Source organism: Canis lupus, chromosome 4 (assembly GCF_003254725.2).
Source record: "Canis lupus dingo isolate Sandy chromosome 4, ASM325472v2, whole genome shotgun sequence".
Taxonomy (NCBI): domain Eukaryota; kingdom Metazoa; phylum Chordata; class Mammalia; order Carnivora; family Canidae; genus Canis; species Canis lupus.
Window position 1 is genome coordinate 84,379,940 of NC_064246.1, and position 1,153,433 is coordinate 85,533,372.

At 36.2% G+C, this 1,153,433-nt stretch overlaps 1 protein-coding gene and 1 pseudogene across 8 annotated transcripts; both read left to right on the top strand.

Annotated features, from left to right (window-relative positions):
- Positions 1-3,589: 3,589 nt before the first annotated feature.
- Positions 3,590-956,841, top strand: CDH18 (cadherin 18). Of its 8 annotated transcripts, XM_049109414.1 has the most exons (15): positions 3,591-3,867; positions 272,205-272,266; positions 389,405-389,546; positions 408,237-408,289; positions 645,056-645,538; positions 715,326-715,620; positions 742,365-742,484; positions 837,908-838,075; positions 864,098-864,285; positions 879,285-879,538; positions 892,617-892,753; positions 914,053-914,174; positions 925,093-925,210; positions 946,014-946,265; positions 953,604-956,841. In XM_049109414.1, the coding sequence occupies exons 5-15, from the start codon at positions 645,311-645,313 to the stop codon at positions 954,092-954,094; spliced, it is 2,373 nt and encodes a 790-aa protein (XP_048965371.1). In that variant the 5' UTR covers positions 3,591-3,867; positions 272,205-272,266; positions 389,405-389,546; positions 408,237-408,289; positions 645,056-645,310; the 3' UTR covers positions 954,095-956,841. The 8 variants fall into 8 exon arrangements, with proteins under 8 accessions (XP_048965376.1, XP_048965377.1, XP_048965375.1 ...); XM_049109419.1 differs by lacking the exon at positions 408,237-408,289 and having other exon boundaries at positions 3,590-3,867; positions 946,120-946,265; positions 953,604-953,741; XM_049109420.1 differs by lacking the exon at positions 408,237-408,289 and having other exon boundaries at positions 3,590-3,867; positions 946,123-946,265; positions 953,604-953,741.
- LOC112652711 (F-actin-capping protein subunit alpha-1-like) lies at positions 248,316-336,788 on the top strand (annotated as a pseudogene).
- Positions 956,842-1,153,433: the final 196,592 nt, after the last annotated feature.

The following is a 1,153,433-nucleotide window of genomic DNA, read 5'->3' on the forward strand; positions in this document are numbered from 1 at the left end:
TTCTTTGGATGTAAAATATGATAATGTGTATTTCACAGAGTGTTAAATGAGGTAAGGTTTGCACACTTATTAGCTCAGAACTTACCAAGGACTCCAAAAATAGAAATTATTTTATTGTCATTCATTGAACAATTTATGTCAGGCCTAGTTCTAAAATATATGACGGAAAAAATGTTAGACAAAGCCAATTCTTTTCCTTCGCGGAGCTGACGCTGTTGTAAAAAATTGTATGAAACAAATAAGCAAACACATTAAGAAATTAAGAAAGGATGGTTTCTACAACACAGAGAGATGGAGAAGAAGTGTGTGTGCCATCATTTGCCTTTTTTTCTTAGTCAGCCATCTTTGTTGAAAAATTAAAGTCTTTCTAAGCTGAACGTCTCCTTGGGAGGTCACAAAGTTTGTAGAGACTTTATTTCGGAAGGAATGTCTTTCAATATTAGTTCATTCTGTTCTTTTCCCACCGTGAACACACTGGTTCTCCTTTCATTTTCCTGAAGGAGACATTCGCAATGGTCTCCCTAGTGGTTATTCACGTTCACCAGAGTCCAGTAAAAACTACAAAACTACACATTTTCATTAAATTGAGATGCTCATAGCTCAGTTCACATTTTATCATTTTCTCAGTGATATATAAAAATATATATATAAATGTAAAAATATAAATACATATATTTATACATACATATAAATGTATATAAATATATATTTATCACTGTATCATATGTAAAAATATATAACTATATCATATAGATAGATATCTATATATAGATATAGTATAACTATAACTATATAACTATAGTTATATATATAACATATATAAATAAATATATTTTATATATATATAAATAAAATATATTTTATTATATAATATATATATTATATGTTTATTTCTATATAAATGGAATTTATATAGAAATAAATATATAAAGGCTCCTAATTACCTAGTTACCCTCAGCCTGGCATCCAAGGTTTTCATTCTTTTTCTCTTTCCGGTCATACCTCACAGGCACCGTGTGTTTGGACCACCCACCCCATTTTGCTCTTCCTACAGTGGCCCTGACACTTCTCCATCCCCTCTTCCTTTGCCTCTATAGTTTTCCTTATGTTTCCCTCTTCCCTTTGTTGAGTTGTTGTTTTCCCCTCTTACTGTAATTTGTTCTTAATTCTCTTTGATAATCATTATAAATGCCATGTTTTTTTTAAGGAGTCTCCCAATGTCCCAGAGGAAGTATGAACTTTATGATCTTGCTTTTGAGTACTTGTGGCTCCTTGAACAACTGTTTAAAAAGGTAGTAGTCCCCCTCTCTGGTATTTTATTGACTTGGGAAGGCCTTACCTCCCTTCTGCTTGTAAGACCCCGGAAGATTGACCACTGAAATACCAAGAGCACAGAAAACACTGCTCCCTCCTTTACTTAATTACTTTTCTATCATTGAGAGTACAAGGTCTGATACAAAGAGTTGCTCAATAAATATTTGCTGAACTGAGTCAATTAAATCAAGGAACTTCGCCTCTAATAAGTGTTACAACGCTCTATAATTTGGACTTTAATTGAGTGTAACTCCGTGATCACGCATACCAGTTGGCCTTTCTGGTCTTCATTTACAGGACACCTTAGCATACATTATTTGTTTTTATTTGTATTTGTAATAATACACATTGTTTGTATTTATTTGTATTTATTTTTATTTTTTATTTTTTTGTATTTATTTTTATTTGTTTTTATTTTATTTGTATATGATGGTGGAGGCGGGAACTCCCATGACTACTGCCTGGAATTGAATTCCAACCAGGAACTGAGGTGTAGTTAAGCATTCCTCCACAACTTGCATTTAATGAGGACAGTAATGTATTATCACAAAGAAAAAGTAAGTAAAAGGTTGCTTGACCAGGCAGTGTGAGATTGAGATATGCAATCATCCCCTACTTAGAAATCAAGAGAGACTGCATTTCTAGGATTTGGAGGAGGTCACCTCTCAGATATGACCTCAGGCTAACCCACAAGCTGGACCCCAGCAACCAGAAGCTCCTCACCATCTCCCTGCCCTAAAACACAAGTGCTGCCCACCGTTGATCCCCCCCGGGGGGCATTGATTGAGGGGTGCAGCCTTGAGACAGCAAGGTGTTGAGAGCCTCTGGATGACATGCATAAGGGAACTAGGTCCAAGCCTCATGTAAACTTTTAAGATCCCAGCAGGTGCATTTGGAGGACCATTTGCCTTGTGTGGCTGAAGGCAAGCCTCCTCTATAAGTTCCCCTGCTTAGTTTTTTTAGGTTTTATTTATTTATTTATTAGAGAGAGAGCGCGAGAACCCAAGCAGGGGGAGCAGCAGAGGGAGAAGCAGGCTCCACAAGGAGCAGGGAGCCTGACGCGAGCCTCAATCCCAGGACCCTGGGATCATGCCCTGAGCTGAAGGCAGACACTAGCCTTCAGGTGTCTGAGGCCAAGCCCCCTGAGCCAGCCAGGTGCCCCAGTTCCCTTGCTTATTACACCTGCCAGCTGCCAACCTGGAGCAGGTGGTTGAGTCTTTCGTGGCCCTCTGTGTGCAGGGGCCAGTGTGCAAGCCCACACTAACTTGAACTCAAATGCGCTCCCCCCAGCCCCCACCATCTACCCCCCCTCCCCACCCCAGGAAGCATGTGGGGAATGAAAAACCCATCTGCTCTTCACTGGTTTGTTGGCTTCTTTATTATGGTCAGTTCCAGCCGCTGAGCAGGGAACCTGTCACTTTAAGGATAAAATCCCCTTAACCTTGAAGGGAGGAATCAGGTGTGAAAAGCTCTGTTTGATGCATTCAGAAGGATCCTTTTGTAGGTTTATGCTTTCAAATTGAAGACACATGCACAAGTCTGACTCAGGCTCAAGTTCAAAAATATCTACAAACACCACCCCTCTGATGAGAAACAAACATACAGATCACTTTTTTCCCCCTAAAATAAAATGAATACTTTTTTCACATCCATCAACGTAATGGGGTTTTCTTTAAGGATCCCATCCATACAGGTTAATGAAGGCAGAGTTTCTGGCCAGAAAACAAAACAAAACAAAACAAAAAAATTGTCAGTATATTGCAATTTTTTTTTTCTCCCTCTGGGATTTTTTTTTTCCTTATGTATCGAACTTGGAAAGATTTTACCAGAGTGCATCTCTGTGGTAATTTGTAAATGAGGGGGACTAGCAGGTGTGTGGTCATGAATTGCTGCAGGCAGCACGAGAAGGGGTACCTTTTAAAGATGCCTCAATCTGCGATCACGCTAAACTTGCTGTGAGCCTGTGCCCTCCGAAACCCTACCCCTAAGGGAGAGGGAATAATGCAAAATACTTCCTTAAGCTTCTGGCAAAACTCTTACTGTTTGGAGCACTCTTGGAGAAGGCTCCTGGGACGAGCAGCGGCATCCTTGCTATCGATTGGCTGGTTAAATAGAGGACTATTAGCTCCAGACAGGCTGGATTGATTACACAGCAGCAGCAGCAGCAGCAGCAGCAGCAGCAAGAGCAGGAGCTTAGAGAGAGAGAGAGAGAGAGAGAGAGAGAGGGAGGGAGGGAGATAGGGAGGGAGGGAGGGACGCAAGGTGGGGAGGAGGCAGTGCACGTTTCAGAGCATCACGATGTGACTGCTGCTGCCCTGAGCTCGCTGCCTCCTTCCTCAGTCAACAACTTACTGAGATGCCTTTTCTTTTACAAGAGGCTGTCAGCTTCCAGCAAGAGAGAAAAGACTTCACCTTGGAATAATAGTTCATCTCACTCCTGCATCCTTAAAGAGGATTTTGAAAAGAAAAAGAAAACAACAACAAAAAAAGCAAGTCCCCTCTCCAGCCCCACTTTGTTCCAGAAACGAACAGAAAACAGTTCACATGCTCCAGGTAAGGAAATTTATTATTATTATTATTATTATTATTATTATTATTATTATTTATTTTAAATCTCTGATTGCTTTTTAGTCATTCACAGTAACATATATCGTAGCTTTGCATGCTTTAAAAACTGAGTTTTTGGGGATGTCTTAGAGTCGATGCCAGGCACAGGCATGTGGATTGAGGAATGTGTTCAGACATGTTTCTATGAATGTATTTGCGATTTTATCTCCGGGTCCAGATAAGTTTTATTTCTAAGATCACTAGATGGTAAGTTTATATAGCAGGTACTCTGGGGAAAAAAAAAAAAAAAAGAAAGAAAGAGAAAGAAAGAAAGAAAGAAAGAAAGAAAGAAAGAAAGAAAGAAAGAAAGAAAGAAAGAAAGAAAGAAAGAAGCAAAGTACACATGAAAAGGAGCATTTTCGGGGGACAGCCTTAAGATATGTTCACTTATATTGTTCTTAGCTGTTCAACAACTTTAGGAAGAAAATAGCAGATCCCCGAAGACGGTGACCGTGTTAACTGTGTACTATCCCATTTCATGCGGACGTAGGAGCTACAGTGCTTTCAGTGACTGTCAGTTGTTTTTTTTTGTTTTTTGTTTTCTGTATCTGTCCTTTACAATCTTAACTCTTGAACATAAGCATGATGTGTCTTAAATGATGTGACCTTAGACTGCCACCTTATTATAGCTGAGTTATTGACGGCCAGCATTGGGTCTTAAAGTACTGGGCTAAGGCTAAGAAATGTGCCTCTGGAGACGTGCAGCTCTTCTAGAGTCCATCGCTAGAGCTGCAGTCAGCTCCATCAATATTTTAAGTGTCAGTGATGGTGTATGCTGGACCAGTGTCTGTGAATATAAAGAAACTTTGCACATATTAAAGCCTCTGCTGGGAACGGGATTTTTTTTTTTTTTTTCTCTTTTAAGGGAAGGAAGAGATTGGATGGCACAGACACAGCAGGCTGGGGCAATGCAGTACTGATGTTGCTGCTTGACCTTAGGTTTACAGGTCGGTTGCTAAATGGGCAGCATGGTCATATCAGACACGAATGATGAACTCCATCCCTCCTGGAACGAACATGGTCTATGGCATTTTTGATGTCCACTTATAGGCTTTTGAGTCAATACGGAGAGATATTTTATCCTGAGCTGCTCGGATTGTGGTCTTGAGTGAAGTTTCCTGAGTCACTAATCAAAGATCAAACTGCCAGCTGCGATAGGTCGGCAAAACTTTTTAATATGTTGTTCAGCGTTTCAAATAATAGCAAGATCGCCTGTACCCTGGGGAGCCGGCCTAGCCGAAGTTAGGAATATTACACACCCTGAATGCCTGCATCTGCATCTGTGTTTAACCCTTGCTTGTCTGTTGCATAGAACTACATATGTGAAGAACACGATTTTTCATGACCTCTATTTTGTCTTTTCAGTGTGGGATGAGGTTTGAATGCCTCATAATAGTATAGATATTATAGCTACCCAGATATTCACATTGACACCACCAGATCGGAAGGGGATAATTGTCATAAAATTTTGTAAAGGGCAGTTTGTCTGAAAGCATAGAAATATGTATTAGAGGATATTTTATATTTTTAATCAAATCATTTTGACAAAACAATTATATGCCTCTCTTTTGAGTATTATGTTCGAAAAATTAATACCAAACTATTGACAGAGGAAGGTGACAAGTGCTGAGGACCAAATATATATACATATATTCATATGTAAAGAGAGAGTTTATAAAGAAAGAGTTTATATATATTGCATATATGTGCAAGTATTATATCAAATCCTCACATAGCCTTTGTCATAAGCCTATCATAATGTGGCTTAACTATTGATTTGCATAACAAGAATGATGTTACCTTTTTACCCAATGTATCCAAAATCGTGCTCTTAATCCTTCCATTTTATTGTTTCTACAAACAGTCTGATATATCTGCTCAAAGGAAGGATATAATCAAGATTTACCTAACTCCTCTACTCGTGTTTAAATTTAATGCACAGTTATTTAAAATTCCATAGCCTTTGTTGCAATAATCTTAGGTGTCTAACCTAGTTATACAGTCCAGTTACCTTATAGCACTTACCGGTGGGTTATATTGAGGTTTTCACCAAGCAGAAAACTAATTCTTAGTTGCATTGTGTGTTTTTTATGAGACCATTAATATTTTAGCATAGGTGGATGTAAGCATCCATACTTATTTTTTTTCTATGAACGGGCAGGTTTTTCCTTTAGAAAGAGTTTTAAAGTCTTTTCTGAACTGTGTGCCTCTTGCACTTATGCATTCCTCTCAGCTTATCCTAAGTGTTTCTCTCTCTCTCTCTCCTATCTCTCTCTTTTTTTGTTTTATCTTAAAAATTCTGTAATTACTCCTGTGAGAGATTTAGTTCCCCAATCTTCTTAATAGGATGTTGTGCCATGATTGGAAACAAAATAAATTCATTTTTAAATCACATTTTAGACTTGCAGGCACATAATGAACATGTCTCCTGCACCCAGCAAGCAGGATCAAGGCTCACGAGTGCTCTAGCGTCATAGAGGCATCACGTATAGCAGCTTCCTTAATCAATTTTTGGTTTTTACTTTTCTTTGCATTTTGGGGAAGGCTCCACTTGACCCTTTATCCTACCTTCTGTTTACTCCCATAGTATCAGGTATGGTTGTTGATGACTCACTTGAGCCGTAGTGAACCAAAAAGAATCAAGAGAGTATCTTCTGTTTTTATAGGTATCTGAACCATTAGGGGGCTCTTTCTTCCTACATTATACTCAGCAAACCACCGAGAGAGATTACACAGCTTTCTTGAAGCATTTTCCCTGTGTTTAGAATATAAGTGGTGCTAGAAGTAGCTTACTTCTCCTTTCCACAGGCAAGCATTTCAGATTCATAAGAATTTCCTGTTTTCATGGGAAAGCGAATTTATCCTATGCCGTCTCAATTTATCCTCTTTAGAATTACCTTGTATAATAAAATGCTCTATCTTTGGAAATAACAAAGGTTCACAATAGCGAAGTGGCCAGCGTTAGACCCGTTTAAAGATGATGTGTTATGCAGCAAGTATCATGAGAGATGTTAAAGTATGGGAAAGCTGCAGGGAAGAAAGTTCCTTCGCAATCATCTGCAAATATCTGAGAGCATGAGTGACTCTGGGCTCACCTGCAATTTGCTTTCAGTAGAAGAGAACAGCAGGCAGCCAAAAGAATATGACTTGTTTTCTGCAAAAATAGACATGGGCGAATTGGAAATAATAGGATGCTTTCATGAGCCATATGCATGCAGGGCACGTATTTTTAAATTCTGATTTTTTTTTTTCCTTTATCACAGTAAATGAAGTTTTCATGAATATACACAGAGGGTGATGCAGGCAGCCGAGTCGGGTGGGGGGAGAGTGTTTTCCTGCGTCACTTTGAAAGCCAGACTTTCTCACTGAATGGAATCACATCCCTCCCACAGCCACAGCAGCCACAGATGCCCCCTGATGGTATAACTTGTTTGGGGATCAGTCAACACTTAATGTCTCTGTGCAGCAGCACTCTAGTTAGTGGGTCGAGGACTTTTATCAAAGGATGCTATCCCCTTGGAAAGACTGAGAGCTGGCATGGGCTTGTGAGAGACCTTTCTTTTTTTTTTTTTTTTTTTTTTTGTTGTTGTTATGAGAGACCTTTCTTTTGGGAAGTGAAAGAGGGGGACGTGTTGGGGGCAGTGAATCATGGAATTCCAATCCAGCATTGATCGGCAACCTGATGTATCAGCGTAAAGAATCATTGCTTAAATAAGATGAGGAGCTGAACAGGGCACAGGTATTTCCTTTACTGGTACTTTGGAAGTAAGCATGCAAGCATTTTATTCTTTGGAAGCCTACATACATTGAAGAGGGTAAATTTTCAATACAACTAGTTGTGTGGGGATCATTCCAAGTCCTTCTGGAACAGGCTGGTATACATCCGAATGCAGTTCTTTCTCACAAAGTTAGCTCTCAGTAATGTGAATGACCTGGTAATAAGACCTGAATGGGGATCTTCCGGCTGCCAGTTTTAGGTAACAAGTATGAAAAATATTTTAAGGGCTTGGTTTCTTCTAATAAGAGGTCATCTTTCTTTTCTCTTAAAGTTAGAATAGCGTTGACAATGGAGAAAAGGGCCGACATTGAAAATAGATAAGTAAATGGGAATGCCTTGGCTGTACATGATTTATGTTGCCGGATTTTACCCAAGAGATAAATATAACGATGCAAGTTAAATATTCATGTTTTCCATTTAACAGTGAAGAAGTGGAAATCATGCCCCTGAAGTGTAGCAGTTCCCTATGTCACGTGGTATGAGAGAAATGTGAAAAGTAGGCAAATGAGTAATAGGTAACGACTGATATAATGGCCTAACATCAAGTTTCCAAAGGAAGTGAGATAGCTCTGTCCTGTTGAGTTTGACCTAATGGGCTAAGATGGATGATGTTAATAATTAGAAAGCATAGGTTTGTTTATATTTATCATTGTTGCACTTACCAATGAACTGAGTTACACTCTCCAAAAGCCCTCCTAGGACTGTTCATCTTTCTGAAACTATGTGTGTGCACAGTTGGGTAGAGTTGTCTGTGTGCATAGGGATGTCATTGTTTTTGTAGCAGTTGAATTATACAAAAATATAGTCAGTTCTACTGTGTGACATGTTCTGTATTTTCCATTCCGACCTTAATATATTATCCTCACTGTTCACCCCCCCACCATACATTCACACACATATCCAGACCATTTGATTATCTCTAGATATTTTATATTAGAATTTGCTTAGCTTTGGCCTTAGGTGGATCCATATTATGCCTTTTCTAGTGGCTGGTGTATTCTGTCCATTAGACCGTGTCTTGAGTCATGTGTCTGAATTCTTAAACTTTGCTGTTTACTGGCTTCCAGTCGCTCTAAATAGTAAATGAGAGGATTTGGGTTCAGAATCACTGACACTAGTGGAAAATAATGTATTATTAGACCAAAACATATATTTTATTAATTATAGAGTAGATCATATATAGGTAGAAATAAGGACGTTACCTCTTGTCTCGAAGATCTACAAAGGCTGCTCATCTCCAGTTATCTACTCACACCCGTGCTTGGCAGAAATCAAGAAAATCATAGACGATCCGATAGTAAACCATAGTGTATGATGACTGGCATTTTAGAGCAGGCGTGGCAAATGGGTTTCCAACATCTATGCCACGTACATTTTTTTTTAAATGAATAGATGTGAATTTTTAGATCAGTATTAGGTTTACCGACAAATGAGAAGCAAGAACATAGAGTTCCCATATACGCCCTTACCTCCATCTCCCCTGCCCTGCTAGTTTCCCCTTTTGTGATGATCTTGCCTTCCTGTGGGACATTTATTACAATGAAGGAACCATTACTCACAAATCACATTAGCTGAAGTCCATAGTTGACCTTAGGGTTCACTCTTATTATTGTATATTCCTTGGGTTTTGACAAATGGATAACGACATGTACCCACCATTATAGTTACGTGTAGAACACTTTCACTGCTCTAAATTCCCCTGTACTCCAACTCTATAGGTTTTTCTCTTTCCCTTCCTCCTATCTTCCCTCCCCTAGAACCTCTGATCTTCCAACTGTCTTTACAAGGATTTCATGTTGTTGGAGTCGTGCAGCAGGTGGTCTTTTCAAAGGTTGGCTTCTTTCACTTCCAAGGTGCCTTTTCCTGTGGTTTCTCCGTGTCTTTGGGGGGCTTGGTAGCTCACTTCCTTATATTGCTGAAAAACATCCCATTGTACTTATTCACCAATTTATTTATTCATTCACCTCCTGAAGATCATTTTAATTGCTTCCAATTTTGACAGTTATGAATACAGCCACTATACATATTTATGTGCAGGTTTTTGTGTGGACATAAGTTTTTAGTTCATTTGGGTAAATATCAATAAGCATGATTGTTTGTTCATATGGCAAAACTGTATTTAGTTTGCCCAACTGTCCTTGGAAATGGCAATACCATTTCACATTCCCACCAGCAATAAATAAGGATTCCCATTGCTCCACATCCCTGCTCCACATCCCAATTTGGTGTTGTCAGTGTTATAGATTTTAGTCATTCTAATAGATATGTAGTTTATCTTGCTGTTTTCTTTTATTTTTTAAATAATTTATTTATTTATTCATGAGAGAGGCAGGGGGGCAGAGGAGAAGCAGGCTCCCTGCAGAGAGCCTGATGTGGGACTTGATCCTGGGACTCCAGGATCATGCCCTGAGCCAAAGGCAGACACTCAACCGCTGGGCCTCCCAGGCATCCCAATCTTGCTGTTTTCAGGAGTGCTTTTGATTTGTAATAACTGCTTCTGCTGTGTGGAGAATAATTCTAAGGTACATCACGGGTCTTCAGGAGACATGTCCATAACTAACTGGTAATGATTCCTTGTCAATTCTTTTTTTTTTTTTTTTTTTCTTTTTTCTTTTGTAGAACAGGATGTGTGTGCATTTGGAGGGAAGGCAAGGGAGTCCGTATTTGTAACATATTTGCCATTCATCATTTAGGGCTCTGGTGGAATGAATGAGTAAATTAGAGCAATCAAATAATTCAATCCCACATTTGTCAATTATCAAGATAGCAACAATCACTGTCTATTTTTTTTAAGATTTATTTATTTATTTATTCATGAGAGACAAACAGAGAGGGAAGCAGAGACACAGGCAGAGGGAAAAGCAGGCTTCCTGCAGGGAGCCTGACGTGGGACTCGATCCCGGGTCTCCAGGATCACACCCTGGGCCGAGGAGAGTGCTAAACCACTAAGCCACCCGGGCCCCCCTCACTGTCTATTTTTAGAGCACTGTGATTGAACTAAGGAGCAGAATTCAGCATTTTATATTCCATAATATACTTTCTAACCATATTTCTCTGGTGGCTGGAAAAGGCTGGCTTCAGATCACTTGGAAGAATCCAAAAATCTTAAGGGATGCCTGGGTGGCTCATTAGGCTAAGGGTTGGTCTTCAGTTCAGGTTATGATCTCAGAGTCCTGGGATTGAGTCCCTACTGTTGGGCTCCCTCTTCAGGAAGGAACCTGTTTCCCCCTTTGCCTGTAGCTCTGCCTGCTTGTGCATGTGCATTCTCTCTCTCTCTCTCTCTCTCTCTCTGATAAATAAATAAATAAATAAATAAATAAATAAATAAATAATAAATAAATAAATAACAAATAAATAAATAAAATCTTTAAAAAAATCCAGAATCCTTGGGCAGATTGAGATTCTTCATAATCTGGCCTCGACCAAAATTTCTGACATTATTGCTGATTACCCTGAGCTCAAGCTAAACTGTATTTTCCTTCTCCCCCAAAGTATCCTCAATGTTTGCCTCTGATGATCTTGATTTAATTTATCTTTATTGCCTTCTCCAGAGATTCAAACCTTACCCATCTTTCTACAAATCCTTGAGAATTCCTTTAACTTTAATCACATAAGACCTTGCATTATTAACTAAACATTTATTGGGTCTGTACCATATCCTTCTATTCAAACTATATGATTCAGGAATAGAAAGAAAATCCTTTATTTTTTTTCCAGTAAACAACATGCATTGTCCATGCTACCCATTAATGTCTATGAGTTGAAGGAATAAATTTTTTAAATGTTCTTATTAGCACAAAATATGTAAATGATTTTTGAGAATATTTCTATGTCTCCAATATCCTTTTCGTCTTCTGTCCTTTCATTATATATTTTTTTAAAGGAGGGCAATGCAGTGGGCTTAAAGGCCTTGTGTTCTAATCATCTCATGACGGATGGGTTGATCTTATAAAACTTATATCCATGCCGCTGACCTGCTCTGCACCTACTCTCCTGAATTCTCATTGAAACAACATCCACTTGTATTATGGTAAACTACTATGCATACAACCCTTACAGATAGAAAGCACCTTGGATGGATATGGGGTCATTATGCAATGTATATCATCAGAGATGTCTCAGAAAATAAAACTTAAAGTATTCGGTAAGAGAGCACTTTTAGGCAGAGAGTACAAGGTGGAGATGTGTATATGCTCCCTTTTGGGGCATGGATTTGAATTTAAAAGGTATTGAAATGAGAGCCAAAGGATTGTGCTGTTTTGCTAACATGCTAATTAAATTTTGGAAGGTTTCTTGAAACAATACAGAGATAAGAGTGTATATGAGGCATAAATAAAACCACTGGTTTCTGAAGATGTTTAGATTCCTGCATAAGAACAGACTGGAAAAGCATTTAAGATGTCATTGTCCTCCGTGCCACCATCTCCTTTGTGAGTTACTGTGTATGTCGGCGTATTTATTCCTTATAAATTGACTTATATTCTGCAATGCCCTTTCTTGACGTTCATTTAATAATTTATTGTGCTTTTAATATTCTTTTTCATAAAGTTTAGTTGTTGGCTGATAGAGGTACCCAGAGTATCATGTCTACCATCTAGTTATCGAATGCTTCTGTCATAAATCAATATAACTTTAACTTCTTGGCCGGAACTAGAGAACTTTTCAATTCGTTGCCAAGAATACTCCTTGATAAACTGTTCCTTAAATCTACTGAGGACAGAACACTGTGACCCATAGCAGCAAAATTATCAGTGAGAACACTAGAAGTTTTCCAGAATAAATTTTCTGAAGCTCAATTTTGAAATTCATTTGATAAAGGGAAAAGGGGAATGGTGAGATGAATTTCAAATCCAGGTCTTTCTGTCCCTGAAGCACATTAAAAAAAAAAAAAAAAAATCAAATGTCATGTTGTGTCACCTCTCTTACTCTAGAACCACAGAGAATCTTTTTGTTTGTTGTTAACATCTGTATGCCCGTGTTTCATCCTCTACATAATAAGAAAAATAATGATATTTATCTTCTAGGGTGATCTGAGGGCTCAATGAGATCATACAGGTAAAAAGCTTGAAAGAGTGACTGACATAATCACAGACATAAAAAGAACAGCAGGATTGCTATTTATATTGAATGTTCCTGAATCCACAGTGCTCCCAAAACATCTAACATATCTTCTTACTCTCCTTCATTCAGGCAGTCAAAACACCTTGCTGGGCAGCTAATAGGTGTGACATTTTATTCTTAACTGCCTGAGGGGCTACAAAGACCTATCAAGACTAGATTAGGGGTTTCCCATCTAGGAGACAAGAAATAAAACCATGGCAGCAATTAAACACTTGAAGGTTTTCTTTTGACTTCCCAGATTGGCCCTCCATTCTCTAATGTGGGGACAGAGGCCCTCGAGACAGCATTTCTTCTCTCCCAGCTGGTTTCCTGTTTGATTCGGGCCAAGAATGTGCTAGAGCGAGGTGGAAGGCAGGAGGATGGCAAAGACCCTTCCCTTTCCTCTGCTTGCTGCTGTTGTCAGCGGGATCTCACAGGGTTCTTCACCTCACCAGCAACAGCTGATTTAGCCAACATTTGCTCGCTGTTTCCAGGGGCTTCTGATCCTCACAGGACCAGCCTCTCCTGCACCCTCGGATGGTCGCACCTGGCAGGCAGTGCCCTCTCTCGGCCACCAAGGGGCATCTTCTCCATTTTTAAGGCTCTTGTAACATTAATAAGAAGTAGCTGTCCTTGAGAAAAGAGAACATCTCAAAGATCTTTGTTTTATTTTTTTTAATTTTTTATTTTTTTATTATTTTTTAGATCTTTTTTTTTTTTAAAGAGGGAGGGGGAAAACTTCAAGACAAAGAGTATAAATTAGAGGTTTGTCCATGTCACTTTTTATAAAACCTTTATTTGAATCTGAAAGAAACCCAAGAATTCTGTTCCCTCGGCCCTAAGGTTGGCGGCTGCTTCCATCATTGACTAACTTGTTTTTACTTTACTGCTTACAACTTGCATTTTTTCCGTTCTCCAAGATGCATATTCAACTTTCTATTAAAATAAGTGTTGTGATTTCAGTTCTCCTGATCCAATAATGACTGAATAAACAGTTGATGCTTGAGGTTGATGCAAGAAGAGTTGACACCAACAATGGAGTGGGATACCGACATTGGGTCTGGGGAATAGGTTTGATCATGTCCCTGAGTCTGAGCACAATATGAAACTCTGCTACTGGTAAATAGGGCACCGGTAATCTATACAATGTGCGGCGGCTTCCAGATTAGCCAAATAACCAATCATGTTTCCCTGTGACAAAGTAAAACTCCAAACTCTAAAGTAAAACTCCAGAATTTCTGTCCTTCATGATTTGTTCGTAATGGTGATTACAAGGCTATAAGATGGAATGATTGTTTTAACCACTCTTGAGAACTTACAGATGAACAAAGGAACAAAACACCTACAGAAACCCATGACTTTAAATTGTTAGATCGAATTATTGCAAGAAAATTAGAAAGCTTTGAAGTCTATCTGAGTGGGTTTGAATTAAGCTGGGAAACTTGAAATCCTTTCTCATTAGCTGAAGAAGCCTTACTTCTTTGGAGAAGATTAGCCTTCCCTTGCTTGATGATCCCCTAATAATTCATTGGAGGGATTTGCCCTGCAAAGGTTGCCAGTTTCCTCAAGACTCACTGTCCTCCTTTATTATCTCCTGACCCATAATAAGAGTCAGAGCTCTTCTAGAGCTCAGTGTACTTGAGAAGAACACATGTAAAATCTGACCTAAGAGGAGGTAACACATCCTTCAAAATAATTGCAAGATTTTGCTAAATGATACCAGCAAAAAGCCAGGGGGTATGTGGAGTAATGTATTCTAAGAGAATTAGACAAAGGATGCCACGATATATTAATGGGTTGGGCTGAGTTTATTATTATGGGTGCACCTAACAGGGACTCTATATTTAATAGGTTTGATTGCCCATCTGAGAGTTGCACTAGCAGTTTCATTGGCAGGTTGACTAAAATATATACTCAACTGTCACCTTCATCCAAGGAGGTTGGAATGCTCTAACTTATTTATCATAACATAGAAGAAAGAATGCAAAGACTTGGAGAGATAGGAGTGTTGGAGCAGGTTTATTATGTGCTACCCCTACTGTCTTCTGACTCCCTCCCCCCTAGAGGACTCAAAGGACACTGTCTTCAGAAGACATTGAAAGATCAATAAGAGGCCAGGATATGAGGCATTTCAAGAACTACCTCAAACATCAGGGTGGAAGGTGTCACCAGTGAGTCTTCATTTGTCACCGTTGAGATATAGCAGTATATCAGATAGAGGGATTTAAGAGTAATAGAAGCCAAGTAGATAAACACCAAGGCTAAGATGATTAAGTTATAATTAAACAATAGGAATAAATTACCAATCAGTATGTTTTGACTTGTAGGAATTCTTGCTATTAGCCAATTGATCATGCTGTTACTACTAGAATTTTACTTAATATATACAACGACAACATGTTTTAATGGTCATGATCTCAGGGTCCTGAGATTGAGCCCTGTGTTCTCTCCCTCTGCCCCTACTCCCCCCACCCCCATGCTTGTGCTCCCCATCTCTCTTAAAAAAAAAAAAGAGAGAAAAGATATTACTGGGGAAAGAGTCAAGTGAAACTTTGGGAGAATTTTATGCCCTCCAAAATGATAGACATAATACAGTATGCCACAATTACAAATAAATAAATATACAAGTAAGCATAGTAAAGCAAGACGCTTTGCAAAATGCAGGAGACAATAAAGAAGAGGTCAATTATTTTTTCTTTGAAATCTGAGAAAGGATCTCAGAGAGCTTGACGTTTGAGTTGTCTCTAAAATGGTGAGAAGAATGAATGAAAGAATTGTGGGAAGAGGGAGGATATTCTAAGTGGCCATGGAGGCTCAGGGGAAGTGAACGCAGCCTGGCATGCCTGGGATATGGGATTATTATGAGGAAACGAGGGCTATTGGCTCTGGAGAAATAAGCAAACAGGTTACCAAAGTATAAGATGTATTATGCTCAGGAATATGGGCCTCGTGGGTAAGTCTAAGTGCTTTTAATTCATGAAGTAATATGGTCTGATTTGCCTAAAATATATAAGTAGTTCTCTTAAACATTGATAATAGCATCCATGTACTCGGGGTCCTGCCTGTAACTGCACAATGCGGGGAAATATAATGGATATAAGCTTCTCCACAGGCCTTGCTCATCTTAAATTGTAGCCTGAGTCTGATGAGAGTTCCATTTTGTTTTGGCTAAAAACAGGAGTGTACGGAGCTCCGCTGGGACCACTTCTGTATTGGGTCTAATATAAATGAATGAGTTGCCTAAAGCAATCGAACTTCCTCAACATACCAGTTGGTATTTTATGCATGCTAAGCACACTTTGGATCTGTCACTTCCAGCTGCTCAACTGAGGCTTGTGATTGGGTATCTGAACTTACAGCAACAGAAGGTTTTCAAATCCAATGAATGCTAATTACAAAGATATTCACTAGCATTTCAGTAGTCTACTAATTTTATTTCATTTATTTAAGAAAGTTGACCTTCTTGTCAATAATTAAACGGAGGAGTATCAAAGAGAGACTCAAGACCGGTGGATGCATATTCAAAAAATATAAAAACAGAACCCATTCTCTCGATGATTTTAAGGGTACCTCAGAATGTTCCTCCAACAAGCAAAAAACTGTTTTTTGTCTAGAATGTTTCAACTTCTAAACTTTGGACTCTGTTTAGGCGATATCTTCATGCAAGTGCTTTCACAACCTTAACGTGAGAACACACTTTCTGTTGACGCCACTCTGCTTTACCCCACACGACCCTGCCCACCCTTTGTCAGCTGTATAGTAGTAGGAAAATAAGAATATTATTTGTTGGGATGCCCGGGTGGCTCAGCAGTTGAGCATCTGCCTTTGGTCCAAGGCGTGATCCTGGGGTCCTGGGATCGAGTCCCACATCGGGCTCCCTGCAGGGAGCCTGCTTCTCCCTATGCCTGTATCTCTGCCTCTCTGTGTTTCTCACATAAATAAATAAATAAATAAATAAATAAATAAATAAATAAATAATAAATAAATAAGCAAATAAATAAATATCTTTAAAAATATATTATTTATTGCAAAGTCATGTGCATTTTTGCTCTCCGGTTAAAGAATAGTGTACTAATAATCACCTCAGCTGAAGTCAGACCTTGTGGCCACTTTGGAATTTGGTTTCCTAGGCATTGTAGAAAGATTGTTCAAGGTTAGAGTAGAACTGAGATTAATTAGGAGCTTGTTAGAAATGAATGAAGTAAACCAAAGTTAGCCAATTTAGTATCTGCATTTTTCGCAATATCCCCGAGTGATTCATAGGCACAGTAAAGATAGAGAAATATTAAAAAAAATAAAAAATAAAAAAATAAAAAAAAAGATTGAGGAGTATTAAAGTATTAAATTGAGGAGTATTAAGGAGATAAAATTAGCTAATCTATGAGGTAAACCTATTTTTTATTCCATGGAGCTCATATGTTTTTCTATTTTTACATAAGCATTCTGACTTAATTTTTGGTAATCATGCCTTTATGTTTTTCATATTATTAAAATTAATTAATAAGCCATTTTACATTTTGCTTAACAATTGAGGTATATAAGACTGTTCTAAAGTGTTTCCTCAAATATTCTCCACTTTGATTCTGAGAAGACTCTAGGTATTAGTGAAAAATATCTAGTATGCCTTTGTGTATAACAATAAGCTCCTATTGTTCCTTGTCCCCAAGCAATTTTAAAACTATACTACTTTCTCTTTCTTCCTTCAAAATTTCATTACATACATTAACTATGATGAGTAAAAAATCCATTCCCACCAAATTCCTTTACCCTTTGGATTGTGAGCAAAGTAGGTCACCTATTTTTTTTTTCTATTATCTATCTCTAGTTTTTATAAGACTGTGTCTTCTACCTGTGGATTTTATAATTAACATTTTCTAAATTTATCAGAAAATCTTTGAATATTGTTGTAAACATGGCATCGATTTGAGATTTGGTGCAGGCCTTAGCATGAGATCTTAGAATTCATATTTTCAAATAAAAATGCGGGCTGTCATTTTGTTTTGAATTTTTGAGTAAAAAATAACAAATGTATATATATATATATATATATATATATATATATATATATATATATAATCTTCTTAAATTATAAACCTGGAATTATTTAGATTAAGGAAATCAATCATCTTTTACTACATACTTTTTTTTTTTTTCTTTTTAAATCCTCTCTGGTCCACCTACTTCTTCATCCTTTCCCTCAACCTTTGGCTGCCACTCATCTTTTTGTCATCTCCATAGTTTTGTCTTTTCAAGAACGTTATATAGTTGGAATTATATTGTAAGTAGGCTTTTTGAATTGGCTTCTTTCACTTAGTAAGAGGCATTTAGGATTCCTTCATGTCCTTTCATGGCTTGGTAGCTTATTTCCTTTGTTGTTGACTAATATTCCATTTTTTGTGTGTGTGTGTGTATCTACCACAATTCACTCACTTACAAAAAGATATTTTAAGTTGTTGTGAAGTTTTGGCAATTATGAATAAAGCTTCTATACACATCCATGTGAGGTTTATATATGAATGTAAGTTTTCAACTTGTTCACTGTATCATATGGCAGGAGCAGTTTAGTTTTGTAAGAGATCTACAAATAGTCTTCAAATTGGCTGTACCATTCTACATCTTACCAGTAATAAATGAGAGTTGCTTTTGCTCTGCATCCTCCCCAGCATTTGGTGTTTTCATGCTCTGCATTTTGGCCTTTCTAATCTCGTTATTTTAATTTGCACTTTTCTAATGACATATGATGTAGAGCATCTTTCATATGCTTATTTGCCATCTGTATACCTTCTTGTGTGATGTCTGCTCTAGTCTTTGGCTCCTGTTTAAATCAGATTGTTCTTTTTTTTTTTAATTCTTGAGTTTTAAGAGATTTTTGTATATTTTTAGATGAGAGTTCCTTGATCAGTTATGTCTTTTGTAAATGTTTTCACCCAAGCTGTGACTTGTTTTCTCATTCTCTTGATATTGAATATAATTTTAGAACTCTTCAATTCATTAATCTACTTGAAAAATGTCTATTGTGTGCCTTTGGGGGGAAAAAAAAAACACGTAATTTCTAATCTATTCCAAACTTAGTTTAATGGAGACTTTTTTTTTTTTTTTAATCATCTCCAAACCCAAGAATTGTCCTGAAGGTCAGGCTATTTCTAACTAGGGAAATTTGTTAAGGCTCTTTGGTGCAAGGACCACTGAAGGAAGCTGAGATCTCTCTACTATTGAATTACCTTTGATTCTTCTTTTAATGGATATTTGGTTTCTTTTTGCAGTGTTTAAAATCATCAAATGATTCCTAAAATGTCATTTCAAACATTAAATATCATGCTATTTTATCAAGTTATTTTTCACTATAGATTTACCACTGACACCTAATAAACTACGAGAAATGTGGTTTATTATATCCATATGGCTATGGATCCAGGAATTTGGAATACAAATTCAGAAAAGAGATTGTCTCTATAACTCTCTGGAAGTCCTGAAAGGAAACTATATTAGGAAACTAATAGGAAACTATATTATAGGAAACTATATTATTTTAGCGCAGGTCCCTTTAAAAATCATGCTTGTCAAACAAAAAAAATTAGAAATCTGTGACAACACAGGAGCCTGATGGCAGAGAGAATGCTGATTCAGTCCTTGAATTTTCCATGACGACTCCTCACCTGCACTTAGCAGCTGTTTATTGCTTGGTTCACTGGAGCATATGATGCTGAACCAAGCCACAGGTCAATAAAGTCATTTACAATGATCAACCCTCTGAGTGAAAGAGGTGATGAATCAACCAAAACTCCTTTAGGCAACAGACCTAGCAGGGAAATTTTGCACTTTGGGTAGTAATATATAATCAAATGAATCAGCAGACTGCACATCTCCCTAATTAATTTTATCACCTTTGGAGAAAGCCTACAACAAACTTTTAAGTGCTTTCTTTCTTTATTAGGTATATCAAACTATGTAGAAAACCTTTAAACCTTGAGCTTGTAAATATTGAGACACTGGTTTCTTGATATTTAAATTATCAGGTTTTAATTCAATATTAGTTTTATCACCCTTCACATTTCTATGTGATTTTTTTCCTATTAGATTGACCTAAGAAAATGTGATGTTTAAAATTACTATAAAAGAACATGATTAATCAATACTGCAAACGGATCATAACAACTCCTCTTTTTGAAGTGCACACTAAATGCCAGGAGCCACATGCTTTACACACACTATCTCATTTAACCTAGACAAGAAGCTGAAGCAGAAACTGTATTTAGTCACCTTTGTGGAAGCTGAGTTGAAAAAAAGGTTAAATAATGTCCTCAAAGTTGTAAAGCTCATAGATTGGCCAATTAAAAACTTGAATATAGACCTCTTGGAGTTAAAGTCCATGTTTTAATCACTGGATTAGGGCAGCCCGGGTGGCTCAGTGGTTTAGCACTGTCTTCAGCCCAGGGCCTGATCCTGGAGTCCCGGGATCGAGTCCCGCATCAGGCTCCCTGCATGGAGCCTGCTTCTCCCTCTGCCTGTGTCTCTCCCTCCTTCTCTCTCTCTGTGTCTCTCGTGAATAAATAAATAAGATCTTTAAAAAAAAAATCACTGGATTATGGACAATAACCATGTGCCATTTGTTTAGATACTTGTTTTCATAAAATTAACATGTTTTCTGAAACTTTAGCTCCTTTTAACTGTTACAGTGATTGCTAGATAATATTCCATATGATACTTCAAAATTGATGTATGACTTAAACAAGAACTTGTTACATTTTATAAAAACATGTATGTTTTTATCATAAACATATATCATAATCATAAAAATGACACTTATTATTGAATAACAATAGCTAACATATATGGAGTCCAGAGAATGTGAGCACCATGCTAACTGCTTACATGTCTAAGCTACCTTAATCCTCATGTTAATACCAGGGAAGTAGGTGTTATCAAACTATGTTGTCTCCCAAATAATCTTCCAAAGTTTGGATAGAGAGAATTATAACCAGAATCACATAGCTTCTCTGCATGAGAATTCTACATGTTAATACAGCCATATTTTTTTTTGGAATTTACGTTTTCAAATAATTTTTCATTTAGGCACAATTGCAAGTGACTTCTGAGACAACTAGGAAGGTGGATTATTTGGATCCTCTGTGGATATTAATCTAATCTTCCCACAAACAATGTTTCTAGCTTATAGAGATTTATCAACTCAATAAGTATTTGTTTAGGGACTCCCTGGATAAGCATGAGGTAGGTATTGTGTAAAGTTAAAATGTTTTATAAGATGGATATTGCCCTTTAGCAGTTTATAAGTATTTTTGGAGACATAATGCAAGCACATATAAATGCAAATACCACAGTCCTGATTAGAGGAGTTTCCAAGACCATGAGGTGTAACCCAGAGTAGTGCATGATACATATTAAGTGAATTGAGTTCAGAAGGGAGAGAGATTATTTGGGACTAATGTGGTCCATAGGGTCGTAACAGGCAGGCCAGACTGACTATATAGAAAGCAGAAGTCAGCCCCGGCTTCCTGTTCAATGTCAGAGTTGAGTTCATTTGAAATCAGTCCATTTTCCAGTTTCAAGCAATGAGAGACTCAACGTCTTCTCTACAGGGTTTATGAATTTCTGGAAAAGCACTATACCCACATGTAGTTCCTTCTAGATTTTTTTTTTGAGTTTATTTATTCATGAGACACAGAGAGAGAGGCAGAGGGAGAAGCAGGCTCCTTATGGGGAGCCCAAAGCAGGATTCGATCCCAGGACCCTGGGGTCATGCCCTGAGCCAAAGGCAGATGCTCAACCACTGAGCCACCCAGGCATCCCAAATTCCTTCCAGTTTATGAACAATCTATCTGGCCCTCAAGTCTTCTTTTTTTCTTCTGAATTCCACGGATCTGGACCTAATCTTTATCTTTATCTCTTTTTGAGAACTACACAGCTCCTTCCCAGATTTCCACAAATAAAATCAAAATGCAACAATACTATCAAGTAATTTTGCGTGGATAATAGGGTTTAACCTGAGGAAAGATAGGCGTGAGTTCACCGTAGGAACACTACAAGCTAAGCATCAAATTATAGACACTCCTGTCAGGGGTGTCTTCAGCCAGCAACCTACCAGAGGTTTTATTGTGGTGCCTTCATTAACGTGTAGTACCTGGTTTTATGGCACCTCAGAGGTGTTCTTAACTCTGTTTAAAAAAAAAAAATTATGTGTTTATTTGAGAGAAAGAGAGAGAAAGAGAGAGAGAGAGAGAGAGCACAACTGGAGAGGGGAGGGAGAAGCAGACTCCTAGCTGAGAAGGGAGCCCAGGGTTCTGGGATCAAGATCTGAGCTGAAGGCAGACGATTAACCGACTGGGCCACCCAGGTGTCCCCCGTTCTTCTCTTTATATTTTTTCTACCTCACTCCTTACTTTCTATTTCATTTAAAGTAATGCCAAGTTATTTTCCCTTTGCAGTCTGGAGCTCTCCATTCCTTTCTTGTTCTTACTCTCAAGCTCCCAGCCAACCCACAAAGGCCCCCAGACAGCCAAAAGCCATCTATAAAACAAGTTACACTCTCCTTAGGAGGCACTTCGATTTTACGTATCTTTATATCTATAACCTTTCCCCTCTTTGCCCCATGTTGAATTATAAATGTGTCAAATCTTCCACTGAGTGGTCATCCTTCCTTTTCATTGGACAGCTCAAGTTATGGAAAATGAATAAAATATATCTGATTATTAAGGGCACCTGTTGGCTCAGTTGAGCGTCCAACTCTAGATTTTAGCCCAGGTCATGACCGGAGGGTGATGAGTTGAAGCCCTGCATCACGCTCCATGCTGAGAGTGGAATCTGCTTGAGATTTCCCCCCTCCCTCTCCCTCTGCCCCTCCCCCACATTTCTCCCTCTCTAAAAAAACTCCACAAAAGCCATATCTGAGTATTATAAAATTACTTGAATGAAGCCAGAGTCATTATCTCTGTAATTCCCTTATTCGGCTTTAGAATTTTCCCTTGGTCCACCCAGCACATGTCTAATTCTTCCACATGTGATTTCCTCATTTGTCTGAATTATCTTCATGTAAACCTTCATCATCCTACTCCCTCTCCCTTAAACCTTTTCTATATGGTGCCATGAAAATCTGGTGGCCAGAACCTGATACAGTGATCTGGATCTGGTCCTATTAGTGAAGGATACAGGGTGTAGCATCTCCTTGATTTGAAATACACTTTTGTTAATGAAGACATACTCATTTTTTATTCCTACAAAGCAATTTGTTGAATTCATTGGCAATGAAATCTGTTTTCCTTACATCTATTGCTGCTAATTAAGATCTCCTCCACCATGTTTTTGTATGATATAAAAAACCTCATTCTTATTTTCATTACTTGAATGTTGTTCTTCATTCTCTTGAGCCAGGTAATTTTTTTGGATTTCTCCACTTCCAAACTCCAGTTTGTCTTACTTTTCATATTCTCTATAAAATATTCCTGATTATACATGAAGCAAAACAACAGTAAAATAGGGACACCCAGGTGACTCCGTGGTTGAGCATCTGCCTTTGGCTCAGGGTGTGATCCTGCAGTCCTGGGATCATGTCCCACATTGGGCTCCCTGTGAGGAGCCTGCTTCTTCCTCTGCCTGTGTCTCTGCCTCTCTCTCTCTGTGCCTCTCATGAATAAATAAATAAAATATTTTTTTAAAAGAACAGTAAAATATTTCTCATGAAACTAATAATGGCCCATTTTTATTTTGTGCCATCAGGAAAATGAACATACATGACAGTAGTTTCCTAAAATAGTCTTTTTCGACATCCTCATATTTTAATTTAGGAGTTCTTTTTTTTTTTTTTTTTTTTTTTTTTTTTTTTTTTTAATTTAGGAGTTCTAAGGAGTATTCTTATCCTTTAAAGTTTCAAAGAAATACACTTTTTTTTTCCTTTCAGGAATTGCCTTTCTCAACTCAGACGTATATTGTCAATGACACCTTTTTTTTTTTAATTATAAGGTAATATATCCACCTGATATTCCCAAACAAGAATAGTCACCAGAAAATGTCCCCAGTTTCCTAAAATCATTCTATTTAAGAGAAACATAATTTCCATTTTTAAAAGGAGCATTTGTTTGCAAAATACCCTAAAAATTGTGCAAACATGTATTATTAATCCTTCCTTGCTAGTTATTATTCAAAACTACTTACCTTCTAATTTTTTTGCTCTAAACTAGTCTCCAAAGGGCAAAAGTAGAATAGAATGGAGCAAAAGATACACTGACACTTTCAAGGAGGCCAAAGTCTAGTGGAGGGACAAGATAATGTACATACATGATGACTTATGTATTCAGTGGTGAATCTTATGCCGGGGTTGCATAAACAGTAATGTTGGAAAATATAGGAATAAGCATATGAAGGTAGGACAGTAAGAGATAGAAATGGGCTTGTTTGGGAAAAGTGTTTTATGTCATAGTCTTCAGTAAAAATAGGAGTGACCATTTGTCGGTTGGCAGGGAATGAAGTATTTAGAATTTGATCTTTTCAAAGTGATTGAGCCCTACGGTCTTGTGCAGACTACAGAGCACAGTCCTTCAAATCTGACACATCTGGGGTTTAAACAGAGATTGACTAATTAAATGTAAAGTTTTTGTTTTGTTTTGTTTTTTGGTTTTTTAGATCTTAACACTTTAATGGGTGGTTACACATTTCCCTGACAGTTTGTGACAGCAGGGAGTAGTGAGTTTCACTGCTCTTAAAATACGTTGATGCTTTCCCTAGAGACAGTGCGAGAATCAGATTTTCCTCTGAGATACAATATTCTGTTAGTGATGTAGAGAGTGACTAACAGTAGGAAAAACATTTAGAGAAACACAGAGAATCAGTGACAGGTTGTAATGACGAAGTAAAGGCAACAAAAGAGACAAGATGATTCCCTATGTTCTGGCTTAGGAAATGGATAAATGGTAGGAGCATACATAGACATTGCAAATAAAGAAGGTGGAGATGGTTCGAAAAGCAGTAGGATGGTAGCTTTGATCTGGAGTATTATGAGTTTGAGATAAGTGGAGGGATGTACATGTGAGCTCAATACGACTTTGGGGACTTAATGTAAAACCTCAGGAGAGATGTGGGAGTAACCGTCATTTACACATAACAGATGAAACCATGGGGTTGGCTGGTATTAGCTGAGCAGTAGAGTCACAGAGAATGGCACGGTGGAAGATCAGAGTGTTTAAGAACAGTAATGCAGACTAAGGAAGAATGTTAGGAAAGGAAAAGGAAATTTAGAGTAATCAATGTCTAGAAGCCAAGAAGAAAGAGTATGTGAAGGAGGGTCCCAGTTATTTATTGCTTTGTAGAAAACCAGTCCAAAAGGGGAGGACTTAAAACGGAACTTATTATTCCACCATTAGGTTTCTATTGGGGAAATGCTTGGCTTGGTGGCTGTAGCTAAAGTTCTCTGGTGTAGCTGCAATCATATGGTGGATGGAGCAGCAGCATCTGGGCAACACCCCTGTATCTGTCTTTCTCTTCACTTGGTCCAGAAGCTTCTCCATGGGATCCCTTCACATGAGCACTTTGGGCTTCCTTTCTGCAAGACAGCTTCAGAATAGTGAAGAACAGGGCTCCAGTTCAAGGGCGCCACCTAATAAGCTGCATATATGGCCTTCCAAGACCTAGCCTCAGAAGGTATCCAGTGTCCTTCCCACAGAATTTATTGGTTGCAGGTTCATGCAGATTAAAGTGAAGAGGATTAGATTTTACCTCTTGATGGGGAAATGGCAAGATTCTGGAAGAGAATATGGAATGGAAGAAACTATTGCTATCTTTTGAAAAATCAATGGGCAACACGAAGAAAGAGACTCAAAAGTTTCCCTGTTAGGGAGATATGAAGTATGTGTCAATAGCTAAAATGTGCCTATTAGGTTTAGCCAAGGTGAGGGGACATTGGATAACCAAAATAAAGGCAAAAACAAAAAAGATTTCAGGGATTGTAGAGTTGGAAAGGAGGTAAGGAGGTAGTGAGAGACAGTCTAACAATTTTATTTATAAAGATTGAAGATAAAAAAGAATAGAGTAGATTAATATAGTAAGTTAAGCTTTTCAAAGATGGGATTTTTAATAAGGGAAAGATTTGAGTGTGTTTATAATGCTGAAAGGAAGTATACAGAACATGGATAGCAAGTTATAGCCTTTGGGTCAAATCTGGCCTATGGCCTGTTTTCCCAAATAAAGCTTTGTTGGAACGCAGCCACATGTTTGGGTTTGACAACATAATTGAATAGCTGTAGCAGAGACAGTTTGGCCCACATACTCTAAAATATTTACTATTTAGCACTTTATAGAAAACTCTTGCTAGGGACGCCCAGGTGGCTCAGTGGTTGAGCGCCTGCCTTTGGCCCAGGGTGTGACCCCGGGGTCCTGGGGTCGAGTCCCACATCGGGCTCCCTGCATGGAGCCTGCTTCTCCCTCTGCCTGTGTCTCTGCCTCTCTCTCTCTCTCTCTCTCATGAATAAATAAATAAAATTTAAAAAAAAGAAAACTCTTGCTAAACTCTGATCTAGGATATAAAATGGAAGGAAATCTATGAAAAAAAAAAGAATTACTTGGTAGAGCAAGATTCTTAAAGAGTTGAAAATCTGCAGGATCCAAATATTTGGTCAAGTTTTTACTACCATAGTAGCTGGTATACAGTAGGCACTGAGAAGTATTTGTTGCAATTATGATGGTATGGATGGGAACAACAGCTTTATGAAGAACCCAATCACTCTTTAACAGTGAACGACAGAAGAATAACTTCTGATCAAACGTCTTTCCCAGTGAAGTGTGGTGTAGAGGAAGATGGTTGGTATAGAAATGAATGGCTTGCTAAGTTCTGATCCCTATTTCCCTTGTTACTTAGTATGAATAATGTATCTGTTTAGGGTGAGTGTAAAATATACTTCAGTCCTATGAAATATGCAACCTGAGGCCCCAGTGAAATTAGTGAATTTTCCCCCCAAATAGAAGAGTTAACCTTGTTCACCTGGTGGAATCACTTCCTGCAGTGAATAACCCACTACTCCCCCGGACATTTGTTTGGAAGCCACAACCTGTTGAGGGATACAGGTTCAAATATATTCACCATGACTTGAAAACCTTGCACAAGATATCATTAGGCACTTATTAAAAGTGATAATTCCGCTCCAAGTAAGCAAATGGTTGTCATGTGCAAGATCAAAAAGAACTGACATTTGCTAGTAAAAATAAATCGTTTGGCAAAAGTATCCCTCCATACTAAATGGAGGTGGGACAGCTTTACTTTTTTTTTTTTTTATTATTATAAACATGAAAAGAAATGCTTCTCTGATTGCCCCCATAATGGGACTGTGTGCAGCAATAATGTAGGATGGTATTGCAGTGGCTCTCCCCCTGACACTGTAAGGCCCATGGGATGACGAGATTGAAAATGTGCAGGACACCTTAAGTTTGTCACCAAGATGTAAGAGTGCTAATGACATTTAGTGACAGTACTGAGCAGGGGCCCCATGTGGGCTCAGCCCTCAAGAGCCACATGTGGGGATGACCGCTGGGCCCGCAGGGTGCTGTTGCTTTGCCCAGGAGCTCTCTTCCAGGCGTGGTCCAGTAGTCGGTATGGCCTGTGACATCTGCCAGAAAAAAAAAAAAAAAAAAAAAAAAAAGAAGAAATCCCAGGGAATTAGCAAGGGTCAAAGAAAAGAGGACAGTGTGACCATCTCCCAGAGGGACCCGAGGGACTCTGAAGTAGCGCAGCAAAAGCAGACGGCAGCTAATGAGAGGTCTACACAGGTGAGAGGAAGGCGAAGCCTATGGAAACCCCGGCTGCTACTCCCAACTCGGGGTATCGTCAGCTTGTGATCTGGATTTTGGGGAGCCAACAGTCATATGTAATAATAACATATCCTTATAAAACCATTTTAAACTTTACCCTTCGGCCTGACTTAGGGTGAGATTTTAGAACCACTCTTCAAAGAATAGAACACTAACCATGCATGTGAAAAAACAGAATTCTAAGCATCCGGCAGTGCCTTGGGTAGCCCCCTATCACTAAAAATGACTCAGACTCTAGCAATTTTGTTAAGAGTATATGGCACCGATAATTATAAACCTTAATAAGATGCAAAGCTTTCCTTTAAATGAAAGAGAGCTAAGCCTAGATTAATTTTGAGGACCACATTCAAAATCGTCACACAAATTGGAATCTTTCCCTAGAATAAAGATAGTTGTTTTAAAAATTCCTGCAAAGACAATAGCATATTTTTAAAATGACACAGGAGATTAACAAAGGCGATTTTCCTGGAGATAAATTTCAAGGGAATCTCAATGGCCAGAAAAAAATCCTAAGATAATGTTAGGGTAAAGGGTGCTTTTTGAGAAAATGAAATCTCATATCAACTAAATTCTTACGTAGAAAACGAAGATGTAATATAAAAAAAAAAAAAAGAAAAAAGAAAACGAAGATGCGTGGATACTTAAAGATATTTCCTTAGTTAATTCTCCATCTCTTTAAACAGAATGCATGTCGCCTTTTTGGAGATGTTTGAAACTCTGACATGTGTGATTATCATTTTTTTTTTTCAGTGTTTTCAAGTCCTGAATGTAAAACTATAGTCAGAGGAGAAAAGAGTAAACAAATTGTATTTGGAAGGGAGTTTTTACATTTTGCTTCTTCTCTTTTTCTTTTCTTTCTTTTCTTTTCTTTTCTTTTCTTTTCTTTTCTTTTCTTTTCTTTTCTTTTTTCTTTCTTTTCTTTTCTTTTCTTTCTTTTCTTTTCTTTTCTTTCTTTTCTTTTCTTTTCTTTTCTTTTCTTTTCTTTTCTTTTCTTTTCTTTTCTTACTTTTCGTTTCTTTCCTTTCCTTTCCTTTCCTTTCCTTTCCTTTCCTTTCCTTTCCTTTCCTTTCCTTTCCTTTCCTTTCCTTTCCTTTCCTTTCCTTTCCTTTCCTTTCCTTTCCTTTCCTTTCCTTTCCTTTCCTTTCCTTTCCTTCCTTTCTCTTTCTCTTTCTCTTTCTCTTTCTCTTTCTCTTTCTCTTTCTTTTTCTTTATTTCTCTTTTTCTTTGGTGTGGGTGGGTAGGTGGGCATGGATGGGGGATGTGTTTGTATCTTTTTCATGTTTCCTTAGCCAATCTTTGACAAAGATACTTAGTCTTGTCTGATGTTTTGTGAAAAATTCTTAAGTTATTTTTGAGGAAATATTTTTAACTCCACTTATTCATAGATTTATATAAGTTTTGCCCCTTAAAAAAATATACATGAAAACAACTGGAAGTTTGGAGATTAAGATAGCATCTCTGGTTGTCACCAGGTCGTTACCTATCGACAAGGAGTAAGACCCTGGGGAAGAGACCCCGGAAGCCTGAAGCGTCTGTTAACAGGATCACCCAAGCACATACCTTCCAGGTTAGAGACAGAGCGTTAGAGAGAGCTGGGGAGCCACACAGGGCAAATGTCTCTTTCTGCTTTCATTAACAGTGAGTTCAACAAGACAGGGACTTTTGGCAGAAAATGTAGAAGGGCAATTACAACCCTGAGTTGGAGTAATTAGACCAATTTCTTCCCTGGCCGAGCTAGACTGTAGAGGTAGGGAGGCATTTAATGCTTTCCCTTTGAAGATGGAAAAACCTAGTTAGCAGGTTTTTGACAGCTCTCTCCAAATCGGCAGCTGATAAAACAACCAAGATCATCCTCCAGCCAACTTTCTTCTGACCCGAATCTCTTAAATGAATGAGAAAGGGAGATTTCTCTTTGAGAAATCCATTAAAATAATAATAATAATTATTATTATATATCATATAAATATTATGTAAACATATACATGTAATACTATGTAAATAATATAATTATTTATTATATATGCTTATATAAATAATATAATTATTAAATATACTTATCTAAATAATTATAATTATTATATAAATAATAATAATTATTATTATTTTTATTATACCGTTTTAGCTAACAGTTTACCTGTTCAGGTAAGAAAGAGATTTAAATATGTTACTGGTGTTTCTTTCATTTATTCATTTACTTATCTTTCCAGCACATACTTACTGAGGCCTGTTTAGTTTCCACTGTAGTTGGAATGAATTACCCAAACCTGGAGTCTTAGACCAGCGCAGGTGTGCTATCTTATAATTCTGACGTGGGTCTCTTGCCAGATTAAAATCAAAGTGACAGCGGGTGCATTTGTTTCTGAAAACTCTTGGGGGTAGGGTAGGGACCCGTTTCATTGCTTATTCTAGAATAATTTGGTTGCCTGTTGTTGTAGAACTGAAATCCCTGCTCGTTTTCAGTCTATCAACTGACTGCTGTTACGTTCTTCTAGAAATTTCCCACGTGCCTTCTCCTAGGGCACTCTTCCTCCCTTCTCAAAACCAATAGTGGCAGGTCATGGGCTTTTCACACTCAGAGTCTCTCCTCCTCGCCCTCCCTCTGTTGTCCCTTCGTTCACCCTTCTGTCTTGCTCTTGAACCTCTAAGAGCTCCCACATTTAAGTTGAATCCACCTGCATAAGCCAGGATAACTCCAGTCTTGTCATGCGTGTACCCTTTATACTCTCTGCAGATTGCCTTTGCCCCTTAGGGTAACACGTTTATAGATTCTGGGCATTTGGACATGGGCATCTTTGGGAAACCATCCTTCTGCCCAACACAAGCCTCTGCTGCATATCAGGTGTTTTGTTAGGTATCAAAAATAACACACACTGTGAAAATGAAGATTGCCTTTGGGGTCATCATTGGGTATGGTAGGCCGATAATCGGTCACATAAACGTAAAGTGACACATGCGATGTGTCGAATGAAATAGGCTTCATTATGTTTTTGCTCTGATCAACTACCCACAGATACGAGGGGCCCAAAAACAGCAGGCCCCTCAGCTCCGTGTTGCAGTTTGTCAGCAAGAGGCTGCTCCATGCAGTTCTGACTGCAGAATCTGTACCACAGCAGCACATACCCTCTGAGCACGTGGGAAGGAAGAGGATTGCATACTGGCTCCTAAAGCTCTGACCTAAAGGTGGTATCTGAGGCTTCTACTTGCCTTTTCCTGGTTAACCGAGTCGCACAGCCACAGCTAACTTGAACTTGGTGGGAAAGATATAAGACTACCCTGTACCTGGAAGAAAAACCAGAAATATTGCGGGGGGGCGGGGGGTGTTCACCAAGAATTATGACTAACCAGGCCTGAGTAAGTGTTGAAGAGGGAAGGCCTGGGGTGGTAAGAGTTTACTTGATCTGAAATGTCAGAGGAGCTTCCCTGACAAGTCATTATTATTTTATTTTATTTTTTATTTTATTTTATTTTATTTTATTTTATTTTATTTTATTTTATTTTATTTTATTTTATTATTTTATTATTTTATTTTATTTATTTTATTTTATTTTATTTTATTTTATTTTAATTTTATTTTATTATTTTATTTATTTTATTATTTTTTTGCATTGGCACCAAGGATAAGCAGGACTTTTAAGAAAGAAAACCTAATTACCGTGTTAAGTAGGTGTTTTTTATGGCCTGAATGTGCCCTCACTAAATCCATGTGCTGAAATCTCATCCTCGATGTGGGGCTATTAGGAGATGAAGCAATGGGGAGGTAATTAAAGCACAAGGGTGGAACCTTCATGACTAGGATTAGTGACTTTACTGGAAGAGGCCAGAGAGCGAGCTGGCTCTGCCTTCCCCATGTGGGGCTGCACAGGGAAGTTGGCAGCCTGCACCCTGGAGGAGGCCCTTCTTGACACCCCAGCTGTATTGGCACCCTAATCTTGGATTTTAGCCACCAGCACTGAGAAATAAATTTTATTGTTTATTAGCCACCCCATCTATGGCAGTTTGTTACAGGAGCCCTAACTGACCAAGACACAGTGTCTATACTTATATCCTTCACAGTACTGGCCATAAGCAGTATTTTTTTTTTTTTAAGATCTTATTTTCTGTTTTTGGAGAGAGATAGAGAGAGGGAAAGGCAGAGGGGGTAGGGAGAAAGAGAGAGGCAAAGAATCTCGAGCGGACTCTGTGCTGAGTGCAGAGTCAATGCGGGATTTGAACTCACAACCCTGAGATTGTGACCTAAGCTGAAACCAGGAGTCAGATGCTCAGGAGCCCCAACTGTGTGAGCCACCCAGAAGCCCCCTATAAGCACCACTTTGACTGGCATGGACAGATAAAGTGGGAGTACAGATCACTTTGATACTTAAAATACGTATTCTTGTAAAGTGAGAGGAAGAAAGTAAAAAAACAAAACAAAACAAAACAAAACAATAAACTGCAATTGAAGATTCCCCCAATGGCTGAATAATTTCAAGAGGAAAGGAAATTGAGTTGTTACCTGGCTGTGGTCATATAAACATGCTCTGGGGCACTTAGGTGGCTTAGTCGGTTAGGTGTCTGCCTTCGGCTCAGGTCACGATCCCAGGGTCGTGGGATGGAGCCCCACATCCGGCTCCCTGCTCAGCTTGGGGAGCGCCTGCCTGCAGCCCCCCTCCTTGTGCTCTCTCTCTCTCTCTCTGTCAAATAAATAAAATCTTTTAAAAAAATTATTTTGTTGAGATTTTATATTATAGTACATTCAATAAGCAAAATCAGTGCACATAGTCTTGTATTCAAATATAATTAAGTAATATTTAAGTAAATAATTTAAGACCGTTCCCAGACCTATGGGTTTTGGTATTTCTCTTCCCTCTTCCAAATGGGTGTGTGTATTAGAGCACAAAAGTGTGAAAACCTAGGTCTAGATTACTACAGCACCAGCTTTGCCCGGCTAGTTCTGCTCCATTCCTAACATCCCTGACATTTCTAACCATGAGCTGCTTTCAATGGCCTCACAAGGATAGAATGAAGCACTAAGGGACATTAGTCACCCCTATCAGAGCCAGCACCCCCCCCCCAGCACTGTGATTCCCTGCTCCCCAGCTGTGTGCTCACTGGGGTGCATCTCCGTGCTTTCTGGCCTGCCGCATCCCTGGCAGGCTGGGGAGGATGGATGGCACCAACAGGCCCCCCTTCCCTCACTTTCCAATTGGATTTGGCCAATAAGAAGGCCCAGTTCAAGAGCAGAGAGGGGAGAGAGGGTGAATTCAACGTATTTATTTTCTTGTTCTCCTCCTTTAATGTCCACGTTGGGCTGGAAGTGTCTCTTGGCCAAAGGGCACTTCCCTCCTCAAGGCTGCTCATCTCCAAAACACTCGTACAGGCTTCCAGAACAGGTCCCTGTCTTCATCTCTTTGAGCCTCAGGCAGGCAATGGTCTCTAATTACTGGCCTTGCCTAGTTGTTTCTCTACGATTTGTCCATGACTTGGTGAAAAGACCATTTATTAAACACAACTCCAATTATCCTAATATTGTTTTGTTCGGGCTCTAAAATACTTCAGGATGACAGATTCTTCTGTTAAAACCTCGTTCCGTCCCTGGCATAGTGTGTGAACGCATGTGCTCAGTAGATGTTTCTTTGACGGATAACATTAATATTGGCTAGAGGTATCGATTAAATCGAAAATTAAAATTCAGGTCTAGAAAAGGACAATTCTCTTGGCTACACTCTTGCTCTAAAAACATCTTTGACTTTCATTTGTTATTTTAAACTCTAGTTAACTTACATTATTAAAATTCTGTGGATTAAAATCTGAGCTGCCAGGCTTGAAGAAATAGCTGTTTAAATGACTTTTGCGAAGATGGTGGGACTCTCCAGTTCTTTAAGTTGTGGTTTCAATAGAACATGAACATGCCTTAACAGTTTCTCAGATATGCCCAGTATTTAGTGTTGTTGCAACGGCATAGATGTCTACAGTTGTCTTTCGATCGCGCATTAACACTAGTCAGGCCCTTCTACATAAAGTTAATGATAAGTAATGTTAAATCGTTAAACATGACGAGTGTAATAAATCTCAAAATTGAACAAACTATTTTGTATGAAAGAACCATTGTCTTCTAAATATTTGGAATAGTCAATAGACTTTAAAGGACACCTTAACTAGAGGGAAGTGTTCATTTCAAAGATTTTTAGATGCATTAGAAAATTTTTATATTAGAGGTGAATGAAAAATATTGAAAAATATCAGTAATTTATGTGTAACTTACAGTATGTAGAATGTATATATGTTGAAAAAATTTGGTTTGCTACTATTTTTCAATAGGAATTCATCATTTATGACAATTTTGCCAGAGTATAATACATAGTAAAATGTAGAAGTCTCTTGTACACATTTTTAATGTGCCCACAGATCCTATTAGACCCCCATAACTCTCTATTCCCACTGCTACTGCCTTATCAGCCGTCACCGTTATAATAGTCCACGCTACTACTTGTCAAGTCTCATTCAGCCTTGGCCTGCCACACTTCCTTCCATGTGGTAGCCAAGATGATTCTGCAAAACAGCACATTTAACCTGCTCAATTTATTGCTTAAAATTCTGTAATGTTTGGTGACAGGTTCAGGATAAAGTATAAACTCCTTTACTTTACTTTTTTTCGAACTCCTTACTTTTAAATATAAAATTTTCTGATTTTTAACCCATGCTTACTTCTATAACCTATGACCTTCGATTTTTCTCGAGAGTATTGTTGAGTGTTATACTGATAATCATTCTAGCAATTAAACCCTTGCAGTTCTCCTAAAAGGATAGCTGGTTGATGTTTTGGTGTCATTTCCTGAAAGAAAATAAAAATGAGAAAACAGAAAGGCACCCAGCCATACAAATTTTGTGTTTTGCTGAGAAGATATATGTATGCATGTATGTATATCTAAAATAATATAGATATATATGCATATATAAAACATGTATGTACCTATATACATGTATATGTACATATATTTTTCTTTAGTACACAAAATAATTTTGCATATGACATGTATGCATATAAGTACATATGTGCATATGTGTAGAACACATATGTACTTATATATTTAATTACATTAAAATTATATGAAATATATTTAAATTTTATTGGTAATTAAATACATCAATATGTTATTTTTCTTTATTATATTAAATAAGTATATGCCTCAATGAATGTACATTTTAATTATTTAATATAATAAAAAATTAACTCCAAGAATGTCATGCATTTAAGAAAGCATTTAGATACATTTAAATTTGTGAAATATTATAATACATTTGTCATATTTTAACATAAACCTCCACAAACATCATCATGGACTTCAAACAGGCTATGGATTTGTACTTGACAGTCACTGTAGGTATTTTGTACAAACAATTTCCTCTGCCAAATTTTTCTCTTTCCTCCAATTACCAGCACAGTTATATATAGCATGAGATGTCCTTTTCTTCCATTGGACCATTATATCTCATTTCAATTTTATTTCTCCACTAAGCTTTTTTCCTAAACTTTCCAAAGCTGAATGGTTTCTTACTCTGTTCTCACTATGTTCCATAGCCCTCAATCTTACCTCCATGGTGGACGTGATCGACCGTATTGTGTTTTGCCTTTTGTTTCTTTTTCCCAATTCACTTACGACTTTCAAGATCAGAGCATTACCAACATAGGCTTACTGCTGCTTATCATGCCCAGGCCTGGTGCAGTTGCAAATAAACATTAGGTAGATCAATGACCACATCATAATTTCAAATGGTAAATCAAGATTAGGAATAGTATAAAGAAGGCTGATTTACTGAACCCACTTCAGCTTTCTCCAATTATGAACAGAGATACCCACATGTTTTTCCCTTCTTTGTTTCTAATATCACTGGGCAAGTGTCAGTTGTGCTCTTCCTTGGCTGATTTGGAAAAAAAAAATTCTCTGAGATAGACATTGTTATAAGGAATGTATACACAGGTAACTGGTAAACATCTATTGCCTCAGAATATGATTCTTATCCTTTTAAATAGTCAAACACAAAATATTTGAGTATTTATATTTACAACACATCCTGTCTATAATATTTGTTACTACATATAGAATTTTTTCTTGGGACCCCTAGGTGGCTCAGTGGTTGGGCACCTGCCTTCGGCTCACGGTGTGATCCTGGGGTGCCAGGATCGAGTCCCACATCGGGCTCCCTGCATGGAGCCTGCTTCTCCCTCTGCCTGTGTCTCTGCCTCTCTCTGTGTGTGTCTCTCATGAATAAATAATAAAATCTTTAAATTTTTTTCTTAAAAAGTACCCTTGAGCATATTTCATAAATATGCACACACAAACAAAGCAAAATATTAGTATTGTAATTGACAGGTTTATCTTAAATTTATGGAATTACTATTGAATGGGAAATGATAGTTACTTAGATGTCATTTTTATGATATACATAATGCAATCTACCTTTAAAAGAGGTCATTAATACTCATATTTACTATACAATGAAATAATTTTCAAAAATAGAGATATTTGAATTTTAAGCTGGCTATTTTTATAAGTAGTAGGTGGTATAACATAGGTTTATTAGTTTCTAGTCTAATTAAAAAGAAAAAAAAATAATGCCTCCCTATATTTTGTGAACTTTTATATTTTATTTGTCCTTCAATCATAAAGCATACATTAAACTGGCATTATCTTTAAAATATATAATTTATAAACCTACTTTATAATATCAATGCATTCTATTATATACAAGCTTTTATTGTCTATATTCAAAATAATGGCTTTTTCCTTCTTAATTTTTTTTCCTTTTTTAAATTTTCTGCTTTAGATCTGTTAAAGAATTGGACATAGACATTAATAAAAGTGTTAAGTTTACTAAGAAGAAAAATACATACTGGCTAGAAAAGTAGATATGAGGTCATACACTGAAATTTTACTGAATCCACTTCAAATTTTGTTTTATGGCAGTCACCATTATATTTCACCGGGGAAAATTATAGGCACTTTGTTCTCACGCTTCAAAGCCAAACATGAGAACTGAAATGTTCCGATATTGGATAAAGAATGCTACCAAATTTTATACTAATTTCATAGTTAATTGTGAAATCCTTCGTACATAGGTTATTCCTTGATTTTCTTGGATTTTTAACATTCCAGTCTATATAACTTGGCTTTTTTATATATAATCATCATTTTCCCTTTATCAACCATTTTAAATCTTTCTGTTAGAGATGAAATCAGTGAGGATAAGTTCATAATCCTCAAGTAATGTTTTTCGAAGTATTTTTTTTTTCTTTCTCACCTTGGATAAAGTTGGGGTCTTTTTTGCTTTTGTTTTTTTCTTAACTTTCATCAGATTCACTAATCTCTGTCTTTTATTGAAGGCATTTATGGGAACACCAGAGACCCTGCCTTCTATCAATCACAGGCAAATGACTTCAGAAAACTAGCAGGGAGGCCTTACACTTTTCTTCCAGTGGTTTATCAGTTTCCTGCTCCCAGTATGGCCAACTGGGTATTCTACTTGCAGGAGGTGAGAGAGTTTAAAACAAAGTATTTCCTCATTATTCTTGGTTGAAAAGGCCAATGGCAAATCTCTATCTTGTTTCCTATCATGCCATTTTTTTTTTTAACTTACAGCTTATTTTGCACGTGAGTTCTAGTTTCCCTTTTTAACCTACTCACATACAATTTTTCCCAACTGTGCTGTGTGCTTGTGAATACTTCTCCAATTTGTAAATGTCTCTTTGAATTAGCTTCTCTCTGTTTCTAATATGTTTGGCCAGAATCAAATCTGGCAGGACAAAGAGGGAAATAGGCTCAGCAATAAACCTAATCACCTGTGTACTGAAAAGCCTTGCACATGGTTGATCTTGATCATTGAGAATGAAGTATATTAATGCATATTTACTGAAAAACCTCAAGAACTCATTTCATAGATGCTTAGAAGAAAAGCAAGTTCTCTATTCCAACAGTATTTACAGAAAAACCAAAAAAAAAAAAAAAAAAAGCTAGCTCTCAATATTCAAAGAATAATTCCTTCTGAAAAATCTTGCTACAAACAGCTTTTACTTTCCATTTCTCATAGTCAGAATACACAAAGCAGAAGCACGGCAAATATTTAAAATATAAAATTGAATTTGTCTGTATCGAGTTGAATTTCATTGTTATATTTTTATTTCTGAAGAGATAAATTATAAACTAAACAAAAAAGAGTAGAAATATCAAAGTAATCAGAGCAGATCATCAGACTTTTAAACATATTTTCTCCTGCTATCTTTCCTGTGATTTCCACAGAGTGTAAATCTGCATTTAATGCTCTACATGCCATCCCAGGATACTCAGACCTTGACTAAGAATATAATGTGCAACTACATGATGCTCATTCTTCAAAAAATACTGTGGAGGAAGAAACCATATTTATCAAGGAACAGAACAGAGAATTGAAGAGATATATTCTTTGTTAAAATTTTCATTCTGATTAACTTTATAATTCACTTCCAATTACAACCATTCTGGGCCACCTGGGTGGCTCAGTGGTTGACCATCTGCCTTTGGCTCAGTTTGTGATCCTGGGGTCCTGGGATCAAGTCCCACATCGGCTCCCCACAGGGAGCCTGTTTCTCCCTCTGCCTGGGTCTCTGCCTCTCTCTCTTTGTCTTTCAGGAATAAATAAATAAAATCTTTAAAAAATATATATAACTATGTAAATTTTTTGATGATTATAAGATGCAAGTGCCAAGGACTACTTTGCACTTACATTGACATGTCCTCGTTTGCTTAATACTGATTTTATTTTAAATTATTATTTTCTATAGGATTTTAATTATTTTTAATGATTTTATTCATGAGAGACACACTTGCATCTTATAGTCATCAATTTGCATAGTTATAATTTTTTTCTTAAAGATTTTATTTATTTATTCCTGAAAGACAAAGAGAGAAAGGCAGAGACCCAGGCAGAGGGAGAAATAGGCTCCCTGTGGGGAACCCGATGTGGGACTCGAGCCTGGGACTCCACGATCACGCCCTGGGCCAAAGGCAGATGTTCTACTGCTGAACCACCCAGGCCTCCCGGCTTTTAATTATTTTAAAGACGATTTTGTTTGTGGTTTTTGTTGTTGTTGTTGTTAGCTGCCTTGACTTCATTATGTAAAAGACAACAACTATAAATCAGTTCATTTAAAGATTGGTATTTCCCTTTTCATTATGTCATTCTATTTCACCTTTTAACCTATTTTACCAACAAATCTTCATTAGTTTTAATGATACAATTTACTGTCTCAAGGACTTCATGTGAAGTAATATAGCCTGTGTCTAAAACACAGGAAAAGTTTTCTAGGTAGGTTGATACATGTTAAGGGGAAATTCAATAATCTTTCAGCCCCAAATGAAACTCAAAGCTCCAAAAATTTCATGAGATTCTTTGACAGCACTGTTCAAATCTCCACTGCCATATTTATAAATCCCACCTTGTTCTGACCTCAAATAGATTTCATTTCTGGTTTTGAACTACCTTCTAGAGGATAGTATTCAATTCAGCAGAGCGAATGTCATCTGCCAAGTACCAAATAACATATAGTCCACCTCCAAATGGCTGTAACTTGGAATCAAGATTGTGAGAGTAGGGGCGCCTACTAGTATGTTGGCACAAATATATCAAAAACGTTGGACTTGTTCAGAATTTCGTGACATCAGATATCACATGATTAATATATCTTAAAACCATGCCTGGAGCATAGTGTTCAGTAATAAATAGCTGTGATGATGATGATGCCTTTACTCGGTTGTGTTGATACGTCATTATGATTCCCAAGTTTTCCAAGATTATTCAAAAACAATGTGAGATAACAGTAAAGCTTTAGTGAAATCAGATGCAATTTGGGGGGGTAGAAATAGACATCGATATAATTAGTTCAGAAATGAAAATTTAGTCACTAAGCATTCAGGCCGTTTGTTAGTTTTATTAAACAAATATTTTGACACTTTTTTTACAAAGGTCAGTTCAATTATTTTACTTTTGAGTTAAGGAAACTGAGGCTTATAGAGATTAAGAAACTTGTCCGCACTCAATCTAATTGTAAGGGACGGAGTCAGATTTCCCTCTGATCAGGAGATTTTCAAGCTAAACTCAGTCTTCCTTCCACAACGAATTGCTTTATCTTTGTGTTTTCTATTTCCTGGAAAATATGTGTGTGGTGATGGTGGTAGGGAGTAATATATATAAATACATAATTTTTAAAATTATATTACCTAACATACTTTTTTTTTATTTAACCATAAACAGAGTAAACTTCTTTCCTAGGATTTTTGTTTTAATGGTACTTCATTCCCAAGTATTCAAAAAGCCCTAACCATCAACTTCTATTAACTTCATATAAAAACAGATTTCTCATTTTTTTTTTATTATGGAAAACACATTGTCATAAGGTCTTATGCTTCCTAGTTTTGACATCTAAATCTCTTTCTAAGTTTTTTTTCTTTCTTTTTTCTTTCTAAGTTTTTGCAAGAAACATTGTCAATGGCATTTTAGAGCCCTAAGCTAACATAAATTCTATATAAGTATACGGTAATCTCGTGGCTGAGATGCTATGACAAGGCAGCACAGGGGTTCAAAAAGAGGAACCGGTTTTCTCTTTAACTTCATGACTACAATTTATTTCTTTTTTTTTATGATTTATTTATTTTTTATTGGTGTTCAATTTACTAACATACAGAATAACCCCCAGTGCCCGTCACCCATTCACTCCCACAATTTATTTCAAATGAGGAGACATTAGGAAAATTTCGTTTCCATAAACTTTTCTCAGATGTCTGCGCCTGAGAACTTTGATTATAAGATCTTGGCAACGTAGCTATGTATTCTTTCATTGAGTCTTAGAACAAGACCCCCTCAGTGCAAAGATCAAAAATTCCACAACAGAAGTGATCATCAATTTCACACAATATATGGTTTCAAATGAGCTGACTTGTGATTTTGTTTTCTTCTCTACTTCCACCAAAAAGCCGAGGAGCTGATTTGAGATTCACTTGTATCCAGTAAACAAAGTGAAATCTTCCTGCCCCTACTCCCATCCTCAAAGAATAGAGGAATGTGGCAGAGATTAATGGTCATGATTAGCTCCCTACAGGTTGTGGTTTCATGCCCCAGTGATGATTATGTCATTATTCTGTATGAGACGCTACTAGAGTCCCATATGCTTTCAGCCAAAGCCAGACAAGACCAAAGGTCAAGCTACTTACTAGCTTGATATTCCCTCATTCTGGCAATCGTACTCCTGGCAAAAACCATTGCAATTACATAATTAAAGTGTTATCATGGATATATTAGGTTATGCAGTTGAGTCTATCATGAGGAACAATAGACTGAAATCAAGAGATGAAAGCACAATTTCCTTTTAACAATTTTTTTTAAATTTTTTATTTATTTATGATAGTCACGCAGAGAGAGAGAGAGAGGCAGAGACACAGGCAGAGGGAGAAGCAGGCTCCATGCACTGGGAGCCTGATGTGGGATTCGATCCCGGGTCTCCAGGATCGCGCCCTGGGCCAAAGGCAGGCGCCAAACCACTGCGCCACCCAGGGATCCCCACAATTTCCTTTTAAAGCATAAAGCGTGTCTACGTGATGAATGCATTGGACAACCAGCTCTGATCGATATAATTTGAGTAGTTTTAAAATCAGCTCTCACCCACTGTGCCCTCCCTAGTCATTCTGTTTTGCGTATTGTGATTTTGAATTTCTGTCCATTTTTTTTTTAATTTCCATCCATTTCTTACATTCACATCCTCTTGTTTGTTTTGGAACCATGGGATATTTAGTTTATCAGCATCTCTAACAATGTTCTCTCTGTTGGCTGAAAGGATCTCATGATCCTTTCAGTTAATCAATGAGAAATCAATTCCTTTCAGTTTTGCATTTTCTATTGCAAAATAGAATGTTTCCCACATTAAATTCTCTGAAACATGGGATCCCTGGGTGGTGCAGCAGTTTAGCGCCTGCCTTTGGCCCAGGGCGCGATCCTGGAGACCCGGGATCGAATCCCACGTCGGGGTCCCGGTGCATGGAGCCTGCTTCTCCCTCTGCCTGTGTCTCTGCCTCTCTCTCTCTCTCTCTGTGTGACTATCATAAATAAATAAAAATTTAAAAAAAAATTCTCTGAAACAAAAATAAATCTCACAAACACAAGAGAAGATTAATTTTTATTTTCTTTCAGGAAATGCTTATAAATTTAAAATAAGCCTGTTCTTAAACTTTTCCGAATTCCAAAAATGAATATCTGCCAAATTGTACCTCATCTTCCTAACATGTTGGGACACGGCGGGCCAGGGTGCCACAGCCTTTCAGTTGCGCAGGCAAACATAGTCAGATATTGATGCTGTAGAGAAGAACCATGCAAATATTTCACAAAGTAGAAATTTTGAACAAACTTTCCTCTGTGCTTTCGTTATTCCAAAACTTATTTTTTTTCCTCAAGTCTTTTCCATACATTGAAAAGATAGTGTTGGTAACCTTTTAACTGTGGTTTTGGTGCCAGTTTAATTCTGGGTGTTCAGTATTTGAATTATAAAGCATTTATATTTTCATGAATTGTAGTATAGTAACTTTTTCACACTAAAAGCTTAACCCTCCAGTTGCACCAGTGAGTTTTCTATTTCCCCCAGTTCTCCTTTATAGTGTTTTTATAAAATCATATTTTACAGGAACATCCATTTTGTCATATATGTTTTTAAATGTGCCAAAGTACTACTAATTTATATGAGACAATATGGTTTTATTATATATGTAAAATTTAAATACTCAATAGGATTCAGTACTTTTCCAATAAAAAATGTTTTTAAAGGGATGTTAACATTTTTATAAGAATAAAACAGTTATGGAAATCTACCTCTGTTCTATAACCATTATCATATTGTAATCATAAATATTTTGTTGCAGTTCAATAAAAATGCATACATTTCTGGGAATATAGATAAAATATTATTTAACTCCTTTTTACCTTATTTTTAAATTTCCTAGTAATAAAGAAAAAAAACAAAACAGGAGCGGAGACCCAGATTGATATAGTTTTGCATGTGAATCATTACTTCTTATTCTAAGGGAGATGTTATATTCAGAGTGTCAGTGAAAAGTCAAACTGGAATTCACTGAGAAGTTTCAGAGTCTGAATATTTGGGGTTCATTTAACAGTATAATTCCCAGGCATTCCAGAAAACCATGATGTGGTTACAAATACCTTTGCATACTATTATTATCTGATCTCAGAAATGGAGTCATGTAGGGCTGATTTTAAAAATAGCAGAGACTCCTGGGTGACTTGACCTGTCAAACTACAGTTGCTTGATTTTGGCTCAGGTCATGGTGTTAGAGTCCTGGGATCGAGCCCTGCCTCAGGCTCTGTGCCCTGAGGGGAATCACTTTAGGATCAGTTTAGGATTTTCTCTTTCTCTCCTTCAGCCCCTACCCTGTTTCCTCTCACAATCTCTCTCTCTCTCTCTCTCTCTCTCTCCAATATATAAATCTTTTACAAAATCAATAAAAATAGAAATCAAACATTGGTTGTAAAATGGAACGTTTTTCAATGTTCACGTTTCCTATAAGGGTTTGATTCCATACTTACCTATAGCTATTACTATATAATTAAGTATTTACTAGCAGCTGCCCAGTGGTATTATATATGTAAATATACCTATGCACACATAAATACAAATAAATATCTGTATACATATATCCCTATACACTAAAATAAACTGGAAAATACAGTTAAATAAGGCATTCAAATGTCTAGGAGTGTTAAAGAAAATATAGCTGATAACTGGGCTAGTTTCTGGAAAAGGGCTAGCCTCTTGTGAATGCTAGCTGAGTTATAGAGTGAGGTATCTGGAGTATCGAGCTGTCTTTTAAAGGGAGAATTGTGATGAGAGTGGGCACCTGTGTCTTTTAATTTCCCTTATTTTTCTGACCAAGAGTCACATATGGATAAATCTCATGTAATTTCTTTTTTCTCCCATCATTCATTTATCATCAACATAAGTTTTAATTTATCAGCAATTCAAAAGTTGGCCAAACCTGTAGCATCTGCATCCATAAGTAAGATGGTGCATGGCTGGGTCAATTGGAGAAGATGGAATATGAATATTCCATAGGTATACAAAGGTATACAAAGGTCCAGGACACAATGTAGGCAGGCTAGTGAGTGGTTCCTTAGCTAAATGATCAACAGGAAACCACCTAGACATTCTGATGCATTGTGTTAGGTGATGAGATGGAAAATGAAACCTCACATCATCTTGTTCCCCTCTGGGATGTTGCGGCTATGAAACAAAGTATGCGAGTGAATAAATTAGACATTTTTGAGTAAAACTGGACTTATAAATTTACCACACTGGTATGGTTCGCTATAAGGTTGTAAGAGAAAGAGGATTCTATGATGATGAGCTAAAATCTGGTGCACGGCAGTTTCCGAAAGACCAGTAGTTGTTAAAGGACTAGAGGGAGGATGGCAAGCCCACCCACCCTGGAAGAGGTTACTTGCAGATTTAGACCTATTTAGACCACCCAAGGCTGCAACTGGTTGTTTTTATGCAGAAGAAAGCTTTCCTGTCTTCATGTCCTTCCTCAATGTCTTCTATAGGCCCAACAATCAAAAGGACCATATTCATTTGAAGTAGAATAAAGCAAGAAGCCCTAGAGGATAACAGTCCCAAGTTATTCTCTTAACACTTTGATTGTTCTGCTCTGTCAACCTTCCCTAAGCTGAAAGCCTTCTCCGAAACATGTTACATATGGTAATAACTGTCAGGGGCATCGGCTGTCTTACCAAGCTCCTCCTCGAACTTCCATTATACCATCCCCTGCCTGCTCAAGAGAGGCTCTTTGGAACCCCAGCGCCAATTCCCAGGTGACACTCAGAACTACACGATCTGAAGCATTAGGAAAGTTTATTCTTGCCAAAACACTTCTCTTACTGCTTTCCTTTAGCTGTTTCTCTGTTAGTATTCCCTGAATTCTGAACTCCCTGGGGAACAATGGGTATGCTCATTAAATAATTAATTAAAAGATAGAAGGATTTTTCTGGTGGCGGTGAGATATGAAGGAGAGCAGGGAACTGATGGAATGGGGTTCATTCTGGGAAGGGTTTGACTGCCAACAGTTTTAGTCATTCTTTGATAGAAGAAAAGAAAGGTGGGAATTTGTCAAGTAGTTTACCATTGAAAGTATGATGTAACTGCTGGTGATTTTTTTTTCTCTTAGTAATTTGATTTATTCCTTTTCCTCATTGAAAATAAAACTGAAGAGAAGTTGGTAATATTTTATCCAGGAATAGTGTAACATTCTTAAAAACTCTATTTAAACATTGCTGTGTGTTTTAATGAGAAGGAAACCATGTATATTAAACTGATGGTCATTCAAAGAAAGTCGGATATATATTACTTTACTAATTTATAAGATGATAGAAGAAAATAAATCTAGTTATTGTTCATGGTCTCTGAAAAACAAACAAACAAACAAACATTTATTTCTTTAAATAGAGCCCCACAGGCATTGTGCAGTAAGGGATACAAGCTATGTATAGATAACTGAACCTTAGATATTTAGGTTTTTAAATACTAATTTACTTGGCTGTTTACTTAACTCTAATTCCTTTCTCCCAAAGAAATGGTCTATAATACTTGGCATCTATTAGTATCAAGCAGGAAGTATTTATGTATTTTTTTTATTTATTTATTTATTTATTTATTTATTTATTTATATTAATATTTTTGTTCTGATTGCATTGAGGATCAGTAATTAAGATTTGCAAGTATTTCTAATTACCAGTAGGGCAAAAAAATTATATTAGAAGTAAGCCAGCCTCTTTTGTGAATGACGCACACAAAACCACATCTCTACAATAAAATGAGGCTTAGCTTTATTTCTCCAATTATGAATGATATATTTGACAATCCCTCTCTGTTTCAGTGCTTAAGGAAAAAGTGCAAATGAATAAATTATATCCTCCATCAAGAATATTAATATTTGGCAATCCAAAATCCATCCTGAACATTGAGTGTGTCCATTTTGATAGAGGACAGTTATGTTCTTTCTGAAATACAGCCTACTAATCTATAAAAGGATAGTAGTTCTCCTGAAAAATCATGTGTTATCAAAAATCCTCTTATTAACAAAAATGTTTCACTACTAGAAGAAAATGTCTGTGCCTATGGACTAGATACTAGATAACTTCAAACCCAAGCATATTTTTGTCCTGAAAGAGTTTCACTTAAAAAGGATTTTCTAAGCTACAAATATATAGTTTAAAACCTAATCATCACTCTAAAAATCCAATATTTGAGCAAATATTGCCTTTATTCAAAACTGTGATGGGTTTTTATTTTTTCTCACTAGTACTGTAGGTCTTTGACCTATTCAGTATTGACATCCTCACCACCTATTCTTATGAAAACAGCAGAATGCTGTTCTCCCAAGCATAATTTTTCCCCTCTAAATTCAAACTTTCCCAATCCTTTAGATTTTATAATCAATAAAAAAATCAGACTAATATAAATCACATTCACCAACTAACCAATTGGTTATTACACTATAGATAATGTAGTATGGAGATTGCTGCAGGAAAATTTTCTTTAATCAGCATATATTGAAAGACTTCCAGCTTTGGTCATAAAGAATAACTGCTATGAAATATTACCCTCATGCATTAAAAAATACTAGAAAAGTTTACAAAACATATGAAACAGTGGTTTAAACATCATACAACAAATAGCACAGACTGAGAAACGGGAACCCAATGAAGTGAGGTGTTTTCTGAGATGCAGTGTTGGAAATGGAGAGCAAAATATAGTTCATTTTTTCAGGCTGAGTTTACAGAAATGAAAATTAGAATTTGATGACATATAGAAGGCTAAAATTTATGGGACACATTTCTGGAGAAGATTATCTGAAAATATTAACTTTCAACTGAGAGGACATTCCTGAGGGGTAAGGAAATCCTAGAAATGAGTGAGCAAACCATTTACCAGAGCTGGGAAAAGTTTATGATACCAACAGTCAGAAGGAGACACCTTGTTATAGGGAACTTGCAAAGTCTCCTTGTAAAGGCAGACTAATGCCCTCCTTTCCTCAAAAAATCTAATCACACACTCTAGACCCTAGTGTTGAGTATGTTACATAGCAAAAGGATTTTATGGGTAGAATTAAGATTCTAGACTTTAAAATAGGGAGATCAGCCTTGATTATCCACGTGGGTTACATGTAAACACATGCGTTTTTTAAAGTTTTTGAAAGAGGAAGGCAGATTGGCCAAGAGAGATGTGGCAGGAGAGGAAAAAGCTGGAGAGATTCTAAGCATGAGAGGTTTTGACCAACCATTGTTGGCTTTGAAAATGAAGCCAAGGGGCCAAAGCATGAGTCAAGGAATAAAGTTGGCTTCTTAAAAGCTAGAACTAATCTTTAGCTGACAGTCAATAGTGAACCAGGAACTCAGTCCTACACCCTCAAGGAATTGAAGTCTGCCAACAAACGAATGAATAAGAAAATGGTTTCTCTATGGTCTATTTGCTGAGATTTAGTTATATATCCTGGTGGTTGTTATTGAAGATCATTCTCTTAGCCCATTTGTTTTTGGACAGTATATTTTTAACAACTTTGTGACCCCCCAGTACAAAAAGATAGAAAATGAGAAAATGAATTTTATCAGGGAGTTAAGACCATTCAAAGGTAGGCTATAGGGCAGCCCTGGTTGCTTAGTGGTTTAGCACCACCTTCAGCCCAGGGTGTGATCCTGGAGACCAGGGATGGAGTCCCACATCAGGCTGCTGCATGGAGCCTACTTCTCCCTCTGCCTGTCTCTGTCTCTGTCTCTCCCTCTCTCTCTCACACACTCTCTCAATCTCTCTCTGTGTGTGTCTCAAATAAATAAATAAAAGCTTTATTTTTTTTTAAGAGGTAAGCTATAGTCACAGCAAAGTACAAGGCTCAAGAACAGAATAATCAAAAAAGTGTTGACGTGTATTTGCAGTAAACTAATAGAAAAAGCTCAGCATTTTGGTAATGTGCTAAATTTGCTTTTTGGATTCTATGAATATATTTTTTAGAAGGAAAAGGAAGAGAAGCTTCCTAAATGTGTACTAGTTTAAGGCCTGTAAGATATGGCATAAAGTTATTAAAACAAACAAACAAACATCTGGGCTAGTTAGTTCAATAAAGAAAGATGAATGGCTAATTTTAATAAAACTTTTAAAGTTTAGACTACTTCTCTTTATTCCTTGTTTCATTCCACTTTACCTCCATTCTTTCCTCCTTCCTTCCTTCTCTCCTTCCTTCATTCCTTCCTTCCTTCCTTCCTTCCTTCCTTCCTTCCTTCCTTCCTTTATTTATTTATATTAAAGAGGGTGTGAACATTTATTATAATACTCTATAGTAGATGAAGAAGTTGCTGATGGTGCTGAAGGTGAGCCAGTAGATTACAAAGAGAATAAAATTTTAATTAAGGCAGATCTATTTAGATCAAAGTCATAATGACTGAACCACTTGGTTTTCAGTTATGAAAAAAATTGGATTTTTAGAAAGAGATAGTAAAAAAAAATCACCTTTATCTACTCACAAATGGTTTAAATATTCCCCTCACATATATTAACAAAGACATTTTAATGCTCTCCATGTGTTTTGTACTTTTACTTTAGACTATAGATAAATCTATACTGTCTCCATTTCAAAACTATCTATTACTTGATTATTACTCAATTATCCTCCTTAGGTAATATCAAGGTACTGAATTTGGTACCTTTGTCGATCAAGCTCTACTTAACCAAATAATATTTTATAAACTGGAGAAACTCTCTTATATTGCAAATATATATGTATACCAAAAGATAACCACATCAAACATAAACCAGTATTGAATCAAAAGTAGTTCAGATTACAGAGCTTTTAAAATTATGTTTCATTGTATTTACTAATTACAAGGTTATGTGCTGTAATTTTGGCATCCAATGAGGAATGAATTGATTGATATATTTTAACCTCTAAAGTATTTCACATATTCAAGATGCTTTTCCTTAAAAAGTGTTAAACCATTAATAAAGAGTTAAAATGATATGTTTGTGTGTCCCATGGATAATACCATTCCAAATGTTAAACTATGTTAAGGACCTCACAACTTTTTTTTTTTATTATTATATAAGGAAATCTGTGACATTTTAAGTTACAATATGGGTACTTGAAGTCTTCCACACGTATTGGTAACATCAGTAATATAAACTTCCCATTAATAGAACATTATGATTAAGCACTATTTATTATGTCATTACAAGGATAGTGCTTTGGAAAACTCTTATGTAATAAAAATGAAAGTCAATGAGATCATTATACAAAACAAAATGGCATACCTATTGAGGGGAAGAAAATAAGTTATTTATATCAACTTTTGTAAAGGTAAAAGGATAATCAGGGCAGCCCCAGTGGCCTGGTGGTTTAGCACCACCTTCAGCCCAGAACGTGGTCCTGGAGACCCGGGATCGAGTCCCACGTCAGGTTCCCTACATGGAACCTACTTCTCCCTCTGCCTATGTCTTTGCCTCTCTCTGTGTGTGTCTCTCATGAATAAATAAATAAAATCTTAAAAAAAAGGATAATCATAAAATATCCCAGTAAAAGAGATGCCTTTAACTTGTGAATACCATGAAAATATCAATAATGCTGATGATGATTTTATAAACAGAAATAGGAGATAGATGTATTCAGAATTTCTTTCAGTGTAGCAAATATTTTATTCTCTATATTCACTTGATTTACAAATCTAAAATCAGAAAAGTTTGTGCCATATATTTATTTAAATAAAATTAATACTCAGCATACTTGACTACTTAAATGAGGGAAAAACAACAGTTTTTGAGTGCCTACTGCTTGTACTGGCTAAGCAGCATAGTTTTCAGATGTAGTAAGAGGTTTTTTTCCTCCTCTGAAGAGTGTATTAGTGTGCTGGAGCTAGTGTAGCCTACACACCAGGTGGCTTAAACAACAGAATTATATAGTCTCACAGTTCTGGAGGGTAGAAGTCCAAGGTTAAGATACTGACATGGCTGGTTCCTTCCTTCATGCAAGAAAGTCCCTTCCATTCCTCTCTCCTAGCTTTTAGTGATTTGCTGGCAATCTTAAGAGATCCTGACTCGTAGAAGCATCACAGTGATCTTCCCATGGATTTCTCCCTGCGTGCCTAGCTGTTTCCAAACTTTTCCTTTATACCAGGACATTTGTCCTACTGGATTAGAGCCCAACCTAAGGACTTCATTTAACTTAATTACCTCTCTCAGCACCACATCTCTAAATAAAGTTACTTTCTGAAATACTAGGGTTAGCACTTCAACCTATGAATTTGGAAAGACCCAATTAAAATCACTTGAGGGAGTTCCAAGTCTTTGATAGAAAATATTATTTCCAAAGCACCATTAAAGTCCTACAAAGTTGTATAAGAATCTCTACAATTTAGAACACATTGACTAATAAGAGTGAGATGATTCATTGTTAACTGGAGCAGAGAAATATTGTAAAAACCACTAGAAGACTTTCTAGAAGACTTTAATGTCTAATGTTTAATTAGAGATGTTTAATTCTTGAAGGATTTAATGGTAATGGATTGTTAAAAAAAATGTATTGGTAGAAAAAAAGACTTAGAAATATCATGGGCATACCTAAGCATTCTTAGGTAAGAAACAACAGGAAGGGAGATAAAACAAAACAAAAGAAAACAAAACAACCCAGATCATCTTGGATCTCTGACCACACTTGTCAGAAAATAATATTGCAAGTTGTAGAACTAGAGGAAGATTTGTTAATGCAAGTCATGAGCCTGGGGATTTGATTTAAACACTGTAATGCCAGAAGCCTCTTGAGTCGTAGAACACTATGATAAAAATGTTTGTGGAAATTTACTGTAGCATTAGGTACAGAAAAAAAAAAGAGAGAAACTTAGAATAGTTAGGCAACTGCAACAACAAAACAAAAACACGCATTAGTGACGGCTATAGCTACAAGGTCAATAATTTAGAATAAACAGAACTTAAAAATCTGAAACCTTCTAAGAGTTGGAGGCAGATGTGTATGTGTGTGTGTGTAAACACACACACACACAAGCATTGAATACTGTGCAGAAATCATGCTACTTGAAGTGGAACATTGACTCTTTTTCTTTTCTGAATTCATTATTGGTGAGGGAGTAAGAGGTAGTACCCAGATCCTTTGTCCTTTATTTTTCCCCCATTAAACTTCCAGCAGAATTTTATTTTATTTCTTTTAAAGATTTTATTTATTTATTTATTTGACAGAAAAAGAAAGAGCACAAACAGGAGTGGCAGGCAGGGGGAGAGGAAGTGGCAGTCCCCTCCTCGAGCAGGGAGCCCAATACAGGACTCGATCCCAGGATTCTGGGGTCATGACCTGAGCCCAGGGAAGACGCTTAACTGACTGTGCCACCTGGGGGCCCCCAATAGAATTTTATAAATACAAATACAAAAATGCACTTGAGCAAGAATTTTATCATTTAGACCTACAAGAAAATATCTGAATTATAGCATTCTTAACTGACAAACGCTACCTTTACCTGTTCTCACTGTCTAACATGAGACTCCCTGGCTTTACTTCAAATTCAGAAAAAGGGGCTGCCTGGGTGGCTCAGAGTTTGAGCCTCTGCCTTTGGCCCAGGGTGTGCTCCCAGGGTCCCGGGATTGAGTCCCAAATGGGGCTCCTTGCAGAGAGCCTGCTTCCTGTGTCTCTGCCTCTCTCTCTCTCTCTGTCTCTGTCTCTCATGAATAAATAAAAATAAAATAAAATAAATTCAGAGAAAGATAAATCTGGGTTTGAAAACTTCTGAGTTATAAAATATTGCCCATTGTGAGAGAATGAATGGATCACTTAAGATCTTACCGCAGTATGTACGTGTGTGTGCAGTGGGGGGTATAGACTATAATCATCTTACCTTAGATGATAAATACAATGATTTTACCTTTTGCTGATCTAATTTTCTTCACAAAATCTGCCTGTTGAGTAGCTGGAGAAATAATTTTATCAAAATGACCAATCCAAGTTTGCAAGATCTTTGTCCTCTTTGGTTCCAAAATAAATAAGAAATTCTGTCTCCTGTGGTTGCAGACTGCCCAGCCTCAGCCAGCTCCTTCCCTCTTTCCATTCTGTATATGGCAGCAGGGTAGAGGGACAGGCATACCTATGGGTGGTAGCTGGGGACAGTGGCGGCCTTGGATCATGCCTCTTCTAGTCTCCAGGGTGTCCCTCTCTGCCTCCAGATCTTGGTGGCTAACTGCTGTGGCTAGTGTACGTCCCCACAGGATTCTAACCTGAGTTGAACTCACCTCAGCAGCTGCTGACATTGTAGAGCCTTAGAGGTTTGGCTCTGTTGACCATCAGACATACAGCGCTATGGTTCGCTTAGCAGCATCCCCTAAAATAGATCGCACTCTTATGGTCTTTCTGGAATTCCTCCCAAACAAAGAGTGTCTTTATGCCATTCAGTCTCAGAGTTAAAACCCCAAAGTCTCACTCTGACCATCTATGTCATTAGTTTTGTTGCTTCTCACTTTGCTGCCTTCAAAATCCCAATGGAGAACAGGTTCATGAGACGATGCCCCCTCAGGATCTCTTTGATCATCTAATGAACATGGCCTTCTTCTCTCCAGGAAGGAGCCTAGAGAAGAAAAGCACACCCTTGGTTCTGGCAACTTTATTGTCTTCTCTTCCTTTTTTTATTCTTCTTCCCATCATTCTCAGAGTCTGCTTTCGACTTGCAACCGCAGGCCATTTCTGAGTAACATGGAGCTCTGTGTTCCACATGAAGAAACCTATAGGCGTCAGATGGTCAAGAAGTCTGATTGTTGAAAGCCCAGGAATGACAAAGGAATCCTCTCTTCTAGCAGTACTTTCTCACATCTTACAGTTAAATCCTACTTTTCATGTGCTAAAGCCGGGTTTTACAGCTTTTTACTCTTGGGAGCTTTTCCCTAAAACTCCAGGTCACCACTGATCTCAGCCATCTGAGTTACAGAGGGATAGTTTCATGCTTTGGAAGAACGAAAGCAAATTCATTAAAAAAAAAAAATTACACATCTACATAAGATACTGTTTATATGAAGTTAAAACTTAACAAAATATGTGGTAGCCAAAAATACCCTTGTGTAAACTCCTGGATCCCTATGTAGATTAGTGAAACCCGTGTTTTTAATGGTTATCCAAACAGTCACAAACACACAAATGTCATTAAAGAGCACAAATTACATCTGGTTGATCATACCTTTAACTGAGGAAGTCTCAAATAACCACCAGGCAGTTATTTGCTTCTTCCCCAACTTACTCCCAAGTAAAATAGAGTTTTAGTGAGTCTTATCAAATGTGATATTTAACTTACTGAACCTTTTGTTCATTTTCTCATCTATTAAATGTGTATTTGAATTTACCCTAAGAGACTGTTTTAATGTTAACTGTACCACATGTAAGATTCCTAACACACTCTCTCCCTCAGCATAGCCGTTTAACACGTGAGAGCAAGATTTGCTATTAATGAAGCCATTCTACTGTCTCAAGAACAAAAACATAAAAGTGATTTGTCAAAGTTCAAACACAGAAAGACAGATATTCTAGCTATGAAAATTGATAGCCACTCATAAGTAATTTTAAATTATCATTTCAAATGTAATATTTTATGTTAGGGGAAATATTTGAGAAATACAATTTAATTTTTTTTAAAAAATACAGAAAGCTGCTTTTTTAAAAAAAAAAGAAATTTCATTTATTTATTCATGAGAGAGAGAGAGGCAGAGACATAGGCAGAGGGAGAGGCTGAAGCAGACAGGATCCCAGGACCTGGATCACATTCTGAGCCAAAGACAGATGAGCCATCCAGGCATCCCTAGAAAGCTACTTTTTTTAATAAAGAAATAACTATTAATCAAAATTTCAAAGAGAACTTTAAGATGTGCTGATAGACCCCGAGTTCTTCAAAGTTGACCACTCTCTCCATCTCCCTGTATTACTCATCTCCTCCTGGAATCTGTCCACCCAATTTAACAGCAACTATCTGAAGCAAACACTCTTTAAAATGCTATTTTTTTTAACTTATCCTATGCAGCTTCATATTTTGCTTTTAATTAAAAAAAAAAAAACTAGGTCAGTGAAATGGCTTATTTTGATCTGTTTTAAAAGAATTTTTTTTTCTCAGTTCACCTTTTTCTTACCCTAGATAAATATAAGGAAAAGGAAATAAAAGAGAATCTTTGATGTTATCTCTCTCAGTTGCATGAAATGAATCTGTGGTGGAGAAGGAAGATATTAATACTTCTATCTTTATTTTCATCTTACAAAACTAGAGAAAGGAGTGCTTAATTTGTCTATATTACCATTCGTGCCTTCCTGGCCTCTGTATTTCCTATGGTCGTGCTTTCTGAGCAGTGCTTCAGGATTCCGAAAGGAAGGTGATTCCACAGAGGGTGCTTGCAGGAGGCCTCCCTCTCATTCATCCTCCTTCAACATACTGGGGTAATAGAATATCTGTATCCTATGGTATGTGGATTTCTGAAGATTTCTCCAGATTGATTTAGCTTATGTGAATGTTATAAAATTAATAGCAACTTCAAGATTCTTGCAAAGGAACTTTAGAATACAGATATAATAATGCTAATAAAAAATAAAGACAATTCTCCTTCTGTTATAAGCTTTTCATCAGCTATACCATAATGTTTTTAAAAATCTGACAAGAACTTAGATGCTGTAAATAAATAAATAAACAAGCCATCTTCATATTATATGTATATATAAATACATATTATATCGCACACATATGCATATATAATTTGAAATGGGAATTTTTATCCATTATCAGCAACTTCAAGTATATAGTATCTTTTGAGATATTAATCATAATAGTATGTGTATTTTATTGATAAGAAAGTAGCTGTAAGCACACTATTCTCTAAGATTAGAAACCACTGGCCTCCATGATTTCCAAATCAATTGAGTAAGCTATCATTGATTTTAATAAAAAAATATATATATAAATTAGGCCACCTCTCCCTCCATCTTCCTTTCCTCTTTAAAATAAATCAATAAATCTTGAAAAAAATATAAGTTAAAAGGCATATGTATGGAGACAGCTCGATAGTGGCATGAGGGGATACCTGGGTGGCTCAGTGGTTTGGCACCTTCGGCCCAGGGCGTGATCCTGGAGTCCTGGGATCGAGTCCCAAGTCAGGCTCCCTGCATGGAGCCTGCTTCTACCTCTGCCTGTGTCTCTGACTCTCTCTCCCTCTCTCTGCGTATTTCATGAATAAATAAATGAAATCTTTTTAAAAAAGATAGTGGCATGAGAAGATTTTGAACTGGCCACCTCACACAGATGCACCAAACCTGCAGTTACATTTAAAACAAGTCTCTCTGAAAAAGATGTGAAAACTAGCTTAAGCCACATCAAGACTGGTAGAAGAGGTGAAGACACAGTATGACCCAACTCACACAGCAGACTACAACTCACAAGCAGAAGGGATTTCAACTTATGGATCATATCCCTGAAGAGTGAGGGACTCAATACCCACAGTAGTCACCCTAAACCTTAGGATCTGGACCAGAGAGATCAGTCTCCAAAACACCTGATTTTAAAAACCAATGGTGCTCATGTCCAAAAGACACAAAATTAAGACTCTGCTATTCAAGAGCTCTGAACTGAATCTCCCACCCCAGGAGCAAGCACAAAAGCAGCAGGTTGAAAAGCATCTGGACTATAGGTGAAACTGATTCATTGACTACACTTGAAGCAGATGATTTCGAGGACAAGAGGTCTGTTGGAAGTCTCTCTGGGGACAGAGGTACTGGTAGGCACCATCTCTGTACTCTCCTCCTACCTTGTTAGCCCCAATGCCGACACATGCCTTTGTCACAGAATTCCTCTATCTAAGCATTAAAGTGATGGTCCTAAAGATGCTCAGTGACCTTGGGGAAAGAATGTATGAACACAGAGATAATATTAATAAATATACAGAAAATATAAGAAAACACTAAACAGAAGTTACAGAGTTGAAGAATATAGGGATCCCTGGGTGGCGCAGCGGTTTAGCGCCTGCCTTTGGCCCAGGGCGCGATCCTGGAGACCCAGGATCAAATCCCACGTCAGGCTCCCGGTGCATGGAGCCTGCTTCTCCCTCTGCCTGTGTCTCTGCCTCTCTCTCTCTCACTGTGTGCCTATCATAAATAAATAAAAATTAAAAAAAAAAAAGAAACAAAAATGTTTAAAAAAAAAAAAAAAGAATATAATAACTGAACTGAAACATACTCTAGAGGGTTCAACAGCACACGAGGCAAAGCAAAATAAAAGATTAGTGTCCTGGAAGACATGGGAGTGGAACAAACAGAGCAGCAAACAGAAAAAATAAAATAAAGAAGTAAAGATGTGACCTATAGGACAACAGAAAAATATTTGCATAATAGAGGTCCCAGAAAGCAGAAAGAGGAAGAAAAGAATAGCAAACATATTTGAAGAAAAAATGAATGAAAACTTCCCTAACCTGGGAAAGGAAAAAAGACCTCTGAGTCCAAAAAGGTTAGGAGTCTCCCTCCCCCAAAAAATAAATAAATAAAATAAATAAATCTAAACAGATTCACACCGAAACATATTACCATTAAAATGTTAAGACACCTGGGTGGCTCAGCGGGTGAGCGTCTGCCTTTGGCTCAGGGCATGATCCTGGAGTCCCAGGATTGAGTCCCACATTGGGTTTCCTGCATGGAACCTGCTTCTCCCTCTGCCTATGTCTCTGCCTCACTCTCTCCCTCTTTCATGATTAAATAAAATCTTTAAAAAAATAAATAAAATAAAATGTTAAGATTTAAATATAAACAGATAATCATAAAAGCAGCAAGAGAAAATCAACTTGTTATATATGTAGAGTCCCCATAAGACTATTCAGACTTTTCTAGCAGAAAGTTTGCAGACCAGAGGGAGTGGCATGGTATGTTGAAAGTTCCAAAAGCATAAACTTCCAACCAAGAACACTCTATTGGGCAACATTATTATTCATAATTGAAGGAGAACTAGAGTCTCCCAGGCAAGTAAAAACTAAAAGTGTTCACCACCACTAAACTGGCTTATAAGAAATGTTTAAGAGATGTCTTTAGCCCAAAAGTAAAGGGCATTAATTAGTAAGAAGAAAATGTATAAAAATTAAAATCTCACTCGTGAAGATAAATCTACAGTAGAGGTAATGAAGTAATCACTTATAAAGCTAGCATGAAGGCTATAAGAGAGACCAAAGTAGTAAAATTAAACATAACTATTAATTAAGAGATGTAAAATAAGAAGATGTAAAATATGACATTGAAAATGTGAATTGCGGAGTGGAGAACAAATGTGGTTTTTAGAATGTGTTCAAAGTACCTGTTTATCAACTGAAAATAGACTGGTATATATAGAGACCGTTAGATGTAAACCTCATGGGACTGCAAAGCAAAGGCTTATAGCTGATAAACTAGATATAATGAGAATGGAATCTAAAAAAAGAAAGGCATCATACTGCAAGGGAAGAGAGCAAGAGAAGAAAGGAATCAAGAGGAACTACAAAATAACTAGAAAACAAGTAACACAAAGGCAGTAATAAATTCCTATGTATAATTACTTTAAGTGTAAATAGACTAAACTCTCTAATCAAAACATAGTGTGGCTGAATTAATGGGGAAAAAAGAGGCATTTGTATGCTGCCTAGAAGAGACTCTCCTGAGATATAAGGACATACTCAGACTAGAAGTGAAGGGATAGAAAAAAAAAAGAAATGTGTCTTACAAATGGGACCAAAGGAAAGCTGGAGTAGTTATGCTTATATCAGACAAAGTAGACTTTAAAACAAATACTAAAATAAGGCACAAAGCTGGGCATACATAATGATAAAGGGGTAAATTCTGCAGGAAGATATAATATTTGTAAATATGCATGCACTTAACATAAGAGCACCTAAATATATAAAAGAAATATTAACAGACATGAATACAATGTCATATAATATATAAATTAAATATTAGCAGACGTAAATATAAAAATAATTACATCAATGGATAGATCACCTAGGTAGAAAATCAATAGGAAACATAGGTCTTAACACATTAAAGCACATAGACTTAATAGATTTATACAGAATATTCTGCCAAAAGCAGCCAAGTATACATTGTTCTTAGTGCACGTGAAACGTTCTCTAGGATAGAGTATATATTAGGCCACAAATGTAAAAGACTGAAGTCACATCAAGCATCTTTCCAGACTGCAACGATGTGAAACAGAAAATCAATCACCAACCCTGCCCCCAAGACTAGAAAGTTCACAAGTACATAAAGATTAAACAGCATACTACCGAAAAGCCAATGAGTTAATGAAATGAGGAAGTAAAAAATACCTTAAGACACTTTTACCAAAATATATTGCCAGAAAATTAAGCAAGAAAAGGAAATAAAAGGCATTCAAATTGGAAAGGAAGAATAAAACTGTCACTATTTGCAAATGACATGCTGCTACATGTAGAAAACCCTAAAGACTCCACTAAAAACAAAACAAACAAATAAGCCCTGTTAGAATTTACAAAATTAGCAAAGTTGCAGGATTTAAGATCAATTACAGAAATCTGTTGCAGTAATAACAACATAGCAGGAACAGAAATTAAGAAAATGATTGTATTGAAAAGAATAAGACACTTAGGAATAGATTTGGCCAAGGAGGTGAAAGACCTGTGTACTGAAATCTATAAGACACTAATAAAAGATATTGAAGAAGAAACAAATAAATGTAAATGTATCCCATTCTCATGTATTTGAAGAATTAATACTGTTAAAATGACCATATTACCCAAAGCAATTTATAGATTTAATGCAATCTGAATCAAAATTTCAATGGCATTCTTCACAGGAATAAGACAAATTATCCTAAAAATTGTATGGGACTACAAGAGACTCTGATTAGCCAAATCAATATTGCGAAGGAAAGATAAAGCTTGAGGTATGACACTTTCTGATTTCAACTATGTTACAAACCTATGGGACACATAGATCAATGGCCAACAATAGAGAGCCCAAAGATAAACTCACACACATATGCTGAATTAATTTATGATGAGAGAGGCAAAAATATTCCGTGGGAAAAGGACACTTTTCAGTAAATGATGTTGGGAAAACTGAACACCTACATGCAAAAGAGTGACTCTGAACCATTATCTTATACCATATATAGTTTTACTCAAAATGGATCAAAGACTTGACCATGAGACCAAAAACTATGAAACTCCTCATAGAAAACATAGGTAGTAATATCACTGACATTTCTCTTGGTGATATTTTTTTTTAATCAGATTCCAAGGCAATGACAACAGAAGCAAAATAAACAAATGGGACCACTTCAAACTAAAAAGCTTCTGCACAATGAAGGAAATCATCAAAATAAAAAGGCAACCTACTGAATGGGAGAAGGTATTTGCAAATCATATATCCAATAAGGGGTTAATATGCAAAATAGGTAAAAAAAATAAAATTAAAGAAAAGTCATTCAACTCAATAACAAAAACCAATAATACAATTTTTCAAAAAAATAAAATGGGCAGAGAATCTAAATAGACATTTTCCAAAGAAAACATACGGATGGCCAACAGGCACATGAAAAGATGCTCAACACCGCTAATCATCAGGGAAATGCAAATAAAAACTGCAATGAGATGTCACCTCACCCTGTCAGAATGGCTATTATCAAAAAGACAAGAATTGCTGAATGTTGGTGAGAATGTGGAGAAATAGTCTCTTGTGCCTTCAGTGGGAATGTAAATGGAGGTAGCCCCTATAGAAAACAGAATGGATGTTCCTTAAAAAGCTAGTAAAGAGAACTACCGCAGGATCCAGAAATTCCCTTCTGAGTATTTATCCACAGTAAAAGAAAACACGACTTTTTAAAGTTATCTGCCCCTCTATCTGCCCCTCTATATAAAATAATTTCTTTTATCTTAGAATACTACAATGAAAACACAGGTAGGCATTATAACCCTTAAATGCTGAATATTCCTATTCTTCTTTTTTAAGGTTTTATTTATTTGTTCATGAGAGACAGAGAGAGAGTCAGAGACACAGGCAGAGGGAGAAGCAGGCTCCATGAAGGGAGCCTGATGTGGGACTGACGTATTACTTTTAATAGTCAAGGAAACAACCAAAGTGTCGGTTGATAGATGAATGGGTAAAGAAGTCATGGTATATATTTATAATGAAACCCTACTCAACCATAAAAAGAGAGTTAAATCTGACCTTTGTGACAACATGGATGGCCCATTAGGGAAGGTGAAGAAAAAAGTAAAATAGACAAAGACCAATCGTGTATGATTTAACTTGCGTGCAATCTAAAATACAAAACAAATGGACAAACAGCAAAACCAAACTTACTGATCTGGAAAACAGATGAGAGAGAGGTCAGAGGGTGGGGAAAACAGGAGCAGATGTAGGTCAGGGGGATGTAGGGTACAGCATGGGACCTACGGTCAACAGTACGGTGTTGCAGGTTATGTAGCAATACGTGGAAATGGAGAAATAGGGCTGATTGCGAGGAACATTTCACAATATATACAAATACTGAATCATTAGATTGTACACCTGTAATTAATATAATTATGTCAATTATACCTTAGTGCTAAAAGAATTTTATGTGTTAAATAGTACATTGAGTAAAAAGTGGTCGTTGTTCAGCCTATGAATATGTACCTGAATCTGAGAGATCCGTAACATGTTTATTATGTAGAAAACTGAATTTGGGATGAGCTCTATCTTTTCTTAATTGAGTTTTTTTTTAACTATACCAAAGAATCAAAAAAAATTTTTAAGCATCAAATTTGCAAGCCACCACTACTGTACTGTAGTGAGGAGGAGTAGCACCTTAGTGAAGTTCAAAAGAATTTTTTATGAACCTGAGTAACATTGTTTATAGCCAGATTTGTTTTTCAAATGAATTAGATGGATAAGAAAATCTCATTTTATATAAATGGAATGCGGTAATAATTTATAAAATTTCAATACAAAGAAGGTGAAGTCCTAATGAAAACTATCAATTTAGCACCACCTCGCCTGTCCGTACATACCAATGTCCTTTCTTTCTCTCCCTCTTTCCTTTTCTCCCCCTCTTCCTGTCTCTTTCACCTACAGGCAGACACAATTTTCTTTAAGAATAGGAATATTCAGGGATCCCTGGGTTTCTCAGTGGTTTGGCGCCTGCCTTTGGCCCAGGACGTGATCCTGGAGACCCTGGATCGAGTCCCACATCAGGCTCCCTGCATGGAGCCTGCTTCTCCCTCTGCCTGTGTCTCTGACTCTCTCTCTCTGTCTCTCATGAATAAATAAATAAAACCTTAAAAAAGAAGAATAGGAATATTCAGCATTTAAGGGTTATAATGCCTGACTGTGTTTTCATTGTAGTATTCTAAGATAAAAGAAATTATTTTATATAAGTCAATTTTCCTGTTTAGATTACACTGAACAGTAAGCTGTGGTCCAGTTTATCACTATAATAATGATGATGTAAAGGATCCAAGGATGAACGTAGCTAAACTCGGGATTGCAGAGGGTCAGCACACAGCCAGTTACCGGAGGGAAAGTAGTGCCTGAGAACATGCTTGTTTCTCAGCCAGCGTTCTTCACGGATTTATAGACCGATTAAAATGTCAGTTCAGCTGATGGCAAAGAGTAAGAAGACATTTGCAAAAGGAATGCATGAGCAAACCTGCTTTCAGCAAACATTTCTTTCTAAAATGAGTAAAAATTAAAGTTTTCAGCAACACACCGCTTGAAAAGCGATCAAAATGAGACTGCAAAGACGGTGACTCTGTCTTGCACAAAGATGTACCGCGTTAAGTAACTGCAGAGAAATGAACTTCGGTGAATTAAAATGAGGAATTTTGAAAATGTTCTTAGTTAAATTCTTACATCTCGTGGCTTCATGTCTGGCATGAAAACAAGGCAAATTGCTACTTCAAAGAAAGTAAAACATAAGAGATTGGATTCATTGGTTGCATATTAATCACTATTGAGTTAGAAGTCATACTCAACAGAATTATTGATATGACCGTGAGGGCTTTCATTTTTATTCCTCAACATGCTTTACACAAGAGTTACAAGTGTGTGCACATAAATTAGAAATAAGTTTCTTTTAATGAATCATCCCTGTAATGAAAAACACTTCATGAAAGGTTTGAGTCTTATCCTAGAACATCTGTTCAGAAAGGGATTTTTTTTTTTTAACGTTAATTTATTGGTCCTGAAAGGTTCTGGAAATGGAGAATAAGATGCTCTCTTGCCTTAAGGGAAGGTTATAACATTTCAGATTCATCGTGTGTTGCCTCACATTAATATTATTCAACTTTCAAATGAACAGAAACTCCATCTGGTTCCCTTTGGATAATCCATATATTATCTCCAGTATCCTAAATATGTAAGGGCATCATTGCTTAAGAAATATCTTCAGAAGCAGTGAACTATAATTACAGACAAGGCATTCTAACCCCTAATTTAACCAGCCCTTCTTATCTTTTTCACTTACATGTCATATCAGCATATATTCATTGAGTACCTTTCATGGTAACTGCTGGGCAGACTAAAAAGGAGCCTGGGACCTGGTGGTTGAGGGCAACTGGCTTTATTGGTTTGCTGAGGCTGCTGTATCAGACTACTACAGACTGGCTGGCTGAAGCAACATAAATTTATTTCCTCACAGTTCTGGAGGGTAGAAGTCCAAGATCAAGCTGTCGGTAGCTTTGGTTCCTCCTTGGTTTGCAGATGGCTGCCTTCTCCCCGTTTCCTCCCATGCTTATCCCTCGGTCTCTGCAGGTTTCTGGAGTCTCTTCCTGTATCCAAATGTCCTCCTCTTGTAAGAACATGAGTTGCGTTGGATTAGGATCTACCCTGACTAACGCATTTCACTTAATCACCTCTTTAAAGATCTTACCTTCAAGTACGATGACTTGCCGAGGATCCAGGGGACTAGAACTCTGACCTGTGGATTTTGAGGGAACACAGTTCTTGCTATAAAACATCTTAATTGTCCATAGGAAGAATCAGTTGCACTGAGTATAGTTGTTTATTCAAAGGGTTTTCTTTCCAGGTCTCATTAATTAATTTCACTGTCAGAAAATAGATTTTCTTAAACTTAAAAAGAAGTGAACACGGTGTTTTTGTAACTTATGGAAATTCTTGTCTACCCTTGCCAACACAAGGACCTTGTTCCAGGAATCATCTTCCGTCTCAGGTTTCCTGGGTGTTTTTTCCAACCAGATTGTTAACCTCTTAGCTTCTACTTTTAGAAAAATAGGATATTTACATTTTGTACATGTCATACCTTCCTAAAGACTGTGAGAATCTTATAAAAACCATACAACCATGGGACATATTTTAAATATTTTTATAACCTCAGCATGCAAAGTTAGTGAAATAGAGGAGGCCATCATTTATTGAATATTTATCAACATCCAGACTCTGAGATTTAATTTTTTTCTGCTTGCTTTGCACTTAAAATCACTTGCTAATAATTATTGGTGAAAGGAATCAGGTGGTGTTTTAACTGAAAATAATATTATTTTAACTGAAGCATTAATATACCCATTACAATGTTTATTAAGTAAATTTATTCCATGGATGCTAACATCTGCTTTAGGAAAAAAATAATTGGTAGATGCTGCTGGGTTATTCACTGTACCCTTTTTATATCTTATGTCATCATGACCTCTTAAAGGAAGGAAAGTACATATAAGCAAATAGTTTTTAAAGTTTTATGCTTCCTATATTCGTGACTTAAACTAGCAGTTGCGTATTAAACTATTATCAGTAAATTTAACATAAAATAAAGTATAATGCTAGTTAATTCAGTTGGTTGTATTCTAATCCTCAATCATGCAGCAATCATCAGAGTAAATATTAATCACAATCAGTTGTTTAGACATCATTCCTAGAATTACAGAAAAATATATATAATTTTCCTTTCTCACAATCAATATAAAATGTCTTTTCAAGTTCATATATTTTTGTTAACTACCTACTCTGTGCAAAATTATCTGCTAAGTATTGGATGACGGTAGTTGATGAACTTTGTAGAGAAAGGATAATTAATCACGCTTGAATTGTTTTCATCATTTGAAAATAAATTCCTCAGCACCTTTTGGAATAACTGTAATTACATATTCTGTTTCCTGTCTCTACAGAGTTAAGAAATCTTAATGGAAAACTGAAAAGAAAGCAAGATAATGCATCAATACATATGAATTATTATAAATATTCATACAAACCATGGTCCTATACGTTCCATATCAGCTCCCGATTTCATAACAAGCTAATGTGAAACCAAAAAAAAAAAAATAAGATCTAGGAAAAAATATATAACCTCTACTTGATTCTTAATATGAAGTTTCTCCACTTTGGTTGATCTCTCCATTTGCTCCCTGTTGCCTTGTTTGCCCAGGTCCTACCAACAAAGCCCTGGTGTCTTGTCATTTTATTTTCCCCAATTTGAAAAGTGAGTCCAAGTTACTTTTAGGAAAAACATTTTTCTTATACCTCTTCAGTCCCAATTGTGATTTTGTTTACATTTCCTCAGAACCCTGCATATTGCTTACAGGAAATTATCTCACTGTATGGATTTTCCATTTCATTCTTAGCCACATTTTATATTTGTGCTTTATAAGATTATAAGATCTCCCCAATCTAATTTTTCTGCACGCCATAGTTTTTCCAAGCCCTTGGTACCCCTGTGCCTATGGAAAGTCATTAAAGAAATGAATTAATGTGTTAATGAAAAATTGGCAATGGTGAATTTCTCCACAGCCAATCTTGCTTTTCATGAATGTTCTACAAATGAAAGAATTCCAAGTTATAATAGAGCCGCCATTATGAGTATTGCAGGCCCCTTACAATTACCACTCACTGCTGAATATGTAATTTTCTGGAGATATTACTACTGATAACCCATATGTTGAAAATTTTGAAAATAATAACTTGAGTTCTATTGAGCCCGTTATATTAAAGGCCTCAATGACAAATTAACTAAAATGAACATGCCAGTCGTTAAAGTCACTCAGTGGCTATCAATCTGGATCTTAATATGTTTAATTACGTTAATGCCAGTCAATTAGTCAAGCGGCTTAGCTTCATCTATTTCCTGGCTCTGCTGATGTTAGAATGGTAAATGTTTATATATGAGAAAGAGGGAAGTCTGCCAACAGCCATCAAAGGAAAACATGGAACTATCATTGGTTTTTTTAGGCAGAATTTTCCTGTATTTGGGGGAAACTGCTAACTTCAGTGCTAAGGAAGTGAATTATTCGTCATTCTCTAAACTAGACGTGAAAAGAAGGGCAAAGGCAGACATTCTTTAATACGCCCCTGGCCAACGTTTCCTAGATGCATCTGACTAGCCAAATAACCCTAGTGTGAAACGTTGGATTTGTTTAGAGTAAAAAAAGCTGTAAAATGGGTCTCATTCAACAGATCAAAACATATCAGTAGCAGATAATCATGAGTGTCTGGGTGGGATTTAAACGGTGTGTTTCCATAGGAAGGAAGAATGGAAATAGAATCTTGAGAAACAAACTACTCTGTGGACAGAGGACCAAGGGAAGTGTTAAGCACGCTTACCTGGCGTAGGACTAATCTACTCCTCAAATATTTCTTCTCAGTAACGTATGGGAATAACTGAGCATGACTCTGGTTTTCTTTCTCTTTGCTTATTTTTTGTTTCCTTGTTCCTTTCCCTCTTCTTCCCCTGTCAAACACTGCCCCTGGGAAGATTTAGATTCTGGATGACACTAAATACAGTTGCACAGTTGACCGACTCATTCATTCATTCACCTTTTTCAACAAGTATCTGTTTATTTTATCTTTGGTCCATGTTAATATTCGTTCAACAAGTCCTTATTGGCAATGAATATATGCTACATAATATGTTAGAGCCAAAGATTTCCTACCTTTCCCTTGCTGTTTCTTTTCCCTCTTTATGTTGGCGTTTTCTTAGCTGTTTTTCTCCTCACTCCACACCATAAATATTAGTGTGTAATTGGCATGGAGTCACCTTCAAGAGAATTGTTCAGGAGGAAATACACATGAAGTACGAGTTGAGTGCGGGAAGACAATGTCCAGCTAATCCCAAATCACCAATGAAAAACCTTACAGTGTATGGAACAGCCAGAGATTTTTAGTGAATAAGACATCTGAAAACACAACTGAAACAATAAAAATCTTCTATTCTCTTCACTTGTCATTTTAAAGTTCCCTGATGTTTCCTAATTCTATGCTTTATTGAACAATGTATCATCCTACTGGCTCAGTACAAGTCTAAGGATGTTACATGGTGGAGCCTAAGAGATGGTGCGCAATAAACTTATGCAACACACACACACACACACACACACACACATTGGCTTTATGTTCATGTAGACGGCACCTGGATATGCCACTGACATCCAAAATAATCCTTGTTGACCATTAACAACAACAACAACAACAAAAAAAGACCTAAAGTCCCTGCTCTCTAAACTTCACACTGAACACAAGGATAAAGTTTTGACATTTTAAACAAATTATAATGCCTGTGCATGATTTTGTTGTTACAACAATAAAAGAAAAACTAGCAAACTGAATCAAGGCACTGATAGTTTCTCTGTGCCGATTTATTGTAAAAACTGTTCTGTGAGTCTGTGTGTAATTCTGGTTCAGGACATGTCAGTTACCTATGTCAGCCTCAGTTTGCTTGTGTCAGTCATCCTGTTAAGAAATATTTGAGAAAACACTAGTCAGCATTATGGACAATTATGAGAATATACAGGCTATATATTTTGGAAATAAGGAGGATGAGATACATTGAAGAGTGGGTAGAAAATACATGGGGTGGGAGAAGAATTTCCTTTTATGATTGAAGAGACTTGGACATGTCTATATACATATGAAAAGAAAACAATAAGTGGAAGGGAATAAAGGGGAAAGGAGAGAAAATGAGTGGGAAATATCAGAAGGGAGACAGAACATGAGAGACTCCCAACTCTGGGAAACGAACAAGGGGTAGTGGATGGGGAGGTGGGTGGGAGGTTGGGGTGACTGGGTGATGGGCACTGAGGGGGGCACTTGACGGGATGAGCACTGGGTGTCATACTATATGTTGGCAAATTGATCTCCAATAAAAAATATACACAAATAAAAGAAAACAATAAAGGGGAATAATTTAAACTGTACAATTTCCCATTGAACCTACCTTTTAATATTGGAAAAAGTTTTACTTTACCATTAGTGAAGTGCATCCTAAAGCATTATATAAATACCTGAAAAGCATTATCTATATACCATATGCTATTTAAATGCCATGATAAATTTTATCATTATTATCCTCATGATGAATGCCTCCAATATATATTTGTATATTGAATGACTAAGTCTCTTTTCTTTTTTCTATTTTTAAGATTTTATTTTGTTTATTTGAGAGACAGTGTGTGCAAGAACACAAGCAGGAGGAGGGGCAGAGGGCGAAGCAGACTCCCTGCAAAGCAGGGAGCCTAAACATGGGGCTCAGTCCCAGGGCCCTGGGATCATGACCTGAGCTGAAGGCAGACACTTAACCAACTGAGCCACCCAGATGTCCCTTTAAGTATTTTCTGATTGAATTCTAGATAAACCTTTGAATTCGTTTTTTTTTTTTTTTTGGCTAGAGAAATGTTTATTAGAAGTTAAAATGTTTAGGCCAATTTGTTGCACAAATTTTTAAAAGAGTTATAGAGCATCAAATTATCTTTGCAAATCCTTCTACACATTTAAAGGGGGGGGGAAATGTCTGTGCTCTCTAATGGATGTTTATTGTGACAGTCATGAATTTTAGGCCAGAGAAACATAGAAATATATTATAAATATATTGTAATTGTCTATACATTCATAAACAGTATTTGGAGAATGTTATTTGATCAATGTGGACATTTCTGCCTACTTGGAGCATATCTTTTTTAAAAGACTTTATTTATTTATTCATGAAAGACACAGAGAAGAAAGAGACTCATAGACCCAAGCAGAGGGAAAAGCAGGCTCCATGCAGGGAGCCCTATGTGGGACTCGATCCCAGGACCCAGGATCACGACCTGAGCCAAAGGCAGAGGCTCAACTGCTGAACCACCCAGGCATCCCAGAATATACATTTTCATTGTAATACAATTTATTGAATATTTCTGCATATGTGAATTGTTTATAATTCCTACAGTTGATTGGATGTAGAATTTAGCCATGGTCAAAACTTTGTTCTACAATTGTCCCCATGGGAAACAATAAATGGGTTTATGAGAAACTTTATCTGAGATGATTTCTAGAATGACATTTCCACAGAAAGTGTAACTTCCTTATAACCATAATTAAGAAACTGAGCATTTTGTTTATTTTCTTAGAGTTTCCTGGGTATGTCTTTATTGTGTTTTAAACCTCTCATGCTTCCTTAGACTACACATGAAATAAAACAGGAGATCCTTACAGCCCCCTGACTCCTCACATTTAACAGGCACTATGGAATCTCTATGTCTTTCCAATTTATTGGGATTTTTTGATATTTTTTTCTCAACGTCTTAATGTCTAAGATATTTTTTGCTATCTATCGAATTCACTTCTTTATTAAGTCTATAAATCATTTGAGGAAATCTACATGAAATTATTGTACATAATTCAAGAAAGACAATGAAGAAACTGGTAGAGAGGTTCAACATGCCATGCATAGCATTTGGGAACAAAGGCCCTTTGTGGCCAGGACTCCTTAGAGGAGAATCATCTAAGCTGTGTCACTTTTTAGACTTTTTAGAAATACCTTTTTTGCAAGTTATAGGAAGATGAAAGGAGAGAATACAAAGAGTAATGAAAATAGAACATGAGTGTTACTTTCAAGTAACTTACAGCCATATGGAATATGTCACATTAATGCATGGTTATGAAATCAGTTCTATATATTTTTAACATGCAAAATAAAAACCACAGGTCAAATTCTATCATGAAAGTAGATGAAAAAATCCTAAATAAAGAATAGATAAATATAAGACAACACATAATTGAGGTTATTCTGAGCGTGAAAAATTACATTAAGACATCTAAATCATCAGAGTGCCTGAGTAGCTCCATTGGTTAAGAATCTGCCGTTAGCTCAGGTCATGATCCTGGGGTTCTGGGTTGCAGCTCCACGCCGGGAAGCCTGCTTCTGTCTCTCCCTCTGCTTGTTACTCTATCTCTGTTTCAAATAAATAAATAAAATCATTTGAAAAGAAGAAATCAAAATAATTAAAAACAGACTCACAAAAAATAATGGACAATTTCTTTAATATATAAAAACAGCACTATAAAAAATGATGATTGGTATCCAATAATCAAAAATAAACTCACCAACAAAGTCTAAAGCAAAACCTTGTAGAAATGAGCACATTTCATAATTAAATGATACATGAAATGTAACCTCTTTAACTCAAGAATGAGACGTGGACTCCACAGTCCTCATTCTGTTCAGTGTTATATGAGAAACTCTAGTTGGAGCAGAAAAACTGAGTAAGTTTATGAGGAATGAGTGCAAGAAAATTAAATATATGTGTGTGTGTTTGCAGACGGCATGATTATATTTACCAAAACATAATTTAACAAACCTGATGACACCACTTTTAAAACTCCATCAAAGTTATGCATTTGCCTTTCTTCCAGGAAATTAGTTAATAGAGTACATTCCCTCCACCCCTCCACCCCCCGCCAGCATTGCAGGTTAAAAAAAAATAGTCTTTTCTGGGAATGCTTATTAACATTCCCTTTATCATGAGAAATGTTGACTCTTTTTGTTATTTATTTATTTGAGGAGGCTCCACACCCAGTATGAAGCTCTTTGCAGGGCTTGAACTCACAACCCTGAGATCAAGATCTGAGCTGAAATCAACAGTAGGACTCTGAACCCACTGAGTCTCTCAAACGCCCCAATGTTGACTCTCTTCGTTTTTTTTCTTTATTATTTTACGTGCAGTTCACATTTATTTTCTTTGAACTATCTGTCCGTGCATCTGTCCATTTATGGGTTGTTAGTATTTTGTCTGCTTTTAGAAGCTCTATCTAATACACATTAACTCTTGGCTGTAATATAAATATATGTAAGATGAAAGTATCTTTGTCATTTATTGCCATTTGATTATTATATTTTCCATGTAAACCCCACCCCATTTAATTAAATATATGGTTTAATCGTTTCTTCTGGATTACAAGTTATACATGAAATTCAACTCCATCTACTCTATTTCTTTAAAATTCCTTTAAATTTGGAATTCATTTTCTTTGAAATTTATACTGCTGCATGGTGTTAGGAAGATAAAGTTTTTATCTTTCTCCATGTGGCTGTCCTATTAATCCCAGTGTGAGATATATATATATATATATATATATATATATATATATATATATTCTACTACTTTGAGGTATTTTAAGTGTCATACTGTATTGCCATATGTACTTGTTTATATTTTTATATTTTACATTATATCTTTATATTTTACTTCTTTTTACATTTTTACATTATATTTTATAATTATACACCTACATTTTTACTTGTTTGTATTTTTACATTACATATATTTTTACATTTTATGTTACATGTACATACTATGTTCCACTGGATTGTCTGTCTATGCTCACAACATACTATATTTTTTTACTATCTTCCATGACTACTTATCACCTTTCTGGCTATTTCCGCTTGTCTAACCTTCTAGAGAAGACAAAATCTATAGTCAACTTCCATAGCTCCAGGTAATAAACTTAATGCTGTTTTTACTGAAATTGCATTCAATTTATAAATTAACTCAGGGAGAACTGCTACTGTTTTGATTTTGAATCTTCTTATACTGGAACATGGCATGATCTGCAGCTATTCAAGAAAAAAACTTTTGTGCAATGTTTAAAATTAATAAAGTGAAGATTATTGGAACCAGATTTCCCATCACTGGGAATAAGAGGTTTCAAATAATTAGGACCATTTAATGGGAATTTGTGACTTTTTTTTTTTTTTTTCAGTTAACTCCTAGGTCTCAGGCAGAGATAGAAGAATGCAATAACTGAGATGATAATTATTAAAATAATATACTACATTTTATCTTATAGGTAATTTATCCAGAATGACCTGCTGTAATCATCAAAATAGTTTGATTTTACTGACAAAGGAACTAGAACTTACAGCAAATAACTTATTTTCCCTAGGATCACAGATAGAATAGTTGTAAAGAACCAGATTTTTATACCCACAGATGTCATGCTCCTGCCAGAGAATCATGCTAATCAATTAATTTTGAATTTTAGAGTCTCTCTCACCTAAAGTATTATTTCTCAAAATATATTCATAAAGCATTATTTCCTTATATGGTTAATAACTGTCCTGCAATTAAAATAAAAGCGACCATAGTCAACATTTTTGGGATATGCTGGGTTAGACTACTTTCATTGCTGTAGGATTTCCCAAATCATATAATACACTAATATAATTTAATAGAAAAATTTCCCCAGATAAAATAAATGCAGGCATATTCATAAAACTAAATAAAATTTAGATGTTGAATTTAGAGAAATACTCCATAAATCTAGAAGGTGGAATTCTCATACTTTTCTACCAAAACCAGCCATATTTTTCAGCTTCATTTTTTTGTCATTGTTCTTTTTTTACTATGGTGATATCTTCTAAGCTTTCTACAACTTAGTCTTTCCTTTTCATAGAGATTATCTACTTTTCCCAATCCAAATATTGTCTCATAAAAATCTATACCAAAAACTACATCTTTATTCAGAAGTTCTGTTTTTGAGGAATTTCAGATCATAATATTAAATTACTTCTTGTAAATCTCCACTAAAAGAATATGATAAAATGGCTTAATCCACTCAATAAATAGACGTAAAGCTTCCGTGTGCCCATTACACTTTTAAGCAGTGAGGATATGCACATTGTCCTTGATGTTTTGAGTGTCTCTCATGTAACCAATTACCAGGAGATACAGAGCTTCACTTAACAAAGGCATGTTTGTTTATGACTTTGCAGTTTCGTTGTCAGTCATTTGGGAAGATGCCTGGTTGGTTCAGTCCTGCAGCATATGACTTGTAGTCTCAGGTTGTTAGTTCAAGCCCCACATTGGGCGTGGAGCCTACTTTTTGAAAAAAGTTAAAATATTGCAACTCTTTAGGCAGCTCATCTCTGCTCTTTTTGTTGTCATCTGTGGCTGGCTCAACACTGGGTTGGAGGACCCATCCCAAGATCTTTCTTTCATCTGGTTGGCAAAGCTGTTGCTGGCTGATGGTGGGAGCTCAGCTAGGGCTGTTGGGGGAGCTCAGTTTTCCTCTGTGAGACCGTCCACAAAGGTGACTGTGCTCCCTTACAGCATGACATGGCACTGTGTTACTTCAGTCATATTCTATTAGTCAAAGCAGTCACAAGTCCAGCCAGATCCAAGGCAGTAGGGAAACAAAACAAAACAAAACAACAACAACAACAAAAACCCAACCAATCAACCAATCAATCTAACAAAACTCCTGATGGAAGAAGCAACAAGGATGATGTGATATCTATTTAGTTCCTGATGTGTAGACAAGATAGGGATCTGACAAATAATTATAAGAAGATTCAAGTAAATAATGATAAATAAATCCCCACATATTTTCAGACTTTTAAAAAAGATTTTATTTATTTATTTATTCACGAGAGACACACAGAGAGAGAGGCAGGGACACAGGCAGAGGGTGAAGCAGGCTCCTTGCAGGGAGCCTGATGTGGGACTTGATCCTGGGACCTCAGGATCACGCCCTGAGCCAAAGTCAGATGCTCAACTGCTGAGCCACCTAGGCGTCCCTATTTTCAGACTTCTGTAAATGAGGAACATTAGCATTCTTAGGAATGCAAAATAGGTTCACCTAGTATTTTTAAAGGTTTGGAAAGGTTCTTCTGAATAAATGCTTTTTAAATATAACAAATGAAAATTAGTAGTGCATTAGATATTCGTTGCTGAATGATGATATTACCAGAAACTTAGCAGCTTGCAACCACAAACATTTGGTAGCTCACAATTTCCCCAGGTCAGGAGTCTGGGCATGGTCCATCTGGGTCCTCTACTCTAGGGTCTCAAAAGGCAACAATCAAGGTGTTAGCCAGTCCTGAGTTCTCATCTGGAGGCTCACCTAATTAAGGTAGGCTCTGCATTCCCACTCACATCGTTGTTGGCAGGATTCAGTTTCTTGTGGTAGTAAGGACTAAGGGCTTGATTTTCATGTAGTCTGTCAGCTGGAGGCTGCCTTGAGCTCCTAGACGCCACTAGCAGGTCCCTGCAGGCATTGGGTTCCCCAACATGGCTCTTTGCATCCTCGGGTCAGGAAGCTAGTAAACCACTCCAGCAAGCTGGACCCTAAGATGTCATGTAACTTAATCACATATTTATGGCTACATAATCAGCTATTTCCCACCACCTTGGTTTGTATACTCTGTGTTAGGATCAAGTCACACTTCCCACACACACTCAGCATGATGGCTTCGACAAGGAAATGCACATCATCTAGCGGAGATCGGGGGGGTCACTCTAAGGGTATGTCCATAACCTGTAGGATATAGCACAGGATCCAGGACCTCATCCAAGCTCTTGAACTTGGGGACTATTTTGCTGGAGCCAAAATAAAATGAAACCATAGCATCATTTTTGTCTCCTTCCTCTCCTTTTTTACTCTCTTGACCTAGTCAATTGCCTCACCCTCTTGATTATTTCTATAAATCATAGGTTGCATTTTAAAGGCCAACAGAGGCCAGACAGGGGACATGTGTGCAGATGGTGGCCTAAGTATCAGATGATAGGGAATGGCAGTGTCTTTGTAATGGGGAGGTTTTTCCTACCATGGAGAGAGCACACGATCTATCGCAGATCCAATGGGTACTTCCATCACGAGGAGGGCTTGGCATCACCAGAAGACCCGTTGTTCAAAAGAGAAGTGGAACTTGTTTATTTCCACGGGAAATGTTGAAATGTTTGGGAAGTGATGTGCAGAAAATACATTTCCAAACCAGGTCTGTGCTATGGTCCACCTGTTTATGAACTTAGATTCCAATATCTCTCAAACCTACACCTTCATTATTTCTTTCTATGTTATCTTCATGAAATATGCATGTGTATGAAAGATTTACCAGTTTTAAAGATTTGTATTTATTTATTTGAGGGAGTATGTAAGAGAGTATGAGTGGAGGAGAGAAGCAGAGGGAGAGCGAGAGGGAAAAGAAGACTCCCCACTGAGCAGGGAGCCTGATGCAGGGCTTGATGTAGGGCTCGAACGCAGAACCTTAGGATCATGACCTGAACAGAAGGCAGACACTTAATAGACTGAGCCACCCAGGAGCCCCCAAAATTGCCAATTTTAAGTCAGTTGTGATTTAACATATAACGTGGCGAACACTACTCCAAATGGGTGAAAATGTGTTAGTAACAATGTATGTGGAAATCTAAAATTATGTGATATTTGAAATTATGACAGATTTTAATTAAATATGAAATGATGCTCCGTTGGAAAAATATTTCCACAAAAAGAGTGAGATTGACCTTTAATGAAACATACATCATCTCAATCTGTTACATAGAAAATGTTAAGTTGGAAACTATAGTGATCTCTAGCTTTCTTCACACAAATCTGTCTAGTATTTCTTCAACCTGTCCAAACAGCACTTCCAAAAACAAGACTAATTATATGACTTTTCTGTTTAGAATCCTTATATTCCCTTCTCTAACAAATATTTTCTCCTTATTATACTATTGTCCATCTACAGTTACCATGTCTTCTAGGAAATCTGATATTTCTCTCATATTCTAGACTTATATTTCTATTTAGGCCTTTGCTTAAAATTCCTTTACCTGTCCATTTTTTCTACCTGTCAAAAATCTCAAATTTTTTTTTTAACAATTGATTTAAAAAGTCATTTTGCATTATCTGTACTTTTAATCTTCTTTATCTATTTCACCTGTCCTTCCACCTACATCCCCTCTGGCAACCATCAGTTTGTTCTCTGCGTTTGAGTCTGTTTTCTTTTTCTTTTCCTTTTTTTTTTTTTTTTTTGAGTCTGTTTTTGTTTTTCACTGGTCTCTTTTTTTTGTTTCCTTTATTTCTTAAATTCCACATTTAAGTGAAATCAGATGGTATTTATCTTTCTCTGATTTATTACATTTAGTATTATGCCCTCCAGCTCCATCCATATATTGTTTACAAATAACAAGATCTCATTTCTTTTTTATGGCTGAGTAATATTCCATTGTATTTATATACCAAATCTTTATTCATTCATTCCTTGAAGGATGTTTGGGCTGCTTCTGTATCTTGGCTATTGTAAATAGTACTGAGACGAACAAAGGGATGCAAAAATGTCTTGAATTAATTTTTTTTTTTTTGTAAATAACTATTATGGATTACTGGACCACATATTACTTCTACTTTTAATTTTTTGAGGAACCTCCATACTGTTTTCACACAGTGCCTGCACCAATTTGCATTCCCATTAACAGTGTATGAGCATTCCTTTTTTCCCCCACATTGTCACCCAACATTTGTTATTCTATTTTTAATTTTAGCCATTCTGACACATTTAGTGATAACTCATTGTGGTATTAATTTGCAATTCCTGCATGATTAGTGATAGTGAGCATCTTTTTATGGGTCTGTTGGCTCTCTGTATTTTTTTTTTTAATGTTGATTTAAGTCTTCTACCCTTTTAGTAATTCAATTACTTGGTGTTTTTGGTCTTGGGTTGTATAAATTCTTTATATAATTTAGATATTCACTCCTTATCATGTAGGATTCTTGCAAATATCATCTTCCATTCAGTAGGTTGTCCTTTTCTTTTGTTGATGGTTTCCTTCACTTTACCAAAACGTTTTATTTTGGTTTCATACCAGTAGTTGGATTTGCTTTGCTTTTCTTGCCTAAGGAGAAATATGTAGAAAAATGTTTCTACAGCTAAAGTAAAAAAAAAAAAGAATAATACTGCCTGTTTTCCCATAGGATTTTTATGGTTTCATATCTCATTCTTAGGTCTTAATCTATTTTGAGTTGATTTTTGTGTATGGTGTAGGAAAATGGTCTGGTTCATTCTCTTGCATGGAGCTATCCAGTTTTCCCAATACCATTTGTGGAAGAGACTTTCTTTTCTTCATTGCATATTTTTGCTTCTTGTGTCATAGATTAATTGACCATAGAAGCAAAGGTTTGTTTTGGGGCTTTCTATTCCATTCCATTGATGTATCTGTCTATTTGTGTTCCAGTTTTACAGTTTAAATTACTACTGCTTTGTACAATATCTTGGAATCTGTTATTGTGATACCTCTAGCTTTGTTCTTTCTCAAGTTTCCCTTCGGTATTTGGGGGCCTTTTGTGGTTCCATAACAATTTTGTTATTACTTGTTGTAGTTCTGTGAAAAATGTTGTTGGTATTTTGATAGTAACTACGTGAAATTGGAGATTATTTTGGGTAGTGACGAAATTTAACAATATTGATTCTTCAAATCTATGAGCATGGGATAGATTTCCATTTGTGTCATCAAAATCTCCAACTTTTAAATTCAATTTAACTATTCATCTTACCATTAAGTTTCTTGCTTCTCCTAAAATTATTTTGAGTTTTATTTCTACTAAAGCTTAATTGTGCTTTAAAAAATTAGTTTCAGAATAATCAGTCTCACATTATGCTGTGTATTAGTAATATTGTTTATATATTTCTAGATTGTAAGCTATATGTGAGAAAAAAACTTTCTGATTTAATGCAGCTTTTTCCAAAACTATTAGTCTATGTAAATATTCAGAATATCTGTATAATTTCATTTATTTATTACAAAGTCACTCTTAGCTGTTACTCAACTTGTATTATACACAAACACAGTCACATATGATTTTATTAAATATGACTTAAACATTATATCCATGTAAATTTCATATGGCCAATTTATAATGAATTAAAAACCACAGAAATAAACAAGAAATTGAAAGATGAAACTTTATTTGATTGATTGATTTTTTAAAGATTTTATTTATTCATGAGAGATACAGAGAGAAAGGCAGAGACATAGGCAGAGGGAGAAGCAGGCTCCCTGTGGGGACCCCGATGTGGGACTAGAACACAGGACCCTGGGACCATGACCTGAGCCAAAGGCAGATGCTCAACCCCTAATCCACCCAGGTGCTCCAGCTGAAACTTTTTATAATGCTTCCAAAAAAGACATGTAATCTAATGTTTGCTTCTTGCTGCCTGAGGGAACCAATATTTTGAGTTAGGGCATCTCTTGGGTATAAAATGAAATAATGAGGGGTGTCTGGATGGCTCAGTCAGTTAAGTGTCTGCCTTTGGCTCAGGTCATGATCTTGCAGTCCTGGGGCCGAGGCCCATGCACATCAAGTCAAGCTCTCTGCTTAACAGAAAGTCAGCTTCTCCCTCTCTCTGTGTGTGCTTTCTCCCTCTTGGTATTTTGATAGTACTTTCTCAAAAAAAAAAAAAAAAGAAAGAAAGAATCACAGTATAATCCAATAATGTTAATGTAAGGATTCAGAATTTATCACATATTTGGAGCTCAATACATGTGAGCCCTTATTATTAGTTTGAAGGTCAATGAATAATGAAACAAACATTGAAATATATATGTCTAAACCAATTAGTTTTGGACTTGGTTTTCATTTATATATAATACAAAGGATTTTTTTAAGATTTTATTTATTTATTCATGAGAGACACAGAGAGAGAGAGAGACAGAGGCACAGGCAGAGGGAGAAGCAGGCTCCATGCAGGGAGCCTGACGTGGGACTCAATCCAGGGTCTCCAGGATCAGGCCCTGGGCTGAAGGCAGCACTAAATCACTGAACCACCCAGGCTGCCCAATATGAAGAAGGTCTTTTAAATGTCATTGTGTCATTGGTGAGAAAAATATGAAAACTATGACATGAAGATCTAGGTTATTACATGTTTAGAATCCTGAAGTTCCTTTGAGTTCATGTGGCTTATCTATGAGATTATAGATATTATTAAACTCTACTTCCTTGTAACTCAAATTTAAATTAATATGAAAATAATAACTGAGAAAGCTGATAAAAAGCCTCTCCTTTTACAGAACTACATTAACTTTAGTTCTCTAATTGGCTTTCATTGTGTGTCTCTGAATTCCTTTTTTTTTTTTTTTTCTAAGATCAGGCTAGCATTGACCTTTTTCTCATAAAAGGAGAATTTATTCTCATTAAGTTTAATTGTGTAGTTAATGTTTTCATTGAGGTGCCTATTAAGCTCCACTCTGACATTTCTAGAATCACTTAAGGTTCTGAACCTGTCATGGAAAAATGTCAACCCATCAAAATGCCCAATTCCAGTTTATATATGTACTAACCCTGACTGAATCTCCTATTTCTTTCATGTAGATAGTGAAACCTGTTCCACAGAACTGCTTTGGTTCTTTCTCAAGATTTTTTTCAAGGATCTCTTTGCATATACCTTGTTTGTCCCATAAAGTCATGGCTGTATTCATCACTGAAATTCAAAAATGTCACAGTTATTTGTTATTTTGGGTTAGTACTTAAAAGAATGCAAATTTACAAAACAGGCTCATCCATGCTTGGGGAAAAGAAAAAGCTATCCATAAGAAGCAAGAATTTATATGGATTTTCCCTAGCTGATTATTTCTTGTCCCATTTCATTAACCTGCTCATTACAACTAACTTATTGAAGAAAAACATGGACAATGACTCTAGCTCAATCATCCTCGGCAGCACTGGGTTTTCTTTGGGCATTATCTACGGGTAAATAAGAATTAAAACTTTGAGGTAGTGTCAGTTGTTGCTAATAAACCTTGACCTTGTCTATGTGTTAGACTTTTCTTTCCCACCTGCAGTTTGTCATGCATATTCACCTGAAACATCCATCTTCTTGTTTTAGAAAAAAAAATAAATAATAATCCACTAAACAATGAAACTAGTCATCCTAGGCATAGTTCATAGAAGGATTATGTGACCTATATCAAGCAATTCTTCATTCTTTATACATTCTGTCTTTTTCCAGATAAGTAGTCTAACCTAAAGGTAAATTTAGTAATATTTGGGATAACTTGACAGGGACATTTCTGAGCAACGATGTCAGAAAGTTCCTAAATTACACACCCTTTGTTTTCTTTTTTTCTCTATCAAGTTTATTTGGCTTTCTGATTAATGGCAAATATTATTTGTTATTTAATGCTACAGTTTAATTTCCTTTTTGTTGTTTTTCTTTGAAATAGTAAGACATGCATGTGTGAGTATAAAGATACATTTTTCAAAAGATTTATTTATTTGTGAGAGACACAGAGAGCGAGAGGCAGAGACACAGGCAGAGAGAGAAGCAGGCTCCCTGCAGGGAGCCCGATGGGGGACTCGATCCCAGGATCCGAGGATCATGACCTGAGCCAAAGGCAGACAATCAACCACTGAGCCGCCCAGGTGCTCCACATACATTTTTTTAAAGAAAATTCAACCTCATAGCGGATTGACTAACTCAAGAAATATTCAACTTGAGTTTTCTTTAATCCTCCCAAAATAGGAACAGGTACTATTAGGCTACTCCTATTCAATCTTTAAAGGTTTTTATATCCATATAAATCCTTAAGGTTTTAAGTTTTGGTTACACTTGATAAATTATAGAAATAGTTATTTAGCTATATACCACAAAGGCAGTGTCTGTACAGTGTCATCATTTTCCATTAATATCACAGGCAGTATGAATACATATGACTATTTGCTTCTAATGCTTCCATAGTTATTATATTTAATAATTTTACATGTTTGTAGTACAGGAGAATATTTTGAAGTCATATTTAATTCCTAGCTAAAATATAAAGAAACTGATTAGAGATATAACTCAAGATCCCTTATCTAGTTATTGGCAGAGTTGACATTTTACTTTTCTCCATAATGTCATACTCACATTTGGAAAAAGTGAATAAAACTGCACAAAGCCTTTGCAAAAGTGTCCTCCTTGTTGGGTTGTTACTCGAGGACCATTTGGGTTTACTGATATTAAATGTGGACAAGAGCATTCTTTTTAAATTAAAAGCTTAAAGGATGAACTATTTAGGTTTTTATGCAAATTTGAGTTAGTTAACATATAGTGTAATATTAGTTTCAGGTGTGCAGAATAGTGATTCAATGCTTCCAGTCAGCACCCAGTGCTCATCACAAGTGCACTCCTTAGTCCCATCACTGGTTTCACCCATTGCATCTTCATCTGAATTGACCTGATTAAATATCAAGTATTACTTTGTCATAGAAACATGAATATTTACATTATGCCTAATTCAACTCCATAATGATAATTTGGGTTTATGTTTTCAGCACTTACCACATGGATGCCATTGGGGTCTGGGGTCCAAATTTCCTCTTACAGCCTTCCCTGTACCAGCATTCACTTTTGTCCACCAGTAGGATTGCCCACTCGATGGCAGTTGTCTCTGTATGGTCAGTTTTCCTGTGATAAAATATTTGCCTAATGGAGCTTTAGGTGCATTCACGGTGTGCCTTCTGAAGGCACATGCTTACAATTTACCAAAGCCTCCGAGTTGATAATGAATCACAAGTTTATGTTCTAGATCAGATGCAGGCCATTATAGTTTTCCCTGAGTTCAAGGTGATTGAGAGGACAGACGAGTTGCCCATTTTCCCCGCTGCCCCTGGTCCATTCACTTCCACAATTACTGTCATAGTCAAGGATACTCGATGCATTAGAGATTAGAGTTTGTTTCCCTGAAACTCGGTATTTGTTAGGAGAATGTACAAGTGAGGTAGTTGGGCCTTTGTTCATCAAGCACTAACACATGGGCATCAAAAACACTCTGCTTTCTAAAACACGTATCATAACCTACTTGATAGACGCTCCCACATTTCTAAAAAGCCAAAGCAGATCAATAGGGATAGTGATCCCCAAACTGTAAGTGAACAAACAGAAAAAAAGTTGCTTGAATGTGGTGTTCTGGAAAATATCATCAGCATTTTAATTCTGGGAGGATAGTACTGTAGAAAAGAAAACTCACAGGCATTTTTCCAGCCTTTGATATTAAAATGTTGGTTTTCTGCATAACAAAGTCACAGGGGTCATTTTTCAAAATTTCTTATTAAAAGTGCACTCTGTCATATGGGTGTTAAGTCAGTGTAAGTCTAGAAAATACATATCTAAGCTAGCTGGCTTTGACAATTAAAACTCTATATCCTCTGAAGAGTGACATGAGAGGCAAACTTAAATTATTTCTCTCCTCAAGTTTCTCCATACATCCAAGTATTTATTCATTTGCCATGTGCGTAAGACACCATTATGCATTCACTTAACAAATTGTCATTGCATTTGTTGACTATTGGCATTTAGAAGCTGACTATAAAAATTGATCATGCAAAGCTGAGTATATTAGATCGGTAACAGTAAGAAAGAATACTACTGTGCTTGTCGGAGTAGTGTCTCAAGATGAGGCACGGAGGCAGGATAGAGTTTCAGGGTCTGCAGACGTCCAGTGTGAATGTTTCAGGTGAGGAATAGATTGGGATTGGGAAGATGTTAGAACACAATAACTGACTGGTGAGAATTGTGAGGCCAGGGGCCTCAAAACAAGTCCTAATGAGCAGCTATTCATCTGTATGCATATAGTGTTTAGTTTGTTCACAAATGTGCCTGTGACGAGCTGTCGTTTCTTGAAGCAAGCAGACAGAAAGACGTTGAGCAGTTTGAAATGCATTTCTAAATCAGGAAGCTGGAGTATGTAATTATGCCCAGGAACTGAACCCGTGTGCAGGTCAAAAGCCCTAAGGATCCACACATTTAAAAACATTTATACCTTCTGATAAGTTGTATCCATTTTATACATGAAAATAGGAAAGGAAAATTTAATTTAAAACTATGCTTAGTGACCATTGTTTTTATCATTTTCTTATTTTGAAAGTCTCCAGGTATCTGAACTTTTTACAAACTTGATTAAATGTTGGTTCAAAGTCTTAAGGTTGACTAAAGATCGAGAAATTCAATTTCAGCATAGCACTTATAATATTCACACTATTAACATTTCAGAAGATATCCATTATTGCAAATTTAGTCCATTAAGCCTAATTTGATATTTTTGTAATAACCTGTTGGAATAATGTTAACTAACCATAGAAGTGGAATAATTTAAAAATATCAATCACAAAAAGTTAAATAAAATTTTCTATTAAGTAAAATATTGTGATAACATTTGCATGGTGATAAAATTAGAAAAAAATCAGAGTTAATTTAAGGCTAGTATTACTCTAATCTTTTGAGTCATCAATTGATCAAAGTTAAACATGAATTTTTTTAAAAAATAAGTAAGCGAGTACCTAGGTGGCTCAGTGGTTGAGCATCTGCCTTCTCAGAAAGGTCGTGATCCAAGGGTCCTGGGATCGAGTCCTGCATCAGGCTTCCCACAGGGATCCTCCTTCTCCCTCTGCTTGTGTCTCTGCCTCTCTGTCTCTGTGTCTCTCGTGAATATATAAATAAAACCTTCAAAAAATAAGTATTTATATTCCTGTATATTGCATTATGGTCAAATAATCTCCAAAATTCCCCAAGATTAGGGAAATGAAGGAAATGAGTGGGAGTAGATGTGAAAGGGACCTCAGACAGATAGGAAATTTTTACTTCATACAGTTATTTATCTTCCCTGTATGAGGAGGAGAGTAACTTAGATACTGGAAAACACATTTTATCATGAACATATACAACAGAGAGAGTCAGTACAACTGGCATAAAAAATAGTTTATGGTCTTGACAATTCTATCAAGTCATAGTAGTGTAAAGCTGGTATTAATCTACACAGTATGGAAATAAGAAAAGTTCCCTTTGTTTAAATAAAATATCTTCAGACTGTTCCTCATGAGGGGCTTTTTCTTTCACATTTTAAATATTATTTCTTAAAACATCCACCTTCACTGGGGAGGTAGTGGTGTGTGAAAAATCAAGAACAAAAGCAGTCTTTCTAGCTTTCTACTATTTTAAATTTGCTCATTATTGACTGATTCCCTGTCAAGAAAGATGAGATAAAGTCAAAGCTGTCACAATGGAATGCTTGTAAGGGTCAATACCCCAGGTCATTGCCACCTCCCTGAGCCCTCCTTCACTTATTCTCTCCAGGTTACTCCATGTGAGTCTTGCTGGTCTGTATGCCTTGAACTCAAACATGAGCCCTTGCTTTTGCTTTGGCTGGTCCCTTCGCCGTGAACTTTTCTTCCAAATTTCTGAATGGTTTATGCTCTTCATTCTCATTAATATCTTTGTTCATCCGTGACCTTCTCCTGAGGTCATTCAGAAAAATGTCTTAGCTCCCCCTTATCACCACCACCTCCTGCAACCCCCTTTCTTCATTTTCCTCTTTATTTTGTCCTATGGAACTTGTCATTTCCGACATACCAGAATATTTTCCGTCTTCATTATTTTTTATCAGCCCTCCCATCTCCACTGTACCCACAAAAGAGTGAAAGCTACCTAACATCAGTGATGTCAAATTTATTCCCTGGAGAATAGTATCTTTATTGTTGTAGGTACTAATTAACCTTTATTAAATTAATGAATTGAAGTACACACTGTCTCACAAGTATGCTAGGAGCATGTTTATAATTAATCCTCTATTACAGATTTTCTTCATTTGTATACTTGAAAAGATTGACTATTTACCACCATTATTCTGGATTCTGGAGTTCTTTGTGTTTTTCTCCTAAAAAAGATGCCATGAGTATTTCATCTATTCATTTGTTTTATGTTTTAGAAAGACAATAGGGTTATGCCAAAACCAAACCAAAACCCAATTAATCCAATTAAGAAAGGGTAAAAGACATGAACAGACATTTCTCCAAAGAAGACATACTGATGGCCACAGACACATGAATATATACTCAACAGCACTAATCATCAGGAAATTGCAAAACCACAATGAGATATCACCTTAGACCTATCAGAATGGCTGAATCAAAAACACAACAAACTAGGAATGTTGGTGAAGATGTGGAGAAAAAAGAACCCTAATGCACTGTTGGTGGGAATACAAACTGGTACAAGCCCTGCAGAAAACAGTATGGAGGTTCCTCAAAAGATTAGACTAGAATTACCATATGATCCAATAATTCTACTCCTGAGTATTTACTCAAAGAAAATGAAAACGTTAATTTGAAGAGATATATCCACCCCATGCTTGTTGCAGCATTATTTACAGCAGCCAATTTATGGAAGGAAACCAAATGTCCATCAATTGATGAATGGATAAAGATGTACACACACACACACATACACACACACACATACACACACTGGAATATTACTCAGACATTTCAAGGATGAAATCTAGATAGATCTCGAAGGTAAAATGTTAAGTGAAATAAGTCAGAGAGAAAGACAAATGCCATATGACTTCACTCATGTGAAATTTAAAAAACAAAAGATATGGACAAATTAAGGAAAGGAGACAAAAAACCCACAAACTCTTAACTATAGCAAACAAACTGATGGTTACTGGAGGGGAGGAAGTTGGGGGGATGGGTGATATAGGTGAGGAGGTTAAGAGTACACTTATCCTGATGAGCACTTAGTAATGTATAGACTTGTTGAACCACCAAATTTCAAACTTGAAACTAATATATCATGGTATTTTAACGAGACTAGAATCAAAGACAAAAGGGACACCTGATGGGAACAGTTGGTTAAGCATCAGACTCTAAGTTTTGGCTCAGGTCATGATCTCAGGGTTCTGGGATCCGGCCCTGCATCGGGCTATCCTCAGCATGGAGTCTGCTAAGACTCTCTCCTTCTCCCTCTGACCCTCCCTACTATTCTCTCACTAGCTCTCTCTCTCAAATAAATAAATAAATATTTTAAAAAAAAGAAAAAAAGTATCACTACAAAAAAAAAAGAAAAAGAGACAATATGGTTAGATATAAAATTTTGGAGTCATATGCTCTATACAAAAACATTGTGGTTATTTGTCCATAATACCTCAACAAAAATAAATAAAAATAAACACAAACAAAAAATGTATGAACATTGCAGCATTGTCTTTTAGCATAAGGTTTTTCATTGTAAAAACCTGCAGATGAACTGTTTCCACTTTTTTCACCAATTTATTTTTTCTTCCCAGTGACTTGGCATTCCTTCTTCATCTTGATATTCACTAATATCATAAGGAAAATTCTTGGTGTTAATTATTCTACATTAAGTCGTCTTAGTATAACGTGTTATTTTAATCTTCAGATACAGATCTATTTTAGAATAATTCCCTTTAATTTTTAATCTTATATTTTTCTGTCTCAGTTATGTTTGTCTTAAAATGTGCACATTTGCATCTTCTTTCTTGGTCATATTTATCATTTTCTCTAGCATTGATTTCATTTCTTGTCCTTCCCATTTTATAAATTTTTATTTTGCGACTTTTTCAAGTTCCCTGCTCAAGTGTCCCACTCTTCCTAAATGTTTCTGATGCATTTGTAATCACATAGTGACAATCGTATCCAATATGCTTTTCTTCTATATTTCCATAAGTTTACATATTTTCTAGGTCCTACAAGCTCAATTGTTTTCATCTGTCTCATAGTCTTTATTTAGGCACGTTTATCTTTGTTGAGATCTCTTTCATTAAGGAGAAATTGTATGTATCAATAGTAACTTTGTGACCACTGTGGTGAGCAGTTGGTATAAACGCTCTTTTTCCTGGATAATTTTTCCCGTCATCCTGTCTCTGCGGGTAGGTGTCAGGAGAAGAAGGTTCTTCTGTTTGAACATGTACAATCTGGGATCGAAGTGAGGAAAATGAACAGGTGGAGTCTTTAACCTCAGTTGAGGTTTGTTGGTGAATAGGCTCCATTATTGCAACCCTATCACATTCTTTCAGTTCCAGTCCTGGGGATGATCTGGACCCAGGTGTTCCCTAAGCATTGTGGTGTTGTTGCTCCTGCCTCCTACTCCACTGAACCCATGATGTTTGTTGCCTCAAGAGATGTGTCAATACAGTCAAAAGAAATTGAAATGTGTACGATATAAACAGGTGTTAAATCATCTCCCGGGTATTGGAGGGGAGGGAAGAGGAGAGTGGGAGAGAACCCTGATTTTGACTGAGGAATTCCCACAAAGAGACTTTCAAACTGGGAGAGATTTAGTTGCCTGAATTCTTGAGTGGCTACATATTCACATTCTGCAGGGAAAATGGTGAATACCAAAGTCACATTTTGTGAAGTTACAGAGGAATGAAGAAAATGACAATGTTATGTTCATGAAGTTTGGGCCTGTGATATGTACACCCTTGTCCTACTTTCACATTTCCTCATATTGATCTGCAGTCAAGTGTGGGGTGTTAGCTATTAGAACCTTTAATTCTGGGAAGCTTTCACAGAAAAAAAAAAAAAAAAAAGCTGTCATGATGCACTGTCCCTTATCTAAGCCCCTCACCCCCTGACCACAGGCTCCATTGGGCAAGATGGGGGCTGTCCATTGATTAAAATGGCCTGGCATTCTGTTTGTCCTTCTGGTCCTTGTGTCGACCATTCCCTGGTGATGATTCAGTTTTCTGTGGAGACATTCTCACTCCTCCAGGTCCAGACATGCTCCTGGACTTCATTGCTCTAAATACTCTGGCCAGAGAAAGGCCATCCAGAGTATAAACCATGGTTTATTTGAGGAGAGAAATCTGGAAACTTAGGTTTCTTCCCAGGGTTGACAAGGACTTGATATTTGACAGGGATGCTTCAATGGTATAATTTAAATTATGGCCACTTTCCTTTTGCATTGATAATTGATTATTTTATCCTCCGTTTTTCAACATTTTTATAGTTTTTAAAGACAATTTTAAGGAAGAATGGTATAGAAAAAAGTACAGTGTCATCTTGAAACTGGATTTCTGAAAAATGATATAAAGCAGCCTCCTGAACTCTTGTGTCTTAGGATGACCCTTTTTGACTTAAATTTTCTTAACACTTGGAATACCCCCTGTGGTGATCGCTGATTCTATGAATTTTCTGACTCCCTTTCTGGTTACGACTTCTCCTTTTATACTTCTAATGTGTGCACTCAGTTGGCAGTATTTTAACTTTTGTGTTATGATTTTGTTTTGTCTTCATTTTGTTATCTCTTCTCTTCAAGGTGGGAATTAATTAGAATCACCTATTTTTTAAGAAACAATTCTATTTGGGCAAAAGAGTAGTATAACTAGTTTCCTATCAGTTGTGATATGCAAAAGTGAACATGCAAATGGATAGTCACTAAAGGGAGTATAACAGTAAGACTTTGACCTCCAGCCTGGGCAGCCACCAACCTAGGAAGCTATGCCTCAGTCTGCAGCAGCTGCCTTGGAACAGTCAGGACCTGACCTATGACTGCCCCACTCCCCAATTTTTTCTCCAGCTTCTACCTCAGGGCCAACCAGAGAGGGCCACGTCTCTTCCCAAACTGATCCTATCAGGTATCCTACCTCTAGTTAGTGCCACTTCAGTATCCTATTTCAACACCTGCCTTTCAGAGCAGCCTTGAAGCCCTTCCCCATGTTTTTTGTTTGTTTGTTTTTTTGTTTTTTTTTTCATTCTAAGCCTCTCAAACTCTCTTGCCTACCTTTGAGTCTCTGCCCAAAGTAGATGATGGTAGCTGATTTCTGGCCCTAGCAAACTCTGAATGAATAGGCTTTGTTTGTTCTCATTTGGGTGGCATTCATTTATTTTTACAATAGAAAAATCCAATGAAGGGGCTCCTGAATGGATCAGTGGTTGAGCATCTGCCTTCGGCTCAGGGCATGACCCCGGGGTCCTGGGATCGAGTCCCACATCAGGATCCCCGCAGGGAGCCTGGTTCTCCCTCTGCCTGTGTCTCTACCTCTCTCTCTGGGTCTCTCATGAATAAGTAAATAAAATCTTAAAAAAAGAAAATCCAATGAAAAACAAAACAAAATGCAATCCATTATATTTCATATTCAATACCTGATATTGAAGAATTATCATTAGTACATGACAGGGCAGTTCCATTTTTAAGTCTTGATTGTCTACTGAAGTGTACTTCAACTTTCTTTCATCAACTTCTGCCTTATATTCTTAGGAACTATCACTATACATCTCTTCTTTTCAAAGTTTAGTCCTCTAACTAAATAATGCTCAGCAGTGGATATAAGACTCACCAAGGCAGATATGAGCTATGAAAATATTACTGAAAATATTATTGATGATATTGCTAAGAACAAAATGAAGAATTGAAATATTTAATGTGCTTTAAATTCTGTTTAATATTCTTTTTGTATTCCAATATTATTAGTGTTATTATTTGTATAACTGCAAGTACTTGAAACATCTTATATAAATATAGCTTATGAATTTTACCTGATTATGCCATTTATTTACACAGAAATGTGCTAAGAACAACCTTTCCTGTCAAGTCTGAAGACAAAATGTGACTTTTATTCCAAAATAAACCTAAAAGGGAACTTTATAAATGATATTTCATGTACATAACATTTAAGATGTCAAGATACAAAAAAGCTATATTTTTCATGTACATTTCTGATTTTTGTACTCTTTATGAACTTTTCGCAGTTTTTCTAGGAAAGATTAGAGAAATATGAAATAGCTTAATGGCAAAACATGTTACTTTAGATGACAATAATTAGACAACTAAAATCACTGCTAATTTTGTATGCTAAAGTTGTCTATATTTAGTCAATTTTCAATTACCTTTCCTACAGAAAGTCAAGGTGACATCGAAGCTATTGTGCCCTATAATCAATTAATCACTTATAATGGTTTTTGAAATGTATAATGCAGTATACATTGTAATATATATATGTATATATATAATTTTATTATATTTTTATTTAGGCAATATTTAAAGCTACTGGAATATGACTTATGAGACTATGCCCCAAAGGGATGTGATGTATGACTCACAGAGTATACAAATACTTGTTTATCAAAACTATTAGGTAAACATGCTCAGGCTTTTCTGAAATGAAAGAAATCTAATTTAGAATAAGACAAAAATAGGACATAAACAACTGTATTACATAAAATTATTACATAAAATTAATAAATACATGATTAACTCAGTAGAATTTAGAAAGAACAGGGAAATTGGTGGGTATTATGGCAACTAAAGTCCAATATTTAAATAAAGAACCATACTTTATTGCAAAGTCCCTTTGCCTGAAATTTTCAGGTATAAAAATTGCTACTTATCATATCATTATATTATCTTCCTGCTTTCTTGGCAAAAATATCAATTGGGATATTGAAAGAACATCAAGAAATCAATACATGAAGAATGATGAAAATTTCAGATGTTTACTAAATTTACTAATTTACTAAATTACTAAATTTTAGGTGTTTACTAATACCTTTTTAGACTGAGAGTAAACCATAGAACATACCTAAACATCACAGAATGGGGATCCCTGGGTGGCTCAATGGTTTAGTGCCTGCCTTCGGCCCAGGGTATGATCCTGGAGTCCCAGGATCAAGTCCTGCATCGGGATCCCTGCGTGGAGCTTGCTTCTCCCTCTGCCTGTGTTTCTGCCTCTCTCTGTCTCTGTATCTCTCATGAATAAATAAATAAAATCTTTAAAAAAAATAGACATCACAGAAAAAAAATAAGGCAGATTTTAGAATGTTAGGTTTCTACAGAATCCTAATATGCAGAAAGTTTTGAAAAAACAAAACATAGGTACCTTCAGTTTATAGCTCCGTATATATTTAGTTGTGCCGTGTAAATAAAGTAAATATAACTTTGAAGTCCTTTGATAATTTTGTAAGAGGATCTACTTGCTTTCCATTAAAATACATCAAAATGTTAAGACTGCCTCATCACTTAGCAGTCTGTGGTCCCAAAATTATTCCTCGTGGAAAAGTAAGTAAATATGAGTACTCAATATGCATGGGGTGTTGAGCAGTGTCTGACATGCTCTCATTTTTTTATTTACATGAATTCTATGGGGTTAGAAATGTCAAATGACCATATGGAAATGAAAAGCTCCATCATAGAGAATAAAAATATTTGCCCAAGGTCAGGCAGGTACTCCATTGCAGATGCCGAACTTGACCTCAAACTCCAGGTCATAACCCATCATGAAGTAAACTGCAGCCGCCAGCTATGTACTTACCTTCTTCTCACTTTAAAATCCCATTTTCTTCGTGATGTTATTTTGGCACAAGGTTGGCATTTAATTAATATTTTCTGTGCTAAGTTATGTTTTCAGGCATCTTCCCCCTTTTCTAAGATCTTACATTTCCACAAATGTGACTTTTATTTAGAAATTAATAACAGCTGATTTTATTTCCTCTTCAAGAAACAGTTTTGTTAACAAAGCACATCAAACTATGCGTGTACCAAGAAACGTGTACTGTGTACTCTTACAAACACACGCCTATGGATTACTTATATCCTGTATCCCAAAAGAGCAACAACAAACTTATATTTAAGTTCTAAACCCATTATCGATGTGATTTGTTTTGGGTAGTTTTGGGAAGACGTACTTTAAAAAGATGGAAAGCCATCACAAAGGCATCTTGTCATATAGTTTTTGAAACCATCTCTTGCTCTAAATGTTGAAAGCTCCCATTATGAAGTAGTATTCAAAGAATCCAAATTCCCTGCATGTCACACCATGCTGAACATCGTGAAAGACTGGCTCACCTAGTCTGTCAGAAGAAATGTCTCAAAAGGATACATGGAAATGCTTCAAGTGCTCTTTCCTGAACCAAAGCATTTTTAACATGAATGTACTAGTATATATGTAGAGGTACAGACCAAGCTGAAATACTACTGTGGCCTGCAAAATTATGAGCAACTACATAAGTATTTAAAAATACAGAGGGATGTATTTTCTTTTTTTTTTTTTTAGGAATGTATTTTCAATGACTATCAAACATTGAGAACTCTATAGTTTATGGCTCTAGGATAGATCTTTTGAAATTACACTAACGTGTTGAAATTTGAAAAGGATAAAAATATCCCTTTTCTCCGAAACAAAATATATGACATTTTCAGAAGTGCAAGGTATAAAAAAGAAATGGCATCCGTGGAAATGACAGGTAGGACAGCCAATCAGCCCACAAGAGATATGCCATCGCTAAAGGCAACTCCAAATTCACTGAACAGCTTGAGTAGGCTGCTACAGTATCTCATGTTAGGCTTGACATTAGAATCTTGAATTGAGTTTGAAGAAATCTTAAGGAAACGAAGCGTGTTTTATAATCTTCACACCAGCAAAAGCTGAGATATTGTTGTTGTCTGGAACATTGTCACGTGATTTAAAATACTTTATAATATTTAATAAAATGATACATGGGTGGATATACAATTCAGAATTTCATGTTCATGAATACCGAACATAATTTAGACAATTACATAATGAAAATATCATGAAATATTCCTTAGGATATATATTTCCACACCTTGAAGTAAAATTAGCCATATATTGATATTAGAGTGTAGTGAACTCACAAATGCTGAAATTGGATTGTTTATGAAGATGTAGTTAGTTGTCCTTAAAAAATTCTTCTTTTAAAAGATTTCATTGATTCATTCACGAGAGAGACAGAGACATAGGCAGAGGGAGAAGCAGGCTCCTTGCAGGGAGCCCTATGCAGGACTAGGTCCCTGGACCAGGGTTCACGCCCTGAGCTGAAGGCAGACGCTCAACCACTGAGCCACCCGGGTGCCCCAGTTGTCCTTAAAATTTAATGGCAAGCTACAATTACTACTTGAAGGAGAAGCAATAAAATAAGCTGTTTTTAATTTCTAAGTAAAAGTTGCATTATGTAAATCTAAGACATTAGGGAAAGAGAAAGATGCCTGAAAACATGATTTCTCAGAGAAAATATTTATTAAGCGGGAACGATGTATATATGTACTATATACTCAGAGTAAAAAACAAGTACATTTCTTATCACTTATAAAATAAATGTTACTGGTCTAGTCCCATGACACTAATATTTTTTACTTGACAAATAGAGAATAAATTCTGAATCCTATTGACATATGGTTAAAAATATTTATGTGAACCAGGATCCAGTGTAGGAAGGCCCTACTACCAGTGTGATGATTCAGAGGCCCGGGAAATGCCGTCATTGAAGCCAGTGGCACCTCTCTCCCTGCTTCCTGCCACTCCCAAACTGTTTAAGTCAGACGCCATGGGTTCTAGTCCCACAGGCCCTCTGTCTCCTGTAACCTGGCCCTAGCCACAACCACTTCCTCTATCTCTCTGCTACCATTTGCAATTTTCCTGTCGATTGACCCAGGGGACAAAACCATATGTTGTCTAGAATCTGAGTAACAGCATCTGTATAGGTAATAGTTTTTAGCTTTCCAGCTTCTGAGCTTCTGAAGTTAACAAGCAAAATTTTGCCCAAACGTGGTAGACAGGATAATCTGCCTCTTTACTATTAAATGTTAATCCATACCACGTTTACATATATTTAAAAGTGAAAATGGCAACAGGAAAAACAACGTGATCCCGTCTCATGCAGTGAAGTCTCCCTCATGTTAATGAAAACATGCTAACCCCTCATCAAAAAAAGGTCCAAACCCCATCAGTTCTGTTTCTAACTCTCCATAATATCCATTCGCATTCTAATTTGATCACGTTGCTGCTTTAAGATCCAGAAATCTGAACATCAATTCAGAAAGATGAACATGGAAATGTCCATGTATGTTTATAAAATAAGGGGAAATTAGATAAAGTTTACATAACATAATAGATGCAAATATATGGGAAGAATGTGTATTATTTAATATATCATATTTATAAGTGAAGCATATAGGTTTACTTTTTTTGTGAAACAGATAGTATTCACTTATCTTCAACTTAGCCACTGTTTACAAGACCAGAATTGGTCTTTATCATGTAACTCTTCATCTTTGCAAACCATATTCATTTTGCTATTTGACATTACTTAAACTTTTCAGGATTTTTGACTTCAGGAAATGTTCCAAAACTTCAATTTTGAAGGTCAGAGTTCTTTTTAGTATGTCTATTTTAGGTTTATCTAGTCCTCCATTCGCATATACAATAGGACCTGAGACTCTAAGAAGACATCAGAAGATCCAAGGGGTTTCAGAAATATTCCTTTTCTGCATTCAATAAGGGAGAACAACATACTTTCCCCTTGATAGTCAGGATCAGTCAATCAGCCCCTTCTTGGGAGGTTCAGTGGCAATAGGATTCCCAAATCACCCAACAGAGCCCATGAAATCTCTTCTTTGTTTAAACTCTCTTCTATGTGTTTTCAATAAAACTTAAAATGCAGTAGTTTAAATATCATACTCCTACACATTCTCTGTGTGCTATGAAATTACTACCTCATTTCTGATGCTAACAATGACATCTCTTCCATGCAAAATATTCCCTTTTTGTTTGCACAACTTATCTTCAAATTAATCGCTGGAAACCTAGTGATGTGTTTAAAGATGAAGCAAAGCAAGATTTTCCACCAATAAGCCAGAAAAGCAGGATAAATTCAATATGGCATCGCATTATTTCTGTAGATAGAAATAGATGGAAGAAGTGAAAGAAGAGATATATGAAGACAAAAGTGAGAATTTGAATTGATTTGAAGGAGAAGGTAATGAACTGAGTGAATGTTATTTTGTTGATAATGACATGTATGCATATGAATGCGTATATTTATAATGCGCACACAATACTCACATATACAAGTTATATATACAGTTAACATAGGTAGTTTTTCATTCTCCTTTAAAATTTCTGGACTCTCTGGGCAGCCTGGGTGGCTCAGTGGTTTAGCGCCCCCAGGGCCTGATCCTGGAGACCAAGGTTCAAATCCCACATCGGGCTCCCTGCGTGGAGCCTGCTTCTCCCTCTGCCTGTGTCTCTGCCTCTCTCTCTCTCTGTGTCTCTCATGAATAAATAAATAAAATCTTAAAAAAAATTTAGACTCTCACATATTATATTCCTATAAACATGGCAAATTACTTAGGCCATGTTACTTTTCATTACATTATGACACGTAATTTTTTGTACTGGTATTTATTAATAAGGTAAAATTTAAAATGCACTATTTTAAAAGTTAAATATATAATATAGGTAGATGCTTGTTTCTTAGCATTTAGCATACTAGCCAACACTTACAAAATAAATTGTTACCTACAATGTTTGAATACCCATTCCACAAATTGCCAGTGTTTCAGGTCATATATGAGTGGTGTTTGTGATCATATAAGGGAATTTGAAAGAAAATTTAGTGGGTTCTTCCTTTTAAGTATGATTACAATAAAATATGAGAATATAAGCTTTAGGCACCAACAAAAAATGAGAAAAATGTTTGGAGTCTTAAAGGTGATTAACCTTATTTAAAAATTTATATTGTCTCAAATTCACCAATCTAGAAGTAATTAGACTAACATGAAAAATTTTTGTCCTTCACAAATATTAGCCCTGTATGTCACAGGTCATAATGTGCACTTATGATGTAATACATTTGATAAGATAATTCAGAGAATGTTAAACGGAGGAAATGAGCAAGCACATTAGCAAGAACATCTTTTTAAGTGATACAATTATTCTTTTAAAATTCTCGAGAACAGATTTCGGAACGACTTATGCTGAGCATGTACTAGGAATGTGTGTTTGTGTGAGTTAGGAGGATTTAAAGAGAATAAAACCTTGGACATTATAATGAAAAAATATAGAAATACTGTTTTTGAATTTCCTATACTTTAAATTTTTTTTCTGATAATAAGCAATTAGGTCCTTATTTTCTCTTTAAAAATTTATTTTAAATTAAAAGTACTGATATCCCATTAGAATAATCTGGAAGCCAAGATGCCAGGCAGCTCTTGGCATTTCCTAATAACTTAGGTGGACTTAATTGGCTCTGAGATCTAACAAAGCCTGGATGTAATATTTCAAAACCCATAATTACTTGCTGTATGTTGAGAAAACTAAAATTAGAAATTGGGTTGTGCGGTACATAAGATATGTGATGTATGCATTTTATTGATTGGCTAGGATTTCTTAGTCATTATTTGACTTGGTTAACTTCATATTGAAATTATGAACTTTTGTATTTCATTCCAGAAGTAGCTAAGATTTATTGATGAAATATGAAAATTAGAAAGTTAAGTGGGACATAATTTTGACAATTATATATATCAAGTTATTTAGAGCCATGTCAATAATTAAGTCTATCAGTGAGGTATGAAATTGAAATTCCTTTCTGTAGGCGAAGATGGAATAAATCCTCAAATAGATAAAAATCAAGAACAAGCATATTTTCAATGGAATAGAAATAATCAAAATGTACTTAGCTCACTAAAATGCACTTGATTATGAAACTATGGAAATTTGATGTTTAATGAGTCTCTACTATGTTAAAACTATTGACACTCAAACTCTTGATCTTGGCTTTGATGTCTATGTGATATCCTGTTGGCCTTTATTCTTGGTTCCATGCAATGCCAAATCTATATTCCTATCCATAGTGGGTTTAAGCCACACCTGGTATCATATTCAGGAACAACACCTTGTCTCTTTTTTTTTTTTTTTTTTTAGAAATGAGTTAATTCAGGACACCTGGGTGGCTCAGTCAGTTAAGCTTCTGCCTTTGGTTCAGGTCACGATCTTGGGGTCCTGGGATTGAGCCTCATATGGAGCTCCCAGCTCAGTGGGGAGCCTGTTTGTCCCTCTCCCTCTGCCCCTCCACCGTCTTATGCGCTCACTCTCTCTTGCTCACTCTCTCTCTTGCTCACTCTTTCTCTTGCTCACTCTCTCTCAAATAAATAAAATCTTATCTTGGTATTATGCTGAGTGAAATGAGTCAATCGGAGAAGGACAAACATTATATGTTCTCATTCATTTGGGGAATATAAATAATAGTGAAAGGGAATATAAGGGAAGGGAGAAGAAGTGTGTGGGAAATATCAGAAAGGGAGACAGAACATAAAGACTCCTAAATCTGGGAAACGAACTAGGGGTGGTGGAAGGGGAGGAGGGCGGCGGGTGGGGGTGAATGGGTGACGGGCACTGAGGGGGGCACTTGACAGGATGAGCACTGGGTGTTATTCTGTATGTTGGCAAATTGAACACCAATAAAAATAAATTTATTATTAAAAAAATCTTAGACAAAAAAAAGTTAATTAAAAAAAAAAGTTAATTCGTTGGATGACTAGCAACCATTACACACGTATCATCTTGAATGGAAAGCCCACAGAATAAAAACTTTCACTAACTCAAGCCACCAGTCAGCCTTAAAACACTGGTACAGTAGTAGTGACAGAACGAGAAGAGAGGTGTCAGGAGAAAGGAAATAACAGAGAGAGAAATTAACAGCTAGAGTCACAAAGTGCCTGAGGCTTGAAATAAAGGAGAGAATGAGACAGACCAGATACTGCTAACAAGGGAGTGAAAACACTCATTTCCTTCCACCTGCCCCTATTAGCTTCCAGTGGATCGTTGTCATGTGTCAGAATCACACCTTAGCAACAGTCTCTCCCATGTGACACCTGTCCATCATGTGATCATTTCAAGGATTTAACTTTCACCATTTTTTTTTTCCTAATAAGAGAAATAGCTAAGTAAGAAAGAGTAAACACATTTTCCCTACCATTCTCACGGAATGTTGTTCCCTAGGGGTTCGGACTACATCCTCCCTCCTTCTATAAAACAATACACTAAATATTATGGGGGAAAACCGCAGTATCCCTAAAATCTGCAATCCAGTAAAATTAAAAACACAGCCAAAACAAACTCAAGGAATGTTCAATGATCGGTTAGTAATCTAATCTATTTGAAAACCTCTGTAGATCAATAGGAATTTCAGAAACAATTTCAGTAAGAAATATAAACTAGGAGGGGCCCCTGGGTGGCTCAGTGGTTGAGCGTCTGCCTTTGGCTCAGGGCGTGATCCCGGGGTCCTGGGATCAAGTCCCACATCGGGCTAACTGCATGGAGACTGCTTCTCCCGCTTGTGTCTCTACCTCTCTCTGTGTCTCTCATGAATGAATAAATAAAATATTTTTAAAAATTGCTGAAGAATTTCCCTTTAAATAGTTGTCTGGTAAGAGGATTAAATTAAAGTTATTTTAACTAAAACAACCTAAAGTATAGAAACTTTTAGAAGAGAGAAAAGTTAGAGAACTTTGAAATTTATGTAACATTATTGTTTTAACATCATATAAAACTTTACCGGAGAGCAAAATATATCCTAAACGTGTAAGGTAGTTGCAGAAACTCTAATTAAAATAATAGAATGTCAAGTGCTTTTAAAAATATAATATAAAAGTGCATTTAATAGGTTTAGTAATTGGGATTCTTTCAGTGGAGATGAAGAAATCCAATTCAATAGGCTTAAGCAAAACTGGATAATATAATTGAGAAATGGAGCTTTAAAAAATAGCGCCATTGCAGAAATAAAATTGTTCAAAAACATCTTTAAAATCTGACTCTGGCCAACTTTATATTGTTTTCCTTTATGTTGATTTTCTATTTGGGCAGTTTTTTCACGTGGTGACAATGATAGCTGGCATCAGTCTAAGATTTATTTTCTATTAAGCGAATAACTTCCGTGAACATGATTCACCGCCAACATCTACACTAGGGGTCTAATTGTCCTGGCCTGATAACATATGGAAATCTCACCCAATCACTGTAGCCAGCAGAATGCATAACTTTTTAGGGTGAGTCATGGATAATAACATCCTTACTTGTAGAAACAGGACTTGTGGTTTGGAGTATATTTAGATTCAGAGTAGGTCAAGAATTTCTCCCCAAAGCAAAGTTAGAATTCTGTTACCAGAAGGTAGCTGAGATCAATAGTTGGTACTTCTCATACTATTCCTCTAAGGAGTTCTCCTGAGAAACATGTCATTTAGTTTTACAGAAGCTGCAATCACTGTGACAATTTGCATGACTCCGGGCACATCTAAATTTCCTCTTCCTGGTCAACCTTCAACAGTTCCAAAGGTTATATAAGCCTCTAATACTTTTTATTAAACATATTTCTTCTTGAAATACCCTTTTTTTCCTAACTGAACCTTGACTGATGTATGAGGCAAAAAATAGATATTGTGTGATTATATACACATGGTATTATTATTACATACCTTATAATTATAGACGTTATTATATGTATGTACATTATTATCCCCCTAGACTATGCAGTTGAAAAACTTTTAGGAGTTGTGATGACTACAAATAAACGACACACATACCCTTCAAAATCAATAGGATTCCCATGTATCAGCACTAACCACTTGAAATAATAATACCAAAAAAAAAAAAGCTACCAAAAAATTGTCCATGAATCTATGTTATACAAAGTTGATCCTGTCACTTCTGAGCTTAAAGCCTATCAATGGGTCATTAATCTTGTCATTAACACTGAAACCCTTAACTTGACCTATGATGGCTGGAATAATTTAGCTTCTATCTTCTTCTCTGAGGTCACCTCATTCATTGAGTCTCTAATACCTTCACACCCCCTCCAGACAACAACTCTCTAGGACTTGAAATGTGTTTACCCTGTTCATGACTCTACTATCTTGACCAAAGTCTGGAATATCACAGGAACTCAATCAATATTTGTTGAATCATTGATGAAGCATGCATGGATCCTTACACAATGAAACTAAAATCTAACACAGAAACATGTTATTCTTTTGTATGAAAAATTAAATATTGTAAACCACGCAATATCACTGAATTATTTTATACACTGAATTCAAATATAATCAGAATTTTAATAGATTTTCTTTTGATTTGACCACAAGAGGAATTAATACTCAGGTTCTTCCTAATAGACAAACATAGGAGATATCCACTAGAACAGGGGAAACTAGAAACATATATTTATAACAACACTTTCATTGAAAGGAAAAAAAATATGATGACTTATTCTGCTTGTTATTCAAATGTATGAGGAAGTTTTGCTGCATAAACTAATGGGAATTTGCTGTAAAAACAAACAAGAGTGTAATAAATGAGAAGAAAGATCCAAGACATACACAAGTGATTGAATTTTTACTGATTGAGTTTTAACCAGTGGTTATTTGGTTGCAAAGAAAATAATTTACAATGTTAAGTGAAAAAGCAGAATTTATTGGAATGACAACAGGGTAACTCTTAGTAGATACCACCTATCTTGCTCTCAATAAATGACAAATATCCTGAATATCCACCAGGGGCCACATCAACGAGTTTCCCTGATTTACTTTCTCTCCTTGAGACATAAAACCATCAGCACTTCTTTTTAGGCATTTTTTATTATTATTTAATTTCTCACTCTGCAGGTCAACTTCTTCATGTGGAAAATGGTTTCTTCAGTTTTATAGTTTTGACCTGGTTTTCCTTTGGTGGCCAATATTAAATAAGTTAACGACAGTCTTTGAGAGCTGATTCCAAAGTTCTAAGAATGAGAACTGATTGACATCAGCCAAGTGCAGGGTCCCATGTGTTCTTCTCTCTCAGCGAGCAAAAGACAACTAAATCTCTAAGAATTAAGTAGTCAAGAGAGAGTGTCTGCTTAGAAGTAATTGGAATTCTTAGTGGACTAAAATCTACATAATGAGCAAAAATTATTAATGATCAGAACTGAAAGAATTACTTAAATGCACTTAGAAATAAAAGATTAGCTTCTGGTGCAATGCTTCAAAGGTCAATAAATTTCAGTTGGCTTAAAGAAGTAAATGTAGAATCATAAGAAGGCCAGGAGAAAATATAATTATTTTGATCTCGTTTTAGAATGAAGTCCTTTCTAAACACTAAAATAAGATGCCAAACATATCTGGCTACATAAACATTGTCTTCTCTATTTCACAAAACAAGAGAGTTGACAACGAAAGCACAATGATGCTTTCATGAACTTGGAAAAAAAAGATTCACAAATTATGTAGCAAGCAAAAAAGATGGTATTCTTACTATTAAGCGGCACTGACAAATCAATAAGGCAACATTTAGGTGGATAGGAGAAAAATAATAAATAATACAGGAAAAGGCACTAAAGAACTTAGATGACTCGTATTTTTATAAACAGTATCTCTTCTGACTCTTCATCTAAAACAAGTTTATCCAGGGATCTCTGGGTGGCACAGTGGTTTGGCGCCTGCCTTTGGCCCAGGGCACGGTCCTGGAGACCCGGGATCGAATCCCACGTCGGGCTCCCGGTGCATGGAGCCTGCTTCTCCCTCTGCCTGTGTCTCTGCCTCTCTCTCTGTGTGACTATCATAAATAAATAAAAATTAAAAAAAATAAAACAAGTTTATACAATATTGAGATGCTATTGTTAAAATTATTAAGCACAAACACAAACTACTGCAGCAACAATGAAACCTGGTTTTGGGAAAATTATAGAAACCAAGAAATATAGTATTGTTGAAACTAATAATTGATATATTTTAGGAGACATTTCTAGATTATTCAGAAAGACATTATTCAAAAAGCCATAGAAACGATTATGGACTGCTGAAACGATGTTAATGGGATAAATTTACTCTGAGGACATGATAAACATAAGTGAAATAAACAAAGTGATGAGTACAAGAAAAATTATTTTTTTAAAGATTGTATTTATTTATTCACGAGAGACACAGAGAGAGAGGCAGACACAGGAGGAGGGAGAAGCAGGCTCCATGCAGGGAGCCCGATGGGGGACTTGATCCCGGGACTCTAGGATCCCGCCCTGGGTGGAGGCAGGTGCTAAACTGCTGAGCCACCCAGGCTGCCCAAGAAAAGTTCTTTATCAACATTATTTAAAATAATAACAGAGAAAAAAATGTGAAAATGAGTTTAATGAGGCACATCCATACAATGGAATGAGATTTTTTAAAAAAATATCTGAAGATAAGTATTTAATCAGTTTCAAAAGCTGAGAATACCTAAATAAGTACACAAGTTTTAACATAAAATATTAAGTATTATCATAATGTTATAAATTATATAGAGTCAAACATAAATTTGGAAAGACATACTTTAAATGGTGACATTTTGAGTTACTGAACATGAATGAATTTTATTTTCTGTGATTTGTTTCTTTGTTTTTCAATAAATATCTTCAATGTAATTGTATTGAGAAATATTTCAAAAAATTAAGAATATGAGGATCCTAAAAAAGGAGTGGAGGATCCTGTGGTATTAAGCAGTCATACGTTTGATTGTCATTTTTCCAACTCACCATAAACATAACATTGAATTACCTAAGGCTTCAATGTGCTTTTTTTTTTTTTTACTATAAAATTATAATACTTATGCCTACTCCTAATTGTATGGATTCTTCTGTGGATTAAATGAGATAATATACTTATTACAATGCCTATAACACAACCAATGTTTAACACACAATAGTACAATTCAAAAGATGGTGCAAATAATAAAAAGTAAAGAGTAGGTTTTAAAAACTTGCTCCCGTATAATACATATACCTTTGCATATCAAGAAAATCCCTTATTATCTAGAAAAATAGGACTGAACATTGATAGGCTTTAATAACAATGCGATAACTCAGGCATCATACTGAAGTGAAGCATGGTACAATGGCTGAATTCCAGGGATGACTTCTCTAAGGGCATATCCCCCGCTTCTCTTTGTTCCTGGTGATTTTTGGTTTGTCCAACTGACAAACATAATTGTTTGCACATGGTATCGACTATCATATCACTTATCTCCCTCATTTTTCATTAATATACTTTTTTTCAGAGCACTTTTAGGTTCACAGGAGAACAGTATGGAAGGTACGCAGGATTCCCAAAGGCTTCCTGTCCCCACATATGGATAACCTTTCTCACTGTGGACATCTCACACTGGACCGGTATACTTGTCACAATCAATGAACATTGGCACATCATTATACCTAAAGTCCGCAGTTTACATCAATCTTATTTATTTATTTATTTATTTATTTATTTATTTATCAGGAAACTTTTGAAACAATTCAAAAGCAATATATCATTGGACAAAATAGGGACTGTCCATGGAATAGAAATAATTTTAAAATTACGCCTATCCATTAATCATCCACTATTAGGAAACTTTATAAAATTAGACTTTAAAAAAGGCACTCCTTAAAATTTAACATTTGAGATTGTTGCATTGATCATTGTCATTATCACATAGTATTGTGATAAAACTTACCAGGTTTTCTTTTTTTAAGTTTAAATTTTCTGTAAACTAGAATACATTAGAAAACGATTGAATATTAAAGATGAGTTATTCTCCTTATAGTCACTGTGCCTAGAATAGTATCTAATATATAGACTCTATATAACTAATATATAGACACCAGTTAATTCAAAGACTTCTCATTGTGCCTAGCACAATTCTAGGAACCCAAGAAAGTGTAGAAATGAACAGAAAAAGAACCCCTTCCCTGTTTTCAATGAAGTTATTATTAAAAGTAAATGTTGAAAAAAAAGTGAATGTTGATAAGTGTAATGTAATATGTAAAAAAAGTGATAACTGCTGAGGACAAAAATAAAGTGGGGCAACTGGTTGGGAGTCGTGGGAGAGAGATGGAATTCTTCACAGTTTGGGCAAGAGGCCTCACTGTGAAGGTGAGGTTTCAGTGAAGACTTGAAGGAGGTAAGGGATTAAATTTTGGAAATACCTTGAGGAAGAGAGACCAAGTTAGAAAAAAGAGTTAGTAGTATTGACCTGAGATAGGAGATTAGAGTTAGCAAGTATGAAAGGAAATTAGATCTGAGAGGTCATAAAGCTAACAATACTTTGTGACAGTTCTTTTTTTAAAGATTTTATTTATTTATCATGAGCGACACAGAAAGAGGCAGAGACACAGGCAGAGGGAGAAGCAGGACTCGATCCCAGGACCGGGGTCACGCCCTGAGCTGAACCATTGAGCCACCCAGGGGCCCCTCTTTGTGACAGTTTTAAGAACACTTTGCTTTTACTCTGGGTCGGATGAGAAACCAGTGAAGGTTGTGACTCGATCTGCATATATTAAAAGTATTTCCATGATCTTCTGTAAATACCCTTGAAACGTGGCCTGGCTGGGAACAGAGAGGCCAGGTAAGCTCCGCTACCATGATTCAAGTTAGGTGTGATTGTGGCTTGGCCCCGTGTGCTATGAGGCCGGGGAAAAGAGGTGAAGAGGGATTGGATCCAACCGAGAGAAGTATTTATGAAGTGAGTTTACAGGAAGAGATCAATGATGTCAAAGATACACAAGCTCTGAGAACTGGCTTTGCCTTTCTCAGTAGAGACACCAATGACTTCACCGAAAATAGCGTCAGTGGCGTGGAAGAGGAGACTGCCCACTTAGGGTGCATTTAAGACAGATGGGGAAAAGCAGAGTTGCAAAGATACAAAGAACTCTGGCAATAATTTTAGCTGGATTCGGGAAACTAGGAGCAGTAAGGGAGCTGGAAGGAGGAGGTGGGCCGAGAGAGATTATATTTTTAGGATAGAAAGCAGCGTGACAGGAATAATGTAGTAGGGACGGGACATTTATGGCGTTGGAGACCACAGAATTGTCAGGGTGGCGTCCTTGAGTAGGAAAGGGACCAGCCCTTGCTTGAAGTTTTGTTGTGCACAGTGCGTGGAGGTGCTGAGTTCGGGGAGTGAGGGAGGGTGATGATGGAGCTCATGATCATCAGCACTTCTACTCCAGCAAAGGGCTGAGTCCACCAAAAGAAGAGCCTTTTTCTTTGGCCAAGAATGTTAGATGGAAATGAAGACCATGGTGAGAGGGCCTGGGGACCGATAGGTAAGTAGAGGGCTTGGCCTTTGACGTGCTGCCAGGAGGGAAGGCAGGGCATGGAGGTGTAGACGTTACCAGACACTTAGAGATGGGGCAGGTGACTGGACTTCATCCCCAGGGCATCAGCTAAACGTGACTCGGAGGGAAGACACGGGTGTTTGAAGCCTGCGGGGAAGCTACAGAAGAGTCATTTGCGAGAGTGGGAGAGAAGGGAATCGAGGAATAAATCTCCTTGATGTTTGAAGAATTTGGAAGGAAAATGTGAGAGGAGGTCAGGCAGGGTGGTTACGTGATTTTTCTCCAGTGATGTCAGTGCTCAGATTCACGGCTGGATTAGTACAGCGTGCCTTGACTAGAGTTAGGGTGGGGGCAGCTCTGTGACAAACTTGAAGGACGGTGGTGTGCTTGAGAGTATATGCAAGGGAGACAGAACAACTGAGCATGGGATTCAGCTCGGTTCTGATGTAAGAGAAAAATGCAAAGTTGATGAGGGAAAGTGAAAATAGTGAAGGACTGAAGGCGGCATGAGGGCTGATCGAAGCAGTGGGCACCAGGGGGAAGTCGGGGAGTCACGCTTACAGAGTGTGATGCATGGCATTGAGATGCTGGTGGAGGTGTTACGACAGGTCATGCCAAGGCTCAGGTCATGCTGGAACTGAATGGCCCGGGAGGGGGCAAGGCAAGTCCACAGGAGCTGGAGAAACTGAACAGCCAAAGTCTGGTTGGGATTTCTACTCACCCATGGGGACTCATCAGAAATTCCGACAGTCCCGGGTGATGGTGAAGTGGGAGGTAAAGGCGTCAACTGGGGGGGATACAGGGTGTCAGTAGACGATGCGCTGAGGCATTGCTCATCCTGAAGGCTACTGTCTCATGACCCAGGGTCAAATTGCCCATGCAAGTGGGGGAACCGATGAGGAGAAGCAATGAGGACCAAGTGGGGGGGGTACATGCCCCACCCTCCCTGCCCGCTCAGCCATGAGGAAACAAGCAAACATAAGAACCCAAATCCTCTACCACTCAGGAGCCCTGCATGGGGGGAAGTAGGTCCTCAAGGGAGGCCCAAGCATCCATGAGAGCAACATCGTAGAGGGTTCATTCAGTGGAAAGGTTGAAGGAAGAGGGATTCTGTGGATGGACTTGACTTCTCTAAGGGTCTACCTAACCGGAGCAAGCTCTGGGGAATTGGGATGGGAGGAGGCGATTATCAGGGTCTTCTAATTTTTGCTTCCATGAAATGCTTTATTTTTGAAACCATCCTGTTAGCTTTAGGGTGTATTTTTTTTTTTTTGATAATGTCTTTTAAATGTCAATATGCACCAAAATGAGTAGAGTGAGTTTTCTCAGGAGACTGGCAATGCCTGTGATCTGTGATCATGTGATTATTCACAATGAACAGTTCGGGCCCGGTATCGAGCAAGGTCCTGCGAGTCCCTCTGATCACTCTACTTTCCTTTTCCCACCGCTTCCTTTCCATTTCATGGTGAAAATCATTATTGTGTGCTTCCTGCTGCCAGGCTGTTGTCACGTAGGCCGTCCCACACTGTGTTGCAAAGATGGAAAATGGTGATGCTGAGCTGACTTTTGCAGAGGAATAGTTACTGTTGGTGAATAACAATATCTTTTTTGGATTTATTTCTAGCATTTGCAAATTCTTTGGTATTTCAGTGCAAGTTTTACTACATGTTGATTAGCATATTTTAGATGTACCCCCCTTTGACTTTATCATCCTGACACGTATCTTTTTCACCAGTATTTTTTTTTTTTTTTTTTTTTTTTTTTTGCTATGAGCCCCACACAACCCGACCATGTAACAACTGTTTTACTGTACAGGGATAGTAAATTCAGTAGCTTCCCAATTGTGTCCTTCAGCTACATTCGACACGTTCCATCAGTTTTTAAAGAACCATTATCTCATGAAATCTTAATGTGATAAAGTTGTTTTATTTTCTAAGATCTGTATTTATTTACTTATTCATGAGAGACACAGAGAGAGGCAGAGACACAGGCAGAGGGAGAAGCAGGCTCCATGCAGGGAGCCTGATGCAGGACTCGATTCCAGGACCTGGGATCACACCCTGAGCCGAAGGCAGATGCTCAACCACTGAGCCACCCAGGCGTCGTGACAAAGGTTTTAAAGTATATCCATGAAGGTTGTTAAAATGTTTTACTGGAGAGAAAATTGACCCATTGCTACTGGGGAGATGAGGAACAAGCTTTTTTAGAGAAAATAGAGAGACCATGAAAATATGTCGATGTGTATCATATGGAAATGATGCTGAAAGAGTAGAAGATAACAGAACACGTGATGGAGGTGCCAACAGATGCCCAGTAACTGGCATCTTTATTTCTTTCTCTTTCTATGTATTTGTTCCTAAAATTGAAATATAGCTCACCTACAACGTTATATAAATTTAAGCCATATAACCTGTTGATTTGATTCACTTATATATTGTAACACCATGGCCATTGTAGGGATAATTAGCATCTCCACCATGTTATATAATTCTCCTTTCTTTTTTTTTTTTCGTAGTTGGAATAATTAAATTGTAGTCCCTTCACAACTTTATTGTAATAACACTACTGCCATCTGTCTTCTATGCTCTACCAAGCATTGGATCCCTACGGCTTATTTACTATTCATTATAATTTTGTACCTTTTTTTTTTTTTTAGGATTTTATTTCTTTATTCATGAGAGATACAGAGAGAGAGAGAGAGAGAGAGAGAGAGAGGCGGAGACACAGGCAGAGGGAGAAGCAGGCTCCATGCAAGGAGACTCGATCCCGGGTCTCCAGGATCACGCCCTGGGCCAAAGGCAGGCACTAAACCACTGAGCCACCCGGGCTGCCCGATTTTGTACCTTTAATCTGTTTTATCCCCCAATTCCTATCCCCTGATGGTCACCAATTTACTCTCTGTTCTTATGCGTTGGGTTTTTTCCGATTCCACATATAAATGGTATCATACAAGGAATACTTGCCTTTCTTTTTCTGAGCTATCCCACTAGCGTAATGTGCTCCGGGTCCATGCAAGTTGTCACAAATGGCAGGATGTTCTTCTCTCTCATGATCAAATAATTTTCCATTTACCTATATATCTCTATTTATCTATCTCACATCTTCTTTATCCACTCATCTGCTGATGGGCACTTAGGTGGTTTCCTTACCTCGGCTGTTGTGAATAATGCCGCAGAAAACATAGGGTCATATATATCTCTTTTACATCCTTTTTTTGTTTCCTTTGGGTTTACATGTAGAAGTGGAATTTCTAGATTATACGGTAGATCTGTTTTTAACTTTTTGAGAAAATTCCAAATGGTTTTCCATGGTAGTTGAACCAATTTACCTTCCACCAACTGTGTACAAGGTTTCCTTTTCCCCAGATCCTCACTGATACTTGATATCTCTTTTCTTCGTGATCATAATCTTCCCAACAGATTTGAGGTATTATTTTATTGTGGTTTTGATTTACATTTTCCTGATAATTAGTAATATTGAGCATCTTTTCGCTAACCTGTTGGCCATTTGGATGTCTTCTTTGGAAAAAAAATATCTACTTGGTTCCTTTGTCCATGTTTCAATCAGACTATCATTTTTTTTTTCTTGTTGTCATTGAGCTGTCTGAGGTCTTTAAATATTTTGGATCTTGATACTTTATCCCATACGTGGTCTGCAAAAATTTTCTCACATTCTGTAGCTCGTCTTTTTATTTTAATTGTTTCTTTGGCTATGCAGAAGCTTTTTAAGTTTAATGTATTTGCATCTCTACATGTCAATAAGAGCAATGTACTTTGATCTTTTTTTTGCAACAAAGAATGACTTCTAAACTTTAAGAGGGGATATTATTACCAAAGGATGGAGAATTAAATAAGGAAGAGTAATACTAGAACGTTGAGCCATCACCCCCATGTCATGGCAAACTTGTATTGTTCTCTATTTTTAGTAAATGATACTAACTTTGGAGAGTTACTGAGCCAGAAATTATTCTTCATTCTTTCTTTTCCCCTGTCACTTCCATTCATCTTAGCACCTTATTACATAATCATTCATTTATTTATGCATTCATTCAGTAAGTAAATATGTTAGCTGGTATTCTTCATATATAATGGCGAAAAGACCTTATATGCCACTGCATGTCAATTTTTATCCCCTAAATATTTCTAAAGAGTTTCTACTTCTTTCTATCCTGATGGCATAGCCAAGCCACTGATTTTTCTCACCTGAACAACTGCCATAATCTCTTGGCAACTGATTTTCCTACAGCAACTCTTCCCACTATCCATTTTATGGCCAAATCCTAAAAGTTTAATTCCTAAATCCTTAATTTAGATTCTCAGAACTTCTAAAATCTAGATGGAGGGATCACATGTGAATATGAAGAGGAGTCTTCTCAAATTTGTATGGAAAAGGTATTTTTCATAAATAGACCTAATTTTTATGATTACCATTTTAGTTTTTAAGTAGAAACAGGGGCACACACCAGGTTGGCTTAGTTGGTTAAACATCTGCCTTTAGCTCAGGTCATGATTCTGGAGTCCCAGGATTGAGCCCTGCCTCGAGCTCCCTGATGGGCAGGGAATCTGCTTCTCCCTCTGCTTTCTATCTCAAATACATAAATAGAATTCAAAAAAAAAAAAAAGTAGAGGCAACCAGTTTTGCCATCTTCGACCTTTAAGAATCATAGTAGATGATAAAGACTGATATGTTGGAGAAAAGAATGACTCTGGGAGTGGAGATAGGCAATGTTGGGAACCACCACTACGTTATGCACAATAGCCAGTGATTTATATAGTCACTGAAACAAATAAGCTTTCGTGAGACGAATTTCATTTGTATGTATTTTGATGAAAACATCCATTTTTAAAAATATTTTTGTGTCCTGGGGCACCTGTGTGGCTCAGTCAGTTAAGCGTCCAACTCTTGGTTTCAGCTTAGGACATGATCTCATGGTCATGAGGCTCCACACTGGGCTCTGTAGTCAACATAGAGTCTGCTTGGGATTCACTCTTTCCCTCTGCCTCTGCCTCTCCCCCCACTTGCACGCTCACTCTCTCTCCCTCCCTTTCTCTCAAAATAAATAAATCTTGGGACACCTGGATGGCTCAGCAGTTCAGAATCTGCCTTCATCTTAGGGTGTGACCCCGGGGTCCTGGGATCCAGTCTTGCATCAGGCTCCCTGCTTGTGTCTCTGCTTCTCTCTAGAATAATAAATAAAATCTTTAAAAATAAATAAATAAATTTGTAAAAATATATTTTGAGTCCATATAATATTGCCAGGCTATCTTCTCACATTATCCATTTCATGCTCTCTCTCTCTCTCTCTCTCTCTCTCTTTCTCTTTGTCTCTTTTTCACCAAAGCAAAATTACCTTTATTCATCGACCGTGATTTCAGAACATTTATTAAAATATTTACTGATCATTTTATGAGCGTTAGGAAATTAGTATATATTCCTCTTCCCAATTTACCATTAAGATTTTAGATTTGCTACAATAATAAGCCTGGTTTTGTTATCTGTGAGGACAGGCATGATAAAAGAGCAGAGCAAAGATGTGCGTTTCCCTAAAAAACTAAAACTCCATGTCCCACATAATGGAAATAATTCTATTAAGATGAGAGTCACTGATGATGCATTGCTCCTTGTAGTGAAAAGACAACTTGTAACAAACAGATTGCCCATGCATAGCTAGGACAAAAAATAAAAAAAATAAAATAAATAAAATAAAATTGTGGCTGTTACTCTTTCTCCACCAAGAATTTAATACAAAGATAATTTCAGCAATTGGAGGAACAATGAAATTCTGAAATGCACTGTAGTTATTAATCCTTACTCTGTATGTATTTATTTAAAACTATGTAAAATTATTTGTTGGCTGTAAACATGATCTGAAATGTAATTGTATGATATCCAATACATAATTTATACAGCAGCAGAGAACTCAGATTCAAATAGGCCTGCAAGTCTGCAAGATTTTATTGATTTTCTGATAAAGAACTTCCCAATTTCATATAACAAAATCATGCACTGCACATTTTATTCCCGTATTGTAAGTCATAGCCTAAAAAAGTAGTTTACCTTTAGTAATTACCTGAAAATGATGTCCCTATCCTTGACATTCATTAGTCACTGGAAATGAAAATGGCAGGGTAACCGATATGCCTAATTTAGAGGATTTTTAAATGTTTATAGATTTCTAAGCATGATTAGAGATTGGGAAAGCTGCCTCCCCTTCAGGATGATCAATAAAGACACATATTAGAAACCAGAAAATCGTACTTCTCAAGGACAGTGGTTTAATACTCTGCAAATGTGACCGAAACCACTGCTCTCTTACATCTTTATTAGCAGGTATAGAACCACAATTACAGATTTAAAATTAGAAGTGTATAATAAAATCATAAATCTACTGATCTGCGTAGTCACCTTAGTTAACAACTGATATTTTAAATCATTCTTTCAAGCTTCAATTCCTTTAATACATTATATGGTGCATTGTATTATATATATTTTTTTTTCTTTTTTTTTTTTTTTTAGAGATGTATTTATTTTAGAGAGAGTGGGAGTGCAGGGGGGGAAGGGCAGATGGAGGCGAGAATCCAAAGCAGACACCGTGCTGAATACAGAGCCTGATGCAGGACTCCATCCCGTGACCCTGAGGTTAGGACATTAGCCAAAACCAAGACTCGGACGTCCAAGCAATTGTGCCACCCCTGCATTTCATCGTATTGTAGGAATAGTAAAGACGGTATTTAAAATTATGTTAATTTAAAATCCAAATTAAAATATGATTCAAGATATTCAAAAGCTTATAATAGTTCTTCTGAGAAAAAGAGTTATGATCAGAATATCAGCATATGTTTATTCAGATTGCATAAACATAACATTATCCATAATGTGGCATGTTGCTTAGAAGGACAATATTAACATTTTATTAAAATAAATTTAAAGAAAAGAGCCTTTCACAGCGTCTCATTTAAGCATATGTCTATAAAGCTATTTCCAAAAGTCAGACTAACCAGAAATATGACTTATTTATTGCTTTATACTTATTTAACCCGGGTATGAACATCAAATTTTAAAAATGTAACTTGGAAAAGTCATTTGCTTTTTAAAATCGCACTTAAAAAATAATTAATTAATAAATAGATAGATAAATAAATAAAAATAAATAAATAATAAATATAAAATCACACTTAAATTTCTTCAAGAACAGAGGTCTGTGATTACACAATATTCTGGAAAAAAATATTTCTGTATTATTATCCGTATCTGCAGTCTTCTACAAGGGAAAGGGATGTAAGACTTAGTGTTTGGTGGTGGTGGCGGTGGCGGTGGTGGTGGCGGTGGTGGTGGTGGTGGTGGTGGTGTGGGAACGTCGTTCTCGGTCTCAGCGATACTGTTATTGCAGCAGCCACTTTCTCCTGCCTGACGCTTACTGACATCCTGTCCCATCTCCAGGATATACTAACCTCCTTTCTTTGTTCTTCTTCAATCTTCTCTACATTGATTCCCCCTTTGTAGCTAAAGGCATCACCATGATCCTATGCCTGTAAAACGTGGTGTCACACCTCCACCCTCTGGGCAAGCTCCTGCCACTGGCTCGTTCCCACACTGGAAAGCGTGGTTGCCCCCCACACCCCCACACCTCGCCTCCTTTGGCCCACCCTCTCCTGAGCCATGTGCACATCTACATGCACCGCACCCCTCTTCTCCCACTCTCCTGGCCCTGTCCTCAAATGTTCACCAACACCCAGACCAGCTGGCGGACCTAGTTGTGTCTTCTCTCCCATCCTTACCTTGCTGATGCTCTGTCGTATGTGACACCTGACTTTTGTGTGTCTGACTTCTCCTAACTTGAACTCTTGATTTTTCTGTCTTTTGTCCTCATTCTCTTACAGGTTTCCTTGTTTATCCTACAATTCAAGACAGTCATTTGACAAGGGCTTTCTTTTTAGCACTCTCCTGGTCTCCGTCTCCTCATTCTCCTTGGCATTCTCCATCGTCCATCCTGTTTCAGCAGTCCCACCAATGGTGACATTCTTCAGATGTGTCTCCTTTGACCTGGGGGGGAGCAGCCTCACTCCCCCAGCTTGACACATGGATGCCTAACAAGCACCCCCATCGCAAGGTAGTCTTACTCTCAGCATCCTCATACATATCTCCGCTCTGCGCTCGGAGTGACTGGCTGTACATTATGGCTTTTTCATCTGTTTCACTTTTCCTTCTATCCCCAACTTACATTTCCATTTGCTTAGATTTCCATTTATGTACATTTAGCTCTGTTGCATCCTGGAGGATCACTTAAAAAAATAAAATAAGATGACGGACAACATAGGTTGGTACAAATCTTCGATGTACAGAGCCTTACTATTTCAATGGAACACGACCATCTAGTATCTTCCCTAGCCGACTGTGTTGCACTAACACACATTCTACTGAATCACATACACATTCTCATTGGCACACAATTGCCACACATTTGCAAAAATATTTACTCTGTCCTGCTGTGATGGAACCACATAGAAGTCACTAGCCAGTGCATTTATACTCACATGCAACTGTGATGCAGTTTCTTTTTTTTTTCCTTTAAAAAAGAGTTTTATCTATCTATCTATCTATCTATCTATCTATCTATCTATCTATCTATCTACCTATTTATTTATTTGACACAGAAAGAGAGAGAGAGAGAATGAGTGAGCACAAGTGGGAACAACAAAGGGAGAGGGAGAAGCGGGCTCCCTGCAGGGAGCCTAATGTGGGGCTCAGTCCCAGAACCCTGGGACTATGACCTGAATAAATGTAGATTTTTAACTGATTGAGTCACTCAAGCACCCCTGCAGTGTTGTTCCTTTTCTCTTTGGTTTGTCAGTATCTTCTTGGTTTACTCTACAGCGTTTCTCCTTATAAATTTGAGGTTATTCCGTTCCAGGGTCATTAGTTAGGATGTAGCTCTCTGGTAAATTAAGGGAAAACACATCTTCAACTGGATTAAATAGGACAAAACAGTTACTGTTTGGGTTATTTTTTTTTCTTTTTTATGTATCCAAAGTGTTCCGAAAAAGGAAATGGTCTTTGTTACAGAGGCTTATGATGTTACTGGAATTTTACCTTGTTTTTGTAATTTCGCTCCTGTTTGCCCTCCTCCTACCAGTATGGCCTCTGCATGGCTCTCATTATGTAACAGGAGGACAGTAGGACAGTGACAGGCCGAGGGCCCTGCATGTAGTCTCACTACCTGAAGGAGAGGGAATTTACTATCATAGAAGAACCAATCAACTCTGCTGTCTCAATGAACCAAATGGATAACATTCCTCATTGTTACAGTTCTAACTAACTTTCAAAGTTCAAACCCTCTATCTTTGATTATGTCTTCTGGACCTGGTCAGTTTGACCTTTTTTATTTTTATTTTTTTTTAATTTTTATTTATTTATGATAGTCACACACACAGAGAGAGAGAGGCAGAGACACAGGCAGAGGGAGAAGCAGGCTCCATGCACCGGGAGCCCGACGTGGGATTCGATCCCGGGTCTCCAGGATCGCGCCCTGGGCCAAAGGCAGGCGCAGAACCGCTGCGCCACCCAGGGATCCCTTTTATTATTAATTTATTAATCCCTTGGGATAACTGGGTAGCTCAATGGTTGAGTATCTGCTTTCGGCCCAGGGCATGATCCTGGGGTCCTGGGATCGAGTCCCACATCAGGCTCCCTGCATGGAGCCTGCTTCTCCCTCTGCCTGTGTCTCTGCCTCTCTCTCTCTCTGTCTATCATGAATAAATAAATAAAACCTAAAAAAAATAATAATCCCAGCCTGATCTCTGCAAAATCTGCATTCATATAGAAGCACATCACAAAAAAAAGAAAAGTAAGTTTAAAGGTATAGTGCCAGCAACAGAAAAAACAGTGTCCCAAACATGAATGAACCTTCTCAGATCATTAAATTCCTAAATAGTCAATACATTTTGTTCCCGTATAATTCAAAAATTCTCAAATAATTAAACTCCTGTTTTTTTTTGCTATACAAGATTGTCTACAGTATAATTTCATTACCTGGAAATTAGCTGTTTGTTTGTCTGTTGCATTCACAAAAACCCAAGACCAGCTCAGGGTGCAATTCAATCATGAGCAGATTTTCAGGAAAAAGCCAATTCTATGGCAAATATTTAGACATGTTAAACCAAGGCATTTTAACTGTGTTACAATTTAAACATCGTACCCTCCCCAATAGTTTTGCATTGGGCATTGTGACTCTGTGGTAAGGTGATATTTTAGAAATGCAATTTAGAACATCCATAAGTTTCAAAATAGATTTTGGGCAGAAATAATGAAGTAGTAGTCTTAAAAACCATTGGAATCAGAATATGTGGATCAAGTCTTGACTATATCTTTTTATTTAGACAAGTCATTTCCCTCCTCTGTGTCAGCCTCCACATCTGTGTGATGTAGGATTAGAATAGCATATACCGCATACGTTTATTTTGACAAGTAATTAATGCAGAGAAAACCCTAGGACAGTGATGGACATGTAGTAAATACTCATATAAGCTATGACTATTATTATTATTATATTATTATTATTATTATTATTATTATTATATCTACTCCTAAGAAATACTTTAAAGACCAGAATTTATTGGCTTACAAATGCTGAATGGTGTTCAGTGAGAAAAGACTTGACTTTGATTTGTAAAAGCCAGGATTTAGATCTTGAAAATGAAATTTAGAGGACTCTGCATAAAGGTATACACAGAAGGAATTTAAGTATGTACTACGGTTAATAGGTCTTCCTCTTGCTCGAAAGCAAATGAGTTTATCCAGCAAGTAGGAAGAAGAGGTTTACAAAGCATAAGGGAAATGTGAGTGTAAGAGAAGAAGAGTGAAAATCGGTCTTCACCTTGCTTCTGTACAACGACAAGCCATAGGAGTGATAGCTCTAAATAGGTTTGGGAAGTCCTAGAGCACGCTTGCACTTCCTTTCTAGGGCATGGCCTCAGAAGATTAGATCTTTCTAGAGATCCTCTCCATCCAATAGTAAAGCTTCATAGCAATTTGATTGTAGCATAGCTGTAGCTGAAGAAGGAATCTGGGATAGATACGGAAAATTGGAAGATGCTAGTAGATCTCAGTGTGATGACAAGAAGAACTAAAGGATTATCAGGGTCACCAAGATAATTTGCAGAAGGCTCCCTGGGCCATTAACAGGACAATAGGAACACAGGATTCATGATCCCACAACAGGATTCCGTGATGAGACGTGTTGCACGTTTGGAGTAGATCCATGACAAGGGCCATGGCTGTCACCTACCCCAAACCAAGCTGACAGCAAGACTCAGGGGGGCCAGGGAGAGCAGATGGTGGTCGTGCTGAGCCCCTCGTGCCCTTTAGGAATACTTAAGCTCCCAAGGCATTCGTTTCAATTCAGAGAAGATGGGGATATGGACTCCTTAATGTTTCTGTTTTAAACTGGCCATGATTAATACCTTGAAACAGATGCATTTTATACTCTCACTGGCAGGAGGGAATTTATATACTCTGCTAAGTTCTTTAATGGAAACAAAAAAATTTGCAACACCAAACTTTGATAAGCCTGGTTGGGAATTAACGCGTGTCACTAGTATTATTAGAGTAAAATAGTTTTAAAAATTGGCCACCATGGTAATATGGCAATACAGATGCATAACAATTTGCCATATTCGCTGCAGAAACTCTGAGGTAAGAAATACAATGACAGATGAGTACATGAGAATTTTTCATGGGGTTATTTTGATGCTGAATTAATGCAAACAAAACTCTTAGGCACATGTAAGATATGTGATGGACACATAATAAGCATTCACAAATCTCTGACTCTTATTGTGATGGCTATTATTGTATCTACTCTTGGGAAAGACTCAAAAAACCAGGGTTAATTCATTTACAAATATCGAATTTCACTGAGAGAAACTGACCCAATGGTTCATTTTAAAGGACCAGGGGCCTTTAAAATAAAAGAACATTGATGTTGTTTTCTCCTCTCTTCTGAGATGTAAGTGAAGGAAAGAATAAAATAAAAAAAAAAAAAAAAAAAAACTTCACTGAAAGTCTCAAAATATTTAACTGCTCAAAAGTCCCCAACAATCACTGCTACTGATAATTCTCCGTGAGAGCTCAATTCCATAGCACATCCTGGAACTAGTGCCAGGTAATTCTCTTACCCCTCCATGTTCCCCATCAATCACCCCTGAATGGAATACAACAGGTGTCTATTTCAGAGCCATGTCAACCTCCTCTGGAGCTATCATGTCAACCACCAGTCAAGCTCTGCCCCCAAGAGTAAGTGATAATATCCGTTCCTGTCTGGAGACGCATGCCCAGAACCCATCCATACATGTATGATCAATGCATCGAGGCGGAATGCTGAAGGCAGGGTATTGGCACATTTTCTATATGAAATAAAGGAAAAGAAGATGAGGCTGTGTCATGGTGGGAGAATGGATCACCCTGTCCACTGAGAAATATGAGGCCATTGATTCCAGGCTTTCAGAAATTAGATTTTTTTGTTCTTCCTCTTGCCAGAGAGCAGAGAATGTTACCTCCTCTAGAGAAAGGCATAAGGAAGCATATAGGTCCCTGTGAGTAATATAAATTTGGATTTATTTAGCCCAGAAATGCATTACAAGTACTTACTACTTTCAAGGACCTGTGTTTGGTGGTGCTGTGGAAGGGAACAGTGAAAATGAAAACAAAGGTATATCGACTGAAGAAGAGGTAGTACAGAACCACTGCTCACGAGAAGGGAAATGCCTCTCTTCAGCAAACTTATCCATGGATCAACTGGATTTTCTATTTTTTTTTTCTAAGAATCATTTGTCAATCACCTCCCAGGGACTGTGGCTGGCCTTGAAAAACATATGCATGAATGTGACAAGATCCCTGTTTTCAAGTCCTTTGTTTATTTGTTGAGTATCCCTGTAACTGTGCTTAAATGTGCACACTTATTTTAAGGGAATTGAATTTTCTGAAATAAATCAGTAAGGGATAATGTAGAGTCCTTCAAATGTTACACACACATACACACACATTTATGTGAATAAAGGCATAGTTCTGAAAGTTAAAAAAATCACAAAAGTTCCTCTTTTTAAATGTTATATATAATAGAGAATAATATTTATGTTAATATTTTGGGGAAAAGTGTATTGTAATCTTTATTCACAATTTTGAGAGCAAGCTCTTAGTATTGAATTGTTTCCTCTTGCAGATGTTAAAGAGGGATTTCTTGTACAAATCATAATTCAAATTTCCAAATTTCCTAAAATTTCTATTTCTCTGAAATAGAAGCTTAGCTGGATGGGAAGTAATAGTCGTGTCTCGCTTTCGAATTCCAAATATTCATATTCAGCTTCTGAAGGGAATTTCTATCCTCGTATAAAATAATAATAGAAGCCACAACTCATTAAGCACTTACTACACATACTCATTTTATTTAGTTTCTTTGAAAAAAAAAAAAACTTAAAAACTATGATAGGATATGCTAGCATATAAAACATTAATATGCTTTTTTTCCCTTATAACCTCAATTTCAAGATACTGATTTTCCATTTCTAACCATTTTATTTTTTTTTTTTATTTTTTTTTTTTTTTTGCCCTAACCATTTTAAAGTATTTTTCTTGGTGAACCATAGTGGGAAGATAAGCATTTTTCTTTCTTGCATTCGCTGTTCTATCCCATCAGAAGCCATATACTCCTTTCACAGTGTTTCCTCTACATGTTCCCTTCTCATTCCCATTGTCTGTGTGTTAAGCAAAATCTGCATGTCCTAAAAACTAATATTCCGGCTCAGTCTTTTGTTCCCATCTGTCTTCTATTGTCATTACCTCTACATTAATCATCTCCAGGCACTTGTTAGAGTGAACTGGTGATCTACTGTCTTGCTCCCCACACCCCTAGACTTGGATACCCCTTGAACAAAAGGGCAGAGAGCATTTCAAAGCAGAACACACCATCACTCCCTTGTGTGCATCAACAAGTACACGTCCAGCCCATACTCCATCATTTGAAGCAGTGGCTGAATAATTAAAAACACAGTGGTGTCTCCACGCTGGCTGACCTCAGGTACAACCCTTGTCCTTATCTGCAGGTGTAGCCCTGGGTGAGTTGTTTAGTTGCTTGGCGTCTATTTTCTCATCTGCACCATGTGATGGATACTATTGGTCACAACTTCTTCAGGTTTGGGGAGCATTCAATGATTGGAAACTTATAAAGATCTGAGAAGAGTGCTTGGCACATAGAAAACACTCCCTAAGTATCATCTATTATTTGGTATCACTTGAAATTGTCTCCTTTGCATGTCAAAATTGTTGAAAACCAGCAATTTTATGTGGCTTATGCTGAAATGTTTCTATCTTCTTTTGAACGTGGTACATTGCTTTTCTTGTACCCTGCAAGTCAAAACTTTAAAGTATTCTTTCATAAAATAAGGACGTGTAACACTATTTCAGTAGCTTGACTTTTTGATCTGTTTGGCTTTCAGATCCAACTTTAGAACCAGATGTCATTGTTTCATTTTCCAAGACTGAAATCTACTTGTGCTTAGAAGTAGACTTGTTCTCAGTCTCTTACAACAGCAATATTATTTTAAATGCCTTAAACATTACAAATGTATTTTAGTTTGCATAATGTTAGAACATGTACACATAATTCTGTAGAAGTCTTCTAAATGTCAAGACATATCAATTCTGCAAATGTCAATCTGACATTCATGAAAATTCAGTTCTCTCATGAAGGATCCTACTCTAATTCATCATAAAATTTACGGCCTTTCCCTTTACTGTCTTCTTTACTAGAGAACATGTTAGCAGCTTCATTCTTCATTAGATATTCAATTTGGTATTGCAGAGGCACTCTCTGCAAATACATGTATTATAATAGTAAAATAATGCTTTATTTATGCCATTTTGTAAGTGCTTAAAATACCACCTTGAATATTAATATATTCCCAGTCTCTTAAATAATTCCAGAAATGATACATATATGATTATTAAACTTCTACATATACTACTTTTCCTCTTGAGGGAATTATTGAATTTCAGATTTTTCTGCTAGTTTTATTTATAAAATCAAAAGGGCAGTCCCATAAAGCCCTCCCTACTCCTTAAATTCAGCTCCTCTGAGGGTAACTACCTTTATGGTGATCTACAGTTTCCCCTTGACATGAATTTCATGTAGGTCTAATATGTGATATTTTATATCAGGCTGTTTTTTTTTTTTTCTATTCCTCCGAACTTTTCTAACAAATTAGTCTAAACATATCCAAATATCCGATTCTGGTCTCAGAAAGAGGAAAACCTAATCATGTTTGCATGGATGAAATAGTAGAGTAAAACAAAGTAAAAGAATGGCTGCTTTTCCTGGGTGACTTCCAGTTTATACATTTTCCATTTGTTGTTCCCTTAGATCTTGTCCCATATCAATAACATCAATAGGAACCATTGCCCTTTTGTTTCAATTTGGGTTTGGCCAAACAGGGGTTCTAAATGATCAGAAGGTGGGCGAGAATGAGGCTGACATATTTGTGACCCGGGTTCTCAATCGGCCAGCTCACCACGGTTAGCTGTGTCCCATCACAGGCCACTGTTCCTCCCTCAGCCATCGTCTCTCGATTCAAATCTCTTTTCAGGGCTCCAGTAATTATTTCCCCTTATTCTTCCAAGTAGCAAGGTGAAAACCTGCCTATTATTAGTTTCAGGGTACTACATGACCCCTTCGCACACATTTGTAAATAGTTCTTGTAACTAAATTTCTCTCAAATTCTCCTAATTTTTGAGTATGCTATTTGGTTTTACCTGGCAAGACTTTTACTAATGTATTTCGATGAATGAGCTAGTTACTTTTCATAATCTATGGCCAAGATTTTAATAGTCCACTTGAGCTATCATTTATACTAATTAACCATAAAATGAGGAGTCTTGCTGGATTTTTATAATTGGAGATTCTTTTATTCTTGAGATTGCATTTCAGGCCCAAATAAAGGCTGAGGTTTATTACTTACGGAACAAACATTCTGAATATTGGACATTTGTAAGGCTTTGCTATGACATTTTGGGCTAGAATAGAAATGCTTATTTGCAAGTATCATAGTACTGCTGGGTGGCTTGAAAGATCCAAAGACATCTAAAATCCTCCCATATTTTTTAATGATATATCCAATTGCAGTTTCTTCCCTCTTTGAAACTTACCATTTTGAAGGATTTTTGAAAGCATAACAGCCTGGAAATAGGAGAAAATCATGCTGCCCTTATTTGAAGAAAAATGTAGTAGAATCATGCATATTTTTCTGTATTTCATGGCAATTACTGTATGTATTTATCTTCCAAAAAATTGAGCTTATCTGGCTATTGGGAGGGGATCTAATGTCCTTTTGCTGGCATTTAATGAGAGTAACTTGCATTATAATTGCAGATTGATATGTCTGTGGTATTGATGTGGGATCATCAAGTGCAATGGTCAAGAAAGAATTCTCGAGATGTTTTATGGTGCAAAAAGGTGTTTCTATTATAGCACGAGCGCAGGACCCATGGGCAGAAAGAGCTGCTGTGATTGTGAGGAGTGACTGATGATACAGGATTTTCTAAACTATGGAGGTGTAGGTGATGTTAGGGCTCTAGGAAACTGAGTCCATATGTTCCTGGAGATCCGACTATTATTAAGCTTGTGCTTTTCTTGTAAATCATTAAGACAGGTACAAACTATAGTGGAGTTTCATGTCCTACATGACTGCCATCTTTATCAGTTGACTATTTGTTTTTCCTGTCTTTGTTCTTAGGCAGTTACTAGTGCCTGAGGAATGTAATATATACATATCCCACCTTAAGGAAGACAGGGTGGCTTGCAGGATGTCAGTTTGAGTTTTGCTCTCAGCTTGCCTTTTGCTCTCTCTTCAGTATAAAACTATTGTGTACTCTTTGCAGACATTAGAGGGGAAAAACTCAGGCCCGGAATTTCTTTATCTTGCATCTGAAGGTTTTGTGCAGTAAATGAAACTCTGTAGGGCTGAATGGACAATCATTAAATGAAAATATGAATCTAACTGACTGTGATTCTCATGGACTTAGTCTGGCAATTTTGATGATGGTGCATCCTTTCATATAAACTTAACCAGTGTACTGTGTTTAATTATATAAGACACATAATATTTAAAAATGCACTAGAAACAGAGGTGCCTGGGTGGCTCTGTTGGTTAAGCATCGGACTTGATTTTAGCTCAGGTCATGATCTCAGCAAGGTGACATTGAGCCCCATTGCAGGGGCAGGGGGAGCCGGTGGGTCTCTGTGATGAGCATAGACCCTGCTTAAGATTCTTTCCCCCTCTCTCTGCCTGCCCCTCCTCTCTCTAAAAAAATATGCATAGAAACAACTCTCTGTTTATCTTAAGTGTTCAAAAGATATACATTTGTGAATTAAAGCTCGATGAAAATATTATAAAGTGTTAGCTCTAAATTTGGCCATTTGATAACAGAAACTTACATCATAGCAGACGAATGATAGAATCAAGTTTTGTAAGGATTGCAGCTAATATAACCTGGTGGTGGTATGGGTATTGTAGGGTGTCAGATAAAATAAAGGAAACTCAGTTACACTTGAATTTCAGATGACAATTATTTTTTTAAGATAAATGTTCCCCCTCCAAAAAAGATAAGTGTCCCAAATATCCTTTTCACTTATACTAAAAATTAGAAACAATACTCCAAGTTATAATTTAAAGAACCAATGGTCATAGAAAAACAAAAAAACACTAGGTAAACTAGGAAATATTTCAAGATGAATGGGAAAAAAAAAGCAGAATTTAAGACATAAGCTAGAACAGTTCCTAGAGGGAGATTTACAGATGGCAATACTTATTATTAAGTAGAAAAATCTCAACAAATATCCCAGTATATCACCTTAAGAAACCATAGAATGATGAAATATTAAAGTACGTAATCTCAGGCTCCATTCTCAAACTACATAATCTGATTCACATGCAAGTTGGTTTGAGAGGCACTAAGAGATCTTGAGAAAACAGTCGGTCTTCTACGATTCAGGTGGTCAGGCACATTTTAAAAGACAATTTCAAAATAGGTACAGAATTCATAAATTCTCATGCATTTGATGCAGATATCATACTTCTAAGTATACATCTCTAGCTGTATTATTCATCTATGAAATGATGCATTCCATAAGAGCACCATGAAGTTAAAAGTATACAAACAAATGAAGTACTCTAATCTAGAACAGTGGCTGGACAAATCATGGTGTGTCCAATCAAAGGCAAGTGTCAGGTGAATGGTAGGTGTTATTGCATAAATTACTGAAGGCAGGAGTTATTGATGCCCACATCAACCAAGGTTTGTTTGCAGCTAATGTCCTGGAACATGTTTAGGATCCAACTTTTCCTAGAAGATATCAGGGGTTTAGGGGACTAGGAGAAATTCAGAGAATGATGCATTTTCTTGCTTCCCCCTTGGAGTGGCAACATTGCTTCTTGGGTTTGTTCAGTTGCAAAATACAGAACATGAGTATAGATGGCCTAGCAGAAAAACAGCAGAAATGGATCCTTTCTGAAACTGGAGTCTCTTCCGCTTCCCCTGTCTCAGTCTCTTCAGCTTCCCCTATCTCAGTTTTGGGATTGTATCCTTCTCTCCAAACTCATCCCGTTGCATACATTAAATATTTACAGCTTTTTGTACGTCAACCACAGTTCGTTAAAGTAGTCAAAAAAAAAAAAAAACGAAAAATGAAAATTTGGAAAGGTCTCAAGTGTGCTTTTTTGAATGGAACAAGGCAAGTCACAGTATAATATAAATGAACGTTCTCAAATTTCACTGTGGATTAGAATTACATAAAGAGCTATTAAAATCCAAATGTCCTGGTTAGTCCCAAGACCAGTTAAACTGGAATCTATGAGAATGGAATCTGGGCATCAATGTACATACTCTAAATCTATTCTGATGATCGTAACATACAGACAAGTTTGGGAAGATTGCAACAGATACAGGTAAGTGGTTTTGTATGTGTCGATTCTCTCCAGAAGAATGGGGTTTCCTAACATGATTTCAACAAATCAACTACCATCCCTCACCCTCCAACCCACACTCTGATGAAATGCTTTGGAATTTTGTACTCTGTAAATGTAGTATCTATACCCATAGTATGGATTTGTGATGTATGTCTATTATTTTTCTTTTTTGGATGAAATGCATCTATAGCTGAAGGAAAAATAGGATTAAGTTATTTCTGGAAGTTCTAAGCCAAGAAAAATAGAAATTTCCTCTTAGTACATATTTTTATGCATAAATCGTAGGAAGTGAAGCAAAATATTGTTGGCAATTACAGATGACTTGCTAGGTGGTTTTTATGCTTTTCTTAAAGTTATTGTGTATTCTTCAGTTACCTCAAAGGAAGTATGTACCTATACAAAGAAAACTAAATCCATTTAAAGAGATTTCTTCTTAGAAAGCATCATTTTTTGAAAAAAAAAAAAAAACTCCTATTCAAAAGTATTTTCTTTCTCATTCTGAACAAGCATTACCAGGCCTAGTAAGGTCATGTTGAATGGTAAATTCTTGCTAATGTGGAGATGAAGCCCTGTGACTGGGCTTCGTAGTGTGAGCAAGTGGATATATTTGGTTTTGTGTTTTATACCACAAAATAGAAGCTATTATATAAAGCCATTAAGTGGTGAGTCTAAGTGGTTCTGTTTGTATTGGGAATAAGAATTTGAATTTCTATGAATAGCCTGGATTCGTCTTTATGCATAAAGCGGTTCAATTGACTTGTGAGACCTCTGTGTATAATGTCAGTTCAAAACACAGGTTACATGTTTACACAGAGCCAAGGAACTTCATTAAATCAAGAGTTCTAATTCTGAGATTCTGTTCATCCACTGTTCCTCACCTAACAAAATTCATTAAACTTTAAGTATGGTTAAAATTCGCTTCTCTTAACCCAGAGTTTCTTTTTTTTTTTCTTTTCAAGATTTATTTATTTATGTATGCATGTACTTATTTATTTGAGACACACGGAGAGAGAGAGAGAGAGAGAGAGAGAGAGAGGCAGAGACACAGGCAGAGGGAGAAGCAGGCTCCATGCAGGGAGCCCGACTTGGGACTCGATCCCGGGTCTCCAGGGTCACACTCTGGGCCAAAGGTGGTGCCAAACTGCTGAGCCACCAGGCTGCCCCTAACTCAGAATTTCTGAGTTGAAATTTATTTCAGAACAAAGGTTTACTCAGGATATACATCTTGACATATATAATCCTACATTTTAAAATATGTAATTTCAAAAGATAATTTGCTTACAATTGATAGTAAAGCTTGAAACCTCTTAGGACCTGACTGACTCTCAGTTTAACCACAAACTGCTACGTAGCTTTAGCAAAATACCTAGACCCCTTGGAGCCTAAAATGAGAATCACGATATTTTCTCTTCAGGGTTATAAGAAATATCAGGATGATTAAATTGAAGCCAAGACCCTAACTCCCTAACCAAACCCTCCTCGATCTTCCTTTTTGCAAAGAATATGTTGGACAACCATTTTTCTACAATAAAATAAATGCCTTATTTTTAGATGAAAAAATCAGCACCATTTTCACCTAAACCATTGAAAATATGGGAAGGTTAATTCCATTAAACACATTTACCTGTAACACTAGCATGCTGCAGAAATCAAGCAAAGTGCATAAAATAAGGGATCTATTAATTCAACTATTAAATAATACATGGACTGTGCATTTAGTTAAGTGTTCAAGATTGTGCAGATAACTCTACTTTTACATATATGCATAGGTTCCTTGCATTTCAATGCTGTCTTTTCACGATAAAATGTTACCAAGTTTTGGTGAAAGAGGCTACTAGTTTCCTAGTTCAAATGGACGGCGTGTTATTTACAGCCATCATTACAATTCACTTTGTCTTTGTACCCAAATATAAGAAAGCTGCTGGCTTTAGAAATATAATCCCAAAAGTAATTTATCAAAACCAAGGTTACCAGTCACATAATCACCAAAGAATAAATTGCCTAGCTTTTAAAGGGTAAGTCATATAGCTGAAGAGTTTTGGTACATATAGGATCACAGAAATAATCTGTGTAGGGAGTGAAGCAGAAAAGAAAGGGAAAAGACTTTTTAGAATGGAGAATTAGTTTATAACCGTGTTTTGATGATTTGAGAAAGAAAACTAATGCTGTACAGAAAGAATTTATAATGATAGCATTTTATGTTTAATTTTTATATTTGTAAGATGTGAAAAAATCACATATAGGTGTATATATATTATATTATATTAGTATATATATATATATAAATCTATTAGAAGCAAACAATAGAATTTGTTTTATAAAACAGATTCATCTCAGTCGATCTAACTATATAAGTTCCTCTACTCCTCTGAATTCCCAATTCATGCTTCAGGCATGTCTCTATTCATGTCTTCTCATTCTACCCTGTGTCGTCTTGCTGATTGCTCTTCAAATATTGCTTACATCTGTTTCCAGGTTGTCCTGAGTAATAATTCGCTAGTTTAGACCCTTATTCATCATCCCTTCCTTTTATGGCCATAGTTTCTTAATTTGCCTCCCTGTCTTTGTCTTGCTCCCCTTAAATCCATCACCATATTGAGGTTAAAATGGTTGTTCCAAAATGTAAATCTGGCCGTGCCCCTTCCTCACTTTTAACTGTCAGTGATTTTTCAACACAATCCAAACTCCCTAACAGGTGTTGGTGGCCATATGTAACCTGCTCCTGCTACTCTAAGTGCCAAGTCCACTAGCTTTTCCTCAATTATTCAGTTATGGTCATCAATATTTATTGTGTGCCAGTCATTGTTCTTTGTGCTGGAAGTAGAGGATGATGGGGATTTCTTTCTTCTTTCTTTCTTTCTTTCTTTCTTTCTTTCTTTCTTTCTTTCTTTCTTTCTTTCTTTCTTCTTTCCTCTTTCTTTCTTTCTTTCTTTCTTTCTTTCTTTCTTTCTTTCTTTCTTTCTTTCTTCTTTCTTTCTTCTTTCTTTCTTTCTTTCTTTCTTTCTTTCTTTCTTTCTTTCTTTCTTTTCTTTCTTTCTTTCTTTCTTTGTTTTTCTGCTTATTGTTTCATTCAGTTTCTAAATTTGGCTAATAGTAGGAGAGGTGGTCTACATAGAGCCATCAGTGTCCCTGCCTGTTCTTTCTGGTTAAAAGATAACACGATTGCCTAGCTCTGACCACACTTTACCTGAGACCCAGCTGTGTTTGCAACAAGCAAACATGACAGATGATGTAACTTCCTTCCCTGGACAAAAATAACTTTTGCTTCTGCTTGTAGTAAAAATAGTGAATGGTAGCACCTTCCAGAGGACGTGCAGTTTTGACGGACTGAATGATTGTGCCCCACCAAAGTTTATACAGGCACACCTTGGAGAAATTGGGGGTTCAGTTCTAGACCACCATCATGAAGAAGACATTGCAATAAAAATAATTGAATGAATTTTTGACTTTTCAGTGCATATAAAAGTTATAATATACTGTAGTCTTTTACGTATGTAATAGCATTATATCTAAAAAATACAACGCACATATCTTAATTTTAAAATATTCAATTGCTAAAAAATGCCACCCATCATCTGAGCTTTTGGCAAGTTGTGATCTTTTTGTGGGTGGAGAGTCTTTCCTCGGTGTCGATGGCTGCTGACTGATGAGGATGGTGCTTGCTGAACATTGGGGTGCCCGTGGCTATTTCTTAAAGTTGTCTTACTTTAAGACATTCGCCTCATCAACTGACTCTTACTTTCACTTGAACACTTAGAGGCCATTGTAGGGTTAGTAATTTATTTTTAATATTGTCATGTGTCAAGGAATAGGGAGGCCTGAGGAGAGAGATGGAGGGAGAGCCAGTGCATAGAAACTTCCAAACACACAAAACGATTATTAAGCTCACCATCTTATATGAGTGCGGTCTGTAGCACCCCAACACGATTGCAGCAGTGACACTATGGGTCGCGGATCATAGGTCACGATAACAAACACAATGATATTGGAAAAGTCTGAAATATTCCGAGAACTACCAGAATGTGACTCAGAGACACAAAGTGAGCCAATACTGTTGGGAAAGAGTTGCTTGACACAGGTCGCCACACATTTTTGATTTATAAAAACTACAGTATCTGCAAAGCGCAATCAAGTGAAGCACAGTAGAACAAGGTTCTCCTGGATGTTGAAGTTCTACTCCCCGCCCCAGGGATGGCATCCAGAGGGGGCCCTGTTGGGAGGTAATTAGGTTATGAAAGATCATAGGAGTACACTGCCCCCCCCAACCCCGCCATGGGATTCATGCCTTCCTAAGAAGAAGAGGCCATACCCAGGCCTGCTTTCTGTCTGCACCAAGGAAGGGTACGTGGGCACCTTTTGAGGTGGTAGCTGTCTAGAAATCAAGAAGAGAGGCCTCACCAAGAAGCAGGTCTCATCAAAGCAAGCACTTGGATCTCAAACTTCTCAGCCTGCAGCACTGTGAGAAAGGGAAAAAAACAAACAAACAAACAAAAAAGAAGCAGCAGCTTGCTACCAGGGTGATGGCATTTTGTTGCAGCAGCTCAAAGTGCTGACCCTGGGCCCAGTGCTACTCCTGTGGGGAAATGGCACGGAGGACCATGAAACGCTGGCTACTGTTTTTCCTGTGTTCAGTAAAGTACATTGCCTCTGGCCTAGAAGTCTGCATTTTCTGCCAACATCCGTGAGACTAACAGGCTGGCTGATGAGCTACTAAATGGGGTAAAGTCCCAGGCCCTGCATGGTCCTTGACCACAAGCGTCTCTCTGTTCCTACGTCCTGCCTATGCTTGCAGAGAAACAGCCTCCGACTCGATCACATTTCTGAAATCTATTTGATCACATACGTCACTTTTGACATCTGCTTCTGAGCTCCTTTATCTAAAACAATCTTGAGCATTATGAATATTATAGCTTACCTGTAGGATACTAAGTTGCTTTCACAATCTTTAGTTTATATAAAGTTATTTCTCGTTCCTTTTAAAAGATAAACATAAAGCCAATGGGACCTAAGTGCAGGAATGACGACAAATAAACAGATAAAAGGTAAATGACTAATTTAAAACAATGTTAAAAGTATTGGTAAGGAAGAAAGTAAAAGGAATTAGAGTTCTCGTTGGCCGCCATCGTTAACTTTACTGAGCACAAATCCAAAATAGAAGTTTTACTATGAAGTAAAATCATCCATGGCCTAAGCACCTCTAAGAGCAGCGGTTTTAGAATACAATACATGGATTAATTCATGCGGGCCTGAAAAACTTTATGATTTTTATTATTTATCATATTTATTCCACTTCCAAAAAATGTGAGCTTCTTGATAATAGTAGTTTGAATTATTTGCACATTTAAAAAAATAGTATTCATTTTTTTCTACCTTGGTAGCAACTATTACTGATACATTCATGTATCAGGCTCTTTTTAAAACACTTTACAATAAATAAATACATAATAAATAAATAAATAAATAAATAAATAAATAAATAAACAAAACACTTTACGGACATCTTGTCATTAAACTTTTATAGTACATCACAGTAGGAGATAGTCATAGGTAATGCTATTACCTGTAACAATTAAATGAGGAAATTGAGGTTTGATGAGATTTATTTGTCCAAGGAATCAGAACCTGGTAACAACAGAGCTGGGGCTTGAACACAAGCAAGCAGATCAGGATCAGAAGTAGTAACTATGCAGGAAGCCTGGGTGGCTCAGTGGTTGAGCAACTGCCTTTGGCTCAGGGTGTGACCCCGGGGTCCTGGGATCGAGTCCTGCATCAGGCTCCCCGCAGGGACTCTGCTTCTCCCTCTGCCTGTGTTTCTTCTTCTTTCTCTGTGTCTCTCAGGAATAAGTAAATAAAATCTTAAAAGAAAAGAAGTCCTAACTATTCCACTTTATATGTCTTTCCTCTTTACATAAAAAAAAAATGAAAATAAGCAAAAAAGGGTATTATCTCATTGAAAAACTAATTTACAAGTAAGACAAATATTCCTTCTTTCTCTTCTGTTCTAAACAGAGCATGGGCTGATCTTAGAGCTCATTTTTCACATGAACATTTTGCAACATCCCTTACATGGCAAATGAAGATGTGAAATTAAAGCACGTCTTCAATTACTTTGATGGACTTAGAGCCTCCAAGCCAATCACCAGCCACCAGTAAATCATCTCAAAAGTCACAGAGCAGAAAGGGTCATGGATCAAATTCAAATGCTCAACACACATGGATTTCAGTTAGAAAGAAGAGTAGGGTAGGTTAAGTTACTTCTGAGCAGGAAGGCGACACTTCCTGGGTCCGGGGCCACGTGGTGCTATTGCAGCCTGTTGTCTCAGTGATTCATCCTTTTGCACCTACGCGGTGCTGGTGAGTAAGGAGCCCCTGGACCAACCGCACACACCTGCCTAGGGTGGGACGCAGGCACCAGCACACTGGGCCGTTGCTGGTTCCCCAACTGGGAGGCTGACTCAGGGCCACAGAGCCATCAGCCCAGCGGCGGCATGATTATAATGTGATTTTTCCAATTCTGTTATTTATGACTGTGTCTTTCTCCTCAATTATCCTTTTTTGCATATTTCACAGATTACCACACTATCACCATACTAACTCTATACCTTTAAGAAATTATTTAAATACCGTCTCTGTTTCACGAGGTCCGTGCTTAGATATTTTACTGTGTTAACTTACCTGATGCATCTTGAGGGTCCCTCATACACTTCTAGATTAATTTCTGTATAAGCTTAAGTTTTTTCTATGAGTCTCATCCAATCTGTAGATTGCCTTTTCTCTACAGAAAACTTGAATATTCTAAAGCATTAGAAGAATGCATATTATAACCCTGTTTAGCGTGCTGAACCTTTTTAACAAGAATTAACCCCATGATGATATCCATTTGGAAATTGATTAATATTTTCATTGTATATATGTTTACAGATTCTTAAGTGCATCTCCTTTCTGAAATGCTGTATCTTTCTCTAAGATTCCAGATGATTTCCAACTATCCACACAGTAAAATCTTTTTTTGTTTTGTATATTTTTATTGGAGTTCGATTGTAGTAAAATCTTAATGCTTTATCTTTCAAACTACTGGAAATTGGATATCATCAATGGATAGAACTGATATATATCTTTACATAGTTTTCCCAAGGAACTATTCATAGAAGATAAGTTAGAAGAGCAGTAACTCTTTAATCGATTATGTTTTCCTGGCCATATAGAATTTCTTGTCTATGATTTATTCTATATCTTATAAAATGCTGCTCTTCATTGACCCAGCTTGCATTAATAATCATTATAATGAAAATGTTTAACTCAAATAAGTTGAAAATAAAATACTACTTGAATTCATATATTTTATTATTTATTTATTATTTATTTATTTATTTATTTATTTATTTATTTATGTTTTTAGACTGATTTATTTGTGTTAGAGAGAGAGGGAGAGAGCAGGGGGAGGGACAGAAAGAGGAAAAGAAGAAAAGGGAATTCCCCACCCTGAGTGCAGAGGCCTACCTGGGGCTGCATTCCCAGGACTCCAAGACAATGACCTGAGCCAAAATCAAGAGTTGGATGTTGGGGCACCTGGTGGCTCAGTTGGTTAAGCATCTGCCTGTGGCTCAGGTCCTGATCCAGGGTCCTGGGATCCAGCCCCACGTTGGGCTCCTTGCTCAGTGGGAAGCCTGCTTCTTCCTCTCCCTCTGCCCCTCCCGCAGCTCATGCTCACCCTTTCACTCTGCTCTCTCTCTCTCTGTCATATAAATAAAATCTTAAAAAAAAAAAATGTCAGTTGCCTGACTGAGCCCCTAGGCACCTCTTATTTATTTATATTTTGACATATATTTTAAAATATACCTTAATTTTTCTCAGATTTTTTGAAATATAATTGACAGATGACATTGTGTAACTTTAAGATGTACAACATGTTGATATATATAAGTAATCACCAAAATAAGGTTAGTTAATATATCCACCTAACATATTAGCATTTTTTGTGTGATGAGAACTTTTAAGATCTACGCTTCTAGCAACTTGCAAGTGTTAATACAGTATTGTTAATTACAATCACCGTGTCATATATTAGATCTCCAGAAATTATTCAACTTATAAACCAAATCTTCTTGATAATGTCTGGAAAGACATTAAAATCCTGTATTTACTCAACAAACAGTAATTGATCACCTACTATGTGCCAGGCACCAGCGTGTACTGCAGCTAGAACACCGACCTAAACACGCACAAGCACTGCTCTCAGGTAGTTTGCACAGCTCTGAGGGATGTAAATGTTATTAAGCAATTACAGTAAAAAATAATGAGTTTTGTCATATAAGTATCTTGAGTGCCAGGAGAGGACACAGCAGCTTCGCAATGTCTCCCCCAGGTTTCTGTGTGTCAGTGCACAGTGATGGAGCTTGCAGGAGACGACCTCCAGCAGAGAGAGATTGGTTGGATCGTGTACGTGTGTGTATGAGAGTGTGTGTGTGTGTGTGTGTGTGCATGTGTGTGTGTGCATGACATTCAATTTTCTTTTGATAGGAGTGATTTTGTTTGGTTTTAATTTTGCATTGTTGCCAAATGTTATTTACATGCCTTGTTTATTTTACAATCGATTAAGGAGTTGGATTTTGTGGAAAAAATGTGGATAGTACTTAAAATAATATAAATAATATGAAATCATACAATGTAAGACATTTGTTAGAACAACATACTTTAAAACATGTATTCAAGTTACAGCAAGTTTAAAAGAAGGCTCATGCATAGCGTTGTGTTGATTTTCGGAATTACATTTGGAAACATAGGAAAAAACCCTAGCAAGTAAAGCGAATATTCCTGACATTGTCTCAGAAAACTTTTGTGTTAAATTATCAATATTTTACCATGACTAACAAGTGCCATATCCTAGTATTTTACTCCTTGTATATAAATTTGAAAGATATATATTAATGAACTTTGCCTATTTTTGCTTTAGTCCTTATATATTTTGAGTCACCTATAAAGACAGGAATCACATTGTTTTTATTCTAACTAAATATATGAGTTAGCTGTGTACTTACAAGTTTGTCTGAATCCTGATGTGTATAAGCATCTACACATATGCAGTCATTTTTCTATCTTTGGAAAGATATTTTGAATATCCTGCTATTAGCAACACAATACAGAGGCATTTTATTTAAAACGTGATCCCGGGGTACGTGGGTGGCTCAGTTGGTCAAATGTTCAACTCTTGATTTCAGCTCAGGTCATGATCTCAGGGTCATGGGATTGGGCCCAGCGTTGAGTTCCGCACTGGGTGTGGAACCTACTTGGGATTCTTTCTCTCCCTCTTCCCCTCCTCCCTCCCTGCTCCTGTGTTCTTTCTCTTGCTTTTTCTCTCAAAACAAAACAAAACAAAACAAACAAATAAACAAAAAAACAAATCATTTGAGAACTCTTAATCCACGTTGAGAAAGGTATTATTATATTGAACCACAATTTAAATTGAAAATATTAATTATTTTTCTTAAATTTCTACATAATGTACTTCAGTCCTGGGGATATATGTTTAGTCATATTTTTATAAATTCATAAATATGATATTAAGCATATAATTAATATTAACTTGCTTATTATTCAGATTCACAAAATATTCTTAAAACTCTGGCGCCTATACTAACGTTTCCAAGAAAAAAAAAATACTACCTAATATTGAACATTTGGCTTCCCAACAAAAAAGGCCAGAGAATGAGAAAATGTTATGTATAATAGAAATTAATTTTTTATTGTGAGAAGGAGATGTAAGCTGGGGACAAGACTTGTCGGGCATGCATGGTATAAGTGAGCAACCAAATTGGTATATCAGGTTAACAAGAGAAGACATGTTTTATCAAGATTTTAATATATGTGCAAAATAATTCATGGTATCATAAATTTACTCCAATCTGCTCGAGCACATGAAGTAGTGACCTGAAAATCATTCATGATTTCTCTCTCTAAAGATTAAGAACTCTTCTGACTCCAGGTCATAGGAAACTCTATGTGGCCTTTCCCTCATGCTTATTAGTAATATTTTCCAGGTAGCTGCTGCGGTTGCAGGTATCTAAGCTTAGGGACTAGAAGGGGGGGCTTTGCCAGTAGCACTTGTCCCGTAATCACTGTTGTAATTGTTGTTTGTATTTACTAAAGAAGCATACGCTTTTTTCTAGGATCTCCCCCTAAATCTCTCTCCCTACTCCCCGCCCCACCACTAACTTCTGTTTATACCTTCTAGAAATGGGTCACATGCCATTTCTAGTTATAAGGAGATCTATGAAAATAAGAATATATTTTCTTCCCAGCCTCAGTGAGGGGACTCATGAGAAAATGTTGGGTATTTCCTGTGTCTGATGAGTCTTAGGCAGCGTCTCGACAGGGATAGGATTTGTTTGTTTGTTTGTTTGTTTTATGATCCAAGATGCATAATTCTCTAGGTAAAGGCAGATTTCAATCACAAAGGCACTTTTCTTAAAATTATAATGATTTCTTTGGGTAATAAATTTCCATAAAATTAAAGAAAACTAGTGTTTCAAATTTAGCCTACATCAAAGAAAGAGTGCTTGTCATGCCTGAAGCAGTAAAGAGATCATTTCAAGGATAGTAAAATTGTACGTCCAAATTTATGTTTGGTACATTTTTCTTAGAGTATAATCGAGTTAGGTCTTTTTTTGTTTGTTTGAGTTTAGTTTCTTTTTTTAAAGTAATATATTTTGGGCACCTGGATGGCTCTGCCTTTGGCTCAGGGCGTGATCCTGGGGTCCTGGGATCGAATTCTGCATTGGTCTCCCCGCAGGGAGTCTGCTTCTCCGTCTGCTTGTGTCTCTGCCTCTCTGTGTCTCTCATGAATAAATAAAATCTTAAAAAAAACTAAAGTAACATATTTCAAAGATAAAACTTAAATTAGATTTTAAAACTTCTGAAAGCATCCATATTACTTTCAAAATAACTCACACGTAAATGAATAGAAAGAAAACATTTTCAAATGGTATCATACTTTTTGCCCTTCAGATAAATGATTAATAAAATTAAAGTCTTCTTTCTTCAGAGAAATTAACTCTATAAAAATAAAATAAAGCAAATGGAACTAGAGTGCTGAATTGATGGGGAAGAGTGGTGTGGATAATTTTGTTGACCAAAGAAAATGTAAAAGAGGAGGACATTGATTGACACTGAGTAACAGCTCCACTCCTCTGGAGCAGTGAGCCTATGCCAGTGAAAAGCATAAGTAAAAAGAAGAAAATTAAATAAGGACTATGTACAAGCCCATGCAGTTCACCCAATCACATCCCCCACTTTTTAAAGGCCTATCAGCACCTTTCACAGACCCACTTATTGTCTCAGGTCAAGTGAAATGATATTATTTGCTTCCTGGGGTTGCTGGGAAACTTTTCTCATTTATCTAGTTCTCCATACACACACAATGTCCACTCTGTCTTCTACCATCTTTATGCAGATACTCCAAAATAACATTACTTTTCTGGAAAGTGCAATGGAATCATTATGTTATACACTTCTGCTTACTCAGAAGATTTGGGACCAGCAGATATAGAAATATGAAAAGCAAAGAAATAAGTTGACCCTCAGACATAATATAATATTTCTCTTTCTCTAAGCCTTGGATTGTCAACCTATGGGAGTCTGTGAATTTGGCTTAGTTTTTAAATCACTAAATTGAATTTGATTTTTAGTGACATAAATTCTTTAAAGAACATATAGAAGATCTCTTATTCTTCATCTGTCAATGGAGCCATGAGTTGAAAGCCTTGAGGCTGTCATTTGTTTTCTTCATACTCTCCAGTACAGTAGGAAAAAGATATCCTCACTCATACGCATCAAGATGAGACATAGTTCACAATCAACCACAGGTGACAATTTAATCATGATGCACAGCATGCCAAGAATTACTGATTTCTCATTTCCCATGTTGAGGAGCTCAACACACTGTCCAAGGCCAAGAATGGAACTAAACCAACCCGTAAATCTCATTTATGGGTTTTTGTGTCCTGGAATTAGGTTTGGTACCAATATAATATCAGAGTAGAAGGTCCAGTTGGGAACAGAAAAAATCATACTAAATACAGCATCAGAAAGAATTTAACATACATTAGATAAAGAGCTGTTAGAAAATGGAAAGATCAAGAGAGAGCATCAAGGTAAATCAGAGTTACACCCCCTAAAGACTTGGGGCACAGAGTGTAGGGTTTGGGGCTTCCAAAATCTGGAAAATTGCAGAAGGTACCCTGAGAATTGGGGGCACAGGTCTCTGAGAAGGGGGTGTCATACAGCTACAGTTAACAGCACAGGAGCTTAGAGGAGGGGCTTTGCAGAGCTGGGCTCCAAAAGGGAGCTTCTTGGCTCCGAATGATGCTCATTAGCTGCTTGGCTAATCCTGCTACTGCAGGAGATCACAGGCTGGGCGCCGCGGAGTTTGGGCCCAGACTTCTGAGAAGAGATTGTCTCCTAGAAAGTACTGGTATGTCTGAAGGGACCCTGTGATATTTGTTCCTGAAGGACCCACATTACTGGAGGCTGGAGATAACTGCTGCGGATGGCAAGGGGCCATTGGCGATTGGAAGCTGGAGTGAGGCTGATGAGCAGAGCAGCAGACTTCACCTTGCTTCTCCTGCCTTCTAGTTTCAAACTACTTAGCCATACTGCTGGAAGCTAGCAGGACACCTTCTGAACAAAGGGAAATACAGTTTTCAGAATGTCAACCCCGTCATTATAACATAGAGTATAGATGGGCCAATTTAGAGACGAGTGGGATAGCTTAAAATAAAATTAAGGTGGCTTTTAAATAATATTTGTACATAAAATTGAAAGCAGCCCATTCAGGATCAGGGAAAGGCATAAGAAATGAGAAAAGATGGGATGCGGTAAAGAGAGGATGACCATTAAAATATGTATACGTGAGATGGAGGCATAAAACCACAAAACCAAAATTGAGATAAGGAGACAAGAGGATAAGGAGGAGGAAGAGATTAAAGAAGGAAGGAAAAATATATAAATTAATAGAAACAAAATGAAAAGAAAAAATTTCAGGAAAGAAAAGCATGTCCGGGGGCACGTGGGTGGCTCAGCAGTGGAGCGTCTGCCTTCCATCCAGGGTGTGACCCCAGGGTCCTGGGATCGAGTCCTACACTGGGCTCCCTGCTGGGAGCCTGCTTCTCCCTCTGCCTGTGTCTCTGCCTCTCTCTCTCTCTCTGTGTCTAATGAATAAATAAATTAAAAATCTAAAAAAAAAAAAAAAGAAAGAAAAACATGTCAGGATAACAAACTTAGGGCTAGAAGGAATATTCAAATTTTATTCTATGAAACTATTACAACTAAGAGATGAAGCCCTCTCTGTAAGACAAAGTGAACAACTTCAAAAAAAAAATGTTCAGCTACAAGTAGGACATTTCTTGCAAACAATTTCTTTCGGTCTTTTTAGGGTGGCATCCACAAGACTGCATTCCATGCAAATGTTAATTTACCTCCTTAACTTATTGCAGACCCCATTTAAATCATCACAAACCATTTGCGACCTCATTCATAGAAGGGCAAATAGTGATCTTTACACAATTTGTTTAGAAATGTTGATGCTCCCTTGATGTGCTTTTTCAATTTGGCAAAAGTTAAAGACAATTATTTTAATTTACAATTATTCCGTAAGTTAAATTATCATAAGCATCATTCGGATGTGAAGTCCTCTGGACTAGTCCTTTTTCTGAAGTGTGGGAAACTGCCATTGGATTGGCATAATTGGAGGGAAATAAGAATTATTTTTTAGTATACGTTTTTCTCAAAGTTGCACGTGATTCTCTAGCTTCTTTAAAAGTAGAAAATCTAAATGGTTATTTTTTTAAAAAAAGATTTTATTTATTTATTTATTTGAAAGACAGAGAGAAAGCACGAGAGAAAAAGAGAGTAGATGGAGAGGGAGAAGCAGGGGAGCCTGATGTGGGGCTTGATCCCAGGACTGGGGGATCATGACCCCAAGGTAGATGCTTAACCGAATGAGCCACCCAGGTGTCCAAATTGGGCCTATTCATGACTGCACAGAAACTCTCTCCCTGACTAAACTCTGCAAGAAACTTCATCCTTGGCCTACTTCTCTTCTGTTGAACTCCTGACCTCATCCATTCTTGACAACGTCCTGTTAAACCAACTTATTGATAATCCTCCATCCCCACCATCGGGGCAGACCCCTCTTGCCCCATCTTCCATATCTCACCAGGTTGCAGTTAGCAATTTCCCATCCGCTCTCTCTCACTGCCCGTTGGCGGTAAATCCTCACTTGTCCCTGTATTTGTTTTGGAGTTCAGTCTTTCTCCTTATTTCAAGGGTCTTAACCTCCACTGAAACAGTCATGACTAAAGTCTTCCTTGCTATTTTTAGCAAATGGAAGAAAAATATTTCTTTTGCACTTCCTATCATTTGGAAGACCAAAGATTACGGAGTGCGATGCCTACTTTCTGACGTCAGCTTGTATCTGGCACATACACTGTTGCTCTGCAGAGCTAGTTCTAAGAAACTGGCTCTGCATGTTTCTTGTTCTTCAGTTTTCTTTTTCTGATCTGCAGTGTTTGAGAAACCAGATAATCAAAGTTGTTAGAATTGTGTAAAACGTAAGGAGACAAACTCTAAATGATGTTCTAATATTTAATCTTTAAGGGCTATTTCCGTAACTCACAAGTCCTTTTCTCCATTACTCTTAATTTGAGATGGTTTAAAAGGCCAGGTTGGCAGAAAGCACTGGGTGAAGAAAATGTCGCTACGTTAAAAGCAGAGTATAAAAGCATTGAATTATCCATCTTGGACATACCTTGGCGAGAAAGCTTGAAATGGTCAACAAAGCTTAATACTCATAACACTGTCCCCAAATGGCCATTATATGAAAAATTAAAACTAGACTTCTTAGAACCAACTCTTGGTTTTCCCTAGTGTATCTGTCAACAAATAAATGGAATAGTTTAGGTTTGCTTGGTTGCCCGAATGGCTGCATTTCTACTTTGGGATTCTTTTCTTCATGTCGTATGAATTCTTACTAAATAGCCATGACCCCAAAGAAGGCTTAAAACATTATCTGATTCAGATGAGCTAATCACAGACTTTCACTGTTGTTGGTGTAAGGAAATTTCAGTGGATTCTATTCCTTCCTCGCTGCCAACCACAGGTGATCTTTGATTTTCACTTTGTCTCAGGGATTAGATAGTCAGGTATAATGAAGAAGGAATCTTGTGAGAAGTACAAATGTGTGCACAAGAAATAAGTTGGTATTTCATCTCGGCTCTGATGTTTCCTGAAGACGCTGATCCAAGAATGAGCTTTGGGGCACCTGGGTGGCTCAGTCGGCCGAGCTTCCAGCTCTTGTTTTCAGCTCAGGTCATGACCTCATGGGCTATGATAGTGAGCCATAATCATTTGGCTCCATGCTCAGAGAGGAGTCTACTTGAAGATTCTCTCCCTCTTCCTCTCCCACTGCCCCTCCTCCCAATCATTCTCTCTCTTTCTCTCTAAAATATATAAATAAATCTTAAAAAAAAAAAGAATGAATTTCCATTCCTTAATTCATTAGGTCAGAAACATTTATAAATGCATGGTAAGTGCTAGCCGCTAGGCAGGAATGAATAAGGACTAACGAATAATGAACTATACTCTTCAGTCTACTAGAAAAGAGCTCAAATTACTTATGAGTCACCCAATCTTAGTAAATGAAGAGTAGATAAATCTGATTCATTCGATAATAATCCTACTTTGTGCTTCAATAAAGTCCTTCTCAAATATATATTTCCATTTTGAAAATAACTTAATACAAATAAAAGACACTGCTTCATTTATACTTAGTTAGATTAATACTCTTCCATCTATTACATTGAATACTTGATCACAGTTCTACTCCTGCTTCAGTCATGTATCTGTGCTCAAACCTATCAGCATAGTACTAGCAATGAGTTTGTTATTATTTGCAAATTACTTTTTTTTAAAGATTTTATTTATTTATTCATGAGAGACAGAGAGAGAGGTAGAGACACAGGCAGAGGGAAAAGGAGGCTCCTGTGGGGAGCCTGATGCGGGACTTGATCCTGGGACCACGGGGTCATGCCCTGAGCCATCCAGGGGTCCCTACTTGCAAATTTCTGCCAACTTTCTTTATCCTGAAGGATGTGATGAGTAGAGGAATTTTTCTTATCTACTCTTTTAGAAGTGATCACTTAAAGACACGTTTAATATTATTAGACCCTTTATTTAAGTTGTTTTATATTTTTTGATTTAAATTCAGTTTACCAACATATAGTATAACACCCAGTGCTCATCCCAAGTGTCCCCCTCAGTGCCTGTCACCCAGATACCCCATCCCCTCTCCCCGCTCCCCTTTGCAACCCTTTGTTTGTTTCCCAGAATTAGGAGTCTCTCATAATTTGTCTACATTGGCATTTTGTATTTTGTTTTTGTTTTTTCTCCCAAAGGATCTGATCATCGTTCTCCACAATTTTATGTTCTCCTAAACTACCAATCATTTGTACCTTTTTTTTTTTTTTTTTTAAGCAAAATTAATCATCTAATTGCTCCCAGGTGCAGAGTTTGCTTAGATTTCCAACTCAGGGTGGATCCAGAGAATCCTTATCCTGCATGTTACACAATCCTGATTCTTATACAAAGTACCTTACATAAATGTTGTGACAACACAGATTAATATTTTCTTGATCTTTTTAATAAAATGATAAAAATGTTCAGATCTACTAAATGCAGGCTCCTTGCAAAGCATAGTATTATTTAATGTTTAAATTAATATATAGGAGATTCCTGGGTGGCTTAGTGGTTTAGCATCTGCCTTTGGACCAGGGTATGACCCTGGAGACCCGGGATCGAGTCCCACGTCGGGCTCCCTGTGTGGAGCCTGCTTCTCCCTCTGCCTATGTCTCTGCCTCTCTCTCTCTGTCTCTCATGAATAAATAAATAAAATCTTGAAAACTAATTAATTAATTAATTAAGATATAGTTAAGTTCTAAAACTCTTAATCCATTTTCTCTTTTTCTCCCCCTTTGTCTCTTGACCATCATAGATAGGAATATTAGTCTTTGCAGTTCCTGTTTCATTTCTATTCAAAAAGATAAAAGTAGAACAAGTCAAATGATTGTAAGAACTTCAGAAAACTCATGAAGCATTTTGTATTGGGTGTGTGCTTAAGTACTTCATTTTAAGATTTCCTGTTGAATAGTCTACATAAGAAAAGACATGCCATGTATTTACTTAAACTAACAAACATTACCTGATTTTCTGATAAAGATTCTTCTGAGCTTTCAAAGTTGGTTTCTGAGCAAAGAGATGGTTTATGTTACACAGTTAAATTAATTTTTCTTTCCAGATTATGAGAATACATTTGACACTATAAGAGGATTTTTTTCAGATATTCAGCATTATTACCTAATCACCAAAGCCATAGTAAAATGTAATTTTGAATGAGAACTCCTAATTTGTCTATAATATAATTAGATATTATTATTTTGGTTTTTAAAGTGTAGTGGTAAAAAGAGAATCCTAAACTATTGGAATTTGAAAGGGTTTTATATAAATTATAATCCAGGAAGGCTTGTGTGGCTTAGTTGGATGAGTGTCCAACTCTTGATTTCGGCTGCGGTCAGGATCTCAGGGTTGTGAGACTGAGCCCCACTTCAGAATCCTCATTCAGCATGGGGTCTGTTTGAGATACTCTCTCCCTCTGGCCCTCCCCCCCAATAGCACTTTATTTCTCTCTCCAAAATAAATAAAATATATATTTTTAAAATTATGGTCCAAACCTGTCCTATTGCAAATGTGAAAATTGATGTCTAAAGGGATTAAATGGCAAAGTGACAAAATTAGAATAAAATTATTTTAATTCCCAAATATATTTCTCACTTTATAAAAGGTAGACTCACTTAGTGCTTGATGAATGGAGATGAAAATCTTATTCTTCCACTTAGATATATAATTTCAGTATTTACTTTATGGAGGAGTGAGAGAGAGAGAGAGCAGATAGTTTCCAACCTTGCTGAGAACCACTCAAGACCACAAGATCAACAATATAATTCCTTGATTTAAAAAAGTTTTGTGATTAGAGATAGAGAAATAGATACACAATTAACTAAAAAATATATGAAGAAAACAGATAAATGCTACAAAGCATAGGATGATATGGAGGAGGTAATATTTAAGAACTAAGCTAAAAGGAGACACATAATTATACATAAATTATTCTGAATTTCTGCTTTTAATGGCTCCTAAAAAAATAGCCTAATATATGTGTAGACAAAGATTGACACCAATCATCCTATCAAGGGAAATGGTCAATGGAATTCTTGTCATCCTTTTCAATTAAATACCCTTGGAACCATTTAAAAAGTCCTGCTGAGGTGGCCCTAGGATACAGTGAGGTCAGGTGAAGAGCCTTTACACGATCTGTGACCATGGAACATGTCTTGACGAATCATCATTGATAGTTTAAACTGTCATTGTGCACTATTACATGTAATTAAGGACACCAAAAATAGAGTTCTATTCTTTGTGGTGGTTGTTCTCCTTGAAGCAAGGATCCACAATATTATTAACCAGCTCCTTTCCCCTTGGTTTCTTAGACAATCTTATTTGCAAAAGATACGTATTTGTCTTAGCACCCATTTTGATGGTGACTTTTGTGAAAGAATTCCTGAGTCACTTTTTGGCAGTGTCTGTATATTTGATCCATCGAATCTGAATATTTGTCCACATTCATCAGCCGGCTCATCAACTGCAGGTGCTTTTATTCGGTATAATTATTATTTTTCCTATGACTTGCATTGTCAGAGGCAAGAAGTTTTTCCTGTGAGACTTCTTTCCAGCAACAGTCAATAACTGCAAGACCAATTAAATCTTGGTAGGCAGCAAGTGCTTTTTGCTTAGTTTAGTTTTGTTTGTTTTGTTTTCCTCCCATTCAATATTTTATGAGCAATGACACTTTCAGAGGAGGTAACTGTTATTTTTATGATATAACTTGCCTCTCTACATAATTGAGCCTCCCAGGACCATCTGCCATCAGATTATGCCATCTACTGTGGCATTGGATGCAAAATTAACTCATGCTCACAAATAATCCTATAGTTGAGATGAAGATTTCCAGCATCTTCCATCTAAGAGAATATAATTGCCATGATGCTTGTATTATATGAGGTATTCAAGGGCCATGTCTTATCAGTACCGAATGCTTATACTTTCTATTATCATAAGTCGAGATATGCATCTCTTCTGACTCTATGTTTAAAACTTTTAATTCTGTAGCACAAAATGATTGGTGCTAATAGCTAAGCCATTTATGGCAAGGCTCTTGTATCCATGGTGTTGATTTCCAGGATGCCAATATCAGTGTTTTGCAGTGATGAACCAGCCATGTTACCAGGGCAACTGCATTCATTCTTTCACTCAACAAATACCACGGAGCCCTGTAATGAGTCACTGTTCCAGGTATTGGCAACATTACAATTAACAAGATTGAAAAAAAAAATTCTGCATTCATGGATCTTGTGTGTGGCTCTGCTAAGATTTGCATTGATTGTTTCTATTCCTCTCAATGTGAAAGCTTTATTTACTGCACTTGAGTTATTCATTTTAATCATAATTTTTATTGATGTTATATACACAGTAAACACCAAATAAAGATGACATGAATGAATAGTACTGATAGTAATTTTAGCTTGGTCATCGATACTTGCAGTTCTGGATTTCCAATTGCTCTAAATGATCCTTTTATCTTCTGTTTCTCATTGTAATTTGTGATTTCTTAAACCAAAATAGTAAGGATAAAAAAATAATCCTTAATATTTTGAAGGTGAAGGAAGTGAAGAGACTTCAGTACTCTTAGAGAATAATCTGGACTCGACTACACACAGGTTATTAGTTCGGAATCAAACTTTTAGCTCTAACAACTTAGCCCTCTTTCATATGAAAAGCATAGTGTGGTCTTTCAAATCAAGATGATATGATTTAATTAATGCCTTACTTTATATAATTTAATGTCTTCTTTGGTATTAAACACACAAACATAGAGGATGCACACACATTCCATCTCTGTACCATTTTACACATCAATAAAAATGTGTGTTTTCAGAGACACTGCAGTAAAAATACGTATTCTGTTGTTACTGAAGGCAGTAGAAATGTAAAATTACTTTATTGTGGTTTTTTTTCTTCATTTTAATATTCATCTAGTATATCCCACACAAATAACACTACCTTTTTTTAAAAGTCTCAAAAGTATCCTTTGGTTTTATAAATTGAAAGAATGGGATATTTTGGTCTGTACATATTTATTGATCCTTAAATTCATTATTTTTACTAATAGATCAAAGAAAAAACTTTGTTCAAAAAGTCTAGTCTTCTGAAGTTTCTACTTTTTTCTCTTGGGGCTCCGCAATGTTCAGACTTAGTAGCTTGGCCTTGGTGATATTTTGTGATAGATCCCGCCTCACTTTCCAACCTTCTCTCTTTAATCCATGCATAATGAAACTCTGGAAATCTCTCAGATTTACAAATTCTTTCAGAGCTCTATGTCCTTGCATATCTGTACGTTCTGCCTAGACTAATTTTGTTTTAGCTGCTATCTTCTGCATGATTTCCCCTAACTCTGTGAGCCTGGAATTAAGTTTTCTCTACAGGCACATTGAAGGATGCTTAGCCATGGCCATGTCTACTCATCAAATTTTACTAAGTCCCCATAAAAATCAGGAAAAAGGAAATATCTAATTTTTATAAAACAATATGCCTGCTACTCCCAAATTTTGGAGGCCAATAGAATGGAAGACATCAGGGGATGATTAGAAAGCAATAGTTTTCAACCACAGGTTTAGAAAGTTTTGCTTTGTAATGATTCCACACTGAAAATTCATTCCTCAGTTGTCCTGAGCTAGAGACATATCCTCTAGAAAGTCTACCTGTTTATGGTTCTCATTATATTCACCTTTTTTTTTTCCCTTCGTATGTCTCATCAAAGGAAGGAAATACCTCATACATTTTGGGCAGAACCTTAGAATGGTATCCCATGCCTCAGAATTAAATGTTCTAACTCATACTCTGAAGGCATAATGTCAAATGTGTTGATTACTTAATGTACACCACTTCCTTCTCACTATAGTTATAGTCATTACAGCACCTGCTACCCACTGCACATGCCCCAAGTGGACTCTTTGTTATTAGATTATAACAGTTTATTTCCCTAAATTTAAATCTCTCACTCTTAGAGTATGTTACACTAATCTTACTATCCCCTAGGATCCAACATTGTGTTTTAACTCTGCACTGTTTTCTCTAAAGACATTTGTTGAAAAAAAAAAAAAAAAGACATCTGTTGAATTGTGATCCATTTAATGAGTTGATAATTGAATTCCAGACCTTGAATATGGATAATTTACTCATTTTCATACTATATTCTAGAAAGTTATTTTTACTAATGGAATATAATTAATGAGAAATATGAAATAGAGAAACAAAGGTTATATGTATTTATAGCGATATAATAGCAATACTACTTAAGTGAAATAACACCTTTGAAAATATTGACAGAATCTTTTCTTTTCCCTTTCAATAGATGATGCCCTACTTTTGGAAGTATTTCAGAAGGCATATACTACTTTTCATATATAATTTTCCCAGTTAAAAAAAATTTTCCCAGTTATTTTAAGTTATATCTAAGACTGGAGATACTGTTTTGAATCTCAAACACATTGCAAATATTCAGAATAGAGAGGCAAGAAATGTAGATGGATTGGATTAGGAATCACATTACTAAAAGAGTATACATTTCCCCTAAGATGGGGTTTTAGCAACTTCATCTTAATAGCATCAACTTGTGCCCAGCAGAAGCAAATCAAGCATAAAATGGAGTTGGATCTATTGCAGCATTTTTTAGCTCTTGGTTGCAATTGATTAAGGTATAAAATCCATTTAATGACTTTGTCTCTAACATTTTTAATAAACTAAAAAAAGACAAGAGGTAAACTGAAAATAACAGTGCATTGCACATTATATTATGGGATTTTGTTCTGAGTGTGTGTATATCTTATAGATTTAAATTTTACGACTTTTTTTCTGATCAAATAAGTCTGAGGACTTGATTCAGAGTGTTTCCAAAATTTGACTTAAAACAGTGGTCTACAATTTATGAAGATCACATTGTTATTAAATCATCTGCAAGATATGCCCAAACACCCACTTTTCCCACAGCATGCCTTTGCCTTTCCTACTTATCATCAAAGTGTTAGTTGCTAATGTGAAAGCCGTTGGCTTCCCAACAGATATTGCAGGTATCCATTCACCTTGATGTGATGGTGCTAATAGATTATATTGATCCAGCAACATCTCTCTTAAGTCCTTTCTGTGATTAAGCATTGCTAAAATTAGAAGTAGATTGCTAAAATTAGAAGACCATACTATAGAGATTGAGTGTTGTGGTTCATTAACTGGAAAAACTACTTAAAAATATATGCAGCTAAAATTTTTCATGATTTGTCACCATTAGTTGAACATAATTGATATTCAAATCATGGAATATTTTGAAATGAGAAAGGGGATAGAACTGTATTTCACTATTTGTATTTTACAAATGATTTTGTAGATCCTGTTTTTCAGAATTTCCATACATATTAGCTAAACACAGTGAAAGTTCAGTAAATCTGATTAATGAAATGCAGACTGGGGATGCCTGGATGGCTTAGCAGTTGAGCGTCTGCCTTTGGCTGAGGTCATGATCCCGGAGTCCTGGGATCGAGTCCCACCTCGGGCTCCCTGCATGGAGCCTGCTTCTCCCTCTGCCTGGGTCTCTGCTTCTCTCTGTGTCTCTCATGAATAAATAAATAATTTCTTTTTAAAAAAGAGAAAGAAATGCCGATTGTTCTAGAAAAATAGTGTTAGTGACAGGAACAGACACAGTCTGGGATAAAAATAATGAGAATCAATCTAGAGAATGAGAAGATACATCTAACAACCTTGTCTTCATATCAATGTCTCTAAATAGAATTCAGGACAATTATTAAAGTAATGATACTTGAGCTCTTCCCTTCTCATCTTTGTACATATCTTATATTGAGCCTTCCTCACTTCGACTCTATGATTTTCCTCTGGTTTATTAGTTTCCTGAAAACCCCTCCTTGTTGGATTATCATACATTTACATAAGTATAAGTTTATTCATTATCATCTTGCCCAGGTCTAAAAGAAGGTTTAAGGTGAAGTCTTGTTGACTTCCTGAATGAATTCTGCAGTTTTTTTTTTTTTACCAGTTTAATAATTTAAATACTTGCCCTATTTTAGAAGAATATTGATAGCAATCTCCAAAGTTTCTCATGGAAACAAACAAACAAAACAAAACAAACAAAACATTTCTCATGGATATGTGGGAATCTGACAAATCATTTCCTATCTATGTCTGCTACCCATTCCACTTCCAGAGAGTGGTTCATGTTCCACAAACAGAAGAAAAAAGGCATTTTTTTTTCGGCCCATAAAAATCTAATATTAAACAAAATTTATCTCTCAACCCATGTGAAAATGAAAGTACTTAATTCATGTGCAAGGATTATGCACTGAAATGTACTGTTAGCCTATTTGACTTCATGTATCAATACAACGACAAAAGAATTAACAGCAATTTTAAATATATCACTGCAAATAAGTGTTCATACTTATTTTATAATGTCAAGAAATACCTTTTAAATATATTCTTATGTCAAGTGAGATTTGTATTTGCCTTCTGCCCTAGCATCTTTTAAATTTTTTTATATTATAACATCTTTAAGCAAATTGACACAGTAACAGAATGAGAACATTTCATTGTATGCATTTATTTATTATGTACACAGAAATTTTTCAAATGCATGTCAGTTTTGTCTTCAAGTAATTGATACATTTTGCTGTAACACCATCATTTGCTCTATTCTATTTTTTATGGAGCATGAATAAAACTCATCTTTATTAAAAAAAAAACAAATTAGTAAAGTTATTTTTACGTACATAAAAAAAGCATCCAAACTAGCTTTGAATTGCATTGCTTTCAGCAAAACATTCATTTCTTTTAAGCTGATTCACTTACAGAACATTGGATTCAAATGACTACATTTTAAAGTTAGTTTAATCTTGATGAAATTGACAATATCAGTTTCCATTGTAACCAAGGGACCACTCATAAAAAATACAAGGAAGAAACTCTATTATTCCATCTACTCTGAAGTACAAAGTCACCCTACCCATACATAAAAACATTAATTACTCTAGTCATGAATTATTTATTCAGAAACTTTCCCTCTTAGAACATGAAATAATTTGTCTATAGTACAAAAGGAATTTTGTTATTAATATTTTTCTAAATGATGTGACACTTTAAGAAAAAATATATTTTACTGTATTCAGTGACACATGATAATTAAGAACTAATCCTCTCCAGGCTGTAAGTAGAGGCTATGGGAGTTACAAAAAGGTATCTAATGCAGAACAGTATAGTCTTTATGTTGGACAGACATATCTTGATTGTGGTCATTTTTAGCTCATCTACTTAATCTCAGGTCTTTTATTTTTCCTAAGTGATTTGGTACTGGAATGTCTAGATGTAGCTCCTGTATTAACTGGTATCCATTCTTGCAGTTCTAGCAATTTATTAGCAATGGCCTGAAGATAGATTTTGGATCATCTGGAAATACTTACTTCTCTTTGTGCCTTTTTTGGTCTCTTTTGTATTTAGGCTTCTTTTCCACTTAAATCACCATTGTGTTATAATTGAGCAAAATCATTTCTAATTCAAAATTGTGTATGCCTTATGGAATAATAGTTTATTACGAATTACTGTAGGAGTACAACCACCTCCCTTAGTGACATATATTTTGGAGATTTTTGGTCCCTCAATCCTTTGACATCAAACCCTCACAAGTGAAAAATGAAAAGTCTGTTGATATGTTAAGGCCATAAAAATTAGAAGAAAAAAAATCAGGCAAGTTTATATAAATAAGTAAGTATGTATTGTGTGTGTATGTGTGTGTGTGTGTAGATAGATATGTGGGTAGATATAAATTTTACATCTACATACGTATTTTTATTTTTATTTATTTTTAAAGATTTTATTTATTTATTCATGAGAGACACAGAGAGAGAGATGGTGGCAGAGACACAGGCAAAGGGAGAAGCAGGCTCCATGCAGGGATCCCGACATGGGACTCGATCCTGGGTCTCCAGGATCACATCCTGGGCCGAAGGTGGCACTAAACCACTGAGCCACCAGGGCTGCCCTACATAAATATTTTTAAATGAATACCTACATTAAGTATTGGTTTCTTTTACTTTGGCTATCTGTTTTCATGATCAATGAAAATACAATGAAAGATCTACAGTGTGTTGTCACTTTTATTGACTAATTATGTCTAAAGATAATGGCCACATTTATTTGCCTTGGAAGAGTGAAGGGAAGTTAGTCAGGCAAAGAGGAGGTAAGCTGTTGGGTATACACAAGGGCAGAAGAGTGGGAAGTTTGGTTTCAGTTTCAATTTAAGAATTCATGAATCAAATAATACCTCACTTTACAGTACAGAGGAGATGGGAAGGCACGCTGGATTCCCACAACAGAATGGAATAATCAATGGAAGCAATTAACAACAAGTATTTCTGGCAATTTGCAATGTTGCTTCATTTTCTGGAAGTGCAATGAAATGGATCTTTCTATTTTTTTTCTTCCTTTGGCCCGCAGTCCTTTATGTTTATTAAATAGTATATAATAGTACATCAAAGAGAATGGTGAGCGATTTAAATATCATAAATATATGTAATCAAATATTTATGTTATGAGAATAAAATCTCAGTTTGGTTTGTTGTAGCTCTACATATATTAGTTCATCTTAAGTCTTTGAAAACATGGAGGTATTGGGGCTAAACTTACCTAAAAGGCAGTGTTAACAGTGGTGATAATAATAATTATAATGATAACAATGGTGATAAAAATAGTTCACAGACATTATCACTTGGTGGATTCCCCAATAAATATACTATATCATTTGATTGTTGATCAATCTTTCACCACTTTTAAAACTTGTACTTATTGATATTTGTGACACTTGGGTATCTTAGAAACCGTTTTTTTTTTTTCCTGGACTTCTCTTGATATTTAATTTGACTCCTTTGAGAGTGAGGTGGCTGGATGAACATGCCTTTCTAGTAACACGGCCTGTGCGGATACCGTGGAGAGCGGTTATACCCATGTATGATGTCAAGATTCTCTGAACTGGAATATCCATGTGGTTGGCCTGGTCAAGGGAGTGGTTCTAAATCATCAGTGTTTGTAGGATATCAGATGTATGACCTGCCTGCACCATGTGTGAGTTTGCTAGTGTTTGCTGGGTAACCAGGGATTTGCAGGTCTGAGGTTGAGAGTATAGGTAATGGTCCTGTGCCATTACTACATTATATCTCCCAGAATGTCCCTAATTTGGGGAGTATTTGTTTATAAACCCCTTCATGCAGGCAACAGTTATTTACTAATTGCTATTTATGTATCACATACACATGGTTCCTAGGGCCACAATGCAAAGGATAGTAAGACGGGGTTAATCCTTGTTCTCCCAGCTACACACCAACCGCTCTCAGTAGAGAAGGGGCACATAGATGTCCTGCAGAGACTTTTGCTCCTGGTTCCTTTAACTGCTTGAGCCTGCTCTGACAGACTGACATTCTGCCTAATGTATTTATTTCATAAAAATTGTCCTTATTCAGGGTGCCTGGGTGGCTCAGCAGTTGAGCCTCTGCCTTGGGCTCAGGGGCTGACCCTGGGGGTCCTGAGATCGAGTCCCACAAGGGGCTCCCTGCATGGAGCCTGCTTCTCCCTCTGTCTGTATCTCTGCCTCTCTCTGTGTCTCTCAGGAATAAATAAATAATTTTCTTTTAAAGAAAGAAAATTGTCCTTATTCATACAGCTCTTCTCTGAAGAAAAGTCTCAAGCCAGTGGGTTTGATTAGGAAGAACTAAGTAATGTGTTTATTTCAAATAACCAGAGAAGAGCTAAGTTATTGAGTATAAAGCCTATTTCCATCTGTATTGACAGTCCCACACTCCACCGATTACCTTATGGCATTAAGTCAGCAACCGTCTATTCGATCTCTTCTAATGTCCAGGTAATCTACTAGCCGCTGGCTTCATCCCCAAGTGTTCCCTCTATGTTACAAGATACTCACAAGATATAGCGTAAGAGATTTTATTCAATTTGCTTTGAAGTCCGTTTGGTCATCATTTTACTTATTACTTGTTAAGGGCTTCCACAAGGAATCCATTTTCATGATATTCTCCACTTATTTTCTAAACTTCACTCTTCATAAGTACTAAAACCCCCACATCACAAACACACTTGAGTTGCTTTATCTGTTTTTTTTTTTTTTTTGAAAGTCCTGTAATCTAATGTTTGTTTTCAGAAATCCAATAGGACTCTCCTCTCCAGAGGTTTCAATCACTGATGTAACCATATATTACTTACCATTTTTAGGTGTCAGGCACTAGTCTAGGTCCTGGGAATATATCAGCTCAAAAATTAAACACCTCTGCTCTCAAAGAGCTTACGTTCTCACACGAATGATTGTACAACACAATGCTTTGAATTAATCATCCATGATTTACCACTTTTACAAGTTTTCTCATGTTAGACTCCTCCTTTCTAAATTCTCTCTTCAATTGCTCCACTTTAATAGTACAATGCTGTCTTGGGGCATCTTAATTGGTCTTTCTAATGTCCAAAATTCTTTATACCTTGTCCTCAGCCATATTCACTTTTCCCTCACATTTTCTCCTTTGTATATTTCATCTTCTCATACAGACTTCCCAATAATTTTTAGAGGGTCAATCATAAATATATATTTAGTCCCACCCTTTTTTTACATTTATAAGTAGTGGTTAAATATGTTTAATTGTGCATCCATGTGAAACCTAACAGGTCAAAGTTTGAAGTCATCAGCTCTGTCCCTCAAATATCTTTCTTATACTTTCAACTTAGAAATATGTTTAGAATTATTTTCCATTCCTTCACCATCCACTCTTCATCCTCTCAGACCATCTAATTTGCACCTAAACCCTGTTGATCGTTTTCACAATGTCTTATATTTCCTACCCTTTTCTAAATCTATAGGGTGTGTGTTCCAGAGGGGACAACATGGGAGAAAACTTTACATGGATAATCATGTTCGAGCCATATTTTTAAAATTTAAATAATATTTCAGTAGTTGGGTATATTGCCTGGGTAGGCTAGAATGAACAAACCTATAGATATATGCAATGTCTCAAACACTACGGAAATGTTTTTCTCACTCATACTATAGTTGTCATGGGTGATTCCAGTTCAATAGCTGACTCTTCCCCCGGGTAATTCAAAGACTCAGGGCTCATTCCTCAAGTCTTGATGCCTGCATCGTACTAGCAGAAAAGAACAAACTATTCTCCCAAAAGTTCTTGACTCAAAAACGGCCATATCAATTTAATTTCTAATCCTTCAACTAGAATCAGCAATGTGTCTATGTATAATTGCAAGAAAGTCTTGGAATACAATCCTAAGAAAAATAGTCACAGCTATGGAGACCAGCTAGCAGCCTAGTCTGTCCCACAATGGAAATGGAAAAAGGGATTTCAGGGTAGAGAAAATTATGTGCAAATGAAAGCAGAAAGTATGTTGATTGACAAGTTCCAGGGACTGAGAAGATACCATGGGGCATAAGTCAACTGTATGGAGAGAGGACGGAATTAGTGAAACAGGGCCTTGATTATTATGCTGAGGAGTGTGCACGTAGCCTCTGATAGGAGCACGCCAACAATATTAAATGAGAAGGAGCATCAATAGTTTGTGTTACACACACACACACACACACACACACACACACACATCTATAGCATTATAGGATAAATTGGTTTGGAAATAAGACTCTTATTTGAGTCAATAATTCTCCCACCATACTAGAAACTCCTGAAGACAAATGCTTATTCATTTCCTCTCTGTATTCAACATGGAATTCAGCATAGTGTTGGTTATGAGGGGAATTATTGTTCCGTTGAAGCCCCTACCCACAATACCTGAGAGTGTGACTGTATTTGGAGATAGGCCTTTAAAAAGGTAATAAGTAAAAATTGAGTTCTTAAGGTGGGTTGTAATCCTAGAGGACTAGTATCCTTTTAAGATGAGTAGATAAGGATCAGGCAACACAAACAGAGGAAAGATCATATAAAGACCAAGGGAGATGGTGGCCTACTGCATATTAAGGAAAGATGGCACATAAAACTGGAAGATGAAACTTCCAGACACACTGACAGCTGGGTTACATCCTCCAACTATGTGAAAAAATACATTTCTGTTCTTTAAGCCACCTGGCCTGTGGTATTGGTTATGGCAACCCTCGTAAACTAACACAGTGACATTCACTTCATGAGAATTCAGCAAATATTTATTACAGCTGTTCAACCTGAGTCCGGTCGGTACTAACTAGCCTTTCGTCTGCTCCCACCCAAGCCCATCATCAACCACCCTAAGTTGCCTATCTGGTTGCCACATCCTCTCTCTGTCCCAATGTCAAATGGTATTAGGCTCTGAATGAGATCAAACACTGGGGGAGAATAATTAGTAGTTTAGAAAAATTGAGTGTTACTAATTAAGGGAGTCACACCTTAACTAATGCTTTCTATCTATGAGCCTCCGTCTGTTTCTTTTTTCAGTATGGTTCACTAAACACCCCAACTTCCATGCATGCACAATGAAATCAGAACGTATTCCAAAATGGTATGGGGTCACGGAGATTTTTGAGCCAGTGCATCTAGTTTGTAGTTAGCCTGCCATTTAGTGGTTACAGGTGTGCAAGCAATGCAGTTAACCTTTGAAAGCATCTATTTACTCTTCAAAAAAGTATGACAGATATTAATTCAAAGGGCTGCTATTAGAAAAATAAAATAAATCATTGGAATTTTCTAGCACAATGCCTGGTATATGTGATGTTTTTCTGTAGATACCCTTTCCTTACTAAATTGTGCTGAACTGGTTTTAAACATTATCCAGTAAGAATTGCTAGAAAGCAGCTTTTATTATAAAATGGAAAGCGGAAGTACCTAGCATATATATACAAATTATAAAATGATACGCTCTTCCTTCATACAGGTTTTTTCATTACTGAAAACATCAAGGAAAATAAAGAGAAATTATTGTCATTTTAAAAACTTTATAACATAATTTCTCCATATAGTATTTATAGAGACCTCTTTTGTAAATGAGAACACTGTTACTATAAGATAGAAAATTAAAAATATATATATCAAAATAGTTAGAAAGCAAAATATATAATGATACTACATGACTGTTTTAGAGAAGTTTAATTCCTTGTGGGTACCCACTTATATTTTGAGTGTGGAGTCTCTGTCAATTTTATGTGTCCTTCCACCTTTCTTTCTATTTAGCTTTGGTTTTTGGAATACCCTGAATGATAAAAAACAAAGATTATTTATTCCAATCATATTAAGAATTAAATACTCCCTGGCTTCTTCACAGGTATGTGATATGAAATCAATCTGGGCTATAGGGAGTTATTTTTATACCCAAGGAGCCAAAAGCATATGGTTGGCAACCAGCTGCACAAAGTCATAGGATGGGTGAAACGTGCCAAGATACATGGGTACCCTGGCCACAGCTTCCCAGATCGAGCATGATGCTCTCCTGGCTGGAAACCAGTGTTTGGAGATAGCCACCATGGGTTAAAATCTAGAATCAAAAACTCCAGAGCTACATGACCATTTTAGCCATTTGAACTTCAGTGTATCCATCTGTAATGGCAAGGTTGCACAGCGCCTGCTATGAAAATTGTATGAGTCAACATATATATAAAGCGTTATGTTTACCACACAAGTGCCTAGTAGGTTGGATCTTCTAGGACATGACCGGGACTAAGTAGTATTTTTCCTCATAGGACACAATCAATATTTGTTTACTTGTGGGCCAAATTACAAAATTTGAAAATACCCGATCTTCCAATTTTACAACCAACGTATTGCATGCACTCTGCATCCTTTCATCTCCCTAGTTATGCCTCACACACTGAGGATTATACACAGTTGAAGTAATAATCTCTTCAATAAAATTCAGGGAGGTATAAGCAAATGACACAAATATTGAGTTCTTTATGAGAAAACATTTGTATTGGGGTGGCTGGGTGGCTCAGTCAGCTGAGCCTTTGGCTTGTGCTTTTAGCTTAGGTCATAATAATCTCAGAATCTTGAGATCGAGCCCCACATTGAGCTTCATGCTCAGCATGGAGTCTGCTTGTCCCTCTGCCTCTCTTGCTTCCCTGCTCTTTCTCTCTCAGTCTCTGATGATGATAGATAGATAGATAGATGATAGATAGATAGATAGATGATAGATAGATAGATAGATAGATATAGATAGATAGATAGATAGATAGATAGATAGATAGATAGATAGATGATAGATAGATCAATGATAGATAAAATATTGAAAACATTTGTATCAGACAATATTTATAAAGTGAACTTTAACTATTACCAAATAACTTTGCTGCTGAATACATACATAGTCCTGTTGGCATAGTCATTTTAGATTTTAGCCCTTATTTAATATTATAGTAAAATATTTGTTACACAATGACACACTTAAGGTTATCTAATGCACCATTTTCTTTTACTTTAATTTTGTCTAACATATCCTACTAGGTTAAAGTGTATGCAAAATGTGGTTTCTATTTGCTCAGAAGTATCTCAGTCTTGCTCTCTGCAGCACATCACCCCGGTGGAAAAACATAAAAGCTGTATCTTCCTTTGGTCTCCCACTCATATTTTAATTTTGTAAAGAAATTTCAAAAACAGTGAAGAAAGAGGACAAACATAACAAAACTACTAGAGCCATTCAGCTTAGACCTGGCTACAGATCATTACTCGTTCATCATGTATATTGGGGGTTTCCTTTGTTGGATCATATAAATAATTGGCCAAAACACACAATGGGTTCACACCTCTAACATGGGAAAACCCTATTATTCTCCCCCCTTCGTCTGCACACCTCTTTTCTTAGATAATGATTTGAAGAGCATGGTAACTTAGCAGATCGACCATCTCCCCTTCTACTTAAACCAAATCCCTCTGGGCAGGAGAGGGGCTGGGGAGCTGCAGAGAGGCAGGCTCCACAGGGGTGCATGAGCCTGTGAAGGGGAATATGAAGGTCTCCCTTGAGGTGGGAGATTGCATCAGAGAACTGGCTCAGAAAAAGGAAGCAGAGCTCTTGTGAAGGAATGGAAGGACATTTGTGTTCTTTCACTCTCCCCTCCAGAACATCAATATTTTATGGGCTTCCCCCTTGGGAAATGATAGAAGATTCTATCTCCACTAAGTAAAAAAGCATATAGCTCCCTTTGAGGCATTGCCTGTTACCATCCAGATAGGTGGGGAAATTACTAATGCTTGCACTTTTCAAGGAAATATTTTCTTATTACTTTTCCTTGCTTTATTTGTCCCTATCACTTTTGAAAAATGCACAGGTACAGCAGAAAAAGAGGTATAAACAATACATATTTGCAGCCCATTATGCTTATTCACGTTCTCTGTTACAGCACAGCCGGTAGAAAAATGACAGTTTTCTAATTAGAAAAGTGGAAACTTTCAACTAATGAATTTGCAATTCCAAAGGAATACTAAATATGATATTATTACATACAGAGTTGTTCTTTCCTGAAACATTAGGATTAGCTAAATTGACTCAAAAAGATTTGCGTCATAACTTCATGTAGCCGATACTAACCATTTCTTAAACATTAACAAAAAGTATGTATAGGGACATCCGGTGGCTCAGTGGTTGAGCATCTGCCTTTGGCTCAGGTCTTGAACCCAGGGTCCTGGGATCGAGTCCCATATCAGGCTCCCCTGCATGGAATCTGCTTCTCCCTCTGCCTGTGTCTCTGCCTCTGTGTGTGTGTGTGTCACTGATGAATAAATAAATAACATCCTAAAAAAAAAAAAGAATGTGTATACTTCTTATGAGTAAAGAAGAGTAAATGAGTAAAACTATACTTCTTATGAGTAGTAGGATAGCAACGATAATTGCAAGAGGAGCCACAGTAAAAGAAACAAAAAGAGAGAAATGGAGCTAACTGGTAAGTGGCCAGGTCTTGGAATTACAATTAAAACCATATTGGATCATATCGTCGTTTGGCAGTTTAATGGTGTAGTCTGACCAGATGAATCGTTCATTTCAGAATCCCCAAATATTTGTTTTCCGAACTCAAAAATTCTCTACTTCAAGTTGTTCTCCAACTGTGTCATACTCTCCCTTCACTTACCTGTGTAAAGTATATGTACCTCAAGAGAAAGATATTTCATTTTAGGTAAACATGAGAGGGAAGGGAGATAGCACGATATGTTCAAATTTGCAAGAAATGTTGTGAGTTGGTTATTTTCCTAAAATGGTGATAGCCAAAAACAAACACAAAGAGAATTTGTAATGTAATAAAATTTATACAAAATAAGCCTTGGAACTTGTCTGCCATTTGTAATGGAACGTGCCTGGCCAGTGGAGCATGATTTTATTTTATTTTTTTTAAGATTTTATTTATTTATTCATGAGAGACACAGAGAGAGAGAGAGGCAGAGACACAGGCAGAGGGAGGAGCAGGCTCCATGCACCGGGAGCCCGACGTGGGACTCGATCCCCGGTCTCCAGGATCACGCCCTGGGCTGAAGGCAGATGCTAAACTGCTGAGCCACCCAGGCTGCCCTGGAACATGATTTTAAAGTTAGATGAGGCTTCCTTGAGACATTTGATACCTAGGGAAAAATACAACAAATACTAGAACAAATATCTGTTTAATATTAATAAAAGTATTTAAACTTTTTTCGTGAAAATTAACCTTTGAAAATTTTGCTGGTCTTTTGTTCAGTAGAGGATACAAGAAAAGGATTATATTGTGCAGAACAAAATTGAAGAATTTTTGGGAACTTTGATTCTAGTATTTTTCTTTTAATTTTTACAACCTGAGAATGTTGGAAGGAAATGAGGGTGAACAATATATGGAACTGACGGGTAGTATTTCAAGTGATAGGTCATGACGTTATCTTTAAAGACAATTTCTTGTCGAATTTCTGTACGAAAATTAAAGAGAAATTCAAAATAAAAAATATCATGGCTCCCTATAACTGTGTATTTGTGATGTTGTTCTACTTCCCTCCATATTTTTTTCTGTCCACAAAAAGAAATTATTGTGAAAATATTAGTCTGTAAGTTTCTAGAATTAGTTGATCTCATACCAGTGGGGAGTGAACATGGTCATTTACACTAAACTGTAATCATCAAGGTAGATTTCTTCTTTCGTAATTAGAATGTGGAATTCTAAGTTTTATTACCAAAAATAAAAACTGATGTTGTTCACTGAAGACCCTCCATATTTGACTATAAATGTTTAATTTCCATTTCCATAAAACACTTTTTAAAATAATATGTATGTTATGTAAGAATGTATATACTCAGAAATATAGGACTATTTACACTTTGTGCCATGTGCTTCACATTTATCTAATTACTGCATCTGTATTTTTTGCTTAAGGAGATCTTTATCTTAAAATTCTATATAGAAATATATGAGTATGTCAAGTGTCATGTTAATCTGATTTCTTCTCTGGATAACGTTCCCACCAAAGTAGTCAGAACTCAACTTTCATTCCCTAATAATTCCTTTGTGCATTATTTATACTTCATTTTAGGCAATTATTCACCATATGCCTTGTATTATATGGTTAATTTTACATTTATAAACGTGCCCAAACAAGCCAGGATGATACTATGTATCAGAATGTAAGTATAAAATAAAATTTATTATGATGATTTTTCTTCACTTAATTTACTTAAAGATGTAACTGAGAATTTTCTGTCATAGACTCATTTGAACAATACTCTGAGGCTAGATGGTGATTCTTACATGTTGGCTTCTTCCCAATGCCAACCTCATGGTTCCCTAGTTAATGACAAGGGTTAATTTTAATGCTTTCATTTTAAAATTTTTAATTTCTTTAATTTTTAACGTTTTAACATTTCATTTTTAAAAAACAGTTCTTGAGCTCAATTCCTTTTATACTATCGCTTGCATTTACAGTAGCAACCCAGGACTGTGTTCAAATCTTGTCCTGTTTTCAGGCGTACCTTACCTAACAAATGGTCTTAAATGATTCTTATTCATGCATAGGAGCTCAGGAGAAAGAAAAAAGGTAGAAATGATCTTATGGAGAAGGTTGTCAGAACTGGAATTTAGAACAATGCCCATTCTATTCCTATTATGTAACCAATTTTACTAACTACTCATATCAGTTCTTCTCAAAGATGAATACCAAGTATTAGTAATCACAGAACGAATCCATGTTAACATAACTGAAAACAGAAAGTCTTAGAATTCTTGCTCATATTTGAACATTTTCTTGAATTACAAGTTTAATATATCAAACATGTCATAATAAGAAATACATCTCCTCTCCATTTCCAAATATTTCTTAAAGTAAAATAGACTTTGCAAAATGATATGCTGTGTTTATTCTAGTCACTTTGACTGTCTAGGAGACTTTTCTTCTTTGTAAAATGAGGAAATTAAATACTTTCTGAAACATTTTTTTTTCTCTACTGCAATTATTATAAAACCTTGGGTAAACCTGTTGAACCCAGTATGAATAGTACAAATTCAGGATCATTTTTAGTGATTGTACCAAAACATTTAAATTACTTGTAACTCCCTCTCTTGACTGAATATAAACTTGAATATCAAATGAAAATAGTGAAAAACTTATCCAGAGTTTTCATTGATGTGATTTTCTGGTTACTGTACTTTAGTCTCCCAACTAATAGGTATTCAATATTGTCTAAGAAGTATGTGAAACATGTCAAGCACTATCTCATGTAATTACTTCCCCAGTATAATGAGATCCAGTCTCTGATAATCCCAGTTGTCCAGATCAGGGTGATGAAACTAAACTCTACTCAGTGAAGAGATCACTGGCTCGATTTTCCCTAAGAACTCACGTTCTTAAAAGTGATACAAAGTGTTCTCAGCTTATCTTTCAATAAGAGGTAAGGAATCCATAACAACAAAAGTCATATATTTTTGTAGTTTTATTTAGAAACACTTGAAAATGTTACAACAAAAATCCTATATATCACTTTAAAGCAGATGTGATGGAGATCCTCCTGGAAGTTAGAGCATAAATAGACAACAGTTGGATTTTCTGGGTATGTACTCAGGACTCATTAGACTGGCTAATCAATCCTTCAGAGTGACCTGTAATTGGAATGGTTTTGAGTTTAGGATTTTCAGTTACTACAAATCATATTCAGAATACATATGTCAGTGTTTATGTGTGTGTGTGTGGGGGGGTTATTAGTACGTGGTGATACAGTTGATTAAGAGATTGACAACTCAAGAAAACTTTCTTTTTAAAACTTTTGCTAACAAAAATATAAACAGGTATTTATAAATAGAATTGAAGAATGAAATAAAAATGTAATGACAAAATACAGAAAGAAAGTGAAAAAGATAAAACGTATAATAATTTCTCAAATTTTCTCAAGTTGTCCTTCATTAGACTCAAAACACTTTGTCCTGAGAAGGATGATAACATGGCTAATCATTACAAAGCTCTTACTACTGTTGCAGTGGTAAGTTATTACTGTGAATTATCTAATTTAATTCCCACAAAATTACGTTTCTGATTTATTAATTTTATAATATTAAATATGAGAGGGACAAGGCACAAAGGGGCCATGTAACTTGGCCAAGTTCACACAGAAAGTGAGAGAGCTAGAATCTGAACCAATGTAGTCTGAATTTAGAGCAAAGCTTGTTGCCACCATCATATGTGGCGTATCTACCACTTAATTAAAATTATTGTGTAGCGCATCAGTATATTTTTTTTCAAAACTGAAGACAAAAAAGAGAATTGTGATAATTATTATTGTATCCAATTTGAATTTTCATTTATTTGGCATAAAGTCTATCTACAACCAAATATGTTATTTGGAAGCGGATGCTTGTAAATACCAGCCCAAAACCATCTGTTTTATCTAACTATTTTAAAAACAAAAACAAATATAAAAATAAGCTAATTATTTCTTTAAAATATAATATATCAGAATTCAAAATAGTAGTAGGTACAGTTAGATTTCAAGCTAAATTTATGGAGCGCATTAATTTTTTTAGATCAAAGTATCATAGGAATAGGTCATGTAAAATGCAACAGCTAAGAGTTAAGAATTACAATAAGGAAAGCAAAAATCTGTTTTATTCCTCATCTCCAGAATGCTGAATACCAAAAACTTTATTTTTAACTACTTCTAACTATTTTATATGTGAATGTGTCAATTTTACATATCAACTGCCTGTAGTAAATGGAGATACTAGCTATCTTAGCCTATGTAGCTTCCTCATAACTTTTTGGTTAAATCTATATTCAAGTTCTTAATTTCCATGACTATATATAATTTATATATATATATACAAGTTTAATATATAATATATATATATATATATTGGTTTGAGACTTATAGTATGCCTCTTCAGCTTTCTTCTATAATTTATTTTTAATTTTTTTTATTTCTCTTTTTCTGGGGTTAATTTTTGCTTCATATGGTTTTTGTTTGTTTTAGCCTAAAACTAAGTCTTTCACATGCTCCAGTTTCTAAGAGAAATGTCAGTGGAATTTTCTAGATAGTGAACTTTGCCAGATGATCTGGTTTATCCAGGGCCCAAGGTTGAGTGTCACAGGACATCTTTTCCAGTGGCATTCCTCCTCCTGCGCCACCCAGGACACTGCACAGAACAGCCCTGGGATACTGATTTGCTAAAAATTCCATCTGCTTTCATGCTATCGTGTGTGTGTGTGTGTGTGTGTGTGTGTGTGTGTGTGTGTTTTCCCCCAGTCTAGAACTCATGTTTTCCTCCATCTTGATATATTTCTTCATTTTGATGTAGTAGAACTTAGAATATTATTCTTAGAAATGGAATAAGATCATTTTGAACTCCGTAGCTCTGAAATGTCCTCATTCTTCCTTTCACATTTACATCATACTGAGTGATGGAAAAGCACATGGCCTTCCTATTCCAGATCCTTTGGATGAGAGCTAATAGATTTTTCCCAGAATTGCCCTCAGAATCATCTTCTCTTAATGTATAAAGCTCTGAAATTTCTGAGTAATAAACTTGGCCGGGGAGGTTTATCTGAAAACTTTATCATTGTTTAAAGACAATATTCATCTTTTTTTCTCTTCCTACAGCTCTTACCAATAGTTCTTTTTGTAGTCCTCCTGGATCCTTCTTCAAATCTCTTGCCTCTTATGATCTTCATGTTTTGTTTTCTGATTTCTGTGACCTTAATGTTATCTTATAATCTGTTTACTGATTTTTGAATTTCTGTTATTATTTTTTTTATTTTAGGACAATTTTTGGTCCTTTGTTTTCACAACCTACTATTTCTATTTTATGAATGTGATATCTTTACACATTTCCTTGAGTGCAGTGCTGGTATCTCCTTTTATTCTTCTATTCTCAGTGATGTTGTTATTTCTTTGCATTGCATTTCTGTTTATTTTGGTTACTGTCTTTTATGATGGAAACTTTCCAAAATATCTGGTGATATTTGATTATATTTCCATTTAATGAAGACTTCTTAAAATCATGTATATAAGCTCTGATGTTGCATGTATGAGTATGTACCTAGATAGAAAAGGATATTGTTGCGAGTAAGAAAGGGTAAGTAAGTGGTGGGATATCCCATAGGGTGACCAGCTGGCAAAGTAGGATTTTTGGTTGGAAACCCCCAGTTATCAGCATCTATGGTCTTTCTTCTCACATACTTTAGCTTCTTTGTTAAAGAATCATTCAACCTCTCACCTAGAAATGGAAGCCTGAGTAGGATTTCCAGAGCTAAATTGGAGAAAGGGACTAGGAGTTCCATTAGTCACTGTATTAACTTCCATCCAATCTCTCTGCTTTTCATTTGGAATATCATTGCTCCCTTTATGTGTGCTTGCTATTTTCAAGACCCTAGTTTCATTCATCCTCTGGAGGATATAATGTTTTCTTCTTCCAGAGATAGGAAAACTAGAGAGGATTTGAGGTATAACTGCCCCATAAAGTAACTTTTAAGCCAACACTCCATTTTAGACGTACCCTTCCCACCAATCTACTGACTTCCATTGTCAGTGGTACCTGATTCTTAAGCTTCATTAATGGGTTATTTTATAAATCAAAAATATAATTATATTTAAATATAATTTAACTATAATTGGAATTGACAAATACATTTGGAACAATCAAACTTTTTTGTCCAACGAATCAGTAAATTCTAGAATTTTAATACCTGCACACATTTAGAAATTAAAATATCTTTTGCAGGAAAATTATTAGAGTGATATGCCATTCCTGTGAGAACATTGCCCTGCTAAACTTGTCCATAAAAAGGGGATTAGAGAATTTTCAATCATAGAAATCAGCTAAAATAAGTTTTTAAATATATGAGTATGGGTATAATGCAGATAGCCTCAAATAATATCATTATAGTTATTTTGTTATGTTTGGTGAATATATATATGTATACTATATATATAATATGTATTTATATTATATTCAAATATATAAATATATGGTATCTATCTAAGTTTACATATATATTCACTTATATCATATTTTGTTGTATTTTCCCCATTTCATTATTTCAGTTCAGGATTTGAACTTCAGTTTGATTTAATGAAATACATGTATATTTATTTCCCTTTCATTTTGCACCACGGAGCTTATCTGTAAGACCCCTTGTGGTAGCACGTGATTCTATTTTTTCAATTAAAACATCCAAAAATATTTCAATCCCCTTTGAAATATTTAATCATTAAAAAGTGATAATAAATTTTAATATTTTGCTTATTTTTAATATCTTAATAAAATATATAAATCTGGTGGTTGCCTTCCACAGACGTTCACCTAATATCTAGGACTACACTGCATTTTCTGTTTGTTTCAGACTTAGTCAAATAAATTACTTTTTGCGTAAATGGTCTTAGTGTGTGGTTGACAGTGGGGTCATCCAGCGGCATATCTCAACCTCCTTCTCCATGCTTCCTCTCATCTCAAGGGCAGAAAATGCAAAACCCAGTGATTGCTCCCTCCACCTCCACTGGTAGGTAAAAGTCTATGTTTGTTCCCATTCGAATCAGCAAGGACTCTGTTGAAGACTTTTGGAAAAGCAGGTCCTTGTCTCATAGTGGAGGTGAGAGAAGCTTCCGGCTGTTTCTCCTCCTGCTCTTGAACATGGTTGGGTCACGTGAAACTACACCAGCAGTCAGAAGACAGTAGGTGGATCAAATGAAGACCCAAGTTTGCCTTGGTACATCATCCAGATGGGTTGGAGTCCTTGATGACAGGATTGAACAGTGTAGGCTACACCTATGTTCCTTATCATTTAGGGGGGTGGAAAAAACATTTTTTAGAAGGCAGTATTGATGGATTTTCTGTCACTTGCTAGAAAACATGTCTTAGAAGAAAGAACAATCATGATTCATTAAAAAACACAACAAGGAAACATGAACTGTTAGGCAAGTATTTCTAGGACAAATGTTAGGGATTAAAATTTCTGTGTTCATGAAAAGAAGTTAGAGACAACACAGAATGATTGATGTATTATGTAGAGAAAGAAAAGGAACATTCTTCTTTTCATTTAGTTTATTTTTTCGTGACTTACTATTATTAGGTAAAATGACAAATAAGTTATCCCAGCTCTGAATTAATATCCACTAAATTAGAAAGAGACAATAAAATAGTCTAAGACTTTTACAAGATATGAATATTCAGGAGTCACTTGTGAACTCCTTAAGTGGTATGCAAATTTCAAGTAATTTTTTTTTTTATTTTAAGTTGTGATGAAGACTAGAATAAAATACAAAAGATTTGGGATGCCTGGGTGGCTCAGCAGTTGAGTGCCTCCCTTTGGCCTAGGCATGATCCTGAGGTTTCATGATCAAGTCCCACATAGGGCTTCCTGCATGGAGCCTGCTTCTCCCTCTGCCTGTGTCTCTGCCTCTCTCTCCGTGTGCCTCTCATGAATAAATAAATAAAATATTTTTTTTAGAAAAAGATTGTATTTCTGTTATGTGTAACTATATTACTACAAGTAATGTATTTTGTTGAGGACTTGTAGCCAGGAGTAGTTTTCCAAGTATTTACCAGGAAATGTACTTTTTTTTTTTTTACATTAGAAGGTCCTAAGGAATTAAGCAAAAGCTTAAGTTGACTTTTTTAACATCTTTTTTTAACATCTAGCTATCAAACATATAAAAAATATAAAGTTGAATTACATTGATTTTTCCAATAGTTGGATTATTGCTTATTTTTAAATTAAGTACAGATATTTTATAAAGAGTAAGTCCAAACTCTTGTCAGTTCTAATACTTGGATTTAGCTCTTACAAAAGCAACTCTAACAGTGTGTAATAAAAGATACTGGGATGCTATTGACCACTAGCTGCTTGCAGGGAGCCCGAAGGTCAGCAAGTTTGATGTACTGACAACCAAGGTTATCTAAGAAGGAGTCACATGATAACCACTGATTTCATCATCGCCAACACTGTTCTAGGGTTAAACAAACTGCAGCCATTGGAGGTGAGAATCTGCAGGCTGACATAATCTGCTCTCTTAGTTAGTACTCAGTGTTACTCTCAGTATCCAAAAAAATCCCAAGAAAGTGATTGAACAGAGAAAGTAATCAGTGTTTTTGGATAAAACAAAATAATAATTACCAAAATAGTTCTTATTTAATTATTTCTTTTCAGAAAGAAAGTGAATCTGTACCTTTTTTTCTCCTGAAAAAAAATAAAGAAGGAATCGAAGTGGTTAGAATTGTGAACAGTAAGTCATGGAAGTCGATAGGCCATGACAACTTGTATATGACGCCTCCCGTGGGTGCACCCACACCCACATATATATGTACATATACACATACACATACACATGCAGTTAAGCTGAATCATTTTTATAATTTGTTATTATTAATTATACAGTATATTGCTGAAATCTTCATTTGTTCTGAATTTATGCCTTATGTAGGCTAATTAAGAATAAAATTAGCCCCCAAACCCACCTCACCTTTAAATATTTTGGTCACAGTTCCTATAGAAAGAAAGGAAGACTTCAAACCAAGGTACTTACAGGAAAATGTAGCTGTCCACACGTGTGTACGCATGCACATGTGTGTTTAACAGAATCTCTTCAGGAGGAAACATATGGGAAGGGATAATATAACCAGGAGGCGAAGTCAAATTCTCTGAGTTAATATTAAACAGTAGCTGCATCATCTGAGGAAAAGTCTTAACATCCCGGTGCCTGTCTCTTTGTGACAGGCTTCTGAGAAGATCCCGTTCCCCATAAGGCTGCTTGTGTGGATGAAATGGGCTCACACATGGAAAGGGCTCAGAAGAGAGCCTCGCATGTCATCGGAGCCACATAAAAGTCAGCTATGATTACTATTTTTATGTAGTTAGTATTATCTGGGAAGAGTAGAGCTCAGGAGTCTGTCTCTAAGTGTACATCCCTTGCATGTCCCTTGATAAATGTTTGATTATTGGAATTCAGTGCTGGCCCCTCTTCCCCATCTGTAGGAAACACTATGATTGGTGACACCACAGTGCTCCCTAAGTGCGTGAGATGCAGGGACATAGATGAAGCAGTGCCTCTGCTGTCGCCCTCATGATCTTCAACCTTTTCGACCCCAGAGCTTTTTCATAAAGCAAAAAGAGCTGCACATTTGAGAGTCTGTTTACTAAAGCAAGACCTTTCTCTTGCGTGTCAGACCCGAAGACCAAAATGTGGACTCACCTCTTTATTTACTTCTGGAATATATTCTAACAAATTCAGGTATCATACTGATAGAAATGGATGGTTGGCAACCATATACCTGTGTTAATAGCACAAGCATACATTTGTTTTATGGGGCATATCTCCAATATTTGCTGAACTAAGCTTATTTTATTTTAAAGACTTACTAACAATAGGGACTCCTGGGTGGTTCAGTGGCTGAGCGTCTCTGCCTTCATCTCAGGTCATGATCCCAGGGTCCTGGGATCCAGTCCCACGTTGAAATCCCTATAGGGACCCTGCTTCTTGCTCTGCCTGTGTCTCTTCCTTTCTCTGTGTCTCTCACGAATAAATAAATAACATTTTAAAATAACATATTTTTAATTTTTTTTTTATTTATTTATGATAGTCACAGAGAGAGAGAGAGGCAGAGACACAGGCAGAGGAAGAAGCAGGCTCCATGCACGGGGAGCCCGATGTGGGATTCGATCCCGGGTCTCCAGGATCGCGCCCTGGGCCAAAGGCAGGCGCCAAACCGCTGCGCCACCCAGGGATCCCAAAATAACATATTTTTTAAAAGACTATCAATATGAGAAAAAGGGAATTGCAAAATAATTTCGGGAAAATAAATATCTGGGAAACAATATGATCATTTTTGCCAAGAACATTTAAGTCTATAGCACCCCCCCCAATACATTTATAATATATACTTTGGAGCAACAAAATAGAAAAAATTATTAAATATATGACATGGTTTACAAATAATCAGCAAATTATACCATGAAAGAAAAATCTCTAACAACAATGATTCTTCAATATATTTTCCAATTTTTAGGCTAACTTTTTAACTGTCATTGTAGGCCTTCCAATATTGCACATCAAATGGTTTGTTCTCCACACACTTCTGAGTAATTTAAGGTATGAACTGGAAACTGCCATCCAGAATTGAATAGTATTCCTCTCTTCTGTAGGGCTTTTCCCAGGTACGCCATTTTACCATGATGTGCACATTACTAGGAAAATGCTAGTGCATTTCTTGCCCTTCCCTCTAAATGACCTGAACCTCTTCAGCTGACCCTAGAATCATCGATTCCTGTTTCAGGGCATACCTCCAAATTATCTCTAAGTTTTCTCGTGCTATGAACATCGTGTTCATACTATTTTCTAACAAAACTCAAATGAGTTTAGATTACCGTACTAGTTTTTGATAAATGGATATTCACACAATGTGATTTGCTACTACCTGCGCATTTGGGGAGGGGGTGTGTTTCCATGAGGCCATCTTTTGCTTTGTATGTAGTGTTGTGGCTAAATATACTACCAAAGTCTGTGACTATTTAACCTTATTCTATTCACTTATAGAGTTTAAATGAAATCCTGATCTCACTCTCATTCTATCAGACTGATGTCTGCATGTGATACGATCTTCCTGAATGTAAGAACTCTCTACTAATTATACATGCTGTCCCTTCAGTTTGCTTTTTCTCTCCTATGACCTTATTATCCCATGTGTTTTCATTAGATTTTCGAAATTGGAGGATCTTCAGATTTCCTAAAAGAAAGGCAAAATTATGTAATATATTTATCATCTGAAAAATGAATCTCTCTCATTGATGAATCAGACTGAGTTGTTTTTCACCAAATCTGGTGACAAGCTTGGAATCACTTATGTATTTGTAAATCAACTTTTTATGATGCCAGTATGATTTATTTTCTCATAGAATTCACTATTCACTTGAATAAAACCAAGTCCCTCTTTCTATTCCACAAATGTTGGCACAATATTCAAGGATGAATCCTTCATAAGACACCTCAGCACATGTCTATGAACTTTAGAAATGATAGTGCTTCCTTTTAAACTTTGTCTAATTTTTGATAGTTCCTTTCATTTTTTAATAACCAGTTGCATTATTTCTCTTTTTCTTCTGGGACTTTCAACTTCTTAAATTACTTTTCTCTGTAGATTTTTGTACCAGCTTTCAGAAAAATACTTGACAAAATAATTATTAAAAAAAAAGTGATTCCAAATATCTGTTGTGACATATTTCATTGGTGACAAGTTCAATAAAGTGGGGCGGGGGGCAATCTTCTTGATTTTTGTCCCAGAATATATGATGATTAATTTAATTGGATTCTTTGAGGCTGTTTTCCTTTGTTGGTTTATTGTTTCTTCTTTATATAAATTATATAAATTATTGTTTCATTATTCTTTGGTAACATAGCTTTTCTTTTAAAATGATCTGTTACAAAACAATTTTCTCTGAGTCTTATTGTTTATCTGTTATATGTCTTTATTTGACATCAAGCTTTATTACAACCATAAGTGGATGGGAGAAGCCAGTAACTAACAGGTGTTTTGTTGAGAAGCCATAAGAAAATTATCTGCGTGGAATGTAAATTTAAGAAGCAGGGCCATGGGAACCGCTGGGTGGCTCAGTGGTTGAGGGTCTGCCTTTGGTTCAGGTTATGATCCCAGGGTCCTGGGATTGAGTCCCACGTCGGGCTCCCTGCATGGAGTCTGCTTCTCCCTCTGCCTGTCTCTCTGCTTCTGTCCCTCCATGGAGCCTGCTTCTCTCTCTGCCTGTGTCTCTGCCTGTCTCTGTGTATCTCTCACAAATAAATAAAATCCTTAAAAAAAAAAAAAGAATCAGGGCTATGATAGCAGTTATGTTAGAAAAAAACTGTAGATACCAATGAATTGATACATTGAATTTCAGGCTACTCTGTAAGGGGTGTATAATTGTGTATATTTAGAAAGTTTTAGATTTTTTTTATCTCAAATCACTCTTTTTGACAAAATACCAGAGTATTTTCAGAGTAATATTATTATTTTAGAAAGTAAGAGAGTGACACAAATGCATTAAAGTACATACAATGAGAGGCGGTTTTAAACACAATTTCTGGATAAGATTGTGACCTTTCAACATCATTTCTTGTTCTAATGAGTTTTACTGCATTTTTGGAACTTCACCATTTTGAAATTAATTACTTTTTGACTCTGTTCTTTTTTATACTTTATTTTGTGTGGCATTTTAAAGCATGCATATGATGAAATACTAATTTGTGAAATCTCTCAGAAACCATTTTAAGATATTGAGTAAGGTTTTGAAAATCAAAATAAATGATCTTTTCTTGTAGGAGTAGATTTAAGGTATATATCCTTGGACTTACCGCAGTGTGAGTCAGAGAGCAACACACTCCGTGTGAATGTCAAGTAATTGAAGAAAATACTCATGATTGCCTGAGCATTTGTTACTTTTGCATGCCCTTGTCTCAAATTGCAAGAATAAGTTACTTATTTTGCTAATGAATGGAATAGCAATTTCAAATATAGAATTAAATATGAAGTTTTGCATCAAGAATGACATAAACCATTAATATAACTTATTTCTGAACCCGTTACCCTATTTAAAATAGCAGCTAACAAGTAATAACTCAGTCCTGAGTGTTATAATTAAAATAGCTACTTCCATTTGCAGCAGTACTTCTGTATGTCGTGTGTGTGTGGATAAGCATGTTTTCCTGTACAGAAAATAATGTTATGCTCTGACTAAATTTAACCTTCTTCCATGGATTCAATCAATATTAACAGCCTACTGTGTACAAACCTAGGGTTTGTATTCAATCCAGTAGGGAAAGCAGACAATGAACAAACTCATTAAGAGGTCATTTCGCATTGGGATGTATTCCATAAAGGAAACTGGTGGAACTCTGGCGTGATATGTAAGGTCAGACTGGCAAATACTTTCCGAGTAGATGGCACATAGCGGAGAGCTGAGCAATATGGGAGGACTTGAACACATAGGGTTAGGCAAGTGATTTTCCAGACATATGAAAAAGAGTGCAAGGCATAACGTGAAGACAAAGGTTGCAAGTCTAAGAATAAAATCATGTGAGAATAGAGCATTTGAGGTGATAAAAAGAGTAGTGCAAGGTGACTATGGAATAAATGGGCAGATCTGGGTCAGAAGGCTCAGATCAAAGGAAGATATGAGCATTTCTTTCCGCACCAGGAGAGGACACAGATGTTTAAGCCAAGGAGTAATATGAAATAGTTGATAAATTAAAATATCACTTTGGCCAATCTAAGCATATGAATTGAGTAGGTGACTTACTGGAAGTTTGTAAACCAGTTAGGAGGGTGATGAAATAGTCCACAAGATAAATGATGGGAGTCTGGCTTCCTATCCTAGTAGTGAGACAAAAAAAAAAAAAAAAATAGGAGCATGAAGATTTGTAGCTACATTGATCAGAACTTGCTGAAAGACTGAGTGTGGGTGAAGAAGAATAGAAAGCAAGTGTTCCTAACTGTAAATTTGATCAATTGGATATTTGTTTGTGTAAATCCCTCATGAGAAAAGAGGAGAAGTGCATGTTTTGCCAACATGGAAATTGAGAGTTTTCATTAGCACGTAAATATTTAGAAATCCTAGAGAAACACAGCCAGCACAAAAGACCCATTTAACCACACTGACATTCATGCTACGGTATATAAAAAGTACAGGTATTGATGTAAGAGAAAACTGAGTTTGAAACTTATCAGCTATATAAACTTGGGCAATTTATTCTAATTCTATAAATTTTATACTCCTTGACTGCAATAAATATTCCTATCTTACAAACTCGTTTAGTGAATACATGACAAATGCATGTATTATATACGTGGCATGCACCCAATTGTAGTTTAAATATTTGACCATTAAAAAGTGTATATATATAGGAGCATCTGGGTGGCTCAGTGGTTGAGTGTCTGCATTTGGCTCAGGGGTCCTGGCATCGAGTTTCGAATTTGGGAGCCTGCTTCTCCCTCTGCCTATGAATCTACCTCTCTCTGTGTGTCTCTCATGAATAAATAAATAAAATCTTTCAAAACAGAATGTAAATATATTCTAAATAAGATGTTCAACAAAATAGCTAGCATAAAAATGTGGTCTTTTTATGAACATTTTCAAAGACATTTGGTCAACAGTTGTATCCGAATATATGGCAACTCATAAACACTGGAGAATGTTGAAAGTACATCTTGGATGATTCCTCCCATTTTTTCCCCTAATAATTCTATCATGGCTTTTTTGGGGGGAAAATTTCAATAAATATAAGAGATACATAGTTGAAAAATTGGTAGGAATGGAGAATAAGGAAGAAGTACAGTCTGGAGAGATATGGTGACTGAAAAGTAGAAAGAACCAGAATTTCAGTCTAAGTGATTGAAGCGGTCGGTTGGTTTCTATTTGTTTGCTTTGACAGAAACAAAGGTTTGTAGGCAAGCTGCTTTGGGGCAACAAAAAAGATAAAAGGCTTGGTTTTGTACATGATGTCTATAGTATCTCTATGGAAATATTCTACAGGTGGTTTGAGATGTGCGACAGGAGATTAAGTTTGAGATTAAGTTCCCAGTACTGACGAGTGTTGAGTAACTAAATGGAAACTTTAATACTTGTTTGAAATTTAGGTACTTCCACACCCTCACCCCCAAAATCAATTCATCCTGGGAATCTCAGAACAAACATTTACAGAATATTTATGTTAAATATTGGATGACAGTTTATTCCATGCACAATTTACAGTTGGGTTCTTCAGTCAATACAAATGAAGGAAACAATCACTCGCCTGTATACTATATTTGTTGCTAAATTCTCCTCCCAAGGCTTTTCTAATATAAACTGGGCTCCATTTTTAATTACTCATTCTCCATTAGTGTCCTTACAAAGTTATCATTCCCTCTGTCTAATGGACTGTGATCATTCCTCTACACCCCATGACCTCTTAGAACCAGAAATGCAGTCTTTTTTCTGGACAGCGACCTTATCTGTTTTGTGCCTTACAGTAAAACTACCCCAGTACCTATCAAAGAGAAGTTGTTTGATATTTACCTAAGTTAAATGACTAAATTAATGAATTTCAAATGACCCACAAATCACTGTCTCCATTCTTTGCCTTTCTAAACTCCAATAACCTTTTATATCTACTTAATTTTAGCTCCCCTACTCTTGCCATCGTTTTGCAATTTGTTAAAATATGAAATTTGTATGGCATTACTGACGCTACAGCTGAAAGATTGGAAACTAGTAGAAGCTTTACAGAAAATGAGTACCTGTACTTTCACATAAATTTCTGTCTTTATAAAGAAATATTTCACATATATTTCTGTCTTTATAACCTGATAAACAAAAATAGCTTTATTGACTCTTCTCAGGAAGCTTTATGCTTTTAGAAACCAATGTTTTCCAGAACGAGTCACTGCAATGTAAGAGTTTTATCATGAATACAAGTAATTTGATGAAGATTCTGTAAGGGGAAAAAAAATTTCTTAAATTGACAAGAAACTTATGCAAACGCAATGCATCTCTTTCTGAAATTACTGTTAATATAGAATTTACTTGGTAAATATCACTTGTTACTGGCATTATAATCCTACATCATAGATATAATACCTATATTAATGTACTTAAAATATAAATGGATATTATTACAATATCAAAAATGGTAACCACCAACTCCTGCTTTACCTGAGTACTACAGAGAAGGTGTTCCATGACAGATTCAGTGTACACTATGGCTAGGAAGATTCAATCGTTAAAATTTTAGATTAAACATTTCTCCTGATTTATGAGTATGAGTTTGCACTAAATGACACCATGACTTTCATTTCAGAGCAGGGTTTCTGGATTACCTGTGTTCGAACCTTTGCTCCACAACATACTAGTTAGGTAATTTTGCTTGACGCTTAATATTACTGAAGGTAGATTTCCATGTCTTAAATGTGGACAATGATTTCATTTTCATGAGCGCTGTGAAAGGATATAGGGAGACACAGAGAGCATGCAAAGATATGTAATCAGAGCTCAATCATTGGTACTTATTGTTACTTACTATTAACAAGACCTACCATCTATTGAATGGCTCTGAATGATTGGCCTTATATTGTTTCCGTTTCTAGCATCTTGACCTTCAATTAACCCCATTTTGCCAAAGAAGACATCGAGGTTGAGAGAGATGGAACAGCTTTTCAGTAGCTATATGAAGTCGTACTCAAATCAGTCTTTGATTTGAACTGCAGAATTGTTCTGTCTTCCGTGTAATTTAATCCACTGACAGCAGTAGATCCGCATGTATTCTTTCACATTTTTATTGATTCTTACTTGGTCTTGAGAAATCCATCCCCATTACTTCCTCCAGAAACTTACTTTTTTTTCCCCCTTGTATTGCTGTTTCCAACTTCTCTTTCCTTAGTATATTTTTAATGTGGCCTTAAATTAATTTCATATTTATCATCAATTCCATGTCTTTTGATAAGAAGTTATACTGAATTCAGAAAAAAACAACAGTTAATAATAGAGGGCAAACAGAAATATTTTAACCTTCATTTTTGATTATTAATTTTTTATTTCCTGGATTTTCAAATTCATTGTTCCTTCAACTGCAGAGTTTATATGAGATGGCTGTACTGTGTGGGTGAATCAGGGATGCTATGATCAATGAGATTTGTGTGGTTTGTTTAATTGCTTTTCATGCTAGCTGCCATGCTTTTCCCTTCTGAGAATCCACTAATCTTCTTGTTATACAAAGCAAGGCTCTTGCTTATGTTCTCTGCTTCTGTCACATAGCAGGATTTAAATTGTGTTGTCTTGTTCATTATATGTGACCATTTTATACAATGAAGCTCTAAAAAAATATTAGATTAATAAAATTAAAACTAAATTCTTTTGGAGCTAACTAAATCAATCACTTCAAAAATGATAATTATGTATCTCTATAATTTAAGACAGAATAAAAGTTTATGTGGTTATCCCAGGATTATCATTAGGGTTTATGGTGAATATTAATGCATTTTTAGAGACTAACATGACAGAAACATCATATTTTCATAAACTTAAAAACCTTATACTTATGGCTGTGTTTTATTAAAAATGATAAATTATTCAAGATATAGGTTCTGGGTGCTTGGGTGATTCAGTCAGTTAGCCATATGACTCTTGACCTCGGCTCAGGTCATGATCCCAGGGTCAGCCCCAAGTTGGACTCCATGTTCAGTGAGTGTCTGCTTGAAAGTCTCGTCTCATTCTTCCTCTCCTTTCCCCTCTACTCATGCAGGAGGTTGTGCATGCATGTGCGTTCTCTCTCTCCCTCAAATAAATAAATAAATCTTAAAAAAAAAATAGGCAAGTTTTCTGGTTAGTTACCTGAAGAACCTGAAAACTATGCTGCCCTGTATGATAGCATATAGCATAATAGACATGTGCCTATTGAATTCTTAAATTGTGGCTAGTGCTACTAAGAAACAGAATTTTTAACTTTAGTTCTTTTAAATTAGTTTAAATATTAATTTATAAGCTAAAGTAATATATAATTTTTCCATTGAAGACAATTGTATTGTTTTGGTGAGACTATATTTCACTCTGTTGAGAAAATAATGTTCAAATTGAAATGTGCTGTAAATTTAAAATATACATGGATTTGCAATTCCAAGTATGAAAAACAGAATGACAACCCTTGTGAAGATTTTTTTTCATTGATTGTACGTTGAAATGATCTGTTTTCTATATAATTATTAGACTGTAGTATCATGATTAATTTTACTCTCATATTTTTTCAGTGTAGCTGCTAGGGAATTAAAAACTGCACATATGATTTGCATTATCTTTCTATCTGGAAGATATCATTGGTATCAAGAGACTATTGATTCCTCACCTTGCCTTAGTTGGACTTTTTAAGGCTGTACATTTATAAGAAAATAAATGTAATATTTGAAAATTATCTTTTGGCCCCTTCCTCTGCTAGTAATTTAGTGAAAAAATCAAAAGCCTATAGTCAAATAAAAAAGTACATACTAATAAATATGTCCTTTGTCATGTGGTTTGAGTCTTTGCCTCCAACTTTGCTTGAATAATGTCAACATGAGCTAAGTGTCATGTTCATTAGTATCAGCAGGTGTCCACGTTTAGAAACACAGGCAACCCATGGATATCAAGGTTGGATAACTTTTTAATTTGAGTAATGAACAAACCTTTAAAGCTTAGTAGTGAAAAATAATTGTGTGCATACATTCATTGAAATGTCAGGGACAAACAGTTCTAAGTGTTTCAGAACATATCTTTATCCAAATTAAGTGTAAAATGGTATTGCTATACATGGAAAGAAAGAAAAGTTATACTCAAGCTTGAAATTATTCATTTAGTTATTATTTGTTTGTTTGTTTGTTTGTTTATAAAAGTTTATTTATTCATGAGAAACACACAGAGAGAGGCAGAGACACAGGAGAGGGAGAAGTAGACTCCATGCAGGGAGTCCAATGTGGGACTCGATCCCCCAATCTGGGATTGTGCCCTGAGCCTAAGGCAGACGCTCAACTGCTGAGTTACCCAGGCATCTGTGAAATTATTTTAAAATAGATTATGATGGCTTTATATTCATTTTTTAAGAAAAGCCAGGGCATCTCAATGATGTTTAATGAATATGTAAGGTAAAGCAACTCATTAGTCTTATCTTCTTAAATATATTTGTAGGTAAAATAATTAATATGCCTGATTTCATTGCCATTTCTACAAATTGTTAGTGAGATAATAGCATTTATAGATTCATACCCTGACGTGAATCACAATTTATTATGATTTGTTTTTGTAAGTAGTAACTTCATTAATTAATTATCATTGTGGCGATTGCATGTAGGAAGCAAATTTTTTTTTTGGCTGTATGAACATGACTATACAAATCATTTCACCTTAAAACAGTGAAAGCTTAGTAGTCTTGATAAATATTCTTTAACCCTAAGTTTCAAATTGACAGATTATAACTTTAATATAACAAATCATATTTAATTTTTACATGCAATGATGAGTAAACCTGACAATCTACCAGATTTTCAAATTGACAATTCAGTTACTTACTGTGACCATAAATCAACTTGTTTACTACTTCAGGAAGTCCGTGAACTGCAAGGAGCTGAGAAGGAAGACAAGAGGGCTCAGCTAGACCTGTACCTAGACCCCCTCCGGTTGTAAAGACCTTTCATGTGATACATGATAGGCCTGTGACTGGCCACAGTGCACCTCATTTTAATTTATGTGCATTTTTCTAAAATGTATTGCTAAGTTTTATGGATGAATCATTGAATAGGACAAAGATTAGTGCTTTTCAATTTTACTCCTTGAAAAAGCCTTCAATTTTAGAAGTTTACATGTACATGAGTCACCAAACAACTACCTTGCCAAACTTTATTCCATGCCCTTCATAAATCATGTTTATTCAATTTCTTGATTACATTAGCAAACAATGATGAGGCATCTGCAGAGGCACATACTAGATCTAATATGTGTGAATTTATGTTTATGTGGGTGAACGTTTGCTTATTAAAGTTTTCAGTGCCATGACTGCATGAATATCATTGTTGATGGTTATTACGACTGACATAATAAATGTCTTACTTCTATAGGTAAATTTGTTGGAGAAGCACACGTCAAATACTGGGTATATGTTGCTGCTTTGTGTGTAATCTCTTCCATAACAATATAGTAAATTTTGTTTAGACATTAAACGTGAAATCACAAATAGAAATCAGAAAGATCCTGAACCAAAATTGAGTAAATCCAGTGGTTTACAATTATGATGATTTTTTTTTTACTCATAATTATCATTGTGCAAAGTTTTCCTTTGAAATACTATATGGTATCTCTATTTTTCTCTAAGAATAAATTCAGTGTAATAGTTAAAAGCTGGCACATTAGAATCAAATACCTATTTCACATCCTGCCTTTGTCACCTATAAGACACATGTTCTCCTTGAGCATGTTACTTACTTTGTCTAGATTTTAGCATCTTCACCTATAAAAATAATAATAATCTTCACTATCTCTTCATTTATATGCAAAGAATACTGAGATCTGAGGAAATTCTACCTATAGAATATAAATCTGCATGAAATGAGTTTCCAAGCTTATAAAATACAAAAGAAGATAAAAATTCTTGGTATGTGAGGGATAGATAAGCCATATTATGAAATAGTAGATAATTATTTCAATGTGAAAAATAAATACTATTTTTCTTAGAAAATTCAGCCTGTATAACCCTGTTCTGTGTAAGGCCAACTGTCTTGAAAAGTCATGGTTACATTTTCTTTACTTTGTCTTTAACTTTTTTTCAACTTTTCTAATTAATCAATAAATCAACAGCTACTGGTTTAATACCACTGTACCATCGCTGGGTTGTATTGAATGAAGTATAGAAAAGGAAACAATGAATATAAAGCACAATTTCTGTATATGATGGTATTATTTTCTACTCTTAGGAGAGTTTTTTTTTTCCATAAAAATGTTCTGGCAAATATGAGTATCACATTCCTCTACAATAAATTTTGTCACTATACTTCCGAAAAATAAATGGATTAAGAGTTTTAGATTTTATATAATCGTGGCACTTTTATTTGTAAGCAAATACATGGGATATTTGACTGTTCATTACTATGGTCATAATTAATAGTTTTGTTACTCTCTGTCTCTGGAAATTGATGCAGTTCTGCATCACTGTGGAGCTTTAAAAAGATAGTCAGTATAAATGAAAGTACTTCACATTCAAGAAAGATTGGCCATAAAAAATGGCTCAATGATGGAAAGTTTATAAATTCAAGTTTGTTCCTACTGTGAATAAGGAGAGGAGAGCTAACAGACCAAACTGTGCAATTATTATCCATGATGGATTTAAATGCGCTTGTCCTCCTACAATGTAAACCAATTTAAATAATGCAAAAAAAGGGGTGTCTGGGTGGCTCAGTTAAGCATCTGCCTTCAGCTCAGGCAGGGTCCTGGAAACTATCCCTGCTCAGCAAGGAGGAGCCTGCTACTCCCTCCCCGCCTCCCGCTTCCCCAACCTATCCTCTCTTTCTTAAATAAATAAATAAAAACCTTTAAAATAAATAAATAAATAAATAAATAAATAAATAAATAAATAAATAAGCAAGGTTCTATGAATTGATACAAGATGATTAAGTCTATGAAATTTGACAGTGGAAATTCAACAGCTCGTTTTACTTGATATTAACAGCATATTAAGCCTGAAATTTAAACATAAATGATAATTGATTAAAATAATATGTATCGCTGCATGCACTCACATAGTTCATTCATGTGTCTAAGCTACTATAATTATTTCATAGATCCAGGTTCATTTTTATCCTCACCACAATTTTACAAGGTACAGGCTATTAGTATTTTCATTTTTTAGATGAAACCAGAAGGTAATCACAGACACTCAGGCACCAAAGTCTATTTACCTAACTTCCACCCCATGATTTCGATCTGCCTGCAATGTGAGAGCCTCTTGATTACATGTGAGCTGGGTTCGTTGCAGAATTATGGCAGGCCTGGTGAACGAGGCCCAGTGGGCCAAATTCTCATGCATCCGTTTACTTATGGCTGTGGCTGCCTTTGATGGCTACCACTGAGGCCGTACCCCAATTACTATATGGCCCCTCACAGAGGAAGTTTGTTGCTTTCTAAACTGGGAGATTCAAAGTAAGAGCAATTAAGCCACTAACTATTGAAAAAGAGACAAAACCTCGGACATACCAAAACATGTAATGGATGAGTAAGGTTAATATATGTATATATGATAGTAGTAGGCATGCCCTAAAAAATACACAATCTAGAATTTTTGTTTTCTCTGTAAGTAAGAAAAACTGCTGGAACAGCTATAGTTCTCAGTAATGCATAAGATGTCAAAGTGTAAGGAAGACTTCGGTAACTATCTTCAGCTCGCATATATCTATCATCTATATTATCAAATTATACAAAAAGATTGAATACTGTAAAAAAAAGAGATTGGTTATATGTAGTAGGTTATATCCAACCAAATTGAATCCCATTTCTTCCACTTATTACCTGTATGGATATATTGAAGCTCTCTCTGCCTCATTTTTTTCAGCTGTAAAGAGGGGTGGGTGGATATATTAGTAAGTTCATCATATGGCTTTTGTGATTCAAAAATAATACTTCTCATTCTTCTTCAGAATGTAAACCACTTGCCACATACGTGGAAGGCAAAACTGAAGCCAAAATATCCAGTTTATCTCTGCTAAAGGTGGCATTGCAGAAATGTGGCTTATTTCTGTAGTCGACTTTCCCATTTAGAGAGGCCTCCCAGTCATGTGGTAAATATCAATATTTTCCCAAATGGAAACAGGTCAGTCACCCCTGAACTAACAGCCTACCTGCTGGGATTAAGCATATGCTCACTGCAGGTCAGCTGGCTCCAAGAAGGAAGAGTGAGGTATAGACCAACCTACCATTGCTTTGTTTTTGTTTTTTTAATTCCAACTCCCCAGTCAAATCGAGTCACACTCTCCTCACTTGGGGGATGGATGGATGAGGAGCAAACGAAGTACAGGAATCTTATACAAATGGAGCACTCTTCTTATCAAGGGAACATGATAGATCCGGGAACACACAAACATATATGTAAAATGCTTTTTAAATCATGTATAAAGACAACAATTATGGAAGTAAGATTTTTATTTTACCTTCAATATTTAATGTCTTTTCAAATTAATAAGACGTGCTATTTTTATAATTGAAATAAAAAACACAGCTCCTACTTTGGAAAAAAATTGCACAAATCAGGTATACTGAGATATGCACACAGTTACAGTATCTATTGCATAGCTATCATCACATTTATATTTTTACAAAATTTACGGAACATCCTTATTTTACTCTATGGGAAATAATACACACACACACACACACACACACACACACACACCAGAGAGAAAGTGAGAGAGAAAATTAAAAGGATTCCTCTCTACATTCATCTAAAATAGCCCACTCTTGATCTTTCAGTTATCACTAGTTTGATCAGGTGATTGTCAGCAAGTCAAAGTTTGCAAAACCTGGTGAGCCATGGAATTTTCCCCTCTATGTTAGCAGAGAGAGTGAAAACACAAATCATTTTGTTGCTCATTCTGCAAAGCCCAAGATCCTAGTTAGCATCGGGATCCTCAAAAGCCCGCCAGCTTAGCCTAAAGAGGCCCCAAGACCCTCATGCTGACACAATGCTTGTTATGAAGGTTTTGGAAATTATTTAACCTCAGCCTTTGGGGGAGAGAGGTGGTTGCTGGAACTCAGACCCCGTAGATCAGAATTATTCCGAACCATCACGGATAATCAGAAGGATCTGTGCATATTTTCCATTTATCAGGTTTGTCTGTGACAACCCTGATCTAGGGGAACGCTCTCGTTTATAAATGCCAGTAGCATATCATGTATAAGACTTATGGTGTTTTCTGGATTTCCATTTACAATCCAAAAGAGATCTTACTAGAGTGTGTATTAAATTACAAACAGTCAAGCATAGCACCATTTAGCATGGTCAGAGAAGCAAAATAAAAATATATTCAGGGAGTCTGGGTGGCTCAGTCAGTGAAGTGTCTGCCTTCAGCTCAGGTCATGACCCCCAGGTCCTGGGATCGAGCCCCGCATCAGGCTCCCTGCTCAGCGTGGAGTCTGCTTCTCCCTCTCCCTCTGCCCTTTGCCTCCACTCATGCTCTCTCTCTCTCTCTCAAATAAATAAATCTTTAAATAAAATATATATATGCAAAATCTATCAGTTCCTCTCGTTAAGAATAGGTTTAAAAAAATTCTTAAAGCTTCTAAAATTAAAAAAATATCAGTTGTCAAACATTCTAAATCATACAATATTCTCTCTGTATAATTGTTATTTAAATTTTCAATTAACTATCATTTAAATTGTAGGTCTATTATTTCATAGGCCACTCTTGCCAGATTGTGATACTATCACTTACATATTAACTTCAGTAACATAATCCTATGATAATGATATTATCATTATTATTACTCTATCTGATCACAAAAAGCCATTGCCATTTCTACATAGTACTTAAGATTTTCATATTATTTTCTCTGCTTGAAAGTGTATTTGTTATTACAAATTACATTCTGTAATGATGTGGCTTACCAACCTATTTTCAATAACTTGTCACCTTTCATTGGTTGCCAGGAAAAAAAAATAGATCCAAAAGAGCATTGAAATACAACAGCAAATTAAAAATATTTCCAAAATAGCATGGCAGTACAATTACAAATTAAGCAAAGCATTTTAAGTCAGTTGATTAGCTAGAACTATTCTCCATTCATGCATTTACTAAACACATCTGGAAAGCTGAGACAAAACAAAACAAAACAAAAAAACTCCACAGAAAACACCAAAGCCATATAATGCGTATTTCAGTAGTTCCAGAGGATCTCTTCAGCAATTTCCAAGTAAAACAGAGATTCTGTTAATCTCTGAAAAACATTGCCGGAAAAAAAAACTGTTTATTTGATGTATACTCATGATGTTCCCACAACATATGGAAAGTTACAAATATGGTGAAATTTTAATCTTTAAAGTACCTAGATGGCTGATGTGTAGATACAATTTTGGTTTGAAGATGTTAACCTCTAGGTAGACTCAGAACAGCTAATGCAGGCTATCCAGACATAAAGATAGCACAAGTATAAAATATTTTTTGTCCTAAAACAACACTTAAAACCCAAGTCCACTTGAGACTATTGGCTATAATGTGAAGAAGGATTAATGCAACCGAATATAGAAGAAGAAATGTCATTAACCACATTTGTATGTTGAACAAGTGGTTTTTACAGGGAGGCAAATGGCAGCTGATGCCCAGAATGAGAGGTAGAAAAAAAAAAAAAAAAACACCTCCTACTTTGGATGGGATCATCCAATTTATACCTGCTGGATCCATGCAATTATTAAAAATTATTATATTATTATAATTATTTTTTTTTAAATGTCCCTGTTTGGATGGTGAGTTCAATGGTCACTGTAGCATAGAAGGGGGCTGAACTGACTTGGAGGAGAATGGGAAGTGAACGAGAACTATCTGCTAGTGTGTTGATAACGTTTTCAGCATTTGATCTGGACAACACGCTAGGTCATTGCTGTTATTGTTTCTCTCACGAGGTGTTCCTGATTTTATCCATCAAAGTCTGTTCCTCCCATTCACCTCCCCATAGGTGAGGATGATTTATGTTCTTACCTATTTCCTCTGTACTGACTCTTTCTGTTGGTCACACAATGCGTGATGTTGATGTTCCTACAATAAACTGCCATGATTGGCATCCTTTAAATAAAAGTCCACCATGATTCCCGCTCTTTACTGTGAAAGCCAGTGTCTTCCTTGACTTGACCAGTTACTCTCCCGCATTTCGTACCACTATTCTCCAATTAAAAACCCTGCGATCAGTTTGCTACATATACTGTGTGTCGATTCGGTCTTCTATGGTTTTTGTCCCAAGAGTGCTTCCTCTTTTCTGGTGTAAAGAAAATCCTTCATTCTCACATCTCTGATGATACAGAAGATATTGTCTCCGATGAGACAGTCTTTGAAATTTTCTCTTGCCTACAAACACTTTTACACTATCACATAATTGGCTAATTACTTGTTGAGACCCTAGTAAATTCAAGTTTGCTCTTTTTGTCCTCTTAACTGAAAATGAGTGAGCATGCATAATGATGTATTTCATCCTAGCATAGCTTAGGTTCTCAATATTAAAATGTATCAACTTGCAAACTATTAAAATATTGTTTTAGTTGATAATCTTTTTATTTCATTGTCTATTATTTTTATTATTTTAATTTTTATTATTTTATTTTTATTATTATTACTTTTTATTATTTTAATACAAATTCCCGTATAAATCCTTAACATCAGAAAAAGTAAGAGAAAGAAATTTCTTTCTGCTAGCTAATCAGGAGAAATAATCTGCAGAATCATTGTTTATTTCAGAACAAGCCACTCTTTGTTACATTTGATTTTGATTCTATCTTGGTTGAATGGGAAGTGTTTCTTCCAAACTCTACAGTTCAATCAAATTATTTCTGCCTTTTAGGAGCACCCATGAAGTTGTCTTGTTGTCTTATATTTCTGATCTTCTACTAAGTCCCAGACACTCTTCTGGAGGCTGAGCATATACCATGGAAAAGGGAATTAGAAAAGCAACATAAAAGCAGACGCTCCCTGTTATTGGGATCAGGACAACAATAAAGATGAAAATAAGTTGGCAGTCGGAAGGGGTCAATGGTGTAGAAAAGGCGTAACAGAGAGAAGAGACCTAGGAGCATCACACAGACAGAAGGGGTACAGTTTAAATTTGTGGATTCAGTGACCCTTCCATCTTTCAAACCTCTACTCCCACCTGCACAGCAACACATTCCTGTTCTTCCCAACTTGCTCGGCTTCTGCCCCAGGAGATTCCATCTCTTTCTTCTTCTGATCCACTGTAATTATTTGGATGGGTTGTGTATTAGTTTGCTTGAGTTTCTAGAAGAAAATACCACAGACTGGGTGGCTTCAACAACTGAAATTTATTTTCTCACAGTTCTGAAAGTTGGACATTGGAGATGAAGGTGTCAGCAGGTTAAGCTTCCTCTGAGGCCTGTCTCCTTGGCTTGTACGTGGTCTCCATCTCACTGGCCTTATGTGGTTTTTCCTCTGTGTGTGCCAATCCCTAAGGTCCCTTTGTGTGTCTCAATTTTCTCTTCTTATAAAGACGTCAATCAGATTGATTCAAGACTTGTCCTAATGCCTTCATTCTAATGTCATCACCTCTTTAAAGGCCCTGTCTCCAAATACAGTCATTCTTTGAGGTACTGGTGGTTAGATCTTTAACATGAATTTTGAACGAATACAATTTAGCCCATAACACGTCCCTTTAGCATATAGCCATAGAGAATTTATCTTGGCTAATGTAAATTAATTGCTCAGAGTTAATTATTTACATGAAAATCAGCATAATCCCTCTGACTTTCTGAGCTAAAATATTATGTCTTTTTATCCCATTTTGAGTTTTGTTAAAAACCATTTTTTCTCTTATCTTAGAAAATGGATGAATTTGTGCCAAGGCACCAAAAATTGGGTGGAGGATTAGAAATGATACCATCCAGATAGAAGAAAAACATTATGATTTAAAATAAATAAATACAAACTTAGCTTCTCAACTAATAATGATTATATATTGAATGGGTACAATTAACTCATTGTTTCTATCTTGAAGGCTGTTTTCATGCTTTGGGTAAAAATTAGGCTACTATAATATTAGATAAAAATTAAATTCTAAATATTGTAATTAAGAATATGAATAGATGTGTAATAATGTGCATGTAAATAGTTTTAGTTTTCACTATAACTGTAAGAATTATTTTTAAGTGAATGTTATTTATGTATCAAATAGCCCACTGGTATCTATGTTATTATTCCAGTTTAAAGAGTATGTGAGGGGATCCCTGAGTGGTGCAGCAGTTTAGCGCCTGCCTTTGGCCCAGGGCGTGTGATCCTGGAGACCCGGGATCGAATCCCACATCGGGCTCCCGGTGCATGGAGCCTGTTTCTCCCTCTGCCTGTGTCTCTGCCTCTCTCTCTCTCTCTCTCTGTGACTATAATAAATAAATAAAAGAAAAATTAAAAAAAATAAAAAAGAGGGAAGTGAAGTTTAGGATGTTTAAATACATCCCCAAAGTATTTTAACTTTAGATTCTTGGAAATGAATTTGAACCCATATTTGCCTTACTCTAGAGCCTCAATACTTCGATGCAAAAATGAGTTCAAAGATTAATTTCTAACACAATTTCAATGCATCCATCAAGATGCTATTTAATTGACAAATATATTTTTAAGAGATGCAACATTTTAGATCTGGCTATTCCCTTCGTGTTATCTCTTCCTTCATTTTGTAAAGATATCCATTTTGTGCCTTTGGCTATCAATCATTAGAAGCTACAGTCCATCTTTCACAGAAAGACAAAAAATAAAACACTTGAGATACTTTATGGAATTCAGATGTTGGAACATTTTGCAATTGCACCATCGTATCACCTTGTTTTCTTCAGTATTATTTCCGGATGCCAATTTTGCCTCAGTGATTGGGGTCACCACCCAGGACTGGCTGGTTCCCCTTTTTTTCTCTCTACATCTCTGATGCTGATTTTTCAGTAGTCAGGGATAATTTAGTGCTGATTTCCAGATATTTGTCACTTATAAATGCCATTAATAATCCAACTTCAACATCTTTTATTCACTAAGTTTTAACAGCTATGTGCTGCCTCTGGTCTTTAAGATGAAATCCTAAATGCAGGCATGAAAGTAATTTTCGAGATCCATCAAAATAATCTCTTCAAAGGCTTATTTATTTATTTATTTATTTATTTATTTTAAAGACATATTTATGCATACAATGGATCGTGTTTTCATTCCGATTAAATATTAAATGAACGTATCTACTCATGCTTTTGCTGAGTATATATTTGGTTTATATGGCTGTTATATTATCCAAGTGCTAGCATTAGGTGAAATAAGACAGAAATGTTTTATAGCTTTTTGGTGTGTTCATTCTGTTGTGGAGATAGATGGATAGACAGATATGTTGATAATGTAGTAGCTGCTCAGCAGAAACTGAAGTTGATGTTTATCAGTATTAGAAACGACTCCATTTAAAATTACTGCCATATGGCTTTGTAACATATTTTCTATCACAGAATAAATCAGGGGCATCTATAATCATGAGCTCTAACAATATCAAAGGAAATCCATACATAGTGATTACTTTTAATAAGCTATATATATATATAGTATAAGAAAACTAGAGTAGTAGTCACCACCACCCTATGGTTGACAGATGTTTTATATTTTATAGTTCTTTAGTTTTTATTGAAGAAATAAACACTGCATTTTTTTAAGATTGTATTTTTAAGTAATCCCTATACCCAATGTGGAGCTTGAACTTACAACCCTAAGATCAAGACTCATTTTCTCTACTGACCGAGCCAGCCAGGCACCCCACAAAATTACGAGGTATGACCCCAGGGTTAATGGCATTTAATACTAGCCAGTTACGTAGAATATCCCCAAACTGTGGACTATGGTATATATATATATACCATATATATAACCACATACTCATTTGCCTAAGTAAACATTCTTGGCACTCAGCCACTTTCAATATTCAGAGTCTGGTCTAGGAAGTTCTTCATAGGTTAATATTTGTGGACATTGTAAGGGAATTAAGCTGAGAAGAAAATTCTATTGCTTTTATGGGTATTACAAGGTTATCTCAGCCCCTTATTTATTGGATTTTGCCTAGGACAGCCTCAGGCTGAATAAGACCCCAGGTACTGAGAGCAGAGTGGTGTCCATTCCGAGCTCTGCTCCTGTGCTAAGGTCTGATAACTGCCCGTGATTGATGCTGATTCCAGTTCAGTTCAACGGTGGTGAAGACCTCAGTACCAGACCCACAGCATGTGTGTTTTGGTGTCACGCCTGTCAGAAAGTTTTAGAATTACACACGTGGATTTAATTCCCAGTATATTTTATGGCTCTGCAAACATTAACAGAACAGTGTACACAATCGCTTTCCTGTTTACAAAATTGACGTAAAGATGCAGAACTGATAAGACTAGCTATGAAAAAGCAAAAGAAGAATATATGCTGAATAGCATAACATCTACCTAAGTCGGTGCTTGCGCCTTACAAGGCTGCTTGTAAGGCGTGTGTGTCTATTGAATACTTAAAATGTGGCTGGTTGGTGCAACTAAGAAACTGAATTTTTAACTTTAGTTCATTTAAATTAATTTAAATATTAATATATAAGGACTATCGTCTATTAGTGAACTTAACTGAGGTGTGCATTAACTTTCTGCAAAGGGGTGAAAAAAGTTTGTGATCTCAGACACAATGTTTATCACATTCTCGCTGTTTGAAGGTATAAGGGATAATAGATGTTTAAACGAAGGCTTTTAAACAGAGTACTGAAGACATCTCAATAGAAAGGAAAAAAAAGGTAAAAAAGGAAATCAGAAAAAAAAAAACCCTAAAATTATAGCAAAAGAAAGAAAGAAGAAAGGGGAGGAGAGAGAGAGAGCAAAAAAATGTGTGAATTAGTTTCTTTTTAAATTGTTTACAATATGATTCATTAGGTTAGAATATAAGTTCCTGCCTGTTTTAATCACCACTTTATACATGGTACCTGTCACATTGAATCCCTGTGGATATTTAGATAATATTGTTGAACGAATTACAATATGAATTTTACAAGGCATTTATGAATGTGGTTATAGATGTTGATGTTAATACCTATTTCCACATTGCGCTAAAACCAGGAGAGGACCCTCTCTTTTTTCCTCAAGGCAGATAGCTCCCAGCTCAGTGTAGAACACCCCCTCATGAGGTGTGTTTCCACGGAAATCCTAAAATATCTAGACTGGCTCAAAATTAAAAAAAAATAATAAATAAATAAATAAATAAATAAATAAATAAATAAATAAATAAAAAAGAAGACGAAGACGAAGATGAAGAAGAAGAAGGAGGAGGAGGAGGAGGAAGAGGAGGAAGAGGAGGAGGAGGGAAGGAAAGAGAAAGGAAAGGAAGGGAAGGGAAGGGAAGGGGGAAGGGGAAGGGGGAAGGAGGAAGGGGAAGGAAAAGGAAGGAAGAGAGGAAAGCTTAAGAATAATTATCCTTATTTATATCTGGTAAGAAGAAAATTAGGGTCTATGGACCAAAACACTAACAATTTCTTTGCCTTAGGAAATGGACATGAATGACAGAGTCTCTCGTGGAGGCCAAGGTGATTCTGTTTGTAGAGAATTTTTTTCAGATGTACATAGATCACAGCGCCGGGGACCCTCTGATAAACTAGTGCTCGTTTTGTTGGTGGTCTCTAGCATGTTGCAAACCATTTTTATTTCATTTTCTAAGTCATAGTAGTCTAGGAGAGTAAGGAGAGCATGGAAATCCTTTAGCTTACTATGACGAGTTGTCAGTTTTATTGCATGTCTCATCTCAACTCTGCTTGCCAGACAACATCAGTTGAATCCAGACAGTCCCCATGAGGTGCGTGAAAGCTAAGAAAGAGGGTCAAGATATGAATATCTATCTACAAAATTGAAGACACCACAAAGCTCAGTATTGACCTGCTCTGTCTGATATGGCAAGCCTAAGTCTCGTACAGCTCATGAAAATAAGATTGATTTAATTAAGCGACACTTAAAATTAAGTTTCTCAGGGACGTTGGCCCCATTGTATGCAGTTGGTGCTGATACCAAGAAGAGCAATTATTAGTCATAACCATCTAAGAAGGGATGCCTGGGGGGCTCAGCAGTTTGGAGCCTGCCTTTGGCCCAGGGCGTGACCCAGGGGTCATGGGATCGAGTCCCACATCAGGCTCCCTGCATGGGGCCTGCTTCTTCCTCTGCCCGTGTCTCTGCCCCTCTCTCCGTGTCTCTCATGAATAAATAAAATCTTTAAAAAAAAAAACCATATAAGAAGTTTACCTCAAAGCTGGTGCTATTTACTAAATTTACCCTATTTTAGGATATTTAATGAATAAAACAATCTGTAAAATTAATTTAATTCTTATTTCAGATCACCACATTGTCATCTGGTTTGCTTTGGGTAGGTTTTTGTATCGATTGCCATTTCTATTACTGTTATTATTACTATGATTTATGCGGGAACATCCAGAAGTTAATTTTGCATAGAGTCTCCTCTTTCCCTGGAGGTTTTTTCTGTTTAATATCATCCACATTGATGATTCTTGGTTATGAAAAGGTCCGTTTATACTGAACTGGTCTAAGGAATGCTGTAAGGAGCTAGAAAACTCAGGAGACTCTTCATTGATTCCTCTGTGAAATATGTGAGGAGCTTAGTCCTTGTGCTACTTTGTAAAATACAGTTTCCTTCTCCCTGTCTGCTTCCCAGAGCTCAAACCTCTTCTGATCACTACTTCCATCTTCTTCTAGATCAGCATCGTCCGCTGAATGGCCTGATAATATAATCTTCTGATTTGCCACGAGTTTTACTGACCTTCCAAACATTCTCCATAAAGTCACAAGAGTGATCTTCTGAAAATATGCATTTGGGCATATCATTCTCTTATATCTGTTATAACAACAATTTGTGTAATTTTCACATATGACTTTTCAACATTTCACACTCAACACTTAGTATAGCATCTAATACAAGTAGATAATTTATGAGCAAGTGAATGAATAGTTTCAATTATTTTACCATGCCATTAAAAGTAAGACTGTGCGGTGGTCCCAGAATGCTAGAAATAAATCCCACCGCCTCTACCTACTAATTGGTTCAGTTCTCTGGCCTTCAGTTTCCTAATCTCTAAAGTAACTATTAGTAGCTACAGCGTGGGGCTGATAAAAGAATTAAATGTGTTAGGAGGCACAAATCCATTAGAAGCATGCTCATTACATATGATGATGGTGATAGTGATATTGATGATGCTGATCAACTAATTTCTCTAAATATTCAACTTTTATCCATTTTTCCCTTAAAAGAGCACTGATTACATATGGGGGGAATTTTTGAGGCCTATACAGGTCTAGACATAAAAGGCATTTATAAAAAATGGAGTTTCAATATTAAAGGAATATTTCATTTTTCATCAATGGCTCTAATGCACTTTTTTTTGTCTTCTTCTAACACCAAATGATTTCCAAATCAGTGGTGACCACACTGTTCATTCACCAGACAAGTAGGCAGTACAAGAAGCTCTCAGCAGTTCACATGTGGCCGAGAGTGGCGAACTGGAGCACTGGGTGAGAGACTCTCAAAACAAACAAACAAACAATCAAACAAAAAAACAAACAAAACAGAAACTTTTTTTTTTTTTTTGCTTCTTGAGTTTTTTTTTTAATTTTTTTATTATCTATCTCCCCCAGTAATTCCTCTGCACTGCACTCCTTTCCACAGTGGAGTAGGTGCATGTGCGTGGTAGTGTTAACCGTCAGAAAATATGGCTTAGTCACACAGAATTTCATAGTAAGCGAAACAAATGAAGAAAGAAGCTCATGTCTGACGCTGAAAGCTAGCGTTTTCTGAAAACGAAACTATCTACCTTTGCAAATATGTCCAGTGCATGGTTCTTTTTTAATGAGATAACATCTTTTCTCTTTCTAAATTTTCTTTCTTTCTTTTTGCTGGCTGCAATTAGTGTAGGTTATTTATACTGACATTTGAGAGACAAATGTTGTCAGCTTCCCTTGCTCTTTTTTTCCCCTCTGTGGATAACAGCCAAAATAATTTGGTTTCAATTCAATAGAGGCTCCTTTTTTTTTTTTTTTTAAGCCATCTAAGCCTATGTTAGGATTTAAAAGACCTTCAGTAACTCCCCCACCTCCTTCCAAAGGAAAAAAAAAATCAATTTTCTGGGATTTCTATAGCTCTTTTTTGGTTTCCATAGCAGTCAAGGGCAAGCTAAGAAGAAGGAGAAAAAAAAAAAAAAAGATTTATTTCCAACTCCAGCGAAAGCTGAGTCCCAAGATAAAAGAAGAAGCCAAGCATAATGAGAAAAAGGGAAAGTAAAAGAAAGCAAACTCTTATAGGTCCATACTGAATATGACCTTTGTTCTGAAAATCCAAAGAGTAATAAATTATAAGAGAACATAGGACATCATCTGTGTCATTGAAGCTCTATCTACTGCTTGACTAGGGAGCTGAGTGACAATATACAGATGGAGGGCAATGAATTTCTGGAATTATGCGCCAACTCCCAGGATAGGGCTTGAAATGTGCACTTGCTGTTGGCACTAGAATTGGGGTTTTGTTTGCTCTAATGCCAGTACTGAATGCTCACACTCTGCTTTTGGTGCCAAAGTTAGATGCTCAGATTTGAAAGCTAAAATTTATCAAGTTTTAGCACTGTCTCTCCAAAGCCAAATGATAATGGTATAAAAAGGTACTTTTTTTTTTACTTCAATTTAAAAGTAGAACTGTTGCATTAAAATAAATTCACTCTCCTCAAATACTTCAGATATGAAACATTTCCTTGTCAATGAGCTCATCTAAAAGATGCTGGAAAGCTTTTTCTCTCTACTTCTGTTTTCCACTGGATAGTATGGACTTGTGCCAATTTCTTCTGGCTTTTAGATTTAGATGATGTATCTTTTCTCAGTCCTAGACAGTAGTCATATCTCTTGATCTTAAGAACTGTTTAAACACAAATAAAAATTCTTCCAAATAAATGAAAATGACCATATTTAATGAAATAGTCCCCCGCCAATTAAAAAAAAATGTGATTCTATTATAAGCCACGGCTCACTATTCCATTTCATCTTGGGGGCACAAATCCTTCTTATTTTATAATACTGAACCTCTTACACATCCTTTTTCTCAATACATCATGCTCTTAATATGAAAGGCCATAGAAACTTCCAACATTCTCTGTAATAAGAAATGCTTATGAAGCGCTTCATATTGCGCTCCTGAAACCCTAAACTCTGTGTCAGCAGTTCTCATCCCTTTTTCTACCATAGAATTATCAAAGGAATAATATAAAACCTACCTTTGCCCTAGTCCCATCCCAGACCAATTAAATCAGAATCTCGACAAGTAGGGCTTAAACGTCAATGCTTTTTAAAGCTCCCCAGTTGAATCTAATATATAGTTAGAGTCGTGAACACTCTTTTATCTTAAGGAATATTCTGTGTCTTTATGAAAGCAAAGCAAGGATGTATTGAGGAAGTACAGCCAAGTTAAGAGTATTCTTAAATCCGTGATCCTACACTTGATCTTGGCCAAAAGGCCGAGAAGCGGTGTAATTAGTGACCCTAAAAGAAAAGAATATACAGCCCCTTTCTAGTTATTTGCCAATTTTTCAAGATGAGAATTAAGGATGCTATAGGAAAATCACCAGATTTTGTTGTAATTTTACTTTGCATTTCCTTTATGCATATTTTTCCCTTAGGAACATTATAAAGAACATTAAGAGGATGGGAGTTATTTGGGGGTGGAAAGGGAATGTGCAAGTGTGGATATTGTGCTATAAGCTCTGTTCACAGTGACTTTGCTACTCAGAAATGGACTGGAAAATACCTCCGCTCCCTGTTGTACCAACAAGGGCAAATGGGAGACAGCGCTCCCTTGAGGTTTGCTAGAGAAATATCCATAGAGGAAACAATAACAGGAGTGTGGCGCCCCATTGCCCTTTCTGAAACAGCACAGGGAGATCTTACAGCCATTTCTGACTGTGGGATCTTATAGCCTTCCCTTGAGCCATGGGAGTGGGAAAATGCACAAGTAGTGAGTTGGGCTTCTTCTCTGATCATGCTACGGAACAGAGGGATAGGCCATAGTAGCAGCTTGGCTCTAAATCTATCCTGAGAGCCCAGCATTGGGAGTGGGGTATAATATTAATCCTTCCTTCGGATCACACTTATGTGATATGGCAAGCTAAATGGCAGCATTGGCTATATCAGCATTCATGATGAAGAGATGCCCAAGCCTCATCTCTGGTGTTATAGGGCCTGGGATTTTTGAACCTTGGCCAAGATTGATTGCATTAAAACCAGAGGCATTGGCTATTTTGCCCCAGGGCTTTACTAGTGGCCAAATATTTCCCTGGGAGGCTGACCAGTAGAAGTTTAATCTTGAACAAGCTAACACTATCACTCAGTCTACTCCTCTCATTTAAAGGCCAGCATCATACCCATTGTGAAAGTAACCCATATCTGACATTGTTGGTGAAAACCATACATACCTGAGACTGATAAAACTGAGTAATTTTTATGAAAAGCCCATGGACATGAGTCATCAGGTCTATAAAGTATTACAAAGGTGTTCTTCTAGGCAAGTCAGTACCTACAGCCATGCTCCAAGTGTCCTGCCAATTCCAGGGATCCCAAATCATCTACAGGAAAGGGGACCCATTTTATATCACTTGCTCAGCCATAGATACTAGTTCAATACCTTCTACCTGGCAGACATTAAATTAAAATACATGGATTCAATGAAATAATGTTAGCCAATATCTTTTGAGCACTTCATATGAGTTGGAAACCATTCCAAGTGTTTCCATTTGATTCTTTATTCTTTACAACATCCCCATGAAAACGTTATGATGATTGTCCCATTTTTTAGAGGAGGGGATCGAAGCATGGGGGTTAAGTCATTAGCGAAAGATTATGAGACTAGTAAATGGTTGACTTTGATTTCAAATTATGCAGTTTGGATCCAAACTTCCCACCACTGCTTGTTCCACGCATGATTGGACTACATTCTGTGGACAATGAATTGTCAAGGATCATTAATAACAATGTATAAATTAGTTAGGATGTTATTGCAATAGTTGATGTGACCTTGATGATGATATGTCATTGGAATATGAAAATAAAAGTGGACGATTCAAGGGATATTTAGGGGGATTGAATTAGCAAAAGTTGGTGACTGAGTGATTGCAGTGGGTAGGCAATAAAGACTTATTAATGACTATTCTTGGTTTTCTATCTTGTGAAAGGAAATAAGCACTAGAGATCGGGAGGTGTGTCTGGAAGATCACTAATTTACCTTTGGACATGGTAAATGTGGCAAAAACTATTTCCATTGGAGTAATCAAATAGAGTATTTTATATATTATTCATATTTTCCTTGAAGGTCATGATAAAAGAAGTTGCTTTGACTGGAGTTTTGAACTGGGTATTCAGCAAATCTATGGGAGGCAAATAATTTACAGGAAAAGGAAAATTGAGAAAATCTGTTCAGGGAACATCCGATGTGACTTATCATTTAGAACCCAGGCAATGGAAGGGCAACCCACAGCTCATATTGAGAAGATGGTCTATCATAGTAGCAAAATGATGCTGAGAATTAGGGAATCTCATATGCAACTGAGATGGAAGAAATGCAAAATGTATTTTTTAAAGAATTTATTTATTCATGAGAGAGAGAGAGAGGCAGAGACACAGGCAGAGGGAGACACCTCAGGGAGCCCGAGGTGGGACTTGATCCCGGGACTCCAGGATCAAGCCCTGGGCTGAAGGCAGGCGCTAAACTGCTGAGCCACCCAGGCTGCCCTGTATTTTCGATAATACAGAGAAATGAAAGATTAAATAAGCAAAAAGTTTGATCATTGCTAAGATTGGGGCTAGACCTCAATACAGAATTCAAAGATACCAACATGATTTATAGTCTGGCTGTTTTAGGAAGCAGTATGGAAGTGATTGTGAATTTTGTAACCTAAGGGGTTGAGGAAGATTAATTTTGACTTGATTAGTAGGAACCATTTATTTTTACTTCTTTTATCAAGGAGAATCAACTGCTATTGACGATTAACTATGACAAGAAGCACAGGCAGCTAAACATATATCTATGGTCTGATCATTTTAATATATCTAAAACTAGGATTAGGAAAAGAAATAGTATAAGTTTTTGGAGGTAATGTGTTAGGCCTTTCCATGGGAGTTCAAGTATCAATTTCTCTTCACTCCTAACCAGAATTAGTAGGGTCACTGCAGATATCCTTGAATAAATTTTATAAACCTCATTCTGTTCTAGATACTTATCTAAATATCTGCCTACGTTAGCCTCAGAAAACACTCCCATGTGCCCTTGACTCATTAAATAGCTACCTGTTTATTCTTTGCCAAACATTTAATGTTTGGGTTTCATGTAACAGTAGGTCTCCCCAGATAACATTCTACTTGTGCATATTATAAACTGTTCATTAACACTAGTTACATAGTGTATGTTATTCACTACAGGAGGAAGATCTAGACAAATGGATATGGATGTGGTATAGACATAATCACGGGATGTCAACATAAACATTGTCTAATATTTGGTGTTTAAAAGACAGCGAATTGAGGATGTGAAAACCTATGTTCTAATGTCTAGAATAACGCTTAAGTGCCTTAGGAAAAACCACTGTCTCTTATTAATTTTTCTTCCTTCACAAACTCCATAAGATGCTCAACCATTCTTTACAATATGTACTCCCATATCTAAATTGTGCATCCTTCCCCAATGTCTTTATTCTATTTTAATTATTTTTAAAGGTCAAGAGTTGAACAGTTGAACGAGATGATCTACAGAAATCTTTCTAGGTCTAATTAGTATTTATTATTTCATTGGGTTGGGGAATGATCAGATTAGCTGATTAGGTCAATTCAGCAACTATCCACTGAGGCCCCAAAATAGATGATTTTGTTGGTTATAAGAAATACTAAATAAAAAGGAGCATCTGAGTGGTTCCGTCAGTTAAGTGTCAGACTCTTGATTTTGGCTCAGGTCATAATCTCAGGATCCGGAGATCATTGGCTCTGTGCTTATCAGTGAGTTGTTTTTTTCCCTTTCCCTTTGATCCTCCTGCTGTCTGTCTGTCTCTCTCTCTCAAAATAAATAAATGAATATTTTAAGAAAAATACTTAAAAAAAGCCCAAAAAGTAGCTCCTGAATTTAATGGACTCTACCTCTTTATTCTAAAAGAATAGGACAAGAGAATGGAATCTTGAAAGACTTTGGCAAAGCAGAGTCCTGCCTTCAGTACTGTCAACTAGGAGTTATATTGCCTTTACTTACTTTTTTTGAATGTTAGTGTTCTAATTTGCAAAATGGAAATGGTAATGCCTAACTCAAGATGATTTTTCAAGTGCCCAACCCAGTAATTGGTAAGCAGAAAGTCAGTCCTATTGAATGTATTACAGATGTTGACCATATAGAATGAGTGGGGCAATATAGATACTCAACCAATACTTCAGAAACTGGGGGGGGGGGCAGAGAAAACATTTATATCTGACTAGGATAAATATGAATCTGTCTTGAATTAGTCAGAGTTCAGCAGACAGGGCAGAGGGCTAAGACGCAGAAGGACTGAGAGAGGGCAGAGGATGATACCAGAAAAGGTGAATTTTTGGCATTGATCTGTTAAGTAAGAGAAGTGCAGATTTTTATGCAAGACAGTGATACAATATAAATGCATTTGAATTTATTTTCACAGTGGCACTGAGATCAGTTGGAAGTGTTGGAATAGAAGACAACGGAAATAGTAATCTAGACGAGAAAGGATAATGGCCTTAACCATGGGGATAGCGTTAGGAGCAAATAAACGGTGACATAGGCACAGGGATTTGGAACACAGAATAAAGTTTTTGCTCCATCACATTTCCATCTTACAACCACACGGTCTGGTAGTCTAGTAACCCCTTCATAGTACTCCAGGGTCCCTTCACACTCTGTTCTTTTTTGCCTTGTACATCTTACTAAAGTCCAATCTGGATTCAACACAGCAATATTTTTCCCCCAGTCCTGTGCAGAGAGTGTAGAATAAAAAGGAACATCTGGGTTCAAGAGAACATTTTGGGTCAGAGCTAAACATTTACAATCCCGCATGTAGACTTGGTAGTTGATTAGAAGAGGGAAGAAATATATCTTCAGATCTATATTTCTTCCTCAGATCTATATTTCTTGCCAGGAATCACTATTGACCATCCCATAGATGTGCCGGACTCAATGTGACTTAAAGGAACTAATTATCTTTCCTCCCGAAACATAATTTTCCTTGTTTATCTCATGCGAATGATGTATCCATCCACCTAACCTAAATTGAAAGCAATGGGCCACCTTCAATGTGTAGCTTTCACATGCAATTTGATGTCACTTATTGAAATAGGGCCAGAGAACAGATAGGAAATGACGAAGGTTTACTATTGGGGAAAGTTTGAGAAAGAGGGAAAGAGGAGAATAATTTTGTAGCTGAGTATTTGACCTAAATCCTTCCCTAGCACTGTATCAATAGTATCTCTGATTAGTTTTCCCTCTTGGTAATTTCTCACCGAAAAGTTCCTTTCCATTGTCCTCAATCCCATTTCTTTTTCTTTTTCTTTTCTCAATCCCATTTAATGGTAGAAATTGCGCAGAGCATACGACATATTCTGGTTTGTTTATTTATATTGTTGTTTTGTATAATACTATGAGTTACCTGTATATTCCTATAGAGGGAATCGTGTCTATAGACCAAACAAAAAAATGAAGTTAATATAAATGTTTATGATTTTTGTCTAATTCAGTCATACTCCTTGATATTTGCTAATTTACCTTTAAGGAAGAATAGATTGGTATATTTCCCTCAGTTTTAGATTATCTTATATGCATGATTGGCTTTGACATGAGTCCAAACGGTAATTTATTTTCCTCATATTATTGGTTTGTAGTCAATTAGATTGTCATTGTTTGAGCTATATCGGTACTGGGTAAACATTTTGGTGGTACTTTTTCTTATTCTGATTTTCTGATTTATTAATTCTATTAATGTTTATTGAACATATACCCTGTGCCATATTTAAAAATTTTCTTGTTTAAACTAGCTTGATCACACATAAATAGCCTAAAATAATACACTTTAAGATAATTTAAAAGGCTTTTAAAAATAAAAATAAATAAAAGGCTTTGCTAGGGCAGCCTGGCTGGCTCAGCAGTTTAGCATTGCCTTTGGCCCGAAGTGTGGTTCTGGAGACCCAGGATCTAGTCCCACGTCGGGCTCCCTGCATGGAGCCTGCTTCTCCCTCTGCCTGTGTCTCTGCCTCTCTCTCTCTCTCTCTCATGAATAAATAAATAAAATCTTAAAAAAAAAAAGGCTTTGCTAACGGAAGGAAATAACAACAACAACTACACAGTGAGAGGCCGAATAATAGATTAGGCAATATAGGTCCAGTATTAAAAGCTAAAATATACCGACCTAGGTCTTTTTTTCAATATATTTGCTTTCCCAATTAGCCAGTTTTATGAAGCTAATATGAAATCAAGTTGATTTAGTTATCTTTTCTCAGTATACGAATGGCAAGATATTTCCAGATCAAATCACATTCTTAGCAAGGATAGGCACCCTCAATAGATTCATTTATGGTTTTCTTGGTTCCCAGTAGAATGTATTTATAAACTGTAATTAGTTTAATATTTTTTAAAGCAGTTATAACAATAATGTAGTTGAGGACATTGAATTTTACCATATCCTACTTAATGCAGGATGATACTTATTGGCATTTTTTTTTATTTAAAATGACTTCTTTCTGATACATTGATCTTTGGTAATTAACTAATGTGCTGGCTTTTCATTTCCAAGTTCAACATATAAATTTATGTCTTGTATGTTGCACTAGCACAAAACATCTCTGGAGTTTCTCACTAAGCACTACTAAACATTCAATTTTATACTAACACTTTTCTTTTGAATCAATAGCATTGATAACTGAGACACATTTGTTTTAAGACAGAAAAAAATAAATGAGCAATTTGTGATCTAAGTTATACTGATAAAGATAATGACAGACCTAAAATTTGAAGCAATTTCTCTAGTCCATTAATACTTTTCATTCCTCTTTAAATATATTTTCTACCTATATACACTCTTTAAAGTCTCATAATATTTCATTGTGTGCTCACATATTCAAATAACTTCATTTGTGGTTAAATGCTTGATTACAATTTACAAACATTCTGCCTTTGAATATGTCTCTTAGATTTAAAATTCTTGTATGTGAAATCTTTACAATACTTGTGTATTTCCTAACCAAAAACCAAAACCAACCAAATGAACAAAAAACCCTACATAGATCTATGTAGAAGCTGTAGCTATAGGAAATATAAAATAATGACAACGGGAATAAGAATAACATAACTTTATTTTTTTATTTTTTTATTTTATTTTAATTTTGTAATTTAAGTATAGTTAACACACACTGTTATGTTAGTTTCAGATGTACAAAACAATGATTCAACAGTTCTCATCACGTTGAGTGTACTCTCAATTCCCCTTTATCAGTGCTTATCACGGTTAAGTTCTGTATGTTGGTAAATTGAACACCAATAAAAAATAAATTAAAAAAATAAATTTTAAAAAATAAAAATAAATAAAAAGGGGATTGACAATAACATAACTTTCTAAACAGTTGTCTCTGTAAAGGCAAATTTTATTGAGACATAGAAATATGATGTTAGCATATTTAATCTGCTACTTGTGTCATCTTGAACCATGCCCAACTGTCATGATAAAAGATCAAACCAGGTTTTATGCTTTTGCTCGGATCCAGTTATAAGGGACATTCCACCTAGAGCAGGGAGGCATTTAGGCCGTGTCTTATTTAAAATCTTGCCACTTGGCACCTAAGCCCTGAGGCGGAATTCCAATCAAATTGTAAGCAGGAATGATGCCAGCCTAACAGATGAGCAGAAGGCGCCAGAGCCAAGAGTCCATGTTCACATATCAAATGTGTTTACTTAGGGCAGGATTCCCAGTTATAAATCTTCAAACATGTTCAGAAAATTGTGCCAACATGAGGATGTCGCCCTGCCTTTAATCCACCTAGAGCAAGGATTAACCTTGAATTCAGTGTTAGAGATGCACCTTAGCCACAGAGGTCTGTTATCATTCAAAGCTGGAGAAAGAATTGGTAATTTGGGGTTTATACATTTAATTGTCCAATCCTTGCTCTGTTGTTTACCCAGTGGTTTGTGGTAGTCACAACAATTTAAAAACCATTAATCCAAAATTTTATATTGATTGCATTCATTCATGCTAAATTATTGGGTTTTTGTTTTTTAAACGATTGTTTATTGATGACAAATTAGTCGAACATTATAGGGTGGATTTTTAAAGGTGGTGATTACTGATTTCCTCAATACTCCAACAATATTTACCAAAAGCTGTAAATAAGAATATAAATAATAGCATACATTGGAACCTTACAAGATTGTAAAAATGAGTATGTTATTGGGTCATTCCAACCACTGGTGATTTTGGTGAAAAAGTGTGAAAAAATAAGTTGCAGATGTTTTGTTGAGAGACTCATTATTATGATTCTTGAAAGATTTGAGGTTACTTTTTTAAAAATTTGCAGCTAGGAAATGTTTCAGAGAAAACTATTATTGTTTACTAAAATGGACTAATATGTATCCCTCATTGAAATTTAATGGATATATCATAAAACCTGCTGAAGCTGAGTCTGGTTCACAAAAGTAGTTAAAATAGATGCTGGTATTCTTGTCACATAGTTTAGTAAATGACAGAGGTACAAACTCCAGGGAATGTTAAGCATTTAAAGGCCACAGGTCTTTTTTTTTTTTTTTTTTTTTTTTTACTTTCTTTGTATATTTTTGTATTGGAGTTCAATTTGCCAACATATAGTATAACCCCCAGGGCTCATCCCATCAAGTGCCCCCCTCAGTGCCCGTCCCCAGTCACCCCCACCCCCACCCACCTCCCCTTCCACTTCCCCTTGTTCCTTTCCCAGGGTTAGGAGTCTCTCCTGGTTTGTCTTCCTCTCTCACTTTTCCCCACTCAGTTCCCCCCTCCCCCTTACAGTCCCTCTCACTATTTCTTATATTCCATATATGAGTGAAACCATATGATAATTGTCTTTCTCTGACTGACTTGTTTCACTCAGCCTCATACCCTCCAGTTCCATCCACGTCGAGGCAAATGGTGGGTATTTGTCGTTTCTAATGGCTGAGGAATATTCCATTGTATCCATAAACCACATCTTTATCCATTCATCTTTCAATGGACACTGAGGCTCCTTCCACAGTTTGGCTATTGTGGACATTGCTGCTGTGAACATCAGGGTGCAGGTGTCCCGGCGTTTCACTGCATCTTTGGGGTAAATCCCCAGCAGTGCAATTGCTGGGTCATAGGGCAGATCTATTTTTAACTGTTTGAGGAGCCTCCACACAGTTTTCCAGAGTGGCTGCGCCAGTTCACATTCCCACCAACAGTGCAGGAGGGTTCCCCTTTCTCCACATCCTCTCCAACCTTTGTTGGAGACAAATTAACAAGACAGGAATTCTTGTTAATTTTCCCCATTCTCACTGGGGTGAGGTGGTATCTTATTGTGGTTTTGATTTGTGTTTCCCTGATGGCCAGTGATGTGGAGCATTTTCTCATGTGCTTGTTGAAGGCCACAGTTTTCAAAGCCAATGTGTACTAAGGAATACTGAGAGGAAGATCATTCTTTTAGCTATTTCCAGTGTGAGAACAACATGAGCTCTCAAAAGATACAAATGCTAGGAAAATAAAGCTTCCAAAGGCTCTAGAATTCCATATAAATCCAATTCCTAACCTCTAGTTTGTATGACAAGATTGTCTTGGCATAAGATACAATTCTTAAGAAATCCTTTATGATTTTATTAAATAAGTCAAGCAAGCATATAGAACTATTAGGCAGTACAAATGTACACTAAAATAATTGCTAACAAATCACTCCAAATCTAATATCAGGCTTAAAAATACAAATATTTTATTTATATTTTATTTGTATATATGTTTATGCATTTGTATATATGAGATCTGCTTTTTTCACTTAAGTATATATTGTGATCATCTTGTAATAAAAAATGCATCTATTGCATCCATTTCAAATTAACACTATCATTCTAGGACATTAAAGTGTTTGCATAAACAATTGCACCTTAACCAACAACAATAACAACAGTAACAACCCTGTGTAAATTCCATAGTATATAGCTTGGGGCACAGCTGAATGTTGTCTCACACGTTGTAACCCTGTAAGTGCTATTACCTGGCCAAACGTCACACATTCTTCCAGTCATTTTCTAATGCCTTCCGGAAAGTTCATTCTAGTAAAAACTCCTACCAACCATGTAGGAGGATGAGTTCTCTTAGTAAACAAAAAATGCTGGCTATAATTAGAACTTCTTCATCATTTACCATTTGATAAGAGATAACTCAAAAGTCATTTGAAATATTTTTTTTCTTCTGGTTTTAAATGAATTTGAATTACTTGGCCTGTATTTCATGGAACAAATTTATATTATGTGAATTCTATATTTGGGTGTAAGCTCCAATGGTAACAGTTTATTTTGTTTTGTTCGATTTTTACCCCAGTACCTAGAACGATTTCGTGACGTAGGAGGAGGCCCTTATCTTCAAGTGTTTTATGTAAATCTACAATTTGGGGGATTGCTATTTTATCTTCTTTGTACATTTTTCTTTCTGGGTATTTAATATACGCCTATGTTGATTTGTGTGGTTGGTTTTTGGCTTTTTTTTTTTAACTGTAAGTTTGTTAACCCATTGTCTGTCATAAAAATCCAGCACTATTCTTTATCAATCACCTGAAATGTGTGTATAGCATTTTTCCTGCTCCTTCCTTTCCTTTCTAATTTTTGTTTTTTAACTGCATACTGTTAAATAACTTAATCATATGGATTATTCTACCATTGGACTCATGCTTAAAAATCTATAGTTTTCCTTAAGGTTAACACCTTTTCTTTGGCTTATCAACCAGTCATCTTTTCATATGAATATACATATTTAATTCCTTCTGGAATTTTGTTTTTCTTAGAGGAGTTTAGGTAAATGGTTGCATTTTTTTTCTTAATTTCTAACTTTGTCTTAACACTATGAATTAGCACATTTTTTTCTGAAATTGAGTTAACAATTTATTATATAATGTTGCATATCTAAGTGTGTTTGGATCCATTTCTCCAGCTCTTGCTCTGTTCTGTTGACATGGCCAGTATGTTTTTAATTCAACTGATAATATATTGCAGTACCTGATAAAGAAAAATTCTGTTTATCTCGATTTTAATCACATGATATCTAAATTATTAAAATGTATAATAAACATTCATTATAAATGAATTACACACTTTATTTATCATTAAATATGCCATCCTAACCACCGTTTCTTCCATATGCATTAGAGATTTATTTTGGAAGGAGCACTTTTAATCCCTTACTCATTTTTTAAACAAACTGTAATGCTTTGGTTAGAAACTGAATGTGTTGATATTCCTTTTTTTTAAAGGTTTTATTCAAAAAAATAAATATTTTATTCATGTATTCATGAGAGACACAGAGAGTGAGTCAGAGACACAGGCAGAGGGAGAAGCAGGCTCCCTGCAGGGAGCCCGATGAGGGACTCGATCCTAGGACCCTGGGATCACGACCTGAGCCAAAGGCAGGTACTTGACCACTGAGCCACCCAGGCGTCCCTGTGTTGATGTTCCTATTATAATCCATGTAGGACACATTTTTGCAAATAAAGTGTATTTGCATTAACTCCATATTGTTGAGCTAGTGAACCTGGAGCGTTACTCAAGTTTTACTATTTGGATGGAGATAGATCCAGGATGCTGTGAGGCCACTATTGCTCTTGTGCTTTCTTCAGTTTCCTGTGTGCAAACTACATTATAATTAAAGACACATTAGCAGTACATCATATATAATTATTAGGCTTACTGCACATCCACATATATTTAGGTAAAATTTCAGATGCATGAACATTTAGTTTTAGTTTAGTTTAGTTTAGTTTTTTTTTTCAGATGCATGAACATTTAGCTACAAATATTTAAAAATATTTCCCCTTAAGATATTGTTTTCCAATTAAGAAAATGTATCACAAGTAGATTTTTTTTTCCACACAGTGAAAGTAATCCTTACCATAGTTAATGAGATATATGCACTTCCCAAAGCCTTCTATATCAGTCCCAGACTAAGGAATCTTACAAAATAATGTCATGTCAAACCAAACAAGTGTAAGACTTGTATGGCCAACCCATATTTTTTCAAGGAAGGGTATTATAAGTGAAAGAGAAAATAACCTCCCATTCATATAGGCTGTGTTGAATCCCTACTTGAAATGCTGCTTGTTGTTGTGTGCGACGTTTCAAAGGAGATATGTAAGGTTTGGAAAAGCGCAGACAACAAAAATGAAATGATCAAGGGCATATTGTTGCTTTCACAGAGAATGCCAGTGAAGCTTCCAGCGTGTTGTGGGGGAGAGACAGGCTGCACTCCCTCATTTGTGACAGAGGACGGTTTCATTTGTATGAGCCTGGAGTATATAAGACATAGACATTGATAAGGAATTACATGGGAAGGACATTTATTCAGGAAAAAGGGCAAGGAATTGGGGAAATCTGGGAGAGCTTTTAGATCATGATGGAAGTCTGACCTCTTACAGAAGGGAGGAGAGGAAGGAAGTGCCACATGGTTGTAAAAAAATTCTAGCAAGGCTATCAGGCAGTCCTTGAGTCACCATTGCCACTTAGAGTAGCCCCCCCCCACCACCAGGAAATGGCCCATCTTAGTACACCTGCCATACACCTGCCATGCTCATTGTCTAGGAGCAGCTGTGGGAAGCTTAGCTTCCATGTCCATGGATTCTGCATCTCATAGGGCAGCGACTGAGGCCACTAGACAATTATGTTGAAGGTGTGATGTGTTTCATCAGGGCAACCAAATCATCTGACTTTCTAGTTTGTCGTTCCAGCCAGGATGCCACCACTAAGTCTCTTCTGTTCCAACTTTCTGATTCTTTACTAAAGGATATATTAAGAAGTTCAGGAGCCAAGTGAGAGAATGGATATGTGATCTTATATGACTAAAGTGTATCCACGGGGCGAATAAGTACAATATATAGTTCGGATTAATTTGACATAGATGTGTAAAAGAATTCCAACTAGGAGGATCCCCTCCATATAAATCAGCTAATGTGAAATTTATTTAATTAATTTATTTTTTAAAAAATTTTAATGAGAAATTTAAATGTAAAAGCTCTTTATATAATTGGATAGCAAAGTATCACCAATCATTTATAGGTTAAGTTTTAAAATGCTTATTTTTAATGTGTTATTTGTAATTTTTATTCTTTATTAAGGATCTCAAAAACGCTTCGGGAAATTCTGTGTCCATTGTAGATGATCCGTTTTAAGTTCTGATAACAATAATGTAGTTGCACTTAAAAGAAAAAAAAAAGAATAAGAACTCAACTTTATAGCTGATGGAAGCAGAAAATGAAAAGTGCTTCTGAAAAAGAATGAATTTTTTTTTTAAAGCAAATTGACCGAGAAACCTAAAGAACTAGGGAGTTCTAATCATGGTGGGCAAGGGACTCTTTAAGCTTCCAGTATAGGAAAGCCTGTCTAGTTCTGTCCCCATTCTTCAGCCCTGTGGGAGAAAGGATGAAAGGATGCAGGAGCTCTTGGGGCACAGCTGATCCAGAGTGCCAGAAAAGACAAATTATAGCTTTGAAGAGCTGGGAAATAGTCACAGAAATGAATCACCCTTGCTAAGGTGGTAATGGCTGATTGCTGCGGGATAAGCAATTCTAGAGAGACTTTGTTGCCAATAGCCTGAAGGGTGAGGACAAAGCTCCAGGAAGAATGTCTGACTGACAGCCTGGATTTCAGGTGAGTCAGAAGAGAGCGTTCTAATAAAAGACTGCACAATTAGGATGGCCAGTTAAATAGGATTTAAAACTAATATGCTGCATATGTATTGGTATTTCCTTATTAAGCTTGTTCTAGAGGGAGTTATTGTCGTTTTTTTTTATTGAGTTCCCTTAATACGTTAATATATTTTAATTAAAATAGAATAAATGGTGTATAACACTCTTTTAATAACTTAAAATCTGACAAGGTCAGTTATCTGTCTTACCAAAAAGCAATCGCTGAATAACAAACAGGTGTTTGCACACTGGGATCTTGAGCATATATATTTGGGTGCTTGGAAGGGGACTGCCAAGAGTGAAAGAGGAAAATCAAACCTAAATTGCTGAATGGAGAAGCAACGCAGAAACTCTTACTAACATAGCTGAACGTATTCCGCTGGAGACATACGAGGACAGGATAAATCATATTATTTTTGTTTATGTGCATATGATCTTCCTTCAATGATTAAGGTAGAAAAAAATAATCAAAGTGAAAAATAACCTCATAAAGTGGTAAATTTAGGTAGAAAAAAAAAAAGCCATGAATGCTTTCATAAGAAGATTCCTTCTTATCAGGTGGTCATAAATGGAGTTCTGTTACCATTATCCAACTTGCTAATTCCAGCTAGTGTTATAAGAAGATGCACTGCAAGAAAAATGTCTGACCACGAGGCCCCTGGGTGGCCCCTGGGTGGCTCAGTCTACCTTTGGCTCAGGTCTTTACCTGAAGTCCTGGGATCAAGTGCCACCTCGGGCTCCCCACAGGGAGCCTGCTTCTCCCTCTGCCTGTGTCTCCTCCTCTCTCTGTGTCTCATGAATAAATAAATAAATTCTTTAAAAAGTCTAAGTAATGCAAAAGTATGAGTTGCATCTATAGAATCAATATAAGGAACAAGGGCAGCCCAGGTGGCTCAGCAGTTTAGCGCCACCTTCAGCCTGGGGTGTGACCCCGGGGTCCCGGGATTGAGTCCCAGGTCGGGCTCCCTGCATGGAGCCTACTTTTCTCTCTGCCTGTGTCTCTGCCTCCCTCCCTCTCTCTCTCTCTCTCTCATGAATAAATAAATAAATAAAATCTTTAAAGAAATATATAAGGAACAAAAGGGTCCTATTTGTATATAAAAACTGTGATACTCAACAAGATAAGTACATGCAGCTACTCACTTGAATGAATGATTACTACAGATTCCTATTGTGTATTTCTGGTAACTGAATGCACCGGGATGCTGTAGAAAGAGCATGGGTGTTGAAATAACACCGATGTAGAGTGAAGTCCTCTATTGACCATATATTTTTAATCTAGATCTTTTCCAAGGTTTCCGTTTGTTTGTTTGTTTATATTTTATTTATTTATATGTTGAGACAGAGAGCGTGAGCGGGGGCAGGAGAGAGAGAGCAGTAGGCTCTCCACTGAGCAGGGAACCCAATTCAGGGCTCAATTCCAGGATCTTGAGATCATCAGTTGAGCCAAAAGCAGACACTTAATCGACTGAGCCACCCAGATGCCCCCCAAATTACCATTTTTCTATCTGAGTTTCTACATGCCCATCTATGCTCTGGGAATAATTATACTATTATTGTAAAAATCGAGTTGAAATTCAGGCCAATTTTTGAAAATACGGAATCATGTATTAAGTACTTGGCATCTTTTCCCCTCGATATGGTTTACGTGCTCCTCTGTAAGCTCTATTAGAATTATTCAACGTTAGCTGCAGAGCTTCAGCTTTCTGAGACCAGTAAGGAATTCTGATTTCTTCCCCTATCACTGCCAGTTTAGCTTCTTTAGGAGAGTTTGCTTTACTAGACTTGCTCTATTCATATTTTCTCATGCTGCATAATAAATTGAAATGCCATAGCAAAATAACACCAAATAAATAAATAAATAAATAAATAAATAAATAAATATTCTAGCTCACTAACAGCCACCTCCTGGCAGTATAACCAAATGGCAGGCCGTGGTCCCTGAGTCCTACATTTTCACAATGGACTTTGATATCATGACCATAATATGTTGACATTACTAAATCTTATCTTTCAGATGCCAATGCTTATTTTTATGTTATCAATTGGTCAAAAATAATGGTTTGAGCCATTTCATAGTGATATCATCCAGACAACATAGATCTCATAAAGCTTGCAATATTGACAAAAAAAAATAAAATAAAATAAAAAAAAGATACAAAGCAATAATTAGATGTGCTAAAAAAGCCAAACCTTTTGGTCTCTGCTTCCATCCTTCAGGCACTTCAAATAGAAATTATATTTCCCAAAAGCCAGATGTCATATTAGTGATACAGCTATACGAAGAGCTCAGAAACATTAGTAGATGAAGGATCAGTCTTTGAATATCTTTAACCCTTAAATAAACAACAGACTGCTGTTGATGTTGCAAATACTGAAGATAAAATATCTGCTAGGAGAGCATTTTGTACACTTTTACAAATTCACTTGGTAAATCTATATCGGATATGGCCAGTGTGCAAAGCACTAGGCCTCAGTACATGGTGCGTCAGTGAACAACACAGACAAGACCTCTGTGCTCATGGAGTTTATGTTCTAGCAGCAGGAGACAAAAAGGCACAAATACAATCACACAGACACTAATATAAAGATTTCACATGTTGCAGGGCAGGTATATCAGAAAATAAAAAGGTGGTTAGGGTAGAGTTTGCATTGAGAGTTGCAATCTATAAATACAATGGTTAGGGGGAGTCTCATTAAGTTGACATTTGAGCAAAGATAGTATAATCCTGAGAGAAATGATCCTGAAGACTCTCCTTTGTTACTTTGCCTAAATGAAAAGATTTAGCAGTCCTTTGAGATAGTCTAATTCTTTTTCCTGTTCTTTTATTCTCTTTTATTATAAAGATGCTAAAATTTTGCAAAGAAAGAGTACCTCTGAGCCCAATAGTACTCTGAATGGTTCAGGTAGGTAGTTTAGTTTTTAAAACTATTCATTCTTCCCCTTCTTTTCCTTTTTTTTTTCTTTTTTTCCAAATTCTAAGCTATATCCTTATATATTATTCTTCTGTCAGAGTTTTGAAACGTCTGTCTCCAGAGGGCCCATAAATAATCATATAGATTCTTAAGGTAATCTCCTTATATAGCTAAACCCACGGAAGTCATGAAATTTGATAATGCCAACTCATCAATGCACAAAGAATACCCATGACATGAAAGCAGCATATGACACTTGATCCATGATTGGGTCTGTATATATCAGCCAGCTGGGGATGGATTTTTTTCAGATTTACTTACTTATTTGAGAGAGAGAGAGAGAGAGAGAGAGAGAGACAGAAAGTGTGTACATATGCTCACAAGTGTGGTGGGGAGGGGCAGAGGGAAAGAGATGGAATCTTTTAAGCAGATTCCATGCTGAACGTGGAGCCCTACGCGAGGCTCATGAGGGGATCCCGAGATCATGACCTGAGCCGAAATCAAGAGTCAGATGCTTCACTGGAAGCCGCCCAGGCTCCCCAAAGTGGGGATGATAATTTGACAAAATACAAGTAACTTTATCAAGTGATATTATGGGTAATGATTTCGTTGGCCTTGATGACCAGAAAGTAAAATATATTTCAGATGGGAAAATTGAATGTTTTCTTCTGTTTTTATAATTTACTATCAATAATATTGTTGGGGATAAAGATCTCTGGGGCTTTGATTTCCATGGACCAAATTAAATGAAACATATCAGAAAATTTATGTCCTGATTCACTGATTCTTATCTTTTGTTTGTTTTGTATGTTTGTTGGCATTTCACTGTGTATACTAATAGAAGACTCAACATTAGAAACCATCACTGACCAAAAAGAACCTTAGTGGGTCCTTGTCTTACTCTCTGAAAATCACTTCTCTAACTATAACAACTTTACTTAAGAGCTCAATCTCCCTTTGGAGCCAGACCATTTCAACTCCCCAGCTGCGTGGTCTATATTGCGAGGATATGTCAGGCTTGACCTTGGCCAACTGTGGCACTTTCCTTAAAACTATGGAAACTATTGTTCCTGGTGTTGGTCTAAAAATGTGAGTTTTTCCATACCACAATTTCAAGGCTTATTATATCGGCTCTAGCTCATATCTTCGTAAAGGATCAGAGATTGAGTTGAAAATATGCCCTACTATTTGTTCTATGCTAATAGTCATCTAAAATGATTTCTTCCTAGCTTTGAGAAAATGGGTTCTGACATATCTTTTGAAAATTGGACATCTGCAATGGAGTGTTACATATAAAAGAATAACATCCATTAAATTTATAGATGAGCAGCAAAAACATTGTATCTTGTAATCTTTGTGTATTCTCGACTCTTGATATACTGATATTACATCCTTTTCATGTCTTTACTTATTATGAATACATAGCCCAAGAACTTCTCTTCAGTAATCTGCTGTTTTATCTTTTATCTGTGCATTTGAACTCCAATGCCTGCCGGATCAAACGCTTTCTTTCATCAATAAGATGAAAAGATTTTCCATGTATTATTCTCAATTTAAAAAAAAAATAAGCCAGTATATTCTGAAGATTAAAGGCGGGAAACGGCCGAGATTCCAGTGTATTCAATGAGTTTTGCATATTTATCAGGGATGTATAGTGCATATGAGCTTGAATCACATTACACTAAAATTTTTCAAGACCTTTTGTCTTGAGAAATACAGAATAGGATGTAGGGAAAAAAATTTTAAAAATAAATAAATAAATAAACGTATCCCCAGAATAAGTAGTGCTGATTGGTGCAGACATCTAAAAGTTTAGTGATATTATGGGAGTAAAAGAAAAGAAATTCAAGGTGACCTTTAGAATTTTCTTTTGCAGAAAAAGAAAAAAATAAAAGAAGAATTTACTTTTTCTCTTTATGACACTGCCAAACCCTTATTTCCATCCTATTATGTGTGACATGAATTATGAAATCATAGTCTATGAAAATAGACTATAGGTACTATTCATTTCTGATAATTATGGAAGAAGACTTCAATCGCCTCCATTTTGACCTCAAACTTTCAAGTTAGGTTGTTCTTTCCCGCTTGTCTCTTGGCTAAGGTAGGAGACCTTAAGGGCAAAGCATCCCCTGAAGGAACCCCAAACCACCTCCTCCAGCAGTAAGGGCCACCCTGAGCCAGCAAGGCCCTCCGCCCATGGCTGAATCCAAGACCAGGATGGATTTGACCTTCACTGCCCATCCCCCTGTTTGCCCAACTCTCAGTTTCCTTACATAAACCTGGAAAGTGTTTTCAACACATTGGAGACCCCCTTTGAGACGCTAGTCTGTTGTCTTCCCATGTTGGCCTCATTGAAATAAATTCCTTTCTTGTTTCACCACCACTCATTTTCTCTGCCTTTGGACTTTGTCAGAGGTGAGTGGCTGAACCTGGTTGGTTTGGGACTCTGGAGCTACATGCTCTTAGGCCCCTGGGTGCTGGCTATAATTACGTGTTGTCTAATTTCAGTGAACATCACTGTCCTTTAAAATGCTAGTCCAAAGGCCAAAACCGAATCTAACGTTAGTAGAAATCAAATATCTTCTGGAAAATAGTTCATCTAATTTAAGGAAAAAAATATATACAATTTGTGGACACTATATCAGAAAAAGTAAAAGCTTTAGGGTGTAAGTGAGTTGTTCTGTTTTTGTTTTTTGAGGACCAAGGGCCAGGAAGAATGTTTTTCATTCTTTCTTCCAGAGGAAAGAGGGTCTGAAAAAGTAAGTCAGATTTAATTTTTCCTATAAATAGTCTTTTAGTCTTATTAAAGAAGAAAACTGCAGACCAAAAATAGTGTCACTCAAGCCACGTTCTAAAACCTGAGACTTGTTATCTAATCTACTTGCAGTTTCAGCCTCCTCTGCAAATGTCCTAACTGGTCAGTCAGGAATTTTCTGGTCAGCACCAATAAGTTTATGTGTCACACGTCCCCCAAAGGAAGATGAGGTCATCTGCATGATGGGACCCAAGGCTCCTCCCTCTAACGGAAGGCATTCCTGCCTGAACAATCCCTTTCTTTCGTTAGTAACTTTCTTGACCCACCCCCTCCCCATAGAAATCTCCCATTTTATTTATTTTTATTTTATTTAAATTCAGTGAATTAACATATAATGCATTATTAATTTCAGAGGTAGAGGTCAGTGATTCATCAGTCTTATATAACACCCAGTGCTCATTACATCACATGTCCTCCTTAACGTCTATCATTGAGTTACCCTATTCCCCACCCCACTCCAGGGACCCTCAGTTTGTTCCTATGATTAAGAGTCTCTTATGGTTTGTCTCCTTCACTGATTTTGACTTGTTTTATTTTTTTTCCTCTCTTCCCCTACGATCAGCTGTTCTCTTAAATTTTGTGAGTGAGATTATATGATAATTGTCTTTTTCTGATTGACTTATTCTGCTTAGCGTAATATCCTCTAGTTTCATCCACATGATTACAAATGGCAAGATTTCTTTTTTTTCTTTTTCTTTTTCTTTTTCTTTTTCTTTTTCTTTTTCTTTTTTTTTTTTTTTTTATGGCTGAGTAGTATTCAATTGTATCATACCACATCTTCTTTACCATTCATCTGCCCATGGACATCTGGGCCCTTTCCATACTTAAGCTGTTGCTGACAGTTTATACAGCTTCTCAGAGCTTCCTTCTATTTGCTAGATGGTATACTGGCCAATTTGTGAATTGTTTAATAAAGCCAATGTATTAAGTTTATTACAATTTATTCAGTTCAATGTTGTTTTTCAACCATATGGAGGCTAGCAATGTCTCATCTTTTCCACCCAGGTTGCACTCCCTTAGCTTCCATTGTGAATTCTTACTTTTTAAAAACTGTTTTGTCAGTATGATACAAATTCCCTCATTTCTCTCAGTCTATTCCAGTCACCTGTTCAAAGCTTCTCTCCTGGGCTCATTTGACGTCAGGGTTTTCTGTTCTTTTAACAGCAGCAAATGATCCCCCACCCCTACCCCCTGCCGCCGGACACATGGCAAGCAGTGTCACTGCCAACAGCCAGCATAAACTGATGAGGAAAGGGAAAAATGTCGTGTTTTATTGCTCATAGACACTAAGATCTCATTCATCTTTCATTAATTAGTCTGATGATTTTATTCTGATGTCTTCCTGCCGACCTCCTACATTTTACAATGTATTTTTTCCTAAATTGTAATTGTCTATGAGGCAAAGATTGCCTACATGTTTGTCTTTGAACATTGCAATTAAGCAATTAATAGATGTCTGGGGTTGTTAATGAGTGTGTTGCTCCATACTATGTGATCTCACTTCATATCTAAGCATGTGTGAGAGAGAAGATAGATCAAGAGGAAGGATTATATAACGTGCTCATAGTCACACATTTTATCAAAAGATCAACACTGAATGAGAAGGGACCCTTCTTCTGTCATTTGCCAGCAGTGTGTTTTGTTCAGGAAAACAATTGGTAATGCATAAGCCTATTCATTATACCCCACATTATTTTGGATATTATGTCTAATTTTCTTCCTTAAAAAGCTCCCCTAATACAGGTCTTGTAAGCAGTGTGCCTCCAGCTTTCTCATTTCTAAGAGGGGAGTTTATTAAAAGTTAATGTAATCACTTTTTAAAATATTATTTCATAATATAAAGTAATATGTGAATGAAAACCACTGTTAATATATTTTTGCAAGTCTGCTTTAATGTTTTCCTACATATTTTAATTGCTTAGTTATGTACTTTAATTCTCATATGTTTGCTGAACAAATGTTTACCGATATTCTACAATGTTCCAGAGACTCTTCTGGTATTGGGAATATAGTAGTGGACAACAAATATAAGAAATAATCCTGTTTATTTTATCATAAGACTCAGAAAAAAAATTAAATAAGTTGAAGCATGCATCTATCAAATAATGATAAGAGAAATAATAAGGAAGTGGCTCTGAGGTTTAGGGAGTGATGAGATAGCATTTTCAATTTTTAATAAGATCAGAAAAGTTCTTATGGGGAAAATGGCCAGAAAATAAAGGTCTGAATTAAGGGCGATAACTATGTGAATGTCTGAGATAAATTATACCAGGCAAATGAAACAGCAAATGCAAATATCCTGAGGCAATATGGTACTTGGCACCCCCAAAGAAACATAAGAAGGCCACTTTTGCTAAAGGGGAGAGTAATGGAGCATGGAAGGTTGGAAGGTGTAATGGGAGAATCATGTAGGGGCTCTGTGGGATTTGGGCCGTGACTCTGTGATAGGATGGGAAACCCTGGAACAAGGTTCACTCCACCTTTGTAAGATAAAGTAAAAGAGGAACAGAAGGAATTGAGAAGACCAGGTAGGAAAATGTCGCCCATCAGCCAGGTCCTGTTCCCAGGCCTGTGTCCTTGAGTTTGGCCAAGAGAGAATTCAGAGCCAAATTCTTCAGCAAGCAAGGGTTTAACAGCAGTTTAAGATAAAGTACACTCTCGGGATGGTTGAGTGGGCAGGCCCAGAATGGCAGGTGCACCAAAAGGTCAGGGTTGTCATTTATTTTTATGTTTGGAGAAGTTATGGTTGGTGTCTCACTGAGGTTGCAGCCAGTCATCTCAAAGACTCCTCCTACCAGATATGAGGGGAGTTTTGGCGGGACCCTCTATGGTCCTCCTCAGAACTGTCATGGCAGCCGTCCTCTGCATTGGAGGAGGAGAGTTAAAATCACAATGTAAAGGTATTATAGTGAAGCTCTAGGTTATTGTAAGACAGTGGTCATAGGGAGGGAAGCATGATATCCCCTGGGGTCCTCCCAGCTGTTTGGAGCGTGGCTTCTGCCCTTTCATCATTTGGAAAATACCCATTCCCTGATAATATGTAGCCAACTGCCAACTCTATCAGGATGATGACATCAATCATATGGCAGTTGTGAGAATGGAACATTTTCAATGTGTTTCTAAGATGGAGAGCACAATATGTACCGCTGGATTTAACATTGATGAGAGGACCCTGGAATGTCTACAAGGCTTTAAGTCTGAAAAGATGGAAGATTGGATTTGTCTTTCACTGAGATGTAGGAGAAGCTACTTGTGAGTATGGCGATGGTGATACGTGTGTGTTGGGGGAAGGAAGATTGGTAGAGTTTCTTTTACTGACAAATTTATTGGGGCACCTGGGTGGCTTAGTCCATTAAGCATAATGTGACTCTTGATTTTAGCTCAGGAGGTGAGATCTAGTCCTGCATGGGGCTAGGTGCTAGACCTGGAGCCTGCTTAAGATTCTCTCTCACCCTCTCCTTCTTCTCCTCCCCACCCTGTGCCCATTCTCACTCTCACTCTCTCTCTCTAAAAAAAAGATACATTTATTATAATTATTAGATCAAATCAAATTCTATAATCTAGACTGCTGTCTTCCATCACCCCATTAATACTTATTTGTCAGCTTTTTGTGATTCTGCATTTGTCATCTCTCTGGAATTCATGTCTCCTTCCTTGTCTCATTGACTAGCATACTCTTAAGTCCTTGGCTGAGTTATTAAAACAGTCTCTGAATCCCCTCTCTGCTGCTCATCATTATTCTATCCAAGGCCTCTCAAGGACTGGAGTCAGATTAATACTCTTGAAATGCGGTAGCAATTATGTCACTATCCATCCCCTAAATGTTCAAAGGCTACCCTTCTCTCTCCACCCATTTCCTATCCTGGTGTTTAAGATATTCCAAAATCTGACTGCAAACTTTCATCTTTTAAATTTATTAACGTATTGTAAATTTATTTGACATCTTTGCTCGTAATAAGTTATAATTCTGCAAATTACATCATTCGTTATGACAGGAATGACTGACATACCCTTCAACCTACATTCATTTGACCAACCCCTTTTCACTAAGATATAATTCTGATTCTCTCTCACTAAAGACATTCTTGATGCCCACCAGCAATGGGGAATGATTGATCTGTACTCAAACTCTAATTTTTAAGTTTATTTTTCAAAGTAAATTTATGTCTAATTATAAGTTTTATAAATCTAATTTATAAGTTTAGATTGTGTCCTTTTTTGCAAAGTGATTCTTCCAGAGAAGATCTTACATGTCTAGAAAAGACAACTCTTCCAGGTAGAGATGGACCCTTTAAGAGTGAATGTATACAAATTGCTGCCTGACACTATAGTGTAATGGCCCTTAGGGCTGGTGCAATAATACCAGTGAACTGATGACATTCTTAAAATATGGAATGCATTTGTCTTTTAATCTTGCTTATCTCCTTCAAATTGAAGAAATAAAATTGCTCCATAATATCGACAAGAAAAGGATTACCTTTAAAAATAGGCAAGATATTGGGCATCTGGGTGACTCAGTTGATTAAGCATCCAGCTTGTGATTTTGGCTTAGGTCATGATCTCAGGGTCCTGAGATCGAGCCACATAGGGTTCTTAGCTCAGTGGAGAGTCTGCTTGATATTCTCTCCCTCTGGCCCTCCCACCATTCACCGCGTACTCTCTCTCCCAAATAAATACATAAAACTTAATAAAAATCCAGGGAGGATATTTTACTCCCAAGACAGATGCTCAACCACTGAGCCACCCAAGCATCCCCTCAAGGTTTACTCTATATCAGCATTTTTTCCTATAAATTATTCTCAGAATTTTTAAAACAATATTTGTTTAATTCAGGAACAGTTTTGTTCCTTTTAATGTTCTCTTTATATTTTGGCCGCATATATACAGTTTGATCAAACAGAAACTTTCAGAAGAAAGTTTTAAAATGCAGGTATTGGAACCACCTAAAATTCAATGTGACTTCAAAAGAAATAGCTTAATAATGATCTGTTATTTGTGTGCCTTTGTTCATTCACTGTGTTCCTGCATCCGCTGTTTCTCTGATATGCGTTGTTCAGGGCCCAGTGCATTTGCCAATCTTCACTATAGCCCTAAGGAATGTTTTTTTGGCTATTAGCTCCTTTTTGGGGGATGGAGTAGTGGTTATTTAAGCAATATATGGTTACATGTATATACATGATGTAGAGGTTAGAAGTAAATGCTAATATTATTAATTTTTTATAACTCTAAAATTTGTTTAATATGACCTATTTTTACTAAAAATATAAATACACCGTGCATATTCATAGCTTTCTGGATTTTTAGTTTAAAAAGCAACTGTCACTACATATCTGCACAAATAATATCATTCATACATGTAATTAAGTGTCCACAGGACACAATATGTCCATATGGGTCAGGATATTTTACCTCATTCATTGTCCCAGATACACAGAGAGCAATAGTTAACTCGAGCACACAATTTATTTTAAAACAACAGCATACTTTTATGTTCAATTGCAAAACCAAATAATGCAAATGTGGTTTTTACTGCATAATGTGTGTGTTTATTTGCATCCTGAAATGATTTGATCATTCAGATTTTCTTTCTTTGATCTTGTATCTTTGTTCTAGCACATTTATTTGCAGCTTAAGATAAATTTCGATTTGGAAAGTTAAGCGTGGTGTCCAAGAGTAAATTGAAAGACTATTGGAGATTGTTTAATTTATAAATGACAAATGTGACTCTTTATAAAATGGTAACTCAAGCCTTCAGAGTAGTTGATCACTTAGACTAGGGATTCTCAAATCTGTTTCCAGATTAGAATCACTTGGGAGCACTTTATAAAAAAGAAAGATACTCAAGGGTGCCTGTGCAGCTCAGTAGGTTGGGCTTTCAACTCTTGGTTTCTGCTGGAGTCCTGACCTCAGAGTTGTGAGATCAAGCCTTGCATCTGGCCACCTGCTCAGCAGGAATCTGCTTGAAATTCTCTCCCTCTCCATCTGCCCCTCCTCCTGCTTGCACATGCCCGCAAGCTCTCTCTCTTTCAAATAAATAAAATAAATCTTAAAAAAATAGATACCCTATATCATAGGTTCATGAAGTAATTGGACTTGAAGAGATTGCATAAGTTGCATAAGTTGCCCCTCTTAAAATATCCCAATGCCCCTATAAAAATATCCCAAATGGGTCTAATGTGTAAAGATGAGAACCAATGAGATAGATGAGATTATGCATGATAATTGGAGCTACAACTCAGAGTGTGATCCCTTAAGAAGAGCATCTAGAGTAGAAAGGGAAGAGGATCTTAGGAATGTGCCTAGTACTTAAAGTTGGATGGAGATGAATGAGCAGTTCTAAGGCCAAAGAAGAGATTTCTACGAGGTAGGAGGAAATCCTTGAGAACAGCCTTTAGGAACCAAGAAGAGAGTATTTCCCATGTCCAGTGCTGTTAAATACTGCCAGGGACTCCATTAACATGAGAGCTAACATGGAACCAGTAGATGGCCTGGGATAATTGTATTGTTGGAAGCAAAATCCAGATTGCAAAGGACATAAACAGCGATAAAGAGCGAATGTGGACAATGGAGAAGGTCAACTGTAAAGACCAGGAAGGAGACAAACTGTAGGCAGCTGAAGAAGTAGAATTGTCTTAAGAAAGATGATTTCTCTCTTTAAGGTAGAAAAGACAAGGCACGCCTGGGTGGCGCTGTAGGTTAAGGATCCAACTCTTGGTTTCAGCTCAGGTCCTGATCTCATGGGTCCTGAGATCAAGTCCTGGTTGAGACTCTGTGAGGAGCAGAGTGCACTCCGCTTGCCTTTCAACTTTTCCCTCTGCTCCTCCTCCCAATGTGTGCCCTCACTCTGTCTGTCTGTCTCTCTCTCTCTGAAATAAAGTTTTACAACAAAGAAAAGACAAGTGTGTTTAAAGGTTGAACTCAGTGATCTAACAGATACAGGAGAGGGAAGGCAAACACAATTGTGCAACAGTTTTTAAGAAAGCAGAGGCGCAGGGACCCTGGGCGGCTCAGTGGTTGAGCATCTGCCTTGGGCTCAAGTCATGACCCCAGGGTCCTGGGATCCAGTCCCACATCGGGGAACCTGCATGGAGCCTGCTTCTCCCTCTGCCTGTGTCTCTGCCTCTCTCTGTGTGTCTCTCATGAATAAATTAATAAAATCTTAAACAAAAAAAAAAAAAAAAGAAAAGAAAGCAGAGGGCCATGTTGTTGTGGTGGATAAAGGTGAGGGAATAAAAATAGTTATTTTGCTCTGATCATTATTTATTGCCATTTTAGTGTTCCATTCATTGAACATCTAAGATATGACAGATTGTAGCTAAACCAGGGGACAAATAAAAAGAAAAATGAAATGTTGTCATGTGCCAGTCCTCAAGCGGGATCATATACAGATCCCTGAACAAATTACTGTGATATAATAGAGGCTATAAAAAACCTCAAAGGACAAAAGGACTCAATTCTAGGAGGTGCCCAGAATGGCCACACAGAAGAGTCTTAAAGACTGAATTAATGGAGAAAGAAATAGAATAAAAACATTCATCAGAGAGAACAAATATATGACCAACAATTTTTTAATGTCTGGTCACTGCCAACAGGGAACTAGGAACTTCATAAAACTAACAAGCACTCAGTTCCTTGAACGCCATGAGGTGTGGGGATTATTATTCCCAAGTTACAGATAAAGGAAGCTTGGGCTCATAGAAGATAATAATTAAAGGACATAGTTTTGAAAGGTAAATGTTGATTCTCACACAAATATAAAAATAATTGCCAGGTGAAGATTCACTGTGCTCTCTTAATGAGGAATCTGGTAAGATATTACAACCTGGTTCAAAAAGAAATCAATTTTTTCACACATATACATAGATAAAGAATACTGAAATAAATGTCTTCATAGATGCTAAATTGCCTTTGTTTGTTTTGTTTTTGCAAAATCGCCTTTTTTGGTGGAAGATTGATTGTCCCTCCGCCAAGTAGAATTTGTACACGTCTGGACTTTGAATGGCATAGACTGCCTACCCCGTGCCAGGCAGAATCAGATCACTGGCCAACAGTGCTGGGCAACTGCTTACTTTTGCATTGGAGAACTCCAGTGATATTTCAGTTTATTTAGAAGCTCACATTTTTTTTCCCCTGCAAGGGAATTGTTGAGGCTTCAGAGAAGATTTGAACATGTCATCTAAAATTTTAAAATCTACGGATTCGTACTTGGATTTGAACTGATCCACTCATTGCATTGCAGGGTGGGGGACTGGATTTCTTTTTGGAAATGAATGATATGCATGTGGAGAGTAACTAGTTGGTTTTAAATGTGCAGTCTTTTTGCCGGAGAACTTTCGGCAGCACAAAGCAAATAGGCCACAATCAGAGGAGATGATGCCACCTTATTTTATTTGCATGTTATGCCAATGGCACTCATTGACTTACTTTCTTTGAATTTAGCTATATAAGCACTTCCACAAAACTTTCTATTATAAATGTGAATTAAGATATTGAGCACCAGGACTGTAGATACTGTGAAAGAAAAATGAATTTTTCATTTTTTCTGTGTTACACATATTTCCTAGAGTCCTCAGTACTTGCAAATAATTACAACAAAAGGTATTTAGAATAGCAGTTGCAAACTATAGGTCTTGGAGGAAAAAAAAATAATGCATGAAATGCAAAAGAATTGTTAGTCTATTGCCATGATATCTACTGGATTTTTTTTGGGGGGGAGAAAAAAAAAAAGGATTCCTCTCTGGATGCAATGCATACCGAAAAAGCCAAAGGGTGAGAAGGTGGTCAGTTAGGTACGATATATAATATATATATATATATATGTATATTATATATCTTCCTATCTGTGTACAGTACTGAATTTCAAGCAGTATAAAACAAACAAAACCCTATTCCTGGAAAAGTAGCCCATGCACTGTTTAATGCCAAGTGCATTCTTGTGGAACAGAATGGAATTGTTGGCTTTTAAAAATGTATAATATTGTTTCTTAAGGCAAATACTGTGCCATTCATGTGAATTATAAATGAAGGACCAAAGTTAAGGACTAAAGAAAAAAAATAAATCCGGAAATTGCACTCACAAAGAGTACCTTTTCACATCATTTTAGGGTTGCAGACCAGGGGCCCAATATTAGTATAATATACTACAGGCTGTGGAGCCTAGTTATATCCCATTGCACAAACACAGGATTTAAGATATATCATCTTAGTGATTGTAGCCCGTTTTAAAATATGTTAATATTTCCCATGCTTGGGTTGTTTCAAGTTCTTGATCCTTTTCATTCACCACATGAATTACTTTTAAGTACTTATTCACATCTGAGACTGAACATATGACAAAGATCATCTGTGTTATATCATTTCAGCCCACTTTTCTTTTTGACCTATTCCATCAATCACATATTCTTTGTTGTACCAAAGGCTGTTCTTTCTCAATTTTTATATTAATTAAAATAAGAGCGTACTTTTAATGTTTTGACATACGATGTTACAAAAGGAATCAAAGTCATGGGCAAATGTCTTACAAATTGTCTCGATCATTCTGTTTACTTTAGATAGTTAGCAAAACATAGTTCTTTATGAAGATTATAAATTCAAAGGGTCACTATAAAAACCGAAACAGAACAGTTAGAATGACCGTCATGCCACTTTTTCTCAATTCATCGTGTTCTTTGAAGACTTATTTTTTGCCTCTGTCTCAGTTTGGAATCTCTAATTAATAGCTTAGCTGTAATTTTACAAGGGAGTCTTGTTGAAAATAGTTGAAATTTGCTGAGCATGTTTGTGCAGGGCAATGCTTAGCACTCTATAGAAGCAATTCCATTTACTCTTGACCATGATACTATGACAAAGTGTTAACCTGTGTTCTGAGGAGAAAGAAACTGAAGCTTCAAGACTTTGGGGACTTTCCCAAAGTCATACAATTTTGAAGTCACATTGCTGAGGCTCTTGTCCTACCTGCTGGAACAACACAGACTAGACTTTTACATATAATAAGTTATACAACATTATGTGAGCTATTTACATCTATTTTCTAGGGAACTTTAATTTCGATTTTCTATTGTGGGTAGGAATAGTTATAACAGCGATTAATATGAAAAATTGGTCTTTTGAATTGTATTTGTTTAATTCAGTCTCTTCATATGGACTTAACTGAAATCATTGGGGTTTCTATTCAGTGGTGCAAGATACACCATCATTAGGAAGATAAAATTTACCCTCCAACCATTTTTTTTTTTTCCTGCATAAAATGCCGTTCAGCCATGGATGCTGCTTCTCAGTTACAGCCTGTTATCATGGAGACTTCCTCATAAGTCACAGCATCTCTGTACTGGGGAGGGGGGGAACTTTGGAATATATATCAGGTGAGTCTTGAAAGGTAATTGTATGAAAAAATAGACATGGGGCTCTTGGGTGGCTCAGTGGCTGAGCATCTGTCTTTAGCTCAGGTCGTGATCCTGGAGTCCTGGGATGGAGTCCTGCATCAGGCTCCCTGCAGAGAACCTGCTTCTCTCTCTGCCTATGTTTCTGTCTCTGTGTGTCTCTCATGAATAAATAACTAAAATATTTTTAAAAAATAAACTTTGGATAAATTTGTGAAAACGGATTTATTTTAGCCATGTTGGGGAGATGGGAAGATGTTCAGGAATGAGTGTTGCATTCTCTGAGTGCAACCATCTTCCTTCTTTTCTATGCTTTTTCTAGATGCATAGGAAACAATAGCTATGATTTGATGATGTCTAAAAGATAGAAAGCAAAAAAAGAAGTACATAAAGGAAAAGAAAACAGAGAGAAAGAAAAGGAAGGAGGAATGGAAGAAAGGAACAACATAGTTTTAAGAGAGGAATGAACTTTGAAAAGTAAACCTTAAAATTAATAGAAATACCATAAGAGAGAAGAGTACAGGGAGGGTTCTACTTTTCATTATAGCAATCAAGGCCTTTTACTTTAATAAATACAGTGACATTTCCATCTGAAGGGACATTTTCCTGCACCCAGAATTTCCGCTTGGCTTTTCTTCTCATTTATCCCAAGCTACAATGTAGTGGTTAAGCTAAAGGCGGGTTACAACTGAGGACAAAGACCCTGAATCTCCAATCAACTTGTCCCTGATGTCTGACAAGCTAATTCCATCCAGGATTCCAAGGGAAGCAGACAATGGTGAAAGACCAAAGAGATTTTGAGTCTGGAGAAGAGGAAGTTTAGGGAATTGTGTTTGAAAAGGCTCTTCATAATTCCAGGCAAAATTCCCTCCTTCTCTGGTCCCGAGTAGGAGAAGCCTCCACGTGAAATCTTGCTGTTACACTAGAATGTGATTCTAAACATAAGTAACTCCTGCCCATTTGGTAAGGCTGCTAAGCTATAGAACCTGGAGAATATGTTTAGCACGTCTGGGGTGAAAGACAGCCCAGGAGGGAGAGGGATGGTGATGGGAAAAGAAAAAAAACAAGCAAACAAACAAAAAGCAAAGAAACCAACCCAGCCTAGATGTCCATGAAATCTATACCGAGCATCAGGGAGATTCCACATGGTACGTGGAAACCCCTTGTGGCTCCACATGGTCCCAAACAGCTCCATGAGCCCAGTCAAGGCCCAAGGACATTCCCCTGCCCTGCTTTGTGACACATTGGCCACAGGTGCTGTCTGCAGCAGAGATGGCCTAGGGGGACAGGAAAGCCAGCCTCAGAGGACAGAGGACGAGAGGTGAGCGATGCCTTCAGTTAGAGACCCTAGAGAGATGGGACAGGCGCACCTGCCCTTTCGCTGGCCAGCACTCACCTTAGGGAGAGAATGACCCCAGGGAGGAGGATCCCAGAGAGAAACCTTGGGAGAGGAAGTGAGATAAAGATACTTGAAACTGGAAGACTATTGACCTGACTGAAACTGTCTCAACCCGAGAGTGGCTAGGATATTGTAAAACAGCAACAGGAAGTTTTCCTCAAGCAGACAGAAGCAGGGCTTCACAAAGAGGATTAGATCCCATTAAGGAAATAGAGTTTTAGTTGTTTTGTTTTGTTTTGTTTTTAGAATATTTTATTTTATTTTATTTTTTACATAAATTTATTTTTTTTAATGTTTATTTATTTATGATAGTCACAGAGAGAGAGAGAGAGAGAGAGAGAGAGAGAGGCAGAGACACAGGCAGAGGGAGAAGCAGGCTCCATGTACCGGGAGCCCGACGTGGGATTCGATCCCCGGGTCTCCAGGATCAACGCCCTGGTCCAAAGTCAGGGCGCTAACCAACTGTCTCCACTCAGGGATCCCTATAAATTTATTTTTTATTGGAGTTTATATGTTTCACGCTTTCGGTTTCCGACCATGCACATCATCTCCATCTCTGTTACATTTATGCACATCAACTTCTTTTGGGCTCACTTTAGGGACAGCCTACATGGTGCTTTTCATGTGAGAATGCAGAAATGATCATATTCTTTGACTTCCACTGAGAGGAAACCAAGGTCTGTTTAAGTTAAAGCACCTATAGGTAAAAAAAAAAAAAAGAAGAAAGAAAGAAGAAAGAAAGAAAGAAAGAAAGAAAGAAAAGAAAAAGGAAAGGAAGGAAGGAAGGAAGGAAGAATAGAAAGGAGAAAGAAAGGAAGAAGAAAGAAAGAAAAGAGAAAGAAGAAAGAAAGAAAGAAAGAAAGAAAGAAGAAGATAAGGAAGAAGAAAGAAGAGAAAGAAAGAGAAGAAGAAAGAAGAAGAAAGAAATAAAGAAAGAAAGACGATACGAACGAAAGACAGACCAGAAAAAGCCATAAGAAATAACGTCACTAATAAAGCACGGCAGTGACCTGCCTGAATTAGGCGTATACATCAAGCAGCAATAAAGACACAGACAGAATAAAACGAAATAACGCCTCCCGACCTCAAAAGACCGCCACGAGCTACCGCAGTTTCACCCGTCTGCCTTGGTCCGATTTTACGTTTTATGACTCCTCTCCCTATATCGTTCTCCATCGACACCCACTACCAATAACCACATTCAGATCTTTATGTGAGGCCAAACTAACAACGTACCATGAAATAACAACAACAAAAAGGGGCACTATTGATATGACACAAATTCACAATAACACAGAGAGGTACTGTCTCCCTGGTAGTCTTCATGTATTTAATGCAAAGAACTACTAGTAAGTGGCTTTGGAATTAGAGAGACTATAACAGTCATACTTATATATATCGAGTCATGTTTGTCATGTCTTTATCAAGGTTATTTAAAATGTAGGATTAAGATGGAGAACTGAGGTAAGGGATTAGAACATCACACCAGAAGTGAGAGAGAGTTATATACATTGACTGTATCCACAGTAATTAGTTCTCTGCCTTTGTTCCTATAAAATGTTTTTTGTTTGTTCCCAGCGTCATATGGACCTTCTATACCATGAAGGTGGATGTGCCATTTTGTGGACTATTTTTGAGAAAGTCCACTGTATAGATTTGGGTGGAAGATCTGAAAGATGCTAAGGAGTCATCTAAACCTCAAATATTAACCCCATTCTTCTTTGGGGGCTATATCATAGTTCATCTTTAACATCAAGGTATTTTACCTCTAGGCTGGCCAAATCCCCCAAAAATGCAATTATGTCTAAAGCAGTGTATTGACTTTTATTTATTCATGGGCAAACCCCAAAATAGAAGAAAATATAACACGATCTAGAAGTAGTGAATACGGAGAAGCTTACAGAAGAGTGAGCATCCATCCCGAGTCTGGGAGCGTGGGTGGTGTTGGATGCAGCAAACACGGGTTTGAAATTGAATCAACAAAGAACAGAGAAAAGAAAACGCACAAGATGTATTAAGAAGAGTCATACTTTGGTTTTAGCTTGACTATGGATCCCCAAAGTCAAATAGTAGAACATTTGTAAAACATGGAGGGCTTCAAAATCCAGGTTTAGACATGTGCACTTCTTGTGGTGAGAGAGAGAGAGAGAGAGAGAGAGAGAGAGAGAGAGAGAGAGAGAGAGATTGGAGCATCTCTAGCAGAGGCATGACTGAACAAGAACTATGTACCTAATACAGGATGAAGTAGACAAGACAGCTAGAAATCAGAGGAACAGAGCAGGATGGGGGGAGAGGAAGTGACAAAACTGACCTGGGAAGTTTTTGTGAGATGAGCAAGTAGAGAGGTATTTAGGACGGGAGGTGCTATTCCAACCAAAGTGGCTTAAAGACCACAGAGAGATTCCCAAGGGCCCCTCGGCAGCGTGTGGGGAGGAAGCTGAGGAAATAGGCAGAAAGTCTGCAGAAAGGCACTGCAGGTGCATTTTCTTGCTTTACACTCTCGCCTGGGACCCTTGGATGATGCTCTTTTTTATTCAGACTTGTATGAAGAAGTGCCAGTGATTTTTGTGGGGACCATGAAAATAAACTTCCAAACTTCCATTTCGGTTGAATAAACAAGAAAGGATAAAAATAATACAGATAAAGACCCTGCAACTTGCCCTCTGTTGTGTTTGGTAAGCTTGGATTTTCCATCTTCTCTCTGAAAGTCTGACCAGCATTTCCCAGACATCGATTACTATGCCACCAGGTACTGAACGGTGTCACAAAATAAAATGCGTCCAACAGAACAATGACTACAGCAATGATAACACCTACATGGTCAATAAAGGTGTGATAATTGTGAGTTAAAAAAAAAAAACCATTCCATCAACTACTTTGCATTTTATGGTCTGAGCAGAGAACATACCGGGTAGCATTTGCCAAAATTATTTGACCATAAACATAATCTTGTTTTATTTTTAAGTAGAACATTTCATGGGGCTACAAATTCTCAGAACATTTTTTGAAATACTACATTGGATACTTGCTGGCATTCCCATCATCCTTATACAGAAAAGATATTTTTATTAGTGAGTAACTAGATGATGATCAATTATAAAATTCAGAATATGTCAACAAGATCACCCAACTATATAATATATACTATATAATACATAATATATAATATATAATATTTTATAATATTTTATTGTAAATAAAATGTTATTGTCGTCTAAAAATATCATTTTGATGTGTGCATAAGAAAGAACTTAATTTGTTGGCCTTGTCATTTGAGGCCCATGCCTATCTCAATCAATTACATTCTCTTGAGGACTATTTATACAACACAATGAAGATCATTTTGCACTCACAGATATTTGTACTAGTGAAGTATAATATTTAACATTTAACTGTTGAATGTAACCTCTTAAATTGTTCTTTTGTAAAAGCCAAAACTTAGAAATCATGCCTTTTTAAGATAGAGGGACAATAACAAGATTTATCCTCTAAGATAAACTTTTAAGTTGAGGTGTCTTCATTTTGGAATAATCTCAATTGTACTTCCAAATCAAGGAATATGAAATTGCATTTAAATAAATGCTTCTTTACACAGCCGTCAGCAAGGACTTATGCTTCACTTAGAATTTATTCTGCTCTGACATTTACTGAAATTTAAAGATGTTCCTGGACATTTATTGTATGATTACATGCCTCTCAGAAAAAGATAATGAAAGAAAAAAAAAGAAAGAGAAAAAGATAATGAAATTCTAAAAGTGAAAATAAAAGTTTAATTGATTTAAGATGGTATATCTCTGACAAAAATAGTGAGTTGATAATTTATTGTTTTCTACCATTAATAGAAAATTAATTTTGCTGTTTAAGCACTGTTTTCATTCTTTGTTATTAAATGTGTGGCTGCATGCTGATGTCTACCATAAAGTATGTTTTTTCTCTATAAAAACTCTCTACCCTTCAGAAAAGAAAAATGTTTACCAAATCTTTAATAGGAAAAAGAAATCAGTACAGAAAACATCCAGCAATAGAAGCATAGAATAGCATAAACTGATAAATGTTCTTTTCAGGCAGAGAACAAGCACATAATCAAAATAAAATGCTAAAAAAATTTAAAAGTAAAAAATAAGGAATATGATCAATGTCTTCTGTTTCAATGTCTTCTCTTTCTTTCTCTACTCTTCTCTCTCTCTCTTCCCCGCCCCCTGCCTCTATTTGCTGTCATATTACTTTTCTGTCACCAACTTTCTCTTCTCTCATCTGCAAGGTCAAAATAGGTATACATCTCCAAGTTAAATGTAGGGCTCTAATTAGTGCCTTTTCTCATTACAAAGCCAAGGAATTTCCAAATAATTCAAATTTAATAAACTTGACAGCTTCTACTCAGAGCAAGAACTGCTTCAAATTAGCACCATGTTTTTCATTAAATTCAAGTAATTATGTGCATTCCACAAAATAAAATGTGTTTTTTTTCAATGAAATAACACTAGCCATCATTAGAATAATCCGAGTACTGTGATTTTGTGATACTTATTTACAACCACGATGTCATAATCACAAATTGCTACTTTCAGCTGTTTCTTAACATCATTATTTTCTAGCTTTTTAAAAGATCCTTTGCATGAATTCATCTCACTGATGCTGTTTGCGGAAATCCACAGATTCCCAATTAAATAAAAATCAAATAATATTGGAGCTAAAAGAATAAATAATTTTCACAAAGAAAAAGGGCCATCATAATATATTGAAGATGTATTACAACTTGAAAATGTCTAACTCAACCACCCTGTTTTATTAGAAACAAAACCGAATTCCTTGCGGGTTTATGTGTCTTCTCAAATTTCACACTGCTGGTTGGAAGAAGAGTCAGCATTGATTGACTTCCATTCTAAAGTTTTTTTTAATCGTGTCATGCTTGTCTGCGTGTTATTTATTCATTCAGCAAATATTTATTAAGACTCCAATATATGTCAGTCAATATTCTTAGCTCTGGGAATAGTCTTTACCAAAAATCAAAGAAACAAAAGAAAACAAACAAAAGCCCCCCAAACTTCTGCATTGAAGATTACATTCTTATCAGGAGTGGAGATAGTAAACAGGCCAAAAAATAAGAGAATGTTGAGAGGCCTAAGTCCTGAGCCTACAAGGACAGGCTTGCAAGATGGAGCTGTGACAACAGGGGAATCTCGGTGAGGAAATGATAGTTGCTCAAAGATTTATTTATTTATTTGAGGGAGAGGGAGAGAGAAGGTGTGCATACACATGCGTGGGCAGGTGCATGAGCAGGTGAGGGGCAGAGGGAGAGAAGCAGACGCCTACAGGAGCCCCGGCCTGGGGCTCGATCTCACAACACTGGGGTCATGACCCAAGCAGAAATCAAGAGTCGTGTCCTTAACTCAAGGAGCCAGCCAGACACCCTGATAGTTGCTTTAGAAGTGAAGCATGACTTTAAATTCAATTGAATTTAAATAATTAATAAAGTGTATGAGGCAAAGCTTTCTATATCCAAAAACAACAAAAAAGTGAAGTATGAAAAGGTGTTGGATCTGGGATGTGAGGGTTACAAACACAGGGAATCTCATGCAGAATCTGCAAGGCAGGGCATGAGAGGGGTGTGTTATTCTGGAGAAATAAGATATGGCCTAGTGGGGCATGGCGTAGAGTATGCTAGAAGGAGATAGAGCTCGGGAGTGAAGACAGCACAATCCGTGACAGCAAGAGAGGTGAGCACCTGCTGGGTGCTTGGCTTGAGACCCTGGGTTCCCGGTAGTGTTTAATAGAGAGTTGGGTGTGGAGAGGTATGCAAGTAACAAAACAAAACAAAACAAAACAAAACAACAACAAAAAAAAAACAGTAAAGCAGAAATCAAGATTCAAGACTTTTACATTTTAGGTTTTTTCCTGAACATATTAAAATCATTGTATATATGCATACTGATATGTTTTGTTTTTATCAAATAAGCACACATTGCATCCACTTACAAATTGGCTGTTTTCATAGTTACACATTCTCCTGTTTCATGTTAGTTTGTGAAGGGAATAGGCATTACTCATGAAGAAGACCCTGTGAAATACTTTTTCAATAAGCTTCTCAACATTTTTCTGCACATCTGTCGAGAAATCATTAGATTTTAACGATCATTTATAAAGTTTACGGACTGCTTAGTGCTACTAAATATTAGTTTGCAGAATTTGACTTGATATATCGAGAAAGATGTGTGATAATAAAAAAAAAATATCAGTTTGGAGGAGGCTCTCATTATGTGGCTCCCTAAATTTGTAGAAGCACCATTGGCACAGGATTTTTTAATATGACCATGAATCCTAAATGTTTTTGCTCTGAGTCCCCCCACCCCAAATAAAGCAGACGAATAAAATCTGGATAACGAACTAGTAGTTGTGACGGTCAGTGAGGCATAGAAACACAAGGACAGCATGTGCCCGAAGAGTTTAAGGATGAAAGGACAGGGAATTTATGTTGAATAAACTACGTGGGAAAAGGTCAAGGGTTTTTGACCTGGTTTGTTTTTAGAAAAGAAGGCACCTAAACACAAATAACAAAAAGGGAGAAAAGTGAAACTTCCACTATTTATAATATATTTCACAAGGCATTAATGTGTTTCCTCATTCAATTCATTTTGCACAGTGTTAGGAGACAGCATCACAGTTCACATCCAGGTTCCTTTGGCTTCTGTGCCCATGTGCCTTTTACTATGTCACACGAGAGGACACAGACTTGAAGACAAAACAAGCAAAGACAACTAGAGAGAATGAACATATTTATGTGGAAAAAGAGGAGGTAGATAGAAATAATAGAATTCAACGCAATGAAAGACAATTTTTCTTTTTTTTTTTTTTTTAATTTTTTTCCTGAAACTGAAAGTAAAGACACCAAGGCTATGGGACTAATGATTTGCCCAAATGGCCGTAGTTATATAAGGATGCAAGCTAAATTCATAGCTGAGGTTAAACACTGAATGCATGTTTCAAACCTGTTGCTACCTCACTATGGTTTCTCAAAGTTTGTGAGGAAAGTTCAGTGTAAGTTAAGTAAAATTACTCTCAAGAAGTGACAGGAGACATTTCTGCTGTGCTTAACTCGGCTGCATGTCACACATGTGGTGATAGATTAATATATATATATATATATATATATATATACACACACACACACACATATATATATATGTTTATATATAAATATTAAATATATATAAATATATAAATACATATTTATATATTGATATATGTAAATATATATATAAAAACATATGTGATGATAAATTAACCTTTATATATATAAACATATATATTTTTTTCTATCACTTGGGCAGCAGTATTACTCTTTTCAGTTATTGTCCCATTGGAAAAAAAAAAGAAAACCTTTCTAGGAATCATAGTCACAATTAAATCGTCAAGTCAGACCTGTGTTCTGATTCTGTGCAATTTTTTCCTTAAGATTTTTGCTGTTGTCACAATTGTTGGTTGTATCAGTACGGCAATTTAATTTGTGGCACTTTTGCAGGTTTTCCTCCGTTTGGCATCACACCATATGAACTAGGGCATGAATATGTCTTACCTATTTTAGAAAATTGTTATTCCGACCTAGCCCGGTGAAAGGTGGAGAGACAGTTTGAAGGGAAAGAGGGCGCCCATCTGTTTGCCTAAGGCAAGATCCCATGTTCTCTTTTCTCTTTCTTCTCTCTTTTAATATTTCAACCAGACAGTTCCCTTTACAAATTATATGAGCTAGAACATCATCAAGCAAGCCAACCTATTATAATATGTACCCTAAGAGGTGTGGCCCTGAGCAGTTGCTGTGTGTGTGTGTGTGTGTGTGTGTGTGTGTGTGTGCACGTGTCTTTAATTTGCTTATAAATACCCCTTATGCTGTGGCATTTCACTTAGCATTTTATTTTTTTTTCACTTAGCATTTTAGATGAGAGCCAACCCTCTATCTATATCATAAACTAAATCAGCCCCTAATGTACTGATCCTATGTGTGATTGCAACAACTTCATGCGATTTACAGGGTTTTTGTGATCTCTGCGATCATTGACTTTTATGTACAACAAAATGCTACATCATGGAGAGAAAGGTATATAATTATCTATTTTTGGCTACATTTGTCCATGGATTTTTATGGTTGAGGTACAACAGCTCTCTCACTAATCAAGGGATAGAGATTTGGCACATCCTATACTTGGACCTTTATTTTTTTCTTGACCTTTATGATTTAGAAAAAAAAAACAATAAAAAATATGACTTTATTGGCAACTTCGCTGCTGCTTTTAACGCTTGTTTATTTAAGTATTTGCTTTCATCATACCTTAGTTATTCCTGAGTTTTTTGAAGCTTATTAAATGAGTGCAACCACGTCCCCTTCCTATTTTCATTTCCATACGTGAAAAAATACTTTCAAAATAGAACAGAAAACCTCTTTTGACTCCCCAGCCATACAAATTTAACAGATTTAAACTCTAAACAGTTTGCTGTGAAAGGTTGTTTGAAAAGCATTCCACAAAAGCAGTGGTCTTCAAAGACGCAAATAAACAACTCCAGGCATTTGTGATGTATACTGCTTTGAAAGAAAAAAAAAAGCACTTTTTCATCTTAATGTTCATTTTTCAACTAAAAAAAAAAAAGCTCAATTTAGCTAAAGGGCCATAAAAATAAGTGTTTTTACTTCCAAATTAAATAGATCTGATTTCACTGATGTTTATAGACATAAAACTGTGAATGTTTAATGTCAACCTGAACTGATCATTGTGTAAAAATAAAGACCAGAGAGTGTTGGATTGTGTCCATGGAGAGTGTCACGGGGAGGAGTACTGAGTAGGAGGGAGACTTCTTTAATAATGATCACACTCTCGGTTATGGCTTGGGGTATCTGTTGCTTAATGAGAAAGTAAGGAAATATCAGGAGAAAGGAAATGTTATTTAGTTCCTCTTTGGCTTGCATTGCACAAATAATTTTTACCCTGGATCGATCCGTAGGCAACGCATGTGCAGAAGTACAACGCAAGCCATTCACTGTACTCTCTGAAGACACGACTCCTTTCTTATCTTTAACGTGTGTGAATTAGATAATGCCCTCTCTGGTGCGGTTCTAAGTTTAATCTATATGGCCGTTCAGGGCTTTGTTTTCTCTGATGTGAGAGGACATTGGCAAAAATTATATTGTGTGCTGGATGTCTCCTTGATAAATTATCTGACACAAGGTACTATCAAATCTTCCTTGAACTACTCAATAGACTAACAGATCTCCCTACACCTTCACTGTCCCCTGAGATCTGTTCTCAACACAAAAGCCCAAAAGATCATTTTCAAACATAAATTCATTCATGTGACTCTCCTACCCAAATCCTTCAATGGATTTTTCCATTGCTCTTAGTCTCTGCGTAATTCCAAACTCTCCTTGAACTTGCCCTTCAGCCACGCTGGATTCCTTCCTTTGGATGCTTTTAAGTTGTCATGCATCCCCTGCTTTAGAATTTATTCCATTATGTAATTTGATGTCATTTTTTCAGGAAATTCGTCCCTGACCCTCTGGCTAGAATTGAGCTCTGTGTCACAGGTTCTCACCGCATCCTGTATTTTCCTCATAAGAATCAGAGTTGGAAAAAAAAATAAAGACTTACATAATTTGAGTCATTCGAGTAATAATTTGATAACTTGAGTCATTCTTTGCTACAACCAGACTGTAAGCTGAGTGAAGGCAATGATCTTATTTTTTATTTTTATTTTTTTTGCTCATCCTTTCATTCCCAATGCCAAGCAAATTATGGATAAATAATAAGGACTCTTTCTTAAATTAGTGAGTCTTACATATGTGCACAGCATTAGACTCTGTGTTGTATGTTTCTAAACAGATTTGTAAAGAATGTATCTCTTGGGACTTGAACTCACCAAACTTTTTTTTTTTAATGTTTTTAAAAATACATGTTCTTTGAATTTTCTTTTTCTGTATTACTGATATTTTATATGGCCTTTTCAAAAAGCTAAGTGATTACAAAAGAAACTGAAAAAGTTAGGGATCCCTGGGTGGCTCAGCGGTTGAGTGTCTGCCTTCGGCTCAGGTCACGATCCCGGGGTCCTGGGATCAAGTCCCACATCGGGCTCCCTGCATGGAGCCTGTTTCTCCCTCTGCCTGTGTCTCTGCCTCTCACTCACTGTGCCTCTCATGAATAAATAAATAAAATCTTAAAAAAAAAAAAGAAATAGAAAAAGTTAGGACATACTTAGACTTTTAGGAAAGGCTTATTAGATAATATTATGACAATTATGACATGTTGGGAAGAGAAAGTCTCACCTGAGCGTTGGTGGGAGCCATTAGGAGCAGAGGAAATAATATTAAACAATCATACAAAAGCTAGATAATGCATCATGTCCACCATAAATTATATTCTCAGTGTGATTTAGTAATTATCTTTTACAAATCTGTAATAAGTATATTTTAGACATGGTAATATGACAATGCCAGAGGTCATTATGGAGGTGTAATTGCACTGTCACATTGCATTTCTTTTAAAGGATTGTCTCTCCTGCCTTGGCTGGACCTGGACTTTTTATCCAGGTGAACATGTTGATATCACACAGAAAAATGGAGCTATCACTGGGTGCCTGAGCAGGGTATGCCCTGTTCTGAGAAGTCTGAGAAGAGATGAGGGCCAAAGTCACGTGGCTCCTTCTGGAACAGGTTACCTGAGTATTTGGTATCTGTGGCCCCACCTGATGCATTAAGACCTGCAATAGACTCCAATAAGCAGTGCAAGTTGGAGAGAACTGTATTTAACAATGTTTTTTTTTTTTTTCTAATGTTGTACATTAAGTGCTTTTACAACATCTCCTTAGCTAACACTCTCTAAAGGTAACAAACTCACAACTCAAGACTTTAGACACTAGAGCTACTTGGACCTTAGAATACTGATGCACCTTAGTGTTCTTTTGTTAAGAACAAAGGGAGATGCCAAGGATCCTCTCCACTTCTGTCCCAGGCCTTGCATATGCATTTTGCATTGCATTCGTGCAGAAAAGCTTATGCAAATGAGTCTGAGTTGTGAATCATGCTGATCCTCAAATAATTCTCATTTGGAGCAACTTAAACAATTCAATTATATCATATCTATGTAAGTGCTTTGAAATATAAACAGTTAACACATCACACACTGAGCTTTAGGCTCTACATGTAGGGAAAAATAGTACATTAAGCAAAAGAGGTTTAAGGTATCATTTATCCCCAGTGTCAAAACACACCTCTGTGCTTCGCCCCCAGTCCTCTTAGGCATGGCAATAGAAAGCCCTCCATACTAGAGAGTTTGAGGGATCCACAGTTTAGCTGTCTCCCCAATTAGAATTCTCTTAATACAGGCAGTGTATTTGATTTACTGGAATGATACAGCTTCTTGACATTTCAAATCATTCAAGTCTCAAACTAATTTAGTGTTGAGTTAAAGTGCATGGTCTTTTACATATATAGCAATTAGATGAGGCAAATGATAGCAGCTGAGAATCAAAAGCCAGGAGTGTGGGAAAGGATGGCAGATTAGGAAAACAGAACAGAAAAAAAAAAAAAAAAAAAAAAAAAAGATATCTGTGTGCCAAAGGTTCCTTGCTTTGAGGATTTTACATGCCAAGTAATTTCTAAGGAACTTTGCGATACTCTTCCTCCTTCTCCTCCTCTGGCTGCGCTTGATCCTACTACTAGTAATAATAACATTAACAGTAAGGATTTTGGTACAAGTGGAATTGAAAATATGAAAAAAATAATTGCCATACAATATGACCGTGATCTCATCGGTCAAATACTTATACCCCAGAGTCATAAAGTCAAAAATCTAACTTTAAAAGAGAGCTTCGCATTGAAGCATGTTTCTCCTGTTTTCCTTTACTTCTCCACCCCCACAGACCAGAGAAATATAAATGCAACCAGAAATAGCATTTGTTGGGACAGACTTTCAAGAACCAAGGTTCCAAGTCGTGGTCTCCAAATCTTCTCGACTGTGCTCAATCTTACTTAATCAACGAGGGACTCAGCATGCTCCCCAATACTTGTATTTGTGCAATGATAAGTGATACATATCCACTGCTACACTAACGTAGTACGCAAATTATACAGCGTAGACCACAGTAGAAATGAATCCAAGTTCCTTTATATTTCTAATAATTTCCCGGAACACCAGTGGGAAATTTTAGCCTCCCCTGTTGTGCTCAGCCCAATTCAGAAACTTGACTGATGACTGTGCTCTTACCTTTGTGAAAAAGCAAGTATCATGCTTCTCAAAGATGCTCATGGAAGGAGACACAGGACAGTTGAAAGTTCCCGATCAGGCTATAAGAACAATAGCAGCCTGTATCCAATAAGCCATTTCTGTGTTTTCTACCTCTCTTGGTCAGACTCCAAAAAAAAAAAAAAAAAAAAACTTCTAATGTATCTCCCTTGGTTCTTGGTTTCCTTTTTTAAGGTGAATGATGGGTGTTCAGATTAATACAGTAGAAGTCTTAACGCTTATTTGTTCTACATATTCCATATTCCAAGGAAGCATTAATTCTTTTTGTGGCTGTGTGTCCAAGTTGGAGGTAATAATCTGTTTTAAAATAAACTCACTTGTTTAAAATAATATATTTTAATGGAGAAGAATCTTGTGGAATGGTAGTACATGACATAAACCTCAGATTAGTAAAATGTTAGGACCTGATAGAGTTCAAAAGCACAGCCATCTGATGGATTCTATGTATGTTCTTGTTGGTTTGTTTTCTTTGTTTTTGTTTTTTTTTTAATCTATTGTTGTTCTATTAATTGGGGAGGCTAGCCTGTTGTGAAAATGAAGACAGCCTGTGGAGATTTGATTTTATTTTTTTGATGATTGACCCATTTATCCTTGAGGATATGCAAACTCTCAGCATCTAAGGGCTACATGAAAATGATCTTTCTCTCGCTGCTTGTCGATAGCGGCTGGAAACCTGTCTTAGCCCTAACCTGCCCTAAAGATGTGTTAAAAATTGTCTTCCCAAAGCCTTGTGTGACTAGAGCTTCTGGTTAAAAAAATATATATGCTGCCCTTGTTAATGTGAAGAAAGATAGCAGGAGTAGATAGGAAAGGATTAAATATTTGATTTCCTACAGGGAAATATATATATATATATATATATATATATATTCCTTCAGAATCCATCATATCTAACATTGTGTCTTCACTGGCATTTTCTATTCCTCTTTTCATGTTTTATTATGTTTTATTCTAGCAAGTTATCATACTTCATAATTTACATATCATTTAATTTTATTGTTTGTCTTCCTCACCAGAGTCTAAGGTGAAAGATCTTCATTTGTTATGGTTGTATCTTTCAAACAGTGCCCAGCAGAGAGTATACACTCAGTAATATATGTGGAATGGATAATACTTCTTATTCACATTTTAATGCAATTTTTGAGAGTCAAGTTTGTGAGCATGTACATCTCTGTTCTGTCTTTTACATGAAAAATCTAATGTCGGGATCCCTGGATGATTCAATGGTATAGTGATCCTGGAGTCCCAGGATCGAGTCCCGCATCGGGCTCCCTGCATGGAGCCTGCTTCTCCCTCTACCTGTGTCTCTGCCTCTCTCTCCCTTTCTCTCTGTGTCTATCATGAATAAATACATAAAGTCTTTAAAAAAAGAAAAATCTAATGTCTTTATGTTATTTTTGATGAGTTTATTATATAGATCAAGACAAGTTGCTGCAATGAGTAGACAGTGTACCCTAAGGAAGGATTATCCATCTGTTCTTCTGGAACCTCAATCTTCTAGACTCTCCTAGAATATTCCATTTTTTATATCAGTTCCTAAAAATTACCTTGCCTTTTCTTTGATCATTCTTTATGACGTATCAGTTACAAAAGTGAATATATTTCATTCAGTTACTGGATGGGGTATGAAACAACAAAAGCATATTTTTGAGATTAAATCTCCAATAGTGCTGGTTTGCTTGTTAAGTTTCTTTAACCAAGAGGTTTTACAAAAAAGACAGCTTACCTTTTCTCCCCATAGAACTCAATTATGGCTCTTTTGAACATAGTTATTTATATGGTAACTTTAAATCTTCTTAAAAGAGGGTCTCAGCCCTGCCTGCAGTACACCTCTCTGCAGAGATCAGCTGGTTTTCTAACCAGGCAAGATTCCTTCTGTTCCATTTTATTTGGGAAAAGAAAACAAAACCAAAAACCACTATAGCTAATTAGCTCTGATGCTAAAAAAATAAATAAATAAAAAGAAGAGAGAGAGAGAGAGACCAAATGGGGGCTACAGGAATTTGGCAAGATCGATGCCTTCTAGTTCCTCACTAGAATAAAATAGATATTGTCAAAGAGAGTCATCTTAACTCTACCCATTTTTTTTCCAATGTCTAGTTCAGAGGACAGTCTATGGGAACCTTTTTAAAAAAAGATTTTATTTATTTATTCATGAGAGACACAGGGAGAGAGGCAGAGACACAGAGAGGGGAAGAAGCAGGTTCCACACAGGAAGCCCAATGTGGAACTTGATCCCAGGACCCCGGGATCACACCCTGAGCCAAAGGCCAGTGCTCAACTGCTGAGCCACCCAGTCGTCCCTTTAGGGAATCTTTTTGTTCTTTATTTTGCCCTGTAAAGTTAACCATGACTTCAACAAGTGCTCCAGGCAGATATTTATTTGGATTACACAAACCCGTATCCACAATCTAACTCAAACTCCTCCCAATTTTTTCTTAGAACTGTGATTTGTCATTGCTTACACAGAAAAGGGATGGGATACTAGTTATATTCACCTTGGCAATGCTTTTTAGAATTTTTATAAAGTTATAAGAAAAAGGAATAGGATACTATTTATATTCATCTTGACAATGCTTTTGAGAATTTTTACCTTAGTCTCTCCTATGGAGACTCATGATCGGTACAACTGACCTGTGTTTATATTATGGACACTCTGGTTCGTTCTTTGGATTCTGTTTCTTTGGTTGAGATGAAAATTAAAGCCAAGATCATAGTCTTCCTCTAGGAAAAAAGTGTGAAGACCTCTGTAATGGTTGAGATCATACTTTGGAGTTCGACTTCTGAATGTGAAAGCAGCCACCTGCCAGCAGCATGACCTTAGCTGGTGACTCAACCTCTCTGTGTCAGCTTTCTCATGCTACGGGAGCATAGCTCTTCTCTCAGGGGGAACTTGTTATGATTATATATGGCAATTCTTGAAAGTGCTTAGAATCATAATCCACAAAATAGAAGGGTGGGGGAAAATACCTATGGGGTCATGGTCATGAATTCCGTGTGCTAACATCTTTAATTTCTATAAATATTGCTGTTCTATTTTCACTTTGCTCTGTTTCCTTCATTTACTTTTCCAAAGTAGTTTCTTATCCTAAGTGTTTTATATATTTATTTATGTAGTGATTCATTTTTGTTAAAAGGCACACTTTGATTCATTCTGGTAAGACAAGAGAGAGATAAATGGACATAAGGAAGTAGATACAAATAGATCTGTCTCTTCATCATCTGTGTATCTCAATATAAAAAATGGAATATGTATACATACTTAATTTAAAGAGTTTCAGTTAAGAACAACTTTAAGTTAAGAGCAATTAGATGCTTGTTTAATGCAATCTGGATTTGCATACATTTATGTCTTTGTATTAATAATTTGAAGAGTTTATTCATTTATCTCACTTTAAGCAAGGTGGTGATTATCTAAATAACATAGCAATATGATTATTTTTCAAATCAGAGGAGAGAATAACTGTGCCTTCTGTAATCAGATCCCGTGTTCAAAACGTTTAAAATAGGGATGCCTGGTGGTTCGGTGGTTGAGCGTCTGCCTTTGGCTCAAGTCATGAACCCCAGGGTCCTGGGATCAAGTCCCACGTCAGGCTTCCTGCATGGAGCCTGCTTCTCCCTCTGCCAGTGTCTTTGCCTCTCTCTCTGCATCTCTCATGAATAAATAAATAGAATCTTAAAAAAAAATGGTGGGAGTACTGTGAATTTAGTGACAATCTATTATGGAAATTTTTCAGCAGATTGATCTACTCCTGTCAAGTGTGATAATAAATATAGAGAATATTTTTCACTGTGAATCTCAATGAATATATATATATATATGTATATATATCAATTGAATATATGATGTTTAGAAATTTTCTCAAGCTTAGTCTACTTTCTAATCTTTAATAATTGGTCATCTTCTGAAAAGTGAATTTTTTTCTATTGTCTTTTAAGGGTCCACTGCCTTCCTTTCAACCAAAAATCTTTCATTTTTAGCCTCATCATGAATTGTAAGCTGATATTATAACTCCTTTTCAGAGATCTAAAAGCCCATGACCTTAGAATTCAATATAAAAAGTGATACAAAATAATATGAAATTATGAAACACATCGTTGTTTTTTTTTTAAAGATTTATTTTTATTTATTTATGAGAGAGAGAGAGAGAGAGAGAGAGGCAGAGACACAGGCAGAGGGAGAAGCAGGCTCCACGCACCGGGAGCCCGACGTGGGATTCGATCCTGGGTCTCCAGGATCGCGCCCTGGGCCAAAGGCAGGCGCGAAACTGCTGAGCCACCCAGGGATCCCCCCATATCGTTGTTTTTATTGATATTATTCATGTTGTTCTAAGATAATTACATACAATGCTTAAGGTACCTTTCACGGTACATATCATTTTTTTAAAATCCTAACAGTGAAGGAAATTTGCCCTGTGACAACTTTAATTAGTGGACATCTAAAATATTATATTTTCTCTAATGAAAAAAATTTCAAGTAAAATGACATACACAAAGTTCAAAATTCATGTTGCATATTTCACATATTAATCATCTATAGTAGGCAATCTGAAATCACAGCCTTTAAGTTAGTATGCTTACTTGATATTCCCCATAAATTTTTTTTGAGATGTTGGATATAGATGGAGAGATGATAGGTAGATGATAGAAGGATACATAGATAGACAGATAAATAAATAGGTAGAAGCAACTAGTCAATCTATCTAGATTATGCATATTTAAGCTAAGACTTTTTTTTTTTTTTTAGCTAAGACATTTTGACACGTCTTTAATGTCTAAACCATTCTTTGTAAAAGGATGTAATTCGGTCTACAAATATATAGAGTAGAAAATTTTAAAATAAGATTAAGAGACATGGAAAACAAGAATGGAGATAGAAGATAAAAAAGTTGGGTGAAACATAATTTGAATATTGCTACTACCTTAAATTAAGTAAAATAATATAAATTTCATAGTGATTGCTAATCTGCTTTCCTTGTCCCTGAGATGTTGTCATCACACATAAATAGATGTTTACCATTTCAGCTAGCTCTAAGGCAAGGAGACTATTCCTTGACATTCCATCTTATCATCTCTCATGTCTGAGGAAACCAAATCAAAATTTAGGAACCACATTAAAAACAGGCAGTATGTGTTTGTGGTACACAGTGCTTGGTTGATATGCATTATTGCTTTTCTGTCATGGGCTGGCAGGATACATTAATTCACCTTTCTGTCTTAACCATGCATAGGGAAAATAAAAACCAAATTTGATATTAACTTTTATGGTCTGTTGTAAATGAGCTTATTTTTTAGACAAATAGCTCTCCAGGATACATAAGAAGGTCAACAATGAGCATTCAAGTGCTTTTTTACCTATATACACTTTTTAACCAAAAACTGACATATGTAAGATTAAAGGTGGTAACTACTTGACCCTAAAGCAATGGGTATTGCAGTGATTCAGAGTACATATAAGTTCCCTGTGACATTATTTAATAATTAATATGCATCGTTAATAATATTTCCTGAGATTATTTTATCACTTACCATTACATTAGGAGACAGTCTATGGAAAAGATTCAAAAGTGGGTAGGTACATTATTGAAATTGAGTCTCCGCCAAGACACCATAAACCAATCAACAGTAATTTCTATCCTGTTGATAATTATTTTAGATTTTGATATCTCCTGCGGCTTTGACACATTGAGCTTCAGATGTTATAATATAGTATTTGCATAATATATAATCCATCAAAGTAAGTGGCTTATATCAATTAATTACTCAAAAATTTTTTTCATGTTAAAAAGCAATACTATTTTTATTCATTACTTAAATATTTTTATTTTAATTTTTATTCATTTACTTAAATATTTCAATTTTTATTCATTTTTCATTTTTGTTCATTCCATTTTTATTCATTTACTTAAATATTTCAATTCATATCTAAAATTGCTTATGGGGATCCCTGGGTGGCACAGCGATTTGGCACCTGCCTTTGGCCCAGGGCGTGATCCTGGAGACCCGGGATCGAATCCCATGTCGGGCTCCCGGTGCATGGAGCCTGCTTCTCCCTCTGCCTGTGTCTCTGCCTCTCTGTCTCTGTGTGAGTATCATGAATAAATAAATATAATCTTTAAAAAATAATAAAATAAAATAATATAATAAAATTGGTTATGAGTTAATGTATAGTTTAAGATTTATTTATTTCTCTTTATGTTTCTTACTGACTAAAATATGAGAATTCCCTTTGCCACAGAAATTTAAATTTAAAATACACCATGAGAAGAGTAATTACCCTGATTTTTAGTCAAACAGCGTATTTTATAACTTGGGCAATTCTTATCTAGTAACATTCCGGCAATTTCCTCTCTTCTTTGTTCAGCACATATCTCTTCCTCATCGGCTCATTGATATGCTCTTTTGGACAATTTCTGGCCATTGTCTTTTTTCTGTAGTTTTTTCTGTACCCTTCCTGCTGCCCCCTGCATCATTGCAGCTCAATCATTACAGATGTTACTGTTTCGTTTGTTTCTCTGAACAGATATATTGAAATTGTGACTCCTAGTCCCTCTGACTATGACCTTATTTGGAACTGAGGTCTTTGCTGGCCGAATCAATTTAGGATGAGGTCATAGCCTGGGTGCTAATCCAGTATTGCTGGCACCCTTATAAGAGGAAGAAACATAGGGCAGCCTGGGTGGCTCAGCAGTTTAGCACCTGCCTTCAGCCCAGGGTGTGATCCTGGAGACCTGGGATCGAGTCCCACATCAGGCTCCCTGCAGGGAGCCTGCTTCTCCCTCTGCCTGTGTCTCTGCCTCTCTCTCTCTCTCTCTCTCTCTCTCTTTCTTTAAAATCTTTTTTTAAAAAGGAAGAAACATAGAGTCAGACACACAAAGGGATATATCACAGATAATGCAAAGTCATGCAGGGAGGATGCCGTATGATGATGGAAGACGAGTATAGGGAGATACTTCTACAAGACAAAGAATTCCAACAATTGCCAGCAACACCAGGCTTAGATAAAGTCAGGGGCCAGATTCCCTCCAGATACTTCAGAGGGAGCATGGCCCCCTGACACTTTGATTTCAGACTTCTACCCTCCAGAACTGTGAGGCAGTGAATGGTTATTGTTTTAAGCTGCCTAGTGTGTGGATCATTGTCATGGCAGCCATAAGAGATTAACGTCACTGCCATTGGCCTACTCAAAAGCTAGACCCAAAATAATACGGAGCCCTTACAAAAACAATGGCAAATGACATTGAAGATAAGCCCACCACAACCTTAGGACAAGAAACCTAGGCCCTTGCTGATCATTCTCTTGCTTTCTACAGCCATTTCTCTTATTTATTTGTTTGTTTGTTTGTTTAACTTCTGCAACTTTCTCTCCTTGACTCGTTACCTGTAGCATCAATAATCTTTCCAATCTCAGAAGTCAGGAATTGAGCCATGGAGTGAGGACTTACTGCCTCCTGGACTGCTCAGATTCATTCTTACCTTTCATTCTCTCAACTTGAAAGGGGAAAAAAAAAAAAAAAAAGCAAAAAAACAAACAAATGAAGTCTCATTCTACATGAAAAGCTAATGCCTCCATGTTCTGAGTATGATTTTTACAACAGTATCAGTATCCAAATCCTGACCCTTGTGGAAGGATCAGTACTGGCCTCAGTATGCTTCAGCTGAGGGCATTTGAGGTCTTTGGAGAGTTACTGAATCAAAAAGTTCTCAAAATTGGATATGATAAAATGGCAGAGAGGAAGCCATGAAAGAAATTACTGGAGAATGGAGGTCAACTCACTGAAGTGAATCAGGGTAAGCAATAAGACTGGAGAAGCCAGTAGGGCCAGAGGACATGTTCTGAATTTAAAAATTTGCCCTGTGGTAAAATGAATAAAATAAAGGCTGCTTGGAATCAGTGGGCACCTTGACAAATTGCTTTGGACTGTGTGGCTTTGGGGACCTACTATCACAGAAAATCAAAGCTTGATACTTTGATGGCTTGCCTTATGTCTTTAATTATTTCCTCTTTCGGGAAACTCAACGTTTTTTTCTTTTCTGCCGGATCCTATTGACTTGGAACAAACCTACTTGAAAACCTCCCATCTTTTATATCATTTTTTAAGAATATTTTATTTATTTATTCACAAGAGACACACAGAGAGAGGCAGAGACCCAGGCAGAGGGAAAAGCAGGCTCCTGCAGGGAGCCCGATGTGAGACTCGATCCCAGGACCTCAGAGTCACAGCCTGGGCCCAGGGCGGAAACTCAACCACTGAGCCACCCAGGTGCCCCTCCTCCCCCATCTTTTAAAAAAATTTAAAAAGTATTCTTTCACAAGAAATAAAAGCAAAACTCAACAACCCCATGTCCTTTCTAAACTGTGCCTTCACTATCCAGCCACGTGGTTCCCTTGTAGTCCTCAACATTTCAAAATATTTGTTCAGCTTCCTTTGCTCTACTGAACTGATTTTCTCCTGATCATTCAATGGTCTCTATGTTGTCCAACTCAGTGTAGCAACCGACCCTCGTTGGCCTTAACACGCTCCCTTCCTTTCTCATTCCCCCGTCTGACTCTCTTGGTCTTCTTCTCTGTCTCTCTCAGAGTTCTCATCCGTTCCTCTGGGATCAGCTGTCACTTGCATGCTAATAGTATCTCTAACCCAGAATGTTCCTCTGCTAAAATATCTTTGATTCAGTGTTTCCCCAGCAACTTCAAAGTGGCACGTTCCGAACTAAACTTGTCTTCTATCACAAATACACCTTTTCTTGTATTGCAGATTTTATTCGTAGCACGCACACACGTCTCTGGAAATCATACCTTCTTCTTCATCCTTGCTGCCGTTCTCATAATTTAGGATGCATTTTTATTTCTCTTATCAACTCCAATATCTTCTTAGTTGGGTCCTTGGCATCTATCCCTGCCCTCTAAATCAACTGACATCCTGCTCCCAAAACCAGAATCTTAGCACATCATCACCCTTCTTGAAACTTCTCAGTGAGTCTCATAAGCAAGATGGGATCAAGTCCAATTTCATTTCACAGGATGACATACACTGCAGCGTTGTTCTGAACTGAGTCTACATCTCCGATTCCCGTCTCACAATTCTTCTCTCTCTCTCCCTGTTACAACCTTTGTATCTGTGTTTTAGTTGTTGGCTACAGGACTCCTGTTGTCAGTTTTCCAAATTGGCCAAACTTCCTCATGTCGCCACGGCTTTGAACATGTTATCTCTGGCTTTCCAATCAAGCATTGTTCTTTAGATTATTTCCTAAAAAGGATATGCTTGTCAACAAGCTGCTCGAATATCACCTTCTTGGTAATTATTTTAATCCCTCTAGATTTGATGAGGTGTCTTGATTTGGGAGTTTCTACTAATTCTTACAGTTATTTATTTGAGTTATGCAAAGGCAAGAGCTATGCTTTATTCACTGTTTTGACCTCAGAATTCATCCCGGGTCCATGCCTAGATAAGACATCCAAATGTTCACTGAATAAATAGGTCCTTTCTTCCTGGCTTGGATCTTTCTACACAAATCCAGCTGGAGAGTTGCATAAGCACTGTCGATATATTTCTTGTTCAAGTGCACAAGAATGATGATTTCTTTGGTGTCGAGCAGTGATTCTCAAACAGTAGCATATATAAGAATCACCTAGAGAGTTTATGAATGTTGTTAACTGGGACTCATCCCTAGAGATTTTGATTCAGTAGGTCAAGGTGGGGTCCATGAGGTCCTAACATGCTCACAGATGCTTCTGCTTCTGGTGACCAGGATAATTCTGAGAACAATAGTGGATAACACAGTGGAGACGGAAGGAAAAGATTATTTTCTCCCTGCCTTTGATAAATAGTCAAGCAGGAAACCTGAAGTCCATTTGTGCAGTTATGTGACTTGTTATCATCATTAAAATTTGAGAATTAGATTTTTTTTTATTCCAATAGTCTTATGGCTATAGTAGTAACATTAGCAACAGGGTTAGGTGATGAGGATAAGAAAATAGAAAAGCTGCCTACTTATTATTTTCCATAGGTTTCCCTTTGCCTATTTTTTAAAAAAGATTTTATTTATTTATTTGACACAGAGAGAGTGAGCCAGAGAGCATAAGCAGAGGGAATAGTAGAGGGAAAAGGTGAAGCAGTTTCCCTCTAAGCAGGAAGCTAGATGCAGGGCCTGATCTGAGGCCCCTGGGATAATGACCTGAGCCAAAGGCAGATACTTGACCATCTAACTGACCAAGCCACCCAGGCGCCCCTACCTTTGCCTATTTTAAATGTGTTGTAATCTTTTTTTTTTTTTTTCATTTGCTGTCCTTACTTATTGTTAGATCTTTATTGAATCTATAGTCAGTGTTTATCTGGTCTATAGTGTGTTCTTTGGTTGTTCTACTGCTATGACTATAATTTTAAATTTTCAAGTATGTGTTTAAAAATATTTTTTCTTCTAAATCTCATTCGATGTCACTATAAACTACAAGGTTTAATGAATTAGATAGATTTATGCTCATTTTGCAAGCAGGAAATAGAAACCCATAGAGTCAATGATGTTGACTATGTTCCCGTAATTAGAAAATCCCAAAGTTGGTATTAAATTGGTAGAGTGTCACCTCGTATAGTGGGCTTTTGAATGCACCACTCATCAGACATAATGGCTGTTCATGAATATTTATGTGGATCAAAGTGGCCACAGGATCTTCTGACACCATCGCCTTCAGCGACAATGTCTGTAGCTGTGTAGAGCTTTTGTAGCTAGACTTCTCTAACTTAGATTCTAGCTCAACAATTTGCTACTGACTGTATGCCATTAGGAGAGTAAGTTAACATTTCATAATTAGCTCATGATCATCATCTTGAAAATATCATTCGTAAGGAGAAAATAGTTATTATGAATATTAAATTAGTTACTATACAGACATTGGATCCTGGACTATATAGCTTTAGTGAAGAAGAAACATTAGCCAAAAAGAGGCATTATGAGTAGAGAATGCCAATTAATTGAGACTGTGTCTGATGCCACTGATTAGTTAGAATATTGGGGAAATTTGACATGATACAGGTATCATGACAAGACATCCAACAGAATTTTTATGATATTGATAAAAATAATACCACAATTTAATAAACATGAAAAATGGTTAATTTCTGGAACAGTTGAATTGAGTTTAAGAAATGTGAAGAATGATTCTATTAAAATATATCTTGGAGCACCTGGGTGGCTCAGTGACTGAGCATCTGCCTTTGGCTCAGGTCATGACCCCGGGGTCCTGGGATCGAGTCCCAGATTGGGCTCCTCCAAGGGAGCCTGCTTTTCCCTCTGCCTGTGTCTCTGCCTCTCTCTGTGTGTCTCTCGTGAATAAATGAATAAAATCTTAAAAAATAAATAAATAAAAATAAAAAAACAAATAAAATATATCTTAACTGTAGTTTTTTTTTACGATTTATTTATTTGAGAGAGAGACAGTGGTGGGGAAGGATGGGGGAGAGGGAGATAGAGTCTCAAGTAGACTCCTTGCTCAGCACAGAGCTGGATGCAGGGCTCTATTGGTGCTCTATCCCACGACCCTTAGATTAGGACTTGAGTTGAGGCCAAGAGTCAGAAGCTCAACCAACTGAGCCACCCAGGTGCCCCAACTATAGTTATTTTAAAATATGAAAGTTGCACAAATTTCCATTTTTCTGAAATACAATCCAGATTACTTGGTTTTTAAATATTAAAGGGATATACCATTTGTATATATGTGTGTGTGTGTGTGTGTGTAATTTACTGCCAGGATAAAAGACTCTTGAGATATAATTAAATATTTCACCTCTTACCACCCTTTGTTTTGTATTTGTTTCTTTCTTGATAGCCACATTATTTTGATGTCATGACATACCAACTTATGTGCCATGATATTAGAGTGCATAAGAATAACAAAACGATCTGATCCAAGGGAAAAATTGGCATAACACCCATTATTTTGCATCACTGGTCACATATTTTTACTTTGAATTTAGAAGGGAAATACTTGTCTTTTATGAAGGAGTTTGATTCCAACTAAATCTTCTCTATCATATTTTTAACTTGTATGTCACTTTCACGGACACGCTCAAATCCTTATAAATGATTTCTATTAGAGCTAAAGATTTCAGTAGTCTGAGAAGATGCAGTGCAGTGAGATTCTGCAGCTGAGTTGGTAACAGTCCATTCTTCTATTGCAAAGTAGATTCTTATGGAAACGGAGTTTATGCCATCATTTTCTATGTAGGTTGCACGGCATCTGATCCACAGTGACAGGAAATTAAAAAAAAAAAAAAAAAAGATTCCAGAATATCTGCAGTATATTTTGCTGAATGTTAACAGCAGGTTCAAATGTGTTTCATTTCTGACCCCGCGAAATGCTTTCTTGCGTATTCAATGCTTTATACATCAAGTACGCAAACTGCTGCAAGGGCTTCAGCTGCTTGTTCAAGAATACATTTCCTGAAAACAAATGTTGTTCAGGTCAGTCTCACCAATGCCATTTTTCTTCTGTTATCTGATGGCAGGAGAAATGCGTGATGCATTTTATTACATTTTAAATAAGTAATGGGGTAAAAAGAAGTTTCATCACTATAATGCTGATTGTTTCATGTGAATGCTTCTTGCTCTATAGCATTAAGAAATTTATTCAAGCTATCAAATCAGCTAATATTTACAATCAGATTTACAGACTATTGTTTCTATTATTGTTATCTGCTCGTCATAATTCAGAATACGTGTGCATGTGTCTCTGTGTGAGCATGTATGTGAAATCATATATTGTTTGAGTTGAAAGTCCAAGTATCTGAATGCTGTAAACCTCAACACAATTCTGAAGGTGTGAGTTTTTAATATTCCTGTATGTTTGGGATATTTGCAATACTTTAATTGAGGAAATACGTAGGTTTCAAATGGAAGGAGGAAAGTTTTAGTTTATTTTTAAAACTTATAATAAATAAAAGCCATCAAGTATTACGATCAAGGCACCTTTGGGGAATGAGACACAGTTTTATTCTTCAACTCAAATTTGAATAAATATTTTTTATATCCTTATATATGTCTAATATTCTAAAGCATGTGACTCAGAGACTGACCAATTTTGACCTGGTGATGACAGGTTATAAGAAAAGTAAATTAAACTTTATTTTTAAATATTACTTCAGGGTAAAGTTTGTGAAATTTTGTACAAATGTCAGCAGTCACACCCCTATTTGAATTATTGTGCCTAATAGAGGCACAGAATCATAGTTCATGTACTATAACTTGCAGAGAATTTCTCCAAAAATGAAAACTGGGTGAAAATGTAGTCCGTATTAGCAATGAAATATCAGGATGAGATTTTGCTCACTTACTTTTGAAAGGAACATAGGCAACTCAAGTGCAGAAGAAAAATGTCTCAAAAATAAGTACCGTCTAGGCTGTAGAAACTATTAAAGAATTAATGGGGGTTGCAACTTCATGATAGACACTGTGATGCATGGGAGTAAGTTTTATTTTATCCAACTGTACTGGCAGGCAGGCAGGCTCTGGGGGCCCGGAGGGGGTACCACGGGACCAACCAAGAGAATCCTTGGCTTCACATAGAATGGAAATCAACTGTGAGTCAGCAAGAAGTGAGAGAAGAGTTTATTGAAGGAAAGAGAGAGTAGATACGGACGGAGCTTCTGGGAGACTCAGGATGGAAAGGAGCATGAGTCTTGTCTTTGTTCAGGGTCTGGGGGTTTTATGGAGGGCGGTGATCAGGTGTATGGGTCTCCTGGGTTTCCAGGAACCAATGAGAACAAAGGTGAAGACCCAACTGCTCTTCCCTGGAGTCAAGGGGTCCTGTCGTTGAGATGTCTAGCTCAGGTGTTCTGGAATATGCATATGGTAGCTTCGTCAGGTCTTTGTCACCAGGTCCTTCCTTCAATGTTATCTATTCTAGAGAAACCATTGATTCTTTGTCCCTGACAAGAACCACACATGCTATTTGCATTACAAGACATGTGTAAAGTGGGGGTACAGGTCCTGGCGAGAATAGAAACAAACAAACAAACAAAAGAAACAGAAAAAAGGAACAAAAAGCAGATTTTACAGAGTCCTTCAGTTTCCCCATCACAGAATCAACATCCTCAGTGCAGAGATGCTGAAGTATGTGTTTGGGGTATTCCCAGGGCCCACTGCACAGTTTGAATGAGCTGGATTATGAACTTGGTCACCAGAAAGGAAGGCAGGGAACACAGAAACACTGTGCGAGCTGGTCTGTATGCCACATCCTGCTCCAGGATACCAGGGCTGTCGACGATGACTACACGAAAATGCCGTACGTGTGGACAGTTAACATCAGGTAGATTAGGAGAGGTTAATGCATACCATGATTTTGAATATGTTCTTAACCAAGAATCCCCAAGAAAATAAGTACAACTTTTTCTAACATGAAATATACCCAAATAGCATAGTTTATAGTTATTGATCTTTTTTTTTTCTCATTTAAATCTCACATGTGCTTTCTGAGATTGAAATGTATATGTTGACAATTCAGAGGACTGGTGTTATTGCCCTTTTTTCTCACAATAGAAACCATTATTTTCTGTTTAGCATAATAACAGTTATTGGTACTTAGTTACTATTATAAATGGCAGCTGAACTATATATATACATATATCTTATTAAAAACTATGACTACTATGTAAAACAAATGACTTCAGTAGATGTTGAACCCATCTGTCTCTATTAATATTGAGATTTCAATTTTAAAATACTTGCTTTACTGACAATTATGGCAAAGTAAACAATGGGATTTTAGAGATATTAGCTCAGACACCATGTTTATATTTTTCTTACAAGGCATATAATATGCATTGCTTATAATTGCTTGCTTATATATCTCTTCTTTTCATTAGATGTTATGCTCAGTCCACAGATGATATGTAATTAATATCTGTATTTCTAGTATCACATACAATTTGTGGTACGTGCTAAGTAATAAAAAGTAAATATATATCAAAAGTAGCAAACGTGAATATACGAGGGGAAATAAAATAAATATATTGATATAATTTCATATAATAGTATTAAAAACAATATCATTAAGTGTGCTGATTCAGTTGGAGAATTAAAAGATAAGGTAAATTTTCTTCATCTTAATAACCAAGGTTAGTGTTCAGGAAATTCAATTCTCTAGAGAAAGTGTATAATTGAAGTTTTCGGTTATCACTGAGATTGGTACACATAATTATGATGGGATCTACAAAAAAAATTATTTCTGTAGTAACTATACCAGAAATCCAAATCAATGCAAAAAGGGTGCTCTATTTTTTCTGAGAAGTGTTGGCTATTGTTCCGAAACACGTTTTTTCCAGAAAGAAGTTCTGGGATGAATTAGCTCTCAAACATAAAAGATACCAAAATTCATGCTTGCTATTCCTTAGAAGTGTTTTCTCAAGGAATCCACGCAAATAAATTGTAATATATTTTGTGCTGGTCTATGCCTATGAGTAACCAATGCTGAGGTTGGATCTGACCTTGTAGTTCTTACGATTGCAAGGTGCCCTTTAGTGACAACTATCAAGAAACTAAAAAAAAAAAAAAAAAAAAAAAAAAAAAAAAAAAAAAAAAAGTTTATTACTTAGAGCACTTGGAAATTACACAGCCCACACGGGGCCACGCAGTGAGGTTGCAGGTAGAGAGAGAGGGAGCACATGGCCCTGGGGTTCTGCTTTTATTGAGGTCAAGGATGGGGGCCTGGGGTTTCAAGGGTTCACTCCTTATTGGTGAATTTAAAACATAGCAGTGGGACCTAAAAGCAGGGGAAGAGAAAAATGCAAGTGGACCAATGGTCACTTATCTAAATCTATCAAGATCTTTAGATAAGGCAAGATCTTTAGACAAGATCTTTAAGCACCTCAGTGTGGGCAGGTGGCCTGGCTCTTTAGACCTATGGCTGGCAATGTGTTTGTTTTTTTTTTTTAAGATTTTATTTATGTATTCATGAGAGACACAGTGACAGAGACAGAGACGCAGGCAGAGGAAGAAGCAGGCTTCATGCGAGGAACCCGATGTGGGACCTGATCCTGGAACTCTGGGATCACACCCTGAGCCAAAGGCAGAAAGCTCAACCTCTGAGCCATCCAGGCGTCCCCAATGTGTTTCTCCAAAGAACCTTCTTTGAATTGGATGCTTCTTTCTTTTGATGCTCCAGCAATCAAAACTCAAGTTCAGGAACTTGCAATACAAAAAAGCAAAGAAACAAGCATCAGGGCTCCATTACAAGCACATTACAAACTCTGTGCTATCCCTGAGAAGGAATTCTGCACACTATGGCTACAGAACAGAATACAGTTCACTGGCCCCAAATGTGACTTGACTTCTAATTCATACCTGGTTATGGGAGATTCTATGATAATTAGTCTCTGATAATTGAATTCCTAAAGGTGTTAGTTAAAAATGTTATTTAAAAAAGAGAATTCCCTGGCTACATGAGCAGGGTCTCCGAGAAGGTCGTTGGCTGCTGGGGTCAAGTCTGTTTGTGGCCTGGTACTAAGTATGGTGGATGCAGAACAAAATTCAGAGTTTTCTCAGACCATAAATTGATTGGCTTCAGTGGGGTGATTGACCTATCTCACAAGAAGAATAAGACTCAACCTTAAATGGCAGTCCTTCCCATTTCAATGGGGAAAAAAATAGCTCAACATTGTTGATTGATCAGCATGTTTTCCATCTCTTAAAAAAATCTATTATGATAAGCCCAAATTATAATTTTAATGATTCTTAATGGGCTCAGAACAAGGCAATTAATTGAGTAATCTTGATGGAAAATGTTATAAAGGAGCACTTGTCTGATGTAACTGTCAAAAGGAATATACATTTTCAGATGCAAATTATCATTTCTCCTCAAGAGAGTCATAGGAAAGCTGACTTTCAAAAAACTCCTCACATTTTCTGAAAGATTGATGTGGTTGTTTATCGTTGCCTGTGATTTTTTTCATTTGTATATCTACTTTTGGGAAATGTCTGTTCAAATATTGTGGTCATTTGATGGGGGTATGAGGTTTTTTTTTTTTTTCTTATTAAGTTTTGTGAGTTCTTTGCACATTGGGGTACAAGTTCTTCTTCAGTTTTATGCTTTGCAAATATTTTCTCCAAATCTGTGGTTTGTTTTTCCATTTTATTAGAATGTCTTTGTTTTGTTTTGTTTTAAAGATTTATTTATTTATGATAGACATAGAGAGAGAGAGAAAGAGAGAGAGAGGCAGAGACACAGGAGGAGGGAGAAGCAGGCTCCATGCCCGGAGCCCGACATGGGACTCGATCCTGGGTCTCCAGGATCACGCCCTGGGCCAAAGGCAGGCGCTAAACCACTGAGCCACTGGGGGATCCCAGAATGTCTTTTGAAGGGAAGTTGTTTTTTTGTTTTTGTTTTTGTTTTTTTTTAATTTTGATAGGTTCCAAGTTATGAATGCATTATTTTATAGATTGTTTTGTTGGCGCTTTACCTTAGATGGATAAATATATGCATTTATAACCAAAAGTCATAAATGTTTTCTCTTATTTTTTCTTCTAGAAATGTTACACTTTTAGCATTTACCTTTACGTACATTAGTGCATTTTGGGTTGATTTGTGTATACAGTTCAAGATGTGGAATGACATTATTTTTTTGCAAATATTCAAAATTTTCAGCACCAATTGCTGAAATGACTACCTTTTTCAAACTGAATTGCCTGTGAATTTTTGTTGATAATCAGTTGCTCTTCTATTTCTGGACTCTTTCATCACAGAGATCTACTTTGCTTTTCTATGTAAATACTACATTGTCTTGATTACTGTAGCTTTATTATAACACTTGAAATAGGCTATGTTCATATTTCATATGTTTTCTGTTTCCAAGTGTTTTCCTACTAGTGGTAATTTTACATTTTCATATAAATTTTAGAATCATTTTGTCACTTTCTACAAAAATGAAACCAACTGGAATATTGATTGTCGTCAAATCTATAGACCAATCTGAGAAAGTTGGTATCTTACAAATACTATCTTCTTACAAATAAGCATAATTTATCTCTCCATTTACTTAAGATTTCAATTTCTTGCAGCAATGTTTGTAGCTTTTATTGTGAAAGCCATTTGCATCATCATAATTTTCCCAAAGTATTTCACATTTTTTGATGCTACAGTTAATGGTATTATGATTTTTTTTATTTTCAGTTTCAATCGTGCATAACTAGAATGTATAATATGATGCATATTTATATGTTGATTTTATGTCCTGCATCTTGTTAAACTTTCTTATTAGTTTCTGTAGCACTCTGTATTATGTTTTCTACATAGAAAATCATGTTGTTTACAAATAAAAACAATCCCAGTTCTTCCTTTCCAGTATGGATGTTTTACGTTTCTTGCCTTATTTTACCAACTAGAATCTACAGGGCAATGCTTAACAAAAGCAGGAAAAACAAACATGCGTGCGTGAGTTGTGATTTTAATAGGGAGGCATTCAACCTTTCACCATACCAAGCTGTTGGTTTTCCTCTTTATTACTCTTATCCCAGATATACACAGGAAGTGTTCTGGATTAGAAAGAGATGTACTAATTTTCTAGCTCTGCCATAATCAAGTACACCAGCTAGGTAACTTAACAGAACTTTATTTTCTCAGAGTTCTAGGGGCTAGAAATTTAAGATTAGGGTATCAACAAGGCTCTTCTTTCTCTGAAGGCTCCAGGGAGGAATTGTTTTCATTATTTTCTCTTAGGTTCTGGTGGTGCCAGCAGTATTAGGGTTACTTGGCTTATAATACATCACTGAACATCTCTGTCTCCTTAGTCACATGGTATTGTTGATGTTGTCTCCATCTCTGTCCCTCTCTTGTGATAAAGACACCAGCCATATTGGATTAGAGCCCATATGAATAACCTCAGTTTATCAGAGAGATGAGATTTTAACATATCTTCAGTATAGTTCAACGTATAACAGCTGACTTCTACAGATGCTTAATTTAATCCATTGTATATATCATACCCTAGTATAATTTTGAAGTTAGCACGATTTCCATGTTTAGGTGCCCGTGATGGTGGTCACCTATTTACTGATAGCACAAATGATGGACAACTGATACCGTAATTAGATAAGTGACAAATCTTCTCGAGATTTGAGAATTTGAAGAGTTCACATAAAAAGTAGATGTCAGTAACTGGGCAACAGTGGTTCTTCATTACCTCATTGCATCCATCAATTAATTGAAAGCAATAGTGACTGGCGGTTCCATATACTCAGAATTGGTACCAATTTACTATTTTTGGTGGTGCTATTTATTTTACAAAAAATAGTACCAACTTACTATTTTTTTCCTCTTCATTCATGTTGCTTCTCAAACCACATCCACTTTGTTTTCCTGTATTATCTGCTTTTGTCTTATAAGTCTATGCCTTTATCATGGACTGTACTAACTCCTTGAGCTATTTGAATATCAGAACAACTTTAAAAAAACAGTATAAAAAAGAACAAAAGTCACTTAATCAGGAAGTTTATGTTATATTAATTATTATAGACTACATATTGTCTCTCATAGAGTCTATTATTTGTTAATTGGAGGGGTGTTTACTCAGAAGTAAAGCATTGAACTGTGGTGTCTCACATCTTAATAACATAATTAGCAAGGTCTTCCTAGATGGGTACTGAACAGTCGCAAATACAGGAGTAGAGATGCCGACTTCTATTCTATTTCAGTACTTGCTTTTCTAAATACAATGCACTTTTCCACAACCCTAAGTGGTTATCAGTATCTAGTAAATTGTTTGATTCTGAATAGTTAAATCTATTCATTAGCTTATTCTCAATATTCATTCAGGTACATTCACTTTGTTTCATTTTCATAGACTTTAGCCACCACATTGAAAAAAGTTGGTAGCAGGTATTATGCACAGAAATATTTATGACAGAGGATAATAGTCGCCATTCATACTTTTTGGAAATCCTTGCAGTTTCTACATTAGCAAAATTGTAGTATTTAGTTTAATGTTTGTTTACTTCCTATACATGTTAGTGTTTTTAAATGGGGTACAGAATGTGCAGAGGTAGAATGATGCAGTTGAAAAAATGGGGCTTTGAAATCAGACAGACCCACTGTTGTTTGCTAGTATGTTACCTTAATAGAATTATTTTACATTTCAGCTTCAGTTTTATATTCTCTATAAAGAAAATAATATTATATATTCTCATTATAAGAAAAAGTTCTATAACTATGGATGGTGATGGATGTTACCTAGACTTATTGTGTTGATCACTTCACAACGTATACAGATGTAGGATCATGTTGTACACCCGAAACTAATACAATATGTCAATTATACTTCAGTTTAAAAATATTATATGCTTTATGTTATTATCATAGTATTCCATTTGACTCCACTCCCACGAAATTGCTTGCTGCCTAGTGATTTTCTCCTTTTCTGTGTTTTCATTACCTTCTTCTATAGTGACTTTTTTTTTTAAGATTTTATTTACTTATTTATTCATGAGAGACACACACACACAGAGAGAGAGAGAGAGGCAGAGACACAGGCAGAGGGAGAAACAGGCTCCATGTAGGAATCCTGATGTGGGACTCAATCCCGGGACTTCGGGATCACAGCCTGAGCCAAAGGCAGACACTCAACTGCTGAACCACTCAGGCATCCCTTATAATGACTCTACTTGAAACATATAATGTTTTTTCCTCTCACCTAAGAAAACAAAAAGAAAAACCCATCCTCTTCATTGAGACACTCCATAAAAGCCTTTCTTCCTATCAAAATCATTCAATGTAAAACAAAGAAAACAACTGAAAAAAAATTTATAATTGTCTTTCTCTAGTTGGGCTAATAATAACAAAATACCATTTGTTAGATGGCCTAGATGGCCTATAAATAATAGAAATTTATGTCTAATAGTTCTGGAGTCTGTAATTCCAAGATGAGAATATCCACATGGTCAAGCAAGGGCCCTTTTCCAGTCACAGACCTTCTCCTTGTATCCTCTTATGGTGGGAGGGTCAAAGGATCTTGTTAGGGTCCTTTCCATGAAGACACTCATCCCATTCCTGGGGACTCCTCTCTTACCTAATCACCTCCCAAAGGCCCTACCTCCTAATACTATTGTCTTGAGCATTAGGTTTTCAACACATGGATTTAGGGGAGACCCAAACATTCAGATCACAGCATTATGCCCTTGCCCCCTCCAAAAAACTCAAAACTCATGTCTTTCTCACACGCAAAATGCATGTCTTCTGCCCACTAGACCCAAAAGTCTTAACTTATTTTAGCAAAACTCAAAATTCTGGGCCCAAAATCTAATCTAAACATTATTTAAGTCAGGTACAGTTATATATATATATATATATATATATATATATATATATATATATTATCTTCTTTATCTATAGGTGAATATATGTTTCCATATCTTGAGTACTATGAATAATACTGAAACATGAGAGGACCATGGGGATGCAAATATCTCTTTGAGATCGGAGGGGGAGACAGAACATGGAAGACTCCTAACTCTGAGAAACGAACTAGGGGTGGTGGAAGGGGAGGAGGGCAGGGGATGGGGGTGACTGGGTAGTGGGCACTGAGGGGGGCACTTGATGGGATGAACACTGGGTGTTATTCTGTATGTCGGCAAATTGAACACCAATAAAAAATAAATCTATTATTAAAAAATTTAAAAACAAAACAAAAAAAACTTCTTTGGATATATACCCAAAGAATTGCTAGATCATATGGTAATTTTATTTTTAATTTGTAAGGGAACTCCATACTCTTTCCATGGTGGCTGTACCAATTTGCATTTCCACTAACAGTGGGCAGGGTTCCCTTTCTCCACATCCTGGCCAACACTTTTTAAAATCTCTTGTCTTTTTGATAATAGCCATTCCAAAAGGTGTGAGTTGATATCTCACTCTTGTTTTGATTTGTATTTTTTTGATTGGCAATGTTGAGCAGCTTTTCATGTATGTCTTCTTTGGTATAAAAAGTCTATTCAGTTCATTTGCTCATTTTTAAATTGAATTTTTTGGGTTTTATTGTTATTAATGAGTTACATGAATTTTTATATATTTTGTATATTAACCCCTTATCAGATATATGCTTTGCAGATATGTTTTCCCATTCCACGGGTCGCTTTTTTGTTTTGCTCATTATTTATTTTGCTATGAAGTTTTGAAATCGTGGAGGCAGTCCTGTTAATCTCTGAATCACTGTTGGGTTCCGTCTTCCCTGGTCTTGAATAGCACACATTCACGGTGGAGTAGCTCTATAGTTCCATCCTGAAAAATCTAAGAAATCAGAAACCTTCTTGTCTCCTCCCCTTTCGGGAAAAGGGCTGTTTTCATGCTAAAGTGGTTAATTAAGTCCCTGGTTCACATCCAAACTAATATCTTTATCAAAAGGCCACTTGGTCACACCCTCAGGCTTTTCTTGCTAAGGTGCTTTTCCATCCTTTGCAATATGGATAGGCTAAGGATGTTTAAAGTTTTTAAGTTCTGCTTACTTTTAGATTAACAATTCCATTTTTAGGTCACTTCTTTCTTCTTGCATTTTACTATTACGTTTCAAGAGAAGCCAACTCAAACCTTCAACACTTTGTTTACATAGTTCCTGAGCCACCATGTATCCCAACTTTATTGTTAGAATTTCTACCTTCTACAAAACACTGGGGATAGACCCAAGTCAGCAAAATTTCAGCTACTTTTTAACAAGGATGACCTTTTCTTAACTGTCCAATAGCATGTTCTCATTTCCATCTGAGACCTCACCAGAATGAACTTTCCTGTACATATGTCTACCAGTATTCAGTCCAGGGGCACTTTTGTAATCTCTAAGAAGACTGAAGTGTCTTCTCCAATCTCCCCTTTATCTTCTGGAAAATTCTCATCAGAATTGATTTTGAAATCTGTTTGTGGAAATGTAAGATGTTTATTGCATGCACCTTCAAACTCTTCTAGCCTCTACCCTTTACTCAGTTTCAGCATTGCTTCCACATTTTAAGGTACAAGTGTATCTTGGAGATATTGTGGTTTGGGTTCCAGACCACCAAAATAAAGCAAATATAATAATAAAATGAGTCAAATGAATGTTTTGTGAAAGTCATATTTATACTATACTATAGTCTTATATGTGCAATATTATGTCTAAAAATTGCATATACCTTAATTTAAGAATCCTTTATTGCTAAAATATGCTAAGCATCACTGATCCCAGATCACCATAATGAATAACTTTGAAAGACTGCAAGAATTACCAAAATGTGACACAGAGACAGAAAGTAAGCAAAAAAAAATTTTTTTTGAAAAATGGTGCCGATACAATGTGCTCAATGCAGGGTTGCCATAAACCTCAATATGTAAACAAAACAAAACAAAACAAAACAAAATGTAAATATGTAAACAAAACAAAACAAAATAAAAATAATATTCGCAATATCTGCAAAGCACAATAAAACAAGGTATGCCTGTATTTGTTGCACTAACACCTCTACTTCTGAGATACTGAGAAAGTGAGACTAGTTTCTTAGGACACCTGGGTTGCTCAGTGGTGGAGCATCTGCCTTGGGCCCAGGGCGTGATCCCTGGGGTCCTGGTATCGAGTCCCACGTCAGGCTCCCTGAATGGAGCTTGCTTCTTCCTCTGCCTGTGTCTCTGCCTCTTTCTCTCTCTCTCTCTCTCTCTTTGTCTCTCATGAATAAATAAATAAAATTTTAAAAAAAGGCTGGTAGCTTATACATAGCATATTATGATTTCCTTCCCACTCCTAATCATGTAGCTCATTTCTTTTCTCATTCTGTTTTATAAAAATTATCTTATTTAATTATACAAGACAAAAGTCTGAAAGATAGTAATAGAAGTCTTCTTGTATGGGTTTACTTAATTTTTTTTATATTGTACCTCTGAATAGAGCTCAAAGAAAGCTTTCCCTTTCCTATTAATTCATTGAAATGATTTCTTTTTCTTTTTCTCTTCCTCCTCCTCTCTTTTTGTTGTTGTTGTTGTTGTTGTTTTCTACCTATGGTCAAATCTAATTCTCCTGTCTCCATTTCTTTCATTTTTATATGAGAAAGAGAGAGAGTGTGAGCAGGGGGAGGGGCAAGGAAGAGGGTCTCACGTAGACTCCTCGCTGAGCACACCCCAGTGGGGGCTTGATCTCCTTACCCTGAGATCATGACCTGAGGCAAAATCTAGAGTTGGATGCTTAACTGCCCGAGCCCCCCAGGTGCCCCATCCTATCTTCATTTCTTATTCCCTTAAATTCAAATTATCACCAAAGGGAACATTTTAGATGACAAACCCCTTCTTACTATTTCCCTGTGTAAAGCATTCTGTTTCCCGTAACAGTGGTGGTCAAGGAAGGATTCACGTGCTCTGGCAGTTGCTCATGTCAACTTATTGAGGTACAAAGGTCAAATAATAGAATGTATCTCAAAATCTATTTTTGTTGTTTTAATTTCTAGGACTTGTAAAGCATAAGTGTATTAGAAAGATAAGCTTAATGTTGTACATATTGGAGACGCATCTGTCATCTATTGAGATATTAATTTGATACCCACTCCAGTACCATATTAATTCCATATATTTTGCTTCCTATAATCTAGTTCATCTCTCCTGGACCCTGTTTCCCTGGGCATTGTGAAATAAACTGGCATTTTCATTCTGAATGCTTCTTCTGTAAAAGAGAAATAGTCTATGTTGAGTCAATTGCAAAACTGCACATCTGTTCTTTAGAAGATAGTTTTCCTAGGCTATTTGGTTTTTCTTCACAAAAAAAGGAAGAAAACAATTAGTATGCATAGAGGAAACAAAAGTTTTGTCTCTTTTTCTTTAACTTTTTTCTCTTCATTCTAATAATGAATGAACTCCCCCTTCTATATATTAACAAAAACGACAACAACTAAAACAAAAAAACAACAAAAATTGCCTTTGTAGAGAAATATTGGCTCTGATAGGAACAGGGTTAGAAAAAAAGGGCATAAGGATTAAGGAGGCAATATAAAATAAATTTAATTTCAAGGTTGCCTATTATATATCGTCAAATGTTAATGACTGATATTGTGGTGTTTTTAGGTAAATTTGGGGTATTGACATTTGTTCAGACTGAACTGAGTCATTTAGTTTATATTTTCAAGTCCCCACAGGTTTCTCTTCTAGCACTCGCCAAACATATCCTGATATCAATCTTCTTTCCTTCAAATCTTTCTTCTTATCACTAGTAAATCATTCTTGGGAGAACTAGACCTCCCAATAGATTTGTCAACCGTTGAAATGGAGAATTTAGGCTCTATCTGATGAATATCTCATCTGAATCCCTGCTGAGCATACAAATATCCCCCTGCTCATCAAAGAAGCATTTATCCTGTGTCTCTCTGTAAAGCCACCCATTTTTAATAGCAAATATTATGAAATTTAAAAATATAGGGCTCAGGCTATATGCATGAGCTTTTTTAGAATAGCTAATTATTAAATAATGAAATGATTAACTCAGAAAACCTTAGATAGCTAACAAGAGCTCCCTATTTTGTAGTATTTCTTTTTATGTCTCTTTTTTTTGAGATTTTCTATAGACAATTAAACTAGGCATATTACATTTGTCAGGTTTACTGGATCTATGGGAGATCAACACCTTTCTTCGCAAATTAGCATAATAAAGGCTGATGGCAATTTTTATATTATACTGATGAATGCCCTTTTAAGTCAAGTATTTTCATATTTGACTCATATTTGACTTTCTCTTACAAGGCATCATTCACAACTAAAAATCATTTGCTGAAATTACCAAGTAACAATTGTGTTAATATTTATAATTTTTCATTCTTTAGATAATTTTAAGGTACTTTTTTGACTAAGAACCTCTGCGGACCCAATATGTATAGTAGTAATTTTGTCAAGAATATCAATACCGTCATTGATAACATTCACTATTTCACTGAATACTGATGGTTTAGTTGTACCATTTAAACCTCAGGATTATTGTATCTGTACTAAGGACTATGTCTTTTAAGTAGTCCAGGCAAACTATCAAATTAAAAAAATAATGTGACTTTTATAAAGTATTATTTTAAAGGATTGTATTTAAATATTTTTAAATTGCCATTAATTCTTTTTTAGAAATATTTAGATTAAAAAGATCTATTTTAATGATTTGCTTCTGAATCAGTAAGATCAACATACAATTGTTCTACATAATGTTAATATATTTATTTTTTATGGTTAAGTAAAGAAAATTAAAAGAATTATGAGCTTTTCCTCAGACAGTAGTAAACAATGACAGAACTCGCATCCAAGAAAATTCTAAAGTCCCCTTCTCCAGCATATGGACAAGCAGATGCATAGATTTTGATCCCAGTAGAAACATGAAAAATATCCAGAAAAAATATTAACATTCATAGTAAAACAGGGATTAAGATTCAAATCCAACGGGTAGTATTTACAAAACAGAGAGACTAAGAGGAAGTAACTGAGGGAACAAGGGGTACTTGTAACTCTTTAAAAAAAATCATTTGGGAAGAAATTTCTAGATAATTAAAACATTTGATGATAAAGACAGAGCTTTATGTTGGGGAATTAATAGAACAGGCAAACAAATATATGGATTCTCTTCCTTTAGGTTATTTTCTTTTTCAGGAGCAGAGTTTTCATACATAGGGTTCTATTGTCTCTGAACAGCCAGGGAAAAATGTGAATGTTGCTTAAATGTGACATAGAGGAGAAATTTAATGGAGTATACTCTTCTTACCGTCTATGTCCTTGTGTTAGACTCACATAAGAATGGAAAATTGGATTAAGTGACTACCGTGAACATATCTAGTGTATTTCTCTACATAATGACATAAAATTTTCGTATTTTCCCAGCCTTGAAGTTCTTTATCTCAATTACCTTATCTCTCCACTGAAAACTGAGTCACTTTGACCCAAATATTTTGGAATTACAATAGGTTTTAAGAACTGAGGAAATTTCCACAGAGAACATTGTGAGCTGATTTTGTATAACTATGCCATCCTCTCTGATGATGCAAAAATATATATAAAAAATAAAAAAAGAACAACACATGACTTCATTTTCATTTAGTAGTTGACGGAATTTTGCCTTTATAGATGATAGAAACTCCGTTAAAAAAATTACTGGTTGTGCTCTTCTTCTCAGTAGAAAATGGAATCAATACAGTGTTGTCTGCTAAAGAAGGAACATGCAATTGTGGAAATGAAGAATAGTGGAGCACGACCCTCTGTGATGACCTGTTACCATTTCTGTGGCATCTTATACCACAGAACAAGAGAACTGCCAGTGTATCGCATCGAGTGTCTAACATTCATGCAGAACATACATATCAATGATTCAACTAGATGATCCAGTCACTCCTTTTTTAACGTGAAAAAATTTAATATTTACAAATGAGTACTTTTTAAAGCATAGTTATTTGCTGGCCAGCTGAATGTTGTGTCAGCAATTCCTTTGCCTTTCTCTATAGGTTTGCAAAATTGTATCTGGAATCTACTTTTATTTAAATTTATGTAAGTAAATTGATATATTTTCTTTATTGATTTACCCCTCAAAATCATAGCAGTTGATGCATATAGCTATAATTCATTCATCTTTACTGCTCTCTAGTATTAATTGTAGGACTGTGCCACATTAAAAAAATAACGACAAAAATATTCCATGGTGTGGACATATGGGTTATTTCTGCCTGACTCTCTTTTCTTATTCTATCTTGGTGGACTGGCATATGTCTCTTTCCTAAGTACCAGATTCTCTAAATGAAATGAAAGGTTTTTTTGTTCAAAGTACAACTAAGGATTTTTAAACCCATCCGTAGTATATAATTAGGCCACCGTCCCCATGTCTGCTAACTTGTGATAGCTCTGTTTTTTGTTTGTGTCAGGTATCAAGTTGAACTTTCTAGTCACTAATGAGAATTATCATGTATTGTTTTTCTAAGAAGTAGTTATTTTCTCTCCTATGAAGTGCCTGATGAATAATTTTTGTCATTTTAAAAATGAGATTGTTGTGGTTTTGTTTTTGCTTAATGATTGAGAATTTTCTTTCTTGAACTTAATTTGATCCATCATAAGTTATTTGTGTTGAAAATACCATCTATGATATGAAATTTGTGTTCACTTACTTAACGGTGAATTTTGCTAAGCCAATTTTTAACTTTTTAAAAAATATATTTTATTTATTCATGAGAGTCACAGACAGAGAAGCAGAGACAGGCAGAGGGAGAAGCAGGCTCCATGCAAGGAGCCCAGTGTGGGACTCCACCCCAGGACCCCAGGTTCATGACCTGAGCTCAACCACTGAGCCATTCAGGTGCCCTCAAATTTTTACCTTCATGTTAGAATCTACCTACATTTTTTTTAGATTTGAGAACGTTCATGGTATACATAAAAATTTTACCTATTTGAAAGCATGAATATATTCCTATAGTTTGTTTTTAGCAAGTTTTCTTTTTAGTTAATTTTATATCTTAAAATATAATTAGCATACAGCATTATATTAGTTTCAATGTACAATATGATGATTCAACAATTCTATACATTTCTCAGTGCACATCAAGGAAACTACTCTAGAACCTCTCTATTTCACCACTACCCTACCCACCTCCCCGCTGGCTACCACCAGTTTGTTCTCTATATTCAAGAATCTGTTTATCTCTGTTTTCTTTGTCCATTTGTTTTCTTTTTTTTTTAAATTGGACATATGAGTAAAATCTTCTGTCGTCTTTCTCTGATTGACTTATTGCACTTAGCATTATACCCTCTAGGACCATCCATGTTGTTGCAGATGATAAGATCTCATTCTTTTTATGGCTTATGCTATTCCTCTATAGTCCTTATCTTCTTTACCCAGTTATCTATTGGTGGACATTTAGGTTGCTTCCATATTTTAGCTACCGTAAATAATGCTGAAAAATATAGGGATGCATATATCTTTTTGAATTAGTGCTTTTCTTTGGGTAAATACCCAGTATTGTAATTACTGGGTCATATAGTAGTAATTCTACTTTAATTTTTTCTGAGAAACCTCCATCCTGTTTTTCACAGTGGCTGCACCAGTTTGCAACTAGGACTTCAAAAACATAAGCATATTCACCTCGCTTGCTTGCTACAAACAAGAATATTTTATTTCATCCGCACAGGATTGCCAACTTACTTTCTGTTGTGCAACATAAGGAAACCTTTAATTCTTTTCCTACATTGTTTATCCAAACAATATTTATTGAAAAGTTCACCTTGTTTTGCTAATAATATTCCTATCATCTATCAGGTATGCACAAATGCTTGAATTTTGCTTTCTTGGCTCTCTTTTCTGTTAGTCTACTTGTCTTTCTTGATGTCAGTAACGCACTGAAATAACTATTGCAGTGTTAAAATTATCTTTGTTATCTAGAAGAAATTTGGCCTATTACTCTTGTCCAAATGGGTTTGACTCTATTTGAATCTTTATATTCCCATATACAGTTCAAAAGTAGCTTATCTAATTTTTGAATTTGTGATTTTGTTGAAACTATTGATGAATTTTGGAGAGAAAGGAGATCTTTATAATACTCAATCTTTCCTTTTTTAAAGATGAGAAGATAGAAAAACATATTTAGAAAAGTACAAATTTAATCTTGCCATTTTCTTTCTTATAAATTGAAACATTTATCATGGGTAATTCCTTTTTTTTTTTTTTTTTGCTTTTTTAATATCAAGAAATTATTTCTTCTCTTGTCCTAAAAAAATTGTGGTATAAATATAGCAACACATCTGCTTATTTTTTGTCAATATTTGCTTTATTTTGGACCTTTACTCAATCTTATGTTTTAGGTGACTCTTCTAAACAGTTTTCAACTACACATTTTCTGATAGGACAACTTTCACCATTTAGCTAAATAATTACTTCTTATTTATGATGATTAATTATATACAGTATTTAATGCTGGATTTAACAAAAAATATCACAGTTAATATTGTGAATTTGGGCATATTTGCTGTTACAAATTTTCATTGGAATTTTTTTTCTCTATTTTACTGTCACTGTTTTAGGAGCAGAAAGAGTTGTTATATTTCTAATCCAACATTATTCTAAAACTAGAGCCCTTTATATATCCCAGCTTCTGTGATGTGTATGTGTGTGTAGGATGTTTGTTGTCTGTCTGTTTGCTTCTTATTGGGTTTCTCCTCATGAGACTGAATCATCACAAGTTCACACATATTAATGTGCTGATGCATTGGGATCAGCAAATACCTCCTGCATTCCTGTGTGGCTTACCCTTCAGTCTGAGTATTTCATACCTTGGTATCAGCTCATGGGTACATTTGATATTTTATGGTGATATTCTTGTCAGCATTTGAATTGCTTTCTGTGAGAATCTAGCTGGCCATATTTCTGGAAGAGTAGTTCTACCTCTGGACATAGTTGTGAATATTTACAGTACTGTTGGACAATACAGCAACCATTGTATTTTTTGCTTTAAAATTAGGGGCACTTGGGTGATTCAGTTGGCTAGCATCTGACTTTTGATTTAGGCTCAGGTTGTTCTCAGGGTTGTGGGATCCAGTCTTACTACAGACTCTGTGTTCAGCCGGGAGTCTCCTTGAGATTCACTCTTCTTCTCCCTCTGTCACTCCATCCCTGCTTGTGCACTCATTCCCTCTCCCTAAGGACAGAAATTAAAATTAAAATCAATTCTGACTTGTAATTTTTATAGCAAAAAGTCATATACTTGAAGCATACTTAGAGATAATATTTTCTCACTAGTTATTTTTCCTACTCACTTGCATTTCATTTAAAATAAAATATTTTCATGACAAAAATTTGGTGAAAACATGTTCCTTATTTTACAAATAATTAAATATGTGTCTTTAGATCTCACACATAAGATCCTTGATTTTGCTTATGGTGTATTAACAACAATACAGTTTTGATGAAATTGCTTATGTGATTAATATCCTCCTCTCATTTAAATTTTTCTAAAGTTTTTGTAATTATTTTGAATATTAATTTCAAACTATTTTTTCTCTATCTTAAAACAATTTTTTAAAATTCAGATTAAAATATTGTAGACTGGTCTAATCCTTCCTCTGAAGCAAGATTGTTATGGCCAACTGTGAAGGGACATGTTAAAGCACAATCTTATTCTTATAATCCAAGTGATATCAACTTCCAGCAAAGAGGCAAATACAGTTTCTTCCATATCACTAAGTATGGACTGTAGTTCTACTGATTCATGCCCTTCAGAATTAAATTTGTTTAATTTAATGTAGATTAAAATCACATTCAACTATGTTATTTAACTCTTCAATACATTTTTCATCAAGTTATCAGCATATCTACTGACTTTCAATTATGATGAAGAAATATCCCTTAAAGTCTTTCTTCCCCCTAAGATTTATTTATTTATTTTAGTGACAGAGAGTGCACAGGGAGAGGGGCAGATGGAGAGGACCTTCAAGCAGACTTTCCTCTGAGCTTGGAGCCCCACTCCAGGTTGGATCCTACAACCCATGAGATCATGACCTGAGCTGACACCAAGAGTTAGATGCCTAACCCACTGAGCCACCCAGGCACCTCCTTAAAGTCTTAAAATTGAAGTCCCAAAGTTCTTTTGCTTATATGATTATATAAGTCAGTATTTAATATTTTAGAAATAAAAGCTGAAGAATTTTTTAAAATTAACAATAATTTTGGCATTATTTGACTTTTAAAAAATGATGTCCAGTTTAATAGAAAGCAGATGAATTATCATATCTGCTTCCTTCATCTATTACACTAGGCTGTTTAGTTGAAGTATATGAGAAAAAAATGGCCTCATTCTGATATGTGTTTGAAAATGGCAGCATTTTAATATTTTTCAGATAACTGTGATGTTTTTGATATACATTAAAATCAACAGTTTTTAAAGATTGTATTTATTTGAGAAAGTGCACACATGAGAGAGAGAGAGAGAGAGCATGAGTGCAGGAGCAAGGCAGGAAGCAGAGGCAGAGGGAGAAGCAGGCTTTATCAGGGAGGGAGCTGAATGCAGACAAAACCCAGGACCCTGGGATTATGACTTGCCCCCAAGGCAGATGCTGTAACAACTGAGCCACCAGGACCCTCAAAACTCAACAATTGGGTGAGCCACCTGGGTGGCTCAGTCAGTTAAGCATCTGCCTTCAGCTCAGGTCATGATCCCATGTTCCTGCTTTCAGGCCCTGCATTGGGTTCTCTGCTCATCAGAGACCCTGCTTCTCTCTCTTCCTCTTTCTCTCTTTCTCTCTCTCTTTCTCCCTCTCTCACTTTCTCTGCCTGCCACTCTGCCTATTTGTGTTTCTTTCCCTCTCTGTCAAATAAACACATAAAGTCTTAAAAAAAAAAAAAAAAAGACACCTCAACAATTGAAAAATCCTTAACCTGTGCATGATTCTGTAACATTATCCTTTGGTCATTTGAGAAATATTGTTTGCTGAGATATGCGGAACTTCCAAATATTGACGTTTCATTACGAAAAAAATCAAATTTGCCCAAATTGTGAATAATCTTAATAGAAAAGTCTTTTAGATTCGAAAACCTGTCAAAATCAAGTGGATATGCACAAATTTTCACAAATTTAAATTTTTGCTTAAAATAATGAATCATTGGCAACAAATACTGTGACTTCTTTGAAGTAGCAATTTCTTCTGTTCACATTCAAGGAAATGTCTAACAAATGGTGAAATCTGAGTAGCTACATTTGGCTGTCACTATGTCGAACAAAAATGGTATTCCATAGAAATAAAAAAATTATAAAACGACTAGTTTAGCTCATAGCTCACAACTCAATTACCCATATACTTTTCCTGTTGCTACCATTATACTTCAGATAAGAACAGAAGAGTCTCATATATATTTCCTGTTTCTTCATACAGAATATAAAATGATATGTACTGAACGCCACACATTTATTTATATTTATTTATTTTTCTTTTTTAAGGAAAAACTAACATTTTCCCCTTCTCTCCCTCTTACCATTTCTTTCTTTCTTTCTTCTTTCTTTCTTTCTTTCTTTCTTTCTTTCTTTCTTTCTTTCTTTCTTATTTCCTTTTCTTTCTTCTTTCTTTCTTTCTTTCTTTCTTTCTTTCTTTCTTTCTTTTTCTTTCTTCTTTCTTTCTTTCTTTCTTTCTTTCTTTCTTTCTTTCTTTCTTTCTTTCCTTCTTTCTTTCTTTTCTTCTTTCTTTTCTGTTTTTCCTGAAACTGTATTGAGTTGAAGAATACAATAAGTTTTAGTACAGTTGGGAGTCACTTTTTTGATTTATGCTTAGGAACCAGCATTTTTACCTAGAGTTTTTTTTTTTTTCCCCCCCTTCTGTCAACACAGTAAAAAGAGCATAATGTTTAATTACTATGGAAATGGTTTAAACCTCATGCATCTCCTGATAGGGTCTCAGGGATCTCCAGGGGTCTAGGAATCACACTTGAAAAAAATACAACCTTAATGCAATTTTCTCTGTCGCATTTTCAGTACCCTACATTTTATGCAAATATATCATGGAAAACAACATAAAATCTAACATAACTAAGACACTTTTAATGAATAGTATTACACATAACATAATTATGGCTCTTAGTTATTATGTCCCTTCCAACATTGTGAAAGCACATTGAAGGGGACTGGCCTAGTTATTGCTCTCTGAGCCCTCTTTGCCAGTACTACTAAATCATTGTCATTTAAGGACATAATTAGCACATCTCATTAGCTAATGAAGATAACGACCATTAAAATTCTTTCCCAATTTATGGTTTCCTCTTTATCACAATTTAACAACAATGTCGTTTCAGGGTAATAACAAAATTGGCTTACAAATGACCCTTATACTAATGAACGAGCAGCACCTTGTATCAAGGAGCAAAGGATTATTTATACATTGCACTCCTAATTATATTATGTAGTGGAGTCCTGTTGCCGATGACTTTCCAATGTGATTTAGTCAAAATGTTTGGTCTTATTGTTGTTATGTTGGAAGTACAAATCCAAACCATACAGAATATGACTATTTTTCTTTAGCAATCTTTATTTATGGAACAGTGTTAATTTTTTTTTAACATTCCAAGTGTTAAAATAAGGGATGAATTATAATGATCAATGCATATGGCATATCAAAGCATTTCTAAGTAAAATGGCCTTATTTTTAAATACAGACTGCTCTATTTGTTCAACTTCCTTCGTTTTTCTAAAAAGTTGTTTTTCCTGTTGTTAATGTGAAAGACGCATTTAAAAATATCTGAAATTAAAAACAATGTTCTATTGTTAATTATTAACATTCTCGGGGGGAGAATGCAGAAGAAAAGCATCTTTTGGAGTTGCTAAAATAAATGCATTTACATTTAACTATAAGTCAAAAAGCTGAATTAGAAATTTACTTCTTCTCAATATCACTTTGAGGTAGTTTTATTAGTTTTCTATTGCTGTGAACAAGTACCACAAACACAGTGTGTTAAAGCACCTCTCATCTCATACTTTCTCTAAGTCACGGTCCAGGCCTGGTTTTTCTGCTTTCATAAGGAGGAACAATGAATTGGTGTGGGTTATGGCAGCATAATGTTAGATGCATGTCAAACATTAGTCCAAACCCATAGAATATACAAAGCCAAGAGTGAACCATATATAAATCATGGACTTTGGATGATTATGATGTGCCAGTGTAGGTTCATAAATTTCAACAAATGTACGGCTTTGGTGGGGATGTTGATAACGGAGGAAAGCTATGCATTGTGTGGGGATAGGGGGTATATGAGAAATCTCTGTACCTTCCCTTCAATCTTCCTCTGAACCTTAAACTACTCCAAAATAACTATTAATGAAATCTTTAACAAAATTGTATTAAATGAATACATTATTGTACTCTGCTGCTATGTCTCTCCTTTTGTTATTTATGGACAACCTTCAGAAGCTTTAGTTTTGTGAATATATATACTAAGCCTGTAATTTAGGGAATAAATTGAAATCAAGCGGAATGCAACATAACATGAATAGCTTTGATACTATGACCTATATATAGCTAGAATACATTTTTATATAACTACATACATATATTTTTAAACATATTTTTTCTTAAAATATACTTATAAATGTACTTTTCATTATTTGGAGAGCTAAGAAGTGCAAATGAATACTTATTGAAATTGTCTCAAAAATAATTGTTGCATTTAAAAATATTGGGTTGATGGAAATAGCTAAGTAAAGACAAGACAGTGTGCTTTATTAACAAGTGAAATATTTTTTTAATATATAAATGGAAAATATTATAAATCCTTTTCAGGGGCAACCCCGGGTGGCTCAGCGGTTTAGCACGACCTTTGGCCCAGGGTGTGGTCCTGGAGACACAAGATCGAGTCCCACATCAGGTTCCCTCATGGAGCCTGCCCATGTATCTGTCTCTCTCTCTCTCTCTCTCTCTCTCTCTCTCTGAGTCTCTCATGAATAAATAAAATATTAAATAAATTAAATAAATAAATAAATCCTTTCCAGAAAGTATTTAAATGGATTGTCCCCTTATACTTGAATAAATGTATATGACACAGAAGATGGGGTTGCTTTTCCACTGGTGAAATTTCCTGTTTGATGTAGTTGTTTGCAATGTACTCAGGACAATTATAAATAAATTTTCCTTTCCCAGGCTATGTTATTTATTTTATTTATTATTTTTGTTTGTTGAAAGCTTTTATTTAAATTCTAGTTAGTTAACATGTAGTGTAATATTGGTTTCAGGAGTAGAATTTTGTGATTCATCACTTATATATAACACCCAGTGCCCATTACAGGTTTCCCCCTTAATATTCTTCACCCATTTAGACCATCACTCACTCACCTTCCTTCCAATAACTCTCAATTTGTTCTCCATAGTTAAAAATCCCTTACGGTTGGCCTCCCCTTCATCTCATCTTTTTTTTTTTTTTTTTTTTTTAATTTCCTTCCTTCCCTTTTATTTCCTTCATCTGTTTTGTTTTTTAAATTCCACATACTTTTGAAATTATATGGTATTTTTCTTTCTCTGACTGACTTATTTATCTTAGCATAGTACACTCTAACTCCATCCACGTTGTTGCAAGTAGCAAGATTTCATTTGTTTTTATGGCTGAGTAATTTTCCAATGGATAGCAATCTTTTGCCAGATTTTAAACAGTTAAATCAGGGAGCCGTGTGACAATTTGAGTCAGTGCTGTGCACTAGGTCATACACATGGAAGAGAGTTACTGCTTCTTCTATGCTAGCAATGGAGCTGAGATGAAATTATCAGCCATATGCTATTGGCCTCATTTCCAAAAGGCCTCTGTTAACCTTAGGAAAACATGTAAGTTCTACATAAATAGGTCCTTCTGTGCTCACCTATGAGTTTCTCTCTTGTGGAATATTCAAATAACCCAGTTCTTAAAAACTGTTCCTTGGAAATCCTTGCTCCTCTATGCAAATCATACATATGTGAGTTGAATGGCGCTATGCTTCATGCACTGTGAGAGCGATTCCAGTTCCTGGAAACAGCGCCTCTTAACACTGTAGCATAACTAGCTCCTAAAATCAAACTTAGAAATCAGGCACATTGGGTTCTATGTACTCTTATTTTCAGAAAGGCCATATTGAAAATGTCAGAGTTCTAAAATATATCAGGATAGAGAGCACATGTAGGTAGCTTAGGGAGAGGGAAGCTCCTGAGTAGTATGTGTTCTAAAGGAATTTGAGACTTTTTGCTTTGATAGATCAAAAGATCTTTATATCATTAATTCATAATCCCTTCCTGCCTAATTTTTTAGCACTTTTGATAATATTATATACAATATATATTTATTTTGGTATATATATTTACTCTCCAAAATATAAACACCATGAGGGGAGGTGCTTTTGCCTCTTTTGTTCAGTGCTTTATCCCCATATGAATAATAGTGCTTGGTACCTAATAGGTACTCAGTAAATAATCGTTTACATTATAGAATGAATAATCTATTCCTCTTAACTTTTTCCTAAAGTATTTGAGGCTTCCATTTGATTTTGTAAATGTCATTTTAAAATTTATTTATTTATTTATTTATTTATTTATTTATTTATTTATTGGAAAGAGTGCATGAGGAGATGGGGCAGAGGGAGAAGCAGACTCCCTGCTAAGCAGGAGTCTCATGCAGGGGCTCATCCCAGGACCCAGAGATCATGGGCTGAACCTAAGGCAGATACTTAACTGACTAAGCCACGCGGGTGCCCCTATAAATATCATTTTAATCATAGCAAATCACATGGTCACCTAAGATCATTGCTAAGTTGATTTTGGCTAAGGATAAGAAGAATCCTTAAGCCATTTGGTTTTAGGGTCTGAAAGGCTTCATTATCCTCTGAGCTTACATATTCACCTTTTATTTTTTTATATTAATACTGTCTTTTCAATATTAATTCTTCAATACAACTGAAATTATATTTTCACCTTATCAAAATATGCAAATACTATTAATTCCCTCTAAAATCTAAGTATCACAGTTCTAGAACAATATACTTCTTTTGGATCTACAAAAGTCCCTCGTTATATATTATATTTTAGTTCATATTTGATTCTGTTTTCTGCATTTCCTTTCTGATCTTTCATATTGTATTAGTTTCAAAGGAAACTGATCATTGAATTTATAATACATACTAATAATTATTATTCTTATAAATAGTATTTTATTGTTACTTAGAGTCACTAATAATTTATTTTATTATTTATTCTATTTTATGTATTACTAATACTTTAAAATTAAATATTGACTGTGTATTAGGCTAAATGTTAGGTACCACAAATGGATAGTAATACTTAATACTGAGGACCCTACAAAGGGCATATTATATCTATATTAATCAGCTAAAGTATTAATGTTTCAGAGAACATAGCTTAATTGTCCAAAATTGCACAGCTAACAACTGAGAGAATTGAGATTCTAATTGGGGTGTCTGTCTCAAAGGCTATGCCCTAAAACAAAACAAAACAAAACAAAAAGTCTGGAAGTTTGAGCTTCTCAATATTTTAGCCCTTCAAAAGGTACATTTGCTACTTTCCCCATCATGCTTTCATGAGTTGGGTTCTTGAGTGGTATGGAATAATGTATAATAACTATATTTTGCATTATTTATAACTATTCATAGATTTATACGATATGAATATTGAAAAGATTTTCATATATTTTTCTTTACATTTTCCTTCAGGACCTCATCACAGCTGTGTATAAGAAAATATATCACCTAACATTCATGAATTGAATTATAAGGTAAATTTTTCAATGATTTTTGTTATATCAAAAATGTTATAGAACTGTTAAAATTGTTGAGATACAGTTTCTCTGAAAGATCTTTATAGCTAGCTATCTTGCTATAAAAGGTTTGACTTAGGAATTCTCTTCTGTTTTCAAATTATACTTTAAAAATATTATCTATCTATCAACTTATTTTTTCTCAGGAATTTTGGAACTCCTTCTAATAGGCACACTTTTCAAATGTCATAGAACCATTCAAGTGCATTGACATTAGGCTGACTTTTATAAGTGTTTCTAAATTTTCTTTTAAAAACGTAGAAGCTCAGGAAAGAGCTCTCAATGAATATATTACTACATTTCCATATTTTAAGAACTATTTTTAAAATGTAATTTTGTAAACGTATGTGCTTGAAATACACATAGAGAAATCATATTATTTATGTTTTACTAATTATTTGGACTTGTCACTAGATGTAGATCTCTTTCCTAATGAACATTGAATTTGCATTTTGTAACATCTTTGAATGTCAGTTTCTTAAGATATAACTGGTCCTGGCTATTAATTATCACTTATCTATTAAGTTTGTCTTATAGGTAGGGTTTACTAAAACAATGATACTTATATTTGAATAATAAGTATAATAGGTATAGGTATTGAAAAATTTAATAAATAATAGATAAAAATACACCTACCATGTTGGTGAATGACTAATGACATCTGATATGAAACTGCCTCGCATTATGATGAACTTCTCCTTGAATACTTGAATTTCTTATGAAAAGTTGAAAGGTAAGGATACAAGTCATGATATCAAAAGTATTATATGAATTAATATAATTATTCTAATAATTCTAATATAATTAGAATTATATAATTAATATAATAATTAATATATATTCTTGCTCTTTTATACCAATAAAAGAGATAAAAACCGCTGCCATATCAAAACACTCAATATTTTCAAAGTCAAATCCTGTTGTTTTATATAATGTGCTTTTTATTTTACAAATACAACTCTAAATGCAGATATGATCTTGTTATGATATGTTAAATGTAAAACAACAACAGCAAACAAACAAAATCTAAACCAAATTGTATTCCATTCAACTCAAGCCAGGGTATAAGGCAACACAGTTTTTGAATATTAGATCCCTCCTCCCTCATTCTCCACCTCCTGTACGTGGCCCAAGTCCCCTCAGGATACTGAAATCTCGATCATGTTGGAAACTCTTACAAACCATGAGTTTTCTTATCACATAGATTTGGAATGTATTTGTGTTGAATGAATATTTGTTTTTGAAAATGTCTTCTTCGGTACAAGAACATGTGGGAGTAAAAATAAGATATAGAAACAATGCTATGAAAGCCTTTGTGGCATACATAGCTTAGTTATTTTAATAATAAATAAACTATTATAAATAAGCAAGACTGCTTATCATGAGTACACTTCATTATTACAAGAAAAACACAGTGGGCTTGTGTGAATGTGAGTATGTGGGTGTATAAAATTTACAGCATTCATTCCCCAGGATGTAATTAAAGGTAAATACCTTTGAAAATGAAAATATTATAGGAAAATTTATTAAAGTATTTATTATGTTTTTATTTTATACTACCCATCTTTAAAATTGTGGGTATTGTGAACATAATATTTACACTGAGTCATTTAGACTGAATGTGAGAGCTAAGAACCATAGCATACTTTCAGAAAGGGTTATATCACAGTGAGTGGGACCTCTTAAATTGTAGCATCTTGTAAGATAATGGCTAATTAGACATTTAATATTAGCCCAAATTTCCATGGCTTTAGACCAAATTCAAACACAGATCTGTGCAATATACAGAAGGGGGACATGATTCTGTTTACCAAGTGAATTTCATCTAAGAATATATTTCAGTTCAAACATTTTTGCAACGTATATTTTTAAAAATAACAGAAAGGAAAAAAGGGAGCCAGAAGAAGAGATTTTACATTGATTTTATTTGCTAATTAAATTCTAACCATGCCTTTATATACATTCTGTATCTCTGATTCGTATAAGGTATTCTGGAAACTCTATTATAATATATAACATTACAGGTTTAAATGTCAAGACAATATTTGTATTTAATTAATCAAGATAGACTTGAGATTAATATCCTTGTAAAAGGAAGTTTTTGTTACTACATAGGTTATAGAGCTTATATTTGTAATTTTTAAATCTTTTTTTTTTTTTTGTAAATAAGCAGTTTCCAAACAACAGTGTCCTTCATAAAGAGCTTACATTTTTGAAGAATATTCACATTTCACTTCTTTTCTGTAACTTATATTGAATGGTACATCTTTCATCAAAAATTTCTGAGAAACACAATTTTCATGAAGGTACATGTCCACTTTAATGATTGAATTGTCTGTACAGTAGAATGAACAATATACCTGTTGAATGTTTAATGGAGTAGAACCATAAACTGTATAGCTTTCTCATAATTCAAAAGTTAATAGCTGTCCCCTAATTTTGAAAAATGATTCACTTGGATAAGCAATTAAATAAACAATTTTTATGTTTTTAGATGAAATGAATGTGAGTACATAATTTATACATATTGATACTCAAAATTTACCTCATATTATTTTCAACAGATTATGATTATTTTTTATAATTATAGGAAAATTACATAATACATGTTTAATGAATTAAATTATTTAATATTCACCCTTCCCTTTTTTCATCTCAAAAATGTGAGTACAAATATGTTTCTATCCACTAGATTTCAATAAATACTATTTCATACAATTTGTGTTAGAAAAGATATGACCTATCTGCTGTATTTACCCAATAGTAATTCTTGTTTGTTTGTCCCCATGTGTCTTTCTTAGTCTAATAAGTAGCCTTGATATAATTATATAAAGAAATCAAGTAAATTGTAGGGATGCCTGGTAGGCTCAGTGGTTTAGGATCTGCCTTCGACCCAGGTCATGATCCCAGGATCCTGGGGTCGAGTCCCACATTGGGCTCCCTGCATGGAGCCTGCTTCTCCCTCTCCCTGTGTCTCTGCCTCTCTCTGTGTGTCTCTTATGAATAAATAAATAAATAAATAGAATATTTAAAAAAAAGAAATCAAGTAAATTGTATAAAATTTTCTACATGCCAGCATGTAATGGACTATATAAGTTTTTGCTTATTAATATGACTTATATTGAGTAATTTGTGTTTGTAAACTTATTTAATACTTTTCACAATTACCCTGTGATATAGATATGATTATTACTTTCCAGAAGACCTGTTGGTAAAATCAAAATGACATGTATTTTATAGGACTCTAGACAGTTGTTTTAAAATGTCAGCTAAACCAAAGACACAATGTGATTATGTGAAGTTTCACATTTGCTTGCACTTGTATTTCTAAGTGCAGAGGAGTAAAACATCAACAAGAAATGCCTAACAATCAGCATGGGGTCTCTCCCTGAAGAAGGTCACTGAGGATTATCTGTGTTTGGTTTGAACTGGTAAAAACTCTGGTTTCTATTTGCAGTTGTTGAGATGTGGGTATTGTGTTTCAAAATAAGTTAATTCTGAAAAAGACCCTCAGGTACTACAGTGCCAGAGAAGGGGCCCTCAACAGGTCGATTGTTTCTGCTGCCACTTGTTTGGATGTTGGAGTTCATGGCAAGAAATGTTTGTGCTCACGGATGAATGTTGTTCTCTTGGTCCTTAACTGCAGTAGATTTATGAGCATCTGGGGGATAGAATCAGACTGACAGTTTATGAGAAAGAATATGATCGTGCAGTTTCATGTTTCCTGTACATCTGTTGATTAATAGCATGATTTGTGTTACTTAATGTCAAATCTTTATTCCTTTTCTTACTCAACAGTGTCATCCAAATGAAACATATCTCATTGAAGAAATAACCTTCATACAATCAGAATTCAATCTATCACTTCAATATTTCAAATCCCATCAAAATCTTCAATTAAAAAAATAACCTCATGTACATTTTGTAATTCAGTGATCACACATTAAATTTACTTTACAAGTCAAAGTATCTAGTGTGTGTTTATAAATAAATGATTATGTTTTCCTGGAATATAAAGTGAAATAGTTATCTACTCATTAGAAATGAATGAATCTTTCATAGTATGTTCTTTGAGTTAATTACAAATTTTCTCATTTTGTTGTTTCCTTGATTTTAATTCAAATTGTCCCTTTTCCTAATTATCTACCAACCTCTACCTATTATTGTGAAGTCACGATGCATAAATACTATACCTTAACCTACTAGAATTTGCCTTTTCCCCTAAACTATGTCTTTGACCCACCTTTGGAGAATCCTAATTCCTTCCCACAGTCTGTTATCTTCAGGACTCTAGTTAACTAACTGTTAACTCTTTTGAGGAGAGTTCCTTTAACTCTTTGTAATCTACTTTGCTGCCTCCAAGATTGAAACTCTCTCCTGTGGGTAAACATGTGCACATGACTGGGCATAGGACAGATTAGTAAACATTAATTGAATCAAACAAAAGAATGAAAGTAGAGAAGAGCTTCCTTAATAGACTGCATCTCTTAAAACACACAGAGGAGTATCAGAGAGTAGAGGCTTGGTTACAGGTGGAAGGGAACATCTTGACTCAACTCCTAAGCATGGACTCATATGTTATATTAAGAAAATGTTAGGCTGGATGTTTGGGCCTAAGACACTGACTGTGAAGGAGTGAACTGTGATTGGCTCCACTGGATGAGCAGATAAGGAGAAAGCAGGAAGGATGTCGAGAGCTGAGCTGAGCTCAAGACAAAAGCTGAGCGCCCAGTTGTGGAGCCAGCTTGGAGATCCCACCACGGAAATTTCCAATTGCTGGATATTTTCACTTTATGCATGTAAATTACTACATGCCCTCTCTAAGCCAGCTACTAAGTGATTGGGATACACAATTTCATTGAATATTTAGAATAATGCAATTTTATTTGTCTGTTTTATTGATGAGGAAGCTAAACCTGGACTGGTTTGGGGTCCTTTTAGCACTAACACTTTGCTCTTAACAATCAGCCATACAGGGTTGTACAGCATATACCGTTATTCACTCAGAGATGTACCGTGGTTGAGGTTGGCTACTATTTAGCATTGCTGGTTTCTTTCTAATTCTGGATTTATGATTATCTCCTTCACATTTTTACTTCTGCTTTCCTTCAAGTAAAATACTAGAACTCTATTTCCAGTTTTTTTTTTTTTTTTCAAAAACATGCGCAAAATTTTGTTTCCTTATACATTTTTTTTCCTGCCTGGAGTTTGCATACCTTTCATCAAAATCTCAATAGATCTATGACTAAAAAGTGTTTTAAGTAAATAAAAACAACAACAAAGGGATAGAAAAAAATCATACTGAAATATGAATCATTTGGAAAGCACATCTGTGTTTCTAAGTGGGTTCCTAAATACAGTATGTGATCATTGATATACAAAAATAATAGTCACCTGAATAAAGTTTGTGAAATACAAGAAGACATTTTTATGAGGCAGATATATGAAAACATAATATGGCCTCTATTCACATCTTCTGACATAGTTGCTATATGTTTAATTCTGATATTTTATACAATTAACTCAAGGCCAAACTATGTAGGAAGCACCTGTCCTTTGGCCCTATCACCTTTTATATTTAGCACCACTACGATGAATTCATGGATATCTTCTGTAATTCCCTATACTGCTCTTCCACCTTTCTTAAATTTTGATAGTCATTGTCGGGCTCATCATCACCTACCCACCCTTCTTTAAAACAACCATCACGAACAATCGTAACATCCAAGTATTACCATGTCCCTTTTTTCTTAAGGTTTTTTCATCTGTGAATCAAAAGTGGTGATCACATTAGCTGTTGACACATTAATGACCTATTACTCCCTCCTGAACTGGTTCCATGTAGCAATTAAAATGCAGAATCAAGGGACTACTCCACTACGGATGAGTTCTGTTCTACAATAGGCCCATCACGTTTTCAGTGTGCTTTCTAGGGGATGTGTTTTTTATGTGTGGGTTGGCATGTTTCACTAGGGGCTTATGACTGATCTCAAATCACGCTATTCAACTTCCTGAGTACTATTTGCATATTTACAACGTCAGGCACTGAACAAGGCACTGCAACATACATTAGTCACCTTGCTAAGTGTTTTTGATGTTCTAAGATAGGTATTAACATCCCCATTTTCTTAAGAGAATATATTAAACAACTCAATGTAGATCAAATGGACGTTCACACTTAGGCTTCCTGGCGATAATTTTGGAATTTCCTCTCTTGTCACAACTGGCCTGTTAGGCATCTATTTTTACCTCCTCCATTGCTGTGATTTCTATTTTGCCTCAGAAAAAAATAAATTGGTTTTGGTCACATTTGTTTTGGGATTCAAATCCAGGCATATTTATGGGGATATAAAAATGTCTTAGAACCTCTTTTGATACAGCTTCCCTTGTTTTACTAGAATATACTACAACATAATGCCATCTATTTCAATATTATTGCAAAAATGGTGTATCCAGAGTGTTTTGTTAGAAGGTAAAATAAAGTTGGGGACTGATTTTAGTGTGAGTGCAGGCTTTATTTATTAAGTCTGCTCTGCAAGGACAAGAAAAGCCATCGTGCAGAGCTGGAGACATATCTGCTAACAAATGGCCATTTAGTTCTGATTTAATGTAACTCCTGGGCACTGGTAAATCAACCAGTGAAACACCAAACCAAAACATAAGATCTTTACGTTTTGAGGTTTCCTGTTAAACTGTTGCTTAATGCAGTTAGACTCAGACATTAAATCTGTTGTTTAAAGGTTGACTAAATTAAAAATAAAAAGAAAGAAAAGATGGTTTATCTTTTTTTGGCCTTGATTTGGGAGATTAGCTAGGGTCTTCATTTATCCTACTGATGTATGTTTTTAAAAATTGGATGCAGAGAAAAAAAACCTTACAAGTGACAAAATTTCTTTGATAATAACATAGGACATTGTGTAAAGTCATTACAATTCAAAGGAATTCAATCAATTCTTCTGCTTTCAGAAGTCCTGACAATAATAAAGTGTCAAGAAATGACATTTGCATCTATTTATCATAAGCAAACTTCATTTTTGTTTTTACCCAGGCCAACACATAAATCCTATCAATCTTTCATGCTTAAATTCATTTTCTAACCCTTCTTAAAACTATCAATATTGAGATTTTCTGATCATCGTGGAAGGAAGTAGGCAATTTATTTGAGCATCTTCTGACTTTTCTTTTCTACATAAAATGATGAAGCTAGTCCAATGTAGACTGTAGGTCTGGGGACATTGAATGTCTCCTAACCATATTTGATATCTTTTTTAACAGAAAATATACTTGGTTCACACATATGTGTCATGGCTTTGCTTGATGTTCTGATTTTAAAAACTCCTATATTGGATTAAATTAGATCATGCAAAATGAAATTTCAAACATGAGATTCAGCAACCCTTAATAGAGGTTGTTATTGGATAGCATGTTGCTAGTGAATTATATTTATTCATGTATTTTCCCAAACATAGGTTGAAATTGTCTTATTTGGATTATTTATATTCTGAGCAAAATACCTTGATACTACATAGTGCCCCATGCTTCAATAACTGGATAATGTCAGAAATCTTCAACTGAGGGTCCAGAGGTCTAAGCTTTACTAGCAATTTCTCATTTTGACTCTTCCAGATATGTGATCTTGAGTAATTAATGTAACTTTTCTGGGCCTCACACTCATTATTTGATATGCCTGGGAGTGGAATGGAGGTTCCCTAAAGCCTTCTGGAACTGGGCCCTTTCTGACATAAAAATTTCTCTGATCCAGACTATAGTGGTAAATACAATTACTGAGTTTATTCTAATGATATATTTATTTCATTTAAGAATTCTTATTTATTCAATTATTTATTTAATGTTAAATTGTCTTTTCTTAAGAGTTTAAGAGACCACCACAATATAGTTCGAGTTTTGGGCTCTGTTAAGATTCTGTTGGAACAAAAAAAATGTAAAAATATATTTGGAAACAGATATTTCTGTTTAGACAAAGTTTTAGATGATAATGACTGATAATTTTATTAATTAAAATAATGATATATTTGTCATCACATAAGAAAGTATCTTTATATTTTAGAGCTTCCTGCTGTATTATTTAGAAGAAATTTTCTTTATATATGGAATTTGCTATAAAGCAGTTAAAACATATAGATAAGGCATATATACCAAAACGTTCATAACTGTTAAAGTGAGATTATAGATAGAATGCAATTTTCCACCAGCGTTCCTTAGTGTAGGTTTAATGCTGGGAATTGACCCAAACAGGGTGTCGATGTATTAGTTACCTTTGCAGTTAGGGATTAGACTGAGACAGTTCTAAATATGGAATATCCCCTGCGTATCCTACATAAATCCTTGACTCAGTCTGTTGCTTACTTTGCTTCACTTTCTTGCTAACTAATTTTTCAGAAATCAAATTTGGATAACAAATATTTGCTAAGAATTTAAACGTTGCCTCAGAATAAACATGATTTATATATTAAAAAAAAACATAAAATCGTCTCTGTGGAGCTGAGAATAATGTTTTTGTGGAGATAATACCTCAATTTTCCCATCAAAGCACCTATAATGCTTCATCCCTAAATCTCTCTCAAACAGCACATGCCTGAACATGGGCTTTGGTTTCAGAGAGACCTGCAACCTGGGTTCAAACCTCAGTTCTTGGCACTTATTAGTATTAATATTAAGAGAGAATTGAAGTTAAATGTTATCTGCAAAAAAAAGCAAACAAAAAACCAAGCAAGAACACCAACAACACTGTTTGATTTGAGAAGTCAATAAATAAAAAATGCAAAAATAAATAAATAAATAAATAAATAAATAAATAAATAAATAAAATAAATAAAGCAAGCTACAACTGGCACATGTAAATATCACAATTAAGATGTATCTTTTTTCTTAATATTTTATTTATTTATTCATTTGAGACATGGAGAGAGAGAGGCAGAGACACAGGCAGAGGGAGAAGCAGGCTCCCTACAGGGAGCCCGACATGGAACTCGATCCAGGACTCCAGGGTCATGACTTGAGCCAACCGCAGACGCTCAACCACTGAGCCGCCCTGCTATCCCTGATTATTACACATAGTTTGAATAAAAAGTGGAATTCTCTTTTTTTAATTTAAGTTGTTTTTTTGTTTTGTTTTGTTTGCATGATAGAATAAAAGAATAAATCATTACCCTGCAATAATAACAAATCAAATCCACACTTGAATATACACTATTGTTGTCTGTGTGTGTGTGTGTGTGTGTGTGTGTGTGTGTGTGGTCTTTTCTTTGGTATTACGAATCATATCATTGTCTTTTTTTTCTTTTTTTGTATTCAAATTCATACTTAGAAAAATCAAATGATGTCTGCTCTTCTAGTACATATATTTTGCCACTTTAGTTTAGGCTAATTCACATCACAAATTCTTCTTTCAGGAAGTTGACATTGTTTTGTATGCTTTTTCTTTAATAACTGTTTAACTAGTGAAATGTGTGCATCATTGTAGACAGATACCAGTTTTTTTAGAACTGATTTCTAGGAGATCTTATTTAAACAATGACACAGGAAGAATGATGGGAAGTAATAGAAGAAGATATATTATAAAAGATTACCAGAGCACCTGGGAGGCTTAGTCAGTTAAGTGTTTGGCTCAGGTCGTGATCTCAGGGTCCTGGGATGGAGCCCCACATCCAGCTTCCTGCTCACAGGGAGTCGGCTTCTCCCTCTGCCCCTCCCCCTGCTCCTGCTCTGTCTCTCTCTCTCTCTCCCCCCGCCCAAATAAATAATTAGACATTTTTTAAAAGATGATCAAGTATCTTTATATTCTCACTTAATTGTAAATAACCTAACTCCGTTATTAAAATATAAGTGGCATATAAAATCCTACACCTATTTAGAGTAAAATATTTAGCATAGTTTGAAATAAAAATATACTATGCAATCATCGGCAAAATCAAAGTAGTGGACATGACCAGTATCTGGAAAAGGTTCCTCCTTCTGTTTTGTAATCCATCCTTAACTGTCTCCTCTGCCTTCCATTTCTTTATCTGATGTCTGGTATTATTGATTGCTTCGTATATCAACAATTTTGGCAATAGAATAGTCTAATATGTGCTGTTTCTTGTCTAGCTCCTTTCATCTAGCATAATTATCCTTCAGTTTATCCATATCTGAGCATGTACCAACAGTTTACTTATTACTTTTTATTGCCAAGTATTATTGCTTTGTATGACTATACCACAGTGCTGGTGTTTCCGTCGTGGTGGTGGTTGTGTGTGTGGTGGTGGTGTTATTTTTTTTAACCATTTATCTGTTGAGAGACATTTGTGTCTCCAGATTTGGGCTATGAAAAATGAGAGTTGTGACGAACATTCACTGAGTCTTTGCACACACATATGCTTTGTTTTCTCTTGACTAAATGCCAAGGAGCAGAATGACTGCATCATAGGGTGATGTAGGTGTAACCGTTTGGCAACATCGTCGAACAATTTTACATTCCCACCAGCAGGCTATGAGAGTTGAAGTTCTCCACATCCTCGTCAACACTTGGTATGATTGTTTTTTTTAGGTTTCATCTATTTTAATGGGGGTTTAAGCATCTCATTGCGGTTTCATTTCACAGTTCCCTAATAACTAATGTTGCTGAGCATATTTTTTATGTGACTGTTTGGCTCCACATATCTTCTTTGGTGAAATGTCTATTTAAAAAGTCTCCCCAGTATGTATTGGACTGTTTTCTTACCATGGAGTCTGAGATTTTTATATGTATTCTGAAAAATTATTTTTGAGAAACATGGTTTATAAATAATTTATAATATTTTTGTCAATTGTCCTTTCATTCTCTTATCACATATTTCATATAGATAGGTAAATGAATAAAGATAGATATACATACATACTTTTGATGGCATATCTCATACATATTTGCTTTACCCAAGATCACATTTTGTCTTATGCTTGATTCTAAAAGGTTTGGTGGTGTAGGTTTTCCATTTAGACCTATGATCTATGTAGAGTTGATTTTATTATTTGATGCAAGGTGTGGACCCAATATTTTTTTCTAGTACTCTTTGTTGCAAAGGATGGCTTTTTTCTTATAATTATCTTGGTGCATCTGCCAAAAATCTGCACCCTGTATTTAATTGGACCTATTTCTAGGTTCTCTATGATGTGCGACTGACCTGTTTAGACCACATTATCTTATTTATTGGGGGTTTATAATGTCTTAAAACCAGACAGTGTTAGTTTTCTTAATATGTCCTTTTTATTATTGATTTGGTTACTCTAGGTTTTTTAAATGTCCATTTTAATTTTAATTTTAGTTTGTCAGTTTCAATGCAAAAGTTTACTGAGATTTTAGTTGGAATTATGTTGATTCTATAGGTGAATTTGTAGAGAATAGACAATGCATCCTGTGACCCCTGAACATAGCAATTTTCTCACTTTATTTTGGTCTTTTGAAATCCTCTCATCTTTGTTTTATAGTTTCTATTGTACAGATATTTTATATACTTTGTCAGATTTAGCCTTCATAATTTTTGTCATAAATGGCCATATGTTTTAATTTTCTTTGTTGATAGTATACAGATTGACTTTCTTTGTTTTCATTTTTATAACTTGCAGTCTTAATAAACTAAGTTATTAAGTACAATAACCATTTGCAGTCTCGTTCAGATTACCTACATAGAGGATCATTTCCTCTGTGAAGAAATACCTTACACTTCTTTTTCTTTTTCTTTTTTCCAACTTACTTTCCCTTTATTCATTTTCTTCCTTTATCTCACTGGCAAAAACATGGAGTTTTGTGTATAATTTGTTTTTTTTTTTTTTTTCAATTATTTGGAAGAATTTACTAGTGAAAGCATCAAAGTTTAGATTTACTTTTAATATTCTAAGAATACTAATTAAGTTTCTTTAATAGACATCAGTCTATTAAATTTCCCAGTTTCTTTTTAAGTATCTTTTGGTGGTTTTTATTTTTAAAGGAATTTCTTTATTTAATCTAAGTTGTCAAATTTACTGGCATAAAATTATTTGTAATATATCTTTATTATCCTTTTAAAACTTTAGTGATGTCACCTCTGTTATTCATGATTTTGGCAATTTGGGATTTATGTCTCTTTCCCCTTATCAGTATAACTGTATGTATCAAGAAAGTCTTGCTTTTGTTTTGCATTTTGAAAAATACTGTTTCTGAGTATAAAATTCTCAGTTGACTTTTTGGGTTAGATTTCAGTAATTTAAAGTAGTTCTTCTGTCTCATATTGGAAAAGTTTCTGATAAAAAATATGTTTTCATCTATATCTTTGTTCCTGTGGACCTAACTTATTTTATTTAACTGCTATTAATATGTTCACTTTTATTTATTTATTTATTTGCAACTTGATAATATAAGTCCACTAAGTTTATTCTATATTGCTTTTCCCCACAGTGCAACATGGACTAGAAATTCTGCTAAGTTGTACTGCTCTTCGTGTTTCTTGTACTTGCTATATGTTAAGATTCATCTGTGGTATCATAATGTTCATTAAATTTACAACACTTCTATCTTTTTCCTTCAAGTGTTATTTTCTTTTGTCCCTTCCTTATTTTATGGAAACAACTACATGTACAGTAAGCTGATTAAAGTTGTTTTGCAGTTACTTTTTTAAAAAATGTTTTCTTGGGAGGTGCCTGCATGACTCAGTCATTTATGCATCTGACTCTTGATTTCAGATCAGTTTGATCTTGGAGATTTGAGTTCAAGCCCCACATTGGATTCCCCACTGAGAATGGAGCCTAGTTATTTTTTTTTCTTTTTGTATTTTGTTTAGATTTTTTTTATCACTATATCCTGCTTTTATCATGAAATATGTATTTCATAATATATATTCATATATATTCTTTATTTTTGAACATGTAGAATTTTCATTATACTTTATTACATTTTAAAATTTTTTTTCTGCTAATTCTAATATTTGAGATTCATGAGTCGGCTTATTTATGGAACATATTTTCCTGCCTCTTACATTCTTAGTAATCTTTAATTGGATTCTAGAAATTAGAAATTTCACTTTTTGGTGTGTTTGATATTTTTGTAGTCCTATAAATATTCTTGAGCTTTTTGTTTTTATAATTCACCTAAATTACCTGAAAACTATTTGATTCTCTCTCTCTCTCTCTCTCTTTCTTTTTTTCTGTCTGGTTTTCAGGATATGTTGTGTGGGCCCACAATAGCATTTAGTGTATAGCTGTTATTTCCCACCACTGGGGCAGCATCTTTATAAGCTTTTGGTTCAATGTCATTGAATTATCAAGATATCCAATGTGGCTGGTAGGAAAAAAAAAATCCTTGGTGTGAATGTCAATGACCATCACTTCTAATTATAACTGCTGCTTCTGTTCCTGCCCACTGAAAATTTTCTTATGTGCACATGCTTATTAATAATCAACTAAGTTTTCCAAGATTGCCTACTTCAGGTTTCTGGAGTTCTGTTTTAGTGGAGTCCTCTCCCTGGTAGTACTGTGATCTGCAATCTTTAATGGTTTTGCTCTCCTTGATTTCTCAGTTGTCTTCTCAATTTAGGGAGCCTTCCAGCCTTCTCTATTTCCCTTCCTTGAACAGTTTCTTGGAAACTCTCTCAAGAACACTTTTGTGTTTACCTTATTTTCAGTACTTTAGGGGTTGCTGTTGTTCATTGGCGATGTCTAGTGTTTTCAAAAGTATTGTTTCTTAAATTCTGTCTATTTTCTAGTTCTTTCCAGATGGAAGGAAAATCCAATCCCTATCTCCATTTTTCCTGGATTTCAAATATATACAAATACCCACACATACATAGTTGAGGAAACAAGACAGAACTGAAATATTATGTAATAGTGATATGAAGGATTAGTGTCTTAGTCAACTTGGGATGCCATAACAAAATATCATAGGGTAGGCAGTTTAAGCAACAGACATTTATTTTCTCACAATTCTGGAGGCTAGAAGTAAAAATCAAGGTGCTAACTAGTTAGTTTCTAGTGAAAGCTCTCTTCCTGGCTCTCCAAATGGCTATCTTTGTGCTGTGTCCTCACATGGCATGAAGGAAAAGAGCAAGCAAGCTCTCTGGTACAGTTTCTTGCAAAGGTACTAATCTCACCAAGAAGGCCCCACCCTCAGAACTTTACCTAAATCAAATCTCCCAACGACCCTATCTCCAAATTTCATCTCATTAGGGAAATGTAATTTAGAACATAGCTACTGATAAGGATGATTTGACGTAAATGCTCTAATTTTCTTAGAGACATAGAGATATTATTTAGTTTCAGGATTTTTAAAATCAGGTTGATTAATCCAATTTCATTTTTTTAATTAAAATTGGTATTTATAAAATACATACTAATCTCTGCTGGAGAATCTGGCTGGTTATTTGATTACCCATAAAAAATGGCCTTCCTCAAGTAAAATATAGTACTCTTTATCAAAGTCAAAATAACAAATATAATAGCCTTATATTCCCTAACTAATTGTTTTGTTTTCCTCAGAGTGAATCTTTTAACCAATGTAAGATTTATGGCTGAACACTACTTTTCAACTATTATATACATAAAACACAGAATTTTAAAGTAAAAGCTTTATTTTTATTAATGTCTTTCTTCCTAAAATATTTGTTTTTATGTCCACATAAAACATATAAATGTAACATGTCTCATGTCTTAGTCTCCATATAGGACTTATAAACAGGTGAAACAGAAACTACATCCCATTTGGAATAGTGGTTGTTACAAAGGAAAAAAAAAAAAAAAAAGAAAAGAAAAGAAAAGTCTTGTGGTGAAAGCAGCAATGAGTGCCGAAGTGTTGAAATTGCTTAATGTATAGCCAACTTCAAAATAATTTTGGGTGTGCATGTTAAACTCTCAAAACAAAATAACCTTAATGGAATTTCCACAAAACTCAATAACTATAATTCAAAGTTAATTAGATGCTGATTCTCTTTCTTTTTTTTCAATATATCATAGTTATAAAACCTAACATAACATAGTTATATTTCAAATATTTAGGTTGTACTCTCTTCAAGAACCCATTGCCTGAGGATTTAAGTTCATAAAGTGATAATGAAACCTATAGATCATTTGTGACAGTAAGAAAAATCATCAAATTCAATTCTCAAATTGCCTACTAGTCCTAGTCCCAATCAAAAAGCAAAAAGTACTAAGAGTATTTTTTAAGAAAAAAAAATAAAAAAAGAAAAAGAAAGATGTGAGAGTTGAAAGACTCAAATATTTTATTTTTAGTTTTTTAAAGATTTTATTTATTCATTCATGAGAGAGAGAGAGAGAGAGAGAGAGGCAGAGGCACAGATCAGAAGGAGAAGCAGGCTTCCTGCAAGGAGCCCGATGTAAGACTCAAACCCAGGACCCGGGGATCACGCCCTGAGCCAAGGGCAGATGCTCAACCACTGAGCCACCCAGGCATCCCAAGACTCAAATATTTTAATGAAATCATTTTAGAATTGCTTTGCTCATTTTCTTTTTCATTTTGCCAGTTAGTCTTATACATTGTGAAATTTTTATGATCATGTTTAGGAAAACAAAGTCGTCTTTAAAATTACATTTATTTTTTAAAAGATTTTACTTATTTATTTGAGAGAGAGAAAGAGAGCAAGGGGTGAGCAGAGGGAGAAGCATACTCCTCACTGAGCCAGGAGCCTGATGTGGGTCTTGATCTCAAGACCCTGGGAGCATTACCTGAGCTAAAGGTAGACACTTAAACAACTGAGCCACCTGGATGCCCCTAAAGTCTTAAAAAATAATAAATAAATAAATAAATAAATAAATAAATAAATAAATAAATAAGATGTATTTATTTATTTATTAGAGAGAGAAAGAGAGAGAAGGAAAGAGTGTCCATGAGTGAGGTGAGGGGCAGAGGTTTAGAGAAAGAAAATTCAAGCAGAGTCCTGGTTGATCAAGGAGCCTGACAAAGGGCTCTATCCTTGGACCCTGGGATCATGTCCTGAGCTGAAATCAAGAGTCAGACAACCAGTTGAGCCACTCAGATGCCCTAAGGGAAAACAAAGTCTTAGAAGAGTTCACCTAAGTGTTTATTATTGTTAAGCTAGCATATTATTATTTTACTCTTGACATTCTAGTACCTACTCTTTTTTAACAATAGAAATCAATCAATGTGACTTAAAAATTCTTACTACTATAAATTTAATTTTTAAAATACAGTAACAAATATATTAAAATTTTGATATTAAAAATATTTAGTCTTAATCTGAAATAAATTAGCCAAAATATTTTTTATTTATTCTCAATAAGAACTAACTGAAAGTAAGAAGAATTATTTCTGCTATTATGCAACTTTTTAATCTTTTCAGACTTTGATTCTCTAGGCCTTGTTTAACAATTTCTAAATTGATGGGATTATTAAGTGATTCCTAAGGTGACTTGAACCTGCTTTTTGAGGGTTTTATGAATTTCAGTGAATTCTGATTATTTAGTTACCACTAGGGGGAACTAAACCCCCTAAAGTTCAATTTTGACTTTTTTTTTTTTTTAAGTTATTCAATTTTAAAATGCCTCACTTATTGTGCAATTTTGATTATAAGTTTTGTATACAACTGATGTTTTTGTATATAAAAGAGATTTAACCAAAAGGCTGTAGCAGTCATGGATGGACGGAGCTCACTATCAGACCTACTGATGCTAAGAAACCTGAAACACAGCCCAAATAGTTGTTCTGCCCTCTGTTATGAATCTCTTGCTAAGTGCATTGAACAATCATTTCACATGAATGAGAGTATTTTAAGACATACATTTTTCATCTCCTTTTTCCTTCTCTGTACATTTTTATCACATTTATGTCATCAGGATGGATAATTTCTCAAAAAGCACTAGGCTTCTAAGAGTATTTTTCTTTTCTATTGAGAGAAAAGAGACAAATTTTGGAAACCTTGGGATTCCAGTTCACAGTGTGAAGTAGAAAATAAAGCAACCAATCTCCAGAAGACTTGGAATGATCAAACTCATTTTGTTAAGTTGAACAAACCTGAAGAATCAAGTAGAACACAATTAAAACATCATCATCATCATCATCATCATCATCCCAGAAGTATATTAAATGAAGGCATATATGGGATATGTGAGCACACCAAAGAAGACCTCATCATAGCTAAGCAGATTACAAGGTGACACAAGATGATTATCAGTCACTAATGGAAAACTAGAGCTTACTTTTCTTGTAACCCTCAAGATGGTTTAAGGAGCAATAAATCCCTATGTTAGGAAGCCCATCTATGCTAGCACCTGAAGTAGAGATTTCAAGTCATTTTAGGTTGTGTCAAAGGAATAGGGAATATTGGATTCTGAAAATCTCTTAAAGTGTTACCAGTATTTTATAGGCTGAGAGTTATCAATTCCATTTCCCTAAGTCCTTTAGTACCTTGGTGGATAATGTAGAGCTATATCTCGGGTGCCCTGATTTCGAGTGCAGTGGATCTCTCCTTGTCCCACACTCATCCACAAGGGGCTTCATGTTATGCGCCTACAATTATTAGCAGAGACATGAATGGAAAGTATTATTCCTAATGAAGGAACATTATGTGACCTGGATCATAACTTTAGGGCCTAATATGATTAGAAAAACACACCAGTTCTGTTTCACTTTCCTAAAGACATAATGGTATAATTGACATCCTAAAGAAAAAGAAAAAAAAAAAAAGATGCTTATAAGTGCAATGCCTAGAAACTAAACAAACTGCATCCTTTTTTCAGAGTTAAGTTCTGTGAATAATAATATACCTTAATGTGCTGGATTCTACTGAAAATAAATCATGGAAGTAACACTGTAATCATATTATTAATTTATAATGCTCCTCTCAAAACAGAATCTGGGACACTGTGCAAGGAACAAACAAAAGTTATACCAGTCTGGGATCCTTGCCCAGAAATACAACCAAACAAAAATATACATAACTAAGGGAGAAAAAAAGAATCTAGTCCAAAGAAAAAAACAGTTGGAAAGAAAAAAAAGAAAAAAAGCACTAAATTGAAAATGAAAATGCTACAATTGTAACTGTTGGTAAATCTGATGATCCCATCAGATATATTAACAACTTCAAATAGTCTTGATAGGGAATAAAATGTGGCTACTGAAATAGAAAAAATAACTATTTTAATAATAAATAATACTTTCAAGAAAATCTATTAATTGACCAAAATAAAGATGTTCTTAGGGTATCAGAAAGCATCAATCATGAAGAAAACATTGTTTAGTTCCTGGCCTTGTCTTTTAGCTGAAATAACCCTTGGTCTTAAATGAAAGAGGTTAGAGAGCAGATCTTCCCCATTCACTAATTATAATTAGAACATAGCTTTAGGGCTGTAGGATTTTGTGGTGATTGGGATTATTTGTGTGTGTGTGTGTGTGTGTGTGTGTGTGTATGTGTGATTGAGAATATTTAATGATACAAAACATTAAATTTTCTAGGTGAGGTTTATGTAAAGTCCACAATAGGCTGCAATAATAATAACCTTTTTCTGTCTTCAACAAATAACACATTATTATAAATTCTGGGTTAACTTTTTTTTTTTTTTTCTGGGTTAACTTTTTAATCAGCAATCTGGCCTTATATATTCATACCTAAAATTAAAGCTTTGGGTTCTTGACAAACTTTGTAATATGCCCCAGGTTTATTCTCTGCCATATTCCCATTGTTATCTTGTTATGGCAAAGACATTGAAAGACAAAGTCCTCCATATTTGGAATAAAGATTGTTGTTCAACTATTCAGCTATCCATTTATCAGGCTATCCTTAGAATCTTATATAAAGATGAATTAACCTAACTTAAGCTCCTTAAATATATGTCCTTCATCAGACATGTGGCTACACAATTGATGAGAAAGACTAGTTTCTGTTACTGTGAAAAAGAGCATTTTAAAAGAACACCAACTCATTAAACCAGCCACTGGACCGACAGTCTTTTTCATCTATTTGAACATAAAAATTTCTAGCTAATAGAAGATGAATTATAGAAAACTGCATCTGAAACTGATGATGTGCTATATGTTGGCTAGTTGAACTTAAATTTAAAAAAAAAGAAAGAAAAAAGAAAATATTTAGGGAGAAGCGGGCAGATAGTGTGACATTTGCGAGAGCTGGAGACAGGGTTAGCTGAAGAGATCAATAAGAAATAACCAAAAGATAGGAAGAAAACCAAACAAAGGAATTTTCGATATTGAAGCCAAGGAGAGATTATTTACAATAATTTAAAATACTGTCAACTATTGTAGAAAGTTAAAAAAAAATACATGTCTTGATAGTTTAGACTCAGTGTAAAGAAATTATTTGTTGATCTTAGAAAACCAATGTTTTCTGAATGGTGAGGATTATTCAGCCAGATTTCAATGGGTTAAGAGTGAAATGAAAGCTAAATGGAAGGAGTGATGCCTATGGCAAAGAAAGAACAGACTGGAGAGAAAAATAAGATTAAAAGGTTTTTGGATTTCTTGTTTAGTTAGATGGAAGAAATCTGAATATGTTTCAACATTCAGAAAAAAAGAGCATAATGGAGAAGGGGTTGGCATATAGGAAATGGAGAAAACAATTGCTCTTTTATATCGCTGAGATGTGAATGAAGAGGTTTCAAAATATGGTAGAAAGATCAATGGGAGAGAGGACGTAAAGTGGAGGAAACCAGGTTGGAATAGACATTACTAAATTTGTGTGAGTTGGGTGGGAATCGATTCTTGCAACCTAATAACTTCTAATGTCATGAAATAGGAGCTCAGTCGTATCCTGGGCATGTGTGACCACACATTGGGTTAGGACACTGTGGAAAGTAGAATGCTTGAAATAAATACTGGGAACAATTGAATTGGGTAGAATGCTGTCTAGAGAAATAAAAGATTTCAGCACAGTTTTAAGAGTTGCATTGATGCTGCAACACAGAACTTTGCTAATGGACACTGAATGTGTGTGGTTTTTATAAATTATAATAGAAAACTCAGGGGTAGGAGCCACATAAATAGGACAGTGATTACATCAAGGGTCATGCAAAGGAGAGGAAGGGCAAAATAGAACCAGTAAGTTGACAGTATTGTCAAAAATGGGATTGGTTCTTACCAATCATGGGTTTGATTTGTATGAAAATGGAGGAGAACATGAGGGGAGGAGCTGGTAAATATGTAGGACGTAGCTGAGTCAAGAGAGTAGGAAATGAGTAAGAGAATCGTGGCCCTGGGGGGAGCAGAGTAAGGGAGACACTGACAATTGCTTACATCTAGACAGTGACTCGAATATAAGAATTTAAGTATATTAGAGGAGGCTAATGAAGAAAGTGTGTGTGTGTGCATGCTTGGAGAAATGTGGTGGCTGTAATTCAGTTAAAATCAGGAAAGTGACTGAGAGGGATGCACCAGAGAACATAGAAGAGCAGTGGAGCAGGTTGGGAGGGAATATGGAGACCTCGAGTTGTAAAATGACAGGTTGGTTATTTATGTGGAATAGTTTTAGTGGGTCTTGAGGACAGGAGCGCCAGCAGTTAAACAGCAAGCGAGGAGTTTGAGCTACATATATAAAAGCAAAATACTCTTAAGAGAAAAGACAAGATAGATGGTGGTGCCTAAAGAGGGTGAAGAATGAAGGAAATGTTTATTTTATGCATTCATGTTCGGCATGCAGACTCTCAGGCTATAGGGAAACCATCAAGTTGTTAATGGTGAGGAAGGCTGAATATTTAAAAGACAGATGCTCTAAGTGGTTAGAAACCAACCTAGTACAGAATGGCAACCAGAATCATCTGAAGTGGGGGGAGGAATGACATTTAAAGAGGACATTCTTCCTAGGAGGTCTCAAGGGAAATAAGACGTTTGCACATATTAGAAATATTTGCACTATCTCTTCTTATAATGTATTTGCAAATATAATGTCACTACCCTACTTTTGGGACTTCTCATATTTTCATATGGCATTCATTGGTATCGTGTTTTTTAAATTGGTATGTGAATAACTTGTCTCTCTGCTAATATTGTAAATTTATTAGGGAAGCACCCCAGAATGATTCAACCTTTGATAATATGCAAAGTATATACTACAGCATCTTTATGTATTGCATGTTTTATAAGTACTTCCTAGGTTAATTTATTTTCAAAAATAAACATGAAACATGCATCTTTCCTTGCTGAATTTCACTTTGTGTGCATTGAATATGGAGATTAAATGATTGATTTAAAAATGAAAAAAAAAATAAAGTTCACTGTGTTGGTTTCTTATTGAACTAATTGCCTGATAACTAATATAATTTAGAATACATTTGTGTGATGTTTCTCCTTTCTCATTCCCATCTATAGAAGTGGACTCTACTAACAAATCATTATAAAATGGATAAAAAGAATAAAATATAGGTAGGAAATACATAGCTATATAAATAATTTTCTAATAAGTAAACTTACCAAATATATTTCAACACATACTCTTTACATATTCCAAAAGAAAAAAAAATCCAACTCTATAACTTTAGTTTGGTAAAACTCATATCCTGTATTTGTCTCCTCTGTTGGTGCCACCATAATAATCTAGATATTTTCAGTAGCTTGAATATATTATTAGATTATGATAGCAAATAATACTGCTCCTTTATAACAATATATGATTTATTACAGTTGTTTAAAGAGGTACAAATGGTAATATGTTTGATATTGATTTCTTGGTTTACTAAAGAGTCTAATTTAAGCAATAAGAAAAGATCCATTTTTTAAGAAGTGATTTTAGAAGGTCTGTTTTTAAAGCTTTATTTTTTTATGATCTTAAACTGAGAATTTCCCTTAAAATGATAATTACTTCACTTTTGAAAAATCTTCCAGCAACTCTATCAAGAGCTAAATGTTCTAATTGCAGTGTATCTATGGCATAAATCACATCAATATAGAAGTGATTCATCTGAACAAACAATATATTAGTAAAGTTAACATATCGTTCACTTGCTTTTGATTATAATAATCACCCAAGATCACTATGAAGCTGAAACACAGATTGTCAAATATAATTTGGTTCTTATTCATGACAGTGACAGATATTTCCAACTGTTTTATACACTTTTACTTAAAATAGTTGATTTAGTAGTGTGAATAAATGTAAAAATATCCGTTTGAGTATCAGATTTTAGCTCTCCAAAGGCCTGTGTGTGTGTATCTGCAGATCTTGCTGTTTTAACATTTGCTATTACTTACCATTTATAAACATATTTCAGACTCAAATGCTTTTTGATGCAAGGTATGCAACATGGGTATAAAAAAAATAATTGAATTTGTTCAGTCCAGAAGATCTCAAATCCTTTATTTTTCTCCCATCACTTCCTACAACCATTTTCTGGCATCTGACTTTCCGCCAGACAGGACCATGGACAGATCCCATATTCTTGTATTTATTTACAATTAAAAGATTTCTTCATGGCAGTAACAAATTACTTTCAGGTATTTCCAAGTCTACTACATTCCAGTATAAAACCTTCTCCTTTGCATCTAAATCAGACATTCTCGCCCAGTGGAGTTTCAAGGTAGTTCAGGCCATGCCAGCTTCTGTCAGCATCTGTTTTGCCCATGGAAATTCACTCATTCTTTCCACACCAAATGCATGCTGTCTTATAGCTACTGCTTCTCTGCCACTTTCCATCACAGGGAACCCTAATGAACCCCTACTGCCTTCATAATTCTCTGTGAGAGAAGAAAGCGCTCTACTCCACGTTCCTATGTGCTCACCACTCTTTACGGAAAACTAGCGCCTTTCTACCATCCTTCATTCACCACTATTAGGTCTGTAGTGAACCTATCGGTTTCTGGAGGTCAGCAAGGTTTCAATGTGCATCTCTGTGTGTGTTTGGGATGAGAGGTAGTGGTGGTGGTGGTTGTGGAGGCAATGTTGATGAATATAGCTGAGATACGATGTAAATCTTATCTCTTATTTTTTTCTTTTTTCTTATCTCTTTTAATCTACTATTTTCCTACATAAGAAGAAGATGGTTCGTATGTGTCTATTTATTCAACAAATATTTATTAAGACAACCCTACACTGGGCATTTTTCCTAGGTGTCAGAATACAGCAGTGATTGGAACAGAGTCAGTATTACTCTCTTTCAGGGGAGATTGACTTCTAGTTGTGAAAAACAGTTTGTCAGAAGAGATGATAAAAGTTGCAAAGGAAAGATTGCATAAGGTAAGGATTTAGATAACGAATTTTTGGGCATGCATTATAATAGTATTTTCCGGAAAGATTTCACTGATGAGGTGACATTTGAAAAGTGACCTGAAGGAAGTGGCAAAGGAGCTCTCCGAATAGTGGAGGATTTCTTCTCAGTAAAAGAAGGTTTCTTGTTAATACAAAAGCTTTACTTCATATGCTTATGAAGTAGCTGGAAGGACACTGTGGGGCTGAGGGCAAGAAGCACGGAAGAGAGTGAAAGGGAGTGAAATCAGAGGGAGAGTGTATCACGAATGAATGTATGTTTATCCATTAGAATGAATGTTTATGACTCAACAGAATATTCAGAAACATTGCCATTTTCCCGATAAATGCTGTATAGTCAGTACAAAACAAACTCTTGCAAATTAGAAAAAAAAAAGTTAACTTACAATGGAAAATTTTTGGCAAGCTTTTATATCCTAATTTGAAGCATTCATCAAAAAAAAAAAAAAAGGAGGCACTGCTTGTTCTTTAATTAAAAAGAATGCTTTTCATTATGTCAGCGAAGTTTTAACCAAAGGCATGTGAATAGAATATATTTAGCAGAAAATAACAAATCAATATTAATGATAGCTTATCCAGTACAAATTGATTTTGTAATAAGTGAAAACTTAAAATAAAAAGGGAAAAGAAAACCAGAATTTTCTCTAGCCAAAATCCAAATTAGTGGTGCACACTCCTAGATCCATTAGCTACATATTCATGCTATTTGGTTTAAAATATAAAAATATAAAAACAGTATGAGATATAAAGGTCCCCTATCCAACACAAATTCAAATATTCTGAATATGATAGCATTTTACAATTACTTGAACTAGGTATAATATAACCTGTTCTGTAACAAAACAACCCTAGGGTTTTCTATTATCATGAAAAATATGAGCCTGTTAAATACCCGTGGTTGCCTGATGATTAAATACTTGACCTATATTTCTAGAAACAAGAGTGAGGGAACTATCTGCCAAAGTAATTTTATATGTTCAAAATTGGAACTAGATTTTAGAGAATCTGAAAGTCATAAGGGCCTGGTTAAAAGACACCTTAATTTATCTCCTGTGACAGTGGAGCTTCTGCAATTTTGAAACAGAACCTGATACAGAAAATGTGCATTGTTTAATAAAGACTTAGTATGAAAGTAGAAGCAAATCCTTCTCTGGAATAATGATTTTTATCATTCAAACAAAATTTGGTTAACCTCATAACTTTCTAATCCAAAAATCACAAAAGAAAGATTTCTAGTATTATGTAATATAGAGCTTTGATGAAATGGCCGTCAAAGGAGCTTGATTAACAGGGTTTTTTTCAAATAAATTACTTAAATAACCAGAATAAATCTATGGGAAATCATCATCATCATCATCATCATCATCATCATCATCATCTTATCAAAAAAGGGAATCATATTTACTTTGCTATATTTTTATTTGTGAGATTTAAAAATAAGTCAAACTCAGCAATAAATGACTCCAAGGAAATCAAAATGCTGAAAGAGGTGTCAGAAAAATGCACAATTCTAGTAACTTGTGAGGCTCTTTATTAAAGGAATAAACCTGGAGGCTAAGTCCATGTTTTTCTGAAATCATGCTCTTAATTATACAGTTGACAAGCACACTATTGAAAAACAGACTGCCATACTTCTTGGGAACCAAGATAGGCAAATTAATCTCAGTTTTAAAAAATGTAATTTTTTGTACCTCGTCCCTTAGAGTGATCTTGTTCCTTTTCCTTACGTTTGTTTCTTGTTACATTTCCTTCTGTTTCCTTTCCTGCTACTTTACGCTCCAGTCAAACGAGGAAACAGAGACGACATTTCTTTTTTTCTAAGGCTTATTTCTAGAGACCATATTGCTTAGCTGTTGATAGAGAGCCACACTCGCTGAATGAAAATCCATGTATGGTTTTGGCAAGCTGTATAAAATTTTGTGATTCCATTTTCTTCTGTACAATGAGGACAATAACTGTATCTAGACCGCAGAGATTTTGTGAGGATTAGATGAATTTATGCAGACTTAATGATGATATTTGTTTAGTATCTTTTTATGAAGTGCAATTAGAATTTTTTCTTAAAGAGTTCAGTGACCTTTTCTTTGGCAAATTCTTGGCCTTGGTGTATCCTAATTCTTTCTGTTGTCCTGTCAGATTCTATGTGATCTAGATGTATGGTGTAGACCCATCCTGAATTCATCTCCGTAGCTTCTTGGACTCCTCATCCTATCATGAGAAGTGCTTTCTGGAAGAGTGCCAGAGCTGATCCCAAGTCAGGGGGCTCAGAGCGGGATTACTCTTGCCCAGGGGTAAGGATGGTCCTGGTTAAGAGGCACTGATGGAGAGACGTGGTGCCAACCAGAAATAGCAAACAGTAGAGGCAGAAGTGCAAGGGAACAACTGAGGCTTCCTTGTATTAGGAAGGACAGATACTGCGACTCGATTTTCAGTTAAAGCTCCGTATATGGTAGCAATGTATGCAAATATATGGGAAAAATGTAAGGGCAAGACTGTAAAATAAAACTACTGATTTTCGTTATTCTATGTCTTTTGATCACTGTTGACAGCTCTGCTATTATTGTTGTTTTCTCTGAAGGCAGGAGAGAAAGGTATCTATGGGCAAGCATTGCAAATATCCATGGAAAAATAGGAAGCTCAAAGAAGAAACTATTTTAAATGTTATGGGCAATCATTGTGAGAACCCATAATCGGTTAGTTACCTTACTAGTGGGAAAGAAAAGGGAAATAATGGGGACATTATTGATCTTGGAATCAACAACTTTTTTTTTTAGATTTTAGATATATTTAATCCATTAGATTTGTTGTAAAGATGCACAGATCATAACCAAACATCTATTTATCATGTGGATGTCCATTATTAACATAGGTAAGTGTGTTAGAGTTGACCCAGCAATCAAGTAGTTCTTGTAGTAATATGCAGTATGTGTATTGAATGAGAAAATTGAAAGCTAATGGGAAAAGTTAAAATAGAAAAATAACAATGATACTATTGGAACTGGTCTTTACAAATTCCAAAAAGACCCGATGGTAGTGAAATAAAATTCATAAAAGCTAGAGATGACCAAATATGGGCAAAAAGGCATTTCCCTAGTCTTCATCATCAAAAACACCAGAAGAGGGAACACCTGGGTGGCTCAGTGGTTGAGCACCTGCCTTCGGCCCAAGGCATGATCCTGGAGTCCCGGGATCTAGTCCCACGTTGGGCTCCCTGCATGGAGCCTGCTTCTCCTTCTGCCTGTGTCTCTGCCTCTCTCTCTTTGTGTCTCATGAATAAATAAATAAATTAAATCTTAAAAAAAACACCAGAAGAAAAAAAGAGAGAGATGACTAGTTTATACCAGTGCAACATAAAACAATGTGGACTTAGAATTAAATTTTTATTTATTTATTTATTTGAAAGAGAGAGAGAGAATGAGAGAGCGAGCAGGGAAGGGATGTGGGGGGAGGGATCAGGAGAGAAGCAGACTCCCTGCTGAGTTTGTAGCCCAACGCCTGGTTCTGGCTCAACCCCACTACCCTGAGTTCATGACCTGAGCTGGAATCAAGAGTTGGTCGCTTAAGTGGCTGGGTCGCCCAGGGCACCCTGGATTTGCAATTAAGAATAATCTATATGCTGAAGAAGATAGTGAAGATACATAAAATTATACTCAGCTAAAAACCAAGAAGAAAAGATAGATTTTTAAAAATCTAATTAATATGCTGTAGATTTCTAAACCGTCTGGGTTTATTCACTATACCAGTGTTTAAGTATTTTTTTTTCCAGCAGTCGTAAAGCCAAAACATAATAGCTCTGTTCACTAAAGAAATGTGTCTATACATCCTAAGCTTAGTAGATTGGTGGGCTTCTTACAGATGTCCCTGTGTTTCGCTTAGAATTTGATATTCTAATTCTAATTCTAATTTGATATTTCTAATACCCTGGGACACTCCCCTGTGTGAATCCAGGAAACAGCACGCAGTTCGCAGGTACATGCTATCCCTAGGTTAATGCGGTAGCCTCCTTCTTGCACTTTCTGCGTCTGAGTTTTAACTCCTAATGCACATTTATATCCAGTGCCCTCAAAATATTTTCGCATCATGCTACCATCCTACAGTATTATCTATAATTACTTCCCAAGTACTTTTGGAATCAAGTCCAAGCTTTCTCCCATTTCATTGGATTGCCCTTCACCTGCCTGAATGTTCTTTCCAACACTTGTTTTTAAATACGGTCATAAGGTATATTGAAGTCTTAACCCCCGCCTCTGTAGATATGACCTTATTTAAAAATAGGATTCTTCAGACATAATCAACTTAAGATGAGGTCATTAGAGCAGGCCCTAATCCTTACAATATCCTTTATGACAAGAAGACAACACGCTGCAAAGGCAAAGGCACACAGGGAGAAGAAGGCCGTGCAAGGGCAGAGGCAGAGTCTGGGGCGATGCATGTGCAAACCGGGAACAGCCAAGGATTGCTGACAAATATCAGAAGCTCTTAGAAGCAAGAAAGGATTCTCACCTGCAGGCTTCACAGGGCATATGGGTCTCCTGATACCTTGATTTCTGATTCTTAGCCTCCAGAATTGTGAGGCAATCAATTTCTGCTTTTAAGCCGCCCGGTTCGTGGGATCTTGTTACAGTGGCCCTGAAATCTAATACAATTAGATGGAGGTAAATGATGATAATGAATGCACTTCATTTCAGATCGTGAGAAAAGCGGTGCTTTTATAGTCTCATGAGCCCCTTGTCTGTATGTATAATTTCATTTTTAATATAAAATACCATAAATGAGTAATAATAATCACCTGCATCTGTATAGCACTTACTAGTTTACAAAGCACTTTCAATTACAATATTTCCTGAGATGCTGAATATTGCATGACATGCCACATAAAGCAGGTGTTATCATGTTCTTTTGGAATGTGAGCGGAGTGCTGGGGAAATTTTTAATATCCAGTCAAGGATACGTCTACTCAAGTTACTTATTATTTCTGAAATTCGTAGTTTGTAAGCAAAAGAGATGGCAATTATATTCTGGTTGCTGATCCAAAGCTTTATGTTCAATTCACTGCACCTCAAAATCTGATGTTTTTCAAAGATCCCAATTTCTTGATTCTTATCATTAACTAAAAAACAGGGCAAAGGGTGATGTGTTTACATGGAAACAGTCAAGAAGGTCTACACGTCTCAAGATTTTTTTTTTTTAATTTCATGAAACGTTTGACATCATTTTAGAAAAATAAATTAAGTATTCCTTTAGATCTTGTGAATAAGTCATCTGGTTCTAGAACTCCGTTGCTGATATTCTAATCTTGCATTTAAATATTCCCTTTATACATTTATCCTACATGTGATAAATTTTGCTCTCTAAACATTCATACAGTTTTTCTGGCTTTAATAGTTGCCAGAACTAAATGTCATGCCAAAATCCCAGGACTCAGCAATAGCAAATAGCAAGATTGGCTACATGCCTTAGGACAAAATCATGATCGTTGCCACTGTGAGTGGTATTTGCACTAGGAGACTTTCTGTTTCTTTCAACGATAACTTTTAGAGTCTTAATTTTCATGTCAAGGGTATCTGGCAAGGTTGAGCTTCTTAGGAGTATTGGTACGACACTTAAAATTTGAACTAGTGGGAAATTCCATTATTTTCTACTTGATTATTTCCTTCGGATATTTTGATTTATTATATATGAAGTTGTATTCATTTACTGAAAGTTCTGGTTATAAAAAGGCTTTGTACTGCGAGGGAGTTGAAGCTGGGGTAAGTGAATCCTGATTATCATTTTCACATTGTGCCATCAAACCATTGTTTCCGCACAGAAACACGGCTCACTTAAGATACACAACGTGCGGTGCTGCTGAACACTTGCATGGCTTCCTCAAGTTAATTTGGCAAAACTTCAGGTGACTTTAAAAGTCCTGCAATTCGGGGGCACCTGGGTAGCTCAGTTGACTGAACACCTGCCTTTGGCTCAGGTCTTGACCTCAGGGTCCTGGGCCCTACATAGGGCTCCCTGCTCAGCAGGGAGTCTGCTTCTCTCTCTCCCTCAGTCCCTTCCTCCCCCTTGTGCTCTCTCAAATAAATAACTGAGAATATTAAAAAAATAAGATAAGTTTTATTTTTTTTAATGCTGTGATTCAAGGATTTTGTGGATGAGGTACCTATGAATTGAGTAAATAACCAACCATGCTTTAGATCATGAAGAAATATAGGATTCAAACCTGCATTTACATTCTGATCAAGTGCTCCATGCATATTCCATCTGGTGATTTTTTTGTAGAAATATTATCTTTTGTTCAAATTCTATTTAATAGGAATTGAAACATATAAAAAATAGAATGTTGAAACCCACCTGTTGGCATTTTACTGTTTTTTAAGTATACAAGACTCTGATTTGAGTCAGAATTATTTTTCTCTGGGTTGGTACAGTTGATATATTTTTTCCAGAACTACAAATTTAATATTCATTGAGAGAATAGAAAATGTCTGAGAACTAAGATCCTAGAATCAGTGTATTTAATTTCTAGACCAGCCCCCTAGCCACCCCTCCACCCCCACGTATTAGCTGTGTGATTGTAGAGGACAACTTCACATGTCTGTGCTTCAGTTTCTTGTTTGTAAAATAGAGATAAAGGTGATTGCTGTCTAATAGTTATTTATAATTATTTCAAAAGTTAATAGATGTAAAAATTCAGAATATAATCTGGCAAATTGCTAAGCACTGTAAATATCTATTATGAACATATATTCTGGGATCTCTCAAAATAACATTGTTGAGATAAACACCAGGAAGGAAAATTATATCCAAAAACAAACAAAACAAACCCTATAAACAGCACCCTGCTTGCCAGTCTCTCACTTCACATGTAAACAGATTTGTATTCATCTGTCACTTGACTTAGAAGATTAACAGATGACCATATCTTCCAGGAAGAAAGCTAAATATCCATGTTGTCCTGTAACAGTACAATATTATGTACTGTTTTAACACATTTCTAATCATCTGGTTTCAACTGACTTTTAAAAAATATTTTATTTATTTATTCATGAGAGACACAGAAAGAGAGAGAGAGAGGCAGAGACACAGGCAGAGGGAGAAGCAGGCTCCACGTAGGGAGCCTGATGTGGGACTTGATCCCAGGACCCCGGGGTCACACCCTGGGCCGAAGGCAGGTGCTAAACTGTTGAGCCACCCAGATATCCCCATCAACTGGCTGTTGACTTTGTTAAATTATTGGAAGTTTGGAAACTCCCATATTTTTTTCAGTTTCAGGAACCTGCAAATCTCCCTTTAAGTGGTTAAGTAAGAGTGATTCAATATTCACAAAGGCCTCATGATACATTATACATTAAATATCAAAGATAAAACTTACATGTGAACTCCTTGAAAATATGTCCTCTTTAACTTGTCAAATAATGAATTAGAATTTATGTGTGTGTATTTAGATATATGCATATCCATCTATCCATCTATATAAATTTATAGTTTTCCTTTATCAGAATTTTAAAATATGTAATATTTTGGCATTCTTAAAGTTTTGGAGAAAACAAATTATCTTAAAGATAACGTATTTATTTATTGTCTGAAATATACTAAAATACTCAACTACAGATGTTCCAAAGAGTCTATCTATATGGTCAAGGAGTTTTGCCATATTTATAATTTTATATAATTATTTTGCTCACACTGATTAAATGTAATAAATTCTGCTCCCAGGGGCATAATGTATAACTTCACAGATAATTTTCTGAGATCTTTATTTTGTTTTTTTAAAGATTTCATTTATTTATTTATGAGAGACACAGAGAAAGAGACAGAGACTTGCAAAGGGAGAAGCAGGCTCCACACAGGGAGCCCCATGTGGGACTCAATCCCAGGACTCCTGGATCAAGCCCTGGTCCAAAGGCAGATGCTAAACCACTGAGCCACCCAGGGACCCCACTGAGATCTTTATAATTAACAAATGTTAGAATGTGCTGCAACTTATTACTCTACAATGAAATTCATCATTAAGAAGAACAATAGTATCTTTATTAGGTGGGTACAGACATCATAGGATATTTTGTAAAAAAATATGAATCATATAAATACATTCCAATAATTTATATATTTATAGACTCAACATCTAAGTCTTTTTTATGATAAGAGTAAATAATGAGGGGTGCCTGGGTGGCTCAATTGATTTAGCTTCCAACTCTTGATTTCAGTTCAGGTCAGGACCTCAAGGTTGTGGGATCAAGCCCCACATCAGGCTCCATGCTCGGTGTGGAGTCTGCTTGTCCCTCTCTCTGCTCCTCTCTCCACTCATATTCTCTCTCTCTCTCTCTCTCTTAAATAAATAAATAAAATATTTTTTAAGAAAAGTGAAATGAATAATTTCAAGTAACTAAATTATCTGGTAAACTGAATAGTAGACTTTTCGTGAGATACAATTCTCAGGATGTAATGATAATTTTATACAGATAAAACTGGGTGCTTCTATATAAAATCTAGGCATCTGCAGGCTTCTGTGTACTACTTATTTTAGACTTTTCTTTTGGCATTGCAGTTATAGTTTGTATCTCCCTATTTTCCATTATAATACAGTACTTTAAAAATCACAACTATGTGATTTATTAACCAGAGCAACTACAGACTTTGAAGGCAGCCTGACAAAAATTTTAAAAAAAATGAAATTGAATCTGACATTTTTAACTAGGGATAACAAACCTAGAGGGGAAAAAGTTAAATCAGGCTTAAAGTTATGGTGATGAAATGCAAATCTGAAATTGCCTTTTGGTCTCTTAGGAGAACAAACCCAGGTAAGGGTGATGAGGAAAGAACAAATTTCCTTCTAGAAACTCTCATCAACTGAATCAACTCTCATATTCAGGGAGGTGTTAAGTGTTGCAGAAAATTTGCCGTTACATCTAAATGGTCAAAGGCAAACCATTCCTTTTCTTGTTTAACTTTGCTTCAAAGTTTCAGAGCGATATAAAGACAGTACAAGTGGAAAAATCTGACAAAACATAATAAGTAATGAGTTCCGTTCATAGTTTTTGGTCACTCTTCTGATCCTCAGCTCACTAATATTCATTTACTTTATGTTATGCTCATATGACTGTTCTGTGTCTTGAACGAGTGGATCAGCAACTGAACTGTGCAACTACCACTCCTTTTTTGAGACATAATCTGTCTATAGGATCATTCTGTTGATTTTAACCATTAGTTAATGTAACATAACCCACAATTCCAAACAGATAATAGGCACTAAAAAGATATAAAGTCAAGAGAGATGTAATAGAAGAAAGACATTTTATTGGCGTAAAGGTCTTGTAGTTGGCGTGGCTAAAAGTACAGCTAAAAAGGAAGCAGTACTACTTGATGGAAGATCCTAGTTCAAATAAAGTTTTGACATTTTCCAGGTATCAGCGGTTACCATTTCTGAGAATGTGTTTAGAGCCAGAGTAGGTGAACGCTGGCGTATATAAACCACAATCTCCCTCATTTATTCTTTATTTTTCAATCCCTGAGTAATTAATAAAATAACCATGACAGTCATTAGCTTATTCATGGAACATATTTTAGTACTTAAAGTCTGCTGTGAAGTTTGAGGCTTACAGAGACAGAAGAACATGCGAGCTATCCCTATCACAGACAGTCGTGAAATATGGATTGGAAAATACAAAAGTAATAAGTGCAAAGGTAGACATATGGTTCTGTGGAAGCAGAGAGAATCTTGAGACTTACTCTTTTGATGGGACATTGCTGTTAGATCTCAAAGGATTAGTATATATGCTAGCCAAAAATAGAAGTGGATTTTAGAGAGAATCCTAGTATGGTTGGCACGTACAGTAAGAGGGATAGATATCAGATGCAGCTGGTGGGAAAAGACCTCACATTCCCTATTAAGATTTAAATTTATGCTGTGGATCAGGATAAGTCAATTATAATTATGGTTTTCTCATTTTTTCCTTTTTATTTAGTATTATGGAGGACAGTATAAAGCATATTCTTAAGTGATATGAAGGTAATGGTTGGAAATCTCCAATTAAAAGATTGATATAATCTACATGATTGATCAGAAATGATGTAAACTAAGACAATGACTGAAAAAGTTAGGGGGTGGAACAGACTGAAGAGAAACAATCCAGGTGTGGTTGGTAGGGCTTTGATATTGTGAGTCGATGGTAGAAATGAGAATCATTCTAAGGCCATGTCACCCTTAAGGTATCAGTTAAGGTTCAATCAGGAAAACAGAAAACATAGTAAATATTTTAAGTCAAAAGAAATTAAGACCCGTCCCTGGTTACTAGAGGTCGGCAGGCTGTAAGAGAAAAAGGAATATATTGAAGTCACCCCTATTGATAGTTGCAGGAAATAGCTTATACCTCCATGGTTAAATAGTAGAATGAATAATCAGAACCTAGGATTTTGATGACAAACCCTACTGGCCTGGCATTCATTCTTTTAGGGCAGACCTTGACACTTGACCTCTGAGGAGGGTCCTCCCTAGTTGTTGCTAGTCCATCTGAGGGGACTCAGCAAATCTAATGCCCGACAGTGTTCAAGGATGGCAGGGGCAGGGGCTGAGTCTACTTTCTGCTTCTATTGAAGGGAAGCCAAGGAGCTCTAAAATAAGACGTTTGTTCTCCCTATTTGACATATCCACTATGGCTTCCATTTGACCAGACCTAAAAAGAATTTAAGGATAAAGGAGTGTTAGGAATTCAGTCTTCAGAGGTTCAGCCCCAGCAACCAAAAGGAATATATTGAGGGTGGACATGGAGGTAAGAGACAGCAAATAAGTAATTAGTCATAATCATCACTCTTGGCATTTTGGATAAAGAAAAGCAGTGAAGTAAACATGAGAATTTCAGTCTTGGAATGGATGATTTAAGGTGAATGGACATGGAGGAAATTGGGTTTAGAACCAGGCATTCTGTGTTCTTTCATTTGTCTTGTTTTGTTTATAAGCCTCTTTGGCTCCACCTCCTAATAGTGTTTTGGTTTTATGTCAGTAACTTATCCTCACCATGCCTCAGATTTCCCATTTATAACATGGAGATAATAGTAACTCCTGCATGTGAAGTTCTTCAGGAGAGTTAACTTTGTTATCATTGACTGTCTTACATTATATAGGATTTTAAAAGCCATAGAAATGGATAATAATTCCATGTAGGGCATGTAGAGAATGGGTAGAAGTCCACATTGTCCAACAACATTTAAACTATTGATGTCAAAAAAAGTATACTATTAAAAAAAAACAGAAAAAAAGAAAAAATCTGAACGTAATTACATTAAGGAAAGCAAAGAAATATTCTTTCAAGAGAAGAAAGATAACCATTAAGTTCCAATGGTTAAGAGTAGCGATGATGTATAGAAATAATAGATACGACAGTCAAAAACCCTGCCAAGTGTCTTGAAAATTAGGAATATATTCATGATATTTTTTTCTAAAGCTATTTAGGTGGAAATGAGAGGAAAGTCTTTGCAATAGGCTGTATAAGAAATGTCAGCAGGGATATATTAATCAGGAAATTCTCTGTCCTCTGGTACCAAGAAAGAGACCAGTGGAAGTCAGCAGCTGAAGACACAGGAAAGAAGTCAAGCAGAGGAATGACCCAGAAGAGGTAGAAAGAATGTGACTAAGAACTCACTTCAGGAGATTAGCTTTCTGAAGTTGGAAGTACATACTTTTCGTAGACACTGAGTTGTGTTTAGCATAGGAAGGAATGAAATTGAGGACATGGTTTTATTCCAAAAGAAAAAGAAAAGGAGAGAAAAAAAAATGGCTGCACAAACATCTATTGTAAATTGGTTTTGTAATTAGGTCACACCCATAAGCATGGAAATGAGTGAATGGAAGTTTCTGAGGACATTGTAATAAGTCAATGAGAACTGGATTTAAAATGTCAGTGCCACTATTTACCATCTGCCTAGCCTTAAACAAGCTGTTTAAGCTCTCTGCAACAGCAAAAAGCAATGATTATTTCCTTCTCCTAGGCGTGTATAAGGTACTTAGTGCAGTTCTTGACACATAGAAGTTGGCTCATTTTGAAAATGAGGATGAGGATGATGAGATGATGATGGTAATGATGATGATGAAAAAACTGATGACTAAGAAATTGAAGCGGTCAATCATGGTGCCAATGTGGGAAAGGAAAATGAAGCTCTGAAATGAGAGCGGTTAACATAAAAAATTTGGAGCAATCCACGGAATGAAGACATTTTTGATATGTGAATCATCCTATAACGTTTATTTGCCTGGCTGAATTTGATTCCCAGGTTTCAAGTCTTCTAGAACCACATTGGCTCTCTACAGTTTCAGTCTGGGGTTTCTTAATTTATACCACTCCCAACATGAAGTATATTGTTTGGCTAAGGATGATTATATTTAATTAAATGGAGCTTTAAGAAAAAAGATTTATTTAATTATTTTTTAGGGAGAGCAAGAGCACTCATGTGTACATGCATGTTCATTGAGGAGGGGCAGAGAGAGTCTTAAGCAGACTCTGTGCTGAATGTTGGGCCCAACATGGGCTCAATGTCACCACCTGAGATTATGACCTGAGCAGAAACCAAGAATCGGTTACTAAGCCAACTACACCACCCAGGTGCCCCTAAATGAAGCTTTATAATATGTTATATATTAATAGAAAAGTTTCTATTACAAAATAAATTATAGGAATCACAAAATGTAATACATAAAATTAAATATTACAGTTATTTGTGAGTTACTCCAGTATGTGACATTTTTTAGAAATACCTTCTTACTTCAATGGTTCACAAAGGATTAATCCTAAGCTTATCTGCTTTCTCTATCCAGTTGGCAATTTTTAAGACATAAAATATCTATATTCTAACTATAGCATTTTTTTATGTTTTAATACACTTTGGAACTTTTATTTTTTTAAATTTTCATTAAAATAATCCTTAACATTTGAGACCATATACATTTTATTATAAACACTATTTGGGGATTAATATGAAAAAGCACAATCTTCTCAAGTTTCAATTTCTCAGACTCTTGATTCTACACATGAACAAATTTGTTGTATCAAATTATATAGCACATTTGGAGAATCACTCACAATTAAAGAAAAAAATAATATTTCTCATATTAATTTAAAATCATATAGGAACTGGAGTACATTAGATAGTTATTTAAAAAAGAGGTTTTTTTTTTTTAATGTCTTTGCTTACTTGATCATTTCAGACGAGAGAATAATGAACATGAAATTTGGAGCCAAGGTACATCTAGGGTGGAATTGGCTTTTCATAACATATACGTAACCTGGGAAAATTGCATCTTAGTCCTATTTGTCTTATCCCTTGTCTTCAGGGTTCATCCATGTTGTAGCAGGTGTCCGAATCCCCTTCCCTTTTAGAGCTGCAGTAGATTCTATGTTACATATTTACCACATTTTGTTTATCCATCTTTCCACTGATAAGACACTTGAACTGCTTTTACCTTTTGGTTATCGTCAATAATATTGCTATGAAAATGGGTGTACACATATTAGCTTGAGTCTCATATCATTTATTTAGAATATACATCTAGAAAAGGATAGGTTGGATCATTTGGTAATTTTATGTTTAAAATGTTTGTTTATTCATTTCTTGAGGAATTGTCTTATGGTTTTCCATGGTGGCTGTATGGTTTACATTTCCACCAACAATGCACAAGGATTCCAATTCGTCAGTATCTTTGCCAGTACTTGTTAATTTCTTTATGTATTTATTTAAATATGAATATATTTAATAATGGCCAATCTAATGGGTACTGTGTGGTATCCCTTTGTGGTTTGGATTTGTACTTCCCTACTAATTGGTGGTATTGAGTATCTTTTCACATACTCTTTGGCTATTTTTGTTTCTTCTTCATTTTTTTATTATTTTTATTTATTTGAGAGAGAGAGAGAGAGAGAGAGAGAGCATAAGCTATGAGCTGGGGGAGAGACAGAAGGAGAGGGAAAAACAGACTCCCCACTGAGCACAGAGCCAGACCTGGAGCTCCATCCAAGGACCCTAAGATCATGACCTAAGTCAAAGGCAAACATTTAATCCACTGAGCCACGCAGGTGCCTCTTTATATCTTCTTTAGAAGAGTAGCCATTCAAGTCCTTTTCTCATTTTTTAAAATTCAATTCTCTGGTTTTCTTTGCTATTGTTATTGTTGAATTCTAGGAATTTTTTATATGCTCTGAGTAAAAATCCATTATTAGATAGATTAGACAAATATTTTATCCTATTCTGTAAGCTGCCTTTTTGTTTTGTTGTTAGAGGATTTAAGAAAAAAAGGTTTTTGGATGCACAAAACCCTTTAATTCTCTTAAGATTGTATTTATTTATTCATGAGAAACACAGAGAGAGGTAGAGACAGGTAGAGGGAGAAGCAGGCTTCCTGTAGGGAGCGTGTTGTAGGACTCAATCCCAGGATCCCGGGGTCATGACCTGAGCCGAAGGCAGATGCTTAACCACTGAGCCACCCATTTGCCCCGAAATCCTTTAATTTTGATGAAATCCAACTTGTCTATTTTCTCTTTTTCTGCTTGTCTTTGGTCATCTCCAAGAAATTGTTGTCAAATCCTAGTCATAATCTTTTTATTGTGTCTTCTTCTGAAAGATTTATAGCTTTCACTCTTATTTTTATATCTTTAACCATGTTTTAGTTCTTTTTTTCTAGGGTAGAAGGTAAGGGCCCAACCTCATGTTTTGCATGTGGATATCAAATTTCCCAACACCATCTGTTAATACCAATTTCCAACAAATGTGTCTTACTTGACCCCTTTCTGGTTCCTTTTTGTTTGTTTCCCTCCCATTTTCCTTTTCTTCTCTTCTTGTCATTTCATTTAATTGTTCTTTCAGCAAAATGTGTATTTCATGTCAACTGGACAACAAGCTCTATTTAAGTGCTTGAGCTGCTGAGTATAAAACAGACCCAAACAGATGTATTTGCTGCTCCTATGGGAGTGGAAGAGGGAGATGGTGACAGAAAACAAATGTATGTGTGTGTAGGTGAATGTGTATAATATTAAGTTCATGCATGCAATAAAAAGTGCACAATATAAAAGAATAATGGGCATTGCTCTAGTTTACAGGAAGTGGCAAAAGACACCTTCTCAGATTACATATTTGAGGAGAGAAGGAAGGAAGAGTGAAGTCTGCAGATATCCACAGAAGCAACAGTGAGAGTAAAGGTCCTCAGATAAGAATGTGGCTATTTGATGACCAGTAAGAGGCTCCATGTGACTGAAGTGAAGTGAACACAGGGTGAGTGCTAGGGAATAAGGTAAAAGAGCTAGAGGATGCCATGACATGGCACATACAGGGCTAGGTAGTCAAAGCACAAATTTTGACTTGCATTGTGAGTTATAGGGGAAGGCAATGGAGTACGTAGATCAGCACATTTATGTTTGTTTTTATTTTTTTAAAGATTTATTTATTTATTTATTTATTTATTTATTTATTTATTTATTTATTTATTTATTATTTGAGAAAGAGAGAAGAAGAGTGATGGGGAGAGGCAGAGGGAGAGAATCTTCAAGCAGAGCCCCCTCTGAGCACAGAGCCCAACACTGGCAGATCCCACAAACCATGACATTATGACCTGAGCTGAATCATAACCAACAACTCAACCAAGCGTTAGAGTCCAACGCTTAACCAACCAGGCCACCCAGGCACCCCTCATTTGTTTTTCAATGAATCATTGTGATTGCCATGCTGTGAATACACTGGGAGGGGACGAGAGTGGGTGTAAGTTGACTGGTCAAAAGGCCCCTGTAGGGATCCCTGGGTGGCGCAGCGGTTTAGTGCCTACCTTTGGCCCAGGGCGTGATCCTGGAGTCCCGGGATCGAATCCCACGTCGGGCTCCCGGTGCATGGAGCCTGCTTCTCCCTCTGCCTGTGTCTCTGCCTCTCTCTCTCTCTCTCTCTCTCTCTCTCTCTCTCTCTGTGACTATCATAAATAAATAAAAATTAAAAAAAATAATTTAAAAAAAAAGGCCCCTGTAATACTGCATGCCACATGGTTTTGAGTGTGGATGGGTAGGTGGCAGTGAAGGTGGTAAGAGATGATCTGATTCAGTAGATATTTTGAAGATAGAGTTGACAAAATTTTCTATTGATTTGGAACTAGAGTGGGAGATGAGGAGGATAATCAAGAATAACTATAAGATTCTGAGCCTGAGAAATTGATGAACAGATATATCTTTACTGATATTTTTTTGTTTCTCTTGGAAATTAAGTTGAGGAAGGAATATAATAAATATAACAGTGATGGGGTAAATTACAAGTGGTTCTTAGTATAACTACTTCATTGGTGTAATTCAAATTCTACCAATTTGAATCTGCAGGTGAACTTGTGTTTTTAAGGTGTAGTTCTTTGCTTTCAGGCTAGGGAGACATTCTTTTAAAATGATTTTATTTAATTATTCATGAGAGACACAGAGAAAGGAGAGACACACACAGAGGAAGGAGCAGACTCTCCTTGGGGAGCCCAATGCAAGACTTGACCCCAGGACCCCGGGATTACAACCTGAGCCAAAGCAGATGCTCAAATGCTGAGCTACCCAGGCATCCCTAGGAATGCATTTATTAGTAAGGCAACTGAGGTCCGGGAAGCCTATATAAGTTGTGTAAAGTCACATACCTAGTGGAGAACTGGAAAAAAACAAACAAATCCGATCTGAGACAGTGTTTCCTCCAGGAGAACACATGGTCAGTTGCTTTTTCTAATTTAAATTGCATTGATTTTCTGATGTGATTTCTCTAAAGAGAAATTATTTTATTGATTGCCTTCAATAATGGGAAAGGAAAAATGTAAAACATCTTCATTAGATCAACTAAGTCATAAGTCTTAAAGTTCTTTGCTGTGTATTTAACCTCACTTCAGCCCCAGCAACATCATCCAAGGTGTGAGTTGCTTGGAGAATTACAGAAAGCCATATACATTGATTTAAACTTATTTTCATTATTATCACAGAAGGATATTACCTCTGATATGCCAAGGCAGAATGACAGTGGTAGCTGCCTTAACTTATGTTAAAGAGATTTTTTTTTAAGATTTTATTTATTTATTCATGAGAGACACAGAGAGAGGGGGAGGCAGAGACACAGGCAGAGGGAGAAGCAGGCTCCCTGTGGGGAGCCCGATGTGGGACTGGATCCAAGGACCCTGAGAACAGGTCCTGAGCTGAAGGCAGATGCTCAACTGCTGAGCCACCCAGGCACCCCGATTAAAAAGATTTTTTTTATTGCTGAAAAGAGATGTAGAAATAGAACAAAACTGGAAAGAGATTTACAGCGCTGCATTATATGGGGAAGATGTAATGAATAAGGCATCTATTTGACTTTATATTCATATTGGAGATTTCTTAGATCAAAAATGGTACTCCTGATCATCTGGATAAATTAATAATCAAATCATGACAGTTACTTTCTTTGTTTTACCTTGTGTCTCAGTGTCTATCTACTAAAATCCCCTCACCTTAAAGCTGCACATAGGATTAGGGAAATGTTGTCCATATGGTTTTAGAAGACTCATATTCCTAGATGAGTTTTCCATCATGTTAAAATTATGTTAGAAAATCAATAACTGAGACTCTTCCATCATTACAGTTCCCTGGATTTCTGTCATCATTTGTTCCCAAGCAATTAAGGAAAACTGTTTCCAAAGGCCATTCAAAGAAAGAAAATGCTTAAATTTAGTGTATATATATTTACACAAGTCCATCTTTTATTACCTCCTATGACAATTACTATACTATAAATCTTGAGGAATATTCATTAGATAAAATCAGAAGTAACCAAAAGAACCCTGAAGAGGGATGAATCCTACAATTTATAGTTTACTCACTCATTCAACAAATAGTCACTGAATCGACACTTTGTGCCCAATAGGCATCTTGGCACAAAATTAACAGTGTTGAGGGAGTTGTCTCTGTATTCAAAGAGCAACTAACTAGTCAAGTTAAAGAGTCAAGTGCATGCCAATGAATTTCTGTCAAATGCACTCAGTGGTATATTAAAGGAGAGCAGAGGGCCTGGGGAAATGAAGATAAGGAATTGGCCACTCATGGTGGAGGATGATGGCCCAGAGTCATCAACGCCACATGCAGTCTTGTCTTTGGCTTCCATTGTTACTGTTTTCACTTTTTTCTTTCTGTCTTAATTTTTACTTCTTTATTTAGAAAATATCTTGTCCCATTATGCCCTCGATTGACATAAACATAGAACATAAATGTAAGTGTGAATATTATCTTCTTAAAATTTATTAATACAATAAAATTTTCATTAAAATTATTCTTTTTACATAAAATAGCCCATCATTCTGCCAAATCTGTTGTACTCGATGTTAGTTGTTTGGAAAGTAAATTGACAACATTTTTAAGAGTGTTTTCGTATGCATGAATATAAGCTATTGCACCTATACATGTAAGGTTATTTTGAATTCTAAAAGGAAATTAATAACAATAATAGTAGTAATAACAGCTAACACATAGGATATGTTCTATGTCAGGCACTATTCTTAGTACCTGGCATTTAGTAATTGTTTTAATTCCCACCCATTAGGAGGTTATAAAATAGATAGTTAATATCACAATTTTACAGATGAAGAAACTGAGGACTCAGAGTTTAAAACCTGCCCAGGGTCATAGAAAGAGTAAGAGAAAGGACCAGGATTGACTTGAGGCACTCTGGCCCCACAGCCTGTACCCTTTGACACTATGCTACAGCCATTATCCTAGGGAAAGTTATACATTTGCATTTTCTCATCATTAAAAGTCAGAGGGTGTGTTTCACTGTTAACCCTTAAGATAACATTTTTGGTTTTTGGGGTTTTTTTAGAACAGTTTTGTTTGAAAAGAATCAATGTTCATTTTCATTAGTTTTTTCTTCTTAAATGTAAATATATTTTTCTTCTTTTTCTTTTTGGATGTAAAAGATTTTCAAAGACAGACTTGTAAAAGCAGATAACTCATGTGTATTAATTTTGCTCTCACAGACTGACAGGCCTCGTGGCAACATATGTTGTCATGTCCAAGGGCCCTTGTACAATTTGGGGCAGAGAATTAGGGAAAAGAATAGACTTCGAGGCCGGACAAGTATGGATTCAGATTATGAGTCTGAAAATTACTATGTGGCCTTAGGCTACTTACCGCCCTGACTCTCAATTTCCTCAGCAATGGGATTAGGCAGTCATAGGTTATCTGGCGGACCAACTCAGAATGACACTAATGGTGCATTAACCAAAGCAGGATCTAGATATTTGGATGACTTTTGTTTAAATCCTATGAAGTTCCCATTCCCACAGATTAAAACCATATTAATTATATGTTACTGTGTAACAAACACATGGACTAATTTGAAGCAAGTATGGTTTGTTATATTTTATAATTCTGGAGATTGAGTGATTCTACTTCTCCATCATTAGTTATGATTGCCTGTATGATTGCATTCAGTTGGGAAATCAGCTGGGACACATTGTTTCTCCTCCTTGAGATTTCTCACTCTATATAGCGTCTCATCCCAAGGCCTCTCAATGGGCACGACCCACCCCACCACCCCAGCAAGATGTTCTGTGATTTCTCATAATTTGGCATCATGATACCAAGAGGAATTTTTTTAAAGCAACAGACCTCAACACGTAAATACTTAACCAAGTATCTGTGTGTTTGTTAGCTGATATCCATTCACTGGAGCAAATCACAGAGTCAAGCCCAGAGAAAATGTGGAAAGGTTTTTCCCAAGATGTTCACTTGGATGCCACAAGTGGAACAGCCTGGTGCACTTTTGAATATTGATTTTATATGGTTTGAGCCATGTAGGCAGGAAACACTCTCTAAAATCCCTACATTTAATTTAGGATATTTGAACCACTGTGAAAATTAAAATGCAGCAGGAGAGATGCCCTCCTTCCCCTCTGATAACTGGCCTCATGATGCGTGAGTAGAGAAGTAGAGGTTCAGTGTAAATGAAGGAAGTCAAAAAGCTTCCATGCATAAGCTCACAAGCTTCATATACAAGTATTAGCAAATAATCACTTGACTAATTTGTGTGTCAGTGTTCTGCTCATATCCTCGTGGCTATTTTTTTCACGTCCACATACATCAGTAACTGGCATCTGGTGACTCTTCCCTCCAATTACTGACACCTGCATCTGTTTTCCAGAGTTGCCCTCAGGCTGTCCCAACCTTCTTGGCCTTCAGTCTAGAAGAATAGGATCCCCTCACCCCGTCAGCATGTGCACTCTTGCTTCTAACCAGTGAATGAGGGGCACAGGGAAATAAATCTTCCCTGATTGAAGAATCTTGAGATACGACTAAAGTTTTCTCCAAATCTCCTCTATCAAAGTGAACCAAGCTTATCTTGCTGACCTCGCTAGACTTCCTTGGTTTCTTTGCTCCCTAATCCTATTTTTCATCAACTTGACCAATGTTACGTCCATGGGAATTCTTCTTATTGAATACATTTTTATGTAATTCCGTATCTCAAGGTCTGGAGAATAAAATCTAAGACACCTGGTGATGGTAGCACATAATTTAGTTAATTCCTGATATTTAATTTGTTAAGCTATAAACACTATGTTTATAATAAGTGAAAAAAGAAACTAAGTCCTTTTTAACTTGTTTAATAGTTCCAGACCCTTCCAGAAGTTTTGCTGTGGGTTGCCTGTGTGGCTCAGTTGATAAGTGACTGCCTCTTAATTTCAACTCAGGTCATGATCTCAGGGTCCTGGGATCAAGCACCATTTCAGGCTCCTTGCTAATCAGGAATCAGCTTGAAGATTTCTCTCCTCCCCCTGCTTTCTCCCACCTCATGTGTGGATACGTGCATTCTCTCTCTCTCTCTCATACAAACATACATATGTACATACATACATACATACATACATACATACATACATAAAACAGTTTTACTGGTTTGTTTTCCTTTCATTTTAGGAATACTTCTTGGTTTTTGGTATACAATATTTTTTTTGGCGGGGGGTCAGAAGTAGAATTCAGTGGCTCTGGTATGGCATACTCTTTTAAAAATATTTTAATTTACTTGAGAGAGAGAGATACCTGTGTGGCTCAGTGGTTGAGGGTCTACCTTCACCTCAGATCATGATCCTGGAGTCTTGGGATCGAGTTCTGCATCGAGCTCCCCACAGGGAGCCTACTTCTCCCTCTGCCTGTGTCTGCCTCTTTCTCTGTGTCTCTTATGAATAAATGAATAAAATCTTAAAAGAAAGAGAGAGAGAGAGAAAGAGCAAGCACACAGGAGCAGGGGGGAGGGGCAGAGGGAGAAGCAGACCCTCCACTGAGCAGGAAACCTGAAGCTGAGCTAGCTTGATCCCAGGACCCTGAAATCATGGCCTGAGCCAAAGGCAGGTGCTGAGCCAACTGAGCCATCCAGGTGCCCCTAACTTTTCATTTCTAAATATTTTTTAAAACTATCAGAAATTCCTGGAAGAGTCTTCAGATTTAATATGTGTTTGCCATTTTTTACTATTTTAAATATTTTTCATTAATATACTTGTTTAAACTCCCTTTCTTTTATTTAGAACATACGTGAGTACTTTGCAATGACCTACAACTCACCGCTATACACTGTTTTATGTAGCTATTGGTTTCTCTAAATTTAAATCATTCTCTTGCCTTTTCAGGTGGAAATCCACTAGTCTTATTTGTGCTTTCTCTTTTGAATGACTGTCAACTCCCTCTCGAATGATATAATTAACGCAGTTCTGTCTATAAGCAGAGTCATTCAATTGTGAGAACACTGATTTATTGTCAGAAGATCCGGACTGAAAATTTTAGTTCTGCTATTGACTTCTTCTCTGCAATGCTTCCATTTTCTCATCTGTAAAGAATGAAAATATTTACTCTCCCCACCTTCTAGTTATCTTGAGTCACTCAAGTCTATGTGGGAATGCTTTGGGAAATTACAATGCAGGGGAAGGCATTACTATTATTGTCTGCACACCTTTGCTGTTCTTACATATTTTCCATTCACTCTTTTGCCACCTGGTGTGTGAGAAAGTGAGACACATTTCTTTAGAACAAGAGAGACATAGAGAGAGACTCTATTTGCACTAAGTATTGAAGAAAGCTTTGTTCTAACACCTGCTACAGGTATTTCAGGATTGTTTGTTTTTTTTTCTTAATTAGAACTTAGAAGGAATGAGTTCATTTATCTTCAATTAACTATCAGAGGAAAGAAAAGTGGGAAAGACTGTAGTATTAGAAAAAATAATTTAAAAAAAAGACTGTTGTATTAGGTTTTTCCAAAGAAACAGAAACAATGGGACATATAGATAGATATAGATGATTATAGATAGATATAGATAGATATAGATATAGATATAGATATAGATATAGATGGATATAGATATAGATATAATCTTTGGAGATATAGCTCCAAAGAGATTTATTATAAAGGATTAGGCCATGTAATAATGGAGGCTAAGAAATCCCAAAGTTTGCAGTGTGTGAGCTGGAGACTCAAGGGAGAAAGATGGTCTAGTTCCAGCCTAAGTCCAAAGACTGACAGCCAGGAAAACTGGGAGTATAAGTTCCAGCCTGGAAGTCCATAGGCTTATGTCCCAAGAAGAGCTGACATTTCACGTTGACTCTGAAGGTGGGAAAAATCATTCCAGACCTCTGGTGTCTTTATGTAAGGAGCTTAGAACTTGCCATTCCATCCTAAGAACCAGTAAAAAAAAAAAAAAAAAAAAAGGAACTGAAAGAAAATCAACTCTTCTTGGATCTGTAAGAAAGGAGAGGACTTAAGGTAGGTCACTGCTCCCAGAATTAGAGAGACAGACAAGTGAATACAGGGAGTCACAGTTTCCTTCAGCAGAGACTCACATATGGAAAATGCCACGAGGACCAGTGCCAGTGTAGTAAAAAATTTACACATTGCTGGAGGCTCAATGAAAATAAGTTTGAAAGTTAAAAATGTCAGGAGAACCCACTCATACAGGAGCCCACATGGTGTTGTTAAATTTACAACGTTCACAGCATTGGAGAAAAAAAATATTCTCTCATGCTTCCAGCAGGGGGAGTGCAAAAGAAACAGTTCTGCAATATGCCAGAGCACTCAGGGCTTCTTAACAAGGCCTGCCCTCAGGGAAAACTAATTAACAAGGCCCTGCTTCTGTGAAAGACCACAGCTAATACCCTCAATGGTGAAAACCTGAGAGCTCTTCCACAGGAAACAAGACTGGGATGTCCATGCTCATCTTTGTTATTTAACATAGTACTGGAAGTCCTGATCTTGGTAATCAGACAACAAAAAGAAATAAAAACATCCAAATCAGGAAGGAAGAACCCAAACTTCACTATTCCCAGGGACCTGACGCTCTGTGCTGAAAACCCAAAAGACTCCACCAAGAAATTGCTAGAACTGATACAATTTCAGTAAACTCACAGGATACAGAATCAACATACAAGAATCTAAGACATTTCTATACTTCAATATTGAAGTACCAACAAGAAAGATCAAGGAATTGAAACAATGTACAATTGCATCCAAAACCATAAGGAATAAATCTAACCAAAGAGGTGAAAGCCTTGAAAACTACAGAACACTTATGAAAGAAATGGAAGATAATGTAAAGAAATGGAAAAGCATTCCATGTTCATGGATTGGAAGAACAAATATTGTGAAAATGTTTATACTACCCAAAATCTATAAAGAACTTATCACACTCAACACTGCCCCCCCCCCGCCCCCTGGCCCAAAATAATCCAGTTAAGAAATGGGCAGAAGACATGAATAAATATTTTTCCAAAGAAGACATAGAGATGGCTAACAGACCCATGGAAAAATGCTCAACATCACTCTTCATCAAGGGAATGCAAATCCAAACTACAATGAGATACCACTTCACATCTGTCAGAATGCCTAAAATGAACAAAACAGGAGACAACAGAGGGAAGCCCTCTTACTCAGCTGGTGGGAATGTAAACTGGTAGAGCTCTCTGGAAAATGGTATGGAGGTTCCTCAATAAGTAAAAAATAGAATTAACCTATGATCCAGCAATTGCAGTGCTAGGTATTTACCCAAAAGATACAAAAACACTGGTTCAAAGGAACACCTTGATTATAGCAGCATTATCAACAAGAGCCAAATTATAGAAGAGCCCAAATGTCCATTGATTACTGAATGGATAAATAAGAAGTTTTATATATACATATATGTATATATATAAAATTATATATATAATGCAAATATATATATATATATATATATATATATTCTCAGCCACAGATAAAAATGAAATCTTGCCATTTCCAATAATGTGGATGGAACTAGTGTGTATTATGCTAAGCAGAACAATTCAGAGAAAGTAAATACCATATGACTTCACTCACATGTGGAATTTAAGAAACAAAGCAGATGAACTTAGGGAAAGGGGGGAAAGAGAGGGACACAAACCATGAGACTCTTAACTGTAGAGAACAAACTGAGGATGGAGGATGGGCTAAATGGATATTAAGGAGAGCACTGGCTGTGATGAGCACTGAGTGCTATATGTAAGTGATGAAGCATTAAATTGTACTCCTGGAATCAATACTATGTGTTAGCTAAGTAGAATTTAAATAAAATTTTGAAACAGGGATGCCTGGGTGGCTTAGCAGTTGAGCATCTGCCTTTGGCTCAAGGTGTGATCCTGGGATCGAGTCCCACGTCGGGCTTCCTGAATGGAGCCTGCTTCTCCCACTGCCTGTGTCTCTGCCTCTCTCTGTGTCTCTCATGAATAAATAAATAAATTCTTAAAAAAACAAATGTGAAACAAATAACAAGGGCTTAATTTGCTGGAGAAACTAACTGACCTGGGGAAGACAATACCCAACACCCTGTGCCACCTAAGGGGAGAGAAACAACAACAACAACAACAACAACAGAGGCACCTGGGTGGCTCAGTGGTTGAGTATCTACCTTTAGGTCAGGTTGTGATCGGGGAGTCCTGGGATCGAGTTCCACCCATATCATGTTCCCTGCAGGGAGCCTGCTTCTCCCTCTGCCTATGTCCCTACCATCCTCTCTGTATATCTAATGAATAAATAAATAAAATATTTTTAAAAGTAAAAAGTATTCGTGAATTTTGCAATGCAGACACGAATTTTAACTTAAAAATTGAGACTTAATCATAAGACTATGGAAAACTTTCCTCAAACTTCAGTACCCTTTTACTAAAGGCCTATTATTACAAGCAGAACATTTTACCAGGTACATCATGCCATGTAATCTAGAAAAAATAACAGGAAATCCCAAAAGGCAAAAACTAAAACTAAAAATAAATTGAAGGGGCAGCCTGGGTGGCTCAGCGGTTTAGCCTTTAGCCCAGGGTGTGATCCTGGAGTCCTGGGATCGAGTCCCACATCGGGCTCCCTGCATGGAGCCTGCTTCCCCCTCTTCCTGTGTCTCTGCCTCTCTGTCTGCATCTCTCATGAATAAATAAATAAATCTTAAAAGAAAAATAAATTGAAGAATCAGGATAAGGATGAGAACCACAAAATAGGGATGCTGGAATTATCACAGCAAAAATTTAAAACAGCTATGATTAATATCCTAAGGGCTCTAATGGATAAAGCAAAGACACAGATGGATGGAATGTCTGCAGAGACACAGAAATCCAAAGAAATGACCAAAAATAAACGCTAGACATTAAAAACAATGTAACATAAATGAAGAATCCTCCTGATAGGCTTATTTGTAGACTGTATATGGCTGAGAAAGCATCTCTGAGCAAGAGGACAGAACTGGACCTCAAAAATCAAAAAGCAAGGGGAATAAAGACTGAAGAGAAACCCACAGAATGTCCAAAGACTGTGGGACCATTGCAAAAGGTGCTGCATACAAGCAATGTTTCCTTCCAACCATAAGGACAAGAAAGAGGGAAAGGGACAGAGGAACATTTGAAACAATAATGAGTAAAAGTTTCCCCAGATTTATGTCAGACACCAAACTATAGATTCAGAGAACTCAGAGAATACCAATCAAAGTAAATCTCAAAAAATTGCATGTAGGCATATTATTTTCAAACTGTAGAAAATAAAAGATAATGAAAAAATTTTGGAAAAAAGCCAAAGGGGGGTTGGGGAACCACTTTACCTAGAGAGGAACAAAGATGAGAATTAGATCTGATTTCCCCCCAGAAACCATGCAAGTAAATAGTGAGCGAAGTGCTGAGAGAAAAAACAAAAAAACAAAAAAACAAAAAAACAAAAAAACACACCAACATAGAATTCTGTATACTGCAAAACTATCACTCAAAAGCAAAGGAGAGAAACTTATCTGACAAATTAAACTAACTAACTGTTAGTTAAATTAATTTTAACTAACTGTTAAAATTATCTAACAAATTAAACTATCTGTTGCCAAATTTCATAACCTAGATGAAAACAACCAATTCCTTGAAAGATGCACCTGCAAATTCACACAAGAAAAAATAAGCAATCTAAATAGATCTATATCTATTAAATAAATTGAGTCAATAATTAATAACCTTGCAAGATAGAAAGTGCCAAATCCAGAGGATTTACTGGTGAATTTTACCAAATATTTAAGGAATAAATTATGCCAGATATCTACAATCTCTTTTAGAAGGTAGAAACAGAGGAAAGGAAGGCCTGGGTGGCTCAGCGGCTGAGCGTCTGCCTTCAGCTCAGCTTGTGACACCGGGTCTGGGTATGAAGTCCCACATGAGGCTCCCTGTGAGGAGCCTGCTTCTCCCTCTGCCTGTGTCTCTCATGAATGAACAAATAAAATTAAAAAAAAAAAAAAGAGAAACAGAGGAAATACTTTTTTTAACTTGTTTTAAGGGACCAGTATTACCCTAGTACTAAATTCAAAGACACTACAAGAAAAGAAAATGAAAGTCACTATCTCTAATTAATATACATGCAAAAATTCTCAACAAAATATTAACAATTCATACTTGGCAATGTATAAAAAGAATTATGCACCATGAATAAGTGGGATTTATCCCAGGCTGGTTCAACATTTGAAAATCAATTAATATTATCCATCGCATCAATAGTTTAAAAGAGAAAAATCGCATGGTCATATAATAAATGCCAAAAAAAAGTATTTGAGAAAATATAACACCCATTCGTGATGAAAACTCTCAATTAACTAGAAATAAAAGGGAACTACCTCCACTTGAGAAAGAATATCTACAGAAACCCTATGGCTAATATTCTGCTTCATGAGAAACAGATATGTCTCCTCTCACCATTCCTTTTAACATTGTACTGGAAGCTTGAGATAATGCAATAAGACAAGGAAAGGAAATAAAAGCATATAGATTGAGAGGAAGAAATGAATCCATCTTTGTCCACAGATGACATAATCATCCATGTAGAAAATCCAAAAGAATTGACAAAAAAAAACAACAACAACAACAACAACAAAAAAAACAAAAACAAAACAAAACCCTAAGATGCAGTTACGGAAAGGGACAGGATAAAAGGTTAATATTTAAATGTCAATTGCTGGGGCACCTGGGTGGTTCAGTGGTTCAGTGTCTGCCTTTGACTCAGATTGTGATCCCAGGGTCCTGTGATCAAGTCCCGCATCAGGTTCCCCAAAGGGAGCCTGATTCGCCCACTGTCTATGTCTCTACCTCTCTCTCTGTGTCTCTCATGAATAAATAAACAAAATATTTTTTTAAAAAGTCAATTACTTCTCTATATACCACCAGAAACCAGATGTATTAGAAATTGAATTAACAAAACAAACAAATCCCACAGTATTATTTATATTGACATCTCCTAAAAATAAAATGTTTAGGTATGAATCTAAGAAAATATGTGCAAGATCTATGCGAGGAAAAGTACAAAACTCTGCTGAACTGACTAAAGAATAACTAAATAGGTGTTTCATGTTCATAGATAGGAATACTTAATATTGTCAAGATGTCAGTTCTTCTAAACTTTATACATTTTTTAAAGATTTTATTTATTTATTTGAGAGAGACAAAGAAATAGGCAGAGGGAGAAGCAGACTCCTTGTGGGGAACCTGGTATGGGGCTTGATCCCAGGACCCCAGGATCATGACCTGAGCTGAAGGCAGATGCTCAATCACTGAGCCACCCAGGTGCCCATCAACTTACTTTATAAATTAAATGCAATCCTGCTCCAAATCCCAGTAAGCTTTTGTGTGGATATCAACAAATTGATTCTAAAGTGTATTTGAAGAACCAAAAGACCTATAATTCCTCATGCATACTAAAATAGAAGTATCAAGCCCTGGAAAGACATGGTGGAAACTTAAATGCATATTACTAAGTGAAAAAAAAAGTCAAAGTAAAGTATGACATTCTGCATGATTCCAACTATATGATATCCTAAATAAGGCAAAATTATGGTGGCAGTAAATAGGTCAGTGGTTTGGTTGCCAGGGGTTGTAAGCAGAGAAGTGGGGATAGTTAGGTGGAGTACATTGGATTTTTACAACAGTGAGACTACTCCATAGTGATGGGTACTCTATAGTGATGGGTACATATCATTATACATTTGTCCAAACACACGGAATGTGCAACACCAAGAGTGACTTGTAATCCAAACTATAACCTTTGGGTGATTATGATGTGTTAATGTACGTTCATTGATTGTAACAAATGGACCATCTGGTTGGAGATACCGGCAATGTGGGAAACTGTGGATGTGAAGGGAGGGACAGCGGTATATAGGAAATCTCTCAACCTGCTCAATTTTGCTATGAAACTAAAACTACTGTTAAAAAAAAAAGAAATAGTCTTAAAAATGGGAAAACAAACAAACAATGTCACAGTTTAGCAGGCAGAAGGAGTTCCCCTCTCTTTGGAAGAAGTCAGCCAATTTTTCTGTTCAAGCTTCAATTGACTGGATGAAAGCCACAGATATGGGGGAAGCCAATCTACTTTACTACCATTCAAATGTCTACCGATTCAAACGCTAATCTCATCCCAAAAAACGCACTCACAGACATACCTAGGGAAATGTTAGGTGAAATATCTGGGCACCTCATAGCTCAGTTAAGTTGAAATATAAAATTAATCTCATAACTGGTGAGAAGAAAAAGAAAAACTAGCTATAGAAATTGATAGTTTTCTACATGGGATGTTAGGTGCTCATATTTTCAAGTTAACAATTTGTTTGAAATTGAATTTACATAAGAACCCAGTTGGATAATGAGCTCAAATACAAACACAAATGCCTGGTTCTCCTCCCTTTCCCAGCAGTCTGTTGTTGGGATCCTGTGCTAACGGTGCCTTGATCATAGCAGATGTGCTATATAAATTTTTTCTTTGAGTAGTTAAAATGGCCAGTGTATTTCCACCAGTACTGCCCTCTGTAGGAAAATTATCTTGATATTAACAGAATTCTGAAACTGATATGAGTGTATTTTTAATACTTTTAAGCAAATAAAACTTCAGAGCAGAACAAACTCATGTTAAATTATTTGATGCTTCTCACAAGTCTAATCATATCCATTATGAGTTTTTTTTTAATTTCCAAGTGTCCTTATTTATTAAAATAAGAAATGGAGAGAAGCCAAAAATTCAAAAAGTGCAATACCAAAATAAGCTTATTTTAAAAGGAATTACTTGGAGTGCTTCTTATTATGGTAGCAGAGAAAATACAGTATTTCTGTTGGTTTTTAATATAAATTGATATTTTCTCAGGACACTGCAAACACTTTGAAAATTAACTTGCCAGAACCTCTTAGGCTGAAAAATTAATTCGTTTCCAAAAAAAATATGACAGAGTAATTTTTAGCTGGCAGATTTAGGGTTTTTCTCAACTAAAGGACTTTTCAAATCACCATTTTAATCTCTGAATTAAAATAACCACGTGAAGCAAGATAGGCCACATCTACCTTCTAAATTTATGTAAAGCATAGACTATATGTAAATATCTTCCAACACCCTTAACTCAGTATTTTACCCTCGTTCCAATTAGTTAGAGGTGAAGAATTTGTCCAGAATTTACTGAAAGACTGAAAGGTGAAAATTCACAGTTGGATTGTAACCCTATGGGAGAGTAAGAAAAGTAACTTCGAGAAAATTATTGAATCCGTGAAAATGTTATGGAAACTAAACATATATTCTTTCCATTTTCTTTAAAGAATGCACTCCTTGGAAGCAAGCCTTATTAAGGTGAAATAATTAGCTCAGTCAATGAGAAACAGAAAGCAATGGTTGATTCACATCTTTTTTTTTTTTAATTTTTTATTTATTTATGATAGTCACAGAGAGAGAGAGGCGCAGAGACACAGGCAGAGGGAGAAGCAGGCTCCATGCACCGGGAGCCCGACGTGGGATTCAATCCCGGGTCTCCAGGATCGTGCCCTGGGCCAAAGGCAGGCGCCAAACCGCTGCGCCACCCAGGGATCCCTGATTCACATCTTATGCTGCTAAAGGAATTATTTTTTATTAAACATAAGAAAAATGCAACCAGGTTTCTGAAAACGATTTTCAAAATAACCATTCCTAACTGTTTAGCAGATAAATCCCCAAAACTCAGTGGCTTACATAGTTGCTCTAACCTAGCAGAGTCCCGGGAAGTTGGCAGGTAGGATTCACTTCATGGAGTCATCCAGGATCTCATGTTATGCTGTGACTCTTCTATGTTTATCAGAAAACTTTGAGATCAGTCCTGCATCTGCATCCTCTAGTGGCTGAGTAGAGAGCAGGAGGGGGTTGGGGAGTGGGGGAGATGAAGACACACTCTCTCTTAAATTGCCCCAGAATGGTAGTGACATTTTCTACTCACACCCCAATCATGAGAAATAGTTAAAAGTCCTGTAAGGATGTCAGTGTGTATGAGTTTAGATGTAAGCCCAGGAAGGGCTTGGGGAGCCAGTAGCCCATCTTGGCAACACTGAAAAACCAGTCGGAAAGGAATACACATTCAAGCCTAACAGGATCAATGGGCCCTTCGATGATGACTAGCCAGTGACACAAATCTTAACTGGAAGAAAAAGTAACAGTAATATCACCCAAAATAAAAACTTAATTTAACATTTAACCTTCAGGAACAGCAGGAGGCAGCAAGATAGTTGGGTTGTAGGATCATAACTTTTAGTGCAGACTCATGTGTAGTGTGGTAGTAGGACTAGAGCTTGAACAGGTGACTTACGTTGCCTTATTTCCCCCTCCTTTTTCTCTTCTTCTTTCTCCTTGTTGTATTTAATACTTTTATTTATTTATTCATGAGAGACACAGAGAGGCAGAGACACAGGCAGAGGGAAAAGCAGGCTCCATGCAGAAAGTCCAGTGTGGCACTTGATCCCTGGACCCCAGGGTCACGCCCTGAGCCAAAGGCAGATGCTCAACCACTGAGCCACCCTGGTGTCCCTCCTTCTCCTTCTTACTTACAATGGGACCCAAATGTATCCATAGACAAATAATCCACTCTTCTATTTCTTTTTTTTTTTTCATGATTCTTATTTATCTTGAACTATTTATAGTATCTTGGTCACAAATTAATCCTACATAGTTTGTTAGAGATGCAAAAAGATTTTTCACTGACTTTCCAATGTTTCCTAGTCTATCTGTAAAAATAGAAAGAGGCTAATTTTAGTTTAAATGTGATGCTTGGGAGTCCTGGGTGGTTGAGCGTCTGCCTTCAGCTGTGGTTGTGATCCCTAGGTCCTGGGATTGAGTCCCGCATCAGGCTCCCATGCAGGGATCCTGCTTCTCCCTCTGCCTGTGTCTCTGCCTCTTTCTCTCTCTGTGTCTCTCATAAATAAATAAATAAATAAATAAATAAATAAATAAATAAATAAATGTGATGCTTGCTCATTGTAAAAAAACTAGTCAACAAAATGTAACAAAATACTATAAAAATGTGATAAAAGTCTTTTTATTTAAAGATTTTATTTTATTTATTCATGAGAGCCACACAGGCAGAGGAAGAAGTAGGCTCCATGCAGGGAGCCCGATGTAGACTTGATCCCGGGACTCCAGGATCTCGCCCTGGGCCAAAGGCAGGTGCTAAAACCACTGGGCCACCCAGGGATCCCCATAAATGTGATAAAAATCTTAAAAATGCTAATCCCATTATTCAGAGATTATTGCTATTTACTATTTTGGCAAACACTCATCTTTATATTCATCCATTTTTTTATTGTTAAAATGAGATCATTACAGTGTTTTGTACAGATTTTGTTTTTCCTTAGAAATACAGTGGAGGCGCACCTGGGTGGTTCCTATGGTTGAGCGTCTGCCTTTGGCTCTGGTTGTGATCCTGGAGTCCTGGGATTGAGTCTCATGTCGGGCTCCCTGCGGGGAGCCTACTTCTCTCTCTGCCTGTGTCTCTGCCTATCTCTGTGTCTCTCATGAATAAATGAATAAAATCCTTTTTTAAAAAAATATAGTTGATATATTTCTAGGTTAAGGAATATTAATCTATACTTTTGTATTGGTTGCATAGTGTTTCATTTCTCACAAGTCTTTAAATAAGCATGTTTGATTATGCTAACATTTATTCTGCCCAAAAGGAGTTTGGCAGTGTAGTAGTGGCTCAACAATGCATATTACACTGAATCGAAAGCATCTATTGGTCTTACAAATATCTAACCAAGGCTGAGAATAAAAGGACTTACATATGATTTTTTTACTATAATAATTTCATCTGCAGATCCTTATATAAATGAGCTACTAAATTGCACCTAATTTAAAATTAAGACACTCTTTTAAATAAGTTATTCTGAGAAGACAGCACTGATTGTGGTATATTTTGTTAATATATTAGAATTTCATTATTTAGGGCAGCCCGGGTGGCTCAGCGGTTTAGCGCCGCCTTCCGCCCAGGGCCTGATCCAGAGGTCCTGGGATTGAGCCTCGTATCAGGCTCCCTGCATGGAGCCTGCTTCTCCCTCTGCCTCTCTCTCTCTCTCTCTCTCTCTCTCTCTCTCTCTGTGTGTCTCTCATGAATAAATAAATGAAATCTTAAAAAAAAATTTCATTATTAAAAAAAAAGCGAACAATAAGTAAGATAAATCCTACATCCAAAGTGGCTGACATATTTTCATTCCCATTGGTCCCCAAACATAAATGGTTTGAGATAAACACAAATAGCTATAAGAACAATTGTTATAAAAAAGTCACATGGAAGAAAATCATGGGATAGCTCTTAATGGCTGAGCAGTGAACATCATCATCATGTACAACTGTAAGACTCAGGGAGTAATCCTAACACAGCACCTGAAACTGGTGGTTGTGGAGGTTGATAGCACTTGACGCTTCCAATGCCCAATGAATGCAGTAAGATAAAGGAAAGTCGCTAGTGCTCAAGTAGTGGAGGTATTTATGGGCATGAGCCCTAGAAACTAAGGAACCCCAGAGCTCTCCCAAGTCAAGCTGAGGAGGAGAATATCCCCAATTGGACCACATAGTGAGCAAAGAATTAGGATAGTTCAGATGAGATGGTTAATACCTCCAGAAGGTGAATCCTACTGTTTTAATCCACGGGAAAGGAGAAGACAGGGAACCTGAGGGTGATGACCCTAGAAAAGTGATATTGGTCCATTCCTTTCTCTTAGAAGTACTTGAAATTCATCTCATGCATCCCAGAGCAGTGAAAAAAGATTATGGCTTTGTCCTTTAAAAGCTACAGAAAAAAAGAAAAAGAAGGAAGAGATTAGCCTCTTACAAATGAAAAAGGTGCATTAGAAATTCATGTTAACAAGCACGTGAAAAATACAGCCTCATATTTTGAAATGAATGAAGAGAAATAAAGGAAATGACAGAAGTCATGAGCCAACAACATAGATCAGAAGTATACAATAAAAATCAGAGAAAATAAAAACATGAAAACAGAAGTAAATGAACTTAGGTAAAAATTAGAAGGGAGACACCTGGGTGGCTAAGTTGGTAGAGCATCCCACTCTTGACCACAGGTCTTGATCTTAGGGTTGTGAGTTCAAATTCTGCATTGGGCATGGAGCCTACTTTAAAAAAAAGGAATTAGAATGAAGATAAAACCAAATACACATAATATACCTCTCTGAAGAAGAAAATGAAATAAATGGAATAGAACAAATACTAAAAAGTATAATCCAAGAAAATTCCTGGAATCAACAACAAATAAAAAGATGTGAAACTACATAATGACAGAGCACTATGCGTTTCTTGGGAGGTTACACTAGTGTTTCCAGCACGAAGACACATTCAAGTAAAATACTTAGACTTGAAGTAAAAGTAAAAGTTCCTGGAAGCATCTAGACTAGAGTATGGAAGTTTTGGGGTTCAAATTCAAACTAAGATGGAGACTAGCCAAGAAAATGAATATTTATGTTTTAATTAGAGAAACAACATGAACATGATTGGACATGTAATATTAGATCAAGGAATTCCTGGGGATTTGGGGGAGAGTAAGTTTCTGATGCTACCTATGTTGGGAAAGAGGGATTCTTGCCATTTGTGAATATTTCAGGCACACTGAAATATTCACAACAAATTAATATGCTGTTACCATTTGCCTCAAATTTACCCAGGAGTAAGTGGTGTGTAGATACAATAATACCGGCCGTGGGTTGAATATTATTAAAGCGGAGTGGTGGATCCATAGGAGCTCATTACACTCTTTTATTTTATTTTATTTTATTTGCAATATATATTTTTAAAGTATTCCCTACAAAAACTATTTTTTTTCAGAAATGGATTGTTTTTCTTTACTACTTTAAAATGGTTTTCCCATAGCCTATATTTGGATTTAGACTTTCCAATGTATTGAATTTAATTTCTCCACATCATAAATTACTTTTGCACATTGAATCATGTTCTTAGTCAAAATTCTCCATTTCAGTTCTGTCCCCGAAAGTTTTAGCCACCACTACCTAAATTGATCTCCTTAAACAAATTACTATTTTCTCTCAATTCAAGCTATTCAGAATGAATGAAAATATTCTTAAAGTAGGTCTGTATATATAACCCCATTCATCTTAGTGAGGAAAATGTATAGTATTTTTTAATTGATTATCTGGTTTAAGCAAGAGAAACCAAGAAATAATTTATTTGTCTAGATTCCCAAACTGTGCTTATGGGTTTTTTTTTGTAATAATCTATCTTTTTTTTTTAATAATCTATCATTTTTGTTCAATTTATAGGCACTTTTGTTGTTGTTCCCAGTAATCTGATCTACATAATCTAATCAGTGATACTTTAAAATGCAAACCTGACCATGTCACCTTCCTGCTGGAAACTCCTCCAGGGCTTCGTATTTTCCTGCTTATAAAGACAGAGCTGTTTACTGTACTATGTTCTCTACCCTCTCAGACCCCTTCAGCCTCCTCTTTCCCATCCTCCAGCATCATGCTTTCCTTTTGGTTGATCTCCCTCCATTACAGCGCAAGGCCTCCTGCCTGGACTGCTTCCTGCAGGCTTTCATTTACTTAATTCTTGGTCTCATATGTCAGTCACACTTAAAATTCTGTCATTTAAAGGAAATGGATCCCAGGACTCTTTAGAAACATAATCTCAAAGACACTTCAAAATTGCAATCTGTAGAGTCCACAAATGATTTTTTAAAGGAATACGGTACAATCACAAGTGGAACCAAAGAAGAATAGCGTTAGCAATGGTAACGGAATAGGATAAAAGCAAGCATTGAGAAGTACGAACTGCCAATGCAGCCTGCCACTACGAAAAATCTTAAATGGCTTAGAGTCTAAGCTCAGAGAGCAGAGGTTTATACGATGCTGTTGATATAGAAGTTTCCAGCAAACTTGATTGGCCTTAGGTGAAAGCACATGTAATAAATCCAGCAGTCATGGTGTGGTAATAAGCAATTTTTATTCAACATTTCCGTTCTCCTATGTAAAGATGAAAATTGAATCAAAATATTCAGAGAAGTGTGAATGTTTCTGTATTTGTTTATTTATCAAGCTAAACCATTTTAACTGCATCCTTGATAATATTTTCTACCAATTTGTTACTGGGCTATTAAAATAGAATTTTGTACATTCACCCCTTTTACACTTAGAAGTTCACTTTTATTTTAATTTGAGCAAGATATAGATGATTATAAAAAGAAATATATAAGTGTATAAGCAAAACTTAATGGAAATATAACACTAAAATAATTTATTTAAAAATATTCATTGTTTAATACTCAAGTTATCAAACTGTTGGATATAAGCAGCAGAGTTTAAAGAAATATACTTTTCAGTTCTTTTGGGTATAAAAAAATACCGGCCATTCTGATTTCATTCATTACAAACTTCTCTTGTTCAATTAAAAGTTAATAAACCTGGAATTCCATATTTTGCCAACATATTACTGAATTTGTTACCTAAATGACTTGTATAATATTCAATAACAGAGAGGATGACTTTTAGAATGGGTAAAATGCATGAGGCTAAGCAAACTTTGAAAAGGATCAGGAGCTAATTTAACTTAAAATATCCTGAGTAATTTAGAGTGACACTTAACAAAATCTTTCTGCTTGTACAATTGAAAGAATTGGCCCGTAAGGTAGGAGCTGAAGAACAGCCAGTATTATTAATGCTACCCAAGGAACTACTTTCTTGACTTCAAATGGAACAAATTTCATTGAAAAGTTTCGATGCACTCCACAGAATATAATTCAAATTAAGGTCCTCTTCCTGGTTTGAGAATCTCTTAGAAATGTAAAAAAATTCCTGCCTCTATTAATAAAAGATAAAAAGTATAGTGCAACTTTCCATTTTATTAATATTTGTGTCATTTAAAAGTCGTCCAGAATATGCTTTTGGAAAGCCAAATGTGTATATATACCACACACCAGACATACACCAGTTTAGTAACTGTTTTATAATATAATCTTATTTTGTATAGTCTATCACTTCAAATTTGATCCTGTATCTTAGAGAATCATCTATAGGTGTTTGATCATGCATATTGAATTTATCCAATGATATCTGCCTCTCACAAATACTATTTATCTGAAAACATAATTACATAAATTTGAGAATTTTGCAACGTGTTCAATAATAATTTTTCCATTTTCCATTAATTTACAGAACACATTTATTTCCTTGATTGGTTCACTTTAAGCTCTGTTGTGATTATAATTAGCTGTATATTAAAGTGTGCTACACTTTGGCAAGTTGGACCAATATTGATAGACTCAGGAAAAACAAATTGCTATAAATTTTTATACATGTACAAAATACCTCATTGATTTTTAAGGATTTATTTATTTATTTACTTATTTGAGAAAGAGAGAGAGAGGGAGCATGAATGAGGTTAGGGGCAGAGAGAGAGTTAGAGAAGCAGCCTCCCTGAAGAGCTGGGAGCCAGCCATGGGGCTCAGTCTCACAACCCTGAGGTCATGACCTGAGCCGGAATCACGACTTGATTGCTTAATGCACTGAGCCACTCAGGAGTCCCCTCATTGAATTTTGGAAGTCACATTGTTCATCGTTTGACAATTTTAAAAACATTATTTCTAATCAGCACTGCTATGGCAAACGTCCTTGCCTTGTGTAGCAATTTTAATGTTATTATCTTAAAACAATGGGTAAAGGATCTTGCAGTTTCGTCAAAAGAAATAGAAACATATGTGAAATTAGCTTAGAAACCTCAAGAAAATCATATATATATGTGTGATATATATATATGATATATATGATATATATATCCCTTAATTTATAAACATAGAATTTATTTATAATCCTAAAAATGCTTTAATGTTAATAGTGATAACAGTCCACTAAAATATTGATCATGATAATTTCCTATACAGAAATAAAACATCTCATACATTTATTTACCTTGAAAAATAAATGACTAGTTTCTCCCCAATATTTGGTAACACACTGTCTACAACAAATGAGAACTCGCCATCCCTTATCTGTCCATTCAAAATATACTAGTGTGTTCTGAGCTACGTATTTGTTGTTGGCCGTCCCAGATCCACACCCCAGGTTTGTAAACTCAGCTCTCTGGCCCAGGAAGCTGACCTATATGGGCTACGCCCTTGCTGTGTATCTGTTGCTTTGTCATTTGATCTCCCTGGCAGAGGATCCCGGGGAGAAAGCGGAGTGAGAGCAGAGTGTCCCTACCCACCACCACTTGAGGTTGCCTCTTTGTGGCTCTATTCTTGACCCATGTATCCAGCTCCACTCAAAGGGGGCTTCCTTGTGTGACTTTCTCTACCTTGTTCCCTTGGGCCTGGGAGTAGTGGCAGCCTCTTGATCACATGATCACATGACTCTTTGTAATAAAAAAAAAAAAAAAAAAAGTCTTTTGCAATACATTCTGTTTGAATGATCCCAACTTTAGGTGTCTCATCAGTGTCCTGCTTCGGCCGGCCTAAAGCTACTGTCTACCACGCACCCGGTGTGGTTAATGTCAAGACAGTTCTCTTTTATCCGTTTATTTATTTATTCATTATGCATGTATTCTTATTTATTCATCCATTCACTCATTTATTTTAAATTTTAAGTGGAACAAATACCTCTTGATTTCTTTTCTTGCATCTTTATGTAAAATTAGTTCTAAAGGCATCAATCTCTGTGCTTCTCTCACACCACTCATCTCAAATATTCAAAATATCAATCTATAAAAGCAAAAAAAAAAATCTGTAAAAGCAAAAACCACAAGAAGTTCCAGGAATTTGGAAATTTAAGATATGAGAGGATATTTTGTCATGGTATTCTCCTTTCCATGTGAGAGTAGAGCATGTCCTTTGTGTATAAACTCAACAGTGAAATACAGAGCATCTTCCCTCATTAAACACTGTTCAGATGTTTTTGACTAGAAATGTATTCATTATGATGATAATTTTCTAAAAACCAAATAATGTGAAATGCCAATGGGGATTGTTAAAAAGGGATTTTTGTATTTTTGTGTGTATGGTTCATAGTTACAACAATATAAAAAAATCATTCTTCAAGAAGAGTAAAAGAAGCTGTTTCCATCTCATTATTTTAAAAAATATTGTTATATAATATTTTAAAGGTAATTACAGGATGCTTTTAGGATTAAGAAACATTAAAAACATTTAAAAGCATTTAGACATAAATGGCTTTAAATATTTAAAACCTTGGGCATAAAAATTCAGGGGGCACTGGGGTGGCTCCGTCAGTTGAGTGTCTTGCCTTCGGCTTGGGATATGATCCCAGGATCCTGGGATCAGACCCCATGTTGCGCTCCCTGCTGGGTAGGGAGGCTGCTTCTCCCTGTCCTCCCTGCTCATGCTCTCTGTCACTACCTCTTCTCTCTCGTATAAATAAATAAAACATTTTAAAAATTCAAACTTGCTATTTGCAAAAATATTCCTTATTTATTCAATTTTTAAAAAATGTTATAACATTGATTCTAATTCTTGAAACAGACTATACATGATATTTATTTATTTTTTTTTAATTTTTATTTATTTATGATAGTCACAGAGAGAGAAAGAGAGAGAGGCAGAGACATAGGCAGAGAGAGAAGCAGGCTCCATGCACCGGAAGCCCAATGTGGGATTCGATCCTGGGTCTCCAGGATCGTGCCCTGGGCCAAAGGCAGGCGCCAAACCGCTGCACCACCCAGGGATCCCTATACATGATATTTATCATTTTATCATAATCCTATGAGATAAATGATAATACTTTATAAAGTTTCGATTAGAATTCAGGGACATAAAAAATATCCTAAATATAGAAGATTAGGACAATAAAAATATGAAACATAAGACTAGACTGTTACTTTTCTATTTCCTTCCTTCCCCTAACTTGAACTAGCTTCATCAAGACTTTTTGGATTTGAGATTGATTTTAAGTCCATTTACAATATAGGAGATGCTATGCCTGATTCTTTGAAATACTGGTGCCATTTAATTGCAGTTTTGTCTGAAAATAGTATCTTAGAAGACGTTTATCTTCCCTAAAGGAATTCTAACTGGGGCTTGCTTTGCTTCAAATGTTGACTTTACTATTCAAGGGCTCTTTATAAGTTTTCCCCATTTCTCCAGATACAATTATCATATATATAGAATTAATCAGTCAACTTCTTTCTCTCTCGTCTTACACATACACACACACAATGGTTCAAATACAGACAGGAAATATATTCTAGAGATTTTAGGATAATGGGTAAAATTATAGTTAAGGAGAATGAGGATGATGAGCAACTGAACACAAATATAATAATAGATGTTTTACAGAGGCTATTGGAGCAAATAAAACCAAGATTATTTTTGAGGAATATATCTTCTCTCCTGAAATAAAGAAATAAACTTTACTGCAAACATTAATATTAGACTGAATACTTTTCCCTTATTCTTGATTTATTCAAGCATTTAGTAAATGTTCAAGAAGCCTTTTGCTAAGGCATCATTGTCCGTAAAGTTTATTTGAACTTAAGTAAATTAAGTTATGACAGACACTGTCCTTTACTCATCTCTCTACCCTCAGAGTGTAGCCCATTCTGGGGAAAGTAATAGATACTCAGTTAAGTGTCTATTATTAAGTTAACTATTGACACATATACTATACAATGAGGTTAATATCCTTAAGGAGTAAGCACTTTCTTTCTAAAAGTAAGAAATTCAAGAGCAGCCCAATCCCACCAACTTGGAAAATCTGGTGTCATAGGAAAAGAAGGTGCACAAAGCTGCTGAAATCCTCACTCATGCATCCCCAGGGGAATTTAATGATGTGTTCGAGGATGTCCGGCTACTACTTCAAAATGACAATCTACTTAGTGAAAGGGCAGCACATGCATTTGCACCAGTTCATGGCTGAGAAGATAGAAGGATATGAAGATCAAGTCTTACTTAGAGAACACAGTGACCTGAGTACTAGCAGGTTTTGAGATCCAAGAAACATTTCCTTTAAGTTTGATCAGTTATGAAAGAAGCAAAAGACACCCACACAGCCGGGGGGCATGGATGGAGGTAGGAAGTCTTAGAGAGAGTCCTGTGACCGTGATTTAAGGGTCTCTGTGAAAGGTCATTACTTCAATGGCTTCTGTACTCTTGATGCTAAAACTCTAGATGGGCAACAGACCATTGTCGGCTGTATCGAAAGCCACTAGTTTCTTTCTTTTTTTTTTTTTTTGAAAGCCACTAGTTTCGGTCTAAAGATTTCTGGAATGGTTGCTGGTCATCAGCATGGAAGTTCACCCTCACAGCACCGACAGCCTAGATCGCTGGAGCACCTGACAGATTCTCTGGTGTGAAGATGGCGATGTTCAGTTGATTAGTCAGAAAGATGTAGGGGATTTAGTGACTGTTTCGAATGAAGTCCAAACTGCCAAGGAGTTGATGAAAATCATAGAGCATGCAGAAAATGAGTACCGGACAGTGACTAGTGACAACTATCAAACTGTCAGACACTATATTCAAGGCTTTGGGCCATATCGACTGAAACAAGACTGGTGAAGAAATGCAGAATAAGTACGAATGTAAGGACTCTTCAGTACGTGGGATAAAAGGATTCAACATGTGGTCATATGATGAGCAAGTGATTTATAAACAATAGCGATAGTTTTCCAGGGTTTTTGTTAACAGATTTTCTAGCCTCATGGAATACTCTATCCCACCTCATGGAATCCGGTAGCACTGCCTTGGTTCTCTTGTGTTCTCTGCCTTGTAATTTTCTGTTTTCACTATATCTACTTGTCACTTTTTAAAAATTCTGCTACATTTAATGATAAAGAGAGAGATGTATTATCCTGAGTTGTTTTACTGTCAAAAAACTTTCCTCGCCTCGAAGTCCTGTTACCATATAGGTGGTTAACATGCTCAGTACTCTTTTACCCTGTCCTTCAGGGTGCCTGTGGTATGTCAGTGATTTTTACTCAACATCAACCACTAAAGAAGCTACTCTATAAACTAGCTGAATGGAAGACACACTCATCCTTCTCCCTCCAATGGCTTTGATCATCATTTATAACCTCTCATAACTGGTGGCATCTGGGTCACACAGTCGGTTAAATGACTGACTCTTGATTTCAGCTCAGGTCATGACCTGAGGGTCGTGAGATGGAGCCCCGTGTGGAGCTCTGTGATGGGTGGCAAGGAGCCTGCTTACCTTTCTCTCTCTCTCCCTCTCCCTCTGCCTCTCCCCTTGCACATGCACCCTCTCTCTCTCTCTCCCTCCCTCTATGTCTCTCTCTCTCTCTCTCTCAAAAAAAAAAAAATATAGACATCTCATAACTATAGTTTTCAAAAGTTTAGATTGAGCTTCTCAAGTCCATTTATGGGAACAAAGGAAGTTTTCTGGAAATTCCATTACAGCAAACTTCTCTGGGGAATTTGTATTCAAAAATCCAGGGCCTTAAACCACATTCCCTGTACATGAAAGTGTTTGCTTTCTTCTCTTTTCTCATTGTCTCTTTCCCATCGAGTACCATTACACTTATAGATCTCGAGCTGTATTGGTATAAGAGTTTTACCCATTTATTATTATTATGTTTTTATTATCCAAGAACTACTGACATACTAGGGATATAGTAGAGTATGAAATTTGAAAAATGCAGATGTTGAAGCAATAATAGGTATCTCGTGTTTTAATACGTTGTGGTGGGATTGTGCTATAAGCAAATGAATCAAATAGCTGTAAATTACAAACTAAAACTGAAGATGAACCAAAGTGAAAGGGGTACATTCCAGGCCATATCTTTGTACGGTAACCTGTTATTTTAGGGAATACTAGTGGTTTGTTCTAAGTAGGATATAAAACTTGTTCCAGATCACTCTTCCTCAGGCCTGCCTGCCGAAAACTCAAATGTAGCTCTGATGTAGCAATTCTTCCCAGGTATATTGGCAGGTATATGTGTGATCTCAGCATACACAGGCGACAGAGTTATGATATGATAACTGCTAATGGTCAATTTATTTATATTGTTTACATTTCCATGAGCAGGCCTTAAGGGAAGGTCAGTTTAAAACAAAAAAGCAAAGAATAAAACAAAACTATAAAAAAAAAAACAACAACAGTGTCTTCCTACCTATCTCCAAATACATGTCAAAAAAGAAGAGGTTTGGGATCCCTGGGTGGCGCAGCGGTTTAGCGCCTGCCTTTGGCCCAGGGCGCGATCCTGGAGACCCGGGATCGAATCCCATGTCAGGCTCCCGGTGCATGGAGCCTGCTTCTCCCTCTGCCTGTGTCTCTGCCTCTCTCTCTCTCTGTGTGTGACTATCATAAATAAATGAAAAAAAAAAAAAAAAAAAAAAGAAGAGGTTTGTGCTTCAGCTTTGTTTTTGTTCAGTAATATAGTCAAGCAATTTGGTTTCCAAGTGACCCTTGAGCTGTGGAAGCATTTTTTTTATTTCAAATAAAATGTATTTGCATTAAAAAATAAAAGTAAGAAATGCATTTAACAAATCACAATAATATAGAACAAATAATGGAGAACGTTCCTTTCAAATATTTCTAATGTGCTTCCCATTTTCATTGACCTTGGTTTTTCCTAAAACAATTTCTCCCTAGTCAATTCACTTATCTAGGGTAGATTTAAATTGCATGTCAAAAACTCTTTATTCCTCAAATCACTTTTGGTTCAAAGGATGTAAAGGCAGTTAAATTTTGAACATGTTCATTGTTGTATTACATTTTCCTTTCACTGGGGAAGAAATCAGGAGGAAGAAAGGCAGTGGTAATTGAAAGAATGGAACACATGAGGCTTACATTGTGTTCATAAAGTCATCAATACAAAGAACAAAGTTCTTATCTCTTAGCTCAATTTGGAAGAAGACTTTGTGTGGAAATAGTTAAGTGATTTGGAGTCATTTTGTGTGTGTGTGTGTGATAGTTAAATTTAATGTTATCAAAGAATCACATCTAAGCAAAAATTGTTGCGCATTATCTTAATATTCTTTAAGAATGGTTCTGCTCCAAGACTAATTTACTCAAACCTAACTAGTTTATTTTATCTGCCAGGATGCAGAGCTGATACCAGAAGATGAAAAACTTTTCTCTTCAATAGCCATTTAAGAAACCCTGGGTAAATTAGAAAGGTTTTCTGGAAATTAGCTCCTTTTCAAGTAAGAAAAAAAAAAATGGTTCTATACTGCAAGGAATTATTGATATTTTCTTCTAATTAGAAGTGTTTTTACAAGCTAAGATTCCCCAGAAAGAAGACATGCTACAGTCCAGCCAGGGCTCAAATGCTATCTCCTCCACTCAATACCTGTGCAACCATCCATATATTCATTAACATTTTGGACCCTGGAAAGGAGGAAATAGTTATTAACTGTTGGATTATTCATAAGTATGAGTGAATCCATTAGTACTTTTCAATAAATGTGACTTCTATTATCAGTACTAAGTATTGTGTACATAATAAGCCTTTTATAAATACCACAAATGATTTAGCTACTACCAATGCCTCACAGTTATGTAATATGGTATCTTTCACACATATTAAAACAAAAAGTCCACATTCAAAAAGGTGATTTTCTTAAAATATCAAACTTTTATATTAAATATGCACTTTAAATTTATTTCATGGGGTGTTGTATGTTTGCACAACAATATATTTACCTGAGGATACTTTATTCCTTGTTTTCAATATATTTTCTGCTTTGTGATTTCTGATCTTTATACTCACCTCATGCTTTTCACTCAGTATCAATTGATTGTTGGATGATTGGATGATTGTTGATCAGTCTCTATATAAATGCACATTTACTATTGAGAGGTCAGGCAAGATGGGAAATTAGAAATCCCCATGGGACTGGCAAAATGTATTCCATGGTGATTTCTCTCTCTCTCTCTCTCTCTCTCTCTCTCTCTTTAAGGTTCTATTTATTGATTGATGAGATACACAGAAAGAGACGCAGAGACACAGGCAGAGGGAGACACAGGCTCTTCACAGGGAGCTCAATGTGGGTCTCGATCCCGGGACCCCAGGATCACGCCCTGGGCTGAAGGCAGGCACTTCACCACTGAGCCACCCAGGTGAACCTCCATGGTGATTTCTATAAGAACAGATATGGAGAAACACAAAAGCAGGATTGAAGTCGTTTAAAAGTGCATGAAAAAAATATATTTTTTAATAGAAAAAATTATCTTCAACAAGCAAGCAGGAATAAATGGAGGCAATTTTAGATTGAAAGAGACATAAGAGATATAATACATAGAAATATGAACATTAAAAAATAAAAAATAAATAAAAAAAGAAATATGAACATTGATTCTGTTTCAAATAAGCTACAAAAAGTCAGTTTTTGAGATGACATGTTCATTTTCAAATGAACATGATATTAGATGATATGAAACAGTTTTAATACTGTGATGCATGGAAAGGATACTGTGGTGATGCAAGGAAAGCTCCATAGTTTTACAAGACGCTTATAAAAATATATAGGGTAAAGTGATATAAAGTCAGGGATTTTCTTTAAAATACCTCAAGTAATGTTGTAAAATCTTTATAACAATTGAATCTAAGTAAATACTCTGTTGAAAATTATTCTTTTTTCTTTTATATAAGCCCTTAAAATAAAATTTGATTTAGAAACATTTTTAAAAGAAGTAATCTTCTCCTGTTTCCAGCATAAGGCTGGAATATATACATGACCATCTCCTACTGAAAAGTATTTTAAAAACCTGTATAGAATCTTAAAAATTAAATAAATAAGAACAAATAAATAAAAGTAAACCAACTTTGTAATTTCATTAAGGAGCTAAAAATTAATAACTAACTAACTAACTAACTAAATAAATAAATAAATAAATACATAAATACATAAATAAATAAATAAATATTCCTGAGACCAAAAACTAATTTAAAACAAGAAAGAAGAAAGAGAGGTAAATAGCATTTTAAGAACAAGCTACTTGCCCTAAGGACATTGTAAAATAAAACCTACGGAAATTGAACTTCATTGTTTATGTATTTCTGGGACTGGCTCAAGGTGGTAAGCCTTCTAGTGGAACTTCTAAATACAATTGGGACTTCAAATGACTATAACTTTAGGGTAAGTGTGCACTAAACATCAGGTCACTTTCTCTCAACTCTTGCTGAATTAAAAAAGCAAAAAATAATAATAATAACAAAAAACAATTTCCTTCAAAATGAAGAGCAAAGTGGGAAGAAAAAGCTTTCCCTGAGAATTAATAATGATAAGCTAGCCTTAAGAGTTTTTCATTCTGAAATCAGACAATATGGTTGGTTGAAAAAAATAATCATGTCCAAAACAAATACAAGTCATTTGAAGGAAGTCTACATACTCGACACAATCCCCATGGGTAAAGTTCCATGGAAAATAAGCTTATAGTTAAAAAATCACAAAACACACAAGGAAATAAGTGAAAGACAGTAGAAACAATGGGACATTGAATAGCACTCAAAAAAGAGACCTGAAATTGAATTTTTAAAACTGAATTTTAGTTAAATATTTTTACTATTTATAAGTAACAGAAAGTAATAGAAACATGAATACATTACAATTAAGTAGCACTAGAGACTCATACATTGCTTGTCCCTCTAGACCATACTTCACAGTATCCAGGCCTTGTTTAGCCGTCTCCCACATTGACTCTGAGTTTGGCAATTTTTTTTTTTTTTTTTTTTTTGCTTTGATGGATAGAAAAATGGCAAGCATAAAGGTAAATATGTGATAAGCGCATGCACATTGGGGCATGTTCTCTAGAAACGTTCCCTTTTAGAAATTAGCCTTCATGCTACCAAATATCTTAGGAAATACTACTATATCAAGAGAGAAAACACAGAGTCAGGGAGTTCGAGAGACCATCACAGATGTACTAGCACCAGCCAAGCATCTGGATAAGTGTAGCCGTGTAGATGACCTTAACTATGGCACGTGTCACAAAAAATTAATATACCAATATTATTTTACAGCTGGGGTAGACAAACTTTTTCTCTAAGGGTGGCAAATGTTTTAGGCTTTGTGGGTCATACAATTTCTGTTCCAATAACTCAATTCTATCTTTTAATCTTTTATTCTATTCTTTCCTCTTTTAACAAGAGGCCATGGACAGTAAGCGAATGAACATAGTTGTGTTTTAATAAAACTTTATTAATGGGCACGAGAAGTTTAGTTTTATATCATTTGCACATGTCACACATATAAAATATTCTGTGTTATAACTATTTAAGAATCAGAACACCTGCCTTGGTGCAGCGGTAGACCAAATTAGGCCTTGCATCTAATTTGGCTTTCAGGTTGTAGTTTTCTGACACTTGTTGTAAGCAACTGCATTTCACATTGATTTGGTACAACATCAACAGGTGACAAACAGAAATTCTTACTGGAAGTTGGCTCCTGCTCTAAAGAACTTTGCTTGTTACCTCAGGCACATTAGCCCTTTATTCTAGAATCAGTTCTATTCAGGCCTTTTTTTTCCATATCCATCATCCAGTTCGTGGTTTTACCTTCTTTCCTAAGGTATAAACCAAATTGATTTAAATATTTTTTCACATGACTGGGACAAAACAAACTATTATTAATTATTTTACACAGTATTTATTATTAATTATTTTACACAGTATTTACAAATTGTAATTCCATACCTACTTAGAATATTTTGTGTAAAAAAAAAGCTTTGGTCATTGAGACATTAGCAAGCATAGACAGGGAAATATATGATAGGCACTTGCACATCAGGGTATGTACGATTTTAATTATAAAACAAGGCATAATTTTACCCACCAGTAAATAAAAATAATAGTTGCAAGTTTTATTATTAGGTCCAATAAATAATAATTTTTCCATCTTCCTAAGAAAGCTATCTGAATCCCTAGATATCTCTTGATGGTTTGATTTTCCATCCTAGGTAGAATTTTTCTTGGCTTAATCTTTGAATTATAGAATCAGGCTCAGACAAGCACTGTGACATCCTCTTGGTAGTTCCCATAAAAATGCAACCATCATACTCTGACCCTAATTCTTGAACAGTTAGTTCGTTTTTGTAGAAATAGCCAAGGATTTGTATATAACTGAAAAGAAATAAAATATTTCTGTTTGAAGTATAGAGGCCATATTTTAGTATCTAAAATTAGGGTTTTCTTTCCATTTTAAGATACTGATTTTTCTTTGAAAGATACCTGTGGTAGGTTTGTTGAGATAGACTTCTCCTCTGGCTGCGTCCTTCAGATCTTTGATAGCAGAGCTAAAGGAGTTTGTTTTCTGGTGTCTCATCTGTGAGGGGCTCTACATATCTATGAAACCCTTACTGAAGAGTCTCTATTTTGAAGTTATTTTTATCTGTTAATACAATAGATATAGTTTAAGGATTAATCTCCAGAGCTTTTCTTATAGGTTTTTATTGAGTTTAAATGTGGCTTCTTGTATAAACTGTAAACCAGAACGCTTCAGTTGAGAGGAGACTTCTTTTTTCTCTTTTAATTTGTTTTCTTAATCATTTTTTTTCTTTTTTTTCTTAATCATTTTTAAAAGAAAGCTTGGTTGCAAGTTTAAAGGGATGTAAAAGTGTCAAACTTATCTACCATGATATTTTTAGATTTGCTAAAATGTTTATTAAACATAGGTTTAGGGTTATGCCAATAAAACATGTGCACTGATTATTTCTCTATATTTTTAAGTAGGAATTTCAAGGGAATAGCATGAATAATTTTAGTCATCTATACCAGTGAGTGATTATGCTTCTACACAAGTGGTAAATGAAATAGTGATGAACTGTGTGACTATCAAATTGAAATAAGATTCTTGTTGAAAGGTTAGGATTAAACTGTAATATGGCTGCCCCGTAGGCAGTCAGCAGAGGAAGTGATTTGGAGTTAGAAGTCAGTTTGCCTTAATCATAATCAACTTTTAGGAACTAAAGGCAAAGGGAGTCAGATTCCTCAGAATATAATAAAACAGTTTGCTAATTAAATAATAGAACTTATGCTCAAAGTCCGTTAAATCTATCTAATTAAATAATAGAAATTATGCTCATAGTCCGTTAAATCTATCTCTATTATCCCATGCTCTCCAATCTCTTTTAGGTAGAATAAACTTCCTCCACTAACTTGAGTGTTAGAAGAAACACTCCTGAGGGATTTTACCTTGATTGATGGGGAGCTCTGTTTCATGAGAATCACTCTTTGGTTATAGCACAAGAGGATGAAATACTAAAATTACTGGCACTTGCTGTTAGCTGATTCCACATAGATAGAATCCAGAAATTGTATACAGTAAACCTCTTTCTATTGGCGTGAATTACATTTTCTAAAACACAAATTTTCAAATTAGAGTCAGTATATTGGATTGGTCCACTGGCTTAGTCCAAGCTTTCCTGACTCCTAAGTAAGTAGGGATTTTTTTTTTTTTTTTTTCTCCCAGGTCCTCACTCCCAGGGGTGAATTTTCCTCATATTGGTAGGACATCAGTTTGGTTTTTTAGAACCCTGTCTTCTCCCATCTTTAATGATCTTCAAACATTCCAGTGCTCTGGTATCCCAATTCTTCCTTACTATTTTTTCTTCGGTCTTTGATGTATATTACCAGTTATGGTATTCTCTCCAGGTGGACATTTCAGACTGGCAGTAAATCATTGGCAAATAGACAAACCATAGATAGATAGATAGATAGATAGATATAGATAGATAGATAGAGATAGAGATATGTATGTATAGATATACATAGGTTTAGGGTTATATAATTATATATTTAATAATTTATATGTATATAAATTCCCTAATGTCAAGTAACTATAACACAATAAAATCTTGTAAGTTCTTCAAGACTGATTTCCTCTTGGCAAATTTCCCATTAATGATATTTCTATTCCTTCTTCTGTTTTGAGCTGCAACACCAAAAGTTATTCCCCATCTGTTATCTGATCTTTTTTCAACTCTAGGCCGTAGATGAGAGACGGACATGCTATGTAATTGTTAAGTGTTGGAATAGGAAAAAAAATCATGGATAATAATCTGATTAATGTAATATGTTCTTTTACTAAAGGGTTCAAAGTGTTATTTGGCTAAACAGAAATGCAAAGTTATATAGGGAAATTAGCATACAAGATTTTAAAATCTCATTAGAATGCTAAGCCATTTTTAGCAGATACTATGGCATTATTTCCATAACATATATATACCCGAGTGGAAAAAAAATTCACCTGATAGTAACTCTGCTTTAATTTTTATAGTTGTTGCCATTATAACAAAATCAGAATCATTTTATTCTTTTCTTGCCCAGAGCTCCTTGCTAAAATGTAGACTGTCAAATATTGATGCAAGTATTTTTTTTATCAACATGCCTATTCTAACCACTCTAGTCCTCTTGTACATTGCATAACTAAAATTTTGCAAAACCCAAGGTAATCTTTGTTAATTATAAAGAATAACTCAAGCTTACATAGCCTTCAAAGCATATAAATGGTAAAGAGCAAGTCAGAAAACCCTCTTCCAGAAATCAACGTCCATGTAGCTATAGATGCTGAATTTTATTTAACTGGTGTAAAAACACCACATATTCAACAATAACAAAACAAGTGATCAGAGATATCAAATAGCTATATATAAGAGACACAAACATTTAAGTGACATTCATTAATACTGGATTCTTCCTAAGTCTCTCATATCCCATTGGACATTCTAATTACAGAGAAATCGTGCTTAAATTCTTTAAAACAAAGATACCATTCTCCATATGCTTTTATCTAGTGAATATTTGTATCTATGTTAGATTTATTGGCATTTTGAGTTTCTGTAGTCATTTTTTTCCACATGCTTCATCCCAAACTTGTTTTATTCTCCTTTTTAATGGGCTATAATTAAATTAACACATTTTATGACCCATGATGAGAAATAGAGCAAAATGTAAAGTAGGCCTAATATATTTTAAAAGAAAAAATACAGACTTTAACCAAAAAACAAAATCTAAACTTCTTTTTTTTTAAGATTTTATTTATTTATTCCTGAGAGACAGAGAGAGAGAGAAAGAGAGAGAGAGAGAGAGGAGAGAGGCAGAGACACTGGCAGAGGGAGAAGCAGACTCCCTCTGGGGAGCCCAATGCAGGACTCCATCCCAGGACCCAGGGTCACACCCTGAGCCGAAGGCAGACCCTCAACCACTGAGCCACCCAGGCGTCCCAACAAAGTCTAAACTTAACATACTTATGTCAGCTTGGCATAGAGTTTTCTCTAGAAGGTAAATGGAAAGTAAGTCCTGGGTTCTTTGCATAATTTTAACACATTTTGTAAACATGTAAAAGAAAATTAGCATTAAAGTTATCATTTTAGATATTTAGAATTTTACTTAGAACAAATGGAGGCACAGATATAGTTGGACCATCTTAAATAGCATTCAAATAACATAGATAATAACTAGGAAGTAAGCAATGTTTTCCTTATAGAAAACAACTCTTACAAGGACAAAGATTATTAATGAATGATGGCTTTTCAACAAAACCTGGAGAACATGGAGTTGCTAGCCAAGTGTATAACGCTAAGTAGTGGAATCAGCAAATACAACATCTGTGACTTGTTTTCAGAAGAGCAAGGAGACCTTGATGACTGAGTGGAATGAACACAGGGTCCAGGCAGTAAATCCGGCTGGATTCAGGGTGTTAATGGGGCCACATAATGAAAGGTCTTGGAGAACTTAATAAGGGTTTTGGCTTTTAGCAGGAGTGAGAAAGGAAATCCATGTGGCTTTTTTGGAAAGGTGTAACATGTTTGGACTTCATTTTAACAGGATTATTCTTGAAGAGGAAATTAGAAGAGGACAGAAGCTGTATCAGGAAAAGGTTTTTTTGGAGGTTGTCACCAAAGAGAAAGTTATAGGGGTTTAAACAGGGTGTTGGAAATAGAAGTAGTTAGAAGTGATAAATTACAAATATATTTTCCAAGTAGAGCCAACAAAATTCTCGGGTGGATTAAATGTTACTCCAGTTTTTGTTTCATTTTGTCTCCGAAAGCAATTGGAAAGGAGGAATGATATTGTAGTTTGTGGGCAGACTGTCAGGTTCTTAAATAAAAAGAAAGACACAGTGTTAGATTTTGGTACTTATCCCACAGGTGTCAATGATGAAAGTGAATCTAATATGATGGCTTTATTTTTAAATATGTCTCTAGTAAGATGTTGACAGGTTATTAAAAAGAAGAAAAGGCAGGGAAGCTCTCGAAGGCTATAGAAGGAAAATAATTTACATAGGAAGATGAGGATTTGACAATCAATATTGACAAATATATTACAACATATATTCAGTACCAGGTGCTTTTCCAGGCATCAGAGATTATAGCCATCAACCATAGAGAGAAAATTAACTCTCTCCGATATCAACTGTACTGACAGCAATGATTGTCATTCATGGAAGAGGGTAAGTTATGATAGCATTCTCTAATCTTGCACACCTCAGGTTGACAGGGTGTGTGTGTGTGTGTGTGTGTGTGTGTGTGTTTAAAACACCACATGTTGTCTACCCCTGGAACTAATAATACATATATGTTAACTAACTTGAATTTAAACTTTTAAAACAACTTTTTAAAAAAATTTTATTTATTTATCCATGAGTGACACAGAGAGAGGCAGAGACACAGGCAGAGGCTGTGCTCACCCTCACTCTCCCTAACTTATCATCCAGCTGTCATCCCAACTGCCAGCCCTGCTGACCAACAGCTGTCCTCCGTCTTCTAGACACCTGGCAGGTTAGACAACAGCCTCCCAAAGATCCCTCCACCTGCTTTCCCTCTACAGCCCCACCTCACCAGCTAGATGTGCCTGACTTCTCAGATGGGCTGGCTGGTGACTCCTCTGGTCTTCCACAGCCCCTCCCAGACCTTTGCATCCCCATCTCCTCCCACAATTGTGAAAGGCCTAATTCTTACCAAAAAACAAAACAAAACAAAACAAAAAACTCCCATGGGAAGCCTGATGTGGATCTTGGTCCCAGGATCCCAACCTGAGCCAAAGGTAGACACTCAATCACTGAACCACCAAGGCATCCCCAAAACCAAAACCTCTGTTTTATTTTGATCAGTGGAGCTCCCCTCTACATGTTAGATAAGATGCTGCTCAATTGTAAATCACCCAATAAGCCAATTAAATCTTCAGTTTTAAAAAAAAAAAATGGTGTATCGTATGAAAACAAGTTATCCAATTGCTCTCCTCCCCCCAAATTCATAGATTGATGCCCTAATCTCCAATGTGGCTATATTTAGAATAGGGCCTTTATGTTGATAAACAAGATTAAATGAAATCCTAAGAAGAGGAAGAGACGTCGGAAACCTCTTTCCCCTGCACATGCACAAAGGAAATGTGAGAACAGAAGGTAGAGAAAAGACAGTCTTTTGCAAGCCAGGAAGAGATGTCTCCCCAGAAGCCAACCCTGCAAGCTCCTTGATCTGGGACCTCCAGCTTTCAGAGCTGTGGGACAATAAAACGTTGTCTAGACCATACAGTCCTGTTATGTACGCGTCCTGTGACGGCAGCCTGAGAAGACAACACACAACCTCAACATTCTGTGTTACACCATCACTAGTTTATTCTCTTTTGCTTCTCTGTCCTGTGATCAGTTAGTGTTTGATGCGCACAAGAGAAAATAAAGTGGTAAAGTTAGAGGATGTGAAGTTAATGCAGGGATTTAGGTTCTTACATAAATATTGGAATAGCTGGAGAAGACAGGCTCCAAGCTTGACCGTATGGATACTCTCTCTCTGAACAGCATCTAGAATTGTCCTGCCAAAGGAGCTGCTATTTTTTTTCTTGTTAATACATCTTTTATTACAGATGTCTCAGCTAAGAGCCCAGAAGGAGAGAGGAAAAATTATTTTTCTTCCCCAACACACTCATAACTTTAGCAACAGAGCCTGATACATAGGGTACGCTCAGTAAAATGTTAGCAAACAGAGAATACCGATGCGGGCTTGAGCCACTTGTGTGTTTTGCCTGGGGAAGCTGCATTTTTGAGCCATTTAGACACCAAAGAATCTGGAAACTGCTGACTCACAAGAGCAATGAAGGCTGTTGACTCTAAGATCTCTCTCCCTTCAGGATGTCCCAGATTCCTTGTTGAATTCTTTTGGCTCCCAAACTACGCTGGAACTCCTAAGATTCTTAGTAGCAATCTGGAGGCCCAGATTTGAAATAGTCTTTACCTAGATTCTGAACTCGGGGGTCATATAATTGTCCTGATCGTCAAAGAGCACCCAGAACCCGAGTTCCAAGGAGATCATTTATTTTTTTTCATTATTTATTTATTTATTTATTTATTTATTTATTTATATTTATTTATTTATTTATTTATTTATTTATTTTTTGAAGGAGATCATTTAAACCCCAGATGCAAGAAGTGTGACAGTACAGCTTGTGGATTTCTAGGCTTCGGAGTCCACGAGAGTAGATTTGGAGGTCAAAATAGACTGTGGCGTGCCATCCCACCACATCTACCTGCTAATTAGGAAACTGAAGTATTAATTACGAAATGAAAAGCACTCTTGATTAATAGTTAATTTCCTGATAGAAATTTTTGGTAGATGACCAGAGGCAAGGTGATGTTTGGATAGCAGAGAACAAATTGCAGACAGGTTTGTTCATAATAATGCTCCTTGTTTTCATATTTAACACTCTCATGAGATAAGTGACAGATAGGTCAGGAGACCACTCTTTGTGAGGATACTTGGGGGATTTCTATCACTGCTTTGGTTTCCTACTGTTTAATTTCAAGAAAGTCATTTCTTATTAAGATCTGTTCAAGTGTTAAAGCCTAAGGGAAATTGCTGAATTAAATAAATCAAAATGAATAAATCGCCACCTTGGGTAGCTTTTCAATTGATCGTCACGGAAGTGTTGTAACTCTTCAATAACCTTTGTGATAGTTTTAAAAGAAATAATATGAATTAATATGCCTTTTCTATACATGAAAATAAAACTACTCCAAGCTTAATAGATGTTCTAATTTTGACTTTTTCCCTCTATTGAGTGAATTTTTTTTTCCAGGTATTTTTACTCTGAACCTTAAGCAGCAGGCAACCTATGGATGGACTCCAGGGCTCTGTGGATTATATGAAATTGTGAAAAAAAAAAAAAAAGAAAGAAAGAAATTGTGTGCATTGTTTAGTGTAAGTTGATTTTCTAGGCAGAAGAGTATAGCATTTGTTAGATCATATTTTGACCTCTATAGCCCAAAAGACTTAACAATCACAGACGTATACAAATATATTAAAATATTTCACCCCTTATTTGCAACAAACGACTCATGTTTGTGCAACTGTTTGCTCTATCGAAGTCAGTTAAGAGGAAACAACTTTCTTCTGAGCAAAATTAATTAGCCCATGGGGTGCTGCAACTGTATGAGGCCAATGTCTTGGCCTCATAAACGACATTCTCCAACTGAGTTAACTGGTACATGGTAGTGATCTCAATGCAGTACTAATCTCTTTAGAACTATCTTGTGTTTATTAAGTGCATTTTTACCTTTAATTTAATTTACATGAGAATTTCACTGGAATATGATTTTTTCCAGAAACTAAGAATTAGTCCTCAGTGAGGTGATAACTTCTTATCTTCTTTTAACAAGCTTTTTATTTTTTGTGGGAATTGAGATTGGGCAATAGATTGTAAGGATTAACCGGCTGAAAAATGCAATACTCATTCTGCAGCCATAAGAGAGAAATTTAATCTTTAAGTCTACGAGGAAAGTGCTTCAGAATTCAACACAATTTGCTTTATTTCTGATACTAGACTCTGTAAAGCAATGCACAATATAATGAAGACAATTATGAAGTTCAAAGAATGCTAAAACTGGGAATACACTGTATTAAAGGAATTTATCTCTTCATAGTGTTTTAATTGGCTTCGGAATGAATATATAAAGTTTCTCACTTACTCAAAAGGGTTCTCAACATTAAGATTTGTTTGATTCTAATCTTTTATTTAACTTCTAGTTCCACACACAGTGTAACATTTCTTGAGTAATTTTTAAGAGTAAATACACATTAATTACCAGTCTGAATATGTTTCCTAGAGTTAATGACTATTAATAAACTTGCTCATTGCTGACATTTATAAAATATTTCTCATTACTGATTTTGAACTCATGTGATAACTTGTATTTCTAGTGATGGTTCTCCTCAGATCATTTCCTTTATTATTTATGAATTTTTGTTTGTTTATGGATTTTGATAATTTAAAATATTATTTTTTCATTCTCATTCATAAATTATTGAAAATGTAAAGAGACTTTTAAAATCCCTTTCAGTAGAACCTGTTGATTATGAAGACAGAATGTAGTCCTCAAAAAACAAAAACCTGCATACAAGAAAATAAAATTTATGAAATCAAACCCGACCAGAACTAAAAGCACAACAGGATAACGATTTGAGGGATGACTGGGTGGCTCAGTGGTTGAGCATCTGCATTCAGCTCAAGGTGTGATCCCAGAGTCCTGGGATTGAGTCCTGCACTGGGCTCCACACAGGGAGTCTGCTTCTCCCTCTGCCTACGTCTTTGCCTCCCCCCACCCTCTCTCTCTCTCTCTCTCTCTCTCTCTCTCTCTATATATATATATATATATATATATATCCCTTGAATAAATAAATAAAATCTTAAGAAAAAAGAATGATGATTTGGGGAGACCTTCTGTCTTTAGGCAATATGTTTCTTTCAAAGTACATTACAGTTTAGAAAAATCATCAAGCTGCAAAAGTTTAAGCATGCATTTTGATTATCAAGATTACAAGATTTGAGTTAGATATTTCCTTGGAGATGCATTATGGATTTCTCTACTATAAGCTCTTACCCATGGTCAACCATTAAGTCTTTATATAAATATTTTTAATATGCAACTAACTATATAAAATATAAAACTTAAAGAATTATTACAGGGAAAAGACAAAGATTGTTACCCTTGTAAGCACTACCTAGACCAAGAAATAAAGCTATGACAGCCACCTCTAAATCTATGCCTAGTGCTCCATCCTAATGACAGCCCCTCTTGTCTCCAAATGCAAACACTATTTTGACTATAATCATGTCCTTCTATTTCTTTATGTCTACCCTAATATATTAGGGAATGTGAATCTCTATTTAAAAAAAAAAAACTAGTTTCAATGTATTATGTCTCAGATTTTAGAAGCCTTTTTCTTATAATAATCTCAAAATCTGCCTTTCCCTTACTACTAAGATTTGCTCCAATATCCTAGAAATACATGATTAGACTATTATTTTCCCCTTAACACGAGTTTCAAGTAACTGAGAAGGTATCACAACATTCCAATAATCTTCTGCAAGTTAAACATAAACATAAACTTAGTTTTCAAACTAGAGTCTCCAAACCATTTTCATGAAAATCACCCATAGAACTAGTTTAAAATATCTATTCTTAGATTTATTCCAAATTTACTCAAGAAAAAAAAAAAAAAAAAAAAAAAAAAAAGCTCCAAGGCAGGATATAGTCATCAACCATTTTTAGCCAGCTTCCCAGGTAATTGCAAATTTACTTCTAGAGTATTATGTGTGGGCAACTCTGAATTGTAATAAAGATAGAAGAGATGCACATGAAATCAATTGAGGGACTTCATTATCTTCTTTACGTCCTAAGATGCTTTTCTCTAATAATATTTTCTCTTTGTCTTTCCTCCATTCCTTGATCTTCACAATAGTTGCCTAGATAACTCATGCCCTGCTGTTCATCCTCATTTCTGGATATTATTTCACTAGGAATAGGAGTGACTAAAAACTGATGCAGTATTAGCAACACCACAGGTCATATAGCTTGAGTGTGCATCTGCCCTCCCCACCCACCATCTCTCTACAGAGACAGTCAAGTGAAGAGAAAAGGTAAAACCAACAGAATAATAATATCAAGCAAGCCAAGTATTATGAGTATTTCATAAAGGAGAACTGCAGTTTCAAATGCTGCTGAAAAATCAAATAACATAAAAAAGAAAGTATGTTGGCTTTATTGACATGAATAATATAGATACACTTACCAAACCTGAATACATATATTGATGAAGGAAGTAACCGCCTTGGAAAGGATTCATGAGTGAGCAGATGAACGCATTTTGAGAAATTTCAGTGTAAACAAGTATTTTTAAAATTTGTCTGTGAACGTGAAGGGAGATATTATTGTTAAATGGAAAATTGATATGATGACAATTTTTTGCTGCTTTTGCCTCTATTCTGACTGCATTTATACTAGATATTTAATCCTGTTCATGTTTTGATAGGTAGGATCATTGATAGCAAATGATCCTTCGAAGGTGTGAGGAGGAGTAATTGTACAAGGGTCGTCGTAGAAGTAGGGAATGGAGAAATTACATTTTCTTCACTGAAACTGGAAGAAACTAAGAGAAAATGAATAAAATTTAGATGCATGTTCATTTACAGCAGCAAAAACCACGTCTTCATGTGTTCTATTTTCTCAGTAGGTAGAGTATGAAAGTGTTAAAGTAAAAGGAAAGTTATAGGAATGGTGCAGATATTGAGCAGGCTGGGACGTTTTATAATGATTATAGCAATGGATGAAACCTTCACACTTTTTTGAAACAGAGTTGAATTCAGTAAATGTGTAGTACCTTGAATTTATCTTTTGGCATGATTGCATTTTGGCAGCTTTACTGTAGAAAGAGTGACTAAATGGATTAATTTAGACTTAGAGTTCTAATGAATTGAATAAACCACAAAATGACAAAACAATAAGATATTTGGCAAGAATAATTATGCATAAGATTATTATATATACACAAATTTTAAATATTTGTAATTTGTATATATATATACACATAATATAGATCATGTATACATACATGTATACATATATACAATAAATATATCTATATATTTGTGTATGTATACAAATGTATATATTCACACATATAAACATATAATTAAATAGTAAATAAATAATTTAATATAATAATTTGAAATATTAAATTGATATTATTAAATAATAATTTAATACTAATAAATAATAATAAATATAAATTATATATTATTATAATATATTATATATATATTTGCAGCATTGAACTATAAGAGTGTTTCAATGAGCTTGCTGAAAGGCCAATAGATTATGGGCAGAAAATTAAATGATTTATTGAGTGGCTTTGTAGGTCAGATGATTTTTTGCTTCAAAATATAGTGGATAAAGGATAAGGATACTTAAACTGAAATAGTTAAAACAGGCAAAGAAACTAGGATCAAGATGCTGGTAGGTTTACTCAAGACAGTATCAAGAATTTCAGTAGACTACAGTTGAAAGCGAGAAGCCAAGTCATCACAAAATGAACATATAAAAATATGGAGAAGAATAATATAATAGAGTCAACTGGTAAGATTCTGGCAAAAAAAAAGGATGCTTTTTCATTTGCTGGTTTATTATTTGCTCACTTATTGCTTCATTACTTTTACTACATTTTTTGTTCATTTAATGCTATTTATACATATTTTTAGAGAGGTGAGTTTCTTTTCTTCTATTATGATTTTTATTGAAACAAAATTAACATACAGTGTTATATTAGTTTCAAATGTACAATATAATGATTCAACAAATTTGTACATTTCTCAGCGCTCACTATAAGTGTACTCTTAATCTTCTATTTCACCCATCCACCTCCCCTCTGGCAACACTATTGTGTTCTCTGTATTTACGTCTATTATTTAAGTCTTTTTAAAAATTTGTTTTGTTTCTTAAATTCCACATATGTGTGAAAACATGATATTTATCTTCCTCTGATTTATTAGGCTTATCATTATACCCTTAGGTCCATCCTTGTTGTTACAAGCGGCAAGATCTCATTCTTTTTTATGGTTGAGTAATATTCCAGTGTATAAATTTGCCATGTCTTCTTTAGCTATTCATCTATCAATGAGACATTTAGGTTGCTTCCATAGCCTAACTATTGTAAGGAATGCTGGAATAAACATAGGGGTGCGTTTATCATTTCAAATTAATGTTTTCATTTTCTTAGGTAAATACCTAGTTGTGGAATTACTGGTTCGTATGTGAATTCTATTTTTATTTATTTATTTATTTATTTATTTATTTATTTATTTATTTATTTTTGATTTTTTTAATTCTATTTTTAAACAGTTGAAGAACTGCCATACTGTTTCCCACAGTGGCTGCACCAATTTGCATTCCCATGAAAAAGTGCATGAAATCCCCTTCTTCTCCACATCCTCGCCACACTTGTTACTTCTCGGGTTTTTTATTTTAGACATTCTGATAGGCATAAGGTCATATCTGATTGATATGGAGCATCTTTTCATGTTTCTGTTGGCCATTGTTTTACATACATTAAAAAGAAAACTTGTAGAATAGTAATTGACTTAAGGCGACAATAAACAATGAAAATAACGACTTACCTCTTGATTCGGTGGTGAAAGAGATAGGAGAATTTAGAGTCTCTATCTGGAAACAGTGAAAGTGAAATGGCATCTACAGTGGTAAGTCAGAATTCAGCTAAAGTAAGAGGATGGAGGGATCCCTCTGAGAATGTGATCATAGGTGATAAAGGGAGCTTTGTTGTTTCCTTGTTTAATAGATTGGTTGGCTGGTTGGCTGATATTAATGAAGATTTGATTCCACATGACAAAGCATGAGAGTTTTAGGGAAGAGCGGAGGCCCAGGTTAGAAAAAAAAAAAAAACATATATCAAAGTAATTAGCTTCTACAATGGCTACCTTGCCAAGTGTTGGCTTTATACTGTCTGCATTGATTGGTCTAAAATGGAACTAGAACAATAGATAAATCCAGGCACTCAATTCTTTAAGCTTAGTGGAAGAAGGACATAGTGCTTATGTTTTAGCTTGTGTGATCTGAGCACGCTCAACTTGATAATTACAAGGCACCATCCAGCTCTTTTACCCAGGGATGCTCTTGGTCCCAGCAACTGTAAGCCATTGTAAGCTTAAGTTTTAAGCTTTACAGTTTACATTGTAAATTGTAAGCCATATTTTAGATTGAATTGTTTCCAATTTGAAAATAAAAGTATTTTCCTCCCCTTTCCTGTGTAACGATAAAATTATTTTTAATAAAAATTAGACACTACCATCTTCTTATGGAAGACAAAGTAGGAAGAAAAAAAAACCACAAAGCATTACATACACACAAAGCTTCAAAAATGTAAGTGTGTATACAAACACACATACACAACCACATAACACTCATTTATACTCTTATTTGAATGGCTTAGCTGAAATATTTTATGTCTTATAATTGGGTGTGGGTCTAAGGACCATAAACCTCCTCTACAAGTCCTAAAAGAGAGTCAAGCAATTCATATTGGCAAGTAGGAGTTTTTGCCTCCTATTGTTCGCTTTCAGCTTTTTGTGACAACAGCAAAAACAAATGTAATTTCCCAATTTTACATTTATTCATTGGAAAAATCCTTCTGGACCTTGTTCTACATGGAGAGGAAAAGTTCTAAGAGTAAATGACAAAAATAGTTTCTACTCTGGTACTAAATGTAGGAAAATAGTCTATATAAAGGAAGGGAAAATGAGAATAAAAACAAACCAAAGCAAATATTTTCAAAGCCATGCAGTTTTGAAATATATTGCTAAAATTTATTAAAATTTAAAATGTATAGGAAATTTACACATTGTTATATCTGGAGTATTTCCAACTTTCGGCTATTATAATGCAGACTGGGAACAAAAAAACTATTTACAGAGATCAAATGGTTGGCGATTTTTAAATTTTCTTATTCAACATTTTCTTCTTTTCTTTACTTTTAAAATGAATCAATGTATTTCATCTTTAACTGCAATCTAATGATATTTCTGCTGAGCTGTAGGGTACAAAAATGCAATCAATTTATTTCTGCTTAATAACTATTGCAATGCCTTGGTGTAAACATTGCTTGTGTTTGTTTGTATACTTATGTTAAAAATTCCAAGCTGAAAATAAGCAATCTTTGTAATACCAAATCCCTAAGTATTCTTTTTTTGAATCAATCTTATTAAATTTACAACATATGCAAATTTAATTCAAACAATAAGAATTTGTAAATATAATGTAATAATATGTCTCTTAAAATTGAAAATGAATTAGAAAAGTTCTCTCTTTAATATGTTTCCAAAGTCATGATTTTCTTTAACTTGAAATGTTTTGAACTTTGTGACAAAGTTCATAGTGAATGCCTCCTAGAAGCAGGACCCATAAAAATGTGTACATACTTTCAAAATAAGTGAATGAGTGAATGAATGAACAAAACAATAACTTTTATTCAGCTTTTTCTCAAAGAGGTCAAAAACTGTAGTAATGAGTTCCTAAATAATAGAAAAGAATATCTAAGATATAGAAATTAAAGTCTATCTATGTTGAAAGTATGGAAAATCATTTCTCTCAACTATGTTATTTTCAAAAGGAATACTACCATTTGTTTGAAAATAATTGTTAATGAGGAAACTTCTTTCAGAATATGGTATTGCTATTTTTGAAAATTAATAACATTTTAAGTAGCTGGAGTTTAGTAGCTTGTTATTTCTACCATTTATTAAAAAGATTGTATGCAAAAAATAAAGTTTATATGCAACGTTTAAATTTTGGCCTTACTAAGTAAAGTGGTAAGTAAAGCAATTTGTGTTTGACTGTAATAAAAGACATATATTTTTTGTTAGACGTTCATTCATTTGTTCGACAAAATTTTTATTAAGTACTTATGACATTCTAAGCACTATTTAAAGTGTTGAAGACAGAGAAAGGAATATGTTTGAAGAAGCTTTTTTCTTAATGGCCTGAACTCCTAGTGATACACCTAATAACAAAAAAAATGAGTAGAGAAAAAATTAATATGACATAACATAATATAATAAATTCCAGGTTGGTAAGTAGATCAAAGATAACTGAGTTGAGGGGAGGGAGTCACTATTTTAAGAAGGAAGTGAGGGAAAGTTTTTCACTTGGCAAAAGGCAAGCAGAAATCTGCATGGGAAAAGAGTCAGTCATATGAAGACATGGGGGAGGAAAGTTCCAGGAGAGATCAGTTGACTAACTGCCATAAGATGGGAATGAGGTTGTTGTGAATGAGGAAATGTTAGAAGGTTGGTGCGTTTTGAGTATAGAGAGTGTGGGAGAAGGTAGTCAGATAAAATTCAGAAGATTACAAAAAAGAATCCTTTATGACCTTATAGCCCATTGCAAGCTTTTGAGATTTTGTTTTTAGGTGAAGAGAAGCCCAGGTTTTCAGTATGAGCATGACACAACTGTGGTTATAGTTAAAGTTTACAAGTTCACTCCTGGTGATAGATGTAGAATGAATCCATGGGGAGGGTCAGGCAAAAGTGAAAATACGATGATGACTTTGAAGGTCATCGAATGGTCCAAATGAACAATGGTGATCATTGCACTAGGGAGTATCTGAGGAGTTTTAGTAAATTGTAGCTTATAATGAAATTAATATAATGTGCCAGCTTGCTTAGGCTTCCATGTCCAGTTGTTCCATCAAACACCTGTCTAGACGCTGTTGTGAAAGTAGCTTTTAGTTATGGATAACATGTATATGAGCTGACTCTGAGGAAAGGAGATTACTCTGTGATAGTTTTGTGTCTCATTCAATCAGGTGAAGGTCCTGAGAGAAAAGACTGAAGGAAGGGAAAAGAAGAAAGAATTTTGCTTCCAGAGTTTGCTCAGACTCAGAATTGCACCATCAACTCTGGCTAGAATTTATAGATGTTGACTTGCCCATGGCTATTAAATATGCCACTCTCACAATAGCATTAACCAATTACCTAAAACTCTCTCTCTCTCTCTCTCTCCCTGTCTCTCTCTCTCATTCTCTATGTGTATCTTTATCCCACCAGTTCTGTTTTTCCTGATTAATACATAGGTTAGTGATTGATATGTGTATAGTTGAAAGGATATATGTAGACTGTAAGTGAGAGAGGAAAATCAAAGATTTATTTTGATGTTTGTGTTCTGAACAACACAATGAATATTGATTCCATTAACTGATCCAGAAAATGCATAATGGAAATACTTTGTATAGAAGAGAGATCAAGATTTCTATTTTGGGGACACCTGGGTGGCTCCATGGCTGAGCGTCTGCCTTTGGCTCAGGTCATGATCTCGGGGTCCCAGAATCAACTTCTACATCAGGCTCCCCGTGGAGAGTCTGCTTCTCTCTCTCTCTCTCTCTCTCTCTCTCTCTGTCTCATGAATAAATAAATAGAATCTTTAAAAAGAGAAGATTTCTATTTTGCACATGGTAAGAGGCCTGGTAGAGTCCCATCTCTACCAGGGGTAAACAAAGACCTAGAGATGGAGATTCAGAGTCATCATTTTGTAGATGCTATTTAAAGCCATGATGACCTAGATGAATTCACCTAGAAAGAGACCTGATGGAGAACCTAGGACTGAGCTCTCCATCAGAAAGATGGAGAGAACAAAGGATTCTGGGTCTAAGTGTCCAGACTGTAGGAAACCATACAAGAAGAAAAGGGTAATGAGAACGAGGACAGAGAAGAGGCCAATGGAAGTGGCAGGAGAGAAGTCACTGGCGTTCATGAGAGGACATGTTTCAGAATAGACCAGGACAAAACCTCAAGCAGAAATGGGCTACGGCAAAAAAGGATAGCTTGAAAGCAGAGATCGTGACAAAAGTCACCATTTGATCATGTTCATATCAATGGTTAACAATAAGTGAATCTTATAAAATCTGTTCAACCTCTTATACTAGATTTTATCTTGGAATTTTTATGTGACTTCTAAAGTAAACATGTCTAACAGTGATTAATTTTGGGCTTTTTTTTTTTGCATTTTTGCCTATAAAATTAAGTAATAAAAATAGAGAACTACAGGGTCTATTATTTTACTGCATGATTTACAATTTTGCTTTGCTTTCTTTTAGAGAAAGGATCTAAATTTGCATAATTTACTTCCCTTATGATTGCTATAGATTATAACTAGTCATATTCTCTTAAGTATGTCGAATTATATAGAGTATCAATGGGCATTAGGAACCATTCCATAATAATGTAGAAAATCAATACATAAGGATTGTTAGTTTTGAGAAAGATTTCAGTTGACAATAAGGGATAAAAGAAAACTAAAGTAATATTCAAATAAGCATATGAAATTCTGGGGTAGAGGGTAGAAAGGGAATTTATGGCTCCTCTTGACATAATAAAGTCAGACAGCTGTTTCAAAAATAAGATATCTCTACTTTAATTACGTTTTAATATTGAAAATACCATAGAATAAGATGTAAACAAATTCTTAAAGAATGTTCACCTCTAGAATGAAATGAAATGAAAACAAATCTAATGGATAAGAGAGCAATTTTCACTCTCATAAGCCATATTATGATAGCACAAAGTTACTTGTTTTCACCACAAAAAAAGAGAAATAGTAATTATGTGACTGGATGGAGGTTTTAGCTGACGATGCTATGGTGGTAATCATTTTGCAGTATAGTAAATGTATCAAGACAACTCAGTGGATGCTTTTTTTAAAAAAAAATATTTATTTATTTGAGAGAGAGAGAACATAAGCAGGAGGAAAGGGAGAGGGAGAAAGAGGGGGAAGGGGAGAGGGAGAGGGAGAAGCAAACTCCCCACTAAGCATGGAGCCCTACATGGGGCTTGATCCCAGGACCCTGAGATCATGACCTCAACCAAAGGCAGACAGTTAACTAAGCCACCCAGGCACCATCAGTAGATGCTTTAAACCTAAAAAGGTTTTATGTCAGTTATATCTCAAAGCTGGGGAAAGTCCTTAGTTATAATGAGTGCTAATGGTAAAATAGGAGAAAGACAGTTTTCAAAGAATCTCAAAATTATCTTTAGTACTGAGAATGAAAAAGAAATCAATAAATAAAACAAAAATAAAAAAGCGAAGCAAAATAAAAAATCTACATCAGTGCTCTGGAGCTGTAATACTCTTCTTCATCTCAAAAAAAATACAAAATTTCTACAAAAATTAAGAAATATTAGCAATAGTATTTACTATTGAAAAATGAGAAAATTTCTCAGGTGAATATACAAAATATTTAATACAAAATGTTAATAATCCATTTTACATGTAGTTCTGAAACATCCATATTTTCACACATTAAAGAAATGCCTATATTTAAAAGCAATTTGCTGGTAAAATTTCATGAGGGATCCCTGGGAGGCTCAGGGGTTGGGTGCCTACCTTCCACCCAGGTAGTGATCCTGGGATCCAGGATCAAGTTCCAAGTCGGGCTCCCTAGGGGGAGCCTGCCTCTCCCTCTGCCCGTGTCTCTGCCTCTCCCCCTCTCTCTGTGACTCTCATGAATAAATAAATAAATCTTAAAAACAATTTTCATTAGAACACTTCATGAATTTACAACATCTCAGATCAAAATAAATTCAAAATTAGAGTTAAATATACTTTTTTTAATTCTTGAAGAAAAACAAGATTTTCTTGTTTTGTTTTTCCATATGATACTATTTAAATTTAATAGGGTGGCTGTAACAAAGTTCCAATAAATTGGGGGACTTAAACAACAGATATATATTGTCTCACAGTTCTGGAAGGTAGAAGTCCAAGACAAGGTGTTAACAGGGTTGGTTCCCTCTGAGGACTGTATGGAGCTCTGTTCCCAACGTCTCCCTTATCTTCTCATGGTTCACTGGTATCTTTGGTGCCCCTTGGCTTGTAGACCATCATCTTGATCTTTGTCTTCATATTCTCATGGGATTATCCATTTTTTGATATCTGTGTCTAAATTTCTACCTTTTATAAGAGCACCAGTTATATTGGATTAGAGTTCCCCTAATAACTGAATTTTAACTGGATTTCCTCTATAAAGAACTCATATCTAAAGAAGGTCCTCTCCTGAGGTTTCAAGGTAAGGACTTCAACATATGAAGAGGAGAGGGGGCCACAATTCAACCCATAACAATCTGCCTTCTGTCTTCCCCCAATTCATGTCCTTCTCACATGCAAAATATGTTCATCCCAACCCAATATCCCCAAGTTTCTTAACTCATTCTAGTACCAACTTTAAGTTTAAAGTCTCTTCTAAGTATCGTCTAAATCAGGTCTGGGTGAGTCTTGAGGTGTGATTTGTGCTGAGGCAAAATCGCTATTCATCTGTGAACCAGTACAATCAGAAAATAAGGTGTTTGCATTCAAAATGCAATGATATTTCAAGCATGGGCTAGACCTTCTTCTTTCATAAGAGAGAAATTGGAAGGAGAGAAGAAGGGAAGGACGAAAGAAAGAAAAAAAGATTGCAGCTCTCCAGCAAAACCTGGCAGGGCAAATCCCATTAGATTTTAAGGGTTGAGAATAATTGTCTTTGGCTTTATGATGCCCTGCTTCTTGGACTCGCTGGTGAAGCAGCCCAGTCCTCTAGAACCTGTCCTGCCCTCCCCTCCATGAGTGGCGGCCCCACTCCTTATGCCATGGAGGGCAGTCTTCCCTTTGAAACCCCAAGGAGGTTCCTCTGCTCTCTGGATCCATGGCTCTTCCCTCACGGTCATGTTTCTTTTAATGGCTCTGCCCTCTATGTCATTCTGGCTTCCTGTCCAGATTGGCAGGGTTTCTGCTTTTATAAGGTTCTCAAAAATCTTGTTGACCTCCCATGCAATTCACAGAAGTCCAAGACATTTTTCACAAGGGTCCTCCACAGATCTTTTCTGAATAATATATATTTCTATTTCTAGGATTCTGCGGAGGTGGTTGATTGGATTATGCATCACACATGTAATTAATATCTTAATTAACTATCCTCTGGCTGCACACTTGACTCTGTCTCAAGAACGCACTCTCTGGATATGCTGAAACTTTCTACATCGTCAAGTATAATCTCTTCTTGCTGAGGAGTTCCTTCTTCAATTTATTTTTCTCCTCTTGCATTTTACTATAAGCAACAAGGAGGAATGACTGCATACCATCAGCCTGGTATTTAGGAATCTCGTCAGCTAAATATCCAAGTCCATCCCTTGCATCCAACAGAACCCAGTTCAAATAAGGCCTCTGCCATTTTATATTGAATGTTTGTCTTTCCTCCAGTTTCCAATAACATATTCTTCATTTCCATCTGATATCTACCAGGTTATCTTCAATATTCATCCTTCTAGCAACATTTTGTTCATGATGACAAATGCATTCTTTAAGATGATAGATGTTTCTCTAGAGCTTTCTACTTTTCTTTTTGAGTTCTCACCAGAATCACTGTTAATAGCTATATTTCCACCAAAAGCCTATTTAAGGCAGTCTAGACCATTTCAAATCCTACACCTCAATACTCTACTAGATGCTACATATTTTCCAGTTCCACATTTTGTGGTAGCAGTAACCCATTCTTGGTACCAAAATCTGCATGAGTTTGCTAGGGCTATCTTAACAAAGTATCACAAAATGGGTGACATAAGCAACAGAAATATATTTTCTCATAGTTCTAGAGGCTAGATGTCCAAGATCAAGGTGTCAGCAGGGCTGATTCATTCGGGAGAGCAGTGTGGGGAAGAAGCTGTGTCATGCCTTCTGCCTGATTTCTAGTGGTTTTCTATCAATCCTTAGCATTCCTTGGCTTGTAGAGCATGACCCCAATGCCTGCCTTCCTGGTTACATGGCATTCTCCCACTGTGCATGTTTATACCCCAAATTTCCCTATTTATAAGGATATTAGTCATATTATATGAGTCCCACATAATAACCTCATTTGACAGGATTACCTCATTTTAATTGGTTTACAATGTAGTCATGTCCATGAGATTAAAGGAGAGAAACACATTTTAAAGGAGAAAAAGGTTTTCTCTGAACATATTTTCTTGTTACTTCTGTAACATTAGATATTATTAAGATTAAACAGTTTTCTCTAACAGCTGTCCTTACTACTTATGTTGAGACCCCTAACCATTTGCTTTCTTTTATTCTATCTAAACAGAAATCCACCTTGAAAGGAATTCTCCTTTTACTATATGTACAGTCTATTCTGTGGGTTTTTAGTTGTCTATTATAACATGATGCTCCCATGTCAAATTTCTAATTGCCTATGTAACATTTAAAAAATTCACTTTTCACATTTTGCTGAATTTAGCATTTTTAATATTAATATTCTTTCTTGTAATACTCCTCTTCGGTGACTTTAATGGCATTAAACTATCTTTACCTTTTTCCTAATCCCTCTCTTTTTAGTCCCCTGTGCACATTTCAGATGTTGTGTCTCTTTTATTTTTATTATTTCATTTTCCACTATGTCATGTCCTGATATAATTTGTACCCAATAAACCCTTCACTGCGATTGCCTTCTAAACCTCAATCTATATTCCAATCTTCAGGCTTCAATAATTCAAAAAGCTGGCTGGATCTTTGTCACAGGATGGCCTCAAATCTATCATCTGCCACAAACTGAACTTGCACATAACAATTCTTCTTCCTGACCTCACTTTTACTATTGATGTCAACTGGTCAACCTTAGAGTCGTGTGGACTCTTCCATCTGTCTTATGCCATCACTTACATCAAGAGTAATAGATTCTTCTTCATGTAGCATCTCGAATCTGAACTTCATTTCTACGTCCATGAATAAAGTGCTTTTGTAGGGGCCTCTTACTTAGGATATTGTAATATTCTCCTGCTTTCGGTTCCTGGCTGTGAAGTCACTCCACCACACACTCTCCTAGCAGCACCATCCAGTGAGTTTAATCAAATTTCATAGGCTGATATTTCAGGATGCCTATTAGATACCCAGATCTAATTTTCTGTTTTCAAGAAACAAATTCTAGTTGGGTGACAGCTGCATAAAAATAGGTGTAATACTAATTATAAGTGCTAAAACGGAAACATGCACACTTAGATTATGAATGCAGGCAATTCAGAATTTCTTCCTGGGGATTCAGGGTAAATTACATGGTGAAGATGGAAATGGAAGGGGGGTGGGGCGCTCTGCTGGCTGTTTAGTGTATTCCAAACTCTAGAAATGTCAAGTGCAAATGCATTGTGGCATCGAGTATGTGGAACTTTAATGAGGAGCAGGTGGTTGACAATGAGAGAAAGAAAGCAGAGCCTGAATTGGAAAATACTCTAAAAGTTTGAGGGAAACGTACAGTGTAGTGCAAGGAGAGAAGTGGAGTGGGGCTAAGGTAACAAAATTAATGTAATGCATTCCAAATGGGGACTCCCAGTGTCAGCTGTGACATGCAAAGAGGTTGAAATTTGTGAGTCTCACTTTTACAAGAAAAAGCCAAAGAAACCTGAAAATTAATAACTTTTGTTGGACTCCTCAGAGAACTGAGATTATGGATCACCATTCCTTCAATATCTGCAGAGCCACTTACATTCAGAGAGACAAGCTGAGATCGATCTCCTTATCTGAAACCAAAACTACTGGAGGTAGAAACCAGTTGGAATACTTAAATAGTATTGTATTCGATTTGCTGGAGGCTAAAAATCTGGACAAGCAGGACAATGAGAAACACGTTGGGGCTCCATACGTAGGGAAACTTGCAATTTTGTGACACATACCCCCAGGAACTTCAACACATTTCTATGGTGAAAATGAGAGAACAAAATTCTAATGGGTCTAATGGGAGAAAGGGGGGGTAATTATTTTGAAACAACACGTACATATAAAGATAAAGTCTTCAGGATTCACCAGGATAAAGATAGAGTCTCTGGGGTAAAATATTTTACCAGAAATTTATCCCTTTCACTCTAGCACCATCTCATCTTCCTGTTAAACCAAAAGGGAAAAATAAACAGTCAACTGGGACGTTGGTTAAAAAAAAAAAGTAGAGGAGAAATGCTGTAGCCAGTGAAGGGGGTTGGAGATAATAGAAGCAAAAGTTAACCCGCTGAAGAAACGTTTGGGAAGGAAAGAGCCCAAGACACAGGCCCAATAATCTACTGAGATTTTCTTTGAATATTATGGAGCACTCTCTCCCCTCCACCACCCCTAACCTGCACACCGAGTTGGTTCCACTCTACTAATCATAGATTATAGCTGAAAGACCCGTGAGACACAGTCTCTGAGGAAGAATGCGTAGGAAAGCCCACGTTAACAGGAGACAAAAAAACAAGGACACTAAAAACATTTGAAACTTTGTGCATGTATAGTTTAACATTTCAACAAGAAATTGCAACTCATGACAAACGGGAAGAAAAAGAGTCTGAATAGACAAAACCATGATCAAAAAGCATCATCAGTCGGAATCATAGAATCAATTATTAAAAAATAATGCTGATTAATATTTTTAAAAGTTCTAATGGGAAAAGAGTGTTAAAGATGCAGAAACAGAGGAATAATATAGGAGAACTAGAGATTTTGAGAATGAAACAAGAGGAAAGGCTAGGAATTAAAAACATGGTAACAGAAATGATGACTGCCTGATTGGGAGACTGAGCATGGCCAAGAAACAATCAGGGAGCTTGACACATGTCAGTAGAAACTCCAAACTGAAATATGAAGAGAAAAAAGAATGGGGGCAAAAAACAAACAAACAAAACACAACAAAACACATCAAATTCAAGAACTGTGAGACAGTAATATAAGGTGCAAAATATGCATTATAAGAAGAGCAAAGGGAGAACTAAGAGAGAATAGAGGAAATTTGGGAGGTAGTAATAACCTAGAAATTTCTAAAATTGATGGAAGACAGGCAGAGAAGTATTTAACATGATGGAACAAAACAGAAAACAAAAGTCACAAACTTAAAACCTGGTTTCCATAGCTAGTGAGATTATCCTTCAAAAGTGAATGAGAAATAAGGACTTCCTCAGACAAATACAAAAGGAAGGAACTTGTTGCCAGAAAACCTGCCCTACAGAAAAAGTTAAAAGTCATTTTCCAGACAGAAGGAAAATTATATAGATAAGAAAACTGGATTTATGTATAAGAAAAAGATTGTTTGAGAAGAAATAAATGCAGGTAAAATTGTGTTTTTTTTTCCATTCTTTACTTAAAAGGTAATGGTAGGTTAAAGCAATAATAATAAATAATTTTAGCATATAAATGAGTGTAATTACAGAAATATCACAGCCGAGGAGAGGGAGAAACCGGAACTCTCGTAGAAGCTGACTGCACCATGCTTGAAAATACACAGTGCTATTTGAAAGTGACCTTAGTGAAATTAAAATATATTTTATAAATTTTTAACAACCGATAAAGAACTGAAAACAAATGATTATTCATATGCCAAAAGAATTAAGAATACTATATTATATTACATGATGATATTAAAAATAAGAAAATATTGCAAGTATAAGAGTTTAAGGAGAATATAAAATATAATTTACACTGAAGTTAGGCTGGGTTAGAAAGAAGACTTGGAGGTAAAATAAGGTAACAGGCTTTTTTACCACAAAATTCTTGATATTCACCAATTCTTTATCTTTCTAGAATCTCTGATCATGGGCCTGCCCACTCGAGACCTCTCAATAGCTCTCCACTATCAAATTGAGTAGAAGTACAGCACCACCTACCTGTGATGGTTCATTTCATGATTCAGTGAGGCTAGGCCATGGTACCCAGAGAGTCTGTGTAGTTGCCACCATGAAAATATCTTTTAGATGACATTAATCCTTTAAATTTAAATATATAGATTTTGAGTAAAGCAGATTAATTTCCATAATGTTGGTGAGGGTTTTCTAATCGGTTGAAAGCCTTAAGAGAAACAAAACAAAACAAAACAAACAAACAAAAAAGTGACAAGAGTAAAAACTGAGGTCCCCTGAGGAAGAAAGAATCCCTCCTGTAGACTGCCTTGGAACCCTCCCTGGGGCTGCATCTCGTCACAGTGCAGCTCCCGTAGATTTCAGACTTGATCAATTCATGATTCATGATCAATTCTACTGCATCATGCAATTTTGAATTGCGTGATCACATCCTTCAAAATAAATTCTCCCTCTCTTTCTCGTTCTCTCTCTCTCTCTCCACACACACACACACACACACACATTACTGATTCTGTTTGTCTAGATAACTCTCACTTGCATGGTTAATACCCACGTATTTTCATATAGAATGCCTCAGATTTTGCCAAAATGCGTTACTTGCATTTCCCAAGCACACTCCATAACCGTAAGGTCATTCACGCTGACTCTTATTTCCCATGTGCTGAAGTTTTTATCACTGGTCTGAAACCAAGGCGTTGGCAGGGTCATACTCCCTACGGAAGATCTAGCAGAGAATCTGTTCCTTGACTTTTCTGGCTGCCGGTGTTGCCAGCATTCTTTGGCTTATGACAGACAGCCCAACCTTCAAACCAGTTTCTCGAAGTCTCTCTGTCTTATTACCTTCTCCCCCGTATACGGACAATCTTGATCTCTCTCATTTTCTATAGTCACATATGATCATATTTAGGACCCAACTGGATTATCCAGAATAATCTATTTCATCTTTATAGCTTTAATTTAATCACGCCTGCAAAGATTTCTGCCTTTCTTTCTTTCTTTCTTTCTTTCTTTCTTTCTTTCTTTCTTTCTTTCTTCTTTCTTTCTTTCTTTCTTTCTTTCTTTCTTTCTTTCTTCTTTCTTTTTCTTCTTCTTTCTCTTTCTTTCCTTTCTTTCTTTCTTTCTTTCTTTCTTTCTTTCTTTCTTTCTTTCTTTCTTCTTTCTCTTTCTTTCTTTCTTTCTTTTTCTTTCTTTCTTCTTTCTTCTTTCTAATATGAGATAGGATTCATAATTTCTAGTGATAAGATGTGGATATATTCTGGGAAGTGTTTAATCAGTCTACCACATTGAGACTATCTCTTTTCTAATTTGTTTGACCTATGCTTTTCTCCATCCCTACTGTGTGTGTGCATGTGTGTGTGCACGTTGTCTAAATGTGTGAACCAACATTTTCTAGTCCTTTATCCACATATTGGAGCAAGAGTGAATAACAGTATTTCATTTTCATATCACATACACTCCAAGACACATGCAGGGACTGTTTCTGAATCCCAAATTCAGATATTCATATTTTTAGGGCTGAGAATCTTGTTTCAGCATTTCATATATCCACTCTTGATCCAATCAGCTGTGACCAGGTGATTGTCTTCAAACATGACTGCTAGACCTCTTCCCTTACACACGATCAATTCTGAAAATAGTTAATGGTCATAGATTGGACAAACATCCTGAAAAGTATCCACTATGTTTGCATTGAATGTGGTGGTCCAGGACAAACATATTTTTGTGTCTAATCAATTAAAAAAAAAAAAAAGCCTTAACATTTATTTCCTAAGATTTTATACTTTTTCTTATTTTTTCTTTAAATTGACGTGTAGATGCAATAGCAATCACTAGGAAAATTAGTAATACTGTTTCTGATATATCACTACTTAAAAACCTGTATATATTTTTTTTAAGTTAGTAAGGTGATAAGCTGTCAGCAGAGTTCTGTTCCCATAAGTAAAGAACTGTGATTTGTGTCAGGGATAGAGAAATACACGGACAATGAGTTTCCCCTTTAGTTGTTTCAAAAAACATGATTCATCAATATATGATGGTCTATATATTGATTGATACCAAGGAGACATGTCAGAACACTGCAGCACCGTGAAAATAAACTCAGTGGTAGCCCGGACTGGAGGGGTTGAAGACTGCAGTATTTTACATATCACAGAGAAACTCTGTTTTAAACATCCACTCTGTATATCTCTTTTCTGATAGAAGAATTCCTTTGTAATCTGGAAACATCTCAGCCAAGTTTTCTTAAAAATAATACTGCTCTACCTTTGTGTAGTCTTCAAAAGACTTTCTGTCATGTTATATTTTATTTTATTTTATTTTTTATTTATTTATGTTTTTTTAGTGCTCACAGTATCTCTGTAAGATGAGTAGGTGAGTTATTATTGATGAGATTTATTATTATCAGGGCTCAGAAAAATTAAAAGGCTGTTAGAAATGGACCTACAGGGACACCTGGTGGCTCAGCGGTTGGGCGCCTGCTTTCGGCCCAGGGTGTGATCCTGGGATCCAGGATCGAGTCCCACATCGGGCTCCCTGCATGGAGCCTGCTTCTCCCTCTGTCTGTGTCTCTGCCTCTCTCTCTGCGTCCCTCATGAATAAATAAATAAAATCTTTAAAAAAAATGGACCTACAAGTGAATTTACTAGAAGACTTTTATTGGGGTAAGTGTAGTGATGTGGAAGTGTCCATTGAAGAATGCCCATTGGATGGTTGAGCAGATACTGACCTAGAAGCAGCCTCTTGGAGATTATGGTCATTCAGGGGAGGGGAGGAAAGTCCCTCCTCCGTGGGAAAAGGATAAAAATCCATAAACCATTTGTAGGGCAGAGTGGGAACGTCAGATGTGATCTAGGCCACAGCCAATTGGAAAGTGTAGGAAGAGGGTGGCTTACAAAGGGTTGTGGTATCTCAGGTGAGTAGCAGGAATCCCGAGGGATGAGAGAAAATTAAAGGGATCAGCTGGAGTGGTCTTTAAGAAGTGAAACCAGTGTAATGTCTGATGAGAAGCTTCCGTCCCAACAACAATAAAAGTGATGTTTGATCTTGTAGAGGGATTCACATACACACACACGCGCCCACACACGCCTGGCATATGAGTTCATGCAGCAATCTTTCTTATCTAAGGAAACGTCTCTATTGAAATTTAAATGAAAACACTCTGTAATTACAGAATAAGACAAATGTAAAGTATGGAAACATATTTTTAAGAGATTTTATTTATTTATTTGAGACATAGAGTGGGAGAGAGGGAGCACAAGCAGGAGTGGGGGCAGAGGGAGTGGGAGAAGCAGGGAACCCAACATGGGGCTGATCCCAGCACTCTGGGGCCATGACTTTAGCCAAAGGCAGATGCTTAACCAACTGAGCCTCAGCTACCCCGAAAACATAGTTTAATATTTGTTTACTTCTGGGGCACCTGTGTAGCTCAGCGGTTGAGCATCTGCCTTTGGCTCAGGGTGTGATCCCCAGGTCCCAGGATCGAGTCCCACATCAGGCTCCCTGCATGGAGCCTGCCTCTCCCTCTGCCTGTGTCTCTGCCTCTCTCTCTGTCTCTCTCATGAATAAATAACTAAAATCTTTAAAACAAAACAAAACAAAAAAAACAAAATTTATTTCAGATACATTATGAGGGTGTAAAAATCAAATTGTGAAAGAAAGCAACCCAAAATCCACTTAAACATGTATTCTCTATATAATATGAATACAGTCTAGGGTATAAAACTTTTTTCTATTTCAAAGAAAACATAATGTAGAAAATAAAAAATTTCCTAAAAAGCTTAAAAGTTTTCAGTGCAATTGTAAGAAAACTATGTGTGTGTGTGTGTGTGTGTGTGTGTGCACGCACATCTGTATGGTACCCACACAGAATTGTATAGTTAAATGTGTCTTTCTTTTATTTATTTGAGAGAGAGAGAGAAAGAGAAAGAGCAGAGGGAGGAGCAGAGAGAGGGGAACAAGCAGCCTCTGCCCTGAGCACGGAGCCCTTGGTGGGGCTCCATCCCTGCACCCCGAGACCATGACCTGAGCTGAAATCAAGAGTCGGATGCTTAACCCACCGAGCCACCCAATGGCCCCAACAATTTCACTTTTAGTTACATTTACTCTTTGAGTTCTTCCTGAACCACAAATTTCCCTGTTTATAACAGACCAACTTTAAAAAAAAAAAAAAAAAAAACCCTCTCTGACACATTCTTGCGTTGTATGCAGTGGGTTGGGGGCAGAGGATTCTCATTGTCTTCGTGTGTCCTCTTCATTTTTATCCTTGCTAACACTGAATTTGCAACATCTCCCTTAACAGAACGAAGATAACAGATCATGGATTACAAGCTACACCCCTCTCTGCTAATCCAGTCTGTAGGCCTAGTTTTGCTCTTGAAAACCTCCCCAAGCCACCCAAACATTATAGTAGACATCTGGCGTCAATTCAGAGAGCAGTACAAATACAATTCCCTAAGATTTTAAAATAATATAAGACCTCCCCCGTATGTTAGGTGCCAGCTACTGTGAGGTAGGTGGTGGTGACCAACCACACACTTCTTCTCCAAGAAAACCTTCTCGTTTTTCCATTAATCCAATCTGTTTATAATTGAGCACCAAATCACGGCAGACAGTAACCCCTGGGGTCCTTGCGATATATCAGGAAACAAAATCGACAGGAAACCCTGCCTCCACAGAACTTACGTTCGGGACATTTTCACCAAAATACAACTTGGGTTTTCACTTTTGTTTTGCTCCCAGACAAACTCACTTTAAATGCATCTTTTTTTGTAGAATTGCGGGAGGATACAGAGAGAGCTTAGCAAACAGTTAAACGTAGGAGTACATCTGAGCCCTAAAAGAGGACAAGGATTTAGGAGTTTTTCTGAATATGATCTCTTTTAATCCTCACAGCAAATGAATTTTTCACTGAGGAGATTGGTATTCAAGGTGATTTTGCGCCGCTTCTATGAGGTGTCACCGAGTGAGAGCCCTTGTTTCCTTACTTTAAATTTGGTTTCCTTACCTAGAAAGACTTGCTGTGCCTGTTTTAGCAGGATTCTTTTCCTTAGAACACAAACATACATCTTGGACATACTGATCTATTTTTTATATGGACTTAAAATACTCTCTCTCCTACATTTCCTACGGGACAGGTAACAAAAATACAAATGCTCCCTCTCAGCAAATAAAAATCCGTCTTCTTTATCATAATTAGATCCTTCTTCTTGCCTCCTCCCCTTCCTACCACTTGGGTTGAACTCAAGGTTCTCTGGACACCTCTTCCCAGCAACACTGGTTTGCCCTCTCAGAAAGAGAATATTATTTCTATTTTATATTTTCACATACAATAATGCTTATGTACACATTTATCTTTTTATCCTTAAATGAATGGATGTTGCTGATTATGTGCACATTCATGTTTCTTCTAAGAGTTGTCACAAATGTAAGATTGAGGGTGAGCTTTTCCTCGTTTTCATGGTTGGTGTGTAAGCTCCCTCAGGGGGCATCAGTTAGTGGGCTCAATGCATGGACCTGAGGATAAATGTGAGCTCAAAATAGGGCCTAACAGTTCACTTCTGGACAGGTCTTGCCATCACACCTGTGTTGGCACAGATTGTTCAGAAGCAGGTAGCAGGAGGGGATTAGTCATGCAAGAGGTTTGAGGGCTTGGAGGGAAATGCCTGTGAGAGAAAATGAAGAGGGGAGCTGGAGCCAGGGAGGGGGGATCAGTGTGGGAAACAAGGGGAAACTCTGTGAAAGAGAGAGGAGCCAGCATTCCCTGAGGGACAGGCCTGCCTCAGTACTCCTGCTGGCCTCAAGAATTGACTGGAAGAAGCCTCAGCAAAAACAATAGATGTCCTGGCATCATGATGGGGTGGATTTCAGATTACAGGAGCGGGAGGTCCTGGCCAGTTATCTTCCCCACAGATGAGACCTGGGAGGCTCATTGTCTATAGAGATAGAAGGTCCTTGAAGCGTCTTCATCTTCTCTACTACAACCATATGTATTTCTGAGGCAGCTATAGTCCTGTAGTCACGGATGCCATGACAGTCTCTATACCCATCTATTTTGTGGTAATACAATAGGCTGTTGTACCTATATATTTTGTAAATTAAAATATTTCAAATTATTTAAATATACCAAAATGAACATGGGGACACCCGGGTGGCTCAGTGGTTGAGCGCCTGCCTTGGGCCCAGGGCGTGATCTTGGGGTCCTGGGATCGAGTCCCGGATCGGGTTCCCCACAGGGAGCCTGCTTCTTCCTCTGCCTGTGTCTCTGCCTCTCTCTCTCTGTATGTCTCCCATGAATAAGTGAAATCTTAAAAAAAATATGAATGCAAAGTACAAGTCGTATATTTGAATACATAAACATAGATATAGGTATTATTAAACTGAACTGCAGAGTTCAATTTCAGTAGTTCACAATTTAAGAATATTAAAGAATATATAAAGTACTCTCCAATGATTAGAGAGTTAAATATGTAATAATCCCCACAAATAAATACTTTGGGGCCTAAGACTAAATGCCTTTCAGACATATTGTAGGAAATGAATACCCTTTATACGTATGGAGAAATGTGCTGAGATTCTCACAAGGCATAAGGTGCTTTTAAAATCATGTAGCATTTGCATTTGGTGTATACTTTATATGCGATACCATTTTTTAGGTATCAAAAAATGTTGATTTATCACCTAAAAGAGTGGTAATAAAGACAAATCCTTTATTCGAATTAATTTAGTGAAATATAATATAAATCAAGGCATTTAAAGGGTAATTTATTATTAAGCAAAAGGCCATTCAATATTAAGCAGCCACACAGAGAAACCGGCTATCAAATAAACACATTTCTGAAACTCAAAAATTCTCTTCATTTTAGGAATTAATAGTTTCTCTGTATTTGGGTGAAGTATCTGGTCTCTTTTTTGTTGAATACTTGATTATATTCAATGAAATATGACATTTTTGTTGACCATTACTAAGGAATCTCTATTATTCCATGAATAGCATTTACATATTATTCTTCAAATTCTTCACAAAGAGCCTCAGGGAAACAGCAAGGCAGGTTAAAGAAAAGTGATTTCTTAAACTTTCGAAGACATACGTCTAATGACTCAGTTTAAACCATCGGAATGTAGGTGTTATATTTGCTGGTGACAAAGCTGCATATTTATGGATAATGCTCCCCGAAGCTGTAAAACCAGGAACATGTGGAGCTGAATTGTTTAGAGATTCTTATACAGTGTGGAGAAGAATACCAAAAAAAAATTATTTTAGTCTATTTGTGGTTTTTTTTCTAATGATTTTTTTCTCTCCACACTGTATTGTGGGAGGGGTAAGAGATAAACGACGATATTTCTAAGCTTTTTGCTGACAGTGAAGTTCCAGAAATGGTTGGACTCTATTTTCAACTTGGATTTTAGGGTTTTCAAACAGTATAGTATACGCCATGATGGCACCAATCTTAGCAAAACATTTTTGAACCTTCAGGTTTGTTGTTTTATTTTGAATTTTTAAGCTAATTTCACTTTCCAGAACATTCCACAGCAGCTTACTTGCAGGAGAAAAGTGGAAATTTAGCCTTGCTATTCAGCATGAACTATTCAATGATTCTGTTTTCTGTATGATCATCAGAATTTTTCTCTCTTAGCTGGAGACCTGCTGAGATGTGTATTTAAGTGCAGGAGTGCAATATTAGCCTCATGTAGCAGGAAGAGAAAACTGTAGCTTTTCATGTTTTTAAAGTCTTTTCTTCTACTATGCTGATTGCAAGCTAATGGGTGATAATTTCCATTTGGTTGTGTCTTGCACCTGCTTCACTCCCCCATTCTCATCTTTCTGTTTGAGGAGGAAACATTTTGCTATTTCCTATAAGAGTGGTTAATATCAACTGTGCTAATACAAATAGTAACAAACATGGTGGGCTCAGTTTTCAACAAAAACACGCTTTAATTAAAAAGCCCCTGAAGTCATGAATCTACATTTTATTTACTTTTTTAAGATTCCATTTATTTATTTGAGAGAGAAAGAAGGCAACAGAGGAAGAGGGAGAAACAGGCTCCCCACTGAGCAGGGAGCCCTATGAGAGGATGAATCCAGAATCCTGGGATCATGACCTGAGCTGGAGGGAGATGTTTAACCAGCAGGAGTCACCCACGCATTCCATGAATTACACTTAATTTATTTTAAAGATTTTATTCATTTATTTATTTGTCAGAAAGAGAGCACAAGTAAGGCAGAGAGGTAGGCAGAGGGAGAAGGACAAGTGGACTCCTCACTGAGCAGAGAGCCCGATGTGGAGCTTTAATCCCGGGATTTGGTCCCAGGACCCTGGGATCATGACCAGAGCCAGAGGCAGACACTTAACCAACTGAGCCACCCAGGCACCCTGGGATTTGCACTTTAAATAGAAAACATGTATGCAGAGTTTATGAGTTAATTTTATTTTATTTAATCCCTCCTAAAGCATCAATGACTTGGAAACTCTTGAGAAAGATTTCAAGATAACTTACAAATTAAATCAAGTTGTAGTTAATTTTCTTGCAAATAAATGCTTTTGGAAGTATTATAGAAACACCTGGGAGAATAATGTAGCATTACTCAAATAAATGATGTTCCCTTCTTGTATGCACACTGTGCTTTGCAGAAATAAAACACTAAAAATTCCCAATTGACTTTACATTTTAGATTAAATTATGTTGTGGAGGTGGTGGGTGTTTCCCAATTTCCGTTTATAAATGCACAAATGTTGCTGTTCAGAAGAATTTTTTTAAGATTTTATTTATTCATGAGAAACACACAGAGAGAGAGAGACAGAGAGAGAGACAGAGAGAGAGAGAGACAGACAGAGAGGCAGAGACACAGGCAGAGGGAGAAGCAGGCTCCATGCAGGGAGCCCGATGTGGGACTCCATCCAAGGGCTCCAGGATCATGTCCTGGGTCGAATGCTGGTGCTAAACTGCTGAGCCACCCAGGGATTCCCAGAATTTTTTGATAATAATATCAACTGCCTATTTGTTTGATAAGCATTGACACTCAACAGTAATTTAAAATATTTTTTTCAAATTTTATATGAAAATCTAAATTTGCTGTATTAATGGCAACTCAGGAACACAAACAATATAGCAGGTAAATAATGATCATTTCAATACTGAGTGGTGAAATCCAAGGAAGACCAGGAAGTAGTATTGCAAAGGTGTTGAATAAAACATGCTCACTTCTACTGAAAACTCCATTTGTTTATAGTTGGCTAGAGGTGATCTAACCATTTTCAAGAACAATTTAGGACTTATTAATACCATTCAGGCTATTCTCTCTTATGTGAAATAATCAGAAAAAAAAGACAGCTCCTGCCCAAGAAGACCTGATTATATTGCATTGATCATACTACAGATGCTATTATGCTGCAGTAATGACAGAAATATAATAAAAAATACTAGCTACTTACCACACGTATGATTCCATGATCAATAACTATTTTTCCACATTACATGAGCTTCTTGCACTGCTTTACCTCCAGCATTTAGCTTACTTCTTGGCATCATGGTGGTGGTTAAATAAATGTTTAGTAAAAGAATGAATGTGCATTTAAAGAGCAAGCTTTGGCTTACCGCAGATTAATCTGTTTACGGATAGATAGTTTGTATTAATGCACTTTGTCTTAGAAAAAGTCAATATATGCTTTTCTTCTAAAATTACTGTATATTTTCTCTCTGGTTTTGAACTCATTCATTCATTCCTTCATTAATTACTTCTTTCAAGAAACATTGATACAGAACAAATAGAAAGATAAATAGATACATGATAGGTAGATAGGTAGATAAATAGATAGATAGATAGATAGATAGATAGATGATAGATAGATAGACAAATTTATGGAGCATTTCTCTAGAGCTTTGTGAGAGCCTAAACAAAGTAAGACAGGTAAGGCACCATCAGATAGTTATATTGTGGTTAGAATTAAAAATATTTTGACCAAATTGATGAGTTCTTAAAGTCTGTTGTTGAGTGGCAGGACAACGTGTATGAAAACCTATCACAGAAGTGTTTAAGGTACGTTTAAGAAGGGCCTGGATTTATACACAGGAGATTCCTAGCTATCAAAGGAATCAGTGCAACAGGATATAAAAATTTATCTTAAATTTTGTTCCAGAAGGAAAAAGAGGGAAAAGTGAAACGTTTTCATCAAAGGGAAGTTCTTCCTAATAATTAGATTGGCCCAACAATATAAGCCTGTGGTTGAGATCTTCACAGACTCTGCCAGAAAAGTTTACATGATCAGAAATGGGAGGCCACGTGTAGCGATGCCTCAGAATGGGAGAGAATGTGTCTGATCATCTCCAACTTCAAACGGAAACAGTACGATCTCCTATGTAGAGCATGACCATGAGAAATACTCTTAGGCAATGTTTCATAGTCCTCTACCAATCATTTATTGATTGATATGCTCATTCAATAAATATAAGTAGCATGCTTAGTGTATGAAAAGAGAAAATTAATATTAAAACACAAGTAACTAGCATTCTTTCTGGAATGGCATAGACATATTCGCTACTGGTATTGAAGGATGGCCCATTAGGCAGTCTGGGCCATTGGACAAATGGGAACAGAGAAAAAGTCTTTTCTGCCGGGGTGAAACATATGTATAAAGATAGAGAAACATTCTATTCTGTACGTATATTTTAAAAACTATGCCTTAATCAATATGATGTTACTACTTGCAAATTGTCAAAGATACATTTTGACAGATATGCAGAGGCCTTGACTTACTAAATTATTTGGATTATATCCTAAAGTTGACATGGATTTAGTTTAGGTTTCCAAATATAGTTAAAACTATATAATTACAACAGATATATTTAGTAAATATTTCACAGCAACCACTATAAAAAGTGAAATTTCTTTTATATTCTCTAATAAATTACATGCGAAGAATAGTTATTAATAGACACTTCTAGAGTATTTGATGTGAAACCTTTCTGTTTATATTTTAAAAAGTAATCTCTTGGACAAACATCTAAATATCATCACATAATTGCTTTAGTCTCTCAGCATTACTTTCCCCAAAAATTTATAATTCAAAAAAACTTACAAAAGTTTCCTATGACTCAATTTTTAATGTAGTGTACTTTTTCAACTTGCTGACATACTACCCTATACCGATGACATTCATTTATTCTAATTCTTCTTAATAAGTTGATCCTTTCTGGGATTTATTTGCATAAAATAATTAAGTAGGATTACAGAGGAATTAGAGCAGTGCTATTAACATACTCCTCCCCCCACCACATACACCTCCTGTGGCCTCATACTTGACATCAGAGGAGGAACATTTATTTTCACTCACTTATAATAGCAAATTAAAAACCAAAAGCAGCAAGCAAAAAAAAATGGTGATTTCTCCAGTTATTATTTAAAGAATTTGAAATACCTGTGTCTTTAAAATTGTTATCTATTAAGCCAAAATTTTTGTCTTTCATGAAATGTCTTAAAATGGCGATCAGATATGTATTCCAGAGCATAATCACCAGTTAATCAAAAGAAACTAGAAATATTTAAAAATCCCTGATAGCATCCTATCTTATAATTCTGTTCACTACATTTCTAAAATCTCTCCCATTTAATTTGCATTCACTTTTTTTAAGTCAACATGTTTTGATCTTGTGGTAAATGTTGTTTATAACCTGAAGATGATTATAAAACTACATCCTACTTATTACTTAATAGATCTTCAATTTAGAATCAGTGCACTCAATTTATCTCCACTAGATCTAAACAAATACTGTATTATAGAGGTCAGATTTGACTGGCACAAGTAAACAAGCAATCTTAATAAAATCTCAGTAAGAAGGACACTTTCCACCTTCAGCTTTTAAGTGAAGTTGCTTTTCAGAAATAATTGAAGACAAATTAGTCACATTTCATTCTTCTTGGTGTAACTTATCAATGCAAAATAATTTTTTGAGATGAGGTCAAATCAGGTTACAATGTTTCCTTGATGTATAGTGTGTGTGTGTGTGTGTGTGTGTGTGCGCGCTTTGAATTAGCAAACTGATTTGGAAGAAGTATGAACTGATGGCTTTGAGGCCAATATGAGTATAAAAGGATTATTAATTATGCTTAAATATTATATCCAACTTAAACATAAAGCACAGTTGATTAAATGATAAAGTTGAAAAGAAACCATATCAAATACTCCTCAAAGGGTTCATGCTAATAAATCAGTCATTATTTTTATTTTTATTTTTTCTCCAAATGAAAATACAACCCTAGCAAAATTTAGATATGCTTAAAAGATTTTCTTTTCAGGTACAAGTTAACAATGGTTAAAATACATTTTTTCTTTGTGTAGCTTTATAAACAGACTACAGGTAGAACTTTCCTTCCATAAAAGTTGCTTATTTCCCTGCCCAATATGTTTATTTTTCAGATCTATAGCAAAAACAGCTTATTCCCACTATTAAATTCCAGTTTCCAACTGTGATTTTCATTCAACTGCAGACATTTTATTTTAGTTTAGTTTAGTTTGTTTTTTACTTTTTAAAATTAAAATTATTTTATTTGAGTATAGTTGACACATAGTGTTACGCTAGTTTTAGGTATACAAGATAGTGATTGAACTTCACTATATGTTATGCTGCGTGCACCCCAAGGGTAGCTATCATTCATCACCACAGAACACCATTGCAATACCATTGACTATATTCCCTATTCTGTGCCTTTTATTCTCATGATTTACTCATTCCATTACTGAAAGTTTGTATTTCCTGCTCTTCTTCACCCATTTTGCCCGTCCCATACCCCTCTTCCCTTTGGCTAACATCACTTTATTCTCCGTATGTCTAGTGGCAGACATCATTTTCTTCTTTCATTGTGCAGTTTTGCTTTGTTTTTGCCAACTCTGCTAAGTTTCAGGCAATCATTGATTTCATGGGGTATTAGTGTTTAGAAAGATGAAATTGATTAAATGTGCTGTTATTAGCAAAATACAGTCATTTCCCATTTTCTGAGATAATTCTATTAAAATTAACAGTTTAATTGTGGTGCAGAAAGGATGAAAGTGAGGAGGACTCCTGGACTAGTCATCAGGGCAAAGTTTATATCTGGAAATTTCTGGAAGAATTGACTGAGCAAGTTGAAAATGCTGTCTATCTTCACTGAGGCCCAGAGTTTATGACAATCATCTGTAGTAACTTTGAAAACAGAACCCATTATTTTCTCTTGTAGGGGAGATACAATACTACTTAGTGGAGTGAGCACCGGGGTAAGACAGGAAGAGGAGAATTTCCCTCTCTAGATGTTTAGGCTTGGAAATCCCGCCTCTAATCTTTCCCTATAGAATCTATGATGGTAGAAGCCATGTTTGGCCATGATTTAAATAGGATCCAAACACTTAATTCTGGAGCATCACTTTTCTCTTCACTAGATCAACATAAGCATCATATTCATACATTGTGTAACACCTAGATGATTCCTTGACTCTGACTCTACAATACTCCTCATTTCCCTTCAATTCTCAGACTCTATACTTCTCCCAATATATCTTTGACAAACTAGTGGATTTTTCATACTTTTAGGTTCCTGCAGGTTCTAAGGTAGGGAGAGGATTCTGGTGCTTCACGTAAGGAGAGGAAGAGAAGGAAGCTGTGGAAGCTGCTTGGATCCCAGGTCTCCTTCCCAGTGATGACTGCTGTTCCTCCCTGAGCTCCCTAAGGGCTCACGCAGCCTACCATCTGGGGTGTGAGTTTGCTTTTGGAGAACTTGGAATCTACACTTACATGAGAAATCATATTCACCTGCTAATGCGATTTTTGTGCTACTCCTAAAAAGTATTTACTCAAACGTCTTAGGCCAAATCCATGGCATTTATTTATTTTTGTACCATCCTGAAAAAAAGAAAAGGTACTAACGGTTTGTTTCATCTTTCTGGACCTTTCCATGCTTCCAGAACACAACTCACTCTTGGTCTCCTCTGTTACACTTATCATTCCTTCTAAATCCTTCTCAATGATTATCTTCTCATTTTCTTGTATGTGAACTTTACGGGGTCTCAGAGTTTAGGATTCTGAATTTGGCTTAATCCTTCACATTTTTGGTGATCTCATATAGACTTATGAAAGATGTGTATACATTCTGTGTGCTGATAAATAGCAGATTCTCTATCCAAAACTGGATTCTTTTGTAACATCCCCCCCAAACTCTCAAAAATGGTGTATAATAGGAATCTTAAATGTAAACTGACTGCTCTGTAAACATGCACACACACACACACACACACACACACACACAAACAGGCACACACCTCACTTGAATCTCATGGAATTTGCTTCTCCTTTAGTCTTTCTCTCTCAGGAAGTGGCAATGCTTTCATTCCCATTATTCATCTGAAAAGCCTGGTGTTATGGTTGAATGATCACTATCACTCTCATGTTCTAGGACAATCCATCATCAAGTGCTGTAGGCCCTAAAAGCAAAACACAAACCACCTCATTAAATAGTTGAGACCACCATCATCTCTCCCCTGGCCCTTCCAACAGCTTCTACTCATCTCCGGGTTCCAACCACCATCTTCCATTCTCTTGTGGTTGGAACACTCCTTCTAATGCTTAATACCAATCCCTTCTGTCTTCTTAAAATCCTGAGGGTCACTAAATATGAAAACCCAGAGTCTAGCGTGTTTGGTCGGCCTCCCTTTACCTCACCTTGCATTAGCTTCCCATTATTCTCTAAAATCCAGTGACCCTTTCCTCCTTGATATTCTCATCACATGCGGGCCTCTCCCTGTTACTTCTGTCTACAATGGTCATTCTCTGTATGCCTGCATGACTCCCTCCCTTGTTTCTTCCAGTTCTGTGAATTTCACCACTAACTCCACTGTCACTGTTTACCTAGTATCTTGCCTCTTTATACAGACATCATCCAACTTACAAGATATTAATTTATGTATTTGCTTATTGAGTATAATCCTCTAATTGGAAGGAAACATTCATGACAGCAAAACTTGGTTTGTTTTATTCTCTACCAAATCCAAGCACTTGAGGCAGTGGCTGGTGCTCAATAAACATCTTTATTCTTAATGTTAAATTTAAATGATCCCTGAATGGTTTTTGCTGTTGTTGTTTCATTAAAAAGACCCTCTTCTATAGTTGTAAATTCCTCTGGCTTTACCTTTGTCAGAACCCTAATTGCACAAGGATTTTGCAATGAGTATCTAGTGATTTCTCTTTGTTCTTCAAGTTCTATTTTGGTAGTGGATTAGGGTGAGTTGGGAGTGGAGGAACTGGTCAATCCCACTGTAGCATTATTAAATTATTGGGCTGCAGGTGCAATTCAGGATAATATCCCTTACTTCCAAAAATACTTCCAGGTTATTTTTCAGTGACAAATTATTTGTCACAATGGCTACTGCAACATCTACTCCCCTTGATTTAAATAAGTTAGTTGACTATCTTGAATATGTCTGGACCATCTGGAGCCAAAATGTCTTAACCCACAAATGTCTTAACCCACAAATGTCTCTAACACAATTAAAAACAACAAAAATGAACAGCAACAACAAACCAAAATGAGACAATATAATCCCAAGCATCCATGAATTATAACATAGATGTTAAACAAAGATTCTTAGTGCAAAGAATAAAGATATTGCATCATAAAACATGTGGGAAGAATTTCTGAAAACTCATCTATCATCTATCTATCTATCTATCTATCTATCTATCTATCTATCTATCTATCTATCTATCTATCTATCTATCTATCTATTTAGAGAGACAGGAGGGACAGAGGAAAAGTGAGAGAGAAATCTTATGCAGGCTCCATGCCCAGCATGGAGCCCAACATGGGACTTGATCTCACAACCCTGAAATCATGACCTCGGGTGAAAAATCAAGAGTCCGATGCTTAACCAACTGAGCCACTCAGGTACCCCCTGAAAGCCATCTTTAAAAATAATCTATTTTACCTTAAATTAAGCCCATTTTCCATTACCATCTCCCTGCCTCCCTGCATCTCCTCCCTCCACATGTTCCCAACTTCCCCCTGCACTGGCTACTCTAATATCTTCTCCATCTTCAATATTTCTCTGATAAATTAATGTTATGGTTATTGATATGTTTATATCAGTCCTTACTTCTCTTACTGGTTTGATAAGAAACCTTGAGGAAATCTTCAGCATTGAGTTTTTAATTTTTTAGCTAACCCACGCATTTATCATTACTAATAACATTTTTGAAATGCCTTCTATTGAAACCCTTTGATCAAGAGCTACCTATGGAAACCATTTGCATTATGTTATTGTCATGCCATGTGGATCACAGCTAAATTCTGAAATCAGATTCTTGGCATCAGAATGCAATCAGTCTGCCAGAGACTGAAGTGTGAAGTGGTTTGTTGTTTTTGTCTCTGGGCGGGGAGAGAAATATTACATGTTTTGAATACAAAATTGTTTAAATAAAGTTGCAGATTGAAAGCACAGTCCATTATAGACAGAGAACAAGAAGAAAAAATGAGGACTAATAAGTTGGCTGAGAATAGGAGGGTCCCAGCTTGAAGAAGAGGAATATAATTCCTTTTTCAATAAAAGGGAATACTGTGACATTCCACCACTGAAAACATATGCCAGCAGTTTAATTCCTGGATGTTCCAATATGGTGAATTGACTCAGTATTTCCCAGGCTAACCTAAAATCTTTAAAAACATTACTATATACTAAAAGTAATTAATTTGTTAAGCTGTTATGAGCATAATAGAAACATTTATGCACACCTTTGCTGTTAGAACAAAAAAATGCGTTCTTTAAGAACAGGGAAGAACAAAGTCTTCAATGATTACATTATGTCTTGGTTAAGCCAAAATAGCCTGCTTTTCATGTCAATCTTTATTAAAAAATCAGTAGAAAGATTCTAATCGTGCTGGGCTCTCAGTTTCAGGGCAGAATATCAAATTATACTTAAAATAATATTTCCAATACCTACTCTACAATTCAGTTTGAAATTCTCTCAGTAGTACAATTTTATCTTATTAAAATTTCCATCTACAACAAAGGCTATATACTGTATGTGTGTCTCAGGAGAGAGGATATGGATAATTTGCATTATGAAGAATGATCATATTATTTTTAATATTAATTACTAACAATATAATTAAATTATACGTATTTACCAATTTACTACAGCTACATTTGTCAGTAAAGCAGTATTAATGGTTCATATATTTGACTAATTCTATGATAGTGTTTGACAATATACTACAATATCAACAAATAACTTCATGCCTTAAGATAAAATATAGTTACATCAAATTTATAACAAATATATGAGACGGAAATTTGTACATTTATTAAAATTTCAAGTATACAACTCATGTAACATTTCCTTAACTACAGAGATTTCTGTGACCCAAATGTATGTTTGAAGTCTTCACTTGACAGACCAAAACTCAGTATTAGTTAATTAATTATTCATGTGATTATAAATAATCATCTCTTACATTATACTGTAAAGTAAGAAATAGTTATAATGCTTTACTAACTATGATCACTACTATTAATAATTATATATAGAGAAAAATTCATGTCATGAATCTGCAAATTATTTTCACTGCTTTTATGTTTTTAGCGAGGTCTGTGTAGATTTCAGACTTAGATATTAGATCACTATTTGCTGTATAAATGTAAAGCTACTGGAAAAGGGGCTGGCACATAGCAGGTGCCTTATTAGTTAGAGGAATTCTCACTAGCTATTGAAAAATGACCCCAATATACCCATACCACAGTGCACTTGTTTTCCTTGTTTACCTTGGAAGGTAGTAGACATAAGCCTACTTTCTGGGATAGTTCTCCTCCAAGGAGTGATCCAGGCATCCAACCTTCTTCCATTTGGCAGTTTCTCCATCATGGATCCCTTTGCTTTCAGTATTTGGATAGACACAGAGTATGCAAAATGATCCTCAATGTCAGGATTAGAAAGATGGTCTATTCTTCTTCCACGTTGCTTTGGTTATAATAGTGACATAGGCCCATTGTAACACAAAGAGGGCTTGCAAATGTGATTTCCCTATGCTCTTGAAGAAAGGAAACTAGACTGGTAAACATCTACATAGTTCCATTGAAATAAAATCTTTAAAAATATGTTGTTGGATAAATTTCACTACTGAGTCTGTTTCCATACAGAATGACTGTCAATTAGCTAGGGTTTCCTCTGAACCTTTAACTCAAAGCAGAAAGAGCACTTAGGAGGAGAAATGAAATCCTCATATATAAAGGTAAAAAGTTAGCTCTCCTTAACTGGTTCCTTTCTGTTACTCAAGAAAGGGAAGGTAGCATATATGGAGTAATACAACAGAGGAAATTAAAGAAGAAAAATTTTACTATTCTATAAACTATGATTGTGTAGAAATTGTCTTACTTGAAAATTAACCATTTTCCTAGTTGAAGTAAAAAAGTAAAAAGTAACCATTTAAGTAGTTGAAAGCAATAACTAAAAAAGATTTTAAAACTTACTGACCTAGCCAAATTATTAATTGCTAATTAATAAAAATGTGAATCCTTTATTTTCAATTATGAGACAGCAAAGTACTAAAAAAAATTGGAGGACAAATCTGCAAGCAATTTAGTCTTTTATACAAAGGGAGATAATTTTCTCAAAACCTCTTTTTGCTTTGCTGTGAATAAATAGATTTCATTAGGGAGAAGTACAAATGTATTTTCAAACATTTTTTTTTAATTTTTATTTATTTATGATAGTCACACAGAGAGAGAGAGAAGCAGAGACATAGGCAGAGGGAGAAGCAGGCTCCATGCACCGGGAGCCCGACATGGGATTCGATCCTGGGTCTCCAGGATCACGCCCCGGGCCAAAGGCAGGCGCCAAACCGCTGCGCCACCCAGGGATCCCCAAATGTATTTTCAATATTCAGCATCCTCAATTCTTTTTCATTACTTTGTCACTACCTTGGGTGTGGGGTTGGTATAAATATTAGCTACAGTAATTGGCCCTATGGTTTTCATTCTAAACCAAATCCCTAAGAGTCATGGAGGTAATCCTTGAAAAAAATAGCATCTTCAAAAGTGTAAGTAAAATGGTATAATCCCCAAAATATAAGCTGAATGGCTGAAAGCATACATTTCTATCATTTGGTAGATTTTACAAAGTGAACGTTATGATTAGCAACTGTGTATCTATAGGTCATCCACAGTTAACAGAAAAGAATCAAGCATTATTTTTTGTACATTTTGAACTCTGGTAGACAAGTATTCAAATGTGGGGTCCTTGGAGGAGAAGGTTTGGCAGTTCTCAGCTTCACTCTGGGAGACACATTATTTTTTATGTTTGCCATACGCATCTGTATGAAAATCCAGGTGAGATGGTCTGAAATTGAGAGATTACGTATATAAAACTTATCATGACCTCTCTCTCTTCCTCGTATTTCATTCTCTTAATGTGGCTTCCAATCTAATCATCTCCATAACATCATAATATTAAAAGATGTAAAGGAGGAGAAATAATTTTCCTTCTACCCTTCTAGGTTCTTGGCTGAGACCTCCTTGTAGTAAAAGATCAGCAAAAGAAAAACAAACAGAATTTTAATGACGAATATAACTCCTGTCTACATGGCAGATACCCACAAAAACTGAGTAACTGCCAGAAATGGCCCAAGTCACCAGCTGAAATATCATTTCCAGATAAAGACAAAAGATATTGGTGGGAGGCAATTATAGGAGGTTATCTGGCAAAGCACAAGAAACAAGGTTGCGGTTGTTACGCAGATTTGAGTCAATGCCTTCTCCATTGATCAGTTCCTTATGATTCAATCTTTCTTCTCCTCCTGATATAGAAAACACAGTGCTAATCTCTGCCCTGTTATCAGGTTTGTAGGGACACATAATATTAGCATTTCTATGCCATGAGGCAAATATTTTCAAGGTGAGGGAAGGAGAATATATCACTGGGTTTCCCATTGTTGTCTCCTAAAATACGAGTGTCATCAAAATATTCCAATAACTTCCCATCACTCTTAGAGTGAAAACAAAACAAAAACCAAATGATTTTGGAATGTCCTTAAGGTCCCATGTGATCTAGGTTCCTATGATGTTTCAGATTTCAACACCTTTCCCCTTCAACTCCACGTTCATGGCCCTCATTTTAACTTGCCTTGTGAAATTCATAGGAAACATGATTTTAAATATATCTATATATGTAAATAATATATAGCTACATCATCTATCTGAACAAGCCTGTATGTGTCTGTATATTTATATGTATACAGTGCACATATACACACTATGAGGTACATTTGTATGCATATAAATTGTGTGTGTAAAAAATAAAAATTGTGTATATATATACATAAAGTTTAAATATGTATATAGAAAATGTTAAGAGATATGTTTAATATGTTAATGAATGTTATTATTATATATGCATGTGTGTGTTTATTATATTTATAGCCTTACCTAGATGCACACTTATTAACTGTATCTAAAAATCCCCCATGACCCTCAGGTCTCAGCTGAGGCCAATTGAATCTTAGTAACTGGAAGTGGAATCTAAGGGGTGAGTCTATCTTAAAGTGAGTCAGGTGATTCTAATTTGCCACCAGGGTTGATAACTAGGCAGTTATCACTTAGGCAGCATAAGAGACCAGAAAGTCTCCAACATGTACACAGACAGCCTGAGGCTTTGGGAACCAAAAGAGGGGTGACTTCGTACAACACAATTTCCGTGCTCCAAAGTAATATTTAATTACTTTAACATTTATTTTTCTAAGTTTTCTTTCTTTTGGGCCATATGTACACAGCTACTACAACAAGTTCTCTATTAAATTCTGGGAAGCATTTTTTTTCCCTAAATATCTTTGAAGATGCTATCATTCGTCTCCTTCCTATTTGTGTGTGTTCTTCTTTCAAAATGCAATCACAAATGTTGCTTTTATAAATCCTTTTGGCCAATGATATGTGAGTCTGAATTACATTTCAAGAGGATATTTGAAAGCCTTTCAAACAAATTGTCCGTTTTGAAGAGCTCTGTAATCAACTATTGCAAAAACAGAAGACTAAAAAGACAGACATGTTTCAGTACATTGCTTAAAAGCCAACAATTTGACAAGGGCTATTATGGAGAACTCTTGTCTGTGTGGAATGGACACATGACACAACAAAATAGGCGTGGGATTTCTTCAAAAGGCATTGAGTTCCTGGAATGCTCAGTCTGGGCATTAGAAGTTTGGCTGAAAATATACTACTTTGTAACCATCTGATTGAGACTATTTTCAGACACATGCAGGATTTTATGCTTTTGTGTTTATGTGTTTTATTCTAGAACACACTATAAAGCCCCCTCCCCCCAAAAAAAACCCTAGTTGCAGCCAATGAACTAATACCCTTCCTAGAGAGAAATATCTAATTTTTCTCCTTCTTATTCTAGCCCCAGATGGTTTATTATGTCTTCTTTCAGCTTACCTAAAGTATTTTGATCCCTATGATTTTCCTAAAACTTTCCCCATTTACACTGCCTTCCCAGGGTCCTCTCATTCTATCCCTCCTGATTCTACTCTGGTTTTACCAGTTTCTGAACATCCACAAATCGGTGTTTGCAAAAAGTCAAAGGTGAATGCAGCTAAGTGGTTGATGGAGAGGAGAAGGAGAGGCAGGCTCCGGCTGCGTTAGATCCAGGTGCTAGGCACTTGGTGCTAACCCAAAGCTCAGGTACTCAGTCCCAGCTCTGCGTGAGTCTGACCTAAATTCTAACTCATGGAACTTCTGGTCTCCAGGCCCTTCTCGCATCAGCTCTTCATTGAACCCATGGCAGACACTAGCCTCCCTCCTGCTCAGCTCTGTGGGTGATGGCACCATAACCTTGCTGAAGGCATCTGCTGATTTTTGCTTGGAAGCCTCTTCAACCCCGGGAAGAAGGTAAGATTGTGGGAATCACAGTCAGGAGGCTTTAAGGGGAAACAGAACACATGTTCAGTGTCTCCTATTACTGACACAAGTACAGCCCTCATGTCCAGCTCCATCGTGAATGCTGAGCACCAGGACAGCTGATGCCTGAACACTATCTCGACACAGTTCCTATGTTTGCTTTGTCACAAATCATAAAATAACAGGCATAAAACCAATGAATCATCAAAGCAGTAATTAGTAAAAGTTTGCTGTGCATCCACCAAAAAAGACTTCACCAGAGCAAAGCACCTAATGAGTCTTTGAGCAGATTGTTATAAAGCAGTTTAGAGACTAAGAAAGCAGTGAATGATCTTCATGGTGATTGGTTATAATACTAGAAATTTCTTAAGTGATGAAAAATTGGTCAGTGGTTACTTTGTATCAGTTTTGGGAACCATTTTAAGTTTTGCGTGTGATTTCCAGAGGCATACACAAGAAATGATCCAGGCCAAGTCATCTTGCAAACTAAGCCAAATTAAGCTTCACATGTGTGATTAAACTGGTTTTTGTTTGTGTGGGGAACTTTCAAGTCTGGGGGAGGCTTTTGCTTTTGATAACGTCTAATTTTTCACATTTACAAAACTGATGTGAAGTGTTAGCCATACAAAATGGAAGTTCGGCTGTTTTGTTGGTAGGCCAGCTCTTGTGGTATTGTCTTGGCTCGTTGTCTATTCTTCACAGGTCATCTGTGTTTTATACTGGAGCTAGCTCTGTGGCTTAGTCTGCTTGGCCACTGGTAAATATAACCTGAAAACCCCTGAGTCATGTTTTCAATTATTAAATCCCACACTTACGATAGTCATTATTGCCTGTATCTCGATGGTTTCAATTAATGATGTTCCTAGTTTGATGCTCTGAGGATTAGCAATAATAGAAATTAGCAGCATCCCTTATGTTTTCTTCTAGTTGGCCTGTGGCAGGCACCAGAATGTACTGGTAAACTCATTCTGCTCAAAGTGTTAATCTGTTGGTGCTACAGAAACCTTATAAACTACTGTAGAGTTTACTAATGAGAGCATCTTTTACATCACACAAAATAATTGTCTATGAATCCTTCCTAAATCACCCTGGTGACACTTCTATTGGTTATAGCAGGCTGGAATTTTATTCTTTAATGACACCAATTGTATAGGCAGAAAAATTCTCAGTTTTATATAATAAATCATTTATAATTACATGATTATAATATATATGTACTCGAGAATTATAACTGTTTCTAAATGTATCAGAGTATAAAGTGAACTCTATACTAAAAGGTAAATGACAGGTAACCAACATTTTTCTTTTTTTTTTTTTCCTTATAAATATCAGTGGTGGGTCAGGGGATCATGAAGCACATTAGGGTGTTAAGTAAAGCTGCCGAGTAAATAGCAACTGGGGAGGAAAGATCAGAAAATAGAACCCAGATGTACAGAAACCTAGGGTAAATTTTAGTTGCTGTGAAATTGCATTCTGACAAACACACCTAAATAAAACTCATTCTGTAACCTGAGCATCATATTCACCCAAATCAGTGTATATGATGACAAATAATAAACTTCCAGAGGTAACATCTTTTGTACACACAAGGTATGTAGGTGTAAGAAAAGGAAATTAAAAAAGATATACAGCTGGCCCTAATTGAACTCAGAATTTTAAAGACAGCTATATAATAATAATTGGGACTCAGTTTCTCTTTGACCAGAAACTCTGAAACATTGTCTCAGGGAAAACAGCAATTCTTTTTTTTTTTTTTTTCTAAGATTTTATTTATTTATTTGACAGTGAGAGAAAGAATGAGAGCATGAGTCAGGGGAGCAGCAGAGGGAAAGGGAGAAGCAGGGACCCAGACTCAGGGCTCAAACCCAGGATCCTGGGATCCTGACCTGAACCAAAGGCAGATGCTTGACACACTGAACCACCCAGATAGCCCCAAATAAGCCATTTTTAAAATACAAATGAAGTCTACTAAACAAAAGGATATAAAGTAAGTGCAAGCTTGTTCTTCCCATCATGTGAGAAGCCAACACCCAACGTGTTGGGGTAAGGGAGCCACCTTTATTCCAAAAGCCAGCCCACCAAGGAGATGACCAACTGTTGTCCTAAAGAACCATCATAACTCAGCATCAACTTTGAGCTTCTCTTATGTTAGGAAGAGGGAGAAGCAGGAGGAGATCGGAGTCAAGAGGTGCCTAATGTCCACAGATATTCACTCGCCCCCAAGGATCTGAGGAAGGTCATGAAACTTTGTGTCTTTGGTCAGTTGATCTGGGTATAAAAATCTTGTCCTGTCATTCCAGGAAACTTTAAACACCGCATTGTTGTTCCTGTAGGGACCCATCTCTTGGAGGCAGTTAGCTTTGGATGAAGGGCTCTTTGTACAAATCTTGACTGTAAGCAGAATTCCTTCAGTGATAAACACGAATTCCTTCAGGGCTAAGCAGAAGTTTCTAAGCTATAGGTTATGGCAGCAGGAGAAATAGAGGCACTATGGGCCCAGACCTTCCAAGTGGCTCCCATGTACACTATCAGCAAAAGGTTCAAAATTATATCCCACTGTACCACCCAAGGGAGTATCTTCCCTTTTCCATGTTTGTATTATATATTTAATAAAATTCTCTTTTTGGCAGAGTAGTGGGAATATTTATTAAGAAACAGACCTCTGAGGGGCACCTGGGTGGCTCAGCAGTTGAGCATCTGCTTTTGGTTCAGGTCATGATCCCGGGGTCCTGGGATTGAGTCCCACATGGTCCTCCCTGCAAGGAGCCTGCTTCTCCCTCTGCCTGTGTCTCTGCCTCTCTCTCCGTTTGTCTCTCATGAATAAATAAATTCTTAAAAGAAAAGAAGTAGACCTCTGAGCCCTGGGTGTTGTATATAAGCGATGAATCACTAAATTCTACACCTGAAACTAATATGCTAACATTACACTGTATGTTAACTTACTGGAATTTAAATAAAAACATGAAACTAAAACAAAACAAAACAAAACAAAACAAACAAAAAACTACTATTTCTTCCAAAAAATAAAAATGATAGTAAGAAATCAGAGGTAGAAAAGTATATTACACCAGAAAATTAAGAAAAATTAGTCTAATAGATGCCTTCAGAGCATTCCTTTCTAATATTTTTGTGAAGACATTTCTGTTCCTTGATATGTAGTAATAATTGTCTCTGTTGGAAACTGAAGAATGAAGTTAGATGTCACTCTAGAGGCCACAATTTTCCCTGACATTAGAACAATCTTGTTAAAGGGGGATATTAATACTTCCAAGCAGATAGGTATATGGTTTACATCAATAGAAAAATAAAAGTAGGTGATAGTAATGTTTTCCTGGAAATAAATTGAAGTTAAATTTTAAAAGAATATTTCCTTATCAGAAGTCAATAAGCCCTCAGCCATCTTGTCTTTATTTCGGGTTATATCAATGTAATGATAAGGACAAGCACAAAACTGTTGAAATGTTCACTGTGCCCTGATTCAGTGTTTGTTTAAGTGACATAGGCATTGATGGGGCTCCTGGTGGCTCGTCATTATGTTGGGGCCCTGGGATGGAGCCCGTGTCAGGTCCCTGCTCAGCATGGAGTCTGCTTAAGATTCTCTCTTCCCTTCTCTCTCTGTCCCTCTTCCTCCATGCTCAGTATCTCTCAAATAAATAAAATCATTTTTATTTTTTTTATTTATTTTATTTTTTTTTATTTTTTTTTCAAATAAATAAAATCATTTTTAAAAAAGTGACATGAGTACTGAAATGATTAGTGATTGCACTATAACAGTCTGTCCTTAGAAGCCAGGATTGTTAATCTCTGCAATCACCCAGTGTGTGATTATGTTCTTCCTTAAAAAGAAAATTGGAAATCGGTGCAAAAAACGGCATTTTGGAGTAATTGAGATTATGTTTATTCACAGAGTGTCTTGTTTTCCTTATGTGCTGCCAGACATCTGGATAAAGACTGAAAATTTTAGCAAAATATTAACATCTTTCCAAGGATCTAAATGTTGATTGCATTTTATGTTTCACTCTAAATATTTGATGAAACTTAGTTTTATCTAAAGTATGTGTGTATGTATGTATATAATGTACCGTTGCCCTGGGATCTCTGAAGTAATTTCCCTAGCATTCCAAAGTTAGGTTACTATCTGACCTGGGAAGATCAAGTGCATGTGTGATAGAATTTTAGAATGGAAAGAGTTAAAAAAAAATTGTTGGCCAAGCTTAGTATTTGTGGTAAACAATCTTAATTATTTTTTAAACCCTGTATTGGTAGCTGTGGGCAACTATAACAAGAACCTCTTGTTGAGCAGTAAATGCCCTGTATTTTTTCCTCAATGAGATGACCGTAAGTGCTAAAATCATGACAGTTAAAACATGCACAAGAAACTACCTGTTAGTCTCATTACTGTGTAGGACAGTCTTTAAAGTTCTACTGATTAGAGTAATAGTTAACTGTAAAATTTGAAAATAAAAGATTTTTTTTTTCTGAAGATAGGATGTATCATTGAGATCCAGTAAAATACTTTACTAAGGAGGGCTTATCTCATGATGAGATGAGCACTGGCTATTGTACTATATATGTCAGCAAATTGAATTTAAATAAAATATTTTTAAATACTTTAGAAGTATAGAAACATCAAATGAATAAGCTATGTAAAGCAATTTTTATCTCTATTCTAACTTATAAGTGAAGTTGGGAAATATATCTCATTCTCTTTAATGCAGAATTACCAGGTAACAATCTAGCATAGAACTCACTTAAATTATATGATGTAATGGAAAATAGATAAAACCAGGTCAGCATAAGGGAAAGGTGACTTTCAAATATCAAAAAAAAAAAAAAAATCAGTTCTTACTATCATAGAAATCTATCTAAAACTTAATATGTAAGCCAAATACATTTTCAGTAAATTGACAGTAATTTTTGTCTCTAGATCAAATCTTAAATATATGTTAAGGAATAGGTATTTAAAAGCAAAGAAAACTTCAAAAAGGAGTGACTATCCAGAGTATTGGTTTATTGGCATTGGAACATACTATAAATTTTATCTTAATGAAATCGATAGTACACTGGCAAAAAACACAAAGCAAAGAAACAACAGACAATGCAAAACACATAATGGATTACAACCTACATCATGTTGAGGAGACCTGGTTCCTCAGTGTTAATTTCTCAGGAAAAAAATGTGTATGTATAAACATTAAAATTATCTGTATGGCCAAATATACTTTTGAAAAATCATTATTGTAATTGATCACATAGGACATAAGAATGACAAAGCACTGCTAGCTATACCATACAAGAACACTTCTTACATTTAAAGCAGTTTTTGTAGATCTTGGAAACTAGCCCTTTATCTGATATGTCATTTGCAAATATCTTCTCCCATTCTGTAGGTTGTCTTTGAGTTTTGTTGACTGTATCCTTTGCTGTGCAAAAGCTTCTTATCTTGATGAAGTCCCAATAGTTCATTTTTGCTTTTGTTTCTTTTGCCTTCGTGGATGTATCTTGCAAGAAGTTACTATGGCCGAGTTCAAAAAGGGTGTTGCCTGTGTTCTTCTCTAGGATTTTGATGGAATCTTGTCTCACATTTAGATCTTTCATCCATTTTGAGTTTATCTTTGTGTATGGTGAAAGAGAGTGGTCTAGTTTCATTCTTCTGCATGTGGATGTCCAATTTTCCCAGCACCATTTATTGAAGAGACTGTCTTTCTTCCAATGGATAGTCTTTCCTCCTTTATCGAATATTAGTTGCCCATAAAGTTCAGGGTCCACTTCTGGGTTCTCTATTCTGTTCCACTGATCTATGGGTCTGTTTTTGTGCCAGTACCACACTGTCTTGATGACCACAGCTTTGTAGTACAACCTGAAATCTAGCATTGTGATGCCCCCAGATATGGTTTTCTTTTTTAAAATTCCCCTGGCTATTCGGGGTCTTTTCTGATTCCACACAAATCTTAAAACAATTTGTTCTAACTCTCTGAAGAAAGTCCATGGTATTTTGATAGGGATTGCATTAAACGTGTACATTGCCCTGGGTAACATTGACATTTTCACAATATTAATTCTGCCAATCCATGAGCATGGAATATTTTTCCATCTCTTTGTGTCTTCCTCCATTTCTTTCAGAAGTGTTCTATAGTTTTGAGGGTATAGATCCTTTACATCTTTGGTTAGGTTTATTCCTAGGTATCTTATGCTTTTGGGTGCAATTGTAAATGGGATTGACTCCTTAATTTCTCTTTCTTCAGTCTCATTGTTAGTGTATAGAAATGCCACTGACTTCTGGGCATTGATTTTGTATCCTGCCACGCTACCGAATTGCTGTATGAGTTCTAGCAATCTTGGGGTGGAGACTTTTGGGTTTTCTAGGTAGAGTATCATGTCATCGGCGAAGAGGGAGAGTTTGACTTCTTCTTTGCCAATTTGAATGCCTTTAATGTCTTTTTGTTGTCTGATTGCTGAGGCTAGGACTTCCAGTACTATGTTGAATAGCAGTGGTGAGAGTGGACATCCCTGTCTTGTTCCTGATTTTAGGGGAAAGGCTCCTAGTGCTTCCCCATTGAGAATGATATTTGCTGTGGGCTTTTCATAGATGGCTTTTAAGATGTCGAGGAATGTTCCCTCTATCCCTACACTCTGAAGAGTTTTGATCAGGAATGGATGCTGTATCTTGTCAAATGCTTTCTCTGCATCTAATGAGAGGATCATATGGTTCTTGGTTTTTCTCTTGCTGATATGATGAATCACATTGATTGTTTTACGGGTGTTGAACCAGCCTTGTGTCCCAGGGATAAATCCTACTTGGTCATGGTGAATAATTTTTTTAATGTACTGTTGGATCCTATTGGCCAGTATCTTGTTGAGAATTTTTGCATCCATGTTCATCAGGGATATTGGTCTGTAATTCTCCTTTTTGGTGGGGTCTTTGTCTGGTTTTGGAATTAAGGTGATGCTGGCCTCATAGAACGAATTTGAAAGTACTCCATCTCTTTCTATCTTTCCAAACAGCTTTAGGAGAATAGGTATGGTTTCTTCTTTAAACGTTTGATAAAATTCCCCTGGGAAGCCATCTGGCCCTGGACTCTTGTGTCTTGGGAGGTTTTTGATGGCTGCTTCAATTTCCTCCCTGGTTATTGGCCTGTTCAGGTTTTCTATTTCTTCCTGTTCCAGTTTGGTAGTTTGTGGCTTTCCAGGAATGCGTCCATTTCTTCTAGATTGCCTAATTTATTGGCGTATAGCTGTTCATAATATGTTTTTAAAATCATTTGTATTTCCTTGGTGTTGGTAGTGATCTCTCCTTTCTCATTCATGATTTTATTAATTTGAGTCTTCTCTCTCTTCTTTTTAATAAGGCTGGCTAATGGTTTATCTATCTTATTAATTCTTTCAAAGAACCAACTCCTGGTTCTGTTGATCTGTTCCACAGTTCTTCTGGTCTCGATTTCGTTGAGTTCTGCTCGAATCTTTATTAACTCCCTTCTTCTCTTGGGTGTAGGATCTATTTGCTGTTTTTTCTCTAGCTCCTTTATGTGTAAGGTTAGCTTTTGTATTTGAGTTCTTTCCAGTTTTTGAATGGATGCTTGTATTGCGATGTATTTCCCCCTTAGGACTGCTTTTGCTGCATCCCAAAGATTTTGAACGGTTGTATCTTCATTCTCATTAGTTTCCATGAATCTTTTTAATTCTTCCTTAATTTCCTGGTTGACCCTTTTATCTTTTAGCAGGATGGTCCTTAACCTCCACGTGTTTGAGGTCCTTCCAAACTTCTTGTTGTGATTTAGTTCTAATTTCAAGGCATTATGGTCTGAGAATATGCAGGGGACAATCCCAACCTTTTGGTATCGGTTCAGACCCGATTTGTGACCCAATATGTGGTCTATTCTGGAGAAAGTTCCATGTGCACTTGAGAAGAATGTGTATTCAGTTGAGTTTGGATGTAAAGTTCTGTAGATATCTGTGAACTCCATCTGGTCCAGTGTATCATTTAAAGCTCTCGTTTCTTTGGAGATGTTGTGCTTAGAAGACCTATGGAGTATAGAAAGAGCTAGATTGAAGTCACCAAGTATAAGTGTATTATTATCTAAGTATTTCTTCACTTTGGTTAATAATTGATTTATATATTTGGCAGCTCCCACATTCGGGGCATATATATTGAGGATTGTTAAGTCCTCTTGTTGAATGGATCCTTTAAGTATGATATAGTGTCCCTCTTCATCTCTCACTACAGTCTTTGGGGTAAATTTTAGTTTATCTGATATAAGGATGGCTACCCCTGCTTTCTTTTGAGGACCATTCGAATGGTAAATGGTTCTCCAACCTTTTATTTTCAGGCTGTAGGTGTCCTTCTGTCTAAAATGAGTCTCTTGTAGACAGCAAATAGATGGGTCCTGCTTTTTTATCCAGTCTGAAACCCTGCGCCTTTTGATGGGGTCATTAAGCCCGTTCACATTCAGAGTTACTATTGAGAGATATGAGTTTAGTGTCATCATGATATCTATTCAGTCCTTGTTTTTGTGGACTGTTCCACTGAACTTCTTCTTAAAGGGGAATTTTCAGAGTCCCCCTTAAAATTTCTTGCAGAGCTGGTTTGGAGGTCACATATTCTTTTAGTTGCTGCCTGTCTTGGAAGCTCTTTATCTCTCCTTCCATTTTGAATGAGAGCCTTGCTGGATAAAGTATTCTTGGTTGCATGTTCTTCTCATTTAGGACCCTGAATATATCCTGCCAGCCCTTTCTGGCCTGCCAGGTCTCTGTGGAGAGGTCTGCTGTTACCCTAATACTCCTCCCCATAAAAGTCAGGGATTTCTTGTCTCTTGCTGCTTTAAGGATCTTCTCTTTATCTTTGGAATTTGCAAGCTTCACAATTAAATGTCGAGGTGTTGAACGGTTTTTATTGATTTTAGGGGGGGATCTCTCTATTTCCTGGATCTGAATGCCTGTTTCCCTTCCCAGATTAGGAAAGTTTTCAGCTAGAATTTGTTCAAATACATATTCTGGCCCTCTGTCCCTTTCGGCGCCCTCGGGAACCCCAATTAAACGTAGGTTTTTCTTCCTCAGGCTGTCGTTTATTTCCCTTAATCTATCTTCATGGTCTTTTAATTGTTTGTCTCTTTTTTCCTCAGTTTCCCTCTTTGCTATCAACTTGTCTTCTATGTCACTCACTCGTTCTTCCACCTCGTTCACCCTCGTCGTTAGGACTTCTAGTTTGGATTGCATCTCATTCAATTGATTTTTAATTTCTGCCTGATTAGCTCTAAATTCTGCAGTCATGAAGTCTCTTGAGTCCTTTATGCTTTTTTCTAGAGCCACCAGTAGCTGTATAATAGTGCTTCTGAATTGGCTTTCTGACAGTGAATTGTAATCCAGATTTTGTAACTCTGTGGGAGAGAGGACTGTTTCTGATTCTTTCTTTTGAGGTGAGGTTTTCCTTCTAGTCATTTTGCTCAGTGCAGAGTGGCCAAAAGCAAGTTGTATTGGGAAAAAGAGAAAAAGAGAGGAGAGAAAGAAGGAAAGAAAAGAGAAAGAGAAAAAAAAGGGAAGAAAAAAACGAAAGAAAAAAAAAGAAGAAAAAGAGAAAGAAAAAGAAAGGAGAAAAAAAAGGGGGTGGGGGAAGGAAACAAATCAAAAAGCAAAACAAAACAAAACAAAACAACAACAACAACAACAAAAAAGAACCACGGGGGAGTATCTTCTGATTCTGTGTACTTTAAGTCCCTTGGCTTCTCCTGGAAGTTGTCAGTCTAGCTGGTCTTCTGGGGGAGGGGCCTGCTGTGCTGATTTCCAGGTGTTAGCAGTTGGGGGAGCTGCTGTGCCCCTGCCTGGTGCAGGGCTCAGGGGGGTTGTTTACCCCGTGAGGCCGCAGGAGCAACAGCCCCAGTGGCGGGGCAGCTCTGGAGCCCTGGATTCAGCTCCGGCAGGAACTCCGTCTGCAGGGCCTGGAGGCTCCGGGGCGGGGCCGCTGATCTGCTCAGCTGGGGCAGGAGCGTCCTCGCTGTCCTGGGCCCTCCCGGCCTCTGCCTGTCCCGGGGGAGGCCGGATCCTGGGCTGTGTCCCGCACCCTGTGCTCCGGGGCCTGCGCTGGTGGATTCGCGCTCCCGGGCCACGCAGCCCCCTACGCGGAGCCGCCCACCCCCCCCCTCCCCCCTCCAGCTGCTCCGGGTCCCCCCGTGCGCGCTGCAGCCCTTAGGGAGCTCGGCGCATCTCCCGGGCGCAGTTGCTGTTACTGTCCCGGGGAGCCCGAGGGCATCCCCGCCCTCCTGGGTCCTGCTCCACCTCCCCGCGAGCCCCTTTCCCCCGGGCAGGTCGGTGCAGCTCCTGCTCCTCCGGGACGGGGCTCTCCTGTCCTGGGGACACTCGCCCCGGCCTCAGCCCGGCTCCTCGCGGGCCCCTCCCCCTTGGAGGCCTTTGTGTCTTTATTTCTTTTTCCCCGTCTTCCTACCTTGATAGAAGCGCGAACTCTTCTCACTGTAGCATTCCAGCTGGTCTCTCTTTAAATCTCAGGCCGAATTCATAGATTTTCAAGATGATTGGAAGGTTTTCTAGGTAATTTGGTGGAGACAGGTGATTTGGAGACCCTGCTCTTCCGCCGTCTTGCCCCTCCTCTCGCATAATTTAATTCTTATGGTTAATATAAATATCATTTTCAAGAAAATTCCAACCTCTTAAAACTACCTCCCCTCAAAGTCTTTCATGTTTAATTCTCTCTACATTGTAATCCCATTTGCATTATTACAACTTTATACAACTAAAATTCACTTATATTTTTGAATGTATTTGTTTTCTTTTTATATCTGTATATTTCTATTTACTTCTGGTATACTTGGGCTAAGGGAGTCCCCTTATAGTGTAGATACTTTGTATTAATATATGGTTAATTTTATCCTGAAAAAAATCAATGTATCATTTCATATTTAATATTTGTGATGGGGATAAAAACCTAGGTTGACAGTCTATTTTCTTTCAGCAATTTAAGAATATTTTTGGTCTGTCATTTAGTTATTTTGTTTAAGATAACCCTAAGGGAAAGATATTTCTGAATATTTTACATATATTTACATATAAGCCTGTATATGCATATCAAATATATTGTGTGCATTTATATAAATTTAGGTTAAATATAAATAAACATGGACTTATATGGGATTTTCTGAGTATTTATGCTTAGGTTTTCAACTGTATAATAAAGGTGTAGTTTGATGTCTTTCAAATTTGGGGGACTTAGCCATTTTTCTCTTTGATAATTGTCTCCCATTCTCCTTGCTTCTTGGATTCCAATATAATAAGATTCCCTTCTTAAATTACCCTTTTATTTTTTTTATTCTTTTTGCTTTTGTTTTTCAGTGTACCTGCTTTCTATTCATCCATTTTCCAATTCATTATTGTTCTCATTTCCAATCTGTCATTAAATAATCCCATTGTCAACTTACATTACATTATTTTTTGTTGTTCTAGAGTTTCCATGTAGTTATTTTATATACAGAGTATAGGTTTCTGTTCTCCCTCTGCCTATGTTTCTGCCTCTCTCTCTCTCTCTCTGTGACTATCATAAATAAATAAAAAAAATTTAAAAAAAAAGATTATCAGAGTATAGGTTTCTGGCCAAATTGTACATCCTTTCAAACATTTTTGAACATGTTATTCGGCTGATTAAAATCTGTTACTGTTAACTTCAATATCCAAGTTACATATGGATCTGTTCCTATTGCCTCTATTTTCTCAGAAATTTTGAAATAAAAAAAGTATAGGAGGCATTAATATTTCTAGTGAAGGTTTATCACCCTATCCTCATCAGCAGCTAGACTAGAGACCTCACCTTAATCCAATCAGTTATGGACTGAGCTGATTCCAGGCTGAGTCATAATCTTCTAATAATTTATATATTATTTTGCTAGTTTCTGGGGCAGACCTCTGAGTCTCAGCTGAGAGCCTGGACCATTTACTAGATCCCTTCCTACTTAGAAAGTCCAGAACCTGTTTCCTTGGCAGAGAGTGTGCTGCTAAGAACACCCTGTTCAGTCCTGAACAGCTGGACACTTGGGTAAATGCCTCTAGGGGATTGGTTTCCTTTCTGTTTAAACTTTGGCCTCTTTAATCTTGAATGTTATTGCTACTCTGAATGAACCCTTTGCCCTAGGAGTTTGGGTGTGTGTGTGTGTGTGTGTGTGTGTGTGTGTGTGTATTGGGTAGGGGGCTGTTTAATAAACTCTATTGCCCTGAAGACTTTTGAGAGCTTTGCTAGCTTACCTCCTTCTGCCCTACTCTGGGATTCCTGGTTTCATAATCTGTAGCAAGAATTAGTGCCCTGAGAGGGGACTGAGTACCTTTCTGTATTCTGACTCACTTAACATCCTCCTTAAATCCTGGTTACCCAGGCCAATTTCAGACACTTTCATTCAGATTTTCTTTATTTTTCCGTGTGTGCTTCTCCTTTCTTTTTTTTTTTTTTTCTTCACCTATTGTTATAATTCAAGTAAGAAAATTAGCAGGATATAAAACAAGTAAACATTAGTGTTTAGTTGTCTGCATTTTGTGCAAAGAATCGGAGTTTAGTGCAGTATCACAAACCTGTATAGTTTAACATAATGTCAATGTGATTAATGTGATTTCTAAGCCAATGAATTCCATGTTGCATTCTTTTCCATGTAGTGCGATTCTAAGGATTTTATAGCTTATATTATTTTCTTATTCAAGTAACTAGAGATCGTAAGGAAGAATGCATAGGGAGCTATTTAATGGGTAGAGAGTTTCAGTTTAGAAAGAAAAAGTTCTGGAAATGCATAATGGTGATGATGGCACAACCATGTGGGTTTCGTTTTGTCACTGAATTCCATATTTAAAATTATAATTTTAACCCATTTTATGTTATATATTTTCATAACAAAAAGTGCACATTTAAATCAATAGTCAAAAAATTAAATACAAAATGACTTTTTAAACATGATTAGTACTGAATTTTATGTATGGGTTTTCCCACAGTTAATGTAACCTCAACCAGGTGTATTCTTCAATATCTGTGAACATATTATTTTTTTTATTTTTTCCATTTAGTGTCACTTTCATTTACTTTCTATACTCACTTGGGATCTTAAGTAATCTGAAAAAATGCTACATTGCATTGAGCAGGACCATAAAATCAATTTCAACCTCGTTTGCCAAAAAATGGTAAGAAAAATGAAAATAAAAGAACCTATTATAAGTGCTCCTCCAAGAAGGATCTATGGTGGAGGTTGTGAGATGAACCTCAAAAAAAAAATATATATATATATACATATATATATATGTATATATATATATATAAATATTTCCACAATAATTCAGGTGTTTAATACCAATCAGAGAAGACTTTACCCTCAATAGTGGTATTAAGATATGAATATTTTCATTAAGTGTTCAAACATTTAAACGTTTATTTACAGATATATTATTAAATATGTACAAAAACTTTCTCTTTAGACATTTTGGTGAGTTCATAATTTTAGCCAAAAAAAAAAAAAATGGCAAGGCTTTTCCTTATTGGTCAAGAGTAATGTTGTCTAAGCCTATTTTTCTGGTTCTGCAAAATACAAATTCCCAAATCTGTAAAACAATGTGGGAAACAGACTTGTATGTCCATTCCTAGGGAAGCATTTTCCTTTTCATGCTAGAAGAGTTCTGGAGAGTCAGTCTACCTACAATCCAAGGGCAGGTGGGCCGTGTAGTTTTCACCTTGCTGAAGGTTGCCAGGTACTCGGTCCTGCCCCCATTGAAATCACCCTCCAGTGTCTCACCTTATATTGCAAGAAAAATGCAGTCACCGTATTGAAATCCCCTGACTATATTTCAGTCCAGATCGGTCAACACAAAGAATCCCTATTTTCCTTTACCTGTGGGCACAAAATTACAAGATGAGACAGCAAAACGGAAACTCTTCAAATGACTCTGGCTTTGCTTAATCTGGGCGTCCCTTGCTTGATGTGTCACGAAGATACTGTGATACTTGAATGTCATTTCTATTGGAAAGTTAATTTCTTAAAGTATGACCACCTCTCTGCATTTAAAGCAAAAGCAATGCATACGTTTTACAAAAATACCAAAGAAGGGGACTATTATTGATTTATAAACAATGTTTAAAAGATGAATCTAACACGACAGGCAACTACCTGATTGTAGTAAGTGGATAAAGTGTCGGTGGTCTGCTGCCTTAAGTAAATTAACGATTGTAAACTAAAAAAGGAGACCAAGAATTAAGAAAAAAATGAGACCTACCTAAGGTGTAATGATTTTTAAATAGTCACATTTAATCCTTATTTTAAGTGCTTTTTACATATTACAGTATAACTAAAAAGTTCAGTATGCCCTCACTTTTGTATTCACATTATGACCCCTGAATTATTGAAGATCATAAATATCTTTTAGTTTTCTATTTTAGAACTGGCTCGGTGGCACAGATTCATAAGCATGAAAGAGAAGCTCCATATTTTCAGTTTATGTATATCTTTTTTTAAATTGTTTCCCTTAGACAACTTCAAATACTCATGTGTATCAATACGTAGACAGCATAATCTCCTATAATGCTCCAACATTTTTTGTATCTACTGTCCAAAGACAAGTAATTTCACAAACATAAATATTTTTCCAAGATTTAAATGAAGTCCACGTTCTTGTCTTTTTACCACAGATCTTTTTTAATGATCTTTTATTTCCTGTTTTCATTTACACACCTTTTAATTTGTCACACTCAGTATCACCAACATGCATAGTTGTACCTAAGAACTATATGTGACACATCACATACTGTATATATTCAGAGCATTTTTAATCACCAGATTTGAAACCTTTGACACTCTCAAGGTCGCTTTGTGGAAATATGAATAGGAACTTTGAAAAAAAAAAATCTCTTGATGATGATGATGAGCTGCTCCAAGTCGTGGTGAAACTAATACCAAGTAATGTGGCAAAACTGAACCGATTTTTTAAATGAAAATAAAGTGCTTCATAGGCAGCAAAGTTTTAGTGGTCTGAGTACTTAACATTCAACCAGGATATTTGGACACTTCCCTGCTCTAAGGAAATTTAATAATAACAATAAGATTGCCATAAAATAATAGCAAAGTGAATCCTCTTTGTATAGCTTGTGCCAAAATCTTGATAACTTTAAAAATAAGAACCAGATTGAAATGAGGAACTCTGGGTTTTTCATTTTTAACACTTTTCTATGCAAATAGCACTTATCACAAATGTTAACATGAACTATTTAAATCAAAATGCAACAATTACAACAAAGTACATTAATTTTCTGGTCATCTGCTATGTTGATTTTGTAAAACATCAAGATTCTAAGATTATAAATAAGAAATATTTATAGTTGTTCAGTTATTAGGATAAGAACCAAACCTGGAAGAAACTGTGTGAGATCATTCTCTAGATCTTCCCATTACAATTAAACTAAAGAATTTTGCTATTTGCCATTAGATGTGTGATTAACACATAATTTGAAAAACAAGAGAAGAGATTCAGGAAAGTCTACAGAGAAAATCCAAATGTTCTATTTTACCAAGGTATGTTTTATTTAAGGACCCAGTTAAACAAAAACTGAGTGTTAAGTTGGTTTTAGTTGGCATATTCAGAATTAAATGATTATTTGGTTTCCACTAAACAATAGATACAAACTTAAGATAAAAAATAAGCACAGGGCAGGCCCAGTGGCTTAGTGGGTTAGCACCTGCCTTCAGCCCAGGTGTGATCCTGGAGACCCGGGATCGAGTCCCACATCCTGCTACCTGCATGGAGCCTGCTTCTCCCTCTGCCTATGTCTCTGCCTTTCTCTCTCTCTCTCTCTCTCTCTCTCTCTCTCTGTGTGTGTGTGTGTGTGTCTCTCATGAATAAATAAATAAAATCTTAAAAAAAAAAAAATAAGCATAATGAGTTGGAACTTGTATTTCAAAATCTCTTTATACTCTTCAGAAATATATAGTCTCCCTCTGCCCCTATATCCCTATATTCTTTTTCTTCATGGCTACCAGAAACTAAAAAAAAAAAAAAAAAAAAAAAAATTCAAGTGGGTTATTTGTCAAGCATTTTTTATTCAAGAGCTAACAGAAGTGCTGAATCACAAGCTAAATCTTTTTCAGTGTTGGAATCAAGACTCTTTTTAGATCTTTTTAGAAAGGAATGAAGAGCGGTGAGTCATGCAAGACTGAGACTAAAGACAATAGAACAGCTACTAGCTTTGTGATCATGGGCAATTTAGCTTACCACTTGAACTTTGCTTTATTCATGTATAAAAATGGAATAATTCTATTTGTTAGCATGCTTTCAACTACAACTGAAAAAGGCCTTAACAATAAGGAACTTTATTAACTTTCCAAGCAAATAGAAAAGAGTTTGGGGATGGTTCAGACTCCTGCTTTGAGCCCATCTGCGTTGTGGCCCTGTCCTTCTCCTATTGTCCCATCTGCATGTGCTCCCCTATGCTGGCTGTGTCCCCGAAGGCTGGCTTCCCTCGTGGACATAAGTGGCCTGCCAGGAACCTCCAAGACCAAATGTTTCTTTGATTGCATACCAGCAGAAAATAAATAATCTGTGTATGGCTTTCTCTTTAAGACTGAGGAAACAAGAACTTGGTAACAAAATTAACCTTGGGTGTTCTCGACCAGAATAGGGTTATGTGCACATTGCACAAACAATTACCAAAAAGGAATAGAATACCGTTGCTTCTCTCACACCTGTTACTTTGTCTGTTTCAAATAGCCATTAGAAGTCAAATGTTAATTAAATGTTAAATATGTATATACACACGCACACATCAACTTATTGAACATATATATATTGAACGTATATATACTATATTGAACATATATATTGAACTTATATATATTATATTGAACATATAGGTACATATATATCTCTCAGAATTATTTTAAGTCAAATAGCATTTGTAAGTTATCATGTGCAATGCCAGCCATAAAATAGGAGCTCAAAACAGTGAGCATTAGCAGGAAGGACAGTGGTAACTGGTGATGGTATCTCTTTATGATTCTAATTTTCTATCCAAACTCTGGATTTTTTGCCACCTGTCTTCCTTGACTATATATATATATATATATATATATATATATATATATATACTATATACACTTATATATATACACTAGAAAAAATATATATATACACTAGAAAAATCTGGTGATATCTGTAACTTGGCTAAATGTAGACTTCACGGAGTTACTGGGTCAGAGTATTAGGACATTTTGACTCTATGGGCTTTGGTGAAAAGGACCACCACTCTGGGTAGAGGAATCTGCTCTTTGTTCTCAGGGATTCGTGGTCTATAAGGGTTTTACTTTCCATTTACAGCTTGATTGACCCTCATATCCATTTATGATTTCCCGTCAGCGAATGTGTTTCAGTCACTCCCTACCCAAAACTACAGCAGCCTCTACTTGGACCATTCTTCATCCAAAAGTCTGCTTACGTCCCTGCTCTAAATCCTTGTTCACATAATGCATACCATAGCTTTTTCTTCATTAATTGCTTTATAGCTGTACTCTAGCTTGAACCTCCATGATGCGTTTTCATAAAACCAATTCAACTTATTTACCAGATCCTGAGAAAGGAAGTTTATGAGTTTCCTAGAACTACTACATCAAAGTGCCAGAAACAGTGGCTTAAAACAACAGAAATCTATTGTCTTGCATTTCTAGAGGATTTGTGTCAGAAAGCAAAGGATTCTTAGGGCTGGTTCCTTCTGGGGGCTGTGAGGAGAATCTGTTCCATGCCTTCCTCTTAGCTTCTGGTAGCGTCAGGCATTCCTTGGCTCATAGAAGGTGATCTCCTTTGGTCTTCACATAGTCTGCTCTCTGTATGTATCCCTTTGTGACCAAATTACCTGCCCCCTTTTTATATGGTCAATTGGATTAAGGCCCATCTTAATAATTTTATTTTAGTTCAAAGACCCCTACGAAGATCTTTAAAAAAAGAGATTTTACTTATTTGTTCATGAGAGACACAGAGTAAGAGAAAGAGGCAGAGACAGAGGGAGAAGGAGGCTCCCCACTCCACTTATGTGGGACTTGATCCCAGAACCTGGGATCATGACCAGAGCTGAAGGCAGATGCTTAACCAACAGAACCACCCAGATGCCCCCCCACACTTTTTTAAAGATCTCAATTCCTGATAACATTATATTCTGATATACTGGGGGTTAGACTTGAATCTCTCTCTCTCTTTTTTTTTTTTTTCCCTAACTTTTTTTTTTTTTTTCCTTTAATAGCCAGGTTAGGTTCCCAACAAAATTGAAGAGAAAGTGTAGCAATTTATCATATCCTCCTGCCTTCACACTTGTGTAAGATCCCCAGAGTGGCACATTTGTTATCATTGATGAACCTATACTGACACATCATTATCACTCAAAATCCATAGTTTATATTAGGGTTACTCACAGTGTACATTTTATGAGTTTGGACAAAGTTATAATGGCATGTCTTTAACATTCTAGCATCATACAGAGCATTTCATTTTAAAGAACTAACCCTGACAGTACCTCACTGTCATTTCAAAATCGCCCATGCCCTGCCTATTCATTCTTCCCTCTCCCTGGACATATATTTCTTTAATTTATTTATATATTTTTTTTAGCTTTTTTTTTTTTTTTTTTTTTTTTTTTAGCTTTAATTCCAACATAGTTAACATACAATGTTATTTTAGTTTCAGGTGTACAATGCATGGCTTCAACAATCCTATACTGAGTGCTCATCGCCGTAAGTGTACTCTTAATCCCCTTCACCTCTTTTCATCCTTCCCCCCCTCCCAACCTCTGGTTACGTTCAGTCTGTTCTCTATAGACAAGAGTCTGTTTTTTAATTTGTCTCTTCCTTTGTTTTTTTTTGTTTTGTTTTGTTTTGTTTTGTTTTTAATTTGACACATCAGTTAAATCTAATGGTATTTGTCTTTGACTGACTGACTTTCACTTAGCGTTATACTCTTCAGCTCTATCTGTGTTGTCGCAAATGGCAAGATGTCCATTCACCTATCGATGGACATATGGGCTGCTTCCATAATTTGGCTATTGTAAGGAAAATGCTGCAGTAAACATAGGGGTGCATCTATATTTTCAAATTAGCATCTTCATATTCTTTTGGCAAATACCCATAGTGAAATCACTGGATCATAGGATAGTTGTATTTTTAACTTTTTGAAGAACCTCTATACCATTTTCCACAGTAGCTAAGCCAGTTTGCATTTTCCACCAAGAGTACATGAGGAATCTGCTTTCTGGTGTTTTTGATTCGCTATTTTGACAGGTGTGAGGTAATAGGTCATTGAGGTTTCGATTTGAGCATTTCGCAGATGGTGAGTGATGTTGAGCATCTTTCCATAGTGTCTGTTCACCTGTATGTCTTCTTTGGAGAAATGTCTATTCAAGTACTCATATGTAGGCCTTTGACTGCATAGTTTTTAACTGGATTATTATGAAGTATTATTTTTGCCATCAAGTTGTATAAGTTCTTTATATATTTTGGATATTAAACCCTTATTGGATATATTATCTGCACATATTTTCTCCCATTCAGTAGGTTTTGTTGATTGTTTCCTTTTCTGCCCAAATATATCTTTTCTGAGAGACAAAATTCAACTTCTACTGGGGTAAAATCTTCAAAGCAAGGATGATAAAACTGAACTGCTGAAATAGTCTCATAGTATATTGTCTCATAGCATAGGCTTATACAACTTGCAGATATAGGTAGCAACATATAGATAACTATCATTAAATGGAGACAAATAGAGTATTAGAAGCTGCTGAATGTATTTATTCTTAAGATTAACCTCTGTCCTTGGATACCTGGATGGCTCAGTCAGTTCAGTTCTGCCTTTGGCTCATGTTGTGATCTCCCATCCCAGGATCAAGCCCCACATCAGGGTTCCTGCTCAGTGAGGAGTCTGCTTCTCTCTCTCCCTCTGCCTCTCCCCACTGCTCTTTCTCTCTCTTTCTCGAATGAATGAATGAATGAATAAAACCTTTAATAAAAAATTAAACCCTATCCTTGAAAAATCACTTCTAAAATTATTTGTAATCCCTGTTTTAAATGATATTTCATATAACTTATGCAGCATTTAGTAAATTGAAAACAAAACAAACTTTATATGAGGGGTTTAGATCAGTCACTTTGTATTTGGTTGAATTCATAATAGCAAAAACTTATCTTCCAAAATTATTTGTTTTCACAGTGTGATGTGAATTAATACTGTCTGTTTGTCTTGGCAAACCATGTTGTGCGTAGATGGTCTACCAGTTGATTGAACCCAATATCTTTCCCAGAATGCTGTTTGAATCATGGACCGTAGCTAGAACAAGTAAAATCTGAATGGCAAGACATGACCTATCTTTGTAAAGAAAATACACATCCATTAATAGTATTTTAATAGTATGAAATGTCTTGAAAACCACTGATCTTACTTCAAATTACAAATTGTAGGAAAACTGTAACCAAATTTAGATTAAGATAAAAATCGCTAACCTATACTAAGGAATGAAAATGATTGATTAGATAATTATATTTCTAATTAATAAATATTTACTGACCAACTACTTTATAGCAAATACAGTTTTGGTACAAATGATAACAAAATTTCTCTTAAGACATTCATATTCTGGCATGAAATATTAACATATATATTTTTTTAAATAGAGTGTAATCAATGTAATATTAAGGAAATGGATGTGGTTGAGTCCTAGCAAAGAGAAGAAATCTGGTTTACCTGACCTGACTTAGGGAATATTGTACAATTTTGTTTGGGTCTTAAATATAAATTTTATTGTTGTTACTTTGCATGCTATTTACATATGTATAATGGCGTTTTTCTTTATTTTTTATCCCTCTTTTACCTCACCTTTTTTTCCCTCCTTCCTTCCTTTTCTTTTCCTATTTATGAAATCTTCATTCCATTTACAGTTCTGACTTAAACAGCGTATTAGGTTTTCTTAGTCCAAAATGCACATGTAGTATGTTTAAGACAGTTTGTCCATACTTTCAAAGATTTTGAATACTTCACCGATAACCTGACCTAGATGAGATTGAGATCTCTACTCTTACTGCCTTTGAGCCGTCTCTGTACAACACGGGATGCACATTGGTATCCTAGTCATGTCACTCTGTCGACGATATTTGTGTATCCTCCAGAGTCATGCTACGGCTCCATTCCTAATGAGTTATTGTAATGAGATTCTGCACACTACTACTAAATGATTTTACTTCACAGTTCATCAAGGGGGCTTTGATTATTCAATGAAAAAAATACTTTCAATGCACTTTCAACTTTGCTATTTAAGGAAGTTCCAGATCATGAAAAGCACATAAGTGGCCCAAAGGCCAAATATTTCTTAATGCTCCATAGAAAGAAAAGGAATAAAAACAATGAGGCAGGGGAAGTTTTAAAAGGTGTGTATGATTGTCTCCTGTGTGTATGTGTATTTTTAAACTTTTTTTGAAGATACACATACTCTTGACTGCTTACTGAACACAAACATTACAAAAGGTCAGACTTAAACATTTTCTAGTCTGTCGGTTTCTTCTCCAACTGATAAGCTCCTTTCACATCTAAGCTCCTCATATGTAGGCCTTTGACTGCACAGTCGGCAGCACTACAGCGGGGGGATGCTAAGTTGTAAATGCACACATCAGTCTAGCCGCTCTCTTGAATCCCTCACCTCCTTCCCCTGCTGCATACCTTACTTAAGGGAGCTAGTGAAGCTGAATGAGTAGAGGGGGTAAGAGATTAGGTCTGTCTTTTTTCTTTTTTTTTTAAGTTTCACAATATACAAAGAACAGGAAGGTTTTAAACTATGTTCCTAATAAAAGAAAAAAAATAACTATACACAAATGTGTCATAGAACAGAATATCATACCTTCTCCGTGCACAACCAACTTTTAATGACAGAGAATAAAATTTCAACCTAATGAGTGTACTACTTTAGATTATGGAAGCAGTTGACATCTCGTTTAAAAGTGAATAATTATTCATAAGTATGTAATTATAAGAGAACATCATAGAACTGTTTTTTGGTTTTATTCGGGGGAGGTTCTAAATAAGATATCCAAATGTTTGAAGCTTATTAATTAAAAAAAAAAACAAGTAAAATCATGAGTATAGTGATAATCTCCCTTCCCACTAACAGTCACATAAACCATTTTCGAAAGAGAAAGTTTATTTATAAGACACACTCTTTCATGTTTGGAGTTGTATCTTTTGGTGTTTCACAGCCTGTAAATCAAAATCCTTGAGGGACTGTTGCCATCGCAGCCGAGGAAAGTGATTTGGAGTGCCTGAAGTTCATCGAGGGGGTGTATTCTCCTAAGCTCTACATGGGCAGCTTGCTGTGTCATCAATCTTGTTCAGCTCAACAGCATGACAATTTGTCTGGACAACACTACATAAAGGATAGCAAAAGGTTATTGTTAGGTTATGAAGTTTTTCTGACAAGTGCAACATGCCAAGGTTTATATAAGTATAAAACAAAGCTTAAGCTCAAAAACTGCTTTGTAGAGGAATCCTCTAGCTCTACATTGTAGAGAAATTTTGAGATGTAGGTTTATGTAATCTAAGTTTTAGAGATGCAACCTGAACCATAATGGTTGCCTACATAATCCCTTTTATGAATTCCTCTAACACTATTTTAATAGAGCAGTAATTGCAAGGGGAGTTAATGTCAACCTCGGTGTCAGGGGCACAGGAACACAATTCCGTTATTCTTAGTGGTAAAGACCTACCATAAATTCAAGCCAATTAAAATTGAATACGTTTGGCATTTTTTACTAACCATTGCAAATGATTTTTACAAAGATATATATTTTTGACTTATGAGTGGAATCCTACTGAAAGACTGTTGATTTCTACTTTTCTTCTTTATCATAACTTGATATTGCAAGGGTGATAAAGACTTATGTAGTACCATCACTCTGAACTTTTGATATGTAAATATTCCTAAAATATTTTCTTAATGTGTACCTCTTCCAGAATCTATTTAAAAGATGGAAATTTGAATTTGAGAGGTTTTTAGGAATACATACAAAAATCAAAGACTAAGGCATGTAGTTGAAGTAGCCTAAAACTATGCAATATTCATATCCATTTTATTTCTTTAATCATAGTACTTAGCTATTGTACATGCTTTCACAATGTGGTTCTGTTCCTTTTCTTTGGGAGTCTATTTGAAGTCATTGGTTTGCTTTAATGTTTAATAATCTATTTTATTTTTAAAGAGGTGATTAAAGAGATACTCATTATGAAGTTTGCGTTAACATTCGTTTTTTATAAACTTCTCAGTTGATGAAGGTGAAAACACACAAAAAACACAACCTACTTTAATTTGCCTTTTGTGTGCTTTGAAATGTCTCCATAAAGGCAAGGCCAATTATCTACAAGTCTGAGCCATCCCCCACACACATAAACACAAACCTACATGAGAATCCTTTTATAAGTCCTGATACACAAGTGCAAAAGTAGAATAAGATACTACATATCTTTGTGTGTGTGTGTCTCATGAATAAGTAAATAAAATATTTTAAAAAAATTACATTTGTGTTGTGTTAAGATATATATGTATTAGCATATATATAATAAAGGTATGTCTTGAACAATATTCTTATACAATGGGAAAGTCATAAAGTATGTCTCTTCTACTTTATTTTCAAAGTAACAATAGCTTTCACAATATTTTACTTGAATTGGAGAAATTTTATCTAAAAATTGTAAATCTTATAGGGGCAAAAACATTGCACTAAAATCCATTTAAAACTTCTTATGTGTAGGTATGTATTGCCTGTTCTAATTACAGGGTCATTGATATTTCTACTAGATTTTAATATTTTTTTAAGATTTTATTTATTCATGAGAGACCCAGACAGAGAGGCAGAGACACAGGCAGAGTGAGAAGCAGGTTCCATGCAGGGAGCCCTACGTGGGACTTGATCCCAGGTCTCCAGGATCACGCCTGGGCTGAAGGCAGCGCTAAACCACTGAGCTTCCCGGGCTGCCCTCTACTAGATTTTAAACCACAAATATAAGCATGTATTGTTATGCAAAGATAAGAGAGACTATGCAGTTTTATTGGTACTTCATTTACAGGTCTCTCCAGTCATTCAAAGTTTATTTTACATGCAAAAATGTTATTTTGTAACTGTTAATTTGGGTTGTTAACTTCATTATTTGACTTAATTGTTTCCAGGAGTATTTAGGAACTTTTTTCACCATTTTGTCTGAGAAGCCCAAAGCAATTATTTGCAAATCTGTATACGAGGCATTATATTCAAAGAGTTGTCAATAGTGGGTCAACAGTCAGTTTAAAAACTATATTGTGTCAAAGTGCCATCCTGAGCTTAAAAAAAAGTCAGATATGAGACAGGACACATGATAATCATGCACATGTAAGGACTTTGATGTTTCAGTAACGAAGACATCCAAATAGGTGATCCATATTTCAGCAGTATACCCGTCCATACATGAATAACTAATACTGTTATTATTGTTTCATTCAGTACTGGAAGAGGGCACCTGATAAGATTATAGCCTATTAACATAATTTGAATATCTTGAATGCATTCTGCTCCTACCAAAAAAAAAAAAAAAAAAAAAACATCTTGTGTTTGAGGAAGGGTTTATGTGTAAGGCCATTTAGGATTTTTTTAAAGCAAATTCAGTCTAGCATTAATGGTCATTCTGAATTGAACACCAATAAAAAATAAATTTATTAAAAAATGGTCATTCTGGAAAAAAATATTTAAATGATGTTTTACATGAGGTGATACTTTTATAATGTAAATAGTAGGATTACCCAGGCACCCACTGAATCTCAGGATAAATAGCATTTCAGTAAGCATACAGATGATCCCAAAATATATAAGCACATTAATACTATGCTTTCTCATCTTTTTTCCTCTGCATCCTTTTCATATTTCCTTTTTTTCCTCTTTTGATGCTCTCCATTTTCTCTTTATTTTTCTATTTGTAGCAAATGCTATTTGTGAGAATCATTGCTGCTCTGTTAAAGTATGAGTATTATCCTGTCAAATACAGGTTATCTTATACTAGCATATAATGACTTTTCTCCCCTATTTTGTATATTTCTCAGTCTTACAGGATGTTTATGTGATTTTTCTTAGAACTTAACATGATTCCACTGACACGGCAGCACCATAGTTAATTCTCTTCTTCAAAATTGTTTCATTCAAATGCAGTGACATACTGCGCTGGGAATGTTTTTTTGGTATGTATAATAGGGTAGCATATTTTAGCTCCACCCCCTATGGAAAAATTAAAGGAAAGGGAAGGAATGAAAAAAAATATATATATATATATATAAAATTTGGGGAGAAATGAATGAGAAATATTAGGTCAGGTAACAAAATGGGTTTGCAATCAGCAAATTAAATGAATTAATTAAAGAAAGTTTATTCGAGTAATTTTTACGTACAAGGTGGGCCTCAAACTCATGACCTAGAGATAAAGAATCATGTGCTATACCAATTGAGCCAGCCAGGCACCTCAAATTTCAGAAGATTGAGTGTCAATTTAATGTCATGATGCATTTAAGAAAAGATCCAACTGACCTTTCAAAAGGTAGACATATGGAAATTGTTCACTGAAAATTATATGAATTCAAATGGAAACATTCTATAGTGTCAGTACCTACAGCAGAAGAATTATGTAGATTAGGAATTGGTAAACATTGGCATTTGGATCTGTTGTCATCTAAAATGCTTAATATAATTGATTTAATCGTTTTTAACTTCTTAGAGCATCCTGAAGTTAATAACTAATGATCCTAAAGTTTTTTTGATGTATATTTTTCCTAATAGCCTCAATGAGACAAGCACAGAAAAAATATGAAGAGCCTAATGATTCAATCCCTGTCATCCTCTATTAATAAAAACATAAACATCATTTCCTGATTCATCATGTGTAAAACAAGCAGCTAGATGATCTCTAACGTCCTTTCATCCATAACAGTCTACTGATATATGAAAATATGTTAAATCGTTCTGCCAATATTTATGGAAATATGTATTCCAGTGAAAATACTAAATGAAGTTGACTTTTAATAATCATAGATTAGCTTGTCGAACTTCTCATTTACCAGAAGGAATTAAACTATTCCAATTTTAAAAAAATATTTGGATTTCTCTGGAGTTGCAGATCTTTTCAAAGTCATTGTGAACTGTTAACATAGTATGTGTTCTCTACCGTCAGGGTGAAATTTATGGGGAATGTTTCTCTTTGGTTAAAGCTCATTGCTCTGTAGGGTCACCTGGGTGGCTCAGTCGGTTAAGCAATGGACTCTTGATTTGGGCTCAGGTCATGATCCCAGGTCCTGAGATTGAGCCCTGCCTCTGGCTCTGCACTCAGGGGGGAGTCTGCTTGAGATCCTCTCTCCATCTGCCCCTGCCCATCCTCCTACTCATGCAGGCACATTGTCTCTTTCTCTATAACATAAATAAATCTTAAAAAAAAGAAAGATCATTGATTTGTATTAAAAGATCATGTCTCTATACTATTCTCTCTCCTTCTCTGGACATTTCTTTTGAGACCTATGTGTCTTTGTGCACTCGACTTCAGTAGTCACTACAATTACAGTCACAGGGAGTATTTCAAAGGTGTCTGTGTTTAATCTCCCACTGTACTAAAAGTTTCATGCAATTACCTCCCATAGCGCCATCTCTGTAACTGCATCTATCAAACATTGTGGAGTGAATAATGTCCTTTTAATTGGGAAAAATTTTAAAAATTAAAAAGGAAAACCTTGGAAGGGAAATTCATAGAGCAGATCATTTACTGTGGCTGGGGCCTCCTTTCCTTACAAGATTTCCCCTAATGCCTGTGCCTCACTCAGTGTTCAGTTATTGTGTAGTTTTTCCCAAAGATCTTCCTGTGGCTTCATTGTTCCCCTGGTTCCTAACAAGATCTAAGATGGGACAAAGTACTTGAGTCAGACGAGTGATGGAGACAACTGTTGTGAAAACTGTGGGGATTTTGGAATCTGTGTTTTTTTTTTTTTTTTTCTTAAATTAGGTATTCTATGTTTGTTTTTTTAAAATACCAGTTTAATAAGGAGACCTGTTAGCTGGCAGTTTACTATCTGAGGACTTTTTCAGCTCAGCTGTGGGCCTCCAAGTTGGCAAACGACTTCTCTAGTTTAAAATAGTGGGAAATACATCTAAATTCTGAGGGTGAGTGGATTACAGACCTGAAATTAGTAAAAGTATGTTGCATAAGACAACATCTAGCACTTTAAAACGTTACTATGTGTGGGAGAAAAATTCTGGAGACATGTATGGCACATGTGTCCGTGCAATTTCCAAAATCTGTTTACAACAGTTTTATTTTCCAAATAATTAATGAAGATTATAGGAAAATGTTGACATATTGTATTCCCTTCCAGTTTATATATTGTTTAACAGCCACCAGGCTCTCACATTTCTATTTAGTATTAAGAAAGGCCAACGCATTTTATTTGGTTGTATTTCCATGAGTTTGTTGATAAAGGAAAATAGCAATTCAATCATATAGGTATTGGTTCAGATTTTGAAAATCCCAGGGTCTAAGTAAACAACTCATGTGGCTTATTTGCATTTCCCAGGGCTGCATCTGTATACCCTAAATGATAGGCTGATTAAAAGAATAGGGGAGTAGATGCAAGCATTTTGGAGAGTGAGAAGAACTGCATGATAAATTTTTGTCTTGGAGTCCTTTGTTTAGCTTATGTCATTTTAACATTTCTCTTGCTAATTTAGGGAGAATTATAGTGCTCTCGGCCACCCTAAGGAAGGACATAGCATAACATTTATTGGGAATTAAATCTTTAGCTTTTAAATCTTTACAGGAGTTTTTATTTCTGTAGCAACGGAGAAGAAAAGATAATACTACTGCATGAAGTTTAAAAATATTTTCCAGATCTGAAATGCAGATTTGTCTGTAGCTCGTCATTCTTTATCAAAGGGCAAATCTCAGCTGATATAGTCAAATGACTGAGATGAGTGACTTGTACTTTAATTTCAAATCTTCGTTTCAATTTGTGTTTACAGAGCTTTAAGAAATTATTGCACCTTTATTCTCTAGACAAACCAGGATGAATGAATCCATTAAACTTGTTTCACCTAAGATTTTAGGAAAATGGGAGAAAAGATCTCTTTAATAGTATTGCATGAGCTGGTTGAGTGATGCTTTATTATAAATTAGTATTAAATATAGACCAAGATTTGATAAAATAATTATTTTCTATTGGAATCATTATATTTTTATATACTCTTGCTCTATCTTGTCTAAGGTATTAAATTGTGGAATTTTAAAGAGTTTACCTGAAAGCAAATTAAATCTAATAACATTTTCAAGTGTATTACTGTTTACATTTATTCTCTGCAAACTACTCACACTTTTGAAGTTATTGCATTTATTGGTAGAACAAGGACTTTATCATCTAATGCAAAAATCTTGGTACAATCTTTTACTTCTTCATGCAAATCAAAGATAATATCCTGACAAATCTTTGCCCATATCCTTATCATTTACTGTTTCAGTTTTATATTCACTGATATCACTCTGGTTAAGAGTCATTCCATTTTCATTTGGTCACCATTGACCATCTAATTCTCCAGTTCAAAAAGCCTCTTGTTAACTTTTCTCTAAAATGGCCAATGTCACATATTTAAAATAGTCTTTAACTTTGACTACCAGAATGCCAACTTCTTACCTCTCTACTCCTCAGTTTGTTGTCTTCTCTTCTATACATGTAAAAACTCTGTCCTTCCCCATCTTCTCTTCTTCACTATATTTTCTCTGAGTGATCTCATTTACTCCCATGACTTGTACTGTGTTCTTTGTCTGAAGACTTCAAATGTTTCTATCCCTACTCTTCATTCCAGGATTCCAAGGCAACTGTTGTAAATAAATATTTTATATTCTTTGTATTTATTTCCCTGACTTAAAATCCACATAAAAATGGTGCTCGTTTACTTCTCCAAATGTGCTCTGGCTTGATATTTCTATTTTGGTGAATTATATCACATACCTAAGCATTATCAGAAAGATACACACAACTTTTCCTAACTTATTTAATCAAGATTACCATTTTTAGGGAGCACCTGAGTGGCTTAGTTAAGCATCCAATCCTTGGTTTCAATTCAGGTCATGATCTCAGGGTCATGAGATAGAGTTTCATGTTGGTTTCTATGCTCAGCTTTGAGTCTACTTGAAATTATCTGCCTTTGCTCCTCCCCCTGTACACTTGCTCTCTCCTTCTCTCTCTCAAATAAATAAATCTAAAAAAAAATACGTTTTTATCCTTTATTATTTTTTCTATACCCCTTCCATTCTAAAAATAAACCTCACTTAAAATTATTCAGTGCAGCCCGGGTGGCTCAGAGGTTTAGTGCCACCTTCAGCCCAAGGCATGACCCTGGAGACCCCGGGTTGAGTCCCACATCGGGCTCCCTGCATGGAGCCTGCTTCTCCCTCTGTCTGTGTCTCTGCCTCTCTCTCTGTGTCTCTCATGAGTAAATAAATAAAATCTTTAAAAAATTTTTTTTAAATAAAATTATCATTCACATCATTGGACAGATCTTTCTTTGAGCTGCTGGTATATGTCATACATAGTACTAGACAATTGAAACACATTAGGAAAAACACTAAGTTTTTCTCTCATTGATTTTATTTTCTAATGAGGGAGATATAAAAGAGAACAAATATGTAAACATATGCCTAATTTCAAATAAAGACTAGGAAGATAATGAAACAAGGTAATGGGATAGAGTTTGAGTACAAAAGGGGAATACTTGACATGGGTAAGAGGCCTGAGGTAATGACATGTAAAACTCAGGTATTAGAAGGAGCAATCCAATCAAAGTGTCTCAGAAATAGCACTGTAGGCAAGAGGCATAGCATGTGTAAAGGTCCTGAGGTGGAGGCAAGCTTGGCATGTTTGGATAATGGAAATAATGCTTCTCATGACCTGTTTTTAAATAACAACCAATTAAGAAATGATTGTTTTATACCCCTGTGCATCTGTAAAATCTTAAAACAATAATGAGTAATACTAAGACTAGAGCAAGAAAAGAAAATTCCTTTTTTGTTCCCCATTTACTAGCTCAATGCTATAGCTCAGGAGCAGTTTTGTGGCAAATGAATATTGGTAAGATATTTTGAGTCCAAGTTAATCAGAGTGACGAAATTATTTTAGTGAATTTGGTTTTATTTCTTATGATTTAACCTGAAGCTATCAATCAAATCAATGAACTACTACTTCTGAGTAATGAGAATGACAGACATAATCTATTGTGGCCTATAAATTTTAATTGTTTTAATGAAGTACTCAATCAAAAATGTTCTGATTTGGGAGATAATTTTCCAATCAATAATATGAACAAGTTAAAGTGAATTCCCCAACACTATCTTACATTTAAGATATTTTACTTGAAATATTTTAGTATTATTTACACTTTAATCTGTTAACATTATAGGCATATGTTAAGTTACAAGAATAGCATAGCTAATAACAAATTATCACTTCTCAGAAAGAGGAGGTAATGTTATGGATGTCCTTTAGACTTTCTTTTGGAAAAAATAAATAATGTAAAGCCAAATTCTACTCCTTTGCTTTTTGTCTACAATTTTCCTCCTCAGAAGTCACCACTATACTGAAATTGTGTTTCTTATTGCTGGACATGCTTTTATATCATATATATATATAAGGTGGGGACCCTGGCTGGCTTAGTAGGTGGAGCATGTGACTCTTGATCAGCCTTGTGAATTCAAGAATTCAAGCCTCACATTGGGTATGGAGCTCACTTAAAAAAAAAAAAATCTTAAAAAATAAGTGTCAAGGTAGGAAGCACTGAGACTCGGTTGCCCCACCTAGACAATAATTATTCTGGTAGAATCTGTATGATGGAACTTTTTGGGGATTCTGTAGTCTTTGAGAGCTTACAACTTTCAAAGGAAGACTTTAACTTGAAATTTCAGGTCATTTACATCAATTTCAGCTCTTGGTACACTAGCACCTACCCAACCCTCACCCCCAGGCCATGGCATAAAGCTATGCACATCTTCGCAGAGCAGCTGCATGCACACAGCTTGTTGGACACAAAGTGGATAAAAAGGATCCTGCCCTCTGAATATTGGGAATGAATGTTCTGATAACATACTGCTGCTTTAGATCTCAGAGGCTGAACCGGCAGGCAGCCATTGTGGTTTTACCACCTCTACCTCCATTGTTGCAAACTCAGCCCCTTTTGGTGAAAGTGACTTCCAGGGGATTTAAAGGTCCAAAACTCTTCCCCCCCCCCCATTTTTCTTTTTCCTTTTGAAGAAAAAAAAAACTATGAAGCATTAAACATTATGGGGGTAACTGGGTGGCTAAGTCACTTAAATGTGTGACTTGATTTCAGCTTAGGCCATGATCTCAGGATTCTGAAATCAAGCCCTGCATCCAGCTCATGCTCAGCACAGAATCTGCTTAAGATCTCTCTCTCTTTCTCTCTCTCATAAGTAAATAAACAAAATCTTTATAAAACATTAAGTATGCATATTATGGAACCAAACATAAAACATAACTACATATATAGAGGATGTCACAGTCCCCATGCACACCCAAGGAAAGATACAGACTCAAGAGAACTTAAGACTCCAAGTTTACACTTGAGATTGCTCATCTGCAACTAAGATAAAAACAAAAATGAAAAACCACAAACTCAGGGAAAGGCAGAGAATCTGATTTCCAGAGTCAACACATTGTATTCAAAAGTCCAGTTTCCAACAAAAATATCACACAGCATACAAAGAAACAGAAAACTATGCACATTCAATGGAACAAAAAGAGTAATCAACAGAAACTGTCTCTGAAGAAGACCTGATGGCAGATTTACTGAATGTAAAGACTTTAAACAATTGTCTTAAAACTCATAGAACTGAAAGATGTAGAAAGAATTAGGAAAATGATGTATGAACAAAATGGCCATATCAATAAAGATGACCTAAAACTAAATGTTAAATACACCAAGAAAATAGTTATAAATTTTTATATTTCTAGTAATACACCAGCAAAACATATCAATAAAAAAAAACACGATTGAATAAAGAAATACTGTTTTACAACAATAGCTGGAGACTTCAATATCCCATCATCAATGTGTAGAACAATCAGAGAGAAGATAAGAAAGGCTGTAAAGGACTTGAACAATGCAATAAACCAACTGGACATAATAGACTTAGAACAATTTACCCAATAAGAATATCATGTTCATGCTTATTAAGTGTACATAGATTATTTTCCAGGGTAGACCATATGTTTGGCCACCAATTAATTATCAATAGTTTTACAAGGTAGATATACACAGTATCTTCTTTAATCAAGATGATCTGAAGTTAGAAATGAATAAAGGTAAGAAAATCTATAAATTTGTGGGAATTAAATAACATACTTTTAACAATCAATGACTTAAAAATCAGTAAGGAAATTCTGAAGTGCTTAGAGATGAATGAAAATGAAAACCCAGCACATCAAGCAAGCTACTGACACGGTGAAAACAGTGCCAAAGGAGAATTTGACAATTATAAAAATTTACACTGAAAAACAAGAATGGTCTCAAATGAAGAACCTAACTTTAAAACTTAAGGACCCAGAAAAAGAATAAACTAAACTCAAAGCTAGCAGAAGACAGAAAGTAAAAAGATGAGAGCTCAGACAGATGAAATAGATGATTAAAAATTTAATAGATAATATTGATGAAGCCAAAAGTTGATTCTTTTTTTTTTCAAAAGTTGATTCTTTACAAAATTTACCAAAATTGACAAACCATTTTCTGGATGGACTAAGGAAAAAGAGGAGACCCAAATTATTAAAATCAGTAAAGAAAGCTGGGGCATTACTACCAATTCTGCAGAAATAAAAAGGATTATAAGAGAAATATTTACAATTGTACACCAGCAAATTCAGTAGCCTAGACCAAATGGACAAATTACTAGAAACACAGAATATGCCAAGACTACGTCATGAAGAAATAGAAAAAATCTGGAGAGACTTATACCTCATAAGGAGATTGAATCAGTAATCAAAAATCTCCTTGACAATGGAAAGCCCTGGACCTGAAGGCTTCAGTGGTAAAAAAACTACCAAATATTTTAAGAACACAAATTCTTCTCAAATGTTGCCAAACAATTGAGAAGGGAATGATTTTTTTAAAAGTTTTATTTATTTACTTATTTGTAAGAGCAGAGAGAGGGAGAGAGCACATGCACAAGTGGGGTTTAGGGGCAGAGGGAGAAGGGAGCCTGATTAGGGACTCCATCCCAGGGCCCTGAGATCATGACCTGAGCCAAAGACAGATGCTTAACTAACCCAGGTATCCCAAAAAGGAAATTATTTTTAACTCCTCCATTGAGGCAAGATTTAACCTGCTACCAAATTCAGACAAAGATATTACAAGAAAAATACCAACATCCCTTACGAACATTGATGCAATAATTTCTAACAAAACACTAGCAAGCCAAATTCAGCAATACATTAGGATCATACACCATGACCAAATGGGATTTATCCCTGGGATGTAAGGATAATTCAATAGATGAAAATCAAATTGTATAATAAATCACACTCACAGAATGAAGATGGAAAAAAAAAAAAAAAGCACCATCTCAATTGGTGCAGGAAAAAGCATTTGACAAAAACCAAACCCTCTCATGATAAAAATACTTAAGCTAGCAAGAGAACAAAACTAACACAATATAACAAAAGCTACCTAGGAAAATCTCACACACACAAAAATCATAACTCCTTGTGAACGACTAGGAGCTCTTTCTCTAAGACCAGGAAAAAGGTAAAGATTCCTGAATTTATTATTTCTATTCAGTATAGTACTAGAAGTTCTATCAGGAGAATTAGGCAAGAAATAAATAAATTGAAAAGGAAGATACAATATTATCTGTTTGTAGAGGGTATAAAATGTTCATTTTTTTTTCTTTTAAAGATTTTATTTATGTATTCATGAGAGAGAGAGAGAGAGAGAGAGAGGCAGAGACACAGGCAGAGGGAGCAGCAGGCTCCATACAGGGAGCCCGATGTGGGACTCGATCCCAGGTCTACAGGATCACGCCCTGGGCCGAAGGCAGGCACTCAACTGCTGGGCCACCCAGGTGCCCCTCAACATTTTATTCTGAAATAATTATAGACTCACAGTAGTTGTAGAACTGTTGTGGAGAGGTCCTCTGTATCATAATCCAGACTTCCCAAATGAATATCCCACAACTCCCGTATATTATGAAAACCAGGAAAGCAACCCTGGGTGTCTTTTAAGTTGTGAAGAAAGACTTCGGTGTTCCTACGATACTACCTTGAAGTCTTACAGAGCAACTAGCTGGCCCTGGCACATGGCCGGGGCTTGATTTATATTTCTTCTTTTCTCCTCTGTGTTTCTTTTTCTTCAAGTAGTGAAATGTAATTAACAAAGCCATCAGATACTTCAGCTACACAATGTGATAATTTGATATATATCTATTTTGTAAAAATGATTTCCCCCATTGGGTTAATTAACACATCTATCACCTTGTGAGGTGACGGATGATTAAGATGAAAAAGAAAGGTGATTTACCTTTTTTTTAATTTTTGGTGACAGTGCTGAAGTTCTAAGAAAATTTCAACTACACAGTAGAGTGTTATCAACTCTAGTCATTATTATACGTAGATTCTCAGAACTTACTCATACTGGAAAGTTTGAACTCCTTTACCAACTTCTCCCTATTTCCTCCAGCCTCTAGGCCCTGGTGACTCCCTGTGTATTATGTTTCTTTATGTTCTTTTTCTTTTCTTTTCTTTCTTTTCTTTTTTTTTCTTTTCTTTTTTTTTTGAAAATGTCACATATAACTGTGCCATGAGATATTTTTTTTTTCTCCATCTGGCGTATTTCACTTAGCATAAGGCCCTCCAGGTTCATCTATGTCATTGCAAAAGATAGGACTTTTTTTTTTTTCATTTTTGAGGCTGATTAATATTCCTGTGTGTGTGTGTGTGTGTGTGTGTGTGTGTGTGTGTGAGACACTTGTTTTATCCTTTCATCTGTCAATGGACACTTTGGTTGTTTCCTTACCTTGGCTATTGTGAATACTGCTGTGTTGGACAGGAGAGTACAGATACGCCTTTGAGCTATCATTTCATTCCCTTTGGATATATACCCAGAAGCTGGAATTCCAGATTTTTTTTTTTTTTTTGAATTTCAGATCTTATGGTAGTTCTACTTTTAAATCCTTGAGGAACCTACATATGATTTTTCATACTGGACCTACCAGTTTACATTCCTTCCAACAAGGATTCTATTTTTCTCCACATTCTTGACACTTATTTTCCATTTTTTTGTTTTGTTTTAATAGTAGCTCTATTAATTGATGGGACATGGTATCTTGATGTGGGTTTTCTTTTTCTTCTTTTTTTTTTTCTTGCCTTTCCCTGATAATGAGTGATGTCGAGTACCTTTTTGTGTACTTGTATTTGTAAGTATTTTTGGGGAAAAAAATGTCAATTCAAGTCCTTTGCTCATTTTAATTAGATTATTTCTTACTAGAATATTATTCAGCCTTAAAAAGAGAGGAAATTCAGGCATACACTAGAACATTCTGATAAGTGAAATAAACCAGTCACTAAAAGATACACACTGAATGATCCGCTTATGTAAGTTACTTATAATAGTGAAAATCCTAGGGATGGTGCAATGGTGGTTGCCAGGAGCTGAAGGGAAGGAAGGAATGAGAAGTTATTTCTTAATGGATATAGAGTTTCAGTTTTACAAACTAATAAGAGTTCTGGATATGGATGTGGTACTGATGGTAGCACGTTATAAATGTCCTCAATGCCACTGAACTGAACACTTAAAAGGGGTTAAGATGGTGATTATGTGTGTTTTACCTAAATAAAAAATATTGGGAAGAGAAAATGTTACATTTATGTCATGGCAGCTTTTCTTATTTTAATCAATAGTTGTTTTGTTTTGTTTTAAGTAAATGTAAGCAAGAACTGGGCTTGGAGTACACTTTGAAAGTTTGCATAGGGCAGGGTTTTATATTGTAATATATGGTTGTCAAACCAGATAAAACAAGAGAGACAAGGCTGCTATTTGGTTAGGATAACGATGAAACCCTATAATTAACATACAATTTATTTCCTTTGGTTTCAAGTACTGGCCAAAAGCAAAAGAAAACAAAACAAAAAACAAAAAAGGTTAAAAAAAAAAAGAGAGAGAGAGAGAGAGAGAAAGAAAGAAAAACCTTGCCAAAATCATGCTTAGCATCCTTAGTTCATTTCTTATTGAACTAAATATATAATATAGACAAACGTCTATATATTGATGAAATATGGGAATATTCACAATTAATGAGCAACCTTTCTTTAATTTATACTCAGACTAAAAATTAATTAGCCCTTGGTCACTGGAAGACTTTCGTTTAATTAAAATCAACTAATGGCCTGAGCAGCTATGCTACAGTACACTGTGAGTCTGAATCCATAATTAGTTTGATATTGAAAATAAGTAGCGAGTAGTAATACATTAGCAAGTTGATTTAGGCGAGGTTTATCAGTAATTAGCTGAGTCTTGCTGTAAAGGCCTCAGATAAATATGTTCAATATATTCCACGTGGATATTGTTAAAGAATTGTTTTTGATGGTGAGATTTTTTTTCCCTTTCCGTTGTTTTTAATAATAGTGCCTTCCAAAACCCGCAAATGAGTACACAAAGAAGAAAATATGTGTCAGGGGAACTCTAAAGTGCCTGCAAGCACCTATTATTAATTCAGATGTTTCATGAGATATCACATTGCTGCTTTTTTCATAAGGGATTGAAAATAATGTTCAAAACATATTGATGTATTGCTGTAACTCAGAACACTTTTGAATATATCAGTGCACAATTATATGCAATTACCTCACTCTTTTTCTGATGGCCAATGTCGGTATAACCTAAGCATTTGTGAGGTGCCCAGGTGGCTCTGTTGGTGAAGCGTCCAACTCTTGATTTCGGCTCAGGTCATGATCTCAAGGTCTTGAGATTGAGCCCCACATTGGGCTCTGTGCTGGCAGGAAAGCCTGCATTAGATTGGCTCATGCCCTCTCCCTCTGCCCCTCCACCCCTGGGCCCGTTCCCTCTCTGCCTCTCTAAAAATCTTTTTAAAAAGTCATATTTATTTTCATAATTTAAAAACTATAATTGTCTTTCATATTTGACTATTACTACATGTCACATATTGTGCTCCCAGTAAAATCTGAAATGTACTCAAATTCATTTCAAATATCATCTTCTCCCCACCACCACCAATTTTCCATGTTTATTTATTTAAATTTTGTTGCTGTGGCTTTTAAATAAAGGAAAATATGGAAAATATGTTTTCCTAATTTTCCTATTTTGGTGACTGTGCATATTTCTGGAAAAAAAATTAGATATTTTAGATCTTACGTCCCACAGAAAAGTGTTCCCTAATATTCTATGGAGTCCTTTGAAAAGAACCCATTCTGGTTGGATGCATTTACTATAGGGTTTGTCTCAACTCACATCTATAACAGAGGTTGTTGTAATTCTGAGACCTAAGTCAACATTGTACAAAATAAAAAATCGAAACTTTCATTTCAGGAATTTTTTATTGAAGTAATTATATAATTCTAAATTTTAATGTTTTCCCAGTTGTCTAGATCAGCAGTACTCAAATGGGTCAGTACATCAGAGCCATTGGTAATAGGAGGGAGAGAGACAGAGAGGTCCAGAAAGGCCTTGTTCCAAACCTCTTGTAGAATTCCAAGATTCAGCATTTCCAAAAATTTAGTCATGTGCTGCAGGTCAGGATAGCTACAGAAACATACTGACTCAGGACTCTAGCAAAATCGTAACTAATGTTCTAGTTTGATCTTGTAGAATTTATTCTCAGCCATGCAGTTTTTGTTACTAGATCTATGCTGGCCAGATTTGTTTTGTTTTACTGGGCTTGGAGTACACTTTGAAAGTTTGCATAGGGCAGGGTTTTATATTGTAATATATGGTTGTTTGTGCAGCATTAATCATCATAATTTTTACACATCTTATAAAAATATATAAACCTCCTTTGAAAATGCAATCAGTAAAACAGCCCCATTCTAAAGTTGCGTCCAGTAAATTCCATGCAGTAATTTGAATATAGTTTGAAACATAAGTAAATTCATATTAAGCACTAAGGAGTTGCCTTTACACTATTAAATAAATTGTTTTTAAAGTCTCAAAAAATTGCAATCTTATAATCTCTAATATATTTTATCTTTTTCATGTAATAAAATTTGGCATCTAAATTACTGTGAAATGTGTTTTGCATACTATGTTTATTTTACGAAAATTACCAGAAACTATTTTTATTTTTAATTTTTAATTTTTTTTATTTAAGATTTCTTAATTTTAAGTAAATCTCTATATTCCACATGGGGCTCAAACTTAGAACCCCAAGATCAAGAGTTGTACACTCCACCGAGTGAGGCAGCCAGGTGCCCCAGGAAATTATTTTTAAGTATAGTTAAATTATTTATGTTATCTTTAATTTTGTGTTTAAATTCCTAGACCAAATCAATTGTATCGATTTAACATAAACCCCTGGAATGAGAGAACTCACAAATGACATCCTCCAAGTAAAAGTTTATTATATATGTTATTTCTTAATTTTTCAATGAGCAGAGACCCTTAGGAAATGTTTTCAAACTCTTTTTAAAATGTAAAATCAACACAAAAATTAAAGAGGATAAGTTTCTCCAATATTCTGATAAAAACTTGGAAATCCCAAGCTTACAGAAAGAGAGCATCATGGTTATAACTAGGACAATAAACTAATTTTTAATCATTTTATCATTATCAATTATTTTCTTGATAATGGTCAGGGTGTTGAAGCAAGGCAGCAATTCTGGGACATGGGTCCAACATTGAGATGGGTTTTAAAATTAATCTGGGGAGCCCATATTTCACAGTTGTCAAAATTTAACCAGAAGGGCCAACAAATACAGAAACATTACGTGAAAAAATTATTCCCAGTCATAGTTAATACCAACACTAGTTCTACAACATGCAAATGTTTTATATAATTATAATAGAATGTATTATCTATTTTTACACCTTGTATTTGTAGAAAATTACATAATTCCTATGAAAGCCTCTGTACATTATGTCAGTTGGTTCTCAAACAGACCAGTGCATTGAACCAAGCGCATCCAATATCGGTATTCTACAGAGTTTCTGCCAAAAACTGAGGCAAAGAGCTCAATCTGGTTATTGTAAAATCCCATCCCTCCAGGCCTTCTGGTCAGCAGAAGAATCGAGGTCTTCAGTTCAGTGCTTTTGTATATTTGGATCTGAAAAGCCAACAATAGAAGTGATTAGATATAAAATTAGTTTATACATATACAAATAGATATTTCTCAGGAAAACATGTCTGTAAACAGATAACATCGTACAGAAATTAAAAAGGAGCTAAGATTTATTTCCGAAGCACAGCAAATGAAATTGTGGTTGACACACACCATTCCGTAAAGCTCGGCTTCTAAAATAACAGCTCCCCATTAAGAGCCAAAGACACATGAATCAAGACAAATAGCAGTGACGAGCCATTTTATTTGCCAATTTTTCTTGATCAAGTCAATTCATCTTTTACTCTTCAGTTTGTCTATATATGAAATGGGAAAAAAAATGTCATCAGGCTTTTGTGTTACATTCTAAATCATATAGCTAAGTTCCAACCATGGTGTTTTCGATTTATGAAGTCCAGAGATTATTTGTCACTGCCACCTTTGGGCAGTGCGGCTGCTGGAACCACAGAGAAAGTTTTAACCGATGGCAAAGAGCGTCTGTTTTCACAACAGCCATGAAAAGGAACGCCTAAGTGGTAGATACACTATTCTAGATTATTCTCAGGCAGCATACACTATTGTATTTTAAAATACCGCATAAGCACCAGCCCAAACAAATTGCAAACACACTGAAAACATGTTTTTAAGTCCACTGCACATATTTCTGTGCCTTGTATCTGTGTGTTGGACACTGCACTCTGTGCTGAGTTATCGTCCCACCCAGGAGGAGCACAAAGTCTGGTTGTGGAAGCAGACAAGTGTCCAGCTAATATTCACCCAGTGCTGACTCAGGGCAAGCTCCAAGCTGGTAGGCAGAGACGGAGGGGGAGACTCTGTGGTACACTTATAACTAAAGATATTCAGGAGGCAGGATGTCTAGGTCTAGTGTCTAAATCCTAGAAAGGGAGATTTAGTGTATTATTTGGTGTGTGACACCAGCACAGTGTCTAGTACTCAGAATTAACCCATGCAGTTGCATCATTTGAAAGATAGCAGGGTTGGGGGTGGGGTGGGGAGGCATCTAAAACAAGGGCCAAGTGACTTTTCAACTAGGTATTACATGAGGTGAGCTTCTTCACTAGCAAAGTGTGATATTTGTTTTTTTGTTTTTGTTTTTTTTAAGATTTTATTTATTTATTCATGAGAGACAGAGAGAGAGAGAGAGAGAGAGAAAGGGGCAGAGACACAGGCAGAGGGAGAAGCAGGCTCCATGCAGGGAGCCGGACGGTAGAACTCAATTCTGGGTCTCCAGGATCACGCCCTGGGGTAAAGGCAGGAGCTAAGCCACTGAGCCACCCAGGGATCCCCAAAGTGTGATATTTGTAAATGCCCGCTATGCTTCAATCAAAAGTTTTCCTTCTTCGTGACTCCTGTTACAAATTTAGGTTCTTTGGAATTGTTTTAATTTTGCATGATAATAAATAAATGAAGATGAAGGGAATTGACGTTTACTCCATGAGAGCCTGCCATAATTGGTCAGCACTGTGGCTAATTTTTTAACATTTGGAGCATATAAAGTTGATTATCAAAAAAACAAATTATGTTTCGAATCTTTTAAAAATGTGGATAACATTATAAAACAGTAAAGCATTATGGCTTCTGGTTTTATTTTTATTAGTGTCACAGCACCGAGAATAATAGTTCTTTCTGATATAATTGCAGAAACATTTTATGAAAATTGATCTACAATATTTACAAGCCTATTCAATGATATATTAGTAAAAATTTCACAAATGAAAATGTCTTCAAAAAACCTGTACATTTAATAACGGTTAATGAAAGAAACTATTCAAAGGCTGAAAACTCTTTGATCAAAACCAAAATTTTATGTCTATGAAAAACAGATAAAATGTTTTCTACATTACAATGTATAAATACGAACTTAGAATGAGATTTATTTTCTTTTTTTTTTTTTAGAATGAGATTTAAATAAAAATAACTTAAACCAATACATGGAGAGCATCGATCAGTTGTGCGTTCCACAAAATGTGCTTAGCTACTACGTCATTATTTGAAGGGTTTGACCTGAGCATTGTGACCTAATTCCAATCTATTTGAAGGAATTTTGAGTATGTGGATATGTAAGACACAGTTGACCCTGGAACAGCATGGGGTTAGAGGTGTCAACTCCCTGCACTGTCAAAAATCCATGAATAATCTTTGACATTCCCAAAACTGAACCGCTAATAACCTACTGTGGACCGAAAGCCTTCCCAATAACCTAAACAGGTGATTAATACTTTGTATGTTATCTCTACTATACACTGTATTCTAACAATAAAGTAAGCCAGAGAAAATAAAATATCATTAAGAAAATCATGAGAGAAAATACATTTACGTTACTGTATTGTGTAGAAACTATGTGGGTACAAGTAACCCACACAGTTCAAATCTGTGTTGTGCAAGGATCAACTGTATTTTTTTCTGGGATAAATTTTTTTGAGCTTTAACTTCTACCTTCAGTTGAGGGATAGTTGCCATATAAAACCGCACTACTTTCAGTTGTACAACATAGTGATTTGGAAATTACATACATCATGAAATGCTCTCGGTGATAAACGTGGTCGCCATCTGTCATTATAGAAAGTTATTGCGATCTTATTGACCAAATTTCCGAGCTGTACTTTTCATCCCCATGACTTATTTCATAACTGGAAGTTTGTACCTCTTAATCCCCTTTGCCTGTATTACCTAATCCCTCATTCCGCTCCCCTCTGCTAACTGCCAGTTTGTTCTCTGTATTTGTATCTATTCTTTGTTTCGTTTCATTCTTTTTTGTCTTTTAGATTCCACACATAAGTACAATCATTGTATTTTTCTTTCTCTTGCTTATTTAATTTAGCATAATACCCTCTAGATGTGTTCATACTGTCACCGATGGCCAGGAGTTTATTCTTTCTTTACAGGTGAGTAATGTTCCATTGTGTATACACACACGTCCGTGCATCTATGGATGGACACTTAGGTTGCCTCCGTAACGTGGCTATTGTAAATACTGCAATAAGCACAAGGATGCATAATATCCTTTCCAATTAATGCTTTTGTTTTTGTTTTGTAAATACATAGGGCATGAAATTGCTGGTTTGCATGGCATTTCTATTTTTAATTTTCAGAGGAGACATCATACTGTTTTCTATAGTGGTGGCACCAGTTTACCTTCCCACTAACAGAGCATGGAGGTGACCTTTGCCCCGTATCCTTGCCAACACTTATTTTTTGGTTTTTCATGTTAGCTGTTCTGATGGGTGTGAGGTAGTATCACTTTGTGGTTTCCATCCATTCTCATCTCCCTGTTGATTAGTGATATTGAACATTTTTCATGTATCTGTTGGCCATCTGGATATCATCTTTGGAAAACTGCTTAGGTTTTCTGCCTATTTTTTAAATCACAGTATTTGTTTTTTATTGTTGGGTGCTAGGAGATCTTTTTATATTTGGAGTATTAAACCCCTATCACATATACTATCTACAAATATCTTGTTCCATTTAGCAGGTTGCTTTTTTGATGATGGCTTTTGCCACCATGAAAAAGCCTTGTAGTTTAATGTATCCTCAATTATTTATTTCTGATTTTATTTCCCTTGCCCAGGAAGACATATCCAGAATAATACTGCTGAGAGTGATGTCCAAGAAATAGCTGCCCATAATTTCTTTTAGAATGTAACAGTTTCAGGTCTTAGATTTGGGCCTTTAATTCATTTTGAGTTTCTTTTTCTATACAGTATATGGAAGTAGTCTAGTTTCGCTCTTTTGCACGTAAGCTGTCCAGTTTTGCCAAAACAAGTTATAGACGAGACTTTTTTTTTTTCCTCACTTGCCCTCTTGTGGGAGATTAATTGACCATATAAGCTTGGGTCTATTTCTTGGCTCTCTATTCTTTTCTATTGATCTTTGTGTCTGTTCTTGTGTCTATTTCAATTACTCTGGCTTTGTAGTGTAGTTTAAAATCTGGATTGTGATTCCTCCAGCTTTTTTCTTCTTTCTCAAGATTGTCTATTTGGGATAAATTTTGTGGTTCCATACAATTTAAGGATATTTTAAAAATTCTAGTCCTGGGGAAATTGCTACTGATATTTTATAAAGAGAATGCATTGAATTTATAGAGTACTTTGGTAGTGAGGACATTTAAACAACATTCTTTCATTTCATGAGCATGGTATATCTTCTTTTCCACTTTCCTTGGCATGGACTATGTTTTCCGATCATTTCACTTTTAGTGCATCTTTTTTTTTTTTTTTTTGGTAAAGATTTTATTTATTTATTCACGAGGGACACAGAGAGAGAGAGAGAGAGGCAGAGACACAGGCAGAGGGAGAAGCAGGCTCCATGCAGGGAGCCTGACTTGGGACTTGATCCCAGGATCCCAGGATCACACCCTGAGCCAAAGGCAGACGCTCAACCACTGAGCCACCCAGGCGTCCCTTTAGTGTATCTTTAATCTGAAGTATGTATCTTGAAGGTGGCATATGGGTCTTTTTTTTTTTTTTTCTTTTAATCCATTGAGTCGTCCTAGGTTTGTTTCCTTCTTTTCTTTCTTCTTTTTTTTTTTTCCCCCTTGAAGGGATTTCCTTTAACATATTTTTAAGTCCAGTTTAGTGGTGATGAGCTCTTTTAATTTTTGTTTGGGAAACTCTTTAATAAAGTATTTTTGATTATAGTTTTTTGGGGATTTTGTTTTTGTTTTTCCTCCTAGCACTTTGCAGGCCAGAAAGGCGTAACATGATATATTCTAAGTTTCTGATGAAAAAAAAAAAAAAAAAGGCTCATAGTCTTATGGAGTTTCCTTGGTATATAATGGTTGCTGGCCCTCAGCCCAGCTATCAGCAATAACTAGCCATGACTGCAGTGGGTGCGCTGGTGGGCAGGCCTTGCCTTTGGTAAGGATGGCTGAGACACCTGCCTGTAGGTACTGTGGATATACCCATGAGGGGGGCTATCTTCTGTTGCAGCTGAGTGGAAAGCCCAGCTGTAGCTACCACAGGCATGCTAATGGAGTAGTTTCCCTACCTCCTGGGGCAGGATTCCCTCTGGAGCAGTGCTAATCCCAGCTGGGGCCTCTTGCTTGATATGGCTGGTTAGTAGGCACACTGGGGTGACATCCGTCCAGATGCAGGTAGCTCACTGGGTGTCACAGCACAGGAGCTAATTTGGAGGTGTACCCACGAGGGCAGGTGAATTGGGTAGGGCAGGTCTGTAGGGACATAAGTGGGCAGGACAAGTGAGGCTAGCAAAGTTGATGGCAAGTGTCAAAATGACTCCTTCAAGTGACCTGCCAGCTATGCTGCAGTAGGACAAGAAAAATGGCACCCACCAAAACTTCCATTCCTGGAAAAAGTTCATGAAGTTCTCTGACACACGTCCTAAAATTAGTCAATAAATCTGCATGTTCACTACAGGTCCTTTTATGCTGCTGCTTCTGTGTTGGCCTCAAGTCAAGTTATAGAGTCTCCTGGACCTTTAAGAATGGAGACATGGTGTTCTGTAGCCCTACAGCTCTCCCAAAGTTAAGTCCCACTGATTTTCAAAGTCTCTGGAGTTAAGCCCCACCAATTTTCACAACTGGATGCGACGGGGTCTCGTATTCTCATCTCAGGTCCCCAGGGCCACGGGTGCCCCATGTATGTTGATCCCTTTGCCCGTCCATGCCTGTGATATACCTCCTGCCTGTGGGTTGCCTCACTTTTTCTTTTTCTTTCTGACCACATCTCCACCCTTCCTACTTTTAAAATGTGGCCACCTCTTTCTCTTTCGTGGAGGAAGGTCCATTCTGTCATTCCTCAGGTTGTGTTTGGAGTGGTTTCCTTGGTGCGTCCATGGAAGGTGAGCTCAGAATCCTCCTCCCATTTCCTCCCAACTGCTCTCCCATTGGCCTATCAGCTTCATTCTCTATAATAACTTCGTTGAAAAAATGTGAATTTTCTATCTCCCTTTTGATAATTGCTCCCATGTCAATAAAAGGTTCATTTGGTTAAATCTAGAAACAAATCAATGGTGCATCCATCAGCTTACAGAGCAGAAAGCGAAAGACATTTTCTCATACATTTATTACACCTGATGCAATACCTTCATACCCCACCGCTCATATTGCTGTTGAAGGCCAACACTGTGCCATCATCTTGACGTCTTGTAGGGCAACACCCAGGCTGCTGTTTGTTATTTGTATTGGATTGAAATTAAGAATTGGTTTTGAAATGCCATTTCTGAGTAGAGATGTTGATTCTATCTCTTTCCAGTTACAGGATGTCGTGGAGTTTGCCTAGACACTTTGCTTGTTTTTTCATCTGTAGCAAGGAAAACGGCATAACCTTCCTCGCTGTGTTTGGTGAGGATTAAACGATTGAATCTAATGAATTTAGGACAGTGATTAGATGGTGACTGCCATGCAAGTATTGATGATTCTTGTAGTTTCCTGACCGCTTACAGATCTGAAATATGAAATCATCTCTCAGGTGCAGATTTTCGTATAGTACACATCAGACTAAAATCAGAGTAAATGGCATACTAATTTGTAAAGGACGATCTTGTTTAGCAGCCAGGTAAATATTTACCAAATCAATGCTGATCTACCATTTCTGTCAAATGGATGTGAATAAGTCATTTCACCATTTTAATCTCATGCTGATAGTTTTACTAATGTTTTCATTATGTGATTTTAAGTATAAATGTATCATATACTTTTTCACAATTTTCAATAATACAAAAGCAAATCTACCATTCCCACTCATAAAGTGTGAAGATTGGTGATATTTGGTATTACTCAAAATATTTTGTTGAATGTATATCCAGATACATACATGAGTTCACTTAATAAAGGCCATAAGTAGGGGCAGTTTGGTGGTACAGTCAATTAAGCATTTGACTCCTGGTGCTTAGTTGTGATCTCGGGGTCATGAGTTCAAGCCCCACATTGTGGTCTGTGCTCAGTGTGGAGTCTGCTTTAGATTCTCTCTCTCTCTCTCTCTCAAATAAATATTTTTTTTAAAAAAAGGGACCATCATTGTATTTAAATTTATACTTAAATTATTTAATATAATCATTCATAAGTCTAAAATTAAAATAGACATGCTGTCACATATACCGTTTTTATTTTTTTATTTATTTTTATTTTTATTTTTATTTATTTATTTATTTATTTTTACATATACCATTTTTAGATGGCCGGTTGGGTTGTCACTTTGATGCTTAGCTTTGTCAACATCTGCTCAATGAACATTTTGTAAGTTGAAAGAAATCGTATTATTTATATTTAAAATTTCTTTTAAAACTTTTTAACAAGCTTTTGATATTTTCACTTATATGGGCTTCTTCAGCTTTGTCAAACTATGATCAACATAACATTGCATAAGTTTAACATGTATAATGTGTTAATTTGGTACACTTAATATATCGCAGAATGATTACCGCCATTGTCCTAGCTAACATTGGCATCATGTCCCATAAATACAACTTATGTACACGTGTGGTGAGAACATTTAAGATTTTCTCTTTTAGTAACTTCCAAGGATATAATACAGTGCTATTAACTGTAATCACCATGCTACACATTGGATCTCCAGACATTATTCATCTTACAGATAGACGTTTGTGATCTTCGACCAACATCTCTGCTTTTCCTCCACCTGCTTGTCCCTAGTAACCATCATTCGACTTCTGTTTCTAGAGGTTTGGCTTATATTGTTCCACAGAGAAGTTATATCGTACAATCTTTCTCTGTCAGACATATTTCACTTAGCATAAGTCCTCACGGTCCTTTCATGCTTTTACAAATGGAAGCATGTCCTTTCTCATAGCTGAACCGAATTCCATTATGTGCACATGCATGTAAGTATACATGCACACACATCGTCCTCATCCATTCACCTGTTGACAGACACTTCTATTATTTTCACATCTTGGTTGTTGTGATAATGCTGCATTGAATATAAGACTGCAGATAGTGGACAGCCCAGGTGGCTCAGCGGTTTAGCACCTGCCTTCAGCCCAGCATGTGATCCTGGAGACCTGGGATCGAGTCCCACGTCAGGCTCCCTGCATGGAGCCTGCTTCTCCCTCTGCCTGTGTCTCTGCCTCTCTCTCTCTCTCTCTCTCTCTGTGTCTCTCATGAATAAATAAATAAAATCTTAAAAAAAAGACTGCAGATATTTATTGCAGATCATGTTATATCCTTTCGGATATACATCAAAAAGTGGGATTGCTGAAATATACGGTAGTTCTAGTTCTAAATTTTTGAAGAACCTCTATACTGTTTTCAGTAGTGTCTGAACTCATTTCATTTACATTGCTACAAAATAGTACACAACAGTTTTTTTTCCTACATCATCACCAACACTTAAATCTTTCATGGCAACCATTCTACAGGTGTGAAGTGATACTTCATTGTGGTTTTCATTTGCATTTCTCTGATGATCAGTGATGTTGAGCATCTTTTTATGTGCCTGTTGGCCATTTCTATGTTGTCCTTGAAAACATTTCTCTTCAGGTACTTGGCCAATTTTTAAATCAAATTGGTTGTTTTCTTTGCTCTGAGTTGCAGGAGTACATTGCATATTTTACATATTAAACTTTAATCGGATATATGATTTGCAAATATTTTCTCCCATTTCATGAGTTGCCTTTTCATATTATTGATGGTTTCCTTGGCTATGAGGAGGCTTTTAAATTTGATATGGTCCCACTGGTTACTTTTTCTTGTGTTGCCTTGTTTTTTTGTGCCCGATCCAAAATATCATTTCCACAACCTATGTTAAAAAGCATACCTCCTTTTTTTTTTTCTAATGCTTTTATGATTTTAGGTCTTACATTCAAGTCTTTAATCTGCAGTTTATTTATTTTTCCTTTTTTTAAATTTTTGTGTATGGTGTAAGATAGGACTCCAGTCATTCTTTTGAATGTGACGATTTAGTTTATGCAATACCATTCATTGAAGAAACTATTGTTTTACATTGTATATTATTGGCTCCTTTGCTATAAAGTATTGACCATATATGTATGCGTTTATTTCTGAAATCTCTGTTCTATTCCATTGATCTGTGTTATACTTATGCCAATATTATAGAGCTACATTTATTGTAACTTTGTAATATAGTTTCAAATCAGGGAGTGTGACACCTCCAGCTTTGTTCCTCTTTCTCAATTACTCTGAGTATTTGAGTTTTTTGTGGTTCCACATAAATTTTAGGTTATTTCTTCTATTCTCCTATAATAATATTCTTCAATACCATTGGAATTTTGAAAGGGATTACATTGAATCTGTAGATGACTTTGGGTAGTACTTACATCACAATATTCTTTAAATCCATGAATATGAGGTATATTTCAATGTATTTGTGTTCCATTTATCCTGTCAATTAAATATAGTTTTCAGTGTACAGATCTTTTTACTTCCTTGGTTAAATTTGTTCATAAGCATTTTATTCTTTTGATACTATTAAAAATTGAAATTAAAAACATATCTTTCTGATAGCTTTCTGATAGTTATTAGTATATAGAAATGGCTGATTTTATATAATTTATATCCTGTACTTTACTAAAGTTAACATTTTTTATAGAGTCTTTAGGAGTTTCTCTATATAATATTATCTGCAAATATGGACATTTTACTTTTTCCTTTTTGATTTAGATGTCATTTATTTATGCATGCATGCCTAATTACTCTGGGTAGGACTTCCAGTATGATGTTGAATAAAAATGTCAAGAGTGGGCATTCCTTTATTGTTACCGATCTTGAGTTTGTTGTTAGCTATAGGCTTGTTGTACATAGCTTTTATTATACTTAGCATTATTCCCTTTACACTCAGTTTGTTGAGACTTTTTGTCATGAAATGATGTTCAATTTTGTCAAATGCTTTTTCTGCATCTATTGAGATGATCACATGATTTTTATCCTCATTTTGTTAATATGTATCACAGTGCTTTAATGGCAAATATTGAACCATTCTTGCATCCCTGAAATAAATCCCATTTGGTCATGGTATATGATTATTTTATCATGTTGAAATCAATTTGCTAATATTTTGTAGGGATTTTTCCATCTGTGTGGATCAGGGTTATTATTAGCCTGTAATTTTATTTTCTTATGGTGTCCTTGTCTGGTTTTGGTGTCAGGATAACGCTGGCCTCATAAATTGAATTTGGAAGTATTTTCTCCTTTTCTGTTTTTGAATAGAGTTTGCAAAAGATTGGTAATTAAATATTTGATAAAATTCACCAGTGAGACAACCTGGTCCTGGACTTTTGCTTGAGAGGTTTTTGATTACCAATAATCAGTATGTTCAGATTTTTTAATTCTTCATGTTTCAGTCTTGGTAATCTGTGTGTTTCTAGGTATTTCTCTATTTCTTCTAGATTATTCAATTATTTATTGTATAATTATTCAGTGTGCTCCATTTTGATACTCTCTACTTGTGTGGTATCAGTTATGTTTCATCTTTCATGTATAATTTTACTTCTTTGAGAGGGAGAGAGAATCTCAAGCAGACTAGTCCTGGGCATGGAGCCACACAAGGGCTCAATTCCAGCATCTTAAGATCAGAAATGAACTGATACCAAGAATTGGATGCTTAACCAACTTCACCACTGACACAACCTCCACAATGAAATTTTCTGCTTCATTATAAGGCCCTTATGTAAATCTAAAATTTAAAGAGATTTTTTTTTTCTTTACTCTGGTGCTCCATGCAATTAATAAAGGTGAAGGTTAACTATTCCTAAGTCATAAACTTAGGGGAAACAAAACAAACAAATGTTCAGTAGTTCCTATTTCTTGAAAGGTATTCCTTAGGAACAGTGCAAAAAAGCTATGATTTTATTTTTTGGTATCCATGTTTATTCACTTCCTTCTTTATGAGAAACCAGTCTAATACAATTTGAAATACCATTCAGTGTTCATATTCATTTCGGATAGACCAGTATCAATCTCTGATATTTGTGTGGTAGCTAAAGCAAGTGTATTTTAATATCAGCTAAGAGAAATTAGCATCACGTTTAATAACTTTTTGATTTAGATAAGGTTTTGTTAAGGATACATATTTCTTATCTCAATAAAATGTAGTCCAGACGTACCATAATTTATCAATATTTGTCTTGTACATGACCTTCAAAAATGCTACTTATTTGAAGAAAATCTAGTCATTAAATATGGCTTTGTATAAACATTGAACATTGAATATTATTTGTTTTGATTACATTTTTTTGATATGTACTTTTGAAAAAGCAGTACTTTAACACAATATGCTATGATCTATGATAATTGTCATAAGCATATTTTAAAACATTCCTTTTTTAAAAAAAGTCAGTGCTCACTTTAACAATATACTGATTGTTTCTGGAAAGGATTTCTTCCCATTGATGAGATCATTTCATTTTCACATAGTGTTGGGTGGATCTTTAGCAATTAAAAGTAATCTATGATTAAATAAATAAAAATACTGAAGAATCTTGAAAGTATAATATATATAGTTTGTATATGTACACCACATTCTAAATACATATCAAGTCTTTATTTATCATTTAAAGAAAGCTGAGAGAAAATATTCTCTTTCCTGAATTGCTGAGACTAATCAGGGAGATAAAGCTAAGTTTCATAGTCTCAAAGAATAGAGAGTAAAGTTGACCTGTTTCTTTATGTGGGCCTAAGGTGTCATTCAAACATAATATCAACCACATTATAGAAAAATGTGGCAAATATCATTTTCAAAATGATAGTGAAGTAATAGACGTCAAATTTTGTGAGAGCAGTCATTGTTCAAGGCTTTGTAACCCCAGCGCTTAGATTAGTGTCTGGCCCAGTGTCTAGAATGTGTCTGACAGACCAAAGATACTTGTTAAGTGAAATAATAATGAATTACCTAATAAGTTAAGAAACTGGGTGTATATCTTATACAAATTGATTTTAGTTCAATAAAATAAAAATCTGTTTAAATTATAGAATAGAATTTTTAAAGTAGTCATTCCTTATAGATAATTTTAATTTTTATTTTTTTCTTATAGATAATTTTAAAAAGTATTCAGAAGAAGAATATTTGGGATCTTCCCAATGGTTGAAATAAATTCATAATTTTTCCCTTCTGAGTTTTTGAGATTTTATGTGGACTAGGTGGTCATGATAGAAATTTATAAAGGATAGTCATAAGTTATAATTTAATTTACTAGTTGAACGAATAGTTTTATTGCTTTTATTGCCTACTGGAACCGTGCTAAACATTGGGAATAATGTAATTAACAAGACAGGTTGTGTCTTTCTCCTTAAAATGTTGAAATTTTAATTCAATGACTGTTATTTACTTATGGGTGACATCTTAAGTTTTCACAAAGAAACAAGGAAGTCAACGATATCTACTACTTTATTGTAGTAGCTAATATGAAAATCAACTACTCTGTTTATTTTCCTAATTTGTCTTAGTGATTCTGGGTAGAGGATATTCTTAGTTTTCTTCAAAAGAGAAATAAAGACTACTTGATATATGTGCTTAAAATCTGATACCACATTTCTTTAAAGTGATCTGAGACCAACAAACAAACTAACCCCCTGCCCCACAAAACAATAAAACAAACCAAAAACCTAAACAAAACAACCAAAAAAGTGAAAACTTTTATCAAAGGCAAATAAGATTTATTTCTTAAAATGCATCCCATTAATTCCAGCATATTAAAGCACATATTTATAAACTTAGAACATACATACAGACACCTTTTGGACTCTACATTTAGCAATAAACTGAAGCCTTCAGTGTGTAAGCCCTACTTAATATTGGCAAAGAGCCAGTTCCTTTCTTCCACCGACAGCAGTGGCTATTTCTTATAGTGATCTTAGAAGCCGGTGCTTACGCATTCCTGTCATTAGTATAAAGGACCTTCTATTTCAGGTCAGGTGACAAAAATGAAAGTCTAAATGTCGACTCTAATACCACCAGATTCTTTCAAAAAAGAACCTGTATGTTAACTCAGTAGGGGATGATTCCACAAAGTTCTCTAAGTTCACTTTATTCATTTCGTTCAGTCTTGGGGCTATATTTCTGAAACACCAACAGCTAAAATAAAGCTAGCTTTCCTGAAAGCCAATTGTTGGGTTAGTTTATTTGCTTATTTTATAAATGCACACCTAGCCTTACTCTGAGCCAGGGTGCAGAAAACAAATAGTTGGAGAAAGTAAGATATGCCATATGCTTTCTTGCTGTTTCCAGGCATCTTTGCAGAATTTATCTCACTTGCCTGTTAACAAAAATCATCCTTTCTAGACAGGCTCTCTATTTGGCTTATAATTATATAGATGGATTCTCTCTCTCTCTCTCTCTCTCATACACATGTAAAACCCAACTGAAAGACTAGGTGTCTTTGGAATCCAGATTTGAGAATTTAGAACTTAAGTTGTATGGTTGCCAAACTTGAACATGAGTATGTTTCACAAGTGAAGAATATCTTATGCTTGAGTTTTTGTGCCAATAGCCTTGAACATAGATCAAAAGGAATTTTATATTTCCCATTGATAATAAATGACATGTATGTCTAAAATCATGATTTCCTCATATTTTTTATAATAGTTGGCTATGTAAAATTAAACCACAATTTTGTTAAAGGGAACAGTAAAACAGATTTTCCTATGCTGATTCATAGAAGTATAAACGAAGGAGTTGAATTTCAGGGTCTTTTAAAACCAAGATATTATTATATATGTCCATTGTTCAGGCTGTGATACATGCAAACTCTTCATAGAGAGCCCTTCTTTCCCTATGTTCTGACCTCAGGACACAGCCCTAGATGGTCAAATTTGTATCACCTGACTTTGTTCCAATTGGCCACTGGTGATAGGATTCAGCTAAGTACTTGACTCAAAGCATTTAATTAATGCAATAATTGATAAAAAAAAAAAAAAGGAAAACCTGAAAATGAGTATGTTTTTTTTTTTTCCTAAGAGTCCGAATAATTGAGAAATTCAGAGACAATCTGGTTATGACAATCTGGTTATTATAGTAAATGTGATACCAAGAGAATGTACAAGGGCAGAGGTAGGTCATTAAAGACAATAAGCAAGCCAAACTATGAATATAGCTAAGTCAGGGGGGACTGAAATTGTGATGCAGCAAGATCTGTATGGGAAGGGAGAGCTGTAAAGTAGAAGAGAAAGATCATCAATCTGTAGTGTAAAGAGGTCGTAAGCATTTAAATAGACACACTCCAAATGCAGAAGTTTCTGATAAAGAAATGAATTTTCCTTGGGCCCAAACAATCCTCAGGTTCCTGGCTATACTATTGATCATTATACTTTGAACACACAAAAAGTAGTTATAAGACAGAAAAAGAAGAACTTACCATGCAGTAAATGGCAAAAAAGTATCATTCTGTGTTGAGGACTCAAATCCTTTATTTAATTTAATCCTTGTGACAAATCTATCCATTCTTCCATGCAGCTCATATTTAGAGCACTTTTATGTGATAGCCATTTCTTAAGCATCTATCATGTCTTGATATTTGGGAATAAAACATCCTGCCCTTAGGAAGCAGATATTTAGAGGAGAATGGCATTAAATAAACAATAATATATTAAGCACATGGATTACATAGTATATTTCTTAGATTCAATTTTCTGGGGATTAGCCTTTACTGCAAAAAATAAAATATTTATGTGTTCTCTTGGTATCAACACCTATGAGAGGAAAGAACAAGGATTGGGGAAAAATAAATAAATAAATAAATAAATAAATAAATAAATAAATAAAAGAGTTGAATTGCACCACAGTCTTAGCAAATAGTTTTCCAGGAGCTTTAAAGATGGAATGCCTCTTGAACATTATTCCACCTTTAAGGAAGTGTTCAAGCTTGTATTTCCTCCCCTTGTTCGTGACCAATCATAGAACGTGGGCTGCCTTCAGGGAGGAAGAATGAATCGTAGCAAGGATATTCTCTCTGGAGGTGGTTCAATATTCACAAATCATTAGTGTGTGATACATCACATCAATAAGAGAAAGGATAAAAACCACATGATCATTTCAATAGACTCAGAAAAAGCATTTGACAAATACAATATCAATTTCTGGTAAAAGCCCTCAACAAAGTAGGTTTATAAGGAACATACTTCAACATAATAAAAGTCATATATAAAAAAGCCCAGTGCAAACTTTATACTCAAAGGGGAAAAACTTTAGCTTTCCCCCTAAAGTCAGGAATAAGACAAGGGTCTCAATTATAACTACTTTTTTCAACATAGTACTGGAAGTCGTAGCCATAGCAATTACACAACAAAAAGACATCCATATTTGTAAAGAAGTAAAAGTCACTCTCTGCAGATGACACAATATTTTATATAGAAAACCTGAAAGACTGCACCAAACAACTGCTTAAACTGATAAATGAGTTCAGTAAAGTTGCAAGATAGAAAAATCAATATACAGAAATCTGTTGCATTTCTATACACCAATAATAAAGCAGCAAAAAGAGAAATTAAAGAGTCAGTCCCATTTACATCTGCACCAAAAACCGTAAGATACCTGGGAGAAACCTAACCAAAAAAGCTGAAAGACCTGTGGTCTAAAATCTATAAAATACTGATGAAAGGAATTGAAGATGACACAGAGAAATGGAATAACATTCCAGGTTCATGACTTAGAAGGACAAATATTCTGAAAATACCTATACCACCCAAAGCAATCCATACATTTAATGCAATCTTTATCAAAATACCAACAGCATTTTTTTTTTTTACAGAACTAGAGTAATCTTTAAATTCATATGGAATCACAAAGGCCCTGAATAGCCAAAGCAAACTTGGAAAGGAAAAGCAAAGGTGGAAGGATCACAATTCCAGACTGCAAGTTATATTACAAAGCTGTAGTAATCAAAACAGTATGGCACTGGCACAAAATAGACATGTAGATCAATAGGACAGAATAGAAAAACCAGAAATGAACCAACAATTATATAGTCAATTAATCTTAGGCAAAACTGTAAAGAATATCCAGTGGGAAAAAGACCATATCTTCAACAAATGGTTTTGGGAAAACTAGACCACTCTCTTATGCCATACACAAAAAATAGATTCAAAATGGATCGAAGACCTAGATTTGAGAGCTGAAACCATAAAAGTCCTAGAAGAGAATACAATCAGTTACCTCTTTGCTATCAGCCTTAGCAATTTCTTTCTAGACATGTCTCCGGAGGCAAGGAAAATAAAGGGAAAATAAACTATTGAGACTACATCAAAATAAGAAGTTCTGCACAGCAAAGGAAACTGTCAACAAAACTAGAAGCCATGCTACTGAAAGGGAGAAGATATTTGCAAATGACATATCCAATAAGGGGCTAGTATCCAAAATATATAAAGAGCATATACAAGTCAATACTCAAAAAAAAAAAAATCCAATTAAAAAATGAGCAGAAGAGATGAACAGACATTTCTCTAAAGAAGACACAAATACCAACAGACATATGAACAAGAGGCCCATAATCAGCTTTAGGGAAATGCAAATAAAAACTACAATGAGATATCACCTCACACCTATCACAATGGCTAAAATCAACTACATAAGAAAAAGGAGTGTTATGGAGGACGTGGAGAAAAAGAAACCTTAAAAAAAAAAAAAAAAGAAACCTTCTTGCACTCTTGGTAGGATTGCAAACTGGTACAGTCACTGTAAAAAGCAATATCGAGGTTCCTCAAAAAATTAAAAATAGAGCTACCACATGATCCTGGAATCACACTACTGGATATTTACCCCAAAAGTACAAAAATGCTAATTCAAGGAGACGCATGTACCCCTATGTTTATAGCAGCATTACTTATAATAGTCAAGATATGGAAACAGTGTGCAAGCGTCCATTGATGGATGAATGGATAAAGGAGATGAAATCTAGATATCAATCTGTATGTATTGATGAATGTATCTATCATCTATCTATCTATCATCTATCTATCTATTTAAATATGGTTATAAAAAAGTATGAAGGGTGCCTGGGTGGCTCCATCAGTTAAGCATCTGACTCTTGGTTAGGTCAGGTCATGATCTCATGGATCATGTGAATGAGCCCCCTGGTGGACTCCATGTTCAGTGGGGAGTCTGCCAGAAGATTCTCTCCCTCTGTCCCTCCCCCACTTATACTTTCTAAAAGGAATAAATAAATCTTAAAAAAAAATGGAATCTTGTCATTTGTCATGACATGGATAGAGTTAGAGAGTATAATGCTAAGGAAATTAAGTCAGAGAAAGACAATACCGTATCATTTCACTCATGTGGAATTTAAGAAAGAAAACAAATGAAGAAAGGAGAGAGAGAGGGAGGGAAAGGGAGAGGAAGAGAGAGGGAGAGGGAGAGGGAGAGGGGGAGGGGGGAGAAGGGGAGAGGGGGAGAGGGGGAGAGGGGGAGAGGGGGAGAGGGAGGGAGAGAAGTAGAGCCTTAATTATAAAAAACAAATGGATGATTACCAGATGGGAGTAGGGTAGGGCAATGGGTTAAACAGGTGATGAGGATGGAGAGGGTACTTGCTGTGATGAGCACCAGGTGATGGATGGAATCTTTAAAACACTATGGTAAATGCCTAAAACTAATAAAACACTATATATATATATATAAATTCAATTGTAGCAATAACATCATTTACTCCCTGATGCACAGGTCATGTCTCATCTTGTCCTACAGTCTTGAGATACCATTTTTCTAGAGTGCCAGGTGAATTTTTGAATTCAGGCAAGTCCGTCTTCTTTTTTTTTTTTAATCCCTGAAGAAGTGAGTCACTGCCACAAACGCAAGTGCATTTAGCTTCCCTTTCAATCTTTCTTAGAAGTAAGCATAGTATTTTGAAGAAACTTTTTCTTCATAGCTTAATCCATCTTGACCTGTGGAATTAGCATTTATGAGTACACTAGATAGAAACCTTTCCATGGGGGGGGGGGGGAACTTTCCATTGTTGATGGCTTATCTAACTGAAAATCCAGGGATTAGAGAGGAATCAGACCATGGTGTATGAGCCCAAATAATGATATCCAGAATCGCTCACCAGGCCATTAACTTGGGCTTTCCCTTGTACTGGAGTGACGTTTCTCACCTTACGTATTCTCTACCAGAAACATCAACCTTACCCAGAAATTCTACTCTTGTGATAAATAAATTATCTCCAAATTGGCTGATTACTCCTAAATCTATTTCTCCAGTCCTAATTACTTTTTAGTTCCAGATACTCTTGAATATACCCCCATCTGTACAATTTATCATCTCGTCATTCCTTATCTCCCCATACCTGGTCTCTAAATACCCTATTTGGGTGATTTGTAAAACCACACAACCAGTTGTTTGAGTGACAAACTTGTTCATTTTAATCACAAAGACCTTTAGATTATCTCTAGTAGGAAAACACTAAACTATTTAAAAGAAATAAAATAAACCTTTAAATACACAGGGTGCCTGGATTGCTCAGTTGGTTTAGTGTCTGCCCTTGGTTCATGGCTCTGGGATCTAGCCCCATATCTGGCTTCATGCTCAGCAGGGAGTATGCTTCTCCCTCAACTTCTGCCTGCCGCTCCCGCTCCTTGTGCTCTCTTTCTCTCTCTGTCAAATAAATAAATAAAATCTAATAAATAAATAAATAACTTCAGAATTGCGATTCTTATTTTTCCTTAAAATATAAGAAAAATAAGGGGTGCCTGGGTGGCTCAGGTGGTTAAATGTCTGCCTATCAGCAAAGAGTCCATGTCTCCTTCTCCCCCTGCCCCTCCACCCCACTCATGCCCCCTCTCTTTCTCAGATGAATAAACAAAATCTTAAAAAAACAAAGAATATAATTTTTAATATAGTTAAACCCTAACTTAGGAAATCTATAATCATCTAGAAAAATTACAGTGGTGGAAATTTGACAGAAGAAAAATCACAGAAACTCACTCTACTATCATCACAATTACATTGAAGAATATCTGTGTAAGAGTAGGCTATTTAACATTATTGTCGAAAAACTAGTAAAAATGTACTTTAGATTTGTAGATTTCAGCATTCCACACAAGCTTTCTCTTTAAAAGAGTAAACTATGCCTTTAGCATAAACCACAAAGTGGGGAAAATAATTTTATTCCCTTTTCATATGAGAAAAAGATGTTTATTTTCCTGTAATGAATTATCACACTTGCTACAATTAATAATAGAACACATGTAATAGATTTTGATCATATCTTTTTTTTTTCTAGATAGTAAGCAAGTGTGGTAAAGTCAAAGTGCATTTTTATTACAAAACTCTGTTGCCTTTTTTGACTCAAGCTCCTTTAGTAAAATATAGATCACTATAAATTGCAATAGTTATCTCTAGAGAACGAAAGCTTTGCCCGTGATATTTCAACCAAAGAAAGAAAAACAAGGCATGGTTTCCAAAGAACTAAATGCCTATGTCCTGACAATCATAGGTTAAAACTAAGACTGCCTTGGTTAGAATCTGTAATTATTTTGTGTTATTTTGGTTTTAGTAAGGGACTGTCATTATTCTGCTTAACTGGCATTTCACCCATACTCTACTTGAACTGACTATGGCTAACAATTAACCTTCTTATTGACCTTAAAAAAAAATCTTTCAGAAAAGATTCTGAAGCATCTTGCAGTATCTTCTAATATCTGTGCAAAATAATAATCTGTCAGAATGAAGCAATATTTTGGATTATATTTAGCTTATGAAAGTATATGCATGTGTGTTTAATGATTCATGTAGAAACATTAAAAGTACCCATTTACATTTCAAAAATAAAATGGGAATTAAAACATTTGTAAAACACTGAGTTCTTATCCCTTCCTAACACATGATTATAGTTATCTGTTCAGAAATGCAGGGAATGTATACAATTAGGAGAAACTACCAATAATACTGTGCCTTTTTGTTGTATGTCCATGTTTTTCAAGTTACTAGGACCATATGCATTACAGCGGTTTGGCTTTAACATGACAAGACTGAAGAATGTGGTGGAACAGAATAACTATTTAGCATTATAAAAAAAATAAGTTAAAGACAAAAAGCAATAGAAATTCTTATAAGGGGAACAATCCCAAGCCCCAATTTGTCGAGAGGCAAACTTCCAATATTTTCTGTATCTTAGGGGTGGGTTACCTTCAAGTTCATAAATAAGAGGTTATATGCCACTATTTTTTCATTAATCTACTTTATTCATTATTTATTCACTTCTTGTCTTGACAGATGAAGACTTGGCTCATACTCCAACCCACTTTTCCTCCTTTTCACAATTTTAGTTATTGTTGCTATTTTTTTCTTAGTTATATTTTCCATTTAATTTATGTAGTTAAATTTTTATTATTTTTAGTCTTTTAACCGTATCTCTACTCTCGAAGTCTTATGAGTAAAGCATGTCTGTACTTTTGACTTTCTGTCAAGTTCTGTTCAATTCCCTGCTTTTAGTAGGCTGGCAAACTATAGCTTTCCTATTACAATATAAAGGTTAATAACATTTCCATTCTTTCCTAAAGTAAGTTTCATGCATGTTTATTTTATGTTATCAATATTTTTGCCTTGTAAAATTGCCACTTAAACATTACTGCATATATTTACTATCAGCTTACAGTACATCTACAATGAAATAAGAAATATTGTATTCAGAGATGCTTTGAGTACTTCACACTTTATTAGCAAATAAACTATTAGAGTTATATTCTCTTTAAACCAATATGACTAGCTTGCATTGAAAAATGCAGACATTGCAGGCGATATTTTTATTTTGAAATCAATTCTGCTTTGAAATTTTATCCTATGATATCCATATTGTATTTCAAAGGAGCTGGTGAAAAAGAAAACTATATACAACTGTTAAAAAAAAAAAAAGTTTCCAGAGGACTTTCACACTTGCTACAATTGATAATTGTAGTAGAAGTTGCTAAGTATCAAGATAATACATCTGAAGATTTATTTAACTTCTATAGATTAGATCAACACCGAAGACTAGGAAGGTGTGATTCTGGATATCCCTTATCAACTAATCACCTATTAGTAACCAGGGAAATCTTTGTAGGAAAAAAAAAAAGCCAACTGAAGTTCAGATTCTTGCTTAGTCATTTAATTACTGCTGGAATTTCTGGCCAAGTTTCTTGAACTCTGAGAACCCAATTGCACATAAGAAAAATGGTTGTACCAATACCTATGCTTTGAGCTTATAGTGAAATCTCAATGTAATGGAACTTGTAAATGATCTCAATAAAGGGTGGGCACATGGTAGCAACTCAACATTTGTGCTGACTACTATTATTACTTAAAGATGGTAGTGTCTATAATCCTACCAATCATTTTTTTGAAAACCTATGCATTTTATGAGACTGCATTCCTCAGACTGGCTTTATGACACACTCAATTATGTGCAAGCACTTTGAGTGGATCAGGAAAAGTATTAACTCATCTGACTGGTTTCTCCTTTGGCAACGGATATACTTAAAATATAGCAAAATTCATGCCACTAAAAATAATATAGATTTGTACCCTAGTGTGCAATTTGATCACATCCAGTAATTTCAGAAATCGTTTTTAAGAAAAGAGATCCAAGTTTTAATAAAAACTCAAGTGAGAATTGTTCAATGATGAGAAAACATTAAAAGTACATGGAAATTTTGTTCAATGATAAAAACTAAACTATGGTGTGAGCTCTGACTGCTCAGGGTGTTGAAAAATGTTTCATATAGTTCGAAATCACTTAATACTAAAAGAGACCCTGGAACAAAATTCTAATTAACATTTTAGTTTATTAGGTAACTAATGCACAAAGCTATAGCTGATGATTTTTAAAACTTAAAAAAAAAATAATACAGTACTGCAGTTTTTTTAAGAGTATCAAAGAGTTAATAGAATACCTAGGAAAGCATTGAAATCCAATTAAAACTATATGTGGAAACAAGACTTTTCACATCTGTAAGGTTGACAGTAAATATTTATTTTCTGAGTGATACTTGCTAATACTCTACCTCCTAATTGCCTTTTTTTCTGTTGAGGAGCAAACTCAAAATCAGTTTGAAGAGATTGTGCTTTTCAAACTTTAACAGTAGACTATCTGAAAGCAAACATTTGCTCACTTGAGTGCTACGGTTCTCTTTCAAATACTTTGAATTTAGGTTAATAAGACTACAAACCTTTGTTTCTGAATATGTGTTCCAGTTAGCTGTGCAATTTAAAAGTATATTCCTCACACTTCTTTTAAGGATTCCCTAACTGTCACTCAATATAGTGATTTCTGTGCTTGTACTTAATAATGAAAATAGTGTTAGGGTGCTTTAAAATTAAAATAATAATTACACGTGTATTAATCCATTGGCTATTTATTCTTTCCTATGTAAAATACGTATTTCCGGTGAATCATTTTCCTTTAAGAATTTGTGGATGTTCATCAGATCATTTTTGCCACAAAAAGAACATGCATCCTATATCTGAACCTTCTGCCATTTGTTTATTCTATTGGTTGAGCACAATCATTTCTAATTCTAAACCTTCCTACTTTGGACCCTCTTGCTTTTTAATGTTACCTGCCCAGTATATTATTCTTGTTAACATATAAAGATATCAAACATATAGACATTTTGTGACTTTTCCCTAGTTTCCATATCCTGCCTTATGTACTCTATTTTCCTCCTACTCTTCCTTATAGTAAAATTCCTTCTGAAAATTGCTCCTCATTGTTAACTGTGTTTATCATTTTCTATTCCTTTTTGAACAAATACCGACAGGGTCTCTTTCTAAGACATCTGCTGAAACTGCTCCAGAAAACCACTGAAATCCAACAGTCCATTCTTCATCATTATCTCCCTGAACCTATTCATGACATTTGGCAGGTGTGTGATTCCTCATCTTTTCCTGACCTTTTGTTTGGACCCTGGGACATTCTTCCTCCCAGCTCACTGCTAATTCCCTAACTCCCTTGTATATCTTCTCTGAAAGCTAGACTTATAAATGTTTCGTTTCTAAACACATGGTGAAATTTATCTCTGACTCAAACACCGCGCCCACTTACATTGTAGGGTCATGCACCAATCATCTTAGATATCTGCGTTGAGAGGTCAAAATGAATACATCTAAAACTTCTTTTTTGTAGCCATGCTTGATCCCTTTCTCCCTAAGTGTTCCCCATCTCAGTAGATGCAATATGTTTATAACAATATAGATTTAGAAGAATGATGTTAAAATACATGTATAGCAGCAGGTGGAGGTAATTCTGATAGAGAAAACTCCATTCTTCCAGTTACTAAAGCCAGAAAACAAGGTGTCATCATGAACTCTTATGTTTCTTTTAACCACCACATTAATCTACCAACAGATTCCATGGGCTCTATCTTCAAAATATTTTCAGACTGTTACTGCTGCTTACTATTGGACAGCTATCCACTTGAGCTCAAGTTACTATAGTTTCTACCATGGATTCTTGAAACAGCATCCTAGGCTTTTGACCTTATCTACTCTCTACTAAATGATCTATAATTCACACAAGACCTAGGGTGATCTTTTTGAAATTTAATTAAATTTAATGAAAACCGCATCCTTTACCTCTTAAAGATCATCAAAAGCCTTCACATACCAAATTGTACACATAACAAATCCAGTCTTCTTAAAAGGCCCACCCTAGCCCACAGTCTTCCTGCAGTCATATACTCATACTGCTCAGCGTATCTTCCTTTAGCCATTCTGGCCTCCTTGATTTTCCACGAAGATATTAAGGATGTCTCTTCCCCAGGGCCTCACATTCTTGTTCACTCTGGCTTAATTGTTCTTTCCCATATGACTGACTTCTCTTTGTACGGGTCTCTGTTCAATATCTTCTTAGGTGAGATTATCTTGACGGTGATTTTAAAAGCATCATCCTTGGGATCCCTGGGTGGTGCAGCGGTTTGGCACCTGCCTTTGGCCCAGGGTGCGATCCTGGAGACCCGGGATCAAATCCCACGTCAGGCTCCTGGTGCATGGAGCCTGCTTCTCCCTCTGCCTGTGTCTCTGCCTCTCTTTCTCTCTCTGTGACTATCATAAATAAATAAGTAAATAAATTTTAAAAATAAATAAATAAATAAAAGCATCATCCTTGAGTAGCACTACTTCCTTATTCTTTATTTTGTCATGATATCGATGGTAGGTTTCCTCAAAGCATATGCAAAATATCTATCTATAGGTAAAAGTACAGATATAAATACAGATCTGTCTATATTTATATATACACATGTTAATACATAAAATATATATAAATTTAATATATAAATTTAACATATAAACTACATATTTACATAAATATGTGCATATATAGATATACATTTATGCTCCTGTACATATATACATACATATACATATAGATCTATAGAGATATGCATAGATGTGTACCTATGTGTGTATATATATGTTTATATATCTTCCCACAGAATTTTGTGATATTAGACTATTTCACTAATTTAAAAATTAATTGTTAATTTTTGTTAATTAATTGTTAATTAAAATAGTTATTTTTAATGGTAATGATTCCTTCTAGAGATAAATTAGAAAAAGGGAAAATTGAACTGCATACAGCATATAGGTCACATGGACTGATTGGCAATTGCCAATACTACAAAGTATTTTTAGTTTTGAGGAAGATTCTTGGACTATGCATGACATTATTTTTAAACATATCTCTAGGCCTTATTAGACAAGAAGCAATTTAATGTTCTGTCTAAAGATATGATTGTACTAATAGGAGCTACTGATATTATTAGAACAGATAAATTAAGAAGTGTCTAATACAAAATGAATGAATCTTATAGATGAGTATAAGTACAGTGAAGTCTAGATCTTAAATAAATCTGCAGTTATAAAAGTTTTGTGTTTCCTATTTTTTACATGACCTAAACTCTTTCAAATATGATGTGACTCTGTCTTGGGCAAAGGGACTATCTTTTGACCTATAGTACAATCCTATAATAATCACTGTTGTACACTTAAATTTAGAATTTATAAAGTTATAGGGAAAATTGGTCATCTGCCCTGGGAAATCCCTGCTGTTGTTGCATTCCTCATGTTCACTCTTTCTGATGAAAATGGAATGTGACACGTGGGCAGACACTGATGTGGCACGACGAGCACAGGAAAGTCCAACAACCGAGAACAATGGCTCATCTACATCTGGGGATGGTGCCTTGAACTATCAGACTAGGGCGAGCAGGATGAGAAATAAAGAGAAGAGGTGAAAGTAAGTAGACCTGGAAGGTAGCAAGATAAGATGGAGTGTGGGATCGTGATGACACTTGAACTCGAGCTCTATGATTGGAATGCTGTTCTGAATCTTACTAAGTGGTTTACCTTTCCTAAAACAGTTTGCTTTTCTGTTAATTGGTATTGTAATATTTCCCATTACTAAGTGACCGCTATGTATCCTGGGTAAAGGATCTAAAACATGAATGATGTAAAGAACATCATTGGTATTGGCTGGTGCGGAGAAAGGAATTTAAGGAGGATTCGGTGAATTTAAGTTGAATTTAAGTTCTCATTGTCACCATTATTTGGCAGCTTACTCAAAACCTTTTTATTTCCTTCATCCATTCAAGGAGTATTTTTTTTTTTTTTTTTGTCCATGTTAAAGAATGTCAGGGTACTAGAACTGACTTGCTTCAAGTAAGTTCCAAAATTACCAGTTACTACTTAGGCTTTATGAAACTACTGCATTCACATTCGTATCAGCATTTTCAGACCAATCACCTTGATCATTGAACAAAGGTATACATGTGGCATTAAGAGCCCACTCCATGACCTACATGCTTCTTCCATTCTAGGGAAAGGGGGTTAGCCTTAAGTCAAAGGTAATTTCTTAGCATTTGAAACAATTCTTCCCAAGATGCCTGTTTTTTTCATCACTAGCCAAACCACCTGTATTATGGTTACATCCTGCTTGAAATAACCCAAAATACTCAGTGTTTTAAGCAGAATCTTTCCTACAAGTAAAAATAGTATAGAATTCATTAGTCCAAAGCTGGTGTGAACGCGAAAGGTTCCCATTCCCAGCACGCAGCTGTTAACCTGGCCGTAGGAATTTAGAAGTTCTAGGCTGACAACTATTGACTGTATTCCAGCCATCTCTTCCCACAGGCTGAAGAGAAAGGTTTAAGAAGAGATACCACACGCTCTCATTAGCCACTGCTGCATATTACATATTCTATTTAAACTTAAAATGGTTTCCAGGAATGTTCACACGTCTACCCCCAGCTTTTAGAGAATATAGGAGGGCTCCTGGGTGGCTCAGTGGTTGAGCATCTGCCTTTGGCTCAGGTCGGGATCCCGGGGTCCTGGGATCAAGTCCCACATTGGGCTCCCTACAGGGAGCCTGCTTCTCCCTCTGCCTGTGTCTCTGCCTCTCTCTCTGTGTCTCTCATGAATAAATATTTTTTTTTTAAAAAAAGAGAGAGTATGGGAAATATAATCTATATTCTTAGGAGCCATATATTCAGCAAAAAAAAAAAAAAAAAGACAATGACTCAGTGGCTATGGGGAGACAACAGGCAGTCTGGCAATCTCAACCACATATCCTAATTTTCTATAAGAAAATAAGGGCAAATTAATTTTCCTTAACCTTATAGGAAATGCCAGGTTTTGATGAGTTCAGCGAATTTCCTGACATTTCAAGTAAAAAATAATAATAATCCTAATTATAGTCTCTGCAAAATTAAGGAGACAAAGACCTTCGGTAGTGTTGAGTTACAGGGATAGAGACATATTGCCAATCTGAGGTTTTCTCCTGATTCGATTGCAAGTTTTCAAGGCAAAGACAGCATAGCATCTTCACCATAATAGAACTCCAGGAAGACTTCATGTAGAGAAGGGTTAACGAGTGAATATCATGCTTAAATGCTTCATTTCTTTTTGGTTAACTTAATCTTAATTCTGTTTTTGCATAATTAGCATATGAGATTTAAATATATGGGTGAACACTGCATAATTAGGCCAGTCGCACTCAGAATGTATAGGAGGTGAAAGAGGTGTGCCGAACTATTTAGGTCTATTATAAATATTCACAGGGCATGTCTTCACAAAAAACCTTCTCCTACTAACCTTATTTTATTATTTCTCATTATTTCTAGTTATTTCAAACAATCTTTCTTTTAAATTTCAAAAAATTCCTAAGGGCATGAATCATATCTTGACCACCTTTGTGGTCAACGTCACCGTCACACCAGGTTTATTGACATTATCTAAATAGGCACTTACTAGCACCCTGCTTTTCAACAGAGTGTGAGACAGAATTTTGGGTTAAAAATCATCTCCCTTAATGCACATAATGGTGATTTTAGGCAGTCAACAAACATACTCATTAATATTTCTTAACTAGTATTAGGTATAGAGAATGAGAGTCTGTATTTGACTCCCTCCGCTAGCTAACGATATTTCTTTAAATCTAGTGTTGATACGGGAAGATATACTTTTGTGTGTGGGGAATACACATAGAATAACTTCAGGGAACCTCCAGAAATATAAATTTTAGAGAGTTGAATAAGTGGCATAGATATCAAAGCTAGGCCTTATTAATTTTCTCTTTTGTCAAATCGGATCAGAGGAAGGAAAATCCACTGTTTTTCTATTTTATGTATTTATTTAAAACATTACTGCATGGATTCCTGTTACCAGGTCTTAAAATCCAAGAGATCACCATTCAAAGATTTCAACTGACTTATGGGTAAACCTACTTTTGACTTTTGTGGCCTGGGAACACAGCCACCTGTCATTACGTTGTCACTACAAGACGGGGTGTTCTACATGATTCATTTACAAATGGTGTATCACGATATTATAAACAGAACGCCAGGGACATTTGCACAGTTAGTGCTCTGCGTAGCTGTGCCTGGTCTGGTGGGTGAACACAAGGGGGGATCTAGGCCCCATCCTCTCTTGGGCTCTGAGGTGGGTCCACAGTAGTAGGAGGCAGAGGTGCTTTTATGTAATTCTTTCAAATACATGTTTTTGGTAATTTCCAGGAAGTTAAATAAATAAAAGTTAAATTATAATGGAGGCGAAAGGAATGGAGAGAAAACTAAGGAAGACAAACAAAAGGGTAATCTCCGTTATGTGAGGAAGGACAGGGAGACTTGGGTGGCCTTAAATCAGTGGTTCTCCACTTGGGAGGATTTCAGCCCCCAGCGGGACATTGTTGGCAAAGTCTGCAGACCTTACTGATCCTCATGACTCGGGGGCTGCTGCTGGCCTCTGGGAAGTAAAAGCTAAACATTCTAGAATCCACAGGGTAAGCTTCCCATATCAAAGAATGAGCCAATTGGAAATGTTGATAATGCAGCTCATACTCTAAATGGACACATACAGTATTTTACTTTTACCCTTTTTTTTTACTTTTTTTTTTAAAGATTTTATTTATTTATTCACAAGAGACACAGAGAGGGAGAGAAAGGCAGAGACACAGGCAGAGGGAGAAGCAGGCTCCATGCAGGGAGCCCGCGTGGGACTTGATCCTGGGTCTCCAGGATCATACCCTGGGTTGCATGCAGGCTCTAAGCAGCTGAGCCACCCAGGGATCCCCACTTTTTTTTTTTTTTTTTTTTTTTTTTTTAGGAAAGTCAAACATTGGGAAGAAAGGAATGCTTGCTGAAAGGGAGTTTGGCACTAAAATCAAATTTTGCCTGTTGTCGTTTTCCTGAAAATTAGATATTTTATTATTATAGTCAGTTTCACACTATTCAATACGCTGTCATGTAATGTTTTTATGTGAGAGAAAAAAGTCTCCTGGTTCCAAGCTTTTTCTTTCTTAAAAACTAACATGTTTTATCTTACTTGACATGTGCCATTTTCTAAGATTGCTTTACAAATAAGAAATGTAATTCTTGGGAGAATTTTCCCTTGATCTTGATCCATTCATTATATATATGTTTGTTTGGTTTGGTTTGGTTTTGTAATTGGACACTCTTTCCTGAATTTCAGAAGTTCCGAATAAGGAAGTCACAGGACGCTGTCCAAAGATTTTCAGTCTTAGTTATATAAGTACAGTAAACGTTAAAATAATAATTATGTAGAAAATAATTTTATTTGAGTTTGATTACAAGTTTTCTTTATCCATAGTAAGAGGGATACCCCTCATCCTTGGATCCGTAAATAAAATAAAGGAAATCTTGGCCAGAGAGAGCATCACTTTGCCTTAGAATAAGGTTGCATGGGAGACGCTCATGTGCCTTGAACCCTGGCCAACACTGCTCACAACTTCACTCGTGTGTGTGGCAGGTGATACATCCATAAATGTGCACATACATATTTCTAAATATCTGTAGTTATATTTCATAAAGCATTGGATACTTCTTGCTGTTTAAATAGCAAAAATATATGGTATTGAAGCTTTAGAATTCTCAGTTTTAAATAAGACAAATAGGATCTGTTTCCAAGTATTGCTTACTTGGGTATCTTCAACAGAATTGTGATTTTTGTCTCTTCTCATCTGCAAAATGCTGTTTAATGTGCTGGCACGGTGACTGCTGACTCATCAGCAAGGATATGACAGTATTATGCCAGCAGTTAAGAAAGATTTGCTGTTTCAAACAAAATAATGAGTTCCTCAAAATTTTTAAATGTGCGTTTAGATAGTAAGAAAGTGCCAGGTTCATCATTGGAACTATCTAGCAATGATTCTCACACTTTCATCTTACACCTTTCCTTATGAACATTATCCACATTGTTTCATCACATGGGCCAAGCAGCTTGATTTTTTCCCCCCTCAGAAAAGGGTAAGAGAACCACATCCTGAAGTGTTCAGTCATTTCCAAAAGCACATTTTAGAGTGTCGAGTCATTTAATTAGAGAAGAGAAATGTACTATGAGATGTTAACAACCAGAGACACGACTCATTCAAATAACATTCAGATTCAAGTTTCCTGAACTCGAGGTTTGACTTTTAAATCTCCATATTTAAGGATAAAAAGAATGGTGACACACCAGTAAGAAATAAGCTACACTGACTCAAAAGTGTGTATTATGTCCCAATACTGTGTCATGTAAAGATGACTCAGTAAGGTAATGTGGTGTCTCCTTCCTATGATTCTGCAAAACATGCCAGACAGCGTGAGGAACGTTGACATGTTTACATACTGTTGACAGTTCAAAAAGAAAGGCATGAAAAATGCACATTTTTGAATCCTGTCGCTAGAGTCCCTACATGGGGAAATTGGTGTCGTAGCTTGTGATCACACACACACATTGTTGAACTTCTCTATTCCTCGTTTTCCTAATTTAAAAAGATGCTATTTTCTTTGTAAGTTGAATGAGATGATGAACGTATAACATCGGTTCACAGTGCCTTGTCAGAGCGCACGCTTAGTAAATGTTTGAGGGATCTGTGGGCAAAGCCTAACGGAGGTGTATGGAAAGGTCATCCTGTTATTTCAGAGTGCAAAGGGTATTGAAATATCAACTAGCCCAGTCTCAGTCTCCCCGCAGACACTGATCGCTCTCTTTGATCCCACAAGAAGGTGGAATAGTGACTTCTGACCCTGTCTTTAGCGAGGAATTTACCATTCTTCGCGGCAACATGCTTCATGATGGCTACTTTCCTAGGATCCCATTAGCTCAAACATTTAAGAAATGTTCCCTTTGGGGGATGCCTGGGTGCCTCAGTGGTTTAACGCCTGCCTTCGGCCCAGGGTGTGATCCTGGAGTCCTAGGATGGAGTCCCACATCGGGCTCCCTGCATGGAGCCTGCTTCTCCCTCTGCCTCTGTCTCTGTCTCTCTCTCTGTCTCTCTCTCTCTCTCTCTCTCTGTTGCTCATGAATAAATAAATAAAATCTTAAAAGAAAAAAGAGAAATGTTCCCTTTGAATGAACAGTAAACACGGCTTCCTAAATTGATGGTTCTTTGAAACTAAAAAAAGGAAGCTTTTCTTCAGGATCTCTTTCATGTATTGGAAGACCACCGTCTTACCCATCCTGAAGCTTTTCTTCATTTCAAAATAAAACATTTTTCATTCCTTCACGATAAATTTCAAAATGCTATGCGCTTGTTTACTTTCACATTCAAAGCCCTCTTCAAACACAACACATTTTAGTGGACGCAGTTCTTTAGTTGTTCTGTTCTAAGGCCAATGTCAGCGCCTTCTATTTCCATCTCAGGCTCTTCAATGCCTTCAGCCTGTGTCTATTTAGTTCTTTGTTTCATTTGGTTTTGTTATTTTTTAGCCACACCCACTTTGGATCTCTATTATCCTGAATACCTAGAGAAATGTTTAACAAATTGCATGTGTGCATATTTTTTAATTGTCCAAAAATAATTTGGCCAGAAATAACGTGGCACAGCTTCAGGTTCGAGTCCTCTAAAAGCTTTGGTTGACTAAGGCAGCCCCAGAGACTGAGCTTTGGTTCCTCCTCTTCCACTTTGTTCACTTTTCCTGTTATTTCTTCTTTTTAAACTATCATTTTAAAATTTATTGAGGTTGTACTAACTGCCAGGCTGACTAATTTACCTACATTATCTTCAATCCTTGCAACCAACAGACAAGGTAGTCCGTTTTCCATAGTGCAAAGAGGCTGATACAGAGGTTGTCCTTAAAGCTTACACACTTCCTGGGTGGAAGTTATGGACCCGTAACTTTGGGGAACACCCTCTGGGAACAGTTGTGCATTTAATTTATTGCATTTTTGGAAGTCTATATTTCTTCATGATATTTATTACGAGGTTATGAATGACTTTGTCAAATGTCTTAATGGCTTTCTAATATATTGTCTTGAGGGTCAAAATACTAAAAGTATGCTTTGTCTCTCAAATCTCAACCAAAAATATCTTAGATTGCTAAAAATGTGAAGAAGGGGGAAAAATCAACCACAAAACTTGGTGCAGTTATAAAGTGAAACCAGGAGCAATGGCAAAAACAAATATTATTAGGCAAATTAGAAAGGACATCAGGCTGACTTGCATTGATGACCAACTCTATCACTTCAGTGAGTTTCAGTAAGTCAACAAAATAAGACTGATTTTCTTAAAAAACAAAAACAAAACTAACAACTCTGTATTCTAAAACCTGTAAAGTTTCTAATGATACCTAGCATTGTTATAAAGACATACTGTAATAAAATCCAGCATATAACAGATTGCATAAGTATGCTAGGAATTTAACAGTTGGCATAGTTGACCCTATGCAATGGTAACAAATCCCCAAAATTCAGTGGCTCATTCCATACAAGTTTGTGTCTGACTAACATTGTGTATCTATAGTGACTTGGCAGAGGATTTTACTCATTGTAATCACTGGAGAACCAAAGAGTACAGATATTCATCCTACATGATCATCTAACGGCTGAAAATTTAACACAAAACCAAACAACAACAACAAACAACAAGGGAAAGGTCTATGCACAATCATCTGATGGAACTTCAAGTTTCCACATGGGAGCAATTGGTGAACCTGCATTCATTGGCTAGGAAATAAATCTCATGTGCCTTACATGATTTACTACAAAGTTCCTGAAGGAAGGAGAAGGAGAGTAAATGTGGAGCCATGTATTAGAGCTTTCCAGAAAAATGGAACCAGTAGGCTGTGCCTGTGTGTATCATGTGTGTAGAGAAGGGGAGTCATGGAGTGCCTGGGTGGCTCAGTCGGTTGGCCATCAGACTAGATTTTGGTTCGAGTCATGATCTCAAGGTTGGGGAGCAAGCCCTCTGTGGGGCTCCCCACTCAGCAGGGAGTATGCCTGAGGACTCTCTCTCTTCCTCTCCCTCTATGGTTCCCCTGCACATTCCTTCTCCTTCTCTCTTTCACTAGAATGAATGAATGAATGGATGAGTGAATGAATGAATGTTCTTTTAAAAAAGAGAGAGATTCATTGTGACAGCTGTCTCATGTGATTATGGAAGCAGGGAAGCCCAGATCCAGATAGCCAATGGCACAGTCCAGTCTAAGCCCAAAGAGAGAACAAAATATTCCAGCTTGAAGGTAATTAGGCCAAGACAAAGATTTCTTTCTTAGTCTTTGGTTCTATTAAGGCTTTCAACAGATTGGATGAGGCCCACTCACTGTGGGGAGAGCAGCCTGTTTAAGTCAGTCTACCAGTTCAAATGTTCAACTCATCCGGAAGCATCCTCATAAAGATATCCGGAGACAATGTTTAAGCCAATACCTGGGCCCCCTGTGACCCACCCGAATTGACACACACAATTAACCATCATAAACAGTGGCTCCCAAACACTGTAAATTTGGAATACATGCAGGGGTTTGCAACAGCAACCAAATCCAGACAAAGGAATGATTCTAAAACAACAAGAAAGGGAAGGTCATGATGCATTTTTCAAGTAAAGCTTATGTAAGGGTAACATTCCCCCTGTGTGTTTTGTGGGTAGGAAAGTCCTTGAAGGTAAATGAATCCCTGGCCTTCAGGTTTTAATCTCATGGAAGACAAGCCAAAACCCCATCAACTTCTAATTGCCATGTACAGGCACAGTTCTCTCCCCCTCCACACTCCACGTTCCCATCCACATATGTGTCTAACACACTTCAGAAACGACACCACACAGCTGCTTCTGTAGCCATCTGTTTTATTGTAAGTACTCCTTCTCAATTTTATGTAATTTCTGAGAATTGTGTCATTCTTGTATGAGGTTCCTCTTCTTTTATGTTGTGACACTGCAAGATCAGAGGATTTTTTTAAATAAATATATATAAGATCTTATGCTGCGTGTATGTTTATATTTTCACCAGAATAACGTCTAATCACCATGAAGAGTTTGGAATTACATAGCCAATAATTACTGTTTATTTATAGAACGTAATGTCTATAAACCAAGGAAGGACAACCTACACAACTACGTTTCGATTGGGGAAGCATTATTAACATTAATGGAGTGGATTAGTAGAATTATGTGAACTAAAATACTCCTACACATGGTCGGCGGTGGCATAACAGAATGTAAAGAATGTAATTGTCAATGGCAACTGATATATCGAAAAAAAAATTTCTGATTTAACATTTTGTCCCAGCACTTCAAAATAAGGGATCACATTTTTTCGAATTGGACGGGGGGGGGGGGGGGGGGTGGGAGGAACAATGTAACCACATTAGGCAAAAAGAACTCTAACGATCTAAATGTTGAAGCTATTTCACCCTGAGGGGTGAGACATTGAAACTAAGAATTTCAGAGAGTCAGCTTTCCTCCCCGTGAGCCATTCCTTCCATCGCTTCTGAGTTTCCCACGTCTGTTCTGCAGTGGCCTGGAGGTTTGGGTCCAGCCATACACAATGTTTACGCCCCAGTCTCTTTGTTCAGAGATACACCTGTCCTTCAGATACTTCGGTATTCTCTGCTAGTTGTGGTGTGCAGTACAAAGACATTTCATAGGACAAAAAGTTGTAGGGATTACCTCGTTTAACCTCATCACTTTGTAGGAGAAAAAACATTTTTTAAAAGAGACAGATGCAGCTTCTTGTCAGTAACAGAAGTATCATTAATCGCTTCCTCTTTCTGAAGCTCTTACTGAGCATGCATTGCATGTAGAATAAAGGTTGCTTTAGAGCTGTGGAAAGGTGACGGCTTGTTCCAAGGTCTTATGCAAGGAAAATATCAAGGGAAAATGTCACTCGCGTTCCCTTGCCCAACTCAGTGCTTTCCAGAGATCTAACTTTATTTAGTAGATGTCCACGTGCATACACTGCAAAATAAGAGACAATCAGAGGATGATTTAGAGAACGCTGCCTCCTTTATAAATGTATTACTAATGTGTTGCTTAACCCTACATGAATTAATCTAGCTTTCTTCTACTTATCTGATGAAGGAAAAGGTGATTTTTTTTCTTTTTAATTTTAAAACATGGAAATCTTTTAAGATTCTGTTGAAATGAGAGAAAACTTTTTCAGAGAAAGGGACCTTACCCAAGCCTTGTATATGAAATTAATTTCTCAAATTCAAAAGTGTGATTACCTCAAGGGCTACCCTTAGCCTCTGACAGCAGGTGAATCGTATGTTGCTGGAGATTGCATAATCCCAAGAATCGAAGAATCCAGATGGTTCAAATGTCTGCTACAGGGCCTGGCATGTTCAGTTAAAGGCAGTAAGACAGCAAACTGATAAGATGAGAAGCATGGGCATCTAAAGCCCGACCTTTGGAACTTTGTGAAAAATAAGCTCTCTAGACCTTGACACCTTATCTACTGTTTCTACCCAGCTGGATTGGTGTGGACGTAAGCCATTATATTTGCAATTGACTGTAACTGTACTGCACTCAACATAAATATTAGATTTATTAACTAGGAAATCAGAACACCTACGTGGAGCTGGGCATTAGGATGTGGGCATCTTTGGGGAGACATTATTCTACTTGCCATCCTAACCATTTTTTTTAATATCTGTTTGTTAGAGTTTCTAATCCTCTCTTTAAGGCTGGTTTTACCCCCAACCTTTTCTGTAAAACAGCTTGTCCATTTCTGCTGAAAAAGATTTTGCTCTTTTGAGATTTCTAATGGATCCTTATGTCTGCGTCATTCACTGAGTTCTCTTTTTCCTCCAAACTTCGCTGTTATCGAAGTTCAGTGTCTAAACTTATTTAGATTTATTAGATTTTATTTGGTACTGTATTCACATGTTTTCTCCTTAACCATCCAGAAGTGACCACCTTCTTAAAAAAAAAAAAAAAAAAAAAACTTCAAACAGAGAAAGTACATATATTCCTAATTTAGCACTTAGGAAAATGGCTTCTATCATGTAGATTGATAGGTTGACCTTGCCCTGTCTTTCTCAATATCAGCCACCCATTTTCCCCAGATGCCATAATTCCTTATTACAGATGTTGGACACTATTTGCTTAGCATTAGGTGAGCTCTATGTCTCTAGTTTACTGGTAGAAATTGAATTCACTTCATTTCTTTTCTCTAAAAATAACTTGACAACTCATCTTTCAGTGTCAACTGCATCTATGCAAGGATATTTGTGTATTGTCAGATTTGAAATATTTATATTCTGTACTAATTATCCTAATGTTATTTCTTTACAAATATCATATAAAGGTCAAAGATTCTCAAGAGTTGTTGCTCTAGGTTTTTGGTTTTTGAAAAACACAGTAGTAGTTTATGCATGGATATCTTGGATTCTGTCCAAAACCAGTGTCACTACCTGACTTTCCAATTAAAGAAAATAGAAACTGGAGCAGAGGGATCAGCGGGGTGAAAGTGAGGTCTCACTTCATGAGATGTAAGCGAGGTAGTTAGCCAACTCCCCAGCGCTCCCAGAAATTGCACGAGGTCACTGGGGGATTTTTATGTCTTTGTTACCTGCCATTTTAGACTTTCCAATTTGTTATTCCTAATACCATACCCAGGAAGCTGTGACGACACCGGCCTCTTCTCAAGCTTGTTATTACATAAATGCTTTAAACCATTAATTTTCAAGCCTTTCTTTTCTCCATATTATAGGTTAAAGGGATCCTCGTTCTTGCCGGTCATTATCATCTTAGTAATTCAACTGTAACAACCTTTCTTTTACAGATAAAATGTAGTCCAACATAAACCAGAATTAATAAAGATCAGAGCAACTTACAGGATTCCAGAATTATTTCATCTATAAATTTCCTTTGAACAAACTCAGGCAGTTCGTGCACAGGTAGCAATAATGATATTGCTGAGGTCCCTTCATGACTCTCTTGGGCTTCTGTGAATTTTAGACAAAGCAAAGGAATAGACATTCATGTCCTCTGTGCTAAGGAGATGGATGAGCCAAGTATCAGCTCTGAGATTTTCTGTTTAAATCGTCAGTTCCTCTCACTACAAGCAGAGTTTCTTCTGACAGGGCAAACATGATAATATTAGGTCAACCCCATCATTTCACAATATTTGAACTACTTTCTTATAACTCTACCCTTTCTCCAGTGGGGGACACAGAGAAGTCATAGTCTGGAAGCAAGGGAAAGATACAGAGCACCATTGCTGGCTTGGAGATGGAGAGGGCCACGCGGTGGAAACTGGCGGCAGCTTCCAGGAGCTGAGAGTGGCCCCAGGTAACCATGATCAAGGAAAAGGAGACCTCAATCCTAAAACCACAGGGAAACAAATTCTAGTAACAACCAGAAAGAACTAGAGAATGGATACCCGCATCCCACCATCCAAGTGAATACTGAGACCAGCAGACACTTTAATTTCAGCCTGTGACACACTGGGCTGAGAGCTCAGTCATGTGAATTTGCTTCTTACCTACAGAATTGTGCTGTTCTGCAGCCCTGAATTTGTGGTAACTTGCTCCATAGCGTTAGAAACTAAGACAGATTCTTTCATGTTTAGAAATAATGCAATTAGGGGCCCCTGGGTGGCTCAATGGCTGAGCGTCTGCCTTCAGCTCATGTTGAGATCCGGGGTCCCAGGATCAAGTCCCACATGGGGCTCCCTGTGAGGATCCTGCTTCTCCCTCTGCCTGTGTCTCTCCCTCTCTCTCTCTGTGTCTCTCATGAATAAATAAACAAAATCTTAAAGGAATGATAGAATTAGAAGACTTCTCTTTCTTGCAGAATAAACTTTAAAATTTGCTATTCTGTTTCATAGAAAAGTAATTTTAAAAATTAGTCATTTATCATTTTCTAATAAATAGCACCAGTAATCTCCTAACCACATGGAAACATTCTTTAGTTTTAAGTAAGCATCAAGGCAGAACTTCAATAAATTTTGCTGTAAATTTTGAAATTTGAACATAACATTAAATGAAAAAAAAAAAAAAACAAGATCTGCAAGTGTAGGGAATTTTCTGGGAGAATGGCCAACAATTTATATGTTCTGATGACAGTGTTACAAAGAAAAGAGATTAATTGGTGGAATTATTCTTATTAAATATTTGTTTATTTATTTTTGCAGAGAGATAGCATGCATGTGGGCGCGCGCAAGTGGGAGGATTGGCAGAGGGAGGGATCAACAGGGAGGGAGTCAAAAAGACTCTCTGCAGAGGGCAGAGCCCAACACAGGGCTTGACCTCGTGACCCCTGAGATGACGACCTGATCAGAAACCAAGAGTCCAATGCTTACCTGAATGACCCACCTAGGTGCCCCTAACTGCTGGAATCATAAAAATGCATAGGTATCCTATTCATAAGAAGACAGTATAGCATTTCTAGCTCTGCTTCCTCAAAGACAGACTTTACTGAAGGCACTTGCCTTCTGCTGACCATGAAGATTCTTACTCTCTTTGGGATTTGCAAAAATCACCTCCCATAAATGGTGCTAATATGCACTGATTTCATACACACCACACACACACACACACACACACATATATACAGATATATAAATATTACAGAGTTCTCTCTCTCTCTCTCTCTTTTTTTTTTTCCCTTAGACAAGTTACTCTATTAGTGACAATTGAGGTGTTTAAATTGTGGATAAGGCACTGAAAATTTCAATATATGATATATTCACAGTAAAGTACTGTGTAAATAAAAGCAAGGTATTTTGGGTCCAAAGATGATTTTTTTTTAAAACTGTAACGGGAAAGTTGTTGCTTTTGCACTTTAATTTAAGCTGATAAATTTATTCCCTATGGGCCAAAAGGAGCCTTTGTTTAGTAGTTTTAAGGAATTAGAGCTTTCAGCTATCAGCAAAGTATCACTTGTTTTTTTTTTTTTTAATTTATTTATTCATGAGAGACAGAAAGAGAGAGAGAGAAGGAGAGGCAGAGACACAGGCAGAGGGAGAAGCAGGCTCCATGCAGGGAGCCCAACGTGGGACTCGATCCCAGGTCTCCAGGATCACGCCCTGGGCTGAACGCGACACTAAACCACTGAGCCACCCAGGCTGCCCAGTATCACTTGTTCTTGACCAAAAATTCCCAAGACCATTTGGATACTCTACATGTGAATATGTCGGCTTATTTGAAATCACTCAGGAGGTTGTAGAGATATGCCTCACGGAGCCAATAGTAAAACTACCATCTGAGTTACATACATAGATTCTGTTATTTCAAAATAAGTGAGAAAAGAGTAAAAAGGATACATGGAATTTCTGTTACCTTTGTGAATTCAAATCTTCCTGCATCTATGTAACATTTCTGGGTTATAAGTTAAATAAGTGAGTCTTCTAAGAGACGTGAACAACCTATTCTCCAGAAATAAGATATGTATATAGTACTTTTAATTTAATTTATATTAACATTAATCATGATTAATGTTAATATAATTTTATGATAATTCAGAAAAAAATCACTATGTTTACTGAAGAGTTTAGACTATATATGTGTGTGTGTATGTATATAATCTGCTCTATTTGTATGTGTAAAACTAAAGCATTAAATAAATGAAACTATTTCTTTTAGTATCTCAAAACACTTCTAGGTAGATTAATGGGAACTAATCATTACTTTGAAGTAGATGTCTATTAATTACACAAGTATTTGACAAAATTTAATGTATGTTTTATGATAAGAGGGAAGATGGCTAATATTAATCCATCCATCCCCAAAGGGAGAAAACAAATTCAATTATATTATTGCCTGATGCTTAGCAACCCTATCTTAAGACAGACTGGTCCAAAGACTTTTTTTTCAAGGCAACAATATGAAAATCAGAATTGAGAGCACCTGGATGGCTCGGTGGTTGAGCATTTGCCTTCGGCCCAGGTCATGATCCCAGGGTCCTGAGATCGAGTCCTACATTGGCCTCCCCACAGGCAGTCTGCTTCTCCCTCTTCCTGTGTCTCTGCCCCTCTCTCTGAGTCTCTCATGAATAGATTTTAAAAATATTTAAAAAACAAGAAAATCAGACTCAAGTTTTTAAGTCATAAATGTTAAATCAAACTTCTTCAGGAGAGGGAAGTTGAACCCTGAAGTGGGGCCCAGCAGCCAGGCTGTTCTCAGGCTCAGCAGGGACTGTCGCACATCGCCAGGGAAGTCTTCACAGAGCTTCCTTTGCTCCTGTGTGAAATGCAAGAAATGCCATCTCCCTCAGTAGTTCTCAAAGATCCAAAGAATTAATGGTAGGTAAAGGCATCCAGCTGTGATGTGTAGTAAGTTTTTAATAAATGCTAAACCCTTTCCCATCTTTCCCATTGAACTTTTAATCCCATTTCATTATCATATATTTTAAATATAGGTCAGCTGAATGGCTACTTTAGAAAACAGCGTTGCATGTTATCATTTTGAATTGGTACCAACAATGGGAGATGTTTGAACTGACCAAAGGAAACCATTATCAAAATTGATAACAATTGGATTATGTATTATATCTTACTCAGACTTACTCCTCATTCTGTATTATATTAACCACCCTAAAAGTCTACCATACATATTATGTGGCTCTTAGGGAGTTAATTTATATATTAGAACACATAATTTAATCATACATAAAAAATGTATGGATTAATTTCTTTATAAGCTAGTACTATTTTATGTTTTAAAATATTTTATTTATTTATTAGAGAGGTAGAAAGCAGGAAATTGGTAGGGGGTGCAGAAGGGGAAGCACACTCCCCACCGAGCAGGGAGCATGGGGCTCGATCCCAGGACCCCAAGATCATGACCTGAGCCAAAGTCAGATGTCTGACTCACTGAGCTACCCAGGCGCCCCAGTAGCATTATTTTCATAAGGAAAATTGTTTTGTGGATCCTAATATTGGAGTCCAACCTCTATTATGTGAAGCTACTTTTTAGCTAGTACTTCCTTTTTTTTATTTTCAATAGACAGTGTTGACTTGCTCCTGTTGTTGACCTGACATTCACAGCCTACAGGTGGGTTTGAACGTGTGCTCGATATCAACCTAGATAGAGCTTTTTTTTTTTTTTTTTTTTTTTTTAATTTATGTTCATCATACAGAGAGAAAGAGAGAGAGGCAGAGACATAGGCAGAGGGAGAAGCAGGCTCCATGCACCAGGAGCCTGATGTGGGATTCGATCCCGGGTCTCCAGGATCACGCCCTGGGCCAAAGGCAGGCGCCAAACCGCTGCGCCACCCAGGGATCCCTAGATAGAGCTTTATCAGAAGAATTCCAAGCTAGACAGTAAGACATTTATATTTTGCTATATGACAAAAACCTGGAATTGCTATGCTTAAAACCTTATAAATGTAACTAATACATATTATTTGGATAGGTTTTATGTCGGATATTTTCTAACTACAGTATATAGCTTGATATATGTGTGTGTGTGTATATATATATATATATATATACACACTTTTTATGGGGTGATATATATTTATTATGGTATATAAATTATATATATCATAAATAGTATATATGTGCATACATATGTATATTACTTCCAAACTTCACAGAAATTCCACAAGAAAGATATTATCTACTTTGTTGTTTTTTGTTGTTGTTGTTCACATTTGAGCAAACTAAAGAGCGTAAATAATTCACCAGTAGTCACATAGCAACTAATCTGTGTAAAGTCATCATTTGACCAAAGATCCTATCTTCCTATCCACAAATTCCCTCACAAATCCCCATCCAACAAGCTTCTTTATTGTGTCCTCCTGTTACAAGAAATGCAGCCTGTTCTAAGAACAGTCCCGGATCAGATTACCAACATGAAACAAAATTGAATTACCTAACACAGAATGGTGCAAGAGTACATTTTAATTCATGTAAGAGATGGGAAAACCAGTGATGTTTTAGAATGTTTTAGTCTCTGACTTTCCTTTATGAAGGAAATTATTCCAAATAAGATTTTTTTTTTATTGAACTTGGTAGTTGATGGACATTTAATAGGACATATCTTGTAACAGAAGTTACCGTTCTAGAAAAGGGACCAACTGATAAATGGATAGTCATGGAAGGAGCATGTAACAAATAATATAAAGAAAAGGAGTATGAAAAACATACACTTAGAGTAAAAAAGAAGTTGCTAAGAGGTACCCTAGGAAACAGAGTTGAAGATTATAATTTTGAATTGGTAGGAACAAGAGGAAATGTATGAACCATCTAAAGGAAATGAGGCTGAGGACAAGAAAACTGATTAAGAGGGGAAAAAAATAGCAGTTAAAACCGACCTGGGCCTTCATCACACATTATTCTCTGGAAAGGAAACGAAAGTCCTACTTGTGAAACAGACTGGTGAGGTTTGGCCAAAGACAAAACTAAAATGCTGATTTGACTTTGCTAATTAACTAAATGACTGAACTTTGGTCATTTTCACGCCCACTAGTTTGAAAGTATAAGAATCTATCTTACATGTTTATATCAATATTGCCTAAATGGAAACATGAAAGATTGTTATAAAAAAGCAAGTAGAGAAGTTGGAAACATTTCAACATATTTATTATCTGGCTATTTTTTCTTAGGCCGCCCTATGTATCCTGGAAAACATTTGTGTACTTTATGTTAATTTGTAAGGATTTTTCACATCTCTCAAAACCCTACAACATTCCACAAGTTAAGATGTAGCCTCTGTCCCTTAGAAATTCATAGCCAAGTGGGAATGTAGCCCACACTCAGTACCTACAGTGCACTGGGTCTGCGCTTTTATTTAGGAAAGGAGGTAGATTTCTTCAAGTGGGGAAGAGGGTATGTCCATCACTGCCATGGAGTGAAGGAAGATTTACAAAGCAAAGCACTTTTGAGCTAGATCTTGTTAGGTAGAAATCTGAGCAAAGAGTGACAGGCTATTCAGTGGAGAGGGAAAGAAGTATACAAAGGCAGGAAACAAAAAAGAGACAAGAAAATTCAGAATTACTGGTTGAGAAATTGTTAGTAAATAAGCTACAATGTTGAAGACCATCCAGGTTGAGTCCTGATGTTACTACATCCTCATTCATTTTCAAAGCACTGGCTCTTTCTTTCTTTTTTTTTTTCTCTCTCTTTTCTTTTATTTAAATTCAGTTTGCCACCATATAGTATAACACTCAGTGCTCATCCCATCAAGTGCCCCACTCAGTGCCCGTCATCCAGTCACCCCAACCTCCCCCCCCAACCACTTGCCCTTCCACAACCCTTTGTTTTCCCAGAGTTAGGTGTCTCTCATGGTTTGTCTCCCTCTCTAATTTTTCCCCACTCAGTTCCCCTCCTTTCCCTTATGGTCCCTTTCACTATTTTTTATATTCCTCGTATGAGTGACACCGTATGATAATTGTCTTTCTCCAATTGGCTTACTTCATTCACATAATACCCTCCAGTTCCATCCACATCGAAGCACATGGTGGGGACCTGTCCTTTCTGATGGCTGAGTCATATTCCTTCATATATATAGACCACATCTTCTTTATGCACTGGTGCCTTCTAATACTCAAAGCCACTGCCTGAATCTGGATCTGACCCTAGAGTAATTAGTTCTAATTACTCATTATTCCCACACTTTGCTCACCATGCCCCATCCTACTCATAAGAATAATAGACCCATCACTGTTCCAACTCCTTCAGTGACTCTCAATCACTTGTACAGCACAATTTAAATCCTTAGTAAAGCTGATGAGGATCTTCTTCATCCACTATATCATCACGTCAACATGTAAAGCCAACTTTTTAGTCATTCTTTTTTAAAAAAAATAAATTTATTTATTCATGAAAGACACAGAGAGAGAGGCAGAGACATAGGAAGAGGGAGAGGCAGGCTCCCCGTGTGGAGCCCCATGTGGGACTTGATCCAACACTAGGATCACGACCTGAGCCAAAGGCAGATACTCAACCACTGAGCCACCCAGGTGCCCCTTTTTAGTCATTCCTATATATGTATCATTCTCCAAATTTCCTTATTCTCATATATTTACACAAGTCTATAAACTCTGCTTGTCTTTGTGTCTCTACCCTAGGGTCACATGGTAGCAGGACAACACATTCTCATGGTTCAGAACCTTGCTGAAATACCATTTGGCCTTTGAACAGTTTCCTCACTTCTGCCTTTTTTAACCTCACATTACCCCTTTTGGGTCTCAAGGGACATTTTACAGAACATTATTATATCATTCCACCTCACGTTGCCTCCTATTTAGTTTGCATAGCACCCTATCTACAGTTTCAACACTTTGAGCGCAGGAAGGTATGTATTATTTCTTAAAATAAGAGCCTAGAAGAATACAAAGCAAAGTTGAATTCTACAGGAAATTTTTTGAGCCAGTATATGGTTATGTAAAGAAAGATTGATAATGTTTGGATTTCAGTCCTTAGACAATGGTTAATTCAAGACATTTTTACAGAAGAATAGTAGTTTCATGATGATTAAATTTTTAAATATAATTTTATTTACAATATGTAATAGGTATCATGAATCTATTTGTTCCACATTCACTCCAGCTAGTACCTCTTCTTGTATCGCCTTGATCCGAAAACTAAAAGCTGCATTTCCCAGACTTGGTTGCATTGAGAGTTCCAGGTGGAAATTAAGCTGCTCTTATTCGCACACTAATGGTGAGCTGTGCAGAATCGTGTTTGGTTAACAGGAGAGACTGAGCATTTTGTTGACTTATATCATAGACAATATGCTGCTGGAGTTCTCTGTGTCATGCTCAGGGCCAATCTTGCTCATTCAGTGGCCCAGTTTTGGGTGTAGTCTGGAGTCCTTCATGGAAGCTCAGACACTTAAGCACCGTTAAAGACTCTGTGCTATCTGTACGACTTACTAAAACCTGTTCTTTTTTGGCTGGGATGGATTTACTTTTTCACAACTAAGAACACCAGCCAATGAACAGTATAAACAATTAAATGAGGGTCATAAAGAAAGGGTACAGCAAGTGCAGTTGCTTATAGTTGAGATAGGGTGGGTGCCTTTCAAAGCAAAGCCGAGGGCTGTGGATATTAGACTATGGGAATCGATTTGAGAGTCATTTTTGAAATTAAGATATAACTAAAAACTAATTGAAAGTGGAAGGAGGGGGGCACCTGGTTCGCTCAGTGGTGAAGCATCTGCCTTTGGCTCAGGGCATGATCCCGGAGTCCTGGGATCGAGTCCCACGTTGGGTTCCCTCCACAGGGAGCCTGCTTCTCCCTCTGCCTGTGTCTCTGCCTCTGTCTCTGTGTCTCTCATGAGTAAATAAATAAAATATTTTTAAAAAAGAAAGTGGAAGGAGGGTGTAAAAGATGTCATAACAGAAAGATGTCATCCACATAGAAAAAGGATTTCAAGAAGGAGCAGGTGTTTGGGGAAAGAATTCTATTAGGTTTGGTATATTTTAAGGTCTAAAAAAATGTATAGCCAACATTTAAGATAGACTCTGTGGGAAAAAATATGGGTATTTCTGAAAGGGTTAAAATGGATGCTTCACTTTTCTGACGTAAACTTATAAACAACGAATATTATTACCTTACGGTCTCTGTGAAAGATGCTAGAAGGTAGCCATTTTAGACACTGGAGAAAAATAAAAATAAACACTGGAGAAACACAGACATTGGAAATTCCAGTTAATTATATATTTGCATGACATGTTTGTCCTTCTGATTTCAAAATAGTCTTCCATTGAATTCTCTTACATCTATAAACTATAAAATTTATATGAAACCTATGGAATCCTTGGATTTTTATTCCTAAATTTCATCTGAAACTTTTGTTTCTCTTTGGATTTATTATTACTCTTTCCTAAGTGAAAATTTACTTTTAAACCATGAAATCATTTTAAGGAAAATATTTGGAAGGGGTCTGCTAGCTAATCGATCCTTTATATTAAAGGTGTGTATCTTTCAAATATATGTAGTAAACAATATGTTTTTGTATCTGTCCTATGCTTATTACCAAGTCTTTAAGGCTTGATTATTTTTTTAATATTGTTCCTAGGGTCCCCTCAAGATCAGATGGTGATATAATTCATCTAAACATTGGAGTAGAAACAGTATCAGTTTTATTAGATTTTATAGAATCAACATATTTCATAATCCTTATGTTGGAAAATTAGCTCCCAATTCTTACCTATTATTTTCTTATTAGTTTTGTTGAATAATTTCACTAAAATGAGCATATGAAAAACATAATATAGCAACTGAGTAACAATAGGTCTTTGCTAAATATGAATTCAGTGGAGTAGTTGATATCTGGTGTTTAAGTTATAAAAATAGGTTTTCAGTGAAACACAGATTACTAGTGAGCAGTGGAGGAAGATGTAAATAACAAAAATAGAATAATAGTTGCCTTGTGGTGACTCCTTTGCAAAATATGAAAAGCGAGTTGCCTTGTGATATCCCTTCGATGATTATTTTCTAGGGATAAAATCCCCTTAACTACACTGTTTTTATTAAGCAAGTATTAATAAAGTCTGTGCTTGACTTTAGCTTATTGGGGAAAAAATGTATTTGTTGGCAAGTTTGTAATTCCCCATCATTTTCATCCAATTGGAATACTCAGTCATAAAATAGCACATGATCTCTGTATTACTGTATATCATCAGCAAAATATATGTAAACTCTATTCATTTAGAAGTGATTCCTGTATGCTGCTTTGAAGCAAACATGCCTTGACTTTAGCTACTCTGTTTTGTGCTTCAAATGACATTATCATTCTTATTTTATTGTCTCTCTCTATATAAAATCAGTGCAATATTCATTCCTTGTTTAGTGATATTTTCTTTGTGCTTAATACCATGGAAATACCAACGCGCTGCTTAACTTCTCAAGTTTATTAGCAATGCCCTATTCTCAGATGACTCATTGGTCTTATACCCAATACCTGAGACTTTGTTTCTTCCTGATCTGAAGGTTCCAGTTGCTCATTTTCATTCCATGGAAGAAAACTCTTGGTTCTTCTCATTTTCAGTGTGTTATTAATTGCATCTATCACCTTAAAATATTGCTTTAGGAAGTCTATTCTATAAGAAAATCATGTACCATAAATATCTCAGCTCTTTTATTTTCTTAAGGTCCCTCACATGCAAATATTAAAAATTCTCTATAATACAGAATATTTTACTTCAAGTACATGAACTTTTTAATCATACCTACTCATAAACAAAGCTTAATAAGCCAAAAAAAAAAATTCTCCAAGTGGCAATGCTTTTCATGTTTATTCTTATTTCAATAAGTCATACCATGGAGTCTAATAGTTCTGTTTCTATTGTATATTGGGTCTGACTTCACTTAAGATTATTGGTCTATCTCTAGACATTCCTAAGTCCATCTCAGTCTATATATTTATAATATGTGCCCAACAGGAGAGGGGTTATGTGCATAGCTCTGGGTTTAGAACACCTGAATTGGCCACATGGGCTCAGCTCGGTGTACCATTGGTACGTTATGTGACCTCCCAGCCCTCAGTTCGACCATGAAGAAAGGATGCCAACAAAACCTTCTTCGTCTTGTGATTATTAGATCCAAATGGTAAACACTCTAAAGAGTTTAGTCCTATTCTGACAAATACTAACCACCTATACATGTTACCTGTTGAGTCTTTCTGTAATGGACTGAAACTTGGTTTCCCAACTCCTATATCAGGAAAAAAAAAAAAATCACTTCTTTCCCACCATGGTTTTCTTTTACCTGAGCATCTCCTTTACTACTCACAAAAATACTTCACTGCTGACATTCGATTACCAAGTGTGTGGCGGTCATTTTCTCATACCGAGTGATTATCTGCAACATGAGCTGTGTGTTCTACAATTTAACTCAATTCCACCCAGAGCTAGTGTCGGATTTTATGGGTTAAGTCTCAGTCCTATAAGACTGTTCCCTCCCATGAGCATGTCAGATGTCAATCACAACGAGTTGGTTCCAGTTTACCCACAACTTCTATTCAGTTTGGCTACAAATTGGTTGTACCCATAACTCCCTCCTCAGGTTTGATTAATTTGCTGAAGTGGCTCACAAAACTTAGGAAAACAGATAAGTTACCTTTACGAGCTTGAGGGATATGAAAAAGGACACAGATAAATAGCCAGATGAAGAGAGATACATAGGGCAAGGTCTGAGAAGGTCCCAAGTGCAGAAGCTTCTGTCCCCATGGAACTGGGGGCTGTCACCCTCTGGATAGGTGGGTGTGCTAACCAACTGCTATCTGAATCCATACTATTGGGATTTTTTTGGAGACTTCCTCACGTAGTCATGATCAGTTATTAACTCCATTTCTAGCCCCTCTCCCCTCTCTGGATGAGGAGGGGTAGCACTGAAAATCCCAAGCTCCTAATCATGGCTTGGTCTTTCCAGTGACCAGCCCCCATTCGGAAACCTCAGTAGGACAAAAGCTGCTTCCCCTACAGTCTTGTCACTTAGGAATTTATAAGTATTTTAGGAACCCCGTGTCAGGGATGGGGTCAAAGACAAATATTAGAAGAATAGATGCTCCTAGTGTTCTTATTACTTAGGAAGTTACAAGCATTTTAGAAACTCTTTGTCAGGAACCCAGGGAGGGGTAGAGACCAATATACATATTTTCTATTCATGCTCTCTCTCCCTACTCAGATCTTTCTCTTTAACCTTAGGTCCAATCCTTGTGTTAGGATCTTGTTGAAAATGTTGAACTTACACAGAGGCCTATGCATTCATTTACCATAGGTACTCTTACATAACTAACTCTAAAGGACAAGGCAATGGAGCCCAGTTCTGGTTTACTAAGGGTAGTGATAAATCTTTTTTTTTTTTTTTTTTTTTTTTTTAATTTATTTATTCATGATAGTCACACGGAGAGAAAGAGAGAGGCAGAGACACAGGCAGAGGGAGAAGCAGGCTCCAAGCACCGGGAGCCCGATGTGGGATTCGATCCCAGGTCTCCAGGATCACGCCCTGAGCCAAAGGCAGGCGCCAAACCGCTGCGCCACCCAGGGATCCCGGGTAGTGATAAATCTTAACCATGAGGCTAAGTGAAAAATTTCTAACCATTTGCTTTCCTATTCTGCTCTCTTTTACTTACTTACATTACGAGACTTTCCAAGACTTGTCTTTCCAAGAGTCTTTCCAAGACTTTCTAAGTGGATACGAGACTATCCACTTCCTGCTTTAAGACCAAAGAAACCAAGCCTTGGTTTTCTTTTTGCTTATCCACTTTCTCCAAACTTTATTTCTTTTTTATTAAGGTTTATTTATTTATTTATTTATTTATTTATTTATTATTTATCTATTTATTTGCTCATGAGAGAGAGAGAGAGAGAGAGGCAGAGACACAGTCAGAGGGAGAAGCAGGCTCCATGCAGGGAGCCCAATGTGGGACTCGATCCCGGGTCCCCAGGATCACGCCCTGGGCTGAAGGGAGCGCTAAACTGCTGAGCCACCTGGGCTGCCCAAAATTTATTTCTTAAATATGACTTCTTCCCCCATCTGGTTCTCTGGAAAGAACTAGTTCTAATATGCTTCCCCAATTGCTGACCATTAATGTGACACAAGAGTTTTCTCTTCACAGCCACTCAAATATGTATGGGGTATGGGAAGTTTAGTGATTTTTTTTTAAGTCTAAAGGACATTTTAATTTTTATATTATGTGAGTTTTGCAAATGTTATGTTTTCAGAACACTTTTTTTAGAAATGAAAGTTCATCTTTAACAGCCTTTAATGATTTTGAAAGTGGTTTGTTGAGAGATTAATATTATCTCTCCAGTCCAATATTATTCATGAAAATAGCATTTCTTTTCTCAATGGCAAAAGAAAGAGAAATAGGATATCTAACCAAAAATAGCAAATTTGAGGGTTTTGTCTTTTCTTCTCTTTTCTTTTCTTTTTTTCTTCCTTGAAATTGCAATGTCCTTATAAATAGAATTTGGTGAGGACTTTTATTTCTTTCCCAGACTGGCAATGTAAAGGCCTGAATTAAAAAAAAAAAAAAAAAAAAAAAAGAGAGAGAGAGAGAGAGAGAGAGAGACTTGATTAACGAAAGCCAATTTTACAAGGAAAAGATTTCCTTAAATATTTGAAGTTTTTCAGCGCATAATTAGTCCTTCACAATTATATTGATTAGAAAATTATTCAATATTTTAAGTGAATGTTTTAATTTCTTTTAAAAAAACTTCAATTGCTTTCTCCAAAGAATCATGAAACTGCATTGTAAAATTCTTGACAGTGTGGATGGTCCTCTTTCGATATTACCATTTACTTAAAAAAAAAAAAAAGGCACATGACACATGAAAAGGAGAAAAGTCAAATGAAAGGCATTATTATTTTAAAATACTCAGAACTATTGATGATCATTTTCTCTTTACTGGTAGGCAGTTCAAATGTGACTTGGACGACAAACTAGCCCCAGGACCATGGTGTATACGGGCAAACCTGTATTTGTGCACCAGTAGAGCTTGTGAATTAAAGTAGAAGCCTGCACCCCATGCCCAGAAATTTACAAAGACACAATCTTATGCATTCCTCCCCCAAACAGAGGCTAGATAATATACCATTCACTTAAAATTGGACAATGGAAATGTGTATACATCTCTTTTCATGCCTGTTCAAACCAGCGTTTGGACTGCAAATACATCGTGTTGAGTTTTGTTGATGTGAAGAATTTTTATATTTGAGGGTCTCAGCTGAAGTACAGTAATGTTCAGTATATTTACGCCACTGATTTCTATCAAGACCTGCAATCTTTTGATTTAATTTTTTCCTCTTGTAGCTATCTATAACTTCCTTTGGAGTGAAGACCTCACTCATCTGTAATTTTATTCCATTTTATGAATGCAACTTCTTTGCTTTCTCGTCTCTCTACTGCATCATACGGTCCAAACACCTACATGTTCATTAATCAAAGTATTTACCATTCTGCTGGCAGGACACAAACTCATTATCTCCACTGCATACTGGGGATATTCAATAATCTCTGGAAACCTTTCACGATTTCTCTATTCAGTTGTTACATAATAATTCATTTCTGTATCCTGTTCTCTGTAATAGAGTGGTAGCTGACATGTAAATGTTCTCAGATGGAATTCAGTAGGCACACAGAAATGAATACTTACATATTAGTTATCATTATAAAGTGATATCTTTATTTAAATATAAATCCCCATTTTTCTTTTCCACATGTATAAATATGGGATTAATATTTTTATTTTGTCCTACATCCAACACTCTGGCAGTTGAGCATGTTTTGCTGTGATTCTGATACATGACTGTGGCTCTGAGCTATAGCCATTTATCCTCTTGACCCTTAGTACTTGCTGGTTTACCATGTCCTTCTGATGGGTGGGCTGTGTCCAATCAGTCTGCCTTTGGAGACACATACCAACTCAATTTCTCTCACATCTAGTTAAGGGTACAGAGTAAATATTGGGTCATGCTCTTTGTCATTTGGGGACCTATGGGAAACTTAGGGAAGCCAACCTATTGTCTCATGGCTAAATATGGCCCATCTCCATTTCTGAGTCAGAGTTTCTCATCAACATGAAGTTCAAATCTATAATTCACAAAGAATATGAGAAATATTGCCAAAAACCATGGTTCATCCAACTAATGTCCCCACTATGCCTCTTCCTGTTGACTCTTTTGATATAGTTTCTCTCCTCTCCTCTCCTCTCCTCTCCTCTCCTCTCCTCTCCTCTCCTCTCCTCTCCTCTCCTCTCCTCTCCTCTTTCCTCTCCTCTCCATTCCTATCTCCAACTCTATAGAAGTCCATTATTCTCCCTCCAGTCTAGAGGAATGTGTGTGTCCTGGGTTGTTGAAGGATAATCTCTACAAGAAAAGAGAGCATCAGAGCTTGGACAAGTCTCCCTCCTAACCAAATGATCAACAGTTGAACAGGTCACTGCCATCAAATACTTCTCCCCATGTCAAGGAAACCGCTATGATGCACGCCTGCCTCCACTTGCCTCCTTGGTGATGCTTGTGCGTGCTGATTTATGAAACACGGGCTCCCACTTTCTGGACTGGCACTTCTACTTCTTCACTTCCCTATCCGCAACATCGTTAACCTTGCCTAATAGTAGAGAAAAATGACAGTAATAGGATCATCTGGCTAAAGATTCATGACTATATCCTGCTTTCTTATGCTTAGCATTTGGCTTTTTTTTTTTTTACTTTGGTTTTTGAATTTCATATAGAAATATCTGTATCTTTTGCTTTCTTACTATATACTCAAAAACCTAGGTCTAGTTGTTTGCTTTGGAAAGCTCTCTCATGCCCTCATTACATGATGATCTCTTATCCACCCCTCGGATATCAGCATAGTACATCTTCTTTGGGGGAGATTTTTTCCATTCCTCTAAGACTGGATTAGATGCCATTTCTGGAAGAGCTCTTATCCTGACTTCATCCGATCATAGCAATACTTATCACATTGACAGTATTAAACGTCCACCTTCTGTTTCTCTCTTCTCCAATAGACCGTAAGATGTCTTGCAAGTGGAGACTGGATTTTTCTTCCTTGTATCTTAAAATTATATACAGGACTTAGCACAGAGCCTTCACTTCACAAACATTTTGAAATGTAGTTGAATGTTAACCGTTGGACTTGACTGACCTCATCGGATCTGAAAGTGTGGTGGGCCGATGCTCCCCCAGCATAGTTGGAGAACCCCTACTATTTATGAGTAGCCAAGAAATGCTGTAAATATTCTGTCAGTGGCATTTTGTACAACCATTTTCTCCAAAATGACACAAGAAGCAGCAGGGTAACTGTTGACTTAAAAAAGTAATCTAAAAATATTGCGGGTCTCACCATAAACAACTTTTCTTACTCTGAACGGCATTTGGGAAAAGCACATCAGAAATACAGTTGGCTGCATCAAACAAAGGGGCAGTCTAATTTTAGGTCTCAAAATGCAGTTATAATAAGCAGTTACAAGGGAAATTTTTGGTTCTCTAACGGCTTGGTTTGTAAAAAAATAGTTGGATAGGTGTAAATTTAAATGTGCATGTTGCAGCCCGAGGCTTATTTCCAATATCTACATTGAAATGTGTACAACTGAATTGAGGACATGATTTAATAGAAGCTTTAACTATTGTTTTGTGGATGGTATCTATAAATAAAATTCATCATGCTATCAATCAATACAAATAAACAGCATCAGATACCAAGAGGCCTTGAAAATAATCTTTCTCTTCCATAATGTCCTAGACAAAAAAAAAAAAAAAAAAAAAAAATGGTTCACAGACTTTCTGCTTTGGTTAGTCATTGACCTAATAAGTCCTACTTTCAAGCTGTGATAGAGAACACATCGGGGTCATAATTGTCAGTCTGTTAGTAGAAGTGATCATTAGAAAGTCAGTGAGGGGACGCCTGGGTGGCTCAGTGGTTGAGCGTCTGCCTTTGGCTCAGGCTGTGACCCCAGGGTCCTGAGATCGAATCCCACATCGGGCTCCCTGCATGGAGCCTGCTTCTCCCTCTGCCTGTGTTTCTGCCTCTCTCTGTGTCTTTCATGAATAAATAAATAAAATATTAAAGAACAAGTCAGTGAAGACCTCGTGAGAGCATTCCCCTCATGGAACATGGGACCCTCCTGACCATATTCTATATTTGAGCTATCAAGTGCTTGTCTCCATGCAGATTGCCTTCGCAATGCAAGCAGTATTGTTACTTCACAAATTCTAAGCAGGTTCATATGCACATAATGTACATGATTATATGTAAAGATTAACATGTGAAAGTTGACAAATTGTTAGTTTTCCCTTTTTAGAGACATTTATAAAAATAACAACACTAGTAACAAATACTTCTAAAGTTCTAGATCATTCTCAAATGATTCTACTCACAAAGAATCTTTGTGGGGCAATCATCAAGGGCAGTGAGAGATGGTCATTATGGAGAATGAAAAAAAGTAATTTCACCTAGGCATTGGTTGAGGTAGAGGGGATGACTAGGTCAATTTTTCAATATTTCTTGTTGCTCTAGAATAGTCAACCTCAACTCCTTATGAAGTACTTCAAAAAAAAAAAAAGAATTGAGAAGGTACAAGAACGATATATCTTTGATGAGTTTGCCCATGGATTGGTGTTTTCAAGTGACAATAATTTCAGTGACTTTATTTTAAATTTTCATTATCTCCAGACTTTTCCGTATTTCAGGATGAGTTCCAACCTTTATTTTATCTGCTTAGGGAAGTCAGTTCTTAACTTCTAACAATACAAAGCAGAATTTGAATAATGCTGAAAGTCTCTTTCATTTCTTTTTATTTAAATTCAATTAACCAACATATAGTACATCATTAGTTTCAGATGTAGTTTTCAATAATTCATCAGTTGCATAGAACACCCAGTGCTCATCCCATCACGTGCCCTCTTCCAAACTAATTTTTTCTTCAAATACAGAATGTGCCTGAAATTTCAACACATATATATGAGTGTCTCAAACACACAGTCAAACTTCACAGGAATTCACAGTTATTTTTCTTTTGAGGTATTGCTTCAATGACATAGACAAGAAATACAGAGTATAGTTACATAGGACATTTTTTTTAGACTAAAGGATATTTCTTACAACTAACAGAAATATTTGTCATTTTGACATTGTCGTAATCAAATGTTTACCCAAGTATCTTTATCTACTTTAATAAGTAATAGAAAAGTAATTATAGATATTTTTACATGACAGCACATGACTTGAAAGTTCAGAAGTGATTTTAGTCTCCCTGGGAAGCCTCCTGATGTGTCCTCCAAGTAAGAAAATGAAACAAAGTCTCATTTTATTTTGCCAGTTCTTCTGGGATCTAAATCGATGACTACAGAAGAGTTTTGTGATATCATTACAAAGCAGCAAAAAGAATTTGCTTCAGGGAGAGTGCTTTAGTGACAAGCATGGAAAGGGTTATAGAAGAACCTTACAAATGTGACTCTTCTGGTATGATGCCCAATCTGATCCCTTCTAGTCCAAACAAAACATGTTGTGATGCTTACTGTACTTTTGCTTAATTTCTACTTTTCTTAGACTAAAATGGCCTCTTCAAGTTCTTTTCTTAAAAAAAAAAAAATGTATTTATTTGAGAGACAGAGAGAGATGCACATGTGGTGAGGGTGGGGGGAGGGTAGAAGGAGAGGGCGAAGCAGACACTTCACTGAGCCAGGAACCCAGTATGGGGCTAGATCCTAGGACCCCAAGATCATGACCTGAACCAAAGGCAGACACTCAACTAACTGAGCCACCCTGATGCCTCTCAGAATTATTTTCATAACAAAATTCTCCATATCCTTTCTATGCCAACTGTTCTTTGAAGTCATTTTGGATTCCATTATTTAGAACTAAACACTCTATTAGGGTAGCTAGACAGATCCTTTTTTCAGAACATGTACAATTTTGACAGATTTTAATGTTCATTGAACAATTATAAATACCTTCTTAACTCTCAGTGTCCTTGTAGCATTTCAGGTTACTAAGCAATAGCTAAATAACTATGCTTACCCTTGAATGTGAAAGCAAGGACTTCCCTCTTTATTCTAAAAGGAGTTGAATCAATCAAAGGATGTTCTGTGGTAATCAATAAGCATCTGGTCTATATTTAAAAATCACCGTGAGCACTGAGTGTTACATGTAAGTGATGAATCACTAAATTCGACTCCTGAAACTATTATCACATTATATGTTAACTAACTAGAATTTAAACAAAAATTTGAAAAATAAGAGTCTCCTTGGTGGCTCAATTGGTTAAGCATCTGCCTTTGGCTCAGGTCTTGACTCCAAGGTCCTGGGATCGAGCCCAGCATCAGGCTTCTTGCTCCATGGGGAGTCTGCTTCTCTCTCTGCCCCTCCCTCTGCTTCTGCTTACTCTCTCTCTCTCAATCTCTCTAAAATAAATAAATAAAATCTTTAATTTTTTTTTCAAAAAAAATATAACTCTAATGTAGTGAGTAGAATGGTTTGGATAGAAATAACAGTTAATTTATAGAGACCAGTTAAGAAATTATTTTTGTAACTTAGGGAAAGATGAATTAGACAGGAAGCATGTTGGTTGAAGGCCTAGAATGGAATTGAAATGCTATTTATGTGGCAAAACGATAGTGTGTGATGACACACTAGATGTGTGTGTGTGGTAGGGGAGGATGAGATGAGTCAGTAATAAAAGGCGACCCCTGAATTCTTAAAATGTGTGATTGCATCAGTAGAACTTTTTGTTGAAATAAGGACTTGTAGGGAGAAGGCCAGTTTTGAGGAATGAGATCATTATTGCAGTTCTAGAGTGCTAGTTTTTATTTATTTATTTATTTATTTATTTATTTATTTATTTATTTATTTATTTTAGAATTCTAGTTTTATAGTGCCTTCAAGGTATCCAAAGAAATAGTCAAGCAACAGTTGGATATACAGGTAACAGAAGAGGCATCGTCTAGAAATGCATATGTGGGTCATCCCCAGAGAGAAATTGTCTGAGGCCTGGTCTCTGACAAGACTGCCTAGATCTGAGTACCAAGTTAGAAACTAAGGAAATACTCACGAAGAATTCCAACATTTAAACATGGGGAAGAGCAAGACTGCAAAGGAGTTTGAGAAGGTGCAACCAGAGAGATGGGAGTAAAAATAGAAATGTACTTGGTCTCAAAACTTAAAGAAAGGGATTTTGTGTGTTTTGCTTAACAAGGAAAACATAGTTGGTGCTACTGAAAATTCATTAAAGGATTAAAATATGCCTAATGAAATGAATATTCTGGGACTTTTTGAGAGAGATTAACATGGTGGAATGAGGGCAACAGAAGCCAAATAAAAATTACCAAAGGAAATGGTAGAAAGCTTAAAAAAATTACAAATTTTCAACATCTGTGGTTATATGGAGGATAGAGAATATATTCTATCCATTTCTTTATGCAATTACTTTGGGATTCAGTTGATACATCCCTAATAAGAGGAAATAAATAAATTTATTAACTCTGATGTTTAAAATTCAGGGTCAATATGACGGACCAAAGTAGAGAAAAACCAAATACAAAAAGATAGAATGGGTCTAGTCCAGCAAAATAAATTGCAGTCTTCTTAAATTTATTAAACTTTGAAGTAGTATGTCTTTGAGAATGAGGTATTATCAGCCATGGAAACAAAAAAAAAAAAAATGAGAAGCAGATACTAGCATTCCCCATCCATGAAGGAATTATCTTGGCCAAGTGTTTAACATATTTTGGAGAAATATAAATCATCTTTGTCTGATGCCATTAAATATTTGAATGATAGTAGTTAACTCCTTGTGCTCTCTTTCTGTTCCTACAAAGCTATCTTTTCATAACAATTTGGCTTCTTACTCTTTTTCAACAGAGTAAGAATACGTTCCTGTGTGAACTTGCAATTTAGGTCTCCTTAGCACTTGGAATTTTCTATGCACATTAACCTATCACCATTCTGATTTCACGTATCATTCTGGTGATCTTGGTTAAGGGCAAATTGGTCGTGAGTAATGGGCTTGTTCTTAGTTGATAATGGAGTCAGACTTCTGAATAGACCTGAAGACTGATTCCAGAACCCAGGTAATACACAGAAGTATGGACTCCATGAGAACAGATGGGTGAAAGTTGACCTATAATCCTCTACACTTAACATCCCTCATTGGATATAAGGTGTTTCTTATTTCCATTTTCACATTTCCAAGTCTGCAACTGACGTATCATTTTAAGTACTTTGTGGACAGACAGCATTTTTTTCTAGAGCATCCAGCAAATTGCTCTAGACATATTGACTACTGAAAATAAAATAAAAATTTTAAGCATTTGTATAATTTTATTGATATGAATTTGAGCATAGGCAGGACATTATTTGCTTGGCAGCAAACTTTGTATTTGATATGCATTACCCACTCACTTACTGAAGTCTCTTGTGCTGGGAATTAAAACCCTGAGGGGCAGGATATTATTGTAAATACGACAGACTTTCAAAATCTCGGGCTTTAACGGGTAGATATTAGCTAAAAATGAAAAAGTTCCGTACGGTAGTTGAATGCCTTAGTGGAATTAACATTCATGTGAAGCATGGTTGTTATATACCCTCAAAGAACAGATTGCCCATAACATGCTCTGTTTGTGATGGGATATTAAAGACCAGCTCTCATAATTTTTCACTCCACATTTATAGATTTGTTTCTGCTGACAGAATCCTGGAAATGTAATTAAATGTTTAGTTTAATTAAAATGGAAAATAAAGCCTTGTTGTCAGAAATTCACCATAGCCCCCAAAAGTAGCAAACATGAGTGATTATGTATCTCAAAAGCGTGTACACTGATTTTCTACATGTGTATATCTTGTAATACTCAAATAGAGTTATACTTGGTATTATGCAATCCTCAAAGCAAACTATGCTTTGTCATTGCAAAATAAATATATATAATTCCTATTAACATGTAGAATGATATTTATATATGAAAATAGATGAAGCTTTGCCTGTCACATTGATGGGGTGTGGTAGTGCATATTGAGAAACTCACAAAAGATATATCTACACTAGGGGTCAGTCTTTTACTTTTTTTTCATAAAGTACCAGATAGTAAATATTTTTGGCTTTGTGGGCTATATGGTCTCTGTCAAAACTACTGTATTCTATTGCCGTAGCATAAAAACAGCCATAGATGATAATCAAATGGGCATGAGTTTGTTCCAATAAATCTTTATTTATGGACACAAGTTTGAATTTCATATAATCACATTTTATTAAGTAGTAACCACTTAAAAATGTGAAAAAAGCATCGAGGCTCACATGCCTGTACAGAAACAGGTGGCAGGCCTAATCTGTCCTCCAGGCCTTTGGTCTACACACGTGCAAACACATGCTCTTACGCACAAGGAAACACACAACTATTTCCACTAAAGTGTTTTACTTCAAACTATTCAACAAACCTTTCTGATTCCAACTTCTGCTATTCTCTGCCTTGCTCTTTCTGGTCTATCCACACTGCTTTTTCTTTGTTTCCCTCTTCTTTATTGTTTCTGTATTTTGAGTCATGCATAAAAACTCCTTCCATATTCAGAATTTATTCAATATTTTGATAAACATTTAACTGTAATATTTTTCTCAGCATGCTTATGTGCTCATTTTTTAAATAAAATCATTTCCTTAACAAATAGGTCATACATAGACCAGCTCAGTACTGTGTTTTTGGGAAAAGTTGTCTAAATTGACACTTTAATCTTAGATATTTACTCCCGGAATGTATTTTCAGTATGCGTCACTGTAGAATCGGTATATATTCTTTGTTACAAATGGTTAATCATGGACCCTCTGTACTTAATTGAAAATTCTCTTTTCTAATTTATAATGGCTTTTTGCTATATATTAAATCTTTAATCTTTTGTCATGTATTTCTGAATTGTTTGTGGTTATATTGAATCTTTTTTTTATTTACACATGAGTTATATTTTTAAAAAATTACATTAAAATATATATTTGATGCTTAGGAGAGCCTGGGTGGCTTAGTCGGTTAGCTTCCAACCTTCGATTTTGGCTCAGGTCATGATCTTAGTGGAAAGGGGAAATGGAGCCTTCATGGGACTCTGCTGAGCATGCAGCCTGCTTAAGATCCTCTCCCTCTCCCCCGACTCATGAGTCACTCTTTCTCTAAAAATACACAAATGAGTAGATTAAAAGGGAGAAATCCAGGTTAATATCCGGCATATTGGATTGAGAACAAAAGTGAAGTGGTGATTTTAGATAGGAGTAGGCTCGCCATCGTAATATGAGGAAAGATTAGGAATGTGAGTATAATATATTAGGTGTAAGTAGTTTGCCGGACTTTTCTAACAAGAAGAAAATAGTGATTTTGTGGTTATTTTTGTTTTGTAAATGGAGCTGTTATGAGGTTGCTCACTAACAGTGAGAAATGAAAAGACCTGGAATAGAAAAGAGACAAGTTTAGAAATGGTCATCTCAGAAAATTAAATCTATAGAGTTGAGAAATACAGTACAATTACCAGGAAAAGCTTTTTGTTCATTTGAGGTCTGTGTCTTAAAGAGAGAATGATTTACGGACCAGTGTGCTATTTCTCTAGCAACAGAAAACTGTAATAGAAAATGCTTATTTTAATCTTCCACTTATGACCCTCTGACACACCGCCACACACTGATATTTATATATGTTGCAATTTTCATACAATTTTGCAGATTTGCATGACTTTTACAGTCCTGTGGCACCTTTTCATCTGGCTAAATAAGGAAAGAAAATGTTTGGCTTCTTTAGAATGGTGTTAATGCACATTCATCTTTCCTTCCACATATTCAGTGTTCAGTTGTTCTAACTGATTTCAGACAAAATCAGTCAAACTTTGGTAGAGGCAACAGGGATAATGTCCTAAAATAAATGAGCAACTTCATGATAATGAATTCCAATGCAAATAGTGATGACTTTGCAGGAAGTACACCCAACAAGTGAATTGCTTCTTTTTGCTTGGGTTCCTTTTCTGACTTTCTCTCTGTTTCACGTCCTCACGGTTGTGCTCTGTAGGTTCTGTGATTGGCAAACCAATCCCCTTTATCTTTGGGTTCTGATTTTGTCCTCTGGACTCTAAAATAGAGAAAATCTATATCTCCCCTGAACAGATTGTGGATGGCAGCGGATTCCCTTCTTTAGTCCTGCCTTTCACTTTTCAATGAAGTAGGTGATCTCAACAGCACAGAATGTTAACAAATGAACCCCGTTGCTATCACCCGAGATCATACCCTGGTTTTCCTTTGCAATGTGTTCTCTTCTGTTTTACAGTTGCTTATGACTTTGTAACATTTAGGAAGATGCCCTTTGTATGCATACATATTTTGGTAAAAACCATAGCGGTAACTGAGAGGTTGCATCTATTTTTAGAATTTTTATCTACTGAAGATATTTCATTCCACTTATTGTAATAGGTGAATTAGATAAATTATCTCCAATATATGTGATCACTATAACTTGTCCTCCATAAAAGTGCTATTACACCATCAAAGGAGGAGCAAACTGAGAGCCAGTGTTTATCAATGTCAACCTACTGAATAAGTGGCGATGCCAGAACTTAACCCAAGTTGGTTTCTATCCCAAATCTAAGCGTTTGTTTTCAAGTCCCTCGGGGAAAAATAATGGCACAAGGATTTAATAGTTCAGAACTCCATTACATAATGCATTCAGTTAAGTTCTAGGGGAAATTCAGAAAATGGTTGAATAAAAGGGATCGAGGCTATTTTTAATATGGGAATTGTATCATCAGATTCCTATTATGTGCAAAGTAAAATTCAAAACATCATAGGCCTGTACTAGAAAGATTTAAGGGTGTTTCTAAAGGAGGAATTTTGGATTGAGGAATGTGATGGAAAATCACCAGTGTCGGTAATGACTGGTAAACAATGAGAGGAGAACATATGGTTAAGGATACTGTGTGTAAAATGCCAGCTATAATAAATGGATATTGGCAGCCAGAGTGATCTTCAGTTGGGCAAAGGACAGTGACGGTTCCTTTCTGGCAATGACTTGAAACCCACAGATATGTTCCAGTAGCACTGCAATATTCTGATAATAACCTAACCCTACCTAGAATTTAATCTTGCCACTCTCAGGACCGAACTCAGAACAGAGCAATAAACTTAAAGCCTGAATTTTCATTGCTCTCCTGGGCCTGTTGTATGATTCTCATAGTCTATGGCAACCAAAAGCCCTGGGCTTATACAATGCAAAAGCCCTAGAGAGAAATTATTTTAGGAGAGCACGCACAATGAATTAAAAAGAAAAAAGAATAATAATATAAGGTATCCTGAGACATAGGTAAATGGCATTCCTTTTGATCTGCTCAATTTTCCTGGCGTCCCAAATTAACCCTGGCAATATGAAATTCATTTTGGCCTCCCCTTTCTAGACAATACTTTGGAGACCCTGTTCTCTTTTTAGCTTGTTCTGTTCTTTATGGGATTGATGGCCTCTATCAATTTGTCTGAGTTAAAAATAATCAGGCCTTATGTGACGACCCAAGGTTTCTCTCAAGGTAGTGATATAAATAACCTTTAATAAATAGTAACTACCCTCACTTTTGTTCACTCAAACATATTCCGGGTAAGAGCAGGTGATAGAATTTGCATTTCAAATCCTTGCTTTCAATACGGTCTTTAATTTCCATTATGAAAAATTACATATGTTTACTAACTTGGAAACCCTCTTATAAAGCAACTCTGAATAAGCAAGGGAATGGTAAAATATAACTAATCACATATCTTTGAGTGAAGATCAGCCTTTTCCTACATTAACATAAAGAGTACAAGATCTCATTTTAGAATTCTGTGTGCTGTAGAATATATAAATCTCCACTAAGTTCATTTGGTCTATGTTTAGACATTTTTATAGTGACCGAACTTAATTGAATTTCTATATTTTTACATTGCCAGTTTTTGCAAATATTAGAACAGTTCTGCTTGCTAATCAGTAATATATAAGTTTACTGAAATGTCCCTTTTACGTCCTATCAACATAAGATTTAACGGCGTTTCCTGATCATCTCTTATGACTTCTCTTTCCTCTCCTCTCTCATCCCTTCCTTACATCACCTGCTATGCTTTCATCACTGATCCTGTAGAAACTTTTCTCTTATTTTTTAGAGGCTTATGTCATCAGTATTATTGTGTAGATGACTCATAACTTTACCCCAAGCTACGGTCTCCTATTGCCAGGTGACCCCTGTATATCTATCTCCTCATGATGTCTAGCGAACGCCTCAACATTGGCATATTCCAATTAGAATATATTATAATTCCTAACAAGACATTACTTCCCTATGACAGTACCATTTTTCCCTAGGATCCTACTTAAAAATCTCAGATTCATTCTTAGCTCTATTTTGTTGTGTTTAATTATTTCTCTATCTACAATATACGTACCATTTTCCCCCATTTTTATACCAGGTTAAAGGTGTTTGTTATGATTGTCTAGATTTTAACTATTAAATTTACTACATATTTTTCATTCTGCAATTCAGCCGTCAGGGACTCCTTCCTCGGAGTACCTAGGTAGCTCAGTTGTTTAAGCGACTGACTCTTGGTTTGGGCTCAGGTATACCTCAGGGTCATGAGATCAAGCCCCATGTTGGGCTCTGTGGTCAGCAGGGAGTCTGCCTGAGATTCTTTCTCTCTCCCTCTGCCCCTCCCCCCCTTTGTGCATGTACTCTCTCTCTCGCTAGATAAAAAAATAAAATCTTAAAAAAAAAACCCAAAAAACAAAACACTCCTTCCTGCCTTCTTCCTGTTGGGTTCCTTTTCTGATGTCTCTGCTCTTACACCTAAAGTGCAAAACCCTAAATTTCTTTTCCTCTCTTTCTTTCACTATATATAGTTAGGTGGCATCATAATGGCATGAAATTTAAGTGCTCTTGGTAACTGACAAGTCATTTTACCTGCCTAATTAAGCAAAAATTCAGGCAATAGTTGATCATGAAATGTGGGAGACTACAAGGAAATGGAAAAAGAAATGTTCTTGTTCAGGAGTAAGTAGTGAGGAATCAATTAATTTTTTACTTTATCTTCTCTAATGCTATTGAGAAGCAATAAGATAATTCATGTGTTTTAAGAAATGGTCATATATTTTACTTAGCTGTTGCACTATCAGGATTCTACCCAAGTACAATAGTCAAAAATCTAAGTAAAGATCTAATAAATCTCTTTTTTCAAAGATTGTATTTATTTATTCGTGAGAAACACAGAGAGAGGCAGAGACACAGGCAGAGGGGGAGAAGCAGGCTCCCTGTGGGGAGCTCAACGTGGGACTCGATCCCAGGACCCCAGGGTCACACCCTGGGCCGAAGGCAGGTGCTAAACCACTGAGCTACCCAGGTAAAGATTTATAAAAAGAGATCTTCATGGAAGCATTATTTATATCAAAAAGTTAAAAACAACATTAATATTCAGTGATAGGGAAGAGATTAAAGTATTTGGGTATATTTTGTGAATTTTTTTGAAAATGTTAGATGAGTGCTTTGAATTACATAGATTATCTTCTATTAAAATTTACAATGGTATATGATTCAGTTTTCCAAGGGTCCATAGATGCTCTTAGGGAAAGTATTAATTATAGAAAGTTTAAGAGTTACTGGTATCCTACTATCTTCTCTCGGACGGGTACAAATGTGTGTTAGCAAATTGAATACAGTTCTGAAAATGATTTTGTCAACTGGACATTCTGACTAATTGAGCATTAATCAACCGCTTCTTTCATGATCTGTGTTATATAGACATTTTAGGCATTTATCGCTTTCCTGGTAGTAAATATTGTATGTTGTGTGCAATATAATATTTACTTGATGGTTAAGAATCTTAGAATGCTTCTGGGTCATCACAATGTCCATTTTCATCATACAATACCAAAGAAGCAAATGCAGAGAGATATGGGAGGCTGAACTGAGTGAGTACGGTCCTCACAACCTGGCACGGAGGCTGTATTTTCAATATTAATAAAAAGCTTTGAGGGAGGAGTTTGTGATTTGCCTATTTCTGCTACAGAATGGAGCACAGAAAGCAAATATGATTTACTTAGTGAGTGCTCACTGAGGAAATTACAATCTGGATTCTACTAACCTTTATCCAAAGCCTTTTATATGCCAAGGATTGTGCTAGACCCTTTTGTGTGTGTAAAACTCTTCGAGGTCTAAGACAGCCCTGTAAAGTGAGCACGGTTCCTCACAACACAAGTCAGATCATGAAATCATGAGAGATACAATGATGGGATATAGAAACATCAGGTCATATACATCCCCCCTAATTCTGGTCAATGTGTCTGTCTCAGGAAGCAGTAGGGTCATCCTGACAGTGGACATGATCCAGACCAAGCTGATCCCACTACTTTCTTCCCTTACTGATTTGCTCATCTCGTTAATTAATCACCTTATAGCTTCGCCAAACTCCACATTTAGTTCAATACTTTCTGATTTATAGAGTCGTCGTTTTAATCACAGGTTGTGAAAATTGGGAACATGTTCATCTGTACTTTTACTGTATTATTTTATTCTCCTCAAATCTACAAAGGTTACTGACAGTTTTTCAGAGTCTTAAAAAAAAATCTGGTATATACTTTGAGCAGCTTTTCTCCAAAAATTAATCTAGTGGGCAGCCCAGGTGGCTCAGCAGTTTAGCACCTGCCTTCAGCCCAGGGCCTGGTCCTAGAGACCCGAGATCGAGTCCCACGTCAGGCTCCCTGCATGGAGCCTGCTTCTCCCTCTGCCTGTGTCTCTGCCTCTCTCTTTCTCTGTGTCTCTATGAATAAATAAATAAAATCTTTAAAAAAATTAATCTAGTGAAACTGGGGTCCATCCGTTACTAAATTTTCACTTATCTGGGAACCAGCGTCTTCATTCTATCACTCACAGTGCAATAAGGATCTATTTTATAGACATCAGAACCATATGCATAGAAGGTGAGGGATCTCGCTGTTTCCTTTGTCAATTGTCAATACTCTTCTGCTAGATCCAAACAAGCTTATTGGTTCTTGATATTTCATACGCCCTGAAGAAATTTTTCTTAAAAAGCATTCATTTCTCTATTATTACGAATAAGGGAGGTACGACTTCTTAAATGTAGTCACACATGTAGTTACCCCTGAGATATTTTCGATTGATCACTCTTCTTCATTGTCCTGTATCAATATTTCCCAGGGACTCTGCAATTCTTAGTCTCAAGTGTGCTGGGTAACAGCGTGCATAAAGGTCACCTTTATGGGGTCATCCTGAATCATATAATTAGAGGTGATATTTTTATCAATCTAAGTTTTCTCTTTTCTTTTAAAAAGAGGTATACAATCTGTACCGCCTATTACCCCAGGACGTAAAAAAAAAAAAAAAAAAGAAAAAAAAATACCGCAAAGGAAATTGTGTTTTGCTTAAGATTTCAGCAGCTCTTTCCCTTTACATACAGATCCGATCCTCCTTCGATGTTATTATACTTTCAGTAATTTCAGTTAAAAATCAACCGCAGTACCACGTTGGCCTAGTCGACTATTCGGAGTGCTGGATTCTAACAAGGGCTCTCCCTGCATTTCCTTCATGTTCCTTCTTTATTTAGATGTGAAAACATTGCGTAGCCTCCTGAATGTTCAGGGTAAAATTGAGCACGAGATGACATCTAAAGAGACAATTTCCTGAGTCTGTCTCTCGGAGAACAATCACAGTTTAGCATCACAATTTTATGTTGCCAGTGTCTGGAGTCTGACCGGCATCAATTGCGTGTTGGATGCTTCCCTGTCACCGGTGAAAATGATTCTTATAAGTCTCCCAAGGTAACGTGAGTGGGGACTCGGGATCAGAAATGTCCATGCTTCCAGTTTCCAAGATTAACTCTGTAATAAATTCTGCTGACTGATACACTGTTCAGTTTTCTGGAGTAATCTTTGACATAAGGAGAAAATAAACATCTGCCCACCACCTGGCTCTCCCCAAGCCGCGTGTTCCACATTGCGTGACTTACTTTCTTCTTTTTTTTTTTAAGCTGAAAATGTAAGAGAATCACTAAGTGGCTTTACTAGGGCTAGGGGAGGTTGGCTTAGTTTCAGAATATCAGATTTTGGAAACCGATTAATTCCAGTATACGTCGCATCATTGGCCCCGTGGGGAATCTAGAGCCCTTCATCTGGATGCAGTCTCACAGATACAGACCCTCCCCCTGGTGATTGATTCTTTTTCTAGAAATGGATTGTATTGTTTGGTGATGCTGACAAATCCCTCTGTATGTCATCCCACTCAGGAGCAAGTGCCTGTTGACTTCCATTATGACTGTCCACTAGACGGGCTTATTACGGTCTTACCCAGGGAAAACCACCAAGGAGGAGGCCTAGTGAAAACGCATTTTGTTTTCAAGTGTGTCCCTAGGATGCTCATTGCTGGTGTCTCTGCAGACGCTTCAGTGGCAAGCTGGCAAACATTTTACTTCCTTCCACTGGAGGCAGTTAAACAGACGGGCTTCTCTAGAGAATGTCAAAATGTGAAATTTTAAAATTAAATTACATGACCTCTTACAGACCCAAAATTCCTCTTTATATCCCCTTTGTTTTTGCAACGATCCCTTTCCTTCTGCTGCAGCGAGTTCATAAATACAAAAAAAACAGTAAAATGGATTATTATCAATACGTCCTCCGATAAACACAGACCAGAACTTATGTTTGGCTACTCTGCAAGGAAAATCTCTCTTAAATCAGAAGCTGCATGAGAAGAGATATTGCAAAATATAAAGCAGCACTGGCTCATTATTCTGATGCTGTTGTTTCAGTTCCACTTGAACCTGCGAGTTTTAGTTTTTAGAGATTTTCAAATCATAAACGACTTCGAACATCTTACCTTGGAACAACTTTTTACTTAAATGCCTCATTCCTTCACAACCAGACATGATCCAATGCAAGTGTCTCGTTTGTTTGTTTTCATTGTTTCTGTTAGTTTAATCATATCAAAACCCTAAATCAATCGATCGGGGAAGGACAAACATTATATGGCCTCATTCACTTGGGGAATATAAAAAATAGTGAGAGGGAATATAAGGAGAAAAAATGAGTGGGAAATATCAGAAAGGGAGACAGAACATGGAAGACTCCTACCTCTGGGAAACGAACTAGGGGTGGGGGAAGGGGGGGGACTGGGTGATGGGCACTGAGTGGGGGAACTTGATGGGATGAGCACTGGGTGTTATTCTGTATGTTGGCAAATTGAACACCAATAAAAATAAATTTATTATTAAAAAAAACCTAAATCAAATGAAATCCCTTCACATTTCACACCAAGTTAAATAAAACTAGTAAAATAGAACTAGCTGGTAGGCCCCGTGAGTTTCCTGGAAACACCATCTACCCTCCCAACCTCTTTGACCTTTCCTGGAAGCAGAAGGCAAGAAGGAGACCCTTAGGCATTAATTCACCTTTATTAAAGGTTTGTCACACATGAAGCACAATTGCACAGGTTTTCACGAAAGGTTTGCAAAGCCCCCCTGAGCTGAGGACTGCCTTCTGCATTGTGAAGAGAATCCTTCTGAGTCTCAGGGTGAAGCAGCTTCCACACACTGAGGAGAAGGGAGTGTGAACGAGGGTCTGGGTCCCTGTCCTCGGCATCCTAAGGGTGCAGGCCCCGACTCCCGCCTCCCTTAAGTCTTTGCTCCTTTGAGTCCCAGGGAAGGGCACCCCAGGGACGGGCACCCCAGGGGGGGCATCCCAGGGGCCGGCATCCCAGGGACAGCACCTCAGGGACGGGCACCCCAGGGGCGGGCATCCCAGGGACGTGCACCCCAGGGACGGGCACCCCAGGGACAAGCACCCCAGGGGCGGGCACTCCAGGGACGGGCACCCCAGGGGGGGCATCCCAGGGACCGCATCGCAGGGACGGGCACCCCAGGGACAAGCACCCCAGGGGCGGGCACTCCAGGGACGAGCATCCCAGGGGGGGCATCCCAGGGGCCGGCATCCCAGGGACAGCACCCCAGGGACAGGCACCCCAGGGGCGGGCATCCCAGGGGTTGGGCACCCCAGGGACGGGCACCCCAGGGACGGGCATCCCAGGGACGGGCACCCCAGGGACGGGCACTCCAGGGATGGGCACCCCAGGGACGGGCACCCCAGGGACGGGCACTCCAGGGATGGGCACCCCAGGGGGGGCATCCCAGGGGCCGGCATCCCAGGGACGGGCACCCCAGGGCACCCTGAGCGAGGTGCTCCCCGTGGTGCTCGCCTGCAGCGCCCCAGGAGTGGCCCCGGGATTCAGGGGGATTCGGGGGGATTCAGGCGCTGCTCGCGGCCGGCTCTGGGCAGGGGCGCTGCGGCGCTGGGCGGGTCTCCGCGAGCTCCCCGCGGCCCTCGGGCCCCAGATGCGCGGGCACCTGCGGGCGCCCCGAGGGGGGAGGTCTGCGCGCAGGGCCGCCGCGTCCCGGGGCCGAGCAGGTGCAGGTCGCCTCCGAGGAGCAGCTGCCGAGCCCCGGGGGTGCCCCCGCCCCTGCACCCGCGTCCCAGCCGCGCCCACTCGCGCTCGCACCTCCGCAGCGCAGCCTGCCGCCGCCTCCGCGCCGCCCGCCGGGCCTGCCCCCGCGCTGCCGCCCACCTCCGCCAGCACCTGACGGCCGCCCCCCAGGTGCCCAGGCGCCCCTCCCCGCGGACCCGAGGGCGGCAACGGCCGGCCCGTCGCTCCCGGGGCGGCGGAGCTACAGACGCTGCTGTGGAGTCAGGGGCTTAAGTCTTTTTTTTTTTTTTTTTTAATGAATGGCGTTGCTTTCCACACGACCTTGCGGAAAAGGGTGTCCGTTCGGGTGCCACAGAGCCAGTGCAGCCCGGAGTAGGCGCGATGGGGGCGGGAGGAGGCAGAGGGGAAGGGCAGGAGGGAGGGGAGGGGGAGAGAGGAGGGGAGAGGAGGAGAGGAGGAGAGGAGGAGTGGAGGGAGGGGGGAGGAGGGAGGGGGAGGGGAGGAGGAGAGGAGGGAGGGGGAGGGGAGGGACGCACAGAGGAGGGAGGGGGAGAGGAGGGACGCACAGAGGAGGGAGGGGGAGAGGAGGAGGGATGGAGAAGAGGGGGAAGGAGATGAGGGGGAGGAGGAGGAGGGAGGGGAGAGGAGGTAGGGGAGAGGAGGAGAGGAGAGGAGGAGAGGAGGGAGGGGGGAGGAGAGGAGGGAGGGGAGGGAGAGGAGGAGGGAGGGAGGGAAGAGGAGGGAGGGAGGAGGGAGGAGGAGAGGAGGGAGGGAGGGAGGAGGAGAGGAGGGAGGGGAGGGAGGGAGGAGGGAGGGGGAGGAGGGAGGGAGAGAGGAGGGAGGGGAGGGGAGGAGGGGGGAGAGGAGGGAGGGGAGAGGAGGGAGAGAGGAGGGAGGGAGGAGAGAGGAGGGAGGGAGGAGGAGCGGGAGGGAGGGAGGAGAGGAGGGAGGGAGGAGGGAGGGGGGAGGGAGGAGGGAGGGAGGGAGGGAGGAGGGAGGGAGGAGGGAGGAGGGAGGAGACGGAGGAGGGAGGGAGGAGAGGAGGGGAGAGGAGGGAGAGGAGGGAGGAGGGGAGGAGGGACGAGAGAGGAGGGAGAAGGAGGGAGGGGGAGAGAGAGGAGGGAGGGGAGAGGGGAGAGGAGGGAGAGGGGGGAGGGGGAGAGGAGGGGAGGGGGAGGGGGGGGGAGGGAGGGGGAGAGGAGGGACGCAGAGAGGAGGGAGGGGGAGAGGAGGGGAGGGGAGGGGAGGGGGGGAGGGGAGAGGGGAGGGAGGGGGGGAGAGGAGGAGGAGGGGGAAGGAGGGGAGAGGGGGGGAGGTGGGGAAGGAGGAGGGGGAGGGGGGGGAGGGGAGGGAGGAGGGGGGAGGAGGGAGGGGGAGAGGGGGAGAGGGAGGGGAGGGGTAGGGGGAGTGAGGAGGGAGGACGCGGAGCGGAGCGGCGGGAGCGAGCGCGGCGAGGCGGCAGGGGGGAGGCCGGGCGGGCAGCCAATGAGCGGGCGCGGGGCGCGGGCGCGGGAGCCGAGCCAGTGGGTGCCCTGGGAGGACGCGGCGGCGGCGCTGAGCCCGCTCCGGGCTCCCTGCTCCCCGCAGCTCCCCGTCCGGGGTCCTCCCCGCTGCTCCCCGTCCGGGGTCCTCCCCGCTGCTCCCCGCTCCCGCGCCGCGCGGTCCTCCGAGGGAGGCGGGCGCCGGGCCTGGCCTCCTGCCCCGGGCGGGGGCGCGCACCTGCCGGGAGGGGGCGGGCGGGGGCGCGCCTGGGTCGGGCGCTGCCTGCGGGGCGGCGGGGGCGGCGCTGAGGCCCGAGCGGCTCCGGGACCCCCGCCCCCGCCCCCCGCCCCCCCCCCGCCCCGGGCCGGAGCCGACGCAGCCCGGCCGAGCCCCCCCCGCCCCTCCCCTTCCTCCCGCCCCGGCGAGGCCCGCGAGCGCCGCCGACGCTGAAGATGAAACTTTTGCTGCTGCTGCTGCGGGCCCCCCGGTGAGCGAGGCGGCGGCGGCGGCTGCGCCCCTCGGACCCCTGGAAGCTGCTGGGGGGCAGGGGTTACAGTATTTGGCATTAATGTCGGGGTCTGAGATCCGAGGCAGAGCTGTGCCTTATGCATGTTGAGATGCTGCGTGTGTGCGTGCGCGTGTGTGTGCAGGATGCGCAACTAGGAAAACCTGCGTGCATGTAACAGGTGAAAAAAATGCAATTTTATGAGCTTGTTATTACGGTATTTGCCCGTCTGCATGCCTCTTTGTACTTCAGGGACTTTCAGATTAATCAAGAGTAAACGTCCCTCGCTATTTCCCTGCCGGGTATCAAGAAAGGGGAAAATAAAATTCTTAGGTGCCATAAGGTCTTGTGTTTGCTCAGGTGATGGCATCGCTGCTTTGAGCTGAGAGAGACAGATCACAGGAAGATTTTATTATGCAGCCAAAAAAAAAAAAAAAAAAAAGAAAGAAAGAAAAAAAAAAAAGAAAAAGAAAAAGAAAAAAACCCCACAAGCTCTGACAGTGCTTGGGAACCTGTATTTTCCACTCTGGGATCACCCACAGATTTCTTCAAAGCAGGGGGCTTTCCTTATTCAGTAATTGTTCTCTTCTATTTTAGTGGACTTGTCTTGCCAGGGGAAATATGCTAAATCCAGAGTTTGAGGTCCGGATTAGGTCTGGCGTGTACCCTGTGGGATGTGGGAGGGGAAAGCAGGGTAGGATAGTGGTAGAGAATGAGCTCTGGGGTCTGACACGCTGCTCCAAGCACCTATCATCATTCCAGCTTCTTTCAAGCCTCCTGTTCGTATTTATTTAATTCTGGGTTTCCTGATCATGAATCAGCCCACGGTAGGTCAACACGTTGATTCATTTCGTAAGGCCCCCATCGCATGCCTTGCCGGGTGAGTATTTTATAAACCATAATACTGATGGTTTTTAGAGATTGCTAACTTAAGAAGGGAGCAATTGGAAAAAAAAAAAAAAAAAAAGGAAATGATATCAATGGCCAAGTTTGGTTTCCTGACAAGGTAAGTAGAAAAATCAGGATTTACTGTTTTAGATGCAAAGGGAAATATGCTGGTAGAAGGAAGGTAAGGACTGGGGAGCTCTAGCTGTCTGGGTGTCTGGTGCATGTGGAATATCACCGGCTGTAGCAGTTGCAAACATGGTCACTAGCAACCAGCGCCTGAGTAAGATCTATACACTGGCAATTGGAAATTATCCCTCCTGATGCCCTAATTCGGGTGCATTTAACGGAATCATGAGCATGAGGGAGTCATTCCAACTTTATAGATTCTTCAGATGAAGCATGCTTTATATGGTAAATAGAGAGCATTTTTTTTGCCTTATATAAATATCACTACTGTGCCTCATGTTGATTTTTCTGGTCTGATGAATGCACACCACAAGTTCACAAGTGTGTGTGTCCCACTTGCCCTGTGCGTGGCCTGTCGATGGTTAAAAGTTTGAAGTATACCTGATGTATTTGCAACTGAGAGAGTCATTCTTTAGAATCTGAACATGCATGTGCGTTTGGTGCGTCTGGATAAAACAGAGCTTAGTGACCTGAAGATATTTCTTTATCTCGGATCCCTGCGTTTGATAGAGTGTAGTCAAAGGAAAAGTGAGAGAAAGTGAGAGATTAAAGACAGCAAGTATGTAAGATGTTGTTTTGCTTTTTTTTTTTTTTTATAAGTAGAGGACTTCAAACTTTTTAATTTGCTTATGTGCCTTTCATGTAGTTGCATTATACGTGTGTATGGAACCGCATTTTGGATAAGGGCTTCTTCACCTTTGGTGCTATTGATATATTAGGCTGCATAATTCTCATGGGCAAGGGAGCCTGTCCTGTGTTTTATAGGATGCCTAGCAGCCTCCTGGTTTTCTACCCTCAAGATGCCAGTAGCAGCATTCCCAAACTGTGACAAGGAAAACTATCTCCAGGCATTGTTAACTATTTCCTTGGGGGGGGGGGGGCAACCATGCACCCCTCTCCCACTGAAAACCACTGCTGTGGGAAAAAAAAAAAAAACAACAACAACAAAGATCGTGTGCAGAAAAGGGTCATAGAACACATGGTTTGAGTAGGCAACTGCTCACATTTAGTTCAATTTGGCTGCTCTGTGGTGATTCTCCTTCTCTTGCTCTGATGGAGTTCCACTGCTAGGTGTTTCCTTAGGTCCCTAACACAGACTGTGGAAGATCTGGTCAGTATTCTTGTTTTTCTGTAGACTGAGAGACTGGGCTGTATTATTATATGCTATTGTTTGTAGAACAAGAGGAAAGTTTAAAAACGAGAAAAAGAAAATGTAGATGTGGAGGCTCAAGATACATTTCATTTCAATTTTTTTCAGATGAGTCTTTACTATAAATAATAAGTAAATGAATGCTATTGACTCTACTTTAGAATAGCTTTGGTTATTGTTTTCTTTTTTCTTTTTTTTTTTTTTTTTTTTTTTGAGTAGGTATATGTTTGGAATGTCAGGAGTGGGCGTTCACTCCAGGTATTCCATGTGCTTGGAGTAGTTTAAAATGTTCAGAGGCTCCAGAAGTCAAAGGAAAACATTTTTATTTTAAATGCATAGTTTGTATTGGCAGTCATCTGTAGCACAATAAAAAAAAATATATGGGATCCCTGGGTGGCACAGCGGTTTAGCACCTGCCTTTGGCCCAGGGCGCGATCCTGGGGACCCGGGATCGAATCCCACGTCGGGCTCCCGGTGCATGGAGCCTGCTTCTCCCTCTGCCGTGTCACTGCCTCTCTCTCTCTCTCTCTCTCTCTCTCTCTCTCTCTCTCTCTCTCTGTGTGACTATCATAAATAAATAAATTTAAATATATATATATATATATATATATATATATATATATATATATATATATATATCGAGCTTAATGATTTGAAGACATAGCAGAACGTGACCCTGACCCTGGATTTCTTGTGTCAAATGTCGCGTGTATACAGGGCATTTCTCCTTATTTGCAAAAGGGGATAAGAATAGGCTTGAGAACCATTCAATACAAGGTGTTAAAATGGGTTTCAGTTGGTAAAGATCTACAGCACGGTTGGCACTTTATCATAGACTCAATGTCTTTGGTCATTTGTGTGATGAGATTGACTCAGCATGCTGAATCTTCCAGCTATTCTGGTTAAAATTTATCTATAAGAAATGATAATGTTTCTGTTTTGTCTTTTATTTAAATTCCAGTCAGTTGACGTACAGTGTAATACTAGTTTCAGGTGGACAATATAGTGATTCCGCGCTTCCATACGAGAGCCTGAGCTCATTGCTAGTGCCCTCCTTCATCCCCATCACCTGTTACACCCATCCCTTCACCCCAGGGACCATCAGTTTGTTCTCCTTAGCTAAGAGTCTGTTTCTTGGTTTGCTAATCTCTCTCTCTCTCTCTCTTCTCTCTCTCTCCCCTTTGATTGTATAAATGGCGGTATTTTTTTTTAAGTTCTTAACTTTTTTTTTTAAAGATTTTATTTATTCATTCATGAGAATACACAGAGAGGAGAGAGAGGCAGAGTCACAGGCAGAGGGAGAAGCAGGCTCCATGCAGGGAGCCTGACATGGGATTCGATCCCGGGTCTCCAGGATCAGGCCCTGGGCTATAGGCGGCACTCAACCACTGAGCCACCAGGGCTGCCCGAATGGCAGTATTCTTAAAAATATTTTTTATGGATGAAATAACACATTTTAATTTTGAAAGATGCTGCAAGTTATGGATAAATCTAATTTTTCTCTCATTTCCGTCCTCCCCCAGATTATCTACATTTATAATTTGTTCAAAAATACAGAAATGTGAAACCTGGAATGTACCTTGAAACTTACTCTTCAGCAATAACCATTATTACCAATTCGGTATATTTTGTCAAAATGATTTTTAATGAATAGTTTAAATAGATATCTATATATAATTGTTAAATATAGCTTTAAAGTTAAAGATGCGGGTGTACACATCTGTCTGCATTCATATGGGCATATATACATAGACACGTTGAACACAGCTCAGTATTATACCCTAATAGTTTTATAGCGTGTTCACTCTTCTATGTGAATTTATAGAGAATTAATGTATATTTAGCAAGAATCCAGTACAGCATTATGCACAGATCTGACATTCAACTCTAGTTCAATTTTCGAGACATGCATCTGCTTCTAGCTTTCTCTTCTTATTAGGCCAGAGTGATTTCAGATTGGTTGATGCCTCTGCCATAGTGAGTGGTATACTTGTGACTCTCACATGGGATTACATAGACCTACTGTCATTCCTTTAAGTAATCCTCCATTAAAATTTTTTTAATAGTAAAGGGAAGACCAAATTAAGTTAAATAATTTAGTATCTCTATCATTGCTGATAGCATTTTGACTTTTAAGTGTGGCACATGTTCCAGGAAGAGAATTCCAGGAAAATAGATGGACTTCAGGGAAACATAGGAACAGATATAAGAAGGACATTCACTTTAGTGTGTCCTGACCTGCCTGGATGGTGCTTCTGTAGATACCAGAAAATTCTGGTGTGGAGACTTCTACACTGCATGGCTACCTCAATTTTGGAAACTTCTTCTTGGTAGTCTGAGAATAAAATGAATAGATTTCAATCCCTACAAGTATTTGAGTAAAATACTGAATAAAGAAAATATTTCACTTATTATTATACTCACTGGATGGGATATAATAGTTGAATTGCCAGTGAAATGGAGAATTTGCCAGGTGCCTCCACTGAAAAAAGAGAATCCACCTATCATTTTATATTTCACTTATGTTTAGATGACCATACGGTTCTTCAAATAGATATTTATTTTCATTATATTTATGCCTTTGGGACAATATATATGACTAATATATAACTACATGCGATCTGATATGCTTGGCAATTTCACTTGATCCAATTACTTTCAGTCAATCTACCTGATACCAAAAGTATTTTAAATAAAAATATCTGTCTAGGTTAAACTCATAGCTATCAATGGGATTTAAATGAGGACTGGATGCCATTTTAACATATTAAAGCATCCCCATTACAAAGAATTTTTGAAACCAATGTTGGCAAAGTTGTGATAAAACTCTTATTTACACTTATCCCTTGTAGAAATGAAAATTAACATACCAGTTACGAAAAGCAATTTTCAGTCCTTGGCCAGAGATGGGAAAAGGGAGATTTCCTGAAATGAAACTTATGGAAGTAAACCACTAAAAAAAACATGGAGAAATCACTCAAGAAGTTAAACTTAAGAATTTGAATCAATCTAAATGGGGATAAATTGAAGGAACTTGAATAGTAAACTTAATATAAAATGTGTTTTTTGAAGGATATCAAAAATATCCATTCAGTTGGATAATAATATATTGAGACAAAAAATGTGTACCTCCCAATTTTTCTGTGTCCTTTATATATTTAAACATGTGTGTAATTAGTATCTTTAGTGGCCTTGTGATATGATTTAAATGAGCTAGGAAAATATCAACAAATTATTTTAACCTAATGCACTTTTACTGCTTTTATGAAGAACCTGCTTATTGGCTGATTGGTTCAGTTTAACTTATCATAGATGAGAAAGCCCTGTATTACTGATTGGGGGAGTAAACCAGTTCCAAAAGCCTATTCAGTAAGATTTTCAATTCTGCGATTGAAATTCTACTCTTAGATGATTTATTGTGTTTTATAGCAAAAATAGTCATCTTAGATAATAAATTATACTTTACTATATTAAATATTAAATTCATTTATGATGATTACATTTTATCTGGGAAGAGTGATATGCAAAGGAAATAATGTCTTGTAGAAAACATTATGAAGGGGGAAAATTAAAGTGGGATATGGAATCAAAGCTGTGTTTTTTTAAATTTATTTTATTTTTATTTTATTTATTTTTTGGAATCAAAGCTTTGAAGAAGTAAGTGGTAGTTTTTATTTTAGCCATTATGGCTTGTAAGCCCTCATTGGAAAGGTGCCTTTGAATAAAAGCTTGGAGGAAGTATGGCTATGGACAATATTGATATGACACACCATGTTCCAGAGGGGATGAAAGCAAGTGCAGAAGTGGGCAGGAATATGCACGCCCTAGAGAAGAACAGCGTAGTTGGAATGAAGTGACAGAAATGGAGTCTAGAAGGTGATCATGGAAACCAGATGGTGTGGAGATCCTGTAGATTAGCATAAGGACCTTGTATTTTTCCTAGGAGATTTGGAAGTCTTAGATATTTCTGACCAGAGAAATGACTTCGTCTGGCATCTGTTACATTAGGTGGTAAAAAAAGGTGAAGAATACAGATGGGATCGAGGTTACTCATCAGCTCCATATTAGCAAGGAAGTCCGGCCATAGAGTTGCAATTAGACTCAAGAGGAGCTAGAGCAGAAGCAGACAGGTACGGCGTTATTTCAATAATTTGGAGGAGATAAAATGACAACCTGCAGCACAGTGAAGACAATGGAGGTGGGAGAAAAGAGGTATATCTTGAAATTAAACCTGGTGGGACTTGACATGGGATAGGCTCTTTGAGGTGGTGGGGGACAGTGAGGGCGAAGCATCTGTTTTGTTTGCTGCATCCTGAGCAATCAGAAGGATGCAGTTATGGAGCACCTGGCTGACCCTGTCAGGAGAGCTTGTGGCTCTGGATTTCAGGGTCATGAGCTCAAGCCCCATATTGAGTAGAGAGATTACTTAAATAAATAAACTTAAAAAAAAAAAAAAAAAAAAACAAGAAGCAGAAGAAGGATGCAGTTGCTATCTCCTAAGAAGGGGAGGGAAGGAAATGGACAGAACAAAGTGTAGCAGGGGAAGAAGAGGCAGTTAGATATGAAGAACGGAATTTTGTGCGATTTTTTCAGGTTTTTTTTTTTTTTTTTTTTAAGTACACTCTGCCCAGCATGGAATCCAGTGCAGTGCCAGAACTCAGAACCCCAAGGTCATGATCTGAGCGGAGACCAAGTGTCAGAAACTCAACTAACTGAGCCACCCAGGCACCACGTACAGTTTTAGATTTAAATGTCTAAGTAGGGATGGCACGGAGCTTGTTGAATACACAGGTGAGGGGTCCAGGGAAGAGCTGTCAGCTGGAGGAAGGATATCAGAAGTCATCCCTCACAGGTTGCGTTTAAAGTGAAGAGATTGGGGCACCTGGTGAATTAGTTGGTTAAGCGGCTTTCTTTGGCTCAGGTCTTGATCCCAGGGTCCTGGATCAAGCCCCACATCAGGCTTTCTGCTCAGTGAGGAGCCTGCTTCTCCCTGTCCCTCTGCTTGCTGCTCTTCCTGCTTGTGTGTGCTCTCTCTCTCTCTCTCTCTCTGTAGTAAATAAATAAACAAGTAAATAACATATTTAAAAATAAAAATAAAAATAAATTAAATAAAATGAAGAGATGATATGAATGAAAAGATGAGAAACACAAGGCCAGAATCTAGAACCACTCAACACAGGTAGAGTTGAGAAAATGAAAAGCAGCCCAATGGGTTTCTTGAGGCCTTAAAATCAAATATTGGCACAAAATTATTGGTTCAGTCATCTCTAGATTTTCGTGTTCATTAACATAGTTCTCGTCTTTTAATATTTTTTTTTCGTCTTTTAATATTTTTACTGGCTTTAACTGAAGCTCGATGTTACAATGATTGCTTTTTACATTTGACAAATACATAAAATATATCTAATTAATAATGACTGAATATTTTGCTTTTTTCCAACCCAAAATTATTCTACAAATATTCTGCAGAGTAGGTATGAAGTCTCTTGTAGCCATTGTTGCAATTAAGGAACATTATGTTTTTATGTTGCTGTCCAGCTCATGATTTATGTCCAGTCTTTGATGTGCATGATAAATATATAAAGAGATAAATACATAAAACATCAAGATATGAATCTATAGTTTCAACCGCAGGTATGAGCTGACAAAAAAAAATAATGAAATAGAACTTTAAGCAAATATGCAAGATTACTATGTTAGTAGGTCTTATCAATGACGCTCACACCAATGAAAGTGTTCTTTCAACAACTATTCCAGGGCACATGCACGCACACGCACACAAGCCTACGACTCTATGATCACATTCAATTTCTTAATCTAAACAGAGGGTAATCAGCTTGAATAACCAGCACTTCACTAACCAAGCTTCACTTCACTTCACTTTACAATCTCAGATGAATTAAATCTCTTAACTTCTGCAACTCAGGTTTACGAGAGAAGTTACAAGAGCTTGAAGAATTAAAGACTAAAGTGTTGTGCAGTTCTGGCCTCCACGTTGAAGGCCAGAATAACGGTCGCAGAAGATGTTCAGGTCTGAATTCTTGGAGCCCGTGAATATATTAGGTGGCAGAGGAAGAGTGAGAATGTAGATGCCAGGGAGGGTGCTAACCTGCTAACCTCACTCAGGGAGCTGGTCCTGGAGTATCCAGATGGGCCCACAGTACTCACGGGGTATTAGACACGGAGAAAGGAGGCATCCAGGAGGCCTGGGTGATGATATATGGGAAAGACTCAACTCGGATGTTGCTGGGTTGATAGGGAGGAAGAGGGCAGAGCATGGAGGGCTTTGGGAAGCCGCTAGAAACTGGGAGAGGCGAGGATTCTCCGCTAGAGCCTTTAGAAAGGGAGGCAGCCATGCCCACATCTTCATTTTAGCTTAATTGTGAGACTCATTTCTGATTTTTGACTTGACCCTGGTCAGGCTCCTGACCTACAGAACCAACCATAAGATAAGAACTTTGTAATGTTGAAAGTCACTAAACTTGGGTATTTTTTTTTTTTTTGCATGAAACTGATATAGCTAGCATTAAGGAGGTGTTTTAAATTCTGCCTTTTATAACCACATCGTGAATTCTTTGAGAATAGAGATATAGAATATTATTGAATATATAATAATTATACCATTAACCCTGAGATTGCTATATTGTTCTACACTATAAATTACTGAAAAAAGTCATGATATCAAGCCTGAAAGATGTTTTATAAAGTAGAATGTGAGCTATGATTGATGATCCCTAATGAAAGAAAACAATATATCTTACCTAATGTGTATTTTCTTAGCCCCAGTAAGGGCATTGTACTTCTATTAATATGAGTGTACTGGACTTCTGGGTCCTGTGTCCAAATATGATTTAAAGAGTGTCAAAGTCTCTCCTATAGCTCCTTTAGGTAGATTATTCATGTAAGTAACAATGCAAAGATCGACTTACAAATTAAGGGAGGAATAGAATATATAGCAAAATAAGCAGCTTTTGACTCTTTTGGTTTTATAGTAGGAAATATTTGACTTTTGAGCAAAACTGATTTAAAAAGAGCACATTTCATTATGGTAGGCCATTCTGTAGTTCAGAGGATATAAAGATATATAACCTGGTGTGATTAACGAATATGGATTTTGGGATCCCTGGGTGGCTCAGTGGTTGAACATCTGCCTCAGCTCAGGGCGTGATCCTGGGGTCCTGGAATCGAGTCCTGCATCGGGCTCCCTGCATGGAGCCTGCTTCTCCCTCTGCCTGTGTCTCTGCCTCTCTCTCTCTCTCTGTGTGTCTCTCATGAATAAATAAATAAAATCTTAAAAAAAAATATGGACTTAGAATGAGAATAAGAAATATGTGTTCTTTCAATGATTTTTTTTTTTAAGATTGGAGAGAGAGTGTGTGTGTGCAAGTGGGTAAAGGGCATAAGGAGAGGGAGAGAATCTCGACTCCCGCAGAGCATGGAGCACCATGTGGGGCTCTTTCTCGTGACCCTGTCATCATGACCTAAGCTGAAACCAAGAGCCAGACACTTAAGTGACTGAGCAACCCAGGTGCGCCTGTGATGTAACTATTTTTAAATAAGTGAATGAGATGACTTTTAAGTAGGGAAAAAAGTTATTGAGCTTCCCTTCTGAATGACTCTTCCTCATGTTTAAAGCATAACATTCAGGTGAATGTTCATAGAAAAATGTTGAGTGTATTTCAAGTGTATAAAAAGTGAAAGACTGGAGTAAAGCAGATCTTTTAGTAGTATTTGGTTAATTACAGTTTTATTTCAGTCTATATGTCACAGACTTATCATTTGCTCATACCTGGTACAAAAGCCCCATTCAGCCCATGACTCTGCTGGTGACAGTAGACTCGCCCACCTGTACGTGAGCCATTCCACGGCAGGAGGAGAACCCGAATGAGTAATGCACACAGGTGCTTTCCCCAACCTGGCTTCCTGGTCATATTAGAAGCACTGGAGCAAATTGTCCATCTGCGCTTCCATACTCTTGATCCACGTTCCATGATCAGCTTCCAAAGGCCCTGGCTGGCCACCTAGGGACGGAACCAACTCTGAGTCATGCATCCATCCCTGGCACATAATCAAGTGGCATTTCATTTTCCTTTTACGTGTTTTGCTTTTCTGATTTATATCCATTCTATTGATCTTTTAAATGGTAGGTGCTCAGTGTAACGAGTCAAATGACAAGGTTAACAACCTCCATTTCCCTTTCTTCAATCCCTACTCAGCTGAAATATCCACTAATTAGAATTTTTATCTATGGATGCCTTTCTCTGTATATCTATAAAACATGTATGAACATATGATAGATATGTGAACATATATATGCATATAGATATAATATAGGCATGGACTTTTTCCTGTTCTTTAAGGTAAATCTGTCATTTTACTGTATACCAGGAAAACACATACAGTAGGTCACTACAATCTCTGTAGGTCAGTGATACCAGTCTGATTCTTCCTCGCCTTTATTGTCTCTGGATTAATTTCTTTTCATTCCTGTTTCTGTCTTTATGTCCTACCACATTCCCTCTTTTTTTTTTTTTTTCCTCTTCTGTCCCTCTTCAGTCTTATCCCTCCAAAGTTTTATTTGCTCCTGTGTTAGTTAGCATGGGCAGCCGTAAGGACATCTCGAAGCCTCTGTGCCTTAAACAATAGGAATTCATTTCTCATAGTCGTAGAGGCTAGGAAGTCCATGATCAAGGAAGGTGCTGCTGGCAAGTTCAGGTTCCTGGTGAGTGCTCTCTTCTCTCTTCCTGCTTACAGATGGCCACTTGCTGTGTCCTCATATGGCAGAAAGCAAGCTCTTAGGGATCTCTTTTGATAAGAGCACTTCCTCATATGAGGGCCCCTCCCTCAAAGCCCACCCAAAGGCCCTTCTCCAAATATAATCATGCTGGGGGTTAGGGTTTCTATAGATGAATTTTGGAGGTACAAGATTCAGTCCATAGCAGCAGTTCTTTCTTCTCTTTTCCTATTTTCAACTCTTTTAAAAATGATTATTTTTACATTTTTGTATTTATGTATTTATATATTTTATAGATATAAATATACATTTATATATTTTTATTTTAATAAAAATGAAAATATTTTTATTTTTATTAAAATAAAATTATTTATTATTATTATTATTAAAATAAAATTATTTATTATTATTATTATTATTACTATTATTATTTCTAAACACCCTGTTTCTTCTCTCTGCCATTCTTTTTTCTACCATTCATTCCAGCATCCTCAGTATGTTCTGTTCCACATTCACCTCTTCTCCAAAGCTACCTGATGTGACTTTTAAGATTGTACCTGAATACTATGGCCATCTGTGTCTCTGAAACCCTTCATAATACTAGAAACTAAGTCCACACTCCTTCCCTGAAAGGTTTCAGGTGACAATCATCAAATAGGTCATTTTTTCAAGATGGTCTAAAGGTCGTGAATATTGCTTGACTTCTGTGACCACTCCATACTCTAAAATGCTGAAACAACAAGTTTGTAGTAAATGTAAATGCATGTAAATATGCAGAGAATAATATTTAATAAATGATCCTCGTGCATGCAGAGAATGTATTATCTTTCTCTCGATGCTTTCTTCTATAATTACGCGGGTTGCCAGAATCTGTGACATTTTTTGTGTTGTCTGTGGTATCTCAAGACTTTTTTCTTTCTGGATTTATTGAATGTGTTCTGTAAAGTGGAGCCTAAAATTGTTTGTTTCAAAGTTTTTAAAACAGTTTCTGGACATCTCATTACGAAAAATCTTCTTTGATCCATTTCTTACTCAGTTGGGTAATAAAAAGAGAATCTCAGGAGATGGCGATCAGTAGGTCAAGGCCTGAATCACCCTTTCGGATGAGATGTTCTCACCAACTTCGAAGGTGGCTCTTGTGTGACTCTAGGAGATATGTAGCAGTTGGGAATAGCTTGCTTCTCTCTGAGAAAGAATCTCACTCTATTTCCAGTCCAGTGCTAAGGAGAATTTTATGTGTATGCAAAAAGGTATTTTTAACACAAATTTGGTATTAGCATCATGGAATTGCTGACTCTTCCGAGTGTAAAATTGTGGCTTTCAGAAAGAAGTAAACTGGGACACTGTGTCAGCATCCTGGAAATGAAACCCCTTCTTTCCTAAAGGAAATGGCAAACATTTAAAATGAAAAAGCAACACATTAACTCAATGAAAACGCTAGATTGTTCCAATCAATAAACTCTGCAAAAGTAGTTTATTCTTAGCCAGTACGAGTTCACGTCTGTAACTTATCACAACACAAAAGTATTCTTTGTAAAATTTTGACTTTCTGAACAACATGAAATATTTAAAATAACAATTGCTTCACATTAGATTGTGTTTAATTGTTATTGATCTTTCTGCTCTATGTAAATACTACCTCAGAGCTTGCTTTTCAGGTGCTTCTCAAAGTGCACATTTCCCCTGGAAGCACCATGATTTACTTTTCTGCATATTAATTCTTCACCCAAAACCAGTCCATTTTCTCCAGTTTGTTGCCTTTCATTAACAAATTACTGCATTAGAAAGTAACCGTTTTATAAAATATGAAAGTAGCACATTTTGGCAAAATATGTTTCATTGGATAAAAAAGATGAATTTAGGTGTAATTTTCTTATAGAGACTTGATATAATGAAGAAGTTGAGAGAAATTTACCTAATGTATACTTTGCAGTTTTCTTTTTTAAACATTTTTTTTTGAATTTTTATTTTATGATAGTCACAGAGAGAGAGAGAGAGAGAGAGAGAGAGAGAGGCAGAGACATAGGCAGAGGGAGAAGCAGGCTCCATGCACCGGGAGCCCGACGTGGGATTCGATCCCGAGTCTCCAGGATCGCGCCCTGGGCCAAAGGCAGGCGCGCTAAACCGCTGCGCCACCCAGGGATCCCTACTTTGCAGTTTTCAATTAACTTATTGATTTAGTTGCATTGATCATTATATAAAGTACCATTTATAATTTACACGTGTGTGTGTGTGTGTAGTTAGCCATGCTAACTAGAAGTCTTTTTTTCTGGGACCTTTGGATATTGAGTAGGTATTATTATTTTTTTTTTATAAATTCATTTTTTATTGGTGTTCAATTTGCCAACATATAGAATAAGACCCAGTGCTCATCCCGTCGAGTGTCCCCCTCAGTGCCTGTCACCCATTCACCCCCACCCCCCGCCCACCTCCCCTTCCACCACCCCTAGTTCGTTTCCCAGAGTTAGGAGTCTCTCATGTTCTCTCTCCCTTTCTGATATTTCCCACTCATTTTTTCTCCTTATATTCCCTTTCACTATTTTTTATATTCCCCAAATGAATGAGACCATATAATGTCTGTCCTTCTCCGATTGACTTATTTCACTCAGCATAATACCCTCCAGTTCCATCCACGTCGAAGCACGTGGTGGGTATTTGTCGTTTCTAATGGCCGAGTCATATTCCACTGTATACATAGACCACATCTTTTTTATCCGTTCATCTTTCGATGGATACCGAGGCTCCTTCCACAGTTTGGCTATTGTGGACATTGCTGCTAGAAACATCGGGGTGCAGGTGTCCCAGCGTTTCATTGCATCTGCATCTTTGGGGTAAATACTATTAACCTCATTTCTTGTATGAGTAAACTGAAGTCATACAAGTTCACAGACTTGCCCAATGGAGCACACTTCATACTATCCAAATCACTGAGCATGCTGTGCCTTCTTTAATCCATCGTACCTCTCCAACACTCATCCTCCATACCCTGTTGACCGTGGATTGGATACCTTTGCCTCATGTTACCATTTTAAACTTTCTAAAATCAGTGGGAGACCGTCTAACTCATGTCAGCACCAAATCTACACATAAACTGGTATCTAACTTCTAACCCCTTTTCTCTGCTCAAGTTATAGTGAAAGAGCATTCCTGCTATGATCCATACCCTGTTCTCAGGGTTCCCTCTCTGGGCCGACCCTGAGTCTTCCGCTGAATTGGTTGCATCGTCAAATTATCCTTTCCTAACTCATCACATTCTATATATTCCATATACCGAGTCCTATATATGGTACCCCTAAAATATATCTAAAATGTGTTCACTAACTTTCATATCTGCTGGCATCACACTAGGACATGACCCCTTCTACAAAGGTCTCCTCTCATTTGCCTTCATCAGCAAATGCTGTCCTTCAATCCTTTGCGATATACCAGCTACCAAAAACTTCTTGAAAATCTAAATCAGTAGATGTTGCTCTTTTTTAAAATCCTTCAATGAATTTCAATTTTATGTGCAGTAAAAGACTGTAAGTTCTTGTCAGGGCCTCTAAAATCCTATATGACTTCACATAGCCTCCCTCTCCAACTTAATCCTCACTTACACCCACCAGATTATACTTCAGTGCTTTCCTCTCCTCATATATGTTGAGCCATCCTTGGGGGCATCTGAATTTGTTATTCCTTTTGTCTGAAATGCTCTTTTCTACTATTTTTCTATGCCTATAACTTTATCTTCTATGTTTAATCTCTTCCAGTTAAAAATAATCCACTTTTTCCTAAGGACGCTATCTGTTGTACTAGCATATTTTTCTCGTGCTCTTCAATGATACTATTTGTTTATTAATTTACTCCTTTTTTTTTTCCTCACCTTCAACTAAGATGTAAACCCTTCTTGAACCAAGATCTTGTTTTTCATTCACCGTTGGATCCCTAATACTTAAAATATTGCCTGACACATAGCCTAGAATATATCCCATAAAATATAAAACAAATATAGACTGCAGTTGAAACAAGTCAGTCTTTTACAAGTAAACTTTTAAAAGCATTTAATTGAAGTTTACATAGAAGATATTGCATAAATCATGACATACACGCAAATAACTATTGCAAATTGAACAAACCTATCCTACCTAAAATAGTGTATTACCTGTATATTCCAGAAACCTTCCTTGTCTACTTTCACAGTCCATCCCTCTTCCCCAGATAGAACCTGTTATTCTCCTGACATCTTGCAATATAGATTAATTTCACCTGTGTACTTCATATAAATAGAATAATATGGCATGGTTCTACTGTATTTACCTTCTTAACATTATTTTTGTACAATTCATTTTGTTGATTGAATCGGTACAGTTTTTATTCTATTTTTTTTCATTTTATTGCTATAGATTATTTCATTGAATGAATACATCATAAGTTATCCATTCTGTTGAAGGGCATTTGTCTGTTTCCAGTTACTATTAAAAATAATGTGATACATACATTCTTGTATTTGAAATCTGGAGGACATATGTACGAATTTTTACTGGGTATATACTAGGAATGAAATGCTATGTTATAGGGTATGTTTATGGCCAATATTAAATAGAACTAGCCTAATATTTTTCCAAACTAGTTGTACTAATTTACATTCCCATGTCATTAAGAGTTACTCTTGTTATTGTTAATCTTGTTAATTTTAGTCATCCTTGCAGATATGTAGAGATATCTTATTGTGTTCTTCCCTAAACTATTTTTCATGTTTAAAACTACAGTAAATTTTTTAAAATAATGCAATTAGCATTCATGTTCTATAATTGAATCCATCAATTGTTTTAATTTGCCCCTTTGCTTTATTGGTAACTAGCTATCTTTATTTTTCTGACCATTTGAAAACAATTTTTAGGCATTAGAAACAGGATTTCTGAATGGGTAGATATGGCAATTTGACAGTCTCTGAATATATTTTTTACTTAACAGTTTTCCAAGTAAAATGGTAAGATACAATATAAATATCATGTGGCAAGTATGCGAGAGAAACAAATTATGTTTTGTAACTTGTGAGGAAAATGAGTAAATGAGAACAACAAAGGCCGTGAGAAAAAGAAAGAATCTCATCCATTTTGTTCATCATATTTAAAACACGATTCAGGCTCCACCTGCCGTTTGTAGATAATGCCACCATCGGGACAAAAGAAGAATATCATCTTTTCTTTGTATCTCTCACCAATTAGTACAAAGATAGTTATTAACCATGAAGGGTGGTAGTTTGGATGCCAGGAAGCAAGTGTTCACATTTTTTTTTAACTTAAACACTTTTCTCATTTTTGTAAAGCTTATTGGCATAATGGGGACAGCTGAAGAGTTGCACCATGTTTGTCTATGAAGGGAAGCTCTGATGACATACTTCAAACCTATTTCCACGAAATCTTTGTTGGAGCCTTGGATTTTTTTCTTCTTTCCCTAATTAGACTTTAAGATAAGTGTATCATTAATTCCTTATACCATCTCTGGATTGAATGAGAAACAACAAACCATTTTTGTGAAATACTAATTTAGTGGTTATTGTTATATTAGAAAAAGGTTGTTTTTAAAATATTGACTTACAAACATGCATTTTGGACATCTGTTGTATTATAGATTCTCATTATCAGAAATTTTACTTCTTTTGGTCTGTGAGAATGAAATTTGATCAATAAATACGTTTTATTTTAATTTGATATATCTTAAAATCATCTTGTTAAAATGTTTTTTTAGAACAAAATCTAAAAGTAAAAGTAAAAAAGACATGCTCTAGCAATTAGAGGTGGAATATGAGAGCATGCCACAAACTTCAGTAAGCTATTTTCTTTTATTGTAAAATAGAATTGTTCCATTTTCAGTATTCTTAATTATTTGACGTAAAAAATCTGCCTGTTTTACCTTTATATATCAATTTTATATTCTCTAGAAATTCTAACTGGATTCTTTTCACTATTATTTAAGTTACCAAATTGATCTTGTATGGCAGAGCAAATACTCTTTTATAATGTGCTTATACATATCTCAAGCTTACACATGATTTTTAAAGTGTAAATAAATACAATAAACATTATTTTCCCTGCTAAGAATCTTCAAAAAGTATTTTGATGAACTGTATCCCATGAGCCAAATAAGCTTAGCATTTCCATTTTTTATTCAGCTAAATCTTTTGCAGTTGGCATCATTTATCCACAAGAATACATATCCTTTTAAAAGACAAAGTAATATGGTATTAGTTTCAGACACTTGAGACATTAAGTTAGAGGGTTTCCTGTACTATACACCAATTAATCTGATTATATTTTACATTTTTCATTTTCTTCCTGTTAGTGATGTTGAATTTGAAAAATGCAATGCAAAAGTATGAAATGTTTAACATAGATCTTGGAACCAAGGGCATCCTAACTTACTGATAAACTTAATTTCAAATACCCGTATTTAAATTCTCAATTAAAAACTGGACATGTTAGTATATGTAAGTTTTAGGAAGATACTATTTTACTTTTTATAATATGTACTATAATTTATTATTGTTTGATTTGCCTCTTTCTGTCTCAGTGTTTAGTCCCTTTTATTCTTGCTACCTTGCATCCATATATGTCTCCCCACTGCTCTTTTATTGGCCATTGGCTTCTCTCTATGATTCTTACTCCCCTGTTCAGCTCATCAGCTTTCATGGTAATCACTCCTAATTTTATGACTCCGTGTATCTAGCATCAACCCTTAACCTGTGATCTGATCTTTTATTTCCATCAATGAACAGCCCTCTACCGCAGCATCATGTTTTTTCCCCTCAAACTTACTCGGTATATAATGCTGTTAGATTTGTAATACTAGATTTTCAGTTACATTATTCTAACAAGGTACTAATTTTTGAACTATTGAGGACCCCTCTTTGGAGTCTAAGAATATTTTTTTAATAATTGAAACAAGAACAATAGGTACTATCTCTTTTATTTTCCTGAGACCAACAGGATGGAATGTAGAGAGTGATATTTAGAATCAGTCAGAAATTGATTTGAAGCTTGATTACATTAATATTTGTATCACCACAGGCAGATTATTTAATTTTCTATTTATAATTGCACAACACTAATGGGGAAGATTGAAATACCGTTTCTAGCACAGCACAGTGTCAAGCATAAAGAAGGCACTCAGGAAAACATTGGTCTTCATCAATCGAATCTTCTGGTTTTTCTTTTTATGACATTTATAGCACCGTGGTTCCATCAAAGTCATGAAACCCAAAGTAATTGTTGACTATCCCTTCTCTAATCCTATTCCAGTTCTGTCATTTTTGCCATTAATTTATCTTGTAGATAGCCAAATTTTCTGTAATCCAATGACTATCACTGGTCATTATCTTTAATCTGGCCCATTGGGCTTGTAGTAGTTCTTATGGCATTTCTTCTCTTTTCCATTTATTTTTTTTTTCTTTTATTGTCTAAGTGTTCTATAAATTGCTTGAGAGCAAACATCACGTCATTAGTTTCTCTTATATGTCCCCCTGGCCTGGTGGTATGTTACGTGGGTGACATACATTTTAATTGGTTCATTTGGAGAAAATAGATCTAATTCCATTTGACATTTAAGTCCAATGCCTACTCAATATGGTTACATATTTTTTTTACCTAGATATCTTTTATTTTATCTTAGAAATCAACCCTATCAAACTGTGAGAATATTTGTAAATGACTTTAAAAGAGCTCACCAGAACTATTGATTAAATACAGTGCCTTACTTTCTTTCTTTATTATTGGCTGCATGAATAAGTATGCACGTAGCTCTGAGAATAATAGCTTGCAGTTTGCTAATGGAAAGGGAAGTTTATCCAAAATGCCAGGCTTTGAACTCATTTCAATGAGTAGAATGTTCAACAATTAGAATCTACTTATTAAAAAAAAATAAAAGAGTTGTTCTTCCTATTTAATGGTGTAGCAATTTTGCCAATATTTTAAGCCTTTTGGTTAACATAGATTTGCTAAATATATCATTTTCCATCCTTCGGGTAGACTATAGAGAAAATAAAAAATTTATAATATCCAATTGGATATAAAGTTATGTGTATAGCTAATATAACATTAAAACGTGATAAACTTCCCTCTTTCTTATCCAGATTTATGAGCTCTTAATCTTCTCTCAGGCTTCTATATTTTTAGCTATTAAAGATTAGAAACCCAGCTAATATCCATAAAGTTATGCCATATTTTCTCTCTGAACAAGAGCATTATTGGAAATATTATTTATGTCCCATCATAATTGAATTAAATAATCTGAACAGAACAGCTGCCCAGAAATAAGCATATACTATGTTTTAATGACTAGTAACCCCCACCTATATGGTTAGATCTATTGTTTTTATTTTCATATATAAATCAAATTAGAATATAAAATAGTTCAAACACAAAGTAAAAACGTTTTCTTTTTTTTTTTTCCCTTCCTGAAAACACGGTGCTTTTTTTATGCTAGCTTCATACCATCTGTTCAGTATTTACTATATAGGTGGTGTCTTTGTAGAAACAGGAAACAAAATTTTGTGCTCTATTATAGAACGTGCATACCTCCTCGATCTTGCAAGTATCTTCACTGAGACAGATTTAGCTATTTATGGACTTGGCAGGGCAGTACATTAAGAAATTCTGATCTCTGGTGACGCTCTTCTCCACAATGTAACAAGCCTAGCTCCTTAGAGTCCTCTTCTCTTTTCCCGTTCCTTCCTCAAACCTAACCTCATGGGGAAATCTAGCCTATGGGGTAGTGAAACGGGTGATCCCCTGTACGGTTTTTGACCTAATCACCAGAGTGAAAAGTATCAAAAAAGTCAATGCTGTAATTCTAGCTCATACATTTAATTTCAGTAAGTACTTTGCTAACATATAATGCTATTTATGTAGTGTACTCAAGAAAAGTATTTTGATTATATTTCTCTATATCAGATACATTTGCTACAAGATTTTAAAAATATGCTAAAGACAGAAATGGTCTGTCTGAATGCACCAAGCCATCTGAACATACTGTGTATACAGCAGGGCTCATAATTAGTTTCTCAGATGTTTGGCAGGATTCACCAGGGAAGCTGTCTGGTCCCAGAGATGACCGTCCTGGGAGGTTTTGAGCACTGATTCAATGTCCTTATTCACTATTGGTCATTTCAGTTTTTCTCTTCCTGCTTCAGTCTTGGAAGGAAGGTTGTATATTTCTAGGAATTTATCCATTTCTTCTGGGTTTTCCAAATTGTTGACGGAGTAGGCTCTTGTGATCTCATGTGTTTCTTTAAAATCAACCGTAATGTCTCTTTTTGCATTTTTAATTTTATTCGAATCTCCTTTATTTCCTTCCGTCTAGCTAGAGGTTTGCCCATGTTGGATTTTACTTTTGAAAAACCATCTCTTAGATATTTAAAAATCTTTTCTGTTATTTCTCTGGTCTTTGTTTCATTTATTTCTACTCTGTTTTTTAGTATTTCCTTCTTCTAATTTTAGGCTTAATTTGTTCTTTTTCTAGTTCCTTAATGTGTAAAATTAGATTATTGGAGATCTTTCTAATTTCTTAATAAAGCTATTTTCTTGCTTGTTAGAGTCATGGAGAAAATCTAGGATGTTGGCTATCTCTTATATTGTCACATAGATATTGTTATACTGTTAACTTATATTCAAATAGGGCTTATTACTATTTGTTGTAAATTTCCAGGGAATTGAAGTTTTTATTTTTTAAAGCATAGCTTATAGCGTTGCTATACTTGGATTGTTCATTTTATTTGAGTCTACATAAAGTAATACCAATTTGGTTTTTGAATGCATCTGTAGAAAATGCATAAAATACAAAATGAAGACCACCTACAATCCCAACATTCAAAGATAATCTCTGTAAACACTGAATATTCTTCAGAGCATATATATATGTATATTATAATGAGCATTATATATAATCACTTTATTACATGTTGCACGTATAATGGTTTTAAAACACTTTTGCACCAAATGGTACAGCATGTGATATTCTAGTAGCCTTAAATATTTCAACATAATATTGAAAGGATGTGTCAAAATGTATATCCAAACCATTATGTTTGACTTTTTATTTTTATTGCTGCTGCCAATATTTTTGTGTTGTCATTTTTGTTCATATATTTTGAATTTCTGAATATTTTCTTAGCGTAGGTCTTATAATGGAAGTACCCAAAATGCATATATATGTATATATATGTGTGTGTGTGTATTTTATATGTATAGTTTCATGTTCCAAAAACTTTACTCAAGTTCTCTTCAACTTATCTGCATAACTAACCCATTTTGTGTACCTCCATTGACTACTCAGCTGGCTGAGTGCATTTTCTGAAAACAACATATGGAAATATTCTTGGTATGTCCTTTCTTTGATATTCTATCATGTTCTAGTTCTAAAAATTTTCAGTCAAGTGATAGACTTTAAAAACATTTGAAAATTTGGGTATTAGATTTTTTCTCTTTCACACAACTGTTCTCACTTTTCGACAGCATCTTTGTCTTATTCCTTCAAGTGGAGTTAGATTGTAATGTAAGTCACTTAATTTTCATCCTCTTAAGAATTTTTTGGAAGATTCAAAAAGTAATGCATGTAAACATATTGTGGAAGCTCAATAAACTAGTTTTTTAAAAGGGTTTGGAAATGAGAGTAGTGCAAATCCATGATTTTGTGAAAACTTGTGTAATCTAAATGAATAAACCAGGGAGTAGATATTGACCTACCCATGAGAGTTATGCTTATTAGGGCTCATTGTTGCTATTTATACTATCTTTCTTTCAGATCACTTAATAGCAAAAAGTCTAAGTCAATTTTAAACTTGAGATCAAAAAATAAATTTAAAAAAATCTAATATCCAAGAAATTACAAAGTGTTCTTTGTCATTACATAGGGTCAGTGAGTTACAAATGAGAAGTGATCATCTCATTAATATTTTTCCTGCCTTGGTGAATCAGATGGGAAGTCATATCATTTTAAGTGGATCATGTATAATGAATACTTTAAATAATATTTTCTAAAATTTAGGCATTACATTGAATTTCTTTAGGATTTTCCTGGGAAACATAGGATAATTTTATCTAGCCTATGGTGAAATTTTTTATCTTTTTTCTAACTTCTGGACTAATCATTTATTAATTATAGATAATTCATTAAATATGGATTTATCATTGGGTGCATATTACCTTTTCAATTTAACGTGTTAAATATTTATAAATAATAAATATGACTCATAAATACATGTTTCTGCCTTTAAAATCTTGAATCTGACACTGATGTAAGACAGACAAAAAAAGACAAATCATGGTAACAGAATATTCCATAAGTAAATAATTATACACACAAGCATTCATCATGCAATCAAAGAAACATCATACTCAAGGTTAAAGAAGATATCTGACAGTAAATTATGGCAATATTGGAGAAATCAACTAAAATCTTTTCAAACAAGGTGGTAATGCACTGGGGAATGAATTATCAAAAGAGCTTAAAAAAACAGAAGGAATTATGATGAATATTTATGATACCTGCGGGAGGAAAGGTTAATATAATCTTGCAAATTTTAGAAAAAAAATATTGCAGAAGAAAATGATTAGGATTTAAAATCTATAAACTTAAAACCTCCTGGAATAATTATAATTAAAAAAGTAAATGAGGCTAATAAAATATTTACTGCAATCTCAATAAAAGGCCAGCAGTTTTACTATGTTATAATAATTAAACCTTGGAAAACCTCTTGACTGTCCTCATGATTATAAAATAAAGTATTATCTAAATATTTCATAGAAACATTGAAATTAAAAGAATCATAGAGGACAAGAGGCAGTAGACAAAGTGAAGAACATAATCTCAAAGAATGTACACTATGAATCCTAGGCTTGCATGTAATTAATGGTGTAAAATTATGCCAAAGAAATCATTTTTCCAATATTACAATGCTGCTTACAGCCTATTAAGTTCCTGGCACCTGATAGGCACTAAAGGCACAGGGTATGATTAAACACCTAAACCCTGGCCTCTGTTGATACAGTCCAGCTTTGAAGCTTACCACAAGCAGGTCATAAATTTTAGGTGTAAGTATAGGGTCTCTGTTGAAGAGCCAGCATGGCGCCAGGTCAGCAGCTGAGGGTATCTACACACATCATTTAGAGATTCAGCCGTTAGCAATACATGGCTCTGTTCTCCCTGTAGGTCACTATCACTCAGTTGAAGGGGAAATAGGATCAAAGATGGAAAATATATGGGTTGGCCAGTCATTACCTGGTCATTCCTAAAAGCAAACCAATTTAGGTGTGAGCCCAGAAAGAAGAAGAAAAAAAGACTTATTTCAAAAAATCTTCTCACATAAAGACTTATGTGTCTATTTCATTTTAAAATGGACTCGTCAATGAAATGCGTAAGCATCATAATCATTAGTAAAGTGTTTCCCTTTTATGGTTAATCCAAATATCAAGTTTTAATAGAAAATATCTCCTTAATAAAAATGTAGATTTCATTTTCTCCGATGGGCCTTTTAGCTCTGAAAACAAATAGTCCTCTCTCTGCATCAGTTCACAATTATAATAGATGATGGAAGTAAAAAAAGAAAATGCATGCAGTTTTCAAATGTGCAAAGAGTAATGCCAGTGGTGCCTCTTAAATAAATCGCAAACATGTTTTTACCTAAAAATCAAATACCAGATTATTGGAATTTCTTTGACAATTCTTTCTGTATATAACTAGTTTTTTATAGCCTGGTAACAAGTGGTAACTAAAGCAGCTCCATATGTCTAAGTAGAAACACTTTGGTCATAGCTGGCTGCAATACATGTCTTAATTTAAAAGAAAACATTAGGTAGATGTTTTAAAATAAACTTTTATATGTACATAACGCATAAGATCAATATTAAATTATTCCCTCTTGGTAAAGTACTGTCATGTATGTTTTATTTTCTATGCTTCATATTTCCAGACATATATGTTTCCAAACATACATAATATGTTTTGTATGCATATATATATATATTTGTTTACAGGGGTTTGAAATCACTGCGAAAGTACAAAAACGATTCTCAAATGCTTTTTCTCCTTTATTCTTGGTCAAATTAAATGCAGATCCCCTAGTGCTTGTATCTCCTCCAAATGGTCAATAAAACCAGTAGAGATACTTAATTTCTATAGTATGAGAAACATAAAAAGGTACTGCTTGACACTTTATCAAACTAAGGAACAGATTTTATTTTTCTCCGGAATATTCTACATACTTCTCAGGGTAGAAATAAAACCTAATTAAAAAGAGGCAATATAAAAAAAAAAAAAAAAAAGGGATCCCTGGGTGGCGCAGCGGTTTGGCGCCTGCCTTTGGCCCAGGGCGCGATCCTGGAGACCCAGGATCAAATCCCACATCAGGCTCCCGGTGCATGGAGCCTGCTTCTCCCTCTGCCTGTGTCTCTGCCTCTCTCTCTCTCTCTCTGTGACTATCATAAATAAATAAAAATTAAAAAAAAAATTTAAAAAAAAAATAAAAAAATAAAAAAAAAGAGGCAATATATAAATAAAAATAAATATAAAATGTATATATAGCTTTATTTTATAAATAAGTCAGATTGATACCCACCTTCGCTACTTGAGATTTTACTAAGGTATTCTTAGTTCACAGTTTTCTGCTTTTGAGATTTTTATATGAATTATGTATGACAACTGAAAACAAGAAGAGTTGAAGTGTGAAAATCTCTGAGAAGGATTAACACCCATGAATATCTAAGGATAAAGCTGCATTGGATTCTCTACTCTACATCAATATTTATCATATTTGTTGACGTTATAAAACTCTATGAGATTTAATGACAAATGTGCTTCACTTCAAAATATAGCAAGTATATGGAAAAGTGCCCTGGTGTCTTGTCAGTGCTGCTCTCGATTGCGGGGGCGATGAAATACAAGGGATCTACAGCCTGCTTTCAGGGAGTTTCCAAGAGGCTGAGAGCTACCTAGGCCAGGGCTTAGGTCTGCATTCCTCCCCTGTTGCTCTGAGTGCCAAGCACATACCCAAAACTTAATAGGCACCAAGCAATACTGGCTGGAAAAATACATAAAATAGTGAAAATGTAAGGGGAAGAGGTGTGTAAAATACTCCGTCCGTCATATGATGATGAGCCTGTTAGCATCACCCGCAGGCTCCCCAGGTGGCAGCTCTCAATGAGTTTCTGAGCCAGTGTGTCTAAGTTTGGAAAAGCTAGGAGTAAAAAGAAGACATGAACTCCTGTGTAAAGTTCTGTTTTGCACGATATTTTGTTTATTTTTTTCCTGGATAATGTTAAACTTTTAAAGCAGTGTGATATGCAGCATCATTTTGTCAGATCGCTTGCAGTAGTGACCCTGAGAAATGTGGCTGACCCTTCTGCTGTGTGTCCTGACTGCTATGACCTCTACCTGTATCAGGAAATGATTTACTCTTGTTTAACCTGCATCTGGTCCTCTTGTTATTCTGAAGCTATTATTGGCAATTTTTCAATACATTACACAAAAGAAATATAAGTATATATATGTGTGTGTGTCTATATGCACATAAAAATATATATGCATGCACACATATTCATATCTTTCTTAATATCACAAATAGTCTATTGCTAATATATATTTATACATTTTTAGTTATATGATTTTAAAAGGACAATTATTTAATGCTAACTGGTTTCCTTTGTATCTGTAATTTGATGAAATTCAACCTCTATTGAATATAAACTAACACTAAATATTTCAAGACACTTTTATTGGAAATCCTGCACAATAATTAATAGAGATGCTTACCATGGGATTAAATACTAAATTTATTATTAGTTAATGATAAATACTAATACTAAATACCAGCTGAGTAATAACTGCTGATGATTAAAATTTTCTATAACCTATTTTTCTAGCTAAAACAAATGTAATCAGAGTGTTACCTTTAGAGTTCCTTACTGTAAATAAATTACTGTTTAGAGAGTGGATAGATGAAAAGGGTTAAAAACGGGGCATATGTTTCTTTCATTTCATATATAAATAGATTTTATTTGTAAAAGAGTATGGAAAGAGTTAGCTGAGGTTCACTTCACTTTGGTTTCTAAATTATACATAGCATTGGCTTTCAACCAAGGAAAGGAAACCTACATTTCTAATGCTATCTTCTGATTTTTCCCTTGATTTGAGCAAAACTTTGATTATGGAAGTTTATTTTCCCTTATAATTATGCCACAGTAGTGTAAATAAGATACAGTTTTCAACTAATTATCGTGGAATTAACATGTTGCTTTGAAGTGGGCATTTTTTTTTTAATTGTAAAACGGCCTTTACGATGTTCAAAACTTAGTGTTCTGAGAAAAAGTAAAGCAGTGTATTCATGCTTGGATATCTGAAACTTTATATGTAGATTTGTTTTTTGTGATGAATATTCCATATATATATAATGTCATATATATATATAAATAATATCTATATTATAAGAGGCCTATTTCTGTGGTCAGGCGCTTATTTACTGGGTGAGTAGACCCACAGACATGAGTACACACCCTTACGTTCCGTAGCTACATGAACTTGTCGCCACCCGTGCTTGTGATTTTTCCTGTTCTTGAATTCTTTCTTATTCTGCTCTACATTTTTAATCTCTGAGTCTGCTATCTATATACTCCATTAAATTCTTTAGCAGCTGGTGATACTTATTATGTGCTATAAAATTTGTTACTGCTTCCTTGTCCTCGGGCTTGCCTGGCCACTCTATTATATGTAAAATTAAGAGCAGAGCTACCTTTTAACCATCCTCTTAAAATATATATTTTAAAAATATTGTTTAGTGTTTAGTGTTTAGTTTAAAAATATTTAAAATATTTTACACTACTTTTAAAATACTGTAAAATCAGTATCAGCACAGGTTACAATAAATGCTTAATACAAAGATATGAGGGCGCCTGGGTGGCTCAGTCTGGCTCAGTCCATTGAGCAGCCAGTTCTTGATTTCAGCTCAGATCGTGATCTCAGGGTCCTGGGACGGAGCTCACATTGGGCTCCAGGCTCAGCAGAGAGTCTGCTTGTGGATTCTCTCTCTCTCTCTCCCCCTCCTCCCCTCACCCAGCTCTTTCTCATTTTCTCTCTCTCAATTAAATAAGAAAATGTCTTAAAAATGCAGAAAGAAGTGGGGATTCCTGGGCGGCTCAGTGGTTTGGCACTTGCCTTTGGCCCAGGGTGTGACCCCGGGATCCCGGGATCGAGTCCCCCATTGGGCTCCCTGCATGGAGCCTGCTTCTCCCTCTGCCTGTGTCTCTGCCTCTGTGTGTGTGTGTGTGTCTCTCATGAATAAATAAATAAAATCTTTAAAAAATTGTAAAACTGTGGAGCAAATTTAAATTAATTCACCACTGTCACCGTAATTGATGAAATTGTTAAAATTGTTTAAATAGCATTACTTTTTTTTGGCTTTTTGTTCATGTTTTGTTGTTTATTTCCATAATGCTGCAATTTTGATAGTTCTCTTTCTTTGCGACCTTGATACTGTCATGAAATGATGAGCTTTCTGACTCACTATTCCCCTAAACTTCACCTCTCTACATTTGCAGTAATGTCCTTAATTCCCAAGAACTCCATTTTCTTTTCTTTTTTTTTTTTAAGATTTTATTAAAAAGAAAGGTTTTATTTATTCATGAGAGACCGGGGGGGGGGGGGCGGCGGCATAGACACAGGCAGAGGGAGAAGCAGGCTCCATGCAGGGAGCCCGACGTGGGGCTCGATCCTGGGCCTCAAGGATCACGCCCTGAGCTTAAGGCTGTGCTAAACCACTGAGCCACCTGGGCTGCCCCCTTTTCCTGAGATTACTACTTTCCTTAATGCATACTACTTGTGTTGGTTGATGTTATTTTCAAATGAGGAGCATATTAGACAAAAAAAAATTGGGAAACAAATATGTATATTTAGAGCATTTAGAATACACATGTAGAATAATATATATGTATTTAGAACATACTATCTGCATTCTAGAAATCTCTTCAGATTATCTTGTTTTCTTCGTTCTGCTGCATTTTATTTATTTGTTTGTTTGTTTATTCCAACTGATGTGTTTTCTTTAAACGTATCATCTTGGTCTTCCAACGTATTTATGAGTTAAGGTCATATTTAACATAAATCTCTGTAGAGTTATATCTATACTTGTACTGGACCATTTCCCAAATATGACAACCCAATTTAGCATATTTATTGGTGTATTTAGTGAGAACTTTGTGACCTTCCAAATACGAATCAATATATCTATATTTTCTTTCCATTTTCATATAAATGCACTTTTTTTTTTAGGACTTAAATCTCGTTGCTTCTCAGAGCATTAATGCACACTTCTAGAAAACTCAGCAACGACAGGGAATTAGTAAGTGGTCAGTAATAGCTTTTTGAAAAACAGCATATATTCATATATGTCAATTTGGAATTCTAAAGAATCCAAAAGCTTGATTTAGGTGGTATTTTTGGAGTACTTACTAAGTATACAAAGTATATTAGGACCTGAAATAAAATGCAAAGATATGGGAGATTCGAATTCTATTAATTAATTGATTACAGTCTCCTAAAAATAGATACTATAAAAATGATAGCTATGATTGCAGTAGCATTCAGCTATAGATTTAAATTTTTATAGCTATATATATTAATCCTCTTCAGCTCCTCTATTTAAAGATTTCCATTTTTTTTTACAAACAATTAAAACAAATAATTTTTTTACACTTAACTCCCCGGCCCTGCTCTACAACCCCTGAATAATCTTAACACACAGACAAAAATCCAAGCAGTCAAACCTTCCCATATTTTGATTAGACTCAAATGTTCCAATTGTGCTTTGGTGGCAAGACAAAAAGCTATGTCAGGATGACATAAAGCAACGTACTGATTTTCTGTGCCGTTTTCGAGTCTGCAAAATAATCTACACTATTAAATCTACTTTGGGAAGCAAGCTATGTATCACTTTGTCAAACTAAAGATGAACAGCAAAGTAGATTCATTTTCCTGGCAGAGAAGAATATGTGTGATATTCATTAGTTATGGTGTTGTCTGTAATTGTTTTTAAACTCTAATCGTTTCATATTTTATTGGAATGGAGTTTTTCTGCCTACCAATAATGCCTTTTGAGTATAATTAACAAACCAGAGGAATTCTAAAGATTATTTATTGTTACTACCCATTGCATTGAGCCAAAATAACATAAGCCAAGAACAAGACTCTACACAGTACTCAATGAATGAATGAATATTTCCTTTGGTAGGTATTGAAAATATATCTCTTGATATTTAAGATACTCAGCATTAATTTTTTGGAGACTTCATGTATTTTTGTTATATTTAACTATGCTCTGTCTGAATAATTTATAGGCTATTATGAATATATTTTAATCATAGATAGTTTGGGTTTTTAGGCTATGGTGGAAATTTTATGTTCTTTAAGTCATCTCTGAGTATCATGCATTCCTTTCTGTCCTGGAACCCAGTGATGGTTATTTTGAACATAACTGTTCACATGAAATTCTTTCCTAGAAGATGAGTCTTTTGAAATATAATCCAAGTCATTGCTTTATTTAGTAATATAGTAAATATGTGTTTACCAGTCTCGTGTCCTACTTTGATAAGTAAAAATGGATAAAATAGATATCTGTGACAATTTGGATGGTGAAATTTCCATAGATGCATTTTCTGTTTTAGAGACTCTAGTTTCAAGCAATTGAACAACCTTATAATTACATTTCACTGTTTTGACGGATCTTCATTCCTGTCAGAAGTTTTCCTCTATGTTTCTCTCATATGGGTAAATATATTCTGTGGAGTTTGAATATACACTGAATATTTAGAGGCCTGGAATTGCTAACTTTGCTATGTAGCAGCCGGTTCAATTTATTGCAAAACTGCTGATAATTTAAAAATGCAGTGAAATGTAATTTCATAAGTTACTTCACTAACTTTTTATTTTAAAGTATATTAGCATTTGCCTATTCTATGAAATAAACTGGAGAGACCGTATGAGCCAGTGATTAGTGAAGTTACGGAGAGAGCTACATCGTGTACTGACTAGCATGGTGTATATGTGCATCTGTAAAAGTATTTTTTTTTTTTTTTGTATAAGTATTTTGGATTTAGAGCATCAGCGGGGTGATGGAGGCCCAAATGAATAATCATTGTTTGAGTCTTCAAACAATCATCTGGGAGGTAAAGTCATTAGGTTCAGCCTCTGTTACAGTGTGAAATGGGAACAGAATAATCAGGATGACCATACAGGAAAAGAACTAAGGTGTGTGCGTGTGTGTGTGTACGTGTGTGTGTTTATTCATATTTATCTATGATATATATTTATCCTTTAATTCTAGATTTAAATTAAGTGAGTCGAGAATTAGTGATAGCTTTTGTGTTTAGAATGTAGCACATTTCATGACTTTGAAATGCCTCAGATTTCTAAATATTTATAACCATCTGGGTGGATACCTCTGACTGGTGAGAAGTCAAAAGCAAAGTAGGATAATGAAAATACCTCCCTACTTCCACTACATAATTGAAAAGCAAAAAAAAAAAAAAAAAAAAAAAAAGCAAAAAAAAAAAAAAAGAAAAGCAGAGCATATACTTAAGATGCAAATGTGTATTCTTATGCAAAATGTCCTCACAATACAATAAGTTCAGCACTCCTACCAGAAATATATTAATCCAGAGTTCTCTATACTATAAAACAAAGTTACTAAAGTAACTCAGTATTTTTTTTAAATTTTAATTCCAGCATAGTTGACAGTGTTATATTAATCTCAGGTATTTAGTATAGTGATTCAGCACTGCCATACAGCATTTGGGTGCTCATCACAACAGGAGCACCCCTTAATCCCATGACCTGTTTCACCCATCCCCCCCACACACTCCCCTCTGGTAACCGCCAGTTTGTTCTCTATATTTAAGAGTCTGTTTTGTTTTGGGTCTTGTTTGACTCAGTTTTATAATATCAGATCCCTGAATGACTCTGTTTAGGTCTCTTAGGTGCCACATAGGGAGGCTCCAAATTAAATAGACTACGTACCAATACTTTCTAAATTCTTGAGGAAAATAATACAAATAATGTGTCCATTTCAGACGTGTTGTCAATCAATAGCATATTTTTAAAAGAAAAAAAAAATCATTCTAGAGAAAATACAAAGAGTGGAATAACAATTATTTTAAAGATGCACTGGTGGGGTGTCTGGGTGGCTCAGTCAGTTAGACACCTGCCTTTGGCTCAGGTCATGCTCCCAGAGTCCTGAGATCTAACCCTGCGTTGGGCTCCATGCTCAGGGGAAAGTCTGCTTCTCCTTCTCCCTGTTTCTCCCCCAGCCCCACTTGTGCTCTCTCTCTCTCAAATAAATAAAATCTTAAAAATAATAAAAAAAAATAATGAAAAAACTAGAGATGTGTTTGTTCCAGCTTTATGATTTCTACTTTTAAGTAAAATGGGGTTTCTGATGCCACAGATACATGAACTTTTCAATCTCATTTATATTTACAGCATTTAGATGTTTCACCCAGGGTGAGAAATATTTAGTTGCTGTGTCATGACACTCAGGGTCTCACACACTTGGAAGATATCTCTGCTCTTTCCCACTTAGACTTGGATTTCTGCTCAAAATTGTGCTCCAGGCTGCTGCAGCCAGTTGAAAGGAGCAGACCCTGAAGTTGAAACCTATTCACCCCAGATCTAATCAAATATAAATTGGTGCACAAAACACAGGTTAAACTGATACATCCTTAAAATAAATAGTCATTGTCACAGAACCCAAGCAATGAATGATCCAATGTAAGTGAGGCAAGAAAATATCCTCATCATTTTATTTAATAAGATTTTACTAAAGAAGTATGGGCTTAAAGATATTTGTCTTCAGGCTGACAAGCTTTTGATAATTAATTTTAAGCATTATCATAAAAGCAATATTTGTATTCTATTTATTAGGATCTATGTGCAAGGTAAAATAACACATTACGTATACATTTTCAACAGCTATTCACAGTGACATTCTTAATTTTATGATCGAATGCATCAGTTGTTTCTTGATGTCAACGCTGTATGCTTTACCTGATAACTTAAATTTCAGACAGTAATTAGCACCGACAATTTACCAGAATCAAGAAAAAGTTTGGTCGCAAGAAATTTTCACGATTGGCGCTGACATTTTCCACACGTTATGGAGTAGAATTACCTTGATAAATACTTTTTAATACATATTATAAGCCTAGGCTCTTTCTCTTCTTCTGTAACTGGAGGCAGTTGTTAGACCAAAACTGACCAAATAATTTGTAGCCATTTTTTATTCTATTAAGCCAAGCTGATATATTCTGGTTGAGCAAAACCAAATTTTACAACTGATATACTTCCCAGCAAAATTAGAACAGAAGGATCCGATTTTAAAAAGAGTGACATACTCATTTTAATTATTTTTCCCCGGCCTAAATTCTGAAAAGAAATGTGTGTTGACTTGCTTATATTCTCTTTAGAATTTGGAAGGAATATTATTTAAATGTATAACTTATACCTAGTGTCCCAATGGACAAGACTGAGCTGTGAGGTTATAGGTCTAGCTTATATAGTTTAAAATAGAAATGAGCTATCACACGTGGATGCTTCTGTGTCGAAGATTCTGTGAGGAAGCCGGGAAGTGGCTATAAATTTTGTGTCAAATACTTAGATGAGTTTCTGTTTCCAAGTGTTGAAAGGGGGAAAATGCACATACCTCAAAATTTGTTTTCCTTTTTCTAAAGAGAAGATTAGGAGATTAGGATCGAAGTACAAGACCAAGGAGCACTCATTTTAAGGTAGAGTCTCTTGGGAGATAGTAAGGGTAGACTTGGTGTTACTCTTTGTGTGCCCAGGGAAGAAATATCCTGAGAACACATAATTTTATTATGGCTACTATAATATTTGATTCCGCATGGGTAGCTGAGCTTGCTTTTATTTGTTAAGTGTAACTTTCTTATGATTATGAGATGGTTCAAACCTTTAATCTCGTGTAAAATGGAAAGCTTATATCCATCCATTGCTTAGACATAAGTAGTATGGAGGGCAGTTCTGACCACTTTCCTACAGCCTAAACTTTCCGTAGTTAGTTAGATTTCTCTAACTTGCCTGAGTTTTTGAGCAAACTTTGGGCACATGGGATGCATTTCCTTTGTATATGTTTTTAAGGTAATTAAAAAGATTCTCAGAGTGTTGGAAAAAAAAAGTGCACTTTTCACTTCTCTTCTGGCATTAGCATCCTGCATAGATGTAGTGCACCATGACATCCACATTTATACAATCCGCAAAACATACTCAGGTTCTGTAAAATATGCGCTCCCCAGGGTATGTGTTTCCGTGTGTCATGTGTTCTATGGAACAACAGCGATCAGATGCAGAATTGTTCTATCACCCGGACTCCCTAGTGCTACAACCCAAACGCAAACCCATTCAATTGGTAACCAAATGTCTCCCTAATGACTTTATTTTGAAAACGTCGTATAATTCCCTTAAGCTCCCTCCAAGTTATTGCGTGCGTTATTGTTTCATTCCTTTTTATTACTGCGTACTATTCCGTGGTATGCATAACTCACAGTTTGTTTACCATTCGCCCATCAAAGGACATTTTGGATTGTTTTCACATTTTGATATATCATAAAGTGGCTGTGCATATTTATATACAGATTTTTGCCTGAACAAAAGTTTTCATTGCTCAAGGATAAATGTCCATGAGTATAATTGCTGCTTTGAATAGTAAATATATTTATGGCTTAAAATAAACTGCCAATCTATTTTCAAGAGTAGCTGAACCATTTACATTCACAGCAGCAATGAATGAGTGATCTAGTTTCTCCACATCCGTGTCAGCATATTTTGTTTCAGGCATTCTAACAGATGTTTAGTGATACTGCATCGTGGTTTTAATTTACATTTCCTTGATAGTTAATGATGTTGAACATCTTTTCAAGTGCTTATATGTTATCCGTACTTCTTGTCTAAAGATTTCTTCACTGAAATGTCTGTTCATTTCTTTTGCCCATTTTCTAATTGGATTGCTTTTTTTATTTACTCTTGAGACTTGAGGGTTCTTTATATATTTTAGATACAAGCCTTCTTTCAGATGTGCGATTTGTAAACGTTTTCTCACATTTGTTCAAGTTGTATTTTATCTTTTCAGCCTACTAATCAGGACTGTTGGAGAGCAATAAATAATTTTTAGTTTCCATGAGGTCAAACTTATCAATGTTTTTTCTGTTATTGATTGTGCTTTGGGGATTAAGTTAAAGAAATCTTTATAAATATAGATATATACAGAGATATAAGATATATAACACATGTGCATATTAAGTATGCTATATAGCATATAAGGATCCAAGATATATATTCATATATATCTGAAAATTTATTCAAAATATTTTTTCTATAAATTCACAGGTCTGTATTTACATTTAAGCCTTTGATTCATTGTAATTTGTTTTTTTAGAAAGTATGAATTTTAAGTCATTTTAAGTATGTTTATCTTAATTTCTTTTCTCCCCTTTTTGGCCTGGCTAGAACATTCAGTAGTAAAATGAGTAAGAATTGTGAAAGCAAACACTCTTGCCGTGTTCCTGATCTCAAGGTAAAAGCATTCACTCCTACAACATCAAACACATAATAGATTTTTTTGTTGATGTGCTTTGTCTATTAGAGAAAGTGTTCTCTAATCCTAGATTTCTAAGTGCTTTATAATAAATGAGTTTTGCACTTTGTCAAATGCTAATTTTCTGATATGATCGTGATGTTTTCCATATCCTGTTAACTTGGTTATTAGTATGTTGGATTTTTGAATATTACCAGTCTTGCATGTCTTGAATAAATCCCACTTGATTATTAAATTGTTTGGTATTTTGTTATAGATTTTTGCATTGCATTCAATTCATGAGAGATATTATTCTGTGGTTTTCTTGTTTTGTAATTGTGTTTGGTTTTGATATCAGGACTACCACCTTATAAAATAAAATGGGAAGTGTTTCCTTCCCTTCTATTTTCTGGAAGAGATTGTTTAAAATTGGTGTTATTTTTTCTTTAAAGATTTGGTTAATATTACCCTAGTGAAACCATTATGGCTTGACAATTTAGTTTATGAGGGCAAGTTAATTACATAATTTCTTTACTGTTTATTGGACTGTTTTGTTTGTTCCATCTGAATTCAGTCAGGGTCTTTTTTTCCCATTTTTGAAATGTGGTTGTCTTACGTATTTCTTCACATGCAGTGAGCACTGCATCTGATGGTGGAATTATTATTATTTTTTAAAGATTTTATTTATTTATTCATGAGAGACAGGTAGAGAGAGAGAGGTAGAGATACAGGCAAAGGAAGAAGCAGGCTCCCTGTGGGGAGCCCGATGCGGGACTCAATCCCTGCACCCCAGGATCACGCCCTGAGCCAAAGGCAGATGCTCAACTGTTGAGCCACCCAGCTGTTCTGGTGGAATTATTTTAATTCAACAAAAAGATATGGTTTAAAAAACTCATGAGAACAAGTACATTGTACACACTCCTATTTTTTTTTTTTTACCCATTCTATTTTTTTTTTCTTTCCTTCTATTGATATTTTATTTTCTTAGGAGAGATTCCTTTAACTGTGACCAGAGGAGAGATCCACAGATGACAGAAATTAATTTGCTTCTCTGAAAATATGTTTATTACCCCCCTTTCTGGATGGAGATTCACTAAATACTGATTGAATGCATGGTTGATGTTACTTTTAGTACTTGACAAATGCTGTGCTACTTTCTTCAGGCCTCTGTTTCAGATGAGACAACTGCTATCATCCAAATTGGTATTCTTTGTAGGTAATGAGTCACTTTTTCTTTGGTTGCTTTTAATACTCTTTTCTTTAACATTGTATTTTTAGTTAATTCTGATGTCTTTTTATGGATTTCTTTGGGTTTATCCTCTGTGGGGTTCTCTCAGTTTCTTGAATCTGTAGGTTTATGAATTACATATTTCGGGAGTTTTCAGCATGATTGATGGGAATAATTTTCAGTTCCACACTCTTTCTCTTTTGCAACAATAGTAACATCGGTATTACATCTTTTCACATTTTCCCACAGATGCCCGAGGCTCTGCTGTTTTTTAGACTACTTTCCTTGCGTTGATGGGATACAGTAAATTATTTTGACCTGTCCTAAAGCTCACTGATTCTGTCTTCTGCTGTTTCCCTCTACCACTGTTCCCATTCAGATTGTGCTGTTCTTGTTCTTGGACTTTTTAGTTCTACATTTCCCACTTGGTGCCTGTTTATAACTATTATTTATCTGCTGTGATTTTCTACCATTTCATTTGTTTCAAGATTCATATTGATTACCGAAACACTTTTATGATGGCTACTTTAAAATCCTTGCCAGGTAATTCCAAGATCAGATTCCTTTTGATATTAATATTAGTTAATGTCTTTTCTCACCAGATCATGAATGTCTTCATTCTTGGTATGATAAGAGAATAGGGATATTTATCTTGGTCCTTTGGTTATAGTTAGGAGACCTAATCCTATTTAAATCTCCTGTTGCCCATTAAATCACCAGTTCCCCATTTAGTGCTTTGTGTATGTTCTGGCCTTCCCTTGTGGTCTGTGGTTTCTGTTTAATTTTCAGATCCCTTGTAATATTTTCTTATCTGCTTTATTTTATTTTTCTGGGGCTTAAGGGGTTTTGGCTTGATCTCTGATGGTGCTCACATAGTGTTTTCCTGGGCCAACTTCTGCAAGTAGGGAAAAGCATGTGAGAAAAAGTCATTGGCTTAATTCAGGCTCTTTCACTAGTGGAGGGCTGGCAGATGCTGACTCGAGCTCCCTCGTGCCAATAGCTAGAGGTTTGGAGATACCAGGGTCTGTGACAATGTAAAAGACTCTTCCTCCCTAAAGCACTGGGTGTGGATTGGGGACAGGGCCTGCTACTTGATGTTTGCTTGAATTCTCTTTTCTGGGTGATTTGGCCAAAGAGGCAGGTTCTTCTTGATGGTTCCAGGTGGTGGGAGTCTCTGGATGCCAAAACAAGATTGATGGTAAATGAAAAAGAAAACCCAGGCAATTCATTGTCATGCCATTTCTTGAATCCTAGTGTCTCTGTCCAGGCACACTTTGACTTTCCCACTTTCAGATACTTTTGTAGTTGTCTTTGGATTGTTTTTAGATTATTTAGTTGTATTTAGAAGAGGGGCATAGGGAGAAGCTAATCTATACCATGTAATGTGGGTATGTGTCCTAAACATTGAGGAAATGAAAGCAGCATGTGTGTATCTGAACCAGAAAATATACCAGCCTAATATATAATGGCTAATTGGGTGAGTATTTTATTTTTAACAAAGATATTGAGTGGGATGGGTAGAAGATAAACATCAACTCTAAAAACAGAAGGTGGGAAGCCTGGGTGGCCTAGCAGTTTAGTGCCTGCCTTCAGCTCAGGGCATGATCCTGGAGTCTCAGGATCAAGTCCCGTGTTAGGCTCTCTGCATGGAGCCTGCTTCTCCCCTTGCCTGTGTCTCTGCTTCTGTGTGTGTGTGTGTGTTCCTCTCATAAATACATTAATTAATTAAATCTTTAAAATAAATAAATAAATAAATAAATAAATAAATAAATAAATAAATAACAGAAGTTACCACTGTAGAGCCAGTGCATTCTCTAGGTCTGGACAATGTTGAAAGGGTAAAGGGATTAATATATTTCTATGTTCTAATCTAGTCTAAGCAGACTAAAAACAAAATCTTAATACTAGTAATTGTACATCTATTACCTTTATTGTATGTAGACTGTAGGGACTAGAATTTCCTGAGTTTTATACTTTATTTATTAAGTATAGAGTTATTTTTTTCTCCAATCCTAAATTAAGTTTCAATAGGTACACTTTTTTTTTTCCTGGTCAAATATCATTATCTTAACAGATGTAGGGCACTTAGATATTTAGATGAAAATAAAACAAAATCTTGATAATGTTGGAAATTCCATTATTTATTAAGAATTGAATGTTAGGGATCCCTGGGTGGTGCAGCAGTTTAGCGCCTGCCTTTGGCCCAGGGCGCGATCCTGGAGACCTGGGATCGAATCCCACGTCGGGCTCCTGGTGCATGGAGCCTGCTTCTCCCTCTGCCTGTGTCTCTGCCTCTCTCTCTCTCTCTCTCTGTGACTATCATAAATAAATAAAAATTTAAAAAAATACTAAAAAAAACCCCTGAATGTTAGACCAAGGCAATCATCTGGACAATCATCTATTTTTCTATTAAAATAGAAAAGGAAAAGGGAAATGTTGTCAAGTGGTGCTTCTATCCCCAGTTGTTCAACTCATATAGATCTTTACATTGTAAGTGAATATCAGTTTGTTTTATTTTACTGGCTGAATTAGTTAACCTTGTTTTTATGAGAGTGGTAGTTGTAATGTTTGAAGTCAGAATGAGTGTGTTTAACAAAAAAAAAAATTGTCTGAGTTCCATTTCTTATAGAATTTATTCTTTATAAATTAATGAATAATAAGTTTTCTACAAATAGCACAGCAATGGATAATTTTTTTACTTATAGCAAAGTTTCAAATATGTGTTCTGTTAGTTCTTTTTCATGTTAATATTTAATTACAAATGGATCATTCTAATGGTCTAAGGGATAAGGGATAAGGAAATAAAAATAGTTTTAAAATTCTTCACTGGGGGAAAAAAAAAGTATTCACTGGAAACTTTAGTTCCTGATTCTCAAATTCCTAGGGTATTTTTCAATTTTTGTATGTTGACATGAAAAAAAGGGTTAACTTGTTTGTTTTTATTTTCTCTAAAATTAGATCATGAAATGTATGGCAGATAATGGATCAGAGGACTGTTATTCAAATATGACATTTAAATCACATCTCAGTTTATAGCTCAGAATGGTTTTTATATCTTGACAAGATTGGTTATTTACAATCTGAATTCTATCTCAGGATTCATATGTTTGGATTCATTCTATATCTCCTTGAAATATTACATTTTGCTTCATGTTTCCTTCCAATTCACTTTGAGAACTGAATTACTTAGATTGATATGGTATAGTGGAATGAAAATAGCATTTGGATTCAAGAGACTGCATGTGAATTCAAACTTCACCATAAAGCAACTGTATAGGCTTGTCAAAGTTTTTAACTATTCTGATTCTTACTTTTCTTACTGGAAAACAAAAATAAACATTTCTAGCCTGTGTACTTCATGGTCTTGTGAAGGTCATGATGAGATCATGTAAACCTTAGTACTATATAAATTATTGTATTACTGTTGTTTATAAAATTATCTCTTTACATCAAACTTACTTAGCTGAAACTAATCATCATGCTGTCACCTAACAGAGAGTATGTCATAAAGCAGGTTTTCCATCTGAGATATGGTTCACTTAGTCCCAGCTCCAGATCCTGAATTTGGTGTATGCTAGTCATCAGTCCCTGTCAAGAACTGTAGTCCAGTCCAAACTCTTCTTTGACTGTTTGTTCCTGAGGTTCAGGGGATTTCCTGACCATTGGCTGACGAATTGGCTTCTTTGACCTGTTTTCAGACTTGGCTCTGGCTTTTGACCCAATGTCAAGTGAAAATCATATTTCTTAATCTGTCTGCAGCAAGCTTCAAAGAGGGTAGATCAAGAAGGGTGACGTCCATCTGCCTCATGGGATCCTTTTGAAAGGATTCAACCTACAGGTTGACTTGTTTCAGGAAACTATTAGTGAAATGGCAGATTGACAGGCAGAAGTCAAGGATCAAAGTTATCTGCTAGAGTTTTATAATGGACCTATTTTCTGTGGCAAATTTGACTGTTTGTGGAAATATAGCTCCCTTGATAAATAAAATAAATTATTTGTACATATATCTGGGTCCAGAGAGTCACTTCTCATGGCGGAGTTCTTTATTCATCTGTTAGTGATTCAGTGGTGGAAGTGTATTGTACTAAATTTCAAGGGTCAAGGCTCTAACAAGTTTGAGGATGACTTGTTATGCCAGATAGAGATGAGAATCTGTTGAAGGGAATCATATCTGACTCCATCCAGGGGAAATAGTCTCACTGAGGTTCTCACATTCTTCTTTTAAAAAATGGGAGTTTCAGTAAGAATCTTCAGTATGATCCATGCCCCTGCTGTGGAAAACAAATATAAACATTTATATTAATGGATCTTAATGATCTTGATCCCTGGTTCATATACTCTTTGATGCTGAGCTGTTATTTAATTGTCTTGTATGTCTTATTTCCCATTTGAAATCCATTGCCTTGATCATGCCTTCATGCTGTAGGCCTAAACACAATTACAGTTTCCAGGCTTGAATAAAGCTCCAAGAGTTAAAGGGAAAACAGTGTAGTGTGATGAAGAAGCGTGATTTGGAAGACAAGACATTTATATCAGTCACAGTTTCTCATCTAGCTCGATACACATTCTTAGGAAGATATGTCAATGATGCATGCTCTTTCTCCTCTTATAAAACAAAGGAGAAAGACAGGATGGTTGAGATAGTTCTTAAATATAATTAGAAGACAGTCCCAAGCAGACGTTTAGGTCATGGACAGTGAAGTCAGACCACCCGTATTCAATTCTGTCTCAACCAAATGTTTATTGTATGACTTTTGCCACGTTGTTTACTCTCTTTAAACCTTTTTTTTTTTTCTTGCCTCCTCTTTCTCCTAAGGGGATAATAAATTAAAAATATATTGAATCCTATAATAGACTTTGAAAATACAAAAAATAAACAAGGAAAACTTTAGTTCTTATATTCTGGGACTCGAATGCTACTTGAGGAAAAATAAATGAACAAACAATACATAATCATGGGACAGTTTTGTTGTTGGCAAATGCTGTGAAGGTACTAAACAGATCTTTTTGAGAAAAAGTATAGGGGAAGAGGTGTCATTTTAAGCAGGACAGCTGGAAAACCCCCCTCTGAGGCAATGCTGTTGAAGCACACCATGAAAACTGAAAAGGAGCTAGGGAAAGAATTCTCTAGATCCATAGGCCAAAAAGTGCAAATAAATTATGAGGTCTTGATTGGTTAGAGCAAGTTGGGGGAGGAACCTGCATGAGTGAAACACAACTAGTAAGAGATTTGGGGGCAGCCCTGGTGGCTTAGAGGTTTAGTGCCGCCTTTGGCCCAGGGTGTGATCCTGGAGTCCTGGGATTGACTCCCACGTCGGGCTCCCTGCATGGAGCCTGCTTCTCCCTCTGCCTGTGTCTCTGCCTCTCTCTCTCTGTCTCTGTCTCTGTGTCTCTCTCTGTCTCTGTCTCTGTGTGTCTCTCATGAATAAATAAAATCTTTAAAAAAAAAGAGATTTGGGGAAGCATTTGGAGATTTATACAGGAATCAGTTTATGCAGAAGGTTGAAAGCCAAATAATGAATTAGAAGCTTTTCTAAGTTCAGATGTGAAAGAGTTTGACACCATCTGATACACATATTAAAAACAGTTGTCTGGTTGATGTGCCAGAGAATGAGTAGCGGGGAGTAACATCTGAAGATAAAAGATCTCTAGTTACGAGAATAGTGCAGTGACTTAAGACGGAGATAATTCTGGTGGAGTCTAGAAGGATGGTAGAGGACAGGAGACACACGACAGCTATCTTTTCACAATTATTTAAAACATATATAATCCAATGAAAATATATTTATATATCATATAAATACTACATATTAATATATACAAATTCTCCATGTTTAATGATGGTTGGTTTTCATGTGAACAGGAGATTTTATCTTCAAAAAGTTAAGTACGATAACATCCAACTATTATGGAGCTTTCTTTTTTCTTTCTTTATTCTTTTTTTTGTGTGTGTGTATGTGTGGTATTAGGTTGTTAAGAGCACTCGTCTCTCTACAAATAAGAAAAGAATGTCAGGTTGCTAAACTTGCAAACGTTGGTAACTTTCAGCATTTCTTGCACAATCACCCAACACTTGTCAAAGGTATAGGAGTTATGCCTTTTTCCTGTACAGCTGAAGTAAATAATGTGAAGAGAAAAAAGAGTGACTAAGGATAGTAAATCTAAATAAATCTTGATTTTTTTTTTACCATCTCCTAAAAATACAGTATAAGAAGTTGAAGTGGAATAAAAGTGTCCTGTAACTAGATAGCATTTTTTTTTGTAATAATGGAAATTCTAAGTTATTGCAGCTTTTTTCCAAGCCTTAAATTTAATCATTCAAAATTATCACTAATAATATACCACTTCATAAATTGAGATTAAAGCTTTGCTCCCAAGTAATAAATTGCATTCCAACCTAAGGATGAAAAGAAAATATCTTAGGTCTAACCACTCTTTAAGATACAAAGTACTGGGAGCCCGGGTGGCTCAGCGGTTTAGCGCTGCCTTAGGCCCAGGGCGTGATCCTGGAGTCCCGGGATTGAGTCCCGCATCGGGCTCCCGGCATGGAGCCTGCTTCTCCCTCTGCCTGTGTCTCTCCCTCCCTCTCTCTCTCTCTGCCTCTCATGAATAAATAAATGAAGTCTTTAAAAAAATGATACAAAGTACTTTGCTAACATTATTTTTTAATTCATAATTAGTATACACACAGTTATAATTAGGGCAGAAAATGATGTCTGTCAAAAAAGTCTCCAAAAAAAAGCAATTGGACACTTTTTTTTGTTAGTGATTCAGTAGCAAAATCAGTTGTGAAGCTAAATAAATCCAGATTATAATCTGAGTAAATGGGTACAGTTATATAAATTAAATTACTAAAAATGTAATAAAATGCTAGACAGGATTACTTATAATTTTAAGAAATGTAACAAATTTTTACTGAATGTCATAAATAGTAGAGATATTTACTTTGTGCATTGTATTTAAAATGCTACTGAATTAAAAATCATAATAATAATAATAAACTTTGATATTTCTACTGGTTGACCTAAAGTAGGGAAGAGAAAAAATTAACTTTTGGATTATTGTTGAGCTCCTTTTAACTGAATTTTACTGGCAAATATTTTTATCTTTTTAGGGTAAAAAAGTTGTTCTTTAAGAAAGACTATTAAATGAATTTGCTTTTTTCTGAAACTATTATTAAAATATATTACTTTTTTTGGTGTATAAGAGATAACCACTCCACTAATCCTAACTCCAACTTAAAAATATATATATATTATAAAGACATATTCAAAATGTATTTAAGTACATTAAAAATTACATTAAATCTGTCATTTTTAAAAAAATGAAAACATACCCTTGCATCGAATATCTTTATTACATTTGAAGACATATATTAGGCAAGGATATTTGTTTATTTATTTTTAAAATTTATTTTAGAGAGAGAGAGACTGAGAGCCAGGAGAGGGGCAGAGAGAGAATTTCAAGAAGACTCCCAGCTGAGCGGGGAGTCTGACTCTGGACTCCATCACATGACCATCCCCTCCCCCAACCCCACCTCAATATCAGGACCTGAGCCAAAATCAAGAGTCAGCCACTCAACCAACCGAGTCATCCAGGAGCCCCAAGGATATTTATTTTTTTCTATAAATTTTGGGCAATACTGTTTAAAAGTACCTATAGACACTTTATGTCCTGAGAATTATTTCAGAAACAAATTATTACATGCATGATCAGTTTGCTTAAGGCATTGACATAGTAACATAAAATAAGTACTACAAAAATAATACAAGGGCATATTCTTGAAATTTCTGGTAACCTTTGCAACTTATTTTGATTATATTTATTTCTCTAGTTCTAAAATAGAATTATAAAATTATGTATCTTATTGGGATTTGAAGTGCACTATATGATAATGCATCTAACTGCTGAAAGTCGGCATCTCTTATTAAATCTTTGATCAAAAATATCTGATGTAATAATAATTATTATTTAAAAAATAACCTTTGTTTTCAGTTAAGAAGGTTATAAACCAAATGATACGAAAAAAAGAAAACCATGACCACAGAGTAAGTTCCCATAAGCTGGAGTCACTGGGTCCCAAATTCCCTCACACTTCAGCCTTCCTTTTGTCATGATTTTGGGATCATATATTTACCGAATATTTCATGACGTCATGGTATGTGCTGTTAACTTGGCATTTGTAACCCAAAATAATTGAAAAACATTGTTCTTGTTCAATATTTATATTCTTCCTATATTACTCAGGTTCTCCCTTCCCTCTCTTGTTATTCAGTTTAACTCTGTTTGGCCTATATGCCTCACTACATCAGGCCCTTAGGTAAATCAGCTTCACTACCCCACTTAGAACTTCCATGCTGATTTCTTGTTCAGAATGTTGGTTTCTATTACACAGCAAGTACTCAAGAGAGATTATTATACAGAATGAAAAACTATTGCTTAACCAATGAATGAGTGGTAAGTATCCAGAACTGGCCCTTTTCCATAACCACAATTATATTGTTTTAATAGATCTCTCCTACTTCAGTTCTCAAAGGTCTGCTCCTCAATAGTCTAACTGTGGACATTTATAATCTTGATATTGACAGTTTTGAATCCTCTATGATGTTTAAGCTAAGTAGATAATCAGAAGTGTTTAATATTTAATTTTATTTTTCAAAGAATTATTTTAATCATTCATTTATAATAGCAGTATGTATAATTACTTGAAAAAGCATACCTACACATACTGATACTTCCAATGATATTATTACCTCATGAAAAATATATTTGAACTTGAGATCACAATATCATCATCTATATATAAATATTATTATATCTGTATTAATTAGCAACCTGATTTAACTGACATATTTAACAGCTTCTATATTTTATTTTTAAATCTTTTTTCCAAAAAAGGAATTTTGTATTCACATGCTAAGTAAATAAAGATAGCTCTATGCTATTATATTTAAAATTTCAAGGGATACCTTAAGAATCCCACAGTTTTCCCCCAAATGTAAATTTTATATTATTCTAGACTATCACATTTTTGTTTTGCTTTGTTTTAAGATATCCAAGACACGAAAGTGGAACATATTTGCAGTGTCTATTAATTTCATCATATTGAAAGTGTTAGAGTAGCTACTTGAGCCCTCTTTTTACAGAATTATAGAACACATTGTTTTTGAACATTTTTGCATTGCTTTCAAATTTTTAAATACGTGGTATATGATGTTTTAAAAAGAAGACTCAGAACAATGCAGCTTAAAGAACATTCTGTATAAATATTCCCATAGTTTTTGTAAACATTTTGTACCAATTTTTAGCCAGAGAAACAAATATCATTTATAATTAATCCTTTTGAAAATAAAAGAAATGTCCTTTAATTCACTTGTACAGCATTCTTTGTTGAAAAACAAAACTGAGACAAAAAGGATCTGTTGCTCTTTTTATGCCTAAGAAAAAATACTTAAAACTACCAAAGCAGCAAATGACTCAACAAAACAAAACAATAACAGCATTTAAAACTACATTTTAGGGACACCTGAGTGGCTCGGTGGTTAAGCGCCTGCCTTTGGTTCAGGGCGTGATCCTGGGGTCCTGGAATCGAGTCCCACGTGGGGCTCCCCGCAGGGAGCCTGCTTCTCCCTCTGCCTGTGTCTCTGCCTCTCTCTCTCTCTCTCTCTGTGCCTCTCATGAATAAATAAATAAGATTTTTAAAAATTCTAAAATAAATAAACCTACATTTCAGTCAACTGCTTTGATATGGAGAGCTAAAGCAACTTTTTGGGTTTCTAAGAATTACATAATTGGAACTGAAAGTGTCATAATGTTAGCAAACCATATGGTATCAGATTAAATACATATGGATTGTATAAATGTGGATTTATGCCACTGTTATTATGTAGTGTATTCTATATGATCTACAGAAACTAGAAAATAATTGCCATTTCAATTATACCATTTAGAACAATACTAACAAAGGAGACCAGTTGGGAGAAGAAAAAGGAAAAAAAAATGCATCAGTAGAAACAAGAATGGAGGAGACATTCAGAAGAGAGAGAAGGGGAGAGAAGTTCTTACTGTTCCTAACATCTAGCTTGGTATTTATGAATGACAGATACATTAAGATTCTTCCCTTTTTTTTTTTTCTTTTTTTTTTTTTTTTTAGTAAAAAGATGTTCCCAAGTATGTCAAATTGCCTGACCTAATTAAGGATATCCATAGAAAATGTAGTAAAGCATACTAAAAACAGACCATCCAAAGCCTATTATTAATACTCATCTTTCCAGGTTGGGCAAGTAAATAAAACACTGCCCTCCAGATGCAATAAGCTAGTCGTTAACAAGTATATTGCCAATGAGCTGTGAGAGCCCTTAAGAAATTTTGGAAGGGCCTTCCCTTTTGAAGTTGCAAGATAAAACACAAACAACCAAAGACCACTCCCCTAGAACCTAATTTCTTTTTCCTAACTTCCAAACTGTGTCTTTGAAAGCTCTATGTATGTGCATAGGAACTATGCTAAATAAATTCATGATATTATGGATTCCATTGTTTTCTTCCTACATGTTTTTTCTAAGATTATATTAACAGAGAAATCTAAGTCTTAGAAAAATAATAGAAAAGGCCTCAACTTACCCACTTTGCTGAATCTAGAATTTGCATCCTTTTTTTTTTTTGCAATTTCGAAAATATATTAATCACTTGAAAGCCACAGTCTGAACACTCGCAGTTAAAAAAAAAAGAAAAAAGAAAGAAAGAAAGAAAAGAAAAAAGAGAAAAGAAAAGAAAGGAAAACAAGAAACGGTGCTTGTGTTAATAAAAGCGGTCCTGTGTGTGGCAGCATGGCATTGTTGACAGGGTCACCCAAGACTTTCCTGTATCCACACCTCAAAGCTACATTTTTTCTAATCTAAGTCCCTCCTAGTATGTTTTCTGTGAATGTGAATGTTCTTTTTTCTTATGAAATGGAAGTAAAAATAGGCGTTTTTAATAAACATGTTTATACATTTCTTCTGGCATGCTTCAGGCTTTACTGCTAGAATTTAGTAAGAATTCTTTAGGGAACCATCTGTTTGCAAATGGCCTTCCCATACCTGTTAGAAAGTGAAGGCTGGCACATAAAATATTAAAACATTTAGGAAAGGTGAAACATGAATCTGCTGGATTATCTTTATCCCTAAAAGAGAGATGTTTAGTTCTCAGAAACTGAAGTGCAGCAGAGTGTTATATATAAACTCAGATTTCCCTCATTCTACTGCCCTAAAGCATGCAAAAATAGCCCAGCTCATTAAAAAGTCTTCCCAGATCTAATGCCCCTAAAATTATCCATACATTAACTTATTCATTATTTTATGCAACAATAGGGAAAATAGCCCCTCGTCTCATAAATTTTATAAGATGTTTGAAACTTATTACTTAGACGGGGAGGAATTCAAGAGAAATGGGGTTGAGAAGTGTGGTGAAGAATATCAAAATTAAGATGCTAGTAGAGATGGATGTAGATAAGATGTGTTGGATATTGAACATTTTAGTCTATTTCAGCAGATAAAGCCACACTAGAGGTAAAAATTGGTGAGGTAATAATATATGTTTATTATTTTAAAACCATGAGAATACATAGATCACTTTCCCAGATACAAAAGTAATGAGGTTCAGAAACTGATCCTCTTCAAAATTTAAGGGTCTCCAGTAAGGTAGGAGAAAATCCAGGGGACTCAAATTCTTAGAAGCAAAAGGAAAAATTTGAAGTAAGACCGATAAACTATCTAGATGCTTGTCCTTGGTTATGAAAGATGACACCAAGAACCGACGATTGTATTTAACAACAAGGAGGTCACTGATCATCTGAAGAATAGTTTTAATGGAGTGATGATAGCAAAATATCGACTACAATTGGTACAAAGAAGAAAAAAGGGAAGAAAAAAGGGGATAGTGAGTATAGGTAGCCCATTCCCAAAGTTTTGTATTCAAGAAAGTAGAGAAATGGTGAAATAGTTAGGGAATTGGGGCCAGTATGGAGTATATTCATATACTGGTAGACGTAGCTAAAGAAAGTGAGAAAAATAATGGATGGAAAAGCAAGAGAGAATGATTGATGGAATACATCTCTCAAGAACGTAAGAAGTCTAATGCACATATATATTATTTGGAATTTCATGGTATCACAAATATATTTATTGATAACTTTATAAATTGTTTTTTAAACTAATTAATTTATTTTTAAAGATTTTATTTATTTATTCATGGGAGACACAGAGAGAAAGGCAGAGACATAGGCAGAGGGAGAAGCAGGCTCTCTGCAGGGAGCCAGGCATAGGACTCGATCCTGGGACCCTGGGATCATGACCTGAGTCTAAGGCAGACACTTAACCAACTGAGCCACCCAGGCCCCCTTATTGATAATTCTAAGAAAAGAGAGAGAAAGCAGATAATATGGAAAAGATATAAGTAGTCAGTTCCCTGTGATGGTAAGAACTTACATTTCTGGCTGTTCCTTCTTGTGGAATAAGAAGTATGATTATTAATTGAGTGTTAAAGATGGGGGATAACTGCTAGAGGTTTAAGATAGAAAAAAAAAGTATGAAAGGGTCAGCTAGTAGCAGAGAATATTGAATATTGAATATACAGCTAGACTGTATAGTCTCTATGGTATTGGGAGCACATTTTTGAGTAATAACCATAAAATTGACGAGAAACCAGTGAGCATGGACACAGGCATAGAGTAGACAAAGAGCTCGATTTTACCAGTGTTACAATGTAGTTAAATGATGCATTTAAGTATTTAAGGAAGAGAGAGTTAAATGAATTGAGGGTGTATGCTAGAGAATATTTTTAATAATTGTACATGGAGTAAACAGGACAGTGAGGACCTGGTGGATGTAAGTACTATGAAAAGATGATAGAGGGCAGCCCGGGTGGCTCAGCGGTTTGGCACCGCCTTCAGTCCAGGGTGTGATCCTGGAGTCCCGGGATCGAGTCCCGTGTCGAGCTCCCTGCATGGAGCCTGCTTCTCCCTCTGCCTGTGTCTCTGCCTCTCTCTCTCTCTCTCTCTCTCTCTGTGTGTGTGTCTCTCATGAATAAATGAATAAAATCTTAAAAAAAAAAAAAAAACAGATGATAGAATCACTGAACCACTATTCAGGGACGGTCCAAAAATTGTTAAAATGGAGATAATAACGGGAATGAGCTGAAAAGACTGGAGGTGGTAGGCAAGCAGCGAGGCCTACACATTGGAAGATAAGATCCGGTGGATGGTCATAGAGAGAAGCTGAGTACGGTGCAGACCAGTGTCACTGGAAGTCAAGATATTGACAAGCCCGGAGTACGGGGAGGGCCTCTAGGTAGATTTCGATGGCATAATTGCAGAGAATGAGTGGTTCAGGGTCTGAAAAAGTGGGGGGCTGTGGGGACGACATCATGCAGTCTCTCATACATAGAAATTGTATGGTGAGCAAGTCTTCGCACGGCCATCAGAGCCTCTCCTGTGCCAGTGATTTTGACGGTGAGGTCCTCAGTGTATTCCCAGCAGGATGGAACTCAGGTGCTTACTGCTCTCTCGCCCTTCCAATGTCTAACAGCTAGAATATCCGAGAACCAAGAATCCCAAATAAAAGACACACAGTGCCTCCTTATTGTCTTGCAAAGTGATATACTCGAGCTCTTCTTCAGTCCATACATTTCAATCCATAAACTCAACTCCCAGCCTAAAAGCACACACTTTAATTGAATGAAAGGCCGATTGGGTAACGGTCAGAAAGGGGCGGTTAGAGTTCTCTTTGTTTAAAGGAGAAGAGGGATGACATAGGAAAGAGATAGACCGAGAGACAAAGGAGAAAATGAAAACTTCAAAGAGCGAGAAGGTGTAGGTATATACACGGAGCGAGGAACACTCAGAAAGCCGGTTGGAGAGGTGCAGAGGCCAAAGGGAAGTTGGAGAGAGAGTTAATACAGGAGCAGAGGGACATATGAAAGACTTGAGAGATTTTGAACACTTAGTGTTAAAAAGATAAAACCTCGGTCATGTAACTTTTTTCGTCTCTAAAAATATTGTCATTAGCTATCGGTAACCCTAATATCCAGGTCTCAATATAAATCACATTTGTTGGAAAAATATCCATCACCATTTTATTTTTTTTAAAGATTTATTTATTTATTTATTTATTTATTTATTTATTTATTTATTTATTTATTTATGATAGACATAGAGAGAGACACAGGAGGAGGGAAAAGCAGGCTCCACGCCGGGAGCCCGATGCGGGACTCGATCCTGGGACTCCAGAATCACCCTGGGCCAAAGGCAGGTGCCAAACCACTGAGCCACCCAGGGATCCCCCCATCACCATTTTAAAAGGGCATGTTGATTGAAAAGAAAGTAAAATTTCAGTTTGGAGTCAGCCGTATTTTTTTTTTTCCTTTATAAGTCCTATAACACCGAGAGAAAAAATATTAGCTGTAGATACGTGTCAGCATTTTAACTAAGTTGAAGTTATCTTGACAGATGAAATCACACCTGAGATTAGATTTAAAAGACATAAAATTGTCGTGGAAAACTCCTGTGTTTGAACTAACAGGAATCATTTTATTAATCAAATATGTGAAGGATGATGATACTCTTAAATAATTCTTAAGTACGACAAAATTAGGAATGTAATTTAAGCACTGTACCTCGTGTGAGTTCACTGGCGTTTTATGTCTAATACTGTTTGTCGACATGAATATTTCAGTATTTGAGTGCATGCTATGCAAACCCATGACTGCAGCATATATTTAAATTATATCCATCAAGATGTAGCACATGGCAGGGCCTTGATCCCCTTTCCATTCATAATTTTCCAGGTTGTGACTTATTTTTCATTCTCAAATTTTTTTTCTGACATATTTAATCGGATTATTGAACTACAGAGACATCTTCGATACAGATTTTTCAAGTATTTATTTCTGCATTGCTTTGGGAACGTTGATGGCGATGATCTTCCTTAGATCTTTGTGGTCTCATTCATTTGGGGAATAAAAAAGATAGTGGAAGGGAATAAAGGGAATATAAGGAGAAAAAATGAGTGGGAAATATCAGAAAGGGAGACAGAACATGAGAGACTCCTAACTCTGGGAAACGAACTAGGGGTGGGGGAAGGGGAGGAGGGCGGGGGGTGGGGGTGACTGGGTGATGGGCACTGAGGGGGGCACTTGGTGGGATGAGCACTGGGTGTTATTCTATATGTTGGCAAATTGAACACGAATAAAAAATAAATTTATTAAAAATAAATTTATTAAAAAAAAAGGTCTATGACGGATCTTACGTGATATAAGCACAGCCCGTTTTACAATTGGGTTGAGCTATGGTTGGTGTTGGTGAAGCTGGTGCCCTTCCCAGCCTGCTAGCCCTCTCATAATCAAGTTCCTCTGAACTCCTTGCATTTGCGACCTTACAGTTGTTTTTTTTTTTTTCTCTTGCACAAGTGTCCCTTGGAGCTTTATGGAACCTCAATTCCTCCTCGATTGATAGGATTATAGAACATGAAATGCTACTGTGGAAAATGTAGGGAGGCCTCGTCTCTCATTTCCATGGGATGGGGGGATTTTTTAGTTTTAGTATTTGGATATTCCTCACTGCCAACTTATTTTCCTTTTCATTTTTCTTCCTTTACTCGTATGCTGTAACTCTGCTCCTCCACGGTGTGTGTATTGTGTGTGTCTCCTTCCTTGCTCTACATTTAGCTTTTTAACACATTCCAGGGCAATATTGTAATTAAGAGCGCACCCTCCGGCACCACACGTTCCGTGAGTTGGAATCTCAGCCTTAGTCGTGATCATGGATGTGTGCAGAAGGTCTTTAGGATGTCACTTAGCCTGGCTGTATTCCATTTTCAGCATCCATATACTGGGCATGATAATTCGAGGGTGTGACCCTTCAGGATCTTTTAGGACTAACTGAGCTGATACTGCAGAGTGCTTTGAATATTGCCTGGTGTGCACTAAGGGTCTTTCTTGATTTTAAAGTCCTTGTAAATCATGCATTAAATTCCTATACAGGGGCCCCTGGGTGACTCAGTCAGTTAACTCTCTGACTCTTGGTTTGGGCTCAGGTCATGATCTCAGGGTCATGAGCTCAAGCCCCACATGGGCGAGGCGCTCGTTGCAGAGTCTGCTTGTCCCTCTCCCTCTTTTCCTCCCCCACCTCATAAATAAATAAAATCTTAAAAAAAAAAATTACCATAGAGATGATTCCCAGTTTCTAGGTTTCAGAATCTGAGGAAAATAATGCTGAGAACTAGTTAAGGCATTTATTGATTGATCGATCGATAGATTGGTTGATTCATTCAACCATGCGTTCATTTAGTAACTAATGCATGTGTACCTTGAGTTAGAAAATCAGATTTGTGCAATTGAGGTGACTTCGCATACCTATGGAGACCTAACACACGTACACCAAAATCAATAATTTTATTGACAAGGCAGATTACAAATGCAGGAAGATGCCATGTCCCAATGGATTCCTGTCTGCTCTAGTCTGGTGCCACCTACATATTCACTGTTATTCCCAATACCTCTTATTTCCTGGTCACCCTGGGATCCCTTTATATTATTGTCCCTCCCTTCTATGGCTTGCTCCCATTTCCCACAGAAAATGAGCCAATTGAGTGAGTCAGCCTTTTCCCTGGTGCCTGTAGTCAGTGTGTACATTAGCACTGCTTTGTTCCGGTGGTGCATTTAGACTCCATCAGTAGCTACGCCTGATGCCAAGCTGAACCTACATGGTTAAGTCATTAGATTCAAAGACCCATATTTTGAGTCAGCTAGTCCTGATGAAAGAAAAAATTGGTGACATGTAACCGTTAGAAGCTTTTTCACAAAGATGGGTCTGGGCCTTTTTCTTTTCTGCTGATCATGGAAAATATGAACATATGTATATTTGGCACGTGTAGAGATTCCTAATGATTATAGAAAGTAGGAAACAGGGGAGGTGGGTGGGGGTGACTGGGTGACGGGCACCGAGGTGGGCACCTGACGGGATGAGCACTGGGTGTTATTCTATAGGTTGGCAAATTGAACACCAATAAAAAATAAATTTATTAAAAAATAAATAAATAAATAAATAAATAAATAAATAAATAAATAAATAAAATAAAAAGCTTTAAAGAAAAAAAAAAAAGTAGGAAACATGGTTTATGGTCCTGAATGAACTCCCAAAGTATTTTAAGGAAGTCAACTTCCATTCTGTAATCAAGAATACAAAGCAGGGATCCCTGGGTGGCGCAGCAGTTTGGTGCCTGCCTTTGGCCCAGGGCGCGATCCTGGAGACCCGGGATCGAATCCCACGTCGGGCTCCCGGTGCATGGAGCCTGCTTCTCCCTCTGCCTGTGTCTCTGCCTCTCTCTCTCTCTCTCTCTCTGTGACTATCATAAAAAAAAAAAAAAAAAAAAAAAAAAAAAAAAAAAGAATACAAAGCATGATGTGAGGCTGAAATCTCAGAAACAATGGAAAATGCTGTAGTCCCCTTTCAGCCCAGTTTCTGGATCTGCCTCTGACTGAGGTTCTTCAGCCATGAAATGGGATGATAATAACAGTTCCCGTATCCACCTGTGTGGTGGGGCTTAAACAAGGTCACGTTTTAGAGAGCTTAGTAGAGCTGACGCTCTGTGAGCGGCCAATAAGTTTATTAACCGCTCCTGCGGGTCAAGGTTGCACTGGGCTGACAGATGATTCATGGCAATACCAGCTTTAGGCTCTTATCTTTCCAGGCTCAGCCCTGGGATCCTTCCCAGTGTCTTGCTTTCTTTTCTTCCTTTCTTTTTTTCTTCCCTATTCTTCACCATTCTGCATTTCTTTCTTTAAAAATACTTTGTTCCTTGCATGCAAACATTGTGTGTCTGGTCATACTTTTCCATGTGAAATTTGTGTGATGTCTGGCAATTTCTAAATCAGATGCAAAAGGAAGTAGTGTTGACTGTATCTAGGATTCCTGTCTTTTATATTTTTTAACAAACTCCTCTATGGTTTTTGCATAAAGCTTTCCATGCCAGATCCTATAGGAAGTGTTTGCAAACATTAATTCATTTGTATCCATGGTTTCTAGTATTGGAAAACAAAATAATTCATTGGTGAACAGAATATTTGGTGGAATCCCATTTTAATATCTGTTTTCAGTATTTGGGTGCAGTTTAATTCAGTTTAAGTGTATTTGGACTGCAGCCATTGAAAGCCATGGGGTTTCTTTGCAGGTAATCTGGAGAAGCTTTTGTCCTCCACACAGTTTGGGTATTGCTTGAGCTTCTCCATGGCAATAAATCATGCAGCACTGGCCCTGGTGTGCTGTGTTGTTAGGATCTCTGCACGATCAAAGAGCAAGTTGTGTAAATAAATAGATTTATCTCGAATAAATACAATGAAATAGAATGGATTTAATAGACATGAAATCTCTTGTAGGCTCAACGGCCAAATTCTGTTTAAAGGCTCAGAATTACAAATAAAAAGCAGAATTTAGAAAAGGCATGCTATCTGCTGGGTTAGAGAGCAAACACTTGCAATATATTTACAAATAAATTAAGCTAAATATCTTAAATTGTTGTACTCTAAAGATAAGTTGAAAGTCAATCTCACAAGCATTTCTTAACTCACATCAGATTCATATTTTTTTCCATAAAGTTTTTTTAGTCTTGGCAAAATTGCCTTTGCATGTCAGAAAGCAGCTAACCTGCAGTGGCTCTCGTCAAAATACGATTTTATTAAAATAGCATATCACAATAATTTCTTACATTTATCTTTTCACACTGTGTTTTAGAATCTTGTATGTTTAATATTAAAAGAAATATTACTATTCTAATTGCTATTAGAATAATAGTATTCTAATAGTGCGATTACTATTGCTAACATACTGACTGACTACATTTGCACATTTTAAGATTCAAGATGGTGCAGTGGTTAAGAACTTAGTGTCTGGATTTAGGGACCTTTTGAGTTCAACCCGAGGCTTCAGCACAAGTTAGTCTTCTGGCTTTTGGCAAGCTACATAACCTCTATAAAGTAAATACAAGAGTCAAAACTGCTTCAGACTTTTGTGAGGATGAACCAAGTTATTATAGGTAAACTGTTTAGCATGCCACCTGGAACGTGTTTGGAGGGAACATTCCCTGTGACTTTCTTGTGTTTCTGCACATTTTCTGAGCAGGAGGCGTTGACATCCTTGTTTAAACCATAGATCAGAGATAGAATCAATAGAGGTAGGGGAAATCATAGATCATAGAGATTGAATCTCCTTTCATGAAAGAGGGAAAATTTATTTTTATTTTATTATTTTATTTTATTTATTTTATTTTATTTTATTTTATTTTATTTTATTTTATTATTTTTTTACCACATAATAAAGATAATGTCTCCATCCTGGGGAAAGATTGAGCATGTATGCTCTGAACTAGCTTTGAAAGATAGGGATTTTCTAAGGTTGACACTCCCCAATGTATGTATACATGTGCAGTATGCATGCGAGCTATTACATAAGGTCCCCATGATACCTGGGGGGCAAAGAAGACTAACGTGAACATCAAACTCATGCCATATGCTGTGTCCTGAGTAACGAGATCTTTGGTGTCTGAGTTAGGAATCCCATGTTTTATGTCACCGGTTATTAAAAAACCTGTTACCCAGTTTTTTTTTACCTTGGCTTAAAATCAAGGTGAAATCTTAAACCCTTTACAGTTATCTGATTACATAATTAGCACTCAGTAAACATTAGCTGCTATTAGTGGAAGTATTAGTATTATTTACTTTAAAGAAGTCAATGGAGGGGCTCCTGGGTGGCACAGTGGGTTAAGCACCAGCTCCTAGTTTTGGCTCAGGACATGATCTCAATGTCATGGGATCGAGCCCTATAGTGGGCTTCACGCTCAGCACAGAGTCTTCTTGGGCTTCTCTCTCTTCTTCTCTCTCTGCCTCTCTTACTAGTGCTCTCTCTTTCTAAAAATAAATGAATCTTTTAAAAATTAAAGAATTTGATGTAAAATCCCCAACACTATCAAGACCAATAGAATGCCAATTGACAAAAACAACCCTGAAGCAAACCATTTAATATTTATTTGCCTTTTTTTATGAATGATGCAATGTTTAGAAAATTGAACTATGGTCTAGCTATTTGGATCCTTCATTTAAATATGGATTTATCTATGTAGATGATTTCCATGTCAAAAATAAAAGTTATTTATGTTTAAAAGAATTAATTACTTTGGTTGCTAGCCATTAGATTCTGAAATTCGTAGACATAGCTTATCCAAGAGAAAAAGGAAAAAAAATAGCATATAAAATTTGGAAATTGGATCGCTGATTTTCACTTTGGTAACAAATTGAAACGTCACGCCATATCAAATCTTTTGTAGACTCTCCACATAGGAAATATATAAAACCAATATAATTATAATTGAGAGTCAATATTATTACCTCTAATTTGTTTAGAATCATTCAATTAGAAAAATGAGAATTTCAATTGATAGAAAGTCGAAAACTAGGGCTTATGAATAAAAGATGTTAGTCTTATGTTAACTTCAGTCTCCAAAGTACGCTTTTGTTTCATTTTGTTTTTTAAAAATTGGAAAAAAAAAAAAAAAACAATAACCTTCATTACCAAATAATGGGTACCCAATGTTTAAAGACTGCACTTAGCAAACTCGGAATATTCTTCAGCTAAACAGGAATGATTAAAGCAGCTTTATCGTGAGGTCTCTACAAAAGTTAACTGGATAATACAGTGAGTTAATGGTTGCCCATGTGTTAACTTGGTATAAAACGTATTTGATATTTCATTCTACTGTAATTTTTAAAATTATTTAAAATATCATACAAATGAAATTAAGGACAAAACTTAGTGAATCTGTAAAGCTCCCAGTTTCGGCTGTATATTTTAAAATCCACTCTGCTGTGTCAGGTGTCAGGTGTATGGGAAATATTCCAATTGTATTCCTTTTGGAAGGTGTTGGCGCTGCACACTTTGAGATTCTTCATGGGCCCCCAGTTCTCTTTGTCATGATTCTGCGGTTATGCTCCCTCAGCTTTCTCATCTACATTACTTCTTTGCTTCCTGTGTGCACCTAATTTTAAATTTGTGTTAAAGGATGCCTAATGTCTTATCGAAACTTAAGATGTTACAATGGGGGAAAAGGCAAAAAAAAAAAAAAATAGAAAAATATGTTAAAGATTATTAAATAATTTCAATAAAATAAAATAAAATAAAAAATATTAAAAGACAAACTAGGGGTGGAACCGGGTAGGAGAGGAAGGGACAGGATATATTCTGGGTTGCTGGAGAAAAAATCCAGTATCAGAGCGCATACCTCTGGCAACATATCTTTCCCCTAATTGTGTCTGTCATCAACTAAATATAACTTATATTTTCCTGTTAATAAGTGTTTGTTATAGATTCATGATTGAAAACCATTATATTTACAGCGTTGCTAATTGTATGGAAGTTACATTCCATAGGATAAAAGGTAATCCAACTATGGCAGTGCCCCCGGGGAAATAATTATGTTCTAGTTTTGCCATACAACACAATCTTCTTGCTTTTTCAGCATGTAATACAACTCCTGGAACTTCTGTGTCTCACCGTGGGTTTTGGTATGGCATTCGATCTACGGTCACATTTCCACAGGAGGCGAACCATAGCTTTAGGCGGTTGTCAGAATTGTTGCAGCCTAAATATGAACCCTTCACAAGTTATCCTTTTGAGGAGAGTATATTATGATATAATAGGAAATCCTTAAAGTATGGTTTCAGATTTTTAAAGAGGTTTGAACATGATATTTAGGGCTTTGAAAGTAACAGTGTTGTCTGTTGTCCCCCCTATTTTTTTTAAGATTTTATTTATTTATTCACAGAGAGAGAGATAGAGGCAGATACACAGGCAGAGGGAGAAGCAGGCTCCATGCAGGGAGCCCGATGTGGGACTCGATCCCGGGTCTCTTGGATCACGCTCTGGACTGAAGGCAGCGCTAAACCACTGAGCCACCTGGGCTGCCCTGCATTGTCCCTTTGTATACTATTCAGTTGAGTTCTTTGGCCTGAATTAGAGATACTGTGATAAAAAAGGAGGAGAGGGAGGACAAGCTACCCAGCTTCCCCATGACTACTGTTTGAGGACACATTCTTATATTTTTCATTAGAGCACAGTCTAGACTTAGAGATGTTGCATTTTTTCTGCTCTATGTGTGAAGTTGGAAGTGTAGGGACAAGGGGAACGCCATATACAAGTGACAAAGATACTGAAAGGGAATAATCTCTTCCAGATCTATTGATGTGTAACAAAATCCATATTTATTGGTATAAGGTAACCACTTTCATGCTCATGGTCACCGTTTCTATGGACAGAGGAATTATTCAGTACCCAGAGGGCATGGCCTATCTCTGCTTCATGTTTCTGGAGCCTCATAAGGGAAGACATAAAAGGCGTGAGGTTTCCTAACTGGTTCGCTGCTGAAATTATCCACGGGCTCCTACACTTGTGTATCTGGGGTTGAGGTTGATATATTTTGAAGGTGTCACTCAGCTGGGCCTATCAGTCTATGACTATCCATAGCTTCTCCGAGTGACGTGGGCTTTATTACATCATGGCGGCAGCCCATGGATTCACCTGGTGGCTCAAGTCTCAATGAGCAGAGAGTTGCATAGCCTTCTGAGACCCAGGCTTGCCAAATCACAGGGTGTTACTTCTGTGTGCCCTGTTGCTCAGACCAACCAGAGCCGCCCAGACCCAAGGGGACTATACAGAGATAGCACTTTACTTTATTGCAGGATTGTGACAGAATTCATGTTAAAGCTGTTACCAAATCTAAGAAAGAAAGGCTGTCTTCCTAATGACTTAAAACACAGCAATCTAAGCTAATTTGGGTGGTAAGTCAATGTTTTCCTCTCTTCCAAAAATATCTCACAATGCAGGAGCGTCTTGAGCATTTTTAATGATACTACGAAGATATATAATGCTTTTTTGGCTTAGTTTCTGCATTCCTTGATAATTATTCATGTATTCTTAAGGAGAACAATAGAAAAATAAATGTATTTCAAAGGCCAGTAAAATTAAACTAGACAATGTTTGCAAATTTCCATGGATGAAAGAATAATTCCCAGGTAAAGACGTAAAATTAAAAGTAAGTTCACTAAAGTATGTACCATCTCAGTGATTTTATATTCTTTTTTTTTTTTTTTTTTTTTTCTGTCACAAGTTAACAAGGATCTTGCTAACAATGGGCAGGGAGGAGATTTGGGATGTTCTTTATGTCAAAACCATAGGTCTGACAGGATCAAATATATAAAATTACACAATAGGGTTTGATGCTTATTTGACAAGTTTTATCTACTGTAATATCCACATAATTCGTTTTTAAAAAGATTTGTTCACTTATTTTAGACAGAGAGAACATGTGTCTGGAGAAGGAGCAGAGGAAGTAGGAGGAGAGAGAGAGAATCTTGAGCAGTCTCGTCACTGAGCATGGAGCCCATCATCGTGCTCAGTCCCAGGACCCTGTAATCACAACCTGAGCCAAAATCAAGAGAGGGGATGCTTAACTGACTGAGCCATCCAGATGCCCCCTCCACACAATTCTTTAACTGATAAAAGTTTGTTTCTATATTTAGCATTTGTGAGCATTTTGAGCATATTTTAAAGCACCATTTTGTAGTAATTTCGGGCTTGTCTAACCATATCACAACCTGAAGGAGAGGAGTATTAATATTGCTTCAGTTGACTGAGCGAAAGCAGAATATTTGTGAAACATGAACAGAACAAGAAATGATTTTGATTATAGTCCTCAATCAAAGTATTCCCATTGGCAGTTTATGTTAGAGGGATGAGATTAGGTACTTTGAATGAAAAGCACTCTCCTGGGGCGCGTAGGTGGCTCAGTCGGTTGGGCATCAGACTCTTGGTTTCAGCTCAGGTCATGACCTCAGGGTCTTGAGATAGAGCCCACGTCAGGCTCTGCACTCAGTGGGGAATCTGCTGGAGACTCTTTCCCTCTGCCCCCGTCTCCCACTCATTCTCTCTCTCTCTCTCTCTCATTCACTCTCTAAAATAATAAATAAGATACAGATCTTTTACAAAAAAAGGAAACCACTCTCCTTGCAAACTGAGATTAATTTTGAGAGAGAGAAAAGGTCACTTGTGAAAACTGTAATACTCCCCATCTTCCAATTCCTTCCTTAAATAAAGCCAGAGATAAATGTGAGAGACCTTTACTCCAGCCAGTGGTTTTCAAACATCTTTGTTTCTGAACCTTTATTTTTGTAGTTTTAAATATTCTTGGTGGCTCTAAAGAGCCGTACTTTATATGGGATTTACTTATGGATATTTATTGTATTAAAAATTAATGGAGAGCCAGAGCCTCAGTCAGTTAAGCATCTGCCTTGGGCGTGGGTCACGATCCCCGAATCTTGGAATCAAGCCCATCGTTGGACTCCCTGCTCACAGGAGGGTCTGCTTCTCCTTCTCCCTCTGCCCCTACCTCTGTTCGTGCTTTTTCTTTCTCACTTTCTCACTCTCACTCAATCTTGCTCTCAAATAAATAAAATCTATGAAAAAAATTAAAACCGAGGAATTTTTATGAGAATTTCTCTCTTTCAAACTTTATTACCAATATACTTTAAATTTTTTTCTTCCCAAATGTAAGTGAAAAATAGCATACAGATTTAATTATATTACAGCTGAGGTTGCATGTCTTTTCATAAGATTTTCTGTTTCTTTTGTCATGAAATAATTATTTTCTTTGCACAATTTCATATTGAGTTTTGCATTTTTCTTTTCAGGAATTTTATATGTTCATCACAGAGATGAGTTACAGAGTCTCTATAGTTTTTCTTTGACTTAGACTTTATGTTTTCATTTATGTGTATTTTTTTTATTTATAAAGCTGGACCTGTCTCTGTTTTCATTTGTGTTTTCTAGTTTATAATTGCAATATTCTTTCTGATTTAGAGTCACAAAAGTTTCTCCTATTGCTTCTCTCTCTCTCTCTCTTTTTTAATGGAGAGAGAGCATGTGCAAGCGCAGGGCTAGTGGGCAGAGATGGGCAGAGGGAGAGACAGAGAACCTGAGGTAGGTTCCAAGCTCAGGAAAGAACCTGATACAGGGCTAGATCCTATGACCCTAAGATCATGACCTGAACCAAAATCAAGAGCCAGGCTCTTAACCCATTGCACCACCCAGGGGCCCCTCCTATTGCTTTTTTTTCAAGTGCATTATTTGCATATATCTAAATTTGTATACTTTCCAAAATTTACATTTGTATCGTGTTAGTAATCTAATTTTATTTTTTCTATATGGCTAAAAAAATATCACTAATATATAGTGATATATATCATTAATATTATCACTAATATAATATATATCAGTAATATTATATTATCACTAATATAATATATATCACTAATATAATTTTGAGATAACTTATTTTTTCCTTATTGCTTTAAAATGGTATTTTTAATGGTGCACTAAATGCCCTCGTGTTTGTTTGTGCTTAATTTGTTCTCACCTTTTCATTTCAGAGATAAGAAAAATAAGTTTATATGTCTTACCTAATATATATTATTTGATAAAAAGCAATTTATGTGAATATACTTTGATACATGGTGATTTTAGAGAAGATGGTGGTAGTGACAGCTACAATATTAACTGTACAGCTGGGACCCAAACCAGTGTCTCTTGACATCTATTCTACAAGTCATACTTGCTCACATATTATACCCAATGAGTTGTCATCTTTTTAAAATTATTTCTCATTCAAGATAGCTCAAATGATTAGTTTGCCTGCCAGTTCTTGACATCTAAATTATCTAATGAAAATCAAAGGTAAAATAGAATTTTCTGTAGGATATCATGAATTATAACTTAAAAGTTTCAAAAATAATAGGAATTTAATCAGAGACTTTTATTATGCTATATATTATGGTCTAGAAAATAGTATTTTAGTATTTTCTAATGTTGTATCTGCAAACACACTTCAAAATGGGCTTTGAGAGATAAAATAGAACTATGAAGTGATCTACTAATGGTCAATTTGCCATTTTGCAGTTTGTTAGGCTTTATTATTCCCTTATAATATAGAAATAGCTATCCTCAATGTGATTGAAAGGGGAAGAAAATTAACATGGATAAAGACACCTTAATATGTTGGGTCTTTTATAGGCTTTTATAGGCTTATTTCTTCATTCACTATTTGTTTGCTTGCATTTGTGTATAGGAAAATATAACCCAGAAAGCCTGCTGTAAGTCTGTACTTGGTGTAATCATCTTCTTTCTTCATATTCTTACCACCATTTTTTTTTTTACTTATTTTGGATCAGAACATCCATCATATATTCAAAGTAGAAATGATCATCCTCTCTTCCATCAAACCATTTGACATCTGTAAAAATTTAAATAGGATAAGTGGTCCACCACAGTAGACAAAGACATTACTCACATGATGCTTTTGAGATCCCTTGCTATTTTTTCAAGGAATGGCCTAATATTGATAAAGCCATTGTAAAAAAAAAAAAAAAAAAAAAAAAAAAAAAACCACACAAAAAACAAAAAACAAAACAAAACAAAATAAAAACATCTCCCTTCACCCATTGGATCATAAAATTTATTATTTATTGTACTTTTTTATAGTGTTTTTTCCCAAAAATAGAAAGCACAGGTATTAATGCAGTCCTGAAAAGACAAATACAATCTCTGCATTGATCTGTGTCTGTGAGTCTTGATACATCGGGGCAAGACCTAAGCACATGTCATGATGGATTATGTTTACTAATTCACAGAGAAAGTATTGTGCCACCTGCTAGGTTGCCTGAATTTTCCCCAAGATTCTAACATAACAGAATTTTAAAACCTTATTTTATATATATGTGAAAAATTAACTCTGATGACACAGTGCAATAAAATCTAATCAGTAAATGCTAAGTCATTGTTTAAAGGTTAATGTGGATTCACATTCTCGTGGAGTATATTGACTTTGAAAAGTTGAATTGTCATGTTAAAAGTTACTCATTTTCTGAAGTTGTTGCATTTAAAGTCAGAGGTTAAGGCTGGCACTGACATATTTGGGCTGTATGTTTGCCCCTGTACGTGGGCAAGTTTTCCTTAGTACATAAAATTCTAGGTATTTGAAGGATGCTACTAGAATACTAAGACAAACACCACTTTACATATTAATAATTCTGCTCACTTTCTTAGAGAGTTGTGAGATCCTGAAGACAGGATTTCCCTTTCTTCCATATCTCACTGTTCTCCTTCAACTTCTTGAGAGTGAATACCTGTTAGTACTTGCCCATTGTGGAGGCTTAATTCAAAAAAAATAAATAATAATAATAATAATAATAATAATAATAATAATAAGTGGTATCAAAGAGCTACCTAATAAAAATGGAATTATTGGCTCCATTTTGCAATGCATTATGGTTCAGCATGTATTTTTAGTGTATTAACTAGTATACTCTTCCAGGTATTGAGGAAATGTGACAATAAATAATGTAGTGTGTTCTTCCTTCAAAGAGCTTGCAATAATAGGTTTTTGCCTGAATATGATGTGTATTAATGTGTATCTGTATCCATTAACTCTTGTTGACTCATGGGAGGTAAACTGAATGAATATCACTTGCCTTTATATAGAAATTGCACCTCAGAGACATGAAACAGCATTTTCCAAGTCTCAGGGCAATTACATGTAGGCTCAAGAATGTGAAACTTGCCTTTTAAAATCTTACCTTAAAGTCTTCTGTGCTTCTTCTAGACTATCTCACAGTTAGGTTGCTGGGCTCTCCAGTCGCTTAAAGTCTTTTAAAACTTCAAGATCATGATTCTAGAAGAACATGCTAATATGATTTTTAAATCCTCGCAGCCAAAAGAAAAAAGAGAGAGAAAGAGACAGAAATACAGGGGAATGAGGGAAAAAAGCCCAGAATATAATTGACACAAAAGAATCCTCATTTTTTAAAGCATTTAGAGAAGTAGAATCCAATCCCTGTATATCAAATTCTTTTTAGTCCACAATTTGTGAATTCTTATAAAAAAGAAATACTTTTTCAAAGTCACCACCATGAATCAGTTGTATCAAATTGAAAAAAATATATATTATCATGGAACTAGTAAAATGAACTTAAAATGTAGGCATGCTATGTGTTGATTTCAGTCACGAATTTGACAGATTTCTCAAAATAATTTGGGGACGTTCTATAGTATGGATTATACCATCATTAATTGATACTATTTTAATAGAATATTCACAGAAGATTCCTTATAGGAAGAATGCCATCCTGATTAACATGTGCATGTTGCACAGCTCTATACTTGGTGTTGGCTGTGAAAAAACAGGATTCTTTGCAGCAAATTCTGTTGAAGCCATGTATATAGAATATCCAAGTTAACCAAAGGAGCTAGGTTTAGCTTACATTTTGGATTACAAGATAAAAAATTAAATGCCCTTCACAGACTGGAATGATTGCAATAAGTGCACAAAAATAAAATCGTATAAGAATAAATGTGAAATCCTGATTTAAAAATAATATTGGGTCTCTGCTAAGTTTCAAACACTATTTCGAGGACTCTTTCTCTATCTGTGACAACAGGGTCACAGCTACCCCTGCACTGATGGATCATGGATCTTATAGTCCCTCTGGGACACGCAGAAAATAAATACTAAGCATCGCATATAGTGTTTTCAAGGCGATAGGAATATGTGTAGGGGAAACGTAGGGAAGAATAAGGGGGGGTGGGGAATGTCCCAAGTGAGACTGTGGTGCTACGAGCCGTGACATTCAGTACCTGTGTCAAGAGTTGTCTCATAAGAAGAAGGTAAAAACTGTTCAAGAAGTGGGCCAGGATGGTATGCTTGGGTGGCTCAGCTGTTTAGCGCCTGCCTTCAGCCCAGGGCATGATCCTGGAGTCCCAGGATCAAGTCCCCCATCGGGTTCCCTGCATGGAGCCTGCTTCTCTCTCTGCCTGTGTCTCTGCCTCTCTCTGTGGGTCTCTCATGAATAAATAAATAAAAGCTTTCTTGAAAACACATGCATACTCATGCAAAAAAAAACAAATATTAAATACAGCTTTCAGGTATGTTATACAGAATATGATTTGAGAATTAGTACTGTTTTTTGAGGTTGCTTCCATCACTGGTATTCAGTGATTTGTATATTCTATGACTGTAAGAATTTATTAATAATCTAGAACCTTATGGTCAGTCTTTTTCAAATAAGTTTGCTTGTGGGTGGCCCGTGCAGATCCACCTTGAGCCCTCTTCCACCATTGGCACAACTTAGCATCTGCTGAGGTCAAAGGCTGAGACCCTCCCTGGTCCCACCGTGCTTCTCCGTCTCCCTCTGCTGTTCCCCCTGCTTGTACCCCTGCTCGCTCACTTGCTCTTTCTCTCTCTGTGTCAAATAAAAAAGAGATTCTAAAAAAATTAAAGAAAGTGGAGCAGTCTGAGGTCTCAAACTTGACAATAGGAAGAAAGAGTTTAAAATGCCAATGAGGAAACTGAGTAGAGGAAGACGAGACCACTGAGAATAAAGTGGGGAGGACCATGGATGACACAGCATTTCGGACAAGAAAGTCAGGGGCACCTGGGTGGCCCGGTCAGTTAAGCATCTGACTTGATTTTGGTTCAAGTCATCATTTCAGGATCTTAGGATCGAGCCTCATTTCAGCTTCAGGTGAGCGAGGGAGGGGGCGGGGAGAGATTCTTTCTCTCTCTCTTCCCTCCCTGCCCCCCCCCCCACAGAGGCTCTGTCTTTCTCTCTCAAATAATGAATAAATAAGTACATAAATATTTAAACACGAGAAAATTCATAAACTCTAACAGGACTAAGGAAAGCAGACTCAGGCAAAAATGCTAATTTGAATTTTTTGTCCCCTTAAAAGCAAGTAGTGTGTTTCTGTACGACTTCAAAGCTCCCAATATCGCTGATTTGCTCAGAGAGTGTTTACTGGCCTTTTCAGCACAGATGCTTCTTTCCTTATAGGCCTCGATTATGATCACACAGGTCATACAAGTTAATTTTCACTAGTTTGTTCAGCTAAGGAACAAAAACAACAAAAAAATGAATCAAGACTATACTAGGTGGGGACTAATTTCCATGGTATCACCATGAAAATTAAAAAAAACAAAACAAAAAAAAAAACAAGTGACCAACTTCTACTACCATACTACTGAATTTTTAACAGAAAATGCAATTGTGTTTGTGTATGTGAGTGTTTGACCTCAGTTATTATGAAATATTGACTTGGGGTTGTATTTTGTTTCTTGGAGCAAGAAGTGATTCTTGAACCTTATTCTCCCCAATAAGCATAATATTCAAATTGCTTTTATTATTTTTGACATTGTCGCCTATCTTACTAGTTACCTGTCCGTATTTTTAACTATGGTTTGCCAACAATGCAAACACAAAGCCAAAATATTTAGTACTGCACACGTATATCTTGAGGGGTGGGTATATGCAAATATGAAAATATGCTAACATTTGAGGACCTCACCTATCAATGTCATGATAATTGCATTTTCTTATGGGGAGCATAGAGGTCACTTTGTAATTATTATTATTATTTTTTTTATTTTTATTTTTTTGTCACTTTGTAATTAAACAAGCGCACACTCCATGTCTCCTGTGTTGCCACTGACTCTTCTGATTCTCTAATTTCAGACCCAGGTTGTAACCATGATGGAAGATTCTTATTTTTTGTTGTTTTATGACTGAAAAACCCAAGAAATGTCAAGGGCACTGAAAATCCAGGACCCTGGGAACGCATTAGGATTTTCAATAAAAGTCTCATTCTAATTATTTTCTGTTGCAAATTCAGTCTCACTCTCTGGCTTCTCGAAAATGTGAGAATAACTATTTCAGCACATAACTTCCATTTATATTTTTCCTCCTTCTAGAATCAGAAGTTTCATGAGAGAAGTGTGACGAGCATCGTGTTTTCTTTATATTCTCAAATTATTCATGGTTCAAGATATCCTTGTAATGACTGACAACATGAGAAGTTCATTTTTTTTTTTGGTACAAAATATGAACGGATCTTGTGCGTACACACAAAACATCACTTTCTGCTTTTATTTATTTATTTATTTATTTATTTATTTATTTATTTTCACTTTCTGCTTAAAAAAAAAAAAAACAGTAACTTCTTTCTGTTGTTTTTCTTGATTCCTTCTTTCTCCACAGCGATGGGCAAAAGGGATTGATTTTCTTTAAAATACTCAAATTTTTCCTGCCACTTTCCTGACCAAATGCATCAAAAGCTCTTCACTCTACCTAAGCAATCTCTGAAATCCTTTGGCTGGCATTCAAGGCCTGAGAAAGTCATCTGGACCCAGCTGATCCCGTAGGCTCAGGGTCTGTTCTTCCCTTTGGAGCATCCTCATGGCTCCTTGTCTTCACATTCCCACTCTCCTGGAGTTGTGACTCCTCAAACTGAGCACTTTTAGCCTCCACACTTCTTCCTTGTGTTTCCATGGATTCCCTTAATTCCTCAGACCCCAATCTCTTTTGCGTGGTGTTTCGTCATTCTTCTGTGCACGCACCATCTTTCCCCTGGTATCAGCTGTCTCTGAGTTGGGAACACAAAATGAGCATTCTCAGGGTAACTCAAGTCTTGTTCGCTTCCAGATGGAATGACGTTGGAGGGCGGAGGGGGAGCATTGACAGTAGAGAAGCTATGAGATGATCTCTAAAATTTGTTTCAGGCAGAAAAGTCTTTGATTTTACTCTCTTGAGTTTGACACGGTTCCCAGCCCACCCCAGTCAAGTGTGTGGCCTCCTTGCTACACTGCGTGTCCTCCGGGGGGACTAAATCCACGGGCACGCTTCAGTTTCCATCTCCCTTAAGCTCCTAGAGCCTCAGGCACTGATGCATTTGTCCACCCTCTCCAAGAAAACGTCAAATGGAGTGGATGGTGCACCCCTTCCTGTGCCCCTTCCTCTGCGGCTGCTCTGTTTCAATCCATTTTGCTTTTACAAAGCTTTTAAATGTTATAGATCCTGAAGAGCCAGACAATCTTGGTTCTCATATTATTATTATTTTTTTCTAATCTGCGCTCTCTTCCTGACTCCTCCTGCACCTACCTTTAATTGTTACTGGGAATCGATGGCTCCTAGAGAGTATCTCGAACCCAGACACCTCTGATTTGTAGACCTATAAATCTAGCCACTTAGGGGACACCACTGCTTGGAGCCTGGAAGACAGCTTAGGCTCCAGCCACAGCTGAATGTGGTTACCGCCCAGCACCCACCAACCTAAATATAGCCTCCTCCGTGGTTCCTGGCTCCACGGCACCTATTACTGAAGCAAGTCATCAAAAAAAGAACTCTTGACGGCTCACTCCCTCCTCCTGGATGTGGTTCACCTTCTCTGTGGGTATAGTGTTTGCTTGGATCACTCTAACACAATACGATGGGCCAGGTGGCACCCAGAATGTTCCCTTCTCACTGCTCTTGCAACTGGGAAGTCCATCTAGGTGCCCGCGGGTTCAGTTCTGGTGAGAACTGAGAGTCCTCCTCCTGGCTTGTGGCCCCCTGCTTGCTCATTGCCCCCCGTCGGTGGAGAACCACTGAGCTCTGGCATCTTCTTATAAAGACAGTCTCATCGTGGTGGCCCCATGCTCATGATCTCATCTAAACCTCATTACCTCCCCAAAGTCCCGCCTCCAAGTACTATCATACCAGGGGTTGGGTTTTTAATAGATGAATTTTGAGGGCGCATTCAGTCCCTCATAGACGCTGTCTCCTAACGACCTCTAGCATCTGTCCGCTTGTCCGTGTCTTCACCAGCAGTGCCCTCTTTCACATCACCATCCTATTAGATCTGCACTCGTCACCCCCTCCCCATTTATTGCTACGCCAAGATGGGAATGTGAGTGGAATCATGACGCTGAGCTACCAAATACCCTCCCATGCCTTCTCCCTGTCTGGGGCTGAGAATATAATCTAAAAGATGGACTGGAGCTGGTGACCAGGTGGGGCTCCAGGTCCTCCGCCAGCTGGCTCCCTCCTGCCTCACCTCTTGCTCTTTCAGGAGTCAGCCACCGGGGCTCTCCTTCAGTCGCCTCAATGCCTACAGGCATTTGGAGCTGTCCTACCTACCTTCTGCTCTGCCCGGAATATTCCCTCTGCTTCCAGGCTGTTTACCTGGAAGGTCTCCACTTGTCTTTATCACATCAGCTCAAATGGCCCTTCAGAAGAATGCCTTCACCACCCCAAGGTGGGTTTCTACTACTCAGCCTCCCCTGCCCCAGAATCTAGAATGTCTTATGATAATTATTTGCATGATTATTTGCATGATTATTGAATTGCTCTCTATCTGTGCTCCACGGCCTCATCAGAACGATCCAGAAGAGCAGGGTCTTTCTCTGCTTGGCGCACGTTTCGGCGCCAATTCCAGGACACCCCAGGCACCTTACTCAGATACTTTCTAATAGACAATTGTATTGTGTGTTGCCTTCAGACGTGTTTGCATCTTTATTGGGACTTTGGTAGTGCACTACGTCCTTAGTTAGAGTCCTTAGGTCCACCCTGAGTTTCGTCGCCATCATGCCCATAAAGTGTATCAATTATTAATATAAGTAAAGGAATATTGATTGATTGCCTGGAAATCTCTCTGACCATATCCATTTGTGAATCCATAATGAGTGAACTTACATGCAAGGGTGCAGCTGTGACCGTTGAACTCTGAAGATAGAAAACGCAAATAAATCCCCACGACATCAGTTAATAATGCAGAGCTCAATGCAGCACAGGCCCTGCTGCTGTGTCCTTAAGGACAATATGCTTGTGTACACTCTGGGGTAATCTAAACCCGTGTCGAGTCATTTCTGTTTAGGTAGCTGAGATACTTTAGAAGAGTGATTGTGGTGTTGCTAACTAATTTGGGTTCCAGTTCACTAGGATATATCTCATAATATATTGCATTTCCTCAATAAATGTAAATAACACCAATTTGCAAGCGGTACTTTTTCTATTTCCCCCTTATTACATCCCATTTCGGCCACAGCTATTGAGCAACATGGGGACTGATTTATTTCCTGAGAAGAAATAAACCATCCACATTTTGAAGGTTAACTGATACATTAGCAGAAGAGAAAAATCTATTTAGGGGACCCCTAAAGGACGTTTGCCACAGCCAGAATGAACTCATGGGCTTTTTTTTTTTTTTTTTTTTTTTTTTTTTTTTTTTTGAACTCATGGGCTTGACAGAAGGCAGTGTCCGTGTATCAACGAGCGAGGAAAATAGCATATGACTCAGCGCATATATTTTAAGTTCTGAACTATAGTAATTATCCCTGAAAGGGGAAAAAAAATAAAAGAAGGCAGCACAAGGCATCCTTGCACCATGGTTATTTTATTTGAATCATTGAATCTGTTATATATTTACTGTCACAATATTGGTGGGAGGACATGCATCTGTTAGGAGTTGTAAAGATGCAGGGTGGTTTTCTTTCTGTCACAACCATATTTTCAGAGAAGGCAAATTTAAAACATGCACCAAAAAGGTTCACACTTCTTTTTGATTAGTGTTATTTTTGGCAAACCTGAAGTAAATGGTAATGCAAGAGAAGAGTAACTATATCAACAGACGTCAACACAACGCATTTTTATCATTTATTTGGTAATCATTACTTTTTTTTTTTTTTTTGCTGTTTTGGGTACCAGGTATCTTCAGATTTCTAATGTGGTGATAATTGTTAAAATAGTAACATTTACCAAAGAGCTTCAGTTTAACAGAAATTCAGGAAACCACATCATTTGCATTATTTCATTGACCTTACCGACAACTCTGTAGGCTTATTATTTAGGTGGCTGGGATACTTTAAAAGAGAAAGGGGACCTGCTGACTCGCTGAGGCTCTAGTTCACTGGGGTAGATGTCGTTGTGTGTTGTATTTCCTCCATAAAAGTAGACGACACCGATTTCTTTTTTTTTTTCTTAATTGGACTTCAATTTGCCAACATATAGCATAACACCCAGTGCTCATCCCATCAAGTGCGCCCTTCAGTGCCCATCACCCAGTCACTGCACCCCGCACCCACCTCCCTTTCCACTCCTCCTTGTTCATTTCCCAGAGTTAGGGGTCGCTCATGTTCTGTCTCCCTCACTGATATTTTCAATCATTTTCTCTCCTTTCCCCTTTATTCCCTGTCACTATTTTTCATATTCCATAAAGGAATGAGACCATATAATGTTTGTCCTTCTCTGATTGACTTACTTCACTCAGCATAATTCCCTCCAGGTCCCTCCACGTTGAAGCAAATGGTGGGTGTTCGTCGTGTCTAATGGCTGAGGAATATTCCATTGTATACAGAGACCGCAGCTTCTTTATCCATCATCTCTCAATGGACACTGAGGCTCCTTCCACAATTTGGCTATTGTGGACATTGCTGCTAGACAACACCAATTTCTCTTCTTCTCATTAATAGGATTCTCATTTTTTTGGTTAATAAAGCTGCTATTTCTGAAGTGAGGTGTCCATCATAATAGCATGCAGCTAATATGTGGCTGAGTCAGGCTGTGAACCCACCTGTGACCAACTGGCACCAAAGACTCTGTGCTTACCCACTGAACTTACCCCATCTCCCTCTTAGCATAAATGTTCCACCTAATAACCAGATACTACTTTTTTATTGTATTTTAGATTTAGGGAAATCTCTCTACAAAGAGAATGTCAGTATTAGGTTTTGCATTAGCATTCAGGGCTGATAACTTGTAATCAAATTTACCAGTGTACATAATTATCCTTAAACCACTGAGAAATGAGCATCTCAGCCCAGATGAAAATAGGTTGCACGACTGGCCGCTGGTTACCGATGGCCTCGGCACGCACGGACAGTACACTCTATCAGGAGGAGCTGTCAATGAGCTGGAAAGACATGAAAAAATTCTAGATTTTTTTTTTAACATTTCAATATCCTTCCACTACAGAAAGCATAGTTCCTAAAATTAGAAAAAATCTCTTTCAAAGAATAGAATTTTACTCTAGAAAATATCAATGTTCTTTGTAACTACTTTCTTTTTCTTTTCTTTTTTTTTTGACTTTGTAACTACTTTCAACTCAAATAGTGTCTTATTTTTTCTTACTATATATAACAGATATATCATATTGTTCTAACTTCTTGCATGTATGTAACTTTAGGAAAGTTATGGCAGATGTTCATACTTTAGGAAAGCATTTTTTAATTGAATTAAAGTTTTTACATATGTTTAAAAAGCATTGTCATGGTCAATATTAGAGCTCATTAAAACAAACTTGGCTTTGGAATGTCTGAGTACTTTGACATTGGACATTTAACTGTGTTCTGTTGGGTTTTTGCCCAATAAAAAAGAAAATAAGGTAATGAATGATTAGGTACCTGCGACCAATTTTTATAGTGATAGTAAATAAGTCTTCTGAAATGAGATTTTTATTTCTTTACCAAGAAGAGAAGAGAGTAAGGCAACCACTGGTCTTCCATTGTTGCTAGGACACATCACTGAGAAATAATAAAAGGCGAATTATATATTAGACATTTCTGATTAACTCCTCCTTATCTATATTCAAAGAATAGAAAGTGCACATATCAGGTTGCTATAATTATAATATATTAATTCACTTTGAGTCAAACATACAATATTATTTGAATGAATACTTGTTTGAAAATCGTGATATTTATAAAGTTCAAGAAAGTATGATAATTTCAGAGCTTAGTAAACTTACTAAGTAAATTAACCAAGGCAAAGGACAATGGTATAATTTTATACCAGTTTATTTTGTGAATATGCTTTTCCGGATTTTTTTTTAAGTTTAATTAGTCATGGTCAAGGAACAAAGAAAATGATAAATTGTGGAAGAGAAAAAGAACAGTAAAAATATATCATCATCATTTCTTGAGCTTCATAAAATTAAATTATTACAATACTATATTTCTAACCAAATACAAAGTATAGTGTTTGTCGATTTACAGAACTATGTTTTTAGTCAACAGCATTTGTCAAACAAATATATATATATATTTTTTAATGGAGATCTCTTTTGCAGCACTGGTATTTTTAGGAGACAGAGGCAAAGGTTTCCACAAAGACAAGCATAAAAGAAGAGTTTTACTTTTGAATTAGTAATCACCACGTTCCTTTTAAATCTTACTCATATTATCCTAGATAAACCGTTGTTCTTTTATCACTAAACATTAGAAATTCCCTTTTCTCATTGGTCTTTCTCTATAATGCTGTAGACCACTGTGCTTTAGCTTCCACCTACTGACAGCCGGTGTATATGAAAGCCTAGAGAGAGACACATACTTGGGCAGGTATTTGGATTGTATTTGTATTTAGATTGCTTGCTGGTTTTGTCATTAGTTTGGCCCAATCATGGATGTATTTAGATTCTCAAAAATCTGTCTTTAACAATTGATCTTAGCCTGAGGCATTGTTGACTACTTTTTAAAAAAATGTTATTAATGTATTCATGAGAGTCACACAGAGAGAGGCAGAGACATGGGCTGAGGGAGAAGCAGGCTCCATGCAGGGAGCCCCTTGTGGGACTTGATCTCAGGACCTGGCGTCACGCCCCGAGCCAGAGGCAGATGCTCAGCCGCCGAGCCACCCAGACATCCCTGTTGACTACGTTTTCTATTTCCGTGGTACCATGCTATTTTGAATAGGCGAAGGAGCTGATACATTTCTCTGAATATGCTTCTCAGAATTACACAAGTTCGAATAGTGCCTCAGAATGATCTTGTATCAAGTCTTGGCATCTTGAATACTGTCAGTGCTTCACTTTGCTAATATTTGCAATAAAAAAAAAAAGCTTAGGACAACGGCTTGCAGACGAGTATGTTGTCAAGATATAGAAATTATCAGTGGTGATAACACTGTTTAGGTTAGTGAGAAATATCTTTAAATGGATTGACTATTTTATACCTCTTCTAGGTATAGATGTCGATATAAATCCTATTTATAAAAGATCAAGATTTCATTAGGTATTTTGCATGAAACCTTAAACTTTTTAACATATATTACACATTTAAACTTAATATTAAAAGGAAGGATCAAAGGGTAGATTAGGTTAGTTTTGTTGTTGTTGTTGTTGTTGTTTGTTTTTTAATGAGAATGTGAGAATGATCCAGTTAAAGCCCATGGATCATACTTCTTAGTCCTATGAAATCCTTTCTCTCATAGAATTTGTACCAAGTGCCATTAAGTATTTTTTTTAAAAGACTTTATTTATTTATTCATGAGAGACAGAGAGAGAGAGAGAAAGAGAGAGAGAGGCAGAGACACAGGCAGAGGGGGAAGCAGGCTCCATGCAGGGAGCCCGATGCGGGACTCGATCCCGGGTCTCTAGGATCACGCCCTGGGCTGAAGGCAGATACTCAACCCCTGAGCCACCCAGGGATCCCCCACCATTAAGTATTTTTACATCTGATATCACTAGATATATGAGAAATGTTGACATCTGGTTTCCATTTTTCAGATGATTAGCTCACCGTTAATTAATGGATTCTTTCTTCTGCTATCTCTAAGGACTGTAACATTGATTATTTATTTCTGAAAACATACATTGTTGAGCAGTGTGTGAATGGCTAGAGGAAGAAAATGCTCTGTTCATTTTATAGAAAACGGTACTAGCTTCAGAGTGCAATTCTTAAAATAAGTGATATTTCTTCTAGATTGCCTAATTTATTGGCGTATAGCTGTTCATAATATGTTTTTAAAATAGTTTGTATTTCCTTGGTGTTGGTAGTGATCTCTCCTTTCTCATTCATTTTATTAATTTGAGTCTTCTCTCTCTTCTTTTTAATAAGGCTGGCTAATGGTTTATCTATCTTATTAATTCTTTCAAAGAACCAACTCCTGGTTCTGTTGATCTGTTCCACAGTTCTCGGTTTCATTGAGTTCTGCTCGAATCTTGATTAACTCTCGTCTTCTCCTGGGTGTAGGATCTATCTGTGAGAATGGGGAAATTTATCAAGGCAGGAAACCACAAATGTTGGAGAGGATGCGGAGAAAAGGGAACCCTCTTACACTGTTGGTGGGAATGTGAACTGGTGCAGCCACTCTGGAAACTGTGTGGAGGTTCCTCAAAGAGTTAATATTAGACCTGCCCTACGACCCAGCAATTGCACTGCTGGGGATTTACCCCAAAGATGCAGATGCAATGAAATGCAGGGACACCTGCACCCCTATGTTTCTAGCAGCAATGGCCACGATAGCCAAACTGTGGAAGGAGCCTCGGTGTCCATCGAAAGATGATGGATAAAAAAGATGTGGTTTATGTATACAATGGGATATTACTCAGCTATTAGAAATGACAAATACCCTCCATTTGCTTCAATGTGGATGGAACTGGAGGGTATTATGCTGAGTGAAGTAAGTCAGTCGGAGAAGGACAAACATTACATGGTCTCATTCATTTGGGGAATATAAATAATAGTGAAAGGGAATATAAGGGAAGGGAGAAGAAATGTGTGGGAAATATCAGAAAGGGAGACAGAACGTAAAGACTGCTAACTCTGGGAAACGAACTAGGGGTGGTGGAAAGGGAGGAGGGCGGGGGGTGGGGGTGAATGGGTGACAGGCACTGGGGGTTATTCTGTATGTTGGTAAATTGAACACCAATAAAAGATAAATTAAAAAAATAAAATAAAATGAAATAAAATAAAATAAAAATAAATAAATAAAAAATAAAAACATTAAAAAAAGTGATATTATTAAGGATGGCTAGTATGCTAGTATTGGTGTGTACATCTAAGATTTCCCCACTTGAGGGATCCCTGGGTGGCGCAGCGGTTTGGCGCCTGCCTTTGGCCCAGGGCGCGATCCTGGAGACCCGGGATCGAATCCCACGTCGGGCTCCCGGTGCATGGAGCCTGCTTCTCCCTCTGCCTGTGTCTCTGCCTCTCTCTCTCTCTCTCTGTAACTATCATAAATAAATAAAAATTAAAAAAAAAAAAAAAAAATAAGATTTCCCCACTTGAAAAAAAAAAAACTTTTAATAATACCAATTGCAGTAAACACTACAAATCTAACTGCTATCTGTCAGCTTTTTCCTGGATTCTCTGCTAGTCTTCATTTTTAATCTTACAAATCCTGTTGATTTTAATGCAGTTGTTTCATGGCCTGTGATTCAATGGATCTATGCTGACACTTTCACTGCCTTTTTTTTAACAGGTTAAAAATGTATATAGAAGCAAGGAAATAAGTCATTAGATTTTTTTTTTCTTTTGCTTACTATTGCTAGTGTTGACCAGTGCTTTTTGATGAAAGATCAGAAAAAATTTTGGAAAGTGCCTTTTATGGTAACTTGAAAATCATAAATATAGAAACATAGAAACCCCCTCAATTTATTGCCAGACTGTTATAGTTCTAAATGCATTACAACTCATGCCCTGTCCCATGGCCAATATTTTAATGCACTATTAATAAAAAGAAAGGGCTGCGAGTCATTCCCAAATGGCAGACAGGTTGGAGTCTTACAAAGTTCATTTGTAAGCCACTGTTAGAATTTGGAGCATATTTCCTCATAAAACCTGTGTGATGAATGTGGTCAGGACACAAAGCCAACCTGCAAGATTCTACCTAAATCAAAATGTAATTAAAATGTAGCACCAGGATTATTATAGAACCTGGCCATTACTTATCCAGCTGCTTCTTTGGGAAACAGTTTGCAATTTCTAAGTTGGAAATTGGAACACTTGAGCTTCATCTTTCTTCTCTGAATTAGCTCTAGTTGTTCGCCACATTCTCCGCGCCTTCCTCCAGCCTTGCGTCTCAGAAGCTTCCACTTGAAACAATACACAATGAGGTGCTTTCTCAGGATGGGGAAAGGTCTCTTGGCAAGAAACCATTTGCAGTTGCGGGGTCTCCGTAGATCCTACGGTTCTCTCGGGGACTTGCCTTCAGGACTGTGTTCTGTGCTGCGGTCCTCTTGGTGTATCTGCATGTTTCAGGAAAGCAGATCACCATATGCTCAGAGGAATTAAAGAGCTCCTTGCCCAACAGAGCAAAGGCATGGAAAGAGAACCATAGCGTCGGTAGATCATGATCAAATTAGCCCTGTGCTCATCCGTATAGAATCGATCACAAGAAGCTACCTGAAGATCATAAATCTAACATTAGTTTCTCAGTTGAGAAAAGCAGAAGCCAAAAGTAGCACTTAGTTAGCTAAGCTTATGCACTTAGCTCATTTACAGAGCTAAAGGTGAGCAGAGGTCAGCGTGTCGTGCCACGTTACCGAAAACCTTATGAATAATGAGATTTCTGGGTTTTTTGTTTTTTGTTTTTTGTTTTTTTTTTTGCCTCTGGTAATACTTACCTAAAGCAGTCCTGTGTACTTACACCCTTAGGTGTATCCCCACATTCTCAGTCCTAACAAGTTTTGACAACTCGAGGTCACACATCTGAATCTCTCCGCTTTCCCTTCTGCTACTAATCATGTTTATTGGATGAAGACTTTTATAATATGAAACAATTAAATTGTCCAGCAGAGGGGGGGGGGCGGGTGGCTCAGTTGGTTAAGTGTCCGACTCTTGATTTCAGCTCAGGTCATGATCTCAGGGTCATGAGATCAAGCCCCATGTGGCGCTCTGCACTGAGCACGGAGCCTGCTTAAGGCTCTCTCCCTCTGCCACTGCCTCTCCCCGTGCTTGTGCTCTCGCTTGCTCTCTCTGTCCCTCCAAATAAATGAATAAACTATTTTTTAAAAAGTAAAAAAAAAAAATTGTCTAAAAATAATTTAAAAAAAATATCTAACATAAAAGGAATCCAAGGGTCATGGGTTTCAATGATCTAATTCATTCAGCCAATGACAGAAAGTTACTTAGGACAATTGTAATTTCCCAGAACATGGTCCATTTTGTCACCACATCCTTTGGTAAGAAGTCCCTGTGTCCTCTGATGTGATGGGAAGAAGGTGGGGACGCTTAGAAACAAGCAGAATCTTCTTCAGATGCTTGAGTGAGTTTCATATGCATATTGCAAAATCCTGTTCAGATGATTTAAATGTACAGTCCTTCAGAAAGAAAACAAAATCTTTTGTTTGCATTACTGAGAAAAACGAACATGAGGGCCGAGCTCCTGATTATAGCTTTTAAAATGTCCCTAATACATCATTATTTTGAGTTTTAGCTGCCAAGGTAGGGTTATGTTGCTTTGTTCATAATAAAACATATAACTTTTTTTTTTTCCCCACTTACCTTTTCAAGACCACTTAGAAGCTAGCAGATAACAAAGGTCACTCTCTTCTCAGCATTATTTGCAAGGAAGGGGAGAGAGATACTGTTCCTGGTAAGATTAATCACCAACAAAATAAAAATTCTAAACCTGGTATTAGAAATTCTGAGGCTAAAAAATGTTTTGACTTAACACTTTCCCTTTTAATTTTAGACTTAAAATGTCTAATGCTTTATTATGGTACGGAGATGTTTTACATTCTGTGACTGGATTAATAGCTCCTTCTTGGCTTGTCTAAGTTTTGAACAGGTTTAGAAGATCTGTTAAAATTATTCAAGTTAAACCCTGCTTGGGGAAAGCTGTAAAACAGAGATACAGAGGAGTTATTTCAATTCTTTACTTCTTTTTTTTTTTTAAATAGTTCAACATATAAGACCTATTTGAAATAATACTCAAAAATGGTAAAATTATAATATGTACCATTTATTATTTTCTCTGTGACCATTTGCTTGATATAATTCCGGGTACTTGATAAGAGTTAAACATTATTTATCTCTATCTTGCAGTATCCTGTAAGATATAGATAAATAAGACCTGGTTTTAAGAACAGGCCAATGAGATTCTGAGAGATGCAATAGCACAGGACACCAGAGTTGTGTCAGCATGTCCTACGCACTTCCTGTGTGCATTAGTTTTCATAAAATCAACAGGTTAAAAAACATTATCTCCCCATTCCTGAGGGTTTGGAGTCTGGGAGTAGGTACCTGGTTGGTTCTTGCTCGGGATCTCCCACAAGATTATAGTTGCTGTGCCTGCACTCCCCCACTGCAGGCTCTATTAGGACCCAAGAATCCGCTTGGAGGCTAGCCTGCCTGGTTGTTTGCAGGCTTCGGCTCCTTGGTGGTTGTTGGACTGAGGTTCCCAGCCTCCTGGGCTTCTCTGCAAACAGGCCCCTAACGGTGGCAGCTGATTTGCTGAGAACAAGTGACCCCAGGGGGAGGCAGGAACAGAAGAAGAGAGAGAACCCAGGGTGAAAGCTGCATCCCTCTTGTAACAATCCCAGAAATGATAAACCATCGGTTCTGGCACATTCTCCTAGAGACTCGGCCACTACATCTAGCAAGCAATCAAGGAGTGGGACATGAGTCTTCACCATCTTAATAGGAGAGGATTCTAAAATGTCTGGGTTTATATATATAAATATATTATATATAATCTATTGTATATAATATATGTTATATTTTATTACATAAAATATAAATATATTAAATATATAAATATATATAAATAAACATATATATATATATATATATATATGTGTCACAGACTAGTGTCACAGACTGCTTCCATATATGTTTTGTCACATGTAAGGTACCTCATTTTTTCCTCTGAGGATTATGAACATATTAAGCTTTAGTCGGTATTGCCCTAATATTTTTATAAGGACAAGAAGTGAATTAACACTGTGATGGCTTAATGTATGCATTTTGTTGAATCAAGAAAAATTAGGGCTATTCAAATCCATAATACAGGTGGTAAAAATTTAGGTGTCACAATATTGTTCTGAGACAAATGAACTAGTTATTCCTTTATATCAAATTAATTTACATTATTTATTTGTGTTTTTTTTTTTTTTTAATGGAGATACTGGGATCTCTACCCTGATCTTTCTACTTGAAACATAATGTGGAAAAATATCTATGCAGTAATTTAATAATTATTTCACAGAAAGCCATGATATTAATCATGGAATAGGTCAATATTGGGTTCATGTTGAGTCTAACATTTTGTTCATAGAGTATCTTTATTTGATATTTCAAATTCCATCAGGAAATATATTTTGAGTTTATATTTCATAGATACTTTAATGATATTTGTGTGAACTTTAATATTAAGTATATTTTGAAGACATACCATATTGTACTTAAATACTTATTTGTTCCAAACTCAGTGAGAATTCCATACCTTCTGAAACTTGGAACTATCCATATCCACCTTTTTTTTTTTGTCTGTTTGTTCTAGAGCTTGAAATACTTGTTTTTCGTTCATTGGTTTCAAATTTTTATTTAAATTGTACTTAGTTAACATATAGTGTAATACTGGTTTCAGGAGTACAATTTAGTGATTCATCATTTATGTTATCTCAACAAGTGTCCTCCTTAACACCTATCACCTACCTGGCCCATCGCCTACCTGGCCCATTCCACCAACCTCCCCTCCAGTAACTCTCACTTTGTTCTCTAAAGTTAAGAATGTGTTTCTGAGTTTGCCTTTCTCTTTTTCTTTTCTTTTCTTTTTTTGTTTATTTCTTAAATTCCACATATGAGTGAAATTATATGATTTTTGTCTTTCTCCAACTGACTTATTTTGCTTAGCATAATACACTGTAGCTCTGTCTTCATCTTTGCAAATGGCAAGAATCCATTATTTTTTTACATCTGGATATATATGGATATCTTCTTTATCAATTCAACAGTCGATGGACCTATGGACATTTGGGCTCTTTCCAAAATCTGGCTATTGTTGATAAAGCTGCTAGAAACATCAAGGCACATGTGCCCCTTCAAATCAGTATTTTTGTGTCCTTTGGGTAAATATCTAGTAGTGCAATTGCTGGGTCATAGGGCGGTTCTATTTTTAATTTTTTTAAAAGATTTTATTTATTTATTCATGAGAGACACTGAGAGAGAAAGAGAGAGAGAGGCAGAGACACAGGCAGAGGGAGAAGCAGGCTCCATGCAGGGAGTGGGACTGGATCCCAGGTCTCCAGGATCACGCCCTGGGCTGAAGGAGGCGCTGAACTGCTGAGCCACCCGGGCTGCCCCTGTTTTTAACTTTTTGAGGAACCTCCATACTGTGTTCCAGAGTGACTGCTCCAAGTTATCTTTCCCAACAAAAGTGTAAGAGGGTTCCCCTTTCTCATCATCCTCCCTCACATCTGTTGTTCCCTGTGTTGTTCATTTGGTCATTCTGACAGCGGTGAGGTGGTGATATCTCATCATGGTTTTGATTTGTATTTCCCTCATGACGACTGATGTTGAGCATCCTCTCATGTGTCTGTCAGCCGTTTGTATGTCTTCTTTAAGAAAAAGTCTATTCATCTCTTGTGCCCATTTCTTAACTGGATTAGTTGTTTCTTTGGTGTTGAGTTTGATAATGTCTTTATAGTTTTTGGATGATAACCCTTTCTCAGATAACATTTGCAGATATCTTCTCCCTTTTGGTAGGTTGCCTTTTAGTTTTGTGGATTGTTTCCTTCGCTGTGCAGAAGCTTTTTTTTTTTTTTTTTTTTTTAAATTAAATCCCAGTACTTCATTTTTGCTTTTGTTTCCCTTACCTTCGTAGATGTGTCTAGTAAGAAGTTGCCACAGCTGGTGGCAAAGAGGTTGCTGCCTGTGTTTGCCTCTAGGATTTTCATGGTTTCCATATCAGATTTAAGACTTATTCCCAGAGGCTCATTTTACTTCCAATGCAATTAATGTAAAGGATTCAAATGTAAGTAGATAAGGTGAAGGATAATAATTTGGCTCATTTTAAAATGAAGAAAGATTTCTTCAAAAAAATGAAACAGCAAAGATGAAGTTACAGAAATGAAGGTGCATGATTATATATTTTCTTCTGATATAGCTATTAAATTTCCCCCTGCCTTTTTTTTTTTAATTAACAACAGTTATGATGGTACATACAGTCCACTTGAATAATCTAGGTTAATTTAATGATCCCCATTTCCAAATAAGGTAATATTTATGAATTTCAGGGATTGGAGCATGGGTACCTCTTGGAGTGCATTTTTCATTCTACCACAGGTAGATTTGTGTGTCTACCACCACAGTCAAAATATAGAACAGCTCCCTTACTGCATCATTCCTCTTCTGGCCTTTTTGTGACAATACCCACCTTCATCTCACCCATCTTTTTCTCTCTTCCTCATCTGTGGCAACTACTCCATCAGTTCTCCATCTCCATCTGTTCATTTTTGTCATTTTTTGTAGTGTTGTTTAAGGGAAATTGTATGTAAACTTTTGGGATTCATTTTTTTCCACTTAGCATAATCCCTTGGACTTTTCTTTATTACAGCTATTCCCAACTGTTGTCTTTATCAGTAGTCCACCCTTCTTAATTCTGAGTAGTTTTCCATGGTGTGGATGTATGACAGTTTGTGTGACCATTCATCTATTGAAAGACATTAGAGTTACTTCCAGTTTTAGGCTGTAACACATAATGCTACTATCAACATGTGTTTTCAGGTATTTGTTTGAAAATAAGTTGTCATTTCTCTGGGGTCAGTGCCCAGGAGTGTAATTACTTGGTTGTTTGGAACTGCTAGAGGTTTAGAACTCTGTCATTTTTAAGTATTGTATCATTTGCTTTTTGACACAGAGGGTTTTGGAGCAGATACAAATCCAGGTATGTCTAAGGACTTTCTTTTTTATTTTTATTTTTATTTTTTTTTTGTCTAAGGACTTTCTTTAGAAAAATTCCTTTGTAAAAATTATGACCTTAATAAGGTTAAGTTCAGCATTTGTGCCTTATTCTTTAAGAAGTCTGCTTAGGCTCCTTGCAAACAGACTTTTATCGGGGGCCATATCAGATTGCAAGATATATTATGGAAAACCTATCCCTTGCAACTAAAATTCTATTTCTTTTTTTTTTTTTTTAAGATTTTATTTATTTATTCATGAGAGAGACAGAGAGAGGCAGAGACACAGGCAGAGGGAGAAGCAGGCTCCACACAGGGAGCCCGATGTGGGACTCGATCCCCAAGCCCCGGGATCACACCTGAGCCAAAGGCAGATGCTCAACCCCTGAGCCACTCAGGTGTCCCTAAAATTCCATTTCAAGGAGAATCTCTGTTCTACTCTCTCATTGACAATTCTCTGTATTTCCTCCAGTGTTCAGCTGACGTGCCTCTGCTCCAACAGCGAACATATTCTAGACTGAGGCTAAACTACTACCTAGAATGATGCATAAGTGAACATTTGGACTCAAGGTTCCTTTACTACAAGGATAGTTAATAGACTACCTCAAACCTAAAGATTGGCAATGAGAACAAAGACCCATGAGCAATCTTCAACAAGGGCAGAATTATCTGTACATCAAAGAGAAAAATTCACCTTCAGGGATTTTTTGGGCTTAACGATTAACCTCATCAGTCTTCTTAGGCCCCTAAGAAATTCTCCAGGGCAAGTGTGACACAATGATAAATTACTTTTTGGTGTTCTGTAATATTGGACGAGTCTGAGAAAAGATAGAAATGTTCAGAGGTCAAATGTTACTGACTTTATAGCCCCCAAATATTTGTGCAAAGAGTTGTGAAGATAAAGGGGAATCTATTTGGAAAACACTGTATGGCCACACAAAAATAGCCCAACAGCTGACAATGGACATATGGTTTATTAATTTTCTCCAATAATGGAAAATATCTCCTTAGAAAACATAAAGAAAAAAGTTACTGTAAAAGGAATTAAAACATGGATGTTTTAATAATTTAAAAAGTCAAGTTATAAATTTTGGAATTCTTCTCCCTGATATTTTGGATGTGGCCACTATGGACTTAGCTCTAAAGATCCAAGATTTTGTCATTTTTTAATATGTTATTCAATTCATCTATTTCTCATATTAAATAAGTAATTAGAATAGTATATAGATATATGAAAACATATGTTCATACAAAATATCAGTTTTATTTAATTTGCATTAAAATATTCAAGTAGTTACTAATTTTTTAATGTGCATGCACTGAAATCTATCATTTTCTCACTTTAAAAAGGAGGTTAATAAAAATAAAATAGATCCAATTTGAAAATATTGGTGAATTTCCTTATAGTGATTCCTTATACTAGTGTGTTTTAGGATCTTCAGAATTTAGAGAAGTCTTACATCTCTCCCTTTATTATTATTATTATTATTATTATTATTATTATTATTATTAGATCTTACTCTATAATCAGTAGTCTATTTTAAAATAAGTATTTTTTAAATTGAATAAATTCAGAATGTTAAGAGTTACAGAAACCAAAAGTGAAATGGTTCATGGTATAAGTTATTGTTAGAAAATAAAACATTTTTCCCATCTTTGATCCTTATCATGCATATTTTCAGTATGAAATAATGAATTAACCTCGCAAAGAGGTTAAATATGTGTTTTTAAAAGAAGCCATCCTTTACCAAATTTCAACATTGACAAATGCCTAAAAGAAAATTTAGCCAAGGAAAAACAAAACAGCCAAAACTCAGTATGTGTTGAAAGTTCACATGATTTTAATAAAACTTCCCTGAATAGTCTCCACTATTCATTCAATGGAATAAGCAAGGCTGAGGTCCCTTTACAATGTCCCCTTGCTCATTTTCCCTCGAACTTGCTAAAATGTGAAGCTTAAATGATCATGTATGTATATCTATGTGTACATATAAATTTCCTTTGCTTATAAACTAGGAAATCTTTTTAAAGTCATTCTGCTAGCCTGTGTAGACCTAAACACACACTTTGATCTTCATAAAGTTCCCCTGTGAGAGTTAGTGATGTGCTGTGTCTGGGAATCGTGTGGACATTTGCACAAGTTGAAGAATTTCTTCATTTTGAGACTGATTCACTGAACTCATTAACATAATACATAGAAATATTTGTATATTTATACCAGTGTATTTTATAATATTGTATTAATTACTTATTGCTGTGTAACAAATTACTCTAAAACTTAACAGCTTAAAATATTTAATATCTCACATAGTATTTATGTGTCAAGACTTCAGTAGCTAAATTGGGTGGTTCTGGCTCAGGTTCTCTGGTAAGGTACCTTCAGAGATCGTGGACGGGGGCCTTCATATTCTGAAATCTTGTCTGTTTCTGAAAGATGCTTACCTGGTGGTTGACGGGCCTCAGTTTGTTCGTATCTGGGCTTCTGCTTGAGTGTTCGGATGATACGGTGGCTGGCTTCTTCCAGAGTGAACAGTCCAAGAGAGCATAAGTTCGATGCCTTCCTGAAAGTTACACTCCATAATTTCTACAATGTCCCTGGAGGTAACACAGCATGGTTTTACTCAATGTCAGAGGGGACTACCCAGGAATATCCGTATCAAGGGGCAAGACTCATGGGGGTCACAGTTCATTAGTTATGAATTTTTAGCTCAAATGCCTAATTCTAATGTTAAGAGTTTTAGACAATATAATTGATCATTATAAGGGTATTAATTTCACAAAGACCTTCCCTACCCAAATGCTTGTTTCCCACTTCTTATCATGAAAAGCTAAAATTATATTTTATTATTTGATTTTAAAACGTCAGAAAGTAATGCGTACTGTGTATCACGATATTAATTTTCATACTAAAGGTAAACTAATAGTAACCATAGCAGTTTATAGATGCTCTTGGCCTTTGTACCTAAGCAAGTTGAATTGTAGCTTGATGGTTATCTTAGCTAAGTCAAGCAGCATTATCTAACTTTCATCTTGAAGAGTGTTAATTCCTTATTATTTTTAACATTGATTATTGTATCAACTGGGCAGACTAAATCTAATTTTTATTTTGCCTTATCCTCTCTGATATTCACACGATTGTACACTTACTACTCTTCCTCAATTCTCACAAAGTGCTGGGACTACGAGACAAGAGGTTAGCTAGAAATACAACCAAATAAAATGTTGGCAGGACAATGCCCTTAAAGGCATTTTATCTGTGGTGAGGCTTCGTTTTGTCTTTGTTTCCTCTTACCAAGAGCCCCTCTCTCCTGCTTTGCTCCTAGGAAACACTTTTGAAAACAAAATAAGTAATTGCAGTCCATTCTCCTGGTGAATGTGTGAGTCAGTTAGAAAGCAAGCTTGAGTATAAAAGGGAGCTCAGCTCTGCCCAGGCTGGAGTCTGTATCTTTTCCAGAGCTGATGCTTCTATTCTGAAAACAAAGCATCTCTGCTTTGTGAGAAATTCGGAGGTTATAGAGACCTTGCACCATTTGGAAGCTAGAATCTTCTCTTTTCCTTCTGCCTAATATAACCCACTTAATGTCTGAGGGCTTTTAATTTCAGGGTATTTATCTCCTGAGGGAAAGTTGACCAATTTAGGCTCATAGAGATGTTTTATGAGTTCTTCTTTATACTGAGTCAAAAAAATTACACTTTTTAAGCGTTATAATTTTTTTTTTTTTTTTTTTTTTTAATTTATTTTTTATTGGTGTTCAATTTACTAACATACAGAATAACACCCAGTGCCCGTCACCCATTCACTCCCACCCCCCGCCCTCCTCCCCTTCTACCACCCCTAGTTCGTTTCCCAGAGTTAGCAGTCTTTACGTTCTGTCTCCCTTTCTGATATTTCCCACACATTTTTTTTAAATTTATATGCACGACCTATCTCTAAGCCTAGACTCAACCAGATTTAATGTCTCTAGTTCTCACAACTGCTTTTTATAAGTCAGGATCATGTTCATGGTCAGAAATTTGGATCAGGAAATGTTCTCACTTGCAGCTCAGACTCACTCTCATTCCTCTGCAGCCCCAGACAAGAATACTGAAATAAATGAAATTCTATTGCCGTTAGAAAGTGAAACTATAAAATAAGCACACTTCAGAGTAGAGATATACTGTCACTTTAGGAAAATAGAAGCATTCTCAGTCTTCAATATGCTCATTTCTACTGGCCTATCATTTAGAAGAGGGATTGGTAAAATGTGATGATACAGTGAACCCCAAAGCTAAAAGCTACTAGTTCCCATATTAGAAATTTACAGGGCAGAAAGAATGTTTGGTAAGAAACCCTGGATACTGTGGTCTTAGAAATGTTATTCACTGTTGTGGAAATGGAGGGCTCATTATATGTTTTCTTATTAATAGTTAAGCTTTCTGGAGCACCTGGGTGGCTTAGTGGATTGAGTGTCCAACTCTTGATTTGGGCTCAGGTCATGATCTCAGGTACTTGAGATTCTCTCCCTCTCCTCCTGCAATACTTTTTTTTAAATTTTTTTATTTATTTATGATAGTCACAGAGAGAGAGAGAGAGAGAGAGAGAGAGGCAGAGACACAGGCAGAGGGAGAAGCAGGCTCCATGCACTGGGAGCCCGACGTGGGATTCGATCCCGGGTCTCCAGGATCGCGCCCTGGGCCAAAGGCAGGCGCCAAACCGCTGCGCCACCCAGGGATCCCTCCTCCTGCAATACTTTATCCAGAATTACTACCCTCATTTCGCATAGATGAACCTACATAGAAGTATAGTAATTCTGGATAAAGTATTGCAGTCTAAATGACATTTTAAGCATATGTTACTGTTCTTGGCTAATATTATCTTGAGTTTGGATAATGTGAGATGTCGAAATTCTGTTATTTGTCGCCAAGCCAGTCCCCTTGAGACTGAACTTAAGCCATTGAACATTTTATATGTTCAAAAAGTTCATCGTGGTAGCCTGGATGATGTCCCCCCAAAGATTTCCAATTCTAATCTCCAGGATGTGTAAAACATTACTTTAAAAAGCAAAAATGACTTTACAGATGTGTTTAAAGATTTTAAGATGGGGGAAATGTCCTGGATTATCCAGATGGCCTGATGTAATTATAAGTGTATATGGAAGAGGGAAGCAGGAGGGTCAGAGCCAAAGGGAAGAGACATGTGGCAGTACAGGCAAAGACTGAGATGGAGGAGGGAGGCACAAGCCAAGTAATGCCAGCAACTTTTAAAATCTGAAAACAGCAAGGAAATGGATTTTCCCCAGAGTGCAGAAGGAACACAGTTCTGACAGCAAACTGATTTTAGTCTTTAAAAAATATGTATTTTATTTATTTATTCATGAGAGACACAGAGAGAGAGGAAGGGACACAGGCAGAGGGAGAGGCAGGCTTCCTGCGAGAACCTGATATGGGACTTGATCCTGGGACTCCAGAATCACACCTTGAGCTGAACGTAGAAGCTCAACCACTGAGCCACCCAGACGTCCCCTGATTTTAGTCTTTAAGACTCATTTTGGACTTCTGAACTCCAGAACTATGAAATAAACTTCTGTTGTTTTAAGCAATCAAGTTTGTGGCAAATTGATATAGCCATAATTGGAGACTAATATAGTAATTTGTATTTTGGAAACTCTTAGATGGCACTCAATTGACCATTTGTTGTTGTTGTTGTTAACAATTTCATCTTGCATTGCAAGTTTTATTTTAAATATATACATTTATATCTAATATCACACATAAGCCTCTGACACAAACACACACAGTCTGACAGCTCACATTTCTTTCTATTAGATTCTGTTTTATGTGTGCACTTTAAAATCAGAGTAATATGTGGCCATATGATATGGTACAGCAATTTATATTGATTTTTATAAAGCTTTATATCTTTGTTCTTATTCTTTCACTTGAAAAGTTAAATACCATTAAGTCCTCTCCCCCAAAGAGAAACAAACAAACAAACAAAACCTTCAGACCTGCTTGTATCAGCTGTGAATTCTTCTACATATTTAAATTAAAAATAACAGCTTATTAATTAATTAATTAATTGATCTATTTATTTATTTATTTTTTAAATAACAGCATTTTTAGATAAATTTTTCAGGAGAATAGGAAAATAAGAATGGCTTACTGAGTCCAAGTAATACTCCCACAGAAAGAAAACAAAAGCCAGTCTCTAAATATAAATGCAAAAATCCTAAAAATACTATCACAATACCTAAATATGAGACTTGAAATAATAAAAATCTTAGAAGAGAGCACAGGCAGGAACCTCTTTGAAATCAGCTGTACCAAATTCTTTCTAGATAACATTTCCTGAAACAAGAGAAACAAACTCAAAAATAAACTACTGGGGCTTCTTCAAAATAAAAAGCCTCTATGCAGCAAAGGAAACAATTAACCAAACTAAAAGGCAGCCTATGGAATTAGAGAGGATATTTGCAATGATATAACCAATAAAGGGTTAGTAGCCAAAATATATAAAGAACTTATATAACTCAACGCCTAAAAAATGAGTAATCCAGTTTAAAAATGAAAAGACATGAACAGACATTTCTCCAAAGACATACAAATGGCTAACAGACACATTAAAAGATGCTCAGTATCACTCATCATGGGAATGCAAATCAAAATTACAATGAGATATCACCTCAAATCTGTCAGAATGGCTAAAATCAATAATACAAGAAACAGGTATTGGTGAGGATGTGGAGAAAGGGGACCATCTTGCACTGTTGCTGGGAATGCAAACTGGTGCAGTCACTCCAGAAAATAGTATAGAGGTTCCTAAAAAAATCAAAAAATGGAACTATCCTGTGGTCCAGCAATTACACTACTAGGCATTTACCCAAAGAATACAAAAATGGTAGCTCAAAGGGCTACATGCACCCTGATGTTTATAGAAGCATTATCTACAATAGCCAAATAGCCAAATTATGGAAAGATTCCAACTGTCCATTGATTGATGAATGGCTAAGAAGAAATGGTGTATAGATGGGATATTATCCAGCTGTGAATAAGAATGAAATCTTGCCATTTGTAAAGACATGAAAAGAGACAGTATAATGCTAAGTGAAATCAGTCAGTCAGAGATGACAAATACCATATGATTTCACTCAAATGTAGAATTTAAGAAACAAACAAATGAACATGGGGGGAAAAAAGAGAGAGAAGGAGAGAGAGGGAGGCAAACTAGGAAACGGACTCTTAACTATAGAGATCAAACTGATGGTTACCAGAAGGAAGTGGGTAGGAAGTAGGGGTGAAATAGGTGATGGGAATAAAGGAGGACACGTGCTCTGATGAGCACCAGGTGTTATATGGAGGTGTTGAATCACTGTATTGCACAGCTGAAACTAATATTACATTGCACATTAACTGGAATTTAAATAAAAACTTTTTTTAAAAAGTGCTATGAAATAAAAGCTGATACACCTATCCAAAAAAAAAAAAAAAGAAAGAAAGAAAAGTACCAAGTACCACAGTGACTCAAATAGCATATGAAAATAGCAAAATTGAGTTTAAGTTTGAAACACAGTATATTTAAAAATTTTTATAGAATATAGGAAAGAATGTTTCTGTTTTCAATAGATAATATAAATATTAGATAAAATTAATCAACTGTCATAAAATCTTAGAATTTATAAGAGCATTTTCCTTACCAGATAAGTTAAAGCAAGCAACATACTTATTAGTAAAACAATAAAAACATTTCTGTGTTGGTCAGGATTCTCCAGAAAAAACAACCAATGGGATAGGTGGATGGACAGATGACCAGACAGACAGGTAAATGTATACAAGGAGATTTATAATGGCAGTCGGCTCACACATTATGGAGGCTGAGACATGCCATGACATGCTCTGTGCAACTGGAAAGCCAGGATTGAAATACCTGTTGTGCTTGTCACTTCTGTGTATAATTTAAATAAAATGAACAGTGTAGTTTCTCTCAAACCTTTTGTTCTAAATTTATTGACAACTCAAGAGTTTTTGTTTATATGGACTGTATGTATCAATATTGGCTGTATGAGAAACTAGAATCATAAAAATATATTTTTTAATTTTTTTTAAATTTTATTTATTTATTCATGAGAGATACAGACACACAGAGAGAGAGAGAGAGAATGAGAGAGGCAGAAGGAGAAGCAGGCTCCATGCAGGGAGCCCGACGTGGGACTCGATCCCCCGTCTCCAGGATCACGCCCTGGGCTGAAGGTGGCGCTAAACTGCTGAGCCACCAGGGCTGCCCAAAATATTTTTAAAAATATTTTATTTCCAAAAACTAACTCATTGCCTATTTGCATGTCATGTGTCCTGTTTTATATATATATATATATATATATATATATATATATATATATATATATAAGATATATATATATCTTTTTTTAAAAGATATTTTTGAAACTGGAAAATAGCATTATTTTTCATTTTGCAGATCTCTTTAATATCTGACTTCACAAAGGGCAATCATTTCACATTTGTCTTCCTGCTTTCAGTTTGTTGCAATATCACATGGCTTAGAGACTCCAGAAAACTCCACTATGCCCTGGAAGTGGGAATGAAATGAAGAAGGAATCTAACAATTTAGCAGTGTTAATAGCTTAGAAGAAAAAAATAGTTTTGATCTCTTAGACCCGTTGAGAGAATCTCATCAACCGTGTGATTTCCTGAACAACCCTGAGATCTGCTGATGTACCGGAGGGAAGTTATTTCTGGGGCCAAATGAACTTGAGTTCAAATTCTAGTTAAAGTCAGTTATGGCTTTATCTCTCTGCATCGTATCGTCCTCATTTGCCAAATGGTTCTTTTAGTACCTTGCAGAATTACTGGGGCATGATTTTGAAGATGGCATCTTCCAATTACTGAAATTAGTGACTGCTACTGATTATTATTGCTGCTCCTGATAATGACACTGGTAATAGAGCTCCTCTTTCATTGAACCTTCACTGCACCTCAGGCTCTGCTGTCGTTGTTTGACACGAATTAACTCACAGTAGACCTACGAGTCGAGTTTCAGCTTGAGTTCCATGTTGTAGATATGGAAGCTGATACAAAAATGGTGCTTCAGATATCGCAGCCAGTCCGTAGAGGAATAGGACACCAACTCAGGCATTCAGTGCCAGGGCTCTTATACCCAGCTATGCTGTGCTCTTTTTGTTTGGCAATCAAGGCATAACCAACGGGGGCACCTTGGAGACTCAGTTGGTGAAGTGTTACCTTTAGCTCAGGTCATGATCTCAGGGTCCTGGGGCAGAGTCTCATATTGGGCTCCCTGCTCATCGGAGAGCCTGCTTGTCCCTCTCCCTGCCTCTCCCTCCTTCCCCCTGTGCCCATCCCCTGGCTTGTGCATGCTCCCTCTAACCCCTCAAAAATAAACAAACAAAAAGATTAAATAAAGACATAAACAAATGGTAGTAGAGTTTCTTAACTGGCACGTTTTCCTCTAATAAGCCCAACATGTTATTTGTATTTACTCTTGTTAAGATCAATAACAATTTCGATTTTATTGCTTTCTTGGAGTCCTATGAAAGCACATTACAGATTTATTGTCCCTTTTCAGGCAACATGCCGTATGCAGTTCTACTTTGCTTGATAACCTTCTAATATCTCAACAGTGTTTAAAGTGAGCTGCCCACTGTACTAATGTAATGTTCACAACAACCTTCTGAAGAAGGTTTTTATATATTTTTATATACTTTTTATACAGTTTTTACAAGTAAAGATGAAAGATTTGGAATCGAAGCCACTGTCTTCCCGCAGGGAGGTCCTTGGGGGTAGAGCTAGAATTTGAGCTGAGGTCCTCTAGCATCAGAGCTCACTCACAGAACCACTGAATTGTAACTACTAAATCTTCTCTGATCACCTCTAACATTGTAGAGAGTACAAAAAGGAGGTGAAAATGCGGTAGAAATTTATAGCCCTTTGGTGATACTCAATTATTTGAACTGCTACCACATGTCAGAATGACATAGCAAAAAAAAATGTGTCATGTCTTGATAATGTGTGGTATCAACTGCAAGCTGTTCCTTTCTCCGTTTGCTTTCAGTTCAGTTGTCTGTAAATGATGTGATTTGCTGACATTCTTTTCCCCTGTTTGGTAAAACTGAGGTGCTCTAGTGGTAAAAATAAATCCAATCAATCAATCAAGCCAATTAATCTAGAGCAGGAGAGGGGAAAAAATGAGAGAGGGTAGATAGGTTGAGCTCATGGGGGGGTAGTGAAATTTTTTTACTGAAAGTTGTTAGAAATCATCCTCTCCTTTCAATTGCCAATGAAATAACAGAAGAACATTGATGGTTAATTACACAGAGACAAGTTGTTAAGGTATTTTCAAAATTATGTGAATAGTTTAGAATATTTGTTATTCCTTTCCCATTTGATTTTTATTTTGGTCTATTGATTGATTGATGATTGATTGACTTTTAGAGAGAGAGCCCATGTAAGTAGTGTGTGGGAAAGGGAAGAGGAGAGAGGGGCTTGATCTCAGGACATTATGACCTGAACCAAAATCAAGATGGGCTGCTTAACCAGCTGAGCCACCTAGGTACACTGCCCCCATTCAAATTTTAAACTTATGTATTTGTGTTCCATATACAAGAATAATAGTGTGCTATATATTTATTCCTTTTGGATAATTTGTTTATATTTTTATGATTTTAATATTTTGCATAGGAATTCCTGTTAGTGAGAAACAAAAGGATAGATTTCAAGTTAAAATAGGAACTAGCCTCAAGGGAAAAAGTAGTTGCTCTGTTAGGCAACTTTTAATAACTTTTCTATATTTCTCATTTCTTTCAGGACTGTTCTCATTCCTTCTTTGTTCTCAATCTATTCCATTAATAGGTCTTGAGTTTACCTCAGAGGCCCCACTGCCGACATCACCAGTGGTTTAGGGAAAACAATTTTGTTAGCAGTCATTTATAGCAAGGGATGATCAGAAGCAGGCAACCTTGCTGCTGAATTTATTTTCAGACTTTTTAGTAGAACATCGGCTCCAACTGTAGCTATAATTTTTACTTTCCATTGACTGTCAGTTAAAAATATATAGACAAAGATATGCTATTTGCAGAATTCTCCATAAAAGGTTTAAAGATTATACATTTCAACGTATTCAGCTGACAACCCATGCTTTACTGCACATAAAAATAATCACACATTGAAAAGAAATAAACACTTTATGGACTATAAAACACATAGAACAAATTGTATTCCTTAAGTCATGTTTCAGAAAGTCAAATGAAATTTAAACAAAATGAGATGAATAATAGCTTAACATTATATATTATAATGAAATAACAGAGTACTAAGCAATAGAATTGTTTTAATATTTTAAACAGCACATTTCTTCTGTAAACTCTAGTATATTTGAAAGTAGAGATTTATTCTTGCATTTAGAAGTAAAAACCCAGGGACACCTGGGTGGCTCAGTGGTTGAGCGTCTGCCTTTGGCTCAGGGCGTGATTTTGGGGTCCTGGGATAGAGTCCTGCATCGACTCCCCACAGGGAGCCTGCTTCTCCCTCTGCCTGGGTCTCTGCCTCTCTCTCTCTCTCTGTGTGTCTCTCATGAACAAATAAATAAGATTTTTTTTTAAAAAGTAAAAACTCAACTACAATACAATGCCCTTAGAATCTAAACAATAGAACCCTCTGTTTTTCAGATTCCAGTTCATATGGTATTTTCAAATCCTAAATAATATTCAAAATATATTTATAATGCAGTATATGACATTGGATTATAAAAATTACTTTATTAAAAACTATGTAAAATTGTGAAATAAAATGACCAATTCCATAGCAGCAATTTGAATACAGTGACAATTAGATGTGTCTTAGCATATATAAACTATGCCTTTCATTAGATGTATTGAAATAGATCCGTATGATTCTGAAAGAAGAGGCAAATAGCTTTGAAAATATACTGGAGAAAACAATCTGACTAAGTCATTAGAAGTGTAAAGAGCCAAGCTCATGCTTAGAAGCCAAATCAGAAGTACCTAAGAGGAAAAAAGGAAATTAGGGTAATAAATGATCCATGAGTGAGTAGTGTTGTATGATCTTTAACGCCCATGACTCGGTTTTCAAGTATAAACTGCTCATATTTTTTTTTTAATTCTCTGAACACTTTTCTCTAATGATATAGTGGAGTCTTCCATGATTGATTCAATAATAGTTTCCAAAAAATTGTTTTTCCCATTCTTTAAGGCCAATGACTCCAAACATTAGTTTCCAGATGTCAATTTCCATTCATTAAGACTCATTTGAAGAGCTTGTTTAAAATTTCCAGACAATAAAAAAAAAAAATTCCAGACAATGCCCAAATATGATTCTGTGAGTCTGGATAGGAGCTCAAGAATCTACATTTTGGTCCATCTGAAGCATGGGGCAAGCAGGGTATGTTTGTAGGTCATATTTTCATACTTAAAGTCTAAACTACCTTGAAAAGGCCCTGCACACATTTTCTTTTATAGGATTAAATGCATTCAGTAGCATGTTACTCCTATTACCAATTTGAATGCATCCTGGGCTTATAAATTCAATTATATTTTTATAAAGGTAATCAAATGCATCCAGTGATACTTTTATAACTGATAAATTTCATATTTCTCCTGTCCTTCATTAGGGCTTATATGCAGTAGAAATCTCTTCCTTGATCATGCATATGCATCTCCTGTTATTGTCCTAGGGTGCTGTTTCTAAGATGGCAGAGATCACATATTAATGAAAATTTTTCTATTGCTTCTTTCCAACTTTTAAAATCTTCACTCCTATCACAATGAGTATATATATATTAATGCTGTATTGTCATGAGAGTCTCAGAGAGTTTAGAAACAAAACTACTTTTGACACTAACGTGAACGTGTGAAATGAATATTGCTTTGTATTTTAATACATAATCTTTACTTAACACCATTTACAGCAATAATCCAACGTCTTCTAGTTCACAAAATATTCAGATTATCTACAATTAAAAAAATGTGTATAGATTTTTCTTGTTTTGCATAGTTTAATTATTCTAAGGAAATTAGACTTTTTGATGTAACCTTTGAAATAAAACATCCAAATGAGAAGTTGGTTTATACTTTATGATTATATTTTGTCATTAACACGTACATATTGCTAAATGTACATCTACCCTCATGTTATAAATAACGGAGGATAGAACATAATAGAATCCTCCTACACTTATATTTTCAAGGTGAAGTAATGAAACACATTTTAAAAATAGCCAAAAAAAAACCCATATGAATATTGCTTTTAATTGTGCAATTACCTTCTCAAAGATAAGTAAAATAATACTGTAAGACTTACACAATGTGAGGTGCACATATGACTTTTGATCGTACTGGGGAGAGATCAAACATGGATAATCACAATGATATATTATTGAAAATTTTAATATTCACATATTACAATGTAGGCATCACCTGAATTCTGATATACGAAAAAGTAAAGTTTAGTTTCACCATGAAGTTTAGTTTAAAAAAATATTTAAAAAAATAGTCACTTTCATCTACTTGTCGGGGGACAGGCCATCTTGATTATCATATACTATGGATAACATGTATAAAATTTGATTAAACTCAGTGAGGAATATAGCAGAATAATAAAGGTGATTCAAAGAGCCCTTGACGATCTGAGTATTTATCAGCATTTAAAAAGTGAATGTGGGACTAAAATAAGACTACTCGGTTAACTAGGAAACTGATGGATGTCCTCAGGACAGTAAAACCATAACCTTTGATGGTATTGTTTCTAATGTACAGAACTGTTTGCATTTGGTGTGACAAAAAATCTACAGGTTATCGTGTAACTTTGCAGAACATTGATCTTCAATCGAGAGTAAAGAACACAAAAACAGAAATATTCTTCTAGATATTTAGATAGTATTTGAGCACTCTTTTAAATTAAGGCATTTAAAGAATGTATTATCTTTCTTTTGACATATTTCCAAGTTTTGTATCATTTTTTCTTAATAGTATTTCTTCTGGCCTCTCCTTTTAGGCACATGCCTTCAATATTACTGTCTAGTTTATGACACCACTTAATAAACTCTCTCCCCTCTCCTTTTGCTAGAATAACACTTCCCTGGAGAAAAGGAAGTAATTAAGTGTGTGAATTCAGAGGGGTTCCCTGCAGGCCTATAGGCATCATGCTAAGAGTAAATAGAAATTGTTTGAGATGTCAACAATTAGAACAGACATAGTCAATAAGAATTTAGAGGTGAGATTAGCCATAGATAAGCCACTAAATAGGAAATATTCCTTTTGAGAGTTAATGAAATCTCTCTTTGGAAAGTTCTGACATTCTCAGTGTGTCTCTGTGAGCATACAAATGTTTCAAACAGATTTTTCATTCTAATTTTAGATATTTTGGATGTTGCATTAAAAATTCCTTCATGTTTGAACAGATATAATTAAATGCTATTTAATGTGCCCTTCAAAATGAGACACTTCAATAATTTACTGTACATCATTCCACAGTGCTTAAGTCCAGAGCTATGATTGCACCAAATTGATCTCTTGACATTTTTCTCAGCACTTCATTTTCAAAGTAGTTGGTCTTGTACACATGCATATGAACCAAAAATATTGCAATTCAGAGGAGCTCTTTAGCAAACTGTCAAATAAATCTATCCTTCAATGCTTAATTCACTTGAAAGCTAAATCCTATAGATAGGATGGTTACCTAAATGAGTGTAATTACTCTTCATTTTAGGGCTTCTAAAAATGCTTCTTGTTCAAAACTGCTCAGTTTCCATTCACCTCAGTTCGAGTGGATGGTATTTGTTCTTTGGAAACCTAATTTAAATAAAATCTATTTTAATATATTTAAGTGACTAATATAGGTAAGGCTCTGCTTGCGATAGAACTTTTAAAAAAAATAACTTCCAAATTATTTCATCTCTTGTTTCCACTGAATGGAGATTAAATAATTGGCCCATGGGGCAGTTAAAGAGTAGAAAATAGATAAAATACACATAAAGATTAATGTGAACACGATGATTTGATTGATCATTTTCTCCAAAATAGGAGTTTTGCTCATGCTGCAACTCAAAGCAATGTGTTAGGATTTGGCCTTGTGCGAACTGCGTTTGAGCAGTGTTTTTTAACTCCCTGGTAGGGTATAATGAGGTTCCTAGTAGATGATTTATGATGTCACCTTTAAAAGATACAAATGTCTTTATTTAAGATGTAATGGGCATGAAATCACACGAAACACTGAGAAGAAAGCATTGTAGATAAATTCAGACAAGTTAGACCCAAACTAGGAGATCCAACCATTGCTTTTAAAGAAACAACTAATCAGACAAATCAAATGTTATTTAAATATCTGTGATCTCGGGATCCCTGGGTGGCGCAGCGGTTTAGTGCCTGCCTTTGGCCCAGGGCGCGATCCTGGAGATTCGAGATCGAATCCCACGTCAGGCTCCCGGTGCATGGAGCAAAAAAAGATCTGTGATCTCTCTCTGGGGTATACATTTATTCCATTTTCTTATAAAAGTTTAAATTCTGGTTTAATATTAATATTCTTAATATTCTTAATATCTAAAGTCTTCTAACATTTCCTAAATGTTTGCTACGGCTACAGCATCGCTCCAGTAATTAAATCCTTTTGTATCTGCTGTTCTGAAAACTCACAACAATGCCGTGTTTTAGATTGAAGTGTATCACAACCAAGGAAATAAAGTAGGGACTTCCAGAATATTACCCAACAGCACACAGGCAATAAATGTCAGAACTGAGGTGGGTTTTGTTTTTAAGATTTTATTTGTTTGACAGGGAGATAGAGCAGAAGCAGGTGGAGCAATAGGCAGACGGAGAGGGAGAAGCAGGCTCTCCGCTGAGCAGAGAGCCCTAGGACATGGGGCTCCATCCTCGGACCCTGGCATCATGTGACCTGAACCTAAGGCAGACACTTAACTGACTGAGCCAACCAGGAGGCCCAGAAATGAGATTTGATGTAGGAAATGGTTGGGATTTGGAGCTGATGGCCGAGAAAGAATTCTTGGGATATCTTCTGTGCACAAAGGTGGTTTTAGTGAAGCACAGAGACAGGACCTAGGGGCAGAAAGAGCTGCGCTGGGGTCGTGAGGAGTGGTCCATTTTATACTTTCAAGTTGGGAGGGGGTTAGGGAGAGTGTAAGTCTCTAGGGAATTTTGGAAGCAAGGTTTCCAGGACCTTGGGGGACTAACTACCATTTATGACTATCTAGTAAAACTCTAGACATGAGGCCCTGCAGGTATGTATCTGTGGGCCTATGCTTGAGAGAGGTGATTGCCAACATATATCTTGGCGGGGTAGAGATAAAAGAAGTTTCCAAAGAAATGTTTATATGTTAAAGTAGATGCACATGATCCTGCGGGGTTGGGCTAAGATTGTCTCTTGCCCTTAGCAACATCGAGGCAGCGGAGTCCCTAGAGGCAGGTCACTCTGCCAGTGTCCAGGACTTGTCAATGGGCTGTAGGTAGTAAGGAGATTCAACTTCTTTTGCCTTTGTTTCCCACTCCACGTTCTAAATGGTGACCTGGAACCTTTAGGCTTGCATTTCATTCTATTCCATCATTTCCTTTACACATATGGGGGTTATCGTAAGGTCAATGTTGACGTATCAATTCTTACTCCCTTACACTAGAGTTGAGAAAAATAAGTTATTGGCAAAAAGTATTTTAAGAGTTACATCTTCTTATTCCTTTTAAGAATTCACAATATTAAAAAAAAAGGAATTCACAAAACTTTTCAATTCACTTAGGGCACACTACCCTATAAAAATCTCTCTTTACAATATTACACTTGCTTTTTTCTTTTCTTTTTTTTAAATCCCTCCCCATTTGACTCTGCTTAGATTAAAGCGCTAAATATATTGAGCCAGTTAAGCTAATTTTAGTTAAAAGATTAGACTAGAATATCATGCAGTGGGCCCAAAAGGAACATTAATATCACATCCAAGTTTATATTTCTTTAGTTTAGCAAAATGAGAATACGTATAATGGTAGACATGTGAATGCATGCACAAATTAATTCATTGTAGTAAACTAGAGATACACATTTTTCTTTTTATTAGCTTTTTGGGCGAGTATTTCTTTAAAAATCTAGAAAATTTAAGAATGTTAAGTGAGAATTAGGTTTTTTTTATTAAAATGTAAATTACTATTGCGTGCCACAAGAAAAGATTCTCGGGATCCCTGGGTGGCGCAGCGGTTTGGCACCTGCCTTTGGCCCAGGGCGTGATCCTGGAGACCTGGGGTCGAGTCCCGCGTCAGGCTCCCGGTGTATGGAGCCTGCTTCTCCCTCTGCCTATGTCTCTGCCTCTCTCGCTCTCTGTGTGACTATCATGAATAAATAAAAAATTAAAAAAAAAAGATTCTCATAAAATTTCTTCTAGATTTGAGAGAACATTTATCATAGACCCTTAATCAAAATAAGCATTGCTTGGGTCACTTAAAAGAGTCATTGCTGCAGTTAAGTTTCTTAATGTTTCTGAGCTTTGATTTTGGTCATGGATAAAATTAGTATTTGTTATACTTTCCTCTTTGAACAATTGCAAAGCTATGTGAGATGTAAGTTGTCTAAAGCAGTGCCCCTCATCTAGTAGGAACTCGGTAGGTGTTGGATCTGTTAACTTTCTCCTTCCTATCAGCTGCAGAAATAACTTGCAAAGCATGACAATACCCATAGCTCTTTGTTCTGTTGATGGAATCACCGTACAAGGCAACATGAAAAATTATATTGCCTGAGTTCTTGTAGTGTTTTCACACCCTTTTTAATATTGTAACATTTAACAGAGAATAATAGAAGTTCATTATATGAATACTTTAACTAGTATATTTTAGAATTTTGGTGAAAGCACTGCCATTTCATATATTTTGAGCATTTGAGTTTTATAAAAAGTTATCAATCTAATGGAAATATTAAAACCTTTGGCTCTCTGTTTATCCTTCTCTAAGATGCAATTGTAAAAAAAAAAGTAAAATTATAGAGAAAAAATTTCATTTTTTAAAAAGATTTTATTTATTCATGAGAGGCACAGAGAGAGGCAGAGACACAGGCAGAGAAGAAGCGGGCTTCATGCCGGGAGCCGGATGCGGGACTCGATCCCGGGACTAGGATCACGCCCTGAGCCAAAGGCAGACGCTCAACTGCTGAGCCACCCAGGTGTCCCCAAAATTTTTAAATTATAAAGAACAAACAAGTTGGAATCCATCCCCCCAAATTTACATACCTAAAGGAAAAATACTTTGGAAAATTTTCTTTTATCCATTTACCCTCCTAATTTTTCAAAAATGGGTACATTCACATGGTTCTCCATAACTGCCTTTTTACACATAATAAATGAGTATATAGTGATGTCCATGTCATTAATGAAAAAGGCAATCCGTGGTTATAACACAGTTGATTTTCTTACTTAGTAGAAATCATTAGGAAAAGTGAAGGCTTCTGTCTCCGGCGTCATTCAGAGATCGGTTCCTTCCATCATGTGGCTCAGCCTTCCTCTGGGCCTCAGTGTTTTCTCTGTCCATGCAGCACGTGGGTTGAGCAAATGGAGAATTAGTCACAAGATATGGGCATGCCTAGAAGTGAGTTAACCATTTCCACCTGGATCCCATTGGCCCGAATTGAGTCCTTATGTCACTTTTAAAAATTTTTAATTCCAGTATAGTTAACATATAGCGTTCTTTTAGGTTTAGGTGTGCAATATAGTGAATTAATAACTTTAGGCATTCTGACAGGTGTGAGGTGAGATCTCACTGTAGTTTTGCTTTACATCCCCCTGATAATGAGTGATGTTGAGCATCTTTTCATGTGTCTGTTACCCATCTGGACGTCTTCTTTGAAGAAATAGCTGTTCATGAAAAAAATTTAAAAAATAAATAAATAAATAAAAAAGAAATATCTGTTCATGTCTTCTGCCCATTTTTTTTTAAACTGGATCATCCTTTTTTGGGGGTGTTGAGTTATAGAAGTCTTTATATATTTTGGGTACTAACCTTTCATTGGATATGTCATTGGCAAATATCTTCTCCTTTCAGTAGGTTGCCTTGTACTTTTGTTGACTATCCTCTATACTGTCATTATAAGGTCTCTCGTAACTTCAGTGGGGACTGGGGAATTAGTCTATGTGCCCAGGAAAAGTGCAAATATAGTAAACAATGAGTCAGGCCCTACTATAGTTTTCCAAATATGTGTTTCAACTTTCATCATCCACATACAATATATTCATCTCATCCCAAAGTAGACAATATGCATCCCAGATGCAGAGTATCCAAGAATTTTGGGCAATAGAATCTTTTCCAAAACACCACAGTCTAAGAGGTAATCCTACCCACCCACCCCACACACACATGCAAAATCCAGGGCAGAACCAGGACAGGAAAAACACAACAAAAAACTCCCTGAGATTAAAAAAAAAAAAAAAAAAAGAATGAGAGATAAGTAGTAGTTCCCACTCCATATTCATTTTGAAATATTCTTGGATTGAGACTTGGTTCTATCAAATACCAGGAATTCCCTTATCTCTTGTATAGAATATAAGCACCCAACATTACCTTATATGTGCTATTCCCTTTTCCCTTCCGTGGCCACATCTACAGTAGGCACTGGAATCCTCCTCCTCACCTGCTTCCTGTGTATGCAAACCTCAGAATCCAAAAGTTGATTTGAGTTTCAAAGTGCCAGAATATTTTTAGTCTGAACTCCTATTTTTTTTTTTTTTTGTCAATAAGATTTCCTCAAAGACTGGTAGGGTTCTGATTGATTTGTTTCTGATCATTTCCATTTGGCAATGAACACAAAATGTTACATAGACCACATGTGAGGTCTCCTTTATTTCTTTACATTTCACCTCAATGTTCCTTCCTCTCTCAAATTACTGCTGGCTACCTGGAGGGGACCTGTGTTAAATGTGGAGGCAAAACTCTGAATCTGATCATTTATGTAAAGCAGCCATTTTTTTCAACACATCCTAACAAGCTTTGTTTTTGTTGTTGTTGTTTATTTATTTATTTTTTTAATCTCAAAGACATTTTCAAACCTGACATTCTGTTGTTGAGGTCTATACTGCACCCAGAGCTTTTACAGACTTTTGAAGCTCTGGACTATCTCTGTTCTTTTTGTCCTCCTACTTAAACATAAATACCATGGTGCCTGGGTGGCTCAGTCTGTTGACCCTCCAACTCTTGATTTCAGCTCAGGTTGTGACCTCAGGGTCCTGAGCTCAAGCTCCATCCTCAGAGAGGAGTCTGCTTGAGATTCTCTCTCTCTCTCTCTCTCTCCCTCTCTCTGCTCCTCCCCCTGCTTGCACACAGACTCTCTCTAAAATAAATAAGTAAATCTCTTTAAAAAAAAACATCGGACTAATTTCATTCTTATGATACTTTTGTGATGCGGCCATCAATAGCCCTCATAGCCCAGCTAAGTTTTGTTAGTCAGCAGGCTGTCATCCTTGTAGGTTACTGCAGCTGGTAATTTTACCAAAAGTCGCTGCTTCATAACATGGTGTCAGGACCCAAGTGCATGGTAGTAATTTTGATATAAGTTGAAGGAATACCAGCAGCTCTGACAAGCCCTATGATCGTAACAGTTTTAAAAAGTTTATTTCCATCTCATATAAAGGCTGGTTGAAATTAAGGGTAATCCTATTCCATATCGTCATTCACAGCCCAGACTTCTTCTATTCTTGGGTGTCTTTTTTTTTTTTTTTTTTTTTTTTTAGATTTTATTTGTTTATTCATGAGAGACACAGATAAAGAGGCGAGACACAGGCAGAGGGAGGACCTGGGAGCTGGGACTCATCCAGGACCCTGGGATCATGACCTGAGCCAAAGCAGAGGCTCAACCACTGAGCCACCCAGGCACCCTCTCTTGGGTGTCTTACTCTATTTTAAAAGTGCAGAATGCCATGGGAGTCTTTCACGGGGGGAAGGGGAGGGGCTTGATAGAGTTTGTACCACTCTCAGCCATATTCCTTTGGCAAGGACTTAGTGATCATAGCCACACTTGCAAGAAAGGGAAGGGAATGAAACACAGCTGACTGTCCAGGAGGAAATAAATAATTCTGGTAAACATGAGCCAGGTGTTATCTTAACTGGTAGGACAACATAAACACTTTATGGTTTAACTTTCAGTTAATTTTAGCTGCTTTTTGAAATTAGGATATAGTCAATATAGAGAAAAATAAAGACACAGTTCCATTCTTTTTAAAAATGTATTTTACCAAAAAATAAAATAAAAATATGAAAAATGTAGCCATGACTTGTTTTTTTTTTAAGGAAAATAGTTACATTGTCATTTGTAAAATTAAAAAATAAAACAAGAAGTCTAAATATATTTATATCTAGTACAGCCATAGAAATTAAGAATTAAACATGGTCTCCCTCCTAGATTTGACAAGTTGATGGATCCAATTCAATTTTGGGCACTTGCATTTAAAAACAGGAAAATATGAATTATATGTACACCCCTCATGGAAGATAAAAGTACAATGTGTCTCCACATACAAAGCTAGGATTCCCCAACGCACTAGAAAAAAGGCAAAATTGACAGATGAAGTGAAGTACATCTCTTTCAGTAGCTGAACTTCCTGTTAGTTGAGGCCCTACGAAACCCTATTATCAAATATCAGTATGTCTCAATGTCAAACCCTTAATTCCTTCAACAGTTATGTACTAAGTGTCTCCCATATGTGATAAAGTGTGATTTAATGGGGGAATTACAAATAAATAAGACTCTTCTACCCATAAGAAGATCAAATTGGGTTCGTGGTAATCTGGTGGTACTCCTAGGACGGGCGGAGTCAGCATCGCCTGTGAGCTCATTAGACATGCTGTCTCAGGCTCCACCATCCATCTGGTTTAACAGCCCTTTAGGTGATTCTGAGGCAAGCTAAAGGTTGAGTATCACCGTTGTTGTGAGGTCCTTTAGGGACAGTTATCATGTGAGAGAGTATACTTACCCTCCCACCCCTACCTCATCCTGAGCATCTTTCTGAATCACAACAGTAAACAATAAATGTATGAAGTGAGCTTCAGCACTTTTTCTTTCATTGACCTGCTTTATGTGCTGTACCCTTTATAAAAATAAACATTTCTGTAGATAAGTTATAGCAGAGAAGCTCTCGTGGGCCTTCAGTAGGGGGTGCATAAATCAAAATAATGTAAAAAAAATCAATTCAACAAGCATTTTTTAAAATTTCATTTTATTTATATTGAATCTGCCCCCCTGTCCCCACAAGACAACCTGTAAAGATATAGTTGATGGTGGATAAATCAAAAGTCAAGATCGAGACCATAAAAGGGAGAATTCACGATGATGGTAAATATAGATTATATGATTGGAAATTAGATTTTATTCTTATCTTTCTTTGAGCTAAGATTAAAAGGAAAGCATGATTAGTTACATTGAGATTGTTACTATAGAAACATATGAAATGCTTTGTTGTATGTTCATAAAGATGTTGCGCAAGATATTATTAAAGACATTAAGAGATCCCAAATTCAGTAGCCTGAAGGAAGCAGGCAGATGACTTTAATAAGCAATTAGGACTAGATGGAATGAAATATGGAGAAAATTGTGCTAACCTGAAGATTACAGGCCACTCTCAAGTGAGCCTGTACTTCTCAGCTCACAGGGATCATTGCCAAAGTGACTACAGACCAAATTGCACCATATCTCTAGGCTTTTAAGGAGAAGTTAGAAATGTGGATTTTTAAGTAAGATCTCCAGAGGTCTTAGTATTTTTGAATAAGTTATACTTCATCGATACGTTGAAGAAGTGACATGCTTCTGAGTGATAATATGCCCTGGACCAAAGCACTAGCATACACATTCTGTATTGTATCACATTCTCCCCACAGATTCAAAAAGAAAGTTATTCCTGGGTTTTGTACCATGGGGAAAAATAACTTGTTTATATTCTGACGCCATAAATAGAAAAAGTGACAATGCATCCTTTTCAATCTGGATTCCCGAAATCTTCACGTCTTTCAATGTTTGGTCCACTGCTAGGAACTAGATAGGCCGTTTAGGATTGCATTTTACATAAGCTTTCATTTGCACCTTGTCTTTTCTGTGCCTCCTTTCTCTGATCATTGCATTTTCATTTCATTACATGTTTTATGGTACGTCAACTCAAATATCCCTCCGGCCTCTCACGTTGTTCAGCACACGTGCGGTCATGTTTACTGAGTACCAGTTACAGAGGCCACATCCACATTGTGAACAGGGGTTCAGATTCCGGAGCGAAGGCACCCATGGGCATCCCCGAGGTGTCTTGGTTGCCACCAGCAGTCTGCATGATCAGCCCAGGTTGCACGATGGCAGATGCCAGAGAGCTGCGTCCGTAAGACCCTATGACATAAAGCGCGGGCATCTTATTGCTGCAGGTACCATTGTAGCCTACTCCAGTCATGCCAGGGTGTCTTGTGTCCCTGAGAACTCTGGAAATTCTTGGTCTTTGCAAAGGAGTCTGTCCCTCAACTGACTGTGCTTGCAAACTACAGTGCTGTAGTTTTCTTTGCTATCGCTGCTGGCGAGCTGTCACATATACAGATCCAGTGTACACTTTCAATGAGACATAACATCAGGACAACGAGGAAACCTCCAGGGAAGAGGAGAGGTTTTCCTTTTCTCTGAGTCATGTTTAGTCAACCTTTTTTGTTTGTTGTCCACGTGATAATAGCTAAATTCCAAAGTTAAAGTTCTCTACATCTATATGCATGAACTTTTCCCTAACATTTCCATAGAGCACCATGGTGTCTGTCTTCATAATCAAAATCAGCCATGACCTTTAACAAGAATGATGGATTTTATTGTTGTTGTTTGTTTGTTTCATTTTTTCAAAAACAACTAGTACATCTTACATCTCCCAAGCCAGATGCCCCCCCCCCCCACCTCACCCACCTCACATTTTATGTCTTATGTTGTTGTTTCTGGAACCTTTGTCCTTTAATGGAGTTGTTCTTCATTCACATCCATCCAGTTCTTTCAGATATGCTCTTATATCTTCAAGTTTTCTTTCAGTTGGTAGAGGAATGCTGAAATAGATGGATTTGGATTCTTATCTCCAGAGAGTTATTCTGGGCCTGTGTACTTGAGGGATGGCATGTATATTAATTTTCTATTTCTGTGTAATGGATGAGCATGGTTTTAGACACTTGAATACATAAAGCCATTTATTATCTCTTAGTTTTCATGCATTAGAAGTCAGGGACCACTTGCCTGGGTCTCTGCTCGGGGTCTTATAAGGCTACAGTCAAGTTGCCAGCCTTGACTGTGTTCTCACCTGAAAGCTTGACTGGGGTAAAAATCAATCAATCAATCAATCAATCTGCTTTTAGACTCATTCAAGTTATTGGCACAGTTCATTTTTTTTTTTCTGGCTGTAGAACTCACAATGGCTTATTTTATCATAGCTAGTGAGAGTTTATCTGATTTTATGGAGGATCTTTTTCCTTTTTTTTAGTTGATTAAGACGGACCCACTCAGGATAATCTCCTTTTGAGGAATTCGGGTCAACTGATTTAGGACCACAGTTTATATTGCACAATCCTTTTAACTTTTGCCATGTAAATGAACCTTACCCATAATTTATTGACTGGAAGCAAGTAACAGATTATGCTTGTATTCAAGGGAAGAAGACAACTCACTGAGTATGTCTGCCACAGGGAGCTTGTTAACTCTACCTATATACATATATAAAATATTTTATTCATTTATTAGAGAGAGAGACACAAGGGGGAGAGACAGAGGGAGAGAGAAGGAGAAGCAGACTCTCTGCTGAGCAGGGACCCAGATGAAGCCCCATCCCAACACCCCAGGATCATGACCTGAGCCAAAGACAAGCCACCCAGGCACCCTACTTGTCTATATTTTAATACAGATAATGATTGCCTTCATCCATCAATAGACTCTTAATAGTAGAATCTTATCCAGCTATATAATATTATTTGTGTTTGAATAAGATATTTAAATACATTATGGTCTAGGTTTGGAATTAAATAATTGCATGAAACCATTTCCAGTTTCCATTAACTGAAAGGGCTCAGGTCTCTGGTTCCCAGTAAGACTTCCCTAACACATGCCCTAGCTCCTTTTACTTCTACAAAAACCCAACAAAGTAGCTTCTCATATTAGTAAATGTAAAGAGGTTAAGGAACATGCCCATAGTTAAGAATATATGTTCTAGAAATTTAGAATATAAATTTCTCTTCTCTGGCATCTACATTAGAATGTTATGGTCTAGTCCCTTTGCTTGCATGATGCTATTTTTGTGGTGAAAAAAAAAAAAACTGAAGAGGTCATAAAGAAAGGTTTATGGACATGAAAAATAATGATGAGACAACTTTATGAACAGATAAAAAATACTTTAGTGTATTATATCAATTGAACTACAGAATTGCTAAACTAAAATAGGCATGGGACCAGCTCTTGATTTGCTATTTTACTGTTTACTGAGAGCTGGCTTTATGGCAGATAGTGCTTTAGGTTCTGAGGATACAAAGATGATACCCTGCTCACCAATCATGAATTAAAAGGAACAAAACCTAGCTAAGGTATATTATGGTGAGCAAAATAAGTCAGTCAGAGAAAGATAAATACCATATGATTTTAATCAGATGTGGAATTTAAGAAACAAAATGGATGAACATATGGGAAGGGGAAAAAGTGAGAGATAGAGAGAAATAAACCATAAGAGAGTCTTAACTCTACAGAACAAACTGAGGAATCATGGTGGGAGGTGGGTGGGGAATGAGCTAGATGGATGGGATGATGGGTGTTAAGAAGGGCACTTGTTATGATGCCCACTGGGTATGGGATGTAAGTGATGAACTCTGGATTCTCCTCCTGAAACCAATATTGTACTATGTGATAACTAACTAGAATTTAAATAAAAATTTGAAAAAAATAAAAAGGGCACAAACAAAACAAAATATAATTTAGGAAATTGGATTCTAACTTTTGGAGTCATATGATATTGGAATAGAATGATTGTTCTCCTCACAAGTTTTAGAGCTGTGATAAGTTATTTAACCTTGCCACAGCTGTGGGTGATGTATTAGTACTCATCTCCTAGGATTATTATACAGATATAAATAAATAATTCAGAGTAAGTGCTTAGTGTCCTACATATAATATAGTAGTAAATGCCAGCTAAAGAAAATAGCAATGATGATGGTAATTACAAAAATAATAGTGGTAATGAACTCTAAATAAGAAATTCATTTTTAAAAAAAATTTAGATATGAAATTCAGCACTGCACGAAAGAAGCAAACTGAGGAAAACTGACTAAAATATATAATGTTGGTGATAAACTTGTGGTATGTAGGGGTAAATCTGGCCCATGGGTATATAATGGCGGGCTAACGCTATTTCTACGACTATGGTAATTAAAATGGACTACAGCTTTCCACTATGCGACATCTGGTTTTCCAGAGTCCACATCCAGATCGCTTCCCTATTTTACTATATATGCCAGTACATGTAAGCATTTTGAATCATGACCTTTGAAATATAAGTGATTAATGGTTTTTACTAGGTGCCTAGACTTATGGCACAGTAAACACATAAATTGCCCAGGGGAATACATGGCTCTCATTGAAGGAATGTTATTCTTTGCAAATATCTGAGGAACTCTGAACATTTCATAACATTGGAATTACTCTATAGCTCACCTAACAAAATAGCATATAGTAAAATCAAAACCTAAATGATCTTGTATCATCAAAAGGAGAGAGTAAAACACTCATAAAAGTATATTATGGGAGAACAAATTAGCCTCTGATTTTGGATTATCTAGAAAAAAAAAATGTCTTTTATCCCCAAATGGTATTGGGCTAGCACAAAATAGACCAATTTTAGAGCAAGAAAGTGTATCCTCCATTGACAATAATAAAATCTATTTGGAGAGTGAAAATCCACCAGCTTTAAAGATAAGAACTACATGATTTCTCTCTCTCTCTTTCTCTCTCTCTCTCTCTTCTCTCTCTCTTTCTCTCTTCAGAACTACATAATTGCTAAAGAATTAAAATGTTGTTGACATTGCTCACAAAGTCGTGAAATCAACTCAAAGTTAGGACATGATGTGTATGGGTTATCAAAAATAGCTTCAAATCAACTTATTTCTCTGACCTACTTATGATTTCATATGCATCTACAAATAGGACATATTTTTATGTTACTAATATTAACATGTTCATTTGACTTATCAAACGGCTTATACAAACCTATAAACTTTGAATCCGAATACCTGAATTTAACGTTAAAACATTTCGTGTGCTGCTCAACATCTGAAGAACGACTTTGCCATGTGAAAAAATCGGAAGTAAATAACATTAACAATTGTAATTCTGAAATTGCAATCTTGACCCGGCAAATCTATAGGAAGGAACCACATCAACTGGTTGGAAAAGTGGCCAGAGATTTGCTCGTTAAACATTGAGGAGGAGGCATATTAGGATTATTTGGAAATGTGAATTTAAATAGGATGGCTCATTAGTAACTCCAGACACCTAAAATCAAGATAATATAAATATAGTATTGCCTACTAAGAGATTGAGTGGACCTACTAATGCTGTATATTTAGATGTTAAGCTAACTTTTAGTTAATGAAATGGATTATTTTATTGAATCCTCGCTGCTTCCTCTAAGGAATAGCAAGTCATAAATGAGGTTGAAAGTTGTATCAGTTCTGGGTAGAGTCATTATCATTAAAATCAGAGCAAATATACATGTCACAAAGGAAAATTGTTAGTTTTTTGGTAAAGAAGATCAAAATTAACTCGTACATTGTACTTACGATCAAAAGATGCTTATAACATTCACTTGGTGGATCACCCAACCGGTGAAATTACCGGATGCTCATAATTAGCCACTGATTCTCCAGGATACGCAGAATAACATTAAGACTAAGTATTCTGATTCTTCCTACAACAATGTATGATGATTAATGTGCTAAATTCTTAATTTTAGGATGATACTACTAAGTTTTAGTGTCTGGGCTAAGGTAATAAATTAATAAGTCTCCATTTATTTTTAGAAAGTTCCTAAAATGCACACCGATGCAGTATATATGGCTTAGTGCAATGAAATGAACGGGATCTCTTCTTTTAACTGTTATTTGCTCCATACATGGCCTCCACAACTGCTTTGTCCCTTCTAAGTTTCTTGTTCTGTATCTTTTTTTGAGAGAGGGCATGTGCGAGCAGCGGGGAGGGGAGAGGAGGGGGGCAGAGGGAGAGAGAGAATCTTAAGCAGGTTCCGTGCCCAGCACTACACTCATCTCAGGACCCTGAGACCACGACCTGAGCCAAAATCAAGAGTTGGACACTTAACTGAGCCACCCTGGTGCCCCAACTTTCTTGTCCCTTCATGATGCTTTGGTCATACTTCACAAATGCTCTGGCCACTTTTAGTTATACCTTTTTTTAAGGCCAGTGGAAAACATTAAACTCAAAATCAAATGTAATCTATTTCTGTCTCTACCACACCTTTTCTCATCTCATTTTTTCTTGTCTCATCCCACATTCTCCGCGCCCATTCTCTATGCCTGCTGTGCAGACATTAGCTGGAACTTTCCTTCTTTTACTGAATGGGATGCAGTATAATTTTTTATTTCTTTTTCTGAACTCCTCAGCCTCTAGGATTGAGTATTGGGAAAGAATAGCCATGGAGACAGACCCACATTTAAGTCAGAAGCTACTCCTAACTTTGCTGGCGTTCAGTCTGTCTCCATCAAGAAACTCTAAGGATACGGTGTTATCTTTTCATATAACATGTATGGTTTTCATGAGTTAATGGGTTTCTCCCTGACATCACACCCCAACTTGTTTTTAAATCAACAGACTGTGAGTAAGTGATATAACCCTGGAATAAAATATGTTAGTTAGTTGAAAATCTGTGCGTATGTGTGTGATGCTCTCATGTGCACTTCTTTGAGGGGCTAGATGGTGACACATTTTTATACTATATGTCTGGATCACGATTCTCTGCTTTTTAGAATATTAATAGCACTGGCTTCTCTAGTTCTCTCTACTTGGGCCAGAAACCACGTCGTCAGAAATAAAGCCCAAGAATTGGATCTACACAGAGATAGGAGCTGGCGGTGAATTGGGGGAAATAGAGGGAAATCAGTGGAAAATCATGCATCATTATTTTATCACTAAAATAATTAAAATACTAAAAATACTATGGTATAACTCTAAATATATTTTTAGGTTAACAGATGCTTCACAATCAGTAAATAGGGGTTAGCTATGTCACCTATATGTATATCATATTTCATATCTGATATTTCAAGTCAAGACCTTTTCTGATTAAATCAAATTGATAGGACAATATGCCATTCATAAAATCAACAAGGAATTCCTGTGGAATAGGGTGTATTCCAAGCTTTTGCCTTACACAAAATGTTTGAGGTACCAAATATCCATAAGCCTTCAAAAAATGTACAAAGGATAGGTAGATATTAATGTCAATTTTGAATCTTTTCTCCCCCATTTTTTGTGTGCTCCTTTTCTTTATAAATCATCTTATATTTGTATATTTAATTCTATTCAATTCGCAAAACTTTTTTGTCAGGTATTTTCCTAGCAGGATCAATGACATGAAGTATAATAAGAATATGATTTTTTTCTTTGATATCAGTTTCAATACTCCTTTAGAATTAGGTATCAAATCATATCATGGAAATGGTTCTATTGCAGGGTTGGAGGTGTGTTGGCTAAGTGCGTTTCTTACATGCTTGCTGAGTGCTTGCTTGGATTTTCCATTGAATAGAATGACTGTAATTTATTGGCCAAACCCACACTTATTTTTCCCCAATTTTTAAACTTAAATTCCAGTTACTATACAGTTTAATATTAGTTTCAGATGTAGAATGTAGTGATTCATCCTCTACATACAATACCTAGTGCTCATTTTAGCAAGTGCCCTCCTTAATACCCATCGCCCATCCAACCCCTTCCCCCACCTTCCCTCCAGCAACCCTGTTTGTTCTCTATAGCTGAGTCTGTTTTCTCGTTTGCCCCTCTCTCTTTATCCCCTCATGTCCATGTGCTTTGCATCTTAAATTTCACATAAGAGTGAAATCATATGTATTTGTCTTTCTCTGACTGACGTATTTCACTTAGCAAAATACTCTGTCTAGATCCATCCACATCAGTGCAAATGCCGACAGTTCATTCTTTTTTATGGCATATATATATATATAACTTACTTCTTTATCCATTCATCAGTCAATGGACATTTTGGTTCTTTCCATAACATGACTATTGATAATAATGCTGCTATAAACATATAAACATCGGGGTGCATGTATCCCTTCAAATCAATATTTTTGTATCCTTTGGGTAAATATCTAGTAGTGCAATTCCTGGATTGTTGGGTATTTCTATTTTAATGTTTTGAAGGACCTACATGCTGTTTTTTGTGGTGTCTACACTGGTTGCATCCCACCAACAGTGTAAGGGGCTTCCCCTTTCTTTATATCCTCACCAACTTCTGCTGTTTTCAGTGTTAATTTTAGCCATTATGACAGGTATAAGGATTGTCTCATTTTAGTTTTGACTTGCATTTCCATAATGATGAGCAATGTTCAGCATGTTTTATGTGTCTTTTAGCCAGCTGTATGTCTTCTTTGAAAAAAAAATGTCTATTCATGTGTTCTGCCCATTTTTTAACTGGATTATTTGTTTTTGGGATGTTGATATAAATTCTTTATATAGTTTGGATGCTAATCCTTTGTCAGATATGTCATTGAAAATATCTTCTATTCTGAAGGCTGCCTTTTAGTTCTGTTGATTATTTCCTTCTTGGTGCAGGAGCTTTTTATTTTGATGAAGTCCCAATAGTTTATTTTTGAGTTCATTTCCCTTGCCTCAGGAGACATATCTAGTAAGAAGTTGCCATAGCTGATGTCAAAGAGGTTGCTCCCTCTGTTCTCCTCTAGGATTTTGATGATTTCCTGCCTCACATTTAGGTCTTTCATCCATTTTGAATTTATTTTTGTGTGTGAGGCAAGAGAGTGGTCCTGTTTCATTCTTCTGCATGTTGCTGTCCAGTTTTCCCAACATTATTTGTTGAAGAGACTGTCTTTTTTTTTTTTTGGATATTCTTTCCTACTTTGTCAAGGATTAGCTGACCATAGAGATGTGGGTTCATTGCTGGGTTCTCTGTTCTGTTCCATTGATCTATGTGTCTGTCTTTTGTGCCAGTACCATACTGTCTTGATCGCTATAGCTTTGTAATGTAACTTGAAGTCTGGAATTGTGATGCCTCGAGCTTTAGTTTTCTTTTTCAATATTGCTTTTGCTGTTTGGGGTCTTTTGTGGTTCCACACACATGTAGATATTGTTCTCCTTCTGTTAAAAATGCTCAAATCCAGATTTTAAGTATGGAAAAGAAAGCTGTTAATCATTTTGGGATACCAGGGATAAAAGGAGACTGTCCAGGGCAACTGGGATGTTGGTGCCCAGTTACTGAGTACTGTACTCAGTTGGTTACCCAGTTACTGAGAAATCCTGTGCCAAAAATAGGAGATTCTCTCCTGCATTTTCCCTTGCTACCTTAAATGTTCCCCTAATTACCTGGTACCAGGTAGGTCCTCTGCATGTATGTGTTTTACTCATCTAGTCTTTGCACCTGGCATGCTCTCCTTCTTCCTTTCGGGATTGGACAAAAGTTATTTAAATGCCCTTCTTCTTGAGAAACCCAGTTGGTGCCCGGCAGCACAGGAGTGTCTTCTGCATACAGGCTGAACTGAGCAGTCACTAAATGCCTACTGGGTTTTCCTAGATGCTGGGTTTTGTAAGGACACATTTCCTTCTTGACAGAACAATAATTTGATTATACTGATTATATGTTCTTCATGCACAACCCCCATTCCAAACTGATTACTCTCAGAGTTTTATTATAGAAATGCCTCAAGGCATAGTTACTTTTATAGAAAGAAAATGCTCTATGTGCTGATTTTTGTTTTCAGGAACAATTGTGGAGACCTCTAATCCACAAGTTTATGCCTTAAACGGTGAGAAAGTTTTTGTTTTTAGTTTTGTTTTCTGTATATACCCAGATTTGGCAACGATGCCACGGGCTATGTAGAGAAAAACAAGCAAAAGAGGGAGCATAAAGTTAGAAACTTGTGTTTGGGAGTCTCTGAAATACCATCAGGATTGCTGTTATCCCAGAACATGATCTAGTAAATACAACTAAAAACAGGTAGAGACATTTGGTGATTCAGGGCTGAGGAGACCTAACCCGTCTCCAGCAGGATCCTGGGGAAACAAGTTTTGTTCATTAAATACCTACATGCTGGACGACAATGGATGAAGAGCAGAGTATTATTGAGTCAAATCTGCTTTCTTCATTCTCTGGTAGCACATAAGATAAGCCACATTTCCCACACCCCTGAAAGGAGCACAGAAGCCACCCAGAGACACTGATGAGTTTTGAGAGATACTGAAGACACGGGTGTCCTGAAAGGTGACTCATGCCAAGACACACCATAGACAGATTTCACCAAGATTTGACTCAATTCAATATTGAAATAGAGATTGCAAGTTTTTTTTTTTTCACAAAAACTACATTTTCTGTACATCTGGTTATAGATTAGACATCGAACAGCTTTCAAATGGAGAAAGGGTTAAGAACACAAAGATACTACATAGCTATAATTTACCAGGTCCCGTGTCTGATATTTTACATACTTTATCTCATTTAACCTTCAAAATGAATCATATTATTATTCAGAATTCCCACATAAGTAAGGCTTTTATTCAAGGACCTGCCAACAGTTTACTTTGTGATGCTGCCCTAAGGAGCACGTGTGGGCAGTAGGTAGAATGAACCGGGGCTAGAAGAAAAGCCAAGGTGTCTTCTGGAGTTGGCATTGTGGGCAGCTGCGGCCTGTTCCAGCTGAGGATCCTGAGGAGCCAGCCGTGGAGAAATTCCCTCAGACTTGCCCGCCCAAGCCCCACAGACAGGAATGCCGTGTTGTCCATCGTGGGACATTCCCTCGGTGTGTTCTCCTCACACTTCTAAGTTTATGGCAGGAGGGCTGAGTTGGGTCTCAGCGTGTCCACGTGCGAGAGTGGCAGACAATCCTGGGATAGAAAATAAGACATCTGCTAAGCATCTAGGGCAGGGCGGTGCTTAGTTTGAATCCGAGCACAGCTGGCTGCCACGAGGGCCGGAATACATTTTGCTCTGGAAGGTGGGAGATATGATGTGAAAGTTGTCCTGTGGATGTAGAGCTGGTTTCGTGAGCTTGCAAGCAGGGAATTCACACAGTGTCTTGAGCTCGGAAGGGCCCTGAACTTGGGAATTAATATTCTGAAATTCGCATGAATGTTATCTTTGAATTTGTATTTTATAAGTGAAGTTGGATGGGGCAGGGGAGCATGCCCTGGGACGTGGACTATCAGCTCAAGATCCCACCTGCCCCAGAGTCCCCATGGTTTTGGCTGCCTGGTTAGAGGCTGCCCAGCCCTTGCATCTGGTGTTCTGAGCCCCATCAGGCTTTATGCTCCTCCTCTTTCCCATCCTGACTCCTGTTGCCTTCTGCCAGGGACAATGACTGGATTGCATTGGGTGGGGGGGAAGGATGAGGGAGGATTCTATTCTGTCATTGTCCTCTGTCCCGGTGGGTATCTGGTCATGAGCACAGAGAGTTGCCTATATGCGGGGGAGGAGGGCAGGGCCATTGCCCTTCTCTTCCTGGTGGTAGTGCCTAGTGCCATGGATGGGACATCGGGTAAGAGACTCAGCGAGGTCTCCTGAACACCCTCAGTCCAAGTACTAAGTATGTCTCCATTTATAAGATAATTGAAATCGTGTAAGATTCACCTGGTTCACCTAGTTGTAGTGGTTTGGGGCTGTGGGAAGAAAAATTGGCTTCCCCGCTATATTAGCCATGTTTTCTTTTCTGTATCTGTTGTTTTGGTATCTGGCAGCTTGCCGACTAAGGAGGGACTGGCCGTCCCAAGTGAGTATATTCCTAGACTTAGCAAAGGAAATTCTGGTTTTCACTTGCAAAATAACCAGTGCAAAGTCCATAGCACCTTCCCCACCTATTTTATTTAGCTTGCCACTATAAAGTTGTGTTCTCCAGCCCAGATGACCGTGAGGTCAGTCCTCCCCAAACTAGGAGCCCACTGAAGTATTTCAAGCTAAGCCAGTCCTAACTCTGTTTAGCCTATTCCCCCTGATTTGCTCATTATTTTCCTAGAAAATCATAATAAAGGCTTTCGCCTTTGCAATCAGTTCCCTTTGCAATCTCTCTGCCTTATTCTGTTTCACCAGCCAACCTCCAGTGTTGCTGTGCATGGCGTGTGTGGCATGTCCCCCTACTCTTGGCAATTGTGAAGAATAATCTACCTTTTCAATGGCAGTCACCTCCTGATCTGTTGGCCTCACTGTACCTGAATCCAAACAAAACTCCTAAGTACATTTTAAAATATCCATTGGCTGGGATCTGACTGCATTTTCATTTTATGAAAATGCCCTGCAATTGTGTAGCACACTCTGCATTCCATGAACTTTAATACAGATGGGTTGAAGATTCTTGCTCAAAGTCATACCTCATAAGTGGCAGGGCTCAGATCCTAGTCAGTTCTTTGGAGTTTTCTTCTGCTCACACCACTCTCCCTGCAATACTAAAGTGATTCACCCAAGAGATAGTTAGATAATATGGGTTGAAGGAGTAAAAGTATATGGTATTAAAATAAAGAACATACATACATAATAGTGGGTTGCAAAGTGTTAAATGGAAAGAACAAATGAGTACCTACCATCTGGCCAATGTCCTCCCATGCCATGAGTGACTATATTGTAAAAAGTACCTTTACCCTCTGCATCCAGTGAAATAGTACAATATGTCATTTTGGTAAATTTTGAATCATGTGTATGTACTAATAGAAGACCCCGCCTTGATTTAGCTTACACTATACCTCTTGGAAGCGTGGCGGCGGGGGGGGGGGATAATTCTCCCTCTATTCCCTGAGGTCCTTGACTGAGATAGCCCCTGTAATATAAGATCAACAGAAGAAAAATAAACTGAAAGTTTAATAATATGTTGATGACCTTAAAAAAAAAGCATCTATTTTGCCAGCAACTTGAGTTCATTTGGGATTAGCAGAGGAATTCAATTTAGGACAAGAAAACAATGGCAAACCACAGGCAAGGCTGGAGGACAGAAGGGAGGGGCTTGCTTTTATTGAGGAATGGAGAAAGTTGGGAGGGGCTGTTTATTTTTTATTATTTATTTATTTATTTTTTAAATATTTTATTCATTTGTTCATGAGAGACAGAAAGAGACAGAGACACAGGCAGAGGGAGAAGCAGGCTCCATGCAGGGAGCCCAGTGTGGGACTCCATCCCGGGACCCCGGGATCATGACCTGAGCCAAAGGCAGATGCTCAACCTCTGAGCCACCCAGGCACCCGGAAGGTGCTATTTAGAAGAGTTCAGGGTAGTGGCAGCTTCTTATTGGCTGAATGTGGCAGTTTCTCATTGTGAAGATACAGGCAGGCAGTCTTACCTAAACTGGAGCTGGGAGGCTCTGCATGGGGGCTCCCACACATTACCCCCCCCGCCCTCACATGTTACACCCAACAGGTGGAAGCCTACTTTATATTTTCACAATGTAAACCTCTTGTATGTATGGAAAAGACCCAGGAAAACTGAGTACCTCCCCACAGCTGCTCACAACATCACTTAAAATATTGTCTTCAGTTAAAGGCAAAGATGTTGGAAGAAAAGAATCAGAAGTTAATGGGCAAAATCACAGTAAACAGGCTACGGTTGTTATGTTGATTTAAATCCTAGTGTTGTTTATTAAAAAGAGTATCTCAAGACTTAGAATCCTCTTTATCTTCCTAGTACACGAATACTCAGAGAAGTTTATCTGTCCACGTCTATGAAAACATTCCCTGCTCAGAAGCTGAGCAACAGAGTTTTGAAGCATAAAACATATGACATACCTTAAAATGTGGTATGTAGTTGGAGGGGCAAGTCAGACCAACATAAAAGTGATACATTTTTTGAAAAGCAAATGACCTGAATTAGAATAAGGTTAGCTGCAAATATGTCAGAATTGCCTAAAAGTGTCGTAAGAGTCAGAAGAGGAAGAGGCCAATGAGAAATAGTCAAGGAAGACAATGTAAGGCGATGGGACTTGGAATAATACTCTTTGAGGGATTTGGAGATGAAGTATGGACAGAAAGTGGAGAAAACATAGGAACAAGAACATGAGCAAAGCTCACCTTACCGATACTGAGTGCAGCGGACTGACCAATGTCAAGAGTCTAGTTGAAAAATATTAGAGAATAAATCTACTCTCTGGCAATCCATATCGTAGAGATTTGTGAATCCAGGCAAGAAGATTTAAATTGTCAAATTACTGAGTGGATGATGACCAACAATGAGAAAGTTCCAGTAAGGAGTGAAATGTGAGAGACATCTAATTAAGCACATTTATCCCTAAAAATGTCTACCAACTGAGGAATTCTTGTTGTTAATGTTTTTGTTTCATTATATGATATTGCAACGATCTTTGGCTTTTCACCAGTTTAGAGTCTTAAGTTGGAGTTTGGTTTAAGGTGATATTTCTTTTTTTTTAAGATGATATTTCTAAATATGATATTTTGTTATATATAGGTCTCATTTTTTATATCATTTATTGCATGTCAGATTAAATTGCTTTTAATTTGATTTATCTTTTGCATTGTTTGTCCTTAGTAATTTCATTTTAGTCAAGAAAAATGAGAGGCCTGTGGCTGGGCTTTCCTTCCAGTTTGATAACAATAATGGTTTGATTTAATGTAATTTGAGGAAAAGAAAGGACCAAGATGCCTGGGTGGCTCAGTCAGTTAAGCTGACTCTTGTTTTCTGCTCAGGTCACGACCTCAGGGTCAGGAGATGGAGCCCTGTGTCAGGCTCTGCACACAGTCTGAAGTCCGCCTGAAATTCTCCTGCTCCCTCTCTCCCTCCTCGTTCAAATAAATAAATACATATTCAAATAAATAAATAAATATCAATTAATTTTGAAAAGTTCATCAAACTTTATCTCTGCATTCTCACAGCATAGACTTTATAATTTGTGTTAACCTGATTGTTTTTAACAATGTGGTTCTGATACAAACATGAGAAAGTAGTAAAATTAAAAAAAAATCTGACTTTGTTATGTGCTCACATCTCTAGTAATGTTGACTATCTAGCCATCACTTGGCTTATTTCTTAATTTATCAAAAAGCACCCTCCCCAAACAAAACAAAAAACAAACAAAAAGGGTCCCTAGGAGGATTTATGACAAGTCTAAATGCACTGCCTATACGAGTGAGTACTTTACATTTGAGTTAACTTTTTACCTTGGAAATGTAGGATTGTGGAGAATTAGACAAAGGTTAACTTGCTGCAGATTGTGAACTCTCATTAACGCGGAAATCATGGGATATTCTTGTATGAACGTCAATATCATTTCACTAAATTTTCAAGTTTTAATTTGTATTTTTCTAATCTCTGAACAAGTTATTCAGAATATTCAGATAACGTATTCTGTATTCAGAAAAATACATTTGTATTTTTCTAATCTCTGAACAAGGTATTAGAATAAAAAGTGATCTCAGAGGTGAAATTAGGTCCATTATATTGAGAAAATAAAAATTTTCCTCTTGTAGAATTTTTCTCCTTAATCTAAGGTATAACGTTTTTTATTGAGTCTGAATTCCTTAAGGTTACTTTAGAGGTAGAGGTAATTTTGGGAATTCTCCTATTAGCAAAGATTCTATTCTTGTTCAGATACTTTAGTTAAGTCGATCATATATTTACTTTATTCCTGGTGTTTACCATTAAGAGAACCATAATTTGTAATGCAATGTTATTTAAAAATTTTTTTAATTCTTTTATTTTTATTTAATTAATTAATTAATTAATTAATTTATTTATTTATTTATTTATTTTTGTTATTTAAAAATCTTGATCCTGAATGTTTCCCCCCCTAGTATCTTGACTTATATTTGTCATAATGCTCTTACCAGGCAAACATAAATGAGTATTTTTTGCATTTCTATATCCCACACCTTATACCACAGGCTTTAAAGCCATTACATGTTTTGCACGTTCATAACATTCAGTTTCTGTCCGCTGTATCTCACCATTTCACACTGAAGAAACTAAAAGTCAGAGAAGTCCGTTTACTAGCCAAAATCCTCTCCCGTCATAAATGGTAGACTGGCTTCAATAATCTTAAAGCATGTGTTTTAATTTTACATTTTATTTACGCTTTCAGTCATGAACAATGGCTAACAAAATTACGACTTTGTAATCGAGGACTAATTATTTTGCTACACTAAGAATAAATTTCAGTTTGTGGCTGTATTAGTTTTCTACGGCCGCCATAACAAAATACCATGTTCTGGGGACCTCAAACAACAGAAGTTTACTTTTTCAAGTTTCTGAAAGTTGGGAGTCCAACTCAAGGTTCTGAGAGGAGTTTCTTTCTCCTGAGGTTTCTCTCCTTGACTTCTCTCTCCAGGTGGTCACACTTCCACTTCTTCACAGGAATTTTTTTTTTCTTCTTAAAAAGACACCAATCCTGGTGGATGGGGGCCCACTGCAGTCTCCTTTCACTTAGTTGTCTCTGTAAAGAGCTTACCTCCATGAAATTATGTTCTGATGTACTGGTTGTTGGACTTTAACATAGAAATCTGGGAGTGAGGCAACATTTAGCCTCAAATGGTGGTCTCACCATTGATTGGGATGATTTCATCATTCCAACTTTGAACTCAGTGTGATTCAGAGGTATCTGGTCTTAGGAAGATGTGTACCCTGTCATCATTACAGATGCTGGTACGTATTTACACATGTGCCCAGCTTTATTGTATTATTTTATGGATGATCGCTCATGATTTTTCAACATCATAGACAGGATACACTATCACTTTGGGTTTATAATATTTTGGGGCAGTATTTCTTAAATATTAGTAAGTATAAGAATCACTTTTTATTTTATTTTTATTTTTTTAAGATGGTATTTATTTATTCATGAAAGACACAGAGGGAGGCAGAGACACAGGCAGAGGGAGAAGCAGGCTCCCTGTGGGGAGCCCAACGTGGACTCCATCCCGGGACCCCAGGGTCACGCCCTGAGTGGAAGGCAGATGCTCAACCACTGAGCCACCCAGGGATCCCCAGAATCACTTTTTAAAATAGACCCATGACCCCACTTCAAACATGTGCTAAGTCTGGAGTGGAGCCTGAGAATAGAACACAATTTAAATGGCAAAATCCTAAAACACACACATGAACTCAAGTAATTTTTAAAATTTTTATCCCAAGAAATGTCATGAATTCATTTAGCATACTTATTGAAACAAAGTGAAAGCTTGAGATGATTATTAGGAAAAGTCTTTTGGTGTGAATATTCCTTTGGTTTTAAGCAAACATAATTCCTCTTACTGCAGAAAAGAATAACTTTGCCTTTTCCATCATTATCCCTACATTCTTCTCTTTGTCTAAAAAAACCTTGAAAATATCAAGTTATCCATTTGATTTTTTTTTTCCTTTTTTACAACCTGGCTTCCCAAATATAGTAACTTCGTAATCTACATAATATTGATAAGCTCTCATTTGTTTTAGTGGCATTAAATCAACATGCAATTTTATCTGTTGCAGATAAAGAGGGTAGCAATTATTAAAACATTACTACTGGAAAAACATGTTGTGTTTTGAGGATCCAGCACAGCTGGGAGCTGCACACACCTCAAGCACCAGATGCTTTATTCCCTGTCGTTTGTTAAGAATTATTTACACACGTGGATGGGGGAGGCACTAAGCATTCTTATTATATCAAAATTTGTTATTTTTGTTTAGGTAATTAAAAAAATACATGCAGAAAAATGCTTCCTTTCTTTCTAGTGTGTTTGAACTGGTTTCCAGTCTTCCTCAAATGGGAGACATCATAAGTGTGTCCTATATTCCTTTGAATATATTTTGGCATAAAGATATAAATGTAAATATATATTTTATCCCACTTAAAAAAATTAATGGCATACTATACTATTCTTTAACTATGTTGGATAACTTTCCGATGCATATATAAGGATAAGCCTAACATTCCATTGCATGGACCTGTCATAATCCCTTTGGAGAGTCATCTGTAGATGGACATTAACAGGAAAATGTTAACAGGTAAATGTGCTGTCAAAAAAAAAAAAAAGGTGACTTTTACATAGATCATTTCCTTTGTATGTCATCCCAACAGAAAAAGTTCCTTGTGTGACAGGAGGAGATTATTGTGACTACCTTTTATTTCATTTTTACTTTTAAACAATGTATCTTAACAATCTGTAGGACAACTTACTAAAGTAGACTTTATTCGTCAAACAGTATGTTTTATGACTTGCGTAGAAATGGACAAGTTGTCCTCAAAGGGATTGACCTATTTTACAGAACCCTAAGCAACGTGTAAAAGGACACACCTCCTCCCACAGTCTTGCCAATGAGCATGGGGTAAGGTAAGGGTATCTAACATACCCTTGGATTTTTTTTTTTTTTTTTTACAGTCTATTGGGTGAAAAATTAGATGTCGATGTAGTTTTAATTTCTATGTTTCTTATTAGGAGATTGATGATTTTCTTAATATGTTTGAAAGCTTTGTTATGCTTTCTTCACAGTGAATTGTTCATCATGTACTTTGTTCAATCACATGGGGGCAGGGAAGGTGAGATTACTTTGTTTGTTTTGCTTACCATAATTGTGCCATGGAGACATTTCCAGATTTTATGAACTGGTTTTTAACAGGCATCTCTTTTATGATTTCATGGGTTAAAAAAAAAAAGTCTTCCACATTAGCCTAGTACATTTACGTGGCTGACACTATAGCTACCCAGAGTAGCTGCGTTTGAAATGCAAGACTCTTCATCTCCTTCCAGAGACACATATTTTTAAAGATTTTATTTATTTATTCATGAGAGACAGAGAAAGAGGCAGAGACACAGGCAGAGGGAGAAGCAGGTTCCCTGTGGGGAGGATGTGGGACTCCATCCCAGGACCCCGGGGTCATGCCCTGAGCCAAAGGCAGATGCTCAACCACTGAGCCACCCGGGCATCCCCAGATTGTTTTTAGGAAATCTGCTGTGTGTGTGTGCGGTTCTGAGTGCAGCCGTGACTTCTCTGCTTTGTCTGAATCATACTGAGTTCAGGGCAGCTTTTCTATCAACCTGACCTCCTCCTCCCCTTCATGGTCCCATTGCAGAGATTTTATACGTGGGCATATATATATTCATCCTCAGTTTGTTTTTGCTGGGATTTACTATTGATAACTCCATTTGCTTTTGACATCTCTCTCAGGGGTTCTTTGCTTCCATTTCCTTCCATGTAGTACGTGAAAATGACTTTAGTTCATTTCTATAGGTTTTGGAAGCCCTTACTTATAATTTAGATTCTAGGGATTATATGTTATTAGAGACTGAATGTTTGTGTTTCCTCAAAATTCGTGTGATGAACCCTAAGGAAGTAATTAAAGTTGAATAAGTTCATAAATGTAGGACCCTGACCTGATAGGTTTCTTGTCCTTATTGAAGGAAACAAACAAACCCATTAAAAAGCCATAATCTGGGGATCCCTGGGTGGCTCAGTGATTTAGTGCCTGCCTTCGGCCCAGGGCATGATCCTGGGGTCCCAGGATCGAGTCCCACATCGGGCTTCCTGCAGGGAACCTGCTTTTCCCTCTGCCTGTGTCTCTGCCTTTCTCTCTCTGTGTCTGTCATGAATAAATAAATAAAATCTTTAAAAAAAAAGCCATAGTCTCTCCCTCTCTCCTTGTGCCCATGAAACAGGGAAAAGCTGCGTGAGGCCTATGGAGAAGGCAGGAGGCTACAAGCTAGAAGGAGAGCTTTTTATTTTTTTTTAATATTTTATTTATGTATTCATGAGAGACACACAGAGAGAGGCAGAGACATAGGCAGAGGGAGAAGCCGGCTCCATGCAGGGAGCCCAATGTGGGACTCGATTCCAGGATCATGCCCTGAGCCAAAGGCAGATGCTCAACCTCTGAGCCACGCAGGTGCCCCTAGGAAGAGAGATTTTACCAGAAATTGAATGAGCTAGATCCTTGGTTTTCGACTTTCAGTATCTAGAACTGTGAAAAAACTTAAGTTCTGTTGTTTAAGCCACATAGTCTATGGTATTTTGTTACAATAACTCAACAGATTTACACATATGCTTCTTATAGTTTTATGGGAAAAGACATTGGTAATTTTTGGTTGTCTTTCCTCAATTGTGTTGTGCTTACTGCCTTTCAGTGAAATTAAATAGGGTATGGAAGTCATATTTATATACATATAGTTTATTTTTTATTTTTTTTACATATATAGTTTAGTATCAGATCATACTGTGATAATTCTATTTAAAAGTTGAGATATCAATAGTCTTCATTGTGGTTGATTATTGCACAAGAATACATATATTCTGTTTAACCCAAATGGCTTTGTAGGAGCCATTATTAATCCTCACTTTTTATTTAGTTATTTCTTAAGACTTTATTTATTTATTTGACAGAGAGAGAACACAAACAGGGGAGTAGAAGAAGGAGAAGCAGACTCAGACTCCCCGCAGAGCTGGGAGCCCAATGTGAGGCTCCATCCCAGGACACTGGGGTCATGACCTGAGCTGAAGTCAGATGCTTAACTGACTGAGTGACCCAGGTGCCCCAGATTCTCATGTTTTATTTATTTATTTATTTATTTATTTATTTATTTATTTATTTATTTATTTTTTATTTATTTATTTTTAAAGATTTTTTAAATTATTTATTTATTCATGAGAAACAGGCACAGAGAGAGAGAGGCAGAGACACAGGCAGAGGGAGAAGCAGGCTCCATGCAGGGAGCCCAACCTGGGACTCGATCCTGGGACTCCAGGATCAGGCCCTGGGCTAAAGGCAATGCTAAACCGCTGAGCCACCCGGGCTGCCCAGTTTTCATGTTTTTAAAATCAACTATTGGATGGGGGTGGGGCATGGGTTTTCACAGGTGTGAACAGGACAGTTCAGTAAGTTTCAATGGGAAAGTAAGAGAATACCTGTGACCTCTCTACCACCAAAGAAGCAATATTGTGATAGATCATGGCTTACCTGCCCATGATGAATACAAAAGCCTCAACCCTAAAATAGATGATGGGATCTAGCAAATATATGAGTTTAATATGGGTATTAGAGCAGATAGGAAAGAAAAGAACTTCAGGACCTCATGGCTATCCTGTTTGGATGTGTGTACTCACATGTGAATCTATAAGGTCAGCCTTGCAGGCAGATGTCTTACAACTATTTGGTTGCCCTCCCCAAAAGAAAACAATAGAATGCTCATAGTTTTACTGGTAATTGGATTATTATTACTAATTACAGTTGAGAAGTTTATATAGGCCAGGCTCTTAAGAGATATTATCTCACGTGATAATTGTCTCATTCATACTGGATGGGGTTACTATGCTCATTTCAAGGAGGCAACCTCAGTCTAGCAGAAGTTAGCTTACTCGGATTAACCAGTTTACCAACGTTGAGTGACAGGGCCAAGACTCAAACTTAGTTCATCCTGACTCCAAAGCTTTCTTTTCAAGTTCACCACCTGTCTAATCCAGATCATCTCTCTAGGAATGACGAGGTATATGATGAAAATTTCTCTATTTTGATAATTTACAAATTCAATTTACATGAGATTTGTTCTCTATTTTGATGATTTACAAATATCATTTCTATGTAAATTTAATTTACATCATATAGGTGAAATATTATAGATAATTCTTTTCTTTTCCTATTTAACTGCATCTTATATAAGCTTTGTTATCTATCTGTACAAAACCATGCTGATAAAGAGACATTCCTTTGCACTGCTTTTTAAAAAACTCATGTTTCACAGAGCATCGTCAGCCAATAAACCCAAAAGCCTGTTTTTCTTTTTGGTTTGAACTCACAGATTTTTAAATCAATCTTTTGAAACAAAAGAGTGTGGCTGTCCACTAATTTGAGTCTCTGCTTTTCAAACATACAATGTCTACATTTTCAGCAGTAAGATATTAAATATTGAAATTATTGTAGATTTTGAATTTTGTGATATATGATAGTTAAACATAACAAGTCAGCTCTATGGTAAACATAAAATGTGCTTATTATTATGGCAAAAAGCAATTGCAAAATACTAACATAGCATCCCAAAAAGTGTCAATTTATCTTTCTTCATTTATCCTTTGTTGTTGATACAGCTGTCACTTATTACAATGTATCTTCAACACTACATATGCACATTAATTTTGATATATGAAAAGTAGAACTTAGTGTCAGAGAAAGAAAATTAGGATTTTTGCTTTTCCCTTTCTACCCAATTTTGTTTTCATTTATTTATTTACTTATGGTGAGTTGGTAAAACTTTTATAATAAGAGCAAATAATACAGTTATCATCATAGTAAATGTTCTCAGGATAAGAATCTAGACCTAGAGAATATACTTTTAATTATTTGGGAAGTGACTATAAATACCTTTTGAATATTCCCAATAAAGATATATTAGCTGACAAACCTCCGTAGGACCACAAAGTAGCTATTATATCCATTAACTATGTGGCAAATTCCCCGTGTAAACATATCAGCATGTTATCTAATAATACTCTGGAGGACACTACACAGTTGTGTTGTTTTGTTTTCACATGATTCAACAAAGTTATACTCTAGTAACCCACAAGAGTTAACTGGAATTTCCACGGGGACTTTATTACGATTGGGAGACCCTTTTATATATCCAGTCTTTTAAATGATTACATTATGCAAACATATTACCTACTTTATTCTCTAATTGCTAAAAGCTATAAAAGCATAAACAGGGTAATGCAATAACTGGAAATATATACAGCAAATTGCAAATAAAAACTCAATGAGTTTTAAGATATTAAAAGTAAAACCCTCTACTTTCTAAGCTGTCTCAAAAATTAGATATTTAATGTCTCATTTTATTAACATCTCAAAAATTTCTAACATCTTGAAAATATTAGGATTAATTTTCCTTTTATAGATCGGAAAGATTGATAGCAAAATAGATGAAGAAGATCTTCTGTACTTCCCCATGTCCTTTTTTTTTTTTTATCATAAGTCATCATCACAGAAGAAAATTTCCCTTTCATTTCAAAACCCCTACCTTTGTAGATTTTGTTCCTAGAGTTTAACCTAGTTTATCAGGATAAGAGAATCAGACTCATTTAAACCTTAAGCTCCTTATCTCACTGAAGCTATTAGAAGACATTTGAATATGCATGACTTTGATTTTTTCTAAGTTAAGTTGGAAAGATAGAAAATGTGGAAGAAAAAAATCACATTTATCCTAAATGTTATATAACATTGATTATCATAGTATATTAAATATTATAATAGTTCACTAGAAATAATAAATAAAGGGCTTCCCGTATTGTTGTCTTTAAATTTTGTGGATAGAAAAAAAAAAAGTAACATAATAAAAATCAATATGAATTAAATTTTAAAGTGCAATATCCATAGAACAAAATATCACTAACACATTTCAAGGGCTTATTATGAATCAGAAAGAGTGCTTTATCTTCTGGTTCTTATAATACTAACTACAATTTACAGGCTAGGTACTACTATCATATCATCCAATATCCAGGAATGAGAGTTTTGAGATATTAAATAACTCACATCTCAAGGACCAATGACAAGTGGCTATAGGCATAATGATTCAAAACCATGTCTAGTTAAATACAGTTTTGGAGAAAGACACTGAATTCAAATAGAACTGTCTTCAGAGCTCATGTTTTAGGCAAACAATTTCAATGCCAGAGTCTTAGTATCTTCAGATAGAAAAAGATCATAAAACTATTTAATTAAATAAGATACTGGCTTTAAGGATATGGCCCATTACATATCATGTATAATATATATTTAAAAATGTTCATTTCTGTACTTCACTCCATAAATATTTGTAAACATAAATTCAGTGTAAAAAAATAGGTTGATGGTATCTGGGTCTTTTATCAACAAATATATTGACTTAAATGTTTGCACAATACTTTCCCCATTAAAATATCTGTTCTCTAGGCTTCTCTGATACCTCACCTGCTCGCTGCCTCCACCATTACCACCAACCACATATTTCTTATATTTCTTTTACAGACTCCTAATCCTTTATTTGTTTTAAGATTAATTAATTTATTTATTTGAGAGAGAGAAAGAGAACATACAAGTAGGCTCAGAAGGAGAGGGAGAGAAATCCTCAAGCAGACTCCCTGCTAAATACAGAGAGTGATGCAGGACTTCATCCCAGGATGTTGAGATCATAATCTGAGCCAAAATCAAGAGTTGGCTGCTTACCTGCCTAAGCCATCCAGGCACCCCTCCTGATTCTTTACTTTTAATTCTAAATGTTGAATGCCTGATACTGAGTCCTACGCCTTTCTACTTCAATTTCTTCCAACACGACCTTATTCGCCAATAGCTTTAAGTTACCGCAGTGTCTTTCTGACTCTCATGCTAATACCTTTTTTTTTCCTTCTGATTTCCCCACTGAGCTCTAGACTTTAGGTGACTGCTCGCTCAACATCTCCTTTCAGATGCCCCACAGGTAGCTCACATTTACTAAGTGAAAATAGACTCTACATTTTTGCCCACTTAGTCTTTACTTCTTATGATTCTGCTTGCTTCTTTTGCCTTCTAATCCAACCATCAGCACCTCTGACACGTAGTCTTAGCATATATGTATATAAATATTGTACTTGTTGAGCTAGCTGGCTGCCTTCATCCTTCCTATGCTAGTACCTTATACTTAGCCACCATCATCCCTCACCTGCACTTGTAGCCTTCAGATCTGTTCTTCATTTAATCCTATTGGTCCCTCATGTTCCATTCTTTCCATGGATATTAGAGTGTTCTTTTAAAGCTTATGTTATGCATTACTCACAACTCTCCAGTCTCTACTTGGGTCAATTCATATAAAATTGCATGTCTTGAGTGATGTCTTCAAGACGACAGAATGGTAAGTTCCAGACCCTACTTCATCACATGAAGACATTCATTCAGATTCTCATTATGAGAAATCTAGAAACTAGTTATGATGCTTCTGCATCTCAGGCAAGTATGAAACCAAATATATCAAAAGCAGTAGGAAGATTTGTATTACCTTCTCACCATAATGCCTCCTTCTTGAACAGTACCATGCAATTAGGGGGAAGCTCTAAGCTTCCCGCCACTCCCTGGGGAAGGGAGGAAAAGACTAGACAATATGCCCATCATTCTTAGTGTTTTAGGGCAATGCCCAAATGACAGGCCTCTGACTCTTCTGTCTTAAAATGCTATCAGGACCCAGGAATGATGGGATCCTGGCTCTTACCACTGCTCTTTAACATTTATTATCAGTCCTAGTCAAAGCTGGGTAACCAAAAGAAAGAAAAGACAATCAAATTACAAAGGAAAAATATGGGATCCCTGGGTGGCGCAGCAGTTTAGTGCCTGCCTTTGGCCCAGGGCGCAATCCTGGAGACCCGGGATCGAATCCCACGTCAGGCTCCCAGTGCATGGAGCCTGCTTCTCCCTCTGCCTATGTCTCTGCCTCTCTCTCTCTCTCTGTGTGACTATCATAAATAAATAAAAATTAAAAAAAAAACAAATTACAAAGGAAAAATAAAGCTATACTTAATCACAAATTACATGATCTTATATAGAGAAAACCTAAAGATCCCCCTGCACACACACAAACTCCTATAACTGTAAATAAATTCAATACCATTGCAAGATGTAAAATAAACTTACAAATATTGGTTGCATCGCCATTCACTAATAATGAATAGTCGAGAAAGGAAACTAGGAAAACAAACAATTCCATTTATAATAGCATCAAAAATAGTAACACAAGACAAATTTGGTCAAGGACATAAGACTTATACACTGAGAGCTACAAAATAAAAGAAATGCAAGACACAAATGAGAAAGACATGCCATGTTCATGTATTAGAAGATGTAATATTAAAATCCCCACACATCGCCGAAGTGAACTACAGATTTAGTGTAAGCATCCTTATGGAAATCCCAATGACATTTTACATAAGTAGAAAAAAAAAAAAGCTAAACTAAAATTCACATGTAACCAAAAAAGACCCCAATAATCAAACAGTCTTGAGAAAGAACAAAGCTGGAAGCATCATACTTCCTGATTTCAAAACATATTACAAGCCAGTGATAAAATAGCACATTATTTGAATAAAAACAGACACATAAATCAATAGAACAATAGCAAGAGCCCAGAAATAAACTCAACAGATATCCCAAGAGTCCAAGAGTACACAATGGGGAAAATATCCTCCCTTCAATGAACTTTGCTGGGCAAACTGTGATCCATGTGCAAAAGAATGAAATGAGACCTTTGTCTTACACTACACACAAAAGTTAACTCAAAATGCATTAAATACATTAAGACCCCAAACTACAAAACTCTTGGAAGAAAAAATAGGCAATTGGTTCCTTGACATTGATCTTGGCAATAATATCTTGTATTTGACACCAAAAGTAAAGACAGTAATATCAGAAATAAATGAGACTGCATCACATTAAAATGTTTCTGCACAGCAATGGAAATCTTCAACAAATTGAAAAGGTGACAAATACATGTTAAAAATATTTGCAAATCATATATCTGGTAAGGGATTAATACCCAAAATGTGCAAAGAACTCATATAACCCTAGCAAAACAAACAGATTGAAAAATGAGCAGGGGATCCATATATACACATATCTCAAAAAAAAAGGCATACAGATGGCCAACAAATCCATGAACATGTGCTCAACTGTGCTCATCAGGGAAACGCAAATCAAAACCATGGTAATGGGACACCTGGATGGCTCAGTGGTTTAGCGTCTGCCTTAGGCTCAGGGCGTGATCCCAGGTCGGGGGATTGAGTTCCGCATCAGTCTCCCTATGAGGAGCCTGCTTCTCTATCTTTCTGTGTCTCTGCTTCTCTCTCTCTCTCTCTCTCTCTGTCTCTCAAGAATAAATAAATAAATAAATCCTTTAAAAAATAACCACGATAAGATATTCCCTGATACCTGTTAAAACAGCTACTATTAAAAAGACAAGAAATAACAAGCATTGGCAGGGAAACCCCTATGTACCATTGGTGGGGATGTAAAAAGTGATGGCCTACTATGGAGAATAGTATGGAGGTTCCAAAAAATTGAAAATAGAACTACCTGGTATTCCAGCAGTCTCACCTCTGGGTACATATGTGAAGGAAATTGAAATAGGAGAGAGATCTGCACTTGGTGCTGATTGGAGCGCTATGTGCAACCGCCAGGACGTGTAAGCAGCTTAAGTGTCCATTGACAGACGAATGGATAAACTTCTTTATCATGATGAATCTCAAGGACGGAATGCTCAGTGAAATAAGCCCATCACAGAGGACCAACACTGCATGATCCCATTGGCGTGAGGCATCTGAAGCACGCACACTCAGTGAAAATGAAACTGGAATGGGGAGACAGGACTGGAGAGTTGCTCTTCAGCGGGTGTAACCTTCCAGTCATGGAAGGCGGCTTTAAGACTTTCTTAATTCTTTCAAATTTAGATAATGTTATTTCTCATCTGCACTCTTTCTGCATGTTATCCATACATTTCTTATCATATGATTTCTTTCCAGTTACCTCACAGTATTACTGGTGAAAATCAAATAATAAAAAACAGGAAAATGTACTTCCACATTTTCACATATTATAATGCAGCATATATTATATATTTATAATAATATTGAATCTTGTTATATGTGTTTTATGTTTCTTAGTCTCTGATAAACCTTGTCAATGTCTTCCATTTCTGCTTTTTTAATTTTAGTGTCCTGTAAGATCACAGTGCAGTATTTTGGATATAGTAGAATTTAACAAATAGATTTTATTGAATTCATAACAGAAAGGCAGCAGATTTGCCTACAGTGTTAGATGTGCAATACTTTGGTTTATATTGGCATTGTTGAATATTAAAAATCATTAAACCATATCCAAATTCAGTTTTCATTGAAAGCCTAGATTGTATTTTAGGTCATCTAGGCCTTTATTTTGAACTATGTATTAGATTAAGTTCATGTTTGTTATTAGATGATTCAGATATTAATTCAAGGGACATATATTTTTTTTTTTCTTTCTATGCCCATTCTGCTACTTCGGGCATTCGAGAAAGAACAATGGACATCCATCCTGTTTTTAAGAAGTTCATAGTCTTGTTTGAGAAAACAAAATACATGATAAAATTTTATACTGCAAATTAAAGTGCTGTTTACAGTATGCTAGGGGCACAGAGAAGTACCTGACCCATGTGGGGTGGTGAAGATTGCAACTGGGGGACATATGGAGGGGATGATGCTTGTGTGTGTTTTTTTTTTGTTTTTTTGTTTTTTTGTTTTTTTTTGATGCTTGTGTTTGAAAGATGAGTGCATGGTTTTCAAGGACGAAAGCTGTGAAGGGCATTTCAGAAGATGCAGAGCATGCAGTTCATGTGAACACACATTCTGTGTTCCGATTACTATCGTTATTGAGCACGTGGAGTATAGAGTTTTAGGAGGAAATGGCTTTGATACAATGTCTTCTTAGTCATATTGTTGAAGTGTGGTTTCTGAAAATTGGAAAATCTGCTATAATTAGAAAAACTGTACAGATAACCTAGTTTACGTGATGCAATAGGATTAAAAAGCAAAACAAAACAAAACATTGAGAATCATTCCAGGTTGGAGATTGTGCAGCTGTGGGACACCAGTGTCCATCATGCAGACTGCATATAATAGGATACTCTTCAGGGTTAAAGTGTGGCCAGGTGGGGCCCCTGGGTGGCTCAGTAGTTGAGCATCTGCCTTTGGCTCAGGTCGTGACCTCGGGGTCCTGGGATCGAGTCCCACATTGGGCTCCCTGCATGGAGCCTGCTTTTCCCTCTGCCTGTGTCTCTCATGAGTAAATTAAGAAATAATAATAATAAAAATCCTTAAAGTGTGGCCAAATATAAATAACAAGCTCACGATGTGATGTAAGGATTGACTATATTGGTAAAAGCATGATTGTAATGATAAAGGTTAAATTTGAACCTGAATAGAAATATGAAGTTCTACCAAACATCAGGCCATTTGAACATACTTTTTTGAGTATGCATTTATAAAAAACACTCCATATACCTTTTTTCTGTTTAGGACATTTTATCAAATTCTCATTAATTAAAATTTGCAAGTACAATACTTAACATTTAACAATGTTTGGTTCCGTATACATTTACATTTTCTAAGGAAAACTGTAACAGTTGGTCTGACTCAATATTTTACCTAATACTTTGGTATGTATATAGCGTAAACATTTTTAATTTTTTTGAGATATCATTTATTTATTCATGAGAGACAGAGAGAGGTAGAGATACAGGCAGAGGGAGAAGCAGTCTCCTTGCAAGGAGCCCGATGTGGGACTTGAGCCCCAGACTGTGATCATGCCTTAAAATTTTTAACAATTAATTTTTTTATAAGTAAGAATCATGGCGTTTCATATTATATTTTAATTAAGCCAACAATCTTCCGTATAAATTCAGGAAACTGAAATACCCCAAGAAAGGAGAATCATATTCCTACTTTTTTAGTAAAGGTAAGCCACTTTGCTGTAGAAATAATTAAAGAATACATCCTCCAGAGGCGCCTGGGTGGCTCAGTCAGGTGAGCATCCAGCTCTTGGTTTCAGCTCAGTTCATGATCCCAGGTCCATGAGATCAAGCCCCTTGTGGGGCTGCATGCTCAGTGGGGGGTTTGCCTCTCTCTTTCTCCCTCTTCCTCTCCCTCTCCCCCAGTGTTCCCTCTCTCTCTAAAATGAAAATAAAATACACTTTAAAAAAAATACTGCATACTACAGAAAAGCTATTTTTTTTCAACTTTTATTGGTTTATTATATCCCCCACTGAGTATCTTTTTGGGTATACTCCCATTTGGGACATTTATTGTAGTTACTTTTAAAACTGTATGGTTTAAAAAGATTTTCAAAGCATACATGGGAAATACTTTTTTTCTAAATTTTAAGGACACAAAGATCAACGTTAAATTCTGGCTGGAGATGACAATCGAGTTTGGAAGACAAGTAAACGCCTATGTCATGTGATGAATGTGATAAGGTGGAAAAAATTCTTTTATGTTCTTGTCTGGTGCTTCTGTATTAAAACATTAATAAGTGAAAAGCATGTAAATTTATTTAATATAAGTGAAAAGCATATAAATTTATTTAATATAAGCTTTACATGACCTAGGAGCCTACATAAGGACATAAAAACTGATAAAAAGCAGTTAGAGCCCGACTCAGACAGTCAGTCAGATGAGTAGTAAACTGAAAAAAATTAACAAGGCAAAAAGGCTTGGACTAGTTAGTGGATTGGGTACAGGGACATGAAAGGTAAGGATCAGTATAGCAAGGCTTTTTTATTTTTTTATTTATTTTTAATTTTTTTTACAAATTTGTCTTGGCCTCCACTTTCAATCCTTGGTGATAAGAATATTTTCTCCCTTCTGCTATAGAGAGGATGTCTTCACATGGGCATATTATCTCCAGCTTTTAGGAAGATCAGAATGCCCTTTGTATCTGTAGTTTTTCAAGTAACTTTAATTTAAAATAATCGATATGCTAGCATGGTGTAATTTGGGTGGCGTGTCCTGGCCTCCTTCGTGACAATAGAACAGGGAACCTTTAGAACAGACTGGATGAGCTCTGGAGACTCACTTGGGGCACGGGTGACTCACTGATCCTTAAAATAGAGAAGTGGGCCTTTGATTTAGAAGGAACAGCTTGCACAAAGGCATACAGACTAGCAAGAGCACAGCATCGTCAGGAGACAGCATGGTGAAATATGAGTAGGTGTTTTCTGGGCAGACACTGAGGACGACAGGGAAAGGAGGAAGGTGCCAGCTATTGAAAAGCCATGAATTTCATCTGAAAGTGTTTTGACTCCCTCCTGGAGGTGATGCAAAGACATGGGGGAGTTTCAGGCAGGGACTTGAGATGCTATAGTTTGAGGACAGACTTCAAAGGCGGAGGCGTTTAAAGGGGACTTTGGGCCGGGATCACCCCTTCCATTTGCATTGCATAGTCCTTGTGTGCCCTAAATGACACGGACACGGAGATACAGGAGGAGATGTAGTTTTTCACTGAGGAGGAAAAAGACAAAAGTGGGATTCTGATATTCGTGATAGAAGTTGCAGGGAGAAAAAACAAAAAGCTATCACCAAAAGTAAGTCCTCTGGAAGTTAGGCTAGTGTCATCCATCATCTTGTCATTACCCCCGCCCCTATCCCTCCCCCACTGCTCCAAATTTTCCCTTCCCTTTTTCCTTCCCTCTGTACTTTATTTCCCATTACCCACCCTCCAAATCCAAAGGCTGGAGGATATACTATTTCAGTTCAATGGTTCTTAAATCAGGGTTACATTCAGCTGTGAGTAACAGACACCAAAGAGGCGTGGCTTTAGAAAGCCGGAAATACCTTCTCTATTCACTGAGCTTAGAGGAAGGCAGCTCAGGGCTTGTTGGGAGGTTGCACTCTACAGTGTTCTCTGTGATAAAGCTGCTTGGTTCCTGCATCTCCAGGTTATGACACTCATCCTCATGGTTCCCCCATCTCCAGGTTATGACACTCATCCTCATGGTTCCTCCAACCCCAGGTTATGACACTCATCCTCATGGTTCCCCCATCTCCAGGTTATGACACTCATCCTCATGGTTCCTCCAACCCCAGGTTATGACACTCATCCTCATGGTTCCTCCAACCCCAGGTTATGACACTCATCCTCATGGTTCCCCCATCTCCAGGTTATGACACTCATCCTCATGGTTCCCCCATCTCCAGGTTATGACACTCATCCTCATGGTTCCTCCATCTCCAGGTTATGACACTCATCCTCATGGTTCCCCCATCTCCAGGTTATGACACTCATCCTCATGGTTCCTCCAACCCCAGGTTATGACACTCATCCTCATGGTTCCTCCAACCCCAGGTTATGACACTCATCCTCATGGTTCCTCCAACCCCAGGTTATGACACTCATCCTCATGGTTCCCCCATCTCCAGGTTATGACCCTCATCCTCATGGTTCCTCCAACCCCAGGTTATGACACTCATCCTCATGGTTCCCCCATCTCCAGGTTATGACACTCATCCTCATGGTTCCTCCATCTCCAGGTTATGACACTCATCCTCATGGTTCCTCCATCTCCAGGTTATGACACTCATCCTCATGGTTCCTCCATCTCCAGGTTATGACACTCATCCTCATGGTTCCTCCATCTCCAGGTTATGACACTCATCCTCATGGTTCCTCCATCTCCAGGTTATGACACTCATCCTCATGGTTCCCCCATCTCCAGGTTATGACACTCATCCTCATGGTTCCTCCATCTCCAGGTTATGACACTCATCCTCATGGTTCTTCCATCTCCAGGTTATGACACTCATCCTAATGGTTCCCCCATCTCCAGGTTATGACACTCATCCTCATGGTTCCTCCATCTCCAGGTTATGACACTCATCCTAATGGTTCCCCCATCTCCAGGTTATGACACTCATCCTCATGGTTCCTCCAACCCCAGGTTATGACACTCATCCTCATGGTCCAGAAGGGAGCCTTAACCATCACATTCAGGATTCGAGTAGCAAGGTGAAGGGGACATGATATCTCCACGTCAGTTGTCTTCTAGGGAAATTTCCTGGGGGCTTGAGAGAGAACTTTGCTTATGTGCCATTGGCGATATAAGCCTCAACAGAGACTAGGAAAAGGAATGTTTATTCTGAGTAAGTGAGGTGCAGAAATGCAGTGCCAGCCAAGATGAATGGGTGCTCAGGGACGGAAACCAGATAGTGAGTTGGACCAGTAGGAGTCTGCATCACTACTGTTTTCGAGATGTTAAGTCAAACTGAATAACCAATTTAGAAACTTATTTCAGTGAAAATCTATCATCTTAGATGATGTGTGTGTGTGTATAGCAAGAATATAAGTTAAACATAAAAAGAGTGTGATGGTGGAAATACTTCTAGAGGACGTGAAGAAATTCACAATATCTTTTTGTCACTTGGGCATCTGCAGATAAGTAGAGAAACTTACTATTTGGTATCACCATTTTCTTCCATTTGGTTTTCCAATTTTTGAAAAAGAATTTCAGCTAGATTTCAGGAAGGCTAGAATCAGCCACTGGAGGTAATTTTATGATATTAACTACTGCAGCCAAATAGATCAATATTGTGAATATTATCTTACCTTCTCATATATCTTCAGGACATTGTCCTTCCTACTATGTGTGTAACTTAGTTAATACATAAAATATTGAAATAAACCTCCATATAAATGTTCACATTATTCTAATAATAATGGAGTTTGTCTTGAGACAAATAGTGACAACATAAATGATAAATCTGTCTTATTTCCTCTTATTTATATATTCTTACTCAACATAGTAGGAATGTTCAGACATGTATTTTGAACTATAAGTAATAAGATATTGCTTATACTACAGTACAGTATATGACATTGCAAACTTTACACATGCATATTTGGCCCAATATTTGAATAGTGTCCTTAATTTCCTCTGTGTAAAAGGAACTTAGTGAAGAAGCAGGATTCTATTGATGAAATATAATTTTCTTATCCAATATTTGTGTCTTTGATTGTGACGGTCTTTGAAGTGAAAAGCAAAGTATAATGTTCACCGAATGAAAACATGATTTCACAAAGTTTCTCTGTAAAATATTTTTATAATGAAATATTTTGACTTGAAAATTTGACATTTTAACACTACTCATGCAGCACGTACTCGGAGTTAATCGATGTATTTCTCATTTCTCTTTCATTCAACAAATGCTTACTTACTGGCTACATTACGAGAAGGACTTCACAGGAAATGGAAAACGCATGCTGTGAGAACCAAACACAAAAAAACCATAAAACCTCCTCCCCCCCACCTCATACACAAAAACAAAGAACCTGGCACAAAGGGAAAATTAAATAATACCTCTATAAATAATTAGAATGCTGGTCTGCAATAGTAAAACAGAACTAGATAATGCTCTGGTGGTTTTGAGGAGCGAGCAGTCCCATTGAACTATGGTATCTGGAGAGCCATGGGAAGGGTTTGAGATGTCACCCCCCATCGAGCTGACAGGTCAGGCTGCCACAGTTTTGGAGCTGCTGACAATATAAGGGACTTGGGAGCACATAAAAAGAAAAAAAAAAAAGACCTTATTACTCATGTCACAGCACGTGGCATGAGTTCTTCTTGTCTCTCACACCCCTTGGGGTGACATGAAGCAGCCCGGGTGTATGTTGTACACACACCCTGGGGCACGGCTACGGACCCTAAATGTCGGAAATCTCCATGTCCTGTTGGGTCTGAAGAGCCGACCTCTTCAATTGTGTCCTAAAGGAAGACATTATAATCCAGGCAGAAAACAAATCTGCTTTCTGCCGCAAAGGGAGGTTCTAAACTTCCTTCCAAGGCTGTTTGCTATACATGTATCCACGGAAAATTGGCATCAGACAACGCTAGCAGTGCCACTCATTCAGAAGATGTGAAGAAACGCAAGAGACCCGAAGAGAATTGTTCTCCAAGTCAGAGAGGTCTTGGTGGAGAAACATCCATCCGTCCAGGCCTCAGATGATAGATTTGAGTAAATGAAATTTGGAGAGTAAGGCTCTAGGGCTAAGAAAGGGGAATGAGCCGGATGAGGGAGCAATGCCTGTATGTACACACACGTTTCCATAACTGACTGCTTGAAACTTAACATCTTTCGCACTTATGATAGTAATATTTTTAAGATATTTTATTTATTTATTTATTTATTTATTATTTATTTATTTATTTATTTGAGAGAGAGAGAAAGAGATGGAGAGTGAGAGAGAGCACAAGCAGAGGGAGGACAGAGGGAGATACAGACGCCCTGCTGGGCAGGGAGCCCGATGCAGGACTCGATCCTAGGGCCCTGAGATCATAACCCAAGCCGAAGGCAGATGCTTCACTGACTGAGCCACCCAGGTGCCCCACAATATTAATATTCCCAACAGAGAAACATAATATGTGGAAGTTATTGCTTTTGATTTATAGGTTTATGTTACTTACATATTATATTTTAGAGAGAGCGATATTTTGAGATAATTTTATATATATTTAAGCATTTATATGCATTTTAGCAAATGCAATTTATTATATCAAACCTTTGGGGCTATGACAATATTCTAGAATGGTCAGACTGAGATTAAAAATACTGATTTGGGAATCAACCGAGTGATAAAACTTGAAAGAAATTTCAGTGAAACCTCTACAATCTATGTGTTTGTTTGTTTTAAGATTTTATTTATTTGAGAGAGAGAGCATGAGTGGTGGGGAGAGGGGCAGAGAGATGGGGAGAAGCAGCCTCCCAGGTGGGCAGGGAGCACCATGTGCGGCTCCATCTCTGGACCCTGCGATCATGACCTGAGCCCAAAGCAGGCACTTCACCTGCTGAGCCACCCAGGCTCCCCCAATCTATGTGGTTTCTGAGTATTTGCATTTTGACCATAAGCAAGAGCTCCGATTGACACAGATCAAGAAGAGTAAAATTGCTAGACAGGTAAATTACCAATTGAGAGAGAGAAAAACAAACAAGCTTATGAAGAGAGTAGTGAAAATAGAGACGGAAGGACAGAAGGTGGAACAATACTCAGAGGTCAATGTCATTAAGAATTTAATAAGAACTAGACATAGAACGAGAGAATGATACCAATATTCTTGATCATTGAATCCAAAAATGACGGGAACCGCAGCGCTAGCATCAGACATATGCTGGAGAGTGCACCTTGCCAGCTGTGGGAGTTATGCCTGTAAGCACCAACCCACAGATAATTTCACGATTTTGGAACATCCTGGAGATAATAGAAACACACACACATGGAAGTAAAAATAGATAAGTATTAAGTGATTATTTACTAAACTTAAAAAAAATGTCTCTTATTCAGTACTTGTAACTTTCACCTTAATAAGTACCCCAGAATTCAAACGTGATATGAATTCCCTTTATTTAAATCTTCCTGATAGTATGATGGCTTTAAATAATTCATCATGGAAAAGTTAAGTTGCGTTATTTTCGAGCTTATACAAGGAACAGCTTTCTCATCTGATGAATATACAGATTTGACGGTCGGGAAGCCATTGAGCATCGTGTTCCATTGACATGTACTTACTTCTCCACACACGATGTCTTTGTACATCTCACAAAGAAAATGATTCCAAAAAATATGGGCTTTCCCTATACTTCATCTTCTTTGACATTTTCTGTTTAATCGAGGCTTGATCAATGCAAAGTCAGATAAATCCCTACCAACATATCACGCTGGCGATTAGAACTTGGTGGCAATTATGACTCTAGGTTTTTTGGATAATGTGAAATATCTCCTGTCACCCCTCATGTATGGAAACTAAAATGATAAATTCACAAAAAAAAATCAACAGAGTATTCTTTTACAAAGACATTTTCAAAATAAGAAAAAGGACAAAGAACTTCGTTTTTTAAAAAAAAAATTAAACAGAAGGCATTTTCTAGATCTTTTAGAGCTCAAAGTTTATGAGTTAAGAACCACTTGGTTATTAAAAAAGATCAGTGAAAGGCACACATTACAGGATTTAAGATTTAGGATAAGTGTGAAAATCCATTTCTCTGAGGATATTGTTTCTTGGAGCTCTATGAAGGAATGCGTGCGTTGAGGATGTATAAATGGCTGTTTGATCTCTGGTGATGTGAGTAACTCCCTATAAGTGAGAAAAGTAATTTATGAATAATAGTTGTTAAATCGTAAATTCAAATAATCAGATTGCTGCACATGCTCAGGTACTTCAATGAGAATCTTTATTAGTAAATGAAAAATATGAAGCTCAGAGAAAAACATTACTGAGAAAAATGTGATAATGTTCTACAAGATGAACATCTGAGGCCATGTCCCTTGATTCATAGTGCGCTGTTACTGACTCCACTCTGGAAGCAATGCTGGTTCACTTAAATTAAGTATCTAAGCAGAGGAGTGAGGTCTACATTATTCATTATTGCACGCAGTGCATTCTTTGGAAATTCCTCCTTTTTTTTTTTTTTCTTTTTTCTTTTTTTTTGGAATGAGGGTAATGCTTTGTATCAGAGACAGTTCTTGTTTTCCAAATAACAGATATCAACTTTGACTCTGGAAGGCAGCAAATAAATCCATTGGAAAAACATTGGGCAGCCATGAAATCTGATGAGGGCTGGAGAAAAGGTTTGAGACACAGGAACCAGAAGAAGTTAGATCTTTTTTTTTTTTTTTTTTTTTTAAGAAGTTAGATCCTAAGAAACGATGCCACATAGTCCCCACTCAAACAGTGTAGCTAGAATGACCCTCTAGTCATTCAGTTGCCACTGCCCCCCCCACAAGGCTGCAGGGCTCGTATGCACCCCATGGGGACCTTGAGAGCCTCCCACCGCTGGGAAAAAGTTCTCATTTCTCCCTTCATCATCCGTTTCAGCCTGTTGTGATGTGCATATGGAATCAAGGTGCTTATGACACTGGTATAAATTCTAACTAAAAGGTTGTAAAGAAGAAAGTGTCAGATTCCTAAGGGTTCAGAGGTGACAGGGTCTGTTTATCAGAGTTCATGTATTGGCCTGTTCCAGGAAAGCAGGGAAGGTATTTGAGTGCTGCTTGATCGGAGAATGGCAGGTGTCCGCAACGTATTTCTACTGTGCTCGTCTCAGTGCTTTATTATACTTTGTGTTTCAGTTCTTTCTAACCTTACGCAGGGATGGATTTCTGGAAGCAGGGCAGATTTTTATATTTGGAGTTCTCTCTCCTCATAGTAGATGAAGTTACTTACAAAAGCACAGTAGTAATGTTTGCGTGTGTTCTTTCATTCCACAGAGCCTTATTCATCACTTTATAATGATCATAATAGAGGTTCTAAACATATGTATGCAGATTCCACTGCATTTATATATTTTTTGGAATGCCAGACAAGATCAAGGATTATAAAGAACATGCTCATTCTACATATCTGTGATGCGTTACAAAACCAGTTTCTTCACCTTCACTCATGAATTATGCTTTGTTAAACAACTTCGCATAAAGGGCAAAGATGTTAATTTCATTTAAAAATCACACCAAATGGTGTGAAAGTATTACGATAGCACCTTCTATATATTCATCCACTTGACTTCTGAGAAGAAAGACTGAAGTTTTGTTTTTGAAATCTGTGACTTGAAAATTAAGTCTTTTGATACATAAATGTATATATATGTATATAAAATTACCCAGATAATTTATTAGACTCAAAAGAATATTAAAATCAATTATTCAGGCCACAAACTTTGGTAAATGAGAATGTTGAGACTTAAAGAAATTAGATGATTCATATGTTTGTACTGTAAGTACATTGTTGGAAAAAAGAAAAAAAGGAAAGAAACCTGATTTTTTCTGACTTTCTTTCCAGTGCTCTCATCATTGTGGAGCTAGAATGGTATCTTTGAAGAAATATGTTAAATTGACTTCTTTCCCTTAGTCAAATGCATTTCAGTTTCCTCATGATTTGATAGTTCATTTCTTTTTTAGGGCTAAATAATATTCTATTGTCTGGATGAACCACAATTTATTTATTCATTCACCTGCTGAATGATATCTTGGTTGCTTCCAATTTTTGGCAATTATGAACAAAGTTGCCATAAATATTTGCTTGCAGGCTTTTGTGCGGACATAAGTTTTCAACTCTTTTGGGTAAATATCAAAAAGCACAAATGCTGGTTATATAGTAAGCCTATGTTTAGTTTTGTAAGAAACCGTCAAATTGACTTCCAAAGTGTTGCCAATTGCATTCCCACCACTCACGGATGAGAGTTCATGTTGCTCTCCATCCTAATAAATATTTGATATTGTCACTGTTCCATATTTTTACCATTCTAATAAGTATGTAATAGTCTCTTATTGTTTTTTTTTATTTTCTTTTTTCTTTTTCTTTTTAATTTATTATTTTCTTTTAGTCTCTTATTGTTTTAATTTGCATTTGCTGATGGCATATGATGTAGAGTATCTTTTCATATTATAATTTGCTCTATATCTTCTATGGTGAGATGTCTGTTAAGGTTTTTGGCCCATTCAAAAAAGTAAAAATAAATTCCAAAAAATTAAAAAGTATGTTAGAGTTTTTGAGTCATTTCAACTTCAATCAGTGAAAAATATATCTTTGCTTCCATAAAATATTGCAAACTTCAGGTTATAGTTACCAGATAATTAAAATAAAATCCTGGTTCTAACCCAATACAATTCTTGCATAACTAGAAAATAAGCATTACCATTAACCCTAATTTATGGGGAGAGACATTGATAGAAAAAAGCAGCATATTTTCAGTCTCATGTGAGATTTTTTTTAGTACCTACTTGATACAAATATTTTCTTCTCAATTGTGTGAAAGAATTGTGCTATGGCTACTAATTTATGTTCAGTTTTTTAAATCCTTATATTGTCATGTCATCTACCTTATAATTCATTCAGATCTGTATTTTGGTTTGTGGTGGTGTGCGGGGATGAGTTTTATGAAATGAGAAAGTGATTCATCTAATAGTTTTACTAGATAGAGCAGTCATAATCTTAAATCCATTTTTTTTCTAAATACATATTAAAACACACATATAAAACCAAGCAAAACTTGCTTCCTGTTTTTATAAGCTAATAATTTCAAGGTCAACTTTTTTTTGTTTTCTCTTCTCCTGTCTCTTCTTTTCCAGAAATATTTCTTTTTTTTTTTTTAAGGATTTTATTTATTTATTCATAAGAGGCACAGAGAGAGAGAGGCAGAGACACAGGCAGAGGGAGAGGTAGGCTCCCTGCAGGGAACCCGATGCGGGACTGGATCCCGGAACCTGGGATCACACCTTGAGCCAAAAGCAGATGCTCAGCACTGAGCCACCCAGGCGTCCCCGAGGAATGTTTCTTAAGTTTTGCTTTATTGACCAATTGTACTAAAATCTAAGACCAAGTCCTCAATATTTATTATTTGAAAATCAAAGCGTTGCCTCCTGTTCTCTTTGCCACCATTCTTTTGTTCCTGTTACCTTTTTTTATATAGCTGCTAGAATTATATGGAATGTCATTCCATGCTTAAAATCCGTTTTGCCTATATATTAAGACCACACCCTGGAATATTATCTGCAGGCCGCTCAGAATCTCTACAAGCTGTAATTCAGCCAGTTGATCCCCTTTCACTCATATTCAGTTGCGCCAATCTGGTCTCCATGTATGGAGTTACTTTAAATCACATTCATTTTTTTTTCAAGCATCTTCTTTTCTGCCGTGTTTTGCTTTCTTCTACTCTACTTACTAAGCAATCCAAGTACCTACTTCATTGATCTATGACAGTTTTTCTTTTTTTTTTTTTTTAATTTTTTTTTTAATTTTTATTTATTTATGATAGTCACAGAGAGACAGAGAGAGAGAGGCAGAGACACAGGCAGAGGGAGAAGCAGGCTCCATGCACCGGGAGCCTGATGTGGGATTCGATCCCGGGTCTCCAGGATCGCGCCCTGGGCCAAAGGCAGGCGCCAAACCGCTGCGCCACCCAGGGATCCCTATGACAGTTTTTCAACCCTAAAATATTTTGAGCATTTTTTGAAATGCAATGAGTCACATGTAGTGTGTAATCCATGTATAGTGTGTGTTGTGAATTTCTACCACATTGAACAAAAGTAAAATAGGCACAAAAGCAAACCAAATTCATACTTAGTCTGGAGTACCTAATCACATATTGTTAAGATATCATATTAGACATGTGCAGATACTCATGGTCAGTTTCTGAGCATTTCTGCACTCCCTGGGGTTGCATTTCTGTTGTTTCAAAGGATTTTATACATACACACATCTATAAAAATACAAATATGCATATACACATATATATGCACAAATATCCAAATGCATAACTTGTTTTAAAATACAAAAAAAATAAAAAATAAAAATAAAATACAAATATATGTATATAAGCATATATATTATTTGTGTGTGTGTGTATATATATATGTATATATATATATTTGTTTTTAAATATTGGGAATGGTACAGAGAGAGAAGTCCTTGTAAGAATGTCACAGCATGCAGGCTTATGGATGACCATGTATATGCATATTTGTCTGTATTTCCAAAATAATTTGTGTATATTCTTTACCTATCAGCATCATACTACACCATAGTATAATTTGCATTCACAGCAAATATGTCAAGCTACCATGTTTTGTAATCTATATCATCTTCTCTCTTTCCATTAGGCAGAAAATGGTTGTCCGTGTTCACTTACTGTGAAGATTTGGAATCAGACAACTACAGCTTTGATTCTCCAAGTGTTTCAGGATGTAAATGTAGCCTGACCTTTCCCTGATGGGCAGTTAAATCATGGACACGCTAAACAATTTACTTTGGACTGTCCTTTCAAAAGATGCTCTGGCTTCTCTCTTGAATGCGCACTAAGCATTTATAACTGACAAGGAAAGAAAGGAGACTGTGAACTGGAAAGCTATCTTACAATGAAAATTACGAGCACATCTTGCATCTGTCCAGTCCTCGTGTGTCTCTGTTTTGTGCAGAGGTGTTATGGAACTGCTCACCACAGCTCCATCAAGGTGACCAGAAACCAGACCAAACACATCGAAGGTGAAACCGAAGTCCACCATCGTCCCAAAAGGGGATGGGTTTGGAATCAGTTCTTTGTTTTAGAAGAACATATGGGACCAGATCCTCAGTACGTTGGAAAAGTAAGTTTTTGTTTTTTGTTTTTTCCTATTCTAAGAAATTATGGAGTAAGATGAGAATGGAGTTGGCTTGGTTTTGAAAAGACATGGAAAGTAGAGTGGAAATGCTATAAGATACTATTACTTATAATAAATGGTTTAAAACAATGACTGCAAAGTAATGTACTTTACCAGTCACGTCACCTCTCCCTAAACATTAGTCCATCCATGCTGGGCTGAATGTTCTTCACCAGTATATTACTCTTTACATTCTTTTGTATAAAATGGAAATATTTAATTAAACCACAATTGAGTACTTTACTTTATAACCACGAAGGTATTTTGGAATTCACAAAGTCATTTATTGGTGCAACAATATTCACATTTTTTAAATCGATTGCTAATGCACGTGAAGCAGAAAGAGCACACTTTTTTTTATGACATCTAATTTATTTTTTGCAAACTGATACAGAAATTGTATTTGAATTTCAGTCATCTTTTAAAAGCACATGGATATTATTTTTCAATTCCCCAAATTAATTTCCATTAAAAGTGCTGATATATTTTAAATACTCATTCAGCGTACACAGGATGTACCGGTTTTGTTAATGTTCTGAAAGAATGAAGTTGATAAAATAATCAGTAACTTCAGACCAGCCTCCCTTTCTCTCGAAAATACAAGACAGTTTAATGGCTTATCAAGCCCTTTAGGATATTGTGTGCTCAGTAAGAGTGGCCAGCTTAGCCATGTATCATGTAGGCTCCAGGGTAGAGAGTAGAGTGGGAGGTGGAGAGACCTGATGAATTACCAGCCGTTGGAAGCAGCCACTTTGGTTTGTTCAGTACCTCTGGGAGAAACAGTAAGCACAGCAGGAGAATCTCCATGACTGCAGGCTCAGTGAATTCCATCTCCCTGCTTGACTATTTATTTTCACTTTAGCACTGTTAGGAAAAAAAAAAAAAAAGAAGTACTCCGTCCAAGCCACGGTGCTTCCCTAATGTGTAGGCAGTACAGGATCACAAGCCATCTGCTTTAGCCCTCATCCAACAGGGACTGGGTTGCAGCTGTATTTTCCAGAGCCAGCAGGAGCTGCAGAGTCAGAATGTGGTACATAAAAAGAGATCTGAGTCAATTTTCTCATTTTCTTATATGCATGTTAAAATGAGACAAAACAACTCATCTTCATCATTTCCTTTTTGTTTTTTTTTTTCCTACAAAGTAGCCCAGAAAGCAAATGGAGACAAACGTGCTAAAATAAAAAATATATACTGAATCACTTAAAAATTATATTTGTTACGAATGTCAAAGTACTTTTCTGTCGTCATTTCTCTTCCTTGAAAAGGAGAAACATAAGAAAAAGAAAATCCCCCCTTGAAGTGCATACTAAGAGAAAAACATATTTAATGATTATAAATATTCTGTTATGTATATTTCTTGTCCTTTCGATCTAACTGAAAAACAAAACAAAGCCCCCCAAAATTTGCTGGAAAGGGACAGATCAGAGAACCTTTGATTTCATCTGGCGTCACCTCGTGTAGTGGAGGATGAAGCCGTAATAGGTCAATTTCAAACATTCCTTCTGGGTTGGGTGCCAGTGAACACATGGGGAGAGCTTGTTACCCGTCGGGCGGTGGTGGAGGTCTGTGAAGCCGGTCACGTTTGTGGAGGTTCTGTGGAAATTTGTACCTGTTCTGGTCTTTACAGTATCAGTGAACAAATACGAAGGGTCACACCCAAGGATGTGGTTCTCTTATGGCCTATCTGACCTGATCCCCTCACTTAGTCTTTCTTCTCTAATCTTCCTGAATGAGAAATTCTAACTGAATTGTATTTTCTACAACTCATTTTTTAAAGACTACAAAGCTCAATCCATATGTGCTTAAAATAATTTTCTTTGTCTCATTATTTTAATTTGTTCAAGAAGCAGATTTGTATTTCACATTTATAAACACATTAATAAGGAAACAGCTACGTATTTCTACTTACAAATAAAAAAATAGAATCATCACGATTACCACGAGCATGAAAACTTCTCCAAAGAACTGAAAATTATCACCTTAGACCTTCTCTGCCACAGAAATGACAGCAGTTTTGTCAGTAGAAATAATTAGTAGTCACGCAATGCAGTTTTTGTATTAAAATAGTATTTATAAATGTGTTATGTAGCTTCACTTTAAATTATCCTTGAGCTCTTGTTTATAGCTTTGTGTATTTGGAGTTATATTTCACATTATAGAACAACTTTAATTGGGCTTTTGATTAGGGCTCAAGTCCCTGTTTTGATGCATACCAATTTTTCATAAATCTCTTATATTTTTTTTAGTGTTTTTGTAGTCAATGGTTAGATTTTTATGGAGGCATTTATTTTGCTGCCAGCAGTCAATGTATATAGTTCACTACTAAGACATTTATATGTGGCTAAGACCATGATCATAGAGCTATTTTTAATGGTAAATAGTACAACTGTACATATACATGCATTATATATATAATATACCATTGTGCATACATATAATTACACATATATGCATATGTGTGTATGTAACTGATAATTCATATTTTTTCTGATGGTAATGGCCATGGGATATCAAATACCAAAACTAGCATGAATATATCTCATGTATCTGATCTCATGGAATTATTAAAGACCTTTTTATATATTTCATTGACTTAAATAATTTTTTAAAGATTTATTTATTTATTCATGAGACAGAGAGAATGAGAGGCAGAGAGACCCAGGCCGAGGGAGAAGCAGTCTCCATGCAGGGAGCCCGATGCGGGACTCGATCCCGGGACCCCGGGATCATACCCTGGGCCAAAGGCAGGTGCTAAACTGCTGAGCCACCCAGGATCCCAATCCCATTTATTTTATACATCCCCTCACCTACCCCTCTTCTGGCAACTACCAGTTTGTTTTCTGCATTTAAGAGTCACTTCATTCGTTGATCTCTTTTTTTCTTCGTAAACTTGTTTTGCTTTTTAAATTCCACATATGAGTGAAATCACATAGTATCCATTTTTCTCTGTTTTACTTTTTTCACTTAGCATTACACCTTCTAGGTTCACCCCTGTTATTGCACATGGCAATGTCTCATTCCTTTTTATTACTAATACTCCTTCATATATATACTGTATCCTCTTTATCCATTTATCCATCAATGGACACTTAAATTGCTTCCATATCCATGCTATTGTCAATAATGCTGAATCAACATAGGGGTGTGTATATCTCTTTGAATTAATGTTTTTTTTTTCTTTGGGTAAATAACCCAGTAGTGTAATTACTGTATCATATGGTGATTCTATTATTATTTTTTTAAGGAAACGCCATAATCTTTCCACAGTGACTGCACCAATTCACATTCCCACCAGCAGTTCAGGAGGGTTTCTTTTTCTTCAAATCCTTGCCAACAGTTGCTATTACTTTTCTTTTTGATCCCAGCCACTCTGACAGAGGTAAGGCGATATTTCATTTCACCCGTCAGAATGACTAGAATCAGAAAGACAAGAAAAGTCCTACCATTCTTTTACTAAACCATATATATATTTTAAAGATTTTATTTATTGGAGAAAAAGAGAGGATGGGTTGAGGGAGTGGGTACGGACAGAGAGAGAGAGGGAGAAGCAGATTCCCTGCCAAGCAGAGCCTGACGCGGGCTCCATCCCAGAATCCCCAGATCATGACCTGAACCGAAGGCAGATGCTCACCCGACTAAGCCACCCAGGCGCCCCTTGACTAGACCATATTTGTATTTGACTTAGAATCTTCTGAAATTTGAGGTTCTTGGTGGTCAGAATTAGTGGCAGTAGATAGAAATGCATTCTTCAGGCCTTAACATCTGTAGTTTATCACATATATTAGAAAATACTACTTATTAAATAAAAAATTGGTCTGAAAGTGGAAATGCTTATGTTAGAGACCAGCAATTAGAACTCAGAATGCATTTGAATTTCTTTGTTTTAGCCATTTTCTATTGGCTCTTTTATGCCTTTGTCTCATAATTCCCAGTAGATTATATCCTAGATGTGTAGGTTGTAATTGCAGAGTGTATTGACTCTAACTAGTTTATGTTAGAAATATTTAAACATATGTAATTACTAGAATGTATCTAAAAATATACATTGCAAATAGTGTCTTTTAACGCACAACAGCTGGCAATAGGCTTCATAGATTTCAAGTGGTAACTGCTTATGATTAGCTATATGTTATGCTTCACAAATACATGTTATTTTCATTTGAATAACATAGATGATTACTTCTTTAACTAGTGAAGCATTCTTATATAAAAAATAAAGGAAATTCTGTTTTACCAGGAGATCTGTAAGTGGATATTTTTTACATTGTGTGATTTGATAATTAAGGGGAATGGAATAAAAGTCATAAACAAGAGGTAAGAAACTAAAAAGTGTGTTTCCACTTAGCAGTCATCTTGGGGTCCTGGGATTGAGCCCCATGTTGGGCTACTTGCTCAGCGGGGAGCCTGCTTCTCTCTCTCCCCACTGCCCTTGCTCTCTCTCTATATATATCACCTTCTCTCTGTCTCTCTATCAAATAAGTAAAAGTAAAAATAAAAATGAATTCAAAAATAAAGTATATCAATTAAAAATAAATGGAACACAGTCATATTTCAGAAAGAAGTTCATTGAACCCAAAATCAGATTCACATTAGAACTGCCATGGATGGTTGGCCATTTTTACTTGGGTCCTGTTTTCAATTAAAATGATAAAATCTGTTTATAATTGTATTGATATAAAGACTACTATAATGCAGCCTGAATAATGTTTATTTCATATTTTATTCTGATTTGGAAGTGCATTAAAACATTTTCTGGGGATCCCTGGGTGGCACAGCGGCTTGGCGCCTGCCTTTGGCCCAGGGCGTGATCCTGGAGACCCAGGATGGAGTCCCACGTCGGGCTCCCAGTGCATGGAGCCTGCTTCTCCCTCTGCCTATGTCTCTGCCTCTCTCTCTCTCTCTCTCTGTGTGACTATCATAAATAAATTAAAAAAAAAATTTTCTGGACCCCTTAAGTATCATGAACCCTACTGATTTTTCCAACTGTAACTAAAAGACAATTTAGCCCTAGAAAAAATTATTTCTGGACATTACCAAAGCTTCCAGGGATGAAAGTCACTGCTGGGTTAGTGCCACCGAGACACACACACACACACACACAGGTGGATATGTGTAGATAGTAATATAAAGTTCACAGTGTAATAAATATAAATGTCATGGCGGCCATGGCATATGTATCATGACCTTTAAAAAATTGTCAGTGTAAAAAAAAAAATTGTCAGTGTAGCATTAAGAAATGCATGAACTAGGGGGGATCCCTGGGTGGACCAGCAGTTTAGTTCCTGCCTTCAGCCCAGGGCCTGATCCTGGAGACCCGGGATCAAGTCCCACATCAGGCTTCCTGTGTGAAGCCTGCTTCTCCCTCTGCCTGTGTCTCTGTATCTCTCATGAATAAATAAATAAAATCTTAAGAAAAAGAAATCCATGAATTAACTTAAACATTTTAAAGTTACATTTAAATAATATCACATATTCTCTAAAAATGTAATTACCTTAATCAAATTTGATTTTTTAAAAAAAGGAGATTCTAAATTTCTACAATTAAATAAAATATATGCCAAATCAAAATCCTCTTTTCTGCATCCAATGTCTTGTAGGACTGGATCAAAATAGTTAAATTTCCATGACGATTATTAGAAAAGTTCCATATGCGTATAGAACTATATGTCATGATTAATTTCACACGACATCATGTCATCACAATGCCACCTCTATAAAGTTCAAATGTCATGTTTTGGTACACGAAGTTTTCTATTTCAAGGAAGTCATGATAAAAATGTTCATAAAATTATCATTTTGACAATATTAGATGACAATTGGGACCTTTCCTTGCTGCACACTTAATTGTTAATTCAGAGCTGATAATGACATTAAAGATATCGTATATTCTTTTCTGAAAAGCTTGGCCCTTCCTTATCCTTTCTACATGATTTATTCTCTCTTTAACCTCAAAATCATTTATTTAATTTGAAACTATAGCACTTCGTATCAAAAGAGATGTGAATGTTCTCTTTTAAAGAAAGAAAAAATATATAGAATAGTGGCAGTAATAGTGATGATGAGAGGAGAATTTCATGCACTGTATAGAAACTGATCCTCATTAGGGAATCAGATATCTTACAGTTCTTTCGTTGGCACTGCCATAACTAATCCCCTGAATAAGAAGAGGTCACTTAACTGCTTTGAGCAGAGAGTAGAACTCTGAGGAATGAACAGTCAGGCTGATATCTAAAAATGAATAGGATCTAATCATAATCAGTCCAAATTGGTGGTGTGCTCACGACTACTGGGAATGGAGGCGTGTCCATTGTGAAGGAATGATGCAGGTAGAGATTCTGGCAAGAAAAGGACTCTTTGGATTTGAGGTTCAAAGAAAGACCCGGGTGCCTATAATTCATATTTAGAGAGATAGGAAGACAATTGTTGACTTTTCAGAAGAAAATTACATGGTATCATTTTATTTATTATCAGGCAACCACTTTGTTCTATGAACACCTGAAATGCAGGGAAGAAGTTTAGGAAAATCCAAAGCAGTTGAATTTCGGTAAAGGAGTTAATATAGAAACAGAGAGTAATAGAGTGTAGTTTGGGGACTTTTCCCGTAATGATTCCAGAGATGATGTATTCATGGACTGTATCATGGGCTGTGGACTCAGGAGAAGACTGAGACATGGATATGAGTAACAGTGGTGGAAATCACATTGAAGAGGTAGCCTTGATTCTTCTCCTATATCATCGTTCAACCTTGGCAAACCCAAACTTTCAAATGGAGTTGTAGTGTGCACATTCCTAAGGCAGGTAAAGGGAATGATTGCAGGGATCCTAGTCACTTCAAAAGTTAGTGCTTCCACATGAGTTCAGTGGTTTTAAAAAATGATAGTACGTCATACACTGTGCTAGATGTGGAGGTTACACCTAATGAAATACAGTCCCAGTAACTAATGAAATTAATGAAGAGGAAGCAAATTCAAGAACAGGTGATTGCATCCTCTTGCTTAACGGCATAGTAACAGTGCTAAGCACAGGGGATGGTGGTACCAGAAGAGATGTGACATATTTGACATTGATTCTCAGGAGAGAAAGGGCTTGAACTAATATTTTGCTATTAATAGAAATTGAGCATCCTGGTTCAGAGCTACAGTGGAGTTTTGGGAACAACTTATCAAAAGTAGGGAAGTAACATTCGGAAATGGATAAGAACTATAGTGGGGGCACTGACTGCAGTTTGAGTAACAGGGAGTGAGGCTAAAGCTAGAGAGGATGATGGGTCACAAAGCCCTGACCTGGCAGGAGTGGCAAAGGAGGCTTTCCAGAAGTGTATGGGAACGAATGAATTGAAGGATTTTTCAAGTGGGAAGTGATATGAGATATTTAGAACAGGTTAGGAGGCAGAGAAGATACTTTACCAATGGACGAATCTAAACTTTAATTTGGTAACCACAGAATTTCAGAAGAAGAAATAAACCAAACATTTATTTTTATTTTTATTTTTTTAAAGATTTTATTTATTTATTCATGAAAGACCCAGAGGAGAGAGAGAAGCAGACACACAAGCAGAGGGAGAGCAAACATTTTTTTTAATTTATGTATTCGTTTATTTATTCATTTATTTATTTATTTTAGGACGTAGAATTGACAGACATTGTCTTGGCTAAGAGTGAGAAACAGGATGTAAAACCTTTTGAAGATAGTTGGCAAGCGTCTTGCATCCAGGGGCTACCGAGTGAAGGAGGAGGGATCATGTCTGATAGTGAGGGTGCTGGTGTGAGGTTTGAACTGGCCGTGTCCAGGGTGCTTTGTGGGCACACTGGTGGGCAGGTGCAGAGATGTGCCTTCGGGGGATGTGAGCCGCGTGTAGAAATGGGATTAGGTGGTGATTAAAGCCATGCATGGAAATTTAGGAATAATTATCTGGACTGTGGGCATGGAATTCCCGGGAACATGAAATTTTAAAAGGAAAGAAAAAACTGGGTCTCTTTAAAGAGTTTGGCAATGATATTCTACCGAGAAAGGAGAAACAGCAGAGCGGAAGTGGAATCCTAGTAGGTAAGGAAGGAGAAAGTCTCAAGGAGGAGGAAGTGGCCAATGAGCTCTGATGCTTGAGTGAGGATAAAATACCCCTGTGTTGTGTACTTAGAGGTACGTTCAAGGGTAGGTGTCCTGTGAAATGTTCTTACCACCACCACTGCCACCACCACCACTACGAACGAGGCTGGGAGCAAACTTTTCCAGGTGACACATCTATGGCATAGATTGCAGTGCTGGGCTCATAGCTGTATACACAGCCCCAGACTCATCAGGTTGTAGGCTTTAAATATGGACATTGTTTTGTATGTCAGCTACACCTCAAGGAAGTGATTAAAATAACAACAACAAGAGGTAACCATAGGGGTGCCTGGGTGGCTCAGTCGGTTAAGCATCTGACTCTTGATTTCCACCGGGTTCAGATCATGATCTTAGGGTTATGACCTCAGGGTCTCGGACGAGCCCCAAATCGAGCCCTGTGCTCAGCAGTTGAGTGTGCTCCAGGACTGTCTCCCCCTCTACCCCTACCCCTGCTTGCTCTCTCTCAAATGCATAAATAAATCTTAAAAAAAGATAACCATAAAATATGTTTTAAATTGAGAAAAAAAAATGATTGTTTTTTTTTCCTTCTTTTTTAACCTATATGGTTATTTTTTCCTGAACAGCTTTAGTTGTGTCTAGGGGGCTGACACACAAGGAAGAGCGTTGAGTAGTCATAGAAGAAAAAGGTTATAATTTAGTGTGAATCTATGGATTATTTACTGACTTTATTTGTAGCACCTATTCCTGTCCTTCCGCCCTTTTATCCGTGGCCTCTAGCCATTAATTGTCTACAGCGTGTACGAATTTACCTATTTTATATATATATAGGCCTGCCACTAATCCTGAACTCTTCTCACCTGCTTTCCTGATTGATACCATGTCTGTTGGTTAGGAATTTCCTGCTGGTTGTTGAAGGAAACCCTGGGAAATTAGTTTAACAATGGGAAATACTTTACCAGTTTGCATATCTGAACAGGCTTCAGGCAAGAGCAGAATCAGAAATACAAAAGATGTGATTCTGATTCTAACCAATTCCCCGGAGCTGCAAACTCATAAAGTATGTGAAGCCCAAGACCCAAGATTTGCAGGCAACCGTTCAGTTCCTTTGCTCTGTTATAAAAAGGATGTCTTTGCTTGCAGCTAGATATAGAGGGATTCTAAGTGCCCAAATATTTCTCGATTCCACATGTTAGGGTCTGTCTTTTAAAACCTTCCATTTCTAGAAACAAGTTTCTCTTTCGGTCAGAGTTCTTTGATTGAAAACAATCTACGCTGGTTAACAGACAAGCAAGCACGACGTAAAATATACAGATATAAAATAAAATGGATTCATTTTATGGAAAAGGTAGACATCATTTCTTTGAGCTTTGTTGGACTGTTATTGTTCAAGCACCACACCAGACTAATGACTGTCAGCCTCTGCCAAATAACTTAAGTCTGAATTTCTGATTTAACCATTCAAAAGATTGAATTATCATGTGTTCAGACAAATGCTGTCCCACAGAACTTTCTGCAGTTGGATCATGTTTTTTTTGTTTGTTTGTTTGTTTTTTTTAATCTGTGCCGTCTGCTGTGGAAGCTGCTAGCCAAACGTGGCTATCAGACGTTTCAAATGTGTCTGGTGCAGGGATCCCTGGATGGCTCCATTGGTCAAGCATCTGACTCTTGATTTTGGCTCAGGTCATGACCTCTGGGTCCTGGGATCCAGCCCCTTGTGGGGCTCTGTGTTTGGCAGGACTTCTGCTTCAGGATTCAGGATTCTCTCTCTCTCTTTGCCCCTCCTCCTGCTTATATGTGCAAGTGTTCTCTTCTCTCTCTCTCTCTTTCTCTGTCTTTCAAATACAGAAATAAATCTTTAAGAAAAATAAATGTGGCTAGTGCAATTAAGAGACTGAACGTTTATATTTTACTAATTTACACATAAACAGTCACTTGTTGCTATCGGCTACCATATTGAATAATATGGGTTTAGACTGATCAGAAAGGAAACCCAGCCTCACTTGCAAATAATATCCAGAAGTATGAGTCTGTGAAAGTCACGTAAAACTAGGCATAGAGAATGAAATTAAACCCTCTGGGATCTAATAGACTGACTCTAATTGTAAAAAAGTTATGAAACCAGGATAGTCAAACCTGATTATCTTTTCCTTGGTTTCAAGTAGCAAGTGTTGCCAGTGTCCCATTTACTTGTACGTATGGGGGAGTCGGTGGGTGCTCACACTCAGAGGCATGATTTAGTAAAGCACCCTCTAGACGCCAACAGAATCTTACTCTGAGTAATTTAAAGATAAAAGGGACTTTCCAGATGGATAGATCACAAGAATTGGCACAAAGGCGGGTGCGTTAGCGTTGAAGCAGGAGCCCGAGGAGGCTCAGTGGTTGTAAATGCGAGCCAAGCGGATACCCAGCAACAGCTAAGTCAGAACATCATACTTCTGCCCCAAGATTTGGATTGCTCGTGTCCCTGAGTTCTTGATAACACGATCACCAATAACATCCGACCTGCCCCGTGGTCTTCTTGTCCCTTGGTGAAGTTTCAGAGGTCCGGTAAGAGCTTATGTGAGCATAGCGTGAGTCGTGTGCCCGGAATCTGGCTGCCCCAGGAGGAGAGACATGGTCTGGCTTCTGCAGTCTCTATAATTGAAACAAGAATCTGCTTATACCAAAAGTCTCACAATGGGGTGTCGATTCTTCAAAAATAAGAAAGGGGCTCGTGAAACACACACTTGCATACTCACACACATGCACACATGCCCGGCATCTAATCCAATACAGTTCCCTGCTATACAGGAAAGTTTAATAGATTTGACTTTTGTTTTACTTCACTATTTTTATTTATTTATTTATTTTAATTTATTTTTTATTGGTGTTCAATTCGCCAACATATAGCATAACACCCAGTGCTCATTCCGTCAAGTGCCCCCCTCAGTGCCTGTCCCCATTCACTCCCACCCCCCACCCTCCTCCCCTTCCACCACCCCTAGTTTGTTTCCCAGAGTTAGGAGTCTTCCATGTTCTGTCTCCCTTTCTGATATTTCCCACACATTTCTTCTCCCTTCCCTTATATTCCCTTTCACAATTATTTATATTCCCCAAATGAATGAGAACATACAATGTTTGTCCTTCTCCAATTGACTTACTTCACTCAGCATCATACCCTCCAGTTCCATCCACGTCGAAGCAAATGGTGGGTATTCGTTGTGTCTAATGGCTGAGGAATATTCCATTGTATACATAGACCACATCTTCTTTATCCATTCATCTTTCGATGGACACCGAGGCTCCTTCCACAGTTTGGCTATTGTGGACATTGCTGCTAGAAACATCGGGGTGCAGGCTTATTATTTTATGCATGATGTCTCCAAGATAAAGATCATTCATCCTATTAAAAAAAAGACAAACTCAGAATAGAGATCACTATCCTCCTTTTTTTAGTTTTTTTTTTTACTATCCTCCTTTTTTGAACTCAATGCAATGATGTCCATTTTTTTACTTTTTGAAGAGATTTTGTGTATAATACCTATATACACTCTAAAGGTAATGATTCATAAACTTGTTCTGGAACATCTTGTCTGCTTGGTAATTGCTTGTTCAGTTCATTAGCTGCTTTGCATGCATGGGCTCTTTGTGTTGTTATATCAGAATTATGGGTAGTATTGAACGCATCTATAGTATTCAAGGCAATATAAACTACTTTTAATTAAATTAAGAGGGCTCTAAGCAGAAAGGAAATGCTGTAAGAGAGAGACCTGCATGTACTTTCCTGGGATTTACGCTCCTCTCTCACATATGACTTGCATTATGAGTTTCTGCTGTGTTTTTTTTTTTTTTTTTTTTTTTAATTTTCCCCTCCTTCCAGCATTGCCATCATTACTCTGGTTCTTTGAACCCTGTTATTACTGTTCCATTGAATTAAATTGACCATGAGGAGTTTTCAGTTTTATCACTATTTTTATAAACATAGAGATGGAGAGGAGTAAAATAATATCTAATTACACATCAATTATCTGCACAAACAACATTAACTAAATATTTATGTTTCTGGTGGGGAGGAGTGTCCATGTCCAACACAGCTATGGGAAACTAAAGATTCTTTCTGAAGAGCTGTTAATTTGCATCCAAGTAATTTCTATTCTGTGCTTCCCAGCTGCATTTTCCTTAGTGTCTGTAAGAAATGATGAAAATAACAAGGAGATTAGTATAGGCTACATTTAGGTTACGAATTCAAAAGAAAGCTTCCATCCGGTGTGTATCGCTAGGCACAAATAGTGTAGTATAAGGCACATAGCTGTAGCTTTCAACTTTGTTTGGTTATTGAGTGGAAAGCTTCAGAAATCTGGGAACCTAGACTGCGTTAGATTGATTCGGGCAGGAAGTCTGAGCAACAGAACCTGGTTTTCAGTATATTTTAAGGTCACCAAAGGATCCTAAATTCGTGCCATTCACAACCACTGGTATTTAGGTTCAGTTTACAAATGTTCCACAAGGATCCATTGAACAGAATGACAAGAATCTTTAATAGTCTTGGAAATTGTTGCTTTGATTAAATACCTGACATCTGTAAAATAATGATCATCGTAATTAGCATGCACATGCTCAATCTTTTAAATACCGCTAACACTTCTAACTGAAATTATTCTCCCTCTTTAAAAAGCATGTGATTAGACAAGATGGAATATTTTTTCTCCGCATAGATATTTTCACGTCACCGTTATTATTTTGTTATGTTGACTCTCACTTTTATTGATACTATACACATACCTAGTGAGAAATGTCTAGTACAAAAGCAGTCTTAACAGAATTGGTATTTCTCTACAATTCCCTTCTCATAGCCATTCTTTACAGATAAAAACCAATCTGTAATATTTTAGTTCTTTTCTATTAATATGACTGGGCTTTATTTTAATTGCCTGCTGTGTTATACGAAGACCAGCTGGTTTACTAATCTTGTATCTTTTTTCCTTCTCCCCACATTATGTTATCAGTAAGTTTTAATTTTTTATTCATCTTTTTACCATAAATAAGCACTGACATCTTTATTTCTTTCCCTGTTAACCATAGATAGGCTATGATTATTCCCCATCTTGGGGGGGGGGGAGGGATTACGGTGTAGAAAGCCCTACCATTGGCTTTAGAAGACATTGAAAGAGGTGAGAGAATTTGGGCTCCTTTTATCACTAGCTCCCTGGGTTAGTTCTCCAAAATCTCAATTTATGTTTTTGTTAAAAATGTTTACTTTCCATTTTCCAAGAATATTCACTGTTGTTGGGAGAGGCTTATGAGTGGCTGTTGAATATTCTGCATGGAGACATCAAGTACTTTTTTATAATTTTTCCATTAACCTTTATGACTTAGAACATTTCACCCCCACCCTCCATTATACTCAGCCTTTTTGTCTCCTAAGCTTTTCAGGAAATATGCAAGACAGGCATAGCTGGGTCCTTCTACACATATCTATATTTTTTAAGACTTTATTTGCTTGAGAGAGAGAGAGAATGAGAGAGAGAGAGAGAGAGAGAGCATCAGAAAGAACACAAGCAGGGCAGAGGGGCAGAGGGAGAGGGAGAAGCAGATCCCCCGCTGAGCAGGTAGCCCTAGAAATGTGCTCCCTGTCCAGGGAGCTGGAATAGTGCTCTTAGATGGTCAAGAAGCAAAGAAACTTAACATCCAGTGACTCAGAGCCCACCTCGGAATTGTGCCCTAGAAGCCTGTCCTGTTTGACTGCCTCATTGCTGAGAACATTGCCTACGGAGACAATAGTCAGGCTGTATCACAGGATGAAATTGTGAATGCAGCCAAAGCAGCCAACATACATCCTTTCATCGAGACCTTACCCCCTAGATATGAATCAAGAGTGGGAGATAAGGGAACTCAGCTCTCAGGAGGTCAAAAACAGAGGATTGCTATTGCTCGAGCCCTCATCAGACAACCTCAAATCCTATTGTTGGATGAAGCTACATCAGCTCTGGATACTGAAAATGAAAAGATTGTCCAAGAAGCCCTGGACAACGCCCGAGAAGGCCGGACCTGCACTGTGATCGCCCACCGCCTGTCCACCATCCGGAACTGCAGACTCAATAGTGGTGTTCAGAATGGCAAAGTCAAGGAGCACGGCACACATCAACATCTGCTAGCACAGAAAGGCATCTATTTTTCCATGGTCAGTGTCCAGACTGGTACACAGAACTTAGGAACTCTTGCTATATCTTAAAAATAAGTACAAGATAAAAACTTTTTTTCTGGAAAAAAAAAACAAAAAAAACAAAAACAAACCTGGATTCCAGGACCCCAAGATCACGACCTGGGCCGAACATAGACACTTAACCAACTCACTTACCCAGGCGCCCTTCTACACATTTTAAGAATATAGTTTCCTTTGTCCTTAAATGTCAATCAGCATCATTTGAAATTTATCTTAAGAATCTACAAAATGTCTTTTGTGTTTAGAGAACAACTTAGAAGCTGTCCTTTGCATAGTGTGTGAATCTTTTAAATATCTATATATTTAAATACAAAATAGTTTAATGAGCCTTCAAGGAGCAGAAAACGTTTTGTGTTCAAACTCCCATTTTGAGCAGAAAGGCTTTAGGAAACTTCACTTCGTGAAGCAAAATGTGAATTATGTTATAATGTTTCTGGAAAATTAAAGACTGTTTGCAAACTTTACATGGGTCAAGATGGGGGCTATAAAAACATGTGAAAGATACTGTGTGATACTCTATGGTGTTAGCATTTTTATCGGAGCCAACTGCATAATTGCCAGTTTTAACTAACATTGACTTCAATGTTTTCCGTTTTGTTAGATATTAGACAATAAGAAAAAAATCTGGCATAGTAACAAAGCGGTGAAGGTGTTCTCATACATTTTAACATCAGTAAATAGTTGTGTTTACATATGCTATGTAATTATTCTATATTCTATTCTTTTTCATAGTTCTTAAGATGTTTTATTATGCCATATATGCTTTATCATGTATTTAAATAACCAGATTATATAATTCAATCAACATCTATAATTAAAGATTAGAGGAAAAGTATAGCTTTAAGAGACACTAAGATATGTCCATTAGCTTTGGAATGAGTGAAAATTAATATCTTGTTCTTAAGATTTTATTTATTTATTCATGAGAGAAACAGAGGGAGGCAGAGACACAGGCAGAGGGAGAAGCAGGGTCCCTGTGGGGAGCCCGATGTGGGACTCGACCCTGGGTCTCCAGGGTCACGCCCTGGGCTGAAGGCAGCGCTAAACCACTGAGCCACCCAGGGATCCCAGAAATTAATATCGAATATAGTTTATACTCAGGTATGGTAAAAACATTGAGACAAATATGAATTCTAGATATTTCTGAACTTGCTTAAAGATAACGACTTAGGATGAAGAAATAATTATTATAATAATTATTCATGCTAGTAAACAGAGGCTCATTTCGTCCATGTTCCTTCCCCCCTTCCCAGTTAACAACAAAAATACTTACCTGCTATGAGTATTTTTAAGGTTCTGAGACTTCATCTTTGCTTTTGTATTTTCAACGATTTATACCCTTTTAATGAAAATTTTTTTGAGATAATTATAGCCTTACATATATTTGTAAGAAATAATACAGAGAAATAAATCCTGCCCAAAACCTCACAGGAGCAATATTTCACAAAGCCAGAATTTATTACCACTACCAGGGTTTTGACACTGATACAATCCACCAGTTTTATTCAGATTTCCCAAAATGTCCTATGAGCATTTGCTTGCATTTGTTTGTTTAAGTTCTGTAAACACATTGTCACCTGCACAGGTCCATGTGTCCACACTGCAGCATTCACCCCACCAAACAAGCCCCACAGGCTGGGGTCCCTCAGGCTGCTCTTTTGCAACCACAGGGATTTTCCTCCCTGCCACCCGCCTGTCCTCTCACCCCCCTACCATCTCTAACACTCGACAAACATGAATCTGTTCTTTTCCATGATTTCGCTGTTTCGAAAATGTAGAAATGGAAGTATACAATATATAACCTTTTAGGGATTGACTGTTGTTCAGGAGGCATAAGTCTTTGGAGATTCATTCAGTTGGTGCAGGTATCAAAAGTCTGTTGCTTCTCGTTGCTGCGTAGGCTCCATGATGGGCTTCCTACCAGGTAGTGGTTCCCCATCTGCTGAAGGACATCTGGGCTGATTCTGGTTTGGAGCCATTACTGATAAACCCGTTATGAACCTTCATTTAGAGGTGTTTGTGTGAACATAAGTTTTCATTCTTTGGGGATAAATTCCAGAATGTGCAATTGATATGTTACCTAGCAGTAGCATGTTTATTTAATTTTTTTTTTTTTTGAGAAACTGCCAAACTGTTTTTTAGAGTGGTTGTGATATTTTACATTTTCACTGTCAATGCACAATGGATCCAATTCTTCACTTCTTTCCCCAACATTTAGGGGAATGTTTTTTTTTGTGTGTGTGTATTATTATTTTATTTATTTATTTTTTTAATTTTAGCCATTTGGATCTCATGTGGTTAAAATTTTCCTTTTCCTAATGGCTAGCAACATTTAACAACATTCTATGTGCTTATTTTCAGTCTGCATCTTTGGTAAATTGGCTGTCTAGGTCTTTTACTCATTTTCTGTTTTTTTTTTTTTTTTTTTTTAAGATTTAAGAGTTCTTTAGATATGCTAGACACATTTGTTGGATGCATAGTTTGCAAAAGGTCCCAGTTTCTAGGGAGCAATCGCATTATCTTGTGATTCTCTTCACATAGACTTTCATGGAGAAAAACTTTAATTTCAGTAAGATCCAACTACTTAAATTATTCTTTAATGCATCATGTTCTTGGTGCCAAGTCTCTCAGGATTAGGTACCAAGATTTTTCCTCTCCACCCAAAAGTTGTTTACTTTTAGGTTTCACATTTGTGTCTACAGTGCAATTTGAGGTAGTTTTTGTATAGAATTTCTTGAAAAGGCTGTCCTTCCTCCTTTGAATTGGTTTTGTACCTTTGTTAACATTCAGTTGAGCATATTTGTGTGGGTCTATTTCTGGGTCATCTATTGTATTCCATTGATCTGTAGTTTAGTTTAACTAACTTAGTGACTTGTCTTCCAATAGAAATTTTAGAATAAGCTTTTTTTAGACCTATAAAATACATTGCGGGAATTCCCATCGGCATTGCATTAAACTGATAGATCAGTTTTAGAAGAATTGACATTTTACTGTTTGAGTCTTCCAGTTCATGATATGAACATGATATCTTTATTTATTCTTTGATTTCTTTCATCAGCATTTTGTACTTTTCAGCACTCATTGCATAAAATATTCTCCACATCTTTTATTACCTTGCTATTTTTAAATGTATGGTTTTCTTTAAAGTAGTTGTAAAAGGGGTTGTGTTTTAATGTTAGTTTCTGCATGTTTATTATTACTATTGACTTGTGTTTGCTCATCTTCAATCTTGGAGACTTATTGAACTCACCTATTAGTTCTAGGAATTTTTTTTAATTTGTTTTGTAGGTTTTCTGCCTTGATAATGATGTTCTCTACCAATAGGAGAATTTTAACTCTATCCTTTAATCTGTATGCATGTGTTTTTTATTTCCTTTGCTTGCCTTCTTGCTGCACAAGCTAGGACTTACAGTACTAGGTTGAATAAGAGTGATGAGAGATGACATTTTGCCATGTTTCTAATCTTATGGGAGAGGAATACAGCTCTTCACTGTGAGGTATGATGACACTTGTTGGTTTATTATAGATGACCTTCATCAAAGTTAGCTAATGCCTCGCAACTTCTGACTTGCTGAGAGTTTTTATCACAAATAGACACTGGAACTTCCCAGGTGTTTTTCTTCATCAATTGATATGACCATGCTTTTCCTCCTCCTCCTCCTCCTCCTCCTCCTCCTCCTCCTCCTCCTCTTCTTCTCCCTCCTCCTTCTCCTCCTTCTCCTTTTCCTTCTTCTTCTCCTTCTTCTCCTCTTCTCCTTCTCCTTCTTTAATTGACTGACATGGTAAATTACATTGGACAAGTTCTATTATTCTGTCCTCAAGTTATTTGATTCTGCTTCCTGTCTTCTCTACTCCACCATTAAGCCAAGCAAGTGTTTTTCCCTAGTATTGTATTTTTGTATTTTCTGATTCTATAATTTTTAGCTGCTTTTTAATAGCTTCTTTGCTGAGATTATCTATTTTTCTTATGTGTTCCAATGTAATTTATAATTGATTATTGAAGCATTTTCATAAAAGCTACTTTAAAATCCTTGTCAGTTACTTCCACCCATCAGTTCACCTTAACATTGGCATCAGTTAATTGTCTATCATTCAAGTTGTGGTTTTCTTGGTTCTTTATGTGGAGCGTTAGTTTCTATTACATTCTAGATACTTTCCCCGCTTATTATTATAGGAGTCTCCCATTTAAATGTCTATTTTAATAGGCCATAACCCAATTCATGTTTAGCAAGTGGGTCTTGGCCTACTTGTATAGCCCATGGTTCAAGTGGTAGTTAATGTTCAGGGCCTCTGTAGTATTCTTCTGGTCTGCTTCATTTATATGGAGTCACCAGGGTCCACATTCATCCTAGATGGTGCTGCCTGTGAGCACCTTTTACTAAGTAACTCTTGGTGGGGGAGTGGTGACCTCCTGCTTCTCTAGTGTCCTTGAAAAGGGATGGAGAATCACAGAAGACCATTAAGACCATAAAGACCATTAAGTCACAGAAGCTTTGTGGTCTAGACCTGAAGTGGTTGGGTCTCTCCAGCCTTGCTACTCACCTGCCTCAGTAGCTGTTAGTGGAAAGGGGGAGTCTTGCATTCTGTGAGTTTCCATTAGCTGATTTGTGGGTTTCCCAAATCAAAAAAAGGTTTCCCTAATCCTTGTCAGGGTTATCTGCTTATCTTATAATATCAGAGGGACTTCTATTTGATCCAGGGGAGAAATCAGCCTCCTCAGGTCCCTTCTGTTATCAGGGTTATGAGTCAGAAAAAAAAAAAAAAAAAAAAAAAAACAGTTCTGGGTGGCATTTGAGTTGGAAGATGTAAGACATCCCACTGCTGTCCTGTTCCTTCAGACCCAGGATCACAGAGAGGCTCACTCTTCTTACCACCTTTTAGTAATCACTGATGATTGTCCCTTTGTCCCCCAAAGGGACAAACCTTTCCATGATTTATGATTCTGCTTATGAAGCAGGAATAGGAGGAAATTGAGTCTGCACTATTTTTTGTTTTACTAGAAGTTTAGCCTACATTTCATACATTGAATTACCTTATTTACCAGGGTGAACACTTTGTCAATTTATCTTTTTTTTGGGGGGGGGGGCGATATTCCTTGCATACCTATGCCATTAATATATGTTGTTAAATCTAGTTAGAATTCATCTTATTTCATGATGTAATGCTATTTATAGCACTATTTTAGAAGAAATAGAGTCGTTGGGTTGTGGCCGAATCTTGATAATTCCATTTGGATTTTGAGAGAAAATATCTGATTACATTATACATAAATATTCAAATGATTTTCTGAGAAGATAAATATTTTAACCTAGGTCACTTTTCCAGTTTTCGCATCCTAGAATTTATTTAAAATAGGGGTTATTTTAATATCAAATGTATTTCCTATATAATTGAATGCTTTGTGTGTGTGCAGAGGTTTCTCTAAGTCTTCTCTCCAAAATGTTTTGCAGTGGAGCCTTACGTTTTCCAGAATATATTCAAACCAGGGTTGGATTTTCAAGCCCCCTTCCCTCCCTCACTCCTAGACTCTCTCCTGACTCTTAAGAATGCGGAACCGAGACTCTGGCTTATATTTGTTTTACTACCTCTCTTTTCTAAGGCTGCATTGAAGGTATTACGTGTGTTCTTTTGTCTTTCTAAACTTACATTTCTTTTAAAATGGTTATATTGCCCTCCTTGTAACACCAACAAAACCCACAATGAATGAGATGGGATAAAAGACAGCCAAAATGATTTTATTCTAGAATTCTTCTAAGTCAACCATACTTCTGTTTTACCTCTGATGGGCCTGGTTTACAGCTACTTCATAGATGCTCTCTCCAAATAAAATAAATATTTGATGATGAATTTTAAGGGCCATAAATACTTGCTCTTGATATAGTCCTAAGAATATTAGTAAAATGGCTTAAAATGCCACTTAAAAATTACAGCAAGTTACATAAAATTTGTTTAATAGTTTACTTACACTACTTATTTCAAAGTTAGTAAAGTGTTAGTTATCAGTAACTACTTTGGTCCTAGGCTTAAGGTAGGTAACAAATAAAATCATATTTCTACAACTAACAGCCCACATCACTATCTGAATACTGACTAGTTTCTCCAAGGCATACGATTTGTCCTTAGAAGAAAACAGCAACATATGAGTGGGAGGCAGATGAAGAAATATGGAATTGTAGAGTTTTCTTCCTTAGTAAATAGACCAGTTATAAAAGTTGTAGAAGTATGGTAATTATCACTTATTGATTATACAAAGCCAGACTCTAGGGAAGTTAAATGGTCTTTTTTCTGAATGTCGTGCTATAAGGTCATTAAAATAGTAATGAAATAAATTTAACATATAACGCTTATAATCTGATTTCATTCACAAACATGTCTCAATGATTTCTCCTTTTTTTTTTTTTAAGTAGAAGTAAAGTTTCTATTATAGTTGATTCTATGGAGCAAAATCACTTGTTCACGTTAGGTTGAGTGTTTTGTGTGTTGCCTGTAAGTCAGTACTCTAACTTCTGATGTCATACTTCTTGTAGATATTTAACAAAATTGTGCTTTATCATGCACTTGTGACCCAGCTGACCTTGTACCCTAACAACATTCTAAAAACCCCATCACGGAAACCTTCTTCAGGCTCAGGTGGCTGAAATTCAGAAACCCTGTCCTGTCTGACACATATAATTGTTTACCTGCCCTATGGGGATTTAAAAAACAAACAAACAAACAAACGTGTGTGTGTGTGTGTGTGTGTGCATACACATTGAAAGTTGCTCAATGTTCATCCCAACAAGGTCTCTTGTGGACCAGCACACATCGCCGCAAAGGGATGCTATGAGCTGTGGGGACGTGGGAAACCTCTTGCTCCAAGTCTCCCAGTATTGCCTCTGCCTGAGTTACTGTCAGTGAATGAGTGAGGAAACCCATTTCTTCTTGTGAGAATCTGATTCACATTTGGAGTTTGAATTGGAAAACAAAAATCGAGCACTGTTGGGCATCTGCTGTGTCAGATAATTACTTTCAGAATTCTGTAACTGAAAGCCAGTTGGGATTGGAACCGTGTTCTTTGTTCCCGTGAAACAGACCCTCAGTCATGAGGTCTCCAGGCCCTGCTGAAGCTGCTAGAAGGGAACTTTCTACTCAGTGAGCATGAAGGTCTGGCCCATCCAGTGGCAAGCACTGGGGCGGCTGTGAAAGGGCAGATGATTCCAGAAACTTAATGCATGTTCGTATAACACAAGTACTATCTATGCAATACCTTTCTGGTTTTGAAAATAAAGAACAGAGCACACACCTTTAAGGGGCATAGTTTTCTTTCTGCTCCTACTGAGTACAGGCTGGAGAGTGTGTGTCTCCTGTGTGTGTGTGTGTGTGTGTGTGCCTGTGTGTGCAAATGAGGGGACGTTGACATCCATGCAGAGTGCCATCCACATTTTCAAGCAAGGAAATGGACTTTTTATGTGTGGTTTCATAGAGTGACGATCTAGAGATTCATGTTTCTAACTAAACCCTCCTTCTGAGCACCGCTCTCCTCTAGGGGATATAAATTTAACGGATGGGTTTAAGGGCTTTGCTGTCACCTCAGAATTAACCTATGGAGAAGTGAGCCATAAGTCTCTCTCCCTGCATCAGCCCATCCCTACCTGGTTCCCCCCCCACAGACCCCTCTCCTCTCAGCAGTTACACCTCCACCCACTCAGGTGTTCACACAACACACCTGAGAATGGTTCTTGACAGCTCATTCACACTCACCTTGTCCCTAAACCCAGTCTGGAGAGAGTCCTTGTCAGCTCCTCATCTAAAATGCAGTCTTGGCTTATCTTTTCAGCCCACTCCACTCTGATTTATTTTGCCATCACCTCTTACCTCAGATACTGCAGTAGCTTCCTAAATGATATCCCACTTTTCCTCTTGCACCATCTAACTGCTTCCTTATCTGGCAGCCGGACTGATCCTTTATAAACAGAAATCTGGTCCCATCACTCTAGAGTGTAGAATCCTGCAGCTTCTAAGCACATTGAGATTAAATTCCAAGTCCACGACAGAGGTTGAGCAGCATGGTCTGGCCTCTGGATGCATTCCCAGCCTTGTCTCTTGCTGCTTTACTTGCTTTCTCTCTCCCCTCATGGCAACTTCTAGTGTTTCTTTATAGAACTTTTCAAATTAGAAGGTTTTCATCTGTGTATTAACAGCTAGATTCATCAGATCCCCAAATCCTTAAGTACAAGTATGATCCATCTTTTGTCCACCCATGTACCTCTGTGTGGTCAACAGATAGCCAAGCACTGGAGCTCGTAGATAGTCAGTCATCATTATGGGTAAAGGAAAGTAAAAGGAAGTAGAACTTCAGAATTTGTACACATAGTAAAACAAAGAACTGGAATTGAAACACAGGTCTCCTGGTTTCTACTGCTTCTGGCTTCATCCTTTGCAGTACATTGAAGAATCTAAGGTTAGAGTTTTGAAAAATGCAGAATATTTAGGGAAGAGAATAAAGAAGACTTAAGGACAGCAGGGTATTCTGATCACATATGCAGCCAATGAAACACTTGGAAGGTAGTTGAAATCACAAACCAGTGCAATGTGCCTGGTAATGTTGACATTTGTGATATGTGTGTATATACTATGTAAATAGAAGCGGAACAGTGATGGCGATTAGATATAAATGTGTGCAATGATTTCTCTACATGTATTGAAATGATTGTGCTTTTTATCTTTTGTTCTATTAAAGTAATGGACCATAGTGATTGATTTGCATATGATGAACCATCTGTGCGTCCCAAACTTTTGTGATGAAACCAGCATCAACTGATACCAACACAAGACAGACAATACAAGAACAGAAAATTATAGACTGATATTCATAAACATGGATGCAAAAATCCACAGTTAAATACTAGCAATATTATGAATTCAATAGCACATTAACAGGGTCACATACCAAGAGGAACACCTTTTTTAAAATAATAGTAAAAAATAATACGAGAGCAACTATTAGGAATCTGAAAATTGATGAATAGGCAAGAGGAGAGGAGAATGTGAACCCTATACCAAATAAACATATGGGGAAATTTCAGAAAAAATATGAACTAGCTGAACTTTTCTCATTCCTTGCACTGCTGAATTTACAAGAAGTGGTGTTGGCCAGCAGTATTATTTTCATAATTCCATTTATGGTCATAAAGTAGGAATGTCAGTAAAACTAGTAAGCAATAAGAGCAGTTATATATGTATGTATCCATAACATATGCATCTATGTAGAGATGTATCCATTTTAGATATTTTATATACACAGATTATATTCTTTTGTATATATAATTATGCATTATATATTATATAATATATAGTAATAAAGTGCATGTGTTATATTTACTATTTGCATCCATATCCATGTGTGTATATGTATATATTTATATGTTACATACACACAATAAGGTTTCTTTAAATATTTTAAACAATTTCTTACAGACTTTGTTTTTAAGTTTTTAATTCCAGTTAGTTAACAGTGTTATATCAGTTTTCCATATACATATAGTGATTTAACACTTCCAAACAACACCCTGTGCTCCTACAGACCAGTGCCCTCCTTCATCCCCATCATCTATTTCACCCATCCCCCCACTCCTCTCCCCTCTCGTAACCATCACTTTGTTCTCTATAATTAAGAGTCTCGATTTGTCTTGCTCTCTTTATCTTTTTTTTCCTTTTGCTTGTTTGTTTTTTAAATTCCACATATGAGTGAAATTGTATGGTATTTGTCTTTCTCTGACTGACTTATTCCCTTAGCATTATACTAGGTAGTCTCTAGTTCCATTCATGATGTTGCAAATGGCAAGATTCTTTTTTATGGCTGAATAATTTTCCATTATACTACGTGTGTGTGTGTGTGTGTGTGTGTGTGTGTGTGTATCTACCTACCTACCTCATCTTGTGTATCCATTCATCTATCAGTGGACTCTTGGGCTTCTTCCACTACTGGGTATTTACCCAAAGAAAACAATAACACTGATTCAAAGGGATACATGGACCCTGATGTTTATAGCAGTGTTATTTTACAATAGCCAAGATATAGAAGCAGATTTTAATATATATTTTTAAGATTTTATTTATTCATTCATAACAACACAGAGAGAGAGGCAGAGCAGAGACACAGGCAGAGGGAGAAGCAGGCTCCTTGTAGGGAGCCTGATGCAGGACTCAATCCCAGGTCCTGGGATCACACCCTGAGCCAAAGGCAGGTGCTCAACTTCTGAGCCAGCCAGGCATCCCACTTCTCCAGATTTTGAAAGACATAATGCAACCCAAGGTTGTTTTCTCTTTCCCCTTCTGATAGCTTTTGTTGGTTCTCAAGCTATTTTAAAATAATTTTTTCACAATAAAAGTTTTCAAAAGATATTAAAAACAATATTTTTGTGTTTTGCATGTAAGATCTAGCAAAGTTGTTTTGAGAATTTTTCATGGCCCTTGTACTCTTGCTTTTGAGTCAACTACTGACTTGAACACTTTGCAATTGATTTCTTGATTGGAGAGTAATGTAAATGAAATTATGGGTGTGTTGTTAGTAATAATCACTAACATTAAAGGGTCTATTGTTTATTAAGCAATTATTAACATTAGGCCTTGTTTTAAATACTTTATATGCATCGATGCCTATCCACCTTGTTGTGCACTTTGAGGGAGATTGCACTATTTTTAGTTTGCAGATACAGTAACTATAACACAGTGAGGTTAAGTAATTTATATGAGATTATACAACCAGCAAATGAAATAACATTTGCAGACATGGTCTGGCCTCAGAACCCTGAGAAATTAATACTTGTAAAGGCAATTGCCTGACAATTAGGGGGACAGAGCTATCATTTTAATTTTAGAGCAGTCTAGACTGCTCCCTTAGATACTTGAACTCACTCAGAACACAAGGAGGTGGAAATGACAGACATTGTGCTGATATAGATGGCCCTTCCCTCCGAAGCAATTTTTTTTTACCATTGAATGTAAATTTATTCACACTCTCACAACTCATCCTTATTTGCTAAGCAGACAAAAAGCCGCTAAAAACCCCAGCTTGGGGCAACAGGAGAGAAAGGCCATGGTGAATGTTGAGATATAAATATATTTTTAAAAATCCATTCAAAGAGTTCAAATTTCTCTATTAACCACAAATCACTATTTTAGATCATGACTAACATGTAAGGGAAGTCACAGTTCTCCCTGCGATGTGAGTAGAGAACCCTCATTTACTCCACTGAATGGCATTGATAGTTTGATTTTACAAAACTGTCCGTCTTACACCACGTAAGTGCTGGACATCAACCTTGTCAATGACGAAGCACTAGCAATATAGAATCTGATAAGAAGCCCATTATTTTCAAACCAAAGCTGCAGGTAAGAGGGATCTCATAAGTCGAGATTCCAAGTATAAGTTGGAATGAATATAAATTATGGTAAATTAATAGCATCAGTTTCACGGTTAAGTTAAATGATGGAAGTACCCCTGGGATAGTTTCTTAGATTACAGTGTTTGAAGGACAAAACCTATCAGTTCCTGGAAGAGCATCTACCCCTCACTCCCTTCCAGCCACACAGAAGCTGGACTTTATGTGAGCCAGAAGTTTACCTCTCTCATGGTAACACAGAGATTTTAAGGTTGGTCGTAGTTGTGGTCTCAACTCGTAAATCCAGTGTGCAAGGCGTGGTTCCATGGCCTACCAGGTACCTGTGTGGAGTGCAGGGAGGTCATGGGAGAGTCGGAGTTCAAGTGTGTGATGTCAGGAGCATCGAGGGGGGATGCATTAGAACCTCTAGGAACCTAGACAAAGCTGCCTCCCAACCTGCACTTGACCTTCATTTTTAGGGTTCCAGTGGATATATTAGGGAACTGATGAGGGATCCAGGTCAATGGCTTTTAGGAGTGAATGTGAGCATTTAGATAGCAATTCCCACACCTTATTAGCAAACCAGGAAGTATTACATTGACTTTAATAGATTGGCTTTAAAAAATGAGGGTGAAACAATTACTCTATGCCTCTGAAATCAAATTCAAAGTAAGCTACTGTATTATATGGCAATGTGGGGGGCCGCAAAGAGTACACAGTGCATACTAAGAAGCTGTCGTGTAGACCCGCTCCCTCAGGGGTGACCCAGCAGGGCCATGTTCGTTTAGAAATAATAGGGGGCTGTTTACATTATTTTAGGGATTCCTTATTGACTTCCTCTTTGTTTCCTTTAATTGCTTTTTCTAGCCTAATGTATTCTTAAAAGTGTTCCGTGGAGAGAAAGCTGTGGCCTAAAGATTTTCTTTTCTTAGCATTTTGTTGTTGTCGCTACCTGAGAAACAAAACAAAACACAACACACACTATTTTTGCGATCTGTGAGTGCTGCAGATTTTTCATCTTCTGAGTCGATTCTAGTTCCTAATGTTTTGGAGAGAGCAGTGCTCTCCTTGTCCATGTGCCAAGTGGCCAACACATGTTTCTTTGTATTTTATACTGCTTTTTGAAATACAAAATCAGAATTGAATATGCATTATTGCTGAGTTTCTGAACTTTACCAGGGAAAAACAAATCACAGTGTACAGATAAGAATTATGTTAGTTATGGCATGTTTTAATTAATGACTATAGATATATGTTATTTGTGTTTATTTTATAAGTAATGTATTGCTGTAGGAACATGGGAAAATGAAAGAAAAAAGAATACTAAATCACCTTTTGTATTGTATTAAAAAATACTTCCCATTAGAAAAAAAATACTTCCCATTAATATTTTTTAGGTCATTGCACAGCTTTTTCTGTGTCTGTATACATATTAACGTTGAAAAACATTGATCATTCCTGCCCAAATTACTTCTAGGTTTCTTATTTTACGATTCAAAAACTTACATCATAAACTTTCCATCAATAAATACTTTGATTCATTATCATCCTTATTTGCCAGCTAATATTCCATTTTCAGATATCTCATAATTAATCATTTAACTGGTACCTATCATTCAACATTTTGTTTTCAGTGATTCATTACTATATAGAGTATGGCCATGAATCTCATATACACCCAACACTGTAGCCCTATTTTAGTTTACTTATTCGTGTTTTTTCATTTGACTCCTCTTATATGGCAAGGAAATGCATTATGACTCCAGACAAGTGCCAGTGATCTTAAGAGTGCAGATTCAGGAGTTATATCTTCTATACACGAATGATTTGCTAGCTGTATGAACTTGGGCAAGTTGTTTAATTTTTTTCATGTTAATTTATCACTATAATGTGTGGTGATATCAATCTTTTAAAAGTGTTGAAAATATTATATGGGTTCATTCAGAAAAACTAATTATAAACTTTTGGTTCAGAAAAAAAAACATTGGATCACATAAAGTCTAGTTATTGTTTTTTAATTAATAAGAGAAAAAGAGTATTAAAAATTAATATGGTGCAGTGAAAAAACACTGACTACAGGGAATTGAAACTGTTGACAGACAAGTAGAAGCCAAAGACACAAGCCTCACAACACTGAGAATCCCAGTCAGGACAGGGACCAATTTTAATTCACTGCAGTGAATGAAGCAGGTGGAAACATGTATGGTTATTGCCAAAAAAAAAAAAAAAAAAAAAGAACATGGTGTCCTAGAGTGGAGACCAGGGTGTTGCTGTTCAACAATTTTTTAGAGTATTTTATTAAATTAAAATTGCTGACTCAAGAGCTATGCATAATTTGCTGGCTTTTCATTCCTAGTGCCAAACATAGGAGCCTTTAATATGGGCTCAGGTATGTACGCCCCGACCAAATACAAAATGAGATATATTTTTGTTTTACTTTAGATCTATATGTGTGTATATATATATATATATATATATACATTCATTGAGATATAATTGACATATAGCATATTAGTTACAGGTATACAGCATGATTTAATATTTATATATCTTGTGTAGCGATCACAAGTCTGGTTAAAATCCATCACCCACATAGTTACAATTTTTTTTTCTTGTGATAAGAACTTTTAAGATCTACTCACTTAATGACTTTCAGATTCGTAATACAGTCTTATAAACTATAGCCGCCATACCGTACGTTACATCCCAGTGACTTGTTTATATCTGTTCTTCCTGAATTCTCTATCACTTTTCTAAGGCTTACATGTTTATTTTTTCTTTTCAAATTATTAAATGTATATAAAATAAACCTACAATTTAAATCTACCAAAAATTTACTCCATTTTTGCCTTGGTTTATTTTTTTATTCTTTTACTCAGATTTATTTTTATTGATATGAAAATATATTAATGTATATTAACATATTAATTGGGTTTTTAATCAATCTTTTCCCCTGCTATTTTCTTTATAATTTTAAGACTACAAATTATACTTGAAAGACTAATATCAAACCAATATTTTTTCTGGCTTTTTAATATCTATTTTAAATTTTAATACAGTGGAATTCATTTTGGATATTCTATAAATAATTTTATTTTTTCCAAGAAAGAAACAGTATTTTTTTAATTAGTTCTTTAAAAAAATATATTTTATTCATTTACTTGAGAGACCATGCAAGAGAGAGAGGGAGGAGAGAACAGAACCAGGGAGGGGGAGAAGCAGACCCCTGCTGAGCAGAGAGCCCAATGTGGGGCTCAATCCCCAGAACCCCAAGACCGTGACCTGAGCTGAGGCCAGACGCTTAACCTACTGAGCCACTCAGGCACCCACAAACACTAAATTTTGTGCCTACTTTCATCAATTACATTGTCTTTTATTTTCCTTCCTCATTTAAGAGTTCATCTTCATCATAATTCAAATTGTACCATATATATGTATGCTTATTCCACTAGGAGAGTTTTCCTTCTCATCTTTCAGTAATATCACATCACAGCACTTTACCCATTTACTGATAATTGATATATATGGTTTAAACACATTAATATTCACACATTTAGGACTAGAAGCCAATGACTTTTGATGACGTTTACAGTCTAGTAACCACTCTTTCAATAAAGGTAGAGATGCCTTGTTCAATACTGTGGTATCTACTGAACAGATGAAGTATTGCCAATTCAAGTTCAAGATAGTCTGTAGTATACAATGTGCATCAGATGTTGAAACCTTGTCTAAAAAAATGCAACATATACTATTAATTCTTAAAATGTTGATTATGAGTTGATAATATATATGAGTTGATAAAATTTTGATTATGAGTTGATAATATTTTGGATACATTTTACCTTCTGTAAAAATGCAACATATATCATTAATTCTTAAAATTTTGATTATGATTGATAATATTTGGATAATATTTTGATGATGCTTGTTTCACTTTCACACGTTTAAATGAGAGAAAAGTGTAAGTTGCATATATGGCCTGCATTATATTTCAGTTAGCCAGCGTTGACCGAGATCATTTTCACCTCCCCAGATACTATCTATCCTATAGACTTTTTTCTACCTATTCTAGAAATTCATGTAAATTAAATCACACTATATGTACTTTCTTGTGTCCAGATTGCTTTGCTCCGTTTCTCTCTTTTTTTTTTTGTTGTTTGTTCGTTTATCCCTGTTGGTATATACATCAAGGTATGAATATATCGCCTAGGTTTATAAGTCTATTTGCTGAGAAGCATTTGAGTCGATTCTAGTTTTGAGCTCACAGGGATAAAAGCTGCTATAGCCAGGGGTGCCTGGGGGCTCAGTTGGTTAAACCTCTGCCCTCAGCTCAGGGTCCTGGGATCGACCCAGGGTCCAGCTCCCTACTCAGCGGGGAATCTGCTCTCCCTCTGTCCTTCTCCCTTCTGCCCCTGCTCTTGCACTCTTTCACTCTCTCTCAAATAGATAAATATTATTTTAAAAGAAGAAGAAGAAGAGGAAGAAGAAGAAGGAGGAGGAGGAGGAAGGAGGAAGGAGGAAGGAAGAAGGAAAGAACAAGAAGAACCAGGAGCCACTACAGCTATACATATACAAGTCTTTATGGACATATATATTTTTTTCCTTTAGGAAAAGTGAAATATCTTGGTCATATGGTAAGCATATGTCTAACTTTATAAGAAACTGCCAAACTGTTTTCTAGAAGTGTTGTACATTTCACATTCTTGCAGAATGTATGACAGTTCCTATTGTTTGGCATCCTCACTTGGAATTGTCGATCTTTGATATTTGCTATTTTTAGGGTGTATGAGGAGGTGTATCATTATGGTTTTAATTTTACTGCTGACATCATTTCAGGTACATGTTGTCTATCTTCTTTTGTGAAATGTCTGTCCACATATTTTGCATATTTTTTATTGGAAGGTTTATCTTACTATTGCATTACAAGAATCCTTCTTATAATCTGGATATAAGATCTTTGCAAGATGTACGTGTTAAAAATATTTTCTCCCAGGACATGGAGTGCATTATCATCTTCTGAATTGAAGTTTAAGTTTGATAAAATCCAATTTATGTTTTTTGTTTGTTTGTTTTTTTTTTTTTTTTATGTAGTTAGTGGTTTTTTCCTGATCCTAGTCTCAGAATTCTATGGAAAAAAATACATATATATGATCCTCAAAATTTGCCTGCTTTCTTGTTTAAGTCTGTGATCCTTTTTTGAATTGATATTTGTCTCAGGTTGTGTTTAATTTTTCCCATGCAGATACGTAGTTTCTCCACTATCATTTGTTAAAGGAATATGCTTTCTATTAACTTTAACTAAAATAAGCGACCGTATATATGTGTGTGTCTCTTTCTGAACTCTCTTACTCCATTTCTTGTTATTTATTTCTGTGTATGTGTGATAAGAGCAAACCATAAGATCCTCCCGGTTAATTTTTAAGTGTACAGTTGAGTCTTGTTAACTGTAGACACCGTGTGACACAGAAGATCTCCAGGACTTATTCACATTATACAACTGAATCTCTGTACCCTTTGATCAACACCTCCTGCCACCCTCGTCCCCCAGCTCCTGCTAACTACCATTCCACTCTCTGTTTCTGTGAATTTGACAATTTCAGATTTATCACCTAAAATCGGTGTTTTCTGTGTGTGTGTGTGTGTGTGTGTGTGTGTGTGTGTCTGGCTTATTTCACTTAGCTGCTGTGACTTAGGACAAACATAAGTGATGCAAATCAAAAAAGCTAGCTGCTGTATAAAGAGAATGAAATGCTCCATTTTTGACATTTCAGGTTATTCTTCATCATAACAATAATTTAACTATACTGGGAAAATCCAGATAATGTTTTATTTACCACTACACCTTCCATGAACTCTCAATTTCAGACACAGTGGCTGCTTTTTTATGTTTCCAAAGGAGCACTCCTACTGCTGCTTCATATTTCAATATTTGGCCTAATTTCCTGGTGTCTAATTACTGCTACAATCCAACAAAAAAAAGGGGGGGGGCATTCACTATATCAAAACAGTTTCAGAGTTTCAAAATCTTGGCAATGACTATTGCTTAGTGAATGTCTGCTATGACTTAGGCTAAGTGTCTCTCTCTGTCTCTATCTCTGTCTATGTCTCTGTCTCTCTATATAAACCATTTGGTTACATACATCAACTCACTTCACCATCATGAAAGCACTAAGATCCCTCTATCTTAATCTGCATTTTAAAAGTGATAAGAAGTCAAGTTGATATATTTTTTTTGTTTCACTTATGCATAAAGTCTCTATGGTGTATCTATTATTTTGTGTTTTGTCCGTATATGTTCTGATAGATTCTAGAGATATGACAAGAGAGATAAATATCCTAAGTTAATGGAGTAGTGAGTCAGACAGTAAGTAGGCAAACCAGTAATAACAACAACACAAATACACACACACCCATATATGCTTGCAAGAGTAGGGATGGGTGTGCCCAGAAATACAGACTGTGACTATTGGAGTTTTCAGATATGTTTGAAAATACTTTGACATTCTTCTAAGAGGAGATTCCAAGCTGATCTCAGTGACTTACTTATGACTGACTAATGGGAAGCATTGAGGGTGATGCTGTGTGATTTCCAGGGCCAGGCCACTAGAGATCATGAAGTTTCCTCTCAGATCTGTTGGGTTAAGTTCACCCTGGGACAGGCCAGGGACCATATAAAAAGTCTGACTACTTGAGACCACTGTTTAGGGAAGCTTCTGCTCCCACTCCCAGTCTCCGGCTGGGAAATCATGTGCCCCACTAAAATTCAGAGGCTATAACACTATTTGGAAGAAATAGACATACTTGGGGTGGTGGGAGCAGTCTTTCCCATAATACAAATATAGCCCAAGCCCTTAACAGTAATATAGGATTCTCTTAATTCTTTATTTTTACTTATTTTAATCTCCTGGATATCTTCGCTTTGCTTTTTTGAAGTGCCCTGGGTCAGCCTGTTCTAACAGAAACCCCTGTCACTCCAAAAACGAGTGCTTTCTATGGTCATTGATTAAACATGACACTGTGCTAATTATGCAGTGAACTTTCTGTTCCCCAATTTGAAAAATACCGTCTGCGATCGCTCAGTCATGAAGGCTGGAGATACTCATTCACTTGACGGATATTGATTCATCACGTACTCCGTGATAGAGCGATACACTTGGTACTGTGGTTATAGCGGTGAACAAAGTACAGGATGCCTTTACGGAACATACTTTAGTGGGAAGACAGGCAAGAAACTAAAAAAAGCAACATACAGTGAGCCGTATGATGGTAATTGATATAGGGACACAGGCAAGTGCAAGAGAGAGCAGGGCGTCTGTGGCTAGGGATGGCATTTTTTTATTAGGATGGTCAAGGAATAATTCACTAATAAATGACCTTTGCATAGGGACCTGAGGCTGTGGGAGAGAGGGAGCCATGCTTAAACATAGCAGGAGAGCATCACAGGTATATGGAGCAGAACACGCAAGAATGAACTAATGAATGAACTTTGCACAAAGACTTGGGATTGAGAGAGGGAGCCGTGCATGCATGTGTAGGGTAAGAGCATTGCAAGTGTGTGGAGCTGCACACGAGGAAGCCTGGAGGCAGGATTCTGGCTAGAGGAGTATGAGCTGATAGAAAATTAGGTTGGAGAGACTGTGTGGAGTTAGATCACAAGTCCTTGTAAGAAGTTGTAGGAAGAAGCCACAGCGACCTGGACCGTGTAACTTAGCTGGGGGCTTGAGAGCTTTCAGTTTTCCAACCATCGACCTCATAGCGTCACCGACTATGTAGCATTCAAAATCTCCAATGGATGGTGGGGGAAAGAAATAAAGATATTGAAAGAAGGAAAAGATATTGCAGAAGAACAGTGATCACAAAGCTTTAAATACAAAATTGGAAAGAAGCCATTTTTATTCACATGGATGGTAGCCATGGGGGAAAATGATTATCAACTCAGAATGTCTCTAAAGTTCTTGACACACTTAACATGGAACCGTACAATAAATAGTCAATATGGGCAAAGGTCTGAAAAATGAATTATATTTTGCCGAGTTATAAGTAAGGAATGTAAATTGGGAAATCACAGTGGGGAGCAATTTGACAGTTACTCATAAAATTAAAGGTTCTAGTCAACAACCCACTTACAAGGCACATGGACATGTACACAGATGAAATGTGCAAATAGGTTTGAGCTTCATATTTTTTTTGAGCTTCATTTTAATAGTAAAAATATTGGAACAATCTAAAGCAAAAGAGCAAAGGCAAAGTGTGGCAAGCTTGCACGATGGAATGCTATGTATAACAGTCCTGTCATATCAAAATTAATATAAAAGATGATGACTTACATGTCTCAACATGACCAATTGTCAGAAAGATAGTGTTGAATGGAAGTTTCTAGCTACAGGAAGGTACATAGAGAATGGTATCTTTTTTAATAAACATCTTCAAACAAAAGGAACAAAAAAGGGCTATATCTTGCTTATGGATGTATAGGTGTATAGAAAAAATGAGTGTGTTGAACATAGTTACATTAGGGGAATATAAGTTTGAAGATTAAACTTCATCTTAATGTTTGATTTTTCCTTAATAAAAGGTATATGGTAATACATTGTATTTCTCAAAATTGGTCAGTGGATTCAAAGGTAATTGTATAATCATAATGTTTTATCTAGAGTATTTCATAATATAAAATTAAATTAACATAACATGATTTTAACTAACCACATTATATAAGACATATGATATTTAGATAAACACATTGTATATATCTATAAATTTGTTAAAGTTTATGTTTGACACATTTTGAGTAAATAAAATGAGTTTAGCTATACATGCATTATGCATATGATAGACCATGAGTATAATATGTATGTACATAGTATGTATAATATGCATTATAGATTATATATACATGTACAGTTACTTGTAAATGCAAGTACATGGTGTTGCAAATAATTGTTTCTCCCTGATTTGCAGGAAGAAACAATGTGGGTTGAAGAGAGAGATTCAGTCCTTAAGGTTATATGCAGGATACTTCCCAGTGATCTAAAATAGTTCAAAATATCACAAAATATATTTTGAAAGACACTAGCTCTATGACATGCTACACATATACAGAAAAGAGGATTATGTCTGCAAATACATGAGGGAAATCTCATGTTGTATTTTATCCTCTTGATTTCCCAAGCACATGAACAAAATTATTTTATCTTTGATAGTGTTGGAAATACTGTTACCCAAAATGAAAACATGCATTTATTTACCAATGTATCATTACATGCTATATGCCAGATATTTAGCTCTTTAACAATTGTTAACTTCTATATCACCCATTCTCCCTAAACTTATTGATCAAGTGAAAATTGCTCTTGAACTCTTGTGTAAACGCAGTTTAATCCTAATGTAACTCTCCTTTAACCTCAGTTAAATAGCAAGCATTTATAAAATGCTGAAATATAAAATATTTTATATTGGCAACTATATAATTTGTGACGCTAAATTAAAAAAAAAAAGTAAATCTACACTGTCAATTATAGCCCAAATCTACACTGTCAATTACAGCCCACATGATTGCCTAAATACTTAATTTCTCTTGTATATGTAGGAGTTCCATTGTCAGACATTGTAAGGTGAATTCTTGGCTTACAAAACAACAGAAATAAATAATTTTCTAGATCTTTTCTAGTTATTTCCTATACTGTAACGTTTAGGAATATTCTTATACTTTATTGAATTTTATACTGTTGCATTTAGTTTTTGTGTCCATATTTTCTTTATTTAGCCATTATAATCTTTAGAAACCACAGGCTATGACTTTTTTAATAATGTAAATGTGCTTAAAGCCTTACACAATATTATAGATATGTCATATAATTAACATTTACTAATGAATATTGAATGAATTCATGAATGAACTTTTTGAGGACAAAACCTGGAAATATATTTTTATTCACCTGTACGATGAAGACAATAGCACCTACTGGTATCGTTTTTATATATAAAGGAGACAGGACTGTATCTCGCAAAGAATATGTACTTGATAAATAACAGGATATTTTAACATTAGTGTATGAATAAAATTCACGAAAGGCCCATTACTCATGTATAAATCCTATCATTTTTCAAATTCCTCTAGTAAATGTTTTCCTGTCTTCTGAATTCAAGCAGGATGTCTGTCATTGTACTCACTGTAATGACCTTGCGTTAATGTCCCAAGGTGAACACGATACATGGAAGTAGGACTGTACAACTCCTGTCGAAGTCTAAGAAGTGAGACAGAAGGATTCCTAATAATATGTGGGGAGGGGCCGGGCAAGGGGCAGAGATCATAGGCTTGCATGGAGCCCATCTGGTAAATGACTTTTCCTTAATAGAAGACCTGTTTGGCTTTACCAGCCAGGAATTTCTCATTGAAGTGGTATTAAGTTTGGAATGTAAGAGCAACGGCCAATGCAGATGGATTTACTATGAGTTGTAGTTATTTAAAATCTCGGCTATTATTATTATTATTATTATCAATTATTTCACTCTAGCTGCTTCGAAAGTTGAAAACACCTAATGTAATAATATGTAGGTATCTGTGTCTTACAAATGCTAATCCGTGCCTTTTATGATTTTATCCTGTACGACCCGCTCTTCCCGTGGCCATCGCGTGCTGTGGAACCCGTTTCAGAGAGGTTAAGAGTTTTCTTACCTAATGCCTTGTTAGTACCTGGTGAAATCAGGATGTGGACAGGGAGCCTGTCAGACTCTCAAGCTCACATTCTGTCCATTCATTGTGCATCCTGCCTTCCTGTTACATAGAGCAGTGCAGCAGCTTAATTAATTAATTAATTAATTATTATTTATTTTTTTAGCAGCTTAATTTATGATTCTGGCACATAAACCAGCAAAACCTTTCAAAATGGGTCTATTGAGATTTGTCCATACTTATTAGGTAAAAACAAAGTCAATGCAGCCCAGAACAGCAAAGGACTTCCATTCAAATGCATTTTGCGTTTCTAAACCAAGCGTCAGATCCACAATTCTCAGACCCCACAAAATATTAAGCTGCTGCCTAGGATAGTGAGGCATTTAGGGAAATTCAATGTTGTACATCTGCAGATATAGACATATCTTCTATGTTTGTGGGCAACGTGAAGGAAAAGCCTAGTCTCATCAGCTTTTCTGGTGAACTGAGTAAGGCCCAAAGTTACAGGAAGGTTTAGGTTGCCTTCTCCATGCAGAGCTAGGAGACAAAATGATTTACATCATTATGAATGGATCTGCCCCTGTATACCTGGGAGGTGGGGGGAATTAGTACCATCCTCATTTTACAGTCCAAGAAACTGAGTCACAGGGAAGTTCAGTAACTTATTTCGGAATGTACCGGGCAAGGAAGTGGAAGTATCCTCATGAGAATTCAGAAACCCTGGCGCCAAGGTCTTGACCATTATCCTGCTACGTTGCCTTTGCCGTATCGTAATCTATCCAGAAGGATATCCCTTTTTATTGCCTAAATATGGACTTGCTTTTCTTCACAGTCTCACTAGATTATACCCCAAACATGTCCATTTTGCCCCCACCTACCTCCAGGGTAAGGTGCTTTTTTTTTCTTTTTTAAAGTCTTTATTTATTCTGAAACACAGAGACAGAGACACAGGCAGAGGGAGAAGCAGGCTCCCTACGGAGAGCCCAATGTAGGACTCGATTCCAGGACCCAGGGTCATGACCTGAGCAAAAGGCAGACGCCCAACCACTGAGCCACCCACGGGCCCCTCCTCTTGTTTTTCATGTAAAAGGACACATTGCCATCATTCTTCTCTCTCTGCTCCCGTCGAGGTTTCCATTTGCACCTGCACTTTGTTCTCGATTTCATTTTTTTTTTTTTTTTTTTTTTTTTTTTTTTTTTTTTTTTTAGGCAGAGACACAGGCAGAGGGATAAGCAGGCTCCATGCAGGGAGTCTGATGTGGGACTCGATCCCGAGACCAAGGATCACACCCTGAGCCAGGGGCAGGTGCTCAACCTCAACTGCTGAGCCACCCAGGTGTCCCGGATTTCATCTATTTTGAGTGTTTAATTTGTATGCTAGAAATTTTAATGATGAAAAAGAAAAAAAAATATGAAAAATATGAAGATATCAAATCATTAATCATTCTTCATCTGTGAGGCAATATCTCAAAACAGTTTCAGTAAAAATCAATCTTATGTGAAAAGAAGATCAATAATCCACCAATTAATTAAAACTTATTTAATTGATCTGTTGGCACTTACATAGAGCCTAGTTTCAGACAACTTGGGTACTGCCTATGTTATCTGTCTTTTTGTTCTTTTGATTTTCATGATCATAATTTAAGGAGGTTCTGGCTCATGCATGTATTTCTGTTTTCTGATATCTTCTATGGAGTTATCGGTACTAATTTCTGCTGTTATATGTAAATTTTATTTATTTATTTTTAATTTTTTGTTTTATTTTATTTTATTTTCATATGTAAATTTTAAATAATTTTTCTCAACTGTGACTTGGAGTAACACATTTATTTGTGAAGTTTTTTTTTTTCTTCTAAAGGCATTTTATTTTTTAATTTTTTAAAGGCATTTTAAATCTTTGATTTAATCAGTTAATTTTATATTATTCAATAAGCACAAACTCAGCAGATCTGATTTGACCACTGGTAGCATTATTCTCTGTTAAGAAGTATAAGCTCCTCCAGTTGTGCCATGACAGTCCCTATCCCAGCCTTTGCCCAAAGTCAGCATAAAATGTGACTTGAAAGTAGCTATAACCCATATTTTAATTTAGGAGCCATTCTGAACAACCTAGACATTGTGGTCATATAGAAAACAAGAGATCACAATAATGCTAAGGGAAAGAAAAGGTAAATTTTATCTCTAGTGAATTTGCAGCTGGTGATGGAAAATCATTTCACTCTTCAGGGACATTATTGAAGCGGAAATGAAAAAAAGAGTCAACATGAACCAGGCTAGGATGCAGTGCTATTTGGTAGATTAGATAAACCAAGAGTGGAAGAAAAAATACAGAAGCAGTGTAAAGGATTTCCAGAAAAAAAAAATTGTTTTCTTTTGTTTTTTTATTCTTTAATCAGATATATTTAAATATATTGTGAAAAATAGTGTAGAAGATAGTGGCAGCCTAATTTCATATGTCAATAAAATAATTTTTAAAAAGTCATGAAAATGAGGTACTATTGTTTTACAAGGAATGGGAAAATTATTTCATGGAAAAACGTACTGGCCTACTAAGGATTCATTCTTATTTTCTGTTTAGGAAACACATAGATATTGGTTTTATACAATTAGGCTTCGGACATGAGTCAGGGAGCATTGGTTCTGCAGCTACATCCAGATAAATGACAAATACCTTCTCTATTTGTGAAAGTGGACGTGGTACATGAGGACACAGGTGACTTGACTGATGGTTAAAAACCCCGCACAGGAACCGCAGTTATGGATTGAGGATTAGGTGGCAGAGGACCATTATTACCATTAGTTGTTGAACCTGCAGGGATTTGCAGTCTCTTCCCCTTCTCCCTCCGTTCCCGTCCTCGCTCTCTAAGTACAGCAGAGGCTGTGGCTGACTCCGGATTCCCATTTCCACGGCACAGGGGCGTTGAAAGGAGTTAGGTGACCTGGGAAAGGTAGACATGAGGACACAGCATCTTACCCTCCTGGGTTTTTACTTCCAAACACCCAAGATCCAGTCCCGGAATTCCTTTCTAGGGGGACACCAGTATATGGGACTACACAGATCCTGCCAAGTTTTCAGCCTTTAAGTTCATAAGTAGTTAAGGAGTTTCTATTAAAACCTGAGAAAGTTATATCAGAAAAAAAAAAAAAAAAAACATGAACTGTTTTCCCTCCTACAACTTTACCAAGAAAGCTGGGGTCTTGGGTGATACATGACATGTAAATGCCCACTCTTATATGGAAGCATCTATACGTTGGTTTATCACGCAGAGAGAAATGGGCTGAATTTTTTAGTCTATGTCATGTGAGGGGAAGAAGGACTTGGGTTTTGAAATCAGGCACAGCGTTCGACTCTATGAATCTTGGGTGTTACTGACTGATGGTGAGGGTAGATGGCCCCGTGTACCCCCACGTCTGATTGCCTGTGTCACCTTTTAGTGATATAACCCACCCCCCATACACATCTCCCGGCTGTGGAATATCTTACCTAGCATTCATTGGCCATGCATGACCATGGTTAAGGTGTGGAGACACGCACGGTAGTGTGAGGGCCAAGTGTTGCTTTCATACCGGCCTTAAGATGGAAACTGTGCAGATTTTCCAGTTTCTAATTATTTTGTCCTTTCCCCGTGGCTCAGACACAGCCAAAGCGAGAATGAAAAAACTCAGACCCAGGCATGGAAGCCACCGAAGATGCCTTGCTAGTGATAGATTGCTTTCATCTGCACTCAGTGAGAGGAAGGGTTAGGTTTATATTGTATTTCACCTCTATTCGTTGCAGTGATTTATTCTCTATTTAAAACAATGACCTCAGGCAAGTTACTTCATCTGTCGGGTATTAGGTTCCCTCATTAGAAAAATGGAAGATAAAACCAGGTTTACAGTGGTGTTTTGATGAATGAATAACCAAAGGCATTATTCGACTTACATGTAGTGATATTATCCTATGACATTTAAGACTAGAGATTTTGGTATTGTAGTTCTTGCTGCTTGTCTACCTTAGCTTTTCATTTGCTGTCTGAAAAAAATAATAATAATAACTTGCTGTCCGACCTTGGTTGGATAACTCTCCATAGAGTCAGTTTTCCCCTGCAGTGGACGGTATAGTACCCAACTGATACAATGAGTATAAAAATAAAATTGTTAAAATATGCCCGTATGTGTTATTAGACTTATGTAAGATATGTAAGATTTATTTATTTATTTATTTATTTATTTATTTATTTATCTATTTATTTATGTATCTATTTATTTATTATATAATATATATGATAAATATAATTATATATTAATATATATTATATATACATTTATTTATTTATTATTCCTAACCACAAGGGAGCACACCTTTTGTGTATGCAGAGACCAAAGTTTTGAGTATGTGGCCTAGACAGGAGAATGCATCCTCAGATCTTTGGAGATCTTTGGAGATCCCTGGAGGGATCTTTTCAGAATTCAAGGAGAAAGGGAAAGAGGAACCGGGTGTTCCTTCCCATGTCTGTGGCCAGGGATGAGATGCCAGGAAGAGAAGATGGGCCCTTATTAGCTATAGAGCCCATGAGGGACTAATGGGGAACAGGGCAAGTGTTATTCGATGTTGGTGTCTTTGTGGTGTCCTCTGTGTCTGTTGGGTTTCCATTCAGAATCACTTGTGAGTTTGATTGTGCATCTTAACACAAGGTGATTCTTCTGTAAGGATGTCTCCTGAGTGTAGTCGTAAGACTGGCGCAGAGGAAGGCGACAGGTCATCCCTACACGGACCGTCTCATCGGGGGACAGCTATCAATACTAACGATTAAATACTACCTATTAGAGATCTGGAATAGCAGTGACTCAAAAATACCTACTAGTTATGGACTAATAGTTACCCTTAATATGAATATACTATGTAAACCTAGCCTTTGTCTCTACGTCCTATGCCGTGTGCTCAGAACATCGATGACCATAGCCACACCATGATCTTTTGGAATGATTTAATAGATGAATAACAAATAAGTAAATATCAATGAGCTGTCAAATCTAGGATCAAGTAAATAAAAGAAGAAGCAAGGATGACTGAGGAAATGGATGAATAAATGTTTATCAAGGTATGAATTATGTAGATTCTTGAATGCAAAGAGTGTATAACTTCATATTAACTTTTTTTATTGCTTTCACTTTTTACCTATAATTGATATATATTGATATATAGTAAACTCACTTGAAGCATGAGATTTTGTAAGGTTTGGCATCTACACAATCAACTTCAAGCCATCCGCCACCCCAAACATTTCCTCATGCTCCTTGGGAATCCTCATCCACTCCTGTCTCTTCATCCCTAGGCAACCATTTATTTGCCCAGTGTTACAAACAAATAACTTGCATTTCCTAGTGTTTGTAATAAATGGCATCTTGCAGTAAGTACTCCGTTGTACTTAGCTTCTTGTAATCAGAATAATTATTTTGAGATTTCTTAGTGTTGCAGCACCTATAAATGTGTGTTGTTATTGTTTTTTTGTCTTTTTCTGAATGCTTCTTCCGCAATGTGTTTATCCACCTATAAATGGAGAGAGACTTGAACTGTTTGATGGGCTTGACTAAAGTAAATAAGTTGCTATTAAAATTTATAGACACGTCTTTATATGGACACATGCTTTCTTTTCTCTTAAAAAATCCTTAGTGGTGTCAAGGTTGTATATATGGTAACTCTATGTTCATCATTTTGAGAAATGGGCAAACTGGACCATTTTACATTCCCACCAGCAGCGTCTGTGAATCCAGTCTTCCTTCACATCCTTGCCAATATTTGATGTCATCATTCTTTGTAATCGTAAAAGTTTTTAGTGTTATCTCATGGTGGTTTTAATTGAATGTCGCTAATGACTAATAATCCTGAGCATTTTCCTTTGTGGTTGCATTTTTCTTTTACTGGTATTGGATTGATTTTTTTATTATTGATTTAGTTTCTTATATATTCTGGAAACAAGTTGTATATACATAATTTGTATAGAATTTCACCCACTGTTTGACTTCTCTTTTCATTCTCTTAACAGTATCACCCAAACAACAGATTTTTTGAAATTTTTATTGAAGTCTAATTTATCAGTATGTTGAATATATTGATAGATTAGCACGGATTAGCAATATAAGCACAGATCATATTTCTAGATCAATTTTTCCCCTAACCCAAGGTCAGAAATGTTCTCTTTCATTTTTTTCTAAAGTTCTACAGTTTTAGCACTATGGTCCATTTGAGTTAATCTGTTCACATATGTGAGTTTTGGAGAAAAGTTCACTTAATTACATATGTATGTCAGTAGTTACTGCTTCATTTTCTAAAAAAAAGATAATCAGTTCTTCCCTGCACTTCCTTTGTACATTTGCTGAAAATCAGTTAGCCATAGATGTATGGATCTGTTTAAGAATGTACTATTACTCATTAGTGTATTTGTCTATCTTTGTGCAATAGCACACTATCTTAATTACTGTACCTTTAAAATTAGTCTTGGAGTTAGTATTAAACCTCTATTTTTTTTTCTTTTTCAATATTATTTTGTCTGTTCTTGGTTCTTTGCATTATCATTTGAAATTCAAGACCAGGTTATTGATTTGTAGAAAAAAATCCCACTGGGATTTTGAATTATATTAAGCCTATGGATCAAACTTGAAGAATACACATCTTAAAATATTGCATGTTCTGACCCATTGTTCAGTTATTTTTCCTTACAACAATATTTTATTTAGTGTTTATGGCCACATTTAATTTCTCTTAGTCATGTACCAGTGCTTCATAACTTTTCAACATTTGTTCCTAATTACAAAATACTACTATTTTTAAAAATATATTTGATATCAATTTTTGTTTGTTGGTTACTTGTATGCAGAGATAAAAATGATTTTAATATCTTGAGCTCATATTTTTCCATCTGACTAAACTGACTTATAATTTCTAATAGAGTGTAGATTCAGATTTTTTTTACTTAGATAATATGATCATCTGTGAATTATACAGGTTTACTTCTTCCTTTCTAATACAGAGACCTCATATTTACATTTTCTGCCCTATTTCCTTGTCTAAAGCATTATATAAAATGCAAAATACAAATGGTGATAGCATATACCTTGGTTATGTTATGTTATGTTATGAAAGCTTTCATCTTTCATAATTAATCACAAGGTTAGATGAAATTTTTCATAGATCGCCTCCAGGTTGAATATACTTCCTTCTGTTTCTGGTTCTAGATGTTAGATTTTGGCAAACGCTTTATGTATGTCTATTGAAATATTTGTATTTTTTTCTTAGTTTGTTACAATGAATTACATGTGATTTTCAAAGGTTAAATCTGCATTGCGTTACTCAGATATTCTCAACTTGATCATAACATATTAGCTTTTTAATACATTGCTCAATTTGATTTGCTTATATATTCTTTAGGATTTGTCTCTGTCCACAAATGACATTTAGTTATATTTCCATGGCAATATCTTTGTCTTATTTTAGTATCAGAATAATGGTGGAATTACAAAATGAGTTGAAAAGTATTTTAGTCAAAGCTTTCAATTTTCTGGAACAGTTTGTCTTTATTTTTATTTATTTTTAAAGTTTGATTGAATTGGCCAGTGAAGCCATCTGAGCCTGAAGGTGCTTTCATATTGGATGATGGATATTCTTTTGAGAAAGTTCAAATTACAAATTCAAGTTTTAATAGGTTCAGGGCTATTTGTATTATGTATCTTCTTGAGTGAGATTTGATAATTTGTATTTTCAATGAATTTGTTCATTTCATTGAAGTTGCTGAATTTATTGAAATACAGTTCATACTATTCTCTTATTTTATTTTTAGTATTAATAAAATTAAATGATCTCTTATTCCTAATTTTAAAAGCTTTTGCACTATCTTTTTCACTCAGTCTGGCTAAAATTCTATTAATCTTAATAATGTTAATTATTTTTTAAACATTCTTTATAAAAGATCCCTAGTGTTTTAAAGAACTTCAACTGTAAAACCTACTTTACTTTGGAAATATAGAAGAGACCAAAGGTCACTCTTCATGACAACTGAGAGCTATATTTAATTGGTGATTCTCTACCTATTTTTACTTTGATCAAGGGGGAATAGAACTTTAATCTCAATACCTTTCATGATACCAACAACTTGGACCATAATGCCTTTGAAACACAATGTCTAACTCTTTGTTCTATGTTTTTCGATGCTTTGGAAAGCAAACAGAGGCCCATGCCAACCTACTTGACTCTTTCTTTCATTATTTGTCTCAGGCCATTATTTAGACACCACCTGTACTGGTATAACAGTACATTTGAGCCCAATCTATAATGACTAATTTGTCCAAATTGCATTACTTTTGCCTGTGAACCTCTAACATCTTTAATATGCATTGTGTAGAAAAAACAAAATCAACAACAACAACAGTTATCCATGTAAACCTATTTCTGCACTATATTTTTGTATTTTCTTTCCCAACATGTGTGACTACAAATGTATTATGTTATATGATATTTTATTAATAACTATTTTTGAAGCACTGGTCTTTTTTTATTGAGCATTGTAGTAAGTGATTCACTGGCATCGCAAATCTTATTCCATGATTATTTTGACTGCTTCAATTATTATTCATACTTTTTAAATTAAAAAAAAATTGAAAATATAGGATATTTCCACTATCCAGTGCTACAAAGATATACTCCAAAGTACCCACTGTATGGTCATGTTTTTAATACGGTGTTAATATAGTCACATATTAATGTGGTATCTATGTAAGAAAAGTCTATGGGCTTATTTTATTTAAATATGACCAGCTGTTCTTTGTCTACTAATTTTCTAAATTATCACACTGACAGCATATGACACAGTTCATCACTTCATGTTTCTTCCTCCATTTGACCATTGTTTATCACTGGTCCCTGCGTGAATTCCCCCCCACACTCTGTTTCCTTTCTCTGTCCCTCCATCCTTCCCCTCTCTCTCTCTCTCCCTCCTTTTTTTTTTCTTTTTCTTCAGTATTGAGTACTTATGAATAGATCATGTAAATAAATAACACATAAGTCATTACTGATGCTTCCAGTCTATCTGTTCCCACTCTAGGTAGTGATCCCACCTCCACTGCATAAATGACGAGTTTCGTCAAATCTGATGCCTAATACTGTAGTGTTTGCCAGCCGCAAGGATACATTTGGAAGGTAGAAAAGAAACTTGCTTTGGCTTCTCTTTGATGCTGCTCACCATGGCCCTACCTTCCAGTGTACGCTTGCTTTCTTTACGGTGTCAAATTCACTGTGTAGTTCATCTGCTAAAATTTTGATTCCTGTAATGTATTTTTTTTTCACTTCCAGATGGTATTTTTCAAAAGTCTGATCATTCCTGATGATTCCTTGTTATTTCAGCATCTTTGTACTTACACCCTTTTTCTCTAATCATTTTGTGTGTGCCGTGAATTCTCTGTAGTCTGATTGTACATCTGCAGTTGTTTGACCATTAAAAAAAAAAAAATCAGCTGTTTCTCAACCTCAGGTCCCACTTGTGTTCATCTGCCTTTTCATGTGTTTCATATGTTTTGTTGCTGCTGTGAAGACATGCTTAGTTTGCATAGATATGGTTCCTATGGGCCCCAGTTCTGGAAACTGTCTTCTGCAGAGCATGCACATCTGTTCCAGCTGGTGATGAGGGCATGCTCTGCCCCCAGACCCTCCACTCCGCTCTCCCCCACCCCCAGTTTTGGCAGAGAGGTAGGGGAGTAGACATTCAGGCATCTTCATCTTCACAGCCTGTGGTTCCGGCCTGACTCCTTGTCCTTTCTGGCTCCTGGCTTTTCTGATTCACTGCTGCTGCTGCCCGTCTTCCCAGCATCTGCCACCTTGGCTCCAGCACCCCCCCCCCCCCCCCGTTGTCCACACACTCCTGTCCAGGTTCCAAACATTTTGAGCCATGGGTGTGATACGCAGGCATTGATTGGTCTGCTTCAGATTCTCATCACCTCCCACCCTCTCGAATTCATACTGTTTTGGAGGGAATCCTGAAGACCAACAGTAGCTCCAAGTGATACCTTGGATCTTATTGAAAAGAGAAGAGGTTTCACAAAACTCTCTAGAAGGTCCTTTCTCTTTTTGTTTTTCTCTCTTTAAAAAAAGTTTTTTTTTTTTTTTTTTTTTTTTGATGTATGTGTTCATTTATCTGCTCTTCCTGTAAGGATTGGCGGTGCAAACTTTTTAGAAGCGTCTCTGATTCTCTGACCTGGATTTTCTGTTCTGGACTTAACTACCATCTAGAAAAGCCTTTAGGCTTATAAATATCTCTTACTTTTGATGTGAGCTGCCCAGGTCCACTTAGGAGTTTATAGATAGCTCCAAGCCCAGTCATCCCCAACGGTCAGATCATCTTCTGTATTAAACCCTCACCTACCTTTCAGTATCTCCTATATTATTTTTAAACTGTAAAAGGCATAATTATCTCCCTAGTTCCCAAGACAGTAAGCCAATTGCCACCCTGGACTCTACTTCTCCCTATTACTTCTCATGGTACATAGAATCAAGCCATTTTGAGGTTTCTAATATAATGCCTATTCACTGTCTCTGGAATGTGTCCCCCTGTGGCATCCCAAAGCCTGCCCCTCCCCACCCCTTCACGTTCTAATGTAGCCTCTGAACTTATCAGGTTTTCTGCAGTCTTGCCCCTTTTAACTCAAATCCCACATTGTGTTATCTCCTGAGAATTCACTTCTGTGTCTATCCTTTGCAGGTTTCTCTCTCTCTCTCTCTCTCTCTCTCTCTCCGTCCCCCCCTTTCTCCATCTCCCTTCCCAGGTCGACACATTTGGACAGATTTTTGTTTGTTTTTTCCAGCAAAAACTCTCCGCAATTTGACATGCCATTCAAAAGGGATTTTTTTTTACAAGATTTCATTCTTTTTAATGGCTGAATAATATTCCATTGTGTATATGTATTACCTCTTCTTTTTTTTTTTTTATTGGTGTTCAATTTGCCAACATGTAGCATAACAGCCAGTGCTCATCCTACCAAGTGCCCCCCTCAGTGCCCATCACCCAGTCACCCCCACCCCCAGCCCACCTCCCCTTCCACCACCCCTAGTTCATTTTCCAGAGTTAGGAGTCTCTCATGTTCTGTCTCCCTTTCTGATATTTCCCAGTCATTTTCTCTCCTTTCCCCTTTATTCCCTTTCAATATTTTTTATATTCCCCAAATGAATGAGACCATATAATGTTTGTCCTTCTCAGATTGACTTACTTCACTCAGCATCATACCCTCCAGTTCCATCCACGTCAAAGCAAATGGTGGGTATTTGTCATTTCTGATGGCTGAGAAATATTCAGTTGTATACATAGACCACAGCTTCTTTCAAAAGGAATTAAGCCAGGACGCTTGGGTGGCTCAGTGATTTAACGCCTGCCTTTGGCCCAGGGTGTGATCCTGGGGTCCAGGATCGAGTCCCACATCAGGCTCCCTGCAGGGGGCCTGCTTCTCCCTCTGCCTGTATCTCTGCCTCTCTCTCTGTCTCAAATAAATAAATAAATAAATAAATAAATATAAATATATATATATATATATATATATATATATATATATATTTTTTTTTTTTTTTTTTTTTAAGGACTTAAGCCATACATACCTCCCAGACTTGATCTGATCTTGTCCTGTAGGCTCTGGAGCTGAAGCATGAATGCCACTTATTTTATTTTATTTTATTTTATTTTATTTTATTTTATTTTAATTTTTTTATTTTTTTTACTCTTGAATTTATACTTCTGTTATATTGCCTGGTCCTTAACAATCGTTTCAGTTAGCTGGTGTATAGGAAGTGTTCAGTGTTTACAGCTGCTGAAATAGGGAGCGGACTGAGAATCACTTACCTGCCCCTGCAATCATGCACATGAGAACTCTATGGATTATATAAGATATATTTTGAGTATGAGAAGGAAAAAGAAAAACGTTGTGCACATAATTCATCATCCCTCAATTGTTGACATTTATTGAAGAGGAGACCTATCATTAATGTTTAGACTTAAGTCTGGTGTTGAATGGGTGACTATTGCAGAAGATGTAAAAGTGTGTCGACAGTTTTGTACATTTAGTCCTTTTATTAAAGTTTTTATTTAAATTCTAGTTAGTTAACATAGAGAGTACTATCTGTTTCAGGAGTAGGAAGTCATGATTCATCATTTACATCCAATGCCCAGTGCTCATTTAGTCTTTCCAATAAACATGTTACCGTGTGTGTGTACGGTAATGCCATTTGGCTTTAAAGTGTAAGACTCCAGGTTCTGAAGTTAAATCATTCAAATTTAAATTATCTTGCTTAATAGCTTTCTAACTTTGGACAAAGTAGCAACAAGATTCTGTTTCTTGGGGCACTTGGGTGACTCAGTGGTTGACGTCTACCTTGGGCTCAGGGCATGACCCCGGGGTGTTGGGATTGAGTCCTATGTCGGGCTCCCTGCATGGAGCCTGCTTCTCCCTCTGCCTGGGTCTATGCCTCTCTCTGTCTGTCTCTCATGAATAAATAAATAAAATCTTTAAGAAAAAAAATGAAAAAAAAAAAAAAACACAACACCTTAACAAAAAGATTCAGCTTCTTAATTTAAACAACATGAGGATGATAATAACATCTACCTCAAATGCTACTTAAGAAAATATATTAATATTTCAGCAGGATATATGTCACATGTAACTCCATCATCTTCCTCCTGCTGCTGTGACAAATTGTCACCAACTTTGCAGCTTAAATAGCAAAGTTATTATCTCATAGGCCTGGAGGTCATGTTCTAAAATTACAGTATCCACATGGTCGCATTCATTTTGGACACTAGGGAAAAGTCTTTTTCTCTTCAAGGTTTTAAGTGTTTTCCTTAGTGTGTAGCCCATTCTGGAATCCATAAGCCAAGCAGCGTAGTGTTTCTGGATGTCTCTCTCTGTCTCTTCTGTTGACCCTCTGCTCCTGTCGTCGTATCTTTTATCCGACCCTCCCTATATGTCTTACGAAGACACTGGTTAACTGGACACACCAGAATAATCAAGAACAATCTGTCTTTCATTTTTTCACATCAGCAAAGAAAATAACGTCATAGGGCATAGACATTTCAGGGAGTAAATCCAAAATAAAAGTAGTATGTAGTATGCATGTATGTATTTGGTAGGGAAAACACTAACAGTCATGTTCTATCATTCCAAAGTTTGTTCCAGATACTCAGATACTAGTGGATTGATTACCAGACCTTAGTTGTTTTTTTTTGTTTGTTTTGTTTTGTTTTTTGTTTTTTTTTTTGTTTTTTTTTTTTTTAACCAAACCTTAGTTTTAAAAGAGATTGGAAGGAACATTTTAAAGATATCTAATCAGACCCAATGAGGAAAATACAGAATGGAAAGAATTTGAATATTTCTTTATCTATCAAGCTACAGAAAAGTCATAAAACTCTACTTCTGGAGGTAGACAGTTTATTTTAAAATTTAAAATTTAAGGTCCTTTGAGGCAATATGATGTAATTCATTGTTCTTACCCAACTTTCAAATGTTCTTCTTCTTACCAAGCCTAATATAATTGGGGGAATGTGTGGGTACAAGTAAAACATTCTTTGGATCATATTCAAAGCCTTGTTAACATTGGGCCTGAAACCACAAATCATTTTACCTCACTCATTTTCACTAAAATTGCCATTTCAACGTTGAGGAAATTTTGAGCATTCTAGTCGTGTCTCATTTTTTATCGTAAGCTCAATGGCACGGATGCTATATCAATAATGACGTTTCACATAGCGACCACTGCAGTGTACCCTTGGTGCTTAATAATTTTTTATAATTACTAACAGCAAAAAAGGGTATATTTTGTTTGACATATAATGAACAGGTAATACATGCATACTTGCTGATCTTTGTAACTTCATAAAGAATCTCAAGCAAGATAATGAAAATATTGCAACCACTAACTTGCACCTCTGGTCCCAACCACCGCCGACGGGATTTTTCTAACCACGGCTTACATTTTGCATGTCCAGTTACCTACATTCTATGCATTTTACACACGGAACCGATATATGGACTTTCTGATTATTTGGCTGATTTCATTCAGCATCATTTTGAGATACATCCTTATGCATCATCACTGTATTTATTATTACTCAAGAATTCAGTGACTGAAAACAACTGATATTATCTTGTAGTTTCTGAGTCAGCAATCTATGACTTCTTGATCTTGATCTGATTCAGGATCTCTCATAAGACTGGGATCAGCTTGGGACACCTGGGCAGCTCAGGGGTTGAACAGCTGCCTTTGGCCCAGGGTGTGATCCGGGGGTCCAGGGATCAAGTCCTGCACCAGGTTCCTTGCAGGGAGCCTGCTTCTCCTTCTGCTGGTGTCTCTGTGTCTCTCGTGAATGAATAAATAAATAAATAAATAAATAAATAAATAAATAAATAAATATTTTGATGATGATGATAATAATAATAATAATAATAATAATAATAATTAGAAAAAGACTAGGATCAGTTCGTGCAAGGGGGATGCAGCTATCTCAGGGATAAATTATGCTGAAAATCCACATCCGAGTTTGCTCACATGGCTGCTAGTGGACTTCAGCGGCACGCTGGCTACTGGCTGGAGATGTCACTTTCTTGTCCTGTAGGGTGCTTTGTGGGATTTCCCACACAAGCAGCTTGCTTCTCTCAGAGCACCAAGCAGGAGAGAGTGCAACAGAGTCAGAGATGACAAGCACGGGCAGGCCTTACAGAAGCCAATATCTTTGTGTCATCTACTTTGCGAAATGACGACCCAAAACTGCTAACTGATTAGGAGTTACTCTGTCCACCTGCACTTAAGGAGAAGAAATCCTATATGTGTGTGTGTCGCTTGCAACAGCAGTCATCCTGGGTATTTGCTGTCTCTGCCCTCTGACACCCTGGTGGCTCGTCTTCCTCCTACAAAACACACTCATCCCTGCCCGAGGTCTTCACAACTATCATCCCATTATGATGTCGGCTCAGTACATAGGATCTCATTATCTAACCCCTCCCAGGTGTCGATGAGGCTCTTTGGCTGTAAGTCCTTAAATCCCTTTTTGATCTGTAGGTATGTAAAACCATAAAAACGTGCTATTTTCCCCTTTATTCCCCCCTTAACACACAATGATGGGACAGACACACCCACAAAACAAAATAAAACCAAGCAAAACCACTATATATTCAAAAAGGATGAAATTAGAGACACAAAGGATTCTCTGCTCTGTGGGATTTTGAAGTTCAGTCAAGCAGATACTAGAAGTTCCTTAACTAGTTCTAAAGATGGAGGATAATTTCCATGAATCCACACTTTGGGTTCTTTTTTTAATTTATTTTTTATTTTTATTTTTTTTTCCCTACAGCCTGTGTTATCCTTCCATTTCTCATATAACAGTTAGGATGCATTGACTCATGAGCGCTTTTCTTAGCCGGCATCCTGCTATTAGAATTTTGGAAATCTGTCTGCTTCTTCCTAGAATTTTTGAAGAAATGTCCCTATTACACTGGGTCACTTAATTAAATTTTTAAATGACATTAGAACCTTTGTTAATGCAGGTTACCATTAATCTGCGTGGGATCTGTTTTTGGATTCTCCACTCTGTGCCTTTGATCTGTAGGCCTTATTAACACCAGCGTGGTTTTCTTGTGAAATCCGAAATCAAATAGTTTACATGTGCCAGTTGTGCTCTTCTATTCTAAAACTATGTTGGCTGTTGTAAAGCATGGGTAATTTTCATATAACTTTTAGCCTGTCAATTTCTAAAATTGATTGGAATTCCATGTACCCTATGGGTCAATTTTGGGGAAGTTGATAACTTTATGAGACTTCCAATTTTTGACTGTGCTGTAGCTTTTGTTTGTTTGTTTGGCTTTTCTTTTTTTTCTAAGCAGTGGTTTATAATTTTCGGCAAAGAGATCTTCACACAACTTTCTTCAAGTTTATTCCCAATTAGTTGGGGTTTTTAATAGCATCGTAAAGTGGTATTGTTCAATGTCTTAATTTTATTTTTAACCTTTTGTTAGTATGTAGGAATGTACTCAGCTTTTATTTTTGTATTTATTTTATTTTATTTTTTTTAGCACTCAGCTTTTATATATTGTCCTTGAATACTCTGACTTTGCTAAATTCACCAGTGGAGGTGACCGTGTGTGTGTGTCAGCGGGGAGGAGGGTGAGTGTGTCTATAGACATAGTTTTCCTTAGCATTTTCTAGGTAAACAAATATATATATTTTTTGTGTGTGGAATACAGACAGATTTACTTTCTTTCCAAAATATACAGTCTTTGTTTGCTTTTTGTTTTATTGTAGTTTAGAATTTTCTTATTTTATTTATTTGTTTGTTTATTTATTTATTTATTTATTTATTTATTTATTTATTTTTAGTTTAGAGCTTTCAACACAATGTTGAATATACATAGTAAAAATGGATACACTAAAAAAAAAAAAAATGGATACCTTCTTTTTCTCAATGTTAGCAGGAAAGATATCTGGATATCTGTCTTTCATGGCAAAGCATGATGTTTAGCTTTAGCTCTTTGTGAATCCTGCAAAAGCAGGTTGTGAGTTTCCTTCCTGATGTGCTTGTGTCATGAATGTGAGTTCACTTCTGTTGAATACCTCTTAGTGAATTTATTGAGATAGCTGTGTAATTATCTCCCTTACTTGTCTTACCATGGTTCATTCCATTGTTTGATTTTTGAATGGAAAGCCAACCTGTGATGGACCTCATTAGTTCACGATATGCTATTCATTTTACATAATTCTGGATTCTATTTGCCAGTATCTTATGAAAATATATGTCATGTATTTCCATAAGAGGTATGGGTTATTGTATTTTCTGGGTTTAATTATTGTATTTCTGGGTTTAATATCATACCCTAAATAAATAAAAATTTTTATTTATTTTTATTTTTTTTTAAATTTTTATTTATTTATGATAGTCACACAGAGAGAGAGAGAGAGAGAGAGGCAGAGACACAGGCAGAGGGAGAAGCAGGCTCCATGCACCGGGAGCCCGACGTGGGACTTCGATCCCGGGTCTCCAGGATCGCGCCCTGGGCCAAAGGCAGGCGCCAAACCACTGTGCCACCCAAGGATCCCTAAATAAAAATTTTTAAAAAATCATAGTCTGTAAGTTTTTATTCTTTTGAAATGTATTGAGACTTGCATTATCAAATATATGGCTCTCTTGGTGAACCTTCCTCATGTACTTGACAAGAACGTGTTGTATGCAGTTGTCAGGCTTCGTGTTTTGTAAAGTCAACTTGGTCAAATTGGTGGATAGCACACGTTTCTCTCTCTCTCTTTATAAATTCATATGTTATATCAGTTACCGAGGGTGAGGTGTTAAATTTACCACCGCTGACTATGTATTTCCCTGTTCTTCTTATTTTGTCAATTTCCACTTCCTGAATTTTTGTGTTCATTAATTAGGTCTGTGTGTATTTAGGATTTTTGCATGCTCTTAATAAATCATGAAATTTTCTCCTGTACCTCTGGTCACATACTTTGTGTTGAAATAGACTTTGTCTGATATTCATAAATTGTACTTTTTTCGTGTTTATAGTTGGCTCATATATCATTCTTCATCCTTTCAACCTTCATAGACATTTCCATTCAAAGTACATTATTTTACTTCCAATCTCACAATTTCTGCCTTTTAATTGGTGTGTTTAGTACATCCTGTAGTTTATTATTATTGAGCTGTCATTCACAACATGTACATCCCTTTAAAATGTACAGTTCATTGACTTTTAATACATTCGCAAAGGTGCACAGCTACCGCCACTCCCTAATTCCAGAATATTTGCAGTGCCCTGGAAGAGAAACCTCATCCTCCATAGTAGTCAGTCTCCATTACTCCCCCTACCCCCAGCCCTTGGCAACCACATTTGTTTAGAGGTTTTGGCATCACATACATTTTTATATCTCTTGAGTATGCACGTAAGACCCCCCACCACTGGGTGAGAACTAGGTTTGTGTCTCAAAGAGTCCAAGAATGAATCTCACTGACAAAGGAGAGTGAGTAAAATGAGAGTTTTATATGGCAAAGTTACAGAACAAGTTCTGCAGAGTGAGAGGGGTCCTGACCAGGCCAGTGAGGCCCTCCCCTGACAGTCTGTTACTTAGAACTGACTGGGGGGGGAGTTTGTGGCCTTCACCATCCTGTGATGCGTGGTTCGAGTAAAGACTGATGATGAGATGTTTAATGACTTACTTCTTCTTTGGCATCTGGTTATTTCTTTGATGGACACAAGGTAACTGTAATAAAAAGATCCCGCCTCTGACGCCAAGGCAGGGTGGTCTGATGTGTTCCCTCTTCTATGGTTTCCTTATGCCTCAGCATTTCTGGGATTTCTGTGAGCCTGAGCACATGACCCTCTACTTCTCTCCCTACCTAGCCCTGTGTATCCCTTACTCAATGAGACCCTCATATGCTTGGGGGAGGATCCCCAACATGTGTCTTGAGGGGTAGAGATAAAGCAAGTTTCCAAAGGAATTTTTATATGTTAAAATAAACTTACAGGGTCCTGGGGGTTTGAGCTAAGATTGTCTTCTGTCCATAGAAAAGCGTCCACATTCAGACAATTGAATCCCTAGGGGAATGTCATTCTACTTCTTCCAAGGACTTATTTCAAGGACTTGTTTCAAGGACCTTTTTGCCCTTAGCAAAGCATCTACATTCAGGCAATTGAGTCTTTAGGGAATGTCACTCTGCTTGTTTCAAGGACTTGAGCTGTGAGTAGTCAGGAATAATTTAAAATTTTATAATTTTTCTTCTGTCTTGGATTGCCACATCAATATGGTAACGATAGGGTGACATTTTGAAGAATCACCAAATGTGTTGCAAAATGGCTACCCCATTTTAAACTTCCATCAGCGTTGTGTGAGGGTCCCAACTTCGATACATCCTTGCCAACACTTGTATTTTCTATCTTTCTTTAGACTTTTAGCCATCCTAGTGGGTCTGCAGTGGTAGCTCATGGTTTAATTTGCATTCTTCCCTAATGCTAATAATATTGACCATCTTTTCATGTGCTTATTGGTTAATCATGTCTCTCCTTTTGAGAACTGTATAATAATTTTTGTCCTTTTTTTTTCAATCAGGCTATTTGTCTTTTTATTAGTTTGCTATTTATAAATTCTAGATACTAGACTCATATTAGATATATGGTTTATAAATCATTTCTCCAATTTCATGAGTTGTCTTTTCCCTTTCTTGATAAAATGCTTTGGAATGCCAGAGTTTTTAATGTTGATAAAGTTCAACTTGTTTATCTTTTTTTTTTTTTTTTAGTTGTATGTGCTTCAGGTGTCATTGCTAGAAAAATATTGCCTGTTCCAATGTTACAAAGATTACACCTGTTTTATTCTAAGAGTTTTATAATTTTAGCTCATTTCTTCTATTTTTATTTTTTTAAAGTTTTTATGTATTTATTCATGAGAGACACAGAGAGACAGAGGCTGAGACAAAGGCAGAGGGAGAAGCAGGCTCCATGCAGGGAGGCTGATGTGGTACTCGTTGACGGGACTCAAGAATCACACCCTGAGCTGAAGGCAAATGCTCAACTGCCGAGCCACCTAGGCATTCCTCTGAAATTTAGTTTTGTTTTCTTAAATCCACTTTATGTTAAATTTTGTCTATGATCTGAGCTTGGGATGCAAGCTTGTGCATATAGATATGGAAATTGTGCTTTTAAGATTTGTTGAAAGAATTGAAGTTGAATTATCCCAGCACACATATTGAAAATCATTGACCTTAAAGATATGGGTTTATTGGGGAGCCTGGGTTGCTTATTCAGTTGAGCGTCTGACTCTTGGTTTCACTTGAGGTCAGGACCTCAGGGTTGTGAGATCTGGCCTTGTGTCAGCTCCGCATTCAGTGGGGAGGCTCCTTAAGATTCTCTCCCTCTCCCTCTGTCCCTCCCCTGCTCTCACTCTCTCTTTCTCTCAAATAAATAAATTAATAAATAAATATTTAAAATAGTATGGGTTTATTTTTGAACATTGATTTCTATCCCACTGATCTATAGGGTTATTTGTTTTTTTTTTTTTTTTTTTATAGGGTTATTTGAACCTGGACCACGTGGTCTTAATCACTGTAGCTTTGTAGTAACTTTTTAAATTTAAATATCCAATCTTCCAACCTTGTTCTTTCTCAGTACTTTTTGGCTATGTAAGTAACTTTGCAATTCCATATTAATATATGGATAATTTGTTAATTTCTACAAAAAATTGGGATTTTGGTAGATAATCTAATAAGTAAAGACTACAATATTAATATTTAAATTTTCTAGTCAATGAAACCAAGTGTCTTCCCTTTTATTTAGGGATTTATTTAAGAAATTCCCTTTACTTACTTTTTTTTTTCAGGGATATTTTATAGTTTTCACTGTATAAGTTTACTCTACTTTTATTACATTTATTTCTAAATATTTAATTGTGTTTAGATACTATTTTAACTTTCTTAATTTAAATTTTGGATTCTTTACTGATCCTTTGTAGAAATGGAATTTATACTTTTATATTCATATTGTATCTTGAAACTTTGCTGACCTTTTTTTAGCACTATTAATTTTTGGCAGGCTGCTTGAGTTTTTGTTTATAAAAAGTCATGTCATGTGCAAATAGAGCTACTTCTTTTCTTCTCTTCCAAACCAAATGTTTTTTTTTTTTTTTTTCTTTTTTTTGACTTAATTAGCTTTGCTAGAACCTTCAGTAGAGGTTGAATAGAAGTAACAAGAGTGGATATTTGTAGTGCTTCTGATCCTTGGAAGAAAACTTAAATTTTTCACTATTAAATATAATATTAACTTCTGGGCTATTTGTAGATACACTTAATCAGGTTGAGGACATTCTCTTTTATTTCTAGTCAATTGACTCTTTTATCAAAAAATGATGTTAGATTTTGCCAAATGATTTTTCTGAATCTATGAGATAATCTTATATGTTTTTTATAATACTTATACATCATCTCATATTGGTTGATTTTGGTATGTTTTAAGCAGACTTTATTTCCTGGATGAATCATGCTTAGATGTTATATAATCCTTTTTAAAAAAAACATATGTAGGTTGCTGGATTTGATTTGCAGATATTTTGTTGAGGATTGTTGTGTTTGTTGTTGTATAATACTGACCTCATATAATGAATGTGAACTGTATCCTCCTATCTTTGGAGAAGTTTATGAAAGAATGATGAGAACTATTTCATCTTGGATGGACATCACCAGTGAGGCCATCAGGTTCTGGACTTTTCTTTGTGATTTCTTACTGTAATGTTAGGATATTGCTTTTCAAGACTAGCATGGAGCTGTAGGGGTCAGGGAAAGATGGGAATAGGACACATCAAAATACCACAGAGATTACTTTTCACACCAAGATTCAGCTGTTTTCTTGCTTACATTCTCCCTGGAATGCTACAAGTCATTGGTTAATTTCCTGAGATCTGAAAAAGTTGATTCTTATAATTTTTGCCAATATTCTCATCACTTTTATGGAGAAGAAATATTTAGAAGTCCTTAATTCACCATTTTTTGTTGAAGTTTCCAACACATATATATTTAATATAGTAATCGATGAGGCTGGTAGACATCAGTATTTTTGTTCTTGCTTTGAGATCTTTGTTTTTGTTCTCCGCTTTACCTTATTTTACTTAACATCTTTCAAAGTAATTCTTTTTAACTCTTCTATAAACTTTTTCAGCTATTCATCCTTTATTAATTTATAGTATTGGGATGCCTTGGTGGCTCAGAGATTGAGCATCTGCCTTCAGCTCAGTTTGAGATCCCAGGGTCCTGAGATCGAGTCCTACGTCGGGCTCCCTACATGGAGTCTGCTACTCCCTCTGCCTGTGTCTCTCCCTCTCTCTCTCTCTGTGTCTCTCATGAATAAATAAGTAAAATCTTTTTTAAAAAGTCTTGTAGTCTTTGTCCTTGTCTTAAACAATATGCATAAATAGCACAGGGCAGTCTCTTTTGGAATCCAGGTTGCACCACTTCACATCTGACACTTCCCATTTGCCGCTCTATTTCCTCTGCCCGCCTGACACTGGATACTTTCTACTCTCCAACTTCCCCTTCACTGTTCATACATTCCCCTTCACAAATGCAGTTCCATAAATTCCCGTCTGTTTCATTTATTTTTTTTCTACTTTTGTCATGTCTTTCAGTCAAATAATCCTAAAACTCATCTTACAATGATACTTGGCTTTACATAATCAGTTGTCCATTTAAATTGAAATTTTTGAAACATAGTTTTTAAAATATTTATTTATTCACTGACCACTTTGGGATCTCATCCCTTCCAGCTGAGCCATGTCCTCTAGGTATTATTTTAGTATTCTGACTTTTTTTTTTTGTAACTTTTTAATCTCCTTGTTTATTTTTTTATTTGATATCTTTATCAAAATATCATGAATTTCATGATTCATGATATTCATCTATATCATGAATTTTTATGAAAATCCCAATCATCCTATCTCATTCTTTAATAATAGCTATTGAGAATCAGGTATCTATTGTATATTGGAGACATGGCAGTGAATAAATCTTGGCTGCTGCCCTCAATGGGAATCAAGTAAATCGGGAGATGTGGGACATTTCATTGGAAATATACCATGAGATGGTAACTACTGAATGATAAGCGAGGAGTTCTTTGACATCACCAAGGAAAGGCAGATTATTTGGATGAAAAATTCAGAGACAACTTCACAGAAGATGGGAAATGACTTATTTCTGGGCAGCTAAATAGAAAATATCTAGTTTGAGGAAATGTAATGTGGATGTTGGGCACCTGACCAGCTAGATTATCCAGTGTAGTTTCGCTACAAATTTGGTGTGAACGATGAGGTGCCCAAGGATTAGGTTAGATGCATAGATAGGAGCCAGGTGGAGGTGTGTCACGTCTGAAGGTTTTGGGAAAGTCTCAAGTATTTTATTTAGGAAAGGATAAAATTCACATTTAGAAATAACACTAAACTATAATCTACATGGAAATTATAAGAGCATGAATTAACTCTAGTCACTGTGATGGAGAGAAGGAGCGGAGTTGGGGAGATTTCTAAAGTGATATCATCACAAGAATTTCAAAAGTTTTTAGTGAGGAGAAATGGAAAAAGATAAAAATCATCATTAGTGCTTATGATTTCATACTGAGTGACCGAAGAGGTGGTGGCTCTGGTTGTTCAACCTGCTAAGAAACAAGAGAAAGTAAAGAATGAGTTCAGACCTACAGCTGAGTAAATTGGTCTTTTTGATTCAAGCATCTCAGACAGAACAGGATTCCATTCTGAAAAGCTTAACTGAGAGGAAAAACTGCACGATTGCAAACCACAGAATTTTTATTTCCACCTGCAGAGTTCTGTGTGCTCAACTCTGAGTTGAGAAGCCACATACGTCACAGAAAAACTTAGCAAGACACTTTGCATGGTCCCCTCCTTGAGACTCAGTCCCCAGTTTCTTTCCTCCCCATTGAAAAAGCTTCAGCATTTCCATTTCCCAACTTAGGACCTGCTGCTTGAGAAGTTTTCATTCTGCTTGCTTGTGCGGAGGGAGCTTTATCCTGTATTTTTTAAATTAGCTTTCTCAAAAAAAAAAAAAAAGTTACAACTACGTGGTGTTTGGTAACCTTAGAACCATTTATGTTGAATTGATAAGATTAAATCCAGAACACAGATGAATAAGGTAAAAGTTTGGATGAAAGTTAAATTTTAGGAAGAGTGTAAGTTTTTTTATTCTTCTATAGAAACAGAGAAACAGGAGTATAGATTGAGAACTTTGTGTCCTTTCCTCTGGGTAAACTTGCCAATGAGGGACAATTAGTTTCAGCTCCTGCATCTGTCAGAACCATCTCTACTCCGTGGATCTGTCACTCTTTGTCGCTCACTGCACTAAACACTTCTTGGGGGTAAGGACCTGATTTATTCCAGAGCACTGCTTGGTGCGTAGTAGGATGGATGCGATTGTTTCTCCCGCACAAACAGGCTTTACACCCAGAGTGAACCCAAGTCCTGTGCTGATTCAGACCAGAAGAGCTGCAGAGAAATGAGGAAATTGCAGACTTACCTGAGAGACATGAGATGGGCCGGGATACAGATCCGGAGATTTCTAGACAGGCTTCAGCCAGACAAGATAAGCCCACTGAGTAAGCATGACCTGGCTTTACCTGGGCCGCCCAAAGCAAGCACCTGGGAGCTGGAGCTAGATTCAGGACGGGATGTGGCAACCTGAGGCATGGCCGGGAGAAAATGATCAAGTTCTTCAGCATCTCAGACTGTGAATCGAGCAAAGGTCAGAGGCTACACTTGGGAATGCGATGATACCTGGGATTTCCTGGTGATTCTTACTGTGTTGAGAGCGGGCCGCAACATGTGATTTTCCACGTAACTGGCCCCCAAACAACCCAGAACTGTTGTTCAGTAACAAAAAGAACATTCATAAAAAAAAAAAAAGAAGAAGAACATTCATGTAAAAAAAGTAAGAGAGGGACACCTGGGGGGCTCAGTGGTTGAGCATCTGCCTTTGGCTCAGGACGTGACCCCGGGGTCCTGGGATTGAGTCCCGCATCAGGCGGGCTCCCTCTCCCTGTGTCTCTGCCTCTATGTATGTCTCTCATGAATAAATAAAATCTTATAAAAAAAAGTAATAGATATTTATGCAATCAATTAAAACTGAAAGATGTATAAAAGGAGATTGACACGCTCCCTGCAGTGTAGACTTCCTTCTGCCCTCCCTCAAGTTTCACTGGCTTGGATTCTGTTCTTTTCTAACTCTCCATGTGTCCATGTTAATAAATACGAATATTCTATACAGGTAGCTTTTGCTATTTATACTTTAATCTAAGTCAGACCTCAGCTTCTATATTATTCTATATTATTACAGCTTCTATATTATTCTATTCTATATTCTAATGGCTTTCTCAGTCCACAATGAATTTATAAGCTGTCCTTCAGAGCTCACCTATTCACTTTGTCACTTTCATGATAATCCATAATCTATAAAACCATCACCCTCCAGTTGGACCTGGAGATTCTTCTTCTTCTTCTTCTTTTTTTTTTTTTGCCTCTGAAATAATCAATAAGCATCGTTCATATACAGGCTTCCTTGTACACAGATATTTTAGTTCCTCTTGTTTGCCAGGACACTGGCATGTGTTTGCTTTTCCTTCTTCCTCTTTGTCTTTCTGGTCTCTCTGGCTTTTTAATTTTGCAGCATTACATGGTTAAGTCCTCCCTTCTACATTTATTTCATTGGTAATCGCACCCTGCTTCATTGCCTTAAATGCCACTCTTGTGCTGGATGTGTCTGAAATTTGTAAAGCCAACCACTTGTGTCTTTTGAGCGACAGATGGCATGTGAACATGGCCTCTGCATCTCTACTGAGATTGCCAAGAGATATACCATGGTTAGTATGTTGGAATTAAATTACCCTTCCTAGTTCCTGTACCTGGTTTCCTTACACATCTCCTCCAACTGCAATGTCAAGCTCTTCATAACTGTGGGAAAGATTCTCAAGCAGATGTCTTGATGAGTGCAGAGCCTGATGCAGGGATAGCTCTCACAACCCCCGAGGTCTTTTTTTTTTTTAATTTTTTTTAATTTTTATTTTTTATGATAGTCACACAGAGAGAGAGAGGCAGAGACACAGGCAGAGGGAGAAGCAGGCTCCATGCACCAGGAGCCCGACGTGGGATTCGATCCAGGGTCTCCCGGATCGCGCCCTGGGCCAAAGGCAGGCGCCAAACCGCTGCACCATCCAGGGATCCCACAACCCCCGAGGTCTTGACCTGAGCCAACATCAAGAGTTGGATGCTTAACTGACTGAGCCCCCCAGGCGTCTCCATGATTGCACCGTTTCTGATCACTGTCACTATCACCCCGGCCTGGTCCACCCTGTCATCATCAATTACCTGTTACTATGGTGGTCAATCTACGACTTCTCCTACTTTCATTTTGTTCTTCTATTTTCTGTTCTCTGCAATGAAGTAGACATGATCCCTCTGAGACATACATCAATTATACTATTATGCTCAAAACCCTCCAGTCTCCCTTTCTCTCAGGCAGTAATCCTCTGAGATCTTGCTTCCATCCAAGACCTCCAGTGGATGGCTGAAATCTTGGATAGTGCCAACCCCGGTATACACCGGGTTATCTTTTATGCATGTATACCCTTAGTAAAGTTTAGTTCGTAAATTAGGCGCAAAAGATTAACAGCAATGATGGAACAATTATAATCATTGTGCTGTAATAAAAATTATATAAGTGTGGATATGGTCCCTCTCTCTTAATGTATCTTACTGTATTGTGTTCGCCCTTCTTATGATGATGATGCAGGAAGATAAAATGACTGCATGATAAAGACAAAGGGAGGTGAATGATGTGGGCATTGTGACACATCATCAGGCTACTGTTGACCTACTGATCGCAAGGAAGATCACCTGCTTCTGGACCACAGCTAGCAGTGGGCAGCTGAAACCAGGGACAGGGAGACCACAGACAAGGGAGGATATGGAATTTCTCTGATATTTTCTCCTACTGCCCTTCTCTGTCCATGCAACTCTGGTCACATTGGCTTCCTCCCAGTTTCTGGAATCTGCTGGTCATGTTCCTAATGCAATTCCTTTACTCTTTATGTTCTTCCTCCCTGCAGTGCTCTTCCCTAGACTATGCACTTGGTTAACTCCTTCACCTCCTGCAAGAATGTGTTAAAATGCTATCATTTTAATATGCCTTACCTGACTCCTTTATTAGATTTCCTTGTTGCTTTAACAAATCACTGCAAAATTAGTGCCTGAAAATAACATAAATTTGGGGTGTCTGGGTGGCACAGTTGGTTAAGTGTCTGTCTTCAGCTCAAGTCATGATCCCAGGGTCCTGGGACCGAGCCCCATGTCCAGTCTCCCTGCTCAGCAGGGCGGGTAGTGGTCTGCTTCTCCCTCTACCTCTTTTGCTCCTCGTGTGTGCTCTTTCTCTCTCTTAGATAAATAAATAAAATATTTTTTCAAAACCCATACATTTATTTTCCAACACTTTAATAAGAAGTTTAACAGTTCTCGCTGGGCCAAAATAAAAGTGTGGGTAAGACTTCATTCCTCTGAGAAAGAATCCATCCCTTTGCTTTTCCCAGCTTCTAGAGGCCTCTCTTAGGTCTTGCATGGAGATGCTTACATTTTAGAGCCAGCAGTGAGCTGTTGAATCCTTCTCACAATTCTGTTTTTTTCTCTCTCTCTCTCCCCCCTCCCCAGCTGCGATCATTTCTTTACTTGTAAGGACTCATGTGATCAGAAATGTCCCTTCTAGAGAAACCAAGGTAATTTCCTTGTCTTAAGGACCTTGACCTCAATCACACGTGTGAAGTCCTTTTTGCCATGGAAAGTAACACTTTTGCAGGCTTCCAGAGTAAAGACATAGACATGTTGAGGGGCCCGCGTTCCACCCACCATATTCCCATGTTTAATATCGAGGCCTCTCTACACCTGCTCAGCCACCTCTGATCTTTCTTCTCTTTTACTTTCTTTCTCTCTGCTTTGTGTGAGTCTTAGCATTTCCAAAATATTATCTATCAATCACGTGTTCTGCTTACTGTATATTTCTCCCCACTGGAATGAACACAAACTCTTCCAGGGTCGGAATCTCTGCATTAGTGATGTATTTAAAATACTAAAATGATGTGTTTACGTAGTGATGTATTTCATACCATATTGAAGTACTTAACTTTAGTACTGATGTACTGACGTTCCAGGACTGGAACACACTGAGTACTCCAAAAGTATTTGTTGGATACGTACTTCTGAAAGTGATCGCCAGATCAAATGATAATCTCACATTTTATTGTCAGATGAATTTTCTAAATGATTGAAGCCATTCACATTTCTATCATCTTCCTTCCCTCTCCCTTCGATATGTAATTACTGCTTTCTTATTTGAACAAAGAGCTAAAATGAACAGTAATGACAGAGTTTTAATGGGGATGAAAACACAACACATGCAAATGTGTGGACAGTGGTTTGAGCCAGTATTTTTCCAAAATTGTATTCTTGTTAGTACATGCTGAGGTGTTTTTTTTTTTTTTTTTTTTTTTAATTTAAAACCAGCTGCCAAGGCTGTCTCTTTCTCAGCTGGACCCTAACTGGCAGGTAAAAGAACACAGATGAACTCTGATAGAGAATAGGTACTCCAACACCTCAGATGTCTCCAACTTTAATTGATTGGTTAGCTCTTGAGATTTTCCAACAAAAAAATTAATAGGGAAATTCTCCACCAGCGACGTGACTCCGGTAGTGCCCAAATATTTAGCACCCCCGGATAGGACTCTCTAAGGTATAGCTCATGGATATGCAATTATGACAACTTCAGACTTCAGAGATATGTTATAGTTTTTTATTTTGTATATTAAAATCTCTAATCTGGGATTCAGAGGGTATAATAAACCTGTACTTCTCCTGTTCCTTTTCTCTCTTCCTCCTCACTCATTTGTTTCCTCCTCTAAGAACACACAGTGAGAAGTTAAATGCTAAAAGCTGAAATTCAACAGGAGACTTTTACATGTTTGCAAAGACCTCTGCTATTTCCAGTTAAACACATACCTTATTTCCTTACACGCACCTAATTTCTTAACATTTTAAACAATTAATGTTAGATTCCTGGTTGAACAAAGTGCCTTATCACTACTATTTTTAATGTAACTTTTTACATATTAATGGATGCATAATTAAAACCAATGTTTATTTATTGTACAAGACCGATATGTTACCAAGAGACTATGATGATTTAATATGGTTTTTTCTTCTTTACATCAATCACTTATTAACAGTTCAGTGGAGTATTGTTTCATCGGCTTATGGTTTAAAATATAACACACGCCGTAAAAAAATATAACACGTTCTGGAATGAAGGACGCATAATAAATTTAACAACATGTATTTCCTATGATCCTCACATTGCATCACTTGTATTTAATGTGTTGGGAAAAGAACAGTAGTGGAATTGCTATCAAATATTTCTGACTTTATTCCTGAATTCCACCGGAATTTGTAAATACGTGTTTCCTACTCATAAAAAACATACATAAAGCATGTAGCTTAAAATATTACAATTTTAAGTCAGTGGCCTATCTTTTTAACATAGCTTGAAGTCCTCACTAAAAGCAACTTTTGAAATTAATTGCTCTGCCACCATCTTCTTAACCTTTTAAAGTTATTCTTCCCGAAGGGATAGAATATTTTCTTAGCAAGGAACTCTGCTTTGGAGTGAAAGCTATAAATTTTTAGGTCCTGATCCTAATGGGGTCTAGGGTGAATAAATAGTTTTCTAGGAGGAACTCATGTGAGTCGCATGAGCTTTCTAAGTGCCATAGGTTACTACTTAACACTAAGAAGGGGACAATTTATTAAAGTAATGCCAGAGAAGTGGTCATTTTGCTTTACTTGGGTGATTATATTTTCTTCCTTCATTCTCCTCCCCATTTCTGTTCTCTAAAGAGCAGTTAATTAGCCCTACTTTGTCACGTGATAACAAACATCATCTCTTCTTGGTTTAGGACAATATCACATCTGTCCTTCAGCACAAAAATATCACTTACTTTGCAAAATCTCAGGACTCCAGAAGTATATTCCCACCACCGTGTAAGAACCTGACGCTGTTCTCTCTGTGGTATTTCCAAACTGTGTACTAAAAGGAGTTCATATATATGACTCAAATCAACTTTGTCTTCTAAATATTTTCACATATGTCAGTGTAAAATACAATGAAAATCCCTCTTAAATAGTCTAATAGCTAGCTCGACTCACAACATCCTATTTCACTGTTTCTAAATCAGCACCATGTATATGTCCAGAGTATTTCCCACCATATGTGCTCTACTCCCAGTTCTTTTGATGGATGTCTCATTGCTGCCTATGCCCAGAGATAACACATTTTTATCCTGGTTATCTATATTTCCTGATTATCTGTATCAAAGAGCTGTCTCTCCATACCTTAAGATTTTTAACTCTACTACTACCATTATTGCTCACCTATTTCATTCATTCATTCACCCATTCATTGTTTCTTCCCTTAAAAAACCCTAATATACAACATGTGCTCTTCCAGGATCTTGAAACTCACTTATTAAGCAAAAGAAGTACAGCTGGTGGGATCCTTGGGTGGCGCAGCGGTTTGGCGCCTGCCTTTGGCCCAGGGCGCGATCCTGGAGATCCGGGATCAAATCCCACGTCAGGCTCCCGGTGCATGGAGCCTGCTTCTCCCTCTGCCTGTGTCTCTGCCTCTCTCTCTCTCACTGTGTGCCTATCATGAATAAATAAAAATTAAAAAAAAAAAAAAAAAAGAAGTACAGCTGGTGTTTCTCTCAGGCTTCATCTCTGTTGTAAAGTATGTATTCCAAAGTGAACTGAACATTTGGAAATGGGTGGATGGTGGACAAGAGCTAAGCCTGAGAGTAGACCACTTTGTTGTTTCACAGATGGTTATCATCATAATCCTATAAGTTATTGATTTGACTACATGCTACTTTAATAGTTTCCCATCAGTGTTAACACATAAACTAATCATTCCAAGATTCAACTAGGTCAGCTGAGAGATTTTTAAAAATCCATTAATGAAATGATTATTGACATTGTATTGAAACACTCAAGCTAAGCATTATCAACACCTTATATAATTCAAATACATGTTTATAACATTTTATTAGAAATTTTACTATGTTGTCCAATAATATAAATACTGCTGAATTATAAATCACTGATTTTGTTGCACATCTATTTTCAAATTAGACATAAGTTCTGAAATATTTAGGCTTAGTTGTTTATTAATCACAAACACTTTATGAATGTGGAACCAGATTCAAGTCTTAAAATCTAGGGCAGCTCGGGTGGCTCAGTGGTTTAGTGCTGCCTTCAGCCCAGGGTGTGATCCTGGAGACCTGGGATTGAGTCCTGCTACGGGCTCCCTGCATGGAGCCTGCTTCTCCATCTGTCTGTGTCTCTGCCTCTCTGTGTGTGTGTGTGTGTGTGTGTCTCTCATGAATAAAAAATAAAAAAAAAATCTTAAAATCTAAAGCCATAATATTACTCACATTTTTTTCCTTTTATTTGAAGTGACTACCATTCTATATAAAGCATAGAGGGTGTTTTTCTAAAAAGATATTTTATTCATTTGTTCATGAGAGACACACAGAGAGAGGCAGAGACACAGGCAGAGGGAGAAGCATCAGAACCCAGGGTCAGGGCATGAGCCAAAGGAAGATGCTCAACCACTGAGCCATCTGGGCGTCCTGAATGTGTTATATTTTTAATATATGCTTTAGAATGACAACTTTACTATTTCTCTTAGGTGCTTCCATTGCTGGTCTACACACATAACCCCATTCTTTAAATATGATTAACTTTTTAATAATAAAAACCCTAAATTCTACATAAAGTAACATCAAAATGGCCTCTTTAAGAACATAGAAGAATATAAAAATATAACTTGAAAATAAGTCATTTGTCATCATTGCAATGTCTTTCTGAAATTAGTTGTTAGAAGTGTAGTACATTGCTCCAAAAGGATTTTAAATTAGTTATATAAATTTATAATTTATATATAGCATAACAATAGCTAATAAAACTGTCTCATGGTTTATTTAAAAGCAAAAGTGTTTGAGAAAATGTTTTAAAAAACATTTGTTTAATAAATATGTTGCTTTTACATTTCTATGATATTTTGCAGGTGTCTGCTTCATAAATAATAAATCCCTCTTCTAGGTGCTAAAAAGATATGTCAAGAAACACAAAGAAATTACTAAATACATTTCCATCCATGCATACAACTATCTCCACACAACTCATTCTGCATTCTACATTCAGTAGTTAATTTACTAATGAAGTGTGAATCTTTGAACGCTATGTTTTTCATATTTTGCTAATGGATTTCTTCCTCTTCTTTATAAAGCTGAAAAAAAAGTATTTTCAAAGGATATAATTTGTTGAATCTTGCTAAGTGATTCCTATCAGAATTTGTTCCTGTTTATATCTTATGTGTTTTTGAGAAGGAAATAGGATTATTTTTGATAAACTATTACTTATATTTCAGTTGCCTTCATTTTACCATAGAACAGTCCTTTGTCGTAGTTTATTATATTTTTCCATATTTTACCTTTTTAAAATAAGTCTTCTAAGAGTTCAGAGACTTTAAAATAATCCTTGAGAAATTTCTCTTTATTATGGCAAGAAACTTAAAGGCTATAGGAACAAGGTTATATTTTTCAATGTTTCCAGAAATGAGCAAAACGTGAGTAATTGAGGTTTTGTAACCAAAAAGGTTTCATATGAAGTATAACTGTTCACATCTCTTGGGAGAAACAATTCTCCAATTATATGTTTGAGATATAAGAAACTATTGTGTTTGTTTCTAGCAGTAGCACTTATGGAAATATTTAATTAAAATGCTACAAGTTATAATAGATCATGAAATATGAATTATATAAAGTTTAAAAGCATTTCCTGGGGTGCCTGGGTGGTTCATTCCATTAAGCGTTCAACTCTTGATTTCAGCTCAGGTTATGATGTCAGGGTCATGAGATTGAGCCCCCTGTTGGTCTCCATGCTGCTTGGGATTCTCTCTGCCTTTACCCCTCCACCGATGCTCACTCTCTCTCACTCTAAAATATTTAAAATCTAAAAATAAATAAATAAATAAAGATAAAAAAGCCTTTCCTGATATTTAAATGACAAAATGAGTGATAATTTGTCAGTGTATTTTAATTAATTAAAAAAAGGCCTATGTATTGGTTAAATGAATCACTGCTATTTAAATTTCGAGTTAAGATTTTCATAATTAAAAAAAATAACAATAAAATAAAAGTGCCTGGCTGGCTCAGTCAGTAGAGCATGTGACTTCTGATCTCAGGGTCACATGGGTTTAGAGATTATAAAAATAAATAAACAAACTTAAAAAAATCTGAATCTTCTCCTACCCTGTATATTTTTCTTTTTTTTTTAAATTCTAAATTAAAAATTTCTAATTTCTAATTCTAAATTTGTAGTAAAGTGACAATTAATTAAAAAAAAATTATTATTCCTGGAAGTATTGAAGGCAATAGTGATTTACTGGTAATTTCTTTTTCCAGTTCTATTTTCTATAGTTAGTGAAGTTGTGATATAGTAGAATTACATCAAGGGTTATAATTTTTCTTTTAATTAGTTTTGTTTATTAATTCCTATTAAGTAAATAATTGAATATTTTAGATCATGATAAAAATAGCCATATCAGTACCAAGTAAAGAAAAATTGCAGAAAAATAAAAGATTATAGTAACCTGTGGGACACTGTGGAGAGAAGAAAAATTATAATCAAAGTAAGTTAAAAATTATAGATATACAATTTTATGGTAACATTATGGTAATGTTACATTGTAATGTAATTGGGTGCTAAATTATTTAATTTTTCTTTTGCAGCTACATTCCAATTCTGACAAAGGCGATGGATCTGTCAAGTACATCCTTACTGGAGAAGGTGCTGGGACTATATTTATCATTGATGATACCACTGGTGATATCCACTCAACGAAAAGCCTAGACAGAGAGCAGAAGACCCACTATGTGCTTCATGCCCAGGCTATTGACAGACGAACAAACAAACCTCTTGAACCTGAATCCGAGTTCATAATCAAAGTACAAGACATCAATGACAATGCTCCAAAGTTCACAGATGGACCATACATCGTTACTGTTCCTGAAATGTCAGATATGGGTAAGAAAAATCATTCCTTACTTTGACAGTTAATATATTTTTGAGAATCCAAAAAAAATAATCTGTGAAGACCAGTTTTTCATTTTGTGTGTGTGTGTAGAAATCTGAAAAATTTTCAAAATATTTTATGTTTACATGTGGCTTAAGGTGTTAAAGAACATTAGCTCTAGATATTATAATATTTATTAAATTAATTTCTGAAATTATAAGTAATGGTTTGGTGTCAAGAAAAAAAAATAAACAATCATTAATGGGAAAACACCTGCAATTTTTGCTTGATACAGCTTTTAAGACCATGTAGTTTCTTCATGTATCTTCTATGAAGATACCAACACATTCAAGGCAATAGTTTGCATAAATAAAAATAGACAATATAATGTCTGAAATCTTTTGCTACTTGTCTTACTTAAGCTTGCAGCTTATGACCAAATTGTAATAGCCTTGAAAATGCAAGTAATTGCTGCAGTATTCAATAAAACTTTTTAGATACTCATAAGCATTTACATACTTTATCTATTTTAAAACATAGAATAATCCTTAAAGTCTTTTGGACACTATTTTAAAGGTGTATAAGCCAGCATACTGTACTTAAGTGACTCTCCCAAATTCATATGTTGACAAAATGGCCAAGAAGAAGTCAACACTATGTTCTCCTGAATGTAGAGCTTATCCTTCATTTGATGGGTCAGGAAATCTGACGATTTCACTCTGATGATCTGAGGCTTTCTCATCCCTTACAGATCTCTGTTGTGTAGCTATTTTATTTTATTTTATTTTATTTTATTTTATTTTATTATTTTATTTTATTATCTCCTATGACAAATTGTCTAAATCATTAAAATAAAGTTAAGCCATGATAATTTTTTGACTACCTCTGTAAGACTCTAAGCTGGGATGTAGAACACATTTTTTTGTGTGTAAAGATTTTATATATTTGAGCTTATGTATGAGTATTACATATGTAAGCATATATGACTAGTAGTTTGAGCTAAGGTTATTATAGTCACTAATCAAATTTTTATGTATTTGGATATATACATAAGCGGTTTTTTTTAAGTGGGTTTTTTAAGTTTGATTTTTAAAATATTTTAGAGATGTAACTTGACATACAGCACTGTGTAAGTTCAAGAGGTATGGCATGATACCTTGACATACACATATCGTGAAATGACTATCACAGTAAATGTAGTTCATGTCCTTCATGTCATATCCATATGTTTTTTTAAGGAAAGATTGTGGTTTCTTCCTTCCTTGCTCCAGTCCATTTTATTTCTTGTGAGCTAGGCAGATGACTCCTGAAGCTGTTGGGGAGGCAGGTTAGAAAGAGGAGACTCATTCTTCTTGACCAGAATCTCAGAGTAGAAAGTAGTTCCATAAGAGAACACAGGGCTCAGCCCCAGAGAGCCTGTGCAGAGCCAGAGGTCATTCAGGCTCATTGGTCTCTAAGGAAAATCGGAGGGAAACTGAAGGCCCAACACCATAAAGCCTGGCAGGTGAGAGTTTGTGTAGCATCTCTAGGACAGACTTCCTTCTCTCGCCTTGTCCAGGAACTGACACCCCATTTGCCAATCCCTCTATCTCACAGAAGTGAATAGTTCTGTGACTCCATCATTGGTGAGAAAGCCATTGGTAAGGATGCCTCCAGAGGCCTCATGAGAGCCCCAACGAGCACCCGTGAAACCACCATAAGCAGGGGGCAAAGCACCAGAGAAGCACAGGCAAAGTCGTCGTCCCCAAGAAAGTGGACTGGACAGTAGATCACAAAGCACTGGGGTTGTCAGGATGCTACAAGAGATTTCTGTGGCTCAGAGCCCGTGCTTGCTCCAACTAGTAAACAACAAAATATCAGTAGATGATTGACACATGGATGGTCATTGATAAGATCCAAATTATTGCCCTGGAAGCTGAGAACATATGGGACTGGAAGAAGTAGCTCAAAATCAGAGAGGAAAACAATCCCCAAAATGTGGGAATTGTGGTACAAGATGAGACTTAGACGATATGTTCACACCTATTGTGTGAATGACATATGTTCCCACACAGCCAAAAAAGAGTAGATGAAGGAAAGAACAGTATTTTTTTTCCCTTGAGGTAAAGAACATATTGAAATTATGAGTTTAATAGTCTTTGACGGAGGGTTAAAATAAGAGTCAAACCTAGGTGAATCCTGGCAAAGTACTTATAGCCTAAAAGAGAAAATTTTATAAACTTTCAGATATATTTTAATTATCTACTAATATGTATGTATATATACATGCATATATATAATATATAACATATATAATATATGTAAATATATATAATATTTATATTATATTTATCACTTGAAATACCGGATTCCAGTTGACAGTTGAATACACAACCTATGGAGAAAAAAAAAATACTCAAGCCCTAAATCCTTTGTTCATCAAAATATGATTCATTTATCAAGGTAAAAAATAAATGTTGGAAAAAAAAAATAGAAAAGAAATGTTTGGAGAAGGATCCAGAAAGTAGATTGTCACCTTATCTAGAAATATATTTGAGAAAATAGTTGAAATTAAAAGTTACTGAAATGAATCCAAACAGAGATCCTCAAATTCAAGGAAAATGACAAGGAGAGGAAAAGAAATAGTAGAAATGTACCCTGAAATATTTGTGTGTGTGTGTGTGTGTGTGTATACAGTTGAGTCTAAGTAGGTACATTGGGGGATGCTGAAAGATACTGTACAATCTAAGAATCATGAAGCTTAAAGGAATCATTGCAGCATAGGCTGTAGTTTTAGGACTTGGGAAAAAGTCACAACATGTCAAAGTCCTCATCCAGGTCTTGAGAGGAGGGTGGGAATGGGAAATAGTTGCTATTCTTAATTTCTTTTACTGAGATGAGTACGGCTGAGGTGAAATATTGAACATCTGAAAGAAAGAGAGGAAAAAGAGCAAAACAGTAGGTTTTAAGTCACGGTATTACTGTGCCTCTAGGCCTGATTTCATGGAGAGAAAGAGAGAACTCACTGAGGGGAAAAAATAGATGAAAAAGCATCATCGTGGCATCTAATGTGCTTTTTAGTCTGAACGTATAGAAAGTGGAAACTAATGGAGGGAAGAATTCACTTGGCATGCATGCTTGGGGGGGGGGTGAGATTTTGCACTGATTCTGAAGTTAGGATTTAAGAGCTAGCAGGGAGGTAGAGGAGGGACCAGCGGCCAGTGCAGGGGTCAGCCCGCCGTCTGGTTCTGTAAATGACGTTGAACTGCAACCCAGCCACCCCCATGCCTTTAGATATTGCCTGTGGTAATTTGGGCAGGATGGTGGCTGGATTGAGAAGATGCAGTGGAGCTGGTTTGATTCCCAAAGCCTAGAGTGTTTCCTGTGTTGCCTTTTACAGAACAAAGCTTGCCGGCCTCCGTTGTAAGGGCTTGCAGGGGGTGACACTGGAGGCGGGGGGATAATTAGAGGACAGCATTGGGGTTCTCATAGGCAAGGCATCTGCTGCTCTAGGCAGTTGGTGCTCTGCTGACCTGCTGGATAGACCATGTACAGGAAAATCTGCTATTTGTTAGAAGCCACTGGGGTGGGCTTCTCCCCTTGAGGTGAATACAGTTAGTGACACAACCAACACCCGGCCTGCCTTTTGGTGTTACTACAACTCAGGTTTGCTCAGGGCCCCATGCTGCAGAATCAGATAGTCACCTCCCACATTTCCTTTTTCATCTAGGAGTGACTGTGTGACCTAACTCTAGCTGATAGGACAGGATGTAAGTGGAGGCCGGTGGGGTGGGGTGGGGCCTCCAGAAAAGAGAGAAGTTTCCAGAGAGGAGCTAGCTGGCACACCTATTTCACCCACGGCAGACGTGGTGTGGAAATGCAGCAACGGCTTGCGCCATCAGGAGGGAAGCCTCCTGCTAAGTGAGATGGGGCAGGAAGTTAGGAGGGTCTAGAAAGAATGATTCTGTGGCAGAATGGATGCTCCAGCGGAGGCCTGCCAATCCCCAAGCCATTCTTTTTTTTTTTTTTTTTTTTTTTTTTAATTTTTTTTTATTATTTATTTATGATAGTCACACACAGAGAGAGAGAGAGAGAGAGAGAGAGAGAGAGAGAGAGAGAGGCAGAGACATAGGCAGAGGGAGAAACAGGCTCCATGTACCAGGAGCCCAACGTGGGATTCGATCCCGGGTCTCCAGGATCGCGCCCTGGGCCAAAGGCAGGCGCTAAACCACTGCGCCACCCAGGGATCCCTCCCCAAGCCATTCTTAACCAAATAAAACCCGTTTCCATTTAAACTCTTTTGTTGGATCTCGAATACATGACACTATGTTGACTCTGAATTGGGTACTTGGACGACTTCTAGATGTAACAAGGACCTCAAAAGCAAAGAACTAAAACCGATACTGAATCCAGAAGAATTGTGAGAAAAGTTTCAGCATCAGATAAGACACGAGGTTGTCATCTTTGATGAAGCGTGCTGATTAGGGAACGACGCAGGAAATCATCCCTTCTTTCCCTTTCTGGGTAGTCGTGGTGCTAGATGATGTTTGCCATGGCAGCAATCTTCCTGGTTGCCTGTGTTGCAGCTGACAGTTGATTTCAGATATTTAAATCTTGCCAGCCATTGACTGCAGAATTCATTGCATCCATAGAGTTTTGATCAGCAGGAAAAACGAAATCGGACATTTGAATGTTGACTTTGAGATCTTCAGAAAATATAACATTGATTACTCCAAAACAACCAGTTAATTTTACCAGGATGTGAGGTCACAAGTTGTCCAAGCGGTAATGATCACTGGCACAGCATCACCAGCATCGAGGGATGTTTATTGAGCGCTTACTGTGTGCCAGGATTGCATGCCATTTGTCATAATTTTGTGTCCATACCATCAAAAGGGCAACATTATGGTTACCCTGGTTTTGCAGAAGATAAAACTGATACATAAAATTAAATAATTTGCCAGACTACATGGTGCGTAAGAAGTGCAACTGGGAAAGATTTCTAAGCCAGACAGAGATTCAGCTTTTGAGTTCCCGATTTTTTAATATGGTTAAAAATGTAAAATCTGGATCAAGCTATTGGTGAGATAATTATGACCAAAATAGTGCATGTTCCAGAACCCATACGGTTTATTGAGCCAGAAGTGGGGATTTCCTTCTTAACATGTGAAGCTAATTCAGTGCTATTATAATGTTCCTTTTGGTTTTAGAGGATTGGATTTGGGGATGACTGCATACCACGAAAAGGAAAATGAATCCTAAATTGCTAGAGAGTAAGGGAACAGACATTTATTTAAACTAGAAATCTAATCTCTAGGGAATCCTACAAGGAAACGTTTTGGAAACAAAGATATTTTTTAATAACTCCAAAATGTATATATTGGATATAGTGTAGATAAAGACAATGGACAGTTTCTAGATTTTTGTGCCAAAAACTAAGATAATTATTGTGATGCACATAGTGTGGGCAGTGAAAGGAATGGACGTATCAAGGAATGGGCAGTAGCCTCACTCACTAAGCTGAGGAGTGGGACTCAGGTGGAGGACCAGGGTCCTCATGGGGCTGAGACAATTGGAGAGTGTGGTTTTCCCCGAACTGAAGGACAGAGGAAATAGTAAATGAATCTGTGACCAAACTGTAAAATCTAAAACTTTGAATCTACTAATGAAACTACAACCACGAAAAAACAAAACAAGTATATGAAGGACTTTTCAATGTGAGATAAAAGACACAATAGGCCACCATCTATAAGACATGAATTTGAATGAATAAACATTTGAAAATGCAGATGTCAAATCATAGGGTTAGGCCTAATGAGATGAAAGATGAACTGATATACTGGTAAGCATGCCTGGCTGTCCAGGGGACTATTTTTTTTTTATTTCATAAGGGGATTTTTTAATACCAAAAATATGTCACAACCAAATAAAAAAATGGGAAAATTGCATTAGCATGGGATTCACAGGAAAAAAAAAAAAAGAAAAAAAAGAACCATGTTAATTCTCCAAAGTAAAACCTCAAATTTCACTAATAAATTAACAAACCATTAAGGAGAAGGTGAAACCATTGTTCATCTGCCAAGGTGTACAAGTTTGATGATTCACAAAGTTGTTCCTGTGCAGAGCCGTTAGCAGAAAGGTGAATTCCCACAGGCTTTTTCTTTTTACTTTTTTTTTTTCTTTTCTTTCATTTCTTCTCTTTTTCTTCTTTTCTCTCTTTTTTTTGTTTTTATTTTTGGATAGCAATTGAACAGTATTTTAAATTGAGAACATATCCTTCTGTGGGACAATCTGTATTACAGAGAACTGTCCTATAGGTGCGTTCACATGGTTGCACAAAGACACATGTGAGAGGATGCCCGCTGCAGTATTACTCATCACAGCAAAACATGGGAGCACACTTAGAGTCTGCTAATAAGGAAGTTTTCAGGTAAATGACTCTTCAAAAACATGCAGATTCCCTATGTAGCCCTCAGATGAATGAATTAGTATGTATACACTGACCGAGCATGATCTATATTGATTAAGTGAAGAAAAAAATTTCACAAATGTATGTGGAATAGTCTACAGTTTATTTTAGAAAGTAAGGGTGTGTTGTACAGTGGATGTGCCCATTGGATGTATCTGAAAGGAGCATATATATTGGGGAAGGTGATCACTTCTAAAAATGGGTTGTGGCTTTACCTGCTATCAGAGAAATGCATTTTTCTTTATCAAAAATATATATATTATTTATGAAGTGATAATAAAGAGTGAAATGCAGACTTGTGATAAAAACACTTTAAATAACAGTAATGCTTAAAGGTATACAGATTTCTAATCATAGTAATGGCTAATAGTGCGGGTGGGTGACAAAATTTTTTCTCAGCATATGGTGCCTGATAAATTCATTGCTTTCATCATATACTCATTAATTCCACTTTGAATTACCCAGCTATTAAAAAAAAAATCCAGGCAGCCGAGGTGGCTCAGCGGTTTAGCACCTGCCTTCGGCCCAGGGCGTGACCCTGGAGACCCAGAATCGAGTCCCAAGTCAGGCTCCCTGCACGGAGCCTGCTTCTCCCTCTGCCTGTGTCTCTGCCTCTCTCTCTCTCTGTGTCTCTCATGAATAAATGAATACAATCTAAAATTAAAGTAAAGTAAAGTAAAGTAAAGTAAAGTAAAGTAAAGTAAAGTAAAGTAAAATAAAATCTCCCTTTTTGAATCTCTTTAATTCTTTTTGGAAAGAAAGAGAGCAACAGAGGCAAGGCAGTTTATGTGCTGAGAACTAACAATGGCTAGTAATAAAACAAGAAAAAAGAAAAAAAGAAAGAGAGGAAAGGAAGAGAGAAAGAGAGAAGAAAAAGAAGAAAGAAAAGAAAGAAAGAAAGAAAAAGAAAGAAAGAAAGAAAGAAAGAAAGAAAGAAAGAAAGAAAGAAAGAAAGAAAGAAAGATAGAAGAAACAAGATCCCTAAATTTGAACAGGCTGTGGACATAGAAACAGAAAATTTCAATAGAGCGTTTGATAAGCGGGTGTAACGGGAACATAAGGAGGGACAGTGATCCAAGTTGCAGACTGAGAGACGTCGTCAGTTAACCTCCTGTAGCGTTAGACAAGGGTTGTGTGTAGACGACACAGCGATGAAAAATAATTTTGCCTTCCCTGGGGGTTTATGGTCTACTAAGGTGTGTGTGCGTGTGCATGTGTGTTGTTAAGGGGGAAAGGAAACAGGATTGTCATGCAAATGATGCACTCCCTTCCCCTTGAGCAGAGCCTGCTATGGGAACCCAGGGAAGCAGCATGAGAGAGCCCTGGGGGAGGGGGAGAGTGTCTATCTGGCCATGGGTCCCTGGGTCCCTGCAGTGCTAGGTCATAGCCCCGGAGCCCCCCACATAATTGCCCTGTGCTCTAGTACCTATGAGAAAAGCAAAAGGTGCTTGCATGTTTCTTGTTAGTGGAAAGTAATCAGCAGAGTCTGTGGTGTCCTGGGTGGTTTAACAAAGATGCAACGTGAGCTGGAGTGTTTGGCCGTGCATGCTTTACTACAAGGTTTTTCTTTACCTCTTAGGTTTGCATCGTGTAGTTTGAACCGTTATCCAGGGAATCCTACCCCTCCACAGCAGGTTCCCAACTGTACTCATGGTCCTGTTGGACTCGGTGGGTCTTTGCTGTGGAGGACTGTCCTGTGCCTGGCGGGGTGTCCAGCAGCACCCCTGGTCTCACACACTAGGTGTTGGTGGCATCTCTTCTACCACCACCATGCGACAGCGTCTTCAGATAGTGTCAGATGCTCGCTGCAGGGAGACTATTTTTTTAAGTCATTCCCAAATGGAAACATGAGTTGGAGAATATGATTTTGGTTAAATTTATAGCCCCTTCCAAAGGGAATCTTGTAGTGTTAAAATACTCATATGTTTCATGACTCAAGATGACTCTCCTCTGCCCAGGTCAGCAATTTTCATGGTTAAAAGTCATTGCCATATTCAAATGCCTGTTATGAAAATGGTGAGGTATACCAGGGATGAAAGTTCGGTTATTTGTGCTCACAGGACAAAGAGGAACAGCATGGCTACTTGATAGTCACTATGGCTCTCATTTTTTAAAAGAAAATCTGCTTGTCGTTATAGCGTTGTTAATTTAGAAAAGGACTTTTGGGATTATGACGAATGCCTTGTAAGCTACTGGCTGTCATAGTCTTTTTTTTTTTTACTTATTAAAAATTTGATCAAATAAAACAAAAAGAACCTGTGTGGACAGAAACACATGATAATATTATGGACTGATTAGGATAGTGGAGACACTTGTACACATTTTATCAATGAATATTTAACATTTTTTTCTTTTTTTCCTCCAGTACATTGCAGTACATTATCATGCCATCTTTATGATTTCACCACCTCCTAGAAATTATTCTATGCAGTAATTGTCTTCTTTGTCCTTTAAACAACTTTAAAGAAATGCTTCTTTAAATATTATTTTATGTAACTTTATTAAAAGTCTAAGTTTTTCAGAGCTGAATTTTAAGAATAAAATAAAAAGTTAATAATACTGATTATCATGGCACAAAGAGGAAAATAACTATGAGATTAAATTATACCTTTTCAAGTCAGTGGTCTAGTGCATGTGTGGCATTTAAGAAATGAAAATAGGATAAGTAGGAATGTACTTGTAAACAACATTGCCATTCTCTGAAAGGACATTATAAATGTCTTAAGACATTTAGTGATACTAGAATGTCATATTGTTATAAAAAGCTGGTAAAAGTGTTTTTAGCATATATATTGAGAAATCTCTTTAAAAACAACTAGGACAATAATTTTAAAATAATTGAAAACAATAATGTCGTCTCCTCTATTGTTTTATAGAAATATACCCGAATGTTTACAATCATAATCTCCTTTTACCTACAATCACCTAGAATCAGTAGTTTTTAGTATGTTTTACTTTAATTGCTTTACTGTCACTATAAATTTTCAAAAATAATTACCTTATATCCACCAATTGTTTTGAGACTAACTATACTAGATCACAATGCAATTTGCCTGAAAGTAAATTTCACGTCTTTTTTCCCCCCACAACAACATATATATAAGGAATTTTATAAATCTCTACTTCTCTTCTGTATATTAATAAAAGACACCTAGAAGTAAGAATCATTTAATAATATTTAAGATATTATAACAGACTATAGAAATAATGAATTTCAATTTACAGGAGAGAGGACTAATACTACATTTTATTAAGATTCTAAGCATGTAACTGATGAACTTAAACGTCAGAAGTGCACTGATTCTTAGTTTGACATAAAAAGAAATGATATAAAGAAAAAGAAGAGAAAAAAGTTTTACTATGTGATCCTTAATAGCCATGAGGTGCCTTGTCCTTGGAGATGTATTAAAACATCCTAGTCTTTTTCGTGTCTTTGTTCTTCTCCAATCTCTAACTCCCAGGCCTATTTCCACTTGCAGCTGTGTTCTTTGTTGCAGAGCAACAAGAAGAGACACCAGCTGTGCTTACTTTATTGCACTGCTTGTTGGGGGACTGATTTAGTTCTGGGCAAACATCTTGGGAGCTTCACCCTGGATATCTTCCAGGATTCTAGTAGCCATTTTAAAACCATTACCCTCAGGGCATAACTTCAAGAATGAGATAATTTCAATCAAATGAGGCAGACTCTGCTTTTCTACATGGTAAATTAAAAGTGCATGTGAGGATTCACATTGGACAAGTAATGAAGTGAGAACTGAACACAAATTTCTGAGTTTCATAACTTTTTTCTTCTCACAAGTTTCCCCTTGTGTTGGTTAGCTAGTGTTTTGTAACAAATCAACCCACTGCTTAGTGGCTCAAAACAGCATCCATTTTACAGTGAACTACAAGAGAGATAAAGTTAAGAAAACAATCCTATTAATCATATCATCAAAAAGAATAAAATACTAAGGAATGCATTCAAGGAGATGGGAGAAAATACACAGAAGAGGACATAAATAAATGGAAAGGTATTCCATGTTCATGGATTGGAAGAATTAATATTACTTAAATGCCCATTCTATCTAAAGTGATCTACAGAGTCAGTGTCATCTCTAGCAAAATGTCAGAGGCAGTTTTCGTGGAAAGAGAACAAATGATACTAATATTTTTTATGGAACCTTTAAAGACCCCTCATAGCCAAAGCAATTTTGGGGAAAAAAGAACAAAGTGGCAGGCATCACACTTCCTGATTCCAAACGATATTACAAAGTGATAGTAATCAAAACAGTATAGTATTGGTAAAAAAGCACGCCTTGATCAGTGGAATAGAAAGAGAGCCCAGAATTGCTCATGGTCAACTGTTGACAAAGGAACCACAGTGTACAATGGAAAAAGGATACTCTCTTCAATAAATGGTCTTGGGAAAACTGGACGGCCACATGAAAAAGAATGGAAACTGGACAATTGTCTTATACCATAAACAAGAATCTATTCAAATGGATCGAAAACCTAAAATTATAAAGTTTCTGAAGAAAACATGAGACTGAGTTCCTTGACATTGGTCTTTGTCATGATATTTTGGAGTTAACGCCAAAGGCAAAAGCAACTGGGACAACAATAAGCACCTGTGACCACATCCAACTAAAAAGCTTGTGCACAGCAAAGGAAACATTGATAAAATGAAATGGCAACCTATGGAATGGAAGAAAATATTTCATATGGACTCTTAGAGCAGCAATTCAATAGTATAAAAGTGCAAATTTCAAGGGTTTTGAAGAGATCTGGGTTTTTTACTTTTGTGTTTATCGTAATCACATCACTTGAAACTATATTCTGTCAATATTTATTGAATAATTATATACTGACCCTTTTCACCTGTACTTTGATTGGAGGACATAGATTTTTTTTGGAGAAAGATTTTGAAGAAACATAACCTCTTAATTTTTCGAATATTACTGATTCTTATACCTGGTAAAAAATTATTATTGTTTCATTGAATAATGATTAATTTTATTTTTCAGCATATGATTAAATTTCTTGTAAATGCAAGAAAGGCCACAAAAACCAATAGAGTTTCTCATTTTTATTCAAGGACAGATATGATTCACCAGAATACATTTAATGCTACTGGGAATCCCTTAGTTTCTCCATTTACTCTTTATAAAAGTAGACTAGACCTTGATTTCCCCTAAGAAAACTGATCAATGTATAATGAAAAAATACTTCACTGGAATATTTTTTTTTTTCAAAATAAGATGAACTTAATTCACAAAAATTAAATTTGTACATCATGTTTTAAAAAATATATTCAAAGAATGCTTTTCATGTGTATACTCCTCAGTAAAGGAAACTGGAATGCACAGCAAATGAATCAGAGATTTGGCTGTTCTACACGCGTGTTGTGTATATGTAATTGAAAAAAAATTGATAGGTGAAATTTTCATAGTGGCCAGTGGAACATTTTGTTATATAAATTGACCTTGGAGCTTAATATGTCTCTTGGTGGACATAATGTTTTTGTTCTTAATATATACAACTTGAATTTCTTACTAAAAGTAATCTTAAAACATCCTGGGCTTATTGTTTTATCAATTATCACCTTGCATTTATACATGACTTTGAACTTTTTTTTTTTAAGATTTTATTTATTTATTCATGAGAGACAGAGAGAGAGAGAGGCAGAGACACAGGCAGAGGGAGAAGCAGGCTCCATGCAGGGAGCCCAACACGGAACTTGATCCCGGGATCCCGGGATCACGCCCTGAGCTAAAAGCACACACTCAACCTCTGAGCCACCCAGGCGCCCCCATGACTTTGAACTTATATTTTCCTGGTCTGTTGGTTTTTAAATATTTTTCTTCTTTAATTTCTTTGTCATAACAAAATGTCACAAGTATAATAAGCAATAAATAAACTGTACATAAAATAGAGACAAACTATATATACTTTTTATAAATATTATTCTATGTGATATTTTCCTATAGTGCTATCATTTAAATTCATTAATATAATTACTTTCCAATTAAAATAATTCTTATTTTTCACAAAAGTTCACTAGCATTTTATATAAATTCACACTAATAATGTCCAATTTTGTTGCTGTTTCTTTCTTTCCTTCTTATTGGAGGAATAACCCAAACCAAAAGTCTCATAGTAAACACTTGCCATTACTGAATTATCACTGATATTATTAATTTATGTATGCTATTGCCCTTGTATTTTAACAAAAGCACATAGGTTGAAATTATTGTAAAGTTTTAGAAATTGAAAAAATATATATATTTGCATGTGAAATCCCTATATTAGGGCATATACTGTGAAATTTCATTCTCAAAACTCAGGCATGCAATAAATTCAACCTTACTTTTAACTGAACTTGACTGCTAATTCTATTATGCATTTCAAATTTCTTTTTTGAGATACCATTTTGGATAATTTTCTTCATTTTCTAGGAGCCTTATACAGAGCAAAGGAACAGTAACCCAGTACAGTGCAAAAGCATAGAAATTGGATGTGAAATGAAAGCTCAGTGTCCAGGTATAAAGAGAAGGCTCAGCATGAGGTATGGTAGGCCCAGCAATCAGGTAGAGGATAAAATCCATAGCAGTCAAGTGTAGAGAAAGTCTTAGTGATCAAGAATTAAGTTAAAAAAAAAAATGCAATAGGGTTAAACTTACGGTATGAAGGTGAAGCACCGATGGAGGGAAAGTGATCAGGTAAAGATGGCACAGTAAGGAAGAGGAATGGTTTTGCCATTCTGGATTCCTGCTGTCATCTACCGCAAGTCTTTGTTCCTCCTAATTTTCAGTAACCAGTCCTTGATGGTCACGGACTTTCCAGTTCATTTGCAAATCCTCTTAAGATCCATTGAGTTTCTCTTGGCTGAATTTCACTTTCCACCTTAGGAAATGGGAAATATTTTCTTGCTCCCATCTGCTGGTAAGGAGAGAACTCAGAACGTCAGACCCTTCTTGCCTTCACAAGCTAACTAGCCTCTTAAATCTGCCGTAATGCCTCACTGAAGCACCGTGGAATAGTGTAGAAGCCGTGCTCCTTCGGAAGAGGTCGCTACTCTGAAAGTTTATCACAGTATTGTGTGTATGTAGCAAGAAACAAACAAACGCCCATAAATGCAAGCAAATTTGATGGCTTTTGTTTTATTCAGCTGTTTGTGATGATTTGTTCTACAGCTATAAAAGTACAACAAACTAGAAAAAATGTAAATATGCATTCAAAAGCAATGTGGAATGTCATGTAGCTATTAAAATCATATTGTTTAGTTAGCAGGGAAATATCCATGACATATTATTAGGCACAGAAGAAGCTGCAGTGTTCTGAGTAGTAGGTACATAATTACGTGACAGACTCGGATGAAGCAGGATAAAGTTAGGGAAAGACATACCAAACACTATTAAGATTTGCTTTTCTGGAGGGAAATGACAGTGGAGTTATATTTATTTTTCTTCCTTAAGATCATGTTGTACTTCTCTCCTATAAAATGCTCAGTTTGTCATTGTGGCATAACTTAACCTCTTCTTGCTGATATATCTCCCCTTGGCGCGTCAAAGAGGATATTCCAAAAAGAAACCATAAATATTTCAAGAAGAAACCATAACAACAAGATAGAGTAACAAAAATGAGTCCGAGATTCTGAAAATTCCTGGAGCATTGAAAACATTGAAAATTGAATAGGGGAAAAGAGTCAGGCCAAATTTATGACCCGAAGCATTAAAGGTGAAAATTGTTCTACCCATGAAAGTCCTTGTGAATTCAAGGACACAGAAGGACCTGGGGAAGTCACTCAGGCAACTTAATAAATTAAAGATTTTATTTATTTCTTTTATTTATTCACAAGAAAGACTTTTTCAACCTCATCTGTGTGTACAAAGAAAATGTGTCTTTATTTTATTGTAAAGACTTTGATGATCTGTTTCCCCTTTAGTATGACTTACATAGGATTATTGAAACACTGGACTAAACAGGAACAAGCTTTCAATAAACCAAAATTCCACATCATATAAACCAATCCTCTCCTCTTTTGGGGGAAGGACACAAAAATCCTTGACCTGCCTGGCAACCCTCCTGACCCATCCAGCCCCACGTATTTAGATGTAGAGTTTCTATTTTACAGGGGTAAGCATCAACTCAATTTTGGTTTACCTTTAAAATTTTTCAGCTTAAAAAAAAAATAAAAATAAATAAAAATAAATAAAATAAAAATTTTCAGCTTTGCCAAGTTATAATTGACAAGTGGGGGTTTTATATATTTAAGGTGTGCAACTTGATGTTTTGATGTATGTATACACTGCGACGTGATCACCGTGCTCAAGCTAATTTACATTCTCAACCCTTTATTTAATGTTTCTTTCCTTCTTCCTTCTTCTTTCTTGCCCTCTTCCTCTTTCTCTCTTTCTCTCTGGTGACAATGCAAGATCTATGTTGTTAAAAATTTTAAATACACAACATATATAGTACTGTGAGCTACAGTCACCAGGCTGTTTTCTAAATCTACAGAATTTACGCATCTTGCATAATTGATATCGCATACTGGTTGACCAACGTCTTCCCATTTCCCTCACCTCGTAGCCCCTGGAAACTCTCATTCTACTCTTCTGCTTTGAGTTTGAATATTTAGATTTCACACGCAAGTAGGATAATATATCTTTCTGTGCCTGGTTTATTTTCCTTAGCATAATGACCTACCGTTTTTTTCTACAGTGTTGCAAATAGCAGGATTCCTTCTGCATTAAGGCTGAATAATCTCCCATTTAGATGCCATACAGTTTTTCCCTTCCACATTTTCTTTAGTCGTTCATCTATTGATGGACCTTTGGACATTGAGGTTGTTTCTAGATCTTGGCTGTTGTAAATAATGCTGCACTGACATGAGAGTATAGATAAGTCTTTTAGATAGTGATTTCATGTACTTTGGATTTATTTACATACTCAGAAGTGGGATAGCTGAATCATTTGATAGTTTTTTTTTTAATTCATTGAGGAAACTTTCCACTATTTTTTTTATAATGGCTATACCAATTTCCACCGATAGTGTGAAATGCCGTTTTCTGCACACCCTTGCCAAACACCTTATTTTTTATTTTTCTTATAATAGCCATTCTAACAGAGGTGAGGTGATACCTCATTGTGCTTTTCATATCCATTTCCCTGATAATTAGTGACATTGAACACCTTTTCATGTACCTACTAGCCATTTGTAAGTCTTTTGAAAAATGTCTATTCAGATCTTTTGCATATTTTTTAATTAGATTACTTGATTTTTTTGGTTATTGAATTGTATGAGTTTATTTTATATTGTGGATACTAACTCCTTATCAAATACCTATATTTTGGAAATATTTCCTTTACTTCTATTTCCAATGTTGTGATTTCACTCTGTTGACTGTTTTCAGTGCTCTGCAGAAGTTTTTTGAGCTTGATGCAATTTCATTTTTTTGTGTGTGTGTTTTGGTGTCATATCCCAAAAATCATTGGCAAAACCAATGTCAAGAGTCTTTGTCTATATTTTCTCCTAGGGCTCTCCAGGGCTCTTTATTCTGTTTTACTCTATATATCTGTTTCTATACTGCTTTGATTATTGTGACTTTGTAATATATTATGTAATCAGAAAGTGTGATGCCCCCAGTTTTATACTTTTTGTTCAAGTTTGCTTTGGTTATTCAGGGTCTTTTGTCTTTCCATGTGAATTTAGGGGTTTTGATAGAGATTGAATTGAATTTGTAGATCACTTTGGATAGTATGGACATTTAAAAATATTAATTCACCTTAATTTTTAAATGCAAAAAATAGGAATTAAAATAAACAAATTGAATAACTATCCATTAGAGATAAATGGAGATAATTCAGATAAAGTGAAAATTTTAAATTAAAAATCTAATTTGCTTACACTGGGAAATCTGAGATTTTATTGCAGTCATTAAATAAGATAAGTTGAAATGAAGAGTAATCTTTTCAGGTAGCAACAACAAAAAGATTTCTAAAATCAAAATAAGAGGCTGAAATTAAAACAAATAATAATCCATGGACTGAATGATGTGATGGGCATAGCAGAAGACTAATCTGATAATCTAGCAAATAAAATCCAGGGACATCTGGCACTGTGTAGCACAAATAAGACAAAGTAGAAAAACATATACATTATAGTAACAGACATGGCAATCAACTGGAAACATTACTGTTTTGGGGGGAAAGAAGATATTGAATAAAATAAAACCTAATTTTCAACTTGAAGAAATATAAATAAGCATGAAGCAGGAAAACTAACTTACTAATTTGAAAACCCACATCTCAAATTTCCTTGGATAAGGAAGAAAGTTTAAAATGTAACATAAATAAGATACACTTTTAAGGACAAATATGTCTGTATATTAAATTTTCATGAACAAAGTTAGAAATGAAAAGAAAATGGCAAACTATACAAAAAATTCTACTTAATTCCAGCAATAAGATTATCAATCAAATACTAGAGAAAATATTTTTTTTCAGACATTAAAGGATTCTCAGACACGGAAAGACTAGGAAAAATCAGGAACCACCTCTAGTGCCTAAGCATGAATGAATACACGAGAAGTATATGTTATGAACTTTAGCAAGTTACTCAACTATACAGTCTTTCTAGAAAGAAAAATATTTGGACTTGGAAAATTAATAGAAAATTTGCTGTATGCACTAATTATGAAAAATCATTTGATCTTGACACTTGTAATATTCTAATTTTGTGACAAAGCTTAGAAATGTAGACTTTTGCATCTTTTCAAATAAGTCACGTTAACTGGTTTTGCAAAGAATATTTTTTTATATAATCACATTGTAGTTATTCTTGATTTTTAAAAATAATTTACGGAAATAAATGACGACCGGCCAAATGATAATGAGCAAAGGCTATTTATTCAGAATGTGCTGTAATAAGAGGGCTGACCACAGTCATTTGCATCTTGGCAGAGAGTCAAGAGCAGGTGGAGAAATGGAAAAGATTTATAGTGGACAAAAGAGGAAGTTTTGAGTGTGCCATGGTTGGAAGCTGTTGTCATAGGAAAGCTGATGAGCTCCCAGAAGCAGAGCGTCCTATGTGATTGGTTAGGAATACGTGTTTTGCCTTATCTGATTGGTTTTAAGTTGGAAGTGGGGGAAAATGATGAGAAACTATAAGTTATTGATTAAGTCCTGGTCGTGTGGGGCTGAATGTTATTGTTTGACTTCCTGGATTGGTGCTAAGGAGAATCCTTTAACTTCCTACAGGTATGATTTTTATGGAAAATATGTGACCTGGCTCCTGGGCTGTTTATTGTAGACAACAAGGTGATTCCTACAGCTGTTTGCTACAAATTATGAGTCAGAGTTCTATTTTTATGTATGGCCCCGACATTGTCCACTTATATCTAGCCTCTCGAATAAGACCATAGAAAAATCACAAAAGTCATTTTTTTTTAAAGTCATTTTTAATAGAGGAAGAACATGATATAAGTCACTACAATGACTTAAAACATGTAACTGGCAAAAATTAAGAGTGAAAAGATGGCAAATTATATATATATATATGTATGTATTGTGTTTCCTTAGATGTCATTAAGGACATATTTGCTGCCTAAACGTATTGAAGCAAATTATAGGAATTTAATTAACCATTTTATCCATAGTGATAAATGTAACTATTGTAACTAGAATTAATAATGTAATTAAATTGCATGATGGGAGAAGTATCGGGAGGTAATTTTCATGCAGTGAATTCTTCATTTTCAATAATGGTATTCAATGAATATTTTTCAATTGTGATACAGTCAGAAAATATTACATTTTAATGACAGTATAAGCTGGTAGGCCAGACATTGATACACTTGAACAGGGTGGGCATGGGACCTGAGGAGTAAAACGCCTTCTAATTGTATGTGTATAATCTATTTTGTTTTCTACTGCTAATTTATTTTGTTTTCTGCTACTTAAAAAATATATAGACTGTGCTACTCTGCTATTCTAAAAATCCATTGTCCCATCTAATTGGCTAAAATAAATAAATAAATAAGTAGGAGTTATTTTGTCAATGGTTGAAGTCAGTGACTAAATGTCAACTGTATGTGTGTGTATATTTAAATATGATTCCATTTACAATCTGTATGTATAACACAGAGTGTATATATTACAAATATATGCTATAACTTTTCATTAAACTCTTTTGAACTATAATTGACAATTTTGTGAGCAAACAAGGACAAAATATTTTTATCCCATGTTGTGTTGTCATTTTTTTTTTTGGGGGGGGCTTTGTTCTGGCTTTTGTTGTATTATTGAATGAAAATTCAGCTGCAATAATGTTGCCTTACTCAGAACAATGCTGATTTTGGTAATTTTTTTAGTTTTTCAAATAGTCTTTTCCAAGCAGTGAAAATTAAAGCAATTTCAAATTTTTTATAAGAAACTGTTATGAAATCAGCAATAGTACCTAGACTTAACTACCACACATGGGAAAGAAAAAAAAAAAAACTTTTCAATACCTTGAAAAGTATTGCAGTTTTTAATTATGTGTATATAGATATATATGAAAATTTTCTCCACTTCAAAAAACATTTTCTCTTAAATTTTCATGATTGTCTTCTGCCAACAATGACCAACTCTCCAAGTGATGTTTGTCAGATTCCAATATGTTGACTAATGTAAAGTTTGAAACACCTAGATTTCCACCGAAAAGTACTAACTGTGTTAGAATCAAGTACAGAACCTAACTTTTATATTTGGTAAAGTCTAGTCATATTACTCAAAGAAGCAATGAGGGATGGGTGGGGAGAAATCTGGTGATACCTTCTGTATCACACAGAGTTTTAAGCAGGAAACTAAAGACCACTTGTAGTTGGATGGAGAGCAGGAATTACATATATGGGATGAGTTACACAAATGAAAGAAGAAGTGAAAAACCAGGTCATGGTCCGTGAGGCAACCAGGAAGGAGTTTAGTGTCCCTGGGGATGAAAGAAGTCTTACCCGACCCCAGGAGTTGGCCTTCATCTCAGGGTCCATGGAAGAGGGTGACTCAGAGGGAGCTGCCACCGTTGTGGAAAAGCAGACACAGCCAGAGATACCCCCCCAAGTCCGAAAAAGGGAAGGGGGGAGATGGAGAGGTAGACACACCCTGTTTTCTGTATTGCAATCTTCTTCCAGATCTGCTTTTGTTTAGTTGGTAAAAAGGCCGGAGAACCAAGGAACCAGGTGTGGTTGGGACTCCTGGGTGGCTCAGTGTTTGGATGTCTGACTTTGGCTCAAGGCGTGACCCTGAGGTTCTGGGATCGAGTGCTGCAGGGAGCCTGCTTCTCCCTCTGCCTACATCTCTGCCTCTCCCTCGGTGTCTCTCATGAATAAATAAATAAAATCTTAAAAATAAAAGAAAAGAACCAAGAGTTCTCAATGCCTGGAGATGGCTTCCCTTAACTATTCCATCACACACTTTTATTCTACAAAATATTGTAGACCAATTGTCGACCACACAACCTCAATGCCCCCATCTGTCAAATGGCACTAAGTGGATTTTTCTGCATAGGTTGACATCATTATTAAATTAAATGGCATAGAACGGAGCTTTTTCCACATCACTGATACTAAATGAATGTTATTTCCTTAATTATTATTTTTTTCTACTTAAGGACTGTAATATAAAATTTACTTGAATAATGGGAAATTTACGTTAAGCAGTTCCACAGAAGGGATCTCATTGAAAGTACACAGAACTTAATGTTGGCTATGATTCAAAATACACAGTTACAAACAGTGATTTTTGTCTTGGTACCAGATGTTTCAGAAGTGTTCTTGCAGAAGGATTTTTTTTTAAATCCAATGCCTCCTGGGTGAATACTCAAAGCTTTATCAAATTACACAATGACTGGAATCCTGTGTTATTGCTCTGCTGGTGAAATTACAGTCCTCCTGTGTAAAATGAAATTTAAGTTGTATCTTGATGACTATTGCTTTTTCCCAATCCCCGGAAAAAATCTTCTGAGAATTAGGCCCCAAGAGATTCCTTCAGAGAGATACTCTCTGCCTTCATACTACATACATCTTCAGCTGATTTTTACTCAAAAGTCTTGCTCGACATTGATTCACTTGAGATTTTAACAGAGCTGTGAGCCCTGGCAAGTCATGCATAACAATTTGCAATCTCAGAGAATATTTGCTTGTATTAAAATGCCTTATTAAATATTTCAGATTGGTCTTGAGAGACTTTCAAGAAAGTCCATCTTTCTGCTTCTCCGTTGATATGTAATTTTCTAAAATGCGTGCTATTTGGAAAGCACAGTACAATCAGAAACCAAATGAAAAGAGTGACACAGGGCAATTCCCCAAAGAAATAAGGCCTAAGTTTTATTATAGAAAAGATATCTTGAAAGCTTTTTTATGTACTTTGATCCTTTTTTTCAGATTTGTATAAAACAGCAGCTGGAAGGTACTAATCCCTAGCATGGGAAAAGCTAAGTGTTTGCCACAGGAAATATTTAACATGAAAATATTGTGCGCACTCTAACCAATGAAACTTTAAAAGTCAATATTTCTGTGGTTGTTTTTCATGTGAAATTGTAAAAATTAAGGGAACTTCTAAAGCACTTTGAATGTTTTCTTTAATTAGAAACCAGTTACATAGGGGCTACTGGTTTAATATCTATTGACCAAATGTATATAATAATATCCAGAAAAAATAGGTTCAATATTCTATTTAATATTTATAGATTAAATATTAATAGATTTAATATTCTAGTAGAATAATGGACTTTTGGGCATTACTACATATATTTTTCCTTGGGAATCTAGCATTATAAAGAATAATAATTTTCTTTTTTTTTTACTTTGTATACAATTAGGGTACATAGCATGAATAAAGGAAGTGAACTAATACCTTATTAGAATAGATACATACTGATTTTTTTTTCTCTTAAACTGTTAACCAGGAATAAAAATCCTTCTTTCACATAACTAATATATCTTATTAATTTACTTAAAAATGCCAACAAGTGTATCACTAGTGGTACCAAGTATATCACTAGTAGTACCTAAAAAAAATCAAATATCATTAATTCTACCGAGTTTAGTTTTATCGACTTGTGAGATTAACTTTTCATTTTATCTCATTTATGATATAGCTGGCATCAAGTAGCAAAGGAATTATCTATCATTTTATTGTGACTTGTAACTTTAGACTCTTGTCTAGATTCAGTTAAAGAACACCTGTAAATTCTGAGAATAAATGTAATTTCTTTCCACGGCGACTGTAACACATTTTATTAGTTTGCTAAGGCTCTGGACTAAAGTACCGCAAGCCAAGTAGCTTAAACAACAAAACTGTCCTCCCCCTGTCCCCAAAGCTTGAAGTCTGAGGTCAAAAGTGTCAGTAGGATCATGTTCCCTCCTAAAGTACTGGAAGGAGGTCTGTCCCAAGCCTCTCCTTCAGCTTCTAGAGGTTCCTTGGCAATTTTTGACTTTTCTTGGCTTGTAGATGAATCACCCCAATCTCTGTCTTCATCTTCACATAAAGTATTCTGAGTGTGTTTCCAAATTTCCCACCTTCATAAGGACACCAGTCATATTAGATTAGGGACCCACACTACCCTAGTTTGACCTGATCCTAATTAATTACATCTACAACGACCCGATTTCCAAATAAGATCTCCTTCACGACCCAGAATCTAGAACTTCAACACATGAACTTTGAGGGGAAGTAATTTAACCCAAAACACACACCCTCAAGAGTTCTATCTTTTTGAGTATCTATTTTTAATTTTAAAAAATATTTTATTTACTTATTCATGAGAGACACAGAGAGAGAGAGGCAGAGACACAGGCAGAGGGAGAAGGAAGCTCCATGCAGGGAGCCCAATGGGGGACTCGATCCCAGGGCCCCGGGGTCACGCCTTGAGCCAAAGGCAGACGCTCAACCCCTGAGCCACCTAGGCATTCCAGACTGTTTTCTTTTCTTTTTTTTCCCTAGTGTAAAAGAACTTCTAACAGCATTAATGCTTCCTAAAATGTTTCCATCGAGGCTTCAAGTTAACTTAAGGAAAGTAAGATATGTATAGTATTTTTCTTTTGGCCTGACCCCCCCACCTCCCCCATTACCAATTCTCCTTGGAGAGAAATCCTTGAACAGTTGGCCCAAGGACTTATTTTCCTTCCCTGCTGTTTATTTGTACCCTTGCTGTGTTCAGGGGCAGGCTGACCTTCATCTGGGCTGGGCGGTACGGAGAGGTGTGTGCCCCTCAGCCAGCAATCTGTGTGCTCCAAGTGGTGGCCTGTTACCTTCAGATGCCACCAAGATAGACAGAGGTAATTTGCTCTACTTTACTTCACGCAAACAAGTGGAATGGGCCAGGACCTGTGAGGCCTGCTATATAGAGACGTGTAGCTGTTAGGGACCAGACACTTTGACCAGGGGAGAGAGTTAGTTAACGTATTTTCTTAATCTCCCCTGGATCCCCTCTCTGCTCACTCTGCGCTACTTTAAGCCATCATTCAGTCAACAACACCAGGCTACCTTTTTTTTTTTTCTTTTTCCTTTCCTTGTTGTTCTTTTTATTATTATTATTATTATTATTATTATTATTATTATTATTTGAAACAGGCGGTGGCTTTATTTCAGAACAAGACTCCCCAGCCTGCCCCCCACCTCCCGCCCCCATCCTCGTTGTTCTTTATTTCACTTGTCACGCCATTCATGCTTTTCAGCTTTCACTTAAGGCTGGAATTTATAGACACTTTAAGCCAAGCAGAACAAGTGTTTTTTTGTTTGTTTGTTTTTTGTTTTTTGTCATGTGGTGTTCCAGCCTATTACCACAAATGAGGTGTGTTTTTGCACTCTGTCTTTCTCAGCTGTCTCTATGGAATGCTTGCTTGGAGATTGTTTTTAAGACATTGAAAGCTTTTTAAACCTAAATAATGATCGCAAAGTCCAGAGACAGTTTTAAAATCGGAGGATTTTATAAGTGTGACTTCTTCAAAAATGACCATTATTTTATTTTATTTTATTTTTTATATCTCATTTAAGTTCAATTAATTATCATATAGTGTATGGTGAGTTTCACATGTACAGTTGCTATTCAACAGTTGTTTATAACACCCAGTGCTCGTACAAGGTGACCATTATTTTAATGCTTTCTACCTGTACTAGTCTCTCTTTTCTGAATCTCAGTAATCCCTGTATGCCCCGTATGATCAGCATTTTTCCTTTCAGATTAAGGATTTGACTGATATGATTTTATAACACTGTAGCCACAATATGGGCTTTTTACATTTACTTGTCTGGGCACCTACTACCTATTTAATCTTTTTTTTTTTTTCAATGTGGTATCAACAAAAATTCCACCTAAACCAACTTTATTTGTAGATATCAACCGACTGATATTCTCTGAACAGGCTGAAGAGATGAATATGAGGTTTGGAACAAGTGTTGTGACATCACAGAAAAAGTCTTCGATTGTTTTATAAACACAATAACAATTTCTTCTCCTTCTCCTTCTTCTCCTTTCTTCTTCTTCTTCTTCTTCTTCTTCTTCTTCTTCTTCTTCTTCTTCTTCTTCTTTCTTCTTCTTCTTCTTCTTCTTCTTCTTCTTCTTCTTCTTCTTCTTCTTCTTCTTCTTCCTTCTTCCTTCTTTCTTCTTCCTTCTTCTTCTTCAACCTAGGAGTGAAAGAGGTAGTGTACACTGACTCTACAAAGTTCAATCAAGTCAGAAAGTGTAGTGCTGTAATAAGAAAAATCATGGTACACACGCAAGCCTAAATAAAGCTAAGAATGGAATTTCACTGAGGCAAGAAAACATTTCTGTTTTTCATTTAGACTTTTGATTTTGAGATCATGACATGCAGTCATGAGAAATGCTGTGGAGCCATTCTTTGTATCCTTACTCCATTTTTCTCAATGGTACCATCTTACAAAATTGCCATCTTATAAAACTTAAAAAAATCATAGTCGAGTAATCAATGTTATTTAATCTACCAATCTTATTTAGAATTCTCTGCTTTTATTTATGCATGTGAGTGCTAAGTTCTCCATAATTTGTCTCCCGTGCATGTTTGTGTATCCAACACCATAATCGAAATACTGAACATCATGAGGACCCCTCAGGTTCCCTTTTATAACCAATCACCCCCAACCTGCACCTCTGCTCCCTTCATCTGGTAACTACAAATCTGTTATCCATTTCTAAAATTTCATCATCTCCAGAATATTAAATAAATGGAATCGCACATTTTGGGACTGGCTTTTAAAAAACTATTCTATTCATCTGATGGTGAGAGTGCACTCATGCACACAAGCAGAGGTGCAGCATGTAGAGAGAGAGGGTACAGGGGCTGGATCCTCAGCTTAACCAACTGAGCCACGTAGGCATCCCTGGGACTGGGTTTCTTGCACTGGGCATAATTTCCTGAAGATTCATCCAAGAGGCTGTTTATTTTTATTGCTGAGTAGTATTCCATACTATCAATGTACCCCAGTTTGTTTAACCGTTTTCCCGGGAAAATACATCTGGGTTGTTTCCAGTTTGTGGCGACTACAAATAATGTTGCTGTGAAAATCTATGAATATTGCAAGCATGGTTTTATGGACTTATGTTTGCATCACTTTTGCATAAATACCCAAGACAACAATTTGTTGGGTTGTATGGTGAACGTGAACGCAAGGTACAAGTGACCTAGTTTCTTAGTGTTCTTGCAGGCATTTGCTGTCATCATTTTGTTTTATTATTCATTATTAGAGATTTCTTTTAGACATCACACAGCCCTCCCCTCCTGAGTATGCATAATCACTAATCATATCTCTGCTTACAATTTTAACGTAAAAATACTAGAGGCCAGAATCATAACCTATCATTACAAGTCCATATACATTAATAATCTGCTAGTAAGGATTGTCAAGTGAACATGGTATACTAATTCTGTTAAGTTTTCTTGAATCCCTTGAAGAAAAGAATAAGCTTTGCTTAAAGTTCCATTTGCATTTCAACACACAGAAGTAGAATCATTGTAGTTAAGCAGTTACTAGACCCTTATAAGTGTATCATACCTAAATAATTGAAGTAATTATTAAAACTAACGATTGGAAATTGTCTGGGCTTCCATAGTCAAGTATGAGCATGAATGCTGAATTTCATACAGACTTACTTGATTGTGGAAATAGTTTTGTTTGCTACATAACCTGAATTAGTCGGTGGAATTTTTGTAGTTAGGCAAAATAAAATATCAAGTAAGCACTATTAGATGACTCATTAAGTGCATTTCATGAATGAATGAGAGCTCTTAACCTACTGATTTTACAGTGGAGTTCTATAGCCCTTAATAGAAGGTTATATTGTTATACCTGGATGAGTTTTCATTTGGGAATAACCGAAATATGATATAAATGCATCTAATTATGCAAATAGTATTTGAAGGATATAAACGTAAAAGAAATCAGCATAACACATCCTCTAATTTTATCTCAAAATGCACTATTTTAAAGTTTATCAATTCCTTTAAAGTATACCTTAATTTTCCAAAATCTGGTGCAAGAGGCACATTCTGATGCCCATTGTAGAAAGATGATTATGTCGGTACTGTGTAGAAGAACCTGAAGAAATAAGAACTAAGCCCTGGAAACCAGTGAGGAGACTCATTGACAGTCCATGTAAGAAATTTAAAAAGGGCATACATGATGGAAAAGGGTTTGAATGTGCTCTTTTGAGGCCACTGATAATTTAATGTCAACCCTCCTACATTCCCACCTAATCACAAACCATCCCACCTTTTCTTTTTCTTTTCTGAATAATTATGTAACATGCAAGGTCTGTTCTCGTCCTACCTTTAACTTTACCACACAGTTAAACACCAGTTTGATTCTTGATCATCAATCCAACCTAACCCTGATTATGTGTCAAAAGAGGCCTATTGCAATGTCATTGGCACGTAATATATATATAATATATAATAATAATATATAATATATTGTTATATATAATTATATTATATTAATATAATATATATAGTTTATTATTATTTATAATAATATATAATAATATGTATATTATATATATATATATATATATAATATGTATATTATATATATATATATAAATATATATATATATATTTGAGACCAAATATTCTCTTTTGGCCTCTCATCTGGTACAGTTGTTGGCAGGGGGGAAAAAGCAAGGGCTATGTTTGACAGATAAGTCCAAGAATTAAATTTAGGAGGACACATCTATCATTGCATTCCATAGGAATGTCGACATAACCTTTTAGTGTGTACAAGTCATGTGCTAAATGTTACCACACACTAAAATTTGTTTTCCTGAATGCACAGGTACCTCTGTTCTACAGGTGACAGCTACTGATGCGGATGATCCTACCTATGGAAACAGTGCCCGGGTGGTTTACAGTATTCTCCAGGGACAACCCTACTTCTCCGTAGATCCTAAAACAGGTGAGTGCATTTTTGTATAATTTGTGTGCATGTGTGCTAGAATAAAAGAAAGCAATATGTTTATTTCTGTGTCTTCTCCTACATCAGACAGTGCTTTAGCACAATTTAAAATGTCCTCGCTTTTTCTAAAATGGTGTGGTTGAATAAATGAAGAGAAATTCACTGTTTTCCTTAATATTTTTTCTTAATATTTTTTGATTATCCATCACTTACTCCAGTAAAAATTTCTTATCTTTGCACAATCCTGTAGCAATTACTTTCTGCTTAAGACGAATATGGAGTATTACATCAAATGAAATTTTCTAGTGTATTATTTGTTGTGTTTACACCTTAGGTTTAATTCTTTGCCAAAGATGGTGAATAATTTATTGAGAGTTTCCCTATTTTATTTGAATTTGATTGTCACATAAGTTGTTATATATTATGTTGGGGGAATTGTTATGTTGAACTGAGATTTTTTCCTAATGAGAAAATTCTTCAGTCTTTAAATATCGTGTTAGGTAGGAGAAATTAACTGAGAGTAAGGAAAAACCATAAAAACTATTTTTAGGAAAAAATAAGAATTCTCTCTTTCTTCTCTTTTTTTTTCCTGTCCAAAACAATCGTATCATATGACGTGATACCAAAGAGGGAATGGAAGATACTCAATACTGCATTATATAATAATAATTAATTATTATTATTAATCAGCAGCATAATCTAAAAACCACATAAAGCTCATGGTCCCACTGAAAAATAATTTGTTATTAAAAATTGAACATATGCCAATTATGAATGTAGCCAAATGTTCAGGAAAAATGAGTTTCAAGCTTTACTAATAATTTCAAAGATCCAGGACATTCCAGAGGTTTAGGTCCTTTCTAGTTACATTAGATTCATTCTGAATCAGATTAACATGTGAGAATGCCAAGTAATGGGCACAGACATAACACAGAAGAAAGCCACCTTTGGTTGTGAATATCCCCTACTCTCCCATGAGTCTATCAATTCCAGGATGGTTTACCATTAGGTTAGATGAGGTGCCACCAACTGAGGAGATGCTAGCATGCTCTCCGTTGCCAAGGCCATGTGACAACTAGGAGTATTGTCATTATCATGTTTTCAAGAGGAACCCGCCAGGTAAACGTGTCTTCTTCGCTCCCCAGGTGTGGTCCAAACATGAGTACACTCATGAACAGATGCCAGGCATACCGTTTAACTCCTTAACTATCATAATTTATGAAGAAAATAAGGAATTAGAGTGAGTTCAGAAAATCTTTTTATTAATAAATACAGTTGACATATAAACTGCATACATTTAAGGTATACAGTATATTTGATACATTTTTATATTATAATATACATATTGCTATCCAGCCATAAAAACATCTTAAGACAAATGGAAATTATTATTTAATATTGGTGTTGCTCATTTTGTTCTATTTTCCCCAAAACCATGCTGATTTTATATATGAAATATATGCCTTTCTCATTTTCAATGTCCATCTTCTAGACACCTGGATGGCTCAGTTGGTTAGGTGTCTGACTCTTTTTTTAAGATTTTATTTATTTATTCATGAGAGACACAGAGAGAGAGGCAGAGACACAGGCAGAAGGAGAAGCAGGCTCCTTGCAGGGAGCCCGACATGGGACTCGATCCCAGGACCCTGGGATCATGACCTGAGCCGAAGGCAGATGCTCAACCACTGAGCCACCCAGGTGCCCCTCCGCCCACCAATTTAAAAGCTTCTTTTTTGTTGTTTAAGATTTTATTAATTGCCTGACTCTTGATCTTGGCTCAGGTCATGATTCTCTCAGGGATGTGACATCAAGTCCCACAATAGGCTCCACACTGAGAGTAGAGCCTGCATAAGAGTCTCCCTCTCCCTCTGCCCCTCTATCCTGCTTGCATGCTCTCTCTCATTCTCTCAAAAATTAATTAATTAATTAATTGATTAAAAATGAATACGCATCTTCTTAGAGGAAGGGAATAAGGATACTGTGTTTCAGTTACCTCCCCACACAGACATTCATGCACAAATATGCAAAAGCACACATGGCTTCAGTCTCTTTACTTCCTATGCATAACCAAATACTGGTAAATATTATAGTTCTTAATAGAATATTGATTATATATAGAAATCATATACAGATTTTTTAAAATCTCCATATACTGAATTTGTTTAAAAAGTACCAATTCTTTGTGTGTGTGTGTGTGTGTGTGTGTGTGAGTGTGTCTGAGCGTCTGTGACTGTTTACACATGTTTGTTTGAGGACATGCATGCATTTGCATTTGTGTGCATGGGTACTCTGGATGGATAAAGCACACCACTGAGGACAAGATTTGACTAGTGTTGGACTCTGCTGTTGGGCTTTAGTGAAGAAGGTATATCAATAACAATTTTTTTTTAAAAATTGCTTTTGGTTATATATATTTATCATAGGTTAAGTATGTCATTAAACAAATAAAATTATCTAAAACATAAATATTTTTGTATTCAAATACTGCTCTATGAAATTGCCATTACATTCCTTTGCTCCTTTAAGCAAGATGATTTACTAAAGCAAGTACCTCCATTTTCATATGTTTTAATTTCAATATTATGTTGACTGAAGCATCATAAGAACCTATGGATATGTATCCTAACATAAAGATTCTTTAAATATGCCAGTCTCTGAGATAGATGTTTGTAGAAAGTGCTAAGATGTATTATAAAACAAAATGTTCATCATTCTCTTTAGATAATACATATTTGGTAATTTATACTTGAAAGATATTACTGTGCAATTCAACATCCTCAGAACTAAGGAATTTAGTGTAAATTGTTCTCTTTTTTAAGATTTTATTTATTTATTCATGAGAGACAGAGAGAGAGGCAGAGACACAGGCAAAGGGAGGAGCAGACTCCCTGTGGGGAGCCGGATCAGGACTCGATCCCGGGACCCCAGGATCACAACCAGAGCCAAAGGCAGGTGCTCCATCACTGAGCCACCCAGGGGTCCCTAGTGGAAATTGTTCTTAAAATGACTGGAGCAAACTAAAAATGTACTGAAAACTACAGGATCTGTTGTTATGGGTAAGGTGTGATATAAGAAGTGTAGGGATAATAGTTGTTTAGAATAGTACATTTGCATAGTCTCATTTTTATTATTTTGCCCTCTGATTTGGCATGACTATTTCAGCATGTCTCCAGTTGCTTTCACTGAAGACAAATTATACTAAAGGAACTTTTGTGCCCAAATAGAGCTGTGAGGGCTTATGGTTAAAATCGGGACTTTAGGTTGCCTTGTTTCTCTATCATGTTAAGAGATACATTTGGTCCTCGCCACAGCTGTCCAGTGAGTTGCCCATGAGACCTTGCTGCCTATTATACAAGCCATTCATGAATTGCTGTATCCAGAGAAATGGATTATGTTGCTCTTGAGTTGCTATACTATTCCTAACTGGCTTCATAGGGTCTGCATTGTTTTACACGGAAAACTTGTTAATCAGCATCATGAAATCTCATGAGAAATTTATTGTTTTAAATAAGTTTGATTGCGTTGACAATGTCATGATGTTTGCTTATTGTATAACAGAAGAGGAGCGCCTTTAAAGTCATATTTTAACATTATGCTTTAAAAGATGCGGAAAACTGGAAAATAATAAACTAGAGGAGGTGACAATGACATATAAAAGACATAATATTTCTGGCCAGATTCATATAGAAGAACATGTTAATGTAGGCTTAATGAGTATAATTCTAGTTGAAGATATGGATTTTAATTAGGCAAGGACAGACTTCCGGAGTCAGTAAATGCAGTCAGCATTTTCACGTTCATGAAAACAATTAGCCCTCAGCAAGGCAGGTGGAGGAAGGCCGGTGAGTGAGAAAGCCACGTGAAATGGTCAGACAACCAACGTCAAGAAATCCTGGGCTGATCTTAATCCAATTAATATAGTGGCAACTGCATTCAAGATAAATCAATAAATTCAGGGTTTCTAATTTTTTTTTTTTTTAGAACCTATGAAATTTATATCGGGTGGTGATGGCAAAAGCAGAATGATTGAGGTGGTTTTTAAAAAAGGAGCCACTTCCCTTAACTTAATTCAATGACAAAGCTAGCAATCCAGCATCTGTCTTTCCAGGGTCTTTGGAACAGAGGTCGGGGTTACACAAGAGGTGGGTGTGCAGTTTTTAACTGAGAATGAAAACCTCTTAATGCCCATGGCATTTATAGCCATTTGATGATTCTCTCTGTTTTTTTCATAGTCAATAATCTATTAATTACTTCCTATTATTGCAGCCAGTGCCTGTATATCTGTCGCCTGTTTCACACAAATTGTTGAAAATGACGATGGTCAGTTCAGAACACCTGAAAACCTGGATTAAAACCTGAGGTCGGGGAAAACAGAGGGTTAGGCTGGTTTACAGAGTCCCAGATCAGCTTTATGTACAAATGTTTGTAACGCCAGCAGTGGGGAACTTGACCATATGATATGAAATATATAAATCAGCAGTAGTCAATGATGGCATCTCTGTATCTGAGTAAGTGGTACTCGTGGCGAGTTGTTATCACTCCTCCTAAAGATAAAGACTATTGGAAGAGTTATCTAGTTTGTATTTTAACTTGGGTCATTTTTCATGTGCGCTTCATATATTTTTATGCATTAAGTAATGACTATTTTTTTTTTAAAGTAATGACTATTTAAAAGAAAAATATAGCCACTGAAAACATTTTGGTTGGTAGATTCTACATTTAATTTTCAGGTACATGAAAAAGTAAGTCTAGATAAAGCTATCTTTTATTTTTATTTTTTAATATTTTTTTAAATATTTTTATTTATTCATGAGAGACACAGAGAGAGAGGCAGAGACACAAGCAGAGGGAGAAGCAGGCTTCATGCAGGGAGCCCGACGTGGGACTCGATCCCGGGTCTCCAGGATCACACCCTGGGCTGCAGGCAGGGCTAAGCCACTGAACCACTGGGGCTGCCCAAGGCTACCTTTTAAATATATATATGAAATGCAAACTAGATATTGTTTTTCTAATTTTTTTCAATACTTCTAGTGCATTTTAGCTCTCTAATTGCTTCTGCTACATGTTGCTACAAAAGCAACATGGGTTGCTTTGGGTTTCAAATCTTTTATCAGTGAAACACTTCTTCACTAATAGCAACCATTCCACGGGTGACAAAACACTTGATATCAAATAAAATCTACTGCATCTAGTGATGCCTGTGGGTTCTAAAGTCACACATGTTGTTAGTTGTTTTATAAGACATTATTGTAAACAAAGAAATTGTTTACTTGGCCTTCCAATGAAAAGATTAATGTAATTAGTTATGTTATAGTTGAATTAATAGAGGGTAGTGCAGTAATTCATATTTATTACTTTTCCAAAATACTAAATCATTTATTCCAAAATGATTTAAGATACTTCATGATCAAATCCTAGGATGATAATTAATATCAGTAAATTGATCAAGTCACTTAAATTCTGTTTACTTGTATATAAATTTAGAATAACAACTAAATCCAATGAGAAAGTTAATGCAAGGCTCTTAGTCCGGTCCTTGGAAAGATATAGATAGGTAGTAAAGTTCTCTTGTTCACCCCCTCTTGCCTTTAGGATTAAGAAAAATGTCCAAAATTGCAATGGTGTGCAATGACAAGAGTTTGAAATAGTCTTACCTGAAATAGGAAAAAAAATTAGTTCTGTTTGAAAGGATTTTTAGTCCACAAAACTATTCAAAAGTGTGAGTTCCACATATTAACCTGTATATAACTAAATTACATTTCTTTTCAGGCATTCATTCATTTATTTTTTTTATTCTCCTTTTCAAGCATTTAAAGAAAGCTTTATCAATATTTTTATTAAGAGAAATATACTTGTAGAAAATTTCAAATGACAATTTAAAAGGAAGTAAATTTACCATTAATTTATCTTCAGAATTCACTGTCTCAACTCAAAATAGCGTCTCTAGATAAGATAAAGTGGCATGCTGTACATGAAACAATTGTCATTAATGCACAGGTCTTGACCAACAATAGCTCTGATTCTTGAAAAAGACCTTTCCTTAACATTTTGTAGCAGAAAGCAGTCAGATATAAAAATGCAGTCAGTAGAAGGCCCAAGTGAGTTTCTTAAGATGCGATTGAAAACAAGGTTTTCAGGGATCCCTGGGTGGCGCAGCGGTTTGGCGCCTGCCTTTGGCCCGGGGCGCGATCCTGGAGACCCGGGATCGAATCCCACCCACATCGGGCTCCCGGTGCATGGAGCCTGCTTCTCCCTCTGCCTGTGTCTCTGCGCCTGTCTCTCTCTCTCTGTGACTATCATAAATAAATAAAAATTAAAAAAAAAATTAAAAAAAAAAAGAAAACAAGGTTTTCAACATTCTCTGTCCACTGTACATGATGTAATTAAATTAACCAACAACCTTATTTCTACTTAGCCTCTTCCAATTTTATTTTATTTCAACAGTAAACAAAAAAATTATTTGTGGAAGATCACTATGTTTGGATAAAAGATGTAAAGTATATCTTTTTCAATTTCAATATTAATTTGTGTAATTCCAATGAAAATCTGCTTGAAAATAATTTTATTTCCCCAAAGCAGTATTTCATGTTTATTAATAGATAAGCAGTTAAAATATAGAATGTATGGTCCACAAAATCTGCATGAGGACAAAAGTCCATAATAGGAGACACTTTGTCATTTTTTTTCTTACCCAGAGCCCACTCTAATTGATATAACCACACTAATAATTACACAGATACATTTTTAAATAATTTCCTATAATTAACTGCATAATAGACAAAAATAGTTAATTAGCTCACTGGCTAATGAATTTGCTTCTCTTAGAGAAGAAATCATGCATTAATTCAGAACTGTGTCATGTTGCCAAATTACTGAAAGAAACATCTCACTTGATTTTCTTTGTTTTTGTTTTTTTTTTTTTCTCACTTTATTTTCTTTAAGGAAGAATTCTGAATAGTTCCTAAAACGTAGCAGAGTGTATGGGGATCCACACTAGAAGTCCATTCTATATAGCACGAAAATAAAGTCAATGAACTGGAGCCTACTGGTTCTCCACTCAATATCGATTTCTCACTTTGCTGGGCCTATTAGAACTCGAATTTTACTCATTGTAGCAACATTCTCAGTTACAGAGCTAGACTTCCCAGCTGCCCTGTCACTACGGGGACATAGCTCTAGCCAGGGAAAGAGAAAGACCATCGGAGGGTTTTTGGTCTGTCTGTGTAGGTGCCAAGGCTTCCTCTCGTTGGTTTCCCATCTTGCGGGTTTAAACGTATGCGTAATTATTGCAGGTGCAGCAGCTGTCTTGTAACCATGTGGCAGTGAGCACATAAGGTGAGAGTCACATGCAAAACTTGGTGAGCAAAAATCTAGCAGGGAAGTCACTCTGTCCGAGGAATTTCTTTGTGCAAACACATGCAGCAATGAAACCTGACTCTGGTGAAATGTGCTTTGCGGTTGGGCGGGTCACAGTCACAGCCCAGGGCATCGCCTACACAGGTGTGGGGCGGGCTCACCTAGACTATTTTCATTCCTTTCAACCCCAAATCCAGGATCCTGAGAGAGAGCACAGTGCTTTATACGGCATATAAGTAGCCATTTGACAGGTCTAGGGCCCACGCTACACTAGAAAAGGAGATTCTTCACACTGACTTGACTATCAAAAGATATATTAATCATTGGTATTGGGGGAGATCAGAGAGTGAAACCAAAGATAATTTTCTCTGACATTCCATTGAAAATGTGTATCTGGAAAAATAATTTTAACTGTCATCAAGACGTAGTGAATGTACTGTTGACATTAAGGATGTCAGAGAGCTCTCCTGCTCCACGGCAAGGAGATCATCGTGTCCTATTTACATTAACAGAATTAATAATATCTATCAAACTTAATTGATACAGGTATAATTCTAATAAAAAACATAGATTAGGGTTCTATATTAGTTACACTATTTGCTACAGCCTAGATAGAGCCATATAATTGAAATACTTTGAATTGGACACTTAAATGAAATTAATGGTATGAAAACTACATTTAACTAAAGTTGTTAAGCAAATGAAGAAAGGAAACCAATTGAATCCATTTTTTCCTCAAATATCAAATTCCTGTAACTATATTAACTATTACGAGAAAGGGAAAAAAGTAATCTCTTTGAACATAAAATAGTAGTGATTGGAATCAATGTTGGTTATTTTTAAGATGTTTTATTACTATTTTTTTCTTTGTTAAAAAATAGCTTTATCATATGTAATTTCTGAATGCTTGTTGTTACATTGTAGAAATGCAACAGATTTGTGCCTATTGATTTTCTATCCTGCAACTTTACTGAATTCTTTTATTATCTCTACGTTTTTGGTGGAGTCTTTAGGGTTTCCTATATATAATAGCATTTCATCTGCAAGCAGTGACAGGTTTACTTCTTTCCTTCCAATTTGGATGCCTAATTTTTGCTTTCGTTTCTTTGGCTTTTTGTGTCAGAGTCAAAAAAAAAAAATCGTTCCCACGATCTATGTCAAGAAACTTGCTGCCTATGTTTTCTCCGAGGAGTTTTATAGCTTCAGGTCTTATGTTCATGTGTTTAATCAATTTTAAGCTAATTTCTGTGTGTGGTATAAGATAGTGGTCCAGTTTCACCTTTGGGATACGGCTGTACAGTTTTCCAGACACCATTTATTGAAGAGACTATCCTCTCCGCACTGTGTATTCTTTGCTTCTTTCTCATATATCAATTGATGACGTATGTAAGAGTCTACGTGTGGGCTTCTTCCTCTGTTCCATTGGTCCATGTAGATTTTATGCCAGTACCATAGTGTTTGGATTACTGTAGCTTTCTAGTGTAATGTAAAATCAGGGCACATGATACATCCAGCTGTGTTATTTTTTCTCAAGATTACTTTGGCTTTTGGGGGTCTTTTGTGGTTCTATACAAATTTAGAATTGTCTGTTCTATTTCTGTGAAAATTTCCATTGGAATCTTGATAGAGATTGTATTAAATCCAGAGATTGCTTTACATGCTATGGACATTTTAACATACTGGTTTTTTAAGCCACATGCATGGAATGTATTTCCATTTACTTATGTCTTCTTCGATTTCTTCTACTGAAGTCTTATAATTTTTAGTGTATAGATCTTTCACTTTCTCAGTTAAATTTATACCTAAGTATTTCATACTTTTTATGCAATTATAACAGATCATTTTCTTAATTTTTCTTTCTTATTGCTTGTTGTTATGGTAAAGAAATACAACAGGTTTTTGCATATTGATTTTCTATCCTGCGATATTACTGAATTTTTTTTATTAATCTCAACAAGTTTTGGTGGAGTCCTTAGGGTTTCCTATATATGATAGCATTTCATCCGCAAATCATGATAGTTTTACTTCTTTCTCTCCAATTTGAAAGCTAAAATATTTTTGTTGCATAATTGCCCTGGTTAGGATTTCTTATACTATGTTGAATAAAAGTGGTGAGAGTGGGCAACCCTGATTTATTAGAGGGTATTAGTACTAATACCCTTTAGTATTAGAAGAAAAGCTTGTAGCTTTTCCCTGTTGAGGATTGTAGGAGTGCTGACAGCACAGACTTCATCTTTGGCCTTCCATCTTGTTTTCCCATCTGGTGCATCGATGGTGCCATGTCAGATAACCAACAGAGGTCACTAGGCTCACAGATGGTGCAGCCTTAGGTAACGACCCTGTGGCCTCACCACCATGGTCATCACTCCATAAGGGCTGGGGGTTAAGGTCCAGGTAGGAATAGAGATGAGAGGCTGCAAGTAGCTGCCTAGTGCTCTGGATCATCCATCTGCCTGATTGCTCCATCAGTAATTTACCTCAAATAAAACTCTGTAAAAATGTTATGGAGAAGTGTGGTTGGTTTTTCAGTATTAAAGTGTCTTCTCAGTCTGGAGGGTACATTGCTGACCCTCCTCCACCTTGAAATAATTTGCACAGTCAGCAGGATACAGACAGAACAAGCATGCATAAAGGGACATTGTCAGGGGAAGCTCCTTGTCCATCTCCAGGGTGGGGAAGGACAGAGCCTGGGAACTCAAAGAAGGAAAGGGGAAAACCAAGTTGGGCAGCCACCTCCATGTGGGGAGGCTTGGGCAGGTTTTTTTTTTTGTGTGTGTGTGTGTGTGTGTGTGTGTGTGTGTGTTTTGGACCAGTGTATGATTACAGGACCCCCCCCCCCCCAAATGACTAAGGGATGGTGACATATCCTATTCAAAATAGTAGGGAAAAGGAAATAGAGAAGGGAACGTGAACAAGCCTTTGCAGTGGTGGCTTGGGCACTCATCCACGCCTTAAGATACATCATAGAAAAGGACTTATGAGCAAGGAGAGAATTGGACAGAGCCAAGAAGCACTGGCTTTGGGAAAGGATATACAAGCTGCATATTCCTCTAATACAGGTATTATGTCCAAAATAATTCAAAAGCAGGAGGAAAAATTAGAAATTATGGCAAGTAAGGTGGCAAAGATGTATGAGCACAGATTGCCGCACACTAGAGTGACAATAATTCGATCTCAAGAAAATTGGGGCCCTAAATCATGAGACCTCTGGAGTAATGACTCCTCTCATGAGGACATTATCAAAGAGGAGGAAAATGGTTTCCAGGCATGACTTTTGATTCCAACAAAGACCAGGCCACTCATGAGCCTGAGGATGACCAAGAAGAAACTCCCACTAGTCAGTAAACAGCTCTGAGGGAACGTGCTGCAGCCTGGTGGAGCTAACCAAGTAACTTAAAGCAAAAGGGCTGAGAAGGGGTGGCTGCTTGGGTGTTAACCACTGTGGGAAACTGGGGGGAGAGAGTATTATTATGTTAAATGGGTTTAAAACCATCCAAAACAGCCTCAGTGACTTCTGGGCCTGCCTTGTGACAAGACTGTATACCATAGGCGTGGGCGAGGATCCCACATGCTCTTAGCTGATTTGATTGATTAGGTAAATGCTAGCATTAAGATGAGCTGGATTATTGAAGGGGGTGTTCTCTTCCCTGTTTTGCTGGATTTCTATGGAAGAACCACAAGAGATTATACATGAACTGCCATTCATGAAACATGCCATTTATATTTAGTGTTTTAGAAGCCCACACGGAGCATTGTTTTCGTCTGGTATGGAAGACTGCATCTTAGAGTCAGCCTTGGGGTCATGGGCTAGGACTTTAGTATCCTGCCCCCATGGTTAATGGGCCCACTGCTACAGGAGCAGCTATGGTGGCCGACTTAACTGAATCTATAATGAGAGAAACAGATCGAAACATGGAGGAAAAGAGATGATTCTGCTGGTGATAAAATGGCAGCAAAGGGCCCCCTCAAGGTCCCTTGTAAACACTTGTGACAAGATTTAATATCGTCAGGGACCCCAAGAGACAGTGTAAACAGGCAACCTGGTTTGGTCTTGCTAAAGCTATGGAAGGCATTGCCTAAGGGAAAGCAGTTTACTCCCTTGGAGGAAGGCTCCAAAGAGCCAGCTGTGTCACCAGAGTGCTCCTCGACTAATAGTGGAATTTCAGGGGTAAATACCCCATGCCCGTAGAGGACCAGGGGTTAGGCTAATGTTGCCCTCTAGTGCATGCAGTAGGGGACGCCCCCAGGCCCCATGCGGAGTACACCGTTTATTGGCCTTGCACTAACAGACTGTACTATGTATACATACGTACTTGAATAATGTAGCCATTATGTGTATGTCTATACTATATATACAAATAAATTATATTATTCTTGAGAGGAAACATGCCTATTTTACCTTTGTTTATCCACACCTCCTGGCATACAACACTGTATTAGGATCAGTGACTAAAAAATGTCTGTTTCTACTTTGGGTTATGGGTATTAACACAATTTTGAAAATTGAAAAGAAACAAATGTTGCCTTAAATTAACTTTCTTGTCTCCTTAAAACCTTTATTTCCTTTGCTCATTTGTTTTGTTTCTTAAACTCCACATATGAGTGAAATTATATGGTATTTGTCTTTCTCAGACTGACTTATTTCACTTAGTATGATATCTCTACTTCTATCTGCATTGCTGCAAATGGCAATGTTCCTTTCTTTTTATATGGCTGAGCATTATTCCGTTTTATTTAAACCACATCTTCTGTATCCACTCATCAGTTGATGGACACTTGGGCTATTTCCATAGTTTGGCTGTTGTAGGCAAAGCTGCTCTAAACATTAGGGTTTGAATTAGTCCCTTTGAATTAGTATTTTGGTATTCTTTGGGTAAATACCAAGAAAAGGGAAAAAGAGAATGAGACGAACCAAGAAACAGACTCTTAATTATAGAGAACAAACTGATGGATACCAAAGGGGAGGTGGAGGGGGATGGGTTAAATAGGTGATGGGGATTAAGAAGGGTACTTCTTGCGATGAGCAGTGGGTCAGTGGGTGTTGTGTGGAAGTGTTGGATCACTATGTTGTAGACCTGAAACTAGTATTGCACTGCATGTTAACTAACTGTAATTTAAATAAAAACTAAAAATATATATATATTTTCTTGTCTTTGATACAATTTTTCAGTTTTTAGATATGTGCCAAGGAACAACATTGGTATTATTTGCTCCATGCAATGTAACACAGGTATTTTTGGCAAACATTTGAAGCTTGATTCATAATTTTTATTCATAGGACAAGCTGTACCGAATCTTAGTCACTCAGAAGCTAAATAATTTTGATAGGTCATATGATAATGACTACTTTAGCAAATAACTGCACCTGTCTTTTTTAGAAGGTAAAATAGGACACAGGGATATTTTGAGGGAAAATGTTGTAAGAGTACATTAAATGATATCTAGAATGAATTAAAGACACTTTAGTTATAAAGATGGATCTTCAGAATAGAACACTAGATTTAAAAGCCTTTACACTATGGTCTAGGTGCTATATTGGAAATAAAATTTGTTTGTTTTTGTTTCTGCTTTTTCTTTAAGATTTTATTTATTTATTCATGATAGACATAGATAGAGAGAGAGGCAGAGACACAGGCAGAGGAAGAAGCAAGATCCATGCTGGGAGCCCGACGCGGGACTCGATCCCAGGACTCCAGGATCACACCCTAGGCCAAAAGCAGGCACTGAACCACTGAGCCACCCAGGGATCCCCCAGGAAATATAATTTGGAAAAAGCATTTAGCCTTCCACAGATCCATTGCAGGGTATTTGGGAAAATTTTGCAAGGCATCCAGGATGAACATATACAACCCGATGCAAATGAGTGTGATAAGAGATTATTATTGATGCGCATAGAATCAGTGAGTATGCCTGTGAATGCATCTGTATTTAATAAATGCTGGATTAACCTTAATGAAGGTTAATGAAATTTATTGATGATGAAATTTTGATAGCTGAAATATTTCTACATTAGACAAAAAAAAGTATCCTGCTAGAATGTAACTCGCGTACTATTTCAGGACAGAAGGAATCCTGATTAGGGTCCAGCCAGTGCTCTACTCTGCTACGGTTGGAAAGGAGGGGGCTTCATTGGGGGTCCTGTAAGGAAGAAGACTCCTTATATTTGGGATTGTGAACAGAAGAGAAGGAGACTGACATGGCTATCCTAAGGAATATTTGTGAAGGAAACCAGAATTATATCCTATACCAAGAGTGTAGAGTTGCTAGTCATGTGCAGCTATTTTACCTTCATGTCAAATCTTAGATCATTAAGCATTCCTCTCAAGCCCAGAGGGTCTCATCCCCTATCATGATCTCTTCAAACACATAAACTTTGAAATATGTATATTTTGAACTCACTCTTTCACTCTCTATCACCACTTAACCCTTATTTTTTTTGTAAACATATCATTTATAAAATATATAAATTATAAAAACATATGATCTGTATAGACATACTATTTGATTTCACACACAAGTATCTAAAGTATTCAACTTTTTGATGGATGGAGACTATGCCTATTTTCAATTTTTACAATTTCCTATTTTACAACATTCTACTCATCCCAGGACTATGAATCTGTGGTAATTTTAACTTGTATGTCATAATTTGTTCAAACATAGAGCTATTTTAAAGATAATTATCAATTTTTTGGAAATATGCCATTGAGTGAGATTAGCTTTTGCCATAGGCAAGTTCCACATTGAGTTTAGAAGTCCACTTCTTTCCTGACCTCTGGATTCCAAGGACTACTATATAGATTTCATTATCTGATATATTGACTAGATTGTAACAGAATGGACTATAGCGAACCTTTCATCTCAAGGTGCGCAATTATAAAATGATAATTCTGTTCCTAGAAAAACGCATTAAATAATTTATTTTCAGAAGACTTTTAGATTTTAAAATTATCCTCATCAATCACTTCACCAAAATAATCTCATAAGCACAAATGTGACCTATTCTGAAATACAGGCTAGAATTTGTGGTTCCCAAGTGAATATAGCTCTTTGCAGAAGTGACAAAACAGGCTCCGAGTTTGATAGGACAGGCATCAGGCATATATAAACAGGCAGAGATGGGATTTATCTGAGATGGACTAGCTGCAGCATTTACAAAATTTAAAGATGTTTTCACTTGCCAGGGACGGAAGGAAGATTCCATGTGGATTTCCGTAAGGCATCCCTGACTCAGAGATCTGGAGCAGGGAAGACTAAAACACCTTCCCTAGCCGGGGCCCATGTTCATCTGAGGAAGATAGAGGCGGATCACTGAACAGGCACCATAAAGACTTAGATGGATTGACTCTACTTTCTCTCTCTGGGAGCTCATGGAATATACTCAAGGCTGTTCACATCACTTTTGTTTTGCTTTCTGATCTTGATAAAGCCTTCATATCACCACGCCATCATGGGTCCATTAGAGTGAAAGGCTTTCAATTTTTCTTCTTGTGACCTAAAAAAAAAAAAAAAAAAAAAAAAAAAAAAAAAAAAATTGTATTCTCTTATTCTAGAAATATTGAACTTTCCTCCTTATATTTTCTTCCTTTGTTCCAAAGCCAGGGCCTTTTTTAAAAGAGTATTCAATCAAAGCACTGTATCAGATCTTCTTCTGATGATTTTCTATAGTACTGTGTGAAGATATGTCAGATTTAAAAATGCTACTTGCATATAATGATTCATGCTTTATAGTTTGCTAGTGCCCTGACTAGTTAAATGGAATTCTCTAAACCATATATTAAGAATATAAACCAGTTATTATAACTAGTATGTCTACAACCAAAATGAATACATATTTAATATACAATTTTGCACTTAGAAATGCAATTTAAATAATGTTATCAGTGTGCATACTTCTAACAGATGATAGAAATATGAAACTGAGATTAATCTATAATTATTTCATCCCAAATAAGCAATGAGATTTAATTTTATATTTGAAAAGTCAGAATCACCTGCAGTAGCTACTAAATATTGAGATATATGTGGGTGGGGCCTCATAATTTAGGGCATAAAACAGGCCATATTTTCTACTTTGGACATTTTCTTCTCTATTTTTTTTTTTAGTAGACATTACATTATGTGTTTTAACTGGACCTTCCAAGTATTTCTATAACATGTAAAAGCAAAATTACTCATAAGATTGATTTCAATGGATTCATTCGTTCATTCAATATTTGTTGCTTGCACTGTATGTACAAGACTCTGAACTGTTAAGTTTTGTTCAGTTAATGGAATAAAATCAGGACCTAAATTACTGACAACAGCTTCCTTACCAGATTAAAAATATATCACGAGGAAACAAACCAAAAATTCCAAACTAGCCCTCTCAAATATTCACATCAAGAATGTTCATCACATTTTCCCAATGCAATAAGACAAATATATTTAATTTTTTTGAAGCCATTTTTACAAATAGTGAGTGTGTTCAGTCTTATTGAGAACAACTGGGTGGCTCCTGTGATCTCTTTCTAGATGATAAATCATGTTTAAAACAGAATTCTAGTGAAAAATATTGTCAGTGTTGACAGCATTTAGACAAATTCATCCTTCTTTGTCACTAAAGCTGACGTTGGTTATGAAATGCCCCATACTCTCCGTGGCATACTTTCTTGCCAATAGAGCATACTGACACTTTCACAGTTCCTTCTAGATTTATCGTGCATACATTTTTAACCTCCAAATCAAGATACGCATTTTAAAACTAATGTTTTTTTTTTTTTTTTGGAGAACTTATTTAGTTGAAAGCTTTAGAGATGTGAAAAAAAGTCTATACTGAAGCTAATGGTATTTGTTAAAAATTAATTAAGTTCCGTGGAATCATGACTCCCACAGCCTATTGAACCATTTTTAGATCATAGCCAAACAGAGTAATGAGATTTCTGCATCCCATAAGATATTTATTTATTTATTTATTTATTTATTTATTTATTTATTCCATAAGATATTTATATGGTACAAGGAATGTGGTTACTCCAAGAATAGGTCATCCAATGTGGTTAACTAAAATACTCACAAAGGATCTACAGTTTCCTAATTTTTGAAATCTATGAGATAAAACAACTGATTTATTTTTACTAATTACAAAGTCTTTTCCAGGAGGATATGTGAGATTATGTTAGTGGAATTACCTCAAATTCCAATAAAGATTCTAGGTCCAAATTTGCTTCTAAGAGTTCAATTTAAAGAAACAGTTACTTGAATGAGATGTAATATTATACTTTTTTTTTTAAAAAATCAGTCCTAATCTGTTAAAAGAAAAAAAAATACTGGTGAGCTCCAGAGGTAAAAATTTATAGAAAAAAGAACGCCAGACCCAGATTCGTATGATAAAGGTACATTTCTGCTCCACTGTGTACTCCCCTTGTGGCCTGATTAAGTCAATTCATGACTCTGAACTTCAGTTATTTTGCCTATAAAACTAAAATAAATATGCCTCCTCTAATTATCTATCAGGACAGCTGTGGATATTTTTTAAACTTACACGGTATTAAAGCCATGTTCATGTACAGCTCTATGCATTTCTTTGGAAAATTGTCTATTCAAGGCCTCTGTTCATTTTTTAATTGAATTGTTTGGGTGTTTTGGTGTTGAGTTATGTACTTTATATATTTTGACATTAGTCCTTATTGGATATATCATTTGCTATTATCTCCTCCCATTCAGGAGGGTTTTTTTTGTTGTTGTTTTTGTTTTGTTTTGTTTTTTGTTTTAATGTAGTTGATGGTTTCTTCACTGTGAAAAAGCTTTTTTTATTCTGGGATAGTCCCAATAGTTTATTTTTGCTTTTATTTTCCTTGGCTCGAGAGATATATCTAGAAAAACATTGCTATGGCTGATGTCAGGGAAATTGCTGCCTGTGTGCTCTTCTAGGAGTTACATGATTTTAGGTTTCACATTTAGGTATTTAATCCATTTATTTTTGTGTATGGTGTAAAAAAATGGTCCAGTTTCATCCTTTTGTCTGTAACTGCCCAGTTTCCCAGCATCATTTGTGGAAGATACTGTCTTTGCCCTATTGTATATTCTTGCCCCCCTCATCCATAGATTAATTGAATATATCGGTGTAAAATGAATCTATCATCTATCATCTATCTATCTATCTATCTATCTATCTATCTATCTATATCATCTACCTATCATCTGTCATTTCTGGGCTCTCTATCCTGTTTCATTTATCTATATGTCTATTTTTGTGTCAATACTATCCTGTTTTGATTGCTATAGCTTTTTAGTATATCTTGGAATCTGGAATTGCTATACTTCAATATTGCTTTGGCTATTCAGGTCTTTTGTAGTTCCATATGAATTTTAGGATTGCTTGTTTTAGTTTTGTGAACAATCCTGTTGCTATTTTTATAGGGATTACATTGAATCTGTAGAATGCTTTGGGTAGTATGGAGATTTCAACAATAATTGTTCTTCCAAGCCATGGGCATAGAGTATCTGTCCATTTGTCTGTGTTGTTTTGGAGGGGTTAAAAAAGCTCTTGCACATTACAGAATTATCATTATAATAAAATTTAATTACCATAAACTTATGCTGCAATGTATGTCATAAGTAAACGAGTGCTAAAACATCTGATCCGATATAGAAGTAAGTAAAAAGAATAGTGCAATCAACTGGATTTTGACTTTTATGTTTGAGGCTATATTCCAGTCTTTGAGTGGTGATGTTGAAAGGGAACTCACTTCTGGAAGCTATTTATCCTCCGTATGTGCATGAGGATGCTGAAATTTGGTCATAGTTGGAGTCAAAGGTTGTTGTACCCAGTGCTCACAATAAATCGTGGCTTGAACTCTTAGAGTTGGAGTTATCTGAAGTGTCAACTCAGAGAGCACTAACCTATTCCTGATTACAGCACCCAGGATGCTGATTGCAGTCTGGAAAACGGTGTAAAGGACAGGCCCATGCATCATTGTCAGTGAACTTGGGAACAATAATTGTGATTTTGTGACTATTTTTATAAGTGATTGCATGTCAGACAAGAAAAAAAAAACTAATACATTTTTAGGTTTTTAATGTGTTCTAAATTTCACATAGACTGGCTATTTCTGTTGTATAAGCAGATCACTAATCTTTCATTTTGTCTCTTTCTGAGTAGCAGGATGTTATTTAATATTCAAGAGCCTGGTATCCTTAGATTTAACACTGCAGTGATGTTTTTAAAATTACCCTTTGTAGCAAAGACTCAACATAACCACAATTTATGCCCCTAATTTGTACTTGTTCAATAAACAAATCATTAGTTTGGAGACAGAAGGTCAATGCAGAAAAAAAAAAAATAATTATGAGTGTATCCTACCAGCAAATTGATGCATTGTTTTCTATGCATACACACAGACTTGGAGCTATAATTCTATTCCCCATCCTTCTCACACGTGCATGCATGAACGTGTGCACACAGTCATGCGCCAGGAAACAGGTATTGTCTGGTGTCACAGGCAATGGAATGGAACAAAAGGACTGAGTTATGAGTTCATTCAACACTAATGACCTGAGCCTCACTCTCAGGGACTGTCCAGGCTACTTCCATGTACTGTTCCTGAGCTGTAGCAGGATCTTCTTTTCTCTGACCATTTTTTCTCCTGGATGTCCTTCTCGAAGCGTCACATGAGAGCCTCATTACAGTATGTCATTCACCGTACATAGTTGCCCTCATCATTCATTGACTCATTCACCAAATATTCACTTATACTCAATAAACATTCATTAATTGTAATCTTCCACAAAAAAAAAGAAATTGAAGAAGGCAATGGGGTACAAGAGGGAGATTATGTCCCAGCTCAGACACACACACACACACACACACGGGCACACACACACACACACACACACAGCTTAATTGTGACTTATTTTGAGAATTTAGCTATCTACTGGGCATTGTATCAATATGACTGTTAGGCTCATTAAATGTATATGGACTCAAAACAAATTTATGTTTTGCCTTCTTTAAGATTAAGTCTGCTTTAAAATATGTCCAGTTATTTTTTTTTTATTTTCTTGCCAGATGATTTACAAACCCAAACTCTATCTGTACACGGAGGAAGCTACTTCTTAGTTAGAATTTTCTATTACTTTTCTTTAAAAGTATTTTATTCAGTTTTGTAGAAAGTGTTTTGTTTTTCCATCACCATTTCTCAGAATAGAATTTAAAACACTGGAGGGTAGTGGGAAGAATGTGGAGCTTGAGAAAATATCCTGGAAACTTAATATCTCCTTGTAGTAACTATCAAGGAAATTCACCAATCAATGTGGTAGAAATGTCTTCCTGTCTATGGAGGCTGGTGTGTCAGATTTTGGACGCATATGTGGAAGTCCCTGCCTTGGATATGAAGTGTGCAGAATAGGAAAACGGACAATTGACCTCACTCTGAAATGGATTACATGAACTTTGGAATAGGACTTGATTCAGATTGCTCAGCTTCAACCTTCCTGGTAATATTTCCTAGTGGCATCGCCCAATTACATCTGGGAAAGATTAAAATAAAATGTCAAAGTGAAGATGCCAAGAATTTTGAGGACCAGATAAGTAGGGAGGTACAGATAACTAATTGTGTGGAAATCATAAAATCTTTCCCAATCAGAAACTCCCAAGAAAGATGCCCTTTAATTAATGTAGATGGTTGTAGTAGTTTTATTTTTTTAACTTTTAAAACATTAAGTTGATTTCAGTTCTTTTACACAATTCCTAGGAATATTTGTTGCTTGAAATTGAAAACTATGGTTTATCTTTTACTAATTCTAGAAGCCACAATTTAGACAAAGAACAAACAGTAAGATTGCTGTCAAAATAATTATATGTATTGAATCTTAATTTTTAAGAGTTGACTATAAACATTATAAACTTTAAAGATTATTCAAATGTTATTTTACGGTGATTTTTTTTAGTGTTCTTTGTATTTTTGAAGAATTTCCTTTTAATGCTGAATAGAGGTGCACCTGCATGGGCTCAGTAGGTTAAATGTCATGGCTTTGGCTTAGGTCATGAATCCTGGGATGGAGCCCTACATCATTGAGGTCCCTGCTCAGCAGAGAGTCTCTTTTTCCCTCTCCCTCTCTCCCTCCCTCTGCTCATGCTCTCCTGCATGCATACTCTCTCCCTCTCAAATAAATAAGTAAATAAAATATTTACAAAAATAAATGATAAATTCAGCTCTCTGTAGCTCAGAAATCTAGATATAAGCTTAGAATTTATAATACTTGATGTCATGTAACCAACTTCCTCTTCAGAGCTGTAGGTATTATCTCTCCCCTTATCCAAATTATATATATATTTTTTAAATTTTATACTCAATTCTATGAATACTGAATCACTTTCCTTCTTGGTGATTTTGAGGACTTTAAATAGCAAGCTTTCCTTTCCTCCTTTTTCAAAAAAAATTAATTAATATAGAGTTATTACTACTTTATTTATTAATTAATTAACTTATATAACTATATAACTATTATATATATATATATATATATATATATATATATATATATATATACATGCCATAGGGCTTCATTAAAATTGCACCATTTTCTAGATAGCGACCATACAATTTATTTTCCTTCATCCTTTGTTGTTTCTAATCCCCCACACACTTGTCTCCATAAATTATCATCACTAACTTTAGGTGATCCTTGTTTGGGTGTTTGTGGTCAGGAAGACATTTGTGGTATATCTAGTCATAATTACACATTGTCTGTTTCCCTGACAATGCAAAAAGTATCAATTTCATTAATTTTAAATACAATGAATTTTGCTGTAAAGCTTGTTTTATACTTACAAATATGTTCCAACATGATCGATACATTAAGAAGCCATTTTTGCATAATGCAAATTTTGCATATTCTCATGTCCTACTCCATCCACGAGAAACTAGGTAAACACAGAGAACTTCACCAAAGTGAATGCACAAAATGTGCACACACACAATCATACACTTCAAACACCAAGTAGCTAACTCACTGCACGTGTAATGAGCCATACCTACATCATCTGTTACCACTTTCCCATCCAATTTTAGAGAAGCTTCCTTCTTCTCGCTGACACATATTAAAATGTCCCATCTTCTCTTGCAGTAATCATGGGGCTGCTACCACTGGACTGTGGAAAACTATCTATGGTACTTACAAGTCTGGTACTTAGAAATTACCCTGTGTGATCCTCCACCCATCTCTTCTTCCTTAGTGATGTGTCGGTGTCCAGTCTGAGAATATTTTCCTTTAAGTAGAGAGAGCTTAACACAAGAAATTGGATATATATTTGGTCTAATAGCAGAGAAGCCAGACACGGGATGATGGGATGAGGGTTGGGGGTGGAGAGAAAGATAGAAACAGAGAAAGAGAGACAACTAGAGCAAGTGGAGCAGAAGGTGATGTTGTTGGAGCCTATGAATCAGGGAATTGGATATTGGCACCAATATATGCCAGCTTGGATAGATCTAAACCCGTGGAGGAAAAATTGCCCCTACCCCAAGTTTGCCAAAGAAATAGGAGGCAAAATCTTGGCAAATATGTTCCCATACATGGGTCTTTTGACAATAGCTCTCAGGAGCCAAGCACAGGAAAGTCTCAAAGGCAGTTGCGCGTGATGCAAAGCAGAGAAGAGAAGGGCTGTAACTGGATCTGAAAGCAAATAGAAAAATGACCTACAAAGGGGGACCCTTGAACCAATTTGTCCTGGGTTGTATGGTTATAAAATGGAGGTAGTTAGGGCCCTGTTTTGCAAAAAGCTGCTCAGTAGAGTCACCTGACCAGCCCCGGAATGTTCTGTGATGAATAAACATTGAACCTGTTAAGTCACTGAAGTTTTAGAATTTGTTTCTTGTTGCTTAGCTGAGGCTGTTGTGATTGTAAGGATTTTCATTTTCTATAGTGGACATTTGTGTTTGCAGCCTTATCTCCTTCTGAGACCTGATTTCTCTTTGTGTCTGAGGAGGCGGATTAAACCCCGAGATACATTTATGGGTTGCGTGACCTTAACTAATTCAACCAGCTGTTTCAGAGCAGGACATGCCATTTAAACAAGTCCAACCAGAATCTTTAATTTGTCCTTAAGATATTCTTTCCTTTTGATCTAAATGAAACAGCATGTAACCCCGGAAATTCCTGACAGCCATGTTCTAACCGGAGATGTGTCAAGCCTCTAATAAAGCTGTAATAAAGAAAGGAAAGTGGGAAAATAATTAGATCTTGGTGATATCATTAAGTCTTGGGATCAAACAGTATCTACCTTGAAAATTATGGGAGATCAATATCGCCTTAAAGAATAAAGGGAATATATTTTTCTCCTCCATTCATTATTTCTTTCATGTTATATATCTTAAATTCTAAGCTACAGCTATTTTTAAATTAGTATTTTTATAAATATACAGGTTTATTTCAGAAAATCTGAAAAATATAGAAAAATCTGAAAATATTAAATTATAATTTCATCATCTTCCCATCTGAACAGAGCTATAACTTTCATGTTTTATACTACTTTTATTATTCCTGTGCACATATTTAAGTATACATTATACATAGAATTAGATCTATGGCTGAATATACTTATATTTTATTATTATAGAACACTTATTCTAGTAACAAAGGTTTTCATTCCCTCCATACTTTGGTCTTTTAAATAATACCTTATGGGGCACCTGGTTGAGCATCTGCGTTTGGCTCAAGGCGTGACCCCGGGCTCCTGGGTTCGAGTCCCGCATCAGGCTCCCTACAGGGAGTCTGCTTCAGCCTCTGCCTTTGTTTCTGCCTCTCTCTGTGTCTCCCATGAATAAGTAAATAAAATATTTTAAAAATCAAACCAAAACAAAAGCACAATTCATAAATATATATTTAAATAAACTTTTCAGGAGTTCCTGGGTGGCACATTCAGTTAAGCATCCAACCCTTGGTTTCAGCTTAGGTGGTGATCTCAGGGTCCTGAGATCGAGCCCTGTGGTGGGAAGCATACTCAGTGTGGAGTCTAAGACCCTCTCTCTCCCTCTGCCCCTCCCCCTGCATTTTTGCTCTTTTTCTGTCAAATAAATAAAGAAATAAAATCTTTTTAAAAATGAGAAATAAATTTTCCATCTATCTCTATTTCCTAGGTAGATTTTTAAAAATAAATGAAGCTGTTTCTCTTCTAAATAAAATCACACATTTTACAATATTTTGAAAATTAAAAGCTGATGTTTGTGTAAAATATGGACAATTTTATTTGTCTTACTTTCCTGATAAGGTAAAAGTAATAGAGCAATGGGTCTATAATTTTGTAGGGAAGAGTGGAAGTTTCTCAACAGAAAAAGAAAATGATCTGAAGAAGAAATAAAAAGTTATAGAAAAAAAAAACAAATAAAATTGTGGCACAAAACAAAAAAAAATAAAATTGATGGAAAGGAGTGATAAAGCTATAAACACTTCTCTGGATCAGAATGACTCGATATTCATTCCCCACTCATCATTTGCCATATCTTATTTCTTTAGGACCTCCTGACAACCTGGGCATGCAAGCATGGAATAAATGAAATGCATAGTGGTTTGAGCAGTAGTAATGCAGGGGACAGAGATTAGGTAATGCATAGACGAAGAAAATTTGAACCCTCTTGGAGGGAGTTTAAAAAATGTGCCCAAGGAAATTTTTATTGAATGTGTATTAGGAAACTATTGCAGATTGATAATTCAGTTGTTAAATTTGAGGATCATGAAATATGGAGCTGAATGAGTTCCAAAAATGAGAAATAATTTTAGTAGCAACCACCTGTTAATATAGACCACTTTCATGACTAAACACTCGTTTCATTTAATATTTATTAAAACTCTGTGAGATAATGATAATTATCAGATCATTATTAAACAAAGAGTGAGAGAGTTGAATGACTTCTTTAAGAAAATAGATTTAGCAAGACTGAAATTATTCTAAAGCGATCTCTGACATTCAAAAGTCCATGTTGCTAACCAATAAAAATACTACTCTTTCTTTCCCCATCCCTGCTTTAGACACACTCCAATACCAAAGATGTAATAAAAGAGGAGGGAAAGCTGAGATAGAACACAGGGAATAATTGCTAGGAAGATACAAGATATTCCTGAAAGCAGCAATGTCATATAAAGGTCTGCTCCCCATTAATGGAAATGGATTTGTGATTAATAGCACAATACAAATTCCAGAAGGATTTAAGTCAAGCGTAGATGAAAAAGAACCTTACAAAATGGAAGAAAATATGTGAAAATTGTTCGAATATCAAATATAAACCGAGAGAAATAATTTGCTAAGTAGTGAAGTATTGGAGGATATAGGAAATAATAAACATATAAGGAATGAGTAACCTCAGTAGTAATAAATGGCAGTGGTGATGCCTTTTCTCCACCTGTGAAAGGAATTTTTCACCTATCAACTGATTTAACATGATGTAGCTCAAGAGCTTGATGAAACCAACACCTCATGTCCTGCTTATATAAAGTTGATAGTATCAATGGATATCTTGTCAGAAAAGAAAAAGTCATTTAACAGTTACTTTAACAGAGAGAAAATGAGATAAGAAATCTGCCAAACGATGTGTTAGAGAACTATAAGGATGGACAAGAAAATGATCATGAATAACTCAGCATCAACGTGGAAAAGAACTACTCTCTGCTTTTACCAACCCCCCTCCCCCCCGCCCAGGGTGAGACAATACAGGGAGAGATTGGAATCATGAATCACAAAGTACTTAGAGGGATAGGACTCTGCTAACTCTGGTACCCTGCGGTGGGGAAACATGCAGGATGGTCCCCTCCGGCTGCTTTCAATATGGCAGAAACGTGCAAGAGGGACCTCCTCCTGGAGGATGAGGGACTTCAAAGCAGTGATGGGGGCTTATTAAGGCTGATACCTTTGAGGAATACACTGAGGTAGTTCTGGAAATGCCAAACAATAGACAGAATGTCAGGAAAGGAGGTAGGCACAAAGTGATGGAGCCAGGGTCATGGGTTCGGTCTAAGGACGTGCTAGTAGGAACAAGAAACAAGGAGCTTGTCCTTCTGCCTCCTTCTGTCTCCCTCTTCTGTCCCTGTGGACAGAATCGAAGAGGGAGTCGCTGCGAAAACTGAACTGTGCTTTGCAGAGTCTGAGCCTGCGCATCTGGAGTCAAAGTACAAAGAGAAGTGTCCACAGAAATCTGGAGCTAAGAAATAAAAGCCTACAAAAATAAAAGCTTACAATTACAAAATAATAGCTTACATGTATGAAGTACCTGAAATCCTTTCTACTCCCTTCGAGGATTCCATCTTCACAAAAATAATTAAGAGCTTGAAGAAAAATATGTGAACCAAGATGTTTTCTGTGGTCCTGGGTATAAGATGAAATATTTCAAAACAATATAAATCTTTAAGTACAGGACAAATTAAAAATTAATGGTCATAATTTTATGGGATACAATACTATGGTCATTAAAATGGCAGCAAAACATTTTTATGACAGAAAATATTTAAGGAAAAGGTGAATATTCTAGATTAGGGTAATGTTAGTGTGCTGTAATATAGAGAGTGAAAATACAGCATATTAGTGAAAATATGTTCCTTCCCTCTCGGATAATAGCCCAGCTGCTTTGGGGTTGGCAGGGCAACACAACTTCATGTGGTCATTCAGAGCGTCGTATTCTTTTACCTTATTACTTGGCTATTTATGAAGCAATTTTTCCAAAATGTATTTCAGCTCTCAGGTAAAAGATGCCAATGTCCTGCGAATGCGGCAGGTTTTTTTTTTGTTGTTGTTATTTTTGAGATACTGCCGCAATATAAGGAAGTCGCTTCTAGTGATTACTATAAATACTAACTTAGGAGGACCACATTGGTAGCCTGACGATTCAATTCAAGCCTTAAGTGACACTAACGAAGGATTTGCACTAACGAAGGATTTGCACATAAGAAAAATAAGTGGGTTAGAAGGCTAAGTGTCCTCCTAAATTTAAAGTTCTGCTATCTAACAAACTATAAAGTGCGACTATTTTAGAGGCCTGCTGAACGTTACAAATCAATGATGAAGTTCTATTTACCTGGGCATTTCCAAACTGAAATTATCAAAGCATTTGGCTTTATTTCATTCATGTTCATATTTGATACGCTTCATATCCTTTTTACCCATATGTTGTATGTATGAAGTCTATGATGAGCATTGACCAGTGACCAATATACCTAATGTAGTTGAGAGACAACCAATTGATGAAAAGGATCATAGCCCATAAAGTTAAGGGGGTTAAAGTTAAGACATGCAGGTACAAGTGATAAAAACCTCCATCTGAAGAGAATTTTTCAGAGAGAACGTCCTAACTTTGTTGGAAAACACACAGACATAAAACATTTTGTTATAGAAAACAAACTTTAAGACAAGTTATGGGTGAGCACTACTGATTTTCTTTCTTATTTACTCACTTTCTTTGGATTTTTTTGGTAATAATATTTGGATCTTCTTCATTAAATCTTTTAACAGAAATAATTTTTATGTAGTTTCTTCATTTTACAAAGTTAACTCTTAAAAATACTCTACTCTTGTATTTGCAAATCCTTGTAAGGAACATTTATATTTTCTGCCCATTGAGTTAAACCCTCTGTTTCTGACCAAAATCACTATAATGTAAACTTAACAAGTGTGGTATTGTTAAGTGTAGTATTATCTCTTCTGCCACCTTGGGGGAAAAAAAATCAGAAGCAGAAATCTAGAAAATTCTTCCTTTTCCTTCGTCAGTTTCTATTTAGTTTGTGAAGATAGTGTGAAGTTTGATTTGCGTAAATGATTTTGTTAAAAGCGTGATTTGTGTAATGATTTTGAGGTCAGGCTGCCTGGACCTGGGTCTGACTTCATACTTTCCAGCCATGTGAACTTGAGCAAGTAATCTATGCTGCAGATGGATCCATTTTCTCTGTGAAATGGCAAATACAAGAACACCTCTTGCATAGCTTTATCGTGACAAATACACGTGTCCATAGTGCAAAGAGCTTATTGCATGGTAAATTATCATAGTATTTTAAACGTTAGTCTGATCACACGAGCAAGACACACTTGTGAAATTTAAGCAGTGAAATACTGGAATGCAGAAACCTGGTTGAACTTACTGGAGTTAATCAAAATAAACATTTGGTAAAACATTTTATAGAGAAATTGAGATTTTATATCCAAAGGCACAACCAAAGGAGGGGCACCTGGATGGCTCAGTAGGTGAAATATATGACCCTTGATTTCAGCCCAGGTCATGATCTCTGGGTCCTGGAATGGAGCCCTGCATCAGGCTCCCCACTCAGTGAGGAGCCAGCCTGTCCCTCTCCTATGCCCCTCCCTCTGCTCATGTGTGCTCTCATAAATAAATAAATAAATAAATAAATAAATAAATAAATAAATAATAGAAATAACCACAAGAAATACCTGGTAATTTATATTTCTTTTTAAAATTATGTTTTACCTTAGGTTATACATGGGTTAAGAAAGATTTCAATTCACAAAATTCTGGATAGAAACCAGAACTACACTATTTCTCAATTATAATCATCTGGTTTTATCAATAAAATATAGCTTTAATTGTACGAGCCTGGCTGGCTGTCTCGGTCCATGGAGCATGAGAATCTTGAACTCAGAGTTATAGGTGTGTGCCCCGTGTTGGGTGTACAGATTACTTAAAAAATATAAAATCTCTGGGAAAAATATTATTTTATTTTATTTTATTTTATTGTTAAAATAAATAGTTGAAAATAAGTAGATAACTGTTGGCTTTGTAAGTATTTCCCTAAGCTACATGCTATAACTCCTTGGTAAATAATTTAGTTTCTGATGATATTTAAGCTAATGACATTTAACCTGACTATTCTTAGTAATTCCTGGCCTTTTAAGAAGAGGTCAAAGAGATAAAAGAAACACATAAAGCTTTCATTTCCTTATTGTCTCAAATTGGAAAAAAATAATAATTTGTTAATGTAACATAATATTGCATGCATGAAATAAATCATCGCTTATTCTTGAATGAATGCAAATGGGCATTACCTAAAGAAATTCCTCATTTAATTGTATCCCAAACAACATGTGTCTAAAAAAGTGATTGCTGAAAATAATTGTTGAGAGTTCTTTATAATATTATTGTCAAGAATAATGAGGAGGTTTGAATCTAAAAATATCTAAAAAGAATTTGGTAACTAAAACACACCAGATTGGTAGATTAAAGGCAAATAGTACCTCCAAATATTATCATTGATAATATTCTCTTCCTCAATAACTTTATACTTTTCTTTTTCAACATAGATATTGACAAAAAATTTCTTAATAGCTTCTTACCTGTCAGATAATACTTATGCTATTATCATTTTGCTTCTTTGCAGACACATCACTAATACTGTAGAGTTAATCGTTCCTAAACTCTTCCGAACTTAAAAAGAACCTTTAGGGCATTAACACCAGCAACCAGTAAAGACTCTTGTAGTCAATCACCTGGTCCTTCATGAGCGTTTTTGAGGATTACAATGCCAATAGGAATCATGTAGACAACAATCGTGAACGTGGGTCAGTTACCGAGAAGAAAAGGAAGAGTCGCACCTTAGTTTTGTCAATGAACCTTCTCAATGTCAAAGACATCAGTCAGCAGGATAGCATGAGGGACATTGTCCCATTGCATGAGGCCAGGGGTCACCATGTATTTATTGGCTGGACACTCTTCCAAGTGATTTACATTAGTGCCCCCAGCAGCCCGATGAATGTTATAAAATTATTATATAGATTTTATTGATGAGTAGACTGGAAGACAAAGCAAATGAAAATGCTAACCCAGGGTCATGCAGCTAAGCCATAGTGGAGAGCGGTTCACAGTCTGCAGGTCGGCCCTCTACCGCAAGGCGATGGGCTGTTCCATCAGCCTGTGTTCTTCCTATATCCAGAGGTAGCTGTCTTCTTACTAGGTACAGATTTGTGAACACCACTTGGTGACTGAGATCTTAACTATTGTATGTTTCTTGATCTTCCCAAGACAACACATTGTTTAACTTTATGAAGGGAGGAAAGCTAGGGCCATCCCATGGAGCAATAAGAACAAATGCGTTTCGTTGTGGAATGTCTAGTGATTGTCCCTACACTCCAGCATTCCCTTCCCCATCACTACTTTTGACTAACTTGTGACATAAAGAAATCATCAGGGCAGCTTTGGTGGCTCAGTGGTTTAGCGCTGCCTTCAGTCCAGGGCGTGATCCTGGGGACCCGGGATCGAGCCCCACGTTGGGCTCCCTGCATGGAGCCTGCTTCTCCCTCTGCCTGGGTCTCTGCCTCTCCCTCTCTGTCTCTGTGTGTCTCTCATGAATAAATAAATAAAATCTAAAAAAAAAAAAAAAAGAAATAATCAGATATAGTGCATTAGGGTCCATTCTAGTCATGCTCTGGGCCTGCCTTCTGAATCGGGCAAGACATATATCTGGTTCCACTTGCATTCACTGGAGTTTCAAAATTAGATTTCTCTAATGTCAGTATGGTTCTGCCTACATTCTCGTTTATGTTCTCTGTTTTTGTGGTCTAGTTTATCCATCGTATACTTTTCTATTAAAAAACAAGAAAAATCTAGAAACTGAGTTACTTAAATTGAAAATGATTGTTTTTTAAATCTTCCATTTGGGATGTTTCCATGTCAAAATTATGTAATCCAGTGTGATAAATAAAAGATTCAGCAGTTTTCACCAGGCAAACTCTGTCTACTTTCATACCTCGGAACCACAGAGAGTCAGAGGTGGAAAGTATCAACGTCATGTCAACCTTAGATAGTCTATGGAAGTATTAAGAAGTTAAAAAAGATGTACTAAGTAAAGGAACTATCAGTGTTATATTTATTTGAAAGAATTTATAAGCAATAATTTTAACCATAATACTTTTAAAATATATTTTTTATATGACAGAGAGGGAGCAAGCACATGCAGGGGAGTGGCAGGCAGAGGGAGAGGGAGAAGTAGGCTACCTGTGGGGAGCCTGATGTGGGACTTGATCCCAGGACCCAGGAACATGCACTGAGCTGAAAGCAGGCAACCACTGAGCCCCCTGGGTGTCCCCAGAAGAGCTAATTTTATTCAACTAATCTTAGATTTGATGAAACTGAAGCAGAGCAGATTGCAACCTGAGAGTCCATCAGTTCTCATCAATTATTTCTTTGAGTGATTGCTTAGTCCCTAAACTTGACCCCTTTCTTAACGCTGATAAATTACTTGAAAAACATAATTTATTCTTTCTTTTTAACAAAACCTTTTCCCTGTGCCCATAAACTCAAAAGAATTCCAGACTGCTGTATGTACGTGTTTGCCAGACATGCCTACTGAGATCAGGACTACAAACCATAAATGAATTAAACTGAGAAATAAGAGACTCATGGTATTGCATTTTATTTTCCTTTCTTGTCGCTCATTCACTTGCCTTGGACATTCTTCTAGACTTTTTCTTTTATTTCACCTCCTTGTAGGTGAGCTATCTTTCTGCATTATCGGTCTGTTCTCTGCAATGCATTCTGATTCTGTCAACTTTTTATTTTTATTGGGAATATATTGTCTGTATTTGTCATTTTACTTAAAAGTCCCCCAAATGATCTGAATCCCAGGGTGACTTTCCTGAATTCTCTCATATTTGTTGAGCAGAAGTCCTGGAGTGGGCCTCAAAAGATGTATAAATCTCTTGAAACTTTTTGGAAATATTGCTGTTTCCACTTCCAATCATACACTTCTGCATATTCACGCAGAGCTAGAATGACCTTTTTAATGTATAGCCATCATGTTACGAGCCTCCTTACAATTCTTCAACAGTTCCTCATCCTTGAAGATAAGAGTTGAATTTGTCCTAAACGTCATAGAAGCCCCATCATGTCCAGATATTTGATTCAGCCTCTAGCCAGACATCTAAGCATCCTTCAATGCAGTATTACAAACTCATGGCTTCCATTCTTTGCTCTCTCTTATAACAAGTGTTTATGTTCCTTAAAATCTATGGTATTATAATGTACTTCCCCCTTGGCACTAGTAGAATTTGCCATTAACTTAAATTTTCTGTATTGAAAGCATAACTCATTCGCAACATTTCTTTAATTACCTTAAACCACTAAATTCCATATTGTATCTGAAAAAATTAGCAACTTTTAGTAAAAAAAAAATTAATAAAAAGCATCTTCTTGGAGTTTACCAATACAAGCTTCTTTTTGTTCTTCTCTGCTAGTCCTTTGTGCACAATTTTCTCTGTGTTGTTCCCCAGACTTATAGGGGAAGATACCTCTCCCCTCCTCACTCCCACTCACTTTTCAGACTCATTTCAAATGTGACTTCCAGATGTCCTCGGGTTCCTATTTCACTACTTTGGAAAGTACTGGACCCTGGACCAGAATAATCAGCATTGCCTGAGAAGTTAGACATGCAAATCTTTGGGCCCCACTCAAAAACATGCACCTAGACACCAAGATCCAGAAAGTAGAAATGGATTATTTTTTTTTTCATTTTGATTGCTTTTAACCATTATTTTTGTTGTATTTGTTTTATTTGTACAGGCCTGGTATAGGGTAGGCAATCAGTAACTAATGACTATTTTTATTTTTTCCCTTCCTGTTATAACCGTATTGCTTTCTCTATGTATATGTACACACATATATTATACATCTACATACATAATTGAGATATACTGAATTTTTAGTAATACATATTTTCTTTTCCTTTATTTCAGGCAAAGTGACCATTATAAAGATCGCACATCCAATCTTTTTCTTAAACCACCATTTTTTTTAACATTTTAAGTAATCTTTCCACCCAATGTGAGGCTCAGACTCACAGCCCTGAGATCAAGAGTTGAATGTCGGGATCCCTGGGTGGCGCAGCGGTTTGGCGCCTGCCTTTGGCCCAGGGCGCGATCCTGGAGATCCGGGATCGAATCCCATGTCAGGCTCCCGGTGCATGGAGCCTGCTTCTCCCTCTGCCTGTGTCTCTGCCTCTCTCTCTCTCACTGTGTGCCTATCATGAATAAATAAAAATTAAAAAAAAAAAAAAAGAATAAAAAAAAAAACAACCATTTGTTTAAAAAAAAAAAAAAAAAAAAAAAAAAAGAGTTGAATGTCATATTGACTGATCCAGCCAAGCACCCCAAGATTGCATATTCAATCTTGATATATTTTTTTTTCTGAAAATTCAGTTACTTTACTGAATGTCTATATAAACACAACATGTGTGTTACATTGGTGTGTGTTACATTCAATGAATCATGAAAAGCTAGCTGAGTGGGAAAGGACTCAGAGTTGTTGGTATTTTACTTATTAAAATATAGCCTCAAGAATTATGGCTTGATTCAGCAAAATAGATTAGTTTGAAACCAACTGATATTACTAAAATACATATGGAGTATTAACACAAGAAAGTGAGTTTTTACTGGTATGAATACTCCGTAGCTGATGTCATCCTGTCAGGGAGCGTACTGTTAGTGTCCCTTGCAGTCACCTTCATTTCATATTTTTGACAATTAATTAAGAAACATCATTCATTACAAGATTATGTTCAATTATCTTAAAAAATCCCTTTCATTCATACATCTTTTAAATCATACCGAGCTCTTTGGCTTTCATTTATTTTATTCAAAACTGAGCTAAGCTGATAAATCTTTTATTATTTTATTTAATACAGAGTATAATTCTCTGCAGCCATACTCATTAGACAGTTATCTCTTATTAATTAAATGGATAGCATTTACATTTTAAATTACTCTAACAGGTCTTTTGATGATAGTGGTCTAATGCCCTAGAAGAATAGAGAAACTTTTAAAATAAGTGGAAGGTCATTATCATCTTATTTGTTTTTTTTTAACACTAATGAGAATTATAGGAAGTAATAGAATATTAATGAGGACTTTATGTCAATTTTAAACTCTGGGTGAAAATAATATGACAATATATATTCGGATGCTTCCACCAGTGCATTCAAAGGCCATACACTCCCGGAAAATATTCAAGTGTTGTCTCATTCAAAACACATACTGAAAACAAAATGTAATTGCACATAAAATTTTTAATTTGTAACTACCCAGGCAGTCATTTCAGGTAATTTTTCCCATTTTAAGTATTTTAATTGATATTTTTATACTGTGAAAGTCTTTATCATCATCCCAAAGAAATCAGTAACCCAATCATAATTTTGAAAGGAAATGAAAGTGTTTATAACTTCTGATTAGCTTTATTATTATTATTGGTAAACCTGAATATTCAAAATACATTTTAACTTATTTTTTAATTATTGTGTATGTCACATGGCTAATTAGAGAGTAATGAATGCAACTAAAATAGTGCTCTAGCATAGAAAGCAAATTCCTGTTGTAAATGGATTTATAAGTGTACTTGCTGGATGTATCAGCCACATTAAGCTGAGAACAATTAGCCATTGGATTTTAATATAAGACTAAAATAATTACTCAATATAAGGACATTCAAATATATAAAACTTTATAAAACAGGATATTTTAGTAAATATATTCAGTAAAATTAATATATGTATGTTTATCAGTTATTTTAAATGACCAGATAATATATAGTACCTGGAATGAATCATAATATTTAAATAGCTTAATTACTTTGAATATTATTCCTGTGTTTTTGTCATTCAAGAGTAGCAAACCAGTTTATATATGTGTTTTATAAAGTCACCTAACCAAAAAACAGTATAGTTATAAGTCTCATGAAATGCATTAGATTTTAAAATCCTGAAAGAGGGATCCCTGGGTGGCGCAGCGGTTTGGCGCCTGCCTTTGGCCCAGGGCGCGATCCTGGAGACCCGGGATCGAATCCCACGTCGGGCTCCCGGTGCATGGAGCCTGCTTCTCCCTCTGCCTGTGTCTCTGCCTCTCTCTCTCTAGCTGTGTCTCTATGAATAAATAAATAACATCTTTAAAAAAAAAAAATAAATAAAATCCTGAAAGATATTCCTATGGTTTTAGGATAAGAATGATACATAATCTATTTTTTCATAATCTATTTTAATAACTAATTAAATATTAAATGCATTTGTTTACAATTGCAAATAATTTTGACAATAGATCATTAAATATTTAATTCATTAAACAGCTATACGGTAAGATACCATTTGATCTATTTTGTACATATAACCTATGAATCACTTGAATCAGCGTTGGTGTATATTTTTGTTAATTTTATACTTATAAGTAGATCTGTATATCATAATATTTATTTCTGTCACTTGTCAATTTACTTTTGGGGGAAAATACTTTTCTGAGTGAAATCTTAAATCACTAATTAAAAAAAAAAAAACAACATTTTATCCAAACACAATAGATAAAGTTATTAGGATTTAATTCAAAACTTTATTGAAATGTAATGAGTTTGGGATTAGAGAAACATATCTGAGTATCAATTTATACTATAATCTTAAACTAAAAATTTGTGACTGAATTAATCTTTCTTTGATACACCTCTTCTCTCTGTGTATCTCCCCCTATCGTCCAACAGAAACTTAGACACAGATAACTTTTCATTAAGTATAGTGGTCTCCATGAGCTCGTAACCACCCCTCTCTTTCCTCCTCTTGCCCTTACTTCTTGTTTCTTCTCCCATCCCTATTACTGTGGGTTCTGTGACATTGAAATATTCCAGTTTTCTTTGGATGCAGAACATGCTGCCAAAAACAAAACAAAACAAAAAAAACAAAACAAAAATTTGCTTTGGGGAGATTGGTTTGAATCAAATTGATTCCTGGAAAATTGACCTAAAGTTATTTCCATCTGCTTACAAAACAAGTTTCTTAAATGTTTTATTGGTATGACAAGTTTAGCTTGTTCAAGTACAAGAGCCATATCTTCGCCTTGAAATAATTTAGTCATATATTCTTCATTGACTGGTATTGTAATATTCCATCTGTCCTCCCAGGCCAGACATTGAGAGTTATATTGGATTATTCCCTTCCATTTGTGCTCTAGAACAAATCAGCAAAATGCCTTATTTTTCCTGTAAAATATGTGATGCATGATTTTTGTTTCAGTTCTGTTGAAGGTCATTATTACATCCCCTTTAGCTCTTCTCACTAGTCTAAATTACTTGAATTTACGCTCATTTTCCTCTCTCCATCCTGCCTAACACTAAATGCTTTTTGCGTGAAATCGCTGCTTCGTGTATCACATATTGTGTCGCAGTATCTTATTGCTGGTATTTAAAACCTAGAGTTCTATAAATCTCAATATGTTTCTTAAGTTCTCACCACCATAATAATAATTATTTTCATTGTATCAGCACATTATTTTTCCTCAGGTTATTTATTCATTATTCCTTATTTAATACTGCATTTTCCTGGGCAAATGATTTCTGTTTTCAGAAGTCCTGTTTTTATGTTACTGTCCAAATCCATTCTCCCTTTCCATTCATAGCTTACATTTTTCCTCAGCTTTGAAAACTTGAAGATCAAAACAGTTTGCCTTTTTAAATGAAAACCTGTAAGGACAGAATGAGTAACAGAATTCTATTCATTTGTGCCTCTATTGCCTAACCAACATAATTGAAAGGTGCTGATAAGAAGAAGCCTTTATTAAACTACCAGATGTCTTTCAGTCTTCCATCCTAGAAGAATAGCACTGAACATATAGCAACTATATGAATATTAATAGATCACTTTAAAATTAAAACTTTTTGGGCAATGAAGTATATGTATATTTTGGTTATTGGATAATTCATTCCCCGGTTTATTACTTTTACAGAAAATAATTTTTACTCCAGAGAACAAAATTGAATAATTAAGAGGATTTAGATTTTTTTTTCATTTTTTTGAGATTACATAAATTTATACTTATATTATTTCATACTTTACAATAGGAAGTGGGTACATTTTCCACAATATTAAAAAAGACATATAAATTCTTTCTACAACATTCCTAGTAGGTGATAATATAGGTCTAACATTTATACTTCTTTTAAAATATTTACCTTTGTAAATATGTTGGAAATTCTTTTATTGGAATGTTGTAGCACTTATCGATGATCATGACTGTTGTCTACCCTGTGCAAGTTTTCTTGATCATGTCTAGATTTCCTTAAGCCATTCATTTCTTCAAATGTGTTTATGAATACCCACTCTGTATCATTCATTCTTCTACATAAGGGTATAAAGATAAAAAAATAAATAAAACTAGGATGTTCCTTGCACTCAAGAAAAAAAAAATACAGATATTTGTTTCCAGAGTTGTAAATTAGAGATAATGGTACCAACCTTATGGTTGTTTTGAAAATTAATTGATTTAATGCGGTGAAGAGTATGGCATTATGTCTTGTGCATAATGCATGTTCAATAAATGTTAATTTATTTCAGTGCAACCTATGATGGCATCAATATTTTTGATGGCCACATCATAGAAGAGACTCACTTTGAACATCTATTTCATTAGACATTCTAAATGTCTTTGCAAATGCATTGGGGCCATTTTGAAATATGTGCAGTTGATTTCTTTGCACCTAGGTTTGAAATCTCACATTAGTTTTCATCCTTTCAGATATGGTCAGTTTTTAGATTAGCTTTTGATTTTATGAACCTGGAATTTTTCTCAATTTTATATAGTATAAGCGTTTTATCAGCTTTCTACCTATGTCAGCATATTAATCACAAATAATAAACATCACAAAACTGATTAATCCTCAAAAGTCTTTCTAAATGCTGCTAGAAATTTATCTTGAGTTTCACACTATTTTTTCCATAAGAACATTTGATCATGGGAGATTAATTTAGGATATTTTAAGTGTCCTAAATATAATTTTCTCTGGAACAAATTCATCTATTTATTTAAAGGACTATTGGGGTGATCATGTCAAATACATTATTAAAATCAAAGTCCCTCTACATTTTTAAAATTCCATGATATAATCAAGTATCATGCCATGACTTGCTGCTGAATACAGATTACTTCACAGGCATTAATTCATTTCTTCAGAATTCTCACATGCTGTTACTTTAATAATTTATTCCACTGTATTGTACAGAACCATGTCATGTTTGACATTCATTTTGTAGAATCAGTTTCGGGAAATAAACTTGACAAAATACTGTTTATAAAGGCTATTCAAAATTCTTAAATATCCTTTTTTTCTTCCCCTCAGAACTTCATGAACTTATATGTAAAAGTTAAGGCAGTAGAGTATCTAACATCTTTTTTCCAGTTTTAAAAGTTTCTGTTATACAAGGTTAATGAAAATCTACTTGAGAAAGGATTCCATTCTCTGACATAGAATGTCAACTTTCAAAATATTTTGTGTGAGATATTAAATAGCTTATTGAAAATGAATAAGATGAAAAAAGTTCATTGGTCAAAAAATTGAGAATTGGAGTTAAAACAGATTGAATAATTTTATTCAGTGTAAGACTTATCAATGCCTTTAGCATGTAAAATATAGTGAAATAGTCCAGGGGAAGGTCTGGTTGCTTCCATTTCTTTACTCACTGAGCATTACTCATTAAGCAATGGTCTCATTTTTTTTCCTTCAGAGATTATCTCTCAAGCTTGGCTTTTCTCCCAAATCCATTGGAAAATTCTGCCTTAGGAGATCCTTGGTTGAAAATTGCTCCCAGGACCACTGTAGCAGGCTAAAAATTTAGGATATAGGTGTCCAAGCCCTCAAAATCAAATGGCTTTCCTCAGTCAGGGTCTAGGTACTTGAGAGGATTTGATCATTATAAAATTTGAAGGTACAGGGATGATCAGGTTCATAATCATTTGGAAGTATTATAGCATCAACATATATCTTATATATGATAAAGCGTTGAAAAAATAAAACTGTATATTTTAAAATTTCAGGGGTATAGGACCACTTTATTTCTTTATTAAGGCATTTTCCTGTGATAAAATTCTGTCATTATTTGAAAGTTCCAAAAATGCCCAAATGCCCATTAGCAGTATCGAGAAAAACAATTTTTGAGGGCATTAATTTTGTTAGTTTTAATGTACAGTTGCATTATTGTAATTTAAATAGCTGTGGAAAAAAAACCCATAAAACTGTCAGAGGAGTACTTTAGTGTAATTTTCAGCCTCTCAGAGTTCTGGATGACCTTTTCTTGTCAATGTTACAACAAAATAGGGAATTAAAGTAGATACATTCATTCCTCTATTTTTTTTTAAATCAGTTTCCCCAAGTGCTTGTTCATTCTGCACTGTTTCTAAAATTATACCAGCTACAGAAGCCTACCTACTTATTATCTCACACACATACTATTTTATTTGTTATGGGAATGAAAACATAGGTTCAGTACATTATAATTTTAAATACAGCTATACACTTTTTATTGTGCACATTTTGTATTAATTACACACACTATGCATGTCATGGGTAAAGTAAAAGCTTATAATTAATGCAAAGACAGAGGAAAAAAGGACAAATCCAGTGGTATGTGGCTTATGACCTATCACACTGTTATAAATTGTATAGGAAGGGTAGAAATATAGTTAATAGGCAAGTCATTTGAAGTATTTTATCAAACAGGATGGGGTTCCCAAGCTTCTAGAACTAAATGAGAGATAATACAAGCCGTGCAATTTTGTACTTTTCAGGTGATAAAATATGTCTCTGTGCAATGACACATAAAGTTGCAGCGAGAATTCTTATATGTTGGTATTTACCTCTATTACACACAGTAAAAAAACAGCACACCTGGAGACCAGATGACCCATTTGTTCTTTTTTTTTTTCCCCTCAAAATATCTATGTGGCATTTCATCAGTACTACTGTTCATATGAGTAGCATATGCTAGCTTGAAGTAAATGCCAGCATATCAAGATAAATTCTAAAGACGTAATAGCATCTTGAACATCCCGGGTAACTGCTTATATTTTCATGTGTAAAGAATGGCCATTTAAAAAAAAAAAAAAGGAGCAAACTTTCTTGTATCATGAGATTTAAAACCTCTATAAAGAATTTTTTTTAATAATACATCGGTAAATATGTAGTACATAAAAAAAAGCCAAGATATCAAAATTTGTTTTTTTTTAACCTAACTATACCTAATTTTATTTTATTTTTTTTATTTATTTTTTTATTGGTGTTCAATTTCCTAACATACAGAATAACACCCAGTGCCCGTCACCCATTCACTCCCACCCCCCGCCCCCCTCCCCTTCTACCACCCCTAGTTCGTTTCCCAGAGTTAGCAGTCTTTACGTTCTGTCTCCCTTTCTCATATTTCCCACACATTTCTTCTCCCTTCCCTTATTTTCCCTTTCACTATTATTTATATTCCCCAAATGAATGAGAACATATAATGTTTGTCCTTCTCCGACTGCCTTACTTCACTCAGCATAATACCCTCCAGTTCCACCCACGTTGAAGCAAATGATGCGTATTTGTCATTTCTAATAGCTGAGTAATATTCCATTGTATACATAAACCACATCTTCTTTATCCATTCATCTTTCGTTGGACACCGAGGCTCCTTCCACAGTTTGGCTATCGTGGCCATTGCTGCTAGAAACATCAGGGTGCAGGTGTCCCGGCGTTTCATTGCATTTGTATCTTTGGGGTAAATCCCCAACAGTGCAATTGCTGGGTCGTAGGGCAGGTCTATTTTTAACTGTTTGAGGAACCTCCACACAGTTTTCCAGAGTGGCTGCACCAGTTCACATTCCCACCAACAGTGTAAGAGGGTTCCCTTTTCTCCGCATCCTCTCCAACATTTGTTGTTTCCTGCCTTGTTAATTTTCCCCATTCTCACTGGTGTCAGTGGCATTTCTATACACTAACAATGAGACTGAAGAAAGAGAAATTAAGGAGTCAATCCCATTTACAATTGCACCCAAAAGCATAAGATACCTAGGAATAAACCTCACCAAAGATGTAAAGGATCTATACCCTCAAAACTATAGAACACTTCTGAAAGAAATTGAGGAAGACACAAAGAGATGGAAAAATATTCCATGCTCATGGATTGGCAGAATTAATATTGTGAAAATGTCAATGTTACCCAGGGCAATATACACGTTTAATGCGATCCCTATCAAAATACCATGGACTTTCTTCAGAGAGTTAGAACAAATTATTTTAAGATTTGTGTGGAATCAGAAAAGACCCCGAATAGCCAGGGGAATTTTAAAAAAGAAAACCATATCTGGGGGCATCACAATGCCAGATTTCAGGTTGTACTACAAAGCTGTGGTCATCAAGACAGTGTGGTACTGGCACAAAAACAGACACATAGATCAGTGGAACAGAATAGAGAATCCAGAAGTGGACCCTGAACTTTATGGGCAACTAATATTCGATAAAGGAGGAAAGACTATCCATTGGAAGAAAGACAGTCTCTTCAATAAATGGTGCTGGGAAAATTGGACATCCACATGCAGAAGAATGAAACTAGACCACTCTCTTGCACCATACACAAAGATAAACTCAAAATGGATGAAAGATCTAAATGTGAGACAAGATTCCATCAAAATCCTAGAGAAGAACACAGGCAACACCCTTTTTGAACTCGGCCATAGTAACTTCTTGCAAGATACATCCACGAAGGCAAAAGAAACAAAAGCAAAAATGAACTATTGGGACTTCATCAAGATAAGAAGCTTTTGCACAGCAAAGGATACAGTCAACAAAACTCAAAGACAACCTACAGAATGGGAGAAGATATTTGCAGATATCAAAATTTGTAAAAAAAAAAAAAAAAAAAAAAAAAAATTCAGTGAGAAAGGTAAGCCAGAGTGATGTGGCATTTTATTAGAATCCATATGTTTTGGTCACCCCATGGGCCTGGGGGTGTCAACACACATGAATTTGAATTTGAGCTGAGAAATTCTTATTATAAATTATTTCTTCCCCTGATGTGACGTGAATGAAAAGCCTGACTTGTTATATTGTCCCCACTGGGTTTTGGCTTCTCACAAACTCAGAGTCGAAACCAGGCTTTAGCAATGAGGCGGGATATCAAGCATTGGGTGGTCCCTAAATTCAAGGACTGATAATAGAGACTAAACTCATTGCTCAATTATCCTTCTGAGCTTGAATGTAACTTAGACTCTGAGAAAGGTCTCATTTCCCCTTTTAAAATCCTTCTCATCTCCAAATTACAGCATCCCACTTGATAAAAACTTTTTCTCCCAAACCCCATTCTACAGGGCCTCTGTGCATTTTATTGTAATTTTATTTCATGTTGCAGTGTGTTTTCAAAAATGTAACTACCAGCGTGAGACCTTGAATTTGAACTTCACTTGACTAAGTAAATTAACTTTTTAAAATCTCTTCTCGGGACGCCCGGGTGGCTCAGCAGTTGAGCACCTGCCTTCGGCCCCAGGTGTGATCCTGGAGACCCGGGATCGAGTCCCACGTCGGGCTCCCTGCATGGAGCCTGCTTCTCCCTCTGCCTGTGTCTCTGCCTCTCTCTCTCTCCCTCTCTCTCTCTGTGTCTCTCAGGAATAAATAAATAAAAATCTTTAAAAAAGGTAAGTAAAAATAAAATAAAATCTCTAGTTTTCTGAAAGGGAAATATGGAAAGAAAAAAGTAGAAGAGACTTAAGTATTTCATCTTAAAAGAAATATCTTCTGGTCTATGAATGACATTTTGTAAGTGTAATGCATTTCGTTTGATTTTCAGGAAGACTAAGAATTATCATATGCTATCATTCATATTTTCTCTTGTTTTATAAAAATGTCTTAATCAATAGACTTAGTCCCACAACTTCAATCCTTTTATGATCTTAAGTGGTATATTTAACTGGAAAACTAAAAAAGCAAAATGCAATTTAAAAGATTAGGAAATAAGTACTGTTCAAGTTCGATGACCTAGATGTAGTAGTAGGAAGTTTTCTTTCAGTCTAAAGGACAATTCTATAGTTAATATGATTTGTTACCATTTCTACTAGTTCATTTTTTTAAGTTTTTTGGTCCTCCTATAAGAATTCAGTTTTACATCCTCAGTCTCCTTTCTTTTCATCATTTCTGGTTTTAGTGTTAGTTTTCTCTTTTTTCCTAACAAAGTACCACAAGCTAACAGACTGGAAAAATAACATTGCATTATCTCACATCCTGTTCTGCGGGTCACAATCCTGGGTTATCTGCTTAGCCTCCCAAAGCTGAAATCCAGGTGTGAGCTGCCTGAGTTCTTATCCTGAGACTCCCGAGCTCTGGAAAGGAGCTCATTCAGGTTGTTGGTGGAATCTAGTTCTTGGGACTGAGGTCCCTGTTTTCCTACTGACTTTGAGCCAGGGGACAGCTCTGCTCAAAGGCCACCCTCAGGTTCCTTCTAGCTGAAGATGCTCCCTCTCTCTTCAGATTTTGCAACAAAATACGTCTATCTTGTCAGATCTTTGGAACTTCAAAACTCCATGTTTTGATTACAACTCTAACGACTAGCCAAAAACAAAACAAAACATAAACAAAAAACAAACAAACAAACAAAAAAACCCTTTGCTTTTAAAGGGCTGTAGTGATTTGGTTAGGGCACCTGGATAACCTTAATATCCGAAGGTCAAGTGTGTAGTAACCTTAATTACACCTGCAAAATGTCTTTAGTTTAAAATAACATAATTACGGGAATAACACCAGGGAGTCATCTTCGAAAATCAGTTGTTTCCCAAGTCCAAAACTTTGAGACTGTTGCACTTTTTGTACATATTTAATTTACTTCAAGGAAAAAATGCCTACAGAGGAATCATATCTATGTGGACACACATTCTGAAAAAATAAGCAGCGATGTATACGTATCTCAAAATGTGTTAATTCTTAATAAATATTTTAAAAATTATGACTTCAAGATCGTTAAATATTGTTTGCATTTGTATCTCAAAATGTGTTAATTCTTAATAAATATTTTAAGAATTATGACTTCAAGATCATTAAATAGATATTGTTTGCATTTTTTCATTTAGAATAATTAAGAAAATATTTTTATAGTTTAGTTAACAAGCAGTCAAATAATAAAATCATAGAATATCATGTATTTTTCTTCCTTAAAAAAATAGTCATTTCTTACTGAATGTCTGTTACAAACCAGATCAGTTTTTGGTGGTGAAATGTTTCTTATGCAGTTGAACTGCATTAAATTGAGTTCCACAGATACAGAATTCTGATTATTTGGAGAGTGTTTATGAATAGCTTAAAGGCTAAAGAAAATTTACAGATTTTTAAGTAGTTAGGGTTCTGAAATAGTAGTTTTTTTAATAGAAGATTAGTACACTGATTATATATCATCTCAAACCTATTTATTTATTTTTTTAAACCTATTTATTAAGGAAATTCTTCTAATGATACTTATGCGCTATTATTTAATTAATGTCTGCACTTCAAAGTAAATACATATTATAATCCATACCTATGTCATCAGAGAAATGCAAATTAAAACTTGGAAATACCATAGCACCTATGAGAGTGGACAAGTTCTAGAACACTGACATCAAATGCTGTGGGAACGTGTAGCAACAAAACCCCGTTTCATTGATGGTGACAATGAAAACTGGTACGGCCATCATCGAAGGCTGTTTGACAGTGTCTAACAAGACTAGACATCTTCTAACCATTTGATCCAGCAGTTTTGCTGCTTGGTATTTACCCAAAGGAGCTGAAAATTTACATCCACACAAAAATCTGTACATGGATGTTTATTGTGGCTTTATGCATAACTGACAAAATCTGAAAGCAACCAACATGTCATTCAGTAGCTAAATGGATAAACTGTGACATATCCATACAATTGAATATTATTCAGTGCTAACAGAAAATAAGCTGTCAACCCAGGAAAAGACCTTGAGGAAACTGAAATGCATAATACTAAGTGAAGGAAGCCAATCTGGAACAGTGACATCCTATAGGATTCTAATTGTATGACGTTCTGGAAAAGGCAAACTATAGATACAATTAAAAAAAATCGAAGAGACACAGTGGCTTCCAGGGGCTTGGGGTGGGGAAATACATGGACAGTATGAAGCAAAACAGATTTTTAGGGCAGTGAAACTATTCTGTTTGTTACTACTTTGGCGGATACGTACATTTTTCGAAATCCATAGAAGGTTAGGCGCCAAGATTAAATCCTTACATAAACTATGGACTTTGAGGGATAATGGTGTGTCATTGTAGGTTCATCACTTGTATTCATGAATAATCTCCTCCACCATCAACATCCCCGATGACCGGTGTGGTTTATTTGTTAACACTGGTGAAATTAACTAATTTTTAAAGTAAGCTCTATGCACAATGTGGGGCTCGAACTCACAGCTCTGAGATCAAAAGTCAGTCACATGCTCTACGGACTGAGCCAGTAAGGTGCCCCTTGAGTTATGTTTTAGTAGACTATTTTTTAGAACTTCTTTTAAAAATCTAATTAATTAATTAATTAATTAATTGTTAATACAACAAAATATAGGTTAAAAATGGGATGTTTTGCAAAACTTTGTTTTCCATAACTTGAATAATCTAAGACAAATAGCTGAGTAATATGTAGCTCAATATGAAGTATTAAAATTGCATTTGACTTCTATTTTTGTTGAAATACAATTTACATACATTAGATTTCTTTCATATTTTTGATGAGCATTTCTACAATTTTGACAATATATGTCATGTCCACTAACATAATCAATAAAAAGAACAGAATTGTCTTCCTTTAGGTTCACACCTGTTTCTAAATAGTTAACCACTCCTTTCATTCCAAGCTCCTACTAACCTTTAACCTTTGACCTGTGTTCTATCCCTGTAATTTTGCCTTTAATTTTTTCCAAGTGTCATATAAAAAGAAGACTCACATATTTAGTCTTAGGAGTTTGGATTTTTTTCAATTAGCATAAAGCCTTTGAGAATTATTCACAGTGAAACTTTCAGTAACTCTTTTTCTTTTTATCTCTGTGTGGTATTCCATTTTAAGAATACATAGTAGATGATTTACTAGCTCAAGAAGTGTTGGGATTTGGGCAGTTATTAATAAAACCACTACCCTTGCTTAAGTACAGGTTTTTGCATGAACATAAGTTTTTGTTTTCCTTCAATAAGTGCCTAGTAGTGGAATTGCTGAATTGTGTAATAGGAATATGTTTAATTTTATAAGAAATTAAATAATTTTATAAGAAATTACCACTGGTCTTCCAGAGTGGCTGCAGTATTTACCACGCCACCATCAACATATGAGAATGTCAGTTGCTTTATATCTTTCCAAGAAACTGACATTACCATTAAAAAAAATAATTTTAGCAGTTCTAACAGATAATGGTTTTTGTGATTTTAATTTTCATTTCCTTCATGACAAATGATGTTCAGCATCTTTTCATGAGTTTTTCCACCACTGTATATATTCTGTGATATAGTATCTGCTCAAGTTTTGTGCCTATTTTTAAAATTTGAGTTGTTTCATATTATTAACTTCAAAAATTTCTGTATAAAATTCCTTTACCATATGACAGTCCATGTCTTATCTTTTCATTAGCTCAACCATGTCTTCCAAAGAGCAGACATTGTTTATTTTGATATACATCTTATTAAGCATTTCTGTCTGGGTTGTATTGTTTATGCTCTGTTTCCTAACTGAAGTGAATTTTTTCCCCCACGAATTCTATTGAAATGTTACTGTTTTAGGCTTTATCTATAGGTCTATGTCCTAATGGTTCCCTTCCATTCCTAGTTTGCTAAAAGGTTATTATTAGTTGATATTGAATTTAATCAAATTCCACTTCTCTGTCTATTGAGAGGACCGCATTGATTTTCTTGGCTTAGCGTATTAGTAGTGGTGACTAACTTTGGCCAATTTTAAAATGTTTAATTAGTCTTGCATTCCCAATTAAAACTTCATTTGGTCACTATGTGCTATTCTTTTTATATATTGTTGTCTATGGTTTGGTAATATTTTAGAGGACATTTGTGCTTTGTACTTAGATGAATAATAGGTCTCTTGTTTTCTTGTAGTACTTGTATTTGATTTGATGTCACTTTAACTATATAAATATAGTAAAACGAATTGGAAAGCATGCTTCACCTTATTTTCCGGAAGAGTTCGTGTAAACTTACTATATTCTGTTTCTTAAAAATTTTGACAGAATACGTCAGAGGAAATGTTTGACCTTGAGGTTTCTTGTTACACAAGCAGTTGATTTGATGGAATTAGGATTTTCAAGTTTTTAGCAGTGAAACTGTTCTGTTAATACTAATATGATGGTTACAAGTTTTCAAGTTTTGTCTGAAATGAGCTTTGGTAGTGTGTACCGTTCAGGAAATGTTTCTCTTTTATCTAAATTTTTGAGATTTTAGCAATAAAGTAGGTGACTTATTCCCTAATTACTCTTTTTATTTTTGAAAAATCTGGAGTGATATCCATATTTTATTTATTTAATCTGTTGCTTGTTTTCCTTTTAATGGCCAGTTTTGCTGGAAGTTTATTGATTTTTAACAGTTTTTCAAAAGTTTCAGCTTTTTGCCTCCATGATTTTGTTTATTTTTGACTTCATTGATTTTTGTCTGTATTATTTCTTTCCTTCTGCTTATTTTGGGCTTGATTTGTTCTTATACTTATTATCTCAAGGTGGAATCTTGGATTTTTGATTTGAACCTCTCTTTTCTTTCTAACGTAATCATTTATTGCTATAACTTTCTCTCTATGTACTGCTATAGTTGCATTGCCCAAATTTTGAAATATCATGTTTTTAACTCAATTTAAACTATTTTCTAATTTTCCTTGTGGCTACTTCTTCAACCTTTGGGTTGTTTAAAAATATGTCGTTCAACTTCCAAATACACTTTACTATTTCAGTATCTGTTATTGATTTCTAAAGGAATGTTGTTAGTTTGAGATCTTACTCATTACGTAGGATTTCAATTCTTGTAAATGTATGAAGATTTGTTTTATAGCCTTGCTATGTATTCCGTTTTGTTAACTGTTGCATGTGCACTTGATAAGAAAGTATATTTTCTGTTACTGGGTGCAGTGTTTTATAAATATAAAATAGCCCAAGCTGGTTAATAGAACTGTTTAGATCTCCTAAATCCTCACCGACATTTTGCTCCAATCTCCAGTTTCAAGTGCATAGTTTCCCATGTAACCTCATGTCTCTGAAGTGATCAAAGAAAGTCATATTTTTGACTAGCCATTCTTTGTTGTTATTGTTGTTTTGGTGATGGCAATGTTATTCCTAACTTCATTCATTCATTGATTCATTCCTAACTTTATTCTAAATGAAAACCAGAGAACTCACATTTTTAGAGAAAAAATGGAAAACACCTCAGAGTTCTGCCTTCTATTCTTTGGTAGGTTTGCACATGCTGCATTTTGGGAATTCTTACTAACCCATTGTCAGCATTTCATTGTGAAAAATGAAAACTACTCACAATGAAGTAAAAAAAAAATTATCTTAAACCTGCTTATGAGAACTGAAAAGTTAATAAATATTCTATTAGAATTCTTGTGGAAAATGTGATGCGATACCATGTAGAAATTTGAAAGGCAGTGCTTATCTCTGTCCATTTTGGTTTCAAGTGCACAGCATAATGATTCCATATTTGTATGTATTGCAAGATCATGAGAACAATAAATTTAGTAGTATTTTGAATTGCTTTACAGTGATTAGACCATCTTTTCAATATAAGAATAATGGGAAATCAGAACTGCCAAAATCAAGAAATTAAATCCTCCCATATTAAAGAAAACAAAAAGCAACATCTTAGTTTGCCATAAGATTCTCAAATGTTTCTAACATGGTATTGACATCATCAACAGCTTAAGAAGTGACAAACTTAATAAAAAACAAGTGTGTTATTCTATATGTTGGGAAATTGAACACCAATAAAAAATAAATTCATAATAAAAAAGGGACAATTGAGTGACCAAATCTGAGGAACAGAAAGAAAAAAGATTGAATAAAAGTGAATAAGCCTGTGAGATGCCCACCCCCCAAACAACAACAACAACAACAACAACAACAACAAAAAGGTGTGTGTGTGGTACTGGATTGTCCTAGTTTTCAACAGTCTAAAAACATTTGGAATTTGTGTAGCACATGCAGTTCCTCTCCTACCTATCAAACTACCAAGGGTCTAATTTTTCTCACTATTTATTTACTCTGAGATCCATACATAGTAATTTAACGGTTTTGACAGTTATTTGTTTCACAGAATTTTTGATCCCATACCATGTCATAAAAATCCAGAAAGCGTTTACTGCAAAGCAATTTAACGAGGCATGAAGAGAGGCACTCCGTCCACCCCCTAATACTTCTAATGATGTGGCCACTCTTGCTTTTTTATCTATGGAATTTAAAAGACAGTTTATGTGACTTGAAAATATTAACCTGGTTTTCTAAAAGACAGATTATTAAAATATTCTAAAACTGTTTCAGAAGTCTGTAATTATCAAATAAACATACCAGGCAAAAGAAATTTACTGGTACTGTTTGTTATTCGCAATGTTATCAGCAATTAAGCCTTTATTAAAAGCAGTTGGTAGTGTTTATCATCAGCGTTAATAATCACCACCAGGAGTGCCCTCTGTTTCCGAACAGATCCACAAACAGTCTATGCACTTTATATAAGTAAATATCACTGAAGGCCAGGAAGGTAAATAAATTGGCCCTTGAACAATACTGGTGCGGACTGCGTCGGTTCGCTTACATGAGGAATTTATTTTCCAGTTAATATAGTATAACACCATACATGTGCTACCTGTGTTTTATCATTCTTATGATTTTTAATAAAATTTTCTTTTATCTACCATACGCTATTGTAAGAATATAGCATATAATATGATGACATACAAAATATACATTAATCAACTGTTTATGGCCCCAGTAAGGCTTCCCATCACCAGAAGCTACTAGTCATTAGGTTTTAGGGAGTCAAAGGTCATCCATCAGTTTCAGCAGCATGGTGAGTGGACTCCCCTCTCCCCCCAGGTGTTCAATGGTCAACTGCGCTGTCATTACCCTTTTAGAGTTTGGGAGACCAGGGTTCTTATTGAGAAAATTGCTCGGAGACACAGTTTGTCACCTGTTGTATTTAAAGGTCAGTGTTGCAGGAAGTCACCTCTTTGACAGCCCCTGAGGTGTGGTGCCCACAGGCTGTCCCTGCCCTGGGGGAAGAAGAGGCTTCTTAGCTCCTGCACCTGGAACAAAAATCATCACAACTATACAAGCAAAATAACTGCAGATGCTGTTATTCAACTACTCGAGGTGGTTGAATCCGTGAGTAACAGCAACAGCAAAGAAGTAACTCTGAGGCTGGGGAGGGAATAAGCCTAGAGGAGTCTAGAAATATTTGCCGCAGTAGCTTGGGTGTTGAATGAGGGATGTGGTCTAGCAGATAGACTCCTCCTCCCCCCAGGGACCCTCCAGTCCCTCTCCTGCCCTCACCCCTGCAGAGGGGGTTCGCACGGGTGACAGGGGTTGTGGTTGTCAGAGGCCCTCCTGCTCCAAACCTCAGCTGGCTGGACGCAGCCCCTCTGGGCAGGCTGCAAACCTGCCCCAAGGACAGACTCCTGCGGGGGAGTTGCTATCCCTCACCTCACCCCAGAAACCCCGACTTCCCAGAGTGAGAATAATGATTTTCAGGTTGTTTCAAAGCACAATTCTCTCGAACATAGAGAGGATGTTTTATTGAGATGAATGATATTTGGTTTCTCAGTTGAAACACACAAACAAACACAAAAAATAATGCATTGAAAGCTGATTCAGCAAAACTCTCTTTTAGATCCATCGTCTGTGACTTTATAATATTTAAAAGAAATGGAGAACTGTACGTTTCTTCAGAGACCACGGATTCCAATGAACGTCAAATGTCTAAACATGCGTATTAACACTAATTGATAAATGGCTCTATTATAAATCTCCAACTGTATTGACCACAATGTCTTAAAAGCCATGTTATCGTCTAAGAATATACGAGTCCTTCGTAAGGCGTTTATAGGATAACATTGGCAAAACCCTGTCTTGATTGTAGGATCCATTTCTCAAAGTTTTATTTGGAGAATCATGTAATTGGAACACCGGCGTCTTTCTTGCACACATTATACAGGTTAATGTATTGTTAAAAGTGTGATTTTAAATAATTGCTTCTAATTACACCCTAACATTTTTTTCTTGCTTTGATACATTCTCTCTTATGTAAAAAGCTCGTAGATCCACATATAGGTTTTGACCCAGCCACGTAGCACGCTGTATATTGATGGGACAAGAAAGCACACGTTTATGTATTTTTTATTTTTTTAAAGATTTTATTTATTCATGAGAGACACAGAGAGAGGGACAGAGACACAGGCAGAAGGAGAAGCAGGCCCCACGCAGGGAGCCCGACTTGAGACTCGATCCTGGGTCTCCAGGATCACGCCCTGGGCTGAAGGCAGCGCTAAACCGCTGAGCCCCCCAGGGATCCCCGAAAGCACAGGTGTAATTGAATTCTCACGTAGCTTTTATACATCTCACCCCAAAAAATCGCTATTGCTCTCAACCTTGACTTTTAATGTATTACATATTCTTCAAGTCCCAAGACCAATGATAATTTCTCCAAACCTGAAGACACTTGGTTGTCCCCCCTGCTCATCTTCCCACCATGCTGCTTGTATTTCTGTTATAAAATCATTGTAGCCCTACCGGTTCTTAGGGAGTTGTATCAATAAATGGGAATTCTCCGCCAACACACTCAGCAACACACACACATCCACACGCAGGCTATGTTGGCATCTGTCTTTCCTCCCAGCTTTCCTGAGATGTCATGGATATAGGGCGTTGTGGAAAGGTGAAGGTGCACAGTGATGGTTTGACGCACGTATATATTGAGAACAATTACCATGGCAGGTTAGCTAATACCTCTGTCATCTCACATCATTATCAATTCTCTTTTGTGGTAAGAACGTGCAACATCGACTTCCCTGGCCAGCGTAGGTCCGTAATGCTGTATTGTTAACCACAGTCATCGTGCTGCACGTTATGTCCCCAGACATGGATCGTGTGACGGAAACTTGTACCTTTGGCCAACCTCTCCCCATTCCCGTGCATCCCCGTCTCGTAGAAGCCACTCTCTGTTTCTATGGGTTTGGCTCTTTTGGATTCTGTGTGTAGCTGATATCATAGAGCATTCGTCCTTATCCGCCTTATTTCTCTTATCACAAGGTGCTCAAGATCCATCCATGTTGTTACAAAGGTCAGGACCCCCTTCTTTCCCGTGGCTAATACTCCACTGTGTGTCTACACCGCATCCACTTTAGCCCTTCGCCTGTGGATGGACACAAGCATTGATTCTGTGTCTTGGTTATTGTGAATAATACTGCCATGGACATGGAAGCACAGGCATCACTTTAAGATCCCAGTTTCCCGGGACGCCGGGGTGGCTCAGTGGTTGGGCGTCTGCCTTTGGCTCAGGTCGTGACCCCGGGGTCCCAGGATCGAGTCCCACGTCGGGCTCCCTGCATGGAGCCTGCTTCTCCCTCTGCCTGTGTCTCTGCCTCTCTCTCTCTCTCTCTGTGTCTCTCATGAATAAATAAATAATTAAATAATTTAAAATTTTAAAAAAAGATCCCATTTTCATATCCTTTGGCTACATACTCAGAAGTGGCATTACTGAATTATAGGGTAGTTCTGTTTTTAATTTTTGGAGGAACTGAACTTCCATACTGTTTTCCTGGGCGACCGTACATCCTACCCATAAAGATGCCCTTTCCCCATGCACAGCAGCACTTGTTACCTCGTCTCCTTAGTGATAGCCATCCTAACCGATGGGGAATGATGTCCTCGTGTTTTGATTTGCATTTTTTGTTGATTCATGATATTCAGCATCTTTTCACGGACCTAATGACCGTTTTATGTGATCTTTGGGAAAAAAAATGTCTTTTGAGGATTATTTACCTATTGAATTGTATACGTTGCTTAATAGCTTGATTAACAAACCCTTATGAGATATATGAATCGCACATATTTTCTCCCACTCTGTAAGTTACCTTTTTTTTTTTCTATGTGTGTTGACTATTTATTTTGCTGTGTGGAAGCTTTTTATTTCTATATAATACCACTTACTAATTTTTGATTCTGTTGCCTGTACTTTTGATACCATATCTCCTCCCCCACCCCTAAAAAATGTGGCCAAGATCAATAGCAAGGATATTTTCCCCATATTTTCTATTAGGAATTTTGTGGTTTCAAGTCAAATTAATTTTTGTGAATTGTTTAAGTTAGGGATGGTAGTTTATTATTCTGCACAGGATTATATAGTTTCCCCAGTACCATTTCTTGAAGAGCTTAACCATTCGTTATTCAGCATTCTTGGTTCCCTTGTCAAATACTCGTTGACTTTTCATGCATGGGTTTATTTCTGGGTTCTTGATCCCATCTCATTGGTCTATGTGCCTATTTTTACACCAGTCCAATACTGTTTTGATTACTATAGTTTTGTAATACAATTTTATGAGGAACTGTGATGCTTTCAGCTTTGTCCTTCTTTCTCAGGATTGCTTTAGCTATTAGGATTTTTGTTGGGCAGGTGTGAATTTTAGGATTGTTTTTCCATTTTCTATGAAAAACGACACTGGACATTTGATAGTGATTGCATTGAATCTCTAGATAGCTTTGGGTAATACGGATATTTTAATAATATTAATTTGTCCAATACATGAACACAGAAAGAAAATGTCATTCCCCATTTGTTGGTGTCCTCAATTTCTCTCATACTGTTTACAGTTTTCAGTTTACAGATCTTTCATTTCCTTGGTTAAGTTTTCTTTTCTAAGTTCTTTATTGTTTTTCATACTATTATGAATGGGACTGTTTTCTTTATGTCCTTTTTAGATATTTTGTTTTTAATGTTTAGAAATGCAACTGACTTCTGAATGTTAGTTTTGTAGCCTGCAACATTACTGAATTTGTTGGTTATTTCTAATAGTTTTTAGTGAAGTTTTTAGGATTTTACATATATAAGATCATATAATTTGTAAACAAATATGATTTTTACATCTTCCTTGTGAAATTGGGAACATTTTATTTATTTTTCTTGCCCGATGGCTCTGGGTAAGACTTCCACAACGATATTGAATAAAAGTAGTGAAAGTGGGTATCTTTATCTTGTTCCTAAGATGTTGACCCTTTAACCATTGAGTATGTGTTATGAGATTGTCAAATATGCCTTTAATTATGTTGAGGTAAGTTATTTTTCTACCCAGTGTGTTAAGAGTCTTTAACATGAAAGGGTGCCATATTTTATAAAAATGCTTTTTCTGCACCAAGATGACTGTGTCATTTTAACTTCCTATTAATGTGATATATCACATTTATTGACTTGTGTATGTTGAACCATGCTTGTATCACAGCCATAAATCCCACTTGATCATAGCGGATGATCCTGTTAATGTCCTGTGAGATTTGGTGTGCTATTACATTATTAAACTATTTGTTAAAATATTTGACACCTCTGTTTATCAAGGATGTTGAACTGTGGTTTTTCTTTTCTGTAGTGTCCTTGTGTGTGGCTTTTGTATCAGAGCAATGCTTGTTTTGTAACATGAATTTTGGATTATTCTCTCCTTTCCAACTTTTTGGAAGAGCTTGAGGATGATTGAAATTAATACTTCTTCAAATTGCTGGTAGACTTTGCCAGAGAAACCATCTATATCTAGACTTTTCTTTGGAGAGTTTTGATTACTGACTCAATCTCCTTACTTGTATTGGTCTGTTCATATTTTCTGTCTCTTCATAACTCAGTCGTGGAAATTTGCATGTTTCTAGAAATGTGTCTATTTCTTCTAGGTTCTCCAATTTGTTGCTGCATAATCCTTCAATGTAGTCTCTGATAATCCTTTTTTATTTCTCTGATATCAATCTTAATGTCTCCACTTTCATTTTTTATTTTATTTTTTGAGGCTTCCCTCTTTTTTCCTTAGCCTCACTTCGCTGAAGTTTTGTCAATGCCATGTAACTTTTCAAATAAACAACTTTTGGCTGACTGGATCTTTTCTGCTGTTTTCCTGGTCTGTTTCATTATTTCCTGTTCTGATTTTTGTTATTTCCCTATGGCTAACTTTGGGATTAGTTTGTTTTTCTGGTTCTAGTCCTTTGAGGTATAGAGTTAGGTTTTTTATTTGTGATGTATTTCTTCTCCTTCTTCCTCTTCCTTTTCCTCCTTCTTTTCCTCCTCTTCTTCCTCTTCTACTTCTTTTCTTGAGTAGGTTCCACACTGGATGTGGAGCCCATACAGGGTTTGAACTCATGACTCCAAGATCAAGACCTGAATTGAGATCAAGAGTCAGATGCTTAATGGGCTAAACCACCCAGGCATCCCTGTATTTTCTTAATTTATGTTTATCACTATAAACTTCAATTTTGGAATTACTTTTCATGCATCCCATAAATTTTGGTATGTTCATTTTTGTTGATTTCAAGAACTTTTAAAATTTTAATTTCTCTTTTTATTTCTTCTTTGACCCCTTGGTTGTTCAAGAGTGTTATTAAGTTTCCACATATTTGTAAATTTTCCTGTTTCCCTCTTGTTATCAGTTGTTAATTTTATATCATTTTGGTAGGGAAAGATACTTGGTATGATTTGAATCCTCTCAAATTTGCTAAGACTTATTTTGTGACCTATCATATGATTTTTTCTTGAGAATATTCTATGTTTGTTAGAGAATAATGTGTATTCTGCTACTGTTCGATAGAATGTTTTTATATAACCGTTAGGTCCATTTGATCTACAATATAGTTCAAGTCCAATATTTCCTTATTGATTTCCTGTCTGGATGATTTATCCATTGTTGAAAGTCAAGTATTGAAGTCTGCTGTGATCATACTGTCTGGTTCTTTCTTAGATCTGTTAGTATGTTCTAGTTGTTTTATGTATTCAGATGTTGGGTACATATTTATGATTATTATATCCTCTTGATGAACTTACTACTTTATAATTATATAGTGAACTTCTTTGTTTATTATTACTATTTTTAGTTTAAAGTCTACTTTTTTTTTTCTGATACCAGTATAGCTACCCCTGCTCTTCTTTGCTTTTCATCTGCATCATATATCTATTTCCATCCTTTTACTTTGAGGTTATGTATGTTCTTAAAGCTTGAGGCTGCAGATGGCTTTGTCAGTCTCTGCTTATTTCTTTCTTCCTTCCTTTTCTTCCATTTTAGCCACTCCATGCCTTTTAGTTAGAGAATTTAATTCATTTACATCAAAAGTTATTATTAAATGTAAGAATCAATTAATGCCATTTCATTTTTTAGGGGATGTTTTGTAATTAACCTTCGTCCTTTTGCCCTCTCTGCCTTCCTTTGTAGTTGATGATTTTTTGGTGCTATGCCTTGGTTCCTTTTTCTCTCTTTCATGTGTATCTATTTGAGGTTTTTGCTTTGTGGTTATTGTAAAGCTGACATAAAATATCTATTGATATAAAGCTGCTAACAACTTAACTTTGATCACATGCAAAGCCATTGCCATTTTGGACCCTCTTTTATGTTTTAATGTCACAGTTAACCTGTTTTTGTATTATGCATTCATTAATAAGTTGCTGTAGCTATAGTTATCTTTTAGATGTTTATCTTTAGCCTTTGTATTACAGTTACGTCTTTAGCATGCCACCCTTTTACAGTATTCCGGTTTTCTGAAGTTGATGGCATACTTACCTTTATCATTATGCTGTATATTTTCATATATTTTCATGTCACTAATTAGTGTTTTTTAATTCCAGCTTGAAGTACTTCTGTCAGCATTTCTTGTGAGGCAGGTCTAGTGATGATGAAATCCTTCAGCCTTTTTTTTTTTTTTTTTTTTTTTTTTTTGTCTGTTAAAGTTCCTACCTTTCCTTAATTTCTGAAGTATAGCTTTCCAGATAGAATATTCTAATATTCTCGGTTGGCATTTTTTTTTTCTTTCAGCACTTTGAATATATCACCCCACTCTTCCCTAAACTGTAAGAATCTGCTGAGAAATCTGCTGATAGATGATGTCTTTGTCTTTATTTTTTTTTTCTTTGTCTATAATTTTTAACAGTTTTATTATAATCTGGCTTGGAGGAAATCTCTTTAAGTTACATTTGTTTCATTATCTATGACTTTTATGAACTTCAATCTGCAAATCCCTCTATAGATTTGAGAAGTTCTCAGCCATCGTTTAAATAAATTTTCTGTACTTTCTCCTTATCTTTTTCTACTCCAGTAATTGTTTCTTTTGATGTTACACCATTCATCACACAGGCTTTCTTCATGCTTTCATTCTTTTTTTCTTTGTTCTTCTCGGAATGGATAATTCCTAATTCTGACTCCTAATTCACAGATTACTTTTTCATTCTTGATACATTCTGCTGTTGATTTTCTCTACTGCATTTTTCACTTCATTTATTTACTTCTACTCCACAATGTGTTAATTTTCATATTTCTATGTCTTTGTTAAATTCCTTATTTTGTTCAGGTATTATTTTCCTGATTTTGCTATCCTGGTTTTCAATAATTTCTTGTAGCTAACTACACTTGTTTAAAACAACTATTTTGAGTTCTTTATTGGGTAAATTGTGGATCTCCATGGCTCTAGGGCCAGCAATTGGAAGATTCTTGTCATCCTTTAGTAGTGTAATATTTCCTTGATTTTCTCTATTTCTTGAAGTCTTGGGATGCTGTCTTTGGATTTGCAATATAATTACCTCCTCCAGTCTTTACTGACTGACCTTAGGAGAGAATTGCGTTCCGTTAGTCATGCTAGAGATTCTGAGACTCTCTTGGCCCTTCTGTGGCTAGGCATGCTTCACACATCTTGGTCCCTCTTGTGGTAGATTTCTTGAATTTGTATGCCTTCTCTTGATCCTGTAATATATCAGGCTGAGTGCTGACAGCCTACCTTTGCTTTTCCAAGGGTAAGCTAAAGCTCAAGTTTGTGGCTTCTTTGTGGTCCACAGATCTAGGGCTGGTTTTATGCATGTTCTCACTAGCTATCTGCCAACACTTACTCTTTCCACCTCTGTGAACATACATAGTGAGATACAGAATGAGGGAGCATTAGGGTGAGACAGGTGTAGTACGGGGTACCTATGGGTCATTTGAGGGAATCCACGGGTAATGCATCTCAAATGGTTCATAAGCCAGCTTCTTGATGGAGTCTGTGATGCATTTACTAGGATCTGCTTCCCTTTAATGCTCTCCCATAACCTCATTTGCTGCTCCCCCAGACTCTTTACCTCCTCACTGCCAGCAGGGAAGCCAGGCACTCACTCAGATGCTCTCACTTTCCCCCATGGGAAAATCACAGGCTGAGAAGTTCTCATTTGAAACAAGGGTGGAGCAAGGGTGACTTGGGTAAGGTCAAACTATTCTTATCCTCTTCAAACTGTCTAAATTCATAGTTTTTATTTGTTTGTTTTTGGTTTTGCTTTTCTTCCGATGGTATTGGAACTTCTCCGTTGGAAATAGGGACTTCCACAAAGATGCATTTATGGGTAATTGTCTAAGACAGTATTCTTCAAGAGCTCCCAGGCAGTGACTTACAGGAGCTGAAGCCAACTCATGGGCTACTATAGGGTTCACTGCTGTGTCTGAGGTCTGCAGGGAAGGTGTGACTACCCAATGCATGTGTAGGTGTGACTCCTCCCACACCCCTTGGTGTATGGCACTAGGCCTCACAGCTCCCATAGACACTTTTGTCCATGGATAGAAGCCAAATCATTGTTGTTGAGAGGGATTTACTGAAAAGGATGCCTTATTCAGCCATGTTGCTGATGTCATTCCAACTTCTATCTTTAATTTAGACATTAGCTTTTTACTTAGAACCTAACCTAGCATTAGACACTCTATAGGACTTTACAAAACTTAATCCCATTTGTTATTCTCTGTACAAATGTCAAAGGAGTGGGCAGCATAAATGTTATATATTTGTCAGATGACATTTAGTATTTTCTATACTATTTCATCAGTGTCTATTTTTGTTTGAATGCTTGTTTCTTTTCTTCTTTGGTGGCCTTTGGTCACTCCCACCTGGCATTTTATTTATTTATATATATTTTAGCAAAATCTAATTCACTTAAAATGATCTCTTAAATTCATTGACATATCTATTCTGCTTACATAAATGGGGAAAGAAAATGCATTCCTCTAGTTGGCCTCTATAGAATTTTTTTAAGTGGCAACACAATCTACCTATGGTTGTCTGGTTGATTGAAAATGATCTTAGTTTGATTTTGAGATATCTTCTCTATTAAAAGTTTGTATTTTAAGAAAAATTTTATTAAAAGATTTGAAATGCTAATTCTAAATTTATTCAATTCAAGAAAAAACAAAATTGTGATTATCAATAGATTTTTGGAGATGTTATAAAATAAAATTGCATTTGATAGGATATCCTGACAGTAATTTCAGTTAAAATGTTACACAGAATTGCCTTTTTTTTATTAATGTACTCAGAAAAAAAAATAGTTACTCAGAAATAAATTTCCTGCCAACCTGTATGGAAGGTAACTCTAAGGGAAATTACATTCATGTTGGTTATGCCTGAGTGTGCTTCACAGGTTGGAATTTCAATTACTAAGGACCTTCTGTTAGTGAGCCAGGAGAAATCTGTCAGTTAAAAAAAAAAAAGTGAGTAAACTAAAAGTATCTGTTCTCTCAAGCTTCCTCTATGTATAGGAAGAATCAATTTGCTTTCATCTTAATCCCAAATAGAAGGAGCAATTGACTTTGGGGAAATCCTGTAAAATTTATTGCTGACAGCGTGTTAGAGAGTACTTTCTAAGGATGACAGGACACAGGAATTGATTTTGCTTCCAGTGACACCAGGATAACTGATTCTCTCAATCACATAGCATAGCTCTGGGGTTTGTTGTCACTTCACTCTGCAGTTTGAAAGGTTTATATCAAACATGTGGGAGGACAGTTTGAAAGGAGATATCCAATCTGGTACTTAATTAGTATGATGTATCAACTGCTATTGCCCGTATTCAGATAATATTGCAGAGAGTTAGTCTACTAAATATATAAGAAAGAGAAATATTGACTTAAATATAATAACAGTATTTAAATATTAACAAACAGATGAATGGAAAAAATAGTTTGTTTATTCTCCAAATATTAATTACAGTTAATTTTAAGAAAAAGCCCAATTTTGAAAAAAATACTCTTATTAAATGGCATTATATTCTCTTATATGTAACTTTAATGTTCATAATATACAAATGGATTTAATTATCAAATACAGTGGTTGGTTTTAGAAGACTAAAAGGAGACTTTCTTGAGTAAACAATATTTATATCTTGTTGATTTTAGACTAAAAGGAGCTTTTTCTTGTGTAAACAATACTTATATCTTGTCACTTTCATGGAGTGTATATTACAGGTATATGTGCATATACATGTATGTATATACGCAGTATGATTACCTATATATAAATATACCTGTATGTGGACTATGTTGTATCATTATATGTTGAAACCTACATGCATGTACAGTCACACACATTTAGAGATGCACATATATATATTCAATTTAATATGTGCACATATAATTTACATATTGTAAAGTACTTTCAAGTACCTATGATGTAGGCAGGGATGTGTGAGCTACACAATACAAGAGAAAGGACAGAATATTACAGATATTTTGTCACTTCTTTTCCTCCTTACTTTTATACCTTCCCTCAAAAAAAAAAAAAAAAACAAACAAACAAAAACAAAACAAAAACACAACACAATTTTCACAGGAATCAAAACCAGGATCAAAATACAGACATTTTATCTTTAAAGGCCTCTATAATAGATTGTAAGTGAGCCTCCTCCTATTGTCTCAGAGTTTTCACAGAGGCTGCTGAATAAAAGCTGAGGGAAAAGCAATAGCACCCAGTTTTATCACTCTCTAATTAGAAGTAAGAGATATTTATACATTAATTCCAAAGGGAATGACTCAAGCATCATTTGGGGAACTTCATCCAGCCACACACCCACATCCTCTAAGAGAGGTGATGGTTGAAAATGTGGAGGAGAGGTCCTTATTAGACAAAATTGTCAGCATATTGCCCATTGACCTCTTTTTTGTATTCCATCTGGGACTAAGGTATGGAATATTTCTTTTCACCTTAAGCCAAATAAAGGACATTCCAGGGTAATCACAGCAAGAATGTGTCCAGCTCACTGTAGCTTGAGGACCCTGGAGACCAGTAGGAGAAGCTATACAAGCATAGGCTAAAATGGCAGAGAGAAAAAGCAAAAACTTACAGCAAAATGAATGTGTGCCATGGACAGCAAAATTGGGAAAATTGGGAAAATCTTGGGAAGATTCTCAAGAGTATTGACTGAAAATTTAAAATAATCCTCCATGAGAAAAGTTAGATTCTCTTGACTTGAAGGATGAGAGAGAGGTGCTAACTGAGTTGCTGGAGAAGCTTTGGACATTATCTATGTTGAGGTGACTGCTCTTTCAGGTCCACAAATATGATGCCCAAGAAAGATCCAGCAAGGGAACCTGGAAGGCTCAGTTGGTTAGGCATCTGCCTTTGGCTCGGGTCATGACCCCAGGGTTCTGGGATTGAGTCCTACATTGGGCTCTCTGCTCAGCGGGGAGTCTGCTTCTCCCTCTGACCCTCCCCCAACTCATGCTCAATCTCTCTCTCTCTCTCTCTGTCTCTCTCTCTCTCATTCTCTCTTTCTCTTTATTTTTCTCTCTCAAAAAATGAATGAATGAATGAATTTCTGTGTATGATTGTGTTGCTTTTAGCAAATCCTCCCCTTATTTGGGTAAGATTCTGGAAGGGTTTACATTAACAGTTAACTAGGGAGTAGGAAAAAAATGCTAAAAAAAAAAAAAAAAAAAGCCAAAAAATAAATAAATAAATAAAAATATAAATAAATAAATAAATAAATAAATAAATAATAAAAAATCAATTAAAAAAAAAGAAAAAAGCCAACTAGTTTATATCTCAGTAGAGGCTTACAGGTCTTGACTAGATCCGGTTTGGGGTCTGCTATTCTGCACCTGATTATTGTTACATAATTAATACTGGTCTGGAATTTTTATGCCTAAGCAAGGAAACTATTTATAAACTATATTGCATGGAGTGCCTGAAAAGCTATAGGGTTTGTCTGAGGTTTTACCTGAGAGCATAAAAAAGAAAGGATTAGCCCACAAATCAGAATAAAGGAATCATGGGAGTAAAAGTAGTTTGGTTTCTGGTTACAAGCCAAATCTAGATCTTTCAAAAATCCAATGTCCAAAGGTATGAAGTCATTTCATTATCTAGCAACTGTCCTTTTAAAGAAATGCATTATTTTACCCAAATTTAAAGTAAATAGACATTTCTAATCTAGTTATAGATTAGAACCTTCTTTGCCATGCCTGGTACCTCCTTAGCTCATACCCCATCATGTTTCCATGGTCCCTCTGAATGGTTTATTACCTATGGTCTCAGAATTTTCAATCTATAGTCCACACTTTCTCCATGCTAGTATTTTTAAAGATCAGAATCTAGTCATTTCACTTTTGTTTCATAAACTCCAGTCTTCACCTCTCCCTGTCCTCCAGCGCCTTCAGACTATGAGCCATACATTTTTACAGTACATATTGGGCCCTTTGTGATCTGTTTCTTATTCACCTCTGAGGTTCATGTTTTGTACCACTAAATAAGCTCCAACATTTCCTCCAAAACACCATGCCTACACATCTCTTTGTAAATGACAGTACTACTGCATGACACTTTCTGCCATTTTCTTTACTTGGCTCATGGCTACTTTCCCATCAAAATTGGTCTCAGAGGCACATCTAACCGATGATTTCCTTCAAAGCCCTCCCTAACTATTTTTCAACCATCACACTGAGCAATATTTCCCTATGTTAACCTCTTGCCAGTTTCCATCGTAGCACTAAGTCTGCCATAAGGAGATAATAAATTAAAGAGTCACTGATAATAACATGAAAATGCCAGTAAAATAAAACTTCTAAAGAAAATGATATTTTAATCATTTGCTTTCACCAACATGTGAATGTAATAAAGATGTTAAAAGATGAAGTAAAATTTAAGTAATGAAGTTAATGGTAAATCCTACCTACCAGTTAAAAGGCAAAAAAATGAAAATGTATGAAAATGTATAAAATATTAACAGTAGCATTGTTCATAAATTGCTTACTTAAATCTCAGATAAGTTTTATAACCTTACCAAAAAAGCTTTACATAAATTATAAAACCTATAAAAAACAAAAGAGAGAAATTCTTATTTTTATTTTTCCATTCCCTAAATGAGGAAAGTGCTTTACGGAGGGGTTAAGTGAATTCACAGATCTAATAAAAGAGCAAGACAAAGAGTTATCCCTATTTCTGTTTGATTCTGAAGTTCTTACAGTTAACTTCGAGGTTTTACAAAATAATCCATGTCACCTGCAATTCTTATTTTCATTATATCTTCCTATCATAGGCTTTTATCCCCTCAAATAAAAACAGAAATGCAGATTGCTGCTTTTAGCTGAGTTCCTAAATGTGCTCACAGCGTTCTTCATCATAGATTACAGGAGCAGACAAAATTTTTCCTCATAATTTGGATGAGACTCACACAGAATTTCCATTTTGGACAGACTTTAGAGGAAACTCTGTCTCTGGCTTCAGTTTTCTTATTCTCTCTCAACACCCCAACATTTTCTTTCAAAGAAGGTGAGTCATTGTGCAGCTGCTACTGATGGGGTGTTCTGACCTCTAAACAATTATGATGCTGCCACAGAGGCCCTGGTCTTCCTACTTTATGTCCTGATATTTTCAATGACTTTTCTGAAGAATTACATATGCAACTAGCTATGGGAAAATGTCTTTGACAACAAATTCTATTGAAATGCTCTTTTTTTTTTTTTCCCCAGAGATATTTTCTGGCAATTTTCTTCCTACAATATTTTCTGGAAAATATTGCCTTAATGTATTCATTCTTCCCACCACATTGACTGAGAAAGTATATAATACAAGGATAATGTAAAAGGAAGCTTACATATTTGTTAATGTTAATTTTTAGTTAATCTTAGCTGGAAGACTCTTTGTTTTACAATTACAAGCATATCGCTAAGCCTAGGCTTTTCTAGGTGGATATGCAAAAAAAATTCTAAGAAGCTGATTTATTTTTTATAATTTAATTTTTTTAAGAAGTTGTTTTAGTGTCAGTATTTACTATGTGAATATTTTTACTGTGTAGGTTAGAACAAGTAGTTTATAGATTTGCTTGTTATGTGTATTTCTTCCTGCCATAATTGAAAACTCTTGAGGAAATTTTAAGATTAAGGAAATATCTGGAGGGTGAAAAGTAAATCATAGAGAATTCTTGATTTAGCTTCTGCCATAAAATTATCTTGCTGAAAAAGTAAGTAAAATATGCAAATGCATCAAGAATATATAACTAGAGTCACAAAATAAGGCAAATCTTTTTATTACATTCAAATAGAAACATTTTTTCTAACTCAAATTAAAAGAGAAGTCCCCCATGTGCAAAAATGTAATTTATTGTGAAGATTAAGAAAGAAGCAGAATATTCGAGGTCGTTAAACTAAAAGTGGTATAATGTTGGTTCCAAACCAGGATTGTTTCTTTAGGATACTGTAAGTCCTCTTTAGTGTATGAAAATCCTTTTGAAGATTTCCTTTCTCTCTACCCACCCACCCCAACTTAAAGCTATGTAACCAATCACTTCTCACAGTGCAGCTTTCTGTCCATCAATCCTATCCGTGTGTTTTAATAAAAACACCTTTTTGCACCAAAAATAAATACTAAACAAAACAACCACTAAGTTTTTTTATTTAACTATTGAAATGATGAAGAAAAGTGACATTATAAAACATTATAAAACATTATAAAACAATTTATCATCAGGGATAAAGAGATTTCATGTACGAATAATGTGAACATCACTAGAAGAGCTAAGAGGTAAAGGAGGAAAGAGGAAGATTTAATTAGGCAAAGACTCGTATTTGGTTCAAAAGTTTAATCTGAAAAGAAACAACAAACAAAAAAAATGTGAGAATTAATTGCTAATGTTTAATTACTTAACCAACATTCCAGAATGTCTAATCGACTTTTTCCCTCTAGAACTAAGACATTAAATGTACCGGGCGTTTAGCTGAGTTATGCTTAAACCTGGTTCTAGAATCCAAGACTCTATTCGAATGGAGGGTTCTGTGGGCAAGTTCTTTAAAACGCATCACATCATCTTTTGTGCCTCCACAGCTCTATTTTCATCTAACAAAAATAGCTTATCAATTTGCTCAATTTTCTTATACTGATAAGTGAAACTAAGCTTTTCCGACATGTGGGATGGACTCCCCAGCCCCCTGTAGGCCGTAGCATCATCAACGCAAAACTAGTGGAAGAGAAGTGGGAACGGAGCAAGTCCTGTGTGATCAGTCTGTGGTCTGGCCGAGTTGGCCTAGGTTCTGAGGCGCACTGACCCTCCAATTTCCTGGCCCTGTTCCCTGAGCAAGTGCTGCTGCACAGAGGAGATTGCTGCCTCTAAATTGCCTCTGCTTGTTTGGGTCAGGCCTCTGAGACCCACTACAAAGCCATCCTTAAAATTACATCTGTCTCTAATTGCCTAAGGGATTCAAAATGTTGCATTTCTTGCCCTTAAGTTAGGAATGTCAGTAAGCACCGTGACTCCTCTAATTTTATCTTGTGAGACCACATGTCTTTCCTGGGGAGGTGGGTTGTAAATATGCCCAAGTCTGTGAATGACTTTGACATTAAAAACAAAACAAAAACAACAAAAAACTTGCATCAGTGTTTTCCAAGAACTCCCTTTTATTATTGTTCTCACTCTCAAATTAGAGCACTTTTAATTTTTTAATTTAATTTTTATTTTGGTTTTCTTAGTGTTGAAATTTTTTCATAAGTTTTTATTTTGATTCCAATTGGTTAACCTGCAGTGCTGTATTAGTTCCAGGTGTACAATGTGGCAATTCGGCAATTCCAGGTCACACAGCGTTCATCTGGACCAGTGTACTCCTTACTCCCCATCACCTAGTTCACCCATTCCCCCCACTTACCTCCCCTCTAGTGACCATCGCTTTGTTCCATGTAGCTAAGAGTCTGTTTCTTGGTTTGCATCTCTCTCTTTTTCCCATTTGCTCCTTTGTTTTGTTCCTTAAATTCCACATATGAGTGAAATCATGTGATATTTGTCATTTTCTAACTGACTTCCTTCACTTAGCATGATACTCTCTAGTTCAATCCATGTTGCCAATAGCAAAACTTCATTCTTTTTATGGCTAAAGTGATATGCCATTGTGTGTGTTTGCCTGTGTGTATCAGTTCTTCTTTATCCATCCATCTATCCATGGACACTTGGGCTGCTTCCATATCTTGGCTATTGATGCTGCCATACACATAGTGGTGCATGTATTCCTTTGAATTAATGTTTTTGTATCCTTTGGGTAAATACCCAGTAGTACGATTCCTGGATCATAGGGTAGTTCTATTTCTAATGTTTCAAGGAAACTCCATGTTTTCCAGAGTTTGTACCAGTTTGTATTCCCACCAACAGTCCATGAGGGTTCCCCATTCTCCACATCCTTACCAACACTTGTAAACTAAGAGCATATTTGATCTGAAAATCCATTATCTTCCAATTAGAAAGTTTTCTCCTTTACCTGATCTCCATCAATCTTTTCTTCTTTCCCTTCTGTTTTTGAACATGACATGTGCTATATTTTAACACCTTTAATGATTTTATTTTCAGTTATAAAATATGGGAAATTTTACCCTATATCAACTTTTCTCTCTTATTTGTGTTTTCCAAATTCTTCTCTATATGTCAATATGTTTTTTTGATCATTTACTTAATTTGGATTTTTTCAGTACTGGTGTGGTAGTTTATTGCTTTTAGACTTTTAATTTATTTTTTTAAAATTAATTTTTAGTGTAATTTTAAAATTTATTTAAGAGAGAGAAAGCATGCAAGTGGGGGAAGGGGTGGGGTAGAGGAATAAGGAGAGAAAACCCCAAGCAGACTTCCTACTGAGCAAAGAACCCAAGTCTGTGCTCAATTCCAGCTCCTTGATATCATAACCTGAACTAAAACCAAGAGTCAGAAGCTCAACTGATTGAGCCACCCAGGCACCCCAGTTTTCAATTTAATTTAGATTCAGTAATTAATTTCATGTTTTAAACTGCATTTTTTCTGGGCAGCCTTTGTGGCCCAGCAGTTTAGCGCCGCCTTCAGCCCAGGGCTTGATCCTGGAGACCGGGGTTGAGTCCACGTCGGGATCCCTGCGTGGAGCCTGCTTCTCTCTTTGCCTGTCTCTCTCTCTCTCTCTCTCTCATGAATAAATAAAATCTTAAAAATAAATAAATAAATAAATAAATAAATTAATTAATTAATTATATTTTTTCTTCAGATAAGCCACATTTTACTTTGTATTCCAGTCTTCATCTTAGCAAATGACAAGTCCATTCTTCTTGTTCCTCAGGGCAAAAGCAAAATAATGAAACAAAAAACAACCAAACAGAAAGTCATTCTGAGTTTTCCCCTTCTCCCACATCTTGCCACCAATCCACTGGCAAATCTCACCAACTCGAGCTTCATTATATATCCTCAATTTAATTCCTTCATTTCACCTCTACTTCTACTACAGGTATACCTCAGAGATATTGCAGGTTCTATTCTGGACCATTGCAGTAAAGCAAGTTGATGAATTTTTTTTTTTTTTGGTTTCCTAGTATATTTCTTATTTTAAATAATAAATTTATTTTTTATTGGTATTCAATTTGCCAACATACAGAATAACACCTAGTACTCATCCCGTCAAGTGCCCACCTCAGTGCCTGCCACCCAGTCACCCCCACCCCCCGCCCTCCTCCCCTTCCACCACCTCTAGTTTGTTTCCCAGAGTTAGGAGTCTTCCATGTTCTGTCTCCCTTTCTGATATTTCCCACTTACTTTTTCTCCTTTCCACTTTATTCCCTTTCACTATTATTTATATTCCCCAAATGAATGAGATCATATAATGTTTGTCCTTCTCCAATTGGCTTATTTCACTCAGCATAATACCCTCCAGTTCCATCCACGTCGAAACAAATGGTGGGTATTTGTCATTTCTAATGGCTGAGGAATATTCCATTGTATACATAGACCACATCTTCTTTATCCATCATCTGTCCATGGACACCGAGGCTCCTTCCACAGTTTGACTATTGTGGACATTGCTGCTATAAACATCGGGCTGCAGGTGTCCCAACGTTTCATTGCATCTGTATCTTTGGGGTAAATCCTATCCTGCAGTCTGTTAAATGTACAATAACATTACGTCTAAAAAATACAGTGTGTATCCATTCATTTAAAATACTAGATTGCTAAGGAAAATGCTAATCATCTTCTGAGCTTTCAGGGAGTTATAGTCTTTTTGTTGGTGGAAGGTCTTGACATTGTTGAGTGCTGAATGACCACAGTGATGGTTTCTGAAGGTATTGTTGCAATTTCTTAAAATAAAACAATGGTTAATCTTCATATAAACTTCTGCCTACATTTTTATTTGTTATATATATTTTTATTGGAGTTCAATTTGCCAACATATAGTATAACCCCCAGTGCTCATCCCATCCAGTGCCCCCCTCAGTGCCCGTCACCCAGTCACCCCTTCCCACCTCCCCTTCCAGTACCCCTTATTCGCTTCCCAGAGTTAGGAATCTCTCATGTTCTTTCTGCTTACATTTAGTGAGTAGTTGTGACATGCAAGCACTGTTCTATTTCCTATGTTTCACCTCACTTTATCCTTTCACAATGAAAGAGCTATTTTTATCTGATTTTACATCTCAGGAAAATGAAGTTCAAAGAGGTTAAGTAATTTCTTGGTAGGCGGGCCAAGGGTGATGGCCCTGGGTGGCTCCCTTTGGCTCAGGTCATGATCCCAGGGTCTTGAAATCAAGGCCTGCATTGGGCTCCCTGTTCAGCAGGGAGTCTGCTTCTCCCTCTCCCTCTGCTCCTCCTCCAGCTTGTGTTCTCTCTCTCTCTCTCTCAAATAAATAAATAAAATATTTTTGTTTAAAGTGTTTTTACCCCGAAGAGGTTAAGTAAATTAACCAAATTCACAAAGGATTATGTAAAAGACCGGGTGCAAACTTGGGCATTCTCATTTTAGAGAAAAGATTCTTTGTATGCTAAGCTAACCTGAAATTGTCTTGAGTATATGGATGACTTCCCTTTGGGGCTGCACACTCTTCATCTGAAGGCTGTTGAAATTCCTTGCCGAGATCAGAAGTTGAAAGTTGGTTTGATAGAGCCTGGCATTATGATTTTAGAGGCTCAACAGCCTTAGGAAGCAAAGATACTACTGGGACCAGAGCAAACCTGAACAAGGGAACAGATATACTATTTTTTTTTACTTTGTATGTATGTATGTATGTATATTTTTGGTTTGGGTTTATTGTATTTTTTGAAGGATCCACATACAGAAAAAATAGCATTTTAGTATCTGGTATATTACAACTTCCATGGAATAATTTTATCCAACTTCTTCCTAGCCCTGACCCACAATGTCAGAGAAGACCTTTGAACTCCTCCGCACGGGAAGAAGGAACAGCAGTTCTAACGAGTTATCTGCTTTCTGTTTATTGTTGCTTTGCTAGCTCTAGGCTTCCAGACACAGGTGATTCGGAATGATTTAGCTACACAGCACAAAAAACTGGTCTTGCACATATTGCTTTCATCTGTCTTATAGCACCTACTCATTAGAGTCTGTTGTGAAGTAAAACTGAGACAGTGTTTATGTGTTTTCTGTGACACATGCCATAGGATTAGGAAAAATGTACACTTTATCCCTAAGAATTTTCCCATCATTTTGGCTTTCAAGCTGCATTAAAGATTAATCACTAAAAGCTTATGTTGCCTGGATGGCACTTTTACAGAGTTGAGTAGCTTTTCCCCTATTAGAACATTTCTTTGGTCAATTCAGTTCGACTCTAAGTGAGTGGTTTCCTCAATTTGCACTCTTTTCCAAAAACCACAGCCAGTAATCACTTACTCAGAATAAAATTTGGACCTAAGTCGAGAAGCTGGGTATAACTGGGTCAATTACCTCTTATCAGTCAAGTGAGAAGGAAAGACACTGTTTGAACTTGCATAGTCCATGCAAAATATTCAGTAAATACATGCACTAAAGGAGTGTTTGATCTACATGCAGTTACCACCTCACTGTATACTGACAGAGGAGAAAATGGAGAGGAATTTCTTCTATAAAACAAGGCAAAGGAGGAACAAATTAGCAAATGACCCCTATGAGCTGCATAATAAAAGATTTCTTTTAAATGGCATTACAGTTAAGTAGAGGGTTTCATGAAAATGAAAACACAGATTCAGAATTGACAGGTCTGGGTTTGTGTTTCCAGCAAGTTCTCAGGTACTGCCTAGGCTCTGACTCCAAGCACCACACATTGACAATAAAAAGGTCTAAAAAGCTTGAGAGAAACTATGATGGTTCTGGTTCGTATGCTCTGTGCCACCTTAATGATCATCTTGTCATTAATTAAGGTACTGTTTTATTTAACAAGTGTTTACTGACAAACTTGTTCTATGTTGTACGTTGGGCATTCACTACGGTGCTTGGTATATGTCAGGAAACAAAACAGACCCGTATCCATGACCACCTGGCTTATAGTCTAGTCCTCAGGGGTGGTGAAGAGAAGATAGACAATATACTATAAAACATAATAAAATTAAAATTACGTATAATTCTAGAAAGTGGTGATTGCAGTGGAATAAGAGAAGCCATTAGAACAAGACATACGGACCAGGAGTGTGGAGACTGGGACCAAACAAAGTTCAGTATTAAATAAATAAAGCCTCGGGGTTAACATTGGCTTTTATAGTATGCCCAATTTAACAGGAATAAAACAATCTCCCAGGGAAAAAAAAATCTACCTGCAATTTGTAGATTTCCAAAAGCTCTACTTTAATTTTCCTCAGAGGAGCAAGACTCCATTAAGACAAGAGGCACAGATGGTTTTGATTCAGTCTTTTTCTCTCAGTTTTGCTTGAGAGGAGATGATATTTATTCCATCATTTCTGGCTGAAAGAGAAGAACCACATTGCTTATAAAAGGTAAATCCATAGTCATGTAAATAAGATTAAAAAAAAAAAAACTCATGCTTGCAAATTGCCAATAAGGGTGGAGAGTCAGCTAAGAATACACATTGTCATGATCTTAGCTTTTTTTGTTGTTCTTTTTATTTTTTTAGCAACTATGGTAATTCCACAAGTTTATGTAAGTAGTTTTGTCTTTCCAAATGAAACAGCTTGAATTTGATGTGTATTGAAAACACATTTTGGAGATTAGAGATTTCAGTACATATGAAAATTGCTAATTGAACTTATAAGTAAATAAAATTTAAATCATAAATGTATTTCTCTTTCAAGACACATCATGTGAACTGAACATTTACCAAACATAGAAAATAAAGTAAAACCCTTTCACCAAGAAGATCATTCAAATAAAAAAATATATGCATTTTTGGTTGGAAAAATGTTTGTGCATGGTTTTTGAACCATTAAAGTAGTGATTAATAAAAAAAGTGATGAATGCTTATTAATTAAGCCCCAAACCTAGTTGTAAAATTTGCAGCTTATCAGCCTTTTCTGTAGTGTTTATTGCCCTAAGTGAATCAGACTATATAAAAATCAAGGGAGGGCTTTTTAACTCAGTAATTGAAAATCATCGATTGAGTCAGGTCTATTTCAGCAAATAGTGGTTTTATGGGTAATATTTCACAATTCATTGGCACTTTACTAAGAGAAAAATTCGTCTTTACTTTTAGGAAACTTTCCCTTGCTGCCATCACCTGTAATAAATACACATTTTGACCAAAAATTAATCGGAATGTCTATTTTTTCCTCTGCCAAAGCACATAAAAATGATTGTAACTCTTTGAAGCAATTACTTTGGAGAATTATATTCTGTAAAACCATGTTCAACTTGTTAGACATATCTGCGAACTCCTCTTTCAAAATCATTTTCAAAGATAATTTGTAATGCAAAACAAAAAAAAACTGGATAAAAGATGGATGGATACATATATGCAGACATGCATGCACATACACAGCCTGCTTTATAAGAATTTATACCTGTTTTCTTCTTTTTTGGCACAAATATGTCATAATCATTCACCCAAATCACTAATTAATTACATAAAGCCTCAACTTAGCACATACATTTCCAACCATCGAATACAACTTCCAGAGATGAGGGGCTGTATTATTAAGGGTTTGACGAACATTCACTCTCATTTCTTGTGGTCTTCCAGGAGTGATTCCACAAAAAAATAAAAAATAAATAAAAAATAAAAGATTAGATAGATAGATGATAGATGATAGATAGATGATGGATAGATAATAGATAGATGATAGATAGATGATAGATAAAAATAAAAATCACAATAGCAACATCTTTCCCATGAAAATTAAACCAAGAGAAGACAATTTTTGGAGTTTCCATATGTTTCTACATACATAAATTTTATTTTATGCAATCTAAAGAGAATCACCTAATGACCAACATCAATATAGATATCTGATATCCTTATGTCCAAACAGTTGCCTATAGTAAAACACGAAGTACTCCGGTGGACAACTCTGGTTAGGTTGGCCTACAGATCTACATACGGAACGTGCTACATCCATCCATTTGCTCTGGAAAACAAACCTGGAATCAGTAATTAGTAGAAAGCTCTGAACAATTTTTAACTAATCTGGATGAGTTATTTGATATTTTGCATTTTGTGTCTTTGTCCTCGTCAACAAATCGGGATTCATGCGCAAATATCCTGTCCTACCACCTCACAGAGCCATTTTGAGTTGAAAGCTAGGTTATGTTGCCAAGCTTGGTAAATTTCAAACTACTAAAATAGTTCTGAGAACAATGTTCCTCCAAGCATCTTCTTTAACTGATTATATTATCTGGTCATCCTGACATATGACAATATAATAAAAACAGTAAGAGCAATACTAATCTTTGCTTCTGATTTTGTTTATGCTTTCCCAGGTAGTTTTCTAAGTGCTTTGCACGTGCTTCTATTTATTTATTTGTTTGTTTGTTTATTTATTTATTTTTAAAGATTCTATTTATTTGAGAGAGGGAGTGTGTGTGTGTGTGTGTGTGTGTGTGTGTAGGGTAGAGGGAGTAGGAGAAGCAGATTCCCAGCTGAGCAGGGAGCCCAATGGGAAGCTTGGGGCTCCATCCTAGGACACTGAGATCATGACCTGGGACCAAAGCAGACACTTATCCAAGCAAGCGCCCTGCACCTGCCTTTTATTTAATCATTACTATAGCCTTATGGCAAGATAAGCACTCATGACTCCCCTTTTCTAAAGGAGGAAACTGAATCATAGAGAATTAATTTCCTTAAGGCCAGTTAATCAGTAAGAATAGGATTTGGACTCCATCCAGTTGGTCTTCAGACCCCGTGTTTTTAATCGATATATTATTTTCAGGACTGCTTAGATTACTAGTGTGGGAATAGAAAAAAAAAAAGAAAACAATAATAGCTTGCCCTATTAGACAGTGATATTGTTATGTATCAAAATATAGTTATTTACAAGCTTTTCTCTTCACACATTATAGTTCTGCAAAAATCATGTAATATAATAATTTAGATGAGAGAAAACTTTCCTTTCACTTAAATTCCTGCATACCATTACAAGAATACTTCAGGGAAAGGGACTTGTTTTGAATTTGACCAGTATTTCCAGGTTACAAATAGGAAGTTACTAGAACAGAATAATTCCATCCAGGGTCTTCTCACTCATTTCTGTCAAAGCCTACATGTTTCGGTAGCCAGAAAATTATGTGAATATTAGCTAGGAGATATCCCACCCTTCAACATCTCGTTCCCTAAATAAGTTTTTAAAACCATGTTTAAACTAATCCAGATTGGGGATGTCTGGGTGGCTCAGCGGTTGAGTGCCTCCCTTCCACCCAGGGCCTGATCCTGGAGTCCTGGGATCGAGTTCCGCGTCAAGCTTCCTGCATGGAGCCTGTTTCTCCCTCTGCCTGCGTCTCTACCAATCTCTCTGTGTCGCTCATGAATAAATAAATAAAATCTTAATAAAATAAAACAAAATGATCCAGATTTAACTCACGTGGCGGTTATGTAACGATAAAATAAAAGGCGTGCTATTTAAATGTGTGCAGATCTGCTTCAGGATTGTTTTCTGTACCCTTTTGTGTTCTGAGTACTTACAAGTGATAATGCAATCAATATTCACCAAATTCATTATTTCATTGAAGGAATTAACGGGATTCTTTTCGTGATTTGTAATTTGTTTAGAATGTAGTCATATTAACATGTAAAAAGCAAACAGAGGGCATAGGCTGCATTTAATAACTGTTGACAATATGGAGGTAATGGCTGATATCTTTGCTTCAGTGAGTTCTGTTTGACAGCAGGGCTGCAATGTGAAATCTGAGGGCGATGGGTGATCTATAAAGAGACATCACAGAGAGCGGGATATGTAGGAATTTTCTTGTGTTTCTTTAGAGCGAGGAGCTAGGTAAGCACACTGGAGACCAGCGAGTGCTGTATAGATGACTACAATGCACCGGCCACTACTTAAGACATCGTTGTCTTCTTTTACTGAGCGGCCTCCAGCAATCAGAGCAGAGTCTGCATCCTGCTGTGAATCAGCCAGCAGCCAGCGGGAGAAAGCTTCCACAAAGGCATGGGTGCAGTGCTTCCTGGGAGGGCACGCACCCGCAGGCACCCACAGAACTACAGAACGCAGAGAGGGTGGGACATGATCAGTAAGGTTCAGCTTTTTCCCTAATTACAGGTGCCCAAATTAAGAAGAAAAGTTGGAAAATAGTAGACTTGTAAGTGTTCTGTAATCCTAAATTTGGGTAAGGAAGGACCTGGATCACAAGGCGATTAAGTGAAATAAGTGCAAAAAATCACATTTAATAGAACGTCCCGCACATGGAAGGTATTCATAGCTCTGTACATGTGCATGTACCTAGAGATAAAGGAGATTCATGACAGTGTGTAATAAAGGCCTGCTGATAGAGTTAGGATCAAAGGAAACTCTAGGGAAGAGCCCTGGGTTTGGAAGTAACACGAAGGCTCTTACAATCAGCAAGAAGATCAGAGGGAATGAAGGGAAAATGAATGTACATCTGAATGAGAACCTGAGGAAAACATGGTTAGGGGATGCATTTCTAATTGGAATTGGAAAAAAAAAAAAAAAAAAGGAAACCTCTGGAACTACAGATTGAGATATTGCCAATGCTGAGGCAAACAAAACAAATAGCTCACTATTCTAAATCCTCTAGGGGAAAAAATGCAAATCAGAGAACACTTCTTGAACTGTGAAGGTTCTGACTTGCATATTTGCTTTGAATAAAGAAACACATGCCCATCTTTGAACAAAACTGAAAAAGAGAAATGTGTGTTTTTTTTTAAGGCAGATGATAACTATATTGAGAATTTGCTATGTAATATGCATTGTTCTAAATGCTTTCATCAATTAAGTCACGCGAGTTCACATCAATCAAATGTAATATTTACTGGTGTTTCCATGTTATAACTGAGGGAAGTTAGACAAGAATATGGTGGACCCAAATCATGAATGTAGGCAGCTGACTTTAGTCCCCTAGGCCCTAGTCAACCGTACCGTATTACCAAAGTACATGTGTCATTTTTGCAAATTAGTCTACAAATACAGCTAAGAGAAAATCCCACTGACTAGAGCATACTATCGATGATCAAAAAGCAGCATTTGAAATAGAAAAAAGAAAGAGTAAATTTTTCAAAATATTAAAGGAGAATAAGAAATACTCTTAATTCATTTTTAGGGATGTTACATACCACTTATAATTGGTATGACATGATTTAATTTTTAGCTGTGCAATATAACGACTCAACATTGTATATATTGTGAAATGATGATCCCAATAAGTCTAGTTGACACTTGTCAACATACATAGTCACAAATATTTTTTTCTCTTGTGATAAGAATTTTTGAGATCTAACTTGCAGGGACCCTGATGTGGGACTCGATCCCAGGACCCCGGGATGATAACCTGAGCCAACGCTGATGCTCAACCACTAAGCCACCCAGGTGTCCCAACTCTCAGCAACTTTCAAATATGCAACACAGTATTACTAACTATACCCACCAAGCTATACATGACACCTCCATGACTTGTTTGTTTTATAAATAGGAGTTTTTCCCTTTCTGACTCTTTCACCTGTTTCACCTTCCCTCTGCCACCTCTCATCTCTTGCAACCAACAATCGGTTTTCTGTATCTCTGGGGTTTTTGTTTTTGTTTTATCTTGGATTCCACATATAAATGAGATCATACAAGATTTGTCTTCCTCTTATTTCACTTAGTACAGTGCTCTCAGGGTCCATCCATGTTGTTGAACGTGGAAAGATTTCATTCTTATGACTGAATGAGCTATTTTTAATTAGCCTATTACAAATATAAATTTCAGTGACATTAACAGCATGTGGTCCTTACTATCTCTGAGTGATTTTAAACACAGTACTGGATGATTATTATCTGTATCTCTTCAGTAATTCAAAAAGACGATATTATCTTCTCTTCAATTTTTATGAATAAAATGTAAGTAAGTTCCTTAAGACATAAGCCCTTTAGCAAAGCTCTGAATGTTTTTGTGGCGTATAGCAAAGTTTTTTTGATCCAGCCTATAACTTGAAAATAGCCTCAGTTTGAGAAATGGCTGATTTAGCGTCCTTGCTAAAGTTACCACAAAGGAGATATTAAGAGCTAAAAAAAAATCATTTTTAGATTTGTTTAAGAAGTAAAATAATATATTTTTAAATCAAGAGCCTGAGCGAATAAATTTCTGTTATAAAGCAAAGCAAAAACTGATAAATGTAGAATCACTTTGGATCTCAGCTGACGTAAAGAAAGAGTAAAATGGAAAGGAGTTATGTTCATGTATATTACTCTGCTGCTTCTAAATTAACGGAGAATATGCCAAAATTCCAACTTGATACACCTTCTCAATTATCCACATGCATTAAATATCTCAGGCCTATGGCTTACCTGGGCTCACATTCGGTGCTCTCTCTATAGTTAATTCGTTTTAGAATTATTTCTGAAAGGGAAATACTGCCAAGAGAGATGTGTAAACTCTTACCTCGTGAGCTCATGCAGTAACTTTGATAAATGGTACTTGAATCAGCGGAAAGACATTTATAGGTTCTCTGGGACCCTAAGAGTGAACAGCATTGAAATAAGCAGCGAAAGGTGCTAAATCAACAAAAGTGATATGATTTCTAGGTTTGTTTTAATAGAAAAGGTCTCTAAATAACCAAATCAATGCTTCATTTGATCTTTCTTCCTCAGCCATCATTTGCCATGTTAATTCCCTTCCTGCTTCAATTCTTGTTCTATATCCTTCTCTGATTATGTCTTGTTCTCTAATATAAATCACTCTTCAAATTATAAGTAACCCTATACAGAGAATTCCCAACTGTTTTAAGGAAACCAGATCTTTATATTCCATCTGCAATACATTGCATTGATTAATGCAGGGTTTTTCTACTTACTTCATAGGCCTCCTTAGGTGCTTGCACCATTTTTTTCTGCCTTGCCCCCCTACTAAGAAACAAAATGAGAAAGTATTGAATGACAAGTGTTTGGTTGAAGAAACATCTTGGGATGAGAATTAGAAAGTAGCTACTCTCAGACTGTAGGATCCTGGTCCACTTTGCAATATACCAGCATTCTTAGCTGCAAACACAAAACACATCCATATGCACAAACCAAAAAAACAAACACCCCCCAAACCAGGGGATTCCTACTAACTCTGGGTGCTATTTCATAGGATACAGAAACAACATTAAAACCCAAAAAGGTGCACTAGGACAGTTCATATGTATTAGTTCTAGTTGGCAGGTCCCACGTAGGATATAGCTACATAGGAAGGGTCACAGTGATCACTAATGCATGAATGGCCAAGGTGGGATGTGGCTAGATTGCTTAAATCATTAATTGAAAAAAAATTCAAAATAATCCACTCCCCCCTTCTTAAATTATTATTTTTTCTCTACAATTTGTTTCTTTTACTTTGGGGACATATCGTCTACTTTTCTAAGAGTCTCTAAGTGATCCCTATATTGTGCAAAAAAATCCTCCAAATTTGGTTGAGGAAAATTCAGTGTAGTCCATCTGTTATCATACTGTCTAAACCTGACTCAGATCTTGCTAACACAAAGCAGTAATTCTGCTAATTCCACCCATCCAATAGTTACATCTATAGAAGAAACAAAGCAATGTCAAAATAGTCTTTTATCCCTTCATATGTATCAAGATTAGACACACTGACTTTATCCCACTTGCCTTTTCTCAATAATTTTTTTTATCCTGATTATTAACATTTTAGTATACAATGCCCGGAATGAAGACTCAATGAAGAGCAATTTAGGCCATTAATTGTAATAAGTGGCACTCTCTTCATTATGTTGGGCAAGAGTGAGTTTATATCCATCCATCTCTTTATAACTATCATTATTATCCTGATTTGCCAACCCAGAGCTTTCTACTGAATGCCATGTGTTCAACTACTCATCAGTCTTTTTCACATAGATAGCTCTTAAGCACATAAAAGTCAATATAGCCATGAATTAACGCCCTCTTCACTGATCTTTATATCATCCTTCTAATCTTGTAGAGAGACTCGTCACTGACCCAAGTCCTTAAGCCAAATACTCGAGTGACATTTGAATCACTCTATTTCCCTTATACCCCATTTCCCATCAGTAGTCTTGTCCTTAGAAGCTTACTCCCAAATGTCTCACATATCCTTGTCATCACTTCATATCTGCTGTTAAGTTTAGGTCTGACCTCCATGTTTCCCATTATGATGTCCCGACATCCGTTCATTTCCTGCGTTGCTCAGATCACATCCTACTTTACGTAACAACAGCACTTGTCACTTGGATCAGTTTCTGTTCCTTGAAATACATTTCTGGGAGGCTGCACCCTCGTGATTTTCTTCTTTCCTCAATGGCCACTGGTCATGTGTTGCTTCTGTATTTTCTCCCAAACTCCCCGGCATATGCCAGTGTTCAATATTTGAGCTCCTTCTAGTCACTCATTCCTTTGCTAATCTCATCATGCTTAATGGCTTTAAGTATCTCCTTTATGCTGACCACATATACAAGACTAGGCTCTGGACTGCTCCTCTCAATACCAGCATATTGTGTGCCTGGTGTCTAGGAAGCATATCACTGCGCATGTACAAAATCAAATTCCTGAACTCTAGCCACTCCTCACACACGGTCCCCACAGTTTTCTGTAACTAGTCCAAAACCCTTGAGTCATACCCCATCCCTGTTTTGCTTTCATACTACAGATCTATCTCATTGGCAAGCACTATCTTCAAGACATACTCAATGCCTAGCCCCATCTCCTCGCTCACTCTAGCTTTGTCATAAATACCTCCTAACCCATGTCCTTAATTCTGCCCTTCTTCCACACAATCTTTTCCCAACCCAGCAGCCAAAGCAGTCACATTAAAATAGATCAGATCATGTTATTCTTTTGCTCAAAACCTGCTTTTGGCTTCCCATCTCATTTATTTGCAGGCCTTACAATAATGGGCATGTCTATAAATAATCTGGCCCATTGTGTCATTCTGATTTCATCTCCTCTTGTTCCTTTTGCTTTCAAGATGCTGATTTTACAAATTCCCCCCCAATAAGCTAGAGAGTACCCACATGACAGCACTTGGACATGTGACTCGTTTTGCCTGGAACTTTTCTCTCATTTCTTTCAAGTCTGTGTATCCCTAGCAGGCAGTGGTGTGCTAGTAAATATTTAACAGACAGAAATATACATGCATGTGCATAAGAACATATGTTTATTGTCATTTTTACTGGTATAGAAGACATGTAGCACCCTATTTACAATTATAAAATATGCATTGCTATTTATTGTAAATTCCATGTAGCCTCTTGATGCTAACAGAATGCTTGCATTGATTTTAGCCAAACTTTTGCATCCATATACAACCTATTGTTGCAATTCAATGAGTATTGACATAATGCTATCATAAATAATGCTTGAACACTATCTGATTCAGCAAAGAAGTTGCTCAGGTCATTGACAAATAACTAAGTCTAGTTCCAGTGTGAGTATCACTTACTATTTTTGTGGTTTGTTGTTGTTTTTTATTTGTTTGTTTGTTTGTTTTACACTTACTATTTTTGATTACATGAATGTGTAGGTAAAAGATGTTTATATGAACTTCGATTTTTTATCAATGACATGAATACTTTCTTCTGCTAAGTTCTCATTAGAATATTTTTTCAAATTTTGAATTATTCAGAATGTAATAGTTACACATTGAGCTTATTCTGTTTTATTTATGCTCTCTCTTTTACATCTTCAGGTCTAGACATTCACTAAATCAGTAAATTAAACCTCAATTTAATAGCATTTCCTGAATCCCATGGTGAAAAATACTTCTACTGCCAATGATTTTCAGATTACTGAGATGACATCATTGAACATGAAATTGGGAAAGGATGAGCAGTATCACTTCATTCTGCAGTATTTCAGTCATATAGATTAAAAAGACATAAATGACATCAAGAGCATAAATAATAGTAAAATATGGTAATTCAATTAGAAATTGATGAGTTTTCATTATGTATTATTTTTAAATTTCCTGAAGTGTAATTTTATTATTTAATTTTAGCAATGGCTGTATTTACTAATCAGCTCTCCAAATTCTTGAAATTTTAACAATCTATCCTTGTGATCCAGTCCAAGGTAACTCCAACCCACCACTATTACAGTCCTAGTTAAAACTCTAAGCCCCAAACCAAATGCTTCATCCCTCCCCAACCCCAGTAATCATTACAACCTAATATGCTTTAAAAAAAAAAAAAAATTCAGGGATGCCTGAGTGCCTCAATTGGTTAAACATCTGCCTTCACCTCAGGTCATGATCTTGGGGTCCTGGGAATGAACCTACGTTGGGCTCTCTGATCAGCAGGAAGTCTGCTTCTCCTTCCCCCTTTGTGCTCTCTCCCTCTATGCTCTCTCTCAAATAAAAACTTTTTAAAAATGTTTTTCAGTAATCTGAAAATTCTCTAGAATCTTCTCTAGAATGTAAACTTCATGAGGGCAGTGATTTTGTCTGCCCCTAGGACAGTGCTGGATTCTAGTAGGAACTCCACAACTAGTAGTTGGAGGAATGAATGGCTTTATAGATAAAGGGATGAAGGAATCAATCTAGAGCCACTCTTTATTGGTCATATGCTTGTATAATCTCTGTCCTCAGATCAGACTGCAGTCACAAAAGTCCTTATCTATCTCCATCTCACTTTGACATTATGTCCTTTCACATATATTTTCATAGTGCGTGTTCTTAACTTAGGATCCTTCATGAATCACTTTTTGGTCTAAGTATTCCTTATGGTTTGCTTAAAGAATTTCACTAGTATAGGCTCAAAGATCAGCCTTACATATTGAATATATTCATTTTTCTTGGTGCAACTCTTTCTTTTTTTCTTTTTTTTTCCCTTAGTGTCAAAGGTTGAATTGTTCCTGCTCTCAAATTTATATATTAGATTCCTAACACCCACCACCTCAGAATGTGACCTTATTTGGAGTTAGGGTCTTTAGAGCAGTAGTCAAGTTAAAGTGAGTTCATAGGATGGGCTATGAGACAATATATCTAGTATTCTTATAAAAAGGGAGAATTTGGATGTAGAAATACTCTCAGGCGGGCATGATTTGAAGGTGTGGGGAGAATGCCATGTGAGCATGAAAATGTCCATATACGAGCTAAAAAGAAAGGCCTGGAGCAGGTCCATCCCTCCCAGCCATCAGAAGGAACCGACTCCACCAATTGATTTCAGACTTTCAGCTTCCACAACTGTGAAGCAGTAAATTTTTGTTTTTTAAGCTTCACAGTTTGTGGCACTTTGTTCCAAAAGCCCTGGCAAGCTTATTCGTTTAATATTCAAAGGAGGTAAATTAAATTTAGTAGCTTTATTTGTTTTATATCTTGCCTCATTTTATTCTAAATTCAAAACTTGATGCTCGGATGCATTTCTATGTGTTTTGTAGCACTCCATTCATTGAGCTAATATTCATTAAGGATAGCTGTGGGTCTGGGATTGTTTTAGGCAATAAGAGCACAGCAGTGAAAACACAACAAATAAAAATCCTCAACCTTGTGGAGCTTTTATTCTAGTGATAAAAGGGCAAATAGTTGTCAAAATTATTAAGTTAGTATATCAATAAGTAGATGAGTGCGATGGCAACACAAGAGAGTAAAACTGAGAGAGACAAAATAAATGAAGTCCTTGGGAAAGGTAGGATAGTGCACTGTGGCCGGTTTGCTAATGGAAAGATGAAAGCTGACATTATCCAATGGATTTGGCAGTAAGAGAGCTATTAAATGTGAGAACATTTTTAATATAGTATTGAGCTTCAATAAAGCCCAGAAGGTTTCAACTGGAAATAAGGGAAACAAAGTCTACTGTTCAGTAGACATAGATGCTTGATGCTGACTCTCCTTTGAGGAAGGACTTATAGCCAGGCTGGGGAGTACATTCAGCACCTCACTCCTAGCTCTCAGCCCCTTCGAGATCTATCTCAGGTGCCCAGCACCTGAGTGCCACAGTTGGTCAAGTGTTGGATTCTTGGTTTCGGCTCAGATCATGATCTCAAGGTCCTGGGATCGAGCCCCACGTTGGGCTCCACACTCAGCATGGAGTCTGCTTGAGATGCTGTCTCCCTCTCCCTCTGTCCCTCCCACTATCTCTCTCTTCCTCTCTCTCTCAAATAAAATAATTATTTAAAAAAAATCTAAAGTGCCAATAGGCACCTTGCTGAAGTCACATCATTTCCAGGATAACCTTCATCTTGGCAGCTGAGTGAGGTGGGATGTATAAAGGCTGTCAATATATCCCTGATGCATCATCCTTAACTTTGTTAGATGTGCAACCCAGGGTCAATATCTTCCTTTGTCTGTGTGTGTTCTCTCTCCATTCCTTCCATACCTTGCACCCAAATCCTCCGCTCAGTCACAATTCTTACTATATGAGTGGAGTCTTGTTTTCACAGATTAGGCTAAAAGAATTTGCATAAATTCAGGTTCTGCATGCTTTTCAATGTTTTTTTGTTTTTTGTTTTGTTTTTCTAAGATCTTATTTGTGTATTTGAGAGAGAGTGTGTGTGTGCAGGGCAGAGGGAGAGGGAGAAGCTGTCTCGCTGCTGAGCAGGGAGCTGGATGTGGGGCTCGACCCCAGGACCCTGGGATCATGACCTGAGTGAAAGCAGATGCTTAACCGACTGAGCCACTAAGTGCCCCTGCTTCTCTCTCTCTTTTTTTTTTTTATGACAGATACTATAGCATGTGATATGCAAAGATGAAAGATGCGTTTTTATTAGTCACGGTACAAGTAGGGAGAGATGTAAGAATTCTAATGCCTGTTAGCTTTCACTGATCTATCAGTTGACGATTTTATGATCGCTATAGAAACAAGTCAAAGTTAACAATTGGTGGCAATTTTCTATTTATCTGTCTGGTTTTACTGTTTGGTGATTCATGTCCCTATTCAACATTTGCAAGATACCATCTTTCAATTTTTTGTCTGCTATGGAGGAGATTCTCAATAAGTCTATTTTATTAACCCAATTCCTTTTTTTGAGCAACATGTCAAATTATCCCATATTCCCAGTAATCAACAGCATGACATATTTATCAGTTATTTACCATTCCTTCCCTTTCCATGGTTGCAACTTCACTCATCAACAACATAGTACTCCTGGAATCATATAAGAAAAATCCTTCCAGCCTCATCTTTCATGTGTTTAGGGCTTTTTGTTTACTCTGTTTATCAAAGGACCAAATATCTGTTCATGTATTGGTGGATTCAGCTTCCATGTCTTGAGTTATCAAAAAACAATAAATCCTATGTCATTTTTCTATCACACATAAAAACAGCAGCATTTTGCATTTACATAACTCAACAAGCACTCAAGCATTTTGTGAATACCATTTAAATTAGAACATAATATCTACCCTTCTATGTTATATTCTGTTATTATCATTTAGCTGCTAGTTAAATGTGTTACCAGATTACAAACTTACTGCATCACTTATATCTAGGAAATGCGAAGAATGTATCCAGGCTACTGTTGTTCACTTGAACCATTCATGAGTGTGAACAGATGAGGCTTTACCACTAGAGGAAACAACTTTCCCAGGAATAAAATTCTATAAAATATTCTTGTTTCTTTGAGTTACTTACTGTTCCTATTACTTTATGTGACCCACCTCTGTGCTTGTAAGGGATATTCATAACCTGTGTCCCTATTCACGTGATCTTACCATACTGCCTCTCTGTGATGCTGAAGTAACAATAGGTTCTCATTAGTTATTAATTAATAATAAATTTACCTATAAATTAATGACAACTAGATACCTAAAATTGAATTATCCATCACATTTACAAAATCATTGTGATATCTTTCTCCAAATACTGTCAAACATGTTACACTCTTATCATTCCTAAAGTTTCCATGAAAACAGTTAGTGTCATGGTTAAATGATTAATTTTGTTATGGTTTCACTTTAGACTTATATTTAAAAGATCAATGGCAGTAAAAATGCATGGCCATTTAAAAGCCTTTTTAAAGCCAAGGGATTACTTTTCTGTATTTTAAAATTGTATTTGTACTTTTCTTATGTTGCTTCTTCAATATATTGTAGCCGTCTGACTACATTCCCATTTTTTTTTTCTCGAAACTTAATAATCAATTGAATTGTCCACAGTGCCTTAAGGATTCAGTGGTTGATTATGTGCCAAAGGCAATAAACCTACATATGCATACCCTTGAAGTCTTAAAGATAATTTTAAGGACTAGGTATATGAGTTTGCCTCAGTATTGCGTATTTGTTATATGTGACATATATAACGTCTCTATAATATATACGCGTACATACATGTTCATATATATAGCATGTATCATGTGATAAACAGCTTATTGAAAATGACAGCACATTTTTAAATTATTAAAGTATGACATAATGCATCATGAAATAAAATGATACTCTAAAAGGAAAATTAAAATTCCTTTTAAAAAATTAAGAAGGCAGATGGCATAATAAATAAACTAGTACTATGGGAAAAATCATCAATTTTGAGTTATAGATCTATGTTGTTAAGTAAACCATTACCAATAGAATTAAACAGTCATATGCATGTGTGTGTATATACATACACACATATATACACATGCATGCATGTTTATAAAGCAGTGTTTTAATATTTTTATTAAATAATGGCTTTAAATATAGTTGTTTCAATAAATATTCCAAAAATGCTCAGTACATTTGTATTAAGTACCCATTCTCAAATAGTAACTGCAATTGCAAAAAAAAAAAATGTCTAAAACATCTTACCTTTTGAAATTTGTTTTAAGCATCATAAACACAATTTAAAGAGAAAAAATAAATTATGGAGTAAGAGTAGAAAAAATATGCCAATGTTTAAACAGGCATAATATATCAATGAACTTATTTTTTTTGTATTTGCTCTTTGAGCCCATCAGATTTTTATAAATCATGTGAACAAACTGGGGATGATCATATTTAAGAAGTACTTCTAGAATTCTTTTTGATTATTATTTTATCTTTATTTTCAAAATGTATTTCTATGTAAATTAGAGTATTTCTACAAACATTCAATATTTACTAATAAAATATTTCATTTAAGGTCTTAAAACTTTAAAATTATCTTTCTAATTGTCTTTATTTAAAAATCTCATAAATATCATAGATAATCTTCTTATTCCCCATAACATGCATATTTCTAGATGATAAGAATCTCAAAACTTCAGTTTTTATAGGAAATTACATTCCATGTGTTCATTGCATAAAAATTATATTGAGGTCAGTTTCATTTTACCTCTTCTCTTTATTCTCAAAATACTGCTTTTACCTGGACTGATAAAATACATTTACATAGATCATAACTGAAATATTTGAAACGTGTGTTTCTGTATATGTATGTGTATACACACTCCAGCTCTGGAGAGAAGGGTTGGATGGGAAGGTATGAGAGAGAGAGAAAAGAAAAAATAGTATTTAGGAGATACACAGTCTTGATTTAATGGTGTTGAGGTAGCTCTAGAAAGCCAGCTATGAGTAATAAGTGTGCGTGTTCATGTATTATATGTGCCTGTATGTGGGCATGTGTATCTGTGTGTGCATATTCCAAATATGAATGTCATTTTTGTGTAGCAAATGACCCCTAAACCCAGAGCTTTCAAAACAACCATAATTTTGGAATTCAGGAGGTTGAAAAGCACTTGTCTGAGCAATTCTTGGATCCATGTGGCATTGGCCTGGCTATTTGGTACATTCAGCTGATCCCTGGATTGTGTGGATATTTAAAGATGTGTTTATTCATGTGCCTAGTGCTGCAGTGGGAAGAGTTGAAGGGTCTCAGATGGATCCCTTGCCCTTTCTGTATTAGGGCTTCTCCATGTGGTCTCTCTAGCCAGGTAGCTAAACCACTTACATGATAGCTTAGGGCTCTCAAAGACCAAGGTAGAAGTTTTCAGTCTTCTTAAGTCTGGGGCCAAAATTGCAATAATGTGACTTCCGTTGTACTGTATTCATCAAATCAATCATAGTTCAACCCCGATTGGTGATATTTATACTTGATTCTCTCCGAAAAGAAGAACCTTCCTCCCTACTCTCTCTTCCTGTCTCTCTTTCAAAACCAGCCAAGCCTATAGATTCCACAGGTAAATTTCTTGAGATAATGCCACTGTAGCATTAGGATTTTAATGTCAGGGGACTCCTGGGGGGCTCAGTGGTTGAGTTTCTGCCGTTGGCTCAGGTCGTGACCCCGGGGTCCTGAGATCGAGTCCTGCGTCGGGCTCCCTGCATGGAGCCTGTGCCTCTGCCTCTCTCTCTGGGTTTCTCATGAATAAATAAATAAAATATTACACAAAAAAGAAACTTAATGTCAGGAAGTCCTGGGTTATATTTCAAGTTTTGCAAGTTTCTGGTCTGGGCAGAGTGACTGAAGCTTTGAGCTTTTTCTCTCATGGAATGTAAGGGCAAAATATATGAGATATATACCTGAAGGGAGTGCCTGAGTCATAGTCCATACTCAAAACATGTGAATTCTCCTTCTTTTTCTCCTCAGGAGATATAAAATGCTTCACCATCAATTTTAATGGTAGTAAGGGAAAAAAATATAGAGGAGGAAAAATTGAATCTTCCTACTAAAGCATAAAAATGTCTTCCTTCATGAATTTATGGTTGTTAATTCCATGAGTCATAGCTTGAAGCTAAATATGTCGAGGGTTTCTTTTTGTTTTTGCTTCAATTCTGGGATGCCAGTGTTTTATATAATATTACATAATTTTTCTTTAAAAATAAAATCAATTGTATAACAAAAATATAAATAAAAATTCTGAAGTTAATCTGTTACCCACTGGAACAGTCTAAATGTGCTAAATGTAGCAGTAGAGATAACCTCATCTGCTCAGCCAGAGTCAGTAATAACATCTGACAAGTAGTGAAGCTTAGTCCTGACTTTCTACAGGGGCAGCAGCAACAGGGCTTTTCAAAATTTCCATCACTTGAGGAACAGAGAAATATTCAGAGAGTATTTTAATTACTGAGCACCTAATCTCCACTATTTCCCAACAATCATTTTGCAGTAAATCCAATTGTCTTTATACAGACATGCCCAATCCCAGATCCTCAGATTGGTTATACCAGATGCCCATTCCATGGATATCCTATCTCCATTCACCCTTCCATAATCTACAAATATTCCTTTTGGCCATAAAGTACTCTTTGGTCATAGTCATCCATTTTGATAACTGTGACTTCTGAAATCTGGGTTTTGTTTATCATTTTATGAAATATGTTTTCTGTATTGCTTAACTTTCCAGGTTTGCCTATGCTTCCCTATCAGTAAATACCCTAATCATAACATTCTAATGTCATAAGCTCTGCCCTGTATGTGTCTGTGCCCCACATTTTTTACAGAGCTGTATCACATTCAGCATACATTGGATTGGTGATGGATGAAGAAAATAGATTTCTGGAGCTGTGTTGCTGATGGATACATATAGATTCGATGCCTAAACATTTTTTGCTTTAAATGTAGACAAGACCTTATGGAAGCCACCTTGTCCTTACGATGTCTGTAGGGAAAATTCAAAATATGATATACTAAATATTGAAACAAACAGCAACTGAACATAATGAATCTTCCAGATACCTAGAGCACCATAGTCAGGCAGTTGGAAAGATGAATTATTACTGCCAGGATTTCGAGTGCCATCATGTAGAAAATGATTAATGAAACTTCTGAATATTTCTAAATCTCTCAGTGTTCATATTATTTTAAAGAAACATCTTCCAATGAAATATGAGCATCTTGAGGACAGATATCTTGTCTTCTCACTTCTAGGTGGATATCTCAAATTTGATCATTCATGAGAATCACAGAAGGAGCTTGCCATAAATACTGATACTTGGGCCCACTCTCCTTGATTCTGATTAGGTAGACATCCTTAAATTTGCATGATAATTGGCACTCCATGTGATTTTTGTTATTAGGTGGCCCTGGTGCCCCATTAAAGAAATACCAGGACTCCAGTATATTTAAATATACATTACATAATAATATAATAGAATTTAAATGAATGAATGAGCAATTGAGCAAATTAAGAAGGAAACATTCTATTGAGTCAAAGTGCAGATGGTAGTTTAGACATGGAAAAAAGCAAGCCCATTTCTCCTGTAAATGCATATGTGGACGTTGGATATTTCTATAGGAATCCGAATGTGCATGCCGGTTTATTTGCTCTAACCTTTACAAATTTTATTTTGCAGTCTTGTTTGGTATTATCTAATGAACCAGATTTATACATCCCCATCTTAAATTCTTTTTAGTTAAAAGGGAAAAACGCAAGAACACATTTTGGAGGATATATTGCTCTATATGAATGGATATTGCCAGTCAGGGAACAAAAACATATGGTAGACCAGTGAGCTGGGTTCAACAGGTAATGCTTATAAACCCAGATGAGTTTTCAGTCTTATGAACTTGAATTCAGCAGAGAGTAATTCCCAGTAACTAGCCCCTACATATCAAGACGATTGGGAAACAGTAGTCAAAAGGTAATTTGCAGGCAGTAGGGCACCTGCAGTCGTTTACCACTAAGGTAATAAGAAACAAAACAAAATGACACAAGGCTAATCACATCCTGTTGATTCAACCCAGCATCACAAGAGAATAACAGGCAACATTCTGCTTAAAATTTTTGAAGTAAACATTGCTAGGGAAGCTTTAGCCAACAAACATTCAGAATAAGGGCATTTTTTAAATAAATTTATTTTTTATTGGTGTTCAATTTGCCAACATATAGAATAACACCCAGTGCACATCCCATCAAGTGCCCCCTCACTGCCCGTCACCCAGTCACCCCCACCCCCCGCCCACCTCCCCTTCTCACCTCCCCTAGTTCGTTTCTCAGAGTTAGGAGTCTCTCATGTTCTGTCTCCCTTTCTGGTATTTCCCACTCATTTTTTCCCCTCTCCCCTTTATTCCCTGTCATTATTTTTTATATTCCCCAAATGAATGAGACCATATAATGTTTGTCTTTCTCCAATTGACTTACTTCACTCAGCATAATACCCTCCAGTTCCATCCACGTCGAAGCAAAATGGTGGGTATTTGTCGTTTCTAATGGCTGAGGAATATTCCATTGTATACATAGACCACAGCTTCTGTATCCATTCATCTTTCGATGGACACCGAGGCTCCTTCCACAGTTTGGCTATTGTGGACATTGCTGTTATAAATATCGGGGTACAGGTGTCCCGGCATTTCATTGCATCTGTATCTTTGGGGTAAATCCCCAGCAGTGCAATTGCTGGGTCATAGGGCAGGTCTATTTTTAACCCTTTGAGGAACCTCCACACAGTTTTCCAGAGTGGCTGCCCCAGTTCACATTCCCACCAACAGTGCAAGAGGGTTCCCTTTTTTCCGCATCCTCTGCAAGATTTGTGGTTTCCTGCCTTGTTAATTTTCCCCATTCTCACTGGTGTGAGGTGGTATCTCATTGTGGTTTTGATTTGTATTTCCCTGTTGGCAAGTGATGCAGAGCATTTTCTCATATGCATGTTGGCCATGTCTATGTCTTCCTCTGTGAGATTTCTCTTCATGTCTTTTGCCCATTTCATGATTGGATTGTTTGTTTCTTTGGTGTTGAGTTTAATAAGTTCTTTATAGATCTTGGAAACTAGCCCTTTATCTGATAGGTCATTTGCAAATATCTTCTCCCATTCTGTAGGTTGTCTTTGAGTTTTGTTGACTGTATCCTTTGCTGTGCAAAAGCTTCTTATCTTGATGAAGTCCCAATAGTTCATTTTTGCTTTTGTTTCTTTTGCCTTCGTGGATATACCTTGCAAGAAGTTACTGTGGCCAAGTTCAAAAAGGGTGTTGCCTGTGTTCTCCTCTAGGATTTTGATGGAATCTTGTCTAACATTTAGATCTTTCATCCATTTTGAGTTTATCTTTGTGTCTGGTGCAAGAGAGTGGTCTAGTTTCATTCTTCTGCATGTGGAGAACAGGGCATTATCAGTTACCTAGCATGTATTGAAAGAAGAGAGTTTACTTAAGCAACAATAACAAAAACAAAACAAAACAAACAAACAAAAAACAATGAACCAATTTTAGGTAAGTAATTTAGCTGCTCTGTATTTTTTCTTCAAAATTTACCTAAAGAAAATACCATATGGTAGATAAGTCCTTTTTACTTAGTTTACTTGGAAGGCAAATTAAGTTACAGTACAATCACTGGGTACACTGATACATGGCAGAAAAAGCCAAACAAACATCACTTCTTACTTGGACCGTGCAAATATATTTATCCCAGCCTTGTGCATGGAGCTTAGTCTTCACAGTTTGAAAAAAATGGATGTTACCTTAGCATATTTCTTGTTGTCTGTGTCATGTGTGTATCCTCATATGTAGTTCTGTCTTTTCAAACTATGGCTTGGCCCCCTTTCCCTGGACTCACCTAAAGGAGTCGTTTTGGCTATTGGGGGTGGTCACTAAGAGGATATGAGCTCCATTGACCCACCTGCCAAACCCAGGCAATCAGAGATCCCTCACCTCCTTCCTCCCTTGTCCTTGGAATATGCTTTGTACCCACTGTTCCCATAGTAGAAGCAGTTTTTAAGAAAGCAGCCTGAGAGAGAGCTCAATTGTTGTGTTGTTGAGGATATCTAGACTGTCTGTGTGACTGACCAGTTAAAGCTTCTCTATAAACTTATAGAGAATATTCTGGTGGATGGTGATGGAGATACACTCAATTTTACAGCTTCCCAAGACAACTCTTATATTTAAGTTCCTTTGGTTATTAAACCTGCCACCACCAACCAATCTGGAGTGGCCCACCTCTTTCTTTGGTCTGTGTGTATGAGGGGCAATTTTTAAATTATCGATGTACTGAGTATTTATGTACCGCCAAAGATTCATTTTGTGGAAACCCTAACTCCCAATGTGATGTATTTTGAGATGGAGCTTTAAAAAGTAATTAGGTTTAGATTAAGTCATAAGGGTGGGACCCTCATGACAGGATTGGTGGATTGATAAGAAGCACAGGAGAGCGATCTTTCTGTCTCCTTGCGCACAAACTGGGGGAAAGCCATTTGACGTCAGTGAGAAGGAAGCCTCCAGGAGCCAAGAAGAGAGCTCTCACGGGGAAACTGACGTCTTGATATTCCCAGTCTTCCCAGCCTCTAAGAAGTGTGTGGAATACATGTCTATTGTTTGAGCCACTGAGTCCGTGGTATTTTATTTTTTTCCTGGCAGCCCTAGCAGACTAATGCAGTAACCAATTAGAGCTGTAAGCATGCCAGACCAACTGCAAATTACTAAATCAGAGTTTCTGAGACCTGGATCCAATGAACTTACCCTTTAAGACAATCTCAAGGTAATATTGAGTCATAGTCATGTTTGAAAGCCACTAGCAATACTGTAGAACGTAGGCACTCAGTAATTGATCACCCATTGTTTAGAGTGAAAGAGGGCCCTTTAATATTTGAGCAAAGACAGGGATATTCTGAAAAAGACTTGGGAAAATCAGAATATAAAGTCACTTTATGTAGATAGCTTCACATTTAACTCATATTTGATTTTTTAAGAGTTATTTGGCTTAATATTGTCACTTTTTTCAAATATAGCTTCCTGGATAGAAGTAGGGGGAAATAATGTGTGTGTGTGTGTATGTGTGTGAATGCTTATTCAAAATATATATTTAATTCTGTAAAAAAAAAAAAAAAAAAAAAAAGCCAGCTATTGCACTAAGCAGAATGGATAATAAGTTATGATCACTTTTTAACTTGTTTTTTTTTCTTTATTTCTTTCTCAAAATATTGGGAAAGTGCAAATATTTGTCACTTTTTTCCTAACTTCTTTCAAAGTTGTTTGTGTTTTCTGATAAATTTATCAAATCAGAATATTTCTAAAAATAATGATTTGATATCTATGCAGATGTTCACCAAAATAGACAAATGATAGTTTATCCACGATGGTAAAATTATCCAGTCAAAAATGGACAAAACAAAAAGAGTTCAAGTTGCCGTCATAATTCTGGCAACTTGGAGCATGTACAGAAGTGTTCTTCAAGGTAGAAGGAACCAAGGAGCAGGAACACTCAGATTTTGTCACAAGATCTTGTGATCTTAGACAGGGATGTTAAAAACTGTTTGACTCAATACTATCCATTTGATTCATGTAATCAGGTAATATAGTGGTACTTTAGACTATAAAATTAGACTGTGTTTTAGATCTTTTAATCATAATAATTCATCTGGAACACATTTGCAAAATTTGCCTAAGAAATAATTCATTCACGGATACCATTTATCATTTACTTCTGAAAAATGCATAACCTGAATCAGGAAAGTCATTCTTCTCTGAAAGTGCTAAGAACCTCCTCTGCTAAAAAGTACATTCCCAGTTTTTAAAAGTTACTGTGCGGCAAACTAAGAAATTTCTTCAACTTGTTCAAGATAATTTATAAAAACCCTACAGCTAATTCCATGCTTAATGTGAGACATTCAAAACTTCCCCATTGAGATTAGGAACAAGGTAAGGATACTCCCTCTTACCAGTATTTTACTTTATTTTTTTATTGTATTTATTTTTCACCACTCTTTTTTTTTATTATTATTCTTTTTATAAGAGACAGAGAGAAAGGGCAAGAGCCTGCCCAAGCTAGAGATGAGGGCCAGAGAGAGATGGAGAGAAAGAATCCCAAGCAGGCTCCATGCCTAGCATAGAGCCCAATGCGGGGCTTGGTCTCATGACCCTGAGATCATGACTTGGGCAGAAATCCGAAGTTGGATGCTTAATGGACTGAGCCACCCAAGCACCCCTTCACCACTCTTTTAGAATGTCATACCTGAAATTTTAGCTAATGCAGTAAGCTATTTCTTAGAAAATAAAAGCTATACAGATCAGGAAAGAAGAAATAAAGTGGTGTCTGTTCACAGAAGGAGATTGTTGTGTACTAGGATCCTGTTCCTACAGCAGTTTGGCAGAGCATTCTCCAGTTACCTGTGGGCCCTTGGGGGAGGCCAGAGCCAAGCACATGCACTGAGCCATCATCCTCAAGAGAGCTGTGAATTTAAATGAGTTCTTAGTCATTTCTGAAAAGTCTGTGTCAACTCTGGACATACAGCCTTATTTCCATAAGCTAATTTGGCTGACAAGCTTCTTCTCATGTTGTGTCAGATGTAGCTGTGTTTATAGAAGAAGGGTTATAATGGAGTGAAATTACTGAAATTCATACTGTAAAACAGGGCTTGTACTGATGTCTTTGAGTCTCTTAAGTGAATAACATTCAAATTATATAAATACATCTATCTTTCACTTTGTGATGATTGATTTTACTGTTATATTTTTATATTCAGCAAATAGCACTTAAATGATTTCATTGTCAAACATCATCCTGGACAATAATCTCAAACTTCTACACACCAGAGGCAAGGCCCATTTGTAATGTATTTTTTTCAGAACATCCTTTTTTTTAAGATTTTATTTAAAAAAAAAAAATTTTACTTATTCATGAAAGACACAGAGAGAGAGAGAGAGAGAGAGGCAGAGACACAGGCAGAGGGAGAAGCAGCCTCCATGCAGGGAGCTCGACACGGGACTTGATCCCAGGACCCCAGGATCACACCCTGGGCTGAAGGCAGATGTGCTTAACCACTGAGCCACCCAGGTGTCCCTAGAATATCCTTATTTTTTTGCCAGTATTAGAAAATATATGTTTCTTTCATAAAATATTTTCATAAAATCTTAGCTTGTTCATTAATTCAATTCCTTCTTATATAATTATCATGTGATAAAACATTGTTCTGTTTCATAAGGATGCTTGAGGCCTTTTTGTAGGCATGAATTGGATGAATCATTTATTATCATATTATTGTAATTTCTTTTGATAGGAATGATTTTCATTTTTATTTAGCTTCAGGAAAATTTTCCTGATCTCCTTCAATTAAAAATTCACAAATATTGAAAGTTGTGGGATCCCTTTTCCTGGTTCCTGAGGCTCTCCTCTCAAATTCATTACACATACAATCAATTTAATAAAACAAAAGTACCGCTTCAGTGTTCTATGTTCAAACTGATGGACTAATCCTCTCCACTTCTAAAATACTATTTTTAACTTGAATATACAACCTGATTTTCTCTCATTGTATCAATATATTGTCTGTGAAAGAGCTTGCTAAACTCTGTAGTTAGCAGTTATTAAAATCGGCATTACCCCTCTGAATTGCCCTCCTAACTTATCGATTGTGTGTTTGGTTGAAGCCATTGGTACCTTTCTCAAAAAGTGACATGATCTCCGGGGTACATGCGTGGCTCAGTAGATTAAGTGTCTGACATCAGCTCAGGTCATGGTCCCAGGGGCCTAGTATCTCATGATCTCTCTGGGTCCTGAGATCTCATGATCTCGGGTCTTGGACTGAGTCCTGCATCGGGCTGTGCGCTCAGCAACGAGTCTCCTTGTCCCTCTCCTTCTGCCCCCACCTTGTGCTTTCTCTCTCTCTCTCTCTCTCTCTTTCAAAAAAATAAACAGTTTTTTTTTAAATGTGGCCTGATCCAAATATTTTTAGCAAAAATAAAAAAGGTAGTTTTAAATGTTGACCTGCGTATGGAGTAACAAATATGTTTATATCCATATATGATATAAATGTAAATATATACGTACATATATGTTTATACTTATTATAATAATTATAATCTTACTATAATAAGATCATCTACATGATAACTTTTTTAATGACATAATTAATAGTCCTGGACCCTCTGGAAAATATGTTTCAGTTTTGAAATTTAAGGCTCTATTGACAAAGCTCTCTAATTTATGTGTACCTATGCATGATGAAAATGGAGATATAACAAATAACATTTTTTACATCTTTATTGAATCTAAGTACTAGTTCATTAAAACAAATACCTTCAATGTCTCCTTTGTCACTATGAAATAAAGAATGTGGCTTTTACATGAGATTTTGGGAATCCATTTCATACCTTTATTTTGCTTAGGTACTTAGATCTAGTTCTTATTGTAGTTGTTATTTCCTAATAAGAATAGTGACTTTCTTAGTCTTGATAAATGTTAAAATGACTTCTGACTATAGTCTTTGTTCAAGTACCCACGATTCTTCGATGTTTTCCATCATCCAACGTTGACAACCCTGTCAGGAAGCTACGTAAATTGTTCTGTAAAGAGGAAAATTAACCTCTTGTCAAATCATCTCGTCTGACACTTGTGAGGCACAGAACTAGTGAAATATTTAGCATGCCAGCAGAGGAACACACCTGGGCTGTGGGGTCACCCTCCTAGGCACCCCAAGGAACCCAAAGAAATGCGCATCTTAATTGCCACTAATAGAATGGTTCAGAACCTGTGCTTGTAAATAAAGGATTCAAAGAGATAGTTTTAGTCACATTTTAAGGTACTGTTAGTCTCAGAAGACTGGCTTTCTCCCAAAAGTATGTCATTTAAAAATGCACTTCTTAAAAGAGGAAAAAAAAAAAAAAAGAGAGATATCTGTGCTGCTTCTCATTTAATATGTCATCTATACTGTTTTGTTTAAAATATGTATTACAGGAGTTATTAGAACTGCCTTACATAATATGGACAGAGAAGCCAGAGAACACTATTCGGTGGTCATTCAAGCCAAAGACATGGCTGGGCAAGTCGGAGGGCTTTCCGGATCCACCACAGTTAACATCACCCTGACTGACGTCAACGACAACCCCCCACGGTTTCCTCAGAGTATGTACTTGTTTCTTATGGTTCACATTGCACACTCTTCGTTTGCATAAGACAAAATGAGATACTTAGCGTGCAACGTCATGCTGCTGTTATCCTAAATGGGGGTATTTTATTTTTGTGCTATATGCTTTCCCTTCTATACCCCAGACTAGAGAAGTCACTCTGCTTATGGTCTCCGGAACCGGGTAGGTGATTGGCACTGTGTTTAAAAAAATATATAGGTTTCAGTTGGCACTACACTTAAATATTTAAAATAGTGATATAGTGGTATGAAGTACCAGTAAGTATATCTTGCATTTGCTAAGCAGTTGTATATTACTAAAGTATACAGGGAGCTGCCCAATACACAGAACGTTCTGATGGTGACACTCTACTCTTGCAAAAAAAAAAAAAAAAAAAAAAAAAATATATATATATATATATATATATATAATAAATTGCACAGGTGTTCTGGGTGACTGAAATAGAAAAAAAAGTTCATGTTAAAAATGAATGCTTTCCACACATACACACACACACACACACACACACACACCCCATCCCACAGCAAGGTGCCACTCGGATGATAAGGCCAGCTCTCAGTGTAGAATATGAACCTTGTGCGTGGTGGGCACAGACTTCCAGGCAATCTGGGGGAAGAAGGTGTCAGTTCTGTGAGTTTGTAAAGAAATGGTGTTTATGACATCCTCAGAATGGGAGACAAATGCATTTCAGCATTTCTAATGTGGCCTATGCTGTGGATGACACTTGATAGACTAATCTTTAATTATCATTAAAATCCTGAAGAGGTGCTCCCCTTATGTCCTTTTGACACGTCATGTGCAAAAACTATATAATAAAACAGACACCATGGCGTGTCGATTCAGGAATTTTTGTGAAACACCTTCCCGCACTGTATCTTCATATTTTTCTTGGTAGGCTCCAGGCCTCGCCCTAATGGAGTACTGCTGGTTCCCAAAACATAATAGCCTTGCACATTCTTAATTCAACCCAGAATTTTCCATATTCATATTTCTCTATTTAAAAGCCCTGTTATAAATTTCTCTGAAATGTGTTGCTGAATTAACAGTTAATCCTTGTTTTCTGTTACATGGCACTTTCATGTTATATTTATTTCTAGGGACATATGGCTTCTACAACTAAGCGTCCCTCTACGTAAGAATGATGCTAACTTGTTTTTGTAACCTTAAGTGTTCAGATCAGTGCCCAGCCCTTGACAAACAATTGCTAGATGAATGAGTGAATGGGTTGAATTTAAATACTCTGTCAAACTATCATTGTTAAATTAAGACATACAGGTTGAATTCGTAGGTAGAATCAATTTAAAATATTGGTTCTAGAGATGGAGGCGCTTGGGTGGCACAGTTGGTTGAGCATCCAACTCTTGGTTTCAGCTCAAGTCCTGATCTCAGGACTGTGAGCTCAAGGCCCACATTGGTCTCCATGCTCAGTGCAGACTGTGCTTGAGATTCTCTCTCACTCTCCCTTGGCCCCTTCCCCCTCCCACTTCCTCTCTCTAAATTTAATAAATATTTTAAAAAGTATATTGGTTCTAGAGACAGATTCTGTGACCTGATTCATTCATTTGGCCTTTGCTCTATGAAGCAGGTAAGCTTATTATATTATAAACCACAGATAAGTTCACAATACATTAAAGCACAAAATCCAATTTTGTCATTTTACAAATTACAGAGCATTTTTGTATTTATTTTATCGCTTAGTTCACACAATGGACATATACACATATACCACCCTACAGGGGCTGTTCTTATATATGATAAAGTTGCTAAAATTCAAAGATCTGTTTAATGTAATGAGCAATCATGCTAACTTCAATTGGACATAAATTTATTACAGTTTACAAATACAACTTGTCTACCTAATTTTTAAGTAGATACTACCATTGCTATTTTGAAGAGCTGTATTGATACTACCTCTCTTAACAGAATGAAACTTAAGGGATACACTGCAAAGATTCAATAAATGCTTGGTCATGATACAAATAGCATCTCTCTCTCTCTCTCTTTCTCTCTCTCTCTCCCTCCTTTTTTCCATAAACTAATTTTTAAATTTACAAGTCCATTAAAGTCGATTTTAAAAATCAACAGAAAAAAAAATAATAAAAAAAATAAAAATAAAAATCAACAGAAAAAAATGTGTTTGTAATAAATATGGAGTAATTATTCCTAATTTTATTATTTTGATTAATAACAGGTTTATTGCTGAAACATCAGTTAATACTGATTAATTATTATTAATACTAATAAACTCTCTCACACTGTGAGATGGGCTCAGAGTTTTGAAACAGAGTCCATGCACACCCAGAATCTCCTACTCCGACTTGCTTAAGATACTATAATCTGACTCCTTGCACTAAATACAATGCTGCTTTCAGAATAGTGTCACCTTGACAAGAGTGGTTTGCAGTAAATTATTTTTTCAGTTTACATATAAACAGCATAATTTATCAAATAGCTACCTATATAACAGGAAACTGTAAATGCTTAGAGAAAAATGTGATTTGGTTATGAGGACTTGTGTTCATGAAGCACCAGGAAAGGCAGAAATCTCTACACAGCTTAACTTATGCAAAGATCATACCCAGTCATCAAATGGATCCAGTGGTTTGTTTCTCTTAAGAGGTGACATTTTTATAGATATCGTTCTAACATCTTGCTCATTTCACCAATCGCAGAGAGCCTTTGTTCTTACACCACTACTGTGATTGACTCTAGTATACGCATCTGCACACAAAACTTTGCAAAAATATTCCTTCAAAGCATCCGCCCCTCCTTTTTTTTTTTTTTTTTCTTCTGTTAACCTACCATGCCCTGGAAAGTGAATCAGTCTGTTATATCTTGTACTTTAAAGTTATCACTGTGTTTTAATTTGAAATAAATTCACTCTGAGTAAGTGTCTCTAGACTAGTAATTTGCTTTATGAAGACTTTACCCTCCTATGGCTTGAGTATTTACTCAAAAAACACAAGGGATACCCAGTCCTCCTTTACAGAAAAATCTTGAGGTGTAAAATTCCTCAGTATTAGTCCTGTGGAAAGGAATGTATTCCGCTTCTTAAGATTCTTGCTCTGCCCTTTTCTAGTTTTAACTATGTTACAGTTATATTGAGCTTGTTGCTTAATTTGTTCTCGGGTAGGTAAAAAGTCACTGACCTCCATTATTCTGTATAAATAATATGCACATAAAAATCAATTGCGTCCATGAAAATTCATAGCAGACCTTCTGTACTCTGAATGAAAAGATCTGTATTTGGACAATTGTCTTTGAGTAAGAATAAATAACCTATTTTGGGAAAGAAAAACACTCACACATGTCAAATAATCACAATAAAATGGTAAGAACTTGATTATTTAACAAATTTGCCCCAACAACCCGAAATGACTGTAAAATTGTACATCATCCAACAGCTTTTTCTCACTTGTGACTAGAGTTGATGTAATGCGGTGAAATATTTGGAGGATACAAGGCCTAAAATTTCGATAGATGGCAGTATTTCATATAATAGTAAGAGTTGCAGGTGTTTACCTGATTTGAGTAAATCTTAAGGTTGGAGAAAAATATCACTGATGAAGATACTGATGTTATGATTTTGTTGATAACAAAATATTTTAGAGGAAAGACCATTATTTTCAATTTACCATTTATAGTTTCCTGGAAAATCTAAATGGCACGTACTATATTCAGCATTAATATTTTATTTAAAAGAGGAATAAAAAGAAACAAAACAAGAAAGCTTCTCTTTTGATCAATCGAAATGTGAAGTGTATGTTTTAATTACCAACAAGTTGACATTTCTCTAGTGTACTTAAAAAAAATTATATCTAGTTCATTTTTTTCCCTTTTGTTCCAAGTGTTTATTTAAATTCCAGTTAGTTAACATGCACTGTAATATTAGTTTTAGGTGTAGAATTCAGTGATTCATCAGTTACACTCTACACCCAGTGCTCATCCCAAGTGGACTCCTTAATGCCCATCGACCATTCAACTCATCCCTCCCCCCACCCCGCTCCCCTCCAGCAAGCCTCTGTTTGTTCTCTAGAGTCAAAAGTCTTGTTTTACAGTTTGCCTCTCTCTTTATTTTTCCATCCGTTTTGTGTCTTGAATTACACATAGGAGTGAAATCGTATGGTATTTGTCTTTTTTTCTGACTTATTTTGCTTAGCATGATGCTCTCTAGCTCCATCCACGTCATTGCAAATGGCAAGATTTCCTTCTTTTGTATGGCTGAGTAATATTCCAGAGTGTGTGTGTGTGTGTGTGTGTGTGTGTTCACCACTCATTTATGCATTCATTAGGCCATCGTTTGATAGACATTTGGGTCTTTCCATAGTTTGGCTGTTGTTGATAATGCTGCTATAAACATTAGGGCGCCTGTGTCCCTTCAAATCTGTATTTTTGCATCCTGCGGGTAAATACCTAGTAATTCAATTGCTGGATCATAGGGCAGCTCTATTTTTAACTTTATGGAACCTCCATATTATTTTCCAGAGGGGCTGCACCAGTTTGAATTCCCACCAAGTGTGTTAAGAGGCTTCTCCTTTTTCTGCATCCTCGCCAACATCTGTTTTTCCCTCTGGCCCTAATTTTAGCTAAAAATATGAGACGTGTGAGGTGATATCATTTGAGTCTGGTTACAGGTATATATTTTGAAATTTGCTGAAGGTTTTTCTAAATGTCAGTATGCATTTCTTTGAGATCGTGCCCCTATGCATTTTAGAAGAACGTACATTCTTCAGCTTCATACTTAGCTGAAATAATAAATTAGTTCAAATTTATTGATTGTGCCATTCAACTTTCTACATCCATACAGATTTTTTTTTCATCTATTGAGAGATGTTGTGCTATTGTATCCCACTATTTCACTAGATTTTTCTATTTTTCCCTTTATTTTCTTTTGGTTTTGAGTATTTTAGATATAGTTTGAAAACATATCACTGGATGCACAAGATATCATCCTTTAAGGCAAGATTGAAGGCAAGATATCTTCCTCTTATATTGAAAATGTTTCATTGTAGAACATCTCTCTTTGACAATCACCTACAACTTAAATTCCATTTTATCTATAACTATATCCGATTTTTATAATTTTGATTAATGATTAGATGGTAGGATATTTTACATCATTTTACTTTCAAAGTTATTTTTTTAAAGTTTCATATGACCCCCTAAACTAAGTTTCTGCTTTTGTTTTGTTTTATTATTTTTAAAGGATTTTTTCCATCAAGTAATAGTAACCTAGCACATTACTATTTCAATAGTTCTTTTTTTTTAATTTTTATTTATTTATGATAGTCACAGAGAGAGAGAGAGAGAGAGGCAGAGACACAGGCAGAGGGAGAAGCAGGCTCCATGCACTGGGAGCCCGACGTGGGATTCGACCCCGGATCTCCAGGATCGCGCCGTTGGCCAAAGGCAGGCGCTAAACCGCTGCGCCACCCAGGGATCCCCTGTTTTGTTTTATTTTAACCTTGTTTCACAATATCTGTTATTTTTATTTACTTACAATTAATTTAATTACTGATATATTTCAAGTGTACCATCTTGCTTTCTTTTTTTTTAAGAATTGTTCCCTTTTTTCTTCTTTTACATTCTTTTAATTGGTAATGTATTTCACAGCCTTCATTTTCTCATTCATTAACATTTTATTTTACTTATACTTTTCTTACTATTTGCTCTACATATTACAGTTTATTTTATTCCAACTTAAATTATAATATTATCATTTGAAACAAACGGAACAGCTTTAAATCTATTTAACCCCATTGCATAGAATTAAATGATAATTTTTAAGTCAATAATTATCCTTTTTGGTGGTATTTCTTCTTCCCTGGGTTGCTGTGTTTCCAAAGGAAATTCTAAATTTTCCTTAAAATCCCTTTCTGCTGGTCCTTTTAGTACTGGTCTACCATCAATTAACTCATTCCTTTTTTTTTTTTTTTAACATATTTTTTCTTACTTTTTTAGAGTATTCCCACTGAGAGTAGAACTCTAATTTGAAGGATTTTTCTTGTTTTAGTAATGAATGATGCAATTTAACTGTCTCCTGACCACCATCTTATCTGTTGAAAATCAACTGTCTTATTATTGCTTTACTGTAGATTAGTTTATTCTACTTTAATTGATCTTTCTTACTTAAAATATTTTTTGTATTAAATATTCAAAAGGTTAACTATGGTGCATTTAAGAGGCACTTACTTTTTTAAAAAATCTGTTTTCAGTTGTAAAGAATTTTTTAAGCTATCTTTTGTTAGTTCTAGAAAATTTTGGTCAGTATTTATTCAAATATTTATTTTCTTTTGTTTCATCATTTATTGTGCAAAAGCATGCATGTTAGGTTTTTTAGCTATGTACCATAAATCTATTGTTCTTTTTTTTCTGTGTTTAATTATTTTTTATCTCTCTTTTTTTTTAACTTGTATATTTTATATTGAGCTACATTCTAGTACAATAATCTTTTCCACTGTGTTTATTCTCTAATAACTGGTCTATTAAACCTATAAATGAACACTTCACCACTGAAATACTTCAGTTATATAATTCTTTCTTGATTTATTAAATATACATTATTTATATCTGCTAAAATCTCTTTTAGTGCATGTGCTCTTAAACATTTATCATGATCATTTCAAAACCCCTTTGTAATAACTACTGTCAATATCATATCTGAGTATTTTTATTGATTTTGTTTCCTTTTTGTTTTTAGTAATTTTCCAGTTTAAAGCATGCTTTGGAATTATTGATTGAAAATTATGTATAAATACTTACAAAAGTCCCTGACTATGTCATCTTCCTCCAAAGAGAGTTATTTTTTGTAGATACATAGAATTTTGCTTACCTAGGTTAGTTAGATTCTCTTAGAATTGCTTTGTGTCAACTTCCCCTTACTCCTGGAAAGAAGCTCTTACTCCTAAACACAATCTTTTCCCTAGTGTCAACTGAAATATTTACCAGTTCTAATTCCTAGTGTCTACTGGCTGCTGAAATTTCTATTAGCAATTTTGTCATCCGGCTTTGCCTTGTGTTGGTTTCTTGGAGTCTCCACATTGCATGCGTGTGTGTATATCTGCAATTATCACAGGAATATTGCTTCACATTTTGGCACTATTTCTTGACATTTCTTCTTTTTAAGACTTTGTTTTTATTTGAGCTACTGTGCCAGCCCTGAACCCCAGCCTCTGTCTCCACAAACTAATTGCTGCTTGGATTCTTTCCCCTAGCACCACAGATGAAAAAAATGCCCTGAGTCATTGTCAATATAAAAATCCACTTCCTTTCTCTCAAGGATCATATCTCATCTGAGCCTTTTTACATTCAATACACTCCAATGACTTGAAAGAGTCTTTGTATGTATATTTGATAGCTGTATTCTATGGGAGAATTAGTCATCTACACATCACCATCTTGATTGGAAAGAACCAACCCACTGAAGTTTAGATCGAAAGAACATGGATGATAAATGAATAGTATGTCAATTTGATATGCAGTATGGTTAAATTGAAAGTACAAATTCAAAAGATAGCTGGAATTCTCAAATTAACTGTAATACCTGCAAGTTATCAGTCTATCATATTTTTTCATCCTACTTTGTTGAGATAAAGTGTGTTTATTTAATGTTATGAGATTTAGTATATAAAATAAGAGTAACAGAAAATTATTATATATCTATCCCATTAAACAGGATATGAATACCTTTAGGATATATTCTTTCATACAAGTTAATAGCTATAAGTAAATAAGGCTGTGACACTCTTCTAATTTTAAAGTTGAGTATTGAAATATTTAAGATTGTCTATTTAGTAACTTACCCGTTATAAAATGTCAATCATTTTATGATTTGTTTTTAATCTATTTGGCTGTAGGCTATGGCAAAGTTATAGATTGATTGCTTTTCTTTTGCTTACCTGCTTTGTATGGATTTGCATGCTTATGATAATAAGCATAGAGTTCTTAGAAATTATGTGATTGTTACTAATTAATCTTCACAAATCATTTTTTTAATTCTTCACAAAATATTGGAAAAAAGTAGGAATGTTCTTCAATTAAAATTCACAAGTTTACAGTTTCTCAGCTTTTTATGAGTCATATTTATGAATAAAAGTGAGAGAACGCCAAAGAAAAGTGGCCGACTTTACTAGTACTTTGGAAAAAAATTCTTACAGGATAATCAGCTTTGTAGTCATGCATATTGACACATGGTAACAGCAAATGTGTTAGCATAAGCAATTTTCTTTTAATGCTTTTTATTTTTTTAGGTTAAGCAATTTTAAAGATACTATTCCAGAGTACAGTGGAATTCTACTATAGGACAGTTGTCCTTTTAAATGTGTGGCATTGTAATGTGCATTCAGATGGCTATAGTATTAGTCATACTTTATTTATATAGTAAAAATATTTCAGCCAGAGCTTTACATAATTATTAATGATCAATATTTAATACAAGTTTTTAGATGCATATATCCCAGATTCCTTGTACTTTTTTTTTTTTTAATTTGAGAGTAGCGTTTCCAATGTAAACTGCAACTGCTGCATAAAGCAATTTAAAGTAGAGATTTAGAAACTTTCTGGTTAATCTTATCTATAATGTCAGACATCCTGGATAAGTCAGATATCACACCCTAACCACTTACGTGTCAATCAGTCTTTCCCCAGAATCATCTACAAATAAATACTTATCTAATATAAATAGTCATTTCCTGAATAAATACTATTAATGTAAGAAAAATATTAATTAGTTCAAATAAATATAAGTATCAAATTGATTACAACTTTTGTAGGCTGAGACCCAGGGTTAATTTTAAGGAATGATTTACCTACCTATCTTAAGGAATGACTGATCTGGCAAAGTTACTGAAGCAAAGAAACAAGGTCTTTTAAAAAGCAATTAGAATCAATATTATCCTGGGGGGGGGAAAGTGTATAGCAAGGGGCTAGATTCAATAAACCAAATGCCCCTTTGTCATTCCGATCAAGTCTTCCTTTCTTAAATGTGCTTTATCTAATCATTAGCATTTCATGATACAGTCTAAGAAATTATGTGAAAGAATCACATATGGCATATGAAATTATAGTGTATTCAGAAACAGAAATATGAAATAATGATATCTGTATCTCTCTGCCACATAAAATTACATAGTCTTAAAACCAAAGTGGATAATTACAGCACCATTTAAAGATGTGTTTGAAACTGGCTAATGAGGTAGAGTACAACTTACAAATTACTCATGTATATTAAACCTAAGAAAGACAAAAAAAACCTAAGAAAGTAAAAAAAAAAAAAAAAAGTGCTTTTATTTTAGGTACCAAATAACTTGGTACCTAAACTTCTTAAATACATACTGTATCACCTCAAATCTCAACAAGTCCAATCTTCATATCCAGGCATTTAAATCATAATTATTTCAATATTTTTAACTTTTCCAAATAAGAGAAAATTCTACCTAGAAATAATTCCAGTCATCAAAATGCTATAGATCCTGTAGTAGACATTTGATATAACAAATTTTTCATTTAGGGAAAAAAAACTGGGGCACCTGCATGGCTCAGTGATTGAGCACCTATCTTTGGCTCAGGTCATAATCCCAGGGTCCTGGGATCGAGTTCTGCCCTCCTCAGGGAACCCGCTTCTCCCTCTGCCTGTGTTTCTGCCTCTCTCTCTGTGTCTCTCATGAATAAATAAATTAAAATCTTTAAAAAAAATTTCTCTCCACACACTTTCTAATGTTTTCCATGAAAGTTTTCTAAGACCAGAAATTTAGGTGCACAAATTACCAACATTTTACTTTGACAGTAATTAGCTTCTAATGAGAAAAATAAACTTCCATGTAAAGGATGAGGGTAGACAAATTGTGGTGAACCTCAATGCTCATTTCTGCATGTTAGAAAAAGTTTGGCTCAGTACATATGACTTAGCACTAGGGTATAAACTGACAACGTCTACCAAACTTCAGAGTCTCCTTCTTTTTAACACAGTCACCTCTGAAGCTGGTGAGCTTTCACTTCTGCATGTATATCAAGGTGCTCTCTGTCCTCCTGATGCTGAAACAATAGAGAACATTACGGAAGTCAAGTTTCCCTTCTCTTGGAGATCTGTTGTAGACCTCTGAACAGCCTAAGTGTCATACTCTAGAATAATGAGGGTTTAGGGAATTACATATACTCTGCTACTGATATAATTGTATGTTTCCCCCAACAGACTTTATATTTTTGCATGTGACTTAGTGGTGTCGTGCCACTTGCACAAGTGGAAAATTGGCAAGCTGATGTTGTGGAAGTCCAGAGGGAATGTAAGGCAGATTGTAGGCTCCAGAAGCTGGCAACTTAACTTGTTATCCCTAGAAAAGGGAGGGAGTGTACAATTATAGGAATTCTTTGGGGATGTTACTAGAGTTAGGTGCCTGGTATGAAACCAGGGCTTGCTCTGAAATGGAAAATGGAAAACTTCACTTATCAGTCAACAGAAACCACATCATAGACACCGATGTTAAGAATTGACATGAAGAACTCAAACAAACTGGGGGAAGAGATTAGATACAACTGAATGCAGAGTAGGTAAATTGGAAGACAAGTCTGAGGAAGCCAGCCAGAATGCATAAGAGAGGCTAAAGATTAACGAGTAAACAAACAAAAAAGAAGGATTAAAATACATAGCAAAGGAAAACAAATCTTCAATGTATAATAACAGGAGTTTCAGATGAAGACAGTGAAGAGAATGATGAGGCGATATTTAAAAAAACAAACAGTATACTATGAGACATTATGCCTTAGACAAATAATCATAAGACATCTCAAATGTAGTGGAAAAATATTATCACCTAGATGTGTTATGATGAAGTTCAGAATTTGAAAACCAAAGAGAAAGGAATTTGACACACTGTGAGCATCTCATCGACAACAATGGATTACAGATGACAATAGAGAATTGTCCTCAAATTGGATGAGATGAAAAATAGCTATTACTCTGGAAATCTTTAACCTATTTAATTGCATTAAAATGAGGATGCAATAAAAATATATGTTAAAAAGAATGAGTTCACTGTTCAGAGAACTTCACTGGAAAACTGCTGAAGGTGTAGGCTATTTATTGAAACCATTCACAACATTCATTCTCATTTGTCTCATTTCCCTAGAAAATTCTGTTTGGAACAGAATTTTCCTGACTTCTCATCTTCAAGTACTTGATATCTCTCTTACCTGCCCTGGTGTATTCAATCATTTGTTCACAATTATCCATTTTCTCCCTGCCTTTGACATACTTTCCTATAAGGAGAAGATATTTTTCCCACCGAATTTGGGATTGGCCAGTTAATTTGCTTTGGCCAATGGTATGTGACATGTCATGGTTTGAATCACATCTGAGCTCATAACGAGCTTGCATGGTTTGGCTCAATTTCTCTTATTCTTTGCCTTCACTCTGATAAGAACATAATCTAGAAAGAAGCTACTTTTTTAGTCTAATGAGAAAACACTGGTGCTTAATGATGAACACCCTAGAGCCCAACAGAACTACACAAAACCAAAGTTCTTGGATAATGTGAGAAGAAATAGTTTGTGATTACAAATTATTGAGACAGAATTAATTTTTAATGCAATAGAAACTAATAGACAAAATTAGTATGCATTCTATAGTATATCTTTCTAGAAGCTAGATTCTGTTACCATCACCACTACAACAAATTATATGACATTTGTGTTTGAAGAAGCAAATAATATAAAGTAAAACTTGTAGGATGCTAGAAAATGACTGTGCTCTCCTTTGGTGAGCATTTTCATGGGATAATTTGGAAGGTAGAAAATGTACTTAAGAATCCATGCATCCAGAAAAGAGGTTTTAAGAAAGAATGTCTGCTGTGTGAGTTGATTATTATAAGCTGCATTTAATAAGATACTACAAGAAAGAGATGAGTATAGAAAAAAAAATGATCTCTTTCCAACATGAAAGAAAGGAGGGAAAAAATTAAGTTTCATAACTTTTCAGGGCTGAAAATGCAAATTTAAAGGATTCACCGAATAAGTTAGGCTCAGAGCCTTAAGGACAGAAATCCTCATAATGATTGCACAGAATAATTACCGAATTACCATGAGCCATGGGCATTCTTTTCCTTTCAAATAGGGACTTTATTTTTATTATTTTGTCCTTATTTATCCCTGATTATATGTTTAATTTATGGAGGCCAAAAAATTTGTCCTTCTAAATCAATGGTCTCTGGATCAAGAGACACACTCTGATATGACTGTATCACATGATTTTGAAATTTAAGTCTGGTTCCATTGTTTAAAGAGTTTTGATGGTATCAAGGAGGAGATAAATGGGTTTCATTTATTTTTTAATGATTTTATTTATTTATTCATGAGAGAGACACAGAGAGAAGCAGAGTGATAGAGGGAGAAACAGGCTCCCTGTGGGGAGCCTGATGCTGGACTCTATCCACGGACTGGGATCACACCCTGAGCGGAAGGCAGACACTCAACTGCTGAGCACCCAAGCGTCCCAAGAGGTTTTATTTATAAGATGCACACAGGTGTTTGTGACTGGAGGATGGACTGTGAACAGATTGTATTGTTTGTTCACAATGATTAGTTCCTTCCCCTCTTTCCTCATGTTTCCCTGTGGGTGGCAAATATGTCCCCACTACTTTAACCGTGTGCTTTGCCAATGATTTTGCCAACGAATATGCCATATTTGCAGGGAAGCTTTAACTGCACTTCAATGATTTCATTCTATGTTCATGATCTTGCCTCCTCCCAGTGGTTGCTTATTCAGGTCATCATATTCTGGAATGAAAATGCACTTGGATCTGAGCCTATCCCAACAGAGTGATAGTTTAATCATAGTTTTCTTCTGTTTTGTGTGTATGTTATGTGTGCATGAGCATGGGCATACAAAAAAGGTGGTTTTTATTGAAGCATGGGACACAACCCTTTAGACAGAGCTCCCCTGGGATGGTGAAGAGTGACTCATTATGTGCTTTTTAGTTAGTGAGAGTTAGGGATGGCTTAAGTTTGTAAAAAATTCAGAAGCAAGGCCTGCAGGACCATGAGGAGTTAGCTGCTGTTAAGATGAGGCCACTTACTACTGTCTAGTAAAACTTTAGCCATGAGACCCTTCAGATATATATATCGGTGGGCCATATGTTTGGAGGATGATTGCTAACACAGAAGTTCAGGTAGAGTAGAGATAGATGAGTAAAGATCAAAGAGATTTCCAAAGGGATTTGATATGCTAAAGAAGACTTATGGGATACTGGAGGTCAGGCTAATGTCAAGCTAAGGTTGCTTTTTGCCTCCAGCAAAGTATTAGCCTGAAGGTCACTCTGCCTGCCTCAAGTATATGTCAATGTGCTGCAGTTTGTAAGGATCTTTCATCTTTTCCTACATTTCTTTTGTCTTTGTTTTCTGCATCATTTCCCCTGAACAATTTTTGACCCTTAAATCTTTAAAGTTGCTAAGGGTGGAAGGACTTATCTTCTATAACTTTGTTCTTGCTAAATGAAGGGTTTAGTGATGTCCCTACCTATGAGTCAACATTGGTCAGCTGGGGACTTACACATGGGTGTTACAGAGGTGGCTAAATCCAAGGTAGACTACATGTATGGATCTCTCTGCACAGAAAGGATCATCTGTCAGCTTGAAGTCATGGCACTGAAGGAGCCTCAGCAGCACCCAGCAGAGAGACATGGGAGAAAACAGCAAAACAGAATTAGAGTAACAAAAAGAAAAAGAAATCCAAATAAGAGTCTTTAGATATTTGACCAAAACTCTCCTCCATTTCAGTTTAGTCATTAAAGGAAAGAGAGGAATCATTTAAAGTGCCAATTTGAGTTTTCATGTCCTTTAGTAACCCTGTCACATTTTTGTGGTATCTGGAGTATATGCAAACACTCTGTTTTAATAACGCATAGGTTACTCCTTGAGCTGCAGTGAGACTATCAAGGCACGACTCAGCCTAGGAGGGCCACCTTTTTAATTCGTGCATGTCAAGCTTAATTAAAGATGGCCACTGTATGCTCAGCTAAAGCCTCAATTTGCAGTTTTACATCAACAAGGTGGCTCCTGGGACCAAAAAAAAAAAAAAAAAAAAAAAAAAAAAAAAAAAAAAAAAAGCTAAGGGATAATACCATTAAAGAAGCCCTCTTTGTTTGATGCCTAACCTTAACAATATCCTCATCATGAGGAATCACTGGCAAGTGGGAGCTGACTTGTCTGAGGATGGGGCATCCCTAGATTCATCATCCAATCCAATCATGAGAAAAATGGGGTCAACTATTATTTTCATAAGTCCATAGCTAACCCCATGAAGTCGGGTATTCTCTAGCTTTTAAGGGGCAATTTTGACATCTTGACTATACAAAATTGGTCAAGGCAATAGCTGAGTTGTACAATTGTTGGGGAATCCATCCCGTTTTCCAGCTGTTCAAATAATATGCCCATGGGGTCCTATTATTATCCCCACAGAGTAATAAGCATGAAGACTGTCTATACATGAGCTACTGTGGCAATTTCTCTGAAGTGTACCTCAAGTTGTGTAGTTAAGGCGAAACATTCAAAGATAATCAAAACTGGAATATAGGAATCGCAAAGGTGTGTTATTGAAACATAATTTTTCTCTCTAAAATTACCCTCATTTCCAGAGATAGCTAAATCAAGACTAATTCTTTGTAAAAACAAGTGGAATTTTAACAAACTTGGCCTAAATATTTACATAAGCTCAGTTAAAATAGTGATTGACCATAAAGATCTTTTAAAATCTGCTGTTCTGGAACTTTTTATAAGGAATCTCAATTGAGGGGATCCCTGATCCCTGGATGGCTCAGCAGTTTAGCACCTGCCTTCAGCCAGGGCATGATCCTGGAGTCCTGGGATCAAGTCCCGCATCAGGCTCACTACATGGAGCCTGCTTCTCCCTCTGCCTGTGTCTCTGCCTCTCTCTCTCCCTCTCTCTCTCTCTCTCTCTCTGTGTGTGTGTCTCTCATGAAAAAAAAAAAAAAAGAAGAAGAATATCAATTGAACTTTTAGTACCTTCTTTAGGCCAGAAGCCAAGCTAAATACTGGCTGTCAGACATGCCTGCAATACCTAGGATTTGGGTGAATTCCTCTACTCAAGTCCCCAAATATCCTGAGGCACCTGCACCTGCCAGAAGTGACATTCTTTACTCAACTGGTAAGGCTGTTGAGAATTCTGTAAGCAAGTTTTCAAGCCATTTCCAAGGGCCTTTATGGTTCCATAAAGTCAACCTTGGTTCCTTAAAGCTATCTGGTCATATCTGAGTCTGTGCATGTCTGTCTCAAATATGGCATCCCAGTCAAAACCTTGATAAAACAACCAATGTTTCCAATTGGTGTCCTGTTATAAGGAGAAGAGATTCTTACTGAACTTACACAAATAACTCTGTCATGATAGAAATAGTTAATAGTTAATGACTTGATAGGAGATTGTGAGACTTTGAGTTTCAGAGGGCTCAAGTAGGGAGAAAAGTTAAATGTCTCAATCTGTTCACATATGAATACTTTACCACATTTCTGTTAAGACATAGATATTTTAGGAGAAAATTTATTTTATCTGGAAAAGCAAACGTTAGAGTCACAAGAACTATAATCATCTTCCTCAATTCATTTAGGCCCATGTAACCAACTTTATTCAGGTTGAATGCAGGTTCTAGAAATCCTCACCCAGTTTAGTTTTATGATTTTAAAATATCATTTTTAAATAACAAATAGCCGTATTTGTTAAAAGTCCTTTTTGTGAATCTGGGGCACCTGGGTGGCTCAGTTAGTTAAGCATCTGACTCTTTGATTTTGGCTCACGTCATTATCATAGGGTAGTGAGATCAAGCCCCACATTGGGCTCTGTGCTCAACAGGGATTTTGCTTGAGATTCTCTCCCTTTGCCCTCTCCCTGTTCATAGACACATATACTCTCTTTCTAAAATAATAAATAAATAAATAAATAAATAAATAAATAAATAAATAAATAATACATTTGTGTGTGTGTGTGTGTGTGTTTATTATTTTTTTATGGGAGTTTGATTTGCCAACATATAGTATAACACCCAGTGCTCATCCTGTCAAGTGCCCCCCTCAGTGCCCGTCACCTAATTAAATAAATCTTTTAAAAAATAGTCCTTTTTATGAATCTCCTTGATGATGAAACATATTTCACAAGAGTATCAGAACAGTAAGTATAAATGACAAAAGACTCAAAAATGGACGTGGTTAGAAATTTGATATGAGAGTTCATTATAATGCATTTGACAAGGACATTCAGTTATATGACACTTCAATCATCAGAATATCAAGTGATGACCTTATACTAGAACATAACACCAAATAAACAAGCCTAATTAGTCAAAGAGACATCATTTACAATTCAAATCCTGAGGAAGTCTGTTAAAACCCTTAGAAAATTTTTAAAGCACATGCCTGAATAGGGTGTCATACCATCGAAGACCTGATAAAGACAAAACATAGAAATTAGCTTTTCTGGGCAGATAAAGAAAAAAAAAATTGTAAAGAAATTTTGTTTCTTTATCTGTTCTTAGTTTTTCTTATCTGCTCAAAAAATTTCATTATAATGCAATGTAGAATTAAATATTTGCTGTTGTGAGCTACTGAGATATTTTGATGATTAATCACATAAACAGCTAATAAACATGCTATATCTGTTATTTTTAGAATTATCACTGTGTCATATATGTATATATTTTTTACCATATATATCACTCATTTTCTCTCTCCCTTGTAAAAAAAAATACTCTTGATAAGGATGAGGACTTGTGTCTGTTTTGTTTGCTGTATTCCTATTACCTGAAATTATGCCACTATAAGCTAAGTGACATTTACTGAACAAATTGACAAACCTAGGTTGACCAAGCATTCCATATGGGTGAGTACAAATTCATAAATAATGAAGAACTTTTAAAGAAAAAAAATGGAATGTGGCAGAAAAACAGATATGAACATCAATTTATTTGGTTTAACAAATAGATGAAGTACACTTCACAGAGCACTTAAGAAGCACACCCATGTGTACCCTGGGACCTGATACATGTCCACATGTAGAAAATGGCAGGCACTGTCATGATGGACCATCAGTGTGAAAGTAGATACCTTGATATCCTGAAGTTTTACAAATTGATTAAAGGCTTATATGCTGTTTTGCTTTCAAAGAAATTACAAGAGTATTTCATGGCATTTGTAGATGGAAAGATTCAAGAAACATACATTAAACATAAAATGATCGTGATATTACTACATACACATTATTTAACAAAAGACATAAATTTCAGGAAATGACAAGTTATCTGGTATCTTAAAAACTTTAAGAGTAGTAGGGGTGCCTGAGTGACTCGATTAAGCATCCAACTCTTGATTTTGGCTGAGGTTGGATTTCTGGGTCCTGATATCAAGCCCTGCTTTGGGTTCTACACTCAACCTCAGAGTCTGCTTGAGATTCTCTGTCCTTCCCAGGCCCCCGCACACACTCACATGTTTTCTCTCTCTCTCAAATATATAAAATATTTAAAAAATAATAGTGATACTAATTATATATAATTTATGAGGTTTTGTATCAAAATCAGAAAAGGTAGGAACATATGAAATTATTGAAATAAAAGGAAAGGTCATCTTTACAGAATGAGGATAGAACAGTGATAAACACCCAACTTTCTTTCTAGAACAAGTTACCGTTTTTAATAGGACAGAAACAAACAACTTCAATACACTAAGAAAAGAACACTCAAAGTTTCTGATGTAAATATATTTTTGTTGAAATAATTACAAATAAAAACAGACTCCATGATCATGTGTAAAAGGAGATATAGGAAATAAATGAGGAGTTCTAGAAAACTGAAGATGCTTAAATTAAAATCAGTCTTGGAAGCAATGAATATCAAAAGAACCAATAATATTTAAAAAAAACTGATCTAAAATAACAAAAGTAGGGAAAAAGAAAAATATATAGTAAACAAGGAGACAGATATGTGGGAGAGGACAGGGAGGGAAATTATGAAATGTGAAGTGGTAGTCATCACTTCCCAACCAATAAAAAATAAACGTTTAGAAAGAAAGCTTTTATGATTGAAACAGAAAATACTCAGGACTCACATTAAAACATCTTAACATATTCTAATATTAAAACACTATCCAGAACTAAACATATATTGGTAACATATATTAGAAAGATCAAAATAGGGGCCCTTGGGTGGCTCAGAAGTTGAGCATCTGCCTTGGGTTCAGGGTGTGACTCCAGGGTCCTGGGATCGAGTCCACATCCCTCTGCTGTATCTCTGCCTCTCTCTCTGTGTCTCTCATGAATAAACAAAATCTAAACAACAACAAAAAAAGAAAGTCTAAAATAATTATTAAAGTTAGGAGTGAAAGAAAACAACTCATCTAACACCATTAAATCAGTGACTATCCTCATCTCCTCACAATATATGCTGGTGTCAATGTGGAAACCTTGGTTGGTTTGGGGGACGTTTTTATATCACACAATCTCCTATCAAGTCATTAACTACTTCACCCCTCAACAAAACAGAAATTGCTTTTACCATGAAGGATTTTTTTTTTTTCAGAGACTCTTTACTGCTACACAATTTGGATAGAATATCCTTCCTAGCTGATGACTAATAAAACAATAGCTAAGGCTGTTCTCTTGCAGTTTATATAAATAAAACCAAAGTTCTTTATTATGAGTGTACTGGGGTTGCACAATTATTAGATGTGATTATATTTCATAAAAGCAGAACTACATAGAAGGCAGTACAATGACTGCTTTGCTTACTAAAGAATTTTAAAAATACCCACATTTTCAAAACAAATATTGAATGACTTGATTTTTTTATACATGATCTATTTTCTAGCAGGTATTGTTTAAATCAGCTCTTTCATTATGTCAATTAGTTCTATGATCATATCTAGGACATTAAATTTTTAAGTGTATAAGTACGTTGTACCTATGTAGTATATGTGGGATATATAGAAATATATCTATCATCTCTCTCTCTCTCTCTATATATATATATACAGAGAAAAATAATAATATATAATAAATAATATAGTGATATAGCGATAATATATTATAATAAATTATATTAAAATATATCATTATATTATATATTATTACATAATATATAATATTATTTTATATATAATATATTATTATATAATCTATTTCTGAGAATTGAATACATGATCTCTCTGACTCTCTCTGATTATCACTAATACATAAATGGAATGGACAGACGCCCCATACGACATAGGTTTGTTACACAGTCGCACAAAATGTGGGAGCAAATACGTGTATATGCTTAGATGCGTGTCTGAAAGTGCACCGAGGTTTTTCATCCTTTTTCATCCTCTTGCAAATGTGTAACGTTACATAGCATATAACCTTTTTATGAACTTGAGCAGAGTACTCTGAGGTATATTTTGGCAGCCATAGAGGTGCTGATTAGGCTGTGCTATAAATTATCCAAGAGGGTTATTCTTTTTTCCCAGAGGGAGTAATTACAGAGTGAAAATAATACGAAAGGCAAAAGATCATTCACCATGTATTCCAAGATTCTAGGAGTTATGACCTTCGTTAATCTTATTTAGATAAAAGTGCATTTTTTTCCTAAATAGTAAACTGACTCCTATCCAGTTGAGGCTGTTAGTCAAAGATTTACATCTTAATTCGGACCCTTTAAAGTTTCTCCCAAGTGTTCTTCAAGTCTATAAAGAAGGCCAATTCTCATAAATAACAGGTAAATAAAGGTTCATATGCAATTATTATTATTCAAGGATGATAATACCTAATAATTCATGGGCTGTTGGCTCTCAGCTTTCAGAATTCTTTTTTTTTTTAGCTTTCAGAATTCTTTTTTTTTTTTTTTTAAACTTTCAGAATTCTTAAAGGTAATTCTATATGTTAGATGCCTTTGTAAGCGGTATTTGCATTTTTGTTAAAATTAGTATTTAGAGGAAGGATTTCTGATATTTTTCTTATTTTAGGATAATTCAATCTATTTATCCCGTGGTTAATTACACAATACTAAAAAATGTGACACGTAAAGTTATTATGTTGAATTAAAGTTACAACGGTACATGTGAATGTAGAGTTATGGTAAACTCAAAAATTAATAAAACACTTAAGCATTAAATGTATACTAGACCCTTTAAAAGGACCCTGGTCCCAAAGATCTTGGTTTCTGTAAAATTGTTTAATTTCTGGCAAGACTGTTTTTGATATTCTTTGTGATCTTTATTATCAGAGACATCCATCCAAAAGTCATTGACTTAATCTCCATTTATCCTAATTCTAATTTCCTCTCCTGTTAATTCCATAATTCTCTCACTAAAATATCACCTTTTACGCACACACACACACACACACACACACATAGAGAGATTTTATTTTCCAAATTGCTAGTATTTTATTCATTCTCTTTATTGATTCATCTTTTGATGGCAACTTGGCAACTTGAGTCGTTTCCATATCTCGGCCTTGTGAATAATGCTACAATGAACATGGTAATGTAGAAATTTCTTGGAGATTCTAATTTCAGTTCTTTGAGATATGTACCCAGCAGTAGAATCGCTGGATCCTATAGTAGTTCTTTTCTTTTTTTTTTTTAAGATTTTTGAGGAAGCTCCAAACTTTTTCATAACTGCTGCACCATTTTACCTCCCCAGCAACAGTATACAGGGTTCCAATTTTTCCACAAGACCACTGACATTTTTTTTTTATCTTTTGTGTTTGATAGTAGTCATTCCACCAGGAATGAGGTGATCTCTAAATGTAGTTTCGATTTTCATTTCCTTGATAATTAATGATGTTGAACATCTTTTTTATACAATTGTTGGCGATTTGTAGGTCTTCTTTGGAGAAATGTCTTCTTAAATCTTTTGCCAGTTTTATAATTGGGCTTATTTATTTATTTATTTTTTATTTACTTTTTTGCTATTGACTTTAAATTCTTTATATATTATGGAGATGAACCCCTTATCAGAGTTATGGTTTGCAAGTATATTCTCCCATTCTTAGGCTCCCTTTTCATTCTGTTGATTGTCTCCTATGCAGTACAGTAGTTTTTTTAGTTTGGTATAGATCCACTCATCCATTTTTGCTTTTGGTGTCTGAGGTTTTTTTTTTTTTTTTTTTAAGATTATATTTATTTATTCATGAGAGAGACAGAGAGAGAGAGAGAGGCAGAGACACAGGCAGAGGGAGAAGCAGGCTCCAGGCAGGGAGCCCGACGTGAGACTCGATCCTGAGACCACGGATCATGCCCGGAGCCAGGGGCAGGTGCTCAACCACTGAGCCACCCAGTCATCCCACAATGCCTGAGTTTTTGATGTCACATCCAAAAAACAATTGCAAGCTAATGTCAAGAAGATTTTCCCTATGTTTTCTTTAGGAATTTTATATTTTCGAGCCTTACATTTAAGTTGTTTCATTTTGAGTTTTATATATATATATTTCAGGTTTTGTTTTTTTGTTGTTGTTTTTTTGTTTTTTTGCATATGCATATCCACTTTTCCCAATACCATTTGATGAAGAAACTGTTTTTCCCATTGTTTACTCTTGAAACTCTTACCAACATTCTACTGCCCTTGCAAGGTTGGGTTTACTTCTGGGCTCTCTGTTCTGTTCCATTGGGCCATATGTCTGTCTTTATGCTGTGGCATACTGTTTTAATTACTGTAGCCTTGTAATATATTTTAAAATCAGGAAGCTTGAAGCTTTTAGTTTTGTTCTTTTTTTCTCAAATGTTTCATTGATTCTGCATCGTTGGAGTTCCATATTCTGAGATATTAAGTCTATTTCAGTGAAAAAGCACCATCAGAATTGTGCTTGCAATGCATAGCATTGACCTAGTCGATGGCTGTAAGTAGTATGGACCTTTTAACAATATTAAGTCTTTCAATCCTTAAACATAGGATGTCTTTCCTTTATTCACATCTCCTTTAATTTCTTTCATCGATGTTTTGAATTTTCGAGCACACAGTCACTTCAGCTCATGGGTTAAGTTTATTTTTTTAGTGTGTTATTCTTTTTAATGCTATTGCAAGCTGGACCGTTCTCTGAATTTCCTTTTGGATGGTTTATTAGTGTAAAGAGACACAGCTGATTTTTGTATTTTGATTTTGTATACCATAACTCTACTGAATTTGTTTATTCTAATACTATTTTTTTAACTCTTTAAGGATTTCTACCTATGAGATCTTGACATCTGCTAACAGATAATATTGCTTCTTCCTCTGTAACTGGATTCCTCTTTTTTTTTTTTTCTCTTTCTAACTTTTCTGGGTAGAACTTCCCAGTACTGTTTTGATTAGAAGTGGAAATACTGGGCATTCTTGTCTTCATCCAGATCTTAGAAGGAAGCTTTGTAATTTTCCATCATTGGGTATGATTTTTAAGCTATGAGCTTGAGCTTATTGTTATGGGCTTTATTATGTTCAGGCACCATTCTTCTATACCTATTTTTAAATAAATAAATATGTATATATTTAAATATATATATATATATGGCATATATTTTGGTATTTTATATATGTAAAATAGATATATAAATACATATAATATAATATATATAATATATTTGGCATGTGTTTTCCTAAGGAGCCTCACCGTATTTATTCTCCTGGAATTTATAGCAGTTTTTAGGGCCTGGCTCTTGATTCAGTCCTTGGAAGTTCTAAAAAATATCCTAAATGTCTTTTGATTTATAAATAAATCTTATCAGCTATTTCTAGTTATTAGGTGACTTTTTTTTTAAAGATTTTATTTATTCATGAGAGACACACAGAGAGAGAGAGAGAGAGAGAGAGAGGCAGAGACACAGGCAGAGGGAGAAGCAGGCTCCATACAGGGGGCCTGATTTGGGACTTGATACAGGGTCTCCAGGATCATGCCCTGGGCCAAAGCTGGGGCTAAACCGCTGAGCCACCCAGGCTGCCCATTAGGTGACATGTTAAATGTAATTTACAACTCAAAAATTTTCAACTTTATGGAAGTGTGTAAGTTGAAATACTAATATGCTCTTATTTGTCTAATGGGGCATAATGAATGGGAAAGATGTAATATACTTGCAATTCTTAGAATGTATCAATAAGTATTAGTATCCTCTTCCAGGGGTATGGTTTCTCTTATAAGATGGGACCTAGATGTTTCCTGGGACTTGAGTCATTTATGACCAACTTACACAGTTTTTTGCAACTTTCTTTGTAAAAACAACTGACTTTGTAACATTACCACCAAAATAATTCTGTGATTTGCTTATTTGTCTCTGTGAACTGAGACTTCTTTTGTTTACAAATGTGTTATCAGCTGAGAGTCCTTTGGGAGGCTTACAAATTTGTGGAAAGTTGAGCTGCAACTTAGAGACTTTAGCAACCAGAAGCTTGGCATCCTATCCTTTCTACTTCAGGCAAAAAAAAAAAAGGAGACATATGTTGTAATTTATTTCTCTCTCTCTCTCTCTCTCTCTTTCTTTCCTTTACAGAACAATGTCCTATTTTATACATAACTGCCTGGGAACATTTTGATAATTACAGAGATTCTAAAAGTTATGGCTTTTTTTCCTGATACCAGATTTGTGCCGAGATTAGGTACTTCAACATGAATTTTGGAAACAGGACTCTCGTCAGAAGCCCCTCCCAACATTTCATAGCTTTGCCACCAAAGAGAGACTCGAGTTCTTTCCTAGTTCCAGTTCCAACATTATGGGGAATATACTCTCTTTGGATCATTGTGAATCAACTGCCTACCCTTTCACAAATCAACTTCAAGCAGAAAGGTGGAGTCTTGTAGAAATTGGGGCCCCATACCCTTCAGAGGTCAATTAAATATATCAAGATGGGTAGAATGTTTAGCAATGTGACAAATCCTGATAAAAATACATGATTAAGGTTAGGGGAACATGTGTTTCCCAGAGGAGGTCTACCCAGGAAATGCTAAGTTTGTGAGGACCGGTGAACTAAAAATTAATGTCAGGTAACATCACAAATGTTAATCACAGAGAACTGAGAAAAATCTCTGTTGAGTAATGAATAAACACAGATATATAAATCAATCTTTAGTATCCACATATAGCACTTTAAAACATACAATTGTATCTTTAGAATAAATCTGAGTAATCCATATATGTACCAGGTATATTAATTTAAAAAATATTATCATACCATATCTAACAAAATTCTGGTTTAGGAAATTATTTTCATGCAGGTTCCACATTCACTTATCTATATAGTCTAATTGTATCCATGCATAGTGTTAAATCACCATTTAGTCTTGGTTGAAATTCTTATACAATTACACTTTAATTCAAGGTTCCTGCTACGTATGTTTTTATTTGAGAATTTCTATGATAAATAAATTGTTTTAATAGATATGTTCCTAATTTGTCAGTAAAATACTTGGTAATGAACATTTATGCTTCTTAATATGTATTTCACAACTTTCTATAAGGGAAGATTTATGAGCTCTCTCTGAATTTAGTATCAGAACAAACTGATTTTTTTTAAAATTGTTCAATGTAAACATATAGTATCAGGACATGCCGAAAAATATATTTCTGCATATGAGGTCTTGAGATTTATATAATCAACAGTATTTTAATATATATAGTCTAAAAATTAACTCAAACACAAATACTACATCATCTTATGAAGTCATTATATTTATCTTTCTCATTCTTTAATTTTGTCATTATTTTTTATTAATTTTATTTTTTAATTTTTAAATAAATTTATTTTTATTGGTGTTCAATTTGTCAACATACAGAATAACACCCAGTGCTCATCCCGTCAAGTGCCCCCCTCAGTGCCAGTCACCCAGTCACCCCCATCCCCCGCCCACCTCCCCTTCCACCACCCCTAGTTTGTTTCCCAGAGTTAGGAGTCTTTCAGATTCCGTCTCCCTTTCTGATATTTCCCACTTATTTTTTCTCTTTTCCCCTTTATTCCCTTTCTCTATTTTTTATATTCCCCAAGTGAATGAGACCATATAATGTTTGTCCTTCTCCGATTGACTTATTTCACTCAGCATAATACCCTCCAGTTCCATCCACGTCGAAGCAAATGGTGGGTATTTGTCTTTTCTAATGGCTGTGGAATATTCCATTGTAAACATAAACCACATCTTCTTTTTATTAATTTTAATAATTTTATTTTATTTATAACTTTATTATATAAAACCACTTCAAAATCTTTCCAGAAGCTGACCTAGAATACATGTTAATTAAATGCATAAATACATTTACTGTCTCTTTTTGTCAGGAACCTATACATTTTACTAAACTTAAGTTTGTTGATTGGAATAATAATCATATTTACAAATATTCTATATTCTTTTATCTATTATCAATTTGAATTTTAAATTTTGAATTTCAAGCTTTTGAACTCATATTTTTAATTTCACATGCTTCTTGGAAGGAGAAATGCATTGGGTATTACACTAATACTTAAGTAATTTAGTTTTTGCTTAACATAAGAATGCAAATTTGCTCTCCCTTATCTTTTTTTCTATTGCTGAGGGATGTAGAGCTAATAAAATACTTTATATTAAGATATCTACAATTTTTTTCATGTAGGTTATTTTACATATATTTTAAAGTGTATGTTAGTCTAGTATTTCACTACTAATCAATTTACTAATATTTAAAATAGAAAGCACATCCAGGGATCCCTGGGTGGCGCAGCGGTTTGGCGCCTGCCTTTGGCCCAGGGCGCAATCCTGGAGACCCGGGATCGAATCCCACATCAGGCTCCCGGTGGATGGAGCCTGCTTCTCCCTCTGCCTGTGTCTCTGCCTCTCTCTCTCTCTGTGTGTGTGACTATCATAAATAAATAAAAATTAAAAAAAAAAAAAAAAAAATTAGAAGCACATCCATTTTATATACTACTTAATATGATGTTCATTTGAATGCGTGGTCTAACCATTTTCATGTATTTTTCTTGCAAAACTATTTTTTGTGAACTATACTATCATCAAATAATTTTAATATGAAATCTTTTTCAGAGCATTATCAGCTGTATGTTCCTGAATCAGCTCAAGTTGGTTCAGCTGTTGGGAAAATCAAAGCAAACGATGCAGACACTGGTTCAAATGCTGACATGACTTACTCCATCATTAATGGTGATGGTATTGGAATATTCTCCATATCCACCGACAAAGAGACCAGAGAAGGGATCCTTTCTTTAAAAAAGGTAAAAAGAACATACTTTTCTCTGATTTAGGCAATTTACCCATTTTTCCATGAATGATCCATGTTGGTATGAACAATCCATATTGTCAGCTCACTAAAATGATAAAATATTTCCTTTTTTATTGGCTATGTCTACTATTTTGGAGCTGCTCTTAGAAAAAAAAAATATATATATATATATATTGTGGGAAGATCTAACGTAGAGTATACCATGAATGTGCCCACCATTTTTGTTTCCAGATAACAGCTTTATCATGACTGCCAGTTCTGTTAGTGCCATTCTTCTATGTTGTACTAACCTAAGTAACATTAAGAGTTTTTCTAACTAGCGTAAAAATCTTTATCATGTTAGCTAACACTCACTGGGAGACAAGGTTTTGTTTGACAATCATGGATTCATCAATATAGCTTTAGTGGAACTATTAACCCCCTGATTCTTTTTATTGTGAAGAATTTGTTAGTGGACTAAATATATCTATCATTTTTTTTTTATTTTAGGAGTACAATATTTTTATGTCCTTATGAAAATTAAATGGAACATAGAAAATTATCAACAAAGGATTTAAATATGTCTCCTAATGCAGTGTGCCTTAAATGTTGAATAATTTCAGCTTGGAAATCTAGTAACATTCAGATCCCTGGGCTTTACTTTTTACTTTTTTTTTTTTTTTTTTTTCTCAGAAGACTGAAGTGGGCCTGAAGAATTGGCCTTTCTTAACAAAAACTCCAGATGATTCTACTGTAGGATATATTCAAAATACAGGCTGAGAAATTTTATTCTGATGTGCTCCTGTAGATGTTGAAATAATCTGTCATCTATCTATCATCTATCTACATAATTATTTATTTGTGTGTTTTGTATAAATTTTTCTATTTGATCTATATAAAATTGTATTAATTCTTCCAATATCATTTTATGTTGATTACAATTGAGGCTTAACTTGTTTTTGAGTTCCTTCAAAAGGGACCTGCAAAGTAGATTTTAGAGGGTGTAAATAGTTACAGAACAGTAGTCATCACTAACCTATGAAAAATATTGGTGTCTTCACCTAAAATACTTCTCATTTTAATCTATCTTTCCTGAAATTTTAATGAGAAATGTTATAAAACAAATAAATGAGAGGGGCACCTGGGTAGCTTCATAGGTTTAGCATCTGGCTTTGGCTCAGGTCCTGATCTTAGGGTCCTGGGATGGAGCCTCATGCTCACTGGGGAGTTTGCTTGTCCCCCTCCCTCTGCTCATGCTCTCTCTCTCTCTCTCTCTCTTTTTCTCTCTCTCTCTCTCAAATAAATAAATAAATAAATAAAATCTTAACAAAACCAAAAACAAATAAATGAGAACATTATAAAATTAGGATTTTAATTATAAGTGGAGAGACTGAATGTGTTTCTATGCAGATGACTAAAAGGTCAATAGAGACAAAAACTGAGCAAATGAAAGAAAGGATAAATGATATAAAAAGATAGACTAGGGTAGAGATAACCCTGAATAGGATTTGGTCATAAGTGAAAAGGAATAACCCATGATGATCTGACTCCTTCCCTGAGAATCAAACAAGAGTGCAAAGTAAATGGTTGCAGATAAGTTTGTAATGCTCCAGCTGGTGTGGGGAAGTGGGAGAGGGGAGCAGCTCTTGCCTATTGAGCACTATGGTCTTTATAAAGTAGGAAGTTACAGCATATTTGCAAAAAGTTAGGGTGATGGATGGTTTGACTACACGAAGGATCTGAAATGCAAGTATATATCATGGGAGTAAGAACAATGGGGATTTTAGCATCCCACATGGCCTCAGTTAATTTGATGATGTCTGCAAAAAAACAAAGGCAAAACAGCTTATGTGCATATGTGAGAACATATATTTAATTAACATACAATCATTACTTTCAAGATGAGAATTGTTTCAGTTGTGTAAATGGTAGTGTGATATACTCAAAATAATCTCCACAATTAACGAGTTCAAATTGTCTTCCAGTTTTTCCGTGAATTTATGTTTTAATCCAGTTTGCACTTCTTCCAAAATGCTTTCCTGTTTGCGTCCATCTAACTTTTCAGTCCTTCAGATTAAGATTATTAATCTGAGTGACTTTATTTTGCTACATATCGTGCGTAGCAAATAATTGCAATTTGAAGAATACACTATGCAACTCAGTGCATTTTAACTTTTTTTTTTTTTTTTTTTGCATTTTAACTTTTAAGAGGTGGCAGGAAACGGATCAAAAGGTCCTTTAAAATCTGTCCTTTACTTAATCTCTGAGGCAGCTCACCTTAGGCAGCAAGGCACGATTGCTAATCTCCCCAAAGATCAAACTCAGCACTGCTTTCTAAATCGGCTTGCGGAGCACCTGCTCATTCCTGTCCTTATGATTCCTTTATCAGAAAATTGCCAAGTTGAATTCACCGGTCCATGGTGAGGTACATTGTAAATACACTCTGATAACTTTCATTCATTGTTTAATGGAGCCTGACTGGGTGGAAATGGTGGAAAAAAAGATAAGGATGAATGCAAGTTGATGCACTCATTCCTCTGGAAGAAACCTCTGTTCCTGGGAATTCAGGCTTCTCATATTCTCTACTGTGGCCTCCATGTAAATGTTCACTCTTTATAGGACTCATTCCATTTGTTTTCTTTTCAATTCAAGGATCCAACCCTATTGGCTCTCCTGACTCTCAGCAATTATCATCTGTACTATCATTTTCTTTCTTCAAGTGCGTTTAAAAACATAGACAGTGTCTCTTATCTTAAGCCTGAATACTTAAGTTTGGTCTTCAAGTCAGTGAAGAGTAGTGGGAAATATGATCCTTACTGTCAGAGGAAATACAACGTTTGGTCCTGCTGTAGAGACACTTATGGCATTAGTTCAAGTCTTTGAATCTGCTTTTTTCTTATTTAAGTGCTTTACAAGATAATTATTGAAAAAAATGGATGAAATAAGATGAAAGTTTTGATCTAAGCTGTGTCTGCCTAAAAATTACAATGATTCCTCAATTTCTACTTTTCATCCTCTCTTGCTTTTTCCTCTATTTCACCAAATTTTAATTATACTTTTCAGACTGCTCCATGTAGTTATTATTGTGCCCTCCTTTTTCTTAATGTTATCTAATTCACTGATAGGCATACAAAAATATTCTGTGTATATGAATTTTGCCACATAATGCATGTTATCATTCATGTGTTTGGTAATCTTCTCTTTCCATCTTCTCTAAAAGATTTTTTCAAAGTTCAAGTTGAATATTATCTTTGTAGTTTCATGTTTCTTTTTTTTTAAATTTATTTTTTATTGGTGTTCAATTTACTAACATACAGAATAACACCCAGTGCCCGTCACCCATTCACTCCCACGCCCCGCCCTCCTCCCCTTCTACACCCCTAGTTCGTTTCCCAGAGTTAGCAGTCTTTACGTTCTGTCTCCCTTTCTGATATTTCCCACACATTTCTTCTCCCTTCCCTTATATTCCCTTTCACTATTATTTATATTCCCCAAATGAATGAGAACATATAATGTTTGTCCTTCTCCGACTGACTTACTTCACTCAGCATAATACCCTGCAGTTCCATCCACGTTGAAGCAAATGGTGGGTATTTGTCATTTCTAATAGCTGAGTAATATTCCATTGTATACATAAACCACATCTTCTTTATCCATTCATCTTTCGTTGGACACTGAGGCTCCTTCCACAGGGATGTCCACTCTCACCACTGCTGTTCAACATAGTACTGGAAGTCCTAGCCTCAGCAATCAGACAACAAAAATACATGAAAGGCATTCAAATTGGCAAAAAAGAAGTCAAACTCTCCCTCTTCGCCGATGACATGATACTCTACATAGAAAACCCAAAAGTCTCCACCCCAAGATTGCTAGAACTCCTACAGCAATTTGGTAGCATGGCAGGATACAAAATCAATGCCCAGAAATCAGTGGCATTTCTATACACTAACAATGAGACTGAAGAAAGAGAAATTAAGGAGTCAATCCCATTTACAATTGCACCCAAAAGCATAAGATACCTAGGAATAAACCTAAACAAAGATGTAAAGGATCTATACCCTCAAAACTATAGAACACTTCTGAAAGAAATTGAGGAAGACACAAAGAGATGGAAAAATATTCCATGCTCATGGATTGGCAGAATTAATATTGTGAAAATGTCAATGTTACCCAGGGCAATATACACGTTTAATGCAATCCCTATCAAAATACCATGGACTTTCTTCAGAGAGTTAGAACAAATTATTTTAAGATTTGTGTGGAATCAGAAAAGACCCCGAATAGCCAGGGGAATTTTAAAAAAGAAAACCATATCTGGGGGCCTCACAATGCCAGATTTCAGGTTGTACTACAAAGCTGTGGTCATCAAGACAGTGTGGTACTGGCACAAAAGCAGACACATAGATCAGTGGAACAGAATAGAGAATCCAGAAATGGATCCTGAACTTTATGGGCAACTAATATTCGATAAAGGAGGAAAGACTATCCATTGGAAGAAAGACAGTCTCTTCAATAAATGGTGCTGGGAAAATTGGACATCCACGTGCAGAAGAATGACACTAGACCACTCTCTTGCACCAGACACAAAGATAAACTCAAAATGGATGAAAGATCTAAATGTGAGACAAGATTCCATCAAAATCCTAGAGAAGAACACAGGCAACACCCTTTTTGAACTCGGCCATAGTAACTTCTTGCAAGATACATCCACGAAGGCAAAAGAAACAAAAGCAAAAATGAACTATTGGGACTTCATCAAGATAAGAAGCTTTTGCACAGCAAAGGATACAGTCAACAAAACTCAAAGACAACCTACAGAATGGGAGAAGATATTTGCAAATGACATATCAGATAAAAGGCTAGTTTCCAAGATCTATAAAGAACTTATTAAACTCAACACCAAAGAAACAAACAATCCAATCATGAAATGGGCAAAAGACATGAACAGAAATCTCACAGAGGAAGACATAGACATGGCCAACATGCATATGAGAAAATGCTCTGCATCACTTGCCATCAGGGAAATACAAATCAAAACCACAATGAGATACCACCTCACACCAGCGAGAATGGGGCAAATTAACAAGGCAGGAAACAACAAATGTTGGAGAGGATGCGGAGAAAATGGAACCCTCTTACAGTGTTGGTGGGAATGTGAACTGGTGCAGCCACTCTGGAAAACTGTGTGGAGGTTCCTCAAACAGTTAAAAATAGACCTGCCCTACGACCCAGCAATTGCACTGTTGGGGATTTACCCCAAAGATACAAATGCAATGAAATGCCGGGACACCTGCACCCTGATGTTTATAGTAGCAATGGCCACGATAGCCAAACTGTGGTAGTTTCATGTTTCTAGGTGTGTTTCAGTCACAAATATCCTTCTTTGGATTATCTTTTCTATTTTGCATATTGGAGTAAGCAATTCACTAACTTCTCACTATAGAAAATATAGTAATTCTACATCCCTCTTAAATCTACTAGATCTGATAAAGTAGGAAGGCCTCATTCTAATTAATTCACTGTGAATGCACTGATAATTCCCATGGATATATATCTACCTATGCAATAAGTGTATCTCTATCTAGCCAAATAATTTTGCAACTAAAAGCCTCATGCTTTTTTAATCTCCATACTATTCAGTGTGTAAAAAGATCACCATACTTTTATTTAGCAATGATTTGAAATGGACCATAACATAAACATAAAAACTTATAGAAGTATTCTTTTAAAGTTTAAATTAATCCTATGAGAAAAAAAAAAGAAATATGTTTAATTATAACCATACTAGGTCTATTCCAAATAACCACATTTTTGGTTGTTTAGTGGATTATATTTATTGATTTTTGTCTTGATTATATCTTTGCCTTGCATTGACTGATAAAGTAAGAATCAGATTGTTCCTTGCCATTGGATTTTTAAAGTTTTGGAGCTCTGAGCCACAAAGCGCAATGAATAAGACATCCCAACCTATTGCAAATGCCATAGAAACAAACGCATGGACACTTTGTTTTCAAGAAGAAACAGGTTTCCGGAGCACCTGGGTGGTGACGCCAGTTAAGTATCGGACTGGACTATTGGTTTCTGCTCATATCATGATTTTGAGGTCTTGGGAGTGAGCCTCACATTGGGGTTCCACACCCAGCGTGGAGTCTGCTTAAGACTTTCTCTCCCTCTGTCCCTCCTCCCCATTGCTTGATCTCTCTCTCTCAAAAAAAAAAAAAAAAAAAAAAAAAAAGAAATATATATATATATATATATATATCTTTAAAAAAGAAGAAGAAATAGGTTTCTAATTCTACTAAAATATTTATAAAACCTGACCATTAAAAATAATCATAATAAATAAAAAATAAAATAAATAAAATAAATATAAAAAAGCCTGACCATTCGCTAGGAATTTTTATTATCCAAAAATTCAGGGACACCTCGGTGGCTCAGCAGTTGAGCATTTGCCTTCAGCTCAGGGAGTGATCGAGTCCCACATTGGGCTCCCTGCATGGAGCCTGCTTCTCCCTCTGCCTGTGTCTCTGCCTCTTCTCTCTCTGTATGTCATGAATAAATAAATACATCTTTAAAAAAATTCATTCAAGCCACTATTTTTATTCTGGGAAATAGTTCCGCTTCAACCAGGAGCTAAGAGAGGAGTCCACATTTAAATTCAATGAAATCTATCACTATATTTGAAATGACTTTTGTCAGAGGACTGCTTTGAGGCAACTTTGTTCTTACTATTTGTACAGAGGTATGGCCATGAAATGATAGATATCAGCTGAAACTACTTTGGATGTTAACTGTTTTTTAGACATATATTTCTATAATATAATTTAGTACATTAGTTGGAAATTGATAATCTATTGAAACATCTTGATGAGTTAAGCTATTCATATCCATAGACCATTGGCAAGTTTTCGTATGTGTGGGCATTTGGAAATACACCTACGTATTTGTTTGTATAAAATATATACATATTTTATATATAGTATGATATATAAATATACTTTATAATATAGTATAATATATAAATATACTTTGTATATATTACAGAGTATATGTGTATTTGTTATTTGAAATAAAAATGTCCCATTTATTCTTGCAGTCTTCAAATGACAGTAAGCAAACATGTAGTATTTGTTTGTATCGAAATCCTTGGAATTATAAATATTGAATGAGCATTACACTCTTCCACACAGAGAAATTTATAACAAGAAAACTTGTACATGGGTTCTATACTCCACAGAATGTCTACCATCCAAGAAAGATCTCTGACAAGACCACAAGACATGGCATAATAAGAAAAACTAACTGAAGAAACATTATTCAAATCCATACCATTTTTCTTATGTTTTGCCAAAATATTGTCATTTAAAAAACTTTTTTCGGAAATTAAAAATTAATAATAATATCAGTTACTATTCCAAGATTTGGCCACTTTTTGGCATTACTGAAATGACATTTGCAGTTATGAAACTACAGATATTGATTCCATTATTATCCTCCAATTCTGCATGAAAAATGAAAGGGCAATTTAACAATTCGACCAAGGTGAGATCATAAGGAGTCTCTTGTTACTATAAAGAGAAAGAAAGAAAAAAAAGAAAGAAGGAAAGAAGGAAAGAAGAAAGAAAGAAAGAAAGAAAGAAAGAAAGAAAGAAAGAAAGAAAGAAAGAAGGAAAGAAAGAAAAGAAAAGAAAAAAGAAAAAAAAGAAAAGAAAAGAAAAGAAAAGAAAAGAAAGAAAAGAAAAAGAAAAAAAAAGAAAAAGATAATTTTACAAGCTTCTTGAACTCCAAGAATTGATTCAGAGCAACTTGGCTGAATGCTGTTTTCAGTATCTTTCTACTTATGGTTGTGTAAGTCCTGAGGAAGAATATACCAGTGTGATTTAATGAAAAGTAGACGTGATTAATGAGAAACAATTAAAAAGTCCCAAATATGTAGAGCTGGCAGGAAAATGATTGATGAGAATGAGAACTATCTCCAGTAATGTGAAATATGTTAATATTAAAGAGGAAAAAGTATTTTATAAGTTAGAGAGAGCAATGATATGTAAAAGTAATTACTAGGAATAATAGGATGAAATTAAGAAACTAAAATTTAAAATGAAAATTGGAGTCAACTCATTGACAGTGAACTGCATTAGGATAGTGAGCAGTAATTAAAGAAAAGTAAGAGAAGCCCCAGTGGCTGGAGAAGTTAAAATTATACCAGAATAAGCCCTTCTAGAGGCACAGAAGAAATAGAGGATTTTGTATGAAAAGCATTTAAGTTTCTCAGCTCTGTGAGTTTTTGAATTAAGGCAAATGATGGAGGCACTCAGAGTTCTGGTAGCCAGAATTAATGAAATTATAATTAATGAAGTTATCGATTCATTTTCAGTGTTATAACAAATACTTAAAAAGATACGAGGACATTATATGCCACTAAATATCTGTTCATCTTCAGCCACCAAACTGGAACGCTCTATTAGACTATTTAAGTGCTAAAGATTTCAGGCCGCATATAGCATGGCGCTCCAGGACCTATAGAGTCCCACTGCCCGAGATCAAATCCACGTATGCCACTTATCGATTGTTGTTCCTGGGCAAGTTTAACTTTTCTGTGCCTTGATTCTCTCACTTGTAAATAGGAAAAAAATTAATAACTCGTGGAAGCGTTGTGATGATTAAATGAGTTAATATATGTTAATTGTTTAGGTTGCACTTAAGTGTCAGCTACTCATATTTTGGAAATAATTCAGAATTTTTCATCCTTTGAATGTAAACCATGTAATAGCACTTTTCTGTTCTCTAAATATCACTATATTTGAGGTTGAGGAAGAGCTATTAATCACCCACCATGTACTAGGAATTAGGCCAGATACCTGAAATATGAAGATGAATGAGATAATATTCTTTCTCTTAGAGAAAACGGAGTAGATGTGAAACATTATTATAATACAAGATGTCAAATGCTAATAGTATAGGTTTACTTAAATTGTTATGAGCTCACAGATAAGAGGGCCAATTTTTCAAAGATGAAAGAGGGTCAGGGATAACTTTGTGTGGGAAATTACTTTTAGGTCTGCATGGAGCAGTATGTAGCAGATACTAAGTAAAATAAATGGGAGACAAGGGCTTTTTATTTAACTACATTGTCCTTCAAGTGTGGAGATCAAGGCAAACAATTCTGAACATTAACATGAGGGAATATTATATTGGGGAATACATCATCTAACCAATAGAGCTGTGGCACCAATGACCTGAAATCCATGTCTTTTCCTTACCTTTATGGCCCATAGCTGCAGAGTGGAAATTTCTGAACACCCAACCTGGGGTCTCATCCTACAAGTGGCTGAATTAGAATGTAAATTGAATTCCCAACCATGCTGGGGTATTTTCTTCCCTGGGAATACTGAGGAAGTCACAGACTTTGGGACGGATGAGGAACAGATTATATTCCCTAAAGCCCTAAGACAGGTCAGCCCGGGCAAATTTCAGACTCTGTCTGCAGAATTGGGAGAGAATAAATTACTGTTGGGTCAAGCCACCTCGTTTGTGGTAATTTGTCGTGGGAGTCCTCAGTCACTGAACACGTGAACACAAAAACCTGATAAACCAATAGAAAAATATTAAGCAACCTTATTTCTGAATATCTACAGAGTCATTCTAAGCACCATTCCAGTAAAACAGAGCACACCACAAGTAGGATGATCCCAGGAATGTTTGGATGGCTTAAGGTTAGAGAAATAAATATCTTACACTGAACCATATTTAATTATCTTCTGTGTATGCCATACATTGTTGATGCCAGCAATTTCTTTTTTATAGTTGAGATTTGTCAATACATATCCATGTTGTATTTGCAGTCATTATGTGTTTCTGTTGTATTTAATTAGTGACTCTGATTGTCATGACTGTATCATAGTTAACATTGCTAGATAAAACTCAGGACACCTAATTAAATTCCAATTTCAATCAAATTGTAATTTCTTAACTAAGTATGTCCCATGCGATAACCGACACATTCTCTATCGAAAATAATTTCAGTTTACTAAATTTGGTAATACTAATCATAGCATTTGATAAATGTGAGCTGATATGGAAGTTTGTGTTTGTGACTCACAGAGCTTGAACCACAACTGAACTTGTCTAGAGAATTAAACCCAAGGCAAAATATGTGAAAATGCAAGAAAAAAGTTGATGGTGTTCCTGAAATATTTCTTCCCAAACATTAATATTATATTAGTAATCTCCAGTAGAATACCTTTGTCTCCTGCTTACCTATTAAACGCTAAACTGATAATCCATACTTACATTTTTCCAAAACTAGAAAGTTGAAGTAGTTCTGCAGTTTTGTTAAATGAAATAAACTATATTTAAATTATAAATTCTATGCCCTACACAATATATCTTGCTGAGGCAAAATTTATGGAGTAGATAATGGGTGAGCAGACCAAATTATCAAAGACTTCCCTTCCAAAGCCTCTTCAGATAGCTCTAAAAGGAAGAACTCTCCTCAATATTTTTATTTAGCTTGAGTGTTTTGATCACTGTTTAGTGTGAATGGTGTCAGAATAGAGTAAGAAAGACCTAAAAGAACAAACGGTTGGTATTTTAATATAGAACTGGAAAAAGATTCTTATTCTCATCAACAATACCCTCTATCAAGTTCCTAAGAATTGCCTCATGTGTGTGGAGTTATTTTGTATCCGTTTTTGTTTTGTTTTAAGGCAGGAAAAATGTACATTTTGTGCCTAGGTGGCTTAGTCATTTAAGCATCTGCCTTTTACTTAGGTCATGATCCTGGGGTCCTGGGATCAAGCTCCATATGGGGCTCAGGGGACCCTCTTCTCCCCCTCCCTCTCATGCTCTCTCTCTCTCTCAAATAAATAACTATGTTTTTTAAAAAACACAAAAAAATCTATCAACCAGACATTTCATGTTTTTGCTTTCAGTGGTAATTCAATGGCTTAGGAAATTTTATCCCTTTCTTTTTTTTAAGACTTATTTATTTATTTGATAGAGCATAAGTGGGGGTGAGGGGCAGAAGGAGAGGGAAAAGCAGACTCCCCACTGAGCAGGGAGCCCAATTCAGGCCTCCATCTCAGGACCCTGAGATCACGACCTAAGCTGAAGGCAGATACCTAGACTGAGCCACCCAGGCACCCCTCAAGCTTTTTCTTTAATCATTTTCCCTCCACTATCTCACCAAAAACAAGCTTTAGATGAATAGATTTCACCATTCCTGATATACTGTATTTGATATGCTATTTTTAGGTTAAAAAATATGGTAACTATAGAAAGTACAACCATAAGCAGAGTTCTAAATAAATTACTAGAACTAAATGATTACTAGGAAATTACTGGAGGATCAGTTTAAAATACGTGGTTACTCAGCCATTAGAAATGACAAATACCCTCCATTTGCTTCAAAGGGGATGGAACTGGAGGGTATTATGCTGAGTGAAGTAAGTCAGTCGGAGAAGGACAAACATTATATTTTCTCATTCATTTGGGGAATATAAATAATAGTGAAAGGGAATATAAGGGAAGGGAGAAGAAACGTGTGGGAAATATCAGAAAGGGAGACAGAACATGAAGACTCCTAACTCTGGGACATGAACTAGGGGTGGTGGAAGGGGAGGAGGGCAGGGGGTGGGGGTGAATGGGTGACGGGCACTGAGGGGGGCACTTGATGGGATGCACCCTGGGTGTTATTCTGTATGTAGGCAAATTGAACATCAATAAAAAAAAATTTATTATAAAAAAAATAATAAAAATAAATTTTAAAAAAAGGAAAAAAAAATAAAATACGTGGTGATGAGTATTTGGACAGCTTTGCCAAAATTGGAGAAGTAGCAAAAATGATAATCCTAATCTTAATCCAATATCTATATACTATTGTAGTTTTAATGCAAAATAAAGAGTTATAATACTTTATATGCTATCCATAATCCTACCATTCAAGAAAAAAATGGTATGATTTCTTCCCAGTTTTTCTATATTTGCAATTTAGCACCACAGATTTTCTACATAAGTTAAGTTGTTAAAATATTTTCATTTCCATTAATTTATTGGCTTCTAAATCACTGTCTCCACCTTAAGTAATCTTCTCATTCCTTAGTGGCTCTAGCCGGATCCCTGTCCATCCATCTGCCATCCATCTTGTAGTAAACAAGTCCTACAAAATGATTATCCCTGCCTTGGGATAGTTAAATATATAGTAGGTAATCATAAGCATGAAATCATGTGCCCACATAAACAGCCTGTACCTTAGCAGTAAGTAGGCTAGTGTTAAGATAAATGACATCTAAGTTGCCAAGGGACCTGCTAAGACAAACCAAGAGATTCCTGTCATATTGAATGCACAGCTTGGTAATAATATTTGATGGTGTGGAGGTGGCCAAAATTACCCCTACGTATTTCATTGAGAGTCACAAAGAGGTAAAAGCCTACAACAATGAATGCATGGAGATGACTTTTAAAATCCAGTGTGATGATGAAGAAAAGATGTTAAACATTACTAGTAAAAAAAAAAAAAAAAAAAAAACCTGTGTTTTGTTTTGTTTTGTTTTGTTTGGTGTTTTGTTTCATTTTTAAGGTCTCAAAAACTCAAGTCCAAAGAGAAGACCCTCAATCATTATAAAGTTTACCAGATGCAGGAGGTTGACTCTAAAAAAATTACGTTGATCTAAACATATGTTGTTTTCCATGAACAAAATACCTGGATTCTGATAGCTCGTGTTCCTCTGCACCTAGCAAGGATCTTATTCATCCACCCCATTCCTAATAGGCAGCAAGTGGGTACTGTTTCTAGAATAGGCTATTTAAATTTGGATGAGATTCACTGAATTAGTTAAAGACGGATTCTCATTCACTAATGTTAAGGAGAGAGAAATCAAGGAAAATGAAAGGGCAATTTATTTCTAGTTTAAGTTCCCTCAGAAGGAAATGACTCCTGATTGGTGGTCATAAGCTGCAGAACCAATCAATTCTTCTTTAAAATATATGCTTAAAACATATAGTCAATTATCATATATAAATGTGTATATATGATATATGTGGTCTACTTTGAAGAATTTGAGTCTTTAAGATTTTTTTACATTTTTACTTTTCCTTATAAAAACTTGTAAAATATTGCAATGGCCCAGTCTCATGCATGTCCCTGAGATGGATGAGAGGATCTAGGTTCTTAATATCTCATTTGGAAATTAAATGGTTGTTTTTCCTTCTATGCAATCTTCAGTCTCTGGGAAGGCCAATTTTCCAAGGCAATTCAGGAGAGATAAGGGGAATAATCATCAGGAGGATTGATCGTTCTGTTTATAAAATCCCATTAAGGACACTCTTTCTAATCAGCTTCTCCTTGGCTCTTAGAGTAAAGAAAATTATCTGAGTTTCTCCATGGGAAATAATCATTCTCTGATGCTGCCAAGAATGAATGCTTTAAGACTGAAGCGTGCTAGGGTAAAGTCAGTGGCAGAAATAGGTACGAAAAAATACTCGGTTTCTTCATGTAAATATTAATCAGGAAAGTATCAACGGATACTTCACCAGGCACTAAAAAGGCTGACATCTGGCTCCTTTGCATCAACATCACTATGAAATCTCTGACATTGTTAATCCTAAATTGGAGCTCATTTTAGGTCAGGGAGTCTACTCTATGCATCATGTCTAACACTTCACATTCAGTCATATGAAAAAGTACTTCCTCTTACAAACAACACCTAGCTGCTTACAGGCACCCCTATTTCTGATTTTATATCCTTATTATATCATTATTTTCATAGTATCTAGTATGTTTTATGACATTAAATATACAGTGATATTATTCTATTTACTATTTTATTTTCTATATTAGGCCATGTTGGAGCACCTGGTCTAATATAGAATATAAAATATTTAGACTGTCAGTAAAGTGTTGCATCATGGGTCAGCTTGGGTCATGGTCCCAGGGTCCTGAGATCAAGCCCCATGTGGGGCTCCCTGCCCAGCGGGGAGTCTGCTTCTCCCTCTCCCTCTGCCCCTCTCCTGCTTGTGTGCTCTTTCTCTTTCTTTCTCTCTCTCTCTCTCTCTCTCTCATAAATAAATAAAAAATATATATATTTTTTATTTTTATCCCTTTTGACAAACACTGAAGTGATGTTATTCATTATTCTAAGTTGAATTCATGACTCCTACTTATATTATCAATAGAAGAAAATTATATATTTCCTGGGTGATTTTAAAAGAATGAGACAAAAAAAAAAAAAAAGAGAGAGAAAAGAAAACACCTAGAAGGATTATGAGAAACTATTGATATGGACTCAAAGATAAAAAAATGGCATAAACAAAAAATAGATTATAATTTAAAGAACAAAATTGATCAAAACATCATAATATATTAAAGAATATGAAAACAAAACAAATGTATGAAATGGTATTATCAGCAAAACAGAAAATAAATACAATTAAAACAGTAAGCATAAGATTCAAAAGTCTGTATAAAATATTTTGCTAAGATCTAAGAAAATAATGTTGAATTGAAAAGTTTATTAGATTGTAAAATAAAATATCAAGTTTAAAATAAGCAAAATAAAACTAAGATGATGAATAATTAAAAATTCAATGATAGCACATAAGCTATTTAAATGCAAAACAAAAATATGTTTTTTTAATTAAAAATTATTAGTAAATATTTTTTAAGATTGCTAATGCAGACTAAAGAGAAGATGGAAGTTACTAGAAACTAAGAAAAGAGTCTCCAAAAGGCATTATTTTTTCGCCTATGGGAAATATGTTTTTGTTTCTAGTTATTGTCATATTTATAGCTGTGAAAAATTACAGTTGATTCAGACTTGACTTCTCATGATTTTTGCTTTAGATGTTATTGTGAAGACAAATTGCATAGCTTGTTGATAAATGATAATAGATTGACTGAAATCTATCCATGGATGTTATAAAAAAAATGCAGAAAAAGTGCTTGTTTGAAATGTAATGGCTGGTCATACTATTGGAAATCTTACATATCCCCCCCCCCTTTTTTTTTCCATACAGCCACTGAACTATGAAAAAAAGAAGTCATATACTCTCACCATAGAAGGAGCAAACACACATCTTGATTTTCGCTTTTCTCACTTGGGTCCTTTTAAAGATGCCACCATGCTGAAGATCATTGTTGGAGATGTGGATGAACCACCGCTCTTTTCCATGCCTTCCTATGTCATGGAAGTCTATGAAAATGCCAAGATCGGGACTGTTGTTGGCACAGTTTTGGCACAAGATCCTGACAGTGCTAATAGCTTAGTAAGGTATGAAATACTCTAATCTTGTAGACGTACAAAGATTTTTTACTGCCTCCCATAATACTTTAAAATGAATAAAATAAAATGTGAAATATTTTATTTCTATGTAATTTTCTACTAAGGTAATTAAATTATAATATTAATTAATTTTTTTCAGTAATGTAGTGGGTGGGTTTCTGTCAAATTTAGAATAAATGTAGCTATCTCCTTGAATGTGGTTGACTCTTGAACAACGTGGTCTTGAACTGCACAGGTCCACTTATAGATGATTTTTTCCTGATAATCCTATTGCAAATGCATTTTCTGTATGATTTTCTTCAGATCAGTTTCTTTTCCTTAGCTTACTTTATTGTAAGAATACAGTATCTAATACATATATGAACTATGTGTTAATCGACCATTTATGTTATTGGTAAGGCTTAGCATTTAAGTTTTGGGGAAGTCAAAAGTTACACGTGGATTTTCAACTGTGTGCAGGTGGAGGAGGTCAACACCTCTAAATCTTGGCTTTTCCAAGGGTCAATTGTATATTGTTGACCACACTGGTTACATTTTTCATTTCACTTAAAACACGTGAGCATAAGTGAATGGCAAAGTTACATAGAAATATTTAACTATAAACTCGAGAATTTTTAGTCCTTAGTGATAGGAAGCATAGCTAAAGTACGAAATAAGGACTTGGGAGTTATACCCATCTGTGTCTCCTGGTTCTGTCACAATAGTTTTGTGCATTTAGGCGATCATCTACCCTTATCTGTAAAGAAGATTAACATCTATCTCTCAGAGTTATTGTGAGACTGCATAAAACAATGTTCATGAAATGCTAAACAGAGTTGCTTGCACCTAGTAGTCACTAGTAAACTCTAATCTGTCCAAGACACCATTAAATGCTATTTAGAGAAATACTTACTCCCTGAAGGTGGGAAGACCAGGGCAGGAAATCTGGTGTCTTGATTTACAAGACTCTTTAGTTACCTTGTATTTATACCCTTGCATAATCCTAAGGTCTTAGATAGTTTGAAATCTATAGCAAATGTGTTTGCTTTTCTCCTGTCAAGTCCGTAGTCTCAGATGCTTCATTTATTATCTTTTTCAACAGGAACTATCATGGCAAATATTCTCCTTGATATCGATGTAATGTTTGTTTTTTTTTAATTTTTATTTATTTACTTATGATAGTCAGAGAGAGAGAGAGAGAGAGGCAGAGACACAGGCAGAGGGAGAAGCAGGCTCCATGCACCGGGAGCCTGATATGGGATTCGATCCCGGGTCTCCAGGATCACGCCCTGGGCCAAAGGCAGGCGCCAAACCGCTGCGCCACCCAGGGATCCCTCGATGTAATGTTTGTAAAGGGGTTCAATTTTCTTTCATATAAGGATTATTATTTCGGTCAAGAAAGAAATGCCACAGCACTCATGCATCTTCTGTGCACTACCGTATATACTCAGCAATCCTATTCCATCTTCGAGTACAACAACCTTGTCCATTGATAACCCCTCTGTCACACTGATAGCAAGGGTTAGGCATTGCCTGAAGCTGCAGGATAGGCAAACTATACAAAATAATATGCATAAACCCAGTATAGAAATTGATCTCTGATTAAGGAATGGAAACATAAGACAGTAAGCTTAGTTGTCAAATGAGGGAGAAGTGCATTATGCTTCATTATTCCATGGAATGTTGTATTTCAGCAATTTTTTTTGACACGTAATGATAAGTAAAATTCTTCTAACAACGTTAAAAACTCTAGCAGTGTAGAAGATATTTGTAAGTGTGGCAATCCTTTACCAAAAGGAGACAACACACTTTGAGAAAAATATTTCATGTTCTTAGTTTGATGGGAAGCTATTTGATAAACATTGGTAAGATTTCTTTTAAAAACTGAAATTTGATGTTAATGATGTATTCTATAATTTATTTTTATGAAATAACAAATTTCTGAAGAGGGTTAGAATGTATGTTCCAAAAAACTAGACTAAAGGGATGAAAAAATGGAGTCAGTGTTGTTCAATGTACCCTGACATGCACAAAATAACGCTCATTCCACAGTGAACAGGGTTCTTGCCCAAGAACAACCCCCTACACATACCATCTTGGCAATAACTCAAGACGTGTTTGGTTGTCACAACTGAGGGGGGAATACTGTCACTGGTGGGTAGAGGTCTGGGATGGTGCTAGAGCATCCTACAATTCACAAGAGTCCCCACAACAGAGAAGGAGCTGGTCTAAAATATCAGTAATGCTGAAAATGTGAAGTAGACCATACTGGATTGTCCATTGGACTGGAGGAGTAGTTATACTCATGGAAAGAAATTCCGAAAATATATTTTTGGGGATCACATACCAGTATGTGTGTTTTACATACGTGTGTAGCCATGTGGATGTTACAACATACACAGTTCATTTAATGAAATGAATTATTTATATATAATTAATTCCCCCATGATATTATCAATTGCCTCAATAATGGCTCCATATTATTAGAAGCTTTTATTTTATTTTTTTTAAGATTTTATTTATTTATTCATGAGAGGCATAGAGAGAGAGAGGCAGAGACCCAGGCAGAGGGAGAAGCAGGCTCCATGCAGGGAGCCCGACAACGTGGGACTCGATCCTGGGTTTCCAGGATCATTCCCTGGGACGAAGGCTGACACTCAACCGCTGAGCCACCCGGGCTGCCCTATTAGACGCTTTTAATTGAACACCTGCTCTGTGACATACATTCTCCCAGTTTCTGATGCGAAGATGATTGACATATTGTCTCCAAATGCTAATATTGAGACGTACAAATCCATCAGCATACACATCATACATTATCCTTTTTGTTTTGTTTTGGTTAGAAAACTAAAATGAATCCTTCCAAAGCTGCCTTAAAATAATTAGACTCCATAGCTGCTGTTTGGGGGCATAATTTACATAATATTTATTCTTGATTTTAATAAAAATGTGTCATTCACATAGGCCTCTAGGTGTAAACAGTGAATAAAAAATAGAAAACATTAACAAACACAAAAGCAGGCTATACCTCCACCTTTCTCAGGGACCAAATGTTTGTACTAATTAAGGAAACGTACTTTGAAAAGATGTACCTTGCAATGTGCCCTGAAATGCAATTAACTCCAAGTTTGTAGAATTGATAATGAAAGGGAGTTTGAGTCTTACAGGCATCTGTGCAAAGCTTCCTGACTTCAGTCTTTGTGTTTCAATTTTCTAAACTATTAGTAAGATTCTTCAGATTTCTGAGAGCATACCACGTCTAGCTTTGTCTCTTTTAACTCAAAACAAGGATGTGCAATTTGCAGCAACATAATCATCACCTTGTATTTTTAAAATAAAATCAGAACCAGGCTATTTACTAGCAGAGGAAAAAAAAAAAAAACTTGATTTAAAAAGGTTGTACTCACTTTCCGATGCATCACAAATAGAATTCAGGAAATCTCCTACGTAGCTACAGAGAGACAAGCAATCCTATGCTGGACGCGAGAAGCCAGAGAGCTTTCTAGAAATGTGACCTTACATCATGTGACTATTAAAAAGTAGCGGACACAACATCCGAGAATGTAAAGGGACCTCAAGATGATGGAGGCAAAACAAAAAAAAAAAAAAAAAAAGAAAAAAGAAAAAAGATGATGGAGGCAGCCGGTTCTTGGAAAGATGCAGATATCTTAGACCGAGGAAACCGAGTGACCCCCACAGCCAACTAGTCAGAGAGGATGGGGAAGGGCCTGGCCACTTTACCATGCTGCAGGAAAGGCATGAAGACTCCTGTAGATTTTTTTTTTTTCCATTTGGGGGCTCAAGTATACCTAAAAGCCTAGGGTGTGGTGGCATCCACCCCAAATCACAGTCCTGACCCCAGGAGAAGAACTTATTTCCTGGGTGGGCACACATAGCTCCTTTAGCCCTGGAATGAATACATGAGGCCTGGCTTAGGGAGGCTTTGCTAGTCTACTGACTGGAGACTAAAGGCCCACATAGTTTTCATGTAACTTTTTCAAAGAAATAATAAATGCTTCACATGGTTCCAGAGCATTCTATTTTTTTTTTAAGATTTTAATTTATTTATGAGAGACACAGAAAGAGAGGCAGAGACACAGGCAGAGGGAGAAGCAGGCTCCCTGCGGGGATCCCAATGTGAGACTCGATCCCAGGACCCCGGGGTCACGCCCTGAGCCAGAGGCAGATGCTCAACCACTGAGCCACCCAGGGGCCCCGGTTCCATGGCATTCTAGAACTCAGGAGTATCTTAGTCACTTGCAGGCATGGATAACAAAGGGAAGCATATTTTTTTTGCATGGAGATTTTACTTCTTTAGATGTTTTTGTTTTTTTTTTTTCTTTTTTTCGATCAGGATCTTGGTTCAGGAAGTTTAAAAGCTTTCTAAAACATCTGTGTGCTACATGTGTTGCCCATTTTATTAAGCACAATACAATCAAGTGGCAAATGGTTCTTGTGTTTTCGTTTGTTTTGTTTTTGTTTTTGTTTTTTGTTTTTCAGAAAGATTATTTTCTGGCTATATGGATTGTGGAGTATTTTCCATCCTCAAAATAAGCTAAGGGAACCTTAAATCTTTTAATGAATCTAAGCTATACTCCAGGTGTGTGACTTTTTATTAAATTTAAGATGAGGCCACGTCGCTGTAATATCCCACGGCGGGTGTATTGATTAAGCTTTATCCCATCTATTGATCATAGTCAGTAAAACTTATAAAAGCTGCAGTTTAGAAGGCAAAAATCTCAAATAAATTTGCTTTGCCCTCACATTGTGTATCTACAAGTATCTAAAATGTGGCAACTGAAAGAGGTCTATACTTTTAGCCAACTGATGTTTCTCTAGGTAAATCACTGTAAATATAGATTTCCACTACATACGTTTTAAATCCATTTCTTATAGTGACATGGACAGGGCATAATGAAAATAATAGGTGCCTCTGATAACTAAAATTTTGTTATTGAAATGTGAAATAGCATTCCAGTGCATTTTCACATGGCAAATAATTATCCGGAGTTTATATCCTCATAATCAAAGGGAAACTGAGTGCCCCATGATGAACTGGGGGCATTGAATTGGCTTAAACTTGCTTCTGTTAAGGAAAATCCTTGAATAATTATCGAGACTGTTTGCTATGGTCAGAACTTGTCTGCATATATGTTGATTCACAAATTCTAATTTGAATATTGAATTTCCATCACACCAGTGTAACGCATCTCTTTACTTAATGCATTAATACACACACTAGAAATAAATGATGCATATGTTGTAGACAGAAAAGAGAGTAATTATAGGGATACAAATTATTACCCAGAATTATAGATTATGGTGGCAACTTTGCAAGAAGCTCTCCTAAATGGGCCCTTGTGTGTGTGCCAGTGTGATATTAGGTAAGATTTGCAAAGGGAACTGGTCCGTTCGAGGGTCCTTAAGGACTAAGGACAAATCTGAACCGACCCAAAATAATTGCACTTTTGTCGATTTCGCCAGAAGATTACCAGTTCCTCACGGGTAGTACCTTATTGATTATTGATCATATAATTTTCCAAATAGCGCTTAATGTGGATGTTACCTGGATGATCATTCCATGCAGGGTGCAGTGAGCGCATATAGATAGAGGTGGTAGGGACATAATGGTGTGTCATAATCATGTCAGAGTAGCCTTGTATCTGCCTCAACATATCCTCCCACATGACCCTCCCTTTGGCTACTTATACCTGTAGGTTGGTCCAAGGAATTAAGTAGATATACTATGGAATGTCACTATATTACATATTAAAATTGTATCTGGAACGATGAGTTCAGTGAAATACTGTGGGAAGTATAAATGAATCTGCCTTTTTTTAGTATTTAAGTATCTCTCAATGACAGAGGAAAGTAAGCTAAGAACTCACTCTTTAAGAAAAAAAAAAAAAGTTTGTTTCCTAAATCTAACAAATTTCAAATATAATACTAGGAATGTGTATGAAGGATGTTAGTAACCCATAGGAACTATATCTATATGAAAATATACTGCTCTGAATAAGTGAAATATGATGACTTACTGGCCTATGTCTACCAAAATGAATATATATATAAAAAAAGTAAAAGCTACTATAGGATGCCTTAATTAATTTCACATTAGGTATCAACAAGTTCTTCTTTATATTTGTTGAATAATTGATTTATTTATTGATTGATTCACTGATGAAGCAAAGTCATACACCTATGATATAATGGATGAAAGCAAGAGTTTTATTCTCATATAGTTTCCAAATAAAAATGACCCATATGCGCTGAATAAGGAATTATAAATAATTTAATTTTCGGATAGATTTTTTAGAAACAAACAGTAGTTCGTGCTGTTTGTACGGAGACCCTTGTTCATTCCAGAAGAATCCTTATTCAGATCTCATTGTGCTTGCAACCCTGTGTCAGAAAAAAACAACACAGGAAAGAACTAACAAACAAAAAAAGCAGCACTTAGCATTCGTGAACCTTCTCATCTAAATAGACTCAAGGTTTCCAAGAGCACATGATATTTATCTATGAAGGCCTATCATTTGATACTCAAACGTAAAACGGTTTAAAAATGACTCCGCTTCATCCTCACAATAAAATTAGGATGTGGGTCATATCTGCATTTTGCTAAGAAAGGAAGTTCAGGGAAGGTGAGTCGGTGATGAAGTCACAGTGGTTTAGCTCCGTGAGCATCACATTTACTTGGTTTCCAAACCTGTGCTAATTCCCTTCCTGCGTAACACCGTCTCCACACATCTGCTAGATCTGTTTTAGACACAGACTCCCATACATTTCACTTTCACATTCTGAATAAATCAAGGCCAGGAACTACATCTTGTAACAGAGAAGAAGAATACAGATGTTTCTCAGTGGCCTGAAGAGGTAACTGTCAATAAGGTACCTGAAAATTGGGAATTTTGTTCTTGTTATAGAGGCCCCATACGCATTGTTCTTTCTTTCCTGTGTATCTTCAAGAGCCGGTGTAGTCAGCCTTGGAAGCTTCACCTCTAGTCATCGCTGCTGCAGAGAGTAGTTACATTTTCCCACTGGCTCAGTTGGTGATGTGATTAAACCAATCGTCATTCCCCTCCTAAGTATATTTTATTTCACAGTAAGCTCTTGTCACCCAAGCGTAACACTGTGGGTCGTCGGGGCAGGAATGTTGACTGGGCATCAGGGCACGGGGGAAGGAAAGCACTTCTCTGTGTCCTCTGTACAAGCTACGACAGGAAGCTTCTCCGTCCTTTTTCTCTTGCTAGCCTAGTAGCCGGTAGGGGAACAGTGGTCTGAAAAATGCCACTTATTTCTGCAACCAGATGTGAGATCTCTCTCCCTCTCTCATAGAATTACTAAATTTTCTCCTTCCTAGATGATGTCTAACGCGCCTCTCTCTAATGCTTATACTTCCAGACTGATCAAAACCACTCCTGAAGTCTTGTTTCACTTAGAATTTTACTCTTGTCTCCTATTTTAAGCTCTGAATATTGATCATGTTGGTTTGCAAATGCTTTTCTTTTCTGTCTGTTTCCCTAACTAAATCATATCCAATTCCCAGGTCTTATTATTTCCCCTTTTAAATATCCCTCATTTTTTCCTTGTGCTCCTTCAAATAAATACTTTAGAATGAATAGATAAAGCCTTAAATATTATCTACCATTTTTTTAAAAAAAGAGAGGTTATAAATATTTCTTAATGGACCTAAATTGTATTTTAATCACTTGACCTACCTGGCTCTGTAATGTAAGATAAAATTCTTCATCTCTCTGTACCTCACTGTCCTCCTTTGTAAAAGGGGCTATTAATAGTACTTGTCCCGTGCAGTTGTTTTGAGTTTACATTATAAATATTAGTTCATTAACTAATTATATAGAAAATACTTAAAATATGGTACACCGTGAGTGCTCCATGAATGTGAGCTTTCTTTATCTCTTTTGGTTTTTGTGAATAACTCATGTCTGAGTGTTCCCTCCTTGTATAGTCTTATATGAAGAGAGAAAATAGAATTCAAGGAATAATATTTTTAAACATCTTGCCAATTTACAAATACTCTTGTCTCAGTTTGCTCTGGTTTATTTTTTATAGCAGTAGATGAGAATAATTTAAAAAAAATTCTCAGAACTCTATTTTCTCAGATGTTATCATTAATCCCAATTTAGAACTAACAGCATCCACACAAATGGATTACTTGACTTTATGCTTGTTAGATATCCCTAAAAATGTCAAATTAACATTAGCATTGTGAAAATTCTAAGTATTTATATGAGTTCATAAAGTGTTAAGATGCTGCGTTGACCTTTTTGAAGGTTTTAAAAAGGAAACAAATGGATTTTATTATTAAAATATTTTTTAAAATTACCTACTGAGAATATTTTCATCTATTTTGTATTTGTTTGATAAACAATTTTAGGGATCCATGCTATATCTTAATCTTAAATAATTAGCACTGGATAATTCTACATTTAAAACCCCAAATTAGTTTCAAGTAGTTTCTTTTCTCTTACATTTCCTGTTTGGTTTTTTGTTTTGTTTTGTTTTCCAATTTGTATTTGTATGGCTAGGCAGAAATCCAGGAATAGAGTAAAGCAGAACTATTTAGTTCTACTTGAGTTGAAATTCAATTGTAACTCCACGTTCAAGACTCTGCATCCAAGCATCCCCTAATATCTAGCCCTTACATTGTAGATTTCCCAAGAGAGTTAGGTCGCAGAGAAAGGTAAGAAGTAAATAACATGAAACTGAAGACACATACCTAGCATTATACCTACCACTTCAAAAATATTTGAACATCGTTTTTTTTTTTTTTAATTCAAATAAAAAGTATTTTTACTATAAAAGTATTTAGGCACAGCTGCTAACATTTACATTAGAAAGTCTGTATGACGTGCCCAAAAGAGAACAGATTGCCCTGATACAAACACTGTGCATTTCTTAGTCTTAATTTAGCTGAGAAATAGAAGAATTCCAATATTTTTAAAGACTGTTCATTCAAGAGAGAGAGAGAAAGAGAGAGTACCCAAGTGGGGGACAGTGGGGCAGAGGGAGCTGGACAAGCAGACTCCCCACTGAGTCCAGAGCCTGATGCGGGGCTCAATCCCAGAACACTGCGATCATGACTTGAGCTGAAATCAAGAGTCAGACCCTGAGCTGCCCAAGCGTCCCCCCAGTTTTTTGTTTTTTTTTTTTTCCAGACTGATGGTTTTGCAGTGATCAGATTTCTAAGATGGGGCATGTCATCCTGTATTTCATAGGGCCGTGTTGAGAACAGTGTAATCTGAGCTTCGTAGATAGTCGATGTAGGAAATTTTGGAATTGAATGTGTTTTGACTTTAGATCTAACTTTCCAATACAGAAGTCGTGGTTCTTAGGGTACCGAAAAGAATGGAAAGTATCTCTAAGACAGGTTAATGACAACTCACTTTAGATGATGGAATAACCAGATTTCCAACTGATGGCATTTTAAAGGAAGTAAGCATTTCTGTGTGACAAGACTTCTCATATCTTTGAAGCAATCTAGCCCTCATCTTCAGCATCAGGGCCTCCAGAAAAAGAATATTATGCGAAGGATCTTTTTGTGATAGGAACTCAAGTCAAAATCAGTTCACCCGATGCTTTGGGAAAGCCCAGGGACATTGGTCTGTCCCACTCTTCTCTAGCGTTGGATCTCCTGTCTTTTCTCTGAATCAGATTCGCTTTATACCTGTATCTCTTCCCATTTAAATTCCTTCATTATGTTGAACTTTCTTCAGTTGGCATGCAGTTATTTTTAGAACAATCTGTGCAAAATGGCCTATTTCTTGTTTTCATCACACAGCTGCGAGGGTTATATTCTAGTTCTTTAAGGTGTTATTTTCATTAAATGGGATTTCTTAGGATGCTCTACAGTTTCGATCTGCATGATGCTATTAATATCTTCCTCCACGCGTGTGCATGTGTATCCACAGGGTGTTGTAAGGTTTCACACCTTAGCACCGTGCCTACTTACTCTTTTAACACATTACACGTAGGAGAGGCATGGTATTGTACTTCAACTACATTTATACTCTGTTCCAGAAAGCATGATGAATTCCAAAATATTCCCATGAGCACAATCACCTATCCTTTATGATTCCCCAAATTCTGAGATTTCCCTCACGCCAAAAGGGAAGAAGTGTCTCTATTATTTTCAGTGGGAACTCTTGGATTTGTTATCTGGAACCCAGTTCTCCTCACCTTCTCAGAAGTTTTACCTCTTTACATATTTCACTCTTTCAAGAGGATCATTCCCTTCAGCAAAGACAGTGCTTACTATCCCCAATATAAGAAACAGATGATTTGTTGAACCACTTCTCTGATAATACCAGGCACCATTTTTCTGATATTTGTTCTTAGGTAAAGATATCCTATAAAGTGTCTCTTGGGCTTGGTATATTAACATTCAATCTACTCTTGAATCCACTGTTAAAAAAAAAAAAAGAACAGTTTGTATTTTAATGAAACTATTGTTTTCAAGGGAACTAATGATGTCCATCTTCCCAGATCCAATCATCCCTTACTAACCTCACTCAACCTCTTTGGATCCACTGTAATTGTTCACTTGAAATACTCTCCTGTGCCCTAACACTCCCATTTTTCCTCCTTCCCTCCTTCACCCTTTTGCTAGCACCTGCTCGTGTACAGATGGGAGGCTGCTCTAGGCTCAAAAGGTTGGGTGCTATGTCGCTCAATATTTCACCTTTCTCCTACAGTTCTCTCCCAGATGAAATCTGGCCATTCCCACCACCTTAAATTTGGGCTGATATCTCTCCAGTGGATGTTTCCTGCCCAGAAAAAGCACTTGAACTCTGCACCCATATGCAGTTCTCTACTTTTAATTTCACGTGCTTATTGAGTTGGCTCCTAAGGCATAATGTGTTCAAAATCATTGATTTCTCTCAAATCCTTTCTCTCCCAAAGGGAATTGTTTGTTTGTTTCTTCTACCTCTATCCAGCTCAGTAAACGGGCTTAGCAATTACATGGTAGATCAAACACACATACACACGCAAAAAACAAACCAAAATGTTGTATTTTGTATTTCCTTTATAATTTCTCTCACTTACTAATGCCTCTACAATAAAGAGTTCTACAGGCTGTATCCTATATATAGCATTATTTTATACAGTTCTGTCCATTTTCTTCCTTTTTTTCCACCTATGTTCAATGTGACATCATTTCTTTTCTGAAATTCTTTAAACTGTCTGAAATCTAAGAAAGTAGCCATTGTGAGGTTGCCTGGGTGGCACAATTGATTAAGAGTCCAACTCAGTTTCAGCTCAGGTCATGATCTCAGGGTCCCGGGATCGAGCCCTGTGTCAGGCTCTGCACTCAACGTGGCATCTACTTGAGATTCTCTCCCTTTCCCATGCCCCTACCCCTGCTCATGTTTGCTCTGTCTCTCTCATTCTCCCTTAAATGAATGAATGAATGAATGAATGAATGAATGAATAAATAGTCTTCAAAGTAGCCACTGTGATTTTTCCGGAATAGAAATAGATATGTCAGTTCCTTTGTTAAAAAATTCCCCTATTGCTTTTTTTTTTTTTTTTTTAAAGGCAAGGACTCTTTAGCATGTGCTACGTGGGGCATGTGCTTGTCCTGCCCCCAGCCACATACCTCATCCTTTCCTGTCTTGCCACATTGAAACATACATTGCTTTTTAAAACAAATCGAGGTCTTTCTTTAATTTGGATATTTCCACTTTGGTTTCCTGTATTTCAGATATTCTTCCCCTAGTACTTGTACCGAATTGATTCATTTTTGTTCTACAGCACTAGATGAAACGTTACTTAAGCTGAGATTAAGGAAGAGGAGAAGTATTAGAGATTAGGAAAGAGGGAAAGGTTCTTCCTTAAATAGTTTTTAGAAAGTTTGAAAAATAGTTTTTAGAAAGTTTCCAGGGCATAGGATGATTATTTGCTATATTTTTAATTCATATTTATGTTAGTAAACTGTGGCTGGATAATGTAATTTATAACCATAGCGTATGTGTCTGAGCTAGCTGAGGATCAGCTGAACGAGGCTGGTTTTTGTTTTCCAGCTCTGCTTAACTCCATGCATTCAATCATGCATCTGCTCACTTAGTAGGTAGCTCTACTCTAGGATGGGGCACTGAACTGGGACAACTTTGTCCTTGTGTCTCTCATCTTCTTTCTGAGACCAGTGGACTAGTCCCAGCACGTTCGTTTTTGTGTCAGTGGCAGGACATAAGAAGGAATAGGCAAAGTCTTATGAAACCTTGTCCCAGATAGAGAACAAGACACCATCCCTCTCAATAATGATCACTTTCGATCACTTTTCATCTCATTCTCTTTTTTTTTTTAATTTTTATTTAAACTCCAGTTAGCATACAGTGTAATATTAGCTTCAGGTGTACAATTTAGTGATTTGACACCTACAGACACCCAGTGCTCATCTATTTCCTCAAGTAGGCTAGAGGCAAAATCTAATATGAGAAAGCTCTGCAAATTTTTTATGCATTGGAGAGGAAAGATGATGTGTGGCCTGTAATGCAACCTGCCTGTCATTCAGCTGTCTTTTCATTTTTTCATTCAACAATGGGGCTAGGTGATGGAGACACAATGTTAATTAATTGAAATGTTTTGGTTTTGATTTATATTTATCTTCAAATATCAACGATAATGAAACTCCAGGATAAATTAATATCTGACATCTCCTATTATCCTAAAAATTTGTACCTGTAGCAATAAGAAGTTTCATTAAAGGTTTAGTTTTTTTTTTTTCTTCCAATGTACTATAGACTTCCCAGAGGCAAATTTTGTCTTTCCCTTATTAAACCTAATGCTCCTACTACCTACTGTGCTATTTATGGAATTCAGAAAGGTGTTTTTTATTTGAATTATTAATCAAAATAAATATTAAGTGTTGACAGATAAAAATAATTAATGTCCATCTGACACAAAATATAAAGTTGCCAGGCAAATCCTAAAAATCAACTATAGAAACTAAAAATATTATTTAAATATTTGAATATATTTGATCTAATCCTGCCCAAGTTTTAGTTGCACTTTCCTCCTTCTATTATCAGGCGAAAAGAAGAGTTATCTGTTTTTTTCCTAGATACTTCATTGACTACAGTGCTGAAGATGACAGATGTTTCAACATTGATGCCAATACTGGAACCATTAGGACTACAAAGGTTCTTGATAGAGAAGAAACTCCGTGGTACAACATTACAGTTGCTGCTTCAGAAAATGGTAAACTACTTTATGTATCATAAAAAAAAAAAAAAAAGGTGTCACTTGTACATGAAGATTTATACGGAAATTCTCTCGGGAGCAGGGCTCTCACCATTTTTATTTGTGGTGCCAGCATCTAGCATCTAGCAGAGTATAGAGAACTTATTAGATGCAGTTACTCATTGTCAGATGCAGGAATAAATCACATACTTCCCCCCCCCCCTTTAATCCCAGCATACTGGTGGAAAATTGACATCACTGAACACTTCATCCCATCCCTGAGTCAAAGTATCTGGTTTGCCTCCTAACCGTGAGGCCTGCTCCGTGGGTTGTTTCCACTACTTGCCTATCATGAACAACACTGATATGAGCATTAATATGAAAGTTATTTGTAGCCATGTTTTAATTTCTTCTGGGGTGTATAACCTGAAGTGAGATAGCTCAGTCACAGAGAAACTCTGTATTTAATTATTTGATGAACTGCCTATTTTCCAAAGGAGCTGCGTTTACATACCCAAAAGCAGGAGAGGGTTCCAACTTCTGCATACGATTACCAGTATTTATGGTTATGTATCTTTTGATTATAACCATTCTAGTGGGTGTGGGCTGATGGATCCTCATGGTTTACGCACTTTCATAATGTCCTCTGTTACCAATCAATAATTAGACTGCTCCAGCCTTTTATATCCTGCTTGAATTTTTGTTTTTACATCTGCAAAATTAGCTCAAGTGGCTTCCATTTAGATAATTTTTTCAACACAACATTCTCTTTGAAAATAAGCATTCACTAATTACTTTTAAATGAGTGTTATAAAGAATACATGAGTGGGTTCATTTATGATCATTCTGGTTAATTTTCATTTTCAAAATAACCAGACTAGGAGTAGAACTGCATGCTCTTTGTCACCTAATGACAATTAAATGACTGTTAAATGGTAAGAGCTCATTCGACATTAGTTGAAAAAATAAAGGATTAATGGATTAATATATCCAAGAAATAAGGACATTGAAAAGATTCAGAAAAGATTGTGCACTTTTGGGGAACAGGCTCTGTGTATAGAAGATGGAAGGAAAGAATCCCTGTTAGGAAAATAAACAAACAAAAAACAAAAACAAAACAAAACAAAAAAAAAAAAAAAAAACACGAACTTACTTTAAAATAATTGCAAATTTAACCCAGTGGTATTTCAATCAGAAACCATACATTAGATTCTAAATGTTGTCTCATCTCAGTCCAAATATTTGCATCAAGTAGAAACTAATTTGGAAATCAACATGAGTTCATATACCATAAAAATTATATTATTTGCAATGATCATTAAGTGCTCATTTTTACTTAAGTAACATATTAAATATATACTTAATAAGTTCTTTTTTTATTCTATTTGTTAGTACTTTGTGTGGCAAATTAGTTAATACATATTTACTAAGTAAAGGAGTATAATAGATCATATACTGTACTGTATAGATGATGATTTTTTAAAAAGCCTTAGGGACACCTCAAAAAAGCATTACTAAAAATAACCTAATCCTAATTATAAATAGGTATGTAGAAAGAAAGAACAATAGTTGATATTTTGAAGCCATCTTGGAGACTTGTTTAGGGAGTGCACATTCGCACACTGATCGCTTGGCCTAAGAGCCTTATTAAATATTACTGGGGGCTCTTCTACATACCGTTGTTTGTAAACATTAACCTCAAATGCAACCACATTACCAAAGCACTTACTATCATATCCTGTTCTGGGAATGTTCTTGCTGTTTTTTTATCCAACTGGATTTTTTAAGGCTGTATTTTTTTTGTAGGGCAGTTTTAGGTCTACCACAAAATTAAGAGTAGGTGCAGAGATTTCCCAAACAGCCCCCACACCTACACATGAGTAACACCCTCCGTTGTCAACATCCTCCACGAGTGGTAGATTTGTCACATCTGTGACACATCATAATCCTCCAAATTCTGAAGGTTAGTTTAAGTCTCGTTCTTGGCATTCTGTGGGTTTAGACAAATGTACGGTAGTACATATTCATCATGATAGTATCACATACAGCATTTTCCCTGCACTAAAAGCCCCATGTGTACGCTTATTCATCTCCACACACTCTGATCTCTGGTAACCACTGATTTTTTTTTTTTTAACTGGCTCCATAGGTTTTTCCTTTTCCATATAATTTGGATTATACAGTTTGTAGCCCTTATGATTGGCCTCTTCAGCTAGTAATCAGCATATTTAAAGATCTTCCATGGATTTTTATGGCTTGATAGCTCATTACTTGTTAATACTCAATAGCGTTCCATTGTCCAGACTGTACCACAATTTATGTATCCATTCACCCACTGAGGGACATCTTGGTTGTTCCCCAAGTTTGGGCAATTCTGAATAAATGGCTATGATAAAAACATTCATGTGTAGGTTTTTGTCTGGATGGAAGTTTTCAATTTCTTTGGGTAGATACCAAGGAGTGTAATGAGTGCATCATATGGTAAGGGTATATGCAGTTTTGTAAGAATCTCACAACTGTTTTCCAAAGTGGTTATCCCATTTTGCCTTCTCACCAGGAATGGATGAGAGTTCCTGTTGCTGCACAGCCTCATCAGCCTTTGCTGTTCTTAGCAGTCCCCAGATTTGGGTGACTCTGAGGTATAGAGTGGTACCTCACTGTTGCTTTGATTTGTGTTTCTCTGATGATGACTACATGGAGCATCTTTCCATACATCTATTTGCCATCTGTATGTCTTCTTTGACGGGGTGTCTGTTAATTTAATGACATATATTTTTTCTGAGAATTGAGCTGAGAACAGAGAAGGGCAAGTTTTACTTAAAAAACAAACAAAACAAACAAACAAACAAAGCCACATATGTTCTATGCAGAATTTTGTTTTGTTTTGTTCAATGCGGAATTTATTTCGTACGCACTCAGGACATATGTGTGTATCCACGCCTTAGGGATGAGTACTAACATGAGCGATGGCATAAATCAAGTTGTGATTGGAAGCAAGGTTTCTTAATAATTTACTTTTGTATCACATAAGTCAATGGTTCTCAAACTTCAGCGTGCATGAAGATCACCTAGGGAGCCTGATAAAACCCTCGATACTGGAGCTACAGCCCACTTTTGAATCAGATTTTGTTTTCTCGTCAGTCAACTTTAAGAGGTCTTTGCATGTTTTAGAAAATAGCCCACCAGATGTGTATTTTACAAATATTTTCTCCCAGTGTATGTCTTGTTTTCTCCTTCATTTGACATGGTCTTTTGGAGAATTGAAATCAGGTGTTTAAAAACCCTCTTAATGTAAGTTTCTGAGGAACTTGGTGTTCTATGGAATGACAGAAGTTAATATTTTAAAGAACTTTTTTTTTTTTTTTTTTACCCTGCCTAGAGTGCTGTGCAAGTAAGAGAAAGGGGCCCCTTCTGCACAGATGAGCAAGGAAACAGGATTCAAGAGTAAATAAAGCAAACCAGTTCCAGGCACAGGAAAAGAAAAAAAAAAAAAATGAAAGGCCCTTCTTGCAGATGAACAGGCCACTTGCTAATGAGAGTATGAGGTGTCATTAAAAAAAGTGTGTGGGCCTCTGAATGCAGTTCTTATTTGCATGGTATTTGATTCTGCTTTCTTTTATCCTTTGATTTTCAAAGCGACTCTACAGCTGCCCCGTCATATGCTGAAGGCAGAAAACATGAGTCTGATCTATGATATACTTCCTGCTACTGCTAAATACAATTGATAGCAATCTTGCTTTTGTATGGTGTGCTTGTGTAGACGTGTCGTCCTAATAAGATTCTCTGAAAGAGAGAGGACAGGTATGATTTTCATTTTATAGGTAAGGAAAATGAGACTCATACAGAATATGAATCTGAATAGTCTGGCGCCTAGATCTATGCTCCTCCTAATATGGACCCTTAGGGAAGCTCCTACTCATTGAATCCCAAGTTTGGGTCAGATATTTTAACTGATCGAAGTTTATTTTATTGTTTATCTCTAAAATTCATCTTACTTTAAAATAATTGCAAATTTAACCCAGTGGTATTTCGATCAGAAACCATACATTAGATTCTAAATGTTGTCTCATCTCAGTCCAAATATTTGCATGGAATATTATTGGAATAATATTGGAAGATTATTTCTATGATTTTTAGTGGAAGATTATTTCTATGATTTTAAAGAAGACACTGAGAATAGGATGAATTCCATGAGCTGCCTTCGATTAGAGAACTAGAAAGTACTGTATTCTCATCACATATCACAGTTCATTTTTATTTTATTTTTCTAAGATTTATTTATTTGTTTGCTTGTTTATTTGAGAGAAAGAAAGAGAGAGAGAGAGAGAGAGGAGCACAAGCTGGGGGAGCAGCAGAGGGAGAAGGAGATGCAGACTCCCCACTCACTAAGCAGGTTGCCCCATGTGGGGCTCCATCCCGGGACCCTGAGATCATGACCCGAGGTGAAGGCAGATGCTTAATGACTGAGTCACCCAGGTGCCCCACATATCACAGTTCTTGAGGAATAGTGCTGTCTAATAAAAAACCTGGAATATTTCTGTGCAGATAACAATGCCTTCCCTCCATGTAATCTACAATTCAGATACTTAGAAATTTCTATTACATTTCTGGGTTTCAGTAACAAATGGCCACATGATTTCCAACCTGGGGGCTCGAACTCATGACCTCGAGATCGAGAATCACATGCTCTACCAACTGAGCCAGCCAAAGGCCCGTTTAGTCTAGTAATTTAAATGTTATTTTTTATTTAATAACACCCTCATAGAAACAAACAGAATGGTGTCTCTTATATTCTAAAACAAATATCTGGGCATACCATGAATTAAAAACTTGCAGTACTCCAGTATCGAGGGTTTTATCAGGCTCCCTAGGTGATCTTCATGCACGCTGAAGTTTGAGAACCATTGACTTATGTGATACAAAAGTAAATTATTAAGAAACCTTGCTTCCAATCACAACTTGATTTATGCCATCGTTCCTTTTAGTACTCATCCCTAAGGCGTGGATACACACATATGTCCTGAGTGCGTACGAAATAAATTCTGCATTGAACAAAACAAAACAAAATTCTGCATAGAACATATGTGGCTTTTTTTTTTTTTAAGTAAAACTTGCCCTTCTCTGTTCTCAGCTCAATTCTCAGAAAAAATATATATCATACTTTTAGTCACAGATCCTCAAACACGCCACGTTCTTTCAATAATTGTATAATCCTTTCATCTCTCAATCCCCTCTGCTCATTTTGTTCTGGATTTACAAACATCTATTTACTCTGAAAAGCTATTTCATATGTCACAACATCTGTGAGATCTTCTTCAATCTCTCAGGCAAATTTTACAGCTCCTCCTTCCGTCCTCTAACTTTATGCATGCCTTAGATTGTGCGCTTATCACTTATTAGATTTAAATCCAGCCCATCACTTTTTAATGTAATATTCCCCCCTACTAGATTATGAATATCTCAAATCTGAAAATCAGGTCTAGTTGCCCTTTGTTGACCATCGTATTCACAAATACTAAGAACATTTCCTGCCATGTAAAACGGTGCTGGATACATGAATCCATTTGTCCTTTCCTTCTCTACCTACCTAAACTGCCCAAGAACTGCACTACTTACTACACAGCTCAGTGATCACTAAATTATATATATTTCCCCATTTCGCCTAAATATGTTGTTCTGTGCACTGTGAGAGCTTATCCTGATTAATACCCCAAAATGGGACCCCCATCGTTCACTGCTTGCCTGACACTTGTATCGCCAAAGGAGCCAAAGTTGGAGAGCTGCTCCTGTATTCATGCTTCTAATGAGTCTGAAAGACTCGGCTCTTACCAGAACTCACGAATTAAATCACAACACCGCTAGTTTCCGCATCGTTACCGTGTTTGCCTCGGCTCTCTGTCTCACTTCCCTTAAACAAATTATATGCATAACTCGGTCCAGGAACCTGTTTATTTGTTGTGCTCTTTATTTGTTGAACCTTTCTTGTTTTATTTTTTTTCTCAATTCTCATGCAAACACATCCAAAGATTAGGATCCACAAATTTCAAATGTAATCTAACTGCAACTTTAGGTGATGGAAATTAAATTTAGATTTTATGAACTCATTCCTGGTTGCCTTTTAATCTGAAATAAATCTTTGTTAGCGGCTGCATCTAACAATACAAAATGCCACTACTGAAGAGTGGGTGTCTTTAAGTCCTTCTAGCTTCTACACATTACACATTTTGCTATTGTCAATGTGCTTATTTTGATATATGAAATTTGCTTTTCACAAGTGTGTTCGAATGAGTAATTTCCCTTAACATACAAAAGGATCCTATTTGACACCTTTTCCTTAGCAGACAAAGGGAAGAACACCCAAAGATATTGGTATTGCTTTAACCAAGGATTGAAAGTATAAAACAAAATACTTTTATGAAATCCTGGTTTATAATGTATACGTCTGTTTATGAGTTACCTGTTGCCATGTAACAGATAACTACAAAATATCAAAAAATAACTCCATTTGTTCTAAGATTTAAAATAAATTTATTGGCCCACATGCCTGTAAAGTTCACAGGTAAATTAGGTTTCAGGATTACTAGGATCAGGCCCCTCTATTTCTCTTTGCTTTTTTTTTTTTTTTTCTTTTCTGCATTCCTTATTATCTCATCCCTTGATTTAGTGTTGCTATATTATAGTAACAAGCAACAAGTACTATGCTAACTTGCCAAATGTTGACAGGATGAATGCCACCTGCAGTTGGGGCGCACTCATCCTCATTCACACCCAGGCTGAGATCAATTGTCACTTCAGACATGCATTACAAATACTGCTCCTGGGCAACTCAGTCCATTAAGTATCTGCGTTCAGCTCAGGTCATGATCCCAGGGTCCTGGGATAGAGCCCTACAGACCCCCTGCCCGGCGGGCAGTCTGCTTCTCCCTCTCCCTCTGCCCCTCCCTCCCACTCGTGCTCGCTCTCGCTTGCTGTCTCTCTCAAAGAAATATATAAAATCTATATATATGTTGCTCCAATTAGGCCTGAACTTCATTCATTCATTCACTGTTTTTAAATAATAGTATTTAAAAAAAATAAAAAATAAAATAAAGAATAGTATTTAATACATAATATGTGCCCATAAATAAGTAAATGATGGCAAAACATATGGGATTATTCACATTGGCTCAAGACCAACCATCAAGGACCATTTCTTTTTTTTTTTTTTTTTTTTTTTTTAAGGACCATTTCTTATCTTTATTTGCAGGCCAATTCCATCCCAACCTCTCCTCTCCATGGGGAGAATTTTGGTGAGGCATATATACACTACAGTCTGTTTTTTGTTGTTTTTTGCCTAAAACATTGATACATTTGAGTTCTTACAAATTACCTTATCCCAATCTCAGTATCTAATTCTAGAAGCATTAGAACATTTGTTTTATTCAAATGGAACTTGAATAACTGAAACAATGACACTGTCAATTAATTCCTCTCCTCTATCTTCATTTCCTCCCCTCCATAATTCCTCTGTCCTCCAACTTAGACTTTATTTTCTATCTGAAAATAAAGTTTACTCAAGCAAACAAAAACTGAGAACCGACCTTGATCTAACGTTTCCCTCAAAAGATACAATTTTGTTATCCCACTCCCTTTCCTGATAAACTCCTTGAAAGAGTTGCCTGTATTCACACCCAACACTATCTCCATGCTCTTTAAAATCCACTCTTAAAATAAATAAATAAAATAAAATAAAATAAAATCCACTCTTAAAAAACTTCTCTTTACTACTTCACTAAAATTATACTTGTCTTCCCTGTTCCAAAATATGAAGTATAATTCTCTCCTCCATTTTCAGCAAAATGGCACCATTTGGCTCAACCGACAGCTCTTTCAAGAAATAGGCTCTCACTCTGGCTCAGACACAGCTTCTCTAGATGCTCTTCTTCCTTCCCTGGTCCTTCTATCTCGTAGGCATTTTAGTTCCTCATCACCCCATTCATTGAATAGTGGGGCATCCTAATTTCCAAGAATCAGATCTACTTGGAGTCATTGCCCATGTAATCTCATTTAGTCTAATGGTTTTCTGTAACATCTACATGTAGATGACTCTCAAATTTACGTATGTATCCACTTTTTCCTTGAATTCCATTTTAGCTGCCCTAATATCTCTTCTCGGAGATCTCAAACTCAAAATGTTCCAAGTAAACAGTTTCCTCAAAAATCCAATTTCTCTCTAAATCTACTCCTCCAGAGACATTATCCATCTCAATAATGATGGCTGTAGTCCAGATTGCTTGAGAAGATCACTCAGTGTTATATTTGGTTCCCCTTTTTCTCTCAGGCTACACGTCCAATTCATCAGAAACTTCTACTAGCTATACTTTGAAAAATATCCATAAATCAACCACTTCCTAACATTTCCTTCATTCCTATTCCTGTCCAAATAACCATCACCCCTCAGCTGGAATACTGCAGTAGCTTCTGAAATAGTCTTTTGCACTTAACTGTAGCTTCTTTTAATCCATTATCCAGAGATGTACTAAAAGATTCTTTTTTAGGAATAAATAGTAACATGTAGCTCTCTTTTTCCAAGTTTTTACTTAAAGTCTAGTTAGTTAACATACTGGGTAAATATTATTTTCAGGAGTAGAATGTAGTGATTTATCACGTACATACGACAGCCAGTGCTCATCCAAGTGCTCTCCATAATACCCATCAACCACTTAGCCCACCCCCCACCCACCTCGCCTCTCATAGCCATCAGTGTCTTCTCTATACTTAAGAGTCTGTTTCTTGATTTGCCTCCCTCTCTTTTTCCCCACGTTCATCTGTTTTGTTTCTTAAATTCCACATATTCCTAAAATCATATGGTGTTTGTCTTTCTCAGACTGATGTATTTCACTTATAATAATATGCTCTAGTTCCATCCATGTTTTCGCAAATGGCAAGGTTTCATTTTTTGAGTAATATTCCATTATAAATATGTATAAATATATACCACATCTTCTTTATCCATATAGCAGTTGATTGACATTTGGGCCCTTTCCATAATTTGGCTATTGCTGATAATGCTGCTATAAACATCGGGGTGAATGTGTTCCTTCAAATCAGTACTTTTGTATCCTTTGGGTGAGTATATAGTAGTACAATTGCTGGGACGTAGGGTAGTTCTATTTCTAACCCTTTAAAGAACTTCCACACTGTTTTGCAGAATAGGCTACACCAGTTTGCATTCCTAACCACAATGTAAGAGGGTGCCCCTTTCTACACATCCTCTCCAACATCTGTCATTTTCTCTGTTGTTAAGATAAGATATTCCCAAATAAATTAGGATTCTAAAACATGACATTCATAACGAATGACCCAAGATAGACACACATGTGTATGCTGCCAAACAAAGAATAAAGGTAATACGTACTTTCTGTTTTTACTTTAGTTCTGGGTAGAGGGAATGAGAAAATGTTGCCCATCAAAAGTTGTGTTTATGACACTTCTTACAAGTCATTTTAGATCACCTTGGCCTCAGTAAGTCTGTGACAACAGAAGCATAAAATATGTGACACAGGAAAAACTTTCAAACAATTGAGAAAGTATATCGCTATTAAATAACTTGCTAAAAAGAAAGAAAATTATCTCAAAAGGATGGTATAAATTTCAATAATGAATAACGACAAAGAAAGTTGTACATATGAAGACACCTTTCTTTGTAATAACAAAATGTCAAATTTGACGGATTAGCAAATCCACAGGTACCATTAGCAGCAGCAGCTCCAGCATCACTTATAGGTATAAATTTGAGAAACTTGATCTAAACTAAAGCACTTAAAAGCTATTACCATATTTAGAAAAAGAGTAAAGATGTTTACTGCTCTTATATTTTCCAGAGATACCCAAGCATGTTAATATTTCTGAGGTAAGGAAACAAATTTAGTATACAGATGTAAAATTAGACATGACATGAATAAAACCTTAAACAAAATACTGGAAAATAATATTAGAAGAGATAAAAAATATTAAGACAAATTGGAAGCACACAATAAAGTGGTGAAAATATATATTAATGAGCCAAAGTGGCGTAATTGTAATAAACTCTCCTGTTAAAAAAAATTTACCATACTGAAGTAAGGAAAAATAAAATCATCTTATGTAACTTGTAATAGGCACATATGAGATCTAAAGATATAGAAAGTTTTAACATAAAAGAATACAACACTAGATAATTCCAACCAAAATAAATCAAGCAAAACTTAATATTAGACAAAGTTGGGCAGCCTGGGGGGCTCAGCAGTTTAGTGCCACCTTCAGCTCAGGGCGTGATCCTGGAGACCTGGGATCGAGTCCCGCATCAGGCTCCATGCGGACTCTGTCTCTGCCTCTCTCTCTCTCTGTGCCTCTCATGAATAAATAAATAGAATCTTTATATATATATATATATATATATATATATATATTAGACAAACTATGCTTTAAAACAAAATGCTATTGTGAGGATATGAAGGTCATGCCATATTGAGCTGTAGTGTATGTCACCAGAGTGATGTAATCATTTGAAACTTACATGAGCCTAATAAAGTATCTTCAAAATGAATAAAACATAATTTCGGATTAAATTGCTAATACACCTCTCTCAGAAATGTTTTATTAAGCAGGCTAAAAATGTCAGTAATGATAAAAGTCTTTCATTGAACAAAATGAAATCACTTGATATTTGATTATCTGTCAAATACACAAATATGAAGGTTTTACTATATGTATTATATATGTCATATATAATGAAATAATTTAATGAACACATATCATTTTCAAAGATTTTTTTCTATATATTTATTTTAGATAGAGAGAGAGAGAGAGGGTGCAAGCAGGGGGAGGGGCAGAGGGAGAGGGAGACTCCTGCAGCAGACACCCCCCTGAGTGTGGAGCCCAATGTAGGGCTCCAGGCCAAGACCCTTGAGATCATGACCTGAGCCAAAATCAAGAGTCAGGTGACCAAGTGACTAAGGCACCCAAGCATCCTTAAAGAATAAGCATCATTTTCAAGTACATGAAGCAAAATATATTGACATTAATGACACACTAAACCACACAGCAGTTTAAAAAATGTTTTGATACAGGTGTATATTCTAAGAACCATAGGGTCAGATTGACACAAGGCAGAGTTGTTTGCAAGTCAGAAGGGAGGACCGATGGACACTTCGACCAACAGGTGAAGACAGAGCTGTGTTACCTGGCTCTGCAAAGGAAGTAAACTTACTTATCTACCTCACAGCCATGCGGAATAAGTAATTCCAGTGTATAGGAGGTGAAAATTAAACATTAAATGAAACGTAGGATAACATTACTATGACTCCAGAATAGAGGAAGTTTTATGAAAATATCAGTTGCACACCCCATAAAGGAAGACATTGATAAATAAAACTACGAAAATTGTGCTTAGTTGGAAATTAGAACATGACATGATGTAATGAATGCAGATGTGTACACACGTGCATAGGTTATGTGTTCACACATATGTCTCTTTTAATATTTGGGTAAAGTCATCGTACCAAATGTTTTCCAATTAGAATTAAAATATATCAAATGCATTGATATCTTAAGTATGTGGTCAGTTTAAATAATAAAATGAACACCAATTTAAGAGCCACTCTCCTCAGAGAATTAAGCTTTAAATGCACCTCACTAGGGATGCATGGGTAGCTCCGCTGGTTAGGCATCTGACTCTTGGTTTCCACTCAGGTCATGATGTCAGGGTCGTGAGCTCTAAGCCTGGAGTCAGCTAGAGGCTCTCTGTCCCCTTCTACTCCTTCCTGAGGCTCTCTCTCTCTCTCTCTCTCTCTCTCTCTCTCCCATCCTCCCTCCCTCCCTGAAATAAATAAGTAAATAAAATCTTAAAATAAATAAGTACATACACCTCACTATTCATCCTTCTTCATTCCCACTAAAGCTTGTAGATACTGAGTTTAGTATTATTTGTTCCTGTCTTTTCTTTATAATTCTACCAAATACATTTTGGACATCCATATATCTATATTTATGTAACTACATCTTTGTCTCATGGATATTATATATGGATAGCTTAATAGTATAAGCACTTTCTGTAATTTTTTTCTCAGTGCTCTGTTTTTAAGATTCATCCAGGGAAAGAAATACAGCTGATTTTGTTTTTTCATTTTCACTATAATGAGAAATCTATTTTAATTCATGCTTAAAAATTCCAGAGTAGGTCAATTGTTTTCAGTTTTTATAGCTTTATATATTAATATGAAGCAATTAATTAATATTGCTGATATAACATGAACATATTTCCTATTATAAATATGAAAAACTTTTCAATATGTGTAACTTAGGTATACATACCATGAGCATATAATCTATTCTTAGAAGTATTCTCAAATGCTTCACAAAAGGAGAACGTTTAACATGTTTTTGACAAATGCATAATTGTAATTGATGATTGACCCCAAAATTAATGTGTATATTTTATATATAAGTTAAAGCTCTCTTAGTACATTTCATTTTATGCAGAAAAATTCCACTCTAAAGTATGCTTGTATTCAGTTCCACAATTATATTAGCTGTCCAAAAGTCACAGCTTTTATGTTACTTGCAATTGTAAGAATTTAATGGTTCCAGAAAGGATGTTTTAATATCTTATACATGAATCTGAACACATTTTAGGAAATTCTTTACTAAAACAAAGTAACAAAATATTTACTCTATTTGTTCTTATATATTTAAATTTAAGGTTTTATGTTTTGGTCTATGGTTCACTTTGAGTCATATTTTAATTATTATAAGGGACAAGTTAATTTAATTCACATATAGGCATTGCCAATGGGTCCAGTATTTGTTATAAATGCTATTATTTCTCTATTTAATATTCATGACAGCTTTGTCCATTAACACTTGACCATTTTTGTTTTGATTAATTTCTAGGCTCTTTCGTATGTACCATTAATCCTATAAGCATATATTATAAAATACTATACACAGACACAACACACACACATAGATAATCTTAAGCTAATACCATCGTCTTGATTGTTGTGGCTACTTACTAATACTTAAAATAACAAAGTTCTTCTTTTTATCAAAATTGTTTGGGCTAATGTAAAACATGATCTTTTTCAGATAAATTATAGAATCAGCTTGTCAGAGTCTTCAACAATATCAGCTAGAAGTTTTATTGGTACTGCAATTAATCTATAGTTCAAGTTTGGAGGAATGGATGTTTCAAAAATATTGAGTCTTTTATCTATGAATATAATGTATGTTTCCAGTTATCTAGGTATTTTAAATTTATCTTAGTAATATTTGTAGGCTTCAGACATTGAACACATTTTAGTTAATTACAGTTTTTTTCATGTTACATGAATTTAATATTGATTTAAGTACTTCTTTAATTTTATTGTTTTAGAAATAAATGTTAATATAAGCTTTTTAAGCTTTTATTCTACAGTATGACTAACTCTCATTAGCAGTAGCAGCTTTTTGGAGATTATTTTGTCTTTTCTACGTGAATGATCCCCTGTGAAGAAATATAGATTTATTCCTTACTTTGCAATTGATATAATATTTATTTCTCTTTCTGTCTAATTGTACTGACTCTAAGCTTTAATATGATTCCCAGGAGAATTGCTACAGGCTATACCCTACCTTTTATTTTTTCCCCCCTGATTCTTAGGTTAAAACATTCAATCTTTCACTTGTAAGTATGACAGTCGTGGGTTGTATTTATACAATTATTCAGATTGAGGAAATCTCTTCCATTCTTACTTTACTGAGTGTTTTTTTTTTTTCTTTACATCAAATACAGATGTTCTGTTTTGTTATATTTTTCTGCATCTATCAATATAATTGGGGCACCTGGGGGCCTCAATCAGTTAAGCATCTGCCTTTGGCTCAGGTCATGATCTCAGGGTCCTGGGTTTGAGTCCCACATCGGGCTCTCTGCTCAGCTGGGAGTCTGCTTCTCCCTCTCACTCTTTCTCTGCTCTCTCTCTCTCTCAAATAAATAAAATCATTTAAAAAAAATAAAGAACTATGGGTGGGGTGAATTATATTTACAATGTTTAAATGTTAAACAACCAGCCTTTCCTTCCTGAAATATATCCTACAAGGTTATGATGAACATAATCAAGGCTGGAGGAAATCATTGCACTTGGCTTATGGATCTCTCCTCTCTCAAGGAGCACAGTTCTTCACTGTCTGTATGCCAAACTATAAGAAGAGTATCTTCATATAATTTCAGTTTTATAGTCATATATAATAGCTGGTTAGTCTGGTATCAGTTGCTACTTCTGGCTAAAATCTGAAGTTTACTTTCTTAAATTCTATTTCAAAACTTGTTAATCTTATCTTTTAACTACTTAATTTATTTAAATATTACACCAAAGAATGTTGTAGATGTGCATAATGGAATCAGTTCAGGCTTAAATTTTCTTAAGATTTGATTTTAGCTTAAAAAAAATGTGTTGCAGTTTAGGAAAAAAATATGACCATTATAATATTTCAGGGAATTTCATTAAATTGCTTGTGTGCTTAAACTGTTTTGGACATGACTTCATGTTTCTCCTTCCCTTGGAATAAATTTGGGGCCCATAGATGATGCAGTGAGTGTGATTTTTTTCAAGAATGGTGATGTTGAACTCCAAGCAACAGCAGATCCATTCTCAGAGATAAGGCCTTATCCCTACACCAGAGTTGAGATTGGTGAATGATTAAACATTCGGATATTTTAATACAAATGTTTGAAATATATATGTATTATTTTCACTAACGATGTCCTATGTTAGCTGTTTTTCCGTAATTAACAAAACCACTTTTGAATGCTGATTGTATCAGATAAGAAAAAAATTAGTATCCTTACATTGCTCACCCCCAAAAATGCAAAATGATGGTCCATTCTATTAGTGAACTTCTGGCAGCATAAACAATATGATTGCTAATGTAGTTCAAAGGACATCGTAATAATCTATCACAAGCTGAATTTGTGGGGACTCAAGAAAGATGAAAACTTGATGATCACCACACTAGAGATGAATAGACCACGATGGAAAATAAATGTAAAAATTCTGAATTATCACAAAAATTAGAAAATAAATCTGCCTTTGTTAGATTCTTTCATGCAATTGAATGGGCCAATTTTAACAGATATTTTTTAAAAACTATTTTTCAATTTATTTTATAATCAAGAGCAAATATATCATCCCGATGTAATTAATTCCACTTAAAGGTGAATTACTTTGACTTTATGGTTCCAACCTAAAGAATAAAAGTGTTTATTCCTAAAATCAAAGACATAATTTAAACTTTTAAAGCTTAACACTTATGTAACACTTATGTGAGTCTCAGGCAAAAATACTAAGACATTTTGGGAATTTTTGGAGAATTTATGAGTTAGGAGAAAAAAGGTTTTTTTTTTTTTTTTAAGTGTTATTTATTGATTCAAGAGAACACAAAGAGAGGCAGAGACCTAGGCAGAGGGAGATGCAGGCTCCCCTGTGGGGAGCCCTACATGGGACTCGATCCCAGGACTCTGGGATCACACCTTGAGCCAGAAGCAGATGCTCAACTGCTGAGCCACCATGATGCCCCCAAAAAATGTCTTAAGAGAGTTGAGACTCCTTTTGGGTGATTCACTTCAATGTGACATCTTTATAATGACTGGGCCACTAATAAAATTTTATACAGCAAACTACAAAAAGTGTATAAATACATTGAATGAGTTTGAGGTGATATGTTTCTAAATGCTTAGTAATTTTTGAAAAAGCTTCTAGATGACTACCAGGTTTTTTGAACTTATGTAAAATAAGTTAGTGATCCAAAATGTATAAGGTCAATTCAATTATTTATCTTATTAATGTCATAGAATGTTTTATTTTACACCTGTTTATCTGGCAACCAGAAAGAACTATTTAAGAATTAAGCCATTAGATGCTAGATATTAATTATAACTTATACATTATAACAGATTATTTGAATACAATATTTGGATTCTCAATAGAGAATGGGAAGGATGGAGAGAGAAAGAACATCTGTAGCACACCAGACTTGTACAAGGCACGGTGATAATTTTATCCATAAAATAGTTGTTTAATAAGTACATTAGTAAGGAGTATATATTATTTATTAATTATTTTATCTTAGTTTTTTGACTAAAAATTATACATGACTTCTATATACAAAATTTCAAAATACTAGTTAAAGATAGCAGAACTCTCTCATTTCAAGACAAGTATGTCAAACAAGAATTTTCAGGGTCACCTGGGTGGCTCAGCTGGTTAAGTGGCCGACCAGTAATTTCTACTCAGGTCATGACCCTGGAATGGTGAGATGGAGCCTTACCTCAGGCTCCATACTCAGCGGGGAGTCTGCCTCAGGATTCTCTTTCCCCCTGCCCCCCCTTTCTAAAATAAATAAATAAATAAATAAATAAATAAATAAATAAATAAATCTTTAAAAAAATTTTCAGTTTCATCCGAGCACTAGTTTGCAAACTTTATTGTATATATTTATTTTCACTTAAGGGAATGTTAATAATGTTATTTGTTAATAAACAGAATATTAGCATCTTAAAATAGTCTAGTCTCACTTCGCAGGAATGATTCACAAAAGTTCAGACTATTTGGTTTATAGATAGTTGCTTATAATGTAAACTTATAATAGAAATCAAACACAGACCAAAAATTAAAAAAAAAAAATTAAACACATTTGTAACCTACAGGTGGAAACACATCTTCATAAGTGTACACATTTATAAATCATAGATATAAATATAATTACTTAATTAAATCCATAATCACTGCAATTTACTGTTGTAGTAATATATAAGGTTTTTCATTGTGACTGAATTTTCATAAAGAAAAGAATGGAAGCACATTTTGAGGAAAATAATCTACATTTTATAGATAAGATAATTGGCACTTGTCTAAGTTTATATATTTAAAAGTACTTAGGACACCTGGGTGGCTCAGCGGTTGAGCGTCTCCCTTGGGCCCAGGGCGTGATCCTGGAGTCCCGGGATCGAGTCCCACATCGGGCTCCCTGCATGGAGCCTGCTTCTCCCTCTGCCTGTGTCCTTGCCTCTCTCTGTGTCTCTCATGAATAAATAAAGTCTTGAAAAAAAATTAAAAAAAAGTACTTAATACTAACTTCCAAGTATGAATATCTAGAAATCTATTGAATTCCGTAGTAAATTGCACTACATATACTAATGGTCATGAAATTGTGCTGACCTACCATATACCAATACTTCCATTGCATCACAATGTGTGTAGAGGGCACTCTGCTAATATGACTTGTTTTTATATTGGTCTTGGGTAAAATGTGGATGATTTTCAAATAGTGTGGTTTCTGCTAGAAATCACATGTCTAGGATTGGCGCATGCGGTGTGTATTGCTTTTGCTTCTGTTTTGTTTTTCATCTTCAGAAAGGATTCAAATGTGCAGCCTGCTTATTCTCAGGGTCAGTATTTTAAAATTTACATAATTTCCTTAATGATTTCTCAAAAAGACCATTTGGTGTTTTTCAAAGAACTCAGTGCAGATTAAGTAGCCAAGGCATAGAAATAATACATGACTCTCCAAATGTCATGTTCCTAAAGAGTGCTAGAGAGGGGGTTCATTGACTCTGCCACCAAAAAAAGACTTAAAATTGAACAAAAACAGAAACAGGCTCATAAATACGAGGAAAAAACAAAAACAAAAACAAAAAAACAACTGGTGTTTGCCAAAGAGGAAGAGGGTGAGCAGGCAATACAGGGGAATGGATTAAGTACAAACTTCCAATTACAAAATAAATAAGTCACAGGGATGAGAAGTGCAGCCTTGGGAATATAATCAGTAACATTATAATAACCTTGTATGATGACAAATCGTGACCACACTTACCATAGTGAGTATTTTGTAATGTGTGTAATTGCCAAATCACTTTCTTATATTTGTACCTGAAATCAATATAATATGGCATGTCAATTATACATCTATTAAAAACAAACTGCTTGCTAGAATTAAAGCATGAAGATAAAAGTAACAATAGCAATAACTGAAGTGTTGCATTAATGACTTCAAGAACATCGTCTATTTTTTGCCAGAGAAAAATACTTCCAATGCACGTGAGTATGTTCACACTTTATAGGTAAATTCATTGTCATTCAAGGGGCCCCATCCTAACCCAATGGCTGTGGGAAATAAGAGAAACCCAAAGGAATGTGCCAGTTTGCTCACTTAGAAGTAGCTCATTTTCTCATTGAGCAGGAAAATACCAGAATTGACACAGGTAGACTGCAAGCGGCTGTGAAGCCATAGTGGGTTTTCAGCCTCTAATTGTCTGAAGTGAAAGGCAGTTTTTGTACTTCATGCTACTCTTAGTAAATAGGAGGTATTCAGTTTGTGCGCTAATGACTGTGAGCTTACTCCAATGTTCTGTTTTTCCTGACCCTTCGTCCGGATGACCTGCAGTGGCCCCTGGCAGGGCAGGGCGGTCGCATCCTTAGTCACAAGCACACGAAGATTACATTCAGTTGAGCTTCCCCACAGGACATGTAACAGGAGTAGGTCCACAGAAAATTGGCATTTGTCTGATGCTGAACGCTGTGCTTTTAACAAGTAATGGAATAGGAATTATACATACATCGGAATAATAAAATAATGTCCCATCAACATCGAGTCTATTTCCATCGAGAAGAATTGGGCTTCCTGTACCCCCCTGTGCAATGAGTGGGAGTCGACTCAAGTCCAAAGATCACATGAGCAAGAGTCAGTGGGGACAGAGAGAAGGTGAATGTCGACAACGGTCAGATGCCTAGTTGTCCTTTTATTCTAGCCTTTTGGTAAGATGTAGTCTTCCAGCATCTTCTCCTACAAAATAGCTTCCTTCCTTCCTTCCCTCCTTCCTTCCTTCCTTCCTTCCTTCCTTCCTTCCTTCCTTCCTTCCTTCCTTCCTTCTTCCTTCCTTCCTTCCATCTTTTTTTTCTTTCTTTCCCCTAACTTCACTAAGGTTGCTTCAGAAAATGAGCAGAGAACTATTTACTCAGGGACAATTAAGGCTGCTGATACTGATGATTAGAGACAATAAAATTATTCTTGTGTCAGATTTCTAGAACAGATTGCTTTTGTCTGCTCTGAAAAGGTGAGCAAGTACCTAATTGGTAAATCCGAGAATACATGAAAAAAAAAAATCACTTATGACATTTGGGGCAGAAGAGATGTATTTATATAGTGGCCATAGTAAGGCTGCAAATACCATATAATAAGCCTGGGTAAATTGTTGAACATGTTTCTTTACTGTTCTTTTCCATTCCAATCTCAATAATCCTAGTACTTATAAATTTTAGAACCCACTACTAATTCTATGAACATTGGGGTTTGCAATAGATAACATTGAATACACACATCACGTGGGAAAGGGCGGTTTTATCTGTGGTGTGTTGTCTTCCTAACCACACACATAACACAGGACTTAGTTTCTTTAGACCTTCTTCAACGAAGTCTAAATAAGCTGAACGAATAGACCACTTCAATAAAGCCTTCTGCATGTAGGTCGTTCACATCCTTTGTTAGATTTATTTCTAGCGTCCTTATAGCTTTATTAACTCGACTTAGTTTTTTACCATTAAGAGTTTTTACCATTAAGAGTAATGCGCACTGTAGTTTTGTTGTTGTTGTTTATTTAATTTGCCCTTAATCAGCTGGAGAAGGTACAGCTCTACTTCTAGTTCACTCAGAGTTTTTCTTTCTCTGTTTGTTTGGTTTGGTTTCATTGTGTTTATAATATATGGATATTGCGTTCTATTTCTTGGTTCTTCTATACATGTTGAGATGATTATTCAGATTTTTGGTCCACCCTTTAATTTATTAGCTTTGTGAATAATCTTTATGCTTTTTAAAATGTCCTTCCTCATGTCTTCTTTGTATCTTCCATCCTCTCCTTGTTTCTTCCTTTCTTGAATGTTAAACTAAGCAAGCATGGAATTAAACTGATAAAGATATATATTTTTACTATATTATATAGTAATTATATTTATTATTATATATTATATATAATTCACTATATATATATATATATAATTATAAATATAATTACTATATATTCTACCCTAGTGGAATGGGTTTGCTATCATTTTGTTTAGGCTGTTTACACCTAGAATCTCCCATGAGTGGGAACTTCTGTTATTGATATTGATGTGTCACAAGCCACAGAAAACAAGCTTTCAAGCATTTCCTCCTTCCTCTGTTTTATGGAAAAAAGATGTATGAGACTGAAATTATCTGCTTCTTTAGCTTTGGGTAAAATAATCTAGACCTGACCTTTTTCTCTTTAGAGAAATTGTTTCAGATGAAATTTGATTTTTTTAATTACTCAGATTTTCTATTCCTTTTGGGACGACTTATGGTACTTTTTATTCCACCCATGTTCTTACTAGTTTTAGTGTTCTCTGTATATGTCTATGTCTGTCCATATCTCTTTTTTTTTCTAATATGCCTTCTCATGTTCTGCTTTGATAGATTCATAAATTTGTCTAGATTGTATGTCTTTATCTAATAGTCTTTTTTAAAATTAGTCTAAATTTAATTTTGGATTTTTTTAAGATAATGACAAACACAGCAATAAAAAATATATATTTAATTTTCTCATTATCAATTCTGCACTTAAAATGTAAAATAAAGCAAACATCTGCCTTTTCCTCACATCGCAGAATTAATGACTTACTGAAAAATGGGAAGACTGCATTTAAGACTTATTTTGAGGTATTGACTATAATATTTTGATATCTACCAGTTATATATTAATTTCTATGATAAGTTCTGATTTAAATTATTATTTCTCCCCAATTATGACTTAACATCACACACTGAATGCATTTTTTCCAGAAGAAAATTATCCTTTGTGTAAAGAAGTTTTCTTTTATCTTCTTTTTATTTTCTCCAAGTTTATTTAAATTTGAAAACTAGAACTTTTGAAAGATTATGTAATTTTTTTTTACCAACTGCTATGCTTTTTAGATTAATGATGAAACCAATTGTTCATCCCTTAGACTCTGACAGCATACAATGAATTCTGACAACTTTCTCCCACTCCAGTTCCTGAATAACATGTAATTTCCTTGATATGACAAAATATCATTTTAGCATTCATGTCATGCCTTGGTGTTCATTTTTCATTTTTCTGTAAGTTAATGAGTTCTAGCAAAGAGTGCCATCATAAAGTTGTCTTTTGCCAAAAGTCCTGTTGAAGCATATGGAGCTAGTGACAAGCTACAGTATTAAGGAGATTTGTTTTAAACCAAGCCTCTAAAGTGTGTATGGAAATACTAAATATATCCCTGTGTGTTTTGCAGACAATCCTGGTTTGCTGAGCCATGTCACAGTGGGTATTAGAGTTCTGGATGTCAATGACAATCCACCCGAACTTGCCAGGGAATATGATATTGTTGTCTGTGAAAATTCTAAGCCTGGCCAGGTAAGTTAATTGTTTCCTTCCTATCATTGGAATGGAAGAGAAACAGCAGCTCTATTTCTATTATTTTTAGGTATAATCCTCAAAATCCCTCAATGTTATTTTTGTGCTCAGTGAAAATAATTTTATAAAGCTTTATTTTAAGTACCAAACAGATTTTTTTGAGAATCATTGAAAATAAATTTTCTTGATCCCAAATGTAAATCAAAGAGTGAACTCATTCATGCATACATCCACCATACCGATAAAATTATATTGAATGGTTTATGCAAAGCCCTCTATTAAGTGAGGAGGAAACTGTGAACTTTCCACCTTAATAAAGATTTTAGATGAGGTTACAGAGAAGGGACAGTTTGGTCTATTTTGGATGTTCCACAGGAGTGACATGAGAGTGACCATTGAGTAATATTGGTACTAAAAGACAATTAGGCTTGAACAAAAGAGAGTGTATGTACTAAGAAAGTGGAGACAGTGGAAGAAGGAGCGAAGAACTTGAAAAGGATCGTGAGTCGCACGTATGTAGATGGCAGCTAGCTAAAGGAGCACGGCAATCCTGAAGGAAAACCAGTGTGGCTGTGGAACATAAAGCAAGTGGAAATCTGAAAGGGGACATACCTTTGTTTTTGTTTTTGTTTTTGTTTTTCTGCTGTATAACAAATTACACAAACTTAGCAGATTAAAACAAGACATATTTGAGGAAATCTTGACCCCCGATTTCCTGTAGGTCAGATGTCTGCTCATGGCTTAGCTGGATCTTTGCAAGGGTCTCACAGACAGTAATCAAGGTTTCAGCCGGGGCCATCTTATCTGAAGCTTGAGATCTCTTCTAAGCACACCTGGTTATTGGCAGCATTAGGATACCTTCAGCTATAGACCTCAGAGCTTCAGGAGTTTCTTCAGCTCTTCCTTGTTCCCTGGAGTTTCGACATGCTGTCCACAGTTTTTTGTTGTATGTATAGGCTTCCCAATGTAGCCACTTACTTCATCAAACACAGAGGGAGAGATCTGTTAAGTCTGTTCATGTCACCAGGTGAGTGATATATCAACACTTTTTGGCCATATTCTATTGGTCAGAAGCAAATCACAGGTCACATCCAGACTTAATGGAGAAGGCACTACATGGAGGCATGGATCCCATGAGAAGCATTTAAAGTCTGTCTGTCACAGGTGAATTTAGAGAGGGAGAAAAGGTCTAGGTCTGGCTGAGTCAGATAGTCACTCTACTGTCTTTGTAAACCAGAATGACTATATCATCCAAAACTACTTCATTTATGTATTTATTTAAAAAAAATGTAAGGGGGGGGAGAGAGAGAGAGAGCTCTATACCTGATGTGGAGCCCATCACAGGGTTCAATTTCACAACCCTGAGATCATGACCTGAGCCAAAATTGAGAGCCAGATGCTTAACCAGCTGAGCCACCCAGGTATCCCCACTCCACACTATTTTAAATCATTTTAAAGCTTCTCCTAAAATTATAGTACTGAGAAGCATTGCCTGTGTATTTCTGTAGAAGGGACAACCAATACTATGCTAAAGCAAACATTGCTTATGTTTTAATACCCTCTGAAGAGGTATTTATGTATACGTAAATGTACAACCTTTTTTTTCATGAATTTTTTTTCAAGTTCATTGCCCATAAGAAAATTAGAAAGCATGATAAGGATAAAGTGGATGAAAATTATATCTGAAAGTACTTAGTTTATGAATTATATTGTATTATATTAATTATTTTATGTAATGGCATATAATTAATATATATTATGTAATATGTTAAGATAATCACTTCGGATGCTTAAGCATTTTTCTGTATCATCATTTCAAAAGCATCAAGGAATTTTTCAGTATAGATATACAATGATTTATTTATCAAAGCCTATTTCAGTTGTGTCAAAAATGTCAAAAAATGTGTCAAACACATCCTAAAATTAGTTTATTTTTTTAAAATCTTTATTTATTTATGATAGTCACAGAGAGAGAGAGAGAGAGGCAGAGACATAGGCAGAGGGAGAAGCAGGCTCCATGCACTGGGAACCCGACGTGGGACTCAATCCCGGGTCTCCAGGATCGCACCCTGGGCCAAAGGCAGGCGCTAAACTGCTGCGCCACCCAGGGATCCCCTAAAATTAGTTTATTAACCTACATTATAAATGTATGAGAAATATAATTGATGAGAAAAATGTAAAACTTTCAAGTGGAAAAATTTAGATTTTTAAAAGATATAGTTGCTGAATATAGATTCAAATTCTCAGTAATAGCACAAAGCAAGAGAAAATAAGTTAATTAGAAATAGGTCAGAAAAAGCATCCACACTGAAGCATAAAAAGATAAAAAAAAAAATCAGAATGAAACTCCTGAGAATTTTGCTGAGTGGAAAACACACACACACACACACACACACACACCTAAATACCCAAAGTTTCATAATAGAAAATGTCAGAGGTTAAGGAGAGGGTGAGGGTGGCAGGGAAGTGTATGTGGCTATAAAGGGCAGACTGAAGGATTTTTATGGTAACAGAAATGTTCTGTATTGTGACTGCGTCCATGTCAACATCCTCGCTGTGATATTGTACTGTAGTTTTGGTAGATGTTCCCAGTGGGATAAACTGGGTACATAGCATCTCTGTATTTCTTATAACTGGATATGAATCCATACTTACAAAAAAAAAAAAACCTTAAAAATTAATGAAAAGTAAATCATTTTAAGAGATACAATACTTTAAAAGAATACTACAAAGCTCATTTTTCGTCAAGAAAGATAAAACCCACATAAGTGTCTCAGTCAGTTCATCATCAGCTCTAGGTTTTAGCTAGGGTCGTGATCACAGGGTGGGGGGATTGAGTCCCTAGATGGGATCTGCGCTGAGTATGGAGTCTGCTTGGGATGCTTTCCCTCTTCTTTTCCCTCCCCTCTGCTCCTTGCCCACCCCCCGACTTGCCCATGTGCGAACACACACGTGTGTGTGCATGTGCACACTCACACTCTTTATATCAAATAAATAAATAAAATCGTTTTGAAAAAATATAAGACCCAGAAAACAATGGAATGATAATTCCCAACAGTTGCAAGATAATAACTGACAGCCATGAATTCTTTTCTACCAAACATATCCCACAAAAACAAAGAACAGAAAAACTCAGAGTTAGGCCCACAAAAATGTGAAAATCTCTTACCATAAGACACACTCTAAAGCTTTTATGTGTTAAAAAAAAAAAAAAGGAGAATAACTACGCTGGCAATGGAAGTCATGAGGAGCCTCAAGCTAAATGCAATCAATAAATATATTCACAAAAACTAAATTATTGATGAATAAATACAAATCTAAGGAACATCTTCCAGAGTTTCAAATATACATTATATACATGGCAACAAGAGGTCATAAGTGGGAAAGACAAATGAAGTTAAAATATTCTGAACTCCTGAAATTCTGGATCCTCAAACTTTGAGTAATTGATTAACTACTAATATATATTTTATATGTCCAGAAAGCATGCTGTATCCTCTAGATCAATTAGTAAAAAAAAGGTAAAAGAACATGTAACTAACAAGATAGTAGAAACTGTAATGAAAAATATTTAATCTTGTTGGCTCATTTGGTTAGGTGTCTGTCTTCATCTCAGGTCATGATCTCAAGGTCCTGGGGTCAAGCTCTGAACAGGTCTCCCTACTCAGGAGGGAGTCTACTTCTCCTTCTCCGTCTGTCCTTCCCCATCACTTGTGTGCTCGTTCTCTCTGTTGCTCTCTCTCAAACAAATAATATAAAGAAATCTTTAAAAAATAAATAAATTAAAATACTGAATCCTAAAGAAATATTTACATTTCTATTTCTTGACCTTAACTCTCTTAATGAAAATGTTTGTTACTTTAAAATAATTCATATACTTGCAAACTTGTTGCATGCCGTTTTGTTTCCAACAGGATTATGTTTTACAGTTCAAATATACAGGTAAAAAAACTTTTTATATGGGAGTGAACTTCAAGGATTCTAGAAGGACCATTTCACAACTAACATACAATCCTAATAAAATATGAAGCTTATAACCAATAGTAATTCCAAAATAATCCAGAAAATTCTGTGAAGTTTGTAAAGCCCAAACTTGAAATGAAAAACTCTCATATTTGCTGCTGATATATATAGATTCTCACAAAATAGGAAAAATAAAAATAAAGCTATAGTACACAGAATTCTAATAGCTAGGTAGAGGTCATCTGATTTTAAAAATCAAAACATAAGACATAAATAAATACAGAATAAGTGAAAAGTAGAAAGTAAATAAAAATAATGTAAATTTAAAGTGTACGTTAGCACCTATGTTGAAATAAAGTCACCTAAACAGTCATATTAAAATATATGTTTTGTCAAAATAGAAAAAAAAAAAGCATTTAACTGTTTTTATAAGAGGTGTTAATATAGGGGCATCCGAGATGCTTTGTTGGTTAAGCCTCTGCCTTCTGCTCAGGTTATGATCTCAGAGCCCAGCGATTGAGCGCACCCCTGTCAGGCTCCCGGCTCAATGGGGAGTCTGTTTCTCCCTCTCCTTCTGTCCCTCCCCCCACTGGTGTGTAGGTGCACTCTCTCTCTCTCTCTCAAATAAATAAGTAAAATCTTAAAAAAATAAAAGTGTGAAATAAAAATAATAAAGGAAAAGAGTTTGAAAGAAAACATATAAAAATATACCAAATAATTACTTGAATAATTGCTATATCTATACTTACCCAGCTAGACACACACACACACACACACACAGACACACACACTTCATCAAAGGAACATTATTAGATATAAAGAGGAACATTCATTGTGATAAAGACAGTTTATACATCAGATAGAAATAAGAATTTTAAATTCATATATACGTATCAATGTTGCCTCAAAATGAACAAAGCAAAAAAGTATAGAAATATTAAAAATGAGACTAGCCCATTATTGTATTGGGAGTTTTGGTATCCTTTTACCAGAAGCTGATAGAATAAGGGCAAAAATTTTGGTAAGGATATTGAAAATTGAACACCACAATTAGCGAAATTTATGATCTGACAAATATAGAATAATACACTAAACAATATCAGATCATGCATTCTTCTGAAGCTAACAGAAAACATTGACCATAAATTTACTATATGTAGGGTCACTTAGCAAGTTTTAATAATTTGCAAAGGATCGGCCTCATTATCTTCTGTATGTAAAAAATAAATAAAGCTAGATACGAATTCAAAAGTATTGTTAGAAAAAAAATCCATTGGAAATAAGGGCACGTCTAAACAAGCTAAGAATCAAAAAATAAAAATAAATAAAATAAGCTAATAATCAGTTAAATAATAAAAATTAAAACTATTTCAACAGAATGATGGTGGAAATATGCTACATTAAAAAGTACAAAATGGGGGAATCTGTTTTCTACACTTTTTATAACTAAACATATCTTTAATATCAAAATCTGACAAGAATATAATCCCTCATAGAATCTTTTTCTTTGATCTGTAGGTTATTCAGAGAATTCAGAATTGGGTCATTTGAAATGTGATATAAAGATTTAAAAATCCAAACATAAACTCATGATTGCATCAGCTGTTTTTAGATGTTTTCTTTTTAGGTGGTGTTTTCTTTCTTTCTTTCTTTCTTTCTTTCTTTCTTTCTTTCTTTCTTTCTTTCTTTCTTCTTTCTTTCTTTCTTTCTTTCTTTCTTTCTTTTTTTCCTTTTTTCTTTTTCTTTTTTTCTTGTAAGTAATTTCAAAATTTGTAGGGAAAATTCATACTTGCTACTCCATAGCCACCTTTGCATATGAAAGCATTGAAAATCTGGACAAATAATAATCAGTCCTTGCTCTTGGATCAGTTGATTTTTTCTCCTGTGAATGGGAACATGTGCTACCAAATCTAAAACACTAGTATTAGTTTTCCAGGTTGAACTCTTTTCATTTAGCCAGTGACTTGGACTTTTTCTATTGACCTCCCATATGCTCCACCTCTTGATCATGAGAAAGATGCTTCAGGCACTCTCTCCAGGTCATGCTCTCCTGTCAGTGCCAGTGTGCGAGCATGGGTCCCTCTCTTTTACCCTCCACATTGACCACCCAAGCTTCATAGCATTTCTAAGAAATGATTTATGTGATATTGATAAGTGTTTTCTTCGTGTCTAAAATAAAGAAAATTATCAGAACTTCAGGGCCCTTCCAAGCCTGAAGTTCTGAATATACGACTCCAGTGCTTTTAAATGTGGATTACTGTATTCTCGTCACAGGGAAAGCCATTCCATTTTTCAGAGAAGGCTAAATTTGTGACAAAATGTATCTTTATCTTCTGAGTCCCATTAACCATTTATATAATATTTTTCTTTTCTTCAGAGAGCTGTTGCTGTTTTAGAAAGCAATCACTAGACTTAGCACCCCTAAGTGCTAATATCTATCAATTTATTTGTGCGATTATAGTTATTATCCTTTAAAAAAACAATATTCATAGTTAGCGTCATTGTTGTCTTTACTACTGTATGATTTTAGATGTCACTTTAAGAGACTTGGGTTCTTTATATTGCCTAAGTATCTGTTTCTCTAAACATTTGTTTCACCAAAATGAATTAAAACTTTCTACTAAGGGACCGAAAAGTCATTTGAAAACATTGTTTATTGCACCCTTATTTAAACAAACCATTGTCAATCTGTGTGGTCAATTTGTATGATTAACCTATTACAAGGGAAATGGTCTGAATCTTTCTGTTGTTTAATTTTGCCATCTTTGGTTCATTTAATCTTATGTCTGTAGCACTTCTGGAGAAACTGTGTTTTGATGTGGAGTAGGAATAGGGAACTCTATTTAAATAATGATTTGTGAAATAGGTTTTCTGAAACATATTTGTGTTGCCCAGCTGTACAATGGCTCCTCTTTCTATAACAATTGCTTTTAGAATTACAGACATTTTTATTATGGATGCTGTGCATCTAAATATAACAGCATGTGGCCATGGCAGAGAGACTTGTCTTTTGTGAAGCCGTTTAAACGACATCTAACAACAGAGTTCACGTTGAATCAAGTATCAATACACCTGAACTGTAGCGATATATTTCTCTGAGTTAATATATTTCCCTGTTCTGGAAAAAAAAATATTTTAAGTACCTTGCATGAAAAAAAAAATTAAGAAGAAAATCATAAATGCATGAAATTTGAAGTCAGTTCCCAAAGTAAAGTGAATTCATGATAAATGCAATGGCCTACACATAGAAACTGAAACATAAATGATGGGGGTGCTTTCTGTATTATTTATATGGACTTTTCCCTCTGTGAGTATGTGTGTGCGTGTGTATGTTTCATTACAAAGTAAACTTAGGAAACATAACATATATTTTTAAAAAATGTATTACTTAACACCAGCCTCCTCCCATCATGTCCAATTATTAACAATATAGCTTTCTAGGAATAAAGTACTATCATCAGTAAAGATTTTACACCTAGATCTTACAAATAATCAAGCTCACTGAACTAACAGAAGTTAGTATTATTATTAAATAAATTTATGATCTCATTTGTGATTATATTATAAAGTGATTTCATGGATTAATTTAAGGAAGATACAGTGTACTCCATAGAAAATTCTTTTTAATATTTTAAAATAGTTTAAATATTTAGTTAGGACTAGCTCATTTATTTAACGAAAGACTACATTATTTGCATACATCTGTGATACTGACTAGTTCGATGCTTTCCCCCTAATAAAGTACTCAAGACATAATAGACTATAGAAAACACATTCAAACAGGGTGATACATTTATTTGATAAAAGAAATGCAAAATTGATTCTAATTAGTTTCTGCTAAAATGAATCCTTATTCATGGGCATTCCCAAAAACTATAGCTGGTAACTATTTATAAATACCAACTATCAATGTGAGTTACCTTCCCCTTTGGTAGAATAAATCTGCGACTGTATTTCTCTCAGATATTTCCAAATAATCAATCACTTTATGCACAAATTACAAAATATGCACATAATAGAAAACATCTAAGTTCAGTGAAAAAGAATGAGAGACAGAAAATACATTGTTATGGACTGTACACCACTAACAAATTGCACAAACAGGCGGCACAGGTAGCCCAGTGTAGATAAATCACACCTGACAAGAGGGTAGAAAATACTCCTGTTGGATACATGGCACTTATTTAGATATCTGCCGGGGGCCTCAATATTTTAACAAGCACAAACATGTTCACTTCTGGGGTGATTTTTCTAATAAAAATCTAAGGAACCAACACATGGAAATCTATCTCCTAGTGAAAGAGAAAAGGTGATTAGTAACAGAAAAGAATTAATAAACGTTTTCCCATCAAGAGAATATCTTTGAGTTCTAGATAAAAGCAGTGCAACACACACAAAAAATAAATAAAATAAAAAAAAAAAAAAAAAGCAGAGCAACAAGATGACTGGTGGCTCAGTTGGTTAAGCATCAGACTTTGGCCCAGGTCATGATCCCAGAGTCCTGGGGTCAAGTCGCATTCTGGCTCCCTGCTCTTGGGGAGTCTCCTTCTCTCTCTCCCACTCCCCCAATTGTGCTCTGTGTGTGTGTGTGTGTGTGTGTGTCAAATAAATAAATAAAACCTTAATTTAAAAAAAAGCAGAGCAACAGTCAAGGCTTTTGGAAGCATTTTTCAGTAGTATTATGGAAGAATAAGTATAGATGCATGAACGACAATTCTGCAGGAATTTAAGACAAGTGGTTTACTCTTAAACAAAATGTGACAATCAGTTCATCACTTGTTATGTACACAAGATCAGGAAACCTGAGAAAGACAAATTTGCCATGATTGGGCAAGTCAGATTTGAAATTACTTGTATAGGAATGGGAAGTATACTGTACTAAAGATAACAGTAAAACAGTAACTGTATAAAATATGAATTATATCAGTGTTTGACAACTAGAATAAGCTTGTTTGTAAAAATATAAAATGAGAAGAAAATAATTGTCCCAAAGAAGTAATAAGAGGAAATGTAAAATAATTTAGTTGGTTTAAATTAATTGTTCTGTGCCAATATCTTCCAAAATCAAACTCTAGGATAAGAAGTGAATTTGCAAATGTGTCAGTACATCACGAGGTATCGAGAACATAGGATTGTGTGTTGGAGAATGACAATGAGCAAGGATTAGGGGAGATAGGATGTTTATTTTCAAATAGAAAAACACATATTTATTTTATTTAACCCTGAAAACAATCTTGAAAAATTGATATTTTTATTTTGTTTTTTTGGGATGTGTGAGTGGAGGGGGAAGCTTTTACCTAACTTTCATGCTGAGAAAGTCCATTTTGAGTAAAAGAGAGCCATATGCAGATAAAAATGGAATGGATCACTTCTGTAGCTCGAAGCACTTTCTTCACTTCTACTTCATGGAGACACATGCTTTTCTGGTCTTCCTGTCACTGATGACTCCTTCTTAGTACTTTTACACTCATCTTCCTCTCCCTGACCAACTAATGGGCTCAATGCATGCCCTGGAATTTAGGTTTTAATGCTTATACATATCGGTCTATTATTTCACTTGAAAAAGATTGAAATGGGATGAAATTGAGTAAGATGTTTTAGAAATCATAACAATTTTTGTGGGTTTTTTTAAAGATTTTATTTACTTACTCATGAGAGAAACAGAGAGGGAGAGAGGCAGAGACACAGGCAGAGGGAGGTACAGTCTCCCTGCAGGAAGCCTGATGTTGGACTTGATCCCGGGTTTCCAGGATCATGCCCTGGGCCGAAGGCAGGCGCTAAACCACTGAGCCACCCAGGGATCCTCCAGAAAGCATAACAATTTTTGAAATGAACACTCTATTCCACATGCAGGAAACACTTTTTTTTTAAGATTTTATTTATTGAGAGAGAGAGACTGTGTGTGAGAGCGTAAGTAGGGGAGGGGAGGGGAAAGAGGATGAGGAGGGGGGCAGAGGGAGAGGGAGAAGCAGACTCCCCACTGAGCAGGGAGCCAGAGAGGGCAGGGGATCATGACCTGAGCCAAAGGCAGACACCTAACCAACTGAACCACCCAGGCGCCCCAGGAAACACTCTTTTTATGGCTCCTTTTCCCTCTTTTTCTTTTAATTTCTTTAAGACAGGGCTAGAAAAAGGACACCTAAGCATTAGGATATTACTTTTTAAAAGAGGAAATATTGTCTTGCATATTAGTTTGGACATTTCCTTTCAAAGAGTGTAAAATGGTCACCGCTATTGGAATTTGTGTTCTGTTCTTAAGCTACCTGGAATCCTTCATTTCTATGTTCTAACTGTCTCTGCTCTAAAATGTGCATAGCCCAAATTTTAGAACTGTTGTCTCCCAACCACTGCATATTAGAAGAATTCCATAAAACTCTGAGTGGTCTGGATTTGCTTCTACCACCATTTTAACAGTTTGGGGGCACATCACAATCCTTTGGGGTCTCACATTCCTTATCCCAACTATGTCAAAATAGAGGGGCTGGATCATGCCCTCTATGGTCCCCTGAAACAGTAAAAATAACATGACCCCTGTTTTTGCCTCTACTTTACTGAGAACAACCTACACTGTGAGGCTGTTCTACGTGAAACTAGGATGTGTCTATTTGTGCAAACAACACTTCATGTTTCCTCAAACAGGTGTTCATACAAAATCTTGCCACTAATTGGCCCCAATGTACTGTGGGTGATGAAAAAAGAAATTAAATGTTGGTGCTATGCTAGAAAATAAACTGTGAATGATTATAAATTGTTCATACTGTGTTTGCTAAAATTTCATGCAAGAACCAGCCAGGTAGCTGATGCATGTATTATCTGTTTGAAAATACTCAAGGTGGATAATGGGGTCTCTTAAAAATCCTTTTGTGATGACAATTAAAAATGTCATAGTATAATTAAAAATAAAAGAAAACGCCAAATTAAATTGCCTATTTAGTCTTTGCTTTTTTCTCTTCAGGTCATTCACACCATCAGTGCCATTGATAGAGATGATTTTGCAAATGGACCAAGGTTTAACTTCTTTCTTGATGAACGCCTATCTGTAAACCCAAACTTCACTCTGAAGGACAATGAAGGTGAACATGAATTACATATACTTTTAAACCTATGCGATACCTGTTTTGACTGAATGTGGAATAGGCTCGAGCAGTTTTTGCTTTATTCGTACATACCCATGAACAGCTTGCAAATCAGCATTCAAAGTCAGTTTGATGTTAATGTGTTATGATCTGTGAGTAGCTTGTATTTAAAATTGAGCCATATGTACAAATAACTTTCATTGAGTTTACTCAGAAGCATCCCTTTAAACAAGAAATGTACATGTAATATGCTCTCGGGCAAATTTTAAGAGAAATCTTAGCTGACAAACATGTTTATGAGAGCTGCATGCAATTGCTAGGAGGTAGAAAAATTTTAAATTAGGAAAAATGAAAAATATGTCCTAGGGACAGTTAGGAAAGGAAATGTAATGTTTGAGCTCATCTTGCATTAGCAAGGCTATCAAGATGTGGTGTACAAATTGTATTTCCTCTTGTTATTATGAATATTTTTCAAAATATGGGTAGAAAATATGCATAATTGCAGAATATTGTGGAAATTTTGAATTATATTTGTTTAAACTTCTGTATTGTGTAGCGGAAAAAGAATACCGTAATTCAGTAACTAGAGAGATTCTCAGGTTTCAGATTCCCCATTTGGTAGATTTCTCAAGGTTGTGTGGTTGTGTAAAACTCCACCTTCTATATGTAAAGGATATGTTAAATCAGTCAATATGTGCAATGTTCTGATGTGTATCAACTTTCTTCTTCCCCCAAACTTTCTTTGATCATGTTTATCTGAATATGTTATTATTTAAGATTTAACACTTGCCTCAGAATCCCATGAGAGAAACAATAGTGCATACACTTAGGAATAAACATTTAATTCCCTCTCTGTACCCTTTAGGGAGAAGCATTTTCATATATATATATATATATATATATATATATATATATATATAAATTTATTTATTTATAAATATATATATAATCACCAAATGTCAACTCACTAAATCATTATGCACATTATTCCTAAGCTTCTTTAAATTATCATAATAAGGATAGCAAATTGTACATGTGGCCATAGCAAGATTTATATGAAAATACAAAGATTGTTTGTCTCTCTCATTTGAACTACCCTATGGTCAGCTCTCCCTATGGAAATACGTATTTGCGCATGTTTGTGTATGATGTATGATGAATTGTACTGATTCATTAATATACATTTATGTACATATGAACATCCCATTCTACAATCCCAAATATATCTAATGTAATTAGCTATGTGAAATATGTAAAAAAAAAAACTCTATTCATACTTCCCATATTTCAAATCAGTGCATAATTTGTGGAACAACTTTCTGCCTTAGATTAAAATCATATCTAGATCCTTATATTTATATTTTATTTGTTCCTTTTGCCATTCTCATAAGGATTTAATTTTACATTTTTACATTTTTAAAGTAATTTTAATTTGATGATGTTATCGTGAAAATTTGACTTGGATTTAAAGTGTGTCACATTCAAGTTATTTAACTTATGTAAGTATAACTCCAAAAGTATTTTTTAAAAAACAAGAGAACTTTACTGTGGTTGAGACCCACTCAGTTACTAAAGTCCTTTGTACAAAATTTTTATATCTGAAATTTGTGAATTTAATTAATCAATATATTCAAAAGGGCTCTTAATTCAATGATTTGACATCACCAATGGTGGGGGCTCATTTTAAGGAATTCTTCTCAAACGTGTGCACAATTTTAAAAGGGTTGATGATGATGATGTAAATTTTCTAACATTTCTTTTACCATATATATGGATGCTTAAACCAGCTATACCATGTCAAGTATGTGAGGCCTGTGGACAGTTGTGTAGAGATAAAGATGTTTTAATCTATTTGTAAGAATATTTTTTAAAATGTTGAGAATTGAATAAAATTATAAATAACATAAGAAAATTCCTTTTGGATAGGTAATAGCAATTTCCAGAAAAAAATCAAATGCATAGTTGAAAGCCTATGCTTATTCAAAGTGGACTTTATTATGCTATAGATAAGCCAAGCCACCTAAACTTCCCAAGCTTCATTTTTTACATTCATAAATTTTGGTTTAAAATACTCACTTTTGGAGCACCTGGGTGGCTCAGTCGGTTAAGTGTCCAACTCTTGGTTTCAGATCAAGTCATGCTTTTGGAGTTATGAGATTGATCCCTCCATGGGTCTTGATGCTAGGCAAGTAGTCTTCTTGAGATTCTCTTTCTTCCTCTCCCTCTCCCCCTTACCCACTCTAAAAAATAAATTAATTAAATAAAATACTTACTTTGGAACATTGGGAGAATTAATGATACCATCTATAATGATGGCCTTTTCTCTAAAAGGAAGACAGCAATGGATAATAATATGTAAAAAAATAGTATGTAAAGATGAAATTAAAAATTAAAAATGGAATAGTCATACTGAAAACCTCACACATATAAATTCATGAATGCATAAATAAATTCTCTGGACAACATTTACATAAAACATGAATAAATATTAATCTAGGCCTGCTGAAATCCTGGTCATTTGGGGTTTATATGCTCCCAGAACATAAACAATAAACCTAAAAGAAACAATTAAAAACAATGACAATTATTTTGTGTGTATGTGTGTGTGTGTGTGTGTGTGTGTGCTTACTGCTTACATGAAAGTGCACCTTCAGGGAACAATAGAAGGCAGATAGAGCCCCTAAGCCAGGGTGAGTGACGAGGAAGCCACTGATTTAGTGGCATCTCCAAAACTACTAAATGGTAAAGAATGAATAGAGAGAAAATGGGATTTCCAAAAAAGAGAGAAAATGTATATATTATTGTTTACCCGAAGGCTACAAATCAGATTAAAAGATAGACAATAATATAAAGAATGTGTCAGAAAATGAATTCACTTTGAATAATATAAAACACACAAATGATCAGAAGAATAATATAACTATATTTAGGACTCAACATTTAAAAAAATAGCAATAGGGATCCCTGGGTGGCGCAGCGGTTTAGCGCCTGCCTTTGGCCCAGGGCGCGATCCTGGAGACCCGGGATCGAATCCCACGTCGGGCTCCCGGTGCATGGAGCCTGCTTCTCCCTCTGCTGTGTCTCTGCCTCTCTCTCTCTCTCTCTCTCTCTGTGTGTGTGTGTGTGACTATCATAAATAAATAAAATTATTTAAAAAAAAATAAAATAAAAATAAAATAAAAATAAAAAAATAGCAATAATATTTTTGCAAAAGAGACCAAGAAGTGAGTAAGTGAAATTAGACAATGGAGGAAAGCAAATTTGTATGAAAATAATGTAAAATCCCTTATCAAATCCCCCAAAATAAAAATCCTTAGTTTTTGCATATATAGAAAGTATATAGAGATATATAGAAATATGTACTAAGTTTTATATGTACTCAGTTTTATATATATACTATATATAAAATTATATCCAAAAAATTAAATTTAAATTTAATTATATATGCATGTATATATAATGCATATCTGCACATTATATGCATAAAAAACTAAAGCCATTAAACACATAGAAAAATATAGACCTATATGTAGATATTTAGTTATATATAGAACTATATATATATAAATTTATATATAAATTTATATATATATAAATTTATATTTATTTATTTATATTTATATTTATAAGTTTAAAATGTAATTACATACACATATATGTGTATATTTATAATATAAATGTATATGTGTGTATAAATATACACACATAAACACAAATTATAGAGAGAAAAATTTAAATTAATAGACAGCCTTACCTCTAGACCGGACACAAAGAAATTTTAACAAGTCAAATGTAAAATTCAGTAATTGAAGCAGATAAGCTCAAATAGATAAAAATGAGGAAACTTTGTAAAGCACCTGATAGATTGGAGCATAATGTTCCTAGAAGAATTAAGAAGAAATTATGGCCAAGAGCAATATATATAAATAAAATTGCATGACAGCTCTATATTTGAAAATATATGGACCCTTATGATGAACATAAACACCAAAGCCAAGCACAAAATTAAATCTATCCTTGGATATGATAGTTTAAAACTTTTAAGCATCAAAGATAAAGAGAAAAGAAACTTTACACTATCAAAAAGAAAACGCTAAATAATTAATAATAATTAGATTTTTTTTGAAGATTTTATTTACTTATTCACAAGAGGCACAGAGAAAGGCAGAGACATAGGCAGAAAGAGAAGCAGGCTCCCTGCAGGGAGACTGATGTGGGACTCGATCCCAGGACCCCAGGACCACAACCTGAGCCGAAGGCAGACATTCAACCACTTGAGCCACTCAGATGCCCTGATAATTAGATTTTTTTAATGGTTTGTTTTTAAGTATTTAATTTATTTATTTTAGAGAGAAGGAGAGTAGAGGAGAGAGGCAGAGGGAGAGGGAGAGAGAAAATCTTAAGTAGACTCCACGCTGAGCGTATAGCCTGACAGGAGGCTCTACATGTGGAGGTCATGACCTGAGCAGATAGAAGAGTCAGTCGCCTAACTGAAAGTGCCAGCCAGGCACCCCAATAATTAAATTTAAACTAAATTACTGTCCTAAAAAAACAGGTGGTAGAGGTTGATAAAAACCATCTTGTCAAAATGCTGATGGAAAATAATTTGCTATTACCAACCTTCTCTGGAACTAGTTAAAAAGGGTAGGCTATCAGGACTCGAGGAGGACCCATTATTAAAGACTTTCCAATGTATACAAATAAGTTTCTTACTTTTAGCTACTTACATTTTGGCAAATATTGTATTAGTGTTTGCCTTTAGGATCTCTGCAGAATGTAATAGATAGAAAGAATCTTGTAATTCATGTTTCATTCCATAGGTTAAAATTTGAAGTATAAATACTAAGTTAGTAGAATAAAAATCTGTAATTTCCAAAGCAAGGAACAATTTTCAGAAAGTTAAATAATAAAACTTACGTTATCAATAGAACAGAAAGCCAGGAAGGAGAATGAAAAATGCAAAGTAAAAGCATAGAAAATGAAAGAAGTAGAAATTAGTTCAAACACCTCCTAGCCATAATCAGATTAAATATCATTTTTAATCAAAGCTATATTATATTTAAATATATATAAATATATATATGCCACTCAGAAGAGATATACCAAAATTAAAATAAGATAGAAAGTTTAATATAAAAAGTTAGAAATATTTAGCCTATTGCTTCAAAAGAAACAATTATTTCTGGAAAAAGAAAACAAATCCAAAACTTAGTGTCTTAAAATAAAAGACATTTATTTAGGTCACATTTCTAAGAATGAGCAATTTCTGAAAGGTTCATGTAAGCAATTCTTCTGGTCCCAGGATACCTTCAGTCACTACAACTAATCAACATTGTACAGAATGTTCTTGATTCAAAAAGAAAAAAAAAATGAGAATAATAATTAGAAACAAAACACTTGATTATCCTTCTTAATAGATGATGATATTGTCTAAATGGAAATTTAGGAGACTCTACGTAAACACCAAAGTAATACTTTGCCAATTTTTGGAATACAAATAAATGCCTGAAGATGGACAGATTTCCTATATTTAAAATAAACATGAATAAATAGTAAATCAGGTACAATATCAAATGGGAAAATAAATAAATCAACCCAAAACACTTCTAAAATCATTAGGGGAAAAAGAAAAAAACAATATATAATGTTCAGGTCTACCCAATCTAAAGAGCAATGTTATTGAAAATATAAAACCATGCAAGAAAAATAATATATTCACCAGCTTAGTCAATCAGAGACTCAGATTTTCATATTAATCTATAAATTATATATAATTTTAATGACAAACTGAATTTAGTAATTGGTTAATAAAATGCAAATGGTAAAGGATTAAGAAAAGCAAGAATGTATTGAGAAAGATGAACGAGATACATCGTCAGCAGAAAGAGAAGAAAAGTGGGCATATCCTAGGAGATGTTAAGACATTATAATGAAGAAAGTAATGAGTGAAACCCAGATACACTTGGTTTTTCTTGTCTTTTCTTTCTTTTTTTCTTTGTAATGCATGTGCCTGTCTTACGCTTTGATTGCTAAGGCTCCCATTTCAAAGAGGCATCCACTTTGGGGAAGGTTAGCTGGAATAAGCACAATGCCAGCCACAGGACCAGATAAAGGTCCGGGCTGCCTTCCCCTGTCCCCTGAGACTCTTTGTTTTCGAGATCTTAATTGATCCTGATAACTGATCATTTGGTCTTCTCTCTCTCCCTCTTTCTCAAACTCTTCTCTCTCTCTCTCTCTCTGTCTAACTCTTCTTGTTTTTTAAATTCCCACTCTTATGTTTTAAATTCATCGATAGAATGAGCCCCCAAATCCTTGGCACCCACCATCAACCCCAAAGCCCCCATCATTCTTTTTCTCTCTACCCTCCACCTCTCCCTGTGGCCCCACATGTGCTGTGTAATTTCCCAGACATGTGAGTAATAAACCTTCTTTCCAGAATTTGAGGGTTATTGCTGAAGAATGTCTTGCGATCCTATTAAGGATAGCAAGGGTCATCCAACCACAACATTGGTTATTGATAGGCTGAGTTCGGCATGAAACAATGAAGTACCCCTTAAATACAGTAGTACTGCAGAAATGGAGAGAGAGAAGGGAAGAACCAATTAAGAGGGCTTAAATAAAATTATTAGATATCTAAATCTATATATACACATAGGAACTTTACAGAAGACAAAGGCAGCATTTTTTTTTTTTTTTTTTTTTTTTTTTTATTAATGATAGTCACAGAGAGAGAGAGAGAGGCAGGCAGAGACACAGGCAGAGGGAGAAGCAGGCTCCATGCACCGGGAGCCCGACATGGGATTCGATCCCGGGTCTCCAGGATCGCGCCCTGGGCCAAAGGCAGGCGCCAAACCGCTGCGCCACCCAGGGATCCCAAAGGCAGCATTTTTAACCGTTGTGGAGAGCGCAATCTAAAAAGTACATAGAAAGGGACCAGCATATTTTATATAATTGGGGTAGAAGAGGGTTTCATATAAAAGAGTATGGATTGGTATCATGAATGTATTCAAACATCCCACAAAACGAAATAAGCATCCCAAATAGGAAGCAAAATAATTAAGGATACAAGTAGGTCATTAACAGAAGAACATATGAACCATGTGTTCAAGCTATTAATGATCTTATACAAAAACGTAAGACAATAATAACATAAATGTCACCTGCATGCATCCCATTAGTCAAAAATAAAAACAAAATCTGGGAATGTCAAAGGTTCAACACCCGAGTAGTTGCTGAAGATGTGTCATAAGAGCCTTCATATGTCGATGCTGAGATTATACTTTACCTCCGTGGTAAGCAGTGAGTCTTGACCCAATTTCGTGGGTTCTGGCACAAGGCTCCATACTCCCGGGTCAGGGGTAGATGCTTCATTTCCCATGGCCCGGGGAGCAGTAGGACCTTCATGTTTTCTCTGATTCCCTTAACCCCAAAGTCTCAAGAGAGGGACCTGGAGTGCTCCAGGTACATGGTCCGCATGCAGTGGGTTTGCTTCGCAGCAGAGAAATCTTAAACTGGGGAGTTCCAAAATTCTATAAAGGGCAGCAAGGAAGTTAGGTCGGACTTTGCCCCAGAGGTTGTCCTTATATTTAGCAAGTAAGATTGTCTTCCTCTGTCTATGTCCTGGTGGGATTCTATTTGCCACTGAGATCTGCTTACTAAATAATTAAATTTAAGACATTGTTCCATGTGTTCTCAGATCTTCACCATCTTCATTAGATCTTTTTTTGCCAAATGTTTTCTCCTTCATTAATTTGGCATTTTCTAATTTACCTGAACATTGGAGAACAAATGTATTTTTTGGATGTTCCATCCCATTTATGTAAATGACTCTTTATTTGGGGCCTATTTTTCAGCATCTCTTGTAACATTGTGAGTATATTGGTAGAAAACACCAGCATGCAGCTCAAAGCATTTTCTGCTCAAAGAAACAGGAATCCTATCAAAGCAAATACATCCATGCAAGGAGTGTAGCTCAAACGCTGACTGCTTTGGCTGATAGCACTTTTTTTCCTTTTACACAGAGATAAATCTCTAGTGAAATTATCTGTCCTTTCTTTCCTTCTCTATTTTTTAAACATATTAATCTCAACAATTTTGCAATCATTGTCAACTAACTCTAGTGTCTCAATAAGATGACAGGTTTTTGTTTCTCATCGGGGACATCGGAGAGACAGTACTGGGACACATGGTCTTGTTGCGTGATTTGTCTAGTAAGTTTTTTGTTAGATGTCACATTTGGCGTATAGACCTTGGAGAGTCTCTCACATGACAATGTGTTTGTCCAGGGAGTATTCACCATTTTCTGACACGCATTGCGGGGGGGGGGGGGGGGGACGTGATTATTTTAATCCAATGAGAGCTGAACTAAATCAAAGTCGATTTGTAATTTTGTTCAGATTCTATCTCTGTCCCGTTGCTGGAACATAGTCCTCCAGGACTTTCAACTGGGAGCTTGCTTGCATCCTGGGCCCACCACCTTGGTCTCTAACTTTAACTACTATCAATTCAATACAAAGAGAAAGCAAAAAAAAAAAAAAAAAAAAAAGCTTTTCTTTATCTTCCAGGGCTTTTCCACTTAGAGTTTTAGATTTCTGCTCAACTTTCAATTTAATTTCCAATTTAAACTTTCAATTTAGCAAGTGTCTTTAGGGAAAATCAGCCATGTGTTCAAGCCTCCTCAATTTCCAATTTGACTGCAGGCCCAAGAGACTTCTAAAAGTTCTAGTTTCTCTGTCCCAGGTTGGAATCCCATCCTCTTATTAGTTTCTCGTACAAGCAAATGGGTTGTAATCAGCAGCCCCCTGTTCATATATGTCCTCTCTCTGGAATCTTGTCCGTCCAGTCATCTTGCTCCAGGAGTTCTTGAACACCATTAAACAGATATTTTCTTGGAACGTTCAGGCTTTTCTCTGTGTTATCCCTAAGAGTATTTGGTCAGTCAAAAACCATTTTACCTAGACCTCCATTCTATAAGACAAGAACTGTTTGGCTCCAGTTTTGTTAAATTGTTGGGATATAAACTGGGCTCAGAAGAAAGGATGCTGTTCAGAAAAAACCTAATTATCATAGAGATGCTGGTTCCTTGGATATTCACCAAAATGCTGAGGATATTAGTTCCTTAGAATTTAATTAAAATTGGCTCAGAACACCATCCTATATACTGAGCAAAACCAAGATCCTTTGCAAAACTTCTGAAAGTTGGATTGGGTGCAACATTGTCACTCCCTGCCAGGTAACACCTCAACTGATGTTTCATATTTCTCAGGCTTTGGTTTGCCCTCTTACTCTCCCTTGCCAGCTATAGGCCTTCTTCCAAAATACTATGTGCTCAAAGCCCACACTTATTCCAAAAGTATGGATGAACAGAGTATGATGCAAAAACAGCCCAGTTTAGCAGATAACTGGAAGGAATAACAGATGAAAGACATTGTAGCCTAAAAATAGATTTCAGAGTCATTCTTCTAAATATTTGCTGGGCTAACTATGTGCAGCTAAATAAATTCGGCCTGCAGAAAGATCCTGAAAATCACCCCTAGAGCAGAGTGGTGTTGAGGTTCATAAGAAGGTATTTAAACACTGGCTCACATCTACTCACTACCCCCTCAGGATGTTGGAGAAATCGCTGGGGACGAGAGCTCAAAGAACTTCCCTAAGTGGAAGAGCAGAGGGTATTGCCAGGGCAGGTTGAAAGACAGAGCTGTTGGTGTGCATTGGAAAGCACTTACTATTAGAAAGTGAAAACCATTCTTAAATATCTAAAAAAAGACTTTTTGAGTGGACACATGAAAACACCGCCGCTTTAAAATTTCTGGTGAGATAAGAAAACTCAAAAGGACACCACTGAAAACTGAATTAATATGAAAGATGGAAGAAGAAGCAATACTGCCCAAGAGAACAGTGCTTTCCCCACACTCAAGAGCGTTGAGAGGTGGGATCCGAGTCCTCGGGCACCTCCTGCTGTTTTGAGTCCAGTGGCACTTTGCTTCCCCTCTCCTGGTTTCTATCACCTACCGAGTCTCAATCCCTTCCCTCTTTACACCAAATTCTTGGGAACCCTGATTCCATCCATACTCTGAACCATGACTAGAAAAAGTTAATGCCCTTAAGAGCAAATTGGTCAGCACCTCAGCCACCCTACACCCAGTACCCAACAGTCCTCAGCGAGACTGGATCCTTTTTTTTTTTTTTTTTTTTCTTAATGGCAGATGATTGTAGGATAACCAGCACCTCTCTAATCACAGCACTTGTCACACTGCGGGCTCTCTGTGCTTTGAAACTCTACAATCCAAGAACACGAGGACTTTCATCTGATTTACTAACCTGCTGTATTCCTAATCCCACTGTGATGTCTGACACAGAGGACCATTTTAAGTAAATATCTGTTAGGAAAAATAAGAGGGGGAAGTGGCGCAGAAGAGTGTTTTAGAGGTAGATCTGGAGATAGGCTGCCTCTGTTTAAAACGTGGTTTCTCTGCTGATTCTGTGTGAGACGACCACCAAGTCCTTATTCTCAGTGTATCTCGGTTTCCTCTTTCATAAAGTGGAGACATGGAGACAGTTATTACTGTTTCATGTTCATGAAGAGAGATCGAAATATAAAGAATTTGAAATCACATATGAAGGACTTCAAGACATAAAGGGCACATTGAAAGTAACTAAAAAATAAATATAGATGGAAAAAATAATATAAAATATCCAAATCACTCTGAGTAAAGAAATATTTAGGATTTAAAGTTTATATACATATATTTTATTATGTATTTATTATAATTTCATAATGTATAAGTTATATATAATAAAATCTCCAAGAAATTCTCGAACTTGGTGGAAAAGGAAATAATTTTACCAACTAAAATCCCCAAGAAATCCCCAAGAAATTCTAGAACTTGGTGGATAAGGAAATAATTTTACCAATTTCCAGACAATGGATTTAAAATGTAAAGAGAATAAATAGTCCCAAGGTACTCATTTGCAAAATTGCAAGCTGATAGTCAGTGGGTCTTCTTTAGTGACATTTGAAGAAAAGACCTATAATAAAATAATCCTCTTCCTATGATGATATCACTCATGTGACAATTAGGGAAGAGTACTTTAAGATGCTGAATGCATCAGAAAATATAAAAACTATCAATTATAGTAAAATTCCATGGATACAATATTTGGAGCTACAGCAGCCAAATGAAAATAAGATAAGAATCAATATCTGAAAAGGTAAAGACTATAAAATGAACAGTAATAGTTAAGCATCAAGTAGATATAATGATTCAAGTGTAGAGTTGATCACATGTCTGAGCAATAATGATAATATAGCAAGCTTGCTTCATAAATGTTTATGAAATGGATTTTGGATATTTTCAATAAGAATATACTCATTTATTGTATTTAATTTAAAAAATGATAAAAAGCACCTGAAATATGCAGAAACACACACACACATGCACACACACAGAGCTTTATTTCATTGCTTGGCATTTACACTGGCTGTCCAGGGTTCTACAGGAGACTCACACCATGTTACTATTCATGACCATTCTAACCGTCTCATCCTAGAAAGGACTTTTTTTTTTTTTTCTCTAAAAGAAATTCTGTAGTCAGCTCTTGTTGACACTGTGTTCCTCCTCCCACCTAACCTGGGAGGTGGCACACATTGTCTGCGGGGTGTCAGGCAGTGAGTGATCTAAGCTGTCCAGAATGTTAACAGTTAAAACACAAAGCTCCTGCTCTCAGGGGACTTGCCATCTAGTTGGGGAAACAAAGGTATTATGAAATGTAACCTGCACCTGAAGGCAGCGACACTTGAGTTAACTTTAAAGACATCACTAAAAGTCGTGTTGTTAAAAGAAGTGGAGCATGATTTGACTTTGAAGGATAGAATCCGTCCCGCTGGGTACAGTGGATCTGAGAATGTGTTTCAATCAGATGGGGGACTGAGACCGCATAGATGACGACGTCCGAAGAGTCTAACCAGGGAAACGGGACAAAGCAGAGACACAGGCATGTTGTATTCACTGCTGAGAACATACTAAGTATTAAACACTGTGCTATATTCTGTTTAAAAAAAATTATATTCTGACATTAATCATTTAGTTGTTCTAGTACCAAATTGTGGTGGATAGAAAATTTTGGACTCAACCAAAATCCTCAATATTCATCTTGAAAATCATGGCCCTTACCTATTAAATACTTTGATTTGGAAAATAACCACGTGAAGGATGTCTCTTTTTTTTTTCTTTTTACAACATAGACGGTGAAATATATATTGTTTGTTGACCTTACTTATCATTAACATATCAATAAGATATATTTAAAATTAAAACGAGTTCAGAAGATAATTGTGAGTCACAACATTTAAAAATTATATCACTCTCAAGGGAAAAAGGCATGAACTACTTCCTGATGAAAATGAATTTTTTCCTCTGACCACCTAATCTTTTACAAAAATTTATGTATTTATTTTAGAGAGAGAGCGTGGTGGGGAGGAGAAGCAGAAGGGGAGAAAGAGAGAGAGAATCTCAAGTAGACTCCCCGCCAAGGGCAGAGCCTGACACGGGTCTCGATCTCAGGACTCTAAGATCATGATCTGACCCAAAATCAAGAGTGGGACACTTCACCAACTGAGCCACCGGGTTGCCCCCAGCCACCTAATCTTTAAACTGTAGTAGATAAACTTCATTTTAGCCTCCATCGTTTAATTCTAACTTCTTAACCGATATAGATATTTTGGTTACCTGTATCGATAGCAAATGAGCTATAGCCATAATGTCACAAAGTCCTTGAGTACAAGCGTACACCAGGGTTCTGTGCACACAATAACTTTGTTCATTCATTTTGTAATATAAAAGTGTAATCTAATCCCCCAATATAAAATTATCATTAGCCTTCCAGGTAAATCTGTTCTGCTTCATGGTCTTTATGCTGCCTCTTGAGGGACTAGGTTTTATCTGATGCACAGAGATTTGCCAGCCTAATTCCTAGGCTTAATTCTAATTGTCAAGTGCATTTGTAAATCTTGCAGATTTTACTAGGGGAAGAGATCATTTATAACTATCTGTATACTTGTATTTCTGTTTGTTTTCAGGGCTCTAAATCACATTTAATATGACTTTCAAATTGGAAAATCCTTATAATGTTGTCGATAATTTGCTTTCAGACATCTCCTACTCGTGTCTGTCTCTCAGATTTCTTCTTTAGATATGCATCTCACTGGGTGTTATTCTATATGTTGGCAAATTGAACACCAATAAAAAATAAATTTAAAAAAATATATGCATTTCCCACTTTTGCAGATAATCCCATTCTTTAAAAATGAATGTGTCCAAATACCACGTTTTTAAATGCAGGAACTTCACTGAAAATTATCATTTTAATCAGTTAAACAAAAGAATCTGTAGACTATCCTATTCACCTTGTTGCAGCTTATTGAAGATTTTGTTTTTTCTTTATATTTATAAATATATTTATATATTATATTTACTACCTCATATTATTTCTTTGTAATATTCATTCGTGCTTCTAAAAATGAAAGTCATATTATTTGTAAGTGGTTTTATGATTTTTAGCAAAATACTTAAAAGGCAATGCTGGAAAATACTGTTTTTCCTTGTGGCTATTTGCGTTTGGTGAAAGGACATCTAAGTTTACAGTGAGTTTAAGATAAGGAGTATTTTTAAATTTGACTGTGTTTAAAAGCCTTTAAAAAGTGTCTTTGGGGAGACTTTTCTTTCAGGTATCATAGTCCATTGGTAGTGAAATTCAGTTACTTAGTTGATGATCTCAAAACCACTAGAGATTGTCTGTATATTTTGTAGTTCTTTGGCATTATCAGATTTGTAGTAGTCAATACTCCCACAGTTTATTTTTGTCCTTCAAATGAGAACTCACAGCTGGTGTGGTAATGCGCTTAATTTCTCTACAGAGTATAACCATTTAGAATTCTGTTTTTATCCACAGGGCTTCAAGGGACCATTTAGCAGTTTCTCCCATTCCTAAATAAAATAACACACACACAGTCTGAACTGAGACTATAGTTACAAATGACCCCTCAAAGGGGCTCAGTCAATTAAGTGGTTGCCTTGGGCTCAGGTCATGATCTCTGGGTCCTGGGATTGAGTCCCAAGAGCACCACGAGTTTCTCCCTCTCGCTCTCCGCCTCCCCTCACACCCACATGCTCTCTATCTCGAATGAATAAATAAAACCTTTAAAATATAATAAAAACCAAAACAAAAGAAACAAACAAAAAATCAGGTGACTCCTCAAACATCCTTTCCTGGACGTGGGAGCAGCTGTGCCCTGCTCGGTCACTTCCCTGCACTCTGGTGAGGCTGAGACTCGCTGTTTGGTTCTCCTCGGCATCTCTTTTCCCTCCCAGTCAAATCTCTGTCCTCCTTCCTAACATGTGGGCTGTCACACCTGAGAGACTCACACTGCCCTTTATGAGAAGAGCAAGACTCAAAACATGACTAGTGAGAAGGCAAATATTTCACCTGCCATCTTGACCCTAAAATGGGGACGTGTGACTTGCAAGTTTAGTGGCCCTTTTGCTCTAGATAAGAAAATATTCTTTTGTTTTCTTCATATCTCTGTTGATTTTTTTTTCTTTTTTACCCCTATATATTTTTCCTGATGTATCTGTGGACCTCATGGCCTCTTCCTTTTTTGTACTCCTACTCATGGTGACAACAAAAGGTCAGCTCACTCATATTCCCTAAGCAGAAACATAAAAGTAGAAAGAATAAAAATATGACTAATTGTACCAATCCATGTGTTTTTACTTTGGTTTCTGTTTGTGAAAATGTGAATTATTCTCTGCCTTAATGTTTCAAAGGACGTAATGACTCCAGTAGGAGTCACATACTCCACCCTCTGCCCTCAGACAGGGGAAATGTTAAGCAACTTCATAAATAGGATTATGTGTTCACTTTTTAAAGTCAAGGATTTATCCTTACAATTTTCTTCAGCATTTATAAATTTAGTGATTCCAAATATAATATCTTCTACTTTGAGTCATCCATTCCGTACTAAAAATGGTATTATTTATTAAAGGTATGTGGTAAATAATGAACAGAGGGTTTCTCTTATAGATCACACAGTATTTAAAAAAAAATTGTAAATTTACTCTTATCCCTACCTCTACATTATTATTTTGAATTTTAGGTTGGATTCCTATTTAAAAGCTCCCCCCTTTTTTTTTTTTTCATCACCTCCACTGTTATTAGCACTTATGCAAATTCTTATGTGTTATTCATGAGCAGATTTGCTGATATTCTTCAAGATTCATATTTTTGCCTGAGATGTATTTATATTCATTTTTAAGTCTCTGATACATAGTCTTGTATATTCAGGGAGACATAATTAATGGCAAAGAGGAATTGAGCAGTTTCAAACGTGCTTTCAAAATGTTGATAATAGATGGTAGCTTCTTTTTGGGAAAGATGCTTTCCTACTGTGAGTGGAAGATGAGGACTCAAAAGAAAATGGCAAAAGAAATTCAGAATAGCTACTGCCTGACATCTGATAAAGAATGGATATTAATAGATTGATTACTCATCTCCTTTGAGAGCACAGTCTAAGTTTCTCTACATACTTGGTGGAGCCAATTGAGGTGGTTATAACTATTTTACATATATATGTATATTTAGTTTTTTTTTTTTTTAATGAATCGGAAAGCAGAAACCTTAAACATTGGTTGGTTGTGTTTATCTGGGATTTAAAGATTATCAAGATGGAGTGTGGCAGATGGTCAAAGGGATGACATTCCAGGGTGCAAACTCAGAACATAATGACATGTTGGATCATTCATTTGTAATTTGGCAGAAATGCAAGCGAGGCCAGGAGGCTGTTTATAAACTTAAATAAACAGAATCAGAGTCTGAAAATTGATATTAGGGCATTTCGAAGATAAAAGAAGGGGAAGTCAAGAAGCAAGAGAGAAGGAATGAACGGTTAGTAGAGAGCATGAGGAGATAATGCCGCTCAACTGTTACAGGTTATAAAGGTTCATTTTCATTTTAATATTTTAATACATGTCAACATAATAAGGAAAACTGTAACAGAAGACAAGTTCCTGCTGAGCATAGTTCAAATCATTATTTATCAAGTGCCTATTATGTGAGAGGAGCTTTACAGGGGAGCAAAAGAGCATTGTTTCATGCATGGGCTCCAATAATAGTTAAATTATGAGTAGATCTTATTGCTGCTGGAAGAGCAGAAAATAAATGAAAACAATATGAAGCCATGCATATTTATCTGTCTGGTGAAATTAAGTTTCTCTTTCCAGGCTTTCTCTTCAGAAAAATTAAAAAAAAAAAAAAAAGCTTAGTTCAATTAGAAATCCACATCTGGGGATCTCAAATACTTGTGGTGTTGTGATGGATTTGGAAATATTATTTTAATAGTCTGTTGGCCATGCTCGAGATAAAGCATATCTTTATACCTACATCATCAAACAAAGAACCCTATGAAGTGTCAGGGAGTGTTTAGGTGTCTAATGATTTAGGAGTTTTGAAAAACACAGTTTTAATGTTTTCCAGGGTATAAGGCAATTTTGGACTTTAATATAGGATTTGTTTCTGCCCCAGGGAGTATTTTAAAAGCATCCCTTATTTTAACCTAAATTGGATACAAGGATACAAGTAGCACAGAGATTAGAATCTTTCAAGGTCTTGCAAAATATTAAGCAAAAAAGAGTACACCACATATATTTTTTTTTAAAAAAAGAGTACACCTGTGGGGTTCAGTCGATTAAGTGTTAGACTCTCGATTTTGGCTCAGGTTATGATCTCAAGCCCTGGATCAGGCTCCAAAATCAATGCAGAGTCCCCCTCCCTCTGCCCCTTTCCAGGCTGTCTAAATAAATAAATAAATAATGCATTAGAAAATATATTTGTTTTAGAAAATATTAAAAAAAATAAGACACGTACTGTAGTTTCAGAACTAGTGTGCAACTCTCATTGTACTATCATATTCTATAGCCTTCTGTCCCTGTAGAAGCATGGAGGTTACAAGTGCACCTATCTCTTCAACAATATCTTTTACTGTAAATATTTTTATGAATTATTAATCAGCTATAAATCCTTAGAGTTCTTACAGCTCCAAAATGAATTTTTTCATATTATAATTGCTTTTCAAAGGACTCCAAATCTCACTTCTTTCACTATTTTAAAAGTGTCCACATGAGTCAGAACTTACATATCTGCACAGCAGTCTCCCTACCTCCTCCTGTATGTGCTCATACCTTTTAAGAAAAAGAAAAAGAACACTTTGCCATCTGTTTTGAAAGATTAAACTATATTCAAGGCTATTTCCAAATTATGCTGAAGACATAGTTGCTGGAAATATTATGAATATATTGTTTATATTGATTATATTCAGAAAGATATGAATTACTAAGAGGGTTTCCCAATTTTTCAAGCCATTTTCTGAGACCCTTTGGTTCCCTGAATCCATATGGGACATGTAGAATTTTCACACTGTTGCTTCAAAGACTATTCATGTGACATATTTTTCTAAAGTTTTTCTCATCCCTAAGTCTTCTAAAACACCCCATTGGGGGTAAAATAGCACTTTCAAGGTACTAGACCCAAAATTATGCACGTATTCAAGTGCAGTCTTCTCAATAAAGAGGTTCATAGACACTCCATACCTCTACTGAATGATTCCAAACATTCCAAAATGTTTTACATTTTGTTGTTGTTGTTGTTGTTTTGTTTTATTTTTACCTACATATGACCTTATTCCTGCATTCAAAGATACTTATTGCAAAATAATCGCTGTTACTCAAGATCTCTCCTATATGATATTTTTACCATCCCATATGCATCTGTGTTTCACATCATTTTAGTTTAAGGTCTTTGTGCTAGCCACTCAATATCTTTTTGAATCCTAACGAAATATACTTGCTTGGCTTCCAAGAGTTCTATGAGTTTCTGTCTCCATCCAAACTATTGAGAATTAGAATTAAGAACCAAACTTGAGTACACATTAGTAGAGACTATCCTTTATTTGGTGTTGGTGCTTTAGCACTTTTCATTCACAGATATTCCATCCTACAATAGCTGCCCTTTATTCAGTTCATATTAAATTTTTATCCACTTGGAAGTCAAGATTTTTTATAATACTTGGTTTATACTTTTTTAATTATACTTCAAGTTTAGAGATTTGTTGTTTCTCTTGACACCTAATTTCGTAGTTTCAACAAGACAAAGTCTGTTCTCTTTTATAAGTAAATTTGTATGTGCAGACACACATATATATGTATATGTATGTATATAAATATATCTTCTTGTCTCTTTCATTTTAGTTCACAGTTTTCTTGTTCAAGTTCAGTGAGCATTCAGTCAAGTACATTTTTTGCAGTTCCGGTTAGGTACACAATATCCCTTTTCAGGAACTCATTATTCTGCTCTGCTAAATCTTTCTAGGTAGGAAGCTCTTTACTTTCTGAATCTTCTTTTCAAAAGTCAAAACTTCAACTGGAAAGAAAAAGAATATTTTTATGTTTCTGTGTCTCAGAGCTTCCTATTTAAGAACTTACGGTGTACTAGAAACATTTTCTGGCTTTCTCCTTGTTTCTGATTATGTTTCTGATTGCATTTCCAATAATTATTCTGAAAGAGAGTATGCCTCCACATTAAGAATGCAAAGTGTACATGAGGTCAGAACCACAAAAGGAGTCCACACCTACCGTTACATGTTATGTCATTCTACAAATTATTAATCACGTTTTTTGAAATCAAGGACAAGTGTCTTATGTCTCTTCTTCAGATGCCAGCAGTGAAATTCTCAAACGTGTTTGGCCTGTGAAAACTTAGGTCATACCTTTTCCTGAGACTAGAGAGTTGAGCATGTAGGCAAGTTTACATTAATCATGATGTGACAACTTAGAGCCAAGAGATGTACTTCCTCAAAGTGCAGGTTTCTGGGAGAGTGCTTGTGACTGTTGTAGGTTTACAAACACATAATGGAATTTCTGTTCTTTTCTTTCTCTATTCTCAACTTGCTTCAGAATAGACAATTAAAAAAAAAAAGGATAGACAATTGATACATTTTTTTTTTTTCTTTTCTACCAGGTAAGAAAACCTTTTGTAATTTCTCCTTAGGTTTTTTATGCTCTGTAACAACCCTTCAATTATATGTATAGGAGTACCTATATAAACCTATGTGTATGGGTGTATATGATTATAAATACATATATGCAATCCATGTGTCTTATTACCTATATTACATTGACTATTTGAAAATTTTATTACCTTTCTATTGCATTAATTTGGCAATGCAAAATCAAGAAAGCATAGCTGTAGAGTATTGTATCATGGGTATCTTAAACATACTCATATGTAATAGAATTCCAATTTTCAGAAGAAAAATATTGATGTGGTAAAAGAATCCCTAAATGTAATTGTTTGATGAATCACTTTTTAGTGAAAAGTAATTAACTCATAGGTGTAGGTGCAGGTTAAGCTCTGGAAGCAGACTCTGAACTGGAGTTTAGAGGGCAGGTTGTTTACTGAAGAGTGTGCTTGGGACCAACACCTGCGGGGCAGTGGGAGGAAGAAGGTTGAGCAGTGAGAAATTGAGCCGTTATGCAAATGTCATGCCTCACAGCTGACCCAGTAGTAAAGCTCTGGAACTAAACCTCCCATTCACTGTGTCTACATTCAGGAGAAAAGGCTCCACCTTTATAACCTTGGAGCAATGAGTCATTGATGATGTGCTGCTCCAGAAGGATGCAACACAGGGCCAGGTGATAATCTACAGCTAGGGCAACTAGTTATTCCATGCAGGGATTCTGCATAGCACATCTAAGTGTAAACCAGGAGGGTCTTTTGACCAATATACTTGCTGGGAATGAGGAATAACGATGCTAAGATAACCATATACTGTGTGTACTTGAAAACATTAGTATAATTGGAGATGAATAGGTAAAAAGGCAGCACGACACTGTAGTTTTGAGCAGGGTTCTAGAGTGGATTGAGGTTGTATCTTTATTATTCACTAGCTCTGTGACTTTGGGCAACTTATACTCTGGGTCTCAGGTTATTTTGTAATTATTATTTATAGTAAAAATGATTTTTCCTAAAAAAATAGAAATTTAATGTATTTGCCCTTATACGGTTGTGTGGTTGGATCAAAATCTATAGCCCACACATTGATCATGCAGGCAATTAATGTAATGTACGGCATTTTAAAAGTACATAAAAAATAGAATTAACTATTTTTTTTCATCAGTAACTTTTCATGGTGTGCCTACTATAACAAGAACACTTCAAATCACAACGAAGTCTGAAAAAAATTATCAATTGATCTGGTCTCTCCATAAATTTGTCATCTCTACCAATGGCCCTTGAGCTTTTTTGTACATTAACGTCACCTGAATAGTTTGCTAATAATACAGATGTCTGTTCCTATTGCTTACCTTGAGTCACCAGGTTTGGGGTGGGGACCACTATCTCATCTTAAAGTTTGGGACCTATTCATTGGCTTGAAGCCATCTGTATTCTCTTAAATCTTTTCACGATTACGTCCAGGTCCAAAATGTTGACTGCTTCTTCACTCCTCTGTTTTTCACTCTCCCCCTTCTCTTCTAGTTCGGGCTCAATTAATTTTTCCAAGTCAGTATCTCGATTTTCGGAACATATGTTCGTCTCTCTTTATGATAACCCCTTCATGTTCCTGTGTTCATTTCATAAACTAGAAGTTAAAAAAAAAAATCACACATACCCATTTTATCCATTAAAGGAAATGTGCATCTTGAATGGCGGCCTTACTAAGTACATTTTGTTTTGCTTATGTCTGTCATAGATAACACAGCCAGCATTCTGACAAGGCGGAGGAGATTTAGTCGAACTATTCAGGATGTGTATTATCTCCCCATTATGATCTCTGATGGTGGAATCCCCTCTCTCAGCAGCAGCAGCACCCTCACCGTCAGGGTTTGTGCATGCGAGAGAGATGGGCGTGTGCGGACCTGCCATGCAGAAGCGTTCCTGTCCTCGGCTGGCTTGAGTACAGGGGCCTTAATCGCTATTCTGCTGTGTGTTGTCATTCTCCTAGGTAAGTCGCCCTCACTCCTAATGTCGTATGATGGTGATTCTGAATGCACCCTCCGAGAGCCATCAGTGCAATGGGAAGAGAGAGAGCAAGAAAGTCGTGTTGGCTTAAAAACCAGGCATGCAAAATTTGGACCACAAAACATAGCTGCACAGACTTCCTTTTAAGTAGCTTTCTCAATAGCACAGCTATCTAGAAATAACTTGATTCAACTGAGAGCAAGAGTTGAAATATGAGAAGGAAGGATATGGCTATGACAGAAATCTTTTGGCAAAAGCTCTGTTTCAGAAAGAATTGATATTCAAAATTCTAAATACCATATTAAAGGGGCTCTTATCATTTATTGCAAAGAACATGAGAGATATCATTCTAAAATAAATCTAAACACCAGATAAAAATTGATTTCTTGCAGAAATTTCTCCTCTTGACAATATTATTTAATCATCAATGTTAGCTGAATTTTAAAGTACTAAGTCTAAATTTTGGCCTTAGACATGTTAAATTTTATTGTTTCATAAAATGTTTTACTTGAGATTTGCACTATATTTCATTTTAATAAGAAAGAAGATACTTTCTCCGATTATTTATCAGCATTTTCATAGTCTAAGTCTCATCATGACCACATTTGAAGCTATGACTATTAACTCTTAGAACTACTATTTCAACGAGATCACAAATTCAGATTTTTCTCTAACAAGAGAAGTAGATGTAAGGAATCTTTTCTGTTTCATTGATCAAAGTAGGTACATATTTATTTTCTAACATGTCCCCTCCCCTCTTCCCTTCTCTTAGCATCCTTCTCTTTTGCTCATTTCTCAGTACTTTTCACACATGGGGGAAAAAGACAAACAAAGCAAACAAACAAACAAAAGCTATATGCTTTGTTGAGAAAGACTACTTTGCAAGAAATGTTGCTTGTTTTGTTCCTGAGGTAACAGAAAAATCACCGGTACAGAAGGAGTGGAGAGCAAGGTAGAATGAGGCTCAGAAGTGGGATGGTTATTTAGGCAGCGGTGAGACAGTTTGGGGCTTCATTGCACATGGTAGATGGTGGGCCTTGTTCTAGGATATAAAAAGATGCTTAAGGCAAGAAAGTCCCATCATAAGATTTGTATTTTGAAAAAATATGACTATAAATGAAGCAGAGAACTAGTCTCATGATGGAGAGAGAGCCCATAAGCCATGCAAGGAGGGCAGCAGTTCAGTTGTCTTACTCAGCACAGTTTGTACTAGCGTAGTTAGAGCAGAGGTGACGAAGAGTAGAAAATATCAAGATGTCTTCGAGGAAATAAAAAGTGATCTTGGATAATATGATGCAGATCCCTGGATGAAAGCTTTTTTATCAAACTTTTAACACACTGTTTATAGGAAGTCCCTGAGATTCCATTTGAAAGCTACAACATTGATAATTTCATGTCAGTGAACAAATATCCAATGTTGATGATGTGCTGTTTCTTTCTTAGAACGAGTTTCTAAGGGCTAAAAATAAAACAGCTGGAAAAAAAAAATCGTGGATAAGTTAGGTATTGTTTGAGTTAGCACAATTTCAAAGAGGATTTTTCATCTCTTGCTGAATGTGGGCCCTGATCCTCACTGAGCTGGAGGCACCATGGTGCCCTTTGTTGAGATCACTACAGCAGGGAAATATGAAGAGAGGGATCATAAAGTAGGCTGAAGTGTGAGGAGTTTCAGCTTGGTTACGGTGTCAAGAAGGATGCCAAGCAGGACAGAGCAAAGGGGAAATCAGAGAAGGAGGGTTGAGGAATGTATAAGGTCATCAAAGTCAAAGGAAGAAAAGTATATCAAAGAGGACAGAGCATTCAACAGTGTCAAAAGTGCTCTGAGGTTAAATAGATTGTGTGTCTAAATGTACCAGTGTCTCCCGGGTCGCTCAGGGGGTTAAGCATCTACCTTCAGCTCAGGTCGTGATCCCAGGATCCTGGGATTGAGCCCCCCCTTCGGCTCCCTGCTCAGCTGGGAGTCTGCTTCTCCCTCGCTCTCTGCCCCTCCCCCCACTCATGGGTTCTCTCTCTCTCTCTCAAATAAATGATCTTTTTAAAAATTAAAAAAAAAAATAAGTGTACCACTTACATTTAGCAAAGTGGAGCATGGAGATTGAGTGCCCCACCACTGACAGTATTTCACTGTGGTAGAGTCATACAGTACATGTGAGGTGAAGGAAACCAGGAAAATTAAATAAAATCTCTAGATTTTACTTATTGATATATTGATTGTTTACAACTGTCATTTGCTTAAGACATTTATGAATTATGTCTTTTTCTGTTTGAAAATGAGAACAAAAAACTCACAGACGAAACAAAAATGCTAAATAAAACAGGTACAAACATTGATCCCTCCAGGGTTCCTAACCTAAACTGCAAAGAATAGATCCTGTGACATTGTATAAGTTCTTCCAAAATCCTGACTTTGAAAGATAGTTTATTTGGAGGAGTCACTCATCTCTGGCTTTTGTTTTCATCTATCACCATAAAACCATTATTGTATATTAAGGTAAAGGCTTAAAAAGTCAATTGAAAAATCTTAAGATACAGGTACATTTAAGGTATATCATGCCAAATCACATTTTATTATTTCATGAAACAATACTTCCCTTTAATTGATTTTATCAAAATCTCATTTCTCCTTTAGGGTAAATGAGGGAGCACTCTAAATTTTATCCTCTCCCTTAGATAATGAAGCAAAGGTGCTATTTAATATGTTTACTCTTTCAATTTTTATTGAAACTCAAACGCGTTTTTACAGATTTATCCAAAGGCTGCAGAATCATTTCATAAGTTTGGGTTTAAACAATCATTCTTTATAATGTAATTTTTATTTATTGTGTCATTGTAAGAATTTTTATTGTTATTCAGAAGATACCTAGCCACAGACTCAGAATATAGTCATGTGTGATTTTTAAGATAGTTTATTAATGTGCAAGCTCATAATTTTCAAGGAAAATAATACCTGAGGTAGCAAAACTTTATTTTAGAAACTTTTCATAATTCTGAAGTAACATTAAAAACCAACGGCTAGGGGATCCCTGGGTGGCTCAGTGGTTTAGCGCCTGCCTTTGGCTCAGGGCGTGATCCTGGAGTACCCAGGATCGAGTCCCGCATCAGGCTCCCGGCATGGAGCCTGCTTCTCCCTCTGCCTGTGTCTCTGCCTCTCTCTCTCTCTCTATGTCTATCATGAATAAATAAATAAAATCTTAAAAAAAAAAAAACAACGGCTAACGAAATTGTGAAAGCAATACTTTAATATTGAAAAATCTTCTAATTATCAGTTGTTTGTAGAAATGACTTGCATAAACCCAGCCCTAGTTTTACTGCTAATTAACTGTATGATCTCAGGCCACTTGCACAGTCCCTTGTTTCTAATTACAAATCTATAAATAAAGTATCAACTAGAGAAGAACCTTAGAATCACCTGTAAAATTTTGTGGTGCTTATTTATGTTTTATTATAGGATATATATATATATTTCAATATTTTACAGTATGGTCAGACTCCATCTGTTATCTTCTGTTATCAGAAATTGGTGCTCGAAAACCAATGTGCCCCACTTTGAATGGTACAGGTGCACATTGTGAGTCAGGTTATGATTTATCAGGATTTCCTTTTTAAGATCCCTTTTTGATAGGATGAATGGGAGAGAATTTTGGGTGAACCTTCACCATGCAATCAGAATTTCGTTCTGGAGGAGGGATAACCAGAGTTCTCTTTCCCTTCCAGGATCTGACGTTTCTTTCCTAACTTCATCCCATCACTTATGAGACAATAAACCATTGAGTCAGGCTCTGACTCAGACCTGTCCCCTGTGCTTCAGTCCACACATCACATATAAACAGGTGACTTGGATGGGTCCACCACCTGGATTGTTCCTGCTCTTGCATATCATTCCTGATAAATGTTGATTGGGGTGGATTTGATGTGAGGAGAGTGAAGGACTAGGAGCAAAGGTGGAATCGATGAGGAGATGAGTACCAACCTGTTTGTCAGCGGAGCTTCCTGATGGGGCATCCTTTGGTTTGAAAAAATACATTTCAACAAGAAGTGCCATTAACTGGTAGAAACAAAAGCACTACAGGAGCCAAACAATGTAATCTCCCTGACGGGGCCACCTCATTTCTGCCAAACCTAGTACCAATATATGATGGCATAAAAAAAGAATAAAGTTATATTTTTTAATAAAAGTATATCTGCTATGAAAAGTATTTTGGGGAAATACTTTGGAGTCAGTATATGATGTATTTGAATGCAAGCTTTATGACAGTTCAAGTTCTGAAAACTCAAAACCCCTTAGAGCTCCAAGTGCTTTGGAATTGTGGATGGAAAAATAAATAAATGAATGAGTGAATGATATGAGAAAGGAAACATACAAATGTTTCCCCAAATTTGAATTCTTTCATGAAGAAAATAAATGGGTAGCACTCAATAAATTCATTTTAAGTTTTTTAAATAAAACGAATAAAATGGATTTAAAATCCTAACCAAACTCAAAGAGAAGAAAGAGAAATATACTAACCAAGAATAAAATAGTCATTAGAATAAAATCCACCCCAATTGTTAGTTTAATATTTGAATCCAGATTATATAAAATTTCAAAATACTGAAAATCTTGTATAATTTTGAACAAAGGGATAAGCACCATATCTCATTTATTTTGCAATGCCACGACTCTGTCAAATTACCTCTTCCCAGGTGACCCACTTTAAGAACATGTACCTTGTTTCATGTGTATGGGTTGGTAGACTGCGGGTGGGGGAGAGGGGAGTCATTTGAATATATTCATTTGGCTGCTATTTTTTTTTAATTTAATTCTAAAATCCATGTGTGTAATTGTTATCTTCATTCTCTAAAATATATTTGATTTGGGGATTTTTTTTTGGCAAACATTTAGCTTGGTTTTCAAACATTAAAAATGTTATCAAGCAAAATTAGGCATTTGGTACTATTAATGACCATAAGCTGACTTAAAACTATATATATTTTTTTAAATTTAAAACTATATTTAAATATTATTTTCCTAGTGTGGCTATGCCACATCCTCACTTTTACAGAGATTATTCTTTTGTTAGAACGCGTAAGAATTGTTTACCGAGTATCTACCGTGTGCCATCTGCTCCAGAAACATCTATTGAACAAACATGAATGTAAAGCAATTCACTGGAAACGCACCTTATTATCTGTGTTTCCACATTCTTCTGAGTTTTTTTTTTTAAATTACCTTTGACTAAAGGGACCATATGTTCATATTTGCCCTGATATTCTGCAGTAATTGTAAATAAAATCCCCTTTCACTCTTAAAAGTTTCTCAGATTATATGGTTAATTATATGTTGATTCTTATAATAAATAGATATAGAATAAATCTAGAAATCCTTGGTCACTAGCAAATGACTCTCTATGCCTAGGCAAGAGAGAGATGTAAAACCTCAAGGTTTAAACTTTACTAGTATCTATATTTTGAATTGAAATATATCAGGAATTTTTTTAATTTGGAAAAATAAGCAAATATAAGCTATCATAATAGTAAAACACAGCTTTATCCTCTATATTTCATTAGACAAATATAACACTGATATTGGTGAAGAATGCAAATTACCTCCTTATTCTAATAGTATTGAACACATTCTCCTTATTAGGCATGAACAGAAATTCCCTTGAGATCAACAACCAACCATTTTAACATGAAAAATGACTTGATTTATTGACAAAAGTAAGACATTGTATCAGTAAGTATATTATCAGTAAGGTTGCCAGATAAAATACAGTATACAGAAATAAATAGATAAGATATAATATAGAAGTATTATTTCAGGTAAAAATACATGTCTATAGGTATATATCTGTGTGTATATAGGCATAGGTATGCCACATGCTATCTGTATAAAATCTGTTTCTAGGGCAGCCCGGGAGGCTCAGTGGTTTAGTGCTGCCTTCAGCCCAGGGTGTGATCCTGGAGACCCGGGATCGAGTCCCACGTCGGGCTCCCTGCATGGAGCCTGCTTCTCCCTCTGTCTGTGTCTATGTCAATCTCTCTCTCTCTCTCTCTCTCTCTCTGTCTCTCATGAACAAGTAAATAAAAAATCTTTTTAAAAAATCTGTTTCTATATATGTATATTTATGTATGTTATACATATGTATACTTTATATGCACACCTTATATACATGCCATTTGAATGTACTTCTTTGATTACATTATAAAGAATGTTTAAAATAGCAATGCACCTGAGAACTGCTGTCATAAAACCTGGAATATCAGCCGACCAAGAACATTCTGTAGAGCTGAAGTGAAGGATATTGGATCTAATAGCACAAAGTAGAAGTGATGTAATTCTTTCTATTTAGTAATGGCTTAGTATCATCAAATAGAAAGATTTGAAAATACTGAGAAACAGACAAACCAAAGTGCCCAAGATCCATTAACATCATTTCATCTAATGGTTGTGACATTACCGGTAATAATCCACATGCCCAACTCAGTTCCTTGTTCCACATTTTTTAAATAACAAAATGGAATATGATAATGGAGCTAGGTCACCTCTGGTGTGAGAAGTCAGAGATGACAGTCTAAGGTCTTCCATCTGCCATTTGTGTGATCTTAGACTTGGATCTTAGTTATTCATCTAACCTCCTCTGAGCCTAGTTTCCTTGAGAAAACCTGTACGTTGCTGTGAGGATTAAATCAGGAAGTTATGTAATTGGTAGCCTAAAAAATTCCTATAGGTACAAAAAAAAAAAATAACATCTTGTGCAGCGTGATAGTTATATGCAATTATTAATGCCTGCTAATATTATTCTAAATGATAATGGGCGCAAGAGACCAACCCATGCAAAATACTCCTGCTTTGTTTTCCTACAAAGCATCAAAAGTCAAGTGTTTAAGGGAGGGGCTCCTCCTTCCTATTTCACAGAAACTTGAAATGCCCGTCCTCTAGTGTGTCCATCTAGGATCCACACATAGAACAACACACCATTATTCTTCCAGACCAAATTGGCTACTGAGGTCCTATCATTGCTTCCTTTGGTGTGAGGACTGGATGATAGACCTCGGTGAGCCAGGAATCCTGAATGCATGAGCCTGACCAATGAGAATATTCTGTTTTTCTAGAGAAGATCAGTGATTCCCAAGGCCTTGTAGAGGTCACCCTTTTTTCACATTCTTTGAGATTAAAAATAGTAATAATGATAATAATCTTCCACTGTTATCCAGAGGGTGCAGAGCTCAGGGCTTGAGTGAGGATGCGAGGCCCAGTGGAACCTAGTGGCTGATGTCAAGTCTCCAGGAACCTCCTTCCTTGTTTCTAACTCTCCATCCTCTTTCCATTTCCCTTCAGCGATTGTCGTGCTTTTTATCACCCTGAGGCGCAGCAAAAAAGAGCCCCTGATCATTTCTGAAGAGGATGTGCGGGAGAACGTGGTGACCTACGATGACGAGGGGGGTGGTGAGGAGGACACCGAGGCCTTCGACATCACGGCCTTGAGGAATCCGTCTGCAGCTGAGGAGCTCAAGTATAGGAGAGATATCAGACCCGAGGTGAAACTCACCCCCAGACACCAGACACTGTCCACTCTGGAAAGTATAGATGTCCAGGAATTCATTAAGCAGAAACTGGTGGAAGCTGACCTGGACCCCAGCGTCCCCCCTTATGACTCTCTTCAGACTTATGCCTATGAGGGCCAGAGATCTGAGGCCGGGTCCATCAGCTCGCTGGACTCGGCCACCACGCAATCAGACCAGGATTATCACTACCTTGGAGACTGGGGACCCGAATTTAAAAAGTTAGCCGAACTCTATGGAGAAATAGAATCCGAAAGAACAACTTAGGGGGTTAGTTCATGCGACCTTCTAGAATTGGCTTCCTGAGCAACTGGAGCTCTGGAAACCTCAGCAGTGGCAAGGAAGGAGCGTGGACACACAGTGCTTGGAACTGAGCAAGCTGTACACAGCTACTGTGGAAACAAGTGCCCTTTTCATGATGGAAACTGGGTGATTTAATGGGAAGACAGTCAAATTAAAAAAAAAAAAAAGAAAAAGAAAAATACAGAGAAAAAGCTATTGTTCCTTGTGTATATTTTCAGTTGCTCAATAAAGTCTGTGGTACTGTTCAATTAAGAATACCTGAATTAAGCCAAACGATGATACGCGTTTCAATAGTTTGTGATTTCTTTTCCAAAGCAAAGCCAAACCGAAAGATTCGAAATTGCTTACGACTAGGGGCAGTACACTGCGACAGGAAACTTGTGCGGGTGATCGGGACCTCTTTTTTCCACTTCTTGGTGTGGACCCTTAAGACCCACAGTCTGTAATCGTGACAGATCTTATTAGCGTTGTCTTGTGTTCAAATGACATGGGGTATCTCCAGGATACCGGGTCGGGCCATCATGGACTTGTACGTATCATTTTCCTTTGCCCTCCCCACTTCTTTTCTCCATACAAAACTGATGGAGCATGGGGATTTGCTGCTTGCACTATAATGTATGCAATTTCTGTGCACCACGTGTGCACTGCTCTGAAGCACGGAGACTACCATCTCTGTCCTGCCTGCCCTCCTTTATTTTAACAAAAGAAACCTCCCCCCGCTCCAGCCCCAACCCTTTTTTAATGGATAGAATGAATGGTTTAAGTAAGATATACTCAGATAATCAGATATGTCAGGGAAAGATTTAATTAAAAAAAAAAATCACAAACCTTATACTGTATAAAATGTGGGACTACTCAATGATCTGTTCCATTCCATTCCTGGTGGTCCATGGACATCAGCAGTTTTCATCATCCCAAGACCTAAGATGAGTTTTCGGAGGTTTTGCTGGTTGGTTTATACCTCGGTCTAACTTGCTTGTTTATAAAATACGAGTAGTCATCGAAAATATGTACCTCACGTGAGAACAACATCATCTGAGAAGATTAGACTCCAGTTTACGTAAATCTTGTAGACTTTGGATTGTTTTACCTTTAGTCCTTACCCAGGTTCAGGTGGTCCCTATCTCACTGACTGCTTGGCCCTTATCTGTTTGGGATCTGTAGGAAAATGTATAAAACTGAAGCCAAAAACAAAACAAAACAAAAACAAAAAAAAAAGAAAACAGAGATTCACATTTAGTATCCTCGGAAATGTGCCTCAAACTCTCTGAGCTTCAGGGCCCCAAATCACAAAATAGAGATGGTGAGACTTCCCGCCCATCTCATAGGGTTGTGTGAGGATCAAGAAGCATCTGTAAAAATGCTTTGCCAACTGCAAAGTGCTCTGTTATGTAAAGGCTTGCAGACACTATCTAATTTTCTAATTCTGTTAGCTTACAAATAATATAGTTACATACATTTTGAATAAAACATATTATCATGAGAGAATTTCATAAAATCTTCAACAGTGTAGCAACTGCTAACTAAACATAATACACAAGTTTAATTACTTTGATATTTTCCCAAATAAACCAATTTTCTTCAAATTTCTTGGATTTTTTGCCCTAAAATGTTTAGATAACATTTCACTGTTACCGCTATTAGCCCTAAAATAAGTATAATGGTCCTATTCTCCAAAAATTACCATATTTATGCATTTCAGATAGATTGGAATTTTGAAACCCATAAATGAAGAATCATCTCAAGGAGGAACTTTTCCTTTGTTCTTCGAATTTATCATAATCAAGTGTCCTCAAAAATTACATTGCATTTTTCTGTCTGATTCTACCTATTTGCAAAATTTGAAATTTTGCCTTTGTTTGCAACTGCCCTGTGCTATCATGTTTCAGTTTTGAGGTATGGGAAGTAAGGAAGCTTAACTTGAATAATTCTCAATGTGTGTTCTAAGCCTGAGGAATAAAATTTAATTTACGTTTTTTACAACATTTTAGCTTTCCTGATGCTGCTTTATCATTTTTTAAATCATAATGGTGTGCATTGCCGTATAAAGCTGTATCAGAAGAAACACTCAGGGGCCCTGGGGAATAACCCCTGGAGACACATACTCTGATTATACTAATGTTGGACCACATTCACCCTGAAAGAAAGGTACATTAAGCCTTTGGAGAACCAACACGGATTCTGGTGTTACGACTCTCCTATACAAAGAGGAATGGGAAGGTCAGGTTTGAGAACTCCATGACATCAGCCTTTGGATTTAGATTTCCAATAAACTATTCACAGCCTTTATTTTATTTTGCTTTGTTCTGTTTTGTTTGGTTTGTGTTCTTAATATTCACCTGCTAACTTTACAGATGAGGATTTGAGAGCTAAAAATGTATGTGTACATTTAACCATTGACATAAAAGCCAAAGTCCTCTGCATGGTTTTGAGTACCAAAATATTTCCCTGATTATGTGACAAAAGCACCTCAGATTCATCTAATTTTAATGACATATTATGATGATAATGGATTGCTTTTAAACCGCTAATGTTAAATATAATATGGAGGCAAAATGGAGCTTCTGTAGTCCTGAAATATTATGTTTCTGTGTTGATTTATCCTAGAATTTTGTTAATGAAAGCTTTCCAAGTGTTATATTTTATATGAACTCTGAAATGAGGCAATTATATCATTATTATAAATATGGATTAAATCTCTCTTTTTTTAATTCTGCTTCTTTGAGTCAAGAAAAAAATGATATTTAAATGTTCCGAAACAGATTTGAGTCATATTAACACTTAATATCTTGCTTTAAAAACTCCAGTTTGTCAGTGTCAGAAGAAAATTCTCAGACTTTAGTGGGCAAAGAGTTTGCTTATAAACTCTGAGTATTCAGTAGCCACAGATAATTAGCTGTGGGATCATATGTGATTCCATATAGAATAAGCTATGGAAATCACTCATGTCTCAACACATTTTTGTAAGCCTTAGCTGATGTTTATAGATCTAAATAAAATATAACTCTGAAATCAACTTATTTCTAATAAAATAATTTCCTACAGACAGACCCTATACAAAATGGTGGCTACTAATTAGAGGAAATATGAAAAATTATGATAATTTTTTATCCAAGGTTTTTTTTTATGAGAATTTATAAATTCCAAGAATTCTTTGTGCAAACACTGGGAAATTAGTAGATCTTGCAGAAATCATTCAAGATGTATCATCAGAAAATCTTTCTATGACCAATATGTACAAACATAGAGTTGAAGTGGACATTGAAGACAAAATCATCCTTAAAATAAAGCTCTTTAGAAAGTTAACTTATGACTTTCCTATAACCTGGTACAAGAAGAATATTCTGAGGGAAATTGCATTCATATAACCACACGCATACATAGACACACATAGAAACATTTATGTCCTCTTGAAAATATGGAGAATAAAAGAACATTCAAAACAGTGACTTGGATGTCGATATGATCCAAATATGTGGTGTACACAAAATTTTAATACCCAACATGTCAACAATTCACCTGGAAGTTAAAGAACAGTTTTTAGCCTTTATTTTGTATCTAGCCTCAGACTAACCATCAGTACTGTCAATGGTTAGAGCTAATTCACAAATGTGCTTACACAAAACAGAAAATAATCAGCTACAAATATAAAATTTGCAAATGAGGATTTAATAGACACCGTGCAGCTATTAAATACTAACAAGTGCTTTGATTTAGATACGTTGTATATCACAGTATAATCAGAGATGTGGGTAGAAGGAGGGAGGTGTATTGAGTCCACCATTTTTAGCGATGTAGAAGCTTAAATACACAGTCAGTTTAACTTATTCTTACCGATCTGCACGAGAGATTTGATTTGTCGTCCCCATTTTGGTTTAGATGAATATATAAGGAAAACAAACTGAAGTTCAGGTAGACTCATTCATTTCAACATCCATCAAGAAGTGCCAGTAACTGAGTATGGTAATAGGTATCGCGAAATATCCATATAACCAATACTTTTGGGTAAGTCTTCTTCACTTTTTAGTACGGACAGTGCTTGATTAGCTATTCCACAAATTAGAAGTCTAAAGCTGATTATTCTGGAAAGAGGAAAGAGTCCCATATTTCAAACTCAAATTGTACTTAGCTTCAAGGTATGATAACATTCAATTAACTCACTTGGATTTCAATTTGAGAATAGAAGAAATCTCGGAATAGTTCTTGGGAGATATGTGACTCGAATTCAAATGTTCTCTCTCTCTCTCTCTTTATCCTTTAGGATTAAAGGAAAATTAAATATTATCTTAAGGAAACAAACCATTTCAACTTTTCTTTTGTACCTCATCTGCAGAAGGTAAATCTTTTTGCAATATAAAATTAGAAATCTCATAAACCCTACAGCCAAAGAGTAGCTCCCAACCATTTGAAAGTAAACCTAGCGTAGAGCCCACTTTCTTTTTCAAAGATTCCAAATACATCATTTTAAAGTGAAAATATGAATGGGAACAGTCTTACACATGTCAAGAGGTATATTCTTAACTTCATTAGTGCCGATGAAAGATGCAATTCTGTTGTTGTTTTTAAATAAGGAAGAGATTAGAGGAAAACAGTACACTCTTGGCAGCATTGCTACAGAAAAAGAAAGGCTCTTAGGCAAGTAGGAATGATCACATTTATGCATTTTGCTGAGTCTACAGAAATGAAGGATCTTTGCCTTTCAACATGTGAAGACATCAAACCTAATTTAGTAATGATTCGTTTTTAACGTCTTAGACAAAAGTGGATAAAATAGGCATTTGAGGACTCTCAAAATTATATCTTGTGAGGAATGTATGTGTCATTTATAGATTAAAGTGGGTTCCCAAATGGCTTAATCTTACTGCCCAGAAATATTAGCTTCAGAAGTAAGAAAATGGACCATAATAGTTAGTGTCACCCGAATAATTTCATCAAGGCAATTTTTCATATGTCAAAGGCATCAAATTCTTCCTTGAAATCATCAACTCTTTTCAACGCACTTTTTCAGATCCTTAGTTTCAAACAGAAATTCACTCTAACATGTGTTAATTGAGTAAGCTCTTCTCATCGTGCACTTATGCATAAGATACTCTTCCAGGCACCGAAAGGAACATAAAAAAGAAGATAACTTGATGGTAGATGTTATCATCACTGAAATTAGGGTCTCACTTCAGAGGTAAGGCTTACATATAAAAAGCTATAGATGATATAATACGAAGCAAAAAGTGGCAAGTGTTCCAAAACAGGTTTGGATACAATATTAGGAAAGGTGATGGAATCCTAAACCGTGTCAATGCTGTGTCACTACCGTACAACGCTGGAGATGCTCTCCAGGACAGGCAAACAACACAGAGGAGGGGGAAGTAGGAGCAGAGGGGACAGTGTAGACATGTCCAAAGGTAGATTATTCTGTATGGAATAGAGGATTCATGAAGGGGAATAACGATGATGCAAGATGGTAAAAAAAAAAAAAAATGGATTTGGGTTTAGGGTGATTGAATGAAACTTGTTCTCTAACCGATGTCATTGAGTTTATTTTTCCCCAAAACAGAAGAGTGATGGTGGCCAGACTTCCCTTTTAGGTATCTGAGTCTTTTATTAGTGTCGATCATTTAGTGAAGATATCGTAAAGAAAAGATTCTAGAGTTATGCATACAGAAGAAATATTAGACTACTTTAATCATTTCCAAAGGATAATTACTTATTTTAGGGTTATATTTTGAGAAAAAAAGTCATAGATGATGTACATTTCATATTTGATGTTGGAGTCATTTTCGATTTATTCATCATCATAATAAATTAAAATGAGAGCAAGAAATATACTTTTGAGAATAATATTTATTCATATGAATTTATTCTTAACTGCATAAAATGTGTTTATCTTCTATAATCTTTGTTTTAGGTATAAAAATATTTTGAAGTAGAAAAAATATCCAAATACCAAAGACTGAACTGAGGCCTTACTAAGACTATGTCAGTTATTTTTAATAATTATTTTTAATACTTTACTTAACACAAAAGATGTCACAAATTCTAATATTTAATTATATAAAAATTTACCTTTAGATTTATTTTCAAAAAGTGGCTACCATACAACATAAGATTCAATAATTTGTTAATATCACAAGGAGACTTAGCCTGAAATCCCTACTTTTATATCATCTATTTCTCACTTTTTCTTCTTTCACACTTACTTGCCTTTTTTAAAAATTCCTTGAATAGCTATGTTTGAGCAATTTCTATATTTCATGTATTTTTCAGAACAAATTCAAGAAAATGTTTTTCAGAAATAGAAAGTAGTTATCATGTTATTTTCAGGGTTTTGATTTTCAACGCATTTTCTCCCCCTCTGTCACTAATCATGCTCTTCCTCACCAAAAAGTAATAAAAGAAAATTGCATTCAGAAAAATACTCTGTGAAAGTCACTTTTTGAGCTTGAGATTTCCTTCCATGATGTGATTTGGCTTTGTAGTTCTTAAAACACTGTGCATTTCTAAACTCTTGGAATTTATCTATCTTCATTCTTTCAAAGACGGGCAGGGGGGTTCATTTTTGTTCATGCGAAATCTATTTCAAATATATTTCAAAAACTTTGAACATATGTTCTAAAACATTTAAAGTATAATTTAAATTAAAATAGTGTTTTATTCTTTGCAAAGCATTTTCAATATCATGCTTTAAACACGTAAATTATAATTATCAAATTCTCAAAAAAAACCATAATTCGATTGATACTCTTTCCTCCATTTAAAAGAAAATATAGATAATTGGTTTCCCAGGAGAACTAACATTGAGTAAACCATCCAAATTTCATCACCTATATTTTCTGTTTCCAGTTGCTCACATTTCACACTGATCACACAATCATATGATATTTAGTGTATCAATAAAATATCACATTAAAAATTACTTTAAAAAAATTACTTTTAATTGTATCTAATAGATTAAGCTGAGGTATAGTGCTTAGCCTTTTCTAAATTTATACTTCACTAAATTCTCCTCAGAATAGGACTTTTGAGGCATGCAAATGTATACCTCCTTCCCCAGCTTCCTGCCAACCCTTGTCACTTTCTTTCATCAGGCTAGTCCTAAATTAGTCACCCGTCTCACTTGTCTTCAACTGTCTCAGTTTTGGTTCGAAAAAAAAACAATGATACAGGAAAGTGAAATTCTTTACCTGGACAAACTGTCTTGAAAAAAACTCATCACCAACTCAACATTCTTGATTCTTACTCAGTGTCTTGAGTTAAAACTTGAAACTGGACAATATGAGAGGGAGAAGAAACCATTAGGTCTAAGAATCTAGGATTCAGAACACATAGAAATTTTGACCTCAAGTTCTTGCATAAGTTTAAATGTCGAGCATTGTTTACATTCTCCTACAATTTAGATTAGAAATAATAATATCATTATATTTATCTTGCAAAACTGTTAGGGATACCAGATAAGATTTTTGTGTATAAAACACAGAAACAAGGAGCACTCAGTCAGTTGAGTGTCCAACTGACTTCTGCTGAGGTTGGAATCTCATGGGTCACGGGACCAGCTGGAGGTGGGCTCCATGCTCAGGTGGGAATCAGCTTGAGATTTTCTCCCTCTCCATCTGTCCTTCCCCCATGTAATCTCAAAGAGAGAGAGAGAGAGAGAGAGAGAGAGCAGGAGCATGGGTGTGGGAGGAGCAGAGAGACAGGGAGAAGCAGAGAGAGAGGTAGAAGCAGACTCCCTACTGAACAGGGAGCTGGATCAAGAGCTTGATCCCAGGCTCCTGGGATCAGGACCTGAGCTCAAGGCAGGCATTTAACCAAGACTGAGCCACAATTAAAATAAATTTAAAAAATAAAATAAAATAAAAAAGTAAAAATAAAACAGAAAGGAGTACAATTCTTAGCAAATTAAGTAACATTATTATTATGGTTTATTTTTTGCCCTCTCAGTCTTCCAGTCTCTAGCCTCAGAAAATAATGATTTGGATTATATATTACAAGAATAAAGGCTTAGCATATTTCTTATCACAGGCTAGGAAGAGATGCATTCTCCATCTGAGGAGGTAAAAAAAAAAAAAAAAAAAAAAAGGAGCCATTCTAATATAAACCCATTGGGTTCTTTTTTTTTCACCATGCAGAGGACAAGGAAATTATGATCACTATTGAACTGTATGTATTAGGTTTCCCTTGATACCTTTAGTTCATATAAATCTAAATATAAGATTAGACTAATTAAAATTATGTTATGAATTATACATACTCTTTATTGACTTCTCTGTTTCAGAGTATTTTTATAAACACCAATTCCTCTTGTTACATAATTATTAAAAATGTGACAATTAATTCTTGGCATTTTTAGAAAAACAATAAAAATGTTTAGTGCAAGGATATTTGGCAGTTTATAAAAACCTTTAAAATTCAAGGGAAACAAAACTCATTAGCATAGTCATGGAATATGTTTGGCATGATCAAAGAAACACACTCTATGATGTCTGGGACCTCTTTGAGAATAATTAACAGAGACTCTATCATGTATAGTAACACTATATTATTATAGAATAATTAATAAACACCCCAGTCCAGTGTCACCCAATGCTTGTAAATTCTTAAATAGAATAGATATGATGCAGAATATAGAATCTAACCTGGCATCTTCTTTGAATTCTATTTTCCTCTACATTTGACCCACAACCCAGGAAAAACTGATTGCCCATTGCTATTTATATATTATTAAATTGTGATATTGTTGTATCTCCAATAGAGAATAGAGTCTATCCTCCAGTCTATCCTCCAATTTCAATCAAAAAAGAATGCTCCTATTTAAGGAATCATTAAATAAAATTAAAAATAATTTATTAAAGGCTGCTTTACTGCCAGACAATAAAAACTTCATATTCTACATATAGGAAGAGAAACATTTGTTTTCATAAAATATAGCTTCCTTTTGAGGAAGTTAGTAGCAGCACATTTCATTAGCACACAGTAAGTTAAGGATATTAGCACACCTAAAACCAATTTTACCATATATGTTGGCTAACTAGAATTTAAATAAAACCTTGAAATTAAAAAAAAACAAAAAAACAAAAAAACAAAACAAAACAAAACAAAACAAAAAACTCATGCAGATCTTACTGGAAACAACAGTATATTTTGAGGAAATTTCAGCTTTCCTCTATATCCCAATGATACCCAGCCCTTCTCTGTTAAATGATGGCCTAATCTTATTATTCACAGAAAGGTAGAAGTCACTAGTTCCATAAAATAAAAGAAGTCCACAGCTTTCTCTTTATCTTTCCCAAATCTTATTTTGTTTCAACAGACAAATTTGACATCTAGGACATTTCATACCGACTCTCTCTGAAGTCTTCTTCAATTGTGACTTATTTTTCTTTCAATTAATCAATCGTTCTCTCAAATTTCCATCCTGTCTTTACTCCAAGAAAATTATTCAGGAAATTAAAGAAAAAAGCAAATGAAAAAAATCAAAATGTTGGTGAACTAATATAGTTTCCTGAGAATGTTAAACCCTAGCACATTTAATCACTGATTTTTGCCAGTGCCCTCTTAAAAAGGACTAACCAGTCTAACCAAGGTACACTTCATATTTTGTAGAAAACATTAAATCTAAGGAAACTGAATTTTTAATCACCCAAATAGAAGTTATGACAATATTACAATAGAACAGAATTTGACTATAGGGAAACAGAACTAAACAAGGACTTGTGTTTGTTTTTTGGGTATTTTGGGGAGTATAGAGGACACACAGTGTTTCATTAGCTTCAGGTGTACGACATAGCGATTCAGTAGGTCTATGTATTACCTTGTGCTCACACGCGTCGTCACCAACAGTCACCAGTCAACACTATTACAATATATTGACTATGTTCCTTATGCTGTGCCTTTTATTCCTATGACTTATTGTTTTATAAAATACTAGTGACCATGCCAAGAAGATTAAAGCCGGAGGTGGGTAGAAAGAGGTTAGAACATTTGGAGTCAGAGATGTTTTCATATTGCACTGGGGGAACCGAGCATCTTTAGGCAGCATTGTGGAACGTAAGGATGGGGATTTCACCCTGTTCGTCATACTTTTAAATAAAAACATGTCCCTCCCAATACGCACAGGAGTTGACAAAAGCCAGTTGGGAAAATAAAATGAAAACAAAGAGTACAAATACAACAACAACAACAACCCTCAAATCTTGGAAGAATGAAAATGCCTCCTATTATCCAAATTATTACAACACAAGACTAGCAAATTAGAGCAGATAGCTAATGGCAGTCGTCTGACCTTTAGAAAGCACATTTCTGTTAATGTGAAAAAGAACTCAGTGTGGGTCTCTCCTTAGGAAGGCCCCCAGTGGTTGAATTTTCAGACAGAAATTGGAAGAAGAAATAAACCTGAGGAGCAACTCTGTAAAATCATCTCGGCCTACACAGGGGAGGTGAGAGTGGGAAATTGTGAGATTCTTGGTTCTTGGCTCAATTGTTTTATGTTCGTAAGGAATATTCAGATTTTCTGACTCTTTTTGAGTCAATTTGGGTAAAACTATACCACTCTAGACATTGATCTTCTTAAAATGCTTTCAAATTTTCATATATTCTTTTTAATATCTAGTGTGTCTGTATCTATCTCCTTTTTATCATTAAATATTTTTCTGCCTCTCCTCTTTTTAACAAATTTGAAAGAATTTTGTCAATTTTATCACTTTTTAATGAATGGCATTCAATATTCATATTTTTTCTATTATATATATATTTTTTCCCAATTTCTGCTCTAGGCTTAATGCTTTTTTAAAATCATTCAGTTTTATTTATCATTGGTCTTTATCAAACACTTGAAGTTTGAAACCTACCTCACTGAAATTAAGATTCCCTTATTTTCTAATATTAGCCTTCCAAAATACAAATCTCTCCCCCAACTATTGCTTTAACAGACGAAAGTCCAAATCCCAGTGGTTTATCAGAAGTATATTTCATGATCTAGCAAATTCAGTGTTCCCCATTTATAGCTGGATCTCCCCCAAGCAATGATCCATGCAACCAGTCACTTTCCATGTTATATTACTGATACCCCCTAGGTCTTAGCATCAAACACTGGACCCTCTGCGTCCAGTTGCCTTAATGGAAAAAACAGGCCAGTCCCCTCATACCCTATTTGGTGAGATCTGATCTATGGCCTTCCGTAGATGCAAGAAAAGATATGAAATGTTACTGCATACAGCTTATTTGGGGACTGGTCATGTATGGATCCTCTGCCTACACACGTTAAAATTCCAGACTCCCAGAAGTAAAGGAACATGCTTATCAGTTAGGAATAGTGAGATGTCTTCCAAAATCTAAGCCCTTAGATGTTATCCAAGGGTCAAATTGCAAGCAGATCTTTGTAAGGAAAGCACTGAGGTTTACAATGTGAATTATTTCCTGAAAACTTGCTTTGGTGTTTTTTGGGAGAAAGTGTCCAATTTCTCAACATTAACTATGTTAGATTCAGATTTTTTTTAATGTTATTAACTTAAGGAAACTCCCAATTATTTCTTGTTTGCTGAGGGTTTTTATCATCAATGTATTTTTCAGGGTTTTCTAGAGAAAAAAACTAATAGGGTGTATGTGTGTGTGTGATTTATTATTAGAAATTGACTAAGCTATTTTAGAGGCTAGTGAGTCCAAAATCTGCAATGAAGCAGCAGGCTGGAAACTCAGGAGAACCAGTGAGGTAGAGATGAAGTCCAAAGGCATCCTGCTGGAGAATTACCTTATCCTCTATGAAGTTGGTCTTGGTATTCTCTTCAGGCTCTCAGCTCATTGGATGGAGCCACCTCATTGGGGAAGGAAATCTGCTTACTCAGACTTCACAAATTCAAATGTTAATCTCATCCAAAACACCCTCCAAGGTGACACACAGCGGGCAGCAGATTTCATCAAATGCTTTTCCTGCATCGATTGATATGGGTACATGACTTGTGTGTGTTTATCCTGTTGATATGGAGGATTCCATTGTGATCTCTAAATGTTGAAACAGTTCTTGGAAATCAGAAATCACTTCACCGTCATGGCATGCAATTTATTTATACTGTTGTATGATAAAAATGTTGTCTCATCTTTGGGTTCCTGAGATAGACTTTCTAAAGCTTTGGAATCTTCTGAGAGACAGGAGGTCTTTGTTATTCCTAGGGGGCCCCTGGGATCATGCCTTAATGAATGCTAATAAAGGAATTTATGGTGGACCTCCAAATAGTTTCAGCAGAAGTAAAGGATAGGAGCTGACGTGCCAGTAAGGCCAACCGCGTGATTAAATGATTGGATCTCTGAGCCAGGTGGTGTCAGCTCAAACTCTGGGGAGTGTAGAAGGACTGGACATTATATACAGTTGCTTAGACAATTACTCCGTCACACCTATATAATGAGGTCCCAGTAAAAGCTCTGGACACTAAAACTCAGTTGACCTTTCTGGTTGGTGATGGAATTAATGAGTCAGGAGGAGGATAAATTCTGATTCAACAGGATGAGAACTTGATAGTTCCACATTAAGGATCCTCCTAAACTTCTCCTGGAGGCCTCCTGTTTTATCGGGTCCTAATCTGAATCCTGGATAATAAAATGCCAGTTGAAATCATGGCGTTTTTTTCTGAGTTCTGTACAATATTCTACTGAATTATAAAATCTGACAGGGTTGTAGGACTCCTAGAAAGTGAAGCTATTTAGTCAGGGTGCAAGTGGAATGGGGAACTGGTGGCTGGCGAATGATCCGAGAGCAGTGTAGTGGGGGACTGTGCCCTTCACCTGTAGAGTCTGGGCGTAGCTGGTAGCCTGTGTAAGAACTGTATTGTGATATTGCATCACGTACCATGTTGCATTCGATTTGCTAATGCTTTGTTGAAGATTTTTCCATCTACGTTCATGAGATGTATCACTCTGCAGTTTTCCTTTCTTTGCAATATCTGGTTTTGGTATTAAGGTAGTGCAGAATTCATAAAATGAGTTCTGAAGTGTTCCCTCTGCTTCTGTTTTCTGGAACAGATGTCCGAGTATTGCTATAATGATTCCCCACGTGTTCAGCAGAATTCACCAGTGAAATCAATTAGTTCTGGTTCTTTCTTTTCTGGAGGATTGTTAATTATTGATGAAAAATTTCTAATAGATGTGCCTATTGAAATTGACTTTCTCCTTGTGTCTATTTTAGCAGTTTATGTATTTATAAGAAATTGCTTCATTACACATAGATTCTTAAGAGGTATTTATAATATTCCTTATAATCTTTATAATACCCATGGGATGATCTCAACTGATATTGCCCTTCTTTTCTTTCATGTTTTCTACTTTTCTCATTAGTGCCCTTAACCTATTATCCATAATTCTTTTATATTCCCAAATCTTTGTCATATCTGGGTTTGATTCTGATGCTTCTTTGGTCTGTTCAGATTGTGTATTTGTTTGCCTTTCAATATGTCTGGTAACTTTTGATCAAAAGCCAGACGTGACTAATCGAGTATCAAAATCACAGGTAAATAGGCATTTAGTGTGAAGTTTTAAGTTAACTGGGCCAAGGGTCAGATTCTCTTGAGTAATTGTGTTACCTGCCCATGCCAGAGCATTCACAATCCTCTAGTGTCCTTGTTTTTATTTTTCCTGTTCTCTTGAACTCCTCCTTCAACAGTATCTGTGACTTGCAACTCCTTGAGCTGTCAACCACTGTGATTACACGGTAACCCTGTCTATATGGTGGGAAGACATAGGGAAGGACAAGTGTCCTCTAATCTCATGATTTAGTCTATTCATTTTTGTCATCCGTGTCCCTGGGCTGTGATTTTTTCACAAATTCTTCTTAGATTACCAACTTCCTTAGCCCTAGAGACAAATTGAATCAGGTAAATGCTCTTCCCGTAGGTGGAGTAATGCCCTGAGAGAGTCTTTTCTCTGCCCCCTTTGTTTGCAAATAATAGTTTGTGGTTGTTTCTTAACAGTTGATTTTTCCTTCACTTTGCTGGAGCCAGGAAGATATCTTTATTGGCCGTTTGGTGATGTAAGAAACTGATAAAGTTCCCATGTTGTGGGCCCCTTGAGACCAAGCCCCCGGGGAGTTTCTCGTGGTCAGGATAGTTACAATCAACCTCTAGCAATCTGTCAAAATTACCAGCTGGTTGTCCCTACCAGTTCATACTCCAAAGGTTTCAGATCCAAACAAGCAAATCTTGGCTGTTATTCCGTGTGTTTGCATGTCTCTTTCTACATTCCTGGGTGGCAGTTTGTCCAGAGACCTCAATCCTCTGCTCTACTGAAGAAAAGTTATGGATGTTTTTTCAGCTTTTTTTTGTTTGTTTTTCTTATAAGGATAGGAGTGATGACTTCAAAAGTTTGTACATGCCACAGCTAAAACCAAGAGTGACTGGTCACTTTTAGTACACTACTTTTTCCACCATACATTTAAAAAGTCCTCTTATTCATTTAAATATATTAATTGCATCTATTTTCATTAATTGATTTTTTTTAAAAATTTTAACTTATTTCTAAAATCCTTAGTCTTCCAGTCTAAGGAGTCAGCAGATTATGAGGGGACTCTGCTGATGTCTGAGGACCAGAAACAGACTGCCCCTCAAAATTCTACCCAAATGTGTATTTGTGAGCAAAATAAATGTTGTTATTGTGAGCCACTGAGTGTAAAGTGATCCACTATGAATTAATAAAAAAAAACTAGAATGTATAAAATAAGGGAAAATTGTTGCTGCTCTTGTCTTATACAGTCCTAGAGTTACTAGCAACCAGGAACCATCCCAAACTAAATAATCTTTGATGACAGTTGCATTTTATGTGCTTTTCCAACTCACTGACTATTCCTGATCCTAGATCTATGAGATTCATTAAAAGGTTTCTAACAGGAATTTTCAACTTGCATTAACCCTTAACCTTTTGTTGTTACTTTTGTTTTTCCTTTATCTTCTTGTCACTCTTTAAAACAATTTCTAGGCCATCAGTAAGGGACAGAAGCCATGGGACCACTGGTAACTACAGGGCTTGTTTACCTTTATGGATTCATGCTTTTTCACTGCTTGGATCCAGTTAGGATTTCCTTTACATAATTGTCTGCTCAGCGATGCCTTTAAAAAATATGTCTTGATATTTTATCAAATATTTGAAGTGTTTTGTGCAAAGAGGTTTTTTTTTTTTTTTTTTTTTAAGCTACCATATTCCCTCATTGCTAGAAAGACTATTAGTGTGCATTTCTACTCTCTCATTTTAAAACTCTTATTTCAGGACAATTCTCTAAAGGCTAATGACCGATCATGCCAGCTATATCTCAAAAGAAAGCTACTTGTTATAATTCTATCAAACCTCAAATTGAAAGAAAATAAATGAAAAGGGAATGGTGAATCATATCCAACAAGATCTAACTTGAAAAAATATTATTTGCTGTCACTTCTTTCCTTTTTTTTTTGAACATTCAGCTGGAGATGGCAAATAACTCACCTTTACTGAGGATTCGGAGGGGTCATAAAGCAATTTGCTTTCACAGTAGTTGATTACAATCACTTCATAGGAGAAATTCTCATCACAGCTCATGGTTATGTTGGGAGCATTCTCCATGTAAAAATGTGCTTCTACAAAAAAAGTATCAAAAGCACCCTCTTATCTCATTCACTCAGCTTTTTCATCTGCTGAATATATATGTGTATAAACACACACGCACACACAAAGTTAGTATTCTTTATAATATTTAATCACAAATCCCTGCTAAACCATGTAAATAAATGCATTACTATATTCACCCATTAAAATAATTCATAACATTTTCTTCCACATATTTTAAAAATTCTAATTATTTAATATTTTAGTTCACATTTTCATTATATCCCTAAGTTCATTGTATTATGATCTGGGAATGTGACAATATTTAATTTTTGAATATTTAAAAAAATTGTAGCCAATGGCCTGGTAAATATTATTTTAAATATTATTTTAAATAGTCCACAGATATATGACAAAATGCATTCTAAGTTCAACAGATGTGATGTTTTAACATTGGAAAGTGTCTGGTTATATAAGATGAGTACTTCTTGTCCCCCCCATTAGCAAAATTAGTTTAATTTTGATAACATATTTTATTTATTCAATAGATAAAAGATATCAACTATCAACCTTACATAGTATTTTGATCAAGTCCAGGTTTTAGTATTTTTGGTGAGTATTCTGATGTGAAACAGTATAGTTTTTTTTTTTTTCCCAATTTATTATATCTAAATGGCAGCTTGTCAGATCTTCTTGAATTCAAGATGTTTTTTGGAGACTACCTGAATTTGCACTGTTTTTCACTATTTCAGTTTTTCGATCTGAAAGCATGCATTTCTGCCTCTCGTGAGTGGATATCATCTTTTATTATTTATTTTTCTCTTCTATCTGCTCCTTTTCATATCACAACAATATTTTATTAACATGTATTACTGAGACTGTATTCCTTCATACTTTTTCTATATTTTTTCTTTCAGTTGTTAGATATTTCTTCAATTTGGTATCAAAGATCAGCAATTTAGGTATTGATGGTGATTAACCACTCTCCTTTTATTGTTGTGGATTTTGTTGTTGATTTTAAGCTCTAGAAAGTCTCTGTGTGATTCCTTTTAAATCTTTTTAAAATACGCCAACACCATTGATATGCAAATGTTGTCTCCTTCAGTGATTGTCTTGGTTTAGACATCATATTAAGTTCTTCTATCGGTCTTTATACTTGTTCCATCCAATAGAAATATAATGTGAAATGGAGTGGCAAAATAATATACAAATATGAGCATATCATACATTTACAAGAATGTAAAAGATGTAATTTTATGTATTTTTAGTTTCCATACTGAAAACAAGTTATAAGAAAAAGTTAAATTTAATTTTGATAACATATTCTATTTATTCAATAGATAAAAGATATCAACTATATCAAAGTATCACTTTAATATGCAGTCAATATAAATATGAACACAAGACTTTAATTTTGCTATATTTTTAAATAAAATTTATTTATTTATTTATTTATTTATTTATTTATTTATTTATTTATAGCATGGGAGCAAGGACGAGGAGGGTTAGGGGAGAAGGAGAGAGAGAGAGAGAATCTCAGACTCCCTACTGAGGGTGGAACCAGACAGTGGGCTTGAAGATAGAAAGCAATTCCTGTCAACCAATGCTAGTTTCATTTAAATATGGCACCCATTATTGATAGCTCATGGTACATAAGCATTCATAGAATGGAATTCAAGAAACTTAAATAACAACAGAATAAGAAATGTGGCTCTCTGCCCAATCTCAGACCCCCTACTGAGGGTGGAACCAGACAACGAACCTGAGATATTAGCTGGAATCAACAGTTGATTGCTCAATGAACTGAGCCACCCAGGTGCCCTATAATTTTGCAATATTTTTTTAAATGACTGTATGTTTTATACTTAAAGCACTTCTCAATTTAGTCATCAAATTTTCACCATTTAAAGTGAAATGCAATCTTCAACTGTGCCAGTCACATTTCAAGTGGTTAATGGGCATATGTATCTAGTGACTACTATATTGAACAATTCAATTTTAGCACTTGACCACTCTAATATGTTGTTATGTGACTATTTGTTCCTTGTATTCAGTTCTGGTTCTTAAAGTGCAAAGAGAGAGTTTGCACTCCATCCTTGCGTTACCTACCAGTATTAAGACAAGGGAAATATATCAGCTGACATATCTTCCTTCTTTCTTTTCAGCTTTTTCAAGGCCACAGACAATAGAAATTTTGAGGCAAGACCAATATCTTAGGTCTCATAGGGACAAGCTATGGAGAGATACACATAGATACACAGGCATGATAATCTCAAAAACACAAAAGGATAAAGAGAATTAATTAGATGAACTTCAACAGTCTTTCCTGATCAAAACTTTTAGGAAACCAAGAACAGAGGAGATGAATTTTAATGAAAACTCATTACTGAAAATAAAGGTAGATATGATTATTTTTGTTGTGAAATCTATTAAAAGTAAGAATAGAATGCTATTTAATATAGGCAGCTCTATCGAAAGAAGCAAAGAAAGACACAAAGAAAAAAAGGAAAAGAGAAGAAAAGAATAGCATTTTAACAACAAGAATTGCAGGGGGAAAAAAACCTGCCTTTATTTGAGATCAGTTGACTGTCCAAGTAGAACATCTGACAAAATCTAGAAACAACTTATTAATAGTAACAAAAAAAATGAGTAATTCTGTTAGACAAGTGTATGGGGGGATAAATGAGTATGTTTTTAAAAAAGCAAACAGTTTTTAGGTGCAGTACAAATGAAAGCAATTATTCATTCTAATAAAAATAAGAATTCTCAGGGATTGTTTTTATTACTGAAATCTGGATCAGTTCCCTTGCAAATAATTCTTGGATTCTACATTAATGTGACCTTCAGCAACTAATTACAGCATGTGATGTTCATGATCAGACATTTCCACATTATAATATATAGAAAGATGACTTTGGGGGCATTATATGCATGAAGACAGCATGTCACCAACTGTCAAATTTTTGATGTGTCTTCTAAATGGCTTTTCACAAAATGTATGTAATGTCTTATCCCTTAGCAATATCCTCATTCTCATTGGGCTTTTGCTAACAATTTATGGACATTGCCCTGGTGGAAAGATGAACTCTATGTCTGACACTTCTGTAGTTGGTGGATCAATTAATATGTTTCTCTTTCTAATCAATAATCTCAGATGTTCTATTGACAATGTATCAGAGTAACCAGAAATTGTGATAATTTATCTCTGTATATTATGTCATGATGTTCTTCAATATAGTATTCACTCACCAATAAAGGAAATTTCTTTGCTTTTCAGTATGGTAGCCACAAGCCCCCTATGACTATTGAGTAACTGAAAAACTGAATTTTTAATTTTATTTACATTTAATTGTCTTAACTTTGCATTGCCATGTTCATAGCATATGGCTACTATATTAAATAGCACAGCTATAGATCACATAGCCATTAGAAAAAAGTATCATCGAGTTGTGCATTCCATATTTAAACACTAACATACCCTTTTAAAATGTATCCTGGTTGGAAATAATTTCACCTTTCATAAATCAAAATCAAGAATCATTTTCTTTCTGACCTAGAATATATTGAACTTTACTATGGTACCATCGTAGTATTCTTATACAGCTCAATAAATAAATGAGCCAAGAAATTCTTTAAGGACAAAAATAAATATTTATTGGGAAAGCAGAACCTATTTGTTCTCACTTAAGGTATACACAGATTGTCTTGCTACCGTGTTAATCCCTGTTTAACAACCCATGACGTAGACCTGGTTAATCTCCCAAGCCTAAAAATTAGGAAAAATGGGTAAGTAAAGACCCGGTCCTTCCCTTTGTTCATAATCAGCATAAATAATGTGATGCCAAGTGTGCCACTTTTTTAGTCATACTAGTTAATCTTGTTTAAGTTTATATCTCCAAATATTCTACAAATTAAAGGTATTATTTAGGTTTAAGCAAAATAAATTACACTAAAAAAATTTCCCTGAGCAGTAAATGCCATGAGAATTTAAATTCACTTGGTTCCGAATAGCTATAGAATTTTTTTTAAGTTTACAAATTTATTGAGGCATAATCGACATAAAATAAATTCACGTGTTTAAAATGTTCATTTTGATAAGTTTGACATATACATAATCTTTTAGCAGAAAATTTGGCATTTTGTTTATGGGGGTGGTTTAAAGTTCAACTGCATGTGTAACAGAAAAATAAACTAAAATAAAAATGATTTTCCAAATTTTACAAATTTGTACAAACATTATGACTTCTATAAATTTTATAATAATTTTACAAATTTTAACAATTTTATATTCTGCAAGGAATAAGATATTGAGTATCTCTACTACGACTGATGGAAAATAATGGCCATAAATAGTATCTTCAATTGTCATCTCTAGTAGCCAACTTGTAGAATAAATATTATGTAACCACAGCATGCTGAGAAGATAGAAAGCAACCCCTTGTCAACTAATGCTAGTTTCATTTAGATATGGCACCCATTATCACTAGCTCCTGCTACATAAGTATTCATAGAATGGAATTCAAGGAACTTCAATAACGGCAGAATAAGAAATGTGCCCAAGAAGTCAAGCTTACGAGACATGTCATTTTATGTGTCCCTGAGGAACATATTAATCCACATGTGTTGAGAAATGACCATTCTGAGGAACATCAGACTTTATTTTAGGAAATGAGAATGGAAGTATGCAAGAAAAAATATTAAGTCTTTCGAAATTTTCTGTGGACTCATATATAAATCAATTCATTAGACTTTTCATTAAATAGACGTTGATGTATGTATACATTTGTGTGTGTGTGTGTGTGTGTGTGTGTGCGCGTGTATAAGAGATTATTTTCAATACTCTATGATTCGCTTGCCTTTCCTGGATTCCAGTTACTTCTATCCATTATTTTATAATAAGTTAGGGGACATCTAGTCCTCTGGAACATCATCACATAATCATCATAGCAAAAATCATTATAGTCAAGGGATAACATTTGTCTAGCCTTTTGCAACTTAAAAAAATATCTTCATTAGTTTTTAAGGTAGGCAGAAAACTATTTTTTTTTAATGTGTCTTTAAAAATTTTATTAGAGAGGAAACTGCAAGTCAGGAATGAAAGAGAAAATTTACAAGGTATGTAATAGTGACAGGCCAAAGAAAATTCTCTTTCCTTCTAATACCATGGACTCTGTTTTCTGAATCACTAATTCGATTTAACTTTAATTTGGTTTCCAAATATAAGTATCAGCCATAGGATGTAAATCACCAAATGCCTGATGATTGATAGTATCTCAGCAGTCAATCATATGAAAATGGCATGATGCAATGGAAATAATGTCACACTTTTAAACAAGAAAAAAGACTTCAGGCCTATTTCCCTGATAACAAGCCACAGGCTGTAACGTGACTATTAATATGACTGGGTGTAAGTCTTCTCAACTTCAAAGAGGATGGTTGTGGCCCGTGATCTCTCTGTTTGTTCACACCCCAGAAAATTTACGCTTTAAAAAAAAATTTCCTTATCTGATTTCACTCAATTTACAGTATTTTATTTTAAACATTTAATCATCAAGATCACAAAAAAGAAATGGATATTTGTAAGGAAGGATGCACGCCTACAAACTTTAGTTCTTTCATTAACATGTTCACTTCCAGATTTCCTGATACTTAGTTTCCCAGAAACAGTCCTGGAAATTCAGGGATTGCACTCTATAGGCAGATGTGAGTATTTTATCTATGATCCTTATATATGCTAAAACATATGAATCTGTTCTGAAATGTTTACTTCATATTTCCTGTAAGTGGCTTGTGATTCTTCAGTAGCTGTGATTACTTTTTAGGTTAGGAAAATATGATTAATTACTCATTGCCATCTGTGCAATCCAATGTCAAGTGTAATTCCTCCAAGTAATAAGTGATACTTACCAATGTCCCAAATTCAGCATCTTGAATGGATTATGAGAGCATTCAGAAACTAAATCTTATGTGCCGGTGGGAATATCACATATCAGTTTTCTCAGAACCCCTTAATTCCAAAGAGTCTTTCACAAACTTTGCATGACAGTCAGGTGAACACATCAGAAGAACTTAAAGTGCATAAAAAAGAGACTGTGTGAACATGAGGAAAATCAAAATACTGACAAATTCTTCCATGATAACGTCAGACAAAACTATTTATTAAAATGGAATACATGAATTTTAATAAAGAAAAAATCAGCAACAAAAAAGGCTGAACAGAATCTTCCCATGACTCAACCTCAATTATATTAATGAAGGATTTAGTTTCTTTCCGTTTGGGGTTTGTTGCTTTTATTTTTAGTACGGTGAGAAGTAAACTCTAGTTTTTCACAAATATACCAAAACTTGAGCAGTTTTCAGGTAGGGACAAGTAAGTTGGTGTTTGAATACACGATTGCATGCTCTTTGTTCCTACCTGTGGTTCACAACTGAATTCCATTCTCAGGTCCTGGAAACCTTTAATTTAAAAATCCACAGACTGTATCTTAGATAACTTAGACTTAGTCCCAGATGGATGTCACTAATGTAGGTGACAGTGACAGTTTCTCACATCTTATAGTTAAACCTAGTATATTTTATGTCTTGGGCATTTTGATATTGATTTTATTAAATTTTCTCAGCAGATCAGTTGACTATTTCTCAAACTTGGTAACACTGCAGTGCTGAGAATGTAGCCACACAGTCTACTGACCCCAGTTGAAGGTACCAATCTCCATGGCTTGTAACTATGGTACTGCAGACGTAGCAGGGCTTTGCACTGGCTCCTGTGTTTGAAGACAGCCAGTCTTTGAGGGTTTTAAATAGAGCAAAATGCACATGCCAAAAAGTCAATAGTCTGAGCATTTTATATCAAAATTTAGTTGCAAATAATATGGCTCAGAGGGGACAAAGTATTCTTAAAGCTAATTAAGTACTAGGCAATGTAGATTGTTTCACTTAATCTTCATAATGAGTTTGATGAGTTAGGTATTATAATACTTTCTATAGGGATTTAGGCAAGTACAAAACACTACCTAAGATCCTACAGCTTTTGCTTGGCAATCTTGAGATTTGAAACCTGGATTTCTGACTCTGCCAGGCTATGATGACATATGCTCAGCCTTTATCTTAGAAAGAAAGTAAAAAATAATTGATGTTTACCAACTTGGAATCAAAATATGAGTTAAAAATCAGTCCGTAATTCTAGGCAATCTTTCTTCAAAGAAGACTGTTTCTGTATTAGGGATTTCTGTATTAGGGATTATAACATGAGTTTCAGGATCCCATTAAAACACAAAACTAACCAATTTAGAAATTTAGATCACATCTTTTCCCATTAGTATGTATTCCCTTTGTCCATACACAGCAGATTAGTGAATATATTTCATCAAATACTTCTAACTGTGGTCTAATATTTGACAGAAATTATTCCCAGAACTTGACATTTTAAAAACGCAGGTAATTATGTTCTGTAATGAGGAACTTTTCAACTGCTGTAACAGACCTCAGAATGGAAATTACCAAACACATCGACTCTTAAATTAGTACCCTGCCTTTAGAATATGGATAATTTTTAAGGTTCCTTCATTATTAAATTTAACCATAAGCAAAATATATATTTGTTCCTCAATGTTCTCAGAAAGATGAACAAATATATATATACACTATCATTATCAGATAGTATCCAACAGAGGAAAAATAAATCCTAAAAATAGAGTACTGGTACCAAAAATTAAATTTGAACGTGTCATAAAAATAATCTTCATAGTATGCAGTTTGGAAGCAATTAGTCACAGATTTCTCTCAGTTACCCTCACACTCAGATATTAGTCATTATCATGATGACATTTTCCTTTTGAAGGTGCAATATATGGTTATGGTTAAAGATTCAATCTAACAATACAAATACAAATGCATATTTATGTGCAAACACAAACTCGGATGTATATTCCTAGATCCACGCATGTCATGGTGGCCTGGTAAAAAACATCATCAGGAAAGAACCACCATCAAAGCACTTATGAATTAACCTCTAATTCCTCAGGAAAGAATTCCGTTGCTTCTCTAATAATCTGTGATTTTAAATGGAAGAGCTTGTACATAAAGATGATTGTTCTGGTGAAGATTATCCCATTTTTATTTATTTATTTGCTTTCCCAGAAAATATATCATAATCCTTAGCCATTTGAAACCATGAAACCATGATACTCTACTTCTTTTGCTGCCTTGAGGACCTTTGTTCTTCGCCCTTTGTTCAGTCTTTATTATGGGCCCTAAGACCAAGACTCTTTGAGCGCTATTCTAACTGTGGTTAGAAAACAGGCCAAAAAGCTAAACTATTAGAAGGGGGGTAGCAACTGATAAATGGTGGACACTACAGCTGTGCCATAAAGAAACCATGGTGTCGCGGCACATTGTATCCAAATGATTACTTGACCATTAGACACAAAAGTATATTTTTCAAGATATTGTTGCAGGAAAGTGAATTTTTTTAAAATGTATAAATCGTAGAGCATGAGACTTTGCCAAAACATGACTTGCACTCACGTTAAGTGCTCAGGTACATCATAGACTAGGAGACAGAAGAGATACAGAAAGGTCTCTAAGGTAGAAATAAGTAAGACGTTCATTATGTTATCGTGCCATGATTTCATATAGATTGGGTTCATTTTGACATTTTATGATAAATTTTTACTGCCGAATCACTGATGTGCGATCTCCATATACAATGACCACTTAAAGTGACGTTTTTTGTGGAAGAAAATCTAGGTTTTAATATAGAGAAAAAAGTCTAAGAACAATGGTGTTCAGAATCAAAGTGTGTGAAATATGGGTGTGGTGGATATTAGAAAAACATGTATAGAAACTCTATAGGAATTATCTGCATCATCTTTGGTTCTTTTCTGTATACCTAAGTTATTTCATATTGATTTTTTTTATTAATGCATTTTGAAGTGTAGCCCAAAGCAGAATATACCCAAGTTCCTCCTTAAAAGATGAATTGCTCTTCTGACATTTCTAACTCTGGGTTAAGGTTTGCCTGGTATATTCTAGAAACAGGGTACCGTCCTACTCTCGGCCAAACCCCTATTTATACTAACCCCATAAGATATTCCTATTTCTAGAGGGCTGCTGGTGGTCAGTGGAGAGACAACCTTCCCCTTGACCACAAAATTGTCTGAATTTAACCTTGTTAAGGAAAGGAGGAAGAGTTTGCTTTCACATCTCAAGTCTCTTAAAACGTCCTCTCAATGTAATTCTCTTTTCCGTAAGTTGTGTGATGATTCAGTCATCTTCAAAAGAAACAAACAAATAGAAAAAGATCAACCAAGTAGCAAATGAAGACCTCAAGTACTCAAAATACTATTTTTCACCAAAAGGAAATGAGGCTGCTTGGAAATCTTTTCTTGGAAAGAAAACTGTAAAATAATCTACTAGAGATCTGTACAATAAGCATAGGGTCCAATCTGAAAAAGCCAAATAACCAAATAATAACTTTTGAGATAACATTTCTATATAAAATCTTTCAGCCTAAAGAGAGACAAAAGAAAAAAAAATATGTAAGAAAGTCAGAGTTATGCAACCTTGAATCAATTCAATAGATCTATCATTGATCATCAACAGTCGCTAACTTCACCAAAACCAAGGCATCCAGCCATCAGGTCCCCACTGTTTGAAACAAAATGCCATCTTTGAAAGAAGACTTGCCAAGAAAATAAATAATGACAAAATCTGATCAAGTCTCCAAGATACAATGTACAGGAAAAAGAGAAGAGAGATAATTGTTATTTTGCATTGTGTGATCATGATCTTTTGAGGAATATACTTTTATATCTCTAAGTCTGTATCTATCTAAGTCTGTATCTATGCATCTACCTATCTAATATGTATTTCCCCCCCTTTTTTTTAAATCTGTCTGGCAACCAGCAAACAAGGTTAGACTCCTAGACTTCTAATGCACTCATCAAAGTCACCTCATTATTTTTTCTGCTTGCATTAGTAGTATTTTCTTTGAAAAATCATACTTAATAGACTTACATCCTTAATGTCAATGGATTTACAGAGATCACAATAGTCATTAAGACATTGACATCCTTCGTCACACAGACACATGCACACGCACATGTGCCACTATCTTCGTGTAATCACTGTACTTATAAATTCTGAACGTATTACTATTTCCAAGATAGATAATGGCTCCTAAAATACTGATAGCATGTACATTTAGCGTGTTACAAAAAATAACCTTGCATAAAAATATTTAATGTGATAACATTAAATATTTTATTTTTCTACTTATATTTATTTTCAGGATGAGGATATTATATAAGGCAATAATGTTATGAACTGACTAGTATCTAATGAAGAAATACAATTGTATTATTATTGTTTTTAATTCAAAATGTCCCATGAAAGAGACACTACAGGTTAAATATGAATTTTCTCTGTACTCAATACAAAGTACTTTTACTCAGAATTTTATTTTATTTTATTTTTTTTAATTTTTATTTATTTATGATAGTCACAGAGAGAGAGAGAGAGAGAGGCAGAGACATAGGCAGAGGGAGAAGCAGGCTCCATGCACCGGGAGCCCGACATGGGATTCGATCCCGGGTCTCCAGGATCGCGCCCTGGGCCAAAGGCAGGCGCCAAACCGCTGCGCCACCCAGGGATCCCTACTCAGAATTTTAGAGGCCAGAAATAGTAAGAAATCTGCAGAATAACAAATTATTCATAGGTAAAGAAAATTTCAACATGGAATGTCTTACATAGCTTATGATGCATCTATAAAGGGGATCTATCTATCTATCTATCTATCTATCTATCTATCTATCTATCATCTGTCTATCCATCTATCCATGCTGAGAATGAGAGAAAATGATAAGTATGCATGTGCATGCTCCCTTCTACTATCATAAATATATATATATTTAAATATATATTTATATTTTATATAATATTTATATATACTTATATTTTATATATATTTATATATATTTATGGTAGTAAATACTTTAAATATACTAATTTCTACTATATTTCTACTTTAAATATAGTAAATATTTACTACAATAAATATGTAAATTGTGTGATTATATTTATAAAATATAAATATATTATATTTATAAAAATATAAATTGTGTGCAGGTTAGTGGAAAGACATGGGTTATTGGATTCTTATTCATCTGCTTTGGAATGCTATTTCTGCATCCTGGGAGGTTGGAGATATTTATAATGATGAGCTTATTAATGTTCTTATTAATAGTAAAAAATGTTAACATCCTACATTTTATATAGTTATTCTTGCCATAAGTAATACATAGTGTGGTTCAAGTCCATGTTCATGCTGCAGTGTGGAATTTTTTAAATTTCTAATATCACTGGGAGGCTTTATTTCAACTTGTTTGAAGTCACTCTTATCCAGTATTTTATGTTCTGTTCTTGCATGTGCTAGGCAGCTAGAACAATTTGAAATGAAATCCTCATTTTCTTGAATCATTCCCTCTCTTAAAGAAATATAATAATCTCTTGCAATTCCTCAGTTGATATGGCAAATGTTTTCCTGTTGCTCATGACTTTGAAATGTTTTTGCTCTAGACATGGGTAAACATGGGGTGAATCTGCAGTGTACCCATTGTGAATGACCTCGCTGGGTCCCAGTGGGTCTGGCCACCGAGCTCTCAGTCCATCAGAATTACCGAAGAGCTATGCGGGTTCATAAAAGCTGCAAGACTTCTTCCAGTGAAAAAGCAAATTTAAATTGAGTAAAACCTGAAAAAGCCATCTCTTTGTATTCTTCACAAATATCCCCCTGGTTCCAGCCACTGGGGATCTTTTGGTTCACCACTTTTTTCCCCACCACATGTAGGCAACAGCAGTTCCACAATGATAAAGAGTCTCAAATTATCTTTTTATTGACTGTAATTACCTCAATTATAGTAAAGCCTACGGACAACTGGAGATATATAATTACAACACATTTGTACTTAAAAATGGAGTCCCAATACTTAAAGATCAGTATTTAATGGGAACTACTCTGAAATAAACTGCCACAAGTGGATTTATGCTAAATTATCCACAGAACTACCAGATGGTTAAAGATGTTTCAATTTTATTTTACAGAATATCAAGTGTAAAAGTCCAAATGGCACAGCCAAATTTAGAAAGAAACAAAATACACGTTCAAGACTCTCAAAGTAATGCTCAGTCGGTTTTATAAGGTTTTATAATACCTCAAGATGGATGTTATTTAACCGCATGGGTTTTATGTGAAAAAGACCCAATCAGTTGCAGAAATAGTTCATATAAATAATGTTGAATTCCAAGCTGGTTGTTCCACCAAGAACCAAATGAATTGAACTAAATTTTCCAATAGACCTATTTGGGATCCTAGAGATGCTGTCTGCAATGTGCATTTGCTTCACGATTACTTCCATTCTATTAATCAAATAATAATAATAATAATAATAATAATAATAATAAAAGTCAGGCATGGATTATAGCAGCCTAGTTTAAAAGCAAAAGACAGAGACACCTGGGTGGCTCAGTTGAGCATCTGCCTTTAGCTCCATGCGGCTCCCTGCAGGGAGCCTGCTTCTCCCTCTGCCTGTGTTTCTGCCTCTCTCTGTCTCATGAGTAAATAAATAAAATCTTCAAAAAAAAAAAAAAAAGAAAAGAAAGTAAAATTTATAAAAAAAATCAAAAGCAAAAGATGCAATATGTTTTTTTTAAAATAAAGAATTTATTTATTTATTCACGAGAGACACAGAGAGAGGCAGAGACACAGGCAGAGGGAGAAGCAGGCTCCATGCAGGGAGCCCGACGTGGGACTCGATCCCAGGACCCCAGGGTCACGACCTGAGCTGAACGCAGGTGCTCAACCACTGAGCCACCCAGGTGCCCCCAATATGGTTTTGTCATTTCAAGGTGAACAAGTCAGTTAGGATTTCTAGTTCCTAGGTGACCAGAAATACAACTGGCCCTTGAACCACAGGAGTTTGAACTGTGCAGGTGCACTTACATGTGGATTTTTCTCTGTATATACAGTACAGGACTGTAAATGTATTTTCTCTTCCTTTAAATGTTCTCAATAACAGTTTCTTTTCTCTCCCTTACTTTATTCTAAGAATACAGTGTTAGTACACACAAGATGTGTGTTAATCCACTGTTGATATTATCAATAAAGCTTTTTGGTCAACATAGGCTATTACTTAAGTTTTTGAGGAATCAAAATTTATATGCAGATGTTTTTATTGTGCAGGGGGTCAATGCCCCTAACCCCTGCATTTGGTCAAGGGTCACCCACACTCCCAAGGGAATCAAAGGGTGGCTTTCACACAGATCCATTACCTACGTTATTTCACTTAGGATCATACCCAGTTTCTCTGCATTTTTTTTATTATTTTATTTTATTTTATTTTATTTTATTTTATTTTATTTTATATTTTATTTTATTGTTGTATTTATTTATTTTTTTTTATGTGGGGCTTGAATGCACAACCCTGACCCAGTTGAAGAGTCAGGCACTTACACAACTGAGCCACCCAGGGACCTCCCTCCACCACATTTCTGTGAATTAGGCAGAAAAGATTGTGCCTGGACGGTGGCAAATTGCTTCTACTAGATATTTTAGTTTGAAGCTTTTGTTGGGTTAAATAGTTTCTCTTCTATCAGATTCATTTGATAAGGTAACTGGTAATGGTCAGTCACTTTCATACTTTGACCTGTCCTAGCTCACATGCAGAAAGCAACATGGAAAAGAAGGATGCGCATGAAAGGGCAGGATCCAAGAAGTTTCCTGGGCTGCACCCACACCTCCGATAACGGGTGCCTCCCCTCCTCTGCACTCCCACACCGCCCTACTACCCATAGCTTGACCCCAACAGGTTTTGCCTTCTGTTTCCACTCTACCCATTGGCATGAGTCTTTTCTCACAGTGTGATTCCTTAGCGTTCTCTCTTCTGAGTTCAGTGTCCTTTTTTTATTTAACCACAACTTGACTGCTTCTGGCTTAGACCTCAGGAACTTGTTCTTCATTTCTCCTCCATTTCTAATGAGTCGCATTTTTGTCTTAAGCCACTCTGTACAGAACCAGAAACACTATGCAAGTTTATACCCAGCTGCTTTCAATGTTGCACAAAATGGGGGTAAAAAATGTCAAGCTACACAGTAGGGACTATAATACATTTTTTTCTTCCTCAGTTTGAAACCACAGAGCTAGTGAAGCAGTGTTTTTTTTTTTTTTTTTTTTTTTTTTCCTTCCAGGATGTTTGTGGCAATGTCCTGCTTCTATTTGGGATTTTTTAGTATTGAGAAAAAAAAGTTGAAGGCATTAGAATCATCTTATTAAAATGACTACACAGCATTCTTTGCCAAGCATTTATTTAGAGATTTAAGATGTATTAAGGGGTCGCTCATGGATTTTACTATGTGCCTACTTCTGGAATTTAGTTAAGTTCTTGAGCAACTACATTGAGAGAAAATCCTCCTACCATCTTTTAAAATGGTTTTATACTATAAATATACTCTGCACTAGGACAGAAATAAGATGTTTTTGGGCAACAACTTCTTAAGGACATGGCTTAGGTTCTTTTCCTTTTCCGGGCATTATTAGAATCTTAACAATGATGATGAATTAGGGGTTATTTGCTACAGAACTTAAGCAATAGTTCTGGCTCCCAAGTAGATAATAAACATTGAATAAGTATTTGCAGAGCAGATAAAGAGTTTTGTAATGCAAAGAAATAACTACTGAAACGATATAAAATGAGAATTGTATAGATGCTGTTCATGTAAAAGAAGCAGTAATTACACATCGGCTATATACAAAGTGGGTTTAATTTGGGGAACCTGCTGTTGCAGTTGGTTAAGCATCTGACTTTGGTTTCAGATCAGGTCGTGATCTCAGGGTTGTGAGATTGAGCTCCACCTCGGGCTCCATGCCTCAGGGGGTCGGCTTGAGTTTTTCTCTCCCTCTCCCTCTGCGACTCCTGCTCTCAATTTCTCTGTGTCTCTCAAAAATAAATAAGTAATTCTTTTAAAAAAATTAAGTGGGTTTAATTTTTAACTACCAAACCCCCTAGACAGAGAGTTAGCATTAATCATATAAACGGGGGTGTATACTGATTAAGCATGTGTGTTTTTCTACTTTCTGGTCATTTTGTACAGTATTAATCTCTGCTGGTGCATCTTCTAATGTTCCAGTCCAGTGGCGATCTCCATCAGAGTGGCCACTGGATGACACTGAATTTAGCATTAGGGTCTTAGACTTCAGCCACCAAAATGTTTAAATTCCTACTTGCCTCAGCAGTGAATTTTTATTGCCATTTTCTATAACCCACACCATACGGGCATTTAATAACTGCATTCTATGAAACACATGGGTCTTCTGTGTGTGTGTGTGGAAATTACTTCTTCTGTTCTCTTCTCCGGAGCTTCTCTCTCACTTTCCTCAATATCATCAAACTGTCCCAAATTGGGGTATAATTTAATTATTTCTTTGATAGGAAAAGATACATTGCATGGATGAGCGTGACCTGGTTTAAAAATTAAAAGAAAAAGAAGAAAGAACTTACCTTCAGCACTTTCTCCGCTCCAGATCCCAAGTAATGACCCATACCTACCCTGCAATTCCCAATTTTCATCTTGAAACCCATCAGTCATTTCTCAAACTACGTTACCACTTCAACAGTATGTGTGTGTAATTAGTTGTGTAAATAGTTACATGTCCACCTGGATGATTTTATATATGTAAATATATCTCTATTTATACATACACAAATATATCAAATATATATTTATACATATAAAACTCTCTCTATTTATAGTTACTAAGAAATAAGAATAACAGCAGGCCTAATAAAAGTGATTATTCATTCTCGATCATGTATTTTGCTGCAATCTATTAAAGTTGTTTGTGTAGCTTGGTAAGGTTTGGAGTTTTGATAGCAAGTGCATTGACATTTGAAGCCTTTTGATATGTTCCCAGCCTCCTCGCCTCAAATCTGTATCATCCATAAAAGACTCTTACTGAAAAAGCATGGTAAGAATAGGAAACTACATCCAAGCACCCATGACGTGCTCCCTGATTGAATCCTCTCCCAAGAATGGCTTTGCTCCAGTTTTGAACTTGTTGAGCCTTCCTTGAAAAAAAAGAACTAAAGGAGCAGAAAACGTAGTTTTTCCTCAAGCAATTCTTCCAGCTGGACGCACAGTTCCACAGACCCTCTCATATTTTGCAATGACTGGTTTCAAGCAGCTTTTTACATTTTATTTGATGTTGTACCACATATCGCTACTTGCCTTTAGTTGCAGTATTTTCCCAAACTTCCAACTCTTCAGAAAGCTACTGATCTCACTGGGTAACATGAAAGTCTTCTCATCAAATGTTGTCTATGTTCTGCAGAAAGAATGGAAAGTTAATAACCGTTTGAAACCTTATTATCTGACATTGTAGAAATCAATGTTTATATTAAATGATGCTTTTGCAACAGTGAGTGCTGCTTTAAATAGTTGGTATTCTATTCACCTGCATGACACAGGTCTAGTTTTTAAATAATTCTGAATTTCAGTTTTCTCATCTGGAAAATGGAGTGACAGGTCAATTGCAATTTGTGTAAATATTTGAGGGTATTCCCTGGACGGGTCTTCAAGAGTAGGGAACATACACCTAATGCTACCTGAAAACATCTACTGAGTTCTTAACTTCTCTAACTAATTCCAGATGGAGCCCAGGATGGAGGAGATGGGAAACACAGAACGTGCAATGGTTCTGCCTATATTTTCTCCTCTTATTTCTTCTTAATGTTGTTGTGGTTTTGTATTGTGTTGTCATTTTTCTGGGTAAGGTTTCGTTAGCTTTTCCAGCTTTCTTGAGTGCACTGAGTTTATTTTATTTCTGTTTTCTTATCCAGGTCACCTCTTTTCTCCTGTGCAGGCTATCCCTTCCCTTAGAGAGTCTCTCTGGTTAATTTTGCTCATTCAGCAGAAATGCTCTTCCATAAACATGCCATCTGTGATATTTTATTATATCTTAAATAAGAAGGACAAAGAAAGATACTTCAAATATGGAAGAACTAAGAATCAACTTATTGGGGGAGGAAAATAATTGAGAGGGTGAAATAAAGGCCTAGTCAGTATAACAGTAAATCAGAAAATATCTTAAAAGGGAGAATAAAAACAGAATGCAAAAATAAAAAAAGTGAACAAAACCTGTATTCTTTGCAATTAAGCCTAAAGAAATAATAATTTCAGCTGAAATCTAGGAATTAAAAAAAAGAGTACAAGTTAAAAACATGATTTACAAATGTAATCACAAATTATTCTAACTAAACACATGAAAGTGTATGACTTGGAGACTGGGAAGGAGAATTCAGTAAAGGTCTCTTCTTGATGGGTATGATTAGTGTTTAATTTGGCATTTTGATAACAAAGATATAAAAACCTACCACATATTAGAAATGGAGGATGTATAGACATTTTATAATTACTTGTTAGATCAAGAATAAAATAGGCGTGGGCTCCTAGGTGGCTCAGTGACTGTCTATCTTTGGCTCAGTGTGTGATCCTGGGGTCCCAGGATTCAGTCCCACATCGGGCTCCCTGCATGGAGCCTGCTTCTCCTTCTGCCTACATCTCTGCCTCCCTCTCCATGTCTCACATGAATAAATAAATAAAGTCTTTTAAAAAAATGAAATAGGGGAAAGAGAATAGTAACAATAGGAAAGCATATTAAGTAGTGAACATACAATGAACATTGAGTAAGAATTGGGTTAGAGGGAATAGATCAATGATAAACATAAATAAATAAGTTTTGCTTTTGATTAAGTAACAATAAAAAACCTAAAAAACAAAAATAAGATAAATATTGTATGAAACAAATCTATCTTAAGCAAAAGGATAGTGAAAACATGCAACAGATGAAAAGAAAATAGTAGTTGTACATAAATATTTTAAAATTGAATAATCACAAGAAACCATACAGCTACCAGGAAAGGCAATTAGTAGTTTTGCACTATTGGTATTTTGAAAAAAATACATATATATAGTCCTTCACACATACAGACATTCATATAAACTTTCAAATACCGAGGCATATACATTAAAAATGCAAGAAATAAAAAAATTGATATTGATATATCCTAATCTACTTGCAGCAATATAAGAAAAAAAAATAAGAGGGAGCACCATTTCTGCTCTAGACACAACTGTATCCTCATTTTTACAATGAGTGTGCAGGTATATGCTACTTTCACCTTTTCAAAAGTTAATTTAAAAAAACTAATTAATTAATTTAAACAAAAGAGATATTTAGGGAATTTGTAACTGTTAGAATGTATTGTTTAGATTATGGGTTTATCTAATAATGCATATTGGTATGACTTTAGTATCATTCTAGTTTGATTTGATATAATTTAAAATTATATGCAGAACAAATGTAGAAGCTCCCTGTTATCTACTGTGCCCTTCTTGGTACTTGCTAGTTTTGAGGAATAATCTGTCATGATGTACATAAACACTCCTGAATTATGTAGGTAGATGCCTATAAAGCCTTTGAGTAGTAGAGGCATTCATCTCATTGGTCTCAAATGATATAAGTGACACAGAAGCTGTTGGACAAATGACTCCTTGGATGTGCTAGAGGTACTTCCCAATACTTTTCTGATATGTTCCATTGAGATATATATGTAAATATATATTTATATATTTTTTGCTATGTATATTGTGTTGAATAAAGACTCAAAGACTCATTTGGATTAAAGTGGAAATAACAGTAAACAAAACCATTAAAAAGCTTTGAACAGAAGTTGAATACTTTAACCATGAGTGAAAACACACTTAAAATAGAAAAGAAAAAAACTTAGAATAAAAAGGGTTATGACAATTTTGAAAATGCATCCAATTTACAAACAGAAAATAAGTTTATGCTCATATGTTTACTGAATGAAAACATGACATGTTGCTCATATAATGTAGGTTTAAATATGATTTTTTTAGAATACAAATCATATTATTTACAAACTCGTTTTTTTTTCCAAAAAGATTTAAAGCATTATCCAAAGTTCATACACTAGATCAAGACAAAAAAAAAAAAAAAAGTTGAATGAATAAAGATCAATGAAAGGAGACAAAAATAGAGTAGTGATCTCTAATGAATGAGATCTCTAATGAATGTTGTAGATCGATCCTCACAGCTGCATCAGCAGACACCACTGTATAATTATAATTCACTCATAAACTCCTTGCAGTAAATATGACAAGGATGTATGTTTTTTTTTTTTTTTATCAAAAATCCCCTCCATGTGGAATAATGCCATAAAGTCAAAACACATTCTAGGAAAAGTTGTATTTTATGGCTGGAATGGAAGAGGTGGAGGATGCCAACTTGGCATAGACTGTGTTTCAAGTACACAAGCTTGTGGTTTGACTCAATCTTTATTTAGACATTCTTCTATAAACATTACCATGAGTTGAATGTGTTCCTTAAAACTCATCTGTTGAAGTTTTAAACATCAGTATCTCAGAATATGAACTTATTTTGAAATAGGGTCATGGCAGATACAGTCAAGTTAAAATGGCATCATTGGGGTGGGCCCTAATCCAATGTGACTGGTATCCTGAAATGGGGATATCTGGATACAGAGAAGATTCACATAGAGGGAAGACAACTGTGCAGAGACAGAGAGTGAATACCATGGGATGATGAAGGCAGATGAGATGTTTCTACAAACCAAGAAAGCAGTCTTGCTAACACCTTGATCTTGTACTTCTAGCCTTCAGAACTGAGGCAAACAGTTCTGTTGCATAAGCCACTCAGTTTGTAGTGGTTACAGCAGCCCTAGTCAATGAATACAACCATTTTTCTCTACCATGCTTTTGATAAAGATTGTATTGCTGTGCTTTTGAGGATACAAACTTTGAGAAATACCTGGAGATGAGTGGTCTCTGTTGCAAGATAATTGTCAGTGTTTTGTTTTAACTTTCTGCAACCCTACTGATGTGCTTCACAAGGGCAAGTACTTTTGTCTTTTTATTTACTGATATAATCCAAGAGACCTGAATGGTATGTTTGGCATATGGTCGACACTCAATAGATATTTGTTGCATGAGTGATTGAATCCTCTTATGAGAGTTGAAGGGTCTAACTATTATTTCTTCCTGAGTAGACTGTTATTCAACCATATTACAGAAGTAGACCAAGGGAATACTTATCAGTACAGCCAAAGATTTCGTTAGCAAATAATAATGGGTCAGCCCCATATGGAAAAATATCTAATTGAGCCTCTAAATTCCCATATTAGAGAGAGCACCAGAATGCTGTTTCCAAACTTGTGTTTCTAAATACTCATTTTTGAATCCTGCTGTAAGAAGGAATATTGAGAAATGAGAGCCAAATGGAAGATAAGCCTGGAAAATTTCTGCAAAAGTAACTTTGTTTAATCATTTAGAAGATGACTTTGGACAGACTTTTACTCATTTGTCTATCCATAAGTTATAAAAATAATTGTACTTATACATAGTCTAGCAAATCATCAAGAGGTAGGTGTAAAATCAACTGTTGTTACCTCATTGCAAAACAAAAGTTGGAATGCACCTGACTTTGGCATAATTGCTAAACAGAAGACAGAAAACACAATCCAAACACTCAGCTTCTACAGTTGTACTGCTGCAATAGAATGGGGGGATTAAGTGTATAAGTGGTTCTTGACTTATAATGATTGGACATAGTGATTTTTCAACTTTGCAGGGGTGCAAAAGTGATACTTATCTAGTGGAGACCGTGCTTCACATTCTAAATTTGGATCTTTTCCAAGGCTAGGGGGTCCAGGCCTCTCTCAGGCAGCAACAGGTCATCCTCATGATCAAGAAGGTAAACAACTGGTACACTTGCAACCATCTGTACCATAAAACCATTCTGTCTTTCACTTGTAGTACATTATGAAGTAAAAAAATATGTAGTCAACACTTTTTTGTAAAATAAGATTTGAGTGAGACGATTTTGCCCAACTGTAGGCTAATGGAAGTATACTGAGCATGTTCCAGTTGGACTAGGGTAAGCAGTGATGTTTGGCAGGTGTACCGATTGCATTTTGCATTTAGGATACTCATAGATACTCCAAGATCCTCTTGGATCTTGAAATCAGGGTGAGTGCTGATAACTCAAAGTTTTAACTGTAATTCTCCCCAACTTGAGAATATGTCCAATGGGAAGAAAGCCCATCCCTTGTTTTTACTTGTTATCATCTAATTTTCTGATTTATTGAGACTATTCCTGATAATCTTGATTCATAATTTTCTTGACAGAAACTTCTGTAAAGAATCTATGCTGAATTTGTACAACTTAGTTCCTGTTCTTAGAGATAAGATCAAAAAAGATCAATAGATACTGAAAGCAATATTATATTATTTTTAATTAAAGCAATATTATATTATTTTAATGTGATTCTTAGGTCATAATAAAAAAAAATTGGAGTTGTCCTAGGTGGATTAGAAATGCTTAACTCTCACCTATTTCTCAATTAAAATAGTATAGTCATGATATTAGAAATGTATTTGATTTGATTCTGAGAAAAAGCTCCTAATGCTTTCAAAAAGAGTTTAGAACAAGAAATAGTTTACTGACAATGAAAGTCATCATTCAGAATAGTTTTTGTATAATTTGAAAAGTATTTTCTATTTTATAGGACAACAGTCCGTAACTACATGTTTTTCATATGAAAACACTGTGAAAAAATACCCAAACATACCTAAAAAATAATAAACATATGTAAAAACAACTGAGTGTGCCATCTTTAAAAAGAAAACGTATGTGATTGTATATGGTTTGTGAATGAAAATAAGAAAAAAATATTAATGAGGACATATATATGTATAACAATAAGTGAGCATGAGATTAAACATCAAGCAGATCTAAGTAAAATATTAAATCTACTTACAAGTAATTTTAGAGTATTCATATTATCTCACTCCTTGGAACCTCAGATTTCTTATATGGACAAGGGAGGCAAATAATGGTTTAATACAGTTTTTCTTGTGAGTATTAGGGACTATTTGCAATGTTCAGTGTCTTAAGGTCTGGCTTTTTAACAAGTAGGAGCTCTGCATATTAATTAATTATATTAATAACCATGGTCAAGCCCAAGAGAGTTGGATTTACTAATCTAAGTGTGTTCAACTTGGAATAAGGTCCTTGTAACTCAATATCTGAGCAAGCTAGATTAGCTATTCTATAGAAAAATAAAAGTGATATCAATATAGAGGTGGACCAAGCAAAATCTTAATTCTTAAAGAAGGCACATGCTTAAAATGAGTAAAATTACCAGATATAAAGAGTAAAGGTTGTGTGTTAACCCTATCCCTAATATACAAATATATACAGGCTGAGAATGGAAAGATCCAAGGGGAATAGAAAATTGAAACAGCCTTAGTGCAGATTTCAGAAACAAAATAACAGGAAGCTTATGGCTTACGAAGAAAAACCCAGTCACCATGAGCTGTGTAAAATAATCAAATGAAAAACACCCTAAAATGGAATATCAGGAATTGTCAGTAAATGTAGGGAGAAACACTTCCTGGTTTATAGTCGAAGAGGAAAGGGTAATTCATTTTTGAGTTCCATTAGACTCATGGGAGGTCAGTACTAAGTTAGGAGAGAAATCTAATGCTATAAAACTTACACTTACACCTAGGGTAAGTGTGAATCCTACCGCCAACATTTCTATTACTGTTGGGCCCTAAATTTTGGATGTGAGAGAAAGAATTTTAATTTGAATATATGTTTCAGGACCAACCCTAACATCATTACGGTTCTGTCTCTAGAATCTCCACTGTGTTCCTCCTATTAAGATAAGAAAGAGAAGAAATTAAAACACTACATTTGTGGAACCATTTTGTGAGTCCAGACTCCTTGTGCAATCATCTCTCACCTGGAAGGACGAGTAGAGAATCTTTCCAGTAGACACATTCCCAAATGAATCGGGTACGCTCCCTGACATTATTCTGATGTTCTTCTCGCTAATGTGTCCTCAGGAGAAGTGAGAAGTATGAAGTACGAAGCAGAGTTTAGAATTTGTGGTCAAAGTGGATAGCCGCGATTTGCAGCATCCCTTCGATTCTAACTTCTTCCCCTTTGTCTTACCTTGAATGTGATCACTAGTCATTAACAAACATCTGGAGATTATGAGACAAAAATCCTACTGGAATCATCAAATGAGCGAGCAAGGCTTTTCTTCTTTTATATAAATTAGAATAATTCTATAGAATTGGGGCAATGGAGAGGACCCCAGCTGAATGCTAGCCACACAATGGGGTTGGATCACAGCTGAGGAACCCTGTGTTCTGGAAACCCCTCATTTAGAAGAGGGTTATACTCAAACCTGCCCAATATTTCCCAGGAGATAGGCATTATTTTATTGTCCTCATCAGGAAAGAAATCTATGCCCTGTGTTCCAGAAGGAGGTACTATATCCATGTTCCAAGGTCACTGCTATACAGACATCCTTGAAATAAATAATCTGGAACACAGACTCTCAATGCTGCTTCACAATATTTTCAGAAATACAAGAGATCCATTGACAACTGTCTCTCAGCGGGAGTATTCAGTACACATCTGTGCCCATTAATAACACGGACCATTGTTCTTGAAAATCTTATTCGTAATTTTCCTAGAAAGCATAAAGATGAATACAGATTCTATAAGGAATATTTTGGGAACTAAGATTTTGACATTTATTTCTGTTTACTAGTAAGTATGACAATCTTGGATACGAACTAAGTCACTGGAGAGTCAAGAAATAATCGCATGATTCATAACAAACGATGACATTTATTTCGTGATTTCTAAATGAACTGACATTCACCATTTCTCCAGCACTACCTTTTCATCTTGGAACAAGATCGCATCATCTATGACATTTCATCTCGCAGAGATGGAATGAAAACAAACTAAATGAATGTCTGCTTCTTGTAAAATCTGATAGCAAGTACCAGATAATATGAATCACACGTTTTCCAAAAAGAGTTGATGGTTTAATAAGAGTGTTTTGGACATACTTAATACATAAATGATTAACCCACGTTAAAATATAAATCACTGACAAAAGCTTGTCACCAGTCAGCATAATATTGCTAATTGCCCATTTCAAGGAATTACCCAAGTGCAAGAATTTCCCTGACATTTTCCTCAGGCAAAGCAATTGAGAGAAATCTATTTAATCTCTTTGCAATTTCCCTTTTATGTAAAAGAACTTCATTTACACCCTCTTTATGTAGTAATCCCACTGATCCTCGAACTGGCTTCCTTCCTTTAATATGCTGTTAGAAGTTCATAATTTCACTTTCAAGACCACTATCTAATGATTCTCTGTTTATTTTTATCTGGCTTGACTTCCACTTTTGTTTCCATATGAACAAAGAGATCCCAAGAGAGTTACCTGAAGAAAGAAACTCTGAAATGCTTGCAGAGTACAGCTCGAGATAGGATCTAAGCTCCACCTTGTGTGATGTCAAGTGAGGTTTCTTTCACTACAAAGAAATTATGTTGCTAGGAAATTCAAACTTGAATGGGTTGTAGACTCTAGTTATTAGGAAGGGGGGCTCATTTTGGATTACAAGTCTCTGAAAGGTCCCATGAAATACAGATCACCCGAGAATTGAAGCCATAATTATTATGTTTTTTGAAGCCATAATTATTTGAATGATGGTATTAATGGCTGAACGCTTTGAGAGATGTATCATGGGCATAAACTGGATGCAGATTAACATAATCTCAGATAATCTAATTTTGATGTGAATTGCAGTGATATTATTTATAACGGGTATATGTAAGGTGTTTGTTGTTGTTGTTGGTTTTTTGTTTTGTTTTGTTTTTTGTTTTTGTTTTTTAACAAACTGCCATGTTCAAGAACACCATAAGTTATCTCAGTAGTGATTTACATTTACTTGACAGGAATAATATGAGCCAACAATGTTCTGAGAAACATAGCATTTCTATTAAAACTTACACATAACAAACAACAACAAAAAACCACATAACTCTTAAGAACATAATGGGATAATTAAAAAAAAAGATAATATCTGATAAATCTCTAAATTGCCAACTCTGAAAATCAATATTGCTCTCAGTTCCCAAGATTCCAATTTTTCTTGAAGAAAAAGTATGCAAATATTACCTTAAAGTATCTCAGACCCAGAGTAAAGAAAAGAAACTAGACTTAGTCTGAATTACCCTCCTGAGAAAAATAAGGAAGTTGTACAGAAGCAGTTTACAACTAAAAATTAAAAAGACTGTTCTAATGGTGAGAAATCTAAACATCATCACGACGGAATGGATTGCTTACTGAGAAGCTACTCTCAGCAGAGTCCTCTAACACACGCTACGTCACTGCTCCCCAGCATCTCATGCCCATTCCCTGCCAGAAATGGCCTGAGGAAATTTCTTTCCAACACTAATATTCTGTATTTCTGTGACAGTTGATATGTAGATTCTAAAAATTTCCTTCCTGTTATTTTTTTTTTTCATGTCTGCAGGAACAATATAAAGCAGTGTTTTTCAAAGGAAAGTTGAAGATAATGGTAAATATAAGAGGAGGATTCTAAGATCGGAAATATGGTTCAAACAAGGGTTAGTAATTCACTTTTTGCACTTGGATTGATATTTTTGTATGACACTAAGCCTGCATTTAAATAGTCAAAATTCAAATTTTTAAGAAGATTTTATTTACTCATGAGAGACCCAGAGAGAGAGGCAGAGACACAGGCAGAGGGAGAAGCAGGCCCCATGCAGGGAGCCTGATGCAGGACTTGATCCCAGGACCCTGGGGTCACGACCTGGGCCTAAGGCAGCCGCTCATCTGCTGGGCCATCCAGGGATCCCTCAGTCAGTTTTTTTTTTTTTTTTTTTTTTTTTAATCAATGAGAGAAAAAATAAGTTTATGGAGGATAAACTGTTTTAACAATGAGTTTTACATTCTGGTGGGTAATATTATTTAGGACTAACGATATCTGTAAAAGCCTGGGTTTGCAAGGATAAGCAAGGAGGCACGTGATGCTTCTTGCACGGCCAGGTCTGCTCTGGGGCAGGGCCGCCTGCCACACTCTTCCTCCAGGAGCATATGTTTCCACCTGTCTTACGGAGGTTGACGTCCTGCTTGTCTCTGCACCACTGCTTTCCCCTACGCACAGATCCTGGTCCTACAGTGATGTTAGATCAGCACCACTTTGTTCAAGCTCTCACAGTCACTACTTGCTATTTTCCAGAGAGCAAGGGTGTAAACGGAGGAGTGAGAAGCAAAGGTCAGCAGATTTCTCCTCTGCCACCCAGGCTGGTGCACCAGGAATGCATCCGTGTCAATGGACGGTGGTGTTAGCTATTCCCTGCGGCATCAAAGCAATGAGCTCACTCACCATTTACCCTCTAAGAAACCGAACATTTGCTGTCCCACCGGTTCAGAGGGTCAGAATCCAGGTGCCACTTACTGGGTTCCCTCTGGCTCAAAGTCTGTCGTGGTTTTAGAGTTACATGGCGGGCAGGGCCCACCTGGTGACCCGGGAGCTAGCCGCCTGCAGCAGGTCAACTGGCCTCCACCAGCAAGAGAGAAGAGACGATCCAAGGGAGACTCAGAGAGAGGAACCAAGATGGAAACCTGAATAGTAGAGGCCCCCGGGGGGCTCAGTGGGTTAAGCATGTGCCTTCAGCTCAGCTCATGATCCCAGGGCCCTGGGGTCGAGCCTCCGTTGGGCTCCCTGCTCAGCTGGGAGTCTGCTTCTCCCTCTCCCTCTTCCTCTACCCCTGCCTCCCTGCTTGTGCTCTCTCTCTCTCAAATAAACAAATAAATAAATAAGATCTTATTTAAAAATCTTATTTAAAAAAAAGGAAACCTGATATCAGCAGGACTAGTGGTAGCCATGTGAGTATCTGCTTACCGGTTCTCTACTAATCTTGTAATTTCTGGATTCCTCCTCAAAGTAGGCAGGGTCTGCATCCAGGAACACCCACCTCTCAGTGGAATCTTTGTTTTATCAGCAACCGGTGAGTCAGTTTTTGTTGAATTCTTGCTCAAGGAGGGTATGACCCTGCTACACTGCTGGTGTTCGTCCTAACAAATAGGTCCAAGCATCTCTGATTAAGGCCGCCCTGTGTTGTCATTCTCTGGGATTATGCAACAGAACACCAACATTTGCATTTGATTTTAATATATTTAAAAAAATAATATATTTTTAAAAGATTTTATTTATTTATTCATGAGAGACATGGAGAGAGGCAGAGACACAGGCAGAGGGAGAAGCAGGCTCCATGCAGGGAACCCGATGTGGGACTCGATCCCGGGACCCCGGGGTTCATGACTTGAGCCAAAGGCAGACACTCAACAACTGAGCCACCCAGGTGCCCCCTTTTTTAATATTAAGAATATATTATCTTTTTTAAAAAGAATATATTATCTTAATCTATTTTCTTGAGTATCTATTTCTACCTATTTTCTATTTTCACACAGCTGAAACACGGTTATGTCCCACTGCTATTATTAAGTTTACTCTTCTTTTAGGTACATTGGGAAATTTAACACTTATCAGGAGGGCAGCTCTTCAAATGTTCAGTTTTGGTCTAATTCTCTTTGGTTCCTGATTCTAACGATTTTGTCTCTTCATACCTTGTACTTCCCTGTACCCTACGTTCAGTATGTGCTAACTTGGTTTGATATATATTTTGCATTCCAAGTCTCTGGCCAGGTCTGTTACCTGCTATTAATTGTTCAACTATGATTGAACTAAATTCTGATATTTTGCTTTAGAAACTGACATGTCTTACTTATGATACATTCACCTTGGGAAATAGAATGTTGCTGCATGTTTAATATTGCTATTAACAATATCTGTAAACACTCATAATTTGCAAGGCTTTATTTAACACTTGAGTATTTAATAATTATAATCATATCTCATATCAACAATTACATATTATTGTTTTATGATAAGTGAGTTGACACTTGAGGTTAAGTGTCATGTGTACTGTACATTTATTTCAATAGTAAGGTCAGCACTTAAACCCAGATTTTCGCCAACTGCATACTTTATAGTCTATGTAAGTAAATGGCTACTTTGCATAAGGTAAGAATAAGGAAAATTATAAAACAGTAAATGCAAGTCACTTTTAAATGTTTTTTTTTTCTTCTTCTTTTAATAAGTTAGGAACACCTAGGAGAAATTTGTTTCAGAGAAAAATTGGTTTAAATAGAGTATATCCAAAAATACCCTCGTATTAGTTTTGGTAAGCCTAGTTCTTACATTCTGTCCTGCCAAATGCAAGGAACATGGTGTTGGGGATAATCTGCTGATTTTTGGAATGTGGGATCTCCCAAGTGTTGGTAGCACTGCTTCTCGTCACACCCTGTGCCAGGGCTCTCAGCATGATACCTACTTGTGATCTTGCTAGCAAGAACAAGGGCTGAGGCAGGCATCCTAGGATACACATGAAGAAAATGCACCGGCCTAGTGAGCAGGAGACAATTTAAGTTGCTCTAATATTCAATGGTCCCTTGAACTGAATAAGGAACCATTAGAGAGGAAGACAAACCATTAGAGACTCTTAACACTGGGGAAAAAACTGAGGGTTGTTGAAGGGGAGGTGGGGGGGAAAGGGGTAAGCGGGTGATGGGCATCAAGGAGCGCACGTGATGGGATGAGCACTGGGTGTTCTACGCAACTGATGGATTATTGAACTCTACATCTGAAACGAATGATGTACTATATGTTAGCAAATTCAATTTAAAAAGCATTAAATAAATAAACAAACACATAAATTTCTCTCATCATTTCAATAACATGGGTATCAGACTGTGGCATTTAAGCAATAAATACTTTTTAAATGGTATGTTATATACATTTCTTAAATGGAACTTCCTGGATACAGAAAGATGATTCTGGTTTATTTTATTCAGAAAAGAAAAAATACGTACCACCATTTTCATTTGATGATTTTATCCCTGAAGCTTCTATATACAAAAATCGCATTGCCAAAATTTCAAGATGCTGATTTTGTTTCTTTGATTACATTGCATTAGGGTATTACACCTGGGGGAACATTGCAGAGGGAAATACGGGATTCATTTATTATCTAATATCCTCCCTTTCTCTCTCTCCTCTATGTTATTATTTTCAATAATAAAATATTAGAACCAGACAGAATTTCTGAAAAAAAGGAAAAATTTAGCCCAATTTATTTCTATAAAGAAATGAGAAGATTAACCTTTATTTGGGATCCATTCTTTGCCAAGAGTCCCACATGAGTTATTCTACATTTTTTTTTTTTTTTACAATCGCCTTGCCAAGTAGATATATTATAGGTTAGAAAAGTATGAAGTACTTAATTTATTTATAACAAAGGTAATAATGAGTATAGCTGGGAGTTTAATACCTTCCCTTAATTCTTCCTCCCAGTTTATAAGAGAATACCATATGAGGTCGTGACGGTTGCCATCAAGGGGCGTCCATTGCTTAAGTTTTGTGGGAATTTTGTTTGCTTTCTCCTCGTGAATGATTCATTCTTAAATTGTCAATTTAGCTATAGACTGTGCCACACCAAAAGAACATGAATTATAACAAATCAAGCAAAATGCTGAGAATGGAAAATTTGAGTTTAAAATTGAAAATGACATTATTTACTGCCTTAAAATCTACTTCTGGGATCCCTGGGTGGCGCAGCGGTTTGGTGCCTGCCTTTGGCCCAGGGCGCGATCCTGGAGACCCGGGATCGAATCCCACGTCAGGCTCCCGGTGCATGGAGCCTGCTTCTCCCTCTGCCTGTGTCTCTGCCTCTCTCTCTCTCTGTAACTATCATAAATAAATAAAAATTAAAAAAAATAAAAATATTTAAAAAATCTACTTCTATGGCTGCTTATGGCTGCTCATGGCTAATGAGATAAAGACATTGAGTAGGGCATAAAATAGTTGTATATTATTTATATTTGAATAATACTCTGAATTCATACTGTGGTTCATCTCATATGCGATGTTTTATTCAATCCGCCCTGGTCTCAAATGACTGTTCCCTTTTGTACACTGCCTCCTCCCACCCTTCCTTGGTACCTCTTGCTAATGTGTCAAATCCTTGCATTTTCAAATCTGAAACCTTTAATGCTCCTTTGAAGGTGGCTTCTGCTCCTTGACTTCCATCTGTCACTTCACCGATAACAGTTATCTTCTCCTCACTACCCCTCCAAGAAGAAACCCCTACATCCTTCAACATCCAGCCTTGCCTACTTCTGTTTATAGAAGTAGTCCTATCTTGGATTTAGGCTAATCCCTTTATGCTCTCTATCCCATGTTCTCTTTGTCCTTAGGACTCACCACCACTCCCCCCCCCCCCATCTCTTTGAATTCCATTCATTCTGGCTTTCTTCTGTTTTATCAAAACTGGAAAAGAATAATTAACCTTTATTTGATTCCAAAGTATCTCACTATGATCCCACATTCTCTTTTCTCCCTTATTGCCAAGTCTCTAAAAGGGTGGGAGGTCCTCACCACTTGTTCATTCCTTAGATTACTCCAATCTGAAGATTGTCTCCACTGCTGCATGAAGGATTCTAACCTAGATCACTAATAACTTCCTCAATTGCTTAATCTTAATGTACTTTTATTTCTCATATTAATGGCAGTCTTTGCAAATTTGACTTTTTTTTTTTTTTTACACTATTCTTTCTCTTTGTTTTTTTGTGATTTCATACCATACTTGATTTGATTTTTGGCTTCTGTGGTATTTTTTTCTCAATTTTTCTGCTTTTGTGGATTGCGATCTCCCTTCTTTGCCACCATCTGAGTTCAAATGATATGACACCTACTATTTCGTTTAAGGAGCTTAAAATTGCAAATGTCAATTTTTAGCTTTATAGTATTTGCAGTGTTATTTATATTTTTCTCCATATCTTATATGTCCCTAATACATTATTTCTTTTAATTTAGGCAGGCAATTACTTTCATAGACTTATAATAAGTAAATATATATTCTATGTTTATCTTTTATTTTTGTACTATTCTTAGGACTATGAACTTCAGCATAATTCATATTTCCATTTGGTATTGTAATATTTTTTTTTTGTAGTTTAGAGCAGGTCTCCTGGTAATGGATTCTCTTAAACTTCCAAACTTTCTTTCATCTGAGAAGGTGTTTAATGTTCACTTTTCAAACTACCATTATTGAGGCATAACTGGCATATATTTATTATATGTTTTAATTTTAAAGTTTAAAATTACATTGTTTTTTACATATGTTTGAGTTTAAAATGTAATCATTTGACATATTATCGCCAATGCAATTATCATCACAAAAAACAAGCATATTCATCACCCTTATTTAATCAAGCAACCACTCTTCTTTTCAAGTTACTATAGTTTCTTTATTTTAAGTTAATAAAGTCCTACAAAGATTTTCATGTAAATGCATATACATACATATATAGTAAAATATATATGGAAATATACAGATAATAATCTTTTCCATATATATATATATATCTATCTTAGGCTTTACATTTAGATCTATGGCCAATTTTAAGCCAATATTTATATGGCATAATATCTGGATCAAAGTTTTCTTTTTCTGTTTTATTTATTTATTTGAGGGTAAAGGAGAGAGCATGAGCAAGGGGTGGGCAGAGGAAGAAGCAGACTCCCTACTGAAAAGAGAGCTTGATGCGGGGCTTGATCCCAGGACCCCGAGATCATGACTAGAGCTGAAGGCATATGCTTAGCCAACTGAGCCACCCAGGCGCCCCTGGATCAAAATTTTCAATATGGCATATGCATAGATCATTATTCCATCACTATTTGTTGAAATAATTATTCTTTCCCCACATAATTATCCCTTGCCTTGGCACATTTATCAAAAATCAGTTGTCTATATATGAGGGACTTATTTGGGGGTTCTCCATTCTGTTTCCTTATTCTATTTGTTTATTTTTGTACCAATACTACATTTTAAAAATAAGCCTAGAATTTTTAATAAGTCAGAAAATGTTGGTCCTCCAACTTTATATTTTTCTTCAAAGTTGTTTTAACTATTATAGGTCCTTTATAACCCATATGGATTCAAAAATTGGTTGTCAATTATCCTCCAAAAATCGATAAAAATATTTAATTTTGTATTGCATTGAGTTGAATTTAAAGATTAATTAGGGGAGAATTAGCATCTTAACAATGTTGAATCTCAAAATCTCACTCTTTTTTTTTTTTTTTTTTAGGTCACTGATTTCTTTGCTCAATAATATATAATTTCAACATCTACTTTTCTCCCATATTTCCAGAATTTCTCCAAATACTTAAAACTGTTGTTGCTATTGTAAATCATGTTTTCTAAAATTCAACTTTTGTTTCTTATTGCTATTTATAATATAGTTGATTTTTGCACTTTGATATATTACCCAACAACCTTGCTACATTTACTTATTACTTGTAATAACTTTTTTTGTGAATACTATTGGGTTTCCTACAACATGCTTATGTTATCTGTGAGTGAAGACAGTTTTGCTACTTTATTTCCATTATGGTTGCCTTTTATATCTTTTGCTTGTCTTATTGCATTGGCTGGAATCTAATCTAATCTAATTAGAAGTGGAAAATAGACCTTCCTGTCTTATCCCTCAGGATGGGGACGAGGGGGCCTTCACTTGTTCACCACTAAATATGATATTATCTGTAGGTTATTTTTTTGACTCTTTTCATCAGGATGAGTAAGTTTTCTGTTGAATATTTTTCAAATGGCCTTCTGCACCTGCAATTAAATAACCATATATGTTTTAGAAAAGTTGTTTAAAGTGGCCAATTGCAGTGATTAGTTTTTAGGTATTGTATCAACCTTGTATTCTCATAATAAACTGCATTCACTCGTGACATTTTTTTTTTTGAGAGAAATCTTTTTTTTTTTTTTTTAAGATTTTATTTATTCATGAGAGACACACAGAGGCAGAGACACAGGTGGAGGGAGAAGCAGGTTCCATGCAGGGAGCCTGACGTGACTCGATCCTAGGACCCTGGGGTCACACCCTGGGCCTAAGGCAGATGCCCAACTGCCGAGCCACCCAGGCATCCCAATATATTATCATTTTTATATGTTATTAGATCTGATTAGATAAGTTTGTCAAAGTATCTTTCATTTTTGTTTTCATGAGGTTTCCCTTGGTGGAATTATGTAATACATTTATCTTCAGATATAGGACTAAAACAAATATATCCTTGATAGGATAGAATATTTACTGTATATATTGACTCAGTAGAAATTATGCTATTAATACAAATATATGAGAAAGAAAATTAATGTGCATTTATTGATGGATTTGTAATAGCTTAGGATCAAATATTATTTTACTGGAAAAACAAATAATATAATTATCAAAATATTAAATATTGTAAAGGCAAAAATTATGATAGTGTAGTTGAAGGAAACATTTATTCTTTACTAATATCAGGGAACTAAAATAGGGAGCTTAATCCTAATGAATAAGAGTGTTTTATAAAGGCAGATTATAAAGTTAGCAACTAGAAAACATGTCACAAACTGAAAGTTAAAAAATGTATTAAGAAAACAGCATAAAATTTAAAGTAAATTACAATAAAATATATTGTAATGTCAATAAATTTAAAGGTGTTTAATCCACCCATTAAATTTCTCTTCAGGAGGCACCTGGTTGGCTCAGTTGATTAATTATCTGATTCTTGATTTCAGCTCAAGTCATGATCTCAAGGTCATGGAATCAAAGCCCATGTCAGGCTCTCTGTTCAGCTTGGAATCTGCTTGTCCTCCCTCTGCTGTTCCTCCTCTTCCTCCTCCCCTTCTTCCTCATCCTCTCTCTCTTTCTCTCTCTCTGTGTCAAATAAAGATAAAAGATCTTTAAAAAGATTATATTCATACTGAATAACATGACAAATCTGAAATCTGAGTCTTATGTAAGGGATACACCTAAAACAAATTAATTCAGAAAATTTAAAACTTAAAGCACGAGAAATGATCTGTTAAGTATACACAATGTTATATTGGAAAAGAAGTTGTAAAAAAAGGAGCAATAGCAATTTTCATATCAGCCCGGTGAATGCAAACTACAGAACATAAATTAAAACAAAGAAGACTTGTAACCCTGACATTTTGCTTATGTAAAAAAACAAACTACAATGAACTAAAAAGAATAAGGAAGCCTTCCGAGAAAGGTTTTTTGAAATAGTACCAATAAATAATTTTAAATGGAAAATATTTGAAAAACTGTATAAATAGCAGGCTGCCTTTGGTAAAATTTAGTAAATTCACCACCATTCTCTATGTCATATATTAAATATGTCAAAATTAGAAGTGAGCTTAAATTTATAAGAATCATAAATTCCCTCTACAAATAAATACAATATTGTATTCTGATCTTACAAAAAACAACAGTTTTCATTTTGCTTTGAAATACCCATTCAAAAAAAAATATCTATTCACTGTTATAAAAGACAATATTCTTTCATATTTAGTTCTTTTTATAGACATGGTCATTGTTTTTACTCAGTGGCTCCCAGCTGGCAGTTTAGTATATTTAGTATATTAAGCCTTTATTCCACATTACCAACTTTAGTTTTTTATGCTGAAATGTCTTCTTAAATTAAAAACAAAATTTATTTTTTAATGTCTTAGGAATAGTGCTAAAGCAAAAAATATATTTGGTATCATCAAATGGTTTGATGCTTAGTATCATGTATAGATATATATATATGTATGTATGTATATATATATATATTTCTTCAAGTAATTATTCATTCGGTATGCATTACTTTTGTTATCATTTTATTATCCAGTGTGTAGTATTTATATTATTTATGTCACTATGGCCAGAAGCAGAAGATATTAACAGGTTTATTTGTAAGTTAAAGAAAAAAAGTAAAAAAGTAGAGGTCAAATGATTATAGAATCCAAGAATTGTGGAGGACTTTTGATATTTAACCTACACCCTTTATTTGATTTCCTTTGCATTCATTACTTACATTTATGTGAGGGTGAAAATTGAGGTGACCTTTCTCTAATTTCACTTCTTTTGAAACTTGTGTGAATGTGACTGAATCTAGAAGGATTAAATTGTTTGTAAAATCCAATTTACCACTCTGTAGCAGGCTCCCAGAAACACCAGTCCTGAGACTTTAAAATCATTTAAGAGGCTTTGTGATTTAGATTGAACTACAGTTGAATAACCTTAAAGAAATTAGTAAAATATCTTGAAAATATATAGATATGTGTGTGTGTGTGTCAAATGCAGCCCTGAGCACTCTCAACCTGTCTTCCTCCCACCTGCTTTTTGAATGCTGATTTATTGAATTCAAACTAGTTCCTCCTGCTTCCCATATCTCTCCCTTCTCCCTCCCCCTCTCCCACCCCCCTCTCGCCCCCCTCCTCCCATCTTTCCTTCCTTCCTGTTCTAGGCCCTATACTAAACATTGGTTTAAAATGTGAGCAAGATGGAGATGGTCCTCATCCTATGACTCCCTTTTTTTGTGATGAGATATAGGAACTGGTCTGCATCAAAGTATGCAAGTCTGTGTGTGTGTGTGTGTGTGTGTGTGTTATATTGTGTATATGAAGAGAGAAACAGAGAAGGAGAAAGATTTGAGAATGACGTTATTTACTCTGATATTCTTTTTGCAATATATGATATAGAAAGTAAAAAGCAATTTTACAAAACCTTTATCTCCAACTAAAAGTAAGTTACTTGGAGCAAAGTTAACATTTTGTTTACATTAAAGGAAATGAATAGATACGAGTTGTTTTAAAAAGCATGATGCTACTGATTTCGAGAAGTATTTCCAATGTTTCTGCTTTACTTTTTGAGGACTCTTTAAAAAACAGGTTGAAGATGTAATCATACCCCATACCTGTTTTTCAATATAAATTATGATTCTGTTAGATTGTGATCGAGATCAGACAATTGTGCATGTAAAATATGGTATTTTCTATGAGTGCTAAAATAAATATACAATTATAAGTAAAAAAAAATTCATTAACCTACAATTGTAACCTAAAACCACAAATAAAAGTGGTTAAGCTTGAATTATTCAGCGTATGCTAGGTTATTTTACTATCTAATCAATAAACTCTGCATCTCACTGGATTAAAAAATATCCATTTTTTTTTTCTTGCTCACACACTTCCACCAAGATTAGCTTGCGCATCTGGGGAGGGGGGTGGTGGATTGGAAGGGAGCATCGCTCTACCTCTGTGTTCCTGAAGGACCTGAAGGACCGAGTCTCAGGGTGCTACCACTCCATGCACCCATGATTTCCTAGGCAGGAAAATTAAATTAATGGTAACTCGACGGTGGCTTCTTAAGATTCCATTAGGGAAGTACACCAATCATTTCTGCTGACTTTTCATTTCTCAGGTCAAATCACGTGGCCACCCCAAACTTCGACAGTGAAGGGAAGTACAATTTGACTGTGCACATGGAAGATGGAAAGCCAGAATTATATTTGAAGAACAGAAATGACCATCAGAGCAATGATATAGTTGCAGGCCTCAGGGTTTCAGAAACTCAAGGTGTGAGCAAGGCACACGGTGATAGCAGTTGATGTGGAATTCAGCTGAAAAGAGTTCAGTAGGACGACACACGCGCTGAAAAATCCCCACGTATCCTGACTGCATTAATAGATTTTTGTCAAAATGACAAATCCTGTCTCATAGTCTCACCACCCTTTCCGAGCTCTATCAGGTCTGGGCCAGAGAAGCCTGCCGTGTGGATAGAAGTTGATAACCTCAGACTCATGAGTGGCTGGCATTCTTTGGGCTTAATCTTGCATCTTAAGACATGAATTTTTGGTGTCAGTACTCAGCACATGTGTCTTTATGAAGGAGCCTCTGCTGTGATTTTTCTGTTTGCATGAAGCAGAATCATTCCTAAATTCCAGTCTAGACTAATGAATTCTGCATTTCATAAACATTTGATACATTTCTTTTTTCCCAAAACATTTTCCTGGCACCTAAACTTTAGTAACAGACATGGGTATTACTTCAAATTGCACCCACACCTGAAAATGTCCCCATCTTTCCCAAGATTTGATCATCAAGAAAATATCGTATAATTGCCACAACCTGGGATTTGTCCTGTTTCTATACTGATAATGTCCAACCCTTTAACTTGGTATTATTTTAGTTAACTAAAATTGTGTTGGCTGTCTTCAATGGGGCCCATTCCTGTAGGCTTGCTGTATCTCTGAGTCAAAGCTATTTCCAATTATTTCCAATTATTTCCAGAATTTGTTTTTTGTGGCTGCTGTAGCCAATTAATGCAAATTTTCTGGTTTAAAAGGACGGAAATTTATTTTCTCAGACGTATGGAGTATCACTGAGCAGAAATCAAGGTGCATGCTTTCCAGGGCCTAGAGAGGAAATCTAGTTCCTCATAGATGACCACTTTATTTGCCTATGTCAACTTTTAGTCTTTACCATGCACTCGTTTATTTTTATATATCTACAATGCTTTCATAAAGTTATTGCACATTTAACACTTATTTAAACACCATAATCATGTGATAATCTATTATTCTATGGTCTCTTTTTTCCTTCCTTATCTTTGATACTCTTCACTCATGCCATTGCAGTTTTAGTAAATTGTGTCAAGACTTCTCTCTTTCATATATATATCTATATATATATAGATATATATATGAATTTAGGACTAAACCTGATATCATTCTATATTCTCTCATCTTATCTTTCTCACTTTACAAAATATCGTGAAAGTGCCTCCAAGCCTACTGTTGTGTATATATCTATCATGTATACAAAATCAGTTATTTATATATATATACACACATTATATATTTGAATATAAATAGTATAAATAAAAATATATACAATTTTAAAAGACATATTTATACATATATCTAATAATATAAATTCAAATATATATTTACATATATATGACTTATTTGTAATCGCTGCATAATATTCTCCATTAAAATGTACCATTTCTTACTTAACCATTTCCTGTTGATGGATATTCCAGAAGTTCCCAGATTTCTTCTATTACAAAAGACGCCAAAATAATCACTGCATAATTTCATATAGTGATGGTTCGATTTCTATAGATTTCTTGTATAAAGTGGAATTTTTTTGACTGATGGATGTTTATTTATTTTGATTGCTATTATCAGATTGCTTCTAACAAGTACGTTACAGATACACATTCTTGACAGCAACATGCAAGAATGCTACATTTCTTATATTCCTGCGAGCACAGGTTTTATTATTTATTTTTCCTAATGATAAATCTATTTCATTGTTATTTTTATTCAATTTTTTTGACAACCTCTATGATTGAACACCTTTCCTTCAGTCTATTGGCAGCTTTGGGATTCTCTTTGGATATCCTCTTTCATGAATTCAAATTCTTTGCCAACTATTTTTTTTTATCTCACCCTATCTCTTTCTTAATTAGTAGCAGGTGTTTGAACAATATAACTATCAAAACTTTATTTCTGTTAAACATTTGCCAATTGCTTTATTTTGAAGTTGTAGGTTGGAAGAATTTTAAATTTAAAAGTATAATACTTTGTATAATCAGTATTATATATATATTTTTACTTCTGAGTTTCTTCTCTCATTTCTAAATCTCCCTTTATGTATGCATTTATCCTACTAACATTTCTTCTTTTATTTTATCTTCCATGCAATTTATATTAATCTTCTTATATTATGAAGCAAAATTAAAACTGTATTTGTCCAGAGGCATAGCCTATTTTTTTTTCAGCAAAAGAAATGACATGCCATCCTGTCATATATTAAATTTCTATACATACTAGAATCTAATTTTGGAAACTTAATTTGTTTCTGTAAACTATTTTCTATTATTATTAAAATGTTATATTGTCTTTGTTAAAATTGCTTAAAGATATGGTTTAATGTTTGATGACAAAATCATTATCTAACTATTCTACCGTCTCAGTACTTTTTAAAATATCTTCACCATTTATCTTTTTCCACAAGACCATATTTTTTTTATTTAATTAAAAAGAGTCAGTAAATTTCCAGAGATATATACTCAAAATGCACATACTTATCCCAACTTTACCATCAGCCTACAAATATTTTCTAGAGGAAGTAAAGATATTTTTTAAATTATTTTTTAAAGATTTGCTTATTTATTCATGAGAGACACAGAGAGAGAGGCAGAGACACAGGCAGAGGGAAGAGCAAGCTCCATGCAGGGAGCTCCTTGCAGGACTCGATTCTGGACCCAGGGTCACGACCTGAGCCAAATGCAGGCGCCCAACCACTGAGCCACCCAGGGGCCCCCAAAGATATTTTTAAATGGCTACTATAATCCATATATACTATAACCTTGGTTTTCCTCTTTAAATATTGGATTAATTTTGTGTGAATTCTTTGAGTGGACCAATATAATTTTTAACCATCAATCAACAATGTTTACCATTCTAATACATTGTAAGAACTCAGAAATCATTTATAAAACAATCTATTCCAATATTTTGCTACTCTCCTGTCACTCATCACATCAATGATTGTGACCTAGTTTTGCCATTCTCTGTTTTGTGCTGCTTTTTCTATTCTCAGTGTTAATTCAGAATCATCAATTTGTTCTTCCAGCTTACAATTTCTATTGTATCTCTCAGACTTTGGAGTGCCTACTATTTTTCTGGAACTGACCATACTTAGGTACCTTTGACTATATTGGAATTGATATGAAGACACCAAGAGATAGAAAGCAAACAACGGGCTTTACAAACCTATTATTCTCTTCCTACAGTAATACTTAGCAATAGCCAGATCTTTTCCTGCATTGCTTCATTCTTTTGCCAAATGATGAAAAATTTAACTTTCTTTTCTTAATTTGTTGAAAGTCCTTGAAGCTCTGAGCTATCCTTTAACAATGACCAAGAGGATAGTAGGAAAGAAGATAAGACAAAGTAACTCTCAAGCCTATAACTAAATGCCTTTAGGGAACACTGGGTAACAATTCTCAAAATTTAAGAGAATTTCAGACCATGTTATGGCTTATACTGTGGCATCAGTTTGAAGTTTGTGAGACGGACATTTACAAAATCCTTTTGAGAAGCAAAAATGTAGTATTTGGGAATGTACATTCCCAAATACGAGAGTGAGCAAAACCTTTTCCTAAAAAACAAACTTAAAAAAAGAAAAATCTCCAGATATGATCCCTCAGAAGAGATATGGAAAAAACAGTGTGCTTGGCATACCTTATTCAAAAACAATTATGATTGAGGTAAAAACATTGATAATAAAATGTAAGAATTTTATTTGACTTCAGGAAGTATGTTAATAGATTATAAACAAGTAGACTTTAGGATCTCAAAGAAATTACTTGCCTTTATTTTTTTTTGTTTTTCTTTTTTTTAATAATAAATTTATTTTTTATTGGTGTTCAATTTGCCAACATACAGAATAACACCCAGTGCTCATCCCGTCAAGTGCCCCCCTCAGTGCCCATCACCCATTCACCCCCACCCCCCGCCCTCCTTCCCTTCCACCACCCCTAGTTCATTGCCTTTAAACATCAGAAATATTAACTAACGTATAGAGCAACTTGCTATCAGCAAACTTTGGCACCAGCATCGAGTGTGTTTCATAGCTTCAGCTGCAAAAACAAAATATGGTTCTTCTTTTGTGGAAGAAAATTTGCTAGCGTTAAGTTTAACAATGCCCTACAAGGTTTCTTAGTAAACCCGACCACTCATTGCAGTATGGTGATATGTTGATATTATAAGTTAAATTGACAATAATTACTAAAATGGCCTCTTGAAATAAGAACTGAAAAGGAACCCCTGTGGAGCTCTGAGAGCTGGTACTTATGAAATAACTGTTATTTTAGCATTTCACGTTCTAATCATTTCACCTTTATTGACGCCAGGGAGAAAGGGGGCTGCTGAGAGCAGAGGAGCAGTAGACAATTATCAGTAGTCATGATTTACTAGTTCCATTTGCTCTGTGAAAAGGGTAAAATGGTACAGTGTCAGTACAGATCTCAGGTCCCATGGATTTTCTACAGCAATTACCTCGAGGTGGGAAGGATGACGTTTTACAGATGGAAGATGAGGACATTTGCCAAGAAAGATCATAAGTTCACCAACTGTATTAGCTAGAAAGCTTATTCACAGGTGCTCCCTGTTCACCAATACCCACCCACACTCAACTATTCCAATCATTCCAAGAGAAGCACAGCACACACAGAGTCTCCCACACAAACATACAGGACACTGTCATAACTGTGATTGTGTCATCTATGTGGCATTTCTTCCTTTATACGTAGAATTCAAGTTTTTTTTAACTTACTGATTTAAAATATGGAGATACAAATTAGAGTTTGGTAGTTTTGATGTGAGAAAAGAAGGCAAAAGAAAAATTAAATTTCCTGACTACCTACAGCCCACTGACAAGTCCTTGAAATAGAGTTACCTGCCTCTAGGGACTCAGTGGCCTCCCTGTTGACCCTTCACTAAGGGCAAGAGGCAATCTTAGCCTGATCCCCCAGGATCCTGTGCGTCTACTTTAACATAATGAAAATTCCTTTGGAAACTCCTTTGTCTCTACCCCTTCAAGATAAATGTTGGCAATCATGCCCCAAATATATGCCGCACTGATACACATCAGAAGGGTCTCATGGCTAGAGTTGTATTAGTTGGTAATTAATGGCCTTTCCCTGACAATAGCTGGCCCCCTCAAGGTCCTGGAAACCTTGCTTCCAAATCCCGTAGAGGCTTAGGGTCTCTCTAACCTCCTCCCACTTAAAAGTCTACAATGTGCCACTCCTCATGACCCCAAGGCAGCTCTTTCTGCTTTTGGGTCCTGACCCCATGCTTCAATAAAACCACCTTTTTGCATGGAAGACGTCTCAAGAATTCTTCCTTGGTGTCATCTCCGAACCCTGACATCTTTCCTACATCAGTTTCATCTCCTGTCAGCTCTATATTTATCATATTATATATTCCATTATGTGTTTTTTTTTTTATCTATCTTCATAAGAAAGACCAATCCTTTGCTTATTTTCACATACATGGTACTGTTTAGACATGCTCTCATTATTTCTAGTTTCTCTGTGTGGACAGAATAGCAAAAAAAAAAAAAAAAAGAAAAAGAAAAAAGAAAAGAAAAATTTTCTTAAAGAGAGGTTTTCAAATGTTTCCTCATCAGTTTTAACCATGGATCGATCAATCCGTGTATCAATCTATAGATAGATATTCAACTAGATTTAAATTCAAGTTAGTGAATATACAGTGAATTATTAGTTTCAGGGGTAGAATTTAGTGATTCATCAGTTGCATGTAACACCCAGTGCTCATTACATCACATGTCTTTCTTAAAGCCCATCACCTAGTTACCCCCTCCTCCCAACCCCCCTCCCCGCCAGTGACCTTTAGTTTCCTAGAGTTGAGAGTCTCTTATGGTTTGCCTCCTTCTCTGTTTTTATCTTACCTTACTTTTCCTTCCATTTCCCTATGTTCATCAGTTTTGTGTCTTAAGTTTAACAATATACTTGGCAAAAGACCCGTGTTCCCATGTCAAATGCATTGCCAAATTGCTTGGTCACAAGAGAAATGGGGAAGAGTTGCCCCAGGCTACTTGCAGTGAGACAAATCGCCCCCCTTAGAACTCCTTCTAGTTCTAAGCCTTTCACTGTACCCTCTGAGGCTCCTCATTAAGGGGATTTTACATTCAGTACTCTTGTGACTTTTTCTCTCTCCCTTCCCTTTAACAGTTGCTCTAAGGGAACTGAAATGAAAAAGAAGAGATAATTCATTTTCAGTGCAAGCATTTGCAGAAGAGCAGCATTTCATAGAATTCAGAGGCTAGAGGTGCAGGTTAAAACACAGATTTGAAGCTGAACATTCTCTGAGGGAGTTAAAAATAAAGTTTGCCTCTCCTCAATGAAAGGGAATGAAGGAATTTTTTTTTTCTAAATTATAGGAAAATCTCAGAATAAAGATTTTTGACATTAATTTTCTCTTCTTTGAGTTTTGCATTTTAAATGGAAACAATCTCTTTATAATATATGATGGACCCACTTTCAGTACCTTTTTAGTTGGTAGTTTCTTTGATTTGCCAAGTATAAAATATCTTAATTATCCTCATAATGATACAGATTATGTTGCATTCACTTACTTTGGAACAAGTAAATAAAGCAGAAAAAAATAACAAATATGCACTAGCTCTAAATCATGAGCTCCAAGAAGATTTCTGTACTTAGTCACAGCCCTTGTCTGCACATTTCCACCTGCAGCGCCCTGTGGGTATTTCAAATGTAACATTTCTAAACCGACTTCCACTAGTCATTTTCCTTCACCTCTTTTTTCTTTCTTTTCTTCATCTCTAAAGCTCATTCAGAGGCCAGCATTGTCAGGCTAATTTTATTTTCTTATTTCATCAAAAGCTGTTATGGGTCCTTCATAAAGGATCATCAGTTTTTGTTTTTAAGATTTTATTTATTAATCCATGAGAGACACACACAGAGAGAGAGGCAGAGACACAGGCAGAGGGAGAAGCAGGCTCCATGCAAGGAGCCCGATGTGGGACTCAATCCAGGGACTCCAGGATCACACCCAGGGCCGAAGGTAGCACTAAACCGCCAAGCCACCCAGGGATCCCCAGGATCATCAGTTTCTTATGACCATTACATCTATTCAGTAGGATTAACACTCCTTTAAAGAATGGGAAGCTCAAGCAAATATACCCCACAAATGGATACAAAAGAAGGGAGGTGATTGAGAGAGACCAGGCCAAGAGGCCTCACACAGGCCTTTCTCGGTTGATACTTCTCATTTAGATGTGATTCTTGGACAACAAGCATTTTGAGTGTTTTGAAACATGAGAGTTGATCATCGGCCTCGGTCAAATTAAGTTTTAAAGAGTTGTGTGTCCAATGATAATCTTAGATTTGTACAATGTTTGAAGTCTAGAACTATTCTATGAGGCTTACAAGGTAGGCCTATTAATATGTATATTGACGCAAGATCATTTTGTGAGAAGTTACAGAGAAGAGACCACACTGTCTCTGTCAGAGCATTAATGTACCTATAAATATTCCTGCAAATGTCCCCTTGAAAGTTCATTCGGTGGAGGCGGTTAAGTTGTTTACAAAAATCTTGCATACATCGTGATAAACAGAGTCTGTGGATGAACCAAATGGGGAATCAAATCCTCCTAGAAAGTATTAAATTACAGTGAAGAACTTTTATTGCAGTACATCTAATCTCTGTTTTGAAGATTGTCATTTTTTTTAAAGCATAGCCGTAAACTAAATTAACTCAAACTGAGGCTCCAGATGAGAAGCTGTGTGCGTGTGCTCGTGCCTAATAATGCCTTTAGCTCTGGGTGAAAACACCCACCTGGCTCACTCATTTCCACCTCTGCCTCCTTGTGGAAGTTAATTATGTGACGAGGGTAAAACCTTGCAAGTGATCCCAGAATGTTTACATAAGTCAACACTGCATCTTATAAATTCCTACAGTCTTCTAATTTCCCGTCATTTATGTGCCAATGCAAATCTGCAAATCTTGCTACTCAGATCCTGCAGTATAGCGTGATATTTAAAAAAAAAAACAACTGCATACAACTGCTCTTTGATGCATTAGGCAGAATTTGGAGCCCACATTGTTTTCTGTTTCAAGACACCTTTGTAGTTATTTGAACTGTAAAATTGCGGCCATCTTATTATGAAATTTGTAAATTCAGAATCTTATTGGGAATAAAATGCAAAACTCCTTCCCATCAATTGAAGAAATCTCCCTTTATTATAAGTCTGTCCAGTTGTGAACTTTTCCTGTGATGTTCTCATTAATACGGCCTACCCCCTTCTCTCCCTTGCTCCCTTCTTCCTTCACATTCTCTCCCTCCCCCCTTCCCTGTCACTCCCTCTCTTTCTCTCCCTCTGTCTCTCTCTTACTGTCTTTCATTTCTCCTCATCTTCTATATCTTTCTCTCACAATCTGTTTCTTTGTTGGACATTCTTTAATTTTCTATCTCAGAGTCATTTTGATGTAGGAATGAGATAGGGGCAGACAGGGCTAGGCAGGGAAAGTTGAGGGAAAGGCCCAGAGTCAAGCTCCTACCTATCCCAAGAAAACAGAGGAAGTACAGTAAAATCAGAAAAAATAAATAAATAAACCTGGCTCCCTAGATCCAAAATGTTAGGGAGTGTCCTCCTTTTAATGGCTACTAAGGAATCACAGAAACCCGCCAGATCACAAAGAAATAGGTCATTAAGGTGTTATCAATAGTCTCTGTTCAAACCAAGATGGCACAAGAATCTCAAGGCCGCGGGTTACCCGACTAGGCTCGCAGAAATCCCAGATGTAGAGAAATGTTATGGAGGAGATATTACCCTGAGAGAAGGGAGCCCCTTGTTTGGGCTCATGAGATTTACAAAAAGCCATCCCCTTTGTTATTATGAGGGTTCCAAGTCCACCATGTTTGTTCTAAATATCCACCCTGATAGTGACAGGAAATGGACCAAGGTCCTGGTCAGTTTCCTATAAAAGACAGACCCTACACGCCCCCAGTGGCAATGCTGTGGGGACCCCTCTCGCTCCTGAGAGCTTTCTCTGCATCTCTGCTTAATAAACATCTATGGCTTTGCTCACTCTCCGTTGTCCACGAGATTCATTCTCCACTCCATGAGACAAGAACCCAGCTCTCCCAGAGTATCAATTTGCTAGTGCTCTTCTGACCACACACACGCGCACAATTGGTTATCTGTTGTATTGAAGAACTGCAGTTGCCTTCATAAGAACCCCTAATTTTTATTATTTAGGTTATATCTAGATTTTATTTATAGTTGCTGCTTTTAAGGAGATGTTTCTACCCAATATGTCTTCTGTGTTTTCCAATACACATGAACATGAATGGATCGTATATATAGTAACTGCTCATAGTTCTTATTTCTGTGTTATACTCCTTACAGTGAGTAGATGTAACAAAAGAAAACTAAGTGTGGTGACAGTAAGTGAGTTCATTTGTTCACAGATTCAAAGGTAATATTGCCAGCAGCATCACCACACTGAGGAATATTTGTTGTTTGTGTGGGGCGATTATGAGAATTGAAGGAAGTAGCTTCTATTATTAATAGGTTGATTTGTTCACTTTTTTCTTTTTTACAGATGTGGATTTGGGATTTTTTTTTTATGTATTTCAGCATTAATAAATAACTTTGGAAATTTGTTTTAGCTGGGTGATAAACATGTTTTCCTAATTCCAGTAAAAACATCATCTGGATATGGGTTAAAATTATTTTAGAAGGTTCTGTGAAACCAATTATTACCTTATATAGGATTTTGCATATGTATTCCGAAGTTTTATTTTTATTTCTTCTTTTTATTTGTCAAAATTTGTAGTGCCCTATTTCTATTCTAAACTATGGATTTAATGTATAAGAGAATTATTCATTAGAATACCATTTGAGTTGGTATTCCTATAAATGTTTAAGTCACTGTGAGATTCTCTGTCTAGATTAGGCAAATTAAACACACACACACACACATCTAAGGTATAATATATTTAAAATAGGTATTGAATGTGTTGTGTTAATTGACATGTTTGCAATTATTTCTACCTTTAATTTTGCTTCTACCAATGTTTGTTTTTTCTCCTTCTCTGGCTTTTTTAGTTTGATCCAATTTCCTTTGTTTCTGTTTTCCTTTTCAAAATTAGACATTGTTTTCCTCTTCCCAACAACTGTAAGACATTAAATGAAATTTCATTAAAATGTGTCTAGATATGGAGGTATTTCCCATTCCTACCCAAGATTCATTTCTGCATTAAAATCTGGGAAGTTGTCCAGCATTTATGTCTTTGAATGTTCCCTCTTGCCTATTCTCTGTTCTCTCTTTCCATATAAATGAGAGTTCCCAAGATGAAAGCTGATCTGTTTGTTTTTTTTTTTTTTTTTGACCTGATTTCAGAAATGTTAACCCATCATTTCATGGTGTTCTATTATTTAAAAGTCTGTCATGTAAGTCCAACCCCACACTCAAGGGGTGCCTATTACACAAGGACATGGATCCAGGAATAGAGATCATTGGGGATTGTCGGAAAAACTGCCCACAGTAACCAAAGTATTTAACGATATGAATTTATCTCTGATATAAATGGCCTATTCCCATTTTTCAAACCTAATAAAGTTTATCATTTATAGCTTTATCTGATCAAAATTTGTAATGATGTTATAAAAGAAAACATAAATTTTAAGTATTTTTTTGATTTACAAGGTTTTATAGGTGGCAAGTAAACACTATAGCATAAATCATTCCTATCGTGTCTTTGTCTTTTAACAAATCTGATCTCTCAAAGGCTGAGGGAATTTTATTATTCTTGGTAAATATCAGATATTCACCAAGGTATACTTGTATTACTCAAACTGTTTGATTTGCTTAATATGATAGAATTCATTTCACTTGTGGTAATTTATTTAGATTTTAGTGTTTTGTTTTGTTTTTTTAACCAACTCTCTGGCCAAACCCTCTGCTGCTCCTTTGATTGGGAAAGAAAAGAAAGAAAAGAAAGAAAGAAAGAAAGAAAGAAAGGAAAGAAAGAAAGAAAGAAAGAAAGAAAGAAAGAAAGAGAAGGAAGGAAGGAAGGAAGGAAGGAAGGAAGGAAGGAAGGAAGGAAGGAAGGAAGGAAGGAAGGAAGAAGCACAATGCAAAGCTACTTGACAATAGCTTCTAGTTTTCAATTAAAAAGCACAGATTAAAACTGTTGAGGGAAGGAATTTAGGTGAGTTTACCTAGTGCTGTCTTTCCAGCACAAAGAACAGACATGGTAAGATTTGTTGGAATATCAAGTCAAATGCAATACTTGATGAAACAAATGGATGGAAAAAGTATAGAAAACCCAGGAGGGCAAAGGGAAAGGGTGACACAACCATAGACGGAATGGCTCAATCTTGGATCTGGAGCGCGGACCTTGGGATTCTGAACAACAATCATATCAGCGATAACGTGGTTTGTTTCAGTTAAAATCTCCAACATTTTACATAAAATCGGGAATAGAAATAAAACCCTCAGAATGACTGAGATTAAATTTTACATAAGACTATTGGGATACAGCATCAGCTGATGAAGTTTGGTTTATTTGTATGTTTTATTATTTTGTTTGTTTGTTTGTTTTTGTTTTATTATTTTTTTGCCACAACTTTTTAGCACTCTTGAGTTTCTAGTCCAAGCAATACATACATTACATGCATAGAGTTTTATCCAAAATCGCTGTGATTCCAAAGAATTCTAGGCAGATTATCCAATCGGTCATATGACGTTGCTATATTTGGAGACAAGATCATGACTTTCATTGACATTCAAAAAAAAGCACCATTGTGAATAAATGTGTAGAGTACTAAGTATGTCCCTTTGCATGTGTTTTAGCCTATCTTTTGCTTATTCTTAAATGTGAATGTAATAAACACAAGATTAAGATGGATATCATAATACGAGTGTCTTAGGACCGTAAAAACATGGGCTATTAGTTCCCTATTACTGTTGTAACAAGTGACCACCAATTCAGTAGTACCCTATAGTTCTGTGGGTTGGACATCTCACTGGGCTAAAATCCAGTGTCAATAGGACTTTGTTCATTTTTGGAGGCTCTCAGGAAGAAGCCCTTTTCCTTATCATTTCCAGCTTTTATTTATTTTTTTAAAGATTTTATTTATTTATCCATGAGAGACACAGAGAGAGAGAGACAGAGACACAGGCAGAGGGAGAAGCAGGCTCCATTCAGGGAGCCCGATGCGGGACTCGATCCCGGGTCTCCAGGATCACCCTGGGCTAAAGGCTGTGGTAAACCACTGAACAACCCAGGGATCCCCATTTCCAACTTTTAGAAACAGCCTCCATTCCAGCGGGTGGCTCTCTTCCATCTTAAAGGCAACAAGGAAGTTTAGAGTCCTCATCCCATGGCATCACTGTGACCCCTGCTTCTGTCTTCATGTCTTTTCTGCCTCCCCCTCCATGACTAAGGACCTCAGGGGCTACACTGGGCCCACCTGAATAATCCATGATAATCTTCCTATTTCATTTTTTTAAACCAAATACAGAGTTTATTAGGCCAATGCGACAAAATAGCATAAAACACTAAGCCATTTGCCAGGGTGTCCTTTTCAAGAGTGAGTGCCAGCATACAGTGAGGGAGCTTCCCCACTAACCTTTATTAACCATAATTACTTAACTGAATCCTAAAGATTGAGTAAAATATTCTTTCTACAACATGCTGAACGCCCACTTTCCTTTCTTAGAGAAGGTCTTCTAAATGCACCATTCATCTCCCCCTTCTGTCAGGAGGGACATTTCATCTGAAAACCTGCAAAAGGGGTCTTGTGCTGATCTGATGGTCAGTACCCCCAAACATAAGTCCCATGATCATGGCCCCAGATTCACTGACCAGACAGGGACAGACCAACACCGTACCTGCCAGACAGTGTTTTCCTGGAAAGGCTCTGGACTCAAGACAAGCCCCCATGTTACCAGGGAAGGAGGAGTGTTCCAAATGGTGGAGATGCCGAAAGAAATTGAAACCAAACTTTTCGCCAGGAGTGTCCAGGGTGGCTTTGACTCCTCTTTATAGTTGAGGCTGCAGATCCTTTGCTCTTCTTTTTGGCGTCCTCACCTACTAGCTGCCCTTGGGCTGAGCTGGGTACAGTGGGGCGGGGAAGTCACAGTGTCAGAACTGAGTAATTTAATATTAGCCATGCCTATACCACACTAACCCCTTTATATAAATTAACTGATTGCTTGTTCAAAATTATAAGTTAGGTGTAGTCGTTACCCCTGATTTAGAATTACAGAGAGATTCAGTAATTTGTCAAAGGTGTCAAGGCTACTAAGCAGTAAATCCAGGATTTGAATCCAGATCATTTGGATCCAGGAGTCACACTCAAACATCTATGGGATCAAATCAAGTTTCAAGACCAGCAGAAAAAGCCAAGGCACAGACAGGGTTTCTCCAACCCAGAAGCAGAGCCAGAACAGGACCAACTATTGCTCCAATTCGGGCCCACATTCCAAGTTCTAGAAAGGTTCCAGCTTTTGTTGCCCCTGGTCACTGGCTTCCTTGAGCCAATCCGCTGCCCTCACAAGCCCTTGCTCTGGGCTGCTTTGCACTTCCAAAGCTTGTCCACCCTACCCCTTGAATTGAATCAGCCATCGTCCAGTCCCTTGCCGTCTCTGAAAGCCATCTGAGTCCTGTTGTCCCCAGACAAGGAGCACATCAGCTGCCTCTCATGGGGCAACAGGTTCATTCAGGGTACAGGGTTCAGATAAAGTATTAGCAACCTTCTCTATCCTCACCTCCTCTCGCCCTACTGCAAAAGGCAGCATTTCTGTCCTCTGGCAGCACCTGCAGGCCATATCACTGTCACCATCTGCCTCCTCACCTAATCCCTACCGAAGGGCCCGTCACTCCCTTTGGGGTTTTCCCATCTTGAGTGTCACTCAGCTCATTTCTCCACTCACCAAGCTAGTTCCTGGACCAGCTGCTCTTGCTTGTGATGGATTAGAAAGAGTGGCCGAGAGAGGGACCCCGACACCCTTGTACCACTCTCTTCTTTCCTTGCCTCCTCAAATCCAAGACCATCTAATCTCCCCATTTTAAGTTGGCTGAGTAGCCATCTTCCCCTTCGTCATGCAACTTGACATATTCACAGGTGCTGGGGATTAGAACATGGACATGGGGGGGTGCATTCTTCTGCCTATCATAATGGCTTTAAGATAACTTTAGGTTGGGAGGCATTCATCAAATACTCCCACTTAATGAAAATACACATTTATCAACATTGAATTTATATTATTTAAAATACAGATCTTATAGCAATGATGTGACTTGAACAAAATGTGAAGCAGTCTTTTAAGAAATGCTCCTTAAGAAAAGATAGGACTGAGAAAATGTTACAAAGACTTTATTAGACTATTATGAAAAAAGAACAATGCATTTGCGTTTCGAATACGTGTGTGTGTTTGTGAGTATGTGAGACAGCATACAGGGAAAGAAGAAGAGAAAATAAGAGCAAAAGAAAAAGAGGATACGATATTTGACAAAAAAAAAAAAAAACAACTTTTCATGAAATAATTTTCTGTTTAAGATAATACTTGTTCCATTGAAATCTCTCCGAGATTTCTTCGGGGAAGATTTGTTTAGACATGCAATCATTTACACCGTTCTTTAACGGCCAATTTCCTTTTACTTAAAAGCCACCCTTGCAAATTTCTAACTAAAGATAATGACTGTGATGAAATTATATAGCTCCCTTCTTTCGTGTTGCATTTTCTCTTTCCTGGCTGTGACACCATCACACCATCGCGCTGCAACCAATAATTTGCCGAAGTGTTTTCTTTCAAGAAAAAAAAAAAATCAACAGGAATTCTTCCATAGACTTACTTATCTATTCAAATTGGTTTACTGTATCCCCTTTTCATCTGCATGTGTGCCTGTGTGCGGGTGTGTGTTTTAATATAATGCACTGACACTGCACTTCTAACACTTTTTTTTTACAGAATGCCAATTCGAAACAAACACAATACTCCAATGCACCATCATAGCATCCTGTCCTATTCATAACTCATGGTTTAAATTGCTTTAAAAAAAATTCATGATGCTGACCTAATGGAAGAGATTCTATCCATGTTTGTTCGTAATGCCTTGACTTTTACTCCTTCGACATTTGTTCCTTTCCTCAAGTTTTCGGAAGGCTGGTCAATTATTCATAGTCTTTTTTCAGCTATAACTAGTGGCAATATTTCTCTGAACTTAGCCTGACAAGACAGGTTTAATCATCTCTTGCCCTTCGTGTATACATACCCTCTACTTATCATGCCAAGGGAGCTGTGTATGTCCTAAAATCCCTACATTATTAATAAAGTCCCAAGGACACTATTAATCAATGTCACTTTGACTCAACTTCCTAATACACAGTCTATGAACCCCTGTTTACTATTTTCACCCCAATTTTCTACTACAAAACCTTCTAGAGTTCATCAAAGTTAGCTCTGATCCATTGTGTTGCCTCTTGTATTTCATACAGTACTTAACACATTTATAATTTTATTTTAAAATTATTTTTATTAGTATCTTCCCTTCTGCTGAGACTGTGGACTCATGAAAGACAGTCTCTTTTATCCAACCATGTCTTCTAGGTTGTAGCCTAGTGGCTGGAATAGAGAAAAGCTCAAAACATTTTGAAGGTTGAATGAATGCAAGATGGTTCCTAGTTCCATTTGCCTGCTTAACCAGGATCTGAACAGGTGTTATGGGAGTGAAGCTGAATAACCCTTTTCACTTAGTCATTATTATGTACTTCATAGATTCCATTAACCAGTATTTTCCAAAAATACGTGGAGGCTGCATGTATAAAGTCTAGTCCCATGAATCCAACTTAATTCTCTGCCACAGGAAGATAATAGAGCTTTGGAAATAACATGAGTTTTGGATCCATGACACCCGAGTTACAATCCTCTCAGCTCCCTCTAGTCATATGGTGCGGAATATTGCACTGAACCTTTAGTAGCTCAATATCAGCATCTGATGTATAAAAGAACTGAGTTTTGTTTGGATACATGATTATATATCCCATATGTTGAGTTTCTTTTTAGGGAAAATATTTCTTTCAATATTTGACTTTCTTGTGTATCTACTTCTTGATTCACATCTGCCTATATTGTCAAACTTGCTGTTCTTATTGAAAGAAACTATTTAATTATGTCTTCATATACGCCACAGTAAACTTGCTTAAGTTTTTATCAACATGCCCTACACTTCTTTTCTCATTCAATAATTTATCTTAATTGTTGATTTCAGGGGCTATTTCTTCTCTTCTTCTGTTTTAAAAAAATGTAATTGACTAGCTCTTTGGAGTGGGAAGTTCTCCTTTATTTATTTTTTTCCTTCCTTTTCTATCTTACAGTTGCCTCCAACAAATCCCATTTTTTTTGTTGTTGTTGTTTTGTTTTGTTTTGTTTGTTTTCTTTTTTTTTTGTTTTTTTTTTTGTTTTGTTTTGTTTTGTTTTGTTTTGTTTTGTTTTCAAATCCCATTTTGAACCAATTTTTTTATTGGGAGATCTTGCCCACCTTTCCCAAGAACACGGCTGCTTGGCTGGGTTCCCATGGGCAACCCTACAGCCACCATAGGTAAGTGGGCAGCTTTGTAGTTATCACCTGTAGCTATGGGAGTGGTCTTAGTCTAGGTCTGCCCCTTCTCCAAGAATGGACTACCACCCAGGGCTGTCTTGCTATATAAGTTTCCTATTATTCCATTACAACTCACATCTTCCTCCAGAATCTAAATTCCTGGCCATATGGATAGATTAGTTTCTGGATTCAACAGCCGAAGGGATATGGTGCTGCTCATCACCCAATAATTTCATTCTATTTAATCTCTATAAGATGTTCATTTTTAAATATACTTCTCCCTGTTATTCTTCTGTGTTTGTAGTGATAGTAGTGATGCCATTAGTGGTGGGAGGACACAGTATAATTATCTGAACAAAGAATATTAATATTATTTATTGAAATCCTCTTTTCTCATCAAGTATCACACAGAAATATCAAACTCATATTTGCACAAATATGAAAGCAGTGCATTTCCCCCTAACTTATGCCATTCTTAGCCCCCTTCATATATTGCTGCCTAGCATTACCATACTGAGTTATAGAGACTAGAACCCTGAACTTGCCCTGAATGCCTCTTTTTCCTTCTGCAATGTAACAATACAGTGACCAAGTACAGATAAGAAATCTGTTAATTTTTTAAATAATTTTTAAAGATATATTTATTTATTTGAGAGAGAGTGTGAGAGCATGCATGTGAGTGGGGGAAGGGGCAGCGGGAGAGAGAATTCTCAAGCAGACTCCACACTGAGGGGGGTAGCCCATCATGAGACTCTATCCCTAGACCTTGAGATCATGACCTGAGTTGAAATCAAGAGTGGGATGTTCAACCAACTGAGCCAGCCAGGTGTCCCTGTTACTCATTTTATAGCAAAATGTGTGTTAATTGTCTATTGCTGCTGTCTAATTCAGGCTCCCTTCATGTCTGACATCATGGTGCAGGTGTTATTTACAAGGTAAGGCAATATATAACCTCCATGCCAGTATTTTAAAATAGATAATGTGGACACACTGAATTTTTTTGAGCAAGAAAAAATTAGCTAAATCTCATAGTTTTAGAATAGTATAAAAGATAAGCTTATTCTTGCCTCTACTTATAACTGCCTCCAATGTCTACTTTCTTTAATGTAGCTACACGTTGTTTACATATATTAGCAAGATAAACTTGCAATCCAAGAATGTGTCTTGACAAGCCCTCTAACAGTTTGGAACGGAGTAGGCGATAAATCATAACTGATATTCCTCCTACTTATCATTAAAAAGATGGCAGACATAGTTATTCGTGTGGACATGGCACACGATAGATTTTATAAATGTTACAGACTGCAAAGAGTGGAAAAAGACTGAAGATTTTCAAATTGTTGTAAGTTGCATTCATCCTAGTAAGCAATAGAGAAGTCACAGGTTTTTTTTTTTTGTTTGTTTGTTTTTTTTTTTTTTTTTTTTAGCTATCTGCTGAAGATATACAAATAACGGTTTGAAGATCATATACATTTTCTCAATAATAAATCTGTATTCAAGATTTAAACTATGACATCTATAGCATTTTTGCTGTTACATTTTGTCCATCAAAAATGCCACAATTTACAACAATGCTCTTTAAAATGTCATATATCTGTATTTATATCTATTCACTTATATCTGTATCCATACATGTGTGTTGTGTGTGTGTGATCTTAATTTTCATAGCCTTTGCTAAGAACAAAAACAAATAGATGAAGAGTTTCCTAGAGATGAAGAAACTGAAGTAGAGAAGCCACTTCCCACAGAAAGCCATGAGAAAAGGTATTGTTGTTTCCCTAAAATAGCAGCACCAGGATTTAAATTTTGACTGACAAGATACACATAAACACACTTACACACAGGATTGTTAATATGATTTGGTTTGAGGTAAATTAGGTTTAGATTTTTAGTGGTTAAGCAGCTGATCTTCAGGAAAAATGGGCAACAGTCATTTCTTAACATATCGCTTGTTATACAACTCAAAAATCTGCTTTAAAATTTTCATGGTGGTTTAGGCCACTCTCTAAGATTAAAAATTGTCCTTTCTAAAATCCCAAATAATATAAGGTTTCTGGGTGTATATGTAATAAACCTGTGTGAGTGGCATAAATAATGGATCTTTCACTTCTATTAAAAAAATCTACTTGTGATATATAGTAGGACATAAATAATATTTAATAAGTAATAATCAGGGATGCTTGGGTGGCTCAGTGGTTGAGCATCTGCTTTGGCTCAGGTTATGATCCTGGGGTTACAGGATCAAGTTTCACATCAGGCTCCCTGAATGGAGCCTGCTTCTCCCTCTGCCTGTGTCTCTGCCTCTCTCTCTCTCTCTGTGTCTCTCATGAATAAATAAATAAAATATTTTTTTAAGTAATAATCAAATACTAGTGATTATTGTCAATTTTTCTACTATTAAGCCTGTAGTATCCAAGCAGATGGAGCCCACTGTTTTTCATAATTTATGTACCATTAATTCTATAAGGCCTCATAATTTACTTTTGAGTAGATTTATACCAAACTGCTGTAAAATTGGGACAATTCAGTTGAATATATAATGGCTTCCTCCAAAATGAGTCATAAAATGATTAAGTCTGTTGTAAAGCTTACAAGATGAAATTGTGGAAGGAGGTGATATTGAATTTTATATGTGTATATATTTTTTATGTGTGTATATTTTATATGTGTATATATACACATATTTTATTAATTATACACATATTTTTATATGTGTATATGTGTATATATATTGCATCCATATAGATTATATATGTACAGATATATGTACATTATATACAGATATATATATAGATGTAACATATGTGTATGTGTATTAAATTTTATAGTTTTAATATACATCCGTCTTCACATGTATATATAATCTCTACACTGCTTTTTGTGTATATGAGTTCAAGAAGAAGGGGTTTTGATATTCCTTTCACCTGAAGTATCTATGTTCTGAGAAACCGAATAAAGATAGTCATCATGACAAACAATTTCAATATAAAGACCTTTAAAAAATAGAGATATTTGGGCCATTCAATTCATCTTGGGTGGTAATTTTTAAGTGACTTAAGTTAAATTATGGTCTAAGGTAAAGTATGGTTACAATTTTTCATATTGGATTATTTTGGTAAAAATGCACTTATTTCTAGCTAATGGGATGAGACATATAGAGGGAATAGCTTTAATTCTGTGTCATGAGTCATATTTCTGAATAGGCTCAAGTCTCTAAATTTGAAGACATTATTTTTGTTGAGGTTTCTGTACACAGCTACTTCAAGCGAAGACTACATGTTTGAAGAAGTAGAACCAATGACCATGCCCCTACTAATACTTAACTCTGATTTTGTTTTGTGCCAAAAGGATCAGCAGTATCTATTTAAAATGACATATTTACAGTGTTATCCAATTAGTTAATGCTCATGTACTAGAAACCTAATGATATCTGCATGTTGATTTTTTATCTGTCTCAACCCACTCTTAGAAATCCATAGTATTGGAGAACAGATGCAGAAGCTTCAGTGTTTACTCTCTGACAACTCCTGTGGGTGTCCAGAAACCCAGCTCATGTGGGGGCAGATGCTTGAAATGTCCTGTGGCATTTTCTAAGAGATATTTCAATGGCAGTCCTTTTACAAATAAATACAGAGGGTAATTTTTCTTGAAAGATTACTGAGAATTAAAGAGGCAACAATGAGTGGCACCTGAGCGGTTCAGTGGGGGAAGCATCCACCTTTGGCTCAGGTCATGATTCTAGAGGGTCCTGGGATCGAGCCCCAGGTTGGGCTCCCTATTTAGGGGGGTGGTTGTTTCTCTTTCCTCCTCTGCCCCTCCCAGGCATTCATGCCCTATCTCTCTCTCAAATAAATAAATAAATTGTTAAATGAATAAACAAAGAGGCAACAATGAAATGTCATTGTCAAGAAGAACTGCACATCTTTTTGGGGTGTGTGGGTGTTCATGTGTTCACAGAAGTGAAAACGAGTGGATGTAGAGTGCTGCTTCTATTTCCCACTGCTAGAAGATAACCTCCAGATAGCAGTCTGTCAATTCAGACTCTATGTCTTTCCAACATGCTCTTCTGGTACCTACCATCTTACTTCTTTCACATTCTTCTGCAATGTAATCAAACATCTCCCATCCCCTTCACTGTCTTCAGCAAGATATCTCTTATTGAGCCTTAGTGAGGGTGAGGAAATACAGAGTTTTATTCTTTGCTTACCCTTCACTTTTTCTAGTTTTATCATTAGGATATAGTCCCTTTTTCTGGCATCTCAAGGACTTTGACTTTATCTAGATTCGATTTTGCCAATCATAGACTCTCTTTTTAGATCCTCATAATTAATATTTTAATTATTCTAGAGACTATATTTGTGCCCTTCAATGGTTAAGAGAAGATTATCACTAAGAGATGAAAAGAGGAAAATCCAAAGACTGATATTCCTGGCTCTATTACTAACAAAGTATGTGTAAATACTACATAGATTTCTCAGAAAACAATCACACTCCATACAAATGATGACATTATTCAAGAGTGTACCTGAAGGAAAATACCTTACGTGGGTCAAAATTTTAATTATGAGATAACTTACTTAAGTGCTTCCTGGCTTACCTATGTATTACTTTATGTAATTAATATTTATTAAGGACTTAATATATGCTAAATCTTGTGGATACAGTAATAAAAAGACAATAAAGGAGTCTGTTCCCTTGGTGCTTACCTTTGATTAAAGGAGACTTAAAAATAGCTAAACAAAGATTATAAGTAGCTTCATTAGAGATAAGCATAATGGAGAAACTAAAAAGAAAGTGGGTGACCAGAGGATGGATCATTTGGATTATGTAGTCAAAGAATTACGGCTAAGGCAACACTAGAGCTAGAATTTGAATGCAAGGGCAAGTGGGAAAATTATTCTCTAGGAAGTGGAAATAGTAACTAAAAAGGCTTCAAGAAAAAATCAGTTTAGTTTGTGTATTAGTTTGCTCTGACTGCTGTAGTAAGGTACCACACACTGGCGGGCTGAAATAATAGAAATGTAGTGTCTATCAGTCAGGATGCTAAGAAGCCTGAGAACAGTGTTGGTTGGGCTGCTTCCTCCTAAGAGCTCCAAAGAAGAATCCATTCCAAAACTTTCCTAACTTCTGGTAATCTGTTAGCAATCACTTGTGTTCCTTCACTTGTAGAAGCATCACTCATCTCTGCCTTCACCTTCACATCGCATTCTCCCTGTGTGCCTGTCAATGTCCACATTTTCCCCTTCATATAAGAACACCAGTCATATTGAACTGTGAACACACCTTATTCCACCATGATTTCATCCTACTTAAGTATACATGTCTGCAACAATTCTGTTTCCGAATAAGTTAATGTTCTGAGGTTCTAGGAATTGGGGTTTCAAGATATGAATTTTATGGGGACTCAATTAAACCCACTAAAGATTGTAAAGTAAGCTTTTGCTGTAAAACAAAACATCCCAAAACATAGTGGCTTTAAACAACCACCATTTGTTTTACCTATAATTGTATTTGTTGGCAATTAGATCCAGAATCAGTTTGGTGGCTTAACTAGGGTCTTTCAGGTGTTTGCGTTCAGCTGATGGCTAAATGGAGCTGCTCCACTTCTAGAAGTTGAATGGTTGTCAGTTGATGTGGCAGGTACAACTAGGCTAAGTATCTTTTATCATCCACAGGGTAGCCCAGAGTTATTCATGTGTAGGCATCAGGTCCCAAGAACAACAAAAGAGAATGCCCAGTGTGCAAGTGCTTTCCAAACCTCTACTTGTTTTACATTTACTCATTGGCCAAAGCAAGTCGTGCCCAGGATCAATGGGTTGGGAATTAGTTTCCAACTCTTGGAAAGACAACCTGCAATATGATATGACAAAAGTCAGGATGCAAGGGTATGACAAATTTCTCGCCATCTTTATAATTGACCACATCTTATCTAAAGACCAGAAATAAAATTTGTATGAGTACCTACACGTTTCAATGGAATCATTTTTTAAATTGGTAATATAAAACAAAATTTAATATTTTCTTCATGTATTTAAAAAAAAAGAAAACAGAAATGATAACAAAAGCCAAAAATTAATTTCTCCACCTTGTTTCCGTAACTCCTTCTCCTTCTGTCCATGGCAGATGATTTTCATGATTTGGGTATTTACTCCATGTAATGCACATAATTTATAATATGTGTGGAATCAAACATTTTCCTAAGCCAAAGAAGAGTCAAAAGTCTAAAATTCTAACTCTCAGTACGATGACAGAGTTATAGATGCGATCAGTACAGTGGCTTTCAGCCTTACTAGCTCACATTTGAACAAGTTTTGGATATTTATCTTTATCCTCTTTTAACATCGGTTAATTACCCTGCTTATACACTTCCTTCTTTACTCTAAAAGTATTACATTAAGAGTTGAGACTTACATATTTAATTGGCTTAGTTCTTAGTCTCAAAAAGAAGATTCAAGTTATTTTTCCATAGAATGAAACTTTTCTATTTATCAATAACCCAATATCTACCCATCCCCTCCTATTTCTAAAAATAGCCTGATCTCCTGCTAGAGAATTATATTTTCCCTTTTGAGGAGAGTTTGAATGTCCTTACATAAATAAGGGGTGAGAGTTAAATCAGATCAATCTGACTCATTGCCCTGGGATTTTCAATCTTGAGATAAATGATTTAATGATGAAGCAAATAAAATAGAAGTTCTTTGCTTATGGAAGCTCCCTAGTGGGATTATTGAGTAATTTGCATAGCCCTCAGAGCTGCCTAATGTTGGCTTTTGCTAATCCTGGTTCTCCAGTCTCTTTGATTCTGCAAAATATCTGATGTTTCTTCCAACCAATTGCTTTTCCACTCTAGTTAACCAGGGTAAACTTCCATTGCTTTAATGAATATATTTCTTAGAAGCTAAATTACTAGTGTTTACTTATTAGGAAAACTTAGTGTTTATGAAAATTCTCCTTCTGTCATGTTGAATCATATAAAATTATATTTAAATAATAATTAATTTAGAGTGAAAAAATACTCATTACATAAGATTAAAACTTCATTTGGTCTTGTTACTTCCAGTCCCATGAAAAACTTACAGATTTGCTTTAAAATTTTAGCTATCATGATTTAGAAATTTCCATAAGAATGTAAAAATATAATTGACAACTCCTTATTTCTATTCCCTGTCACACTGTCTATATTGCATAGTCGTTACACTGAATAATGTAATTGTGTTGAATATTTGAGCAACTAATGGGAATGATTTGAGAATGAGTATGCTACATGCAGAGGGAACTGATGCAAATAAAAAAAGTCATATTAGAAATGAAAATGCCTAGATTAGGAAATGGGAAAATTGTTATTATAAAGAGATATACAGAGAAATAAATAATTAAGCCCTTCATTTGTGGTGCTAATTTGCTTGTTACCACATTGTTGTTAACTACCTGTACATCCCGTTCACCTCACATGTTCCCTGCATTTGAGGGTTTCTTGGAATGCCTTCCAAAGTAAACTAATGGCACTTGAATCTTTGTCTCAAGATCTGCTTTTGGGCAAAGCTACACTAAGATGAAAGGGAAATATTTTATAACATTTGATTTGATCTTTCCAATAGTTGTCATACAAAATGGAAACATGAAACATTTATTTAGAATATTGTAATTTATACAGTACATTCCTTATGCTGTGACATTGTTCCTCTCTTCACAATGCATGCACTCATCGAACTAATTTTGCTTGTAAATTTCCAGAATTGCACTTTCAGTCTCCTATATTTTTACTCATGTGGTTCACTGTAACATGAACATTTGTCTCTGTTCTGTTTGGCACCAAACTTCACTTCCTCCTTTAAGACATTATTCATGCAGAAGTGGATTACTAAACCAGTTTTTCAGTAATCATTGGGTGTATGAATCTACTAAATATCTTGTAGATGAGTTAATTCAAGTTAAATGAAAGGTATAATTTATATTTCTTTATTACATCTGGCATATTCTAGGTCATTAATCAATAATTTCAAGTGAGTCAAGCTTCAGTTCCTGAGTTCATTTTTAGAATTTTGTTTTGTAAGCTTTATCTTTAATACCTTTAATATATTTATTTTTTACTGTACATTCCCATAGGATTTTCACACCTATTTCAGCACAGATCAGACACTACTGTGAACACTGTTTAGGTACATTGCATTCTCAGTAGGTTAAGGTTTCTAAAGAACAAAAACCTCAAAAAATGTAAAAAACAGAAAGTGAGAACTTTGCTGCTTACATGCTTGACTCTAGAAATCTGGTACAATAAAAATTCTCAAAGAAGTAAGGGATATTGAGAAAGATTTGAAATATGTAGCTTGGGAACTTGGATTAAATTTAAAATGTTGGCCCTGATTTTCATATAATTAAGGAAGAGTTGTCCAAATATCCTTAATATGGAATGCCAGACTTTAATGTCAGAGTTAGTGACTACAGATCTTTCATTGACCTCCAGGCTACTCACCATTTTATATCTAGTCAGAAAATATGTATAGCAAACTTAAAAGCCTGATATTAATGCACAATTCAGGCAACTCTAAATAACTAAAGATATTTTCAATTAACTTAATATAAGTATATTTTAGTGCTATATGTATAAGGTCCAATAATTCAAAGTTGAAAGAATGTTCTTTCCAAGACATTTTCTGAAGTGGCCAGTCTTATTTTTATTGGCAGTGTTACCTGATTTCCTTAGCAGTTGCAATAGCTGTCTGCTGAGCAGTGGTAGAAACAATGAAATTGTCTTTTTAAAAATCAAAATAATTAGAAAACTGGATCACTTGTTCATGTGGTTCAATGCACCTTTGTGCCTGGCCAAGGTGCTGAATTAATTAGGGGTAAATTCCAATCCAAGCTTGGCCCTTGTTTGGGCCATATCAGAAAGGGATACTCTTCATTTGTCCAACTTTGCTTCCCATTCTTCCCATAATAATATATATATATATATATATTTTTTTTTTTTTAATTTGCAAGAAGGTATAATAAGTAACATGGAAGCAGGGATAGCTTCAGGAGATATTTAAGAACTAATCAAGATTCTGTAAGGAAATCTAAAAATAAAGCTAAAGAGAATTTCTGCTTAATATAATGGTAGGGAAATATGTGGATTTACAATGTCAGACGTGGGCAAGGCAGAGAATCTAAGTCTTCAGTTGTGAATAGAACACTTACATTATCTAAAATCTCTAGCAGACAAATATAAGACACGTTAAAAAATTACATCAGTTCTTGAAATTAAAGATAGGAAAAACTATAATATAAGAAAATGAAAACATTTTCTACCTAGGTCTAAGTTCCTCATCTTAAGTCCAAGCAAAAAGAAATGAGTGCAATGAAGTGAGACTCAGATGGAAAGTCAGGTTATTACTTCTTCCAAAGCTTCGAGTTATTTATAATCAAAAAAACCCATCTACTTGGAGATAAAAAAGAAAAAACAGCCAGTCAACCATGTACTCCGAAAGATAGAGCACTACTGTTCTATTTAAGATATCTTAATGATGTGGAAAACTGATATAAAAGTTTTCTGATTTGTGTGTATTATTAATTTGTTCTAATATATTCTTTTTTGGTAACCTATAGATGAGTTTATTTTATGTTTAGCTTTCCCACAACACATTGTTCACATGTTTATTTGTGAACTATATTTAATTTTAACTTCACCAAAAGCCAATAATATTTTAAAATATAAATATACATTTTATATACTATATATAGCATAAATATATATACACATACATATTTATATACTATAAAGTATAAAATACCTTAAGACATTGTTCAACCCACATCTCTGCGTTCTAAGTATCCACTTTCAGGATACTAACTTGTTTCTCCTTAGAACTAAAAGGTATTTTGCAGTCACTTCTCATTTAAATTATTATTAAATATATGCTAACACTTATGGAATTTTATATTTTATATTGAGTTGAAAATTAATAAATGGTGACTTTGGTTGAAGCTATAATTCTTAATTAAAAAGCAAATCTGTGTATGTATGAAGGCTACTTAAACTTAGTTTTCTTTTTTTATTTTATTTTTATTTTTTTTAAACTTAGTTTTCTAACTACATGAGAAGTACACATTTAAACAGGAAAAAAAAAAAAACTAGAGATGTGCATTTACGATCAAACATCTTTTGGTTACCTTTAATATTTAGATACATTTATCCTTAATAAGTCCTTTCTAAATTTCCTGCAATGGAAATTAGAGTGAATTATGTTTTATCTTATAATTGATCATAATTCACAGTTAGAAAGAAATTAAATATTTAATAAAAAGAAAGTGGAAAAGATATTAAACTCCCTTATAGCAACTCTGTATCAAAAATATTACTTTTCTAGTGTTAAAAACAAAATAGCAGACCTGAAACGGAGTCACTTATGCTAAGCCTCATTATCAAACAATCTTAAAACAACTTAAGTATGGTTTCTATTTCCCAGAAATGCAATCTTAAACCAGTCAATCGAGAAGGACCTGGACAGCACTAGTTAAGTCATTTGCCTCATAGACTATTGCCAGTCTCTAAAGAAAAATTACTTTTTAACAACCAACCTGCTTTTTTGCTTGGTATAATTTCCCTGCTCTACTTTCTTTGGCTTGTAAATGTCTTTCATATTGTACAGCTCCTCAGAGCTCTGGTCCATCTGCTAGATGGGATGCTGACGCATCTGAACTGATTTCTGCTCAAATAAATTCTTATATTTTTAATATGCCCCAGCTTACCTTTGAACACAAAATGGAATTGACCTAGTGAACAATATTTTTCCATTATTTATGTGAAGCATTATAAAACCAGTAAACCATGAGTTGAAATTTGATCAACACGGAACTATACATGGGGCACCTGTGTGGCTCAGTCAGTTAAGTATCTGTGTTCAGCTCATGTCATGATTCCAGAGTCCTGGGATAGAGCCCTGTTTTGGGCTCCTTGCTCAGCCAGGAGTCTGCTTCTCCCTCTGCCCCTTCCCCTCATTTGTGCATGTACTCTATATCTCAAATAAATGAATAAAATCTTAAAAAAAAAAGTCATGGAGCTATATTGTCTTCACATTTACCTGTGGAGGTAATGCAAAATGTTACTATACAAGGCAAAGTGGGGATGTATTGCCTACATGTTAAATCACCACCAGCAATAACAAAATGTCTGAAAATGAAACTTTTGAGATACAATTTTAAATGTTGAAAAAATGTTTAATAAAGGGAAAATAAGACATTGAGAATAGAAACACAATAGGTAGAAATAAATGACCATATGTTACAAAAGCTGGAAAAGACCATGCACTTTGAATGTGTTTCAGTAGTTGGCATAATCAGAAAAAAATCATGAAGAAATTTCATGAAGAAATTGAGATTTGTCTTAAAGAATGGATAACAAGAAAATATAGAAAAATAAAACTAGTGGGGTGCCTGGGTGGCTCAGCAGTTGAGGATCTACCCTTGGTCAGGATGTGATCCCGGGGTCCTGGGATCCATTCCTGCATCAGGGTCCCCTGTGGGAGCCTGCTTCTCCCTCTGCCTATGTCTCTCTGCCTCTTTCTGTGTGTCTCTCATGAATAAATAAATAAAATCTGAAAGAAATGAAGAAAGAAAGAAAAAGAAGAAAGAAAGAAAGAAAGAAAGAAAGAAAGAAAGAAAGAAAGAAGAAAGAAAAAGAAAGAAAGAAAGAAAGAAAGAAGAAAGAAAGAAAGAAGAAGAAGAAGAAAGAAGAAGAAGAAGAAGAAGAAGAAGAAGAAGAAGAAGAAGAAGAAAGAAAGAAAGAAAGAAAGAAAGAAAGAAAGAAAGAAAGAAAGAAAGAAAGAAAGAAAAAAATAAAACAAGATTGAAAGAGGGTCTGTGAATTATGAGTCCTGTAATTAGTGTGATTGGGAATTTTCTTTCAGAGTGATGAGGATCCACTACAAGCGGAAGGTGAATTATTTACCTTCCCTCCCTAAAGAAGTCAATGAAGAAAGCACCCACAGTCAAATCTAGCCACACAGAAGGCTAGAAGCTACTAGCAAATAAAAACAAAAAAGAGAGACATGTCCAATTAATAGTAACTAAAGAGTTTAATAAGACCAATGCCAAAAAATAAGTATTTCACACTAAATTCAGAGGAACTGTGACACCTCAAAAAAGATAGAAAAAGAAATGAAAAAAGTAATTTAAATTAAATATAATATCTTGAAAAAGTTAAAAATAACTCTACATAGATACATGGAACTAGATATTTGAAAACTCTATACTTTTTAAAACAAAACAAATAAAAGTATGATGGAACACATTGGTTTAAAGAAGAAGCACCTCTAAATAATAAATTTCCTGGCAAAAGATTACGGGCAGGAATTCTACAGGAGGGAATACAAAATTTTAGGAAACAATTTGCCCAAAGCTAGTGAAACTAAAGATACCCATTGCACACAGATATTGGGTATTAGAATATTCATGCAACTTTGTTTATAAAAAACAAAGCACTTGAACAAAAACATTGTCCCTTGTCATTTCAAAAGATAAATAAATTATGGATATTCATAAAATACTGTGTGTAATAGCACAAAAACATGTTAAGTGGAATATACAAGTAATTAAGGAGACGTGCAAACTTATCAATGTGAATTTTTACAACACTCAAAATTATATGATATAAAGCTTAAGCATTGATACATATTTGGTAAAAGAGAGAAAGACCTGATTAATAGAGAACAAAGTGGTTATTACTGAGGGTGAGAAAATGGAATCAGATAGTGGCAAACTAGATATTTCAAAATTACTAGTAGTTCTTCTTTCCTTATTCTGAGTTATGGATATAATGGAGAATGGGTAAATAGAGTTTATCAACTAGGTAAGTATATACGCTTTCAATAATGGAAGTGGGCCACTGCCAAGCAAGAGTGGCAAGGGCCCAGAGAAGCTCCAGCTGAATCCCTTTAAACCTGCTCTGTGTCCCTATAAATTTGGCTTTGATTGACATTTTTGATTGACAACTATGGTTATATAACATGTAGCCTCTGCCAATGCACCTATCCAGCATGCATTCTGTTATAATTGTATTTATCTATGTATCGTACATTTATGAATGTTCTAATGAGCTTTTGTTATGAGCTTAAAACGTAATTAAGGATAAGTCGCACCTTTTGTGTGTATGCTCAGCTCTTAGAGGTCTGCTTGTGGTTTTTGAGACAGCTTTGTGACCAGGCTTTTCCTGATCTGTTAGCCCTTAGACCTGCCTCTGAAGATATGGCTGTTACCCCTGGGGGGGGGAGGGGGTAGCACCAAGGGTGTGACCAGCACTTGCCTTATCCCTCCTTCCTCACTGCCTAACTGCCTAACAAATCCACTAAATATAACACTAATCTCATTCCTAGGAATTAAAAGTGTCTGAAGAACACCATTTATACTGGATTAGGGTTCACCCTAATGATCTCATTTTACTATTTTACTCATTATCTCTGCAAATACTCTATCTCCAAAAAACGTCACATTCTGATGTCCTTGAGGTAAGGACATCCAACACATCTTTTGGAGAACACACAATTCAGCCTTTAACAATGAGAGTATTTACACCAGGGAAATGGGCAAATATTACACATGACAGCTTCTCCTCTCCTGAAGCTAATTATATTTCCCAGTATGCTACTTATGTATATATTATATCCAATAAATAAACTTTATTAAGCATTCGCTTCTCTCTTGGGATGATAGCATGAAAAACAGAAAATGAACTAAGTACTAAGTAAGTACAAAGCCACTGGACTTCCCTGATATTAGTTAAGGGTACTTTTTTGAGTGTAATTGAGGCATCTCCCTTGCTTAGATAACTCACAAAATTCCTTTGTATCTATGACCTTCTATTCTAATTTTAAGATAATTATGTTTTATTTTTAAATATTAATTGGTCCTGAATTTTAAGAATTTACTTAGCTGCTGGGTTTTTGTTTTTGTTTTGGTCATTTACTTTGCTTTCCCCGCCCCTTCTTTTTTAAATTTAAATTCAATTTGCCAACATATAGTATAACACCCAGTGCTCATCCCATCACATGCCCTCCTCAGTGCCCATCACCCAATTACCCCATCCTCCCACCCTCCTCCTCTTCCCCAATGCTTTGTTTCCCAGTTAGGAGTCTCTCATGGTTTGTCTTACTCTCTAATTTTTCCCCACTCAGTTTTCCTCCTTTTCTTTATAGTCCCTCTCACTATTTCTTATATTTCTCATATAAGTGAAACCATATGATGATTGTCCTACATCTTAAGCTTTTGAGACAGAAGCCTAAGTCGTATAAATTTCATTAAGCTTAGAAATAATAATGATGAGATAGTGTAATAGAATAAAATAGAATTAACATTAGTAGGCATAACAATGCAGTATGACATTATTAATTAGATATATACTTGTATTACTACTCAGATATATATTTGTATTACTACTCATTGTATTATTTGATCTAATATAAATTTTTAACTAAATGTTTACAAAATAAGTCGTTGATGTGCAAGAATCAACACAATCCTCCTTTCCTCAAAAAGGCATCATTTCTAGGTCATTACTTGAAAAGATGCCATTTTCTTGGACTTCTTTCAAATTTTGTAGTAGTAAAAAGTTTAAAACTTTTACCATTGATCATACCAAAAAAGATTGCATTTTCTAGATTTCTTACTGAAATATACATACAAAGTAGTTAAGCTGGAGCGATACTTTATTTATGAAAATATTGTTTATACTATTTCAAAAGGCCTCCAACTAAGGAGTGATTGACACAAAATCCATTGTTTGTTGAACTATGAGGAGGAAGAAAGACAAGGAATAAAATATATATTCTTCTATGGAGAATGAAATTAAGTATGACTGCCAAAGTTTCCTAGTGGGCAGAAAATAAAAATAATATCCTGGTATGTGTTTCCTTCTCCATTTCATTTCTTCACACCCATTTTTCTATGGATAGGAACTTTTTTTTTTTTTCATTTGTGGAGAAATCTATATTTTGAAATGAATCCCCTAGAAGTGAGAGTATATAAAAATGTGTTAGTAAATTTACAAATAGGAAAAATAATTTTTTCATCCAAATACTGAATAAGCATCTTCTGTTTGCTAGCCCCTGTGCTAGTTCTGCACATACCAAAATAAATTAGATCATCTTGTCCATGTGAAGCATATCATCAATCTATAAAAGTAGACAACCAAATAATTACAATATTACATATAAAGCAATAAGTGCAATCAAATACACTAAGTTTTATAATTTTTATATATTGAATGAAAAATTAAGGATTCAAAAGAAAGCAAAGATATAAAAACTAGATAAGTCTCCACTAAATCAAAAATAAAGATTTAAGGCTATTACCAAAGTATTGGTCATGGTGGCATTTATTCCTCTGGAAAAAAAAAAATTGTAAGAAGTGATGCCCTATTAAAGTTATTTCCCATATATACCATTTTAATTCACTTAGGCTTCTCAGTTTTGTACTCTAAAAATGCAGAACACAATGCAAAATATTTCATAAAATCACACCTTTTTTTTTCCTCATAATACATTTCTTCTCCCAATTGGGAGAAACAGAGATAGACTCAGGGAGTATAAAGTAAAAATGTTTTATAATAAGTGTATCCATAAAAGGAAACTGGAAAGCCGTAATATGAAGAAGCCTTCTCTAGGAAATAGCTGAGTGCTCATTCTTGCTCTCTCTTTTATCTCTCCTCTTCTCTCTCCTTCTCATTTTTATGAGATTCTCGACAGTTCCCTACTAAAATTGCATTTTTTCCCTGCACTCCCACTTAGCTGTCCTCTCTTTGCTCCCTGATATTCATCATCTGTGCTTCTTCCTACCTATATCTTGCCTGTAATGGCTGCTCTGGCCATGCAAGCAACCAAGACCGTTCCACTCCATCTCTCAATGCCAGGACATGCCCCTTTATATCATAGGTCAGATTACAAGAAAGGGAACTGAATTTATCCAGCTTCAGCCACCATGACACTTTTTAGTATTTCATCACTCTTCTGGATCATTAGCATGGAATGTGGGTCTGAGATCTAGTAGATACATCCTGAATACATCGCAGTGTGATCTTACTTTAAAAATATAAGAATATCTATAAAACTAAACTATTAGCATAAACTTATTATTTTAATTCTGAGATATGTTTGGGGAACTTCAAAAAAAGTCATATTTGAGACACCACACATTCTTGTATTTACATGTTTCTATGGGACCATCAAATCTGTATGAGTGGACCTAGGTTTCACTGAGACCATGTTTTTTATACCAGTTTAGTTTGATTTAGAGGCCATAAAGAAGGCAAAGTGACTCAGGAGGAAAGGGTTACCTTGGGAAGTCCCATAACACGTCAAGCATACTTTCCCAGGCACTTCACCCTACTGGTCTCAACTCATCAAAAAGAGACAAGCCAGAAGTAGGTGCAGACCACTTCAGCTCAGGGAAGTCACTCCTCTATTTTAGACTTCTTTACATACCATGGTTTTCACATGTTCCCTCTGGGAACATGAGCCAAAGCCAAATTTGCCAGTGTATTCTGGGTCTGGAGGCCAAACCTCACACCAACAATTAACTAGGTACCTGGAATAGGTTTAAAAACCATCTGAAATCACTAAATCCAAGATTTCTCCAATAATGCATAGGCTAGATTTCATGGGTATTTTGCACTCCCTAAAGATACTTGTACAAAGGTCTAGGCATATGTCCATTTATCTGAAGAAAGGACAAAAACTTCCATCCAACTTTCAAACTTTATGGTGGAAAGAAAAAAATAAAAGCAGAGTCTACATTACATGTTGCAGGAGTTGATGTAAAGGTTTGTATTAGGCAATCCTAAAGGAGCAAAGAGCAAAGTGAGAAGTCCACATTTGTTGGACATTGTTTACCGGAAGAAACATGGGCCTGGAGAGTCACCAGCTAGCACTTCTTGTTTCACAAATACTAGTGCAATCGCTCAAAATCCCTCTGGAGTTAACACTGCTGTGTTCAATATTAATGTAACTTAATTGCATATTAGAAGTATTTACCTATGTTGTAGACTTTTTATTTCTATAAATCTGTCTTTTTCCTATGAAGGTAAAGTCTATTTGACAGTAAATTAATCCCTTAGTCACAAAAGGCTCATTAATATTTACTTCTGTGCTCATATTGAAGCATGATTTAATAATGATGTTTGTAGCTTTAGAATTCTCTAGCCTCCTGTCAAAAAGACCATGCCTATCATGTTGATTCATTTCCAACATTCACAGGTTAATGATCAGAGGCAACACAGGGGGTACAACTTCTAGTATCTTTTGTTACAACTATTTTCATGGAGGACTATTAACACAGATTTTTTTTCTATTCAAGTTGCCTTTAAACACATAACTCATTATTCTTCAGTTGACTAAACCCATTTGGGAAAAGTTAAAAAGATAAATCTGGACAAAAATGATTGATTATCTTTTTGCATGGAAGACATGTTGTATTTCAAGAGAAGTTATGTATATTATACAAAGAATGTTTATGATTTAGGAATTTTTTAATTTTTTTAATGGACTAACATTCTAATTATAAATAACTTATTAATAGCTATCAAAGTCTTAATAGCTACTATGTACCCAAAATTCATAACAGTTCCTTTTTTTTTTTTTAAGAAGGGGAAAGAGAGTATGAGCAGGGAGATGGAGAAAGACTCCCCACTGAGCAAGGAGCCTGATGTGGGGATCGATCCCAGGACCTGAAGATCAAGACCTGAGCTGAAGGCAGACATTGGGGAGAATCCCTGGGTGGCTCAGAGGTTTAGCGCCTGCCTTTGGCCCAAGGTGTGATTCTGGAGTCCCGGAATTGAGTTCCACATTGGGCTCCCTGCATGGAGCCTGCTTCTCCCTCTGCCTCTGCCTCTCTCTCTCTCTCTCTCTCTGTGTGTGTGTGTGTGTGTCTCTCATGAATAAATAAATAAAATCTTTAAAAAAAAAATGAAGGCAGACATTGAATGGACTGAGCCACGCAGGCCCCCAATAACAATTCCATCTAAATAGACATGTTGAGAATCTAAATTAGAGCATTTTATATTTTTGGATACGTTTTATTTCAAATAGGTGTGTATATATATATTAGTGTCTTTTTTTATATTTTTACAGATTTTATTTATTTATGAAAGACACAGAGATAGGCAGAGACACAGGCAGGGGGAGAAGCAGAGTCCTTGCAGGGAACCTGATGCAGAACTCGATCCCAGGACCCTGGGATCACAACCTGAGCCAAAGGCAGATGCTCAACCACTGAGCCACCCAGGTGTCTCTATATGAGTGTTTTAACAAATTATAATTCATTGAGTAATTTTTCCAAAGAGTGCTCCTACTCTTTCACTTGCCCAAAATTTGGATGTAGACTTTTCCTAAAATTATGAATGACAAATTAGAGAACACATGAAAAAAAGCTTCTTCAACATGCATGTGGAAATGTCCCGAGGATGTGATTTGGTTATTTCATAAATCAATGTACTTTTTAAAGATTTATATATTTGTTTTAGAGAGAGAGTGAGTGGGGGTGGGTGGGGCAGAGAGAGAGAGAGGGAGAGAGAGAATCTCAAGCAGACTCCCTGCTGAGTGCAGAGCCTGACATAGGGCTTGACCCCAGGACCCTGAGATCATGACCTGAGCTGAAACCAAGAGTCAGAGGCTTCACAGAATAAGCCACCCATGTGTCTGTAAATCAATGTATTTTTTAACCTATTTTTATAACTATCTTTTAAAAATATTTTATTTATTTGAGAGAGTGAGGGCACAAGCCGGGGAAGTGGCAGGCAGAGGAAGAGGGAGAATCAGACTCCTTGCTGAGCAGGGAGCCTGATGCGATACTCGATCCCAGGACTCAGGTCATGACCAGACCCAGTGACAGATGCTGAACCTACTGAGCTACCCAGGCACTCCTGTTTTTACAATTCTTAAAATCCATAGCCATTTCCTAAATTTTGATGTTTGTAATAGATCCAATACCAGACATAACAACAGAGAACACTTGATTATATTTAATATAAATAAATTAAAAAATAAATTAATTTTCAATATTTCATGTCACAAGCACTGTGCCATATAACAGCAGGATTAAAAAGAAACTGCATATGGGCTCTCCGCAGATTTAACACATCCTGCTTTACAATGACACATTCATTTGAGATTTAAGGAACTTATTCTGATGACCACAAATTGTATATACATTCATCTCAACTTAAACCAAACCAAACTAAACAAAACAAAACCTATTCTCTGTCAGCCTTGATTGGCTCAGTTATACTATGTTAATAAATAAATCTCCAAATTTAGTATCTTAAAAAAAGTGTATGTAGCACACATTCCACATACCCATCGCAGGTGAGCCAGAGACTCAGCTTATTGGAATCAGTAAGGATCAAGGCTGATGAGACTTACTGGAAATGGGCTTCCATGATCACAAAGGAGGAAGTAAGAGAACACGGTGACCAATGAGTTGGCTCATTAAACTTCTGCTGAGAAGATGTATATTTTATTGACATACATTTTTCATTGACTAAGACAAAATAGTCTATCTTGGATAAATTACTTCAGAAAATGCTAAAAATCCTTCTGCTTGATGAAAATGGTAAGCTTTTCTTCTCTCCCCACTACTAAGAAAAGATTGTAGTAATGATCTCCATGAGTATCTACATACAGCAAAGAATGTGAACAGAGCCACAAAGCAGACTTATAAGAAGATCATTGAGTTTCATATATAATTCTCCAGTTTGGGTCATAACTTATATATATATAACATGATTTTAGAAACCTGACTTGAGTACTGTAGTCTTTGGTCCCTTACCTGTGAAATGGTGCTACTTGTATCTGTCCCATAGGACGTTGGAAAGACCCCGTGAACTATTGTGTGCAAAGCTGGAAATTCTAAAGACATACAAATTTCAGGGATGGTGAAATGTATTATGATTCAGATGGTATAAACCCATTCTTATAAGAACAAGACCAGCTTAACTTAAGAAATTTGAGAATATTTAGCTGAATCCTATCAGAGAAAAATTACATTTCCACTTCCAGCTAAAATATATAAAAGGAAAAAAAAAAAAGCTCATATGATCTGCAATGTGGATATGATGTCGTCCATAAAGGATTGCTTGATGTTGTAGGACAGCAACACCAGCCATTATTCTACAAGCTTGTTTCTCTACAGAGACTAAAATTCTGGTGAAAGAAGTATTCAGAATTCCATAATGGGATGATTGGAAGCCCCAAAGACTTTGAACAGCACTGAATGATAAAGACCTAAAAAATGACTGAAGCAATGAAGAAAGCACTTCTGAGAACAGATGTAATATTTCTTCATGTCAGCCGATAATGACTTCACTGAGATGCATCACTTTCATACCAGTGGAAATTCTAAGAATGATGAGGAAAAAAATGAATCCTGTAAAAACATTTGCAGGCGTAGAGTATCAGAGAGACTAGCTAGCTTTATTTTCAGACTCAGAATAATCATTTTTTTAAAACTGTTTAAAAAATTCCCTGGGAGTAGAACTATACATAATACTAGACGTATGAGACACAGTCCCTGTCATTAAAGACCTTGAACCCTATATATATATCCAATGGGAATTTTCAATACACTGCCAACTTCTGCTCGAGTTGTGTATATTAATAATACATAGTCATCTGTGAAAGACATCACTGTGTAAAAGAGGAATTTTTCAATCATGCGTTACTTCAACAAATATTTTTGCATATCTACTACATAACTCTTTTAGACTTTGGGATCAGTGAGAAGAGCAGCCCATGTCTTCACTGAATATGTGGCCCTAGTGGGTGAGACAGTTAAAAAAAAAAGAAATGCACAAATACATAAAATAATTATAGGTCTGGGTGAGAAGTACAACTAAAACAAACAAAAAGATACAAGCTAATATGGAAGCAAAAAAAAAAATACTCGGAGTGATCTAGAAGAAAGCTTGATCTGCAGTAACAGTCTATATGGTTGCACTCAGACACTGATCTTTCACTTAGGAGCTTATAAACTGACAGTGACTTGCTTAGAAGTACATTGAACCGATCAAATTTCTTTAGGACGTTGGCCCTGAGCCATTTGTGCAACAATATTTACTGGGGCGCCACACTAAGGTAATCAAGTATATTAACAAAGGGCAGAGTAGCTATTCGTTTAAAGTCACCTTTGTCCTGAGTCTTATCAGGTCTGTGTAAACAGTAGCACTTTTCAAATATTTTACATGTAATTACAAGCATCAGTTCATTTTTCTAATCCTACAAGTCCCCTACCTTCCAGGCTCTCTACTTTTCCTTTAATCTTTTCTTGCCCATAGGCCAGTTTTTAGTATGTGTGTGCGTGCACGAACTTGGGTGCATGCACTCATAACTTTTGTAGCATTTTATCATAGAAAGCTAATCAACCAACACTCATTGCCAGAATTTTATTAATTTCCAGGTTTAGTAGATATAATAGGTTTGGGTGTGACAGCCAAGTTGAACTCCTGGTAGAAATTTCTCCCTGGTCAGGTTTCAATGCAGGCATTGCCCCCTTAGAAGGAGGAGATCACTAAAGCCAGGGACAGCCCAGACTTAGCTAGGGTGGCATATTAGGTGAGCCCATGGAACTCAGGGATGCTTAAAGTGTACTCACGAAGCACTTACTCCCTTGGTATTGCCTGAATTGGTGCTAAATTTTACTATGAAAAATGTCTGGACCAGGCTGCTCACCATGTTTCTGATTCTCTCTTCTGGATGGCAGCAATGTCATATATAGAAATGAACTCTATGTCCTCCATGAAATATTACTACAAATGGCCTGGAGGTAGCTCTGGTTTCACTCAGTAGCTAGCTGTCTTGGCCAGACGTCTGTTGGCCAAGTTTGTACCGAAGCTCTTCTACCTCTTAACCTTTCAAAAAGTCCTTTTTCTCAAAATCATCATTTAAAATACAAAGGAGGGGGAAGGCAAGGTGAATTTTAATAAAATTTTGGATACAAAAATTTCACCTTATTATTGATAGCAATGAAGTTAATACTACTCAGAAGCAATTTCACACCATGATAAATGTGGGGCATAATGGGTTTTCTTTAAAATATTGACTTTGAAGAATGTTCGTTACAGTACTGAGAACAAAGTCTGAGTTTGACTTTTAACCATGGAGTAATTCCTGAGAAATATTTAGATGGTACACCTCAGACTGACAGACTGAGTCTTACACACTTGGGTTCACGTTTAGCACCATGTAAACACCTACCTATTACAGTGTAGGCCCCATCAAACAATTGTTGATTGGTTGGACAATAAAGACTTTACTTTGGTAGGAAGATAGCACAGCCATGTGCTTCTGAATGTCTTGAACAACTTTAAAATCCCCTACACCCTCCATCTTAGTGGATTTTTTTATTGAATACTCTCAAGACACTTGTACAAAAGACGATAGACAGAGGCTGTCCAGCCCTTCAACCTTTAGCAATGACCCTTATTGATGCTTGTCATGACACTTCTATTCCTTTCTCTTTCTGTGATTTGGAGCTGGTGAGCTGGTTAAGTTCTGGGTGTGGGGGTTTCAATGACATGGCTTTGAGCAAAGTCTGGAGTCCCTGAAAGTCGTGTTCACATCCCAGTTGTGTCTCTCACTAGCTGTGGGCCTCAGGCCACTTCTTCTTAGCTCCCGTATCTCTGAGCCTCAGTTTGCCTAACTGTTAAAGTTGGATAATCACACCTACTTCACAGGATTGTAACGATTAAATGTCTCAGAACTTTGTATCCCTTCCTTTGTGTTTTTGTCTTTCCCATTTACTTATTTATTTACTTATTTATTTATTCATGGGGAGCAGGGTGGGCAGGAGATAAAATAGGGGTTTTTGAAGTGAGAAAGGAGTGAGTTTCTTCCTCTGAAGAGTCTTCATTACGGAACAAACAACCCCTGCAGGGATGACTCATCCCTCGTCTTAGGGTGCCCACCTTCCAGAGTTGTGGAGGGACTTCAGGTACTTGGCAGAGCTAATGTTCAGGGAGACAAAGGCATCCCCTGCAGCTTCAGCCACCTCAGGCTTACTTCTAATCCTGCACACCATCATCCCAAGAATGTCCTTCCAAAGGGGGTCACCCCACTCCTCTACATAGGGATCACTGGACTCTTCCATTAGATGCCCTAGTGAAGCAAAATTGTTCCCTGATAGAGAGAGCCTGCTGTCAGGCCAACCACAGCTAAGATATACTCTCCAACAGCTCCAGTTCTAATCCAAAACCAAACTGGAAGATCATACTTGCTCCAGCTAGTTTTGTTCAGGGTGTTTTATGTGGTGGTTGAAGCTGGCTTGGAGAGTGGCCTGGTAAAGTGCAGAGTCATTGAGACAGCTCAGATGGATGGTTAAGCTCACGTCCGTTCAGGTGAGGTAGGTAGTGCTGACAGTGCCCAAAGACTTTGAACATGGTAGGCTTGGCTTTGACATGGTCCATAAATGTTTCAGCAACCTCCGCTCCCATCAAGCTTCAGACATTGACATGGTCCATAAATGTTTCAGCAACCTCCGCTCCCATCAAGCTTCAGACATTCAGATCCCCTCCATGATCTGCCCAGTTGATCTTCCTCTTCTAGTAGAAATACAGCTCCTTAAAGGAAGGGGTTTCTTATTTTTTTATTGTGGTAGCTCAATTGCCTACGTTAGTATGTAGGAAATTATAGGTAGTCAATCAATATTTTTTAAAACAAAAAAAAATGCAGAAAGGAAAACTATAAAGAAAAACAAATACATTATTGAATTAAACTATTTCAAAGTGTATATTGAAAAATAATTTAAGACATTTTAACACTTGAAAATACCATTTTTATTTATTTATTTATTTATTTATTTATTATTTATTTATTTTGAAAATACCATTTTTAAAAAATAAGTATGGATTGGAATTTTGACATATTAGAGCATATTATTACATAAATATAATTTAAATGTTATGGAATAAGCTAGAAACAACATGTTGAACAACTGGAATTGAGAAATTCCAAAATAACCTTGTATAATGCTTGCAAAAAAATAAATTATATATAAGCTAAGAATTGTTAAATAATTATCTTATTACTATAATATATTAGAATATCTGCTTATATCACTGTGAAAATAAAAAAACAATATTTATAATTACTTTTAGCTATAACATTAAGAGATATCTATAGGACTTAAAAATTGCAGGGGTGCATGAGTGACTCTGTCAGTTAAGTGGCCCACTCTTGATGTTGGCTTAGGTTGTGATCTCAGGGTTGTGGGATCGAGCCCTACATGTGGGGTTCTGCTCTCAGCACAGAGTCTACTGGAGATTTTCTCTCTGCCCCTCCCCCTGCTCTCTCTCTCTCTTTCTTTGTCAAATAAATAAATCTTTTAAAAATTGCAAATCATAGCAATGAGTGTGGAGGTGAGTAACTCACAAAATCATACAAGACAGTCAACTTTTAAGTGCCAGAAGCAATAGAATAAACTAAAATATAGGCCGAAAGAGACCGGTCAGTGAAAACAAAATAATATTTTAATATTGATAAAACTAATGTAAGGATAAGTCTCTAGATATGCAGACAAAGGCATCGTTTAAGCCTATCGAATTTTAAGTAGTTCCACACAAGAGCAACCTTTCTGTTCTGAATGAACTAGAGGACAAGTATGGCTCAAAAAAAAAAAAAAAAAAGGGGGGGGGAATTAAAATTCCTGTACCTATGTTCTTCTGTCAAATTTCTATCTTCAGGAAGATTGTTTGGGGTAGGGGGAAAGAGAATGTGGAAACTCTTCTGGAGTCTCACTGCAGAAGAGTGGGGAAAATTGCCCAACTATACAAGTATGGTTGTAAAATATGTGTCCCTTTCTCATCAAAAAGTTACATTAGGAAGAAAAGAACATGATGTCCAAGGAAGGGGTAAAAAAAGGAACAAAAAAGATTATAGAAATGCTACTCTGAAACAGTAAGTGTGTAAATCATTCTTCATGTCTTCTCTCCTATGATAATTATATATAAAATAAATAACGTTTTTTTTTTTTTTTTAGTTTTTATCAATTGAATACTATTACTACAAATCCAACTTAAAATATGTCTTTGTGGGTGGCTCAGTGGTTGAGCATCTGCCCTCACCCCAGGGTGTGATCCTGGGTCCTGGGATCAAGTCCCCCATTGGGCTCCCTGCAGGGAGCCTGCTTCTCCCTCTGCCTGGGTCTCTGCCTCTCTCTCTGTGTCTCTCATGAATAAATAAATAAAATCTTTAAAACAAATAAAAATATGTCTTTAGATGCTCAATTTAAAAGAACATGTACTTGAAGAGTATTACTTGAATAAATTAAAACCTAAACAAAAAAAGAAACTGATAGGCTAATAGAGCCCTTGTACATAAGACCGTAAATTGACATTCCAGGTTTAATTTTGTTTTGATAGTTTTATCTTCGCATTAAAAGTCATTCTAATTTCCTTGGTTGAGAAGACAGCCAAAAGGCAACTGAGCCACAAACTTCGCAATTCGATTGTCTTAATCATTGTTTTTAATTTAAATTAAACTGAATGGCTGGAATAGAGATCTGTAATGAAATTTGTCTGATCACGGGAATCGCTCTTTCTAATCCTATAAAGAGAAAGAATGAGACTTAATTTCTCCTAATATAGCCACCAAATAAAGACTGATACTTCCTTTTAGCTGTATTACTACATAGAAAGCATTCAAATTTTGACTTAAAACTTGTCTATTGCATACTATTAATTAGGACTTAATGTGCAGGTTCATTAAGGCTATGCAACCACTGGATTTATTTTGGCTTTTATTTTAACTGCAGTACCTATAATATGAAATCTATTATCCTGCATTTTTTAATTACAATATATCCTCATGTAGTTTGAATTAAAAAATGGTCAGGAATGCATGTAATGTTCCTATTGGTTATGACTGGTTATGCAAACCCACTTTTATCTCAACTATTCTTAAAGGTAGGTTCATATTTTAGATCCCATTAAATTAAGAATTAAAAGGCACAAAACTATCAACAAGAAAAATGAAATGGTTTTTATACTTTAGTTTCATCTTGCTAATAGACATTTATTGTTCACTTTCTGTTTTAAATTATAGTGTGGTGAGTTGGATCTGACAACAGGCTTCATTCAATTGGGTATGTGGTTACATTCTTTAATACTTACTTGGTTTTCCCTATGATGAAACCCCTATTCCTGGATCCGTACACTGTAAACCAGGTGCTGATGCAGAGCTTTTAAAAGTGGAAATTAAAAAAAAAAAATCTAATTGGAATTCAGGTAAAACCGTCCTGCACAATTCTAACAGCATACAAACAGGCAAGATTATAATGCAATACAATTGCAGCAAAGTGGGATAATTATATCGAGAAAGACTGTTCTCCTGTTGTATTGATTCCTATCAAATTTGTCACTAGATGTTCAACTTTAAGGGGTGGTCATTGTCAGTTACTTTAATTCTCAGTTTAAATAAGTGACTGCATTATCATTTTCAATTACGTTGACATTATTCATTGTCAGGGATATCATTGGAGGAAAATAAACCTGCATCTCTAATACTCCTTTTCTGGAATTCAGCGGGTGGAAGAGGTGTTTTATCTATGCTACTGTGAATAGAAGGGAAACCTGAGGAATACTAATTGTAGATGAAATTTCAAGAACTTGGGGTTGAAAGCATTTGATTATTTTTTGTTGTTTCGTCACTTGTTTTAACTTGAAACCAAGGACAAAGGAAAATAATAATGAGGCTATTAACACTAAGCACAGTGTTCTCAACTGCCCGAGTCAAATACAGGAGAATAAGCTAAGAAAATAAACTTAGTATGTAATAGAAAACTGATTATTTAAAATAAAGTGTAATGGAATCAAACCACTTAAAAAGCAGTCCTTTTTAAGGGACTTTAAATGAAAGTCCATAGTCCAAGAACTATCCTACTTCCTAAATGGCAAAATAAAAATCTCAGAATTTAAGGGACACCTGCCTGGCACTGTCGGTTAAGCTTGTGGTTCTTGATCTCAGGGTTGTGAGTTTGAGACCTGTGTTGGGTATAGAGATTACTTAAAAATAAAATCTTAAAAAAAAAAAAAAAGCTCAGAATTAAAGCCATGTACATCAATGTTCTTTCTTTGCGATCATATAATAGTGACATAATAGATTGCTATTCTGTTGTATATTAATACTAAATTTCACTTTGGCTAAATACCATTTCCTTGATAAATTATATTAGCTTATAATGTTTTCTTGGAAAGTCTATCAAGTTTGTGGAAACAATTTTGGACAGATTAAGTAATGCATGATGCAATATATATATATATATATATCCATATGTAATGTCTCCGTCTATGTGTATATATATATATATATATATATATATATACACATATTTACAGTAATAAATTTTAATTACTACTCACAAAATTCTTCTGCTGGTCCTTAAGCTTGGAGGGATGGTAATTACCTTTAACTAGATGTGGGGTAGAATTTTTGGATAGATTGACCTAGATAAAAATTGGATTATTCTTATAGTTAAAAATGTAAAAATGACCGAACAAATTCAGAGTCTGCCCAAGATATATTCAAGAGTTGGGGAAAGAGTAAGACACGGGGTTTATTAGAAGGCAGTGATTAGAGAAAACTAAGCCTGTTTTACATACTGTCCTGCCCTTAGTCCACATTCTATACACTATTTATACTTCTAGAGACAAGCTTAAATGACTAGAAATTAGACTATTTTATGAAGACCTCCATAATGGTTACTGTTATTTGGTAAGTTAATGCGCCCAAGGAAGATATATAAACATTTTCTATGTTCTCATTTTACAGGGAAGCATTTTCACCTACAGTACTACTATATTAGTAACTCTTATAATTACCATTTTTCGTGGATATAAGGATTAATAAGAAATCTTCTAAGAGAGAAAAAGGGGGAAAAAGTTTGAGATGCCAAGAGCCCAAATTTCCTTTTGAGTTGAGGTCTTGTGAAATGGTTTTAAAAAAAGGGAAGAAAAGCATTTCTCTTTTCTTCTGGTCCCTTCTCTTGTTAAGCAAAATGTTTCTTCTTCTAGAGGGACACCTGGGTGTCTCAGTCCATTAAGAGACTTCAGCTCAGGTCATGATTTCAGGGTCCTGGGATTGAGTATCCCCATTGGGCTCCACACTCAGCTTGAGGATTCTCTCTCTCCCTCCCCACAATGCTCTCTCTCTCTCTCTCTCTCTCAAAAACAACAACAAAAAGTTTCTTCTTCTCAGGAAGCATCTCTGGCATATTATCCCAGTGCAGAAACTACTGTGCTGATGACCCCAAATTAAATGTTCTTTATTTCATCCAGCTTTGGGTCATCTTCCAGCAGGTATGACTCTTCCATACCCATTATTCCGATTTCAATCAACAACCCCTATCTTCATTGCCATAAGTCCTTGTGGGAGCTGTAGTCAAAGAATTGTATTATTTGGATCATTTTTGGTTTTCAGTTGGTTGTTCCAGTCAAGCTTCTGGAGACTGATACCTTAAGAATCTGAGTCGTGATAATTGGAGCAATTTCCTTTATGTCAGATTTTTGCTGTGTTTTCTCTCAATAAAACTCTACTTTGACATATATGAAATAAACAGGCATATTTTTGTATCAAAAACATCAAACTTAACGACTTCTATGATTATATGTACATTCTGTATGGATTTTTTTGCTAACATGTAGCCAGATTTTGAGTTTAGTTTAATTTAAATTAATACACTTTTTTGAAGGCTTCAAATACAATTTTTTAAAAAATCATATGTGATACAATAAAATTTATCCCAAGTAATCATTCTCAAAAGTTGAAAGTGTTCTGATAGATGGAATATGTTTATGTTTGAGTGCTTTAAGTACCAAATGTTAAAGTGTTGTTTCCAATAATCTCTATGGGCTTATTCTTTGCTTGATTGTTCAACTTTATAGGTGAAAATAGTCTCATAACCATAAAGACTGCGTTTTGCAAATTTTGATATAATCCCACTTTATGAATCTATTTGAAAAGATTAACAAAAGCTATTTTGTAAACAACTGATCATTTACAATGCCATCCTCTTTACTATGTTGAATTTTCGATTTTCTTTTGTAATTAATCTGAAATAGGCTCCCACAGGTTTCTCTTACAATCAATGGCACTTGCCATGGAGAATTTCTCATCTTCTCTACATACCTGCATTATATTACTTCCACATAATTCTACTCTTTGCTCAACGTGATTTAATCAAATGTCTTAAAATCCTGAATTAACATTTATTTATTTATTTCTGACTTAATATTTAATAAAGATTTTTTTCTTACTTGATACTATATTGCTTCATTCAAATTAAAATAGAGAACCTATTACTTCACACAACCCGGTGGACAACATATCATATGGAACCTGACATTATATATGGTGCCAGATAAAGCCTCTTCACACAGGTTGCAGGGCTATCTTCCATGGTGGTGATTTTACTTGAAACCACAATCCCATATATTGTGTAATTACAGCTCCACAGTGGAATCTGGCCAGCATAACTTGCCTCCTTAATGCTAACACACTCTGGGTTACAAAGACCCTATCTTATACTCACACTTATAATAATTTAAACAAAGTATTACATTTAAAATTAGAGATTAAGATATATTGTGATTGCTCATAGCTTTTGCTCTTAAAGAAATAAGAAATTTGAAGAACACAGTCTGACCATGGACTTTCTTCAGAGAGTTAGAACAAATTATTTTAAGATTTGTGTGGAATCAGAAAAGACCCTGAATAGCCAGGGGAATTTTAAAAAAGAAAACCATATCTGGGGGCCTCACAATGCCAGATTTCAGGTTGTACTACAAAGCTGTGGTCATCAAGACAGTGTGGTCCTGGCACAAAAACAGACACATAGATCAATGGAACAGAACAGAGAACCCAGAAGTGGACCCTGAACTTTATGGTCAACTAATATTCGATAAAGGAGGAAAGACCATCCATTGGAAGACAGACAGTCTCTTCAATAAATGGTGCTGGGAAAATTGGACATCCACATGCAGAAGAATGAAACTAGACCACTCTCTTGCACCATGCACAAAGCTAAACTTAAAATGGATGAAAGATCTAAATATGAGAAAAGAATCCATCAAAATCCTAGAGGAGAACACAGGCAACATCCTTTTTGAACTCGGCCATAGTAACTTCTTGCAAGATACATCCACGAAGGCAAAAGAAACAAAAGCAAAAATGAACTATTGGGACTTCATCAAGATAAGAAGTTTTTGCACAGCAAAGGATACAGTCAACAAAACTCAAAGACAACCTACAGAATGGGAGAAGATATTTGCAAATGACCAAGATCTATAAAGAACTTATTAAACTCAACAGCAAAGAAACAAACAATCCAATCATGAAATGGGCAAAAGACATGAAGAGAAATCTCACAGAGGAAGACATAGACATGGCCAACAAGCACATGAGAAAATGCTCCGCATCACTTGCCATCAGGGAAATACAAATCAAAACCACAATGAGATCCCACCTCACACCAGTGAGAATGGGGAAAATTAACAAGGCAGGAAACCACAAATGCTGGAGAGGATGTGGAGAAAGGGGAACCCTCTGCACGGTTGGTGGGAATGTGAACTGGTGCAGACACTCTGGAAAACTGTGTGGAGGTTCCTCAAAGAGTTAAAAATAGACCTGCCCTACGACCCAGCAATTGCACTGCTGGGGATTTACCCCAAAGATGCAGATGCAATGAAACGCCGGGACACCTGCACCCCGATGTTTATAGCAGCAATGTCCACAATAGCCAAACTATGGAAGGAGCTTCGGTGTCCATCGAAAGATGAGTGGATAAAGAAGATGTGGTTTATGTATACAATGGAATATTCCTCAGCCATTAGAAATGACAAATACCCACCATTTGCTTCAAAGTGGAGGGACCTGGAGGGTATTATGCTGAGTGAAGTAAGTCAATCAGAGAAGTACAAACATTATATGTTCTCATTCATTTGGGGAATATAAATAATAGTGAAAGGGAATATAGGGGAAGGGAGAAGAAATGTGTGGGAAATATCAGAAAGGGAGACAGAACATAAAGACTCCTAACTCTGGGAAACGAACTAAGAGTGATAGAAGGAGGGGAGGGCGGGGGGTTGGGGTGTATGGGTGACGGGCACTGAGGGGGACACTTGACGGGATGAGCACTGGGTGTTATTCCGTCTGTTGGTAAATTGAAAACCAATGAAAAATAAATTTATTAAAAAAATAAAATAAAAAATAGAACACAGTCTGTATCACAGAATTATAACTAAATCTGAAAAATATAAGGTATGAATTTTTAAGTATATTAATATAAGTTTTTTCCTAAGTGTTCTATTTTTTTGGGTGGGGGGAAGCTTACAATTAGTGGCTTTTGGGCTGCTTGTAACATTCACAATTACTTTTGGAAGCAAAATTCTATATTTGTACACTATTTAGAGCATCATTTCATTTTGTTTTATATCAAGTTTTTGAATCTCTGTATCTGCATGTGTTTGTGTCTGTGTGGTTCTGTACTTACACTTGTTTGCCTGGGTATGAGTTTGTGTGTCTGTGTATGTATTAGAATTACTTAAAATAGATACCAGGAAACAATATGCATATTCAATAACTGAAAAAAATATAAATTTAATGATGAAAGCTAAAATAGTGTTCAAAAATCATTTTTAAAATGCTTAAAAAAATCCATATTCTCAGTTCCCTTTGTAAAAAAACAAAAACAAAAACATTCCCAGAGTAACTGTTTTCCCTTCTTTGTGGCTATTGTGTATTTCTTGGCAGAAAGAACAAAATACCACCAGTATTCTATGTTGAAAATTGTTTTAATTTAAACTAGAATATGTCAAATGATAATAATTTCCTCAGAATCATTTGGAAAGCAAACATCAAATATAGGTACTTTATGATCATCACCACCCATTATGCTTTTCTCTTTCCTTCAACTTGAACTTTGCATGGCAACTAAAAGCCTGAAAACTAATGGGATTTGCACTGTGGTTGGTACCTCAGAGCTCCGTTTTTAGAACTGACATTCTGTGGATAATGAAGTAAGAACTTATTAGGCAACAAATTATATGATTTAAATACAGAGCAGCTGGCCATTGCAAGGATTTTATATGAAAATCATGGCAAACATTGCATGACTTTATGGAATCAGATTTCCAATGGATTTGTGATCAGCTGTGGAAAATTCACAGCAGTAACTCAATTACTACTACTTACAGGGAATAATTGGCATTATTCAATGATTCACAAATCAGACAACATTCCATCTGACAATAGAAAGGAGCTCCACCAAGCTGTAGAAATGGAGAAGTTTTTTTAAAGGCAAAAAGGAGGTGAAAAAAGGAAATTTTAGCAAAAAAAAAAAAAAAAAAGCATTGTTTTAAGGATGGTCATTTTCCAAAGGGGAACAGAAGGGTCTATCAGGGGATCACCTCCTAGTGTTGACCCGGTTATTCCAGGTGGACTGCTTAAAGATTCCTGGGAGAGGCTGAAACTACAACACGGTTAATTAAGCATTAGGGCTTGGTTTGCGGATGTGGGGCTGAGCACAACTGATTCCATTTTGAGACTGTCATCTCCTTTTTAACATCATCCGCGGATGGTCAGAAAAATAATCTTGGAAAAGACAACTAGAGTGGTCCTCAGGAAAACTGGGTGTTACCAGTTTAGGGCTTGGAAGGTGACCTTCTAAAGAGAGATTATCAATCCAAAGTCTCAGAAGTGATAAGTAATCATTTTACTCAAAGCAGTCTGGAATAACTGAAGTTAAGGGAAAAGGGAAAAACAACACCAGAAAGGAAAGAAGGAAACATAACATGAGGAGTATTGCACATTATGGCAAAAGGCTCAGACGTTGCTCTCACAACATGAGGGAACCGCAAAGCTAAGTCACTTCTTTAGATTGAGAAATTTTACAGGATCTTTGTCCCTTTAAAATTTGTCAATCTGATCTCATCCTCTTTAATGGAGCAAGACAGGCAATAATTCCAGTCTCATAAGGCCTTCCATCTCTGGAAACTATTTTCTTCAATCTTTGCCCCAAAACTAGCCAACCTATGTCTGCACCCATCTCTATCTTGTAATAACAAATAATAGTCACTGCACACTATTATTTTCAGGTTTTGAAATCACTTCACCAATATCCGGATGCTTCAGAGGTTTCAGTTTTACCTCTTTTTTTTTTTTTTTTTTTTTTTTTTCAATTTCCTAACATGAATCTCCAAGTTTTCAAAATTCAATTTCATTTTTTTTGGGGGGGGATCTCCCATCTCCCAAATACCATGCCACATATTTTTGTTTTTTTGGCAATGGATCAACTCAACAGTATGCTGGTAAATATTTAACAATCAGATATCCGTAAAACAAAATAAAACCAACATGAAAGCCCTGATTTGTAGCTTAATGCTTCCATGCTTAATGTGTTAATGCTTCTACCACAGATATTTGAGGCTACAATCCTCTGTCAATGAATGCAGAGTTGAGTTCTCTTGATCCAACAGATTTTAGAAACATGAGGAAGACAGTTGACTCAACGGCCAAGAGGAAGCGTGGACCACCAGCTCTCAGAACCCACTACCCAAAAACAATAGTGAGCCAAGCTGGGACCAGACAGCCCAGGTTAGATGAACCCCACAGACACTGTCTAGACCACAAAAATGACCCCTGTGAACTGCCAACAATCCCAAATGTGATATCCACGTCACTCAGTGGTCTAGAACTGAACCGTATTTTTCCCCTTTTTTTTACACACACACACACACATACACACCTCAAGTTCTTAATTGACAATTTGAGGAAGTTTATGTTTGTTAAAAGTTGTTTAACTATCAACAAATCTTATTATTTAAAGTATTTGAATAAATTCCTACCAGAAGTGTCTTTTCTCTCTCTCTCTCTATATATATAGATATATAGATACACACAACCATATATATCTTTTTTTTTTTCTTCTACTGACTGTTAACTGAAGTAACAACCTGATTTTTCAGCATCAGCCTGGCTCCTTTCATCACCTTGCCATTTATTTTCTTCTCATAACATTGTCCTAAACTTAATGACATTCAAATGATCTTCCCAAATAAGGGAGCACATTTATTAATGGAAATTCCTCTTCTCAATTACCATTCAGGTTCAGTTTGTAGGTGCCCAGTGAGGAAACAAATAACATATGGATTAAGAAACCTCTCTTTTGAAGAAGTTTTCATTTTAGGACATAGCTGTAGATACACACGGGTTTTCGTCTTTGCACATTTTCACCAAATTCCCTTGCTATTTAAAACAAAGTACAAAAAAAAAAAAAAAGTACATAATTTTCACCAAAACCCACCACAGATATGCCAACAGGGTTGGCAAGGGAATAAATAAGGAGAATGGTAAGAACTACAAAAACTCTTGGCAGGAAAGATTTGATGGAAGTCCCCATACCCACAGCAAGAGACTTGACCAAAGGAGCACAGCTTCTAACATCCTAAGGTTGTGTCCCTAGGACAACTCAGCTGTCCCAGGACTGAGTTCCTGCTTAGGAAAGCCCAAGGCTGCTGAGACAATTTACTGTTTATTCCAGTCAACACCTGACAATAGGCCTCAGACCTATTTCTTAGAACATTTTCTTAGAACATTTACTCAAGAATATCTACACTTGCAAATCTTTTTTCTCTTCCTTGATGATGTATAAGTATATTTAACGATGCAAGAGTGTCTTCCCTAGGCTGGAAGCCATCCCTTAGAAAAGTAATCATCAAGAAAGACAGCCTCATGTCTCGCAGGCTCTGTGGGAAAGTAGGAACCTAACATGGATAAGTGCCAGTTAGATGACAGCACAGATGGTCTCATCACTTTGAACAGGAACAAGCTTTCTACCACTTTTTGTGTCATCTCCCACTTCCTTGACTCATTCTGCTACCTTGATCCCCTCCTGACCTCCTCATCCTCCTTTGAAAACACAGTCACCTCTGTACAGATCAGAGGTGAGCTCAGGTTACACTAAAGTCTCCTCCTTTTTGCAGTAGTATTGAATAAAATCTCTTTCCTCCTTTAAATACCATTTTTTTCCCTTCTTTGAGAGTAAATAATGAATATATGAAGTCACAAATCAGTAGGAAGAGGAAGGCGATGGATGCAATATGGTAGGCATGATAGTCACACTTGTGTCTGTCCATACTCTGCTTATCTATTCTTGTGCATGTTTTCAATTCTTTTTCCCTTTAAAATATTACTGCTTTTGAAAAGAAATCTTAATAATATGAGAATAGCTGTCACCAACCTTGTCATTTCTAAGAATGACTACAGAAAGGTAAATGGAGAACAGAAAAGTAGCTCTTTCAAGGATTTCAATCCATAGTTCATTTTCAATCCACTTCATGTTTATATTTTAAATGCTAGTAGATTATTCCTAATATTTCATCAGTCTAGTTTGCCAGGTAAATAGCACACAGCTGAGTAAATTAGACACATGTAGAATCTAGGACCTACTGGTTGCTTAGAAGATCATTTTCATATCAAAATGAAACTTAAAAAAATCTCTTCTACTAAAGTTCTTAAATAATAGTCTTATATGGAACACTAATCTTTGAAAATTGTGAAATGCCTCAAGAGTTTGCATTAGACAATGTCGTGATCACATGCCAGGGTGACTCTGAACAACCCAGGCCTTCGGTGGTGACATTTTTGTGGGATTCCCGCTTACTGAGTGTGGGTCAGATCTGTGATGTACTTGTAACCAGCACTCCATGCAAACAGGATGGTATGACCCTTCCTTCACTACTTGATGGCAAAGGTAGAAGGAAATAACTCCCATTGTGATCTTTTACAAGGCTCGAACTTGCTAGTGAATCTATTTACCGTGTCTATACATCCATCTATCTATCCCTCGGTCAACTGGGAGAGAGTCTGCGTTATATGAATGGAGATCTTTGTCCTTGGATTCCTCCACCAGAAGATTTACATGGAGATCCAGGCTCCAATGAAGGAAGACAGGCCGGAGGAAAGTAACAAGCTGTGCAGCACAGTTTATTAAAGCAAAAGAACACTCTTGAGGTGGGAGAGCAGGCAGGTTCTGATTGATGGAACCAGGCCCTGGGTCATTTTAGGACTGGGTATTACTGGATTTCTCTGAGCTGGGAGGAGCTCTGACAGACCGTGGGGTGGTATCTACTGGAGGCTGCTTCGAATCATTTGGGAAACTCTTCCCAGGTTGAGAAGGGGAATTTTTGACCAAGGAAGGTTTGTACCCCAACCATCATGGCAGCTTTTCTCTACCCGGCTGGTAGGGGCAGTGCCTGCAATGCAAATGCATTAAAATGAGTGTAGGGGTTATCCTGGGGCAGAGGAAGAAGAGAGTACATGCTTGGCATCTGAGGTCTTTGGTTTTGTCAGCCTCAAGGTCTCAGAAACCACAAGATATGGATGTTGTGCCCCCTGGCAAAAGCCTATTAAAAAATAGGTATCTTATTTATCACCGTCTACCTCCAGCTCACGCTTCTATCATTCCCCTTCAAGGACTTGGAGACTCTGTCCCTGGGCATTCTTTCCACTCCTCATATCTTTCTTCTTCCTTTTTTTTATCTATCTATTATCTATCTATCTATCATCTATCAGTCTATTATCAATCTATCTATCTATCTATCTATCTATCTATCTATCTATCTATCATCTATCACCTAATCTATCTATCTGTTGGTTGGTCTACCTAGAACTTCTCTTACTGTCTCTGAAGAAGCAAGCTACCACGAATGGTATGACCACAAGCTACGGAATGCTGTCGAAAATCATGAGAACAAGAAAGAGGATCATTCTCCGGTAGGTCTTTCAAACAGAAATTTCAATCCTGGCTAATGCATTCATAGCAGTATTCTGATATTCATAGCTAATATGCCTGGATTTCTAATGCATAATAAGTATAGGAAAATAAATGAGGGTTGTGTGAAGCTGCTAAGTTTGAAGTAATTTGTTATGAAGCACAGAGAACTAATCACAGCATGTCTACTCCCGGAGAGAAAGAATGAGTATGTTTTAGTTAACTTTAAGGAAGTCCAGAAAACTATTATTGATACGGAAGAGCTGGGTTCTTATCTCATGGGGTCTAAGAATGAAGCTCTTGGACACAAGAGAGTGAGTAAAGTGATAGAAGTTTATCGATAGAAATTTATTAAGATACAGAGAAAGCCCTCAGAAGTGAGAGGGGTCCCAACAGGGTTGCCACTGGGGGCTTGTAAGGTTGGTCTTTTATTGAGGGCCAACCAGGGAACCTAAATCCTTTTAACATCTCCATTGAGATCACCACCGAGTAAGGACTAGTGATAACATCTTTAATGACTTACTTCTTCTTTGGGGTCTGGTTATTCTTTGCTGTCAACAAGTAGCTGTTATAACAAGACACCCTCCCCACCCACACCTTAGGGCAGGGTGGTCTAGCTTATTTCCCCATTTCTGGTTTCCTTACACCTCAGCATTTTGGGGATTTTTGTAAGCCTGCTTCCATGGAGCTACCTAGCCCTGCCCAGCCCCCTTTGTCCCTAACTCATTATCTTACCATCATTTTTTCAACACATCCACATCCTTATAACTTATCTGCAGCTTCTTTAATTATATTATTTATGTTTTCAAAGAGTTTGTTTTTTCTTCATATTTCTGATATTTCAAACATTTATTTTGGTTATTAAAAGTTTATACAAGCTTAGTATTTTTTCAGACTCATTTTATAATAAGATATTTTATGATTCATAGTTTTACTAACAAATGTGTGAAAAGGTGATATCAATTTATGAATTGTAACTCTGAATTAGATTTCCAATTTAGAAATCTGAAATTGGTTGTTACAGTAAAGTCACATTTGGGGGGATATATGATAGTGTTTCGTTTTTAATTTTCTGCTTATATAGTTGATATAAAATCATTTTTTCTGCTCATATAGTTGATATAAAATCATTTAATTGGCCATTGAATTTTAAATGTGTATGCATAAAAATAGCAGAGTGAATCTATGTCTAACTCTAAAACCCATGGTCTTAGACATTAGTGCTGTTTTATAATTCTTCTATTTATATTCTTTGTCATGAATGTGATAGAATTAATGTTATCTATTAATATTAATTAAAGATTTATTCAAATATTTTAATTAACTCTGATTATGGTTATCGTTTATTGAAATAATATTTATTGAGTAACTATTATCTTCATTTATTCATTATTTATCTTTTTTAAGATTTATTTATTTAAGAGAAGGAGAGAAAGAGAGTGAGTGGGGGGAGAGAAGTAGGGGGAGGGACAGAGGGAGAGGATCTTCAAGTAAACTCTCTGCTGAGTGGGGCGCCTGATGCAGGGCTCAGTCCTCCAACCCATGAGATCATGACCTGAGCCAAAATTGAGAGCCAGATGCTGAACCTACTAAACCACCCAGGTGCCACACAGTGATTACCTTTAGGGCACTGTGTTAACACTGTGCTGGGGATGGAGAGATAAGCAAGAGATTGGATTCTTGCTCTTACAAAACTCAGCATTGTATGGGGATCAAAGTAGCCACTTAATCAAATAGTCATTCTCAAAAAAAAAAAAAAAAAAAAAGTAGTTTACAAATTGGGATTTAAAAGCCAAAGGGAAACATTTGTGATTCATTGGTAAACTATGCATTGTTTAAAGTACATTCCTCCCAGTTGTCTGAATCTGATATTGGTTCAAAGAGAATTTGGGGCTTTCTTTGTCTTTGAGGCACTTTGTGATTATAGAGGCTGTAAATAACTGATGCACTTGCAAATAAATGCCTGCAGACAGGCACATAAGTTCTGCCTGGTGGAGAGGCTACCTTTTTCTACCCACTCCTCTCTTCCACCTCCTCATCTGATGGGGAAAAAAAAAGAAAAAAAAAAGGCAGTCAGCCATTTACAAATTTATTTCAGTAATCTTGGTTTAGCAACCTGTGTTTTACCAAGCCCTCCACATGATTCTGATGAATAGATATATTTGGAACCATTTCATAGTTGAGGGAGGCTCCTGGTGAGCTTTACATCAACTGATTTGATGGATTTTGGAAATTAGACCCAAATTGTAGTGAAAAGAGGGGGGAGTGATAATATGGCTGTTAGGAATAAAAGCGACTAGAACTATTTTGGTTTAAAAGGAGAGGAGATGGGGCACCTGTGTGGCTCCATGGTTGAGTGTCTGCCTTCGGTTCAGGTCCTGATCCTGGGATCCTGGGATCGAGTCCCGCATCGGGCCCCCCACATGGAGCCTGCTTCTCCCTCTGCCTGTGTCTCTGCCTCTCTCTGTGTGTCTCTTGTGAATAAACAAATAAAATATTTAAAAATAAATAAATAAAAGGAGAAGAGATAATTGAGATAGCTACACGGGGGTATTTAGTTAAGGGTCAGGTGCTTGATGGTTGTTGTTGCTTATACAAAATAAGAGATATTCGAGGATAGTTACAGGGCAATAGGAAAGGATCTAGTCTGGAGAAAAAGTCTGTATACAAAATAAAGTAACTTAAAAATGTTCTTAAGAAGACTGAACAAGATGAAGTCCCAAGTAAACATTTTCAAGTTCACGATTAGATGAGAATTATTATTTGTTTTTAGTGAAGATTTGGGAAACTCTTTCTGTAAAGTATAAATATTTTAGGCCTTGAAGAACAGTCTTTCTTAAAACTAGCCAACTTTGTCATTTGATCACAAAAGCAGACATCAACAGGTAAAAGCTTTGCTGTACTTCAATAAAATTCTATTTGCCAAAATAAACAATGGGGCCATTTTTGGTCCAGGGGCTAAGTTTCCAGCCATTGCTTAAATAGAAGAAGAAAAAAGGAGTAGAAGATATCGAGCTATAGGAATGCTCTTGTGTTGGTATATTTGTAGAATAAAGATGGAAGGGGTTGTTTTTTCTTTTTTTTTTCCTGACAGTTACGCTAATATCTGTAATTTAGGTGACAAAATCATCTATTGATCTTGTGTTTGGGGGGAGTAATTACAGGAGAAAAGGCCATTTTTAAAAGTAATTTCAAAGAATAAGTTGATCTGGGGAAAAAAAAATGGTGGAATTTTTGGTTGTGTTGAGGGCAGACTGAGATTTGTAATCAAAACTTTGCCTGCTCTGTTGGAAGTTTCTCTAATAACTCTGATCTGGAAAAAACAGTTGAAAGTTGAGTTCAACGGAGTTAGAGTATTTCCAAGTGAAAACAAAACAAAACAAAAGGTAAAAAGGAGCAGAGGTGGTTTATGGTATTTTCAACGCTGTTATTGAGCATCATGATTTGTAAAGTCTATGCCAGACAGGAAGAGAAGAAAACCCTACTGAAATAGGAAATAGAGCACACCAATGGACCTAATGTATATCCATAAAGTAGAAAAACAGTTCTAGTGGTATCAAACTGAATAAAGAAAACCTCATTTATTTTAATTTATTTTTAAAAGATTTTATTTTTTCATGAGAGAGAGAGAGAGAGAGAGAGAGAGAGGCAGAGACACAGGCAGAGGGAGAAGCAGGCTCCATGCAGGGAGCCCGATGTGGGACTCAGTCCCGGGTCTCCAGGATCACGCCCTGGGCTGAAGGCAGAGCTAAACCCCTGAGTCACCTGGGCTGCCCAGAAAACCTCATTTAAAGCAGAGTCAGAGGGAAAAAAAATGAGCGAAGTGGGGAGGCCAGAGAGGAGGCTCTCGTGCCCTACAAATCCTCATTAATTGCAGCCCCCAAAGGAAGAGATATTGGATTCCCAGCAGCAAAAACTCTACTTCACCACTCCAGCAAGAAGGAAGGAGTTCTTCTTGGTCAGCAACAAGCTCGACCAATTAGAAACCAATACTAATGATGCAGTTTTGGAATATAGGCGAGGTCCAGAGCCGATGACTGAGAAAGAGTTCTTGAGATATCATTGGTGCAAAATGGTGGTTTTATTAAAGTGTGGGAACAGGACCCATGGAACCGAAAGAGGGTTGTGAGGGATGACTGGTTATATACCTGGGAGTTAAGGGAGATAAGGAAAAGGGAAATTTCAAAAGGAGCTTCATATGCTGAGGAGGACCTACAGGATACTGGGGGCCTTGCCATTGTCAAGTTAAAGATGGTTTTTCCCTCTAGAAGGCATTTACATGAAGACAATTGGAAACTTTCCAAGAAAAGTCACAGCTATCCCACCCCGACCCTGGGGTGGGGTATCAGCTTGTGCTTTGTCCTCAGCTGGCCCTCCCTTCCCCATCACTACCAAGAACTTGCATTCTCCTTCAGGGACTTTCATTGAAAGGGGTTCCTCCCATCCTCCTCCTTTTGTTTAAAAAGTAGCGGTTCCTCTCCCCTTTGATCTCAGGGCTTACCTATGGTTTGCCACAGCTTCCTTGTCCCAGATTGCAATTCCTCCGCGAGTCCTCAGTCAACCTATGTCTCTGATAAAATAACTGGCTAGTTTACTTTGAAGGTTGACAGTGGTAAACATTGTGAGTAAGTGAGAAGCTTGTGGATTCCAGATAGATAATTCTAGGAGGGGGCCTGCAAGTTGCCTCGGAATGTTTTAATTTATTTTATTTTTATTTGGAGGATAATTTAAATTTCATTTTGACTGTATTTTACATGATTTAAGTAACTTTCTTTTAATCAAATATTGCCAAGTTTTGTTTTTTTTTTTTTTTTTGTATCCTTTGATACACGTCTATAAGATTATGTTGAACACCCTTGAATAGCAGTGCTGGTGGGAAGAAAAAAATCAGTCAGACTTAATTCATGAGTGAAGCTTTCACAGTGAGTGAAATACAAGTGGTGAGAGGTCAGACTGTCTACTGAAAGCTTTATGGAAATATTGTTAAAGAAAAGTAGTGAAAAATTACAAAATCACACATTGACTAGGCCTCATTAACTCAAAATAATCTGAAACTTAATGATTTATCTTTAATTAAGCAATATAAGCATTATATTACAGTTTAATCTAAAATGCATGATTTTTGTACATGTGTTTGTATTAGTATGATTATCTGTGTTAATATGACAATATTCTGATAGTTATTCAGTTAAACATGGTTGCTATTTGCTTACACATATTCCAGTGATGTAATTAAAGTGATTTAACTAAAAAAGGGAGTCAAGTTTGAACAATGAGGGTACAGGTGATGTAAACATTTTAGGTGATTTAAATATATCGCATATTAGTTCAGATGATAATTATGGGTCATATGGTGAAGATGCACATTTTTATGTAAATTAGAAAATAAACCCTAAAATAATTCAAGCTGGCTTTGTTTGGTGCATGCCACCATTCTTGGCTACATTCAAATCCCTTTGGAATGCAAAAGCCCTAATGAAAGCTATGATTAACTAGTTACATAGTTCATAACCGAGGTCTAATTATAAGTTTAGACATTTCCTTGCCTAACAAAGAAAAAGTCATTGCTGCTGACAGCTGCAGAAGCTATAAAAGCTGGGAAATGTCTAAGTAAGAGAATTTAAAACAGCTGTGACATTGTCAGGGTAAAACCCTGCCGTTTCTCTTAGGTGAGGTGAGAGAAGATGTATCATTAAGTACACAACAAGACGCATCTTTATGTGCGAATTCACCAATTCTCATAGGTTGTAAAATTATAACTGCCAATTTTTTAAACAAAGCCTACAACTCTCGGAGTTTTAAATAGAAAGTAATGTATTGCAATCACAAAACATTCACAAAACTTTTCTGGGGAAAAACTGTCTTCATACTGTTTTTCAATTCTTTGTATGATATAACTAGACTCCTCCAGTTTACGAAGACAGTTACATTAAAGAGCAGAGTTTAGAGGTCTCCGCATCTGTTTGATAAGGAAAAAAATATGTTATAATGTTAAATATTAGGTGTTAAATTTCCAAATTTCGGTTGAAAGACATAGAGAGAATTTAATAAAATGATATACCTATTTTTATATCTAATTATATATGTGTATAATTTAAATAGGTATAATTGTATATTTTATAGTCAGATTTAGCCAAATAGTCAAAGTGTGTTTTTTCTATCAAATATATATATATTTTACATATATATATAGTATTCATATATATAAAACTCTCTCTACCTTAGGCCTATTGTTCAAGGTTGTGGAACCAAATAGACCAAACCTCATGTGCCTTTCTGTCCAGAGGAAGCATTCATTGGCCAATAAAAAATGTCAACCCAAGATATCCTTTATTTTTACTAATCCTAAAATGCATCTTTGGGATTTCATTTTGCATTTTAACATCTCTGAACTTAGTATTCATTGTCTGTTTAATACTGCCTTTCTGTTACGATGGTCCAGGAAACCATTTTTTTGTACTCAAAATAGGCGTAATTATCACTGTGTGCCTATGGGCACATTTGGTCAGGCAGTTCATATGTGCCTATATTAGTGAAGTCATGTTTTACGTAACAAAATTCTCAGTCCGTAGGGGAAAGGAATTTGCAGACGTAGCAGGGCCTCTCATATTAATTAATGTAATTTATTAAGTTAATTAACTAACATAAAGGAAAGGGTATTTCCCTTCAACTTCTAAATATGGGCAAGGGATTCATGCAAGGATCCAGGGAAGAGAGCAGGATTGGAATTGGCTCAAGTTCTCAGGAAGTACAAGTAATGAAACAGTTTTTTTTGGTGTAGACACAGTACGTACAATTAAAGAATATGCTCATGTAAGAGCGCATGTAACTGTTATTGCTGGTGGGTAGATCTTTAGAGGTATCCCCACCGACACAAGATGTTCAGGATTATTTAAAGAAGGAATAGGAGTCCTGATTATTGATCACTTCTGCTGAAATTAAGAAAATGCTGATACCAGAACTTGCAAAATGTGTGCCAGTGTGGTTTCATTTGAAATCCAGGATATGATGATGAAGAAGTCTTTGGAAAAATAAAAGATTTCTTTTTTCCCTGCATCTGTCAATTCTCTAATAGCATCCCATATAAAGCATGGACATCAATAACTGTGACTCAAAAAAACAAAAAGTTGGACTGTGAATTCAAAGAAGGCTTAGGAATATCTACAGCATTTTTTTTTGCTTATAGTTATGATTTTTTATATGTACAAAGGTCATAAATGTTGAATTAAATTCAAACCGCTCTTTTAGAAAGTTTAAAATCAAAATTATGAGTGATACAAAAACAATAAATTGTAGTTTGTAAAAGTTGCTGTTTTCCTAGCAGTATAGAAAATAATTCTAGCTCTTCTGATAAGATAAACTAAATGAAATACATGATAATTAAAATATCTGCTTAAAAGAAATAAGGTAGGAGATAAAACTCTGTAAATTGGGGAATGCTTTATAAAGATTGTCAGATGGGACACCTGGGTGGCTCAGTGGTCAAGCATCTGCTTTGGCTCCTAAAGTCCCAGGATTGAGTCCTGCATCAGGGTTCCTGCAGGGAGCCTGCTTCTTCCTCTGCCTGTGCCTCTACCTTTCTCTCGGAGTCTCCCATGAATAAAATAAATAATAAAATAAAATAAATAAAATAAAATAAAATAAAATAAAATAAAATAAAATAAAATAAATAAAATAAAATAAAATAATAAAAAAGGATTGTCAGGCAGCATTTCAGATGAAGTCACATTTATCTTGAGATTTGGAAATGAGAATAGTTTGCTTTGTAAAAACATGTTTACTATAGAATTTATAGAAACCCAACCATTTCTGAGGGAATGGTTTCTTAGGAATTATGCTGGGATTGTACACAGAAAACCAGTGAGTATGGTCATAGTAAATAAAGAGTGTGGAGGGGGCGGACAGAGGGGAGGCAAAATAAAGTATAAAATAAGGAGGGACATGTTGGCATGTAGGAGTAACAAGAGACATCCACATGGAGACAGCAAGTAGGAAGTTAGATGAATGGGACTGAAGCTCAAAGGAAGAGTCTAAAGCAAAGAGGCAAACTTTGAAAAACAGCATATCATGTTGAATAAAGCAATATGTGCTTATTTTGCCTAAAGAGATGGTATAAAGAGGTAAGAAAACAAAGGTCTGAGATACACCGAGATGTGGGAGGGAATATGGGATTATATATACCCGCAATGAGGTAAAGGGTCTGGCCGAGTAAGATGAACCTGACGTTTAATAGCAAACTGAGGAACATCCTGCCAGGGAACCCAGCAGAGGTTACTGCAAGAAGACAGAGTGAATACATTAGCTGCTGTCGTAACATTTAATAAGATCAGGTGAGAGGCATTGCTGCCGACAGATTTAGCGGTAAGTACTGAAAAAATATAGAGGGTAGAAGCTGCCTCCAGCCAGTTGTGGACAGATTAGTAAAAGGCAGATTCAGAAGTGGAGACACTGTGGGTGGCTATTCTCTCAAGAAGTATCCCCAGGAAGGCAATCAGAGAAATGAGGTGGAAGACGGAAAGCAATTCAGAATCAAGAGGGAGAATTATATTTATTATTGTTATTATTTTATTTTAATGATAATGTCCCAGGAAGATTCTATATTCTTGAGTAGGAGGGAGGCAAGATGCATTAGGAAGGGAGGAACGGATTTGGTACTTGTCTTAATACTTTAAAACTTTCTTGAGAATGCTACAAAATGTAAGTATGAAAGCAACGATTGCTTTCATATTTGCCTGGACCCTTTGTGGTATCTGAGAAGAAATTACCTGGCGGATCTTCAACACCAGGACTGAACAATGGGGTGGTAAGGACGGAAATAGAGAGCAGAATGAAAGGAGGGAAGAAAGGAGGAAAATAGGGAGGGAGGAAGGAAGGAAGGAAGGAAGGAAGGAAGGAGGGAGGGAGGGAGGGAAGGAAGGAAGGAAGGAAGGAAGGAAGGAAGGAAGGAGGAAGGAAGGAAGCAGGGAGGGAGGAAAGGAAGGAGGAAGGAGGAAGGAAGGAAGGAAGGAGGGAAGGAAGGAAGGAAGGAAGGAAGGAAGGAAGGAAGGAAGGAAGGAAGGAAGGAAGAGGGAAAGAAGGAAGGAAGGAAGGAGGGAGGGAGGGAAGGAAGGAAGAAAGGAAGGAAGGAAGGAAGGAAGGAAGGAGGGAGGGAGGAAAGGAAGGAGGAAGGAGGAAGGAAGGAAGGCGGAAGGAAGGAAGGAAGGAAGGAAGGAAGGAAGGAAGGAAGGATAAGCGAGGAAAAGGAAGGAAGGCAGGAAGGAACAGGAGGAAGGAAGGGAAGACGGAAGAGAATGGAGGAAGGAGAGGAAGGAAGGAGGGAAGGAAGGAAGGAAGGAAGGAAGGAAGGAAGGAAGGAAGGAAGGAGGAAAGGAAGGAGGAAGGAGGGGAAGAAGGAAGGAAGGAAGGAAGGAAGGAAGGAAGGAAGGAAGGAAGGAGGGAGAGAGGAAGGAAAGGAAGGAAGGAAGGAAGGAAGGAAGGAAGGAAGGAAGGAAGGAAGGAAGGAAGGAGGAGGGAGGGAGGGAGGGAGGAAAGGAAGGAGGAAGGAGGAAGGAAGGAAGGAGGGAGGGAGGGAGGGAGGAAGGAGGGAGGGAGGGAGGGAGGGAAGGAAGGAAGGAAGGAAGGAAGGAAGGAAGGAAGGAAGGAAGGAAGGAAGGAAGGGAGGAAGGGTGGGTGTGTAGCGGGGGTGAGAAGCCATAAATGTAAAATTTCCAAAAACATTTAACTGTCAGCATCAATAATGTGTGAATTTTGGGAACTGGAGGTTGTTAAAGGCTGAACATATTAAAAACTTTAAAGTCAATGAAAGAAATTAATGTTATTAATGAAAGCTGTAAGATTCTGGGTGCCACCAGATACTGAAAGAGTGATTCTCTGAAGACATGAATGCGTGCATATGTGCGCAGCCACGGTGGTGCTGGTGGTGGTGCTGGTGGTGGTGGTGGTGCTGGTGGGTGGGAGATCCCAGGGTAAGTTGGTCAGTGTAAGTAACCAGTCGTGACTCAGACTAAGTATGCCCACCCCTGGCTGTTCGAGGGACTATATAGAATTGTTTGGCATTGACGTACCAATCACCCTACCAGTGCCCCCACCCCGCCCTCAGTGAGGTGGGATGTGGGAATCTTGCTTTCACAGACTGAAGGAAAGACTCTCCCATAGCTTATCACAGTCATATTAGGAAAGAAAATGAACGTAAGGTGTATATAAGCTGATCAACATCTAAACAATTAACACCCAGTGGTCCAATGTACCAGACAGAACCATCACGGGGGAAAGAGAGGTAGACAAGAGGGGAAGTACTTCTGAATGTTTTCCAAGCAATTCTGTTACAGCCTCACCCCTCATCCTTGGAGAGCTTACCTCGTTTTTAGCAGTTCGTCTCCTTCATAGAAGTCAACAGTGCTTTCTTGCAAAGGGCCCCTGATGACTACCGACCAATAAACAACATCCAAATGCTGCACTCAAATGGGCTGACTGTATATTTGACCCAGTTGTATTTTCTACCTTCCCCTAGAGGGGAATATCATTATTTCTTCAAATTTTGTATTTGTGTGATATAAACAGTTAGTACCCTAATCTAGTACTGCACAGCTAAAAGTTTAGAAGAATGGTAAAAGTAACTCTTTTGTAAAAGATGCCACCTTATTCCTTAGCTATAGTGTTAGCTACTTGTCACATATTGCACCGATATAGATTGGATCTGATTCAGTGGTTAAGACTGAAATAAACAGAAAATTGCAAAGTCGATGTAATTATTTTAACAATCTTAATCACTAAATTGCATTGCACTAACTTATTTAGGTTAGGAAAGCTCTGTTTCAAAACGGTTGCTATTATTTTTGCTTTGAGACGGAAATTAAGCATTTGCGGAAGCTCCTCATACAGTCTTTTTGCATTGAATCTGGTATTGTTCGAAATTAATTATTGACTTTTCTGATTTAGAAGGTTGAAGAGTGATAGGCAAACACTATAGGTTTTAAGAAATGTCATCCCCCCCCCCCCCCCCCCCCCCCCCCCCCCCGTTAACAGGAAAATATTTAGAGAATTTGGTTTTGTAGAAAGGCTTTCAGAGTGCCTATTGTCTGGAAATAAGACAGTAATGCAGAAAGATAACTTTCCTGCTGTTTTCAATCAGGCTCCTCTCAGTATTGTAATAAAAATAAGACAGTAATGATTGTTATGTATACAAATAAAACCCCCCAGATTGTAATCATGGAAATGAATATTGACTTGTCAAACCATAGCCCATGCTACCATATATGACAATGGGAGATTGCAGAGTTTACAATGTACCATGATTAAATTAAATTCAATTTAGCTGGAAATATGTGTAAATTTTATTATAGTGTATGAATATTTTGAACTGATAATAATGAGGCCTTTTGACCTAACCAGAATTAAATTATAACAGCTGTGATATCTCAATCCCAACCCATGTTGAATGAACCCGATACTTAGAACATCTGCTCTGCAATAAAAGAAGGCTAATTGCGCAATCTCAATGACATTCGAGTAGAATTGCCAGATTCCAACAGAGAGAAAAGAAAGAAAAAGCAAGTTGGAAGAATTGGTATTCACTAAAGTAAAAGCCTTCATTTTTTCTCTAAAAGAAAAATATTTAAGAATTCTGTAGTGAACTACTTTATAATTGTAAGATGTTTAAACCTAGTTGGAGTAGTTTATTTTCTAAATAAGTGAATGAATGAATGAATGAATGAATAAATTGATTTTATTAGGAAAAAAGTTAACCTCTAAGTTGAGTTTGGTAACAATTGATTAACAATGTAAAATCTTTGCCAGGCTAACACTTCTGCAATACTTTTTTTTTTTTTTTTTTTCTGCAATACTTTTAAAGTCGGAGGCAACACAGAACTTTGGTCTGGCATATGATGCGGCTGTTTATAAATAATTTTCCTCACTGTTGGATGCCAATAGACTCAGGGCCACTCAGCCAAAAAATTACAAAATTACTACCTTTTGTGATCATTTTTGTCATTTAGGTTTTTAGAGAACCTGCAGCAAGTACAAATGCTATTTTGACAAAAAAAAAAATAAAGGGTGTTTGGCGGAAACCACCATCTTAGATTTGAAAAGTAGAGTTTCTGAGTTGATTCTCTATTTTTTTTTTAAATTTCCAAAATAAGTGATGATTGCTATGGATGATTGAAAATGTTCTATAAAATTTCTTGGAAAAAAATATTTTACACATTTTTATGGAAAGTGGTTTTGTTTTTCTGGAAAGAAAATTCACTTAAAAAGATATATTTCTATTTTAAATATATAGTTACCATATGAATCACCATTCCACTTCTCTCAAGAGAGATAAAAATACCGTCAGCATTAAAGTTGTACGTAAAGGTCCATGGCAGTATTATTCATCATTTTCAAAAAATAAAAACAACCCAAATGTTCCTCAACAATGTATGTATATATAGAGTGTGATGTATACATACAATAGAATATTACTTGCAATAAAATAAAATGGATCATCGATACATACTACAAAATTGTGATAAGTGAAGGGATCCAGCCACAAAAGACCACATAAAATTCTATTCATATAAATTTCCCAGATTTTGTTTATTAAAAATTGATAAATCTATAGAGACAAAATGTAAAGCCATAGTTGCCAGGGATTGGAGATTAATGGGGAGGAGAAGGGAATGAATGATAACAGGTATGGAATTTATTTTTGGTGTGAAGAAAAATGCTCTAAATTAGACTGTGTTTATGACTGCACAACTCTAAATATACTAAAAAGCATTGAATTGTGTACTTAAAACAGGTGAATTACATTATGCAAATTACTTCTCAATAAAGCTGTTTAAGTATATATATATATATCTTTCAAAGTTTAAAGGGGTTTAGTATACTGAGTAGTAAAATTGTTTTATATTTTAACAAAAATGTTGACAAATTAATATTAGCTTCAAAAGATAACAGTAAGTCATCTGCTTAGACATCTTTATTCTAAAATATTCAAGATTTAATATTTTTCATGAAACTATCCTTGTAAATATTAAAATGTAACCCCTAGAAATAAAAACTAGTGACTAATTTGAAAGATATAGAAGTTTAAAAGCTTTAAATTTTACCTAAATCTTCCTATAAATGACTTTTTTATTTTATTTTAATAGGTAATAAGGTTATTTCTAAGTAGGTCTTTGCTTCATTGGAGTAATTGTCTTTTTTTTTTTTTTGGAGTAATTGTTAAAATAAACAAATGAAGTTCAAGAAATATAATTGACTATCAAAATTTTTTTTGCATACCACTGGAACCTGTATGGAACCACATTTCTTTAAATGCCCTGGCCTCACTCTTGTACTATCTATTCTATGGCAAACTGGCTTTGTTCCTATCACGTCACTGAAGTTTATGGCTACATAATCACGGACAGGTACCTAGGCCCATTCAAGGCCAGATCTTTTCAGTTTTAGCTGAAGACACATTGGCACCATCTCTGGCAGGAACTGTGACATACTTTATCACCTATGAGGTCATCTTTTGGCTTCAGCTGGTTCTAATTGTCAGTTATCTGAGGATAGTTCGATTTTAAGACCAATAAGCTTGTCAATTGCATTCAGTTTGGATGCTGAGCGCACCATGTTTTTCTGGTCTTGTAGATTTTAGCCTCGTAAGAGAGCCTTTCCTCCAAAAGGATGATCTGTTTAATCCATTAACCTGAATTTACTTTTATTTCCATACAAACAAATCATATGGTCCTGTTAACATCCCTTCCACTGTTGGTTTCCTCCCCAGCCATTTTTGTTTGTAAAAACTTATTCACTGTTCACCTTTTCTACTTTAAAATGTATTTATGGGCAATCATTGTCACCCCAGAATTACTGATGACTGAAATGTCCCAAGACATGGCCCTGGTTATGATAACTAATAAACTTGAAAAAGGAAATTTGGGTGGCTCAGTGGTTGAGCATCTGCCTTTGCCTCAAGGTGTGATCCTGGGTCCTGGGATCGAGTCCCGCATCAGTCTCTGCCTGTCTATGCCTCTCTCTCTCTCTCTCTCTCTCTCTCTGTCTTTCATAAATAAATAAAATCTTTAAAAAAAAAACAAAACAAAAAGAAAAATGAAATTTGCCTCAACATAAATCACAGTGAGTTTTAATGGCATTCTTTTAGTCTCTTTCAAAATGCAAATCTCTCTTTCCTTTTGTTTATAGCATCTGATTATAAAACAAAATTCAAGTACTCTTCTTTGGCAAGATTATGTGATCTCTTGGTCACTACTCTTCACTTCCTTGGGCTTTGAAAAGTTTCTCTCTACCTCAACAACACACACTGTCTTGCAGTTGTGCTTCAGTGATTATTTGGATGATTTATCATTTTATTCATTTCTTATTGAGTTAACTGTCTCCAAATCACAGTTACAAAAACACAATTTCTTTGTGTTTTTGTTTGTTTGTTTGAGACTGCAGATGAGCTCTGGCATTTCTGCAATCTTCTCATCTCTAAGGGGTTCTTACACTTTAAGGTAGGCCAAAGGGCTGCCCTACAGCTGAGATGTGCTGTTCCCATGGTCTAGGGCAGGAACAAAATCAAACAGCACCAAATCATGTAGGTTCATTGAATGCTTCTGCACATATGTGGAGAAAGTTACATCTGCTTGCATACCATTGGTCAAAAACATTGTATGGTTAAGTACAAATCAATCTCCATGGAAACATGGCCTGAGTTGGAAGAGAATAAACAACTGAACAGTTAGTACCTTCTACCATAATTCTATGACCTTGGCCCAAAACATCTGCTTTTTCTTAGTGAAATTAAACCCATTCTCTCTGAGAGATTCCAAGTGCCTTATTCAATTATCGTAATCAGACTTAAAGTTTGGAGCTGATGATCTGCATCAGGTCGTGATGCAGTTTCACTTGATCTGTCATCTGTGAGCTTAAAGGTAAGATAATGGTTCTTTTTGTCACACAAACACATACCCGCCACAGAATGCTGGAACAATAATAAGACAATGACAATAAATTATCACAGCTGGAAAAGAGGAAAGAGCAGACACATACAACTCACTGGTCAATAGCAGTTTTGAAGACCGGGCAAAAGTTGTGAAGTCCCCCTCTCCTTGAAATATGGAATATCCCGGGATACCTGGGTGGCTCTGGGTGGTTGAGCATCTGACTTTGGCTTAGGGTGTGATCCCAGTTTGGGAATCTGGTCCCACATCGGGCTCCTTGTGGGCAGTCTCTCTCTTCCTCTCTCTCTGTGTCTCTCATGAATAAATAAATAAAATCTTAAAAAGAAAAAAAAAAAAATATGGAATATCCCTTGATGACATTTTTTTTTACCCTTGGAGAAACTCCCTGGGGTCATTGTTCTGTATGGCTCTGCTTCATGGAAAGTTATTCCTTTTTAATAAGCCTTCTTGGATACTTTTGAAGAGAAGACTATTAACATTTTTGGGGATTAAGCAGTATTCTAAGCATGCTTCTTGTACCTAGGAATTTTGGAACTCAAAGGGCATATTTTCATTTTGAACAGTCACAATGTTCCTTAATCTAGAACTGGTAGGAACTTAACGCAATACAACACATTCATTTTTTTTTTTTAATATCTTACTAATTGATTCAGTCAGCTCCAGATGTTTATAGATAAAGGCCTCTAGTATCTGATTAAGGATACTTTGAGTTTCTCAGGATTCCATGGGATAATATTTTTGCTGTGCTTCCTGGAGCCATTTTGTTTAACTGAACAGAATTTCTAAGTGAAAAATTGTTCTAACTATATATTTTAACAAAAGGTATGATGGCCACAGCATCCTTGACTTTATATTTATTTTTATTTATTTTGATTTGTTAAAGATTTTGTTTATTCATTCATGAGAGACACACAGAGAGAGGCAGAGACATAGGCAGAGAGAGAGGCAGGCTCCTTGCAGGGAGCCCAGTGTGGAGTTTGAGCCCGGGACTCTGGGATCAGGACATGAGCTGAAGGCAGGCACTCAACCACTGAGCCACCCAGGAGCCCCTATATTTATTTTTAAAAATATTTTTAACAATCCTTTCACTGGCTAGAATTGAGAAGGAGCTGTTTCTTCAAATCCTTATAGTCCTGGTCCTGGTATTCTAAATTTTCTCATCCATTTTTAATTCTGATTGTGAGCAGATTTTCTTTTCCTAAAAAGAAAATCGAACTTTTCCAATCTAACTTTTGCAGTATTTATCCAATGCAGCTAATAGTAAATAATTCATGCTACCGATATTCTTTCTTGGCTAAAACTTAATTTCTGAAAATAATACATTCATTTGACAATTTTTTCTGTCTTGCAAGTTATTATAGATGATAGCCATACCCAGTGTTTTTCTTATGCGGTTGTAAGGTGGTTGCAAACTTCAATAGCATTTTCCTTATAAGTTGGTATCTAGAACAAAAGCTTATGTCATATATTGTAGGTATTTGCTGCTGTTTGTACACTTTATTTTTTTTGTCTGCTCTTGCTTTAGAAATAAGCAACACTAATATTTTAGCACTTACACAGAGACTGTTTTTATTGTTTACATTAACTGATGGCTTCAGATGAGATGTTCCTCAACGGGCCTCCGCTGGTCATGTGTGACTTCACCAGCCTTCTCATTCTAGAATATGTGCTGAAGGAGAAATCGTCCCCTAGGACCTGTTCTATACATAGCAGAAGCCAGACTTTCAAGAGGTAACAGCAGAGAGCACGTAGTATATTTCATTGGTTTACATTCTAGTGACTGGTCGAGTCTTGTGCTTCAACTCAATTGGGAATATATTTTATTTACTGGAAAACCTGGCATAACGTAGAGAAAAAAATAGTTGTGAATCACAACTTATTGTCCTAACTCTTGTGGGTTGAATAGTATTCTCCAAAATTCACATGTTGAAATCTTAATCCTTAGGACCTCAAAATGTGATAGTATTTGGCACTAGGGCCTTGAAAGAGATAGTTAAGTTAAAATGAGATCATTGGGCTAGGCCCAATTCCGATATCACTGGTATCCTTATAAGAAGAGGGAATTTAGACACATACATGCACAGGGAGAATCCCATGTAGTACTTTGCTCAGGCTGCCATGACAAAATGCCACAGACCAATGGCTTGAGCAATAGAAATGTGTCCTATCACAGTTCTGAAGGCTGGGAAATCAGATCAAGTCTCTGGCAGATAGTCTCTTTCTGGCTGGCACTCAGTTGCCTTATTGCCCAACTCCACTCTTGTCCTTTCCTCTTCTCCTCATCCACCCCCCCCCCTTGTGACCTCATTTAATCTTAAAATTATATCCATAAAGTTCCCATCTCTACTTACAGTCATACTGGAGTTTAGGGCCTCAACGTGAATGGAGCAGAGGGCCAGAGTCCAACTTCTCAGGAGCATATTGCCTGAAGATGTAGACAAAAGACAGACATCTACAAGCCAAAGAACAGGGCCTGTGACACATCTCTACCAACTCCATCTCCTGTGTCTAGCCTCCAAAGCTGTGAGAAGATACTTGTGTGTTGCTTAAGCTGCCCAGTCTGTGGTCCTTTGTTATGGAAGCCGTCCCAAACTCATACACCGCCCCAAGCCTCCTCATTCTCCCCTGCCTCAGTCATAGTCCCATAGTGACTGCTCCCTTACGCAAAGACAGGATTGTCATTGCAGGACAGCTCAAATCAGAAACTCCACATTTCAACATACAGTCTCTAACAGTGCACATATGTCTCCTCGGCTCTGTTTCTCGGTTATTTTCATTGCACGGTACCTGCTTTACAATCTTTTGAGACCTCCAGAATGTTGATTATTTCATACTACATGTAAAACACTGAATGCTCATCTATTAACTTCCTTTCCTAATTAAGCAAATTTCCTTAGAGCAACATGAATCTCAACACACGGAAACATCTGGTTTCTTTCTCCCTTGTCCTTCCATTGCACTTTAATATTCTTAATAGGACCAATATGGTTTGGCTATAGTGATTGAATATTTGTAAGACTAGAATTCGACTTAAATTGCTTTAAATAAAAATGAATGATTAAAAGAAATCTCATAGAATGTAAGAAGTAGAGTACCACCTTCCTCAGACCGAACTGGAGATCTACCCACCTGAACTGGAGTTGTCGTATGCTCCCCATTAACATATATTAATGTTATTCTTTTCATTTGTTTTTTTTCCTAGCCCTGTTAAAGTAATTAAACAAGGAAGCCATTACACTGAGGTAGTCCTAATGGTGAAGCTGTCTACGTAAGCAAACCAAAATCGAAGCCTGTCAGTGCCTCAAGGTCACAAAACCTTACAACCAATCACCAACAGCCAACTAGAGTTTGAGCTATAGCCAATCAATCATTTCCTCACTTCCTTTTGTCTTTTCTCCCTGTCTTTCCCACATCCTGTCAGTGAAGCTTGTCTAACCACTGGGAGCTTGGTATTACCCTAGTCGAATTGATTTTTGCTCAAATAAGCTCTTAAAATTTTAATACTGTCTCAGTTTATCATTTAAAAGCCCATATTAGCAAATACAACTCAAATATTAGATTGATCAAGGCCAGATTTTGTCAGTTCTGCTTACTGTTAAATTCCTGTTTCTAGAACTCCATGAGGAAATTTGCAGGAGCTAAATATAAGTGAATATAATGCCCAAAGAAGAATACAGGGATAGCCACAGGCACAGCCCATGACAGATATAACTGAAAGTTTCCAGTTGAAAGAAAAAGCCAGTGCTGACTGTTGGCCAAAATCAGAGAGCCTAAGGTCATCTTACTATCTGACCTACTAGGTAATAGCTTTTTATTCACTGTATCGTTCCTGGCCCTTGCCTTGAAGTTAAAAGCTAAATGAGGAGGAGAAACATGAAGGTATAGAGAGTGTATTTACTCACCTCTCCCTAGTGCAAGGGGCCAGTGTATCGTGTTGGGGAAATTTAAATTAGAACAACATCTCCTCTTATTTTTTTTAAAGATCCTATTTATTTATTCATGAGAGACGGAGAGACAGAGAGAGGCAGAGACACAGGCAGAGGGACAAAATCTCTTAAACCCAGAAAACCTCTTCACAAAAATAGAAGAGAAATGACATGGGTTTATTATTGAATAAATGTTTAGTCTGGGATATAATGCATATCACAGGCAATTTGCCAAAAGATTGCAAAGACCAAATAAAATCATACGCATTTATAGAGCCAAACAGATGTAACACATTACACATGTGTTATAAAGACTTGACAGACCGTTTGTCACACATAAATCATTCTAAATTTGCACATTAATTGGAGTGATTGCCTGTTAGCTAGTTGGCATTATACAAAGGAAACACAAACTTTTCGTATTCTTGGGACAGGAAACGTGTTTGCAATCTGGAGCCATTTATATGTTTTCTTTGGAGAAATGTCTGTGCATGTCTCCTGCCCATTTCTTGACTGGATTATTTGTTCTTTGGGTGTTGAGTTTGATAAGTTCTTTATAGATTTTGGATACTAGCCCTTTATCTGATAAGACATTTGCAAATTTTTTCTTCCATTCTGTAGGTTGCATTTTAGTTTTGTTGACTTTTTCCTTGGTTGTGCAGAAGCTTTTCATCTTGATGAAGTCCCGATAGTTCATTTTTGCTTTTGTTTCCCTTGTCTTTCTGATAGCTTAAATCTTGAAGAAGAATCCCTTAGCCGGTGCCCCGGTGGTTCCCTTTGGCTCCAACTGTTGCTTTGCCGTAGAGCGGACTCAAGGTTAGGAGATGTGGGTGATAATCTTTGATCTGCTCCATGCTAGATATATGACCTAGGGCATGTCATTTCTCTTTTCTCTCATTCACAAATTGTTTTTGATGACAGAGGTTTTGCTTCCCTGGTTCTGACTAATTTTCAGAACAGAATGGGATGCGAAAAATAACTCGAAGTTAAATAAATTAAAAAAAAAAGATTTACATACTGTTTCAATAGTTCATTTCTGTCTTTGTTTCCCTTGCCTCAGGAGATGTATCTAGTAAGCAGTTGCTACAGCTGATGTCAAAAAGGTTACTGCCTATGTTCCTCTCTAGGATTTTGATGGTTTCCTGTCTCGAATTTAGGTCTTTCATCCATTTTGAATGTTTTTTTTTTTTTGTATGGTGCAAGAAAGTGGTCCAATTTCATTCTTTTGAATGTAGCTAGCTGTCTAGTTTTTCCCAACACCATTTGTTGAAGAGGCTGTCTTTTCCCCATTGGATATTTTTTTCTGTTTGGCAAAGATTAATTACCCATACAGTTGTGAGTTCATTTCTGAGTTTTCCATTCTGTTCCATTGATCTATGTGTCTGTTTTTGTACCAGTGCTATACTATCTTGATCACTACAGCTTTGTAATTTCACTTGAAGTCCAGCATTGTGAGACAGGAAACCATCAAAAACCTATAGGAGACAATGGGCAGTAACCTCTTTGACATTGGCTATAACAGCCTTTTACTAGCTATGTCTCTGAGGTAAAGGAAACAAAAGCAAGAATGAACTATTGGACTTCGTCAAAATAAAATGCTTCTGCACAGCAAAGGAAGCAATCAACAGAACTAAAGGACAACCTACAGAATGGGAGAAAATATTTGCAAATGACATATCTCTTAAGAGGTTAGTGTCTAAAATATATAAAGAACTTAGGAAATTCAGCACTGAAACTATTAGTAAGTCAATTAAAAAAGGGCAGAAGACATGAACAGACATTTCTCCAAAGAAGACATCCAGATGCCAACAGACACCTGAGAAGATGCTCAGCATCACTCATCCTCAGGGAATGCAAATCAAACTACCGTGAGATATCGCCTCACACCTGTCAGAACGGCTACAATTAACAACACAGGAAACAACAGGTGCTGGTGAGGATGTGGAGACAGGGGAGGCCTCTTATGCTGTTGGTGGGAATATGCAAGCTGGTGCAGCCACTCTGGAAAATAATATGGAGGTTCCTGGAAAAGCTAAGAAAAGACCTACCCTACAACCCTACAATCCTGCAATTACACTTTTAGGTATTTACCCAAAGGATACACAAAAAATACTGATTCCAAAGGATACATGCACCTCCACACGCACCCTGATGTTTACAGCAGCCTTATGAGCAATAGCCAAATTATGGAAAGAGCCCACGTGTCCTTTGACCAAGGAATGGATAAGAGTATTATTTGACCACACAAAAGAATTAAATCTTGCCATTTGCAGTGACATGGATGGAGCTAGAGAGATTACCCTAAGTGAAATATATCAGTCAGAGAAAGACAAATACCATATGATTTCATTCATATGTGGAATTTAAGAAACAAAACAGATGAACTTAGGGGGAAAACAAGAGAGGCAAACCAGCAGAGTCACCTATAGAGAACAAACGAGGGAGGGTTGCTGGACAGGAGGTTGGTGGGGAGATGTGTCCAATGGGTGATGGGTCTTAAGAAGGATACTCGTGGTGAGCATTGCATGAGGTATGTAGTGTTGAATCACTAAATTCTCCACCTGAAGCTAACGGTACACTGTATGTTAACTAATTAGAATTTAAATAAAAACTGGGAAAAAAATAAAACAAAATACATAAAAGACTTACATACAATTCAAAAAGACAAAGAATAATCTTGCAAGTTTCCTAAGAAAAAGCGCTCCCAGGAGCGCCTGAGTCACTCAAGTCAGTGAAACGTCTGCCTTGGGCTCAGGTCAGGATCCCAGGGTCCTGGGATCGAGCACCATGTCGGGCTCCCTGCTCCAAAGGTGAACTGCCCCTCCCTCTCCCTCTGTCTGCAGCTCCCCCTGCTTGTGCTCATAATAGCTCTCTCTCTCTCTCTGTCAAATAAATAAATAAAATCTTAAAAGAATAAGAAAGAAAATTGCTCCCCAAAAAGGGAGAAGAGGAATCTTTTCCCTTACTTTCGACAGAGCTGATTAAGCTTCTTATTTTCAATTTGTACTGACCGTTAAGGATAACAGTGTCAAGCCATGGAAAGGGGTGAGAGGCTGTCTTAGGGCAAATTCAAAAATTCACGGCTCGAATTGATGACCTGGGCCTGGTTGCTTTTGGTTACTGTGTTTATTACCTAAAATTACTGTATAACATTTTCTTCCCTATTAATAATTCAAGAAGTCATGAAGCTTGCTGGCGTTTTCAGGTGGGGATAGGAGAACAAGTATAGTCAAAGAATAAAGTTGAAGGACAGTGAGTAAAAAAAAAAAAAAAAAAAAAAGATTCTTTTAAAATTCTACCTTTTGTATGCTTTTATAAGTATATTAACTATCGTATGCCTATGTGCATGGAGCATGTGTACGCACAGACACATGCACACCTTTTCCGAACTACCTGTCAAGACCTAATGAAGAGCGTCGCCCAGGGAAAAGTGGTTTCTATCTTTTTAACTGCTTAATGTATTACCCAATGCAGCCATATTTTTTTTAATTATGTTACAAAAAAGCAGGTTAAATATATAAAACTTTGATGGCAATGAAGAAATAGTATGCATTATTAGTAAACCCCCCAAAATAGTAAACTATTCTTTTCCTCAGTGCTAGGGAGAATGAATCTTTTTTTCTTCTTGAAGGGAGAAGCTGTATTTGCTTCTCTTCCCACTTCTCCTTACAGAACAAGACATTTATTCCTACTTCAAGAGAAAAATCAGAGGTCATAAATGTGACAGCCATTCTTTATACCTTTATATCGTGAACCCCCAATATACATATTTTAATCCATCATGATATATTTCTACGCAATCACACTGAAGTGCACACACACCCACGAGTTGTACCCTCTGATTTATCGGGGTTAAGCTAGGGTCTGGTCATGTTGTCTCTACTGAATGTTACGTGCTGTCCATTGGGAGCCTCTGTAGAGCTGACTAGTCATGGAAAGAGTCAAGTAGACACTGATATTTGGATCAGCGTAGACTTTCCAAACCCATGATACAGGCCAGTGGTTCTGGAAGGAAACCTGACAACTCCATACTCCTTTGCAGGCAAGAAACGCACAGGAAAATAAGGAAAAAGGGGGCTCCTTCCCTAGTTGAGTTTAATTTGAAAATGTTCACTTACCACCTTAGGAAGGAGACACAGACTCACTTGACTGGGGCATGGGTCCCGGTTAGCATGTTTATCACAACTCCGCTCCCACATTCAAGCTCGAGGATTCCATTCTTGTACCTTCTTTCCAAGGGCGGTTTTCCTGATTGTGTTAGGCCTCAAATCCTTAGCTGTTCTGCACGCCAACTGCTTCTGCAACAATGATAGCTCTGCATGGAACAGGTGCGTCGAAAAGGACACAACACTCTGCTTAAATTATCAGCATGTTCTCTCTTCTACCAAGGACCATTTTATTTGCATGAGCATATCTTGGGATCGTAAGGGATGATGGCAAGCACCAAATTCCATGTCTTCTACAATGCGGTTCCTCTCCAGCCTCCAGCTAGTCCCAATGCAGGAAAAATCTCCAAGCCTCAAAGTCCCCTTTCTCTAGAGAGACTCCTTTGGGGTTCAGCCTACAGATGATTTACTGTGGGATGTTTTCCCTGACTCCTCAAGGCTAATCTATGGACCCCTCCCAAGTACCCCCTACTTAATTTCTTTGCTAAAATTTCAAGCTAAATTTCTTTTCTTTCTTTCAGTGTCACCTGCTAGACTGATGTCAAATTTTATAAATAAGGATTTTCGTTGGTCTTGTTTCTTTATGATAATCTGCTTCCAATACAATGTCCCTCATATAAAAGATGATTAATAAATATTCTGGCTTGATGAATGAATAGTCCTATAACCTCAACTGTGACAAATCTTTTGAAGGTAGTATCAAAGTCCGAAGATCAAAATTCTCACTGAATTTTGTACCAAGAATAGTGTCTTTACACAGATGGCATGATTAATTATATAATTAATAAAGTTTCCTATTTTAGGTTGGATTCTTGGAAGATTAGAATTAAACACTTGAAATATGATTGTGTCTATTTTATTGATGGGCCCATTTTAAACTTCACCTTTATGATTTTTCTTTTAAAATTTTCGTCTTTATAATTCTCACGTGACTAGTTATCTTGATACTAGTAAATGTTGCAGAGCACCACGAAGTGCCTGAAATTCATTTTGAAATAGAGTGTGGTTTAAAAACTTAGAAAAAAACCATAGTGCCAAAAAAATGCATTGATATTTTTCATACAGACAAATGAATCACTTTCCTCTTAAAATGTAAAATAATTTGTAATGGCTTTTACATGGTTCTAAGGAAAGATTAAACTTAAACTGAATAAAAGTTAAAATTGACTTTTAATAACAACATATGCTAATTACAGATAGCTTTTGCTAACAAAAGGGGAAAAATTCTGTTTTGCAATTTTTGTAATTTTTAAAATGTTTTTATTTATTTTTATTTAAATTCCAGTTAATCAACACACAGCGCAATTTTAGTTTTAGATGTACAATATAGTGATTAAACACTTCATACAACACCTGGTGCTCATCACAAGTGTACTCCCTAACCCCCATCACTTATTTAATCCAGTCCCCCACTCACTTCCCTCTGGAAACTATTAGTTTGTTCTCTGTAGTTAAGAGTCTGTTCCTTAGTTTGCCTCTCTTTTTCTCTTCCTATGTTTGTTTTTTTTTTCCTCTAAATTCCACATATGACTGAAATCATATAGTATTTACCTTTCTCTGACTTACATATTTCACTTAGTGTAATACTCTCAACTCCATCCGTGTCATTGCAAATGGCAAGATTTCATTCCTTTTGATGGTTGAGCAATATTCCACTAGATAGATGATAGATGATAGATGATTGATAGATAGATAGATATTCCTGGTTGATGGACACTTGGGCTCTTTCCATAATTTGGCTATTGCTCATAAGGCTGCTGTAAACATCAGGGTGCATGTGGAGATGCATGTATCATTTTGAATCAGTATTTTTTGTGTATCCTTTGGGTAAATACCTAAAAGTGTATTTGCGGGATTGTAGGGTTGTAGGATAGGTCTTTAGCTTTTCCAGGAACCTCCATATTATTTTCCAGAGTGGCTGCACCAGCTTGCTTTCCCACCAACAGCATAAGAGGCCTCCCCTGTCTCCACATCCTCACCAGCACCTGTTGTTTCCTGTGTTGTTAATTGTAGCCGTTCTGACAGGTGTGAGGCGATATCTCACGGTAGTTTGATTTGCATTCCCTGAGGATGAGTGATGCTGAGCATCTTCTCAGGTGTCTGTTGGCATCTGGATGTCTTCTTTGGAGAAATGTCTGTTCATGTCTTCTGCCCTTTTTAAATGGACTTATTAACAGTTTCAGTGCTGAATTTCCTAAGTTCTTTATATATTTTAGACACTAACCTCTTAAGAGATATGTCATTTGCAAATATTTTCTCCCATTCTGTAGGTTGTCCTTTAGTTCTGTTGATTGCTTCCTTTGCTGTGCAGAAGCATTTTATTTTGACAAAGTCCAATAGTTCATTCTTGCTTTTGTTTCCTTTACCTCAGGAGACATAGCTAGAAAGAAGTTGCTATGGCTGATATCAAAGAGGTTACTGCCTGTGTTCTCTATTAGGATTTTTATGGGGTTAGGTCTCACACTTAGGTATTTAATTAACTTTGAATTTATTTTTGTGTATAGTGTAAAAATTGGTCCAGTTTCATTCTTTTGCATGTTGCTGTCTGGTTTTCCTGAAACCATTAATGAGACTCTTTCCCATTCTATGTTCTTCCCTGATTTTTGAAGATTAGTTGACTATATAATTGTGAGCTTATTTCTTGGTTTTCTATTCTACTTTATTTATCTATGTATCTATGTTACAGTGCCATGCTGTTTTGATTGCAGCAGCTTTGTAATATAACTTGAAGTCTGGATTTGTAATGCCCTCAGCTTTGTTTTTCTTTTTCAAAATTGCTCTGGCTTTCAGTCTTTTGGGGTTCCATACAATTTTATAGGATTCTTTGTTCTAGTTATGCAAAAAATGTGATTGGTATTTTTATAGGGATTGCATTAATAGATTGCTTTGGGTAGTATAGACATTTTAACAATATTTGTTCTTCTAGATCATGAGCATGGAGAATTTTTACATTTATTTGTGTCATCTTCAATTTCTTTCACCAGTGTTTCATAGTTTTCTGATTACCGGTCTTTCACTTCTTTGGTGAGGTTTATTCCTAGATATCTTATGCTTTTGGGTGCAATTATAAGTTGGATTGGTTCCTTAATTTTTCTTTCTACTACTTCATTATTGGGGTATAGAAATGCAACAGATTTGGGATCCCTGGGTGGCGCAGCGGTTTGGCGCCTGCCTTTGGCCCAGGGCGCGATCCTGGAGACCCGGGATCGAGTCCCACATCGGGCTCCCGGTGCATGGAGCCTGCTTCTCCCTCTGCCTGTGTCTCTGCCTCTCTCTCTCTCTCTCTGTGTGACTATCATAAATAAATAAATAAAAAAAAATTAAAAAAAAAAAAAAAAGAAATGCAACAGATTTCTACATTGATTTTGTATCCTACCACTTTACTCTATTCATGTAACAGTTCTAGCAATTTTTTGGTTGAGTCTTTTAGGTTTTCTATATAGAATATAATTTCATCTTCAAATAGTGAAAGTTTGACTTCTTCCCTACCAATTTGGATGCTTTTTATTTATTTTTCTTTTCTAACTGTTGTGGCTAAGACTTCTAGTACTATGCTAAATAACAGTGGTGAGAATAGAAATCCCTGTCTTGTTCCAGACTTTAGAGATAAAAACCCCAGGTTTTCCCCATTGAGGATGATATTAGCTGTGGATTTTTAATAATGGCCCTTATTATGTTGAAGTATGTTCCCTTTAAACCTACACTTTACTGAGAGTTTGTAGCATGAATAGATGTTGTACTTAAATGCTTTTTCTGCATCTATTGAGATGATCATATGGTTTTTATCCTTTCATTAATGTGATGTATCACATTAGTTGATTTGTGAATATGCAGATTAGTTACCTTCTGGCCCTAGAATATCCTGCATGATCAGCTAAAAAAAAAAAAGAAAGAAAGTAGTAATAAGAAGAAAATAGTGTTTTAATATGGTTAATAGTATAACAAAATATAGCCTTTTTACTCTATTATGACTTTGGGGGAAATTTTAAATTAAAGTGATAGTATGTGTATGTATGTATTTATGTGTGTGTTTTTCAATAATTTCACAAGCTGCTTAAGTACTTTTGTCTTGCGAAATGGCCATGAAAAAAATTCCTGTTCATGTGTCTCTATTTTGTTTTGCTTACTTCCAGATATTTTGTCTCTTTTGCCACCAGATTTCAGGAGATAAGTAATCTCCTGGAGAAAGTATTCCTTATGACACACAAGACCTTTATTAGTTCCCAAGATAGCCCACATTTCAATGTGGAAAACATGTCATTATTTTTTATTTTGTGTGTATTTTTAATAACTGCTGCTTTATGTATATTTTATTCTATTTTATTTTAAGATTTTATTCATTCATGAAAGACACAGAGAGAGGCAGAGACACAGGCAGAGGGAGAAGGAGGCTCCCTGCAGGGAGCCTGATGTGGGACTGGATCCCAGGACCCCAGGATCACACCCTGGGCCAAAGGCAGACAACCACTGAGCCACCCAGGTGTCCCTTTATGTATGTTTTAATGTAATTTCTGTGACCATACAGTGAATTGGGGGATGATAAGGAAAATCATTTACGGTTTTTCAGCTTGGAAGTGTCTTGTTCTTTAAAACAAACAAACAAACAAACAAACAAACAAACAAACAAAACAGAAGGTCAAAGAAAGACTTCATATAAATTAGTTACTATTTATTTATTATTTTTTTCAAGAGAGAGAAAGAAAAAGAAAGAGAAGGAGGAAGGGGAAGGGGCAGAGGGAGAGTGTGAGTGGGAATCTTAAGCATACTAGGTGTGGAGCCTGATATGGGGCTCAATCTCATGACTCTGAGATCATGACCTGAGCCAAAATCAAGTCAGGTATTTAACCAATTAAGCCATCCAAGCACCCTTAAAAGAAAATATTAAAACTCATTTGCATTACACAACATCACCTAGTATGCATTCATAATAATAGCTCTTTCCTTCTATATCTATCTGACTCTATTTAGCTAAAAGCATCACAAAATTTATTTTGTTGTTTTAAATAACATAATAAGAACTTAAAAAAGATGAAGGACTCCTGGGTGGCCTGGGATAGAGCCCAGAGTCAGGCTCTCTGCTCTGCTCTGAAATAAATAAGTAAATATCTCTCCCTCTCAAATAAATAAACAAAAATCTTAAAAAAAATAAAAATAAATTATGTATCAGTGATCATACCCCATGCCCCAGTTTTGGTTTGTATTACCATTTTTCATGAAAGGAATGAGTGTTTCTTAGAGAAAGAGCTGATTCTAGCCTGGTGCTAGAATGTACATGACAAGCCAAAAATATCTTATAATGACAGTGTTTAAATACACACACATGCACAGAAATATGTCAGAGAGACAGGGGTACCAACTGAGAGTCCCCAATGGCAGAAGGAATAATTTGATCAGGACAATTTATAAAAATCATATTAGATTAACCAAAAATATAAAATAAATATCCATAAGTCTATATTACTATAAATGAATGAATAAACAAATAGGGAATACATAATTTCCTGTGCAGGAAATCCCAACGAATTTCTACAGACATATCATCCTCGGGCAAGTGGCCCTTCACTCCCTACACTTGAAGTGGTTTCCCTCCTAATAGTACAGTACGGAAAGGGAACAAGATCCAGCTCCGGTGGATAAGCCTCACCACCTGAGCAAGGCAATAATGGTTAGCGGTGGTAGTGGTAATTCATACTGATAATATTCACTTTTGATATGATGTGATAAGAATGCATTTTCCTCTGTGGCCTCACTCCTCCAAAATCCCATAACCACAGTCTAATGACAAAAAGAACATCAGACAAATCCTGATTGAAGACTGTTCCACAAACTAACTAGCAGTTAACATAACTGCTAGTTAATTAGTTTGAAACTGAAAACATAAAGTTATCAATAACAAGCGACATCTGAGAAACTGTCATTAACAAGATGGGCCTAAGGAGACGTGACTAAACACGTTATGGTATCCTGAATGGGATCCTGGGCAAGAAAATGAACATTAGGGTTAACAGTAAGAAAATATGAATAAAGTACAGACTTTAGTTAATGAAAATGTATAAATATTGATTCATTAATTGCCATACACGTTCATGCTAATGTAAAATGTTAACAATAGAAGAAACTGGGTGTGTAGTGTCTGGGAACTTTCTGTACTTTTTTACAATTTTTGTGTGAATCTAAAACTAAAATTAAAAGTTTATAAAAATATAAATAATGAGATGGCATTTTGGATTATATATTATGTATTGGATAATAGGATTAGTTACTGTGGACTAAGAAAAACAGGCATTTTCCAGTATTACATAATATTTTGGGTTTATTTATACTAAAAATTATTAATAGAACAAAACAAAATGTTCAAAATGATTTATTATCTAAAGATAAAATGTGTGATAATACAAATCCATCAAATTTTAAGATAAATAAAGAGATTTTTTGACAGCCATTTTCAACATGAAAATTAGTGACAAATAGACAACTGGGCAAAGAGGTACATAACAGATTAAAGGGTCAGCCCCAAACTGGATTTGATAATATTGGTTTGTGAAAAATGGCAATATTTTATCCACCCTGGAATGAAGACAAGACAAAGTACATATAAACCTACTAACAGGGGATCCCTGGGTGGCGCAGCGGTTTAGCGCCTGCCTTTGGCCCAGGGCGCGATCCTGGTAGACCCGGGATCGAATCCCACATCTGGCTGCCGAGCATGGAGCCTGCTTCTCCCTCTGCCTAGTGTCTCTGCTTCTCTTTCTCTCTCTCTCTCTCTCTCTCTCTGTGTGACTATCATAAATAAAATAAAATAAAAAAATTAAAAAAAACCTACTAACATTTTAACATCACAAATACAAATTTTTATAAAGTTGGAAAATAAGACTCACATTTCAGCATGAAAACTATGGAAAAATATTTTTTTTTAATTGTCAGTTTTTTAAAATGATGACTTATATCACCCCAACCAAAAAATTCACTTGAAATCAAATTGGTCTCTTTTTGGCAATAAATTCTACTTTCATATCAAAGCTTTGTCGCTAGTAAAAATAGGAAAAGATAGTGTTCCATAGTATTTGAAGTTGATTACAAAACTGAGTACCACAATCCTTCTGAACTATGGCACAATTCTTGAGTTTGCATATGCTCCTTTATGGAGACTTTAATGAAGGCAATCGTTATGTATTTGGAAGGAAACATTATATCATAAAAATTTGGAAATAAAAGCTTACTGCATAGTTATACCTTGTGCTTTGGTTGTGGAAATAGATAGCACATAGTAAAATTTGACATTAAAGGCTATGTCCTTAACTTGCATGTCCTGCATAAAGTGAGAAGGAAATATACACTCCAACTACTCAGCTAGTCATAATACCTTACTATTATAAATACACTTTTATCTACTTTATTCAGAATAGGTATGGTAACTACAGAGACTGAGAAAAATCTCAAAACTGTTTTTTGTTTCATTTTATTTTCTGTTTTTCCTGAGAACTAGTTTCTTTTATATTGGGATTCGCTTATGGCACAAAGGAAGGCAGAGTTGATTTTTGTGACACAGGGAACAAGTATAGTGACCCAGGCAAACCATCAAAGGCTCTCTCTATAGACGATTTCCCATTGTTTGCAAGGATATATATTTATATATATAATTACATATATTATAAATACATATATACTATATATTTTTATATATAAAATATATAAATTTTTATAAAGTATATAAAAATTTTATATATAAAATTATATATAATATATATAATAATTTATATATAATATATAAACATATACTATACATATAATAATATATAGTATATATAGACTATATAGTGTTTATTAATTTATTAATAAATTTATTAATTTTATATAAATATTAAATTTATTAATTTTATATAAAATTGTTATATTTTATAAATTTCATTTATATATAAAATTATATAAAGATATATAAATATATAAATTATATATAAACTATATAATTAAAGAGAGATACTCTTAAATGTATGGGCATTAATATAAATGAGTACTTAATGCAGAGTAGGAGTGAATTGGTCTTTATCATTTCAACTTTATGACTCCTTTTATGTCTCATAGTTTATTGAACAATTTGTAACATTTGGTATGAGTCTCAGGATAATAAAATTAGCATTTTGTTATCAAAATGCAAGGAGATTTAAGAAAAATGTAATTGATTTTTGCGTGTGCTAAGAATCAGAAGATAGCAGCCACCCACCACCATTTTGAAGGAGAAGACAGTCAGGATAGAAGGGTTCATATGGGAAGTGGGGCAGAGTGGCCTTCCTATAAGGTAATGTTAAATTGGGACAATTACTAAGTAAAAGCCACTAAACATCCTGCAGTGACTATTTGCTCTGTGGGTCTCCAGTTGGCATCAGAATCACCAAGATTATTTTTTTGTGTATACATCTCTCTGCAGGTCTTAGAGACTCCCATCACAGTTTCACTCATCTGGTTTACATCCATGGAATAATCCTTTCCTTGTGTAGACAAGGAGGTGAAAACTGAAATAAATATATAGCATCCCTTTTAAACTTTTGAACTAAGTTTGGAAATCCTTTTTTTTTTTTTTTTTTTTTAATTTCTACTTAGAGTTCTTTAAACAATAACTTTTAGGTGACCTTTGAATAATGTTTGGCTCATTTGTGACCTGATGTTTCTTGCTAGGTTAGGATTCCAAACACAAAGCCTCCACTCTTAAGTTTTTGCCACCTTGACTTACTCTAAGGAATAATTTTATTTTTGATCTATTACTTTAAATTATATGGATTATCTGCTATTATTTGACCAATTTGACCTATAAAATCAGCTATTTTATATGGTCCAGCTAAGATTTCCCATTACTCAAGTGTCCCATTTTTAATAGTTAAATACTGCTCTGTGCATTCTGAGTTAATTATTTTTGGTCCTTATCAAGAGAACCTCAAGAATCTACTTTTTTGAATTGGTTTAAAAGAAGTATTTCTCTCCCAGAGATGTTCATGGACACAGGGTGGCTTAAGAGATTGAGGGGAGGAGCAGAGGAGGCTTGTACACCTCACTTCCCTGCCCTCAGTCCCTGACCAGATGTTTTGACTATAGATCAATACATGTGTTCGAGAACCCATACAATTTCAGGCTATCCCTTGTATACCATTTTTATTTTTGTAAAAGCCTATTTTTTTAGAGCTGGGCTGTAGTAGTTACAAGACAGCCAAACTGGAGTGAGATGAGCCTCTACTCCTGGAAAGTACAGTGTCTGTGTTAACTTGATCTAGCCTAGGAAAAAAACAAAACAGGACATTCATTCTTTTTACTGAGAATTGTAGATGAAATATTAATGGCAAAAGAGGGGTAGCAGAGAAGTATGGGCAGATCTGCTCAGTTTATGATCCTGAGGGAAGAGAACAGTGTCTTCTGGACGGACTATAGCTCAGGTGTAGAGATAAGCTGCAGTGGTCCACACAAAAGGGGAGTAACACGAAGAAATAGAAGGTCAGACAGGAAGCCTGGAGTCTTCATACTGTTCTCCTCCTAGAATTATTCTTGCTCCAAAAGATATCAAGATCATCCTTAATTCTTAAGAAATAAATACCCCAGGCTCAACATTTAAAGCAAACTTCATCTTTTCTAAAATTCTGCATGTGGAAAGGAGCTTAGAGTGTGGAGATTTCTGCCTGAGGACTATTGGCTTGTTTTTCCTGTTTTGTGTCTTTTCTTTCCCTGATATGGGTATCTGATGAAAGAAAAAGAAAGAAAGAAAGAAAAAGAAAGAAAGAAAGAAAGAAAGAAAGAAAGAAAGAAAGAAAGAAGAAAAGAAAGAAAGAAAGAAAGAAAGAGAAAGAAAGAAAGAAAGAAAGAAAGAAAGAAAGAAAGAAAGAAAGAGAAAGAATGAAAGAAAGAAAGAAAGAAAGAAAAAGAAAGAAACAACTTTGTGTTGTGAATTTAGTCTGAGGTTCATTTTTTTTGACAGCATAATGAGGCCCCAGACTCTAATCCTGTTGAAGAAGGAAGAAAGTGTGTAGTAATCCTGGACTATTGGGGGGAAGTGCTGCAAAAGTCCAAGTGGGTATCGGTTCAATTCTGCACAAGTTATTTTAAAAAGGGGTGGTGGTGGAGAGAATAATAAAATGTTGAGGAGAAACAAAAAGGCCCAGTTCCCTTGATTTCAAGGCCCAGTTTCATTGATTGGTTTCAAAAAGGCCCAGTTCCATTGATGACCCCTGGAAAGGGCAGAAGTTATAACTAGATTAAAGTTATTCTTCAAAAAGGGTTTAAAGCCAACAAGATTAACAAACTTAGAAGGAAAGAGTAAATATTTCTTGAAGGTTTTATGGCTTGATATTAAGATGAGAAAGCAGTGAGAATCAGAAACATGACTGAATATGAGAAGAATGTCACTCACTGTGGTGAGAGAGAAGCTACATTTCATATATTGGAATGGTGGATTCCTTGGGTGTGAACTTCTAGAATTAATTCCTGTTAGGATATCTCCTCTGCATGACCTTAGTGCATTAGTTGAAATTTCTGATACCAGAACCGGAGACTAGAACAAAGGAAAACAGTTACCGGTCCCAAGTAGTTACAAGACAGCCAACATTCCTGTACGCCCACCTGTTTTCTATGCGTTGTCTCATTGGCTTAGTGCACATTTCACTTCCCGTTGTACAAATCTTATCTTACCAACGGCATGTACACCTTTTAAGAATAATAACGGAGCTTTGTACTTCTTCCACAGTTTATTGAACATGATAGAGCCTTGTTAAACTTTTCTGAAAAGCAATTTATTTTTATCTCTATACCACACTCTATAAACAACAAGTAGGTTACTGCTAAATAATACGGTGTTGACATCAATTACAGCAAGAAGTTTATCTCATTGATAAATAGTTATGACATTCTTAAAAATGAAGTAACAGACTGGAGTGCTCTTCAAGGGACTTCAGCATTGGTATAAACATTTAGCAAGATTTTTGGAATTCTAATGTTTTTCCAGATCATTTATCTTCATCCTAATCCATGAAAATTATGCATCAAGATGATTATAGGTACTAGAGGCAATTACGTGTTTCTAACCTATTAAAAGTACTCTAAATTCCACATAAATTAAGTCTCTTTCAAAGTGTTAATTAACTAAATGTATGAAAACTTGATTATAATTTGGCCTCTGGCATTTAGAAAATTATTAATCCCTTTAAATTATCTTCCCTTATTACTTCCCTTTTACTGAAATTCTCTAAATATGGTAAAATTATAAGTCATATCACCAAAAAAAAAAAAAAAAAGACAGTTTGCCTCTCTTGGATTTGAAAATTACACAGTTGCTTTCAAGTAATAGTACTTAGCATCCAAGAAAATCAATTAATGCCCCAAAGCCACATTTTAGGAAAACGGTGTATGAGATTTTTAAAATGGAACTTATGGGATCCCTGGGTGGCGCAGCGGTTTGGCGCCTGCCTTTGGCCCAGGGCGTGATCCTGGAGACCCGGGATCGAATCCCATGTTGGGCTCCCGGTGCATGGAGCCTGCTTCTACCTCTGCCTGTGTCTCTGCCTCTCTCTCTCTCTCTCTCTCTCTCTGTGACTATCATAAATAAATAAAAATTAAAAAAAAATTTAAAATGGAACTTATTTTTCCCAAAATGAAAAGCATTGTTTTTTTCCAAATTCACAATTATGAGTTTTGGTCATATGTTATGGCTTGATCAAAATTTCCCTAGGTAGGAGTGGGAGAAGCTTTAGCCAGTGGCGACTTGCAGAAATATCTGTTCTCTTTTGTAAAATGAGATTCTGGGGAAACAGACCCTACAATCTTACATTCCAGCTCTTTAATTTATGAGTGAGACCATACACTTATTGCCCACTTAAGTGAGGGCACATTAAATAAGTGTGTGTTGGGGGGTTGTGGTTTCTTTTCTTTTTCTGTAGAATACTTGAATGATCTGCACCTAAGTAAGTGACAATTCAGATTAATTGCATATTTGGTATATTTCTATCTCTATTCATAATTGAAAGCATCCATGTAACCTCACAAGTCAGTTATTTATGATTAAAGAATCATATTCAGGGGCTCCTGGGTGGCTCATTTGGTTAAGCATTCGACTCTTGATTTTGTGATCAAGAGTTGTGATCTCACAGCTGTGGGATTGAGCCTGGAGTCAGACTCCAAGCTCAGCATGGAGTCTGCTTGAGATTCCCTCCCTCTGCCTCTACCTCTACCCCTAGCCTATGCGCATGCTTCCTCTCTCTCAAAATAAATAGAATCCTAAAAAAAAAAAAAAAAAGAAATCATATCCAAATCATATTATGTGATCTCTTTAAATTTGTTTTTATTTTTTTAAAGAGTGTATTTATTTATTTGACAGAGAGATAGAGGAGAGAGCATGAGCAGGGAGAGGGGCTGAGGGAGACACAGACTCTGGGCTGAGAAGGAAGTCCAATTCGGAATTTGATCCGGGAACCCTGTGATCATGACCTGAACTGAACAGATGCTTAACCAACTGTGCCACCCATGTCCCCTTAAGTTTGTTTTTTACATGGACATTTTTAATTATTACATTAATTTATATTCATTGTAGACATTTTGCAAATCTTGTAAGGTCCAAATAAGAATACCCATAAATTCCATGACCCAGAAATAACACTTCTAACAACTGTTGTTAGTTGAATGTGTTCCCTGAAAAGATGTATTGAAGTTCTCACCCTCATACCTGTGAGTGTGACCTTATTGGGACATAGGGACTTTGCAGGTGCCATCAACATGAGGTCATTTGGATTGTGGGGGCCCCCAGACCCAGAGGAGAGTATCCTCTAAGGATGGAGACAGAAATCAGAGTGACATGTCTACAAGCCAATGAACTCCAAGGATTGCTAGCAACCACCAGAAGCTAGGAAAAGGTAAGGAAGGATTCTTCCTTAAGACTCAGAGGGGTAGGGGCCTGTAGATACTTTAATTTCAGGCTTATAACTTCCAGAACTATGAGAGAATAAATATCTGTTGTCTTAAGCCCCCTAGTTTATGGTACTTTGTTACAGCAGCCCTAGGAAACTAATACTTAGTGCATGTCCTTCTGAGCATTGAGACACTCTTATCAATGCTGTTTCATACCTTGATGTGTTTATACCTTGCTATAGACGAAATATTTGTGTCCCAAATGTTGAAATCTAATCCCAGTGTGATGGCTTTTGGAGGTCAGATCTTCTTGAGTTTATTAGGTGATCAAGGTTGAGCCCTCATGAATGGGATTAGGGCCTTATAAAAGAGACCCCAGAGTGCTCTCACTTTCCCCTTCTTCTGTGTGATGACATCATACCAGGCACCCAATTTGCTAATGTCTTATCTTGGACTTTTCAGAAAGAGAAATTTGTTTATATATCACCCAATGATGGTATTCCATTATGGCAGTGGAATGAACTAAGACATACGTATATCGTAAATACTAGTTGAAATCATCAAATATTTTTTACAGAAATAATCATTCATGATGACTAGTTTTGCATTAAGAGGTCATTCTGTGATTATATGGGCATTACCCTTTCGTAGAATTTTAGAGTTTTTTTTTTTCATATGGTACTTTATCAAGTATGTGTTTGATATTAAAGAATGAGTCTTAATATTTGGGAAATTACTTGTTTTTGGGAAGCTGACTTAAATTGAAAAATACTGATTATCTCATTATTGACAAATACATGTGGCTTTGGAATTAAATTTCATTATAACATGTTTAATTTTATTGTACCTGATTAGTCAAAGCATTTTTTATTATTTTATTTTAAGAATTGTTGATTATTCCATTTTTCCAATTCTGAAAGTTTATTGAAATATCTGACTATAATTATAATTTGCTAACGTTTACAAATAAAAAATTCTACTTATCTATTACCCCTTTTTGCATTTTCTATGTAGTCTTAGGCATGTATGATGTGACGTGTATCTTTTTTTCTGAATTGTGCCTTCTATAATTTTAAGTTGTATAACATCCATCCTGCCACATTTTTTAAAAAAATTATGCTTTCTTCAGAATTCCGTTTCTTGTAAATAACATAAAAATTAAGCTTTCTAAAAACTATCTGACATAACATTTTTAGGGAATTTAACAAGGCACACATATATATTCTCATGTAGCATTGTTGTGTTTTGCTTACTTAGGATTATTATTTATTTTATACTGTTATTTTCTCCTGTCATATTCTATTACTGCTGATTTGACCAACTGGCTATTTAGTATATATATATATATATATATATATATATATATATATATATATAATTTCTCCTGTTTCTTCTTTCTAATTTGCATACTTTCTTTTCCCAATGGTCATAAGGAAATATATAGTTTTACATTATTATAGGCAAAAAAGAGACCTAATATCTTCCCCTACCTTTACTCTCCCCAACACACCCCAAACTACCACATAAAATGAACCATTTCAAATGTTTCTCCTCAATACTTATGTATAATGTGATTTTTAAATTAATTTTTCTTTCTCTTTTTTTCTTTTCCCAGATCCCACGACTCTAAGGTTTGGCTACAATACTACATGTAATACAATTAGCTAACTAGATTTTACCTGAAGCTATGTCTCCTCTCCTTCAAATGTTAATTTGTTAGTTCCACAGCTCTATTCTTCCTGGCACTGCTCATTTACAATATCTCTGTTGTTATGGATTGAACGTTTGTATCCTTTCCCCAAAATTCCTGTGTTGCATCTCTAACCCCGCCAGTGTGGCTGTCTTTGGAGATGAGGACTTTAGAAAGTAGTTAAATAGGGTCCTGAGACTGGGGCCTTGATCTGATAGGTTAGTGTCCTAAGAAAAAAAAAAAAAAAAAAAAAACCATGGGGCACCTGGGTGGTTCCGTAAGCTAAGCATCTGACTCTTGCTTTCAGCTCAGGTCATGATCTCAGGGTCCAGAGGTTAAACTGTGTGTCAGCTCTGTGCTGAGTGCTGACCGTGGAATCTGTTTAAGATTCTGTCTCCCTCCACCCCTCCCCAGATGACACACCTGAGTGCTCTCTTTCTCCAACCAAGCTAGAAAAAGAGCTCTCACCAGAAACTGGCCCTGCCGGACCTTGATCTGGGGCCCAAAAACCTCCAGATTTGTGAAAAATAAATTTCTGTTGCTTAAGCTATCCAGTCTGTGGCTTTTTCTTGTTTCGTTTGTTTTGTTTTGTTTATGGCAGCCATAGGAAACTAACACATCTATGTTCCAGGCTCTATTAAAAAAAAAAAAAATCAAAGAACTGCTAGCTAGGCAAAGCTTGCTTGGCATTTAATTCTTTATCTTTTTTATCTCTTAGTTTAAGATGTTCTGCTTTCAGATTTCCATTGTTATTAATAAAGCAAGTCTGCATATGCAGGCCTACCTTTGAGGAAAAAAAATATTTCTTCTAATATTAGAGCTACCTCGATTCTACTTCTGGAATACTTTTTATTAAAGTTTCCTGGGGATCCCTGGGTGGCGCAGCGGTTTGGCGCCTGCCTTTGGCCCAGGGCGCGATCCTGGAGACCCGGGATCGAATCCCACGTCGGGCTCCCGGTGCATGGAGCCCGCTTCTCCCTCTGCCTGTGTCTCTGCCTCTCTCTCTCTCTCTCTCTCTGTGACTATCATGAATGAATAAATAAAAAAAAAAAAAGAAAAATCTTAAAAAAAAAAAAAAAAGTTTCCTTAATCTTGTTTTCCATAACTTTAATGTTTTGGTTTTTTCTTCAGATTTTCCTGGCTTTGATATATTGATTCCTTATTCATTGAGTTTGGGGGTTGATAATCTACAGCTCCTGGGCCAAAGCTGGCTCCCTGCCTATTTGTGTAAATAAAGTTTTATTAGAACATAATCATGCTCATTCATTTTCATATTATCCATGACTTTTTCTCAGGGTTGTGTAGTCACAAGAGAGACCTTATCAGCCAGGAAAGGCTAAGATGTTTGTTATTTGGCTTTTTACTGAGACATTTCCAACCTCTGATTAAAATCACTAATTAAATTGTGTTCAGTACAAACAGAATAATCCTTAGGAAATGAATTTCTAAAGCTCTCAGAAAGCTCTTATTGTTTTAATTTAATGTTGTTGTTGTTTTTCATCTGGCTCTCTTTCACCAGGAGCTAATATTACCTGCTGAAGATCCACTTATGATTTCTCTCTCAGTCTGCTAGCCCTATAAGATGTTTTATTCTATTTTTTGCCTATTCATGTTGCTGGTTAACCTGAGGCTCAGGTGAATTTGGTCAGGTAGCTCTACTGGCAATAGACATTGAAGCAGATGGCGATATTGCGCGCATCAGCTGCTGGTGATGTTAAGTTGGTAGACAAAAGGAGAAATTCTAAATGGATCTAAAATAGGTGAAAAATTATTAGTAGGATGTAGGGTTTCGGGAATTCATAATTTGTGCAGGAGAGCATACATTCGTGGAAGTCATAAAGGCCTTTACTGTCTCTTTCGTGAATGTGGTGTTGACTGTGGTCCCCTTCCTCCCTTTATTTCTGAAGTTCTTTTGAGCAACCAGAATGGCATATTGATGTTTATAGAGTATTGCGTATAAGGCTTTGGAATTTCCTCTTTGGCTACAATGGGTCAAATTACTCCTAAATGTATAAGGTGGGCAATGTCCATAGCAAACGGTAGCGTACATTTTGAATCAAGATATATTTGGTCAGGTTTTACAAACTGTGAGAAACGGATGGAAACAAAAGTGGGATATCATTTAAAAATATTAGAACTGATACATTGAAGAGGGAGAGAGGGTTCTGGAAGGATGATTATCCCACTTTCATGCCTCTCTCCCTAACTTCTATCTATAAGCCAATTACAGAATTCCTGAACTAGTAGAGCAGCTGTTGGGAGCAGGTGGCAATGAAGGATTGGTCCATGTTGGACTATCTGACTGTTTGGACAGAGAGGGCAAGTGCATTTTCTTTGGTGTGATGTAGAACTGGGCCAGATATCCTTGGTGCAATGATCAGAATCCCACAATTCCTAAAGAGCACTTTACATAAAGAGATCCATGGATCCCAGACAAAGAAGATGCACCATTCTGTGTGTGTGATCATACGTCAAACTGCTCATGATCTCCAGGCTCACATCCCATCTCCAGGATCCCGTGAAACCAGTGGTTCAAATTCCACCTAAACCCTTAGCCTGGGTTAGTTTAAAGTTTTGAAAAATATATATATCATGAACACAGTATAAGGCTTGCTTTATGCTAAATACCAGACATCCAAAGGAAACATTCTACAAATGTGAAACGATGCAAATGGCACCTATAGAAACCACATGGAAAAGACATTCATCTAGAGACACATTTCAATGTCCTGTGATGTGTGCTGTAGGAAATGTGTGCTTAGGTGTTATCAGGACATTAACTTAGGGCTTGATCAAGTCAGTAACTTTGCTGAAAAAAAAATCCAGCGTTTTCTTCTATTTTATTTAATTTTTTTTTTGCCTAGGTTTAAAAGCCACGATAAATTCTCAAGTACACAAAGTCTATTCTTTCTAATAAAATAGAATTTAAAACCTGTCACCATTTATTACCCAAAATTTTAGTTATTTCTCTTCTGTTTGATCTTGATGGCAAATTTCTGAGGGAAAAATGATTTCCTACCACCCTTACTACCACCTCAGAAAAGAAAACAAGCCAATATATCAATTACAATTCACTAAATTATTTGTAAACCAGCTCTGAACAAAGGTTCCAGTAAAGTTAGGTTTGGTAGTGTTTGAGAAATTATGGGCAGAAATAAAAAGGACATTTCTGTGACTATTCTGGAAAGCCAGAATTTTATTTAACTTTATGTTAGTGAGTGAGATAGATCACATGCACCCTTTTATCTAAATTAAATTATCTTGTCTTGATTTGTACAAACTAAAAGAAAAAAAGATGGGGTTATTTTGATGCTCCCCCCCCCAGCTCCAGCTAGGAGGAATGAATCATTGAAAGTATGAGATCAAAAAGAAATATTGTAAATAGAATTTGTAAAGAATAGAAATAAAAGGGCCATTGTTTCCATAAACTAGTGGAAAACACTCTTTTTAAATGTTGTGAAGTTCTCAGTAGTTTTAAAAATAAAGTGAAAACTAAATCATATTGACTTCATAGCCTGCAGTGAAAACACACTGAGCCTTAAATATTAACATTTGGTGCCATTTCTTGTCCTATTAATGTTACAATGAGGACCAACTTCAACTAATATGTCTTCACCCAGTTCAATTTTATAGTATAATTCCAGACAAAGGCACTAAAATAAACTAAGTATCTGTATACCAACTTCTTCTCAGCAATGATTTATTTCTCTAATAAAAAGTAACCAGTATTCTCTATTTTGAACAAATATGATATAAAAAACATAAAGCGCAAAAAATGGGGAACAAAAAAAGAAAAAAGGCCAATATATATTGTATATAGGAAATAGTTTTGGTATCATAGGTCTAAGATTCTAAGTGACTGAGGTTCATTTCAATCTCCACGTGGGTGAATTGGCCCAAGAACCCTTGGGGTGAAACAAAAACTTATTACTGCTAGAAAATGGAATTGGCTGCACTATTTCATTTTAGTGAGAATTTGTTAGACATGATAAAGTATACACTATAAACGATTGTTCCATCCTGATTATCAAGACTGTAGTTCTCGTTGTTCTTTAAAATTGTTGAACAAACAGAATTATATGTTCCTTCCATCCCATGGCATTTCTGTGATAACACCATATTACATTTGGGTTATTCCATTTTGTATTACGGTGCATTTTCATCATCACATATATATATAAGCAAAAGAGGAGGAGGATGTTTGGAGTTTGCTTTAGTCAGCATTCATGTTTTAATTGGTATTTTTCTTTCTCTACCGTTTAGTATAACATATGCATAACACGTTCATGCAAATACGCCAAATGTAGGTATATGTTTTCTATTGCTGCCATAGCAAATTGCCACAAACTTGCCTAAAACGATGTATATTTATTACCTCACAGTTCTGACAGCTATTAGCAGCTAACCTCTAGATGATGGCAGGGCCACATTCCTTCTGGAAGTCTCTATTTAAATGTTTGTTTCCTTGCTGGGTCATGTGAGGGCCCTTCTCAGCTCCTAGAAGCCACCAACAAAGCTCAGCTTGTGACTCTTCATCTTCATCTTCAAATACACGGTGATGAATTGAATCCTACTTTGGCTTCAAATCTCTCCTGCCTCTTCTTCCATCTTCGTGTTTCTTTTACTGACTCTTCTGCATTTCTCTTCCACTTTGATGAGTCCATGAGATTACTGATATTGAGCTCATGCAGATAACCCAGGATAATCTTCTACCTTAATTCTATCTGCAAAGTCGATTGTGTCATTTCAAGTTACATATTCACAGGTCCCGGGGATTAGGGTGTGGACATCTGAGAGAGCGGCATTATTTTGCCTACCACAACAACTCTCTTGAACTTGTTAAGACTTCTTGAGAATCTAGCTGTAGATTAAAGAAAGGGAAATCTGTATTTTAATCACTCACTTTCAACAAGCCATTTGGGCAAGTGTCTTACTTTTCCATCACCTCAATTTGTATACGGATGCAGACTTACAATCTGCCTCATAATATGGGTTTGCATACATTAAGTACTTGCAAAGCCTTAGCACAAAATGGTAGCACACAGGAAAAAAAAAAAAATCTTTCTCAATCTCTTTCTTTCCCATTCCTTAATATGTGTTGTCCCCAGAAAATAGTATTTTCCTTTTCCTTTTTTATTTTTTATTCTAACAAATTATTCTGTCTAAATTCATTAATTCACAAAGCTGGCTGGCCTCTACTAAATGGCCCACAGGTAGGGGAAAATTGGTATCAAATTGAACACATAATTTAACCTCCATCTTCCACATCTACCTACCTCCTGCATTTGATGCTTAGTGAATGACATTCGTCCATGACCAAGGCTATCCTTGGTATTTTCCCCACCGTCACCAGCTTCAGTCAGTTGTTGAATTTCCATAGATACTCCCAATCTGTGCATTTCTCTTCAATTTGTGGATTTCTATGACTGTTGTCTTATATTGGGCTTTATCCTGGTTGTTTAAACTCTTAATATTATTGCTCTCTAACACAAATAAATTCAAATGATGCTTTTTAGTACTTGAGTTGTTTAACTTCTCAGGATTATACAACACTTTTGACCACTCTGTCCTCCAAACACTCTTGGCCTCTGTACCCTAAGATATCCTGCTTCCTTCTTCTATCATGCTGTGCTCTTGTGACGGTTAATTTTGTGTCAACTTTGCTATATTATGATGCCAAGATTTTGGTAAACCACTAGTCAAGATGTTTCTGTAAAGGCTTTTTTTTTTTTTTTCTTTTTAGATGTAATGAACATTGACAACCAGTTGACTTTTGAGTAAAGCAGATCACTCTCCACAGTATGAGTGAGCATCATCCAAAACAAGGGAGATTTTGCAAAGATAAAAGCAATTCTGTTTTCAGTCTTTGAACTAAGACTGCAACATCCATTCTGCCCCAAACCTCCAGCCTGTTGACCATAATGAAAGTTTTAAACATGCCAGCTTGCACCATCTACTTGTATCATTTTTAAAAATAGTCAGTTATTTATTTTTTATATCAGCCTTCTGAATATATTTTGAGTCAATTTCTTAAAACTACCATCTATCTATCATCTATCTATCTACCTATCATCTATCTATCTATCATCTGTCTATCTATCATCTGTCTATCTAGCATTATCTACCTATCTATCCAAAATAACCTAAATATAGAAATATATATTGATATGGAATAAGATACATAATTTCCCCAAGAAGGAAAAGTGACAAAGTTGCCTATGCCTTCCAGAAACAAATAATTTTAGTCTTTAAAGTTAAAAATGATTTTTTCTTATTTTTTTTTCTCTCACTTCAATCACCCATTCCCATTCCTGTTGATTTGCAAAATATCTAAAAATTCTTTACCTCTTCCATCACTTCTGGCATAATCATTGTCTATCCTAGTCCAAGTTTTTGACAACTTCTTCTACAGCTATTCATTTTTCTCTCCTTTATTTTTCCTTTTATAGTATTTCTTTGACTCCAGAAAAAAATTCTAAATTCCTCCCATCCTGTTTCTCTAGTTTCATGCCTCACTGTTTCTCCTGTCCCATTCTACTAATTCAGTCATTGTTCTTTCTTAAAAAAAATATATTTTATTTATTTATTTGAGAGGGAGGGGGAGAGAGAGAGAGAACCTACAAGTGGGGGAGAAGGAGAAGCAGATTCCCTCTCAGCGAAGAACCTGACGTGGGATTTGATGCCAGGACCCTGGGATCATGCCCTGAGCCAACAGCAGGTGCTTAACCAACTAAGCCCCCCAGGTGCCCCAGTCATTGCTCTTTATCTTCTTCTAAGGTCTTCTCTTATGCTCTACCCTGTGCCTGGGATGCTCTTCACTTTGCCTGCACCTTACTCACTCCTATTGAAATTTAGATCTCACTATACATGCATTATTTTATGTTTAGAACAGTCTTTAGGTTATTTTCTAATGCTCATCCTATTTATTTCTGTTTATTTTTAGCATCCGTCAGATTTTCTCACTAATTCAGCATTCCCTGCCCTTCTACACTATAAACCTCACAAGGCCAGGAGTTGGGTTTGCCTTATTCTCTCTCACTTGTATTCCTATGGCTAGCACAGATAGCCACATATGTTTTGTGTTCAACTCACTTTTGTTCAAGAATGAGATAATACAGGCATGGGTGTGTTGCTCTCAATTTCTTCTATGTTTATGCTCTTCAATTTCATCTTTGCTCTCTTAGATTCACTGTTCTTGAATGTAAAATTTAACCTTCTAACCCCCTTCTTAAAATCATTCTGTGGCTCTCAATCGACTTATTTATTTTTGTTTATTTTTTAAGATTATTAATTTACTTATTTAAGAGGGAGAGAGAGAGAGAGAGCATGAGTAGAAAGAGGGGCAGATAGAGAGGAAGAAGTAAACTCCCTACTGAGCAGGGAGCCCAATGTGGGGCTCAATCCCAGGCCTCTGGAATCATGATCTGAGCTGAAGGCAGACGCTTAACTGACTGAACCACCCAGGCACCCATCTCCATCAATTTAAGAATAAAGTTTACATGTAAACTATGGGGTAAGCTTACAAACTTACCCCATAGTTTACATCAAATGGCACATTTGATCCTTCGTGGTTTAACTTGGGAGAAGAATACAAATTTAAATAATAAAGAGCCCTTCAGCTCCATTTTTTTTAATTTAAAAAACAATTTAGGATTTATCTATTTATTTTGGTGAGAGGTGAACAGAGGGGCAGAAACAGAGGGAGAAGTAGAGAAGCAGACTCCCTGCTGAGCATGGACTCCTCAAACTAGGGCTTGATCCCAAGACCCATGAGATTATGACCCGAGCCCAAATCAAGAATCCGAACTTTAACTGACTGAGCTACCCATGCACCCCCCTACAGCTCCATGTTTTGCCTTGTAATTCAAATAAAGATAAAGCAGACAAAAGAAGAAACAGAATTAAAATTATGAAAGTAGTAGATTTCTCAATAGATTCCTCTGAACTTGAATAACTTCCCTGGTCACTGAGGACCCAGAAAAGTTCTGAGATCTGAAGAATCTTAGAGCAGAGGAAGTTGTTTTTTTTTTTTTTTTTTTGTCTTATTTCCTTTGTCTTTAACTTTTCACCTCTATTCTGCACAGCCAAGCATATCTGTCAATTTAGAGATAGGTAACCAGTAAGGAAACACAGCCCTCAGTGCTTACCTGGACCTGTCTACACACCATCATCTCCTGCCTTCTTTTATCACACTGGTGTCTGAACACGGCAGAGCCATTTCTCGCCCTAGTTATTCCTTCTTCATTAGTACCAAATTGATTGCAGTTGCTCAAATTCACCAATTCACCATATTGTCATTCAATTGACAAATATTAATCAAAAGCCTACTTCATATCAGATAATTTTGCATACTTGCAAAAAGGCCAATATATGTATGTTACTTGCATACTTCAGCAAGTAAGAGAACCCTCCTAGTTTATAAAACTTGCATTCCAACATCATGCATAAATATGTTACATAGATGAGTATCTTTTAATAAGATACAACTTCCCCAAATTCCCCAATTCTGTATGGATTACCGAATACCGCCTTCAAAACTCAGCTTAAACATCATCTCTCATGTAATATCTTGCACATCTGTTTTTTCAATCTGATACAGAGCATTATTACAACACATAGTATGCAAAACTGTAGTTACTGAACTACCTTTCCATCGAAACTCTGATCCTGTGTGAAGACTTTGTCATCATTACAAGCTCCATCCCTGCCTCAGATGAGGCTTTTTATTGAAATGATAGATAGCACTAAGTCACCTTTAAGTTCTACATTTAACCCTGATCAAGATCATGGGGAAAAGAGAGTGGTACAGATAGCTTGGGTAATGGACCACTAAGGACAATGTTAAAAGTGTGTGTGTGTGTGTGTGTGTGTGTGTGTGTGTGTGTTTTCAGGGATAATAGTAATAGAAGTGTCTTTAATAAGACTGAAGCATGTGTTTTTAATAGACCTAATTTGAACAGACTTTAATTTGAGACTATAAAGAAGAAGTTTCCTTTTACCCCTCATCTCTCCACTCAGATGTAGCTATGATCAAAGTTTGTCTGCCATCCCCCTCCATGGATGCCTATGTTGGTATTTTTATCATAGACTATTAATTCTTATTATAGATTTATAGACCTAACAGTTGTAATTTCTTCTCGTGTTTGAAGGCTGAATGAGAGACTAACTCTCTAGACATTTCCTAATGAGCAGGGGGATATATGCATAAAATTCTCCTTTAGCTGACTCAGTTTCATAAGTTCACATCTTCATTTTATGGTCTCATCTAGCAGATTAAGGTATAAATCAATATAGTAGAGGGGGCAGGAAGTAGATGGGTAAATTCAAGAGGGTTTCACTTTTATCTTCCCCACGGGTAGAATTAATCCATTCATCACTAGCTAAATTTTCTATGTCTACTATCAAAGTATGACTCAACTGGTAAGCCCAAATAATGAGATCCATATTTCAGAATCTGCCAAAACTGTATGTAGTTTAAGTAAAAGAATCAACTCACTTTAGCTCGACAATATCCATGGTTGAGATCACTTTCTTTCTACCTGTTTTGTGGAAAATGAACAAATATAAATAGCCAACTAGTTTCCCACCACCTAGTGAAAGTACATTAAAATCATTAGTGCTTTGTCCTGGTGATTATCCATCTCAAAATAAAAATACAGTTGAGTAACAAAGTTGACCTGTTGATACTAAGAACATATTTACATCACAAACAGTATAGTTGTTAAAAATACAGGATCAAACTGATGAGGTCCAAACCCTGGTTTTACCCCATATAGACTGTGTGAATTCGTGTACACCATTTAGTTTCCATGGGCTTAGTTTCTTCTTCATGAAATGATGAGATTAATGAAAACTCTATTATAGAATAAAGTGGGGGATTAAATGAAATAATTAATGGGAAGTTTACAGCATGCTGCTTGTAACAGAAAAATGCACAATAAATATAGAACTTTATGATGTAAGTTCTGCATCTTAAAACAGAATTGAAGTGAATTTATCTGACCTGCCTAATCCTCCAATATATAAGGGTGAAGTGACATCTCCTTTAAAATGTTTGTCATTTCCAGACTTTGCTATAAAGGACCCAATAACTATTGATATTAAATGCCAGTATGAGACCATTTAAAGAAAAGAACAAATCTTAGTGATATAGCCTATGGCTCTCCATCCTGGTATATCTAAAACAATCTAGATTAATGTTTGTTTCCATGGTATAATAATTAATAGCTTCTTTTTCTATTCTAAATATGATTTTGTTTGGATGACATATTATATAATCACACTAATTTTAAGAGACGTAGAATCATATTAACATTCTCCAAGCTCTCAATTAATTTTCCTCTTGCTCTGGGGTATATTCCACAGATAGATTGAAACCAACTATAAGACAAATTTATTTGTTTACTAATCAACAATTCAATTGGTCATGTGACTACTTAGGTTGAATTGCCTACAAATTATGACCTATTGCATTATTATTTGTAGTCTAATTTCCATAAGGAGATTCCAAATCAAATATTCAGAGTCAACTTACTTCCAACTCGCGAACCCATAACCCACAACAAAATTTTATTAAATTTTAACACTATCCCACTAACAGGGGAATCATTTTGTTTGTTTGTTTTAATAACAGTGACCTGGATAAAGGGAGATATTCCAGAATTACATTTCTATGGTAATGAGGCTAACATATTAGTGTCAAAAACCTCATATCCAGGGCTATTTTTAAATTCATGAGTTACACTGCTGTTGCTATTAATCAAATCCTCTGTTTTCTTAAGAAAATCAAATGATTGTATTATGCATTTATGTGCATAACACACACATTTCATGTTTTAAGTTGGAGAGTAAAAGGACTATAATCTATGTTGGGAGGCAATTCTCCACAGTTCTCTTGCATTTTTCTGCAAATCCTATGATCAGAGACACTGATTGACTTTTTCCAGATTATCTTTTCTTGGATATTTGTATAATGAATAGCTTTATAAGACAGAGATAGTGTCTTCCTCTAGAGCAGAGGACAAATATGTTAAAGTTTAATATAGACAATGTCTACCCTCTGGGCAAAATTTGGGAAGATTTGACCGCATCTCATTAAAAGTTTCATGTGTCGTAAGCTTAGAGTTTCTCAGCTACGATGCAAATCGTATTTGGAGCATGCCCAACCCCAACCTGCATTGCCTCCACGGGAACTTGTGGTGCATAGAGAACAGGGTTAATATGAAGTTCATGTTGCCTGCTCTAATATATTAATACAGTCCTTTGTCTCTGACCCAGGAGTCTTGAATTTTAGAAAACAGTAATTGATAAGCTTACAAATCAGTAAGTTACTCTCCATTGAATCATAATAAGAAACATCAATATACACATGTGACATTTAATTTTTATGAAGGATACATTTGCATATTCCTAGGGATATACATAATACAAACACATCTGTGTGTGTGTATTTGCAATATATACTTATTTATTTATTATTTATTTATGAGAGAGAGAGGGAGAGAGCACAAGCATGGGGAGCTGCAGGCAGAGGAAGAGGGAGAGGCAAACTCCCAGCTGCGCAGGGAGCCAGATGTGGGGCTTGGTCCCAGGACCCTGAGATCATGACCTGAGCCAAAGGCAGCTGTTTAAGTAAGCTACGCAAATGTCCCTGCAGTATCTACTTCAAAGTAAGTTATATTATTCAAATATTATAAGAAGAAATAATTTGGATTAGGTAACAATGATTATTTTTCTTTTTTTAAGGTCTAGCAGAAACACAATTTACTAACAGCATTATGAATAATTTACTGTAATAAGCTTAAAAAAGAAAATTCAGATATCCTTTTCATGAATTTATCACCACTGCTATTAATGGATAAAGAAATTCCATGAAACAATTTTAAAGAAAATCCTAAAAGACATTTTAAAAAGAAACTTGAATTTTAAAACCTTAATTTTTACAAGAATATTTAGTTGTCCTTATTAAATTTTCTTTTACATTATATACTCTACCACTATATATATATATATACATCACTATATATATATACATATATATATATATATATATATACACTACAAACTGTTTCCATTTCTTTATGAATGCCTGTACCAATAGTCTGTATCAATTATTGAGCTAATATACACCCTTGCATGCTTTTAACTCTCAAAAAGGACTTTAAATTTTGGTCAACATACCTCTCTGGTATGTTAATATAAAATCATAATTCCACATATTAGAATTTAACCTTTGCATTAGATTTAATGAAAGAAAGAATGGATGGAAGGAAGGAAGGAAGGAAGGAAGGAAGGAAGGAAGGAAGGGAGAGAGAGAAAAAGAAAAAAAGAAAGAAAGAAAGAAAGAAAGAAAGAAAGAAAGAAAGAAAGGAAAAGAAAAAAAGAAGAAAGAAAGAGAGAGAGAAAGAAAGAAAGAAAGAAAAGAAAGAAAGAAAGAGAAAGAAAGAGAAAGAAAAGAAAGAAAAAAGGAAAGAAAGAAAGGGCTGTTAAAATAAGTTATTTTGCAAATTCAAAGTACCAGGTTTAGCTTTTACTCTTTGTTTAGAACCGGAAAACATGGAGAGATCTTGAGAAACTAGAAATTACTTATGTAACACCATAAAAGTAAAATTACCCATACATGTTCTGAATCTTCTCATCAAAATTAAATTGCTTCTTATTTATTAAATTATGGAAAGTTCTGCTTATTCAGAGTTTTCAATATCAGCTTTATTCTAAGGATTATCTGGTAAATGGAAGATGGATACCCTCTGGCATTCTTCCCATGCCTTCCTCTCCCTTCCCTTTGAAGCTGGCGAGCCATGTGACAGCCTTCAACCAACAGAACGGATCTACAGGGATGTTCTGTGACTTCTGAGGCGGGTCTTAAGAGATCTATATCCTCTTGCTGTCAACTTTCTTGGAATGCTTCATTTAAAAAAACTTCATTTAAAAAAAAAAAAAAAACATTTAAAAAACTCAACCTTGCTGTGAGGAAACCCAAATAGCAACAGAGAAGTCTTAAAAGCCGGTGGAAAGTGAGGGGTTTAGATCCACAAACCTTCTCAACTGAGAGTCACTAGGCCTCCCAGCTGGAAGATCCAGCTGAGCCAACAAGCAGAGATTAAGAACTAATTGCTGGTCATGTGACTCAGGCCAATTTGGAGCCTCCAGCCCCACTGTGGCCACTCCAGCCAAAGCCACGTGAAGCAGCGAAGCGCCATCCTTGTCAGGCCCTGCCCTAACTATAAAGTCATGACAAATGCTTGCGGACACTTGAGGTCAGCGGCTACCAAATATTTATGGAAAGATGTATATGTGAGCCTCTTATGATCTTTGTTGCACATTTACTTTTTTGCTTTTTTTTTTTCTTTCTTTTATGATCCTTTAAAAAAAATGTAAAACTTCCCTTCACTTGCAAGTAATACATAAAGAACCTACAAGCAGAGTTTGACCGGTGGGTCATAGTTTGCTATCCCCTGCTTTAAGCTACTAAATTTTAAGCATGTTTGTTATGCCCCAACACACAGCCCAAACTGACTATATCATGTAATCCTTAGGCTATTTAGGTCCTAAATGATGCACTTGTTAAAAATGGGAGAATTGAGCCTATCCACTTAAAGATCTAAACTGAGTTTTCATAGCAGATTCAATGTTCTTACCATTTCAATCAAATCACTCCCACTTTTTCCTCATTTTACCCAAAAAAGTATTAAAACTATATAAGTTATTTACAAGTTTTACCCTTTTAACAAAAACTGGTTGAAATTAATAAATAGGAGAATAAATAACAATTATATAAATAAGAAAAATACCTTGTTATTCTAATAGATTCTAACTGTAAGACTGCATCACCAATATTCAACACAAAATTTTCTCTTTTGATTTCAATCATTTAGATATGTATTTTTAAACCGTTATGAGTAGATGCTCAACCACATTTGCTTGTCCTGTCTTGTATGCTGTCTCTGTTAATGACATCATCATCTTCGATTTTTCTAGAGCTAAAAACAGGAGAGATATTTATTCTCAGTACCTCCCTCTTATTGGGCACCTGGGTGGCTCAGTAGTTGAGCATCTGCCTTTAGCTCAGGTCATGATCCTGGGGTTCTGGGATGGAGTCCCACATTGGGCTCCCGGCAAGGGGCCTGCCCCTCCCTCTGCCTGTATCTCTGTGTCTCTCTCTCTGTGTCTCTCATGGATAAATAAAAAAAATAAATAAATAAATAAAATAAAATAAAATAGATATAAAATAAAATAAAATAAAATAATAAAATAAAATAAAATAAAATAGAATAGATATAAAATAAAATAAAATAAAATAGATAAAATAAAATAAAATAGATATAAAATAAAATAAAATAAATAAAATAAAATAAAATAAAATAAAATAAAATAAAATAAAATAAAATAAAATAATAAAATACTTCCCTCTTACTCCTTACGGTCAAGTGATTTTCTTTTTAGCTAGATATGATTTTTAATTCTTCTTCTTCATCATCCCAACTCCCATGGACTTTAATTTAATCCTTCATTATCTGTGAACTGAATTTTTGATATATGTTATCTCTGGCCATCAATGTAGATGCAACACAGAAATTCAAGGGAACTTGCCTTAAAACTCTTAATGCTAACTGGTGGAAATTCCAGTCCTCATTTACTAGACATGGTTGAGACCAACAACACATTGATTAGATTCAGTGTCTCTTGCATGCAGGACACTCTTCTTCCCTTTCCTTTTCCGTCCTCCTGGTTACAACTTGAGAGTCTGCCAATCAACTAACTATTCACTTTTACCCAACGTCTCTCTCACATCACCCAAGAAGTCCTTGGACATTAGACTAGACAAAAGTGTAAATACCTACTACTTTTTAAATTTTCTCCAAATCTGTAAATCCGTTATCTTTAAGATAAGTCCCATGCTAATTAATTGCCTTTTTAGTATGTAGATGTTATTCAGCCACCACAAATCTCTGTTGCCTAATGTATAAAGTCCTACTTCATAACTTAAAACACATGCCTTTTATCGAATTGCCCCCATTGTAGCTTAACAATTAAATCAATTAGTCTTCTCTGATTGATTCCTAAACATCAACCATAATTACTCCTTAATATACTTCAAGTAAGACATTTTCTTTCTATCTTCTAGCCCTTACACAAACTGATTTGTTTTAGTACTCCTCACCCCATGTCTCCATTTATCTAATCCTGACAATTCAGTCTAAATTTCACCTCCTTTTAAAAATTGTCAGGTCACATATGAGCAGAATTAGTTGCTCCATTAGCTTCATTTCCATAATATTCTTCGCATTTCTTATGTAAACTCTATATTTGGATTAGATTTTTATTTCTTCAAGGGAAATGGCAGTGTAATACTTACAGATCTTTGCACTGATATTATTCACAGGTTTTCTTAGTGGAAGAACCAATACAACTTTTTTTTTCTTCTCAGATATCGACTTGCTTTGGTAAAGTTGTTAAAAAACAACAGTGCAATTCTTACTGATGTCCTATAAAAGTGGAGTTAATGAATAGAATAAACCTCTTTTTTACACTAAAGTCAAAAACAAAATAAAATATATGGTGAAATACTCAGGAATTCTTCCCTCATAAAGATTCTGTGTTTATACTAATGAATGTCAAATGTTCCTCAAACTTGTTTTTTTTTTTCTTTTTTCATTCAACCTTAACCCAATTTTACTTGATATCACTGGCTGCCTTATAGTATCTGTTATTATAAGATGATTTTAAGAAATAACAAAAATCACTGTGAATCAATAATCTTATAGTGTAGTAAGATGTCTCCTGAATCTTCTTCCTCTGATGAGATACACCATATGATCCTCTTTTTCCATGTAGGTGGAAACTATGATCTGCTTTATTTTTTTTTTAAGATTTTATTTATTTATTAGAGAAAGAGAGCATGCCTACATGCACATGAATGAGCAGGTCAGGGGGAACGGAGGGAGAGGGAGAAGCAGACTCATCACTGAGCAGGAAACCCAATGTGGGGCTCCATCCTGGGACTCAGAGATCATGATGTGAGCTGAAGGTGACACGGAACTGAGTGAGTCACCCAGGCGCCCCCTGTGACCTGTTTCTAACAAAAGAATATGGCAACGTGCTTGGATAGTACACCTATGATTAAGTCTTACACTGCATAAAACTCTGTGCTAGCAGAAAAGAGACAGACAGTCTCCTGCTGACCTGGAAGTAATCCAGCATGCTTTGAGGTGCCTATGAGGGGGGCCACATGGCAAGGAACTGCAGTTGACCTTTAATGTTATTTATTTTTTAAGAGAGAGAGTGTAGATGCAAGCAGGATGGGGGGGGAGGGTGCAGAGAGGAGGAGAGAGAGAATCTTAAGCAGGCTCCATATTGAATGGGGCCTGAGGTGGGACTTGATCTCACGACCCTGAGATCATGACCTGAGCTGTAAATCAAGAGTCAGACACTTTACCAGCTGAGCCACCCAGGCGCCCCTGCAGTTGACCTTTAGATGTTGAGGGCCATGGTCATACAGCCACAAGGAAATCAACCTGAGTGAAACTGGAAGCAGATCATTTTCCAGTTGAGCCCACAGATGAGAAGGCAGCTCACTTGGCCCCATTATGACAACCATGTGTGACCTTCAGCAAGGGACCCACTAAGCCGTGCCTGAATTCCTTACCCACACATAGGGTGAGATAATATGTGTATATTAGTTTGAGGACACTGAAATTTTAGCCATTTGTTATGCATTTTTAGAAAACTGGGAGCATTAATAGGATTCTAATACATATACTTTTGGGTGCTAAAGACAGGTGAAATGCCCTTCCTTAGATTTCACCTCACCTAGAGTTTTTTAAATGCTGCAGTAAAAGAATTTCAGGATACAGAAAACCCTAGAGATTATTCAAGGATTACTTCAATGACCTTTAATCTCCACTCAAAATATTATTTAAATGTATTCATATTTGACCGCAATCCTTTCTGTTTCCTGCCTCTAAGATTTCTCACCTTTTCCTTTGTTTTATTGCTTTTGACCCTATGTGGCTAAAGCTTATTTACTCTAAAGCTAAGTAATCTCAGCCATAGATTCACATAACCATGTTCTTTATAAAATATGCAAGAGTAAAGATTTTAATCACAAGTGTTTAAGAATACTTCGTGTATTCTTTAATTTTAGCTACTAGCTAAATTTAAATTTATTAATTTAAGTTTAAATTTAAATTTACTAGACACTTTAAAGTGTCTCCTTTAATTTTAGCTACTAGCCTGCACAGTCCCCTCTCGTGGGTGATTTTGAAATGGCTGTAGTTATTTTTGGGATCCAGCTATGGCAAGATGATTTGGGGCACAGTTAGTATTTAGCCCCATATATTTATGGTCAGAATAGCTTCCATACATTTTAGAGTTATTACCAAGCATCCTTATGTTGGAGTGTCTTCCAGAAATATTTTTATGGCCTAGACTTCTGACTCATACGAAGCTGAGAAGCCAAGGGTTTGTACAATATAGGCTTATGCCACTCGTTCTCTTAATCCTATCAGAGAAAAAGGTGTTTTCCCAATATCTAAATTTGTTGGCTCTTGCTACCTTGTAATCTTTGATATATTTTTATCTCAAGTTTATCTAGTCACCAATTTGGATTTTTTTTTTAAGTGTAATGAGATGATCTGCCCACCATAAAGCTGTTCAGGCTTTGCAATATGGGAATAAAACCACTTTAAGCATCCTAAAATATATTTTCAGAATCTGAGAGATAAAACCCAAACAAAGAAAATGCTGAAATTTATTTCAAAAGTTGATATAGCTCAAATATGTCTTTCAACAGCAATTCTAAAAGACATATTGGAATCTTTAATAAAACACATGAGAAATAACAGATGCCTGATTTGGACACTTTCTAAAAGATATCTCTTGTTGGCTTAATATTTGTTTACTGAAGAATAGAAAAATAAGTATGAAGCAGTAATGATAAATATAGGCAGTAAAATAGAAAATATTTTGATATTAAGAAGTAAATTGTAACAAAAAAATAGGAAATATTAAGTGCAGTAATTCATCAAGAAAAAGAGATAAATTCCAAAAATAATGAATGAATAAGGTCTGGTTTCGAGAATCCATTTATCTAAAATGATTAATCATAAGAAAATATAATTAAATTTTAAATGCATTGTTCATTTGGCATATGAAACCAACGCCAATGGCAATAACATAATACTAATAAAATGTTATCTCCATAAAGGTATTAAAGGCAAAATAGTTAATGAATGAATACTTAAAATTAGTCACTGAAGAAGAAATTTTAAAATACCCTGAAATCTTACAGTTCAAAAATCATAAGTGTTTGAGAGGGATTTCCCCAAATTTAACAGCAATTCTAAAAATGTGTATGTACATAAAAATTATCATGAGGCCCAGAGCTATTTTTCTAAATAATCAATAGTACTACTAACAAAATATATATCAAGTATACTAAAGGAAAGACTTTTTCCTTTAAAAAATATAAAACCTTTTCATATTAGGAGGTGATCACAGTATGCAGCCAAAAACATCATAGAAAAAGTAATATAGAGGCACGTCAGGCAGTTAATAAACATATGGTATTTTTTCTAGCTTTTGAATGTATGAGCCTTTTAAAATTTTAATGTATTGTGATTTCTTTTCTCGGATAAAATATATAGTCCCTTTCATAATACTTGTGTAGCTTTTTCTTTAAATAGTTCTTTTATAGGGACACCTGCGTGGCTTAGCCATTGAGCACCTGCCTTTAGCTCCGGTCATGACCTGGGTCCCGGGATCGAGTCCCACGTTGGGCGCCCTGCGGGGAGCCTGCTTCTCCCTCTGCCTGTGTCTCTCATGAATAAGTAAGTAAAATCTTTAAGAAAAAAAAATATTTCTCTTATAGACCCTTGAATCTACACCAACTTTCATGAAACAGAACGTTTTCTTTATACCTACGTGTTTTTTCTGGTAGGAGGCAGTGCACGCGTTATCACCAGCCTTTGAGCAAATACAGTCGCAGTCAGGACATCCAGCGAGGGACTCATTCCTCCCCTCCCAGGCAGGTCAGCTGGTTCCCAGCAATCACATCACAAAAAAACAGAGACAATTTTTTGAGTACAGGGTTCTGAAGGGAACTTCACACGTTTTTAATGTTCCATCTGCTGCAATAACATGAAAGAGAACGGATGACAGGGTGAGACAATGATATACTGGAGCATAATGCTAAGCCGTCACTGTTGGGGGTATTTTAGGGTATTTTTCTTTATTTCTCTCTCTTCTTTTTAATATCTCTCTCCCTCTCTCTCTTTCTAAAAGAGGAGAATTAGTGCATTTCTGGTAAAAGCTAGGGAAGCTTCATGTCTCTCAGGTGACTTCTGCAAAAACTCTCTTGAATCATGGATACCCTTGGTCTTGAATCGTGGACGCCCTTGGTTAGGGTTAAGGGATATGCTAGAGCATTCTGTGGAACACGCCATCAGAAAAGTCAGACCCAATTTCTGCAGACGGTGCAAATGCATGCTTTGTTGGGGAACTAGAGAAGCCAACAGTTTGTGTTTATTGATCTCAGGGTATTCACTAGTTTTAGCAGGATTTAGATTCAAAAGGAAATAGCGACAATGACTCTTGGGGAGACAGTTTCATCGGTATGGAGCTTACACCCAGAAAGGCCCACCCGCTGAGGTGTACAGTTCACTGATTTTAAGCACATGGATGGAGTGATGCGCCTGCGACTCTAACTTAGCTACACCTGCCCATCCTGCACACGCCCCTCCCGTGTCTTTGCCTTCACCAGCCCTAGGTAGCAACTAGTCTACCATCTTTCCTGATAGATTTCCTTATTTTGGCTACGTCGTACAGAGTGAGGATCAAGCAATGTCCTCTTTTGCGACCAGCTTCTTTCACTCATCACACCGTTTATCCTCACTGCCGCATGTATCTGTGAGGCACCGGTTCCATTTTCAAATAATATTCTAATGCATAGGTCTATCACAATCTCTTAAATAATCAGTTAATAGACATCCATACTTTCCCCTTTTTGACTATTAAGAAAACTGCTAGAAAGTCCCAACAAAAATGTGAAAGGAAAAAATTAAAAAAAGAATAATGCTGCTGTGAACATTTGTATAGACATTTTCGTGTGGACATATGTTTTCTTGTCTATCGTGTAGATGCTGAGGATTAGAATCGCTGTCTTATATGGTGACTCAACTTTTAAACTGCCCGTTTTCCAAAGTAGCTTGCACTCATTTACTTTCCCACTTACGATACATACGGGTTCCAATTTCTCTATCTCCATGTCAACGTTGTTTGTGTCAAGGTTCTCTAGATTAACAGAAGTGAGAGGACGTAAAAGGAGATTTATTATGAGGAATTTGCTCACAGGATTATAGGAGGTGAAGACCCCACGATCTGCTCTCTGCAAGCTGGAGATGCAGGATAACCTGTGATATAATTCGGTCTGAGCTTCGGGATCTGGACACAGGGGGAGCTCATGCTCTAAATCCCAGTGCATGGGCAGGGGGAGATGAGATGTCTTAGCTCAACAGGAAAAAAAAAGGGGGGGGCAATTCCAACTTGCTCTGCCTTTGATCTCCTCAGGCCCTCAATGGTTTGGGTTATGCCCACTTATACTGAGAGCGGGGCAATCTACTATTCTACTGGGGCCATTGATTTAAATACTAATCTCATCTAGAAACCCCTTGACAGACAGACACAACCAGAAACAAAGTTTAACCAGAGAGCTGGGCATCCCTGACCCAGGCAAGTAGATGCATAAAGTGACTCTCACACAGTCCCATTTTAATAGCCACGCTGGTGAGTGTGAAGTGGTATATCACTGTGGTCTTGATTTGCTTTACCCTAAGTAATGTCAGGTATCTTTTTATATGCTTACGGGCCTTTTGTACATTTTTTGGATAAATAGCTATTAAAATATTTTGACATTTTAAGTTGGATTATTTATCTTTTTGTTACTTAGTACACTACTTTAATGTTGGTATTAATAGACTGTATCATTTAGAACACTTGTGGAAAAATTGAGCCAATAGAACGGAGAATTGCCATATATTCCCATATCCCCTTGCAGTTCCCTCCATTATTAATATCCTACCTTAGTATGAGAATTGTTACCATTAATAAAGAAATGTTGATACATTATTCTTTGCTAAGGATCATCATTTATTTGGATTTTTTTTTTTTTAACTAAAGTCTGCAATTTTTGACATCAAAATTAAAGTAACTTTTCAACCATTTTCTTCTCCTTTGGTCTCCCCACAACTTCATCACAAAGGAAGGAGCAGAAGGTATTTCTGAAGATAATAATGTCAACAGGACTTTTAATATAGTTGGGAATAGACCTATGGTGAATGAAGTGTGAGCTTTGTGCTCACTTTCATGAGGCCTTGAGTGAGGCCTTAGCAGGGTGCTCATGTGATCATGATTTTTTTTTTTAATTTTTTATTTTATTATTTATGATAGTCACAGAGAGAGAGAGAGAGAAAGAGAGAGAGAGAGAGGCAGAGACATAGGCAGAGGGAGAAGCAGGCTCCATAAACCGGGAGCCCGACGTGGGATTCGATCCCGGGTCTCCAGGATCACGCCCTGGGCCAAAGGCAGGCGCCAAACCGCTGCGCCACCCAGGGATCCCTGATTTTTTTTTTAACTTAGAAAACTGACATACATATCTATCGTCATAACAAAGACTCCAAGACCTCCAAAACTTGGATGAACCCCCCCCCAAATTCTTTATTATCCCATGACATCAGACAACCAAATAGGTTTGACATCAAGTGGCCATTGCACATGAAAGATCTCCAGTTACCTGTATTTTAATTGACAGCAAAGGTAAGGGATTCCAATCAGGGAAAGCCCATTATTTGGGCCCCAGAAAAGAGTTACAGGAAAATATGTCTTTAATCATCCCTAAGGGGAAATGCCATATGCTTAGGAGAAAATGAAGGGCAGGACAGCATCAAATACACTCTGCTTGTTTGGGTCATTCTGATTCTGTTTGAATAGTATCCCTTCTTGTGATTAATATCAGTCCTCTAAGGAATAAAGGCACTTCATTTTTAATATTCATCAACACTATTATCTAGGTCTTTTGAGCACGTCTTTTCTTCCATTATTCATATCTACTTGAAGACTCTTGTGAGAAATTCCGAGCCTTAGTTTAAGAAAGTATAATGTTATAGGGCATATAATTTTATTTTTATCTTATGAATACAGTGAATTATATGAATTGTAAAATTTCTGAGATGCTTGCTAGAAAGCCTCAACCTAAGATGGAAGATGTTCATCTACTGACTGTGCCTAGGCCTATATATCACCTCTTAAGCCACAATTCTCTTAACCATTGTTTGCTCATCTTCTGCACCTAGATTTATGGTAGGTTATTTTATTTTATATGATAAGCGTTTTCAAGGCACTTTAAAATATATCTTAGAATATATTGGCATGACTTAAAAGCATGATATAGAAAACATAGATAATAATTAAATAATGAATACAAGTGAAAGTAAGTCATGAAATCAACCTAGATTTGTGGGTACCACTCACAAGTTTTCTGGCACACTTTAGAAGTTGAGAAAATTTACCTTAACTCCATTTTGCTATTTAAAACAAAACCGCTTGTTTGGTTAGAAATCCCATGCTATTTCACATTCTAGAATTTGTTTTACCCAAATACTATTACCAATTCCCCTGTCAATTTATATGACCTCAATTTTTTATGTCTTGATTGATTGATAATTTGTTGTTTTCACATATTAAGATCTTTTCACTACAACTCAAGACTCGCCTGTCCACTAGGATTGATCTTGAATCAATCCTGAGGAAGACTTAAAGGATTTTGCCTATATATTTCATATGTCTAGATTTTTTTATGATTTCAGAAATGTATCAGTGTATCTAAGGTTGTTATATTAACACTCTCTGTCTTCTTAAAGTTTTGCTTGATTTTCTAACTCATTTGGTTTATGTGGCATTGAAGGCATCTCCTTTTTCTATTTACTTTTTTAAAGATTATTTATTTATTTATTTATTTATTTATTTATTTGACAGAGAGAAAAAGAACACAAGCATGAGGAACGAGAAGCAGACTCCCTACTGAACAGGGAGGAGTCCCCCAGCGCAGGACTCGATTCCAGGACCCTGAGATCATGACCTGAGCCGAAGGCAGATGCTTAACCAGCTGACCCACCCCAGCACTCCTGAAGGCATCTCCTTACTTCAACTCTTCTTGGTGCCCTGTCCCACCCCTACCAGACCAGACACTCTATTATTATTTTTTTTTAATTTTTATTTATTTATGATAGTCACAGAGAGAGAGAGAGAGAAAGAGAGAGGCAGAGACACAGGCAGAGGGAGAAGCAGGCTCCATGCACCGGGAGCCCAACGTGGGATTCGATCCCGGCTCTCCAGGATCGCGCCCTGGGCCAAAGGCAGGCGCTAAACCGCTGCACCACCCAGGGATCCCATAGACCAGACACTCTAAACTAGGTTGTTGAGTGGTTGGGTGGCTCAGGGCGTGATCCTGGGGTCCCGAGATCAAGTCCCACATAGGGGTCCTCACAGGGAGCCTGCTTCTCCCTCTGCCTGTGTCTCTGCCTCTCTCTCTCTGTGTCTCACATAAATAAATAAATAAATGAAATCTTTTAAAAATAAATAAATAAACTAGGTTGTTTTCCATACTCCTGGCCAGACATTAGATGGTTTCTACAAAGTACAATCAATCCCAAGAGGTTCCCTACCTAGAATTCTTTGTCCTGTCTGGAAATGAGTTGTTGTCCTGTGTTCATTAAGTCCTTAAAGACTTGCCCCCCAAATCAGTTAGTGCTATTAATTCCCACTTTCCCATCTCCACTGAGCCATGCCCCTAGGCTACAACAACCCCAAAGAATTATGACACTGTCACCTACCTGTTCTCTTTCTTACAGGGAGAATGAGCAAATACGGAATTTATTCCAATTGTATCCATCACTGTTTTGAAACAAGAGACAGTGTCTCCATATAAAATGGGGTGACTGGGGGACGGGCACTGAGAGGGGCACTTGATGGAATGAGCACTGGGTGTTATGATATATGTTGGCAAATTGAACTCCAATAAAAAAAAATAATTAAAAATAAATAAAATGGGCAAAGAACACTCACAGGTTTAGGGAAACCTGATGTTTCTTCTCAAAACTCTAGTTAAGGAGCCATGGAGTTCACCAAGCTGCAGGACCCATCCTAATCCTCTATTTGTCATTGTCTTTGTCTTTCCCGTTTTTAAGGACAAAAAGATGATGAGAAATATTTTTCTGCAAACCAGACTCTCTCTTCAAAATATAGAACTCTAACGCTAATAATCTAGTCCAGGTTCTTCTTGGCTTTTCTGTAAAACATGCCCATTTGTTCACAGCAGCCCTGCTTCTGTAGAACCTCCGTAGCTATTACACAAGAAATTCGGAAATGCTATCACCACCAAATGTTTCCACAATTTAGGCACTTTTAAAATTCTATATCAAACTTACTGATTTTTTTCAGAGAGAAAATGGCATCGCCAGAGGCTTACTTATTACTGTCAGGTCAGACTTGTGTGTTTTTACACTAATGACTGAAATCAGGGAACCTGTATTTTAGAGACAGCGACGAGTACTAGGAATCAAGGCAGATATGCGACAAGTAAAACGGATGACAATATTTCAAGACGGAGCAAATACCACAGAGAAGCAATTGATGGATACAAAACCTGTAACAGGCAGATCCTTAGGGTAGATTATGTGCTGAACATTCCACGGTGTTTTTGTACTATGGATTCCCACAGTAATCATATTAGTCTGCTGCTATTACGGAAAACTCTCATGATTAATCATCAGAAACGATCCTGATAAATATAAGGACAGAGAAGGATATGTTGTTCGAGGTTGTGAAATATATTATAGCACAGTAAATACAAGAAGGGCCACAGACCCCAAAGCAATGCCATGTCGTGACCAGACCTGGTTCTGGGTATTCATTCCGTCATAAACACCGTTCTTTACGCCACACACAGTATACTCTGTGCAGTAACTGTAATACTTTCAGTAACAAAAGTAATACTTCTTGTGATATATCAAATCTTAAAAAGTTGAGGACCTAGGGCTGTGCAAATTGTAAGACCGAAAGAAATAATTTGTTAGTCAAGATAGACCAGGTGATAATGCAAAAGCAAGTATCAGCGGCTTGGTTCAGCAGACGTGTGTTTCTTGCTCATAGAAAGTGTGGTCTGAGTTTGGCAACTTTTTTGGTAACTTTTTCTCAGAAATTCTACAATTTCCCAGTCGTTTCTACCATATTGCTCCTGCACCTCAAAACATGGACTCTTGGACACCACAGCAGCCTGAGAGGCAACTTAGCGAGTTCACACTTTTTCTTGAATGAATCATCCCCACAACGAGCAAGCTACTTTTGCTTGCAGCCCATTGGGGAGCCCTGGGTAAGTGCCCCACTAGCTACAGGGGGGCTGAGAAGTAGCTACATGGGTGCACAGAAAACTGAGAGCTAGAAATATCAGTGATGCTCCCACATAGACGTCTGCGATGGTTTGCTAAGAGAGGTACTATGATCTTAATTCTGTCCGAGTTATTGCTAGACTTGCTATCACATTTATACGTTTTATTTTGTATTATAATACATTTTACGTCAATCCTGATGTATTAGGGACGCCTGGGTGGCTCAGCAGTGAAGCGTCTGCCTTCAGCTCAGGACATGATCCTGGAGACCCGGGATCGAGTCCCGCATTGGGCTTCCTGCATGGAGCCTGCTTCTCCCTCTGCCTCTCTCTCTCTCTCATGAATAAATAAAAATCTTCAAAAAAAAAAAAAAAAAAAGAAAAGAGAAAGAAATAGGTATTAAATTCTAAGTCCCTAAGTTTAGAGAAATTAACCTATTTATATAAGAAATCACAAGATAACCTAGGATTGTAACAAATATCATCTAGATGCCAGCATCTTCTGTGTAATTTCTATGGAAATCATGCTTTCACACCATATTTCCCACCAACATTTTGCACAGAGATGCAGCAGAATGAGGTACATACTAAAAAGGCAGTGATGAACAAGATTTAAAACCACTCTGAAGCTGCTGTTACTTCCCTCTGCAGCATACTTTCCTCACCGCCACCACCAGAACAGGGGCGGCTAAAAATCAGCAATTCCGCAACTCTCGGTCTCCAGCGTCGCTGTGGCCGGCCCGCAGACCCATCCACTCATTTCCCAGCCAGGGCTCTGCGTTCCTGAGCACTGGTCAGTCACTCTCTGAACATAAAATAGAGAGACATTTCACATTTTTAATCCCATCTAGAAACACGTAAGGTTCGTTCTTCTTAAATTGAATCCTTTCATGGTGTTCCGTGTCAGGAATCTGCGAGGTCATTTAAATTGAATAAGGTTCTTCAGAGGGAAAAATAATCTCTGATTTTTTTTTTTTTCATAGTAGGGTTAAACTTATTTAACAAATCCGAGCACACATTTTTTTTTTTCCTATGTGATTATGGTGTGAAGCATTTTAGGTTTAACAGTGTTTTTCGGACTTCAAAGCTAAGAACTTCGCTTTTCAAAAATCATTAAATATTAATTTAGAAATATCTCTAAATCCAAGGAAGCTTTGTTTTTAAAATTGATGCGTAATGAAATTTTGCTACAAAACGTATATCATGATACATTGAACCGTCTTCTGGTTTCAATTTGGAATATAACTTTGGGGGGGAAAATGGGGGAATGATATAGGCGGAGGCATCTGAGGCTTTATTTGGGAAAAAAAAAAAAATTGAACTGGATTTTAGTTAGGAGCCTAGGCAAGAGGGTAGCCAGGGCAGTAGAGTCATCCAAGGGGCCGCTGAGCCCTGGGGCCGGGCCTCTCAGGTGGGTCTCCTGTTCCCGAGGCTCCCCTGCAGCCCCTTCCCTCAGAGGCTCTGTGGCCTCCACAGGAGCAGGGAGGCGGCGGGGAGCACGGGAGGGGACATCAGTCCAGCTCCCACCACGGATCCCCACCTTCTTCACCACTGCAGCCCGGAGTTGCTGACAGGCTGCAGGAACTGGAACCCCCACCACCCCCACCCCCAGAGCCCAACCTGGCCTGGAGGGAGTCAGGCTACAGGTGAGGCCAGGGCTCCAGGCCCCGCAGGCTGAGCTCAGCCCCCCTGAGCAGCTGCTGGTGGCTCTAGCAGGAGGCCCAGGCCTGCATCCAGGCCCAGCCGGCTCTCCTCGCCCTCCAGCGGCCTTCGGTTGGTGGCCCTCGGGGGGTCCAGGGCCAAGGTGACGCTCGGGCGCTCCTGGGCCTGGCAGGGGCCTCCCCAGGGGACGGCCTCTCTCGGCTGATGGGGGTTTGTGTCCTGCAGGGCCAGCTCCCCGCCGCCTGGGGTTGGCGTCCTCCAGGGCCAGCTCCCCGCCGCCTAGGGTCGGGTCCTTCAGGGCCAGCTCACCGCCGCCTGGGGTCGGCGTCTTGCAGGGCCAGCTCCCCACCGCCTGGGGTCGGCGGTCCTCCCGCCCGCCTAGCCCGGCCTCGCACCAGCCCCTGCGCATTCCAGCTGCACCTGCGGCGGCGGCTCCCGGGGTCCAGCATGTCCAGCATCGCCCGAGGCTGGGAGGTCTCTCAGGGCAGGACGGCCAGGTGCTCCGTGCTCCCCCCACCCCCCTGCAGCACGAGGCTCCACCTGCCTCTAGAATGTTTTTCTGCTGCTGCAGGTGCTGCACCTTGAGGATGATGGAAGCGGGCTTGCTCGGAGGGGCTAGATCTCTCCTTCTCTTGGGTGCGCACAACTTGGATGTTGGGGTCCGTGTCCAGCTGTAGGGGCTTGGAGGGCTCTGGCTCACCGAGATGGCTGGGATGCCCCCCACACACCCCTGCCCCCTGCCGCCTCTCCCCGGCTGTACTGATGCTGGGCCCAGGCCTCCCGGAGCTGCAGCCGCTGGGCCCCTGGGAGAAGGCGGAGGAGCCCATGGGGGCCGTGCACACCTGTGCACAAGCACCTGCTGCAGGCCCGAGCTGGGGGGGGGGGCACCTTGTGGGGCTCCTGCGTCACCCCATGGATGTGGTGGAGGTTGCGGTGCAGGCGAGCGAGCTCAACCCACAGAGGTTCCCGAAAGGGTCGAGGCACTGCTCCTGGGTCAACCTTGGGAAATTCTCAAAAACAGACATCAACACTATGGGTGATTCTGGTTTAATTTGGTGAACATTTAGATTAAAATCCATTTCTTTATAACTGAGTTTTGCTTAATTTTGGACTTGGAGCAATTGTATCGCATGTTATTTAACACATCCTTATATATTTTACTATTGGTTATTGCTGCAGGGTTTCTTTTTCTTTCTTTTTTTATTTTTAAGATTATATTTATTATTCATGAGAGAGAGGCAGAGACACAGGCAGAGGGAGAAGCAGGCTCCATGCAGGGAGCCCAATGGGGGACTCGATCCCGGGCATCCCGGAGTCATGCCCTGGGCCAAAGGCAGATGCTCAACCACTGAGCCCCCCAGGTGTCCCTGCTACAGGTTTTCTAATACCACCTATAAGTTTAAAAACAAATCGATTCTGATATCAATGTTCTGAATTTTTGTTCAGAGTGACCATCAGGTTCTCTGGTCCTTCATCCTGTAGCTTATCTCTATTTGTGCGTGAAAGTTTGCAGAGTATGTGGACTGTAAGATATGATACCACGTGTGCCCAGAGGGTTTTATATATATATATATATATATATATATATATATAATTTTATGCGTAAAATAATAGTGATATCAGTTGCAGATTGCATTTATCACATGCATTTTACTAAGTGAGGAAGCATTTATTTTAGCTGCGAGATATGAGGGGCAGGAATGGGAATGCAGAATAAGGTTAGCAAGCTCTACCTTCCAGAAAAAAATGAGACGAGACCTCTTCTTTATTTCACCTCCCCATGCAGTAGATAATGTAGGGCCAGGCTTTCTCTGGAGCTGTCAGTGGTTGCCCACATCTGCTTGTAACAGGGAGCATAATATTGGTATCAGTAACCCCATCACTTCTTTCTAACATCAGTAAAGGTGACCCATTGACAGGGATCTTGGAAATAATCTCTGTTCTCAAATTTGGATAAGTTGTTTTTTTTTTTTTCCTTGATAAACTGAGATTTATGCTGGAATTTTAGAAGTTTAATTATTCTTTCTGGTCTGCTACTACAAATGATTAATTTTAGTAATAGCATTTTTTGAAAATGTTATCTGAATGGTATTTTGACTTGTCATTATTTTAGGGTGATTTTTTAGAACAGAAAAAATTTAGGATGTAGAGAAAACTTAGAAATTTCTTGAATACACCTCAGGTTTTTCAGAATGATTTTATTTTCAGGGGATTCATTCTATATTACACAGATTACGCTCACTGAAATATATGCTAAGTTTGGCAATGATTATTACTTCCTATGAAAATCTATAAAATTATTGAGGATTTAATGTACACATTTTCTTATACAAATACATTGATTCATGTTTAGATACAGGTACAAGTATGTGTTTTTTAATGGAATATGTTTTGTTTCTATGCTATTTCATTATATTGGGTAATTTAAATATAAGTATGTTAAGGATGAGAATATATCACAAATATTAGTGAGTAAATATTTTTAAAAACTTTTCCAAAAAAAAAAAAAACCTGAAATTACAGCTTTATCCACAACTTGTACCAGTTATAAGAGTAGTAGATAATTGTTAAACCAGCCATTATGGATATGGAATCAAACTGTGCCAAAACGTACTTTATTTAGACTATATTGTTGGATTTAGTTTGCCAATATTTTTAGAGTTTATTTTCATAAACTCTAAAATTGCATGAAAGAATAACACTTATAAGCATTATTATGCTGTAATTATATTATTTCAAACCATCTTTTTAGTTTCTGGTATAAAAATTTTTGCAAATGACAAGGAGCAGGGTTTCTCTTTTTTGACTATCTAGAATGATTTATAAAATATTGAAATAACTTTTACCTTGAATGGTTGATAAAACTTTGTGATAAGATCACATAATCTGTATTTGCGTTTGATTACTAATACAATCTCTTTAATTGTAATAGGCTTATCATATCAGGTTTTCTTTTTTCATCTGTTTTTGAAAGGTTTTTTTTTTTTAATAGGTATGTGTCTTACATCTACATTTTCAAATGATGGCATAATTTGTTTATGTTCTTTCTCATTTACTTGAGAGAGAGAGAGAGGGAGAGAGAGAGAACAAGCCAGAGAGAGAACATAAGCAGGGGTGGCTGGGGGCAGGGGTGGGGCATAGATAGAGGGAGAAGCTGACTCCGCTGGGCAGGGAGCCCCAAATGGGCTCCATCCCAGGACCCTGGGATCATGACCTGAGCCGAAGGCAGATGCTTAACTGACTGAGCCACCCAGCTCCCCCTATATTCTAATTTTATAATTCCTGACTTATTTTTTATACTTTTGTTCTCTGTCTCTTATCTCATAAAAAAGTATGCTTATTTTATAAATTCACCTCAATTTCTCATATTAAAAAAATATATATATAGGGATAATAATAGCCAACATATTTTTATTTTGTAGGAAGTTGTGAGACAATAGGATAAAAGGTCAAGCAAAATTTGAGAATAAAAGGTGAATGCAAACCTCATACAAATTGTTAATCCAATAAATAGATACATGAATAGATGATTGATTAGAAAATAGAATTTTTTTTTTGTTTTTTGTTTTTTGGCGACTCTGCCGGGACGAAAATAGAATTTAAAAATATAATAATGTAGTTTTAAGTTATTTTAAAACAGATTTATGACAATTAGCTTGATAACATACCTTACTAAGATGATCATGTACATTTTACATGGAACTCACTCATATCATAAAAACTTCAGCAAAGATAAATGAATTTTAAAAAATAAATTCTATTATATTAATCTATGGAAGTTCATCTTTTCATAAATTAAATTGGTGATACTTTGACTTAGGTAAGTAGATGTTTCCACCAGCTTCTCCGTAGAAGTAGAACTAGGACTAGAATAAAGACTCTTATACTGGATGATCAAGAATATGCTACCATGTCTTTGGGTCATGAAGACTATTTAACGCTTAAACGGAGTTGGCTTTGTTTTCTTTTAACGTCTGTATGCCTGGCATAAACCAGGAAGGTTGGGGAGGGTGAAAAACATGGCTTTCTGTTTAACATCAGTTAATCATTCAAAATCACTTTGTTCCATTTTCTCAAAGTGATGATAAACTTTAAACAAATGTAGGGATCTCCACCAAATTACCGTTATTGAATAGTTGGAATGATGGACAGCTCTAAACACTTTTTTTCAAATACAATAATTAACAGCAGCATCCCTTCCAAACAGATTATCTGCTGTCAACAAGCGTCACAAAGAGGCATCCCAAACATGAAATGAAGGCTTAGGTTTGTAAGGTCTGAAGGCCAGGACAAGGCAGGCACTTTATCTCTCAAATTTTAGTGAGGACGAAAACACATTTTGAGATCTCCTTGAGAAATCGCAAAACCTTAAAAGAAAACTTGACTAACGGGACATTTTACTAGAAGAAAATTTTGAGATGGTTCTCAACAGATATGGGATGGTCATGCTCAAAATACTATATTTTATCTTATGTGGTTAATATTTCAAAATAAATAATGAAACAAGCCCCCTTTTGTCTGAGGACCTTCTACTGGCTTTCCTTATTCTTATATTTTTCTTTGGGATTTGCCAAGATGTCTGTTTACCTTGAAGGGTCCATTTTACTAGGTTACCATCACTTTGTTTTTCAATGTACTGTCACATGGACAAGCTATTTTATTTCCACATGGACCTTACAATCATTATTGTTTAGGACATGAATTACTTTTTCAAGATGAAAAAAAGGAAAAAAAAAAAAGAATTTTCTCCTTCCATTAGGCCACAATATTCCTGCGCTGAATGCTTCCACTTTCAAAATACAAGGCAACATCCTGGGTCCTAAGTCAGTGGCTCGCATCGCCAACCTGGGAAAAGCAAAGGCTAAAGAACTGGCCACCAAGCTGGGCTGAGTGGATGCTGTTGAATTTCTGTACATAAAAGTGATAAAAGGTTCTCTTTCAAAAAAAAAAAAATGCAAGTTAAACTGTTCTTTATTTACACAGCTGTTTAAATGATGCATGGTATTACATATTGAAGTTTGTGGGGGGAATTAATTGCATGTTTCTAAATATGTGATCGCTCTATCGCTTTCGCTCCTGTAAAAATGAGATGTTGATCTTTACCAAATTTCCCTTGATATTAAATCTTTAGCATAAATGAATATAATCGCTTCTCATCTAATAGAGCTAACCCCATAATACACAAGATACTATGGTGTTAAGGTAATGTCATCTAGTGAACGGGGTCTAACACCTCCTTTCTTCAGTAAGCTCTGACAAATTTAAGTTTTGGTGGAAGTAGGCTGTTCCAATTTCTTTCTCTTCTTTCAATGTTTTGCTGTAGTTGCTGAATAGTTTCTTAGCCAGGAAAGAAAAAGGATTAACTTGACTAAAACCCAGTTAAAATGCAAATGAAATGAATTTCTGGGCAATAAAGCATGCATTAAGCTGGAACTCTAATGAACATAATAGTAAAAAGTCCCTGGAATACTTTATGCACCTCTATCTATTTCATCTTTATGTTCATTTAGATGTAAGTCTTCTGATAATTTTAGAGGTTTTGCATTTCTGCTTGCCGCAAACATGATTAACTGCTTTATTGCTCCGTTTTCTCTAGAGACGGCTTCAAACCTACTTAATTTCATTCTCCTGAAACCAAACCATGAGGCCCAAAAAAGATTCTTGTGTGACTTCTAAGATTTATGCTTATTTCGTAGGGATGATGGAAATTCGGTATTAGTGGCACTACGTAATGGAAAAGGGCTAAGTATAGTTAAGCGGTTTCGGTACCTGTTTTGCAATGAAATATTTGAAACAAAAGAAATTTAATGTTTGTGTTATATCGGTGTATCCGTGTGTTAATTATTAGGATGGAGATAAGAGGGAATGATTTCCTTACAGAAACAGAGTCACTATCCTCTTATCAGCCTGAAGATAGAGGATGGCCTCTCCGGGAGGACCTGGGAAGAGGAGAGTCATTTTGGTGATGGATTTTCCTGACTTAGGTATCCCTTTTGTTGAGATAAGCCCAAGTTTAAGCAACCGTAACTGGGTCATTTCTTTTACCTTGTTAGACCTATTCACATTGTGCTCAAAAGCTTTTTAAAAATTCAGAGGATTTTAATATATTATCCTATAAAATAATTGTATAATCTATTATTATAATAGATCATAAAAGAGTATGGTTATTATAGAGTAAGTACTATTCCAGAATCATAAAATGTTAATAAGTGTTCAAGGTCAAGAAAATATAGGATAGGTTGAGAGTTAAGTCTACAGAAGCTGGCGCGTTACGGGTTGAAATAGCTGCAAAAGATTCATGAAGTCTATTCTATGGCAAGAACAGTATCCCCGAAACTAATTTAAATGATTAGTTTTACTTTTTTCACGTTCACCCGTTAGAAAGCATATGGTATAGCCTCAATGATTATAGCAATAAAAAAGGGCCATTTGCTAGTCATGGCAGTGTCGTGACGATGAGAGGTAAGGTCAAACAGAACAAAAGAAAAACAGTCTGAAAACTCAAAGCCAGAGAAATGTATTATGTAACGTGCGTTACCCACTATCACATGCAGTGGCCTTTTTGATATTGAAAGGAAGTGTTTTGGCTTCAACTGCCTGTTCCCCGACACATTTATCTAGAATTAGGTGGGGCAAGTGAGTTGTTATTGAGTAGGTGGTCCTCTCCACTTATCCTTTGTGATCGGCTACCTCTGGACTCTTTCTTTCTAACCCCAGAATATTAACTCGGCCAACCGCTCCGTGAGTGAAAGAGCCTTCACCGAGTATATGTTCTGTCCTCTAGGAAATACAAGAGGCAGTGACTCAGAAAGTACTTTAAATACCGAGCAAATGTAACTCTTTTATTGTCCTATTTAAATTATCCTTTCTCCAGTTAAAATGGAGCTGTTATTCTATCATAAACCATGTACCTATATACTCATTTACATTCATAGAGTCATGGAGCTCTTAATCTTAGCTTCCTTGAACCAATTAATTCTATTCCAGTCATGCTCTGGGTATTGCTTCTTCCTGCCATCCCTACCCGGCTCTACCTCTGCATTCTTTCCAAGTTCTTCCCTATTACTATAAAGAGAATAGATACAACACGAGTATGCATTTACTGTGCTTCTCTGAGGCAGCAGCACTCTGTCTCCGTGAAGTTATTTCTTCTTCTAATCTATAACGTAGTATTTACTCATTAAGGCCACGTACCGCTTCCGTCATGAGTGATGGCGGTCAACAGTCTACAAGCCCACGGAACCGTGTTGGTAGATTGTTGGCTCTGGGAAGAGAAGGTTAAGTCACTTGACAAAACACCACCACTATGGTTTGGCTGTCCAAGACTTTTCCTTCCCACATTTCTCTGTGTATGTATCAATCTCAATCACCCTCTGTTTGTTAGAGAACTTCTACCTTCATGGAGCAAGATATCCTTCTAATAAACCTTCAATCCAGGCGCCACCATCCTGGCCCCCATCTCCCACCTCTCTGATTGATTCAACGATGAGCACACGGTCAGGTGGCTTGATCAAACCCTTCCTAGCAGCTATTCTACTACAAAGGGAAGGGATAAATTTCTCTTCGTTTTGTTGTGATTTATTCATATAATAGAGTCTCCAAGTAGGAAGTCCCTGCTCTCAGGTTGTTTTTCTATCTAGAAAAATAGCATCAAGCACACTCTGGGTCTGAAAGCTCCTCGAAGGTTTCCCAGATGTGATGGGAAATAGACCCTGTATTCAGAGGGCAGAGAGAGACTGAGGGAGGAGGTAGGCCACTCCGTGTTGACAGGTTGCAGGTTGAGCAAGCGAGGCAACTTATATACAAGGCTTGTCTTGGATGGCAGCAGAACAAATAGATCTCTGCACCTGCCTTCCAAATCCTAGAAGTTTATATAGAAGTCTTAACGGGGTTCAGTCATATATACTGTCCATATGGCCTTAATACCACATGCTATTGCAAGGCTATGACCTTGGAGTACTTTTCTAGGAGCAGGAAAGTCAAGGAGAACCTGTATTCCAAGGATGGGGGCAGGGGAGGTGAGGCTCTAATTGCCCAGGGCCAGTTCAAGAGTCAGTTGGCTGTCACTTCCTCTTCACAATCTCCTTCAACACTCCACCCCTCATGACCAGCTCTTATAATCCCACATGCCCCCCACTTTCCAGAATGCGCCCTTAGCCATCAGCAAGGAGTTTCGTTAGCATAGAGGTAGCTATCTGGCTACATTGGAGGCCCTGCAAGAGAAAACACAAATTAAACAAGGATTTCCAAATTTAGTGACAACCTTTTCAACCAAGATCTCGGATCTGGACCACTGATTCATTAAATTGCCTAAGCTGGGGGTCGGCTCTGTCATGACATTCACATGGATACTTAGGTGATTTAATAAAGATAGTACATTAGCCGACTCGTGTCTGTCTAACAGACAACATTCTGCTAGGATGATGGCACAGGTGTCTCCCTGTGAGCCCATCCTATTTTGGAAGACAGCCTTGCTCTTTAGAGGCACTTGAGCGTTCAGTAAGGACAGACTCAAGGCTTGATGAGTAAATTTGGTAAGGGCTTTTGTATGTGCTATAACATCATTTAAGCCAATGAAGGGGACAAAGATGGCGGCCAAACGATCATACCAGTGAAGGACAGAATGTGCCTACCTGGCTGTGAAGAGGAAGTTTGGCAGCCATTGTTCTTGTGGAGCAGATTCACCTCTGTGTCCAGGAAAACTGAGGGCGGGATGGTCCAACCACTCAGGTGGAAACCACATTTTGTGTCACACAAGTCATTGGATTCCATGTAGTGCAACCTAATAGATCCCTGGGCAGTGCACCAGTCAGGGCCACATCAGCCACTCTCCCTTACTATGACAGAGTGACTACACAGTTTCACGGATACCCATCCCGTGTTTCTAGTACAGTTGGGTTGACTGTATTTATTTATTTAAGGACTTATTTATTTATTTATTTAAATATTTTATTTATTTATTCATGATAGAGAGAGAGACAGAGATACAGGCAGAGGGAAAAGCAGGCTCCCCGGAGGGAGCCCCATGTGGGACTCAATCCCAGGACCCCGGAGTCACGATGTGAGCTGAAGACAGTTGCTCAACCACTGAGCCACCCAGGTGCCCTATTTATTTATTTTTAAATATTATATTTATTTATTTTAGAGAGAGAGAGAGAGAGATCATGAGTGGGAGGAGGAGGCACAGGGAGAGGGAGAAGCAGACTGCCCGCTGAGCAAGGAGCCTGACACAGGTTGATTCCAGGACCCTGAGATTGTGACCTGAGCTGAAGGCAGATGCTTAGACTGAGCCAGACAGGCGCCCAGGTTGATTCTATTTAGAGGGATTTTTCTGTTCCCAGCATAGGAGTGCTCAGGTGCCCAAATACCCAAGACATACAGTAAGCCATTCCCAAATCTGAGCATAGCCACCCACGACGGTAATGGTGGCATTTCTAGAACCTTTCTCATCAGCAATTGGATGGGCTGCCTTCCCAGTTTGTCTGACAGAGAAAGAACACTCGTGTCCAGCGTTGTTAATACCATGTGCTACAGGCCGGGCTTCGGGGTCGGTGTCGGTAATACCAGATGATGTAAGAGTCCTAGGCCTCGCTTATTCTTCTTTGACGTACTACTTAAGGGCCTTCTGGCCCCTTCCCTGGAGAGGCAATACCCACCAAGGCAATCCTGAGGAGCTAGGGAGAGGTAGCAGTTGACCCCAAACCCAAAATTTTGATGGATTATTTTGTTAGGTATGAGTGGGTCAGCTGTAGAAGGATAGTTCCATCAGGTGATAAAACATCACAGGAGCAGCAGAAATCTAAGGCCAAAAAGACGTATTTACTAGAGGTCTTCCCCTTCTCCAAGAACGACGCTTGTGGCCTGATCTTTAAATGATAACGTGGCTGCAGCTTTAGGAATTTGACCCATCTGTGCCTCCTGGCATTGTTGGCCAAGGGAGGCAGCATGGGCAGCCATGAAGAGGTGGGCTGTGGGCAAGACATTCCAGGCCAGGACCCCCCTCCTGGACCCTTCTCCTCTCTTTCGATGGTGCATGTTTCATCCCACCAAGTGCAGTGCTGCCATAGGTCTGGCTTGCAGCAGGACAATGTGATGCCAGTGGAGACTGAGTGGCTCCCCTTTCCCCAGGGGTTGGAAGTAACTCACCCATCCTGAGGGGACATCCCGTGGCAAATGCCAGTCAATAATTCCTTTTCCAGAAGTGATGACATTCGGTGTTCTCAGCAGCACAGCAGGGGGATCACGATGAGAAGTGAGGCCGTGGCTGTCCTCTGTGTCCTCCACACCTGTAAGGTGTCCTAGGTCTCGACAAGGGTTCCCAGTCCGGCCTATGGGACACGTGGGCCCTGTTGGTCTATCATTCAAATGTAGTCAAGCCTCGGAAAGTACTTTTGGTTTTACCTGTTAACAATTTAATTTACTACTTTATATGCCATTTGTTCCTTTCTACCAACCCCGCTGCGTGTGGGTTATAGGGGACATGGAACCTGCACTCAGTGGTGTGCTCTTTTGCCCAGTCTTGTACATCATGACCTTTAAAAGTTGATTCCTGGGTCACCTGGGTAGCTCAGTGGTTGAGCATCTGCCTTTGGCTCAGGTTGTGACCCCAGGATCCTAGGATCGAGTCCCGCATCGGGCTCCCTGCAGGGAGCCTGCTTCTCCCTCTGCCTGTGTCTCTGCCTCTCTCTCTCTCTCTGTATCTCTCATGAATAAGTAAATAAAATCTTAAAAAAAAAATAAAAAACTAAAAATCGATTCCTGATCACTGTGTATGTGATGAGGGTATCCATGCACAGTGCTCAGTCTCTCTAATCCCCTAATGGTAGAGGACTCGTTAACACCGTGGCAGAGGAAATCTTGGGTCAGGTCACATGTAGTGTCCACACCAACCAAGGCATATTTAGAAACCTCACTTGGAGGAAGGGAGCCAATATAATTAATTTGCCAATCCCTTACCAGCTGGGAACTCCGATGGATGGCCCCAGATTCCTTTGGCAGGTGCCCTGGGTGTAGTTTAGAGCAGCCTGGGCAAGCTGTCACCGCATTAGCCAAGTCGCTGTACTTCCAGGGCAACCCAGCATTGTTGGCCATATGCTGGCCCACGTGGGCACCGTGACGGCCACTCTCTCGATGCATCCAATCTGCAATATCTACCTCAGGGTCCGTAGCACCATGCACGCTGCTGGAAACTGTTGCTCTCTGGGGGTGTAGGGTTTCTGCCCCCTTCCAGCACTGAGACTGGGGGCACCGTCCCCTTTTGCTGTTTCTGCCACTGTGCCTACCCCTTACTTTCTGAAGTCACAGAAACATCTCATTCAAATGGCGTCCCTGCTTAGGATGTGTCCAGAGCTTAAATTAACGTCATTAATACGTTTGCCTTCTTCACGATGGTTTGCTGTCCTCATCCCCCATCCTATGTGTGCCCTTTCTTTAAAAAGTGGCACAGAGCTGGAGGCCCTCTGCTAGCCAGGCATGAAAGTTCCCCAACCCCGAAAACCCGTACGGAGGCCTGCACCTCTTTCACCTCTTAGGAGTTGGCCAGGCTTGCACTTGATCAATCACAGCTTCAGAGACAACAAGGGTCTTGCCCAACCAGATAACTCCCCAAAACGTCACGGTGGCATTGGGCTTGAATTTTCTGTGGGTTCACTCTCCATCCTCTCCCTCACAGATGTTCCAGCAAAGCCTGCAAGGTGTCCTGCAGCAGAGGCCAATCGTCACATGGTAAACAAGGTACCATCCGTGTAATGGGCCAATTTTACTGATGTGGAGACAGAGAACAGGGATAGGTGTCAGGCCGCCTTGCCCTGACAGGGTGGAGCGATGCCAGTGGCCCTGGGGGAACATGTGAAAGGTTGTCCTTGCCATGTGGAGACAAACTGGTCTTGTGACTCAGTGCATAATGAGGAAGGTGTTTGTTAGGCACAGGACGGTCAAGGTGCCGTGTTAGGACTAGGACCACGGTCAAGGTACCTCCGACGGTGCCGATGTCAGGCACAGCCACATCGATGGGGGCGGCGGCACTACCTTACCAGTTCCTGGAGCCCACTGTCGTCCACCATGAGCCATCTGGCTCTTTTGTCATCTGGACCAGGCTGGTGCGGGTCTCGGATGGTTTCCCCGTCTCCTATGTCCCCGGGGAAGTTTACATTATTTGGCAGGAACCACTCTACATAGGGTTACTGGTTTCCAGTTGACGCTTCCCCTCAGTACTGGTTTAACTACAATTACCCAGAAGCAGAACCAACTGGTAGAGGTTTGCAGAGTTTGACCTTGCAGAGTTTGGCACGTTCAATATGTTCTCTGGTACTGTAGGGAGAAAGAAAAAAACAAAACAAAACAACAACAACAACAAAAAACCCTTCCTTTACCATAACTATGTTCTCTGTAAGCATCAAGGACACCGAGGTGGCCAGGAAACATCTGAGGGTTACCATGTATTAGACTACATTCAGCTCCAGGCCGCACAGAGCTAGTACCTTTGTTCACTTCTGGAATATCAGTGAATAGTCGCCTCGACATGAGGCCTCTGATCACCCTCAATGGCCCTCACCTGGAGACAATCCCGACCTGCATCCTATAGCCAGGGTGTGGGAAGCACTCATCCTGAATGGGATTCTATCCCTGAGGCTTCTTCTGGAGCAGGTGGGGCACCCGGGATGATAGAGGTAGGTGGGGGGATCCCTGGGTGGCGCAGCGGTTTAGTGCCTGCCTTTGGCCCAGGGTGCGATCCTGGAGACCCGGGATCGAGTCCCACATCGGGCTCCTGGTGCATGGAGCCTGCTTCTCCCTCTGCCTGTGTCTCTGCCTCTCTCTGTGTGCCTATCATAAATAAATAAAAAAAATTAAAAAAAAAAGAGGTAGGTGGGGAAGGTCTGAACTGTGTTCCAGGTGTTGAGGCTTTCCACGGGGCAACCGACACAGTGTTGGTTTGTTGGGCATCTCTTCATGTAGGGTCACTGACGCAATGAGGTCAAACCCCATTTTATACTGGGTTATTTTTACCAGGACATTTACAGGTGATTTGGATAACCTGGATCAGCAGTGGATCACCCAATATTACAAATATGTGTCCCCCAGCGGGGCCCAGCATGGATACCAGCATCCCACACCACCTGTTGGGGGTTGATAGGAGAATCTTGGCTCTCATTCTTGCTGTAAATGTGGCCCAATCGGGGCCTTCCGTAACAGAGGTGTCAATATCCTGCTTCTTTCTCAGCTCCCTAAAAATGTGTTGTAGCTCCTCTATGTATTTCCAGGGTCCCCAGTGTTCAGGGAGATCCCACTCCTTGGGCCAGGCCTCATAGCAGGCTAGAATAATCCAATCCATAAGGGAATAAGTGTCTCAAGTCCTTCAAGCACCATGCAGGTGGTGCCGGAGGGCACAGTGTGTGGAGATGGTTCTCACTTTCTCTGCCTTTTACCTGGTCAGAGAAATATCATCACCTCCAGTATCCCGCAGCTGCCCTAACTCAGCCTGGATACTGAGCAGTTCCTGGAACTCAGCAGCTGGATCAATAATCAGTGGGAATATATTCTCTCAACATGAATGTTTCCTAAACTGGGGGCTGTCCCACTGGCTGGGGTTACTATTGCTGTGTTTTTGCTTTCTATGCAGATTTGGGGTAGAAGGGCATGGGGTGCTCCATCCATTTCACTATTAATTACCGTGGCATCCTCCTCTTCACTCTCATCAGTTTTCCAGAGATTCCCCTTCTTAGTGCCCCAATCAGTCTTAGTCACAAGTGCTGTGACCTTACTACCTGGCATATGTGCCCTCCTAGTCTTGCACAACTGCACACCCAAGTCTCCGACTTGTCATCCTGCCCGCCCAGCTTGTCTGCCAGCCCTGAAGCTAACAGAGTAGCAGACACCTGCATGTGCTTCTCTAACTCCAGCTTCTCTTCCAATTTGCTAACTCAAGCTTGGCCTCTCGTTGGGCAGAGGTGGCAGTTGCTCTGCCCAGGGTGGAGGCCAGCCCGCGGTGGTAGCCATGCAGTTCTCTTCTTTGCTGCAGTGCGCTATGTGTAGTTCCTCCAAGGAACAAGCAGAATCAAACTGGGTGGTGTTTTCAGGGCATCCCCATACTCACATTGTGGTCCACACATCTAACATAGGGCCACCCACCCCCCCGCCCCACATAGAGGCCAGTGGCCAGCTCGGGATTTCCCCCACAGATACCTCATTCCCAAGGCCCATTTCTTTGTTCTCCAGCTTGCCAAATGTTGATTTGCAAGCTCCTGAGAAAATTCCCAGGTGTGGTCTGAAACTGACCCTGGAGAAGGTCAGGGAGAAACTAGAGAAAGAGAAAGACCACTCCAGATTGGTAGGGAGCAGGTGGTATAAGCACGGGAGCTTACATATGAGGCTTGTCTTGGGCAGCTGCCAGATGTGTAGATCACTACTCACCCATTAGAATCTTAGAAATGGTTGTATATAGTTCTTAACTGGATTCAGTTGCAAATACCATCCAGGTAGTCTCAATACTACTTGACTAACTCAAGGCTATATCCTTGGGGATGCTACTGGGAGCAGGGAAGGCAAGCGGACCCCACATTCTAAGGATGGGGAGCAGGGGAGAAGCCTCTGATTGCCCAGGTCCAGCTAGTAAGTCAACTAGTGGTCATGTCCTCTCAATGACCTCGTCTAACACATATATATATATATATATATATATATATATATATATATATATATATTTTTTTTTTTTTTAATTTTTATTTATTCATAGTCAGAGAGAGAGAGAGAGAGAGAGAGAGAGAGGCAGAGACACAGGCAGAGGGAGAAGCAGGCTCCATGCACCGGGAGCCCGATGTGGGATTCAATCCCACGTCTCCAGGATCGCACCCTGGGCCAAAGGCAGGCGCCAAACTGCTGCGCCACCCAGGGATCCCATAACACATATATTTTTATTTGACAGCGTATGTGTTGCACTTTGGAATGCTAATTTAATACATTTAAGAAGGAGTGCAGGTTATGATATAATGATTAACATAAAAATTGATACACACAGTTTGAAACAAAATATATCTCAAGGAGAGTGTAGGGATGTATTCAGTTAGAGGCTTTTCTCATATACAGATGAAAGATTGCTTAAAATTAAGATATGGATCATTCTTTCAATTAAGGAAAATGGGGTGATAGTTGTCACGATTTGATAAATTCACTGTTTTACTAATAACTCTTTCCCTGCAGCACACCACTTTCCAGGTATTTGAGATTTTTGAATGTGAACAGTAGATATATTTAAGCCAATTATTTAGGACTAGATTATACTGACTAAATTAAATATTAGCTGGTATAAATTCAAAATCTTACAACAATAACAACGTATCATCATGGCGATTCATGAAAATTTTTCATCAATGTAATTCCTCTGTAAGTAATGGGAGAAAGCTAAATTTAATTTAGAGACCCTTTTTCAAATATCTGGTATAGCTTATCAGGCTAATATATGCTTATTATGCTCATATATATAATATAAAGATTAAGAAATATATTTAATTCGGAATCCCTTATGAAGCAATAGTGTGCAATGAGCAAGGAATCACATCACCATTAAAAACAGGAAGCTGTCAAACAAAACAAAACAAAACAAAACAAAAAACAAACAAACAAAAAAACAAGAAGCTGTCATGTCCCTGTCGGCCTTGTGTGAGAAGAGTTTCTCTGCGAGTCCCTAAGCTGCTTATGCTGTTCTTGTGTCCTGTTCTCTGGTTGCTATATACTTTCTTCCTAAAGCCCCCTGCAGGTGACTCCTCACGCCGAGAGCCCTGCATGTCAACGATCACAGGGCCTCCAGCACCTGCACTGCTGTCCATTATCTTCTCTGTTTCACAACTGCCTCCGCTAGGCCTCTACAAAGGAAAGACCGTGTCCTAATTTCAGGCATCTCAAGCTTTAATGCTTCGAGCTGGAATCTTCTCAAATTTGCATCACGTGGGAGATGGAACCTTTTCTCCTTGAAGATCACATCATGGGGTGGATGGCAATCCTTGACAGTTGCTTCTCTTCCCCTGAATGTGCCTGGACTGTGTGGCAGGGTCACTCAAATGAAGGAGTCGCACTGGGGGTGTGTGGATTGTCGGGGAAGGCGCTCATGCTAGCCCTGGGGGATGTAAGCAAGTTCTCAGTCGTCTGTGGTTAAAGGCCTCGGAGGATGCTGACGTATACAACTGTGCCCAAAAGGGCAAAAAAGGTGCTACCACTCCTGAAAGAGAAAATCAGACTGAAGAAGGGCAGTCGAGAGGCTTCAAGTGTACACTGGGTGAGTCGTATAGTAGTGGGTGATGAGATCTAACAGTTAATAACTTTGAAGGAAAGAGAAGAACTAGAACTTGAAATTATTGAAATCACATAATAATTGTCAAATGAAATGCATTTGTTTGAAAAAAATATTTACTTTTCTAAAGAAAATATTTTATTTATTTGAGAGACAGAGAAAGAGATTGAGAATGGGCAGTGGGGAGGGGCAGAGGGAAAGAGAGAGGCAGACTCCCTACTGAGCAGGGAACCTGATGCGGGGCTCGATCTCAGGACCCAGAGATCATGACCTGAGCTGAAGGCAGATGCTTAACTGAGTGAGTTGCTCAGGGGCCCTGAAAAAAATTATTTTAATATGTGATAATAGCACTCAGGGAAGAAAATCCAGGTGTTTGTGTCCTGCCGGCCATGCTTGCTTTTTCAACTCCTGTTACCTATGCTTCTCACCTGCACCATTTCATCCCCTCGCTGTTTCCCATGGGACTCTGCCAACACTTGCCAGTGTTTTCTATGAAATATCTCTTCTGCTATTGCTAATGTGCCCTTACTCTTTGTGTTAATATGTCACAAAGACGTGTGTATGGTGGCCGCCTACATTTTAGATTCGAGCTGAAATCTATGTAGGTTATTAGCTGGGGGGTTGATGGGGTAAGTCACCTGCCTGTACAACATATGGCAACGGGCCATGAAGGCCTATCCATAGACAGGTTTTACAACAACATGTATTTAATGAGAAGAAAAGAATGAAAATATTATTCTGATACCTCCGCAGGAATTTACATGTATTTAGGAAAATCTTACATTGAATGATACGCCAATTCCAACTGATTCTGTGTCTGAAGTGAAGTCAATGATAAATGTCCCCACTCTACCCTCATTATAGACAAGGCTGAGGCAGATTTTTCTCACAGTTGTGATAGAGGGAGAAACATTCTCTTCTTTGCTTGACCTACATAGAATAGTTATGTGCTGAAAGACCAAATTAGGGCTGGTGAGAACTTCTCAATAATAAACAATTTTTGAAATTTTAATGGTAAGATATAAATCATGGTTAACAGGATTTTCAAGAGAACAGATTACTTCTAACAGTTAATCATATAATGTTTTGCCTGAAAAGCAGGATAGATTGTTTTATTTTATGAGCAAATGCATCATGGATGGTGCAGCTGCTAAAAATTTGCTCCTTCTCTAGGCATTTCTCTTTTGCCCATAACTTTACACTGATTAAATTTAAGTATGTCCTAACCTCCCCCCCCCGCCGCCCGCACTTTGTAAGATCGGATTCTGAACTTCAGTCCTCTGCATGCCGAGAGGTTTAACTCTTGTCTGATATTATTCACTCACAAAATCAAAATTCAAATTAGTAGTTTGGCTGGACTATTCTATTTTTTTAATATAATATTGCTTGTGAATATACCCTGCTCTTAAAAACATACTGGCATAATCCAAGGTGTCCTGCCAAGGGCCCTTCTTTTCTTCTCTCACCTTCCATCTTTCTTCCAGAGATCTTATTCTCATGTTGGTGGAAGCCATACTTTTTTAATGAATTCTTCAATGCAGCCATCATTCTTCACTTTCCTCCATAAGTTCTTGGAATATACCCCTCAGAGAGATCTTTAATGATGCATTGATGTAACTGGACCACGCCATCACAATTGTTCACTTCCCTCCATAGACCATCCTACTTATGCACAGGTAAAAGCCACACAAGTCATGATGCCATTGAATGCCAGCATTTATCGCCACACACCTCCTCCATGAACATCCCGATTGCTCTTCTGCTTGTTCATAATTCAGGTACAAACTCTTATCCTGAGGATCTGCTTTCTAGAACCATCGCTGATGCTGTCTTTGCATAGGTTACCTACTAAGCAGAACATGAAACAAATGACACATGTGCCATTACTTTGCTTGAATGCATAATTTCAAGGTGTAAGGGTCAAAGATACAATTTTGAGCTGTTCACGGTGTTACATGATCCCAGTGAAACTGCATAAAATGCATGTCAGGACTCTTATTTGGAGAAGAGAAAGGAGAAGAACTTTTCCTCTGGTTCTCACTTCCTAGTCTCACTACCAAATAGAGATTACCTCGGGATGGGATTTACGAATTTGACTAAGTGATGCACATCAATGGATCATCATCAGCACAAGACAGCCCAGACTCAATTCTTGGTTCTGCAGTATAGAACGCTCAACTCGCAGACCACCTGTAGGAGACCCCTCTTGCATTATTTCTGGTCCTCTCTTCCAAACTCCTCTCTTGTTGCAGACATCACGCAGCAAGCATCTCCACATGGCCCCCACCGAGAGCCCCAGTCACCACTCGGCATGCCGCACTGTGATTCAGTGTCACATGCTTCTTGTTACAGGGTTTCTTTTGGCATCATGGTGAGAATTTGCTTAGCATCCTCACATGCACACTCTGAGATTGTGAGCTTTTAATGCCAACGCGAGATGAAAGTTGGCGGACTAGGAAGTGAGAACCAGAGGAAAAGTTCTGCTCCTTTCTCTTCTCCAAATGAGAGTCCTGACATGCATTTTATGCAGTTTCACTGGGATCATGTAACACCGTGAACAGCTCAAAATTGTATCTTTGACCTTTACACCTTGAAATTATACATTCAAGCAAAGTAATGGCACATATGTCATTTGTTTCATGTTCTGCTTAGTAGGTAACCTATGCAAAGACAGCATCAGCGATGGTTCTAGAAAGCAGATCCTCAGGATAAGAGTTTGTACCTGAATTATGAACAAGCAGAAGAGCAATCGGGATGTTCATGGAGGAGGTGTGTGGCGATAAACGCTGGTATTCAAGGGCATCATGACTTGTGTGGCTTTTACCTGTGCATAAGTTGGATGGTCTAAGGAGGGAAATGAACAATTGTGGTGTCCAATCACTGTGCACTTGACCGGCACGGGAGAAATAAATATAAGGATGGCTTCCATTTGCTTATTGAAAGTCTTAGAAATGAAAAATGTTACTCTGGAAGCAACAAAATTCAACTAAATGAGAAACCCATAAGATTTTTTAAAGCTTTTATTTAAATTCCAGTTAGTTAACATACAGAGTAATATTAGTTTCTGTGAACAATTTAGAGATTAAGCACTTCCATACAACACCTGGTGCATATCACAAGTGCACTCTTTAACCCCCATCAACTAACCCACGCACCCCCACCTCCCCTCTGGTAACCATCACCAGATGGTCTCTATAGTTGAGTTTGTGTCTTGCTTTGCCTCTTTCTTTTCTCCCCCGAGGATCATTTGTTTTGTTTCTTAAATTCCCCATATGAGAGAAATCATATGGTATTTGTCTTTCTCTGACTGACTTGTTTCTGTTAGCATAATGCTATCTCCATCTGCGTCATTGTAAGTAGCAAGATTTCATTCTTTTTTTATGAAAGTCATAAGATCTTTAAGGTGACTTTTAAGCAGATTCACCTTCTATAGCTATTGAGAAGTTTGTGCTGAAAATCAGGGCCAGCTTCAGAATATAAGTATAGTTGATATGCAAAGAAATGTTGACAGATCTCTTATGTCAAAGCCAGGCTACACTGGAAAAGAAACATGACTCAAAGCTGGAATAGGCATATGGATGAGAAGCCTTAGACTCTTAAATTCCACGTGTCCCTTAAACATTCAAGAAGATTCAAAATATGCACATTTAAGTAAGGATAATGGAGGATTGTGTTCTTCCAGGGATTAAGGTCTAAATATCCCTAATAGCAAATAACCCAGGCCGTACAATTCACCGACCAAGATTTAGGGTAATTTAGAACCTGTGGTGGAGAAAAATGGAGATGACAGATCTTAATTAACACCTGTAACCAGCTGCAATGATGAGGAATGAGGCTTCCAAAAGTCTTCCAGGGATCTATTGCATATGGTTACCACCCTTGAAAAGATGCTGTGGTCGGGTGCCTGGGTGGCTCAGTAAGTTAAGCGTCTGCCTTGGAGATCAGGTCATGATCTCCAAGTCCTGGGATCCAGCCCCCTGTTGGGCCCTCTGCTCCACAAGGAGTCTGCTTCTTCTCTCTCTCTGCCCCTTCCCCCTCTCATGTGTGCAAGCACTCACGTGCGCTCTCTCTCTCTCAAATAAGTTAATAAATAAAATAAATAAATAAAATATTTGAAAAACAGAAAAGATGCTGTGGTTAATTAAACTGTTACTTTTACTCTTGTAAAACAATTGCAGACCTCATATCCTCATTAAAATGGTATCCAGATATCATACCATGGGAGCCCACTATAATAAAGAAAACGTGGGTCCTAAGGGTACAAGGGCTAAACTGCATCAGAAACCTCAAATACAGCATTTCATATATACTTTGCCTTACCAGTCTTGTGGCAGCTGCCCCAGGTAGCTAGTTTTGCCCTAGCTAGTTCTTTCTGGACACAGGTTCAACCTGACTACACCTGACTTCTGTCCAGTTCAGCATGACTCTCATCGAATTTCCTAAATCCCACTCTTGATGCTATTACAGGAAGCCCTAGGTATCCACTCATATGTCACGTGGCAGGTTGGAGGAGTTAATGACAAGAGAATGTTTTACCAATGGAAGAGCAGAGCCGGTGGATTCATCCTTCTCCCTTTCTTTCCCATGATCAGTGTTCCTCAGGTGTACTTTACTAAGCTACCATGGCACATGCCTATGGTTGGGACAATTGCTCACTTAGAGGGGCATCCACTTTGTTAAAGTGATCTCCTGTTGGGCCATCCTCCTCTTGTCCTCTTCTCTGGATTCTGATTAATGAGATGACAGCGCCAGAGATGTTTGCCTCAGATTCCATTTTCTGAGAAACTCTGATTAATATATAATTTAATAAATACAATTAAATATATTACTTTAAATTAACAAGTAATACCTAGTGTGTAGAGAATGCACTAAATCAAAATTTGTCTGACTTTTTTATAATTAAGTTTTTGCAAACAATTCTATTGTTTCTGATTTCCTAATATGCTGCTCCCTTCTCTGAAGAGTAATTTGAAAATAATTGTCAAATAACCCTTTGTTCCAATACCTGTACTTGCAAAAATGTATCTAAAGGATTTACCCTAAGAAGCATATAAACCATTTTATAATTGTGATTCTCACCTCATTATGTATTTTAGGAGGAAAATATCAGAAACAGATGTATAGCATCAAGATAAATAATTTAAGTAAATTATGATATGTGTAAAGGATGAGATGCTACACAATAATTAAAATTCATAATCTGGGAGTATATGTAATTATCTGTAATATGTCCCAGGAGAAAGTCTGTTAAAACCTGGATATACTGTGTGACTTTCATTTTAGAAATACACCAAAATATTAATAATACATATTTATGATCTTGTACAGTATTTTACTGCTTCAGAAATTTTTTTGTTTTTAATTTTTGTATAATAAAATCATTACTTCTACATCAGAGAAGTATATTATAGCCATAAATCATCTAATTCCTATATTTGTGACATTTTATCTGTGAATACTTCAGTATTTTTTCATAAAAAGTAATTATCTTTTTAAATATTTCACATTAAATAAATGTCCATGAACTTCATTAACCAAGTGGTCTCCAAATGTTTTTTTTTTTCTTATCAAGTAATGTTCAAAACAGACTGAATTATAGAGCTCCAAAAGCATTTGTACATAGTTTACCCAACATTTCCTGAATCCATAATGGAAAACAAACGGCACATTATAAGACTACAAGTTGGCATTTTCTAGAAATATGTTCAATGCAAACATTTTTAAAATATAAGAAATAATATCAAGACATTGGTATTACATTTACTTTTCATATATATATATATTCATATATATGAATATATATATACCTTTCTATCTTTCTATCTACTTACCTAGTGTTGCATATGGCTACTAGAAGACAACTTTGTAGGAGATATACTATTGTCCAGGGACAAAATAGAAAAAGGAAGGTACTTTTTTGATTTGGTGAAATCACATCTACAAAATGTGCAAACTAGATTTAAAAAGATTACTCACTTAACTGTCATGTTTTCCACATGGTCAAGATTAGGGTAGGGAGGTTGCTTTAGCATATACTGTAGTTTCCACTTTGTAAGGAAATATCTACACGCCTTCAACTACCAAGGAAAAAGTCCAGTGATAGAGATAAGATCATTTTGCAGAAATTGGATGATTGAATTCAATTGCATTTGCCAGTATTCTTTAGTTTTTTTCTCAGCCAGTAAGAAAACCACAGTTAACAGCTGCATAGACCTTCGACACATTATTTTTGCAAATGTCATGGTCAACAGCAACTAAACCCATATAGAGCATCTCTTGATGCTTCCTGAAGCTCAGGCAAAAGGAGAGGTAACAATGACAACTGACCTGAAAACCAGTATTATGTGCTCAAAATAATTAATAGAGAAATATGTATCTTCTGTGTAAATATCTTAAAGAAACAAGATAAGTGAAGAAGTCATCACATTTGGCATTGATTGACATTTCAATACTACCTACGTGATTAGCTGAATCCTAACCGCAGCTATCTTTTCTCACTGGCTTTTGAAGTTTAGCTGCCTGACCAAGTATGCACGTTAAGACGAGTATCATGAAAAGAAAAAGAAAAAGAAAGTTGTAGAGAATTGAGGTGTTGTTTTGTTTTTAATCCATTAGATGAAAAAACGAAAAAGGTTCACATATATTTCTGAAATGGGGCTCTATTGGGAGAGGTATGCAACGCTTTATGGCTAGTTATTATTATAACTCATCACCCGTGTATTATAATCACCCAAAGTAAATATACATTTAATGGTGTTTTTCTGAAGCGGAGCTCATAGCAACTCTGCCAAGTTGGTAGGGCAGCAGCCAGCCTCATTTTTCATGTAAAAAATAAAAGCATAGAGACCTTAAATAATATTACTTCACTTGCACTTTTTATTCCAGAAAAAATATATATTAATTAATACAAACCCACCTGATGTTACTGTGATTTTATGTCTTCAATTATTGGATTCACACAAATCATGGTTATCGGCTGATGGAATAGACACTTCCTAAGGGTGAGTGCTATGTCCCTAGCACCTAGATGTATGCCCGGTGAAAACAAACAAACAAAAAATAATAATAAAATAAAAAGAGGGAAAGAATAAAGGTAAGAAAATAGAATTTAAAGGAAAGAAGTGCATCTAAATGTGTAATGATAAAACTAAGATTCTCCTAGGATTTTTCCTCCCAAAGGGGAAATATATTCAGTGTACCTCATGTGTTTAAGTATAGCTATATCTTCTTACACAAAAGTATTTTCCTATACTAAACACCTTCAGATACCTATTTCTTTTCCATTATAATCCACTGTGAAGCATTTTGCTTACCCTACAGTGAATTTGAATTAAAGTGCCATATGCTGTTCTGAAGAGCTTGTTTCTACAAAGTATTTGCTACAATTATGGGCAACCCTTTGCAATTTGTGTCACTGCTTCTACACCAGAATTGGAGGCAAACCACATAAGTGTGATTGTGAGTGTGTGTTCATGATATTAGCCTATCTCTCCACCTTTGTATATGAGTAATATCTTACCTGTATCAAAGTTGTTTTACTAAAGTCATCAATTTCTTTTGTTCAGATGATTAAAATCAAAGTAAAATGAAATGGAAATGTAGAAATCTTTGAATAATGACATTTATAATCATAGATTAATTCTAACTATTTATATATAAAAAGAACAGTATAAAAATATATGTTTGAAGACATGTAAAATCTGCTTTCACTCTTCATCTTCTGCAATAACAAATTGGATTTCATAGGAATTTTTCAAACATCCTTTGGTCAGTGTGCATACGTGTATGTGTGTGTGCATCTGTGTAAATTCATTTTCCCACTTGATTTTAAACAGGCAATATTTTACCATCATTCCTTTGTTACTACATGATCCCAAATCAGCCTGAGTTCTTTTCTTCTTTCCTGATAAATTTTAGCAGATACTCTTCCGTAGCAAAAGAAGCTATATGAACATTGTTATGCTTAAAAACTATTTATGAATCTTGGAAAACATTTACTTAGGGTAGGGAAAATGGCTTTGGGGATTTTATTTTATTGAATTTATATATTTTTTTAATCCACATAATCCAAATGTTTCACAACTTCATGATTCAAAGCTTTTTAAACAACTCCTATGAGTGTTTTTTCTCAGATAGAGTATAAATATTTTGGTAGGGCAGATATTAAATGTGCAGTGCAGTTGAATAAATCTGTTTTATCTGTAGAGCGTGTGTACCTTAAAATGCATTTCTAGTCCTGGGCTGCATGAAAGTAATTTGGAGTGGGTAGGGGAAAAGGGAAGAATTATATAGACTTGTACTACAGAAGGGTGGTCCGTTGAATTAATTTCTGTGACATCTTAAAAACCACAGGCTGTCCTCCCAACACTTACTCGGTAGCTAAGGAATTAGGTACCGCCTTACCTCAATATCTGAATGATCTCTTCCTCTCCAAAAACACAAGGGGACTCATCTACTCATGAAGAGTAATTAGAGCTGTCAATCCCGAAGACCTGTGACTTAAACAAGAAGAGAATTGTTATTTTTAAATTAAAGGATACTTCTTACATGCACCCCTGAAAGACAGTTTCCAGCTTGTAAGCGGACATGTGACTCCGCTCCTTAGTGAGATACTTATAGAGGCTACAGCAAGTGGAGTGGTTGCACAAAGTAATCTTTATTTTCCAGTAAATAAGGAGATCACAGGGAATAATTTCCAAAGCCATGACTCCCTGAGCAGGGGTGAGTGGGTTCTTTTCATTTAGGATACAAGATGAATATTTAGAAAGGGGAACTTAGTCATCGCAGGTAAAGGTAGGTGCAAGTTTATACAGACATATTTGGAGAAGACACCTACATGTACACCCTGTGCACCCTATGTTATGTCAATAAAGCGTGTGGTCCTCCTAAGGCAGACACTTTAACATCATAATGTAGCAGAGGTAACTGTGAGACACACCTGGGCTCATGTATGGAACGTTGACTTGGTGACTGGGCTCAAGCTGGTTGAGGCTGGCTAAGGCTGGCAAGTTCTTGGTCTGCGGTAGGTAGGCTAGGGCTGTTCTGTGGTCTAAGATCATTCAGACTAAGGACTTAAAATATAGGGCCTTGCTTCTTCATAGGCTGGGACCATATCAGTTGACCTTGAGTCCAGGCTTCTGCGGAAACACTAGTGTACTTGTTAGTGGGGCCTGAAAAGGAGCAAGAGCTAGTCAGGGAAAAACAGTCCTCTAAAATATAAGCTATACATTTTCTATAATTTTATCTTCATTAATCCTGTTGGACATGGCTTCAGTGCCTCAGCGCTCATAGTATCTTTGAGTAACTTTTATTGCTTCTAATAAAATAGAAATTTTCTGGTACAAAAGAGCCATGGCTAGAGAGTCAATAGAGTAGTCTTCCAATGGCTAACAACTAAAGAGCGAGTGGCGAAATGAGCTTTCTAAAAATAAGAAACAGAATGTAAATTCCTGTATTGGCTGCTGTCTTTTATTGTGAGGTTAAACACTGACTCCTGACTGGCTCAGTAGATGGAGCCTGTAACTAACTCTCTTGACCTCATGGTTTTAAGTTCAAGTCCCACGTTGGGAATTACTTAAAAACACATTACTTAAAAACACATTCTTAAAAAAGAAAAACAGTAGAAGCATGTTTTTCCCTCCTCCATGTCTCCTTCTAACAGCTAGTAAAATAAAATTAATATAAGACACAGAAATAACATAGAAATTTAAATTAACTAATGTGAAATATGGAAGGAAAATGACATTATTTAATATTTTCCTATCCCAATCTGCACAGAATACACCATATATGTTAAGACAAGAAAAGGGGAAGGGATAATCACCAGCAAGAAAAATGTTCAGAGGAACTATTATTTTGAGAAACTAAAAATGTTAAGGCCAATAGTTCTTCATTTTTTCCCCAAATTGTAAGAAGCCTCAAAAATGAGCAAAAGTTTATTCAATTTCCTGTCTATTGTACTTTTCTGAATTATCTCTGCTTTTCATTGTATTTAGAAATGCATATCACAGCCAGTAGTATTCAGTGGATTATTGCCCTGTGAATGCCCACAAATTTTGTACTAATTTGTAAATTTATTTATCTTTATTTTTAAAGATATTTATTAACTTAAGGAGAGAGAGAGAGAGAAAGAGAGCATGAGGATGGAGGGAGGGTCAGAGGGAGAGAGAGAAGCAGACTCTCCACTAAGGAGGGAGCCCCACGTGGGGCTCAATCCCAACACCCTGCAATCATGACCTGAGCCGAAGGCAGACATTTACCCCACTGAGCCACCCAGCCGTCCCCTGTAAATTTATTTTAAGGCCACTAATGGTGAGTGTGTGTGTGTGTGTGTGTGTGTGTGTGTGTGTGTGTTTTAAATTTGACTCTGAAAAAAAAAATTGACTCTGAGCCAATTGTAATATCTTCCTGGTTCCTTCATTAATTCCTAGGTTAAATACAATATTTGTCATGTATTGAATGTGTATAAGAATTCTTATTTTACTTTGCCTTTAACAAATATCATAGACCACATAGACATTGCAAAATAATCTTTATTATGATAAAAGCACAACAGGATATGACACATGAGCTGGAAGGGTATAGGAAAAAATTAAATAATATTAAAAAGCAGTAGTGATATAAAGTACAGTAGAGGTCCACAGAACCAAGCAATAACTTATGACCCTGAGGTCAGAGTCAGTGACGTGGAGGTACCTTGAGAAAGTAATGATGCTGAAAGGAGTAAAGTATGAAATAGAGGGAATAAAAGAGATTTCTGGGTTGGAAATTTTTTTCTAAAATGGAGATGTCACTGAATTTTAGGATAGAATTAGGAAAAAAAAAAAGAATGGAATTAGGTAAATAAGCCAACAATGTTTACAGAATGTTTATAATAAAAAAGGAATTTTTCTGGCCTTTGGGGATGGAAATCACATTTCCTATGTGAGGAAAAATTCAGTGACCTGAGTTTTCACTAGGAAAAAAAAATGGCAAAAGACAGTAAAAGAGAAATTAAGAGACAAATGTAAAATATGAAGAAACTATTAAATTTCGGAAGCAAATGATAATAATCCCCCCCTGCAAGAAAACCAACGATTTGAAGGTACAGCACAGATGACAATGGTGTCAACCCAGCACAGAGGAGCTAACTACGATAATTAGACCAAGTACCTCACTGACAGATGACTGGTTATGCCACAAGTCCGGCGTGGTACCGATGTCTGTGAAGAAGAAAGCAGACCCAAGCGAATGGGCAGCATGTACACCTGTGGCTGGGAGACAGGCCACATATACACCCCCAAAGAGCTAAGAGGTACTCACAAAAATTGGGGGTGATCAATTTAGGATAAGCAGCCGATAGGGTAAGGGTATTTGCATCATCCAATCCATGGATGTGGGTGATGGAGTCTTGGGTTATGGTAAATCTGACAACTAGTAGAACTTTCCAAGGCAGTACAGAAGAGCAAAGGCAGAAAATAAAGCTCAATGGGAGCAGGACAGGGGCCATAAGGACAAAAGAAATGGAACTGTCAGATAAAAAAAAGGAGGAGAGAAAGAGAAGAGGAATGCTCACGGTGCATTGAAGCAGCCCTTTGAGTACTGATGAGCCCAGCCTAGCGGAATTAGAAGTCTAGCCTTACCTGCTCACTTCCTCTCACAACAACATACTTCCTCTGAAATCCAGGAACACTAAGCTCCTGCATAATAGACAACAGAAAAGGATTGCAGCTAAATCCCATAAAGATTTTCTTAAGTTGGAGAAATGTGATTAAAACAAAATCTCTCCCCACCCAACCCCCCAAAAGTCTCCAGTGGTAGAAGAGAAAGAACAAACATTATATGTTCTCATTCATTTGGGGAATATAAATAATAGTGAAAGGGAATATAAGGGAAGGGAGAAGAAATGTGTGGGAAATATCAGAAAGGGAGACAGAACATAAAGACTCCTAACTCTGGGAAACGAACTAGGGGTGATGGAAGGGGAGAAGGGCGGGGGGTGGGAGTGAATGGGTGACGGGCACTGGGGGTTATTCTGTATGTTAGTAAATTGAACACCAATAAAAAATAAATAAAAAAAAAGAAAGAAAATAATTTCATTATTGAATACACGGTAAGCCAGGATGCGAACCCAAGGCAGAAGGACATGTCACCCTTTTATGTCGTCAGACAGCTGCGACCCGTTCCATACATGTCCTCAAGACAAACAATGACTAACCCTACACTAAGAGGACTCAGTGGCACATTTTTCCACCCATAGATCCTCCTAGATTCTGGGTAATCGGGGTTGACCATCTGCGTTAACTAATTGGCTTTGTGCAATGGAAAAATATATATAAACAAAACACCGTATTGTAAGTTGGAGTGAGGCTCCCACAGAAATCAGGAGCTGAGACATAGGGTCTCTAGCTCCCTTGATGATTATATGACAAAGAGATGATTCTCGGCTCCTGAAGAAGATATCCCTGGGCTCTAACGCTGGCAGAGGTTTATTTAGCTTTTAAAATGTTTGCACATATTTCGAAGACACAGACGGAATGATCTAAGAAAAAAAGAGGAGGGGAATGTCTTCTCTTAATTCAACTGGAAGAATGAAGCATCTTTATCTGTCATTGTTTGTTTATGCTCTTATAGTTTTCTACCTCGTACTCAATTTTTAAATCCAAACCGCTGTCACCTACATGCAGAGAATCAATGATAAGTGGTTGTCATTTGGATTTTTTTTTTTTAAATAACTACATTCTTCTAACACAAACAAAGATGATGAGCATAATGTCACTGTTTTAAGTTTTTGCCTTTCTGTTCAATGCCTGGCTGAAGAGAAAACTGTCACATTGTCACGCCTGCTTCTGCATCCAAACTGTGGCAAAACGTTATGGTTGAGGTATATGA

Coding starts and splice junctions, on each gene's coding strand:
- CDH18 (XM_049109414.1), top strand. CDS start 645,311: ATGAAAATTACGAGCACATCTTGCATCTGTCCAGTCCTCGTGTGTCTC. Junction 892,754..914,052: donor AGTTGCTGCTTCAGAAAATG/GTAAACTACTTT, acceptor TGTGTTTTGCAG/ACAATCCTGGTTTGCTGAGC. Junction 946,266..953,603: donor GTGTGTTGTCATTCTCCTAG/GTAAGTCGCCCT, acceptor ATTTCCCTTCAG/CGATTGTCGTGCTTTTTATC.